We start from the raw sequence: 1,134,634 nt of genomic DNA, 5'->3' as shown, positions 1-1,134,634 counted from the left end.
CACCCCGGCGTGTGGCTGAGGGCGGCAAAGTCTAAACGAAGTTGACAGATGGAGTCAGTATCGGCCCTGGGGAGGGCGGCCAGGGAGGCTCCGAGCAGCCGCACCCGCAGCAGCACCACTCAGCCCGGCGGGCCAGGAGGAGGAAGGGGGCGGAGGGGCGGGGCTGGGTCCACTCCGCTGGGGGCGGCAGGGTCCTGGGATGGGAAGCGGGGGCTGCTGTAGGGGGCAAATAGAAAGAAGATTTCATGAAGTCAGAGGTGGTCCAGTTTTGCTAGGGGTGGGGGTCGTCCTCTTAGCAAAACGGGAGAGTCTGTGATCCCTCAGTTCGAAAGAGGGTGGGTGAGGGAAAGGGGAAGAGGCCGAGAGAGGAATGAAAAGAGCGAGGAGACCCCGGAGAGCGGGGAGCCAGATAAGACAGGGAGGCGGCCGCCAGGTTGGGAGGGGGAGGAGTGAGCACAGCGGCCGGAGCGCGCCCTCCCCGCCGCGGCGCGGCGCGAGGAGGGGGCAGGGCGGGGTAGGGGGAGGGAGGGAGGGAGGGAGGGAGGGAGCGAGGAGGGCGGCCGGGGAGGGCGAGGGAGGGAGGAAGTCCGAGAGACAGAGCGAGGAGCGCTCCTGAAGGGAGACGTCGGGCTCGTCCCCGGGGTCCAGGCCGCGGTCCCACTCGCGGGCGCAGTTGCCCGGCGCTCGGCCCCGCGGCCTGGGAGGCCGTTGCGCAAGGCAGGGCCCGCGGCTCGGGGAGTGATGCGCCGGGCGTTGCCTCCCGCCCGCCGCTGCCGCCGCCGCCAGAAGCCCCAGAGGAGCTGAGGGAGGCGACGCCGAAGCGCTGGCCCGGAGTGGCCACGGCTGCAGCCCGGGCGGCGGGCTAGGGCGCTCGCCGGGCTTCTGGGCCGACCCCGCTCCGGAGCCTCCGCTCCCCGCCCGGGGCCCGCCCTCGCGGCCCGGCCTCGCTCCCGGGTCCCAGATGACCACCGAGGGCGGGCCGCCGCCGGCCCCGCTCCGCCGTGCGTGCAGCCCGGTCCCAGGCGCGCTCCAGGCCGCCCTGATGAGCCCGCCGCCCGCCGCCGCCGCCGCCGCCGCCGCCCTGGAGACCACCTCCTCCTCCTCGTCGTCGTCCTCCGCCTCCTGCGCCTCGTCCTCGTCCTCCTCCAATTCGGCCGGCGCCCCCTCGGCTGCCTGCAAGAGCGCGGGCGGCGGCGGCGGCGCGGGCGCCGGGAGCGGGGGCGCCAAGAAGGCGAGCTCGGGGCTGCGGCGGCCCGAGAAGCCGCCCTACTCGTACATCGCGCTCATCGTCATGGCCATCCAGAGCTCCCCCAGCAAGCGCCTGACGCTCAGCGAGATCTACCAGTTCCTGCAGGCGCGCTTCCCCTTCTTCCGCGGCGCCTACCAGGGCTGGAAGAACTCCGTGCGCCACAACCTCTCGCTCAACGAGTGCTTCATCAAGCTGCCCAAGGGCCTCGGGCGGCCCGGCAAGGGCCACTACTGGACCATCGACCCAGCCAGCGAGTTCATGTTCGAGGAGGGCTCGTTCCGCCGCCGGCCGCGAGGCTTCAGGCGGAAGTGCCAGGCGCTCAAGCCCATGTACCACCGCGTGGTGAGCGGCTTGGGCTTCGGGGCCTCGCTGCTGCCCCAGGGCTTCGACTTCCAGGCGCCCCCGTCGGCGCCGCTCGGCTGCCACAGCCAGGGCGGCTACGGCGGCCTCGACATGATGCCCGCGGGCTACGACGCCGGCGCCGGCGCCCCGAGCCACGCGCACCCTCACCACCACCACCACCACCACCACGTCCCGCACATGTCGCCCAACCCGGGTTCCACCTACATGGCCAGCTGCCCGGTGCCCGCGGGACCCGGGGGCGTCGGTGCGGCCGGGGGCGGCGGCGGCGGCGACTACGGGCCGGACAGCAGCAGCAGCCCGGTGCCCTCGTCCCCGGCCATGGCGAGCGCCATCGAATGCCACTCGCCCTACACGAGCCCTGCGGCGCACTGGAGCTCGCCTGGCGCCTCGCCTTACCTCAAGCAGCCGCCTGCCCTGACGCCGAGCAGCAACCCCGCAGCCTCCGCAGGCCTGCACTCCAGCATGTCCTCCTACTCGCTGGAGCAGAGCTACTTGCACCAGAACGCCCGCGAGGACCTCTCAGGTAACGCAGCACGCTCCAGCGCAGCTAACTGTGCGCATCGCTTCTAGGCCTCCAGGGCTGGCGGCCACTGCCACTCCCACAAACAGGGACCCCAAGCCAGGAGGTCTGAGGGCACTGGGAAAAGCGGATGCTGGTGAGAGCCGGTACCTTATTCGCGGGAGCAGGGATCAGGGTCTTACTCCCTGGCCAGCAGCTGAACCTTCAGAATTGTCTGGCTGCTGTGAGCATGGTGTCAAGTCTCCTGGACTCTATGGGGATCCCTGTGCAGGAGACTGCAGGTCTCCCGTTCAGAGTCTGACTTAGCTTTGAGAGAAGGCATGTGACCTTTGGGGAACTTGGTCAGGAAGCTGTGTCTAGTTCCTTTTGTCCTTTTTTTTTTTCTTGAGTTCATTTTGCTGTACTTTTGTCCCAAAGTAAATGTCAGAATCAGAGATGTTCTGTATGTTGGGGTGTCTGTAGGGAGATGTTTGCAGCTGGGCAAGTGTTAAGAGCAGGGGGGTGGGAGGGACAGAGCTGGCTCCCAGGATCTTTCACTAAAGGGACATTCGCCAGTGGAGGGGGTCACCAAACTGTTGAAGTCTCCTTCCCTTCCTTGCCTCCCCGCGAAAATGGACCCACATTGATGATAGAGGTCCTGGGTGGCAGGACCTGAAGGACCCTGCTGGGACTCCCCTGGGAAATGCGCCTGCCCTGTGGATGCCACTTGTGGTGTGCCTGGTTTACATTGTGTTGGTTGCAGATTATGAAAATTTATTGACTTGCTGAAGGCGGTGAAAGGTGGGAGGAGATGGTGGGGATGGAAGAGGGAATTTGAATATTTGACCAGGTTAATTTGGAGAATAGAGATAAACCCTTACATTAACCCCTCCCTCCAGATCTAGGGCTGCAGATTAAAATCCCATGGGCCTGCCAGTCAAAGGGAAGGCCCCAGGCTGCTCTCTCACACTGGCCTCCCACAGCAATGAGACAACAGTGGCTTGTAGGGTGATGCATGCTTTATGTGTTCTGAGCCGGTGTGCGGCGTGAGCACCAGGGGAGAAGGGAAGCCCAGAAATGGGCAAAAGATGTTGGTTCCCTGGACGGTGAAATTTCCCAAATAGGCCTTTTAAATGTGGGTCTCAGAGGTTAACCAAACAAAGACAGTCTCGGCAGGACCACACCGGAGAGGATTTTAGCCTGACTTAACCCACTGAGAACAGAATCTTGTTCAATTTTATGGGAATTTCAACAAGTAACCAATACAGGCGGCCTTCTCCTCTTATTTTTATATCCCCTCGGACCGGCTGTCAATCACACACACACACACACACACACACACACACCCCTCGGTGCACTGGCCCCTTCCCTTCCCGGCCTGCCTGCACACACACACACACACACACACACACACACACACCCCTCGGTGCACTGGCCCCTTCCCTTCCCGGCCTGCCTGCTCTTCTCCCAGCCTGCCGGCTGCCCTCCCCGCTCCCCTTCTCCTCCTCTCCACTGGGCCCCACGCACCTCAAACCCAGACTCTAAGGCTTAGCAGCCTTGGAGAAACCGTACTCTAGGAAGAAGAAAAACACACAGGAAGGAGACTCCTGACCCTTCTTCAAGGCAGCTCTCGCCCCACCTCATACACGGGGCGCACGCACAAGCCCCCAAAACTTCGGAATCTGGATACATTACTGTCTTAGACCGGGCGAAAACTGCCCAGCAGAGCAAGCCGGCCTCTGTGCCCCTACCCAGCGGCCTCCCGCGGCCGGCCTTCCCTGAGAGCCTCGCAGAATCCCCCGACCGAGTCTGGGAACGCTCAGGGGAGACAATAGCTCAGGCCCGACGCCCGACAGGGACCCTCTGCCCTTCCTTCCTCGCTCTCTTGCTCCTGGCCCTATGGAATACCCACCCAGCCCTGTTGCCATGTCCCTGGAGCGCCAGAGGCGGAGGCTTTAGAGGAGCCGGCCGGATGCACCAGGACCCCGCGGGGCCTCGTTGGGAGCGCGCCGCCCACTGGGCCGGGGCCCACTGAGACCTGGGGGCCTGGCAAGGCGTGGGGGTGGCCAAGGCGGTCTCCCCAGCACACAGATCGGCACATGTCCACGCTCACACACCCAGCACAACCCTCCCTCCCCCAGCACACCACAAGGGCCGCGCCCTCCGCTCCTGGGCCTGGTGAACACGGTCCATGTGCCCCCCGCCAGCACAGGGGCTGCCCTGGAGTTCTTCATTAAGCCCTGCGAGCAGTTCAGGAGGGAGCTGGGGCTTCTATCATCCCGCCCAGCACATCAAAGCGCCGACGGCCGCCTTCGTGGGCAGGTGTGAGCGCTCGCCCTCTGTCCTGCCCAGCCTGCTACTTTGTGGTCCAGGACTTGCCATCAGAGCTTGCTTAAACCCGACGAGCGAACACACCAGTGTGCAGAGCTCCTTGCACACATCGGTGCTCTCGGGACAGGGCAGCTGCGTTAGAGCAGCGCCGGGCGCGCTCGGGTAGGTGCTGCGGGCAAGGAAGTAGGCGGCGGCCACTGAGCAGCCTCCTTGCTCAGTCATTGCGGGGGCACGGCGGAGCGGAGGCCACGCGAGCAGGGCCCGAGCCCGGCGGGCCTTGGGTACGGTTTTCTTGCACTGAAAAACTGAGTGCGGCCCGAAGTGACGTGCACTTTATGGTCCCCACACCACTCGGGTAATTAAGAAAAGACCCGGGCGAATGGACCTAACGCAGCCCGGTGCCGAGAGGGCCGGGTCCAGTAGCCTCGGGGCCCAGTGCGCAGGGCACTGCAGGCTGATTGTGCCCCGGGGCCAGGAGGCGCTGAGAAAGCAAAAGCAAAAGCCAGCGGCGGGTGGGAGTGAAGCGGCCGGGCGCAGGCCCGGGACTGGGGAGCCGTCCCGGGAGAGCAGGGTCCGGGCCTTCTCTGTCCCCCTCCAGCCTGGGGCTACCGCAGGGACTCCTCGCGCTGCCAGTTGCTTCGGACCAAAGGGCATTTCTCTGCGCCCTGAAGTCCTGACTTCCCTAGAGGAAAGCTAAGACGTTCGGGACTCACGAAGATGCCTGCGGAGGGGCAGGAGAAGACGCGTGCTTTTCTGCCCCATCCCTTCATCTTGCATTTGGGTTGTTTTCTATCGTCCCCTTTGGCCCAGGGAGCATTCCTCTGCGATCGCGGCTCTGACCGGCCCAGTTAGTTGGGAAACAAGGCTCAGAACAAGAAAGAAGGCCGCAGTGGTGTTTCTGGGGTAGGGTGGTTGGCCCTCCCTGCAGCCAGGGTTCAGGGCAGCACAGGCCGTGCCAGGAACCAGAGTCTGGGTCTAGTTGTCCGGTACCTGTGCTCATTCTGAGATGAAAGTGCACACCCCAGCCTCAGAGAATAAAATTGGATTTCCAGGACATAAGAACCCCCCTTGAGGGGGACCTTGCTTTGTGTTTGTGCGAGCATCAAAACAAAACATAATGATTCCAAGGCCATTCTATGACCCGCAGTTGTCGTGTTTGAGATACTTCTAAAGCTGGGCTTTCTCTGCCAGTTGTCTAGCCATGTACTAAAAGGCACGGCAGTTCCTTTTATACCCTGAGGCAAAATAAGACACCCCACCATCAACTGGATGACTTTGTTTCTGAAGAGGTTTTTTCTTTCTTTCTTTCTTCTTTCAGTGGGACTGCCCCGTTACCAGCATCACTCTACTCCAGTGTGTGACAGAAAAGATTTTGTCCTCAACTTCAATGGGATTTCTTCCTTCCATCCCTCAGCTAGCGGGTCGTATTATCACCATCACCACCAGAGCGTCTGTCAGGATATTAAGCCCTGCGTCATGTGAACGTGAACGGAAAGAGGCCAAGTGATGGCCGCTCTCTCCTCTCCCCTCCTCAGAGGGGGCAGATAGAAACTGGGACGGATTCACGTCACATGCACACGGATAGCAGTAAGCCGCACACCTGCCACTTAGCCAGAATGCCCAGGATCGCGTTGGTCACTGTTATTTGCCTACTGCTGAAAGAAGGACAACCGTTGGCAAGGTAGCGTTCCCAGTCCGAACACCTGCACGCTCCCACATGAGGGAGAGGGCAGATTGAGGAGGTGGGAAAATGTGCCATGCGTCAGGCATCAACGTGTAACTCTGGGATCTTCGTTGCCTTCAGTAATCAGGGTCTGAAAAAAGCAGACAAGTTGTGTGTGTGTGTGTGTTTGTCTAAGAAAACTTGTGTGCTTTTCAAAAAGGCAGTGCTAAGCACAAGATTTCAAGAAAGCCTCTTCTTGTTGCCTAGCTGAGTGGGAGACTCATTTTCCCCAAACACTACATTTGGATACAGGTGCCAAAGAACATTATTAAGGAATTATTTAGAAACAATGTGTCTAGTTTAAGAAAGTGGTTTTCAGTATTGTGACAATACAACGTTTTTACAAGGTTGTTTTCTACCACCATATTTTAAAGATATTTTTATGACCTTCGTGTATACTCACACTTTGCTTGTATTTTAAAAGGAGGATATATTTGCACTTATGTATACTTTTACAGTTTGCCAAAATATTTTGTTGTAAAATTTTTTTCAATAAAATGTATATAACAAATAGTTGTTTTAGGGGCTGATTTTGTCTTCGGGCACCCTGAGAGCAATGGATGCCAGGTTCTACTCCCTAGCAGGCAGCTGTGCAACTCTACCCACACCCCCTCCAGTGGTGTAATTGACATGGTGTGGGGTCTGTGCCTTGAGTAACACAGGCCAGGTTCTGATTGTGAGTCTTCTCAGGAGAAAGAGTGGAAGAAACGTTTTCTATTATTTCTTTCTTTACTTCACCCTAGCTTTTTCTGGCAAAACAAAAACCAGAAGGTGAAAGGAACTAGAAAGAAAACCAGGCAAGATACAGAAAGGCAAGGGTTTGATTTTGAGGAAACCAATTTTGTGCCCCTTTTGTTTTCTTTCCTGTGCCCAGGGAGTGTTCTGCCCTTTGCCCGCTCTCCCTCCCCACTGGCACGGGTTGACGGATGTGGGGCACAGTGGTAAGCCCCCCTCCAGGGTTGGATACCCAAAGAACAGCACCCTGCTTCTTCCCTTTGCATGTTGCAATTTTGTTATGGGTGGCGGTCGCATGCTGTCAGGAATGGGGTTCAGATCTGAAGAATGCAGGGGGAGCCCTGCTGAGCTGCAGGGGGCAGGCTCCCAGCAGGGAGGTTCAACTTCCTTTGGGAGTTTAATACAGAAGGTGGACTCCCCACATGGTGCTTTGTGGCTGCGGCCTGTCCCACCCTCCAATTCAGAGCTTGGCTCGCCCTGCTCAGCATCAGCACATAGCAAGCCCGTTCATCCCTCCCTTCCTCCCGGCCTCCTCTCCCCACTCCTCGCTTTTAACCAGGGATTTAACAAGGGAGCCCCTCAGCCCCTTTTTCTGTTCTTGCTAGTTTTTCCAATCACCAATGTTACAGGCAGAGCTGGTGACGCTCCAGGTGGAAGAGAAAAATAGGCCAACTAGGCAGGAGGACTGACCTGTCCCAGCAGCCCTTCAACGTCATGAGCTGAAGGGACAATGGGTCTGAGAGAAGCAGAGAAAAGAAATTCTCTGCCCCAATCACCCTGTGCATTTTCCTCTCCAATTCAGGGCAGGATTTTTGTTTTTGTTTTTTGCTTTTTCTTTCCTGATTGGAAAACTCACCTTTGTTCTCCATCCGTTAAAAGGTCTTTCTCCCAGTCAGTCACCAGGCTCTTGGTACTCTAGGGAGCTGTTCCACACCCCAGGATTCTTGTATTCTAAGTGAATTTCACTGCAGAGAGAGTCGCCTAAGTGAAACATCTTGTTTCGAAAAGTCTTAACCATCTTTCTAATCTTTAGGTTTCCTTCCTGTATCTTCTAAAATTAAGAAGTGATTTAAACATTTTTGTCTCTCCATTATCGTATTTGCAGTTAAATAAGGCCTTTTTATTTTCTTTTATAGTGAGCTACTCGGGGGCCTGCTATAAATTATGAAGTCAGTTTCAGAGTTTGCTCCGACCACAGTGCTGTGTTTACATTCCTTCCGAGGCAGCCGGCATGGTCGTAATTTATATCCTAAACACTTGAACGTAACTTGTTTATACAGAGAATGACAGGACCTCAAAGACGAGAACTGCGTCTGCCTGGCCGCATTGGGAGGCCCAGCGCGCCCCCTGGTGGCGCGAGGAGATCCGCCCAAGGCGACTCAACGGTTCTTTCAAGCTGTGCAGGAACAAAATGACCCGTTTTGTGGTGCTTTCCAATAGAGACATTTTTAAGTATCTCACTTTCGTAAGTTATGGTTTCCAGGTTTAGGAAATACTTTTGCTTTCTTCTTTCTTCTTCTTTTTTTTTTTTTTTTTTTGTTTTTGAGAGCGTTGTGGTCTGTTGCCCAGGCTGGAGTGCAATGGCGCGATCTCAGCTCACTTCGGCCTCCACCACCTGGACTCAAGTGATCCTCCTGCCTCAGCCTCCTGAGTAGCTGGGACCACAGGCACGCACCACCATGCCTGGCTAATTTTTTAATTTTTGTAGAGACAGGGTCTTGCCTTGTTGCCCAGGTGTGGGCTTTTTTCTATTTTACTCTTTTTTTCCAGCTGTCTCATCCTGAAACCAGATCAGAATTCAGTAAGAACAGGCCTGACCATGCTCAGCAGGTGCTAAAGCCCTGACTTGCTACATATCTACTTCATTTCTAGATTTCTCCCCAAATGAGGCCGTTGTTTTGTTTCCTTCTGAGACAAAATTGTTTCTCTCCTAACTGTCCCTCCCTCAAAGACACACGCATACACACAGACTCATTTATATTCATCCTTTTTTGTTTGTTTGTTTTGGAGAAACATGCAGTGCTTGGCTTTAAAAGTTGCTCAAATGTTAGTGATTAAATTGAAAGAAAGTGCTACACCTTTCTAAGTGAAAATAAATGAACTAACCCAACTAGGGATAAATGCCTCAACTGTTTTTTCGTCAAATGGATTTTGAACTTAAGAGTTTCTGCTCATTGCCAGAATAAAGTGGTATATTAAAATGTTTGTTTTGTATAATAATTATTGTTTTTTGTTTCATTAGAGCTGTAGACATAAAGAAGAGACCAGGTAACTACTGAGCATCATGCAACAAGTGCTGGGCACTCTGGCTATCTTACTAAATCTCACACGGCTATCTCACTTAATCCTGTCAGTATCCCTCTGATGTGCTGATATTGACCCTATGTACAGATCTGCACTAGCTCCTGACTAGGTCATGACTTTGGGGGGTTTGACCCGTGTCTTCTGATTTCGGTTTATTTCCCTCGTTTCTCCAACATTGCCTCTAAGAATTTTACAAATGACACTGCAGATCTTTGAGTGGCAGGAATTTCCCTCTGAAGCAGCAGTTCTCACACTTGAGTCCGTATCAGAATCACCTGGAGGGCTTGCTCAGCACAGGCTGTGGGTCCATCCCCACCCCCCGTTTCTGATTCAGTGGGCCCAGGATTGTGCTAAAAAATGTGTATTCCTAATAAGTTAATAAAATAAGGTGATGCTGATAATGTTGGTCCCGGGACCACACTCTGAAAACCACAACCCTTGAAAGGCAGTTTCAATTACAGATCTTTTTATAGGTTCCAATGGATAGGTATTAAGGATAGCCTATTAATTGGTTAAGCAAAGATCTGGAGAGGTTTTTCAAATAGTTTATCCATCTAAATGCCTCTGTGATTGATTATTGGCCCCTAGGAAAATGCAAGGCTTAATTTTGAACCCTGGGTCAGAAAGTAGGAGCTCCCCATTTTTATTCAAAGCAGTGAGGCCTCTTGTTTTATTGTAGTAAATGTTTCAGAGAGGAGTCAGGTGGAATCATTGAAGCCTACCTGCTTCAGTGGAACAATAAGTCTAGGTACTTGTACGCAGCAGCCGGTCAGAATTCTACAAACAGAAGGAGGCAGTAATGGGAGCAGACAGGAAAAGAAACTCCCTTATTGGTTATAAAACCTTTTGAGGGTAGAACAGAGAAAAGGCAAAGAAAGGAGGCTGTGATCTCAGAGGATAGCAATAGTGATCCCTAGATATGAATGGGTAGACAGAACCCTGAGTGAAGGAGGGTGAGAGACAGACAGAGGAAGAGGGAGACAAAGGAAGAGAAAGAGAGAGGGAGAGAAAGAGAGAGATGGAGACAGAGAAGAAGGAGGGGAGAGAGGAAAAGAGTCAAAAAGGAGAGAAAGGGAGAGAGACACAGAGAAGAAAAGAGAAAAGAGAAACAGAAGAAAGAAAGGGAGGGAGAGAGGGAGATAGGAAGGGAGTGAGATGGAGGAAGAGAGAGACAAGAGAGACTGGGAGAGAAAGAGAGATACACAGAGAACGACAGAGGAAGGGCAAAGATGGGGGGAGGGTATGGGAAGAAAGGAGGAGGAGGAAGGAGGCAGAGAGACAGAGGGAGAGAAAGGGTGAAAGCCGGAGGAGAGGGAAGGGAGGGAGGGAGGTAAGGAGGGAAAGAGGTCTAAGAGGAGGAGTCTGCAGACATTTCCTGAGCTCCTGTCCCTGGAGCTGAGCAGTGGCCCTGGAAGCTGGATTCCTGTCCTCTGAGGCCAACATTATCTCTCCAGGTCCCCAGTGCCAACCCACGAGTTGAAAGAACCATGGACTCCTGTTTTGCTTGGCTTGGCCTGAAGTCTAGGGAAGTAAGTGAATTCTCTAGTTGTGCATGCTCAAATTTTCTGAACTGTCACAGCAACTTATATAGAATTAGGGAGAACAATCTTGACTTAGATTTTATAAAATGGAAGTCGGATTTCTGAGGAAAATCTTCCGGTCCCTAGGATAGGCCATGGTATGGCATTAAAGGGAATTAGCAGCTCCTTCCCGAAAGAAACACTCTTTTTGTAGATTTGTATTATACTTAATTACTCTGCATCATGGTGATTAATTCAAAACAGGCACTGACTTATTTAGAATGGAAATATATTTTAATATATTTTATCTGAACGGAAATACATTTTACCAAACCTGCCTCTATGAAACACTATCTCAGCAAGAAAAAACACCACAAATGTAGACATGGCCACGGAGGGCCAGGGCACACAGACGTCAAGGTCATTGGGGAAAAAATGAAAGTCCTGAAAGTTCTTTTTGAGTTCAGAGTGCCCCAAGTCCACAGCAATCCAACTGATAAATATTCAGCTCTCCATGTCCTGGGGGACGTGTGTGAGATACGGAGCCTTGGCCATCCCACGGCTGCATCGCCAGGCCTCTGGGCTTGACTGTATTCACAAGAGCACAGATGGAGCAGAAAGCCGGACAGCTTTCCCTCTGAAGGGCCCATCCCACCCTCCAACCTGGCAATGGAGGCTCAGTCACAGCTGGGCAGCGACTTGTCTGCTGGGTGGCACTGCATCATCTCCCAAAACTGGCAGAGCACCTCCCCCTCAGATTTGGAAACTGCTATGAGTTAGGTGGAGTCCAAGCCTGGAGTGTGGGGAGAGGAAGACCTGCATTCTCACTCCTCCTTCAGCAGCTCCATGCAACACAGAGCGGAAGTGTCAGTAGACCCTGTTGATTGACTGACTCGGCCCCAGCGCCACTGTGTGCTAATCCCCGCTAAGAGCTGTTCTTCAAGGAGGGGAGGAACTGAACCTGCTGTTAGAACAGAATTGCTTAGCTGGGTTGAGACACAGGGAGCCAGGCCAGGATCTGGCATCTCAATAAGGATTCCAAAGACACCAAGTCGACTGACAGAGTCACTCTGGATGACACACTTGCTCACAGCCTGAGTGAGTGCACAGTAGCCCAGCAAGCTTTAAAACACACACACACACACACACACACACACACACACGGCCTGCAACCATCCTGTGGCCCACCCAGCTAATTCACACAGTCATCCTGAGAGGTGATAGCGTGCTGGCAACCCTCATTTTCAGGGCCTCCTTGGCCTTGGTGTCTACTCTGGTGGTGCTTGAGGAGCCCTTCAGCCTGCCACTGCATTGTGGGAGCCCCTCTCTGGGCTGGCCAAAGCCAGAGCTGGCTCCCTCCACTTGCGGGGAGGTGTGGAGGGAGAGGCGCCCATGGGAACCGGGGTCTGCACCCGGCGCCCACAGCACAAGTTCTGGGTGGGAGCTGGCACGGTGGGCCCCACAGTCAGAGCTGCCAGCCGAGGCCACCACCCCAGGCAGTGAGGGGCTTAGAGACTTAGCACCCGGGCCAGCAGCTGTGGAGGGTGCACCAGGTCCCCCAGCACTGCCAGCCCGCCCGCATGGCACTGGAATTCTCACTGGGCCTCAACCACCTCCCAGGCGGGTAGAGCTCGTGACCTGCAGCCGGCCATGCCCAAACACCGCCCACCCCACCTCGCCCCGCCCCCAGCCCCGTGGGCTCCCTCGCGGCCCAAGCCTCCCCAACGGGCATCACCCCCAGCTCCACAGGGCCCGTTCCCATCAACCGCCCAAGAGCCAAGGAGTGTGGGCATACACTGCGGGACAGAAAAGCAGCTCTGCAGGCCAGGAATTGGGATTCACTAGGCAAAGCCAGCTGGGCTCCTGAGTCTGCCGGGGACGTGGAGACCTTTTATGTCTAGCTGGAGGATTGTATATGCACCAATCAGCACTCTGTCTAGCTGGGTGGGGGGGGGGGGGGGGGCGGTGGTTTGTGGATGCACCAAGCAGCACTCTGTATCTAGCTAATCTGGTTGGGACTTGGAGAACTTTTATGTCTAGCTGGAGGATTGCATGTGCACCAATCAGCACTGTGTGTAGCTGGGGTGGGGGGGTTTGTGGATGCACCAAGCAGCACTCTGTATCTAGCTAATCTGGTGGGAACTCGGAGAACTTTTATGTCTAGCTAGAGGATTGCAAATCCACCAATCAGCACCCTGTCAAAACGGACCAATCAGCTCTCTGTAAAATGGACCAATCAGTAGGATGTGGGTGGGGCCAGATAAGGGACTAAAAGCAGGCTGCCCGAGCTAGCAGTGTCTACCCGGGAAGTATGTTTTTTTCTTTTCTTTTTTTTTTTTTTTTTTTTTTGCTGATTGTGTTACATCCTGCTGCTGCTCTCTGTTTGGGTCCACATGCCTTTAAGAGCTGTAATACTCACTGCAAGGGTCTGCGGCTTCACACCTGAAGCTTGCCAGCCCATGAACCCACCAGGAGGGGCAAACAACTGGGGATGCGTTTCCTTTAAGAATTATAACAGTCAAAAAAAAAAGAATTATAACAGTCACCCCGAAGGTCTGCAGCTTCACTCCTGAAGCCAACAAGACCACGAACCCAGCAGAAGGAAGAAACTTGGGACCCATCTTAACATCAGAGGGAGCAAACTCCAGACACACCGTCTTTAAGAACCGTAACACTCAACGCCAGGGTCCGCGGCTTCATTCTTGAAGTCAGCGAGACCAGGAACCCACCAGTTCCGGACACAGTCTGGGGTAGGCCAAGGCCTAGTTTAACAGCTCCCTGGATACAGCCAACACGTCTGTGGAAAAATGTTCACCATCTCTATTCAGCAGGAAATGTAAATGAAAACCACAATGAGTATCACCTCACACCCACCTGAAGGGCTTTTATCAAAAAGACTAAGCATCAGCGAGGATGTGGGGGAAGAGGAACCCTTGCACGCGGTTGGTGGGAATGTAAATTAGCACCGCCATTTTGGAAAATGGTATGGCCCCTTCTCAATGGACTAAAAATAGAACTGCTAGCAGCAGCCCTCCTGCTGGAGAAAGCTCCCTAGGAGCTGAAATCAGTATGCAGAGGAGATGTTTGTTTTCCCGGGTTTACTGCAGCGCTGTTCACAACATGCAATCAAACTATGTGCCCATCAACTGGTGGACAGATTTTTAGAATTCCCTGTACAGTCAATGGACTATGATAGTGGTTTCCAACTTTTTTGGCCCCGGGGACCAGTTTAATGAAAGATAAGTTTTCCACAGTTGGGGCAGAGGAGTCAGGGACCCCTGGAAGATGGCATAGCTTTAAAAAAGAAGGAAATTCTGTCATTTGAGACCACATGGGTGGAGCCAGAGAACATAAGGCTAAGTGAAGTAAGCTAGCTACAGAGAGACAACTACCACATGCTCTGACTTATATGGAGAATCCAAGAGTTGATGTCATAGAAACAGAGTAGGAAAGTGGTTACCAGAGGCTGGGGGAGAAGAAGGGATGGGGAAAGGGGATGTATTGACCATAGGGCACAAAGTCTCAGGTAGACTGCAGGGGTTTTAGTGATCTATTGGATCTGTTGTGTGGCATGGTGACCGCCGTTAATAATAATGTATGCTAAAGGAAGGGATTCTTCACATTCTCACCACAAAAAAACGGTAAGTTGGTGAGGTGATGGTGTTAACTAGCTTGATTGACTCTACAATGTATACGTAGCTCAAAACATCTCATCGTACCCGATAAATACACAAAATTATTTGTCAATTAAAAAGAAAAAGCTGCCCTGGTTCTTCCCATGCTCAGGCCATGCTGTTGGAGAACAGGATTCATGTTTTCCAGTCGCCCTCATTCCAGGACAGGTGGGGAAACTTATGGCCACAGCCACATTCTCCTAGCTGTCAAGCTTTCTATATCTCGGTACACTCGAGGAGACTCCCCAACTCACCCCAGACCCTAACAGAAAAATCTCTAGATGGGCCTGGGGCGGCAGGGGCTTCTGGGGCTCCCTAGGTGACGGCTGCTCTAGATCCATATTCCTCAAGCTGGGAGCAGCCACTGAATTCCTAGACTCTGCAGAGGAGGGAGGCACAGCCCAGCAGGCACCAGGCTTAGCTCCACATTAATCAGTTACTCAGGCCCTTTCCTAAGAGACAGAGCACCAAGCCTGAGGCCCGGAGCTCAAGGAGGGAGGGACACAGAACAGGAAAGGCACAAATGCACCAGGGCAGGGTGAGGCTGTGGGGACTGAGGTCACAGGGACATGTCCCTCTGCGCCTTGGACGTCTCGTGCAGCCCAGCCACCTGGCCTCACCTGCCCAGAGCCTCTTCCAAGGCAGGTGTCCATATGCTCCTTGGCATGATGGCAGAAGCAGTTCACAGCCCTGTGCACTAAGATAGAGTAGTCCAACAGTAAGGGCCACGCCGGGGCTGCCCGCAGGACTGGGAGAGGACAAAGCCAAGGATGTCCGGGGCTCCAGGCCAAGCACAGGGAAGCCATGACTTAAAACACACAGAGACATACATGCACTCACAGACACACACTCATATGCACACACACAGACACTCATATAAACACGCTCATAGACATACACAGACACACACACACACACATTCATATACACATAGACACAGACACACATGCACATAGACACACATAAGACAGACATGCACACAGACACACATAGACACACATACACACATGGACACACGCCCACAAACACACAGACATAGACACACAGACATGGGCACACACAAACATAGACATACACAAACACACAGATATAGACACCTGTAGTCACACACACATAGACACACAGACATAAACACATAGACACACACACATAGACACACATACACACTCACATAGACACAGAGACACAGATGCACAGACTCACATAGTGACTCACAGACACACTCAAACACAAAGACATAGACACACAGACACAGAAGCACACATACATAGACATGGATACACACACAGACACACATAAACACAAATAGACACACACACAGACACAGACCCTCACAGACACATAGACACAGAAACACGCAGACACAGACACACATAAGAGACATAGACACAGATACACAGACACTCAGACACAGACACATAGGCACAGACACAAACACACAGACATAGACACACACAGACATAAACACACCACACACAGAGCTGTAAATACAGACACAGACACACACTAACACACACCGACACAGACACTCACATAGACACAGATACAGATACACACACAGACATGCACAAGGATATAGACAGGCAGACATGTAGACACACAAACACGCATGCACACAGACATCTAACACAGAGAGACATATGGACACACACACATATGCTGAGATATGTAGATACAAAAGCATGCATGCATGCACACAGATACACAGAGCCACACAAACACATGGATACAGACACGCAGACACACATCACATAAACACATAGACATACACACAGAGACCCATACTCACAAACACACAGACATACATGCAGACATGCAGCTACACAAAGAGACACACACATGCATACAGACACACACACACACACACACACAATCTGCTATTCAGTTGTGGGTCTATCTGCAAGCACTAAAGGCTGACATCCCATCACTCCTGCCATCCTCCCAAATCTCCAAATCAACCACAGTGGTTTCATCATCTTCTGAAGTTTCCTTTTTCTAATCACAACCCTGTTCTAATCCCAGAAACAGAAAGAACTACCTCTTTTAAATTAAAAGGTTGCTTTTATTCTCAGAGGCCAACCCAAGCCCCTTGGCCATGGACAAGGCCCCCAGCTGGAACCACAGCATAGGGCAGCGTCTCCCAAAACAGGATAGGGAGCCCAGAGCCGAGGCCGGCCTGCTGTCTGCATGGAGTGTGGAGAGGACCTGGGGGCTCCAGGAAGCGGTGAGGTCCTAGGGCTCTGACACAGGCTCTGAACATGGGGTGTCCCCTTGCAATGGTGAGAACAGGGTTTGGTCAGCAAGGGCAATCCTTCTTCCTCTTAGATGACCCCTCCTTTTCAAGCAAGTCCCCGTTCCAAGAGGAATGGGGCAGGTAGCCGGGCTGGGAGTCCTCCACCCGGATGTGAATCTCTGCCAAGGAGCGGCTGAGCAGCAGTGCCAAGTAAGGAGGCTGCTCTGGCTTCGGGTCTTCACGGTGGGCACTGGCCACCAGATCCATGAAGCCCACAGACAGGCCAGTCCAGGCTGTAGGGAAAGCCCTGTTCCTTACTGTGCCCTGGGAATAACAAAAGCACACACACTAAAGATAATGTCCCAGAGATGGCTGCGGGCTGTCTCCCACCCTCAGCCCCAGGAGATGCTTCCAGACGGCAGCCCCGAAGAGGCTGTGGCCCAGAAAAGCCACAGGGCATCTGCGAGGGCTGTCCTGCAGCTGAGTGCCACAGATTGGTGATTTACACACACAAATCTATCATCTCAAGTCCTGGAGGCTGGAAGTTCAAGATCCAGGTGTCAGCAGGGTTGGTTTCTCCTGAGGCCCCTCTCCTTGACTTACAGACGGTGTCTTCTCCCCGTGTCCCCACATGCTCTTCCCTGGGTGTGTATCTGTCCTAATCTCCCCTATTTATGGGGACACAGTCATATTGGACCAGAGCCACCCCTAATGACTTTGTTGTAATTCGATTTCCTCTGTAAAGATCTTCTCTCCAAATGAGGTCACTGGGAGTTAGGACTCCACCATACTTTTTGGGGGAGTTGGGAGTGTGAAGAACATAATTCAGCCATCACAGTTATAAATCAGGCTCGCAGCTGGACAGGAATACACTGGATTTCTGGGTCCACAACCCCAGCCCTTCTCCCCTGCTCTAGCAAGCTCCAGATTAAATAGGCTCTCAGAGAGCCAGACCAGCGAGGCCCATCCCTTCTCTCCATCTGTGCCTTGAGCTTGGAGTGGCTTGGAAGCTAGATTTTATTTCCTGCAGAGAGAAAACACTAGAGCCAGCATGCAAATGAGCTCTAGCCCCCAGCGGGGCTGCATTCTTTTGGGGAGGGCAAAGCCTATAGTTACGGACTCCATAAGTCCCTGGGAGAGGTAGCAGTGCCCCTGAAACTGCATCAGACGTTGTCTCTGCATCGAGATGCACACCTCTCAAAAAAAGAAAGAAGACAGGACAAAGATTTTTTTCCCCTTCTGGAACTGGGATGAGCTAGTACTGTCGCACGGTAGGAGCACTGGGTATTCACAGGGCAGCTCTCTGTGGGCCCCAGCTCTCTGCCAGCCGTCTCTGAGTGGGATCTTGAAGAGTCTTAGGAGGCAAGTATTGCTAAACCCACTCCTAGAGGAACAAGATCATTTGCAGTCACATGCCTGGTAACTGGAACTGCTGAAACCCCAACCCGGCTCCATCGGACTCCACACATCAGAATCGGTCTGGTCTGTGAAAGGATGGGGTGGCAGCCACAACGGGGGAGGCTTCCTGGCAGGAACCGTGTGCCCCTTGAGCTTGACAATTGGTGAGATACACTCAGCATGTGCCAGGGTTTGTCCACTAAGTTCTTGAACAGCCCGAGATACAGCCCACACTGGAGTAGACGTCATCCGCTCATCCCCTAAGAATGGAACTGACCCTTGGCTGGGCACGGTGACTCACGCCTGTAATCCCAGCACTTTGGGAGGCTGAGGCAGGGGGACCATTCGAGGTCAGGAGTTCGAGACCAGCCTGGCCAACATGGTAAAACCCTGTCTCTACTAAAAATACAAAAATTAGCTGGGTGCGGTGGTGGATGCCTGTAGTCCCAGCTACTCGGGAGGCTGAGACAGGAAAATCACTTAAACTTCTGGGGAGGCAGAAGTTGCAGTGAGCCGAGATCACACCACGGCACTCCAGCCTGGGCAACAGACTGAGACACCATCTTAAAAAAAAAAAAGAATGACTGAAACAGACTCTGGCGTCTGAGGGAGCTGGGCAAAGGCAGCCTGCATGGCCTGCAGAACTCCTGCCCTTTCCACTGAGGTCCCATGGAAGAGAACCAGCTGCTCTGAGAACCCCCGGGCCGTGTCTCCATCAGCTTAACCCCAAGTGAGAGCCAGGCATGTCCAGGCCCAGTCTTGGCTCCCTGGGAGTGAGGCAGGAGGGATGGGAGCTCAGGCCCGGCCCTCAGAGGCGGCTTCCCACCCAGGGCGGAGGGGAGGAGGAAAGCAGGAATCCCCAGAAAGAGATCTGGCTTGGCAGGAGGGGGCTTGGTAAGAAGGGGGATTCCAGGGATGCATGGAGAAGAGGAGGACCTGCCCTCAATGTTCAAAACCTGAGTCTGGCCCAGACACCCTTACACAGGACTCAAGCCCCTCTCCCACAGAGAGGGTGGGGGTGCCATTGTCATATTCCCCCAGGGAACGGAACCAGGCTTGGGGAGGCAAACTCTGTGAGGCCCTCTGGAGATGGGGGACTGCAGTTTTCCCGCACTGCCCTCTGACTTTCACCCAGGCATTCTCTTGATGGCCCTTGCAAGACTCTTTCTCAGCCCCTAGCAGAGGCTGAGTCATTGAGGGATTTTAATTTGGAAAACAAGATTACAGAAGAAAGAAAGAAACCGCAATTCTATTAACAATTACATGCAGAACAAGGCCCGAGTTACAACTTTCCTTTTCCTTCCCCAGATTCAGTGCTGACATTAGATGAGGCTTTTCAGAATTTTGGAACAGGCTGTAGTCTCATGGAACAGACAAGAGGTGACTTTGGGGTTGGGGGATGGGGGCGGGAAGGATGGTTTGATTCTACTACTTGTATTTGTGTCGCCATCAAAGACCACATGAAAATGTTAAGTCTGATTAACCTGTTGGGTGCAGGAGAGAGCATGAAGGGCCTTTTTAGAATGAATGAGAGTACAAGGATACTCTCTGAGCCATGAAAAACCTGAAAGGAAGTGTTCCCAGGTCAAAAAGAACTCATATGACACATGGAAATCCTTAAGGCCCCTCCAGGTTATTTTGGATGCTGGAGGAGGGTGAGGGGCACTCAGGGAACTGTGACTTGAAGACCACCCTGCATTCCTGACTTTGCCGTATTTAAAAGCAGCCCCCCAGTCTGAGGGCAGCAGCCCAGCACAGTGGCAGCCACCAGCTCTGTTTTCCTCTCTTCCCTGCTCGTCCTCTACAAAGCAAAGCTGCTCTGTCACTGGTGTTTGATATTTCCAAATCCGGCCTGAAGCAGATGATGGGGCCGCAGGAGGAGCGTCCTTCAGGGTGTCTTGTTTGGTTTGGAAATATTTAAATGTCTGCTGCATTTCCTCCGAGAGAGGAGAAGCCAGGGCCTGTGGGAGAGCCCAGCACCGTGGCCACAGCCCTGCAGGGTCCCCAGCTCCTCTGCGGCTGCCTCCCTGGGACCGGATCCCCAGTGCCCCCCACCCACACTCCCACCGTCAGCACCATGAGAAAGTCAAGATGAGCCCAGACATTCTCCACCACGTGTTTACAGTCAAGTGACTCAGCTCTGCCCTCGATTTAAGCCCATGCAGCAATTGTCCATGATTACAAAAACCTTCTTGGCTCCTGGAAAGATCGCCAGCACGTTATTAACCTCAGAGGCCAGACACATGTTTTCCATGATTTATTTAAATGCTAGTGGCCACCACAGATGATCATGGCCTTTTAGAATGAAGGGCGTGTAATTAAGACATAATCTCTTCTGTTTTGTAACATATGGAGCAGTAAATGGCTACTGAGGTCGATTACATTCTCCATCTTCCCTTTGGCACTTAGGAACTGCCAGAGCTGTTGGAATCCCAATCGTGGTTGTGACCACTTCACAGCGCAGGGCAATGTGGACTAACAGCCAAAGGCTGTCCTTCGGGGACCTGGGCGCCTGATGAGGGTGGATCTGAGCTTTACAATAACACTCACCTGGGAGTGCAGCTGCCTTGACGGGCAAGGGAAAGCAGGGCGGGACAGCGATTCGCTAGTAGGGAGTGGGCTTTGTACAGGCAAAAGATTGAGCAGGGCAAGGGCATGCTGTCAAAGGAGATTGGACCATGTGAACGCACAGCTCCCCATCAAAGCTTCCTGCATCGGGCTCAAGCCAGCGTTGTGGAAAAGAAGCATAGCATGTTTTTTTCACGTTGTCAAGAGCTTTCTGAGGCCTGCCCTTGACAGGTTAAAAACCAAACACTTGACCGGGTGTGGTGGCTCACGCCTGTAATCCCAGCACTTTGGGAGGTAGAGGTGGGCAGATCATGAGGTCAGCAGATCGAGACCATCCTGGCTAACACGGTAAAACCCCATCTCTACTAAAAATACAAAAAAATTAGCCGGGCCTGGTGGCGGGCGCCTGTAGTCTCAGCTATTCGGGAGGCTGGGGTAGGAGAATCGCTTGAACACCCAGGAGGCAGGGGTTGCAGTGAGCGGAGCTGGTCCACTGCACCCCAGCCTGGGTGACACAGCGAGACTCCATCTAAAAAAAAAAAAAAAAAAAAGAAAAGAAAACAAACACTTTTCACTTTGGACCTCTCCATGTGAGGGAAAGTCCAACAGCTGCACATTAATCTGTGCAGTCGAGGTGGGCTGCAGCCGATCATCTGAGGGTGTGGATTTGCTATTTTTTGGCAAGTTTGAGTCTCCATACTGAGGTTGCTGCCAAGGAATAGAATCTTAAGCTCTGTTGCCTGGGTCTTGTCACAAAGCTGATTTTTAAGAAATATTATGACATCCATGAAAGAGTACCCAAAGACATGTACCATCTATTGAAAATCCTATCCTTTGCTCACAAACCCACAGGAGGGCTAAGTACTCAGGGAAGAATTTTTGGCACACACAGTTGCCCTCTCTGAGTCAAACCTGGGCCTGAGCCTGAGCTCACGTTGAGGGGCATTACAGAGATGACTGTTTGATGCTCACTGGCATATTGGAGGAGGCCTAGTCATCTCTGTAATGTCCCTGTGTGTGCCCTTAGGCACCAGTGTGCTTCTAACCAGTGGATTTCAAATCACGTAAGCAGTGGTCACCTCTCAGAGTCTGCTGTGCCTGCACTCAGCGCCCCCCCCACCCCCTACCCCCTACCCCCGGCCTCCTGTAACTATAGAGTTCTTTGGTATGCTGCCTCAGGCTGGTCCTGTGCATCTCCCTCGCCCCCGACTTCCTCTCTGCTGTTAAATATATCTCCAAAAGCTGCCTCAACCTTTCTTTCTTTTTTCCCTCCTTATCTTAGCTTGTGTGTCGGTCTTTAGTTTTTTCAATTTGTTATTTTATGTTTGAAATTGTATTCTCCTTTTAATAAATACATGCATATTGTGGATATGCAATGGTTTATATGCATGGACATGGAGAGTGAAACCAAATCTCCCTTCCTCCATCACAGAGTCAATCTCTGTTTTGTCTCTTGTGAGTCCTTCCAAAATACTCTACAGGTATATAAGCCTATATATGTAAATGAATTTAACTTCTTTATTCTTTCCTTTTTACTCTGATGCACTGACTGATAAGGTCTTAGATGCCTAATGGAAAAGAGCCGTGAATTTTCCTGATTACACACAGCATACACAAATCGCTTCTGTGCGTGTAGAAGTGGTTAACACTCTTTCTGCTGAACTGTTACCCAAACAATATTTCATCTCTAAAAGAAAGGAGAGGAACATGAAGCAAAGGAAGCCCCATGGCCCCTGAAGCCTCCCACGGTTGCAGATCACAAAAGCAATTGCCTCTCTGAAAACGTGGTGATTTTGAATAGAAGCAGAGGAAGTGCCAGGACACTTGCAGCCTGGTGTGTTCCCTCGGGCTGCCCGCCTTTCAGCCTCGGGCCGCTAAAGCACAGCAGAGATCTGTGCAGCCCCGGTCCATGCGGTGGAAGGAAATGCACCATGGGAGGGAAACCTCAAGTCATGGGTTTTGGAGCTTCAAACACGATCTTGTGGCTTTGGGTTTTCTTACGAGAATCAGAAAAATAAATACACTTTATTTATATGTAGATGCAGAAACTATTGAACTGCGTTAGAAAATGGCAATCTCTGGAGGGTGCGGGAGGGCAGGCAACAGCACCGCCTGTGTGCCCAGGGTGCCAGCAGAGCCCTGAATCATCACGGTGACTGTTCCAGGAGCATCAGCAGTCCTCACTCTACCCTTTGAGAAAATAACAAGCAAATCGGCCCAGGTTTGAGGAGAGAAGAGCTTCAAGTCTCCTAGTCTGGGTGGCCATGTCACCCAGGTTTCAGGAAATTCGACTGCCTGGAAGTGGAGATAGGACCCTGTTGTCTAACCCGGGGGTGGTTGTGCTTGATTGAAAACAGGTGATTCCCATGTCAGAGCTGATGGGGAGCGGATAGGGGTAGGAGTGCGAAGAACCCAAGCCCTCCAACATGGCAGCCATTCACATACATTATCTCACTGAGGCTTCCCTTACGCTTCTCAGATAGGGCTCGTGGTATTTAAATTTTTTAAGAAAAGGAAATGAGGTGGGCCGGGCACGGTGGCTCATGCCTGTAATCCCAGCACTTTGGGAGGCCAAGGCATGTGGATCACAAGGTCAGGAGATCAAGACCATCCTGGCTAACAAGGTGAAACCCTGTCTCTACTAAAACTACAAAAAATTAGCCTGGTGTGGTGGCATGTGCCTGTAGTCCCAGCTACTCGGGAGGCTGAGGCAGGAGAATCGCTTGAACCCAGGGGGCGGAGGTCACAGTGAGCCGAGATTGCACCATTGCACTCCAGCCTAGTGACAGAGCGAGACTCTGTCTCTCAATAAATAAATAAATAAATAAATAAATAAATAAATGGAAATGAGGCTAAGAAAGGTGAAGTAACTTGCACAGAAGAAATAGGGCTGGTTCCCAAAGGAACAGGAGAGGGAAGCATATTCCGTGCTTTGATTCTGAAAGTGAGCCCCTTGTCCTTCAGGGATCCAGAGAGGAAACACAGTTCTTCAGACTTCCAAGTCCCTTTTGAGATCTTTGATGAAAAATTCTGAACCATTCTGGCAAAATCGAAAGATCTCAGAAGGTTGACAACAGCAGCTCTCAACTGGGACGGTCTTGCCCACCAGGGGACGTTTGGCAATGCTGAGACAGTTTTGACTGTGGCACTGCAGAAGAGGGTGGTGGCTACTGGCGTGTATGGATCTAAAGGCCAGGGATGTTGCTAAACATCCCGCAGTGCACAGCACAGCCATTAAAACAATAGTTTGCCCAAAACGGCATAGAGGTTGGCAGAGGTGGAGAAGCTCTGGTCTATGGCCATTAAAAAGTCAAATCTTATAACTGTTTCAACACATTTTAAGAAGTGTTGACCAAGCAAGGTGGCTCATACCTATTGTCCCAGCACTTTGGGAGGTTGAGGCAAGAGGATTCCTTAAGCCCAGGAGTTCAAAACCAGCCTGGGCAGCATAGTGAGACTCTTGTCTCTACAAAAATAAAAATAAAAAAAAAATTAGTTGAGTCCCAGCTACTCCAGGTAGAGAAGATGCTGAGGAGGATCACTAGAGCCAGGGAGGTGAAGGCTGTAGTGAGCAGTGATCGAGCCACCGCACTCCAGCCTGAGTGACAGAGTGAGACCCTGTCTCAAAAAAAATTTTTTTTAAAAGAAGTGTTGTAGGCTGGGGGTGGTGGCTCATGCCTATAATCCCAGAACTTTGGGAGGCAGATGCAAGGGAATCGTTTGAGGCCAGGAGTTCGAGACTAGCCTGGGCAACATAGTGAAACCTCATTTCTAAAAAAAGAAAATTAAAATTAGCTGGGCATGGTGGCACACACCTGTAGTCCTAGCTACTTAGAAGGCTGAGGTGGGAGGATTGCTTGAGCCTGGGAGGTCAAGGCTGCAGTGAGCTATGATCATGCCACTGCACTCCAGACAGGATGACAGAGCAAGCCCCTGTCTCCAAAAAAAAAAAAAAGTATTATAAATCCTTAAGGAGAAAATGCATCCTGTGGCCACCTTGGATTCCAAGAATTAAATTTTCTGTGTCTCTTGGTGAAAAGTGTGCTCCTGCCATCTCCTGTCATGGGAGACCTTATTGCCCAAATAAGTATATTCTCAGTGACATCTACCTGTAGGAAAAAAAAAAAATCCTTGTTTGGCTACAAATGTGTTCAACGTGCCAACAGTGGAGTTTCGCATGAATATGGATGCCAGCTGGCCATGATCTGAGCCATTCAGCAAGAGAAGCGACGGGAGACCCGCATGACGGGCACTGCTCGTGTGGGAAGCACGCTGACTTTGAAACGCTGAAACCTCAAATGATAGCAATTGTTTGGGACTCGATGAAATGATGTTTCCAGAGCTCTCTGGGCTTACTGTACATTTTAACATCACTTCTCCATGGCAGCTAGTTCATCGTCATTCCACATCCATCCCAGACGCGGATGCTGCTCCAGGTGAACAAACCCACAGGGACTCAGGCGGAATCCCAGCACAGTGACGGCTCATCCTGCCCCAGATGAAAAAGGAGATGTTCCTAACGCAGCTGCTTCCCACCTCGGCACTTCGGGGCATTCTTACATCTGGCAACACTAGAAACCGCAAGTCAAACACAGAATAACTCAACTAGCTCACAAAGAAATGACCAAGAAAGCCTCTGGCAATGTAATCACAACCTTTTTGCTCCTCTTCCTCTCACTGTTTCATTCTAAAATTTTCACAAATTCTCCAAGTGCAATTTGACTAAGAAGAATATACACAGACTAATCCTTCAGGCAACAACTTAAGCTTCTCCAAAGCTATTTTTCTTTAATGTTATAAAAATTTTTGAAACAACATTAAATAAAATTTGGGAAAAAAAAAAAACACCTAGATCACCCCTAATCCCACATTTCCGGGAATTTAAACAAGAGACTCAGAAGGAGCAAGGAGCAGGAGGTGAGCCTGCAAAGCCGACGCAGCTCCCTCCATCACAGCCTGCTGTGGACATGCAGGGCAACTTTACAAAGATTTTCCAGCAATCTAGATTCTCATGCAAAATCTCCTGCTTTTTAAATATTGACTCATAGTTTATAAGCACCATGCCAGCTAAATAAAACACATCTGCAGATTGAATGCAAATGACAGGCCACTGTTTGAAACCCTTCATGTATAATTTTGCATCCAAACAAGAGTGAACAGAAGAAATTGGTGTGAGTCTATATATTTTACACTTTTAATAATCAGAGCATATTTGAAGAAATGTTCTCAAGAATCTTAATGGGTTGCAGCTTTCGAACATATTAAGAGGATACTGAAATAATAATGTAGCTAAAGAAAAGATGTTGGTGAATCAAAACTCCTTACTATGTATTTTTACCAGGAAAACATGTCTCGATCCAACATAGTTACCTGCATAGACTTACAAATTTATCTTTAACAAGAGAACCTACTAGAAACGCTAATGTGTATTAACCGAGGATGAAATTGAGAAGATTCTTGAGCATGAAGTCACTATAATACTGTAGGGCAGGGATCCTGGTGCAAACACAACTGAATAGAATACCTTTGAAGGATTATTAGATTATCAGGAATAACAAAAATCCCCTTTCAATGCTCAAGACACAGGAATTAAGTTATAGCCCATTTCAGAAGTGAATGTAACTATCAAGTAACCATGTTGCACACTCACTTCTGCAAACAGATTTCATTTTCACTGTAGGGGAACAAGCTTGGCCATTTCAGACACACACAGCAGAAGGTACCTGCCATAGCATGGAGTTCTACGTTTATTTCTTCATAACTCGAGTTCACTCAGGAACTACTGTTTACCTGTTCATTACTCTTTGAGCATCCTTGATGTTTTAAAACCAGGGAATATAGAGATGAACACCATAGATAGGGCACGTGATCTGGTAGAGAAAAAGCGAAATAAAGACAAGTATCCAAATACTTGGATAAATCTGAAAAAGTGGAAAGTGCAAAGGAGGCACCAAGCAGCCTATAAAAATGCCTATGGATCCGTTTGCACAAGCAGCCTAAAAATAAGTGGGAAGAAAGAAATCAGGACAACCAACCATGGGGGCTGGCACCGCAACGTCCACCACTCCACAGCCCAGGACTCCTGCCTGTGGCAGTAAAGGCAGACAGGTTCCTCAGTGGGAGAGCCTTGAGAGCATGAAGGTGAGTGCCTCATTGTGAATCATGTACATGCTGACATTAAAATCAATTACACCATTTGAAAGAAGCCACTCATAACCACATCGAAACAGATTCAGGATACCCTAATCAGAGGATATCAGTGACCATCCCTTTCCATAGCAATGACATAGCAGGTTGAGGGTGAAGGGGCAGAGTCACCATGACTCTTGCTGCTGGGCCGGTTAAGTCCCAACAGAGGATGGTGCTTTAGAATAGACAGCTAGTCCTGAGCGGGCCTTGGAGGTCATCCCCCACCCCCAAACTCTCGGATGAGGCAACCTCCATCCAACCCCAACGATTGATTAAGTACCTGTTCTCCTGAGGCAATTTCCTCTTGAGCTTATGATCTATCATCACCAGGATGATTTGCTATTGAAGACACACGGACAGCTAACCCTTGAACGTAAAACAGGAGCATACCCAAATAAAGATTTATTTTTGTTTCCTGCTGTGTATGCTTTGAGCTAGGGATAGTCGATGAGGTGCTATGGAGTGTTGAGCCGTAAAGCCTCCTCACGCTAACTCCAGGCATGTAAAGGACTGAAATGTGAAGCTCTTTCTGTAATTCCCCTCCGTCTTGTTCATGAATGGAGGCGAGAATTAGGCTGTGTGGTTTTCACAGCCAACACGGATCTTAAACAAGAATCTGGCTGTTTCCTCCCCGGGCTGTTTCCTGGCCAATCACAATATGATCCTAGCAGGGCTGCCAGCGACCGTGCAGATGACCGCTTCTCAGGGGCTCCTTCTCCACAGCCGCAGCACAGCTACGGAGCTACAAGAAAGCCGAGGACACAGCGGCTGAACATCGGCAACGCTCGAGTCGTTTCCATGAAGCTGGAGAGAGGTGGCATCCGCGACAGGAAAAACACAGGCGCTGAAGACTGAAGACTTGACTGTCCCTATTCCTCACCATACCATGGGGACAAAACAGACCGGAGAAGATTCAAGAAGACGCTTCAGGTGAGGTGCTTCTAACCGCTCCCGGGACACAGCAAATGCCCGATGCACTGAGCCGTGAAGACCATTCCTACTCAGCCCTCCCTGACTAGTCACTTCACTTTTCTGAGTCTTCATTAAAAGCAAAGACACTGGGCCAGGTCATCTCTAAATGTCTTCCTAGCTCTAAAACTCTATAACTTGAGGACAAGAGCCCATTTCAAGGGCTTTCAGAACAGAAATTTCTTTTGAAATGGCAGAGGCCCAATTCCCCGCGAGGATCTCAAGCTGCAGAATGAAATGGGGCAGTGTGATTCAAACAAACTCATGGGATGCCAAGATCCAGCACAATCCCTGACTCGTGTGGGGGCATAAAGCATCTCAGCCAACACAGATCACAGAAAGCATCAACTGGTCCTCCATTCACCAGGCAAGAAAAATGAGTAATTCATAATTCGTCACCTTACATAAATAATCGTTTTTATTTTTATGATCGTTGCCATACTCTAACACATGCTAGATACCACAGTGGGTGTTTTATGTATGTTTTCTTTAATCCTTCCGATAATTATGTCAAGCAGATTTTTATAGATAGGGAAACAAGGCTCAGAAAGGGCAAGTGACTTGCCCAAGGTCACACAGCTATTACCTTCGTGCTCAGTAGTGCAGCCTGGATTTGCACCCAAGTCTGCAGCTCCAAAGCCGCTCTCTTTTCACCACGTCACGGGCCTCGAGGGTTTGCTGAATGTTTTTACAGGAGGAATTTGTATTAAAGTTCACAAAATGACAATGCGCTAAGCCACTTTCATCAGCTGCTTCCCAGGAGTGGGTGGGTGTGGGTGACGGGGACCATGTGCTGTGAGCTGCATGGACTGACCCGTCACGTGGAGGAGGCAGCTTGGGACACACAGCCCCTGGGGGAGTCATCACCCGTGAAGGTGAGCAGGGAGGCTGTTGATGCTGACTGTGCAGTGAGGAAAAGCCACTCTCAAATTTTTACCCCGTGTAACTTCTCATGGTTGGAAAAACCAAGGCTGCCAGTACCATCCACCACCAAGGAGGAAAGAGCCCGAGGCCTGTGAGGCTGGGCCACCCACAGGATGGCCTAATCAGGACCAGGCTTCCCAGCACAGAGGACACGGGGGCGCCTGACAAGGAAGTCACCTCTGTGAAATGCCTTCCAGGCCTCCCCTCTGAGCAGAAGCCCAAGGCAACCCCCACAAGCAGGGAGCGAGCTGCTGGGGGAATGCAACGGGGTGCCGGCCCAGAGGCCTGCAGGTAACTCCCCCCAGAGGCACAGAGCAGGGTCATAGCCCCTTCAATCCGAGTCTCGCTTTCGGCCGGGCGCGATGGATCATGCCTGTAATCTCAGTACTTTGAGAGGCCGAAGCGAGCAGAACACGTGAGACCAGGAGTTCAAGACAAGCCTGGTCAACATGGTGAAATCCCATCTCTACTGAAAAAACGAACAACAACAAAAACAAACAAACAAAAATCTCGCTTTTCTTCCCCAGAGCTAGCCTCTGGCTCTGCACGCTGTCACTCCACTCTCCCAGCCTGCAGTCATGATTCGACTCTTCCATAAACTCCTAAATGACCAGATCTTTACAGAGCACCCACTGCGTCCCTGTCGGGGCGTCTGCCCCCGAGGCGGTGTCCGCTAGCTGGGTCTTCAGGGGAAGTGACAGGCTCAGAGAGGGAGCGCATTTGCCAGGGCCACAAACCAAGCGAGTGGCGGGACTGGGCATCTAGCCGTGACCATGGGCCACGTCTGGCTGTCTCACTTCTAGATCACAGGAGAACAGACCTAAACACAGGAAAAGCTAAACAATCAAAGGGACAATTCTAATTGGCCGAGGCCTGGCCCAGTGCTCCCCAAGAGTCCTGTGAGACTGGGCGCCCAGCGGCTGATGGGACTCAGGGACCAGGGTACCAGCAGGCATTGCAACAGTTTGCTTTTTAGAAAAGGAGCCTCTGTCTTGCTCTTTGGGCCCCTTGGTCTTGTGGACAAAGTCCCGTTACTCCACGTTGGAGAATGCACAGGTGTTCCCTCTCCCGGCCACTTCCCACCCACTGTGCTTCCCTTTGAGGACCACTCCTGGCTCTGCCTCCAGTGCCCTGCCCCGCCTGTTTCCCTCAGTGTGGCCTCTCATGTCCTCAGAGGCTCAAAAACCCCACGCCTCTGCCTTCTCGGAGGGCCTCTGTGGTCCCACTGCCTCTGTGCGCATCCTCCTCGCCCACCTTGCTATCATTCGTCACAGCAGCCTCCTCTCTCTTCCCGCAGTCCTCCTCACCTCCAGCCCAGCACGCACATTTCCCCTGGACGCTTCCTTCATAGACCCAAACCTCCATGTCCCAGCTCCAGCTGCACTGCAGACGTCAGTGACGTGCCTTGCACAGGTGAGCATGGAAATGCCCCCGACTGTCTCTTCTGTGCTGATTCGATCTCACTTAGACCGTTAGGTAATTTGATTACAGAGATTGTGTGTGTGGGGGGGGTTGTTTTTTAATTTTTATTTTTATTTATTGTTAGTATTATTATTACTATTATTATTATTATTATTTTGGTAGAGACAGGGGTCTCACTTTGTTGCCCAGGCTGGTCTCAAAATCCCGCCTTGAACGATACTCCAACTATTACATAATTTGATTGAAGAGATTTTGTGTGTGTGGTTTTTTGGGTTTTTTTTTGAGATGGAGTCTTGCTCTGTCTTTCAGGCTGGAGTGAAATGGCACAATCTCGGCTCACTGCAACCTCCAACTTCTGGGTTCAAGGGATTCTCCTGCCTCAGCCTCCCAAGTAGCTGGGATTACAGGCGCCTGCCACCATGCCCAGCTAATTTTCTATTTTTAGTAGATACAGGGTTTTGACATGTTGGCCAGGCTGGTCTCTAACTCCTGACCTCAGGTGATCTGCCTACCTCGGCCTCCCAAAGTGCTAGAATTATAGGCGTGAGCCACCACGCATGGCTGGTGTTGTTTTTTTTTTTTTTTTCGTAAAGAAAGTAGTGCCACTTTGTTGCCCAGGCTGGTCTCAAACTCCTGCCTCAAGCAATCCTCTGGCCTCTACCTCCCAAAGTACTGGGATTATAGGTGTGAGCCACCATGCCAGGCCTTGTATTTTATATGTTTTAACAATTCCTCCCGTGGTGCTCAGTGCCTGGTAACTACAACTAACTAGTAGGCAATTATGTCAGGCTGCCCTGAGCCAGTTTCTACCACATTCTGTCCCCACATACACACATATACACACATGATTAACTAGTCTTCCTGAGTTTGCTGCAGATTGATGAGGTCCCTGCATTCTGTCCTTCCAGACCTGTGAACTGGCCCCGTGAAGGGAAGGATGCTCTGAGGCCTGGCAGCCCATGGCCTAACTCTCCAGTGGCATCTGGAACCCCTGTGAGGCTGGGGGTCTGGGGATGCAGGGCCAGCCAGAGGCTAGGCTGAGGGTGCTCTCGCCAAGTGTGAGGCCCCGGGCTCACCTCGGCCTCTGTCCTTTCCGGTCCTCACAGGACTTTTGCAGCCAACATGTATCTTGACCACCATTCAGTTGACCAGGGAAACTAGTTTTTAACATTCTTTATTGCTAAATAACAAGCTCTCAGGTGCAGATTTAGATGGTGGCGTTGGAAAGGCTTGCTGTCGAACAGGCACATGCAAGCTTTTTCTGTGAAGAATCAGCTAGTGAGGAGTTTAGCTCTACAGGACGTGCGGTCTGTGTTATAACCAGCCAACTCTACCACTGTGGCGGAAAAGCAGTCGCAGACAATATGCGAATAAATGGCCTGGTTGCGTTCCAACAACGTGCTGTTTACAAAAGTGGGCCTGCCAGCCCTGCCCTGGAGGGTGGATTCTTGATTGAGATCCTTCAAAAGTGAACCAGTGCAAACTGCTGATTAGTGCACTTCAAATGTTGACTATCAGCCCTAACGTGTAGCTTTCAGGTATCTATACCTACATATCACAATGGGAATACTGCAGTATGTTGAATAAACAACAGATAATACTATGGTGACAGAATATTAATAGATGCCATTTATTGAGTGTGTACTATATGCACTGTAGGGGACTTACTGTTTTAAATTGCTCAACAAGCTAGGCGTGGTGGTTCCTGCCTGCAATCCCAGCATTGTGGGAGGCTGAGGTGGGAAGGATCCTTCGAGCCAGGAGTTCGAGGTTGCAGGGAGCTGTGACAGAGCCACTGCACTTCAACCTGGCTGGCAGGTTGTTTTATTTTTGTATCCTAAAAATAAAAAAAATTTAGATAGTAATTAAAAAATAAACTGCACAACAATTGAAATAGGTACTACTATTATTATTCCTACTTTACAGATGAAGAAAACTGAGGCTTAGGGGAGGACAACTGGCTTGCCCAGGAGGGGTCATACTGGACAGATGGGCTCCAAGTCCACACTCAGGCTGGCCCCCATTGGCAAATGAAAGCCAGAGTCTTCATCTGCCCCGCCCCACACCTGCTGTGGGACTCTGAGCATATCACGCTGAATCTCAGCCTCCTCATCTCCAAAATGGCGGTGGTGATTGTTCCTTTTGGGCGCTTTCGAGTGTATTATACAATACATGTGAAAATGTCCACCACAAAGCCAGGCAGTTGGTGTCAAGTACAAGCAAATTGAAATGTAACAGCTTTACTGACATATACAGTCAGCCCCCTGTATCCACGGTTTCAGCTACCCATGGTCAGCTGCAGTCTGAAAATAGGTGAGTACAGTACAATAAGCTGTTGTTGAGGGGAGTGGGGAGACACCACATTCATGTAACTTTCATTGCAGTATATTGTTATAACTGTTTTATTGTGAGTTGATGCTGTTAATCTCTTGCTATGCCTAATTTATAAATTAAATTTTATCATAGGTATGTATCACAAAAAACATAGTATATATAGGGTCCTGTACTATCCTCACTTTCAGGCGTCCACTAGGGGTTTTGGAACATGTCCCCATGGATAAGGGGGACCTGCTGTAATCACCTACCAGAGAAAGTAACTAACTCAGTGGTTGTTAGTATTTTCAGAATTGTGCAACTATCACCACAGTCAATTTTAGAACACCATCATCACCCCAAAAGTGTTCCCTTTAGCAGTGACTCCCCAGATCACCCCAACATCTTAACCCCAGCCCCAGGCAACGCTTTCTTTCTCTGTGGATTTGTCTCTTCTGGACCATTCTATGTGGGATGAAATCATACAATGTGTGGGCTTTGGGGTCTGACTTAGTTCATTTAGAATAATGTTTTCAAGGTTTATTTATGTTGTAGTATGCATCAGTACTTCACTTTTGTTTATTGCCATATAATATTCCACTGTATGGATATACTATATTTTATTTATCCCTTCATCAGTTGTTGAACATTTGGGTTGTTTATACCTTTTGGCTAATGTAAGCGATGCTGCTATAAATGTTCATGTACAAGTTTTTGTATGGACACCTATTTTGACTGCTCTTGGGTATATGTCTAAGATTGGAATTGCTGGGTCATATGGTTACTCAGAAGAGTTTAATCTTCTGAGGAATTGTCAGTCTTTCGAAAAATGGCTACATCATTTTACATTCCTACTAGCAATGTATGAGAGCACTGATTTCCTCACAAGTGTTTGTCAACACTTGTTATTATCTGTCTTTTTGCTTATAGCCACCTAGTGAGTGTAAAGCAGCATCTCATTGTGCTTTTGATTTGCATTTCCCCAATGGCTACTGACACTGAGCATCTTATTTGCTATTTGTATATCTTCTTTGGAGAAATGCCTATTTAGATTCTTTGCTCATTTTAAATTAATTATCTTTCTATTGTTAAGTTGTTCTTTATATATTCTGGCTAGAAGATTCTTTCTATATATATAGCTTGAAAATATTTTCTCCTGTGGGTTGCCTCTTTACTTTGTTGGAGATATCATTTGTAGCACAAAAGTTTTTGATTTTGATGAAGTCCAATTCATCTATTATCTTTTCTCAATTATGCTTTTGGAGTCACACCTATGCAGGCTTTTTGAGCACCAGGTTTACACCTGTTTTCTTCTAAGAGTTTTACAGTTTTAGCACTTACATTCAGGTCTTTTATTCATTTCCTAAATATGGTGTGAGGTAGGGGTCCAACCCTATTCTTTTGCACCATTTGATGAAAAGGCTAGTCTCTTATGACATTGGCCATAAATGTAAAAGTTGATTTCTAGACTCTTAATTTAGTCCCATTGGATTACATATTTGTCCTTATACCAGTACCACACTGTCTTGATTACTGTAATTTTGTAGTAAGTTTTGAAATTGGGAAGTCTGAATTCTCCAACTTTGTTCTTCTTTTTCAATAATGTTTAGCTATCCTGAGTCAGTCCTTGCATTTCTATATAAATTTCAGGGTTAGCATGTTAATTTACATAACAAAGTCAGCTGGGATATTGATAGGGATTACATTTAATCTGTACGTCAATTTAGGGACTACTGCCGTTTTAACAGTAATAAATTTTCTGATTCATGAATATGAGATACCTTCCTATAGATTTAGGTCTTTCTTTTTTTCAATAATGTATTATAGTTTTAAGAATAACAGGCTTTGCACTTCTTTTCTTAAATTTATTCCTAGGTATTTTATTCTTTTTGATACCCATGTAACTGAAATTCTTTTATCAATCACATTTTCAGATTATTTATTTATATATTATTTATTATTTAATAATAGCAACAAATATATAAATATTATGCACATAACCATATTATATATATTTATATTGTATTATAATATAATGTATTAATATTATATATTAATATAATTTATTGATATCTTATTATATATTTATAGTATATATTTATATAAATGTATACATATTATGCATGTATATCTATATATAAATATATGTATATCTATACATTTATATGAATATATTTATAAATATCTATATATTTATATAGATATATATGTATATATGTATATAAATGTATAAATATATATGTATAAATATGTATACATTTATATGAATGTATAAATATATGTATAAATACTATACATATATAAATATATACATGCATACATATTATATATGCATAAATATGTAAACATACATGCATACATATATGTATAAATATGTATACATACATGTATACACACGTGCATACATAATTATATATGCATACATGCATGTATGCATACATACACATTCATACATATATGTATCCACACGCATACATACATGCATGCATGCATGTATACACATGTGTAAATATGAATCACACACGTTTACATGCATGCATGCACATGTATGTATACATATACACATGTATGCATAAATGCATAAATATGTGTGCATGTGTACATACATGTGTATGTGCATGTGTGCATGCAATATATGTGTACGTGCATGTGAGCATGCATGTATATCATACATGTATATCATGCATGTATACATACCAGCATACATACCAGTATACATACCACTATACATACATGTGTACATGCATGTGTGCAGGCATGCACACATATCATGAATGTACACACACTTATATCTATCATGCATGTACACACACGTATATATATCATGCATGCATGCATGCATGTATGCACATATCATGCATGCACACATGCATGCTTGTGTATGTATCATGCATGTATACATATACATGTACACATCTACTATAATTGAAGCAAAAGTCTTTTATTATAGAAATTATATCACTCCACTTTGTTTCCAGTAGCTAACTCCACTTCGTAGAGAAGTATCCGAAGTATCATCCCTCTTTCAATTCTTTAATTTTTCTCTCTTTTAAATGCTTACAAAGTAAGTCACATTTACCAATGGCTGCACACCGTCTGCCACATCTGTTAGAGATGACAAGGAAGTGGCAGGAGTCCTTTCTTCCACCACTCTCAGTGTGTGAGACTGGCCATGGTTCCTCACAAGCAGCCTATCCAAAAATGGATTCACTGATCAAGGAACAGGAAGGGGACACGCTTCAGGCCGCCCAGGCCCTACCTACTGGTTACCACCCCTTCCCAGGAGCTGAGCCTGGGCCATCCATGGGAAGAGCTGTGCCCTCGGCCACCAGAGTTGAGGCCAGGGCTTCCCAGCCACAACTCCTCTTTTCAGAACCCAAGAGACAGCTCCTCACAACTCTGCAACTCTAGGATCCTTCCCGAAACCACCAAGGGTACGGAGACCTGAGAAGCCGTACGTGTCTCTCCCTGCTACGTAATACACTTCCAAAATTAAGGAGTTCATCCACATGTTTTTAAACCCAGCCCCACCTGGTGACCATGGACAACCACAACACATTCCTGGAAGCCACTCTGCCACTCAGGCCCACTCTCAGGATAACAATCTCAGCTGCCCTCCAGACAGAACGGCAAGCACATTCTATCGCCAAATGCTTTGCACACGTTATTTCACGTAATCCTCATCTCACCCCTTTGGGCTGAAAGGTCAGAGAGTTCAGGCAAATCTACAACTGCACAGCTGGTGAGTAGGTAAGTGGGAGAGCCGGAATTCCAACTTCTCCAAGCATTTAGGAGAAGCCCCTGAAGAAGACGTTGGGAGAGAAGGAGCTCAGACATTCCAAGTAAGTGGGGAGCCTGTAAGGTGAAATATTCCCTTCTCCTTCTGTGACATTCACTGAGTGGAAGAAGTGCTCGTTGAGAAACTGAGGGCCAGGACTAATCATCCAACTCACAGTGCTCCTACTCACCAATGCACAGTCACACACAATTCACTGAAACATCTTTTACATACATTGTGCAGATAACAGAAGACAATTAAGATTACAGATATATATATATATTTTTGAGATGAAGTTTTGCTATTGTTGCCCAGGCTGGAGTGCAATGTTCAGATCTCAGCTCACTGCAACCTTCACCCCCCAGGTTCAAGAAATTCTCCTGTCTCAGCCTCCCAAGTAACTGGGATTACAGGCGCCCACCACCACACCTGGCTAATTTTTGTATTTTTTAGCAGAGACAGGGTTTCACCATGTTGGCCAGGCTGGTCCTGAACTCCTGACCTCAGGTGATCCAGCCACCTGGGCCTCCAAAAGTGCTGGGATTACAGGCGTGAGCCACCGTGCCCAGCCAAAATTACAGATTTTAAGGCTGGATGCAGTGGTTCAGGCCTATAATCCTAGCACTTTGGGAGGCCAAGGTGGGAGGATTACTTGAGCCCAGGAGTTCAAGATCAGCCTGGGCAACACAGTGAGACCCCATCCATCTTTACTAAAAATAGAAAAAATTAGCTGGGTGTGGTGGTGCATGCTTGTAGTCCCAGCTACTCCGGAGGCTGAGGCTGGAGGATCGCTTGAGCCCAGGAAGTCGAGGCTGCAAGGAGCCGTGATGGCACCACCGCACTCCAGCCTGGGGGTCAGAGCAAGACTCTGCCTCAATAAATAAATAAGAATAATAAAATAAAATGACAGATTTTAACATAGGACTTCTAAAATCCAGGACATAGCCCTCTATTCTTATGCACAAAATCAGCAAAGTTCATGCCAACATGTCTTATTTTACATAATGTGCCATTCCTCTGCTCCATGCTCCCTGGGTGCTCATTTATGAAGACTCTGATGCCAACAGACGTCGTCTCAGAGGGAGTGGCTGTGCCTCAGGCAGGTGAACAGGGAGGCAAGTCATGCCACACACCACCGGGGCCACAGGCATGCAAGCCCGGGTGAGGCAATGAGCCAGTCACCCAGGAGAGGGGCTGAGTTTAACATGAGCTGCTGGCTGACTCTGCAGTTCGCCACGGCACAAAGAATTATTTCAATGAGAAATGCTTATCCCCCATAGAATTCTTTTCTTTGTAGAGACTGGGTCTCACTCTGTCCCCCAGGCTGGAGTGCAGTGGTACAATCAGGGCTCACTGCAGCTTCGACCTCCTGGGCTCAAGCAGTCCTCCTGCCTCAGCCTCTGGAGTAGCTAGGACTACAGGTGAAGGCCACCATGGCTGGCAATTTTTTTTTTTTAAATGTAGAAATCAGGGGTCTCAATATCTTGCCTACACGGGTCTTGAACTCCTGCCCTGAAGTGACTCTCCCGCCTCAGCCTCCCAAAGCACTATGATTACAGGTGTGAGCCACCACACCCAGCCCCATAGAATTCTTATAATGAGGGAAAAAAAAATCCCAAAACTTAAAATTCAGAGCATGGCTTTTCTGATAATATAGATGAACCATTATCTATGCCAAACTTCTGTGGTTCATTCCCACCCCTGCTCCTGCCTATGTGAGCACTAACCTCTCTGGACCTCCTTCTCCTCATCTGAAAACCTGGAGCTATGAAGCTCACCTCACCATTTTGCTTAGAGAATCAATAAAATAACATTTGAAAGTTATTCCTTTCCTATGCCTCGTCTTCTTTCAAAGATGAAACTAAATAACTCTACAACGCTTCCCTGACAAGGAGAAGTTTAGTGTCATTTTAATAAAATAACCATGTTGTAAAGAGGGAAGTGGAAGGAGAGTTGATTAATAAGGATAATGTTCCAAATGTCTGGGAAATATAAGGCAGGTATCCTATTAATACACATCAATAGGAACTGTAAGAAACTGCTAGGAAGCTCTTCCTCCATGTTAGCCGGGGTGTATGTGCCTAGCAATGTTTAAAAGGATGCTCTGAACAGTGATGGCGAGGATGTGGAGAAACTGGAACCACTGAGCAGCTGCCACGGAGAACTACACAATGATTACTCAAAAAAGGTAACTTACAGACCGGTCATGGTGGCTCACGCCTGTAATCCCAGCACTTTGGGAGGCTGAGGTGGGCATATCACCTGAGGTCAGGAGTTCGTGACCAGCCTGTCCAACATGGTGAAATCCCGTCTCTACTAAAAATACAAAAATTAGCCGGGTGTGGTGGCGTGCACCTGTAATCCTATCTGCTTGTGAGGCGGAGGCAGAATTGCTTGAGCTTGGGAGGTGGAGGTTGCAGTGAGCCGAGATCACACAACTGTACTCCAGCCTGGGCGACAGAGTGAGACCCTGTCTCAGAAAAAAAAAAGGAACCTAAAATGATCATCTGACCTAGCAATTCCACCTGGGACATCCACAAAAGAATTGACAGCAAGGTCTTGGATAGGTATTTGCCTCCCATGTTTATAACGGCATTATTTACAGGGTCAAGGAGTGCAACCAGCCCAGCGTCCATCAGCAGATGACTGGACAGACAAGATGCGGTCCATCCATACAATGGAGTGTGAGTCAGCTTTCGAAAGGAAGGAAATCCTGAGACTTACTACGGCATGGATGAACCTTGAGAACATCATGCTCAGTAAAGCAAGTCGGTCCTAGAACGGATAAATATTGTGTAGTTCCACTCATACGAGGTATCCAGAGGAGTCAGGTTCACAGAGACGGAGAGTGGAATGAGGATTGCTAGGCGCTGGGGAGAGGGGGAATGGGAGCTAGTTTTTAATGAGTGCAGAGATTTATTTACAAGATGAAAAGAGTTCTGGAGATGGGTAGTGGTGATGGTTGCACAATAGTGTGAATGTACTTAATGCCACTAAAATGCACACTTAAAAATGGTTAAAATGCCAAATTGTATGTTATGCGGCCACAATAAAAACTAAAAGAAAAAAGCAATCTGTGGTTGCAGGTTGGACCTGCTCCAGAGAGGGGAAGGAGAGGCCCCCTTTAACTCCTGGAGGGGTCCTGTGACTAGAAGACTCACTCCAATGGCGGTCCACTCCTCCGCCAGTGGACCTGGGGGGTGCAGAGAAGTCTGCAGCTCTAGATGCCACAGCAGAGCCTCTGCCTGCCCCCAGCACTCCAGAATTATATTCATGAGGGCAGATAGACAAGATTAGCCTCAGACACTAAACAGCAGCAGAGAAAGCATTGCACTAATGGTAGGGAACACGTACTTTGCAAACACCTAGATTCAAGAGAACGTGTGTAATGTAAACATTGGAAGAAAACCAGGAGCCTACTCAAAACTCCAGGTTAGAAGACAAGGGAAGCAGGATATGGGGGAACAAGATCCCTTTTTTAAAAAAGGTACCGGGTTTTTCAGAGCAATAGTTAAAAGGGAAGGTTTCTTTTATGACACAACAGCGCCATCTCATGGACAAAACTGATATGACACAAGGTTTCTCTAAGGCGAGCCTGTCCTCTACTCGCGGCTCTTGGCGTTGGCCCCAACAGTCTACATTAATCCAGCATTCTCAGGGTCCACAAAGGAACGTTCCATCTTTGCAAGGCAAATATTGGGGCAAAAGTCAGATCTTCATCTTGTCTCCACCTCCCTCTGAGGCTTAGAAAGTCCTTTCAGCACTTGAATTTCAGTGAGGAGTCTGGACAATCTCACACAAAAACGCCCACTGACGTGGGCGCTGCCACAGCACTCCTGTCCTGGTGCTCAGAAAAAGCAAGTGTCGGCTTTATCACAGCCAGAAAATGAAACCGTCTGCGAGGAAAAGCACCCCCTCCATCCTTATCAGCATTAAATGGCGAGTTCGAATTCTCTTATTTCCTAATTTAAATCTGTTTTTTGAGAGATGGGGTGGGTCTCACTATGTTGACCAGGCTGGTCTCAAACTCCCGGCCTCAAGAGATCCTCCCATCTCAGCCTCCCAAAGTGCTAGGATTACAGGCATGAGCCACGGCGCCCAGCCTCCCAATTTTAAATTGTATGAGGATGTTTCTGGGAGTCTCTGCTCTGGCCTCAGGCTGTTGTTTTTCTGTGCTGTGTTTTTAAATTGCTCTGTGGAAATTTATTTTGGTAGTGTGGGGTTTCTTGGATGTATTTGTCCAAATCAAGGCTTCAATGAAGAAAGTCTGTTTTTAAAGTGAGTCTTGGATTCACTCGGCAAAGGCTGTGGAGCATCCACTCCAGCCCAGCCACACGGCAAGCTGTGGGGCAACAGGTGGAAGTGCGACCCGCAGTCTGCGCCTGCCCCAGAATCATCGTCCCCTTAAATTGTAAGAACCATCCCGGGGGAAAAGTGAGGACATTAGGAGCAGTGTGGGCCCGGGCACCTAGGACCCCGCATGTGGGTGCTGCAGGTGGAGAGAGGCAAAGTGATGAGTTTGTGCCTCTGAAGGACTTCAGTGTTTCTCGTGCTGTCTCTGGCACAGTCTCTTGCGCCTGGAGAAATAAGCCCGGGTTGGAAAGAATCTCAGAGCCCAGAGCTGCCAGTGTCAGAGCTCAGGCCATGCTGAGTGCCTCACACCAGGACTGCCCTTCGGGTCTCCATTCCCGTCAACACACACATACATTCCGGCAACTTCTCCCATCTAAATAGAAAGGCAGTCCCCCCACCCCCACCCCCACCCCACCCCCGCCCCTTGCCATTCCGAGTCCTCAGCTCCTTTGACTTCTCAGGGCACCCGATGCAGGCTCTCGGCAACTCCCTCCCAGAGATCCCTCCTTTCTGGCCTCCAGGACTCACCTCTCCTCACTTGCCCCTTGTCCCTCAGGTCTCCCCTGCTGTTTCCTCTCATTAATCAATAAATACTGGAACGCACCAAGCCTCTCCCCTCACATCCCACCCAGCTCCTGCCTTTCAAACAGTCCCTATGCTAATCACTCCCAAACGCGTTGCTCTCCCCCAACGCCTTAATCACCTGCCTACCTGGCACCTCTGTTCCTGTCTCATAGACTACCCTAGAGGAAGCACGTCCAGAAGCAAACTCCTGATCTTCCACGCAAAAGCCTGGTCCTCCCACACCCCACACAGCACCACGACCCCGAGCTCTCACTGGCCCTGGTCTTCCACGCAAAAGCCTGGTCCTCCCACACCCCCGCACAGCACCACGACCCCGAGCTCTCACTGGCCCTGGTCCAAAGCCCTGAGCTCCACTGTGACCTCTTTCTCTTACACACCACATCTGATCCATCACAATAGACCCCTGTCCAACCATGCTGCTCCAGCACGCCCACCGCCCTGGCCAAGCTGGGGTCAGGGCTGCAGCCTCCTCCAGGTCTCCCAGCCTCCGGTGGCTACATCCCCTCCCGTCCGGGCTCCGACCCCTCCAGGGGCCTCCCATCTCACTCAGGGGAACCCCAGGGGCCTGGTTTTACCTGTGGGGACTAGCCTGAGCTGCCCCACAGCACCCTACTGCAGCCCTCTGGGCGTCACCTCTCTGCCCTCTTCGCTCCCTTCTCCTGCTCCTCCCTGGGCTGCTACAGCAAACTTCCCACCGGCCGGGCCCCTTATCCCCTTGTGCCCCGCTCCCTCCCTCCCACCTGCATGCCTTGGAGAAGCCTTCCCTGACCGCCTGCTCCCCCTACCCCTCCGCCTTTACCTTTCCTGCTGCAGGTACCGCCTGCTCCCCCTACCCCTCCGCCTTTACCCTTCCCGCTGCAGGTACCCCGTCCCCTGGCGCGCAGTGTTTTACTCCAGCAGGTTCCCTCCAGGCAGGCACTTTTTGCTGGTTTTCGTCCCTGCTGTATCCCCCGCACCTGGCCCGTGATGGAGGCTCCACCCATAGAGAATTGTGTATCTGATAGAGGGCTTGCTTGCAGCATATATAAAGTGTTCTCTAAACTCATTCATCATTTTTTTAAAAAACCCAATTTTTTTAAATGGGCCAAAGATGTAAACAGACATTTCACCGAAGATCCTACAGGGATGGTAAAGAAGGAATGAAAAGACGTTCAACAGCTTTGGTCACTAGAGAAATACAAATTAAAATGGAATTATTACCACTGAGCTGTACAATTAAAAACGGTAAAGATGATAAATTTTATATGTATATTTTATGTCAATGAACAACAAAATTAAAAAGAAAAAGAAATACAAATTCAAGCCACAGTAAGTGACCAGCGCACACCTATTAGAATGGCTAACTTAATAGCCTGGCCACAGCCAGTGTTGACAAGGAGGTGGAGGAGCCCGACTTCGCAGACACTGTGATGGAAATGAAAAATGCTGCCGTCACTCGAGAAAAGAGTTGGCAGTTTCTTTAAAATTCAAACATACACCCATCCTACCACCCAGATAGTCCATTATTAGCTTTTTACTCTCCAAAACTGAAAATACATGGCCACACAAAGAGTTATCCAGGAGGGCTCACAGCAGCTTCATTTGTAAGAGCTCCAAACTGGAAACAACTTAAATGTCCATCAATAGGTAGATGGGGAAACAAAAGTTCATGGATACATGCATTGAGTAGCATCCATTCAGTGGGACACCACTCAGCAATAAAAAGCAATGAACTGGGCCGGGCGTGGTGGCTCACGCCTCTAATCCCAGCACTTTGGGAGGCTAAGGAGGGTGGATCACCTGAGGTCAGGAGTTCAAGACCAGCCTGGCCAACATGGTGAAACCCCGTCTCTACAAAAATTAGCCGGGCATGATGGCTGATGCCTGTAATCCCAGCTACCTGGGAGGGTGAAGTGGGAGAATCTCTTAAACCTGGGAGGCAGAGGTTGCAGTGAGCTGAAAGCACACCATTGTGCTTTAGCCTGGGTGACAGAGTGAGAGTCCGTCTTAAAAAAAAAAAAAAAAAAAGCAATGAACTATTGAATACATGCCACAACAGAGTCACATCTTCAAATAATACACCGGGCAAAAGAAACCAGACGCAAAAGAATCATACTGCCTGGTTCTACTTCTATGAAATTTTAGAAAATGAGAACTAATCTTCAGAGAGAGAAAGTTTGGAAGAGGAGACTGGAACAAGGAGGGGTGAGAGGGAAGGACTACAAAAGGGCCAAAGGGAACCCTGGCAGATGACGGACATCTCCATCCTGTGAACTACGAGTTCAAGGCTCTAACCTCTGGCAAGAATGTGAAGTTATAAAAAATGTAGCAAGGCTTCAGCAGTGACCAATCTGGTTCTATCCCACAGTTCTGCTGGTTTGGATTTCCCACAGTCACAATTCTTTATAATCTCAAACATCCCCCAACGCAGGACCAGCTTCAGGAGGACAACACCCATTCAGTCACGTAGGGCCCAAGTTTAGAAGCCCCCTGCCCCCAAATTCCATTTAATGCTCTCCTGTTACTGTCTCAAAATGCTTAATTATTTTTTTATTTTATTTCATTTTTGAGATGGAGTCTTGCTCTGTTGCCCAGGTTGGAGTGCAATGGTGTGATCTCGGCTCACTGCAACCTCCATCTCCCTGGCTCAAGCGATTCTCCTGCCTCAGCCTCCCGGGTAGCTGGGATTACAGGCACCCACCACCACACCTGGCTAATTTTTGTATTTTTAGTAGATACGGGGTTTCACCATGTTACCCAGGCTGGTCTCGAACTCCTGACCTCATGATCCGCCCACCTTGGCCTCCCAAAGAGCTGAGATTACAGGCCTGAGCCACCGCACCTGGCCAACAGTTTTTGAACAAAGGGCCTCACATTTTTGTTTGACACGCTGGGCCCCACATGTTATGTAGATGGATCTTCCTCAAAGTGTGTTCTACAGAGTTAATTCTTTACTTCAGTTAATTTATGTTAACTGATGTTGTGGAAAAGGAGAATTTGGGAAATGCTGAGTTAAAGTTAAATAACTTCATTTTCCTGAGGGCAGTTTGTAGCAACAGTTCAGATTAGAAACTAATATTTAGTCATCTTCCCCGTGATAGAAAAGTCCTATTCATTATCACAGAGATTTATAGATACAGTTTTCCCTTAGTATCCACAGGGAGGTTGGTTTCAGATGCAAAAACCTGTGAACCCACCAGTTGCTGATAGAAAATGGCACAACATTTGCATAGAACCGTGGACTTTAACTTCTCTCTGGACTACTTACAATACCTAATACAATGCCTGCACCTCACTTTATCCACGTGGATTCAATGTAGTACTCAATGCGCAGCAAATTCAAGCTTTGGTTTTTGGAACTCTGCAGAATTTATTTTCTGCGGTTGGTTGAATCCATACATGCAGAACCCACAGATGCAGAGGGCTGACTGTACTGGAGATTAGACCATGTCCCATAAAACCACGCCTCTCACACTTGGACATGCACACGAATTAAAACCAGCCCAATTGTCCCATAGAACTGGGACAATTTTTTGAACAAACATAGACATTGACCCTCCTGATCTTAAAACTTGAAACTTAGTTTGTCTCATCTGGGTTGCCTCAGGAAAGGAGCCAAAATTCCTCAGAGGACCACATCCAGACAAGATGCCAGTCCGCTCATTCGTGATTGCTTCCTCTATTAATCTGTTCTCACACTGCTACAAGGACATACTCAACACTGGGTAATTTATAAAGGAAAGAGGTTTAATTGGCTCACAGTTCAGCGTGGCTGGGGAGGCCTCAGGTGGAAGGGGAAGCCAACATGTCCTTCTTCACATGGTGTCGGGAGGAGAAGAATGAGCAAAAGGGAAAAGCCCCTCATAAAACCATCAGATATCGTGAGGACTCATCACTACCATGAGAACAGCAGCACTGGGGTCACTGCCCCCATGACTCACATACCTCCTACCAGGCCCCTCTAACAACACATAGGGATGATGGGAACTACAATTCAAGATGAGATTTGGGTGGGGACACAGCAAACCGCATCATTTCCTTACCCCTCCCTAATTCTGTTTAACACTCCTTCCTCGCTATATAAACTCCCCAGTTTTAGTCAATCAAGGAGACAGATTTGAGACAGATCTCCCTTCTCCTCAGCTGCAGCACCCAGTTAAAGCCTTCTTCCCTGGCAAAACTCATTTCAGTGATTGGCTCTCTGAGCAACAAGCAATAAGACCTAGACCAAACCCCAGGCGTTTCGGTAACAGAATCACTTGGGGATCTTCTTAACGTACAAAATCAGTTTCATCAGGTCAGGCCCTAGATGCTGTGTTTCTCAGGTGGTTCTGATTCTACTGGTCAGCAGACCACACTTTAAGTAGCAAAACTCTAAAATGTATGTATGTATAGGTGGATGTAACCCTCGGAGGAGACTTAGTTCTGTCTGTTCAATTTGTGTGTCGGTTTCATCACTTAGTGTCTGTATGACTGAGGAGAAAGAATCTCTGAGCCTTAGATTCTTCAAGGTGCCCAAGGTAACCATTCCTAGAATTATTTCAGGGATTTAAGCAAAGTAATTTTACACTGATACTCATTTTAACAGCCACTTATGGTGAGTGAGGCAAGATAGATACCATTATCTCCATTTTACAGATGAGAAAACTAAAGCTTAGGGAGGTTAATAATGTATCCAGTGCTAAAGCATATAAGCGATAGTGAGGGCTCAAAACTTCATCTGTATGTATGTATGTATGTATGTATTTATTTTTGAGATAAGGTCTTGCTTGCTCTGTTGCCCAGGCTGGAGTACAGTGGCACAATCTTGGCTCACTACAGCCTGGACCTCCTGGGTTCAAGTGGTCCTCCCACCTCAGCCTCCTGAGTAGCTGGGACTACAGGCGTGCACCACAATGCCCAGCTAATTTTTGTGTGTTTTTGTAGAGACAGGCTCTCGCTTTGTTCCCCAGGTTGGTCTCAAACTCCTGGGCTCAGGAAATCCTCTCACGATGGTCTCTTAAAGTGCTGGAGCCCTGTGCCAGACGAAGGCTTATCTTTTCGCTCGGAACCCCTTGGTCTGTGTTTCACGGGAAGATTTTGAGGGTCTACTGTATACACCAGTCTCTTGTCTTTGCGTCATTCTGACTTACGGAAGGGCTTGCTTTGCAGTGAAGTTTCAAGTTACTATCCTTTTATAGATGGGATCCTTTTTCTTCCTTTTGAAAATGAATTGATTGTTCTTTATCAAAATGATAAATGTTCATTGCTTAAAGAAGTCAAGCAATACAGAAGAGAACAAACAACAAAAATCTCACCGTGGCCTTCATTAACATCTTAGTGACTGTTCTTCCAGTCCCCTCTTTGTGACCTATGAGTGACCCATTTGGGTAAAGGAAAGGGCAGCAGGGGAGAGGTTCCTCTGGTCAAATAATTTTGAGAAGCTTCTGGGTATTATAGTCCCCACCTGGAGGTCACAGAGAGCATTAGAGTTTTCAAGACTCACAAAACTTACAGCAAAAAGTTTTGCCACTACAAACAAGTATCCTTAAGTGTCTGTATTTTTTCAATTGTGTTATTATTTTCTTAGGGGAAACAAAGCATGCACAGTGCCCTCCCCAAAGGCTGTGCAACTTTATACTCCCACTAATTGCCCATGAGAGTTCCCATTTTCTAAACCCTACTGCTACAGACTTTACCAGTTCCTTTGCTGTTGATCAATCTGATAACACAAACAAAGCTAACTGCTGTTTCTATTGTTTCTTCAATCGTTCATGAGGTGTTTATTAATTTATAAATTGTCAAATTTGGATTTTTTTTTTTTTACTTTTTTTTGAGTTCTTTGTTTAATAAGAAAATTTATCTTTTAGTATGTGGGTTGCAAATATTTATACCAATTTAGCTTTCAACATTCTTATTTTATTGTGTTATAAAGTCATTTTCCCCAGCACTTTGGGAGGCCGAAGCGGGCAGATCACTTGAGATCAGGAATTAAAGACCAGCCTGGCAAACAAGGTGAAAAACCGTCTCTACCAAAAATACAAAAATTAGCTGGGAGTGGTGGCACATGCCCGTAATCCCAGCTACCAGGGACGCTGAGGCAGGAGAATCACTTGAACCCGGGAGGTGGAGGCTGCAGTGAGCCTAGATCACGTCTCCAGCCTGGGCAACAGAGCAAGACTCCATCTTAAACAACAAAAAAGTAGTTTTGAATTTGTGTATCACCAAATACGTGGATTTGGGGTTTGGGGATTTCTGATCTGTTCATTTGAAGGACCTCCTGCAACCAAGATTATAAAAATATTCACCCATATTTTCTTACGCTATTTTATAATTTCTACATTTACAATTAAATCCTCAATCCACCTAGACGCTATTTTCATGTGAGGTCTGAAGTAAAGCTCTACCTCTATTTTTGGTCTAAGTCACCAGCCTGTTATCATACCTCATTTATTAGTTTATTTTTTAACTCAAAGATGACATGACGTCTTTTTAAGTTTGTTTTATATTTTGCATTGCATGAAATTCTCTTCTGCTGTATAGTTGCATGATTTGGGCAAATGTGTCGACTTGTGTAACCACCATCACAAGGCACCCCCCAAAACTCCCTCCCCCTGCCCCTCTGTAGTGAATCCGCACTCCCAACCCACAGCACTCCACAGCCCTCTTCTCCCTCCCAGGCTTTTGCCCCTTCCAGAATGTCCTAAGGATGGAATGGCGTGGGGTGCACCTCTGAGCATCGCTTCTTTCACTTAGAGCCGCCCGTGAGATCCCGTGTGTTGCCGTGTGTGTCTGTGGACAGCTCACGGCTTTTCACTGCTGAGTAGTATTCCGTTGGCCATAGTCTGTTTAACCATCTGCTAGAGTAGGCAGATAACCAGCCATGAACAGGTTAGGGAAGCCCTGAAAAAGGAAGCTCTGGAAAATCTCACACCCTTGGGATCCCCTGAAACATGCATGCTAGATACGAGCAGAGAGGAGGGGAGACTGCTGTGCAGAAGGGGACACCCCGAAATGCTCCTCAGGAAACCCAGTCACTGCTCACTCTGCAGTTAACCTGTCAGAAGGTCAGTAGCTGTGTGCTGATAAGAGTGGAAGAAGGGCAAAAGGGAAATTCCTACGAGGTACACAGGCGCAATAGGCACAAATTTAACCGCTGTAGGACCTTCCGGGGTGGCGGACATGAGCAAGGCTGCCATCAGCCAAGATTCATGTTGATCTGGACCAGCACACGCATGTTAACTGACAGTAACGGAGAATCCACAAACTTGGGGTGGGAACCAGGCGGGAGCAAGGCGGAGACTCCAGACAGAGGCAGGAACTTAAGGAAACAGTCTGACATAATGAACAGCCCAACACAGAGCTCTCAGGCCAGCCCAGCCCTTTCCTGGGATGTGCTCTCACATCCTTCATAACCCACACTTCCCAGTAACACATTCACCAGTTAAAGGACATTTGGGGAGTTTTCCGCTTTTTGTGGTTATGAGTGAGTTTGCTATTCACACTCGCCTACAGGTTTTCGGAAGAGAATACATTTTCATTTGCCTTGGGCAAAAGGCTAGGAGTAGCGTCACTGGGCCATCACATCTAGCAAGTGTTTCTTACCTTTCTGAGAGGCTCTAGCTGGTTTCCAAAGCAGCGGCCCGGCCGGCTTTGCCTTCCCCCGGGGAGCACCTGGGAGTTGCAGTTGCCCCACGTTCCCATCAGCACCTGCTCTTTTCCATTGCTGTGTCGTTCTGGCTGTTTTCTTAATCACTCTAACAGGCTTGTAGTGGCCTCTCGTTCCCCTAATGGGGAATGGCGTGGAGCATCTTTTTGTGAGTTTATTTGCCATTTATAGATCTTCTCTGATGAAGTGTCTCTTCAAATCTTGTGCCAATTTTTTTATTAGGTTGTTTTCTATTTCTGAGTTGACACAGTGTCTTTCTTTGCACAGCATTTCCAGGTCCGTGGAAGTCTATTTTGAACCTTCTGTTCCAGTCTATTAATCTACCTGTCTATTCCTGGGCCAGGACCACACTGTTTTTATTACTGTAACTGTTTTATTACTATAAGAATGTATTTCATTTGTATAAGACAATTCTTCCCTTATTCTTCTTCTCCAAAATATTCTCAGTGAATTTCAAATATTTATTTTCCAGCTCAACTCTAGAATAATTTTGTCAGGTTCTCCCCAAACTCTGTTGAGATGTTTACCTTTAATGATATTGAATTAAATAGAATAATTGAGGGGAAATTATCCTTTAAAATACTGTCTCCTAGTCCAAGAACAGACAGATTATTCCCTTCATTAAAGTCTTTATTCGTGTCTGAGAGGTCGACTGCTTTTCAGGTGTTTGTATTCAGTCTGTTTTCACAGTCGGCGTGCACAGGATCAGGGTAAAATCAGTCATGAAAACAGGACGCACTGGCAGAACTCTGATTCACTCGCAAACTGGATGGGTTTGAGATCAGATGATGTTAGTGATGTGTTTTACCTCTGTCCTAATTTTAGCTATTTGTAAAACTTACAACATTAAACTTGAGGATTAGAAAACAAATCGCCTCCATCACAGTGACAGCTCCATCTCTGTGCCGCCCATAACTCTTCACAGTGGATGAAACTCTATTTTTCACCAACAGAAAGCTGACCTCATTAAAAAAAAAAATCAGTAGCTTTTGGGGTACAAGTGGCTTTTGGCTACATGGATGAAGTGTATAATGGTGAAGTCTGAGATTTTAGTGCACTCATCATCTGAATAGTGTACAATTACCCAATATGTAATTTTTCTGTTTTGTTTTTTTGAGACAGAGTCTTGCTCTGTCACCCAGGTTGGAGTGCAGCTCTCTGCAGCCTCAACTTCCTGGGCTCAAGAGATCCTCCTGTCCCAGCCTCCCAAGAAGTTGGGACTACAGGTGAAGGTCACCACACCCAGAAACTTTTAATATTTTTTTGTAGAGATGGGGTTTTACCATGTTGCCCAGGCTGGTCTCACACTCCTGAGCTCAAGTGATCCACTCACCTTGGCCTCCCAAAGTGCTGGAATTACAGGTGTGAGCCACTGCACCTGGCCTCCAATATGCAGTTCATTATTCCTCATTTCCACCCCCCACCCTCCCCGTTTTTGAGCCTCCAGTCTCCATTATACCACACAGTATGCCTTTGCGTTCCCATAGTTTAGCTCCTACTCATAAATGAAAATATATGGTATTTGGTTTTCCATTCCTGAGTTACTTCACTTAGAATAACGGCCTCCAGTTCCACCCAACTTGCTGCAAAAACATCATTTCATTCTGTTTTATGGCTGAGTAATATTCCATGGTGCATACGTATCAGTTTTTTGTTTGTTTTGTTTTTGAGACGGAGTCTCGTTCTGTCGTCCAGGCTATAGTGCAGTGGCGTGATCTCGGCTCACTGTAAGCTCCACCTCTGAGTTCACGCCATTCTCCTGCCTCAGCCTCCCGAGTAGCTGGGACTACAGGCGCCCGCCACCACGCACGGCAAATTTTTTGTATTTTTAGTAGAGACTGGGTTTCACCATGTTAGCCAGGATGGTCTCGATCTCCTGACCTCGTGATCCGCCCACCTCGGCCTCCCAAAGTGCTGGGACTACAGGCGTGAGCCACCGCGCCCGGCCAGTATCAGGTTTTCTTTATCCACTCATTTGTTGATGGGCACTTAGGTTGGTTCCATATCTTTGTAATTGTGAATTGTTCCGTAATCAACAGACAGATGTCTTTTTGATGTAATTACTTTTCCTTTGGGTAGATACCCAGTAGTGGGATTGGTGGATTGAATGGTTGATCAACTTTTGGTTCTCTGAGAAATCTCCACACTGTTTTCCGTGAGGCTGTACTCATTTACATTCCCACCAGCAGTGTGTGAGCATTCCCTCTTTGCCACATCCTCCTGAGGCATTTCAGAAGGAATTTACATTGCTGCTGTGGGTTGCAGCCATGCATACGTAGCTACACATTGGTGGCACATTTAAAATGCCGCTTTATTAGCTTTCAATATAAACATGATCCCATGCAGACACTTGTTTTCTTTTGAAAAGAGCTATTTAGCCTGATCTACAAAAGAATTCTTGTGAATAAGAATGCAAATCATCAGTCTGCCTGCTGACTGCCCAGACCCCTTCTCAGCTGCCAACATGATCCATTCCATCCTCAAGTTTTCTCTTCCCGACATTCCCAAGTCTCGCCTTTGCTTCATTTTGAAGAGACTAGTTTCCATAATTTACAGTTTGGGAGGAAGAAAATGACTCTTACATATCTGACTTCAAGTCTCTTGATAAGCTTTCAGTAATGTGAGCATTCTCAGTTTCTTTGAAAAACCTTTGTTTCAGGACATTTTGCTTCCTGGAGCCTTTGCATTCAACAGAATTCAAGTAAATGTTTTGGTCATGATGTAGGCTCAGCTTCCTTACAAGACACCCAAAATCATTGTGGCTTAAATGAGAGAGAAACTTATTTTTCTCTAAGAGTCCAAGCTGATGCAGCAGTTGAGCTCTGTGAAATTGTCAGGGGCCCAGACTCCTTCTGCCTTAGAGCCCTGCCACCCTTCTGCTGTCTCCTTTGTGGACACAGACTGGCGGCATCCCAAAGAGGCACTCCAGCACAGACGCAGCGAGGACTCCGTTACACAGCCACGTCCTAGCTTCAGGGGAGGCAGGGCAATGTCACCTTGTCGTATGCACCTCTCTGCCCTGCTAAAAATTCTCTGTTAATCTAAGAAATAAGAGGAGAACAGATATCGAGACACAAGTAGCAGCCTCGGAGCCCGCCTGGGCATTAAGAGACATTTATAGGGCTAGGCTGGGCTTTAGTCAGGATGGGCAAGATGGAGCAGGAACAAAGGAACCCCAAGGTTTCATTGTCTAACTACACAAAAGGTGAGCTCTTCCTCAGTCCATTGAAGGCCTAGGACACCTTCTGAGACAACTGTCTCCCTGGGAGAGTTCAGTATTCCAGGTTGCTTCACGCATGCCAACCTGGGCTCCGTCATCACACTGGCTGGGAGGATATGGCATGGTAAACCTGGCGCCAGCTCCCAAATGCTTCCGCCTGCAAGTGGCATCCAGTGTGTCTGCTCAGATTTCCCTGACTGAAGCAAGTCACATGGCCACTCCTAACTCCAAGGGGACAGGGCATACCCCTGCATGAACTTGGAGGAAGAAGAGGCCAAAGGAATGAGCAAGAACAGGGTCTATGGCACCTTGAGGAGCTGCAGGTCAGCCCCACTGCCGCAGGACAGTCCTAGAAAGGCAGCAGGCAGTCTGGCACCTGTGCATGGCTCCAGCCCTGGGATCCCCTCACAGCCCACCACACCAAGGTAGGAGCTAGTGGGCCCCTGGGTTTGAATGACAGATCATTCACTTGCTTACAACCAAGTATGGTTTTTGATTTTAGCTCTGAACGAGGTTTGTGAAGGTGGAACTCATTCCAACAGTGGGAACTGAAAGGACCACAGATGAATTATATTGTTTACCCTTCAACGTAGACCACCCACCTTTCATTACCCTGGTGCTTGGGTGACCTATTAAATGACTTAGACAGAAAGCATCACGCACAATACCCTCAACATGAAAAGCCCGAACAGTGGAAGCCGACATAAACACACACGCTGTGCCTTCTCTGCCATGGCCGTCACTTAGCGGCATGGACCCCCACAGTTTGTCTTACTGAGACTCACTCCACCAAGAGTTCTCGTCCTGGATCCTAGTGTCTTTCTTGTGGCATCACGTGGTTTTAGCATTTACTTCCTCTCCACTTGCAGGACCGTATCATAATACCGACCTAAAAGGAAGATGCTGAGGCAAAATTTACATAAGTGGAGTTTCTTTGGATCAGGCTTTCAACTTGCAAGCTGGGAGCACAGATTCCGGTTGCCCTGAGTATGCCCTCCAATTAGCAACAGTTACAAGGAGGCTTTAAAGGGAAAGAAGGGGTGGTTCCCAAATTGTTTACCAAGCAGATACATTCAAATAACATCAGCTATTGATTGTCTATACATTGTTCTTTGCATCACAAAAATCCAGGAACTCAATGAGTGAGGCAGCTTGTCAGTAACAAAATTACCTGAAGTAATTGTCACTGGACTGAGTGGCTCATGCCTGTAATCCCAGCACTTTGGGAAGTTGAAGCAGGAGGATCCCATGAGCTCAGGAGTTTGAGACTCCCCCATCTCTACAAAAAATAAAAAAAATTAGCCAGGTGCAGTGGCACACATCTGTGGCCCCAGCTACTCAGCACTCAGGGGCGTGAGCAGGAGAGTTGCAGGTGGAGGCTGCAGTGAGCCGTGATTGAGCCACTGAACTCCAGCCTGGGTGACAGAACTAGACCCTGTCTCAAAAGAATAAAACGAAAACACTAGGTCCTGAGCATGGGTGCAGGGGTAGGGATTGGCTCAACCCTTTTCTCTCTGGGTCTGTGTGCCTCACAGAGCTCAGACTTCTCTGAGCTATTTTTCTTTTCCCAGTAATTAATGAGGCATCTTAGTAGCTTTAGTTCATCCTTCCTAGGCCACCCCAAGTGCTCTGTGGCTGAGGGGGGCAGCCCTTCGCATTTCACTGCTGCCCCCCTTCTTCCGGGGGTGGCCACCTGTCTCCTTTAATCTACTTACAAGGTTTCTCCATTTGGAAAGAGTAACTGTGACTGTTGTAATGAATAAATCTCAACATTTCCATGGCTTCATATGAAGCAAATTTGATCCTCATTTACGTAAAATCCCAAATGGATATTTCAGACTATCATCAACAGCAGGCTCCAAACCACAGAGTTATGCAGAAACCTGGGCTAAGAGGGGACCCACCGTCTTCAGCAAAGCTTCCAAGTTTGTTCTGGACACCCACAGCCCACCCAGCAAGGATAGGAAGAAAGAGAACAGAGGAGGTGCCCCTACAGTCACCTAATGGGTTCTTTCTGCCCACGGCACGGACAAAACTCAGCACACTGAGACAATAGCGTTGCAGAAGAGAAAGACTTGAAGTGACTGGAGGCTGTTCCACACAGGAGAACAGGAGTTAACACTCAAATTAGCCTCCCTGAAGACTCAGAGGTTAGGGTTTTTATGGACAGTTTGATAAGCAGGGGGCTAGGGAATGGGTGTTGCTAATTGGTGGGGATGCAACAATAGGGGTGTGGAAAATGGTCCTTCAGCATTAAGTCTGCACCAGCTGAGTCACAAGTCTGGGTGGGGTCAGTCTGAAAAACATCTCAAAAAAGCCCTTAGGTTCTACAATAGTGATGTTATCTATAAATGAGAAAGTCACAAATCTTGTGACCTCTAGCCACATTTTCTATAATCCCAAAGCAGTAAAAGATTACAGAAAATATGTCTATATCTTAGCAGAGTTCAGACCCCTCTCATAGTCCTATTCTTGCTTACAGAGTTGTTGCTGGTCCCTGAGCAAGGAGGGAGTTAGTTTCTGGGAAGGACTGTTATCATCTTTACTTTATTATCATTTAAGTTACACTATAAACTAAATTTCTCCCACAGTTAGCCTGGCCTACGCCCAGGAATGACCAAAGACAGCTTGTGTTACCCATGAGCTCGTGGGCTCTCAATGCGATAGAAATTGACATAAGGCTGAAAGAGCTTTCCAGACAAGGCTTCATTGGAGCTTATGCCTGGACATAAGGGAGGCAGCACGGAAGGGAGAGGAAGAGAGAGAGAGAAGGAGAACTCCCTGACTCACTCCCTCAAAAAAGCTGGTGGGCCTTTTTTGTTAGGCAAAGCATGGGAACTGACATCAGCGATAGGGTGCGCAGGCTGGGCTGGGCGAAGCACCTGAAGGGTAGGGTGTGCAGGTCAGCATTATTTGGCTGTAATGGTTCTCTTGATTAATAATAGGTCACCTGGTGGTCTGGCCAACAGCCACAAGGCTACGAATCAATTGTTCAGCATTCTTTCCTGAGGCGGGACACTCCACAACCTTGGTTATCTCCTAAGGCCAGTTTCTGGAATTCTTTAGTAAAAGGCACGGTTAAACACGGTGTCAGTGAGGTAGTGCTGTGGGTTTTGTGATCAGCGGGAACGCTCTGGTGGGGATGAAACTCCACCTCTACTCTGTCTCACTTGGAGGCCAGAAGCGAGATGCAGTCAGCTATGTCAGATTTATCTTACTGTCATAATTTTGCAAAGGCAGTTACACACCCCGTCTTCAGGAGTCACCTCAGGCTACTGTAACGAAGTACCGCCGACCGGGGGCTCAGATAGCAGAAGTCTGTTGCCGCACATTCTGGAGCTGAAGTCCAGATCGAGGTGTGGCCAGGTGGGTTTCTCCTGAGGCCGTTCTCCTTAGCTTGCACGTGGCCGCTTTTCCCCTTGCGTTGTCATGAGGGCTTTCCTATCTGCCTGCCTGGGTCCTAATTTCCTCTTTTTATAAGGACATCAGTCATACTGGATGATGAAGAAAATCAAAATATTTTATCTGAAAATGTACTCCTTGGACATGTTTGGAGGTGCCTGTCAGAGGCCTGCAGACAGAAGTAGCCCTGCCCTGCTGCCTTCTGTGGGGAGATTCGCGTCTATAGAGAAGTCGCTTTGACGAAGCCAGGCTTTCTCTGAGGCCCGCCCTTGGGAAGGATCCTAGAAAAGATTACGTGAGAGTCTGACACCGTGAAGGTCAGAGAGGAACATTTGCCTTCCCTTCTCTCTGAGGGCTGCTAATGTGAGGTTTCATCTATACCACAAGACCAGCGTTGCAGGCCAGACCTCATCTTCTCCAGCTCCTGTAACCCGTCTTGGCACTAGAACCTGACTCACCACCATCCCTGGTTTTGCATATGCTGTGAGCCTTCATTCTTTTTGGAAACTCAGGATGGTGTATAAGCTCTGTACACCATTGAGGGGTTGGGGTAACCACTCTGGGATATTCCCTCCACGCACCTTAACACATTTGTATGCCATTTCTCCTATTAATCTGGTTTTTGTCGGTTGATGTTTCAGTGAAACTTGAGGGTGAAGGGAGAGTAATCTCTGGGCCCCACAGTTTTGGCACTGTCATCAGGACTCCAAAGCTCTGCTCTTCTGGAAGCCACAGTCAAGGGAACCCAGGACCTAACAGGCAGGCAGAAGGGGAAAATTTCACAGCTAGCTTCGGTCTCTCCGTGTGGAATCTGGTTGAGCAGGTGGTAAAAATCAGTCTCCGAAAAGTTTTGGTTAATAGGGACAAAGGATTTGTGACTAGTCTTGGGCGTAGCAACGCTGTAGTACTTTTTAGTGTGAGCATCCATACTGCTGGATCCCTTTTCCTCCCTGAGTCTATTCCTTTGTCTTTGTCTTTCTGTGTTGTTTCATTAAGAAGGGTATCACAGGATAGAACACAGGCCGAAGCCCATCGTTCGAGCCAGCCCTGAAGGCTGGTCAGTTTTACCGTTCTAATCAGACCTGTATCTATTTAGACAAAACTTCACTGTGGGTACGTAAATAAAGCTTGGATGAGGATCCCTGTCATCTTGCATTATGTCCCTACGAACCTGACTTGTGACCAAGTGGGAGCTCTCTCTTGGTCTCCACCACCCATGGGGTGAGATTTTTGGGTCCCATCAGGTGGGCGATCTGAAAATGACTGAGAATCTGAGACACGTAAGATTTAAAGGAGCACACTTTTCACTCCAATTGTGTCAGGCTCTCAGGGGGAGCTGTCTTACCAAGAAGTCCCATCCATAAGGGGTTTTTGTCATCTCAACCCTTGTGACCTGGTAATCCTGGGAAAGTCCAATCCTAAAATGGCCTATACAGTGTCAGAGATTAATGAGTCTGCGACCAGTGCCCCCTCCCATAAGTCTGTGGGCTACTGGAGGCGTCATACACACAAACATTATCCTTAACCATCTGTGGCAGCCAAAGGCTTTGGCTATCTTAGCTTATTCCTGGGATTGGACCTTTAGGGAAGCACTGGAATTGCTTCTTCTCTGCCCTCTCCAGGAAACACCTCTTACACATATGCTAAAAATTTAATCTAAACCTGGAAAATTACTTCGTGGGCTTCCAATGAAGAGTCTATTGGATTGAGCTGCTATTGGAATAAGTACACCACTGGAAATTCTAATCGTTAATGGTAAAAAGATGGATCCTTAAAATTAGACTTCTAAATTAAAAAAAAGAGAGAGAGAGAGATTTTAGAGATCTCTCCTTCTAAACAATTGCCTTATTTTTAAGATTAAATTAAAAAGAAAGACAAATAATAGTGTCATGGCTAGCCTTAGAAATTCCCTTGATAAAATTAAAGAGCAAAAATACCTGACTTTGGCTGGACCCAAAGGCTCATGCCCTAATCCCAGCATTTTGAGGCCAAGGTGGGAGGATCACTTGAGCCCAGGAGTTCAAGATTAGCCTGGGCAACATGGCAAGACCCCCTTTCTTTAAAAAAAAAAAATTAATAAATAAAGACCTAAAGCATTTTTTATTTATTGTATATTTTTTTGAGAGAGTCTTGCTCTGTTGCCCAGGCTAGAGTGCAGTGGCGTGATCTCAGCTCACTGTAACCTCTGCCTCCTAGATTCAAGCGATTCTCCTGCCTCAGCCTCCCAAGTAGCTGGGACTATAGGCATGTGCCACCACGCCGGCTAATTTTTGTATTTTTAGTAGAGACGGGGTTTCACCATGTTGGCTGGGCTGGTCTCGAACTCCTGACCTCAGGTGATCCACCCGCCTTGGCCTCCCAAAGTGCTGGGATTATAGGCATAAGCCACTGCGCCCAGCCTAAAGCATTTTTTAAATCCTTGTACACTCGAAGCACCTGCTTTGAACAGGTACTGTGGAGTTCACAGTGAAGGCTACTCTACCTGTAGTTTCTGGCAGTTAAAATTTCATGCTTTCACTGTCACAGCCTGGGTTCCATTCCAAGTCAGGGAACCAGGCCCAACTAAAATAAGATAATAAAAGATTTGAAAAAACACTTTTTAAGAGCTCTCTGGTCAGAAGTCAGCTTAATTAAAAGCTGATGTTCAAGCTACGTGTACACAAAGGCCTTTCTGCCTTTTCTCTTTTAGATCCTGTTTCCGGGAACTTTCTTCAGTTGACTGACACCCCCTTTGTAAGTATATTTAGTCCTTCTGTTTGCTTCCTTCCTTGCTGGTATAACTTTTGCAGGGAAAAATGTAATGTTTTCATTGGCCTTTTAGAAAACTTTAAATATCCTCAAATTGGCTTCTGTAGAAATTGTTCTTTCATTTCCTTCCACTTCTGCCCCTCCTTCCTTTTGCTATCCTCAGCACCACATGCAGCGTTCCAGAGAGGACTTCTAATGACTCCGCGACCCCCTGTGGAACACAGAAAAAGGCTCGACTTGATCCTCTTATGCACTATTCTGTCTTCCTTGTTGTAGGCAGGGTCCATGTTCTTCCCAGGTCTACAGCCCTGCTCTCTTTTCTATGGCATTACCAGGTTTCTTTGGCTTTTGTGGATACCAGAGATTGCTTTGTACCGTAAGGCCAAGAAGCACTTGGCCTTTGTATGTGTGATGGTTGGCAGGTCACTGTCAAGGGCTGCAGCTTTGGAGGTGGCTGACAGTGTTTGCAGTGAATGATTATCACTGCAGGAGTTACTCGTTTCTTTGTGCATTTATATGAGAAAGGTGTGGTTTGAAACTCAGAGGCTATGGAGCACTCACCATGAAGGAAGAAGACTCCCATAGGCGATGAGCTGACCACAGAGTGAGCTGATGGTCACCGGGTCGTCCTTGCAGCCAGGTGTACTGTGGAGCATTGTGCAACACAGTCCTGTGGAATTTCCCGCTTGGGGGGACTCAAGATCCAGCGTAAAAGCAGGATCCTTGATATTTAAAGATCTGGAGGTTCTGCCTTCCAGCTGTGCCTGGTTCTCACATATTTAAATATTAGACCCTGAAAACTGCACATTCTTTGTTGGGTCTGTTAATGGGTTCAGTTGCCCAGTTGGAAAACAGAGATTAAATTAGAAACTACTTATTAAAATTAGTCTCATTATAAAATCCTGTGGTGGGGGGGGCCATGGCATGGCCAGGTGTGGTGGTTCACACCTGTAATTCCAGCACTTTGGAAGGCCAAGAAAAGAGGATTGCTTGAGACCAGCTCGGGCAATATAGTAGGGGTCCATCTCTATAAAATATATATATATATATATATATATGTATTTTTTTTTAATTAGCCAGGTTAATGACCTGTGCCTATAGTAGCAGCTACCAGGAGGCTGACTCATTCAGGTATTACACAGTCTGATGAAGAAATTTTGACTTGGCTTTCTAGCCTCAAGAGGCTTTTGAAAGTCTGATTGGAGATTCCTTATGAAAATATTTCAGCAAAGCCAACTTAAAAAGAGCCTCTGTGGCCAATTACTATTTGTGCTGCACTTTATGCAAATAAACAGGCCAAGTACAACTAAAACTTATTTTGCAAATAAACTGGTCATAATATTCTTGGTATAACTGTGGGACTGGAGAGAGACAAATTATGATTCAGAAGTGTTAAAGCAAACTAAATATGGCCTGAGAAGGACTCTGTGCTTCTGTATGTGAGTCCTTGTGGATGAACTGCAACGTGACTTAATAGATAGACAAGATTGAAAACCTGCCCTAGGAGTATGTGCCTGTAACAATCGCTGAGTCTTAGACGATCCCAGCCACGCCAGTCACACACTGCTGAGTCTTCACACTGTGTTCACAAAAGGCAAACACCAAGCTGTAACCAGTTCAGTTGTTCCCATACCTCACTTCTGAATTCTGTACGTCACTTTACTTTCTTTTGTCCATAAATTTGTTCTGACCACGAGGCACCCCTGAAATCTCTCTGAATGTGCCATGATTCTGCGAGCTGCCCGATTCTCCAATTGTTCGTTGTTCGATTAAAACACCTTTACATTGAACTCGGCTGAAGTTTGTCTTTTAACAGAAGAAAACCGTAGCATACCTGTTATTAGATTATAGCCTTGTCCGTTGTTTTTGAGTTTTTATTTTTAACCTACAATTTGGACTAAATCCTGAATCTTTTCCTGGCTATAAGCCTCCAAACTAACATTTTCAAGGTTTTCTCTCATTTTTTTCTGACTTGGAATCACTAGAAAATAAAACTATGCTTTTCTTAAAACCCTGGAAACTGAAGTTAGACAACTATATAAACTTTGGGAGAAATTCCTACAGTAACCCATATAGAAACAGCCTTTGTTCCTGTGGATGCATGGACTACTCAGAAAGCCGACCGTAACACATGATTCAAACTGCAATCCAGAAAAATCTATCAGATTGCCTCTGAAATCTGAAGATGCTTCAGGTTCTAAGAAAACTGGTCTACTAGACTATCCCAGACACAAACCTTTGTTTTCCTCCTGTTTCCATAGAAATGCCTCTTACTAGAGATCTGTTTGCCTGCATCCTCTGTAGAGGCCTAGCTCCGAGAGCTCGCCTGCAAGGCCGCCTCCTAGAATGAGACACAGCTATTTAACTGAACTGATCTAGTCTCAGGACTAAGAGAATGGTTCAGGCAGGGCGCAGTGGCTCGCGCCTGTAATCCTAGCACTTTGGGAGGCTGAGGCGGGCGGATCATCTGAGGTCACGAGTTCAAGACCAGCCTGGCCAACATGGTGAAACCCTGTTTCTACTAAAAATACAAAAAATTAGCCGGGTGTGGTGACACACGCCTGTAATCCCAGCTACTCAGGAGGCTGAGGCAGGAGAATCGCTTGAACCTGGGAGGTGGAGGTTGCAGTGAGCTGAGATGGTGCCATTGCACTCTGGCTTGGGCAACAAGAGCAAAACTCCATCTCAAAAAAAAAGAGAATGCTTCAAGGAGATATGGGATGATGTATCTAAGTTTGTTCCTTTCTGCTTATCCCAATGTGTTCTGCCCTTCCTTTGCCTGTCTCTTATCTAACAACCTCTAACCCAAAGCTATCAACTTGGCTTTGATGGGAAACTTTCTGAAAGTACAGTTTCAAAATGGGGACTGAAAGAAACCAAAATACTTCACCCAAAAAATACTTCTTGAATAGTTGGAGGTGGCTGTCAGAGGGCATACAGACAGAAGTCGTCCTGCAAAACTGTCTTGTGGACAGATTTGCATCTGCAGAGAACCCGCATCCATGCGGCCAGGCTTTCTCTGAGGCTCTCCCTTGCCCTGATCTAGGAAAGATGAACTGAAAGGCTGATACCTTTAAAGGTCTGGAAGGAACATTTACCACCCTTTCTTTCTAAAGGATGCCACCCGTGACACTCCATCTACATGACAAGGCCGCTGCCCAGCCTCTGCTCCTCCCCCAAAACCCGTCTTGCCACTGTGGCCTCATTCACTACCACACCTGTTTTTGGTTATGCTGTGAGCCCCTATTCTTTTTGGAACCTCAAGATGATACACAAACCCCAGCTGCTCAGGAGGCTGAGGCACAAGAATCACTTGAACCTGGGAGGCAGAGGTTGCAGGAAGCCGAGATTGTGCCACTGCACTCCAGCCTGGGCGACAGAGTGATACCCTGTCTCAAAAAAAAAAAAGAAAAAAAGATAAGCTCTGTACACCGTCGGGGGTTGGGGTAACCACTCTGTGATTTTCCCTCCATGTATGTTAATACATTTGTGTGCCATTTCTCCCATTAATCTGTCTTTTGTGAGTTGATTTTCAGAGGGTGAAGGAACACCTTTTCTTGGACTCTACAATTAGGACCCACCCTAATGACCTCATTTAATCTTAATTACTTTTTTAACGATCCTATCTTCAAATATGACAATAGTGATATTCTGAAATATAGGGGCTTAAGATTTCAACATATACATTTGGGGGTGGGGACATCACTTAGCCCATAACACACTCTGAATCACATTAGATCATGAAGTGGTAGCCACTAGCCAAAGCCACTCACACAGCCCTACCTGGATGCAAGGGCCGCTGGGCGGGTGGGTGCCCCGTGGCTGGCCGCAGCTTCCAGCAAACACTCTCCACTGTGCAGCCAGCCAGCTCTGCCCTAGCAGGAATGTGTTCCCTGGGACCTCTTCCTCCTGTCTCAGCTGTCACATGCAGATTGTCCACGGCAGGGACTTGAAAGCCCCAGAGGATGTGCACAGAATGCTAAATAAAATAAGTCAGCATGCTACACACATTTCTTTACTTACATCGTGCGACGAAGACCAGACACAAGTTTCCAGTTTCTTCCATTGCACACTTAATGCGGAATAGACTCTTTTAAAGTTTCAATCACGCACTGAAGTAGCAATTACTGTCCTGGGTGTCATCATCCAAAAGAAGAGTAAACAGCGTGCCTGAAAGAAGAAACCTAGGATAGTTCGAGATGCTGAAAAAGACCATCCATCCATTAACCCCACGCAATAAGCAGGGGAGGAATCTTCCAAATGGCCACCATAATCCCAACCCTTATATTCCAGCCCACAAAAATGTCAACCTTCCAGAGCTCTGACTTTCCAGATGTCGATGAAACCCTAGCTAATGTCAAGATCAGCTGTGGAATCCTGTGACGAGCCACAACTTAGATGCCAGCCACGCAGGCTCAGATATGCACACACTTCCGTTCTAGCCAATGGTTAACAAATGGAGAACAAGTCTTGACATATTCACTAGTGCAAGTTGAAGTGGCTGGAGCCTACATTCTATTTACCCTGAAGCTTAGTTTGCTAGATGCCGCTGCCTGTTCTGTGAACCTCATGGTCACACGTGAATGGTAACACAGAACGGTCTCAGCAGGAAAAGGGTTTCAGTTTAAAAAGATGATCTTCTGTCAACATGGGGCATTCCCTAATTAATTTCTGGTAGCTGCCTTATCTCAAACTTTAGGACCTTGTTCCAGTGCCTTCTTTCTGGGCAAGATGGTCAGCTAGTGCAGGGGCCAAGAAAAAACTCCCCTTTCACCCTCTGAAGGTTTGCTGAAAAGTCAACTGACAAAAGGCAGACTAAAGGAAAAAAGGCATACCAAGGTATTACCATGCACGGCGGTCATACAAAATATAAGCACACAAAGAAGTAGCCAGACGTATCTAGAGGGTATAAAAAGAAAAAGGGCTTGGATGGCAGCAAGACAGGTTATGGGAGGGGGAGAAGAGAAGGCCTGGCTAGCAAAAGTGGCCTTGCACAGCAAAATAAATAAATAAATAAATGGTAAATAAATAGGCTGGGCATGGGGGCTCACCTCTGTAATCCCAGCACTTTGGGAGGCTGAGGTGGGTGGATCATTTGAGATCAGGAGTTTGAGGCCAGCCTGGCCAACATGGTGAAACCCTGTCTCCACTAAAAATACAAAAATTAGCTGAGCGCCTGTCATCCCAGCTACTTGGGAAACTGAGGCAGGAGAATCACTTGAACCCAGGAGGCAGAGGCTCCAGTGAGCCAAGATCTGAGTGACAGAGTGAGACTCTGTCTCAAAAATAAATAAAGAAATAAATAAAACTTCACAGGTAGCAGCCGTCAGAGAGAATAGAGGTAAATGTCCCTTTTGGAGCTTTAAGATGGCAGAGTCTTGGTTACTCTTTCCTACATCTGGACAAGGGATGGGCGCAGAGGAAGCTTGGCTATGTCCGTGCAGATTCTCCACGGAGACTTATCTCCCCACAAGACGGTGCTGCAAGGTGGCATCTGTGTGCAGGCTGTCTGAACAGCTGCCTCAAAATACGTCAAAGACGTATATCTAGGGGTGAAATATTTTGATTTCCTTAAAGGGTAAGTGGAACATTTCCATGTGCCTCACATGGTTTCTGGCCATTTCAGAGGACAAAGGTATATTAAAACAAAACTAAGGCACTGTTTTTAAAAACCTGAAAAACATGTGTCCACACCTTCCCCTTGCTTATAAACAGATTAAAAACAAATACCTGTATACATGGAGATTTTGTTTCTTTTTATGGAACTTTTATCTTTTTATGGAACTAGACTCATTGTATGCACATGTTGATGAAAAAAACAAACTGGGTGATATTTAAAGAGGTTTATTCTGAGCTAATATGAGTGACCAAGGGCTGGGTACAGTCTCAAGAGGTCCTGAGAACATGTGCCCAAGGTGGTCAGGTTACAGCTTGGCGTTATACATTTTAGGGAGACAGAAGTTATAGGCAAAGACATAAATCAATACATGTAAGGTATACATTGGTTTGGCCAGCAAAGGTTGAAACATCCCAAAGTGGAGTGGGGAGGTGGTGTTACACATCATAGGTGGATTCAAAGATTTACTGATTGGTAATTGGTTGAAAGAGTTAAGCTTTGTCTAAAGAATTGAGGTAAATGCTTCAATTTATCAAGTTAAGATAAGGAGGGTTTGGCTGGGCACGATGTCTCAGGCCTGTAATCCTAGTACTTTGGGAGGCCAAGGTGGGTGGATGGCTTGAGCCAAGGAGTTCGAAAGCAGCTTGGGCAACAGGGCAAAACCTTGTCTCTACTAAAAATAAAAAAATTAGCCAGGCATGGTGGTGCATGCCTATAGTCCCAGCTACTCTGGAGACTGAGGTGGGATGCTCACTTGAGCCCAGGAGGCGGAGGTTGCAGTGAGCCGAGATTGCGCCACTGCACTCCAGCCTGGGCAACAGAGTGAGACCCTGTCTCAGAAACAAACAAAAAAACAAAGAAAGATAAGGAGGGTGGTAGAAGCCAAGTTTCTTGCTATGTAAATGAAGCCTCCAGGTAGCAGCCTTAGAGAGAATATAGTAAATGTTTCTTCTTAGACCTTAAAGGTGTCAGACTCAATTAATCTCTTAGATCTGGGGAAGATCTAGAAAGGGAAGGGAATTATCTACAGATACAAAATGTCCTCACAAAAGACAGCTTTATAGGCCCATTTCAAAATATGTCAAGGAAATATATTTTGAGATTTTTTTTTTTTTTTTTTGAGTCAGAGTTTCATTCTTGTTGTCCGGGCTGGAGTGCAATGGCACGGTCTTGGCTCACTGCAACCTCCGTCTCCTGGGTTCAAGTGATTCTCCTGCCTCAGCCTCCCGAGTAGCTGGGATTACAGGTGCCCACCACCACGCCTAGCTAATTTTTATATTTTTAGTAGAGACAGGGTTTCACCACACTGGCCGGACAGGTCTCAAACTGTTAACCTCAGTTGATCTGCCCATCTCAGCCTCCCAAGGTGCTGGGATTACAAGTATGAGCCACCACTCCCAGCCGAGGTAAAATATTTGGATTGTCTTCAGGATCTGCCATCTGTCACATGATACCACACCAGAGTCAGGTTGGAATTCGGTATCTTATTGCCACAAACTCTGCTCTGTCAGCTTTAGGATCTCTATCTTAATCCTATTTTTTAATCCTATTTTAATGATGGTCAGTTCTGCCTAAACTACAAAACAGAGGGGTGTCCAACCTTCCTTCCCATCGTGGCCTACATTTCACTTTTTCAGGTTTCTCTGGGGACCTCTTGGCCAAGGCTGGGGGGGGGTCTGTCCGGTTGGTTGGGGACTTTAGGATTTTATTTTTGGCTTACGCATATTAATTGGCAACAAGCCTTTTTGCCCTAACATATTTCACTTAATGTACCTCCTACCAATGGCAAGAGCAGGGCCCTTTATCTCATTTCTTCTTGCAGACAGATGTCAAACCAAAGACAATGGCCAAAGCGAGTCTCAATCAGTAAAGGTTTGTTTTGCCAAGGTTGATGATACGGCCTAGAAATAGCAGCACAGAATTGCAGGAACGTCTGTGATCCAGGCTTTCTCCAGAGAGTTTGGGGACTTCAGCATTTAAAGGCAAAGAGCGGGCAGTAGGGGAAAGAGGAGCAAATGAAAGGGGACTGTATAAGGGTCAAGCAGCTGCATTCTTTCCAGGCTTTTATCAGCTTTCAGGGAATCCACGTGTTGCATGTGAGAGGGAGGGGGTCGAGGATCAGTCAGTTACACTCAGCGAATCTGCATTTTCACATTAGATACACAGAGTAGAGGGGGCAGTCACACACGCGTTTGTCTCAGGTGAGCAGATGAGTGACTTCCAGTCCTGCCTTCCTTCCCTACCTGTAAGATAAGCTGCTGATTTACACTATCAGGGTGAAATTCAACAGAACTGTTTTAGGGTAAAGATCTTGGGGTTCACAAGGAATTTCCTTGTAAGTAAATTGTGTGGGAGACCCTCTGGGGAGCCTATTTATTTATTTATTTATTTATTTATTTATTTATTTATTTTGAGATGGAGTTTCGCTCTTGTTACCCAGGCTGGAGTGCAGTGGTGCGATCTCGGCTCACTGCAACTTCCGCCTCCCAGGTTCAAGCGATTCTCCTCCCTCAGCCTCTCAAGTGGCTGGACTACAGGCATGTGCCATGATGTCCGGCTAATTTTTGTATTTTTAGTAGAGATGGGGTTTCCCCATGTTGGCCAGGCCGGTGTCGGACTCCTGAACTCAGGTGATCCACCCACCTCGGCCTCCCAAAGTGCTGGGATTAGACATGAGTCACTGGCCCTGGGGAGTCTTTTACGGCCTTTTATCCTTGTCGCCATCTACTTAGGAACAAAAAACAAGCAGTATTTGCCTGACTCGGCTCCCAAGCTTGACTTTTCCCTTTGGCTTAGTGAGTTTGGAGTCTTGAGATCCTGTTTTCCTTTCACAGACAGACAGGTGAAAGTTGACATAAATGGAGTCACATCGTATAGATGAAGCTTTGCGACTGACATGGCCTTCTTTTCCTTGCTTGCTTGCCCCCACCTGTTTCTTCTCTATGTCACCTCCCCCTGCCTCCACCACAGCTGACACCTGGCGTGTGTCCTTCAGAGCTTCACCCACGCACCTGTAACCATTGGGATCTATGAACTGTAGGACATATAGGCAGACCGAGGCTCGTCGGTGTTTCTTTTATACATTTTGGGTTCCAGTATTCACACTTCCCCATGCCTTCCTGTCTTCACTCATACACTCCTCGTGGAAATCCCACCAGGTGAGTTGGCAGGGCGGCTGTCACTCATTCCTTATGGCTACATAAAACTCCATAGAGGAGACCTATCCCAATGTATTCAACCATCCTCGGCTAATGGGCATTTACTTTGCTTACATCTTTACCACAGAGACCAATAGAACAATGCCACTAACGTTCTTTAGGAAGTTAATTCTTGGAAATTTTATAACATATGCAAATATATATTCATTGGAGCAAATCAGGTGGAGATTTCACCAGTCTAGGTGGACATTTTTCTTATTTCAGGGCTGCGGCATTTCCCCCGAAGGATTCCCTCAGGTACTGTAAGTGCTGGGCCCCTGCAGGACACTCCACCCAACCATCTGCGTCACACCCCAAAGCCTCACATCCTTCCCGGCTCTCTCTTTTAAACGTCTCCTGGTTTGCCGAGCTCTAAGCTTCCTCCTTTACTCCTCTGATCCCAAAGATTTGCTTTATGAATTCTAACAAAAGTATTCAGTTCCAAAAAGCATCTGGAGCAGTGATTTTGAAAAGCAATTGTGGGACTCTGGAAAACTGTACATTTTTTACAAACTAGGCCCTTGAAGAAGGGGTAGGGGTTTTGTCAGAATCCTTGAGGGACGAGGAGACAAAGACAGCATGTACTGATCGTGAAATCACTCGTTTCAAACTGACTATCCAAGAACAACTAGAGAAAGTCACAAAGTTCTGCTCCTTGGTTCCTCCATCTCCTGGCCAGTCCAGGAAGAGGGAAACAGCTTCCAGAGAGCACTTCTTTCCCCTGGGGGCCGTACTTACCTTAATGCACAGGTCTTTCCTGCCCATTTGTAATGAGCTTCAGCTGGAAATCATCACGAGAAACCACAGATCACTTCACAGAAGGGTTTTTCTTTTTTTTTTTTTTTTTTTTTTTTGAGACGGAGTCTTGCTCTGTCGCCCAAGCTGGAGTGCAGTGGCGCAATCTCGGCTCACTGCAAGCTCCGCCTCCCGGGTTCATGCCATTCTCCTGCCTCAGCCTCCCGAGTAGTTGGGACTACAGGCGCCCGCCACTGCGCCCGGCTAATTTTTTCTATTTTTAGTAGAGACGGGGTTTCACCATGGTCTCGATCTCCTGACCTTGTGATCCGCCTGCCTCGGCCTTCCAAAGTGCTGGGATTACAGGCGAGAGCCACCGCGCCCGGCCCACAGAAGGGTTTTTCTACGTGATTCTGTTCCTGGAACAATTAACACCTCTCACTTGGCTGTGAGCCCTTCTCAGCCCGTCTTAAACACTGCTCCCTGATTCCACTGAAACCGGCAAACGTACCCCTCTGAAGTTCAGCGGTTCCTATTTGCTGAGTGAAATTCCTACCGACACCAACATACTCTGTCTCATCTCCAAATTAGTTGTTTTCTAAGTGGAAACAATCAAAATGAGCACCAGGATGAAAAGGCGTAACTACAGAAGTAAATGGCAGCTGCGGAGGATTTGTAAAGAGGTGCAAGAACCTTGTGTGATGGCCGTGGGGAAGAGGGAGAGAGACAACGGTGTTATTTCTATGCATGGCTGCCCTAAATGTGGGAACAAACTCTGAAATTTTTGAAAAATAGAAAAAAGTTATATAGACTGGGCAAGGGACAGAATAATACAGTATCAGCTGAAGATAGTAAGCACGTCAGTCTTCTTTCTGATTATCGCAAAATCAACCAATTAGTGGCTCAAACACAAGAGGGAGAGCCCAGCAGGTCCATGGCCCCACTCATACCCCAGAGAGGAGCCATCAGGGCGAGCACTCAGGGCCCCGGCTCTCAGATCTCACAGGCCCTCTTAGAACTCTTCCCAGGACAAGGAAGGATTGACGGCTTTGGAAAATGCTGACCTGATGCACTGACAATACCTAATAACACTCTGCTGTTCCTTAAGCATCTCCTCTGTGCCTTACCAGGCACCTTAACACAGCCTAGAACCACCCAACACAGCCTAGAACCACCCAACACAGCCTAGAGCCACCTAACACAGCCTAGAACCACCTAACACAGCCTAGAGCTGATCCGTTGCACAACCCCATGAGGTAGGTCCTGTGACTTGATCTGTAACCAATTAGCTTAGCTCCAAAACGCATTTAAAAACATTCTTTTCTTCTCTCTACTTTTCTTTTCTCTACTTTTCTTCTCTCTACTCTCAAGTACTTTCAAAGTACTTGAAATATACTTTGAAACTCTTTGTTTCCCTAACTTCCCACTGGACACTCCTTGCACTGTGAGAGTTAATCTAATTATGTGCTTGCTTAGAAATTCCAGGGCCTGATCTTGAAATGAACCAGACATGGAGACCCAGCTGCCGAACCCTCCCATCTAGCGGTGACTTCGTGGTGGTTACTCTACAACTCAGCCCTCGTCGAGATGGCTCCAGCCCGCGCTTCAGGTGCACCATAACTCAAGATAGCCATTGAAACAAGACACATAGATCCCATTCCCAGCACCATCCCCACATGCTTCTCGTACCGGGTTTCCCTTCTTAAACCCTTTACTGAGCCAAAAAATATGAAATGGTCTTTCAGAGGCACGCACCTGGCTTTTTCTTGACTGCTAGCACCTAAATAACGTTGCTTTTATTTTTAACTGTACCTTGTTTCTTGTGTGGCGAGCAGGCGAACTTGAATTGGTTACAGTCCCAGTTTACAACGTTGAGATTCAGAGGAGCTAATGACTCCCCAAGGTCAGGCTGCTATGGCAGGACCAGGGCTCAAGTTCAGAACCATCATCCACCAAAGATCAGGCACTAACTAAGTCTAGAGGGTTGTGACAGGACTGTTACCTGTCACAGGCTGTGAGGGTTGTTACCTGAGTCTAGAGGAAGAAATTACATGTCAGACTCTTTAGAGGATACCCTCATTCCCTGCAGATAACACTCCACATCCTCCAAGCTCAAACTTCAACCCGGCATGGCCCCTTGCCCGTCGGGGCTGTGCCTCTCAGCACTTCCTCTCCTGACACACCTTTGGGGTTCACCTCTCCCCTGGCACAGGCCCTCCCTCTCACACATGGGACAGTGTATCAGCCCTAAGTGGGTGTCCCTAGCTGCCAGGTCCTTCTGAAACCCAACTGGGCAAGTCTTCTCTGAACACCACATGCACCCCTTTTCCCGTTGCCCCTTCCCAGAGCAGGGCTGCTGCTTCCTGCCGGCTCCTTGGGTGTCTATGCCTCAGTCGCCCCACAGCCTCTGGCCAGCTACTATTCAGAGCCTGAATAGATGAATTGTCAGCTGGCCAGACCAACAGAGGGGAGCTGAGTCACTCTGAAGGTGCTAGAGGTGTGTCTGCGCGGGCTGACAGAAGCCCCAGGGCTGACAGGACCCCTGACCTGGGACCCCCACACCTTGTCTTCCCTTTTGCGACTCCATTCTGGGGTCACAGCAAGGACGCCTTCTGCCCGCTGTGCCTCTCTGTCCCAGAGCCCCTCCATTTGAACCAGCTAAGGGGGAGTTTGCTTTTTGTGACCTAAACACCGTAGGACACACATGTCAGGCCTCCTGACACGATACCTTGTTCTTAATTGCTACTTCAAAACCAAACCTCTCTCGCCAGGGGCTGGGAGGAGCGAGGTATGAGGAGTTGCTGTTTAATGGGTTCAGAGCTTCAGTTAGGGAAGATGGGAAAAGTCCTGGGAATGGGTGCTGGTGATGGCTGCACAACAGTGTGAATGTGCTTAGTGCCACCAAACTGTACACCTTAAATGGTTGAAATGGTGGATTGAGTGTATTATAACACAGCTGTAGATAGATAGATAGATAGATAGATAGATAGATAGATAGATAGATATAAGTAGATGATAGATATAAGTAGATGATAGATAGATAAATGATGATTGAGAGATGAAGATAGATAATAAATGATAGAAAGATAATAGATATATAGACAATAGTTAGATAGATACATAGGTAGAAGCATAGATACATAGACAGCTGATAGATAATAGATGAATAGATGACTAGATAGATACATAGATACACAGACAGATGATAGATAATAGGTAGATAGATAGATAATAGATAGATAGATAGATACATACATACATACATACATAGACAGATGATAGATAGACCCTCACTCCTGCCTTCTGGACCCACTCAGCCTGCCCTTCCCACGCGGTGCATCCTGTGCTATCTCTCACCACTTGCCCACAGTCCTCTTCCCCCACACCAGCCCTCTCCATCCCCTGACCACCTCCGGCACTCAGGGACCTCCAGGCATTTCCTTTGACTCTTTGGTCCACTTTGAAGTCACACATTACACTCCAGCTACTAAAATCCCCCCGCTTCCTTTCAGGCACAGTCTAAGACAGAGCTCCACAAAGCCCTCCTGACCGGCACCATCGTGAAGGATGCCTTCCCCTCACTTCCAGCCCCCTCGGCCCACTGCAGAGCCTCTTCCACACCTGCACACACTTGTGTGGCTCATCTTGGTTTCATGTGTGTCTGTGTGTCTGGAGAACATTCCAGGGACAGTGTGAGCTCTCTGAGGACGGGGGTTCCTTCCTGAACACCACACGAGCACCTGTCACTGAGTGTCTATGTGTCTCCACCTCTGGGGAACCTGAGTCATGGTCTCTGTCCACAAGAAGCTTTTATTTATTGTGTTAAAATATACGTAATATAAAATGTACCATTTTAACCATGTTAAATGTAGCATTTAACCATTTTAACATGTTTAACCATGTACCATTTTAACCCTATAACCAAGGGTATAGTTTTGTGGTATAAGTAATTCACATTGTTGTGCAATCATTGTAAAGCATTTAACTCTAGGGATTTTTTTTATCTTCCCAAACTGAAACTCTGCACCCATTAACCAATAATTCCCTATTCTTTCTTCCCCAGCCCCTGGCAACCACTATTTTATTTTCTGTCTGTATGAATTTTACTATTCTAGGTACCTAAACAAGTGGAATCATACAGTATTTGTCCTTTTGTGACTGGTTTATTTCACTTAGCATAATGTCAAGGTCCATGCTGTAGCAGGTGTCAGGATTTCCTTCCTTTTCAAGGCTGAATCGTGTTCTGTTGTATGGATACGTCACATCTTGTTCAGCCGTTCACCTGTTGATGGAGACCTGGGTGGTTTCCGCCTTTTCCTATTGTGAGTAATAACGCTATGCACACAGGTATAAAGTGTCTGTTAGAGTCTCTGCTTTCAATTCTTTGGGGTATATACTTAGAAGTGTAATGCTGGATCATATAGTAATTCGGCGATTAACTTCTTGAAACCAAAAAGCTTCTAACAAACTCAGAAGACAGAACCAATACACACAAGACCATCTGAGGCCAAAGAGCAGAAGGAACTTTCTGCTCAGGCCAGAACCTGCAAAGCCTGACTCCACCACCAGGATGACCTTGACTCACACCTTAAACCTCACTGGGCCTGCCTATAAGAGTGAGGTCTAAGTAATACATCCTCTTTTCCTACTCTAAGATGTACATTGCCTTCACTTATAGCAGCTCTAAAATCAGCATCGGTTGTCTTAATTTCAGCATGTTTTTCCTTAACAGAATGTAAAAGGATAGTGCATTCTGTTTATAACTGGCAGAGCCTTAGACTCCAAACACAGCACTATGGAGGCAAAAACAGATAATAGAATAAGTACTCGCCACTTTAATTTTCCTTTATTCAGTTGTGTGGTAACGACTATACAAATGCAATTAAAGTCAAGAAAAGATCACCACTCCAACATAACCTAACCTGAACAGACATTTCACCAAAGAAGAGATTGCAAATATGCAATGAAAAGTTGCTCAACTTCACTAGCCATTAGGGAAATGCAAATTAGAGCCACAATGAGATATCTGACACATCACTACACACCTATCAGAACAGCTAGAACAAAAAAATGGTGATGGTTCCAAACACTGGCAAGAAGGCAGACATACTGCATCTCTCAGACATTGCATGTGGGGAGGCAAAGTGGTGCAGACACTCTGAAGAACAGTTTTGCAGTTTCTTATGAAACTAAACATATACTTGTCGCATGGTGCAGAACTTGCCCCTCAGCATTTATCCCAGAGAGGCGGAAACTCATGTCCATGAGAAAACCCACACAGAAATATTTGTAGCAGCGTTATTTGCAACAATCGAAACCTGAAAATCATCCAAATGTCCTTGGGAGAATGCATGGCTAAACTGTGGCGTATCCGCACTGTGGCATACTCCTGAGCAGTCCGAAGGAACACAGTGCTGAGGCTTTATGCTGAGTGAGAAAAGCCAGTCTCAGAAGGTTCCACACTACGTGATCCCAGTCATACAACATTCTTGAAATGACGTCATTATAGAGATGGAGAAAAATTAGTGTTTGCCAGGGGATGGGGATGCAGGGGGAATGTGCATGTGTAGTGGTATGTGACTGTAAAGAGGCAGTGTGCCCAGCAATTCCATTACTGGGTGTATACCAAAAGGATTATACATCATTCTACTATAAAGACACATGCACATGTATGTTTATTTCAGCACTATTTACAACAGCAAAGACTTGGAACCAACCCAAATGTCCATCAATGATAGACTGGATAAAGAAAATGTGGCACATATACACCATGGAATACTATGCTGCCATAAAAAAGAATGAATTAATGGCCTTTGCAGGGACATGGATGAAGCTGGAAACCATCATTCTCAGCAAACTAACACAGGAACAGAAAACCAGACACTGCATGTTCTCACTCATAAGTGGGAGTTGAACAATAAGAACAGATGGACACAGGGAGGGGAACATCACACACTGGGGCCTGTTGGGGGGTGGGGAGCAAGGGGAGGGAGATCATTGTGACAAAAACCTAATGCATGTGGGACTTAAAACCTAGATGATGAGTTGATAGGTGCAGCAAACCACCATGGCACATGTATACCTACGCAACAAACCTGCACATTCTGCACATGTATCCCAGAACTTAAAGTCAAATTTAAAAAAAAAAATGTCCACACACACAAAAAAAAAACAGTGTGAGAGTGGCATTGTGCACATAGAACAGTTGGGATTTGGGTTGTGGTGGAAACTGCACTTGGGACAAGATTGCATGGAATTACACACACACACACACACACACACACACACACGAATGAGTGCAGGTGAAAACTGGGGACTCTGCCTAAGGTCTATGGACTAGTCAGCAGTATTTACTCACGTCTGTTTCCTGGCTCTGTACAATCGTCATGTAAGCTGTTACTCTTGGGGGCAAGTTGGAGAAGGGTACACAGGCCTTTGATGTTTAAAACTTCCTGTGGACCAATCATTATTCCAAAATAAAAAGTTTAAAGATTTTCCTGAAAAACAATCTAGAAGTTAGTTGGCTAGATATTCAAGACTCTGTGAAGTATATCAAGATCCCTTGAGTCAGCAGTGATATCCTGAGAAGGGCGTCTCCACCAGACTTTTAGAGGAGAGGCCACCCTTCACGTGAACGCATCAACTCCCGCTCAGCTGCGGGCCATCAACACCCACTCCGGGCTGCTCCAAAGTCTTCCCACTGGAAATGGGGACTTTCTACCTCCCAATTCTACTATTAGTCAGAATCGTGAACAGGCCTTGGGAGGCTGAGGAGGAAAGAAAGGCAACACCTAGAGATATGGGGATGGGTATATGCCTGTGTGCATGTGTATGTGTGTGTGTACGTGTGTACGTGTGCACATGCATCCCTGTGTGCAGGTTATGGGGACGGAGTTGCTTCAAATAACATTGCCAGCTGTTTACTTTCCCTAGAGTTGGCTCCAGGCAGATCGCAGTGCTGCGTGGGCTTACCCGATTCCAGGTCCACTCCCTTCGATCTAACTTAGTTTTGTTCCAAAGCTACAGAATGTCCTCTCACCCAGTGGTCTTAAAGGGGTCTGAGGATGGAGTGGATCCATACTAGTCTTTGATAACCCATAGTCTAGGTGTGTGCGTTGTCATAGGGGAGAATTCCTGGTAAGTTGGAAAGCTGGGTTTCAGAGTCACATCGAACCAGACTTGCATTCTGCCCCTTACACCCATCGCTGTGGGACGAAGAGCATGTAATATAATTTTCCCCACTGGAGCATTAGAATAGTTGTAATCATAGCTCATATTTGTCCAGCTTCTTCTGTGTGTCAGGCACTGTGCAAAGTGTTCACTTACCTTGGAATTTTCTTGGAGAACTAAATGAGCTTATGAATCTTAAATTGCCTGGCCAAATACCTGTATCAAGAAGATAATTGATAAACTGTGCACTTAACTAATTATTATTCCTATTATCATAGTGTCTGAGAGGAAAAAGAAACACACTTCTCAAAGAGTACAAAGAACTCTGAGAATCGCACCAAATGCTCATTTTCACATGTTGAAACAAGGCTAATTCTGCTATGTGATTTCTATTCAGTAAGTGTGCTCTGCCCTAGACATTAGTCATGATCCCTGAAAATTTCAGCACAAAGAATCCATGTGTTTTCTGGCACGTATCTTGAAGTTGGATTTCTCCGCAAAACACTGTGAAGATTAAGTGCTCCCCTTAGCGTTAGCAACGTGGAAAATACAGCTATTTCCTTTCATCTAACTATGTGATGATGCATCAGCCAAAGTAAATACAAAGAACATAGTTAGGTAAGAATGCAAGGAACATCAATGAGATGTAGTCTTGAAATAAATTAAATTCCTCAAGAAGCGTTTGGCTGAATCGTGGGGTAAAATGCGAAACACGACCTGACTTTGATGTATAATCCTTGACATAAGAGAGGTAATGAATTGGTGGAATTTTGTACCAGATGGCTGTTAAATTAGGATTTTAATTCTCTTAAGCAGATTTAGTAAATATAAAGCCTGGGTGGGCTGACTTCTACATGCAAACTTTTTGTCCTTGCTTTTAACCTGAGGTTTCTGCTTCAAACATTGAGGGTAGTGTTTTGGTCATGGTGCTGATGGTGGTGATGGTGGTGGTGGTGCTGGTGATGGTGGTGGTGGTATTGGTGATGATAGTAGTGATGGTGGTGTAGTGGTGGTGGTGATAGTGATGATGGTGGTGGTATTGTGATGTGGTGGTGTTGATGGTTATTGTTGTGGTGGTAGTGGTGGTGATAGTGATGATAGTGGTGGTGATGATGGAGGTGATGGTAGTGGTGGTGATGATGGTGGTAACGGTTTTGATGTTGTTGGTGGTGAAGGTAGTATTGTGGTGGTGATGATGATGGTAGTGGTGGTGGTAATGGTAGGGGTGGTGATAGTGATGATGGTGATGATAGTGTTGTCATAGTGGTGGTGGGGATGGTGATGGTGGTGGTGATGTTGGTGATGGTGGTGGTGATGTTGGTGATGGTGGTGGTGATGTTGGTGATGATTGTGGTGGTGGTGGTGGTGACAGTGGTGGTGATGGTGGTGACTGTAACAATGGTGGTAATGGTAATGGTGGTGGTGATAGCAATGATGTATTGTGATGTGGTGGTGGTGATGGTATTGTGGTGGTAGTGGTGATGATAGTGATGGTGATGGTGGTGGTAATGGTAGTGGTGATGATGGTGCTAATAGTTATGATGTTGGTGGAGGTGGTGAAGGTAGCATTTTGGTGGTGGGGATGACGGTGATGATAGTGTTGTCATAGTGGTGGTAGGGATGGTGATGGTGGTGGTGATAGCAGTGATGGTGGTGGTGATGGGCAATGGTGATGGTTGTAGTGGTGTTGGTGGCGGTGGTGGTGGTGCTAACAGTTATGATGGTGGTGGTGGTGGTGGTGGTGCTAACGGTTATGATGTTGGTGGTGGTGGTGGTGGTGCTAACGGTTATGATGTTGGTGGTGGTGGTGGTTGTGGTGAAGGTAGTATTGTGGTGGTGATAGTCACGATGGTGCAGATGGAGGTAGTGGTGATGTGTATACATATATTAGTTACACTTAGCCCCTTGGAATGAGACAAACATGCCTAATCCTCATTACAAAGGACACTAATACACAATTACATAGAGTGTCAAGTTAAACAGACAGAATCCAGAGCCTTTCAAGCAGGTCTTCTCCCTCAAATATTCTGCCCTTTCCCTTCCTCTCCTGCCTTCTTCCCTCAAACTCTTAGTCTTTGAATGACCACATTCAAGTTTGTATTTCAGTTTTTATGAAACTCAGCCTATGTTTTCAAAGCCAGTTGTGGCTAACTTGACTTGGGCTTGACTGTTTCCCAGTCTGGAGAGAAAGAAGATGAACGGCACCATCGCATAAGAGGCTCTGTTTTCCAGGGGCTACGCGTCACTTTCCCCTGCAGAGAAGCAGGCGTGGTCTTCTGGGAGAATGTGTGACATCAAACACATCTGTTTGAAGTTATTTTGAACATAGAGGTTCCAAACCCCAAGTAAAATGGAAAAACTATTTTGTGTGGTTTTCAAAGCAAGTAAAGTGGCCAAAAGCACTTATGTTTCTTAAGCCCCAGAACAACCACTAGGGCCTTCAATCTTTCATTGAGTCTTTTCCAAATCAGTTACTTCTGGAATTTGGTCTCTTTAATCTTCCTCAGCTTTTCTCTCGGTGTAGTTGGAGTCTATAAAGTCACCTCAAACCTCTGCCCCCAACTAAATTTATAGGTAAGTGCATGTCTCCCAATTTATTTTTTAAGTTACATTTTAGGTATTTAGGCCCAAAGAAAAATTACCCGGAAAGCAGGTAAGTCTCAGAAATGCACTGAGCAGCCTAAAAAACAATTCAAATGAGCTTCATTCCTGAGCTGAGGTTGTCATTAACCAATGTTAATTCTAAAAAAAATATATAAATTCCAATAGTTCAGAGTGTACGTTTATTGAAGTTTAAGGATCAAATGCTTAAAAGAGACTTTGAGCTACAACGGGTTATCCTGTTCCATTCTGAGGAAAGACAAAAAAAAAATCAGAAGAAAATTAGCTAATGTTGGGGATTTTGTGAAAGGAATTTGCAAGAAAATAAAAAAGAATCTTCCAGGGACTTTTCTGAAGTCTGTACATGATAAGCCCAATCCCTTGTGCCTTCTGTTCCTCCATTATCAGGGCTTTAAGAAGAGAGCTGCTGCTCCACACAGTAGTCACTGAGGTCTCACAAAACCTTCAAATGTGAAAAGCAATGTCTATTACTATGTAGCAAGTCCATCTTCACGCATTCATTTAATAAATGACTATCGAACACCTACTGTGTTCTCGGGCTAAGGTCAGGATACAGTGGTCCTTTTCTTCATGGGGCTGGACCCAGGGAGGTTCTAGTAGGCTCTCTCTTCTGCCTTGAATTCTGGTCTTGAGCTGCTTACTGGGCAGCTCTACCTGGTACTGCAAACTCAGCCTGCCAAAAGCTGGAATCATTACCTCCTACATGTGCCTCTGCCTTTGTCTTGGATGTAACAAACTCATTAGAAGTAGCTTCAGAAATATATGGGCTACCACAAGGATACAGAGGGAGCCCTGCAGAACCCAAGGACAAGAAGTACAGTGAAGCCCCAAAAGGGATGAGAAGCAGGAAATGGAAATCCTCTACAAACAGGGCAGTCAGCTCTCCACACCAATCTCTGGCATCCCATATTTTTGTCTGTGTTTCTCTTTATTTCTCTGTGGCCCAGTCTCTCTCTCTCTGTCTCTGTACTAGTTTGCCAGGGCTGCCATAACAAAATACCACATGCTAGGGGGCTTATATTCTTCATAGTCCTGGAGGCTGGAAGTCTAAGATCAAGGTGCTGGCAGGGGTGGATTCTCTGAGGCCTCCCTCCTTGGCTTACAGATGGCCACCTCCTTGCTGTGTCCTCATATGCCACGGCCATCACTGGTATGTCCCTTTTTTTTTTTTTTTTTTTATTGAGATAAGGTCTCACTCTGTCACCAGGCTGGAGTGCCATGGTGCAATCTCAGCTCACTGCAACCTCTGCCTCCTGGGCTTAGGTGATCCTCCCACCTCAGCCTCCCAAGTAGCTGGGACCACAGGCAGGCACCACCATACCAGGCTGATTTTTTTGTATTTTTTGTAGAGATGGGATTTCACCACATTGCCCAGGCTGGTCTCAAACTTCTGGACTCAAGCAATCCTCCTGCCTCAGCCTCCCAAAGTCCTGGGATTACAGGTGTGAGCCACCTCACCCGGCCAGTATCTCTCTTCCTTTAGACACACAGCTCTGCTGGGTCAAGGCCCCATCCTTATGACTGGATTTAACTTTAATTCTCTCTTTAAAGACCCTATCTCCACATACAGACACATTGGCGATGAAGGCTTCCACATGTGAATTTGAGGGAAACAAAATTCAGTCCCTAATCATGTCTCAGTCTGTCTCTGACTCTCTCTGTGTGTCTGTCTGTCTCTCTCTTTCTCTCTCTGGCCATTTTTCTGTGCTTCTCAATGCAGAGGGCAAAAGACAGCTTCTACTTGGTTCCCAAAATTTGTGTCCTCCCAGTTCAAGCTCTAACTAAGTCTGCTTAGTGACTCCAGTTTCAATTCCAAATTCTTAGGAGAGTAATCATACTGTCATAGCCCAGTTCTGGAGCTATGGAGCACTGCCCAGCTATGTGACCTTAGTCAGGAGGGTCACAGCCTGGTACAAACACAGCCACAGGGGCCTATTCACATGGCTAGGGCATGAGAGTGCTGAGGAGTGGCTTTATCGAAAAATCACCCACATTCTTTGATACAGAAGAGCTTTGGAACCATCATGGCAGCCCACCTTCCCAGCCTCCCTCTGCGTTCCCTGACCTGATGCCAATCTTCTGGCAACTCTGAGAAACGTCACATGCTCCCATCTCTCCTACTCACCCATCTTCTGAGCCCCCGGTGAGCCCTTCTTCCCAGACTCAGCTGAGGGATCGTTCCTCTACTGAAGTCTTCCAGAATGTTCCCAGGTGAATTTCCATCACATTAACATGATGGTTTGTATTTCTTCCCCATTAGCTTATACATCTTATGTAGTTGATTGCTTCTCATTATTAGTGGCTGTTACGTCTTATAAAGTCACTGCAAAGACTGAATTAGCAAATACAGAAGCATTGCTCCAAAGAGAACTGCAGGGGTAGGTTCCTACAAGCTCTTGGCCACATTTTCACCAACTGATCAATACATCACCTTGTCTTATGTATGTTTCTGTTTCAGGATACGTTATTTAGTATATATTGTCGATTCATTAACATCAAGCTCACAGCCAATAGCACCATAGCTCCCACCTGAAAAATGCTTCTGTCACACACGTATTCCCTCCCTGAGAAAACCACAGACTTTGTGTTCTCAGAAACGCTAGCTAGCACTCAGCACGATGCTTGGAGGCCATTTTAAACAGCAACATTACCAACAAAAGCACAAAAATGTAAAAAACACGGCACCAGATAGATAGCAAGACGGACACTAATGGTATAAGGAGGCAGAGAATTGCCTTGTTCTGCCTCAGCTAGGTACCTGTGTGCTGAAAGACACCATTTTTACATTACTCTGCACATGCACACATCCACAAAAGACCATAAAAGTGCTGAAAGTATTGATTTTGGGGTTACAAATAAATTTTAGCCAGTGGGTAAATTTATAAATACAAAATCCACAAATAATGAGAAACTAATAATCTAAAAATAATCTAAAATACTATATTATAAAATATATAATAGATACCAAAGATGGAGAGTGTAGCTCAGAATAAATTAATCAACATTCCCATCCTTAGGTTAACAGTTCAGACAAGAGCATGTGACTCAATTTGGGCCAACATGTCAATAAGAAATCCAAATTAAAATGACATAAACAATAAAGAAACTTGTTTTGTCTCACATCAAAAGTCAACATCTAGGTCAATTTCAGAGATGTTTAAGTCTGCAACTCAGGGCTGTTATTAAGGACCCAATTTCCTTTCAATTTTCAATTCTGTCATTTTCATGTTCTTAGCAAGTTGGGGTTTATCATATGTGAACTGGACAATATCCAGCAGAAAGAAAAAAATCATTTTTTTCTCTTTTACATTTTTTTAAGGGTGAAGAAGGGTTTCCTGGAAATCCCTCCACAGGTTTCTACTCTACTCACCCTACACTGGCCAGAGCTGCATTACATGGTCATGTCTAAATCATGGTTTGGGTCAATGATGATTTTTCCCATTGAGCTGGGACCTACATCCCCCGAAGCACAGAGAACGTGAGAAGCTGAGCCAAGTCAAAGTCTTTTAGCAAGGATTGAAAGGAGGACCAGCTTTTGTGCAGGAATCAACAATGTCTGTGACTCTGTGTGATACCATTAAATACTACTGCAGGCTGAAACTGCCCAGAAATGTTGGCTTTAAATCGTTTTACGTAATTGCATGGATGAGTGTGTGACAAGGCTTTGAAAAGTTGATGTGCATTAACAGGAGTTTTCATCAGGTGGATGTTAGAGGTTGGGGAGGGGTATTCCAGGCCCAAGGGACAGTATGTGCAAAGGTACAGAGACTTAAAATAGAAAAGCATATTCAAGGAAAATTTCAAGCACTATAAGTTAACATGCATGCCTGGGGTAAATAATTCAAGTGGAGAGCAGAGGTAGAAGTGGCCAGAGATGTAGGCAGGGCTAAATCCCAAAAGCCTTTGGGCACTCTTCTAAGCAATGGAGACTTCATCCTCTGGGCATAAGAGTGTCCTATAGGATGAGCATTTTAGAAAAATGACACTGGTAGTGATGTGGAAGAGAAGCATGCCTGGAGGCTGGAAGATGAATGAGGTAGGTCAGAGGTAAGAGGATGAGGAATGCAGATAGAGGAACAGACAGATTTGAGGGCTATCTGGTAGGTGGAAGTGACAGAACTTGATGGTGGGTGAAACAGAATGACCTGGAGCTGTCTGACATGGGAAGCAGATTTTTTTTTTTTTTACAAAAGGAGAAGTGAGATTTTGTTTTAATCTATTTTTATTCTAATAAATTGGACTAAAAGCACTGGTTAGAGCCTGTGCTCCAGTAAAAGATTTCATCATGACTGGTAGAGTCGACCTTAACATCATCAGACTTGGCACAAAGTTCTAGAAAAAATTGTGAGGTTTAACTCTCAATGTCGCCAATGTCACCTTCCTGTTTTGTGCTACTCTCACCTTGAGGAGGCACCTCTACAATCAGCCAATTACTATTTTTTGAGCATTTACTCTGTTCCCACGTCTTACAGTGTGGCACTTAACATACAAAACGAAGGCTCTCCGGGTGGGAGTTGTGGTGGATCATCTACAAAGATGGTAGCCAAAAGTTCCTCCTGTCTCTGAATGCCCATACACTTCTCCCATCAAGAGGAGGAGCCTATTTTCCCTGCTGGGATTACAGCATTATGACTCACTGTGACCAACAGAATGCAGCAGCAATGACAGGTGAGAGTGCTAGAGCCTAGACCTTAAGAGGCACTGCAGCCTCCATGCTTGCTGTCTTGAAGTCCTGAGCTATTATATTAAGAAGTTCAATGGCCGGGCGCAGTGGCTCACTCCTGTAATCCCAGCACTTTGGGAGGCTGAGGTGGGCAGATCACTTGAGGTCAGGAGTTTGAGATCAGCCTGGCCAACATGGTGAAACCCCGTCTCTACTAAAAATACAAAACTCAGCTGGGCACAGTGGCACATGCCTGTAATCCCAGCTACTAGGGAGGCTGAGGCAGGAGAATCACTTGAACCCAGGAGGTGGAGGCTGCAGTGAGCCAGGATCATGCCACTGTACTCCAGCCTGGGCAAAAGAGCGATACTTCATCTAAAAAAAAAAAAAAGAAGAAGAAGAAGTTCGAGGACTCTGCCAAAGAGATCTCATGGAGAGAGACGATCAGCCAAGAAGAACAGACCCAAGCTGTTCCAGCCGTCCCGTCTGAGGTGCCAGCTATGTAGGTGAGGCTTTTTTGCATCACCCGGCCCCAGTCAAGCTTTCAGATGACTGTACTTCATCAGTGACCTCAGGTGAGACAGCAGAGGTACTACCTGGGTCTCAGCTGAGCTGGTGTCATATTGCAGAATTGTAGGCAAATAAATCATTATTATTTTAAGTAATTTAATGTTGGAGTGTTTTATTATAGAGTGATAAATACCTGGTAAAGAAAATTTAAGTGTGACAAAGTTTAAATTTTAGAAACTGAATGCAAACTTAGTTGCTTTTTTTCTAAATAAAATCAGAAAGAGGGCAAGACCTACGAGAAATGAACTAGTCCATCAGCCTACACGAATCTATTTAGTACCTACAGTATGCCAAACCTGATACGGTTATTCTAAAACACGAAAAGCAGAAGGCATGGAGCTTGCAACTTAGTGAATGGAGGAGACCGTATTTTTACAAGAACACAGCACACACTATAATAACTGGCAACGGTGAAATCTAGGCATCGGGGCAGTTGAATGTGGTGTACATTTTAGGCAGATGTGACACAGTGTTCCAGGTGGGTCATTGTTACCAGGCAAAAGGGCTTTCTGCCCGATGTGCTAGAAGTCAGTACTATGATGCTGAGTTTTTGAGAAAAGAAAAGATTTTACTGTGAGTCAACTAACAAGGAGACAGGAATCCAACTCCAATTTGTCTCCCTGTGCTGACTTCAAGGCAGCTATTTTATTAGAAAAAGCTTAAGGAGTGGTTTCTGGGATTAGCAGGTGATGGGTGGAAGGAAAGAGAAGGTCTGAAGGTCCTCAGGTGTGAGAGTTATCTCTTCCTTCGTCCTCATGGGTGGCACATACAAATTTGAGAAGAGTTTGTAAGAGACGTATGGTAGAACTTCTGGCTGTTAGGTCAGCTAGTTCATTCTGCACAGACTCAAGTTGGCTACGTTGGTTCCAACCAACTTCAGCCGGTTTTGTTATCTCACAAGTGGAGGGAGGCCAGGCACAGTGGTTCATGTCTGTAATCCCAGCACTTTGGGAGGTCGAGGTGGGTGGATCACTTGAGGTGAGGAGTTCAAGACCAGCCTGGCCAACATGGTGAAACCCCATCTCTACAAAAAAATACAAAAAGTTAGCTGGGCGTGGTGGAATGTGCCTGTAATCCCAGTTATTTGGGAGGCTGAGGCAGGATAACTGCTTGAACCTGGGAGGCAGAGGTTACAGTGAGCTGAGATTGAGCCATTGCACTCCAGCCTGGGTGACAGAGTGAGACTCTGTCTCAAAACAAAACAAAAAAAAGTGGAGGGAATTTCAGTGTTTCAGCACCTTTTTTTCTTATCTGCTATCCTGTAAGCTCAAAAATTTCTGTCAGTCACTGTTTTTTCTTTAACTCTATGGGAACAGATTTCAGGTAATCAGGGAAGTCTCTAATCTATTAGAAAGTTACAAAGGACAGGCCTCCTGGGGTCCATTTATTTAAACCACACAATAGTCAGGTCTGGACTCTGCCACCCTTTATAAATGGGACCAAGGTCGATTGGTCTCATTGGACCAGTTGAGATTTCTTTGATTCCGATAGAAGTGACTCAGAGACAGGACTCAGAAGGGCCTTAACATTTTTCCCTGGCAAGCTTCTTCTTCAGCACATCTAAGATTTAGGATTCCCAGAAACTGGTTTAAGCTTGAAGAAAGTAAGTCTGTAAGTGGGCCAGGCACGGTGGCTCATGCCTGTAATCCCAGCACCTTGGGAGGCCGAGGCAGGTAGATCACCTGAGGTCAGGAGTTTGAGATCAGCCTGGACAACATGGCAAAACCCTGTCTCTACTAAAAACACAAAAATTAGCCGGATGTAGTGGCGTGTGTACATGCCTGTAGTCTCAGCCACTAGGGAGGCTGATGCAGGAAAATCTCCTGAACCTGGGAGGCAGAGGTTACAGTGAGCCGAGATCGTGCCACTGCACTCCAGCCTGGGCAACAGAGTGATACCCTGTCTCAAAAAAAAAAAGAATAGAAAGAAAGAAAGTCCATAAGTAACCTGTAAACAGATTCACAGTTCCAGAAAGTGGGCCAGGGAGCATGAACAAATGTGTCTCATCAGACTGAGCCTCTGCCCCACTTCAAAGCTTCGCATACAGCTGCAGTGATCCAGGCAGCATGGAATCCATGTTGGGATTCACATGGATCAACGGAACAGAATACAAAAGCAAGAAATATACCTTTATGTTTCCAGACAATCTTGCCAAAGTAACTGGATGATGAAAGGGTAGCTTTTCAGCAAATGGTGCTGGGACAATTAGATATCCACATGCAACAACAAAAACAACGAAAAACTTATATTCTCACCTCATACAATACACAAAAAAATCCAAAATGGAGCATCAACTTAAATATAAAAGTTAAAACTACAAAACGCCTAGATGAAAACATAGGAGGAAATCTTTGTGAAGTTTAGTTGGACAATGATTACTTAGAATGACACCAAAAATATCATCAAAAAAGTTTTGATAACTTGAACTTTATCAAAATTAATAATTTTGGTCTTCAAAAGACACTATTAAGAAAATGAAAACACAAGCTACAGACTGGGGGGAGAATTCTGCAAATAATATATCTAATTAAAGGGTGTCTACCTAGAGTATATTAAGAACTCCTACAGCTTAATACAAGAAAACACCCAATTTTTTTGTTATAAAATTTGCAATGTGTAATTGTATATATTAATGGGGCATAAAACAATGTCATGATTTATTAATACAATGTGGACTAATTAAGTCAAGCTAATTAACATATCCATCACCTCAAATACTTACCATTTTTTGTAACGAGAACTTTTGAAATTGACTCTAAGCAAATTTTTTTTTTTTTTGAGATGGAGTCTTATTCTATCACACAGGCTGGTGTGCAATGGTGCAATCTCAGCTCACTGCAACCTCCACCTCCCAGGTTCAAGCAATTCTCCTGCCTCAGCCTCCGGAGTAGCTGGGATTACAGGCATGCACCACCACGCCCAGCTAATGTTTTTTGTATTTTTATTAGAGATGGGGTTCCGCCATGTTGGACAGGCTAGTCTTGATGACCTCAAGTCATCCGCCTTCCTCGGTCTCCCAAAGTGCTGGGATTATAGGTGTGAGCCACTGCACCCAGCTGACTCTTAGCAATTTTGAAATGTACACTACACTATAACTATCATTATTAACTATTAACACTATTATTAACTAATATTATTATTAACTATACTCGCCATGCTGTGCAACAGATCTCAAAAGAAACCCTTATTCCTCCTAAGATTTGATATCCTTTGACCATTGTTTCCCCATTCCCCTCATAATCCAATTTTTAAAGGGATGAAGTATTTCAATCACGTTTCACCAGAGAAGAAATGTGAATGGCTAATAAACCCACGAGAAACACGGCAAGCCCACTGGAATGGCTGTAATCTGAAAAGGAGAGCCACTACCAATGACCCATCCTCTAACACAGATGAGTCTCAGAAACATTAAGTTAGGGGAGAAAAGCCAGATAGAAAAGACTACATATTGTGTGATTCGATTTATATAAAATGTCCAGAAATGGCAAATCTGCAGAATCAGAAAGATTCACAAATGCCTGGGACTAGGGTAGAAGAAAGGACTGCAAGTGAGCACAAGAGCAATTTCTGGAGTGACGAAAACATCCTAAAACCGGGTCGCAGCGAGAGCTCCACAACTCTATAAATTTGATTTTAAAAAATCATTGAATTGTACACTTGTACAGACAGTCCTTGACTTACAATAGTTCACTCGACGATTTTTTTGACTTGAGGATGGCTCAGAGGCAATACACATTCAGTAGAAATCATATTTTGCATACCCATACAACACTTCTGTTTTTCAGTTTGGGCACAGTATTCAATAAGTTACAGGAGATATTCAACACTTTATAATAAAATGGGCTATGTGTTGAACGATTTTGCCCAACGATAGGTTAATGTCTGTGTTCCGAGCGTGTTGAAGGTAGGCTGGGCTGAGCTGCGATGTTCGGGAGGTTCGGTATATTGAACACATTTTCAGCTTAACGGTATTTCCAACTTACAATGGGTCTATCAGGATATAATCCCATTATAAACTGAGGATGGTCCATAGTGAGTGGATTTTTATGGTGAGTTATACTTCAATAAAGCTGCTTTTTAAAAACAGGAAAAGTGAATGATGAGGAAAAGCTTGTGAGCCATGAGCGCATGACTAATGAGTCAGCTCTTGTGAACAGTGCACTGTGAAGCGTCAAGCTAGGTATGAATCACAGCAATGATGATGACGGTGCAGGGTGTGGTGTCTGCAGAAAATAAGACAAGGAATGGTCTAATTTAATGTGACCTTGACAGCTGAAGGAATTTGGGTTTGATACAAAGGACATAAAAAGCTTTCAAAAAGTTTTAATGGTTGTTAAATTCTACAAAGTTTAAAAAGCCAGTGCCTATTCTGGAAAAGAGAAAGCTATGAAGACAGAAAAAAAGATCAGTGGTTGCCAGGGATCAAGGGGAGGGCGGGATGAATAGGCAGAGCACCAGGGATTTTTCTGGCAGTGAGACTCTCTGCAAGATACTAGGCATCATACGTGTGTCCAAACTTATAGATGTCTAACAAGAGTGAACTCCTACATAAACTCTGAACTCTGGGTGTGAACAGTGTATCAATGCAGGGTCACCTGACTGTAACAGATGTGCCACTGTCCTGGGGGCTGTCTGTAGTGAGGGAGGCTGTGCATGTGTGGGAACAGGCAGTGTATGGGAACTTTCTATGCCTGCCACTCGATTTTGTTGTGAACCTAAAACAGCCCTAAAAAAAAAGGGGGGGGGGGGTTATTTAAAAATAAAATATAGGTGGAATAAATACCTAAATCTCAATGTTGTCATCCCGTTCCTGAATGGTAGTCACCAGAATTACATGAGGTCATTGTCGTGTTCTCACCTACACAAGCAGGCAGTCTTTGTGGTTATTATCTGGGATTAGTCTTCATTAGACTTCCTCACTTACTGCACACAACATCGACCTAGTCCATAGGTGCACAGGGAAATCTCAAGCCTGTAGACTGTCTTGAGAACTCAAGAAGTGTCTAGGCCTACAAGTAGCCCTCCATTAAAACATCTCCCCATATCCCTGCCCAGAATCCCCCCGTGCCCCCAGATCAGACCCTTGGTTCTCACAGATAGCGAGCTCGACGGGGCCAAAGCCAGAAAAATACAGCCATTATGGAGCCGTGGTATTGAGACAGCTATCAACAAGGAAAAGTTAAATGACTCTATTTACCTTGCTTGCTTGTTTGTGAAATTACTGTGTGAAAATGTGCATTCTTGAGAACAGAATTTATGTTTTGCTCTCCCAGCGTTTTTATAAAATCTCCACTGCATGCAGGTCAGCAGGCCTGTGGGGAGGTTTGCATCACAGAGCCCCACGGGGTCACCCCAGGCCCATTTCTCACCTGCCTTTGTGAAGGGCTACTCCAGGTGTCCAGCACAGAGACCGCTTACGACAGGGCTGGCCTGGGGCAAAGGAAGAAGCACTTAGGAAGCCCTGTCCTTAGGGTCAGTGGCTGTGCCACACCCGCCAGCCGAGGGGCCCATCAGGAGGGCAGACAGTGCAGGGATTCCAAGCCGTCTCCCGTCTGGCTGCTGGTTCATGGTTAATCTTCCACTGCAGGCATGGATTTTAATGAAAGGAAAAGCTAAGTTTGTTGTGAGCTAGCCAAAGCACGTTGATGAGCGGCATTCGGTGCTGGAGTTGGCTGTGTGCCTCTGGCCTGGGCTTGTTGAGGAGATTGTGTGCGTGTTCTGGGAGGGCAGGAGAGAGAGGACAAGGGGCCCAGCACTGAGAAGGGGCCAGGGACTGTGAGGACCTCCCCATGCCGGTGTTCTGAGATGATGGCAGGCACTCAGGGGCAGCTGAATGATATGTCTGAGGAGGCCAGGTCTTGAGCACTGTCTCTCAACCCTTGGAGAGGTGACCACACTTTGGCAGCAACAGAATTCATGTCCATTGAGGGTAAGACCTCAAGTGGTGACCAGAATGGTCTCCCTGGTGCTTTGGGACCCTGTAAGATCCAGTCCCCTTTGCCAAATACTTGGCATACCAGTTAGGATGGTTACCCAAAGAAAAACCTAAAACGTAACATAACAAGTGTGGGTGAAGATGTGGGTATTGGAACCCTTGTGCAGTGCCAGTGAGAATGTGAAATGGTGCCACCACTGTGGAAAACGGTATGGCAGTTCCTGAAAAAGTTAAACTTAGAATGACCATACAACCCAGCAATTCTTCTCCAGACAAATGCACAGAAGGATGGAAAGCAAGAACTCGAACAGATATTGGCACACCCATGTCCGTAGCAGCATATTCAAGAGATGATGGACAAACGAGTGTGATTAATCCCTACCAAGGAATGTTACTCCACTGTAAAAAGAAAGGGAATTCTGACACATGCTGCGTGAATGAACTGGATGGCCTGTGCTCAGTGAAATAAGCCGGTCACAGACGGACAAATACCGTGTGGTTCCACTTAGACGAGGTACCTAAAGTTGTCAAAGTCATAGCAAGTAGAATGGGTATTGCCAGGGGCCGGGGAAGCAGAGAGTGGGGAGTTAGTGTTAGATGGGTACAGAGTCTCAGTTTGAGAAGATGAAATCGTTCTGGAGATGGATGGTGGTGGTGGCTGCACAGCATTAGGGATGTACACTTAAAAGCGGTGAAAATGGTAAACTTAATGTGATAGATATTTTACCACAATGTAAGAAATAAAAAATATAAAATTGAAAACACCTTGCTCACAGCCCCATTGACTGAGTTGGATTTCTCACCAGCTCAGCAGGGGAAGGGCTGAGTCAGCTTTAATTTGATTTGAAAGGAAGAGAGAAGAAGAGCAGCCTTTCCTATCTGAGTTTGCATGGTCAGGTTCACACCTGTTACAAAGCCAAGGCCCCAGTAGCCATGCCGGACCCTGCACCCTGAGATGGTTTGGATTCGGGTCCCCGCCCAGATCTCCTGTCGAATTGTAATCCTCGGTGTTGGGGGAGGGGCCCGACGGGAGATGACTGGATCCTGGGGGCAGACTTCCCCTTTACTGTTCTCGTGACCCTGAGTTCTCACCAGATCTGGTTGTTTAAAAGTGTGGGCTGGGCATGGTGGCTCATGCCTGTAATCCCAGCACTTTGGGAGGCCGAGGCAGGCAGATCACCTGAGGTCAGGAGTTCGAGACCAGCCTGGCCAAATAGTAAAACCCCATCTTCACTAAAAATACAAAAATTAGCCAGGCGTGGTGGCACTCACCTGTAATCCCAGCTACTCAGGAGGCTGAGGCATGAGAATCACTTGAATCTGGGAGGTGGAGGTTGCAGTGAACCGAGATCGCACCACTGTACTCCAGCCTGGGCGACAGAGCCAGACTCTGTCTTGGGGGGAAAGAAAAGTGTGTGGCACATCCCCCTTCACTCTCTTCCTACTGCTCCAGCCACGTGGGACATGCTGGCTCCCTGTTCACCTTCTGCCACAATTGAAAGTTTCCTGCGCCCTCCCTAGCCATGCTTGCTGCAGAGCCTACAGAACCAGGAGCCAATTAAACCTCTTTCTTTATAAATTACCCAGTCTTGCGTAGTTCTTTACAGCAATGAGAGAACGGACTAATACACACCTTCTTCAGCACTCCCTCGCCCCATGCCTGAGCCCCTCTCATCCTTACTCCCCAGGGTTGGGGCTGGGTGGGAGGCAGGCAGGGAGCGAGGATGTCTTTTTCATTCATTACATTAGAATAACTTCTTTTTGAAATTGAAAGCTTAATGATTGGTTTTCTAGGTCACCTCAAAATGTCCCCAAGCCATCGCTGGAACTGCCCAATGAAGTCATTCTTCCTCACAAAGTGGATTCTGTTGCTAGGGCTGCCATAACAAAACGCCACGGCCTGGTTGGCTTAAACAGAATTTCATTTCCCCACAGTCCTGGGGGTTGGAAGCCCAAGGCCCAGGTGTGGGCAGGGCTGGTTTCTCCTGAGGCCTCTCCCCTTCGCCTGCAGACGGCTTCCTCTCCCTCTGTCCTCCCAGGGCCGTCCCTTTGTGTCTGTGCCCTCATCTGCTCTTCTAATAAAGACACCAATCACACTGGGTTAGGGCCCACCCTAACGACCTCATCTAACCTTATTTATTACCTCCTTAAAGGCGCTATCTTCAAATTCAGCCATTCGGAGGTACTGCGGATTGAAACTTCAAGATAGGAATTTGGAGTGAGGACACAGTTCATTCCATACACAAAGACGGGAGTGGTTTCATCCGGAACCTTGAAAGTCTGTCCCTCTACAGAAACCCAGATCTTACTGTGTCACGTCCCACACCAGCTAGGTCTCTCTCAGCTCTTTCTCAAGCCTCCTGAACTTGCTCCCGAGTTCGGGCATGCAGGGAAGCTTGCAAAGCGTGTCTGGCTGAATATTCTCATTGCTTGATGGACTTCATCGCAATAGAGGGACCTCTTCCAAGCTGATGGCTTATTCAAAGCAAAACTCTAGTTTTCCCATTGAAATTTTTAAGGTCGGGTGTAAGGTTGATCTTATCAAAAGGCTTTGTCAGCACACAGTCTCTGGATTTACATAGGGGCCTCTGGAGAAAGCCACATGGTATCAAGACAAGGCTGGACTGTAGCCTCTCTTTTGGTAACCAGATTGACATACAATACCCTTCTCAGTCTTGTTTTTCAACTTAAATTATATATTCCCCAAGTCCCTGGCTGAATAAATAAATTGAATCGGGGGTGGGGTGTCCAACTTGAATAACACGGCTCTGGTCTGTGAAACTCTAGATGGCTTTGTCTGGGACCTAGACCCATTGTTCTTGCTTGACAATAATGGTTTGATTCTCACATTAAATGTATTAGTTTGATAAAGGGCCAAGAAGTGCACACTCAAGAATCTGAATGACCCCTTTCCTTACCAAGGCCCTGGCATGGCCAGCTATCTGCAGGAGATGGAAAAGGGCCCAGCTTCTATTTTTGTGGTCTCCCCAAGGAGCAAACTTCTTATTTCTACTTTGATGTAGAAATAAAAAGGTATTTCTATACCAGCAATCCTTTCGCATGAGCATTTAGCATGAACATTTTGTATCTGCCCAGGAATTTCCAAACTTTGATGCCATTATGGGTCTGGGAGAGCACGACTGAGGCAAGTGAGCCAGGAGCACAGGCAGGAGCAGCGGGCCCTGCCGCCTCCCGCACCCTCTCCACCCACACCGTTTAGAGTCCACTGCATCAGCCCAGAGGATAAACCATTTTGCAGCAAAGCCTCATCACTGATAGAACCAGCTCCGCAGACACCCTCATTCCCAGAGACGCACTCGACAGGGCAGAGCCTGAAGCAGAGTTTCCAGGAAGACAAGGCGGCTGACTTTCCCAGGAACTGCAGACGGAGGTCCTGCTCATGTGTTTCTGCGAATTAAGGTGGGGCCTTGGGGAAGGAGCAGAAGAGCTCCCCAAGCTGCCTGGTCCGAGGGCGCAGGTTGAGTAAGGGCCTTGTGCATGAGCTCCATGGATCTCAAAAATGCACACTCACCGTGCCCTCACTGGGCCCGTCTTAGCCTTCCCCAGCTTGGGGCAGAAAGGGGCAGAGGGTGGCACAGTGCAGGGCAGCTGGCAAAGACTGGGCAGGGAACTGCAAACCCTGCCCCCGCAGGGCCTTCCAGCCAAGTCTCAGTTTCTTTTACGCTCCTCTCTTCCTTAGGATTAGCCTCAGCCCTCACCCACAGGCCGACCAAGGCTAATCCTCTGCCATTTCTAGCTGAGGATCCTGGGCAATATTCACTATACGGTGCTTTACTTTATCTGCAAAATGGGGCTCATTGCCCCTTCCTTGGGTTGTTGGGTGGGTTGTATGAGTGATCAAAGAGCCCAGGGCATGGGATTATTATGACTGTACTTTCTGGGACTGCAGGGTTGCCCTTCACACCATCAGCTCATCAGAGAAGAACCAAAGCCTGGCTGTCCCCAGATGGCCACTGGAGCCAGGCCAGCATGTGGGCCCTCCCTGGTGGTCACACCTCACCATCCAGCACCCACGGGCTTCTTGTCTCTTCCCACTAACAGAAAGACATGCTGTGCGGCCACTGGCCTCTGTCTGAGACAGGAGACACCAAATGGGAGGGTTTGGGCAAAGAGAGAGGGAACTTGGCCCCCTTCCCACACCGTGCTCCTATCCTCTGGAATGCGGGGAGGGAGGCTACAGTTCTGCATGTGGCAGCCCTAAAACTAAACGCTCCTTATTTTATGCACATGCAGCCAAAGCTAACAGGACACTCACCCACCCAGGACCAGCCTCTCCACTCTATCCACGAAGGCCAGGTTTCCCAAAGTCATGCTCAGGGGACCCTGCGGAAAAAGTTCCATCTTAAATTGGCTCTAATCTCCCAGGCTGTGAGTTCACTGAGGAGAGAGATTAATTTATTAATTAATATATTAATGTTTTTAGAGATGGGTCCTCACTCTGTTGCCCAGGCTAGAGCGCATTGGCTATTCACAGACGATCATGACGCGATCATAGGGGACCACGTCCTCAAACTCCTGGGCTCAAGCAATCCTCCCTCCACGGCCTCCCAAGCAGCTGAGACTGCAGGCACTCGCTGCCGCACCCAGCTCCGGACTATTAATTTTTATATTTTTTATATCCATAGAGTCAGGCAGCATCTGATGCATAGTAACCAGGCAATAAATGTTGAATCAATAAATGTGAATGACCATACCCGTCCATAGACACATGCATCAATATGAATCTCAGCTTCTTATTTTCCTAAGCAATGCTGACAGCCTTGACGGCTTTCGACAAACTGATTAACATCAAAGCCTTGATTTTCCCATCCATAAAGTGGGGCTAAAATATGCCTAAATCTATGGATTGACTTCAGAATTCAGTCTCCCTCAAAATTTCAAACTAAGGGTCTCACCCATTCATGCATCACAAAGTCAATTTAGTGAACTGCGACCAACATTTTTTAAAAATGAGGTAGAAAATAAAAGGGCCTAGCAGAAAATACGAGTGGAAATATCAGAGTCGATCGTGGGGAGGGAAGTGAAGTAGGTCGCTATTTTGTGAAGCTTTTGCTTTGGTTGTGTATATGGGTATGTGCTGGGTTGGAAATGTAAACTGCAGTTTAAAAAAAAAGGCTTGAAAGTCACAGCCCCCTAGTAGAGTGTCCACGGCCAGATCTGAGGATGGGACATGGTGCCGGGCCTCGCTCTGTGGAGCCCGGCTACACCCTGGGTTGGCAGAAGCGTTTCTCCCAGATCTGTGGAGTGGCTGCTGTGTTGCAGCCCTTCTGGGATGTGTTTACTTTTTCACGGAGCAAAGGTTCCACCTAGAAAATAAGCCCTGAGTGAAAAGTCCAGACTCACGCAAGTCTGACATTTATTATTTGAAGGTAAAGAAACCACAATTAGGACTAACTTGGTCTCTTCTCAGGGGATGCATAAACACATCCCCCAGAACCTTTCTTAAAACATTGCAGGCAGGGCCTGTAGTTCCCGTGTGAACATCTTGGATCCAAAGGCTTATCTTTGAAGGAGAAAAGTTGAGGCTTGGAATTTCGGAATCCTGAGCTCTTAGAGTAAGAAAGGTCCTTTGGGCCGGGCGCAGTGGCTCACGCCGGTAATCCCAGCATTTTGGGAGGCCGAGGCAGGCGGATCACGAGGTCCGGAGATCGAGACCGTCCTGGCTAACACGGTGAAACCCCGTCTCTAGTAAAATACAAAACATTAGCTGGGCGCGGTGGCGGCGCCTGTGGTCCCAGCTACTCAGGAGGCTGAGGCAGGAGAATGGCGTGAACCCGGGAGGCGCAGCTTGCAGTGAGCCGAGATCGCGCCACTGCACTCCAACCTGGGCGAGAGCGAGACTCCGTCTCAAAAAAAAAAAAGAACAAAGAAAATAAAAGAAAGGTCCTTTAGAGTCACTGACCAGCCCCATGCACAAGTCCCCTTTGCCAGGTCACTCCCTGAGCTAGGGATTTCCTCTTCCTGCCAGTACAAAACCCTGCTTCTGTCACTTTCAATTACTGATCCTAAAAGCCAAAGAGAAAAGAACTCTTCCCATATAAAGTCCCTCAATGGATTTATCCTAAAAAGTTATTGACTTATTTTTTCTTTTTTGAGACAAGGTGTTGCTGTCGCCCAGGCTGGAGTGCAGTGGAGTTTTCATGTCCTGACTCACTGCAGCCTGGGACTCGAGAGCTTAAGTGATCCTCCCTCCTCAGCCTCCTGAGTAGCCGAGACTACAGGTGCATGTCACCATGCCCGGCTAATTTGTTTTTCCTTTGCAGAGATCTGGTCTCACTCTGTTGCCCAGGCTGGTCTGGAACTCCTGGGCTCAAGCCATTCTCCTTGCCTCAGCCCCCCAAGGTGCAGGGATGACAGGGTCACACCATGCCCACTGAGTTAACACTTTTTGATGTAGCTAAGTGATTGAAAAGCCTCTGAGCTCAACCCCACTTGAATCGTCTTCAGAGACTTGATCATAATTCAAGTTCTTCTTTGGCCTGGTGCATTTTTACCATTGGCTGTGATTTTACATAAAACAAAATGAGTCACAAAGTGGAGACAGCTATTAGATTGGCAGTCCCCAACCTTTTTGGCACCAGGGACCAGTTTCGTAGCAGACGATTTTTCCACAGATGGTGGGGTAGGGGGTGGTTTTGGGATAGAACCGTTCCACCGCAGATGATCGGGCATTTCTTAGATTCTCATAAGGAGTGTGCAGTCTCTGCTCCTCACACACGCAGTTCACAGTAGGGTTCGTGCTCCTGGGAGAATCTAATGCCACCGCTGATGTGACAGGAGGAGAAGCTCAGGTGGGACTGGTCGATCACCTGTCGCTCACCTTCTGCTGTGTGGCCCGATTCCCAACAGGCCACAGACTGGTACTGGTCCATGACCTGGAGGTTAGGGACCCTTGTATGACATGTAAGGAAATCAAATACCCATAAAAAGAACCTGACCCGTGCCACCCGCATCCAGTGTCAGTCTCCCTTATGAAGACTTGAACTCCTGAGGTCTAAGCAGAGAAGGGCTTCAACAAGAGAGTGTCTCCAGGTGGACAGAGGAGCTGTTGACATGGCCCCAGGCTACGCGTGTCCTCCTTCCCCACGGGGGCTCCATGCTGACTTCCGCTGTGGGAACTTCCTCTTGTCTCCACGCCCGTGTTGCTGCTCCATCAGAGCCCCCTTAGGCATGCTCAGCACACTTTATCTGCGGATGCCCTGAGCACTCGGGAGCATACTGAAATTTGCAGCAAGAAGGTGACCCGCACTGTGCAAGAATCAAAAAGGAAATAGACTGGAGGCATTGCTTTTGACACCATGGAGTCTTAGACGTCTCAGTCCTGCCTGGGCCCCGGCTCTCGTTCTCTCCAACATGATGCCATCTGCTCAAGCCCTGCTGGAATCCTGTGTTAGAAGAGCACTTCACTTTACAGCCTTAAAGCTTCTATCTGGGCTTCCGGGTTTCCATCCTGGCCCGAACTACTTCTCCTCCGTAACTCACTAGCTGGGTCTACCCTGCAACAAACCTCAGCTCCCTCTCCTGCCAGCCAACAGGACCTGGATCTTATCACACGGAGTCCCCCTGGATGATCCAGCACTGTGATCCAGTAGCCTCATTGCTCCATTTCCCACCCCACTCTCACCCTCCACCCCCGACAGAAGGTGAAAGAGTGCCTTCTCCAGACTCAAGGAGCTCACACCCGAGTTCCTGTGCCCACTCTGATGGGCCCATTAGGCATTCGCTATTTTTCTAAGTAGAGCTAAATAAGTAAACACCACAGTGAATAGTCACATCCTCCCTTACTCAGAGACCAAACTCCCAGGCACTCAGGTGTCCCTAGAGACCTGCTCCAGTGTCTCCATGTCCCTACCCCCACCAACCTAACAGTCGTTCATTCATTCACCACTGCCACTTGCTCTGGGACTCTCATCTGTCCCCTGTGCTGTGCCCCATGGCTCCAGACATTCTGATGGTGGTGATGAGAATGGTTGTCACCGTTCTCACACGGGAAGCCCCACCTACCTCCAAAAGCATATCGGGCCCAGGCACATGAGCCACCAGATCCAGAGAGAAGGAGACAGCAGAAGCTGCCCCAAATCCAGCTCTAGTCGTTCAACCACAAATGCAGAGTAAAATGCATCCCTCCTTCTCAGACCTTCTCAGACCCCACACCCTTGACTTCCCAGGAGAGATCTGATACGCTTAGAAACCATTTGAATAAGACTTTCCTGGTGTACATCCAATCCTAGAATCTTAGCGCTGGAAACATCTCTGAGATCCTTTGACTTCTCTTATCGTTTTTACAGGGTAGAAGCTAAAGCCTAAAGGATTTGCCCAAAGCCAGTCAACTTGTTACTGAAATGACAGGGGCTAGTACACACCAAATGCCATGCCCTGCATGATCTCCCCAGGGTGCCACATAGGGCGGTTGGACAGTAAGGTCTTTGCCCTTCTTCCTACTGAGAGGTGGGGACAATCCCCTGCACCCTTTAAAGCGGAGTGGGCTCATGGCTCCTCTGACTAGTAGAGTATGGTGCTGGAAATGATGCTGCATCCTACTGTGAGGTCATCAATAGCCATACAGTTGCTCCTTGGAACCCTCACTCTTAGATCCCTGAGCCACCATATAAGAAGTCCAGCTACCCTGAGGCTGTGGACTGCGGCTGCACTCCAGTCTGTAAGCCCAGCTGTGATCGGGTGTCTCACGTTCTACACCCCACCCTCAGCATCAGATATGTGAGTCTCAGACCACCCAGGCTGGCCAGTCTCTGCCCACTGAATACCACCAAGTGATGCCAGGCAATTCCACGCAGAGGAGAACTGCCTGGATGAGCCCTGCCTGAAATTCAGACCCACAGAGTCATGAACTATATACATAAAAGACTGTTATTTTAAGCCACTAGGTTGTGGAATAATTTGTTGCGCAGCAGTGAAAAGCTAGAACACTGCCTGACCTCTTATACTAGCTTGCTAGGACTGTCATAACAAAATATTGCAGACAGGATGGTTACACAGAATTTTATTTCTCACCACTCTGGGGCTGGAGGTCCAAGATTTCGGTGTCTGTGGGATTGGTTTCTCCTGAGGTTTCTCTCTGGCTTGTAAGTGGTGTCTTCTCCCTGTGTCCTCACATCCCCTCCCCATGTGTGTCTGTATCCTCATCTCCTCTTCTGACAATGACAACAGTTGGGTGGGATTAGGACCCACTCTAAAGATTACATTTTTACTCCTTTACTCCTGTAAAGACCCTGTCTCCAAACAGAGTTACATTCTGAGGTACCGGGGCTTCAAACCTCAACATACAAACTGCGGGGGACATAATTCAAACCATCGCACCTCCCTAAAGGGAGACTGACCTGTCAGTAACTCACATTCCCCAAGTACCGAGTTCTCACTGCTTGGGCAGGAACACCGACTCACTGCATGTTCTTACCTAGACACTGGATAATCGTATGTACTAAACTGAAATTGAAACACCGTACAGGGACAAGAATGCAAGTTAGGATGATCAACTCACTGCATGTTCTTGCCTAGACACTGGATAATCGTATGTACTAAACTGAAATTGAAATACTGCACAGCAACAAGAATGCAAGTTAGGATGATCAACTCACTGCATGTTCTTGCCTAGACACTGGATAATCGTATGTACTAAACTGAAATTGAAATACTGCACAGGAACAAGAATGCAAGTTAGGATGATCAACTCACTGCATGTTCTTGCCTAGACACTGGATAATCGTATGTACTAAACTGAAATTGAAACACCGTACAGGGACAAGAATGCAAGTTAGGATGATCAACTCACTGCATGTTCTTGCCTAGACACTGGATAATCGTATGTACTAAACTGAAATTGAAATACTGCACAGCAACAAGAATACAAGTTAGGATGATCAACTCACTGCATGTTCTTGCCTAGACACTGGATAATCGTATGTACTAAACTGAAATTGAAACACTGCACAGGAACAAGAATGCAAGTTATGATGATGTGAACTCTTCTCTCATGCACAATGGAAATACCAGTGCCCACCTCCCATGATCATGAGAATAAGAAAAGCGCCAGGGGTGTGATGACAACCGGCCAAGGAGGCTGGAGTCCTAGGTCATGCCTGTGCATGTCACCCCGGGGCCCATTCTTCAGGGTGCTGGGGGGAGGGCCAAACCTGCCAGAGATTTTCAGGCACCGACACAGATGGCTCCCCTGTGAGCCTGGCTCCCGCGGTCGGGCTGTTAGGTGAGGCACGAGTCCCACCTGCTGAAAAGAGGGACAAATAGGACGCTCAGTGTTCCATTAAGGATCTCGCATTTCACTCAGCTCTGCGAGCTCCTGTCATGAACGATGTGTGTGACGCTGGGCCAGCCGGGCACGGTCAGGGTGGGCAGCAGGTGAGCACACCGACTTTCCCCTCTGCAGAGCCCAGAGCCAGGCCCCAGCCCCGCCAGCCTGACAGCAAAGTGCTCTTGGCAAGCAGAGGCCATGTCTGGTTTATGTAGAGCAAGAAAACCACTGGCAAGCGGCTCTCTTGGCCAGGGCTGTGGGACACGGCCCAGGCCTGGATTGCAGGGGTGTCTGGTACAAGCCAGCGGGGGGCTCTGCGGCATCCTGCAGGGAGAGTGCCTGTCCGTGGAGGCGAAGCTCAGTTTGCAGCCACAGAGCTGAATCCTTTATCTGGGAAAGCTCTTTTTCCTCTGTCAGGCCACCTCCCAGCATCCTCCTTACCACGTGGTTGTTTTCAATATCCAAGCTTCCCCAGGCGCCCCCTTCGCGTCTGCACTTCAAGTTCTCCTGTGTCTGCATTGTGCTACCAAATTCTTCACAAAGGGAACTCACAGGCTCTCCCCTCAGCTCCATCTGCTAGGCCCTGGCCTCAGATCCTGCTGGTCCAAGCTGGGTGCCTGTGAGATTGTGCCTTACTCACTGTTCCTGCCTCTGAAACCTTCTTATGTGAGATGGGCTGCTCTTCCCGAGGCCGGCAGCCCTGCAGCAATTTGATAGGCACAGGACAAGCATCCTTGGGTGTGACTGGGGGAGTCTGGGTCACAATGCGTGCTTTATCATTGGAGAGAATCAGAGACCCAGGCCAATGGACAAATGCACTTAACCCCTCAAAACTGCTGTCTTTAATGTGTGAGGTTATTTTCCTCCACCAGAGACTCTATCTCAGTAGCAGAAAGTCATTCATGAACAAAGACCCGGGACCAAGCCGACTCATATTACTAGCGGGAAACAGCCGCGCCAGCAGCTCACGCCTGCGTCCTCCTCTCCCGCTGTCTCACTGGACCCTGCAGTTAGTTACCTGGGACCTCAGCAGAGCAGAGCAGAGCCTCATCTTACAGAGGTCAAGTGTCCCGCTGCTGCAGGGCCTTCAACCCGGGTGGGACGTGGTCAGGTGAGGAGAGGGAGGGATGTGGGCACATAGCCCACTACTCTTTCCCAGACATCGGCCATCTGGGGCCAGTGGGTCACACGAGCCTCTCAGCCCACAACACAGCAGCCATGTCTCATGCTGCCTCACCAGGCGAGTCCGCCCACCCCAGATGCTCCCTCCAGCCCAAAGCGTTCACAGCACCAACATGACTCAGCTTCAGCGGGAGGCAGGGATTCGGGGCAAACACAAGGATGTGTTCATGGCATGACCCAAGCCACCTGTCCATCACCTGTGCCCACTGCCCGTTTATCAACAGCTCCATATTCACCCATTCATTGCCTACCTACAAAACATAGCTGGCCTCCTTCTTTTGCCAGTTGGCAGTGCTCAGCTTTGTCAGTAGAGGGCACTAGAGAAACATTATAGGAGGAAGGGGCTTTCCATCCTGGTTCCAGGGGGCCCTCTTGCCAGGCTCCTGCAGCCGGCAATCCCCAGGGGCCAGGAGCTCCCTTCCAGACCCCCACCTTGGGTTCAGGCCTTTGGCAAGATGCCTCCTGGTGAACACCTTTCCCCTGGTACTAGAGGGGAGATTTCTAGCAAGTTCTGAAAGGCGGATTTCCAGAAAGTCCTCCCACACAGTACCAGAGCAGCTTCTCTGCCATTCAGGGAGCCATGACCATGTCTGATGAGGTCTTTCTAACTAGGTCTGGATCTCAGGTTGGGAAATAGGAGCCCTTTCTTGGGAAGTGTATCTCAGCCCATGGGGGACTGGCCACTCCTTATATATGTTATTTCTTTAATCTTGAGGCTACTTCTAACTAGCCAGTCCTTCAGGACTCCAGTCCCCTGTTATGTTCATAATTCTTTTTGTTGTTGTTGTTGTTTTCTGTTTTGAGATGGAGTCTCGCTTTGTTACCCAGACTGGAGTGCAGTGGCACGATCTTGGCTCACTGAAGCCTCCACCTCCCGGGTTCCAGTGATTCTCCTGCCTCAGCCTCCCACTGGGATTACAGGCACACATCACCTTGCCTGGCTAATTTTTTTTTGTTGTTTGTTTGGTTTTTTTGTATTTTTAGTAGAGACGGGGTTTCACCATGTTGGCCAGGCTGGTCTCAAACTCCTGACCTCTGGTGATCTACCCGCCTCGGCCTCCCAAAGTGCTGGGATTACAGGCATGAGCCACCATGCCCGACTAATTCTTTATATTAAACTTTCCCTGTTCAAATTTCCCTGTTGGGCCCTGGCTGATGCACTAAGTGACTCGCTTTTTCCCTCTGAAAAGCAGTGTGGGTTTCCTAGATTCCAAGAAGGGAGACCAAGTCTTTGACAGAGGCAGAAATCATGCCACACTAGGGATAACTGGCTGGAATCGAGGGCAGCTGGAGGCCATTCTAGCAGATGTGAGCCACTGCCTTCAAGTTCCAGGGAAGCTGGCTTTGGAAACAGACTTGGCCTTGTTCTGTTGGATTCAGAAGTCAGATAGAGAGAGAGCCAGGAGGCCAAAGCTATGGGGGAGGGGCCAGATTCCAACTCCACATACGTGAGGCCCTTCTCATCATTCTAGCTGTTTCAGCATGAAACACATGGCTTCAGCCAGGCCTGAGTCTGCTCCAGCACACATGCCTGAGGAGAGAGGTACAGGCTGGACAATTGCCTTTAGAGGATGATATGGAGGGTTTGGGGTACGATGAAGAGGATTTCTAAGAATCAATTATGCTGAGAAATTTTAACAAATAAAATAAGGCAGAGCATTACAATGATAAAACAGTAAGAAAATGCTAAATAGTAACAGTAGACATATCTAACCTAATATCTTGGTCTCCATGTCATTCTAATAATGACATGTATTTGGCCAATGGATTAATAAAGTTGTTATTAAAAGTTTCTCTCCAGTTTTTGCTATCTTGGTATAATATATCTAGCAGGATAAAAATAATCTATCAATAATCACATGGTTATTATGCTGGTGCTCAAAATATACTGAACTGTATGAGTGAAATAATATTTTCAACTAAGGTAAGTATAGTATTGCCAGAATTTATATATTATATAGATCTACAATTTAATTTTCAATTTGTTCATAAAATCTCATTTGCTGTTTTTTATCTTAGGAACCCAAGGGCTGTTTAACTTAGACATTTATGATGTACTAAAGTTATTGTAAGGCTATTTAAATAGTTAAGCATTAAGTGCACATGAATTTACAGTTCTATAAATGTCCTCTTGAACTATGTAAGATACAGCACTCCTAGAAACCCAGCTGAGAAACCCAAACCCAGTTTCACACTGCCAAATAATTCATTTTCAATCAGGAAGCAATGTTTCTATCTTCACAGATTTAAGTTCATGAGCTTGACCAGGACACAGAAAGAGTCTGATTAGTCAATCTGGTCACTTAGCAAATATCTATTCCTTGTCTGAGGCCAGGCACTCTGAATACAGCCATGAGAAAGACAAACACAGCCCCTGCCCTCATGGGGTGAAAACTTGATTATTCATCTCATAAGTGCTACACAGGCTGGAAGCTAACAGGGGTAACGGGAGCTAAGGCTGGGGTGGGGGAGGGCACATCAGGCACAGCTGCCGTGGAGAAAGAACATGTCCTTAAGAACATGAGCCCTAAAGGCTGGAGTGAAGGAGGCGAGGGGGATGTCTGCGGGGCGTGGGGTCCTTGCAGGTGGAGGAAACCTCACGTCTCACCGTGTGAGAACACAGCCCTTCAGACCTGGCAGCCAGAGTGCAGATGCACTTTACTCTTTACTTCCATTTATCTTTATCCTATGCATCTTTTTTTTTTTTTTTTTTTTTTTTTTTTTGAGACGGAGTCTTGCTCTGTCACCCAGGCTGGAGTGCAGTGGCTGGATCTCAGCTCACTGCAAGCTCCGCCTCCCGGGTTTACACCATTCTCCTGCCTCAGCCTCCCGAGTAGCTGGGACTACAGGCTCCCGCCACCTCGCCCGGCTAGTTTTTTGTATTTTTTAGTAGAGATGGGGTTTCACCGTGTTAGCCAGGATGGTCTCGATCTCCTGACCTCGTGATCCACCTGTCTTGGCCTCCCAAAGTGCTGGGATTACAGGCTTGAGCCACCGCGCCCAGTATCCTATGCATCTTTATTCCTTATCTGAGCACCCATCAAAGTATGCGTGTGTGTGTGTGTGTGTGCACTCGCGTGTGCGTGTGTGTTTATTGGGTCTAGATGTAAGAAGTCTTCCTTACAACTGACACGAGTCAAAAACTGTGAAAACTATGGCTTCTCCTGAGTGAACTGGGAAACTATCGAAGGTTTTTGAGCCACAATGCTGACCAGACTGCATTTTAAAAGTTCTACCCTGGGGCCGCGTGCGGTGGCTCACACCCGGAATCCCACCATTTTGGGAGGCCAGGCAGGGAGATCACCTGAGGTCAGGAGTTCAAGACCAGCCTGGCCAACATGGTGAAACCCCGTCTCTACCAAAAAAAAAAAAAAAAATGAAAATTAGCCAGGTGTGGTGGTAGGCACCTGTAATCTCAGCTACTCGGGAGGCTGAGGCAGGAGAATTGCTTGAACCTGGGAGGCAGAAGTTGCAGTGAGCCAAAATCATGCCACTGAACTGAAGCCTGGGCAACAGAGCAAGACTGTTTCTCAAAAAAATAAAAAATGTTCTACCCTGGTGGCAGAGAAGAGAAGGGACTGACGAGGATGAGACTGGAAGCCAGGGAAGCGGCTGCAGCGGAGAGAGCTGGTGCTGTCCTGCATCTGGGTGTGCCAGTGAGGGTGAAGAAGTGGATAAGTGTGAAAAGTATTCAGGAAAGAGAAACACCAGGATGTGGCAGTGAATTGAATATGCGAAGTGAGGTGACGGGAGGAGACCGGAGTCCGACTCCTAGGAAGCTGGCCTGACAATGGCTTGTACACTGGGGTCACTTTCTACGAAAGGGCATTGTGGGCGGGAAACAGGTTTGGGAAATGCCAAGTGTGAAGCCCTGCAAGCTGTCAATCTGGAGATGTTGAGCAAGTCGTTGGATACGTAGTCTGGAGCTTGGAGAGACGGACAGGATTGGAATGAGGTTTACCCAGCAGGTAATTCCCGAGCCGTACCCTTTGCCAGACACTGCACCTTATGTCCTAGACCTCCATTAGTAAATGAACACGTGCTAACACTGCCACCTGGAACCTAGAGCAGCTGCCATTTAAATGGATCGGAGGCACAGGGATGGACACTTACCTAGGGTGAGTGTTTGCAGTATATTGAAATGGGCTGCTACACCCATGATTGAAATATGAGAATACTCAGTAGAAGGAGACTGAGACATGGAAAAGCCAGCAGCATGTTCCATCCTAAGAGCCAAGGAAACAAAGCATTGCCAAGAGGTCGATGCAAATATCAAATTGAAATGGCAGATGTCGCCCATGTGATGGAGGTACTAACATTTTTCTCTCCTACTTCCCAGATATGCTCTGAGGATGAGTAAGGGAAGAAATATTAAAGCCCTATACATTTCAGGATAGAAATTACATATAAAATAGTTTTCGTTATCTTTATTATCATCATTATAACAGTAATGTCAAAGGTCAATGCCAGAAACCACAACTGTAAAAAGTTAAAGTGCCACTATCCATGATGACTTTTCTTTCAGAGATTAGAAACAGAACAGGGGGCTATATGAAAAAATAAAACATGATGAAATTGTAAAAAGAGAAAACAGAAAAATAAATCAGATTCATATTTCTTGACATTCCCAGTAAACGGTAGTTATTTATTTGTTGATGTGTTTATTTATTTACTATTCGCCATATGAAGATGCGTAGAATACAGTTAGTGCTTTTCTGATATTGAATAGTCTCACGAATCAAAGAACTTCCACTCTCTTGATGGCTAAGTCTTATGAACCCAGAGAAGCTATCAGAGATCTCACGCCAGAGAAATTAACTCAGAGCTTTGACTCCTGAGATGCTGCATTGCCAGACAGAATCCTACATCTTTAGGATGAAACCTAAGCAGTATAATCCCGTGAGATGAGGTAGAAATGTAAAGTGTAATGATTGTCATTGTGGTTATTAATGATCTCTGTGATAATTGGAGGACACTCAGGACAGATGGCAGCTAACTGCAATATGGGACCCTGGATTGCATCCTGCAGCAGAAAAAAGGACATTAATAGAAAACCAACTAAGGTCTGTACTTTAGTTAATATTGGACTAATGTTAATTTCCCGATTTTGACTATTGTAATACAAATGTGTCAGATGCTAACATTAGGGGAAGCTGGATGAAGCGTATTCCAAACAGGAATTCTCTCTGCTTTACCTCACATCCATGACATGAGTCTAAGTCTTCAAAATATTTTGATGCTTCAATTGGCGTTGGCTTTTTCTTCAAGTTTTTTTGCACCTCTGCATAGCAAATCACCTCATTTGAACCCACTATACTAGAAGAAGCCTGGACTCCACACTCCAGCTTGTAACAACAAGTGAAACAGTGTCACTGGCTCCTAAAAATCATGCATCTATCTTTTTACATTTTATTGTTTTCAATTTACTGCCTATTACTCCAAGAAATATTTTTGTATATTTGTTTTTAAAATATCTATGTCAAAATACTCTCTGCACTTAGTCACTTTCTTTGTACCAATCTGCAAATGGTCCAGTTTAGTGTATAAACCATCTCAACTGAGGAAGATTTTGTCAGTGCTCATACCCACACATGTAACACCCATCTCCCTGTGCTACTAATTCACCTGGCAAAAACATGTTATTGAAACAATGCATGTGTGCAAAACATTGAAATTGCCTCTTTTTGTGGTGGTATCATAAACAATGAAATCTGACTGTATCATCAGGAAACACTTGTTCTCCTGTCTCAACTCACGTTATTATTTGTAAATGCACTAAATGTTGTAAATGGAAGAGTTTGCCAAAATCAGCAAAGTCCATTTAAAGAATAATAATTAAAAAAAAAAAAAAAGCCTGGCTATTTGGCTCTGAAAACCTTCTCTGGCCAGATCCTTAAGTCTTTTTTCCTGCTCAGGACTTGCATGAAAACCCCAAGAGGACCTGTACTGAAGCCTGTGGGCTGGGTATCCCAGTGGCAGCGGCACCAGATGGAACAGCAGAGACCCTCGGCAACAGGGAAGCCCCTTTATCTAACCTCTTCTAATGTAAACTCATTTCGTCAGTGCATAATGCACTTTGACGTCTCACTTAGATACAGAAAAATGAATTCCATGGAGGGAAGCATTATCTAGAACAACCTTGATTTAACAAGAATTATTTCATTGAGCAAGCATTGACCCATCCATCTGAAGAACAATGTGCTCAAAGAAACCACTAATCAAGGACTGCTCCCGTGAAAACACTAACGAAGTAAGAAAGCAGCCTGCTGGTTTGGGAATGGGAGAGTGCAGAGTGCTAAGATCATGCTGCCTGCCAAGAGGCCGTGCCTCACATTCGAATCCCAGCAGTGCTGCCAGAGGTGGCACTGGTGGATCCGCACGTCCGAGCCAGAACTGAAGAAACCTCTGGGGAGGATAGCAAGTGACTTGCATGCCGGAACATGTGGTTTTCTTTGCACGGCTTTCCACCTCTGCATTCTCCATCTTCTACTTAGCAGAAAGTGTGCATGCTACCTGTTTTACAGGGCGTATGGGATGGCCTAATCCTGTCCAGTCACCAAAAACATGTAGTTTATTTTTCCCTGCAAGACTGTCTTGAACAGCATGGCATCCGTCCCTGTTCAGGCGAAGCACTGAAGAATGAAGCTAGGGGGAGCAAGGAGGCACCAGTGAAGCAAGTGTTGCAAACTGCACGATGGAATTCTGCTTAAGCAGAATGGAGAAGCCATTAAAGCTAATAATTCATGCTGGGATATTCATTTAGTTCTGTTAGCTACATAAAGCTAGTCCCTCCAGAGCACAAATGTGCAGCATTTGTTTAAAACAGTATCAGTGAAACTGGATGGTCAGAAATGGAAAAATAGGGCGTCCTTGTATCCCCGCTCAGACACCCAGACTGGCCGCGTCAGGACGAACGAGGCTATCTGGCCTCCTTGCCTCAGACTTGGGTGCAGACAGCCCAGAAGGTCCCAGGTGGCACTGGGGCAGCAGGTGGGGGGACATCGGCACGCCCTGGAAGGTGGCCCTCACCTCCTAGCGGCGGAGAGGAGCTCTTTGTCACTTCCTCAGCCACCCTCAAGGTGCAGAAATGAGCCAACAGAACAGAAAGCGGCACGGACAGCCCAGGGAGAGCGCCCTTCTGTCCAGACACAGGCAGGGCACAAACAGGGAATACCTGGCGTCTGCCCATCGCTTTCCTTTTGCTCAGATTAAAGAAGAAAACTGGAAACCACGGTTATCTAGGACATAGCAGCTCTGCTAGCAGTCAGCCAGGGCCACATTTGGACAGCGTCACAGTGGTCGGGAGCATGAGATTTGGGAACGGAGAAGGACATTGGGACAGGGGCTGCATCCATGCATTTGCTTCAATTCCCTCTCCTGCCAGAATCAGAGAATCGGAGCTGGTTTTCTGTTGTTGTTTTCTGGGTTTTTTGTTTTGTTTTGTTTTGTTTTAATGGAGATGGGATCTTGAGCTTCCAGCACCTTCTTTTTTAATGTACATATCTCCCTCAGTCCCCACCAGCTAAAATTACATTGAATGGAATGGGACTCAAGACCAGCACCCTTGTGTTAGAGGAGGGACCCCTCCATGAGTCCTGTCTCTCGAACCCCAAATCTGACCCATGAACTGGTCCCGTAACTCTACCTTCTACATAGCACCGACGGCAGCCAGCACTTGCCAGTTCCACCGCTGTGCCCTGGGCTGACCACCCCGCTCTTCTCTCACCTGGGTGCTACACGGGCTTCCTAATTGGTGTCCCTGGGTCCTTCCTTGCACCCTTCATCCTAGTCTCCAAACGGCAGCCAAAGCAATGCTGTTAAAATATGTGTCTGATCACACCAGCCCACTGCTCAGAACTCTCCAAGAGTTACGAGCCAAGCAAAGTCTCACACGGGTGACGAGGCCCTATGTAACTGGATCCTGTTATTTCTCTGACCTCTCTGGCTATTCTTCTTGCTCACACCACCCCAGCCATTCTGTCCTTGTAACTCCTTGAACTTTCCAGACATGGTCCCACCACAGGCCCTTTGCGCCTGCTGTTCCTTCTGTCTATAAGGCTTACATTTTAGGCTGATTTCTCATCTCTTTCCAGTCTTTACTCAAACATGCACCCCACGCCCCCCATTCCTTTTTCCTGGCTTTATTTCATTTATTTATTTATTTTGAGACAGAATCTTGCTCTGTCACCCAGGCTGCAGTGCAGTGGCATGATCTCGGCTCACTGCAACCTCTGTCCTGGCTTTATTTTACTTCATAGTCCCTGTCACCATGTAACCAGCTATTGATTCCACTTATTTACCTTGCTTACTATCTGTTTCCCTCAACCAGGATTTGAGAATAACAAAGACAGGGATCTTTTTGCTTATTTTGTTCCATGACGTATTCTCAGAGCCCAGAACAGTGTCTGGTGTACAGTTAGTGCTCAGCAAATCACTGTTATATTCACCGGTGGGATAAATAAATATTGAATGAATTGCACCAATCAGGCAGGATACAGGAGCACTGAAGAGCAGGCAAGAGAGGCTGAGAACCCGCTGGTTCTGCAGGACAAGGCATTTCTCCATCTATTGATTAAGAGTGGGCAGAAGAGGCCAGGCACGGTGGCTCACGCCTGTAGTCCCAGCACTTTGGGAGTCCAAGGTGGATGGATCACTTGAGGTCAGGAGTTCAAGACCAGCCTGACCAACATGGTGAAACCTTGTCTCTACTAAATATACAAAATTAGTCGGGCTTAGTGGTGTGCACCTGTAATCCCAGCTACTCAGGAGGCTGAGGCAGGAGCATCACTTGAATCCAGGAGGCGGAGGTTACAGTGAGCTGAGATCATGCCATTGTACTCCAGCCTGGGCAACAAGAGTGAAATTCCACTCAAAAAAAAAAAAAAAAAAAAGAGTAGGCAGAAGCATCCTCCAGCACAGCATTTCTCATCCAGCAGGCTGCCCAATAGAGGGTCCTGAGATCATTGCAATGGGCTGTGACCACCAACATAAAGAAAATTTTAAAAGAAATAGCCAGCCAGGGTGGCATGTGCCTGTAGTCCCAGCTGCTTGGGAGGCTGACGTGGGAAGGATTACTTGAGCCCAGGAGTTCTGTACTGTAGGGCACGGTGCCCATCGGGTGACACCCATCAGGTGTCTGCACTAAGTTCAGCATCAAGAGCACGGGACCCACTGGGCTGCCTAAGAAGGAATGAACCAGCCTGCTTTGGAAACAGAGCAGCTGAAACTCCTGTGCCAATCAGTGGTGGGATCACACCTGTGAAGAGCCACTCCTGCCTGGGCAACACAGACCCTGTCTCTTGGAAAATTAAAAACTTAAAAGTTAAAAAAGAAAAGAAAAGAAATACATAAGTTAATTAAATAAAAATAAAATTTTAAAAAATTTAGGCCAGGCGCGTTGGCTCAAGCCTGTAATCCCGGCACTTTGGGAGGCCGAGACGGGCAGATCACGAGGTCAGGAGATCGATACCATCCTGGCTAACACGGTGAAACCCCGTCTCTACTAAAAAATACAAAAAACTAGCCAGGCGCGGTGGCACCGCCTGTAGTCCCAGCTACTCGGGAGGCTGAGGCAGGAGAATGGCGTGAACCCGGGAGACGGAGCTTGCAGTGAGCTGAGATCCGGCCACTGCACTCCAGCCTGGGCGACAGAGCGAGACTCTGTCTCAAAAAAAACAAAAAAAAAAAATTTAAGGAAATCAAATTTTAAAAATTAGAGTAAATCATATATAGTAAGAATAAGTATTATTTCAAGAAATTTCTGTTTCCAATCCACACACACATATAGGTGTTAGATTGTTGCAGTGTAAAATGTATTGCTTATTGTAGTTCTCAGTCAAAAAGGTTTGGAGGCTGGGTGTGGTGGTTCGTGCCTCCAATCCAAGCACTTTAGGAGGTCTAAGCGGGAGGATTGCTTGAGGCCAGGAGTTCAAGGCCAGCCTAGGGAACATAATGAGACCCCATTTCTAAAAAATAAATTTTTTAAATTAACCAGGCATGGTGTGTGTGCTGTAGTCTCAGCTACTTGGGAGGCTGAGGCAGGAGGAGTGCTTGAGCCCAGGAGGTTGAGGCTATATTGAGCAGTGATTGCAGCACTGCACTCCAGCTTAAGCGACAGAGTGAGAACCTGTCTCCAAAAAAAAAAAAAAAAAAAAGTTCTTTATTCCCTGTGACCAAAAGACTTTAGGAGTTTAAAGTATTTTCTGGTTTGAGTCATGATTACAACTGTTGTTATTGTATGCAACTAATGAAAACAACATAAATGTTATAAATACTGATTTAAAAATTGTGTTACTAAATGCAAGGAAGAAATTTTTATTGGAAATGTATCACTTGTGTGATGAATGTTCTCTCTTTCTCTCTCTCTCTCTCTTTTTTTTTTTTTTTTTTTTTTTTGAGTTGGGATCTCATGCTGTCACTCAAGCTGGAATGCAGTAGTGTGATCATGGTTCATTGTAGAGGTCCTGGGCTCAAGGGATCCTCCTGCCTCAGTCTCCCCAGTGGCTAGGACTACGAGTCTATGTCACCACACTCACTCTATTTTTTATAGAGATGGAGTCTTGCTGTGTTGCTCAGGCTGATCTCAAACTCCTGGGCTTAAGTGATCCTCACAAAGTGCTGGGATTACAGGTGTGAGCTACTGCGTCCAGTTTGAATTTTCTCATTTTAAAATGTAACAGGATAAATATACCACTGCCAGAATGCAACACAGCCCGGAATTAATTCTTTTCCTACTTTTTGTGCTTTGTAGATATAACTTCTGGAAAACTTAATCACAAAATTAAGCTGATGTGAATGGAAAAGGTTTGTTATAGAAATGTCCGTCAATTCTCCCAATTCTTTCCTCATTTTATTCTCCAGATCATCCAGGTCTTCACAGGACTCCTCCCCCAGAATGATGCCTCCTTTGACAACAGTTGGAGATGTCAGAGTTGAGATCATTACTCAGCACTGGATGCAGTGGTGCGTGTCTGTGGTCCCAGCTACTGAGGAGGCAGAGACAGGAGTATTGCTTGAGCCCAGGAGGTTGAGGCTGCAATGAACTGTAGTCTGCACCACTGCACTCCAGCCCAGGTGACAGAGCAAGACACTGTTTCTAAAAAAAAATAATAATAATAATAATTTAAGTTTGGAAAATCTGTTATAGCTAATACCCCTGGAGTAGCTGAAATACTCCCATTTTAACGGTTTTGTAGAGAGAGATCTTCCACGGCCTTTTTGGATCTCCCATTCTGTGTGCTTACGTGTGGTGAGCTTGTGTTCAACATTTCTCCAGCGCTCTGCTCATTTTTCTTATTTTTTTCTTTCTGTTCTTCAAGCTGCATAATTTCTACCTATCCTATATATCTATCTTCAAAGTTTGCTGATTCTTTTTATTTGAACGACTCAACATGTTCAAATAACATGTTCCTGTTGAGCATTTCTAGCGATCTTTAAATTTTTGTCATTGTGCTTTTCAACTCCAAAATTTCCATCTGGCTCTTTTTTGTAACTCCTCTCTTTAGTGACCGTCTCTTTCTATGTCATTGCTATCAAACCCTTTTAAAATTATTTACATGTGGTTTCCTTAGTCCTCTGAACACATTTACAATCCTACTTTGAGTATGTACCTGCTTGGTCCAACATCTAAGCCCTTCAAAGGCAGTTTCTATCACCCGTTGCTTTTCCCGGGTGTCAGTCATGCTTTGTTTCTTTGTAAGCCTAATTTTTTTGTTGAAAACTGGACATTAAATAGTACTTTGTAGTAACTCGGGATACTGACATCCCATTTGGTGGCTTGATTTTCTTTTTTTTTTTTTTTGTCATTTTGGTTGTTTACTTGATTCGTGATGTGGCTGGGCTGAATCTGTGAAGTTTTATTTTCCTTACAATGCGATGTCCCGGCTCAGGTATTTTCCCCTTGAGTATGTCTTTTACCCCGGCATCCTGGGGTTCACCCTGGGTCTGCCTAAATCACTTACTGGTCAAAGACTGTACCTAAGCTGCTTAGCCAATCAGCTTTTCGCCTTTAGCACTGTGTCTGTGTGTGGCTGCAGGCTGCTTTCACTGCGCAGAGTTCACGATTTCACCCTGCCTTTAGCCAGGGTCTGGTAGCTCAGAGTTTCTCTTTCCTGAAGAGGTATAGCCTTGGGTGTGTGCAGAGTCTTCCAAATGACCAGGAGCCAGTATGATTTTATTTTTAGACCTGGCTTCCTAGGAGTCAGCCTTGGGTCAGAGTAACTGTTGTTTAGCCAGTGTGTGGTCAGAGGCTGCGTCAAGTCCCTGGAGCCAGAAAGGCTAAAGGCCCCTTAATGATGGGTCTTCTATTGCTAGACCCGGAAGCTCCTTCCTACCAATGAGCTGGAGGAGGGCAATCCAGCCCCTGTATTCTTCGTCCTGGGCAAAACACTCGCCCTGCTAATGGAGTCTGTGTGACGAGGGAAGCCCCAGTCCTCCAGGCTGAGCCCAACAGGTAGCATTTCCACAGCACAAGGCTGGGGAAGACGGGAGATGCACATGGCCCGCCCCCACTGGTGTGAAGCTGGAGCTGGGACTGGGAGCTGAGGGTAGAGGGAGCCCCCACCACACAGAGCTGATGAAAAGGCTGTGGGGATACAAGCCCTGGCTCAAATGCCATAGATTCCTGCTATTTTGATTGAGATTTCATAGGTTTTCTTGAAAGACGGTTTTCCCTTTGCTGTTTGCCCTTAGAACAATTACCACAGGCTTTAAATGGTTGTTGATTTACGTTTTACCTTTTAATTAATTTTCTCCAGTTCAGTGGTTGCTCTGCTGAGGAAGGGGGCTGCCTTTCTAGAAGTCCTGTCCTCTGGGCCTTTTGTACAATCCACGTCAAGGTCTTACTGTGTGAAAGTGGCTTTCTGTGTGGAACTCAAGCCTAATGTGCTGGGGCCAGCCTGCTACCTTTCAGCGGGCACCTGTTCAGTGGGGCACCCCCAAACCCAAATCTCCTGGACCTGATGCAAAGAGGAGCCAGAGGAGAATGAGAAGGAACAGGGCACAGAGCTCTCGCTCAGGGGTGGTAGGGCCCAGTGGTTGAGAATTCAGTCCCAGACAATAAATATTTACGGATGGAGTTCCCCACTTCGGACCGGATGTACTGCCTGTTCTTCCACCAGACATGAGGCCCAAGTGGGTGGAGTTTTGTTTCTTCTGTCCTGTGCTGTATCCCCAGAGCCTGGAACAGAGCCTGGTACACAGTAGGGCACCTGCTGACCGGGTGCAGTTCGTGGCCACCACCTCTAGCTACCTGTGATTGGAGATAAGACAGTAATGAGGCCAGAATTCTTCAAGAATCCTTTGAGCTTCCTAATCCACAGCTGTGCAGCCTGTGCTGTGTTATTTACCGTAGCCCCAGGAGGGCTCCCACCCGACTCTGTGGCAAGTTGGACGGAGAACCAGAGTTGCGGTCACATGTCAAGCCATAGCACTGGCAGAGCTCCTCGAGAAAGCTGCGTCCTCCGCCACAATGCACTCCTGCCTTAGTGCCTCGGGTGTAAGAGGAGAGGCAGGCAGAGGAGGTGCTTCTGCCTCCATCTCAGGAGATGGGCTTGAACTGCATGGGTCCACTTCGATGTGGATTTTCTTTCACCTCTGCCACCCCTGAGACAGCAAAGCCAACCCCTCCTCTTCCTCCTCCTTCTCGGCCTACTCGATGTGAAGATGAAGAGGATGAACACTTGGTGAGGATCCACTTCACGAACAGCAAATGTGTTTTTCCTTCCTTGTGATTTTCTTAATGCCATTTTCTTTTCTCAAGCTTCCTTTAAGAAAACAGTACATCATACACATACAAAATATGTGTTAATAGACTGTGTTATCAGTAAGGCATCTGGATGACAGCAAGCTATTAATAGGGGAATCAAAAATTATACTCAGATTTTCAACCGTGCAGGGACCAGTGCCTCTACCCCACATTGTTCAAGAGCCACCTGTGTACCCACTTTATTTTTTAACGCTTATTTTTATATCAATAGTTTTTGCGGAACAGGTGGTTTTGTGTTACATGGATAAATTCTTTAGTGGTGATTTGTAAGATTTCGGTGCACCTGTCACCTGAGCAGTGTCCCTTACCCCCCTCCAATCCTTCCTTCTAAGATCCCAGAGCCCATTATATCATTCTTATGCCTTTTCATCCTCATAGTTTAGCTCCCACTTGTAAGTGAGAACAGATGATATTCTGTCTTCCACTCCTGAGTTACTTCACTTAGGATAATGGCCTCCAGTTCCATCCAAGTTAGTGCAAAAGACATTATTTCATTCCCTTTTATGGCTGAGTAGTATTCCATGGTGTATATACATTTTCTTTATCCACTCGTTGGCTGAAGGGCACTCAGGTTGGTTGCATATCTTTGCAATTGCAAATTGTATATTTACTTTACTTTTATTTTTTAAATTTCATTTCCGTATTCCAGAAAACCTACTTGAATACACTTTGAAACAAGAGTCCAACAAAATAGAACAGACTTCAAATGTTGAATATACAAACTATTATAGTTCAAATCTGAACACTGGTACTTTCCCTCATAAACTTCAACTAAAACAAAAAACAAAGTAAGAAAAGAAAGAAAGGAAGAAGGAAGGGAGGGAGGGAAGAAGGGAGGGAGGAAAGAAAAGAAGAAAAGGAAAAGAAAAGAAGGAAAGAAGGAAGGAAGGAGAAGGAAAGAAGAAAGAAAGGAAAGGAAAGGAAAGGAAAGGAAAGGAAAGGAAAGGAAAGGAAGGAAAGAAAGCTCACTCCAGGTATTAGAGCTACCTGACAAAAATTCATGCTGATCTTGAACTTCCAAGTGACACTAGAACTGAAACTGATACGTCTGCACAAATGCCAGGGCTAAGTGAGTGACACAGACATGTTACAGGAAAAGGCCAGGGCCAACTGTTAAGTTGTCCACAATTAAGAAACTGACAGACTTAAACTACCATATAAAATCTTACATGTAAACTCTATAACAATACTGTGTTAGGTACAAGATTTTTAAAATTTTCATTTAATAAAAAAACTTTATACAAACAAGCCATTGGCTTATTTCAAGAAAGAAAACTGAAAATTAGTCTAAGGCCTTTGTTTTAAATCAGCTTAAGCTATGTGTGTGTGTGTGTGTGTGTGTGTGTGTGTGTGTATCACACTAGACCTTTTTTTGCTATCCTCTTTCTGAAGTTTTTGGATCCATTCTTCAATTCACATTCTAAAATACGTATATTAGGACAGTGTTCACATAGCACCAGTTGAGTACTGTGCGAACACAGTAATAATTGCTGGTACGCATATAAAATGCATCAAAAATTGCCATATGTAACAATGAGACCACTGGTCCCAACCCCTCCCCACTGAAACCGAAAACTATATAAACTCTTACAGAATGTTAGTGTTCATCGTCTTAGTGTGACTCGATATCTTAGTGAGCTGCTTGGTTCCTTTCAATCCTTTTTTTTAGCGATGGCTTCAGTTGTTTTCCTACTGGAAGAGCAGTTTTCTGTCAGCATCTCAATAAATAGTTTACTTCCCAGTGAAACATGGGATAGGTAATTTATTTCCAGTAAGTTTGCTTGTTTTCTTACATGCATTAAAAATGGTTTAAAGCCTTCTTTGACTTTTCTTGATGACTTCCCTTGCCAATGTTTACGTCAGTACTGCCACTAACAGCCTGAAGTCCATGGTGGAGCTCCTGTTTTATTTCTCACATGTCACTAGTTCTTCTGTTTTCCAGTTACAGGAAGGGCAGTAGCTGAAGGCGCACTGACCACCACCACATGGGTCACTGTCTTACTTCCATCTGCCAGTTTTTCTTCTACCAACAGCAAAGTTTCCACATCACATTCTTGCTTTTATGCCATTGCTTCTGATTTAACCTCCGGTCCCTTTATGACTACACTGGTAACTTGAGGAGGAGTCTGTCCAGATGCCTGCTGAGTAGGCACTGACAGTCTCATTACAGGTGTACCAGGGGCTATTGAAACAGGGGTAACTGCTCTCACAGCCAAAGGGGCTCCAACAGTGTGAATGCCTCCTGATCCAATCAGATTTGACTTTGTCTGCAGCTGACACCGTGCAAGCTGTGTAGCTGGGATGGTAATAATTTTGGCAGGCTTCATGGTGATTTTGTCTCCGTTTTCAGCAGAAGCTGGCATCACAGCAGGGACCGCCTGAATGGCTGCCTTGGGAGAGGTGGCTGTTGTTGGACTCGTGCTGATTATTAATGGTGCACCTGCATTAAGTGACTGAACTGCCACAGCTGAAATTTTCTGGCCCCAATGATGTCATTACAACAGGTACTTGCATTGCCACACAAACGGTCCTTGGAGCTGCTGTTGCTGATACAGATGCAGTGATAGTAGGAGACCTGGATGAAGCATGGTGACCAGGGGAAATGATATTCACAAATCTAGCCTCACCCTTCTCAGCTCTGGAGCAGTTTCTAGGGGATGAATTTCTTCCACCACGAACACAGGATGCTGCTTTCAGGAGACTTTCTGCAGACAGAGACACTCGTTCTCATAATTTTTCATCTGTAGCTCCTGCTAAATCTTCATTACAGGTTTCACTTTTGTTATCGTCTATGACCACTATGTTTTGGGGCATATCCTTGAACTGATATACAAAGCCTCTGTCCAATTCTTTGCAAGAATTCCCCTTTGGTAGTAGTATCTTGAAGCTGGTCCCATGGTTTCATAGTTCATGTCTGGTTTATTCTTATGCTTTCCCCAAAGCTTAGAGATAGCTTTTGGATCCACCAGCTTGAATAGGCCTTTTTCTCTCTGAGGCCATTTAATATACCGGGGACAAGGATTTTTATCTTGAAGTAGATCTAAAAGAAACTCCCACAAATAGGTTGTTTCCTTTTCCTTCTCTCAGTTTCTTCATTGTACCTAACTCAGAAGACCACTGGAAACTGGTGGTTGCTGGGTCTTTGGTTTACGGCCAACTGTTTTCTTTTTCATTGGTTCACAGCTATCTGGTGATGTAGGAATAGGAGAGGTACTCATTGGTTCAGACTCTTCCGTCGACGCCTCCACTGCAGTTTCGGTAATGACGTCTGGCCTCATAGTGGCATGGATAAATTCTGGAGTTGATACACAAGGAGGGACAAACACTTCCACAGGACTTCTCGAATCCCTCCAGCAGGTAGGAGATTCCATATGAAGCAGGGCTTCGGCAGCTTCGATTGTCTTCTCTGTACCGTGTACATTACTGCTGTGAACAGATGCTTCCACCCCCGAGATGAGCAGATCCAGCTGGTTCGGGGTCCCTCATGCAGAGAGTCGTTGCCATGTTTATCCCGGGGCTGGAGCTGCTGCTTCACACTGACTTGCACCGTGAGCAGCGGCGGCAGGGGAGGAGGTGGACCTGCGGCCGGAGACACACGCTGTGTGGTCGGTCAACACACACTCACACACTGGCACACGCTCCAGTGCCCCAAAGGAAGCTGAGGCCAGCCCACCTCCCGCTGCAGGGCTGAGAAACCCACCACCTAACGGCAGGGGCAGGGGGCACAGCTGGCAACGCCTACTTTATTTTTAAAAATCATCACTGGGGCCAGGAGCAGTGGTTCATGCCTGTAATCCCAACACTTTGGGAGGCCAAGGTGGGCAGATGACCTGAGGTCGGGAGTTCGAGACCAGCCTGGCCAACACGGTGAAACCCTGTCTTTACTAAAAATACAAAAATTAGCTGGACGTGGTTGTGTATGCCTGTAATCTCAGCTACTCAGGAGGCTGAGGCAGGAAAATCGCTTCAACCGCAAGGCAGAGGTTGCAGTGAGCCGGGATCATGCCACTGCATTCTGGCCTGGGCAATAGAGCAAGACGGTCTAAAAAAAGAAAAGGAAAAACAATCAGGGAATACATTTTGTGCCGTATGTATTGGGTGAATTGAGGAAAGGTTCCTTATGGGATAGTTCACTTATGCCTCACCACCACCTCCTAAGATAAGGAATAGCAGACCATTTTCCAGATGAAGAAATGAGGTTTAGAAAGAACGTAATTTTAAAGTCACATGACCAGCAGGTCGCAGACCCTGAATTGGAACCTGAGTGTATCTGGCTTATGTTCTTCCTACTGCATATGCTATATCTTCCAGGAAGAAAAAAGTATTTACAACGTACTAAAAGGTCGTCATAGTTGGAAAGGACCTGATGGATAATCCAGGCAGAAGTGTCTCCCTTTTTGCATTAAACTATATAAAGTCAATCACGTTAACTGAAAGAAGTTATCCCGTCGTGGACCCAAGATGACCCTGGTGGTGCTCGGAACTTGCTTTGCCCCACAGCAGCTGTTCGCCAGTCCCATCCTTGGCCCCAAGCCCCCCGGTGATTGTCACATGGCCTCACACTTATCTCATGAGCTACACTTGTTACAGATTTTAATAATATAACATCCTTCTATGACGGATGTGCAAAAGCAGGCATCAGAAACCACTGACATTTATTATCACCATCTGTTACCATCACTAGGAAAGTTGGACGCTGTCGTTTTTAATTCAGATAAATCGGGTCTGAATGGCTGAATCCCCTTTGCTCAAAGCTCTGCTGAAGTGAAGCACGTATTAACTAGTGTTTCTAAATGACCATTGACCTGGCATTTTCCCAATCAAAGATGGTTTTTTGTTGTTTATTTTTAATTATGTCACATCTATGAAACACAGTTTGCCAAAAGCAAGCCGTTCAGCGACCTCTGAGCACTGAGTTCTGACCACAAAGGAGGGAGCTCTGTAACAATTGTGTGTGTTTTCCATGACCCCAGAGGACTGCCCTTCAGGAGCCGACTGCGGAGAAGGCTCCTCTGCGGCACAGGGGCCCACCAGCCTCGAGGCACAGGCGAGACCAGAGCACAGCTACACTCAGGTCTGGTGCTCTGGCCAGAAGCAGAGGCTGCCAATCGTACTGAGCCATACTTAATTAAGTAATAGTTTTATGAGGTGGACGGCAATACCCCAGGGGCCAACTCAAGGCCACAGGATTTATTGAGCTCTAACTGCAAACTGACAGTCCCCAGCATGCACACAACAGAGCCTGTATTACGGGAAAGTTAGTGTTGCGAGAGAATTCCTTCCAGGGAAAGTGAGGTGCCCATTATTCATTTGCTGGTAGGTTCTCTGCTCCATGAGGCACCAGCACTTCCAACAGGAGCCTGGGTGGACACCCGCAGAAGATGTGCAGAATGAAAGATGGGGAGCAATGACCCGAAAGCGTGCTCGGGGCTTGCCTGGTCAAGAGAGACAGGAAGTGGTGGCTTGTAAAGAGGAAGCACCTTCACAAGCAATAACCACCAGCAGTGGGATTTCGGTGGGGGAACAACTGAGGACAAGACAGGTCAGGCAGGGATGTGATAACTAACTATGGTTTCAAGAAGGAGAGGGGGCCAGAGCCAGTCACCTGTCCCGAAGTGTCACTGTAACTCCACTTCTCCATCAGCCAATCAGCGCCAGGAAGCGGGAATGAGTGACGCAGGCAGCCAAAGGGGCCACTCACCCCTGGATCTGTGTGTCTAGCTATTTAGCTGTGGGGAACGTTATTGAACGTGGATTTTAAGACACACAAAATACTCTGCCGAAAATCCAAAGAAACACACTCGTAGACTTACAAGTCTCCAGATTTTATCCCGTACGGGAGTCAGAAAGTTCATGAGAACCTGGAAGCATCTGCCTTTTTAGATTTTATGCTTCATCTTTTCTGACATCATCCTTGGGTAGCTGTCCCTGCAAGACCACTGGAAGAAAGACTGAACTTAAAGCAGTTGTTTCCTTGGAATACTTATAAAAATATGAAGGCTTTGTGTGTTCTTTTTAAAAATCTGTAACATTGCAACCTGATTCAAAGCAAACACATAAAAAAACCACAAGGCTGATAGGTAAGAAAAAGACCTTAATGAGGGATCCTTAGAGATGCTCATGTATTGAAGCAGGTGGGTCAAGGCCGAGACCCTTCGAGGCCCTTGCAGGAACTGGTTAGTGCTGAGGATAGCGGTCATCCCTTCTAGCTTGCCCAGGGCAGTATCATTTTATCCTGCTGACCCGGGGTCATCATTAACACCATCCCCTTTCAGACTGAAGGCATCCTGTAACCAGAGAACTAGTTCAAACCAATTCAACCCTGTCAGTAACAAAATGTAATGAAATGTGGACTGTTTTTCAGTGCAACAGACCCCCAGATTGCAAGTCATATAATCTGAGTGTGCCAGATGAACTGAGCAAACTCTATCCATGCTGACCAGAACATAAAAGCCAACCACAGGTGGAACCGAAATATTCAGACTGCAGAACAGAGAGCAAATTAAGAAGCAAGAGGTGCCATATTTTGTTGCAGTACAGACTTTAGAGCCAAGGGCCCACCATTGCCCCTCTGCATGACCCAGCTGGATCCCACCTCGCGGCGTCTTCCTGTCTCCTCCATAGTTACCCTCTGCCTATAAAACCTGCCCCCAGACTCTGGCTGGGGGAGATGGACATGAGTGTCCTCTCCAGTCTCTTTGCCAGTCCATTCACAATAAAGCTTTTTCTTTTCTCAAAAGCCCATGCCATAGCGTTGGTGTCAATGTGTGTTGGGAAGCAAGCCCATCACTCCATGACATCCCAGTTTGGACAACAAATTCTGCAGTCATCTGGAGCTGGGAATCAGACCTGGAGCCCTGACAGTTTCTCATCCTCCAGGTGAAGCCTCCAGCAATGACCACCAGCCTGTTGCCCTCGACTGGCCTTGGTTCCAAAGCAGGCGGTGGTGATTAACGGTCCGAGGCACACCTGAGGCCCGAAGCCATGTCAGCCCTGTGCTGACCTGAGTAGCTGTGTCTGCCCCATGTGACAGTGGGGTTAGCCATGCAGCCTCCCTGGGGAGGATGGCATCATGGTGATGGGAGGAAGCACTCCCCGCTTTGTGACTTGAAGGTCAAGACAGTGCTCTTTCCCAGCCCAGCTAAGGAGTCCTCTTTAACCTTGTAACAGCCATCAGCCTCCTTGGTTGTCATGGAAACACAAACCAAAGATCCCTCCTTCTCATTAGGATCCCATCACACTTCCGGCGTCTTAGGGAGAAACTTTGGGAATAGTCAGGCATCATGGTGGTGAGCACCTGCAGTCCCAGCTGACTCAGGAGGCTGAGGCAAGAGGATCGCTTGAGGCCAGGAGTCCTAGGCTGCAGTGAGCAATGATTGTGCCACTGCACTCCAGGCTGGGCAACAAAAAGAGACCCTGTGTCTAAAAAGTAAATAAATAACTAATTTAAATTCAAAAACAAACAAAGGAGTTTGTTGCTCTCTCGTATCATAGTCTAGATGAATGTTCTAGTTTGACAGGTGGTTCTGGGCCACGCAGTCATTCAGGGCCCCAGGCAGAGAGCATCTCTGCTATCTTTGGCCCATGACTTCCAGGGTAGCTGTGGCCATTGCCACCGTTGTCAGTATGGAAGGAGCAGAGAGGATGGGTGATGCACTCCCATTGCTTTATGGGCCCCAGTATGGAAATGGCCCACGTTATAGGAAGAATTTAGCTAAGTTGGCCCAAGTACTACAGAGAGGACTGGGAGAGGTTGTACCTGGCTGGTATCCAGATCCCAGGTAGAATTTATTTTTATGAATGAGGGGAAGAGTGGATGTTGGCTTAAGACTAGCATTTTCCATCACAAAGGTGATACTTCCTTCCCCTTAGGCTGTTGCAACAAGTAGGTTAGATTAAATGTGCCCAGCACATACTGGTATTCAAGAAATGGAATCTCTTCCTCTTCCTATTTCTGACATGTTCTTGTCTGGTCTTCAGTCTGTAAATACCCTGCCTATGCTGGTCATTTCCAAAATTACATGACTAGCTCTAAATTCTCCCCCAACTTCTCGCTCTAAATATCCACCTGACCTCTTGTCATACCCACGTGGCTATGTAATAGACATATCAAATTTAGTATGTACATATGTTGAAATTTATCAAATCATGCATTTTAAATATGTGTAGTTTATTGTGTGTCAATTACACCTCAATGAAATGGTTTTGAAATAACAATATGGACACAAAGGAGCACTTGCTTTTCCCCCTGAAAGAGACCCTTCCCCAGTTGCCATCATTTCAGCAAATGGCACCACACAGCTGCCTGTTTCAAAACCTGAGATCTCCTCCTTGGGTCCTGTCCCCTCCTTACTCCCACATTCAACCCGTGGCAGTCCTATCTGTGTCGTGTCACCAGCCACCTGCTTCTCCCCACTCACTGGGGAGGTCCTGGCCGGGGCTACCAGCATCTGCTCAGTTCCTGCAACAGCCTGCCTGCTGGGACCCTGTCTCCACACTTGCAGCCCTCCAGTCCCATCTGTGTGTGTATGTGGTGAGATACAAACAATATCAAATGTACTGTCTTAGCCATTTTTAAGAGTACAGATCAGTGGCATGAAGCACATTCGCTTGGTTGTCCAACCATCACCATCCTCCATCTCCAGGACTTTTTCATCTCCCCAGACTGAAACTCTGTCCCCATTAAACACCAGCTCGCCATTTCCTTCAGTCCAGCCCCTGGCCACCACCACTCCACTTACTTTCTCAATGAATTTGACTACTCTGGATACCTCATATGAGTGGGATCATACAGCATTTGTCCTTTGGTGTCTGGCATTTCAGTGAGCATGACATTCATGCAAGTTGTGGTATGTGTCAGATGTCCTTTTTTTTTTGAAGACTAATATTCCATTGTGTGGCTAGACCACATTTTGTTTACTCATTCATCTGTCAATGGACATGCGCTGTTTCCACCTCTAGGCTATCGTGAATAACACTGCTATAAACATGGCAGGTAAGTAGCTGTTCGAGCCCCTGCTTTCACTTCTTTTGAGTATCCTGAGAAGTGGAATTGCTGGATCTTATGGTAGTTCTAGGCTTAATTTTTTGAGGAACCACCATAGAGTTTCCCAACCACAGCTGCCCCATGTTACATTCCTACTAACACCGCACAAGAGTCCCAGTTACTCTACACCCTCACCAGCACTTGCGGTTTTTTGTTTGTTTGTTTGTTTTATGATAACCATCCTGATGGGTATGAAATGGGATCTCATTGTGGTTTTGCTGTGCATTTCCCTAATGATTGGTAATGTTGAGCATTTCTTCATATGTTTATTGGCCATCTGTATATCTTCTTGGAGAAATATCTATTCAAGTCCTTTGATCATTTTTCAATTGTTTTCTTGCTGAGTTTTAGGTTTATCCTTTAAAGCATAAATCAGATCTAGTCTTTTAGGTTTATCCTTTAAAGCATAAATCAGATCTAGTCATCTCCCACTTCACCCCCTTATCATGGCTTTCCACTGCATTTAAAATGCAATCCAGTTTCCTTCTCTGGTTACTAGCTACCTGCAAACAACCTCTCAGCACTTCCCTGCTGGCTCCCTGAGCAACCTCTAGGGCCTCCTTTCTCTTCAGAGGCACCAAGCTCTTTCCCAGCTCTCCCTCCCGGCCCTGACCATCACAGCGAAGAGAAGTCTTCCCTGACTGCCTGAGCTATCTGCCTTAGGAAAAGGCTTGGCATTATTCTCAGTGCATCATCTTATTTATCACAACCTTACAATCGTGGTTGCTCTTATCATTTTGCTCTTTCACACCATCTCCCTCTTCACATAGCTCCTCAATGCAGGTGTCTTGGCTGGTTCACGATACCTGATGTCTGCTCACAGCAGGCTGAAATAAGTATGTGTTAAATGAATGAATTAATCTTCTATTACTCTCCTGTCACTATCAGCACTACTTCTGCTCCTACCATTTCTACTATTTATTGAGAATCTCTGTGCATCAGGCACTGTGCTGGGCAACTTCACATTCATTAATACCCTCCAAATCTCTGAAAATCAGGCATGTTGTGCAAACTGAGATTGTCATTTTCAATCTCTCAAAATCAGGCAAAATCTCTGAAAATGTGGAATGAGCGTGCCCACTCCATAGATACGTCTCAAGTTATTAAGAAACATGTCCAAGGTGGCAGAGTATAATAGCAGAAAAATTCAAATCTTTCCACCTTCAGAGTTCATAGCTTTTTTTGCACAGGAGCTCAAAATTGGCTTTCTGCTGTTTCATGCAAACTGACTAAGCAGATAGCAGAGGTCACCTTTAAACTGTCCGTTGAGGAAAGCTTTGGAAATAAATGCTTACACCTATGAGGACAGTTTGCCACTCTGCCTCCCTGCGTCCCCCTCCCTTACTGAACTCATCTGACCCTCTTCCTCCCAGCTCAAGCCCTGCCTCCTCCTCCAAGAAGTCCACCCAGCCGTGGGTTCCTTCTCAGCCCACAGTGCTTCCTCCCTCCTTGGAGTCCCCTGAACCCACAAGCCAGAGCTGCCTGGCTTGTCTCAGCATGGTCCCAATCTGCTGACCAGCCACAGGGCTTCACCTCAGCCTTCTCACCGGACTACGGACCTGAAAAGAGAAGAAACCCCTCCACATAAAGCCAAGCAAAGACCAGAAAGCAGAAGGAAGGGAGACCAGATTTGCCTGGATGACCTCTCCAACAGACTTGCTGCGCTGGGTTGGAACTTCCTCACTGGTCTGTGCACACAACGGAATGTTACTCCGCTTTAGGAAGGAATCGGTCAAAACTCCTGTGCTGATCAGTAATGGGATTACACCCGTGAACAGCCACTGTGTTCCAGCTGGGGCAACATACAAGACCCTATCTCATAAAAAAGGAAGGGAATCCCATCACACATCTCAACGTGAGTGAACCTTGAGGATGTTATGCAAAGTGGAATAAACCAGATACAAGAAGACAGATACTATATCAGTCCATTCCAGGTTCCTAGAGTGCACTGCACACTTAAAAATGGTTAAAAGGGTGAGGTTTATGGTATAGATTTTACCACGCAAATAATATACGTGTGTGTGTGTGTGTGTGTGTGTGCGCATATATATATACATATAAACGTCCTGAGTGGAGTAGGGCTCAGCTGGCAGAGGTGCACCGCCTTGCTTGGTTTCCACTCCTCTTGAAAGAAGAGGCGCTTGCATCTGCAGGTGTTCTTAGCGTCAGCGCTGCATTGCACCCCCCGGCCGGCCAGCGCGGTATACGGGTGGGGAAATAGTCACTGCGGTCCGGAGTCTCTAATCCTCCCCACCTCCTCCCCAGGCCCACTTCCCTGACGAAGTTTCATTCCATTGTTCCTGGGAATCTCCAGGGGTGTGTAGTTTGAACAAGAAAAGGAATGTTCTGGATGGCTGGTCCTGGGCGCTCACCGGGAGTGAAAGTGAACCACTGTTTTGCACACAGGCTGCTTTGCGTCCAGCCACTCTTGGGCTGCCCTGAAGGGGTGTCCTGGTGGTCCGTGGAGGACACGGGAAAGTCCAGCAGACAAACATTATCAAAGTCAGGCATTATGTCAGTTGTCTAAACCCATTTTCTCTAAAACACTTAATGTTAACTTACGAAAAAAAAACCAAAAAACAAAAAACCAGAAAAGCTGCTTAAAGCCAGCCAACGTTGTAAGTCTCAGAGAAGCGTGTGGAAATCCCCAGGCTCAGCAGCCCTCTCCCTGCACCTGCAGAGTCCGGGTCTCCCTCCTGTGTGAACACAGGGAAGCGGAACCAGGCGAGGGGTCTGGTGCGATCCAGCCCCGGAGCACCAGAGGGCGGGGTCTGAGCTCCAGAAACCCCGGCTGTGCGGGGACGGCCCTGACTCCGGCAACGCTAGAGGGCGCCAGTGCCAAGCCCCGCGCCCAGCGAGCCGGCGCACTCCGGGACGGCTGAACCCGCGGGCCGGGGGCGGGCCGGGGGCGGGCCGGGGGCGGGCCGGGGGCGGGCCGGGGGCGGGCCGGGGGCGGGCCGGGGGCGGGCCGGGGGCGGGCCGGGGGCGGGCCGGGGGCGGGCCGAGGCGGGGAAACCCGGGCCACGGCCTGGAAGAATCTGGAGGGCGAAACGCTTAGTGAAACCAGGCAATCCCCAGAGCACAAACACGGCGTCACTCCACTGACCACCCACCATCTGTCATTCTGTTCCGCGCTGCCGTAGAAAAATACCATAGACTGCAGCTTATCAGTGACAGAAATTCAATTCCCGTTGTTCGGACGCTGGGAAGTACGAGATCAAGGGACCGGGATGCCCGGCCCAGGTCCTCTTCCTGGTCCCTGCTGTCTTTTCACTGCAACCTCACATGGTGGGAGGGGCCGAGGATCCCTGGGGTCTCTTTCATAAGTCCATCAATCCCACTGATTAGGACCCTGCCCCATCACCTGATTGCACTGTCGCCCAAAGGCCCCACCTCCTAAGACTATCACTTTGGGGGTCAGGATGTCAACAAGCAACTTTGTGGAGAAGGGGGTGCGGCATGAACAGTCGGTTGCACTACAGTAAGTCAGACTGGTGGAGACAGGAGGTAGAATGGTGGTGACAGGGGCTACGGGAAGGGGGAATGGGGAGCTAGCGTTTCCTGGGGACAGTTTCAGTTTTGCAAGATGAAAAGTTCTGAACACGGATGGTGGTGATGGCTGCGCACCATTATGAGTACACTTAATGCCACACTGAACTGCACACTTAAAAATGGTTAAGGGCTGGGCGCGGTGGCTCACGCCTGTAATCCCAACACTTTGGGAGACCAAGGGGGTGAGATCACTTGAGGCAGGGAGTTGGAGACCAGCCTGGTCAACATGGTGTAACCCAGTCTCTACTAAAAATACAAAAATTAGCTGGGCGTGGTGACACGCCCTAACTACTGTCATCCTAACTACTGGGGAGGCTGAGGCACGAGAATCGCTTGAACCCAGGAGGCGGAGGTTGCAGTGAGGTGAGATTGCACCACAGCACTCCAGCCTGGGCAACATAATGAGACGCCATCAAAAAAAAATTAAGATGTTAGATTTTATGTTATGTGTATTTTAACACAATAAAAAATCAAAGGTAGCTAATTCACATTCCGCCCCAATTTCAGAGAAACACATGGGCAAAGACAGGGAGGGGTGACTGTCGGTGCTGCCCAGGCCCTGCTGCCTTCCACATCTCTGGCACCAGGGCTCTTTCTAGCTCCCTCCCCGGAAGAGGACATCAGCGACTTGCACAGGCCCCTTCCTGGGCCTGCCTGAACTGCCGGGGGCAATGGTTGTGGAGAGAACCCAGTGCGTGGGCAGGGAGCAGGCAGCATGCCCCCTTCCCATTCCACTCCAGCGTATCACTCTTGTTGCAACACAGCGCGAGTGTTCCCACACTTCGTTTAATATTCACGCGTTATAGAGTGCTTCCTCCAGCTCCTCAGTCTTCAGGACAGCCCGGACTCCAGGACTGGTGGTGAGAAGCAGCAGAAAGAACAAGCAACTCTTGGGGACCTCTGGCTCCCTGGCCCAGTTTGCTGGCCCCTGGTTGCTTTAGGGAGTCCTGTGCCTTCTCTGAGCAGCAGGTCCCTCATTGAAAATGAGAGGGTTGGACAAGATGATCCCTGAGAAGCCTTGGAGTGCCAGCTTTCTGAGAACTGGCCTGGCACAACATGCCCCATTTAGTACACATGAAGCCAAAACAGAGGAAGAGAGTCCCAGCAGGAGGAGTCAGCGAGCCAGGCCAGAGCACGCTTCTTAGAAAAGGACGCGGTCAGGGGCAAGGGCACTGTGACCTTCCCAAAGGCACAAAGGGCACAGGGCTCTGCAACTCCTTGTTTGTTGCTGGTAGAACATCTCGTTCTCCTGGGAGAATATATGAGGAATGCATAAATATACAGCCCTGCACTGCTTCCTGGGCTCCTGTGTGATTCCAGGGCCTGCTGTCCAGCAGCTGTGAGCACCCACCCAGACCCCACTGGCCTGGGGACGGCCAGAGAGCCAGTCCCACCTGCGAGCCCTTCAGTGATTCTCTGGCCCCGAGTCCCACCTGTCTGTCCACTTTTCCTGGCAGGCTGGTTAGGGGATAAAGCAGATGTGCTGGACACTTCACTTGCACCTTTCCTGTCCACCCCAGTTCAACCCTCCAGGTTACCCTGGGGCAGCAGAGCCACCCCTGCCCAGGACGCACACTGCCTTCCATTAGGCAACAGTTTCATGAGGCGTTTGCCATTCTCAAGAGGCTGACGTGACAGTGCCTGATTCACAGAGCCTTCCCTCTGACCCGGGTCCAGCTGGCTCCCCAGTGGGACACCCCAGGGCCTTCACTGGCCCAGATCTGCCGCTCTGGGCTGTCCTGAGTGAGGAACACCTGAATAAGCCACAACATCAAGGAAAGGACCGTGAGGATGGGAGCACCCAGGAGCAAGCCCCTCCCTGGGCCTTGGAAACCCCGTGACTCCTATTTTCCATGTCATTTTCTCCATCATGGAATGAACACTTAGAAACTGGAAGCTCGTGACCAGAATGATTCTGTCCTAGAGCCTGAAGGAATGCATCAGGGCTGGGCCCTCCCCTGCAGCATAGTTTCTAAACCGACGATTGATATCTTCATCTACCAACACGATAAAAATGGAATTCATTTTCTTAGAAGCTGTGCCTGTCGCTCTGCTCAGAAACAGCCCAAGCAGCCGTTCCAAGTGTGGCCTTCAGTCCGTGCCAAACTTAGATCAACTGCAGGCTTGGAGCTTTCTGAGGCGAGAATGGAAGCATGTGTGCTGCAGTGGTGTGTGTGGGTGTGCACTCGTGTTTGTAGGTAGCATTTACACACACCCACCCAGGGCATGCACGTGTGTCTCCCTGTGCCAGTATGCTGAGAGCTTCAGGAGGCGGCCGGCACTCCACATGAAGGGGATGGAAAAGCCATCACATTTATTGTCTGTCCTTGTGCAGTATTTAAAATACAACTGCGAATGTGTGCAGATTTTTTAATGTTACTGGACCACTTGGGTTTTTTTTTTTTTTGAGACCGAGCTGACTCTGAGCCAGGCTGCATCTGTCTGCGTTGAAAGGGACCATTCTTTCCCTCCCGCTCCCGCCCTGCCCCCTCCACACACACCCTCCTTCATGTGAAACCCGAGCGTTTCCTTTCCCGTAAGGCTTCTTCTAGAAGCCTGTGCTCAGCACAGGGGCCAAGCCCTGCGGCTCAGGCAGGCCCACGTGACTCTTGAACTGCAGACTCAAGTCCCAAGGTGGGAAACCGTTTGTCAACGGCCCCCAGATTTACAACCACGAGGCCAGGCTGGTCTTGGGGTGCAAAGCCATTGTTCAAACCATCAGCCATGCAAGAAGTTCCTAGGATTTTTTATTTTCCCTCCAAAAAGCTCTCTTCAGCTTTGAAGAAATGTTTCCTCCCCTGGTGACTTGTGCTCTACGAGAACTCTGATCTGGAGATCCAAGTAAAGGGTGGACCACAGAGCACCTTCTCTCTGCGTAAAAGGACACCCCGGTACTAAGCGTGTCTCAAAGCACCTGAGTGTTTCCGAGTCCGCGTCAGTGTAATCTTAGGCTAGAGAGTTCCCTTGGGCAATGCATCAGGTCTTCCACTTTTTTCCCAATAGACACCACGGGCCATACTTCCTAAAATACATGTTTTTAAATCTTCTACTTTTTTTGAAATACAATTTTGAATCATTAATTTTTGAAAATAGCTTTCTATAACCCACAACACCTCTTTGTGAAACCCGTGATTTTCATTTGTTGAAATTTTCCAATTCCGATCATGGGAATGTGTGTCTTACCAAACTTCAGCTGGACATCCAGTGTTTCCACCTAACATGCTGTTTAAAGCGATTAGCAAACTTCAGCTGGACATCCAGTGTTTCCACCTAAACACTGTTTAAAGCCACTTCCGTATTCAATTCAGTCTGCGCAGTTCTAGTTCCAAATGCTGTTTCTGTTCCATTCAGAGAATGTGCTGGGATTTCTTTTGTCATTCCTTTATTGCTGGACGTTTAAGTGCAACAAGTGTAGACGGGTTGTTTTCTTCCACTGAATTATTTCCTTCAGATGAATTTCCACAAGCGAGATGATTGGATCCACTGGTATAATCATTTTCAAGACTTGTTGTATTCCAAATTACTTCCCGAGAAGCTTTTAACTACTTACAATGCCAACAAGAGCTAGCATAATTTTTTTTTTATTGTGAACTTGCCAGGAATTAAATTAGCTTTTCTTGACTTAGTAGATAAAAATTGATAACCTCAGAAGGTTCATTTTCATTTCTTTAATGACTGGTGAAGGTTTTATTGTTTTGTTTTTGCTCCCCGCCCAACTCCCCCACACTCCCACCCCCGCCAAACTCTATGCATGTTTAAATGTAGCCTATGGCTACAACTTCATCCTTCCTCTCTCAACTCCTACTGCAAAGCAAAAGATGCAGATGGGGGTTGCCGTGAAAGGGATCTGGGATCATCAGAATGACCTGTAGGTTAACCTCCAACCTTCCCGTACAACTTACAATGGAGACCCCCCCAGCTATGAGAACATGGGAGATTGAGCCAGGAGATGGGGTGGGGGTGTGCAAAGAAGTCATTGGCAGGGAGAGTGACGGTTGTAGCATATTTCTTCCCTTTTCTGGGTGATAGTGGGTTTTCTTTGCTGACACCTGCTTTATCCTGGGCCTACTGCCTTCCATGGACTCTCACATTCCGGAGGCTTAGTTTCCCTTCCTAACCCCAGGGACCCAGCACTTAAGCTCACTCTATACAGCTGTTTTGCATTCAAAGACTGGTACTTATAATACACACTCTCCACTTTCTCTCCAGTAGTGGTGTTGGCTTTGCAAAGTCTTTCTTCCTTGCGAAAGGGAGCTTCAAGGCCATGGGCCAAAGCCTCCAGGGGCTCCCCTTTGGGAATCTGATGAAAAGCAGGCATACATCCTATATCAGCCACTGCAGCCACCAGGAACTCCGCAGGGATGTTCCGTGTTACCCTAGTGAGGACAGCGATGCCTAGCCAATGCCTTGGAATGGCTCTTCTTGAGGCCCGCCAGGACTGATGTTGTCTTTTGAGGAAGTTAAGGGACAGCTTTGGATGATGAGAAAGAGAAACCTGGTGAGAAATCAGGGGCAGGGCATCTGCCATGTTTCCCGGATGTTGAGGCATCTAAGGAGTTCTCTACTTATGAGGATCTTAATTCCAACATTCAGGACTCTTTACTCTTATATTAAACAGCCCTTCCCAGAAAAGCTTATCTACTGTCCTAGACAGATGGTTTCCCTGCAAACCGTCAAACCTGGTCCCTCGGACAATCACACTCCTGAGCTTCTTGGGGTTCCTACGCTGTGCTGCGTTTTTCCCTCTAGAGTGGCAGGTGTTGCCCACATGACATGTGTCTGCTTGTGTATCTGTCTCTCCCATTAGATTGTCAAGTCCGGGAAACAAGAGCATCTCCCACTTCTCCTATTCCCAGCTCATGACAAGCCGTGGGAGTGTTGAGTGAATGAATGGCTTTGGGCATGAAACCAAGGGCTAATCTGATTAAGCCCATCAAATTTAAGCTGCCTTGCATGCTTCTAATCACTTGCTTCTTGTCAACTTTTTAACCTACGTAGCTAAAAGTCACATAGCCAAAAGCACCTACTTCAACTCCCTCTAGCGTCCTGATAGATAACATCTCTGACAGTGGGTCACTATAGTAACAGTCACTTTAAGTTGTTTTTTAGGAACTATGGGGCAGGTCCTGTCCAGTTTAAATCAGTTGAGACCACCAACCTTTCAACTAGCCCTGCATGAATGCCTGAGAGGTGATCTTTTGAGATCACAGGGCCAAAAACTGTCCCCTCGGGTCATGCTAACACCACCATTTTCTGAACATGCAGCCTATGAAGAGCCATGAAGAGCCATGAAGCCTTACTATGCATGTGCAGATGGCCGATTACCTCGCTTCTCTTCAGCCTCAGTTACCTTTCCCCATGCCTCAGATCACCCTGCTTCTTTATGCCGTACGTATCTCTAACCTGACTTTTGGGGAGAAAGATTTGAGACCTGTTCTCCCGCCTCCTTGCTTGGTGGCCTCACAGATCAACCCTTTCTTCTTGGCAAAGCCCATTGTCACAGTGATTGGCTTACTACACGCAGGGAGAATGAGCCTGGTTTGCTATCAGGTAGACAGACCTAACACTGACCCTCCTTGAGTAAGTGGATGACTGCAGAGCTGGGATGGAAATCGAGGCACAGAGAAGGTAACAGCACCAAGATCTGTTCTAACCATCCCCCCCAAACAGCTCCCCTGCCCAGAATCCCATGTGGCCAAGGGCCCATGTGAACCCATGCAGGACCCATATGAATAAAACCCTTGACATCAGCTTCTTGGGAGCCAGCCTGCCACCTCCTGAACCAACCAGCTACCAGTTAAGCATTAGTCCCCAGAGCAGGAAGCCGGGGCACTTGCTGCGTTCTTGGTGGAAGCTTATCAGTCCCTGCAGGGTAATCACACCATCCCAGGTGGCCTCCTGGGACCAGCAATCAGCGACACTCTGATAATAAAATTACTGGCCCTGACTGCGACAAACTTCCTTGAAGATCATGGGCCAGTCTTTCTATCTGGGTATAGTGAGAAATAATCAGTTTCATCTGGTTTTGGTTCTTTTAAAAACTCCCCCTTTGAAATATTCAGATCATTATCTGTGCCGAGGGCCTTGCTTCAGCTTTATACAATTTGTGTTAGAGACTCTGCTATGTGTTCACCAAACCCCAGACAGCTTTTTAAAGAAATTTTATGCATATATAGTATAGGCAGGTACATAGCTTCTATTTTTTTTTTTTTTTTGCATATGATAGGACAATATTACTATTTTTTCACTTATTACTATCACTTATTACTTATTATTCACTTTTCACTTATTACTAATATTATTACAATATTACTGTCTTTTCACTTAGCACCTTGTCTTGGGGTCCAGTCTATATCAGTCTTGTTCTTTTTCATGGCTGTGTAGTATCCCATGTGGATTTACCATAATCTGTTTAACCTGCCACCCACTGAGGGGCATTTAAGTTGTTCTCAGACTTCTATTATGAGCAATGTTGCACATTCTTGGGAAATTATATCTGCAAGATGTGGTCCTAAAGTGGGATTGCTAGGTCAAAGGGCATGTGCATTTTTATTATGGGTAGGGATTATCCAATTGTCCTGCACAGATACTGACGCCAGTTCTCACTTAAGTTGACCATGTGTGAATGTGCCTGCCTCTCCTTGGGCTCATGATATTTTATCACCTGTTTAATCTTTGTTAATCTGATAAATGAAAAAAACTCATTGAAGTTTTCATTTGTATTTCTTTTCTTTTTTTTGAGATGGAGTCTCACTCTGTCACCCATGCTGGGGTGCAATGGCACGATCTCCGCTCACTGTAACCTCTGCCTCCGGGTGTTCAAGCGATTCTCCTGCCTCACCCTCCCGAGTAGCTTGGACTACCAGTGCATGCCACCCCACCCGGCTAATTTTTTGTGTTTTTAGTGGAGACGGGGTTTCACTGTGTTAGCCAGGGTGGTCTGGATCTCCTGATTTCATGATCAACCCGCCTGGTCCTCCCAAAGTGCTAGGACTACAGGCGTGAGCCACCGCACCTGGCTGAGTTGTATTTCTTATATTATGAGGTCAAGCATCTTTTGCTAGGCTTTAGAGGCATTGGTTCTGCTTGTCGTTCAACTCTGACTTCACCCTCTTCGCCCATGTTTCCGCTGGGTTCTTTCGTTACTAATTTGTAAGAACTCTACACCTCAAGAGCATTAGACCCCTGTGCAGTCCAAGTTGAAGCATTTCTTTCCCCTTTGACTGAGGTATTTGGGGAACTTTGCTGTTTTGTTTGTTTTCTGCCATGTGGAAGGTTTTTTCTTTTACATACAGTCATCCCTCTATGGGTTCCACATCTGCAGATTCAACCAACCACAGATGGAAAATATTTGGAAAAGAAACGATTAAAAATAACAACACAGCAATAAAAAAAAATTATACAGTATAACAGCTCTTTACATGGCATTCACATTGTATTAGCTATCATAAGTAACCCAGAGATGATTTAAAGTATACAGAAAGATGTACATAAGTTATAAGTATACACTATACCATTTTATATCAGGGACTTAAACATCTGCAGATTTTGGTATCTGTGGGGGTCCTGAACCCAATTCCCCAGATACCGAGGATGAACTGTATTTATTTTCTTTTAGTCTTTTTGCATTTTTGTCATACTTTTAGCATGTATACTAAATTCTAATATGTATTTGAATGTTCTTGAACTTTATAAACTGTTCCATTGAGCTTTCGCTCCACATCAGAAACTCAGTGTTTATTATTATAGCTTAATATGTGTCTAATATCTGGCACAGATAGTCCCCTTCCCCTATTATTCCTTTTTTTCTAGAACTTTCCTGCCTCTGCTTATTTATCCTCCCATAAGAGCCTTGGCATTAACGTCTACATCCAAAAATATTATATCGAAATATTTAACCTATAGAAAATCAACCTGTTAATGATACCAAGTGTTATACAATAACATGGTATGTGGGGGGTTTTTTCTTGTTGTTCTGGGGGGTTTTGGTTTATTTGTTTGGTTGGTAGGTTGGTAGGTTGGTTGGTTGGTTTTGGTTTTGGTTTATTATTGTTGTTGTTTGTTCTTGACTAAAGTCCTAAGCTAATGACTGCAGGGTATAAATTTTCATTCAAGCCAACTTGCTAAAATATGTTACTGTTTGTAAGTCCCTGGAAACCCCAAGAAAATCTGCTGGAATAAAATAACTACTGTGGAAGCTTCAAATGATGATAGTTTACCTTCTCCTTTTAAAGTTTTGTATATCTCATTTCTTCTAGTGTGTTATATTGACTGATCTCTGGAACAGTGTACATGATATTTGTGAAAGTGTATGTTCTTGTCTTACTCCTTTCTTTACTGTCAATGATTCAAGTGTTTCTGCATTTTTAAGTATGATACTGTCTTCGGGATTAAAATATGCTTTTATATCACACTAAGGACATATTTATTATTATTTTAAGATACTTTATGCAGAATAAATAACACTAATGGATTAATGAAGCTAAACATGAACCAAAAAATGGCTGCTAACATTGCAAACAAAGAGTCAACCAGGCGTTAAGTATCTCCTGAGAGAAAAGCACACACAACCTAAAAAGTAATTTTTCATAAAAATATCAAAGTTGGATCTCACCAAGCCTCTAGATCTAACTACCAACTTATAGAAATGCAGAGGACAGAAGAACAGTCTATTTAGTACCCTACACACAGGGAGCACGCTGCAAAACACAGACTCTGAGAAACTCTACAGGACACACAGCCCAGGTCTTTCAACAAATATGTTCCAAGTGGGGAAAACCAAAAGATGGAAGGAGATCCCTTTAGGTTAAAGGAAACTTAAAACACATCAACCAACTGCTTTACTGGGGTCCTGACTCAAATCAACATGATGTCAAAAAAGTATTCACGAGACAATCAGAACTTTGATCACTTTCTGGATATTTGATGACATTAAGAAAGTATTGTTAATTATTTTTGGTGTGATAATGTCATTATGGTTGTTTTATAAAATCTTCATCTTGAAGAGATATGTACTACATTACTGATGGATGAAATGATATGCTGTCTAGGATTTGGTTCGGAAGAGTATACGGGGAAGCATGGAGGGGAGCACAGAGTAATGAGATTGGCCACAGTGTGAGCGCTGCAGTGGGTGCATGGCAGTTTATTTGCTATTCTGTCTACTTTTGTATTTGTTTGAAATTCTCCATTACACAAAGTTAAAAAAAAAAAAAAGGAATAACACATTTTGATAAATGTCTTTTTGGAACCTGTGGAATAACTCAATTATTTTTCTCTTGTATTCTATTAATATGTTGAACGTGATTAATATATTTCCTACTTTGAGCCAATCCTGACGTCCTGGAAAGAAAGTCACTGGATCATAGTCACTGAATTCTCCTAATGAGCCGCTAGGTTCTCTTTGCTGCTGTTTTGATAAAGATTTTGAATCATTATTCTTAAATGAGATTAATGAAGACTTTCGTTTCAAAGTAGATCCAAGGATACATGTCCGCATAAGAAGATGCCATGAAGTCCTCAAATAGTAATAATTACAGCAACAAATATTGATTCCTGGCCCTTGTACTGAACACTGTATATCTTAGCTCATCCTGCCTCTCATCTTACGGACTCCAAGTGTGCTGGGGCAGGAAGCGGAAGGCAGAGCAGCACACATCAGTGGGACACACGCCTCTGCATGTGTCATTCCTGAAGTCAGACGCACAAAAGCTGCCAAATACCGTGAATGCTTTCCTAGTCTCGGCGTTGCACAGCCAAACACCCTCCAGTTTCAATGAGAGGTCATTGCCCAGAGAATGACCTAAATCAGGATAGAAGTTGTTCCTTGACAGTTTTTCCTGGGCCAATATCCTGCTTACTTCACCGATGATGCCATCTTAGGAAAGTTGGAAATAGTCCATTCGAATATCTTGAGACTCCTTGAACAATGAAATATACTTGGAAATTAAAGTTTCATGTCCCGGCACAGCGGTTGTCTCTCATGAAAATGGTATTAGATGTTTTACGGATTTAACTTACATTAATACAGTCGGCCCTTCTTATCTGTGGTTCTGCATCCACAGATCCAACCAACCACAGATCAAATTATTTTAAAAAAAGAAAAAATACAAGCCAGTCATGGTGACTCACCCCTGTAATCCCAGCGTTTTGGGAGGCCAAAGCAGGGAGATGACTTGAGCCCAGTTCAAGACTAGCCTGGGCAACATAGTGAAACCCCATTTCTAAAAAAAAAAAAAAAAAAAAAATTAGCCAAGCATGGTGGTGCATGCTTGTAGTCCCAGCTATTGGATCCTTGAGGTGGGAGGATCACTTGAGCCTGGGAGGCAGAGATTGCTGTGGGCTGAGATCATGCCATTGCAGTCGAGCCTGGGCGACAAAGTGAGACCTCATCTCAAAAAAGAAATTTAAAAAACAACAATACAACAATAAAAAATACAAATAACAACAGTACAGTATAACAACTATTAACATGTTATTTTCACTGTATTTGGTCTTAAAAGTAGTCTAGAGATGATTTAAAGTATGCAGGAGAATGTGCTTAGGTTATATGCAAATCTTACATTTCGGGACTTGAGCACCCTAGGATTTTGGTATCCTCTGGGGTCTTGGAACCAGTTCTCCAGATACTAAGGAATGCCTGTAATGACCATGGCGGGGGCGGGATTCAAGAGCAGCCAGGCACAGGGACCCGTTAACTTCCTCCCTCTCAGGTGCAGCTTTCACTTCACAGGAGCCAACAGCCAGGCTGTCTCTGCAGACCCCTCTGACATTCCCCTGCAGCCGCTGTGGGACTTGCCCTGAACACAGCGATCCTCCGGGCCCCCACTCCCAAATCATGGCTGGTGCTTCAAAAATGCGCCTGTCTTAGCTGGATGTATCTCCATGCGCAGAAACGGCACACATACCCTAATGCTGTTTTGAAAACTGCACAATAGGTAGGCACGAGGACATCTGACATTCTCTGGCTGTGCTCATAGACACAAACAGTTGGCTAAAGAGCACACCACGTGTTCAGAGACTTTGTTTTCAGAGAAACCTACACCCTCTCCACCCTTAACAAACCCCACAAGTGCAAACCATAAGGAAGGGGCCTGCAGGTTTATTTCCTCTGTCTGCTCTCATTACCCAGTGTGGACTCTGCTCCCCATTATTACCCAGTGTGGACTCCGCTCCCCATTATTACCCAGTGTGGGCTCCGCTCCCCATTATTACCCAGTGTGGACTCCGCTCCCCAAAGACACCTCAGATCGACTGTGGTGGCTACTGTTTCAGAAACAGTGACATGATGATCAAGGGCCCGAATCACTGTTGTAACCACAAGAGTGCCCAAACTTTCAAGAACAGGGGAAACCGAGCTATGGAAAGCCACTTACACACCCCACTGAAAAATAGACACACCAAGGTATTACAGATACTGCCAAAGAAATAACCCCTTTTTAAAGAATAGCTTTCAGTGGTCTGGAAGAAATGAAGATTTGCTTAAAAAAGGAAACAATTTGGCTCTCCTCTCAGTACCAACTGTGCCCTTTATAAAAATAAGAGACCTCAAAATTGTCCTAAGCCCATTCCTCTGGGTTGCTGAGGCAGGATTCCAGGCACTTGGGTGGCCAGCATCGTATAAAACCGAGGGAAGCAAACCAAGGGAAACTGTGGGAGGAAGTGCTTCATACAGACTAGGGAGGATTATTTGGGAACATTATTAGGAGTTATGTGGTGATAATAGGTTGCACTGAAACCAGGCTACAGGAGCTCACATATCCCTCTGAAGACGCACATGAACTTTCAGTACGAAGCGAGTAGTATTTTTGGATCTATTTTATGGTAGAAGTAATGGATTTTCCCATTGTCTGCAAGGCACAGAGTAGGTCTGGTAGTTATCTGTTTTATTTGATTCGTCTGCAGGTAGCTGCTAGACTGTTCATTTGGCCAAAATCTATTTTGAGGGCTAATGGATCCAAATAGGCCGTGAATTAGGCTCCGAATAGCTGGTTGATCACTGCCATGCTTTGTTTTGTTTGTCAACGTGCATGTTTGGTGGTCACGGCTTTGAGAAATTAACTTACTTATGTCTACTTAATAATAGAGCAAGAATTTTTAAACCAAAAATAATAGACCTTAGTGATGACAATTTACAAAATAAATGAATAGATGAAGACTGAAGAAAAGGAGTGAGGGCTGGGAACACACCCTAACTCCCCACCTCACTGCAGCCCCTGCCCCAGGCTGCTGTCTCCCTTGTGTGCAGACCTGACCTCATTACGCCCTCAGCCCCCGGAGGGCAGAAGTGCTGGAGTGTAGACGTCGCCGGATGAAGCGCACAGCAAGGCTTAGCAGATGTGAATCGTGCACTCATTTCCTAAGATGAGTTTCCCTTTGTTGGTCAAACACTGGGTTGGGTTGGTCTTCTCAGAGCCTCCGTGGCCCACGTCCATCCCATACTCATCAATAATCTGGCCTGAAAGAAGTATCTCCCCAAACAAGGTGGGCTTAAAAACATGCTTTCCCAAACGTACTGGATCAAGGTTATGTCTTCCTTTTTCTGATAGGAATGGCTAATTTCCCCACAGCTGGTGTTGTGAGGAACATGCCTTGGCAAGTGCTGTGCTCAGCTGTGTTCCAGCCTCAAATCCCCCTGCGGGCACTGGTTCTGCTGGGCCCCTCTGCTGGCTCCCCAGTCCCCTCACCCACAGCCACCGGCTGAGCTTTGCTGGAATGCTCTTTCACATGCGTGAACCAGGTTCGGAGATGCTGAGGGTGAAGAAAGATGGAGAGAGGATGCTTACATTACAACTATGACGACACATGTGTATAGGCATCAAGGCAGGCCTGGGGAAGTTCTGTGCAGATATATTTAACTCTGTCCTTGTAATTTCAGGGCCTCTGGATCAAATGCTTGTAAGAGCCCAGGTCTCAGAGCCAGGGAGCTGGAAGGCCTGTGGTTCCTCTTCCAGAGCAGGCAGCTGGACTTGAACAAAGACAAGGAGTGCAGAATGTTTTTCCTTATGTGAGAACGAGAGAGTCCCAGGGAGCTCCCTGTGCCTTGGCTGGCTGGCTGACGTCCGACACACCAGAAAGATCGCCAGAAAAGTGATCTGATGGGCCAACAGAGACAGCAGGCCTACTTTCAATGTTAGGGTTTCAATGTTGAAACCATATGTCTTGAAGGCTCGCACATTCACAGAGCATCCAGCGACATGTGTACACACATGGGGTGATCTCCCAAGGCACTTCCGTCCACTCACTCGGCGGCTGCCACGGAGGAAGAGGCGAGAGCACTTCCATAGCTGGCATATTGCAGTAGAAATCATGACTGGATATCAAGTCCAGGGTCACTGCCAGCTCTCTTTACTACTATGTGACCCCAAAGACTCCACTGAACCCAAGTTCAGCCTGCACAGTGCTAAACTCTCCAGATGTTCGCAAGTATGAAGATTTAAACCATGTTGACACAGTGTACTTTCAATATCCAGATGTTTTGCTGTATTGAAAAGATCCTGTTGAAAATATAACTTATAACTTGTTTTCATGGTTTCAGGTACTACCTACTGAGGACCTACTAAGTTCTGCAAACTGTACTAGGTGCTTTAAGCATTATTTCTAATCCTTACAACCATCTTTTTTTTTTTTCCTTTTTGAGATGGAGTCTCACTCTGTCATCCAAGCTTGAGTGCAGTGGCGCGATCTCGGCTCGCTGCAAACTCCGCCTACTGGGTTTAAGTGATTCTCCTGCCTCAGACTCCTGAGTAGCTGGGACTACAGGTGTGCGCCACCACACCCAGCTAATTTTTGTGTTTTTAGTAGAGATGGGGTTTCAGCCACGATGCCCAGTCACAATCACCTTTCAAGGAAAATATGATTACCCCCCGTTTGGCTGTCCTTCTCCTTGTCTTGCTGACAAGGAGAGCACCCACAATTTTGTGGGAACAAAACTAAAATCGGAAGGTCCTATTGCCTCTGGTGGAGTCCAAGCACTGGCAAGAGCAGGAATGTGAACACAGGTCTGCCCAACTCCAACGTCCACTCTGCCTTCCTCTCTCTGAACCTGCTTCTTCACCAAACCACGGCAATAATGCCATCTTTGTGAAGTTGTGAAGAAAATAAAATAATGCATGTATGCATGGACTAGGAGGCCACAAACTCAAGGCCTATTTAGTCAATTTAGCAACAATGTGTATAACTCAGCCAGTGCAGTGCTTTGGAAAATGTGTCCATCGAAATCAACAGGCAGGGCTGTGGTCACCTGTGAAACACAAGTGCGCCCTCCCCAATGTCCCACCAACTCACTAATCAACCTTACCTGATTGGCCCTTAAAATTACATGTGTTAGGCCGGGCGCAGTGGCTCACACCTGTAATCCCAGCACTTTGGAAGGCCAAGGTGGATGGATCACCTGAGGTCAGGAGTTTGAGACCAGCCTGGCCAACATGGTGAAACCCGTCTCTACTGAAAATACAAAAATTAGCTGGGTGTGGTGGTGCACACCTGTGATCCCAGCTACTTGGGAGGCTGAGGCAGGAGAATTGCTTGAACCCGGAGGTGGAGGTTGCAGTGAGCCAAGGCTGCACCACTGCAGTCCAGCCTGGGCAATAGAGCGAGACTCCATCTCAAAAAAAAAAAATGTTTGTTGTCAACCCTCCCCACCTGCCCCTGGGTATACAGAGCACAAGGACAAAGTCGACAGCAGGCACTCTGTGCTCCCGGATCCCAGGGAAGTGAGAAACACAGGCTGACAAAGATGGCAAGAAGAAAGCCCTTTCCTGATCCTCCATGTCCACACATTTTCCCACGAACAAGCCAGGGATCACCACCCCACACAAGAAAGCCATCTCTTTTTTCATCTGCATTTGTATTGTGGTAAAATACATGTAACATCAAACGTGCCCGCTTAGCCATTTTTAAGTGCACAGTTCAGTGGCATTACTACACTCACATGTTTTGCAGCCATCACCACCATCCGTCTCCAGAACCTTCTCATCTTCCCAAACTGAAACTCTGCACCCACTAAACCCCAACTCCCAGCTCCCCTTGCCCCAGCCCCTGGAAAGCCCTATTGTACTTTTTGTCCAAAAGAGTGACATCTTCCCCACCCTTCCCAAACACGGAGAGCCTTAGTTAACAATTAAACAGGCGCCAGGACACCCCGTCTGCCCCGTCCTACATCAATTCTATGAAGGGTGAGGCTGTTTTGAGAAGCTGAGCATTTCGGCCTGTGTTGGAATATTCTGTATTCACATAAATGATACAGTGGTGTGATACGTTTTGGAAATAACTTTACCTCATACATTCTTCAACTACTGTTGGAGAATGCATCATCCTGGAGGAAGACTCATGGGACCCCAACTCCTAGGATAGGGCAGGACTGTGAATAGAAAGCCTGAGCACAGAGAAACCTGAAGTGTGAGCAGAGGAGGGAGCTGGGGGCAGGAGCCTCTCCTCCATCCCATGGGATCCAATCTATCTTTCATCATAGGGTGAAAATTCGCTATTTCTGGATCCCTTGTGAAATGATCAGAATCACCCAACTACTTGAGTAGCAATTAGAAAACATATGGGGATTGCTTACAGTAGATTAGCAATATTACAAAGAAACAGAGGACCTGGGTGGGCAGGCTGGTTCATGCCTGGAATTCCAGCATTTTGGAAGGCCAAGGCCACCACACCCAGCTAATTTTTTTTTTTCCTGTAGAGATGGGGGTCTCACTATGTTGCCCAGACTGGTCTTGAACTCCTGGTCTTAAGCAATCCTCCCACCTCAGCCTCCCAAAGTGCCGGACATGGTGGCACTCCTGTAGTTCCAGTTACTCAGGAGGCTAAAGTGAGAAGATTGCTTGAGCCCAGGATGTGTAGGCCACAGAGAGCCTTGATCACACCACTACACTTCAGCCTAGGTGACAGAGCAAGGCCTTGTCTAGAAAGAGAGAGAGAGAGAGAAAGAAAGAGAGAAAAAAAAGAGAGAAAGAAAGAAAGAACTAAAGGAAGGAAGGAAGGAAGGAAGGAAGGAAGGAAGGAAGGAAAAGAAAGATCAGAAAGAGAGAGAGGTGGGGGGAAGAAAAAGGAAGGAAGGGAGGGAGGGAAGGAATGAAGGAAGGAAGGAAGGAAGGAAGGGAGGGAGGGAGGGAGGGAAGGAGGGAGAGAGGGAGGGAGGGAGGGAGACCTGGTCTTCCAAGGCCATGTGTTCTATGGAGCAATAATTTCATGAAATGCTCAGGGAGAAAACACTCAGATGATTTGGGAAGACATTGTTTGTGGAGAATCACAAAACACATTAGCACATTAAAGACTTGTGAAAATTACTTTAAGATTTACTTGTCACTAGAATTGACTTTTCAGATTGCACCATTGACAGCTACTGACAGCCCATGAAACTAGGTATTTTCAGAACATACTCTGGAAACACCAGCCTACTTCTGTCAATTAAATGATAAATTTTAGAATTTAGAGCCAAGGTACCATTTTCTCTGTGGATAACTGAGTATGCTTTAAGATTTCTGAATATATAACTGAGCTCAATAGTCATCTCATAGATAATAGATGAAAAAAAAAACACAACATAACAGAAGCTGTTAGTTGCCTCATAATATCCTTTCTTCTCTTCTTCTTTAGTCACGGAACCCTGATTTTATTTGGGGGTGGCAACTTGGCCAACTAAAAACTACATCTCCCAATCTCCTTTACAGCTAAGTATTGCCAATAACTATATTCTGGCCAATGAGACAGTACTAGTGGGGCTTTGGGGAGGGTTTCTTAATGAGAGCTAATTCAGTTGGGTAGTGACGCCATTTTGCCCTTTCATGGCTCCTTTTTTTCTTCTGTCTGGAATGCAGATATGATGGCAGGAGCCCCATCAACTATTTTGGACCATGAGGTTACCCTGACAATGGAAGCTATGCACTAAGGATGTGGGATCGGAAAGGCAGAAGGGGCCTGGGTCTCTGCTGACATTTTGAAGCTGCCATACCAGCTCAGGAATGCCTACATTTAGACCTGATAACAAAACAAACACTTGTGTGTTTAAGTCACCATAACTGGGGGTTTTCTTTTATATGTAATGAAGCCAAATCTTAACTAAAGAAAAGACAGTCACTACCTGAGAGAGTTTCTACCTCAGGAGATCTGGCCAGCTTTCCAATAAACTTCCATCTTCCCAGCTATTGTTCCAAGTGAAGCATGATCTATTACCTGATAACAAACAGCAAAATTTCCTCTCTGTCTAGGGATTCCTCCTCACCCAGAATCTTAGCCTGTGGCCCTTTCTCCTTTCTACAGGAGAGGAATTATGTTTTCCTTGCCAGATTCTTTACATGATTATACACGTGGGTTTGCACCAATCTTTGCTTTCATGATATAAATTTCTCTGTAAATCTCATTCTCATTTTCTTGCCTGTTTGCCCTTTTGGATGGAGACTCTCACCACAAGGTTGCCAAGTCACTCAGTTGTGATCTTTTCTCCAGGTTCCTACCCTTTTTTCTCCATCTGTCAGGAATCAAGTTTCAATAAGAGGAAGTTTATTTTTGATACAGTAAATTGATGTAAGAAGGAAAGCAAAGCTATTTTGATTAGAATATGTTTGATTAAATACCTTTTCCAGCTGTCTGACCCCAACTCAAGAGCTCCTTATTTAATTCTTTCTATGTGCAAACAAAATGAAGCAAGGCCCACCTTAGAAACAAAAGGTTTTCTCACAATGAAAATGTCGGATTCTTCTTCCTCTCAGAAATAATGTCATCTAAGGAAAAGTTCATGACAAGTTTGCTTTCTTCTTTTAAGGTAACTTTTGTATACGATGATAAGTAAAATATGAGTTGAATTTTGTGAAAATATCATGATTCAGTCACTTGCTTTTGTCTTTAAAATAAGGATGGATGAATAAATAGAGACATAGATGAATTGATGCGTGTGTGGATGAGTGAATGGAAGGATGGGTAAATAGATGAATAAACTGATGGGTGGGTGGAAGAGTGGATGGATGAGTGGATAGGTAGATGGATGGGTGGGCTGGTGGATGGATGAGTGGATTGGTGGGTGGATGGATGGATGGATGGATGAGTAGATGGGTGGATGGATGGATGAGTAGATGGGTGAATGGATGGATGGGTGGATGGGTGGGTAGATGAATGGGTGGATGGATGGATGGGTGGGTGGATGGATGGATGAGTGGATGGATGGATGAGTGGATGGGTGGATGGATGGGTGGGTGGATGGATGGATGGATGGATGGATGAGTAGATGGGTGAATGGACGGATGGGTGGATGGGTGGGTAGATGAATGGGTGGATGGATGGATGGATGGATGGATGGATGGATGGATGGGTGGAAGGGTGAGGGGATGGATGAGAGAAGGAGAGGAAAAGAGTAAGTGAGAGAGAGAGAAATAGAGAAACTATTAGAATTATCAGATGATTGAGAGAAAATGTAGTTCATTTCCCTTTATTTACTGATGAGGAAGCAGAAGCCCAGGGAGACCAAGTCCATGGTTCCCCCAGTGAGACCTAAAATCCAAGATTGCTGCCTCCCAGTCCAGAGGTCTAATATTGCTATTTTGTCTCAGTCCTAATGGAATTAGCCAGTTCAAACTAATTTATTCTGCAATAGGAGCCAACGGCCAAATCTCCATGGCTCAACACAACAATGGTTGACTTCTTGCCTACACTACATGTCCACAGCTGTTCTGCAGAACGGTGCTCTGCTCACCTCAGCCAGTCAGAGACTTGGGCTGACAGAGTTTCACCATCTGAGGTCATGGCCATCTCCCCAGACAGTCTTCAAGTTCGCTGCTGCGGGTAGAGAGAACACAGAAATCTCCCAGCAGCTCTTCCATGCCTCCACCCAAAAGTGACCTGTGTCCCTGCCACTCCCACCTCATTAGCCAAAGCAAGTCTCTGGGAGGTTGGAGAAATGTAATCCTCCCTTATTTCCAAGAAGGGGAGAATAAAAATATTAGGGAGCTTGAGAAATGTCTTCCACACCAGCCCTGCCTGCAGTCACTATTTAATAACCCACAGGGCAGCTTTGGGAATGGTCTACACCTCCCACGTTTTGCATTACGAGGGTAGGGAGAGGCAAAAACAAGGCTCACTGCAACACCTTTCTCAAAATACCATAGAACTGACCTCTGACAGAAGCTTGGAAAAATCCCAGCCCGAAGCCACAGGAAGCCCTGGGCATCCTTAGTTCTGGCTCTTTGTCATCAAATCTGCGAATACTGAGAGTCAGAACTTAAGACCTTAAGCACAAAATACAATGGCCATGAAAAAAACTCTATTTGTAGAGCATGCCATATCACTAAGCTAGAAGGTTCTGGAGAATGTTAGACCTGCAAGGAACCACTTCCTCCCTTATCTCTTTTAACAGCCCCCATATAGCTGACTGATAGATATTATTATCATCAGTTACATATGGCAAAACCGATACTCAGAGGATTAACAAGAGTGGGCCAAATGCGTTAGTCACAATAACCTGGGTTACCTATGGCAACAAACAATCCTAAAATCCCAGTGCCTCAACATATGTGTGTGCTCTTGCTCACATGGTATCCAATATGGGTTGCACGGAATTCTGCTCTACAGCCCCGTTTGGGACCTAGGATGGAGGCTCTGCCATCTTATAGCCACAGCATCAAAGCACATGGCCTTCTCATCTGGGAAGTTGGGGGACACACGTCTCCTCCATCTCACGGTGGGAGAAAAGAAGGCAACCAACGATCAAAGTGCTTTACCCACACACAGCACAAGTCATCTCCACTCACTGCCTGTTGGGCAGAGTTGGCCGTGTGACTGTCCCCCAGCAGTGGCTGGGAAGTACACTTCTCTGTGTGGGCAGGGCAGGAGAGAGGCTGGCGACATCCACCAAGCCAGGGAAGGCAGCACAGAGCTGGGTCCAGAGCCCAAGCATATTAGTCTGTTCTCACACTGCTATAAAGAAATACCTGAGACTGGGTGATTTTTAAAGAAAGGAATTTGATTGGCTCACAGTTCTCCAGACTGTACAGGAAGCACGGTGCGAAGCTTACAGACATGGTGGAAGGCAAACAGGGAGCAGACATCTCACATGGCCAGAGCAGGAGGAAGAAGGAGGGGGTAAATGCCACACACTCTTAAATAACCAGACCTCATGAGAACTCACTCACTATACAGTACCAAATGCTAAACCATGAGAAATCAGCCCTATGATCCCATCACCACCCACCAGGCCCCACCTCCAACATTGGGGATTACAATTGAACTTGAGATTTGGGTGGGGACAAAGATCCAAACCATATCACCAAGTTCTCTGGATTTCCTTCCAATATTCCTATTCTGTGGCTGAGTAAATGGCTCAAGTAAAAATGCAACTAGGCTCTAATCCAAGGACCTTGGGCTGGTCACTTACCTACCTGAGACAACGTTTGCTCATTTGTAAATAGGAATAATAAAAGCTACCCCAAGGCCTATTGTGACGATTACATGAGATAATGAATATTAAGCACTTACTATAGTATCTTGCACATATCGGCCCTCATTAAATTCTTGTTGCTGTTAGATTGTAGTTTTAAAGCCATCGTGACTTTTGATGTCATGAGCAGTGACGGCTACGTGATCAAAACATCCGCCTCTTCTCTGCAGATCTCAGACATTGTCAAAATCACCCTCCAATGACCCAGCTTTACTTCTGGCACCACCCTGGGACTGACAATTTGTCACTCAGACACAAAGAAAAACCTTCTCACGGACCCTCCAAGGAATCTAGGTTCTTATTATAAACCCTCATTTTATCCGTTAATTCAGTACATATTTATTAAGCACCTCTTCTGCATGTATTCCCTATGCTGGGAATAAAATTTTAGAGAAAACAAACATAAATCAACTCATGGCATTTATGGTCTTTGTTTTCAATTTTTTATCTTATTTTATTTTTAATTAATTAATTTTTGTTTTTTTTTTTTTAGAGACCAAGTCTCACGCTGTGGCCCAGGCTAGAGGGTAGTGGTGCAAGCATAGCTCAAGGTAGCCTCAACCTCCTGGACTCAAGTGATCCTCCTGCATCAGCCTCCCAAGTAGCTGGGACTACAGGCATGCACCACCAGGCCCGGCTAATTTTTTTTTTTTTTTTTTTTTTTGAGATGGAATTTCACTCTTGTTGCCCAGGTTGGAGTGCAATGGCGCGATCTCAGCTCACTGCAACCTCCACCTCCCAGATTCAAGCAATTCTCCTGCCTCAGCTTCCTGAATAGCTGGGATTACAGGTGTGCACTCAGTTAATTTTGTATTTTTAGTAGAGATGGGGTTTCACATGTTGGTCAGGTCAGTCTCAAACGCCTGATTTAAGAAATTAAAAAAAAAAAAAATTAGTAGAGATGGGTTTTGCTTGTTGCCCAGGCTGGTCTCAAACTCCTGGGCTCAAGCGATCTGCCCGCCTCAGCCTCCCAAAGTGTTGGGATTACAGGCGTGAGCCACTGTGCCTGGCCCACTCAAGAGTCTTTGAAGAACCGCAAAGTTACCTTGCGGAGTCTTTGGAAATAAGTAGGCATAGAACTCACCCCTTGCAAGTGAAATGGACTGGCAAACACTGCTGTCATATTCTGTACCCACACAGAGCACCGCTTCAGGCACACTTGGTCCACGTGATCTCTGTAGGTAAACCCTGCACCCTGGGTCCTGTGGTGGCCCCTGGCCCCTGCCTCCCTCCCGGGATTGCACACTCTCACAGCCACAGCAAGCTCAGCCAGCGTTCACTCTTCTTCTAGCCCATCCTACTTACCACAGTCACTTAACTCCGAAAAATCCTGGTGCCTTCTTGCTGCCTGCCAGGTTGTACTCCACTGGCAGGGTGGATGGTGTGCCCGCCTTTACACATGGCTGGGAATCTAAACCCCACCTGGCTCAGGGCCGTGGCGGGGTGTCTGATGCAGCGGCCGCAGCAACAGCTTCCCAAGTCGTCAGAGAAGAGCCTTAACCTTCCTCGCTACACAGGACTCCAGGAGTCCCTTAGGAAGCTCAGGCTAGAGCCTGTTTGTTCACCTTCCCCGTGATTCCATGAGCCATTTAATATCCTGAAATAAATCCCTTTCTGCTCTGCTCTGTAACTGAACCCTAACCAACACCGAGACTGGTATCAGGAGGGGTCGTAGGACTGAGTCTTAGGAATCAAAGTCTCAGCTCCCTCGGCTAGGTGGTGTTCAAACTCCTGGGCCCAAATGTATACGCATAACTTTAGAGAAATGAATTTCCAGATCCTCGCCTCCTTTATACACTCTTGCCTCAAGGCAAGAGTTCAAAAGCACACACTTTATAAAAGAAAGCACTAGCCCTCAGCCTTCCCAAAATTACTCCACGAGGGTTTAGAAACCTTCAAATGCCAAACACAGGGACAGCCTGTCCTGATAACCACGCAAGGCCCTTTCCAGCTGGAAAGCCCTTTCCAGCTTTCCCTGCCTCATGGTACTTTCTGCTAAGAAAGGGGCCTGGCTTTCGGCCCATGTTGGATGTTCTGAATTCAGGTATATGATAGTGAGCTGGCGAGTAACGACATGTGCTGAATAATGACCTCATCTCTGATATCTCTATCTACTGTCAAAAGAGGCATTGTTCTGCAGGAGGAGTCCTGTGGGGACCTGGGTAAGGAATGCTAGGTGATTTGGGGAAGAAAAAGAGGAAAGAATTGGGAGAATTGACGGACATTTCTATAACAAACGTTTCCTGTTCCCATCAGCTTAATTTTGTGATCAGGCTTTCCAGAGGTTACACCTATGAAGCATGAAAAGTAGGAAAAGAATCCAGGCAGAACCATCTGGCAGTGGTAGATTCAGTCATACATTTTTAAAATAAGAAAATTCCAGCTGGGCGGAGTAGCTCACACCTGTAATCCCAGCACTTTGGGAGCATCGCGTGAGCCCAGGAGTTTGAGACCAGCCTGGGCAACATAGGGAGATCCCATCTCTACAAAAAAAACTTTAAAAATTACCCAGACATGGTGGCACGCACCTGTAGTCCCAGCTACTCAGGAGATTAAGGTGAGAGGATCGCTCGAGCCCAGGAGTTTGAGGCTGCCATGAGCCGAGATGACAGTACTGCACTCCAGGCTGGACAGCAAAGTGAGAGCCTGAGAGAGAGAGAGAGAGAGAGAGAGGGAGAGAGAGAGAAAATTTTAAAAACTTATCATGTAAGTGAGACATTTCCAATAATATTTCACTCTTTGAATTAACATGATTGTTTTAGCAATGTTTATAACATTTATGTTGTTTTCATTAGTTGCATGATAACAACCATTGTAATCATGGCTTGACCCAGAAAACACTTTAAATTCCTAAAGTCTTTTGGTCACAGGAAATAAAGAACACTTTACAATTTCTATTCACATACATTTTTGGTTGCAGAAAAGGGTGATTAATAAATGTTTCAAGCATAAGTATAGGATGAACCTTGAAAAAATTATACTAACTGAAGGAAGCCAGTCTCAAAGGACAGCATACTGCATGATTCCATTTACATATAAATGCTTGGAGTGAGCAATTCTATAGAGACAGAAAGTGGATTAATGGTGACCCAGAACTGGGTGGGGTTGAGGGAGATGGAACAATTGCCAGGGTGATGATAGCTGAGGGGTGTAGGGCTTCTTTTGAAATAAAAATGTTCTAAAATATATTGTGGTCATGATGTAAAACTCTGTGAATATATTAAAAGGCATTCAATTGCACACTTATGTGAATTGTACAATATATAAATTACATCTTAATAAAGCTGTTAAAAATATACATTAGGTTGGGCACAGTGGTTCACACCTATAATCACAGCACTTTGGGAAGTTGAGATGGGAGGATTGCTTGAGACCAGGAGTTCAAGACCAGCCTGGGAAAAAAAGTGAGACTCCCTATCTCTACAAAAGAAACGAAAAAGCAATTAGCGGGTGTGGTGGCATGTCTGTAACCCCAGCTTCTCAGGAGGCTGAGGTGGGAGGATGGCTTAAGCCCAGGAGTTCAAAGCTGCAGTGAGTTTGATTTCACTACTGTACTTTAGCCAGAGCAACAAAGTGAGATCCTGTCTAAAAAATATATATAATATACGTATAGTTATACATATATACATACACACACACATTACATCATGAAGGAATCCTGAGAAGAAAATGAAATGGAAATGTATGCTCAAAGGGTAAAAAGACAAACAAAATTTTCAAAAATTAAAGAGATTGTTCAAATATTTTTAAAGTAAATGATGATGGATAGCATGTCATTATAGTGTTTAGACTCCGTGGATACTTTTTACAAAGTTACATGACATTTTTATCATAATGTCCCTATTGACAGTGCAGAGGTAGATTCACCCCGAAGCTAACGAACCCTAATCTTCAGAGGCTTTCACTAGCACAGGCCACCTCCAAGGCCTAGAAATGGCTCTTCTGGGTCACATATTTTAGTAAAATTTGCAAGACTAAGACCTGTCAACCTTAAGGATCAATGCCTCTTTTTACACTCCCCTTTGTCTTTCTTCTCCTCATGTGTGGTGGCATTGTAGTGGCCATGGGTGCTTTTGAAAGTCTACTAATTAAATTGGGATAAATAAGTTAGTTGGGGTTTCACAGGATGTATTTACTGGTGCAGTAACTTCCACATATGGTTATGTCATTGCTATCCCCTCTGGTGTAAAAATGATTTCTAGAAATACTCCTTCTGCCCATGGTCCTGAGGGCCAGAAGTCATGCTGTGATATTCATTTTCTGTAGTGACCAGCACCAGGAACGTGTGGACAGTAGGGAAGACATAAGGTTGGAAATGTACACAACCAGAAGCCAGTCTATGCAAACGCATAATAGAGATGAATCAGGCACATCTTCAATAAAAAGATCTCTTTCTTAGGTTTTGTCATGTTAGCTTTTTTAAAAATTCTAATGTTCTGTGATCCATTTCAACTATTTACACTTATCAGGAAATGGTGAGATGTCAAGTTAAAAAGTGGGTGAAGGCGAGGTCAGGAGATCGAGATCATCCTGGCCAACATGATGAAACCCTATCTCTACTAAAAATACAAAAATTAGCCGGGCCTGGTGGCACACACCTGTAGTCCCAGCTACTTGGGAGGCTGAGGCAGGAGAATCACTTGAACCCAGGATGCAGAGGTTGCAGTGAGCCAAGATCATGCCACTGCACTCCAGCCTGGCAACAGAGCAAGATTCCATCTCAAAAAAAAAAAAAAAAAAAGTGGGTGAAGGGTACATTATTTTTCTAAATTGTCTTTAGGGGTATATACAGAAAAAAATTTGAAGACCACTAAGTTATCTGACTTGTCTGGGCTTGAAGCACAGAAGGTCTCATTCACATCAGAAGGGGACCTGGAGCAAGATGGCCGAATAGGAACAGCTCCAGTCTCCAGCTCCCAGCTCGAGCAACACAGAAGATGGGTGATTTCTGCATTTTCAACTGAAGTACCGGGTTCATTTCACTGGGGAGTGCCAGACAATTGGTGCTGGTCAGCTGGTGCAGCCCGACCAGCGAGAGCTGAAGCAGGGCGAGGCATCGCCTCACCTGGGAAGCACAAGGGGGAAGGGAATCCCTTTTCCTAGCCAAGGGAAACTGAGACACACAACACCTGGAAAATCAGGTAACTCCCACCCTAATACTGCGCTTTACCAAGGGTCTTAGCAAACGGCACACTAGAAGATTATATCCCACACCTGGCTGGGAGGGTCCCACACCCACGGAGCCTCCCTCATTGCTAGCACAGCAGTCTGCTATCTAACTGCAAGGCGGCAGCGAGGCTGGGGGAGGGGCGCCCGCCATTGCTGAGGCTTAAGTAGGTAAACAAAGCTGCTGGGAAGCTGGAACTGGGTGGAGCCCACAGCAGCTCAAGGGGGCCTGCCTGTCTCTGTAGACTCCACCTCTGGGGACAGACACAGCTAAACAAAAAGCAGCAGAAACCTCTGCAGATGCAAATGACCCTGTCTGACAGCTTTGAAGAGAGCAGTGGATCTCCCAGCATGGAGGTTGAGATCTGAGAACGGACAGACTGCCTGCTCAAGTGGGTCCCTGACCCCTGAGTAGCCTAACTGGGAGACATCCCCCACCAGGTGCAGACTGACACCCCACACCTCACACGGTGGGGTACACCCCTGAGACGAAGCTTCCAGAGCAAGAATCAGACAGGAACTCTCGCTGTTCAGCAATATTCTAACTTTTGCAGCCTCCGCTGCTGATACCCAGGCAAACAGGGTCTGGAGTGGACCTCAAGCAATCTCCAACAGACCTACAGCTGAGGGTCCTGACTGTTAGAAGGAAAACTAACAAACAGAAAGGACACCCACACCAAAACCCCATCAGTACATCACCATCATCAAAGATCAAAGGCAGATAAAACCACAAAGATGGGGAAAAAGCAGGGCAGAAAAGCTGGAAATTCAAAAAATCAGAGTGCATCTTCTCCTCCAAAGGAATGCAGCTCATCGCCAGCAACGGATCAAAGCTGGACAGAGAATGACTTTGACGAGTTGAGAGAAGAAGGCTTCAGTCCATCAAACTTCTCAGAGCTAAAGCAGGAATTACGTACCCAGCGCAAAGAAACTAAAAATCTTGAGAAAAGAATGGAAGAATGGATAACTAGAATAATCAATGCAGAGAAGGCCATAAACAAACTGACAGAGATAAAAACCATGACACGAGAAACACGTGACAAATGCACAAGCTTCAGTAACTGACTCAATCAACTGGAAGAAAGAGTATCAGTGATTGAGGATCAAATGAATGAAATGAAGCAAGAAGAGAAGTCTAAAGAAAAAAGAGGAAAAAGAAATGAACAAAGCTTTCAAGAAATATGGGATTATGTGAAAAGACCAAATCTACGTCTGATTGGGGTGCCTGAAAGTGAGGGGGAAAATGGAACCAAGTTGGAAAACACTCTTCAGGATATCATCCAGGAGAACTTCCCCAACCTAGTAAGGCAGGCCAACATTCAAATTCAGGAAATACAGAGAATGCCACAAAGATACTCCTTGAGAAGAGCAACTCCAAGACACATAATTGTCAGATTCACCAAAGTTGAAATGAAGGAAAAAATGTTAAGGGCAGCCAGAGAGAAAGGTCAGGTTACCTACAAAGGGAAGCCCATCAGACTAACAGGAGATCTCTCAACAGAAAGTCTCCAAGCCAGAAGAGAGTGGGGGCCAATGTTCAACATTCTTCAAGAAAAGACTTTTCAACCCAGAATTTCATATCCAGCCAAACTAAGTTTCATAAGTGAAGGAGAAATAAAATCCTTTACAGACAAGCAAATGCTTAGAGATTTTGTCACCACCAGGCCGCCCTACAAGAGACCCTGAAGGAAGCACTAAACATGGAAAGGAACAACCGGTACCAGCCATTGCAAAAACATGCCAAAATGTAAAGACTATCGATGCTAGGAAAAAACTGCATCAACTAACGAGCAAAATAACCAGCTAATATCACAATGACAGGATCAAGTTCACACATAACAATATTAACCTTAAATGTAAATGGACTAAATGATCCAATTAAAAGACACAGACTGGTAAATTGGATAGAGAGTCAAGACCCATCAGTTTGTTGTATTCAGGAGACCCATCTCACATGCAGAGACACACATAGGCTCAAAATAAAGGGATGGAGGAAGATCTACCAAGCAAATGGAGAACAAAAAAAAGCAGGGGGGCAATCCTAGTCCCTGATAAAACAGACTTTAAACCATCAAAGATCAAAAGAGACAAAGAAGGCCATTACATAATGGTAAAGGGATCAATTCAACAGGAAGAGCTAACTATCCTAAATATATATGCACCCAATATAGGAGCACTCAGATTCATAAGGCAAGTCCTTAGAGACTTACAAAGAGATGTAGACTCCCATACAATAATAATGGGAGACTTCAACACCCCATTGTCAACATTAGACAGATCAATGAGACAGAAAGTTAACAAGGATATCCAGGAATTGAACTCAACTCTGCACCAAGCGGACCTAATAGACATCTACAGAACTCTCCACCCCAAATCAACAGAATATACATTCTTCTCAGCACCACATTGCACTTATTCCAAAATTAACCACATAATTGGAAGTAAAGCACTCCTCAGCAAATGTACAAGAACAGAAATTATAACAAAGTGTCTCTCAGACCACAGTGCAATCAAACTAGAACTCAGGACTAAGAAACACATCAGAAGGGGGACCCTGGTGCTCTGTAGCAAAAGGTGACACAACAGCTGCTTGAACTCTGCTTTCAGAGTTGGGGTTATAGGAGTCAAGTGATAAGTGGAGTTTTGGCTCATGTGCTTCTCATGATGTACCTTGTAAGTCTATAAACTTATCCTGTAGCATTTCCTGGGTTTCCGAATGCAGAGCATTCTCTATGCAGAAACTCTATGAATGCATGCAGAAACACCCCAGCTACAGCATCCCCACACTCATCCCCGGCCCAGGAAGTGAGGACTATTTAGGTAAGAAGGAACAAGTGGGAAACCCTGAAACCGCTTCTTCCTAACAAGAGTTATCAAAAGCAACATCACATCCCTGAATGAACTGCCAAAGACTTGAAAGATGTAGAGATGGCTGGGCATGGTGGCTCATGCCTGTCCTCCCTGTTTCCCTTAACATTTTATATTGGATGTGTTTTATATAAGATGTGACTTTATAATTAGGTCTATGGGTTATAAGACATCAATGTAGGATTATGACTGAACTCGAGTGAACACCAGGACAGAATCTAGAACATAGAACCTCCGTGAGACACAGGATGCAGTGGCTCATGGCACTTCCCCCTTTTGGGAAGAAAGTGAATTCCATTTTTTATGGCATGGGGAATCATTGCCATTTGGAAGTTTACGTATGAGAAGAGGGGAGTGTATGGGAGTTGAGTAACCAGGCAGAGGACTGTGATGTGCACTGAGGATTGAGTCACCAGCAACCATGCATCATCCTAGCATGCCTTCATGTATTATAGGAGCTGGGACGCTAGAGTTTTTACTTTATTTCCCCAACTCCCTTGCATCTAGGGTGCTACAGAGATTTAGATTCCACTATTCAGGAGAATTAGTGCAAGATTAGGAAGATATGTTTCTAATATTCTGCTGACAAGCACCATTGTGCAGGTACCTGGTTTCTCTCTGAAAGCGTGAGAAGAGGTCTCAGTGTCTAGTGACTGGCTTTGTGGAGTACGACAGCACTGCCCAGGGAACCTATTTGCTGGTGTGGGTTATACCAGGGCTGTCACGGTTGTGGAGCTGGCAGCACTAGCAGCAGCTTTCTGCTTGGGGGAGTTTCTTGACTATATCAATCGCCTGTCATGGTGGTTTCCAACCCCGGCAGGTGGCATGGTTCTGGAGCTAGCAGCTGTGGCCACCGTTTCCCTGCGCCACTGGTGTCTGCTGAACTCGAGGAGGGGCGTTAGTTTCTTTAGTTCTTCAGGGTGGCTTTGGGTCATGCTCTTAAAAGATCAGTCTGGAATCTGATCCTTCAGTCTTCCCAAAGAGTCTGTAAACCACTTAATATCCTGCCGCAAATCCCTTTCTGCTTAAACTAACTAGATTGAATTCCGTTCTCTGCAAGCCAGCCTGGGCGATAGACCGCAGAACCCTCTGCGCTGTTCCTCTCCCTACGGATTCTTTTTTTCCCTAAACCAAGTCACTACACGTGGATCTAGAATATATTATTTATTCTTCTCAGCCAAACCACAGGCTTTCCCTTTTAAAAAATCTACTTGAGATTTACCCTCCGTGAAGCCATTTCAGATGAGGTCAAAAACGCTTCTCACTTCCTCTGCAACTGTGACCCAGACACTGTAGTAGGCTTATTGGGGGCTCTAAGACCATTAATCGGTTTCAGAACCGAAGTCCCTGTGCCTCCCGTGGGAAGCACTTTTCACATAAAGTAAAAAGTCCTGTGACCATAGCAGGGCAGACGAGGCCTTAAACACTGCAGTTTAAGGCTGGGATGGCAAAAGACGCGACCACTTATTCCTCTAGTCTTTCCAGCTCTCTCTCTTCTGCTTCCTTCTCTCTCCGGTTCTCAGGACACCCGGCCATTGCCTCTGAGGCTGGATGGGGGCTGAGCACGCCCGCAAGGACATTCGTTCAGGGGAGGACGCCCGAACCTGTCAACAAAGCATCCCTACCTGCAGGAGGCCTGGAGCCCAGCACAGCCCCCAGGCCTGCCCGGGTCCCCAACACGCAGGTGCTCCAGCGACACCGCCCCCTGAAGGCTGCCCCAGCCCTGCGCCCCGCGCTCTCGCTGGCGTTGACTCCACTTCGCCGCTGCGCACTTTCCACTTGGCCTCCAGCGCTGGCAAATCAGGACACAAACACAATCGCACCGACGGCTTACAAGAAACACTTTTCTTTCTTGCTTGCTTGCTTTCTTGCTCTTTTTAATTATACTTTACGTTCTAGGGTACATGGGCACAACATACAGGTTTGTTACATATGTATACATGTGCCCTGTTGGTGCACTGCACCCATTAACTCGTCATCTACATTGGGTATATCTCCTAATGCTATCCCTCCCCTCTCCGCCCACCCCACCACAGGCCCTGGTGTGTGATGTTCCCCTTCCTATGTCCAAGTGTTCTCACTGTTCAATTCCCACCCATGAGTAAGAACATGCGGTATTTGGTTTTTTGTCATACTGAATGGGCAAAAACTGGAAGCATTCCCTTTGAAAACTGGCACAAGACAGGGATGCCCTCTCTCACCACTCCTATTCAACATAGTGTTGGAAGTTCTGGCCAGGGCAATCAGGCAGGAGAAAGAAATAAAGGGTATTCAATTAGGAAAAGAGGAAGTCAAACTGTCCCTGTTTGCAGATGACATGACTGTATATTTAGAAAACCCCATCATCTCAGCCCAAAATCTCCTTAAGCTGATAAGCAACTTCAGCAAAATCTCAGGATACAAAATCAATGTGCAAAAATCACAAGCATTCCTATACACCAATAACAGACAGAGAACCAAATCATGAGTGAACTCCCTTTCACAATCGCTACAAAGAGAATAAAATACCTAGGAATACAACTTACAAGGGATGTGAAGGAACTCTTCAAGAAGAACTACAAACCACTTCTCAATGAAATAAAGAGGACACAGACAAATGGAAGAATATTCCATGCTCATGGATAGGAAGAATCAATATCATGAAAATGGCCATACTGCCCAGGGTAATTTATAGATTCAATGCCATCCACTTCAAGCTGCCAATGACTTTCTTCACAGAACTGGAAAAAAACTACTTTAAAGTTCATATGGAACCCAAAAAGACCCCACATTGCCAAGACAATCCTAAGCCAAAAGAACAAAGCTGGAGGCATCATGCTACCTGACTTCAAACTATACTACAAGGCTACAGTAACCAAAACAGCATGGTACTGGTACCAAAACAGAGATATGGACCAATGGAACAGAATAGAGCCCCCCGAAATAATACCACACATCTACAACCATCTGATCTTTGACAAACCTGACAAAAACAAGAAATGGGGAAAGGATTCCCTATTTAATAAATGGTGCTGGGAAAACTGGCTAGCCATGGGTAGAAAGCTGGAACTGGATCCCTCCCTTACACCTTATACAAAAATTAATTCAAGATGGATTAAAGACTTAAATATTACACCTAAAAACATAAAACTCTAGAAGAAAACCTAGGCACTACCATTCAGGACATAGGCATGGGCAAGGACTTCATGTCTAAAACACCAAAAGCAATGGCAACAAAAGCCAGAATTGACAAATAGGATCTAATTAAACTAAAGAGCTTCTGCATGGCAAAAGAAACTACCATCAGAGTGAACAGGAAACCTACAGAATGGGAGAAAATTTTTGCAATCTACTCATCTGACAAAGGGCTAATATCCAGAACCTACAAAGAACTCAAACAAATTTACAAGAAAAAAACAACCCCATCAAAAAGTGGGCAAAGGATATGAACAGACACTTCTCAAAAGGGGACATTTATGCAGCCAACAGACACATGAGAAAAATGCTCGTCATCACTGGCCATCAGAGAAATGCAAATCAAAACCACAGTGAGATACCATCTCACACTAGGTAGAATGGTGATCATTAAAAAGGAAACAACAGGTGCTGGAGAGGATGTGGAGAAATAGGAACACTTTTACACTGTTGGTGGGACTGTAAACTAGTTCAACCATTGTGGAAGACAGTGTGGCAATTCCTCAAGGATCTAGAACTAGAAACACCATTTGACCCAGCCATCCCATTACTGGGTATACACCCAAAGGATTATAAATCATGCTGTTATAAAGACACATGCACATGTATGTTTTTTGCAGCACTATTCACAATGGCAAAGACTTGGAACCAACCCAAATGCCCATCAGTGATAGACTGGATTAAGAAAAGGTGGCATATATACACCATGGAATACTATGCAGCCATAAAAAAGGATGAGTTCATGTCCTTTGTAGGGACATGGATGAAGCTGGAAACCATCATTCTCAAGAAAGATTTTTCAAAGGAAAACTAAATGAGGGGTGGTCATTCTAATAAATATAACGTGCAATGGTTCAACTATGTGAGAAATCATTAGAAAATGCAGAAAATGTGTTTCCCTTTATCTGCCATTCCCATTCCAATTCACTGCTTTTTTAAAACCCATTTATGCCGTTCTCAGAAGGCTCCTACATGAGCAATATAGTCCAACTTCGACAGCAGTGTCAACCACTTTAGAAAATGAAAAGAGATAATAATTGGCAATTAACAACATCATCTACATTTTAATACATTTCACAAAACTAAAATAAAAATGCAAGGCAAACTAGTTGGTCAACTGTCGTTTGTGTCATTTCCAAAATGACGCCAAAGTCTATGTGTCATTTCCAAAAACTCAATATTCTTTGAGTAATAAAACCAATGCTTTCTCTAACAACTTGTGTGACGTGCCCCCGAATCAACATTTAAGATGTGGAACTAAAACATAACCTGAAGAGATTCCTTAATGGGAAGGTTGGCAACCTTGCCAAGGACATAGACTTGTTCCTGTTCTGACTTCAACTGGTCTTTCCTTTAATGAATGGATTGCATTACACACCTTTTTGTTATGTTTTGCATTCACCTATGCAAAAAATGCTTGTTTCACTAGGAACCAACCATATATTAAAAGAATGTAAACCTATTCTGGTGATAAACAAGAAAAGCTGCATGTGTAGACATGCTCAGTAGACATGCTCAGCATACTTCTCATTGGCCACTGGGTCAATGTTGAGAACTCCCAAAAGAAGTCCCCACCTACATGGCAAAGCTGATGGAGCCGACAAACCGGGAACATCGTAAGTACTAACCATCCTGAAGTATATTCTCTCTTACAAGACGTTGGAAAAACAAACAATGGGCATCGAGAATGACAATACCTTCCTACTCCTCCTGCAATTGTATCTTTTTTTAAAGAAAGACAAATGCTGAAAACCATTGGAAAGGCATGCAGAATTGTATGCAAAGGTCACATTCAGCCAGAAGAGGTGCTCCCAATTATGTTTACTTAAAGGCAGAGGTCCAGACACATTTTTGGTATCCTCATTTTAAAAAAAAGTTGCAGTCCTTAAAATTTGGTAAGCTTCTGTGAACTAAAAGTATCTTTACTGCTACCCAAAATACGTACATATGTGCATGTTTAAAATCCCTTCTTTTCATCATTTTCAGAGACGCTATTTCAATTTCCTGCCCTGAAACATGTGGAATTTCATTTTAAACAAAAATCTCCTTTCAGGGACTTGCAGGCTCGGTGTGGCTGATTGGTGCTGGAGGCCACTCAGGACCCAGTTTCTCACCTTGCCACACGTGAGCTCAGACATAGCAAGTGCCGTGCAGAGTGAGCTCTTGCTCTTCAACTCAGATGGTAGCCAGAAGCCTGGGCCATGTCTTCCACATTCTCTATAGCTGCCACATAGTTCCTGTGTTATCTTTTTTTTTTTTTTTTTTTAAGGCAGGGTCTCACTCTATTGCCCAGGCCAGAGTGCAGTGGCGTCAATCATAGCTCTCTGCAGCCTCAACCTCCTGATCTCAAGCTATCCTCTTGCCTTGGCCTCCCAAAGTCCTGGAATTACAGGCGTGAGCCACCACACCCAGCCCATATCATCGTTATAATACACACAGGGATTAATATACACACAGGGATCCCAGGAACGAACAAGAGCTAGTACATGTAGAGCATATTCTATGTGCCAGGAGTGTATTAGTACATGGAATCTCTCACATATTCTATGTGCCAGGAATGTATTAGTACATGGAATCTCTCACAGCTTTCTCGAAGTAGGGACTGAAATTGCCTCCATTTTCCACCTGAGTACACTGAGGCTTATAGATGATAGTTACTGGGTCCAAGGTAAATGAGCCCCGGGGTCCAACCCGGCACCATTATGCTTAGCATTATATTGTTTTCTTTTTATAACCGCCTTTAATTAACTAATCAGGCACATTATTCTTCCCTTAGACCTGTATGTAGTCGACAGTCAGTAAATGTGAAATAAGGATGATGGTTGCAAAGCCAAATAACACCAATGTGCTCAGATAAAAGAGTTTTTAAAATTTAGTTCATACTGAAGACCTTTCTACAGTGAGTTATTTCCAGAGTTTTACAATTAACTTATAAATTTAGACTATAGGCCAGGCACGGTGGCTCATGCCTGTAATCCCAGCACTTTGGGAGGCCGAAGTGGGCAGATCACTTGAGGTCAGGAGTTCGAGACCAGCCTGGCCAACATGGGAAACCCTGTATCTACCAAAAATACAAAAATTAGCCAGGCGTGATGGTGGGTGCCTATAATCCCAGCTACCCAGGAGGCTGAGGCAGGAGAATCACTGGAACCCAGGAGGCAGAGTTTGCAGTGAGCCGAGATCACACCACTGCACTCCAGCCTGGGCAACAGAGCAAGACTCTGTCTCAAAAAAAAAAACCAACAACAACAAAATTAAAATAAATAAATAAATAAATAAAATAAATTTCAACTATATTTCAACTTAACTCATAATCAAACATTTCAGCATTTATTTAACTATCTCAGGTTAAATTAAATCTAAATGGATCATGAAGTCTTTGTGCTTCCCCTGAAAATGAAAAACGAGGGCTACATAATTTTTACATGTGAAAGATTTAAGCTTTACAATGCCGTACAACAAAAAGATTTCCCATTCCAAGACAGTGCTCCCAAGGAAATTAAGCTTTCTTTTCTCCACCATGATAGTTTACTAAAACAAGCAAACAAACAAACTAAACTTTGAAAAGAATAATAAGTTTAAAAGAGTAGGAGAATGCATGAGTTCACGCTTTTATGTAATTGACATACCACAAAGGGGGTTCAGGCAGCGGCAAGACAGTTAGACCAGATAGTCTTTATTGCCTCTGTTTGGGTGGTTTGGATCTGTGTTCCCTCCCAAATCTCATGTTGAAATGTAATCCTCATTGTTGGAGCTGGGGCCTGAATCATGGGAGAGGATATCTCATGAATGGTTTAGCACCATTCCTTTGGTGCTATTCTCGTGATGGTGAGTGAGTTCTCTTGAGATCTGGTAGTTTAAAAGTGTGCGTGGCACCTCCCCACCCCCTTGCTCCTGCTCCCACCATGTGAGACATCTACTCCCTCTTTACCTTCCACCATGATTGGAAGCTTCCTGAGGCCTTCTCAGAAGTAGATACCTCTGTATCTTCCTCTACAGCCTGCAGAACCATGAGCCAATTAAACCTCTTTTCTTTATTTATAGCAATGCAAGAACAGCCTGATATACCTCTCCATTTTTCTAGCTTTTTATTGAAATATATATATTTGAGATAGAGTCTTGCTTTGTTGCATAGGCTGAAGTGCAGTGATATGATCTCGGCTCACCCCAACCTCCACCTCCCAGGTTCGAGCAGTTCTCCTGCCTCTGCCTCCCTAGTAGCTGGAATTACAGGTGCATGCCACCACACCCAGCTAATTTTTGTATTTTTAGTAGAGATGGGGTTTTGCCATGTTGCCCAGGCTGGTTTCAAACTCCTGACCTCAGGTGATCCACCCATCTGGGCCCCCCAAAGTGCTGGGATTATAGGTGTGAGCCACCATGCCCAGCCGAAAAATATATAAAAAGTAGAGAGAATATTGCAATAATTCCTCCTATAGCCTTCACACAATTCAACAGTTATCACTACATTGTCATGTATTATTTATATATATAGCTTTATCTAATTCTTCCCTCCCTCAATTACCTTGAAGTAAAACAAGATACATCATTTCATACAAAATATTTCAGTAGGTATTTCTAAAATATAATGACTCTTTTTAAAAAAAGCACAGCTATATTATAATTATCACACCTAAAACAAATAACAGCAATTTTTTAACATCATAAAATTTCCTGTCAGTGTTTAAATCAATCATTTCATCATTTCTTTTTATGTTCTGTTCAAATCAGGCCAAAAGTCCATGCATTATAGTTGATTGATATGTTTCTTAGCACATTTTAAATCTATAGTTTCTCTTTCTCTTTCTTTTTCCTTGTAATGCACTTGTTGAAGAAGTCAGGTCATTTGTACCATAGTGTTTTCTATGATCTGAATTTGCCGATTGTATGCTGGTGATGTCATTTAAAAGTCCCCTGTACTTCATGTAAGCTGATAATTATATATAGGTCCTTGATAAGGTTCACTGTAACCTCTTCTGAGGTTGTTCAGCTTTATGATTTGCCCTTCCCCTTGAAAAGGTGCCTCAGTTATGCCATTTCTAACTACTATGAATAAGGATGCCTTTTTTCTGTGAAATTCCTTAGTAGGGAAGATACACAAAGTCTTGCATGGTCTAATGGAAAGAGCACAAAATTTACAGCCTAACAAATTTCTGTGAAAGACCCACTGCCTATAAACTATGTGATCTTGGGCAAGCTATTTACACCATAACGATTTCATTTATAAACTAGGAACAGTAATGATTGACTTTTGAAGTTGTTGCAAGGAGTGGCAAGAGAAGCACATATAAAGCATCAATCACATCATAATTTTTTATATGAAGTGCGGAAATCTATTTCTTGCAATTCTGGAAGCTGGAAAGTCCTGTCACGAGGCCGGCATCTGGCAAGGGCCTTCTTGCTGTGTTGTCCCATGGTGTGGAAGATGGAAGGGAAAGAGAGTGTGTGTGTGCATGAGAAAGACAGGGAAGAAAGAAATGAAAATATGAAACTTTTCATTCATTTAACCATGAAATAGTGATGGGCATAGAATTAAAACATCACTAGGACCCAATTATTAAAGCTATTACTCACATGATATCAACATTCATGAGTGCAGAACCCTCATGACACAATCACCTCTTAAAAGTCCCACTGTTGCATTGAAGATTTAGTTTCCAACACATGAACTTTGGGGAACACATTCAAACCGTAGTACCTACCATATCATGCTGTAACTTAACCTAAGTTCTCAGTTTGCATGTTCATGTGCATACATCATCTTTTTATCCACACAGTCATGCTCTTCCTGCACCTGTATTGCTACTTTCCTTTCCTACACACAATTTGAGAACTATATTTTTAAATCATCACAGATGGGAAGATTGTTTCCTGAAAACAGTCTTTTTTCAAATGACATCCCCAGAATTGGGACCATTTTGACCCTAACAAGCCTGCCCCTGACTTGAAAGGCATGCCTTCTGAGTACAGTGCTTGTCCTAGAAGCTGGTCTTGTCCTGGGAGAGGCATGTCAGTAGGCAGAGCCTCAGGTGGGCAGGATGGCAGGTTGTAAGACAGAAGGCAGGAGAGGACTTGGGGCAGGCATGGGATGGGATTCAGGCATGAGCAGCTCAAGAGCTGGGACAGATGGAGTCAAGGCACAAAGGGCTTGCTGGAAATTGGGAGCCAGGCATTGAATAAAAAGTCAGGGCTGAGGGTTTTGGTAGCTGGGTTGAATCCAGAAGGTGAGGGCCTGGAACCAAGACAGCTAAGCTCAATGCTGTATTGAGAGCCCAGGCAATGTAATATCTCAGGACCCAGGAGAGAGACCTTCTGGGGACCTTGCATGAGACTGTAAAGCCAGACTGTCTGGGTTTAAATCTTGGCTCTGCCCCTTATAGCTGAGTATCTGGGAGCAAATTATTTCACTTCTCTGTGCCTCGGTTTCCACATCTGTAAATTGGATGACTATAATAGTACGTTCCTCATGGGGCTGTTTAAGTGGGTGAAAACAGGTAAAGTTCTTAGAAGTGGTAGTTGGCCCATAGTGCCATCAGGTTCAGCTATTTTCTTTTAGAAGTTAACCATTAGACCACTTTGCACATGGAGGATTCTTCTCCAAGGGTATGTCACAGGCCCTGAGCAGCCTCTGATGCTGCTGGAAGGGGAGCTTATCTTATCTCCAATCCAGGGGAGACTTGGCCTTGGTTAGCAAGATAAATTTTTAACAATGCGTGTTATTACCCTAACACTATGGAGATATCAACAATGGCTCTATTCTCTTCCCAGGATGTTCCTCTCCAACGTGTCCTCCTAACTCCATGCGGTTTTCAACATTTCAGTCAACCATTACCTCTTCCAGGAGGTCCTCCCAAGCCCCCAGGCTGAGCTGCCGGCAGCTGCCCTGTATTTTGTGTTATCAGCATTTATCTAAACACTCTTAGTTTGCCTGTTTCTCTTCCTCACTAAAATGTGAGTTATTATACTCAGATAATGCCTCTGTGTTTTTTATTTAAATGCTGTTTTCATGTTAAAATATTTCATGCAGAAAAAATTATATAACTGACGCTTAAGTACCCACCACCAAAATTAAGCAAAATTTGATAGTTTGTCTATTTGGCTTCATCTTTCTTCTTAATAAAAAAATAATAATGTTACCAACCAGATAAAGTCTCACCTCCCCACTTCCCTCATGCTTTCCTTTTCAGAGGAAATGCCCATCTTACAGCATGGTTTTGTAATTTATTTCACACATATAAATTCCTGATCAAGATATACCATTGCATGTATTGGATCTTTAAGGTCTACGTAAATGGCATCAGGCTGTGTGGATACTTTTGCTACTTGCTTTTACTTGCTTTTTTTTTTAAACTGATGTTTTTGAGATTTACTCATGGTGTAACATGTACCTTTTTTCATGATTTTAATAGTTGTATTATATTCTTTTCTATGAATAAATTACCATTTATTTAGCCATTTTCGTACTCAGGGAAAGTTGACTTGGTTCCTTTTGCTGCTTCAAACAGTGCTCCAGTGGACAACTGTGAGGATCCATCTTTGTGCACACAAGTCTGTGAGCTAACACTTGTCAGTGTTTCTCTGAGGGAAGAGATGACTCCACATTCCTTACTCCCAACACAGTGCCTGAAATAGCAAATGACCAGTCAATGTTTGTTGAAGGAAGAAATGAAAATATGAAACTTTTCATTCATTTAAGCATGAAAGACTGATGGGCATGAAACTAAAACATCGCTAGGGCCCAGTTATTAAAGATATAATTATAGCTATGCAGGAGCATTTACAAATGTGAATGGGCTGCTATTTCTTGGCTTAAACCACAGAAATTCCTATTCAAATGAATTATGGGGGAAATGAAGATATAATGCCAGAGAAAAGCGGTCACTCCCTGTGTTGACTTTAGCTATGTATCCAGTTCAGTTCTGAAGACAGAGCTTCAATTGTTATTGCAGATGAAACTGAAGGGCCAAGTCAACCACAGGGCTCTGATTTATGGCACTATGAGTTGCAAAGGGATCTAATACCTTGCATTACAATGAGGCCTTATTCACTTTCATGTGAATGATCAGGAGCTGGATCAGGCATAAACAGATACACTTTGCCTTAAGAGGCTACTTGGGGCATATGACGCCACATGTTGGAACAACATTGAGATCACTGAACTGCTTAAATGAAACATTATTCAGCTTCTGATGCTGCTTTAGAAACTAAATTATAAAACTTCATAACTTTGTTGTTTTCCAACTTTCCCAGGTGAGAATCTCCCACATGCAAAGATAATGTCAAAAATCCATCCATCTCAAATCATGGAAATACCTGTGCTTTCCTTAACTAAATCATTAGCAATAGAGATGAGATTATACTTATACCAATTAGATCCACTCCATAAAGCTAAGCAGAGAATTAGCTTTCCCATAAGTCATATGAAGGTGAATAGCACATGGGAAGGTAGATGCCTGAACTTTCCTCTTAAGAGGAAAGAAGCAAGGGATAAATCCTGAGAAGACAATCAACTGTGTCAACTATAGTCCACCCCTTTAACTTCCTGATATCCATACTCCTCTCACTCATGCCTACATGAAATGTACTCAATGTAACTCCAATTCTCTGTGTAATGTACAGTCTTCTTCATCAAGTAGTTTCTCATGTTCAAACAATACACAGAAAACCCAAGAGAGTTGTAATTAAAAACCAAAAAATTTGAGTATAATATAGGAGGTCAGGAAAGAGCAGCATGTTTGTTGCAGTTTGAAAAGCTAAATTGTAATGATCATGTTTTTAAAGGCACTGGAGAGATGCAAAAGCAACAAGAATTAGATGAACTAAATTTCAAATAAGAAAGAAGCCCTTTCAAGGTAATCCGAGGATCACTGGCCATTTTTTTCCCAGGAGCATTTCCCAACTCCAGCCCCCAAAAGAGGTACTAGGCTGGGGTAAGGAGATGCCATGAGAGCTTTTGGCAGTTGCATCAAACCAGCCCAAAGAACTGGAAGTGAGAGAGGGCCAAATGCAAGGCTGGCTTTCCTTATTTGTCATTGGCTGAATGCAGGGGTGGTGTAGAAGACTGGGGAGTTTGGCCAGAAAGATAGAATAAAATCTTCCACAGTCTTGCAGTGCTGTGAAGATAATGTCCTGCTAGAGAGAAGGAGCCTGGAACAGGAAACAACAGGTCTTCATTACAACATGTTTATCAGATTTTGAAGCTACATCTAGCAGCAGGGGGAAAGAAAAACTAAGCTAAAACCTCGGAATGGCAAAACTTCTAAGGCTGAAGAGAGAAAGAATAGCTAGGCTCAATTCAAAGCCTAAAAGGACCACACCCAAGGAATAGGAATTAACCAGAACTGAACCAAGTTTTACTAAAACTACAAACTAGTCCCAACCCAGCTCAGATCCTGTTTTCATTTAAATAATTATAGGATGCTACACAGAAGAAAATGAAGATCATTCCCGATGGAAAAAAAAAAAAATCATATGGAGCCAGTGTAGTTCTTTTACGTGTGAGCATACAGCAGCAAAGAGACAGCAAGAGATGATCAAACATCAAGACAGAAACGAACAACAGAGGCAAACTGACCAAAAATCCAGGGTTTGGAATTAGAAGTGAAAGATATTCAAATAGGTAACATTACATTCAAGAAAGTAGAGGAAAAGATGAACAGAAATCAACAGAAAGTACAGGGAAAGATGAATGGAAATCAACAGAGGATTAGAATCTATACAAAACAATCAACGTGCTAAAATTGAAAAACAAACTGTCTGAAATTAAGAATCATAATTTCTTAATTTCAGGTGGGTATCATAAAAGGCTGGGAACAAAAGAAGTCCAGTTAGAGATAAATAGAAAATACATACACCAAAGCACAGAGAGGAAAAAGAAGGTATGTAGAGGACATAATTTGAAAACACAATGTATATGTAACCAAAGTGCCAGAAGAAGAAGAGCAAAAGATCAGAGAAGAAGCAATACATGGGGCAGAAGAAATAATGGCCAAGAATATTCCAAAATTTATGAGAAGACATCAACACACAGATTTTAAAATCTCAAAAACCCAAAGCAAGATAAATCACAGAAACCACATCTACCATCCTATAATCAAACTACAGAAAAACCTGAGAAAAATGACAGTTACAGGAAGAAAAGACACATTACCTTCAAAGGAGCAGCAATAAAACTGACAGCCGACTTTTCAACAGAAACTGAAAACAAAAAGACAATAGAACGACATCTTTACAGCGCTGAAGGAAACTGCCAACCTTGAATTTTATACCCAGTAAAAATGTTATTTGCAAATTAAGGTGAAATATGGTTGGACAAGATGGCTCATGCCCTGTAATCTCAGCACTTTGGGAGGCTGAGGCAGGAGGATCGCTTGAGGCCAGGAGTTTGAGACCAGCCTGGGCAATACACCATCTCTCCAAAAATAGTCCCAACTACTCAAGAGGCTGAGGTGGAAGATCATTTGAGTCCAGGAGTTCAAGGCTACAGCGAGCTGTGATCCCACTACTGCACTGCAACCTGGGTGACATGAGCAAGACCCTGACTCAAGAAAAATTAATTAATTCATTAATTAAAAGTGAAATAAAGACACTTTGCTGACAAACAAAAGCTGAGAGGATTGATCATCAGCACATTGGCACTACAAAAAAATGCTACAGGAAGTTCTTGGGTTGAAGAAAAATTGTCGTAGACAGAAACATAAAACTGCAGCAGAGAACTGAAGAGCACTGGAAAGGATATGAAATATCTGCGCAAGGCCAGCTTTGAAGGAATGGATCCTGGTGCATAAGGCATAAGCTTTGTAATAAGTTTTGAACTCAGGAAGTGTGGGTCCTTCAATTTTGATCCCCTTTTTCAAGAATGCTTTGGTTATCCTGGATCCTTTGAATTTCCATATGAATTTGAGAACCAGTTTGTCAATTTCTACAACCAAATCAACTGGGATTAGAATACAAATTGCTTTGAGTTGGTAGGTCAGTTTGGGAGGAGGTATTACCATTTTAAAATATTAAATCTTCTGATCCATAAACACAGGATGTCATTCCATTTATTCAGGTCTTTTTCAACAATATTTTGTAATTTCAATATATGTTTTTTTTTTTTAATTTTGTAAGTTTATTCCTAAGCATTTCATTCTTTTGTAGCTATTTAGATTTCAGAAAGTGTGAGTCCTGGCCTGAAACGGTGGCTCACACCTGTAAACCCAGCACTTTGGGAGGCCGAGGCAAGTGCATCACCTGAGGTCAGGAGTTTGAGACCAGCCTGGCCAACATTTCTGCTAAAAATACAAAAAAATCTACTAAAAATACAAAAAATTAGCTGGGCATGGTGGCTTACGCCTGTAATCCCAGCACTTTAAGAAGCTGAGGTGGGCAGATCACCTGAGGTCGGGAGTTCGAGACCAGCCTGACCAACACGAAGAAACCCCATCTCTACTAAAAATACAAAATTAGCCTGGAGGGGTGGCACATGCCTGTAATCCCAGCTACTCGGAAGGCTGAGGCAGGAGAATCACTTGAACCCAGGAGGTGGAGGTTGCGGTGAGCCAAGGTTGTGCCATTACACTCCAGCCTGGGTGATAAGAGCAAGATTCCATCTCAAAAAAAAAAAAAAAAAGAAAAGAAAGAAAGAAAAGAAAGTGTGAGTCCTTCTAGTTTGTTCTTCTTTGTAACTGGAATTGTTTCTTTTCTTGCTCCTTATTTTTAAGTACCAGTTGTATGTTTTTAGATTTGAGGTTACCATGAGGCTTGCAAATAATATCTTATAATCCATTATTTTAAACTGATGACAACACTGATTGCATAAACCAACAAGTAAAAAGAAAACTAATGAAAACTCTATACTCCAACTTTGTCTCCCTACTTTTTACCTTTTTTTTTTTTTTTTGAGACAGTATCTCACTCTGTTGCCCTGGCTAGAGCACAGACAGTCACAGCTCACTGCAGCTTTGACTTCCTGGGCTCAAGTGATTCTCCCACCTCAGCCCTCCGAGTAGCTGAGACTACAGGCACACATCATCACACCCAGCTAAATTTTTTGTAATTTTTTGTAGAAACAGCATTTCACCATGTTGCCCAGGCTGGTCTTGAACTCCTGAGCTCAAGTGATTTGCCTGCTTTGGCCTCCCAAAGTGCTGGGATTACAGACGTGAGCCACCACACCCAGTCTTTTTAACTTTTTGTTGTTTTTATTTATATCTTATTGTATTATGTCTTGAAAAGTTGATGTAGTTATTTTTTCTGATCAATTTATATTATCATCTTTCTACTTAAAATATGAGTAATTTATACACCACAATTACAGTTTTATAAGATTCTGTGTTTTTCTGTGTGCTCACTATTACTAGTGAGTTCTGTGCCTTCAGATGATATCTTATTGCTCATCAATGTTATTTTCTTTCAGATTGAAGAACTCCCTTTGGCATGATTTGTAGGACAGATCTGGTATTGAGATTCCTCAGCTTTTGTTTGCCTGGGAAAGCGTTTACTTCCCCTTCATGTCTGAAAGATATTTTCACCGGATATACTATTCTAGAGTAAAAGTTTTTTCCTTAGGCACTTGAAATACGTCACACCACACTCTCCTGGCCCGTAAGGTTTCCACTGAAAAGTCTACTGCCAGACGTACTGGAGCTCCATTGTACGCTGTTTGTTTCTTTTCTCTTGCTGCTTTTTGGAAACTTTCTTTATCCTTTACCCTTAGGAGTTGAATTATTAGATGCCTTGAGGTCATCTTCTTCAGGTTAAATCTGCTAGGTGGTCTAGAACTTTCTTGTACTTGGATATTAATATCTTTCTCTAGGCTTGGAAAGTTCTCTGTTATTATCACTTTGAATAAACTTTCTGCTCCTCTCTCTCTCTCTCTCTCTGCCACCTCTTTAAGGCCAACAACACTCAGATTTGCCCTTTTAAGGCTATTTTCTTTTTTTTTTTTTTCCTTTCTTTTATGATGTCTTTGGTGGTTTTGATGTTTTTGATGGTTTTGGTATCTGGGTAATACTGACCTCAAAGAATAACTTGGTAACTACTCCCTTCTATTCTTTTCCTTTTTTAAAAAATAATTTGTATTAACTCTATTTTAAATGTTTGGAGAATTAAAAAGTGAAGCCTTTTTGGGCCTAGGCCATTTTTGTGGGAAGTTTTCAAATTGCTAATTCAACGTCTTCATTTTCACAGGTCTATTTAGGTTATCTATTTCTTCTTGATTCAGTTTTAGTAGTTTGAGTTTCCTAGAAATATGTTCATTTCATCCAAGTTTTTTGAATTTGTTAGCATATAAATGTTTATAGTATTCCCTTCCAATCCTTCTTATTTCTGTAAGGTCAATAGAATTGTCATCTTTTTTATTCCTGATTTTAGTAATTTGAGTTTTCTCTCTTTTTCTTGGTCAGTCTAGCTAATTGTTGATTTTGATGATCTTTTCACAGAAACAACTTTTGGTTTTGTTCACTTTCTCTTTTGTTTTTCTTCTGCTTCATTAATAGCCGCCCTAATCTCTATTACTTTCTTCCTTTTGCTTGTTTTAGATTGAATTTGCTCTCCTTTTTTCAGTGTCTTAAGATGGAAAATCAGGCTAGTGATGTAAAATCTTTCTTCTTTTTTAACAGAGGTATTAACAGCTATTAAATACCCTCTAGACACTGCTTTAGCTGCTTCCCATAAGTTTCAACATCCTATGTCTTCATTTTCACTCACCTGTAAGTGTTTTGTAATTTCTCTTGTGATTTCTTTATTGATGTATTGGTTATATAGGGATGTGTTTTTAAATTTCCACATATTTGTAAATTCCCCAAATTTTCTGTTATTGAGTTCTAGTTTCATTCTATTGTAGTCAGAGAACATACTTTATAGGATTTTAATTTTTAAAAAAATTTGTTGAGGCTTGTTTTATGAACTGGCATATTGGTCTCTTATGGCAAATGTTCCATGTGCATTCGAGAAGAATGTGTATCCTGCTGTTCGGTGAAATGTGTATTTCATAGACCTAGTTGATTTATGGGGTTGCTCAAGTCTTCTACTTCCTTGCTTCTTCTACCTCCTTCTGCTTTGTTGTTCTAGCCATTATTGAAAGTGGGATATTGAAGTCTCCAACTGTTATTGTTGAATTGCCTGTTTTTCCTTTCACTTCTGTTTTTGCTTCATGTTTTTAGGAGGCTCTATTTTTAGGTACATATGTGTTTATAATTATTACATTTTTCTGATAAATTTTATCAATTTAAATGTTTGTCTTTGCCTGTAGTAATTTTTTTTTGTTTTACAGTCTTTCTAATATTAGCAGAGCTGCCACTTCATTCTTATGGTTATGTTCGCATGATAAATGTTTTTCCATCTTTTTACTTTTTACCTATTTGTATTGTTGGTTCTAAAGTGTGTCTCCTACACACAGCATATAGTTAGATCTTATTTTTTTATTCAGTCTGAAAATATCAGCCTTTTAGTTGGATTGTTTAATCGATTCACATTTAATGTTATTTTTTAAAGTTGGACTTATGTCTGTCATTTTGCTTTTTGTTTTCTACGTATCTCATGTCTTTTTTGTTCATCTATTTCTCCTTTACTGCTTCTTTTGCATTAAGTAAATATTTTCTTGTGTAATATTTTAATTGCTTTAATAATTTTTCACTGTATTTTTGAGTTATTTTCTTAGTGGCTTTTATATGATTTATCATATACACCTCAACTTAGAATCTACTTCAGATTTATATTAACTTAATTTCAATAAGATATAGAAGTGTTGCCTCTACATAGCTGTATACCTTTTTATCCTTTTTATGTTATTTATGTTATTTTATATACATATAACAATAATTGCACATATACATATATATAACAAACCCAATGGTACAGTTATACTTATTGCATTACATAATTTTATGTCTTTTAAAGAAGAGAAGAAAGGATAACAAGTTTATAATTATGAAGTTTGTTATATTAACCTTATTATTTACCATTTATAGCTCTCTTCATTTGTTCTTGTACATTCCAGTTGCCATCTTGTGTCATTGTCTTACACAAATACAGCTTTGTTCACATTCACGTCATTGGTACTGTTCTTGTCAAATATATTACATTTCTATATGTTTTGGCTCAACAATACAATTAAATATATATTGTTTTATACCACTGCTTTTGAAATAGGTTAAGAGAAGAAAGAATATTCATTTATTTTATAATTACATCCATGTCTTTTATAGAAATATCCATGTCTTTTATAATTACATACTTATATTTACTGATGCCCTTTTTTAATGTAAACTCAAAACTCCATCTAGGGTCACTTGTCAACCTGAAAATTTTCCCTTGAGTATTTTTGTGAGGGGGGTCTTCCAGCAATAAACTCTCTTAGTTTTTGTTTATCTGGTAATATTTTTATTATACCCTCTTTTTTGAAAGATTTTTTTTCTGGATGTAAGATTCTTGGTTGAATTTTTTCTTTTAGCACTTTAAATATGGAATCCCATTGCCTTCTGGATGCCACTGTTTCTGATGAGAAGTCAACTGTTAATGTTTTGGAGGTTTAACATTTTTAATATGATGCATCTGGGCATGGATATGTTTGTATTAATCCTACTTGGAGTTTGTTGGGGTTCTTGGATATATTAATTTTTTATCAAATTTGATACATTTCAGGCATTATTTCTTCAAATATTTTTTTCTGCTCTTTCCTTTCCCTCTTCTTCTTGTATAATCATCATGTATATCTGTACACATTATGGTGCCCCACATTTCTTTGAGGTTTTGTTCATTTTTCTTCATTTTGTTGTCTCTGTTTTTTATTTCACAATCTTTATGAATACATCCTCATGTTTGCTGATTCTTTTTTTCTGGCAGTTCAAACCTACTGTTGAACTCCTCTTGTGAATTTTCTACTTTGGTTATTATACTTTTCAACTCCAGAATTTCCATTTGAATCTTTTTAATCAGTTCTATCTCTTTATTGATATTCTCTATTCAATGAGACAGCATCATCATTTCTTACTTCCTTAAGCATGATTTCCTTTATTTTTTGGATATATTTGTGATGGTTATCTTTGTTAAGTCTTGTGTTTGGGCCCTCTGACAGTTTGTGTTATCTGCTTTTACCTCCCCTGTATGAGTCTCCCTGTCATGTTTATTTGTGTGCCTCATATTTTTTTCTTGAAAATTGGACATTTTAGATAATATACTATAGCCACTCAGAATACTGATTTTCCCTGAAGCCCCTGTGTCTGAAGATTGTTGTTCTTTGTTGTTTATCTGTTTAGTAATTTGGCTGGTCCATTTGAGTGAAGTCTACTTTTCCTGCAATGTAAAGGCACTGATGTTGCTCCTTGGAAAGCACAGCCTTGAGCATGTGCATAGTCACCATGGGATGACAGTGGTTTTAGCAGGGTTCTCTTTCACTGTTTGTTTACTTGATCTCTCTGTAAGCTGTCTATGTCTCTTGATATCTTACTCAACTGTTAGATTCTACTAATTGCCTGTTGGTTGCTCTGTTGTTTGTGATAGTGCCCTGGTGCATAAATTGCTCCACGGTCTCAGTCAATCAAGTTCAAGCCCCTTTGCAAGGATAGTTTTTGAGCTAGCTTTGAGATTTTGCTTTTGTTTTTGTTTTTGAGCCTCAAGAAGGCCCTTCTTAGATGTCTGTTTCCGTGGTTCTTTTTTTATAAGCTATAGCTGATCCACAGTTTCACTTGTTGCTCTCATACAGCTTCCAGCCTCTTCTTCACTGCTTACCACCAGAATGTCTATTGTTTTTGAGAGCTCCCTTAGGCATGAACTTCCCCCACATTCTGTTCTAAATAAAGTCAGTTCATTCACGGAGAGCTTCAGAGTTCTCTGTTCTTAAGGCCCCCTTCCTGTCAGGCAAAAATCTCTCCCCACTGCTTATTTCTCTCTGAGCAACACCCCATCTTTATGAGCAGCATACTGGGCAGGGAAAGTAGCTTCTCTGATCTGTTGGCCTTGCCTCCCCCAGCATGAAACTTCTACCCAGTGAGTGAGCTGGGCAAAAGCAACTGGGGCCACAGTATTCTTAGCCTGCCACATCTGGGGTAGAGCTTCCACTCTATGAATAAGAGCTGTATGGAGGAAGGGAGCCCCTGACCTCAGCCACACTCATATAGAATTTAACCTATTCAACACAGAACTTGGAAAGATGTGAAATGCCGGTGGCCTGCCCCTCCTGGATAGGTACTGTAGCCCCTGACTGAGAGCTGGTGGGAGAGGAAGCCCCATGTCTTGGGCACACACACCTGCTATCATGATGAGCTGGTGGGGAGAGCAGGTTGTGGCTTAAGTTCCACAGACCCTCGCTCTTCTTACAGAGATTTAGTAGAGTTTCTTGAAAAAATGATTTGGCCGGGCGCGGTGGCTCACGCCTGTAATCCCAGCACTTTGGGAGGCCGAGGCGGGCGGATCACAAGGTCAGGAGATCGAGACCATGGTGAAACCCCATCTCTATTAAAAAATACAAAAAATTAGCCGGGCATGGTGGCGGGCGCCTGTAGTCCCAGCTACTCAGGAGGCTGAGGCAGGAGAATGGCTTGAACCCGGGAGGCGGAGCTTGCAGTGAGCCGAGATCGTGCCACTGCACTCCAGCCTGGCGACAGAGCGAGACTCCATCTCAAAAAAAACAGAAACAAACAAACAAACAAAAATATTTGTTAATTCATGTAATGCTCTTAAGACAACATCCAGAAGTTTTAAATGGTTGAACTTTTACAACATAATTTTAATTAGCTATGGTTGTTCTGCTAGGGAACATGTCCACGGAGCGCCTCACCCCACCATTCCAGAAGTGAGTTCATCATATGTGCTTATTTAAGCATAATCATGCTTAGGGGAGAATATTCAAGAAATTGTGTACAGAAGGATGGAGGAGGAGATAAAATTACTTTCATTTAATACCAATCTGTATTGGAATATGTTTTTTCCTTTTAAAAATAATAAAATGAGCAATTTCAAAGCAGATCATAAAATATCATGCAGATTCTGCCTTGTCTGGTGAAGACTTGCTGTAGGAATCCGCAGCTATCTGGTGAGATGTCTGACTATCCTGAGCCCGCCATGCTATAAGGAAGCCCAAGCCACATGGAGAAGCCCAGCTAAGCCAAGCCATCAAGTCATCTCAGCCCACATGCCAGCCCCAGACATTTAAATCATCCCCAGCTGTTCAGCTAAGGATCAGACGTTGTGCAACAGATACGAGCTGTCCTTGCCATGTCCCAGCCAAAATCTGACCCACATAACCTGTCAGACAAAGAGAATGGTTGTTTTAGGCCCTGCAGTTTGGGGTGGTTTATTACACTGCAAAAGATAACTGGAACTGAGGGTAACATTCAGAATGTGTTCCAGTGATAGTTCTGTTCTCAGATTTGCTTCCTTCTCTTAGACCTCCTGATCAGCAGGTGGAAATTAAAAGAGCATTGTGAGATGCTGGAGAGATCCAGAACCACTTGCCATCAACGCTGGGGAATCCTAGCCAGTGAGCTCGCAGGAGTTAGAGCAGTTTTTTTCAGTTATAGCAGTTACAGCCTCTGGCCAGGCCCCTCAATTCTGTACAGATGCCAGTTCCTACAGTTGTAGATGCTAAAAAAGGAAGGGATACAATGAGGTAGGGGGCTGAAGTGTTGCATAAGGTAGAGTTTACTTGGTTGCATTCACTACAGTCCAGAGATCTGGTGCCTTCTCTTATTCAGGTAATTGAGGTCAAATTACAATAAGGAAGTTGTTTGGTGAGCAAAGAATCAAAGCAAGGGGTATTCATAAAAATGCCAATGTTTAACGGGGATTAGATTCAAATAGGCTGTGGCAGACCCAGCTGCACAGAGGCACAGGTGAGCAGAGCAGGAGCAGGCATCCGTGGGCCGCCCTTTCTCTTGGTCTGCTTTCTGATTGAGGATCATCTGCAGATGTGTTCATAGCTTTCCCTGGGTTCACAGGGACTTCCTATCACCGATTGTCATGTGGAATTCAGGTACAGTATTGCCAGATCCTCTGACTTTTGGAACAGAGCTAGAAATCCAGACTTTAATTTAAATATTCCTGATTTTAAAAATAATGATTCAGAATGTTTGGAAACACTATGTGGACCCAATAAAACACATTTGCAGAATGAATCCAACCTGTGAGCTGCCAGGTTGCAACCTCTGGGTGAAAAGTTGGGTCTCCTTATCGTGTGTGGGCATGGCCAGGCCTGCTCATGGATAAGCCCCCAGCAGGCATTAGAGGGAAACTCCTGGGCCCAGAGAAAGGGAGGCAGCCCAGCAATCGCTCCACATAAACCTCAGCGCCCCTCGCGCCAGGCTTGGGGGACATGGCTCACCGAGGAGAAGCGTTGCCTTCTATGGTTGTCTCTGCTGTTTCTGGGGCTGATGTGGCTGGAAATATAAAAGGCAGTGAGCACACAGTTCAGCATTCCTCCACACTGGCAGTCGACCCACGCCGCGCGGCCTGCCAAGAGCAGGGAGCTTGGGCACGGAGCTGAGAAACTCACAGGGACAAGAGGAGCCACAGCTGCCATCCACACCCCATCTCTTTGCACTGCTGTTTCCTACTTCAACGGCAAACAACTTAAAGCAAGATTGCACCAACGAGGCCCAGTTCTTGCCCATCTGCAATCCTGGGCCAGACTTTACGGCCTGGAACAGGAACAGGCGACTTTGAATAATCCTCACTCAGTGATTTCTCTCCCACCCCAGGTTTCCCAGCGTGCACGACTGCCCCCAAGGCATCCACTCTCAGCTGAATGAGCTCCAGGCCTTGCACCCACAATGGGCCCCATCTGGACCAGCAGCTTTGGCAAAAGACCCGGCTGTATCCTTTCCCCATATAATGACCTGATGGCCACAGCTCTGAGTTTCCAGAACAGTTTAAATTATGAATGAGGAGTTCCTTTATCAGATCATGATCAGATTTTCTGGCTCTGAAAATTTCTTCGATGGCCCCAGAAGGGCAGTTCCCACAGCAGAAAAGGCAAGGTGCCCGACCCAACCTTTGTCAGTTCTGTGTCCCTGAGCTCCACGCTAACCCTCCAGGAGTCTCAGCTTTCTCATCTGTGAAAAAAAATACAGCAGAGCCTTCCCAGCCGTGTTCTGAGTGTCTTCTAAGGGTCTGGAGAACGCAGGGAGGGCTACCTTGTGTTTGCTCACCAGGTCTCTCCTTCCCGCACCTTGAAGTGTTAATTACCGTCCCAGCTAGCAACTCAATAAACCTGAGCTCCTTCCTCCTAATCCCCTGCACAGACTTTATCTCCACACAACCCCCCTCCACCCCCCAACAAGGGCAGAGTTCTGTTAAGGCCCTGGGCTTGCCCTGTGGTGTCAGGGCCATGGCCACCCACCCACACAGGAGCCTGGAGCCTTCCCCCAGCGCCTGCCCTGGCGGGGCCTCCTCTGTAGGTGTGGGTAGGCCTGGGAACCCTGGCCCTGAACAGCCTCAGAGGGCTTCGGTGCTGGAGTGAGCTGGGACCATAAAACTCACAAGCTCCAAGTTCCCAGGCTCTTTGTCAGCCCACGGAGCCCTGTCACCTCACAGCTAATGCAGGCAGTGGCCAGTGATCCCCTGGGAGCAGTTTAAAAGCACAAGTCTGGTTTTTAGAAAAAGCAGCTGAGGTTTTCGTAAGCAGCTGACAGTTCCACCACAGCTTCAAGCTGTAAGCAGCAAAGTGAAACAGGGGAAGGAGCGTCCTGAGTGGCGTTCTCATAGGAGATCATGTCCACCTGGGAAGCAGGGCGAATTGGGCAATTATCCTGCTCTACCAGGAAGAGAGCCAAAACCCCCACTGCCCCACAGCCTCCCCACGCCGGAGGCCAGCCCCACTCCGGCCGCAGCCCAGGCGTGACACTGACTCCCCCACGGGCCACAGAGGCTGTGGTCTCAGGGTTTCAGACTGCATTTGCTCCTGTTCACAAAGAAAAGGATTCCAGTAACACCAGAAGTTCCCTCTCCAAAACCGGCAGACCCGGAAGCCCTATTTTGAAATGTTTCTTCACACCCAGACCTCAGCCAAAGCAGGAAAGACAGCACTCAGTGGGGAATGAAAGGCTGGCCTTGTTCTGATGGGAAAGCAGCACTGTGGCTCCCCACAATCCGAAAATGCAGTTTTGATGATTAAAGTGCACATTTCAACAGGCTTTGTGACAGACACTCCTGGCGGCAAGGCCTGGGAAAAGGAGGCTGCCAGTAAACCGGCTGCCGGCCGTGTTTTCTCTGAACTTCTGGCCCCAGTGGGAAAGGAAATTAAAACTTCATTTTTAATTTTTAGTTGTGACCCATTGTGCTGCAGGGTCACGGCCGGGGGTTTAGAAAACCCAGCCTCGAAAGGGGTCTGAAACACTGTCTTTGAGGTCAGTTCACAAGCCCAGAAGCACCCGAGGCACAGCCTGGGGGCAGAATGTTTGCATAGGACGGAGACCTCTACAGAGATCCCCTAAACATCCCCGAGGCCGGGAATTCACTTACATTTGCAATCGACCTAATGGTGCCCACAGGACTTTGTCACTTGCACCCACACCCCAACTTGTTGGAGTTCGGCTCTCAAATTCTGCCATGCTCTTTCAGTACGTATTTCTTAGAGGTCAGTTGATGAAATAACATGCAGAGCAACTAGTCCTGGCAATAAATGAAAGAGGAGGAATTGGAAAAAAACACAGCTAGGGCCCAGACGCCACCACTGCCCAGTGTAGAACCTAACTTAATGGCTACGTTAACTCCCGGTAATTTAAGACAAAGCTCTTTGGGAAAGACCAGCTAGGGTCTCTTCTCGACATCAGGGAGGGAGTCTAGAAAATACTAGTGACCACGGGAAAGCAAACAGACCCAAAATGGTCGTGTTGTTCCTTCAGGGCATTATTGTGGGTTCTTTTGGAAGAAGTGAGTTAGTTCCCACCCTTGCGGAGAGGTCACACCTACACAAGTCTCCGTTCCCTGCTCCTCTCTGTGGATTGGAAAATGAGGCTTCATGAGGCCCGCTGTCCCGTGTGGCATCATCTGTGGGTCTGAGAGCATCTGCCCCTAGGTCGGCTGTCCCACTCCCACTCAGCACAGCCGCCACGCCAGGCTGCCGGGACCGTCTGAGCTTCAGAACCCTGTTCTGGAGTGAACGGAACATACTCAACACCCTTGGAGCCAAGCAACTGAGATGCACCATTTTCAATAGACTTCAGGGCCCTATCAGAAAATGCTGTCAAATGATTCTTAGTTCTGTGTAACAAATACACAGAGAGCAAACGGAAAAGGGACCAGCCAGGGGGCCCCCAGCCCAGACAGCCTCCACACCCCACCTCAGATGTACCACCTCCCACCACTGTTTTGACCCGAATGCCCCCTCACTCGGCCATTCCTTCCTCCAGCTTCTGCTAGCAAACATCCCCTAGCGGGTTGAGGGACACTCATCCTCCTCCCAGGACACTGGCTGCCAAGATCTCCCCCTGCCTGCAGCCGGGGACCTGAATTGGGAGAGGTGAGATATTAGCATCCCCTGGTCCATTTCAGGCTGCAGGAGCCCCGCCAGCCGCAGGCCAACTTCAGAAGACATTTGTGATGTGGAAACAAAGCCGAGCCCGGGCTGGTCATCCCCGACCATTGGGGCAGCTGTGCCAGCCCTGCCTGCCCCTGCCATGCCTGCCACACTCCTACCTGGCCCAGGCTGGAGAGCATCCAGGACAGGTCAGAAGTCCCAAATGAGGATGAATATCTGAAAATGGGCACTGAAAGGGAGCGGAATACGTGGGCACGAAACTGCATGTAGCTGTCAGAGCATTTGGAAACAACAGCGGCCTCGAAGCTCAGTGTTACATTTTCACATTGTGATCATCAAAGGGTAAGAAACAACTGTAGCAAGAAGGATGAAGAGAACCTTGGATGCCATCTGTGTCAAGCTGTCCCTGGAAAGAAGGAACAGTGAGTCCTGAGGGCACAGGCGAGCGTAAACACGGCGCACCACCGTCATCCGGAGCCCCGCGTCCCTCCCTGATGTTCCACTCTTGGAAGGGAAGCTGGCACTTGGATACAGAACAACCTGCCTTCAAATGCCAGTGGCGGGGTTTGTCTTTACGTTTACATTTTATTATTTTGTGTAGAAAATCCTGCTTTGGAACGCCTCAAAAATGAAACTGCAAGGAAAAGCCAGTGAGAGGCAGGGAGGGGTGAGAGGGACTGCGCGGCACCCGGCGCTCTTGGGAGGAAGGCCTGCCGCTCTGCTTTCTGCATTTCTTTGCTGGAATTTATTGCTTATCCAAGCACAACTGATCATTGAGTGGGCTACTCCACCAGCTCTCCAAAAACAATAATGCCACATGTCCAAAATTCCACGGCTGCAAGAACCTTGTAGCCAACAAATTATAAAGAGTCCCTCTATGGTAACCATCTCATACCAAATAAATCCTCCCGTTGTCGCAGACTGGCCATGGTTCTTTCCATTTCTTACGTGGGCTTTGAACAGACCATAAATTCATTGATGAATTAGTCAGATTTTGACCATAGTCCTTTCCACAAAGGCTAGGCTAGGTATGATGAATTTAAGCCTAGTGGCCATGCACAGGAAAAATCGTACAAATTCCCTCCTCATAAATTGACGATGAGGCATTGTGGGGAAACGCCCAGTGAGTTCTCGCTTACATCCAGATTTATTGATCATTTATTAGCTGTTTGAACAAATGGTCCGGAAAACATCCTGCATGGGTTCTGGTCCAGTGCACCAGCAGCTAACCACGACTGTGGTCAGGTCACATCTGTCCCCTCTGATGCTCAGATGAACTGGCTCTAAAATTAGTCTAAAATAGGCTTCTGGCCCGAGACTCCATGATCTTACCTTATAATTTACAAGAGGCAGGAAAAAAAATCAGGTAATATCTTGTAAGAAATGAGCAAGAAAGACTGAAGAGGAGTTGATGATGGGAATAGCAGATGGTCCTGTCTCCCCTAAGGGGAGGGAAAAGGGATCCCTCTGGATTCTGAAATCAGAGTTCATCCTTTCTGATTTCTAGAGAGATTCTGCAGCCTGAGTTTAGCACCCCAGTAGGCAAAGAGGTCTGGGCTGAGATGCACACCATTCCCCAGGCTGAAAAGAGACCACGGATGGGACCTTTCTCTACCTGGGAAGAACACACTTATCACCACATCAAAACTCTCCAAAAGCAGAGGGACATTTTTATTAGTTCACATCTGTTCCCGTGGCGGATATAGAGAAGCAGTGGGAAGATGCCGGGGGAAAGCGAGGTTCCAGGAACGGTCTGGGTGTATCAGTGAACAGCAGAGTCATTACAAATACATAATGTAATGTAGTCACAAAAAGGAACTTTTTTAAAAAAGACATGATACACTGGCTGCATACAAAGAGGCAAACACTGCAGGCTGGGGTGAGAACAAGACGTTCTTTATTCTGCAGATCCCAACCTTAGTTCAGCCCCGAAAGAAGACCGCAGACAGTTTGGAGCACCCCAAGTTCAGAGGAACATTGAGACACTGGAAACCTTCCAGAAAGGAACCACAAAGCTGAGTTGCAGGCTGCGAGGGCTGAGCAGTGGAGAGAGGGTCAACAGCATTAAACACGGAGTAAGTGCTGTGGCTGTAAGTCAACCGGGGCAAGGACGACCTAAAAATAATCCCAGGGCCTCCCCGATGAAGAAGGTTTCCATTCTGCCCAGGATGGAGACCTGGGCAGCTGCAGACCACACCCAGGCTCATGGCCAAGGAGCCCACGATATATTTATAAACTTGCAGCTTCCAGGGCCCATGGTTGCTGGCTTGCCTGTGCTAGGAATAGCAAGGTCAACTGTCAGGGACATTGTCCCACAGGGGGTGACAAGCTCCAAAAGCAGCAGCCCCCAGGGACAGGGGAATGAGCCCAGGTTAGTGTCAGGTGTGTTCACCGCTCATTTCACCCCTCCTCACATCCAGCCCTTTCCCCCTCTTTCCTGTGCGGCCCTTCCTCCCACTCCTCCTTGCGAGGACCTTTCTGTCACACCAGCTTCCCCAGTCCCGGAGGACAATGAGATGATGAACTGGTTTCCCTGAAGGTGCGAGTAGCTCTGAAAATTCACCTCCGAGACGGAAGCACCTGTGCAGATGGAGGCACCAGTGGACCAGGTGGCTGGGGACGGTCCCGGGCCACTGTTCTCCCCTGTGTGAGCTCCTCGCTCAGCCTGGAGCCACCGCAGCATCAGGGACAGAGACCAAGGTCTGCTCTCTGCTGGAACGAGCCGTCTATCCTCCCCTTCCCGCAACCATCCCAAGCCTATCCTTCCCTGAAACACACAACCGCTTGCTCTAAATTTAAAAAAAAAAAAAAGATGTGAGAGAGTTACCTGCTGTTTTCTAGCTTTGAAATCAATGGTCTGAGAACAAGCGGCTTTCCAGTCCACTAACAGGATTGTTACTTGGAGCAGCTTAGGGATGCGTTACTTCTGACCCAGCTGGGAAACGCTGTCATGAGTCTATTTAAAAAATAATAATAATAATACTGCATTGGCTAAAAACAACCAAGGTCCAAGTTTATATGAAGTGATAAAATCAGCACAGAGAAAACTCCATGAGCCAGCACACCTAGAGGAGAGGTGGGCACCGACATCGTGGATGACTTACCTGGGAGCCCAGCTTGCAGGGTGGCCGGGAAGCACCCCATGCTTTGCTAGTGGAACTGAGGGCCTTAAAGGGAGCTTCATGTCTGGGAAAGTCAGAACTCTGAGATCAGAATTTTCAGAACCTGTGTCTACTTTTCTGCCTTAGAAGCCTTTAGAAGCACAAGAATTCTCTCATAATTCAGGCTTGGTCAGGAGCACAGGCCCATCCCGCGGTGGTCTCCCACCATGGAAGGGCACAGGAAGGGACGTCAGCTGACCCGAGCCGTGAGTGGGCTGAGGAGGGAAAGCAGTGCAGCCGGCTGCGGGGCAAGCTGGGGCATGCGAGTGTGAGTTTCAGCAACACTTCCAGCTACCTCGGTTAACCCCGCATCCTCCTGCCTTCCTGCAGTCCCTTGCCCTCCTTCTTCCACCTGAGCATTTGTCTTGCAGGCTCTGGGATGGTGGGGATCCTCTACACCAGGGTCTCCTGCTCGCCCTTATACTAAAGCAGCAGCTGGGCATTGTCAGAAAGGCTGAGGGAGGGACTCCGAGAGGCTGCAGGAGGGAGTCAGGCCTGGGGTGGGTGAGGGCTACTGTCCTATGAGACCAGGAGCGCACATGAAGGACCCTTGAGCCCAGAGAGGATGTGGCCTGCCTAGAGGTACCCAGGATGCCTGGGGAGGGGAGGCTTGGAGAGCTCATGGAGTGAGTCCCAAAGACCCCAGCAGAGACAGCGGGCAGAAAGCCTCCTGGGCCGTCTCTGTGGGGCTGGTTCACCCATGCAACAGCCACAGGGCGGGGAGGGGCTGGCCACAGTGAGGGGTGCACTGACCTGAGAGCCCAATGCTGGGAGGCTGGCTCTGGGCACATCACTGTCCCTCACGCGCTCTTCTTGTGCCGCCGTCCCAGCAGCGCCCCATCTCACCAACTCCCACCTTCATGTGTGGCCACCCACCGAGAGCCGTGCCTGAAGCCACTGTCCTTGACCACAAAGCTTTTGGCTGATGGGAAGAATAACAGCACTTGGGTCCCCACACTGGAATCGGGACCATCCAGAGAGGGAGACCGGGCACAGGGAACGGGAGCTGGGACACACTTTAGTCAAGGTGTGCAAGGGAGGGGTCACCACCATGTGGAGTCACTACTCGGGGAGGACGTGGGCCACCCGGAGCTCAGTGACATTACTCCCGGGAGTGTCCATCATTGGTAATGTCCACGACAGTGTCCCTGCCTGTGACCCAATAATTTCACATCCAGGGACGCACTTCATAGACACATGCACAGGCACAACAGCGTCGAACGTGAGAGCTGCACAGAGCCTGTTCACAGTGTCCCCAAACTGCAACCCAGACACTTAGCGGCTACAAATGAGTAGAAAATGAACAAAGGGGCATTATAAGCAATGAAAACAGTGAACCACAGAGATGCACACAAGGCAGGCTCCATCTCACAAGCCTGAGGTTTAGAAGAGAATCAATCCAGACCCCAAGTTGGCCAGGTGTGGCAGCTCACGCCTGTAATCCCAATACTTCGGGAGGCCTAGGCAGGTGGATCACCTGAGGTCAGGAGTTTGAGACCAATCTCCCCAACGTGGTGAAATCCCATCTCTACTAAATACAAACAAATTAGCCAGATGTGGTGTACATGTCTGTAATTTCAGCTACTTGGGAGGCTGAGGCAGGAGAATCGCTTGAATCCGGGAGGCAGAGTTTTCGTGAGCTGAGATTGCACCACTGCACTCCAGCCTGGGCAATAAGAGCAAAACTCCGTCTCAAAACAAACAAACAAACAAACAAAAGACCCAGGCAATATGACGCCACTTCCAGAAAACTCTAAGACAGGCACAATAAAGACCGCTACCCTGCACAGTTTAGGGGTTACCCTTAGGCAGCAAAGCAAACATCTACAGAGAAGGGAGACAAAGATGCGATTGCGAATGGCCCACGGCAGCCGCCTTCCTGGGGTGGGACACAGTTCTAGGGGATTCGTAAGGTCCCAGTTCCCGTATCTTGGGTGGTTTCACCCAGCCGTTCGTACACAGGAAAAACATAACAAGAAATGCGTAGACCTTTAGGATGAAACTTCAGAATGCTCCTGAGGAACACAGGGTGGAGCTGTGTGGATGGAAGGACAGACCTTACTCACCTCTTGTTAGGAAGACTCAGCATTAAAGGGCATCAATGGCCAGGCGCGGTGGCTTACACCTGTAAGCCCAGCACTCTGGGAGGCCAAGTCAGGTGGATCACCTGAGATCAGGAGTTTGAGAGTAGCCTGGCCAACATGGCAAAACCCCGTCTCTACTAAAAAATACAAAATTAGCCAGGTGTAATAGGCACCTGTAATCCTAGCTACTTGGGAGGCTGAGGCAGGAAAATCGCTTGAACCCAGGAGGCAGAGGTTGCAGTGAGCCGAGATCGCAACACTGCACTCCAGCCTGGGTGACAGAGTGAGACTCCATCTCAAAAAAAAAAAAAAAAAAAAAAGGCATCAATTATCTCTAAGGTCACTTAAATATAAACATCATCTCCATTTTTAAAAAGAGGATTTTTCTGGAACTAGACATGTAGTTTTAAAGTTAATACAGAGAAAAAAAGGAAGGAGCAAGAAAATTCTGAAGAGAAAGAAAAATGAAGAAGGACCAGCCCTCAGAGGTATTAAAACATATTCTAAAGGTGTTAATTAAATAAGTAAAACTGAAATGCAGACCTGTGGAAAAGAAGCAGGTCAAATGAATATGTGAAACCGATATATGATCAAGACTACATCTTAGCTTGGTGGCAGTAAAGACTGACTTTTAAATAAAGCAGGCCGGTGCCATCAGGCAGCCATCTGGAAGAAAGTAAAGTGGACCCACCCTTCCTAGAACGTGCTAGAGTAACTTCAAATGTATCACAGATCTAAACATAAGAAAATGGAAGCACAGAAAGCAGCAGAAAAATTCAAGGGCAGATATCTACCTTTACAGCCCTGAAGAGGGAGATCTTTTTAACTGTAACACAAAACTTTAGTAACCATTAAAAGAAAAAATTGAGAGATATTGGCTAATCTAAACATATAAAAATCAAAAACTTCTATGTGGAAAACACCATAGATAGTATGCATGTGAGATGACATTAAGGAATTATTGTAAATTCTCTTGGATGTGATAATGGTATGATGAGTGTATAATAAAATGTCTTTATTTTTAGAAGGTACACACAGAAGTCCTTGTTGTCCAGATGCACACACACACACACGCCCACACATGAGCACACACACGTGCGCACACACAGAGATAAGGCAGAAGTGGTACCCGATGTCAATTCAAATTGTTGAATTTAGGAGGTGGACATACAGCTGATCATTGTACTATTCTTTCCATTATTTATTTATGCATAAGAGAAAGCTGGAAAATACACCATCAACAAAGTCAAAAGACAAATGACAAACTGGGGAAAAAATGTTCGTAACTCATATTACAGACAAGGGTTAATCTTCCTAATACATAAAGAACTTCTATAAATCAGGAAGAAAAAGTCTAATAACCCAATAGAAAGGTGGACAAAGGAAGAAAAAGTTCACAGGAAAAGAAATAGAATGTATGAAAAGACCTCAAAGGAAATTCTAATTCAACTACACTGAGATAACATTTATCACTTATCGGACTGGTAAAATCCAAAAATTAGTCGGCACATTAGGCTGGTAAGGCTGTGAGGAAACAAACCGTCTCCTCGTGGCTGGTAGGAGGGCAGGGAGGTAAGATGCTGATGAAGAGGGATTTTCTGTCTATCAGAACTATCCGTGCCTGGCCCCATGACCCAGCAATCTGACTTTGGAGATTTACCCTGTGGATGCTCCCACTTCCGTACTTAATGACACATGGCCAAGGCGCTCTGTTGAATCAGTGTTTGTTACGGCCAAGACTGGCAACAGCACAAGTATCCATCTACAGGGGCCGTGTTAAATCACCTGAGGCCTCTCCACCCCATAGAATACCAGGCAATTCTAAAAGGGGAGGCCCTATGTACAAAGGGGAGACCAACAGGAAGCCACCTTAAGTGCCAAAAGCAAGGTTTTACTGGTCATGAAAGAATGAAAAATAAGAATTTTCAAAATTATGAATATTGTTCCATAAGGGATGCACATACTCCCACCTCCCCTCCCACAAAAGTAATCTAAGTTATGTTTGCTTAGTAGGTATATCTGGCGGTGGGATTTGGACCTGAATGGGAAAAAGGTTTCTCAATGTCTATCTTCAGATGCCTTTTTTCTATTTAAATCGTGCTCATGGTTTGCTATGCAAACAATAAAATTTGATTTAAAATAAAAACAGAAAACTGTCAGAAAAACTCAAGGCTTTCTTTTGATTTTTGAATAAAGTTTCTTAAATGCTGGTAATACTTATTTTGAAGATTATGAGTTGTCGGGTCAAAAAATCTTTATTCTCAACATGTTACATAACCTTGGTCATCTCTTATTGCGCAAAATAACGAGCCAATGTTTTACCGGGTGAGTTTAGTGCTTATGGGGAGCTCACTATACCAGTTCAGAGCATGAGAACGCTCTCTTCGGTGGCAAGGAACAGGGGCTTTCCTCTGCGTGTCCCACCAGCCCTCCCACACTGCTTTGCTTGTGGAGACACTGCCCGGCTTCCCCCGGGGGCTCCTGGAGCTCTGTCTCGGTAAGCTCATACAATCGCCTTTCCAGATAATTCATAAACAAATACGGAGGTAAGAAGATCAACAGCGCAGAGTGTTGGCTGTGGTTCAACAGAGGGGGAATAAGCACTGCTCCACTGGGTCTTGTCCAAAAAACCAACTCAAAGCACCTCTCCTCCCCTCTGAGCCACCCCAATGCCGGAAGGCCACATGTACAGACTCCATTCGTTCTAGTTCTTTTCATAAGAGAGAAGAACCGAGGTGTTTCACATGCCTGTAACATGGGCAGGAAATGCTAGGATCCACATGAAACCCACCGCCCTCCCCCAGAAGCTCCTGGCTTTAGCACGGAATACTCTGCAGAACGTAGCTGCCGTGAAGATGATGGCCCTGAACTGCCACCCTCCTCAGCGAGGTGATGGGGTAGGGACCGAGGCTCGGGCAATCCGGCCAAGTATCCCTCCACCCTCCCCACATTCTGACACCCTACTGGGGGCTTTCGTGCAATTTGGTTAAAAGAAACAGTTGGGAAGAGACTAAAACGCTCACTGAAAAGCTCCTGCAGCCGGGAGGAATGTGTCTGTAGAAGGTGGTGCATTTCCTTGGCCACCGTGGGTTCCCTGGCTAGCTCGAGGAGGAACGGTCTTTCACGGATGCAGCGGCAAAGGTAACTCTGCCAACCCGGCAGGGGCCCATGGCCACTGCTCAGTGCCCACAGAGCCATTCTCTGCATCCTCAGTCCCCACCCGGAGGACAGGTTGGGCACCAGCTCCCTGGAGGGTCCGCGCAGCCTCCGAATTCCCCATGAGCACCCTGTTGTTCCAGCCATGGTGCTCCCTGGAACAAGCCAAGCCAACCTCAACATTTTATTTTCTTCTTCAATTCATCCTCTTAAATTCTTTGACCTTTTCCATTCTGTGACTTTTGGCTTTTTCTGTTTTCCTTTCGTGAAATGAAAGAACAAGGCGATAAAATATTTCAATATGGAAAATTAGTGACTTCAGTTTTTCCCAAATCAGGTAATGTTAGGGTCCAGTTATTTTTCAGAGCCGTTGTGAAGAGAGTTTCAGGTTGCAAAAAGGTCTACTAAATAAAAGAACTATTAGTTATGATTGTTGCTCTCCCAGGACCAGACGTCTGACTGACTAGAAGCCACTTCATTCATCAAGCCAGCACTTTTTCCTCCAGAAAATTGGAGATCGTAATTGCTACTGACTATAGCTATTGACAAGTGGCATCCCCTCAACTGATTATGAACGGCGTGGAGGACACGGAGGACGACACGGAGGACGACATGGAGGCGGGCTGGTGCTTACCTCCATGGTGGGGCTCTAGCCACAGTGTCTTCTTCCTTCCTCTTGTTTTCAAGGGTCACTATTTCCTACCAATATAAAAACGCAGGTCCGGGGGGTGCCCCTCTTCCCCTCTTATGTGGTAACAGGCATTGAGTGAATGTGCCCAGGACTCAGCCTTCACTGCTGTTCCCATTCAGGTTCACACTCCTGCTTTTCTTTTTTCTTTTTTTTTTAGAGACAGGGTCTTACTGTGTGGTCCAGGCTGGAGTGAAGTGGTGTGATCTCTGCTCACCGCAGCCTCCAATTCCCAGGCTCAAGCCATCCTCCCACCTCAGCCCCCCAAGTAGCTAGGACTACAGGTGTGCACCATCACACCTGGCTAAGTTTTTTTCTAATTTTTTGTAGAGACGGGTCTCCCTTTGTCGCCCAGGCTGGTCTCTAACACCTGTCCTCAAACGATCTTCTTGCCTCGGCCCTGCAAAGTGCTGGGATTGCAGGCATGAGCCACCGCACCCAGGCCACACTCCTGCTTTTGAAACAGCAGGCAAATGAGTGCATCTGTTTGTTGCTGAGAAAGAACAGAGGGATGATCTGATGAGTCTGTCTGCTCCTCCAGCCTCCCTTCCCCACAGGACCAGGTGCGAGAGCCTGTAGTACCCCCAAGGGAAAAATGACCTCGTGGTTCAGGTTTGCATGGGCTAGACCAAGAGTGTAGGCCCTGTGTGTGTGTGCGTGTGTCCATGTGTGGTGTGTGCATCTCTGTGTGTGGTATATTGAATGTATTGGGTGTATGAGAGTGTGTGTGAGGGTGTGTTGGGTGTGTGTGCATATGGGTGTGTGGTGTGTGAGAGTATGGGTGTATGTGAGTGTGCAATCGTGTAAGTTGTGTGCATGTGTATTGGGTGGGTGTGTGTCTGCATATGTGTGTGGGTTGGGTGTGTGTGTGTGTATTCAAGTATTGGGGTGTGTGTGTATGTGTGTGAGAGAGAGAAGATCTTTCAGGTGACTGAGCTAAGTTCTGAATTACCAGAGAACCGATGCCAACGAATTCAAATGAAGAATTTCTTTTTTCATTGATTCAAGGAAGGCTTAATAGCTCTGGCAGAAACTCTCCAGAAAAATTTACCTTTGGGCAGACATGGCCCAGCCCCAGACAAGAAAGCTTTCAGCCTCAAAGAATTTGGCAGAAAGTTACGAGCAAGTGAATAAAGAAGCTGGAAATGAGACTCCGTAGATCACTGCAGCGAACTTGTTTGCTCCTGTTAACACCAGGCAGCGCCGGCTCTAGTCTTGACTTAGGCACAATTCCCCGGGCGGCGGGACTTGGCTCACCTGGCTTGGCAGCTGCAGGATTACATCCCATGAAGGCTTTTGTGCGCTTAAGTGACCTTTATGGAAATATCATATGCTGTCGACATCACAGGAAAACCCGTAGATTTATCCTAAAGCTATCTCCGTGCAGAACCTTGCCTGCTCCGAATCAATCCCATGGTAACCCTTCCTGCGAAATACAGACCCGCATCGAAGAGTCAGTTTGTCCTGAGTTCATGGTAAGAGTTTGTAATGTTCCCGAACTTCTGCCAATCCACAGTGTGGAAATTCACGTGAAAGTAAGGACATCTTCCAAAGAATACGTGGTCCCAAACTCTTTGTGCCTGAATTATCAAGGTAATGCGTGCTAATACCCGGACTTCCTTGATTTATCTAATGACTCAACGCCAGGCTCCACTTCAGTCACATGTGCCCTTAGTTCTCCAAATGAGCAAAATAAACAAGTCTAAAAATTAAAAGTATGAAAGTGACTGTCTATCTACTCTGTTTTGCTGAGTAGTTAATTGTTATTTCTTACTTGAGTCATCATCATCATTAATTTTTTGTGTGTATTTGTTTTTTGCAACAAGGTCTTGCTCTGTCGCCCAGGCTGCAATGTAGTGGTGCAGTCCCGGCTCACTGTGACCTCTGCCTCCCGGGTTCAAGCAATTCTCCTGCCTCAGCCTCCTGAGTAGCTGGGATTACAGGCATACACCACCACGCCTGGTTAATTTTTGTATTTTTAGTACAGACGGGGTTTCACCATGTTGGCCAGGCTGGTCTGGAACTCCTGATCTCAAGTGATCCGCCTGCCTGGGCTTCCCAAAGTGCTGGAATCATAGGCGTGAGCCACAACACCCGGCTCATCATTAATTGTTAACAAACATTTATCAAGCGTGTGTTCTGGGCCAGGTACTGAGAAGACAAAGATGAATAAGAAACAGATGTTGCCTAGCATTACAATTACAATGGGCAGTGAAGGCTATTTTCATTCGCTCCTACCACAAGGCCAACGCTGGACAAGGTGCTTTGCAATTTCATTTATTCCCCAACAATTACTGTCAATTCCACTCAAAAAAATCTTCGTACAAAACATTGCCAGCAATATGGGAGTTAGTGTTCAGAGCAAACCTGCAGCCTTCAAGCAGTGTTTGGTACAGAGTGGGTGTTTGAGAAATGTTAGCTGTCATTGTTACTGTTTACTTCTTTCAATTGGGACAGAAATTACATCTCACTGACTGTCTCCTAGTACTTAGCATGGTCCCTGGCACATAAAAGGCCTTTAACTACAATGCCATCATGTTTTTCTCATGGACAGAGATGACTGATGTGAAGTCTCAAATTGCACAAAGTAAAAGAGGAACATTGAGAATTCATGACCCTCTTGATTGATTGATTGACTCCCCTTCCAAAAGCCCATGGTAGGGCAATCTTTTAAACACACTATTATGAGCTGGTGGCTGGGCGTGTGACACTGTCCACACGAGAAATGTGAAACACACTGTTGTGAGCTGGTGGCTGGGCGTGGGACACCGTCCACACGAGAAACGTGAACAGGGAAGGAAAAGCCACAGCATTTCAACAATAGTCATCACAGGACTGGGACTGGCCGGCAGTGAACTTCTGCCAAGGCACTCCTGAAATCTTTGTATTTGGTAACTGAGGTGGAGATGATTACCAACGCACCCAGAAAAGCAAGATCAAAGGGAAGTCACTATGAGTTTCTTTCTTCTCTTGGCAACTCCAGGTCTCATTCACCTTTGCACGGCCCACACCAGACAGTGTCTGCTCCTCATCAGTGGTTAATAAATGCTTCTTACACAATCAGGCATGAGAGAGGAGCGTGTCCATTTCGGTGCCTGAAAACCAGGCAACGATCCCCTAATATCGACTCAAAGAGAAAAGAGAGCGACCATCATTTCACTTACGCAAGACAACGGGAGGGAGTCTTTAATTTTATTGTGGCCACCACCCCGCCCGCCCTCCATCCATGAGGGAAGCAACACCCGAAGCCAAACACTGGGGCAGCACCTCAGCCTCGGACACTCCCTGTGTATTCTGTGCACCATCCATCCAGTCCTTATCAGACTGTTTCCCAAAATGAGCCTGGAGAACACGAATCCAGGAGATTATTCCACGGTCAACTCTGTGAGACACATTCCATGCCCTGTGATTTCAAAAGGTACATTAGCTGCTGAAGGCTCTGAAAAGGTCTGCAGCAGGAAACGATTCAACATTGCTCATAATTCCCAAGTTTATACAATTGCATAACCCATGTTGCTGGTTCTCTATGGCACTCAGCTTAGGGAATGGTGCCCTATGGGGGCGGCTTCATAATCTAACTTAGGAAAAAGCTGATAAACCTCCCTTTTCATGAAAAATGTGAAAAGGCCACATGAAAGAGATCCTTTACATGAAGTATTTTTCCCTGATATAGCCCACAAGGGCAAAAACACCATCCCTAAATTATTCTCTCCTCCAACATGTTGAACACGCTCATATTCCTACTTCAACGATGATGAAATGCTGGTCTTTAGGACATCTCAGAACTCTATTATTGTTGACAGGTATATAAGGCTTAACAACAGGTCCTTCTGCACACCCAGAGATGCAGACGGTGTTTGGTGGGTGATTTCCTTGGTGGATGTAGAAAGACAAGCTGGAGGGACAAGCTTGAAAGACTTCAAGGAGTAAGAAAAGTAAAGAGTTATTTCCCAAGTCACATCTTCACCAACAAAGCACTGTATAAATGGAATTAATTTTGTTAATGGTTTGACATTAGATAAGACTGAAAACTCATTTCCTAGGAGTTAACCATTATCCACAATCAACAGATCTTAAAACTGCACATTGGCTGCATCAATATACAGTCAGCCCTCATGACTCACAGATTCCACATATGTAAATTCTTCTCCTAACTAAAATTTATTGTAACCCCCAAATCAACCCTGGTGCTGCTTTCCCAGTTACTCGTGGACATGTGCTGAGCGGCAAAACGTTGGAGTTTCCTGACGTGCATGATCCTGGCTGACCACGCCACGCTCCAGCTCATGTGGTAAACACGTGTCCTTTCCATAGCCGATTGACTGCCCCATTTTCACACTTGTGTTGGTGGTTTCAAATCCAGGACGGCCCCAATCACAGTGCTGGGCTATGCAGTGTTTCTGAGCACAGAAGGCGAGAAGCCAGGTGTGTCAGTGAAACTCCATTCAGGCACAAGTGCTGGTGGCGTCACTCTGAGTTTGATGTTAATGAATCAAAAACATATATTAAATACAGTGACTTTAAATAGGAACACACATAAAACAAAGTGTAGGTCAGACATGGTGGTTCACGCTTATAATCCCAGCACTTTGGGAGGCTGAGGCAGGAGGATTGCTTGAGCCCAGGAGTTTGAGACCAGCCTGGGCAATATAGTGAACCATCATCTCTATGGAAAAAAAAAAAATTATTAGCCAGGCATGCGGTGTGCGCCTGTCATCCCAGCTACTCAGGAGGCTGAGGTGGGAAGATCACCTGAGCTTGGGAGGCAGAGGCTGTAGTGAGCCATGACAGTGCCACTGCGCTACAATCTGGGCAACATAGCGAGCCCCTATCTCAAGAAAAAAACAACATAAAACTAACAAACAAAAACAAAGTGCAGTGATCCGTTGACAAAAATGTGACCAGAGGCTTGCAGGAACCCAGCCCTGTACTTCTCCTAAGAGCAACGGCTCATTATGTGCTAATTCCATGTTCGTGGTGACTTTGTAGAACATAACTACCGAGATCATGAGAATTAGGTGTTGTAATCTGGATAGCAATGAAAAAAGTTTCTGTTAAGAAAATGTCTTACGGAAGTTGAACAGGATGATTTCAAGAAGGTGACAGACTATGGATGAGTCTGGGTGATGCGAGATACCAAACCTTGGGAAGAAAACAGAAGCTGTCATCCGGCTGCCAGGCATTCCTCCTCTGCCCTTTCTGATGGGGCATGCAGGTAAATGTGCTATTTGCACTCAATCTGCAGCCAGTCTGTCAACCCTGTGTGTGACACCGTCTTCTTTCTAATTCTACCCTCAGCAGTTTTTTTTTTTTTCAATTCCTAATAGAAACAACCAAATGATGCCCCAGCTGCAAAACTGTATTCCCAGCAGGGCGTCTGCCATGCTAAAATGTTGTTCTTTTCTTAGCTCATTTGCAGTCAAGATCTACTACATTCGAAACATCATGACAATAAAGTACAGCTGTAATCGCAAGCAGCTTTAGAAAGGTCTGCAGACATCAGCAGACGTTTTTCACACAGCAATCTCACCCTTTTCTCTAAGGAATTTCAGAGATCATTTCTGAATGAGGCCAGGCTCACCCAACAGTGGCCGCATCACCCGCAGCCATGCCAGGCCAGGCCGTGCAGCTTCCACTGACTTGAAAGAGAACTGGGCAACATGGCGGAGGGTTGGGTCCACACAGAACAGACAAAGCTCCTGGCAACATCAGTTACCACAGCTCAGCCATCCTGGAGCTCCACAAACACCAGCGTGGACCACATTCAATTCTGTATCTGGCAGACAAAACGTTCAACATCTACAGTCCTACCTCCTTCCAGCATACTCTACCTACCCCTCTTCACACACACACACACACACTCACACACACACACAGACAAAACATCCTCAGCAACAGGGATCTTGCTTAATCTTTAATAAAATACAAGCTTCTTCCCATGCAGCCATAGAAAAGAATGAAACCAAGTCCTCTGCAGCAGCATGGGTGGAGCTGGGGGCCATTACCCTAAGTGTACTAAGAAGCAGAAAATCAGATATCACATGTTCTCACTTATGAACGGGAGCTAAACAATGGGCACACGTGGACATAAAGATGGAAATAACGGACACGGGAGACTCCAGCAGCGGGGTGGATGAGAGGAGGGTGAGGGGCAAAAATACCTATTGGGTGCAATGTTCAATATTTGGGTGTTGGGTACACTGGAAGCCCAGTCCCCACTATGATGCAATAGACCCCTGTAACAAACATGCACGTGTACCCCGGAATTTAAAATAATTTTTAAATGCTTAACCCTAATATAATTGTGAGGAAATAATTTAACAAATCCAGGCGGTGGCACATTCTACAAGACAGCTGCTCTGGACTCTTCAAAAATCTCAGTAACATGAAAGACCACAAAAAAGCAGGGGCTCATTCTAATCGATTTAAACAAAACTTAAATAACATGACAACCGAAAAAATACATATGCATGCCCCTAGACTCAGCCCATGAGCAGAAGGTTGCAGCCAGGTAAGTCTGATTTTGAGGTATATTCAGTGGAAAAGACACTACAAGAAAAGCACTTTCTGATCATCCCCTGCCCCCAGGTGTGGCATGCACAGCGCATGATGTGATGATTCTGTCGCTGTAAAGGGTTACATTCACGGACTGAAGGCACATTTTTCCTTTGAACTAAGGAAAAATCCGTGGGCGATGTTGAAGGCTATGCGGAGTGTTTGTGAGGAGTGGGGCAATTTCCTGGGATTTTTCTTCTACAAACACACAACAGGGGTGAGAAAATCAGACACAAAGTCAGGCTTCATGAGGCTGAGGATGACCTTTTCCTCCTGTAGCGAATTTTCTGGAAGCCCTGCTGAGGCTACTCCCACCCCATGAACGCATCCAGTGCTTCTGGGAACCTGTGCTGATCTGCCGGGTTTGTGCTTATCTCTTTGCCCGACCTAAGGGATCCCAGACCCTGCCCCAGAAAAGCTGGCCTTGGAGGGACAGAGACTCCGAGCCCGCGTCCCGGGAAGAAAGTCACAGGTAGGAGCTCCGGGCCTCCTTGCCCTCCCCAGCAGCCCCACCCACTGGCAAAGGACCCGGGTCTCTTTCTCCAAGGGACAGGGGGGTCGGGACAAAGAACAGACAAGACCCTCCTGTGGGAAAGAAACACACGTGAGGTTGTTGGAGGGTTTCCTTCCTTCTTCTGGAGTTTTAACAAAACTGGATTCTGGGATGAGGTTGTAGCACAAGAAAGTGCTCCCTGGCTTGGCTGGGTTCCTCCTGCTCTCACTGGAATCTGCGTGGTAGCTGAGGGCGCTGACGTTCCTGTGGCTTCCATGGTGAATTCAGGTGTGTGTGTGGGGGGGGTCTGTGTGCGTGTGTGTGGGTGCGTGTGTGTGCGCATGTGTCTGCACGTGTGTGTATGGGTGTGAGTGTGCATGCGTGTGTGCGTGCATGAGTGTGTGTGCATGTGTGCCTGCATGTGTGTGCGTGTGTGCACATGTGTGCACATGTCCATGTGTGCGTCTGCGTGTGTGCACACGTGTCCGTGTGTGTGCATGTGTGTGCACATGTGTGCGTGTCCATGTGCGCGTGTGTGCACGTGTGTGTGCGTGTTGTCCGTGTGTGCGTGTCCGTGTGTGTGCGTGTGTGTGCTGTGTGGGTGTGTATGCACGTGTGTGTGCATGCCTGTGTGTGCATGTCTGTGAGTGTGTGCACGTGTGTGTGTGCGCGCGTATGTGCACGTGTGTGTCCGTGTGTGCGTGTGTGTGTGCTGTGTGGGTGTGCACGCGTGTGTGTGCGTGCCTGTGTGTGCACATCTGTGGGTGTGTGCGCGTGTGTGTGCGTGTGTGCATATGTGCACGTGTGTGTCCGTGTGTGCACGTGTGTGTGCTGTGTGGGTGTGCGCGCGTGTGTGTGCGTGCCTGTGTGTGCACATCTGTGGGTGTGTGCGTGTGTGTGTGCGTGTGTGCATATGTGCACGTGTGTGTCCGTGTGTGTGCGTGTGTGTGCTGTGTGGGTGTGTATGCACGTGTGTGTGCATGCCTGTGTGTGCACGTCTGTGGGTGTGTGCGCGTGTGTGTGTGTGCTGTGTGGGTGTGTGTGCGCGTGTGTGTGCGTGCATGTGTGTGATAAGCTGTTTTCATTTTACCATCCTAAAAAAAGAAAAAGACGAAGGCACAGAAAATGGCTGAGAAAGAAATGCCTGGCCAGGGCAGCCTCACCCGGTTACCGGCTTCCTCCAGCCGCTTAGCTTGCACCGGGACACTTAGTCCAGGGGACAAGTCTTTCTCGCCGGGGCTCTCCCTGCGGACAGTTCGGCAGAGTTAGTCCTAATCCTTCCCTGCGGGTTCCGAGTCTATCAAGGCGCGACCCAAATGGCGAGAAAGCCCCCGCGCTGCAGGTCTCCCCCGGAGAGCGACCGAACCCCTCTGACGGGCACACGCGCGCCAGGCGCCTTCTGGAGCCCCCATTCCAATGGCCCGGGAAACAGGCAACGTGTCAAGGGTGGGCTTCGACAGAACACCCGCCTCCCATCCGTGGCACGGAGAGAAAGCTCTGATTTCTCTTTCATTCCTAAAGGGCTAGAATTCTGTTGTCCAAAACCCGCCTCTTGGAAGCCCGTGGAAAATTTGCCTGGGGAGGAGACGAGGCTGTGAGCGCTTGTGGCACAGATTGAGCGGAGTGACCCGCAGCCGAGGGAAAACAATGAACTTTATGTTCTTCCAGAACAAATTACACACTCGCCCCAGCTCATAAAGGCTTTTTATATAACTGCAGTCAGGCAGTACCTGGGCAGGCAGCGACTGCGGGAGATCCCACATCCCCCACCACGCCCCTCCCAGCACCCAGCGTGTCTCGGCCCTGCCCCGGGGACGCACCCTGCAGGCCCTTTTTCCCACCGGGATTCAGGCATTTCGTGATGACTTGGGCCCCTCGGGACCACGGGCAAAGGGAGGAGGGAGGCGCAGGCACCTCGCAATTGAAGTTGGTCTCTGGAAGAGCCCCCAGCCTGGCAGGACGCTGGGTGAGTCAGGTAGGTTGCCACCAGCTGCGGTGGAACAGTGTGGGCCGTAGCGCCCTCACCATAACCGATGGTGACAACTGAGGCAGGCTCAGGACTTAGAAATTAACATTCAAAATGCACAGCCTAAACACCCTGCACCAAAAGCCCAGCCGTGCTCCTCCTCCCCGTCCATGCTGAAATTTCCTTCAACCTCACCGCCCCCTGCAAGCCCTCCCTGCTCTCCAGCCGTGCGCAGGCGGGCGACAGTCTCCCCGCACCTGTGTCTTGTGTGGCAACAAAGTAGGGGAGGAAAGGGAGGGTCCAAGCTGGTCCCGGGGGTCCTAGTCAGGCAGACACAATAGCGCGCAGTCCTAGCTGCTTTACTGAGGATTCTGTGTTGAATGAACCAATGACTAAGAGAGACGAAGGTGAGCTTTCTGTAATTCCCAGGAATCGTCGGAGACAGTTACAAACATTTTGTTTTATCAGTTAATTTCAACCATCATGCCCCCTCGTGGGAACCACAGTTGAGGAATCTCCACAGGCTGTATTTTTAGGCGACACACCCACATCTAAGGCCACCAGGATGGTTGGAAAACGTCTGCCAGCAGACTGGGTATCCCTAGGGGCCCCATCAGCCCAGGGCTGCCCCTCAGGATGGCCGTGGGGCCATGCTGGCCGGGGTGCACAGGCCAGGGTGGGCGGCTGCTCCTGGGCCCCAGCAGGCGCCTGCCTTCCCCAAAGCAGGTTCCCGGCACCCCGGGTCTGCTTCCAGTTCAGAAGCGCAGCACCGCATAGGGTGAGGTGGTCATGGCCCCTTCCTCTCTCAGTGAGAATCTGGACCCTGGGAGCCACGTGCCTCACACAGACTCTCCAGCAGCTGCCTGGGTGCGGATCGCTTTGGGAAACTCAGCTCCTAGCTCCCACGCACTCTTCCCTGAAATCACTGGGCCTGAGACTGCTCCTCGGGGCTCTCCTTCCCACCTCGCTTCTCGAGTGCCAGCCTGCACCTTGCAAACCACAGGAGCTTGGCCCTCCCCTGACCGTCCTCCGCCTTCCCAACCTCTTCTCTCCCCGCCCCCACTACCCAAGTTTACCGTGGAGCACCAAAAGAACAGCTTGGTTTAGGGGGTCTTCTTTAAGGAGGGGCAACACAACGGTCAAAATTAATTTTGGAGATAATGTGAGCCACGCTGGCCAAGCACAGCCCTCAGCTGTGTCAGCAGAGCTGTGTGCCGCACACACATTTTCAGCTTTTCTGGGCCTCCCTTGCCTCTGGGTACATTTGGATTTGGGGCTGGAGAGAACCAAAGCACAAAGCAAGGAAAACGAAGTTCATCGAGGGCTTTTTGGCCCTCCGCAGGGGCACAGGCCCACCAAAACACACCCCAGTTTCCCACCGTGGCATTCAGCTGCTCTCTCTCCCTCATGAGCTGCAGTCACGCTATGGACCCAGCAGTAAAGCCCATGCGGTGTATTGCCACTCCAAATCTGCTGGGAAGGTTCTTGGCTTGCAAATGCTGAGTCCTAAGGCTCAAGGACTCCGCCTGGCAAACACATCTCACCACCTTGCTGGTGTGAAACCGCCGGGGCTTTCACACCAGCCGAGGCGAGGCATCTAGTGCGCTTCTCCAGCGTTGCCACTAGATGGCAACAGCGCTCCATCACAGTCCCTGCACACTGGGCCTTAACGCAGACTGGATTCCTGTGGGGGGCACGAAAATTATAGGGAGGGGAGGGGGCAGGGGTGGGAAATAATGTCTGTCAATACCTTCGTACGAAGTTGAGGAATAACTAAAGCCACTGGTTCCAGTCTTGAAAACCAAGGCCCATGGCAATAGGTTATCAGAACTTACCAACTTTAGAGTCACTAAAGTTGATATACAATGCCCCACTGTTAAATTGGTAAATAATCCAAACACAAAAACAAGGTCCAATTCTAGTTTATCTGGAATCATAAGAGAACACAATGCATTAAACCCATAGCAACTAAATTTGCAACAAATAAGTACAAGAGATGGAAGCTCTCTTTAATTCGTAGCCCCCAATAAAATGCCACTGATTGCATCCAGCATGTCTGAAACAGGCTAGGAAATAATGGGTTTTTAAAAGCAGTTTCTTTGCTGTAGATGCCGATGGACAAGAAAGCTCATCTTGGCTGGAGTTGAACACAGGGAACTTCTTGGTTGCTCTCAGTCTTTCCTATTGTCAGAGCCTCTCTTCTGTTTAAGACAGACATCACCTAAGATTCCAGGCTCCTCCTCCCCCTGATACAGTGTGCAGAGTGAAGTTCCAACGGTCGACTTGCCAAGAGATAAGGCTTCATGAAAATTCTCCCCCGGGAAAGCCAGAGTCATTTGCCCTGGAGGCTCACAGGGACACACACACGCACACGCACACACACACACACACACACACACACCCAGCCCAGAAAAACAAGAACAGCCCTCAGCCTTCCTTGCCAGCCTCCTCCCCCCAGCTCCAGTTCTGGCCCCTTCCCTGCCTCCACACCTCCCCATGACAAGCCCCAGAGATAAGATTACGCCAGGTGACAAAAGAAATCCACACTCCTGAAGCCTGTACCCCCTAACTGCCCCCCCATGCTCATGTTAATTCTCAGTGCCTTCATTCTGTGAATCAGCAAATGTTATATAAATGATTTACCATTTTAAAGGTGCGATAACATCAGGCCAGAGGAAGATAAGGGGCTTTGTGTGACACTCGAAGCCACGGTGTTAGGAGTGACTGAGGCTTTCCTTCTCTGCCTTCCCAGGGCTTTAGGCCCCTTGTTTATCTCTTCCTCTCACCAAATTACTTCGGGCCATTTACACGTCTCCTTCCCCCACCAGCTCAGCTTCCTTCTCTTCCCACGCCTTCTGTGAGGCTCTCTGCCTGTCCCACTGCTGGTCCCATGCTTATTGGTGGGGATTTCTCAGAGGCTTCTCTGGATGCGTTCTGAGATCTCAAATGGCAAACAGTGTTTTTCCAAATTCTATTTTCCCACTGTGTAATTTAAAAACCTGCACAATCATACAAGCATCACTCCCTGACCCCAGCCATCATTTTTATTTTGCATTTTCTTTAACATTCTCCATCCAAAGGAGTCCATCTGCAGCTCACCATTCCAGGCTTTGCAAAGTCCTCATTCTTCTTTTTTTGTGTGATCCCATTCAGTTGATGTTTTTAGTAGTGAACTTCCAGTTGGCTTAAAATATTTCACTACTGAAAGCCTCACTTGTGTTTAACACCTAACTCACACTGGAGTAAACTAGTATGTTGTGTATATTAGTCATTTATGTATATTTACAAATCTAAATATCTATTGCAACATATAAAGGACGACTTTTCCTAGACTTCATAGCTCCCTTTGTTTCAAACTATGATGCAATTTTTTCTGAAGCTCATTGAGACGGTTTATACACAAACTATGATGGGTGAGGAGGCACAGGCAGGTGCTCTGAGGGGAGGCTTCCTGGGCCCTGCAGGCATCTGAGCCTCTCCCAGCCATGCTGCCCGCCTCCATCTGCAACTTCTTTCCTGAGCAGAGTCAGACTCAAACACACAGCTCCTGGCAACATGGGGGCCCTTCAACTCCAGCGACGGAACCAGAACTTGACAGCCCTACCACACTCTCTCACTTCCGGTTTATCCTCGTGTTTTAATTTCCTGTATTTACACAGTTTTTCTCAAAGGCATTCCAAAGGTTCTCCATTGAATCATCTCATTAAAACCCCTCTTAAAAGACAGCTCAAACGTTTAAGTTATAAGAGATAGATATGATTCATTCCTTTGAGAAAAAATAAACTGAGGCACGGCTAAGCCTGTCGTGCCCCGGGCCTGATTGACCGGCAGGGCCTTGCAATGCCTGGTCTAACCTATAGCTGCTGGTGAACAGGCTGTGTACCCCGGACCTCCTCAGCCTTAAATGCAGGAAGGTCAGATTTCTCAGTCAGATTTTGCTTGGAGAGCCCAACTATTTCGTTCCACTGAAATAATTGGAGAAGTTCTTTTTTCCACAGGCATCCTGCCTGCACTTCATCATGTGTATTATTTTGGATTTGCTTCAAAAAGAAAAACGGCCTTTCATGGCGCATACGGAATGTGGGCAGAAATTGGACCGGGCAGAGGTAGAGCTCCACAGAGAGACGGAAAATATTCAGGGTGAACACCCACACTCGACACCCACGCTCCAGCGGAGAAGCGAGCCCCAGCGCTGGCCCCACACCTGAGTGCCTCCTCTGCTGGAGCTCCCGAGCCGGCCCAGTCTTCTCTGCACCCGAGGAAAGGAAGCAGCTGCCCCTAGAACGGAGGAGCTGGCTGAGAAGCTCAAATCCTGGGACCGCCCCCCACCTCTTTCCAAGTTCTGGAAGCCAGTGGGTGTGGGTTTCCCCTGCTCTCTTCACCAGAGGGGCCTTCTCTAAGCCACCTCCTCCCTCTGTCCCTTCCCCCCAGGGCCCAGTGTCTCTAATGAAGGAAACGATGACATCAAAGCAATCAGCACTGAAATTTCAGAGAGGTCCTGTATCTTTTAAAACAGAAAAGACAGAAAAAGGAGTCATCTCACCCTGCAGCCAAAAGGACTGCAATCCAGCCAGCAGACGACAAGGGATGCCCTGTGCACGGCCATCCCCGGGGGATTTCAGAGGCATCACCAACCAGGGGAAGGGGGCTTCCCTGTGACGTCCCTCCCTTTCACACAGTTTGCACCCTATGGTCATCAATGAGCCCTTCCAAATATAAGGGAATTTACACCATAGTCCTCCTGCTTCCTCAGAGAACGTGGTCGCTCGCAGTAAAAGGCTCATCACACTCTTTCTTCACAGTTCTGGACCTCTGATCTCTCTTCTGATGCCATCCCCATTCTGTCTTCTATCCCTGCACATCCAACTAATGTCAAACTTTAAAAATTATGCGTAGTAAACGGCCAGCAATGGGGGGCACCTGGGGGAGGACGAATTGAGACCATCCAGGTACACACCAGAGTGAACTCCTCAAAATTACAGAAACTCTTCCTAAGAGAAAAAGATTATGCATCCATCATTTTCTTCTTGCCCCAAATGTAGACACTTACAATATTTGTTTGTCTGGTGGATAAAACTGAAAGTTACACTAATATTGGAAACCTAGATCTGGGCATATCAGAGAAATTTGTTTTTAAAGGGACATTGCCAAGGACTTTGAATCCAGCACTTGACCTGTATTTCATATTACTCTGATCTAGTCGGGGATGCCTTCTGGGTTCTAAATAATTGGAAAATGTCTGGCACAGCCAGAAAATAAAGCCCAGCTCTCCTTTTATGAGATTTACAGCAGACTGTCAACACCATCTGATAAATGAATCTCCTTGAAATCGGCAGAGCTGTAGAGATATGAGCAGGAAAGCTGATGTACAAACCAGCAAGAAGAAGAAAAGAATAAGAAAAACTGATTTTACTCCGTTTAATGCCTAATCAAGGGAAATGCAAAATTTGCCCAGCTAAGGAGAAAGAGAAATACGAGGTATAGTTTTCTCAAGTTTTGTTTAGAAACAAAAGGATCCCTCCATTACACTCCAGCCCGGGCCGCAGAGTAAGACTCTCTCTATATATATATACATATATATACATATATAGATATAGATACTTGCATATATATATGGAAATATTATTGTCATGCATTAGCTCTCTCTTTTAAAACATCCAAAGACAACCTGAAATTAACAAAGCAGGAGGACCTGGGTGAGGTTGAGCCCATTCCAGAAAAAACAGTTGGCAGCAGTAAGAGTGGTGTTTACTAGAAAACTAACCTACTTCCAGCAGACAGTAGACAATGCGACTGATATTAAACAAAATGCGTGGATGTGTTTGCCTTGATGTTGGAAGGGTGGAGCTGCATCTGTTTTCCTATTATGTAAAACCCCTGCCCCACTCCTGCCAAAACATTCTCCCGGTGACACGCCTGCCCGCCTCTGGATGCGTTCCTCACTAAAACAAATACGCCTAACACATCACCTTTAATAGCAAATGCTCACAAAGGCAAACAATGAAAACTCCCAGGGTGCGTTTCTTAGGATGGCACCGGGCGCCATGCAGAATTGCCACACACAAAAGCAAAACAGTGCTACTGGCTGACTGGGCCAGGCCCCAGATGTCAGCAACTTTTAGTAACTTGCTCTTTCTCGGCAAGTAACTAATCTCCCCCGCCTGGGCAGCCCGCAGTCCTTGCCTAGGAAGTCGCCCTGTGTGTAGATGTTGTCTGTCTGAGGACAGTAATAACTACTCAAGCAAACCATGCTTGTAAGCGCACAATCTCACGAATAAAAGGAGAGTGTCTCGTGGACGATACTGGCACCCTATAAAAGTCCAATTCAACCTTATCTAATCTGGTGCGTGCTTCGTCACAGGGATATTCAATAATGGAAGTTTTGTGCTCAAGGAAGAAGGAAAGGCTCTCACACGGGCGAGGTGGCGGGGTCTGCGACCTGGCTCGGACTTTCTGCCGAGTTCTCAGTGAGGACTTGGCGGTCCTGGGGCCAGTAGGTGAGAAAATGATGGATGGGCCGGGTGGGCGACGGCAGGAACGGCCCGGAGAAGGCTTCCTCTTACCATCTGCTCAGGAAGGACGTCAGCGCCAGACTAAACACAGGCCGGCGCGGCTGCAGAGTTCGAGCTTGTGCCCGGCGGCCGGCCTTTAAAAGCACCTTCCTGCGCACGAGGGGGAGACACCGGGAGACCAGGCGCCCCGACCCATCGGCAGGTCTTGAGGAGAAGCAGGGCCGCCCCAGACTGTCGCTGCGGCCGGCAGGGCCGGGCGCTCCCCAGGGGTCTGGGCCGCGGTGCCCCGTGCCCCACTCCGCCAGGACTGGGCTTCCCCGGCTTCTGCAGGGAAGAGGGCACAGAGAGGCCCTGGGCACCCCTGTGATGGGCCGGACCCCAGGAGAGTAGAGCCCCTGCTGCCCCGCGCACCCCTTGGTGGCCAAACACCTCCGGAGACTGAGGTCTTGGGCCTCCTCTGGCTCTGCGTCCGGGATTCTCTCTCCCCCCCAAGGTTGGTCTTTGGGTCAATCGTCCAGACCCAAGCCAAGCTTGTGTTGGGCAAGGGAGGAATTCCTGGAAAAGGAAAAAGGTCCTGCCACCCTCCGCCCTTCATTCATCTTCCCTGCCACCCACTCTCCCCTTTTCCCTGCTTCGACCCCAATCCTGACCCTCAAGGCCCACCTGGCCAAAGACAACAGCTGCATCAGTCGCTAGGCCTTGGTGGGACTGAAGGCGGAGGTGCCTGGGCATTTGCTGGGGGCAGGCCGCACTAGACTACAAGTCCTGGGTAGGAGCCCTCCTGATCTTGGGCCAGCTCTCTTCTGAGAGCCTCAGTTTCCCTCTCTATGATTCCAAGGGCTTGACTTTGGTGACTTCTGGACAGTCCCCCATGGTGTCCTGGAGGTGAGCTACAACCTGAAACCCACCTCCTGCTGCCTGTCCCTCCTCCAGCCTCCTCTGGCTGACTTCTGCCATGGGTCCGAGAGGAAGTGTTCCTGCTTCCTCAGTGTCCTGAGGCTCCTGGCCTGCCTGCCTGCCCATCTGTCTGGAGCTGTGGGTAAGGGCGGGCCTACCATTGAGGCAGGGGCGGAAAAGAGCTTCTCTGCTTTATTTGCTGTGTTTTCTGGAGAATCTTCCTTGGGGAAACTAAATGGAGAGGAAAGCAGGAGAGAAGCCACCAGATAGCATCCAGGAGGAGAGAAAAATGCATTCACCAGCAGGTCCTTTATTCACGTATACAGAATGTCTGTGTCCAAATATATACCATTTTTCTGTGCTTGCCCTTATACCAGTTTCTCCTCATAGCACTGGTGTAAGCATCTCTAGAATAGTATAGAAGTGTGCAGATGAACCAGACCAATGCAAGTCAGTATGTGTACACATATATAATAGATTCAAGGGTTGCTGTGGGTAAGCATCCTTCCCATGATAGTTAGTATTTAGCTTCATGGATGTCTGCAAAGGGTGTTCCGTTATACACCCAGCTGCTAGAAGAAGGCCAAACACGGAGCAGGCCTCTATGTGTTTGTTGATTACATGGATTAGTAAATGTATCATCGATCTGAAATGCACATTTTTCTGTTTACATTTTAGCAACTGAAACAGAGATGACATTTACCACTGATGATATTTAATAATTTAGTTTTTCCCCTCTTAGTGGCTGATAAGCACTGTACCTTATCATAAATGGCATCTTAGATCCCGCAAGCCCACGCAGAGTGCCATCGCGAGGGCTGTGTAACCTGGGGCAAGCTCTTTCTTCTCTTTAAGCTCAGTTTCCTCATGTATACGATGTAGATCATAGTATCCATGTCAGCGTCCTTGTGAGGATTAGGTGAAAGGAGTATTTATTTTTTTATTTTTATTTATTTTTTTTTTTTGAGACGGAGTCTCGCTCTGTCGCCCAGGCTGGAGTGCAGTGGCCGGATCTCAGCTCACTGCAAGCTCCGCCTCCCGGGTTCGGGCCATTCTCCTGCCTCAGCCTCCTGAGTAGCTGGGACTACAGGCACCCGCCACCTCGCCCGGCTAGTTTTTTGTATTTTTTAGTAGAGACGGGGTTTCACCGTGTTAGCCAGGATGGTCTCGATCTTCTGACCTAGTGATCCACCCGTCTCGGCCTCCCAAAGTGCTGGGATTACAGGCTTGAGCCACCGCGCCCGGCCGAAAGGAGTATTTAAAGCACGCAGCAGGATGACCGCATACTAAGTGTTCAGTGCATCTTACCTGTCCTTGTAATTGTGGTTGTTAGTGTCCGTGTTTAAGATTGGAGAAACATGGAATAAATCTGCCTCTCATTAGTGTGCACACTCCGCCCCAAACCCCTTTTTTTTTTGTTGGGGGGAGGTGCTGCTCCATCTAGTGAGTGGGGAGATTTTCTAATTCCCACTGGGGTCCTTGTGACCCCAAGCCAAAGCTAACCTTTAGCAAAAGTAAATTCTGCATTTCTCTGCTGCCTTCATTTATAGTCAACCCAGCTGGACTAAAAAGAACTACCAGGGCAACCATAACTAAACACTACAGAGCAAGTGCCTCCTTTCCTCGCACACATTTATTTCTGTGGAAATTCGCCTATTTGCCATAGTTTAAGACAAACTTATTTTTTCACTTCCAAACTAAACAGCGCTAATCCGAATGCATACCTCTCTGTGTGCCAGCGTTTAGCCTGTGTCTGTGTCTGCTGCGTATGTAAATACGGACAAGCCTCTCTGCGGGCAAAGCCATAGAGATGCATGGTCCTTGTTCCCATAGGTGACTTCGGGGTGCGTAATTGCACGTGGGAGTGTGAGACCTAGTCAGCACCACCACTCACTGGTCCTGTTCTCGAAACCGGTTCTTTGGAGGCTCAGTTTTTGGTAATTAAGACTAAGGAGTGCTTAAAAAACAGAAGTACATTTTCCTGGAAACCAGCAGTCTTTATTTGCAACTTTTATTGGCAAACCTGGCTGCCAGTAAATACATTCCTTGGCATCTCCCACAATGTAATTCACTTGATGGAGCGGCCTTGCTTTTTCTGTAACGTGTACATCAATTAAAAAGGCCGCCTGGAAGGAATGCGTAGTGGTGGCTGAAAGCTCCAGTCTCAGGTCACCTCCCTCCACTCCAGGAACAAAAGCATCTGTGGTCTGTGCCTGGCAGTCTGAGATGGTCTCCCCGATGGGGCTATTCCCGCCTGGACCCTGAGGGACGAGAGTTGCAGCCTAGGAAAACCAGGTGCCAGGCCCTGCGGGGTCCTACGCCGGCGGCGTGGTCTTCCCCAAGCCTCCTTCTCTAGAGACCGGGTTCCCAAGGGACGCTGTGGCGGGATGGATGGGCTGAGCCGGCCTTCGGGGCCCGGCGCGGGCAGAGGCGCCGCGGAGACTACGCCTCCGACGGCAGGGGGCGCTCGTAGCACGCGCAGTGCCCGGTGCGGGCGCCCGGGACGGCTGCCTGGCCCCGGGTTCCCCCGCGCGGGACCTGCTGGGGTCTGGTCCCCCAGCCTGAGAGCCCCCGTCTGGGTGGACCAAGCGGCCTCCGGGCGTCCACATCGTCCCTTCTTCTACCTACGCATGCGGGGAAGCGGCGGGGAGCCTGCGGAGGGCGGCCTGGGAGCAGAGACCACCGGGTCACCAGTGCACGCGTCCGGGCGCCCACCCACTCTCGAGGACCCGCAGTTCCCGGCGGCGTCGGCCCTCAGGCCCTCAGGGGAGGCCAGCGGCTCCGAGCCAGGTACCGGCCTTGTCCCTGCCCTGAGAGGTGCAAACGCCGGCCCGGCCCAGGGCCCTGGGGCTGCTGCCCAAAGGTTCAGAGTGGGGGGCGGGGGGCCGAGCGCGCCTTACCCGCAGCAGGCCCGGCGGTGCGTCCGCGTGGTGCTACGCCCCGACCCGGGTGAGGGACTTCGGAAGGAAGGTCCCAGGGCGCAGGGCTCTGCCAAGGGAGCCCTCGGAAGGAAGGCTGGCGGCAGCCCGGGCGCCTGGGTCCGCTGCGGCGCGGGGCCGGAGACCCGGGAACAGCCCGCCACCTGCAAGGTTGCAGCCCACCTCACCACGCCGGCGGCTCCGGAGCTGTCTGTGGGTCTGTCTCACGGAGCAAAGCCCTGTCTTCCGACACCCGTAGCCAAGGCGCGTCCATGCAGGCGCACACGCCTTCCGCTCCAGCCCCAGGAAGGCGCTTTCGCCCTGCAGTCCTCCGACGGCCGGCGCCCGCCGCACCCTGCGCCGCGCACCCTGGCTCTGGCAGATTCTGGGACCTGGGGACTCGCCCGCCGTGCGCGGCCCCCCCCCCCCCCCACTCCGCCCCACAGGAGCCCAGGATGGGAGGCTGCGGGGCCTCTGCCCTCCCAGGCCGTGGAGTGCGGCGGCCGCTCTGGGTCCGCTGGGGACCTGGATGGGGAGAAACTGGAGCTCGTGCGTGCACACACGCACCATTTGTTCTTTCCGATCATCTATCCCTTTACAAATTTTATTTTTATTCCGGATTGTTAATGCAAGGTGACAGTTTGAATCTCCATTTACCTCTGCCTGAACACAGGCAGCCCTGAGTCTTTTGAAGCCGGGCACCAAAGTTAAAGATTCACTTCCCGCATTCCCTACGGCCCCTTCTTGCAGCTTAGCTCGGCTCTGAGCCCCCGAAACGCCCTTCGAGGCGGGGGCTTTTCTGCAAAGGGGCGACAGGTGGGCCATCCCGAGGCGGGAACGAGCAGGTGTTGGCTGACTTGCTCCTGGGTGAGTAAATAGGGGAACCGCCCATCTAGGGGAGTTAGGAGATGACATTAAATTATCCCGTCACACAAACTTCCCGTGGAGGTCTGCCCCTAGGAGGGCAACTATCGGATTCATCCAATCATGTAGACAGGCAATATGGATCACTTTGTCTTTAAAACAATCGAAAACCAAACGCTCTTTTCGTTTATTGTAGAAGTTATTTTTCTACTAGGGAGGGGGCTGAATTGGGCTGAATTGGAACTGTGCTGACTGTGCTAACAAAACCTCTACTTGAAAATCCCCTAGCTAAGGAGTATCTACTCAAGGTCGCGGCCACACAGATGTTCTGTCCCCACTCCTTCCTCCGCTGAAAAGTCGCACCGATGACAAACGTTGCCTGCCGGCCTGGTGGTTTGAAAACGAATACCGGGCATTGATACCAGGATATCCTCCCCTACCCTTGGGCTTCTGGTCTAAGCAAAGGAGGCCAAGTGGAGAACTCAGACAATTATCTAAGTAGTCTAAATAGCTCAAAGACACCCCCAAGCGGACCTTGCTCCAGTGGTCTGTGATGGCAGCCCAGTGGGCAGTTTTCTAGTGGCCTTCTGAGGTTAATTGCCTTAATCTTCCACTTTGTCTCCCTCAGCAAAGGGAAAGATGCTGAGGCAGCTGTGGACTTGCAGCCTCCCTCCTGTGTGTGCAGAGCCCCCAGGAATCACTGACCCGAGTGGAGCAGGAGAAGCGCTTTCCATCATGTTCTAAGCCTGCGTTTTCTGTTGTCCCCCAGGTCCTGGGCCAGGTGGAGCTCCCCCTGAAGCTGGTATCCTACCTGCCCTCGCCTCCCCACTCCAGCCCACAGTCCAGCTTTCAGGGCTGAACCCAGAGCCCAGAGGATGGAGAAGCCAGAAAGCGGGGAGGTAAGGGAGAGGGCGTCTAGGCACACCTCAGAGGTGACTGGGCTGTGTCGGGGACAATCCGCACTATAAGAGCCGAGCTCACACCCGGAGCTCACACCCCTACGGAGTGATTTTTCGGGACTGCCCCCATCCCGATCTCCACTCCCTCTACTTTACTTGAAAAAGAAAAAGAAAGAGAGCGCCTTCTGGCTCCTGGTGACCCGTATTTAGGACACCATCCCATCCCCCAGCACACACATTCCTACAGTGTCACCTGGTCCCCAATCCGAGCATTTCCTGGAGTGCTCGCCACGTTCCCCTTCCTGGTGCTTTTCTATGGTGGGGCCAGGGGAGACTTTGTTTCGAACATCGCTGTGACGTCACTCCCCCTCCTCCGAGCTGAGCACTCCTCGGTGGGTCCTGGGAATTGTTGCCCGGCCTGCTGGGCAGGGGCGGAGTGTGGGCCGAGGGAGGGTTCCACCAAACATCCATTACCGCTGTCGCCTGCGGGGCCTTCAGGCTGCAAGTACGTGAGGTGTCAGAAAAGAAGCCGAAGGGTTCCTGTGGGGGCTCTTTTGCCAAATGAGTCAAGAGAGGTGCGGAAGAGGATGATTGAAGCGCCCCCTGGAGTAGCAGAAAGGGGTATCAAAAACTGTAACCTGAAAATAAAAACTTTAACCTGTTCCCCCAGAGACTTCATGTGTGCGTGTTAATGTTCAAATAACACCACTAACAACAAAAATGAAATAAGTGCTTGAAATACAATCAAGTCGCTTACTGGAGGGAGGCTTGCTTCCGAGTAAGTTTATAAAACACAAATGCAAATATCTTTTCTTGGCGAATATGCAGAGCTAAACCAGTGGAAAGTTGATCTTGATAAAACCACATCCCTCCATTTTTTTTCGCATGCCAGATACTAATTTCACAACGGCAACTTTTATACCCAAAACAGAGAGCTGAGAACACCGCTGCAGTTCGATTTGCAATTTACATAACAAGCTGTTTACACTTCACTGGGCCGATGGAGGGAGGAGGCAGGGAAGAGCAGGAGGCGACAGGCTGGTGGGGGAGGGGGCGGCGGGGCACAATTGCCTGTTGCAAAACTCGGGGCCGAAGGCGTTTCCCGCATTCGGAAAACAAAGCATCCGTAATCGCTGCGTTCATCTCCGCGCACCGCTAGCAGTGCAAAAAGCAGCTTAAAGACCGAATTCACCACTTGTTGAGGTGTTCAAGGAGACCACTTAAATCTCCTCCAGGCTGAAGCCAGAGCACTGCTTAAAGCCTCGACCAAGTGCGCTGATAAGACCTTCAGGGTGCCGGGCTGGGGGCTGAACACGAATTAAGTGTTCAAGTCGTGGGTCTTCACCACCACCCTCGCCCCTGTCTAGTGTCCTTGGCAACCAGCAAGCACTGAGCCTCCTGTTGGTGCTTCTCCAGCCCACCAGTGACTTGGCCTGCAAACCACCTGGAAAAGGAGCCTCCAGAGACCCCGGCGCACAGCAGGCCAGGAGGCAGCGGCCCCGGGATTCAGAGCAACCTCGGGGCAACCCTCCCTCCTCCAAAGACTAATTCCAGAAGAGGCAGGTCCTCTTTTCTTCGATGTCAATGTCCATCATGAAACAGTACTTTTTAAATGTTCAGGTGACACGGAGATGCGCCTGCTACACGTCAGCATCCTTCACATGTAACAGCCGAAGCTGCAATTTGAATTTTCCTGCCAACGTGAGGAAGCCGGGATTCGAACAGGGGAGACAAAAGGGGCCCCGAACATGTCCTTGGAGTTAACAGATGGTCGGAAATCATGGGGAGCGGAGCTGTTAAATGCGTCACGCACGCTTCTTTGCAGTCTCCTGAACTCGCCACTTCCCCCAGCTTCTAGTGAACAACTTGGGATTCAGCCTCCGGGAGGGTCTCTCCTAAAGTCGCTAAAATGCAGAATCGCCGTGCCGGGGTCGCGGGGGAGGCCTGGCTCTTTCCCGGTCCTTCGTTTCTTTCCCTCGTTTCTCTTCTTCCTGTCCCATTCCAACCACCCAGCGACGGCAAATCTCAGGCCTGTGCACAAGAAGCGGGGGCCCTTCTGTGCGTATCCCCCCAGAATCCTTGAACCGCCCTCCAGGTGCGATCCTGTACGTTCTCCCAGACACACCCGTTATGTCTGCGAGCCGGCAGCCCCGCGCATGTGGAGATGGAGACTGGCCTGGGGAAGCGTTAAGCTCTTAGACATATTTATTTGTTTCTTGTCATCACACCTGCTAATGTCGCCGAGCCCGCAGCCTGACCCCTCATCTCAGCCGAAATGCGCCTGACGCAATCAGAGGGGGCGGCGGCGAGGCGGCGGGACCCTCGCGGGAGAGCAGGGGCGCGCGGGGAAGCAGCCGTGCTCCCGCAGCCCTTGCCGCCCGCACCCTCAGGCCGCCAAGGGCCCCCCGGGGAGGGGGGAGAGAAGCAGGGCGGCCCGCAGTGGGGCAGGCTCATGCTTCGCGGGTGAACGGCCGTCGGAAACTCCCAGCAGGGCCCCGCACCCCTTGCCTTAATTTCGACTGGGGAGGGGTCATGGAGGGGGGCCAGATGGGCAACGAGTCTTCTTCCCCACCGCGAACAGGGCCTGGCTGTGACCGAGCCCTCAAAATCATGTCCTTTGTAGCCGAGTTCAGGACAGGAGAACCTCCAAGTGGAGAAAAGCCGGAGACGTCAAAGACCCGAGTGAGACTGACGTTGGAGAAGGGAGGGAAGGGGCTGCGGGAGAGGAGAGGCGGCGGGGAGGAGAGGCCGGGGCGACCCCAGGGCTGGCGTCGGCGGGGCGGGCGAAGGAATGGTGCGAGCCAGCGCGAGGCGGGGCGGAGACGCCAGGGCCATTCGGGAGCGGTGGACGGAGGTAGGGTCTGCACGGGGCCCGGGAGGACCCAGGAAGTCTGCGCGAAGAGCGGGCGTGGGTCCGCAGGGCCCGGGGTGGGAGGTCTGCCGGGCGCCGGCGGCGGGCAGGTGGACTGCGGGGGGCGAACCGACGGCGGGCCGGGCGCCGGTGCGGGCGCAGGGCCGGGGCCCGGGCCAGGGCGGCCGGCGCGCGTGTGGTCAGCCCCGCGGTCCTCCGGCCTCCGGGAGCGGGCCGGCAGGGCTCGGCCTCCGGCTCATTCAGAGGCGGTTCTCACCTCCCATTGGCTGCCGCCGCTGGCGGGGCGGGGCCCCGCTGCCCGGAAAAAAGTGTAACTGCGTAAAAAAGTCCTCGCCTGGGTGACGGATGCTCAAAAGTTCAGAAGTTTTCCCAATGCTTCCTTAAGCGGTTGGCGCGCGAGAGACCGAGAAAAGGTGACGCGGGGCCCGGGCAGGCGGCCGGCGCGCGGCCCCCCCCGCCCTGGTTATTTGGCCGCCTTCGCCGGCAGCTCGGGGCAGAGTCTCCTGGAAGGCGCAGGCAGTGTGGCGAGAAGGGCGCCTGCTTGTTCTTTCTTTTTGTCTGCTTTTCCCCGTTTGCGCCTGGAAGCTGCGCCGCGAGTTCCTGCAAGGCGGTCTGCCGCGGCCCGGCCCGGCCTTCTCCCCTCGCAGCGACCCCGCCTCGCGGCCGCGCGGGCCCCGAGGTAGCCCGAGGCGCCGGAGGAGCCAGCCCCAGCGAGCGCCGGGAGAGGCGGCAGCGCAGCCGGACGCACAGCGCAGCGGGCCGGCACCAGCTCGGCCGGGCCCGGACTCGGACTCGGCGGCCGGCGCGGCGCGGCCCGGCCCGAGCGAGGGTGGGGGGCGGCGGGCGGCGCGGGGCGGCGGCGAGCGGGGGCCATGCAGGCGCGCTACTCGGTGTCCAGCCCCAACTCCCTGGGAGTGGTGCCCTACCTCGGCGGCGAGCAGAGCTACTACCGCGCGGCGGCCGCGGCGGCCGGGGGCGGCTACACCGCCATGCCGGCCCCCATGAGCGTGTACTCGCACCCTGCGCACGCCGAGCAGTACCCGGGCGGCATGGCCCGCGCCTACGGGCCCTACACGCCACAGCCGCAGCCCAAGGACATGGTGAAGCCGCCCTATAGCTACATCGCGCTCATCACCATGGCCATCCAGAACGCCCCGGACAAGAAGATCACCCTGAACGGCATCTACCAGTTCATCATGGACCGCTTCCCCTTCTACCGGGACAACAAGCAGGGCTGGCAGAACAGCATCCGCCACAACCTCTCGCTCAACGAGTGCTTCGTCAAGGTGCCGCGCGACGACAAGAAGCCGGGCAAGGGCAGCTACTGGACGCTGGATCCGGACTCCTACAACATGTTCGAGAACGGCAGCTTCCTGCGGCGGCGGCGGCGCTTCAAGAAGAAGGACGCGGTGAAGGACAAGGAGGAGAAGGACAGGCTGCACCTCAAGGAGCCGCCCCCGCCCGGCCGCCAGCCCCCGCCCGCGCCGCCCGAGCAGGCCGACGGCAACGCGCCCGGCCCGCAGCCGCCGCCCGTGCGCATCCAGGACATCAAGACCGAGAACGGTACGTGCCCCTCGCCGCCCCAGCCCCTGTCCCCGGCCGCCGCCCTGGGCAGCGGCAGCGCCGCCACGGTGCCCAAGATCGAGAGCCCCGACAGCAGCAGCAGCAGCCTGTCCAGCGGGAGTAGCCCCCCGGGCAGCCTGCCTTCGGCGCGGCCGCTCAGCCTGGACGGTGCGGATTCCGCGCCGCCGCCGCCCGCGCCCTCCGCGCCTCCGCCGCCGCACCATAGCCAGGGCTTCAGCGTGGACAACATCATGACGTCGCTGCGGGGGTCGCCGCAGAGCGCGGCAGCGGAGCTCGGCTCCGGCCTTCTGGCCTCGGCTGCAGCGTCCTCGCGCGCAGGGATCGCACCCCCGCTGGCGCTCGGCGCCTACTCTCCGGGTCAGAGCTCCCTCTACAGCTCCCCCTGCAGCCAGAGCTCCAGCGCGGGCAGCTCGGGCGGCGGCGGCGGCGCGGGGGGCGCGGGGGCTGCGGGCGGCGCCGGGACCTACCACTGCAACCTGCAGGCCATGAGCCTGTACGCGGCCGGCGAGCGCGGGGGCCACTTGCAGGGCGCGCCCGGGGGCGCGGGCGGCTCGGCCGTGGACGACCCCCTGCCCGACTACTCTCTGCCTCCGGTCACCAGCAGCAGCTCGTCGTCCCTGAGTCACGGCGGCGGCGGCGGCGGGGGAGGCCAGGAGGCCGGCCACCACCCTGCGGCCCACCAGGGCCGTCTCACCTCGTGGTACCTGAACCAGGCAGGCGGAGACCTGGGCCACTTGGCGAGCGCGGCGGCGGCGGCGGCGGCCGCAGGCTACCCGGGCCAGCAGCAGAACTTCCACTCGGTGCGGGAGATGTTCGAGTCGCAGAGGATCGGCTTGAACAACTCTCCAGTGAACGGGAATAGTAGCTGTCAAATGGCCTTCCCTTCCAGCCAGTCTCTGTACCGCACGTCCGGAGCTTTCGTCTATGACTGTAGCAAGTTCTGACACCCTCTCAAAGCCGAACTGAATCGAACCCCAAAGCAGGAAAAGCCAAAGGAACCCATCAAGGCAAAATCGAAACTAAAAAAAAAAATCCAATTAAAAAACAAAACAAAACAAAACCTTGAGAATATTCACCACACCAGCGAACAGAATATCCCTCCAAAAATTCAGCTCACCAGCACCAGCACGAAGAAAACTCTATTTTCTTAACAGATTAATTCAGAGCCACCTCCACTTTGCCTTATCTAAATAAACAAACCTGTAAACTGTTTTGTACAGAGACAGCAAAATCATGGTTTATTAAAGGACAGTGTTACTCCAGATAACACGTAAGTTTCTTCTCGCTTTTCAGAGACCTGCTTTCCCTTCCCCCCGTCTCCCCTCTCTTGCCTTCTTCCTTGCCTCTCACCTGTAAGATATTATTTTATCCTATGTTGAAGGGAGGGGAAAGTCCCCGTTTATGAAAGTCGCTTTCTTTTTATTCATGGACTTGTTTTAAAATGTAAATTGCAACATAGTAATTTATTTTTAATTTGTAGTTGGATGTCGTGGACCAAACGCCAGAAAGTGTTTCCAAAACCTGACGTTAAATTGCCTGAAACTTTAAATTGTGCTTTTTTTCTCATTATAAAAAGGGAAACTGTATTAATCTTATTCTATCCTCTTTTCTTTTTGTTGAACATATTCATTGTTTATTAATAAATTACCATTCAGTTTGAATGAGACCTATATGTCTGGATACTTTAATAGAGCTTTAATTATTACGAAAAAAGATTTCAGAGAGAAAACACTAGAAGTTACCTATTCTCCACCTAAATCTCTGAAAAATGGAGAAACCCTCTGACTAGTCCGTGTCAAATTTTACTGAAAGTCTTTTTGTTTAGAATTATTCTCCTGCAGCATCTTCTGCAAAATGTGCTATATAGTCAGCTTGCTTTGAGGCTAGTAAAAAGATATTTTTCTAAACAGATTGGAGTTGGCATATAAACAAATACGTTTTCTCACTAATGACAGACCAGGATTCGGAAATTTTAGGCCCATGAATCAGCCGCGGTCTTACCACGGTGATACCTGTGTGCCCAGAGATGGGACTGTGCGGCCAGATATGCACAAATATTTGGCTTGTGTATTCCATATAAAATTGCAATGCAAATTACACATCCCTGTGAGCCAGATGCTGAATAGATTTTTTCCTGTTAATTTCAGTCCTTTATAAAAGGAAACATAAACTAGTTTTTAAATGTATGTATATAATTCTCCCCCATTTACAATCCTTCATGTATTACATAGAAGGATTGCTTTTTAAAAAATATACTGCGGGTTGGAAAGGGATATTTAATCTTTGGGAAACTATTTTAGAAAATATGTTTGTAGAACAATTATTTTTGAAAAAGATTTAAAGCAATAACAAGAAGGAAGGCGAGAGGAGCAGAACACTTTGGTCTAGGGTGGTTTCTTTTTAAACCAATTTTTCTTGTTAATTTACAGTTAAACCTAGGGGACAATCCGGATTGGCCCTCCCCCTTTTGTAAATAACCCAGGAAATGTAATAAATTCCTTATCTTAGGGTGATCTGCCCTGCCAATCAGACTTTGGGGAGATGGCGATTTGATTACAGGCGTGGGGGGGCTTGCAGTTTGTTTTGGAGATAATACAGTTTCCTGCTATCTGCCGCTCCTATCTAGAGGCAACACTTAAGCAGTAATTGCTGTTGCTTGTTGTCAAAATTTGATCATTGTTAAAGGATTGCTGCAAATAAATACACTTTAATTTCAGTCAAAAACTGCTCTACGTGGCCTGTGATTCGCTCGGTCCCCTCCCCCAGGGTCGTAACCTAATCGCCGGGAAGATCGCAGCGGCGCTGGCGCGGGTGTCTCTTTGGGGCAGGCCGGCTGGGGGTGGCCTCACGGCCCCGTTTGAATCTCTCTGGGCTGTCGCGGCGCTAGGTCCCGGGGCTGCCTCCCGCTTCCTCGGGTTACAGCCTCTTTCGGGGCAGGAGAAGGGGAGGGGGTGACGGCGAAGACTCCCCCGCAGTCTGCAGGAGTTTGGTGTCTTTCTCCACTTTGGGGAGCCGAGCGAGGAGCTGGGATTGGCGGACAAAGGCCCGCGGCCGGAGTGGGGTGTCGAGGCCCGGAAGGGGAGCTGCAGCAGGTGACTCCCGGCCCTGTCCCCGCGGGCGGGCGGGCCCAGCCCGAGGCCGAGCAGGTCGGCCGGAGACGGTGCGGTTCTCGACGTGTCTGGTTGGACTCTCTGGAGTAGGGCTGGCGGGTGGAGACCCGCGCGGCCCACGCTTGGCTTTCCGGCTGGGGCGTTTCTCGGAGGCCCAGTCCCTTCCGAGTCGCGCCCGCCCCGACGCCGGCCTCCTGGACGCCGCTCGCGACGGGAACGCTCTCCAGCTAATTAGCTGTAATTACCCGCGGCGGCCCGGGCCCGGCTTCTGTTTGCGTTTGGAGCTCCTTCCTCTCCCCACCCCGCCCCGCTACCTCTCTCCCCAGATCAGCCCGGGTCTCCGCGGCCTCCTCCTGAAATGAGTCGTTGGGGACAACAGATTCAAAGGAGACCCCTGTTAGTTTAGCTGGGTTCATCGGGGTGCCAGGAAGACGGCGCTGAGGGAGGGTGGCAGGCGCGGAGTGCCGGGGATGGGGACGGGGCGGGGGCGCCGAGCGGGGAGAAGCGCCCTCGGGGCTCTGGCCGCGGCGCTCGGAGGAGCCCGCCCCCCGCCCGGTCACCCCGCGTCTCTGCCGGGCGCTGCAGGGCCCCGCCGAGCTCTCATTTCCTCCTCGCTGGCCTTTGTTGTGAAGACACACGTGTGTTTAGGAGCGCAGCTGGGGTGGAAAGGTCAGAGGCACTTTATTGCTCACGGGTGACAGCTTGCCCCGCGCCGGCCCGCAGCCTCCAGGCGCGGGGCCCGGAGCTGCGCGTTTGCAGGACCACCCCCGGCCCACCCGCCTAGGCCTGGCCGCGCCAGACCTGCCAGGGCCAGCGCTGCGGCCCCAGGCGGCCTCCCCGGCAGGGCTGCGTCCTCGTGCAGTGTGTGAGGTTTGCAGAGGCCACCAATCACTTGGCAGTGGCCGTGCGGAGAGTCGCTCGGCCTCAAGGACGCCAGAAGCCCTTGGGCGAGCGGCGGGCTCAGCGTGTTCGGAGCCCACACGTGCCTGCGACTCTCCACTCTCCTTGGGCCTCGGCTTTGCAGCCCGGAGGAGGTGGCGGTCGCAGTCAGCCCCGGCCCAGGCCCAGGTCGGCCCTGGAGAGCTCGGCGGGCTTTCCCTACCGTTCCCAGCGGCGGGAGCGAGCTGCTGGGGTGACCTGGGAGAAGGAAAGAGTCCGTTTGCTCCTGGCTGGGGGCCCTTCCGAGTCTGGCCTGCCTAGGAGTGGGCCACAAGCAGCCCCTGTCCTTCCTTGCGGGTCTCCAGTCCCAGCTGCAGGAGAGGAAGCGGGTATGGGGTGAAGCGCGGTGCTTGGGTTTCTGCGGTCGGCGAGGAGCCCCTGGCCCACAGGTCGAGAATGTTTACAGGCGTGCTCCAGGAAAGCTGCTTAGCAACTTGCTTTACCCTCGTCTATTCGAATGTTTGAAAATTAGGCATGAAACATACATGTGTCTAAGAAGGTGTTTGTGTTAAACATACATGACGTAGTCATTTCTGCACTCGTTGCCTGTGCAAGTTTAGAAGCTATGCTGAGTGGAAGGAGAGAAGTTCTGCTCATTATTCGGATTTTAAAAACCACATCTATGTAACGTCTCCTACTATCAGTACATTACCTTTTCGATTCTCACATCCGATTTAAGAAAACCAACTCCTGCCAACCTTATTTAACATGGAACAATTTATTCCTTAGAGGTCTGAAAGTTTGGTTTGTACTGTTTTAGGAATAAGGATAATTTTCCTGTGAAATATTCTAAGAAGAACTCCTTGATGCTTTAACTAATAGCTAGTACATTTTGAAATTAGCTGTGACAGCAATCCAGATCCATGGCGGGGGATCGGCTAGTTTTTAAAATAGCCTCTGTAAAAAGCTTTAGGAGAATAAGTATTTTGTCCTTTATGTAGAAATGGGCACATTTATTTTAATAGCAATTTATGCCATGAGTACATAAATGCCAGTATGCCACATGCCATATGCAGTCTTGCATTTGGCATGTTGCACGTGTGGGAGGAACCAGTGCTGAATTTTCCAGGGTTATGTAGTTAGCAGACCTTTTTCACCAGACTGAGTGCAAACAAGCATGCGTTTTACAATTTATTATTCCACAAAATTTGTGTCATTAATAATCGATGCTTGCAAAGGAATAAGGCTCGATTGTACTGGTGGCCTGCAAGCTCCTGGCTGTTTCCTGCCGGGTCAGAAACAAGGGTCAGGAAACAAGAGTGCCTTATAGTCCTATTGGGCTCTCCCTAACTTTGATAGGCGAGTAAAGGACATAGGGCAAGAAGGGTCTCCGTTTTTAAGGTGGAATGTCATTAGTTTTGTTCTTAATGGTGCAAAACCCAAGAGATTTTGAACCCTCTGCAGGTTGAGGCTGCCGGGACAGATTGCCCGGGAGGGACAAGAGGTGTCCATACTTGATCAGGCCTCAGGCACCCACACCAGTGTTCTCTGAGGCTGTTAGCAGCACCCAAAGCAAGGCAAGTTGGAGTGACAGTTTACCTCTACTCCTGCCCCACCTCTAAGAGCTCTGTGAGAGGGGCTCTCATTTGTTAGGCCCCCCCACCCCGGGGCCGTTTGCTTCAGAGCTTAGCTCAGGTCCCCTGCTCCTTGGGCCTGCCTGGTATTGCAGGGCCTTCTCCACTATAGGCATTTCACGGACAGTTCATGAAGCCATTAGCCCTTCCCACCCGTCATAAACAAATGTCGTGTTAGGGACAAGATTGATGGTGGCCAAGTCATAAAGCTGGCCAGGCGGGACAGAATATGATTGTGTGCGGGCAGCCATTCTTCAGCCAAGCAGAGAGATTGGGGTGTGGGACCAAGACCCTGTGTCAGAGTCTTCCCCCCACCAATCTGAGAGGGGAGCTCAGGAGAGTTCCCCACAGGGAAGTTTAATTTATTCTGACAATGTCCACTTAGGCAGGAAGAGAAACCCACTGAGATTTGCCATGGGGTCCTAAATGCCAGCCTCAGAAAACCCACTCTCTGAAATCTCCTATTTCCATTTATAACAAAGTCAAAATGTTCCCTGCAAAGAGCTTTTATTATTGACGATTTCCCTCCCACCTTAACCGAATGTCTTCCTTTGCAACTGGGGCTCTATCTTCTTGTCTGGAACTTCTGTGGCCTTGATTTCCCACCCCCTTTTAACCCATCTCCCCCTTTTTGGTGGGAATCCACCATAACCATTAGGCTCTGTGCGTCTTTGTGTCTCTGTTTCTTTGTCTCTGTCACTTTTCCCCATCCTTCTCCCTTCCTGCCCCCACAGAAGGCTGTGGGGCCCCAAAGTTTCTCCCGGATGTCCCCACTCCCAGCCCAGCTCTGGGGCCTGCATGCCTACCCTCCACTGCACCATCTGGGGGATGGGCCGGATGCAGCCCTGATGCCGAGCTTGCACCCAGGCCTGGACAGACTTGTGGCCACACTGCAGCCTGACCGGCAGGTTCCAGGTCCTAGTCGGCTGGGAAAGAAACAATACTTAAGTAAATGAATTCCAGCTCCAAAACCCATTCAGGAAAATGAAAGCAGCTTCTCCACGAACCTTCTCAACGTGATTACGAGTGGAAAATTGAGCAGAATGTACCATATCCACCTTCTTGGAAACCAAAGTAGCGCGAGAGCATAAGGCTCAATTTAAGAGCTTTGTTGTGCTCCTTTCCCGTCTTACCCTGCCCCAAAGAAACCCTCTGGTTTATATTATTTTTTTAGTTGTTTACTTGATTTTTTCCCTCACTGATTTCAAATTTGCAGCATATTGAGCGTATTATGGGAGATGCAGTAGGATCTGGAATTTCCTTGCACATAGACCTGGCCCTGTCCTGGAGAAGGCTGGAGCTCACACTGGGAGACACAGCCAGAGAGAAGAGGCTGGGTCTGTGTGGTCCTTGGGGAGGGCCTGGAATTGCTCCCAGCTCAGAATCTCCCTGCCTGGGATTGGGAGGGTGACCTGGCAAGCCTCAGTGGGGCTTCTCCCCGGCCCCTTCCCGGTCCAGAGGATGCCTCCCTTTCTCCCAAAGAGCATCTTCTTTCTCTGGGCTGTCCATGGGCCCCTCCAAGCCCACTGGTCCCCATGGGTGTCATTAGGACTTGACTCCCCACCCTCTCCTGTAGCTGCCACTGCAGGCCGCTCCTACTGAGGGGACTCAGTGGGCTGCTCCTTGACCCCCTGAGTCAACACAGCTTGGTGCTACTTGGGTGGGCATGGGAGAGCAATTTGTGAGCCCCGCAAGTGAGCATCAGAGCATCAGAGCGGGAACCAGGACCAGGCAGTGAGGCCTCTGGCCTGACCTAAGTGGTGGGACCCCAGGCAGGGCCTAGAGAGGCGGAGGCGGCTCCAGGGAGGGGCTCCAGCGGGGTGGGGATGTGGTTCCATGTACTCAAGGTTGGGAAAGGAAGGAGTTTTTTGGAGAGCTTTGAGGACGACTTAGATCCTGAGATGGGGGAGAGGGAGAGGGAGATGGAAAGAGAAGGGAGGGAAGAGGTGGAGAGGGGGACATCCCCCCTCCCATTACCTACCCCGGGGAAAAAGCAGGAAAACCAACACATTTAGCGCCATTAACTCTTAAGGCCTCCGCATTTCCTTCAGTATAAAAGCAGGTCATTGGTCCCGGAGGCTGTGCCGGGGCTCGTTAATGGCTACAGACGTACAAACCGGACGGGGGGGCGGGGGTGGGGGAGAAGCACGTTTCAGCGGCCATTGGATTTTTAAAAATCTGTTGGTAGAGTGAAAACAAAAATTGTCCTCCAAGTTGGCAAAATCGGCGTCCCAGACGGTGCGCAGGAGGGCCCTGCGAGGCCTGTCCCCGGAGCCCCGCGCCAGTCCGGTAGGCCCGGCTCGGTCTGCAGCCGGGTGTTCACTCGTGGATCCGGCCGGCTGCAGGGTCTTTCCGCAGCCGGGGCACTCGGGACAGCAGCGGCTGCGGAGTCGGGGCCAGGGGCTTCCTTGCGATTCCAATGATTTTTATTATTATCACTCGCAAAGGGCACATGCGGCCAAGGCCGGGCCTCACAGCGGCTGTGCTGGTCATGGCGTGGAGGGGTGTGCGCTAACCCAGGGGCGAGGGGGCGCGCCCGGTGTCCCAGGGAGAGCTTAGGAGGAAGACGGCCCACCGTGGTTCCCACAGTCAGGGACAGTCCGGGTGCTAGAAGTTCCCAGAGAGAACTCGAGGGGCTGATGTCCTGGTGTCTGTGGGGCTTCCTGCGCGCCCACCCCCTTCCCCCTCCCCCCTCTCAGGTTCGACGGATCCTCCCGGAGGCGCAGGACAGTGATTTATAGTAAGTGTTTGGTGACAGCGGCATAACGTGACAGTCGGCTGCAACTGCCAGCCGGCTCCTGGCCGGGCCTACACGCGGGGCCGACCCCACAGTGGAGTCCCCGGAGCCGCCGGGTAAAGCCCCCTCCCCCGCCCCGGTGCAGCCCCGCGTTCCCCGCGCCCGGCGCTGCCGGGGAAAAGTGGCACAACAGGAAAGCCTCGCCGAAGGCCCTTCCCAGTCGGCTTCCTCGCCATAAAAAGCCAGACTCCAGCCGAGGTCCTGACCCCTTCCAAATATACATTCCCTTGTCCGCGGCCCGCCACTCCCGCCCGGGCCTCGGGCTGTGCAGCTTCCTCCTAGGCCTGCCCGGGCCCATGCCTCCCCCGAAGCGGCGAGAGTCGGTGCAGCCCCAACTTCTATTGCGTGTCCCAGTTTGCCAACCAGCTTTGCTCGCGTGCCGTTGGCCCGGAGGCTGCAGCGCCAGTCCCTGCGTGCGCCGGAGCGCACTGGAGCGTTTGCGAGGCCAGGGCTGCTGACGGCGAGGGGATACTTTGATGAACACGGTGCTTCAGTCCCGCCCCAGCTCTCCACCGGGGCCGGAGGTTGGGGCGCGCTAAGCCGCGGCGCCTGGACAAGTGCGCGGGCCGGAGCCGCCCAGTCCTGCACCCAGGGGCTCGCGGCCGGCGCATGCGCACGCGCGGTGGCGGGTCTGCGGGCCCGAAGGCCCGGCCCCTCCCTCAAAACCCGAGCGGGGAAGCCCAGGGGCTGGGAGCCTCGCCCCGGGTCGCGGGAGCTGGGGGGCGGGGGACGCAGGCAAGCCAGGTCTTCCCACCTGCCGTCGGGGCTCCTCCCCGCAGCAGCAAAGGGGTCCCGGTGCCCGTGGCAGTGCACGCTCAAGCGGACACACTGGCTCCCAAATTCGGAGATCAAAGGGGCAGCCGAGAACTGGGCGTCCGCTGGGTGTGACCCCTGACCGTGGAGGAAGGGCGGGAGCCGGGAGTGGGCGGTGGGGCCTGGGGTCAGGCCGCGGTCGTCGGCTCCCAGCAGAGGCGCTCCAGCCGAGGAAGGGGGTGAGGGTGGGTGGCCTGCCCCTGCCGTAGTCATACCTGGGACGTTGAAATGGGCTTTGCGGATAGAGCTCACTCCCAGCGCCCCACAGGAGAAGCCCGCAGCGCAGACCTGGGCCGTGCAGACCCCTGGGCGGGCTCGAGGGCCGAGGATAGCAACACGGCTCGAGGTCCAGTCGCGAGTAACAACCCCGACGGCCCCTCGAAGATGTGCTCCCAGCACCGGGGGTGTGTGGGGGGAGGCCTCCGGCCTTGGGGCCGCTCGGCACGGGGCGGGGGCGCCTCCTCCAACTCCTGGAGATCAGGCCTAGACCCCGAGTGTTCTCAGGGACACTGTGGACGGCGGGCCAGTTCCTAGCACCGTGTCGTCCCCCATTGCCGCTGCTGCTTGTTAAAAGTGTTAGCGACCCGTGATGACAATCCACAACTTCTGGAGGGTGCGGGTGGCATGTACGGACGTGAAGATCTCTTTGTAAGGCACGTCCACGCACACACAGGGACACTCATTTTGTAAAACCTAGATGGGCGTTGCCCCCACCCACCATGCCCCCCGCGTACCAATCAAAGCTGCAAGTTGTAGAAAATACCTGGATGTGTGTGGGCTGCACCTTAGAACAGAATCCACCCGGTAGGCATTCCCAAATACAAATAAAGTGCGTAGGGTGCTTTGAGATTGGGGGGGGGGGTGTTAAAAAGTTACTTGTAAACAATACATTTCAGGTTGTTTTCAAGTCAATGTTTAAAGTGTTGCCTGCTCCAAGCTCTAACAACACATTAGTGTTATAATAACACTCCTTGCATCTGCCAGGAGCCCTCCAACGGGCTGCCAGCGGTTCCACGAGGTTCGTGGTGTTGGTGTTGGTGTAGGCGAAGGCGACTAAAAGGGGCGAAAAAGAACCCAAAGCCATGCCTGTAGGGTTTGCCAGCGCCGACCCGCCCCTCGCCAGCGCCCGAGGCCAAGCGGACCCCGCCTTCCTAAGGAGCCATCTTGCGCGCTGCACCAGCGGCCCAAGCCCTTTAGCACTCCCTTAAGGTCGCGCAGCCTGCCCGGCTGAGCCTGCGCCCCTAAACAGCTGCAGAGGTGCGACAGGTTGATTATGCTGGGCCTAGCTCGCTCGTAATTCCTTAAAGACAAAGGGCAGCGGAGAGAGCCCGCGACAGGGCCTGGCCTGCGGGTCAGACGGCCGCTGCGAGGCCCGGGTTCCACGCACCTCCTGCACAAACTCGGGCAAAACTGCTTTGCCATGGTATGTGAGTGTACTGAAAGTTTAACTTTCTCAGTTTTTCCTTCAAAAAAATCAAGGTGGAAGATGTTTTATAACATTTGAAACGAATAGCCAAAATTTGGCAGAGCAGGAAACAATAAGTTCACTGAAATTTAATTGAGATTTAAGATAGAAGAAACCTTGTAATAAGAATTGTCTTGAAGGACGCCCAAATGAAATTCTCTCATAGCACAGAAATAGATAAAAAAATGTCGAAGTAAATCTATTCTCCTTTTTTCCTTTTAAACACATACACCAGGAAGCCAAATGAACTCCCGCTCCTTGCATTACTCAGGGTGCAGGAGCAGTGAGAAGCTTGCAACCAAAAATACTTTAGTTTCCTTCAAACACGGATGCTGCCATCTATTTGGAGAAGTAGAATTCAACATCATGGCTCAATTGGAGTTTTATAAACCCCTGCCTAGAATCTCTTCTAAGTGTCCAAACAAGCAACATTGAATTAAACAGGGCCACGGCAAGCCTGCGGGCCCCTGGAATGGTCTCTCCTGGGCGTGGGAATGGAGGTTCCGGTGGTCAGAGGAGAGGGGGTGCCTGCCCATCAAGGTCAAGGCTAAAGGGAACGTGACTCTGTGAGATTTGTTGGAGGATGTGTGTGACAGTGGGTCTGGGAGTTGGGTTTGCAAGTGTTTGTGAGAATGTGTGACTGAGAGATGGCATGTTTGTGGAGTGTATGTGCACTTGTGAATGGATGTGCATGGATGTTTGTGTTCCAGCCGATGTGTGACACCGTGTGAGTATGTATCTGTGTGTGTGCCCGCCATCTCGCCCAGGCTCGGAGGCCCGGCCTCCCAGCAACCATGTGTTTCCAATTAGCAGCATCCCGCCTGGGAGCCCAGAGAGGCGGGTCCTGGGGCAGCTTCTGAGGAGCGGGTGGGCTAGCTCAGGCCCCCCAGTTCTGCTCCGTCGAGGGCGAGGCCGCCCGGCCAGCATGCTTTCACAGCGACTGGGCAGCCACACAAAGAGCCCTCTCTCCTGCGCCAGCCGTTGGAGACTCGGTCCTCCCCCAGATCATAAACCTGCCTGTGAAGACGTTCAGAAATAGTTTACCCGCACTCACACACACATGTGCAAAGGCTGGAATTCCATTTGCTGTAAAGTTTTATTTTATTTTGCTTGGAAGGGGAGTGAGGGGGAGAAGTGTCCTGACCTAATTTGTTCTAGGGCAAAATACTGTTAATTTCATGCAGAGGTATACACCTGTACACGAATCCCTGCTTGCTGCCTGCGGGTGTCCTGCACATTTGTGCGTCAGCCTACCTGTAGCTGTACACCATACACAGCTCAGCAGCACACACCTGTGGTCTCACCCAGGCCACCTACATGATGCACTCAACGAAACCAGATCTGAGCCTTAAACCTTTTTATTATAACTTCAGACTAACGCTGATGTTCAAGTGCATAAGCACAATGTCTGGCATGTATTAGGCACTTAACATAAATGGCTGAATGAATACATTAAGCTTAGATTTAAAAAGTGACCTAGTATTAATAAGAAGAGGGTGGAAATAAGCACTGTGTGAAAGATTCTAGACCACAAGGAAAGGCACAGGCTCAGAGACCTCTAGGTAACCCGGGGGCTTTGCCATGGAATGTTCCAACAGTATTTGCTTACCTTCAAGTTTCTTCTTCTGACCCCCTCTATGTCTCAAGACTTCTTTCCAGGTGGTGCGAGCCCTTGGGTTCTAATTATAGTCAGCAGAGCCCAGCCAGGGTGTGAATTCCTCCCTTCTGCGGGAACTAGGTTTCCAGAGTGACTTGTCACCAGGAGGGGAAAGAAATGTCCCAGGCGAAGACTAAGGAGGAGGCTCCCCAGAGCACCCCCGCCCCCTTAGCCTTGCAGGAGTCCTCCCACCAAGGGCTTTTTCTCAAAACAGGGCAAGGCCTGACCACAGCGATCTCATTCAAAGGCCTGGATTGTGGGGTTTTTGTTTGGGGACCCTTATAGCCGTGCTCATAACTTGGAGAAAACATCCACACCGACCCTGTAAATGCTAGTTCACAGAAAGACCATTTTTAATATGAAAAGAGAAAAACAATTTGAAGGCCCCACAATTTGTTGTCTAACAACATAATTTCAAGTAAAGTGAGTATGATTAAAACATCTTGATTTCACAAAGCCATTCAGAGGAGGCTTCGACAAAAGCGAAGCGGCCCAAACCCCGGAGGGTCACATCCCGGCTGCTACAAAACTCGGCGGGGCGGCCCGCTCCTGCGGCCGGGACAGCGCGGTGGCAGCAGGGGCCACAGGGACCCGCAGATTGGCACGCCCCTCCCCATCCCCACAGTGCGTCTGCACCGGCGACTCTGCGGGGATCGCAGCCGGAGGGCGGGCTGGCGGGCGGGCTCCGCGGCTGTGCTCAGGCATTGGGGTTTGTCCTCATGAGCTCCACGTCGGCGTGCACCATCTCCCTCACCAGCTCCTGCAACACAGGGGTGGGCGTGAGGGAGGAGCTTCTGCCACCCTCTCCTGGTGACACCCCACCCCGGGTGTCCGCCCCAGAGAGGCCTCCGCGTCCCTCATTCCAGCTCCCCTCACTTCTCCCGCACCCCGCCCTCCGGGCTTTGGGCATCGCAGGCGCCTCAGGCGCCCGACCCTGAGAGCTGCCGCCCTGCAGCCCGGGGCCCCGCAGCGGGCGGCGTGCGCCCTAAGAGATACTCACATCGAAAGCGACCCGGGGCTTCCAGTTCAGCTTCTGTTTCGCTTTGGTGCAGTCGCCCTGCAGAAAGTCCTAGGGAAGAAGAGGGGGAGACGAAGCAGGTGTGGGTCGGGGGGCAGCAGGTCCCGAGCCCCGGGAACCCCCACCGTTCCGCTCCCTCTGAGCGCACAAGGCTCCGGGGTTCCCTGCTGTCGGTCCCTGCTGCGCGCGTTCAGTTGCGGCTCTCGGCGCCGTAAATCACTAGGTCGCGGTTAAGAAGGTGCTGTGCGGGCCCGTGAGGACGGTGACAGCGATCCATCCCCAGCTCGTCCCAGCCACCTCCACCCCTCTTCTCCCCAACGAGTCCCTTGGACTCTTAATGCTTACTTTTTATTTTTTATTTTTTTTACATTAAGTTGTCAGGGACACTACTGTGAGAACTGTTTCGAATTACTGCACTTCTCCGGCTAGGAGGGATGTGAGTAAATCACCAGGCGCCCCTCCCAGTTGCCCGTGCCCCGCGCGCTCAGCTCCCGCTGCAGGGCTGGCCGCGCCAAGCGCCCATCCTACCCACAGCCAGCAGCCCCGCGGGGAAGGGACTTGGGGTGTGGGGCGCGAGGTCCCAGGACTCGTGGACCCCTCTGTCTCGGTGGGAGCGTGCGACCCTCTTTCTAAGGCGCCATGGATGTATCTTCCTGGGCGGTGGCTTTGGGCTTTTTGTACCCACAGTAAAGTCAGTTCACATCGCCTCCCGCACACACACGCGTTCATAAAACGAAACTGGAGTTTCACGAAGCAATACTTAGCCTTAGCGTCCAGGAACTCTATAGACGGTCTATTCTATTCTACCCCTATTCTACTCGGTTTGATTCTGTTCCTAAGAAAATGCTGATCTCGACCCACTTGTCCTTCCACGATCCAGCACGGAGCTGCAGCCAGCAGCTCTGCGGGACCCCGCACTGCCCGCCAGTGTCCCCTCTGGGAGGGCGTTCCTTCTCCCGCTTTCCCCAACTGCTCCACTGGAGGAAACGAGGGCATTTCATTTCCATCTACTTAAGAGGCGTCCTTGGAAGGAAGGCTGGCGAAAACAAAACCAGTGGAGAAGAAATTAATCCTGCTCTCAGCCCCTGCTCACCAATGTCTTTGTTACAGCTCTGTGAAGACTGATTTACCTGAAGATTGAGATGAGTTCAAGATGAATTACAAAATAGGAAACAAGGAAGAAAGGAAAGGAGGAAAGGAGAAAGAGGGGAAGGAAAGGAGGGAAGAAAGAAAAAAGACTTTGAGATACATAATTGTTAGAAGTGAGATAAATATTTAGCTTTTCCATACACAAATGTACTCATCAAATAACACATAAGATGTGATTCCTCGAAATAAACAGAATGCGAAGGCAGTACGACAATAGCTGATGTTTGTAGGAGAGAAATACTCGATCATTCTATTTCAGCTACATACAAATTAAAGAACAGCCTAAAAGGAGTTTCATCGTGTGAAAGTAACAGACAGTCAAGCTGCCACTGAAAGCCTTTCCTGCTTATTTTCTTCAGACTTCCCTGAAACTTGGCAGGCGGGGGAATTTGTTCTAGATTCATGACGGGAAAGGTCGGGAGGGCAGGGGCGGGACTGCTTTGCCCTGGGTTTGGAGCTCACCTTCTCTGCTAAGCCTTCTAGAGTAGAGGCTGTCTGGATCCTACTGAACGTCTGCACCCGCGGGCTTGAAATAGGGCTGCAGCAGAGTACACGGCGACTCTCCCTCTCGTTCTCATCATCCATCACGACTTTTTCAAACGCTTTGCACTTCGCAATACACTAAAGTACCAGTTTCCTCCCCAGAGTGTTAATAATACTAAAACAAGTTATTTCTGCTGGCCCTAAAAGTCCACATACAGATTCTTCAGGAAAAGTAGAATACAAAAATTAGTAATTAGCAATTTAACATAGCGCTACAAGGAAACAGCAATATAAGCAGAAAAACAAAGTAATTTATTTTTCTTTCCCCTCCCTAAATAAACTTGTATATATTTCTACAGGCTTCTATTTTGCTATAAGCGTCACACAAAGATACTCTTTCTTTTTCCCCAGGGGAAGCTGTGCAATGTGGAGTCATGCAGCCCATCCCTCCCCTCTCTCAATCCTATAGCAGCTAGATGGTGTGGAGAAGCATGGTTATTGTTTAATCACATCACACTGGCTGTAAATCAACCAGCACGGCATAGGATGCAATTCATGGCTGTGAACTTACAGTTAGCAAAACCCTAAAACCCGGTTTGGCTTCAAATAATCTTGGTAGGCTTGGGAAATGGAGCTTTGTATTGTAATTATGTTTCCTGTAGTTTTCTACAAGGAGCTCATAATATAAAAACAACCAGGGAACTACCATTAAGGAAAAAGAAAAATGGTTTTCAAAGGCTTAGAAACAGACATTGCTACCATACATTGTAAAAGTATTTCATTGAAACCAGAGACGAACCCAGTTAAACTTCTCAATTTAGTTTTGAGCCTAGCTCCAATACTGCAGTCTAGCTGCTTCCTTTAACCTTCTGCCAAGGCTCTGTCTCCCTGAAATTTAATTAGACCAAGAGACCTTGGGAAGAAAGAGGATGAGGTCCCCTTAGAACAAAACATCGGCTCTCCATGCCAGCTGCTCCTAGACTGACATCTGGACTGGGCAGTAAGCTTATGTTCCAATCAACTTTTAAGGAAAGATGACGAGCATCCCAGCTTGTTTTACACTTAACTGTTCCTGAAGGAATTTCTTATTTCTTCCCACTGGTGTCATTTATAGAAAAGATACAGTCAGTGGTTCATTCTGCATGGTTCTAGGCACAGGACACACCTAAAGGGTGGCACGGGGAGGGCCTGTGTGGGAGAGTGCACGTAGCTCTAGAAGGAGAGCAAGGATGTGGATTCCTTTCTTTAAATAAGGCTTCCTGTGGGCTGAGAAGAAATCAGGTGGTGGATGCTGTGTTCATACAACGGGTCCGAACTGCCATGCTCAGATACAGAACTGTGAGGAGTGAGAGGGGAGTGTGGGCCCTGATACGTGTTCCTTTAATCTTTACCTCCCTCTTAAAGATTTTTGAACTTCCACAAATCTCCTCCGCTAGGGTATAATCAGCTCCTCAGGACAAGAGAGAAGAGTGAGCTTATCTGCTGCGCTCTTTTCTTCTTTTTTGACAGTTCAGTTCCTTCATTATACATGTGCTTACAGCCTTAGTATGACAAAAGCTGAATTAAAGTGATGATTTTACGTACAGCTTCCAAAAAGGACTTCGTGCACTGGGTGGTCTGGAGCTTTTCTTGAAAAAAGAGAAAATAAAGCTTTGAGAAAAATGTAAAGTATTTCTATGTGAATATGACATTTCCTGAACTCTGGCTTCTGGTGTCTTCACTGTTTTCATTGCTATTCCTTAGGTGAACTATACGGTTTCAATATGTAATTTATAATTGTCAAATTCAATTAGGTTTCACTGAGCATTTTACAGCAGCAAAACAGCAGGAGCAATGTCTGGGTCCACATGGCCCTTCAGATTTCTGACTCACGGACCGTGTGCATTCATTTGACCTTCGGGAGCTGTCCTTTAGCTGTGCCATCCACACGTACTTCTACGGAGTTGCAAACAGCAGCATGGAGGAGGGCACGTTTGGCTGCAGCCATTTTTTAGGCTTTCCTGGCTTATGCTCTTGTTAAAGTGAACTGATAAAAAGCCAGACCAAATGCTGGAAAAGTCATTAAGCCCATTTCTGAGCCCACAGTAGTTAACGCAAAGTCCAGAAAAGGAGAGACCACAGTGTGCCATTATCTTCTACCCTAACTACAGGTCCCTTTCCTCAGATCTCTTCCATCTAGATAACATCGCAGCTTTAAAATCACACTGGTTAGTTTTCATTCCTTCCCCGGATGTTATTTTGATCATTCTTTAACACATTCATTCCCTTTGATACTCCCACCTCCATACCACTTTCTCTAAAACCACTGTGGGGAATGCTATTAAACAGATCGTATCACATAGGATGATTTTTTGAAGTTCACAGTCTCATTTCATTTTCTCCCCTTTTCACTGAGTTTGCTTTGGGAAAACTTTAATATTTAGTTCAAACTAGATGTCGGACGCTGCATTTCCTCAACAGGTCTGCTTATAAGACTTGCAAAGAACATGTTTAGGTGGAGAAATATTTTAAGAGTATGAGATCTTTTGGCAGACTATTGTTAAATTTCTAATGTACCTCTTGGAAGAAATTGACTCTTGAGTGCTATAAATAGGAGAAGATGTATGGACAGGGATGTTAATAAGGAAAGCCGAGACTGATGAAAGCCTTGGCGAAATGTCTTCAGGAATTTAAGATACAGAGCTGTGAGTGGCACTTAATATTCTTTTTTTCCCCCTTCTACTTTTCTTAGAAAAGCAAAATTGAGGAATAGCTTAGGTTCCAAGGGAATAAAAGAATGCCAATGAATTTGGTTCTTGATCCAACTTTCTGCCAGTGTAGAGTGAATAGGAAAGCTGGACTCTGGGGGTAATGTTTCTTTTTCAGAAAGACAGAGCTGCTAAACAACAACAAAAAGCCTCAGGAAAAAGCTCTCAAGCCGCACAGAGTATCCTAGTCAAGATTCCAGATAGTTGAGAATAAGACTGGGAAATAACAAAAAATGAATTCTGAAAGCTCCCCCAGAAAATCTGCAATATATGATATCTCTTCCTGGGTGTAGCTTGAAGCCTTCCACGCTCACGAATTTATCCTTTGGTTTAACCCTTCCCAAAGAGGGAGCGAATGTCCGGGCAGTAAGAAATGCTGTGCTGTTAACAGCGGTAATGAACATTCCCCCCTGTTCCCTTACTGCTGTCTATCCACACAAACTGAAGTGGACGTCAGACCTCTCCTTTAACGACAGGGGCGATAAGAGAGGAGAAGAAAACAGCAGGCAGTCCTGTCTGCTCAGGAAGCGGACTCGGTGGGACTGTCCATCAACAGAGGCTAACGGAATGCCGGCAGAGCTCAAACAATGCTCAGGCAGCCTCAGGGAAATGGAGTCAGTCAGCACTGGCCTGCGGAGGGTGCAGGCAGTGGAGAGGAAGTGGCAGAGGGAGCAGAACAGCTCGAGCAGGCCCTGCACCATGGCCTCGTCCGTGGCCACCCTTATGGAGGCCGCTGTGTGGCAATCAGCAATGGTGTAGACTTAGAATAACCACCACGGGGCACTCCCACCGTCACCACTGTCACCTCTGCTGGGAGCCTCCTTAGATGACTCAGGATGTGCGGTCCAGTCCTCCTGGATGGTGCCTAATGGGCACTTTAAAATCCTCTGAGCACCCCTCTTGCTGATCCCACTTTTCTGATGGGATCGCAGTTGGTAGATTTTGTCATTTGGGATCAGCAGCTGTTAAGCACTACTAAACAAATGGAAAGAAATGCATCCATCCATATGCATGCCCCAGATACCAGCGGCAAAGTCCGGCTAGCACAGTAGAGCTTTCGTGGAAAGTAAATGAGAACACGGCCTTCATTATGTGCCTGCTTGTCAATAAAGCAGAGGGTGTAAAAAAAATTACAGGTGTTCACTTCACGAAAGGAGAACTTAATGGCATGTGTAGTGCAACCTATATATAAATGGATCATTTTCATTTATATTTAAAAAAATATGGTTGACATAGTTGACGTAAAACAAGAACTGTAACTAGGCAAAAAAGGGCTCTATAAGCTACACAGACAACATAATTATTTAGGAGAAATACAGGATTTAAGCAAGTTAACTTCCTTTTAAACAAAGTTTTAAAAAATATTCTGGAGAAAGACCTTTGTAGCAGACATGCTTGAGATGTGTGGAGATGAGTGCGTCAGTCCTCTTTCCTCCGTGGGATGAACCGCATGTGGTCTATGCGGTTTATGCCACCCCAAAGCTTGTTCCTTTTCCCAGACCAGGTGGTTGCCCCGGCCGCGTCCCCCTGCCCATTGGCTGCCTGGCCTTTGACTGGGACAGAGGAGCACGCCCCCCACCTCCTGAGTGGGGCCCAGCCCAGGAACATGCCCGCTCTCTGCCCTGTCCAGCCCTGTGTGACTTTGAGGCCTTCCCTGTTCAGCCAGGCAGCAGTCTGAGCCAGCTGGAGAGGAAAGCACTTCTCAGAAGCTGCGCTGGGAAGCTTCCGGGGAGCTGCCTACTCACAGGTAGGTGTCTAACAGGTTTCTTTAAATGAAATAACCATATAAGACTTTGGGGATGTCATCTTGCATCATACATATTTACAAGGTGCTGTGTCTGTCTGTACCTGTTCTACATCTGTAATTGCAATCGTGGAATTAATTTTTTGTTAGCTTTATTTCTTGATCCCAGGTGCTTACAGTAGCATCAACCTGGGGAAAGCTAGATTAATTACTGTAACTAAAGTCCTCTTAGTTCCGGTTACTTCACTGATCTCCACTCTGACTAGCTGAGATGGGGAGTGGCTGACTCACAGCTGCAATGCAGGGGCCATTTAATGAAAAGGAGATAAGATTGTTAGTGACTTCAGCATTCCAGGCTTCAAAGCCAGCACCATCTTGGTTGGAAATTACTGGTTACTGTTAATAACTGGATCTAGGGTGTAAAGATTTATCCATGCTGGAACGAGGTGGCAGAACCCTGAGGACAGGAGATAAAGCACCTTTGACTGGACCGATTAGCGACTCTTGTGACATTGCTGGCAAGTGGCACCCTGGATACAAGAGGCCGCTGCACTCTTGACACTTAGGACTTTCTACCCTCAAAGCGCTTTATAGACATCAGCTAATTAAACCACAAAACAATCACATCCAAAATGCAACTTAGGAGATTTTGTATCTGTCGCAGGTGGCCTCTTTCCTAGAGATGAAAGTTCTGTCAAAAGCAAAGTATCTCGGAGGTAAAAGCTAAAGTAATTGTCATCTGGCTTATCTTTACCCTGCACCTTCTCATCTAGGAATGCCTACCTAGGCCACAGGGTATCCTGAGTTGCATAAGAGGAAGGTAATTTTCCTTAAGCTTGTTTCCTTCTAGTTCGTTAGGAAATCTACCCACCTCTTAGAAATGCCCCAATACCACCACCACCACTGCTTTGGACATTAGTACTACACAGTACAATATAGATGGGATTTTTTTCCTTTGTGGTTTTTCTCAATGTATACAGTATATTAAGTCCTCCAATTCAACACACCTCACTTCAATAATCCATCTCCCTCCCTCCCTCCCTCCCTCCCTCCCTCCCTTCCTTCCTCCCCTTCCTCCTTCTCCCCAATCCAAATATAAGTAACATATTAGGGTCATTCAAACAGGGTCTTTCAAACATATACCCATAGGTTCCTCCAAATATTCATTCCCTCAGCCACTTCTTAAGAAACTCAAGGCCTAGTCAAACACCTGACCACATCCAGATTCTTGCTTTCTGGCCATTCCTCTGGGGACTTTCATATTGGAGAACAGATGAAGACAATTACTATGATATTTGTTAGCAAGTTTTTGGAGAGGTATGGAGAGGAGATGAGCATGATGACGACTCTTTAGGTTTACCGTAATTCTGTTATCACCCATTTGGCCACCCATCATCACAGGAAGGCTAACGGGCTTTTGTCAGGTGTCTATACTACATGGTCACCTGGCACTTCTTCTTTATATCTTCATGAGAGGAACACAGTCCTATACTGAAATGCATCTGCAGAGGTATTTCAGCCAAGTACTTGAGAATGTCACAAAGTCATTTAGTGGTCAGGTTCTGCTGATTCCTAGTCCAGCAGTCGCAACACTCAATAGGACAAAACCCTCCATAGTATGTGTTGTAAGCAATACACTTCACACACATTAATTTGAGTGGCAAAGAGGTCTCCAAGTAATAGATGGTATCAACACACAGAAATATCAACTTAATGCTGGATGGAAACTGACACAGGAGTCCATATTGTATGATTTGCTGTATGTGAGGTCCTAGAACAGGCATCCATGGTTATAGAAACGAGACTGGAGGACGGGGGAGGAGTACTGACTGGGAAGGTTCACCAAGGAATTTTCTGGAGTGATGAAATGCTCCTTATATGAATAGGAGTGTTGGTTACACGAGTGCATGCATTTGTCAGAACTGATCAAACTGCAGTTCAACATTTGTGCATTTCACAGTATATAGATTTTATCTCAAAACAAAAATTTGATCAGGTGTGATAGCTCATGCCTGTAATCCCAGTGCTTTGAAAGGCTGGGGCAGGAGGATTGCTTGAGGCCAGAAGTTTGAGACCAGCCTGGGCAACATGGCAAGACCCTGTCTCTACAAAATAATTTTAAAAATTAGCTGGGTGTAGTGGCACTTGCCTGTGGTTCCAGCTACTTGGGAGGCTGAGGTTGGAGGATTGCTTGAGCCAAGCCGTTTAAAGCTGCACTGAGCTATGATTGAACCACTGTGCTCTAGCCTGGGTGACAGAATGAGACCTTGCCTCTAAAAGAAAAAAAATTCTTAGACACAACCAACATGGAGACATTGCTGGAGAGACCTGGAATCATAAAGTGGCTCAACCACTTAACTCTTTCTTAATACCTCTGAGATTCAGGTTTTAAATCTGTAAAATGGGGACAGCAATGCTTGCAAAGTTGTGTGAGAATTCAAAATTGCACAGGAAAAGCAGCTAGAACTATTTCTAATTCATCCTATACAGGCTTTCTATCAAGGCTATTATTTATCACTAAAATGTAGGAAAAATGATTCTTTTAATTTCTTGTAGTAACATCATGGATGAAGATATAATATTTTTAGGTGGGCTGTTTTAGTTTTTCTTTGATACTTACATGCAATTTTACCCTGCACCCCAACCCTTCCTCTAGTTTTAGATAATCATTTTCTGAACAGCTGTAACAGAATGCAGAAGATTTTGTACTCTGCTGTCCCTCAATTTCTGCAGACATTTCACAGGCTCTTGCTTGCTTGTTGCCACATATTTACTGCTTTAGGCCTTGGGGAAGCAAACATGGACCAGAGAAGGCTGTGGCTGTCGTGAAGTCCGTGTTCTAGCACAAGAGTATGCAGAGACGCGAGTTTCGGCCGATGGGAGCGTGAGGGAGCGAGTGCAGAGGGGGCTGGCTTGTTGGAGGGTGGGAGGGCACTCTACTGGCTGGGCGGGGAAGGCCTTCCTCAGAGGTGACTGGATCAGAGATCTGCACAATGTGCAGGGGCCGGTCACAGAAAGATCTGGGGTGTAAGGGTCTCTTGGGGACACTGCAGGTAAAAAGGCCTTAAGGGAACCTGGAGAGAAGGCTGCTGTGACTGGGCATGGAGAGAGGGGAGGGGAACCCATGACCACGAGGCTGGGAGGGACACAGAGGAAGGCACTGTTGGCCTCCCTGGTGGTTTCTGCCATGGAGCCCAGGCCCTTCCCAGCAAAGCCACATGGGTGCGAGGCTCTGCTGTGCAGTCACAGTGACTGTGCCTTGGAGCACCTACAGCCTGCAGGCTGTGGCTGGAGGTTGGAAAGCTGGCTTCCACTTCCTACTTCAACTTGATGGAGTTTACAAGTCTGACTTTCTGGTGCCAATTTTTGAAAGTATGGAACTGACTATAACTGACATTAGGTGTAAGTATTTTTAAGAAGGTGCATGAGTCGTCCTTGCCCTGCATGGCCCAACTCCCTCCTCCCCTGGAAAATCTGCCACTCTTTGATGTGCTTGGGCCACCTAACCTAAAAGCACCTGGCGACTCAGGTGCAGGCCACTGCAGCGGAGAGTCAGGACTGCACCCAGCTGGCCCTGAAAGACGTGGAGACTAGGGGTCACCAGAGGCCAGAGGCAGTAACCTGGCAATGCTACTCCAGCACCTGCTAGGGTGTGCTGTGAAAGGGCTGCCCCTCTTCTGGCCAAATGATGACACACTCAGCCTCTGAGGCCGACTGAGATGCTGCTGCCCCCTTCATTTCTTCCTGCCTGCAGTGAAGCTGTGGCCTTGAGCTCTCCTTGCTGGTTAAGGGCCTTCTCCTTTCCCAGTAGCTCTCAGGAGGATGAGGCACAGCACTGGAACTTGCCTGAGTTTTGAAAACATTTTTACGTTACTCTTGTGTGTATGTGTCTTTCTCTCTGTCTCTCTCTGGGTGTGTGTCTCTGTGTCCGTGTGCACTGTGTAAAAGTCCACCCATTTACAGTAAGAACCCACTCACTTTGAACTCCATCCTTTACTGGCCCAGCACATCGAATATGGAGTTTGGGCTTTGCTCGGAGCCACAGGGGGTTTTAAGTACTGGGGCATATGCTGTGATGGACGAGTTCAAAGATGCCTGCAGATGCTGCCTTGAGGGTGAGAAAGAGGGGCAAGAGCGGGGGAGAGACCAGCTAAGAGACTCCAGCCACAGATGTGGTGAGAGAAGATGGCGGCCTGGACACGAGGGGTCGGGTGGGGACATGGCGACGGAAAGGCGTGGGTGCACTTGAGATGATCTTGGAGAAAGAGCAGAAAAGGCCTCCCTGGGGTTGGAGATGGGGGTGAGGGAAAGGGGACTGACAGAGCTCCCAGGATGTTTGTCTGAATGAGAACCTTTTATTGCTTTCAAAGAAATTCCATGAATCAACAATGCCAGGAAAGAAGTTCTCCTAGTGGAGTCTGCGTGTGCCTCTCGCCACAGCCCTGCCAGCATTGCATGTCATCTCCTTTTTCAGGAAACCTCTCATTTCATGATGAGAGAACAGGGACTCTTCTAAAAGATTACTTCTAGAGCATCAGCTGAGATCTCTCATATCATTGCATGGAGCACGCCTTCTTGTTTTGATCCTGATTTGAAGCCAAAGCCTCTCTGCTGAGAAAGTCTGCTTAGCTCTAAGAAAGGAGCTCCATTTCACAGGTCCTGGCTAGGCTCCTGTGAAAGGGAGGCTGAGGGGAAACAGCTTGTCTTCTTCTGTGACCCTGGTCTACAGGACAGGCAAGGAAAGGGTTAAGGCAAGCTGTGTCCACTGCGCAACCAACATGGCCCACTTTCATCCTCCGGCTGCAGCAGGAGGAAGTCCGAGAGGGGGCCTTTCACATGACATCATAAAAGCCTGATTTATCGCCAGCCACCAAACATCGAGAAAATCATAACATCCTTTCAGGAAAATGCAGTGGAAAATAATCAGGCTGACTTTGATGGGAGCTTTGGTGGGGACTCCAAGTGCGACACTGTGTGGTGACCCTTGGCAGGTGCTTTGTTTGCCATTAGGGCCAGCCTCACAGACAAGTCTGAGGGTCTGTGATGTGCAAAGCCCACAGGGGAGTGTGGCCCTCAAGTCTGCAGGGCTTGGTTCATACTCTGCCAACTTGCCTAAAATGATACTTTGGTGGATGTGACAGCACTCTGGAAAAGATAGCTCTATCCAAATGTGAGAAATTACCGATTACAGCCTGTACATAACCCACAGCCCCTCCAGGGAAGCAGGGCCGGCCTCGGCACCTCCAACACTGTGTCTGTGACTTGCTCTTCTCTGCTCTCAGCTGGGGCTATCTTTAGGATACTACTGTTTGGTTAGAGCCCTTTCCTCACAAGGCACTTTTCCTACGTTGTATTTCCAGATTAACCTGCCACTGTGGCAGCCCTCCTCGTCACAAAGAGGACTAGGAGATGACAGAAAAGAGACACTCCAAAATGTCGGCAGAAATAGAAATAAAGGGATGAGATCCGCGTGCCACAAGTAATCTCTTCCAGGAATGTCTACATCTCTTCAGTGCTTCTCTTGCTCAGTAATTTGATAAAACCACCAGCAGGAACCTCTTCTTTGATGTGCACAACATGCTCTCCAAATAAACACAGGAAAGAGGGACAAGGGTGGCCTAGAGTGTGGGATAGTTCTAGAATTCTGGCCACATCAATTCTAAAAAGCCTGTTGGTGTAGAAAGTAGGCCTATCTTTGCAAAGTAATGCCTACTCTGAAGGTCTTGGGATTCCTGAGTTTGGAGAAGACAGACATTATAAAGATTGAGCCAGGGCTGACAAAGGGCTAGCCTGAGGTTGAAGGTTGGCAAAAATCAACACCTGGATTCAGTTCAAAGTTACTTTCACCTCATTTAACTGTTACACCAGCAAGTGTGCAGCATGAAGATTACTCACAAGATGATCAAAGACTCGTGTGAGAACACAGCCACCAACACCTCTCTGGCCATCCTGAAGGTGCCTGGAAAGTCGGTGCTGATGCGGCCCCCATGGAGGAACAGGCTCCCATGGAGGGATGAGCCCCCAGGCTGGAGAGCTCAGGGCCTAGACTGACACTATGAGCCTCGGGCTGGGGGCACTGGCTGCCACCCAGGCAGCCCTTATCATGCTGCGGTTATGTCCTTGCAAGTTTGATTCTTACACACACCAGCGGGCCCCGGAAGGTCTGCCCATGCCTCACCTGCCCAAGGTTCTGTGCGGGAATGGGAATGGCATGGAAGGCAGCAGGAAGGAGAGGTGAGGCCTAGGCCTGGCCCTGCAGCACAAGCTCTGAACCTAGGCTTGCCTCACCTGCACGTGGGGGAATGCCGGGACTGGAAGAACTCTAATGGCCTCTCTCCAAGCTACTGCTTGCCATTCTGCCAAGCCTGCTGGTGCTCGCATAACACCTTGAGACTGCTTCTGTGCCTTGGGGACCCCGCACTGTGCCTCCTAGCCTAGCACCAGGCATGGCTCCATGGCAGCTGTGGCAGCAGAGCAGTAGGACTCAAGTTGTCCCAGCTGGGCTCCATCTGGCTCGTTGTCTGCACTGAGTCTGAGTCAAGCCAGGTGTCTGGGGGAGCCGGGTGACTCAGCACATTGTCAGGTGGCAAGGGGTGGTGGAGAGGCCTCCCTTGGCCCTGGTCGCCCTGCACCTCTGCCCAGTAAGGCCTTTCCAGGCATCTTTCCAGGCCCAGGAGCCCCGCAGCTGGGCATGTGCTTCCCGGTCGGCCCCGCAGACGGCACCTGTGAGAAGGCAGGTGGCCTGGAGGGTGGAGGTCTGACTTGGTTCTGGTGTGCTGAACAAGGCCCCGAGGAAACTACTGATTCAAACTCTCCCCCGTGAAAGCACGGCTGGACTTTCGGGGAGCTGTCGCCGATGGCAAGTCAGGCTCTCTGGGTGCCTATGCTATCTCGTGGCTATAAAGTGGACACTCGTGGCACCTTATTGCCCTGGGTGGAGCACGTCACTGAGGCACTTGCATAACACATCAATAATGGCACAAGGGGGAAGCAGGTTCCCCAACACAAATCACAATCCAGTGGCCTGACCTGCTGCAGACTGTTGTGGGGACAGAGGCCTCTGTGCAGAAGGCTCACGAGTGGAGTTCCCTCTGCAGTGGGCCAGCGAGTCCCTGCACTTGTTGTTCAGGATGGGTTTTTCCCAGTTTAGGCAAAGGTTCTCTGAGGGCCCTTAGACCAGCAGCAACACGCCCCGGTCCTTTAGCCTTCTAACAGTCCTACGAGGCAGGCAACACCCCCCGGTCCTCTAGCCTTCTAACAGTCCTACAAGGCAGGCAACACCCCCCCGGTCCTTTAGCCTTCTAACAGTCCTACGAGGCAGGCAACACCCCCCGGTCCTCTAGCCTTCTAACAGTCCTACGAGGCAGGCAACACCCCCCGGTCCTTTAGCCTTCTAACAGTCCTACGAGGCAGGCAACACCCTCCGGTCCTCTAGCCTTCTAACAGTCCTACGAGGCAGGCAACACCCCCCGGTCCTTTAGCCTTCTAACAGTCCTACGAGGCAGGCAAGGAAACGGCGGTGCTGGGAAGTAGGTAACTTGCCCTGGGCCACTCGAGGTGGATCTTGGATTCAAACCCAGTCTTCTCTGACTCCAAAGACTAGGTTACTAGCCCATTAACCTACACCACCTCCCCTGGGTGTCTTCTCTCTTTAGTTATGTGGTAACAATAAACACAAAGCCACGCGTTCACCACCACGTAGAGGCTGAGGTGTGTAAAGAAAGAATCTGCCAACAACACGGACAGAGAATATGCTTCTGAGCTCCAGAGGTCCGGGTTAGATCAGAGCAGAGACAGGAACGGAACCTGAGAGTTAGAAACAAAGGTGGGGGCATGAGCGACACCAGACAGAAACGGGCATGGGTCTGTCTCTTCATGTCAAAGTCCCACATTAAAACAGCCTGATGCAGCCCTGGGTTTAGAGCAAAACAAAAATTCCACTGTTTCTCTCCAGCTGGAGATGAAAGGTTTCACAGAGGGAACCCTGGCTGAAGAAAAAGCATCATTGATTCGGTTAATTAATGTAGCTTTCTCGAAAACACAATCAGCTCCTGGAGTGCCATCAGGATGGTCGTGATCCTGAACTTTATAAGTAGCTTAAACACGGGCCAGTGGCTCTGTACCCATGGATGGATTCTATGCCCCAGCCCCCAACCCCCGACACTATGAGGCTGTGAGACTCCCAGAAGACTTCTCAGGCAGGACTGGGCTTTGGGGGGCATTATTCAAGGAAGTATTGCTTTTGAGGATGGCAAGGAACACTCAGAGCCACCTGACATGGGGACTCTGGGGTTTGGGATACTTCCAAGGGACCTTTGCTTGGTATCTGTCCTCTTTAGAGCCCTCTTTTCTACGAGAGGAACCCAACTCACAGAATTAGAAAGAACTCCCGGGGTCTATTTCATACCACCACCATGACTACTAACAAATATTCCTTAGGGTGTGGAGAGTGAGGGGACCCTGTCAACGGGACCTGCATGAGTAGAGTGAGTCTGGAGCTACACGAAGACTTTATCTACAACTACTTAGCTCATGAGTCTGGATAGTGAGAGTTCAGAAAGAGACGCCCTGAACTCTTCTTATTCCACCCTGGTCAACATTATTCATTCATGCAGTCAGCCCAGAAGCTCAAGGTCAGTGATGGAGACTGACACAGATGGTGATCTCCGACAGGTACCTGTGCCTAGGGTAGGCAACAAGGGCAGGCTAGCAGAGAAGGAGGTGGGTACCTGTGGACATGCGGAGACGGCCAGGCTTGAAGAGGAGCAGGAGCGGAGGAGAGAGGGCTTGGTGGCGGCCTCGACAACACGCCATGTTAAGGATGCCACTGAGACACTTGCAGAAACAGATACTGGGTGACGTGCCTAGCATTCTCCCACTGGGGGAAGTGCTAGGATTAAGCTACCTTCACAGTGGGACACAGGAGGGGCTCACAGGCCAGTGAAGTGAGGGCTCTTGGGAAATACTTCCCAGAGAAGATTTTCCCTGAGCTGGCTTGTGAGGAATGAGCAGAAGGTAGGAAGGCAAAGTGCAAGGCTAACAGTCCAGATGCAGACGGCTGTTCAAGGACCCAGTGGTGTTAGAGAACCTCCCAGGAACCGCCGCGTTTGGTATGGCTGGGGGCCAAGTGGAACTCTCTTGTTTGCTGAATGTGGACTCCCAGGTGCAAAGCAGTCATCACCAGGTGAGCATGAGCTTTGGAGTCAGATCCCAGTGAGGCTGGGCACGGTGGCTCATGCCTGTAATCTCAGCACTTGGGAGGCCAAGGCAGGTGGATCGCTTGAGCTCACAAGTTCGAGATTAGCCTGGGCAACATGGCGAAACCCCATCTCCACAAAAACTAGCTGGGTGTGGTGGTGCATGTCTTTAGCCTCAGCTACTTGGGAAGCTGAGGTAGGAGGATGGCTTGAGTCCGGGAGACGGATGTTGCAGTGAGCCAAGATCATACCACTGCACTCCAGACTGGGTGATAGAGCCAGACCTTGTCTCAAAACAAAACAAAACAGAACAAAACAAAATGAAAACACAGATCCAAGCTGAATTCCAGTTCTGCCACTTAATTCCTGGATGCCCTGAACCTCACTGGGCTTAGGTTCCACTATGTATAAGCCTGTTGAATGATATCTACCAATACTAAAGATCAGAGATAAAATCAGGCCTGATGTTGGATAAGTGCCCAACAGACAGCAGCTCCTGCCAGTGCACAGTCAGTGATGGCTCTACTGGGGCCCAGGGAATGCAGTTAGACCCTTGAAGGATGTACCAGTCCATGGCGCCAGCTCTGCAGCACTGTTGCCCAAGGCTCCCCCACATCACTCTTCAATTCTAGCAATCTGCAGCCCTCCTCATGCAGTTGGTTCCCAACAGCCTGGGATATGCTTCCTCCTCTTCATTTACTGAAACTGTGCCCATGGAGAAGCACATGGGATTTAGGGTCACAGAGACTTAGGTTGACACTAGATTCACCACTTTTGAGGTAGCTTGGTGTCCTCATCCTCATGCATGCCACCCCTGCAGGTGTGTTAAGCACCTGTCACAGGGTAAGGCCTTCCACGTATGCTGGCTCTCCTCCTGCCTCAGGTCCCTCTTTAAGTGTTGGCCACTCCCCAGCCTTGCGCCTCCCTGACCTACCCCTCTGCTGAGCGGCTCTCTGAGGCCATCCCACGCCCGTGGAACGTGTGGGATGTGGCTCTGCCTTCTAGGTGCCCGTTTTGGAGACAATCCATTTCTTACAAATGGCAGGGCAGGCTGCCTCACGTGTGGCTCCAGAGCACGTGGAATGTGCCCTTGCGTCCCCACAGTGCTGCCCAGGGCTGCCGACACCGCAGCCAACCAGACGCATGGGGAGCTCAGTTCTACTGTGGGGCACTGCCAGTAAACAGGCAAGCAAGGAAACAACCAGGTGGTTACCAGGCCTCTGATAAGAATAAAATTGGGTAATGGGGGGTCACGAATGCCAACAAGGCGCTCTTTAGGCAGAGTTATGATTGACAGTGGGGGCTGCCCCAGGAAAATCTCGAGGTGGAGGGAGCAGGCTGGGCTAGGGCCCCGAAGGGCCGGCTGGTCAGACACCCTGAAGTCCAGAGTGGCCCTCTGGGGCTGGGGTCAGGGAAGCTGTTACAGGTGGCGGTGGCTCCACAGCCACGATACTTATTTCTGGCGTCCTCAGGAAAGATTCCTGTATGTATTTCTTCCTCTGGGTGCTCATCAGACCCTCTGCCTGAAGGTGGTCTTAGGAGTCCCCTTGGGGAAAGTTGGGTGGCCACCCAAATGCTGGAGATTGGATTGGACTCATTTTGGGACATCCTGACACATGCTGTCTCTGTCATTCAGGGGCTGCTGGGGCTCACTGAGGTCCTCATCCATTCCTGTGCAGCCTGGAGTTCCTGGATGTAATTCAGGGGCTAGTCTTATGTTCCTCAGGACAATCTATGTCACTGTCACCATGTTAGTGAAGATAAATGGACAGAAATATGCCCTGCCAGCTGGTGGCACTCAGAAAGTGCCATGGAGCAACACAGCCTGCGTCTCCGAATGGACACAAGAAAAGCTTTATCTTCTTCCTGTCAAAGGAGGAAATACCTTGGGGAAGGTCAGGGTGCTGTGTGCCCGGCAAGTGCCTGCCTGACCCCAGCCTGTGGCAGAACCTGAAGGGCCACTGCGATCTTTATCAGGTGACTCAGTGCTTAGCACTGGGGAAGGGCGGAGCATGGAGCAGGCACAGAAGGTGCCGTGGAGAGGCCCCGAGCAGCCCAGGCAGGAGTGCTCCATTCTGCTGCTCAGGCCATTACCTCCAGCAGTCAGGCGCGCACAGCTCATGTCTCTCAGATGATTTCTCTCTCTCTCTCTTCTATCCCTCTTCTCTCTCCCTTTCCTTCTGCAGGATTTAATTAATTGAAAGTCAGGTTTTTAAATACTGGTCAGCCTCCTGTTGGATATTTGTGGTCTGCCCTGGTGCTCCCCCATGCATCTCTCTGACTTACCTTCATGAAAGGTGAAACGGAAATACCCCAACAATTCAGCACACTTCTTTTTTCCCAAACAGTGGAAGCACACTAGAAAGTTCCTCAGAACCCCGAAGGGCCTCATTTCACCTGCTCCTTCAGGATGTCCCTGTCCTTTCCTACTGGCCCTGGCTCAGAAAGTTCATCCTGCCTAGCATGCTCCTTTTCATCCTGTTCTCGCTCACTTGGAACCCTGCTCTTCAGAAACTGAGGGGACAGCAGCAAGCTTCAATTACCTTGAAATTTGGGCAGTTTCCACTTATTTAATTTTTTTTTTTTTGACGGAGTCTCACTCTATCGCCCAGGTTGGAGTGCAGTGGAGTAATCTTGGCTCACTGCAACCTCCACCTCCCAGGTTCAAGCGATTTTCCTGCCTCAGCTTCCTGAGTAGCTGGGACTACAGGCACGCGCTACCACGCCTGGCTAATTTTTTTGTGTTTTTAGTAGAGATGGGGTTTCACCATGCTGGTCAGGCTGGTCTCGAACTCCTGACCTCAAATGATCTGCCCACCTCGGCCTCCCAAAATGCTGGGATTTTAGGCGTGAGTCACCACACCTGACCAGTTTCCATCTTTAAACCTACCCCAAAGGCATCAGTTCTATAACTGTTGCTCAGATTTGTCTGAACATTTTGGTTTTGTCAGGGAGAAAATAAATTTATCCTTCAAAATCTCCACCTTCCCCCTAAGGGGAAGGTCAACCTGGTCTTTGTCCCCTAGGTTGGAGAACAGGGTTCCATGGTGACCATCGTCCCGAGTCCTTACGCATAACAGACGTGGGGTAATATTTTGACTCTATAAATCCTGCCTTCATGATGGCTTCTTGTGTCTTTGTGAACAGCAGAGGTGGGCAGCTGTGCTGGTCCCATGTGGGCGACAGGCAAGCTGGGCCTGGATGGTCTGTCTCTCCAAGTCCAACAGGAAGATCAGGATGGACCTCGGATCTCTGCTCCTAAAGCTGGGCCCCTCGAAGCCGCTTACCTTTACTCCTCACGGAGTCCCCTTCCTTTCTGAGGTTTGTCCCCTATTTTAAAATAGCTGTTCACAGAGACTCTTTAGGGGCTTTAAAACAGCCCTGGCCATAGACGAGTAGCACAACCACATCATGAGGCATCTGCTGAAGAAGAAGGCTTCCTGCAGAGCCAGTCCATACTTCCTTTTATTTTCTTATCCAGCTGCTTTTCTTCCCCTGAGTCTCCCCAGATAAACTGGTGATTCTCAACATATCCTGTGGAGTTTGTGAAAAGTAGAGCTTGGTGAGGCCCTCAGCCAGGTGAGATGTGCCGGAAGCTCCAAGGGTGCCCTCATAGAAGGTGTCTGAGGATTGATTCACCAGACTAGACAAGCGTGGAGGGCAGGGACAGCATCTCACTCAGCTTGGTGTCCCTGGGACCCAGCCCATTTGGCAGGACACACAGGCACAGTAAGGAAATGCAATTTCCTTACACCTTCCTGAAAATGAACCCTGACTGCCCATGGTACAGCTGAGACCCCGAGGCTCTCTTGCTGCAACTGTGGCTCTCAAGGTGCTCATCCCTCCCTCAGCTCCCATGGCATAAATGAGGCAGAGAGTCTTCAAAAGTCCTTTTAGCAGAGGAGGATGTGGTTACCAGGGCCTTGGGTAGTTGTGGCGGTGCTGGTCAAAGGATACACACCTATAGCTAGGTGGGGACGGGGGAAGTTCAGAATAGGCAGATGTGTAGAGACGGGGTAGAGAGGTGACCACCTGGGCCAGGGTCGGGGGGACACTGGGGACTGCTAATGGTTACGGAGTTTTTGCCTCCGGTGATGAAAATGCCCTAGAGTTGATTGTGGTGATGGCTGCACACTGAGCAGACTAAAACCCATTGATCAAATACTTTAAGTGGGTGAACTGTATGATGTGTGAATTATACCTCAATAAAATTGTTTAAAAATTTTAAAAAGTTGAAAGTCTCTTCCCAGCTCCCCTCCCCTCTAAAAAAAAGTCCTTTTAAAAACCCTGAGAGGAAACAAAGGAGACAAGCACCCTGCAGGTGGATCCTCTCTAGAGGCCAAGCCTGACCCCTCAGCTGACAAGGCTCCCAGGGTGGGCGGCCCTTACCCAGCCCCTGCTGTCCCCAGATACCTCCCCTCTGAGCCCCAGGGCCCAGCCCTGTGACCGACATTGCCCCAGGTCCTCGGCCTGCTCTTCTGGCAAGGAACCCCCAGCCTGCAGGTGGGTTGGCACAGCACCTCAGCCTCACAGCACCTCAGCCTGCAGCCACCAGTAGCCTGCAGTCACCAGTAGCCTGCAGCCACCAGTATGAGGATCCACTCTTCCTCCAGGGACCCACCGAGGAGGGCCCTCCACCACCAGGGAAGACCCCGATCCCACCTGAGGGAATGTGAGCGAGAGCAGATGGCTGCAGCTGTGACTAGGGCCTGTCAGGTGGGCTGCAGATTGCCTCCTGGAAGCCTCTGCTGGGCATCCAAACCTGCCCCCAACACGGCCAGAGCCCTCCTGCCTTCCTGCTGGCTTCTCACGTTCGCCATAAATGGGCTGCACGTGAGCCGTGGGCTGCACTCCCAACAGGTTAAACCTTTGCTGCTGCCTGCACTGTGCCCCTGCCTTTCTCACCACCTTTGCCGCTGCCTGCACCGTGCTCCTGCCTTTCTCACCACCTTGCACTTTGTCCTCCCTTCCCGTTTCCCAGCTGACATTCTCTCCACTTTGGAAGATGAAATTTGTGCTCTGAGTCAGCGAACGTTTCTCAGCATCCCCTGTCGGGAGGAGCCAGGTACCCTCCCACAGGGTGCTGCTCTAATCCCTGCTGCCCCCCAGGAAGGAGATCCCAAGGTCCCTGATTTATGGCGAAGAGGAGGGACTGTGAGGTTTTCTGGTGACCACAGAGTCAGGGTTCACGGCCACCCCCACTGCCGTTCCTTGCACCCACTGCCAGCTCTGACTGCTTCAGCCACCTCAGGGCCTGGCCAGCACCTGCAATCTGCAGATGAGGAAGCTGAGGCTTAGTGAGTAACTTGCCCAGAGTCACGAGGTTAGGAAGTGGGGTGTATCAGGATGAGATTCAAACTCTGGTCTTCTTTTTCTTTTTTTTTTTTTTTTTGAGACGGAGTCTTGCTTTGTCGCCCAGCCTGGAGTGCAGTGGCGCGATCTTGGCTCACTGCAACTTCCACCTTGCGGGTTCAAGCAATTCTCTTGCCTCAGCCTCTTGAGTAGCTGGGATTACAGGCATGCACCACCATGCCCAGCTAATTTTTGTATTTTTAGTAGAGATGGGGTTTCACCATATTGGTCAGGCTGGTCTCGAACGCCTGACCTCATGATCCACCCACCTCAGCCTCCCAAAGTGCTGGGATTACAGGCGTGAGCCACCGCGCCCGGCCTACTTGATTCTTATACCCTGTCATCCAGCACACTTTCCCCCAAACAGAATGCAAGCCCCCTTAGGCAGAGAATCTGTGGTGCCTATTTCCGGTCACCCGTGCTGTGCCTAGCGTAGCTTCCGGCACCCATCAGCACTAAAATATCCCATGGATGCTGTCTTGAGGGCAGAAAGCACTTTTCAATCACTGTGCAAATGGTGCCTTCTACCCCCAGGGTGGCATGTGCACGGCATGCTCAAGTGCCCGGGGACTCTCACCCCCGTCCTGGAGGTCCGCAGCCCTCGCCTGGTGTTTCCCATGCTGTCCTTGCCTTGTCACACTTGCTTTTTTCCTCCCACTCTCCCGGTCCAAGGCTGTGCCCTTGGCTTCAGTGTCTCTGCTTTCCGCAGGCTCTCCCGGGGTGGCCCCTTTCTGCACACAACTTCAACCGTGGCCTCTGTGCGAGGACATCACTCTCTCCATCTTCAGCCTTTGCCTTTCTCTAGATTCCAGGGCTGCATTCTTCTTTCCGGCCTGACAGCTGCAGCCAGTGCCCATGGCCACCACTGCGTCTCCCTTCTAGAACAAGCATCTCCTGTGAGGAGTCTCCACGTGTAACCTCGCTTCTCTCTAGCACAGTGTCCTCTTCATTCCTCTGAGGACTTTTTAACAATCTGTGGTTATTTTGTCAATCCACCCACTACCCTGTCGTCTGCCTCCCTAGAACCTCCGTGCGTCATATGGACCCCTGTCTTCAGGACCTGGCACTGTGCCTGGCAGGCAGAGGCACTCCATCAGTATTTGTGGAATGCTTCAAGGGATGCTTAAAACTGAAGTCAGAATATCTCCCCCCAACTGAATGCACTTGTTCTTTTCCTGTTGCATTGTTGCCATTCCTCTCACTCACTCTCATCCTTGAGGCTTAAAATCTTGGTCACCTTCCCTCTCTGTTTTGCCCACTTCCAGTACCTTCTGCACTCAGGCTTTCTTTGCGTCTCTCCTGCACCACCGCGGCGGCCCAAGCCCTCAGTTCCCACGTCCTTGGAGGGTGACAGCATCCTCCCCCTTCACAGACCAGCCCTCCCCTGCTCTTGGGTCCGTGCTCATTCTACCCAGTGCTTTTCTGTGACAGTCCCTTAGTCAGGACCCTCCATTACTTGCCAAATAAAAGCCAAACTCTCACCCTGACTTCCAATATCTGGCCACTGTGTTCTGAGACAGGGTCTGGCTCTGTCACCTAGGCTGGAGTGCAGTGGCACGATCATGGCTTACTGTAGCCTCCGGTCTCCCCAGCTCAATCAATCCTCCCAAGTAGCCAGGACTACAGGTGCATGCCACAGCACATGGCTAATTTTTGTTTTCGTTTTGTAGAGATGGATTTTTGCCACGTTGCCCAGGGTGGTCTCAAACTCCTGGGCTCAAGTGATCCACCCACCTTGGCCTCCCAAAGTGCTGAAATTACAGTCATGAGCCACTGTGTCCAGCCTGGTATCTTTCAATATGATGCCAACCTCCTTTTCCAGGTTTATTTCCCATTTTTTTCCAACTACACCCTGCATTCAGGAAAAGTCAGATTAACCAGGAATCAGGCACAGGCTAAAGACTCCCCACTTCGGCACTGAGAAAACTCCCTGAAGAGGCATCATTGAGTGCCCGCCCACTCCAGGTCCGGGTGCCCCATGTGGCGGGCGGCCTGAAGAGGCATCATTGAGTGCCCGCCCACTCCAGGTCCGGGTGCCCCACATGTGGCGGGCGGCCTGAAGAGGCATCATTGAGTGCCCGCCCACTCCAGGTCCTGGGTGCCCCATGTGGCGGGCGGCCTGAAGAGGCATCATTGAGTGCCCGCCCACTCCAGGTCCGGGTGCCCCACATGTGGCGGGCGGCCTGAAGAGGCATCATTGAGTGCCCGCCCACTCCAGGTCCGGGTGCCCCATGTGGCGGGCGGCCTGAAGAGGCATCATTGAGTGCCCGCCCACTCCAGGTCCGGGTGCCCCATGTGGCGGGCGGCCTGAAGAGGCATCATTGAGTGCCCGCCCACTCCAGGTCCTGGGTGCCCCATGTGGCGGGGGGTGGGCTGGGGAGGTTAGTTCAAAAGCCAGGTCAGAGGGGTCCTATTGGGCTCACTCAGCCTCTTACAAAAAGACCACCTTGATGGCTCCTGTGGGCATGGGCGGTAGTCAGGCCTCTTGCCCCTTCCTTGCCCTGGCGAGGGAGGAGGGATGGCAGAAAGGGCCGGGCTGCTTTGCATAAAGGTGACAAGGGCTGGTCAGGGCAGCTGGGCAGGTGCAGAGGGAGAGGAACTCCATCCCTTCCCAGAGGAACCAGTGTTCTGCAAGAAACAATGACCAGGAACCTTCGAGAACAGGCCTGTCCACTATGCGGCTTTAAAGTGGTTTATTAACCAAGATATAACACCTCTACTGAACACTTGCAATCACGGAACATCTTATTTGCTCTGGGATGTAGGAAATGGAGGATGCAGGGCATTCAGAGTTTCAGTGGCGCCAGGTAATTCTCAGAGCTACCGGGGAGACATGGGGTGTCCTGCTGGATGGGAACAGGAATTTAAGCAGCTTCTCCCACCCCCAAATCCTAAAAACAGTGTGTCCCCAGCAGGCTGAAGGGTCTGGAAGCTGATACCTGGGATACTGAAATAAGAATTAATACCTTCAGCTATACCAGAGGATGTGGTCACTCTCTCAAGTGATATATTTTGAGTACTCATTATAGTCAAATAGGTACTAGGCTCTGAACAGGGTGCTAATGAACAAGGCCAAGGGGACACAGACACATATGCCAGGAACTGCCATGTAGTGTGACAAGACACTGACTTCGTTGGGCACAGTGGAAGGAAAGTAGGAAGGGGTGTGAGTCCCCACTCTTGTGTGGAACGTGGCTCTGTAGAGGAGGAGTCGCCTGGGCTGAGTCCTGGGGAATCTCGGACACATTCTCAGGCTGGAGTGGGGAAGGACAAGCCCTTCCTTCTTCCTGGAATGCCCTTCGCAGCATCTGGACCTACCAACACTGTACCCATCCCTCCAGGGCCAGCCGAATGCCACCTCCTCTCAGAGTACAATGATGCTGGCAGTCTGATCTTCCCTTGAACCACAGCTGTTCTCATCCCAGGGACCAGCTTAGTTCCCACATCCCTGATGCGCGGTGTTCTGTACCTGCAAGGGCTTCCGGATGGTAAAGGAACTGGGTCTTGTTCATTAGCCACCCTGTTCAGAGCCCAGTACCTATTTGCCTATAGTGAGTACTCAAAATATATCTCTCGAGAGCGTGAGCACATCCTCGCCTAAAGCTCTTTCTCCTGATTAGATGGAACAGGCCTGGAGCTCTGTAATTTGGGCAATGGCTTATCATATGCTCTCTTCTCAGGGTCTCCTCACTATTATTCTTTAGAACTGACAATATAAGCAGTGTTGTTCTGTGTGGCAGATAGCAGTGGAAGTTACGCTGGATAAATTTCATGTTTCCAATATATCTGGACATTTCAGGTTCTACCTTGGTCCAAAGGAAACCTTTCTCTTCAGCGTCATGCTTTCTGATGTAACTGCCCACTTATCTGAAGCTGCCTATGATCTGTATTCAGTAACACAAGAGACCCTAAATACTATTTTACATCACCTCTAAGGGCAACTCCATAAAAGAGGGCTGAGTTTCACAATTAGTCTCACAGTGCTACTGCAATTTATGTGGGGAAAACTTAGAACCAGTATCAATAGCAAGGAATTATTTTGAACACGTTAAGAATATGCAATGAAATTTTCCTCTGCACACACAAAAGCATGGCTCTTGCCTCCTTAGTAAAAATGCAAAGAGATTTTGCAAAGAGAACTTTCAGATCCGTTAGTTTCATAATAGTTTAACCATAGGTTGTCTAGTTAATGACCACTCCCAAATAATGAAACATAACTTTTAGCAGTTTTGAATGCCATAGTTTTTTGTAAAATAGCTCCATTTTACTGGTCTAAGTTTAAAATATTACGACAATCACTGGCCTGTTGCTTCCCTGTTTGACTTCTCCGCTGGCTGTCCCAGAGATCTTGCTGATAAAAGATCTAACACATACAGTCTTCTGAGAACTCAAATACTTTTTTGCTCCAAATTTCCAGATGTAATGGTTGTTAAGGCAACACTATACAGAATCAGAAAGAGAACACGAGCTTACGTTTAAGGCAATCATTCACATTTACACACATATAATTACAACTCTTATTTTTAAAAAGTGTAAATTTATAACACTGTCCTTCAAATATTATTCATACACCAGGTTTTGGGTTATGCTGCAAATCACTTGCCAATAAGTCTGGGGTTCATGGGGCAGGAATGACACATTAACCCTTTCTAGCCACTGGGGGCCTGGTTTGGAATAATATTGTGATGTGCTGTCAGGAAGAAAGCTTGGGTACTAGGAAGAAATTAGCCGATCACTCTTTTGGGGTTCTATACAGTCTTGCTGTGATTCACCTCAACCTGTGTTTCAAGTATATGTCATTAACTCTTCACGGACAGGAAAATTCAGACTCAGAGGTCAATGACTTGCCTTTAGTTCAAATTGAGGAGGTCAGAATGTCTGATAATTTCCTAACCTCTAAATTTAACTCATGATACTTATGCCACAAACATTAAAACTGACTGTAACACTGTGCATCTAGCCTCTTTCAGGACACATTTAACAATATACTTTATTTTTTCTCATAATACGCCATGAAAGTAAGAGTCCTAGAGGAACTGAAATCTGCTATCTTTGCACCTTGTAACATGAAGGCACGTTATCCAAGGCACAGATGCACTAGATCCACATGCTCCTGCCCTAATTACTGCATCTTTACGTGCAGGCTTTTCAAAGGGTATCTTTTTCCCTTTGCTACATTCCAACTCATTCTCAAACACAAGGCCAGTGACCCCCGGTTCTTTCCAAACTGTCTCTTCTTTATTTTTAAAGAAAGCTTATTGCATCCTTCTCCAATAGACATTTTTACTGCACTTCAAAGACACCCCTTAGATATCATGCTCCTCACAGCTCTGCGGGAAAACAAACATTTTAGGTGTCTTGTCCCTTTATGAGGGTGGCCAGTGAGTGCCTGGTTTCACAGTTTTCTAAATCCGCCTCTCAAGAGAGCCCTTGAAAGAGCAGACTGGAACTTTCCAGCAATCTCCTGACCAGTGAATGTGCACCTTGCCTTCTGAAAGTAACTTCCAAAGTGGCGGTCTTGCCGTCTGACCTTGGGCAAGCAATGACTTCCATGGCCTCAGTTTCTTCAGCTGCAAAGTGGCAATGTTGGCTGTAATCGTCTAGGTTCCCTCAGCCACGCTGAGATGGCCTCCTTTTCCTTTCCTCATCTAGCTCGTGGGGACTGGTGCCAGTACCACCAGCAACTGCATGTATTGTACAAAGAGTTTTAATTGTCAGGGCAGCTGTGAGCCCAGCAAAGACTGACAAGATCAACTCTAGCCCGTGGCTCTGACAGTTCTCTTTTCATCTAACTCATATCCAGGAAAGAAAAAAAAAAAAAAAAAAAAAAAAAAAAAAAGAACAACCATTAGTTACACGCTAATTTCTTCCTTTAAAGACATAAGAGGTTCCTTAGGTTCTGAGACCCCTGGTGTGTCCCGTCCGATGGTTTGGTGCGGTGGCACCTTTTTGAGAACATGTAAGAAACATTCCAGTCCGTTCAAATTCAGGCAGAATCCAAATCACTCAAAGCCTTCTCCTACCAATTCGTATTTCATTTTAATGATCAAGCACAGAGGAAAAATCCTCCTAACCCTTACTGTCTACTGATTCAACACTTTTATTTATTATTTATTTATTTATTTAGATATAGGGTCTCACTTTGTCACCCAGGCTGGAGTATAGCGGCATGATCTCAGCTCACTGCAACCTCTGCCTCCCAGGTTCAAGTGATTCTCCCACCTCAGCCTCCCGAGTAGCTGGATTACAGGTGTGCATCACCACACCTGGCTGATTTGTTTTGTGTTTTTAGTAGAGATGGGGGTTTCACCATGTTGGCCAGGCTGATCTTGAACTCCTGACCTGAAGTGATCCACTTGCCTTGGCCTCCCAAAGTGTTGGGATTACAGCTGTGAGCCACTGTGCCCAGCCAATTTTCTATTCTCATCCTCTGACTCTCAAGATTAAATGCTTGAAAGAATAAAACAGTCTTGCTAGATTGAAAAGCAAATGAGCAGATGAACAAAACAGAAACGTACTCGGCAACCCTGCCATGTCCCCTGAGGAGGCAGGGCCGGCTCTACAGCGAAGATCGGTTTTCCCGGGCCCTGCATGGGAGGAAAACTAGGCTTGTCCTCAGTGGGTGCACCTGCCCTGCTGAGCTGCTCTCTGGATGACCATGGCCCTGCTGGGCCTCAGCCCCACCAGGAGTGTGGCACTGTGTTGGATCTGGTGGGGCAGCCTGCACCCCTTCTCACTGGGTCTTCAGCTCACACCTTTCGTGCTGGTTTGGAAAACTCAATGACAAGTTCAAAGAGTCCAGCTGCTGTGAGGGAGCAGCCTGGCGGGGCTCACTAAGGCCCAGCAGGGTGTCTCACAGGAGTAGTTCTGTGCACACTGTCCTGGGACTGGCATCTCAACCTTCCTGGCAAAAAACAGAGAAGGGAGGTAGATGTTCTCCTGGAGCCTCCTTCTCAGATGCTCTGTGCATCTTCACTTCCAGGGCTGGTGTCACCAGGGTTCCGGCCATCCTATGTGCACACCCTCCTTTAACTAGAAGAACAGTTGTTGGGGGCTGCACCCAGGGCGTGGTACACACTTGGTTCATCCTGTCCAGGTCTGAAGCTAGACTTTTACCCTGGCCCCCATTTCTGTCCCGGGAGAAAACAGATTCAGATGTGAGCCTGTGGCTGGCATCACACAAATGTGACTGTTCAGTTTTTACCATCTTTGAGATGATCTCCATGCCAACTTCTTCTTCCTTAGATGGACACCATGATCCCTACGCCAGAGTTGTAAGGAAATAAATGAGATAATGTGTATGAAAAACCCCTACACCTGGCACTTGATAAACAACAATATTCATTTGTTCCTATTTAAAAGTATAGCTGCCCAAATGCCTTGTTTTTCAAGGGTGCATTCGAGAGAGACACAATGACCTTCAACATCACACCCTCAGTGGATGTCTTCTGTGCTACTGCACGTGCTGGGGAATGAAAGTTCCGTGTTTGATGTTTTCTCTGTTGGCAGCAGTGCAGAACTCAGAAATGTTAATCTGAGCTTTCTCTTGGTAGAACTGAGAGATCTAAGATCAGCAGAAAGCTTCTAAGATTATCCTTAATAGGCTGGGCGTGGTGGCTTATGTCTATAATCCCAGCACTTTGGGAGGCCAAGGCAGGTGGATCATCTGAGGTCAAGAGTTCAAGACCAGCCTGGCCAACGTGGTGAAACGCTGTCTCTACTAAAAATACAAAAATTAGCCTGGTGTGGTAGCAGGCACCTGTAATCCCAGCTACTTGGGAGGCTGAGGCAGGAGAATATCTTGAACCCAGGAGGTAGAGGTTGCAGTAAGCTGAGATCGTGCCATGGCACTCCAACCTGGGTGACAAGAGTGAAACTCTGCTTCATATATATGTATATGTATGAAGAGAGAGAGAGAGAGAGAGAGAGAGAGAGAGAGAGAGAGAGAGAGACCTTAATAAACTGGATTTCTTTCTGGCCAGCTCAGACACTGAGGTCTCCCTCCTGTCTGGATCTGCTGTTTGTCCTGCCTCTGCTTGTGGGATGTGTACACACTGCCACACTCATAAGTGTGCTGCTGGCCTTATTCTTGCCCTTCTGGGTCACTTGTGTCTGTGTATGTTCCCTCTCGATCCCTCAGGCTTGTCTGTATTGTATTTTGGCCTTCCAGGCCACCTGCAGTCACCCAGGTCTCCAACCCACTAGACCCTGGCCCGCGTGGCTCCTGTTGTCTCCCACAGGTCCTACTGCTGGGCAGCTGTGAGGAGCACAGAGGCACGCCTCCCTCCACAGACCCCGTGGCATGTCCCCAAGGTGCCAGTGTCACTTCCCATCTACACTCTTATTTGTACAATTTGTCTTACTGTTTAAACTGGACTGTACACTGCCGTAGGAAAAAGATTAAATTATTTTTCCATGACCACATATACTTCACTTATAAGTACTTCACTTATAGTAGGCCTTCAAACGCAAGTTGCAAAAGACACCAATAAATGCAAAGACATCTTGTGTTCACGGACTGGAAGACGTACTATTGTCAGGGTGAAGATCATTACACAACGTGATCTACAGATCCAGTGCAATCCCTATCAAAACCCCAATGATGTTTCTGCAGAAATAGAAATCCATTTTGAAATTTACATGGAATCTCAAGGGACTCTGAATAGCCAAAACAATTTTGAAAACAACAACAAAAACAACAGCAAAGTTGGAGAGCTCACATTTCCTGAAAGATACAGTAATCACAACAGTGTGGTATCAGCATAAAGACAGACACGGATAACAATGATGGAACAAGAGACCCAGCAATAAACCCTTATGTACCCCAACTGATTTTCAATAAGGGTGCCAAGACCACACTACGGGGAAAGAACAGTCTCTTCCACAAATGGTACCGGAAAACTGGATATCCACATGCGAAAGAACACAGCTGGACCCTTACCTTACATCGTATATAAAAATCAACTCAAATAGATTGAAGACCCAAACATAAGACTTAAAACTATAAAACTCTGAGAAGAAAACAGGAGAAAAGCTTCATGACATTGGGTTTGGCAATGATTTCTTAGATATGACACCAAAGGCATGGGCAATAAGAGTAAAAACAGATAAAGTGAACTCCTACAACTTAACAACAACAACAACAACAACAACAAAATAAAGAACTCCCACAACTTAACAATAACAACAACAAAATAAAGAACAAGCACATAAGAGACTGCTCAACATTGCTACTCATTAGGGAAATGCAAGTCAAAACCAACATGAGATACCATCTCATACCCATTAGGAGGGCTACTATCACAAAACCCAGAAAATAATAAGTATTGGGGAATAATATATAGAAACTGGAATCCTTGTGCTCTGATGATTGGAATGTAAAATTGTGCAGTCATAACGGAAAACAAGCATGGTAGTTCCTCAAAAAATTAAATACAGAATTACCATATGATCCAGCATTTCTACTTCTGGGCTTGTGAACAGAAGAACTGAAAGCAGAGTCTCAATTAGACACTTGTACACTCATATTCATAGCAGCATTATTCAAAATAGCCAGAGTATGGAGGGAACCTAAGTGTCCGTTGACAGATTATTGAATAAACAGACTGTGGTAATATTTGCTATGGAATATTATTCCTCCTTAAGGAGGAAGATAATTTTGACACATGCTACAACATGGATAAATCATGCATCGACTATGCTAAGTGAAGTAAGCCCATTACAAAAAGACAAACACTCTACGGTTCCACTTACACAAAGTTCTTAGAGTTCAAATTCATAAAGATGGAAAAAATGGTGGTTGCCACAGCTTGGAATGGAGAAAATGGGGTAGAGTTTTAGTTTTAGAGGAGAAAGAGTCCTGGAGATGGGTGGTGGTGATGACTGCATGACACTGTGAATGTACTTAATGCCACTGAACTGCACACTTGAAAATGGTTAAGATGGTAAGTTTTATGTGTACTTTACCATTATTTAAAAAATATTCCACTGGGCCGGGCATGGTGGTGCATGCCTGTAACTCCAGCACTTTGGGAGGCCGAGGTGGGCAGATCACGAGGTCAAGAGATCGAGACCATCCTGGTCAACATGGTGAAATCCCGTCTCTACTAAAAATACAAAAATTAGCTGTGTGTGGTGGCACACGCCTGTAGTTCTAGCTACTCGGGAGGCTGAGGCAGGAGAATCGCTTGAACCTGGGAGGCAGAGGCTGCAGTGAGCCAAGATCGTGCCACTGCACTCAAGCCTGGGCGACAGAGCGGAAATACCATCTCAAAAACAAAAAACTAAAAACAAAAAACAACAAACAAAAAAATTCCACCGATACTTAACTTGAAAAATAAAATAAATCACTACACTGAATCACTAAAAAAGGAAAATCACTAAGAAAAGAAAAATCATTTTTCTTTTCAAAAAGGAGATTAAAAGTATCTTTTCAAAAAAGACAAAAAGTGTCACACTAAAGTTACTTCCTTGGGGGCATCTGAGCCTTGGCCTTAATTGTTGTATCATTAGCACCTGGAACAGTGCTGGTTCCATCATGGGAACTGGGTAAACGAAATTTTAAAAATAATGTGCAGGGATGAATACAGGGGTTCTGATTATTCTTTTCTTAAATTTCTAAGGCTACTCGTTGAGCTCTTTTATATTGCACTGACATGTATATATTCTTTTCTCAATTGAAACCTTTTCCTATTTATGTAAAATATTTACTTTTTTTTTTCCCTTAAGGTTGAAAGCCTTTAACACACACACACACACATATTATATGCTCTGTCACCCAGGCTGGAGTGCAATGGCACAATCTTAGCTCATTGTAGCCTCCGCCTCCTGGGTTCAAGCCATTCTCCTGGGTCAGCCTCCTGAGTAGCTGGGATTACAGGCGTGAGCCACCACACCTGGCTAATTTTTTGTATTTTCAGTAGAGACGGGGGTTTCACCGTGTTGGCCAGGATGGTCTTGAACTCCTGACCTCGTGATCCGCCCTCCTCGGCCTCCCACAGTGCTGGGATTACAGGTGTGAGCCACTACACCTGGCTAATTTTTTGTATTTTCAGTAGAGACGGGGTTTCACCGTGTTGGCCAGGATGGTCTCAAACTTCTGACCTCGTGATCTGCCCACTTCAGCCTCCCACAGTGCTGGGACTACAGGTGTGAGCCACTACACCTGGTTGTCTTTAACATATTTTTATACAAAACTGGAAACAAGAGCATGATAAGCCTGCAGATACATTCCCAGATTCAACAACTTAGGATATTTAATTTGGTCACAGTGTATATGTGTTAATGATAATGTCCTCAGAGTCAGGATCGCGTTGTTATGTCACGCACACCCCACCGCCAGGTCATACATGTGGAGGCTGAGGCATATGGAGGTGAGTGACTGGACCCAGGTGACACAGAGAGTGGGTGGTGGAGCTGATGCTGGAACCCAGGACACCTGTCTCCATGGCCCTGGCTCTAGGACATCTGCCAAATGTATTAGCCTGAATTTTATTTATACAAGTTGATCTTAACTAATAAGATTAATTTTCCAAAACTTAGCCCATTTTTTTTTCAGATAAGGCTAATGGAACTTTCTAAAACAGAAAATAAATGCCTTATGAGTGAGTGGTCTCCTGGCCATGGTGTTTGAGCTTTTGAAATGTCACTACTGTCTCCAAGAGCTCAGTTCTGTGTCTGCAGCCCTGACTTATTTGAGGCATGCACATGCACTGGGGAACCTGGGTTTGAGGCAGCAGGGCTGCACTGCTGTGCAACTCGGAAGAGAAAGTTACTACCTCCACAGGCAGTTACAATTCACATGGCTAAATTAGACCCAGATTTATCCTTATTTTTGTCAATGAGGAAGCAATTTATTCATTTTGGAAAAATGGTTTTTGCCCTTTTTTTTTCACCCTGCTCCCCAGACAGATTTGCCACCACAAATCACAAATTCAGGCTCAAAGGAGACAACATCTGTGCAGAGCTCCGTAAATGGTGAGTCAGCACACAGGGTGATGTAGGATTGATCTGATTGTTGGAAAACATAAATTCACATCTTCTGGGGCTGGGCGCAGTGGCTCCCGCCTGTAATCCCAGCACTCTGGGAGGCCGAAGTGGGCAGATCACGAGGTCAGGAGTTCGAGACCAGCCTGATCAACATGGTGAAACACTGTCTCTACTAAAAACATACAAAAATTAGCTGGGCATGGTGGTGCGTGCCTATAATCCCAGCTGCTCAGGAGGCTGAGGCAGGAGAATTGCTTGAACCTGGGAGGTGGAGGCTGCAGTGAGCTGAGATTGCACCACTGCACTCCAGCCTGGGTGACAGAGGGAGACTCTGTCTCAAAAAAAAAAAAAAAAAAAGTCCATCTTCTGGATCTGCGCTATAGGCTCCTGGCTGCACGCAGTGTCTCTCTCCACCATACAGCTGAGACACTACCTGTAAAGGACCGCGCTGGAGCAGTGCTGAGTATCCCTTCAAGCAGCCTCTCCCCAGGAGGCAATCTTTACCTGCACTAGCCACAAGGAAAGACTGAAGTCTGGCCCCCCCAGAGCACCATGCTGGAGGTCTCAGTGGCGGGGGACACATCTCACCCAAGGCCACTCTGCCCTATCCAGTTGCAGAGGGGCTCCTTGGTGTGGGGGAGAGTAGGAGGGTTTCTTTTGCACAGGGTGACCACTGGCTCCTTGGGAGTCTTGGTCCTCTTGACTGATTCATGGATGGCTGACCACGAATCCTCTTAAAGAGATCTTTGATGCCTCTAGACTCCTGACAAGCATGAAGTCCATGATGATGTGTCATGGGCCTTCTGGAATCTCTGTTTCAAGGACATTCTTCCCCAGACAGAGTGGAGAGTGAGGACCGAAGGCAGAAAGACAGCACAGGTGCACAGTGGACAGCACCCATCAACCTCTGTGCTGGAAGTGGTGCTTATGCACTTAGGCAGGTGCTGAAATGAGAGAGGCTGTACCTGAAGACAGCGGGTCAAGTCTCAGTATGACAGCAACATGGCAGATTATAAAAACCAGATGAGGCAGCAGATAGCCGCTGTATGGTAACTCGTGCCACAATAAAAATGTCAGTTTTCTGTATTATTTTACAACATTGACTAGCTCAGGAATGCTTTCAAGCAGGACACTGATACCCTCCGTTGTTAAAGACAGACATAGGCATTTATTAACTGGTGTTCACACGGCTCTTTCACTGCCTGAGTTTGTGAGGCGAGACCAGATTTCCTGTCCTTAGTATTCCTGCGGGAGCGGCAACCATGTGGGCGCCTCAGAACGTTTCCATGAGAAATGACAGTCGGGGGCAGGTGCCCCGCACTCACCAATTTCTATCCTACTTACTTCCTCTCTCCCTGGAGAGTTGGGCAAAATTCTCTGTCATTACTTTTATTCTTGATTCCTAAAAGATCCTTGTAACAAAGAACTCAAGCAAAAAAAAAAAAAAAATCCCATAATTAGACTAGGAGGCATCCCATCCCCCTCCCCTTTTTAAAGTGAGGTGAGCTCTGTGCAGGGCAGCACACCGGCGCCTCTGCAGGCCTGCCTTGCGTAGCGCTGGGGTCTGGAGTTTCTGGAGCATTGTCTCGGAACTGCTCAGAGGCTGGTAGTGCCAGGGGTGTGTGTTTGCACATAGATACCTGAATGATTATCTAGAAAACGTGCCTCTGAATTCCAAGTGAAAAGACAATGATTTTGAGGGTTATTTGCCTTCAATTTGGGTGGTCCATCATGAGCCGCCTTTATACATGCCACAGTCCTTCCCACTGAAGGTGTACACAGCATGATCTCCTCCTGGGGACTGAGGTGAAAACACCAGTTATCACCCAGCAGATGTTGCTTCTCTACTGAGGACCCTTCAACGTGTTCACTGTTTCAAAGCTGAAGCTGCACTTTGCGAAGTCGCATCTTCCCGACGGCTTTTCCACCTGGGCCTTGCTGAGGAACCTACAGTATCATCCCGCCGCCTGCTGGCACTGGGCCCTGTGCCCACACAGCCCAGTGCTCCGCCCACCTCTCTCCAGGTGACAGGGCATCACAGGCGTCCTCCTGGACAGGTAGGGGAAGCTCTCCATTGTTACAGAATGTTTCCTCTACTGTATGACATACTCAGTTGAATGAAGAAAAATCCATCTTTCTGAATGGGTAATTAAATTGTTTTCTTAAAGAATACTTGCACAGAACAATAAATACGTCTAGAGTAAGGTTTTAAAAATTGACATATACATTTGGAATTATTTGTCTCAGATCACAGAACCTAGAATATTTCAGTTGCCTGAGACACTATTTAGCTCGGCTTTCAGCTCACAGCCAGGAACTGAGGCACACGCTTGGGAAGACGACATTCTGACTAAGTCACTTTGCTGGCATGGTGCTGTTGCCCCAGCCAAGCTTGCAGTTACACACATCCGGGGAGCAATGCGAGTTTGCTTAGAGAAGAGAGACGTCCTGGAATACCTGAACGGCTCTCATAAGGGTGAGGGGCTGGAACTGCTTGGGGTAGATATATGTAGAAGTCACATGAGGCAGGTTTGAGTTTAATAGAAAAAAAACCCCAAACCACTTTCTGCTGGCCTTCTGAGAGTGGAAAGGGCAGCCGTGCGGGCCAGTGGCGAACTCCTCATTAACCATGGGCCTCTGCGGGGCATATGTGGTTCCTGCTCTGGTGGAGGGAGGCTGGGCAGGGGACACTGGATGTTGTGGGATCTTTGGTGGCAGGACCTTTTTTTTTTTTTTAAACATCATTGTTGCATGTTTTATGTATCATAAAATTCACTCATTTCAACTGCACAATCCAGTGGCCTTTAGTAACTTTACCAACTTGTGCAAGTTGTTCATGATACATCAGTTTTAGAACCCTTTCATCCCATTGAGGTCCTATGGGGACAGAGTTTCAACTAAAGCAGGTCTCTTGGGACTACGGCTGTCTTGGGAGGGGCCTGTCTCACATGCTTTCCAACCTAGTCCTCCCAGTTACAGCCTGGGTACCTTGCTCTGGGTGTGACAGGGTGTTGTGCCAATAAGTAATATCCATATTGTCTACCCAGATAGGTTCAGGCAAGGAAGGGGCTGGATGGACAGGAAAAGGCTGGCAGGTGGGTGACAGCACCCAGTGGGCCAAGGGCAGATGCCATTGAGGGGGCAATGGGATAGGGTAGCTGCTTCTCTCACGGCCCCCCCCAACCCCTACTCACATACAGTGAATGTGTTTCAGGCAGAGGACACTTTTCACTCTGACCATGTATCATGTATCAATGATTCTTTCAGCAGTAATGAATTACTTGAAAAGGACTTTGTTATTCAGGAAACTGAGTAACTGAAACTCAGAAACTTCTAGTAAAAAGATGATCATAATTGTTACATAATATCCATTAAAAAAAACAAACCGGTAACAGCCAGTTTAAACCCAATTCATTTCCCTGACATGTTAATATATGTTAACCAGAAAAAGGGAGTCCTTTTTAAACCTGGGCTCCCTGTGGTGCACCCCAAAAGGAAGTCTCGGTGGCCTAGACTCCGATGTCCAGTCAGGGCAGCATCCCTGCTGCACACCCCGCATGTGTCACGTGGCTCCCCAGCCGTGGACCTGTTGTGTTCTTACAGCAGGTGCCTAAGTGGCTCCTTGAAGAAGAAGATGTGCTTGCTGTGTTATGTACACCCGCATCCTGCCTTGCTAAAGCATTCCTGGAAAGCCCCTGCGGACCACATCTGGGGGTAATCATCATGGGATGGGCCAGGCACAGCCACCAAACCATGTGCCAATTACATTTCAAGCAAGCGGTCCTATTGAGACCAGCATCAATTTTTTAAGGCAAAGTCTAGGATTTCAGTTGTAGGAATTTTAAAACATCAAGAGTTAATTTTTCACACAAATCTTGAAGAGTGGGGGCTTTTAGTGTCTTTAGATTGATAGCATCCAAAATTCAAAAGACACAAAAACAACACAACGTGCCCAGAAAACTAAGAGCACCACTTTGGCTTTCTGAAACTTTGAAAATACTGCAGACACGGGACGCATTTCTGTGGAGAGGCTGGGGAGGAAAACGGACGTAGGGGGTCACATGTAGCACATCCAGTAGGAGAAAATGAAGACACATGTCAACAAGGAAAAGGCACAGGAATCACACTTCTGGTTCAAGTCGTCAGGCAGTGTGATCAAAGCTGCGAGAAGCAGGGACGCAGATCAACTGAATAAGAGGCATATGTCAAACCAGATTTGGGAGTTGGATTCTCTCTATTCTGATTATTAGTATCTAGTACCTGCATTCAACCTACCAATTTAGTTTGTGAAGTACAGGCAATACAAGATGACAGGAGATGTTGATGGCAAAGAATATTCCTATGCAGATCTGGAGTCTTTGAGAGCTGCCTAGAAGACAACCATATTAGTAACTCTTTCTTTCCAGCATAGTTCCACGGGTTTGTAAATAAATCAGAGCTGATCATACCAGATGGCCTCCATTTTCTCCCATCATGACCTTGAGATATGGCAGATCACAAGTCCCAGCAAGCAGTTTTCAATCAGTATCTGAGCAGCGCCACATAAAAGATGTGGCTTGGGTGACTGGTACCTTGGCATCTAAGGATCAGAGTTCCCACATGATTACAACGAACACCATTTGCAGCGAATACCATGAGGCAGTCCTCTCGGCTTCTGGAAAACTGCCGAGGAGCCCTGTAACTGGCCTCAAGTCTGGGTACAGGCCTCACTGATCTTTTTCAAATTATCCACTTGAGTTAAATCCTCATGGGTCGTGCCATAGATCCCTGAGTGGATTGCACAGCAGGTGCTATTAGATCCTAGTTGTAATCAGTGAGTGATGGTCCAGGAACCTGGGAAGGTTCTAATAACATGCAAGGACTATCATCAGAATACTTCAACACTTAAGCAGCTTTGCATCTTCAAAGCTCACTACAAACATTAATTAATTAATATGTATGACACCCCTGTGATGTCGTTAAGTATGATTACCTCCATTTGACATATAAGGAAACAGACAGGTTAAGTGGCTTGCTTGAGGCCACACAACAAGCCTGAGTGGGTCTGGGAATGTAATTTAGAAGCACCTGATCCAGCACACATGGAGGCGTGCTGGTGGCAGGTCAAGAGGCTCACCCACTCCCCAGCCCTCGCCATCCCCAGCACGCGGGACTGTGGCTGCAGATCTGCTGACAGGCTGTCAGAGGACCCTGCCCTGATCTTCCTCAACCACGTTCCAACCCAAAAGAGTTAGTAAGAGTCTGACAGAGAGCAAGTGAGCCAGAGCGAGCTCTAGCAAATCCACTGCTGGGTCCAGCTGCAGGGATGGGGAGTGCAGCCCTTGCTTCAGCATTCCCTGCTGCTGAGTGGAGCTGGCAGTGGACAGTCAGATGTCACTGTCAAGGGGCGGGCGCCCGAGGGCGGAGACAATGGAGGAAGCATGGGTAGGAGGAGGCTATCATCTGAGGGTCATCAAAAAACCCGTGACAGACAGCTACACTGGGGAGATGGAGGAAGGACCTGAGAACTAGATGAGATACTACTGCTCCTGCACCGGGAGTCGCAAATGGCGACCTGCTCTGGCTGCAAAGCTGCTGGTGGAGGGAGAGGAACTGCGTGGCTGGAAGGCGTTGTGCAGGACTGGGAAAAGAGGGAAGGGAGCCAGCACTTCTTGGTGCCTTCTGTGTTCCAGATCTTTACAGCATTAATTTGTTGAATCCTCAGATCAGCTCCACCAGGTGAACATGACTTCATCTTATTCTTATCTTAGCACTGGGACATGGAGGTGACAATGGTGAGTTTTCAGGCAGAATTAGAATCAAGTCCATGTCTGGATGATGATGGTGACCCCACACCACCTGAGACAGGTACGGACTCTGGACGTTGGGATCAGTGACATGGCAGGAGGGCCTCTGGGAAGAGCCGGAGAAATGATAGCAGCACCCTGTGTGCGGAGGGCTCCACTTTGAATTCTGGAACCTGTGGCATGGGTGACTAGTACCTTGGCATCAAAGGATTCGAGTTCCCACACAAAGAAGCACAGTTGATCTGAGGACAGAGTCTCAGAGAGAGGGGGAGGGCCCAGAGGTAGGAGTGGGAGGTCCAGGCCTGTCTGTACCACTGGAACATCCAAGGAGAGGCAGTCGAGTGGACTGTATATATGACATCGTTGGTTTATGTCAATGTATGTATACTGTCCTGAGAGCCAAGGGAAATGCCTTACATTCTTAACAAAGTTGAGCTGAAAAAAATCATTCCAACATTTTCCCAATTATTTGGCAGAAACACAAATTTAGGGCTTACTGCTGCATGACATTTTGTGTTCTCTCCTGCCAAGACGCTGAGGGCAGTCGGCTGGGAGGAATGCTACTTTGGGGATAAACTGAAGTTTGCTGAGTAAAGAATGAGCACAGATTCAGAAGCAAAACTTCCACAGTGTATGAATCCTCCCAACGAGACTGTCAGAATAAGGATATAGGTTTGCATTTATTTATTTTACTAAAAGCTTCCTACTTCCCTCCTTTCTGGATATGGTAAGGGGCTTGACCTTTTCGTTTCAAATATGACATTTCTTTCTCTGATCTCCTTTAGCCAGATGTCAAACCTAAAATAGAATTTGTTAGAACTTACTGCTCAAATATGACACTTAAGAGCAGCCTGTAGCTTTTCTTAGTGTCTTATGGCTTTTCTAGAACATGCACTGAGAAGGAAAGGGAGAGAAATACAACTCGGGGCATCTCTGCAATCTCCGTTAGGGATGCTGGGAAGTGACGGATGCACAGAAGCACAGTGCAGTCGTTGGCTCCGAAAAGGCAGCCACTGTTTTCATTTAGGAGCCCAGTTCAGTCTGAACTGTAGGACCTCCTTCACCAAAGCACCCCCAGACTGCCTCTTGTTCTTACCGGCTTAACTGAAACGTCCCAAAGTTCGCTAGAAGAGATTTTAGCTATCATCTCTTCTAGAAGAGCAGGAAACCAAGCTCCTTTTTCCCCGCCTTTATCCTTGCCCCTAGAGAATTCTTCCGAAGGTACCAGTGGTGCTCTTGTGAATGCCAAGTACATGGCGGCTCTCCTCCTCACAGCCTGGAACCCCAACCCTACCACTGGCCTGCAGCACCTTATGTGACTGCTTGTGGCTGCCACCCTCACCACTTCTCTGTGCCAGGAATACTGGCCCCACTGCTGTTCCTTCATCTGGCAAAGCATATACCTGCCACAGGGCCTTTGCACAGGAGTCCCCTGGTGTCCGGTGAAGATCCGTGTGGCCTGCTCCCTCATTTCCTCTGCCGAAATGTCTCATTAGAGAGGCCTTCCTTGATCACCTTTTACCCTGCTTTATTTTTCTTCATAGCACAGATCTCCTCCTGACATGTTATTCACTTGTCTGTGGTCTGTGCCCTCCTCTTAGAATGGGAGCATGTAATTTATTTGTCGTAATTTGTTGGAATAAGTCACCTACTGGCTTAGCACTCTCAGGACTCAGTGCGGTGCCTGGCACATGGTAGGCACCCAGTAAGAACTTGTTGAATAAGTGCTTACATTTATTTCAACAAATAAATCACATGCATGCCCTGTTATAGTTTCTTTACAATAATTAGGCTAAAAGTAGATTATAAAAAGAAAAAAAAGTAACCTAGTCACATTTACTACACATAAGAATGTTACCCATTCTTACTCCAAAAATCAACTCTTGGAATCTTTATCATTTCTTTGTAAGGCCGAGAATCTGCTCTTTGCTACATGAATCTTGTGTCAGCCTTCAGTCAAAACTAATGAAGGTCTGGACCAACGAGCTGGCCCCAGATTTCTGGATCATCCGAGCATCTCCTTCACTCTCTGGACCCTCTCACCTGCCCACCCCCGGAACCACACCGTCCTCTGTCACCAACAGTGAGGTGGAGGAGCATTCTTACAACTTCGTCGTTCACTCACGTGGGAGACCGGGAATCTTCTCTCCAGAGGAGAGGAATTACTTCTCCTTAGAGAGGCCTGAGATGAATGAGTGTCCTGTTCTCCCTGGAGCCCCCGATCCATGGTGTCTGGCCACTCCTACGGGTCCAGCACAGACAACCACACAAGGAAGCTGAAAGCAATGTGCTTTTGAGTATATGCCATATTGGTGAGAGGTGATTTACTGTGTCTCTCTGTCATATGGACATGTTTGAGATTCAAGTAAACTATTCCCTGATCAGCCGCAGTTCTAGCCTAACAGTTAGGGAGAAATGCTAATGTCCAATAATTTAAGCATAATATTTAATTTGGAAACTACTAGTGATTATATAGCAGTAAAGAGGCTTCACATGGGGTAGCGATTTTTTAAAAATCTCATTGATACCCAAGGTATAGCGCAGTAGAAACATTTTGAAACTACAGTTAAAAGCGCCCTATCTGTGGAATGAACACTGTCACTTCGGTATTGTCCACCAGGATCACTCACACACGACACCGTGCTATGTGAATACAGATACACTTCTGCATATTCAGTGGGCTTTGCACATCTCTACCACAGAGTACGCACATCTCCTGGACGGAGTATGACTGGTGGAAGTGCAGTTGGCAGTTTATCTTTGATCACGGTATTCTGAGGTGGCTTATGCTTTTAAGGGCACAATATATATAACCATGATTGCTTTAAAGGGATTTGTTTCAATTCCATGTTTGAGGGAGGTAATGGGCCAGCCTAAGAATCAAAAGTGATAATGAAATATGAACGTAAAAGGGGAAGGGAGACAGACCTTTGGCTTGCTAGTACAACAGAAAACTTATATGGGGTTCACTTTATACATTACTTTCTCCCGTTTTCCTCCCCATTACCCATTTGGGTAGGAACGAGATCTGACAGGGAGGTGCACGGGGCAGAAGGCTCTGCTGTTGTTTTCGATGTCTTGGTTTCCTTCTTTTACCAGGACCAGAGCAGGAGGCCTCCTTTCTGCTCTCTGGCGGCCACATACTCCACCTCCATGGGCAACAACAGGATGAAGGAGGACACGCGTGTGCCTTGCTACACATAATAACTAAACAGCCCTAAAAGAACAGGGTCTGTGTACATATCATCATGTCTTAAGGCTGCAAGGAAGCTTGCTGTGAGAAAAAGCTCTCCTGAGCTCAAATAAGAACTACTTTCTAAATGTCACCTTACTATATCTGGCAGGTTTGGATTTGGTATCCAAGTTGAGTCCTATAATACGTAGACTATTTCCTTTTGGAGACCGTATTTTTAATTTCAGTGACTTGGAGGAGTCAAACTTGACCTCTGGGCACATTAACAGAGTTCAGCCAAGTGGGTCATCAGTGGAGGAGTGACAGTGACACTTCCATTCACACAGGGCTTCTGGTCTACAGAAGGGCTTTCACATAATCGGGCTGAGTATATGGGAAGTGAATTGATTAGGCATTTGCCCCTTGTTATGGATGAAGCAGCTAAGGCCGTGAGAGTCCCTGAGGGTCAAGTAGCTCTCAGATCCCAGAGACGGCAGTCCTGCTCTGCCCAGCATCCTCTCCCCTGCACCCCGGTACCTGCGTCCCCTCCTTTTCTCTGTCGTCTTTGTTTTACAGTGTGGATCTGGTGGGCTATGGTTCCTCTCCTGTTGGTCCTGAGGATGCACAAGACCAAGAATATTTCTTCTTTATGGAGGAAACATGGTTAAGTGCCAAGTGTACGGCCCTGACCCTTCCTCTATTCTCTCAGCTTAGTTACACCAGGGAGGTAAATTCCTGCCTGTTCGCCTACCTACTTGTTTATATTAAAAGTTCTTGCAAATTTAAAAGTTATACACTCAATGATCCAAAGGTAAAGTTGAGAAGACTATAAAAGACCGTAAGCAATATGAAATTATACAGTCAGGTTTTCACATGACGGTTGTGTGATCACTAATGGAATGATTGAGTTTCCACAGAATGAAAAGGACCCTTGGGATCCCGAGCTATGGTTAAATTGCTTCCTCTCTGGAGGTGTTGTGTAGTAGGCTTCTCCTGTAACGTCTACAGCTGACTTACGACACATTTACATTTTTGATCCTGAAGGTCACAGTGTCCTTCTAAGTGGAACGATGGTGGAGACTGGGAACTAACTTCTTCACTTCCTCTCTTTGACAGCCTGAACTCAGCTTGGCACTGGCTTTCTATCCACTTTCTGTCCAGCAGTGAATGGAATCAACTCTCCCATTAATGGAGCACCCTCTGGGAGACGGGCACCGTGCTTTCTGCTGAGTGCTAGGACCTTCGCAGGCTTCAGAGAGCAACAAGTCAGAACTCAGTGAGAAGAGCAAGGCCAAAGACGAGGCCTGGTATGCAGACACACATGAGCCCAGAGCAGCTGGGCCCACCCCCTGCCCCTACCATGGACCCAGTGAGGGCAGCTGTCTTTGAGAGTGGTGACGGCAGGGTTCTATGGAAGAAGCAGGTCTGTTAAGCCAACTGCGAGATGGCCGGGCTCAGACTGATCAAAGTCTACCATTTTGCCTTATCTATCTAGAACCATAACTCAAGAATGAAATTGCCCCAGCTTTTCTCCTCCCACCATTAAATTCCATTCAATCATAGTAGGCAAAATGCAGTCACGCTCAAGCAGCCAGATGTTATCATTACAGACTGCTCTTTATAAACCCATGGTGAAACCTGAGTGGTTGATGAGCCCAGCTAAGCAGTTGTACCTTTGACCCAGTTGCATTAAACCTGCCCTATCAATTTAAGCTCAGTATAAACACTATTTCCCAGAGCCCCTCGTGAAGTCAGCAGTGAGAAGAAGCTGACTAAGCCTAAACATTTTTTAACAGCAATCTTGTCTTACAACACCAAGGGGATTTGCTGGGTATCTGGGGCTTTAGAAAACCATATGAGCATGCTGAAAGAATTAAAATCCTTTAAAAATGAAAAATTGATGGTGACAGTCCTGTCTGAAGACTGGTTGGTCTAATGGCAACATGGAATGGGCACTTTCGTATTTTTTTTTTTTATTTTTTTGGTCTGAGACACTTTTGTATTGTTTTCTAAGTAATATATTTGTATTATTTTTCTTCTTTCTCAAATGTTTGCTTTAAGGTGGCCATTCCAACTTTTTAAAAATGAAAAAAATGTGCCCCACGTATCAGTAAATTGGACTTTTCAAGAGGACTTGGACATATTTACGGTACTGGTTAAGTTTCTTTCTAACGAAGAGTAGGACCCTCTCCGCATTCAAACATTTCAGATAATTCAGACAATGAGATCGCAGTTCTCCGCACGCTGCACGCAGCTGACGTTCCGGGAGTCTGGCCGATGCACAAGTCCCAGGGTGAACGAAGGGGGCGACTGTACATGGCTACTGATTTGCTCATATTTCAATAAAACTTAGATGTTCTATAAAATGTAAGCATATATTTGTCTTTTGTAAATAAATATACCTCAGTGTAAAGGTATTTCAAAAGAGAAGGCTGATCTTAGAAGTGTTTACTTTTTTCTTTTTTTGCTTTGTATAAAAAGTTTATTCAGTTACTTTGTGACTGAGTTTCCAAATAAGTAGGAGACTGTTACTTTCTGTTAAAATGCTAAAACAGGACACTGGGAAACAAATAAATGTTTAAGATTTATAAACTCTTACAGAAATGACTTTGTAATATATCTTATCAGTAAGATAAAAAGGCCTTTGAATAATAAATTGCAAATTATAAAAATTAGGTAGAAAATGTAAATATTTTAAGAGACACTGCGGGCCGGGCACAGTGGCTCATGCCTGTAATCCCAGCACTTCGGGAGACCAAGGTGGGCAGATCACCTGAGGTCAGAAGTTTGAGACCAGCTTGGCCAACATGGTGAAACCCCGTCTCTACTAAAAATACAAAAATTAGCCAGGTGCGGTGGCGCACGCCTGTAATCCCAGCTACTTGGGAGGCTGAGGCAGGAGTATCACTTGAGCCTGGGAGTTGGAGTTTACAGTGAGCTGAGACCACACTACTGCACTCCAGACTGGGCAACAGAGTGAGACTCTGTCTAAAACAAACACACACACACACACACACACACACACACACACACACACACACAGAGGAAATAAAAAGGAGCCGAAACATTAAAACAGAACATTCTCCAGTAAGGGGAAGAAAACAATGCTATGATTTTAGAAATAAACTTTCTTGAAATATGTGTAAAGATGTATATACAAAGCAACACATCATGTAATTCTGGCCAAATCAAACAAGTACCAAGGTATCAGCTCAGGAGAACAGAGCCAGTGAGCTGCCAAAGGGACTTTTACACTGAACTTGACAGACCCTGGAATTAGCGAAGACTCACAGACCTGAATGGAATCTATTTCTAACTTATGTCAATACTGTTTTCACTAGTGAAAAACTCTCTGCAACATTAAAATCTAATGCCAAGGTCTAAGAAAATTTTGTCAAATGTCTTGCTACCCTGATTAAAAGAATTATTATAATTTTTCTCTGGAAGAAAGAGACAGAAGACATTAATTTCATACGATAATGGAAAAAAGTGCAAAGCAGGGTTGGGCAGGCTGGGATGAGGGTTGGCTATCATAATCTGGTGTGCTTTTTGGGAATTTCAGGGGCCTCTTTGGGGCTTAGCCTTCTCAGCCAAGCATGCACTTCAGAGGAGATGGCCTCTGGGATTCGTTCAGGCTCCACTATTCTGAGTCTACACTCTGGAGGCACACACACTCTCTGGGATACGCTTCACAATCAGTCATCTCTGAGGTTCTTCCCATTTTGAGGATTCAATAAATGTATGAAATGTTTGTTTAGAGGGAAAAACGCACTTTGTGGATGACACCTTCCTACGTCATGTAAATAGAGACACATATTAAAAATGGGGGTGCTGAAAATGAGATTGCCACGTGCTGCAGCACTTCACGGCAGATCAGATGCCTCTGTGTTCAAGCAGGGGTTTGGCATCAAGAGCTGTCACCAGCTGGGTACAGTGGCTCACACCTGTAATCCCAGCACTTGGGGAGGCTGGGGCAGGCAGATCACTTGAGGTCAGGAGTTCAAGACCAGCCTGGCCAACATGGTGAAACTCCATCTCTACTAAAAATACAAAAATTAGCCAGGTGTGATGGCACATGCCTGTAATCAAAGCAACTAGGGAGGCTGAGGCAGGAGAATCACTTGAACCTGGGAGGCGGAGGTTGGAGCGAGCAGAGATGGTGCCACTGCACTCCAGCCTAGGTGAAAAAGCGAGATGAGACTCCATCTAATAAAAATAAAGCTGGCCGGGCACGGTGGCTCACGCCTGTAATCCCAACACTCTGGGAGGCTGAGGCGGGTGGCTCATGAGGTCAGGAGATCGAGAGCATCCTGGCTAACACGGTGAAACTCCGTTTCTACCGAAAATACAAAAAATTAGCCGGGCGTGGTGGCGGGTACTTGTGGTCCCAGCTACTCGGGAGGCTGAGGCAGGAGAATGGTGTGAACCCGGGAGGTGGAGCTTGCAGTGAGCCGAGATCGCGCCACTGCACTCCAGCCTGGACAACAGAGCGAGACTCTGTCTCAAAAAATAAATAAACAAAAAAATAAAAAAGCTGTCACCGCCTGTCCCATGATGGCTTCCTCGGGAAGGGAGGTGGTTGGGGGGTGCTGGGTGGGTTCCACATGAACATCCTGGTGTCACCAATGAAGGGAGATCTTGAACAATGTTTTGAAATCCATCAAGTCTCCTGGAAGCCTCAAGTAAGAGAGCTGCACGCATGCACGGCACTGCCCCAGCCCCTCAACTCCTCTCTCCATGGTGCCAGCAGCTCAGGGGCTTCTGCCCAGCAGCCTTCCGGGATAAGCGGGTGAGAGGGTGTGAAATGACTGTAATGAGGACCAGAGACAAGAAGGGATGCACTGGTTACAGGTGTTGCATACGACTTTCAGAAGTAATATTTTTCTTGCCCTGATTTGAAAGACCTACTTCAAAATCAAGTTTGTTTTTTTGTTTTGTTTTGTTTTTTCACCTGAACTGTGAGGACAGCATGCTTTAGGAAACTTTCTAGTAATTAGACAAATCTTTCCACTTAATGTAACACATGCTGGAATGTGGAATTTCGTGTTTCTGAGGAATCATGAATGGTTACTAATGCTGAGTTTTTCTTTCTTAATGAGCAGCTCAGATATGTAAAAGAAATTGGCTTATCTACACTGGGATAAGAAAGAGAAGAAAACACTAACATGAAAAGCTAGAATATTTTCTAAGTGGCTCTGTAATTAAAAATAACATTTAAAATGAGGAGAAGTTAATAGACTTCCATGCTCTAAATATATTCTTCCTAAGGTAATAGTTCAGTAGTGCTAGAGAGAAAGATAACCATCTTCTTGTGCTTTTGTTTTCAGCTATACTTTCAGTTTTCATTCTGCATTCCATCGTTCCAAAAGTTGAAGTCATCTGCAGGTCAAACCATGGCCTGGGGTAAGTACCTAGTACGTTTTTAAAAAATGCACCTTCATTCTGAAAACATGAAAACTCTTGCTCTGAGGCTGGATTCAATGAACCACACCTCTTACAAGTTGTTCATAGTTCCCTGCTCGCCCGGACTTTTGCTCAGAGTTTTGCTGTCACCCCATAGCTGCAGGGCTTTTCAAAATTCTAGACAATGAAGCTCATTTCCATGTTGCTCCCCTTGCAGTGACTGTGGGGGCCTTCAGAAGGCTTGAGCCTACAGTCTCAGGCAAAGATCTGATGGCAGCTCCCCTGCAAACCACAGTAACCCCCGAAGGCCGCAGAACAATGTAACTGCTCCAAGTGTCAATCAGCGCACTGAGCTTACCTTTCTCCGCAACCTGTGACCTACAAAGATGCCAGCTCTTCAGAGTCTGGTGGCAGGCTTATCACTCTCAATTAGGAGTTTACAGACACATTCATGTTGGTGCATGTGTTCAGGAGGCTGCTTCTCACTCGGTGCCCTGTTTACAGGAAGCAGCGACTGAAGACTGCTCCCCGGCTGGGGTGCTCTCCGGGAAGCCTCACAATCATCGGGAGGTGAATGCCTTGCTTTTGGGATCAGGCCAAAACAACACCCACCCCCACGCACCCCACCACAAAAGGCTACTCTACTAAAAGGCATTATGATTTTCTGGGTTTACGGTCACAATGTATATAAATGTAAACCACCAAGTAAATATGTAGAAACACGGAATCAATGACGTCATTCCGAGAATTTGAGAGGAAAGCGCTGTGTCCATTCCTAAGTATGTACAAGATATTAAGGTTGGTGCAAAAGTAATCTCGGTGTTTGCCATACTTTTAATTACTTTTTTTGTTTTGTTTTGAGACAGAATCTCACTGTGTTGCCAGGCTGGAGTGCAGTGGTGAGATCTCGGCTCACTGCAACCTCCGCCCCCCCCAGTTCAGGTGATTCTCCTGCCTCAGTCTCCCGAGTAGCCGGGACTACAGGTGTGCACCATCACATCTGGCTAATTTTTGTATTTTTAATAGAGACAGGGTTTCACCATGTTGGCCAGGATGGCCTCAATCTCTCAACCTCATGATCTGCCCGCCTCAGCTTCCCAAATTACTGGGATTACAGGCGTGAGCTACTGTGCCTGGACTATTTTTAATTACTTTCTGCCATTACTTTTAATGGCAAAAATTGCGATTATTTTTGCATCAACCCAATAAATTTTAAAATGGCAAAACTGCAGATCCATTACAAAAGAGTGTTTTTTCCTGGATTAGACAATGCCCAGTAATCACCAAGACAACCACATTTGGGTCTGGCTTCAAAGATGACGACTGTGGGGCATTTGAGAAGTTCTGACAAACTTGAGGCCGTTGCTGCACCATGTTGTCCCAAATGAAAAAGGCAGCCCAAGCGCCCAAGCCATGATGCATGAATGAGAGTCAGGAGAAACATGGAGTGGAAGAGAAGGGAAGGTAATAGAGAAAAGCGGGTAGCTGTGATAGAAGGCTGTCCATGAGCCACTGATTAGGGCCTCTCTCTGTATGTGCAGGCATGTGCAGACAGGGACCAAGTGTTTTGTGCAGTTCCTGCAGGAGAGTGATGATTCTTCGAAACAAAAGTCTCTGAAATTTCCAGCTCTATGTCTAACATTCTCTGCCACTATTTATGTCTTTCAGATTAGTGTAGAAAGGGGCATTTCACAATGCCTGGTTTCCTTAATAAGCAAAATCTGATGCTGGGAGATAATTCTAAGATGGGTTAAGAGGATTCCAAGAAATGACAGACTGCAGAGGGTTCACCTGGGAGTACAGAGAGAAAACCTATTTCATCACCACCAGACTGGGTACCTTTCCCGAAAGTGGAAACCCTCCTATTCACATAGGGCTGCCAGAGAAACTAAGCACCCCACCCGGCAATGGAGCAGCGTGACGCCAAATTCTGGGGTTAACTGTACTCTGTCTGATGCTGCATCTTCTGACGCTTTCTTAAGAAACTGCCCTGAGATGCTAGTCAGATGTTGGAGATGTCACAGGGCTGGAGGGAAGGCACTCCCTGGTGTCCTTTCTGGATGTGACAAAAGACACATCTTACTGTTGGCTGTGCACTCCCACCACTCCCGGCTGGGCATTTCAGCGGGGTTGGAAACGCTACCCAATTCCGAAGTCTATACTGTATTTTCAAACAGCATGAAACAAACATTGATCAGCCAACAGCAGCTGGCAGTGGACCAAGCAGGGCCACCAGTGGCTTGAACTTTGTTGAGAAGAGATGAGGTTTAAGATCTCAGAGAGGCCTCTCCAGTTTCAGACAATCACCAATGCCAGCTCTGTTTTCTAGTATCTCAGGCCGTCCAGCCTGCTCATCCTCAGCTGCCTGATGCCCGCACAACGCTGTGGCTGCTTAGTTCCGCAAATTGCAGGGCCAAGTGATCAGGGGACCACATCCCTTCCCCTCCATCCCACTACTTTTTTGGCATGATGAGACTCAGTTTTTTCCAACTTTGACTGTGACTTCTCCTCAGTTAGGTTACCAAAGGGCTTTTTTTTTTTTTTTTTTAATAGACAGTAGTTTTAGAGCAGTTTTAGCTTTACAGAAAAACTACACAGAAAGTACAGAGAGTTCTCATGGGAGCTTTCCTCCATCCCACTCCTGCACAATTTCCCCTATTAACAATGTACCTTAGAGTGTTATATTTGTTATAACTGATGAACTGATATTGATTATTATTACCTAAAGTCCATAGATTTTACATTAGGGTTCCCTCTATGGCATGAGTCTACAGATTCTGAGAAACGTATAACGTCATGTGTCCACCATTACTATATCATATAGAGTAGTTTTGCTGCCGCAAAAGCCCCCTGTACTTTTCCTCTATCCCTCCCCCGGACCCTGAGCAAACACTGATCTTTTAACTCTCTCCATAGTTTTGCCATTCCCAGAATGTAATATAGTTGGAATTATACAGTATTCAGCTTTTTCAGATTGGCTTCTTTCATTGAGCAACATGCATTTAAGGTTCCTCCATGGCTTTTCATGGCTTGAGAGCGCCTTTCCTTTCATCACTGAGCAGCATTCCATCGTATGAATATACACAATTGATCCACTACAAGGATGTTTTGCTTGCTTCCAGTTTAGGTTGATTATGAATGATGCTGCTAGAAACACCTATGCGCAGGTTTTTCTGAGGACATATTTTCAACTTAATTGGGTAAATACATAGCAGCAAGGTTGCTGACTGTGCAGTGAAACCGTTGGTTGTAGTGAAACCATTCTGCTTTTCGTGAAATTGCAAATATTCCTGCAAAGTGCCTGTATCTTCTGCGTTCCCACTAGCAATCAATAGGAGTTCCTGTTGCTCCTCACCCTAGTCAGCATTTGGTGTTAGTATTCTAAGCTTCTGCCATTCTAATAGGTTTGTAGTGGTATCTCATGGTTGTTTTAGTTTAAATTCCCTAGTGACATATGATGCTGAGCATATTTTCATAAACTTACTTGCCATCTGTATATCTTCTTTGGTGAGGTGTCTATTAGCTCATTTTAAAATCAGGTTGTTCATTTTCTGGTGGCTGAGTTTTAAGAGTTCCTTGTATATTCTAGATAATCAGTCCTTTACCAGATATGTGTATCGCAAAGCTTCTTCTCCCAGTCTTGACTTGTCTTTTCACTGTCTTAACAGTGTCTTTCATGGAGCAGAAGTTTTTACTTTTTCTGAAGTTCCACTCATCAACTCTCTCTCTCTCTCTCTTTTTTTTTTTTGAGAAAGAGTCTTGCTCTGTCGCCCAGGCTGGAGTGCAGTGATGCATTCACACAGCTCACTGTAGCCTCAACCTCCCGGGCTCAAGCTATTCTCCCACCTCAGCCTCCCATGTAGCTGGGATGCCCAGCTAATTTTTTTTTTTTTTAATAGAGATGGATTTTTACCATGTTGCCCAGGTTGGTCTTGAACTCCTGGGCTCAAGCAATCTACCTGTCTTGCCCTCTGAAAGTGCTGGAATTCCAGGTGTGAGCCAACGTGGCTGGCCCTTCATATAGATCTTATACATAATTTTTTAGACTTACAACTATTTCTTTTTTGGGGAGTGTTAATGTAAATTCCATTGTTTTAAATTTCTTTCTTTTTTTCTTTTTTGAGACACAGTTTTGCTCTTGTTGCCCAGGCTGGAGTGCAATGGCGCGATCTCGGCTCACTGCAACCTTTGCCTCCCAGGTTCAAGCGATTCTCCTGCCTCAGCCTCCCAAGTAGCTGGGATTACAGGTGCACACTACCATGCCTGGCTAATTTTGTATTTTTAGTAGAGATGGGGTTTCTCCATGTTGGTCAGGCTGATCTCGAACTCCTGACCTCAGGTGATCCACCTGCTTCAGCCTCCCAAAGTGCTAACACATTGTTTTAAATTTCAAATTGCACTTGTTCATTGTTAGAATATAGAAAACAACTATCTGTTGTATATTAAGTTTGTATCCTGCAATCTTGTTATAAATTAGTTACAGGATTTTTTTTTTTTGGTTGTTTCTTCAGGATTTTCTATATAGACCAACATGTCGCTTGTGAAAGACAAAGACAGTGTTATTTCTTCCTTCCCAATCTGCATGTCTTTTATTCTTTTTCTTATATTATTGTATTAGCAAGGACTTCCAGTACAACACTGAATCTTGGTGGTGAAAGAAGGGACATCCTTGCCTTGTTCCTCATCTTGGGGGAAAGCATCTAGTTTGTCACCATCAAGTATAATGTTAGCTGGCTGGGCGTGGTGGCTCACACCTGTAATCCCAGCACTTTGGGAGGCTGAGGCGGGTGGATCACAAGGTCAGCAGATTAAGACCATCCTGGCTAACATGGTGAAACCCCGTCTCTACTACAAATACATAAAATTAGCCAGGCGTGGTGGTGGGCACCTGTAGTCCCAGCTACTCGGGAGGCTGAGGCAGGAGAATGGCATGAACCCGGGAGGCGGAGCTTGCAGTGAGCCCAGATCGCACCACTGCACTCCAGCCTGGGTGACAGAGTGAGACTCCGTCTCAAAACAAAAAAAAAAGCATAATGTTAGCTGTAGATTTTTAAATAGATGTTCTGTATCAAGTTAAGGAAGGTACCCTCTACTCCGAATTTGTTGAGAGTTGGTTTTAAATGTTTAATCATGCAGGTGTTTGATTTTGTCATTTTTTTCCTAGACCTATTGATATGCTCATCTGATTTGCCTTCTTTGCCTGTTGATGTGATGGGTATTACTTGACTGTCTAATGATGAACCAGCCCTTCATACCTGGAATAGGTCCCACTTGGTTATTGTATACAATTCCTTTTATACACAGTTAGATTTAATTTGCTAATATTCTTTTGTTTTGTTTTGTTTTTTAAGACAGGGTCTCACTCTACGACCCAGGCTGGAGTGTAGTGGGATGATGTCGGCTCATTGCAACCTCTGCCTCTCTGGTTCAAGTGATTCTTGTGCCTCAGCCTCCTGAGTAGCTGGGACCACAGGTGCCTGCTACCACGCCCAGCTAGTTTTTGTATTTTTAGTAGAGATGGGGTTTCACTATCTTGGCCAGGCTGGTCTTGAACTCCTGACCTCAGGTGATATACCTACCTCGGCCTCCCAAAGTGTTGGGATTACAGGCGTGAGCCACTACAACCAGCCTGATCTAATTTGCTAATATTCTGCTGGAATTTTCTGCATCTATGTTCATAAGAGATACTAATTTTCCTTTCTTTGTCTGGTTTTGGTGTTAGGGTAATGCTGGCCTCATAGAATGAGTTAGGAAGTTTCTCCTTGCTTATATTTTCTGGAAGACATGGTAGAGAATTGGTATAATTTCTTCCTTAAATGTTTGGTAGAATTCATCATCAGTGAAACTAGCCTGTTCTTTCTGTTTTGGAAGGTTATTAATTATTGATTCAATTTCTTTAAAAGATATAGGCTTATTCAGATTATCTGTCTCTTCTTGTGTTAACTTTGATAGGTAAGTCTTTAAACGAATTGATCCATTTTACTTAAATTATCAAATTTGTCGGTTTAGAGTTGTTCATAATATTTCTTTGTTAGTCCAAGATGACCAAACAGGAACAGCTCCAGTCTGCAGCTTCCAGCGTGAGCGATGCAAAAGACGAGTGATTTCTGCATTTCCAACTGAGGTACCGGGTTCATCTCACTGGGGCTTGCTGGACAGTGGGTGCAGCCAATGGAGCAGGGTGGGGCATCGCCTCACCCAGGAAGTGCAAGGGGTAGGGGAATTCCCTTTCCTAGCAAAGGGAAGTCGTGACAGACGGTACCTGGAAAATTGGGACATTCCTACCCTAGTGCTGCACTTTTTCAACGACCTTAGCAAATGGCACACCAGGTGATTATATCCCGCGCCTGGCTCGGAGGGTCCCATGCCCACGGAGCCTCGCTCACTGCTAGCACAGCAGTCTGAGATCAAACTGCAAGGCGGCAGCGAGGCTGGGGGAGGGGTGTCCACCATTGCTGAGGCTTGAGTGGGTAAACAAAGCTGCTCCAACTGGGTGGAGCCCACCACAGCTCAAGGAGACCTGCCTGCCTCTGCAGACTCCACCTCTGGGGGCAGGGCACAGCTGAACAAAAGGCAGGAGAAACTTCTGCAGACTTAAACCTCCCTATCACAGCTTTGAAGAGAGCAGTGCTTCTCCCAGCATGGAGTTTGAGATCTGAGAACTGACAGACTGCCTCCTCAAGTGGGTCCCTGACCCCCGAGTAGCCTAACTGGGAGATACCACCCAGTAGGGGTCAACTGACACCTCATACAGCCGGGTGCCCCTCTGAGAGGAAGCTTCCAGAAGAAAGATCACATTTGCCATTCTGTAATATTTGCTGTTCTGCAGCCTCCGTTGGTGACCCAGGCAAACAGGGTCTGGAGTGGACCTCCAGCAAACACCAACAGACCTGCAGCTGAGGGTCCCGACTGTTAGAAGAAAACTAACAAACAGAAAGGACACCCACACCAAAACCCCATCTGTCTGTCACCATCATCAAAGACAAAAGGTAGACAAAACCACAAAGATGGGTAGAAACCAGTGCAGAAAAGCTGAAAATTCTAAAAATCAGAGCACCTCTTCTCCTTCAAAGGAACACAGCTCCTTGCCAGCAACGGAACAAAGCTGGACAGAGAATGACTTTGACAAGTTGAGAGAAGAAGGCTTCTGACGATCGGTAATAACAAACTTCTCTGAGCTAAAGGAGGATGTTCGAACCCATTGCAAAGAAGCTAAAAACCTTGAAAAAAGGTTAGATGAATGGCTAACAAGAATTAACAGTGTAGAGAAGTCCTTAAATGACCTGATGGAGCTGAAAACCATGGCATGAGAACTTCATGATGCAAGGGCAAGCTTCAGTAGCCGATTTGATCAAGTGGAAGAAAGGGTATCAGTGACTGAAGATCAAACGAATGAAATGAAGCGAGAAGAGAAGTTTAGAGAAAAAAGAGTAAAAAGACATAAACAAAGCCTCCAAGAAATACGGGACTATGTGAAAAGACCAAATCTACGTCTGATTGGTGTACCTGAAAGTGACAGGGAGAATGGAACCAAGTTGGAAAACACTCCTCAGGTTATTATTCAGGAGAACTTGCCCAACCTAGGGAGTCAGGCCAACATTCAAATTCAGGAAATAACGGAGAATGCCACAAAGATACTCCTCGAGAAGAGCAACTGCAAGACACATAATTGTCACATTCACCAAAGTTGAAATGAAGGAAAAAATGTTAAGGGCAGCCAGAGAGAAAGGTTGGGTTACCCACAAAGGGAAGTCCATCAGACTAACAGCAGATCTCTCGGCAGAAACTCTCCAAGCGAGAAGAGAGTGGGGGCCAGTATTCAACATTCTTAAAGAAAAGAATTTTCAATCCAGAATTTCATATCCAGCCAAGCTACGCTTCATAAGTGAAGAAGAAATAAAATTGTTTACAGACAAACAAATGCGGAGAAATACTTTCACCACCAGGCCTGGCTTACAAGAGCTCCTGAAGGAAGCACTAAACATGGAAAGGAACAACCAGTACCAGCCACTGCAAAAACATGTCAAATTGTAAAGACCATCAATGCTAGGAAGAAACTGCATCAACTAATGAGCAAAATAACCAGCTAACATCATAATGACAGGATCAAATTCACACATAACAATATTACCCTTAAATGTAAATGGGCTAAATGCTCCAATTAAAAGACACAGACTGGCAAATTGGATAAAGAGTCAAGACCCATCACTGTGCTGTATTCAGGAGACCCATCTCACGTGCAGAGACACACACAGGCTCAAAATAAAGGGATGGAGGAAGATCTACCAAGCAAATGGAAAACAAACAAAAAAAAAAGCAGGGGTTGCAATCCTAGTCTCTGATAAATCAGACTTTAAACCAACAAAGATCAAAAGAGACAAAGAAGGCCATTACATAATGGTAAAGGGATCAATTCAACGAGAAGAGCTAACTATCCTAAATATATATGCACCCAATAAAGGAGCACCAAGATTTATAAAGTAAGTCCTTAGAGACCTACAAAGAGACTTAGACTCCCACACAATAATAATGGGAGACTTTAACACCCCACTGTTAACATTAGACAGATCAATGAGACAGAAAGTTAACAAGGATATCCAAGAATTGAACTCAGCTTTGCACCAAGTGGACATCTACAGAACTCTCCACCCCAAATCAACAGAATATACATTCTTCTCAGCACCACATCGCACTTACTCCAAAATTGACCACATAGTTGGAAGTAAAGCACTCCTCAGCAAATGCAAAAGAACAGAAATTATAACAAACTGTCTCTCAGACCACAGTGCAATCAAACTAGAACTCAGGATTAAGAAACTCACTCAAAAACCGCTCAATACCATGGAAACTGAACAACCTGCTCCTGAATAACTACTGGGTACATAACAAAATGACGACAGAAATAAAGATGTTCTTTGACACCAATGAGAACAAAGACACAACATACCAGAATCTCTGGGACACATTTAAAGCAGTGTGTTGAGGGAAATTTATAGCACTAAATGCCCACAAGAGAAAGCAGGAAAGATCTAAAATTGATATCCTACCATCACAATTAAAAGAACTAGAGAAGCAAGAGCAAACAAATTCAAAAGCTAGCAGAAGGCAAGAAATAACTAAGAGCAGAACTGAAAGGGACAGAGACACAAAAAACCCTTCAAAAAATCAATGAATCCAGGAGCTGGTTTTTGAAAAGATCAACAAAATTGATCAACCGCTGGCAAGACTAATAAAGAAGAAAAGAGAGAAGAATCAAACAGATGCAATAAAAAGTGATAAAGGAGATATTGTCACCGATCCCACAGAAATATAAACTACCATCAAAGAATACTATAAACACTTCTATTCAAATAAACTAGAAAATCTAGAAGAAATGGATAAATTCCTGGACATATACACCCTCCCAAGACTAAACCAGGAAGAAGTTGAATCCCTGAATAGACCAAGAACAGGTTCTGAAACTGAGGCAATAATTAATAGCCTACCAACCAAAAAAAAGTCCAGAACCAGATGGATTCACAGCTGAATTCTACCAGAGGTACAAAGAGGAGCTGGTACCAATCCTTCTGAAACTATTCCAATCAATAGAAAAAGAGGGAATCCTCCCTAACTCATTTTATGAGGCCAGCATCATCCTGATACCAAAGCCTGGCAGAGATACAACAAAAAAAGAGAATTTTAGACCAATATCCCTGATGAACATTGATGCAAAAATTCTCAACAAAATATTGGCAAACAGAATCCAGCAGCACATCAAAAAGCTCATCCACCACGATCAAGTTGGCTTCATCCTTGGTATGCAAGGCTGGTTCAACATAGGCAAATCAATAAATGTAATCCATCATATAAACAGAACCAAAGACAAAAACCACATGATTATCTCAATAGATGCAGAAAAGGCCTTTGACAAAATTCAACAGCACTTCATGCTGAAATCTCTCAATAAACTAGGTATTGACGGGACATATCTCAAAATAATAAGAGCTATTTATGACAAACCCACAGCCAATATCATTCTGAATGGGCAAAAACTGGAAGCATTCCCTTTGAAAACTGGCACAAGACAGGGATGCCCTCTCTCACCACTCCTATTCAACATAGTGTTGGAAGTTCTAGCCAGGGCAATCAGGCAAGAGAAAGAAATAAAGGGTATTCAATTAGGAAAAGAGGAAGTCAAACTGACCCTGTTTGCAGATGACATGACTGTATATTTAGAAAACCCCATCATCTCAGCCCAAAATCTCCTTAGGCTGATAAGCAACTTCAGCAAAGTCTCAGGATACAAAATCAATGTGCAAAAATCACAAGCATTCCCATACACCAAAAACAGACAAACAGAGAGCCAAATCATGAGTGAACTCCTATTCACAACTGCTACAAATATAATAAAATACCTAGGAATCCAACTTATAAGGGATGTGAAGGAACTCTTCAAGGAGAACTACAAACCACTGCTCAAGAAAATAAGAGGACACAAACAAATGGAAGAACATTTCATGCTCATAGACAGGAAGAATCAATATTGTGAAAATGGCCATACTGCCCAAGGTAATTTATAGATTCAATGCCAACCCCATCAAGCTACCAATGACTTTCTTCACAGAACTGGAACAAAAGTACTTTAAAGTTCATATGGAACCAAAAAAGAGCCCACATTGCCAAGACAATCTTAAGCCAAAAGAACAAAGCTGGAGGCATCATGCCACTTGACTTCAAACTATACTACAAGTCTACAGTAACCAAAACAGCATGGTACTGGTACCAAAACAGAGATATAGACCAATGGAACAGAATTGAGCCCCCTGAAATAATACCACACATCTACAACCATCTGATCTTTGACAAATCTGACAAAAACAAGAAATGGGGAAAGGATTCCCTATTTAATAAATGGTGCTGGGAAAACTGGCTAGCCATATATAGAAAGCTGAAACTGGATCCCTTCTTTACACCTTATACAAAAATTAATTCAAGATGGATGAAAGACTTAAATGTTAGACCTAAAACCATAGAAACTCTAGAAGAAAACCTAGGCAATACCATTCAGGACATAGGCATGGGCAAGGACTTCATGTCTAAAACACCAAAAGCAATGGCAACAAAAGCCAAAAGTGACAAATGGGATCTAATTAAACTGAAGAGCTTCTGCACAGCAAAAGAAACTACCATCAGAGTGAAAAGGCAACCTACAGAATGGGAGAAAATTTTTGCAATCTACCCATCTGACAAACGGCTAATATCCAGAATCTACAATGAACTTAAACAAATTTACAAGAAAAAATCAAACAACCCCATCAGAAAGTGGGTGAAGGATATGTACAGACACTTCTCAAAAGAAGACATTTATGCAGCCAACAGATACATGAAAAAATGCTCATCATCACTGGCCATCAGAGAAATGCAAATCAAAACCACAATGAGATACCATCTCACACCAGTTAGAATGGTGGTCATTAAAAAGTCAGGAAACAACAAGTGCTGGAAAGGATGTGGAGAAACAGGAACGCATTTACACTGTTGGTGGGACTGTAAACTAGTTCAACCATTGTGGAAGACGGTGTGGCGATTCCTATTACTGGGCATATACCCAAAGGATTATAAATCATGCTGCTATAAAGACACACGCACATGTATGTTTATTGCGGCACTATTCACAATAGCAAAGAGTTGGAACCAACCCAAATGTCCATCAATGATAGACTGGATTAAGAAAATGTGGCACATATACACCATGTAATACTATGCGGCCATAAAAAAGATGAGTTCATGTCCTTTGTAGGGACATGGATGAAGCTGGAAACCATCATTCTGAGCAAACTATTGCAAGGACAGAAAACCAAACACAGCATGTTCTCACTCATAGGTGGGAACTGCACAATGAGAACACTTGGACACAGGGCGGGGAACATCACACAACGGGGCCTGTTGTGGGGTGGGAGGAGGTGGGAGGTTTAGCATTAGGAGATATACCCAGTGTAAATGACTAGTTAATGGGGATAGCACACCAACATGGCACACGTATACATATGTAACAAACCTGCACGTTGTGCGCATGTATCCTAGAACTTATAAAGTATAGTATATCCTAGAACTTATAAAGTATAATAAAAAACATAAATAAATAAAAACATTTGAGTAAAAAACATTCCTTTGTTCGCCTTCTAATATCGATGGGATTAATAGTGATGGAACTTCTTTAATTTTCTATATTTGTAATTTCCTGTTTTCATTTCTATTAATTTCTGCTCTGGTTTTTATTAGCTTGAGAGAGAAAAAATCTCTTGGTGGCCAGCCTTGGGAGGGACCCCACAACTTGCATGAGTTTTACCTCTTAGTAGGTTCTCAAGGTGAAGATCAGGAAAAAATCCCCTGTGCTTCTGGCAGGAGGAGAAAAGTAACCATTTTGAAATAAACCCAGAGGATTCTGTTCTCCTTAACAAAGGTCTTCCCTCAAGCTAATCCACACCGATTCTGCAGCAATTAGTCAATGACCCTCCCAAAGTTCCCACCCAACGCTGGCTCCAGTGGCAGTTGTTGCTCCTGGCAAGCTCTGATTCTTTGTATTCATCGATCTTTCTGATTTTAGGGGCGGAGGTTCCCTGGTGACCTTGATTCACTAAAGGAACCAGGAAGAGCTGCTGATTTTCAGTTTGTTTGGCTTTCTTCTTCTTGTGGGGGCTGAGTGACAACTTCCTTGCTCCTTACAAGTTGGGCTGGAACCAGAAGTGAGTTCAATGGATTTTTTTTTTCTCCTCAACTAAATGCAACTCAGATCAACATGGAAAGGTAACACATAAAGCAGGGACAGTAGCAAAAACTAGACGGGATGCCAGGCAGAACATTTTAACTTAAGATTCAGTCAGTGATAAAAGATTAAAATAAATTTTGTAATTATCTTTCCACATGACACAATTATAAATTACTGTAATTTCCTATTCCAAAATATATTTACAGGCATCTCTTTTGATCATTTAATCTTATTTTTAAAAGCTTTACATATTTCCATTTACACAAGTAATGGAACACAGACCAGTCCGCTGTATTGCTAAACATTACAAGGATATGACTACTTGTTTTAAACAAGCACCTGCCATAGCACATTCTGATACCCGGAATATGATTCTGATAGCAAAGTAAACTGACTAAATGAGTCCCATTTACTGAAACAACCCTAGACAAAAACTGCTTCTCAGATTTATGCAACTCCAAACATGTGCATACATAGAGAGTCCTCTCTCTCTCACACACTCACATTTATTATGAAAACAGTGGAAGACATCACTGTGCTGGTGAATCCTGTGTGGAGAGCAGACACATGGTGGTTATCAAATACTTTGGCACTGATATACAGGAGACAGTTACATCTCAGAGGAGCAGTAACTTGTGTGAAGGCTAACGTTGGCACTGGATCCAAACCTGTGCAAATAGCCCTGTGACACCCTCTTCTTCTGAAGTATATGAATTGTTTTAGGCTACAGGGGTGGGTTGGGAAAGAGTTTTAAAATATAAATAGAGACCAGGACAATGACTATATTTATTTAGAGGTGACAACATCCTTAAATAATTTAGGTCAGCTGATGCAAGAACTGAGAAGCTGAAAGACAACTGGCACAGTGCTCTACCTTAATTACCAGGCTAGGCCAGGGGGCCCCAGCTAATGCTGCTCTGTGCTGAATTTGCTCTCTGCTCCTCACACTTGTTGGTATCGACCTTGTAAGAAGGTTCAGATCCATGAGTGGCCCATGATGACTGAACACTAAATGGATGTGGGGAGAAGCTCATCTCTCTGTGGATGCACTCCACTCAGGTAGGGCACCTCGAAGGAGAACTCTGGTTTTGCAAGTTACAGTTCAGTGTATACCATATTTTGAGAATACACAGAGTGTTTTATTGCAGTCAAATAATATTTTGAGCTCTCACAACAGCAAACTTCAGGAACTTCAAAGGAATTCCAGCCCAACTGGAACCGTCATTACAAAACAAATTTTAGCTTTATTGTTAGGCAGACCACAAAGGGGGAGAGACTATGCCAAAGTAAATGCTCTTGAGATCTCTATATATTACCTTTGAACAATTAATTGGTCTCCTGGAGACGAGGGAAAAAAAAAGGGAAAGAAAACAAAAGATCGACAATGAAATATATTGTTCTTGGATGTCATAGCCTGGATAAGTCATAGCCACATTGAACAAATACCTGCCAAATTGATCATTAATTTCAACTAGTCTATAATTTCACACATCAGGCTAAGTCTTGTACAGTGAAACTAGGTTCACTTTGTAGATTATATTTTCAGTTGGTCACAAAGAGGAAATTCTACTGCCTAAGAAAAGAGGCATCCAGATACTCAAAGACCAGGCCTCTGAGATGAACTTCACTTAGGCATTTCTCTGCGCTACCATGAATTCTTGATGTGCACCCTTCATGCACCTGCTTCCTCATGGCACCTTCCAAACCATCCATACATGACTCTAAGCAGTCAGGTTAATGAACAGGACAGGCAGGGAGCTGAGCAACAGTAAATAAACAGGGGCCTGACCCCTATCAGAATTTAAATGTTTTGGGATCCTGACCCCAACTATCAGCATCTGCCAACATTGCTAGTTCTCCTCTTATACCTCTGCCTCCCAAAGTACCGCACCAATGAGGGCGCAGGCCAGGTGCGAGTTTTGATCCTGCACGGCAGCTGACTTCTCACACTGAAAGTGGCATGGGCCTTCCGGCCTGCCTCCCTTGGGTGCCCAGCCAGGACACGCAAGGTCATACTGCTAAGTCCCTTTGAGATCCTCGAGTTAAAGGCGCTTATAAAGGCAAAGTGTCATGAATGGCATACGTTCCAGGTGCACCACTTGGGCCACCAGAGCCACATAATGGTTTGGTTGTTAAGTGCCTTTGCCCAGCATGTGCACTAATTTGTCTGGAATTGGTGGGTTCTTGGTCACACTGACTTCAAGAATAAAGCCACGGACCCTTGCGGTGTTACAGTTCTTAAAGATGGTGTGCCCGCAGGTTGTTCCTTCCGACTTTCAGATGTGTCTGGAGCTTCTTCCTCCTGGTGGGTTCCTGGTCTAAGCTACAGACTTTCTTGATGAGTGTTACAGCTCTTAAAAGCAGCGCGTCTGAAGTTGTTCGCTTTTCCCGGGGGGTTTGTGGTCTTGCTAGCTTCAAGAGTGAAGCTGCAGACCTTCTCGGTGAGTGCCACAGCTCATAAAGACAACGTGGACTCACAAAGTAAGCAACAGCAAGATTCATTGCAAACAACAAACCTTCCACGACCCGGAAGGAGACCCAAGCGAGTTGCCGCCGGCTGCTCCGGCAACCTGCTTTTATTCCCTTATCTGGCCCCACCCACATCCTGCTGATTGGTCCATTTTACAGAGCGTTGATTGGTCCACTTTACAGAGAGCTGATTGGTCCATTTGGGCATAGTGCTGATTGGTGCGCTTACAATCCTTGAGCTAGACAGAGTCACAGAGTGCTAGTTAGCTAGATACAGAGTTAGCTAGATACAGAGTACCAGTTGGTGTATTCACAAATTCTGAGCTAGACACAGAGTCACAGAGTGCTAGTCCTCCAAGTCTCCACTAGGTTAGCTAGATACAGAGTACTGATTGGTGTATTCACAAATTCTGAGCTAGACACAGAGTGCTGAATGGTGTATTTACAAACCCTGAGCTAGACAGAGTGCTGATTGGTGCGTTTACAATCCTTGAGCTAGACACAGGGTCACAGAGTGCTAGTCCTCCAAGTCCCCACTAGGTTAGCTAGACACAGAGTACTGATTGCTGTATTTACAAACCCTGAGCTTGGCCGGGCGCGGTGGCTCAAGCCTGTAATCCCAGCACTTTGGGAGGCCGAGACGGGCGGATCACGAGGTCAGGAGATCGAGACCATCCTGGGTAACACAGTGAAACCCCGTCTCTACTAAAAATACAAAAACTTAGCCGGGCGAGGTGGCAGGCGCCTGTAGTCCCAGCTACTCAGGAGGCTGAGGCAGGAGAATGGCGTGAACCCGGGAGGCGGAGCTTGCAGTGAGCTGAGATCCGGCCACTGCACTCCAGCCTGGGTGACAGAGCGAGACTCCGTCTCAAAAAAAAAAAAAAAAAAAAACAAACAAACAAACCCTGAGCTAGACACAGAGTACTGATTGGTGTATTTACAAACCCTGAGCTAGACAGAGTGCTGATTGGTGCACATACGATCCTCTGGCTAGATATAAAAGTTCTCCAAGTCCCCGTTTGCTTCAGGAGCCCAGCTGGCTTCACCCAGTGGATCCTGCACTGGGGCTGCAGGTGGAGCTGCCCGCCAGTCCGCAGCCTGCACTTCTCAGCCCCTGGGCTGTCGATGGGACCGGGCGCCACGGAGCAGGGGGCGGCGCCTGTTGGGGAGGCTCCGGCCGCGCGGGAGCCCGCGGCAGGCGGGGAGCTCAGACGTGGCGGGCTGCAGGTCCCGAGCCCTGCCCCGCTGGGAGGCAACTAAGCCCCGGCGAGAATTTGAGTGCAGTGCCGCTGGCACTGCTGGGGGACCCGGCGCAACCTCCGCAGCTGCTGGCCAGGGTGCTAAGCCCCTCACTGCTCTGGGCCGGCAGCGCCGGCCGGCCGTTCCGTGTGCAGGGCCCACCGAGCCCGCGCCCGCGCCCGCCAGGAACTCGCACTGGCCCGCGAGTGCTGCGTGCAGCCCCGGTTCCCACCTGCGCCTCTCCCTCCACACCTCCCGGCAAGCAGAGGGAGGCGGCTCTGGCCTCAGCCAGCCCAGAGAGGGGCTTCCACGGTGCCGTGGAGGGCTGAAGGGCTCAAGCGCCGCCACAGTGGACGCCAAGGCCAAGGAGGCGCCGAGAGCGAGGGCTGCTAGCACGTTGCTACCTCTCACTATTGAACAAATTGTAAAAAGAGGACTGCAAAGGGGTCTTCTTATAATAGGGCCTGGTGCCTGGTGGATGCCCAGAGCCCTTGCCATTTCTGAAATGGGTATAAGTGCCCTAAAAGGCAGCTTTTCATGACAGGTTACCCTGGATAATGTTTCCTAAAGTCACATCAGTGGGTGAGACAGAATGTCACAACTAGTCTGTTCTCTCTCACAGTTCACATTTACTGTTGACTCCTTGGCAAGGAGGATAAAAAGAAGTAACACATAAATATACTCTCACATACATCGTATATACATACACATGCTAACACATACACAAATGCACAACACACATCATACACATGCATACACCTACAAATACACACACTTACAAATACACACACCTATATACACACACACACCTCCCCCACCGATAGGTGATGAGCACAGGGCATGTGCCAATGCAGAAGAGGATTGTGTCTACACACCTGCCTCCTGGCAGTGTCCTGCTACCCTGCCACCAAGACACGCTGGTACTTGTTGGGCTGTGATAAAAGCTTCTGCTTGGCTGCCATGTGTGACATCTTACTGCAAATTCTGTTACATGGTTGAATATGTCACTTATTTTTCAATCTGCTGTGTCCTAGCATCTACAGTCCCAAAATGGCTCAAGAAAGTGACTCTATAGAAGTCAGAATCTGAGGTTGTAAGAAATTATGAAAGCTCTGCCATTCAGGACAAGATGGAAATTGGTGTGGCTCCAGGTGAGGAGGACCAGGCAGCAGACCCGGCGCACGGTGGGAACAGTCTATGACTGCCAGAGAAGGCCTCCGGCAGAGAGTAGCATCTGCCAACTCCCCTCCCCGACACCCCCAGGCAAAGGGGCCATGGGATCTCACCAGCAACCCCCACCATAAAGTGCTGCAAAGTGGCTAAAGAGAATGCTGTGAATCTGATTTTCAAAACACCGCTCAGTGTGTTTGTGCAGAAACACACTAAGGCTGGAGCGCAGTGGCATGACCACAGCTCACGGCAGTTTTGACCTCCCTGCATGCTGGTGATCCTCCCACCTCAGCCTCCTGAGTAGATGGGACTGTAAGCATGCACCATGGTGTCCGGCTAATTTTTGTATTTCTTATAGAGACAAGGTCTTGCTATGTTGCCCAGGCTGGTCTCAATTCCTGGGCTCAAGTGATTCATCTGCCTTGGCCTCCCAAAGTGTTGGGATTACAGGCGTGAACCACTGTGCCTGACTTCTTTTTATTTTTTAATATGGAAAGATTATGAGATTTAGATTTAGAAGACCTGGCTCCATGGTATGGCACCTTCACTTATAAGTCTCCTGGCCTTCAGTATTGCGTATCTCTAGATTTATGAAATGCCTTTTCCTTCCAAAACTTTGATGTTTGTTAAATACCTGTTTTACCTTCCCACGTAGATGCAATTACGATATAGAATTTATTTTATTCTATAATTTATTTTATGACAAATACAAAGAAAGGAGTAAAAGGAATCTATGTCCCAAAAGAGAGGTATACTTCATAACACCTTCAGACAGAAAGAGGCGACAGCGTCTGGGCCCAGACAAGCTCCCCTGCCAGTTCCCGCCTCCTCAGGCCTCCACCGCTACCAAGCTCAGCCTCACTGCTGGCGTTTCTGGTCAGCTCACATGAAAGAGATTGAGGCTTGTGCCCTTTGGCCATGCTGGTGCCATTGCCACTGGGAGGACCAGGGACGCTGTGCCCACTGGGCTAGGCAGGCGGGCAGGCCAGTCAGTGAGGAATGTGCCCCAGTGCTGATGGTCTTTCATTTTTTTAGAAAGCGAAATCTGGATTTTTGGGTGAAATTTGCTGACCTCCCTGCATGCTGATGATTTTAATTCAGTTAAAGAAGGCACTTCTGTTGGCCTAGTTGGTCCTAGAGGCCCCCAATATAAGACCCGTGGCTGGGCCATGGAGCGGGGGTAAAACCACGTACGTGGGTGAGCATGAGAGCCTCACTATGTGGATGTTGACATCCTGTCTCTTTGGGACTGGCTCCTCCAGCACACATTTTACTTCAGGGACGGCTTTAGTTTTTTTTTGTTTGTTTGTTTGTTTTGTTTTGTTTTGTTGTTTTGAGTCAGAGTCTCGCTCTGTCGCCCAGGCTGGAGTGCAGTGGCGCCATCTCGGCTCACTGCAAGCTCCTCCTCCCAGGTTCACGCCATTCTCCTGCCTCAGCCTCCTGAGTAGCTGGGACTACAGGCACCTGCCACCACACCCAGCTAGTTTTTTGTATTTTTAGTAGAGACGGGGTTTCACCATGTTAGCCAGGATGGTCTCGATCTCCTGACCTCATGATACGCCCGCCTCGGCCTCCCAAAGTGCTGGGATTACAGGCGTGAGTCACTGCGCCCAGCGTGGACGGCTCTAGTTTTAAAGGTCTTAGGATATCTGCCTCAAGCCCTATCACAACGGAAAATTTATTTTAACCCAAGAAACTGGTGGGAGGCTGGTTTGAGAGGGCCAGAAATCCTGGGTCTGATGCACCATCTACTCCCAACTTTAGCAAATAGGATGTGGCTACTGCCCTCATGGCTTTCAAGGATGAGGATCGGTTATTACATAGAAATGACGTGATGCACTCATTTGGGGGAAAAACCTTTAGACATGAGAGGTGCTTTTGTCTCACTCGTGTTTTTCCTAAACTTGATTTTTAGTTAATTTAGAAAGTTCCCTTGGACACGTTCAACTTTTCATAATTCATGAGATGAAGTAGTAGGCTCTTGGCTTCGACATTCAAGTAATCACACCGCACCTGTCCTAATGTCCTCTAGGTTATCAACAAACATTTTTCTAACTTGAAGCGTAACACATTTTATACTGTAATAGAAAGAGGGTGGGTTTTGGCATCAGTAGGCCTGGATCTGCCCTCTATCAGCTATGTACTTTATACCAGTCACTCTTTTCAGGCTTCAGCTTCCTCCTTGGTGAAGTGGGAGTAACAGTAGTAGTGACTTCACGGTGCTGTGTGAGCATCCGCTGAAGCTGTATGTAAACACCAGGATGTGGGGCGGCTGGAACTCTCCCGTGTTGCTGGTAGGAATGCAACAGGGCAGAGCAGCTGTGGGAAACGGCCTGAGCCTGGCCACAGACATACTTCCCAGATGAACTGTGGGCTCACTCAAACGTATGTATCCAGAGCAATAAAAACATATGTCTACACAAACTGTGAATGCAAATGTTCACAGCAGCAATGTTCATATCATTGCCAAAGAAAACAACCCAAATGAGCTTCAACCCAACCGCCATGGCTATGCGGCACTGCATCCACACGAACGGAAGACTACTCAGCAATGAAAAGGAACGAACGGACACACCGGGGAACATGGTAAATCTCAATGACATTGTGCCAGGTAAAGGAAGGCAAGCACAAAAGACACACACTGAAGGATTCCATTTACACAACATTCTAAACTTAAGTGACCGGAAAAGGGGTGGTGCTGGGGGCAGGACTGCAAAGTGGGAGGAGCGAGCTTTTTGCTGGTGTTGGAGATGGTCCTGTCTTGGCTGTGGTGATGGTTACACAACTGCATATGGCCAAAACTCGTCAAGTTGTACACTCTAAGTGGGTGATTTTTTAAAAATAAATTATACCTCATTAAAGCTGGGGGTTAAACCGAGTCCAGCACCTGGCACCAAATACATATACATAGTAAATTGTTCATCCTCTTCTTGCTGTCACTTAGAATTATAAACCTGTGCCTAGGTTAATGTCACCTGTCACTGAAGCCACAATGATGTCAGGCTTAAGTGTTGCTTTTCTCCTTCAAATACTTATGACACAAAACTGCTCCCTCCCCCCCTTTTTTTAACTACTTACCCACCTAAAAGAAAAAAAGGTAGACTTAATTAACACCTTGTAAAGCACCTGAGACACCTGAATTAAAAAGTCATAGAGGAGGCTGGGTGTGGCGGCTCATGCCTGGAATCCCAGCACTTGGGAGGCCAGTGGGCAAATCACTTGAGATCAGGAGTTCGAGATCAGCCTGGTCAACATAGTGAGACCCCCATCTCTACTAAAAACACCAAAAAAAATTAGCCTGGTGTGGTGGTGGGCGCCTGTAATCCAAGCTACTCGGGAGGCTGAGGCAGGAGAATTGCTCGAACCTGGGAGGCAGAGGTTGCAGTAAGCCAAGATAGCGCCACTGCACTCCAGCCTGGGTGACAGAGCAAGACTCCACCTCAAAAACAAAAAACAGCACACAAACAAAGTAATAGAGCAGTACCTGGCATTGTTATTACTCTTCTGTTTTCAATGATGCAAATAGTATAGCTCTTTGTTTGCTAAGTGACTTTAGTAAGAAGGTTTTTCTTTTTATTAAAACTGTTTAATCTGAAAATGAAATTAAAAGGCCTGCTGACAATATATTCCTCATCTTCCTTCGTGCTGACAGATGACTATGCTAGCGTTTGCAGATTTATGCCCATGGATTCCCAAATTGGGAGACAGGAAATGGGTGTCCATCCTCCTCCACCTATAGTACCAAGCTGGCTGCACAGTCCTGCACAGAACACAGGGACGGTGGTTGCTGAGTATGTGGGCATAACATTCACCAGGAAAAATGGAGTGAAGAGGAAGGATGGGAAGGAATGGAGGGGCACAGGATGGAGATTTTCCCAATCAAGCTGGGAAAAGTATGGCTGTTTCACTCAGCATTTCTTGGCTTCACTAATTAACAATGATTTTAAGAGCTAACAACTGCAAAAATCTTCTTAAGCTTATCAGTGAATTCTTGAATATCCCCTGGTGAAGTCTTTTGGCATAGAGGGGCGTGCCCGAATCTTAATTCTCTTTCCCATCTTTCCCATTCTGAGTGATCGTACCATAAACACAGGCTGTGGAGTCATTTTCTGAGACAAGAAGTTGCTCCACATTGATCTTTCTGGCTGGTTCTTTTTGGCCATGGGTCTAGTTACAGAGGTGGCAGAAGACAAGAAATCTGTAGCCCTCATTACAGACCCTTTCCTGGCTGGGGGCATGTGGCTGTGAGAGAGGAGCAGAACTGAAGCCAGTTTCTCCTGCTCTGCACTCTGAAACCCGAGATGACATGGACTCCTTCCCGCACAACACTAGAGCGTTCAGTTGGTGTTATGACTTGTCTGGTTCCCACAGAGGAAGGAATCCTGCCAAATATTTGTAATCTGCACTTAAGTATGCAATCAGGGAAACCACACCCAGAAGCAAGTGCACGGCTGCATAATTAAAATGATCTTGCTGGAAGACCAGCTGGAAATGGTTGGAGGGGGTGTGGGGGGAAGCTGATGAGTGAGTGTCACTGGGATCTCTGACACTTTGGCCATCATTCTCTGAAAAACATTTTCTCCTTAGACTCTAGCAAGCACACATCTTTCTCTGTGTCCACTGATTAGTCCCAGTATTTGTCTCTGTGTAACCATTTAAGAAAATATTTGTATCTATTTAAAGGATCCAGATAGACCCCCCTCCCGGTTGGCTTGTATTTATGTCATAAGCCACAATGGACTGTACTTATATGCAAATGATCTTTTCCTCTGAGTAAAGCATTTTGGCATATTTTCTATGACAGCACTGAGTCAGAGTGCACCATATATTAATGCAACAGCTTCTGAAATTGAGCTGCCTGGGTGGCAGGGCTGGCAGTGCTTTATAAAAGGGTTAAAACCATTCACTCTGAAGTACTGGTAAGATAAAGGACTAAACAAATTAATGTGTTATCCTTGGAGGCAATACAATTTTTTTTTTAAATGAAATTACTGAAATTAGTAAGGATTAAATTTAATTTTTATAGTCAGATAATAGCTACCAGCAGCGCCATCTGTTGAAATATTCCAAAACTTCATTTCCTCCATCCCAAATAATATTTACTTAAAGGAAGATGCAAATGTTTAGAATCACAAGTAGTACTGGAACTCCATCCTCAGTTTTAGGCAAACTATAATATTTTCCAGGAGAAGAGGTGCCACCCCATTTGTCAGGCCCCAGAGATGTCCTTACCTACATCTGTAATGAACCTTCTCACTGACAAAAAACTCCCATAACAGAAACGAAAGCTCCTGTTCAACTCCGGCAACACCCCCGAGGCTTGAACATCAGGAAGGATGTGAACAGCTGGGCGACACCTGCTACCCAGACTCTCCCGCACTTCACGGGCTGGTTGGGTTTCAAACCTGGAAGTGGCCCAGGCCTCCATCCTTCACGGGAGGAGGATGAGGCCTATGTTCTAGGTCGAGGGCTTGCCTAAGATCAGACAGGTGGTAGGTATCAAGGTCAGGCGCTGCATTCAGGCCCCAGGTGTTCTGAATTTCAGCCCAGAATGCTTCCCATTGGATTCCAGGGCCAATACTAACTCCTCCACTCAGCAGCCGTCGGCAAGCACCTGTGTTCCAGGCACTGTCCTAGACACTAGGGAGAGAGTCGCCAGCACAATGGACAGGGCCCTGAGCCACGCAGCTTCCATTCTAATGGGAGGAGAGATACAAAGAGGCAGGTGAAGAATGTGAGAGGGGGGTTCAAAGAAGGCATGGAGGCTTCTCTGATGCAGAGACTGAAAGAGTGGGGGGAAGAACCCTGCCCTCTAACTTTCTGGGGGAGAAGCAGGTGTCAGTGCCCTGAGGTGAAGCTGAAGGGTCAGTGTGGTTGGAGAGAGAGCATGGGGGTAAGAGGGCAGGAGGGAAGCAGGGTGAGGTCGGGGCGGGGCAGGTCATGAACACTGTAATGGGAAGGACCTGGGATTCCACTGAGCTGTAAAGTCACAGAGGGGTTCTGAATGAGAGGTAATGTGGTCTCACTGATGTCAAAAGTGCCGCTGTCTTCACGACGGGCTGTAGGAGGGCAAGAACGGAGGCTGTGAGGCTGTTAAACCCATAGCAGAGAGGATGACAGCTTCGTTTAAGGGGGTCTGGGAGGCTGGTGAGACATGGCTGGATGCTGGGTTGATTTTCAAAGAGGAGTGAGTGGACAGTTTGCTGATGGATAAGTTGTGGGGTGTGAGAGAGGGAGGGGAGTCAATGTTGACTCTGATGCTTTGGGGGTTCAGCAAAAAGAACCCCAACATTTGCTGAGCACCTAAGTGTCAAGCATATTTTCTCTATCAGTCCCAGAAACTCTCAAGTGTGGGCATTTGCCCTCATTACACAGATGAACGACGGCTCGTGGAAACCCAGCAGCTTGCTATGGTCACGCAGGTGGGACATGCTGAGTGGAATACAGGCTGATCTAGCTCTTGTTCTTTCTCCTACTTGGATCTGCTTCCAGCAATCAAGCAACTCCAGTTCCCTCTACCTTCTAAAGTTTGTGTGTGTTTCTACGTTACTTCCTCTCCGTGATTCTCCTCTGAGACCTCTCCACGCTCTTCAAAGCATATATTTAGCTATTGAGCCACAAATCCACTGCAGCTCTCATGAGGCCTTGATCTTAAATACCAGCCAAAAAGAAAGAATTTGCCTGGGGACTTAATACTTCTGCGTAGAATTTAACTTATGTTAAACATGCTTCTGTAATGGTCTTCATTGGAGGCACCAAGATGGGATAAAGTAGCAATTCTATAAAGATAGCCAGCTAACACTTCTGAGGTATATGCAGATTTTTGGGGTACTGCCTTTTCCAATTTATAGCATCCATTTGAGGAATGTGAGTTCATTTTTTTTAAGTCAGCTCTCCACATATTCCTGGAAGTTTTGGAAGGGAAATAAATGATAGCACTTCAACATACTGCCATTTGCCCTAAAACTCACTTAAAATTGACATTAGAGAATGCAGATGTGGATGATCATTACTGTAAAGGTTACTTTCTTATAACATGGTCTTGTTATGAGGGTTGCATTGAAAAATGATGCTCTGAAACGATAACCTTTGGGCCATAATAAGCACCGGTAACTTTTTACATGGACAGATGCAAAGTTGTTTTTATTAAATCAAGCTGAGGTGTTGGTTGGGTCAGATACATGTTTTTAACCATGGTAGAGATGCAGGAGGAATGGCCTGTGTGGGATTCCATATTTCAAACTTGGTAAAATACAATCAGGGAAGGATTCTGCAACCACTTCTCTCTTCCTCTTCATCTGACTGCTCCACACCCAATACTGCAAACATGAGTCAAGAGAGCCCATAAAATTACCCAAGTGTAGGCCTACCTCACAATGAATACTTAAAAGCTTTCACTAGTTTTATAAAGTAACTTTTCATTCTTTGAATGGTCTGCCTCATGATTAATGTCATCTAGCAATGTAGCAAGGTAGGACACTCCCCCTGAATAACCAGCAGTGTGGAACTGAAATAGAGCTATAATATTAGACATGACACTACCTCTTTGAATCAGATACATTTGTATCTTCTGATATAAGACAATGGATATTGGCCGGGCGCGGTGGCTCAAGCCTGTAATCCCAGCACTTTGGGAGGCCGAGACGGGTGGATCACAAGGGCAGGAGATCGAGACCATCCTGGCTAACACGGCGAAACCCCGTCTCTACTAAAAACACAAAAAATTAGCCGGGCGAGGTGGCGGCGCCTGTGGTCCCAGCTACTCGGGAGGCTGAGGCAGGAGAATGGCGGGAACCCGGGAGGCGGAGCTTGCAGTGAGCTGAGATCTGGCCACTGCACTCCAGCCTGGGTGACAGAGCGAGACTCCGTCTCAAAAAAAAAAAAAAAAAAAAAAAAAAAGACAATGGATATTAGGAGTAAATACGTTCCTGGCAACCCTGCCTAAGTAAACTTGAAAATTCAGGGTTGAGCCCATCCCTTACTGACACACAAATCTCCTTCTTACTGCTTTTGTGTCCTGTAACTATTTATCTTCCCAGGATTTTTGTCCAACAACATTGTCTACAATTCTAATTTGAGGGTCACCTTGGCACAGGATTAATATGCTGTAATGTCTAGCAAATGAACACCTCATAAATGTCTTCTGAAAAATTGTAATAAAGACACATGATTTCCTTAGGTCAAGTGGAGCATACCTGGATTAATCATAAATGAGTATTCACACAGGCTTACAATGGCATAGAAAACAAGTTGAAATATGTATATAACATGTAAAGTATGACCACTGATTAATAAGATTGCTTTTATTAATCAAAATAAAACTGGGCACCCATCGGTAATCCCAGCTACTAGGGAGGCTGAGGCAGGAGAATCTCTTGAACTTGGGAGGCAGAGGCTGTAGTGAACTGAGATCGCATCACTGCTCTCCAGCCTGGGAGACAGAGTGAGACCTTGTCTCAAAAATAACAACAACAAACCAACCCACAAAAACTGGGCACCCATTTACATATACAAATAATTTGAGCATCATTTGTTTTAAAGAAAACATCTTTTGCTGTGCAAAAGCTCTTTAGTTTAATTAGATCCCATTTGTCAATTTTTGCTTTTGTTGCAATTGCTTTTGACGTTTTTGTCACGAAATCTTTGCCCATGCCTATGTATGGTATTGCCTAGATTTTCTTCTAGGGTTTTATAGTTCGAGATTTTACATTTAAGTCTTTAATCCATCTTGAGTTAATTTCTGTGTAACGTCTAAGGAAGGGGTCCAGTTTCAGTTTTTTGCATACAGCTAGCCAGTTCTCCCAATACTTTACTAAACAGGAGATCCTTTCCCTATTGCTTGTTTTTGTCAGGTCTGTTGAAGATCAGATAGTTGTAGATGTGTGGTCTTATTCCTAAGTTCTCTATCAGAGTGAACAAACAACCTACAGAATAAGAGAAAATGTTTGCAACTTATCCATCTAACAAAGGTCTAATATCCAGAGTCTACACGGAACTTAAACACATTTACAAGAAAAAAAAACTCCATTAAAAAGTGGGCAAAGGACACAAACACACACTTCTCAAAAGAAGACATTTATGCAGCCAACAAACATAAAAAGAAGCTCAACATCACTGATCATTAGTGAAATGCAAATCAAAACCACAATGAGATACCATCTCACATCAGTCAGATGGTGATTATTAAAGTCAAGAAACAACGGATGCTGGTGAGGCTGTGGAGAGGTAGGGACGCTTTTACACTATTGGTGGGAATGTAAATTAGTTCAACCATCGTGGAAGACAGTGGGACAATTTCTCAAAGACCTAGAGGAAGAAATACCATTTGACCCAGCAATCCAATTACTGGGTATATACCCAAAGGAATAGAAACCGTTCTATTATAAAGATACATGCACAAATATGTTCACTGCAGTACTAGTCACAATAGCAAATACATGGATTCAACCCAAATGCTAATCAATGATAGACTGGATAAAGAAAATGTGGTACATATATACCACGGAATACTATGAAAACATAAAAAGGAATGAGATGATGTCCTTTGCAGGGACATGGATGGAGCTGGAAGCCATTACTCTCAGCAAACTAATGCAGGAACAGAAAACCAAACACCACATGTTCTCACTTGTAAGTGGGAGGTGAACAATGAGAACATATGGACACAGGGAGGGGCACACACACTGGGGCCTGTTGGGGTGTGGTGTCGGGGAAGGAGAGCATCAGGAAAAATAGCTAATGCATGCTGGGCTTAATACTTAGGTGATGGGTTGACAGGTGCAGCAAACCACCATGGCATACGTTTACCTAAGTAACAAACCTGCACATCCTGCACATGTACCTCGGAATTTAAAAATAAAATAAAAATAAAATCATCTTAGAAGTTTACTATTACCTATACCAGTCTTGGTTCAAAACACATCTTAAGTGTCCCTTTAGGAACTGCCTTAACAGTGGGTCTACAAGGCACATTAGAAAAGCAGTTTTATATGGTATAGTTACAGTATTCTAAAATTTGTTTTGCCCTAACAACTTTATTAAGGTATATAATTAACATACAATAAAGAGGTGGCATCCTATCTGTGTTCCTATGTAAACATATCATGTCCTTTTTCTCTGGCTACCTTTAACATTTTTGTTTATCACTAGTTTTGTGCTGTATGATTATGAGGGACCTCAGTGCAGTTCTTTTTCATGTTTCTTTTGTTGGGGTTTGTGATGGTTAATACTGAATGTTAACTTGATTGGACTGAAGGATGCAAAGTATTGTTCCTGGGTGTGTCTGTGAGGGAGCTGCCAAAGGAGATCAACATTTGAGTCAGTTGCCTGGGAGAGGCAGACCCACCCTCAATCTGGGTGGTCAGCATCTAATCAGCTGCCAGTGTAAAAGCAGACACGGAAAGGGCAGATTTGCTGAGTCTTCTGGTCTCCAGCTTCCTCCTGTGCTAGATTCTTCCTACCCTGGAACATCAGATTCCAAGTTCTTCAGTTTTTGAACTCTTGGACTTATACTAGTGATTTGCCTGGGGCTCTTGGGCCTTCGGCCAGACTGAAGGCTGCACTATCGGCTTCCCTACTTTTGAGGTTTTGGGACTCGGACTGGCTTCCTAGTTCCTCGGCTTGCAGATGGCCTATTGCGGGACTTCACCCTGTGATCACATGAGTCAATTCTCCTAATAAACTACCCTTCATATATTCATCTATCCTATTAGTTCTGTCCCTCCAGCGAATGCTGACTAATACAGGGTTTGTTGAGCTTCTTGGATATTTGTGTTTATAGTTTTCATGAAATTTGGAAAAAATGTTTAACATTATTTCTTCAAATATCTTTTCTGTCCTCCCCTCTTTTTTGGGCACTCCAATTACACACATATATTAGGGCATTGGAAGTTGTCCTCCAGAACTGATTCTCTGTTCATTTTTTAAAAATCCTGTTTTTCTGTGTCATATTAGATAGTTCCTATTGCTACGTCTTCAAGTTCACTAATCTTTTCTTTTACAATGTCTAATACATCATTAATTCTGTTGATATAATTTTCATGACAGACATTATAGACTTCATCTTTAAGTTCAGTCTGAGTGTCTTCTTTATATCTTCCTTCTACTTAACTTTCTTAACATACAAAATTAGTTTCTAAGAATTAGTTTAACATCTCTACTGCTAATTCTAACATCTGTATCAGTTCTGGGTTGATTTTGATTGGTTCTTCTTCTCTTGTTTAGGGGACATATTTTCCTGGTTCTTTGCAAGCTTGGTAATTTTTTTATTGGATGCTGTAAATTGTGAAATTTATCTTGTGGGGCAGTAGATATTTTTATATGACTGTACATACTCTTGAACTTTGTTTCTGGGACACAGTTATGTTACTTGGAGGCAGTGGTCCTTTTGGGTCTTCCTCTCGTGATTTGTTAGGTAGATGTGGAGCAGTCAGTGCCCCTTTTAGGGCTAATAAATCCCTAATACAGAGGCAAGACCCTTCTGAACACTCTAACCAATGCTCTGTGGATTTTAATCTTCTCCAGTCTGGCTGGTGGAAACAGGCAACCTTCCCAGCCCTGTGTGTTCCCTCTAATCTTTTTGGGTGGTTCTTCTGCAGCCGTAGCTTGTTTCCTCCTGTGCTGATCAGCACTCCCCTGGCCGCTCCAGGGGCGCCTCTGCAGACCTCTGGAGTTCTCTGTGCGATTCTCCCCACCTCTGCCCTGTGTTCTCTCACCAGTCCGGCTGCCCTGACCTCTGTCCTCTAAGCTTAGGGGACTTGCTGGGCTCTGCCCGATTCTTTTCCCCATGCTGCATCCTGCTCACTCTCCCAGCAGTGGGCTGGGGTAGTCGAAGGGCTCACCTCGTTTGTTTCCTGTATCTCAGAGGTTACTGTCCTCTGTTGCCTGATATCAAGTGTGTACTAAAAAACATATTTCTATATATTTTGTTGTTGTTGTTGTTGTTTTGTCTTTTGGGCAGGAGGGCAAATCTGTTCGTCCCTGTTACTCCATCTTGGCTGGAACTGGCTGTCTTAATGCTAGTGTTTAGTATCACTCAGTGTGGCCATCAACTTGGCGAGGGTTGACTTTGGATTACTTTTTCTTATTTCAGGAAAATAAAATGGCAGAGATAAAGTTCTGTTACTAGCAAGCACAGCTACTAGTTTGTTTTCTCTATTATCATTTACTGAGCACTTATGTACCCTCCAAGTAGGCTGTGCTTTATGTACATTTTCTTATTGTAATCTTTCTAACAAACTTATAAAATAAATACTAGGATTTTTATTTTATATAAGAGGAAACTGAAACTTAGAGAGTCAAATAACTTGCCCAAGGTTATACAACTAGCAGGTGACAGGGCTGAGTTGAAACCAAGTTTCTCCAATTCCAAAGACTGTGCTTTTATTCACTGCACTTCTGAATGCACTACAGAGAAGATCCTGGGTCCCCAAAATGTGTCTGAACAATGGTAGCATTGTTGAAATACACAATTCTCTGATGACTTGACAAAGCATAATGATGCCAATTACTCCTTTACTGATTCTCCTATGCTACGGATTGTAAGAGGTACTATTATTTTATCTGTCTGTAAGAAGGGAAAAAATCTGCCCACTAAACCATGGCATAGTGTTTTAGATGCCATTAATTTTAGAGTGGATCTCAATTTTAGGGTTGTTAAAAAGGAAACAATATGCATATTAAGATCAATTAAATGATACAGTATCATGTACTGGGTACCTATTACGTACTGTTGTTGCTTTTGATTCTTTCAACAACCCTGAAAGGCAGCCACTGTGGTGTGTATTTATGAAAGTAGAAACTGAGGCTCAGGCTCATGGGTAGGTGACACGTCTAAGGTCACACTGTGGTAAACGGCAGTGCCAGGCTTTTGCTATTTCTTATATGCTTGTAAAAAAATCAGTCCTATTAAAATCAAACATATGCTTTTAATGGATGTCAAGCCCATGTGTGTACATACACACATCTGCACACATGTATATTCCTAGGTGCTCCCTGGGAGTTATATTTGCTTTAGTAGGATAGCAAGAGGTGGAAATAGGATAAATGAGTGTTGGCAGAATGAAATTTCTCATCTGCCCAGAATCTAGTGAATCAACAATTATGTCATGAAGGTTACATAAACTTAGAAAAAGCTTATGGTATTTACTGCAGCAATAGCCAAATTTAAAACTAGGACATACATCTGTTGAAATGAAAAGTATCTATTACTTTTATAGATTCCTATCGAGTTTGAGTGCATTAAGACCCAAAGCCAGCTCTGCTTTGGGAATGTCTTTGTCTAATGCTCTGTGAATAAGGAATGCTTCCTCACAATACTATAGAGCGGGGTGCCATTTCAAGTAGAATTTCTTTCTGTTTTCTTGTTAATTCTGTATCTCTGTAGTGTAAAAAACAGAGAACAGAGTCATACTTCTATGAGCAAAAAAAAAAAAAAACAAAAAAAAAACCAACAACAACAAACTTCCCTGAGGATAAAAGTGTGAGGATGGTCATTTACTTGGATTGACAAATGCAGCCCATGACGGTGTCCGGGAAAGCTCATTCGGTGATGTGGAGAATCCTGAAGAGTCTGGCTACTATTTAAGATCCTTATTTCTGGTATGAGTTAGAAAAATCTCTACTGTGAGTGAATCTTACATTCGGAGTCTTCTGTAAAAACTGAACCAATGAATAGCATTGAAACAGTAGAATGAAATTCAACGATCTTTGAGGCCTCGCATCAGTAATACCCTCTACAAAATCATAGTTATCTTAATGCAAAGACTGCTATAATCCTGGCCTTGCAATGCACTATTTTTCATATGAAAGGCTCAACTGTGTGTCCTATTTCCGAAGAGGAAGGGGTGACAGTGACATACAGGGCACAGATTTTCTGAATGTTATATTGGTAATCATAGAGGGCTCTCTCATGCAGCAGTAGATAATGTCTAACAGGCCAGTCCTTTCTCAACATCAGCATCAGCATCAGCATCAGCATGTGGCCATGACAAATGAAGTCTGGCAGCAGCTCTTGGCAGAATCCTTCAAGTTGCAAGCAGAAGATGTGTGCTTTTCCCTGCAAGGTCCCTGTGTGCAGGGACACTGCCCTGTCACTCGGAGGTTCTGGCACCACCTCTTCAGAGTCCCACGGGTTCTTCTCCAGGCTCAGACTTAGAGCCTGGTTTCCAGTGACTCGGCCCCGAGAACGAACAGTGCTGAGATGAAGCCTGTGGCTCCATGAGCAACTGCCAGAAAGCAATCACAACCAACCTTCCTAACCCCTTCCTTCCTTCCTTCCTTCCTTCCTTCCTTCCTTCCTTCCTTCCTTCCTTCCTTCCTTCCTTCCTTCCTCCCTCCCTCCCTCCCTCCCTCCCTCCCTCCCTCCCTCCCTCTTTTTTTTAAGTTTTAGCTTTGATGACAAAAACAATGCTGAAGGGAGTGAGGGCACCAGGTGAACCCACATGAACCAGCTTTGACGATGAAGCTATAGGCAGCCAAGTCAACACACACACAGAGAAAATGGAAAAGAACAGAAAGGCAGGAGCAGAAACAAAAACATGCAGGAGGGTGATTCTGTTCCATGATCTTGGCTCAGGGATCCAGGGTTCCTAATGTTGCAGCAAAAAGAAAATCACTGTAATGAAATGTAATGAGACCCTTTGACACTGAGGAACTGACAGCTCAGGCCTGGCCTACCACACACCTATCATCTGTGACTTGCAACAGAACGTTTCCCAAAGAGCGCAGTCCTCCCTGAGCAAAATGGCTAGGGCCTGCGCTGTGATTTGCTGCTCTGGAACGGGACACACGTGTTGCTAATCCTTGTAAAACCAGCTGAAGAACCATTTTCCTCCTGAGAATTTTCTTCTGTTCACTGCTAATTTTGGCTACTTTAGTTGCTTTGTTTCTCCTCCACTTAAGTAAATATTCCTCAAGTTGATGTGCCAAACCTTTCTTTTGGAATAACAGAAGGTTTAACACATGTATGCTCATAGGGACAGCGCTTTCACAGGTTACCGACAGCTTCATAAACATCATTTCTATTTCTCCTCAAGACAAGCTAAGGCAGAAGGTAAGGCAGGCATTATTATGTCCATGTCACCGATGGGGAAAGTGAGGCTCAGAGGAGTTAAAAGGTGACTTGATACAAGTCATAGAGCCCGGATCTGGAAGAAGCAGCAGCCAAGTCCAGGCGTCCCGATCCAAGCTAGGTCCACTGCCTTCCAGTCCGGAGAGGCTTCATCTCCACTAGAGGAAGAGACGCGAGCAGCTGGAAAAACCCATGGACAGAGCCTCCGGTTTAATGGTCTTCAGAGTCACATGGTAAAACAACGAGTGTTTGGCTGTGGTTCTGCCACTTTTACCACCTGTGACGCTGGGTAAACAATGGCATCTTTATGCATATGTGTGTGAAAGATGGAAATGATGATAATTAGCTGATTGGGCTGCAGTGAGAAGAAAACAGGCTGGTACATGGATGATGCAGAGAAGTGTGTCTGTCACATTGTAGAAACCCCACAGTGCGCGTGTTACTTCAGACAGTGGCAGCTGTTTGGCTGTGTGAGCCCAAATGCCACAAGTGGGCATGTTTAAGTGGATGTGATTCCTACGTATGCCTCCTGAGGAACAATTAACATCCCTAAATATTGTTGCAGTGCTTTGATGGCAGGTGTTCCCCAAACTCTAAGTGTCCTGTGGAACCCTGGGGCAACACACTTACAGCCTTTCCAATAGGGCCTCCTCGGAGCCAGATACCAGCAATGTAGACAAAGCATTTGGGAAGCTGGATCACTAGTGTAGGTGGCCAATTCATCCCAGTTTGCCTAGGACTCTCTCAGTTTCAGCATGAATAGTCCTGTGCCCCAGGGCACACTGGGACAGCTGGTCACCCTCTCAATCATAGAATCTAGGCTGGTAACAAAATTAAAAAGCTAGAAACCTATTTATCAAAAGCTATTCCTTAATACAAAACAATGCAAAAACCTTGGAGTGCTGCAGCCTCATGTTCTGAACCAGTGGTTCTCAAAGTACGGTCCCCAAACCAGGCCAGCAGCATCCGTGTCCCATGAGAGCCTGCTAGAAAAACAAATTTTGGGCACCATGCACGCCTCATAAGTCAGAAACTGTGGGGAGGAGGCCTGGGAATCTGGGTTTGAACAAGCCTTCTGGGTGTTTCTGATGCTTGTGCGCCTCTGAGAACCACTGGTCCAGACCACAAGTAGAAGTCAGGCTAGATGACAAGGAGAATTAAAACAATGCAAGCTCACAGAGGAAACTTTCTTCTTTTGTCGTGATCACCTCTATTTCGGATTTGCTCAAACTGAACAGGGAAAATACGATGAAAGCACTTCCTCCTCTCTCGCTCCACGGGCATCCAGCATGGCTGCAGACGAGCAAGGGTAAAGTGTCTCCGAAAAGCAACACGGGCATCCAGCATGGCTGCAGACGATCAAGGGTAAAGTGTCTCCGAAAAGCAGCACGGGCATCCAGCATGGCTGCAGACGATCAAGGGTAAAGTGTCTCCGAAAAGCAACATACCGACAAGAAAGGCATCTTTAGGGGCAAGTCAAGCATATCATTTCATCTGTGGCCCCATGTGAATGCTAGCTATGCATGTGTTCCACAAAGCAAAGAGTAGACAAAGAGGAACGCCGCCCAGCCTCCCAATACCAGAGTCTCACTTCCTCTCCTCAGCTGGCGCTCTGGGGCCGGACTCCAGTAATAACAGCCTCCTGGGGAGATTAAAGCCCTGGCAAGCACCGTTTATCCTGGTGAATGTATACTTCAGCTTTGTGTGTATCTGTACATATACATACACTGCAGTATTTATAGCTGGTATACATGTGAGGTAGCGCTGGAGACAAGGCCTGGAATGGGTGCACAACACCTATGACGTTGGAACCAACATCTTTTAAATGCAAACTTGGTTTCCCTGAACTGTCCTCCACCCGTGTGGTCCAAACACATGCTCAGGTGTTCCAGGAAGAACACCCTCCCTCCCTACAAACAGGGTCAGCAGTCTTTCTTCTGCTTCCAGAAAGAGTCGAGTATTTTGTGGTGGCTTCTTTCATCTCTGGGGATTTTGCTTATAAGAAAAATACACAGAATCGCCGATCTCCCGAGTAAGGAAAGGAGATGGCCGGGAGATGAGCTGAGTCAGGACCGCCGCTGTAAGTCAAGTCTACAATGTCAGTATTGAGGTGGAAAAGCAATCAGCCCAGCACGGCCCACTCTGAGAAGTCAGGCATGGGGGCTTCCGGCCCCAGCTCCCACGTGTGCACGACCCTGGACAGAGGTGGCCTCCAGCGGTGGTGCTGCTCGGTGGCACACTGGGGCCTGGTTTCCCTTTTTTTTTTTTTTTTTTGTGGGGGCACATATTTCCTCAGGAAGGAGCAGGTAAGTTCCTCCTTCGGCTTATGAACACGTTCTTGTCACCTGGCCAAATGAAATTCCAACAATATGAATAGGCAGTGCCACTTCACAGCAGACATTCACAACAAGCCACAGTCATGGAGTGGTCAAAACTCCCAATCTCCATTTTCATGCAAAGCTGAATGGGCAGCTCAGACCTTTAAAAATGCCATGAACACATAGGCCCTCTTAGTCTCTGTCTACTTGACAAGAGCTCTTAGTGTCCATGTGTGATTGAACAGCACATGCCCACACTGTGGAGTGAGGGGCTGCCACAGCCACACGGTGTAGCCTTCTGCCCCCCATGGAGGCCCTGGTCAGAGGAGAGACACAAGACAGAGAGGAAGACTGTACATCAGGCTGGGGAGATGAGCCTGAGGGTTTATGTTTTGAGGATGCAAAGAAAAGAAGACAACTAAGGAAGATGGGGGTAGGGAGGAACAACAAGCTGGATGAGGGGCAGAGGAGGGACGTACAGGAGACAGGGCCTGGGGCAGCCAGGAGAGGCCTAACTGTGGAGGTTGCTGAGTGGCTGGAGGGGAGAGGCTGGAGCCAGCCCAGCCTCACAAATGACCACAGGTGTGGGGGTTTAAAACATGTTGATCCTCTTACAGTTCTGGGTGTGGGCAGGGCTACTCCCTCCAGAGGCTCCCAGAAAGAACCCGTTCCCTTGCCTTGTCCAGCTTCTAGAGGCGCCTGCACCCCTTGGCTCACAGCCCCTTTCTCGAATCACCCTTACCCCGCTTCGTCTTCACTGCTCCTTTTCTGACTCTGACCCTCCTGCCTGCCTTTCTCCTATATGGACCTTGTGGTTACCATTAGGGTGCCCTGGAAAATCCAGGACCATCTCCAGACCCTTCATTCAATCCCATTTGCAAAGTCTCTGGACTATCATATAAGGTGACACAGCCACGTGTTCTAGAATTAGCATGGGGACTTCCTTGGGGGTGGGGACATTCTCCTGTGTGCCACAGAGATTAGGATGGCAGCACGCCATCTGCTGTGGCTCCACCCTGGCACAGCTAAGGGCAACACACAGCCCCCCATGCAGAGGCAGCTGGCCTAAGCCCTGGGGCTCAGCATCTCACCCACGCTCTGCAGGCCCAGGTGAGGAGAGCAGCAGCTCACACGTGCAGAAGGTGAACATTCTGCAAAAGTGAGATATCTTTGCATTCTTTTTCTATAAAAGAACCTCCCCCCAACACCGAGGTGTATGAGCTCCCACAAAAGTTGAATCTGTCCCTGCTAACTCATTTTGTCCATCTATTCAAATTGCAGGGAAAGGGACATTTCTTTAAGGAAAAGTCTTCATGCTTCTAATTTATCTGTGTATGAGAATTTTTAAAAGTATTATTAGAAAACCTCTCACCTTTATTCTCAATTACACTGCGAAAGTTTTCATTTTTACTCTGGATTTTAAAATATGCTTGTGGGGAAGAAATCTACAATCCCTTAATTCCATTTTCATACAGTCACAAAATCATCAGAAGAAAATGGAATTTTCTGTTCAGATTAAATAGAGCTCCTCAGTACCACTGAAAGCAGGAGGGAAGGGAGAGCCCGGGGTGAGTTTCATAGACTCTAAATTACTAGCTTCTGCAAATCATTAGTTTCCTCCCTTGGGAGAAGAGAAGAGCTACAGTCTTCTGGTTCCGAGGCACTCTCAACGGGGTCAGGAGCTGCACGGCCACATTTAAATTCTAGCGCGCAGCGAAAACAGGATGAACCGAGTCTGCCTGGCTGCTGGGACACTGATTTGAGAAGAGAGATGGCAACGCGGCACAACAGCATGATTTTGATGTCTTTTGTCTAGTGATGTCCTATGTGGTGACAAGAAAGAAGACTGCAGGTGCCAGCACACCTCGTGCTGTCCCTCCTCGGGCCCGGCACTGGGACTTGAGGCTGAGCCGTCCACCTCCACCAAGAACAGGAATGCCTGACATGACCCTCAAAGGACGTCGCAGCCCCAGTTCTGGAAATCCGAGACCCTAACTGTGCTTTAAAAGATGATTGACAAGTGGCAGGAGTCAAGGAGACGGGTCAGTCATAACTTATCCTATTCATAAATCATAACAGCAAAGTGCAAAATCCCAGGAAGCCACCTCAGGCTGGAGATGCCGCCAGGGTAACAAACCAGGGACTCTTCAAAAGTCTGGGTTCGGGAATCTTTAGGTAATTAACTGTAGAATGACTAGATACCCCCCTCCCATATTTACAGTGCATGCCTTTGCTAAACCCCTTTTTCCCTCCTTCGTTTCTTCCTGTCTCCCTGCCTCTCCCTCCCTTCCCTTAGCGTGGAGTCCATCAATCCATCCAAAGGGATAAACTATATTTGTGTTAAGCTTTCATTTACAAATAACCAACTGACCCCAATTCTACACATAAATGGCACTTACTATTTAAAAAATACAGGCCATGTTTCTGTCATTGTTCACTGTTTCATTATGTATACACGTTTTCTTCCCACAGAGAATAAAATAATGACCAAAGTTCTGTCCTTCAACCCAATGTCTCCGCAGTGTCCTTCCACCCTCGTTAAACACGCCTGCTTACGTGTTTTCAGAACACGTGACCCGCATCTACTCTGACACTTTCTCGTTCATCAACAGAGCAACTTCATTCCTTAATTAGGGCAGTGTTTGAGCTTAAAGACAAGTCTGTACAACTGAAAGAAAAAGAAAAGAAAAGATGCATATTCAAATTTTTGAGAGAGTAAAATCATGGTCTGTGATGGCAAAACTAAAAATAATTTATTACATTTTATTTTCTAATGTTAATCCATTAAATCTAAGGTCACTGGGGCAGAGGTCTTATTTTCAAATAATATATATTTATTATAAGTAATAAATAAATTTATTTATAAATTCTTCCTTTCCATACCTCTATGAATGTGCCTATTTCTGTAAGTTTAAAGTAAGTTCCTTACAACTAATTATTTTTGTTTACTGATGACAGGTATGACAATTTTATTTGGAGGGAAACATGTTCTGATTCAAAGAGAAGTAATTCTTCCAAAGTAGCTGAAAGCTGATTCACAACACAGGAGTTTGCCTTTTACAGGCAGACATGATGTTATGAAATGTCAGATGGCCAACATTTCTGAGATGGGGGTGTGTGAGAGATTCTTCTCAAATGACGCGTGCCTCTCTTGGGTATTATCGAGCTTGAAACTGGAATGCCCCCTTTAAGACAAGGAAAATGTAGAAGACGCCACAACGCCACACAGTCAGAGCTGGCGGTTTTCTCAGCAATGCCTGATGCGAGCTCGAGTTCTGATGGCAGTAGCTGGACTCTGACTCTTTGTAAAGGTGCAGCTTAACTCAGGCACTGCTAGAGCCTTGGAGAGAATTACAGACGTTTAGAGCAGCAGGAATGCCTGATATGGCTCCCTGGTTTGAGTCAGGGCAGAGATAAAGCAGCACACACTTTAGTCAGAGCATAGCCTGGCCTAAAACATGAGATGTTAAAACTTGTATTCTGCTCTCTCACCCACAGTCTTGATTAAAAATACTCTTTGCCCATTCAAGAGCTTGATGTGCAGGACCCTTTCCTGATAGCACTGATTCTGGCTCTGTTTTATAACTTCACTGTATGTGGGAGGAGTAGTTAGGAGGGCAGAGAAAGCAGCACTAAGAAGATCCACACTTGCTACGACTGAAGCTCGTTCCACAGGGAAGATGACAGAGATGTCTGGGAGAGAAGCCACCACGCGTGTTGTCCCTCTGTGGGTCCTCCAGCTGTGGTGGCATCAATACTATTGTTGAGAAGGGCGGTGGCCACCTGTGGGGAACCCTGGGGAGGCCTTAAGAGCTTCAGCAGGAAGGTTTCAGGCTGATGCATTTAAGCCATCAGCACTCAGGGTCTTGGGGCTCCGGACTGGACAGCAGACAATGTCCGCCTCACTGCCCATCGGGTGACCCTAACCTCAGTCTGGGGAAATCACTTCTCTATGAAAGACACTTGGCCCTGTGACAGCTCCGCCCAACCCTCGCTAAGATGAGGGCCAATACATGGTGTTGACTTACGATTGCTGGGTTTTGTGTCCCAGATCCTAAGCCACTGAACCAGAGTCCACGTAAGCAGAGATGAGTTGAAGTGTGAAACAAAACCCATGCCCTGAGATCCAGCTGCAGTAGCACCTTTTGGGGGAAGGAAGCTGAGATCTTTCTTACGCACAACGAGGACAGACACATGCAGTGGGTTGCTTGGTGTTGGCAACTCCTGAGTGAGACGGAGGAGCTCCTGCATGCTGGCTACGTGGGCACAGGGCATGGCAGGGAAAAGTGAGCTGGGGTAAGCGGGGTGTGCTCACTTTGTTCTCTCTCTCTCCCTCCTCCGTCCCTGCCTCCACCCCTCTGGCTCTTGCTCTTCCTCAGGGAGAGCAGATGTTTTAACTGATAATTTGTAAATATTCTTAAGGCAGACAGTTGCAACCTGACTTCACCTTTCTTATCTCCAGTTCCACCCGAAAGTGGTGACACAACATATCCAAACATGCCTTGTGATACCAAAGAGGAGTCTGTGCCTCAGCTAGTTAGAGACTTTCATTCAAACAAATTTTTTAAGTTGCTTTTGCATACTGCTTTTTCTGTGCTGGGTGGAAGTCCATTCAAAGCTACTCTGTGTAAATGAAGAAATGCAATCCTCTTCCCTACTCCCCAGTGAAGCTGTGGGGCAGCATGCTGGCCACTGTGCCTGGACGCGCCTGCTGGCATCTGTCGATGTATCCTGCCCCACAGCCGCCAGGTGCACCGTGGGGACACCACTCACCTCCTGAGCATCACACTGGTGTGAAAGCAGCCCGGGGCTGAGCTGCACTTGAGGACCCCATGACACAGGCTTGGTCCACACTCAGCTCACCAGTGGCTGCAGTGCCAAGGCTTTTTCCATGTGTAGCCCTGTGAAGTTGTATTTTTCCCACAACTTGATTTTTAGATCTATGTTTTAGACTTAATCATATTTCTCTTTCTTTTTTTCTTTCACCTTTGGCATTAGCTTCTTGTAAAAATGGATTTAAGAACATTGTCCTTGCAAACCAGAGTATGTGTTTCTGAAAGTCTGTGCACCCTGACTTCCTAAGGCTCATTCATCACCCTATTCATCACCTATCATTTGTCTGCCACAGTGACAGGCACGAGGCAGACACAACAGCAAGACAAGACCTGGTTCTTGACTCCAACAAGTTAACGTTTTTGCTAAGGGGACAAGATCAACACTGATGATACGAGTCAACTACACAAGGTTGTCTCCAGGCTGACTGGGGGATGCTGGCTGTAAATATAATAGAGCCATCAGAAGGAGACAGAGGACCGCAGGGGTGGGGGCAGCCTGAATAAAGGCACTGAGATTCAAGGCAGGGTGAGTGTGGGGGTGAAGGCTGCCCTGCCTGAAGAATCCACAGGAAATCAGGTTCTGGACACTCTGAGGCTGGCAGAGTGGTGTGGGCTCCATGGAGTGGGCAACAGAGGGCCACTGAGGGTAAGTGAGCAAGAGTGTGTCTGTGAGGAAGGAAGGTCGGTACGGGATGAGGAAGGAAGGTCGGTACAGGAGTACCATTCAGGATGGTCTGTTGGAAAAAAAGGAGGAAATCAGCAAGACCAACTAGAAAGAGACTTCAAAAAATTAAAGGAACACCCAAGAAAGGACGAGGGCCAGGACAGGTGGCTGGAGAGCATGAAAATACTGTGTTGTGATGTCACTGAAAAGAGTAAATGAGAAAGTGCATCGGCAGTGCTGAGCATAGTGTCCCGTGTGTAATACGAACTCAGTGAGTGCTCACTCCTGAGCATAGTGTCCCGTGTGTAATACGTACTCAGTCAGTGTTCACTCCTGAGCACAGTGTCCCGTGTGTAATACGTACTCAGTGAGTGCTCACTCCTGAGCATAGTGTCCCGTGTGTAATACGTACTCAGTCAGTGTTCACTCCTGAGCACAGTGTCCCGTGTGTAATACGTACTCAGTGAGTGCTCACTCCTGAGCATAGTGTCCCGTGTGTAATACGTACTCAGTCAGTGCTCACTCCTGAGCACAGTGTCCCGTGTGTAACACGAACTCAGTCAGTGCTCACTCCTGAGCACAGTGTCCCGTGTGTAATACGTACTCAGTCAGTGCTCACTCCTGAGCATAGTGTCCCGTGTGTAATACGAACTCAGTGAGTGCTCACTCCTGAGCATAGTGTCCCGTGTGTAATACGAACTCAGTCAGTGCTCACTCCTGAGCACAGTGTCCCGTGTGTAATACGAACTCAGTCAGTGCTCACTCCTGAGCACAGTGTCCCGTGTGTAATACGTACTCAGTGAGTGCTCACTCCTGAGCATAGTGTCCCGTGTGTAATACGTACTCAGTCAGTGCTCATTCCTGAGCATAGTGTCCCGTGTGTAATACGTACTCAGTGCTCACTCCTGAGCAGTGTCCCGTGTGTAATACGTACTCAGTCAGTGTTCACTCCTGAGCATAGTGTCTCGTGTGTAATACAAACTCAGTGAGTGTTCACTCCTGAGCATAGTGTCCCGTGTGTAATATGAACTCAGTGAGTGTTCACTCCTGAGCATAGTGTCCCGTGTGTAATACGTACTCAGTGAGTGCTCACTCCTGAGCACAGTGTCCCGTGTGTAACATGTATTCAGTGAGTGCTCACTCCTGAGCACAGTGTCCCGTGTGTAACACGTACTCAGTGCTCACTCCTGAGCACAGTGTCCCGTGTGTAACACGAACTCAGTCAGTGCTCACTCCTGAGCATAGTGTCCCGTGTGTAATACGTACTCAGTGCTCACTCCTGAGCACAGTGTCCCGTGTGTAATACGAACTCAGTCAGTGCTCACTCCTGAGCACAGTGTCCCGTGTGTAATACGTACTCAGTGCTCACTCCTGAGCACAGTGTCCCGTGTGTAATACGAACTCAGTCAGTGCTCACTCCTGAGCACAGTGTCCCGTGTGTAATACGTACTCAGTGCTCACTCCTGAGCACAGTGTCCCGTGTGTAATACGTACTCAGTGCTCACTCCTGAGCACAGTGTCCCGTGTGTAATACGAACTCAGTCAGTGCTCACTCCTGAGCACAGTGTCCCGTGTGTAATACGTACTCAGTGCTCACTCCTGAGCACAGTGTCCCGTGTGTAATACGTACTCAGTCAGTGCTCACTCCTGAGCATAATATCCCGTGTGTAATACGAACTCAGTCAGTGCTCACTCCTGAGCACAGTGTCCCGTGTGTAATACGAACTCAGTCAGTGCTCACTCCTGAGCACAGTGTCCCGTGTGTAATACGAACTCAGTCAGTGCTCACTCCTGAGCACAGTGTCCCGTGTGTAATACGAACTCAGTCAGTGCTCACTCCTGAGCATAGTGTCCCGTGTGTAATACGTACTCAGTGCTCACTCCTGAGCACAGTGTCCCGTGTGTAACACGAACTCAGTCAGTGCTCACTCCTGAGCACAGTGTCCCGTGTGTAATACGTACTCAGTCAGTGCTCACTCCTGAGCACAGTGTCCCGTGTGTAATACGTACTCAGTGAGTGCTCACTCCTGAGCATAGTGTCCCGTGTGTAATACGTACTCAGTCAGTGCTCATTCCTGAGCATAGTGTCCCGTGTGTAATACGTACTCAGTGCTCACTCCTGAGCAGTGTCCCGTGTGTAATACGTACTCAGTCAGTGTTCACTCCTGAGCATAGTGTCTCGTGTGTAATACAAACTCAGTGAGTGTTCACTCCTGAGCATAGTGTCCCGTGTGTAATATGAACTCAGTGAGTGTTCACTCCTGAGCATAGTGTCCCGTGTGTAATACGTACTCAGTGAGTGCTCACTCCTGAGCACAGTGTCCCGTGTGTAACATGTATTCAGTGAGTGCTCACTCCTGAGCACAGTGTCCCGTGTGTAACACGAACTCAGTCAGTGCTCACTCCTGAGCATAGTGTCCCGTGTGTAATACGTACTCAGTGCTCACTCCTGAGCACAGTGTCCCGTGTGTAATACGAACTCAGTCAGTGCTCACTCCTGAGCACAGTGTCCCGTGTGTAATACGTACTCAGTGCTCACTCCTGAGCACAGTGTCCCGTGTGTAACACGAACTCAGTCAGTGCTCACTCCTGAGCACAGTGTCCCGTGTGTAATACGTACTCAGTCAGTGCTCACTCCTGAGCATAATGTCCCGTGTGTAATACGTACTCAGTGCTCACTCCTGAGCATAGTGTCCCGTGTGTAATACGTACTCAGTGCTCACTCCTGAGCACAGTGTCCCGTGTGTAATACGTACTCAGTCAGTGCTCACTCCTGAGCATAATGTCCCGTGTGTAATACGTACTCAGTGCTCACTCCTGAGCATAATGTCCCGTGTGTAATACGTACTCAGTGCTCACTCCTGAGCATAGTGTCCCGTGTGTAATACGTACTCAGTGCTCACTCCTGAGCACAGTGTCCCGTGTGTAACACGTACTCAGTCAGTGCTCACTCCTGAGCAGTGTCCCGTGTGTAATACGTACTCAGTCAGTGCTCACTCCTGAGCATAATGTCCCGTGTGTAATACGTACTCAGTCAGTGTTCACTCCTGAGCACAGTGTCCCGTGTGTAACACGTACTCAGTCAGTGCTCACTCCTGAGCAGTGTCCCGTGTGTAATACGTACTCAGTCAGTGCTCACTCCTGAGCACAGTGTCCCGTGTGTAATATGTACTCAGTCAGTGCTCACTCCTGAGCACAGTGTCCCGTGTGTAATACGTACTCAGTGCTCACTCCTGAGCAGTGTCCCGTGTGTAACACGTACTCAGTCAGTGCTCACTCCTGAGCATAGTGTCCCGTGTGTAATATGAACTCAGTCAGTGCTCACTCCTGAGCATAGTGTCCCGTGTGTAATATGAACTCAGTCAGTGCTCACTCCTGAGCACAGTGTCCCGTGTGTAATACATACTCAGTGCTCACTCCTGAGCACAGTGTCCCGTGTGTAACACGTACTCAGTCAGTGCTCACTCCTGAGCATAGTGTCCCGTGTGTAATACGAACTCAGTCAGTGCTCACTCCTGAGCACAGTGTCCCGTGTGTAATACGTACTCAGTCAGTGCTCACTCCTGAGCACAGTGTCCCGTGTGTAACACGAACTCAGTCAGTGCTCACTCCTGAGCACAGTGTCCCGTGTGTAACACGTACTCAGTCAGTGCTCACTCCTGAGCAGTGTCCCGTGTGTAACACGTACTCAGTCAGTGCTCACTCCTGAGCAGTGTCCCGTGTGTAATACGTACTCAGTCAGTGCTCACTCCTGAGCACAGTGTCCCGTGTGTAATACGTACTCAGCGAGTGCTCACTCCTGAGCATAGTGTCCCGTGTGTAACACGTACTCAGTCAGTGCTCACTCCTGAGCACAGTGTCCCGCGTGTAATATGTACTCAGCGAGTGCTCACTCCTGAGCACAGTGTCCCGTGTGTAATACGTACTCAGCGAGTGCTCACTCCTGAGCACAGTGTCCCGTGTGTAATACGTACTCAGTCAGTGCTCACTCCTGAGCACAGTGTCCCGTGTGTAATACGTACTCAGCGAGTGCTCACTCCTGAGCACAGTGTCCTGTGTGTAACACGAACTCAGTCAGTGCTCACTCCTGAGCACAGTGTCCCGTGTGTAATACGTACTCAGTCAGTGTTCACTCCTGAGCACAGTGTCCCGTGTGTAATACGAACTCAGTCAGTGTTCACTCCTGAGCACAGTGTCCCGTGTGTAATACGAACTCAGTCAGTGCTCACTCCTGAGCACAGTGTCCCGTGTGTAATACGAACTCAGTCAGTGCTCACTCCTGAGCATAGTGTCCCGTGTGTAATACGTACTCAGTGCTCACTCCTGAGCATAGTGTCCCGTGTGTAATACGTACTCAGTCAGTGCTCACTCCTGAGCATAATATCCCGTGTGTAATACGAACTCAGTCAGTGCTCACTCCTGAGCACAGTGTCCCGTGTGTAACACGTACTCAGTCAGTGCTCACTCCTGAGCAGTGTCCCGTGTGTAACACGTACTCAGTCAGTGCTCACTCCTGAGCACAGTGTCCCGCGTGTAATATGTACTCAGCGAGTGCTCACTCCTGAGCATAGTGTCCCGTGTGTAACACGAACTCAGTCAGTGCTCACTCCTGAGCACAGTGTCCCGTGTGTAACACGTACTCAGTCAGTGCTCACTCCTGAGCACAGTGTCCCGTGTGTAACACGTACTCAGTCAGTGCTCACTCCTGAGCACAGTGTCCCGTGTGTAACACGAACTCAGTCAGTGCTCACTCCTGAGCACAGTGTCCCGTGTGTAATACGAACTCAGTCAGTGCTCACTCCTGAGCATAGTGTCCCGTGTGTAATACGTACTCAGTGAGTGCTCACTCCTGAGCACAGTGTCCCGTGTGTAACACGTACTCAGTCAGTGCTCACTCCTGAGCATAGTGTCCCGTGTGTAACACGAACTCAGTCAGTGCTCACTCCTGAGCACAGTGTCCCGTGTGTAACACGTACTCAGTCAGTGCTCACTCCTGAGCACAGTGTCCCGTGTGTAACACGTACTCAGTCAGTGCTCACTCCTGAGCATAGTGTCCCGTGTGTAACACGAACTCAGTCAGTGCTCACTCCTGAGCACAGTGTCCCGTGTGTAATACGAACTCAGTCAGTGCTCACTCCTGAGCATAGTGTCCCGTGTGTAATACGTACTCAGTGAGTGCTCACTCCTGAGCACAGTGTCCCGTGTGTAACACGTACTCAGTCAGTGCTCACTCCTGAGCACAGTGTCCCGTGTGTAACACGTACTCAGTCAGTGCTCACTCCTGAGCACAGTGTCCCGTGTGTAACACGTACTCAGTCAGTGCTCACTCCTGAGCATAGTGTCCCGTGTGTAACACGAACTCAGTCAGTGCTCACTCCTGAGCACAGTGTCCCGTGTGTAATACGAACTCAGTCAGTGCTCACTCCTGAGCACAGTGTCCCGTGTGTAATACGTACTCAGTGAGTGCTCACTCCTGAGCATAGTGTCCCGTGTGTAATACGTACTCAGTCAGTGCTCACTCCTGAGCATAATATCCCGTGTGTAATACGAACTCAGTCAGTGCTCACTCCTGAGCATAGTGTCCCTTGTGTAATACGTACTCAGTGCTTACTCCTGAGCACAGTGTCCCGTGTGTAATACGTACTCAGTGCTCACTCCTGAGCACAGTGTCCCGTGTGTAATACGAACTCAGTCAGTGCTCACTCCTGAGCACAGTGTCCCGTGTGTAATACGAACTCAGTCAGTGCTCACTCCTGAGCAGTGTCCCGTGTGTAATACGTACTCAGTCAGTGTTCACTCCTGAGCACAGTGTCCCGTGTGTAACACGAACTCAGTCAGTGCTCACTCCTGAGCATAGTGTCCCGTGTGTAATACGTACTCAGTGCTCACTCCTGAGCACAGTGTCCCGTGTGTAACACGTACTCAGTGAGTGCTCACTTCTGAGCACAGTGTCCCGTGTGTTACACGTACTCAGTGAGTGCTCACTCCTGAACTTCCGTTGCTGTGGCTATTTTCATGTGTGAGAAGAGAAATATGTAAATTGGGAGTAACAAACACAGTCCCTGCCTGCGTGGAGCTTGCTTTGTGGATTAATATTAAGGCCACGTGGCTATAACAGCTTTTGTTCTATTGTTTTGGCGGGAAGGGGGTGGGGGCGGGGGTTCAAGTACGTATTTGTTCTTCCTCAAAAGTACCTTTGAACCTGAATCATTGAATGGTTGTGTTATTAAAGCATTTAATAGTAACAGTCATGTTTAAAATGCTGAACAAACCTAGGTGGAATTTCCTACCTCAGTAACTTTTGATGGTGAGACACTGGTTCTATAGATAATTATTAAATACCGCTACACAACCAAGTGATGACTGCTGAACACTTTGACCAGAGAATATCGATAGCTTACTACATGTCAGGCAAGGCACTGGGGATACAAATGGAACAAAACACTTTCCCTATCCTTAAAGAGCCAGAAAGACAGTGGTAGAAATAGACACATAAATCATCGGAAGACAGGTGCACAGAGCCTGTCCAAAGCCTCCGGAGAGCTTGGAGTTGCGATGTTTTGGCTTGTGGAGACACGGGGTGACGGGCGCAGCGCACACAGGTGGGCGTTTGCCCTGTACTGCCAGGACAGGCTGAGTTAGGCTTGTCTTGGTGCTGCCTCTGCCCCTGCCCCTTGTACTCTCAACAGACGTGGTAAGTTTGTAGTTACCCTAATCCCATCTTTCTGAGCAGCCCCAGCAACATCTGGCCAGCACGCCATCATCAAACGCGAATATTCCTTCAGCAAAACGTAGGAACAGTTACACCACGTAATAAAAAGACAGACTAGATAATTAGTCTTGTGTCAGGTCGGGTCAGATTTTGTGCCGAATGGGTTTTACGGGAAGTTTTGATTCTCCCTGAGCTCTCTGGAGTTTGGAATCCCGGATAATGGACTGTGCGTGGTGTGGGGCCGTGAGTGTGGGTGTCCGTGGGAACAGAAGAGGCAGCGCCTCGCTCACTCCGGGGAAGTTGCAGGAGTTTCCAGAGGAAGTTCCAGGAAACCTGAGACCCGAGGGAGGAGGAGCGGCAGCTTCAGGAGAGCTTGGGAACTGGGGAGGGCGGGAATGACCGTCAGGTTGCAGTCCTGGGAGGCGGCTGGGCACCCAGTGATCCAGGGCTAGACCCACACAGCAATGAGAACGGGGGGCAGCGCGGCAGGAAGGCCCTTGCAAGAACAGGTGCATCTGGGGGGCATGAAGCCCTGAAGAACACAGTCAGATGTGTGCGGTGCTCTGGCAGCATCGCAGCTGATGATTCTGAGGGGAGGTGGTGGGCAGGCGTTGAGGCAGGAATACAACAAGTAAGCCATGAAGACAGGCATTCCAGAGACAGAGGCACAGGCATGGTGACTGATCAGAGGTGGGGGCAGCAAGGGAAACAGGGGAGTCAAGGGAAGCGTCCATGCTGTTCTGCCTACGTGTTCTAACCTGAGGCCTGTGGAAAATACTTGTCTCCTCCCTCACGCGTTTCTTTATTCTAACTGATGAGAACGAGGCTGAGGTCTGACTAACATGCTTTGCCGCTGTTTTCTTTTGGTTGTAAAGTCACACATGTTCACTTCACTAATGAACATTTGGAAAACACCAACCAGCGGAGGAGAGCCCCTCGCAGGCCCCTCATGAAGACACCACTGCTGTTAACAGTTCTGCCGGAACGAGGCTGGGAGCACGAGGCGTCCACAGCACGTGGCTGATTCCCAGCTTTTGCTCGCCTGTGTGTAGCTTTTCTTATACGGTTGTGGTCATACTGTCTGTGTACTTTTTATGCTTCTTTTTTCACCTAGCATTTTATCCCGGACACTTTCCTGAGCTACTCCATAGTCTGAATGGACACGGATTTTAATGGATTTGCTGCATGATGGCATTTGGAAGGACTGTACTCAATTATCCCCTGCAGTTGGACACTATGCTGTCCAACAGATCTCTAAACCTGAAGGAAATTGCTTTAAAGGCCTACTCTCATGGCAGTATTTTCGGGAAGGCAAGGAAGCATTTGGCATCTCATACTGGTTCCTAGCTTACAGCCTTCCGAAGTCTCTTGCTGTCAACTGAACTGGGCATGGAAACATGTATAACTGGTAGTTTGTGGATAACAGAGTAGTATTTTAGCATTTAAGTGAATCTCAAGTTTCAGTGCCTCTCAAATGTTGCTTACCCAAAACTTTAATATTAGTATTGGTTGTGAATAGAAGGAATTAAAATTACATCTCCATTGTGCCCACCAGAACCACGTCTCTGCTAACCATACTTTTTAATGTGACTTTAAGGAAGCAAAACCAAGTCATAAGGTTTTGAGGTCAAAATGTGAGCTGAAAATATTCTGATTTTTAAAAATATCTATCTGTTCATCCATCTACCTATGTATTGCTTAGAAATACTTCTCGGTCTCACAGAAGGGGGAGGAAGGGCTTTAGTGATAGACTGAACAGCCCCACAGTTGAGAGAAGTAATCACAGGACACTCTCAAAGGCCCTGTTCCAGAGCCCTCTCATCCACGGCGTTGTCCAAGGTGAGGAACCAGACGGAGGCGTGCTCCCCGCCTTCCTCCTCCCAGGCAGCCTGGCGCGGCCCACCACACACAGGCCTGGGAGGAGCTCTGCCAGCCCCTGGCCTTCCCCACTCACCCACTCTTCTGAAAGACACACGTGAGCAGCACCCAGGTTTGGAACTTGGAATGTGCACTTGCACTGAAAGCAATTTTATATATGGTAACTAGACGCAGTTAAATATTTTTATTAGTATTTTAGGTATGTTATGGGGAAAACAGGCTTGTGTTGGCAGGGCTGGGGCCCTCATAACATTTAAAACATGCTTTCTGGGAGAAACAGGTTTTCAAGTACCAAATCTGTTATTGCACTGAAGACTTCACAAACTAGGCTACATCCTTACTACTCACATGTATTATTAAACATTTTCTGAAGTAAGGTAATGTATAAATAAATGAAATACCAATAAAGAAACACATACAGCACTCATCCGGTTTCAATGGCATAGAAAGGAAATATCCAGAAGTATCAAGTGGGAAAGGTGCTTGTCCACACCCTCCTGGGGCTCTGAGGGCCATAAAAATGAGCCATTTGCTCACCATCCACAGAAAAGCGTGAAACAAAATGCGGCATCTGTGTATATCTCAAAGGTAGGGAAGGAAACAACCCGAAGGCTGTAACTTTTCCGACACTTGAGACGTCACTCCTTTGCAAGGCAGCATTCCCAGCAGGCAGCGAAGCGTGTTTGGAGAAGCCGGAGGGCAGGTGAGGAGTGGAGGGAAGGCGGGTAGGGGGCTTGCGTTCGAAACCACCTCTGAAGGTGTTGTCAGTACAGCAACAGCAACTGGGACAAACATGCCACACGGTGGGTCCAAGTCTGAACTGCGCAGGGACAAGTCAGTCATTGCGCCATCGAGGATGGTGTAGCTCCAAAGAATGGATCAGGGCAAGAACCCCACTACCTCAGATAACTGGTGGATTAAATGGTTTAGATCTTGGGAAAAGCAGGTTTGGGTTTTCCTCAAACCATGCCTATTATAAACTACTGGTAGAATATTCCTTGTAAATAAAAATCTCACACTCTATTCTAAGAACTCCAAGGGCACAGGAAAGAAAGGCCAGTGACTGCCGGGGGCCTTCTGGGCCTTGTTGGCATTCCTTTGAGCACTGCCACCTGAAACAGCAAAAGGCCGACTGGGGTCACGACCCTGTGTGCTGCATCCCACAGCTTTGGGTTTTAAATGTAAAACAGAAGCACCTTTACGTGGTGAGTAAGTGTGTGCCAGTCACACACTGAAAGGACAAAAAGCCACTGTCAGGCACTGTGGTGATAGGTTCAGCTGGGCCCTGACCCTTCCTACCCCCAGAAAATCCCTCAAAGCCTTCATGCCCGGTGCCTGTGTCACTGGCTAAGAGGGTGCAGCTGTCTGATGTCCCCTGATTGCCTGAGAACCGTGTACACTGCCTCAACTCCAGAGGTAGGCATGACAGGTATGTCCCCTGAATGCACAGCAGGTCTCTGACTGCTGGTTTATAGATTCAGGCCATTAAGTCGGTGCAAATACACCCACTGCAGCCCTGAGAAAAGGCAGGAGACGTGTCCACAGAACCAGAGTGCCAGCCACGCTTGTAGTGCTGCTGCTGAGGGGCCTGGCTAGAAAGTGCTGACAGCAGCTGTCCTTGGAGGCCAAGGCGCAGAAGGGCAAAGTTTTTGGGTGATCCAGTGCACGTGATCTGGGAGGAAAGTGGGGGAGGCTTCATGGGGTAGCACGGCCTGGAAACTGGTGGTGACACTACACACAGCGTGACCTTGGGCAAGTCACTCAGCTTCCTGGTGGCCCAATTTCCTCATCTGACATGACGACAGTGAAGATCACGTTCCCTGAGCAGCTGGAGGAAGTGACAATGAGGCTCTGTGCTGGAGAAGCCACTGTGGCAAAGGCCAACATCTCAGAGGTGACGTGTTGCCCCCACGACCAGGAGAAGCCCTCGATGCTTGGAGCTGATTGTCACAGATGGAAGGAGAAGTGGACAAGTAACGTGGATGGGCCTTGGCTCCTCTGTTCCCCAAGGCATGAACCCACTTCTCTGGCTACCCTTACGTGGCTATTTAGACTACTGCTTGCGTGAGAGTAAATGCAAAAAGAGGAATTTATTGAGAATTAATGCTGTAACTAGGATTTAGAGACGGGACTGACAGTTATGTTTCAAAACCAGAGCTTGAAGTTTGGGGAGAAAACAAATGTCTCTTCTCTCAACGAATACAGTCCTTTGGTTGGGCTAAACCTGCCTGGCTCAACTGGGGCAGGCTATCTATGGAGGAAGGGTTTTTGCCTCACGCAGCAGCTTTTGGCTTGACTGCAGAATTATTTCTGGAAATGGTCAATAAAAATTACATATGTATGTAAACCGGTAACATAAAACCCCAAACCATACAAGTATACTTAATATAAATGACTTTGGATCTTTAAAAATTGTTTTTATTCTGCTGAAGTCCCTGAAGTCAAAGCCCGTGCTACAGCTGGACGCTTCCCAAGAATCACTGCTTGTCAACACTGCTCCTGCAGAGGGAGGCTGTTTACCTCCACTCTGCCTGTCAAGTTGACGTTGTCTCTAAATGCTCTGCTTTTTATTACCAGCCTCCACCAGACCGGGAAAAACATTTGTATATGTGTATATTCCCGAGAAGCTTAACCACATTCCTGCTGAGAGCACAGCAGATCTATTCATCAACGTGGTAAAGAAACCAATCACACCGATTGATCAGATGCCTAAAACAGCTGGCTCATTTTCTTTTCCAGGATTTTCTTTCCCACATGTCTGCAGCATTCATTTAGTCACTAAACCCTGAGCAGTCACCTGCTCTGTACCTGCTGTGGTATAGCCAGGTTGTGGTCAGATGTCATAGAGCTTCCGCCTACCAGAGAACTATGTAGGGGCAGTGCCCTCTGGGGCTTCACCAAAACCCACCAAAACACACGTCTGCCCTGACATGGCAGATACACTTTTGAGGGTCCCCTTGGGAATGGTCACCCTGGACCTGGAGCTCTCCGAGGATGGGGTCAGGGAAGCCGAGACTATCTAGGCACAAAAGTCTTGACGTCTACATTTCTATCATCAATTTAACTTCAATGGGTAAATGATCTCATGATACTGCCAAGCTCAATGTCCAGGCCCTAAGCACACCCTGCCTTGGGGGGTGGGGGTGTGAATGGCTCTTATGTTCTCTTGGGGACGGGGCATGTGAAGCTCTTTCAAAGCACCCGTGTGAGTTTGTGGAGGGTTTAATGACAGACTTGTGAAGGGGTTGACTACACATCATCAGAAATTATACCAATGGCAGTTTTACTCACTTGAAATGAGTATTTAGAAAACATGTGCCCCTATGAAAGGATGTGCCAAGTCAAGCAAAAACTTGGGGCTGGAGAAGAAAGGAGCCGGACTTGGCAGTTCCGCTTTGTTTTCTCCGCACGGACAGCTGGACGGGTACAATTCCCTACAACTACATACACGATGTTGTATTCTGAGCATTTTCCCCCGGGGGGAATCAGCTTTTATCGAATTCTTCAAGAGATGAATGAAACCAATAAGGTTAGGGACAAGTGAACTGTGTGCATCACTCCCGGACTGCAGCCCAGGGCACAGCTGCCCCCACTTACCGAGGCTCGGCCAGCCTCAGAGCTGGCTGCCTCAGGATCCCTGCAGAGTCCTACATTTCCAGGGTCCGCTGCTCAACTGGTTTGAGGATGAACCCTGGAGGACTGTATTTTTAACAGCTTTCTGGATGAGTCTCATGTACCAGGCTTAAGTACCATGGACTAGGGGAGACACCCTTGATTAAGGATGCCTGCAACTTTGCTTAAAGTAGTAGCATTACCCAAGTGTTCTTAAAGAGGCAACCTGAGAAGAAACGGGTTGCCTCTTTAAGAACACTTGGGTAACCCACACATCCACAACAGCTCTGATGCTTACAGGCAAAATGAAACACATGGGGTGGGAAATCGATGTAGAAACTCATTTTGCCACTGTCTGCACTGAATCTGTGCATTTGCGGCCTGTGGTTTTGGAGATATCCCTCTGCAATTTTCGCACACTTATGTCTAGGTACGGTTTTCCATCCACCTTGCTTACCTCCGTGCTATCAGCCTGTTCTTGCCTCTGACACCCTGGCTGCCTGCATACCCCTTCCATGCCCCTTAAGTGACTTGGGAAACTTGTGGAAAGAAATCTTTTCAGTCAGATTTTGTGCAGCGTGGATGAAAGTCTCTGTTGATTCTAAGGAATGAGCTGGGTGGAGGGACAGTGTTTCTGGCATAGTGAAGGCCCCACCCGAGCACCAGCAACCAGTGGCTGCTGAGAGCAGCACTGCACAGTCACCAGCAGAACACGCCCCGCAAGCCCCATCCAGCCCCATCCAGCCCCTCACCTGAGCCTTCGTTAACACACGACCCATTTCCTCTGTTTACCAGTTCATGACTGCAGCCTACTCTCTCACCCTCTCCAACACTTGGAAACAGACTCTAAGATCAAGAGAAAACTGCGAGATTGGAGGTTTGGGGCTTCTTGGCAGATACAGAAGATGCTGGAAAATTCAGTCAGATTAATCCAGACTCTTGGTTTGAGGGATTCTTTTCTTTGATAGTAATCACACCATTCTGCAATACTATAGTATCTTTGATCATAAGATCTCAACATGCTTCACAAACACTAATTTAACCTCCCACTACTTTTGTGAAGTTTATCATAATCATCCTTCACTTAGGAGATAGGGAAACTGAGATGATGTGTGAAGTAGAAGATGTAAATAGCTAAATGAACTTTCAAGTGCTATGTTCTTAGCTCCTAATTATTTTGACTGAAGTGTTTTTTCTTATTTCCTTCAGATAAATAAACTGATATCAATGGTTTACATACACAACAGAAACTGCAAAACACATATTCCTAACTTACTCCCTATAACTAAACCCGGGGTGCAAAATGTCACTCACATGGAGAGAAGATGCAGCAGACAAAACGACTTATCATCAACTCAGGGTTTCAAACAAATATCCCCTTTACTTTGATGTCTCTGATGCTGACTGCAAAGTATGAGGGTATCGGAAAGTTCAGAAGTTCAGATAGAAGTTCAATTGTCTGTCAAAGTTATAAAGATGGAGAAAGGGAAAAAGAAAAAGGGTTGAATTCTTTAAAAAAAATCAAGATCATGAAAAAGGGAGAAAGGAAGAGGAGAATATTTCTAGCAAGCAATAGGTTATTAAGTTTGGATTTCAATAGAGGTTGTTAGCAGAACAATGTAAACATGGCTTAGTTGGAGGGCTGAGGAGAAACTGGTATGAATCAGAAAGCCTGACAAACGTGCGTGGATGACTGGGGACACGCGGCAGACACGAGGCCGTTTCTGCTGCAGAAAGCAAGAAGGCCACGCCATCGTATCTGCGTTTCTCCCAAAGCATCAAGTCCGTCAACACAAGACTGTAGAATCCAGCCACGGTGTCAGACTGACAAGTCAGAAGAAATGCGGTGGATCCATAGTGGCCACTCTCAAGGACAAGCAACTGACTCTGTTTTATGTTTTGCCAAATAAACCCACACGCCAGGGGGTGGGTGCTAGTCTTTTCATAAGTATGCTAAGTCAAACCACCATGAAAAACCATTCCCTTGGCCACTGTGCTCCCTGTGGGGTGAAGTGGCCTCGCCCCCACTGGACTCCAGCGCGTGTTATCTTTTCACCTCCTTTCTGGGATGAGGTGGTGGTTGCTCAGCACCACGTGATGACCAGGCACAGGCCCTGGCTGCTCCCAGCACCCACCACCCGCCCACGCCGGGATCCAGTGCTGGCACTGTTTGCTCTGAGTCTCTGCCCCATGGCTCCCTCCCACTGCCCACCCCCGCCAGCTGAAAGAAGAGACAATGTATTGGCACTGACGGCCGTCCCCATCCCACCTTGAGGAGGAGGCGCTGATGCATGAAGATAATACTTCGTCTTGCTGATAGATAAACAGGCTTTTTGGATCAATGGGCTACACAACACACACACACACACACGCACGCACACACACACACATGCACACACTCACACACACGCACACACGCACTCATACACACACGCACACACACACTCACACACACACGCACACACTCACACACGCACACACTCACACACACACGCACACACACACTCACACACACTCATACACACGCACACACACTCACACACGCACACACACACACACGCGCACACACACGCACACACACACTCACGCACACACACACACGCACGCACACACACGCACACACACACGCACACACTCACACGCACACACATACACACACACACGCGCACACACACACACGTGTGTTTGTGCTGCATTTCACAGATGTGCCAAACTGCATGAAATTGGCTTTTCTCTCATCTCAATTTGGCAGCATGAAGCACAAACATCTCAAAGGAAAATCAGCAACTGTTTTTATCCATAGTCTCTTCTCTTTTTCTTATTCATCTGATCCATAGACCCATTTGAGTCCTTATTTTTTCACATCCTCACTGTAAGTTAGCCATTTTGGTAAGAGAGGCATACTCAATCAGGCCATTTCTCTTCATGTGGGAAACATAATATTAAAAAAAAACCCAAACAACTGTAGTTAGATACTTGTTTTAGAAAACATATCCAAAGACTATTCTAGTGCATTTGCCTGAATTTTCCACCAAAATGGATGTGCAAAGAGGAAGACACTGTACACTTATTAGGAAAATCTCTACAAGCCCGACACTTTTTCAGACTTTTTTTTTTTTTTTGAGACAGAGTCTCGCTATGTTGCCCTGGCTGGAGCGCAGTGGTGCAATCTCGGCTCACTGCAAGCTCTGCCTCCTGGGTTCATGCCATTCTACCATCTCAGCCTCCCAAGTAGCTGGGACTACAGGCGCCCGCCACCTCGCCCGGCTAGTTTTTTTTTATTTTTAGTTGAGATGGGATTTCACCGTGTTAGCCAGGATGGTCTTAATCTCCTGACCTCGTGATCCGCTCACCTCGGCCTCCCAAAGTGCTGGGATTACAGGCATGAGCCACTGTGCCAGGCCTCACTTTTCCAGAAATTTTAAAAACATTGTTCTAAATGACTATCATCTTACACAATCATATATTTAAGTTCTTTGCGCTTACGTTAAAAAAAAAAAAAGAAAAACATTGAAGATTCTAAGTGAATAAAAAGAGTAATATCATGCCACCAGGTTTCTGGAAGACCTTGGTCCACAATACCAACACCAGCCACAACGGCCATTCACTGAGTGGAACTTATTTCTCACTTCGTAATTCAGAAAGTTCTATAGTAGCAGAGAAACGTGTGTGATGGGGAAAGCCAGTGACCTGGGTGTCTTTTATGCTAGGTGACACTTTGTTCCACAAGCATAGCCTCAGAGTGGGTAAAGGAAAGATGGTGGCTGACAGCTGGGCATTCCTTTGGAGACTCAGAGCTGGCAAAGCCTCCAGTTGGTAGGCGTACTCTCTTCAGACAGAAGCAACCAGAATGCCTTTTGCATATGCACTATTGTTGATGTCGTCTGCCAAGACTTCAAGATACCACGAGGATTTCACACGCTGTGCATAGTGGCTGCCGGAGGCATCAAGCCCTAATGGCCACAAGGGTGGGGCCAGGCTGCAGTGGCTGTAATATGGCATCACTAGGTCTTCCTACAGAGAGGAGCCAGGGAGCACGTCTGGAGTGCTGAGCTTGTGTGAGACAGGTGGGATAGATCAACGAGAAAGGTGCAGAGGGAAGTGGAGAAACAAACAGAACCTATGAAAATAAGAGTTTCAGAACAGATGAAGAAAAAAGGGGAGAACATCAGCAAAAACACAAGGAGATAGGAAAGTGGCAGAAAATGGAAGAACTAGTGACAAGACATGTACAGAGATAAAAGAATAGAAACAAAATATGACCTCTTCAAAGGTTGGATATACAAGTGTAAGTTGTGAGTGAACTTAACACTCATCTTGCCATGGAATCTCAAATAGAAAGAAAGAGGAACATGATTATTTTTATCTTCTTTGCTATTTAGAATAGTTTAAACTATTGCTCTCCAATAGTTTAATACACTGGTTTGAATAATTTTGGTTCTATCAGACTTGGCTGTAAAGCGTAAGAATGATTCTTTGGCAATGTGCACATTCATTCATTCTTTATCCCCTGACAACGTGCCAGGTAGTCTTCAAGGCCCTCAGATGTCGTTCTTCCCCCAGGACCCAGGTGGAAATGGCCCATCACAGTGTGATGGAACGAGACGTAAGTGCTGACTCTGCCTGGGGCAACGGGCGCGGGCTGCGTCAAGGAGCTGACACTTGTGCAGGGTCTAGTAACTAATATTTCACCAGAGTTTTCAACATGCCCATTGAGATCAGTGGGAAAATATTCATTGTTACGCTGTAGCAGGAAAAACAGAAGGAAGGAGAGGTTAGGAGCTTCTAGAAGACTTCAAAAGTTTTGAGAACTGGGAATAAAAGGTGTTGAGATATATACTTTTAAAACTTATAATGCAAGCCAGTAGGACATATTCAAACTACCACTATACTTTTTAAATTTCAGAATTTCAGTAAGGGACTATAGCACTTTCTAATCCTCCAAAACAAAAACTGATTCAGAAACAAATACATCTTAACTTCAACACCTTAGTAACTTGCCTTAGAAAAAATGACATATTCCCCAAAATTCAAACAGGTTTTAGATGATGATGTTAGGCACATTTTTCTCCACTGACCTCTTTTCAAAAAATAATAGAAACAGCCTGAATTTAAAATGTACAGTGTCTTTCTAATATCACTGTGAAAAACATTCACACAGAATTAATTTCATTCTCAACAAAATCCCTGTAAAATAGGGAAACATTTCATTACAAAGTCAAAGAATATGTAAAAAAGATATAAAAACATCTTTAGATTGGTTTTCCCTGAGTGACTAAAGATCCATGTTTATGCTATAAACAAATCTCTCTTATGAAAGTAAGGCCCTCCCTACTCCTGGCTCTGCTTTTTAATCACTAAAACAGCCGGGAACTGTTTAAGAATTTGTCTGAAACGCAAAACTTGTTTAACTAACTTAATGGAACAGGTGAGGAGACACTCTTCCAGAATTTGAACCCATCAGGGGTCAGATGGCAGGAATCAAAAGCCAGATTGGTGGTATCAGAATAGTGGCTACGTGGAGTTTAATGATGACGTATGACTGGTTTTAAGACTCGTGACAGTAAGAAAGAAAAAGGCAAGAAAATAGGAGGTACAAATAAAAGAGGAGGTGAGGCCGTGAAGAGGGGTGGCCTGCAGGCTACGTGAGGGAAGGCCTGGTCAGGGCAGGGTGTGGTGATATCGGCTCCACCAACCTGGCTTCTCAGGGTTCCTGGACTGGGCCACCCACCCACTCCACCTCACAGAGTCCCTGCCTATGTCTCTGTTCATGCGGCTGGTCCATCCCCACAGCACCTCCTGCCCCAACTGTGAACTCCTTCCCAGTTCCTACACCCCGTCCCTGGTCCATCCCCACAGCACCTCCTGCCCCAACTGTGAACTCCTTCCCAGCTCCTATACCCCGTCCCTGGTTCATTCCCACAGCACCTCCTGCCCCAGTTGTGAACTCCTTCCCAGCTCCTATACCCCGTCCCTGGTCCATTCCCACAGCACCTCCTGCCCCAACTGTGAACTCCTTCCCAGTTCCTACACCCCGTCCCTGGTTCATCCCCACAGCACCTCCTGCCCCAGTTGTGAACTCCTTCCCAGCTCCTACACCCCGTCCCTGGTTCATCCCCACAGCACCTCCTGCCCCAGTTGTGAACTCCTTTCCAGTTCCTACACCCCGTCCCTGGTTCATCCCCACAGCACCTCCTGCCCCAGTTGTGAACTCCTTCCCAGCTCCTACACCCCGTCCCTGGTTCATTCCCACAGCACCTCCTGCCCCAACTGTGAACTCCTTCCCAGCTCCTACACCCCGTCCCTCAGCTCTCTCTTTTAAGCACAGATCTTTCCAAAGCCCTGCTCTCAAACTCCCCTTTATTAGGAAGCCTGTCCTTGTCCCTCTGTCTGATGTTTCCTCAGGCCCAAGCATGACCTGTCCTCATTTCCAGTTGCTCAAATGTATCAGCGGTGTTTTCTGAGTGTGTACATTATGCAATTTTAAACAGATGATGCACCAGAGTCTTCCATTTTGGTTTTGTCCTCAAAGTGATTAACAATATGCTATCCACGCCATAGAAAACACTAGCCCAGCATTGGTTCGAGTGATTAACTCAGTATTCTTACTGTCTGAGAACCCTGGAGCCTCCACAAGAAAGGTGGCTTTGCCAGCACCTTGATTTAGCTCAGTGGGACTCCATCTGGTCTTCTGACCTCCAGAACTGTAAGGCAATGGATTTGGGTAGTTTTAAGCCACTAAGTTTGTGATTATTCGTTACATCAGCAATAGTAACCCAGCACAGATTTTAGACTATCAAAGTGACACTCAGCTGGCTCTGGGGAGCGAGTACTAAGAGGGGTTTTTGCAGACAGGTCTCTGAGGGAGAAGCGTGGGGGGTGGCTGGCAGATAAAAGCAGATGACAGCCTGGTGTCTTCCTTGGGGGCTGCTCTCTAGCCTACTGGGGATACGGCAGTTCCAGGAGGAGCCGTAGAGCTTGCTGGATCTCAGCACCTGCCACACTCCCTCGAAACACACCGTTTAGGCAGTCAGAAGTCGATCACTCATTCAACATGAGTTGACTGTGTACCTTCCACACAATCCTCCTTTCTACCGCTGGATCAGGAAGCACACTGATGGCAGTACTAAGGAACAAGCAACTTTTTCTGCATGAAGCTCTTCAGGTATACAACAAAATAAGTGTTTAAATAAAAAAATGTCAGGAGTTGAAGAGCCCAAAGTATCCTTTCAGAAGATGTCTTTTGACAACTAATAATTTCACAAGAGTATATGGTAAGGATAATTAATAATGACGACTAATAAAATGACAATATGTAGCACATACTTTGTGAATTCATCTTTAAGAATTCGAAAATGCTTTTCAACCTGACTTCCAGGACACAGTGATTTGAAACTGGGTCTCTGCTTGCCCCCTGAAACTCAGTTTTTCCTGGATTGAGATGAAGTAATCATCTGCCAATGTAAACTCTTTGATAGTAGCTCTTTACACATTAGTCTGGCCGTATGGCTCTCAGATACAAGAGCTTAGTTTGTGTATTCTGTGACTTATTAACCTACTTTTTCAAAATATGTTTCTAGGACTTACCTCCTGGAATTCACATTTGCCTGGCTCTGCGACCAGCTCCCGGTGCACACTCTTCTGTTTTCCCCTAGACATGCTCCTTTAGGGAGTTTATGTATGTCAGGATTTCAGCTCTTGCACATCCAGGTCCTAGCCCCGACCTCTTTTCTCCACACTAGGCCTCCAGCTCCAACTGCCGCCCTGATTTTGCTGCACAGATATCCCCGAGGCACCGTGAGTGTGACAGAGCGCCTCAACACCTCCCCTGCAAAATAAGTCTTCTCACTGGATCTCTGATCTGGGCTTCAGCATCATCGCCTCCCCACTACCCTGCACGGTTCAGCCTCTGTCCTGGGAGTCACCCTCAGCTCTGGCTTCTCTTCCACATGTCCTTAGTCCACTCTGATTCCATGGTCTCCATCTCTGCCATGTTCTGGCACCTGTCACTGTTTGTCTCGCCTGGGCTGCCCTGGTTCGGTCAGTCCCTCATTACACCCTCCGACACCCCAGGCTGTCCCAGCAGCTTCGCAGCTGCTCCCCTTTCATCTGAGAGTTTCTATTGGACAAGGACCTTATCTCATTTATCTTTAAATTTCTTGGTGTTAGACTGGGACTTACTTCCATGGTAATGGAATGTTTGATAAACATTGTTTTCAAATTGAATGTTAAGAACTCAACCATATATTTTATTTTCATATATACTGATACGTATCTGAGAAGCTGAAGGTAAATCAGAATTATATTTTAAATGTGCATGGTCAATGTACTATCTAAAAGATTCCTGTAAAAATCCTAAAAACTGCAGAATCTGTTAGTACCTACACAATTACTTATTTTTTAGTTTAAGATATTCTTATACCAGGTTTTCATGGGGGCAAGGCACACCTGATTTACTCAGGAAACTAGCAAATTGATGACAGCATTACAAAATGTACAAGCTAGATTTTGCTATTAAGGACGGTTCCTATTTCTGCGTAACAGCTGAATGAAACCAGGTATTTACTGATGGGCCAAACCTGTTAAGCATTAAATGTCTAGAAGCAGATCAGAGCTACTAAGTTGGGATGGAAGCCCATCAGTGGTGGACCTATCACCTTGGCAGTTAACGACAAAAGGAGCCAGATGAGTTTTTATCTTTGCTATTAGAGTTAACAGTGGATAGAGAAGCCAGCCTGGCATGAGCACAGGTGTGGGCAGTGAGGCTGGAGAAGGCAGGCAGGGTGAGAGAAAGGTGGCACAGAGCCCACGGTAGATGGGCATGGACTACATTTCAGCCCCAGAATATTTTAGTGTCTGCAGAGCAACTGTTTTCAAGTAAAGAAGGTGCTAGGAAAACAATCAAATTTGATAAAAAATAATTAACCTTATCGAGAGCATGAGGCAGAACAGGGTGAGAGAAACCACAGGCAGTATTATCTGTGAAATCTCCATGAACACAGATTTTTGGACTGCTGTTATTTTGGAAGATAAATATGGCTTGGTAGAACAGGAAGAACATGGCTGATTTGTTTAAAGAAAAAAAAAAGAGGGATTTTTTAGATTCCAGAATATACAGCTTATTGTCTAAAGATGAAAACAAAGATGGAACACATAAGGGATGAATGGATCTCTCATACGGAATTCTGTTCTTGGGGTGATCTACATCAGAGCTACTTCAGGGAGAAGCTGAGCTCAACCACTATTGCTCCTCCTATGGAAAGTTGATGCAGATGCTAACACAAACTTTTACGATGATAAAAAGATTTTGAAACTTATTTTGTAGATGTCAATAAATCTACATTATGATTATAAATGAGGATAGCCAGTCATCACCTGGATAGCTTTATGGAAAAAAGGTACAGGTGGTGCAGGAACGCCCTACGGTCCAGGTAATGACCATATCTCCATTAGCAACACCAGAGGGTCTTAAGGATAAATCCAAAACTATTCTTAAACAAGGGAAGATACATAGCTATGTACACCCATAAGGGTTTTTGAGTCTTTGATGACATCATTTAAATCTAGATCTGATCATAAGAAAAGAAACTTCAAGGAAAAACGGAGGAAGTTGGGGGTATTATAATTAGTACGCAATTACTATTTCATTAGATATGAAACGCTCTCGAAGAGGGAGGGCAACCGAGGAAAAACGGAGGAAGTTGGGGGTATTATAATTAGTACGCATTTACTATTTCATTCGATATGAAACGCTCTCGAAGAGGGAGGGCAACCGAGGAAAAACGGAGGAAGTTGGGGGTATTATAATTAGTACGCAATTACTATTTCATTAGATATGAAATGCTCTCGAAGAGGGAGGGCAACCGAGGAAAAACGGAGGAAGTTGGGGGTATTATAATTAGTACGCAATTACTATTTCATTCGATATGAAACGCTCTCGAAGAGGGAGGGCAACCGAGGAAAAACGGAGGAAGTTGGGGGTATTATAATTAGTACGCAATTACTATTTCATTCGATATGAAATGCTCTCGAAGAGGGAGGGCAACCGAGGAAAGAACCCAGGCTTCAGGAGGAAAGCTATATGGCCCTGGGGGTTTTGTATGCGATCCTATGAAGTATGGAGAACATACAGTGGAGCATTTAAGAATCAACTGAAGAGACTGAAACTTAAAGCTCCCTTGCTTAAGTCCAAGGAAGGAAAAGGGCAGGAAAGGCCAATGTGATTAAGGAAGGATATCAAGATTAGTATGAGGAGCCTAAGAGGGAGGCTTAAAATATATAAACAGTGATTTAGAGATATAACCTATTTATAAAATACAAGCAGTAAGAAGTTCGGAGAATAATTACAAAAGAGGAAGCATTCTGATCAGCATTCCACGCTACTGTGGTCCGACAGTTATGAGGGCAGAGGATGCCAGGATATTCAAATGGGAAGGGACCTTCAGAATGAGTAGTCTCGCCTCTTTCTACAGGCCCAAGAGTGCGGGAAGAAAGGCACTCATCCTTAATCTGCTCTCCCCACATCCTCTGACCCAGGCTCCCACTCGTCAGAGAAGGAACAAAGAAGAGCAGGGGTGGAGGGGAGGATTAGAGCCTCAGAGGTCAGAGGGAGCAGGGCCGGGAGGGACGGACTGGCTTCTAACAGAGCTGGGACAGATGAAGGGATAGAGTCGGGGGATCTAATTTCCTGCTTTGGGAGGGGAAGTGTGAGAAGGTGGTGAGAACAGCTATGGGAGAAAAGGGGGACAGTTTCGGGACAAAAGGCCAGGCTGGTGAGTGTGTCGAGGGCTTCTCACCCCCAAATGTGGAGACAGAGCCGAGGGAAGCTCTGACTGGTATTTATATAAGTCCTCTGATGACAGATCAGGTTCCTGAGGTCTGGAAAGTGTTACATATCATTATTCTAAACAGGGCTATGAGATAGAGCAAGCAATTACAGGCCATTTAACTTAACATCACTTACAGAAAAATATTAGGAAAAGTGTGCGGGGCTGGGAGGACAACGACAAGCACACGGTAATTTGATTAGAAACAGGCCACATGTTTTTACCGGAGGAAGGTGTTGTTTTAACCAGCTTGTTGGACTTCTTTGAAGTTACTGCTTTCTTAGTTCTAGGTTTTAACCCATGATTTTTTCCTGATAGCTATAAAGATTAGGAATAAATATCAGATATCTAAGTAAATAAAACAAAAACCAATCACAACTGAGGAGATTAAAAATACAGTGGGAAGAAAAATGAGTGTTAAAGACAAACAGTGTAGCAAGGAAAAAAAGGAGTAAACATCAGCTAGTAGAGTTTAAGCCAAGATACTTTTCATGGAAAATACTTGCTTTGGGTCTGTGAATGTGTCCCTTTATCCCATTTCCTAAGACGCTCTGCAGAAAACAAAAGGGACTTTTTGTTTGACTGAAAAAATCTCTTTGCTTTTTTTTCTTTTGTTTTGCTTTTTTAGTGGATTGACCATTTGATGTGGTTAAAAATTTGGCACATTAGGATGACTACTTCATTAATCCTTCCTTTGTGAATTTTAAGTTAAAAATTCTCAAATAAGAAGAAGACATGTTTGTGGTTATTTTATATACATTAATAGGTCAATAGTAGTTTTCTCATATTTACACAATATTTCTGTACTACAGAATAGCTCCTGAACTTTCAGAAAGAGGATCAAAAAGGGTGAAAACCAAGAAAAAATTAGCATTTTAAAAAGTGCTTAATAATGTTTGTTAGAAGCTTCAAGTATGTTTTGCTATCTATTTTTGGCTGGTTAGTCTGAATGTTAGTCAATTCACTAATAAGGCCGTTCTACTCCAAAGATCCTGGACTCCAGGAAATACTATCATGTCTTTTTTTTTTTTTTTTTTTTTTTTTGAGACGGAGTCTCGCTCTGTCGCCCAAGCTGGAGTGCAGTGGCGCGATCTCGGCTCACTGCAAGCTCTACCTCCCGGGTTCCCGCCATTCTCCTGCCTCAGCCTCCCCAGTAGCTGCGACTACAGGCGCTGCCACCATGCTCGGCTAATTATTTTTTTTGTATTTTTAGTAGAGACGGGGTTTCACCATGTTAGCCAGGATGGTCTCAATCTCTTGACCTCATGATCTGCCTGCCTCAGCCTCCCAAAATGCTGGGATTACAGGCGTGAGCCACTGCGCCCGGCCAAACTGCTATCATTTCTACATTTGCAATCTTCCCAGCGGTGGGGACTGTATCTGTTTTGTTCATCATTGTACACCTAGGGCCTAGCACAGTGTCTGGTAAATATTTAGTGAATGAATGAATGGTTAAGAACAACAACAATATTGGATATTTACTCTGTGCCAGACACTGTACTAATAAGTACTTCGCATAACTGACTCTGTCAATTCTCCAATAATTTTTTGAAAGAAGTCCTATTATTAATCTCATTTTTAAAAATGAGGGAACAGAGGCACTGAGAAGTTAAGGAACTTGCCTAAGGTCACACAGCTAGTAATCAATAGGTTTCAAACTCAGGCCGTTTGGCCAACAGGCCCACATCTGAGCATAATACCACTTCCTCTTTAAGAATGAACACACAATGCAATAAATCTGTGCATCAACGCGTGCATGTATAGAAAACTATACACAAGACAGGGGTCTTAAGTGGCACAGAACTCAAGTACTAATGTTAGCATCAACAAATACCAGAATTCAGGAGTGATGGAAAATTTAAAGTCTAATTTCCAGGATCAGGCTCTCTGTGGTAACAAACCTCTGTAGGCAGAGCACCAAAAAATGTTGCTCGATTGAGCTTTAATTGGATGCTGGAGTCCTTAGTCCAGAGCAAACACTGAAAACTTCACACTGGCACAGAGCGATATTTAAGGTTTTGAGGCACTAAATCAATGGGGAAAAAAAAATTACCAGCACATGTGGAACTATGCCCTATATGGAATCACTGGTGGCCTCTTTCAAGCTAGTACCTGCCTTTGCTGAGCAAAGGGCCATTTTTGAGTCTTATTCGAAACACAATATAAAGCTCTATTTCCCTTTAGTCTTGCTGTAGGATATCAGTGTTCTGAGACCTGACGTGTCTTCACCACTTTGTTTTTCAAATTTTCTTTATGGCATTTTTTCCCCCTATCATTCTGAAATGATTCTAAGACGACGTAGTTATTGGTTGAGTGTCCCTCCGTGCAGAAGATCTCGGGGGACAGATGGCCTAAGCTGACCAGTGGCAGCACTTTTGTAGTACTAGAAGCAGCAGCAGCAGCAGCAGCCTTTGGCATGTGCAGGATGGACTGAGACCCTGAGAAGGGGAAGATTCAGTTTAGATGTGAGAGAATCCCACATCTGCCCTAAGTTGAATGTGGACAAACCTCAGAGAAGCTTGGTGCTCTTCAGGACTCACACAAAATGGCTCTAGACCGTTGGCTGTTGGGACCTCACACCTAACTAACAGCTTATTTACAATGTAGTCTCCAGTTCTGGTTACCTTTCAACTGGAAGAATATTCTCATCCCTGAGGCAACTCAACAGGAGGCTGTCAAGTTGATCCAAGTTTTAGGAAAACTTGTTGTTCTGAGGAATGAGGTTAAAAGTTTAGTCTCACCATACAAGAAAAGCTTACCCAGTGGAATATTAAGTTGAAGTGGAGTGAATGAAATTAATGCAGCCTAGAGGCTTAGAAAGATAAAATGTAGTTCAAGATTCAAAATTGGACAGTAAAGGGAAGCTCAGGAGAGAGCCAAATCAGTGGAAAAATAAAGCAAGTATATGAAATCAGACACCACTCTTATACTGAAAGAATGCTAGTGTCAACAGAGCTGCAGAACAGGTATGATGATAGCATTTGAATGAACAAAAGAAACGGGAGGGATGCGGCGTCGGTCACAGCAGGAAAGGGGGTCGATGCAGATTCAAGAACAGTCTTGTTAGTCTGAGGGTCCTTTTCCTGCTCAGTGAATTCTTTTGTTCTGTGTCCTTATCAATCCCACACCTTGCCTAAGTAGGAATGACAGACAAGCCATTCTTAATGACTTCCTAGCTTTTGAAACTATTTTGGTGTCAGAGAGGGAAAGAGCCACATTTAAGTTGTAAAAATTGAGGATTCTGTTGGCTTAGGAAATTTCCTTCTCTGAGATGGCCGTTTTTGATTGTAGATACAGAAACGCATTTACCCAAATATGTGATCTGTGCCATGTCCCAGAAAACTGACATCTCTGTCACACCTCCTCAGGCCAGAGAGTCAGATGGCAGCACAGCTCAGGGCTCCAGCCGCCAGTCCTGGCTGTGTCAGCACAGTGTGGCTGGCATCTCCCTCCCCGAGGGCCAGCACACATCCTCTCCTGGGCACACCCACTCTCCGTTAGCACCGGGAACAATTGTTCGCTGTGTCGGAGCCCCGGCCACGCCCTTCGCCCGGACAATGCACAACTCCACAGCCCTACCTCTCCCAAGCACCGGTTACTTCCTTTCCTTTTTATTTCCTCCGGTGTGCAGAGTGCATGAAACACAGTTTTTTCCTTCTGTCTGAAACAGGACATTTTAAAGAGTGGTAAATGATGACCGATTCACTTTCAGTCTCTCCTCCACGGAGTTTTCCTAACCTCTCTAAGGTTGTACAACAGATAGGAATTTTGTTCAGAACACAGGGAAAATGGTTTCAAAAAAATTCAATTTTCACAGTTAATGTTCACTTCACTAGGTAACACATACGAACGTTTCTCTCTGGAGACGATGCTTTCTACTATCTTTAGGTATATTTTCTACGTTGAGTTTTGCTTCCATGGTGAGGATGGACCTCATTAAAGCAATAACAGCAGGCTAGGCAGCTTTATAAATTTAGGAAAGGAGGATGTTATGTTCTAACAACCATTTTTTAACACAGGAACTTCTGTATTTAGAAATTCACCCATCCATCTAGCAATCAGTCAGTATTTATTAAGTACCTACCTTGTTATAGTCTAGTCTAAGATTTTTTTTTTTTTTTTTGAGACAGAGTTTCGCTGTTGTTGCCCAGGCTGGAGTGCAATGCGTGCGTTCTCGGCTGACTGCGACCTCTGCCTCCCGGGTTCAAGTGATTCTCCTGCCTCAGCCTTCCAAGTAGCGGGGATTACAGGCTTGCACCACCAGGCCCGGCTAATTTTGTATTTCTAGTAGAGATGGTGTTTTACCATGTTGGTCAGGCTGGTCTTGAACTCCTGACCTCAGGTGATCTGCCTGCCTCTGCCTTCTAAAGTGCTGGGATTACAGGCGTGAGCCACCACGCCTGGCCTTAAGATATTTTTTTAAAGTCCCTATCCTCAAAGAGTTCACAATTTGGTAAAGAGAAACAGATATGTAAACAAATGATTAGATTATAGTGAGTTATAATAGGTACTATAATAGAATTAGGTATAGCATATAATGCGGATACAAAGAAAGGAGTGGGAAGGAATTTCAGCAGTACTGATGTATTGGCCAGGAAAGGCTTCATGGACAGGGTGGTACCTGACCTGAGTCTTAAAAAATGCAGGGGAAACCATTTATGGTGTAGTGTGCAAGTGTGTACTTGTGTATGAGTACACAGACACAGACACTGACACAGCTGGAGAGGCGAGCAGGCCCTCCAGGCCCCAGATGTCCTGCAGGTCTGGGAGGGTGTTGCTAAGTCAGGCATCCTGTAGGCTATCAGGGACCAGCCATTAGAATAGAAGACCAACATGACGAGATCTACTTGTGATGTGAAATTCCATTTCTGAAATCAAAGATTTCTTTTGATGGGTTTAACTCTTGTTTTCCTTTATAGAGCAATGAAGTTTGTGGTGAGAATGATAATCTTAAGTTGAATTCATTGTTTTCTGATTTTGGAAATGCACGCTGAAGGATGCCAGGGAGCTGAACTGACAGCTCCAAAGGCTGGCAGCAGGCATTCCATGAGTACATTTTCCCAGTCAGCCAGCCAAATGTGGCCATGCACTGGGTGGCCAGAGTCCTTACCACTTCAGTTGGCCGGTAGTACTTGAGATCCACAGTCACGTGAACTTTGCCGGTCTCTTTACATCTGCCCACTTCATTTTCATTCTTTCCTTCCCACCTGTAAAGAAGATAAACACCGAGTCAGCTCCTAACTGCTCGGGAACATTTGGCCATGCTGTAGCACCTTGGGACGCCCCAGCCCGCTCCCTGCAGGAGCGCTTAAGCTCATTAACTGCAGCGGCACAGGCTGATGCCCAACTTGATTATTAAAGCAACGGGGACTTTCAAACTGCTCTAGATCTGTTTTGAAAGGGCAGGGTTTTTTCCTCTTCTTTTTAAGAAAATCATGATGAATTCAGAAGTGAGGCTTTAGAAATGAACAGATTAGCCAGAAAATTGGGCAACTTTTGGGATTTCAAAGATTTTGTATTTTTCTAGACTATTCTTGGTCATTATTATAAATTAATTAAATGAATCAATTATTATAAATTAATTAAATTAAATATTATAAATTAATTAGATTAATTATAAATTAATTAATGTCTTTTGTCCTCCCCCTTTTTTCTTTTCTTTCTTTTGTAGTTTTAGGGATATTCAATGTTAAGTTGACGCATTCCATTTGGGAATAAGTTCCATAACCTAATTAACCATTCAAAGCATCCCTGGATCAGATACAAGTTCTCCTGCTCTTCCCAGTCAATGGTGGGCCCCCTTAATAAGTCTCAGATGATTAAACCTCCAAAAAGAACACAACTAATTGTTCGTTTCCTGCTGAGAGAGGGTATATCAATATTACTTTCCTACAACCTCCTCTGACCTAGCTAGGATACTGTTTGCACACAAGTTTCCTTCCCTGAACATCCACGGTTGACAGCAGGAAGGATCCCAGGAGCGACTCCCCAAGTCCACACTATGCAGCATGAGCTCATATGCTTCGAGATTACCTTCTCGCTAAAATTCTACTTATCCATTTTATGTTCTTATTTTTATAAATCAAGCCACTCGCTTAATGGTAACCTCTGGATTTCTATAATAGCATACAATTTGGGTTATTTATTTTTACATATGAACTATTTGGCAAAGAAAGAAAAGAAATGAACAAGTATGGCATGTTTGACTTTACCATTTATCATTAGAACTGGTTTGCATTATGAGCTGGAGATGAATCCTGTGGACACAGGACAATTCTGGGTGCTGTCTGGGTCAGAGCCACCATGGGGAAGACAAAATTAGTTACTTGACTATGTAAGCCACAGGCACCACTGAAAATGAACATTAAATGTTGATCCCAGTTACATTTTGGAATAGGTTGAGAATTAAAGACATGAACTGGCCTCATAAGCCTTATTTCTGATGAATCACCTGAATGTTCTGGTAGCAAAGGGGAGATATTTCACTGTTGGAGGAATAATCAGTTTGTTAGTGTGCTGAATTTACCAATGGACTCAAGGCAAATATGAAAATTGTCCTGTAGCGCAGAGAATTATATAGCACAATATGTTGAATAATATACAACTGTACAACTGGTCATTTCCCCGTGACTTTTATATTGATTATTAACACAAAAAGGGATGTTTGGTAATTTGTTTTCATTTCTTTCTTAATGTTGACTAGATCGTTTGGCAGGTCATGTAGGTCTAAGAATTTCAAAGCAAGGGGATTGGCAGGTAGTATCAGAGCGAAGTTTTTGGAAAATTCACCAGGAAACGTTAAGTGGATGTTTTGGAGCATGGAGATTCAAAGTGTTTTAAAACATAACCTAAAGGAATGATGACCCTCATACATCTCCTGTGGATAAAGACCAAATCTTAGCTGATATCCACAGGAAGGGAGGACAATTGGTTAAGTCACGATTTTTAAAAAAATTAACTATCTAATTCTAAAGTTAATTTTTTTTTTTAAATTTTGGTTAGGCTTTCAGTAGATGAAAGTATATTTGTATTTCACAGGCATGTTTTAAATATTTTTGCTCACATTTCATACTTTGCAAAGAGAAACAAGTTCAGCAGATACTTGCATGATCGTATCTCCAACCAAGTCAAAGAGTTGTAACAGAAATACCATTTACAGTTCTGCTGATTGATTTTTCATTTGTAGCTGGGTATTTGGTCTGTGATTGGCCATGCTGACTTATGTGCACATAAATATTGCACTGTTCTTCCACTGGTAAATCTCAAATGCCACAAACATGAGGACTGGTGATTCAAATCCATTTATAATTCAATTTTTAAAAACCACACACAAGCACACACACATCTTTAAACCAACAGAGCCTTGGTAAAGAGGTGGAGAGAGTTTTCTTGATTTGGGAGGGAGCATGTGAGTCAGGAGAGGACTGAGGCCCCGCCTGAGGGGGCTTTAGACTTCAGTGGGGTCTATAAACTGTTTCTGTGACGAGCCAGATAGTAAATACTTAAAGTTTTACAGATCACATACAGTCTCTGTTACATATTTTTCCTTTTTCCTCCTCCTTTTTTTGTTTCTTCTTCTTCCTCTTATTTTTCTTCCTCTTTACTTTCTTCTTTTTTTTTTTTTTTAACCACCCTTTAAAACTGTAAAACCTGTCCTTACCTCCAGGACAGTTAAAAAAAAAAAAAAAAAAGGGCCTCAGCTGGGATTTGGCCCACAGGCCACAGCTGCCCACTCCTGCTTTGGCCGATCAGGTTAATGGTATCGCCTCACCCTCAGCTGAAGGAAAGCATTTAATTCCTGTTTATAGCAGCGGCCTGCACGGCTAGACCACTTGAATTTTAGTGTCTACTACTGATTCTCTTTGATTGCTTTGCTGGTCATAGACTAACATTTGGGATTTGTAACACTAGCTGAAATGCGAAAAGGCTGAAGGAGAAACACTCCCTCTCTAAGGGGTTTATTAAATACAGCCTGAAAGTCAGACTTGGGTCTGGTGCTACTTTGGCGCTCAACAGGCACCAGCTCCCTTGCACGACTTTTTGCCATTGTCTGAACGCTGTCTGCTGAACTTTCATCTTGCAAATGCTGTCTACAGTCAAAACAGTCTCCAAGGGCATGGCATTGCCCTCTACAATTAATATAGCTACATTGAATAAGCAAATGTAATCAGGAAATGGCTCAAAGCTGAATTGAGTTGGCAAAAACCACTTTCTAATTTGCACCAGGTCTGAATGAGGGCAGTAAGCAAAAGTTTCCGCCAAGTGCCAAAAAACATTCAGTTACGACAAAACATGAAACACTTGTATTAACAAGTAAAAGGTAACAGCCAACATGTCCTAACAAGTAACGTTATGACTCAAAGCAGAGCTGCAATGTTAATGAAATGATGGTGGCTTGACAGAGAGGAGAGAATTCGGTTAATTAACAAGAATTACTACCCACTAATTTAGATCAACGGCTCACCAAGCACGGATCCTGTATAATTCAATTTTTAAAATAAATTGTTGCCTCCTAATAAGCATTAAATAGCAATAGAAAGCACTGAAGAATAACAGAATCAAGGACAATAAGGCAAGATAAAGCACTATTAAAATCCACTCAACTAGGCATTCCTTTGAAGGAACAACAAAAGCAAAGTCAGCCACATGAGTCAAGTTTGGGGCTATTAGACCTAAGTGTGTGTGTGTGTGTGTGTGTGTGCGTGCGCGCGCATTGGGGTGGGGGTGGGAGGTGGCAACACACTCCTTGTAGTGATCATGAGTCAAGTTTGGGGCTATTAGACCTAAGTGTGGGGGGGCAACACACTCCTTCTAGTGACCCAAATATCATAAAAGCGCTCAGGAATTATTCTGATTTATTTAATTAGGCTATTTAATTAGGGTATGGAAGTAGGAAGCTGCAGCAGCTAAAATTTAGTCAGTGCCATAAGGCAGGCCTGGAGGAAGCATTAGCTTCTGGATAAAGATGGTGGTTTTCACACACTTTTGCTCCTTCCCCAGAAACCTTTCAAAAAGGAATAAACTCACATGAGCTAAGAGGGCGGGAAAGAGATGTGAGAAACCAAATTCTGGAAGCTGGAAAGCAGATGGATGAGTGTTAAAGGACTTAGCAGAAGCCCTAGAAAAGTCTCCTAAACCAACAGTGGGAGAGCTGAGAATGGCCCCAATTTACACTTGCAGAAGTCTCCAAATGCTCAGGATGTGAGGCCTGATTGCAAGTCTCCGTAGGCAGCAGTCTGGGGCTCGATCCCCTCCCCGATTCCGCACTGTTTGGCCGCTCACTGCCTCACCCTCCCTGAGGTAAGAAGTGGCTGGACTGAAGGCTATGGGCTCAGTGAAGAGTGGGTCACCATGCTGAAGACAGAGGAAATTAGGTGACTGTATGCATGGTGAATACTGAGACCCACCACCCAGCTCTCTGTGGGCTGGCAGTCAGGCCTATTTCCTTCCAATGAGGACACTGGGGAGGCTCCTCTGGGCATCAGAGATTCTCCAACTAAAAGGCCTTATCAAGTCCTCTTATAATAAAATAGCCAACAAGCTCTCACTATGCTCTCAAAACTTACAAGTAGCTTTTTAGGCACCCGACTTTTAAAGAAGCAGAAAACCAAGTATTATGAGACAGGAAATATATAAGGAAAATCACATATATAAAAAATAGAAATCAAAACGAACAAACTGAAAAAAAGCAACTTGGAGGAAACAGAACAAGCAGGGGGAAGAGAATTAAAAACAAAATAAAACAAGAAAATCTCCACATATACCACCTTTAATATCCTCAGACAGATCAGGAAAGATATCAAACAAACAAGAACAGGATACTACATAAAAAGAAACAATTTGAAACACAGGATTTTAGAAGTTGAAAACAAAAAACAGAAATTTATAACTCAAGAGAAGATTTCGAAGATACCTGAGAGTATCTTCTGGGAGTTGAAGAAATCTCCCAGAAAGTAGAGCAAAAATATGTAGATATGAAAGACCAGAAGAAGGAAGATAAGAACATTGGAGTGCCTCAGGGCAGTCAGTATAATAGGATTTCCAGAAAGAGAGTACAGAAAAAATGGAGCAGAGCAAATAACTCTCTTAAAACAAATCAAGAATATTGATCAAAGCAGAGGCACATGCATTTCTACACCGAAAGGGTGTCCCCCAATAATGAATGGGTCTAGACCCACCTCAGATCAAGTTCCACACCACTGGGACCAAGAGAAGGTCTGAACCACTTTCCACAGGGGACAGACGGGACTGGGAGTCAGAATGGCTCTTGGTTTCCCATGGTGATACTGCAAATTAATAGGCAATGGAGTAACACCTTCAAAGTTCTGAAGAAAAATTATTCCAATCTAGAAATATATACCAGCAACATCGTTAATTTCGAGATTGGACCAAAGATATTTTCAGGTATATTTTGTCACAAAGTATTTGTTTCCCATGCATCCTTCTCAGGAAACTAATTATGATTTTGCTTTACCAAACCAAGCAGTCTTGAGTAAGATGTCAGGAAACAGGGGCTCAGTGTAGGACAGCAGCTAAGAGAGCCCCCAGAGGAGCATGAAGGGACACAGCAGGGTTTGACCTTCGGGCCAGTCCACACGCGGTCAGGTCAGAGGCTCCAGGCTGCCTCAGGAAGATGTGACTGACAGCCCAACCAGGGGTCTGAGAGCCTAGAGAGGTGATTGGCACAGCTGGGGCAGAGTATGGGGTAAAGTTAGTGATAAGTACATAGAAAATGAATAGAACAGAGAAAGAAGGCATCTGTTAGCTCTACGGTAAACAAATGACAATTATACATAAAAGATAAAATAGGCCGGGCGCGGTGGCTCACGCCTGTAATCCCAGCACTTTGGGAGGCCAACGCGGGCAGATCACAAGGTCTGGAGTTCAAGACCATCCTGGCCAACATGATGAAACCCTGTCTCTACTAAAAATACAAAAAATGAGCCAGGTGTGGTGGCGGGCGCCTGTAGTCCCAGCTACTTGGGAGGCTGAGGCAGAAGAATCGCTTGAAGCCCGGAGGCAGAGGTTGCAGTGAGCCCAGATCGGGCCATTGCATTCCAGCCTGGTGAGAGTGAGGCTCCGTCTCAAAAAAATAAAATAAAATAAAATAAATGTGGTTTACTGGAATGAATAGCATTCATCAGTCATGGTAATGTAACAGTAAATATTGACTTGACTCCAAAATTACAATATAACAATTGAGTATTAAGAGAATGGAGGGATGGGTCATGGGGAGAAAAAGAGAGCAGAACTCTTGTTTTGAATAAGAGGAAGCCAACAGATAAAGCCTAGAAGGGAAAAATCAGTAACGACATGGTATTTGGAAACATGGAGATAAATGCCAAAGTAATTGTAACACAGGACAATAGAATTTCCAGAAACAAATATTTATCTTTAAATAAGACAGTGTACCGCAGCAGAACAACAAACATTTCTGTATGTTGGAAAAGGCCCACAGAGCACCCCAAACAGCGGAGCACAGAACATTCCCCAGCAGATGGGCCTAGCCAGGGAAATGGGCAGGGAGGAAGCGGAGGGTAGGAGACAGCAGGGATTTGTGAGAACTCCCGTACAACGATTAGAGGACTAGGGTGCTGGGGTAACTGGACAAAAACATCTAATAAAGAAGGGAAAAAAGAATTATAAATGTGAGCTTTGTAAGTAGCAGAGTGTGAGTGACTAACCCCCACCCCACAGGCCCCTCTACGTTGCAGAGAAAGCGAGTCTGGAACGAAGAAGATGGGCCTCAGCACAGCCCAGCCTGAGCTCTGTCCCCGGAAGGGGTATTCTGTCCCACTAGCTCCACTACAGACCCAGCACTTCCTTACAGGATTCATCTGTCACCCTGCTTCTGGATGGGAAGGGGCTGACGTCTTTGGCACCATCAACATTCCAGATCCTGCATCACCACAAAAGCCACTAACAGGGTGGGCAGGTGAAATCTGCAGAGAAGACGGAGCAGGCAACCCTGGGAAGAGGCAAGCCAAGGTGAAGTATGCGACCTGAGCAGCCCAGGGAGGAGGGCGGTCAGCACTGCCAAACTGTGATGATGGGCAGATGTCAGCAGGATGCAGGGACTCGAGCAGGGCCCTGGGCACATCAGAGAAAGCTACTTGGATAGGGTGTCGGGAGCTGAATGGATGGGGTGAGGCTGTGTGTGGAGGTGGCTCCTTGATGCCTTTTGGCAGAGCAGGGGAAGAGAGAGGCCAGGCAGTGACTAGAGGGACCCCAATTCTGAAGGGGCATCTGTAAAAGATGAGAGGGAGCCTCAAAGGAGGGCCAGAGGCCAGATGCAGTGGCTCACACCTGTAATCCCAGCACTTTGGGAAGCCGAGGCAGGCGGATCACTTGAGACCAGGAGCTTGAGACCAGCCAGGGCAACATGGTGAAACCATGTTAGGTCTCTAAATAGAAAAATTAGCTGGGCTTGCTGGTGTGCACCTGTTGTCCAACTACTTGGGAGGCAGAGGTGGGAGGATTGCTTGAACCTGGGAGGCAGAGGTTGCAGTGAGTCGAGATCGTGCTACTGCACTCCAGCCAGGGTGCCAGGGTGACAGAGTGAGACTCTGTCTAATAAAAGAAAGAGGGCCAGGGCTGAGTGCGGAGGCTGAGCGGCAGCCTGAACCTCTTGAGCAGGCAGAAGGGCTGAGGCCATAGGCCAGGAGGAGGCACCCTTCCAAGGGGCATCAGGGCGACCTGCTAGTGGGACAGGCGAAGTGAGGGCGGGTGCCATTTTTATGCTTGGGGACCACTGTTTTAATCACAGACCCACTCTAACATTTAAAATACAGCACGAGTCTAAAGGGTGGACCCTGGATCTAAGAGAACCTTAGCTGTGTATGGCTTCTTGCATTGCTACTGAAATGGAGGCCGGTTAGCCTCCATCCGTGCCTAGAATTCTTCCAATTTATTTCTGATAATTATTCGAAGTAAGGGGCTTCCGGCAGTACCAAGCCCAGCTGTTATGCTGTAGTTAAGGAATAACCATCTACAACAAAAAATGTGAAATTTAAATCCATTATACAGCTGTTCATGCAGAAGGCACTTCTTAAGATTAACGCCTGCATCTATTCTGTGATTTCTCTATCATGGGGCCCTTATGAATGTTACTTGCTGAATTCATGCGCCAAGAGGCAGACGAGTAGCATCATCTGCAGTGTATAAGTGGAGGAACAGAAGTTTGCAGGGCTGAACAATTTACAGATGGCACATGGGGAAGGGCTGCTGGAGCCAAGGCTGCCAAGCCAGGCTCTTGGGCTGCCCCACCCTGGGCCCAGACAACACCCGTTTCACATGGTCTGACCCGAAAAGGTGCGGTACCCTCTCAAAAGGGCATAGCCATTTTTGTGGGGAGACCTCCTCAAACATTACTTTCAGGAAGAGTGGTCAACTGGTCAATACTTCCCTTGCTGTCTTCTTTTTAGCAGTAGGACTGAGAAATTACTTAATAGGAAGGCTCTCCTCTCAGTCTTTTCTTAAGCTTCATCCCTAGGAAGTCAGACTAGGAAGACGAACTCAACGGAAAAAGCCTTGTGAGGTGGTGCCTGCTGAGGGTAGCTCAAGAGATCAAATAATAATAATGATAATAAAAAGACAAGACCAGAGATGGCTCTCCTCAGCTGTGAAAATGACAGTGAAAGGATATTCTGATACAGAGCTAGCATTTCAATGAGCCTCAGCGTGTCCACGCTACCTTGCACAGCTCATTAAATGTGCTCTAGCTGCCTGCTTCATTTATATTTACCCAACTGGGGCATATTAGCCACCCCCAATGGATAAGGATGGAGCTTCTGCTGTATGGGGGAAAGCAAAACTGACAGAGGCCTTCCTGCAGGGCCACAGTAAGTAGGCAGTGCCCAAAGGACCAGTACCCAAGCACCCCCAGAGTTGCAGCCACTGTTCTGGGCCATCTGCATCTGTACCGCTTTCACCTACACAACTGTGTCTATCCATCTCCCTTCCTCCCACCCCCACAAATCTTCAGCACGCACCCACTAGGTGCCAGCCAGTAAGCTAAGCCAGTTGCTAAGGACACGGGTATGTGGAAGCCAGACACGTCTCTGTGTTTAAGGAGCCTGCAGTCTATGGCCACCACAGTCTTGTGAGGGAACGATGGCAGAGAGCCAGGGTGCTGTCAGAGCCAGGATGTAGGCACCTAGCACAGACTAGGTGGAGGGAGGGTGTTGGTCAGAGGGAGGATGCCTCAGCTAAGACCTGAAGAATGAGTGGGAAGTGGCCAGGGGAAGCAGACGGACTGTAGGAGCAGGGATCTGACGAGCCCAGTGTGGCCGGGCTGGTCCACCCTCGCTCATCAGCTTGCCCAGCGCCCACACACAGTGCACTAGCTCCTGCCTCCATGCCTTTTCCCATGCCCTGCCACCCACTGGAATGTCTTCCTCCTTCCTATCATCCATATCTCCCAATCTGGACGAGGACCAGCTTACATCTAACTTTCTGAAGATGTAACTCCAATCATGATTGTGAGGCTATTACTTCAGGATTGATAGAATAAATCTGCAGAATGTCTTCATATTTGCACAGATATTTGTAAATAATGTGTTCTTATTAATTGACACCCAATTAGAGTCTGTATTTCTCCAGGGCTAGGAAATCTCTTTCAATTCTCTTTGATTAGTTTGGCATTGAGAGGAAATTAGATGAGCAAATAACACATGTGTAGAGCATCTGAGAGGTGTGAGGTGCTGGGGCAGCTGTTTACATACTCATGAAGGCAGCAGCTATTTTGAGGATCTAACAGACCCTTAGTTAAGAATAGAGCATCTAAGAGGTGTGAGGTACTGTGGCAGCTGTTTACGTACTCATGAAGGCAGCAGCTATTTTGAGGATCTAACAGACCCTTAGTTAAGAATGAAAATGGGCCCGCAACCTAGTGAATTGCATCAACTGACTATGAAATGGAATGAGGGTTGCCTCAGACCCACAGCCCAGCATGACATCAGGGCTCAAATTAGATCTTGCAGGTGCCAATAATTCAAGTCTCTTGCTCCAACAAAGGCACACATCACCTTATGTTGTAGTATTTTGTTTTTTAAGGGTTAAAAATCTAACCATCTTAGAAGTTCAGAACTATAAATGATAGTAGGATTCACATTTCCAGGAGGGAGGTAGAGAGACAGAGAAGAAGAAAGCAAGAGGAAAAAGTGAAGGAGACCTCATTTAAATGGTAACCTGAAGCTTATATGAAAAGTCCAACCTCTTTATGATGACTGAATATAACGTGAATACTCTTGAAGGCCTGAGTCCCTTTAGAGTCTCTCCAGAAAGTTCTCAGGGTTCTCTAGGCACGTTTTCTCAGCATGACTGCTTTTTCCAGCTCTAATGGGGATTTTGAGTGATGATGAATGAAGATGAGTTATATTTCCATCATTCAGTGTCACAGGTTTTACTCAACCTGGTCACAGCATGGACATCAAAGGAAGCTTCGGCCAGCTGCTGAGGTGGGAGTTCAATCTATCTCAGGGATCAAAGGTGGCTGGTCTAAACACAGCACATTGAAAGGTTAGGGAAGAATACAGAGCTGCAGCGAATTTCCTTCTCCCGACTTTGCCCCTACATAGAACCTTTAGAAGTACGGCTCCTCACGTGAGAGTTCTGTTCATCACCCACAACTGACTGAGTGGAGGGATGTGCTCTCCCACAGTGAGTCTGACAGTCCCAGGCTCTGCAAATTCCCGAGGAATGCCTTACAGTAGCTACCCTGGCTGCAGGGATGCTCTATCCACCCCCCGGAACCTGCAGCCAGGCCTTTCTTCTCAGGCGCTGTCTTTAAGATCGGCCTCCAGAGGCTTCAGCTCAGGACCCAGGGTCCAGAAATCCCATCCATCAGGAAACAGTGTCAAATGAAGGGAGAAATGTGCATGAGCACAAAACAGCTTGTTACCTCTGCCAGGAGGACCTTAGAAATGGGTTTCTTTTCTGATGTGTAACAATGTTGCCCTTGTTACTTTTACTGAAAATGTAAATTCAGTACCACAGGCTACAATAACAATTTCCATGTCTGAAACATTACCCACTCCCCCACAACAGCAAGCAGCAGATGTTGGTTCTCACCTGGTTGTAGGGTACTCTTACAACTCTCCTCTCCAAATTTAACAAGATTAATGACAGGAAATTAGACAAGTATTTGCCTGTTTGGGTTATCCTACTATCATTTTAATTGTAGGAGAAAAGTGTTTCCTTTTCACACTACATACTTAGTGGTAAGTTGATGTGAAAGGAAAAACAAAACACAGCACTAAAAAGAGCCCCAACAATGCAATGTGCTCCACACACACTCGCACACACCACACACACACTCACACACACTCACACACACACACACACATACACACACTCACACACACACACACACACAGTGATGCTCTTACAAGAAAGCAGTTGTCATAAGGCTGCCTTTCTCAATACAAATGACTGCCTAAGAATTTAAAACGTTACCTTAAATTTTATCAGGACTGCAAGTGGTACTGATCTGCTTCCCTGGATATCTTCTACCAACCCAAACTCAAATTAATGTGCTATTTTCTAACAAATGCAAAACAAAAATTATTCAAATTACTCAAGTGATGTCAAAGGTCAAGAAGAAATATCTGTGTCGATTCTAAATATACAGATGGCAACACGTGTCAAGCCTTTTCGGTGAACATTACAACAGATAAATTTTAAAAATGATAGCAAAAATGGGAAGAGACAGGAGATCTGAGAATAGCAAAAGTGAGAATGTTCCAGATACTGAGTGGTGTGTCTGATATGGTATAGCCTCATGTGATATGAGACAAGCACACAAAGTACAACAGGTAGAACTACGAGCAAGCAGAAAGCTTAATTAATGGCAATGCTAATGAAACTAGAGACCTTGGCTCTCCTTCACCCTCTACATCTGGCTGTTCACCAAATCCTGCCAATTCTAAGACTCAAATCAATCGCTCCTCTCCCTCTCCATGTTCTCGGCTGAATGCAGGTCCTCCTCATCCTTAGCTGGACAGCTCCAACAGGCCTCTAGGGAGGAAGCATGGTGGTTTCCCTCAAGCCGCCCCCACCATGTGAGAGGGAATAATGCTAACCATGAAATCTGTAGAAATCAGGGTGACTGCATTTCCGGGAGGACTTTCTGGATAAACTGGCTTTTGGGACGTCCACTTGTGCTTGATTACGTATTTACAGAGCACCCTCAGCTGTTGAGAGCACTGAGGATAAGCTGGGAATGAGCCGATGCCCACAGGCATGAAGACCTGGGTCTGTGTTCACTGCAAATATCCTATCACAAAGTTTTTTTTGACAGCATATGAACAAGAAGGATAAAAAGTGCATATAAAGAAAAGAGGGGCGTCTTGGGTCACAAAATACTCATTTCAGACCCTGGTTCTGCTACTCCCACGCTATGTGACCTGGGGAGAGCACTGAACTGCACTGTGCCTCAGTTTCCTTCTCAGTGCAATAGTGCCCCAGCCCTGGAAATTAAACAGAATAGGGACGCGTCTCCTGGCATGCTTCCAGGCTCGCCCTAACCACTCCTGTGTGCCGTGGTGAGCATGGGCTGTCTCTGTCTGCCTTGGACCACATCCTGCTGTTCTTCGGCAATGGCATCCGGCTGTAGGGGAAGACCCTGCTCCCCTGCATTCAAACAGTGGACTGTCAGTGGGGCCGCTCATCCCAGGATCCTCACACCCTGAAAACAGGCCAAGGCCTGGGATCCAGTCCCACACTGGCCACAGCGACAGGTCTAGGGATAACTGCAGGACCCGCACAGGGCCAGCCACGGTCCTTCCTCAGGAGTTTTTAAGGGGATTGTTCTTACAGGTTCTATTCCTCTTTGACTGTGAGAGGCTGTGAACCAGAAAGGCAGTCTAGACTGCCCTCTGCCATGGGGAGCAGCTGAGGGATGGAGGCAACATCCAGGAGCACTGGAGCCAAGGAGCAGAGGGGCCCTGAAGGAGCACCAGGTACCTAAGGCTACTCTGAGTTCAGTTTCAGTTCCTGAAAAACAAAAGAACTCTGACTGCTGGAAAAGTCCATTCACTTTTCTCCCTTTCCTAATATATTACTAAATACTTTCAGTATGCTTAAGCCTTTGTTTTATTAGAACAGATACTTCACACATTTAAAAAATAATTCATGTGTATCATCCTTTGCAACTTTTGGAGCATAACAGGACACTCCTAATAATAAAATGTCATGTTCGATTCCTATAGAGAATACAAACAAAAGAGCACATAGTTTTTAAAGAATAAGATGTTATGCTTACATCTTATTTTTCTCATTAAACTTGTTTAAGTATAATCTGTGTTATTGATATATACAATATAAATTTGTTAAACTATATTTGAGAGTTGTTTTAAAAAAGTAATTAATGAGAGTGGCAGATACTAATTTCTGCTAAACTATACATTTTAATTAAAATTTTTGGGCTGGGTGCGCTGGCTCATGCCTGTAATCCCAACACTTTGGGAGGCCGAGGTGGATGGATCACTTGAGGTCAGGAGTTTGAGACGAGCCTGGCCAATATAGTAAAACCCCGTCTCTACTAAAAATACAAAAATTAGATGGGCGTGGTGGTGCACGCCTGTAATCCCAGCTACTTGGGAGGCCAAGGCAGCAGAATCACTGGAACCCAGGAGGCGGAGGTTGTAGTGAGCCGAGATCACGCCACTGCACTCCAGCCTGGGTGACAGAGTGAGACTCCATCTCTTAAAAAAAAAAAGGGGGAGGGTTACTTAGAAGCAACATAATAAACTGTATATTTGAAAGGCATAAAAAACCTCAGTCCCAAACATAATCAATCCAACAATGCATTTTTAAGTCCACAAAAGAATAAGGCCATTTTTTTTTGGAAAAATGAGGTATCTTCTTTAAAAAATAAAATAGAAGGCCAGAAGAATAAACATGACCAAATTACACTTCAAAGATTATTTTATATCTTCTTGCTTCTTATCTTTATGCTGTTTTCCAATTCCCCATGTTATACGTAAAATTTGAAGATCTTATTTTTGCTTTCTCATTTTTAATTTTCTATAATTAATGTCACTAGTTTCCTGCACAAAGGTTTTATGCAAAACAAATTTATTTAACTTTTGGCCATGAATTGTCAATATTTTTTCATAAAATTGGAAGCATATTGAGACAAAATGTTCACAAAATAATTGTATCTCTTTTTTCTGAGTGTTCTTATTTTTGTTTTCAAAATTTTAATTGACACATTATAATTGCGCACATTTATGGGGTACATTTTGATATTCTGATACATGTATAGGTTGTATAATGATCTAGTCAGGGTAGTTAGTGTATCTATCAGCTCATGCACATGTTTCTTTCTGGTGACAACATTAAAAATTCTCTCTTCTAGCTACTTTGACATATACAATAGGTATTGTTAACCTTAGTCACCCTATTGTACAACAGAACACCAGAACTTACTTCTCCTATCTTATAGTTACTTTGTACCCATTTGCCACCCTCTCCTCAGCCTCTTTCCACCTCTCCCTTACTCAGTTTTTGGTAAGCACTGTTCTACTCTCTGTTTCTCTATCATCTTTCTTTAGATTTCACAGGAGTGATATCTAAAGTATTTGTCATTATGTGTCTGGCTTATTTCACTTAACATGATGTCCTCTAGATTCATCCATGTTGTCACAAATGACAGGATTTTGGCTGGGCGTGGTGGCTCACGCCTGTAATCCTAGCACTTCAGGAGGCCAAGGCAGGCGGATCACCTGAGGTCAGGAGTTCAAGACTAGCCTGGTCAACGTGGTGAAACCCCATCCCTACTAAGAATACAAAACTTAGCTGGGCATAGTGGCACATTCCCGTAATCCCAGCTACTTGGGAGGCAGAGGTTGCAGTGAGCCAAGATCGTACCACTGCACTCTAGCCTGAGCAACACAGCAAGACTCTGTCTCCAAAAAAAAAAAAAAAAAAAAAAAAAAAAAAAAAAAAAAAAGAAGGTGCTTATATTGCGATAAATTTCAAACTTAAAAAATAATATTTACAAATAAATGAAATTGAAAACATCTTTTTTTTTTTTTCCCCCGAGACAGAGTCTTGCTCTGTCACCCAGGCTGGAGTGCAATGGCACAATCTCAGCTCACTGCAACCTCTGCCTCCCGGGTTCAAGCAATTCTCCTGCCTCAGCCTCCTGAGTAGCTGGAATAACAGGTGCATACGACTGGCTAATTTTTGTAGTTTTAGTAGAGACAGGGTTTCACCATGTTGGTCAGGCTGGTCTTGAACTCCTGACCTCATGATCTTCCCACCTCGGCTTCCCAAAGTGCTGGGATTACAGGCATGAACCACCATGTGTGGCCAAAAACATCTTAAAAGAAAGATGAAAGAAATTTGGAAAAACTTGATTTAGATGCTGACCAACATTTGACAAATAACACAAGTAGGGTTGGATGCAGAGCAGAGCAAAGGCCCCGCTCCACACTGAAACTTTCTGTATTGCTCTTCAGGAGACTGAAGGGGGAAGATGACAGCTAGAACCGAGGCTTCAGCAAGCTCAGGTGCATACCTGCCAGACAGCTAGAAGTAGTCACTTCTCAGGTGTACTTACACAATGGTTTTTCCAATGTGCATGAATGATTTCTCGACAAATTCCCGGACACTATGGACCTCCCCAGTAGCTATGACGAAGTCCTCTGGCTCATCATTCTGCAACATCAGCCACATAGCCTAGAGGGAAACAGAGGCAAGTTCATTCTGGAGTCACACTAAGTGGCCACACAGTTTTCCAGCGCACATAATCAGATAAGGACATGGACAGCTGGAACATGAGCATGAATTTCATACTACATTCTAACCACAACAGCAATGGCTCCCAACTTTTACTGAGCATCAGAATAATATGAGGAACATTTTGGTGTGGATGCCAGGGCTGCAGCCACAGCAGGGTGGGCTCAGAGGCCTGGAGATTGTTTCTCAGAATCTGTATCCTTAACATCACAGGTGATTCTCATGTTGCAGGTCCTCAGACCACAACGGAGAGGAATGTGATGTGAAGCAGTGTGTATAGCAAATAACCTTTTTATAGTATTATTTACAAAAAGAACAGTTCTTTTTTTTTTTTTTTTTTGAGACGGAGTCTCCCTCTGTTGTCCAACCTGGAGTGCAGTGGTGCTATCTCAGCTCACTGCAAGCTCCGCCTTCCGGGTTCACGCCATTCTCCTGCCTCAGCCTCCTGAGTAGCTGGGACTACAGGCGCCCGCCACCGCACCCAGGTAATTTTTTGTATTTTTAGTAAAGACGGTGTTTCACCGTGTTAGCCAGGATGGTCTCGATCTCCTGACCTTGTGATCCGTCCGCCTCGGCCTCCCAAAGTGCTGGGATTACAGGCGTAAGCCACTGCGCCTGGCCAAAAAGAACAGTTCTAAAAGCACTAATTTTTCTTCATATCATAGATAGCAGGCAAGGAGAAAACCATTTAAAGACAGATGTTTGTCTTCAAAAGTAGAACCTAATTTTTGAATAATAAAGTTGAGAATGTACTAGTCACAAAACAAAATAAGCGCAAACCATTAACGGAAAAACCACCACGTAATGGAGAGTACTACTATTATAAAAAAGTTGTCTGAGAGGCAACGAAAACATTTATGCCAGAGTTAATGGGTTCATAAGGCAGCATTTCAAGGCCAGGTGACCAACTTCCACATCAAAATGGATGTCTATACAGGTACACACTTTCTCAGCAGGAGTCAGGAGTCTGGTGGGTGAAAATGGCCCTGCATATCCAAGACACAGACTGGTGGCACCAGCACAGCCCCGCTCCCCTTGGTTAGCTTTTATCAGCAGCAGATAGAGCCGGAGTTCCTGTACCTTGCAATCACACCTTAAAGATTTTTTTTTAAACACAGATAGAAGATGCAGTTTTAAAAAAAATCAAGCGTAGCAGGAATCCAACAGGAATACGTCTCTTGAAAAAAGGTTGAAACAAAAAAGAAAAAAAAATCGTTCTCTATTTTTTCATCACTTCCACCCAATTCTCAAAATAAAATAGGTAAAAACAATAAGGACTTAATTACAACACAGCCTCCAATGATACGTGCATTGAACTCTTGTTCTAGCATTTAAACAAAACTGTTTTGGTTTGTGTCTCCCTAAGTTGTTCCTTGATAAGCTGAAAACAAGAAGTTGTTAAAATCAATGAGCCAGCCTATTTTCTCTTAGAAAATGCCACCAAAAAAGTTTAATTTCCTTTTTATTCATTTGAATTTGTGGAAACCTTCTAAAAAATAAAATTAAAAATAATTTCTACTTTACCTGAAGTTATTTCCTGTGTATGTTTTTATATTTTTGGTCTATTACAAGATTGTTTTAAATCATATAGAAGATAAGATTTTGGGCTATTTTACATGCCTTGGAGATGTGGCATGCTGGTTGGTACAATGGTAATGGTTTCAAGTCAGTGATATTCTATAAAGTAACTGACAGATGAAATTATCTTGGCGAGAAGACAATTTTGTTCACATTAATGAAATACCCAATTTCATTTTGCCTTAAGAAATCATGGTTGGTGAACTTAGCCACAACACTTTTTAAATGTTACACTAACACCACCACTACTACTAATAAAGCATGAGCTTTTAAAAGGCATGAAATACAAGTTGTTCACTGTTGTGGGATAGTCCATGCAAGCAGATGGAGTCTACAATGGCTTGGTAGCTCCCTGAACGCTGTTAAACACTGGGGGCTGAGGAGAGCAATGGGGTCTGAAATGCAGCCCAGGCGCAGCACCGTCTGTCAAGGAGTTCCCCAAGGTGTCTTTTTGAAAGGGGCACCAAGGCCTGTGTGCCTGAGCAGACGCCTAGTGAGCCTGCGCCTGCAAGTGAAATTCCCGCGGCCTGGAACGCCCTGGAACGCCCTGTCTCCTCGTCTGTCTGGGAACGCCGACCCCTCTCTAGGTCCTGGACCAGGGTCCCAAGTCTGGCCATTGGCATGAATTCCAGTGCACACAGTGTGGTGGCTTCAATGGGATCGGGCCTGCCCTTTGGCCCCCTTCCCAACTGAGCTGCGCCTCCCACTTCACCCAAGTGGGCGCGCGAGCGTACCCGTGGACACACACACAGGCACACGTGCACATACAACACACACAGAAACTTATTTTGACTTTTGCCAAAATACCTTCAGAATTTTTAGGAAAAATTAAATTATGCTTATGGCTAGAATTTCTATCTGAACATTCTTCTGCGGGATTAGATGTAAGGGGGTAAATACACTTAAATGTGTTTGACTCAAATTTCCATTCTAAAAATAACATTTCAAATAGGTCTTTCAGGACCACTCAGCTTATTTTATTTCTTTAGAAAGTCCGCTGTGTTAGAATGGTCTCGAAAAAGTCCTATTTTTAGTCATGTGAAAGAAGGCAAGGGCTTGCTAAAAATGTAAGGAGAAAATATGGCTGTTGGTTAACGGTGGATCACTTTAAACACCGGCCCGGGTCCCCTGGTGCTTGTTTTGTTCCCGGCAGGAATCTGGGGATCAGTCAGGGCCTCTCCTTTTACTAGAGTGAGAGCCAAGAATCTGCTCTTTTCTTCTCCATCAGACTATCTGTGGCCTTTGACCTATCAATTTCTAGGCATTTCCTCTAACGTTCATATTGTACCAGACTCCAGTCTGGGAATGAGAAGAGAAAGGATATACAACTCCAGATTTATTTGTTATTACTGAATAGTTTACTGGTTTCAACAGAGGGATAGAGCTTTGTTTAAATTTCCACTGAGCATAATTAATGGTTATTGACTGGTAAATGAAGAACAGGTGACACTCTGGATTAGAAGATAAATGATCCTGTGTTCTGGTGTGATAATGGGTTAGTAATTCACCACAAAGCCGAGGCTGAGTGCGTCCCGTTGTAATGCTAGATCATGTCCAGCAGACAAAGGCCCCTGTGTGAGAAGGACGCAGCCATCCGCCTCCTTATACAGCTGCACACGTTGATGTGCTCCATTTATTCTCTGATGGATGGCACAACTGAGGCAAAAGTTCACCCGTTCTCACCTTCCTGTTCACATGCTGGACCACATGACCCATGACATGGCCAGGCCACACTCTGTGAGCAAATCGCCACCCAGCTCTGGCTTCTGACTAGAGAAACAGCGTTGAGGTTACATGGTTTAGAGGTCAGTCTTCTCTCTCTGTCTCTCAAGGAATGAAGAAGGAAAAAGACAGTCTGCCTGCATTCCTCTGGTGTCCTTTGAGGATGTGACTGACTTGTCCACTTCCTCAAACACTTATTTACTTTCAGTCCTGACCTGATTACCAGTGCACATGAAAAAAGTCTCCTTTTTAATCCATCTCATGGAGAGGAAAGCAAATCAGTTAAGGAATGTGCCAGGGCCTCAGATTCTTTAACATAAGAATGTCCCTTAATTGCCAAAAAACAGTGCAGTTTTCAAATCCTGTCTTGCATTCAAGGGCTTTTAAGCAAATGAAGTTTAAGGGAAATCTGACTCCATACCATTGACTTTTGATGGCCAAGTCAAGACGGGTATAAATATTACTTAAATTTGGACATGTACTATTTTATAACTATATAGTCTATCTGTTCTACAAATCCAATTTGGAGAAGTCAAAATAAAACTTTAATTTTATTATTTATTTATTTATTTAGACAGAATCTCGCTCTGTCACCCAGGCTGGAGTGCAGTGGCACAATTTCGGCTCACTGCAACCTCCGCCTCCAGGGTTCAAGCAGTTCTCCTGCCTCAGCCTCCCGAGTAGCTGGGATTACAGGTGTGCACCACCACACCTGGCTAATTTTTGTACTTTTAGTAGAGACGGGGTTTAGCCATGTTGGTCAGGCTGGTCTTGAACTCCTGATCTTGTGATCTGCCAGCCTCGGCCTCCCAAAGTGCTGGGATTACAGGCGTGAACCACCGCTCCTGGCCTATAAAACTTTAATTGTAAAATGTCAAATAAAAATACCCCCCTCTCCCAGTCTCCCATTTGGTAATTTGAGGGGTGGATGCGGAAGTGGTTTGGGAGGCTCAGGAAGGCCGCTCCTCTCGGGAAGCTGCCGGCTCCAGTGGCTGTTCAGAGCTGGGCCAATGAAGGAGAACACTCCAAGTGCGTCACCACAGCCGACTGACTACACCTGATTCCATGCATGCCTTCTGTGGTGGGATGTGTGTTTGTCTTAAAAATTTGGATTCTACAATTGCTTCCACCTCGACATTAACCTCCAGTTCAGTATCCAAGACACAAACACTTATTAACTGAGCTGGCATCCATGAATAACAAGATTTGTTAATGAAGGTTATGTTTAACTATGTCTATGTGACTGCTATTTTTCACCCTGGTGCTTTTGTGCTTTACGTGCTACTGTCACAAAAATCTTAAAAACCACACACACACACACACACACACACACACACATGCACACAGACACACACAATTATGTATGTATACGCATTTCAGGGGAGAACATGTATGAAATAACTTTAATAAAAATCATGGAAATTTGAACAAATGGAAATTAAATTTCCAGAGAAAGGACGCCCAGTGTGAACCCATTCATATGCATTTCATCTCTAAACATTTAGTAGCTGTTTTCATGATGGCAGCCTTGTGTTTAGTTTGAGTCAGGACCTCCAGTAGTTTTGTGGTCAGTCAGGCCTTATTCTTTGTGGAATCCACATCGGTAGGTCTTAGGTCTTTGGGTTAGTTTTAATTAATAAAACTATACTAATAAAAACAAACAGTGTAAAACCAAAGTCTGGCCTTATGGCTATCTCTATGTCTATTTTCTTCCTGGGCCAAAATGCTGTGTCACATGGATTCCTTAGATTAAGGGACTTCTAGACATTTTAAAGACATGATGTTACTGAACAGAAAAAAAAAATTAATTAATAAAAGGACCAAAAATAAAAGAACACAACCCAGAAAGCCATATAGCTCTTGCTTTTTTCTTTGCTAACATATCATTCTATATCGACACTATATGTACTGAAAGAAAGAGGCAATGTCAAACTTCGTTTTGCCCCCTATCTTTTAACTCTAGCCAGGAATACACAGCTACAAACTTCATGTTGGGGTTAATGTTTCTCTTCCCTAGAAACAATATAAAATCGAACAGCTCCTAGTCTTGTGTTTATAATTCTGAATCAGTTTTCCAGGATATTATCTGTTCTTTCAATTTGCAGATTCTAGTTATATATTTATTTCTTCTATTTATCTTTGAATATATCTTATTTCTTCTATTCCATTTCTTTTTCATGCACACCAATTATGCATATGTTATATCTCTTTCGTTCTATCTTTTACATCTATCACCTCCGAGCTAATGATGTTTGGGTTTTGTTTCATATTCATTTATATGATTTCCTCCAGCCTGCTCACCTGATTGTTTTAGTAAAATTTACTTTATATTTTGTTGCTAATATGGTTTCAATTTCTGTAAGGGTTTTTTTCTCTTTCATAGTTTTCCTGTTTACTACCAGCTTGCTTTTTATCTTTCTGTGACTTTATTTAAGCTAGGAGACAGACACCTTTTTTCTTACAAAGCCAGATAGTATGTATTTTAGGTTTGTGAACCATATTGTCTCTGTTTCTCTGCTGTTGTAGCACAAAACAGCAACGGACAAAATGGCATCAAGTGGGTAAGACTGTGTTCCAATAAAACAGTTACAAGGCCCATGGACTATAATTTGCCCACCTTTGCTTTCAGCAAACTTAACAAAAATATGTTGCCTGTGATTTCTTTGATTCTACAGAGAACAGTTACCCAAGCTCTAGCTGCTTATTGTTTTGAATGACACCCCTTATGATACGCACCACACATTCGTTTTGCTTATGTTCCTTTTCTTCTTCTTGCAATCCTTTCCCCACTCACACTCAAGCGTAGATTCTGGGGTAGTGCCTTTCTACTTATTATTATACTTGAATGAGGCTGGCTGTTTGCTGAAGAATCTTGGGAGGGGGAACAGGAAAGTACACGGAGGACAGCCTGCAGCTTTAATTCAGGCTTCTCTCAAAGCCCTCCCACCAACTTCATTGCATGCTTTGCCCCAGGACATGGCTGCCACAATTTCTCAAGATTTTGCTGGTTAGTGTGATTAATGGAAAGGAGCACGTGAATTGTACGGCTTCCCTAGCGCTATCTGGCGATGTTTGCTTTCACTCTGCCTCCACCCCAGATCACAATCTGCAGTGTTCCTTGGCTAGGAGGCTAGGAGGCTATGCCATGACAATAAAATTGGCTTCTGGCTAGATGTGGTGGCTCACACCTGCCATCTTAGCACTTTGGAAGGCTGAGGCAGGCAGATATCTTGAGGTGAGGAGTTTAAGACCAGCCTGGCCAACATGGCAAAACTCCGTCTCTACTAAAAATACAAAACTTAGCTGGGCATGTTGGGGGGGGCACCTGTAATCCCGGCCACCTCAGAGGCTGAGGCACAACAATCACTCGAACCCCAGAGGTGGAGGTGGCAGTGAGCTGAGATTGTGCCACTGCACTCCAGCATGGGTGACAGAGATTTTATCTCAAAAAAAAAAAAAAAATTAAACATTAAAAAAAAGAAATTGTCTTTTCCTTCAGCAACACCTTCTTGCCATTGTGTAGTGTACAAGTGGGTATCTATGAGGATATTTTCCACTTCTTTCTAATAGGTAATATTATTTTATGGGTTTTTTAGGACTGAAATTATTTTGCGCAAAATTCACAGCCTGTGTGTATAGTTCCTAACATCTGCTCTAAATTTTCTTCAAATTTCATGGTATCTCTCTCAAATACTTTTTCATTTCTTTGTAGACAGGGTCTTACCCTGTCACCCAGGCTGTAGTGCCGTGGCATGATCGTAGCTCACTGCAGCCGCGAACTCCTGGACTCAAGTGATCCTCCAGCTTCAGCCTTCCAACTAACTGGCACTACAGGCAGCACCACCACACTTGGCTGATGTTTTTTATTTTTAATATGCAAAAATAATAAAAATGTATGTATGGGCTACATTGCTCCTGGCCTCAAGAAATCTTCCTGCCTTGGCCTCGCACAGTGCTGGGACAAAAGGAGTGAGCCAGCAGCCTCAAATTATTAATACCTCACATTTCAAGTTGTGTCCAATTTCACTGTTATAATGAAGAAGAAGTTTTCTCTTAGCTTTATTATTTTTCTTGATTTCAGAGGGTTTCAAAAAAAGGAGTGTTGAATGAAAATGCCCTTATATTTAGCCATTTAAAAATGTATTTCTTGAAGATGGCTGAATAGGAACAGCTCCGGTCTGGAGTTCCCAAAGGGATCAACGCAGAAAGCAGGTGATTTCTGCATTTCCAACTGAGGTACCGGGCTCATCTCATTGGGACTGGTTAGACAGTGGGTGCAGCCCACAGAGGGTGAGCCGGAGCAGGGTAGGGTGTTCTCTCATCTGGGAAGCACAAGGGGTTGGGGAACTCCATCTCCTAGCCAAGGGAAGCTTTGAGGGACTGTGCCATGGTGAACAGTGGATTCTGGCCTAGATACTACGCTTTTCCCATGGTCTTTGCAACTCACAGACCAGGAGACTCCTTTGGGTGCCTACACCACCAGGACCCTGGATTTCAAGCAAAAAACTGGGCAGACACTGAGCTAGCTGCAGGAGTTTTTTTTTTTCATGCCCTGGTGGCACCTGGAACACCAGTGAACAAGAACCGTTCACTCCCCTGGAAAGAGGGCTGAAGCCAGGGAGCCAAGTGGTCTAGCTCAGCAGATCCCACCCCCACAGTGCGCAGCACGCTAAGATCCACTGGCTCGAAATTCTGGCTGCCAGCACAGCAGTATGAAGTCGACCTGGGACATCGGACCTTCGTAGGGGAAGGGGCATTGCCATTACTGAGGCTTGAGTAGGCGGTTTTCCCCTCACAGTGTAAACAAAGCCACCAGGAAGTTTGAATGGGGCGGAGCCCACCACAGCTTGGCAAAGCTGCTGTGGCCAGACTGCCTCGCTAGATTCCTCCTCTCTGGGCAGAGCATTTCTGAAAGAAAGGCAGCAATCCTAGTCAGGAGCTTATAGATAAAACTCCCATCTCCCTGGGACAGAGCACCTGGGGAAAGCGGTGACTGCGGGCGCTGTTTCAGTAGACTTAAAACGTTCCTGCCTGCCGGCTCTGAAGAGAGCAGTGGATCTGCCAGCACAGCGCTCGAGCTCTGCTAAGGGACAGACGGCCTCCTCAAGTGGGTCCCTGACCCCTGTGCCTCCTGACTGGGAGACACCGCCAAGCAGGGGTGGACAGACACCTCACACAGGAGAGCTCCGGCTGGCATCTGGCTGGTGCCCCTCTGGGATGAAGCTCCTAGAGGAAGGAACAGGCAGCAATCTTTGCTGTTCTGCAGCCTCCGCTGGTGATACCAAAACAAACAGGGTCTGGAGTGGACCTCCAGCAAACTCCAGCAGACCTGCAGCAGAGGGGCCTGTTTTTTCATTTGTTTATTTATTTGAGATGGAGTCTTGCTCTGTTGCCAGGATGGAGTGCAATGGCGCGATCTCAGCTCACTGCAACCTCCGCCTCCCAGGTTTAAGCGATTCTCCTGCCTCAGACTCCTGAGTAGTTGGGATTAAGGTGCACACCATCACACACAGCTAATTTTTGTATTTTTAGTAGAGATGGAGTTTCACCATATTGGCCAGGATGGTCTTGATCTCCTAACTTCGTGATCCACCTGCCTTGGCCTCCCAAAGTGTTGGGATTATAGGCGTGACCACCCGCGCCCAGTAGGGACTGACTGTTAGAAGGAAAACTAACAGAAAGGAGTAGCATCAACATCAACAAAAAGGATGTCCACACAAAAACTCCACCCAAAGGTCACCAACATCAAAGATCAAAGATAGATAACTCCATGAAGATGAAGAAAAACCAGTGCAAAAAGGCTGAAAATTCCAAAAACCAGAACGCCTCTTCTCCTCCAAAGGATCACAACTCCTCGCCAGCAAGGGAACAAACCTGGATGGAGAATGAGTTTGACAAATTGACAGAAGTAGGTTTCAGAAGGCAGGTAATAAACTCTTCTGAGCTAAAGGAGCGTGCTCTAACCCAATGCAAGGAAGCTAAGAACCTTGAGAAAATGTTAGATGAACTGCTAACTGGAATAGCCAGTTTAGAGAAGAACATAAATGACCTGATGGAGCTGAAAAACACAGCACGAGAACTTTGTGAAGCATATGCAAGTATCAATAGCCGAATCAATCAAGTGGAAAAAAGGGTATAAGAGATTGAAGATCAACTTAATGAAATACAGTGTGAAGACAAGATTAGAGAAAAAGAATGAAAAGGAACGAACAAAGCCTTCAAGAAATATGGGACTATGTGAAAAGACCAAACCTACCTTTGACTGGTGTACCTGAAAGTGACAGGGAGAATGGAACCAAATTGGAAAACACTCTTCAGGATATCATCCAGGAGAACTTCCCCAATCTAGCAAGACAGGCCAACATTCAAATTCAGGAAATAAAGAGACCACCACAAAGATTCTCCTCAAGAAGAGCAACCCCAAGACACATAATCATCAGATTCACCAAGGTTGAAATGAAGGAAAGAATGTTAAGGGCAGCCAGAGAGAAAGGTCGTGTTACCCACAAAGGGAAGTCCATCAGACTAACAGCGGATCTCTTGGCAGAAACCCTACAAGCCAGAAAAGAGTGGGGGCCAATATTCAACATTCTTAAAGAAAAGAATTTCCAACTCAGAATTCCATATCCAGCCAAACTAAGCTTCAAAAGTGAAGGAGAAATGAAATCCTTTACAGACAAACAAATGCTGAGAGATTTTGTCACCACCTGGCCTGCCTTACAAGAGCTCCTGAAGGAACACTAAATATAGAAAGGAAAAACTGGTACCATCCACTGCAAAAACATGCCAAATTGTAAACACTATCAACATTGTGAAGAAACTGCATCAACGAATGGCCAAAATAACCAGCTAGCATCATAATTACAGGATTAAATTTACACATAACAATAGTAACCTTAATTGTAAATGGGCTTAATGCCCCAATTAAAACTCACAGACTGGCAAATTGGATAAAGAGTCAGACCCATAGGTGTGCTGTATTCAGGAGACCCATTTCATGTGCAAAGACACACATGGGCTCAAAATAAAGGGATGGAGGAATATTTACGAAGCAAATGGAAAGCAAAAAAGAAAAAAAAAAAGGCAGGGATTGCAACCCTAGTCTCTGATAAAACAGATTTTAAACCAACAAAGATCAAAAAAGACAAAGAAGGGCATTACATAATGGTAAAGGGATCAATGCAACAAGAAGAGCTAATTGTCCTAAATATATATGCACCCAATACAGGAGCACCCAGATTCATAAAGCAAGTTCTTAGAGACCTACAAAGAGACTTAGACTCCCACACAATGATAGTGGGAGACTTAACACCCCACTGTCAATATTAGATCATTGAGACAGAAAATTTACAAGGATATTCAGGACTTGAACTTAGCTCTGGACCAAGCAGATCTAATAGACAGCTACAGAACTCTCCACTGCAAATCAAGAGAATATAATTTATTCTCAGGACCACACTGCACTTATTCTAAAACTGACCACATAATTGGAAGTAAACACTCCTCAGCAAATGCAAAAGAACGGAAGTATAACAAACAGTCTCTCAGACCACAGTGCAATCAAATTAGAACTCAGGATTAAGGAACTCACTCAAAACCGCATAAATACATGGAAACTGAACAACCTGCTCCTGAATAAGGACTACTGGGTAAATAACAAAATTAGGGCAGAACTCAGTAAGTTATTTGAAACCAATAAGAACAAAGATACAACGTACCAGAATCTCTGGGACACACCTAAAGCAGTGTTTAGAGGACAATTTATAGCACTAAATGCCCACAGGAGAAAGCAGAAAAGATCTAAAATCAACACCCTAACATCACAATTAAAAGCACTAGAGAAGTAACAGCAAACAAATTCAAAAGCAAGGAGAAGACAAGAACTAACTAAGATTAGAGCAGAACTGAAGGAGATTAGAGACATGAAAAACCCTTCAAAAAAATCAATGAATATAGGAGCTGGTTTTTTGAAAAGATTAACAAAATAAGTAGACTGCTAGTCAGAATAATAAAGAAGGGAAGAGAGAAGAATCAAATAGACACAAAATAAAATGATAAAGGGGATATCACCACTGATCCCACAGAAATACAAACTACCATCAGAGAATACTATAAACACCTCTATGCAAATAAACTAGAAAATCTAGAAGAAATGGAAAAATTCCTGGACACATACAGCCTCCCAAGACTAAGCCAGGAAGAAGTCAAATCCCTGAACAGACCAATAACAAGTTCTGAAATTGAGGCAGTAATTAATAGCCTACCAACCAAAAAAAGCCCAGGACCAGATGGGTTCACAGCTGAATTCTACTAGAGGTACAAAGAGGAGCTGGTGCCATTCTTCTGAAACAATTTCAAGCAATAGAAAAAGAGGGAATCCTCCCTAAGTCATTTTATGAGGCCAGCATCATCCTGATACCAAAACTTGGCTGAGATACAACACGAAAAGAAAATTTTCGGCCAATGAGCAAAAGCTGGAAGCATTCCCTTTGAAAACTGGCACAAGACAAGGATGCCCTCTCTCACCACTTCTATTCAACATAGTGTTGGAAGCTCTGGCCAGGGCAATCAGGCAAGAGAAAGAAATAAAGAGTATTCGAATAGGAAGAGAGTAAGTAAAATTGTCTCTGTTTGCAGATGACATGATTGTATATTTAGAAAACCCTATCGTCTCAGCCCAAAATCTCCTTAAGCTGATAAGCAACTTCGCAAAGTCTCAGGATACAAAATCAATATGCAAAAATCACAAGCATTCCTATACACCAATAATAGACAAACAGTCAAATCATGAGTGAACTCCCCATTCACAATTGCTACTAAGAGAATAAAATACTTAGGAATACAACTTACAAGAGATGTGAGGGACCTCTTCAAGGAGAACTACAAACCACTGCTCAAGGAAATAAGAGAGGACACAAAGAAATGGAAAAACTTTCCATGATCATGGATAGGAAGAATCAGTATCGTGAAAATGGACATACTGCCCAAGGTAATCTGTAGATTCAACGCTATCCCCATCAAGCTGCCATTGACTTTCTTCATAGAATTAGAAAAAACTACTTTAAATTTCATATGGAACCAAAAAAGAGCCCGTATAGCCAAGACAATCCTCAGTAAAAAGAACAGAGCTGGAGGCATCACACTACCTGACTTCAAACTATACTGCAAGACCACCGTACCCAAAATAGCATGGTACTAGTACCAAAACAAATATGTAGACCAATGGAACAGAACAGAGGCCTCAGAATTAACACCACACATCTACAGCTGTCTGATCTTTGACAACCTGACAAAAACAAGCAATGGGGAAAGGGTTCCCTATTTTTAACAAATGGTGTTGAAAAACTGGCTAGCCATACGCAGAAAACTGAAACTGGACCCCTTTCTTATGCCTTATACAAAAGTTAACTCAAGACGGATTAAAGACTTAAGTGAGCCCTAAAATAATAAAAAACCTAGAAGAAAACCTAGGCAATGCCATTCAGGACATAGGCATGGGCAAAGACTTCACGACTAAAACACCAAAAACAATGGAAACAAAAGCCATAATTGACAAATGGGATCTCATTAAACTAAAGAGTTTCTGCACAGCAAAAGAAACTATCATCAGAGTAAAGAGACAACCTACAGGATGGGAGAAAAATTTTGTAATCTATCCATCTGACAAAGGGCTAATATCCAGAATCTATAAGGAACTTAAACAAATGTACAAGAAAACAACAACTCCATCAAAAACTGGGTGAAGGATATGAACAGACACTTCTCAAAAGAAGGCATTTATGTGGCCAACAAACATGAAAAAAAGCTCATCATCACTGGTCTTTAGAGAAATGCAAATAAGAACCACAATGAGATACCATCTCACGCCAGTTAGAATGATGATCATTAAAAAGTCAGGAAACAAAAGATGCTGGAGAGGATGTGGAGAAATAGGAATGCTTTTACACTGGTGGTGGGAGTGTACATTAGTTCAACAATTGTGGAAGACAGTGTGGCAATTCCTCAAAGATCTGGAACCAGAAATACCATTTGACCCAGCCATCCCATTACTGGGTACATACCCAAAGGATTATAAATCATTCTATTATATAGACACATGACCATGAATGTTTATTACAGCACTATTCACAATAGCAAAGACTTGGAACCAACCCAAATGCCCATCAGTTATAGACTGCATAAAGAAAATGTGGCACATATACACCATGGAATACTACGCACCCTAAAAAAGGATGAGTTCATACCCTTTGCAGGAAAATGAATGAAGCTGGAAACCATCATTCTCAGCAAACTAACACAAGAATAGAAAACCAAACACCACATTTTCTCACTCATAAGTGGGAGCTGAACGATGAGAACACATGGACACAGGGAGGGGAACGCCACACACTGGGACCTGTCGGTGGGTGGGGGGCTAGGGGAGGGAGAGCATTAGGAGAAATACTTAATGTAGATGACGGGTTGCTGGGTGCAGCAAACCACCCTGGCACATGTATACCTATGAAACAAACCTGCACGTTCTGCACATGTATCTCAGAACTTAAAGGATAATTAAAAAAAAATTGTTTCTCCATATATCCATTTTTAAAGCATGACATCTGAAAAGATAAGCACCAAACCTGTTTAACTTGCTGGATACAGTATGCAGCATAATACATTCTGAATGAGCACATAAAGAATTACCATAAACAATATATACCCCAATTATGTGACCATGTAAATAATGTATGAAAGAACCTTAATGAAAAATACACATATAAATAAAGGCTGTTTCACTGTCTGCTGATGCTTAACAAGCCATCCCAAAGCCTCATGGCTGCAGCTTTTTTTTTTTTTCCCTGAGATGGAGTTTCGCTTTTGTCTCCCTGGCTGGAGTACAATGGCGCGATCTTGGCTCACTGCAACCTCCGCCTCCCGGGTTCAAGCGATTCTCCTGCCTCAGCCTACTGAGTAGCTGGAATTACAGGCACCCACCACCACGCCCAGCTAATTTTTGAATTTTTTTTTTTTTTTTTTTAGTGGAGAGAGGCTTTCACCATGTTGGTCAGGCTGGTCTTGAACTCCTGACCTCAGGTGATCCGCCTGCCTCGGCCTCCCAAGGTGCTGGGATTACAGGCGTGAGCCACCGCGCCCGGCTGGCTGCAGCTTTTTGATTGTTTGCGATTCAGTGAGCAGGAACTCAAGAGGGTTCAGAGGACACAGTTTCTCTCTGCTCCCGGTGGTGATGGCCATGGGGGTCTGACTGGGGCAGTGGGGCCAGGATGGCCTCCCTCACAGGTCTGGTGCTGGGTGCTGGATGCACCCCAGTTCTCCTCCACGTGGGTCATTCTCCACCTAAGCGTTCTAAGATAAGCGTTCTGTCGTTGTTCATTAGTCTAGTTGATGCTTCTTTACTTGGTGGCTGCTTCCAAGGTGGCAAAACAAAAGCTGCAAAGCATCCTAAGGCCTTGGCCTGGAAGCTGTCCAGTTCACATCCTCCACATACACTGGCTACAGGATCAGCCCAAATTCACACAAAGGGGAAACAGACTCTCCCCTTACGGGAGGGGTGGTGGAGTCACACTGCAAAAGGGCATGCAGGATGGGAGGGGTTACTGTAGCCATCTCCAGAAAAAAATCTACCACAAAGAGCTACCCTGTGATAACTCTAATGTCAGCTGATTGTTTCAGCACAGCAATGAAGTTATTATTCTTGTCTCTAATGTAAACACTGCTTCAGCCTGCAGTTTTTATGTCAGCTCCATCTACCTTTAACATTGTGCAGTGGTAGGTTTAAACGAGGGCAACAGTAACTCGCACCACACACACCTGGGATGTGGAAGCTCACTTTCAGGTCCCCCCATCTAACGAAGGCTCGGACTGGCCCTAACACCACTACGGTCGCAGCGTATTTCCCAGAAGTGGCTGTTTCCTGCAACGTGCCAAGCCGCCTACTTCAGCCAGGTGCTTCCAATTATCTTCTGTCACTCGGAAACCTGGGTAAGCCACTCTAGAATTAGTTCCTGGTCCAGGAGGAACAACAGAAAAGCGCTGGGCATGCAGGAGGAAGTTTCTTCACACTCATGACCACCTGATCCTCCATCTTCATGCTCTTGGCTCCTGACTGTGCTACCTCAATCTATTCCTGGGAAGCCATTATGACCTTTCTACGACCTTATTCTTCAAGCTAGTCATCCTGACCACCTGATTCTGCCTCTTGGTCCAACTCTGACTTTGGGAATTTAACCTCTGAACTGATTCTACGCCCACTAGAATACTTAGAATAGGTCCTAAGATCATCACAGGTCTCTTGGTTCAAGTGTTGACAATCACTGTTACCAGCAAATATCAACTTATGGACGTCATAGTGCGTGCATTAAGGTGGGTGTAGACAGGGCTTGAAGGATTAGTCTAAAACAGCACTGCCCAATAGAAATATAATGTGAGCCACATGTAACAATAAAATTTTCTATCAGTTGCATTGAAAAAGTAAAAAGAAAAGGTGAAGCTACTTTTGATGTTTTATTTAGTGGAATATATTCAGTATGTTACCATTTCAATACAAAATATGATTGAGATATTTCACATTCCTTTTCTGTGTACCAAGACTTTGAAGTCTAGCCTGCCTTTTGTCCTCACAGGGCATCTCAATTCAGAAGAGGCACAATTTGAGTGCTCAACAGACACACAGGGCTGTGGCTACCACACTGGGCTGTGTGGGGCTACAGAGCAAGCCTTATGTTCAAGAGGGAGAGTGAACCTTGCTATGTGACACCCTACCCTAATCCTGTTTGCTCATCCTGCTAAGACACTCTGCCCGGGCTTCTTGGAGAAGGCCTCCTTATTTTCTTCATAGCACAACTAGAGGAACAATGGCCCCTCCTCCCTTCTTTGTCATTATCTCTACCTCCTGACTTCTTCAGTAGCGATTTCATCAGTGATGACAACTGGGAAAGAGTGAGTGTTTGAAAAGCAGTACAACTAGCTCCTGATGTACAGGCACTTGACATTTGCATGCCTGCCTGCCTCATCCATCCACAAATGGGCACTCACACCACACTCCCTCCCCAACTGGACTACCTGGGAGTAAACACCTGAGAAACCCTTTGGAGTCTGGTGAAATGCAGTGGTGAAGAGGGGGTAGGTGTTCTCAGACGTTAGTGTGCATTAGAGTCATCTGCTAGGCTACAAGTGTGCACTGCAATCCTCTGGAAGATTAGAACGCAGGCTGCTGGCCCCTTGAGCCCCGGGGATTCAGATTCAATAGGCCTGGGTGGAGCTGGAGAATGTGCAAGTTGAAGCAGGGGGCTGCTGATCTGGGAAGCACGCTGAGAAACTCTGTGGCTGGAGCTCAGGCTGGGAATCAGAAACCCGCATCTAAACTCCAGCCCCACTACTCTCTGGGTGACTTCTGGATTACAGGCGTGGGGGCTCACGCCTGTAATCCCAGCACTTTGGGAAGCCGAGGCAGGCGGACCACCTGAGGTCAGGAGTTAGAGACCAGTCTTTTCTCAAATAATAATAAAAAATAATAATAATGCCTACCTCAGGGGCTGTTTTATTTATTTATTATTATTTTTGACACGGAGTCTCACTGCGTCACCCAGGCTGGAGTGCGGTGGCACGATCTCAGCTCACTGCAACCTCTGCCTCCCGGGTTCAAGTGATTCTCACGCCTCAGCCTCTAGAGGAGCTGGGACTACAGGTGTGCGCCACCACGCCCAGCTAATTTTTTCATCAGGATGATGACAGTGATGATTACACATCTTGAGGGAGTTACTGGTACCTGGGAGAATGTGTAGTTCATCTCCACAATCAAACTCTTGCACCCATAAATAGCATAGGGAAGGAAGACTAATAGGGTGGAGTGAATTAAATCCTGATTATGTTAGTCAAAGCCACAGAATTTAATAGCTGGAAGGGGCCTTAGAGGTGTTCTCATTCAATTCGACAAATGTTAAAGATGAAGCAGCTGAAACTGGAGAGAGTAAATGGTTCACCTGAAGTCATACACCTGCTAAGTGTTAGAGCTGGGGCTGGAACCTCAGCTCCCTTTCCTGTATTCTTGCGACTGCATGATGCTCATGTGATTTTTCTAATGGCTGTGTCTGGAATACATTTTCTTGTTGATACTCTCTTCTACATGTCGGTTACAAATGGCTGTGTGGACTTTTGTGAACTGACCTGGGGACCTGACCAGGCAGGAAAGGAATGTTTGCAGTGTGCCTGCTAGTTGCTGGGCACTGTGCTGGAGTCTGGGGAGAGACCACGTAGGAAGAGACAAGGAAGACACTGTGCCTGGCCTACGTGCTTTCAACATTTATATAGGAAAAGGGTTTTAAAAGCCCAAATCTGATTTAAGAAATAACTTTTGGGACAGAGGCTTCAGGTAGTTACCAGGTAACTATCAGGTATGGCTCCTTCCTAAAACCTTCGTCCTGATCAGACCGTCCCCACACACTGCTCTTGATGAAGGGGTGAGTCAAACCAGGTGTATTCAAACCAGGTGACCTGTCCCCGTGCCTACTGCGCCCCAGCCCCCCACCCCCAATACCCTTCGGTCTCCATGGATGGAGAGCTAACATATTCTGGGCCAACGGGAGTGTCAAAGACATTTGCAGTATGAGACACAGAGGCAGAAACAGCGGGAAAGGGTTGAGCACGAAGTCGTGAGACTGTCACCAGGGGCGGAGCCAGCTGGAGCAACTGGGAGGCATGAAGGAGACCTGTGTGGGCAGCAGAGTGGGAAAGGGAGCCCATGAGGAGGGAGGGAGTGAAGGAGAGATGTGCAGACACAGAGGAAAGCAGATCCTCCTTTCCCATTCCTGTGAGGTGCCCTGAGGCTCCTTATAATCAATCCCGTTTTCCATGAATTTCTTTGAGTTGGTTTCTGCTCCTTTAGCAAACAACTTTGGATAAAGAGCAAACAGCACTTCTGGACCATGAGTATATGGGACCAGTTGTGTATCAGCTCTGTGTTCAGTGGTAAGAAGGGAGCTCCAGGGGGGATAAGTCACCACTTGCTGACCTCAGTATCCAGAGGGGAAGATGGCCTCTTGCCCAGTCAGCCACCAAAATGAGGGGAGAGGAGCCAGTGTGAAAGGAGCTGTGGGAACACAGAGGAGACAACCCAGTACCCCAGAGGAGGAGGAGCACTCAGGGTCCTCATAAGGGCGTCATCAACCCACCCAGTACCCCAGAGGAGGAGGAGCACTCAGGGTCCTCGTGAGGGCGTCATCAACCCACCCAGTACCCCAGAGGAGGAGGAGCACTCAGGGTCCTCGTGAGGGCGTCATCAACCCACCCAGTACACCAGAGGAGGAGGAGCACTCAGGGTCCTCATAAGGGCGTCATCAACCCACCCAGTACACCAGAGGAGGAGGAGCACTCAGGGTCCTCGTGAGGGCGTCATCAACCCACCCAGTACCCCAGAGGAGGAGGAGCACTCAGGGTCCTCGTGAGGGCATCATCAACCCACCCAGTACCCCAGAGGAGGAGGAGGAGCACTCAGGGTCCTCATGAGGGTGTCATCAACCCACCCAGTACACCAGAGGAGGAGGAGCACTCAGGGTCCTCGTGAGGGCGTCATCAACCCACCCAGTACCCCAGAGGAGGAGGAGCACTCAGGGTCCTCGTGAGGGCGTCACCAACCCATGGCCCCCGCAGTCCCCACCACCAAGGCCTGCCCACCCCGAGTGCCTCTGAAGATGGCAGGCTAGGACATGCACCATCTTTGTAACTGGGAACCTAGCGTCCCATGCAACTTGTTGGTTAAAACTCATTTCAAACGTGTTTCCCCAGTTTCTTCATTCACAAAAATCAAGATGTCAAGTTAAAAGTCACTCTTCCACTCAGTGCTCTGAAAAATATACTGAATATAATTAGATTTAATCATTCTTCTTTTAATTTTTGTTTGCTAATCTAAGAATGTCCCACTATGAGGAGTATCTGAGTTTTGTTCTTTCGGGTGGTCAAACTGCTCTTACTAACTTGATCTCACCCGGGACTAGGATGCTCTATTGTCATAATGATTTCCCAGATGCTGACTCTGCAATGTCCTGGATCACACAGATGAAAAGGGAAGCCAGTTATATTTGAGAAAACAATGATTGTAACTGTAACATTTGAGTGTAGTGATACAGGAGGAAAGAAATTCTACTCCATACGTGCAAACAGTCACCTAGAGAAACCTCCCCTTCCATGGGAGGGCCTGTCCACACCACTAACAAGTAAAGAAAAAAGCCCCTGTGTTCTCCAAGATTCAGAACAAAAATCAAGAGTGCACCTTGAAGTTCAATTATTTTAAAAACACATTATAGATGATCAAGGGAGTTTTAAAAAATTAAGTCTACTTAATTCTAGATGAAATCTGGAAAAACAAGTAGAAAAAGCCTACAGTGAATTAACACTTTAAAAGTATTTAACTTATCGAGTATTTGAAAACTCTAAAATATCCAAAAAATGCTTTTAAAAATCTTTAGAGAAACTTAAATTATCAGACACTGAGAATGAACATTTATTTTTTGATGACTGAAATTCTCCAGTCTGACAAGTTATCAACGACTGCTCAAGATTGTTAACAAGAAACTCTGTCTAATACTATACAGCACCATGAGTAATGTCATTTACGCCGGTGCTAAAGGTCGAGATTGGAGGAGCAAGCTTTTCTGTTAATATAACACAACATTTTTCACATTCATTTCATGTGAATGAACAATGTCTTCATTGTTTTCCTGAAGACTAATTTAATGTTGTATTTTTTTTGCTTGTGTCAATGAGTGTCAAAATATTGTTCTTTTAATACATGAAAGTATTTGCATAGGGCTTTATTACTGATCTTCAGATGTTAGCCAGAGGCAAATAAAACAGAGGCGCTCCAGTTGGGAAATCTCGCTCACGATGAAAAGCAAGAGTCCTTAACATATTCTGCTCTCCTGCCAAGTTTTCTTCCAAGTACACAGTGATTTATTTACTCCATAATTGGTGAAATTAAAAACAACACTAGAGACTAAAAAAACTATAGGAACCCCTTTCCCTAAAAATGAAAGAGTTTGCAAGGAGGAATACAAAAACTCAAAGAGGAAGTACTAAGATGTAAGATCCTGACATGAATTAAAGGACAATCTGATAAAAACCTGATTACAGAAAAAGCCGAGAAGCACAGTATGTTTCAACAATGAAGTGAGAAACACAGAGGCAATTTTTATTAAGTTATGCCTTTCAGCATCATCTCATCATTAAATGCTCAATTGCTTCGAACCGTCTGCATTTATTAAGGAAAATAAAGCCACCACATTTTCTGCCGCACAAAGTTGAAGAGTCCGTAACCAGGTATCGGATGTGGTTTTCAATTCTGTTTCTTCTCTCTCTCTAACACTAATTATCTTGCCATTTGGTACTGCCAAAAAAGACAAAATGCCCTTTCAGAGAAGCATGGGCTCCTGCTGACGGGTTACTCATGACGAAACTTCAGGGGCTGTACCCAGGTTGCGGTCAGGAGTGAGCAGTCCCAGAGCTGGCTGCCAGGGCATGCCGGTAAAGGCCACGCTCGCACAGCGAGCAACCCGACCAGCCTTTCAAGTCAAGTGTTGGCTTGTAGACATATAAGTTAATCAGCTATGAAATAACCACCACAATGTACTTATTGATCACACAGGGCTTATGATGAAACTCTTGGCCCAGGGAAGATTTGTGCTTCTTTCTTTCAGCCTCCAACCTTAAGAGAAAGAGCACTTTGAGGGTGGTGTTTATAAAAAGGCAGATGTTAACTTCATGATTTGAATCTTCCTTGGGAAGATGAGAAACACGCTGGGTCTTCAAAATAAAGCATACCAGGCCCAACACATTCACGTTCCTGTTCATTTTTTATAGAACTTGATATTTTCAGTGTCTTGTGGTTATGATTTAGATAAGAGCATTTAGAAGGTTTCAAACTGATACATTTTAAATGTGTTCCCCTAATTTCTTTGCTTCGAGATATCAGGGAATGCTGATCATTTTGTTTATAAATCAATAATGTCAAAGAACAGCAATTGAACATTTGCTCCAAAAATCAAAACTATGTTTTACAAAGCTGGTAGTTTTAGAGTGCCAGTGTATGTACAAGCAGAATATTTAGAATACTTTTACTGCTGTTGAAAAGGAGCTGGTAAATACATGTGGTAATTATACTTTCTGCTCAATCTTCAGTTCCCATTTCTACTAAATCCTTTCTAAGATCGCAAAGGGAAAGACAAGGTGGGTGAGGCTGACTGGTGCTGCAGACACGTTCGAAGATGCTGGCAGATGCGGGCCATGGGTCACCCAGAAACATGACAAGAAACCAAAGTGTCTTTTCCCACTAGGTCAGCCGCATCGCTCTGAGCTGTCCCCTAAATGTGTATCTTCTTAACCAAAAATGAAGAAGAACAAATTCAGTTCTGACTTCAGTGAGAGGACTATGCAAATGGGCTGCAGTGACTTAGGTCTTTAAGGGAAGTATTCAGTAACTCAGTTCTCCAAGGGCATGGAGATAAAACCCCAGTGTCTCCCCGAGAGTAAACCTACCGGCAAGTGGTAATTCCCGCACCTCCAGGGTGCTGCCCTTACTTTCTAGGGAGGCTGCAGATTGCAGGTGGACAGACATTAAAAACCACGGTCAGTGTGAGAATGAACATGATTGACGGTATGGCAATTACACAACTGCTCCTTCCTTTTTTTCTTTTATTTCACATAGATTGCCCTGTGTGTGACTGACTCTAGAATAAACAGATTTTTAAAAAATCAAGCATTTCTAACAGTAAAATGGACTTCAGGTTTGCCCAGGGGGACAATGGGACATCCCAGTCATCATGGTGGCATGAAATCTAGAAAGCAGAAGAACCAGTTTCTCCATGTGTACGAATCTGTCTCCCACTCAGCAGCTCAGTTGGAAACTTTGAGCACTAGCGAAAGCAGTGAACATCTACTCCTAAGAGTGAAGAGTGCTCCCTGTCTCCACGCTGGGGCACAGGTGTAGGGCTCCCTTGGAGGGAACAGTGCCGTCTGCCGCACCTGTGATCCACGGGAGCTGAGGCACGCCCTCTGGGCAGGCACCCCTGCCAGTCTGGAGGGTGTGCGGGGGAAAGACAGCGCGGGCATTGCAGGCCTGCCTGCTCCGTGTCCAGTACGGCTCCTCACAGCGCTACTGAGGCTGGGGGTTAAGAGTGAAGGAGTGAAGAAAAAAAACGCTGTTTGTTTGAAATGATTGTGTTCCCAGCGGTAAAAACAGGGCTGGTGACTGAGAAGGCCTTTCTGTGATCACAAATGTACGTTCACACAAGATGGGAGGCAAGTATTTAAAGCTGGGAACGTGCTGTGAGGGTGAGTACAGAATCATGCACTCAAACCAAGGCCCTGTGCGGGACGCGAAAGCCGAGAGCTGCACAGAGGCAAGAGACGGAGGCTTATGTGTTTCTTCGTCTTTCCAAATGAATCATTTTTACAGGAAAATAGGCAACAATAAAGGACAGTCTTAATATTATGTAGTGAAAAGAACTCGGACGGAAGTCCTAAAATGCTGGGCCCTGTCTGGAACAGGCTTGTCACTTTAGACAACTTACTCATTTCACCCGTGATTTTCTTACACAGGTTATAGGGTTTCAGGTATCCCATCAGATAATATGTTAAAAGCACTCTGTGATCTACAAAATGTTATTGCTATTATAAATGATAATATTATTGGAGAAAATCCCTGGGTTAATGTGTAAGAGATCATCAGTTCTCCATAACGATCGTCAAGATACGATGTGATAATTCCATGGCGCTGTTATCATACCAAACATAAAAACGCTGCATTTTTCAGAGCATGAATTCTTTTTGAAAGATGAGTTTTAGAACTGAATCTGGGGTTTCAACATTTCCATTCTAAAGAATTTCTGATTCCCTGCCCAAAATCGTTTGGTTATATTTAAGTTTTGAAAGAACATAAAAAACCTGGCAATTTACATATGTCTTCACATGTGGGTTTTTGCAATTTGAAGAAAACAAATTTGTATTATATAGGTAGATATTTCAGAGGAGCTGTCTTTTTTTCTGAATAGTTAGCTTCATTAATTATTGTTAAATAGTGTTCCTTTAATAGTGTTGCTAAACAGTAAACAGCTATTGGCACATTTTTTTTCCCAGTGTGACTTCTCAATGAGGAAGAAATCTTAACTGACAGGAATGATCAGAAGATTTAAACAATTTAAATCTTTTAAAAAACAAAACTAAACCAAAAAGAAAAGAAATTTTACAACAGATCAGTTAACTGGAGATTGTGCTTTTTGGAACCGGATTCTAACTTAAGCATGATAGCAACTCTAATGCTATCTTTTATTCAACACCATTTTCCTAATTATCTTGGTCTAAATGTTTCCAAACTTTATTGTTTATTTTGGCATGAAGAGTTCCCAGGGCCACCGCCTCTCTTCCTAGAGCTGGGGATGGTGTTAACAAGAAGGTAAGATGGGAACACAACGCATTAACAGGCGTTGAGAAGGCTGTGGTCTGAAAAACCCCTCGAGCAGAGAGAAGGCGCTAGGCAAGAGTGAGCCCAGAAGACAGCCAGGCAGAGCCCCCACGAAAATATTCATTCTCATTGTTCCAGTGAAAATAATCAGAAGGATTTCCCTCAGGTTTCTTACAAATAACATTCATTTCATTGTCTAATTTTACAGATGGAGAAACTGAGACATGCTTGGAGGACTGACCTGCAACAGGGTCACGCGGCGGGTGAGCAGGAACAGAAGGCAAATTTCCTGGTCCCGGGGCCAGTTTTCCACCCAATCTACCCCGTCTAAATGAAACGGCAGAAGCTTAGTTTTGATAAGCAGTTCCATGAAAACATGTCCTGTGCCAGATTCTCTCTGGTGCCCGAGACACTCCCCGATGGACGGTTAGGGCTCGGAGCCCTTTAACTCCTTCGACACAGTAGAGAAAGGTTTAGGAAACAGCAGAACAAACGCAAAGGCCTTGAGAAGGTCCTTCCGAGACTCAGCCCAGGACTCTTCTCTCTGTCCTATCTTCAGCCCTAAAGCAAAGGGCTGAGGATGTAAGAAGGCTTTCACCTGGGTCCTTCGAAACATGCCTAGTGCCTTCATTAACTCCTGTACTTCAGATATCAACCGCAAATGTCCTCTCTCGCAGTGGGCAGACTGGCTGCACTATACGAAAACGACACATGCGAAATGGAGGGTGGGTATGTGAAGTACAGGATGATTCGTATCTTCACAAAGGGATTCTCTGCTCATCTGTTTAAATGTAATACTCTTAGTGCATCAAGATACCTGATTCCATGATTAATTTTTGTGTGCGACACAGAAGGAAGGAGAAGTTAGGTTATTGAAGCTGATGTGCACCGAGTCACAGGAAATTAGACAGGAGCAAAGATCACAGAACTTTTGAGACGGCAGGTTCATTTGGGCTTTAGGAAAAGAGTCGCGTGAGCTGTTTCAGGTGCTGGGGAAAGGCTCTGCATTAGAACCCACACCTTCCGTCTCCCAGGCCAGGTCTCTTTGGAGGCCACCGTGGACAGAGAAAAGCATCTTGAGAATCCTAATGTGAGCCAATGAAGAGATAAGTGTCGTGTTTATATATCTGCTATAACTATCTAATGAACAAAGTCGCTTACTTTGGAAAGTGATTTCTCTCTTGTGTATGGCCTGGGAAGAGAGTCTAAGGTGGGCCTCGCTACTCCAGTGCCTCCAGAGCCCAGGTAAGCTCACCGCAGGCAGCGTGCAGACGCTCTCCCCTTCTAGAAGGCCCAGCGAGCGCCCCGTTTCCCACAGACTGTTCTCACCCGGGGATGTTGAACCAGTCTCACCAGATCTGCTTACACAGAGGAGCTGCACATCGAACATGCTAAAAACTGAGTTATGTTTTCAAAAAACCCAACAAACTCTAAAATGTTAACTGTGGGCTGAAACACCGACTGGACTAAACAAAGCCTGGCAACGGGTTTGGTCAGCTAGGTCTCCCAGCTCAGCAATCTGGCCTAAAGGAGCACCTGGTAAGGGCTGTTTATTTCCTGGTGAATCTGACTTCAGTGTAAAATCGAGCAGGGAACCCCAAACCTTCTTCTCATACCACACCTGTAGGGCACACTGAACTTTATTCTGTTCAGTAGAAAATACAATGAACAAACTATAAAATGCAGCTCCTTAGATTTCTTTATAACACAGATTCAATATTTAATAATACTCTTGTTTTCCTAGTTTTCTGAAATTCTTCACATAGGAAATGTAAACCACAAAGGGAATATGATTTTAAAACCGGAAACATATTTTCCAACCCCTACCCCCCAAATTTCATTAAATGCGTAAGAGAAAATATCCTTTGTAAAATACCTAATATAATTACAAAATAATTAGTCACAGAGGTCCTGTATAATAGAAACAACAACAACTCTTAAATTTCAGTCATCAAGAATCAAGGAACTCATTATTTAGGAAATGAAAATACCAGTTCACCTAAAGTAAATTTTGGGTTAAAAGGAAAAAAAGATAGCCAAGCAAAATCAAGTTATTACTTCAATCCTATGCCCTGTCCATCTTTTCAAATGTACTTCAGATAAAAACAAGCAACAAAAGCAGAACGTGCTATTGGTGGCCCTCCCTTGAATTCTTCTCCGAGCTGCCACCACTCCCCAGTCCCCCAGACTGACCTCTGAGTCAAGCCAGATGGGACTGAGAGAGACGTTAAGCAAGTGCTGAAAAGGTGACTTGAGTCTCTGGCAGCCGAGTCTGGAGCGAGTTTCTCTGCAAATTCTCTGGGGGTTGTTGCTTTCCAATTTCTCAGGAATGTTTAATTCTCCTCATCCCTTCACTGAATCTCTCTCTGGAGAGGTCAGGGAAGCCTGTGACATCCCCGGAGGGCACTGCCTAACTAAATTAGCATGAGATAACTTTGGACTCTCTCCCAAACATGAAAATACAAGGGAGAGAATTTCATTAAAAACAGAATACTAGGTGATCCAAGTTAATCCTGGCTCTAAGCTGCTGTAGAAATGCTCAGTGTTTATATTTTGACTCTCTTCTCTGTGACAGTTCACTGACTATACTGCCAGGTATGTTATGCATACAACTTGCCCTCAGCTGACCAAACCTTAGTTTCATAATAAAGGTAAAAAGTGGGTCTGGTAGTGTTAAAATAAGTATTTAGCCTGTTTATATGTTACCATATGAAGCAGAAGATCCAGAGGTAAAAAATAAACATTTCAGTACTGAGGCCTTTAAATATCTTTAAATCAGGAAACAGGAAATCTTAACAGGTAACGTGAGTCATTAACCACATGAATGTGTGTAAACAGGGGAATATCTAATGTCACTTCAGTAAAGCATGTCATAGAGATATGCTTTCTATTATATCTACAAATATTTGAAAGAACACATTGTAAATATTTAGAACGACAGTATAATTAATAGGATATGTTCAAAAAGTGCAAGGATGATTTCATCATTTGCTTCTAAAAGTTCAATTGGAAGAACAGCTCCAAAAAAGGGATCAATATTGCCAGCTACCAACAATATATGACAGATAAGATACTGAAGAATTCAAACTTGGGTACATACCTCAGAACTCCTCTGCTTCAACTAGGAAGTGCCGTGTTTACTCATTCCTTCATGAATAAATGTTTCTCGTTCCAAAATCCGAACTTTTTGAGTGCTGACTTAACGTCCAAAGGACATGCTCATTGGAGCATTTCAGTTTTTGGATTTGGGATGTTTGACCAGTAAGAATAATGCAGATACTCTAAAACCCAAAACATTTCTGTTCCCAAGCATTTCACATGAGAAATAATCTATATATTTTGCTTTGATTTAAAAATGTTTTTGTATCCTTTGAATATTCATAATTTGTAAAAACAGGCACTTCACAACTACTATTTAACTACTGACATTTTACAGACTAAAAGAGTTACGCTTATATTTCTCATTTTTTGTATGCTTATTCATTTTGAGTTCCTTTTAATATTCTTTGATTAGTGTAAGAGATAAAAGATACAGAATAATATGCCCAGGATAGGAAATAACAGTTTACTCTGTCTGATTATACTATATTCTACAGACAGTAAAGTACTCAGTGATAAAAAATTATTCACTAGTATATTATAATTTAAGTTACGTTATCTACTGATGTAATTTGTTCCCAGAAAAGTCCTTTATTTTGACTTGGTGATTTTGTGTAATCGACTTTCACTTAAGCTTCACAACAATAACTGACACTAATAGAATTGGGTTTATAGAGATAAAGAGGAAACGGATCCTTCTCCCACAAGCAACCAGTGTAACAGAAGGTACACAGTCTAACTTGTGAGTAAACAGAATTCTGGAATGTCCAATACTGGGGTAACAAATTCTCTCAAAGCTAGGGGAAATAAAGAGAATGACACTTTAATCTGTGTCAAACTACTTCTCAGCTAAAATCCAAGTTATATTCACACTGAAACTATGAAAACACAAACAACCCAGGAAGCACAGGGATGAAATTGATTGGCATACTGTAATTCCCTGCCTTCCCTTTTGTTAACCCTTCATGGGCATTTTCAAGGTGACTGGCAGGACTCAGTGAAATCCTCAGCCACATAACCAGGCTATTAATTGGCCAGGAGGAAGAGTGAAGCCCAAGCTTCAACCTCAATAGTTAAAAGCTCTAACAAACCAACATCAATTAGCACAGACACAAAATTTTGATATTCTTTAGGTAACACATAAAAATCTTTCTTTCTTTTTTTTTTTTTAGACGGAGTCTTGCACTGTCACCCAGGCTGGAGTGCAGTGGCACAATCTCTGCCACCAAAAAATGAGTGAGCTCTGCACACTGCAATCTCCACCTCCCAGGTTCAAGTGATTCTTGTTCCTCAGCCTCCCAAGTAACTGGGATTACGGGTGCGCACCACCAGGCCTGGCTAATTTTTGTATTTTTAGTAGAGATGGGGTTTTGCCATACTGGCCAGGCTGGTCTCAAACTCCCGACTACAAGTGACCACCCGCCTCGGCCTCCCCAAGTGCTGGGATTACAGGTGTGAGCCACTGCACCCAGCCTAAATCTAACTTTCTAATGATTTATATCTTTTGTTATGAATGTTAACTAAAATCTTAAAACATTTTGGGGCTCTCTGTTTAATATTTTAAAGCACTTATTATTAACTTTGAGTCATGGACTCCTTTGAGAATCTGATGAAAAATGAGGAGGATATCTTCTTTCCTGAGAACTGCACACACATGTGAGCTGACATGTGGACAGTTTTTTACCTATGACTTGAGGAGATTCACAGACAGCTTTAGACCCTAGGTTAGGAAATTTGGATTTTCAGAGAGAAGGCCACGATTTCCAGTGATCTTTCACTCACTGATGCTTCAATTTTGCATGTGTTTACTGAAGACCATGTGTTAAGGCACTGTACTAAAAGCTGTGTGGGACACAAGGAACTATGGAATCCGGTTCTGGCAGTGGAGAACCTGACCGTGGAGCACACACAGGGTGAAGCGGCAGACACCGTCAACGCGGCTGCTCCAGAGCGCCTCCGGGATGCCCGTTTCCTCCTTGGTGATGTGGAGTCCTTGCCATGACCCCACGGTGTGGGGAGCGTGACAATGAGAGTGAACAGTACTTGCTTTGTAAGTGGTAAACCACTGTGCAAGTGTTAGCTGTTGGTTTTATGAAGTCAAACTTGCTTTCCTGTTTTGAGAGCCAACCATTGAGTAGTAAACCAAAAATTTATACCAGGAAAGTGAAAGTGAGATGGCAGAGGATTAGCCAGGAACATCCATAAGGGTCTTCTTAATGAGGATAGAAGATCACTTAATCAGGAGTCTGCATACCAAAAGCATCCAGTCAACTGTTCTGAAAAGGTATTTTAAAATGATGATCCAATAAGAAAGAAAACTGCCAAGGTAATAATTGAAGAAGCATTTGCCACTGTAGCATGGAGCTCTGCCTGTGAGTTTATGAAAAGTGTTATTTTAATTTCCATTTTCAGGCAATCCCAGATATTTCTGATATATGTAAAATGATGAGCTATTCATGTTTTCATAGGATATATAAACAGACTAAATTAAATAAATTAAATAAGTGAAATGTTTATGAGGCATAGTCACTTCTTTCTTATATGCTAAAATAGCCCCTCCCTGGTGTTAAAATATCAATATTCTTTTGGAGGGAAGCCATCTAAGTCTGAAAGTGGGATTGATCTGGAGCGTGTCAGCTACCAGACAGTCAAACAAATCATATTCAGTCCAAATGCATCCCACTGAGGATGGCTGTGCTGGGTTTCTTTGTCTTCTCTGCCTCCTAACTCTCTTCATCCTAACTTAGGATGCCGAAAGAAACGGTGAGGAAGGCCTGGGCCTCAGACACACTCTGGTTTGAATCCCAGCTCTGCTACTTAATGACTGTGATGCTGGCAAGTCACCTCTTCTGTAAAATTATGATAACAATGCCTCCTTTGCAGGCCTAAACAAAATGAACAAGAAAATGAGTGTAAAGTGCCTGGAACGGTGCCAGGCAAATAGTAGTGAGTCAATACAATGGTGGCTGCAATAGTGTGCACTGATGATGCCATTTCCTCTGAGTAAATTGGATGCATGTATCCTACAGTTACATAGCACTGTCTGTTTTGCAAAACACCTTCATGCAGATGTCATTTGTTCCTCATGATAAATTTCTGAGTTTTGTGCAACCTGTGAGAAAACAATGAATGAGAGATGTTCACTGATTGGTCAAAGTCACACAGTGTAGAAATAAGAAGTGGTCCAATTGAAAACTGGAGTTTGACAATATCTGATACGTCTAGCCAGAAGAGTATCTTACATTATCAGCATCTATAGGTACAGTATGATGTTCAAGCTCAGCTCTATGAATACTGTAAAAATTCAAGAAACAGAAAAAGAGAAGAGCTATCTGTGAAACATGAACGTATAACTAGGAGGCAGTCAGTCTCAGGAGAAACTTTAGAGTCTCAGAAAGAAAAGGAAGAGCAGGCAAAGAGGTTTTTGTTCAATTTCCAACGGCAACAGAAAGAACAGCCCCGTGAGCGGAAACCTGTGGCGTTACCGAGGGCTGGGCTTACAGGGACTAGAAGAATGATATTTATGAAAACAGTACAATAATGTGTCGAAGTATACATGCCCTTTTGTAATCTCCAGAATCTCATGCTATTTTCAGTCACTGTTACAAGGAAAATGAAGAAGGAGACAATGAATTGAAGACCATAATCAAAACCTAATGCATGAGCTCTCTCTTTTTTAACCCCTGAGGGTAGGACAAGGAAGGAATATGCTAAAGAAAAGAAAAAATATGTTCCTTATAATTGGAAAGTGTTTGTAGTATGTGTGGAGAAATTCTGATGCACATAATTTCCTGAGTCCTTTCTTTTAACCCCCAGAGAAAAACATGGCATACCTCTTCATGTGAATCTGCACAGAAAGAGAAAAGGCAAGTTTCAAATCCAAAAGGGGCCAATAAAGGATTTCACTGGGTACCGGAACTGCATCCAACAATGGTTAGACATTTTACAAATTCTACTTATTTCTTCAATTAAAGTAAATAATGCTTGAACAGAGATGCAGAGGTCATTCACTGAAATTTGGGGTGTAACATCATCTGCCATGGTACTGGCTTATCTAGACAGAGCAGAGCATGGAGGAGCGTACATCCATGGGCCGTGGTACTGGCTTATCTAAACGGAGCAGAGCACGCAGGAGCGTACATCCGTGGGCCGTGGTACTGGCTTATCTAGACGGAGCAGAGCACGGAGGAGTGTACGTCCGTGGGGACGGGCATATGGGAACTTTGAAAACCAGCTGGTGACTGCGGAGGAAGCCTGGCTGAACAGTTGGTCAGGGCTGGTGATGACACCAAAGGTGAAAAACAAAAACAAGCATGGACTCAGGGTCTCTTTGCTTCCTCTCCACTGAGCTGTAGGTGGTGGCTTGTCAGCAACAACTCGTTTCTAGAAAGAGAGTTTTATTGAAAATACTACCTCTGTGTTCCTGTTTAATATTCCTCATGCTTAAGCTGAAATGGATGTTTCAGAGCAAAATAGCAGTTAAAAAGATTACACAGGAAAACTTTTGACTGTCATTAGCTGGAACCAATATTGTAAAATCATATTCTTACTTTGTGAAGGACAGAGCCTGCTAATCCCTATTTGCAAACATTAGGCTCAAATGGCAGGGTTAAAGCAAACTGCAAGGACAGGGGAGGCTCTTGGCAAGGAGGGTTTAGACTAACTCACTGGATGATGAAAAAAGGCAGCAGAAATTCAAGGGGAAAAACAGAGCATGGCCTTTGTATTTTATACGCATTCAGGGCAGCTAGAAAATGCACAGATGGTCTCTCTCTCTCTCTCTTTTTTTTTTTTTAACTTTAGGAGAAGTCTACTATTTGAGAGAAATATCTACATTATTTGGGTTAACCAAGGTCTTTTTCAATAGTTACGATATTCCTTGAAAGTAACAGCATCTACTGAAGTAATAATTCTTTAAATACAACTCTCTTCTCTTAACAAGGTCATTAACAAAAGCTCTGACTGTTGCTTAGAATGCTTAGTGCTCAGCAATGTCAAAGTGTTAGACATGAAATACACGTTTGTGCTAAATTGTTTCACAAAATGGCTGGGGATGCCTGGGGACTACAGTCCGCAGAGTGATGCTAATGGAGGAAGAGGGCTGCACTTGGGCAGGTGCGCACATCAGAGGGAAATCTGAGCATATGTGGTGTGACAGCTTCACAGTGGGCCAGAGAAGTGCTTCACTGGCTCTGAAACAGGCCTGTGCCGAGCGGCATCGATGGCTGTCGGATGGACTGGCCGGGTTCTCCACTGGGAGTATCTGACACAGGAATTCTAACATTTCACTCTTGACTGGATTTGCGAGGAGGAATCCACCACGGAGGTAGTTATATCTTATTCCAAGAAGGAAAGAGTTAATCAAGATTTCAGTCTCCTTGGGAAGCACCCAGGAGAGTTTTACATGAAAGGGTGTAGACTTGTTTTTAAGAAATATCAAATCCATTAAGAGTTTATGAGTATCTCAGACTTCAAACATTTACTATTGGGTCAAAAGTTCAAACCACTATACACTGTACATTTTTGAAAAATAGGAACTAAACTGTATTTTGAGTAGTAGCTTCAATTTAAAGCACAGAAATGACAAACTATTTGAAGCCAACATTAGAATGACATACAAAACTTAGAGAAAATCTTGAAAGAAGAAAGTGATGGCCATTTTTGCTCCTTAAAAAATTCCCAAAGAGCACTGAATACATCAGAGGAAAGGCCTTATAAATAAATGAATCAAAACCATAAGAATTCTACTTCCCTCATCTCTTTTCTTAGCTGTAATGTTCATAGAAACATAGCTGCAGAATAAAGGACAGTATATTATCTGGTGTGGAGAGATGTACTGTCTTCGTAACTCACTTGTGTCTCATCACTCACATGTCACAGGCTAACCTCCCCCGCTGCGGGAATCACAGTATCTATCATAGGATCATTCTGCATCTGTGGAGGACACTCAGAGCAATGAGTTGATATGAGATATGGAGCATATCCCACAAGGAAGAGGGGCAGGCTCTCAGATGAATTATGAGGGTCATTCCTTCACAGCTGGAGATAGTTTTCATATTTTATAAAGCAAAACATGAGGCAATCTCTCACTGTGTTATTAAGGTGGATTAAGGCCCATCAGCATCCCCAAATGATGACTGTGTGTAAATGTGCAGACACACAGACAAACCTGTACATGAATGCACACACTTGTCCTTCTGTCTGTCTCACCAAATATCCAGGAAAGATGTTTCAGGCTACAGTCACATTGAAAACATATGCGCAGAAAGGCATGTTAACTCATGTCGGGGTGGAAACGACCTGACCCGAGCTAAAGAAGGAGTAGCTTCCAAAGTTCTCCTCTGTGGTTATAAAGAAGCAAACTTTCATCAGTCATCACTGCAGTCATCTTCACCTGCCACTGTGACTGAATCAGTGTGGCATACAATTTCAGGGATCAGAAGACCGGAGATTGAGGAAAGGGAACTGAGTTTCAGAGAGCTGAAGGTGGCTAGTGCATCAGAGGCAAGGCCAGGCTGACTAGCGAGGAACGTCTTTGGGGCCAGGCAAATGACTGCCCATTCCAGGGGGAGTTGAATGGGATGAGAAATTTCCAAGTGGAGCCTGCCCGATGGCCTCCTGTCTTTGGCTTATTCCGAAAGACAAGTCTGTTAAAGACAACAACTTAATAAAATCTGTACCACCTAATATGATTGATAGGAAAAGTAATAATAAATCAAGGACCCACAAATGAAGTTCTTCAGAAATACCAAGCCTTCTAGAGAAGAGCTAGAGAATTACGCTAGCAAGCACACGCATGGCTGAAGGTGGGGAGTTTTATGGGCAACCTTGGTAAGACCCCACTACTCATCCTCTTTAGTCATACATCTTCCTATCTATCTGCATAGTATTTGGAGATACTCGAAGAGCAAAACTATGCAAATATTAAAAGACAAACACTGCATAACCACCACCAATTCTACAGGGTGGCTGCTAGCTCAAAGGCATCTTTGAGTGTCTTAGAGAAAGGTGCCTTTTCCTTTTACTCTGTTGAAAAACTATATTAATATGTTGATTCTTACGATAAAACACTTTACTGTCACTTGCCAGAAAATTACCACAAGTATACACACCAAGGATGTCTGTAAGAATGGCACTCACACTGGACATGATGTGCTTGAACCCACTATACTTTGAAGCTTTCTTGACCTCATGTTTAGCAGGGGTCAAAACACATTACTTTGAAGCCTGTGTATACAGAGCGATTTGCAGCTGGCCTGATGCCCTGCTCCAGGGATCCAGGGATAGAAAAAAAAGCAGTGTTTTGCCAGATAGTTTCCATGTTGCTGTGAAATGTAATGAAAGTTTTTTTGTTTTTCCTCTAGAAACGTCTGTGGCTTGGAGTTCAAAACACGGTTCTTTGAAATACAGAGAAATTATCCTACATTTTTTCAAAAATATGAGTAATAGATGGCTGTCTTTACATAATAGTTATTTTTTCTTCAAGTTCTCTAAATTCTCGAAAATGAACACTTATTCTTTTCTGTCTTTATTTTGAAAAAAGAAAAGTTTATTTTTGAGAAATAAAAAAAGGGGAGATGGGAGGTATGTGGGGTTTTATGATAACATCCTACTGAGCAATACAGTGGGTGTCCTGTCCCCTCCTGTGCTGTGTGAGCAATACAGTGGGTGTCCTGTCCCGTCTTGTGCTGTGTCGGCACAGCCTCTGCACTGCCACCATTGTGGAATGACGTGAGCAGCCAGGAGTGAGCCAGCTGGACTCGGAGACTCAGTGACTGCATCAACCTCCAACGAAAGGCATGACCGTTCAGAATCTGGAGCAGACTATACACCAGGATCAAGAACACACAGTTTTCTTAACCATTCATGGGAGGGCAGTGAATCAAGACCATTTCTCTTTCCACTGAGTTTGGAAAGTCAGAGGACAGTTGCTGCCTCTCTTTGAACAAATCATGCAAAACTACACAGAATTTTCATTTAAGATTTCGTTAAATCTAAGGCATTGCCAAAATCACAAAGACTTCTGTCCCACACAGAATTTGTGGAATATTAAATCCTTGGTTTTCAAAAAATGGTCTGTAGGGCCAGGTGTGGTGGCTCACATCTGTAATCTCAGTGCTTCAGTTGGCCGAGGCATGGAGATCACTTGAGGCCAGGAGTTTGATACCAGCCTGGGCAACATAGCAAGACTGTCTCTACAGAAAAAAAAAAAGAAAAAAAAAAATTAGCTGAGCATGGTGGCATGTACCTGTGGTTCCAGCTACTCAGGAGGGTCACTCTGAGCCCAGGAGTTGGAGGCTGCAGTGAGCTATGATTGCACCACCACACTCCAGCCTGGGCAACAGAGCAAGACCCTGTCCCTAAAAAAATTAAGAAGGTCTGTGGGCATCACTTGAGAGTGAAATATGTGGACTCTTAGGCTCTGTTTCAGATTTACACCATCGAAACCTGCATCTAAGTAAATTTTCAAAGCACTGATTTTGCTCCTTTCTATCTGGGCACTCAACTTGCCTGCCCTGAAAGACCATTAAACAGGAAATGCAAAGATATATGGGTGAAGACCGACACTCTTCTCCCCCAAGATCTGCCAAGTCCTGGCGGGATGTGGCCCAAACCTCATCAACTAAGGAAGCAACAACAAGAACATCTGTAGGTGGGGATCTGGCACTAGGCCCCAGATGACAGATGAGGTGTTAGATAATCATGAGTGTGAAAACAAATGGCTTCAGACACTAATTCTAGGCACATTTTACCCTGTAAAATTTGGCATAGTAATAATAGAGCCCCTCACTGATGAATGCCTACCGTGTGCCAGGCACCATATAGGCATGCTCCATATCCCTGATCCTCACGCCAGCAGCGAAACAGGTTACACGGCTCCTGCTGGGTGGCAGAAGACGTGGAGGTGAGACGCACTGCTGCGCCGACATAGCACAGCTCCTGTGCAGCCTGGAGATCCTGTCCACTTCAAAGGTAATGTTCGTTCCACTATTCCACACTGCTTCCTTCATGTTCATGTTGCTACGGAGGATGTGTGATATTTTTTAAAATGTGGCAATTCTAGAAAGAAAACTATTCCACTTGTATTTTTATGTTATTTCTATATTTCTTCTTGATATATTTCCAAATTTATTGCTGAAGGCTGAAGTCACTTTGTTTTGAAAAACTAAGAAAATACACACACACACCAGCTCCATCTGGAGACTCCACTTCAACAGTGTGTGTTACACCGTCACTCTGAAGAGAGATTTCCGAGACTGTAATGACATCAGTATTTCTAGGAAAAAGGAGAATGTTGAGCAAGTCTCTGCTCCTGAAATGCAGTTCTGTGCATTCGGCAGTCATGTGTAGGCAACAGAACTCGAGTTTAAATTAGATGATCTTTGGATGAGATTCACATTTGTGGAACACTTTCTTCTTCGGGGGATGGAGGGATAGCAAGAGGGTATAAAGTACCTTCTCCATTATAAAACACAAACTGTTCTCAGCAGACGGCTCACCATGAATAACGAACCAGGGAATTAAAAGCTTTAAACCTGTTAAAGAAGCAATATTAAGTTTGGTATAAATATAGCTGAAATAATCCAGACAGTTTTATGACCTTACACCCCAAATAAAGGTGAAATGCTGAATTCTTTCCCTAGAAATAGAGGTAAACACAGCTAACAGATGGAAGAGCTGAATGGAAATTTCAATAAAGAGGGCCACAAAGAAGCATTTGTAAGCTCAGTGGTGCATGCATTGAAAAAAGAAGCTGAAAAATGGAACTTTGTTTTATTTTGATAGAGTGCCAAAACAGTACTGCATTCCTTAAAGAGCTGAATAAAGGATCGAGTTAGACTGGCCTTCTCAACACCTCACGAAAAGCCCCCTTGGGTCTCATTTTGCCGGGATGACTATTTATATGACAGGTAAGGGAATAATTTTGCTGGATTCTGTTACACTAGGGCCTCTGTGACCCCTAGGTCAAAAGAGCAAATGCAAAAGTGACAATGTGGATAATTGCCTGTTTAGGATAATGGAATACTGATTGAAGTCAATTATTATAACACCTGAAAGATAAATGAGCTGATGTTAAAGGTTCAGTGGAGACCGCAGACGAGTGGAACGGCAGGCACTGCGCTGAGGAGTGGCCAAGGAACTGTGGAATTCAAGAGGAGGGGGCAGCCTTCCTGACCTGGAACTTACTCCAGCCTGGAGTGTTCCAAGATCTGAAATAGGTTAGTTTGTAAAACGTGCCGTAAAACAGAAATTTAGCCCGATGTCCCAAACTGCAGGATTAGAGTAACATTAGTTAACGTGGCCCTCCATTAATTTTCACTATAACCTCTGAAGGCCGAGACTTGCCCCAAATCCATTACTTTTGTCTGTCACTGGAGGGAACTTTCCCTTCCTGCCGGCCAGGAAAAAGCCCTGCTGACGTTTGCAGCTCAGACCTCAAAGCTCGTCGGCAGCAGCGGCCTGGCCAGTGTGGGCCGGGACTGTACCAGCTCTGCAGTCAGAACCTGGCCCCTTGCATTTTCTTGTTTTTTTTTTTTTTTTTTCTTTTTTCTCTTACAGCAGAAATATGCCTGAAAATGTTTTTCCAACCCCAACACCCCTGCCGCCCTCCTGGTTCAGGTTTCTTGTTGCTGTGCCTGGCCCTTCACAGGCCTAGCCCATCATCTCGCGGTGCGGGCATGGCCTCCCGTGCTGTTCCCTGGACCAGTCCTGGCTGGGGTGGGAGTGAGGAGGGGGCGCTCGAGTGGGGGCCTCAAGAGAAATGAGCTGTACTCATCCGCAAATCAGACCAGACGTGATCGCCACCGTCCGTGCGCCTCTGGGTACCGGGACAGCCTTCCTCCAGCAGCCCTCTCAGGGTCATGCTGGAGGACTTTCTGTCCAAGGCTCCACTTACTGGAAACTTCAGAGGAGGGTCTTTCATCCCCCGATGCTCCCCTCTGAGCCCAGCCCAGTTCCGACCACTCTAGCCCAGTGCTGCTAACACGGCCTCCTGGCCGGGGGATGATGGTGCTTCTGGAGCTGGAAGTGCTCCTGCGGCATCCTGATGAATCTGCCAAGGCCCAAGGTCACAGATCAGGTGAATTAACAGCCTGGGACTCTACCTGGGCCCTCTGCCTCCAACTGCCACCACAGATAAAGGTAACTTTTACTATTGAGTAGAACCCTGTGTGAATTGAGAAGCTTCTAGAGACAATGACTGTGGAAGGAAAGTTTTTGAGAGTCTGCGATTTTCCAGCAGGCAACAATGCGTGTGACCCCTGCAGAGACAATCCTCATCTAATCCATGAGCATGTGTCTGTGTGAAAAGGAATGTTCTCTGATAGGAAACGACCACAAAAGCGCTCTTGTGTTTCCCACCCCCTCCCAAGAACAGCGTATAAGCAGCTGCATAGGCATGGCTCAACATGGATGCGAGTCTGTCCCTCTCGCTGGTAGTGGTAAAATGAAAAGAACACTGACCAAATTCAATTTCTTTTTTAACTGATTGAAGGCCACAGATGTAACTGGGCTAAGTGTCTGTGTTTCGAGCGCAGAGCTGAGTGGAAGTCGGCCCCGTGACTGTCATATCAGACACATTTTAGTGAACAACAGACGCAGCCAGGCTGGTACCAAAACTGCTGAAGAGAGTCACCTTTCCCAAGTCCTGCCTCGGCTGGTTGAAGGCCACCAAAGGGACAGTGTGGTCCAATTCTGAGCTTCGTCTTCTGAGGGCATGTCCCACCCAACAGCTCTCAGGCCAGGAGCCACAGCGAGCACGCCTCACTACAAGTGGGGAACGGACGCCAAACTGAAAAGAGCCAAGTGAATCCGACACACTCCCTCTGCGTACAGCCCACCCCTGGCTTATACGTAAGTACACAGCCGGCAATTGTGTTTGGTATACATAAGTATATACATAAGTAAAAGTTTTGTTTTCTAAATAATGATTTCTAATCCTTTGGAAATGTGTGACTTCAGGCAATTCACTTCTCCAGGTCCTAGTCTCCTCATCTGCAAAATGGCGATAATGCTACGTAGTGCCACACAGACTCTTTTAGGGGTTAAATTACAGTCCCTAGGATGGTAGGAGACACACAGAACGTATTCAGTAATTGGCAACTACTACTGTTATTATGGGCTGCTCATACAGTGGCAACTGTGTCCCCACAGCTTCCTGGGAGCGCTTCCTCTGCTGGCCTCAGAGAGAGGCATGGCAAGGCCTCCACCTCTACGCCGATCCACAGCACCAGGAGCCTTTTGGTCAGTTATAAACCCTCTCCTTCCCCTCCTGCCTCCCAGCCTCTCTTCCTGCCCGATGAGAGCGGGGCTGCTGGGTGCCAGGCCCGGGAGCTGGCTCCCGCACTGCTCTGCCCATCCTCTGCCCAGGTCCCGGTAGCATCAACATGCAACGGCTCACCGTCACCTCCCCAGGCTGCAGGGCTCATTCACGCCATCGCAGGAGTTCCAGTGCTTCGTGAGATGTCAGACTCAGAAGAACCCTGCCATCTTGTTTTGCTTTGTTATACACCAAGGTCATGGTTCCATTTAATCAGAGAGACTGAACGGTAACTGTAGCTTGTATTTACAAGCACAAAGCCCAGGGAGAAATTTAACATGGTGCAGAGGTTGCAATGCAGCGTCATGTCTCGAGACCTTTTTTTTTTCCCCCAGGTGTAAACCTAAAGCCATTATATCAAGGAACCAAACTTAAATTTTAAAAACTAGAACCAGATTTCCCGTTTACTTTTCCTTCACATCTCATTCTGAAAACAATTTGAGTTTGAAGAATTGTCTGTGGGGAGTGAGTTTTTCTCTGAAACTGTTGCAGTTGGACAGAAACCGATCTGTGCTGTAAAAGCATCAAATCCACAAGCACTGTCTTAAGTGGGGAGTCACACGATTGCAAGATGAAGGAACTAGAGAAGGCACGTGACAGCTTGCCGGTTAGAAAAAGCTCTTTGCTGACCAACAGTAAGAAAATGGCCTTGTGTTTCAGGGAACCAAGGCAGGCCTCATGAAAGGGTCTCGAGCTCTGCCCGGCTCCTGCCTTCGCGGGCCTTCCTCCAGGTGCCCGGCTCCTGCCTTCGCGGGCCTTCCTCCAGGTGCCCGGCTCCTGCCTTCGCGGGCCTTCCTCCAGGTGCCCGGCTCCTGCCTTCGCGGGCCTTCCTCCAGGTGCCCGGCTCCTGCCTTCGCGGGCCTTCCTCCAGGTGCCCGGCTCCTGCCTTCGTGGGCCTTCCTCCAGGTGTCCTTGCTGCTGGTTCAGGTCCTGGGCGAAGGACAGAGTCAGAATGGGCTGTGTTTCTGCTGCTGCTAGTGGTCCTTGCCCAGTGTGCAGACCTGCCGCCAGGCTCCCAGGCTCTTGCTGCTTATTCTCGCTGCTGTGGGTTTCTGGTATTGTGCGACTCTGGGCCCCGGCCTGGGCTTCTAGCTCTCTGCTCCTCAAGCTGACTCTGCCGAGCCTTCTGCCTACTTCCTTGGGCCACTGCTCCCACTGGGCCTGATGAGCCTGAGTGCCCGCGTGTGGAGGCTGAACTCTAGGGCCTGCTCCCCTCTGCTGTCTCCTTGCCACCCTCACACCCAGATGGGGCCACCTCAAGTCAAATGTGGTGATGGCTCTTCCACGTGGCCTTGAGCCCTCTGAATTGTCAGCTGGGAGAATGACATCCCGCTGTGAATATCCTCTGAAATGAACCCTGCGGGTCACAACTTCCTTTCCTTTCAACTTAGTACTGAAAGATGAGTCACCAGATTCCAATATTCCTAATGGTCATGGGGCCTTTGTACAATTTTATAGTATTGTAGGAATAATAATTTAGAACTGGTGCAATTCTCTCAAACCACCTTTTTTTTTTTTTTTTTTGGCAAAAGCTGAGTTTTAGAGAATCCCAGCTGTCCTGAAATATTGATGAGCAGGGGTAAAGTGGGCTAACTTCAAACACAAATCCCGGTCCCTACACCTCGCCGCCAAGTTCAACAGACTGCACAGCAACAGGCTGTTGTGCTTGGATCAAAAGGACCTGAGAGTCTTGAAGCAGGCTTGAAATACAACTGATTTTATTATGAGTAAAATTAATTCAATGGAATTCTATTGAAACTGCATGGGGGAAAGAGAATTTGACCCAGTTTAGTCCAGACTCACAGAATTTTGTCCAATTCTTTCATTTACTACCTTATACCAACTTAGCCCAAAAGATATTTCTAGCAAAAGACTCAGTTACATGTATTTAAAAAGCATGAAGGAAAAACAAAACACCAAACCAATAAGCGTAAACATAGGTGTACGGTAAGAGTCACTGTTTCCAGATGCCCATAACCAAACACAATCATCTGCACTTCAAGCTCTGCGAACATTCGCTTACTTATTTATCTTGAGTAAGGACAAACAGATAACATTTTTATTATCTCATCAGAGGCCACAAAAAGCTTCCGATCCTTAATCTTTTAATATCTTTTCAGTCCAAGCCTTAAGACCAACTTTGTTAGGACTAACAAAAACCTGAATTTAGAGAAAAAGGGACCATCATTAAACGCAAATTTCGTATTACCCATAGAAAGATGAATGCTCTTCATAAAGACACTTTGGATAGAAATGCCTCATGGCTAACTGGCTGATTTTTAGAGCTTACTGATTTTAACTCACTCTTGGTAAAGGCAAATATTAGGAAACTGTTAGGAAGGGGTAAGTAAGGGTGAAATGAGAACATAGATCATAATGAAATAAAACACTTATAAAATAATTTTACTAAACGTCCACTGTGGGCCAGGCACTTCCCCTACCTGGGCGTGGACTTGTCTAATTCTCAGAATAACGTTGTAAAGGAGGCATTATTATTTCTCTGTCAAGAAAAGATCACAGAGGCTGGGTGTGGTGGCTCATGCCTGTAATCCCAAAACTTTCAGAGGCTGAGGTGGGAGGACTGCTTGAGTCCAAGAGTTCGAGACCAGCCTGGGCAACACAGTGGGGCTCCATCTTTACAAACAACATTTTAAAATAGCTGGGCATGGTGGCATATGCACCTGTGGTCCCAGCTACTCCGGAAGCTGAGGTGGGAAGATCGCGCGAGCTTGGGAGGTTGAGGCTGTAGTGAGCAGAGACCACGCCACTGCACTCCAGCCTGGGCAACAGAGTGAGACTTTGTCGAGGAGAGGAGAGGAGAGAAGAAGGTTAAGAAACTGGTATAACGGGGGGAGTAACTGGGGAGCTGAATCCTGAACAAGTTATTTAACATCAAACCTCAAACCGGACGTAATCACTCAACTTAAAGCACTCTGATATCCCTTCCTTTAGGAGATCTTGCTCCTGAGGTTCCCCGGGGTGCAGGTGCAAGTAATGGGCTCTGATATTCTAATAAGCTATTTACTTGGGTATGTCCCACAAAATTATACATCCCTTGAGGTAAGTATGGTGCTTCGTAGACCACTGGATCCCTCATGCCTGACTCAAGTATGAGAAAAACACTGAAGTCAGGATCCGCACATCAAAAAAAAATCCAAATGGAGAAGCATGTTTCTCTTATTGTTTGGAATACAGAATCCGAATAAAATTTGTGAATCAAAATAATAAAACGCACACTGAATAAACTTAACCTTTCCCTGTTCCTTAGGAGAAACCATGATGTTTTACACAGGTAGTGATAACATCGCTGCAATAAATACTCGGCTATTTTAGGAGGTGGTATTTTTATTACTACTGAAAATACAAGGTAGAGAGAAATTTGAAAACATTAAGTAGGTATAAGCTATCTGGCAGTGAAGCTTACTCATTCAAATTAATAAGCTTCACATACACATACAAAAAGGCCACGAGGCTCTTTGTACTGAGTGACAGAAATGACGTTGAGATACGAAGGTTACTTTGGGTGACTATAAAGCCCTGTCCCTTGCCCCTGGGTCTATGCAAGTCCTGGATTTTGTGATAACTCAGTAGGTTGTGACACAAGGTGAACAAGCCTAAAAGCACCCCAAACCATGAACATGTCTCAACTTTAGTTAAGGCCTTAGATAAGGCCCTAACAGCAGTAAAAAAATTAGGAAATTAAATCTGTTGTAATAAAAGTAATATTTTCGATGTTATAGGTAGGCTATTTATTTTTATCCATTTAAAAAGATTTCTGAGCATAATAATATGTGACAGAGACCTGAAAAGTCAGTTTGAAAATCTTGACCAACCTGACCAACATGGTGAAACCTCGTCTCTACTAAAAATACAAAAATTGGCCTGGCGACGTGGTGGGTGCCTGTACTCCCAGCTACTCAGGAGGCTGAGGGAGGAGAATCACTTGAACCTGGGAGGCAGAGGTGGCAGTGAGCCAAGATTGCGCCACTGCACTCCAGCCTGGGCAACAGAGCGAGACTCCACCTCAAAAAAAAAAAAAAAAAAAAAGAAAAGAAAAGAAAATTAAATTTTCATAAAACTCCCTCTCTTTCCCCTGCCTGAGGATGTTCGGTTTGCCTGATCCCAGGACTACCCAGGGCGGGAAGGAGAGCAGAGGTGAGAGCCGTGGGGAGAGGAGACAGCAGATCTGGCTGGATGTCAGAGCCAAGTCTGGGGCTGAGAGGGATCAAATGAATCTGGAGACATTTGGGGAGATGGATGGTAGAGAAACTTTCAGACTTACTGCTCTGGGTCATGTGATTGACACCCCTATGCCACTTCTAGAGACTGCAGAAGAGAATAAAACCATTTTCCCATGCTTCACAGTGAAGTTGGCTTGTGCTTCTCTTGGATGGAACACTGGACTAAGGCTGACCACCCAGCAGCAAGCTTCCTTCCTTTGCTTACATGTAAAGTGCACTGATGTCATTCTCCAACCTAGGACTGTTACGCCTTTGCAGGCCTGACTGAGGGAGCACTGCAGAACACCAACAATTGCACAATTAACTGAACTACTGCACAATTAATTGTGAACATTACTATTCATTCATACAATGTGAAGAAAAAGTTACTTAGAGAATTTTCAAGAATAGTTCTGATGCAAAAACAATCTGTGCTATAGCAAAGTTTTCTCAAAGGATAAAAGGTGGCTTTTTAGTCTAATAGGGCAAGGATCAACATAAAACTGCTGGATAAAGCTACAGCAATACCTTAAAGTCTAAGAAGTTGACCCATTATTTTCTAGCAGAGAGTTACATTACCCAAACAGGGTTATGTATATAATTCATGAAGCTCTTTGTCTTGCTATAGCACATCTAGGTGGTTAATAACTGAAAAACAAAATAAAAATGTGTGTTTTTTTGTGCTCTTAATATCTTCAGCATGGAATGTGAAAAATAAAAAAGAGCTCTAGATGGTAGGTTAAGAAAAATTCTGACAAGTAGCAAGAACAAATTGCCTTAAAACTTGGTAGCTTAAAACAACCATTTTCTATGGTCATGAATTCTTTGGGCCAGCAATTTGGACAGAGGTGTTGTCTGGGGCCTGAGCTGGGAGATTCCACAGCTGGCAGCTGTACTTGTTGGAAAGGTCATTCACTCCTATGTCCGGAGGTCAGTGCTGACCTCCAGGCCCTTCCATGCAGCCCTCTCCACGTGGGCTCCCTTGGGCACCCTCCCAGGACAATGACTAGATCCCACAAGAGCAAGTCAGGAGGAGCAGTGTTGCCTACCACGACCTGCCTCAGCACCAGTGCTGCCTTCTCTTCGTCCAGGCAGCCATGACCGTCCTGCCCAGCATCCATGGCAGGGCCCAGCATCCACGGCAGGGAAGGAGGCTCCGCCTCCTGATGGGGGCAGCAAGGCTCTGGAAGAGCATGTGGGACTGTAATGCGGTCGTATTTAGAGCATAATCTGCCACGGTGGCTTGGTAGAGTTCATCTCTGAGAGCTTCAGAAGGGCTCATTTTCTGCTCACCATTCTTACTCCCAAAAAGTAAGAGGGTGAAAAATGCTCCCAGAAATAAATTCAAATGCAAGTGCTGATGGAGGAGGTGAAGGGGCTCAGCAGAGATGGTTCTTCGTCAGAAACTTGAAATAGTAAGGAGTGAGATGTTAAATATGACAGTGGTAAAGGGAAAAAAAAATTCACCTAAAACCAGTGTGCTACTATTTCAGCGTGATGTTCCAGTGCTGTCTGAGAATTTGGAGATGGTTAAGGTCTTGGAAAGTCTTTCAGTGAAGCTCAAGGTCATATAATGTATGCAGAATGATGTGATTTTAGTAACTCCATAAAAATGTTTTATCATTTACAGTTCAATTCAGTTCACCAAAATTCATTAAATTGCAGCCATCAATGAGGTTGATAACTATGATCCAGAAAGATGGAAATGCAACGCCCCGTACAAAGCATCCAGGAGGTCTAGAACCTTGGCTGAGGGAAGCAGCACAGGAAGGAGGGTCAGCTATGGGCAGGCACCAGTAAGAACCAAGCCCAGCAGGCCAGGGAAAGAGTGGGACTGTAGCCTCTGGGAGCAGGACGCAAAGACTTAAGACGAGGCCCCTCGTACAGCCTGGGCAAAAACAGTAGGGGCTTCATGGTCAGGAGGAGACCTCAGCATCCCAGGCTGAGGCCACATACGGGGGCCAAATGAACTGAACTCTGGCCCTGAGTGTGTGACGGTTCAGGCACTACCTGGAGTGGCACTGGGCAGTCTCCTCCCCACAGACTAAGCATAGCAGAGGCCTGGAAAAGTCTTTGGGCTTGGAAGCTCGAAGCAATGCTGCCCACACTCCTCGGAGCCCGGTTTTGGTGGTGACAGCAGGAGCTGTGGCATCTCCTAAATGAGACCGTTGCATAGCGAAATTATTAAAATCAAGGAAATCTGTCAGTAATTTGTGGTATTTTTTATCACTGCAATAAGTTGAAAACCATGATTACACTGGAAAAGAAAAGAACAGAAGAATGACTACCAGTTACTCAAAATGTACAACGGAAGTGAGTGAGCTGACGGCAGGACTGTGACCAGGAGCCACCTCACACATGCCTGGAGTCTCCCGCCACTCTGCCAGCGCACGGACCCACAGTCAAGGGCCCATCAGCAAGCTCAGCCCCGCGGCCACTCATGACTCTCCAGACTCATGTGTGTCAAAACAAAACTAAAGTTTCCCACTTAATAAAAGCGAAAGGCTAATAGACTTGAACATTTACTGCATGTTTTTGGGTAGGCCTTAATCTCTCCCCTGGCTAAGCTGCCATCATATAAATCAGAGCCGTGAGTTATCATTGTTCTAGTAGCAATAAAAATAATAATAAAAGCACTGTGAGGTCAGAAAATGTCAAGACCAGTCAGAAAAATGAGCGAGACATAAAACAAAGTATAAAGGACCAGCTAGGTTCGGAAAAATTCAGGTACTGTACCTCCAAGTGTGCTACAGCAGGAGGGAGCTGCCACTGCTGTTTTATTTAATGAGTCTCCACATAAATTCCAGCTGCTAACCATGTGATAAGTCCATCTCAGAGCACGAGGGGCCCCGTTCACTATCGGTGTTCAGTCCTGGCTGCCATTAATGGGAATTTCACTTACAGTAAAAGGGAAAAAACAGATCTTGAAATGTTCTGTTGGATTTAAGTTGTTAGCTTTTTAATTTTAATATTAATTGGTTTGACTCTTTTTTAAACAACAAAATTAATATGCAAAGTCTCTTCATCTAAATACAAGAAAAAGAAGGGCGAACAAGTCCTGGATATTTGAAACATTTTTAATGTGAAGAAGGTGTAAAAACATTTTCCTGGACACCAAAGACAGACAGACTGCAGAGTAGAAACAGCCTACATAAATTTCATAAACTGCCTGAAATGAGTAAATATAGAAAAAAGGGGATTTTGTTTGGAATATTTTTTGTGGGGCACACACACTTTTGTAAACTTTTTAACCCTAAGGTTTTGGTGGCAAATACATCATTTTTCAAAGAGGAGTGTGTACAGGACTGAAATGTGGACCTCTGCCTGGTGCTGGAGGCGCGGCTAGTGGGAGGTGGCGTGGGAGAGTGTGGAGAAGGCAACCCGAGACAGGCAGACTGGGAGCCCAGACCTGCCACTGCCCACCGTGCAGTCTTGGCAGGTTGCTCACCCTTGCTCTCAGTTGCCCAGATGTCAAATTGGAATATTAACGCATGGAGGTTAGACAGGCAATGAGGAAAGGCTTGGCAAGAAAGCTAGAAGCAGGCACAGAGAGGAAACCATGAGTCACAAGTAAGGGAGACAGAGGCAAAGACTGGGAGCCGACCAAGGCCACAGTCGGGAGGGCGATCCAGAGTTCAGACCAGGGAGGTGGAGGAACAGGCAGGCTTGAAGAACGCAGGGCAGAATTGCACAGGTAAAGGATATCTTATGTGTACTGTGTACTCCACCGGATTCTTCAATTTCTTCAAAATTAAAAAGCAATGGGACAAGAGTTAAAGGGAGGCAGTAGCACACGAATGGTCTAATTTGGGGGGCATTTTTGTTGGTCCCTAAGAGGCATGCGTCAATTCATTCACAGGCATTACTATCCTGGGGTTTCCTGGCAGAAATGTCTGGGATGATCTGCTCGGAAATAGTTACAAGAAAGAGGTAGTTTCTGATATTACACTAGCAATGGAAGGAGAACAATAAGGTCTGCAGGTGATGACTTCATCACTTCAGATAAGAGAAAAAGAGCTTCTGTCGGAATTCTCCTTTTTCACAAACCTATAATTTAGGGCTAACCTTCAATCTAGTCATTAAGAAATATCCAAGTTTCTCAAATGCTGGAATTTGGCTCAAATGCTGTTAATGGAACTCTATATTTTAGGTCAAATAATTTTAACTCTTTCAAAAGCCACTTGTTGGATTTTAGTTACAATAAAAAAAAATTAATTAACTTAGATTTCTGGACACCCTTCATTTTCCTCTATGCGTTAGTGTAAAACTGCAAAGCAATTCTTCTGCTACCCACCTGGAGTTAGGGAGTGACTCTGCAGACTGAAGGGCACTATCCCCAACAAGACAGCCCCCACTTCGGGCACCAGCCACAGTTTGTGGGTCCCCAGGTCACCTGCACTTACAACCGACGGGTTATACACTTGAGGGGTCTCCACCTTAAGTTTGATAATTGCGAGGATGACTCACAGAACTCAGGACACAACAGTCATGTAATGACAGTGTTATTAGAAAGGATACAACTCAGGACCAGCCAAATGAAGGGACAGCAGGGGATGGTCTGGGAGGGCCCCAAAGGCAAAGCTTCCATGTGTTCAAGATGCATCACCCCCTTATTACATCAATGTGTTCACTACCCGGAAGCTGCACTGCCCAGAGTTTTTACCGAGGTCTCATTACATAGTCATGGCTGACTGAACCACTGGCCATATGCTGACCTCACTTGACTCAAGGCCCTGACTTTCTAAGCCCATGGTTGGCTTATCTAGCATGACCAGCCCCCACCCTGAAACCATACAGGGGCCCACCATGAATAACAGAGACACTCCTATTACTTAGGAAATGCCAAGGATTTAGTCTCTCTCCTAGGAATCAGGACAAAGGCCAAATTATTTATTATATAAGTTAGATAGAACTCAACAAAAAAAATATTTTTTCTTTTCTTTTTCCTTTTTTTTTTCCTGACAGGCTCTTGCTCTGTTACCCATGCTGGAGTGCAATGGTGTGATCATGGCTCCCTGCAGTCTCGACCTCCCAGGCTCAAGCAATCCTCCCACCTCAGCCTCCCTTGTAGCTGGGACTACAGGTGCAGGCCACCACACCTGGCTAATTTTTCTGTATTTTTTTGTAGAGATGGGGTCTCACTATGTTGCCCAGGCTAGTGCTGAGCTCCTGGGTTCGTGAGATCCTTCCAGCTCAGCCTCCCAGTGATGGGATTGTGGGTGTGAGGCACCACGCCCAGCCTAAAATTACTTTCTATCTTACTGCTAGTAACATAGCTAAATATTATGCCGGCATTTAAAGAAGTGGCATATAATCCCACTCCTGTTTAAATAATATCACACTTATATTTATGAGCTTCTATCGTTTGTGATCCACTTTGGTATATTCTATCATTCTTTCCCCATCTTGTATTCATAAAGATACATTTTTCTGTTCTTAAATATATGACATTGCATTTATTGCTATTAAAGTTCTTATTATTTCTGATGAAATGCTTCTCACATTGTCAGAGTCATCCTGAACACCTCACTCTTTCTGTCAACAATCTTATCAATCCTACTTACTTGGCGAGAAATCTAGAAACAAACGGTCACACTCCAGTATGACAGCTCAGAAAGAAATTTTCAGTATTTAGGGCTTATTAGACAAGCCCCTCTTCTCAGAAAGAAGACGAGCCAATAATTAGCAATAATAATAATAATACTAAGAGCTCGCAATTATTGAATGCCTCCAGTGTCTCCATGGGAGTCAGGCATGGTCTTACAACAGCCCAGTAGGGCAGACACGACTATTTTCTTTATTTTATAAAGAAACAAAATGAGATGTAGAGAGGCTGAGTTACTTGTTCAGATTCACAAAGAAAGTGGTGAAGTTGGCTTTTAAAACTCTGCTTTGACTCTAGCACCTCAACTCTTAACCTGTTGGCTTAACTACCTGTTTTAAAGGAAACAGGGAAGAATTTCATGAGGCAAATTTTGCATGAAGTTTCCAAGTTTTCCAAAATATCAAGGTTTGCTATAGTTTTTCTATAGTAGTTAGTTATATATGGTATATATAGTTTTTCTATAGTATATGTAAGTATAGTAGTTATATATAGTTGTATGATTTGAATTTTCATTTATATCCACATGTACCAAGGACTATGTGATCTTCAGTGAATACCAATTCACTGACAACAGTCGTGATACTTAGGGATGAAGTGTAAAGAAGTTCTGCTGCCGCCTCCTTTACCTCTTGGGGCAGGCTGAGTAATGCCTCCCAAAGATGTCCATGCCCTAATTCCCAATCAGTGACTATGTTACCTCGCATGGCAAAATGGTCTTTGCAGATGTGATTAAGAATGCTGAGTTGGGGAGATGATCCCAGTCTAGGTGGACCCAATGTCATCAAAGGGCTACAAGGCAAAAGGTCAGAAGAGAGAGAAGGCAAGTGATGATGGAAGCAAAGGAGATATGTACTTTGTAGGCACTGGAAACAGCCACAAGCCAAGAAATGCAGGTGGCCTCTAGAAACCGGAAAAGGCAAAGAAACAGATTCTCCCCTAGAGCCTCAGGAAGGGATGTAGCTTTGCCAGATACCTTGGCTGTAACACTCATTTGGACTTCTGATTCCAGAACCGTAAGATGATAATTTGTGCTTGTCTCAGTTTACTTGGGCTGCCAATACAAAATACCTTGGCCTGGGCGCTTAAACACAGAAATTTGTTTTTTCACAGTCCTGGAGACTACACTTCTGAGATGACACTACCAGCATGGTCTTTTTCTAGTGAGGACGCTCTTCCTGGCTTATAGATGGTGGCTGCATTCTCACTGTGTCCTTAATGGTGGCGGGCGGGGGAGAGCTCTGGTGTCTCTTCCTCTTCTTATAAGGACGCTAATCCCATTATGAAGCCCTGGCCTCCTGAACTCGTCTAAACCTGGTGATCTCCCAAAGGCCACATCTCCAAATCCGATCACATTAGGAGTTAGGGCTTCAACATATGAATTTTGGGGAGACACAATTCAGTCCACAGCAGTGTTGTTTTAAGTCACTGGTTCTGTGGTAATCAGAAAAGAAAAGAAACAAGTATGGCTTGTTCCCCTCCTCCTAAGTGGAATTAACATCTTGTTTCCTGTTCCTAGACTACAACGTGCATTTATTTTGGTGTTTTTAGTAAAGATAAAAGCTGAATATATTTTAAAACTTTACTACTGTTTATAATATACAGTCAAATTACATGGTTTAAAATGAATTTTTAATCTAATCAAAATAGCATATATAAATAATATGAAAAGTAAAATAGTGATGAGACATAATAAAAAACAGAAATCTCTTGTTTCTTGCTCCTCCCACCTTGCCAGACTCTTCAGAGTCCCCTTTCAATACTTATAGTTTGCCAAATGATATGTCTGTTCTGTCACCTCCTGATCAATGTATTTGAGGAATTAACTACTTACTTCTTATTACAGCACTAACTTTCAAATTCACTTCCCCTCTACAATTACTTCTCAATTCTTGGTTAAGTCTATATTCACAGTAGCAATTATTAGTTTCTATATAAATATTATTTTCTTCAGGATCAGCTAGTATAACATGATTTCATTCCTTTCTTTGAATGGGTAAAAACTGGAAGCATTCCCTTTGAATACTGGCACAAGACAGGGATGCCCTCTCTCACCACTCCTATTCAACACAGTGTTGGAAGTTCTGGCCAGGGCAATCAGGCAGGAGAAAGAAACAAAGGGTTCAGTTAGGAAAAGAAGAAGTCAAATTGTCCCTGTTTGCAGATGACATGATTGTCTATTTAGAAAACCCCATCGTCTCAGCCCAAAATCTCCTCAAGCTGATAAGCAACTTCAGCAAAGTCTCAGGATACAAAATCAATATGCAAAAATCACAGGCATTCTTATACACCACTAACAGACAGAGAGCCAAATCATGAATGAACTCCCATTCACAATAGCTTCAAAAAGAATAAAATACCTAGGAATCCAACGTACAAGGGATGTAAAGGACCTCTTCAAGCAGAACTACAAACCACTGCTCAGTGAAATAAAAGAGGACACAAACAAATGGAAGAACATACCATGCTCATGGATAGGAAGAATCAATATTGTGAAAATGGCCATACTGCCCAACGTAATTTATAGATTCAATGCCATCCCCATTAAGCTACCAATGACTTTCTTCACAGAATTGGAAAAAACTACTTTAAAGTTCATATGGAACCAAAAAAGACCCCGCATTGCCAAGACAATCCTAAGCCAAAAGAACAAAGCTGGAGGCATCACGCTACCTGACTTCAAACTATACTACAAGCCTACAGTAACCAAAACAGCATGGTACTGGTACCAAAACAGAGATATAGACCAATGGAACAGAACAGAGCCCTTAGAAATAATACCACACATCTACAACCATCTGATCTTTGACAAACCTGACAAAAACAAGAAATGGGGAAAGGATTCCCCTTTAATAAATGGTGCTGGGAAAATAGGCTAGCCATAAGTAGAAAGCTGAAACTGGATCCTTTCCTTACTCCTTATACGAAAATTAATTCAAGATGGATTACAGACTTAAATGTTAGACCTAAAACCATAGAAACCCTAGAAGAAAACCTAGGTAATACCATTCAAAACATAGGCATGGGCAAGGACTTCATGTCTAAAACACCAAAAGCAACGGCAACAAAAGCCAAAATTGACAAATGGGATCTAATTAAACTAAAGAGCTTCTGCACAGCAAAAGAAACTACCATCAGAGTGAAAAGGCAACCTACAGAATGGGAGAAAATTTTTGCAATCTACTCATCTGACAAAGGGCTAATATCCAGAACCTACAAAGAACTCAAACAAATTTACAAGAAAAAATCAAACAACCCCATCAAAAAGTGGGCAAAGGATATGAACAGACACTTTTCAAACGAAGACATTCATACAGCCAACGGATACATGAAAAAATGCTCATCATCACTCACCATTAGAGAAATGCAAATCAAAACCACAATGAGATACCATCTCACACCAGGTAGAATGGCAATCATTGAAAAATCAGGAAACAACAGGTGCTGGAGAGGATGTGGAGAAATAGGAACACTTTTACACTGTTGGTGGGACTGTAAACTAGTTCAACCATTGTGGAAAACAGTGCAGCGATTCCTCAAGGATCTAGAACTAGAAATACCACTTGACCCAGCCATCCCATTACTGGGTATATACCCAAAGGATTATAAGTCATGCTGCTATAAAGACACATGCACAAGTATGTTTATTGCAGCACTATTCACAATAGCAAAGACTTGGAATCAACCCAAATGTCCATTAGTGACAGACTGGATTAAGAAAATGTGGCACATAAACACCATGGAATACTATGCAGCCATAAAAAAGGATCAGTTCGTGTCCTTTGTAGGGACATGGATGAAGCTGGAAACCATCATTCTGAGCAAACTATTGCAAGGACAGAAAACCAAACACCGCATGTTCTCACTCATAGGTGGGAACTGCACAATGAGAACACTTGGACACAGGGCGGGGAACATCACACAACGGGGCCTGTTGTGATGTGGGGGGAGTGGGGAGAAATACCTAATGTAAATGATGAGTTACTGGGTGCAGCACACCAACATGGCACATGTATACGTATGTAACAAACCTGTACGTTGTGCACATGTACCCTAGAACTTAAAGTATAATAATAATAAAAAAAATTAAAAAACAACAAACAAAAAAAAACCCATCCCCTTTCCCCACCAGGTTTAACTGTTAGTTTTTTTTTTTTTCTTGGATTAGTTTTCCTTATATATCACTTTCTCACACGCTCCAACTTTATATAACACATGCCAATGTAATTTTTTTTCTTTTTTTTGAGACAGAGTCTCGCTCTGTCGCCCAGGCTGGAGTGCAGTGGCTGGATCTCAGCTCACTGCAACCTCCGCCTCCCGGGTTGACGCCATTCTCCTGCCTCAGCCTCCCGAGTAGCTGGGACTACAGGCGCCGCCACCTCGCCCGGCTAGTTTTTTGTATTTTTTAGTAGAGACGGGGTTTCACCGCGTTAGCCAGGATGGTCTTGATCTCCTGACCTCGTGATCCACACGCCTCAGCCTCCCAAAGTGCTGGGATTACAGGCTTGAGCCACCACGCCTGGTGCCAATGTAATTTTTCATACCTTCAAACCTGTCAGAGAACTTACTGCTTCCTTTTTATTTTTCTCATGGAAACATCTCTCTTGAAGGGATCAGTGTTCAATAGTGTTTGTTTCACCTTCAGTATTGATCGTTTCACCTAGACCTGCTACTGTTGTCTGCTTGGGACTTCCTTTGCTGTCATCCTGAGAATTCCCTTCTCTCCCTGTGTTGGATCTCCTACAACTATTCCTGAATATTACACCTTCATTTTTCTTGATTTAGTCCCTTGTTTTGGTAGAGTGTATCTACCAATAGCTTTCTCAGAAAAGTACATGGAGGATAATTACATTAAAAATGATACATGTTTGAAAACGTCTGTAATATCTTGACTTGGTTTAGAATTTCACATTAAAAGTCATTTCCAAAATTTAGAGGGTTTTGCTTTACTGGCTTCTTATTCCAATATTAACAGAATGCCATATTTACTCCTGATCATGTGTCTGAAATCTGTACTTCTGGAAGTTTTATGATCTTCTCTTTAACTCCAATGTTGAAATTTGACAACAGTATTTGGTGTGGGCCCTTGTTCATCCACTGGGCTGGACAATCACACAGCCTTTACAATCTCAAGAATTATATTCTGCTCTAGGAAATTTTCTTCACATACTCATATGATAATTTCCTTAACTTTTCCATCTCTCACTATGAAATTCTTATTAGATGTTTTCACTCTTCAATATATCCTCTAATTCCCATATATCTCATCTTCATCCCTTTCTTGATGCCCTTTCCCTATCTATACTCACTCCAATAGTGATCTCTTCTAGTTTCAACAAACGCCTTCTTCAGGTTTCCTCCGGGGACACCATGGGGCAGTTTCCTGGGCCGTAAATTCCCCAATGTCCTGTGCTCTATGATAGTCTCAGAACCCACGATAAAATGACGATGCATTTGCGAGGTACTTCTCTACTTTAGGACGGCTTTAGGAGCCTATGAGGCTGTTCTAGGGATAGAGACAGAGGTTAACATGAGCTTAAGTGTTCCAGCTGACTTCAGAACAGTTTACAAGAAATTCAGATAAACTTATAAATTCCATTTCCCTTCAAAGTAGGCCTCAACCAGGGTGGGAAACTTTAAATGACCTCTTTCAAGAAGTTCAGGAAACAAAAATCTGACTTATTACCTTTAAGATGTCCATGGACTTGATGAGTCTGCTTTTATGACAGCGGACGTCATCAACTCCAGGACACCTGGATGTTTTTGAGCCACCGCAGGTGGAGACTGGAGTGCCTTGTGTACAGAGGTGATAGATATAGTTTATTGTGAAGGCAGCTATCTTCCTACTTTAAAATGCCAAAGGAAGTCAAAAGCCACGTGGAGGATAATTACTACCCTTTCTCTTCATTCTCTGCAATTTTATGGTCACCTGGAATTCTGGGTTTCTCATTTTGCTAGTATTCCTGGAGAAACATAAATTCCCTGCCAGGGCATCTCACATCTCAATGTTTCTTCCAAATGTCTAAGACTGAAACGAACAGAAAGTTTCACCAGCTTATTGCCAAAAATGAAGAAATGTTTGTCCTCAGTTTAAAATATAATGTGCTTAGGTCTAACAGGACAAAGAGTCCCCAATAATGGTAGAAGTGGAATGATGGAAAGGGCTTTACACATTGACGTGGGAATAACTTCACTTTAAGTGGACAGGAGATGGAGACAGATACTTCTAAACAAAGACTGGGTCAGTGAATGATTATCCCAGGAGAATGAGAAAAAAGAAACAACAAAATATAATGTTGGATCTATATGAGAAGTTTATCCTAACCTTTTGAAATCAATTTACCAGCCACTTTTCCAATGCCCTATCAACACCTAGTGGGTTCTTCCTCCTTTTATGATAAATCCATGAAGATTTCCAGTTAAATAATTGCGTTCCAAATCCCATTTAACTGTCTACTCTACTACAAATATTTCTCTACCTAAGATATTCTCTAAAATAACTTCACTGAGGCAAAAAAAAAAAAAAAAAAAAAAAAAAAACTTGGAAAATTGCAGCACCATATATAAATCACTGAGGTGGTACAAAACATTTAAATAAACAAAGACACATGTATATTAGCAGAAATCACAGGGAAAGGAAACTGTGGCATTACATAGAAAGCTGGGTGTTTGGTTGGTGGTTGAAACCATGGTAGGTTCTACGTCTAGGACAGAATTTGAGGTCAAATCTGGTACCCAGAAGCTGCAGGAAATGTACCAGCCTTAGAGAATTTGGCCTCAGTTTGACTTCATACCACAGTAGGGTTAACACTATTGGGTTGATCAAAACTTCCTATCAACTCTGAATATTAATAATGATACCCAAATCATTTTATAGATTGATTGAGAGCTACATATATTTCCTGACAAGACCTTTATATGTGTACTATTCGGGAATGTCATTCTTATCCCAAATATATAAAAATCATAAGGAACCTCTGAAAAGGTTAATCCATTAATCTAGAGTAATCCATTCTAGATTAAATGTATTTAAAATTTAATTTACAGGGGTGAGCCACCGCACCTGGACGATGATATCCTGAGTAATCTAAAATGAAGCTGGGGCCAGGTGTGGTGGCTCACCACTGTAATCCCAGCACTTTGGAGGCTAAGGTGGGGTGGGCGATTACTTGAGCCCAGGAGTTTGAGACCAGCCTGGGAAACATGGCGAAACCCTATCTCTACAAAACAGAAACAAAAGCAAAGAAACCCCCCAAACCACAAAAATTAGCCAGGCATGGTGGCGCACGCCTGTAGTCCTAGCTACTCTGGAGGCTGAGGTGGGAGGATCACTTGAGCCCGGGAGGAAGAGGTTACAGTTAGCTGAGATAGCACTACTGCACTCTTGCCCAGGTGACAGAGTCAGACTCTGTCTCAAAAATAATAACAATCATCACCATCATCAAAAATGAATGTATTTTCATACATAGATTTCTACATGCTACCAAAGACTCTGAGGTACAGATTTTTTGTTTAAGGAATTCCTAGTTATACCTAAAATCCACAAGGCATCAAAATTACACAAATGCATACAACGCTAGTCTAATGGCTAAAATGACTGTATGGAGTCTACTGATTTTCCTTCTGAATATTCATCCCTTTTCCCATGTAACTGTATATATACATACAGATATATATGTATATATGCATATATTTCCCTTAAATCATTTATTAGGAAGAGTATCTATGCATACCTCGTAAACTATATTTCCTTACTGGGGAAAAATTAAAAGGTGAATGAAACATTACAGATTTTAAAATGATAATCAAACAATGAGAAATGGGCAAATCAGGAGGAAATATGCTTTGAATTCAAATAAAATTTAAAGATTAGGTCAAAACAGGAAGTTCACATGAAATGCTTCAATGGTATAATAAGCTTTGCAATTTAAAGAACTTGTAAATAAATGTTCTTATTCTGAAAGCAGTTCATTCACATTAACAGTCATCCACATTTCGGTGAACTCAATTTAAACATCTCCTTAATTTTAAAATATGCAAGAAACATTTTCAACAGGACCCTAAATAAGCACTCAGATGAATGCTAATAATTTATTCGAAATATATAATCTGCATATTTACAGTGACCCAATAAACAGTGAAGCCAGAGATTGGGGGAAGGCAGGGCCTGGCCAGTTCTCTTCTCTCTACAAACTCCACCAGATTAGCAGGACGCCTATATCAGAAAAGAAAGTGGTAACCAGAAGTGTGGCTTTGGCGGAACGAGTTCCTTTCCCTATATAAGCACAGGGCTGTGTACCTTCTCTATTCGACAATCCCCACAGGACCTGGAGGGCTCTGCAGCTGTGAACTGTGGACAGGGCTCTGGGGAAGAGATCCTGGAATGCTGGCTCTGGAAGTCCACCCAGCCTCACAGTTCCTCCTTGTAGGCTTACTGAAATCTGGGATCCGTAGTCACTGTATCTCAGGCAGGAAGACATGTACGAAAAAAATGTATGTAGGAAAAATGTATGAAACTTGTCATTTTTCAGTAAGATAGATCTTCAAAAAATAGGATTAAAAATGAAGCTGGTCCAGGTTATAGACTACTCTTAGTATATTTTCAAACCCTTGTGGCACATTTAAAAAACACAAATTCTCAGGCCTCATGCCTGCAGATTGCAATCAGGTACACTGGAGAGGGACCCAGGAAACTCTAATGTTATAAAGCTCCCCAAATGCTCATAATGATCAAGTCATGTTTGGGAGCTCAGATTTGATGCTGTTTTGGAAAATTTCCTTGGGATAACATGACTTCAAATCACAACCCTCAGAGTTTATTTCAATCTTCTAATATTGAACTTCTACATACACTTGCTCCATTAGCAACAAAATAATTCACTGACTTACCTCTCATTTCAGTTAAAAATAACAATCATAAAATATTAATTTGCTGTGTTTTCCATTCAAATGCTCACTTTTAGTAGCAAAAAACTTGAGGAAGCGGAGAACAAGCTTCTTCCTTCCTCGGCACTTAGGAAAGATCTAGCTCCTTCAAACTGTAGTGACGTCTGATATGCTCATCAGATGCTTTACCCATTCCCTTACAGTAAGTCAGAGAAAAGTGATCTTGATTCAGTGAGGAATGTTTATTTAAATGGCTCAACGATGTAGGAAGAATGGTGTTACTATATGTACAACAAATGATCACTAGATCATGACTGCTGCGTGCTCAAGCAGGGATCCCTAACACCCAGGCCAGGGACCCGTACCAGTATGTGGCCTGCTAGGAACTGGGCCGCACAGCAGGAGGTGAGCAGCCTGCAAGTGAGCATTACTGCCTGAGCTCTGCCTCCTGGCAGATCAGCCGAGGCATCAGAGTCTCACAGGGGCGTGAACCCTACTGTGAACTGCACGTGCGAGGGATCCAGGTTGCACACTCTTTATGAGAATCTAATGCCTGATGATCTGAGGTGGAACAGTTTCATCACGAAAGCGTCCCCACCCCCTGGTCGGTGGAAAAATTGTCATTTAAATGTTATAGCTAGCCTGTTGAAAGCACAGGTGTATCTGGTAAACTCCACGTGTTAAAAAGGTAAAAAGAACTCTCTCACTTCCTTCTTGAGCTAGGTCATAAATATTTTAATAGACTTGTGTCCATCTATGCTGACTTTCTATGAAACTGAAAGCTCCTCTCAAGTAAGTGTTTTGCGATGTTTTGATTTGTACAATGCAAAACACAGTGGCAAGTACATGTCAGTATTGTCATCGTCATCAGAGTTACTAACATTTTAAAATATTCACAGTCCAAAGCATTTCACACACACTAATGTGTTTAATTTCCCACTGGAATCCTATGAGGTAAGTATGAATGTTATCTTCATTTTACACAGAGAGAAACTGAGGCACAAAGAACTTAATAGACTTGGCCAGCATTTCACAGCTAGGAAGTGTGGCAGAGCCAGTATCTGAACCCAGGAAGCTCAGAAATTAAGTTCCAAGGGACACCATTCACATAAATACAAGGGAAGGTGTACATTTGTGGACCCCGGTGGACACGGCGTGGAGGGTCCTCTATAATTACCAGATCCCATGCCTTGGCCTATGCCAGGACCGGTTTGCTAACAAGTCAAGGTATCTGCACTTCGATGACAGACACTTTGTCTCTGTTTGTTTCAGTTTTGTCTCTGACTCACTTTTTGGTTCTAATGCTAGGAATGTCACATAGTTATTTCCTGGTTTTATATACTCAAAAGTACTCCTGGAAAACATCTTCCTGCAATTCTTGAACAAAGGAGTCAGAGGACACAAAGTTTTCACATTTTTCCAGTTTTGGTTTCGATCTCAGTTTGTACCAGCTTCAGAAAAGCACTCATTCCAAAGTTCTAGAAATTTCATTAACTGTGACTGCATTCTGAAGAACAACCTTGCTTAAATTTTGATTTATGAGTTTACTTCTAATTCCAGAGCGCACACACACACACCCACACCCACACTGCTGTCTTAAGAGAAAAGTTCTAAGAATTTAAAAGCTATCATTGCAAGATGCAACTCCACACTGTTATGATTTCCAAATAAGTCACTGTACTGGATAATTTTAAAAGAAACCAGATTTTTAAAGAAATATTAAGAAACTGTTTCTGTACTGAGTTCTCAGGTAAGAGCAGAACCTGTAGAACCACTGAGCCTTGTGCAAACCTATTGTGTGGGTGGGTCTGGCCGAGCATCCAGGCTTTCTCGTAGCTGGAATGGGAGTGAGGCCCATGTGGAGGTAAGAGCATGAGCCTCCTTTGGATCAGAAGGCTCTGTAGTTCTGCCTACAGCCAGCCACCCACGGAATCTCCAAGAGAAGGCAGAAGCCATCCTTTTTCTTGGCGTATTACTTGTTTGGGAGTCCTCCAAGCGAATGTCCCCTAAATGTCAAACAGAACCGAGCACTATAAAGTTCTGTTTTGCCAGTGCCTCCCTTGCAATCAGATCCCATTTTCTGGTTTTGGCATCGCATACTGTTGGAGAATACGAGACAGCTTTCTTGACACCTACACCGGGCGTGTGAAATGCAGGCTATGACACATTGGTGGCAACACAAACCTGCATCTTGCTTGCTTCAAACCATACTTCTTCCTTATGGGAAGTACTGGAACACAAATAACTTAGAATCCCCCCAACTTACTTCTGTCAAACATAGAGTGTTCTGGGCCCGGTCCATACTTCATGAGCCAGCAAAGAGGCATTTTGATCACTACAACTTGTTTTTAAAAAGGAACTTTCAAACCTTAACTCCTGCCGATCCCCAGGATATCGTGTAGGTCAAAGATGAGCAAGGGAAGGGACTGGAGCCAGGGAGCTGGGCTGGAGGTGGATTAACAGCGGAGAACTGGCCATGATGAGGGTGGAGGGTGCGGGTGGGGAGGGGAGCCAGCTAGCCCTGCGCTTCCTGCTGGCCAAGAGTCCCCTGCCCCCTCCCTCTTTTCCCCTCAACGTTCAGATAATAAAAAACAGTCTCTTTAAAACATCCAATTTATTATGGATTTAATCCCTAACGATGAAAGTGAGTGGCCCTGATATGCTGGAGTAGATGGCATATATCTAAGAAAGCCCAAGCCTTGGCAACACGGTGCCTTTTGACTCCCAGCCACCTGCCTTTGGTCTAGTTTTCTTTTTCAAGTTGTGATACCTCTGATGGGAGTAATTTTTACATGGGAAAACTGTGATCAGGATATACTTTTAAGTCTGAAGGTCTTCATTATTATCGAAATAGGTGAAAGAAGATGAGAAAATAGCGCTGTGCTTGTTCTTCCTTACTTCTTAGTCACATTCTAGAATAACAGAAGTCAGGAAAGTCCAGGAAAAGAAGGAAGGCAAAGCAAGGAAATCAAGAGAAACTGGCTGAGGGGCTGGGGAGGGAGGGAGACTCCAGAGAAGATGACTCTTGATGTATGCATATGCTATCCATTTAATGCTATATGTTACCACTAACACACATTGTTATTTCAGGGCTACAGCCTACTAAACAAACTGCATCCTTTATTCCTAGATACACTAATTTTGGGACTCCCTCTCTGAACAGACAAGAAAACTCAACCACTACTTCAAATACCTCCTCACATATTTATATCGGTTGGAGACTTGTTTAGATTAACAAACTCTCCAAGGGTTAAGGTAGTCGGTCATTCATACCTTAATGTCTTTTTTTAAAAAAACAAAAACCCCAGCTAGCTGCAATGGTCTCAGTGATTCAGAGCTTTGCAGTAAGGAAGAGAGCAGGAGGCCAGGGGAAAAGGAGGCCAGCCTTCCCTTCCTTCCTCCCACCTTGACGAGGGCTGCTTGATGATGCCCATATGGTGGTTGGCCTCTGAAATTCTTCCTTCTCAACAAGGTCTCCTGAAATAAAATTTAGGTTTCCAAGGTGAATAAGGTCTGGTTTAAGTAACGTGATATATGGAAATAAAGAAGCTTCCGATTCTGAGAAGTCTGGTTGTGAACCCTGGCAACTCCAAACACAGGTTGTATTGATATTGGTGAGCTCCTTCAACTCTTTAAGTCTCAGTTTACGAATTTGTAAAAAGTGGATAGTAACACCAACCTTTCTCAGGAGGGTAAAAAGCCAGCAGAAAGTTCTTATGACTCCTACTAACATCCATTTCTTTTTTTTTTTTTTTTGAGACGGAGTCTAGCTCTGTCACCCAGGCTGGAGCACAGTGGCATGATCTCAGCTCACTGCAACCTCTGCCTCCTGGGTTCAAGTGTTTCTCCTGTCTCAGCCTCCCGAGTAGCTGGGACTACAGGAATGAGCCACCACGCCCAGTTAATTTTTCTTTTTCTTTCTTAAGTAGAGATGGGGTTTCACCATGTTGGCCAGGCTCGTCTTGAACTCCTGACCTCAAGTGATCCGCCTGCCTCAGCCTCCCCACGTGCTGGGATTATACATCTATTTCTCTAGGGAACTGCACAGTCATCATCAACTGCTTAGCCCTGGGTGAAGCAGGCATAGCACAGCAAACAGCTACAAGAAGTGGATGTGATTCTGCCTCTGAAAGCGCAGAGGTGGGCCTGGGCCTCCAAGAACGGAGTCACACCAAAAGACGTCAAGGTGCTGAGTAAACTTCTGGGAAGAACTGCTGGAGGAGCGAGCTCTGGTTACTGGTGATTCTTGAAGAGTGAGTCCTGTCTCAGGGTCATGAATGTGACAGATCTCCGAAGCAGGCAGCTGCCACTTCATCCCTGCTCCTGAAAAGTGACACTCGGGGGATACAATCTGCTTCCAGGTGCTCCCTGGAGCGCGACTATGAGGACCTGTGACTAGCACAGCCTGCCCAGAGCTGTAAAATGTGCTTATTCTGCGAGACTTGCACCAAAATTACCTTTCAGGAACAGAGAAATATTCTGTGAGGAAGCTATGTAAGGTGGCCTCCTGAGGAAGGGGGCACAAGTATAAATTTCCAGTTAGTTCGTGTGAGTTTTCAAAGAAGCAAGCTATGCTCCTTATAGGAATGAGAATCTTGCCTTGTTGGAGAATAATGAGTACATAGATTTTTGTGATTGTTATTCAAGTTGCCAATCCTGGTAGCTACTCAGTAGATAAGTAATTAGTAACAGTTTTGTTGGACCATGAGTATCAGAGATTCATACCCTTTGAACAGAACCTTAATACAGCAGTAAAGGTTTATAGCTGTATAAAGCTGTCCAGCTGGAGTGGAGGCAACCCGCAACATTTTCCATGCAAAACCCACTCACATGATGCATTCCCCACCCCACCTCACTCCCGTCGGAGAGGCAGGGCAAAGGGAGCAGATGTTTGCACGGGAATTTTCCCAGGCTTAATTCAAGAAGCTGAAACAGTGAGCACACCTGAGCAAATGAGGCCTGGCTCTGGCAGGCAGAGTCCTGGGCAGAAGCCCCACATTTTTCCAAGACTATGTTTTCCACACACAGAGAGCCACAGAGGGTAGAAAAGAAAGGCATTTTCAAGCTTGAAAGTTGGAATTCTATTCACTTGCTATACTGTTTAACTTTATCAGCTTTCATGAGGGGACAATGAAGAACCATAGTAATTTTTAGCTTGTTGAATTTTGTGGTTTATTTATTTACATCTCAGAGAAAGACTTCATCTAATGCTACCCTCCCACCCCAAATAAAAATGGCACTGGACACTATAATGTTGAAATAGCCACTGACCTTAAAAGCCACTGTCTCAGGCACTGCCAGCAACAAAATTTGGACTTGGATATTTAAACAAATTGTATTTAATAAAGGCCATATTTGCCTAAATAGAAAAACTGAGATGCAGTTCTACCTAAAGTGAAAAATGTTGAAAGTTTCAGTAGATTATTCCAATGTAAAATAAAATCAGCTTCTTAAAATATTTGAACAGAAGTACAAGTCTTCATTTGAGAATTTAAATTTCACATAAATTAATACTGTCCTAATGAATGTACAACTTTGCAGACACCAGTTAGTTTGGGATCTTGTATATAGTCGCTACTCAATAAATATTACTTGACCTGAAGGACAAGACAGCAATCTGTGAGATCAAAAAATAGTAATAATAAAGTTTCTACACAGCAAGCATTTTCTATAATAGGCATATCTCAAACTAATAGGCAGGAAGTATATTTAAAAAAATGTTTTTGCTTTAGGTCTAAAAGATTTTCCTTTCCAACTATAAAACAGCTGAAATCATGTATCCTCAGCCCAACATAATTTCACGCCTAATTTATGGAAATAGAATACCAAAGGCCTCTGAAAGGAGAGGGCAGGCAGGAGGGAAAGGATAGTGTGACATTAACACAGGGACCTGCTCCGCTGTTGTCTGGCAGGAGGGAGGCCCGGGCGAGTCTGCCCTACAGGGCGGCACAGTGAGATTCCAGCAGAAACATGTGTTACGCAGGGAGGGGGGGCACTCTGCTGAATGAACTTACTGTTACCTTTTTCCCCCTCGAACATAAGTCTTCTTTTTCCTGATACTGTCTGAATTTGAAACATCTAATTTAATCCATTGGAGGGCCAGTCTTCCTTTTATTTCCTGTCTGTACTGAAGCAGTCGCCTGTTTCAATTACGACTTTCTCCAGCTCCTACATTTCTTGTGCTCCAGCTGGCTCAAAGTGCACTTCCTTGGAAGGTAAAATGCACTAACTGTGCTGATCGGAGACTGATAGCTGGAGAGCCACAATATTTAATAGCTGCGCTGATAAGGAGGTTTAAAAAAATCCATTTTTGAGCCTAAACAAAAGGATATTATGTAGCTGCATGTTCAATTAAGATCTAGTTAAATTCTTTTTTCCCATTATGTGGAACCTCATGCAGGCAGCCGACATAACTCATAGTGTTATGGCAAATTTCATCGGCACTGTATGTTTGAGAAATGTCTCCCTCCTGCTTTTCAGTTAGTTACTGCTGATTTGGAACCAGCTTGGTGCAATTATTTCAAAGAACAGAAATGTGGGATTGATACGGCATTCTAGCAAAACCTTGGCTGGCTAAAAATAAGACTGTTTTGTAGTCGAGAAGGCAAAAAACGTCTCTGGGCTGTAAACACCAGTCAATGTATTTCTTTTCTGCTTTATGAAAACCACAATTTTTTTTTTCTTTTTTCCGTCTCTCCTTACTCATAGTGTAGTTTAATTACAGTTTAATCTCTTTCAGCGAGCAGCCCTTGAGACCTTATTGTTCAACCACAGTATTATCAAAGCTACAGCTACAATTTATGGCAAAAGGTAGAGGCTCCCTTTAGAAAAACCAAAATGCTCCCTCCCCGCCCCCAAATAAATAAATAAATAAATAAATAAATATAATAGTTACTTTATTACAAACTCACATTACAAATTTTTATTAGGCTCTAGAGATGCCAGGCCAATAATTAAAGAAATACCTGAGAGGTGTTGATCAACACTCACCCTGTTTAACTCTGCTGGGTCAATAAATCTGCAGGAAAACTTTTAAGTTAACAAGATTGTTTGGGCCTCTAGTTGCTGAAAGTATTTGGTTACACTGAGGGGAAATGAGGTGGGAGAGAGTGGAGGAGAGGTTCAGAAGTAAAAAACGGACTCTCTACTTGCTTGAGGTACAGGAAATATACAGTAAAGAGTTTGCTGCAATTGAAGGGGTGAATAAGGTCAGTAAATTATTTTTGCTGCTTTAAGCTCACAGGTATAATTTAGTGTCTCTGAGTTTTAATATATATTTTGAAAGAAGTGCCAAAATCCTAGGGGTTTCAATGAAAGAGAAGGTAAAACTTGGCTGTTCACCACAAGAAAAGAGATTTAAGCATAAGGTGACTACTCAAATTCGAGATGAAACTTTAACCATTCCTTTGTTTTCGTTTTTAATAAGATGCGCTGTTTCCTTTTTGTCTTCATTCTTTAAATGCTTTATGGTCAATTTGATTTGCAAATTCATTTGCTCTAAAGAAGTAGAACAATAAAAGCTCTCTGTGCAGTTTGCCAGTGCTCTCTGCTACGTGGCGAGTTCCCCTTGTGCACACTAGCTTGGCTCTAAAGAGACCGTGGAAGCCATGCATTGCCCGTCAGTCTGAACTCACAGCTGGCCGGCGGGCGGGCGCCCATGTGGCCCACCCAGGCCCACCCTAGCCATCCCTGAGGCTCATCTCCACCACTGGTAACTGTGGCGTCTGCCACCTCCACTTCTCCTCTCTGCTTTTTCCTTCATCACTGCTGGGATTTTAGGTAAAACTGTTGGCTTTATTGCTATTTTGCCAGTGAATCAGAACTGCAGTGCATGCTGGGCCTCTCAGCGGATTACACTACCACAGAACACTCAGGTCTCTTATGTGTCATGAATTGTATATGCTTTCATTTAAAACTATAGAACTTCATTATATATGAACTTTATGGAAAGAAAGAAGCCAGCAAACAGAAAATTCTGAAAATTTATTAAAAACTCACTTTGAATCCCTATCAATAGTTTTTTTTTTTTTAAACATGGCAGAAATGTGTTTATTCTACTTTGTGATTTTCTAAAATTCTTTAACATCATATGCTCATTTTCAATGGCAGCTGAACCATATTACCCTTAATATTTTTTAGGCTAACGTCATCTCTGCCAAACTTTAAGGCGTAGAACACTAGGCTCTCAATGGAATGTATTTCCAAGTGCTTCAAAAGAATTAATGCCTTCGTTCGAGGAAAAACCTTGGTCTCTAAGTATCCTGTAGCCAACCTTCTAAAGAAGTTGAGTGTCTATTTCAAAAAGAAATTAAGACAGGCATCTTACCATCTACAACAATGTGAACTTTCCTACCTGCTTTATTTCATTTCTGGAGCTGATGGATCTCTCTTTCTCTCTATAAAGACAGAGATATGATACAGAACTCATATCTCTGTCTTTATATTGTTAGATTTCCATAAAGTAAATTATTAGTTTAGTTCTTTGAGATGATTCAATGCTAAGTTGTAGGATTTTATTAAATATTAATATAAGAAGGGGTCTGACATTTATGCTTTATTTTTCCTGGTAGTTATATATGCACTAAAGTATTACCAGATTTACTGCTTCTTTTCTGACGAGGAGGAACATATCTTACTAAAACTGTATTTCGATGTATTGACAGTCCCCCCCACACATGCCACTGTACAGAGTTATATGGTATTCTCCTGTACTGCTCTAACATGTTTACCATAAGCATTCCAAGAGCACAGGGCAGAAGTTCTCAAAGTATGGTCCAGGCACCTCTGGAGGTCTCTAAGACCCTTTCGTTTGGTCTTCAAGGACAAAACCATTTTTATGATAATACTAGAACCATATTTCTTTGGCATCCACATTCTTTCACCAGTATACAGGAGACATTGAAGCAGTTAAGAGAACCCAACTGTCTTCTGTTAATGCAGACATTAATGAAATTTTTTAAAATTGTGAAACAATGCCACTTTATTAATATTTTTGTCTGGGAAAATACAGTTATTTTTCATAAAAATATTTATCACGAAAATGAATTAATAAATATCCTTTAAATATTGCAGTTTTATCTGCTACTATGGTTGATAGATATAACCCACATAAGCAAAAGTGCTTTTGGACCCTCGGTATTTTTAAGACTGTCAAGAGGAGTTCTGAGACAAAAACAGTTTGAGAAACTCTGGTATAAGGTATTTAGGTTGTTTCCAATTTTGTGCTACTTCATTGTGAAACTTCAATTTATATGAAAATGTAGATACATGTAATTGTGGTAGGTATATAAAAATACATGTGGGTTCTGGGCTTGATGGTATGAGACAGTAGTCCGAGCTACTCAGGAGGCCGAGGCAGGAAGATCTTGTGAGCCAAGGAGTTTGAGTCCAGCCTGGGCAATATAGTGAGACCCTGTCTCTAAAAAAGGAAACAAAGGAAAGAAAAAAGCTTTAAAAAGGTGTCCAGGTAATCAACTTTTCTCTCCAAGTCCAATTTAGTCCTTCATACACTGGAGGAAGGAGTTAGTCATTCAAAAATTAAGTTTAGGGGCTTGAAAGAGAGTTATTCTCACTTAAAAAATAGGCACTAGTATTTGCTTATCACAGGCTACTAAAAGTACTGAATACTACTAAAGGTTCTTATAAATTGAAAACTCAGTTTTGGATTAGAGAGGCAGATTCCTTTAGATTAGGGTTTATGCTGTCAATGTAATTCAAATCAAAGAAAGACTGAATTTTGGGATGGGTTCTCTATCAACTGTCAAAAGAGACCTTGAGCACATGGGAAGACACACACACGCACATGCACACACACAAATCCTTAATGAAACCCCAGTCTGTAGGCTCTTCTGTAACTGAACAAGTCGGGGCTTAAACATTGTTTCCACCCTGTCCATTTTATTATTTGACACCAAAACCTTCTGTTACTACAGCTATTAACAGTTGGCAGTCACATATAATGGATTTGAATTTGTCTAGGTTAGAATTTAGGATTCTTACATATCAAAACGAGAAAGAGGCTCTGTTGATATTTTCACATATTGATACCTATCATTGAATCGCAGGGTTTTATTTAAGCAATGGTTATCTTTCAAAAATAGAACCATAAATATCTCTCAACTTCAGGAACCAGTTAAGGTTCTTCCTTCAAGTTGACCGCTAGTGCTGAGTCTGTATACGCATGTCATCAGATTTAGCACAAAGAAATCTCATCATTCAACCACTGTAGCCTCGTGAATTACTGATATATTCTGTCTTCATGCTATAAATATAATATGCATATTTGTCTTAATTTAGACCAGAAAAATCTCAATATGGGGAGAGGAGTGGAAGCAGTTTTTATGCTTTGAAAAAGCATTTTCAGAATTATAATTTTTTTTTGAGACAGGGTCTTGCTCTGTTGCCCAGGCTGGAGTGCAGTGTGGCAATCAGGGCTCACCGCAGCCTGAACTTCCTGAACTCAAGTGATCCTCCTGTCTTAGCCCCCTGAGAAGCAGGACTACAAGTGTGTACCACCATGCCTGGCAAATTTTTAAATTTTTTGTAAAGATGAGGTCTTGCTATGTGGTCTAGGCTGGTCTTGAACTTCTGGACTCAAGCGATTCTCCCGCCTTGGCCTCCTAAAGTGTTGGGATTACACTGCACTCAGCCTAATTGTTTTGTTTTTGTCACAATATTTAGTTTAAAAATTCAAAGAACATATTAGAGGCAGTGAGATTTACCGATAGGGACCATGCTTAAGTTGACAGATTTTTACTGTCATACAATCCTGTCCCTGCTTCAGTCTTAATCAAGGGGAGACCCATGGACTGTGAACCCCATGAGGGCAGAAACTGTGTCTATTTTTCACCCTTATTTCGACAATACCTATACCATAAACTCATTATAATTCATTAGGACAGTTTTTATAAATGTATCTATTATTCTAATTTTTAACTGAATGACACCACCAAAGCAATTCAATGGGGCAAAAGGAGGTTTTTCAGTAAGATTCTAGAGCAACTGGATGTCCATGTGGAAAGTAATGAATCTCCATCCGTACCTCCATCATACACAAAATTAGTTAGAGGTGGATCATAGAGGTAAATGTGAAAGCCACAACTATGGAGCTTCTCAAAGAAACACAGAATATCTTCATAACCATAAGGATTAAGGCAAATATTTCTTAAAGGCACAAAAATCACTAAACACGAAAAAAATTATAAACTGGACTTGATGACAGATAAAAACTGCTCATCAAAAGAGACCATTAAGGAAGTGAAAAGGAAAGTCACAGATTTGGAGAAAATACAATGAACATAATTAGCAGAGGACTTCATTTCTAGACTATATAAAGAACTGGAAATTCATAAGGAAAAGCCATTTCCCACTGTATTATATAATCTGCAGTGTACTTTTCTGCCTCCCTGATTAAACTGATAACTTCTTGTCATGTATTTGATCAACTGTATGTTCACAGTTCCTAACATGAGTCAAGTACCAGGAACAAGGAACATACTTGAATGAATCAACAAGTTGCTGCCCTGCTAGTTGGTTTTATTCTATTTCTCAGGGCAAATGGCGATCGTTAGTTGGAAAATTGGGGGCTCTTAGCTTTTCCTTATGATGAGGCTTGGCTAAGTTACAGGGCAGTCCTGAAGGTCACATAACTAGTTTCATTTCCTTCCCATCTTATTTTTATTATTGCCACTTCTACCACACATACTGAAGTCTTACTTGCCTACCTCTTGCTAAATAGAGACACGAGGCAATGGCTATGGTGAGGTTAAATGAATGACTTATAGAACGGATAGCTAGGTCAACATCCAGAACTTACTTTCAAAAGAAATGGAATTTTCTTATTGATCAGTATTTAGAGCTTGAATTTAGATCCAGTTTCTTGACAGTGTTTCATACAGTTTAGTACAGAACTGAATGGCTCTAATCCTAGGTGCCAGGTACATACATACAACAGTTACATCAAAGGAGATAAATTTCTAGCTTTAAAATATTAAAAAATTAATATTGCCTCATGTTGCCATTTAGAAAAAGATCACCTTATCTTGAGAATTTCAAGATTTTCCTTTCCTCCAAATATATTAAAAGATAATAGCTAGAATTCCATTAATTACTAAACTGAAGCCAACATTACAAAATACTACTGATATAAACGAGTAATTAAAAAAAATTCCTAAGCTTGCTCACTCAGACTTCTTTGCATGAGTGCACGCTCTCTCTCTCTCTCTCTGTGTGTGTGTGTGTGTGTGTGTGTGTATCTATACACATCCATTATTTACCTACCTCTGTGTCTATATTTAATGGAATTTAACAAAATTAGTATTTAAGGAAATTTTAGGTCCTTGTCTTTTTCTTTCTCAAAGATGATTTTATATCAATACTTTCCATGAACACATCTGGTGTTTCTTTATAGCCTGGATTTACTAAATGTCATATCTAATGAAACAGGGATTTATGTTTTTTCAACATAAATTCATTTTATTTTATCCAGGCTCCTCCCTCACTACTCAAAGTTGATGACTTCTTAAACCAAAATGGTTGGTCAGAATCCAATCAAGAATATAAGGCAACTGAATAAATAAAACCATGAAGTAAGTGTAAAATACTAGTGTCCAGACATCTGAGATGTATGTGGCTACTATGAAACTTCCACAGCTGTACCGGCCTGGAGCTCACATGGTTCCCCAGGTTTAACAGAACCCATTACCAGTAAGAGTTTTATTTGCTTAATAAATTACATTCTAAAGCACAATAGCCTAGGCTCACAGCTGTAAAATTGCCAAATATTGTCAATGACCACTCTCTGGTCATAAATAACAAAATAATCTGTGACTCATTGGATTTTTGATTCCCAAGGCAATTCTTTCTTGACATTACTCAAAAATGTGAAAAAGTGCCTCTATGTGGCATTTTATGGAGGATATAAATTACTCAAAGGAGATGACATAGGACAGATTTGTAGGCCGAGTAACAGGAACCAGCCAACCAACTGTGTAAATTAAAGAACTAGTGACAAAGAAGAGGGCTAGTGAAAGAATTCTGAAATCCTAAGAACAGATCAGGATTAAGATCCTGAAAAGAGAATCTTGGTATAAAAGAAAAGAGAATCTTCTCTCTTTTCAGGAGAATGGAAGGAGAGTGATGCAACAACCACTCATGGAATATTTATGTTAACTGGAGGGCAATGTATTACAATAACTGAACTATCACCTGGTGATAGTTCAAAACTCAGGTTCACTTTGCAATATATTTTATATTTATAGTCTTATTTGCATATCACAAAGGGTAGACACTGGTATCAGGTGTCACAGAGCTAAACTTTGGAGGGTGATTTTTAATAACCAATATTAATTCTTAAATGTGGTTAACAGTTCCTTCGGTTACGCAGCTCAACTACACTAAGCAGTTGCTATGTGCTAGCCCCTGAGCTGGGGTGGGGCATTGAAATGAATAAGGCACAGCTCTGCCCTCCCCCGGAGGAGCTCACATTCCAGAGGAGAGGGAGCTGGCTGCATCTGCCACTGTGTGCTATCACAGAGCAGCCCCAGGTGTGGAACGGTGCACACCAGAGGAACGGAACTCAGCTGGAGAGGTGGGCAGGACAAGTGGGAGGAATGGGCAGGGGGCGGAGGAGAAGTTTATTTTTATTTTTAGTTATTTATTTTTTGAGATGGAGCCTTACTCTGTCGCCCAGGCTGGAGTGCACTAACTCACTGCAACCTCCGTCTCCTGGGTTCAAATGATTCTTCTGCCTCGGCCTCCTGAGTAGATGGGACTACAGGCTGTGCCACCACGCCTGGCTAATTTTTGTATTTTTAGCAGAGACAGGGTTTCACGGTGTTGGCCAGGATGGTCTTGAACTCTTGACCTCCAGTGATCCACCTGCCTCGGCCTCCCAGAGTGCTAGGGTTACAGGTGTGCGCCACCACACCCGGCTGAAAGGAGCAGTTTTAGGGCAGGTGGAACAGGGTATGTGAAAGAGGCATGAAGAGCCTGATCTGCCAGGGAACAGACAGGCAGGAGGGGAGGAGGGAAGGTTGGCAGGGGTCAAAATCACCAAGGGTTTTCTGAGCCAAAGGGGATGAGTGGACGTAACCTGGCAGACAAGCAGGCCAATGGTGAGATCAGATTGGCAGTTAGAAAGATTATTCCTTCATCACGGTAGCTAATTTCATTAGAACACCATTTAATGATCAAAGTTAGGCATTTTTGGCTTTTAAATAGAACAATAACGGAAACTAAAAACATACCTTTGTGGCATTTTCTGTGGAAACAGAAGGTATCTCACAATGACACTTAGGCATGAGCCTGTCTTTTCTCCTGGGTGTGTTTTTTTCCCCCCCCCCTCTCCCAGTATTGCTGTAAAATGATTTGTAAGTGTTTTAGGAAGATTCTGACAACATGAAACAGAATCTTGACGATAGCTGGTCCTGTGTTGAGAGGATAGACTTTCAAAGTCTTCTTTTGGTTTCCTGATTACTTAATTGACCGCCAAGACAGCGCTGTGCTAAGTAAACTCTCATATCTTTCTGAAGTTGAAATAAAATAGTTATTTAAGATCTTTTACCTTTGTCAAAAAGAAATATGTCTTTTTCCATAAAAGTCATCCAAGAACATACCCTTGCGATCTTTTCTGATATTCAGGACGATGCCACGAAGTTTGAACTGCCACAAACAGACATTCGGACAAACAAGTCATGGAAGCATTATCAGCTGAGTTTTATTCTTGTCTAGTTATAATTCTCTGGTATTTTGCACAGAGTAGGTGATTAAAAACACCCTCAATAAATGAAATTAATGAGTACTGCTTTTAACTGGAGTAGATGATATCATTTTAATGTATCTTTAATACACAAAATTTTATTTGTACAATAACTAAAATATTTAGACTATTCAAACTGTTTTTTTTTTCAACCGAAGCCTTTCACAATGCCTTCTGGAGACTTCCGGGAAAGAGGTGTCTTGCTTCCTGTTACAACAAGCATTTGAAACATCTACAGGCACAACCTTTGTACCTCACTGAAAGATGCAAATACTGCTAATCCTCTACTGTCGCTGCACGCAGTAGGCACTCCACGTTTAACGACAGTGACACACTGGTTTTCTATTCCTATTTTACTATCTGCAATTCTTTGAGTAACTTTGATGGTCCATTACAGTACAGACTATGCCCACAGAATTCTCTTTGGCTATCTAACACAAATCCACTGGAAGTTAAGTGCCTAATTTTAAAAAGCTCTGTTTTCATATTAGAATCAAAAGTTCTGATATTCATTTAACCAATGTTCATTGTACACCTACTATGTTCCAGGTACACTGCTGGAAATATAAAAATGATACCTTTCTACTGTCCGAGGAATCATAGTCAAGCAGGGGAAGAGATTTACAATTAAGATCTACTAAATGCTAAAATGCAGATCTGCACATAATGCTATAGAAGTACCACAGAGAGAGGAATTAGTTTTGAACGGTATAAAAGCTAGGGTGGTGCAAAACTCACAGAGGCAAAGTTTTAGTGGAGGACCTTGTAGAATGAGGAAGAGCTCACAAGCCAGAGAGAGGCTGTGTAGTCCGGGCAGAGTAAACAGGACAGCAAAGTACACTGGACTCAGAGCACAGAGCAAGTTAAAGAAATGCCCAGGACTCTGGTGACTGATGTGAAGAGAGCATGAGAAGGGGGATTTCAGTCCATAAACTAGGACCAGAGGATTACCTACTGGGGCCTCCAGAGTTTCACTAACAGTAAATTTAGAAAAGTAGAACAAACCAGAGGTTCCCAGTGTTGGCAGCTGTAGAATCTTCTAGGAAATTCAGGAGGAGGATCTGAGGGGAAGAAAAGAAGAAAGGGCAGAGGAAAGAAAGGGAAAGGGGAGAGGGAGAGGAGGAAGTGGAAGAGAAGGGGGAGCAAAGGGGGACAGAGAAGAGAAGTCACAAAAGGGAGACAGCAGGTCAGAGGCACCAGAACAGGAGGACAACCAGATTCCAGTTCCCAAACCCCCCACCGACTGAATTAGGATCTGCAAACCAGGGGCTGAGGAAGCTGCAGTTATTACACAACCAGGTTTGAGATCTGTTAGTGTCATTTCTCAGTCTCATTGAAGGGGAGGTAGATGGTTTTTTTCATTTGTTTTTGAAAAGAAAACAAAAGACTCAGTTTGATGTAGATTTCTTAGACTTCAGTAAAAAAGAATGTATACTGGGAACAGAAATTTATTTTTGTTAGTGTTTTATTACTTTATCTTTTTGATTATTCTGTAGGTGCTTCTAAAATAAGTTATTAAGCCAAGCGTGTGGCTCATGCCTGTAATCCCAGAACTTCGGGAGACCAAGGCAGGAGGACTGCTTGAGGCGGTCGAGACCAGCTGGACTAACACAGCAAAATCCTATCTCTACCAAAAAAAATTTTTTTTAATTAGCGGGGTCCGGTGGTATATGAGCATAGTCCCAGCTACTCAGGAGGTTGAGGTGGGAAGATGACTTGAACCTAGGAGTTCAAGGTTATAGTAAACTGTGAATGTGCCACTGCACTCAAGCCTGTATGACAGAGCAATACTCTTTCTCTAAAACAAAACAAAACAAAACAAAACAAAAAAACCCTTAATTAAAAAAATCGAAATAAAATTAGATATTAAGAATCAATATGTTTTCAAGAATCTTGGGAAAGAATAAGAATTATTTTTTTTCTAAGCTAATCACTTTAAAGGGTTCATTAGATGAAGGTTCAGAAGAGAAACCCAGAGCTCAATGCCTAAGAAAGGTTATTTTAGAAACTGCTACTCCTGAGCCATTCCTATCTTCATCTGACTTGAGAAAAAGAAATAACTTTTTGGGGCTTCTTTTATCATTTGAAAACTTTACATGAGTCCCAGGAGACAGAAAGAATCATAAAATCCCTGAAGTGGTGCCTTGAGAATAATTAGTTCTAGATAGCGAATAATGGATGGCTGAGAAAACAGAGAGAGCTCCAGAGGTTTAAATAAGAGCATCTTTGCAAAGATTACAGCATCCCCATGCGACACTTATGGTCTTCAAGTAAGAGAGTAGCAGTGATTCACTGGCTTTTCCTCTAGTAATAAAGCCTTTACTGATCTGTGCTCATGTATGATTTTTTTTTAAAAAAAATTCCTTTTAGATTTTTCTTAGTATGGGTCAACTAAATACAGAATTATCCAACTTATTGTCTTATAACTGGAAACTGAAATATTGGGAGGAAAATTAGAGAATAGATTCCATGCATTGCTTAACACACACAGTAATATTCAGGCTCATATAAAGACACAGAGAGCCTGAATTGTAAAATCTAATTGCTTCATGTGAGTAAATTTTGAAAACTGACATTATGAGAGCTGTGCTGTACTTTCAAAACGAAGTTCAGTGTTCTAAGGCAACCTGGAGCCCGTTTGTGATTTGTGTTTCCACTTTCATTTCGGCAGATTCTGACATGTTGATAAGAAAAACTAAGACTGACCACATAATTTTAAACCAAATCAGAATGTCGGTTCTAGCATTAGAGTCTGATCAAATGCGATGTGGCTACAAGAAGGTTTCGAGCTAGCAAAACTGGGAAGCTTTCATTCTCCTTAGTTGTCGGAGCCTGTACCAGAGACAGGCACTTTCTCCACTGGAGGAAGAAGCATCCCACACTCAGAGGACCACGGCTAGAACAGCTTTCTGTTTTCTTTCTTTTCTAAAAGAGGTGTGCATTTTGGGACTATAAAGACTATTGAAACATTCTGATAAGTCTTACAATGTTTTCAACACTATTACCCAAGATAAGGGCACCCAGAAAAGAAAAATGCAGCTGCCTTTGGAACCCTCAGGACCACCCACGCTGTATGTTCTAAGTTTGGGGCTGTGCCACATGAGGCGAGAGAGCACGTTAAGCACGTGTGGGATATTACGAAAACCTGAGCAACTTCATGTCCATAGTTTTAAGGAACTCTGAAGTAAAAGATAAACATATTTAATCTGAAGGTATTTTATGTTTTTATGAAGAAATAGCGCATGGATGTAATATATATATTTGACTGATAACTTAAAAATTATATTCATATTTAATTATACTAAATTTTTAGATGCCATGTGTATGTAAATACATATATTCAAAATTCACTTACATGAAGCAATCCTGTCTTATAATTCAGTCTCTAAACCTCTTTATATAAAATCAATTAAACAACTGGCATTTATTTCATGATTCTGTAACATTTCCTGACATTTCAGTTTCCAGTTAAAAATGATAGTAGGAACAGTTCTGTATTTAATTGACTTGTACTAAGGAAAGAAAGGTGTCTATTTCAAATCAAATGTGGAAAACAAAATAGGTCACATTTGTCACATTGTGGACAACAGGCATGCAATAAAATATCATAAATTCTAAGACAAAACACATAATCATGTTATAAAACACCCCTCTTTAAGATGAAATAAAATCTGCTGTGGGTTAATCTCCCACGTACATAGTACATCTTTTTCACATAGAAAGCTGGGGCTTCTCTCTGTGCTTAGATACTTCAGATCATTTAAGATTTTTTCACCCAATGCATGTATTGTCTGCAATAAAAAAGTAATTCATCTACTGAAAAAAAATTCAGCAATTCACCTTAGGTTTGAGGCAGGCTTAGAGTCTCAATTAGCCATATAAGTAAAAATTTTACCCCAAGTTATTATATACAAATGTATATAAAAAGTGATATTTTCACAAAGTATTATACAACTTCTTTACTTCTGGAGAAAAAAAGTTACAGCAGAAAATTTCAGTGCCTTCAGTTTTACTGTTAAGTTCTAAATGAAGGCTACTTGTGGTCCCAACCTTATTGATCCACTGAATAGATCCCTAGACCTGGGCAACAGCCTTATATGGAATTAAAAGGGGGGCTTCCACTTGGTGAATAAGGCCATGGAATAATCCATTTATTTGAAAACCAAATGAAAAACAGTCTAAATTTTTGTTTTTCTCCTTTGTAATGTGCCACATGCTTTTTTCAAACATCTTTTATTAAAAATCATCTATAAGGTTGTTCAAGTGAGATTTTAAACATCAACCCACTCCCATTCACAAGGCAAAAGATGAGACTTCCCATTCTTTTCTTTCTTTTTGCTTCTGTTAATGAAAAGGAACACAAGAAGAAGGCCAAGACACATTCTACAGATAGCTTGCTGTCACTAGTTCAGCTGTTTTTGATGACCCTCTGCCTGTTTTACACCTTATCCTGATGTCAATTCTTGTTTTCACTCTTCCAGATTTCTTTCACAAGAAAACAGCTGACAGAATGTTGCAAAATAAAGAGGAAAAGGAAGAACTTCAGCTGGGAATAGAAAGTTTTCATCCATGACACTGAATACATTTCCCCACCTCTGACACACGATGGTTGCTAACAATCCTGGCTGTCTGCAAGGGGAAGTAAGTGAGCAAGCAGGCTCACTGCCCCGCAGGTTCACTGCCCCGCCAGTGCGGGTACTGAGCCAAGGTGGGGCCTTGCCCTCCTGCCTCGATCTGACCCTGAAGGTGGTGGGATGGGGTACAGGGTGGAGGGTGGGAAGAGAAGTGACCATTCATTCACCTGTCTATTCACTCGGTATTTATGAGAGCCTACGATGTGCTTGGCAACATCCCAGGTGGTATTTATGGAAGATCTGCTATGTGCTAGCAGCTTTATTTATCTCCATTCATCTTGGTACCACCTTAGAGAAATAATATTTTTATGACTGATAGGTAAGGAAATGGGTTCAGAGAGCTTATTTAGGCATCTTACATCACATCAAATAAGGACTGACTTATGGCTGGATCCCAATTTTGTCTCATTCCAAAGCTCAGGTGTTCACTGATGACTATATCATGGGGACCCAACAGAATACCACCATGAATTAGGCTTGTTCATACACAGTAGCAGCACTCTTCTAAAATACGGGTATTACCAAAAGACACAGAAGATGGAAGACTGTACTGACAATTCTCAGTATACCGTCATCGATTTTGCTGTATTTGTTTTCATAACTAATATAAAAGTAATATGTTCTCATTGTCATCAATGGAAGAACAGAGCGCACAGAATTAACAGTTCCTCCACGTTTTCAACCAGTTAACGAACATCTAACGTTTAGCGTATTTCTTTTCACACGTATCTCTGCTCACAAACTGCAGCAAATACGTACGTATTTGATTTTCTCCTCCTCCTTCTTTTTTAAAGTGGTGGAGGTCTTTCTTTCAGTCTGCTGACCACAAGGCACGGGCGGGGATCGGAGTTTCAATGGAAGGGGGTGATAGAGTTTGGAAGACGAGGAAAACTGTCAGAGGAAAGCAGGTCTGGGTGGGGTTGTCACAGAGTTTAACATTTCATCCAGAAAATATATTTTTCCTTAATTCTAAAGCAGTATCTAAAAAAATTTGTCATTAGTAAATTAGCAGTGGTCATACCTAAGAAAAGCAGCATGTCTAGATAGAAGCTGGTATTTACACATATCTATTTAATACATTGCTCCCTCACACACACACACACACACACACACACACACACACACAAGATGCTACTGATAGACTGCAATCTAGAACATGCCTTCCTGTTCTAATACAAATGGGTCTGCATTTTCTTTTAACTTGGCAAGGTTGAAAAACAGACTCGTCATAAGTGTGTAATGTCTTGAACCAAAATAGACTTCCTTAATGATTTGTTTTCTCCAATTTCACCACAAAATGTAATGCAGCCAACAAAAGAACTATTCTTCCCCCACGTATAATAACATGTTATTCAACAATCATGTAAGAAAGCCTATACATAAGACTGCCAAGGTTCTGAAATTGAGTTTCTAACTGAAATGTTTGGAAAGAAATCTTTTCTTTTTTAAGTTTTACTCCGAGGGTTTGAGTGAAGTGATATAAATATCTGGAATATACAGTTTTGCTTTACTGCTATAACATGCTTCCAGAAGTAGTTATGGTTTACTTTATAACATGGGTCACTGAAAACATTAACCATAAAAACATATAAAAGTACAAACAAGTTCTCAGTAGACCATTTACTCTGTAGCAGAACAAACAATTTAATTGCTTCTGTCCTTGTGAGGGCAAATAGATCCTGATGAAGCTGGGTCAGGAGTACCCCTTGGTTTGTGGGGAGTCTACAACCTGCATGCTATTCATGTGACCCGACTCTCTCGATACTTCAAGGGTCCGCGCCCCAGGACGGAGGTAAAAGCCTGGTTAACAGCAGAAAAAGCAACCCATTCCCAGTACAGTAAGAAAGATGATAACAGAATGATGAACTATTTTTCTTTTTCTTTCTTTTTTTAATGGAGAACTGTAAAGGAAAGAAAAATTGTAATGGTGTAAAAAGCTAAAAAGGTGGAAAAAGTGAATCCACTATTTACTTTTCTGAAACCAGAGTTTGCCTTAAAAGTGTGCCCCATAATCACTGGCCCACCTGAAAACCGTAGAAAGTGCCGAAGACTGAAGGATGCCGCTGCGTAATCTGAATGCACATTAATGCATGGTGCATATTTATGGTATGATGACAGGTATAAATATCACCAAAAATGAATATATCTCCTGTATCTATTAAATTTCTGGGAAATAACTAGGTAAATTAAAATGTGTTAGCCAAGATAAGACATAATTAATGCATTTTAAAAAATTAGATTATCAAGAACACATTTTTCTAACGAGTGAAAGTTTTCCTAAATAAAAGTTTTCTCCTTTGGCCGGAAGCAGTGGCTCATGCCTGTAATCCCAGCACTTTGGGAGGCCGAGGTGGGCGGATCACCTGAGGCCGGGAGTTCGATACCAGCCTGGTCAACATGGCGAAAACCCTGCCTCTATTAAAAATACAAAAATGAGCCGGGCGTGGTGGCGGCACCTGTAATCCCAGCTACTCAGGAGGCTGAGGCAGGAGAATCACTTGAACCCGGGAGACGGAGGTTACAGTGAGCCGAGATCGCGCCACTGTACTCTAGCCTGGGGGACAAGAGTGAGACTTCATCTAAAAAAAAAAAAAGTGAGCAAATGGGAGAAGAAAGGCTAACTATCTGGTGGGAAAAACACTAGTATAGGCACATCTATACGTATGTACATATATATACATACATACATGTAATACATACACATGGACACTGGCTCATCAAAAAAGTGGTTCATTTTGTATTTATGATTTAGGTGGGGATCCCGGGTTTAAACTCCAGGTCCACTATTTATCACTTATGTGGCCTTGCTTAAGTTACTTCGCTTCTCTTTGTCTCAAACTAGAGATAATACCACTCACCTTAATTCTAAAGCAGTATCTAAAAAATCTGTCATTAGTAAATCAGCAGTGGTCATACCTAAGAAAAACACATGACTAGACAGAAGCTGGTATTCACACAGATATATTTAATGCATTGATCCTTCACACACACACACACACTCACACACTCACATACTCACATACAAGACACTACTGACAGACTGCAATCAAGAACATGCCTTCCTATTCTAATACAAATGGGTTTACATTTTCTTTTAACTTGGCAAGGTTGAAAAACAGACTCATCATAGTAAATTAGCAGTGACCACACCTAAGAAAAGTGGCATGACTACATAGAAGATGGTATTTACACATATATAGTTACATACTCAGAGAAATAAAAAGTTAATGCGGGTTACTAAGTGGTTTATTTTAATAAACTTAAAATGTTTTTATTCGATAGATTCATTATTTTCTGTGAAAAGCATTGAGTTGTACCTTGTTGTATCAGAAAAGTCACATGGAAAAGCTCTGCTCTTTGAAAGATATTTCTTTATATCCATTTAAAAATCTATCTTGGGGCTGGGTGCAGTGGCTCGTGCCTGTAATCCCAGCACTTTCGGAGGCTGAGGGGGGCGGATCACTTGAGGTCAGAAGTTTGAGACAAGCCTGGCCAACCTGGTGAAACTCTGTCTCTACTAAAAATACAAAAATTAGCTGGGCGTGGTGGCAGGCGCCTGTCATCCCAGCTACTTGAAAGGCAGAGGCAGGAGAATTGCTTGAACCCTGGAGGCAGAAGTTGCAGTGAGCCGAGATCACGCCACTGCGCTCCAGCCTAGGCAATAGAGTGAGACTCTGTCTCAAGAAAAAAAAAAAAAAAAACCTACCTTGGGTTATGTTTCTCACAGAAACAGAAAATGACAAGTAGACACTTTAGGGGTAATGTTTATCTCCTTGCTTCACTGTAATAATAAAATCATTACAGAAAATAAAATAGATTTTTATTTTATTGATAAAAGGATACAGATTAGGAATCCTCATGCTAAGCAGAAAGTACTACTTTAATTTTGAATGTTTATCTCGCAATCTACACAATAACTACACATATCACACAAACATTTCTGTCTGGTACTAATCTAAAAAGCTCTTTGAAAACAATTATTTTATGATATTGCACATTTTCTAGTTTTTGTTATAGTTTATAAATACATATTTTGGTCAGCATTAATGAAATGAAACCTAAAATCGTGAAGACATTTAATATAAATTATGAATAGGAGAAAAGTACTTGGGGTGGTTATAGCTGCTGCTCATGTGTTACTGAAAGAACAGGCATGATTTCATGGTGAAAAAATAAAATGTGGACAAAGAATGCTTTGGTAGTAAAAACACACACACACAAAGCATTGGATTTCACAATCAAAGTCCAATGAGAATTTTCCCCCTTTGGCAGTCAAACAAAAATTCCAGGAAAATAGTTTAAATTCCCTTCACAAAGTTCAAATATAGCTATTGGTATTAACTTGCAAATATAAGAAATAACATTTCAGTCTGGGTATCTGACTAATGGTTGTTTATGGACCCTATAAAATTTAGAATAATTTTTGCATTTAATATATCTCACATGCAATTACTGTTTCAGTAGTCCAAAATCTGTTTAATGCAATTCCATACAGATGAATTATAATTCTAAATAGAATTCTCAAATTCTATTTAAGTTTTAATGTAAACAATTCACCTAAAGGGATAAGCAGCACTCATTATTTCTTTAGAGACAAGAATATTTTAGAGAGGTAACAACTCACTTTTGAACTAAGTTCACTGAAACTATAAGCACTATAGTTTACACAGTGCTTTATAACTGCAAGGCCTCCGCTTTTTAAACAATTATGCATTCCCCTAAATTCATATTTTAAAAACACGAATTATCAATTGAGATTTCTCTGCCTGTAACACAGAGGTCTCTGTTCCTGGCCACTGGGTGGTTCCGCACTCACGAGCATGGGGTTCTAGCTTAGGCCCGACTGTCACTAACTTCTCTATGGCTTCAGGGAAGTCACAGGGCCTATGTTTTCTAAACATATGTATATTTTTAAGTTATAGAACATGCTTACAAAATGCCACCTCATTGTGTTTTATATACATGGACTCTATAAATGGATGCATATACTGCAACCAATTATAGCTATCCCAGGGTGAAAGGATATTTTGAGAGAAGCAATTATTATAGCAAATGAGACAGGAAACATCCTTTTCTATTGCTCAAGAAACACAGACACTTGTTTCTTGTCTCTCGGCAAAAATGGAAAAACTCTCTCGCATTTCACAAGTGAGTGGGTCTCCTGGAGGTTCTGAGAAGGTTCTGTGCTAAATAATCCTAAACTGAGCAAACCCTCCTCAGCTCCTTTTGAGTGGAGAGGCTGAACTCAACACTGCCAGGGGAGCCGCCGCTGGTGGATGGGCACATGGGAGAGCTTGCTGTTGTGGGCTTTAGGGAGCAAACTCTGCCAAGCCAAGATGGGCGAGGATGAGAGGGGAAAGACTGACAGTTCTTTGGTAATAAAAATGCAGTTTATATAAACTGTAGGAGACCTGGTGAGAAAGTAAAAGAGGTAATTGTGCACATTCCAAACGTTTTAATATATAAACTGTGTAACCATCACTCATGAATAGCGCAGCTGCTAACAATTTATTTGTTTTTTTTTTTTTTTTTTTTTTTTTTTTTTCACCAAGATAAAAATCATGCTAAAGCCAAGAGATGTTTCTCTAGTGAATGACATTTTGAAACTCTGGTCAAAACATAACTGTGACATAATAAATTTTTAAAGAAGTCATGAAAGCTTGTAGTTTGAAATTTGAAAGAAGACCTAGTTTTTTCCCCAATTAGGAAGGACCACATTTCCACTTTCATGACAGTGGCGGGCTCAGTCTTGCAGCGGGGGAGGGAGGCCAATGCTGCATGCACATCTGTTTCCAGTGCGATGCTGGTATGCAAACTATTGTCTATTGGAAGTGTGTTGTGGTAACGTTTGCCAGGGTTAAAGGCTGGGTCAATTTGATCAAGACGCTAAAATTAGCTTCTGTGTGTTTTCCTGAAAAGAAAAAAAAATACTGTAAAGCTCTTTGTTTTCCTTCAAGTACCATTCTCAGATTTCAGTTTCTGGTGTGTAAACTACCAGGAAACAGACGGCTGTGACAACTGACTTCTTGTTCGCTGAGTTCTGCATAATGAAATGGTACCACACGTCACCAAGCTGGAGAACACATGGAGAAAGCCAGCTTTCTGACCCAACTCACATTTTCCCATTAAAAAAAATTAACATTATAAAATTACTTAATGTGAATGCATTTGGAAATCCAAAACCATAGCTATATTTTAAAGTGTGTGATGGCTTGGCAAAGCCCAAACACATTTAGAAACTCATCATTCTGAGAAGTATTGGGGTAAGATTTAGGTCACATATTCCTGGTAGTATTGACAGTGCTCTGATTATTTTCACAGGAAGTGAGTTTGTTAGGATGAAAAAGAGGGAAAAAAATACATATACAAACTCCAGTAATAATCTGATGAATTCTAAGAGCAGAAAGGAATTGTGGAAACAATACATAGTCATGAGATAGTTCAAGAAAAATATTGATATTTTTCTAGATTAGCAAAATTACTTAGAAAATTACTTAACAGTTAACATTCCAATAGATGAAAAAGATGAAAAAAGGAGAAATAGAATTATCTGCTATGTTTAAGGCTTTGTGATGAATAGACAAATAAACCAAAAGTAGAAGCATGTTTGAAATTTATTTACATACTTGGAGACTTGCTTTTTCTTGTATGAGATGCTAAGTCAGGTTACAATAATATAAAAATTAAAAAGCTTCAGTGAAATGCCTCTCTCATATTTTAACTATTTCAATACTGTTAACTTTTAAAATGACCTATAATGTAAAAAGTATTTTTGGTGTACATTTTACTACAAGTATTTTCGATTAAGAGAAGTCTGAGAGAAGAAATAAACAGGTTTTCCCCAAATTACAAAATGCAATAGAAAAATCCTTCAATCTAGTTACAGCATGGTGAAAATATTACAAATTTGGGTCATTTATACCACAGGATTTCCTTCTTTGCAAACATCCTCTCAATTCCAGTGGCTTTTTGTACTTTTGTAATTTAGAGTTCATTAAAAAGATTTGGTATGGATACTAGAAGTGAGTAAAATATTTGGCAAAACTCATTTGTAAAATAAAACTTATTTATACAACATATATAAAATTACTCAATTTTTATATTTAAATGCCCTCTAGAGCCAAACACAGCATGGTAGTTACTATTAATTGCTTGATTATTTTCTTGGGTCAGAAATTAGTGAAAAAATACTATATATCGTGACACTAAATTAATAAGATTCCGCATTATCTCTAATTTCTCACAACCAGCTCTTCTTCAGTTTAAAATCTGACCTCTTCTCTCAAAGTTATTTGTAAAAATGGGAAGAATAATATTGAACTGCAGTAACTCATCAAGTCTGAAGTTTTTCAGTCATGATCTTCTCAATTGTATGTTCTGAGCACAGCCTCCTGGTGGAAAGACTCTGGGTTCCCAGGACACTACAAACAGCAGGTTCCTCTTCTTCCTCCCGCATGCGTCCTGAGGATTGCTCCCCCGACACCACTGCCCACATCCCCTTTCTGGCACCTCAAATGTAGCATTTCCCGAGGTTGTGACTTTACCTCCCCCTTCTTTTCCTTTTACATACTGTTTTTTCCAGTAAATTTACCCACTAATATATATGGTTTTAAATATCTATGTTTTTAGCCTAAGGATGGTTAAGTTAGGCACAGAAGGTTTATGGAGGGAGTTAAAATATTCATTAGACTGCTGATACTATGTTAGAATGTATGCATAAACAGGTGCATATTTTGTTGTTGAGAATCCAAAATTGTCATGGAAAGCTGTCCATGACTCAAAAAGAAAAGAAAAGTCAACCCCGCCACCACTTTCCACACCAGAATGGCTCCAGTAGCCCAACTGAACACCTTCACCTGGGTATTCCCAGCATCAATAGTACTTCAGACTCAGGCTGTTCTCATGACTGGCCTCCTCCTGAGAACATTCCTTCTCCTGTGTCTCCTATGTGCTTATGATATTGCCACCCTACCATCTCTGAGACTCTCCTTTCTCCCTCATCCAGCAACTGCAATTAGCTGCAAGTCTGAGGCTTCTCATCTGTTTCCACCACCATCCCTTTAGCCCAGGACCTTGAAGTATACTGTGTGGTCAGGTTGCCTTATAACTGTCTCCTCATCCAGGGTGGCCACTGTTGCACAGTTCCAGGGGCTGCAATTCATGTCACACTCTGCAAATGCAACATATCTCCATGCAACATGATGGAAGCTCCAAGGCCGTGTGCACAGCCAGTGAATTCAGGTGTGCACTTCTATCCTTTCTACAACATCATTCTCACTTTCCTCTACAGCCCATTTTAACTATACCGCCGCTCCCCTCCCCCATCCAAAATTAACTGTTCACAGTCACTGAATATGCCCACACTTTTTCTGTAAGTCTTTGTGTCACAATGCATGCTGATCTGTGTTTTGGAAAATACCACCAAATCCCCACCTCCCATAATGCCTGGTGGTCTGTCTTCTGCTTGTCTCTCCCATGAAGCTTTCAGTAGGGCAGAATGTAAGCATGCGGGTATCAGATTAGGATTCAACCCCAGCTCCACTAACATGAACTACTCAAGTAGTCTCCTGTAAACTAATTAAACTATCCACACCTAGGGCCTCCTTTTAAAGCGGGGACAAAATTTAACAGTTAGGATGTGAGGATTAAATGAAATATAATGCATATTAAGTACCTGGTACTTTTTAAGTGTTCAATATTTTTTAGCTGTTATTTTAACATCCTCACTCCCAGTAATGATTTCATTCTCCTATATCCTCTGCTTTGGATTCTAGTATCATACATTTGTTGTTTTGTCGCCCCCCAAATATGATTTTAGATGTCAGGGGCATGCACTATCATATTTAAATCACCTTGGGCACCTAGCACAGTGCCTTACACATAGTAGGTGCTTACTAAATACGTGGTTATTTTTCTTAAGTCATTCTTTCTTGGGCCAGAATTTACTGGAGGTCAAGGGGACAAAAGGGTGGAAGAACTACACAGACGTTAGATCCTTTACTTGCAAATAAATCTCCTTATGAAAGTCAGTCACCATTTCAGAGTTGCACATAGGATACAACACCGAGTGTATATTTACATGTACCAAAGCAACACATTGGCTGAGAAGATCGCTGATGAAGATTAACTTGTATAGCATCCTTCAAAACATCATGACTCTTGGGAGGACATGTTCATAGGATACAGAAAACAAAAATTCCACAAAGCATATATTTTCTTACCTCTTAAAAATGGACCAAACCAAATGCATTACAAAACCTCTGGTTTGCAAAATAGCAGACAAATAAATTAAACATTGGCATAATTAAGCTATGGTGAATAAATACTGCCAGTCTAATTTGAGGAACTAGTTGGAACACAGTCATGCATCATTTAACGACAGAAAGACATTCTGAGAAACGTGTCCTTAGGTGATTTTGTTGTGCCCAAATCATACAGTGCACTTACACAAACCTAGATAGTAGAGTCTACTACATAACTAGGCTATATAGTATGCTATATGCTATATACTACAGATCTGTACACCATGTTACTAAACTAATTTAAGCAACTGTAACATGGTGATAATTATCTGTGCTTCTTTTTTTCTTTTTTTTTTTTTTGAGACGGAGTGTCGCTCTGTTGCCCAGGCTGGAGTGTAGTGGCTGGATCTCAGCTCACTGCAAGTTCCGCCTTCTGGGTTTACGCCATTCTCCTGCCTCAGCTTCCCGAGTAGCTGGGACTACAGGCGCCCGCCACCAGGCCTGGCTAGTTTTTTGTATTTTTAGTAGAGACGGGGTTTCACCGTGTTAGCCAGGATGGTCTCGATCTCCTGACCTCGTGATCCGCCCGTCTCGGCAATTATCTGTGTTTCTAAACATTTCAAAACAGTTTTACTGTACAGTAAAATATAGCATAAAAGAGAGAAAATGGCTGGGTGCCATGGCTCATGTCTGTAATCCCAGCACATTGGGAGGCCAAGGCGGGCAGATCACTTGAGGCTAGCTAGGAGCTTGAGACCAGCCTGGCCAACATGGCGAAACCCCATCTCTACTAAAAATACAAAACTTAGCCGGGTGTGGTAGCATGCACATGTAATCCCAGCTACTTGGGGAGCTGAGGCACAAGGATCGCTTGCACCTAGGAGGGGGAGGTTGCAGTGAGCTGAGCTCATACCACTGTACCACAGCCTGGGCGACAGATTGAGGCTTTCTCTCAAAAAAATAAAAAGATAGAAAATGGTACACATGTATAGGCACTTACCATGAAGGAAGCCCGCAGGACTGGAAGTTGCTCTGGGTGAGTCAGTGAGTGAGAGGTGAGTCAATGTGAAGGTCTAGGACATTACTGAACACTGCTGTGGAATTTGTAAACACTGTATACTTAGGCTAAAGGAAATTTAAAAATAAGGTAATTGTGTTATGATGTTTGGATGGCTACCATGTCACTACACGATTAAAAAATCTTCAGGTCCATTATAATCTTATGGTATCAACATTGTGTATGTGATCTGTCGCTGACCAAAATGTCATTATGTGGTGCATGACTGTATCTTTAGTAAGAAGATCTTGGAATATCTCTAAGTAGAGAGCAGATGAGATCCTAATTTACAAAGAGACATAAAATTTATTTTAGCAAATTGTTTTCATGCAAAAGGAGGTTCTAAAATTATTTTAAGTGCTTAAAAGTTTTTTGTAGGTGTGCATTATTTGGACCTTGTTTAAACTATTAACATGCTAAACAAATCCTTTCTACAGATATTGTTGATATAAACTCCAAATTAATGAGGCAAGTTAAAATAGCCTGACTTTAATACATATAATACCTGATTAAATTTTCAATTCTGAGGTTTTATCAAGCATGTCCTGAGGCCCTCTATAAGTTTCAGATTGTTATCTGAAATCATTTCATTTTAGAAGCCTGGTAAATACAAAATGAAGTTTGTAGAGCTATTGTTTATTATAATTTAACAAATATCTGGCTGGGTGTGGTGGCTCATGACTGTAATACCAGTGTATAGGGAAGCTGAGGTGGCAGGATCACTTGAGGCCAGGAGTTTGAGAGTAGTCTGTGCAGCATAGTGACACTCTCTAAAAAAAAGGTTTCTTTAATTAGCCAGGAAAAGTGGTACGTACCTGTAGTCCTAGCTACTTGGGAGACTGAGGCAGAAAGATCACCTGAGCCTAGGAGTTCAAGGTCACAGTGAGCTATGATTGTGCCCCTCATTCCAGCCTAAGCAGAAGAGCTACCCTGTCTCTTAAAATATAGACACATACATATATATACACACATATATGTGTGTGTATATATATGCATGTGTGTGTATCCAGGATAAATACACACAGACACACACTATGTGTGTGTATATATATCTATATATCTATATCTATATCTATCTCTATCTATCTATCTATCTATCTATCTATCTATCTATCTATCTATCTATCTCCTGGATACACACTAGCTTCAAGGGATTGAATACAATGTTTTGGAATATATATGTTTTGGAAAAGTCCTAAGGTAGATTCCTTAGCTTTAACAACCTTTTACGTATGCTTTAGTAAAAGATAAGCCTTTGACATCACTATTTCAACTTCCACTGGCTGAAGCAGCTTCCAAGGGATTCAAAAGAATGGTACATATTTTTTTGGCTGTTCAAAACAACTGCACAGATGAGGGGATTTAGGAAGCCACCATGCATACCCAGGGTGAAAGGCAGACTCAGAAAAGACCTCACAAGATCTTAAGATTTCAATTCAGGATGATCCCTGGCACAGACACACCCTACAACAGTTAGAAAACCCACAGCAAATGCTAGGTAAGGGAAAGAACTGGATTTCCAGAGTTACCATATTCTAAGATTCAAATGTCCAGGTTTCAACAACAATGGAAAAATAAGACATAGAAAGGAAAAGGAAGGTATAGAGCACTCAAAGGAACAAAATAAAATGACATAAAACATACCCGAGGAAGCCTAAACTTTGGACTTACCACATTAAGTAACTATCTTAAAGGTAATCAAAGATCTAGGGTAAGTCATGGACAAAGACAGGAAAAGAATGTATGAACAAAACGAGAATAACAACAGAAAGAGAAATTTTAAAAAAGAAACCAGAAGAAATTCTGGAGCTGAAAAGTATAATAAGTAAAATGGAAAATACAATAGAGGGGACTCAAAAGCAAATTTAAGCAAGCAGAAGAATCAATAAACTTGAAGATCAAATTTACTCAGTTTGAGAAACAGAAGAATGAATGAAAAAAAGTGAACAGAGCCTAAGGAACTTGAGGGACACCATCAAGCAGACCAACATAATCTGTGGGAGTCACAGAAGCAGCAGAGAGAAGGGGCCAGAAAGTGTATTTGAAGAAGTAATGACTGGTAACTTTCCAAATTTGATGAAAAACGACTCCACAAATCCAAGAAGCTCACCAAACAAGTAAGATAAACTCAGAGAGAACTATCCTGAGACGTATTCAAATTATCAAAAGCCAAAGGTAAAGACAGAATCTTAAAAGCAGCAAAACAGTAACAATTCATCACATATAAGGGAACTTCAATAAGATTATTAGTCAATTTCTCATCTGATATCTGGGAGGTAAGAAGGCCCACTGGCTGATATATTCAAAGTGCTAAAACAAAAACAATGTTAACCAAGAATTCTATATTCAGCAAAATTGTCCCAGGAAACAAGGCAGAAAATAAGACATTCCCAGATAAGCTAAGAAAGTTCATTACCACTATACCTCTCCTACAAGAAATGTCAAAGTGAGCCCTTCAGTTTGAAATTTTAAAAATGTAGTATAGTTGACCCTTAACATGGAGGGTTAGGGGTGCCAAAACACTGCACAGTAAAAAAATTACATATAGGGCCGGGCACGGTGGCTCATACAATCCCAGCACTTTGGGAGGCCAAGGCAGGCAGATCACGAGGCCAGGAGATCGAGACCATCCTGGCTAACACGGTGAAACCCCGTCTCTACTAAAAATACAAAAAATTAGCCAGGCATGGTGGGGGGCACCTGTAGTCCCAGTTACTCGGGAGGCTGAGGCAGGAGAATGGCGTGAACCCAGGAGGCGGAGCTTGCAGTGAGTCCAGAGCATGCCACTGTACTCCAGCCTGGGCGACAGAGCGAGACTCTGTCTCAAAAAAAAAAAATTACATATAATATTTGACTTACCAAAAACTTAACTACTAATATCTAACTGTTGACTGCAAGCCTTGCTGATACCAAGAATTTTTGATTAACACATATTTTGTATATATGTACCATATACTGTATTCTTACAGTGAAGTAAGCTACAGGAAAAAATTTTATTAGGCAAATCATAAGAAACATATATTTGCTATTAATTAAGGGGCAGTGGATCATCACAAAGGTCTTCATCCTTGTCTTCACACTGACTAGGCTTAAGAGAACAAGAAAGAGGAGGGGTTGGTCTTGATGTCTCAGGAGTGGCAGAAGTGGAAGAAAATCCATGTATAAGTGAACCCGCACAGTTCAAATCCATGTTGTTCAAGGGTTAACTGTATATATATATATATATATATTTCTAAATGAATACATATGGATATAGGAAGATACGTGTGTGTATATATGTATGTGAGCACGTGTGTGTGTGTATACTTTTAAATGTTTGCATAACTAAATAAAAAAATATATAATGCATAGGCATTTTCCCCTAAAAGGTTGTTTATTCGAGTTGACCCTACACCCAATTTGTTTTGTCTGTTTTGTTTTGTTTTTGAGATGTCGTCTTACTATATCATCCAGGCTGGAGTGCACTGGTGTGGATCCCAGCTCACCACAGACTTAACATTCTGGGCTCACTAAGGTGATGCTCATGCCTCAGCCTGTAAAGTAGCTGGGAATACAGGCATGTGCCACCATGGCTGGTTAATTTTTAAAATGTTTTGTAGAGATGGGGTTTTGCCATGTTGGCCGGGCTGGTCTTGAACCCCTGGGCTCAAGCGATCCACCCACCTCGGCCTCCCAAAGTGCAGGGATTACAGGCGTAGCCACCACATCTGGCTTCCTTCCCCTAATATTTTAGTGAATCTTCGTATTAGGTGGACAGGGGGAATCATCTTACATCACCAAACATTCTAAGTCACTTTATATGTAGGCATGTATGGTACGTTTTAGTTCTTCAACACTCAGCTCAAGAATCACCCTCTGTGTGCTATGTTCTTGGAAAGCTGCCTCTTGCCTCAGCCTAATTCAGAATCCTTTTGTGTGTGTGTGTTCTCATAACTCCTGTCACAAGCCTTGGCGTTGAGTTATCTTACATATAGAGCTGTAATCACTGGTTAACTTACTAGTCTCTTCTTCTAGACTGCCACTGTCCAATATGGTAGACACTAGCGGCTTTTTAATTTAAATTAATCAAAATTAAATTAAATTAATAATTCAGTTCCTCAGTTATACTAGACAAATTTCAAGTACTCAAAATCTACATGTGGCCACTGGCTATCATGTGGGACATTGCAGATATAGAACATTCCCATAAGCAGATAAAATTCTATTCAACAGAGCTGCTCCAGATCAGGATTTCCCAACCTAAGCACGACTGACACTCTGTGTCAAATGATTCTTTGTTGTGGAGTCTGTCTCATGCATTTTAGGATGCTTAGCAACTTCTACCCACTAGGTATCAAGACCATTCCCCCAGCAGTGACAACCAAAATGTCTCCACACATTGCCCTGGATTGAGAACCATTGTTCTAGACTCTAAACATCTTAAGAAGAGGGACTATGTGTATTCAGCTTTGTACTGCATATAACCAATCACATGTATGTTAAGAAGTAAAGATAAGAAGATGAGACAGAAGCAAAGCGCCTAAGCAGTGAGTGATTTTCCACTCTAACAAAGGTACAACCCTTCTCCAGATTTTTAAGCCAACAAAGACTACAACAATCAATGATGTTGCTTTTGCCCAGAATGTAAGCAAATGATAAGCTGCATCTGGCACCTGTTCAGAAATCTATGAGATAGTTATCACAACAAGATATTAAATTATCTGTTCAGAAATCTATGAGATAGTTATCACAACAAGATATTAAATTATCTGTTCAGAAATCTATGTGATAGTTATTACAAGATATTAAATTGTCTGTTCAGAAATCTATGTGATAGTTATCACAACAAGATATTAAATTGTTCAGAAATCTATGTGATAGTTATCACAACAAGATATTAAATTGTCTGTTCAGAAATCTATGTGATAGTTATCACAACAAGATACTAAATTGTCTGTTCAGAAATCTATGTGATAGTTATCACAACAAGATATTAAATTGTCTGTTCAGAAATCTATGTGATAGTTATTACAACAAGATATTAAATTGTCTGAAATTTATATAAAATTGAATCCTCTGCACTACACCAAGGCATTTCAGGGATAAGAAATAGATACAACTCTTAGAACCTCTTTGAGAATATGCCTATTTTGTAGACTGATATGTGAAAACGCACCCAAACACTCCAGAAAATGTAGTCCATATCTAGAACTATTTGCCCAAAGCATTATAATTTTAAGTGGTTCTTCAAAAGTAATCCACATAAACATGATTATCTTGTCGGCTATATTTGGCCAATGCAGATACAGTTCAATATTTCCAAATCAGAATGATCCAGCAGAGTCACTCTGCTAAGGTCATTTGTAAATTGTTTCCTGATTGGCTACAAAGACATTACTGCCATTATAGGATTAAAGTAAATCGATGGCCTTCTTTCCTCTAAATCATTCCACTGGTTACACTAGCCTCCTAGACACTAGGTCAAAGCCCTCTCATACTGAAACTAAAGGAGAATTCAGTGGCTGTGTCCCGTCTGCCATGTGTGACAGGTGATATAAGCAAGAATGTCTGTACTCTGGATCTGCCACTTACCAATGTGCCATTTGTCAGTTTCTTTAGTAAAATGAGGAGTCCAGATAATCATTCCTTTAGGGAAGCTTGAAGGGAAAATCTCTATGAACTGCAAAACACTAAACAGATGCCGATTTTAAGTATTTTAGGTTATAAAGTTTCTAGCAAAGGGACTAAAGAAGAGCACTCATCAACGAGAATTACAATCCCAGAGGCAGTTACGGAAACATGATTGAGTAAAATAAAAATAAACACTGTAGGATGCCTTGTCACTCAGGCAATAGAAGAAAGTTTTTTATTCCAGCTTTCTGAGGATTCATCTGAACAAACATACTCCTAATCTTTTTTGGTTTTTTATAAAATCTTAAAAGTTCTTTAAGCACCCGTAGGGATTACTTATCTGAAGGCGCTGAAGCCTGCTTCTAGAGGTATTTGCCAGAGCAAGCCGGCACATTGAAAAATCAGATGTTCAATCCCTGGTAGCCTAGTTCCAGCCCACAGTCTCCATCTTTTACCAGGTCTCTACACAGCCAATGCACAAAGGCCAAAGGGTAGTTTCAGCCACTTTTACCCTCCCTATAAAAATTTTTGTAAATACGTAATTCCAAAGAAATTTCTTTCTAGTCACAGTTGGTTTGTTCTAGAACAAAAAACCATGAGGTGGTTGAAAATGTCTTCAGAAATTTAATAAATATGTAAAAACTACCATCTTACACGGTTTGATTAGAACTAAGTGAAGGTAGGGTACAGAATATAAAATCTCTTTAGAGCAGTGGCTCATGTCTATAATCCCAGCACTTTGGGAGGCCGAGGTGGGAGGATCACTTGAGCAACTTGCTATATTGCCCAGGCTGTTCTCAAAATTGTCCAGGAGTTTGGGACCAGCCTGGGCAATATAATAAGACCCCGTCTCTACAAAAAATAAGAAAATTAGTGAAGTGTGGTGCCATGTGCCTGTAGTCCCAGCTACTAGGGAGGCTGAGTCTGGAAGCTCCTTGAACCCACCAGGAGTTTGAGGTTGCAGTGAGTTATGATTGAGCCACTGCACTCCAGCCTGGCGGACAGAGTGAGACTCTGCATATCCCCACCAAAAAACAACCAAAAACTCCTTAGAGGTTAATTTTTATTTGTAGCGTTTGACTCAATGACTGGAGTGATGACTTATTTTTTGTGTGTGTGTTGAGCATGTAAATGCACTGACAGCCAGTCACAACATGACCATCTACTTTTGTGCCCTTTACACAAGCAGTAACTTGGCTGTTTCGGACTCACTGGATGTTCAGGATGAAAAAGTGGAGAAGTGGAAAAGGACAGGTAAAGATAAGACAGAGACAAACACTCTTTGGTCTTAAAAATGGTCCACCACATGAATTGTTAGCTTGACTGCAAAGTTCTTTACAGTAAGAAAAGAATTAACAAAGTGAGGCTGACACATTTCAGAAAGCACATTTGCAAACTGCCTATAAGGCAAAAGTGAGCTTCTCATTTTCTCTCTTTTAAGTTGGGCTTGCCTGCCACAGACCTGATGAGCTTCAGCGGAAAAGTCAGCATGGACACGTAACGCACACAATGAACTTTATCAGGCTGCGTCTCTGTGGCCACTTTCCAGATCACATATTTACCCAGTAAAAACATTCAGGCCACATGAGGAAGGAAGTCTTCGGCTACTGAAGATCATTAGGAGCACTGAGTGCAACCACTGTCAGTTTTGTGGGGTTGGCCTCTGATCACTCACACAAAGGACGGAAAATTGCTGGCGCCGCTGGACCTGTGCCCAGCTCACCCGGCAGTGGAGCGTATGAAAGCCTCCCTTTTTTTTAATTTTTTTTTTTTTTTATAACTAATGCACTGGAAGGGGGCAAAGGGTGGCATGGACCCTCAGGCACGTTAATCAGCAGGGGAATTGGCCAAATGTCACCTCCCGCTGGGCTTCAATGGCAAAACTACACGTGTCAGTGACTTCCAGAAAAGGGGAGGCCCCAGAACAACACTGGACGCATCAAATGTCCTCCCTTCCTTCATATGGAAAGCTCATCTCGGAGGTGTCAGGATAAAACATGAGAACAGCATCTGTCCTCAGAGACCAAGCAGAGTGATTCACTATTTCATGGCACAATGAGGGGAGGAGGACACTGTAATAAAAACTTTATAAGGTGAAATCTAAATCCTGAATGCAGCACACACTTTTAAAAACTTTTTTTTTTTTTTTTTTTTTTTTTTTTTTTTGCCTTTTCTTCCTTTCCCTTCTCCTCCCCTTCCTGAGGGAATATAACACAAGGTAATTAAATGGTAAATTACTTGAGAGAGAAATGTTTAGACTCATGACAAGTCTTTGTGCAGAAAACAAAACTTCACACTCCACACATATTTTAGATGATCTAATTCTTCCAGCGAAGTTTAAAACTATAACCAAGGTTGTTTTAAAAAACCATTTTCACATGGAAGGGCAGTGGGTTGAAAGATCCTCATTATTCAAGAGAAGGGAAATTTATGAAGGCAGAAATTAATATCAAAGCCAAACTGCTCATTAAACAAACAAAGTAAATTAAGAAGCCGTTGATTAGGTTTTCTCTATTTCTAGTCAATATCTAAATGAGAAATATGCTCTTCCTTAAAATCACAATGCATATATCCCATCAAATCCACAGAACAATTCCAATATTCTTACTCACTCAAAAATGAAGACATATGTATACAAACATAACTGAATCACAAAGTCAAAGCTTAGGTTCTGGTTAAAATTTGCAAAAAAATTAAATAGAAATTATTAAGAATTAGCATCTTAAAACCTAGTAGTTAGAGTTCAATCTGGGTAGGTTACAGATTTGCAGGTTAAAATGCTTGGCATGCTTTGAAATTAAAACAGATGATATTAATTTCACCAATTATCAAGAAAATAAAAGCTATTCTATAAGGATTCATTAAATGTCCATTGAAGATTTAAAAATATTTAAATCTAAAAAAGATTCCACTTAAAATGTTCTCACTGGTGGGGGAAAAAACGCTGGGCTATTTTAAGGCGCTAATTTCCATCTGGTAGAACAGACCTACAATGTTGCATTTCCCTGAGCAATTGCTCTGAGGGCCTGGAGGTTACGCAATGTCAGAGGCACCATGATACATCATTTGTCTGTTGGCTCCAGTTGGGATCCATCTTTTCTTAGTGCTTGACATCTATGGGGAGAGTCGGCAACTCCCTTTCATTAAATAAAAAAACACAACAAAATCCTTTATTTACAGTGCTTTTGTAAGATTTGGTTTAAGCATTAGAAGTGTGCTAAGCTTTTAACACACTTCTAATTTAAATACAAGATTACTCAGTTCTTAAAGAGAATTGAAGGGCAATTTCTTATTAAACAATTTCCTATTAAACTTATTAAACTTATATAAACTATAACTTATTAAACTACATTATACAATAATTCCAGAATAACTCATTTTTAAAGATCAGATATTGCACTCATATGGCTAAAATCTCAAAAATTAATGAGGCATTACTCAATTGTCTCCATCCAGGTCCTGGGAACCCTGTTTGTTCAGCCCCCTTCCTGCAACCAGGCAACCATAGTAACAGTCTTATTCCCCCATCCACCTTTTTAATACTACTTTATACACACGATTTTTGTTTTTTCAACTTAATGTCTCTGAGGGCATTTCAGTTTCATGGAGAATGTTCTTGTACTTTCCTACAGATGCAAGCAAATCATATGATAGATTTATCACAGTTTAATTATTTTTTTTTTTTAGACATTAATTAGTTCTTTACTGATAGAGAGGGAGAGGGAAGGAGGGAGGGAATATAAAGTGAGTGCTAACTGCTAACATGGGACAAATGACATGGACAGGAGGGGCACAGAGCCTGTGTTGTGTGAGGAGAGTCTGTCAGGGAAGTTTTCCTTGAGGACATGACATTGAAACTGGCTGAAGAATACTGTAAGTCAGCCAGGAGAAGAGCACACAGGGACAGATCACTGGGACAGGGTGGAGGTGGCTGATGCTACTGGCAGATGGGAACTCAGGGCAGCATTCTACCTCCCCTGTCTCTGGAACAGTGGAAGGAGGAGGCTTTGCTCTCCTTTCCCAGCTCAGCTCCTACAACATCTCACATGCTGGGAGGACAGCAGCATTCTTTGTAGGGAGTTGTTATATCAAATTTGGTGAATTCTTAATCTGCTTTTACAGAAAACAATGTGAAACAAAGGTTAAGTAGAAGGAGATATGTCACTATAAAATAATCGTTAAAAAAACCTAGTAATTTTCACATTTAAATTACTAAATTAGATTGATGTCTTTTTAGGCTTGATAAACCCAACTATTTTATAAGTTCTTAGATCTTTTTTGTATTTCTAATTCAAACAATAAGTGCAGGCAGATGGGCATAAATATCATTTAAATTGTTGATTGTGAGGGACCCTGAGTAAAACTGCACATAATAAGTGCATTTTGATTAAAACAATTCTTTAAGATACCAATCTGTTAACAGGGCAAACAATAACTATTATATCAAGGAAAGAAGAGGCTATCAATGTAATGTCTATGGGAGCCATTAGAGTTTTTTTTCGTTTGCTTTATTTTTTAAGTATGTTTTTGGATTCACCAGTATCTTGTCATGCATGACAGTCTCTTTTAAAGTCTCTTTCCTGGTGGTTTTGCCGTGTAAATGAAAGACAAATTCCGAGACCTGAACTCAAAATTTGAGGTATGAAAGCTAGCAGAGGCGAAATTAAATGCTCACAGATTGGCATATGTATGTTACCACGTCTCCATCAACTAAGCAACTGCTATACTATCTCACTAAACTGAAAAAGGCATTTGCGTTGCCTGTTCTAATTTGTTTATGGTTGGATGTCTATCACAGTATTTTCTATTATGTTGCTAGTAAAGACATTTTTGGAGTTTCACTGAATCTGCAAAGTGCTGGTGCATTTTTTATGATAAAATAGCTAATGTCCTTTCATTAGTATAATGAAATCTACTAACTATATTAGTTTGCAGAAAAATATTCTTACAAAAATAGTCCATAAAAGAGAGATTGGGTAGAAGCGGCTGATGAACTGGTTACATTAACTTGTGTTTCTTCACTGAATTTTGTACAGTTCCCCTTTTTCTTCTTATAAAACTCTATGGACTCTGGCAAACCCTTCATTCTTTTGCAGCCAAGCTCTCATTCAGGATAGAGGACACCTGAATTACATAAATCTCTATCACAAAGTTACATTTTCTGTGCAGAGCAAGAGCTGTCAGGAAAAAGGTAATGAAGAAGAATAGCTTAGACGGAGGGATTTAATGATATCCAGCTGCTATTCTTTGGTACTTGCTGATAAGACTTTGTTTTAAGTTTACAATAGAGAAAGTTTGGGAAAAGGCTAAAAATTCATATACAGGAAGTGGAAGTCTTTATATTTCATTTGTTCAATTTCCGCTAACTCTTGCAATTACGTTCATACAAAGTTTAATTTTCAGAATGTTCAAATGTGTCACTGTAAGTCTTTAAAAATAAAATGTAAATTGCATTAAAAAGTGTAGAAATACTGTACCTTAGGGAAAAGACAACCAATTTGGGCTCACCATATGTTCAGATGATGAGATAAACCTGGGAAAGTACAAGATTCTTAAATGTTTATTATAATTGTATGTCATCATTGTGGTGATTTTTCTGTATTTAGGCAGGGGTGGGTAAGGGAGAGTTCTTTACCAATGGAAGAGACATAGCTGGTTCTTCAAAACATATACTAAGTTAAGATAAAATTACAGAAATGTCGTCTTTGCAGGATGGGAAACCCTAAACAACTTACATTTTACTCAGGATTTAGATTCCATTACAATGTGGCCTTTTTGCTTCCTAATCTGTTATTTGCATACGTGATGCTTAATGGCATGACTCAAAGTGTTGATTAGTGTGGTGGACCCCCACACCGAATCCTGATTTTTCCACGGACAGGAACACATTATAATAAACCCTTGCCTAGTAAAGGAAGTTACTGGGAATATTCTCTGTGGGAGCCAAGCAATGAAGACTCTCTCAAGAACTTCGACATCTTATATATGAATACTGCACTCGGTGGACTGAGTGCCATAGGGGCCAAAGAGTTAAAGCGAAGGCATGATATTCTTTCAGGCTAATGAAGCCTTCCTGCTGGGAGTTCCTTCCCCAGTGAGTGGGAAAGACGCAGGATGAATGGCTGGGGCTTTGCGCACTTTCCCACAGGTCTGGACAGGATCTCCAGCTCAGCATCTACAGCTCAGGGAGGAAGGAGACCCAGGCCTCACAGGGAGCAGACAGGAGGACTAGGGGGACACTGCTCAGGCCGCCCACAGGCTCCACTGCCCACCAAGTGCTCTGAAAGGCTTGACAAAGAAAAGCATTGCTATTTTTTCAAGGGCAAAAGGTGCATGAAGGTCAGTGGTAGGTACCTGTCTGGAGGCATTTTATGCTATTGGTGCAAACCTCCCACGAGTTGAACTTAAAGGAATGTTCCATCCTTGCAGGAAGTCTCCAGATACAGGAAACGCTAATAAAAGAAAAAGGGAGGAGGCTTTGCTCTCCTTTTCCAACTCAGCTCCTACAACATCTCACATTACAAATTTGCAAACTAATTACTTAGAGCCAGACATATTAAAAAATTTCCCTTTACAACTAAGTCAATGCACAAGAGAATCAAAATAGAGCTCTTGGCTCCAGACTTAGATAGGGCTCTGAATTTAAAAGTCTAATTAAGGCAAATCATGTTTGCTATGTAGTTCTCTCAAACACTAGCATTATTGAAATTACTCCTAACAACTTAATTGATAGAACCAATACCTCAAGTAGAGATCATGCAGTAATTAGTGCAGCCGGCAGAAGTTGGAGTATCAGGGATGATGAGGCTTTTTCTATAAAGGCTTTGGCTGTTTTTTTTCCAGATAAATTTACCTCTGTGAAACTTTGGGTTAGGCAATTTTATTTTACACAGACTAGGCAATGCCAATAAAATATCAGAAATAGCTGAACTGTTAACTTAAATGGGCTGCTTTCTTGGTTAGTATTGTGACGGGTATGAAGAGCGGAGGAATTCCTCTTTTGTCTCTGTCCCTTGGAGCTCTCTATCGAAAGGAGAAAGAGGAGATGGCAGTATTTTATGAGTCATTCTTTGGAACAGCATTCCAAGTGTGATTTACTTAATATAGCCCTATAAATCACCTAATGCAGAAATAATCTCAAGATCTGCATGTAAACATAGCTATTAAAATACTACAATTACTCTGTTTGCTTAGCGCTCATAAGGTGTATCTCATCTGAAGGTAAACAGCTTTTTCCCTGAGGTGGGGCATCCAAAGTAGCGTCCAAATTACATGCCCATGTAAGGATGCTGAACTTAAGAAAAATATATCACATTACCTAAGTATAACAACAAGTGTTTGACTAGGAAAGGGACTATTATACCTTTAGCTGACATTTTCTGCCTTCAATTTGCTGTACTGGTTTGAAAATCCAATTCATCTAATTTCATAGTTAGCTACAGCACTGGTTGGTAATTATTAATCACAGAGAAAATTTTCAGCTCAGAAAAAAAAAAAAAGTGAGCATGTCTACATTTGTTTTAGTGATTTGCTCTGCAACAGCCAGAGGGCATTTATTTTTAAACAAGAAGTGAGCCAGGGGACCCAGATCTATATGCTTGTGGTACTGCTTATTTTTGGCTCATAAGACGTAACTTTCTTTAGTGTGGTAATCTGTAACTGTAAGCAATCATCCTCCCGATTAGTACTGGGTTAAGAACTGTAAACCACCCACAATTACTAGCATGATCCCTAACCTCTGTAAGGCGGTAATCCAGTATTGGCTGTTAGCTGTCACATTTATTTCCCTTTGGTGAAATATACCCTGGATTTAATTAGCAGTCATTCTAGATACTTTATAGAGCTGAGCCCCAGCACTGTGGCTTTGACATTTAACCCCTGACCCTTAAATATTTACCAGCTTTTAAACTGGTTGTGTACAATTATCCCTTCAAGTATACATCAGATCCATCATTCGGACCACTCCAGTCAATTCCAAGTCAGACGTACTATTCCAACTGATGTTGTAATTTTCACCCTGGAAGTGGAAATAAAATCATGGGCTTTACAATGAGCTCTGTCAGGCAAAGCTGAAAGCGCTCGTTGCTGATGCTACGCCATGGAAGGGGCAGGGTGTGCTACCAGTCAGGAGTCCCAGCGACGACTGTGAGGAGCAGGCTGCCGCCGAGGGGACGTGGGCTGCTCTCTGGCTCAGGCCAGCCCACTGTGCCTTTGTGGGATGCTTTAGAACCAATTTCGTCTTCAGCTCGCAATCGTGAAAGAAATATTTTGGAAACTGTTTTCATTCATTTGAAATCAACTTTATTGAGGTATGATTTGGGACGTGTATTATTTAAATTTCCTTGAGGTTTCCTAGGCAGAAAATGCCTGGATAGAAGCAATGCGAGGCGTTTACTGCCTTTTTTCTGCTATGGTGTAAAACTCTCACAGAATGTTAACACACAAAACCAGTGATCTTCAAATGTCAGAGTTCTTGAAATGTATTTTAATTCAAAAGATGGGCTAGAAAGGGTCCTCATTAGGCAATACCCACTTTTACAAGATAAATGAATAATATTCTGTTGAGACTTGCAAGACCTCCCACCTGGAAGGGGCACCCAGGTCTCCAGTTCAGGAGTGATACACCCCCCTCATGCTCTGCCTCCCCTCACCCCTTCCAGAATACACAGCCTGGCACATAGTAGGTTCTCCGAAACTTTCTGAATGGGTGTTAAATAAACCCAGCAGTCATGAAAATAGCTTACAGAGGCAATCACGCCAACCAGAAATGTCAACTAGTTTTGTGCAAGGAGAAAGAAGAATGTTACTGGAAGTGAGAGTCCAAGCCAGGAAAACAGGAGCATGTACTGCTGATATCCAACCCCCACACTATACCCCAGCAGAGAGGAAAGACGGCAAGAGATGTATTTGTTGCTAGTGGGAGCCCCTACGCTCAGTCTAAATTAGGGCCAGATGCTCTTTTCTGGCTACTCTAAGAAGCCAAAGTGTAGGTCAGCCGCACTTCCAAGTGGAACCCTGAGTGGAGACTGGGCTCTTGTGGCCAGCTAATCCAGAAGCCTGCTTTCCGAAAGGAGCCAAAACTGGCATGTGACTCTGCTGGACTTAAAAAAAGGAAAAAATTGTAGAATAGCCGTAATGTGTGGTCTTGAGGGTAATCTCAGTAAATAGTGTTGGGATTGGTTAAAATGCCTCAGTGGCAGTTTGGAACTCACCGGATCTGGCAGTCACTAATGACACTGTGAGGGCGACTGTCGTACCATGATCTGGCAGTCACTAATGACACTGTGAGGGCGACTGTCGTACCATGCAGCTGCACTGTATGCATAACGCAAGTTACAAACAAACAGGACAGACGGAAACTTACGAGTCAAATTTCTTTCATGTTTCTGCAAGGTGGACACACTGGATGAACAGAATTTAGGTATCAGAGACTGAGCAAATTAGACATTTTTAATACTCTGGACTTTTTAAAGCTTTGTTGACTAATGTTTTATAGTGATATAAAAAGATCCTATGTAGTAAAAGAATAAGGCTGGTAAGTCATGCGCATTTATCTTCAGGGAGTGCTAAAGTGCTGGAAGTGCTAAAAATCAAATGAACTCTCTCTCCTATAATCCCCTGCTTTCAGAACATCCCAAAATCTTTCAAGGCGTTCCTTGTTTTCAGTTTGGTCTGAGTTCAGAGGTGAACTTTATGCAGGGAGGAGGTTGGCGAAGCATATTTTAGTCCTTTGTAAGAAACATGATCCTGGAAAACAGCGTTTCCTCCCAAACTCTCACTGCAAAGAGAAACTTCTGTCGAACCTCACAAACTCACAAGCTGATAACCAAATGCTAAGGTTTCTGAAATGATTGCTTCCTACTAAAGATCCATGTCACAGCTAATTAGAAATTACCAACTCATTTTTTTCCTCAAATAAGCACAATTGTTTATTTAAAATATTTCCAAAGATTAGGAAAGAGGATGCTATTAATATTAGAATGGGAAACAGAACAAATTAACAATATTTTGCATATATGCCCCTGTTTTTGCTGTAATGTCACTGCTACAGAAATTGTGTCTCTGTACAGGTACAGACGGTGCGTGTGTGCGTGTGCGTGTGCGTGTGTGTGTGTGTGTGATGTAGAGACACAGAGAGGGAGGGAGGAAGAACCACGAGGAAGGATGCCGACACAGGTGGTTCCAGTGGTTGGAGGACATGTGACTTGTTCAGATCCACCACTTGACTCCTTTCTTCTCACTCACTCCTATCCCACTGGCCAGAACGTCCTGCAATGCCTATTTCCCTAAACGCCACTTCCTCTCCATTTTTCCCACCATTGTCTTAACCAGGACCTTCCTCATGTCTGCTCTGGATGCTCTCACAATCTGGAATGGCATTCAGACTTCTACGTGACAGACACAGACTCTTTCCCAGGTTCATCCCTCGTGACTCTAACCATTCTCCATATTCACACACTCACAGCTCCCTCTAAAACGTCGTGTTCTCTCCCACTTCTGAACTTTCTGTATATGATGCTCCATCAACTTAAAATCTTCGCCTCACCTCTTCCTAACTCGACTTATTCTTCAAAACCCAGCACAAAAATCTCCTCCTCCAAAAAGTCTTCTGTAGGCATTTGCGGTAGTGGTCATTACATTCCCACCTTCTCCTTTCTGAAGGGAACCCTATTGTAGTTTGGGTGTTTGTTCTTACCCTTTTGCCTCAGGGAGGCTGCCCACAGCAGTAGCCTAAGAAAGAGCAATCCCACACCTCTGACTGGCAAACAGCCCAGGTCTGGATATATGACCCGACTCTAACCAGGGAGATGGGAGAGGAGGCCTGCTGAGGACTTCAGGGAAGGCCAGGGAAGTCACTCTGTTTCTCCAAATGGAGAAGAATGTGACTCCAACTGCTGCTGGCAGCTGACCTAAAGCCACAACAGGGACCAGCCTGCGGATGATGTCAATACTGTGGACAGCAAAGAGAAGACACAGCCTGGGTCCTAGATGACTCTGTATTAGCCAACCACAAATCCAAAACTCGGATCACAGGAGACAATACATTTTCTAAGGTTAAAGCCAATTTAATTCAAATTTTCTGTTACTTGAAGCTAAAAATATCCTATTTTGAGGGGTGGGGATAGAGGATAAACTGCCTAGTATTTCTTGCTTTCAAAGGTTGCAAAGAGGTACAGAGGCTGCCACTGTATGTTTTAAGTAAGAAACTTTCAGCCAGGAGCTGTGGCTCACACCTGTAATCCCAGCACTTTGGGAGGCCAAGGCAGGCGGATTGCTTGAGCTCAGGTATTCAAGACCAGCCTGGGCAACACGGTGAAACCATGTTGCTACAAAAAATTAGTCAGCCATGCTGGTGCACCCCTGTAGTCCTGGCTACTTAGGAGGCTGAGGTGGGAGGATCAGTTGAGTCCAGGAGGTGGAGGTGGCAGTGAGTGAGCCGAAATCATGCCACTGCACTCCAGTCTGAGCAACAGGGTAAGACCCTGCATCAAATAAAATCAAATCAAATAAAAATAAAAATAAAGAGAATTTCTAGCTGGACTCTGCCTGGGTGGTACAGAACAGCAGTACAGATTATGAGGGTTATGAGCCGCTGAGCCAGCATCACTGCCCAGAGCCAAGCGGATGGCCCTCAGATTGGCAGCAGGTGCTAGTCTCAAGCAGGCAGGCCCACTCATGCACAAAGCAGGCCATGGCCATGTGGATCAAAAGGAAACATCTGTCAACTTATCTGGGTCTCTGGACTCCTATGTTAGAAAATAACCTAAGTCCATGTACAGTTAAGGTGTGAGAACCACAAAATAAAAAAGACCAGAGCTCCACAGGGGCTCTCTTAAATGCAAGGTGCAGGCCAGACACGGTGGCTCACGCCTGTAATCCCAGCACTTTGGGAGGCCAAAGCAGGCAGACTGCTCGAGCTCATGAGTTTGAGACCAGCCTGGGCAACATGGGGAAAACTTATCTCTACTGAAAATACAAAAATTAGCTGGGTGTGGTGGCACACACCTGTAGTCCCAGCTACTCGGGAGGCTGAGGCATGAGAATCACTTGAACCCATGAGGTAGAGGTTGCAGTGAGCAGAGATTGTGCCACTGCCCAACTCCAGCCTGGATGACAGAGTGAGACCCTGCCATAAATAAATAAATAAATAAACAAATGGAGTATGTTGGTTAAAGCCAACCTTTGCTGAGAACAGGGTGGCCTCCGACACTGCCATGCCCCATCACCAGGTCCCTCCAAAAGAAGAAAGGGGAGAACTGAGGCCATAGCATCTGCATGATCTGTTAGAAATGCAGGAGAGCTGTGGTGTCAGCTTGTCAGCAAGAGACTTCAACTCGCCCTCAGCATCTCTTCTCACCTTGTTCACAGGTTGCACTTTCAATGTGAGGATATAAATAATCACAATAGCAACAACTACTACTTACGGAATATCTATAATGTGCTGTGCACTATGTTAGGAGCTTTAGATATACTGACAGATCGAATTCTCATGATAATTCCACTCACTAGGGCTTATTATCTCCAAAGTCCACAACTGGTTAAATAGCAGAGCTGGGGTTTACATGCAAGTTTGTCTCTAAACCTTGTATTTTTCCTAGTGTGGCATATTACCTAAATAAAACGAAGTTTAAAAAAATCTAAAGTAGAATGAATTTTTCTCAAAGAAAAGACTAGGATGAAAACTTACTGACTACTGAATGGATTGTATGTACTTGAATTGTACTTTTAATGTTGTGATTTGGTCTTTAAAAATAAATATTACAGCAAACCTACCTCAAACAGTTTTTACCTATGTCAGGATTAAACTTAAAATTCTTAGCATACCATACTTTTTGCATTCAGCTTGAAATTTCAAACTTAACGCTTGGCATATTTATTACAGTTAGCTTGAGTTTTCCTAAAATCAATTATAAATAGCCTTCATTATCTGAGAAAATATTTCAAAACTTTGTAACAAGAAACATAACAACCTACACCTTTTTTCCTCGATCTGAAAAAAAATCTGATTTTAGCAGTGTATTATGTTTAAAATATTTGGGTTTGCAATTATGACAAAGAAAATGGAAGTTCAAGCTGCAACTATCTAGCAACTTTCAGTGACGTTAATAGATGAAAGTGCATCTCAAAATGACTTTTGGCCCAAAAACAAATATATACTTTTATAAACAGATTAGCTTCTTTCTCAGACCACTTCATTTAACTAGAAGAAATTAACAACAGAGAGTTATAACTGTAATCAGAAGGTAACACTTCTTTATAAGAATGGATAATAACTAAATAAGAAGCCCTATTCAGGAAGGGAAATTTGGCCTCAGAAGAAATCCTTAGGTTTTACTGTACCAGTCAGTAAGTGTTGCTAAAGCTCAATGCATTTAAATCATGTACTCTTAATATTTTTCTCATGTTCAAACAGATTATGAAATGTGACTCTGGTTTCAGGAGGAAAGTAGAAACATCTGAAATAATGGCCAGACAAATTGTTTTCACATCACACGGCATTTTACATCTGAGATTGCGGCAATTCGTCAGTGTCATCATCTGACTCTCTAATGATTTCTCTATTGTACATTGAAAGTAAAATAAGTGACTTATATAAGGTCACAGACTGAGTTAATGGCAGAAAGTGTAATGGGTTTCGTGGTCATCATTTATTATCCCATATTCAACATTGTACGTATGCTTTTAGAGGAAGAAAAGGATATCCAGATTCTCTTTGTACCATTTATCAGTGATGAACATATACATAACATAGATTTGTAGAAAACGCACATTGAAGATTATAGTAGAACAACTGTCTGGTCCAGTTTTATTAGCCAACCACTTCACTGCTTACAAACATTCAATGAATATCTAGCATATGTTGAGACATTCTCAGGCGGCTCTCTACTACTTTAAATTCTTCACAGGGTACCCTCCCTCTGAATGCTGTAAGTCAGTGGTCCCCATCCTTTTTTTAGCACCAGGGACTGGTTTTGTGGAAGACAATTTTTCCATGGACTGGGGGTGTAGGGGGATAGTTTTGGGATGAAATGGTTCCACCTCAGATCATCAGGCATTAGATTTTCATAAGGAGCACATAACCTAGCCCTCCTGCATGCACAGTACACAGCAGGGTCTGTGCTCCTATGAGAATCTAATGCTGCCACTGATCTGACAGGAGGTGGCGCTCAGGAGGCAAGGCTTGTCCACCACTCACCTCCTGCTGTGCAGCCTGGTTCCTAACAGGCCACGGACCAGTACTGGTCGGCGGCCCAAGGGGTTGGGAACCCCTGCTGTAAGTCCTCATGGCGATCCTCAGGCACGAGGACATAGGGGAGCAGTGCTGAATCCTCGGCCTGAAGCATGTCATCCCTGGGATGCCAGGTGTCCTGTGGTCTTTTTGATAATATTAGATGGGGAGTCAAGGTCTGGGGCCAGACACCATGTTTCTTTTCTTTTTTTTTCTTGAGACAAGGTTTCTTTGCTCTGTGACTCAGGCTGGAGTGCAGTGGCACAATCACGGCTCAATGCAGCCTCAACCTCCCAGGCTCAAGCGATCCTCCCACCACAACCTCTCAAGTAGTGGGGGCTATAGGTGTGTGCCGCCATGCCTGGCTAAATTTTGTATTTTTCGTAGAGGAAGGGTTTTGCCATGTTGCCCAGGCTGGTCTTAAACTCCTGGGCTCAAGTGATCCACCTGCTTTGGCTTCCCAAAGTGTTTGGATACCAGGCATGAGCCACTGCGTCCAGCCAGACACCATGATTCTAATGCCCTTTTCTCTCTAAAATTGTCAATACCAATAAAAGGAAACAAAACTACTACAACATTGGATTAAAGTGAACCACAGTTCATAAAAAACAATGAATAAATTTCTCTCCACTGATAGGAAAGATGAGAAAACTCTAAGAGGCTGGCAGGGACAGGGAAACAATGGAAGCCATGGGAACACGGACAGAGAAGCTGTTCTCTACATTCTTCCAATCCTAGATTGTGAACCTCTGTCTCCTCCAATGAAGGTCAAAACTGCAAATCGTACTCTGAAAGACTAGGGCTGGGCAAGGCAAGTACTGAGAGGAACACTCAGTGAAAGCTAGGGATGGGGCCAGGAGACTCTGTGTGCTGGAAAGCAAAGCCTCAGGACAGCATTTGAGCAGATATTTTTAAAACACTTAGAACATTTATGTACAGCACATACCTTTTAGGATATATCAAATATATCACTGTGGACTCTACTAAACCGAGGAGGCAAAAACTCCAGCAAAACAAGTATTAAGGTGGAGAAGACTCCTGATAATGACTGAGGTGCAGGGGGAGAAACAGCAGATGCAATCATGCTTGACCTTTCAGATGTATTTAAATAGAATTATTATGTACCTTTTATTGGAGAGAGGGTAAATATTTTCCCTACCCCCTTTTAAAAATAAAAGATGGTCTTGCTCTGCCACCTAGGCTGGTGTGCAGTGGTACAATCATAGCTCACTGCAGTCTAGAACTCCTGGGCTCCAGTATCCTCCCGCCTAAACCTCCCGAGTAGCTGGGACTACAGGCACAAGCCACCACGCCTGGCTAATTTGCTTATATTTTGTAGAGAGAGGGTCTTCCTGTGTTGCCCAGGCTGGTCTCAAACTCCTGGGCTCAAGTGATCCTCTTGCCTTGGCCTCCTGAAGATTACAGGTATGAGCCACCGCACCTAGCCAAAGGTAAATATTCTATAAGAAATCTAGAAGATGGTGAGAAAGATCATGGGGGAACAGCTATGAAATAGTCATTCATGGCAAGAAGTAACAGAAGATCGAAGTAACAGAAGCCTACTCAGTCTGTCTTGGAGTGGTTTTAAATACCATCACCTCAGTGGACATTCATGTCTAATTCCATTGCCTAAGTTCTCTTGCACATGTCCCGTGCTTACTAAATCTCTCCATACCAGTACTAACCAACACTTCAATCTCAGTGTGTCCAATACAGAACTCAGCTCCTTTCTGCAGAATGCGTCAACCCATGTTTCATAGATAGAAATATTAATATTAATAATCCAAATGCACCACATGCCCCTGCTAGGAAGGCTTACAACCTTGGAGTCATTCTTAATTCATTTTTCACTTTGCCCCAATATAATCAGTTGGTAAGTTCTACACAGTGTCTACCCAGGCAACATCTCTGTCAACCAAGGCTGATATTTTGGTTTGTGTGGTCTGGGGTTCAAGTACACTGAAATAGACGTGGTGAGGGTGTGCTATCTAAGGGGAAGATCAGCACTTTAGGAGGAGGAAAGAGTGAGACGAGATTTATGAAACAGAAGTATAAGACACCATGGGAGTGCACGGCCAAGGCATTAAGCCAAACCACGGGTGCTGGAGAAGCCTTTCCAAAGGAAGTGACACTGAAATGAGACTTGAAGGATGTGAGGGAGAAGGCAGGCACTGCTGTTAGTTTGTCTCCGAAAATCCACCACAAATCATCTCAATTTCAAATCTTCATAGTTCCACACTGGCTTCAGAGTGAAGCGTGGACCTTTGCATGTAAATTCTCCATGACCAGGTCCCAATGTACCGCTCCATTTCATCATCCACTGCTTGGAGACTCACAGTGCTCTGTCACGTAGCCTCTGCTCATGGCCGTTTCCAGCGTCTGTGCCTCTGCTCATCTGTTCCCTCCACCCAGAATCCCAGGGGATTAAATGCCACTTTTCCTTCATGCCCAGCTCAGTTGACAACTTCTCTACAAAATCTCTATGGATTCCCGGCTCCCATCACACCCCGGCTCCTACCGCCTTTAAAGCAAAAAGCACTTTATCCTTATTCTGAAAGCTCCGGGCCCTCTCTGGACACTGACTACTCTCTGTCGTGGGAACCTTATGCAATTGGATTTAACAAAGGTTTTTGGTTTTCTTGTTTTGTTTTGTTTCTGAGTGACAACCGTGTGCCCGGCGGAATGCTGTAAGCGGATGTTTGAGTAAAAGATGGTGAATTCCAACTTGGTTGCTCTGTGCTTGAAAGAGCTTTTGAAGACAGTGGGGTGGGAATGTCCAGAGGGCAGGATTGCATAGAGCTGGACTTCAGGGAGTGGTCTGGGCTGAAGACAAGAACTTGTACGTAATCATGGTGCACATGGCTGTTGAGAGCCCCATGAGAGTAGGAATCGCCTAGGAGGGTGTGTGAAGTATAGTGAAGAGGGCTGACGGGTAGGGATGGGTTAGCATATACTGTCTCTTCTACTAGCACAGTTTTTTCAGCAGTGGCATCCCTGACGCTTTGGTCCAGATAGTTCTCTGTTGTGGGGGCTTTCCTGTGACTGTAGGATGTTTAGCAGCATACCTGGCCTCAACCCACTAGATGACAGTGGCAACTACCTCAACCCACTAGATGACAGTGGCAACTACCTCCCTGCTCCCCATCCCCCAATTATACCAATCAAACCTGTCTCCAGACATTGCTAAAACTCCCCTGGGGGGCAAAATTGCCACCATTTGAGCACAGCTGGCCTAGACCTGTAAGTATAGGTTCTAAGCACGTTTCTTTCTTCCTGTGATTTAGTCACTTGTTGATTAAATTAATTGTTAAACAAATGCTTGATACACTTCTATTATGTATAAGGCACACTGGAGGCCAATGCTGGATGCTTAATAAATATTTAGTAAATAAATGAAAAAATGCTAAATTTCAGGAAAACTTCTAGTAATATAAACCTGGGGATTCATAAAGGAATATGACCACCATAAGCATGTAGATCAAACTGCTTCATCTTCACGCACCTACAGGCCACACGTGCTCGTGAATGATCGATCACAGGGGAGTAGGAATGTAGTCACTTCATGTACATGATGATCCTTCTTAAAGGAGGTGACAAAGGGTAAAAAAGCAAACAGCACTGTATTTCTTTTTACTCTCCAGACCCAGGAAAGTTGCTGACTTGCTAATAAACGCAAAAACGTGAAGGCTTTTTATTTGGGAATAACCTGTGAATACCCAGTAAATGTACTTAAGTTATGTGGAATAAAATAATTTTATCATTGCAAAAATAAATCCTAGAATTACTGATGTTGTAGCTTTTCCCTGAATTTGACTTTCCAAAATGTTTATAAGCTCTTTATTCTAAAGAGTCTACTATAAGAATTACCCTATTATGTCCAGAGAATCGACAGCGCAGACTGAAGCTCTTTGCCATATTATATAAAACAGCAGCACCATCAGTATTATGGTGACACAGTTTTGCAATCCCTTCTATCTAACAAAGAACTTTTCAAAACCCTTTCATGGAGCGAGAATTGCTTTGCAAAATATGAAGTTCGTTTTTCAAAATACGGAAGCTAGGTCTTAAAGAGCTTTTTGTACCTGAAGACATTCACTGCACGTAAAACACTGTTTGTTTCCCTGTAAATGATCCTCACATGTTCCAATGTAAAATATCAGAGCCCTCTTATTTTTCTCAGTGCCTTTTCTTCCTAATCCTCCTTATGCACGCTCACGGGCCTTCTGCTAACTGCCTCCGAATAAAGGCACAAACTGCAGCAAACAGATGGTCAAACTCCTGAACACTTTCTTCCTTGTGCCAAGCTGCTATCGGATGTAAATACGTTCCTAGACTGTGTTAAAAGCAGGATCTTTTTGGTTTAGCTTCAGCGTCTATTACTCAGGTTCTGCTAATTAGAAACTCATTACTATGGACATAAGTGTCAAGATACATGTTGTAGTGAGGCTCTTCTACATGTGCACAGTAAAACTTTTATCTAGGCCACTAAATACCGCTTTTTATCTTTGTCAGTTTTCAATTAATTTACAATGCTAACTTGTTTATCAGAACTGGAAACGGGCCAGGCCTTCAGTGTATTTGATGAGCTTTACCAAAACCCTGAATGCACCTGTTAATTTTGCCTTTGGGTAAATAGTTGAAAACTCCTCAGCTATTTCCTCAAATTGGGTGGAAACAAAGAAACATGAGATTAAAAAAAAAGTCTAGATTAGGGAATTGGAGATGCATTAATTTAAAAAGGGAACAGGGTCAAACGAGGGCTAGGAGGCTAATAAGCACAGAGCACACAGCAAAAAAGCTCCCAGCAGGGTAAGAGTTCACTCAATTTATCCGGCGATCTATTCCAGACGCAGTCAATGATACGTTATTGGATCCAGACCTGCAACTGCTTCCTAAGACCAACCTCACTTAAGTGTCACTGCCCTCCCTTTTAGAAATATTGCTATTACCCAAACCTGGTCGCAGGGCGGCTCACTCAGCTGGCAGCCCACTGACTTTTGTTCTTTATGATGCTCCCTCTAACTCCCGTCTCTGCTGTGGGAATTAGGCATAACCACCACCATGCAAACCGCAGAACACCCAAGTTGATCCTACTCTACGAGATTTTTAGTACTTTATTACACAGAAAGCCAATCCCTGGGATAAGAGACTATAAACAACAGCAAAGGCTCTATCAGGCAGGCTGCACAAGGTTAAGGACTTTGAGAGATTTACTGGAGAGGTTGTGGATGGGATGTTCCATCAATCAAACGCGCTTTCTCACACATGAGATAAAAGAAGAGGAAGAATGGAATGTAGGACATTTTGGATAAGACAGTTAGAAAACTTGTATGTTTGTCCCAAACAACGAGGGGAAAGGCCGAGTGATTAGCTATGTAATTAAGGCTGCCTTCTAACCTTTTAATTATTATTAATGTGGAAAGTTGTGAGACTGAGAAAACATGTATTTTACTGCAACAGGAAATAAGTTTTAGGTATTTGCTGATATCATTTCAACATTAAAATATTTAAATTCATTTGGCAAACAATATAATATTATACTTATATTAAAGGGGCTTATTGGAAATAACATACTTTATTGAAGTTAGAACCTTCGGGGCAGGGATTTTTTTCTTTCCTGTGCTATCTAATTGTTTGAAAACACACATACTGTATAGCAGACCCCATACTGGACACAGAACACAGGCATTTAATACATTTAATAAGGGGACTGTGTGTGTAGGGCTATGAATGTGGGCCAGCTAATGAGGAAGCGATCACCAGTATTCAAGTACTGGGGAGCTTTCCTTCACTCTGGATTTTACCATTGAACACTATATTTTTTAAAAATAATAATTTAAAAAGAAAAGCTGGAATTCAGAACTGCCCACAGAATGTGAAATGCTTTTAATGGCAGTCTGAGGTGACTGTGTTTCTTCTTCAGAACAAGCACCTTTGATTTGTGGAGATGAACACTTTACAAACGACAGGCTCCACCCACAGCAGACATCTGGAGCAGGTGCACACATGTGTGTCTTGTCATCACCTGGGCAGCTTCTGTGACCATGGGTACTAATGTCTCAGTGCCCTATCACTGGCAGGGAGAGGGAGGCGGAGAAGCTCCCACACATGCAATCACAAGAGTCCCTGAAGGCAGCAAGAAAGAGATGCAGAACATGTTTCTGGACAGTGCCATCTACTTTGTTCTGAGCCATAGCGGAGGGAGGCTCTGAAATGAATCTCTTCCATAGTGGTCACTCCAACCACCACAGCTTTGCTGGCAACTGAAATTCAAAGCCGTGTGTTGGTGCAGCAGCAGCAGATGAAAACGCAGTGGGGCATTACACAGTTCCCTCAAAGCCACAGGCCTCAAGAGCTCGCAATATCCGTTTAAGTGAAAGAATGGTTACCAATATGTAGTATGCATGCCAAAAACTTAAAATCAAATGATAAATTTACCAGTACTTCCTTTTGTTCAAAATCTTTCAAGGATATTTTCTGTAATAAAATTTTTTTGCTTAACGAGGGAACTCAAAAATGGCAGTTGAGGTGTATACAAAAAAACTTCAGTAGCCTTTCCATGCTAGGCACAGCGATACATTTTCTGCCCTGTGCCTGAGAGCAAACAAGTTTAACAGGGCTTTTTCGCTCTTTATTTTCCACAAGCTTCCCCTCCACTAAAAAGGTGTGTTTCTTTATAATACTTGCTTTGAAAATTTAGCATTACGTTTTCCTTAGTGTCTTTTTTTCTCTCTTAATTTTGTTACTAACTATCCTGAACTATTTTTTCTGTCCCTGGGAATGGCAGAAGGATGGTGGGACGTGGGATCCACTTCTTTTTTTTTTTTTTCCCCCGAGATGGAGTTTCGCTCTTGCTGCCTAGGCTGGAGTGCAATGGTACAATCTTGGCTCACTGCAATCTCTGCCTTCCGGGTTCAAGCGATTTTCCTGCCTCAGCCTCCCGAGTAGCTCGGATTTTAGGCATGTGCCACCATGCCCAGTTCAGTGGAGACGGAGTTTCTCTTTGTTGGTCAGGCTGGTCTTGAACTCCCGACCTCAGGTGATCCGCCTCAGCTCCCCAGAGTGCTGGGATTACAGGCATGAGCCACCGCGCCTGGCTGGGATCCGCTTTAAAGTCTGTGTGCATCTTGGAGAATGTTCTCATTTCTGTCCTTGTTGAGAGAAAGGGGAAAGGAAAACTGCAGGTGGGACTTGCTAGGAGAATTTTTTTCCCTTTCCCACTCACCAAAGGCATACAGGAAACTCTGAAGAGTATCTGAGACATAAAATACTGTCAACACAAGACACAAAACACTGCCTTTTTGGAAAAGGTTGTCTCAGGATTATACAAGGAGACAACTTGTGTGAGTGCGTGTGTGTGCATGTGTGCGTGTGTGTGTGTACACATTTGGACAACCAGGTGTACAGGGCAAGACAGAAAACATTATTTCAAGCTGTCTTTATGGGCTGTTAGTAGCTACAGAGCCTAATGAAAATTTCATATTATAAGTTATCCAACAGAAAAGTGATTAGCTATTGAAGACTCAGTTAAAATAGTCTGGGAGATAGAATCAATTTGAGTTGCCCATCTATGGTGAAATGTATCAACTCTGTGTGGATCAAACTCACTTACTCATTTTAGAGAATCCCCCGAGTTGAATGAATGAGTCATGCAGGCAAGGTGTATTTTTAATCTCCCCCCTTCCGATATCAGTGCCAAACCCTTCCCCTCCGTGGTCCTTTAGCACTATTCAGAGGCAGACAATGCTGCCACTGTTTTCAGAACATGGACATGGTCAAGAGTGGAATAATATAATGATACCATTTGAAGCAGGGCAGCTAAGGTTGTGTCAGCATTTCCATTATAAAAACCTCTTTTCAAGGATTAATATCCCAGTTGTAAAAATTCACACCCAGGCAAGATTTGGTAGCAGAAATGCTTTTATTCTGTAAAACTGAAAATTATGCTTGTCTTAAAAGTCATATTTTAGTGTGCAGCAATTTTCCATACAAGACGTGTGATAACAGAACTTAGAGAAAGGCGAATTATGAGTCTGTGTGTATGGATGAGGCCACTGACATCGAGTTTACCTTAACGGCATTATTTTACTAAAACAAGGGCAAAAATACCACGTACCAAATTGAAATTTCAGACTTAAGAAGACAGATTTTGTTGTAAACACCAAAACACAACAGGTTGAAGACAAACTTCCAATGTTTTCTGTTAATAATGTCCTCCAGCACTGTCTAGCTCCTATCTATCCTTCTAGAAGAGTGGTTTCCAACTGGGGGTGATTTTATCACCCAAGCTACATGTGGCAATATCTGGAGACATCTGTGATTGTCACAGCTGGGGCTGTCTGGGTGCTTTTAGTGGGCAGAGCTCAGGGACACTGTTGAACAGAACAGCTAGAATTATTTGGTCTAAAATGTCAGTACCACATTGCAGAACCATTCTCATTCAGCATGTGGGCACATCAGACACTGCCTGCAGACTCGCAATCTAGCAGTGAGATGGGCCACATCCACAAACAGCCTTATCTCCAATGTCTTGAGATTGTCTTGTCTTCTTTTTATGTTTAGAGGAGAGGAGATACCTCGAAATCTCAAATTATCCTGGAACATTTCCTTTATTATCATCCTTCCTTGCTAAGGGATAGCTCACTCTAAAGCACACAGATAATCAGAAAAAGGAATGAAAAAGAAGATGAGAAATAAGTCATTCTTAACTATTAACCGATGGTTTTTACGTTTTCTTTAGAGAGGAAAAGTCTGTGGGTCTGAGATATGTAGTTGTCGGAAAAAAAATAAAAGCTCCTCATCTGTAGTAGGTAAGCACTTGGCATCTAAAAACCTTTCTGTATTTATTTTGTTGCTCTTTGTTTACCTATGACAAATAGAGCTAACTCCCCTACTTTATAAGTCAGTTGATCAACCAAACAATCTCCCCGTATGGTGTCAGGAAAGACATCAGGTGGCTCCAAGTGCCTGTACGACCCACTCTGGGAAAAGCACTGGGGATGCATAGAGTCCCAGAGCTGTTAGCCATTCACATCAACATCTTCTCGAGGGGTCAGCCATTTGCTCAAACCATAATCAAGAAAATTTTGGGCCGGGCGCGGTGGCTCAAGCCTGTAATCCTAGCACTTTGGGAGGCCGAGACGGGCAGATCACAAGGTCAGCAGATCGAGACCATCCTGGTTAACACGGTGAAACCCCGTCTCTACTAAAAAATACAAAAAACTAGCCGGGCGAGGTGGCAGGCGCCTGTAGTCCCAGCTACTCGGGAGGCTGAGCCAGGAGAATGGCGTAAACCCGGGAGGCGGAGCTTGCAGTGAGCTGAGATCTGGCCACTGCACTCCAGCCTGGGCGACAGAGCTAGACTCCGACTCAAAAAAAAAAAAAAAAAAAAAGAAAATTTTGGTGACTTAAATTACAACTCATTTTCTTTCTTATTTCTACCATTGAAGGGAGGGCCTACTTAGTAAAGAAAAAGTAAAAATGCCAGAAGCTGGAGTGTGGCCAAGGGTTTTTCAGTTAACACTAAACAGAACAGAGTTCTATTCTCGAATAGAGATCATTGCAGAATCCAGAATGCACAGTTTAGAGATGGCTGGTACTACTCCCGAGGTATTGAGAGGGTACCTGACTTGTCAGGTAAACAGCTGTCACCAGGAGTAGTAAATGAAGTTAAATATCAGAGGAAAAAGAACTCAAGGATCCACTGAGAAAAATATTCAACTGGACCAAGTGATAAAAATATTACTTTTGTTAACCAAAATACGGTCTGATAGCAGGATGCTGACTAGCAGATTGACAAAGAAACAATATTTTTCAAGAAAAAATGTACACAGATTCACCCTTCCGGAAATGGGAACATTTGAAAATGAATTTTAATTTACTTTTTCAACAAATTTTAGGCACCATACAGTCTAACCTTCTCTTTTCTATCTGCCACTACAATACACACACACAAACACACGTATGGATGGATGGATGCATGCAGGTACATTACAGGGAGATTCTGACTGTGACAAATTGGATGTATAAATATATATTCATACATACTGTGTGTCTGTGTACCTAATCTCTCAAATCCAAAATCTCCCCACAACTGTTCCAACATCCTCCAGAATTTCAGATGGCTGAACAATGAGCAGTACAGTATCTGGGGAATCCTTAACCTCCCTGTAAGTGCAGAGACTGCCTCAGGGGGTCAGTTTCGTATTTTGGAGTTATGGCTGGTGAGGATCACACTTGTCGGGAGTGATGGTGATAATGCTGGTGTATGTGTCTTTAAAATACCCTAACTTTTTTCATCTCCTGATTTTGGTGAATAAAGTTGCTGAGAATGAAAACCGTCTTTATAATTCACGCAGGCTTGCTGCAACATCACAGAAGATTGCGCTCTAACCTACCTGTGAGAGGTTGCCTGTATCTCTTCTTACTTATAACTCAGCGGCTACACTCTCTCCCTTTACTTCCATAAATCAGAAAACTCCTCCTGGCCCTGAAAGCGTTATTAGCTTCCATATGGAGCGCCAAACTCTACCACTGATGTAGACATTAGCTCTTCAGATGGCTGAGAGCTAACGTATTTGCCCAATTTGCATTTTAATAGTCTGCAGCTGCAGTGGACTCCTTTCACTTTATGATGGGGATGCCCCAGCTTTGCTCAAGACAGACAATCCTGGCATACTGCCCAGAGCAAGGAAGCTGTAGCAGATCTGGACAAAATGCAAGAGCACAGACTCTTATTTCCAACAGAGTTCAACAGGTAGGGGTCTCCACCCTAGACCCAGCAGCCAGCTTAGAAGTGCTTGGCGTGGAACGCTTTAGGCTGCATAGTTTTGATATTCCATCCTAGACATCTCACCCTTGTGACCAACCACTTCGCTCCCTACAGGACCATGTGGATGTGAACACACTCCTTCCTTATGTCCATCTTGGAGGTCAGGGGCATCAACTCTCATGTGCCACTGACAGAGAGGGCAAAAATACTAAAAACCATTTCTGAAAGGACACCTTGTGAGTTCATGAGTTTTTCAGCACACTTATAATCTAAGAAACTAAACAAATGAACTCGGTCCCAGAATGCACAGTTGTCCCACATGCGAACAGATTTCCACCTCTATCCAGAGTTCCCTGTGCTTTCCAGAGAGAAAGAGCACCAGCACTTGCCATTCTAATCTGTCATCAAGATGCTCCAAGTCTCCTGTCTCAGACAGTACTGACTCCATTACCAAGTTATAAAGTAAAAAAGGAAGTGGGTCGTAGAGATGGTACAGAGGAAAACATTCATATGACATTCATTGCAGTGAATGTAATTGGGTTTTGCTGTTTTCACACTTCAAAAAATCACCTGACAGTCCATATGCTGCATTCAGTTCCAGTCATCACAAAAGGAAGCACAGGGATTACCTGGGTGGCAGCTTCCAAAGCCCATGAACAATAAATAAGGCTGGGGACATATGGAGGCAGCCGCCTCTGTGGTGTGTTACATTGGATCTGGGCTGAGGGTTGCTGTCTGCTCTAGTATCTTTATCTCCTTACACCTTGGAAATTGCTGTTTGGCTCTGGCTAATAGTTACTTGACTTTAGGATCACAGTAGGGACTAACTTGGAAAGTGCCCCCGAACTTATTTTTCTCAGGATGCCTCTTATGGTTAAATATATTTGCTTCCTGTTTGTGAGTTGGAGAATTGCCAAGTAGAATACACACATCCCTCAGCCTTGAAAGGATGGATGCTTCTACCTTTTTTGCATTATCGAAGATATAATAAAGTGTATTTGTGTTATTCACTATATTTTTAGCAAGACTGAGCCCTAGTCCATTTGCAGACTTCTTGGTTTTCTTTATTAATAAAAATCATAAATATGGCTGCAACCATTCCGACAGTCTAGAAGGTGCCACCCTTGTTAGGAATTGCATTTCTGTGATTATGATCAAAACATACTAAGGTAGTTGTCTATAATTATCATCTCGGAACACTCATGGGCCATTCTAAGATAAAGTACTACCACATCCACCATAAGCTTGTGTTATGTTTATGACCATCAGTGTCACACCATGTTAGAGGAAAGTGCATAAATATATGAAGATCAGTGTCACCCTACGTAAGAGTAAGGAATGTATTGCACTTATGAAGATCTATGTCACACTCTGCCTAAGAGTAAAGTTACAGAGTTGAGAGTCAAGGGTCTTATATCCAATTAGCCTACAACTCCAAGTATCTCAGTACACGGAATAAAACGTATAAAACAGACAAAAAAGGAGCTATAATGTAAAACCTTAAAAGAATAATAAAACCTAGAGAAAAGTGCTTAGACGTTACCCCTCATTTCTTGCAAAGTAAGCTCATATTTAAGTTCAGATGGACCGGGTTAACAATCACTATTTTTAATGTTAAAATGCCCTAGGGAAGTTATAAACGCACCAAATATGCTGTTAACCTTACTTTATATTGTGTGCAGCTGTATGGCTTTGTACCAGGGACCAAACTTTCTAACTGGGCCAGCAAAGTGAAAGAGGCTTTTTTCCAAAAACCTTTCAATAACAATGCTTTGCTTGTCACTAGATTTCCATTTCATTTTTTTCTACTACTTCACACTAGTATTTGGTTTAGATTTTACTTATTTCCAATTACTTTCTTTGGTTGTTATTTTCACTGAGAAATGCACACTATATATTACTGAATAGGGATAAAAACAGGGAGAGAAATGTAATGGAGAGAGAAGAGCAAATTCAAATGTTTACTTCTGACACCGAGAGTCAAAGTTTTTTTAACTCCCAAGACCATTCTCTTTGGCAAGGTTAAAGAGACTTTTTAACATTTCTATAGACCTTCCTGGGATCATTAATATTGAGCACCATTTGCTGATCTTACGAGAAAGCAATAAAAATGACAATTTTTGTGTTTTCCTTACTGTCTACATAAGAAGTTATAATCTATTCAACTTTAAAAAATGAATTTTAATGGTTTAAGATCATCTACAAGCATTGGCAGGGTACATTAAAGGAGAAATGACCGTATCTCAGTGCTTTTTCTCGGGGGGCGGGCACTTAACTGAGATGACACAGAAGCGCACTGGCCGGATTCTCAGGTCTGAGGTGACGCAGTCCGCCCTACAGGCCTGTGCTGTGTGAACTTTGCACTCAGCCCTGCACAGAGATGGTGCTTCCAGCCAGCCCTGGCAGTAACTGATTGACTAGCAAACTATCTTGCAGCTCTTGCTGACATCCAGATGCAGCACTTACCTAGAAGTCTGACCCATAGACGCTGATACCTCACTGGAAAAGAGGATTCCAGCGTGGAATCCTGGTGCTGCCTCGGCACTGCTCACAGAAACGGCGTCTGCAAATACTGCTGCTCGGACAATGGCCCTCGACAAACTATTTATTAAAATGTCTTTCATGCCAGAGAATATAAAAATAAAAACCTTCCACCAGGTAGAAAGACAAATGGAGCTAGGCTATAGTTTGTTGGATGAAAAAAAGTAATACAAAAAATTCATTCAATTTGGCATAAAACTGCAACATTTCAGCTGTAATGGCCACCAAACGTGCAATGAAATGAATCCAATTACTTTCACAAGTTTATGCCTCATGATGATGCTGCACTTCAAACCTTTGTCTTCTTTGTTTTTGGTTTTTTGAGCAAAGGAGAAAGAATCCTAAAGCCCTTGTTTCTGGATGGTCTGTCAAAAGACCAGTCAGGTAACCTCAGAGGAAGTGCTGAGGAGCCCCTGGAAGCACAGCCTGGACCAGGAGTGGAGACTGGGGTCTGCCCTTCCACTGAGTGAATGACTGAGTGGTCCCCACATCTGTTGACATTCCCTACTGTGAAATCTGGGGACTTACAGGTGATTTCTGTAGCCTTATAATAGTCACATTTGATCTCCGAATCAGAACCTGATTGTATCTGAAGAACAAACATCGTAATGTATCATTCAGTGCCTTCGAACATATTCAGTCCTTATTTTAAGAAAATAATACATAGGTAAAAATTTTAAGAAATTAGAAAATCTTACTTTAATATGATCGGAGTAGGCCGGGCGCGGTGGCTCACTCCTATAATCCCAGAACTTTGGGAGGCCGAGGCGGGTGGATCACGAGGTCAGGAGATCGAGACCATCCTGGCTAACACGGTGAAACCCCATCTCTACTAAAAATACAAAAAATTAGCCAGCGCGGTGGCGGGCGCCTGTAGTCTCAGCTACTCGGGAGGCTGTGCAGGAGAATGGCGTGAACCCAGGAGGCGGAGCTTGCAGTGAGCCCAGATCGTGCCACTGCACTCCAGCCTGGGAGACAGAGCGAGACTCCGTCTCAAAAAGAAAAAAAAAAAAAAAAAAAAAAAATATATATATATATATATATAATCGGAGTAGAGGCTTCTTATACAGATTGACCTATAGATTGTCCTGAAGACAGTCCTGATCTCCACTGGCCTTCTAGACTTCATATTGTAGTGAATAAGATAAACTGAAAATAATAGTAAAACAAAACAAAACAAAACCCTATATAACAATGTTTAAAAGAGGAATACAAGAATTAAAAATTAACCATTGTATCTCAGACTTTAATTATATGTAACTTAAACTGTTAATACATATAAATGTGATATGTAATAAAAATCTTATAATGAAGTTATACGATTTTGTTTCTGAAGTTAAAAAATAAGTTGATCTATACAATAGATTACTACTCAGCAATAAAAAAGGAATCGACTACTGATAGACACAACATGGATAAATCTCAAATGCACATGTGAAGTGAAAGAAGACAGACTCCAAAAGTTACCTACAGGATTATTCCATTTATATGGTATTCTGGAAAAGGAAAAACAGTAGGGCAGAAAACATTAGAGATTACAAGGCTCGGGGGAGAGAGGAGGAAGCCGACTCTGAAGATGCTCAGGGGAATCTTGTGACAGATGGATTGTTCTGTGTCTCGGTTATGGTGGTAGCTGCAGGCCTATATGCAGTTTTTAAATCATAGAACTACATACTAGTAACAGTACATTTAACTGTATATAAGTTACACCTCAATACACCCGCCTAAACGGCTGATATCTTTCACCAATATATGTCTGGTGCCCCCAAAAAAGGACGAGAAGAGTCTTCTCACATTGTCAACTGTGAAGAAGAGAAGGGCTGGCCCACAGGTTAGGGTTGTAGGAACTTGATGGGGAAGGCAAAATCCAAGGGTACTTTCAGAAGATTAAACAAGCTAAGAAGTTCTCCAACTTGCAGAGTTACGTGGCAGGCACGCACTGATGGGAAGGAGAGAGGAACCCAGGCAGGTCTGTGTTTGTGATGCGTGCTCAGAAGGGCTGGTGCCTTCCCTGGACTTGCTCTACTAACTGCGCCAGTCAGTGGCACACTCTCACTCACATGCCCTTGGCCTAGACCCCATCATTAGGGCAATGAAATATCACTCTTCTCCATTCAAGAACAGAGTTACCGAAACAAGATCTGTCTGTCTTTACTCTGCCTTCCGGTTAGTGCACTGTTAAACTACTAAGTAAGATGTCTGCTTCTGAGCCAGATCATTGGAGGAGAGCTTTACAAATCACCTGGAGGGTGACATGCACACAAGGGGAAAGCACCCTCAGTGAATGGAGAAGCAGGAAGCCAACTGACATCTCTGAAGTTCTGGACTCAGTCCTGCGTTGAGTGAGTGTTCATTCTGGGAGGATACATGTGTATAAAATAGGAAGAGGTGATGAAACATATTTAAACGAAACAAAATAATGTTTTGCAGAATGAACAAACAGGACTGAGAATCACAGGGTCTACAGAACCAGGAGGGGCCACTCCAGTGTGGTGTATCTGGGGATGGTGAGGGGGTTTCATTTTACCATACAGCCTGGGTTAGGCATCTTGGAAACTACATTTTCGGGGTAAATCAGGAGAGCCTGTTCCAGTGTTCCCAGTAGTGTTCCCTGTAGTGTTCCCAGCCTACAGGGTTGGACTGCTAGCACTAATCAGGCTGATCAGATTCCTCTAATTTTGGGGCATGAAGCAGAAATGTCAGTGGCTAAAGGTTATCACTGCTCTTTCTCCCTCCACCCCCCCAAAAAAGGCAAAAAGGCAGGAGGTATCCCACAGGTCACAGGGAAATGGGCTAATCGGCTAGAGTGATCTGGCCTCCTATCAGCCTCCTGAGCTGGTGTCATGGTGTCTTCTGTGGAGAAGCCAACATAAGAGAGTTGGAAGAAATGCACTTTAGTCCCCAGTCACAAGTGAGTCTAGGGTTTTAGAAACACATTTTGTTTTTTCTGACTTCACCTCTGAAAAAGTGAGAGATAGCAATGTCTATATAAAATAAAATACATTTTATCTGTTGCACTGAAAATTAGGATTGTTAAAATCCAAACTGAAAGCAGGTATTATTGAATATATTCAGGAAAAAAGAACAATGGAATTACCCAAACTTTTAGATAATAAAAAGACTTCACAGAGAACATTCACTTCAACCACTTTCCCAAGCATCTAAGTTTCATTACACTTTAAATCTTTGAGTACTTAGCTGGGATTTACGGACAATAACCAGAACGGAAGGGAGCTGGCGATGAGGAAAGAACAGATCCTTGCCTCTGCACTCGGACTTCGCACTCGGACTTCGCACTCGGACTTCGCACTCTTCACAAACCAGACAATAAAAACAACGTGGTCTGTGACTTCGGCCGTTCACGTATTTTTGGGGCACTGGGTGACCCATCAGCATTGAAACGGAAATAACATTACTTTGCTTAATGTTTTAAAATAATGGTTCTGCGTTTACATAAACACACCTTGAGCAAGAGGTATCAGGAAAAGACAAAAGATCCTGCTGGCACAGCCTCGAATCCAGCGGGCATCACTGAAATGTCTGAGCGACACACACCACTGCTCTCCTCAATGCTAGGTGCAGCTTATCGAGCTAAGAGAATCTGCTGAACACACCACCTGTGTCTCAGAAACAGCTCTCTGTATTAGCTAGAACAAGGTTAACACACATTGAAACTGTCCATAAAAGGATTCTGTGATTAATAGATTTCCACAACCTGATGGAGCTTGTACTGATTAGTCTTTGCCAAAGAACCCTTCCCAGCTGCATTCAGCAGTATCCTGGAATGACAACCCTGTCAAATTAACTTGAAAACACCTAACGTTTTATTCATATAGTTCCCTGGGTAAAAAAAGTTCCATACTTCTTACTATGTTGTACTGGTGATCTATATTCTTCTTTAGAATAAAATCATGGGGATAACATAAGATTTATTGGTGGAGAGCTGTAGTTTTTATGCATATAATGTCTCTAACACTGTTATAAGTAAGTCTTTCAAGCAACATTATCTCTTCCAAATATAAAACATACAACTTATACAAAACACTGAGAAAACATCCCCAAAATTAGGTAAGTTAAATACTAAAGGTATAGATAATTCATTATGAGTAATAACTGTTTAAGGCTAAACTAATCACATTATCCTACTTTTTAACATGTAAAATGTTTGCATTTTTATCCCGCAGAAAAGGAAGAAATTTTTTTAGCAACTCTGATTTTGAACATTAAATTCAGAAGTTTCGGACTGTTATCTGTTGCATCAGTGGTTTTTACTACCTATGTGACTATAAGAGGTAGGGGAATCTTAATGAACTGGCCTATCAATTAGCTCTTAGGAGGCACTAAAATCACCCATAACCATTAGTTTCTTCTACATGTTTAGGAAAACCCACCATAGGAAAAATTTTAGCAAGTAAAAAAGAAAATGTTTTTAGGATTTCACTTCAGAGGGTATATTTTTCCTTATTTAAGTACATATTTGTGTTCAAGAAGGGTGGGAGTGGAAACAGCACCCACAAACGTTTGGCTGTAAAATTCTAAGGTATTATGTAATGTGTCCACATATTAATTCTTTATATAGCACTCATAAACACAGAAAAATATCGTGTGTGTGCGTGCATGTGTGTGTGTGTTCCAACATAAATGGGGAAGTGGGTAAGAAGCTTCCCAGTAATTTTATTCAATATCTCTCATTTTACATGAAGTACCTGGTTAGCTTTTTGCGAATAAAATAGTAGTAATTTAAAAATTCTGACACCTCCCACAAGCTTCTTTTAAGTCTTATAAGTGAAATTCTTCTTTACAGATTCAGACAGGTTTACAAGGTCGCCTGAGATCACACAGGAACATCATAATATATGTCTAAACAGTATAGTAGTTTGATAATCTATAAATCACTTTATCATTATTGCAAAGCCAATGAAAGCCAAACATCTCACATACATGTACATTTCTTCACATTTCTGCATTTTAGCAAATCACAAATTACCAAACTAAAGTTTTCACATGTTTATCTCAAAATAAAAATATAAGTTTGATAACATATATTTTCTAATGTGTCATTTAAAAAAAGCATTCATCAATTTCAAACAAATTAGCCAAAAACCAGCAAAAAAGAGTGGCCATTTTCAACTGATACAATTAATTTCTCTAAGGGCGTGGGTCATAACGTTTTATTTATATAAGTTTTGTCACTTTTTGCAAAAATAAATTAACTTTCTAGTTTATCATCAGTTCAAAAAACAACCAAGATAAAACATTATAAATATCAAGAATTATTTCTCTAAACTTTTCTCATTATTTATTAGTATTATTACATAAAAATGATGCTTAATATTTTATAGCAGAGATTTGGGAAGCTATTGTTAACTCCTGTGTTAGAAAAAAAGATAATTTCAATATTACATATTTTTACATAATGCAGTTCCTAACAGCATTTTTCAAAACAGAAGTGTAAACTTAAAGAACCATGACAAAGGAAAAATGATGAATTAATAAAACAGCACTCCATTCTTATCTTCAAACATTAAAATTATTGAGCTATTTATTTTCACTCTAAATAAGAAATGTTAACTAGACATTTAAATGATCAGACTACTAGTCAAAACTATGAAGCAAGGGCCACTGTACGGTGACACGAATTTTTCTTTTTCTGTAGTGGATGCTAGACCATAACCAAGAGGGAAAGCGAACCCATGATCGCCATTTCCGGTCTGCGTTCATTTAGTAGTGTCGACTAAATGTGGCAAAGGCAGATTTGCTGGTGATGAACTCAGGATAAAATGGGAAAAATGTGAACCTTGACCTTTTTAACACCACTTAAAAATCAGAACCAGACCTGTCGGTGCACCACCCCACTGCCTATCGCCTAACAAATTGGAAACCTGATCTCCCCTCCTCTGCGTAGAAAGTAGGCTTGTCAGAGCCTAAGCTGAGCAGCAAACCCCCGACAAGGCTAAGCTGGGCAGCAAACTCCCAAAAGCAGAGAAAGACCCCAAGTATAAAGTCAAACTTCATATAATATCTTGAGTTTACAGCAGTGTGAGATGTTAAAAATAGTTTTGAACATTGTTTCCTTTGCCTTGTTTTCATATTTCATTTGCAAAACGTACAAAAGACAGAGTTTTTGACCGAACAAGAAAGCATATGCTTACATTTCTATTGCCGGAGCGTAGAAACGCCGTCATCTATGCTCCCCAGCTCCATGATCCCAACTCTCTCTTCAGGGATTATCATTTTAAATTGACCAAAATATCCTAACTTCATCAGTCAGCACTTACCACAGACATAAACTGCTTTCTGTAAGAAATATTCCTCAATTAAGGTTTCTTGAGAACTTTATCCTCTTCGTTTTGTCCTTAATTATAGAACCTTTTATTTCCTATTTCCCTTTCATTTCTCCAACCTAGCAGATTTGTAATAGCAGAAAAATTACTACTAGGAATATTACAACTTCTTGGTGTTAAGTCTAGTACAGAATTGAGTTTGTGTATTTCAAGGAAGAACAAAGATTACTGAAAATATCTGTTGTCTTCTATTTCGATTTTATTTTAAACTGGAAAACCTGGTACTAGGCAAAAATGAGGGGAAATTTTACAACAAATTAAGCTAGAGTGATAAAATCCATGAAGGAAGAAGAGAAGCAGATTAAATGACATTTAAAAATATCCAAGCCTTCATTTGATTAACTTGAATCTAATTATAAAAAGTTGCTGCTCAGTTCCCTACCAAACAAGGAGACCTCAGAACGCTTAGGTTAAAAAAGAAGAACGAAAGGAAAAAAGAGGTTAGAGAAGCAAAAATAATGCTGAATTAAAGCACTTGGAGGCCAATGGCTTTGAACCTGGGCTCCACCAGTCATTCCGCCCAGCGAGGCAGTCTGCAGAGGCTTGGGCTCCTGTTAACAGAGCCCTCATTGTTTCCAAAGGCAGTTAGAAAAATGCTGCTTTATATCTCCTCACACCACAGGCTCCGCGCACAGCCCCAAGAAAAGGCGGCTGAGGGTGTACAATCCACAGGAAGAAAAAAAATGCATGGCTATATATACAGCCCCCAGCCCCACACCCTACCAACACAGAAAAACACTACCCCAAACTCAATTCCTGGCTGGCAAACTGTGGTAAAGGATGTTATGGTGGTGCATAATTTATAACTGGAAATTTCTGATTCATGTGGGATTTGGGGCATTTCTTTGCCCTTTACCCACCGCCTCTCCGTTTCCACCTCAAGCACAGGGAGGTGCTGTCAGGCAGTGGGGCCGATGCCATCAGGCAGCAAGGAGATAAACACTGCATTTTTGAGAGTGCAGTTATTCCACACCTGTTTAAAATGTTTATATAGTAATTAAAGATTAATGCTTATTCCAGACCAGATAAATATTAGACAGTGCATGTGTGTATATACATATATGAATCTGCAATGCTGCAGAGAACAAAGATTTTATTGTATCGAGCTTACTTAGCAAAGGGTATACATTTTAAAAAGGCCTGAGCTTCACAAAGTTTACATTACAGAGGGGAAAAAAGGCTTAAAAATGTTAAGTGGCTGGAGCTACTGAGTGCCATACAGAGAGCAGGTAGTTAGTAGTGAGTATGAGCTAATTCTGCTGCTAATCGTTTGGTTTTCTATTTATTAAAGGGCAGGTCTCAGTTTACTCCTGACCAGCAGCCAGTTCAATGGGCCATTCTGAATTGTTTCCTGAAGTTCAACAATTAAACCTGCTGAGACGAAGAAAAAGAAAATATTTAAGCTTTTACAAATGTAGTAGTTACAATATAAAAGTTTTATTTTTAAATTTCAAAAAGGTAACGCGTGAACCGTGTTTGGTGAAGAGCTCTGGGCCGCACTACAGCATCGACATCCCAGAAAACAGCAGAAAGTCCGCGAGGGAGCAGACGCTGCTGAACCTTTGGGAATACACTTGCCACACCGCGCCCCAGGGCACCCTAAATCCCTGTGGCCAGCACGTGCAGCACGGACAGTATGCTTGCTCAAGTCCTGCTGAGGAAGGAAAATCATCTAACACACACCATGCTCACTGGATGATAACAACAATATACTCCTTGGTTTATAATTGATTGTTTTGTTAACTTTTAAATTAACAACAATTTTTAAAAAGTTAAAACAATCAGTGTTGTATTTCAGTTTAAGTAAAAATTATGCTCCTGACAAATTACATGGATATATTTAGCTACACTTCCCAATTCACTGACAATAATTTACAGAGACTCACTGTACTCCACTTTGATGATATTAATTCTGGTGAAATCTTTAATAAATGCAAAAGTTACTTTGAACTCAAAAAAGTTGTAAATTGCATTTTCTTATATGACATGCTAATAGGGCCAACTAAGGATTACTTTTAAAAGTAGTTAAATAAGTCTCTTTAAACATTTTCTAAAAGGAATTATTTTTCTTTGTGAAATATTAGCCAAAACATATTTTACTTCTATAGTACAGGGCAATACAAGCAGTTAGCTGTGCGTTTAAAAAGGTATCCATCAGTAAGATGGTGTCAGTCTGACAGATGTGATAGAGTGTGCAGACAAATATAGACTAGAGAAATTTGTACAAATCTAAAATCCATTCATCTGGATTTTACAACATTGTAGACACAGACTACCAGAATATTTTCATCCTAACACTCACCAGCTTACTGACACCTAACCAGCCAAAAGCCGGAACCCTGGACATTCCCTAAGCATTGAAGGAGAAGGTCCTGTCACAGAGATCTCTAGAAACAAGTGGATACATATCTTAGAGAACAGGGAGATAAGAGAAAAGTTCCCTCTATTAATTAGGTAATTGTGAATTATTCATAAGCATGACTAAGATGTTTAAACAAGTCAGTAAATCCAAAGAAAAGTCTGAGAAAAAAATCAGAATAAAAGTCAAACTTGTCTGAGAGGTAAAATGATAAAGAAAACACACATTCAAGAATACTAGTAACAGAGGCAGGATTTTTGGAGGTATAAGAAACAGCCTCCTGTGTCATTTGTAGGTGTCCCTCATGTCTGTGGATGGTGCTTCCCCCAAAAGATGGTCCTAGGAAGGGAGGCTCCTGAATGCTGACTTTCCTTCTCAACAGCTGTTCTTTTTTTTTTTTTTTTTTTTTTTTTCCGGAGTCTCGCTCTGTCGCCCAGGCTGGAGTGCAGTGGCATGATCTCGGCTCACTGTAACCTCTGCTTCCCATGTTCAAGCTATTCTCTTGCCTCAGCCTCCCAAGTAGCTGGGACCACAGGCTCCCATCAGCATGCCTGGCTAATTTTTGTATTTTTAGTAGAGATGGGGTTTCACCATATTGGCCAGGCTGGTCTCGAACTCCTGACTTTGTGATCCACCTACCTCGGCCTCCCAAAGTGCTGGGATTACAGGCGTGAGCCACCGCGCCCGGCCCTCAACAGTTGTTCTGCCATCATGCCATCATGCTTCTTCACCAGTCTATTCTAAATGTCTAATCAGGTAACCTGGAACATATTTTCCTAGATTGATGAAGTAAATGTGGGGTAAATACACACATGGACGAACGCAGGAAGACTGCAGTGATCCCAGCTGAATGCATTTAGTTTCCTAGACCCTTCGTCACAAGACTGCCTTGCATTCAGGAGCAAAAACAGACGGAAGGACATTGAGAGTCATATTTTGCAGAGCACTGAGGTAGGCATGTTGATATTTCTTACTTTATTTAATAATTTTTAGTATTCTTTAAGAATTTTACAGATGAAAAATTTTATCTCAAAGTTACCAAAGTGGCAGAGTTAGGATTCATTCCTAAATCTCTGAACTCAAAGTCTTCCCAGTATAATGTGCTGTAAAGGTTACACGTAAATGCTTAGTGGCTCCAGAATGTGCTGAATATATTATATATGGTTGTGAATTCAGAGGCTCAATATCCAGATAAAGTAGCTCTATAACTTAGAATCTTCTAAGGCAGTATTTGTATATTATTAGAAATCAGAAAATTATGAATATATTTAAAATATTCATTTTAATTAATAACTCATAATTTGTACCTGCTCTCCTTCTAAAAATGATTTAATATATTCTTACAATGTGAACACGTACAAGTGAAATAATATAAACTGCAAAAGAAACATTAACATAGGCATACGAAACCATCTGTGACAGTGGGGAAATGCCCCAGAGCTTTGCATAAGATGGTTAAAACTTACAAGCACCATCTTTTCGCTCTCTGAGAACATGAGGCAACTGCAGCAAGAAAAGGCCCTACTGGGTGAGAAAGCTCACACTGCTTGTATAAAAGAAAAACACTAGTTCTTTAGGGAATGCTTTTCTCTGGCACTAGGTACATAAGGTCTCATACATGGATACTGACAAACACAAGTGGGAAGGTTTTCAAAGTCACAGATTGTTCCTTTCTTTGTTCCTATTTTTTAAATAGCGTTCCTAAATAAAAATCAAAGGCGTAAGTCACGGGCAGGACACGAGAGGAGGAGGTGATCCATCTGTGGCTCAAGTATGTTTCTCTATGGTGATCTAATTTGAGGCCGACTGAGGGTCCAGACAGCAAAGAAGAGGGTGGCATGGAGTCATTCTTTCAACAGCAATTATTTCAGACTCACTTGTGGCAGGAGCTGAAGGGCTGTCAAGGTCCTGCCCCTGGTGAATGTCTGGTATTTGGGTATCTGGAACTGCTGATCGCGTAAGAACCACGGCCTTTAGATAGTTAGGCAGTTTCTGACAATGGTTAGAAATAATGAAAAACCTGAGACCATTTTACTTCTGCTTCTCAGCAAGGGAGGAAAGTAAGTAGCAAAAACACTTACAGGCAGAAAGAAACTTTTAATGTTAAAAAATAAAAAAGAAATCAGCGCAGAACCCAGTGTTTGAGACCTGAACATTTAGTGGATGACGTCCCCTTCACATCATCCCCGATCCCCGGCTCTTCCTCCTAGACGTGCTACTGTTACAAAACCAGGGAGACTAATTTCTTGGCACATTTTTCCACACAGTCTGGATAGGAGGGGCAGCCAAACAGCCCTGCATGCCCTGGAGAGGTCCTTCTACCGCAGGGTGGGCACAGCTGAGACGGCTCTGACCACGACTGTCTGCCGTCCATTCTCCCCAAGGAGGCGGTGCCTGTTCTCTCACAGGTTGTGCCTGGGGCCTGCTTTCCTGGGCAGATAGGAAGACCATGCCAGGACAAGAGTCACACAGGGCTGGTATCTGCCAGGTGTCTCTGGCACTAGTGTTGAAGGCTTTAATTCAGTGGCCTTTTGATGTCATTTTTCCTCTTTCTGTACCTCCTTGCTCCTCAGTGCTGGATGACACCCCACGATCAATACGGCAGGTTTGTACAGACAAGTGCACTTGGTGGTGACAGCTATATGTCACTGGATACTAAGAAACTAGGACATCCATTCTATGAGCTCTTCCAGAAGAGCTAAGGATGAGCACTTCATCCAGCTTGTACTTTCAGCAATGAAGATAAGCCCAACCCTTAGAAGCATGATATATACCTGTGCCAATCAAGCCACAATCTCAATCTTCCTCCCCAACCCCAGCCCCACAAACACCTATGCACACACATACAAAGCACAGCTGCAAAACAGCCCAAGCCAAATCATTATAGTGGCTCTCTGCTTGTGATTTAGGATGCCTCAGATTGGCTGTGTGAGTACAGTCTCAGCACATTTTGTCTTTTAAGGGAAGGAACTATTTAGTTCAGTGCCAGTTATCTTGAGATAAATATCGTTAAATACACTCTTCCTTATACATACTCTTTTTAATAGAATAATTATTTTTGTTACACCCAAGACACACCTATGAAGTTTAAGGTGTCACTTAGAAATAATATCCAAAACAAATGCAAAACACACACTATTAAATTAAGCCATATTGAGAGAGTAAAGTTTTATTTTTTCAGAAGGCAGAAATGATACTTTTGTTCTAACCAACTAATTAACTTATGTAAACAAAAGTAAACACAAACAGGCCCAGGGAACTAATAAGGTCACCTGTTCCAAATGCCAGAGAGATGTCTGGGTCTGCTGCAGACATTTACTATTTTGCATATGAAACAAATCGAGGTTTGGGTGGCTTCTACTAATTAGAGAGAAATGCCTCTCGTTTGCAAACTGCATTCACCCTTCCGTATCACTATCCCGCAGCGCGCACACACACACACACACACACACACACACACACACATTTAAACCACTGTCTAATTACTCTGAACATCCACAAGGAGAGTTGACAAGTACCAAGGGTTAAAAGGGGCGGCCAGAAAGGGGAGGGGAGAACAAGCTGGGGACCCTCCAGCTGGGTCCTGTTTGTGACTTCTCGGCCTCACTGTTTGAGACTTTCTGGCGTTTTTATTGCCTGTTGTCTCAGTGATAATGTGCAAGCATAGAGATATATTAAAAACCTAAGTGAACACACTCAAAGAAAGAAAAAGAGTAGGTCATTAGAGAAAACAGCAAAAGAACATTAATTTTGAAGTGACATGTACAGAGAATGTAATATTTCAATTTTAAAAATTGTCATAAGAATATTAGTTAAAGCCATTATTATTTTAATTTAGTTCTTTGGGGAGCACAATCAAATAAATAACAAATGATGTTCCCTGAAATGAAGAGCTAAAAGAAATCTTTGGTAAACTGGACTTTTTCTATCCTCCTTTGTTATAGAAATTACCTTTTTTCATGAAATTATAAAAGGGTTCACCTACCAATTTTATAATAGAAAAACGTAATGATCCTTGTTTTAAACATACTTGATACTTGTTCCATGCTAAATACAGTAAAATTGCTGTCCCAAGCTGCTGTTGCGAATAATAAGGAAAGCCAATTATGATGTATTCTTGCAAGGATTTTCTAAAAACAGTTACAGATGGCTCAATTATTTTCCTATTACTCACATAATAATACTTTCTACAAGAGCATCGTTCACATTAACAACATGGCAAGTTACTTGCCTTCTTTTCTTTTTTCTTTTGTGAATGAGGACAAAGACACTGCTACCAAAGCCAGCCAGCCCCGATGTGCTGGCACTATCCTCTTTCTGTGAGATGCTACGAGCACCTACAGTCAACAGATTATTTATTAGGCAAGAGAAGAACTTAATTCTAACTGCTGGCTAGCAAAGCATCCTCCTTTCCCTATGACTGGACAATGACCTTCTCAATCCCCTCTTTCAAATTAACCTTCCCCTCATCCATGGTCCTCTCTATCCCAGTTGTCACCCTGTCTGTCTTCTGGCAGTAGACAACAATGCCCTTGGCACAGCCCACAGCACAAACTCTGGCCGGAATGCAGTGCTGGGCTTAGCTGGGGTGAGCACATCCACCGGGCTGGCTAGCAGGGCTTACTTGTTTTCACAAAGGGAACAGATAATATTTTAACTGTAATAATTCAGTCCATATTAACTAGAATAATTCCACACTGATAATTTATATTCTTTTGCCTATGACTTGCATGATGTGTGATGTATGTGCCCAATATCCAAGAAAAATGACATTTATACTTTATGGAAAGGTTGAAGAAGTGAACACATTTGTTAGTAACTAGACTCCTTTTAGCATTTTTTCCCCAATTGCTCTGTCAGAACTGACTCTTTCTTCAGGGATATGATAGTCCTATGGATAAAATAGCCCACATTTGCTAGCTACTTGTGACATCGTCCAAAAGGGGTACAATATATCACTGAAACAGCCCACAAACTGGCTAGTCACATTATTTATTACGAGCCACACATGTGACAAATTATTTAACTCAGTTGATCCTAATAAGTCAAAGAGCAAGCAATTAGCTAACTCAGTCAGAGGGCTGTTTGTGGTAATTTACAGATGCGCCCAAGCTGTCCCAGCACTTCAAAGCCCCATTAAGGGGAAACCTTTTAATGACTCACTTGAGATGACAAGTATTACACAGCACATATGGCAGTCAGGAATTTGGCAGCCTATTCTGTTACACTCTGCCCACCCCCAGCCCCCGACAGCTGTTTACAAGTTTTCAGTCTCTGCGCCTTGCTGTTGTAAGCAGCCACAGAGCGCAGGAGCAGGAGGCATGGTATCTTCTGGAGCAACAAGTGGCAGTGGATTCCTGCATCACACAGGTTTCTGGGAACCGCCGAAATCCCCATTCTTTTGTCGGTCGCATGAATCGTTTCACAGGAAAGACAGAGACACCTAGACAGTGAGGGATGGCCCGGTGGCATTCAGCAAGTCGCCTTCTCCAACCCGGTCTCAGTTCTTTAAAGGCAACGTAAAGCTATTATAATAAAAACGTAACTCCCTACAGGGCTGTTGGTAGAATTAACGAACTAAATGTTAGCAAAGTGCTTTGAAGACGAAAAGGGTTGTCTACACCAGTCCGAAAGATTATTGTTGTGCAACATTGCTGCCTGTCAGAGGGTGCTTTGCATTTGACCTCCTCCCACCACTTTTCCTTAAGAAAATTGTCGCTTGGGCTGGATCCACATCCACATCCTTCATTCCATCGCCAACCATCCTGCCCCACCTTTGGAAGAAGAGAGCAATGCCACAACTAAACTGTGCAATAAGGGAATGGAATTTTGAGCAACAACTTCCCCGAAGGATGCCTATACTGGGGCCACTTTTTCCCTGGAAACAGGGCACACAGCAAGCTTAGACACTGAGAAATGAAATGCCAGCTGACATACTTGGTAATTTTATTACTGTCCACAATATCCGGGCAGCACGGAAGAAGCAGCGCTAAGACCGAAGGACCGGAAAAGACAGGGAAATGAGGATTTCACTACGTGAAAAGCTGAGAGACCCAAACACCGTATCAGTGCACTGAGTTTTTAAGCAGTAAAGATCCCACCTCTTTATCCGTGATTTCAAGTACTTCAGTAACGCCAGCTTGGTGAAAGACAAGCTTAATCAAGAGGAGAAGCTGGTGACAGCAGGAAAACACAACGCCCTACCCTGTTTGGATGGGGCCACAATTTACTAAGAAAAGACAAGTGCCACCCTCTACCAAAGGAGCAGAAACTCACCAGAACCCATCAAACCCTCTTATACCACACACTTGCTTTATTCACATGGAACAATCAATCGATTGTGCTTTTGCATTCCCCAAGGGCCACAGCTGTATTAGGGCTGTGTGTAATTCTCGCTTCCAGGAGGCAGACGGACCAGTGGGAGGAAGGGTGACCACTGTCTCGAACAGGGCACCGGCCTCCAGAGATGACCTGCTTGGAGGTGCGCCACCCCACAGGGACTGCACAGCCACTTGGCCTCTGGTGCTAGGAGTCACTCTGTTCTTGACTTTACTTTTACTTGTTCTTTACTTTTAGTTTTCACTGTGGCTTGATGGAGTTTAAAGTTTGTTATTTTGTTTATACAGAAAAGTTTAATGAAAGAAATGTTAGGATGGTAGAAAAAAATGTGAAAATCAACAGATAGTATAGAAATAATGGTGGGAGAGGTGAACATTTAAGTTGTGGTTTAAACTTTCAATTCTTCCTCCCTAACACTCCTTAGTAAAAAGAGAGTCGGTCCCCTTATACTCAAGTACTATCAAAATCCCATGTATTATGGGGCAGTTTCTCAGTTATACTATTTTGAAGAACTAAGTACTACATTGGAGTGGTGGAGAGAGAGGACATGTTAGTTTGAAATAACATTAATTAATCCTATTTTCCATGCTTCAAGGGTCACACAAGAGAATCTCTTGAAAACAAGAGATAAAAATTTAGCTGTCATTATTATGAGTACGCTCTTATAAGAGTTATATGTCAGTAACCCTTTAAAAAAGCAATATATTAGGAAACTAGGGGAAGCATGACAATGTTTAATATATATGTGTATATATAAAACACGTATATATAATATACATCAGCACCCGTCCTCATATATGCACTGAAGACTTATGACTTGGGATGGACTTCCCTATGACAGCACTAGCAATGGACTTGAAAGCCCTGTGTGAGAACGTGTTCTAGAAAACAGATGACCAAAAAGTGTCTTGTAGTAATAAAGACACTGATGTTGAGGATGTGTTAAAGGATATTCAATAAAATTGTTTTTTAAAATGTAAGAAGAAAAAACCCCAATGTTTGGAAATATTTTAGTGTTATTTTACAAATGTATGCATAGCTATTCAGTAAATTAAACATTTAAAGTCACTTGACCATTTTGTCCACATTCTTAAAAGTTTAACTATTCAGTTGGCTTAGAGTATTTTTTGTTTCTTTTCATTTGGAAAACACGGGACTGCCCCCTATTTGGGTTACCTATCCTTGGCTATATAAAATTCAAACTAAAAAGAATAATATCCAATAGAGTTCTATTCAATATTCAAACAAGTCCTTTGAAGTTAAAAAATTTAAATTAAGAGAATCTCAATTTTGATGTTTATAATATTTGAATATCTCTGATTTGAGATATTCACATATTTGAATAACTCTGATTTAACCAAATACATTTTATATTGAAGTCTTTTTTTCTATTTACACACACACACGCACATAGACTGGAAAGGTATGTGTCAACACAATCTCTGAACGTTAGAATTTTAAAAAATTTCAAACGTGTATAAGTGCCACAAGATACATTACAGAAAAATCGTAGCACACTCTCCCCCACACAAATAAAACCTACAAGCACTATATATCACTCTCTCAAAACGTTTAAACATCAGAATTATATTGGTAGATTCAAAATCCTAAGAAATTGTCAGATTTTAATTTTCTTACCACTATTCTTAAACTCACTATCTTGTATGTCAAGATGTTTTCAATGGGTTTTTATCCTTGTAATACTGCCAAATATTTTCACAATTTCTATTGTCAAATATTATGCCAAAGTAAAATTTACTCAAAATAATAATAGCACATTGATAATCACATGTTTAAAAATATATGAGCATAGCTGGGCATGGTGGCTCACACCTGTAATCCCAGCACTTTCGGAGGCAGATCACCTGAGGTCACGAGTTCGAGACCAGCCTGACGAACATGGATAAACTCCGTTTCTACTAAAAATACAAAATTAGCTGGGTGTGGTGGCACATGCCTGTAATCCCAGCTACTCTGGGGCAGAAGAATCGCTTGAACCCAGAAGGCAGAGGTTGCGGTGAGCCGAGATCGCGCCATTGCACTCCAGCCTGGGCAACAAGAGAGAACTCTATCTCAAAAAAAAAAAAAAAAAAAGAAAAAAAAAAAAACATGAGCATAAATAATGCAGTCTTTTACTATATATTCATTTAAAAAATTCTGTTACTAAAAATTGGCTGGGTGTGGTGGCGGGCACCTGTAATCCCAGCTACCAGGGAGACTGAGGCAGGAGAATCACTTGAACCCAGCAGGCAGAGGTTGCAGTGAGCTAAGATCGTACCATTGCACTCCAACCTGGGCAACAAGAGCGAAACTCCATCTCAAAAAAAAAAAAAAAAAATCTGTTATACAGCAAAGGACACTTTCTAACTGTGTTTTCTGCTATGCTCAGGAGCTGAAGGTGATGAGAAAAAAAGAGGCGTATGAAGTGAAACATAAAAGAGATAATTTATTAATTCTTTAACCTAAGGATGTAATCCTTATGATGTAGTAACTAGGCTTTGAAAATAAATGTGGTGATTTGTTAAAGAACTAAACTTATGCCCAGGTTGTCAGGAGGCTGTGCTGTTAGGCTGGTAGAAAAGAGAGGAGGTTTGAGTAGAAAGACTAGGGTTCATGCCGAGCTCTTGGACAATTCCTGAACTTCTGAGATCTTTATCTCCATCACTTCAAATGGTAATAACAACACTACCTTGTACTATTGTGAGAACTGATGAAAGGAGATTATTTAAAGGAAAGCCTTCTGGAAACTCAAAATAAATATAAATACAATATAAATGCTAGATGTGCGACATTTCTGTTTGTTAGTTCAACAAACTTTTATTTGGAATATACCATAAAATCAAATGCTTTCCTTCTTTTTTGATTTCTAGTGAAAAATAAGACAATTAATTCTCCTATGTAAGGAGGTTCTCTGATCATCTTTACCCCTTCCTACAGTGGATAAACCAGGAGCAGGGGACCACACTGTGAGAAAAATGCCGTGAGAACGGTTATGGCTGAAACACCAGTGTGATTTGACATCCTGCATCTCCTTTATTTTGGAACTGTGGTCCTCTCAGAAGTTCTGGCTCTGGTGTCTGACATGCTGATGGACAGCAGGGTAAGACTTTCTTCCCTCTTCAGTGTCACCTGGGAAATCCGCCTGCTGGGGCTGACCATCACGTCCCAGCCAGTAATGGCAGGGAATGAATTCACATAACATTTCCTCCATCTAACAGCCAGAGGCACAGAAGTCACGGTGTGTGCTGTTGATTCCCAGATGTTCAGTTGAACCACTGATGGAAAACATAAAAGGGGCCAAAAAAAGGGAAGGATTGAAGGTACACCTTCTTCTGTCCAGTCTTTCATTTTCCTCTTCAGGCCTTAGATATCTATTAAAGAGTGCATTTTGGAGGGGAAAAAATGTACAATTGAGATACATCCAGCCGAGCATGGTGGCTCACCTCTGTAATCCCAGTACTCTGGGAGGCCAAAGTGGGAGGATTGCTTGAGGAAAGGAGTTTGAGACCAGCCTGGGCAACATAGCAAGATCCTGTCTACAAAAAATAAAACTTAGCCAGGTATAGTGGTGTGTCCCTTTAGTCCCAGCTACTCGGGAGGCTGGGGCAGGAGGATCACTTGAGCCCAGGAATTTGAGGCTGCAGTGAGCTATGACTGCACCACTGTATTCTATCCTGGCTGACAGAGTGAGACCCCATCTCAAAAATTAAAAAAAAAAAAAAAAAAAAAAGAGAGAGAGGTCCAATACAGGTTATTTGTAATACACTGAAGAGACATTTAAAGAATGAAAAGGTTGGCAGCTGCATTGTTTCTCTGGCCACCTGGTATGAGGGATCTTAAATATCTACATCCCAGAATGTGGGGGTCAGTGGAATTTCACATTTTCTGAGAGATGCTTCATTTGGAAAGCACAAATTATATGATCTAAAAGCAAAATATTTTTGCTATTGGAAACAAACTTCTAACATTTAGAGGTTAACCACACCTGTGTGCTCTCTTCAGCCCTCTTGGCCATTTGATTGGCTACATCCTTGGTATGAGGAGATGTAACATGTAACTGTATGTAGAAATGTCATTCTTTAAGAAGTCCTGCCAGGCGTGGTGGCTGACGCCTGTAATCCCAGCACTTTGGGAGGCCGAGGCAGGTGGATCACGAGGTCAGGAGATCAAGACCATCCTGGCTAACACGGTGAAACCCTGTCTCTACTAAAAATACCAAAAAAATTAGCCGGGCGAGGTGGCGGGCACCTGCAGTCCCAGCTACTCAGGGGCTGAGGCAGGAGAATGGCATGAACCCGGGAGGCGGAGCTTGCAGTGAGCCGAGATCGCACCACTGCACTCCAGCCTGGGCGACAGAATGAGATTCCATCTCAAAAAAGAAAAAAAAGGAAAAAAAAAAGAAAAAAAAAAAGCCCTTAAGCTAGCTAGGCAAAACAATCGACACGAAATCATTCCTTCCGTTTTTACAACTATGGGTCTTCTCAAAGCCTCTGTGAGATGGTAACCCTCAGAAATGTAGCAACTAAAGGGGAACTCTTGGCTCTACAGATGTGCCCAAAGCACACAGATACAGACGTGTGACACTCATTCCTGTGAGGTGGGCCCAACCATTCCTGCTGGCCATGTGGGAATCTGCTTGTGTGGAAAAAAGAAAGTAACATTTACAGAAGTGGGAGGTGCAAAATGCAAATGCACATGTTAATACTCAACAACAATTATTTAATACCTAAAATATTAATTATAAGTAAATATAAATATGAAGTATAAATGAATAGAGTGTATTTTCTACAGAATCTAGTACAGTAAGTGATAGGATATACAGAAAATAACACTTAAGAATATCATTTAAAAGACTCTAAAAGGGTGAAGATTTTCCCAGCACATATATACTCAAAAAAGCAAATGATAGAAAGCAAGGTTTGAAACAGCCTCAGCCTTTTCTAAATATACCTGGGCCCTGAGCTATCATCACCCTCACCACCAGTGATTATACTCGGTTTCTGCAAGCATGTTTCTTTGTGACACAGTGGGCCCAGGGAAGGCAGAGGCTCTGTTGTATTCATGGTGTTATCCATCCCCAGAGTGAAAAAAGAGTTTCACTAAACGACTGGTATTGTTTAAATAGTTGCTAAATAAATGATTATACAAAGTTGCAATAAAGATCAAAAAGAAGAATTCAAGGATTATTTCCAAAATTTCATTACACATGTGGAAAAGAAAGTAATGATATGGTTATTTTCTATTTAAACAAAATTAAGATCAGGTAAAAATTAAAATTGGGTATAAAATACAGCACAACATTTACATGTAAGTGAGGAGGACTTGAGCACAAGAAGAAAAAACATTAAACGGGCTACTAAGAAAGGTGGTGGAATCTATCAGCATTCTCAGAAACCTTTGAAATAAACGCACCCCTTGCCCAGGCCGAACGCTCACCTGCTCAGGAGGCAAGCTTGCTGGGTGAGTAAACTTCAAGTGACTTCAGAGCCAATATGGGCACTTTTACACTAAATAAAACAGAATTACAAGCCAATATAGGCATTTTTATGTTAAGCTAAAAACTCAATATTTCTTGAAGACAGAAAGCTATTCTTACTTCTTATTGTGTTACCAAAGGTGTTTTTTTTTTTTTTTAAAGAATATTGAGATAATATAGAGAAGTGCCTTTCACTATAGATTTTCTGACTTTTACTCCTCCGTGTTGAAGCAGTACTGAAATCTGTAGTACTGGATGGTAATCACGCTAACAGAATAACCCGCTGACTCTTGCCAGAATAACCAACTCAGACATCTGTTGTATTTTTAAAGCATCTCTAAAAACTGTCCTCAAATATAGTAAGATCTGATCTCAACATCGTGTATGAGACCTCAGAGAGGGTTCTGAGAGATGGAAAGTTACTTCAGGCACTAGTAGTACAGCCTTTCTAGGATGACAACATTTTTGGACCCTGATACTGTGTTTAAGGGTATAAGAGGCACGACCTATATTGCTTCAAGAACTCACGACCTCGTCTTTCTTACATACGAGATGTTAAGGGAACTTGACACCTTAACAAAGACGATGGGAGAGACAATAAACTGATTTTATTATTCAACGTATATCTGAGTTGATTTGGGAGAAGAATGAATAATGATAAGTGACGATGAATATTTCTTAAATAGAGTTTATATTACAGGAGTAGAAAGGCACACAGTGAAAATAAAAAGAAGAGGAAGGTAAAGTTGCAGAAGTGTTTTACTGTTATAAAAATGTTGAGGCTGGGCACAGTGGCTCACACCTGTAATCCCAGCACTTTGGGAGGCTGAGGTGGGAAGACTGCTTGAAGCCAAGAGTTTAAGACCGGTCTGAACAATGAAACGAGACCTTATCTCCACAAAAAATTAGAAAAGAAATCACCAGGTATGGTGGTGCGTGTTTGTTGTCCCAGCTACTCGGGAGGTTGAGGCGGAAGGACTTCTTGAGCCCAGGCATTTGAGGGTGAGTAGGCCCTGATCGTGCCACTGAACTCCAGCCTGGGTGACACAGCAAGATTTTGTCTCTAAAACAATAATAACAAAGACATTTTTTTTTTAAAATGTAAGTGAGTTACGTTGGGGGCTTACTACTCTTGTTTAACTCAACACTGCTTAGTACTCTTCCTTTACCTCACACTCTGAGTGTACTGCTTTGGTTCCTAGCCATTGTGGTTAACATCCAAATAGCTTCTAGAGTTGGTATTTCTGCCACGGTAACCAGCAAGTGTACACATACATGCTACCTTTCACTGTGAAAGCAGAAGGCAATATAGTTGATCCTAATATTTTCCTAATTCTAACTAACCTCCATTAACAGACTTCAAAACTCTTTAGAAACAAAGATAACTTCAGCAGCAGAAACCATGGCCATATCTAGTTGGAAATGTCAAACACTGCCTACCCATTATAATGTCTCTGCCTGTATTTAGGTAATGACTGAAATGAGTAAGTAAATATGTACCACTACTAGACAGATGGGTACTTAGTAGTAAAATTAAACTAGAAAGAAGGGTATGAACTGTTGATGAAATATTAAAGTAGAAATCCAGGATAAAGAAACAAAAAGAAGAAAATCCTAGTATCTTGAAAATAATAGACTGCACCAAAAGTAAGATCATTCCAGCACTGCGTTTCCGAGATGAAGAGGAAATGTTAGAAAAAGGTGTTTTTCTGTCATCAGTAAAAAAGACATTCAACTATTAATTTAAAAACAGGCGGGAGAGAAGTGGGGGCATAGATAAATTTAAAAGACCAAACACAAGTAGAAAAGCGCCTTTCCTGCAGAAATGGAACAAGTGATACAGACAATAAACTTGGAATGTATGCTGAGAACATGGGAGAAACAAATAAGCAGACAAAATAAAACAGGAGAAAGTATAATATTTCATACTATATTTTAACCCACTGGTAGCCAAGCTTGAAAAATCTAATTTACAAGACTCCTCCCCACCAAAAAATCATTAAAAGATTGAAGAGAAAGAAAGATTGAAAATTAAGATCACTTACTTTCTAGGAAAAAAGAGGCTGAATATAGGTTTAAGAAATTTTGAACTGCCTAAAGCATGTCACCATAAATCTGTCATGTAGCCTTGTAAGAGCATTACTGATGTAGTCAAAATAAGTGAATCTGAAGAAATAATGTGTTCTATTTTAAACTGTAAAGATGTGATTAAAGTACAAGGCAGGTATACGAGACAAATCAATCCACACACAAAAAAATGTTCTGTTTTCAGCAAACTTCTCATCTCTCATTCCAGTTTTTCAACAGGACTGCTCCAATTCTCATCCCAGAAATCCAACTGAGTTTACTGGAAATAACAGGATTCAGATTACTTAAATGACCAAGAGCATCTGCTTTCCTGCAAGATGCACAGCGGGATGAAGCAAAAGACATCACTCAAGATCTGGCAAGATGACCAACAGTCAGCGAGAGATCTGGTAAGAATTACCATTAGAAGGAGGCAGACAAAACCTTCCAGAACCACAGACAGCAGTAAGATTCAAAGTCTTGCAAGCTATAGTAAAAGTTATAGAGTTTTCCCAAGATTAGGTCCTAAGTCACCAATTCTTGGTCCACAAAAGATAATCTAAGTGATTATTTTTAAGTACACATGCAAGTAGGTTTATTTGTGGTGTTTTATTTTTAGAACTTCTTTCCTAAATCAACGAAAGTAGGCATGGGCTTATAAACATGGTGTGGCATTTTCAAACTGGAACATACAGTTTATGCTGTCTAAATTCAGCATATTTAGCAGGCATTTGGGGTCTGAGAATTCTTCATAGCCCTTGGTCCCTCAGAGCTGGAGGCAGAGAAAACTCACATACAATACTCTCAGTGTATTGCACCAAAGAGCTATTTAATTGGTTTTTTAAAAATGGATGTATAATATTGCTTAGAAATGCAAATATTGGTTAAAATTCCCATTTTAGTTGAGCATGCACAAGGATATACGTGTGTGTGTACATAAGTACATCTGTATACACTCAAATATGAATAAACAGCTAGAATGAAATAAATCAAAGTGTAAGGAGAGGTGCTCTTAGAATAATATGACAAGTTAAGTACAAGGTTCCATATTTTGCAATTAGAATGATCATGACACAGAATCAATTAAAAAGAAGAGAGAGAAATAATTAAATGAAGGACTTTACATATGGAGTTAAGGAAGAAAAAAGAAAAAATCCAACCTTAAGAACACAACGTCGTAAGCAGTATCTAGTGGAGGATCAGTGAGCAAAAGGATCCAAACACAATTATTACTGCTGACTATTTAATAAGCACTAATGTGGCCACAGACAGGAGATTTAAATTCTGTGTCATATTCTCCTGAAGTCATTATCTAATGGATTTATAAGGATAAGGCAACATGACATAATAGAAAACTCATTATTATCCAAGTTCAGAATTCCCCGGTCTTTTTTTAGGCTTAGCTCCAGTTTTCTCCTTTGGTAAAACAGGACAAATCTCTATCACGGGAGATTGTGGTGAGGATGAGAAGAAATCGTGTGTGTAATCCAGCCTGGCTCCTCACAGGAACTCATACGGCAGGTATGCTGGCAGGGCGAGCACGAGCCATTTCCTAGAGAAAAGGATTACTCTTTTTGCATATATGCAATTTGTGGCATTAAAAATAAATACATAGGTAGGACTTTGATTTCTTTAAAAATATAATTTTATGGGCCGGGTGCAGTGGCAATCCCAGCACTTTGGGAGGCCGAGGTGAGAGAATCATGAGGTCAAGAGATTGAGACCATCCTGGCCAACATGGTGAAACCCCATCTCTACCAAAAATACAAAAATTAGCTGGGTGTGGTGAGGTGCGCCTGTAATCCCAGCTACGTGGGAGGCTGAGGCAGGAGAATTGCTTGACCCTGGGAGGCGGAGGTTGCAGTGAGCCGAGATCGTGCCACTGCACTCCAGCCTAATGACAGAGCGAGACTCTGTCTCAAAAAAAATAAATAAATAAAAATAAATAAAAAATAATTTTATGGAAATCACAATTGTCCATTTATCTTTTTTATACATTGATTAATGGATTTTAAAATTTGGTAATAAAATATTAAACAAATTAAATACCTTAAAGACAATTTGAATAATAAAAAGAACTTTCCACATATATTACAAAATCATAGATTTTAAAAGGTAGAAATACTCTCAGGTATATGAGCTCTAAAACCCTGTTTTGCTGAAAAAAATCTAGGTAAGTCTTTAATTTTTACACACATACATATTTAAGGAGCAAACACAGCACGACGAGTCAGCTCCCCAGGACCTAAAGAGAGACATTTCCTCCTACTTAAAAATGTACAAACTATTTTGTATACTGAGCCAAGCAATAAAAAGAATTCATCATTAAAACACGAATATTTAAATTTTAACATTAATTTAAATATATCTAAAAGCAGTTTTGACCCCATATACTTTGTTTCACTATTAACCAAATAAAGGGCATAAACTCAAACACATTAGTACATGTTTATTTAATCAAAACTAGGCATTTCCCAATCATTACAAAATTTATTACCTAGTTTTAATCCCAGTTCATTTAGAATAGATGAACATGGCCTCCTATATAATATTTATTATACAATTTTTAACTAGTAAAGATTTTGATTTCATGTAATTACAATCAGATCAAGAGCCTCAATGTAAGGAAAAGGAGCCACAATTAAACCACATACAGGAACCTGAATTAGTCATTTCCTTCCACCCTATATATCTTACTTTTCTACCAAATGGTCCCAAGTACCCAATCAAATATCTATGTGAAAAGCAGATCAATACAACCATTCATTAAACTTATACAGTTGAGAACTTCCCTTGAGAGAATTATCCAAAGACTAAAACACTGCCAACAAAGGGAAATATGATACAACAGGGCAATTTATATTTAACTCAAATGATCACACTTAATAAAAAGCACAAATCCCAGAGTTCTAAGTGGAGGAAATGATGTAGCGTTAACCAGGGAAAGTCTACAAATAGGACTGGTGGTCAGTTATGTCTTCACCAAAGTGGCATTTTTGCCAACAAGACTCTTGGCAGCCCTTGAGGGGCTAAGCTAGTACAATTGACCAAATATGGTGGGGAATGTGAAAACTTCACAGATATTAGCATTTATTTTTGAGGCTAACATAACACAGTCCACAGGCCTGCCATCAGAGCCTGCAGCCATTAAGTGATAACTGAAGCAGTGGAATGCAAATAATCCATTGGTTCACATCAGTGTCACGCTCATTTGTAAATGTTCCCAGTCCCCTTCTGGACCTTAGGGTACCTCACTTGCATTTTAGGGGCATAACCCATGGGTAGTATATTTAAAAAGGAGTTAAATTATGAGCACACCAGTTAGCAATGATTTACTCATTAAAAAGTGCATTAGGCTACGGTGCCCTGAGCTGCTCGACCTCGTAGCTGATCACTTCTAAAAGGCTTGAATAGACATTATTTATCTACTGGCAGTGGCCCAAGATTTATCTATTTCAGTCACAAAGTTCTATCATTTATCTATACGCTCCCTAACTCAATGTTAAATTTTGAAATGCTGATTTAACTATAGGAGGAAACTACATTGAAATGAGTGAAAAATGAATGTAGCACTCTGATAAAACAGGAGATATTTAAGCAATCTGGCACCTCTCCTCTGAGATGTTAAAAGGATGTTTTAAGTAATTTATGAATTTAAGGGGATAAAGTCCTTGTTATAGAGAAACAAGGTCAGAAGGCTCAGAGCACTTGACCCAGAGATGCCAATTTTGGACTTCTGATTCTGGAAAAGAGTAAAATTCTGTAATTTATTAGAAAAGCCTGCATGGAAATTAATTTACAACCTAGTTATCTCCATGTTACAGAGATAAATATAATTATTTCTCATTTTGAAGTTGACAAAGAAAAGCTATCTTAGAATAAGTGGATTCTCCCCCTTACTCTCTGGTCTGCATGTTTATCTTTATCATATATCAAATTAATGTGCCACAAATCCCAGTAAAGAAGTGAAATGTTTAATCTGAACTTTATTTCACTTTCTCATACCAAGGAAGAGTAGGAGAAACCACGGGAGGGATATATCTAAACTGACATTGGCTGGAGACTACAAAGGCAAAGAACGAGGCAGTGTTCCTTCACAGTGTTAAGACACTATGCTTTAGTTTATAAAGATCACAGTGGAATGTAACGTGACAATGTCGTGATTGTTCCTTGGTCTCCGAGGTTCCCTAAGTATCAGAGGGCAGAGTCCACCTTGGCAGTCTGTGGGCTGCTCGCTTCCCACGTTTAAGTGTCTGATGTTGCCATCTACTTGCTATTCCCTACGGGACATCGCTCCTCCTGTGGTATGGAAAGTGAAGACCACAAACCTTGTTTAAACTACTGCAGCGGCAGGCTGGCCTGGGATACCATGCTGCATCCAGCCGCAGGCAGAGGGGCCAATTTTACCCTTTCCTCTTGTTCCACAACTCAAAACAAAGGAGTCTTCTGAACTCACTAGGCTGCACTGACACAGACTGAGTGGTTCCCAGACCGCTCTGATTATTGCTGTCTGTAGAAATGCGAAGGGCAGGGTAAAGTAAAGTGACTGAGCCGGGAATCGCAGCATGCTATTCAATCTGAATGTTTCTGTAATTCATAAAAAATTTCCTGCTTGGTCATTTGTCTGAGAAAAGAAGAAAAGTTATGATTTTCCTCCTCGCCTCCTCCCAAAAGGTAAAAGCAATGCCAAGAATGTCCCCTTAAAATATAACATTAATTTCCAACTTCAAGAACTTAGCATACTGCCATCAAGTTCAATCTCCATTAGAAATCCATTAGGGTATATACTTTTAGGACCTATCAAATCATTCTTTCTCAGTTGTGTAATTCTGTTGGAATTTTACTGTAACAACTAAATATCAATAAAAAATGAGACTGACCAGAAATGACACCAATTTTATTCTGTGATAAATCAAAAAACGTCACATATCATAGATGGAAATAAAACATAAATTAGAGACCCTGTTGTTGTGAATGCAAGTAGATTTTATATTATTAAGACATTTCATTTACAGGGGCCTATAAATCTAATAGTTACTTTATTAATAGTAGTCTTAATAAAAAATAGACTATTAGAATTACTAATAGCATTCTCAATAAAAAACAGATTGTAAGTGCATCTTACTGAGCAGTTTTGTAAGGAACAATGGCCACTTTACTTATTTCATTTTAATCAATTATACTGATTTTTAAAAATCAAGAATAAAAACAATATTTATTATATTTATCAACACCAGTGACTCAGGGAATAAACACTAAAGTTTCTGTGTCAGAGGTAATAATGTCTGGTTATTATAATAAGAATTAGATTTGACTCTTTTAGCAAATAATAAACTTTATCCCAGCAGCTCCAAGCTTTGATTTGAAAAATGATTAAATTAGTAGAACTCATTCTTATTGGTTAGCTCTTATTAACAAGTGGCAGATTTTTTTCTTATTTGCTCTTAGCATTTTTACTCTAAGTAGTAGTAAAAGTGCTGGCAACTGCTGCTTCTACTTTCAATTGCTGAGCAAACTTACAGATGTGCCAGACTCTGCACTTACACAGATGTTCTCATTTATTCTTCTTCACCACCACATGACATAAGTACTTTCATCAGATCCATTTCACGGATGAGAAAACAGACATGTAGAGAGGGTAAGCAACTTGCCTTGGATTCAAACCCACGAAAGTCTACTGTAGGTCCTGTTCTTTACCACTGAGCAGCTATATATGTTATTCAATAATACCTTTTTGATAATCGTAATAAAAACCTTGCAGGTAGACATCACTATCAGTTTAGAGATGACAACGCATACTTGGAGAGGTTTACACAATTTTGCCAAAGCTGGTAAGAGGCAGCGCTGGCTTCTGAGCTCAGGGTACCAACCAGGGGGATCTTACAAAGACTCCAGGTGCTAGAAGGCCACAGATTTGGAAACACTTTACAAAACTGCAAGTTATCAACGTTTCTAGGTATATTTTTCATTAAGTAAAAAAATCCAAATTTATACTGAACTTATACCAAATTTATACTAAATGTACACATATTTACGTTTGACTACCTCCAAAATAGGAAGAAAGAGCTGTGAAGGTGAGAATGAGGCACCACATGTTTATAATAACTGGATCCAGAGTTTTACTCTGTTATGAATTTTCTTCTGCTCTGCCTTCATTATCAATCATCTTTCTCTACCGGTTCCTTTCCTTCTGCCTTTAAATCTTAAGATTTGCCCTTCTAAACAATGTTATCGTCATTAGCAAAAACAAAACCTTTCTTCAACCCTCAGCAATTTATTTTCTTTTTCCTCCCAAATTACTTAAAAACTACTCTGTACAGGTATCCCTCAGTATTTACAGAGGATTGGTTCCAGGACCTCCTGCAGATACAAAAATCCAAGGACGCTCAACTCCCTATATAAAATGGTATAGTATTTGCATATAACCTACATGCATTCTCCTATATACCTTAAATCATCTCTAGATTACTCATAATACTAAATACAGTGTAGATGTTATATAAATAGTTGCACTGTATTTTTAGTTTTTAGGTTTTTTTGTTTTGTTTTGTTTTGTTTTCAGACAAAGGCTCTGTGGCCTAGACTGGAGTGTAATGGTGCCATCATGGCTGTTTGCAGCCTTGACTACCTGGGTTAAAACGATCCTCCCACCTCAGCACGCCAAGTAGCTGGGACTACAGGGATGTGCCACCATTCCTGGCTATTTTATTATTATTTTTGAAGAGAGAGGGGTCTTGCTGTGTTGCCCAGGCTGGTCTCAAACTCCTGGGCTCAAGCTATCCTCTCCGTATTAGTATGTTTTCACACTGTTATAATTACTAAGACTGGGTAATTTATAATGGAAAGAGATTTAATCGACTCACAGTTCACCAAGGCTGGGGAGGCCTCAGGAAACTTATAATCATGGTGGAAGGCAAAGGGGAAGCAAGGCATCTTCTTCACAGGGCGGCAGGAAGGAGAAGGCCAGAGGAATGACCAAACACTTGTAAAACCATCAGATCTCGTGAGAACTCACTATCACAAGAACCCCAAGGGGAAACAACCCCCACGATCCAATCACCTCCACCTGGTCTCTCCCTCACACGTGGGGATTATGGGGATTATAATTCAAGATGAGATTTGGGTGGGGGCACAAAGCCTAACCATATCATTCTGCTCCTGGCCCCTCCCAAATCTCAGGTCCCTTTCACATTTCAGAACCAATCATGCCTTCCCAACAATCCCCCAAAGTCTTAACTCATTCCAGCATTAACCCAAAAGTCCAAGTCCAAAGTTTCATACGAGACAAGGCAAGTCCCTTCTGTCTAGAAGACTGCAAAATCTAAAGCAAGTTAGTTACTGCCAAGATACAATGAGGGTATAGGCATTGGGTAAATGTTCCCATTCCAGATGGGCGAAATTGGCCAGAACAAAGGGGCTACAGGTCCCATGCAAGTCTGAAATCCAGCTGGGTGGTCATTAAGCCTTAATGTTCCAAAATAATCTCCTTTGACTCCATGTCTCACATCAAGAGGTGTGCCCCCATGGCCTTGGGCACTCCCACCTTGGCCTCCCAAAGGAGGGTTGGGATTATAGGTATGAACCACTGCACCTGGTCAATATTTTAAAATTTATATATATATAAAAATATATATATTTATAAATATATATATATAATTTATTTATTTTGCTGTATTGTTATTTTTTATTGTAGAATCACGGATGCAGAACATGCAAAAACAAAGGGCTGACTATGCTACTTTCCTTCAGCCTTCATTCATTCTCCACACACTCATTAAAACTTGGTATGTGGCTTCCACCTCCACTGGATCTATATGAAAAACAACTACCTCCCAAACATCAAACTCAGTGGCATGTTGGGTCATTCCATGGCATTTCCCTTTGTGACTGCCTATTCTGTAAACCTGCCTCTCTTCCTTCACTTTCATTATTCTGTGCCACCCTGGTTTCTTCCTTATCTCTCAATCATTCTTCTAACTTCTTGGTCCTTAAAAAAAGAGTCGTGTTCCCAGGTTTTGCATTCCAACAACTTCACCGCTCTCCCTCCACATTCTCCCTGGACACTTGATTCACTTCCATGGCTTCAACTACTCTTCTATGCAAAGAGATTCACGTTCCCCTCTGGCACAGGCCTCTCTCCCAACTTCCAAACATCCACTGGATTTTACCATGGCATTTATTCTTGGTTTCTTTAGAGATTTTCTACTTAAAAAAATCTTCATTGATATATAATTCACGTACAATTAAATTGATTTTAGTAAACTCAGGGAGTTACACAACCATTACCGCGACCTAAGTTTAGAATACTTCATTACCCGTAAAGAAACCTTGCACCCATTAGCAGTCGTTCCCATTTCTGGTACCCAGCCCATGGCAACTACTATGTACTTTCAGTGTCTATGGATTCACGTATTCTGGACATTTCATATAAATGGAATCATATAATATGTTGCCTTTTGAGTCTATCTTCTTTTACTTAGCATACTGTTTTCCAGGTTCATCCATGTTGCAGTGTCCATTAGTACTTCCTTCCTTCTTTTTATGGTTGAATAATATGACATATGGATGAATCACATTTTATTTATCCATTTATGAATTAAAGGACATCATTCTACCAAAAGTTCCACTTTTTGGCTATTGTGAATAATGCTGCTACTAAGATTCCTGTGCAAGTTTTCATGTGGACATATGTTTTCGTTTATCTTAAATATGTGCCTATATTGAACACCGAGAAACTGTTTTTTTTTTGTTGTTTTTTTTTTTTTTTTTGAGACGGAGTCTCGCTCTGTAGCCCAGGCTGGAGTGCAGTGGCTGGATCTTGACTCACCACAAGCTCCACCTCCTGGGTTCACGCCATTCTCCTGCTTCAGCCTCCCAAGTAGCTGGGACTACAGGCACCTGCCACCTCGCCTGGCTAGTTCTTTGTATTTTTTACTAGAGACAGGGTTTCACCGTATTGGCCAGGATGGTCTCAATCTCCTGACCTCGTGATCCGCCCGTCTCGGCCTCCCAAAGTGCTGGGATTACAGGCGGGAGCCACCGCGCCCGGCCAGAAACTGTTAAACTGCTTTACAAAGTGGCTAAGCTGTCTTACACGATCAATGTATGAGGGGTCCAATATCTCCACACCATCACCAATACTTGCTATGGTCTGTCTTTTTTGTCACAGCCAATCTGGTGGGTGTGAAGTGGTATTCCCTGTGGTTTTGAGTGGCATTTCCTGAATGACTCACGTGCATGTCCTTTCATGTCGCTGAATGTTTTCTTTGGGGAAATGTCTATTTAAGTCCTTTGCCTATTTTTAATTAGGTTATTTGTCTTCTTATTCTTGAGTTGTAAGAGTTCTTTATACATTCTGATACTGGCCCCTTATCAGACACATGACTTGCAAATGTTTTCTCCCATTTGGTAGGTTGCTTTCTTACTTTTTTGATGGTGTCCTATCAGAACAGTTTTTAACTTTGATGGAGTCCATTTTATCTATTTTTTCTTTTGTTGCTTGTGCTTTAGATGTTATATATCTAAGAAGGCTATGCCTCACTAAAGTTCAAGAAGAGTATTTCTTGTCTGTGTTTTCAATCCATCAGCCTTGGAAATCTGGAATCGGCCTGTAACATACCTTTTACCAAAGCCCACAATAAATCCACTTTTAATTAAGCTTTTAACACTTCATATGAATTACTTAAAAATAACAGACACAAATTTAGCAGAGTGGATTTAGGTTCAATGATGTTTTCAAAAAGAAAGTGCTACTATTTTTTATCCCAGCCATGTCAATGTGAACAGTTGATGCCTCAATTTTAGCACTTATATTTCCAGCTAGGATCATTTTGAGTTCATTTTGAGTTAATTTTTGTGACGCTCTTTCCCCACTAATTTGTCTGGGTACCCTTGTTGAAAATCAACCAATTACAAATGTATGGACTTATATTTTAAAAATCAACCTTATTTTCTGTCACAAAGTCAACTACTGATTTTTAATGGTATTGCCATCTATCCTCCTGGTCTGATACATAAAGTCATCTTTGATTCTTTCCTCTCCTGTGCTCTCCCACACGGGCATTAGTCAAACCACATGGTTTCCATCTCTACAGGTCGTTTTCATTCATCCTTTCCTTTCCATTTTCAGTGTCATTCTATCAAATCAAATCCTCACTACTGTTGTCTTCAGAAGGGTTGAGAAATAAATTCATGTCTAAATGGGCACACCGTGCTGTCACAAATCCAACCAATATACCTCTAATGGCCAAAGCAGAGGAGTTTAATGTGCTGGGATATGAAATAAGCTAGTGCTATGAATGGCTGTATCAGAACAAGGGCCCAGCCCATTCATATTCTAGCCTAATCCCTGAACTTCTAGAATAGATTATGCTAATTTGGAAAACAGGGGCAGTACTGGAGGATTCGAAAATTTCCAAGTTATTTAAAAGAAACTGCCATTTAGTATTAAGTATTTGATCTCCTAATTTAACAAGAGAGGCTAATTTTTAAAACTTGGTCACCACTTCCTTAGTGTTGGGTCAAGATAAGGATGAACCACTAGGGCAGTCATTCTCAAGATGTGAGAGCAAGAGTAACAGCATCAGTATCTCCAGGGAACTTGTTAAAAACACACATTCGTGGGTCCTACCCAGATCTACTAAACAAGAACTCTGGGAGTGAAGACCAAAATCAGTGTTTTAACAAGACGACCAGGTCATTCCAATGCACACTAGAAGTTTGATAACCACTGGGCTAGGAGACAGGTGAGGATCCAGGGCTGAGATCACATGACAACATCAACACCTCTTCCAGATGCTGAAATTGCCAAGGAGGCCACAGAACTCCACAAATCCCATCGATTGTAAACATTCAGTAGTTACGTCTTCATGATATGGCTACACATACAAATTGTTAGGATCCATGTTTAACTTCTGAAGGTAGCACAAGCTTTTGGAATTATTCAAAATGTAGTGTTCTCTTAAGAAAAACGATAAATAATGTACTTATTTTTATACCACAAATCCCATAGAACAGAAACAACATAGTAGAGATATAAGTAGCACCTATTATTAAAGTATGTTCATACTTAAATATGACATTTCTTTTCTCTTGGGAGAGACTGAAATATATATCCAAAGAGAAAGCCATAACACACATACAGCTTTTACCTAGAAATATGTCTTCCCTAGACTTGAAATCAATCAGCCTTGGGAATCTGGAATCTGTCTGTCTGTAGTGCATTTCAGTAACAAATCTGTTACCAAAGCCCACCACCATAAATCCACTTTTAAGTAAGCTTCCCCCCACCGCCCCCGAGACGGAATCTTGCTCAGTTGCCCAGGCTGGAGTGCAGTGGTATGATCTCGGCTCACTGCAACCTCCACTTCCCAGGTTCAAGCAATTCTCCCACCTCAGCACCCCGAGTAGCTGGGATTACAGGTGTGCACCACCATGCCTGGCTAATTTTTGTATTTTTAGTAGCAATGGGGTTTCAGCACATTGGTCAGGCTGGTCTCAAACTCCTAACCTCAGGTGATCTACTTGCCTTGGCCTCCCAAAGTCCTGAGATTGCAGGCATGAGCCACCACACCCAGCCTTAATTAAGCTTTTAACTCCCTATATGAATTACTTAAAAAATAACTATTGGATCTAACAGACAGACACAAATTCAGCAGAGTGGCTTTAGGTGCACGGTGTTCGCAAAAAAGAAGGTGTTACTATTTTTTACCCCAGCTGTGTCAATGGAACAGCTGATGCCCTGGCCTACTGTGATTGGACACACATTCTGACTTGCAGCTGCAGTTTCCCCTTCTTACGGCTGCTCCCAGATGAGACCTCTGCACAGAACCCAGTCCTGGCCACCACTGCCTGGTCCTCTCCAGCGGCCTGTGCAGAGTTCCACACTAGCTTCTTGTTTGTATCAGTCCTGTAATTAAGCTGGGGCCAAGAAAAGAAGTCCCAAAGAGGGCAACAAAAGTGCGAGGCAAAGAACTGGCTTTTGGCTGCAGCTTCCCCATCCACTTCCTTCCCACCTGACCTCAATTTAAGAGAATAGAAATGGGGGCCCAGTCGGGAAGAAGGAAGGAGCATGAGGAGAGAAGGACAGTTTCTCATATCTGTGTTTTTTTGTTTTTTGTTTGTTTGTTTTGAAACAGTCTTGCTCTGTCGACCAGGCTGGAGTGCAGTGGCATGACATCGGCTCACTGAAACCTCCACCTCCAGGCTTCAAGCAATTATCCTGCCTCAGCCTCCCCAGTAGGTGGGATTACAGGTACCCACCACCATGCCCGGCTAACTTTTGTATTTTTAGTAGAGACAAGGTTTCGCCATGTTGGCCAGGCTGGTCTCGAACTTCTGACCTTAGGCGATCCTCCTGCCTCGGCCTCCCAAAGTGCTGGGATTACAGGTGTGAGCCACCGCACCCAGCCCATCTCTGTTCCTTTACTGCTTTGCTGCTGCAACCTTCTCCATCCTCTTTTTCATTCTCAGTTGCCATTTTGAGCTTTCTTCACAAATTGAATCCTGTTTTCCAAATTGGCCAGTGAAAAGTTTTTGCCATGCTGAAATCATTTCCAGAGCTAAATCGGGAAAGCTGAGGCAGCCGGGCCACCTCCAGCTGGCTGGAATGCAGCTGCAATAAAAGGCAGTGTGAATAAGGTGTATTGAAGCTACACTGGACTCGTGTGAAGGGCCGTTTATTCAGAGGGGGTGGAGGTGAAAGGAGAGAAATTAATGAACAGAAGAAATTAAATTAGCTCAACCACGCCTTTAAAAAAATATACTGAAAAATAACTGACCTGCCATGAACCTTCTTACAAAAATGGAGACCTCTGGGTTTATTATTTGCCAGGCACCCCTTGGCAGGAGGCGCTCCTGAGTCAGATAAGAAAGAGCCTGGAGGGGCTAAGCAAAATCTGGTTTCTCTTACTGCGGCCAGAAGGATGGAAGACACAGTTGGGAAAGTCAACATGCAGCTGAGACAAGAGGTCACCGGAACTGATGAAAATATGTAATTAACTAATCACAAAATACCCGACACAAAAATAAACATGTCTTTTCATCTTAGCTATCACATTTTTCTTCAACAAAACGAAAAGAAATCATGACCTATCGTGTTCTCGAAAAATTATTGATCAATTTATGAGCCTAATGCTTTAATTGATTGCAATAATATTTTACTCACACTTCTAATCTGATCTTACTGCCACTCTGAGAAAAGCTAGGGGGAATTCCAATGGAAGAATGATGGTGTAGTTACAAGCAAAAGGGTCTTTAGACTGAAGTATATTTCATATTTTATGTTATAGGTATTTGTATTATGTTTTATATTATAGGGGTATTTAGTAGGACAGTATTATGGAAAATTATTCCTTCCTTAAGTAACTACCTAATTTTAATATTAAAACATTTCATAATATTAAAACATTGACAGAACAATAATGAATACTGGTATTAAATATCTTAAATACTGTTTAGTGCTTTCTTTACAGTTTCAAAGTGAGAGTACGCATTTATCTTCATTTTCACCTAAATCTGTCTTGTTACATAGAGAGTGAGATGTTATACCTATTTTTTTATTTCCACAATCAGATATCCAGTAAGGGAATAAACATAAATCAAGTACCATAGGATATTTTGTCAAAAGCATTAGAGAGAAATGGGATAGTAATACAAACAATCGTTTTTTTAAAAAAAATGCTGTTTTATACAAACGACTGAGCTCCATGGAGTTTGGCGTTACATCTAAGAGTACTCTTAGGTGTGCCCCCAGTGTCTATAGATCCTCAGGTTACAGCAATAGGCATTTCGGAAATAGTTATTAGTTGAGGTATGGGATTTTACTTTATTACCTACTGAAAATCTTACCCTCAAAAATCACATCCCCTCCAAGAAAATTCCAGACAAAAGATGTTCTTTGCCCCCCTTCAGGGTCTATAATTTATCAACAGGTTGGATATCTTCTAGAATTATTTCATATTCCGTCCCATCTGAACACAGCACACTCTGAACCTGTTCAAAGGTAAGACAGGATTTAAAAGTCCTTATAAGGCATTGCTGTGGCATGAGTTGGCACTTGGACTAACTTCATCCAATGGGCAATGAGTTTGGGGAGCGCCTGAGGGTGTGGTACCCAGCTTGCCCTTCGTGATTTTCGATGACTGCCCAGCTAAACCTGCCTTCCGTCCACCATTTACTCACAATGTGACTCAGAACACTAGGGTTTCTTGGAAAGATGAACCGTTTCTCCACTGCATTTTCTCTTAAACCTTCGTTTTATCTTCCTCTGGTCAAAATGAACTGTAACAAGCTTAACAAAACACTCCCAAGACGATCACGTATAGTGGGGTCAGCCTGAAAACAGACTTCAGCTCTGCACTGCCCATTAAGGTAACCAGTGACCTCATATGACCATTTAAGATAATATCAATTAAAATGATAAAATTAAAAACTGAGCTCTTCAGGTGCAGAGGCCACACTCAAGTGCTCAATACCCATGTGTGGCCGGGGCTACTGTATTGAATAGCACTGATAAAGAACATTTCTATCATTACAGAATCTTTTATTGGACAGACGTGTTTTACATGATTATTCTTCCTACCTTCTATATAAACTCTAGTCATTATCGAATAGAGATGAGTAACAAAATGAACATGCATGCCAGTTATGCACTGTCGGTTTGAAACTAGTATCCTGCCCAATAGGTTCTGTACATAGTTCTCAGTTTACTCACCACTTGGCCCCTCTCTTTGTTTCTAACCAGAACCACTAGATACAGAGATAGATCCAGAGCTGACCTAAGTTTAAAACATAAAGAGGTGAAACACGCCATTAGCTCCTTCTCCCACTCCTTTCTTTCCCTATCCATTCTTCTACTCAGCTATTACTTACTGAGCCACAGTGCAGGCACTGAAGATGCAAAGCTGAGTTATTCATCATTCCTGACCTCCAGGAGCATAATCAAATGAAGGATATGGAAAAGGAAAAAGAGGAATTTCCTAAGAGCTCCAATAAAGGCACAAGCAGAGTTAGGGGAGCAGAGAGCTTGGCTTGAAGATGATTATGGAAGGGCTGGAGCTAAGGCAGAGTTTCTCAAACTTGGCACTCTTGGCCTTTCGGCTTGGACCATTCATTGTTGTCCTGTGTATTGGAGGATGTTTAGCAGCATCCTTGGCCTCAACCCATTAGATATGTGCACTCCCCCCTAAAAACTGTCTCCAGACATTGGAAACGTTTCCTGGGGGCAAAATTGCTGCCTTTAGAGAAGCACTGAGCTAAGGCCACGTTCGTTTATTTGCTCCATAACATTCGTGAGGCACTTACTGCAAACTAAGTGGTGAGAATAATCAGAGGGAAGGACAAAGTCCTCACAGTAAGGACCTCAAAGTCTGGTGGGAACTAGAGTGGACAAATGGGCAAAGGAGAAGGTGACTTAGAATGGGGGGACAGCATGTAAGAAAGTATAGACGGCTAGCAAACCCGGGGAATCTGACAGCGGGGAAGGGGGCTCGGTGCTGGGAGGAGAGCGGGTGTCAGGTGAGGGCCATGTGAGGCAGGACCCACGTGAGGTGGGAGCAGTCAGATCATGAAGGTGTTGGTGTGCTGCAGGGGTTGTACCAAAGTTAGATTTTATTGTGAAGAAATCTGAACAAAGGAATAAATGGGCAGGATTACCTTTTGGACGGTGGTACAGACTTTGTCCCATCAAAGTGTGACTGACAAACACAAGTGATATCAAATGTCTACACTGCAGGCAGACTGACTGCGAGTCTTTTTCCAGGTAAAGATAACCAGGTTCCAAATCACAGGTGATACAATAGGGACGAACAGGGAGACAGGGATGTGACTGATGTCTCTGGGAAGGGCAGGGCTCACTGCTGGTGTTGTAGGGAAGAGGAGGGCAGGACTGTAGGCTGACTTCCCAGTTTTGGGGCAAGGACAACTACGTATATGGGCCTCATATCAATAAAGGTGGGAGATTCGGGAGGAGCAGCAGGTGAACAAAAAGAGGTCTGGACGAGGGAGGGGAAGGCTGCCTTAGTTGGTTAGGGCTGCTGTACCTGCTGTGCCACAGATTGGAAATCCAAGATCAAGATGCCACAGGTTTGGTTTCTCCTGAGGCCTCATCTCGGCTGCCTGATGGCTGCCTTTTCTCTGTGTCCTCACATGGCCTTTCCTCAGTGTGCAGGTACTCCTGGGGTCTGTTCCTCTTCTCATGAGGACACCAGTCCTACTGGATGAGTCCCCACCCTAATGGCCATTTTAAATTAATCACCTGTTTAAATAACTTATCTCCAAATATGGTCACATTCTGAGGTATGAGGGGTTAGCACTTCAACATCTAAAGTTTGGTTGTGGGTAGGAGGCAAAATTCGGCCCACAGCAGAGGCCAAGGATGGCATCCTGGAAAGGAAGCTTTATGTGGGGTTGAGAGCCTGGTTAAATTGTGTGGAGTCCAGGTTCTGCCTCCTCTAGCTTTGGGACCTGGATAAATCATATATCTTGCCAATATTTAAGGGACAGGCTGAAGAAACAAAGTTTGTAATAAAGAATGAAAATGAGCGGCCAAGAATGTTGTTTACCTCAAACATTTATCAGTTCTTTGAGTTGGGAGCATCTCATTTCTCTTTCAACTACTTTGAAATACACGATAAATTATTCTTAACAATAGTCACTCTACTGTGCAATCAAACACTAGAACTTATTTCTTCTAACTAACTCTATGTATGTACTCATTAACCAACCTCTTTTCATCCCTTGACACGACCTGTCCAATGCTGAATGATCCCTAGACAGCCTTTCACGGAAAAGCAGCTCCTGATAACTGAGGTTATCTCATGCATCCCACAGGCTGGATCTACTCCATGGCCACCCTTGCGATCCTGGACACCTATCCTGGCCTTCCTTCCCCTCTTCTGCTCAGGGTTCTCCACTGAGTGGCAAATCCCACCCCGGAAGAGACCCTCGAGGCCTTTCCCCTGGCTTCAGGCCATAATAAAACTTACTAAAGTTTACTAAAGAAAATAACCTTCTAAATTAAATTATTTGGCACTTTAAAAATCAGAATTGCAAGATATCTTAGAAACTGCCTAGTTGAGTCTCTTTAAGATGAGGAAACTCATGCTTGCAGGTATAGACAGTTCTGGTACCAGGATGTTTAACCACAAGTGATGTGATTACCATCAGCCCATTCGATTCCTAGGGTCCAACCTCCTTTTCTACAAGATGGACAAAACAATAGCTCCCACCCTCCTTGTTTGGAGGGCATTTACCGGTCCCTAAGTCTGTAGGGGCACAGCAATGAAAACTGCACACCAGTCAAGCCCTTCTGACCTTACAGTCTAGCATGGAAGAAAGACTTTGAACAACTAACCACAAGTGTCCTGTCAGTTACAAAATAAAGAACAGGATCCAATGCAAGCTTGGGAATGAGTTGCCAATGTAATCTGGGGGATCAGAACAACCTCCTGCGGGGAGACGACACTCTAAAGGAAGGTGCTGTGAGAATCAAATCCCATTGTGTACTGGTTTAAGAGATATTCCTACCAGCCTATGCTGGGCGAGAAAGTGTGCCAGTGGCTGGGGATTTCCAATGAACAGGACAGATGTGGCTCCTGCCCTAATGGAACTTACATCATGGATTGCACAAATAATGAATTAATTACAACGGTGATAAATGTCATAAAACGAAATGAAATAACGTACATAACAGTGTTTCATGAGCTTTCACCTGCCTTATAAATGCTCCTCTGTGCTAATAATAATAGAAGTGGCAATGGGAGAATAAAGTCAGAAAGAAAGCTTCCTTTCTTCCTGCTTTCCTCTCTCCCTCTTCCTCCTTTTCTCCATCCATCCTGCCTGTCTGTCTAGGCAGCTGGTAAGATATCTGTTGTGAGCACACCAGGCACACGGTAAACAGATAGTCATTTATGGCGTTTTCTTCTCCAATCTTACTTAGAATGTCAGATTTAAATGTTATCAGTGTTTGTTTTGATTTGTGTTTCTTTTTCCTGGATGCTTTGATCCATCAGAAGGCACTGGCATAATTAGTAATATCTAACTTTATTACTAGGAGAAAATTTAAGACCATGGTCCCCATGCGTCCTGGCTAAGGGGATTAAAATGAGTAGCAGTTACAATGCTTGATATGGCAAAGTGGAATAAAGGCGACCCATGGAACTTTTTAAGGAGTAGACACCATTAAAGAGAGAAGACCTTCACCAAGAAAGCCTGGTGCTGTAGCTGCACTGAACCGAGAGAGAGAGCCTGTGGGCCTTTCCAGGAAATTATGGAAGAAAGTAGAAGTTTTAATAAGTTCACTATAAAAAACATTAAATTTCAAAGCCAAAAAACAATCTCCTAAGGCTTCAGTGGAATCTTAGCTCAGACTGTTTTGTAAACATGACCTAATCTTTATTAAAGGCTGCATCATTTGGAATTTGGCAGTGAAGAAGTACAGCAAAGAGAACACAGTCACCACTCTGAGGCCACGGCTCCTGAGCAGATGCTGCTAAAATGTCACAATCAGAAGCGTTATCATGCAGAGCCTACAGTGAACACTGTCAACAGTGTGTGCAGGAAAAAAGTTTTAAATGTCTGATATGTTAGCACATAACACACAAGAACCAATGAAACCCATCTTTTTACAACCACTTCAACTTTAAGAGCTAAGCCCTCATTACGATCAAAAATGTGTTGATAAAGAGCCCTGCTGGTAAGTCTGACGTCAGATTTCATAAGTCATGAAGTTTTTAAGATAACTTCTACTGAAGTATAATATACAAATTAAAAAGTATACATATGACAAGCACATGGCTTGATGTATTGTCAGAAACTAATCATGAAGTTTTATGTCCAACTTCTACTAATCTTTCAAATAATGTGACAAGAAGAGGCAGTTTGACACAGTGAAAAGGAAAAACCAGTAGCCAAAGGAGCTGCTGGGTCATTTTGTTTCATTCTGGCTCTCTAACACTGGATAAATCAGTGACTTATTTCAGTCTTCATTTCCACGTCTAATCAGAGTAGACAATTTCTAAGTGTACCTTCTAGTCTAAAATGTTATACTTTGAAAATGTATATTGCCTTAACTGCAGAAAAGCGCTCTAGATGGTGTCACTCACAGTGTTTCAGATGACTCACTTATGCCAACATGTTGCGCTCACTCACTACCATGCAAGGGAGAAAGTAGTTATGCTGCAACTTTTTCCTTCCCAGGCCACTTCCTAATACATTTACTAGCAAGAAATGCATGTCTTCAGCAACCATCCAAATCAGAGAAAGGCGAAGCGCTGGTAGCAGAGTATAAGCAGCCGTTGGGTACCTACACCCGCTTTCCCGTGAGCCTGTCAGAGGTGGCTCCCTGCTTCCTTGGCTCCCAGCTCTCAGCTCCTGGGGGCAAGCATGCCTGGAGTTGCCACCTGGTGCCCAATATTTCGGGCTACAGAACTGGCCTGTGCTAATTAAGATATGTTTCTCTCCACGACTGTGGAACATAATTCTGATTTTGACTATGGCAAGCTCTTAAAGTGAGCCTTTTCTGAATTTTAACAGCGTGTTACTACTCGGGCTTGGTAATGAGATGTTCTTGCTCACACAGGTAGTGTTAGCTGCAACAATGCGTATGCTCACACTGATCAAAACTACGTTAGGTCTGTTAAGTCAGCTTTTCATCTCATTGTAACAAAAAAAGCATAGAAAAGGAAAATATATGATGAAAAAGATTATACTAGGAGGTCAGGTGACCTATATTAGGGAATTGCAGTAACTCCTTCAGATCAGTTGAAGACCACATACTATGGTTTCCACAAAATAAAAGGGATCCAAATACAAAGAGTTAACACATCTTCCAAAAATACTTATATGCTAGGAAAATTCTGTTGCTCTTTCCCACAGAGTTTTTTTTTTTTTTTTTTTTTTTTTTTTGAAGCTCAGAGAACTCTACTGTGGCCTTTGATATGTCATGGCAATGACTCACCCAACTATCCCTAACTATCACATACCAGCCTTTGCTCAGCCAGTCGGTCAGCATATACTGAGTTCATCCTATGTGCTTGTTCCTAAGTTAGACACTGAAGAAACAAAATGAAATACGCCATTTCTGCCCCGAACAAACCAGTAATCTATCTGAATTGGGAAACACACAAACATTAAGTAATCAGTTACTGCTATGGAGGCCACAGGCACAAAGAGGGGAGACAGGGAGAAGGGCTACTGTGGGTGCTCAGATGACTTCTGTGCAATGGTAAAGGATACAGCTGTATTTAAACATGAAAATACTTCAAAATTAAAATACAAAAGAACAACCTAATGGATTAAAAAATCTGGGGGAAAATATCACATATGCTGTGCCATTTACCAAATGCCAACTGGCTCCAAGTTCTAGAAGTGTGTAATTAATTCGGCATATTGAGAATTAAGTATGCAAGAGTATTTAAAATGGGCAATGGGGCAAGCTTATTTATCTAAATTTCCTTGCTCTTAAAATCCAGTCCTCATTCTGGAGACACATTGTCCTAGGCCATTCATTCTCACTTGATGTTATTAAAACTAAAATATAGAATAAAAGGCAATGGTAAATACAAAAGTTATTTATGGACTAAGCAATAAAGCATGACACAGTAACCCTTCTAAAAACATAAATTATCTGAACTAATGGAAATGTAAATTTGTAGTAAATTATTTTTTCTATATTATTGACTAAAATAAGCAAAGGGTCCTAGAGGAAAGGCCTTACAAAACAAAGTATCATGCTGCTAGATCCTTAATAACCCAAAATGATCTACCAGTCCTCAGTAACCTCAATAGAAATGTGTAACACATCTGGAAAACAGGTGAAATTCCTGCTTCTGGGAAATCGCACAGGTATGTTAAAATTCATTTAAATTGATACTTCAACCTCAAGATAAGCTGAATATAGGATAAAAAAATAGTAAGACACTATATATGACCACTCACAATTTGACTACTAACAGGCCAATGGACTTCTAAAAATTCCTCACAAGTAAATATGATTGCACACTTAAATATCTGGGTCAAATAACAAGTAAGAACACTCTGATTACTCGAATTAAACCATAACATTTTTCTTAAATCTGTTCAGCACATATACTATTGTTTATTAACAAAATTTTCAGGTCTAGAATTTAAACATCAATATAACATTGTGAGGAAGTATCTTCTGGGGAAAGCTGAATTTTCCAAGGATAAAAGCTTAATGTTAACATAAAGATAGGCTGTATAAAATAGCAAGCCCTCCTAGTCACAAAAAACCTATTTATATCTATCAAAATATTCCAATTATTTGCATCAAATGTCTATCATAAATTGCACAGCAATCAGTAAATTCACTTTGTTTTATTTACAAAGTTTCTAAATAGCTGATCTACAGATATTCAAGTTAGGAAAGTATACACATTACCACAAAAAAAAAATTTTGGATTTATTAGTCTTTGATGATGTCTTCTTTTTCCAACTTCAGAATCAAATTTCTACAAATAGTGGTAAAATTTAATTTTAAAGTCATATAACAATATGATCATGATATAGGGTTTTGAAATATACATTGTTTCTTGTTTCCTACTTCAAATGCAGTACTTTGGTACATATGGAGAATTAGTTAATGTTGCACATTGCTTTTTGTATGAATTTCTTCAATGGGAATTTAATTAAGCACCCTTTTGTTGAGTATATGGAATTGTGTAGAACTAAAGGAAGAACTGGATAAATCCTAATCCAAAAGCTATCCCCATCTAATTCAACTTTCTGTGAATAAAAATATCTCAAAAGTGTTTCATCTACACAGCTTCTCTGGTCTAAAAGCTTTACAAGTTCAGTAGGAACCAGACATTAATCTCACTGCATTTTTTTAAAACAATGAAACCTCTTTACTTGGTTCATTTTCTTTTGTCTCCTCAATTAAAGCACACCTTCTGATACATTACATTTTCCTTCCCTTTAAATGCTGTACACACATAGTCTGACATAGATTTTGTTTCTTGCCTTGCTGGAAAGCTTGTCCTATTTTCCCCAAACTAGATAAAGTTCACTTGGATGTGCTTATGGGTGCCTCCCTCCCCTCCAGTGCCCTCCCAACCCTGGATGCCTTTCTGTCCTCCTCCATGTTCTTGGGTGGGCAGAAACCTGGGGAGATGCAGCCACCAGGCAGCTTGCTACTCTTCTGAAGCACATCTGGGCTTTATATTAGGCCTTTAATTAATCCTCAGTGAAAGCCAAGCTATGACATTTTGACTGGGCAGGCTCCAGTTCTGGACAGGTCTTGATTTATTGCGACTGAGTCTCAACCAACTTTGATTTATTTCAGCTTAGGGGAGGGAGGCAAGCTTGGAACAGAAAAGCGCTGTTGAATGTTGAGCACGTGATGTCAGGACAGGCCCTCCAGACTTCCAGGGCCACGGGACAAGCGGTTCAGAAGGGAAAGGCCATTTTAAAACCCTAAGATTTAAATAACACGAAATTGTACCAGACAAAATAAATGTAATCACAGAGGAGAGAAAATGGCTCCTGAAACAGCTGGCTGATTGTGGCAGGGGAGGAAGCCCCAGCCTTATCTCTGGGAAAAGGAGGAAACCCTGGGGGCCTCAGTGTTAATCAGGACTCTCATTTGATTTCGGGGTCTGCTCTGTGTGGCTGTCTGTCCTTCCTGAGAGCAAAGGCCAGGAGGACTGCCCCCTCCTCAGCAACACCAACAACTGATAGCCCATTAAATGAGAGCAGATTTCCTTTCTGCAGGCAGACAGAATAAGTCAAAAGAAGGCAAAGTTATTCCATTAAGCAAAGACAAAAGGGTTAGTCCATTTAACGAATGATTTTGTTTCCTTTCCGGCCAGGCTTTCCTGACTGAGCCCTTAGTAGTGTGCTGTGCTCACTGCTGTGTCCTTGAGCATGGGCTGTCAGAATGGTGACTCCCGGCCCCCACACCAGCACTGCACAGTATCCTCCAGTTGGCCAAGTTAGGGCTCAGGCTGGTATCCACTTAATACCTCACTGCAGGCTTCACTGGGCCTAGCATGATGCCTGGCACATAGCCAGGAGCCCCCAGCACAGCAGCTTTGACTGCTGACAAAGCCCCATTCCCTCCTTGGGGGTGGCAGAAGGAGTGCATGAGATGGACCTGTCCCAGTGTCACCTGGTTGACAAAGGGCAAGTGTCAACAATTCTCGGAGGCAACGTTAAGTTCCTTCAAAGGGAGATAATGGTAGGAAAAATGTGTTGCAAAACAAAGAAGAGGGGAAGCAGAACAAAGGGGGTAAGGGCAGAAAAGATGGAGAGAGGTTGAATGGACCAAGAAAGTAAGAACAGCATAAGCTCTGGCAGCCATGACATGAGATTCAGACTCCATCCCAGCGACCTACCTGCATGTGCTCTGTGCAAGTTACTTCACCAAGCTATGCCTCCTCTGGGGGGCGAGCACTTATTCTGCAGGGCAGCTGTCAGGTCCGGGGGAAAGACTTGCAAAGTTCTTCCACACTGGACCTCACCCCTGATGCCGAGGACACTGGCTGGTGTCATCAGAGGCGGGGACCTCAAAGGTACCAGTGCATCTCCATGTGGTGCCAACACATAGCTGTGGATGCTGACATCTGAGAATAACCCCATGGGGCATCTGGGAACATGTGTGCAGGTGTCCCTGAGAAGGAGCGTACAGGTGGCTGTTGAGTCCGAGCCATCTGACACTCTCAAATGGAAATGGAAAGTACCCACCGAGTCTTTCTTCACAGATCCACACAGAATGGCTGTTCCAAAAAACGACACTGATCTTTACACAAAACTACCAAATAAGTGATGCTTGCGACAAGTATTACTGTAATTGTTAGCTTTGTGACTAGTCTTAAAGGTGGATCAGCACATTAGGGACCTCAGAGAAGCGCTATCACATTTCAAAGCTGGCTGCATGGCATATGTATATATGTATATAAGCCATCCTGTGGGTGGCCAGTTCCCCATTCCTGCAAATAGCGAAGTGCCAACATTGAGGGCTGGGGTGCCAGGACACAGTAAGCCAGTTCCAAGTGTGCAGCGAGCCTTTGCACCGTGAAACTAACACAATCCCAGGGATTCTTAGGTACTATTTAGCCCACACCAAAACACAAATTGCTGTTAAGTAAAATAACCTCGGTCAAATTAAATATTTGATTAATAAAATGCAATTATTTTGTCATTGAAGTCAGCATATTTTAATTTTTATTGTCTTTTTTAAACCTATGTATGCACTGATTTTAGAAATCAAACTCTTCACATCTCTATGATACTCTAGTTTTTCAAAGAAATTCTCAAGAGGTTAGGGGGCTGTGAAGCCCCAAATACTGGCCATTCACAAGACCTATGAAGTCTACAGGTCCTGGGTTTGCATGCCAGGGGGTTTCCTTCAGTTCCAAAAGCTTTTGTGCTAGAGAGCAGGGAGGGAGGACAAGGGAAGGAGTAGGAGCTCTCCCCATCTGGGAGCTATCTTCGGATCACACAGACAGAAGGGGCTGTTCCCAAGGGTCCCAGGCTACCCAAAGCACAGGCTGCAAGGTCCTTTTCAGTAGCCATTCATTCCCTAATAACACTTGACATAGCATGAAAGGGGCAGAGAATCCACCGCAGCGGCTCCCTGCACACCCCCAGCCCTCCGAGAGGAGGCGAGGGTGGATCGCAGGTTCCTCTCCCAGACCACAGAGGCTCAGATGCACTGCAAAGCAGTCAGTCCGTAAGCTTCCAGGATTCCTTGTTTTTCTGTCATTGTCTCACAGGCACGTATGTGTGTCTGCAAGCACACAGCCTAACATTATTTGCTGTTTCGCATATGTAATCTCTCTACCCATTTGACAACTGGCTTCTGGGGAAGAAGGGTGGGCATGCATGTGTCAGTGTGTGTATCAGCTTGAACTCAACACACGTAGACTCAGATACTCTAAAGCTCCACGTGACACATGAGGGGAAGATAAGAAACTGGTAGATGGGTTCTAGCAAATCAAGTACCCCACGGTCCCATGCACTGATTTTCAAAGCTGAATTTAAGGCCAACAAAACGAACTTGGCACAAAGCAAGATACTGAGACCTCTGAATGACAGTAACTTTCTAAAAATATTTAAAAAGAAGTTTTGTTTAAGAAATCCAAAACCAACACCTACCTTGGGCCAATACAGTTTTGAAACAAGGGAAGTGACAGGAACCCTTCTGGAAATGTCCCACCTTTGAAGGTATTATCTTACACAGGTGAACTCTGTTTTATGACATGGTATATTTCTTTTCCCCAGGAAACAAGCCAATAATTTCCTAAAGCAACTGTCAGTGACTCAGTTAATGTCACAAAGCAAGTCTGACACAGAGCAAGCATGAGAGTCTTCCACGGGAGGCAGGTAAGCCTCCTGAGCTGATACACATTTTACAAAAACACAGAATTTTAAGGGAATATACGGTTATAAATATAAGTTGCATGTCCATATAACAGAGACAATAACTGGCCAATAAATGAACTATGTAGTAGTCCCCTCTTATCTGTGGGAGATGTTCCAAAGTCCCCAGTGGATACCTGAAATTGCAAATACCAACAAATACCAAACTGTACACACACACAGTGTTTTTTCCTATGCATACATATCCATGATAAATAATTTAAAAATCAGGCACAGTAAGAGCTTAACAACAAGAACTAATAATAAAATAGAACAATTATAACAATATGCCAGCATCAAAACTCTTGCACCATGGGGCCATTAGGTAAAGTAAGGATTCAGTGAACACAAACACTACAATACTTCAACAGTCAATCCGATAACCAAGGAGGCTACTAAGAGACTAATGCGTGGGGAACATCGACAGTGTGGATCCACCGGACAAAGGAACGGTTCACGTCTGGGCAGAATGAAGTGGGATGGTGTGAGATTTCATCACGCTACTCAGAAAGGTGCATGATTTAAAGCTTAAGAATTATTTATTTCTGTAATTTCCCATTTAGTATTTTCAGATCATGGTTGACTGCAGATAGGTGAAGCCATGGAGAGTGAAACTGCAGATAGGAGGGGACAACTGTACCATCCTTTGTAGGCTCCTTTTCTTATATTTTTCACTTCAAAGCTTAAACTAATGTTTCTCTGCCCTAAGTAGTTTACAAATGTTGACCAATTTTGTTCTGAAAGTCTCTTGGCAAAAAATATTTACTTCAATCAAAAATTTCTTTAAATTTGGGCTATGCTGCAAACCTCAATAAAAGTGGCATAATTTTAATTTCATCATTCCAGTTAACAAAAAGGCATAGAAATTCCATAACTCTACTCAGCCATCCTCCCTTCCTCTTGACTTCTTATCATTCCTCTGATCCCCAGACGCACACAAGGCACCATGAGACAGGAACTGCTGCTCGAAGGCTTGATGATTCCAAGAGAAGTGAGAGGTAAGCTCTTCCCCATGGCTATTTGCTCAGACAGCTGGACATGTATTAGAATAATCTGCTGTAGTCAGTTTCTTCATATTTTTATGTAGCTAAAGATTAGAGCAGAAATTCAAAAATCAGGAGTTCTGTGTTAAAATCCCAGGTTTGCACCTGACTTATGGCTGACCCTAAAGGCAAGCCATTTAGAGAGAGGGGAGTTAGAACATCCACACCTCTGTAATTAGCATGCCTATACCAACCAGTTCAGAAAAAAATACTTTGAGATTCCCAGGGGAAAAAAGGTTACATCAATGAAAGAATGACATGGGATCCACCAGAAAACGTAGGATATTAGTCACACCAGTCAAGTTATAAACGTTTAATTTATCTGTATTGCTGCCACTAGGAATAAAAAGAGCACATCATACGTCCTGATGAAATTCCTTTTAAACAAAGACTTTATGGCTTTTGGAACAAGTAAAGTTTGGTAAATTAAGTGAGATAAAGCACAGAGAAAGGTGCAGCTAAACTGCTCTCCATAATGAAATTGATTCTTAGTCTGAAGCCGAGGCACTTGAGTAAAGTTTTTTCAAAATTCCCACTTGACAATTTAGGTTCTGCCTACTTGTGAATTGCCTGCTTAAAAGAACAGTTACAAAGACTCTGTCTAGTATAAATTAAAGACCCAAAAGTATAGACTATGTTCTTTGGTTAATCCTATGTCAACAACTAGATGCTTTCTTAGGTTCTTTACTTCAGAAATTCTGGGATTCTCTGGATTGCAACAGGATCTTGCTGTGAGTGTAAGCTGCCCTCCTTTTGAGTGGGGCCCAGTAGTCACTGAGTGGGATTCTTGTGTGGTTGCTTTTCTCCAAGGACAATCTGTACTCCAGAAGGTAAAAGGTGTCCATCTGTGTGTGGTGCTGGCTACAGCCACCCCAAAACCTCCTGAAGACTCTCCCTCTGGGGACAAGACTGGGAAGAGTCTTCTGCTCGCTCCTTCCACACGCAGGGATGGCACGGCCATGGCCCCATGGGCGAGTCAGTAGGCGCGAGGTGAGGGTCACATGGTCACCACGATGGAAGTGATACAGTGCTTATCCAACAAGACGGCATCAGAGAAGCATCCTGATTTTCTTTTCTCACGGCTGCCCCCTTCAGGATTCCGTAACCATAGTTACGAACAGTGGTTTTTAAATATGTGGTTCCATGTATAAGAAAGCAAACTCTTGATCAAGATCCAGAATCCCACTGCGGTGTTCACTATTGCAGGGCTAGAGTGAAATGAGACCTGAAACGTGGCTCATCCGAGATGAGGTGTGCTGTGAAGTATAAAATGTACACCAGATTCTGAAGACTTCATACAGAAAAAGGAAGGTAAAATGTTTCAATAATTTTTTAATATTTTTACATGTTTAACTAATATTTGGGATTTATTGACTTATATAAAAATATTCTTAAAATTACTGCTACTTTTTTATTTTTTATAGTGTAATAATCACTGAAAATTTAAAATTATATACCGTATGGCATGCATGTATAGCTTGAATTTTACTTCTATCAGGTAGCACTTTCTATAGTATTTTTTATCCTGGTATGTTTAAAAAAAAAAAAAGATGTTAGCTTAAGCTCAGAATAATAAATGAAACTGAAAAAAAAGATACTGGGCTTTATAAATAATTTGTTTCACTTAGGGATTGTACAATGTTAAAACACAAAATCATACTCTGTCACAGAACACTACATTTTGTTAGCAGATACATTTAAAAACAACATAAACTTTATACTAGATGGTAAATAATGCTGTATGGAAAAAGATGATACCATATTCTCAGTTTCTAAATCTTAACCTATGTTGAACTCCAGCCCCCTCCCTTTGAATATAAGGAAAGTAAGATTTGGAACGGTTAAGTGATTGTACGAGGCTGGACAGCAGCATGAAAAGGCTGAGGACCCAACATAGAGCACAACAGATGCTTTGCACATACACGAGGCTCTTTTGATCCCGGCGTACAGTCACCGTCCTCACCACAAAAAGCCTCAGTATGAGGAATGTGTAGGGGTAAGATTTAATATTCCATTTAGAGATAAATTCCACAAGTATATCTATATCTATATCTATACATATTGTTAATAAAAACAAGTGATAAGGCTAATGCCCTCTAGGAAATGGATCATAGGGGTTTTTCTCTGAATGAGTTAAGCATTGACTTTCTAAAAATTGCTGTTAAAAACCTGGCATTGTGTTTTTAAGAAAAATCTCTGGAAGTTCTGGGAAAATGGCAATTAATTAATTAAATTTATCACTAAAAAGTTCACTTCACTTCCCAAGGCGGTCTGATGCAAAATCTGTTCCCACAGCCTAGACCCTACAGTCAGGGAAAGATGGAGGGTCTAGTTCTAAAGCATTTCCAAAGCAAAGAAAACAGCAATGTGTACCATATATTTGATGTGGGTAATAGACAGGGCCATCCAAGAGTAACGTTTCTAAAAGTAATAAGCTTTCCCTACATACTGATCTGCGTAACCAGAGCTGGGGAAACTGTCTCCAGGGACATGCTAATGTCTCCCAAAGAAGGGCAGTCAGAAAGTTCAGCTGTTCTATCTTTGGACCATTAATACTGTATGTTGAGTCAGGCTACATCCCAAAACACCTACAACTGAAAAGTAATTCTTCTCAAATGAAAACTGGCATATTAAGTGTACCCTCTGGGTTTGGGGAATGTTTCCCATCCCAAAATAAATGTTTAAGCACAAAGAGACAGTTAGAAATGGTCACTCTGCTGATAACCATGCTTTATTCAGTAATCTGTCAAACAGGAAAAAAATGGCAGAAAAAAACCAGACGCTTATATTTTAATTTCCTTGTGCCTATTCCTTCCCCTATTAAAAAAAAAAAAAAAACGTGGAATTTGTCAAAAGAACGACCAGCAATCATGAGAGCATGATGTGCCTTCCACGCCGCACAGGCTAGTTTTCAGGGAAAAGAATTACAGCAGAGAGAGGATGTTGCCACACACATATAATAACGGTATGAACCATTCTGACTTGCAACATAAATTGAACCATTGAAGGATTTAAATGTTCCTCATTAACTTTTATTAGCCTCAATTTTTAACTTTTTTCCTTCCTCTTAAAATTAAAACTGAGCATTCCCTTCAACTTTGCACACCTTCAAGCAACATCCCGACTACGCAAGGTCTTCAAGGGACCACGAACCACTCTGTAGGGGAAAAGCACCTCCAAAAACCAAATCCCCTAGTATAGAGTTTTTTTCAATGTCTCTAAAGTCTTCATAAAAAATTATAGGCCTGAGGCTACATTTGAGGACTTTTTCAAACTAAGGAGAAGAACAAAATATTTCATAATCTTATCGTTTTAGAATCTACCATTTCTGATCACTAAAAATAAGTGATCTTGGCCGGACATGGTGGCTCACTTCTGTAATCCCAGCACTTTGGGAGGCCGAGGCGGGTGGATCAGCTGAGGTCAGAAGTTTGAGACCAGCCTGGCCAACATAGTGAAACTCTGTCTCTACTAAAAATACAAAAATTAGCCAGTTGTGGTGGTGTGCGCTTGTAATCCTAGCTACTCGGGAGGCTGAGGCACGATAATGAGTTGAACCCAGGAGGCAGAGATTGCAGTGAGCCAAGATCACGCCACTGCACTCCAGCCTGGGCAACAGAGTGCAACTTTGTCCAATAAAATAAAATAAAATAAATAAGTGATCTAATCAAAGGATTGTGGGGAGCACTACATCTTTTTAGAGTTCTTTCTATGTAACAGCCAACAGGTTAAACACTTTGCATTATCTTACACAGTAAAATTTGAAAGCTTTAAATACAAACAGTTATAAAACACAGTTTTAACCAAATGTGAAATGTAATGCCTACTGGGTGATGAATGTGATACCCCACCTTCCCTCAAAAAAAGAAAAAGAAAATCCTCTGGGGTCTTCCTCTTTCCACAGCCTGTGGATCTCAATTACCCGTGGGATGTGCACAGACCAAAAACAAAAGAGAAAAAGAAAAAAAAAGAAATACACATATACAAACAAAATCTTTTGGGGACTGTTTCTAAAAACAGAGATTTAGAAAGCAGTATTTCACAAAGTGAAAAATAAGTACACACTTGGTCAGAAAATTTTCAAAATCTGTAGAATATTACAACATAAAAATACAGAATTTCAACCTCATGCACGCACCCCTCTGAAAATGTGCCCAATGACCAGCTGGGATTCTCTGTGTGTACCGCAAGCCCAAAGCAGTATTACACATTGCCCTTCAGGATGAGACTGACTGAACTTACCTCTGCCACACAAACTATAAACTGAATGTCACATCCTTTAGTTATGTAATTTGCTCATTGTTTATTGTTACCTTACTCCTTCATTGTTGAAGAAAACTAGTTATTAATAATTGACCCTTTAAGAAAATTTGCATGTGGTAAAAATGTCTGGATTATATCCTCAGTTGCCTCAGTTTGCTGCCAAGGAAATATGGTAGCCAAGTATCTAAAAGATGTTTTTAGAAGCAAGTTTTCTTCCTCAAAGAATAGAAGGGTGTGATTTGTTTTAAAAGACCATATTCCAGTTACAGGAAAAAAAAATGCTACGTCAAAAATGACAATAATATGCACTTTTTCACCTTGGAAACTCTAGACTTGAAAGAAGCCCATAGTGTAACTTTTCCATCACTCCAGCTGAATTCTAAGACCACCAGTGAAACAGCACCACTCAGAAAACCACAGGGCGGCCTTGCTAGAATACACATGTAGTTGCTGAGGAACAGGAAACGACGCCAGATGGTTCTGCTGAGGGAAGCACTTTTTTTCTCTATAAAACCAAAAAAGTACTAATAGGTCAAACATAAAAATGCAGATATGGTAAAGCGGAAAGCTAACAGGAAGATTTATGTAAATAAGGCAAGCTTAAGTTTGCATTATGTTCCCATCTACATCAGTGAATGGATGTAGCGGGGGAAAGGAAAAAATAATACAGTACATCCATCCTACAGATCTTTTTGTTGATGGGAAAAATGCTACTAGCAATCCCATTTAGGCACTGCTGCTAAACTGTGGGAGCCAAAAGCCAGCCTCTGATTTGTATTACATAGAACGTGTGTGAATCATCACAAAAGAGGTTTTTTGTATTTTTTTTTGTTTTGCTTTTTGTTTTTTTTTTAATTAAGAGAACCTTAAGGCCGGCGCGGTGGCTCACGTCTGTAATCCCAGAACTTTAGGAGGCCGAGGTGGGCGGATCATGAGGTCAGGAGATCGAGACCGTCCTGGTTAACACGGTGAAACCCCGTCTCTACTAAAAATACAAAAAATTAGCCAGGCATGGTGACAGGCACCTGTAGTCCTAGCTACTTGGGAGGCTGAGGCAGGAGAATGGCATGAACCCGGGAGGCGGAGCTTGCGGTGAGCCGAGATCGCGCCACTGCACTCCAGCCTGGGCGACAGAGAGAGACTCCGTCTCAAAAAAAAAAGACAGAGAGAGAACCTTTAAATACAGTCTGAAGTAACTATAACCTATACTCTGGCTTCTTACACATCTGGTTTAATGTAGTTATTCACAGTCTCATGAAGTCCCAATGCAGGGTGACACGTGACACCTGAGACTATTTCCAGAGAAGATCCCTGTGCTCCAAGTTCCCAAGGTGCATCCCTAACAATGTCAAAGGCAGAACTGCAGCAGGCACTAGGCCTTAGTCTTGTGTCTCCCAAGGATTTGGATGGCAAATTCTGGATCCTCTCGTGTCACACCCAACTGCCCACCCTTCTTGACTGGAGTCTGCAAAGCTCAACACCCAGTCACTGAGCCCCCTGAAGCAGAGCAGTGTGGTCATGCGCACAGCTCTGATGAGTGCGGTGCTAGGGCCTCTCCCACACAGGCCCCGCCTCCTGCTTAGGCCTGGGCAGAAGTCTGCAAGGTTGCCATGACCTTGGGATGGTGAGGATACCTCAGGAGGTCTGCAAGTCAGGCAGCGGCCGGCCACTGCCCACCCTGGGCTCCAGTTACAGTAGGAGCTGGCATCCACTAAAGGGAGAGCAGCACGGAGGCCTCACATGCCTCAGACCTCGAGCCATCCACTGTATCTGCAGAGAATGTGTGTCCCCACAGAGCCAGTGGTTTTGCTTTTCCCATAAAGAAGCTGGACACTTGGATTTGAGGCTGAGTTGGTTTGACTCAGTTCAATCTCAGGTAGTTGAGCACCGGGGTTCAAGACGCTGTGAGAGATGCCAAGGGCCAGACGCAAGCGTGTCAGCCAGGCCCTGGCAGGGCCTCGCAGGGCTGAGAATAAAGCGCTGCAGAAGAAGCGGGAAACGGCCAGTTCTTCAGTGAAGTGGCCAGGAGAGCAGGGCGCCTGAGGAGGGCATCTGCAGAGACAGCTGAGTGCTGGGCCTGAGCAGGGCAGGACTCCAAGGGCAAGCAGGGGCAGCCCAGGGCTGGCACAGTGCAGGGCCAGCAGCTCCAGGGGAGGACGCCGGGGCCCTACCCAGGGCCGAGAATGCATGCTCCAGACAGTGGCCTTTATTCCGTGGTGGAGACATGGATGGTTTTAAGTTGAAATATGACAGTATCTGTATCTCAGAAAGGCGACTCTGGCAGCCATGTGGGAGGCAGAGAGAGCATCGCAGTGCAGGGCACAGCCAGCACGAGGGTCGGCCGGATGAACGCGCCTGATCTGGGCCAAACTCAGGAAGCTTCTCTCTCTCCACCTTATTTTTTTCCCTCTAATGAGAAAAATATGAGAATAGCACCTATCTTACCAGACTGCTGTGAAAGTAAACTTGTAAAAGTGTCCAGTAGTTCATGCATTTTCAGTACGTAGTAAGGTTTTCAAAATAAAGGCTAAATGGGTATTTTAATTAATGGTTTCAGGCTTAAGGAAGACTTCTTCTTTAAAATAACAACTGACCATTAGAGCTGTTCATAAAGAAAGGGCCATACTGGGAGATGGCGACACCTTCCTCATTCGGATCTGCCCAGCCACTGCTTATGCAGCTTCGCAGGTGGAAGCTAAGCTGTACCTGAAAATCTCGGCATTCTTACTGGTGTAAAAACTGTCTTTAAACGTTTTCAATATACAATCGTAGTTTTTATGGAGTTCAGCCCTTTATTCCCACGATGTTTTTGATACCCTGTTCTAGACTGACAACATGGCTATAGGGAAAGGAAGACCAGTAGCCACCTAGGTCCAAGGTAGCATGTCCACAGCGACCAGTGCTGCTGAAACGTGAGGGTGCAGCTAAAGGAAAAGGGGGCATCTGTCAGCCACTCACCAGGCTCTACCAACCCTTCACATGCGGGGTCGGGGGTGGTTCATACTCAAGATGCCGTTGGCCCTAGCACAGATTCTCCAAAGTAAGAGTTTTTATATTGTATTCCTACCCCACAACTTGTGAAAGAAAGGGAGAGGGAGAGAAGAGGACCTAGAAGGAGGGGAAGGGAAAGGAGGGAAAGGGAAAGAGGGAAAAAGAGAAGTAGGGATAAACAGAGGGGAAGGAGAGGGAAAGAAAGAGAGAGAGACAAAAAGGGAGGGAGAGCAAGAGAGAAAGCCAATCATGGCACAGTGACTTTGGAAGAATCCGACCGAAATGCTCAATAAAGCCAATGTAGTTTCTTTGAGCCCCACTGGACTGCTAACATTTGAGAGCCCAACACCATGCGCAATTAAACAAGCAAACCCACAATTCATTAGGGATGATTTTAATAGATGACTCATTAGCCAGCCAGTCAATGATGCTTTGTTTTCCCAAAGGCCCAGGCAGATGCTTAACTACAATGAAGTTTCCACTGCCACTGACAAAAGGCAATGGAATCTAAACCACCCATGCCACAGCTTCAAGCTTCTTCAGGTGTTTTTTTGAAGATAAGCATCAAATGAAATGACTTCTGTTAAACTTGTATTTCCTGTACACAAGTGATATCTTCTTCAAATTATATGATTGTACCACTATTAAAATACTACTTACTATAAAGGAAGTCTGTTTAGGACACAGGGCCTAGCCTTTTAACATTTGGCTCCTGAGATGTTTTATAGTTTCCTTCTCACTCAGTTTCTCACACTGGGGTGGTTTCACAGTATGACTACAGATATCAGGCCAGTAGCAGAGATGCTAGTTTATATGTCATTCCTAGTGAGAGGAATATGTTTGCTACACAATCAACACTTGAAGCCACTAAAAAACATGACTTTAAAATCTCACAAGAATGACTAAATATGCCAAAAATCAACCCAGAAACACGGCGCCGTATCATGGTAAGACACTGCCCTGAGGAGCTGGCAGGACAGGGCTGAGACCCACTGCCTGATACCAAGAGAAGACATCAGCCAAGGGCTTCTGCTTTCAATGTCAGCCTTTTCCCACGAAAATGACAAAACACAATCCGTGCTCTCCTAACCATGGTTACATACGTGTTGGGAGAATCAAATACGAAGATGTAAACGACAAAGCACTACAGGAATAGAAAAGGACAACCTTCCAGGGTTTAAAATAAGTTCTAGTGATAGATCTTTGTATTTTATTTTCAAACTTGAAATTTAAGACCCAGGCAAAACCAGCGAATAATTCCTGACTAAAGGACACACTGTAAGAAAAAACACACGAAACTATGCAGCCCTTGACATCCTCATCTCTGCCTTTTTCTGGTGAGACGAAGTAGGCACAGCTCCACTACCTTGAATGGCTACCTGTATCCTGTGGACTTGGTGACAGAATGGCCCGAGAGACAGGAGGCCAGCCAAGTCACCTTCCCGGAATGCAACCTGTACCCTCCAGCACAAGCACCCACACATTATTGCTCTGCTTTGTGAGTCAGAAGCTGGAGGACGGACCCGAGAACAGGGATATGTCGTCTGAGCATGTGGGCGATGTGCGACCAGGGAGGAAATGAAACCACACTTACAAGGGACAGAAAATGGTACTGCAGAAGGCTTTTCCTTTCTTCTTACCGCACTGTGTGCACAGATTTTCCCAGAGCCACCGTCAAATACTACATAAGAATCTTTAAGTAAAATTCTGTATATTAACATAATAAAATATACTATATTAAAAATAAAGCCCTATTATTACAAGACGACCTGCTTCTAATTTGCATGTGTTGGTGACGGGTACAGACGGGGAGACACGACAGAGAGGGGAGAAGGGAGGGACAGGAAAGTGGGAGGGTTTCCGTAACAACAGAGCCTTCCGTGGAACTCTGGCTCTCTAGAAGATTCCTCTAACCAGTGAGATCCTTGAACACTGAGAGGAAATAGAGTGATGATCACACAAAAACGTTTCTGAATGAGCTCATGTCGACATCATCAAGTACTCCCATGGGTACTTGGTCTTTCAAGCTAACGCTAGATTAGTGATTTTTAAGTATTGTTTTGTAAAATAGGGCCAGTTTATCCTTCTACCTTTCCATTTTTCTATCTGCTTAGATATTCTTCCTTTAAAACTAGGAGTAAGGCTGGGCATGGTGGCTCACGCCTATAATCCAGCCCTTTGGGAGGCCGAGATGGACAGATCATTTGAGCTCAGGAGTTCAAGACCAGCCTGGACAACATAGGGAGGTCTTATCTCTACTAAAAAGAAAAAAAAATCAGCTGGGTGTGGTGGTACATGCCTGTAGTCCCAGCTACTCAGCGGAGGGTCACTTGAGCCTGGGAGATCAAGGCTTCAGTGAGCCAAAATCATGCCACTGCACTCCAGTATGGGTGACAGAGTGAGACCTACCTCAAAATAAGCAAGTAAGTCAAAAGTAAAAATAAAGCTAGGCATAAGGTCTAATAATAGTAGACTCTAGAGAAAATCAGGAAACTGGCCGCTGTGTGAGAACATATAGACATTGCTTCCTTTCCTTTATGGTCTGCACTGAACAAGAGAGAAAGGTGCTTGCAAACGTTTTGCTGACATCAAGTAAATCCAGCACAACTCAACCTAAGTGTGGTAAGATCATATTCTGGGGGCAATGTCTTGTGCTAGCTAAAGAAAGCATCTTTTAACAGTAAAAGAAATGGAACACATTTCATATACACCAATTTCATTTTTATAATTTTATGAAGAAACGATGGGCAGGGAGATCCAATTCAGGTATTTACTGGGCATCTGTATGTGCCAGGCATGTTGGGAGGGATGATTAAAGATAAAGAGGGATAGGATCCAGGTCCTGCCTTCAAGAAGCTTCCCCACAAGAGACTGACATGAGACAGCTAACAAAGTCCTGACTGCTCCTCAGAGGTCTCCCTCACTTTTCTCTTTATAGCAAGAGCCCAACCATTCTCTCTATGAGAAAAATGGTAAAAGTGATCTCAAATATTTTACATAACTCTGAGAGGTACTTAGGGAAGCTATCCCATGGAGTAATTTCATCCCTTTCTTTGAGAACTCTACTAATAATTTCCATATGAGGCTTAGGCCAACAATGTAAAGACAATTTCTCAAAGGATTTCTCAATTTTGCCTTTACATAATTCGGCTTCTGTAAACTGTACCTGTACATAACTGGCCCTAGGAGAAGTCCAATTGTTTTTCTCTTCTAAAAGGAAAAGGAGACTTTTACTTAACTATACCCCAAATTTATCTGTTTGGGGCATATGTAGCATAGTTTCTGAAGCAACTCTAACAAGTCAAAAATCCTCTGGTAATTTGATCCCAAGAGAACAATGGCTTTTGAATATTCTTCACCTTCGATAAGGCATAGAGTAGGAGCACATGGAACAAAGTCCCCAGCCTGTATTAAACGTATTTCACCAGCAAGTCAGTGTTAAACAGCTTATGCTTACATGAGATCTGACCCATTTCCTACAGCATCCAGTCCATGTTGCCTGGTCTTACCGTTGATGCCCTGGGTCATTAGACAATCACAGTCTAGGGGAGATCAAATCAGCACTACAAAGCCATCAATTATCCCAGCTGTATTGACGTCAACAGGTAGAAAACTGAAACAACAGATACTAAAAATACAAATGACCCAACACTCACAGAGAGGATCAAACTTTCTTCTTCACCTGAGAAAAAGGATAAGGAGAATCTTTGCGGCATTACTGCTCTAGTTCCCTCCCACAGCAGAAGCGGAAGAGGTGTCTTCCAGCAGGAAGTGAACGGGGCTGAAAATAAAACGTGTTTCTTTGCTTTGGGGAACATTCAGCTTAAAAAAGGTGTTGTTTTGTGTCCTTGGATACAAAGGCAAGATTAACATGCTTGCATTAGAGTCCCCTGAGGATGAGCCTGGGAACCGGGCGCTTGGGCTTGGGCATTCAAGTGGCCCACAAAGGGACAGAGCAGAGCCCCCAGGCTTCTCCACCAGAGCTCTGCAAAGACAAAACACGTAATTTTAGTAAATTATTTCCTGCAATAAAGGTGCTAATCAGTAGGATAAAGCCAAACAGGACTTTAGCAAGCATTGAAAAACAGAGATCGGACTTTCAGCCTGTGTGTGTCTAGGAAAGAGACAGAGCAAGAGAGACAGAGTGATTAACATATGGTGTGTGTGCAGAAGACTGCCTCGATTGCAAACACGGTTTGCCCTCTCCAGAGTGCATGAGTGTAAATATGAAGCGCTGAATACTGAAGATATATACCTTGTCTAAGCAAAATCATCACTAAATGTAGATGATGTCGCATCTTATAAGAGATATTTATATCTATTTCCCATGGACAGTCTTGTTATTAAAATTAAACAGTCAGTTTAGTTCATATTTTCAGATTTTCCAGACTTTCATGGAAGTCACAAAAAACTGGGAGACACCAGTGAAGGAAGAGGCAGCTGGGGAGCAGGGTAGGGAAAGAGGAAGGGCAGACCGGGCTGGGGTGGATAGAGAAAGCTCAAGGAATCTCATGGACTTGGTAAGTGTAAAAGTGAATAGCTAACCTAAGTGTGAGAAGTTCTTTAGTGTAAGAACTTTCTTACACTATTTTCCTGGGACTTTTGCTCTTAAGACTAGCACCATGACTTTCAAGTACAATGGGTCACTTCATGGTCCGCAGTGGCATAATGACACTCCACATCAACGAGCATGACTAAAGGGTGGAGTACAAGCTTCTATCTTAATGTGGTTAATTGCTACCCATTAGAACTTAAGCAGCCCTTACATGAAGTTTCATAATCCTCATAATCCACGTCCACAGGCACTATACCTAACCCATTTTATATGAATATGCAACTTTATGCATTTTCATCCTCTCTCCATACATATCCTTGCCAATAACTGCTTTTCTGATTTAACATCATATGCTCAATATTATGTGGTTTAAATCAAACTGAAAATGTGATCTAAGAATGCACCCAGTCTCATGTTTCTAAATTATCTGTGAATGAAAACTCAATTCATACTGGAAATATGGGTGATATAGGTGTCTTTCATTAAACAACACTTTAAAACGGGCGCTACAGGTTCTTATTTGGGGACACAGCAGCTCCTGGGATGTCATTCCAATCAAGCAAGACCCAGCCAGATAAAACAGGCAACTGATTTTCTACATTTTTCTAACTTATTTTAAATAATACACTGAAAAGTTTACTGTTCAGGATGAAAAAAGAGGAAAAAAGAGAAATGGCGAGTTGAATTTGTTATACAGAGTTTTCCACAGCCGGATCAGGAAAATGGTTTTTTGCTTAATCTAAACATGTTATGTTTCAAAGATGTAGGAAACTGTTACAAGCTTTTCTTTTCCTATAAATAAAGCTGTTCTTTTCTCTTTATTAATCAAGGCCCTTGAACTGCCTTCCTTAAATGTTTGGTTTGTTAGAAACAACACAGAAACCACGTTCTTCTAAATACAGATAAAGGAGAGACTATTTATTTAGTTATTTCCATTTGTATTTCTTGGTGTATTTTTCAAAGAGATTGTATTAAATAGCCCCACAGAAGGCTAGAAGATTTTTTCCCACAATGGAAAACAGTAACAATACCTCACTAATCAATATAAAAAGTCAAAATAAAAAAATCGACAAGTATTATAACACATTCAGCAAGCAGGCCAGGGACATATTTGCCTTCCAAGAAAGAACACCTTAGGCTCCGAAGTAATAATATGGAATTAGACTCCCAAAGTGAGTAGAAATTCAACTGCTGGCCTTATTATCTAACAGTCACTTGACAAATATTCTAATAGAACGGATTTTCTAGGAAACTCTCCAGGTAAATATCCTCTGCCTATAGTTACACAATGCCTTCCCCCGTGCCAGGAAGACAGGAACGATGTTGTTAAGCTAGCTCTCGGCAGAGGCCTGGTTTTCCTGGACCACTGTCACTTTATGAGACAGCTACAACCTCACCATTGCTTTCTGTTAAGTAAGGCCTTACTAACAAACGGATTCAGGCACCACTAACACTTTAGACAACTGAAACACAAGAAGACACTACTGCTATATGCTACTCTCCTGCATATGAACAAACATGGTCTACTGATGGAGACAGAGGCAGGAGGCAGACAGGGGCAGGTCCCTGGTGAAGCCCCACCTTCAAACCAAAAAGCCTGAAACTCATGGCCCAAGGTGACAACCTCTACTCCTGTTTGTCCACTGTCTCCTGAATGGTTCTTTCTGAATAATGCCTTTTTGCCCATCAAACGTTGCCTTTTTCAAAACTACCGATGGCCCGTCCTGTACCTCATCCTCTGCCTATAAAGACCCCAGTCTCAGTCAGTAGAAGCGAGAAAAGTGGTTTGACTGGAGAGAGGAGACTTGACTTCACAGAGCGGCTGGACTTCGGAGGAGAGGCGGCTGGACTTCAGGGAAGAGCCGGCCAGACGTCGAGGGAAGACTACCTGTTTGTCCCGTCCCCTCCACAGCCAGCTCCCCTCTCTGCTGAGAGCCATTCCCAAAGCTAAAGAAAATCCTCCATTGGTGCAGTGTGGCTGTGTCCCCTTTCAAATCTCCCCTTGAATTGTAGCTCCCGTAACTCCCACGTGTTGTGGGAGGGACCCAGTGGGAGACAACTGAATCGTGGGGGCGGTCTCCCCTCCTGTTCTCACGGTAGCAAATAAGTCTCACAAGAGCTGTTGGCTTTAAACGGGGAAATCCCTTTCACTTGGCTCTCATTCTCTGTCTTCCCTGCTGCCATGGAAGACATGCCTTTCGCCTTCCACCGTGATTGTGAGGCCTCCCCAGCCACGTGGAACCAACCGTGAGACCATCACACCTCCTCTCCTTTCCTTTATAAATACCCAGTCTCCAGGACGTTTTCAGCCGCAGCATGACAACAGACTAGTGCATCCGCCTTCACCATCCTTCAAGTGTCCACGCCACCTCATTCTTCCTGGACTCCAGACAAGAGCTCAGGACCCACTGAGTGCGGGTACCCAGAAAAGGCTGTTACACTGGCCCTTTGCCCTCGCTGGTGGAGGGCAGCTGCTCCACGTGATGAGGCAAAGGGCCAGCTGAGCTGATAACACACGGCTGTCCGCAGACGGCAGAGCTAAGACAGCACTGTAACACACCCTCTGGGCTTCAGGGGCACAGGCACCCCCACCTGTGTACCACAGCAACACCCGCACGAGACTGCTCCTGCCGGTGACCAGAGCAGCTGGTCTTGCTCTCTCACGTGCATGCTCCTTCCCGCAAGGGGTTGAGCGCAGCACGCTGAGTAAATGGAGCTTGCTCCTGCCAGTGCACAGAGCAGCAGCCAGCCGGATCCCACACCCGCTCACTCATGCGCTCCCTCCCGCAAGCAGTTGAGCATGGCGGGCCAAGTAAACGGAGCACCCTGTCACAAGTCCAATGAAAGGGTCGTGAAAAATCTGACATCAAAGGTGATGTTGCAACAAGCACACTTCCCTTAAATAAGATCTCAAAGTTTAAATGACATCTGATGCCTCCAGATTTGTGTCACATAAAATACAAAATGCTAGTAGAAGATGGACAGATAGGAAAGAAAGGACTGGGCAGCAGTGGGCAATTCTCCCAGCTCTGTCTATAACCTATGTACCCTGCCAGAGGCTCCTCACCCTCCCCAGGTCTCTGCATTAGCTGAGAACTGAGAGCTGGAATGAAGGTGAATTCATTCTGAGGACACGGGACAGAAGGGACTGGAGACCTGACTGCATACTTTCCCCAAACACACCCTTTGCTTCTTTACCTGATACAGCCAATAGCACAGGTTCAGCAAGATCTGATAGCTATCTCAGCCAGTTTCTTACCTTTAAAATCTATAAAAAGTCTTCAAAAGTTTCCAGTATGTAACAAGTGCTTAACATTTGGCAATTACATTTATTTCTAAAAGCCGTTTTGTTATTATTCAGTCTGTGCTCACTGTCCCCTGCCACCTCCACACACAAAAAAGGATGCAGGTATATGATGTTAAATTCTGCTGAATTTCAACGCTCACCCCGAACGATCTTCACGTCCTCCGGATTACCAGTAGGACCTTTCTGGAGCATCTGTGGGATTCGCTGTAGCAGGAAAACCTCTTGCCACTTTATACATGGCTTTTACTGAGTCCTGGAAAGAGGATGGACTTAGGTCTCTTGATTCACCCTGTCTCCCAAGAGCAAGGGGCCTTTTTTGTGGGCGGTAAGAGCCTTAAGATACTCTGGCCCAGCTCCTACCAATTAGCTTATCAGTCAATATGTTCTGGCTATAGTTGTGTTTCACATACTTTTATCAACGTGGGACCTCAGTGGGACCATACACTGTCATTTGTAGCAACCAGAACAGTGACCATGGCAGGTACTCAATAGAATATATGCTGAACGAACAATGCCACCCTGAGAAGTCAGAGGTTCTCTCCCTTGCTGTTTTCAGCCACCACTGCTATAATCCTGACTGCTGGACACTGGTTGAAAATGGCATGCATTGCCACTAGAGTGTTTCTCGTGAAGCTGCTTGAGCCTAGATGGAGGGAGGTGGGCATAAAAGCAGGTTGTAGAGGGGTCAGGTAAATACTTAAGATAAAAATATTTTAAAAGTTTGAACTGCTATCTATATCCCATAAAATGCAAATTTTTAGTAACTTGTGTTTGTGCAAATTGTTTATAGCTGTAAGCCATTAGCACTGCAGTAATTACTTAAATAGTAATTTTTGCTCAAAATGCAACAGTAATTGTAGACATTAATTACAGAATTTGGGTGGTATGTGGGTATTTGAGGTAAAATTTATTCAATTATTCTGTATGTTTAAAAAGTTTTATAATAAAATACTGGAAAAGATCTAACTGCCTATAACTTTATTCAGAAGTACAATATCATTTAATATAGCTGTATATATTTTTTCTTCAAGCTGAAATACTTCTTACTCATTTAAGTAACTTTGAAGACATCTTGATCTAGGAAGCAAGACTACAGGTGGATGAAAATGAATTGGAATCAGCAACAAGTAAGGACTTTTTATAAATCGTTGCGAAAATTTTTACAAGTCAGAGGTAAGCTTTATTCATATATGTATAGCGCACTGATGCTAATTTTTTACAGGGTTTATATTCTGTCCTTTACACAGATGGAAAAATCAAGATAAAACAGCTTGTCTAAGCTGAGAAACAATCTACTTGCACAGCAGGGATCACCAGCACCCACCTCACAACAGGAGGAGAAAATGCTCTCTGCTCTTCATTACAGAAACTCACTGATAAGTAAAAAAGTGTCAGTCACTTCATCTAAAAGTTTACTAAAATTTTTGCGTATAAAAGAGAGGGGTTGTGATACGGAAGAGGGGCAGGGAAGTGCCGGGAGGAGAAGGGCAGGTCCCTGGTAAGGGCTCCACCCCGGGGCCTATGCCCACGGACTAGGTGAGGACAGGCACTCCTGCCTTCACGTCCAAATGTTGCATTTCCCCAAGACCACCCTGGCCCACCACACCCCCATGCTGTGCCTATAAAAACCCCGAGACTCTAGCAGGCAGAGACACAAGCGGCTGGACATCCAGAGGAACACACAAGCAGCTGGATGTTGAGAGAATGTCAAGAGGTACCAGCAGGCACCAGTACACCAGCAGTCCACAGACCGGTGGAAGTATGCGGGGTTTGGCCGGGGTGGAGAGAGGAGAGCTCCGGCCACTGAGAGACCCGACTCCAGGGGAAAACCGCCTTCCCACTCCACCTCCCTTCTGGCTCCCCCATCTGCTGAGAGCCACTTCCACTCAATAAAACCTTGCACTTATTCTCCAAGCCCACGTGTGATCTGATTCTTCCAGTATACCAAAGCAAGAACCTCAGGATACAGAAAGCGCTCTGTCCTGGAGATAAGGAGTCTAACTGAGCTAACACAAGCCACCCATGGACGGCTAAGCTGAAAGCGCGCCCTGTAACGCATGCGCGCTGGGGCTTCAGCTGTCAACATCACCTCTAGACACTGCCGCAGGGTGGGAGCCGCACAACCTGCCCATCTGCATGCTCCCCCAAGAGGTCTGAGCAGTGGGGCACGAATGAAGCAGGCCACACCCCATCACACGCTCTGCGAGGTGGATAAGGGAACTCTTCCCATTTCAACTGTATAATTAAAATGTGTGTAAATGAGACGGTAATAGGACTTGTTTGATCTACATTTGCAAACACTTCTTTATTCTAAAGTTGATTTCAGTGTCAGGGTGCATATATGTTTTAAACAAACAATACCTCTCCTTTTTCATTTTTATGACTGCTGACTTTAATTTTGGCAACAAATTCACTTTTAGTCATAAATCTCTGAAGTCACCTTATGTTAATACATTTAAAATTGCAAGGAATGATAATATTTCTTAAAATGGAGAGTACCAAGCTATAAATTCTTACTTAATAATCGTACCTTTTCAGAAACCAAGAAATTTAAACTTTGTTCAGAACACATAAATGAGAACTATAAAATGCTTCCTACATCATCAACATATTAGAAACCCAGGAGAGTCCTTAGTACACAAGACCCAGTTGTATTATGGAACCAATCAAGACTTGGATGGCAAGGAGAATGACCTAACTTTCTGTCTCTCCATGGAATCCAGGCATTTCAAATTTTTATTTAAAGGGTAGAGTGTTTATGTATTTTTATTCAAAGGCTAGAGTGTTGTGTGAATATGTTGGCCTGTGGAAAGGCTGTAATGAGACCATCTTGTCAAGCAATAATAAAAATGACTTCATTTGACACAACCTTTTTGCACCAACCCCTATTTGAGCCAAAATGTTTATAAAATATTTTTATTTTATGCTAATTCAAATGTGGGCTTGTTGTGCCAAGATGTGGACTACACTTGCAGCAGTGCTAGCTTGGCATTTGGGGAGTGAGATCACAGCAGGGTCCTTCCTTCAGATCTACTAGTTTACACAAGACTTTCTCCTTACTTACTTAACAGTCTCATTCATTTTCATAAGACTATTTGGCCTATTTCTGAAATATCACCTCCTACTCCAGCCAATTACAAAGGTTTACACACGTTCCTTTAAAATATATGGAAAATAAAGACAGTATAAAGAAGAAAATAAACGTAACCTGTAAAAAGCACTATCAACATTATGGTATACCGTTTCCCTCACTATCAAAATCTATTAGATTCCTGACTCCTTTTTCACCTAAGTGCAAAATAATAAAATTGAATGAAATTTAATCTATTTGTTTCCTTGAACTTGGAGAAGATTTTGGATAAAGAATACCTATATAGGGCCAGGTGCAGTGGCTCAAGCCTGTAATCCCAGCACTTTGGGAGGCCACGGTGGGTGGATCATGAGGTCAACAGATCAAGACCATCCTGGTCAACACGGTGAAACCTCGTCTCTACTAAAAATACAAAACTTAGCTGGGTGTGGTGGCACGCGCCTGTAGTCCCATCTACTCACGAGTCTGAGGCAGGAGAGTCTCTTGAACCCGGGAGGCAGAGGTTGCAGTGAGCCGAGATTGTGCCACTGCACTCCAGATTGGCGACAGAGCAAGACTCCGTCTCAAAAAAAAAAAAAAAAAATACCTATATAGCTTATTACATAGCTCTATGCAGATGCTGATGGCTAGAAGGCTAAACGATAAATAGATATTATTGAGAAAATAATATATTTTTACAAAACAAGCCTCTTATTTTTTAGTAGGTAAGGTCATTTAGGTTAGACAAAAGAAAGTTTTGGCTTCTCTTGCCAGTATCTACTTTCTCATAATTTCTAAGTGTGGACCTATATAGTTTTCGATGTGATGTTCTGAAAATATATCTAAGGATTAATGTCATAAAATGCTTCTTTGTAATTATAGCTTAGAAGCACATATTTAAAAGATCTAGCCTGGGCACGGTGGCTCATCCCTGTAATCCCAGCACTTCAGAAGGCTGAGGCGGGTGGATCACCTAAGGTCAGGAGTTTGAGACCCACCTGGCCAAAATGGTGAAACCCCATCTCTGCTAAAAAATCAAAACTTAGCCAGGTGTGATGGCACATGCCTGTAATCCCAGCTACTCGGGAGGCTGAGGCAGGAGAATCGCTCGAACCTGGGAGGCAGAGGTTGGAGTAGGCCGAAATCATGCCACTGCACTCTAGCCTGAGCAACAGAGTGAGACTCTGTCTCAAAAATAAATAAATAAAGAAATAAATAAATGATCTTAATGTTGCAATGTTCAAAATTTAAAGTCAAAGCTAATTATTTTGTGCGTAACAGAAATCACTATTAGGTGTTCAAACACACACACATTTTTTATTATTATAAACAAAAAGAAGATCGCAGGTGAGCCTAATCTCTGCACTAGCAAACAAACTAATTGTTTGCTTTCTTTGTAGGCATTACGGTTTCTTTCTGAATTGCATAAATGAACAAGAAAGCTGGGTCCGGTTTCCCAGAGAGGGACCACTCAGGACGGAAACAGACTCATGAGCACAGGAAATCTGTGAGCGCTTGAATAAGGACAGGCAACTCCAGGGAAAGGATGATGCCTCTACCATGCTTGCTCATGTCTGGTGGCAGAACCAACACGGATATTTAAAAGCAGGGAGGTCAGGACAAGGTAAAATGTAACCACTTGTTTATAAAAGAAAAATCATACTACTTGTATATGTAATATATGCAAACCCAAAACAGCATGTCTAGGAATCCCAAGAATGAAAATCTGAATTTCCCTTTAACAATATCCATTATTTTACAAGAGAATCGTTATTAACATCTTTCTCTCTTGTTAATAGGTAAAGCTCCACGACACGCAATCTGACACGTTAAGAAGTGTGTGATGTTAATAACCAGACTCTTCAGCAGCAGAAAGCAAGGAGTTCCATAAGAATATTACTCGGGGCGGGATTTAGTAGAATAATGTAAGTCCGAGAATCTTGGATTATATACATTGAAATGAGGTAGTATTTCTAGACGATCTGAAAACTAGTACTTTTATACCCCCAAAATAAAGAGGAGCACCATTCAAACATTTTTTCCATCTATCTATCCATCCAACATCCAGCACAAATAATTAAAAGAATATTTGTGAAAGTTTTCCTCATTCAAGTACCAATCAGTGTAAGCTACCTGTACTTCTGAACTACCGATCCCAGAATTGAAAGTAGCATGAGTGTAAACATATCTGCATCGGCAAAGGTTTGTATGCCCCCATCTCTAGGTCACACTTTTTCACTGTACGCTTGGCATTTAGAATATCAATGGATACGGGTATTTTCAAGAATGTAATGTGTCAGTTCCTACCTCCACATAGTCCTTGGCATGGCCCCAATCTCGTTTGGCATCCAGATTTCCCAAACTGAAACATTCCAGTTGTCCAAGGTAAATCTTAGCTACTGACCGGCTAATTTTTCGAGTAACGAAATTAGCTCCTAAAAAGAGGCAAAAGATGTATTATCAGTCAAGTGCATTTGACACATTTAACAGTTTGGTGAACCAAACCCAATTTCGGCCTCTGGGCATTTCTTTCATTCTGCACTCCCAGCCACCCTGTTAAAATAATAAAAGAAAAGAAAAAGAAGAAAGATCATTAACTGTCATTTAGACAAGTTAAGAAGCCCTAATTCTATGTGTCACATCAGCTCTACTTTCATAACAAATGTTTTTCTTTCGGGGACATCTTAACATTCCTAATTTGCTGCTTCAATATGCAGCCCAGGCATTAGGCCAAAGAAAAGCTGTTGGAATGCCAGTTTTTTTAACAGAAAATTCAAAAGGGTTGTATAAAGGGAAATGCCAGAATGGACGACAGACATCTAAGACCACCCTGATTTTTTTTAAGAACACAAACATCATATATTCCTATTAATAAAGCTACTTTGGGACTCATGGGGAGAGAAAGAAACATAGCTTAGTTCACAGGGTAACTAGTTAAAGGAAACAAGAAAGGAATTTATTTGGGCTGCCTTTCTCTTAACAAAATAAGTGGTGATGGCTCTTACTCAGAAACCTGCACAGCCATCCAAATGATATGATATGGCCCCCCGGGCAAAAGTTTCTCTGTACTATACTTAAGGCAATGCCACTTTCCAACTTCATTTCAGTGTTATCTACAGAAAGGGCTCCTACATTTTGTGTAATATTTTGAAATGATTGGATGAAAGGGACCATATATTGATGAAAGTACTGAAATTGTTTTAATGTTCTCTGGTCTTTAATGAAAACTCTACCTGCTTTTAAAAGATCACAAAGTTAAAAGGCACTTCTGAGACAGTTTTACCTTGTATCAAGGTAAGGTTATGAGAAAACACCATTTAATACCAAATTCTCAAGGTAATAATACACATATTAGCAGTTAATAATGGATTCATACAGTTTAGATACATGAATATCATAATTTATCACATACCAATGACTTTATGTTCTTTTGCAGATGAAGCAGGGAGGCAAATATTATGATCAAAGTGTATGGCTTTTGGAGAACAGGCACACGGATAAGGGCAATATTTCTAAATACGTTTTCCAAAGTTTGGCAAGAATATGGCTTAGCGCAAGTTCAAACATACACCAGATTCACTTACTCCACAAACTTGATACGTACGTTTACAGCAACATTATTATCCTTAAGAAATACAATGGGACTACCGTGGAAATCCAAATTTTCAATTTCCCTTGTCAATTCAGATGGTACCTTAAAAAATACAAAGTTTCAACTTTCCACAGAGGTTTATATAGCACAAAGAGGTCCTTCAAAAAAAGTGCCTTTTGAAATGAAAACCTACTTATTAGCCAGTAAGTAATTAGTGGCTAATTATTAATTTAAAAAATTTTTCTATTGACTTGTAACAGTTAAATTTAAATGTAAATTTATAATTAAATTTAGGTTTTTTGATGTTTATCGTTATTTCAATGTCAGGACTATACTATTTTCTCAAAGTATACTAAGAAACCAATGATGTCAAATCATTAAATAAATTTTTCAACATAAAACATTTCAGATTAACCTATTTACCAGTAAACTAATGTTTGGGAGTCCAGTGGAAGCATTTGACCCTATTCATACAATTTATTGATTCTCTCAGCCATTGTTCACTACGCACCCACCAATCACTGAGCACTGAGCTAAGCACTGGGGATCTGGGAGTGAAGCCGCAGCTCCTGCTCTCAGGTATCACAGAGAGGGTCAGATGGGCCAACAAACCAGTGCTGAACCTAATAAAATGACAGGTCTGCAAGGGGAGAAAGGTTTTGGGGTTGTAGCATGGCTGCCAGGCACAGCATGTGAGAAATGCCCCCCAGAAATGGAGCTTGAATGGAGTCTACCAGGGAGGTCATAAAGGGATTAATCAAGCCGTGAGATAGGGTGGTACTCCAGGCAGGAGGAACAGCACTCGCAAAGATGAGGAAGGGTCTTTCTCCTCCAACTCTTACCACAACCTTATGATGGTTATGGCCCCTCCTGAGGGCTATCACTGATAGCACTGTGCTAAGCTCTTTAGATGGGGTCACTCATTTAATTTTCCAAGCAACCCACGGGCTAAGAACTATTAGTACCCACATGAAGCTGAGATTCAGGGAAGCTATATAAATCAACTATTCTAAAACAGGATTCAAATCAAGAGCTATGTGACTACAAAGTTCTTATATTACCAGAACTTTAATGTCATGCTAGAAAGGTGGATCTTTTCTTATCTGGTTCCTAAAGTTATCTTGGATAACCAGTCAAAATTAACTATAATTTCTAGTTCTTAAAATGTAATTTTTGGTTTTGTTTTTTTGAGACAGAGACTCGCTCTGTCGCCCTGGCTGGAGTGCAGTGGCGCGATCTCAGCTCACTGCACCCTCCGCCTCCCAGGTTCAAGCAATTCTGTCTCAGCCTCCCGAATAGATGGGATTACAGGCACCTGCCACTACACCTAGCTACTTTTGTGTTTTCTTTTTCAGTAGAGGTGGGGCTTCACCATCTTGGCCAGGTTGGTCTTGAACTCCTGACCTCGTGATCTCCCTGTCTCGACCTCCCAAAGTGCTGGGATTACAGGCATGAGTCACCACGACTGGTCAAAATGTAATTTTAACGATTATTTAGAACAGCTATTTTGAGATACAATTCACATAGCATACAACTCATGCATTTAAAGCATATGCTTCAATGGCTTTTGTTATATTCATAGAAATGTACAACCATCACCACAATCAATTTTAGAACACTTTCATCATCCCAGAAAGAAACCCTGTATCATTTAGCAGTTTTCTCCTAGTACCCTAGCCCTGGCAAACAGATAATCTACCTTGTATCTCCAGATTTGCCTATTCTGGGCACTTCGTATAAATGGAATTATATTAATGTCTGGTCTTTGTGCCTGGTTTCTTTTACTTAGCATAACATTTTCAAAGTTCATCCATATTGTGGTTTGAATCAGTACATTGTTCATTTTTTATGGCCAAATTAATATTCTATTATATAAGTATACCAAATTTTATTTAACCGTCCATGAGATGAATATCTGTGGTGCCTCCATCCTTTGCCTTTTGTGAATAATGCAATGTTCATGTCTTTTCACAAACATATGTTTTAATTTCTTTTAGTTATATACTTAGGGGTGGAATTGCTGGGTCAGATGAGAACTGTTTTACCAATTGAGGAAATGTAGACTTTTCCAATGTGGCTGCACCACTTTACATTCCCACCAGCAGGGAAACAGGGCTCTGATTTCTTCCCATTCTCCCCAGTACTTGTTATGGTCTGCTAGACTGTGGTCATTCTAGTGGGCACTGAGTGGTACCTTACTGTGGTTTCGATGTGTACTTCTCTGATAACTAATGATATGAAGCAATTACCTTTTCATGTGCCTACTGGCCACTTGTATATCTTTTTTGGAGACATGTCTATTCAAATCCTTTGCCCATTTTCAAATCGGATTACTTATCTTTTTATTATAGAGTTGTAAGAATTCTTTATACATTCTGGATCCAAGTCCCTTATCAGATATATAATTTGTAAATATTTTCTCTCATTCTGTAGGCTGACTTTTCACTTTCTTGACTGTGCTCTCTGAAGCATAAAAGCTTTTTTATCTTTTAATTTTGATGAAGTCCAATTTGTCTATATTCGCTTGTGTAGCAGGTGCTTGTGGTGTCATATTCGAGAAGGCTTCATTAATCTAAGGTTATGGAGATTTATTCCTATACATTTTTATGAGTTTTATAGTTTTTCTTCTTACATTTGAATTTTTGATCAATTTTTAGTAAATTTTTATATTTGGTGTGATGAAAGGGTCTAACTTCATTCATTTGCATGTTGACATCCAGCTGTCTCAGTATTATTTGTTGGAAAGGTTATTTTTCTCATTCAATTGTCTTAGCACTTTCCTCAAAAATCAATTCATCAAAAATGTGGGAGATAATTTTTGACTTTCAATTCGATTTCACTGCTGTACTCTATGTCTGTCCTTAAGCCAGTACCACACAGTCCTGGTTACCGTAGCTCTGTGGCAAGTTTAAAAATCAGGAAGTATGAGTTCTCCAACTTTGTTCTTTTTTAACGTTATTTTAGCTACTCTCTGTCCCTTGAATTTCCATACGAATTTTAGGATCAGCCTGTTGATTTTTGCAAAAACACCAACAGGGAATCTGAAAGGGATCATGTTGAATCTGTAGATCAAAATGGGGACTATTCCCATGCTAACATTATTGTGCCTTCCAATCCACGACTATAGGATGTTATTCCCCTTTATTTTGGTCTTTAATATTTCTTTCAACAATGTGTAATAGTTTTCAGGGAATAATGTTTACACTTTGGCTAAATTCATTCCTAAACACTTTATTCTTTTTTATTATAAATAGAATTGTTTTCTTGATTCCAAGAAAAAGTTTTTGATTAATTTTAAACATTTTTGTAACCATATAGTTTTGCTACTTAATTCTCAAGAAAGGCTTAAAATGATTTTTTTTTTAAATTTGCTCTCCTCATTTTTAGTCCATGTTACGGAAGACTGCTCTTTTAAGGAAAAAACTATATAAAAGCATAGAACATGAGGGCTGAGACTATCCCAAGTGACAGGTGAAGAAAAAGAAGTGCACAGAGACTGCACACCTTTCCTGAGTCAGCACAAGTAGTCGAGCCTGACCCAGGCCTGTCTCACTGGCTTTCTAGCCTTGTGCTGTTTCGCTAAGCCACAGTGCAATGCAGGAGGAATCCCTCCTGCGATGAGATGACCTAAGTGTTTGTGAATCATAGCACATGTGGATAATGGAACTCCTATAATTAATTTAAATACATACTTGATTTATAAAAGCCTTAAACTATAAGATTCTAGGTAGAAAGAAGACTAAGAAAAGTTAGCTCAACGAATGGAGGGAGAGCCAGCTCTGTTAGTAACCAGCTGTGATATCTTAACACAAACCACTTAACGACTCTAAAGTCATAGTCTCCTCTGTACTACTTGCATATTAATATCTGCCATGCCAAATCACCAGGTACACTAATGTAGATTAAATGGCACTTCTCATAGAAATGTAAGAAAATCAGTATGTCCCTGTTTGTAAAATAAGGATAGTAATAGTACCTAAAAGCTTTGATGTTTAAAAGAGAAAATCCAGGTTTCATGGTTATCAGCAAGTAGTAACTGTTAGCCATTATTATAACGATTACATTACAATGTTAATGGTATCTATAATTAAGTCTCAATGGAAAGTTAAGATTTCTTAGTTCTTTTACTAATAGACGACTACATCTCTTAATTCTCTGATTTTGAAAGTCTGAGATTGAGAAAAAAATCAAAATAAACAGCCAGGCATGTGGGCCTACATAGGAAGCAATAATAAACATTTCTTGAATGATTTTGGCTTTCAATATTAACTCATTCTTTCTTGCATCTTTCTTGGAGCATAAATTCCCTTCTTAAAATGCATTCTTTAGAAGTTCCCTTAATGGGGAAAAATTAACTTGTTCGTATTTGAAAGAAGTTTTGCTAAGTGCACAGTTCAAGGTTGAAAATTATCTTCTCTTCCATGCTGACAGTATTTTCCTACTGTCTTCTGGTTTGCAATTTCTGCTAGGGAGAAGTGTGCTTCCGGTCTAATTGTCATTCCTTTGTAGGTAATGTCATGTCTTTTTTCTCTTGTTAATGTAAAGATTTTCCTGTTTTGTTTGGTATCCTGGGGTTTCACTCCAATGTGTCTACACGGCTTTCTGCTTGGGGTCCATGGTGCTTCCTGCATCTGTGGCTCTTTTATTAAGTCTAGAAATTTCTCAGCAACTATCTCTTTAGATATTGCCTCTTTTCACTCTATTTTCTTCTGGGAAAGAATATTAGACTTCTCCTTTTACTTTCTATTCTCTTAATTTCCTTTTTGTAATTTTTATCTCTTTGTTTTTATCTGTAATAGTCTGGGTTAATTTCTGCACAGCCAACTAATTGTCCTTCAGCAATCTAATTTAATCCTAAATCGGCCACTTAACACTTTCTTTCTTTTTTTATTTTTATTTTTTGGCACATCCAAAGTTCTCTTTGGTTCTTTTTCAAACCTACCTGGGCATTTTTACATTCTGTTCTTGCTTGCTTATTTTTTCTGATTTGACATTTTTATTTACACACGTTTTTGTCATTTTATATTCTGAATTAGATAATTCCAGTATTTGAAGTTCTTTGGGGACTTATTTATTATTTGTTATTTCTGCTGACTTTGACTGATGGTGGTTTGTTTCCATGTGCATTTAGTGAGAGTTCATGTTTAGTAACCTTAATTTGCTGGAGACCAGAGGACATCAACGCAAATGATGGCTTCCTCCTGAGACCGTCACGGTTTGTTTGTTTCTCTTTGGGACCAGGAGATACTAACACCTGGGATGCTCATCCCCTTCCAGAATGCACAGGTTAACAAAATTCTGTTCTTCCCCTTGACTGTGATCTACTGATTAAAGAGGCTAGGTGTTCCCTAAAGAACCAAGGAGAGATACACACCCACACACAAAACACACACACACAGTCCGTGTTAATTTAAAGTTTCTATTATATTATAAAGCATACCAACATAACATCTCTAAGCTTCTATAACAAACATTAAAGGAAAAAAAACTGACAAAATTTGGAAAACACACTTCAAATTGCCAGCATTAAACTGAAAACAATGGAATTGCCTTTAAGACATGAATAGTAGCCAATTTATTAAAGAATCTGATCAGATATTAGATCACAATCTTTTCCACAATGTATTACTTCAATAGAGATTTATTTTTAAAAACAAAATGCAACCTTGGACATCCTCTGATGAAGCAGTAGACGTAAGGAAGAAACCCTATGGGAGGTTCACTAAGTCCTACTAGGGACAATTCTACTTATCACACTACACAAAATTACTTCTTTTTCAAATGTATATTTCCTATGGCCCTGTGGCAATTTTTATTGTTTGTGTGTATACAGGTACACATGATTGTGTATGTGCATGATGCATACATATATACATATGTAAAAATTATCTGTCCACATCCAAATGGAACCTGAAGTAACCAAAATTTGTCTAATAAAAATTCTATCCCATTGCTCAGTACTTCATCCAAAAGCTTTTGATTGAAAGAGTTTTTTGGAGTTAAAGTACAATGACAGTTTGGACAATATTCATTGGAAAACAGAAATCATTCCAATGTATCCTGAACCCCACATGAACCTCCGCCCTGGGGCCCTGCATTTTTCCCCTGTGGTAACCTCTGGCCACCCCGCTGTGAACTGCCTGGGCCGTGGCTCAGTGGAGACAGCATGTAGAAAGAAGAGACACTGAGAAGGCCATGGCTGACTGAGCAGACGACTGAGATCAGAGAGATCATACCTCATTTCTCACTAAGTCCTGCCAAGAGCAACACTATTTAACTGCAGGTACTCAAAATCCAATAGGCACATTTAAAGGAATCTCAGGCTTAAAAGAGGACAATTCACAATGTGCATTTGTCTGAGATAGCTACCACCTTTTGGCAACTATTTAAAATATGTGTTTAAAGAGAAATGATCAAACTACTTTGCTATTTGTATCAAATGTTCAATGCATTTTCCACTGACAGTGAGATAATTCAAATTTGTAAGTCTTCGTTTCAGGTTTTCTCAAGTTTGGGACTATTGACCTGTAAGGCTGAATAAGTCCTTTTCATTGCGGTTTGTGCTGTGCTTTGCAGTGTTTAGCAGCGTCACTGGCTTTAACCCAGTAGATGCCAGGAGCACCCCTCAGTTACGTCCACAGATGTTGCCAACTCCCCCTGGGGGAACAAAACTGCTCTGGTTGAGAACCATGGCCTTAGTCAAATAAAACAACCCTGCAAAGACAAAATTCCCAAAATCAAAACAAATATATAGCTTTCAAGTATCTCTATTCATTCGATACACTAACAAAACTATTGGGGAACTAATAAACATGAAATATTTAAATCAGGATGAGACAAGGGTGAGTCTTCATTTAACACTGGCATGAATCTATGAGCCTGGCCTTCCAAGGAGAGTCTAGGCTGAGGGTACACATTTGGGAACTATTTATGTATAGATGACATTTCAAGTCCTGAGGCCAGCTGAGACCACCAAGAAAGGAATGTTAGCAACAAAACATAAATGGTCAGAGAACCAAATACACTGATGCTATAATGTTTACAGGTCAGATGAGGAGGAAGCAGTGAGGGAAAGCAAGGGCATAGGAGTATCCTAATAGTCTGGAAAGCCTGTATCCAGGAGGGAGTGATCACCATGACTGCAGGTCAGAAGGACAAAGACAGAGAAGTGACCTTGACGGGAGAGCTTCCAAAAGAGGGGGACAAAAGTCCAAGGAAGGAGAGGGCTCAAGAAAGAAAGGCGGTGAGATTTCGGAGGCAAGGAGCACAGATAACTTCTGAAAACTTCTGCTGTCAGGGAGAGAAGGGGGTGAGACTGGGAGGACTGCATTTCAAGATGGGCATGAAAGCAGCATCTTTGCATGCTGAGGGAAAGATCCTAGTGATGATGGAGAAACTGATCCAGGAGAGAGGTGAGAATTGCTGATGCCAAGTCTTCAAGGAGGTGGTAGCAGATAGGAGCTCCAGACAGCTCCTCCAGGGCACAGGTGGGGAGAACACAAACGCAGGAAGGCAGAGTTCAGATGTTCTGAGGACTTTTATTCCTGCTCAAATCTTAAACACACACCCCATTCTGACTACACGATTCACCCCACCTCCCTCACCTCTCCCACTGTCTCTGCTCCTGCACTGTGGCCTGAGTCTGCGGGAGAACTTTTGCACACCTGCGCTGACTGTGTTCTCCAGCGAGAGCTAAGCTCTTGCTGCCTGGTCATGATGACCTGCAACTTCCTGGTCGGATCTTCCTCCTGTTCACCTCAGGAGACATTACCATTAGCTCTAGTTCGCTTCTCCTTTTACTCCGAGCTAACACGACTTTCTGGATGGCCCTGCATGGTGAATGGTCTCACCCTGCACCCAGCAGCCTGGGAGTCCTCTTTGATTCCTTTCTCACTCTTCCATTAGTCAACTGCTCATCAAGTCCTACTGAGTCTGTTTCTTCAGCAGCCCTAAATAACTCCCCAACCCAGCCTCTAGTAGGCCACAAATGAGGTGGGGCTCAGTGCAGATTCCCTGAAGCATGCTTTGGTGCTCTTTCCTACTTCACATGGTTCTAATGGGAGTAGCCTAACCCTGCCATCCTGACTGCATTGATTTATTCAAGAGTAATGGCTATAAACTGCGTATGGGCCAGAAGCTCCTTTGTGTCCTGTCACTGGCCCCATCCCCAGCATCTCCTACTACCCTGTCCCCCTCACAGCTCTCTCCAGTGACATCCTACTGTGTGCAGAACCCCCCCCCCCCCCCCCCCCCCACACAGCACACACAGGTGTCTTCTCCTTCTCTGGACAGCCCCTTCTCTTTGTGAGAAATATCTGCATCCACAGCTGCTTCCCAACTGCCTGGCACTCCAAGTGTCATCTCAGTGGAAGGGATTCCTGACGCCTCCCCCGGTGGGGGCTGTCACTCTTCCGTGCTCTTCCATCACCCTTGCACAGGCTACCTGCTCTCATGACAGCAACTGCAATCTTCAGTTTACTCACTCAGCTGTGAGCTTCTTAAAGACGAGCATTCTATACTGTCTCTCCAGTGTCTTACCAGCGTCTGACACAGCACATAACACACGACAGGTGTTCAGTCAACATTTTCTGCAGGGAGAGGGAGGGGAGCAGGGCCATTCCACAGTTTCAACAGGAAGGCATCTTTACATTTACAAACTTCGGAATAATGAGCCTGATTATCTAATTGCTTCTGCCATAATTCCAGAGTCTCAGGAATGATTAAACGCTTCCACTGATATGTCTGTTTTTCAAGGACTTGCAAACTAATAAGAATAAAGGTAAATACCACAGATGCCAGTTCAGAACAAAGAAATTATCTGGTCACACTAGGCAGCTTGTCTCTCTTCTGACATATATTAGGGTTTCTTCTCTGCCTTCATATTTGTAGGGACCTCTGTATACACTTTTACCTGTATAATCAGAGGTGTGGCAAAGGGATGTGAGAAGGATAAAAACTTTGTTGTGAAAGAGAGAGCATCAAATTCAATATATTCAGTACATATAAGAATGAAAAACACATGGAACAATATAGAGATACGTAAATCATCTTCTGAAATCAACTCCTTTTTGTAGAAATGACTTATTTGCTTTAAAAATGACTTATCCCACATCATTCCACATCATGTTTGGGCTTTACTTCAGAACTGATAGAGCTATTTCACAGAAGGACAATGCTCACACTTCTGTTTGACGACACCCATACTGAAACGCCTTGGATTACAATTCCTCTTTAGCTTCCATCTCGACTCAGAAGTGTAGTGATATTTAAGTAGTAATGCAGAGCCACTTCCTATAAATTTCATGTTCAAAGTAACTTTACAAAAATAGTATTGGCCTATAGCCAGCCAGCATAAAGACTGCAAAGTAACGAAATCTTCAAAAGACCTTTGGTTCAAATTCTTCATCTGATAGAAAATTGGGGCAAGATAAATGTCCATAAAATGATGCAATCGTGTCTCCTTCCACAAGAATCTTACTTGGCTCTCGTGACAGTTTCTGTTATTCTCTTCTGTCACAGAAAAGTAAATATCTGCAATACCCTGAAAACAAATACATACAAAAGATATTTATTCACCCAAGGAAAATAAGTAACATTGCCTCCTCTGTAATAACTATTGCTAATAATTATTGATTTGGACTTCAAGCAGTTTTTCAAGAAGGGTCAGACTCCAAGAATATTAGAAATAAAGGATAATTAGAGCATAATTAGAAATAAAGGATGACTTCTAAGAATTGTGTGCCAGTCAGAAAACACTGTCTTAGTTATTGATATACAATATAAAGTAATATTAAGGAACGAAAAATGCAAGGAAGAGAAATTACGGCTTTCTTACTAGTGACTTAGCCTCTCTGCTTGAATCACATCTATAACTTTTTGAGGTTCTTTTTATCTGTGGGGTTCTCAGCTACAAGCCTAATGAGATGAACGGGCATGCAGGAGGCAGTAGCGTGCCTCTCAAGCTCACCAGAGCAGCAGCAGAGACTGAGCCTGTGTGGCAACAGGAGCGGCCGAAGCTACACTTTCTGGAAATTAGGTAATGAGCACAGAAAGCATTTGGTCAGTACTAAATGAGATGTTTTTAACGCATGCTGACAACAGACCATAATACGCAAGGAGATAAAGTATTTCACACTTTTTTTTTTCTTGTGGTTCGTTATAGTCAGGTTGGCTTGAACTTTAGAGTACGCACATACAGCTACAGAGGCCCTTAACTGATTTGCATGACAGCAATATCTGTGAACCCAATATTCTTCAAGCCTGGGGCCATGGCCTACACCTGTAGATCCAGCCACTAGGGAGGCTGAGGCAGGATTGCTTAAGCCTACGAGTTAGATTTCAGCTTGGGAAACATCGTGATCCCTGTTTTTTAAACAACAAACACCACCAACAAAAATCCCCAACATTCTTCAAATCAGTCAAGAACGAATATTGTGAAGAGAATCACAGAAAAGCGGATTTAACAACCAGGTAAAACATGTAAACTACAAATAATTCTAAAACTGAAGGTATCTGTCATTCAGCAGTATCACTGACATGGTACTCCCAGGATAGTGTCTAGAAACTAAATACCATGAAACAGTTTTTTTTAAAGTTAATAGACTGAGTTACAAGACAGCTTAACAGCTTAGTCCCAGTTTCTATGTCACCTATGTGGCAAAATTTTAGGTGAAAGATTTGCTTCTGTACTTTACTTCATCATTTCCTTTTCTTACTAATTAAATTTAGAATTCAGCAAACCTAAAATGAAAACTAAGGGAAGGAAAGAGGCAACCAAAAGTCAAACAAGAAGAACGGTCTCGAGGAAAAACTAAAGGGTCAAGAAAGGCAGCTGATGTAACTGGAAAAAAGCTCACTGGGGCAATGAAATGTGACGGAAGGGGCAGGCCACCATAGGGGCAGCATAAGGTAACGGATAGTCACACAGTTCTAGGGTGAAACCGCCTGGGTACAAATCCTGTATCCTTCAGTACTATGGGAAGGTAATTTAACTTCTCTAAACTCCTGTCTCCTCACCTGTAAAATGGATATAACTACAACTACTTCATAGTTTTATTATGGGGATTAAAAGCGATGAGTGACAGAGTGTCTGGCACATGGTCAGAGCTAAATAAATGTTAGCTGCTATGCTATCATTATCATTACTAGCATCACTAACAGTCCCGTAGGTTGAAACTTTTAAAAATTCTAAGATATTAGTTCAAGAGCACTCTACACTTCTCAAGAAGCATTTGTGTTTAAAAATTCCAGTCTCAGATGCACTTAGAATCCAGCCAAAGAAAGGGGCACATGCTGAGAACATCAGGCGGAAATCGAAGGCTTTCTGGGAAGGGACCACACGGCACGCTCAGCTCTCGGCTGCAGAAAAGGAGGAGCGTGTGTCAGGCACAGCCCCTGCACCAAGGTTCAAAGTGAATGGGCACAAGAGCCACTAGTGGGCACGTGCTGGCAGTCCTCCTTTGGGCAGGAGTGCCACCAAGCTCACTAGGCATGTTTCACAAGGAGCACTCAACTATTGCAATCCCCATCCCCCAAATCTGGCTCAGAACAGCGATTTCATTTTAATAACCATCTATCTTAATTAATATAGCCAAATTCAATGGTGTCTAGCGAGTTCTGCACATTTTTTGGAAAGAAGTATATAGATCACTTTTCGCATACGGTATGTTAGCTCATTTTAGTGCTGGGAGTGGAAGAGTAGATTATCTTGTTTTCTTATGTGTTCAGTTCCCTGTCTTAATATTTGCTTCCTATAGGGAAGTATTTCCCTGTGTTTGCAGATTTACAAAACATTCTTCAATGTCCAGCATTCTCAACTAAATGTTCTCCGTGAAATTGGGACCACACAGTCGTTTGCCAGTCAGAATGGGGATATGTTAGTACTAAGGTTCTCACCAACCTACATTTTGTCTTCCTCAAAAAAAATTAATCAGTGTTCCTCTGAGAAACACCTTCTTCCTTCTTAAAACAAGGTTTATTCTTTATGTACAAATTAAACTGTTAGGATCATAGGAGGCACTGGAGCCAGGGTTGAGCTGTTTCCTGGGTACTTCTCAAGCCTTCTTTACATCCTGTGGGCACTAGGGCTTCCCCTATTCCTCTGATACAACTGTACTGAAAACCCACCCTTCTCACTGCCAGGAGGGTTTCTCTGTGACCGCACTGATGTTCACTTCCTTACTTGCATACCCTCATGGGCTGGTTATCCTCATGTACATCCTGCTTTAGCAGCTTTTCAGAAATCTTAAACTTACCAACAGAAATAGAAAGAAGAAGGCAGAAGCAAGCCTTCTGAAAAATAAAATCTGGCTTAATCTGGGATTTTTTTACTCTAGGAATCATTAGAGTTTGTCCACACCAGAAACATCTAATAACAATACTTGGGAATTAGCCCATAAATAACAGAAGCACAGACCATTATTCTTCTAGCACTTAATATTCAATATCCCATAAGTTACTTTACCAGGTCTTACCTACTTTAATTATCACTTCCTAAGCTGTGAAACCTTAACTTTTTTAACTCGTTCAGAGAAAACAAAGTCATATATTCCTTTATGCATTTTCCCCTTTATTCCTCCTGTTTATTAATAATACATTTTAAGTTGTGAGGTGGCACAAACTGAACTTACTTCTCTAGGTGGGACATTAGCAGCAGTGATGGTAATAATAATAATGGGCTAATAACTTCACTTACACGATTTCCTTTAATGCTCGTAACAACCTTAAGTGAACACTATGATTACCCCACTTTACAGATGAGAAAACTGAGACTCAGAGAGATTGAGAAACCTGCCAGAGTTGTTCATCTAGTATGTAGTAGAACCTGGACTGAGTCCAAGTAGTTGAACACTTCTATATCCTTACGTGAACCACTTAAAAAGGGGAATAATATTCCACAACAAATAGTGGAAAAGAAAGTTTTGACTCAAATTAAATTTTGAAAACTTAAGAATGTTATTTTGAAAAAAATTTCCACTTATAATTAACAAAATTTAAATTACAACCGCATCTATGTAATTTTTGTTAGTCTAGTCACAAAGTAAGGTTTTCTTTTTGTAATTTTTTGACACAACCATATACATTTCACATAAGACTTTTACAGCACCATTAAAAAAATATATATGTATCACTTAAAAAAATACTTCAAAAAATTAGCCTGGTGTGGTAGTGTACACCTGTCGACCCAGCTGCTCAGGAGGCAATGGCAGGAGGATCTCTTGAGCCCAGGAGTCCGAGCCTGCAGTGAACTATGACCACTGCTGTACTCCAGCCTGAGCGCTGTGCAACACAGTGAGGCTGTGGCTCTATTAAAAAATATAGAGAGAGAGTTTCACTAATTTTCTCAAGAATCTTTCACATGTCCTTGATATTTATCCATAAGTCTTCCATTCATCATCATCTTTTCTTGACTTTCCTAATTCAAACGTTAAATGGTGTACCTGGCAAAATCTCATTTTGAATGGCTTTTCCTGTGATTCCAGCAATTCTTCAATACTATTTACATTTTATCTTTTTGCAATTCATGGGTGTCTCAGTGAACTAGTGTATTTTATCTGTCAACATCACTGAAAGATTCTTGGCTTTTGGTTCAACACCATCTTCAGTTGGCGGGCACTGCAGCGTTCACATTTCTCACTGTCCTCTTATATCAGTAGCCACAGCAATCCACTCACAGGGCTGCCTCCAACAGGGTCTTTCACTTTGGAAGGCAAGGAGTAAAACAACTAAGTCTCTAGCTTTCAGCATTGAAAATATAGGAAAAGGGAAGAAAAGAGAAAGGAAAAATGAAATAAATCTTCAAAATCTACTATGCACTGTATTAATCTTTTCCCTGCAGGCTTTCCCAGACACCTTCACGGTGAGTCGAAATGACAGAGCCGCGCTTTGCTCCATCAGGTGGGTGGGCGTTATTAAGCTCTCCATGTACAGGTGCAGAAACTGAGGTCTGAGTAAGTGACTTGCCCAAATGTACACAGCTGATGATGAACGGCCAAATTCTCTGTGTATACTGCCCGGCTATATTGCAGGGAACTGTGCTACATGTCATCAGACAGTTATCAGTTTGGTTTCAAACATAAACGTCACGTAAATTACAAAACACTGAAAAACAAACCCTTGAATTCAATTTAACAATCCCAGAAGTCTCACCTCAGGAGATGGGAGGGACTTCATTTTGTTTGGTGGTAATCAGCACCTACATTAGACCAAGTATTGCTTCAAAAGTCTTTTATGTTTAAGCAATTACACCTCTTCTCTCCACAAAGAATAACATGGGCCAGACAGCTTTGTGATCGCCAAGTGTACATGTCATCTATGAAGTATCATAGTCTACAAATGCAATGGTAAACCAGATGATGTCACTTTGTGCCCCAACCAGAAAGGCTACCCAGAACCTGGTGGGTCCAAGAATAGTGGCCAATAGTCTAACCATTTATGGACAGACAAATGTTATTGTGTAAAACCTATAATGCTCTACTGAACTCCAACAGGAGATTACTTCATCCCGATTTCACAATGGGCTGCTAAAATTTTTTGCAATAAATTAAGTCTCTGATGCTCATCTACAAAAGCCACAAGGCACCTTTTATAGCTAGAAATATACATAAAATATCAAGTATTTGGTATTGGTTTGCCTGTTTGATACTTCTACAGTGCATGATTTGAATTTGCCAGTCAGACTGGAAAATATTCAGTCATTTTTTTAAAGATTATTTTATTTAGACATGTTATATGTACTATTTATATAACATAAAAAGAGGGAAAGTGTTTTCTGCCTATTGTGATTAAGTGAAAACAAGTCCCAGTTACCTAATTTCTATCATGCATTATATTATTCCCTAAAGCACTAGAACATCTATGAATTCTAATAGTTTTAAAGGAAAATTCTTATATGCAGTGAACCTTTCACACTAATATTACTATAATCCTATGCATTGAAAGACAATCTCGAATCAGTTCTAACTGTTGTTTTATATCAAAGCCAGAACATGGATTATACAACTTAATCCCAAATGAATAATTTGTTATTCTTATAACTAATAACAAAAAGTAAACACATTCACTGATTTTGGAGGCTTGGGAGGGTCCCAGACCCAACTTGACTTGGCCGTGTGAATCAGTGGGTCACTGAGGTGAGGGTTCAGCCTCCCATGATTAGAAGAGTCCTGGGTTTTCCTTGAGTTGGGTCTGACCTGCAGTAGACCATAATACTTAAGGCCCTGGAGCTATTTGAATCTAAATGTTTTTCTTTGGTGTTCATGTAAATGTTTGCTAAAGTTCTATGAAGAATTTACTGCAAAGTGAAAGTGATATGTAAAGAAAAATGAGACCCTACTATTGTTCTATGAAGAAGTAAAGTAAAAGTGAAGTAAAAGTGAAGTGTAACGAAAAATGAGATGGCATTCATCTCATCTGTTACAGATGGTATTCACGTAGATTCTGTGGGAACATTTTGAAGGATGACATTCTAGGGCAGGGTTTCTTATCCTCACCACTATCAACCATCTCGATTGCATAATCATTTGTTATAGAGCCATCCTGTGCACTGTAGGATGTTCAGCAGCATCCCTGGCCTCTACCTACCAGACACCAATAGTAGCCCCCTCCTCAGCTGGGACAAGGAAAATATCTCCAGACATTGCCACATGTCCTCTGGGGGAAAAAGTCACTCTCTCCCCATTCCCCACCCCTAGCTGAGAACCACTGTTCTAGAGCATTAATCTTATCTTTACAGCAACAAATAAAGACAATCTTTAGAAAAAATATCAAAAGGAAAATTATCCAAAATTTTACTTAAATTTTGACTTAAGTAATTTTTACATGAATTATCATTTTAAAAATTCTGAAGACAATTTATAAAGATAAATACAGTCAGATATTTTATAAAGCAAAATACTTGGCAGCTAAAAAAATGCTCAAGACGAAAACTCAAAACCACAAGTTCATGAACCTTAAAAATGTCAGATTCTTTCAGTCAGGTGAATACTGTGTTTAGACTGATGTATATGATTTCTTATGAAGCCCATATTTAGAGGAATGTCCTATATCATCTAGGAATGGCTCAATATCTAAACAGTGCTAGTACACCATCCATTTGTGGTAGTCTCACACTGTTAATTATGGGTATATTTAAAGTACTTTATAGCTTCCCACTGCCACATGATTTTTAATGTTTTATTTTTTATTTTGTGGTAGGGATGAGGTTTCACTATATTGCTCAGGCTGGTCTAAAACTCCTGGCCTCAAGTTATCCTCCTGCCTTGGCCTCCCAAAGTGCTGGAATTACAAGCATGAGCCACCATACCCGGCCTGATTTTTAATGTATTTTATATTCTTCCTATTACCAACTTCTTGATAACAAGCAAGAGAAGTTATTAATTTCAAATAATATTTATATTCTAATATTATAAAACTATGTTTATTGTAATTATTTCTGTCAAACATCTTAAAGGAATATTGCCTTTAAGCAAACTAATGGTCTTTTACAAAGATAAGAGCAACTGAGACATTTAGTTTCCAACTTGTCCACTTAACTCACTGGCAAGCTGAAGTGTCCACTCAGCGTCACAGGGGTTTATTTGCTCAAGCTGAGCTCTAAAATTTGTATATATGTTATTTCCACAAATACGTACAATATTTACATGACTTCTCCTCGGATTATTTCTAGTCTCAGTGTTAGCATTTGTTGGCTTCACGACCTTGGACAACTCAATCTCATGCTGCTTCTGTTTCCTTATTGCTGAAAAAACTGAGATGGAATGAGCTTTAAATTCCTGTCATAAATTCTGAGGGTATTCTGGGAGAATACATACAGGTGGATGTTAACTGGCTGCTCCCTACAAGCTCTTTCAATGAAAGAATAGTATCTAACGGCTTAATACACATTTTTAAAATAAAAAAATAGAGAAAAATAGAAGTACGCGTGAATTTCATTTCCACACACAGATAAAAAATTTGTAAGTTAAACAAGTTAGCGAAATGTCTCTAAAAGTACCTTTGGAGTATTAAATCTCTATGTCAAATGCAACACAAAGAGCTAACGAGTATACATTCTTCACAGTGAGGACGATGATGATAATGATGATGATAGGCAAACCCCTCTGATTCCTCAGCTGGGAGATGATTAAAAAAAATTCTTTGTGACTCAGAATGAAATACAAAATAAACCAGCTTTCTGGTGGTATTTACTAGGATCTCATGAAATTTTGAACAGACAGTTTAGCAACAGAAGAGCTCCTGGAGGAAGAAGGTAGTGATGGAATCTGTTGCAAAGCCCCATGGTCAGAGAGGGAGGAGCAAAGTTACATATGGTAAGTAGAAGAGAGGCTCAGTCAGGAGTTAGGCAAATCTGGAAAGAAAGAGAAAAGAAGATCTACAGGGGAGAGAGAATACTTGACCCAGACTGAGTAAATATCCCATTCTTAAACACTGAGAGAAGAAGAAAAAGAGTGGTAAGAGAATGGAAGAAACATGCTGTCAGCATGGAACGTGGTTTCTTACTCAGGCTAAAGGTATTCAGGGATGAAGCCAATCCCTATGAGTGACTCACGGCTGGTAACCAACGGCCCACGAGGTAGGCTCAGGTAACCAAACACTACCTCCTCAGTCAGGCCCGGAAGTACAGGTTACTATATTGCCCAAACTTTCCTCATGATCGAAAGACTAAAATGAGTCAACATAAGAAAAATATCCTCATCGAAAGACGGAAATCTTCAATTGATCTCCTGTGGAAAGCAGAGGCCTGTTCAGTATGACAGCCAGGCCTGCCGACAGCCGGCAGCACAGAACAGCTTCCCCCATGCACACTCCTGGGTCAGCGCTTTCTCCTCCTAGACGTGGACCCTGGGAAGTCTCACAGAAGCCAAGGCTAGTTCTTAATGTAGGGAATCTAAGCCACTAACTCTACACTCACACTGAAAACTGAAAAATCACATTTAAAAAAAAGAATGCTGAATATTACGTGTATTTCACCCTTTATTCACAATAGCTACTGTCATCAAAACTAGAAAATCAGGGATAATCGTTAAAACATCTAAAAGTAGAAGGTAGAATGTATTTTTTTCTCTTAATTATCATGCAAAATGTTTTCTCTTAATTTAGAATACACTTATATTAGTGTTATTTATAGTTTTGTAAAGATCACCATATTTGTATTTATGGCATGCCAAAGTACTCTGCCAATGTTAAGAATTAAGACATAATTAGCCCAACCTGTTACATTACATAGGTGATAAACAGTAGTTATCCTTCTTGTTTACCTCCTAATGTAATAAGCAGTCAGAACTAGAAATATTGTTAGTTTTACTAAATAAGCTTGTTTCCAATGTTCCAATTTATAGCATAATCTTTAAGAGTAGATTTTATTACTGGTAAATAACACATTTGAAAAGAAACTAATATACTTATTTATGAACTATTTTTAAATAATTAAAAAACCTCTCAACATTTTCCCCATAGTTTACAATTTATATAATAATTAACATCTTTATGACAAGTCTTATTGTTTAGTTTTTCAAAGAAATGTAATAAGGCAAGAACATTTTTGTACATGTCAATTTCCTCATAGATATTAGTTTGAGATAATAAACAAAACCTTCTTCCCTAAATAGAGAATCTATTCTCTATTACATATAATGTAAATCTGTATTTCCAGTAGAAAGCTATCATTATATCCACATTTGTGGCAAAAGGAATACTGTATGTATGTAAATATAAAAATAAAGATATGTAATGGAACAGCCAGGTAGATACACAATTTCAGGTTTGAAGAAACAGCACAAAAGGAAAAAACTGTTTATTAAGCGTGTAATAATAGTATGTTTTAAAAAGCTCTGTACAACCTTAACTAAAAATTACTTTATCACTGAAAAATGTTACTGACCATCTGAGTCTTTTGCTGGTAGGGATGGTCATGTTGACAGCTGCTAACTGATCAGGATGGTGGTTGCTAACGGCTGGAGTGGCTGTGGCCATTTCTTACAATAAGACAAAATGAAGTCTCTTGCAATCTCGGACTCTTCCTTTCAAGAAAGATTTCTCTGTAGGCATCCAGTGCTGTGTGATAGCATTCACCCACAGTAGAATTTGTTTCTAAATTGGAGTCAATCCTCTCAAACCCTGCTGCTGCTTTAACAATTAAACCTATGCAGTATTAGAAACGCTCTTTTTTGTTATTTCAACAACATTCACAGCATCTTCACCAGGAACAGATTCCATCTTAAGAAGATCCATTCTTTGTTCATCATAAGCAGCAGCTCCTCACCAGTGAAAGCTTTATTTTGCGATTGCACACGACAAAAGCAGTCACATCTTCAGACTCTCCTTTAATTCTAGCTCTCTTGCTATTTCCCCCACATCTGCAACTACTCCCTCCACTTAGAGGCCAATGTAGGGTTATTAACCGGCCTAATTTCAATATTGTTGTGTCTCAGGGATGGGGGGCGAGGGGGACAATGACCAGCTCACGGAGCAGCCAGAACAAACACACATTTATGGATTAAGTTCACTGTCTTTTATGGGTGCAGTTCATGGTGCCTGAAAACAATCACAACAGTGAAACCAAAGATCACTGATCACAGATCATCGTAACAAATATAATAATAGTTAAAAGTTTGAAATATGAGGAGAATTATCAAAATGTGACAGACAGACAGGAGATGAACACCCGAAAAAATAGTACCTATAGATTTGCTTAATGCAGGGTTGCCACACACCTTCAGTTTGAAAAACAAAAAAAAGCAATATCTATGAAGCACAATAAAATAACATACGCCTAAACTCGTGTATTTAAGCATACCTAAACACAGAAAAAGTACGGTAAAAATGTGATTTTGTAATTATAATACAGTATTATAATCTTATGGGACCATTGTAGTCCCTCATTGACCAAAATTCGTTATGCAGGTTATGATTGCCTACTTTTTTATTTTAAAAAACTGAGTACATATGAAAGAAGGCACCTGGTTAACGTCTGCGAATATCAGTATATAATACATAGTAATAGTTATTCATAAAACATATATTACTATATACATTTTTATGACTTACAGACATTTAATTATAAAATTCTATTACTCTTAATTTGTAGTAAATATTACCAAAGTGCTCCCATTTTACAAGAAGCAAGCCTATAGCACTAGTGCCATCCACCCTCTTGCTTTCACCAACAGAGTGACTGGAAGGCTGACTGAGGGATGCAGAATCAGTAGATTATTGGCTTTATTCCCTAAATCAATGATTTCCAACTGTTGATCTGATGCTAACACAGGTGATTCTTACTATCTCTAGATGTATTACACGGTTCTCAAAACAAATATATTTAGAAAGAAAACCTAAATAAATAAATGAAGTCTTAAAAAAAAAAAAGAAAAAGAAAAGAAAAAGAAAGAAAACCAAAAACGGCTGGGATGGAGAAAAGACACAGAAGGCAGTCACAATCACAATGAGCAGTGTCCAAGCTCAGGAGCTGTGACTGTTGGACAAACCACGCTACATATATATCATCAGCTACTAGCTTATTTGGTTTCATACGTCACTGACAACGAGCTTTCCTTCAGAGCACTTGGTGACCTGCGTACAGCAGTGAAGTACGACAGAACTCCAACCTGCCAAAGCACTTCAGGAATTTTGCTTAAGGACTGGTGCACTATGCTGTTTAACATTTATAGGAAATCTTTCTAAAAGACTACCTTGTCACCGTGGGAGAAACCCACAATCAACCCAAGTGAAAGTTTCTTGAATGTTGAGGATCTGTCTACAGCTGGGGCCAGCAAATGTTTTCTTAAAGGCCCAGACAACAAATATTTTAGGCTCTGCACACTGCAAGACTCCATAGGTGAAAGCAGCCATAGATGATATATAAACAAGTGCATCTGCCTGTGTTACAATAAAACTTCATTTTCAAAACTAGGCTAGTAGGACAGATTTGGCCCATGAGTCCTAGACTGTCAACTTCTGGTTTAGCCTATCATTAGATTAAAAAATACTTTTCCCCACGTTTGAAAGTCAGAAATTCTCATGAAATGTTATTCATGCAATGAGAGGGGACCTTTGACAATTATACTTTGTTAGAGAAAAAGTATATGGCCCCCCAAAACTGCATCAACTTGGGCTCTACAAATTCAGCATGTGTGATTGGATACCTAGGACTAGATTGAGGTTTACCAAAGTTTTCCTACACCATGTAGAAAAAAAGGGTTTGTTCCCTGCAATAACAGGGAACAAAAAGACTGATGTATAAATGTTCAACCAACTTAAGAAAACGAACTCACTTAAAGTACCACAGGAAATTCTACGTTTACAAAGATTATGAACAAAAAAATGAACAAAAACTGAATTTTAGCTGTTTATTAATATATATCAGATTGAAACTTTACTTCAAAATCATTTATTAGCTTTTTTTTTTTTTTTTTTTTTTTTTTGAGATGGAGTCTCGCACTGTCGCCCGGGCTGGCGCAGTCTTGGCTCATTGCAACCTCTGCCTCCTGGGTTCAAGTGATTCTCCTGCCTCAGCCTCCTGAGCAGCCGGGATTATAGGCTCCCAGCACCATGCCCAGCTAATTTTTTGTATTTTTAGTAGAGATGGGGTTTCACCATGTTGGCCAGGCTGGTCTCGAACTCCTGATCTCGTGTTGCACCTGAGTCAGTATCCCAAAGTGATGGGATTACAGGCATGAGCCACTGCGCCCAGCCCGTTTATTAACTTTAACTACTATATGAGTAACATCAACAAAACAATATTTATAAATATTTATATAATTTCTACTTTTCTGTAATTCAGACCACCTAGCTTTCAAGTCAGTAAGCTGTTACTGAAACATGAGATATTCATTTATTCATTCATTTAAAAATATTTACTGAATGCTTATTAGCAATTAGGCACCGCCTGGAAGCTGGAGATGTACAAATACAACAGAGTCCTGCCATCACAGAATTCTCAGTCTGGAAAAGAAATCTCCTCAGAAAACAATAATTAATGTTGGCAAAACAACATTACTGTCAGATTAATTTAATATGAAAATTAATTATCAAGTTTTAAGAAATGCTGTCAATAGTAGGCATTACATATCAAAATATTAATATCATTTTCATATACACCTCTTTTTCTCATTATTTGATTATATAGCTAAAAATGTGATACCATTGATTTCCAGGCATATAATAGAACAAAACAAAATGGTGTATGCTACAGTTAAGGTCAAGTTCCTAAAGATATTTAATAGAAGCCTGAAGCTGCAGAACAATATGTGTAGCAGAACTCTATATGTTTAAAGATAGATAGACCTTTTCTGAAGGAATGTTAACAGTGGGTCTGAGGACAGGGCTGGCAGTTATCATGAGGGTGGGAACTTTTACTTGATAATTTTATTTTAAATGAAGAAGTATTACTTTTAAAATATTTTTTATTACTTTAAAACAATCTTTTTAGAGACAGGGGTCTCACTATGTTGCCCAGGCTAGAGTGCAGTGGCACAATTACAGCCCACTGCAGCCTCGAACTCTTAGGCTCCAAGAATCTTCCCAACTCAGCTTCCCGAGTAGCTAGGACTTCAGGTACACATGACCACACCTGGCTGATTCATTTTTTATTTTTTGGAGAGACGGGATCTTGCTATGTTGCCCAGGCTGGTCCCGAACTCGTGGCCTCAATCCCCAACTTGGCTTCCCAAAGTTCTGGGATTACAGATGTGGGGCACTGTGCCTGGCCTTAAAATATAGTTTTTTTTTTTTTTAGTGGTTAACATCTACAAAGACAAAAAATAAGTTCTCATTAGGAGGTACACAAAGAGAGAATTAGGGGGAGTTATACTTAAATTTATCTTTTTTCACTTTGCAACCCAGGAATGTTTCTCCCTATCCTGATCTGATTCACAACAATTAACTTTTATTTTATTTTTTTTGCAGGTGGAAAAGTTGAGGGAGGAAGAACACAGAAACCCAAACAATGTGTATGAACATGTTTGTGAGAAAGAGGCAGGGATCACCACGACTCAGCAGACTCTGTGGGCGCCCTCATACCACATGCTGCAGGCAACCACAGCCAGGATCTTCCTTTTCCTTTCTCCCTCACCACTGGCACCCAGGACCACAAAATTCATTAAATAAATGCTTCTCGCTGCTTGTGAACTTGTTTTCCTTTCAGGCAACCTGATGACAGGCTGGGTTCTTAGGCTTTAACAGCCCATGATGGGAATTTTTAACTTAAGCAATTATAAAATAAAAATGTACTGACGCTAAAGACACCTTTATAAACCTGTCACTTTAATCTTTCTTCATGACTTCTTGGTTTAACTAGGTAGCTATATAGTCACATAAAATTTCACTGAAAAGTTATATGCGTAGCAGTTGTTGGTCATGAAACAGCTTTTAACACTGGACTTCTCATTTATTCTCAGACTGAAAATCTAAGTGATAGCAACATTTAACAAAACCTCTTGGAAGGCTTACAGATGATTTTTACTTTGTAAAGCATGTGCATGCTTTGTAAAGCTTTCTCATGCTTCAGTAAACCAGAAGTAATGACGGGGGTGCACATTTTCTTACTTAAAACTTAATACTGGGAACAAGAGAACTAGCACGTTGCTACAGTCTCATCAACAACTCTGAAAAGGCAACAAGCCAATGCAAACAAATATGGTTTTCCAAAAATACCTGATAATACTTCTAAATTAAGAGCTGACTTCAAGGGAGTGGGGAATAAGGAGAGAGTTCTTAAAGGATATAAAATTACAGCTAGATAGACATTAAATTCTAGTGTTCTGTAGAGTGCTCTATAGTTCACCACATTATTATGTATTTTCTAATTAGCCAGAAAAGAGGTTTTTAAATGTTCCTAACACAAACATACAGTAAATGTCTGAGGTGACAGATATGCTAATTACTCTGATTTGATCACTATACATTATTTCAAAACAATACTATGTACTCCATAAAAATGTTATGTGTCATTTTTTAAAAATCTTGTTAAAAAACTGATCAAATTCATTTTAAAATACACTCTACAAGTATAGTAATTTCTGGATGCCTATTTAATGAAATACAAAGAAAAAATACTGAATATCTAACTGGTTGAAAGTCAAAAAATAATATAGATTCTACAAATTGAGACTATTTGAATAGGAGTAATTTCCAAAAGCAATCATTAGTTTACTACTTATTCCTTTGCATTCATATAGCAGATTCCTAATACTCAGGTTGAAAACATGCTTGATAAGACCTACTAATTAAAATGGTAAAACTGGAACACTGCTCAGTTTTGAATGTTAAAATTTAAAACCCTACAAACTCAAAATAAAATTACAAAAAACTAAGGCTGGGTATACATTTCTTCATTTGCCGCTCTGACATTCACAATAATTAGATACAGTAGGAAATTTCTCAGTCTCTGTAGCACATACACCAAATATACATGCAACTTGTTGCTGTTCAAGTCTGAAATTCTCTTTTCAGTTAATATATTTACTGACCTCTTCTGGGACTCTCATGATTGAAGAGAATGCCATTCACTGCAAAGAGATTATACGCCTCACGGAAGTTCACCACAATCCAATAGGCATAGAGTTTTGCTGCCCCTGTTGGAATAAATTTTTTAAACAATGAAGTTTGTTATAAAAGACAGTGATTTTCACCCATTTTAAACAGTAACAACTTGCCAAAATAATAATCTGTAATGCATCAAAATACAAAAAAGTATCAAAAACCAAAGACAAAATAAAGGTTCTGACGCCAGTTAATTATGTTCACCAGGAAATATTTTAAGAATTTCTTACTTTTGTAATGCCCACAATGCACTATGTGACAATCTAATTGATTGAATCTTTCTTAGATCTTATTCTCTCTCATTCTCTCTCTCTCTCTCCTCTTTTAACTTTTGAGGAATTGGAAAAAAATGGGGATCTTAACATTCCAAATATTTTGAAATTTTATCACTCAAGTCTTTCATTAATATTCTCTTTACAAATGTATTAGACATAATAGTCTTTTTTTTTTTTTTTTAAGGTTTTGAGCTCAAGGAAACTTTCACGGAAAATAAACATGAAATCTTATCACTTCAGTATAACCTCAACAGTTTAGAAAAAGCATCACATTGGGTCTGATTTTCCATTTAAAGCGATCTGTATGGAAGGGTTGAAGGAACATGGGTTGGTGAAGTGAGGCGGTAATTTCACCCCCAAGGTAATGGCAGCAAATACTTGCAGTTAGCAATGTATAAAGGTATGCTTCTCAACAAGTTCAGTCACTTTACCTTAATGTTAACTTCACACCCAAATGACTTCAGCCGTGAGACATGAACAGAATGAAAGAAAAAACACACACCTCCCACACCCACAGATAATGCCGCACATGCGCTCAGGTGTGCACACGCATTCTCACCATAGGGTGACCGGGGATAGAAAGGGGTGGTCTCCTTCTGGGGTATTTCCTGCACTTTCCCATAAAGTTCACTTGTTGAGGCTTGGTAGAACTTCACAGAGTTGATAAGGCCACAAGTCTTAACTGCATCTAGAAGTCGTAGAGTGCCAACTCCATCAACATCTGCAGTGTACTCAGCGAGGTCAAAGGAAATCTGGAAAAAGCAGGCGGCGACAGGGCTGCATTAATAGCTTCATAGCACAAAGGTCCTGTCAGTAGGGGCAGAGACTACAATTTCACACACTGTGAAATGTTGGTGAGAAAATATTACTTTCTAACAGCACAGTAAGAATGTGGATGTCATCTACATACAATATCAAAAGGCTAAAAATATCTTAATTCCTATTAATTACCTATGGTAATGTGAAGAACACTTTAACCGCCTTTCTACTACTCCGAATTCTAGGCTAGAGTCCCTAGGGCATAGTCTATTATAGGGAAAACCCTATTCCTCAGAATTATATGGAATGTTCCTTAAAAATTCAGTTTGAACCAATCTCTTGGAGGGTAGGGACCTAGGAAATTTACATTTTTAATGAGCCCCAATTGATTTTTATGTACAGAGTAGTTTTGGAACATGTGCTTTAGAACACAGTTGAATTTAAAAAGGGTTGTTTTATTTTCTATTTTAAAGGTAAAATAATGAATTTGTAATCTATTACACGAATATATAATCTTTTTTTTAGTATGAGACACAGAGCAAACAGCAAGATGCTAATGTATATATGAACCAACTTCTAAGAGAATGCTGAGGAATAATTCAATATTTTGCAGTTCTTTAGAGTACTTTTTAAAAACAAGTGTGACTGATAAGCTTTCTGAAATCGTTCTATTTACATATGATGAACAAAATAACCTAACATTAAACCCTCTAAAATAATAAGGCTCAAAATCTTTGTTACTGGTTTATTCATAGGCTAATATAGCTGGGCACAGTGCAAACAGGCTTCCCCTGCTGCCTTGTGAATCTTCACCTGGAAAAACCCCTCTGAGGGGCAAGGCCACTGGCCTTCGTTACTGCTGGGTCTTGCACGTGTGCCCTGGAGCAGAAGCTGTCCCCTGGTACATGCAAATGGTATTCAGGCCACCGCTCACCAGGTACGCTGTTGAGACCACTAAACTCATGTGATTTAGGCCTGTGAGTAAAGGTCACGTGGCTGCCAGGAAATCAAAAGAAAAAAAGTATGTTTCATCCACAATCTTTCAAAAGGCAAGAAAGCAAATTTGGAAGCCTGTTATTTTTATTCTTTTCTAATAACAGTGTGTTAAGATATAATTCACACCCATAAAATTCACCCTTTTAGACAATTATAATTCAGTGGTTTTTAGTACATTCACAGCAGTATATGCAATCAACACCATCTAAGCCCAGAACATTTTCATCACCCCAAAAAGAAATTCCGTACCTAGTACTCAGTACCTTAGTACCTAGTATCAGCAGCCACTCTCTGATCCCCAACTTCAACTCTGACCCCAGCAGCCCTGTCACTATGTATTTGCCTACTGTGGATATTTCATACAAATGGAATCATACAATAGGTGGCTTTTAGTGACCGGCTTCTTTCGTTTACTATGTTTCCATTTTGGTTGAGTATATACCTACGAATGTAGTTGCTGGGTCACACAGTAACACTATATTTAACATTTTGAAGAACTACCAGACCATTTTCCAAAATGGCTGCATCATTTCACATTCTCACCGTCAATTAATAAGAGTTCCAATTTCTCCGCATCTTATGTAGACTTCTTGCTGTCTTTTTTGTTATATCCATCCTAGTGGTGTGAAGTGGTATCTCAGTGTGGTTTTTCTTTTTCCTGATAAATAATGTTCAGCATCTTTTCATATGCTTATCAGCCATTTGTATCTTGTCTTTGTAGAAATGTGTATCTGAGTCCTTTAGCCATTTTTAAATTGGGTCATTGGTTGAGTTGTAAAAGTTTTTTCACATATATACACACACACACACACACACACATATATATTCTGAATACAAGTCCCTTATCAAATCTATGACTTGTGATCTTTATTTATTTATTTATTTTGTTGAGATGGAGTCTCGCTCTGTCACCCGGGCTGGAGTGCAATGGCCGGATCTCGGCTCGCCACAAGCTCCGTCTCCCGGGTTCACGCCATTCTCCTGCCTCAGCCTCCCGAGTAGCTGGGACTACAGGCATCCGCCACGTCGCCCAGCTAATTTTTTGTGTTTTTAGTAAAGACAGGGTTTCACCGTGTTAGCCAGGATGGTCTCAATCTGCTGACCTCGTGATCCGCCTGCCTCGGTCTCCCAAAGTGCTGGGATTACGGGCCTGAGCCACCATGCCTGGCCTTGACTTGCAATCTTTCCTCCCATTATGATGGTTGCCTTTTTACTTTTTTTTTTTTTAAGATGGAGTCTCGCTCTGTTACCTAGGCTGGAGTGCAATGGCGCAATCTCAGCTCACTGCAACCTCCGCCTCCGGGATTCAAGTGATTATCCTGCCTCAGCCTCCTGAGTAGCTTGAGATTACAGGCGTGCACCACCATGCCTGACTAATTTTTGCATTCTTAGTAGAGACGGGGTTTCACCATGCTGGCTAGGCTGGTCTCAAACTCCTGACCTCATGATCCACCCACCTTGGCCTCCCAAAGTGCTGGGATTACAGGCATGAGCCACCATGCCTGGCCTACTTCCTTTTTTTTTTTTTTTTTTTTTTGAGATGGAGTCTCGCTCTGTCACCCAGGCTGGATTGTAGTGGCACGATCTCGGCTCACTGCAAGCTCCACCTCCTGGGTTCACACCATTCTCCTGCCTCAGCCTCACAAATAGCTGAGAATTCAGGCGCCTGGCTAATTTTTTGTATTTTTAATAGAGACGGGGTTTCACTGTGGTCTCGATCTCCTGACCTTGTGACCCGCCTGCCTCGGCCTCCCAAAGTGCTGGGATTACAGGTGTGAGTCACCGCACCCTGTCCCCCACCCCCTTTTTTCTTTTTTTTTTTTAAGACAGGGTCCCATTATGCTGCCCAGGCTGGAGTACAGTGGCTGCCCAGGCTGGAGTACAGTGGCTATTCACAGGCACAATCATAGCAAACTACAGCCTCAAACCCTGCTTAAGTGATCCTCCTACCTCAGCCTCTTGCTGAATAGCTGGGAATACAGGCACATGGTACAGTGCTGGGCTAATGTCTTTTCACTTTCTTACTGGTGTCTTATGAAGCACAGAAGTCCCATTTATCTACTTTTTATTTTGTTGCGTGTGCTTTCAATGCTATATCTAAGAACACTTTACTTAAACCAAGATCATGAAGATTTACTCCTAATGTTATATTCCAAGAGTTTTATAGTTTTGTCTCATGCATTTAATTCCATGATCCATTTTGAGTTAAATTTTGTGTATGGTTAGGGATCCAACTTCATTTTCTGCAGATGGATATCTAGTTGTCCCAGCACCATTTGTTGAAAAGGTCAGTTTTTCCCTGTTGAATGGTTTTTGCACTGGGTCATTTTGTTATCAGGAAAAGCCACGGCCTTATTTTGAGGAAACAGTGTATTGAGAAGGCCTTGGGAGAGGGGGTGTCAGGGCTCTGGGACCACTGGTAGTGGTCACTGAGCAGATCACTCAACCACTTCTGCTGGCCGTAGTTTCCTCACCACATCAGTGCCACAACTGTAATTTATATGACACTATACAATTCAAAAGTGCTTTTGTTCGGGCTTTTAACAATCCTAGGAGAAACAGAAACTAAGTCCTGAGGTTCAGAAAGATGGAGCTGCTAAAAGCCACACTGCCTAGGAGCAGCAGAGCCAGGAATCCAAGCAAGTCCCTGGATGATGCTCACCACAAAAGCCGAATTCAGCCACCCCCTCTGTGAGGGTCTCATAAAAGCCAGAGGCTCTGAGGAGAAACACGTGCACACACAGACACACACAACTGCCTGCGCTTTCCAGAGATTTGTAGATTGCAGATTAAGAAACCTTAAACTAGATCTTCCTGAATACCTTCTCTGACATCAAGTGTCTGTATTCAAAATATTTTTAGGTATAAGTTCTTATCCCATGGTATTTGCACTCTTTTTCAAGGGACCAGTCAAATTTGAACAATAATGAGAATGTTGTGAGTTTTTTTCTCTTTCCTTGACTAGGTTTTCATTTATGTACATGCTGCCTGAACAGCTCCAAGAAGGAATAGCTAGTATTTTTTAAGTACTCAGTACCAGACACATGCATATCATCCTAGGCATTTTGCGAGTATATATTATTTAATCCTAAGAGCAGGTAAGTATTTACACTGACACAGAGAAGCTACAGCAAGTGGTGGCACCATATGTTGTATTCGTGGTGAACGTTCTATACATTGATTAGATTACACACAGGTATGTCACATTCACAGTGAACCACATGTCCTAGCATAAGCACCTTAACCGTTAGAACATAGAATAAGGAAACTGTACAACCTGAAAGTTTTCACTTATGCCAGGGAATCCAATTTAGATAACTAACAGGTCATTATTCAGAGCACATACCTCATGGAAAAGAATTAAGCACCGTTAGACTAAAGATAGTAAATAAGATAGGAGAGTATGGGGGGAAGGATGGTTGCATGTTTGCAGATTTTGAGGTAACTCCAGAGAGAATTAAGCACATGTATTTGATGTTCAACATGCTACAGGATAAGATTAGCTGATAAAATCTAACTGATTATGAAGTGTTTTATAATATAAAGTAACAAATAAAGTGGTTTCCTTAAAAAAGAAAATCTGAACAGTATGTTGTGACTGATCAACTCCTAAAGCTTACAAGTGTTGGCCAGGCACAGTGGCTCACACCTGCAGTCCAACACTTTGGGAGGCTGAGGCCAGAGGGCCAGTTGGGCCCTGGAGATCAACACCAGTCTGGGCAACACAGAAAGGTCCTGTGTCTACAAAAAAAATTTAAAGTAAAAAAAATTAGCCGGCCGTGGCGGCACACACCAGTGGTCCCAGCTACTCAAGAGGCTGAAGCAGAAGAATTACCTGAACCCAGGAGGTTGAGGTTGCAGTGGGCCATCATCATGACACTGCACCCCAATCTGGGCAACAGAGCAAGACTCTGTCTCAAAATGAAATGCAGGTTAAAAAAAAAAAAAGAAAAGAAAAGAAAGAAAGATTTCTTCAGTCTCCCGAGTGGCTGGGACTACAGGTGGCCGCCATCAGGCCTGGCTAATTTTTTTTGTATTTTTAGTAGAGACGGGACTTCACTGTGTTAGCCAGGATGGTCTCGATCTGCTGACCTCATGATCCACCTGCCTCGGCCTCCCAAAGTGCTAGGATTACAGGCATGAGCCACTGCGCCTGACCAAAGAAAGATTATTTTTAAGTAAAATTAAAGGTTAGGAGTGTGATTCTGAAACACATGGAAACATGGAAGGTCCAGAGAGCTACAGTTCACAGGTCAAATCTGACCTACCATCTGCTTCTGTAATTAAGTTTTATAGGGCACAGCCCTAACAAACACTCATTTGTTTACAGGTTTCCTATGCTTGTTTCCACACTATGACAGCAGACTTGAATAGCTGCAACACAGGTATTTCCCATGAAGCCAAAAATATTTACTCTCTGGACCTTTACAGAAGCAGCTTCCAAACTCCCGAAACTAAACCACAGTTATAACTGGGAGCCAAAATGAGTAGGGTTTTGGTGGTGGTTGTTTTTTATCATTATCTTTTTCTCTACCTTCTCAGTACTATGGGATGATTATGAAGTATATTTCCAATCACAAAGAAAGTTGCATTTTCAGAGGCATGCAGACCAAGTTAACAGTAAAAATCTTCTTTCACCTAATAAGGAGAAGAAAAAATCAGACTGATAAAAAAAACAAGCCTACAAAATACTGCCCAAACTCGCTTTCTTGAAATATTTTCTTCAGTGGGCTCCCATATCCCCATATTCTTCCAGTTTTTTTTCCACTTGATTGGCATCAATTCTCTAGGCTGTTGTGCCACTGCCCGCCGGTCTACCAGGTCCCCTGCACCCCGACTCCAGCCCTGGGCGCAGTGCTGAGGTTTTTCTACCCCAACCCACCCTCCAGCTGTGTCATCACTCAGTCTGGTGTCTTAATTCACCATCTGTCCAAATGGGCCCAAAGGCCCACCTCCAGGGCACCTCTTGGAGCAGCAGCCTCTCATATGTTCCTGTGCACTTGCTGTACCTAATGGCATGTCACACTGAGATGGCCCCAAAGAGGGTTCCTGAAGCTGTCTCCAAAGCTCTTCTTTCCCATGGCCCCTCCCTCTGTGTAAATAGCACCCATTCCAAACAAAACCTAGGAATCTTCCCTAACACTTCCTTCCCTGTGCAGCTTACTGAAATCTAACCAGTTCCCACCACTTTGCCCACACCTTAATTTAGTCTGGCATCACCTTTCATGGGAACCACTGCAAGGACCTCTAACTAGTTCAATTTCAGTCCTTCCCCACCTGACATCCTGGTACTTGACCTCATAACCTACCACACTCATCCCCCACTACGATGATGTGGCCTCTCCGGCCACCTGTGGTCCTACTCTGGTGTCAGCTGGTCCTGCCTGCAGCCTTCATGCTGCTGACCCCTCTGTATGCTGTGCCCCTCACCACTTCCCTGCCTCCCTCTCTAAAAACATCCCATGCTTGCCATTCTATGCTTATCCACCCCTCTCTTTATCTTGCTTCATTTCACCTTAATTTTAAACTTGTATTTTATCTGTTTACTTATTTATGATCTAGCTCCCCCATTAAAATGTAAGCTCCATGAGAGCTGGGTTTCATCTTGTTCTCTGCAGTGTCTCCCATGCCTGAAGCGTGGCTTGGCACAGTATTTGCTAAGTGAACGAAGACAGTGTGTAAACTAATGAGAAATCTAAATGTCAAATACACAAACATCAAAATAAAAACACAAAAGCCAGTAGGAAAGAAAATGCGCTATCAGAATAAAACAAATTTGATAATTTAATATCACTGAAATAAAAGGTAAAATTTCAAAGGGCAAGACAGATAAAACTCTATATAAATTTCAAAGCTTTAGCATAACAACAACAATAGTTTTAACAGTTACACTATATAGTCAGAATTCAGAGTGCAGAAGAAGAATCTTAGACATAATTGAAGTGCAGGTGGGAGAAGATAGTTACTAAAATATCCAAAGACACGGTGATGGGATATTGATTCTTAAGGCGCAGTCAGGGCAGTCTCAGAGGCGAGTAGTAAAGCCGGAGAAATGACAGAAAAATTTAAAGTCATAGGAAACAGGAAATTTAAGTTCAAATATAAAGTTAATTACTCTTATCAACATTCAAAGATATAAACAGATATCCAAAGAATTGACCTCATTTATTTATGAGTGGTAAATCACAGCCTTTCTTAAAGCAAACAGAAAATTAGAATGAGTCCTTTAAATGGGCTGAAAGGGATAAGATATAGATGCTGAAAGTTCACATGCCAATTCTGTAGTCTACAACATGGAATGTAGATCCCAGGTGCTTTTAAAGCCACATCAGGGAAGACCTGAGTTCACTGTGCTAGGCCTCACAGCAAATAAAACAAATGATAACACTCATTCCAGGATCACTGAAGCCCTTTTACCTCTCCAAACTCATTATAACTAAATGTTAATTTTATAACTATGTGAAATTGAACAGAGATGAAAGAGGGCATTCTAACCAAGTAGGACAAGATAAACGCCACTATTAACATACAGTACATTGACCAGTCATAACAGTGACAGACTATTACTTACATTAGATGATTACAAGAGAAAACAGACTGTGTCTGGTTAGTGGAGCGGTTGTCATGTGTTGGTAACTATGGTGCTCACAGCTTTACGTATTGGAAATGGCCACCAAAACTGAATCCTTGAGGTCAAAATGTCACACACTGTGACTCTTTCCCCAAGAAGCACAGCAAGTAACCTTCCAGCTTCTGACGTCAGGATCTCGGATGGTCCTGAGAGACTGCTGAGCAGGCACCATTCTGGAGCTCTCTGCAAGGCCCACTCCCAACTTAGGGGGTTTAGAGTGTTCCAACTCCTCCCCTGGGTCCTGAGTCTCTCATAATGGACTAGCTCTCTTCCTCAATGGCAGTCTGGGAAGTAAATTTCGGGTTCCGAGACAGAGAGGCAGCTCTAGTCATCGGAGTCTAGTGTGAGTGGTTTGCCAGGGCTGCCCCACTGTGGCTCCCTCGTATTTCCTCCTCACAGACTGTACTCTTACTTCAAAATATTAATACAACTAAAGAGCACACATTTTTAAAATTCTGAAATCTACTGAAAGCAAAAGCTAGGGTAAATGAAAAAGATCACAAACAGCCCCTACCCCACTAGTCTGTAAACTCTACAGGCGCAGGGCCCTAGACTATTTCTGTTCACCATTAAATCCCCAAGAATTGCACAGAGGTAAAAATACATCTGTAATTTTAAAATAGAAAGCCATGTGAAGAGAAGTTTCATTTATTTATAAGAAATTAGATGAAATATATATTTAAGTATCCTGTAAATGTTAATAGAAATATTATCTTCTGAAGTGTAAATGAATTAAGGGAAAGTATTTGAATAACAATTTTAGTAAGGAAAAACATTTCAAACACAGCAGAAGAGAAGTACATAACAAATTAATGAGTAAGGCTGAACACTTTTCAGGCTTTTTAGCTGAAACAAGAAGAATATATGTAGGAATGTGAAGATAGGCAAAATTGCTTATAACATACGTTGTTTGCCTCTTCAGACCCGTATGGTTCAGCGGGGCAGCCTCTAAGTTCCAAGCGATTTGTCCTTTGCAGTTTGATTTCCTGCCATCTCAGGGTCTTGGTGTTTGCCCCTTCCCTCTACTCAGAACATTTTCCCCAGGGTTCACGCCTCCCTTCCTGCAGCCAAGAGGATTCCTGGACCTGGCCATCTCTACTTTCACCTCATCCTCCCCTGGCGTGCTTCACTTAGGAGAACTCAGTCCATTGGACTCTAAGTACAGAGAAAGCATCTTCATCGGTTTAGCAAGCTTGTAAGCTTCACGAGGTTAAGGGCTCTGTTCACTTTTTCTCATTGCTCCTACCACTTAGAAGAATACCTGCCACATGGAAAGTACTCAGGAAATATTACTTGAGTGAATAAGACAGTATTTGGTCTGAAGCTTAGGCATAGAATTCCCCAATGATTTCAGTACACAATTAAGAACGGAACAAACTTTATATATGGAGCAAATTCCATTTAAAAAATCTCAACGAATGAGCCAAAGTTTCCTGACTACAAATGTGGTGTCGGAAAAAGAGATTTGTCTGCAAAAGAACTAAATGTGGTAAAAGATAACCAGAGAACAGGAAATCTTTTCCTCTAACATTTGATTTCACAGACACAAGAGGAGGCTCATGATACCAGTGAGCTGGAAATGCGTAAGACCACACAAGCAGCTGCACTGTTTACTGCTTCTCTGTAAGTGAAAGTTATTAATCAAGGACAGCAACAATAAAACATTACTTTCCATCATGGATCAGTTTTTCCCAGTTAGCAGCTCAGCAGAGCTGACATTTATTTAGCAGCTGGAGCCAGATGCAAATCTTCCCCCCCGGCGCCCCGGCTCCAGAGCTGGACAGGAATTAGGCAGGTGTGGACCTAGAAGCACTGCAGCTCAGTGGGCAGGGAAGGAATCGAGAGAAGGTGCACCCTACCATGAGCAGGCCACAGGTTCTGATTCCAGGAAATCCAAAGGTGAAAGAGACGGGCCTTGCCTTGCCCTCCTGTAGCCTTCCTTATGGGTGTCGATTAGACAGGGTTTGAAGAGGCTACAAAAGGGAGGCCACAGGGATTAAGAAAGGCATCCTGAGATGGTTACAAAGTGTGGGAGTGGGAGGGTAGAGATCCAAAGGAGAGACAGATGACATGGACAGATCAAAGTAGGGTCCATGGGCACAGGGAGGGGAATACCACACACTGGGACCTGTCAGGGAGGTGGGAGGAAGGAGAGCGTCAGGATAAATAGCTAATCCATGCAGGGCTTAATACCTAGGTGATGGGTTGATGGGTGCAGCCAATCACCATGGCACATGTTTACCTATGTAACATACCTGCACGTCCTGCAATGTATCCCAGAACTTAAATTAAAAAGAAATAGTAGGGTCCATGGGGTGGGCAGGGGTGGGGGATAGGGACTGGTGGAGTGGGGGTTTGGAGAGGTGATGAGACATTCTGATGGGGGCGGGGATCATCAGCATGAGCAAAAGGAGAGACAAATGCACTGGCAATGTTTGGGGAATAGAGTGCTATATTGATGTAATGTAAGTAGAAGCTATTCTGGAGCAAATTATATATGCCAGTCTATAGTTTGTTCAGCGGGCACTGGGGAGCTGGCAATGGCTCTGGAGCAGAGGACAGCATCACTTTATCTGGGCCCTTTCACCAGTGCTATACTCCCAACCTGTTCTATTTGCCTCCAGCCCAGCCCAAGGCCCAGCTCTAGAGTTTAGAAACTTTTCTTCCTCAATTTTGTATGATGTTTCCTTATTCTTTTGCAATTCTATTTTTCTTCAAAACTGTTTATAATTATAATTTGGAATATCATACAGGGTTGTTACTCCACCAGAGTGACAAATGCTAACCAGAGTAAACAAATGTGACATCTTGGTTTACCTTTGTATGCTCAAGGCATATTAAGGTATAGTTCCCTTAGCGTTTTGAAATGCTCAAAGTAGACTAAGGGCTCTCATAGGGAATCAGAACACTGATGACACAGGACAAGGTAACAATCCCCAAATGCACCCTGCTCCCAGTGACTCTGATGAGAGGCAAAGCTGCACACACTGCTTCTGTCCGTCCACTCTCCACACCGTCGGGCCATGACTTTGCATCTCTCACCCCTACTGCTTAGCACCCTGGAGGGCTGGAAAATCTTTGTTGAAATAATGGTATTGATTTTTGTCATGTGTTTACATTTTAGCCACAAAGGCGAACTGGAGCTCTCACAAGTCAGAGCAGAAAGCATATGCGGGACTCTGTTCTCACAACACCCTCCAGTTCTTGCCTTATTCTAAGGACTCAGTCGCTGCTCTGGAAGGCTGACCACGCTGTAACAACCTCATCAAATCTGTCAGCTCTTCTGACTTACTAACTCCAAAATGAAGAACAGTTGCCCCACTAACATTCCTTGAGTTTGAGAACCTTCATTTCTAAAATGTTGGGTTCTGCGCCCCCCCACCCTGACTTCAGTTATAACTCCTTGGTCACAATTCTCTGCCACTTCCACATCCTCTGAGAACCTCTGGTCCTATTCCTTTCATTCTTTTTCAGTTAAAAAATACATTACATAATTTTTAAATAAATGCTAATTTGTTCTAATTAGTTAAATTATTTAAAACAAATATTAAACTAAGTCTCCTGGGTTTTTATTTTTAGAAAATCTTAATTTAAAAATACTTAGAGACTCCAATTATCAGAAATTAGCCATATTAGATGTCTTTTCTCTGTCATTTTACAGTTTATCAGTCGCTGATAAATACAGAAAAACCTGTCATGATTTCTGTACAAGAAAATGTCACCAGAAGTAACTACCCAGGTTTTTCTAGAGAAAAACTCACAGAGATTCTTTACAGAGAAACAGAAATAACAAATCAACTTACCTAATGGAATTTATTATAGCAGGAATACTTAACTAAGAATTCACGGGGTCCATGGATAAAACTCAGGAGAGCACACAGATTTGGCTTAAAAAATTAAAAAATGCATCTCTTCATTTTCACTCAATTCTATCTGAAATTTGGAATTCCCTTCTATTTTGAATGTAAGCCAACAATCCTCAGTAATAACATTACTTCTGACCTTTCCACCAATAGAGACAACAGCCATGTCAACACTACTATACAGTCACTGCAGATGACTGGAGGCATCACTTGTGCCCATCATTGCTTTGAAGTTCCAATGTTTACCAGGCCCACTGCCAGGTCTTGTGCTATAATGTGTTATGGCACATTATTATATCACAAACCTGGTTTTTAAGTATATTAACAGATTAAGAGTCAGTTTCCTTGGCAATTCTATGCATTTGGTTTATACCTCTAAAATGTTATTCTGAGAATATCCATAGACTTCATCAGATTGCTGAAGGAGTCCATGGCATAAGAAAGGTTAAAACATCTCCTTTTGTCACTCCAAGTGGTAGTGACAAAATTTCAGTATTTTAGAATGTGCTTAAAGAAGAAAAGTCACTAAATCTCTCTCACCACCTATATCCAGCCGGATAAATAAGCTCTCGTCAGCCATTTTGAAATCTGTACGTGTGTAACCTAAAAGCATTATTGTTACATAACCAATTGCTCAATGGTTTGGGTCATTCAATAGGTTCCTGACCTCAATGACAAAGCTCCAAAAGTACATAAATACACTAAGGCATTAACATGACACTAGAGTTGTACATATAATCAAAAATTAAACAATGAAATTAGCTTTCAAATGCATTTTGTAATGTTTATAACTTTAATCTGAGTTATTTTGATCATATATATACCAAGATGAGTTAGCATCCCCCAAGCTCTCTGTTGGCAGAGAGTGATAGCACAGGAATGAATAAAGGGACTGATTATATGAAGGGTATTTAGCCAATGACCTGTACCCCTGGGGATTAAAAATCCAGGGATTAAAAATCAGGGGATTAAAAATATTTGTTGGAAGATAATCAAGAGATAAATAGAAGATTTAATGTTTGCTGCCAGTTACCACCCAGATTATAGTAATTTGGGGACAAATAATGAAAAGTCACTTCAGCTACATATAAAGAGACTGAAACACAGTAAACATCATACAGTCTTCATTATTATATTATTATAAAGTTTTACTTTCCTTTTATGAATACTAATAATTACATTTAGAATGGTCACTACTATAACATTGAAATAGGAAGAGAGCAGTAACACTGGCATCTAAATAGCTAATAATTCTTTCGTTAATAGATAAAATGACAGAACAACAACAAAAAAAGAGAACTCACTGAAATGTTTCAATGACTGAGATGCCACAACATGGCCTGTGGTTACAACAATGTAAGTCTCAACTATCCATATGCGAGAGTTCATTTAAGACAAGAAGCAGAGCTAAGGTTTCCAGGCAGGACAAATAACTCAGTGTCAGGAGCCTTCAATCCCACTGGCAAGTGGTATATCCAAGTCTTTGTAAGTCACAAAACAAGAGAGGTCAATGCAACATCATATTATGCAGATAATACGCTGTTTTCCCTCCTTCCTCACCTTGATTTCTCTTGACCTCTCTCCTCCAAAAATAGCAGATAGTAAATTAATTTTAGAAGGAATATTTTTAAAAAATCTAAGCTATGAGAGAAATGTAAAAGACCCCTTTTAAAATAAGTAAGCCCTCATGAGAGACCTACATGTTTCACTAGAAATATTTTATTGAAAGATTTGAAAAGAAGGACCAGAAGCTCAATGGAAAATGGGAAAAGATGCCTTTAACAAAATGGAATAAAATTAAAATAATGCTCAAGAAAGAACAGAGTGGGGTTCAAGGACATGAATGCAAAATAAATAAGAAGAGCAAGCAGATACAGAGAGAAGGCTGCTAGGGAAGCAGGCACAGGAGGGATGCAGAGGCCCAGGCAAGGAACAGTCACATGTTTTCTCTCTACTTGCTGTGTAAGACACAAGGCAGGTTCCAAGTCTCAAACTGCTGTTTGAGACAGGTAGGTAAGAACACTGGTAAATATCAAGGAGTCTCTAGATCTAACAGACAAACTAAAGTGTCAACAAATTGCTAAGAATGATGCATTCAAGAAGTCAGGAGTGATACTGTAGAACTATACGCACTATGATGAAAATGCCAACAGATTACTAATGCCCATAAAAAGGTAACCAATGGGCCGGACACAGTGGCTCACGCCTGTAATCCCAGCACTTTGGGAGGCCAAGGTGGGCGGATCACTTGAGGTCAGGAGTTCGAGACCAGCCTGGCCAACATGGTAAAGCCCCGTCTCTACAAAAAAAAAAAAAAATTAGCCAGGCGTGGTGGTGGGCACCTGTAATCCCAGCTACTTGGGAGGTTGAGGCAGGAGAATTGCTTGAACCTGGGAGGTGGAGGTTGCAGTGAGCTGAGATTGTGCCACTGCACTCCAGCCTGGGTGACAGAGTAAGACTCTGTCTCAAAAAAAAAAAAAAAAAAAAAAGGGGGGGTAAACAATGGTCACACTGCAGATAAACTCGAATTGCCAGGATATTGTTAGATATCATTTTCATAGTGAAAAATCTAGCAAAGTCTATGGCAGCACACCAAATCAAGGAACAAAGATAATCCCATGGCAAAAAGTAAAGCGGCTTTGTGAGAGTCAATACCGCCTCACTATTTTTGCAAAATTATTTAAGGGATAAATAAGCATATGGGCAATGAAGAATGAGGGGAAAACCCATGGATATAATTCACCTAGACTGTCATAGGCCATGACAAATACTACAACAAAGTGTATTTCAGAAAGCAATAACATTGACTCTGAGACTGGGAGAATGTTCCAGCTTCCAGTCACCAACAGCAGGCTCTGCGGCATCTCCAGCACCTCCCACCCCACTATAATCAGGAACCTTCAGGCAGAAAACTAAAAGTAGGAATAAAACATACAAGCTGAAAAAGCAAAATATACAAAGTAGATCCTGTCAATGACCAGTTTAGAGATTATTCTTACTTAATGTTTTAAAAACAATCTAGGAAAGGGAATACACTATGAAAATCTCCTAAGGCTCTACTGTTTCTCCAGAAAAGTAGAAAGTCACATTAGGAATAGGAAACTGCAAGATCTCTTGGGGCTACCTAAGGGACTTGAAAAACGGGAAGAAAATTCAAATTGGACCATTTGAAGATAATACATTTCAAACAGAAGGGGAACAAATAAAACTGTACCCACAGTCTCAGAGTGCTGAATATCCCAAGTTCCCTAAAGACAGCAGGCTTTGGTTTGACACTAAAAAGCCAAGAAAATGTAGTCTCAACAAAGAATAAGCAGAGCAGAAAGTAGAGTCCCTCTGTAGAAGCCTGAGGTTCTTGTACCCCTAGGAGGCTGTGAAGTCCTGGTAACCACACTTTGAGATGGTCACCTGGAACTCGAAAAATATCTACACAACTCAGAAAAAAAAAAAGTTCCACGAAACAGAGCAGCTAGTATACGAAGAATGTTACCAAAAAAATTACACTTCTTTGGCTTGTGAACTCTAGGCCAGAAAGTAGTACAATGATTTAGTCTTTGTAAAATAATAAAGAATATGGATAGAGATGACATATCAGCCTATTATGAGTCCAGAAGACCTGAATGAGGGTATACCCTTTGTTTAAGTCTGATTACATTAATAGAAAAGAAGGTTATCTTCAACTGACCAATATTTGAAGAACAATGTGCTTATTCTGCTCCATTTGGAGGAGCCCATTCTCTTGAGAAGCAAATCATGCATACATAAAACCATGAATTTTACAGGTAAATTTAATAACAGGAACTACCTCTGTCTTGTTCACCAGTATGTGCCTAAACCAGTGCCTGGCACTTAATAGGAACACAGCAACGTTTCTTGAGGGAATGAATGAATAAGAGCACGGTGTTCCAATACCATCCAATATGGCAGAGATCCTCAGAGAAGACAGTGTTTCCAAACGGCTTCTTCCTCTCTAGATGCCTTTTTGTAAATTCCATGTTTAAGTTTCTAATGGAGAATAATTTCAATAATAACAATGATGTAACAAACCTAATATAAGCATATGATTAGGCAATTCAGCAAGATATATCACTCCCTAAGAGGAAAAAATTAATGATAATAGTATACTGTTATTAATACTTCTGGTATTAATGTTTAGTAGTATTAAACATTACTTTAAAACTAGCATCTTTCTGATAGCAACAAAAGGTATTCACCACATACTTTCCAAAATGGAAAAATATGAATGCTGTGTTTTCAACTTTTTCATACTTAAACTGTTATGCAATGCAATGCAATATTTAGATTTTATGGGAAAATGCACTCCACACTGAACAGGATATATGTCTTATTTTCTTTTGAATATTGCTCATGATTATGCTACTGCAATGCAGGTCAATGTCTGTTTCCTTGGGATCTGTGGGCTGATGAGAAACAAGCAAAGCAACTGAAGACAAGGGGCTGGAAGAGAATGATGCCTGTACCTATGGCACTGGAGGAAAGCAGAGGAATTGATAAACAGAAATTAAGTCAAAGTACAGGGGAAAAAAATCACTATCCAAGTTGGAGTTCAGCAAAAGAATCACAAAGCAGAGGAAGAAAAATACTAATTTGCTATGACAAGTAATTTCATTGGATAAGTGAAAAGATGCTTGTGTATGTGTGAATGATGAATGAGAAACAAGAAGAAATTGACATTGAAAGTTATTTATGACAATTAACTAAAAATCCGTATTTTGCCAATAACCAACAGGCAAAGAAATCAGCCTCTCTAAGCCTCAGTTTCTTTCTCCTAAATACCATACCCTGACTCTTCTATGGAATTCAGGATGCCACACAAGTATCTAGCAAACATAAATTCGAAGATCAGAAGAAACAAAGAAAACCAACACTCAATGTTCAATTCAAAATAGCCAGTGAGGGAGAAGGGCCAATTAGAAGCAGCTACAGTCCATGGCACTCATGGAGAGGAGTGAAAGGGGTGAGTGAATACAGCACCCTCAACTGAAATATCTACATTCTCGCATTGGAACAGATTAGGAAAACAACTCAACCCATGGAAAATGCAGAAAAGCAGGGTGGGGCAATGGCTCACCTGGGAGCGTCATGGAGCCGAGGGAACCCCCACCCCCAGCCAAGGGAAGCGATGAGTGATTGTGTGACCCTGGGAAAACATGCTTCTCCCACAGATCTTTGCAACTCACGGATCAGGAGATCCCCTTGTGAGCCCATGCTACCAGGGCCTTGGGTCTGACACACAGAGCTGTGTGGAGTCTTGGCAGAACAGCTGCTGAGGCACACACACAGACCCAGAAGCTTTACATAGTCAAGTCCCAAGATCCCCAGAAAATATGTCTACAGCTAAGGCAAGGCAGGAGGTCTGCACATATCCTAGGAGAGGGGCTGAATCCAGGGAACCAAGCAGCATCATTCTGTGGGCCCCACTTCCACTGCACCTCACAAGATAAGACCTACTGTCTTGGCCACCAGCAACACAGCGGAGATTGCCTGAGACTAGACGGAGCCCATGGAGAGAGGGGCAGGCTGCCACCTGGGTGGCTAGACAACTCAGCTGTTCCAACCTGCGGGATTTGGAGAGTCCAAAGGGTCCCAACGAGGAAGGGTGCTCCCAGCAGTGAACCACAGCAGCTTTGCCAGATAATGGCCAGACTGCTACTTTAGGCAGGACATCAATCTACTCCTCACTGGGTGGGACCTACCTGGTGGGCCCTCCAGCCATGCCCAAGGGCATGTATTAGGGACAGAGCCCTGATGTCTCCCTGGGATGGAGTGCCTGGAAGAGGAAAGGGCCACCACCTGAGTTGGTTGGACAACTCAGCCATTCCAGTCTGCCAGCTTTGGAGAGTCCAAGCCAACTGGGGCAGAGGGGGTTCCCCACCATGACAGCTGTTTTGTAGAGGTGTAGCCAGACTGCTTCTTTAAGCAGGACTCCATTACACTCCTCCTTGTGGGGTGGGTCCTACCAGCTGGGGCCTCCAGCCACTCCCTCCCACCCCATGTTCTATAGGGTCTAAAGAGCTCTAATTTCACCCTGGGACACAGTGCCTGAGTGGTGGGGCAGGTCATCACCTTGCCGATTTGGGCTTCTCAGCCAGTCCAGCCTGTGGGCCATGGGGAGCCCAAACCAATCAGGGGCTGATGAGATCTCCAATACAGCGTAGCTGCTCTATCAAAAAGCAGTCAGATTTTTTTTTTTAAGTGGGTCCCTGATCTTGTTCCTCCTGAGTGGGTGAGACTTCCAATTAGGGTCTCCAGCCACCTCCTCCAGGTGTGTTCAGGCCAGCAATGGATCAGTACCCTTGTGGGATGAAGCTTCCAGAGGAAGGGGCAAGCTGCCATCTTTGCTATTTCACAGCCTTCACTGGTGATAGATACTGGAAAAACTGAAGCAACTAGGGTCTGGAGTGGCCAGACTATTAAAAACAAACAAACATACAAACACAAAACAACAAAAGCAAAACCACAAGAACTCCATCCAAAGGTCAGCAACTCATTTGTAAATAAGCCCACAAAGATGAGAAAAAAATTAACACAAAAACTCTGAAAACTCAATAAGCCGGAGTGCCCCTTTTCCTCCAAATGACCACAGTCCCTCTCCAGCAAGGGCTCAGAACTGGGGTGAGGATGAGATGGTTGAAATAACAGAAGGAGACTTCAGAACGTGGGTAATAATGAACTTTGCTGAGCTAAAGGAGCATGTTGTAACCCAGTGTGAAGAAGCTAAGAACCATGACAAAACAATACATGTGGGAGCTGACAGCCAAAATAGCCAGTTTAGAGAGGAACAGAACCAATCTGTTAGAGCTAAGCTAAAAAACACGCTACAAGAACTTTACAATGCAATCACAAGTATTAATAGCAGAATAGACCAAGGGGAGAAAAGAATCTTAGAGCTTGAAGACTGTCTTTCTGAAATAAGACAGGCAGAAAAGAATAGAGAAAAAAGAATGAAAAGAAATGAACAAAACCTCTGAGAAATATGGGATTATGCAAAGAGAATGAATCTACAACTGATTGGGATACTTGAAAGATATGGGAAGAATGGAACCAAGTTGGAAAATATACTTCAGGTTATCACCTAGGAGAACTTCCTCAGCCTAGCAAGATAGGCCAACATTCAAATTCAGGAAATCCAGAGAATCCCAGTAAGATACTTCATAAGAAGATGATCCCCAAGACACATAATCATCAATTCTCCAAGGTTGAAATAAAAGAAAAAATGTTGAGGGCAGCCAGAGAGAAAGGCCAGATCACCTACAAAAGGAAACCCATCAGACTAACAGCAGACCTCTCAGTGGAAACTCTACCAGCCAGAAGAGAGTGGTGGCCAATATTCAACATTCTTAAAGAAAAGAATTTCCTATCTAGAATTTCATATCTGTCCAAACTAAGCTTCATAAGTGGAGAAATAAGATCCTTTTCAGACAAATAAATGCTGAGGAAATTGGTCACCACCAGACCTGCCTTACAAGAGCTCCTGAAGGAAGAACTAAATATGAAAAAGAAAAACTGTTACCAGTCACTACAAAGACATACTGAAGTACACAGGCCAGTGACACTATGAAGTAACCATATAAACAAGTCTGCAAAATACCCAGCTAGCATGACAGGATTTAATCCACACATAACAATACTAACCTTAAATGTAAATGCGTTAAATGCTCCAATTAAACGACACAGAATGGCAAGCTGGATAAAAAAACAAGACCCATTGTTATGCCGTGTTCAAGAGACACATCTCACGTGCAAGAACACACATAGGCTCAAAATAAAGAAATGAAGGAAAATTTACCAAACAAATAGAAAACAAAAAAAAGCAGGGGTTGCAATCCTAGTTTCTGACAAAACAGACTTTAAACCAACAAAGATTAAAAAAAAAAAAAACAAAAAAAAAAAAAACACACAAAGAAGGGCATACATAATAGCAAAGGGCTCAATTCAACAAGAAGAGCTAACTATCCTAAGAGCTAATTATATAAATACCCAATAAAGGACCACCCAAGTTCATAAAGCAAGTTCTTAGAGACCTTCAAAAAGACTTAGACTCCCACACAATAATAGTGGGAGACTTTAACACTCCACTGATAATATTAGACAGATCATCAAAACAGAAAATTAACCAAGATATTTTGGACCTGAACACAGCTCTGGATCAAGTGGAACTGATGGATATTTACAGAACTGTCCACCCGGAAACATTCTTCTCATAGCTACATGAGACTTACTCTAAAATTAATCACGTAATCAGAGGTAAAACATTCCTCAGGAAATGTAAGAGAACTGAAATCACAGCAGCCTCTCAGACCACAGCTCAATCAAATTAGAACTCAAGACTAATAAACTCACTCAAAACTACACAACTATCAATACATGGAAATTGAACACCTGCTCCTTAATGACTCTTGGATAAATAATGAAATGAAGGCAGAAATCAAGAAGTTCTTTGAAACTAATCAGAACAAAGAGACAACATACCATAATTTCTGGGACATAGCTAAAGATGTATTAAAAGAAAAATTCACAGCACTAAATGCCCACATCAAAAAGCTAGAAAGATCTCAAATTAACAACTTAACATCAGAATTAATAGAACTAGAGAACCAAGAGCAAACAAACCCCAAAGCTAGCAGAAGACAAAAAATAACCAAGATCAGAGTTGAACTAAAGAAGACAGAGACATGAAAAATCCTGCAAAAAAAAAAAACCAAAAACCAAAAAACAAAACAAAACAAAACAAAAATTAATGAAATAGACTGCTAGCTAGACTAATCAAGAAGAAAAGAGAGAAGATTCAAATAAACACAATCAGAAATGATAAGGGGGATACCACCACAGATCCCACAGAAATACAAGCAACCATCAAAGAATACTACAAACACCTATAAGCACATAAACTAGAAAATCTAGAAGAAATGGATAAATTCCTGGACACATACACTCTCCCAAGACTGAACCAGGAAGCAACGGAATCCCTGAATAGACCAATAATAAGTCTGAAATTGAGGCAGTCAAACCAAAGAAAGCCCAGGGCCAGATAGATTCATAGCTGAATTCTACCAGAGGTACAAAGAGGAGCTGGTACCATTTCTACTGAAATTATTCCAAAAAATTGAGGATGAGGGACTCTTTCCTAACTCATTTTATGAAACCAGCATCATGCTGATACTAAAACCTGGCAGAGGTACAACAAAAAAAGAAAACTTCAGGCCAATATCCTTGATGAACATCAGTGCAAAAATCCTCAACCAAATACTGGCAAACCGAATCTAGCAGCACATCAGAAAGTTTATCCATCACGATCAAGTTGGCTTCATCCCCAGGATGCAAGGTTGGTTTAACATACACAAATCAATAAATGTGATTCATCACATAAACAGAACACAAAACACATGATTATCTCAATAGATGAGAAAAGGCCTTTGATAAAATTCAACATCCCCGCATGTAAAAACTCTCAGTAAACTAGGTATTAACAGAACATACTTCAGCCAGGCGCGGTGGCTCACACTTGTAGTCCAGGCACTTTGGGAGGCTGAGGCAGGCAGATCACCTAAGGTCAGGAGTTCCAAGACCAGCCTGGCCGACATGGTGAAACCTCATCTCTACTAAAAATACAAAAATTAGCCAGACGTGGTGGTAGGTGTCTGTAATCCCAGCTACTTGGGAGGCTGAGGCAGGAGAATCACTTGAATCCGGGAGGCAGAGGTTGCAGTGAATATGATAAACCCACAGCCATTATCATACTGAATGAGCAAAAGCTGGAAGCATTCCCCTTGAAAACCAGCACAAGACAAGGATGTCCTCTCTCACCACTCCTATTCAACATATATTGGAAGTTCTGGCCAGGGCAATCAGGTAAGGGAAAGAAATATAGGGTATTCAAACAGGAAGAGAGGAAATCAAACTATCTTTGTTTGCAGATGACATGATCCTATATCTAGAAAACCCCATTGTCTCAGCCCAAAAACTTCTTAAGCTGATAAGCAACTTCAGCCAAGTCTCAGGATCGCTGTGCAAAAACCACTAGCATTCCTGTACACCAACCACATGCAAGCTGAGAGTAAAATCATGAATGAACTCCCATTCACAATTGCCACAAAAGGAATAAAATACCCAGGAATACAGCTATCAAGGGAAGTAAAGGACCCCTTCAAGGATAACTACAAACCACTGCTCAAAGAAATCAGAGATGACAAAAACAAATGGAAAAACATCAAATGCTCATGGATAGGAAGGACAACATCATGAAAATGGCCATATTGCCCAAAGCAATTTATATATTCAATGCTATTCCCATTAAACTACCATTGACATTCTTAATGGAATTAGAAAAAGACTATTTTAAAATTCATATGGAACAAAAAAAGAGTCCAAACAGTCAAGACAATGCTGAGCAAAAAGAACAAAACTGGAGACATCACGCTACCTGAATTCAAACTATCCTACAAGGCTACAGTAATCAAAACAGCATGGTACTGGTATAAGAACAGACACATAGACCAATGAAACAGAATACAGAACCCAAAAATAAGACCGCACACACACAACCAACTGATCTTTGACAAACCTGACAAAAACAAGCAATGGGGAAAGGATTCCTTAGTTAATAAATGGTGACAGGAGAACTTGCTAGCCATATGCAGAAAATTGAAACTGGATTCCTTCCTTACACCATATACAAAAATCAACTCAACATGGACTAAAGACTTAAATGTAAAACCCAAAACTATAAAATTCCTAGAAGAAAATCTAGGCAACACCATTCAGGACATAGGCACAGGTAAAGATTTCCTGACCAAGGCACCAAAAGCAATTGCAACAAAAGCAAAAATTGACAGATTGTATCTAATTAAACTAAAGAGCTTCTGTACAGCAAAAGAAACGATCAATAGAGTAAACAGACAACCTACGGAATGGAAGAAAATTTATCCAATCTACCTCTGACAAAGGTCTAATATCCAGCATCCATAAAGAACTTAAATCTACAAGAAAAAAATAAACCATTAACCAAGTGGGCAAAGAACATGAACAGACACTTCTCTAAAGAAGACACACGTGGCCAACAAGCATATGAAAAAAAAAAGCTCAACATCACTGATCATTAGAAAAATGCAAATCAAAACCACAATGAGATACCATCTCATGCCAGTCCAAAAGGCTATTTAAAATGTCAAAAAAACAACAGATGCTGGCAAGGTTGTGGAGAAAAAGAAATGCTTTTACACTGTTGGTGGGAGTGTAAATTAGTTCAACCATTGTGGAAGACAGTGTGGTAATTCCTCAAAGACCTACAGGCAGAAATACCATTTGATCCAGCAATCCCATTACTGGGTATATACCCAAAAGAATATAAATCATTCTATTATGAAGATACACACGTGCGTATGTTCAGTGCAGCACTATTCACATTAGCAAAGGCATGGAATCAACCTACATGCCCATCAATGATATACTGAATTAAGAAAATGTGGTACATATACACCATGGAATACTATGCAGCCATGAAAAGGAATGAGACAATGTGCTTAGCAGGGACATGGATGGAGCTGGAAGCCGTTATCCTCAGCAAACTAACAGAATAGAACAGAAAACCAAATACTGTGTGTTCTCACTTGTAAGTGGGAGGTGAATGATAAGAATATATGGACACACAGTGGGGAATGACACACACTGGGGTCTGTCAGAGGGTGGGGAAAGAGAAGAGGGAGAGCATTGGGAAGAATAGCTAATGAATTCTGGGCTTAATACCTAGATGATGAGATAATCTCTGCAGACAACCACCATGGCACATGCTTACATATGTAACAAACCTGCACATCCTGCACATGTACCCCTGAACTTAAAATAAAAGTCAGAAATCCCCGCCACCCTCCCCCGACCCAAAACAAAAAGAAATAGCCAGTGAGTAATCTAATGAGAGGTATAATTAGGAAACAGGGCTGGCCCTGAGGGTGAAAACAAGACATCTGGGCATCACTGAATATCCAGGCCAGTACACTACAACTGCTCCTAGAGACCCTAATGTCCTTTATAAATCTGCCCCCTTAACACCTTGGATCTCTCATGACTCCTCGGCCTATAGGCAAAATTCTTCAAACAGGTTTCCTGGTCTCTATCTGGCCTTTCTACAATCCATCCTCCATGCTACCAAAATTATCTTTCTAAATTATAAAACCCACTCAGGTCACACCCTTCTAAACGTATAATGGCTCCCAGAGCTTTCGGGTGAAGTTCAAACAGCTTAGCGTAAATAATTCCAGTAGGCCACAATTCCCACTGCTGCCACTCTCTGTACAACAACGATGAAATTTTAAATTAGAAAATTAAAAAGGCATGACTGGGTGGAACTGGCCTCAAACAACAAAAGCTACTGAAAAACAAAGCAGAAAGTAAGGCTGAAGCTGCGAGTCTGTTGGGAGTTCAAGGCAAAGGTGGGGTTTCAGCCCCCATGAGTAATAGGGTAACAGCTAAAAGCACCTAATGAAAAGGGAATTCAGTCAGGTTTGCTGCTTAAAATCCAATGCAGAGGCAGAATTTTCCTGCCCACGAAAAAACGATCAAAGGAGTTATTTCTTTTTTATTTAACATAAAGCTAAGTGTCTAAAAAAGAGGCACATGGTAACAGACAAAGCTTTACGCAAGGGTCTGCTCCAGACGCCTGCTGGCTTTTCCACTGAACAGAGCTGTTAGATTTCCAATATCAGAGCTGGATGAAGCTCTGTGCCACCAATATAGAACTGGTTCTGGACCAGAGCATCCTAGAGGCTGAATGGTGGCAGCCACAGAACCATTAACATATGGGATAAGAATACAAGAGGGGTAGGGCTTCTATTTAATACAGGCTTGCAAACCAATTTTTTTTTTAAAGAACATTAATGTCAAGAAAGAACCAATAAGAACTATTTAATATAACTGAAGAAAACATTTACTACGGAGAACATGAAAATAAGATAGCATTCTGAAAATGACTTTGAAATATATCTCTTTAACAATGACTTTTAAATATGTCTCAAAGAAACCAAGAAAAAAAATCAGCTAAAAACAAGAAAGCATTTTTATAAGCAGGCTAAAACAAAACAGATTTAAAAAGGAACCAAAATTCTGGAAATAAAACATTCAAACAACAAAACTCAAAATATAGAAAGGTGCAAGGCTTTAGAAAACACACCTAGAAAACTCACAGCAAGAACAGACACCAGAAGAAGTCACATGGGCAGAAAACATCTCAGTTCAGTGAAAAGAGGGAGCGAGAGAAGGATGACTGGTGACCAAACAAGGGAGAGGTGGGCTACTAAAACCGAGATCTTCAAGAACTAAACGGTGGCAGAAGTTTACTAGTCTTAAAATATAGCTTAAAGGAAAATGGGCAAGTCAGAATTTTCCCCTGGCACTAGTGGTATTTGGGAAATGGTGCATTTCCATAATATAAGAACCACTTTATTTTTCTACAGCTTCACGATGCACAAAGCTTAGCTTGGTACACTGGCATATTTATGACCCTTTGAAAAACGGATGACCTAGAAAACTAGTGAGGGCCCATAATTTCAAGTTTCAACATTTCTTTTACTCAAAATAACATTGCTTTCCTTGAAGATTTATTTCAATAAGACAAGGTCTTAAATCACAGGTAATCTGTAACTGTGTTCTTAAAAACAAGTGAGAAAAGGAGCTTCCCCTGGGAGTTCTCTAAAGTCAAGTGAGATGTTACCTGCTTTCCCTTCCTCAAATTACTCTTGCTTCTTTCCAGGTTAACTATCCAGGGAAGTACCAGTGCAGTCTGGCCAAGTATAATACGAAAACAGTGTGCCTCCCTCAATGCTGGATGCTGATATGGGGTACAGTGGCAGGAAAAAAGGATAAGGCTTGTAAATTTACCATCAACAAGGACCCAGAACTTGCATCTGTGAATTCCCTAGGAAACCTAGTCTTTCACTACCTTAAAGAGGGCAGAAAATATATTAAGAATTAAATACCTAAGAAAGTTGTCTTAAGTTTCTAAGAATGTGGTGCTACATGATCAGAAAGCTGTATTAAAAGCCAATCTTCATACTTCTCTATGCAGGTAGACTTTACATAGCCAAACGCTACAGTATGAAAATGAAGGAGGGTTGTAGGAGTGATCTCAGGAGACCCTGAGAATCATGATGACTCCAAACCTCTGTCACAAAGCTTTAAGCATGCCATTAGTTCTGCTTATCTCTCCACTCATTGCTATTAATTTAATGGTCTGGGGAGCTGTCAGGGATATTTGGTAAGAGCAATTTCTCTTCCGGGATAATCTCCAGCCCATTATTCAAAATTTTTTTTAGCTTTAAGCTACACAGAATTTGAGAGTAAGAGGGCTGGCTAGGGAAGGAAGGTAAGAAGGATGGTGAATAAGCTAAGAAGCAATAGACAACATTTTTTCAAAGGAGATATTGTAAACACTATTCTCTTTATTTCACACTGCAAAAGCACAATAAACCAGTAGTTGAGTCAGAAGAGGTTTTGTTTGAGGCAACGTTGCACCCTCCGTGATGAGTGACATGGTAGTACTCTGTGAGTTTGCTTACACGAGCCAGAGCCAGCTGTGCTAGAAGCTTCCCTACTACACAGAAGTTGGGGGCAGAAAAGGGACTTGAGAAACCACCAGAGAACATTAGTATAAAGATGTAAAAAGATAGCCCATTCATATTTTCCTTATTTGTGTCAAGGGAAAAAAGACTGAGTCTAAATGTGGGAAAGGAATTTTTAAAACCTTTTTTCAACTTTTTTTCCTTCTTTTCTATTTATATACATACATTTAAAATACACTCAAAGTTTAAAATCTACCGAAAATTGATGTGTCTCTCAATTGGTATGGAATTTTCTCTCATTTTGCTCTTTTCACTTTTTGCTTAAGACACATTGAGTATTTGCAAAACTATCACTTGATAGCTGTGTTTTTGTTCATTCAACAAATATTTACAGCGTGACACCTGAGGCCCCGGAACTGTTCTCGGCACCAGGACACAATCGTGAAGGGAACAAGCAAAACTCCCCGCCTTTCAGAGCTTCCATTAGTGAGAGGAGAAGAAAATAGACAATATAAAGAAGTTCAATAGTGATAAGAACTATGAGGAAAAAAAGCAGGGGACGGAGAGGATGTTGGGTTGAACTTTTAAATATGGTAAAGCTTTTCTCAGCAAAAGAATTAAACATAAAAATAGAAACGTAGTAGGCACTGAAGAAGCAGTTGTAGTCTACTTCGTAGTAATTTAAGTTCGAAACTTGCCACGTGCCAGGCAATAGGCCAGGTGCTTTACATGCACTCTGCCATTTAAGTATCATGACAAGTCTGTGAGTCAGGGACTACTATTATATTTATTTTCCCTTTGGAAAAAAGCTAAAGCTCAGAGCAATTAAGGAGCTTGCTTATGGTCACAGTTAACAAGCAATAGAACTGGGATTAACACTAAGGAAAAAATTAGAATATAAGGAAAACAACCAAACTACCACCAACACATACATATATATGCATACGCACAGGCCCCCATAGGCATTCTTTACTATTTTCTATAACATATAATATTTTCTTTAACTACAAGCTAGATACAGAACCGGTAGCTTAATTTTTCTGTGCAATTTAACACCAAGATGATGCTTCACTTTTTCCAAAAACAGGGTGGCTGTGATTTAGAATCAGGTTGCCTATAAAAGCATATTTTCATGATGATTTTTCATAATTCAGAGTATATTTTCTCTTAGATGCAATACAGTAAATAGTGGCTTAACTTCATATAATCCTATGTGATTCAGGGTGAAGCTAAATAAATATATACATACAAATTAAAAAAGAAAGAATGTAATAATATATCCTCCCTGCAGCTGTACCCTCTCCTCCAGCCCAATCCCACCCTCATCTCCCTTTAGGATGAAACAGCTCCTTCTTGTTGCGGGGGAGCGGGGGGCTCCAAACCCAGGGTGCAGAGTGTGCTCCAATTTGGGCTCCCTATCCAGCTCACCCCAAATGCATGTTCTTCCCAGTAGAATAACCCTCCATGTGAACTGTGGAACACGCATGCCACCTGTAATAATGTGAACTGTGGAACACGCATGCCATCTGTAATAATGTGAATTGTGGAACACGCATGCCATCTATAATAATGCCATGTCCTATGTATTTAACAAGAAAGCATTATTTGGAACTGCAGACACAGGCAATCAGGCAATAGGCTTAAGTATTGTCAATGTTTAAAAACAGTATCTAAAAACAATGTTTAAAAAAAACAAAAGAAAATAAACTGATATTTTAAAATGAGAAGTAGAATTTGAAATATTTTAAAATGTTTGTTAGCTGGCTTTGAGAGATGAATAGGATATAGATAAATGGTTAGGAAAAAAATACAGGTGAGAACCAAAAAAAAAAAAAAAAAAAAAAAAAAAAAAACCTTTAAGGAAACCCCAGGCGGATTTGGGTAACCTGCACTTGTCACGAGCTATGCTGGGAGCAGTAAGAGCAGAAAGGCTGGTCCTCTTGGAGTATAGAGGACTTCTAAGTGTCAGCAAGGACTCAGCAGCAGGGGACATACGTCCAGAATTTTCTTACAGTAACGATCCTGACAATGGAACGGAGAAAGCTGACACAAGTTTATTCCACGTGACAGAACTGGCATAGTGGAAGGTCATGGGGGTATGGGAACTTAGGAAAGTCCTACAAGTTACAATCTGGTGGTTAATGCAATACTTTCCAAGACATTTAAGGCCAAGAAAAGAAGTAGATAGGGCTGAGTACTTCAGAATCCGAGAGCTAAGAAATGGGCATACTCTTGGTGTGAGGAAGAGAAGCAGAGAGTTGGTAAAAAGGCTGTTAATGGAAGAGAAGGTTACATGTGCAAATTCCTACATCAGGACAGCCAGGCTGGTATGTGGTCAACATCAGGGAAAAAAGAGAGAGATCAAGAGTTCGCTCTGAGGTGTGAGGGTAACCCTAAGATTCCCAAAGAAGAAAGGCTAAGAAAGCCTCTGTGTTCACACATTCATATTTTCACCCAGTGTGACACTTTACATTTAAATTCAAGATGCAGAAAATTCACTCTGCAGATTTGTAAGGAAAAATCCAAAAGACTTTGTTTAATCTTTGAAAGGCAAAAAAGCTCTGAGTACCTAGAACACTGTGGGCACCAGATGACTAACTCCTCCTGGGGCCCCTGCCACAACAAACCAAGGCTGGTGCACTCCCTTCCAAACACTCCTCTCCAGTGCTACCCCGCGGCCTGACCCTCATCTGGAGATTCACAGTCACAGTCCTGGCTAGTTGCTCTCTGTGACCCCTGTCCAGCCTGGCCCTGCCTTCCCTGGTCTGGAGCACATCCAACGTGAGGGCCTGAAGATACACCCTTGGGGCCAGGCCCAGCTCTACTTTTCAGCAGGAGTGTAATTTTGGACATGGTATTGAACCTTTTTGTACTTTGGTTTCTTCATATATAGAAGATGGATACAAATTTTATCCACCCTACAAGGCAACTGTGAAGATTTTCCACGTAGGTGCTTAAGAAATGTTAGCCACAGGCTGGGCGCAATGGCTCACGCCTGTAATCCCAACACTTTGGGAGGCCGAGGCGGGTGGATCATGAGGTCAGGAGATCGAGACCATCTTGGCTAACACATCGAAACCCCATCTCTACTAAAAATACAAAAAAGTAGCCAGGTATGGTGGCATGCACCTGTAGTCCCAGCTGCCCGGAAGGCTGAGGCAGGAGAATCGCTTGAACCCAGAAGGCAGAGGTTGCAATGAGCCGAGATGGCGCCACTGCACTCCAGCCTGGGAGACAGAGTGAGACTCTGTCTCAAAAAACAAAACAAAACAAAACAAAACAAAACAAAAAAGAAAAGAAAAAGAAAGAAAGAAATGTTAGCCGCACCACTACCATCACTATCCCATCCTAATGGTCCCTCTCCCTTTGGCCTTCCACTGTGACCTCTTAAAGCCACATTCTGGGATAAAGGAAATGCTCCATTGATTCCACCTTCTGCTCAGCTGTTGTCTCTACTTCCTTTCAGTAATCTGGCTGGTTCTCTGCTGATCAGTCATTTAACCTGTATTCTTACTAATACACAGTGGAACGTACCCCCTGACAAATGTCAACCCCTTATCAATCGTCTCCGTTTTATTCTTTTTTTGTTGAGACAGGGTCTCTTGTCACCTAGGCTAGAGTGCAGTGACACAATCTCATCTCATTCTAATCTCCACCTCCCAGGCTAAAGCAATCCTCCCACCTTAGCCTCCAGAGTAGCTTGGACTACAGGTGCACATCAGCACATCCAGCAGTTTTTCTTTTTTTTTTTTTTTTTTTCCGGTAGGTACAGGGTTTCACCATGTTGCCCAAGGTGGTCTCGAACTCCTGGGTTCAAGTGATCCTTCCATCTTGGCCTCCCAAAGTGCTGAGATTACAGGCGTAAGCCACCATGCCCGGCCAACTGTTTGTTTTTCCTTCTATTCTAACTCCTTGGCTGCCAAAAAATGGGCATTAAGTGGGCATTATCAACTTGTGGATGTTAATATTAGCAAGGATGTTGTAATATTAGTCAGTATAGTGTTCAGTCATGTCACATATTTTTAATTAGCTCCCTTTTCGGTTCCCTACCCCTCCTCTCAATGTTCCTACCCCTCCTCTCAATGTTCCTACCCCTTCCTATTCCTCTTGTTCTCCAGCAGACTATCCCCTTACCTCACCCAGAAAGCAGACAAGTCGCTGGAATGTAAGTTTTCACAAATGCTGTACTTGGATAACTCCACCAGTCTTCCCTTCTTTCTGCCTCTTAATGGGAGAAATGTCCCTATTCCTTTCCAGGACCAATCTTCTCCCAGGCCCCGAATCCAAGGCTCTTCCACAGCTCCGGCATTTTCAACTTCTTCTTCTGGTCTCATATAAGTGCTCAAGGCCCCCCCTAAAAAGCTCCATCTCTTTTCCCGCACCTGGCCTCCTACCCACATCATCCCCCATCTCCACTTCACTTCGTTGTCAAACACCTTAGAAAGAACAGACTGTGTGGCTGCTTCCCTCCTTTACCACCAGTAACTGCTGGTCTCCTGTGACCAGGCTCTTAGGAGGGTGGCCAATGCTGCCAAGTCCAATACCCTTTCGAGAACTACGTGCTCCTGACTTCCCTGCGTGTTGACTTCTCTGTCTCCCCAGGACTTTGATCACTTCATTTTGCTCAAATTCTCCTCTGATCCCTATGGCTGTTCTTTCTCTGTTTTGTTTTGTTTTTTTTTTTACTGGCTTTTCTGGATTTAGGGCTTCGTTCACATTGTTTAGTGTGGGATTGAACAGTGCCCTCCCAAAAAAGACATGTGTAAGTCCTAATCCCTGGCACCTCAGAATGTGATCTCATTTGTAATTAGGGTACTTGCAGATGTAATTTGATAAGATGAAGTCATACAGGGGTAGGGTTGACACCCAGTCCACTGTGACTGGTGTCCTTGTGAGAAGAGAAGACACAGACACAAAGACAGAGGGAGACGTCGTGCGGTGATGAGGACAGATCGGAGTTATGCAGCTCCACGGCAAGGAAGGTCAAATTGCTGCAAATCCCTAGATGCGAGGAAGTGGCATGGAAGGAGTCCCCCACCTGCTTCAAAGGGAGCACAGCCCTGCTGACACCTTAGTTTTGGACATTAGCCTCCAGAATGGTGAGACAATAAATGCCTCTTGTTTAAGCCACACAGTGGGTGGGTCTTTGTTAGGGCAGCTGTACCTGAGCATACACTGAGTTTCTGAGTATTCCCCAAGGTGTATTTCTAGCCTAGCATCCGCACTGAGCTCCAGACTCACACTACACAATGAACCGGCCCCTAACTGGGCACTCTGCGAGTCTCTCAATCTCATTCTGTCTAAAATCTCCGCATTAACCTGGTGATCTCTCTGGCCTCCGCTGTTCATGGCCACCACCTCACCTGAAGCAAGGCTGGTGACCATCCACTCCTCCCTCCCCTTCTTCAGGCTAACTTCAGGTCTTCTCTGTTCCACTGCATTTTCCCAGGCCAATCCTCCTGCCTGTTCACCCACATCAGTGTCCAGGCTGTTCCTCAACACACCAGGCATGTTCCTGACGTAGGGGCTTTGCAGCACCTGTTCCTACTGCCTATGTTTCCCCTAGAAAACTGCACGGCTACCACCCCCAACTTTACTCAGCTTTTCGCTCAAATGTCGCCTTCCAAATGAGGCCCCTGTGACCCATGCCCACACTGCCTCTGCCCCGGCACTCCCAATGCCCTTGGCCTACAGGATTTATCATCTTCTAAAAGAATATATAACTTGCTGGCCTGTTGGCTTATTTACTCAGTATTACGGTCTTCAGTCATGAACGTACTCCCCACCAGGGCTTACCTTGTTCCCCAACAGATCCCAAACACTGAGAGCCAGTGCCTGGCAAAGAGAAGCTGCTCTTTAATTTCCTGCTGAGTGTGTTGATCTACAGGAGATGAACAGGCTTCCTCTGGTATTCCAGTGACCAGCTCTGTCCCAACCAACACCTCCCCCGCACTTCAAGCAAGAAGCACAGTGACATTTTTCAATAGCACTATATTTGAAATAGTGTACGAATGAAAAGAAAGAACTATGAAAAGGAAAATGATGCAGCACCACAGATGTGAGTAGATGGTCCAGCTGCTTTTCCTACAGAATAAATACTAGATTCTCTCGGGAATGCTCACAGGCCTGTCACCTGGATGCAGTCCCATCTCCTCTCCCTTGCCCCAGCCTTGCCCAGCCCACACTGCACTGTCTATCCAGTCCACCAAACTTCTCTTCCTTCTGCAGAGCGGCATGGGCATTCTCACTTCTACCATGGCTCACGGTTTTGTTAGTTTCACTGCTGCCTTAGTCATGTGGGGGATTCCTGACCAATTAATCCTTCTTTGGCAATCCCTCAATCCCAGGAACTGAATCAGGTAACTTTTCCTCTGTCACCTTCAACACTACATTATCAGCTGCAATAGAACACCCCACACTTCTGACGTGTGGACTCCCTGAGAGCAGGGTCTGTGGTTATTCCACATGTGTGTGGACAACACCTCTGCAGAGGGCCTGGCACCTGCTACATGTTCAATAAACCTCTGCTCAAGGCAGTTGCTAAAAGAAAAAAGAAAATCTTACCATGGAAAGTGAAAGATGATCAGGCAAGAAACAAAAATGTGCAACAGAGGCTCTGTTTCTCTCTCTTCAGGGCCATGTTTCATTATTATTTCCTCATTCTCCAATTCATCACAAAGCGCTATTTTATAAATGTTTGCAGAGCTTTAAATTAATCCTAACATTTACTCTCCAGCCCTCAATCTTTAATGGCTCCTTCTCTAAAAAAAATAAAAGGGCAAAAAAAGTAAAGATTTATCTAAGTTCAAAAGAAACTTAAAAATCCAAAGACTTATCATCAGCCACGTATGGAATGTGAGTGGATTCTTGTCTAAAAAGCTAGCTCTAGCTGCAAATTTCCTATATTCTCTCACTGCCATGGGACTGTGACAAGAGGTCTCCCCACTCCATGGGGCTCTGCCCACCCCTACCCACCCACTCCACACCTCCCACCACACTTTTCTAGTGCTTGAAGGAAGTGCAGATAGTAGCCTTTAACATGTTCCATTATAGCAATTGCTTTGGTGTAGTGACTTACAAGGAAGCCTGCAAAGCAGGCATTTAAGAACTGGTTTTACAAGTTCAGAGAATAGTTAAGAATCTGAATAATTTTCTTATTCCTTCTATTTGTAATTAGATATTAGATGTGGCTCCCAAAATAAAGTCACATTGTCTACTTTATTTTCTTGTTCTTATTATGTTAAAAAAACATTTAGATTATATCAACAAAATACACAGACACAAACCCCTTTCCAATTCTCTCAATCAAAACAAATACATAATCATGATAGAAAGTTAGTGTGTGAAAGTAGAAGGCTACACTCTTAGATGATATTAACATCATTCCTGAAACTAATTTCTGGTATTTCAGTTTTCCCATGAGGGAAATGATATGCTATATTCCATAATTTGCAAGCTTTTAATTTTCACAAAGCATCAAGAAGGCAGGCCATAAATAACTCTTCAGCAAACATTCACGAACCATTTACTCAGGCCAGGCACTGTGTTGAGTTTGGGAACAGAAAGATGAATGAGGCGCAAACTTTGTCATTGAGGAACCCATGATATGTCTGGGACACATAGATGCAAAGAAATAATAACAATAAATCTTTTTACCGCACAATCAGAAGTATGGGCAAACAGTAAGCAGAGAAAAGGGACTTGAGCAAGTATGTGTATATATGCTCTGGGAGCCTGGGGCTTTCAGAAGGAGGTGGCATTAAGCTGAGTTTCACTGGATAGGTTGGGAGGAAGGGGCATACAAGGATACATGGCCTGCAAAGGCACAAAATAGTCCCACTTTTAAGAAGAAAAAGTGATAACTCACATTTATTTCTCCTACTTAAAAAAGTCATATGGAAATCACTAAAGCAATATAAAATTAAGAAAAATATCAATAGCAGCTCCAGGAAACAGTAAAGGGAACACCCAACAAAGGGAAACTAAAGAACTTTTGAACACTATAAAGCATGTATGATTGGATCAGACAAAAATAATCCATGCTTAGTTAGTATCAACACAACACCGAGGCAGAAACCTTAAATGAAGTCACCTTACAAACCCCTAAAAATCTGCAAGCCGTAAGCAGCAACCTGGCTGTACACCAAAGCCAGGGAGCAATGCGGCAGCAGAAACTGCGGGGCCACTATGGCAATGCCTGGAGAAGACGGTCCACCATGTAATTGGGAGGGTAGGTGCTGTGCCACAGATCATTTACAGTGGGGTACAGGGGAGGACCACAATGACAGAGAGGGATGGGAAGACCAGTCCTGCACCTCACCTCCAGGTCTACTCCCCTGCTGGCTACAGCTCTGCCTGGACACAGGTGCCTGTGACCCCTGCCCTACCCAGTGCACAGGCTCTACCAAAAAGGGTAAGGAAGAAGGAGCAGAAGATGGGAAGCAAACCAACAGACTTAGGGAAGCTATCAGAAACTCCAAATAGAGAGTGGTTGTCCACAGTGTTCCAGCCCTGTGTTGTCTTAGGGAGAACAAAAACAACAACAACAAAATCAACTCCTATCCCCACGAACATTTCCATGGGTACTTGCGTAAGGTTTACTAAAGATCCTGCACTTGGGGAAATAAAAACATGAAGCATTTAATCCTTCCACCACTGTCCCCAGCTCACTGTGTCAAATACTCTTTCTCCTAAGAAGAACCTTCAACCACATGTGAGCAGATCCAAGAAATTCCTGGTTACTTTCTGACATCACCACTCTAATCTTCCAAATTTTCCTGCAATGTAAGTCAGTCCTGTGGCTCAGGGCACATGGCTTGGGAAGGGCCATGCTCTACTTGGATCCCTCCTCCCAATCCAGTACCACTGACTGGGAAGAGAAGCTGTACCTGGTTCTGGGAACACTTCCCTCTTTCTGGTCCTGCCTAACTGCTTGAGGTTACATTTCCTTCTTTTTGGTGATCTCTAGTTTTTTCTTTAACAATGGCCAGCTGGGTCGCTGGGTGGCAAATAGACACGTGCTAACTAAACATGCTTTACTGAAGTTGGATCTGCAAGAGCCTGGGGGTGGGGGGGAGGCTGTACCACTGCACAGTTCCCTCAGGGAGGGAGAAACAAGGCTTTGGGATAGCCTCTTCTTTTCTTTCTTTCCTTCTTTTCTCTCTTCTCCTTCCTCCTCCTTCCTCTTCCCCTTCTTCCTCCTTCTTCTTCCTTCCTCCTTCCTCTTTCTCTTTCTTCTATAACTTGGTACCAGGGACCAGCCTCTTCTCACACACTCCCTGCCCCCAACAACGGCTTCAAGCACAGCCAACACCACAGCTTAGTGTCCGCTGCCAGGGTTTCCTCACTGGGAGTGCATCTTCCTTTTTAAGAGAGAGGGTGGCTATTCCACTGCTGTCCTTTCTCTCTGCCCTGCCATTTCTCTTCCCATTCTCTTCTTCCCTGCTGTAGGAGACTACCTCTATTAGAACTGAGCTCATGTAACAGTGATAAAAAAGCTAGAGAAGTTTAAATAAGATGAAGGTTTAGTTCTCTTTCACTTACATAAGTCTGCTGGTAGACAGAAAGGGATGGTATAGTATCCTAACAATTGCTAGGGACGGTATTTTTTTCTATATATTTCTCCACTCTCTGCATCATATGGCTTCCAATTCTTGGTCCAAAATGGTTGGCAGAATTTCTGCCATCACATACACCTTCCCATCAGTTTCCCTTCTACTTTATGGATTCTTCTAAGAAGCTGCACACGTCATTTCTACCTAAAAGTGATTTCTTAGAATGGGGTCACACGACCACGCCTAGGTATAAGGGGAGCTAAAAAATGTAGTTCTTCATGTCTGAGGACAGGTACTCAGACAAAAATTGAAAATTCCACTACTCAGAAGAGGAAAACAGAAATTGAGGGACAACCAACAGTGTTTTCCATACTACCTAAACAGAGTTTCATCTAAGGAGTAAGATCCTAGCCTTTGTTTGTTTTTAAATCACCATCAAATTTTCCAAGTAAGTCTTTTGATGCCCACCCCACTTAGCTTGGTGAGAGGAAGGAAGAGCCATGGTACTTCCTAGTGAGCTGATGATTCTCAGCCCCCTCCTTCTACTCAATCTGCTCTGACAACCAGGGAGAGGAAGGGATGGGGTAAAGAGGGAAGGTGCTGGCAGACAGCAAAGTTGGTTTTGATAACTGCTTCTTAAGACCTGAGGAAGGAATAGGTCCCAGTTATTGATGGTTTTCTTAAGAAAGTGAAGACTGGCTGGGCACGGTGGCTCATGCCTGTAATACCAGGACTTTGGGAGGCCGAGGTGGGTGGATCATGAGGTCAGGAGATCAAGACCATCCTGGCCAACATGGTGAAACACCATCTCTACTAAAAATACAATAATTAGCCAGGCGTGGTGGCGCACACCTGCAGTCCCAGCTACCCAGGCTGAGGCAGGAGAATCGCTTGAACCTGGGATGCGGAGGCTACAGTGAGCTGAGATCGCACCACTGCACTCCAGCCTGGGTGACACAGTGAGACTGTGTCTCAAAAAAAAAAAAAAAAAGTGAGGACTTCACATTTCTAAGACCTCTGCTTTGGATAGAAATCACCAGTGTACAGAAAAGTCCTCCTCAACACCCTGTGGTGGCTTCCTAAAGGGGTCATGACTTTCTTGTCTGTTCCCAGGAGATACACCTGGAAGGGAAGGCCAACTTTCGGCCTGTGGACCCTAGCGAGGGTCATCTCCAAGGGCCATCTGGGGAGCAGAGACCCCTGGGAGACAGCAAACAGAGACCTCCCCAACCGCATCGAGGGGCACCTGCCAACCACCCACAGTGGTCACTTTATACCTCTCTATAAAAACAAGCAGGCCATGAAGAGTCAATGAACACTGGAGGAAGACCAAAAGTGGGACAGGAGCCAAGCTGAGCAGGCAGGGGAAACGGTCTTTCCTCTGTATCTTCTGCGAAATGAAAGACACTGCCTCTCAGAGGCAGTACAAGAAGCCTATGACGAAGGAAGAGCAAATAAGTACCAAGAAAGAGCTCCGGGAAATGAAAAACCAGTTACTGAGGGAAGCTACTCACTGGAGACCTTACGTAAACACATAAACATCGGGGAAGACCAAATCTTGATTTAGAAAATGATCTGAAAGTGACCTTCCAGATTGTAGAGGAAAAATAATGAGAGAACAAATGAGAAACATAAACGTCATATCCAGGAGTTATCATAGCTGTGAAAATGAATGAATGAAAGAGAAAGAATCATCAACCTAATGAAAAACTTCCAAGAGGATAAACAGCTCATGAAGCGCCAGATAAAAATATCGACAGATCATGTACGCACAAACTCCTGGTGAAGTTTCTAAATAAAATAATAAAAAGAAAGTCACCATGAGCTCCCTAGTAAGAAATAAGGAAGGAAAAGGAGGGAAAAATAGAAGGGGAAGGAAGGGACACGGAAGGCAATTCTAAATGCTAAAAAGTATAGAGCAATAATTACACAAATCTGAGGAAAAGGATTATAACCCCAGAATGGAAACAAAATATTAAACAGTCAGCCCTTCGTATCCGTAGGTTCAGCAGCTGCAGATTCAATCAACCACAATCCAAAATATTCAGAAAAAATTTTTAATAACAATACAAGAATAAAAAGTATTGCTTTTTAAAAATACAGCATAATTATTTACATAGCATTTATATTGCATTAGGTATTATAAGTTATCTAAGATGATTTGAAGAATACAGCAGGATGTACATGGGCTATTTGCAAATAACCACATCATTTTACATAAGCAACTTGGGCATCCATGGATTTTGGTATCCAAGAAGGCTCCTGGAAACAATCCCCCATGGATGCCAAGTGACAACTGTATTAAGTGTAAAAATAAAGGAAAACTGTTTTACTTTTTTAAAAAGAGACTTAGAAATTATACAACCAATGCAAGATACTACTTGAGAAATACTTCAGCCAAAAAAGTACAAATAAATAAGATATGCAATGAGCAATAAGTAATAAAGATAGTAATTTTAATTATCCCAAACCATTTTAAATAATGCAGATAATGGGCCAGGCGTGGTGGCTCATGCCTATAATCCCAGCACTTTGGGAGGCCGAGGTGGGTGAATCACGAGGTCAAGAGATTGAGACCAGCCTGGCCAACATGGTGAAACCCCGCCTCTTCTAAAAATACAAAAAATAGCTGGGCGTGGTGGCGTGTGCCTGTAATCCCAGCTACTCCAGAGGCTGAGGCAGGAAAATCACTTGAACCAGGGAGTTGGAGGTTGCAGGAGAGATGGTGCCACTGCACTACAGCCTGGTGACAGAGCCAGACTCTGTCTCAAGGAAAAAAAAAATGCAGATAATGAATTAACTGCAATTGTTCAGAAAGATATTAAAAGAGAAAGGGCATACTGTAAAAACAAGTTGATCTAGTATTTAAAATATAAGTTATTTCTACAAAACCTAGAATTTCAAGTAGAAGATGGTAGACTAGCTTAAAAGTTTGCACAAGATTTCCTTTGATCCTTGGCAAGGATACAGTGGCAGAAAGATACTGCTACAGTCTTGGAATTTACAAGTTCAAATATTCTAATGAGGACCAACCAACAAAATACAGTTGGAATGAAGAACTTAAATAACTAGAGGTGGAATATAGTTTTTAAAAAAATTAGATCAGAGACATCAGAAACATACAAAAAAATGGGAACATAAATTTTAAAGACAAAAAGGAATGACAGGAATTAGGACAAGGATAATATGCTCTGAAAGATAAGGAAATCTCTCCCAATTTCGCTAGACGATATTACTCCCCTTTCTTAAAAACATAGTTAACACTGACATTCTTATCTGTTGCCATAGTTCACACAGCTGTTCGGTCTTACATTTTAAAAATACCAGCTTTATTGAGACATAAAGCACATATTCACAAGTTGAGGTATAATTTATAATTTCCCATTTAAAGTGACAATTCAATGGTATTTACTATATATATACACACATATCTTTTTTTTTTTTTTTTTTTTGAGATGGCTGGAGTGCAGTGGTGTGATCTCCGCTCACTGCAAGCTCCACCTCCTGGGTTCACGCCATTCTCCTGCTTCAGCTTCCCCAAGTAGCTGGGACTACAGGCGCCTGCCACCACAGCTGGCTAATGTTTTTGTATTTTTGGTAGAGATGGGGTTTCACTGTGTTAGCCAGGATGGTCTCCATCTCCCGACCTTGTGATCCACCCGCCTCAGTCTCCCAAAGTGCTGGGATTACAGGTGTGAGCCACCGCTCCCTGCCAGTATTTACTATATTAACTGGTTTCTACAACTATCACCATAGTCCATTTCAGAGCATTTTAATCATTCCAAAAGAAACTATGCATTCATTAGCAGTCACCTCCCAGGACAGCCCCTGTCCCTTCAACCCTCCCCAATCCCTAAAAACCATTCATCTATTTTGTGTCTCTATTGCCTGTTTTGGACATTTCATGTAAATGTCTTTTGTAAGCTGCCTCTTTCGTATAATATTTTTAAGGTTCATCTATATTGGAGCATGTATCAGTACTTTACTACCTAAAAAAAACTGTCAGTCTCACCTGTGTATGAAGTCTCTTTTTTCATTTTAGTGGTTCTTTGAGAGACAGGGTCTCACTCTTGTGCTCAGGTTGAAGTGCAGTGGCACAATCATAGCTTCTGCAGCCTGGAACTCATGGGCTCAAGAGGTTCTCCCACCTTAGCCTCCCAAGTAACTGGAACTATAGGCACACACCACCATGTCCAGCCTTCATTCCTTTTTAAGAAATACTATTCCTTTGTATACCAATGTATAATATATTTGTTTATCTGTTAACCAGCCAGATGGACATTCAGATTGTTGCTATCTTTTAGCTGCTATGAATAGCACTGCTATAAACATTCTTGTTTAAGTTTTTGTGTGGACCTATGCTTTCATTTCTCTTGGGTGGAGTAGAATTGCTAGATCATCAAGCGGTGGTCCTACAGTTAACAATGTGAAGAACCACAGACTGTTTGCAGAAGTGGCTGCACTAATTTACGTTTTCATCAGTAGTGTACGAGGTTTCCAATTCTGTAATTTCTTCACCAACACCTCTTATGATCTGACTTTTGATTCCACTCATCATAATAGATACAGACTGGTATTTCATTATGGTTTTGATTTGCATTACCCTAATGACTAATGACGTCAAGCATCTTTTCGCATGCTTATTGGTCATATGTAAATCTTTTTTGGAGCAACGTTTACTCAGCTCCTTTGCCCACTTTTTAATTGGGTTGTCTTTTTATTACTGAGTTGCAAGAGTTTTTAGATATTCTAAATCTATATCCCTTATCAGATATATGAGTTTCACATAGTATCTCTCATTCTGTGGGTTGCCATTCACTTTCTTCATGGTATCTTTTGAAAAGCAAAAGTTTCTAATTTTTTTCTTTTCAGAGTTTTATACTTTTAGCTCTTACATTAGGGTTTTGAAACTGAGGCACTGATTATAAAATCCATATAAAACAGCAAAGGATCCAGAATAACCAGAAAAAGAACAAAGTTGGAGGACTTACACTTCCTAAATTCTAAACTTATAATACTAGCAACAGTAATCAACAAAGTGCTGCACTGGCATAAGAATAGATGTATAAATCAATGGACTAGAAACGTGAGTCCAGAAAAAACCCATGTGTCTAGGATCGACTGATTTTGACAAGAGTGCTAGGACCATTTGGTGGGAAACAGTAGTCTTTTCAACAGACGGTGCACGGACCACGGGAGAGCTACACGCCAAAGAAGGAAGTTTGCCCTTTTACCTCATAGCACATAGAAACGGTGCGCGGACCACGGGAGAGCTACACGCCAAAGAAAGAAGTTTGCCCTTACCTCATAGCACATAGAAAACTTAACTCAAGTGGATCTAAGACCTAAATGTAGCAGTCTTAGTTTTATATTTAAATACATTCACTATTTACCACCAATTCCTTTTACTGTGGCTTTACTATTCCAATTTTCTTTATTTTGCTTCGTCAATTTGCTGGCTGAATTATACTCTCAGATGGTTTCCAAGAAGAAGTGCATAGGTACCGAATAATCACAATTGTTTAATATTTGTTTATAAAAGTTTGTTTTAAAATGGTCTTGAAGGGAAAATTGGATTTATATAAAGTTCTGGAATCACATTTCCTTTGTTCCACCATTTTCTAAAATCAAGAACTTATTCATTCATTCATTCTTTTAACAAATATTGTTGAGTGCCTACCGCATGTTAGACAGTAGTGGGGAAAAGACAGTGTCCCTGCCCTCAAGGCTCTTTTATCGTATTGGAAGGAAATAATCAACAAAAGTTATATATCAGCTGGTGGCAAATAAGGCAGGATGAATGAGGGATGTAGTTAGAGACTGAATTATAAATGTAAACATACTGTCAAAAATGTGTCAACTTCTATGCTTTTGATAATCCTTTCTTACCTTTACTGTTGAGGATCTTTTAGAAACTAATGTCAAATATTAATATAATGAAAAGGAATTAATCTGAAGTTGACGAGTTCTTTCAATGTCACTATTATTTATTCCTTAAATTGAAAATATCCTTCCATGAAACCCTACCCTATACTAATTTCAAGAACTTAAATACTGAAGAAGGTTCTATGCCATACAGCTCCATTTCATAATAATTTCAAACCACATCAGAGACAAGCATCACAGACTTCTGAGCTGGAAATCCATGCATGAGACAACTTTTTTAAAAACACTGTAACAGAAATCACAAACACTACCTCTAGAAACAAATTCAACATCTACCGTTAAGTATCTGGCACCTTGAGTGTTACACCTGTAAAAAATCCCAAACTTAATAGAGTATTCTTATCTTCACAAATTAGATGTACTTTAAAATCATGCCAGAAATATCTACCACTCTTACATGGATGTGGAAAAGTTCTTGTGGACAGGTTATGTTGAAAATTTGAGCTTTTATAAATCTATTTTCCAACTACCAGAAGTCAGGAAAAAAAATACATTTAACATGAAGAATCCCCATTTGAACATATAGAACACTGGCTACCACAAGATCATCTTCTGTAATAGAGTACCTGATAATAAAGTATGTTTCCTAAGCTAACATACTTGTAAAGAAGTGTCAGAGTGAAAATCAGAGTGCATATATGGAATAATTTACTCCTTAGTCACAATTAATCTAGATACAGAGAAAACCTTGATGACAATGTTGCTAATGGATGACGATGAGCAGGAGGATGATGATACCATATATTTGTGCGGCATCAGAATCCCACTGAGGTTTGGAATGTTACCTTATTAATATCCTTTACATCTCTTTGAGGTAAGGAGAGACCACATATTTCAATTTTGCAAATTAGGAAACCATAAATAAAATAATTTACTTAAAATACCAACCAATCAAAGCACTGCCAAGCTAAATGACTAGTGTAAACAATCTGCCCATTAAACTATAAATTTAGCAAGCACTTGTCATTTATGCCCCAAAAGAATCTGTGACAAAAATTAAAGCAGAAATTTCCAAGTGGCAGCACCAGCATCAAATTCCAAAGGGATTACCCAGAGTAAGACTTGCTACAACTGAAGAGCTACACAGGACCTACCAACTTCCTTAACCATAAAGTATTTGCCTCACAATCTCAAAAACAGTTAAACTGGAGTACAAAACAGTTAGGTTTGGAGTAGCAAATTCTTGTGCTTTGAAACAACTTGCTGTGCAATAAGGAGGGATAAAATCATCTCAGAAATAAATTGACACCTTTCAAAGGTCAAGGAAACAGCTGCCCTAAGCTAGGCTCACGGCCGTTAAGTTACCACTGCACCGAATTCCTGTTTATTATGTCCCTTTTCCAATGCTATCTTTGCCCAAGGCAGCTATTTTGCACTAAATTTCTGGTAAAGATCCAGTGTAGGTAATTATATTCTGGCATTGGACATCTACCACACATTAAATTAAGACTTGATACCATGTTCACATAGCATCCTGAACCATACGCCACAGAGTTAAATCTTCCAAGGCTACGATTCAGCTTGAGACAAGGCTCTTCTTCTCTTTGAAATAATACAAAATAGTCAGAGATCAATGAAATAAAAAGTCATCTGGACATATATCTCTATATTTAAAATTATTTATTCAAGTTTTTAGAGTATGTCCATTGCCAAATGGCTATAGGGCAAGCCCTTCCTTCAGACTGACAATTTGAAAGTACTTATTGTTCATACAACACCTACTGCCTAAAAGGAGTGATACAGATTTAATGCAGCATAGTCTCTACAGGACATTTTCCGGATATAGCGCTTGGTGGAGATCATGACCTATGGAGGCCATCAAGAGGCCGCTATTTATTATCCCTCACCATGAAATAGCTACCTATTACTATTAATATTTCAAAACAACTCAAAATTTGAGAGTAAAATGTAGCCATTTTTTGAATTTTACAATTCACTTAGTAATTTACTATGATATTAACTAATTTTACAAATATTAAGAGGAGAAACTCTTAAGTCCTTCCAGATGATACCAGATATTATACCAGGGAAGTCTGACAGCTCATAGTTGCTTGACACGGGGTGCTTGATACAAAGACACATCCTCTGGGCCTGGCTCAATATTCTTACTGACAGAAGCCTTCTGAACTATCACTGAACTTAGTGGCTCAATATTCTTACTGACAGGAGCCTTCTGAACTATCACTGAACTTAGTGGCTGATACCACAACTTGAGACTTCTGGAAACAGGAAAGAAATCCTGAACACTTCATCCAATGACACTTCCCAAAATTGTGTGAGGAGAGAGCAGATGTGATCAAAATAAGGATTGTGGGATAAAGGAGCAAGGAGTACAAAGACAGGCCCTAATTTTAAGAAAGTTTTAAGTGGGTTTCTGATGTAAATGCTCGTTAGAAAATTATTTGAGCGAATGTTTGACATTAGCGGCTGAAATCTATAAAATACAGCAACTGGAATTAAACTAATAAAATCATACACAGTATCAATCCATAGATTTAATAACCAGATAAGGGTGATTTGCAATGAGTATACAGACAGTTTATAGGTAAGTCAGAGCTTCTCAAGTACTTAAAAAGTACTTAAGGGTGCTTATAAACAAAGTCCTGTTGTAAGTAGTTCGAACATTCTTGCTAAAATCTTGTTTGCACTATTAGCTTGCTTAGTGGAACTTTTTTCAGAGACTGTTATTGTGAGTTTTAATAAGGCTTGTGTCTGGAATAGCTCAAGTCCTTACTCAATGGGGCCTGGATTAATAAGGTTTTAAATTACCTCAAAATACAAGGCCTCATGCAATATGTTAAGTATCACTAGGATTCAGGGAATTCAACTGTATGGTCCAAGCTAGAGGTAAGAAAATCCTAGTCAAAGCCAGTGCATAAAGGCCATTTATCCCTCAGAAAACAATTGCCCCTTTATGATTTCAATTCTTTAAGGGGAAAGCAGAGACAAATTTATGTGTCTTGGAATGGACAGAGACTGGAGTTACATCCTAAATCAACTGGCATTTTGACATGTAAAATCTACTTTAACAGTTTTAGTTTCTGTTGGCTCATTTTCCATCAGAAATCTTGGTAGAGCAGAAAAAAGTCTAAACCCCACAGTCTGTCACTTGACTCACTCTATCAGGACCAATATCTTACCTTCTTGATCCTCCATTAATCCAGTACAACCTACCCATTTGTCTTCTCCATTTCTACACCCAGTGTGTTCAACTTCAAAGAGAAAAGCACAGAGGTCTGATAACTGGCACACACCTCAGATATCCAGCTTCCAGACTCAGCTAGACCCTCCAGTCAAATACAGCTGACAGCATTTGACTCAAGGAGACTGTGCCATGCTTCTTGAAATATGTTCCCTCCCCTTGGTCTTCATGTATCAGCAACTCCTAATTCTTCTCCTACTTTTCTAATCACTCCTAACCAGGCTCTTTTCACTCGACACCCTTAACACTTGGTGTTCCCAATGTCTGTCTCTTTCCCCCACAGAACTCATTTTGTCAGACTGATTTCCTCACACTCGCCTATCATTTAATATACTAATGACCTCCAAATCCTCATTTCTAATTCAATCATCTTCTGAGTTCCACACAAGCATGTCCAGCTCCCTCCACCTGAATGCCCTCACCTCCATTCACTCAGTCGCACCAACAGAAATATAAAAATTGGCCAGGCACGTTGGTTCACACCTGCAATCCCAGCACTTTAGGAGGCCGAGGCAGGAGGATCACTTGAGCCCAGGAGTTTGAGACTGGCCTGGGAAACACAGGGAGACTTTGACTCTACAAACAATTTAAAAAAAAAAAAAAAGAAAGAAAGCCAAGAATAGTGGCTCACGCCTATAGTCCCAGCAACTCAGGAGGCTGAGGTGGGAAGATCGCTTGAGCCCAAAATACTAAGGTTGTAGTGAGCTATGATCACACCACTGCACCTCTGACTGAACCACACAGCAAGATCCTGTCTCCAGAAAAGAAAAAAGAAAGACAAGTATAGAAATCATCTAATCCACGGGTTTCCGGGGTGAAGGAAAAAGCGCTGGGTTCTAAATCTCGGCTCATAATTACTATGCATTTCTTAACAACTGCCACAAAATATAATTTTTACTAATTTCTAGGAAAACCTACAAATTAATATTTTATATACTATTTGTATTGTTTTGTGTTTCTATATTAGCTGAAAACGCACTTTTCAACATCATTTTCCTGTGTCTCCCTCTCAGTAATTTCCCCCACCTTTTCCATTCTGTAACCAAAAAGCTAGCAAGGCATTTAGCTTTCCCCTAAATAAATTAATCACACAAAATTACCTCACTACATTCTGATCTTTAATTTATATGAATACAAAGTGCACGAAGCTTTGCAAACATAGTGTTTAAAGCAGTTGGGAGAGTTATTTGCAGGACACACTGCAAACAATTTGCCCTCAAATGCAGACGTGTTTTGAGCAATACGCTTAGTATACGCTTATGCAGAAGAAAAATGCCAACCTGGCTTAGTATACACTTATGCAGAAGAAAAATGCCAATCTGTTACATAATTTCTTTTCTTATAACTTTCCCTAGGAATAGAGAAAAAGTGACAAAATATTAAAGAAAGTTTCAAATACAGTACTCTTATAAATAAAATAGAAAATAAATTACTCAGAAAACACAATTTTGAACAGATTTTGATGAAGTGGAATAATTGTACAAAAATCTCATCCTTAGGTAGCTTCAAGGCATAAAATGCAGGAAAGTATCTCAAATTCTGTCAGGCATGCAATTATCCCATGAAACCACAACTTTAGGAGCTGTGTGTGTGTGCATATGTGTAACACAAAGTGTGTTACTGAATGAACTAACAGGACCAATGCAAGTAATACCATTATAGCACACCATAAGCTTTCCCCTAATTAAAACATGACATTCTTTCATAATTCTAAGCATGTACATTTCTGGAGAACATTATCTGTACAGGCATTTATAATGAAACATTCTATAAGAAATTTAGCCTTCAATTAGTTTTCTCTAGCTACTTTCAGTTTTTTCTCTTTTTTTCTTGGTTTATTTAATTATATTTCTTTCCAACTTTAATTTTAGATTCAGGGGATACACGTGCAATCTTCCAGTTCTTTGCTGTTTCCTCACTATGTTCTCAAATTTACTTGGTTGTCTCATAAAAGAGCCTGATGTTTTAATTTCTTGGCTTCTGAAGCTTAAGGTCTTTTGCAGTGTTGAAAACAATCTTACAGTTCTTCAAAATTGAATGGTTGATATTACAAAGTGGTATATTTTAGGGGAAAAATGTTCAAATAATAGAAGGATTCTCAGCACAGCCATTGAGTCAGTAGTGCTAGAGGGTATATTCTCTTTTCTTGAGTATTTGGTTCCACAAGTTTTTTCAGGGTCAACTGTAAACTAAATATCAAAACTTAAGTGCTTATCACCATGTATTACAAATAAAATATACTATGACCTCATTTTACTATTTTGTGTAATTTCAGAACATTTTAAAATTTATCTTTTCTACTCCATTTATTTCCAAAATACTTTTTTAAATTGCAATTTATAGTCTATTTGCATTCAAAATACTTTAGAAATAAAATACAAGTAGGTTAAAAATCATATCTTTCTCATCATTTGATGAAGAGTATCCATATTCTTCCCAAGACAGTAACATTTTCTTAGCACTAAATTTCAGTAGGAAAGCATTTTTAACATCGTTTTGAATGTAAAATGTCCTTGTTAAGATTGTTTCTTATATTGATTCCTGATGAAAGACAAAACATATGGCTTTGATTTATACATATTTGAACCAATACCTGTCACACTTACACACGATGCATTTCTCTTCACTGACAGTGGAGCTAGTATGTTATGGCATACACGTCAGGACTGGCTGATCTAGCGGATGGAATCAGCAGTGTGTCCCCTGGCTGCCTCTTTCGTAACTACTCACCTCTTCCACCCCTGAGCTCAGCAGCTGACCATTCACTGTGAAGCTTGATGACTGATAGAAAGGCTGATACTCTATATTGCTGGGCAAAAAGAGAAGCATTTTTGTAGCTAACAGACTATTAAGGAGCTTAGCTTGCATGTACGTAAACCATATTGATAGGCCAAGACTGCAGAATATGACTCATTTAGAAAAATATTTTATTTCTCAAATGAATCTCAGAGATTAACTAGTGCTTCATACTTGTCCTGTGAGTGCTGCTGGAAGTTCCTTTGCTCCCAAGGTGGTGCAGACACGCGCTCCACAGCCCCGAGCAGACACGCGCTCCACAGCCCCGAGCAGACACGCGCTCCACAGGGCCAAGCAGACACGCGCTCCACAGCACTGATCTTAGTTTGCTACATGCTACCTAGCAGGTATGTAACATACCTCATTTTCTGGTTTTGTGTTCAAGTTCCAGCTTTCTCTCTTGCTCACTTCGCCAATTACTATATGAAAAGCAAGTTGCTAGATTGGTAACTGAGTTTATAAAAATAAAAACAGGAAGCAAGATGTTAAGGGCTGTTATTACTGTCATTATCTTATATCCAGCATTTCCTTTAATCTTTGTAACAATCCATGAGCTAGGTATTTTTATTCTAATTTAAAGGAGAAAAGTGGTTAGGTTTGTATTTAGTGCCACTTCGTGACTGACCAGTCACATTTGGGAACACATTTTAGGCTCTTTGTTCCCAGACTAAACTCGGATATGAACATTCACACATCCTGATGCCTCTACATTCTCTATTTCCTGACTGACATTTGGTTAAACCATGAAGAAGTAGTGACCAGCCAACTCTCAACAGTGAAACAGGCTCCATTTAGGTGACTTTTTATACAGATAGCTTCCCAAATCCCATACTACATCTATGATATCAGACACTTGAGGAATGGGCATTCAGAATGTTTCCTTTAGGTAGATGGCCGGATTCAGGAACCAATGGTTTAGAAAACTACACCTCAGAAATCTTAGGTCCTGTAATTGCTGTCTAAAGCAGACTAGAATCCAAGATTCCCAACTGGAAACCCTGGGAACTTTTCACAGTGCCACAAAGATACGCTTTAAAAGGCAGGGGGGTCTCTTTCACAAATATATTAGATCTGAGCACAGAAAACCATTCAATCCTTGGTTCGTTTAAAGCAGCACAGGTAAGCCTGAGCAAGGAATAAATCAAGCAGCGAAGATTTAATGTGAATCCAAAAAATCAGGAATAAAGGAGATGAAAACTGGTGAAGATACTAAAAAATGGAAAGGGAAAATGACTGTTATTACAGAATGTGATAAAAGCTGCCAATGTCAATGACAAATGGGATCTTCATCTCTATCAGAATTCAACAAAGTATTGAAAAACACATGTTACTGTACTCTCCAAAACAGATTGCTTATATTTATTTTGAACACAGCCTCAATGACCAGTAGGAAAAAAGTGGTCTAACATGTCACTGACATACAAGAAAAATACTTGAAAATATAATGGCTGAAAACTGTCATAAATTGATAAAGACTGTAATCCTTCTGATCCAAGAAACCCAACGGACCCTGAGCAGGATAAACACAAGAAAAACACATAGCACATCAGGTCAGGCATTGTGGCTCACGCCTGTAATCCCAGCACTTTGGGAGGCCGAGGCAGGCAGATCACAACATCAGGAGTTCAAGACCAGCCTGGCCAATATGGTGAAACCCCGTCTCTACTAAAAATACAATAATTAGCCAGGTGTGGTGGCAGGCACCTGTAGTACCAGCAACTCGGGAGGATGAGGCAGGGGAATCGCTTAAACCCAAGAGGCAGAGGTTGCAGTGAGCTGAGATTGCGCCATTATATTCCAGCCTGGGTGACATAGCAAGACTCCATCTCAAAAAAAAAAAAAAAAAAAAAAAAGAAAAGAAAAACACATAGCATATCAAAATCAAATTACCCTAAGCTAGTGATATAGCGAAAATGCTGCAAAGTGAAAAAGACCCACAGAGAAACAAACACAAGGATAATGAGATTACTTGTCAAAATGTTAAACAGAATCTAATGTAAAAAGAGTTTTAAAGTGCTAAAAGTCACTAGTATTCTATATCTATGAAAATAATACTCAAAAAGGTAAAATGAAGATGTTGGCTGAGAGAAACAAGAGCTGAAAAAATTCACTGAGAGCAAACAGAAACTACATGAAATGTAAATGTAATGTTCAGACTAAACAAAAACTATACCAAATAAAAACTTCCATCTATGTAAAGAAATGAAGAATGTGACAAGTGATAAAGATGTGGGTAAATAAGCCTTTTAAACATTTAAAAATTGTTTTAAAAATTATTTAAAGCCAAAATAATAAAACTATATTGTAGGGTTAAAAACATGGGGAAATAAAATCTATGAAAACAACAGAACAAAGACCAAATGAGGAAATGTAAGTATATTATTGTCTACCTCTTACATTATATGGGAAGTGATATAAACTGTCTACAAATAGAGAGAGATAAGATGAAGGTGCATATTACAAAATCTGGAGAAATCATTTTTTAAAAAATCAAACAGGTATAAACAAATAAGATAAAGATTTAAAAGAATGCTTTAAATATACCCAATTCAACCCAAATAAGGCAAGAAAAGATAGGGGAAAGGATCCAAGAACAAATGTGACAAATAAAAACCGAAACATTAGAACGGCTTAACTCAGCAAAGGACATGAACAGACATTTTTCAAAAGAAGACATACAAATGGTCAACAAGCATGAGAAAAAATGATCAACATCTCTAATCAGGGAAATGCAAATGAAAACCACAATGAGGTATCATCTTACAATAGTCCGAATGGCTATTACTAAAAAGTCAAAAAATAGAAGATGTTGGTGAGGATGCAAAGAGAAGGAAACACATATGCTGTTGGTGGGAATGTAAATTAATACAAACTATATGAAAAACAGTATGAAGATTTCTCAAAGAACTAAAAATAGAACTACAATTCGATCTAGCAATCCCACTACTTGGTATCTACCCAGAGGAAAAGAAACAATTATATAAAAAGGATACCTTCACTCACATGTTTATCATGGAACTATTCATAATAATAAAGATGTGGAATCAGCATACAGGTCCATCATTGGAAGACTGGATTGAAAATGTGGCATATATACCCTGGAATACTACTCAGTCATAAAAAAGAACAAAATCAGGGCCAGGTATGGTGACTCATGCCTGTAATCCCAACACTTTGAAAGGCTGAGACAGAAGGATTGCCTGAGGCCAGGAATTCGTGACCATCCTTGGCAACACAGTGACATAGTGAGACTCAGTCTCTAGAAAAAAAAATTAAAAATTAAAAAATTAGATAAGCGTGGTTGCACATTACCTATAGTCCTGGCTGCCTGGGAGGCTGAGATGGGAAAACCCATTGAGCCTAGGACTTGAGGCTGCGATCAGCTATGATTATGCTATTGCATTCTTGTCTGGGCAACAGAGCAAGACTCTATCTTCAAAAATAAAAAGTAAAATAAAATAAGAACAAAATCACATCTTTTCTAGCAATGTATATGAAACAAGAGGCCATTATCTTAAGTGAAATAGCTCAGAAACAAAAATTCAAATACTGTATATCCTCACTTATAAATGGGAGTTAAATAATGTGTACACATGGACATAGAGAGTGGAATAAAAGATACCACACAGGCTTGGAAGGGCAGGAGGAGGGTTAGGGATGAGAAATTATGTAATGGGTATAACGTACACTATTTGGGTGATGATTACACTAAAAACCCAGATTTCACCACCACACAATATATCCACGGATCCAAACTGCACTCACACCCCCTAAGTTTATACAAATACAAATGAAATAAAATTAAAAGACTGTAACTTAATTAGGTGAATAAGTACATTAAGTGAAATGGTCTAAACACTCTAATTAATAGATTGTCACACTAGATAAAATTGTAAGATTCAATAATACGTTTTTTTATGTGAAATATAAGTATGAAGACAGATTGGTTAAAAGGATGGACAGTTTTATCATGCAAACACTAATGAAAAGAAAGCTGGGTGGTTTCAGCTACAAAATATAAAGAACCTGGGTTTATCACTAGTCCTCACAACAAGAAAAATGCTGAGGAAATGGAAAACCAATGACTTTTCTTAGGTCCATCTGAGAATTTAGGTCACAGGGCAAACAACCACATTAAAATTATTATTTTTTATTTTTTTTCTGGAGAGACAGGTGAATATAGAGAATGGCAGTTGAGATTGGCTTATCTGAAGGAGAAACCACCAGGAAAATCAAAATGGTAACTTCAGTGAATTGCTGGGGAATGAATATGCACTAGCTTGGGAGTTTAAAAAGTCCCAGGAGCCCCAACTTAGAGGAATCCCCAAACGTTTAAGAATTTTACTTCCAAGAACTCCAAGACAATCTTTATGGTGAACATCAGAGAAAACCCCCTCCTGTTGCAGGAACAGTTTTGAAATACGCCAAGGGTGTTCTGGTCTCCCTAACAAAAACGTGCCTTCTCAGGGAAAATGCTTCAACAAAGCCTTCTCTGACCTAGGGGAAAAGCAGGAACTCAACTCTGGCCGTATCTATCTGTCCTGTCTCCTTTGAAAGAGAAAGAAAAAAACTGCTAAGAAACAATTCTGAAGTCACAGGCCAGAAACTCAGCCTTATTTTTAAAATAGGACCTTACCAACATTCATCACCAGGGCTTCCATATAGTAAGAGCGGATTACAACTGAGAGAGCAGTAAGCCACAGACTCTATTTAGGAAATAGTTCTCAGGGAATCCCACACAAGAAGGGGAAGAAACAACATCACAAGTAAACTAGAGAAAACAAAAACCTCTGGCACCTACAGCTACAGCAAATACTAAGCAAAACCCAGCTCATAGTCAGGTTAACATAAAACCTCACACTAAAAGCTTGCTATCTCAGTTCCTATTACTTGATAAGTTAAGTCCAGCTTTCAACAAAAAATGACAAGGTCATGACAAAAGAAAAACAAGAAAAACCACCATCTAAAAAAACAAAGTAAGCATTAGAAACAGATTCACATATAATAGATTTTTTAATTATCAGATAGGGAAGTTAAAATAATTACGATTAATATTTTAGGGCCCTTAATGGAAAAAGTAGACAACATACAAGAAGATACGTGTAATGTAAGAAGAAAGATGGGGAAAAGAACCAAAAGAAAATGATAGAAATCAAAATACTGACAGAAATGAGTTCCCTTGACATGACCACAGAAAAAGTCAGTGAGCTCGAAGATATATCAATAGAAGCATCGCAAACTAAAATGCAGAGAATGTCCAAGAACTGTGGGACCATTACAAAAGATGTAACCAACATGTAATGAGAATGCCAGAAAAAGAGCAAAGAAAGGAAGGAGAAGAAGAAATATTTAAAGTAATAATGGCTAAGAATTGCCCACATCTAGCAACAAATACCAAATCAAAAGTCAAGGAAGCTCAGAGAACACCTGAGAGGATAAAAACAAAACAAAACATATATACATATATATAGATAGACACATATATATAGGCATATAATAACTGCAGAAAACCAGAGAGTATCTTCAAAGAAGATTGTCAAAAAACAAGCAAGCCAAAAGAGAACTGTATGAAATATTTTAAAGTATTAAAAGAAAAACACCCAACAAACTAAAATTTCATATACAACAAAATTATCCCCCCAAAAATAAAAATAAAAACTTTCTAAGGCAAACAAAACTGAGGGAATGTGTTGCCAAGAGACCTGCCTGGCAAGAAACACTGAAGGAAATTCTTCAGCGAGAAGGAAAATTATATAGGTCAAAAACTCAGGAAACAACAACCATTAAAGGAAAAAAAAAAAAAGAGAGAAGAAACAAGGGTAAAATAAAATTGTTTTTATTCTCAACTGATTTAATATGTAACTGTTCAAAGTGATAACAGAAACAAAACAACATATGGGTGATTATAGCATATGGATAAGTGAAAAGAAGGACAGTAATATTTTAAGAGGTGGAAGGGAGACGTTGAAAATACTCTAAGTACAAAGTACATGAACTATCTGTGAAGCAGCATACTGTTATTTAAAAGTGGATTTAAATTAGCTACTAATGTATATCCCAAACTTTAGGGCAGCCACTGAAAATTTTTTCCAATAAGTATATTTGGTTAAGGCAGGAGAAAAAATAGAGTAATATAAAATGCTTAATGAAAATCGGAGAAGGCAAGAATAGAGAGGAAGATGAAGAATAAAATATAACTGCAAAAAAAAGAAAACTGATACAAATATCACAGATATTAATTCTACCATATCAACAATCATTTTCAATGTAAATAGTCTAAATATACTCATTAAAATACAAAGAGTGACACAGTGGATAAAAAATAAGACCCGACTATATGTTGTCTATAAGAAATTCACCTTGAAGTATAAAGTCACAGGTAGATCAAAAGTAAAGGGATGGATAAGTGTATATCATGCCAACACTAATCAAAAGATAGTTGAAGTAGGTATATTAATCTCAGAGAGAACAAAGAAAATTATCAGTAATAAGGAAGATATTATGTAATGATAAAGGGGTCAATTCTCCAAGAAAACATAATAATCCTTAACAAGTAAGTACCCTACAAAAGAACAACAAAATTCATCAGACATGACTGATAATGCAAGGGGAAATAAAGCCATTTTTAGAAATGGAGACTATACACCACCCTCTATCAGTAATTCACAGATCCAACTGGCAGAAAATCAGCAAGGACATAGCTGAAGTGAAAACCACCATCAATCTGCTAAAAAGACTTAACTGATATTTACTGATTACTTTAGAGTACACATTCTCTTCACTGTCACATAAAACACTAAGATACACCATGGATGGGATCATAAAACACACAGTAACAAAATTCAAAAAACAGAAATTAAACTGTACCCTCAGATCACAACAAAATTAAATTTAGAAAATATTTGGAGATTAAATAGCATACTTCTAAATAAAAAATAGATCAGAGAAGTATCAAGATAAATGTTTAAATATTTTTAACTAATAAAAGTAAAACTACAATTTATCAAAATGTGTGGGATGCAGGAAAAGCAGTGCTTAGAGGAAAATGTATAGTATTGAATGCAACATTAGGAAAGAGGAAAGTTCTAAAATCAATAATCTTAGGAAACTAGAGAAAGAAGGGCAATATAAACTAAAAGCAAGCCAAATAAAATAGAGCAGTCCCTCTTATCTGTAAGGTGTATTTTCCAAGATCCCCAGTGGATGCCTGAAACTGCAGACAGTACCAAATCTGACTACTATGAATTGGAACACGTTTGTTCATGTCTTCTACCCACAAATTTAATGCCTTCCCATCTTAATGACATTTATCATGCACTGTGGCCCAACTTTCGTAGTTCAGCAAAACTAGCAAAACAGTAAAACTAGCATGACTTTTTCTTTCCCATTTAAAGAATAGAATATTCATTCTTAGCAATCTCAGTTTGTGGTTTTTTCCTTTCCTTGTTGAGAGCTTTCACCTTAAAAGAAGGCTAGGTGTAGCGGCATAGGTCTGTAATCCCAGCACTTTGGGAGGCCGAGGCAGGCAGATTGCTTGAGCCCAGGAAATAGAGACCAGCCTAGGCAAAACCCTGTTTCTAAAAAAAAAACAAAACAAAACAGAAAAATTATGCGAGCATGGTGGCACACAACTGTAGTCCCAGCTACTTGGGAGGCTGAGATGGAAGGATTGCTTGAGCCTGGGAGGTTGAGGCTGCAGTGAGCTGTGGTTGCACCACTGCACGCTAGCCTAGGCAACAGAGCAAGGCTCAGTCTCAAAAAAAAAAAAAAGCAGAAAGCAGAGATGAAAATACAGACGATTGTCCAGAAAACAAACAACAGAGAATCAAGGAGTACTTCCAGAAATAAAGGGGAATCTATCAGAATAAAAAAGTTATCAATTAATAAAGAAGGCATAACCATCCTAAATGTGCATGGACCCAATAATAGAGCTACAAAACATATAATGCAAAAACTACCACAATCAAAAGAGACAGACTCAAATTCAGAATTATTATTGGATATTTCAACTGTTTCATCAGTCATTGCTGAAAGTACAGAATAGGAAATCGAGAAATAACACTATCAACTAACTTGAACTAATGGACAATTAATGAACACTATATTTAAGAACAGATGATTACGTATTATTTTCAAAATGCTCATGTAGTAAGACTATAAGGTGGACCAAAACCATGTTTCCATAAATTTAAAAGGATCAAAATAACAAAGAAAATACTCTCTAACAACAATAGAATTAAACTATAAATCAATAAAAACAATTTCTAGAAAACATGCAAATATTTAGAAAGAGCATATTTCTAAATAAACCATGGGTCCAAGAAGTCAGAAGAGAAATTAGAATATATATTTTAATTGATTGAAAATTATATCAAAAATTTCAGTCAGCAAAGGCAGTGCTGAGAGGTTAATTATGGTTTTAAACACTTACAAAGAGCAGAAAGATCTAAAACACATAATCTAAATTTCATCTTGAGAAGCTAAAAAAAAAAAACAAATCGATCCCCAAGTAAGTAGAAGAAAAGAAATAAACATAAAAGCTGAAAGCAATGAACTGCAAAGGAAAAACCAACAGAGAAAAATTAATGAAGCCAAAGGTATTTTGTTGAAAAGATCAATAAAATGAAGAAACATTTACAGGTAGCGCTGAAAGGACAGCGGGGGAGACAAGACACAAAGTTATCATACCGGGAATGAAAGCAAGTTATCTGTAGATCTTACAAATATTAAAAAAGAAATGCTATAACCAACCACAATTGATTCTTTTTCTTTTCTTCTTTTTCTTTTTTTTCCCCAAGACAGAGTCTCACTCTGTTTGCCAGGTAGGAGCACGGTGGCACTATCTCTGCTCACTGCAACCTCCGCCTCCTGGGTTCCAGTGATTCTCCTGCCTCAGCCTCCTGAGTAACTGGGATTACAGGCGCCTGCCATTGCACCCAGTTAATTTTTGTATTTTTAGTAGAGACAGGGTTTCACCATGTTGCCCAGCCTGGTCTCAAATTCCATACCTCAGATGATCCTCCTGCCTCAGCCTTCCAAAGTGCTGGGATTACAGGTGTGAGCCACCATGTCCAGCCCACAATTGACTCTTTAACAACATGGGAATTAGGGGTGCCAACCCCCCTTGCAGTTGAAAATCCATTTATAACTTTTTACTTCCCCAAAATTTAATTGCTAACTGCTTACTACTTACTGTTGACTGAAAGTCTTAACCATTGATTAATACATATGTCATATGTTATATGTATTATATACTGCATTCTTACAACAAAGCTAGAGAAAAGAAAATGTTAAGAAAATTGTAAAGAAGGAAAAAACGTTACATTTCCAAAAAAGTCGTATCTAAAATTAAGCCATATTGTCACCAAGCCACCATTCTAACATTACTGAAGAAAGCTGCATATGCTGCAGTTATACTTGGTAAAGAATTAAGCTTGTTTTTTTAAAATAGAAATAATTTTTTTTTTTTTTTTGAGACGGAGTCTCACTCTGTTGCCCAGGCTGGAGTGCAGTGACACCATCTCGGCTCACTGCAAGCTCCGCCTCCAGGGTTCAAGCCATTCTCCTGTATTAGCCTCCCGAGTAGCTGGGACTACAGGAGCCCACCACCACGCCCGGCTAATTTTTTTTTTTTGTATTTTTAGTAGAGACGGGGTTTCACCGTGTTAGCCAGGATGGTCTCGATCTCCTGACCTCGTGATCCGCCCACCTCGGCCTCCCAAGGTGCTGGGATTACAGGTGTGAGCCACCGCGCCCGGCCAGAAATATTTTTTAAATTTAAAATGTTCAACTTAATTCAAAATATTGTGCCATCCATAGGTTTCCTCACCCTGCCTGTCATCCACAAAAACCTTTACAATTTTTGTTTCTTCATTGAATCTTCAGCTACAGTTCTGTATAACTTTTATTTTCTCAGAGTATTAATTTGAATCTTCTGTATCTACTGGCAACAACCTGACATATAATCTGCCTTAAACTTTAAGGTTTATAATGATTTTAGAACACAATTACACTGATTCTATGACTCAAATCATATCTAAACATACATAGCTTCACATAATGGAGCAGTAACGAGTTATGCAAAGTTTTTGACAGTGATTTTGTTGAGACATCATTCCCATACCATGTAATTCACCCACGTAAAGCGTACAGTTCAATTTCAGTAACACACTGATGGTTGCTGAGCAACCATCAACATAGTCAACTTTAGAACATTTCTAACCCTCTCAAAAGAAACCTTATGCCCCTTTTAGCAGTCGCTGGCCATTTGTCCCCAATCCCCCAACTCTAGACAACCACTAGTCAGCCTTCTATGCCTATAGATTTATCTATTCCAAACTCTTCATATTAACGGAATAATAATATGTGGTGGTTTTTACTAACTGGCTTTTTCACTTACCATAATGTTTTCAAGGTTCATCCATGTTGTAGCATAGGTATTTCATTCACTTTTTGTGACTGAAAATATTTCATTGTGTGTACAGATAAATTACATTTGATTTATTTGGACATTTGGTTGCTGTCATCTTTTGGCTATTATAAATAATGCTGCTGTGAACATTCATGTACAGGTTTTTCTATGAATATGCATTTTAATTTCTTTGGAGTATATATCTAGGGATGGAATTGCTGGAGTACATGGTAACTTGACATTTAACCTTTCAAGGAACTGCCCATCTATTTTCTAAAGTGGCTACATCACTTTACATTCACACCAGCAGTGTATCAAAGTTCCCATTTTTCCACATCCTCATCAACGCTTGGTACGATCTTTTTTATTATAGCCACCCTAGTAGATGTGAAATGTCACCTCACTGTGGTCTTGATTTGCATTTCCCCGATGGTTAGTAATGTTTTTATGTGCTTACTGACCACTGACAGTGTATAGAAATACAAGTGATTTTTATATATTGATCTAGCATCCTGAACCTTTGCTGAATTATCGGCTGAAATAATTTTTAGTGGATTCCTTATGATCATCTATATATAAGATGATGTCATCTCCAAATAGAGATAGTTTAACTTCTTCCTTTCCAATGTAGATGTCTTTTGTTTCTTTTTGTTGCCTAACTGCTCTAGCTCCAGTCTCCATGCAATGTTGAATGAAGCAGAGACAGCCCATAATCTCCTCTTGTTACTCATCTTAGAGGGAAAACATCCTATCTCTCACTATTAAGTATGATATTACCTATGAGTTTTTTCTAGATCCTCTTTTTCAGGTTGAAGACGTTCTCCTTTTCCTTTTTTTTTTTTTTAATTTTATTTATTTATTTATTTATTTGAGACGGAGTCTCACTCTGTTGCCCAGGCTGGAGTGCAATGGCATGATCTCAGCTCACTGCAATCTCTGCCTCCCTGGTTCAAATGATTCTCGTGATTCTCCTGCCTCAGCCTCCCAAGTAGTTGGGATTACAGGCACCCACCACCATGCCCAGCTAATTTTTGTATTTTTAGTAGAGACAGAGTTTCACCATGTTGGCCAGGCTGGTCTCGAACTCCTGACCTTAGGTGATACACCTGTCTCGGCCTCCCAAAGTACTGAGATTACAGGCATGAGCCACCTCACCCCGCCAGAAGTTCTTTTATTCCTAGTTTGGTGGCTATTACCATGAAAGGGTGTTCTATTTCTTCAAATGTCAAATTTTTCTGCATCTACTAAGACCATTATGTGGTGTTTGCCCTTTGTTCTACTGATATTACAGCAGTCAAATTTTGTATGTGAAACCAACCTTGCATTCCTGAGATAAATTACACTTGGTCATGGTGTATAATCCTTTGTATACGTTGCTTCATTCAATCTGTTAATATTTTGTTTTGGATTTTTGCATCTATTCAGAGAAGATATTGGGATACTGTTTTCTTGTGATGTCTTTGACTGCTTCTTGATACTTAATATCATATGTTTAACCTAAAATCTTAAACTGTCAAAAGTCCAGAAAACTGCTATGAGCCTTAGGAGTTTATATATGTAAGACTGATTGAGCCTTAGGAGTTTATATATGTAAGACTGATTGAGCCTTAGGAGTTTATATATGTAAGACTGATGCTGCATATGTATTCATATTTGTTCCAAGAAAACAGTATTTAAGGCTAGCCTTGAGAACAATAAAAGTATGCAGAAAAATTGAAATTGTTGACATTCAATATGTATGCCTAAAGGTCATAATTTAGGGGAAAATAAAAACAATGTACATGTCAGTTATGAGAGATTACACAGAGAATCCTAAACAGCAAGATTTACAAACTAAGATTATATAAAAATAATCTGAAGTGTCTTAATACTTTATTGGTTCTACTTTAGTGGAGGCAGAATACTTTTTTTAGTTTACCTTTGTAAAAGTAGTAAAATTACTATAGATAATACTTTTTGCAGGCTTTAATACATCATGAGAAAACACTACAAATGCATCCAGAGGCATATATTTTTTTAAAAATCAAATCATTGGAAGAATTTAGCTTCCATGTGAGTAGGTGCATTGTTTTTAGGTATTTCTGTTGTCCTAAATTTGCCTAATTTTCTCTTTCAGTGTTTATTCTATTAACAGAATCATTCTCTTCACTTACATTAAAATCATTAGATTTACTGTTTCTGCTTAACAGCACATGGAGTATTACTTTAAAAAATTTAAAACCCCGTACTGCGTATGTGCTTATCTACTAAGCATATCTGGAAAAATAAAATAAATGTGAAAGGTTTTGTAAAATCATCTTCCTCTAAATTTCTGTCGCAGTTCTACCCCCAGCTGAGATGGTCTTGAGCTTCCTCCTTCTCCCAGCTGCTTCTCCTGCATTTGGCTTTAATCAGGTGCAGAGCAGGAACTCCACATCCTGTTGCCTTACTCTGATTAGGAGGAGTCAAATTCTACAAATTGGCAGGTTTCTGCTTGTAGTGATTCTACTTGATGAATCATTTGCTTTTAAGTATTTGAAAAGGGCCATTAGTGAAGCAGCAGCCCAGCTTGTTGCTATTTTCCGGTCTATTTATAACCAGCCGCTCTAAGGAGCCAAATGCTGATCCTCTTTATCTACTGGAACCTCAAATTTAGGAATGAAACAAGGAATGGAGAGTCACCTAATTCTGAAATAAAAACAGCAGAGATCAACAGATGAGACACTAGTTGTAGTGGTCTTAAGACCCTTAAGATAGTCAATTAACAGACTAAGAGATCTGGGTGCCTTTTTCCTAATAATAAAGAGACATAAAATGAGTCTTCAAAGGCTCAGTCCAAAAACTTAGGAATTCAATCACTAGAAACAATAAATTCATAAGTAAAGATACAAAGTGGAAAAAAATTCCAAAAATGAATATAATAAGTAAAATATTTGTGGCTCTCTTAGTCTCCAGGTCTTGTGTTAACCTCAATTCCTAACACTCTAGTCCCAGTTTTGCAAGTTGGCAGCATTTTGGACAGGTAAAACATAGCAGTTATATCCACTAACAACAGCATTCCAAGTTCCCGTCCCCACCCATCTGTGGAAATGACTCTTCACCACACCACACACCCTGCACTCCTGGGCTCCAACCGCTCTGTAAGGCGATACTAACAATGCATGCACCACCCAGCTGGTCGGGTGGCAAAGAGCCAGGCTTCCTCAGCTGGATAGTCTTGATTTGGAGGTTGTGAAATGGCAGTCTCATTAAGACTTGGCCACTGTCTGTTTCTCAACATCATTAAATTGCTAACACAGCAGGCCCAACATCAAATGGCCTTTGTGTGATCCTAATAAGCCAAAGGATGAGAAAAGCTGGACTTGAGGATGAGGGAATGCTTTTCATTGAAACCTGAGTTTTATAGCCTGACAGGCTGCCTAAGCCTAACAAGGCAACAGGGTATGGAAAGATGACACAGGCAACTCTTATAAGTTGTACCAAAAGTAGAAGACGCAAAACCAGAAAGACAGGGAACAGGGTCTAAAAGAACTAAAATGGAGCAAAATCTACAGAAAATCTCATAGGAAGGTGAAGAAAAATTTAAAGCAAATATATCAGCCAGGGTAGGAAGAGCAAACCTTCAAGGTATTAATTGTAAATGGGTGGATATAGGATACACACAATGGCAGTAGCTCTTAATCCCTAACTGGCATAAAACCCGTGCTCTGAAAGACAAGTGACAATTTTGTGGAACTTTCCTGGTATTCTTTTGCATTTGTGAGATTCATGAGATTAAGAGCACCATAGTGATGCTACACAATATTTAAAATAACACTGGAATTCAATGATTTTTAAAATTCAAATTTTAGAAGAAAATGAGTGGAAAATATCAGAAATTAGATCGCCTGTTAAATCCGCTAGCGATAATGCACATTACGAAATAAAAATCACCACCACATTTAACAGTACAAAACTGAACTTAGCTACACAAGATTTGTTATTATCCAAACTCAACGTTCTAGTGCACAGAAGCATTTTAGACGACAAAAATCTGTATTTTTGAATTTCATTCTATTGACTGCATATTTGATGAAACAGGAAAACAGCAATCCCAAAAGAGCAAAGATTTTACTTTATATGTAAAACACAATTGGATATCAGTTAATTAGAAAGCAGCTCAGCCAATAATAGTGAACATTTAGAACACACACAGAGAACTTCCAAAACTCCAATAAGCCCTCTGTCTGAGGAATAATAAAAACTCTTCAGGCATGTGTCTTTTAAGAATTGTGTGTTAAATCTAAATTTATGTAATTAGAGGGTTTTTTAAAAAATTATTTATAATTTCCTAATTTATTTCATTAAATACATAGATCCTGGAACTTCTCGCAAACAATGTCAGCTAATAATGATGTAGGACCTAGAATCTAGGTAAATGGTTGTCAAACTGTGTTTCCAGAGTTGTTCTGGGCATTTTTCAAACAGCTGGTTTGAATTTCATTTTACACTATAGGAAAACTACATTCAAATTCACATGTAAGTGACACTGACTTTTAAAACACTAGTAATTACCTAGATATGTACTATCAAATTAAACTTATAGTTTGACTTTAGAATAAAGCTTCTCCTGCCATCTTTACATATACTCGAACCTTTCATTAATGACGATGGCCATAAGCTACAAAAGGACAGGACTTGTGTCTCCTCCTCATAATAACTATGGGTTGGATAAACTGTTTTGTGCCATAATTTTCAGAATTCAAAACATAAGAAAACAGTTGAGACAGGTGGAACCTGAGGAGCCTTGGCACAATGAGATCCCTCTTGAGGGGCCTGTCTGCAGCTCCAGTGGACAGCACGCCACAGAGGGCAGAGGTGTGACACCAGGAGCATGTGCACTCCAAGAACTAAACACAGAATACAAAGGACTCTCTAAAATAACTGTATTTGAAATATTCAAAGAGGTACAAGAAGGAAGTAAAGCCATAGGCAAGAAAAGGTAGATTTGAGGCAAGCACTGAACAGAACTTTCTTATGTTTAGTAAAATGGTCACAAAAATTATCACCAAATGGATAAGGTGAGTAGTAGACATCATGCTCTAAAAGAAAGAGATGAGAACATCATCCAAAATGCTGCACAAAAACCAAAAAGTTAAAAATAGATGAAAGAGAATCTTAAAGATACGGAAAAGAGGCTGAGATGTTCCAAAATGTGCCTAATAAAAATTACATAGGAAAGAAGTAAATAATATGTGCGTGAAGCAAGGAGATATGATTGAGAATTTTCCAAAATCAAAGAAAACCACAAATTCTCAGGTGAAAAGACACTGAACTGCATCCGAGATTAACCCACATCTGGATATACTGTGATACAACTGAGGAACATAATCAGGGAGAATTGCTTTTAACTTTCTAATAATCAAAAGGAGAAAAGAATCTTAAAAGGAGAGAAGAGATACTACTTAGAAAGGAATAACAATTACACCAATAGCAAAAATAGACAGTAAGAGATAATCGGATATTTTCATATTGCCAAGAGAAACTTACTGCCAATTTAGAATTTTGTAACTAGCCAAAATACTATTCAAAAGTAAAAGCAAAGTAGATATTTTTTTCAGACAAGACGGAGAGTTTATAACTCACACACCTTCACAGAAACTATCACCAAAGGACAGACTTTATCAAGAAGGAAGATTAACTCAAATTGCAGGAGCAGAATGGCAGAAATAATAGTGAGTAAAGAAACTGGTGAACATATGGATACATCTAAACAATTACCAGCCTTATTTAAAAATAACAAAAATAAACAATGATTAATTTGAAAGAAAGGCAAACAAGAGAGAATGAAATTACTGGAAAGCAATAAATTGAAACATGGGAAGTAGCAGTTCAGAGTTAAAGTGTTCTCAGTGGGCAGCGGGAACTATTAATTAGATTTAGACTTCATCAAGTACGCATGTTAAAGTTAACTATAAAAGCAAAAAGAATACAAAGAGAAAGTATAAATTTGTAACCAACAGCCATGGAAAAGGAAATTAAGAAAATTCAATCAGACTAGTCAAAAGCAAGAAAGAAAAGAGAAGCAAAGAAAAAGGACAAAACATAAATTAACAAGATGGAAATCATCTCCTTTATATCAATAACAGCAATAAGTGTAAGTGCATTATTACCTACAAAAGGGAAAGACAGTAACTCTTAAGTTAAAAAAATACCTAATTATCACTCATACACACTGAAAAGCAAAAAAGGACAATTAATTGAAAATATTAGTAAAAAAAGAAATCCCAGGCAACTAGTTATAAAAAGAAAGTTCATTTAGCATTAATCCTTCTTTCTTTTAAATTCTAATACTAATAAGAATAAAAAAGTATACCACATACTAGTAAAAGTATCCACCAAAAGGATATGATAATCATACAACAAGGAGAAATAGATAAAACTATAATGACAGTGAGAGATTTTGATACTTTGTAGGAACATTATAGTCTTCAATGCAATCATTTAGAAAAAGATACTAAAATAAATAAGCCTAACATTCAATAGAAGAAGGAACAGAACAAAACAACTCAAAGAAAGAAGACATTAAAAGTGATTTTTATTTTTATTTTGTAAAGACGTCGAATTTGCTTCCATTTTTATTCACATGTTGTTAATGCCATTAAGGGCTTATATATTATTAAATATACTTGAAGAATTAAAAAACCATAACTATTAGTTCTGTAAATCTGATGGTGTTTTGTGTGTGTGTGTGTGTGTGTGTGTGTGTGTGTGTTGGTAAATATTTATTAAGTGCCTATTAAATGGTCAGGATAAAATGTTCATGTCAAGAAAATAAATATTTAGAACCAATACACATGCACACACTCACCCGCACATACATGCACAGTGGAAGATTTCTTTCTCTTTGTAATTGAAAAAAAAATCAAATCAAGCATTCACTTAACATTACACAGCTATTATCCTCCAAGTAAATTAAACTAACATACTGCATGAGTAATAAAAAGAATTTCCTAACACTTGTACCTTAACCTTTGGGTCTACAAATGAATAAATAAAGATGTATATAATGTAGCCAGCGGCTAGGTCAGTATGTTCTCTAGCAATCTGAATACATGTTTCAAGCTCAACTCAGTATGTAGAGAATACAAAATGGAAACAAAAAGGGCACGTTCTTTCTTAATTCTAAAAAACCTACATATGAAATTGACTGAATAATCAGCTCTGTAAATTAGATTATTCTACCAGTCACATGGTAAATTATCATGGCTCCCTTTCTCTAAGATGTTACATCTTTTTGTTAAAAAAAATTTTTTTTAACTGCTACATGGCCACATAGTCCTTAGAACTTTTTGACATTACCAAATAACTTTTTAAATTAATTTTAAGATTCCTTAGTACATTGTACTCAAATGTTCAAGTTTCACTATTTTTTTAATGTAAGAGGTTTAACTCTAAGAACAATTACTTTAGTTCAACAGATACCCACCAAAACCAGTGCTGAAAAGGCAAAGGGAGGTCAAAGGCCACCACCTGGTCCTAGGTGAGAGACCCCCTGGGCTTTCTGGCCATGTGGCTCGCTCTTTATCTCAAGGTGTGGAAAGCCTCCCAGCTTCTCTCACTTCAAACTCAAAAAGCTCCATCTAGTCTTAGTTCCCAAGCACACACCTTCACTCTCCATTCATGAGGCTCCATTTGTTCTGCTCTCCCAGTCCTCACACAAGTATCTTCAGAATGCATTATGGACTTAATGATGTGGAAAATAAGGATAATAATAACACGAAGTCATGCAGAAAGATCTTTGCAATTTACACACGAGACATAAAGAGAAGGGTTAACGCACAGACCATCTCTCTTAGCAAGATACTCAAAACCACCAGCAGCTGAATCGACATTTTTATTTTCTACGTCACTGGCTACAGAAACAAACCTGTTGTGAATCTGTTTTGTAATTTGTACATGTTATCAGAAAAATTGTTTTAATTTTAGCATGAACATTTCCTAAAGTGCTCACAGCCACTCTCAATACTTCCTGGGAACTCCTCCCAGGACCTGGTTTGGATAATACCGACAGACGCAGAGCAAAGTGAACTTCATAGAACCCAGTGTCTGTGGATGAGGCAGCCAGCTGCTAGGGCAACAGAGACGTGGGACGTCAGTGCATATTAATCAAGCCAAAATTATCTACTTTGTAACATGACTGTTACAGCTTCATTAGTTTATTGAATATTGCCCAGGTGAAGACCTTTGTACTAATTCTGAGACGTTACGAAGAAATAGGAAATGAGGTAAATACCTTTTCCAAGGATCATATAAGAAATAATAATATCAAAGAAAACATATAAAAATCCCCCCAGAAGTTATGGAATACATTTTAGCATGCACATAATCAAAAACATAATGGTAAACTAAGAACGGGAACCAGAGAATACAGTTTGAAACAAGACCATTGTGTCTAAATGGCTCCATGAAGAAGGGGACCCTGGCCGGTACTCTGGAAGTTGTAGCATTCTGATCTTATGAAGGGAGGGAGAATGAAGTCCTTGGAGAAAAACGTGGCGTAGATGGACAGGGCCAGAGGAAGGAGTGAACACATTTTGAGCAAGGACATTCTCTATGTGAGACTGGCTGTATGGGGAGAACAAGTGAAGGTAATGGGAGAAAAAAAGGCAGCCAGATATAGAGAGATTCACAGGTAGAAAGCTCTACAACCAGGGCTTAATTAATAATATTTTCTTTTCCTTTGAGTTTAGTATGCTCAGAAAGGGGCTAAGGTGATTTTATTTTCAAGCAGTGGATTTGAAAGATTTTTATTTGAATATATAAAATATGCAGAGATGGAGGGAGAAATTCTTGCAAGTCCAGGAGAAAAGTGTTAGGGTTTGGAATAGGAAATCATCAATGTAATGATAAGCATATTTGGCATGAGAGAGAAACAACAGCAGAACTTACTGCTGTCTGAACACGGCAGCTAAAGGCAAAGAAGATTCTTCCAAAAACAAATGTAAGGAAATAGACAGCAGAGTACAAGACAGTTATTAGAAAACAGGGTAAATGGCATGTAATAATACAGACACAGCAAGAAGCCATAAATTTATATTTCATAACGTTTACAAAAAGTTTTTATTAAAAATATTTTAATGGAAAGTAAAAACTTCACAAAATGATCTGCATAATTTGAACATGTACAGTAGAAGAAAATGGAAGTTTTGTCATATTAATCAAATTGGCTATCAGGATACAATATGTAAACTTATTGCCACTGCGGAGTCCTTTTCTCCATACTTTTGGACTCTTAAAAAAATTCTAGTGTCTATAGTTCTTTGAACAAAGGTTTAAAAAAGCTTCAAATATTTAAAGAAAAACAGAATTCTTGGCGAAAGCTACCGTTAAAGGGCCCACCTTAAAAAAATCTAGCTTGTAAAACAATATCTTGCATATTTCAATAAATTCTGCCTTAGATCTCCATGTTAGCTTCTTTGAACAAACATCTTTATGTGTAAAATGAATACTTTCGTTCATACAAACAGCGTCTCATTCCATTTAGTGTAATTCGTAAGACTGCTTAGCATATGACATTGATATAAAATAGCCTTCTAAGATTAAAAGCAGCACAGACAAGTTCACTTAACTAAAGTTAAATATGTTTTAAGTTTCTCTAAGTGGAGAAAAGCTAAACATATTTTTAAACCCTAAATCATTTACCTTCTGCAATTATCTCATCCACCAGAACTCTAACATCAATTTGACTGGACTTTCATTTATGCTTTATAATAGGAAAAAATGACACATTTCCAAATTTAATTAACCAAAACAAAAATTCTTAGGACACTCCATGTAATTCTGAGTGGACTAAACAATACATCTTAGTTGCTCAGGACAAAAGGTCATTTGGAAGGGATGTGCCTTTAAGGGTTTACAAAGGCTTGATCTTCAGTCTTGTAATAAAAGAGGAAGCACATCTCAGCAGAGGAAGGATGCCCACTTTAAATAAGGAAATGGGCTTGCAGGATGCACACATGCTGCTTTCTATTAATGATAAGCACAGTCTACAAAAAGAGCCTCAGAATGTTTTAACTTTCATGTAGAATACCTGCAGAGAATGTCTAACATAAACAAAACGACAAGTAATGTGTCCACTCACCGTTTTATTAAATGATTTATGTGTTCATAATAGAGGCTAGTAAATACTAACGACTATATTCCAGTTAACAGCTGTAATTACTGGTGTGATGACTGTATGCCAGGATCAACGCCAATAATGTTTTGGGAGCAAAGCATACTTTAGGGGTTTATGAGGATAATTATACAAGATAGACGGCTCTGCTGGAGGATTTTTTTTTTTTCTTTTTTTTAACCAGAGGGAATGAGAAGGCAGAAATTAAGACCTTTACCATACCTTTTTAAAAGAACAGATTATTGTGTATGTTTAAGAACTGCAAAGCATTTTGTTAAAGTTTAATCTCTTTCAAGACAGAAAGTAAATCCAATCAAAATCCCACCAAATATCAATCTAAATTTAATTGTGGACATCATCTTTTGGCTTCTTCCATCTCTGCCTGTGTCTGTGTGTGTCTGTGTCTCACACACCTATATGTACACACACACCCTAACCAGATATTTTGCAACTACATTAAAATAAATCATAACATTTATTTAATTATTCAGCAGGTGACTGTCCAGTTTCTCAACTTACCCCGTCTCTGACTCCCCTCAAATTCCTTCTTAACCACCTATCAGTAATCCTCGGGGTATTCTGCTATTTCTTAACACCTCAACTAAGAGACATGAAAAGCAGATAAATTATCTACCTGGCAAAAATTCACTGCAAATTGTCCAGGGTATTGGTAATTTCCAAGAATTGTCTCTTACCCTGACAGGACAGTTCTGCCAGCGGCACCTGCAGTCCAACCCAACCTCTCCTCCCAGTGTAAGTGGCAAACTTAAAAAGCCTGGAAACACTTTGCTCATTTTACAAGACTTGTGTCAGGCATCACTTCTATTATGAAATAATCTTGAATTGTGTTCTGGAGGGATCTGGGGCCAACCCCATGTTGGATCACATAAGTCTTACTAAGTGTATGCTTGGATTCCATGTGTCGCCCCAAAAGAAAAGCTTATCTTTAACAAATTTGTCTAAAATTTTGACATCAAAATTTATCAGAGAAATATTTTGAAGAAGGTACTTTAAATATACATTTAAATTTTGTGTCATTTTGAATTATATATTGGGGTGTACAGGAGCAGCATGTAATATTATCTTCTGTGCTGGGGGCCTCCTAAGAATTTTACTCAGGTCCTAGTCAAACCTCTACAATGAAAACAGATAGCATGCATTACATCCAACTCGTGAACTGTCTTTCTCCCAGTGCTATGAGGACAGTCCAGAGAAGAGGGCAGGTTGGAGGAGGAGGGAAGCGGGTGCCCACACGGAGATCAACACACAGCCCGTGTGGTTCCCGCAGCACGCTCTGCACACCCAGACAGATCCGTCACTGCTGGTGACTGTCCATCTCCTCCCCAAGAGTCTGTGCGTTTGGTCTTTGCAAGATCATTTCGAAATAAAAGTGGGCAAAGATAATATATGCCTACATCTTCTTAAAGTATGCGTGGGGGTGGTGCATGGGAACACCTGTGTCAAATTTGTGATGCTGTAGAGCCAAGAAAAAGATAATGGAGGCATACCTGAGTCTGATGGCTGTAAAGCACCTGAAGGATATTTTGCTGTTCTTCAGCATCTGTGAGTTTGTAGGAAGATGTTAAGAAGGGGCACACAACTTCCAATGTTGTCCCAACCTCTATTTTACATGGACCTTGGTCCCTACATAAAATGCATATAAAACACTTTCTTATTTAAATTTCCCAAGGATTTGCAGCAGTTTGTACAACACACTTGGCCACAGTAAGTCTCAGGGCTCTAAATAACCTCTGGGGATGAATGACATGTGTGCAGAGAAGAATTTATAAGACTCACTCTATAACAGTTCCCTTGGAACTATTACTTTCTGAGGGTGAAGGCAATAGATTTTTTTTTTAAGTAGTACAGTTGACAAACTACCCATTGGCTCCAAACAAGGCCGTGTGCGTTAGACAAACACAGTGAAACTGTTATAAAGTGGTTTGCTAGACTGTAGATATACTATAGCTCAAAATGTATTGCTTGGGGACATAGTGATATACAGCGTATGTTTCACTAAAATGTGTAAAAGCCTAGAACACAAGTATTATCTTTGTGACTCAACACCAATACAAAAACAAGGATTTTCTCCAATTCCTTTTATAAACAAAATAAATGATGACTGTATCAACTCTCTCACACGTAAAGATGATCATGTTACTCTCTATACCAGGGTCACAAATTCAAATGCAAGCACGTGGTATAAATACATAAAGCGGGCCAGGTGCAGCTGTGGTAAACTCAAACCACGGTTCTCACACTTGAATGTGCGTACAGAACCGCCCTGTTGAAACGCACATCCTGATGCAGTAGTTCTGGGCTGGAGCCATGGATTCTGAATTTCAAACAAGCTCCTCAGAAAAGCAAAGACTCAGAGAGCCCTTTTCCCTTTCAGCTGTTTTGCCCAGGCGGAGGCCTCCACACAGGAGTGCCACTGGGCTTGGTGCTGGTGATTTCTCAAAAGCTGGAAATTCACTCATTCAATCAGTTTCCCAATCTCTTCTGTGTTCTAGGTGTCCTTGACAGTAAAGATGTAGCAGTGAACCAAACATTTAAAAATGCATGCCCTCCACCGGGCGCGGTGGTTCACACCTGTAATCCCAGCACTTTGGGAGGCTGAGGCGGGTGGATCACGAGGTCAGGAGATTGAGACCATCCTGGCTAACACGGTGAAACCCCCTCTCTACTAAAAATATAAAACAAATTAGCCAGGCGTGGTGGCGGGCGCCTGTAGTCCCAGCTACTCGGGAGGCTGAGGCAGGAGAATGGTACGAACCCGGGAGGCGGAGCTTGCAGTGAGGGGAAATCGCACCGCTGCATTCCAGCCTGGGCGACAGAGCGAGACTCCATCTCAAAAAATAAAAATAAAAAATGCATGCCCTCACAGAGTTACCTGGATAATCCGAGAGAAGAGACACCCAACAAGATAAATAAGTAAAATGTATAGGCTAGTGTAAGTGCTTAGGGAGGGAGAGAAAAAACAAGTTGAAGAGAGTGTGTGTGTGTCAAGGTGGACAGATGGAGATACAATTTGAGATAGGGTGACCAGAGATGGTCTCACTGAAAGTGTGATATTTGAGTCCCTGGAAGAAAGTGAAGAAGAAAGCTATGAGGACATCTGGGGAAAGAAAGAGAAGTAAAAAACAGAGGTAGGAAATCTGGGCTCAGGGCACTCCCGGTGTGTGAAACTGAACTGGCACAGAGGCCAGGCAGCTGAGGAGCAGAGTGACTGTGGGCAAGCCTGGTGTATACCTTAAAGCGTGTATGTTTCCTGTACTTTCTTCTGATTTCTAAATGCTAACAACTAAGTTGTAACTTTAGAAAATATTTTAGGCCCATGGTCACCACTTTCTGGCTTCTGTAGTTTTAAAAGTTTGAAAATACAATTAACATTTTAGTGAAATGCTTTATGAAAACATTAGCCATTTTTATTACTGCCTAATTTCTCCTGTCTTAAACTATATTAAAAATTTACAATTGTATAATCAGAATTTATGATTGAAAATAGGCACACACAAAGATCCATAAAGAACAAGTGTAGAAGTTAGGACCTCTCAATGACCAAAGGGTGGAATAAAATCCCAGCAAAAGATAATATTCAGTTGCCCATCAACTGTTGCTAGTTCATCATCTGGAAGACATACACTGTGAACTGTTTTTCTGGTGCTGGTGATAGGTTTGAACTAGAGACATACAGCTATTCCTCCGTCTCTCTGTAATCCGTGTCAAGCATCTGAAAGGAAAGTAGCCCAGGTCAAGGATGCCTTAAGAGACAATAAATCAAATTTGTCTTAGTTATCTTCTTATTATGGAATCCTATACAGCTGGAAATCTCAGGGCCAAATCTGTAAGCCTTCTCAGGAAACCTATAGAATTTCATGGATATAATTTGTATGTGTACTAATCTCATTTTTGGTACCATCTTACGTTGCTCCTTACTTATATTTTCCTATTGTCTCGTTTTCCATACCAATATTAAATTTATTTTCTCTTGGCATATTGTACGTATTTGCATAATCCTTAAGTCTCCTTAAATCCTTTTCAAAATGAGGTCTGGAATCCATGCATTTATTAAATATTTATTGATGCCTACTACACGACAGTTACTGTTTTAGGTTCTTGGGTATATAACAGAAAACAAAACGAAGATTCCGGACCGTAGAAGGCTTACAAAAATACAGAGACAGGCATAAAACAAAAAGATAAGTTGCTCACAAGGAGTCTGATTTAACCAGTAACCTAACTGATAGTAGCAGTATCTCCGTTCATCATTATAAAACTGCTAATTCACAGCTAGCTAAAATGTCTTCCACAAAGTCAACATATAAAAACAGAGGTGGCATTTGGAATACAAACTGTGGTGATAGATATGATACAGTTCCTCTTACTGATTTGCCATGTAACTCACTAATTCCTCTAAGGAGCGGAGGCAAAGAAAACTTCTAACACCAATCTGGAACTTCTCAAATTTCATTTTTAAAAATTCTAAATTGAAAGCATAAAATGCAAATAAACATGTAACATGTAGTTAAGTTATATTATCTTTTCAAAGGAAGAAGTATGTTAAATCATACAAACAGTTGAATGAATTATCATGAAGGAAAATGAAGTGTTTGCAATTCAAGTAGTTTCCAATCCCAGATTATTTTAAATTGATACTTCCTTCATTTATAATTTAAGCCAAACCATATGACCAATGAAATAATAATTGCATAATCACTGAATCAATAATGCAATGATTCATTAACCAACGAATAATATTGCTTAAAGATACCACAAACCCAATCATGTGGTTAGGAGTAAAGAAGTCAGCAAGAAGTTTCCAAAGTATCATGTTATTCTGCTCTTAAATTAATAAGCTAGAACAACATTTCCCTTAAACATATATCATATTAATTGATCAGAAGGCTTCTCAATTATTTTTGACCGAGGGCCTAAGGAAACCTTTCCAGACTTTCTGAAAAAGATGTACACTGAAACTGGTCAGGCATAGGACAAATCCTTCACTTTACCACTGAATCAAATAGTCTTCTGTCTTCTTAAACTTTTTGTAAGTAACTTCCTAAGGAAAAAGTTAACAATGATTTATAAGAATAAATTTCTTTCTTAAAAGAATGCTTTCAGGATATAAGAAGGCTTCTGGAAATTAGTTACGTAAGGATTAAACTATCAGATTTTCACCGCCATTGCTTTTATTGCCCCTTTTGCCTCGTGATGAGCTTAGATCCTAACGGTACAGAGGAGTCGTTCCTAAACTAAGTTGCACAAAGAATCACCGGAGGTACTTTCTAAAATGCAGATTCTTGGGTTTAACCTCCAGAGAACACGTTTCAGTAGCTCTAAGATGGAGATGTAGAAACTGTACTTTTTGCAATTGCCAAAATGTTTCTAATATGGCCTATTTGTAAATATTTTGGAATCAGATCCGAAGGAGACTGTTACCAGTCGGGGGGACATATAAAAGAACCCATGGGGATACTGAAAAAAAAATTAAAACTTTCATATTCATTGTTATCCACTTCGATTTTTCAGCCAAATGATTTCTAACACACAAAATATACTGTTATACTATTAAAGGTATTTAATGATAAATATATATATGTATATGCAAATATGTGTGTGTATAAAAGGGATACATGTTCAAAACTATTAAATATGTGCACTAATCTTCTATAACAGGGGTCAGCAAACTTCTTCTGTTTAGGGACAGACAGTAACTATTTTAAACTTTCCAGGCCACATATCATCTCTGTTGTATAATCATCTTTGCTGTATTTCTTTTACAAACCTTTAAAAATATAACAACTCCCAGTAAAAAAAAAAAAAGATTACATATTATATTATTCCATTTACATGAAATGTCTAGAATGAGCAAAGCTACAAAGTACATTCGTGGTTGCCAGGGGCTGGGGGTTAAGAGAGAAAAGGAATGTTAGTGCCAATGGGTATGAGCTTCCTGTTTGGGGGTGATGACAATGTTCTAAAATTCACTGTGATGATAGTCACAGAACTCTAGGAATCAACTAAAAACTACTGAATGTTATACTTTAAGTAGTTGAATTTAGGGTATGTGAATTTTAATGTCAACAAAGCTGTTATTGAAAACTGTAACATTTCTTTTTACCTCTGGGTTGCATTTGGCTCACAGGCCAAATGCAAACACTGATCTAGAACAACAGTTCTCAAAGTATGGTCTGGAAGTCTAGAGAGTGTGTCCAAGACACTTCGGGGCTGTCTACGAAGTCAAAACTATTATCAAAAAATTTACGAACACATAATTTGCCTTTTTTGTTCTTATATTCTCATATGTATACAGTGAAGTTGTCTACAGCTTACCTGATATGTATTAAAACACACCAAATGCAGAAGCAGATATGAGAAGACAGCCAATCCTTTTCTGGCCTGGAAGGTAGGCATCATGCCCAAGGTGAGGCAACCACTTTGAGACCAAGAGGAAGAAACCCAGGCTGAGGATGGTTGAGGGGAAAAAGAAGAAGCTGCCACCTCTGCTAGCCCTATGGAACCGCTATACCATCTCTAGTCTACCTTCTCTAGCCTTCTTACCACATGAGAAAAAATGATTTAAGCTGTTTTCAGGCCTCTAACTTATAGCTGAATAAAATTCTTCACATAGGCAGCATCCATTGCTCCACAATTCATCAACAGAACCCTCCCGCCGACCACTGTCTCTCCTCAGTTGGCCTCAAGCCAGGCTACACCACGTGGAGGGCAGGCTTCATTATGAAAGGTGTTAATCATTAACAAAGAGGTCAAATTAACTGCCCTCCCCTCATGTGCCAAGTTTTCTCTCCTCGGTATTTTCAATGTTGTGCCTGACCTGCCTAGATGCCCTTCTCTCCATCTCTCAAAGCTCAAAGCTTATCCCTTCTTCAAGGCCAACCCAACTCATGAGTCAGCTCCTCAGGATATATCTTCCTGTATTTTCCAAGGATTCACACTATACTTCTCCCACATCTGTGCCCCAAATGGCACTTACTTTCTATTTGGCGTTTGACCTATTTCTCTGTCTTATCATTCATTTCTGTATCCCCCCCTCATATGTACCAAGGAACTTTTCTCCTAAATAAAGCTCAAATTTGTGTCAATTATATCAATATTACATATTTACCTATAATCAAGTTATTTAGGAAGCAGAAAATAACATAGAACAACAGAGTAAAAGAGTAGTTTATTTATTTATTTATTTTTTGAGATGGAGTCTCATTCTGTCACCCAGGCTGGAGTGCAATGGTGCGATCTCAATTCACTGCAACCTCTGCCTCCCAGGTTCAAGTGATTCTCCCACCTCAGCCTCCTGAGCAGCTAGGATTACAGGCATGCACCACCATGTCCGGCTAATTTCTATATTTTTAATAAAAATGGGGTTTCACCATGTTGGCCAGGCTGGTCTTGAACTACTGACCTCAAGTGATCCACCACCTTGGCCTCCTAAAGTGCTGGGATTACAGGTATGAGCCACCGCGCCCAGCCAAAAGAGTACTTTTAAATCCTCTCCACAAGTAATCTCATGTCGCAGGGCAGCCTGGCCTGGGGGACTGTCTCAGCCGTCATTTATTGTGCCTCCAAGAATCAGATGACAGTGTTCTCCTTTCACCCAACTTTAATTTAATGTAAGAATTTGTGTGCCTAATGAAAATCAACTCAACCCTGAACTCCCCTTTAAAGTCAATGAAGGAAATCAGGGAGACTTAATTAAATGGTGAAATAAAGCCCTTTTAAGGAGGATTTATGACCCTTCTGTGTAAAGTGTTTAAGATAACAAGGTGTTGATAAATTAGGTCTTGGCTGGATAAAGATCTAAACACATCAGTATAACAGATTATGAAGTTGTCTTCCATAAATGCAGATCTTGGGAATAAACTGAGTTATTGATTCATTAATACATTTGCTAACTGGAAAAAAAAAATCACTGATTTTCAGAGCCTGTTTGTTGCACCTAGTAATCAATGCTTCCTCCCAGGAAGGCTCTCAGGGGTCACTTAGTACATCAACTGTTCTAGGATTTAGCAATCCATACAAGGCATACAGAAATTCCTGGCATTACCCATTATCATACTTGTGTATCCCAAATAAATGGGGCTCCAGGCAAAATGCCAAGAGAGTGTTAAACAGTAAGACCACATATGCTGATTGATGATAATTCTCTTCCTGTAAATGTCAGAAAGTGAATATAGGATATACTGAGAATAAGCAGTTATCCTCATGAAGCATATTCTATGGGAAAAATAAACCATAAACAAGATAAAACAAGCTGCATTACTGAAAGACTTCAGAGCCTATGGCGTGCTGATACGTATTGTGAAATCTGCATGGTAAGCAGTATTCCCCAAATTAATGTGGTGTAGCTCACCTTATGCTATCCTGAGCCATAAAACACACTTTCGAAAGTAAGGTTTTAAGTAAGTACTCACTAGATATTCCAATTTATACTTCTGTTCTACCTGGAGTTATCTTTTGGAAGCAAAAGGTAATGAGGTAGGAACAACTTGAACTTGTGAGATAAAAGGAGAGAGGCCTTGGTAGCATCATGATTACAAACGATGCTTCTCTAATAAAGGCATCTCCACTTAGGGAGCTGAAGAACTGCCTCAGTCAGGCAAACTGTCTGGTTATCAACACTTCATACGCTTGGCACTCTCCTGTGAACTGACAATGACACTTCAACTTCACCCTCACTGAGAACTGCTTTTTGTACAAATAAAAGAAGGTGGGAAACAGATAAAAATCTTAGTGGAGGGTTACACATGGTCCAAAAGGGAGGTAAACTAGATTAAGTTCCACACTGTAGAACTAGTCAAAAAACTACACTACATTGTTGTAACCAGAGACGTCAAATAAACCATTCCACTGAAGTATGCTGGTTCACACTGCAGGTCCCTCACTAGTCAGCTGTGCATGGGGGTCCTGCTCATCCTGGACTCCCAGGACAGAGAAGTAGCATCTGACACATGTCCCTCACAATGGGGGAGGGAGTCGCCGGAAGGAAAACTCTGGTTTTGGTAAGTCTGAGTTCAAATGGACAGAGAAGTACAATCCTATCTTGTGCTCAGAACAAGAAACCAAACATCCGTGATGGCGTCAGCGTCTATGTCATAGTTCACTCAAATTATGTTTTCGGGAGGGGAAAATCCTACAAATTACACTGTAACATAACAAAGCGCCTGGATTTTGTGAACAGAAAGAAGTGGTTGCTTGGGATTTGGTTCTGCTGCTCTCTAGCGTTTACAACCACTAAAGCCACACTTCCCTCACCACTAAGGTCTCAAAGTTGTTGGTAACCCGCACGTTGTTTCTCAAGTAGCCTGAAAGGAAGACATAAAGACAATGAGTAAATGAAGACAAGAGAGCAGGGGAAAGAGAAAAGTGGTAAAAAATAAAGAAAGAAATAAGTACTGTAAGTAGTACAACGGTTGTTTCCAAAGATAAACATTTTTAACTACTCCCTGCCACAATATCTCTAGTTTACCTGCCTTGGTACAACATAGTTTTAAAGGTAACCTTGAACCTTGAAATAAAGAGGGTAGAGGAGGAGGGAAAAAAAAAAAAAAAACAAACTAGCTCACCAGAGAGCCCTTATAAATTAAAGCCTGAAGTTGGGCTCGGTCCCCTTTCATTGAAGATGGACCGCCTTTGCCATCCCCGCCTCCTGACACAAAGCTGGTTTTGTCCCAGCCTTGCATCAGCTGCACGGTACAGGGTGTACATGCTGAAAAGCAGCTGTTTGCTGACAGACTGCGAACTGGGACAGCCAGCTAGAGCTAAGTGAAGTGGTTAAGCCACATCCCTTCCCCACTGATAAAGTGCTTTGATAAGCAAACTATACTGGTAAAAGCTGGAAAGAGTGCCAGAGGGGTCGCTCTCAAGAATGAATGCAGGCTTGTTTTGAGGGAGCCTATGCTTTCCCATTGTCGACTTTAGCCTTCACTCGTGGTCCCCACCTCCCCTGGGCCCGCACACTTCAGTGTTCCTTCAGCTAGCAGCAAGACCAGTTCTTTGATATGTCAAATCAATATCCTGCTCATACAGAAAAACAAATATATATTTTAAAATACTGCAAAAAAAAAAAAAAACAGCTCTTCATATAAATTTTCTCAAAAGTATTCTTCCCAATTCAAACTCCTATGAGAAGCAGAGCATTAATTCCTCCTGAAATATGCTCCTCGGATCAGTGGTTGCTGAGTAACATAAGCACATAAAATTTTCTCCAACTTTTATTAACAAAATGAAATTTGAAGTTAAAAAATATGAGGGTTATTTGGAGTTTCAATTACTATGCACTCTGGACATACAGTTGCTCACTAATGGTAGATAGCAGGGGCAACGTGAATACACACTAACCTTAACTAATGTTTCCCTTTGGGAATGTGTCCCTCATTTAGACTGGTGGACTGGAGTGCTTGAATTCCACTAACATACAGCCATGCATCACATAACAGTGGGGATACATTCTGAGAAATGTGTCACTAGGCAATTTCATCGTGCAAACATCATGGAGTGAATTTACATAAACCTGGATGGTAGAGTCTGCTGTACACCTAAGCTGTGTGGTAGAGCCTATTGCTCCTAGGCTCCCAATCTGTACAGCAGGCTGCTGTACTGAACACTGTAGGCAACTGTGACACAATGGTAAGTATGTGTGTTTATAAACAGGAAGAGTACAGTAAAAATACAGTACAAGAGATGAAAAATGGTACACCCATAAAAGGAACTTCCCATGAATGCAGCTTGCAGGACTAGAAGTTGCTCTGGGTGAGAGTGAGTGAGTGGCGAGTCAATGTGAAGGCCTAGGACATTAATGCACACCAATATGGACTTTATGAACACTGTACACTTAGGCTACACTAAATTTACAAAAATATAATTAACCTTGCTTACTGTGAATTTTTTATTTATTTTATACTTAATGTTCTAGGGTACATGTGAGCAACGTGCAGGTTTGTTTCATATGTAAACATGTGCCATGTTGGTGTGCTACACCCATTAACTCGTCATTTACATTAGGTATCTCTCCTAATGCTATCCCTCCCCCTCCCCTCATCCCACAATACGACCTGGTGTGTGATGTTCCCCTTCCTGTGTCCAAGTGATCTCACTGTTCAATTCCCACCTATGAGTGAGAACATGCAGTATTTGGCTTTCTGTTCTTGTGACAGTTTGCTGAGAATGATGGTTTCCAGCTACATCCATGTCCCTACAAAGGACATGAACTCATCCTTTTTTATGGCTGCATAGTATTCCATGGTGTATATGTGCCACGTTTTCTTAATCCAGTCTGTCATTGATGGACATTGGATTGGTTCCAAGTCTCTTCTATTGTGAATAATGCCGCAATAAACATACGTGTGCATGTGTCTTTATAGCAGCATGATTTATAATCCTTTGGGTATATACCCAGTAATGGGATGGCTGGGTCAAAAGGTATTTCTAGTTCTAGATCCTTGAGGAATCACCACACTGTCTTCCACAATGATTGAACTACTTTACAGTCCCACCAACAGTGGAAAAGCATTCCTATTTCTCCACATCCTCTCCAGCACCTGTTGTTTCCTGATTTTTTAATGACTGCCATTCTAACTGGTGTGAGATGGTATCTCATTGTGGTTTTGATTTGCATTTCTCTGATGGTGAGTGATGATGAGCATTTTTTCATGTGTCTGTTGGCTGTATGAATGTCTTCTTTTGAGAAGTGTCTGTTCATACCCTTTGCCCACTTTTTGATGGGGTTGTTTTTTTCTTGTAAATTTGTTTGAGTTCTTTGTAGATTCTGGATATTAGCCCTTTGTCAGATGGGTAGATTGCAAAAATTTTCTCCCATTCTGTAGGTTGCCTTTTCACTCTGATGGTAGTTTCTTTTGCTGTGCAGAAGCTCTGTAGTTTAGTTAGATCCCATGTGTCAATTTTGGCTTTTGTTGCCATTGCTTTTGGTGTTTTAGACATGAAGTCCTTGTTCATGCCTATGTCCTGAATGGTATTACCTAGGTTTTCTTCTAGGGTTTTTATGGTTTTAGGTCTAACATTTAAGTCTCTAATCCATCTTGAATTAATTTTCATATAAGGAGTAAGGAAAGGATCCAGTTTCAGCTTTCTACTTATGGCTAGCCAGTTTTCCCAGCACCATTTATTAAACAGGGAATCCTTTCCCCATTTCTTGTTTTTGTCAGGTTTGTCAAAGATCAGATGGCTGTAGATGTGTGGTATTATTTCTGATGGCTCTGTTCTGTTCCATTGGTCTATATCTCTGTTTTGTTACCAGTATCATGCTGTTTTGGTTACTGTAGCCTTGTAGTATAGTTTGAAGTCCGGTAGCGTGATGCCTCCAGCTTTGTTCTTTTGACTTAAGATTGTCTTGGCAATGAGGGGTCTTTTTTGGTTCCATATGAACTTTAAAGTAGTTTTTTCCAATTCTGTGAAGAAAGTCATTGGTAGCTTGATGGGGATGGCATTGAATCTATAAATTACCTTGGGCAGTATGGCCATTTTCACGATATTGTTTCTTCCTATCCATGACCATGGAATGTTCTTCCATTTGTTTGTGTCCTCTTTTATTTTCTTGAGCAGTGGTTTGTAGTTCTCCTTGAAGAGGTCCTTCACATCCCTTGTAAGTTGGATTCCTAGGTATTTTATTCTCTTTGTAGTAACTGTGAATGGGAGTTCATTCATGATTTGGCTCTCTGTTTGTCTGTTATTGGTGTATAAGAATGCTTGTGATTTTTGCACATTGATTTTGTATCCTGAGACTTTGCTGAAGTTGCTTATCAGCTTGAGGAGATTTTGGGCTGAGACAATGGGGTTTTCTAAATAGACAATCATGTCATCTGCAAACAGGGACAATTTGACTTCTTCTTTTCCTAATTGAATACCCTTTATTTCTTTCTCTTGCCTGATTGCCCTGGCCAGAATTTCTAACACTATGTTGAATAGGAGTGGTGAGAGAGGGCATCCCTGTCTTGTGCCAGTTTTTAAGGGGAATGTTTCCAGTTTTTGCCCATTCAGTATGTATTGGCTGTGGGTTTGTCATAAATAGCTCTAATTATTTTGAGATACATTCCATCAATACCGAATTTATTGAGAGTTTTTAGCATGAAGCGCTGTTGAATTTTGTCAAAGGCCTTTTCTGCATCTATTGAGATAATCATGCGGTTTTTATCTTTGGTTCTGTTTATATGCTGGATTACGTTTATTGATTTGCGTATGTTGAACCAGCCTTGCATCCCAGGGATGAGGCCCTCTTGATCATGGTGGATAAGCTTTATGATGTGCTGCTGGATTCAGTTTGCCAGTATTTTATTGAGGATTTTTGCATTGATGTTCATCAGAGATATTGGTCTAAAATTCTCTTTTTTTGTTGTGTCTCTGCCAGGCTTTGGTATTAGGATGATGTTTGCCTCATAAAATGAGTTAGGGAGGATTCCCTCTTTTTCTATTGATTGGAATAGTTTCAGAAGGATTGGTACCAGCTCCTCCTTGTACCTCTGGTAGAATTCGGCTGTGAATCCATCTAGTCCTGGACTTTCTTTGGTTGGTAGGCTATTAATTATTGCCTCAATTTCAGAGCCTGCTATTGGTCTGTTCAGGGATTCAATTTCTTCTTTTTCATTTTATAAACTTTTTAGTATTGTTAATTTTTTGACTGCTTTGTAATATTACATAGCTGAAAATGTAAACACGCTGTATAGTTAAACAAAAAATATTTTCTTTCTTTATATTCTTATTCTAGAAGGGTTTTTTTTTTCCCAAAATTTTATGAACTTTTTAGACTTTTTTGTTAGAAATGAAGACACGAGCACACACATTACCCTAGGCTTTCACAGGGTCAGGAACATCAATATCACTGTCTGCTACCTCCGCATCTTCTCCCGCTGGAAGGTCTTCAGGGGCAATGACATGCAAGGAGCTGTCGTCTCCTATGATAACAACACCTTCTTCTGAAATCCCTTCTGAGAGAGCTGCCTAAAGCTGTTTTATGGTTAACTTTTAATATAAGCAGAAGTACAGTCGAAAATAATGACAAAAAAGTATGGTGTAATAAGCACATAAACTAGTATTATAGTCATTTATTATGAAGTATTATGTACAGTACATAACTGTATGTGCTAGACTTCCACACCACTGGCAACGCAGTACGTTTGTTTACACCAGCGTCACAAACACCTGAGTAACATGTGCTATAATATTACAATGGCAGCATCACTAGGTGATAGAAACTTTTCAGCACCATTATAATCTTAAGGTGCCACTGTATATCCAGTCCTTCACTGACCAAAATATGGTTGTGCAGCACCTAACTGTACTTCCTCTAAACTCGAGGGCTCCTCATTACCTAAGTGAGAGAGCACACCAGACCACACTCTTACCTCTCTACAAAGAAGGGGGAGTGACAAAGGGCAGGTAGGCTGCTGTGTCCACAGATGCATTTAAAGCAGGGGCGCAATGCAACACTGGGCCAATAAGAACATTCATCAACGTTAGCACCAGGTGGTGGGCATATCATAAATTTGGCTTAAACCCTGTGGAATAAAACACATTTTTATGATCATGCTTTTTAGAGACAGAATCAGTGACTGTGTGAAATTAGAGGCTAGTTACTATCCAGAACACGGGTTAGTAAACAGTTATATGATCTACATAGCTTACTTGCTATCAGAAAGGATGGCTCTTTATAGAAAGCACATTAATAACATTATCTTTGTATTCATTATTCATATGTTCCTTTCCAGCAGCAAAGTACATTAATTTTTGAAAATATATCAGGCTGGAAAAGCTGTAGTGGACTCTATGAAGAAAAACTAGAGGCAATAGGAGGTGATGAGGTTTAGGACACATTACCCCAAAATATGGCACACTGGCATTTGAGATAACAGCAGAAGCAGGAAGGTCACTCTCACCTTCCCCTCACCCTTCTCCCCCGAAACAGGTCATAAAACTCTCCTTCCAGAGGTGTCCTCCCAAAACTCAGAGGAAAAGAACACCCTTATCTCTGATGAAAGAGATCAAACCCTCTTATCCTCCAATCACACTTCTCTGGACTGTCTATTTCTTCATCAAACACAGCACAAAAATACACAGGTTTCCCTGTTTCTTTGGGTCTTCATTTCTGAAGACTGCCATGTACCTTAAAATTGACAGCAAATAAACATCTACGCTTTTCTTTTGTTAACCTTTTATTTTAGGGGTCTTACCAAAGAACCTTGTAACAGATGAGAAAGGACATTACTTTCTCTCCCCTACAGAGACAACTTTACTTGCAGAATTCTTGCTCTGTGGTTCTAAGGTAGAAAGCTAACTAATACTCAAAAGAATATTACATCCATGTACAAATGCATGTAAATATGTATACAAAAATGCACATATGCCGATATATATAAACAATTTCTAATAACTGCAAAGCCTGCAGTAAAAGGTGAAAAAAAAGATTAGATAAATAAATGCCTAAGGCAGTGCTTGTTATATGTATGCCCCGAAAACGGTAATAAATGAAAAAACTGAAATGCAAGAGAATGTGACTATTTCAGTCACCTGGAGAGTGGTGTGTTCACTAATGGACCACAGGTAATGATACTAACACCCATGGCATTTATCTCAGACCATTTAATTAAACTATATGGCATGAGGCATTTTTTACAGAGTCATTCTGACACCAAGGTCATTTTGACTGGGCTTAAAGAAAACAAACCATTGAACTGTTTCAACTTTTAAAACATTATCCACTAACATGTGTTAAAGACAGCTGACCTAATCCCTGATCCTCACCCTCCCATCCTGGGCCTGAAGAAGAGGTGGGGAGCAGGCTGAGGTGAGGGTCAAGGGGAGGTGGGGTCATGGGGAGGTGGAGGTCAGGAGTGCAGTAGGGCTCAGGGGTCTGCCGAACATACTGCTTGATACATTTTTTAAACATCAATTTTATATCATATGACATTGTAAAAACACATAAATATGGAAACTCCTAGAAAAGTTTCAGGTAAAAAATGGTAGAAAGTCTATTACAAATACCAGCATCGACAGAAGTGGAGATTAAGTAAACAAATACCTTTTTAAAAAGAAGATATGTATCCAAGAGCAGAGGTGACAATGCCACCCACAAATGTGACCATTTCCCACATGCATATGCACATGGCCTGTGTAATATTCCATCCCATCCATGGAAATTGCTTTAATGGATAAGGTATCACTTAAAATTTGGGTCAAACACCCTGATCAATAAGTGAGACTTTGTGTCTGAAGGAGAGAACCATGAGATAACTGTGGGAAATCATGACAAAATGACATATAATTTTAGACGAGACAGTAAAGAAAAACATTTTAAGTTTGCTTGCTTGAAAGCTACATGAACTTGCATTTATGGGTGTTCCACTGATTCTACTTAACTTTAACAAGCATTGCCTTTAATAGTGAACACCTTAAAGTATTCAACAGTTAAGAAAAAGAAAAGACTATTAAAAATTATCCACAATGGCTAAGGAAATTTCCTGGCCTCTTTTCTTCTCCTAATGCCCAAGAGCTGACCCATCCGTAGGTCTTCTCTGTTCTACTTCCCCAAATTCTCTCAAATTCACTTCCTCCCAGCCCTACCTGAACTCAAACTTGTCCCCACCCCATACCCTAGGCATCCTCCATAATGTAGCCAGTCACCTTTCCAGGCTATATCCTGCTCTCTAAAGCTTTTAGCATAAGAATTACATGGGAAAATTGTTCCAAAACAGATTTATGGGGCTCATCTATTGAGATTCCAATTGTTAAATTCCAATTTAAGAAGTTGTAGCTTAAAAAATTGTTTTAATTTGTGGCTTAGTGCCAAGGAACCTGAATTTTCAATATGGAGTCCAGATAATTTTGATGCATGTAGTCTTTAGAACCTATTATTAGATTCAAATCCTTTGTCATTTTGAAAACATATCATAAACACATGAAATTTAATATTTTTTAAAGACCCAGTAGTAACTAACAAAGCCTGATGATGACTATAATTAATTTCCACTCGGACTCGTTTCCTTAAATTAAGACACTAAATAAATTATGGTATGATTCACAAACACCCTCCAAAATATTTAGGTAAAGTGAAAGCTGACTATGACCGAAATATTCATAACCATCCATATGACACTTTCTGTAAGTTCCGTTGGTTCACTAAAGTACTAATGAAGACAGTATTATAGCTAGAAAGGCACCTGCGGACTTCTCTGGGCTTTCATCAAGTCTCATGAGTCTAAAAGAGTGATGTGAAGACAAAGGGGTCCTGCAGCAAGCAGAAGGTTCCTGCCGTCACTCAACACCTCAGCTTAAGGAGGCAGAGATGGTTTGCCCACAGTGACAGCTGTCCTCTGTAGCTAGCTTACCTGGCTTCACAAGTCAGACCTCTCTGTTCAAAGCAAGGTTGCATCACTGTTGAAAAATCCTTTGTTTTCCTGTTCCGTAACAGGGCTCCTGCAAATCTTTACCACTCAAGCAATCTTGTAGGAAAAGTACTCGAATATACCTCGTAAGATCCTAGTTGCTTTCCTGATTTCATTTCAGCAGTCTTAACACCTTCATAAGCTGGATGAAGCTAGAGAGAAGCAAAGCCAGAGCACTGGGAGCCACAGTGGGCAGAGCCAGCAGCACAGCCCTGTCTCCACAGCTCCCACCTGTCTGACCACACGGCAACCCCTAGCACAGGAACACTTGGAAGAGGGCCACTATCATATGTTAGGCACTCATTTGGACATTTTGATTTAAATAGAACATATTATTAACACTAATTTATCTGTTTAAGTGTTTTAAATGTGGTTATTATCAAATTTGAAATTGCATGTGATACATTACATTTCTATGAGATAGTGCTAGCTTGCACTCTTACCTGTGAGATAAAAAATAAACTTGTTTTTGAGCTTCAGCACAGCAAAATAAACTATCAACAGAGTAGACAAGCTTACAAAATGGGAGAAAGTTTTTGCAAACTATACATCTAACAATAGTCTAATATCCAACACATATTAGTAACTTAAATCTACAAATTTGCGGGGGGGGGGAACCCCATTAAAAGTGGGCAAAGGACATGAACAGACACTTTTTAAAAGAAGACATATGTGCAGCCAACAAGCATATGAAAAAAAGCTCAACATCACTGATCATTAGAGAAATGTAAATCAAAATACAGTGAGATATCATCTCACACGAGTCAGAATGGCTATTATTAAAAAGTCAAAACATGCTGGCAAGGTTGTGGAGAAAAAAGAATGCTTACACACTGTTGGTGGGCATATAAATTAGTTCAAACACTGTGAAGAGCAGTATGGCGATTCCTCAAAGAACTAAAAACAGAACTAACATTCAACCCAGCAATCCCATTACAGGGTATATACCCAAAGAAATGTAAATAATTCCATCATAAAGACACATGCACGCATATGTTCACTGCAGCACTATTCATAACAGAAGACATGAAACCAACCTAAATGTCCATTGAGAGTAGACTGGGTTTTAAAAAATGTAGTATGAATATACCATGGAATACTATGCAGCCATAAAAAAGAACAAGATCATATGCTTTGCGGGGACATGGATGGAGCTGAAGGCCATTATCCTTAGCAAACTAATGCAGGAACAGAAAAACCAAATACTGCATGTTCTCACTTGAAAGTGCAAGCTAAATGATGAGAACACACAGACACATAGGGGAAAACAACAGACACTGGGGCTTACCAGAGGGTGGAGGGTGACAAGAGGGTGGAGGGTGAGAAGAGGGAGAAGATCAGGAAAAATAACTAATGGGTACGAGGCTTAACACCTGGATGATGAAATAATCTGAACAACAAACCCCGTGGCATGAGTTTACCTATATAACAAACCTGCACATGTGCCCCTGAACTTAAAAGTTAACAAAAAATGTTAAGTACAGCATAGTTTCAAAGTGAATACAGGAAATGCCATTATTAATTGGAACACTTCAAGTGTTTCATGGATAAAAATGTCAGTTAATGGTTCCAGGTAGAATTTTATTTATGCCTGGCACTTGTTCAATCTAGAATTTTTTCTTTTCCGTGGTTTTTTTTTTTTTTTCTTTTTTTCAGGCCTTTGATAACTTTACAATTCGACTAGGACCCATCTCACTTTTTTCAGAACATTTCAAAATGGCACAAAAATCATCCATTCACTAAAGGCTTATAAAATGATGAAGAAAAAGAGCCTTTCAGAACTTTGTTTTCACAATTGTTACTAATGCTTTGTAACTGTTATTTCTGTGGTCACTAGTCTATTTAGATTTTCTTGAGTCAATTTTAATAATTTGTATTTTCCTATAAAATTCATTTCATCATTTTTCCCATATCTTGTATCATGTTAAAAAGTCTTACATTTAAGGAAAAATCTCCTCTCTAAAAGATATTTCATCTCTTAATTCTTACATTTTTAGGCATGCATTTCTTCTCTCCTTTATTCTTGATTAGCATTGTCAATCAATAACCATATTTTAAATTCATTAATTATATTGTTTATACATCACTACTTAATGTTTTTATATTTATTAATTCCTTCCTCTATTGTTTCAGGTTCTTATTTTTCCTAAGAATTGAATAAATAGCTGTTTTTTTCTTTCTTGTTTAATGACAAAATTTCAGCATGATTTATAATTCTAATACTAATGTTAAGGCCAAAATAAGCCATTCTCAAAGTTTCTGTTTCTTTTTTTAATTCAAAAAGTTAAAAGGCATCACGTTGTTGTGTTTTCTATTTCACCATAATTGGTTTTGGGGGTTTTGTTTCTAGGTTTGCTTGTTTTTACAAGAGGTAGGGCTGCATGGTGACAGTGGTGGTAAGGGAGCGGGGAGGAGATTAACAACCTTTCCTGGAGTAATCCTAAATGTCATGACAATGGAGTTCTTAAACTAGCGCTGAAATAAAGAAAAGCTAGCCCCAATAAAAGAAAAAAAAATCAAATTAAATATCTTTTACTATGAGTTTGATTTCAACAATCCCATTTGTAAGTAATAACTATAACATCACTAGACATGGATGAAGGCCACGGGTCATTAAAAACAATATGCATATATGAGACAGCTTAGATTTTAAAACCATAAGCTCAGCTGAGTGCAGTGGTTTACACCTGTAATCCCAGAACTTTGGGAGGCCAAGGCAGGAGGATCAATTGAGCTCAGGAGTTCAAGACCAGCCTAAGCAATATAGCAAGATCTGTTTCTACAAAAATATAAAAACTAGCCAGGAGTGGTCACACACTTGTAGTCCTAGCTACTCAGGAGGCTGAGGTGGGAGGATCGCTTGAGCCCAGAGAGCGGAGGCTACAGTGAGCCAAGATAATGCTACTGCGCTCCACCATGGGCAACAGGCAAGAGCCTGTCTCAGAAAAGTAAAATAAAATCATAAACTAGAGAAAATTAGACAAACCAATGTGTTCTGTAAAACTTTATAGGATTCAAAAGCTGACAGATTTCTGAAAGCACACTGTTTAGTGAAATCTCTTTTTTGATCCTCATATGAAATAACCAGATTGTCATAGGAAATATCCATTAATCAAACCTAAAAAGTAACACATTTACAAATCAGTCTTAATTACATAGGCAAAACCTTCCTTCTATGATGTTTCCTTTTTTTTTCTTTTTTGGACACAGGGTCTCACTCTGTCACCTAGGTTGGAGGGCAGTTATGTGATCTTGGCTCACTGCAACCTACATGTCCCAGGCTCAAGTGATCCTCCCACCTCAGCCTCCAGAGGAGCTGGGACTACAAGCAGGTGCCACCACCCCCGGCTAATTTTTTGTATTTTTTTGTGGAGATGGGGTTTCGCCACGTTGCCCAGACTGGTCTCAAACTACGGAGCTCATGCGATCCGCCTGCCCAGCCTCCCAATGTGCTGGGATTACAAGCTACAGTGTTTCTTGAATTTGCACATCATCCATGTTCCATGGCTAAACCAATGTCCAGGTTTCCCATATTTATATATTACTTGAATAAAGTAACACTAATTTGCTCATTTTCTGACCCATTTTTCAAACTGTTGGGGGGAGTGATAAAGAAATATGGGCAGTGATTGGAAGACTAAAAATATCCCCCAACTCCATCATAATCCTTACATTAAATGGCGAATTCAGGAATTAGTTTTATTTTTCTACTTGTGTATACTCATGAATTTGTGCTGCACAGAAGCATATTCACACACACAAAGCAATTACTAGAAATTCTGACTATATTGAGTACAAATTTTACTTTTTAGTTTTGTTTGAAAAAATTCCAGACACTAAAAACTCAAAAGCAGCTTGAATATATACTAAAGCCAATACCCAATTCACATTCTAGATTATAGTCTTATTGTAACTGACACTTGATATAATCCATTGGAACACAAATCTTCTGGCCATTCTCTTTGTACTGTCCTGCAGAGTTCAAGTTATATTAAGAGCTATGAGCACACAACTCTGGCAATATCCTTGTGAACTGGATTAACCAATGTAACTTTATCTTAACAACGAACTGAGGAAGTGGGAAAGAAAGTGTGACTACTGGGGTCACTGAGGAATCTGTGGCTGTGCAAAGCAAATTTGTGTGGAATTCCTCTAAAAAAAGTCACATGATTTTTAAAAACTGAATAATATTCAAATCATTCACACAATTTTTTTTTTTTTTTTTTTTTTTTTGAGACAGAATTTCACTCTTGTTGCCCAGGCTGGGCAGTGCAGTGGCGCAATCTCAGCTCACTACAACCTTTGCCTCCTGGGTTCCAGTGATTCTCCTGCCTCAGCGTCCTGAGTAGCTGGGATTACAGGTGTGCACCACCATGGCCAGCTAATTTTTTAAATTTTAGTAGAGATGGGGTCTCGCCATGTTGGCCAGGCTGGTCTCAAACTCCTGACTTCAGGTGATCAACCAGTCTCAGCCTCCCAAAGTGCTGGGATTACAGGCATGAGCCACCACACCCAGCCCATTCACACAATTTTTTAAGCATAAAATTACATAAAGATTATACATATTAAATATTTTTTTTAAATGCACTGTCACCCCTTAAAGGAAATTCCACAAGGAAGCTACATGTAGTGTTAGAAAACTTGGCAAAGTTTGATAAATAGATTTTGGATTCCAGATACTTTTAGATGAAGTTATTTCAATGTTTCCATAATGCTTATACCCTTGGGTTCATACTGAGAAACAGCACTAAAAATGTATGGTGCGATCACTCTGAAAACTAGCATTCAAGAAGTCAGTGACCATTATTCATGTGTATACTTTCTCACTTACAAACAGTCTCTGATGACCAATAGCAACCTCATCATTCAAACTGCAAAGATCAAAACACTGGTTAAGCTTTTTATGGCCTGTATAAGAGACCTTTCCCTGCCTTAAGGTTTTGAAAATATTCCACTGTATCATGTTTTAGAAGGCTAATTATTTTTTCTTTCACATTCTATAATCCATGCAGAAATGTTATAAGATGGTATAAGAATTTTTTACATGTGGCCAGCATCAATTAGTAAAAAGATAAGTCCTTCCCAAGGCACTACACAAAGTCTTTAATACTCTGTTACACTGGTCTATATGTTACTCTCAGGTCAATGCCTCATTGTTTTAATTAATGTGGCTTAAAATAAATTTTACTAACTACCTGAGCAGTTCTTCCCCCATGCTCTGTTTTCCTTCAAGACCGCATTGACAATTCTTGTTCCTTTGCATTTACATATATATTTTGGAATCAACTTATCAATTTACATATTCACATATACATCTGCTGAATTGCTTATAAATCTATAGATGAATTAGGGGAGCTACATATTAATGATATTGAGTCTTCCTACTGACCACCATCATATTACCTATTTTCTCTTAAGCCTTCTAAAATTTCCTCTCAATAATGTTTTTCTTCTTGTGATCTTGCATATTTTTCACTGCTTCTAATTGATATTTTATGCTACTATTAACAGTATGTTTTCAAATTTTTCTTTTCTGTTTGTTGTCATTCTGAGGAAACACAACTGATTTTATCCACTGTATTGACTTTGCATCCAGCAATATTTCTATTAAGGACTGAATGTTTGTGTCTCCTCCCAAAATACCAAGATGGGAATGGAGATGGGCCTTTGGGAGGTAAGCAGGTTAGATGAGGCATGAAGATGGGGGCCTCTGCATGGGATTCATGCCCTTACGAGAAGACACACCAGAGAGCTTACTCCCTTTCTCTCCCTGTCACGTGGGGAGATGACAAGGAAAGAAGCGAGCCCTCGCCAAGAACTGAATTTGCCTGGATCTTGTGACTTCCCAGCTTCCAGAACTGCAAAAGTAAAACTTTCTGTTAAGTCACCCAATCTGCAGTATTTTGTTATGGCAACGTGAGCTAAAATTAATACCAAAAATTATGTATTATTCCAGTAATTTATCTATAGATTCATTAGGAATTTCCTTCATTTACAATCATATTTATCTGCAAATATGAGAGATTTATTCCTCTGTGAGATCATATTTGTTTACTTATATGCCTAAATGTGTTAGACATGTCCTCCACTCCAATGTCAAACACATATGGTGTTAGTGGGCACTGCTGTCTTATTCGCTGTATCAGAAAGATTTTTATAAATGAGTAGAATGTTCTTTACACACATTCTTAGCACTGCAGTGCTAAGCAGAATAATCTCTCCCAACACAAATGTCCATGTTCTAGCCCTCAGAACCTGTGAATATGTTATACCTTGAAGCAAAAGGGACTCAGCAAATGTGATCAAGGTAAGGATCTTGAGATGAGGAGCTTGCCCTGGATTACCCAGATTGGCCAATGGAATCACCAGGGTCCTCTTAAAGGAAAGAGGGAGGTAGTAGGGCCAGAGTCAGGGAAGGTGCTATGATGACAGATAAAAAGGTTAGAGTGATGCATCAAAACTGCACAACAACATGGAAACTGAACAATCTGCTCCTGAAATGACTACTGGGTAAATAACGAAATGAAGGCAGAAATAAAGATGTTCTTTGAAACCAATGAAAACAAAGACACAATGTACCAGAAGCTCCAGGACATATGTAAAGCAGTATATAAAGGGAAATTTATAGCACTAAATGCCCACAAGAGAAAGCAAGAAAGATCTAAAATCGACATGCTAACATCACAATTAACAGAACCAGAAAAGCAAGAGCAACCGAATTCAAAAGCTAGCAGAAGGCAAGAAATAACTAAGATCAGAGCAGAACTGAAAGACAGAGACACAAAAAACCCTTCAAAAAAAATCACTGAAACCAGGAGCTGGTTTTTGGAAAAGATCAACAAAATTGATAGGCCGCTAGCAAGACTCATAAAGAAGAAAAGAGAGAAGAATCAAATAGACGCAATAAAAAATGATAAAGGGGATATCACCACCAATCCCACAGAAATACAAACTACCATCAGAGAATACTACAAACACCTCTACACAAATAAAACAGAAAATCTAGAAGAAATGGATAAATTACTGGACACATACACCCTCCCAAGACTAAACCAGGAAGAAGTTGAATCTCTGAACAGACCAATAACAGGCTCTGAAATTGAGGCAATGATTAATAGCCTACCAACAAAAAAAGTCTGGGACCAGATGGATTCACAGCCGAATTCTACCAGAGGTACAAAGAGGAGCTGGTACCAATCCTTCTGAAACTATTCCAATGATTAGAAAAAGAGGGAATACTCTCTAACTCATTTTATGAGGCCAGCATCATCCTTATATCAAAGCCTGGCAGAGACACAGTGAAAAAACAATTTTAGACCAACATCCTGATGAACATTGATGCGAAAAACCTCAAGAAAATACTGGCAAACCGAATCCAGCAACACATCAAAAAGCTTATCCACCATGATCAAGTGGGCTTCATCCCTGGGATGCAAGGCTGGCTCAACATTCGCATATCAATAAACGTAATCCAGCATATAAACAGAACCAAAGACAAGAACCACATGATTATCTCAATAGATGCAGAAAAGGCCTTCAACAATATTCAACAGCGCTTCATGCTAAAAACTCTTAATAAACTAGGTAATGATGGAACTATCTCAAAATAATTAGAGCTATTTATGACAAACCCACAGCCAATATCATACTGAATGGGCAAAAACTGGAAGCATTCCCTTTGAAAACCGGCACAAGACAGGGATGCCCTCTCTCACCACTCCTATTCAACATAGTGTTGGAAGTTCTGGCCAGGGCAATCAGGCAAGAGAAAGAAATAAAGCGTATTCAATTAGGAAAAGAGGAAGTCAAATTATCTCTGTTTGCAGATGACATGACTGTATATTGAGAAAACCCCATCATCTCAGCCCAAAATCTCCTCAAGCTGATAAGCAACTTCAGCAAAGTCTCAGGATACAAAATCAATGTGCAAAAATCACAAGCATTCCTATACACCAGTAACAGACAAATAGAGAGCCAAATCATGAATGAACTCCCATTCACAATTACTACAGAGAGAATAAAATACCTAGGAATCTAACTTACAAGGGATGTGAAGCACCTCTTCAAGGAGAACTACAAACCACTGCTCAAGAAAATAAGAGAGGACACAAACAAATGGAAGAACATTCCACGCTCACGAATAGGAAGAAACAGTATCATGAAAATGGCCATACTGCACAAGGTAATTTATAGATTCAATGCCATCCCCAACAAGCTTCCATTGACTTTCTTCACAGAACTGGAAAAAACTACTTCAAAGTTCATATGGAACCAAAAAAGACCCCGCATTGCCAAGACAATCCTAAGTCAAAAGAACAAAGCTGGAGGCATCATGCTACCTGACTTCAAACTATACAACAAGGCTACAGTAACCAAAACAGCATGATACTGGTAACAAAACAGAGATATAGACCAATGAAACAGAACAGAGGCCTCAGAAATAACACCACACATCTACAACCATCTGATCTTTGACAAACCTGACAAAAACAAGAAATGAGGAAAGGATTCCCTATTTAATAAATCGTGCTCGGAAAACTGGCTAGCCCTATGTAGAAAGCTGAAAATGGATCCCTTCCTTAAAATGGATCCCTTCCTTACACCTTATACAAATATTAATTCAAGATGGATTAAAGACTTAAATGTTAGATAAAAACCCGAGAAGAAAACCTAGGCAATACCCTTCAGGACACAGGCATGGGCAAGGACTTAATGACTAAAACACCAAAAGCAATGGCAACAAGAGCCAAAATAGACAAATGGGATCTAATTAAACTAAAGAGCTTCTGCACAGCAAAAGAAACTAACATTAGTGTGAACAGGCAACCTATAGAATGGGAGAAAAGTTTTGCAATCTACTCATCTGACAAAGGGCTAATATCCAGAATCTACAAAGAACTTAAATTTACAAGAAAAAAACCCATCAGAAAGTGGGCAAAGGATATGAACAGACACTTCTCAAAAGAAGACATTTATGCAGCCAACAGACACATGAAAAAACGCTCATCAATAGTGGTCATCAGAGAAACGCAAATCAAAACCACAATGAGATACCATCTCACACCAGTTAGAATGGCAATCATTAAAAAGTCAGGAGACAACAGATGCTGGAAAGGATGTGGAGAAATAGGAACACTTTTACACTGTTGGTGGGAGTGTAAATTAGTTCAGTCATTGTGGAAGACAGTGTGGCGATTCCTCAAGGATCTAGAACTAGAAATACCTTTTGACCCAGCCATCCCATTACTGGGTATATACCCAAAGGATTATAAATCATGCTACTATAAAGACACATGCACACATATGTTTATTGCGGCACTATTCACAATAGCAAAGACTTAGAAGCAACCCAAATGTCCATCAATGATAGACTGGATTAAGAAAACATGGCACATATACACCATGGAATACTGTGCAGCCATAGAAATGGATGAGTTCATGTCCTTTGCAGGGACATGGATGAAGCCAGAAACCATCATTCTCAGCAAACTATCACAAAGACAGAAAATCAAACACCACATTTCCTCACTCTATAGGTGGGAAATGAATGAGAATACTTGGACACAGGGCAGGGAATATCACACACTGGGGCCTATTGGGGATGGGGGTCTGGGGGAGGGATAGTATTAGGAGAAATACATAATGCAAATAATGAGTTGATGGGTGTAGCAAATCAACATGGCTCATGTATACCTACGTAACAAACCTGTACGTTGTACACATGTACCCTAGAACTTAAAGTAAAAAAAAAAAAAAAGGTTCGAGTGATGCAAGGCTATGAGCCAAGGAATGCAGGCAGCCTCTAAAAGCTTCAATAGGCAATGAAATAAATTCCCCCCGGAGCCTCTAGAAGGACACATCCTGCCAGTGACACCTATGTTGGCTTCAGGTCTCCTGGAAGAACTGTAAGACAACAAGTTTTTGTTGTTTTAAGCCACTAGGTTTGTAGTTATTTGGTACAGCAGCAGTAGAAAACATATATATGGCAGATTTTTTAAGTTCCCTTAATATCAGTTTTCTGCTTCTGGTCAAAGAAGCATATAATTTATCATATTTATTTGAATAACATGGTAAAATACACTAATTGATTTTAAAATGTTAAACCATCAACATATTCCTGGAATAAACTCAATTGGCTAATATTATGTTAGGCTTATTATATATAGCTGGCTTTTATTTGCAGGATTTTTTGTGGGTTTTTTTGGTATGAAAGTTCATAAGTGAGATTGGTCTGTAATGTTCCTTTCTCTAACTATTCTCACTAACTTGTACTACTTTATAAAGGAAGTTGAGGAGTATTCCCTATTTGTATATTCTTTGGAATATACCCTAATCTAAATATATATTAAGCCACATGATTTGGGCCTTAGCTAAAGTGGCAATTGTGCTGTTTAAATCTTCCTTCTTTTCTGTCTGCTTCTAGCAGTTATTAAGAAAAGCGGGCTGGCCAGGCACCGTGGCTCACGCCTGTAATCCCAACACTTTGAGAGGCCAAGGCGGGCAGACCACAAGGTCAGGAGTTCAAGACCAATCTGGCCAACATAGTGAAACCCCATCTCTACTAAAAATACAAAAATTAGTAGGGCATGGTGGCGAGCAACTGTAATCCCAGCTACTCGGGAGGCTGATGCAGAATTGCTTGAACCTGGGAGGCAGAGGTTGCAATGAGCCAAGATCACGCCACTGCACTCCAGCCTGGGCAACAGAGCAACTCTGCCTCAAAAACAAAAGACAAGAAAAGTAGGCTAAAATCTCCGGCTATGTTTGTAATTTGTCTACTTCACCTTTTAGTTCAGTCAACTTCTACTTTATATGGTTTGATGCTAGGTTAAATGGAGACAAATTTAGAGTTGTTATCTCTTCCTAAGAATTGAACCTTTATATTACAAAGTATCTTTCTTTACCTGTAGTAGTACTTTTAGCTTTAAAGTCTCTGTATTTTCTGACATTTAAGACTTCCGAAAAGAAGTTATCTCTAAGCTGAAAGTTAAGGGATGGGAAGAAGTCTGTTGGGTAAACAGAGAGAAAAACCTCCACACAGCAAGGTGTGCTTGATCCTGATAAGGTCCTGAAGGCAAGAGAGAATATGGCTCTTTCACGGAACTGAAATATCTTTGCCATCTAAAATCTGTGTGTAAGGACAACAGTCTCCACCTTACACTCCTTCCCTGATAACAGCCAGAGTCCTAATTTTGTTCTGGTATTCACTCTTCCAGATGGGCAGGAAATACATGGTCTAGACTAAGAGAATAAATTATTATTGTTGCAAGACAATTTAAAGAAGTCTATTCCCCCCAGCCAATGGAATAGAATACAGGAGAAACTTAAAAAAAGGTTTTCTCCTCTAATACAACCATCGTGGGGAAAAAAATCCAGATATCTGGAGCTGTAGCAACCACTTTGTAAGAATGAGGAAACTAGTCCTAGGACCAAGATAATACAATAAGATTTTCAGGCCCAAACAACAGAAGGAGCCTTTGTCCACACTAACACTGCTGACCTAGCCCTGTGTCCAACTTTCTGCTTTATAAGTGTATAAACTTTTCATCATTAGGAAACTTTTAGCTAAGTTTTTTCTGCTCCTTGCAACTGATGCATCCTTACATACCACTTTTTGATTGTTTTTTGAAATTCCCAATGTTAAATAACAAGAGATTGCTGAAAATTTCCAAAATTGTATAATCTACACAAGAAAATGTGTATTTTTTACTGTTTCCCCATCCACTGATACATAAACATTACATAATTGTCAAAAATATTTAGAAATGTAAATTTTACATTATCAAAAAATAGGCCTCATGTAAAACATAAATGTTAAATATAAAACCATTTGTGAATATATAACCATTTGTAAATGGCAAAATATATAACCATTCTATAATCCTTAACAATTAATAGTCTTACAGTGATTCTATTTGAAAATATGGCTTCCATGTCTGGTCTTGACAAAGGGAAAGTACAATAAATTAAGAAATAAGACATAAAAATGAATATAACTAAATCCCAGGAAAACAACCACACAAGTGCCATACACACAAAATGCAGCCTAGAACAAGACATTTCAAAATTAAAGCTCTTATGGCTTTTTTGAGATTTTTAAACAAATTAGCACGTATAAAAAGAAATTAAAATTTTTACATTTCTCACTATTTTCCACATTCTGACTTACACTTAACTTTTTATAGTTGTCCTATCAAATTTTGCATCATAATAGTTCAAATGAGAAAATCATAGAAGAGGGAGACATATATTATCTAATAAGGTACTTATTCAACATATTAAAATCTAACACTACATAATTTTGAGAAATAAGGGATTAAACATACTGAGAACAGTGTTTTCCAGTTCCCATATGATCAAGCAGAAACCTTTGATTTTTAAATTATAATCAAGAAAATAAAGATAAAATATTTCTAATAATGGATATGTATTAATAACTAGGTTAACATTATGTTAACTAAATAGTTGGGCAATTCTCTAGGCAAATTAAGCAGAGTTTACTTTTCCTCCTACTACATACACAATTATATAACACAAGAGTTGTTAGCAGGTCCAATGTTTCAATATATTAAAGCATTCTAATTCCTATAAAAACCACATCAAATGTGCTCATTGAAAATTCAGAATAAGTTATATTCATGAAAGACACTAAAGTTACAAAAGAATACATTCATTTCTCAGGGAAAATGACGCAGGAGCTGTAAACCTCCACTGCAGGGTGTTGGGAACCAGAAATTTCATTAATTCTTCAGCCCAAAATGTAACCTTTATGGATGTCTTCTCCACAAGAAACATCTGCAGGTATTAAAAGGAAGCGATCCAGAAGAGTCCTCTCCAGAAGAAATTTTCAAAGACCTGTTTTTCAATTGCCCACATATAGTAACTATAAACCATGAATGACATGTAAAAACAAACGAACAACGATAACAAAACTAGCTAAAGGCATTTGAGATCATCAGAAGTAGGAAGATTCTGGAAGGGAAGTGACACTTGCAATAAAGATAAAGGAATAGCTCTAGTGAATTTCCTAATTTTTATGAATTTGCAAGCTCCACAGATACCAAAATCTCCAATAGAAAACCCATTGTCTTACTGGCTTCAAGAACCAAAGGACAGAGTTTAAGGCAACCATATCTACTGCAAATGAGGCTGGCAATAACAGCGAATCCCAGCAAAGAGACAGACATAGAGAAGACGATGCATAAATTCTGTGTATAAACTCTGTCCAAATCTCTGGTTGACATTTGAACCAGACTAAGACAAAACCAAATGAAGTATGATTTCAGTTACCACCCATGAGTCTGAGTTTGCAGTTTGAGTCACCAAAATTAACTTTTTATCTGGAGGGGTGGGGGGGAACACATTGTTGGAACAAATGTTAACAGAATCCAGAAACAAACAAACAAACAAACAAAAACCCATGATCCATTCTCAAAAGAGAAGACAATTAATGAAGACTGACCCCAACCCTGAGTAGACCCAGATGTTGAAATTAGCAGATAAGTATCTTCAACCAGCTGCTGTAAGTTTGATCAAGGTTATACAGAAAAATATGCCCATGATGAATGAAAAGAATATCATCAGAAAAAAAATCTGTTGTGAAAGAATCTAATAAAAATTCTAAAGCTAAAACATACCATGCTGATATAAAATCGACAATGTTAAGAAACAAATGGGCTTAGCAGATTGGTGATGACAAAGAGTCGGTAAAGACTTTCCTGTAAAGACAGAGCAAGAAAAACTACTGAATCTGAGGAATGGAGAGAAAACATATCAAACAAAAGGAAGAGATATGAAGAATCTGAGGGACAATATTACAACATTCCTGTAATTGGGATCCCAGAGAAGAAGAAAAAAAAAGAGAGAGAGAATGAGGCAGAAGATATATTTCCCTAAAAGGATATAAGTCATAAATCTATAGATTCATAAAGGCCAGCAAATCCCAAACAGGATAAATACAAAGAAAGTCACACATAGGAATGTCAGTCAAATGACAATCAACAATGAAGGAAATCACGTAATTGTTGGCTGGTCCACTATTTACTATATGACATTCTAAGTCTTCCTACTTACTGTCATGTCTGGCTATGATGCTTCTGGTATTTGTACAGTCCAGAATCTTGCCCTAAGGATGTCAAATTACTGTATTCTCTTTCTTAACCATTTTTTTCCTCAACCTCATAGGTGAGCATTTAGGGCTGAGTGGTTAATGGAGAAAGAACACTAAATTGGACTCCTCTTGGTTTATATTTCTTGCCACATTACCTAAAAAGGACCAACTAACTCTGAGGATTAGGCACAGATCTGTAGATTAAATATCAGGATAGTCAGTATAGCACAGTGGTTATTTTAGAGTCAAGTGTGGTTAAATCTTAGTTTCATGATTTTCTAGCTGCCTAAAAATCATCCCCCAAAATACCTACTATGATTCCTGTTATGAAGATTAAATCCTTAGCAATTCCCACAGAGAAATGCCCAACACTTGCTTGAAATTAATACTCATCATTGTAATTATTCAGTTTAAAGAAAAGACAAAAGCATTCCACTTTATGTTTAAAAATTAATACATCTAATCATTAGCATGTCATAAATGAAGGTAAGACATCATCAGTGTAAGATCAGATTTTATGTACCACACAGAATGTTGCCAACTGAACCAAAACATTCTACTGCTTGTATGTCACCATATAAGAAACATATGTCTCCTGATTGCAGAGGTAATAACAAGTACATCTTATTAAATAAGACACATATAACTCCTTTAATTATCACATATTAAGCTCTACAAGATAGATATTATTATTCCCAATTTTCAAGTGAAGAAATTGAGGTCCACAAAGTTAAGTAAACCCCTAAGTCACAAAGGTGGTAAACAGTAAGGCAGGATTCAAAGACAGGCAAACTGGTTTCAGAGCTCTTGCTGTTAGCCACTGCACATGTAAATACCTCTGTTTTTCTCCAGTTCCATCTTTTTATTAACTTTGAATGTTCACCAATACCACAAGCCTCAAATCTGCACAAGAATAATGTCAGACTCTGACAGATGCAAAAGAGGGCCATTCCATGCTGTAAGATACAAAATGTGGCATCTATTATTTATTACAAAATTCCACACAAGAGACCATGGTTTTCAACCCTGGCTGCCCATCAGAATCACTCACTTCAGGTGCTCAAAAAATACCACAGATACCAGGAAATAACCCCAGCCTTACTAAATCAAAATCTCCAGGGTTGGAATATAGAGATATGCACACACTTTAATGCTCCAGATATCACTCTGCACATGGCTGGCCTTGAGGACCAATCAATCTTGAGCAATCTGGTTTTAGCGTTCTGTTTTTGTTTTTTTTTTTTTTCATTGATATGCTCTCTGTTACTCTTATAATAATCTGCACCCAGGTAATAAAAAGTTCACTCTACACCAACCAAAAGTATTCTGATGTTAATATGATCTTAATTTAACCTCATTATATGTTTTAAAATAAAAAAAGTATTACTGGTATATTTGAGACTGTTGAGAAAGGGAATTTCTGTTTCTGTATAAATACAGCATTACTGCCCATTTAATATGAATACATTGTGAAATGATCAAAATGTGGCCATTCCTAGCCTGATGAGGAAAATGAAACAAAATGCTTTTGAACAAAACAGCGTCTTTGTCAAACTACAACCTCAGTGACAAACACTGAAAGCGTCTGGTAATGCTTTCCCAGGCCACCAGCCTTACTTCCTAAGGACATCATCCCTCTCAATCATAGCACATGGCAAAATACAGTGATGTGCTTCTGTGTTGGTCTCACCCACTGATACTATCATGAGACCCTCCCGAGGAGCGATCTCATGATAGTATCTTCTACATGTAGTTCAGTGTCAGAACAGAGTAGAAACTCAACAAATAATTACTAAATGAACAAATTCTTCCTCTAATTCATACTTCACACTTACATCAGTATTTTACATATATATATACATACATATATATATTTTTTTTTTAATAGAACTTAATTTCCCCAACTTATTTTTCCAAGTACATCTCTAGGTGAAAACTTCACACTTTAATCCCCTGTAATGTCAAATTACTCATGTCTTTGTTACCCAGTCTTGCCAAGAAATTAACAAGTCCACCAATATCTATTCTAAAAATCATTCTCTTCCTTCAAAATACAAATTAAACTGCATATCTTCCATTTAAACTTGCCTGATTCCCTCAAATAAAGTGTCACTTTAATCATCTGCTATAGTAAAATTGAAGAAATAAATGCAGAGAAGCATGGAAAAATAATTCATGGAATTCTTTTTATTTTTCAGAGTAGTAGGGATCAATATCGAACTACAGCCACACTGTCCAGCAAAACTTCCTGTGATAATAGAAATATTCTGGATCAATGCTGTCCAATAGCCACATGTGGCTAATGAGTACTTAACATGCAGCTAGTGACGTTTAAGGGCTAAATTTTTCATTTCATTTGGGTTTAATTCACTAAAATATAAATCAAAATAGTGCACATGACAACAACATTGGGCAGCACAAATCTAGGGCACTTCAGGGTACACCACAGAGAAACGTCTCCAGCCTCAACCTACTCAATCTTTATATTAGCATTAATACCTCACATCAAGTGTTTCAATGATAAAAGCTGAAAAGGGGCTGGGTGCAGTGGCTCATGCCTATAATCCCAGCACTTTGGTAGGCCAAGGCTGCAGATCACTTGAGGTCAGGGGTCTGAGAACATTCTGGCCAACATGATGAAACCTTGTCTCCACTAAAAATGCAAAAATCAACCAGGCGTGGTGGCATGTACCTGCAATCCCAGCTACTGAGGAGAATAACCTGACCCTGGGAGGCAGAAGTTGCAGTGAGCCAAGATGGCACCACTGCACTCCAGCCGAGGTGACAGAGTGAGACTCAAAAAAAAAAAAAAAAAAAAAAGCTGAAAAGAGAAGTGAATGCATTAGAAGAAGGAATAATGTCCCTAAAGAAGATACTGGTGCCAAAATACCAGTACCAGTGGTATCTAGCACATTTAATAAAAATGAGTAAAAAGAGACTAAAACACCAAACTCCCCAAACAAGCACAAAACCCTCATCGGACTGCAGGGCTATCCGAAGGTAGGAAAGAATACATTGAGAGGTAGAAAGTTCCACATAACCCAAGATGTTCAAGAATCTCTCCAACTACCATATTTAAGATCCCTGGGAAGGGATGTGGAGCCTGGGACCAGTGTGTGGAATAGCAACTATCAAAGTCTAAGCGTGGAAGTCCAGCAGAGATTCACAGAGTCAAGACAGAAGCATCTGCTTTTCTAAATACTGTCATGGGAGTCAAGAGGGGCAGCTGGGAAGGAGATCCAGACCTTCCGACCTCCGACCCATTCTGCCCACTAGACTAGGGGCATCCATCACACATTTCAAAGTTGTTTAAAATGTCCCGGATTTCACCTGAAATTGCTGGCAGTGACATCCATTAAACATGTCATCAGACCAGGTGGTACCTGTAATCCCAGCACTTTGAGAGGCTGAGGTGGGCAGACTGCCTGAGGTCAGAAGTTCAACAGCAGCCTGGCCAACATGGTGAAAACCCAACTCTACTAAAAATACAAAAATTAGCCGGGCATGGTGACGGGCACCTGTAATCCCAGCTACTTGGGAGGCTGAGCCAGGAGAATTGCTTGAACCTGGGAGGTGGAGGTTGTAGTGAGCCGAGATCACGCGTCTGCACTCCAGCCTAGGCAACAGAGCAAGACGCTGTCTCAAAAAAAAAAATAAAGTCATCATGTCCAGTGCTTCTTTATGAACCCAAAAGAGGTACATATTTGAAAATATGTTATTTATTTGAACTATTATTTTCTTTGAATTTGAGGCATATTAAAAATCTGATTAGAACATTAGAAAATATTTCACAGTTTTGCCTACAGAGCTCATTATCATCTCCTTAAGTGATGTTTTAGAAAATTATTCATTTATTTAGCAAGACTTAAAAATGCACTACTGTTCAACTCCTAAAGAAAAAAAAATGTATTTAATCCTTAAACACTTTTTAAACTTACCAACCCCAAATATATAATAAATAATTCGGATAGGGCAAAGCTCAGAGGCACTGGCCCCAAAAAATTTGCATAGTAATAAATAAATTTTTTAAATGAAAGTAGGACTGTCCCATTCTCAACACTGGTATTAGAATCTACCTTTCGAATTTATTTACCTTTATGAAATAAGCTTTATTAATGAAATGACAACGAATAACATAACCACATTTTCAAAATCAAAAAAAAAAGAATACATAAGCAAATAATAAACTTCCCTCATTTTTTCACTAAGCTACGTTTTCCTTTCTTCAAAATTGTTCTCTCTAGTCATTAAACCACAGAAGGGACATCAGTGACACAAACACCCACGTTTCATAGGTGAAAAACTGACTGGGATCACTCGTCCAGCCTCCCAAGCAAGGTGACCCTGGAGTACTGCTTCCCAGGTCCCTGCATTCTCTGCCCCTCTGCTCCACAGCACTCATCATGACTGCCTGGCTGCTCTGACTTCAGAAAAGCTGACTCCAGAAGAGGACTCCACGATGCTTGTTTTGTGTGTGTGTGTGTGTGTGTGTGTGTGTTTTTTTTCCCCCCGTAAATATACAACAAGAGGCACAGCTTGAATATTCATATTTTATTTTCAAGTTCTTGAAAACAGCAAAACAAAATGAAGCCAGTTTTGAAGTACCGTGATTACATAGAAAATCTTCCATTCATTCAAAACATGACAATTGGGCACCTAGAATGGGCCATCACCATTTGAGACACCATTCTAGCTTATCCATTCTAGGAGGTGCTACACAGATAAAAATCTCTGCCTTAATAGATCTCTTATACTTTAGTGTGCGAAGAACAAACAAGAGGTAAGTAAAATATATCGAGTATGTTACATAGTGATAAATGCTATGGAGAAAAGTCACAGCAGAGAAAAGGATGAGGTATGAGCAGACTGCACGTCAAACAGGGTAAGGGAACACGTCACTGAGAAGCTGACCTATAAGAAAGGTGGCTCACACCTCACGCCTGTAATCCCAGCACTTTGGGAGGTCAAGGTGGGTGGATCACGCGGCCAAGAAATCGAGACCATCCTGGCCAACATGGTGAAATGCTGTCTCTACTGAAAATACAAAAATTAGCCACGCATGGTGGTGTGCACCTGTAGTCCCAGCTACTCCGGAGGCTGACGCAGGAGAATCGCTTGAACCCGGGGATTGCAGTGAGCCGAGATCGCGCCACTGCACTCCAGTCTGGCAACACAGCCAGATGCTGAGAAGAGGGTGGGAGGGAGAGAGGGAAGGAAGGAGGGAAGGGAGGGAAGGGAGGGAAGGGAGGGGAGGGAGGGAGGGAAGGGAGGGGAGGAAAGAAGGAAAGAAGGAAGGAAGGGAATGAGTGAGGGAGGGAAATTGTGAGGTGTCTGGGAGCAGAAGGCCGTGAGGCAGGAGCATGGTTGGTGTGTCCTGGGTCTGCAAGAAGGCCAGTGTGGCTGACATCCTGCACCTGAGGTCATAGAGGAAAGGGATGGGAAACGAAGGTGGAGCCATACCCTGGAAAACCTTGTAGAACTGACCAGCTGCTTGTTCACTGCCTTTACCACCCACCATCCTCACTCACACCCTGTATCTCCGAACCTCACACATCTGAGATGAGATGAAATCAAGTAAGAAGTCATTACGGTATTTTGAAAAAAAAAAAAAAGAAGAAAACATTTTTCCATGAATTGGCAGTTTCCCCAAATCTATCCTTAGGTGTGTGAAAATCAGTATTAAAGATCTGAGGTGGGCCAGGCATGGTGGCTTATACCCGTAATCCCAACGCTTTGGGAGGCTGAGGCAATGGGATTGCTTGAGGCCAGGACTTCGAGACCAACTTGGCCAACATGGCAAAACCCTATCTCTACTAAAAATACAAAAAAAACTAGCCAGGTATGGTGGTACATGCCTGTAACCCCAACTACTCAGGAGACAGAGGCACAAGAAATACTTGCACCTGGGAGGCGGAGGTTGCACTGAGCTGAGATCATGTCACTGCACTCCATCCTGGGTGACAGAGAAGACTCTGTCTCAAGAAAAAAGAATTCTGAAGCAGTTACCAACCCACAAACTACCTCAATTGGAATGATCATTACAGATGCTTATTATAGCCCCAAATAAAACAACAGGAGACTAAAGGGTAGAGGAAGAAATATGTGTGTTGACATACATTTTATCTCATTAGTCATTATTTATCTTTACAATACATTAAAAGGATTCAAATGTTTTTACAGCTTTGAATTTTGACTTTAAAACCTGAAATCCTAAGCCACAGCAAGGTCGTTGGCCTGGATTATATCCTAGTGCTACAAGTTTGGCAGCTGAATAAAATTGAGAACTATATGTTAATCATTCACTCAATATTTTCTTGACCACAATTATGCCTAGATCAGCACAAGAAACCAAAGCAAGCCTGCCAGCAATATTCCCTGCAGCAGGCCCTGAGGCAATTTTCCCATCTGTGGTCACAAGAGGGGGAAGCTTCTTAGTGGCCCAAGAGAAGCCCCTACCTGAGGCGCTGGAGGGCACCTGAGAGCCCTGCATGGCCGCATGCAGCAGTTTCTCTTCTGGGTCACTGTCTCCCTTCAATAAATAGATCTATCTACTGCAAAATCTCATAGAACTCTATATGTAGGTTCAACTCAAAAACAAAATTCAGACTACATAAGGGATTGTTCTGCACTGTTGACATGAAACATTTGTGGCTTGTGACAAAAACTAGGAAGAGGGATTCCATACACTTAAGATCACTGGGACTTGCGTGGATATTTGTGAAGATCCCCAGAAGAACAATGACAGATATATTGTTACTCTGCAATAAAATAAGAAAAAAAATCCTCTTGCCATAATGTATACGTACATAAACTGTATCCAAAAATATGCGGTTGGTAAAATTTTAAAGCCTATCATTCTTCCTTCATTCATTCAAAAAAAACAAAAGTCAAGATACAAAAATAGCCATTTTCTTTGTTGATCCAAACCAGCAAGTTTTAAATGTCAATGCCTTGATTTTTTTCTTAAAAAGAAGTTAATAGCACTAGTCTAAAACCTATATTCAGAGATAAATCATAATAGAAAGGAACAACTGGCAACAAAAAGACTGGAGTTTTAAAATTCTCATGACTAGCTGTGATTTGGGACAAATTAATTAATGTTTCTGAGCCTCAGTTCATTTACCTGTAAAATGAAGCTAGTGACAGCTCTTTCTCACTTGTAAGGGTTGGAGATCTCATATACAAAGCATCCAGCTCTCAGTGAACAGTAGCTACAACATTACTGCTACCAATCTGTGTTAGAATTTGCTTTTGGTGAGATCCTATAAATAGGGCATTTGCTGTGATGAGCCAGAGGTACAAGCTGTGGCACACAAGCCCAGGACAAGGTTTCTGCTTGTCTGCTTCATTGCTACCTTCCCCATGCGCAGCACAGTGCCTGAATTTTTTTTATTATTACTGTACTTTAAGTTCTAGGATACATGTGCACAACACACAGGTGCCATGTTGGTGTGCTGCATCCATTAACTCGTCATTTACATTAGGTGTCTCTCCTAATGCTATCCCTCCCTCTCCCCTCCACCCCCCCACAACAGGCCCCGCTATGTGGGTGTGTGATGTCCCCCTTCCTGTGTCCTAGTGTTCTCATTGTTCATTTCCCACCTATGAGTGAGAACATGCGGTGTTCGGTTTTCTGTTCTTGCGATACTTTGCTGAGCAGTGCCTGAAATTTTAAAGGTATCAAATAAAGATATTTTTATTGAAAAGCAAGAAAAAAGATAAATCACTACCCCTGTAGAGTATTTTAATAAACCTCAAATTTGGGATTGGCCTGTCACTTCCTGCTGTAATAGTATACTCTGATACTTCTGGTACTGAAGATATCTAATCAGCGAAAGTTTTAATTTCTTAAGGAATTCATTTACCTGAAACAGTAAAATCTGTCGTATTTTTTTCAATTTGTAAGTAAATACATGTCAAGACATTCTGCATGTGTCTCAAAGGCCAAGAAATCACAAAGCACAAATATTCACAACCATAAACACAGTGGCTGTATTCCTCATAAAGGGAAACTGTGCAAAAACAAACAAAACCAAACCATAATAGATGCTAAGTATAATATTAATACTAAAATGAAACCATAATAAATATTAATATGTGAAATGTTTAAGAAACTGCAAACATACAGTTAAAACCTTTATGAGGCTAGCTCTCACAGGCATGTTCCAAACTCAATTAAAGAGGTGAATGCCACAATGGCTGTCAGAAACATGCAAGTCAAAACACAATCTAGCGGGAACAAAGCATTCATGGAGCCCAAGGTCTCGGCAGCCCTAAATAATATCCCACCTGTCATTATGTCAAACAGTTTGGCCCACTTCCATAACAAGACAAAAGTCACTTTTGTTGCATGTCAAATGTGCGCAGAGAACGAGCCAGAAAAAGCTGTTTGAAGGTTAGAAGTACTACGAGCAGTTTAAAAGAACAGCAATAAATAAAACTTGTTAATGCCCCTAACATTGCTAGTCAAAAATAGTCATGAATTAACAGATGTTACTAGTATAACTACATGCCAAGGTGATGGGCAAATTGAGTTATATAAATAGGTGATCTACAAATAAAGATATGAAGAATGAATAATTAATAACAGACCATGTGGAAAAGAGATCTCACACATTTGAAACACCAACAAAAGGCACCCAATAAAACGGCTTTCAAAATACAAAGAGTAGATCTCATATTTTCCATCAACTGAAAAGTAGACCCTGCATAAGTTATGTTTTCATTGATCCAAGTGATACTAAAAATTTAGAGAAGTAATTCAGAATTTTTAAAAATTATACTTTGTTAATAATCACAAATTATAAATGTAATTACTATATTTTTCAGTTTATCAAATTTAGTAAAATTATTTTGGAAATCAGAATAAGAAATAATAAGGCCAATAGAAGGTTTACAAAAAACCTAAGTGTGGGAGGAGGAAGAGCAGAGGGAAAGAATAAGTATATTCTGACCAATCATGTTTACATACTTGATGCAAAATCCTTCTTGACTGAATACGTTCCCATTATTTTTGTCCCTGGGGCTTGCTGACAGAGACACTGTGTCCATGCAAAGGGAAAACCTGTTTTTCCCCCACCTGGGATCCCAAAGGACCTCCTCCCCGATTCCCTACAAACAACTGCTTCTACATTACCCACTTGATTCCACTCTGGCCAAGTCACCCAGGTTCCTGCAGCCCTGTTGCTGACAGTTAGACTTTCTGACACAAGGCCTGATGTTGAGGCGAGGGCAGCCTGGCCAGTTAATGAAGTTGGCATGAGGAGAAGAAAGGAAGCCCTGCTTCACCAGTTTTCAGAAAACCTAGGCTGATTTCGTATTAGCTGATTCTTTGGGGATGCCACAATAGACTACTTACAGAGTACTTTTGGGGAGACAGAGGTCACTCTAAGCATTTCACTTATATTCCTATAAACTTCTCAATAACCCAGTGAAGTACTGTTATGGATAAGGAAGCTGGGAACAAAAAATTTAAGCAGCTTGCCCAAGGTCACAAAAATCAGCAAGTGGCACAGAAAGGGCTCAAACCCAGATCATCTAGCCCCCATCCACACATCCAAACCACTCACCCTACTGCCCTGAAACTCTTTTCTCTGAAACCCTATTTATAACCTAGAAGCAGCACACCACACAAGTAAAATCTGGGTATAAACAACTATTTACTAGGATTCTTATAATATTTATTTGAACATATTGACATAAATCTCATAATCAATAGATTAGGAGGAAAGCAAAACAACTCAAAATAAAACTATAAAGTCATGAAAAATGCAGGCTCTTCAAGAAAAAGTGGTTGTGATGTTTTCTCTCTCTGGGTTTCAGAGGGGACAGAGAAATCAATCCGTCAATTTTAAAAGGCTTTTGGATCAAAACAAGGAAGGGAAAATACAACATGAGACAGCCATGGTATATTAGTCCGTTTTCATGCTGCTATAAAGAAACACCCGAGACTGGGTAATTTATTTATTAGAGACTCAAAATGGAGACCTCAGGGCAGAATTTGTCACCATTTTGTGCCATGGACCTCTGGCAATATAGGAAGCATGCGGACCCTTTTTCAGAATAATGTTTTTAAAGATACAAAATAAATTTGTACCTAACATTACAAAGGAAGTAAATCATATTGAAAAACCATTATCAAAATATTCTGAAAAGCAAATTTATGATATAGTAATATATATCCTTTAAGATCTAGCAATCTGATGGATGAGGTCACAAGAGCTGGGGCTGGAAATGTCATAAAATATATGAACTAAAAACACTTCTTTATATATGTTATATATGTTTATAGGCATTATCAATACTAAGACCACAATATAACAAAAGTCAGATGATCTCTTAAGATGGCTCTAAATACTCCTGATCCAGAAGTTTTTTTCAGTCCCAGTGCACTTGACCTCACCAGAATTCCAGGGTCCCAGGACGTCCTCACCCATGGCTCCTAAGAACCCATGCTTACCTGCATCTCCTACTTTTCCACGTCCGCTCCTTCTGCAGTTCTTCCAATTTCCGAACACAGATAAGTCCAAAGGATTCCTATCAGAGTGTATATCATAAAACCAGTATCCTGCGGAACACTGCTTAGTGAATTCCTGACTGGCTCCTCCTGGTCTTTATCTGCCACTACCACACACCACATTTACTCTTAGAGACATTTCCTCACTCTTCTCTACCCACAGAAGACATGCCCTTGCTCCAGAAGTGACACCCAGAAACCCTAATCAACAGAAGAGATTCCCACCAAGCAGAGGGAAAGTGCTCTTCTTCCAATGGCTTGTCTGTCTCTTATCCACGCACACACATCTGCTCTGAAGAACATGAGCTGCCCACCAAGCATTCCCTACTGACCCCACATCCCAGATGTTAACTGGGTCAAAACCAGAATTATAACCCTCAAATCCTAAATTCCCTGTTAAATTACCTATGAAACCCAAATTAGAAATTTTTAAGATAAAGTGCACAGGGCATTTCAGCCGTCTTTACTTTTCTTTCTACACACCTTTTCTACTTCTTATCCTGATGAATCGATCTCAACTAAGAAATCACAAATGCTCCTTTTATTCCATTAGCATAAGGGTGACAAGAGTTTGTCCTTTGTGAGACACTCCGTTATTCCTTTCCATGAGTCCATGTGCCCTACTAGCTAATAAATTGCTGGAGAACAAAGACAATGCTGTACACGTTTGTATATCCCACATGGCTACCTTATAATCAACAGGAGCTCAATAAATGCTAGAGGTGTACAAGAACAACAAAGTAAAGACACTAAAGATGTACCCAAAGGCAGCATCTCTAGCAAAGAATAAGCATTGCATCTTCCTCAACATTTAACAACTGAAAAAGCTATGAAAAACAATGACATATGGGATACTTTACACTTAAAAAAAAAAAAAAAGAAAGAAAGAAAAGTTCTAAACCCTCAAACCCCAAACCTCCATTCAGGGACCTGTAGTGCCATAGTTGGAGTGTCTAAGATAGCAAAAGGGCAAATGATTGTGAAGACTGAAAACCAATTCCATGACGGTTCAAGCTCAAGCTGCTTATGTCGATGTTTCTTATGTTAAATGTGATCTTGGACAGTTCACACCACATACCTATACCTCACTTTCTTTATCTCTAAAATGGAAACACTTTGATTAAAGCCACAAAGGGGGGAAAAAAGAGTAAAAGTGATTTAAAAAAAAAAAAAGCCTTCTCTGAATTTGTAGAACAATTCTTTATTAACGAAGAAACCCACATGTGAGTAAGAGGGTTCTTGCCAGGCAGGGGGTGTGTGCATGTGTGTGTGTATTACATGTCTGTGTGTTGCTTGCCTGTGTGTGTCTGTGTAGGTGTTTGGCCATGGATACAATTTACATGCTTAACTTTTCCTTTACACAGTAGGAAATGTATGCCTTAGAACAAAGCCACTATTAATTTACATTAAAAAATTTTTGTTTCTACAATTGAGATCCAGTAAAATGTTCAAAATTCTAAAAGAAAGGGGAGCAAATCTCCTTTACCTTCAATACCATAATTCATGAAGTTTCCAACAGTTACTCCTCATGAATAAATGAAGAAAAGTAAGATATCTACAAAGGCTTAGGATGTCTGAAGGGAGCCTGCCTACCCTTTTCATTTTAAATAAAACTGATCAACATGGATTCTTGCTCCAAAATATGCTGTAATTTCCAATTCTCTCAAAGATATTAGGAGCATGAACTCTTAAGTTTTAGTTTCACAGGAGTAGGGAGTGGATTCTGGGAGTTACAGTTTTGTTTTTGGGTGATCAATTTCTGCAAACTGAAGTTAAGGAAAGATACTGGATGTCATCCAAAATCAATCTTCTTTCAATTTCATCAGTTTAGGACAAGCAGTAGATCCTTCACACTGCATGGAACAAAATCAATAGACGCCAAGCACAACAGGCATTGCTCTTTCAAGATCATTTCATCAGGAGTTAGCAGAAGTAAACACAAGGAGGTATCGATAAGCTGCAAGAATAACAATATTTTCACTTTGTTATTCACTGTGCTCTAACCTGAACCCTATCTTCTTGTTCCAAATGCCATTTCAATACTTGAAATTTCTACAACTGGTAAAATCACAAACACATTTGTGAATTTCTATTTGCTTAAATAAGCTGAGTGTGTGACCTTTCTCTATCTCAGGTTCAGATAATCTGCATTAATAGACTATTTTCTTTTTGCATATATTGTTTTAATCCATCTGAGGCTCAATGTCCCTTCCCTAGAAATACAAACTAACGGTTTTGTTTTCACCATGGAATGTTTAGATTAGACAGTCAGTGCACAGGGAAAATTAATACAGCCCCCACCTGATGCAACTCATGTTAATTTTTGCCTACACCGCTTTGTGCTGAATGTACCAGTACACCTTGGGAATAGCTCTGGGCCTGGGAGAGGCACCTTTTCTAAACGTATCTGGTTACTCTTCGACATCGTGGCATCCCAGAAAGGCAGAGCGTCAGTCTGCAGAATAAAAAGAAGCCACTCAGCAGATGCATAAAAAAGGAATATCTTTAGTATTCAGAAAATGACACTGTTTATAGGCTGCTTTAAAAAAAACAAAAACTTTTATTGATACATATTTTACATATTTTTGGGGCACATGTGATATTTTGCTACAGGTATAGAACGTGTAATGATCAAGTTAAGGTACCTGGGGTGTCCATCACCTTGAGTATTTATCATTTCTATGTGTTGAGAACATTTCAAGTCCTCTCTTCTAGCTACTTTGAAATATACAACACATTGTCACTAACTACAGTCACCCTACTCTGCTACCAAATATCAGAACTTATAGCTTCTAACTGTATGTTTGTACTCATTGACCAAACTTTATCGGTTTCCCTCCAACCCCTGCCACCCACACATCCTTCCCACTCTCTCCATCTACTGTTCTCCGTTCTACTCTTTACTGCCACAAGAGTAAGCTTTTCAGCTTGCACATGAGTGACAACACGTGGAGTTTATCTTTCTGTGCCTGGGTTATATAATGACCTCCAGTTCCATACATGTGGCTGCAAATAATATGATTTCATTCTTTCATTATTTTTTATGGTCAGATAACATTCCATCATGTATATATACCACATTTTCTTTATACATTTGTCCACTATGAACACTTAGGTTGATTCCATAATTCCCTTTCCTATTGTGAATACTGCTGCAATAAACATGCAAGTGCAGGTATGCCTTTGAGATGCCAATTTCCTTTCCTTTGGATAGATGCCCAGTAGTAGAATTGATGGAGAGTATGACAGTTCTATTGTTAGTTTTCTAAGAAATATCCATACTGTTTTCCATAAGTGGTTGTATTAATTTACCTTCCCACAAACAGTGTACAAGGGTTCACTTTCCTCCATATCCTTGACAACATCTGATATTTTTTGTCTTTTTAATGATAACCATTCTAACTGGGGTAAGAATGGTTACCCACTCTTAACCTATAATGGCACATGTAGACTAAAAATAAGGAAATGGAAAAAATTACCCATTCTTACCCACGGGTAAGAATCAATACCGTCATTGTGGTATTGATTTGCATTTCCCTGACACTTAGTGATCTTGAGCATCCTTTCAAATACCTGTTGGCCACTTGCAAGTCTTTGGAGAATTGTCCATTTATGTCCTTTGCCTACTTCTCAATGGGATTTTTGGTGTTGAGCTATTTGAGTACCCTGCACATTTTGGATATTAGTCTATTGTTGGATGAATAGTTTGCGAATGTTTTTTCCGCTCAACAAGTTGTTTATTCATTCCTTTGACTGCTTCCTTCATGTGTAGAAGCTTTTTAGTTTAATATAGTGCCATTTGTCTATTTTTGTTTTAGTTCTCTGTGCTTTGAGATCTTAACCATAAAATCTCTCAACAAATATGGCGTAAACATTTAAGTCAAATATGACTTAAACGTTAGACCCGAAGCAATAAAACTGCTAGAATAAAACATAGGGAAAACACTTAAGGACAATGTCCTTCGTGTTTTTTAAAAGACAATGACCTTAAATATTTTCCCTATGTTTTATTCTAGCAGTTTTATAGCTTCGGGTCTAACGATTAAGTCTTTTAAAAAATTAATTATCTATTTTTAACAAAGATAGGGTCTCACTAGGTTGCCAAGGCTGGTCTTGAACTCCTCGTCTCAAGAAATTATCCTGATTTGGCCTCTCAAAGTGCTGGGATTACAAGCACGAGCCACCATGCCTGACCACATCTAAATCTTTCTATGTTGGGAGAAAGTCAGGTCCAGTTTCATTCTTCTGTATGTGGATATCCAATTTTCCCCAGAACCATTTATTGAAGAGGCTGTACTTTTCCTAATGTATGCTCTTGGCGTCTTTGTCAAAAATCAGTTGTTATAAGTATATGGATTTATTTCTGGGTTTTCTATTCTGTTCCACTGATCTATATAACTTTTTATAGTTATATGATGACATTTTGATTACTATAGTCTTGAAATATATTTTGAGGTCAGATAGTGTGATGTTTCCAGCTTTATTCTTTTTGCTCAGGATTTCTTTGGCTGTTCTCTTTGGTTCCATACCAATATTAGAATTATTTTTTCTATTTCTGTGAGAAATGACATTGTTATTTTGATAGAGACTGCACTGATTCAGTAGATGCCTTTGAGCAGTACTGACATGTTAATGCTATAAATTCTTTTGATTCATGAGCATGGGACATCTTTTCATTTGTTTGTCTTCTATTTCTTTCATTGATCTTTTGCAGTTTGCTTTGTCGAAATCTTTCACCTCCTTGGTTAAATTTATTCCTAGGTTTTTTTTAATAGCTAGTGTAAACAGAATTGCCTTCTTGGTATCTTTAGTGGCTATTTCATTATACTTGTATAGGAAGACTACTGATTTTTACATGTTCATTTTGTATTCTGCAACTTTGCTGAATTGGTTTATCAGTTCTAAGGGTTTTTTTGTGGTAGTCTTGTTTTTTTCTAATAAGATAATGTCATCTGCAAAGGTAAACAACCTGACTTCCTTTCTACCAATTTAAATGCATTTTATTTCTTAATCTTGTATGATTTGCTAGGATTTCCAGTGCCACGTAGAACAGGAGTGGTAAAAATGGGCATCCTGGGATTGTCTCCATTCCTAAAGCAAAGACTTTCAACTTTTCCCCATTCAGTATGATGTTAGCGTGAGTTTGCTATATATGCCCTTTATGATTTTGAGGTATGTTTCTTCTATGCCATATTTGTTGAGAGTTTTTATCATGAAGGGATGCTGAATTTTATCAAATGCTTTTTCTACTGAATTTTATCAAATGCTTTTTCTACAACAATTGAGATGATCATATTTTTTTAATCATTCATTCTGTTTATGTGATGTATCACATTTGTTAATTTGCATGCATTGAACCATCCTTGTAGTCCTGGTATAAAGCTCATTTGATAGTGGTGTATTATCTTTTCGATGTGCAGTAGGAATCAGTTTGCTAGTATTCTGTCAAGGATTTTTGCATCTATAGTCATCAAGAATAATGATCTGTACTTTTCTTTTTTTGTGTGTCCTTGTCTGGTTTTGGTATAAGGGTGATGCTGCCCTCACAGAATGAGTTAGGGTGAATTCCTTCCTCTTCAATTATCTGGAATAGTTTCAAGAGGATTGGTATCAGTTCTTCTTTATACATATGGTAGAATTTAGCCAAGAATCAATCTGATACTAGCCCTTTTTTTGCTGAGACTTTTTATTACTGATATGACTTTGCTACTGGTTATTTGTTTGTTCAGATTTTCTGTTTCTTCCAGATTCAAGCTTGGTAGATGGTAGGTGTCCAGGAAATTATCCATTTCCTCTAGATTTTCCAGTCTGTGAGTGTGTAGCTGTTCATGATAGCCTCTGATGATCCTTTGTATTTCTGTGGTATCAGATGTAATTTCTTTTTTATTTCTGATTTATGTGGGTCATCTCTCTTCTCTTCTTGGTTAGTCAAGCGAGTGATTTATCAATTTTGTGCCTTTTCAAAGAATCAACTTTTCCTTTCACTGACCCTTTGAACTGTTACTCTAGTCTCTATTTTGCTTATCTCTGCCCTGATCTACACTATTTCTTTCCTCTGCTAATCTTGGCTTTGTTTTGTTCTTGCTTTTCTAGATCCTTGAGGTGCATCATTAGATTGCTTATTTAAACTCTACTGTTTTGATGTGGGCATTTATTGCTATAAACTTCATGTCAGTACTGCTTTTGCTGTATCCCACAGGTTTTGGTATGTTGTGTTTCCATTTTCATTTGTTTCAAGAAATTTTTTAACTTACTTCTTAATTTCTTCATTGATCTAATCGTCATTCAGGAGCATGTTGTTTAAGTTCCATACATTTGGATAGTTTCCAAAGATCCTCTTGATATTTCTAGTTTTATTCCATTGTGTTCTGAGAACATACTTGCTATGATCTTACTTTTTAAAAATTTGTTGTTACTTATTTTGTGGCCTAACAGATAGTCTACTCTGGAGAATATTCCATGTGCTGATGAGAAGACTTTAGATTCTGTAGTTTTTGGATAAAATGTTCTGTAAATATCTGTTGAGTCCAGGTAGTCTAAAATCCAGTTTAAATAAAAGTTCACAAATGTTTGTTAACTTTCTGTCTAAATGATTTGTCTAGTGCTGAGAGTGGGGTTGGAGTTCCCCACTATTACTGTATTGTAGTCTCTCTCCTTAAATCTAGTAATATTTATCCTATGAATCTTGTTGCTCCAGTGTTGGACACATATATATTTAGAGCCATAATATTCTGTTGCTGAATGGATTCTTTTGTCATTATATAATGACCTTGTTTGGTTTTGTTTTACTGTGTTTAACTTAAATTCTGTTTTATCTGACATAAGTATAGCTACTCCTACTCACTTTTGGTTTCTGTTTGTGTGGAGTAATTTTTTCCATTCCTTTATTTTTAGTCTACATGTGCCATTATAAGTTAAGTGTGTTTCTTGCAGGTAATGTATAGCTGGATCCTAATTTTTAATCCATTCTGCCAGGCTGTAGCTTCTAAGTGGAAAATTCAATCCTTCCACATTCAAGATTATTATTAACATGTGAGGTTTTGTTCCTATTATATTGCTATTGTTTTGTTTTCTGGTTGTTTTGTATACTATTCATTCCTTTCTTTTTCATTTATTGTTTCTAATTGTGGTTTGGTGGTTTTCTGTACAGGTACCATTTGATTACTTTCCCTTATTCCTTTGTGTGATTGCTTTATTAGCAGGTTTTACACATTCATAAGTTTTCATGATGGTAACTGTAGTCATTTTGCCCCCGGGATTAGGACTCCCTTGAGCAATTTCTGGGGAAGATTTTATTTCTCCTTCAGTTACAAAGAATATTTTTGCTGGACATAGTATCCTTTGGATAGCATTCTTTTTCTTCCAGTACTTTGAATGTATCATTCTTTCCTGGCCTATAAGGTTTCTGTTGAGAAATTCACTGTTAGCCTGATAAGGTTTTCTTTATAACTGACTAGGCACTTTTCTCTTGCCTTTTTCAGAATCCTCTCTGTCTTTCACTTTAGATAGTTTGACTACAATGTGCCAAGGAGAAGACTTTCTTGCATTGTATCTGTTTGGGATCTTGGAGCCTCCTGTTTCTGGATATCTAAATCATTTGCTAGATTTGGGAAGTTTTCATCTATTATTTAGTAACAAAAGTAGATCAGTTTTCCAATCCTTTTGTTCCCTGTCTTCTGGGACCCAAATGATTCAAATATTTGGCGGCTTTATGGTATCCCATATGTCTCGAAGGCTTCAAAGGCTTCGATTATTCTTTTTTATTCTTTTAGCATTATTTCTGTCTGATTAGGTTATTTTGAAAGACCTGTCTTTAAGTTCTCAGATTCCTTCTCCTGCTTAATCTAGACTATTGTTGAATCTTTCTAACACTTTTTATTTCATTCAATGAATTCTTCAGTTTCAGGATTTCTGTATGGTTCTTTTTTATGATAACTATCTCTTTGGTAAATTTTTCATTCATATCCTGCATTGTTTTTCTGATTTCTACGTATAGTCTTTCATAATTCCCTGGTATCTCACTGAGCTTCTTCACAATCAAGAATCTGAATTATTTGTCCAGGATTTTGTGAATTTCTTTTTGATTGGAATAGTTGCTGAAGAATTATTATGTTCCCCTGGAGATGTTATATTTCCTTGCTTTTTCATGTTTCCTGCATCCTTACACTGCTACTTGGACATCTGGTGTCAGTCACTGCCTTCAATTTTTTGAATTTAACAGGGGAGGGCATTTTTTTGAACATGTATCTATGGTGTTGGTTGGGTAGGGCACTTTAGCTATGATTCTAGATGTATGCAGTAGTGTAGTCTCCGTAAGATTTCTTCAGCTGTACATAGCACCAGTTATCTGTGATTTCCTCAGTAGCTTATGGTACATTTATTAGTGGAGGCTGTGGTAACGTTTGCTAGGACCTGGGGTGGCAGGTAAGTCAGCCTTCAGGCCCCATGATAGCAGCAGTGGGTTGAGCATGCATTTCCTTGGGCCCCAAGGCAGTGTACGTGGCACTGGTGTTACAGGTCCAAGCAGGCCAATTCTTGGAAAGTAGAAAACCGTGAAGATTAATTTGGGTGTCATCAGAGCTGAATCAGAATACCATTCCTGTCACTTCCTGGGTGTTTCATCTCAGGTAAGTTACTAGGTTGAACAACCTAATACTGCTGATATTCAACTACTGTATTTGGGGGCTACAAGATGGCAGTTTCATGTGGCCCAACTGAATAATTACAGTAGCCTAAATTTTCTGTAAAACTGAGAAAATATCCCCCAACTTAACAGGGCCATTGCATGGGCTCATACAATAGTCTCACAAAAACTCTTTCAATATTTTTATTAAAGGTGTGTTTTAAAATGTGTTAGTAAATGTAAAATGTCAGATTCTTTGTGAGAAACCCATGTTCTATATTTTAAACTTTTGAAAGATGAAAAAGATAATGGTAAAATCACGACTTCTGGGCTGGGGGAAAAAAAAAAACAATCAGGACAGAAAAATATGTCCTAGGAACTCCAAACGGCTTTCTCTGGCTACACGCAAAGAGTCCACACACTGCTAAGGGCTCAGTCCCAGAGGGCTGCTCTATGCCCTCTCTGTGCAGCTCAGTGGGATGGCCCTGCCTCCTTTCCCTGAACACCCAGAGAGTCTTATGAAGGACTACACAAAGTCTTTCATCAGGACTTCCCCTCCGGATTCCTCCAAACAACCTTCTGCTTGTCTGTCCACATCCCTCTGCTCTGGAATGCCCTTGTCCTAGAGTCCTTCCATCACCTAATCATTTGAACTTACATTAACCAGTTATGCAGCTTGCTCCCCTGACCTATGCAGACTTTGAGGGGGGAAAAAAGCCAGCGTTTGCATTTTAGCAGTAAGATTAACCACAGCCCCGAAAGCCACAGGCCACAAGCCACACTACGCCGCCACAGTGTACCGATTTGCTTTTGTAGGCCTCCTTACAGTACGGGTTTGATCTAGAACCCTTCTCTCTGTTTTAGAGGATATTCACAATGAAAAATTCAGCGCAGGTGAATGACCCATCATTTCTGTTCTAATGAGGTCTTTGGAATTCCAGAATTGATATGCTTATTGCTGAGATCTCCCCTCTCCCTCTCTCAAGCAAAAAGATATCAACAAAAGTGGCCTCTCAATTATCACCCACTTCAAAATTGTCTGACTTCCAGGAGCAGTATAAGCAAAAGCAGAATGTGGTGTAACAAACCCAGTGTCCAGCTCAATCTCACCACTGCCACAAAGTTCGGGCAATTTCACCACAATAGGAAATACTCTCATTGTTCTTACTTGATGGAACACTATTTCTACATTCATCCCAGCTATACAAGCAACTATATGCATAGTAATAACATTCAAGATGAAGAAAAGTAATGAGATAAAAGACACATAATATGTGTTCCCTACTTTACACACACATGCACGCACACACATGTGTGCACACACACACTCAAACAGAAAATCCATGGACTCTTCAAGAACCCATCAGCTGATTACATTTACCACAGGGCTCACTGGTCATTTCCTCGATGCACTTCAAGTATTTTCTTTTAATAATCAGGAAAAGGAAGGTAGCACAAAGAATGAGGTCCTGCGACAGGGAGACAGTCAACAGAAGGGGACAAAGAGAAGAGTGTCACTGCTGCTGGCCAGGCCAGGGCTCTACATATCCCACAGCAGTCTATCTGGCAGGTCACCTCATAAAATTGCAGGCATGGGTCCTATCATGTCCCCTCCATGTTACAATGAGGATTACAGCTCAGCATTTATAAAAACTCAACCTGCATTTTTTGATCAAAAATAAGAAAATTAAATTCAAAATCTCACTTATAAATCCTAACACTGAAAGAACCGTCTGAGAGCATCTAAAACAGTGTCTTTCAAACTGAAAGTAATGGTTATGGGTCACAAAATCAATTTAGTTAACGACACCTAAATATTAAAGAAATATTGCACATTGTAAGAACATGTACTGGTTTGTAAAATTTCTGTTTTCAACACGTGTCTGTGCTATAATGTTTTATAAAATGTATTTCTTACTGTGGGTTGCACTCATTTAAACAAAAGGCTTCAAAACACTGATCTAATTCAGTATCCTCATTTGATGACAAAACTGAACCCCAAAGTGGGTAAAGGTGGTTAAAACAAGTTACACAACTTGGTACTGACAAGGATTCAAACCTATTCATTCTTTATCACAAGATGTCTTTTTAAGAAAAACCACAATCCCATTTCTACAATTCTTTTTTTAAAAGTCCCACTAAACATCATCATTTATAAAACACAGAAGCAGGTATCTGCAAATTTTTCAGACAATTGAGTATAAACAACTTAAACAATTTCTCCAAGTCACTTGGCAAATGTAGGTTCTCAAGGTGAAATAAGACAGTGGGATTAGAAACAAGGCACTGTGGCTTTTAATCAACACAAGATTCGATACCTTTAACACTTTAACACAATGTCGAGCACTGAATAAAGTCTACTATCTTCCTTCATCATACTTCCTGGACTTTCACATCCATATAGCTTGGGCCTGGATGGAGCCCACATCATCCAACAATAGCAAATCTTCCATCTATTGTAGCTACCCAACCATGGTATTACCATTATTAAGCAATCTGTAACTCTTCAAGTATCTGAGGCAGCCCTAAGGAAACAAAAAACCATAAAAACATCCTGTATGAGCCACCATACCTGGCCAGCCATGAAATTTAGACGTTACTAGAGTCAGGCATACCTGAACTCTCCAGTCACTCATTAATCCAGGCTCTACTGTCATTCATTAATTCTGTGGCCTTAGGATATAAAAACTCTCTGAGCTTGTTTTCTCAATAAAATGAAGGATATAATACAGATTATATCAAATTATTAAATAAACTAATGTGTGGACACAGCTCTTCACACTGTGTGGCACAGGTGAGGAACCAGTGGTCATGCTGGGGTTGCTCTCACTCCCCTGGTTTTGGTTGTTTGCTCCACATGAAAACATACTGTCTCAAAAACACACCTGCTTTTCTTCCAGAGATGACATGTAGAACACCCCACTAACCATGACTCTAAAACAATCTCTGTAGTACCATTTACCCAGCAATTGTGCATCTGGAGGCAGTAACTATTTATGTGCACTGACCTAGAGGCTGGCAGTTTCAATGAAACCCTGACTTCCCTTTCTTCTTTTCATCCCTCTACTAGAAGCAACACTTTTGTTCTAAGACCCAAGTCAAAGACATTGATCTTACACAATAGAAAATTGTGGCTCACATATCTAGAGTTCCCATCATTCTAATACAATACAGATAAGATATTCTAAGATCCAGACCTTGCAAGGCACACTGGCAAGGCAGCATCTCCACTTAAATAATAAGGGAACAGCCAACCATGAGTAACCAGCATGCTGCTGGTCCTCCCCAAAGCTGCTGTTCTGCAGCTAACTCACGGACTTCGAAACAACTGCAGCAGCGGCAAAGGCTGCTTCCCAACTTTTACATACTTTTCAATTCATATAATAGACATTTCACATAAAGTTGTTGATAGATTTTCTTCTGCCTGTGCACATCAGTTAAATGTGTTTTATTTCCCTTCTGGGCTGTGTGCTGGCAGAGAATAACACAATGAAGAGGTGGTAGTATGCCTTTCCAGGCCCGTTATGGCCAAGATTATGAAAGAAGGGCTTTGACGAAGAATGTTCAGGCCGACTATAATAGTTTTCCTTTTAGTGTATTATTGTTGCCATGTGTTTGCTGCTGTCTGGAGCAATAAAAAAGCTCTGAAATATTTGTCTGTGTCCTCCATAGACCCAAGAGTTTCCATAAGAGAAATCACTTGGAAAATCACAATATTACTCCAAATAAAATATTAACATAAAAAAACTTGTTGAAATGTTGAGCTAAAATACTAAAGAATTACGGCCACAGCTGTAATTTATGAGGATATGAGTGCCTTCACCTCATAAGGGCCTTTCCACTCCCACCACAGGCACATGTTTGGTATTGTTCTTCACACAGCATAGATGCCGCCAACCAGAATGAATTGCTTTGGGGGGCCTCAGAAGTTCTGACAGGGTAGATTAGATGAACAAGGAAAACTGTCATGATTCATTTCTTGAGTAGATGGACACTTAGTAAACCAATAGTCAGTTCGTATAATTTTATTTGAAGAAATGATGATTACGTCTTTTGTATAGGAAAAATACTTTTTCTTTCTTCCTGTCATCCTAAATGTAGATTTATTTACTTGAGTTGAAAAATTTGGCCTCAAAATGTAACAAATTAATTAGTGATAATAATCTATCAGGGAGGAACTGAGCCCAACATTAGTAACATAAATAATCTTTGAGTATTCATGAATTGTCTCTAAACTCAATCTTAACAGAAATATTCTCAAATAAGAAAATCTCTAACAGAAGAAACAATTTGCATTCAGGCCCACAATTTCATCTTCACTATTCAAATTTAAGGACAGATTTCTGTGTTTATTCTCAGTACCCAGAAAAAGCAGCACTCAATAAATGCTGTGGTAAGTAAACTGCAGGTATTAGCACTTAGCCACACGCAACTTCAGTATTCCTTGAATGTTGTTCACTTGCTTATAAACCTGAAAAATACATCTTGGACGTTTACTTTATCCCAAGACCTAACACAGTGTGCCCATTTGCTCTCAAATATTGTCAACATCAAAGAAGTTTTCATTTTGCCAAAATGTGAGATTGAGTGAATTCCCTATAATCAAGGTAGATTATCTGCATTGCCCAAGTTTTGGGTCCTCAGATTTTTATAGGCATTATTGCACATATTCTGTTGACATTTTGTTTATACAAGTAGGATCTTTGTTTTTCCTAACCCAAAAAGGCTGAAAGAGGAGCTTGTGACTTAATTTCAGGGTTTGCCTAATTTATTTGTCTACAAAGTAACATGCTCATACGCTGGAGCAGAGGAAAGAAAGGTGGCTAGAAAGGTTAAAACGAGATGTAGAAGGTAAAACAAAAATGCTGTGATATAGAGTAAAGATTTTACAAACTAGAACGTTATGGAAGAAAACAGTCAGTGTCTTGCTGAGATTACAAAGCTTAATCAGTGATAGTAGCGGAGATCAGAAAAAAAATGCAATCAAGAGCAGAGTGTGGGGGATATGGGAGGTATTCAGCTAATGCTTCTGGAAATGATGTAAGTGATTTGTTTGCAAAAAGAAAGGCTAGCTAGACATTAACTTGTCTGTAAAATGGTAATAATAGGAATCTGCTTTGCCTGTATCATAGGACTGGTATAAAGACAAAAAGAGATAATACACAGAAAAACCTGCAAACTGTAATGAACCATCAGTGAATGCAGGTTCCTCCTATCAACCTCATCTTGCCTAATAACTCACACATTCTTCCAGTTTCGAAATTCCTTAAGTCTTTGGGTTGTACAAAATAAATAGTTTCCTGATTTCTCTTTTTTATTGAGACAGAAATTTTCTATGCATAGTTTACTTAAAATGAATGACATTGTTACTGGCTCTGGAAATTAGAGAAAACTGGTTCTTTCTGATCACAACCTTAATCCTAGAGATGAAACACTCCACCTGGCAAGAGAGGAAAATCCAGGCCTCATGTCATGCCCTAAGCATGGCTTATGTTGGCACCACTCTTTCCCTATATCCAACCACCAAGAGAGCTGAAGCTCAGAATGCTGGTAAGATGCATAACTCAGTGAGTTTGGTGACACACTGAGAAACTGATAGAACAAAGGACAATCCACAGTGTGACAACAGGCATATCAGAGCCGGCCCTTCTCCCTTTATCCTCGATGGAGGCAACAGGTGCCAAGGGAGGCAGGTGACTGAACAGTTTTATCTGTTCTCTCTTTAGTCATTAATTCATCCAGTGAACATTCATTGGGCAGCTATTATGTGTAAACCACTACATAAAAAGCCAATGGTAATACTAAAACAAAACAAAAAAACTCTAATTTCTCAAACAGCGTATAGATTCATTTAAAATATTGCTATCCAGTATGGAAGTGAATGTTATGAATAAATGGTGCTCAATCATTCCCCCAGCTTCCAATACTTTTTAGCTCTTTTATCTGGGGCCAGATTACAAGGAAATCAAAAGTCATGCTCAGGAATTTTCACGGAGAAACTACTGAAGGATTGTGAGAAGAGACTTAATAGCCTGAACCTGACTTACTATTGAATTTGGGAAGAAAAAATAAAATTAAAATCAACTAAAAGGTACTAACAATAGACCATTTGTGAGATGACAAGGAAGGACTTAACCAGAGCAACAGAACTGAGAACAAAAAAAAAAAAATAAATGCTTCAAGAGGCCACAAAGTAGAGGATGAGTTTCAATGGAAATAAAACAGCTATAAAAGCTGAAGAAGGTAGAATAGATAGTAAGAAAGAAAAGAGAAGCAGAACGAAAAAGAGAAGCAGCACCCAAAGGAAAAGGAAAAAGGAGATGTAAGAGGAGAGGTCTCATTAGACTTTTTCCTTCAGTGCCTGGTTATTTTTTACTATGTGTCGCTCATCGCTTTTGAAAACTTATTCTTGGGTCTTATTTGTGGTAACTTCCTCCAGAGAGAAATTGTGTTGGCTTGGGTTAGAACCTAGGACTCCCACAAGTTCCTAAACTCCTAAAACTAAATCCTGAGTTTAAAACGTTCTGGACTACTGAAGCAGTGTGTATTTGGATTACAGTATGCTTGAGGGTCTACTTGTGGTTACACCTTCTTAGGAATTCCCTTCCACTTCTGCTCTGCTTAGCACAAAAGTACTTTTCCTGTGGAACATGGCGGGGCCACGTGGAAAGAGGGTTTAGGTATAATTCATCATAAATCTAAGAATGTGACCCTTTGATTTCTGTACCTTTGATCACACAGGACTGTCAAAATGAAGTTCCAGTTTGCCAAACGGGCAAATGTCGTCAGGATCAAAACAGCCTAAATTTGTAGCTTACCTCCTCTACTTTCCCGTAAGTATCAGTCTGATAACGGCTCACCGTGTAGTTAGTTCTTCAATTATTTTAAGGAGATTTTAAAGAATTTTATATTCTGCATTTTTCGTTGTTTTCAGTAGAAGATTTGATCCATATAATCTAGGCTACCTAATTTCTGGATGTGAAACAAACAATAAATTCAAATCTCTATACAAAAAGTGTTGTGGTCAGCCATGGAAATACCTGGTCCCAAATCTGATGGCAAACAGTAGGAAACATGTATAAAAAATTCCTATACTTTGGAAAAAAATCAGTATCTGAAAAACTGAGGTTAACTGAGGTTAACAAGTTCATCTGACAATAGTTATAAACACATTTATTCACCACTAAAAATGGTGTTATTAGGCCATCAACCAAGAGTACATAGAAAATACTCATAATGATGTACATTCTAGGTATCAACAAATCTCTTATATTTTCAAAGCAAAATTCAACCTGGATAAACAAATAGATTTTTTAAACTCTTAAGCTTATAAAATGACCTGTTTTAAATTGTTTTCTAGGATTCCAATCATAAGCTAAAACAACAACAACAAATCCTTGTTTCTCAATCTTAATTACAGTGGAGTAAAAACCAAAAGTTTTTGGAATGGTACTGTGTTTTATACTGATACTCTTACTATGTTTATAATGGCATAAAATAATTTGAACAACTCTTCTGCAACTGAAGTGGAATATATGCTTTAGAGCATTGAAGAAGGATTTAGCTGAAGTTTTGAGGTCTCATCACTTATTAGTTCAAACTATCAGCATAACAGAACTAAAAACAAAAATGACACTATATTCATTATGTGATTTAAGTATAAAACACTGCCATGATAAATATTTGGAAATTCCAAGCTTTTACAAAAGCATACTTTATGTACAGTATCAGCATTCATCCCTTTAGGGTGTACACTGTGGACTGCCTTGTGGGGGGAATTTATCTCAGTTCATTTTCATTCTACATTCCACTTTTGAGTTGCCAACTAAATTGCTTCTTGGTTTATAGTATGGAAGACTTCATAATGTTTAGTTGGAATTGCTTACTTTTAAAGTGTGCTGGTAGAAAACCCAATGTGGTTTGAAATATCCTCACCAGATGTTTGGATAGATGTGAAACCAACACATATCAAAAGGAGATCCAAACTACCATTAGCTGTATAATACATAGGCTCATACATTTAACAACTTCAACTGATCAACCACATTAAAACTCTTCAGGGGAAATGAACTAGTTCTTGCATTTTCCAGTACTAGGAACTCAAATTCTATCCATCCTCTTTGGACTATCAGGATCTCAATAAATGTCAAGTAATAATGAGCTACAAGGACAGCATAAGTACACTTAATGTGACTGGACAATGGAACAGTTTGATATGGTCACCAATACAGACTCATACTCTTAGTCTGAAAAAACATAAGTTTAGTCACTAGAACAAAGAAAATGACAGTCTTATTTCTTTCCACACCAGTCAGCCCACACCTAATATAAGGTGCTTAATTCTGAGCATTATACCTTAAGAAGGATAAAGACAAGTGGGATGTGCTGGGCAGATAAGAATCAGGAGGCTGGGCACAATAGCTCATGCCTATAAGAGAGGGCAAGGTGGGAGGATCACTTGAGCCCAAGGAATTCACAACCAGCCTGGACCCATCTCTGCAAAGAAAATAATATTTTTTTAATTAGCCAGGTGCAGGGATGCACAGCCGTGGTCCCAGCTACTCAGGAGGCTGAGGTGGGAGGATCCCCTGAGCCTGAGAGGTTGAATGAGCTGTTATGGCACCACTGCACTCCAACCTGGGTGACAGAGCAAGACTCTGTCTCCGAAAAAGGAAAAAAAAAAAAAAATCAGTAGAGTTACAGGACCCGAATCTACATAACAAAAAGAGCAACTACAAGGATAGGGCTATATGACCCGGTTTGGGCCAGGACTCAAGAAGAGTGGATTCATGGGAATCCACTTCTAAACATTAAATATAAAATGTTAAAATAGAAATATACAAAAACAATGAATTTTACATGGATTCTCAAGGAAAGAAATTAGAAATAATATGTGTAAAGTAAGCTATGGAGAGAGATTTTCAACGAGAGTTGTGGATGGAATGAACTGCTACGACTGGTTAGTAGTAGTGAACTAAACTACTCTTTCAGGGTATACTTGTTAATCCACACTAAGTATCCATGCACCATCACACAATCTTGCCTAAGCTGTGCTGTTCCCCGAACTAGTCTCCTTCTGTGACCACCTGGCAAAATATAACTTCAATCATTCTACTCACACATTGCCCTTTCTACAATTTTCCCTGACATCACTCTTTCCCCCAAACCTTCCCATCCTTAGAATTAATCATCACCTCATCCCAGCTTATGCAGCACTTTTTGTGTTCTTCTATTACAGTATTTACCTCTTCTATTACAGAAGTAGCACTTTTTGTGTTCTTCTATTACCGTATTTACCTAAAGTGTGATAACAAAACATACAGACTATTGTAATTATATTCTTGGTACCTGTGTTGTGTCTGGCATAATTTTAGTGCATTTATTGTAGGTAACAGATTTATTTTGAAATGTAGATAACATACAAATAATAGATGCAGAGTCAACCTAGATGACTTCAAGACACTGAGATTCTATGGTACTAGAAAATGTAGAGACATGTTTAAGGACTTTTAGCAGTGAACACAGAAGATTCTCTAACACTGATATGCCGAAAAAAGTACTATACATGTGCCCTTAAACAGAAATAGACTCAGGATCCAGTACATTTCTTCCAACAGTAAAAACAAAAAACTTATGCAAAAACTCAACAGGTATAAGTTGGACATTTTAGATATCCAAAAAAACAACCTTCAACTGAATAGCAATATAAATGATATTCTAAATAAAACAGAATGATAGATACAAAAAGATAATAGGAGGTTGTCAGGAAATACGAAGGAGTATGTGTATTCAGCCAGTAGTTACCAGATTACAAATCTATGAAACAAAAATTATTCATTATCCTCTTTTTCTGGGCTCTATTTTCAACTTACTCATTGACATATGCCAAAACTATAAAAGTAAGACAAAGCAGGAAACCTATAGTCTCACCACTAAGTCAAATATTTCCATTGTGACCAGTCTTTCCACGTGCAACTACATGGACTGTGAATTAAGTCCACACATACTTACCTTAAGCCATTCTTGTTGGGCTTTGAGAAATCTCTACTTTTAAAGAAAAACAGGTCTACAAGACCACGAAATATTCTTGACTATAAAGAAACATTCAGGGTGTTTCAAATGATTAGCAAAGGTTCAACTTAATCCCCTGAAAAACTAGTAATAGCTGTTAATGACTGCAATAGTCCCAATTATAGATAACCAGGGACAGGATCCAAACAAATGAGAAAAATGCATAAGATAGCATTTTAATTATAATGCTCAATATAAGGTTAAAAATCATTATTCTGCATTATTCTTCAAGGGGAAAGACTCATTTACAATTATGCAGCAAATGAAATGTTGCTTATTGCAAAAAGAAGAATGATCTTATAAAAATTAAATTCTAAAAAAGATACAAATTAAATGCATATTATGACTGTGTGGTCAGAAATATCTGATAACAGACAAGAAAAGCAGCAAAAAAAAAGAAAAAAGAAAAAAGAAAAAAAAACATAGGGTCTCGTGTTAAGATTTTAAGTAACTTTTTTTGGTTTTCCAAATCTGTGCTAATATTATGTCACCTTCGTATTATTAAAATTTCATTTAAATTTTCATTTGAAATTTGTTAGGAAGACCTGGAAAACAATGCTTATGGCGGGAGACAGATTGCTCAAGAAACAATCCTGTGATAATTTCCCAACAATCTTGAAGCCTCAATGAAGTTCTTCATGATATCCTCAGACTGGATAACGAAATGTGGGCCTTTGGGCGGAAACAGGGAGATTCTCAACTGGCTAAATGACTACTCCCAAGGGAACTGAAGACCCAAGTCAGTAAGACTCTACTGCACACAACAAGAGCTCTCTTCACAAGACTGTCCTGTCCACTGCACGTGACAGTGAGGCAGACGCACACTGAGAAACACGTTGTGCACATAGAAAGTACCAGAAACATGTCAGTGAGGCAGACGCACACTGAGAAACACGTTGTGCACATAGAAAGTACCAGAAACGTGACAGTGAGGCAGACGCACACTGAGAAACACGTTGTGCACATAGAAAGTACCAGAAACGTGACAGTGAGGCAGACGCACACTGAGAAACACGTTGTGCACATAGAAAGTACCAGAAACGTGACAGTGAGGCAGACGCACACTGAGAAACACGTTGTGCACATAGAAAGTACCAGAAACATGTCAGTGAGGCAGACGCACACTGAGAAACACGTTGTGCACATAGAAAGTACCAGAAACGTGACAGTGAGGCAGACGCACACTGAGAAACACGTTGTGCACATAGAAAGTACCAGAAACGTGACAGTGAGGCAGACGCACACTGAGAAACACGTTGTGCACATAGAAAGTACCAGAAACGTGACAGTGAGGCAGACGCACACTGAGAAACACGTTGTGCACATAGAAAGTACCAGAAACATGTCAGTGAGGCAGACGCACACTGAGAAACACGTTGTGCACATAGAAAGTACCAGAAACGTGACAGTGAGGCAGACGCACACTGAGAAACACGTTGTGCACATAGAAAGTACCAGAAACATGACAGTGAGGCAGACGCACACTGAGAAACACGTTGTGCACATAGAAAGTACCAGAAACGTGACAGTGAGGCAGACGCACACTGAGAAACACGTTGTGCACATTAGAAAGTACCAGAAACGTGACAGTGAGGCAGACGCACACTGAGAAACACGTTGTGCACATAGAAAGTACCAGAAACGTGACAGTGAGGCAGACGCACACTGAGAAACACGTTGTGCACATAGAAAGTACCAGAAACGTGACAGTGAGGCAGACGCACACTGAGAAACACGTTGTGCACATAGAAAGTACCAGAAACATGACAGTGAGGCAGACGCACACTGAGAAACACGTTGTGCACATAGAAAGTACCAGAAACGTGACAGTGAGGCAGACGCACACTGAGAAACACGTTGTGCACATTAGAAAGTACCAGAAACGTGACAGTGAGGCAGACGCACACTGAGAAACACGTTGTGCACATAGAAAGTACCAGAAACGTGACAGTGAGGCAGACGCACACTGAGAAACACGTTGTGCACATAGAAAGTACCAGAAACGTGACAGTGAGGCAGACGCACACTGAGAAACACGTTGTGCACATAGAAAGTACCAGAAACGTGACAGTGAGGCAGACGCACACTGAGAAACACGTTGTGCACATAGAAAGTACCAGAAACGTGACAGTGAGGCAGACGCACACTGAGAAACACGTTGTGCACATAGAAAGTACCAGAAACGTGACAGTGAGGCAGACGCACACTGAGAAACACGTTGTGCACATAGAAAGTACCAGAAACATGACAGTGAGGCAGACGCACACTGAGAAACACGTTGTGCACATAGAAAGTACCAGAAACGTGACAGTGAGGCAGACGCACACTGAGAAACACGTTGTGCACATTAGAAAGTACCAGAAACATGACAGTGAGGCAGACGCACACTGAGAAACACGTTGTGCACATAGAAAGTACCAGAAACGTGACAGTGAGGCAGACGCACACTGAGAAACACGTTGTGCACATAGAAAGTACCAGAAACGTGACAGTGAGGCAGATGCACACTGAGAAACACGTTGTGCACATAGAAAGTACCAGAAACGTGACAGTGAGGCAGACGCACACTGAGAAACACGTTGTGCACATTAGAAAGTACCAGAAACGTGACAGTGAGGCAGACGCACACTGAGAAACACGTTGTGCACATAGAAAGTACCAGAAACGTGACAGTGAGGCAGACGCACACTGAGAAACACGTTGTGCACATAGAAAGTACCAGAAACGTGACAGTGAGGCAGACGCACACTGAGAAACACGTTGTGCACATTAGAAAGTACCAGAAACGTGACAGTGAGGCAGACGCACACTGAGAAACACGTTGTGCACATTAGAAAGTACCAGAAACGTGACAGTGAGGCAGACGCACACTGAGAAACACGTTGTGCACATTAGAAAGTACCAGAAACGTGACAGTGAGGCAGACGCACACTGAGAAACACGTTGTGCACATTAGAAAGTACCAGAAATGATTCCAATTATATTAGACATTGTAGAACAGACTAAGGTTTTATGTTTAATTTGTATAGACTAGAAAAATTTGAGCTAGATCTACAAGATGGCAACTTAACAAAGATAAATCTAAAGTCCTCTAGTAGGTCCAAATATTAACTGTATAAGTAGGGCACAAGGAAATATAACTAAGAGACCAAATATCTGAGAAAAACTTAGGCATTTTAATTGTCACTCAACAGCACGGCATGACTGCCAATAAAGCAAATACAATTCTAGACTGCTGAAAAGAGAAGACGGTCGTGCCATATACCATGTTCAGTACCACATTCTATAAAGGACAGTCATGAACTAAGCACTTGGAAAAAAAAAGGAGCAGATTTAAGAATAACATTCACATTTTAAAGTAGAAGTTACCTAAGAAGCGAGTAGGCATATTTGGTGCAGTTTAGGGGCTGAGGGGAGTTAGAATCAATGGTATAGAGATCGGAGAGAAGCAGATTTGGGTTCAATGTAAGGAAGATTTTTCTCACCAGAAAGCAGCCCAAACACAGACTGGGCTCCTAGCACAGGCAGCCACATGGAAGCACACCTTAACTCTTACACGTGGTCAGGGAAGCTGCAGAAAACAGCCCAGCACTATAGAAAAGATAAGCGCAGACACCTGCACAATCTCTTCCAGCTGCTACATTTCTTCATGCGTTAAACCAACGGAGGCACAGTGTGGGAAGTACAACTCTACCAACACTGAAAATGATTCTATATGAAATTTTCTCACTAAGAATCAAATGAATGGTTATTTTCTCTAGACACTGTGGAGCAGATGGCACACTCCCCGAAAGCACTGAACACGTGCACCCAGGTTTACAATACAGCACAGAATGCCGTACATATTCTCATATTGTGTTACCCCCAAAATCAGGTTGTACCTTACGATCGCAGTCGGCCAGGTGGCAGTGGTGTAGTTGTCCTTGCCTGATCATGTGCACACCTGATCATCACTGTTAATACCAGTTACTTAAGTTAAATAGTGCATGCTTCAGGTATTACATATCTTAAGTTTAATGACACTATAATTCAGTAATAAAACAAAAAGTTATACATAGAAAGTAACTAAAATACTCAGGGGGGCACAAACTTGTATTAACTTGAGAAAGTATCTGCCATTTGAAAGATGTCTACAATTCTGTATTTTCTTGCAAAGTAATTAATTCATTTCGCTATTTTGTTTTAGACATATACACAAGAGTAAAATGATACAAATCTATGTCTCCATAAATCTAAATAAGTTCATCAATAAGTATAAAACATTAAGAATCTCAGTGGTGAGAAAGAATTGAGTCATAGTTTAATCAGAAGAGCTTGTGCTTTCCTAATGGTACATAAAATAATGATGCATCTGAAAATCGGTGTTGCAGAATAAGTGAAATACAATGTGTTTCTTGCAAATGTGATGTAGACTTTATAGACAGAGCACTTTATTTTTAATCTATCTTTAATATAAGGGAATCTTAGAATTGTAGAGTTGGATGAAACCTTGGAAGTCATTTGAAAATAAACTCAATCTAGCACATAAACCCTTTCAGTGATATATCTACTGTACTGGATGACAACTTTTAAAGAAGCTGAAAGACATTCAGCAATTGTGGAAAGTATGCTATCCAAAAGAAGATTTCTCAAGTTAAGTCCCCTCAGGTCTCCCCTCAGAAAAGGGGGAGAGAGGTTTGACCTCAATGAAATTTAAGATTTACGTTCTGTGAAGGACATCACAGATAGAGCAAGCATAGAAGTAACAACTGGAAGAAGATATCTGCAACATATACACCTGATACAAAATTAATAGGAATTCCTACAAATTCGCAATAAAAACTGAATGGACAAAGGATAGGAAGAGGCATTTGACAGAAAGAAACACCAGAATATCTAAATCTATAAAGCGAGTTCAACCCCACTATTAATCAGAGGTACAGCTATGACATTATGCAACTCTCCTCCAGTTTGCAGAGTAAAAGGGTAGAACTTAATTTTAATGATGTGAAACAGAAAGTTTATGAAAAAGAACCGTGAAATGAAAGAAGTAAATATTCATGTAATTTGTTTTTAAATTAAAGTTTTTATACATCCAGTGTCTTAAAGCAGGGATTTGTACAGAGAAATAAACTATATTTTATGATTTCCAAGTAAAAACATATATATTTAATTTGTTTTTATTTTATTACTAGAATTTGTTTTTGTTTCAGAAAACAACATATTTACAAACTTGAACACCGTGTAAGCACAACCTAGTCAGGGAAACATTCACCGTGTCTATTTCAGAAATAAGACACTTTATGTTAACTAATGTAGTGGAAAGGACTACATTAATGATTTGCCATTTTAAGGAAAATGACAAGCTAAGTAACAGCTGTCAGTAGGTCAAATGCAATTCAATCGGCTTAGTTAGTTCTAAAAAACATTTAAATAGGTTCTTTAGCTGTGAAGTCCACATATTACTCAGTAATTCTAGGACTAATCAAAAGCAAATAGAAAAAAACAATTCTCACTAGCCTGGGGTCAGTGAAAACCTATTTGACCTATGCCAAAAAGGGAGGTTCTCCATTCAAACAGATGGATAAAAGCTCCAAGTACAGTTATCTCACTAAAATTCCAAACAAGTCACAATGAGCACACGACACAAAAAGCCAACATCGACTTGATATTTTAGTTGTGTGTACATCATGTACATGTGCACACAGACACATCTAGAGACTAAGTTAGTGACTGCAAATTTTATATATAAAAATGCCCATATATTTAAGAGTCAAAGAAGAGTTGTCATTTTTATATAGTCACTAAAGACAGATGCATAATATGTATATAACTAACAGACAATGTGAATTCAACAGGTATTATTTTAATGATATCATGCTATACAAAAATATACAGAAAATATATTTGAAAAGAAAAAAGGGTTTGCAAGTTCCAGGTAATAAATGAAAAAATGAATTACAAGAACACGCAGAAACCCAAAGGAAGCTGTTACAGATCACTGAATTTTTGGAATCTGAAAACTCTGTAGTTTTACATTTTATTATTGTAGATAATTGTATACACAGAATAATGCCTTGTCTGTTGTTCTTGAGAGAGAGTAGAACAGATGGTTCTGGTCAAAGCCCCTCGGCGACTGAGCATTATCACCAATCTAGAGAAGGAGATGGTGGTGCGGGGGTGGCAAAAAGGAGGATGAAGCCTTCTGGGAAGAGAAACAGCGTGTAGCTTAAGTAAAAAATGGACAGCTAAAACGATGAGGGGTGAAAGTGAATGTAAATTATACCTGGCTTTAAATATAAGAGTTTTAATATTTTATTAGTAATAAATCCACTGTCTTCCCCCTTAAACTGCTGTCACAACATGTGCTAGTGGCCCTTGACAAATGCCTGAAATCTTTGCCATCATTATTACACAGGAAAGGCTTTGAAAGAATTCCAAGCAATCCATCCATGTCATACTTTGACAAAGCAAGGGAGAGGCCATGGGTAGAAGAGATTTAGCTCCAAGTGAAGAGTTAAGAAAGTGAGCCTTTAGACTCTAGGATCCAGTTCTGTCCTAAAATCGAGCTGTTTGTTTGACTGTAGAAAAGACCAGGATCTTCTCATGGCAAGGCAATTATCAGTCTACATGGTTAGGATAGTGACAAACAAAAGAAACATGTCAAATAAATAAATGGTTGCCATTAAATATAATTTATTTGCAGGTACTTTCTAAATTTAGTACCATGACTATAAAAAAAAAACAAAACCAAAAAAACCTTTCAAACTACCAAAGCATGTGAAAACAAAGTATAAAGCTGTTTAAATTAAAAAAACAAAAAACACTAAACTAGGACAATAAGAAAATTACTTTTTTTTTTTTTTTGAGACGAAATCTCTGTCACCCAGGCTGGTGTGGAGTGGCACGATCTCGGCTCACTGCAACCTCTGTCTCCCAGGTTCAGGTGATTCTCCTGCCTTAGCCTACCGGTAGGTGGGATTACAGGTGCGCACCACCACACCCGGCTAATTTTTATATTTTAGTAGAGATGGTGTTTTGCCATGTTGGCCAGGCAGGTCTCAAACTCCTGACCTCAGGCGATTCACTTGCCTCGGCTTCCCAAAGTGCTGGGATTACAGGCATGAGCCACCGTGCCCAGCAACATAAATTATTTTTATAATTACTCTTCAAATAAGGAAAATTTAGTAACAAAGAAAGTAATCTACTTGAAATATTTTTAGCTTTTATTATAGATTAACAAAGATAAACACCAATCTAAGAATTTGTATGTAATGTATAACTTTATTTAGAAACAAAATATTAAATCCTTATGGTAATTCATAAAAGAAAGGTAGAAAAAGTCTTAATTTTTATACGTTTAGTTGAGAAACACTTAAAGCAAACCCTGCACTGAACTGAAAATTTCCACAAGATAAATAAAGAAACTTATAAAAGCTCGGAGTAAATCTCTTAGGAATGTCTTGATTGGGGTTAAAATATGGCTGATAATAAGCTTAAAAAAACTAACTTAGGAATAAGTTTGCCACCTTGACTGTATGAAATGCCACTAAATTGAAAATGGAATCTGGATGGCTCTAAAATAATTGAATCTATGCTGGTTATAAATCCTGGAATCTTTTACTTGGGAATCCAAGGTTTAAATACAATGACAGTTAAGAGGAAAAGTTTTATTATTATGAGTATTTTTCTTTGACTTTTATAAACTCTACAAATCAACAGAAATCCCTTATTCAAGTAAAAAATTAACAAAAAATGAATGCTTTGAAAATTAAAAGTTTTAACTTTTTTTCTGCTACAGGAGGAATTTGTGCTGTGCTTGGGATACTACAATACTGTCTTTTAAAGATACATTTTTAAAACGTTCACTTTTTGTACTATAAGTCATCTACATTTAACCACTATTTTTACATTATAAACTCTCATTTAGCATACATTTAGTACAGCAGTCAATAATGGTCTATTATTATACAAATCAAATATGTGTTTTAAACTTAACTACTTCTCCAAACAGCTACTTCCCCTTCCCCACAAAAAAAGCATCAATTCATTATACAGAAATTTCTGGAAAGTTGTACTTAAGTGAAAGCTACAGTATTAAGAAGCTTAGTTTTCATAATCACACTCTATATAGTCAATATAGTTAGGGCATGAAATAGGTTTGTTTGTATTTTTCCCTGGTGAGCAATTTTGGGGCACGACAAGTTCTACTATAATTGTCTGTAAATTATAATAAATATCAAAGCTAAATGTAGAAAATTAACACTGACTCCTAAATGTATTTACATGCCTCAGAATCATTTCATGGAAATTCATGTATATTTATTTACCTGTAAGAAAACTCAGCAAATCAACTTATTCATTCAGATTTCTATTTTATAGAAAATATTCACATACTAATTTCCTCTAGATAAGATATTCCCACATTAACAGTATGACCAAGGCTTATACAGCACTCAACTTTAATTTGTACTTTCAGACAAAATAGAATAGAATGCCTTTTCCATCCCAGAATTTCCACTATTCTGCATTAAGTTTCTAAAAAGGCGTAAGATAACTTTATACAAAGATTTTAAATATTTCTTGAGAAAACCATTATATGCTAATATCTGACAACTGTTTCTTCCGAAAAAGTATGATTTTTAAAAGAAACTCAACTTTTCATCCTTAGGTTTTAGTAACACTGATGTTTTCATTAGACATGACATGTAATTTATATTAATAAGCACAACACCACTTAAAAACAAATCGGACAATCATGAAATTTTGGGGTTGTAGGAGATCTTGGAGAACATACAACATAACTCTTTCCTATTTCCCAAAACCTCACATCCTATTTTACAGATGGGAAAACTGAGGCCCAGAGAGGTTATGTGTCTTCCTTACAAGTTTATTTTACATTATTATAAAAATTCTGACAAGATTAATTCCTTTAATTTCTCATCACAAAGAAAAAGTACCCTGTGTTAGTTAGAATTTTAGCAGGTTTTATATTTTAATATACCAATCAAAATTATAAATCAATGAGGCTTAAATCACAGAATTACAATTAAAATTGAGTTAAAGAAATGTAAATAAATTGCTAATATAGTGAAATTGTCATTTCATGTGTCAACTCTGTAGTTATCTTTTGGATTTATTACAAATTCCTGAGAGATAAATAATGTCTAAGTTTTCATAAGGTGGCCAACATCTGTGTTCTAATATCCTATACATTACGACAATTAATATTTTTATCATTATACTGATGTTTCAGTAAGATACCTGTATATGCAACCAACTATTTTATTTTATTTTATTTTATAAAGCTCTACTAGAAAGGTCTAAAGTCACAATACAATGAAAATCAACTACAAATTATTCCATAAAATATGTTATATGTGGCGACAAACATATGCCTTTAAGTTTGATTAATACAAATGGAAGACTATTAATAAAAACTAAATGACAGCAACAAAATCTGTATCACTGACAAGTCAAGATAGTACACACAGCATCAGATCATAGAGCTGATGTTAAAAAAACTCAAACAACTGATAGGGGCACTACACAAAATGTCATGTGCTAACATCTGGAATTAAGATTACTTATAGTGGAGAAAATAAAACGTCCCCGAAAAGTGAAGGCACGCATTAAATCTTGGCACTCTTTTTATAGTTGTTTTACACATAGAAATGTAATTCTTACGAAGAACTAATTTCACTAAAAGTTACAATTGTACTAGTATTTTCTGTAAGAATGCAAGAAAATGAGTAAGATTAGTCAAAACTCTGTTAACGTCTATGTTATTATGAAAGATATCGCAATTTTTCTATTAAACATTTCATGTGCCTATGACCTGACATTACTGAGATTTCTTTTTTTAAAAAAGTGAGTATTTAAGTGTCAAAATTTTACTAAAAAGTTTTTACTGAAAGTACTAATTTAGTATGTAATTTATGTGACATTATAAAAAACAAGTTTTTACTGGCTAGGAACTAAAAATCTCTGACCAGATAAGGGTTTAACCAAGATGTTTCTGTTGTAGTTAAAATACATCTTTTCCCAAGTGATGGAACTTGGGAAAGTTCTTAAGAAATTCTTTCATAAGTAGCATGGTAGAAAACACTTTAAAAAAAAAAGAGAGAGAGAGAGAGAAAATAAGAAACGAAATTTCAGTAAAGCTTTTAAGAAGAAAAAACACAAGAAAAAGGGACAAACTAATATTTCACACATTGGAAATCTAGTAACTGCTTTATGGATTAGTCTCTGGATCCTGTGCCAACAAAGTTGCACCACCAAGACTCATCATCATATAAGATGGTTCAACCTGATAAGTGGAATCCCCAGTTAGAAACTGAGAGAAAGAGAAAAGAACCTCCCACAAAATGAGAGAAAGTGTATCAAATCTATCTGAAATCATTCCTCAAGAAATACAAACTATGAGCAATACATTTATGAACATATGTGTTTATCTAAAATAAAGACATAATCTGTAGAAAAGAGGCAATTAAATTTAGCGCCAAAATTGAACTTTAAGGCATTTATATTACATACATTTTCCCACTATTAACACTTCACTGAAAAAAAATGGCCACATGAGAAAATATACTTCGTGATTACATGCAATCATCTATCAATTTAAATAATTTTAAAAGTATCTATATATGTTTAAATATTTTACATCAGATAAAAGAAAGGACAATTTGGACATAAAGGAAAATCTAAGTATCATAAGCACAAAACTTTGGTATTTTAATCTCAAACAACAGTGTGCGCTCTAGTTTATTAATCAACAGGAACGCTACCTAATTAACTATGTTAAAGTTAATGTAATTAAGAAAGACAAACAAGGCAAGTATTACTTAAGCTATTATTATACTATACTGGAAATTTTTCAGATATCTAAGATTTTGTAAGATGTAGTCACGTAAACAAATGTAAAGCCATTATAAATTAAAATTGTTTATAAAATGCCAATAAAACACTGAAGTCCCCTATAATTCATACAAAATCTATTTTTAGAGTTTAAAAAGGGCATCAAAAACTATAAAGTGTATCTTTTTAAAAGCCCATTTAAAAATTATAAGGAAATTGAAAAACATGTTATTAATTATCCAACATTTAATTATTCATGCAAAATATTTATAAAATATTGTCAAAGAAAATAAATGTTCTAGTGCTACTGATATGAAGAAAATTAATATACTGGTTTTTTAAAAAAGTTTTACAACAATATTTTTCAGTTAGTAAGCAACACAAATCCTTAGATTTGCCTGCCTGAGACACGATTCTTTTGAAACCAAGCAATTGAAGGAAATGGTGTTGCAATACTGTCCTTTTAATGAAAACCGTGGCAGTGAAAAGGTCACATAAATAATCTGCACGATGTTATTCCATTAAGAAAGTCACAGTCTAAATCTAAGGACTGCCAAAGAGGGGCTAAAAGTGTAAAAGAAAAAGTACGCAGTCACCTGCAAAACATATTATATTCTGATTAAAAGTTGTTTTTAAATAACCTTTTAATCTAACAGCCATTTGTTATCTCAAAAATGACTTATAAAGAAATGTTTATGTAATTGTGACTAATTCAATCATCTTATACCCTGGTTTTAAGAAACACGTGATAATGAAAGTTCAACTTATTCCATTTAATTAATTAAATTAAAAATTCACAAAATTGCAGGATTATGTGTTTAGACATCAGAATTTTCTTTGTTCTTGTTTTCAGACCACCTACACTACTAAAAATATTAGGGTAACACAGATAATATCTGTGCATACAAACTAAAGTTAACACAGTAGACTGCTTAAAACAGAAAAACTACATATATATCTTCTTTTCCTACTGATATGACAGAGTATAACCAATTAATCATTAATAAGTAACAAGCAGCAGCCAGAATATGTTTTATGCTTCATTAAAACAACATTGACGCCCATTACAGTACACAGCAAATGATGCTGGAAACCACCTTATACCCTTGCAAACCGCATTCCCTTCTAACCTCATTTGGTGGAAGCAGCTAGAGGGTGAATGGCAATATACTCTCAAGTAAGCTTTTATTAAGTATGAGAAATAAATTATATTAAGTGTTATTTTTTGAACTCAGAAATGAGGGAAGGGGTTGTTAAGATATCAAATTTACTAAGAAAATAATTATGTGAGAAATAAGTTGCTGTCACAAGAGAGACTTGCCAGATACTGCTTTTAAGCACGTTGTTATACACACCTTTAGAATAAATTTTGTGACCCAGAGATTAGTCTGTGGTACTAAAATTCCTGAGAGTAGACCAGAAAAAAAAATAGAGGGTAGGAGAAATGTTTTCCTAAACAACGTTAGCATTACTCTAGTGGCATTAAGCCCTTATTTTGTTTATAATTAGTAAGATACTGAGGTATGGGATTGTTAAGGACGTGTTATAAATTGCTTTTCTATAACTCACTTCTGAATCTCAGTTTCTACTAAATATGATTCTACTTCATTAGATCCTCATGACTGTGATCTCACCAAATGCAATTCTAAAACTTGAAAATTACCTTGGAAATTTGTGAGAAGCCACAGAAAGGTCCTCGGAAGCATGCACATATTAAATATTAATTATAATGATGACTGTCATCTTTTATAGTGATTATGTCACTATTTAGGAATGCTAATTAAGATATAAAATGACTTGTTAATAGCAAATGCATTCTTAAGCAATATATTTGTACTTGTGCACTTAACAGCAAATCCAGCATGGGGACTGAACCATAATAGACTACAGTTCTATTTTCTAAAATGCTGACATTTGAGCAAATGTTCCCATGGAATGTTTGCCTGATTCGTGGACTGACATTTCCTCTTTGTAACTTGCTTAACTAAAAAGGAGACATGCAGGCCAAACTCCACGGTGCCCGCAGGCAGCAGGCTATTGCTTGCCGCTGCAACTTGTGCGTGGTTTCTCTTTTACTTCCCTCTTGCCCTACTGCCCCCTCAGCCCTTCACTGTCTCTTTATTTTGACATGCATATTATCTTAGCTGATTTCAATCATCTTACAGGAGTGGATGACATACCTTAAAAGATTAAGCTTTCCCACCTGGGATTTGTCCAGAAATTCAGTGTATTACAGCTTCCCAGAGCCTTCTTCATTCTCCTATATTCTTGTGTTATCAATAGTAGCTTTCTTTCTTATTTTATGTTTAAGTACAAGACACAGGCAGCTATGCTGATGGAGTCAGTTTGTACTGTCACTCATCTTTCATTATAACTGCAAGGTTCACTTCCTTTGTCTAATTCTTTGCTGCCATCTATGTGTATAAAAGAGCACAACATTCTTAAACACACCAGAAACTTCCTCTGTTTCAAAAACAATCATGTCTCTAATCTAGAAAGATGAAGAAGGAAGCTTTAGGAATTATTTGCTTCCCTACTCAAACGTAAAGCTTATTGGGAATTTCCATTTCTTTCTCTGTGAAGCAAATTTATTAAACTGAAAAATGACTGAAGGTACATTATTTAACATAATATTATTGAACATACCAACAGATTTTTTCCATTATTGCTGTTGATAAATTTTAATCTGGAAAATTTGATGAACTTTTGAAACAGCTGAAATTTTAAGTCACTTAAGTAAATAATTCTAATAAGATAAATTAATTTTTGCTAAATTGCAATCTAAATATCTTGCCAAATGATAGAGTGAAATGATCACTAAACCAAAACACTTTCATAATATTTAATATAAAGCAAATGCAAAGCAAACAGATAAAAAATTATTTACACACATTATTTAAACAACCAATAACTCAAATATTGTGACATGGCAATCAACTAACCTCTGTCAAATCTTCAAACACTTCTTCTCTAGGGAAGATGGAGAAATCTATCAGACCACACTGAAGAGCCTCTCAGCCTCCACTTTAGGACTGACCATACTGGCTCTGAATTGTCCTAAGATATGTTAGTGTCAAACAAACAGAAAGGCACTGGGAAGACGGAGAAATCTATCAGACCACACTGAAGAGCCTCTCAGCCTCCACTGTAGGACTGACTATACTGGCTCTGAATTGTCCTAAGATATGTTAGTGTCAAACAAATAGAAAGGCACTCTAGTGTGAGCCATATGGGAATGTTAAACAAAAAAAATCCTGTCCCCTATACCATTTAACAATTAATCCATGCAATCAGGGTAAAGACTGGTTATTTACCATCAGTACTAACAATATGGGTTGACAGTCTTGAAGAATGTCCCTAAAAGGTTTATTTTTGTCAATACTACTAATTTCTAAAAGATTTTGCTGTTATATATTAAAAAAAATAAAAACCTGGCACCAATGAAATATATGGAATGGGAGTAGAAAGGAAACTCAGGAAAAGGTTTTTTTACCCTGATACACCAAACAACGTAAGTTAGAAACTACTGCCTCTTCTCTATCAACTCCCATTTAGAATAACCGCATAATGGCTATCAACACAATATTCCTCTTCTCTGGTAAACAGTTCATTTTAATTATCAGCACTAGAACCATACACAAGTTGAGCTAATTTTTCAGGGTGCAGTATTTTCTAAAGAATTAGTCTTCTAATGATAAACTTAACAGAGTTTTAACATGCCAAACCAAGACTTGAGGCATAGTTTCTTATACATGAAGCAAATTTAAATTCATTGTGGATTACATTTTAAATTAACATTTCCAAACTATGAACATATTATGTCACTTTTTAAAAAGTAAAAGTGATACCTACTAATCATTCATCTTCGATGTTAGACATTTTTCAAAAAAATAGAAATTTGATACATTAAAACCATTTTCATATGATTTATTTCTTGCTGGCACTAGTAAGGTATCCAATTAATGATTTACAGTAGAAAGTACCAGAAAAAATTCTTACACATTAAATTTTTTGAACTAGAAAAGGTTTCATTTTATTTTACTGTACCAACTTTAAGGATCCAACTTTAACAAAGCAAATTTTATAAACTCCACCTATATGTAAGGATAAAGTAGAAATCATATTTAATATCAGGCTTTACTATGTATTTTAAAAGAGGTATTAAGTTCAATTTTTTAAATATACATACAAATTTTGGGGCTGGGGAGATACATTATGGTATTAAACAAAGTATCATTTATGTCTTCACCTTAATTTACATAAATTACATACTGTAATTTAATTAAGAATCCTGGCCAGGCGAGGTGGCTCACACCTGTAATCCCATAGCACTTTGGGAGGCCAAGGCAGGTGCATCATCTAAGGTTAGGAGTTCGAGACCAGCCTGGCCAACATGGTGAAACCCCATCTCTACTAAAAATATAAAAATTAGCCAGGTGTGGTGGTGGGCGCCTGTAATACCAGCTACTGAGGCAGGAGAATTGCTTGAACTCAGGCAACAGAGGTTGCAGTGAGCCGACACGGTGTCACTGCACTCCAGCCTGGGCAACAGAGCAAGACTCTGTCTCAAAAAGAAAAAGAAAAGAAAGAAAAAAGAAAGAAGAAGAGAAAAGAAAAGAAAAGAAAAGTTTTACTCACAATATATTTACTAGCTTACTCTTTGCCCACCATTTTTATAAATAGCATCTAGAAATTAATATTATGGTAAATATGTACAGTTAGCTATTTGTATTAATTTTAGCTTTATATATATAAAATAATGTTGCAATACTAAAATAATGCTACTTTGGATTTTATTTAGTAAACAAGCCACTATTTATAAATACATTAAGGGTAAAAAACCCAATAAGCATACCTTTGTGTGGTCTACTAATTAATTATGAGCAAAATTCCAAACATTATTAGCTGTTATCAAAATTACAATACCACCTAGATCTAATAAAACAGAACAATCTGTTTGAACAGGGAGAGGAGAGCTTTCATAGAGTGTTCTCCCTCATATAAATTCTTAATGGACTATAAAGGACTTTTTAAGTGGTTTTAGATTTGAATTCAATTGCTCAAATCTACAACAGGCTTCCAAGAAGAATTTGAGCCAGATGACACACAGGCACCCACCAACAGCATACACTCCTGCCTACCCTGATAAATACAAAGTCAAAAATGTTCAACTTCTTCCTAAGAACCATGGGAATAAACTAGTCATATTTAAAATAGTAGCATTTATTCATTATAAACCTAAACATGAAATTATAAAATGAAAAAGGTTTTGTATTGCAATTTCACCCTGTAACAAACAAAAGTGGCTACGAACTGTATTAAGTATCACGGAGGCTGTGTCCAAACAGGTAAAGGGACAACAGGACTGATCAGAAAGAAATGGGAGCTTATAGAACAAAAACAAACAAAACCATAATGTTACTTGGCCATAGAGGTTTGTTCCATCCACACCATCTATCCACAGCGATTAAAGGCATCCAGTCTTTGCTCCAAGCACCTACTCACTTTATCTGTAAGAGAGCTAATTCTTCTAGACGCAAAATGCACTACAGTATGCATGGATATTAGGTCTAAATGCAAACATACCTTATTAATCCTCAGGCTTTCAAAGTTGTACTCACTGCTCTAAGCATTCTGCTCATAAGAAATCTTTATTATTTGAACATTCATAATTTGCTAACAAACAAGTGATTTGTGTTGCTCTGAGCACATCTAAAAATTACATATGACAAGATAACAATGAGTTTTAAAACTCATATACTATCATAATAGCCTATATCGATTCATAAATCTACTAAGCAAAATAAGTTATCTTCAGAGACCTAATATGGAGTTACAGTTTGTGTATACTAATACATGGACAAAAATGTATTTTCAGTAATAAAGCAGAAATATTTATCTTTAAATCTTAGAAAATAGGTTAATTCACATTATATTTATATAACTGACAATTTCATTTAAAAATAAGTGTACAAATAGGAACAAGCTGCTCATTCTAACAACATCTTCATTAAGAAATTGTAGCAATTATTATTTGCCTCCCATAGCTTTTAGGGAAACTAACTTACAAACCACCATGGTGCAGATATTCAAAATTTTAAATTTTATATTGAATTAAATTGTACTACCCTAACCAAAAAGGTGATTATCATTCCTGATGAGTTAGTACTGTGGATTTCTGTTTTCCATATATATTAATTTTATGTTAGTATCACTGATGTGCTAACACTGCACCTGGCATTGTTGAATTTGGGGATCTTCTAGCTATTCAAATACTCTTTCAAATGGTATTAATTATAACCAGTTCCCTCCAACAAGGAAAGAACAATGTTTTAAACTCAAACCTACTGCACCAAAACTTCATTTCACTGTAGTAAACAGTGGGAATGACAAGAGAGGTTGAATATAAAGCATCAGAGTCCTGTGGTATCTTCCCCTCATAGTTCAACAATACTGCCCACCTCGGTCTTCTGAGCTTAGCAGTGTGACAGGAAGACTGAGTGGCATCATATCTGGGGTTGGAGGCTAGGTAGCGTGTGGCTGCTTATCAACTGCAAGTCCAGGTGGGCACCTGTGAAATAAGCGCTTAAGCTGGCTCTGTGCCAAAATCTCTGCCACTTGAGAATTTTAGCGCCCATCTGTTAAAAAGCAAAGGATCCAAAACATCACTTTTTCCTTGAGAATATGTCATAACAAGTTAACATTTTGGTGGCAGGAAATACAGTTATTTGAATGGGGAAGACATTCTTGCAATCATTTTGAACAGCAGCTAAGGCAAATGACAGGCCTCCGTCCCAGGCAGAAACAGCAAAGACGATATGTTGACCATGTAACCTGAGCCCACCCATTTCTCCACATAATTTGCCTCAAGTTAGACTGAACTGTGAGCAGACAGCACACTGGGACTGAAGGGAAGGAGGACACATAGAGGCCAACGTGCATTTCCTTTCCCCCGTGCCCACTGCATTCACTGCTTGCCTACTTCATCAGGACTTGGGATGGTGAGAGTCCAATCCCAGGAGAGGTATTATTGGAGATAGGATGGTCAGGGGGCCTTACTGAGAAGCTGATGCTTAAGTTTGAGTGTAGTTAAGGGAATGAGACAAGTAGATATCTAGGGAAAAAGAGTTACAGTCAAGTCCACATATTTAGGACCACAGGTAGAATCATGTCTTAAGGAAACACAGCCTAAGGCATGTGCTTGCTGCATGGATGAGAAAACAGAAGCATAAAAAGGCTAAGTGCCCTCTCAGGGTTGTGTAGTGAGCATGTGACGTGACCAGGATTTTAAGCCACAGAAAAGTCCAAGACGCAAGGTCTGGTGTGGACCCTGGAAGTTTTAGAGTTGTCCCAGGAACTGTGATGTGATTTGATAAAACCCCTGATTTGATAACCTTGCCTGGTCCATAGTTTCTTGTGAGAACATTCCTCTCTTCTGCCCCATGGCAGTCGTCTATTCCAGTAGCGGCCATAACGTCTCCCCCCTGCATCCTCTGGGCACAGGGCCTGGTAAACGGCGGATGGCTGTATTCACGTGTTAACTCACTGAATGCTAATATGCAATTGTATGGGCCACAGGCCAGGCCCTCACACAAGTTTAAGGATGTTCTAACAGTTTCTCTTTACTTCTAACAGCAATAGCTATGCTCCCTGCCTACTCCTTACTTTCCTGCTCTACTGACACCTCCCTGTGAGCCTCCCCAGGGTCCAAAATAAATAAATGAATGAGCAAGAACACAGAAGAACAGTCCCTCTCTGCTGTTTGCTCTGGGTTTTTAATAGGTTACCCCCTATCCTTACTATAATTACACAGTAAAGGGCCATGCTGTTGCAATTTTGTTTTGTTCTATAATTGGGTTAGTCAGGCACTAACCAGATGTTCAACTACAGACTCCCACCCTTCCCCAACCACCCTTCCCCACCATCATGCAATTCTCCCAGTGTATTTGTTCACCCAGCCCCTTCCCTCATTTAGAACAGCCCCAAGAGGTTCAGGCTTCCTGGGGATGAATATGGGGGTCAGCTATTAAGGTATGGATTTCAACTCTCAGAACCACCAGGAAAATGTCTCTGGAGATGACAATTTTTTAGCTTAGGTAATTCAGTTGCTTGGGCCCTTTCCCAGGGGCCACAGATTTAATTCCTATGACTATTTTTATTCCCACCTCCATTCCTTTAATTAGCTTTTCTGTCTCATCCCTCCTCAATTCTAACTTGGTGTCAGGTCACTACTTGGGCCCCTTGACTCACAATCAACTCTGCTTCCTGACTGGTGTCCCAAGCTTAAAGTCCCACGAGGAGGAGCGTTTAGACTCAACCCCTTGGGGCTTCCACAGAGTCTGCTAACTTGTCCCACACAACTGTGAGAGGAAATCTCAGCTCCTGCCACATGGTCATGCCCCAGTGTACCTCCCAGGCACTCATGCCTCCTAGCAGTCCTGAAACAAAATTAAACAAATAACTTACACAGAGACTTGAAAAGGAAAGTAATACAGATATTTAAAGGGTTAGAAAAGGAATAGAAAGTATGGAGTTATTCAATCTGAGTAACAGAAAGTGGAAGAAAGACATACTCATGGTTTGTAACACTGAGAAATAATTTGAAAATCCTTTTCAAAACTAAAAAAAAGACTAAGTGACTTTCTGTCTCCACTAAAGACATATTCCACGATGGAATAACTGTCGTTTCTTTGAGAAAAATCAAGGCAATTCCAACATGGCACTGTGAGACAAAGGAAAGAAATACTGCACCAGGTTCACTGTAGAAAGATCTCACCAACACCACTACTTTGAAAATGACATTAAGATTATTAAAGAAGCTGCAAGAAATGGGGGACAAATCGAAAATCAGGACAGCAATTAAACAACTAAGAAACACTATTATACAGCAAAAAATACACAAACAAACCAACCACACAACCACAACAAAAAAGCAGTTTCTCAAAACGTTTTCTCCATCAAATGGGCAGGACTACAAATTGGATAATTTGTTCCTACTTGGATGATGTCATCATGCTAGGTTTAACTTCTTTTAATAACTAGTACATTTCAGTCATCTCTCACTTTCTCCCACATAAGATCAAACCAGCCTTTCAGTGACCTACTTCATGAGTCATAATTTTTCTGTTTATGATTCAGAAAAATGTCTTCAGTCAGTATTTCCCAGACTGCTGTGGGTTTATTCCAAGAACCAATTTCATCTTCATTGGTTTCCTACAGGAAACCAGACCAACTTCCTATTATTTTATTTTCCTTACTTTTAGCATACCCTAGCCCACATCAAATTAACTGGAAGTGAGAGTGATAGGAGACTTTACTCTGTACAAACAGAAGCCAACACAAACAATACCCAGTCTAGAAGTCACGGATTCAAATTAAATGCAAATATGTGCTAATATTAGAACCTTTTTTCAAAACGACACCAAACCAAATAACAAGAAATTTAATTAATCTTATGGCAAACATTACACTATCAGAAGTAACTTTTTTGTCTGAATATATCTATGAATACAATAAATTCTACAAAGCTGATTAATACAGAGAAATTAACTATAAGAAACAAAATACGTATTTTTTTCATCCTAATTCCTTCCCTAACAAGCTACTAGAAAAAAAGCAAACAACTGCAACCCGCCATGGAGAGCCTTGGAGAGGTGAGGGAACACAGCAGCATGCCGCCAGCAAGGCAGGTGAGCAGTCTGTGCTCACACAGTGCCACCATCCCAAGCCCCTTCCCCACGCCTGCTCTGGCCATGATTAAGCCTGCCCACAGATCACAGCATAAACAGTGGTCTGGAACAAGGGATTTTGAAGGACATTCTAAGAGGCACTTGTACTCATACTAAGTACTCAAGAAGTATTTATTATCTCAGACTATGTACTATTCAGAAAAGGAGGTTTCTGAATATCAAGAACTTTACAAACATATATCAAATTCTCTTTCCATTCTTATAATTTCTGTCTGCAGACATAGTTTTGGGCTTTAAAAGCTCATTAAGTCATTAACTAGTAAGTAACAGGATTATTTTACATCAAACTCAAAAACCTACACATTAAAAGGAGAAGGTATAAGAAGAAAGGATTTAAGGAACACATTCTATATGGATAAATCAAGAAACCTGAAACACAAGAACAAGGGTTCTCAAAGTGTGGTTCCCAGACCAGGGACAGCATCATCTGGACACATCCTAAAAATGCAAGTTCTAAGACCCCACCCTAGACCTAAAGAATCAAGGATTCTGAAGAGAGGCCTGACAACCCACATGATGCTGCAAGCTTTATCTATCATATCCTCTCTTGTCCCTCCACATAAAAATTTCTGGAAAAAATGCATTCAACTTGCATTTCCCTTATAACCTCTCAACTTCTAAACCCCCGGAACACTGGCCAAGTTCATCTGCCGCATCACTAAAATGTTCCTTTAAAAAGTAACAAATCCTCGCTGACCTAACTGGCAAGGCCGGTGACTCTTCCTGGTCCTCATTCTCCTAGCCTCATCCCCTCTTGCTTACACGGACCTAATTTCTTGACTGCCATGGCACAATCCCACCCTCTGCCCCCTCGAATTCTGTCATCAGCCCTACTCATCCTCATCCCACCCTCTCACTAGCAGCATGTTTCCAAGATTCAATCTTCAGTCCTCTACCCATCTTTCTCCAGTTACTACTTGGCATCATGAAGACTTCAAGAGCTGGCCGGGCGTGGTGGCTCCCGCCTGTAATCCCAGCACTATGGGAGGCCGAGGAGGGCGGACCACGAGGTCAGGAGATTGAGACCATCCTGGCTAACACGGTGAAACCCCGTCTCTACTAAAAATATAAAAAACTAGCCGGGCGAGGTGGCGGCGCCTGTAGTCTCAGCTACTGAGGCTGAGGCAGGAGAATGGCGGGAACCCGGGAGGCAGAGCTTGCAGTGAGCCGAGATCGCGCCACCGCAGTCCAGCCTGGGCAGCAGAGTGAGACTCCGTCTCAAAAAAAAAAAAAAAAAAAGATTTCAAGAGCTGAATATACACGTCTGTACCCTAGATCTCTCTCAAAACTCACAGCATATTTTAAGCTACTTTATAACCTGCTTCCCTTGAATGTCCTTCAAGTAATGCCAGTAAAATGTTTCCAAAAGGGAACTTATTTCTCCAATCCCACTCCGAAAGTTCCTCCTTGAATGTTGGTTTCTAGTACTGGTTCCACTGACCATCTGGTCCCCTGGTCACTGGAGCCCTGGGTTTCCCTCTTCTCTAGTGACCACATCAGTGCATAGAGGAGTCAGTTCCACCTGGCATCCTGTTTCGTTCCTCACTCCCACCCCCATTTCTAGTGACACCATTCTCATCCAGCAACTTCCTACCTCTTCTTAAGCCCTACCTCTAGACTCTTACCTCTAAAAGTCATCACTGAATGTATCTCCTCCCATTCAAAACATGGGTAGGCTGCCCAGGCAGAGCCCAACTTCCTACCTGGCCTTACCTCACATTTCTCCTCATATTGGTGCTGCTCAGCTCATCTAGAATGTTCATGATGCTGCAAACATGTCCCAAGTTTTCTCACTTCTCTTTGGCTCATATTACCACCCCCATTTCAACTATTAGTTTCCCAGTATGTCTGTAATTGTCCTCCCTATACCTCAACACTAGAGCCAGTGTCAATTCCACCTTGCACTATTCATAATTGTCTCAGACGGAAGTTCTCTCTTACCCTCCTCTAAAGAATCAGACATTTGTGCGAATCACCCCTACTAAAGTTGAAACCCCCACAGCAGAAGTGTATCTGACATATCTTTTTGTGTGTACCATGCATGATACCTTGCATGACGTATGCACTCAGTAAATATTTGTTGGAAGATTAAACGACCTTACAAACCAAAATTCTCACTAAGAGTACCATTTCTGCCCATTAACTAACCATTAAGAAAAGCAGCCAAAATACAATAAAAACAGATAAACTTCACATGCGTAGCAATGTAGAGGGAATCAACTCAAATTGCCTATGATTTCTATTACTTACGGTACAACCACACCAGAATGATAACAAAACACTATCATGATAACTACAACTAAGAAAACCAACTATAACACATTTCTGAACTATAAATATGTTTTGGAGAAAGGAAACAATCAGCCCATTTAATACTAAAATGACAAGGGGAAGGTCTTCTATAAATAAACCTTTATAAACATTTTCTGCATCTTTGATTACAATTTTTAGCTCCTACAGGTGATAAACTATCTATGATTACAAAGGAAACTTCTTAATCTAAAGGAAACTGAATAACAGAATGTTCATTCCAAAACATTCTGTTTTGTCTGGAAGATACTCTCATGGCTGATCAGGAAGGTCAAGAAGCAGCCAGATGAATTATAATGTGGAAGATAGACTGACTACCTCAATTAGGGAAAAATAAAGTCTTCATTCCTGGAATGATAAAAAGTCACCGCTTCTCTATAGGAAAGAAGGGATGCAATTTCTCAAGCACAGTATGCATGAAAGACTTTCCAAAATGAAAAAAACACACAGAGAATCATTTAGAAAAATAGCTCTGCTGTAACCTAAAGACCCTGATACCTTTCACAGACTTGGGTGAAAGTCTGAATATAGAACAGAATCATCACAGATTAAGAAAAGAAAAATGTTTTTTCATAGACAACACAGACATGAGGTATCTTTATTCATCAATATGTAGCCATCCTTCAAGGTTAACATTTGAAAGAGATATGTATAATGAAGACTGACAATCAGTTATAAGATTGAGTTTATTGCTATGTTTCTCTATGTTCTCCACTTGGTTTCATTTTATCTAGTTCATGATTTCTTCCTTCAACAAGCAGAGGTATATAGAATAGGCATTTAGCTTCCATTCTATGCAAAATTGGGATACAGAAAAATAGCCAATCACCTAAGAAAAACTTTCTGAGATAAGAGTCCTGTACTTGTTCACTAAATAGCAACAACAACAACAACAAAGATACTCATAGATTTTCTGGACTTTTGGGGGGCTTTTATAACTTAAGAGTTACTTGCTTTTATTTCTAAGGTCCACTAACCATCCTGACTGCACAAGTATCTAAATAGAACTCCTATCATTTGTGGCTTCAGATTTCACTTATTCATGTGAGCAGGAGGACACAGCAACAAAAACTTGAATTAAGCAGATCACTAGAACCCTAAGGATGGGCCTGTGATGTTTACCGTGATTCCTTCCACAGTGCGAATAGAGGGGAAATTCCATATTGGCTATATCACACTGAGGAGGAGGGAGACTAAAAAGCTTTCTTCCAATGATTTTCACTATTCACAATTAAAAAGTTAATTCAGCTAATTTTAACATATTATTGGGACTCAAAAATATTCTCTCAGCCAGTAATTCAGCCACTACCAAAAACTGATATTAAAATAAAGGTTTTACTTAGTTATATCTTCCAACATTTTAACAAAACATTTAATTCACAATCTGTTATTTGAAATGGCAAAAAACACATCCATGGGGCTCACGGCTACAGGGAACAACCCAAAATAAACAAATACTGCTATTTCAATATTAGTGGTAAGGTTTTATTATATTGTTCAATAAAAGACAAGAGACTTTTAAAAAATCTATGAGTACTTCAATTAGGATTAATACTCAAACTAACACTGACAATTCAACTTGAAGACTAAGACCGGTGATTATATTACTGTACTGAGAAGCAACAGACACAAGTAAAATACAGAACACCACAGAAACATAGCCAGAGAAATCATAATGAAAATGCTTACTTTGACATGGCTCTGGGCTCCAAGGTTGTAGATCTCCGTGGGCTTTACTTCATTAATGATCTTCACAAGGCAGGTACTGTCAGTGAGATCGCCATAGTGCAACTTCATGTCTTCAGGATACAAAAACATACCATTAGATAGAGAAAAGCAACATAAGCTCAATCTTTTAAAATATCAAAATTGATGTGCATATCTGGAAAGTCTGAAAACCAGGGTCAAAATGGAAATGCTGTACTGATGGTTCTGGAGTAGCAGAATATAACTGTAATCTTTAACCTAAATAATAGAAAGATAGCGACATAATGCCTATGTCTGTAAAAGATTTTGGTAGTAAACTCAGAGAAACTTTTTTTTAAAGCGTAGTATCATGAACATACGATACAATAACATATCTTAGGGCTCCAGGTGCTTGTAAGATGTGTTCTGTAAGAATGAGATTCAAAAAAAGAAAACATTGTGATAACATGTATATCATCTAAAGAAATCTATAACACTGATGATGATGAAGATGACTGTTTTCTTTAGACATTTTTATCTAGTAATTTTTAAGTACCTTATAAACATCAATCCGTAGGCCCTGCATGAATGCCTGATGTGGTGACATAAGTGGTTAAAGGACAACTAGCCTATTTGACCTCCTAAATCTAAACAGATCCTTACACTGACTTCATTATACAAGAATTTGACACATGTGGAAGGGTGATTTACTAACTTGATATTGTCATCATTTTTACATAATATTGATCTACATCTAGATCCAATGGCAGGCCTGCTCTGACCTTTGCACAAAAACATGAGTTTCAAAGACAATGCACTTAATGACTTAAAGTGGAAAGCCTTTTACTGGAGACTACTGCACCATCTTCCTGATGCTGTCACTATCTATACAAGTAACCCAAACCTTCAAATATGCAGGGGTTGAGGGGTGAACACAAAACCATATATGGTTTACAAGCTGAGTGTATTGTCCTTGCTGGCTGGAAAAACTGGCCACATAATGCAGGCTGAACTTGGGAGTTAAAATCCCTGTGTCCTGGTGCCAGCTCTGCCTTCTTCACAGTGTGCAACCTCAGAAAATTCATAACCTCTCTATCTCCATTTCCTCAACTATAAAATGCTCTCTGGGTCTCCCTATTCACCTCAGGGGTTGCCATAAGTTCAAACAAGAAAACATTCGGCTTGTGCTATATAAACTGTACAGCTACATACAGACAAATTAACAAAAGCAGCAAAACAACTGCAAATACTGACAATGACAGTAATTTGGAACATTTTGATTGCCATTTATTTAGGCCTATCTTCACAAATCATTTTTAAAAATAATTAAATGTACAAAGATTGTTTAAGTTGATTAAATTGGACCAAATATAAAAAGTGGGTCAGTGCACTGTCAGTATGGAACTGCTCTTACTTGAAGGAATAAGGACACCTGCAGAGGGGTGATCAAAGGCATGCCCTTCCTTGGTCTCTCTAAGCCATCTACTCCACAGCCTTCTAACACCCAAACCATCATGACACTATGGCAGTGAGCAGAGAAGATTTTCAACATATGTAAATCGTATTCAGTGCAGTAATTCATGCATAAATAACTGTGACTTGTTGGGCACTGACAAAAATGATATTTGAAAACACCTTATCTGAATATAGGAACATCTGAAAATACATTATAGAAAGAGATTCTAGAAAAAGAAAATCACTTACTTCCTTCAATGTGAGCCTGGGGATTCTTATACAGATGCTCAATTCGACCCGTATTAAATGAACTGGACCGCCGTACAATTCCATGGACCTGAGTTTTTACAGTGTGGAAAGATAAATGTGCAATGAGGACTAATAAACGACTTCTTTAGCTAATGTTTAGCTTTATGAAAAAAATGATTTCTAAGCATCATTTTAAATTATTAGAAATAGTCCCACTGCTTACTTTCTCCCCAACCACTGTCCACCAGCTACCAACATCCTACCTCTGTCTTTCCCCAGTGATTTTACTGCCAATCTCAACAAACGTAATCAGGTAATTATGTGACTTCATGCTTAGTTGTAGATACTCAAACATCTCCTTTTCCAAACACACACACTTACAGCCTAACTGCTGACAAAAATATCTCTTCCATTTGAAACTGAAGACAGACCATGTGAGGCCATATCGGTAAAACGGCGTTTGTGGCCTGCTTAACACAGAGCACAAGGTCATCACATCTTCTCAGTGTCCTCAGAGCTTGCATTTTGCATCTACTGTATGTATTTCTGGAGCCACAGACATAATCAGAGAGCAGATGTTATTATGCAGCTAAGTAGAAAAGACAGAAAGCTAAAGAGCATAGGTAAGAGACAACATTTATGTACTACTCGATTTAAGACCTAAAGAAAACTCAAACGAAGAGAGGATTTTTAAAATTTTTTTATCTTGACTTAACCATAGGTGGGGGGCGGGGTGAAAGCTGATAGAACAGGAATGTAATGCATACTTGCCTGATACTGAAGAAAAGACTATTTGTGTATGAAACATAGGAGAAATTGTTCCAGACCTGGTCCCACTTCCTTCTCATGTCAAGATTGCTCCCTTTGTGCTGCCAATGCTAACACCAGCTTCTGTCACCAGCTGCCCTAGTTCCAGTTCTACTGGTGGCAGTTTTAATCCTTGACTTATTTTAGAAGTGTTCCTTCTTATGTTGAAAAGTTCATTTGCAGCTGAATATACTTCTATATTTTAACTCAATCGTTTCTATTTCAAACCAAAATTAATCCTTGGTATGACTCAAATATTCCAAATATGGAGGTAAATTATAAGAATATAAGACTTTCTTTCAAACAGAAAGAAATGTCATAATTTTAAATGGCATACATGAGAAATTGACTTCTGCGAAAGATACAACACACCCACAATTAATATTTCTGTTGGTGAGCTGCTTTGGGAGAAAAGCACTCATCAACATTATTTTCCAAAAGAACGAAACCCAAGAGAAGTTAGTAAACATGAAAATATTTTGGGAAACGAACTTCACAAACTTGGTTGACATTTGAGGAGGCAAACATTCAACCCTAGGAAGCATTAAATTGAGATCTGGCTATACATATCTACTTCCTAATTTAGACATGGAGAAAACACTAGTATTAAGCTTATCTGTTCTACTTCATGATCTCCAATTTTTCAGGTTGCTAGTTAATTGTAAAGTTGAACTGCTCTACAAATCAATTTTAACAAAAAGTATGTATTTCACATATATACTTATACATAGCAAAACTTGCGTTTACTATCAAAGTTACTTCTGAAATAGATTTCTCAGATGTAAATTCTGTTTTATTAAATAGAAAAGAATGTCTATGTTCTAAAAACAGTAATTTAACTTTGACAGTGAAAAGAATAACATTAGTGTTATTTAGGTTATCTTCTCTAGATTGCTGGATTCTGGGGAAGTCACATATTCCAGCAGCCCAAAATATAGAGAGATGCCATTTATTAATATGTATTCATTACATATAAATATAAAAAGCTTTGACAAAAACATGAAATGATTTTGATGCATTCCATGTAAAATGCAGACAACTACACGAAGTCACAGCCAATCACAACCAAGACTTTACTGTCACGTTAAAAATCAAAAGCATTAAGCACTGGTTGCTTTTTTTTTCAAATCAAGTGTTTTAATTTCCTCTAACTCCCACCATTTGGTATGTGTACACACGGAAAGAAAGACCTGCCAAATGCTTAATCCATGACAGCAGGTATTATTCTAAGAACTAATGAAAGCTAGGTCTGTCTGCTTCTGAGACAGGTGAAATACGGACTTCAGCACAAGCCAAAATGTGTGCAAACTGCATAATCTAGTTAAGAATTTGAGATTAGCGGCTCTCTCTTTACAGAAGGGATGTAGATAGAGCTTTTTGTTTGTTTTTATAAGGATTTTGGGAGAAAAGATATGAGGTATTAGGAACCAAACTGAAAAGATAAAGAGCTGAATCTGGCTTTATATAAACTTAATCAAAATCATTACAAAATTATAGTAGTTCAGACACAAAATATAATTCTGAAATACTGAGGTCTTATAATAAATGAGTTTTTTGACAAATTTCATGTCCCACTTAACAAGGTGATAAAAAGAAAAATTTCAAGTTCTTTCCATTTAAAACAAAGTTGGTTTAACTTCAAAATCCACAGTCAGATCAGGAAAATAACAGAAATGCTTTATTATTTATTAATTATGATCAAGAAAATGGAAAATTATTACCACTGAATTTCAAATTCTTAGTGTCTAGATTTCTCTTGGAGGCAAGGATGACTCCCAGGGATGGTTAATGTCACTCACCTTTTGAAAAGTACAGATTATTTAAGTAATATCAATAGTTAACACTTACACAGCAATGATCATGTACTAGACACTGTTCTCTGTATGTATTAAATGACTTAATCATCACAACAACCTTACTATAATAATACTGGTCCCATTCCATGAATGAGGACATTGCCTGAGATAACACAGCTAGTAAGCGGCAATGTTAAAGAACATAGACTCGGTCAACCCTACCAACACTCAGTATAGTTTCAAAATGAAATCCATAAAAGCTTCACCTTTTTTCTAATCAAAGTATAAAGGCTTCTGGGATAACAACCCAGAGGAAAAATAGTTGAAGGATTCTCATAGATTAAGAAAGTATAGCAACTCCATGTTCTAACAAAAAATCTCCCAGAGATAACAATCGGACTATCCCTACATCCTTTTCTTTTCTGTGCTGATCCTTCATGTCACAATTTACCTATTATTTATTTTAAATTCTGATACATTGTGTTGTAGCTGTTACTACGTTATTCAATACAGATTTGTCATATAGTCCCAGATTTTAGCTTTTAAAGGGTTCAACATTGTCTTTACTTCTCTGGTTTTCCTCTGTACTTACTGCAAAATGGGTACAAAAGTGTGTTGTTGGTTTATCTGCTAACAGTGGTGCTGGAAACACACTTGGAACTAGAACGCGCTTTCATAAAAAGCTTCATTTCTGTCAATCCTCCGTTTTCCCTTATGACAGGAAGAAATGCAAACAGCTCCAGCATCCTAGGCAACAGAGCATGCCTGCTACTCAGGAATGCTGATTAACGAATCCAACTAAAGAGCCGATTAAAGATCCGTGTCCACTGGCTTGCCCACATTAGACCGCATGTCACTCTGCCAGCTCCGTATCAATAAGCCCATGAGTCCCACAGAACTCCACTGGGCTAAGCATTTTCCACGTACTGTCTTACCTAATCTCCGCAACCACCTCTGGAGATAGGTGTGCTTATCACCCCATTTACAGAAAAGGCAACTAAGTTTCAGAGGGGTCGAGTGACTTGCACAGGGTCACGGAGCCTGCAAGTGGCAGAGGAAGAGTGAGACACAGGCGTCCAGTGCCCAGCCTGAGGCTCCTTTGCCACAGCGAGCTAACCACCTTGTCCACCCCGCTGGCTCTGTACTGACAACAGGAATAAAGGAGAATGATCCTCTGCACTTCAGCGATGTGTAGAATTAAGTGTATAAAGTATCAAAGAGTGATTGTCCATAAAACCCAACAATTTTTGGGTTTCCTCATTATGAGATGACACCTATAAGTAATAAAGAATGAATGAGTGTTACATCCATTCTCCTTATGCTCTCCTTACCATTTAATCCTGAGCAAAATTCAAGCAACAACATTTAAACCTGTCATTTTAAACTTCTAAATTAAGGCTTTTCTCAGTGAGAAGTAACCCTTCACTTTTTCACTTCAAACGGTTCATTCAGAGATGTGGATTTCAGTGGCCCCATTTGATGGCGAGGCCCCACGGCTTCAGGAATCTAAATGTGCGTGAGGTGATACAAAGTGATTAACCATAACTAATCAATCTGTTAGTATACGCTATTGCTTTTCAAGTCATCCGCAAATGCCTATTTTTGCTTTAAGGCTAGCTAAGTTATTTGTGCTTTCATTTTGCTTTTCTGATGGGAGAAAAAGTAAAGGAGTACGTCTAACTGCGCTACATGAATTCCATACACAGGGTTTGTTTTTGCCTACACCACCCATCATCACGACTCCACCAACCTAGCCCTGCCCTCCTGCACACTCCCCTCCAGGTGGCTGTGGCCTCTCCACATTGCCCATGCTTCCCAGTTTCAAAATGCACAATTGGCCTTACCACTGCTAACCAACCAGTGTGCCTTGCTTTTCTAGAAAGAACAACTCAGCCTCAGCATCACGCCTCTTCTTCACAGGGCTGATCTGTTCCTGGTTTGTCCTCTGCCGTCCCTAAGAAGGTTGTTTCCAGCTGTTCTGACCTTTGGAATATACCTCACACAAAGGCTAGATTCAACACAATACGTAACCCAGAGAAGCAAGGCCTCATGGATCTAAAACGTCTTAGGGTACCTTGTTCAACTTCATCATATGATTCAATCCATCACCTGATCTCATCTAAACCTTTAGTTGTGATGGTTTCTCTGTCTGTAGTACCCAGGCAAGCGATGTCACACTGACTGGGGTCATGTTAGAAAGAACAGTTCCCAGAGCCCCGAACCAGCCTCCTGTGTCTTAACAGGGCCTGATTCTGATGCACACTAAAGCTGGAGAGCCTGACGTCTCTAAGCATCCAAAATTGTTGCTGTTGACCACGACCACTGCCCCCCACCCCAAGTTCACATGTAATAAAATACATCCCTCTCTCATCCTAATTCATGCAATCTACTAATCCTATTCTTTTACTCGTGGCCTTCAAAAATCAGGGATGCCGCTGATAAATCAGGAAATTTTCCAATGCAGCCAATTTGAAAAATTACTCTAACATTTACTTTGACGTAAGCATAAAAACATAAAGCCTGTGCCACCATCAGATTCCTCTTAAAGTTTATTCTCCAATTACACCAAACTCTTAAAATTGAGGACAGCAGCCTATTAAAATTGAATACAGTACGGATAAACACACTTACAGTCCCACAATATGCAGACAGGTCACATTTCCCCGGACTAGGAAGAGAATTAATTTCTGATTATGCTTTGTGGCTGTGTACTTTCCCGCTATAGTGTCAACCATGTTTCCTTCCATGAGTTTACGGATCTCTCTCTCCTAAACCTGTTTTCTCTCTCAACCATTGTTTCGGTGATAAATTCCTCCCATAACTATGATTTGCCAAGTGGGCCTTCTATTGTCTTTTTGTATCAGAATAAAATCTGCTCTTACGATTTCAAATACCGCAAAAACATCTGCAGCTTATCAGGCAGTCCTAGACTCTTGTTACATCTATTTGCAAATCTCTCATCCTTCTTGTCTTCTGAAGTCTGCTAGTTCCTTAACAAAGGACACCTAAACAGAGATCTGCTTCTGTGCCTTTTCGAGTAACACTAACAGTAGCACATGCTTGAGAATGGTTACCATCTACACATCCAAACTCGCTCTGTCACTGTCACTGGGTCTACCATCACTGCAGTGCACAGCCGTGCTCCCTACTCTTCTGGACTAGACACAGGCGCTGCCTGTTAACACCACCCTCACCTCCAGTCTCAGCCCACCTTGTCCCCGGAAGAGCGGATCCCAACACTCATGTGGTTTTGAGCATCACTTCTGACATGCCACCTCACTCAAAATTCTTTCCCGTTGTGTTTCCATTTGCCCAAATTACACTCTTCGCAAGTGCAGCAATTTCTGCTCCAGCTAGCTCCTTTCCTAGGTTCACTCAATACACAACAACATCAATAATTCCTCTCTAGCCACCAAACATCTCTCAGCTGGTCCCAAACATCTGAAACACAGTATGGGCATCCCTCTGCCAAGCTATTCCTTTTAATAGATATTCAGGCCTTAGGTTAATCTAGCCTGAATAAATATAGGTCTTTCTCTAAAACCAACACTTTGCACTACACATAACCTAGTCTAAAAGTCTCTGCTCTGTAGAATTTGTATTTCTTTCTCGATTATTATAGCAACTTATGCATATGGACATATGTATACACATGCATTTCATAATTCCATTTGTTTTATTTTGATATAATTACAAAATGTAGCATTAGCTATTAGAAAAGGGTACAGAAGGTGCTAAACACATCTACTGTTACTTCTCCAAGTCTAAAAGTCAAGGCTCTCAGATTATGAGTTAAAAGAAATTAACTTTTTTTCTTCAAATAATGTTGGCATTTAGATGCCAAATTCTTTCCTGTTGTGTTTCCATTTGCCCAAATTACACATTTTTAAAACAATGTACCAACAATTAGAATAAACAGACAATCCTAAATTATTAATGTAAACATTCATAAAGCAGATCAGAGCATATGGGCCACCGTAAAGGTTTTTTTTTTTTTCTGTTATAGCATGAATTTATATACATGTACATATCTGAAAAACGTTCTTTAAAAAATTAAGTTGTACATACTTAGCACATCAAAATTAATATATAAAACTATTGTTTCTTTTAAAGTAAAGAGAAATGGTGAAGACAACGACAAAAGCAGCAAACCTAAAAGTTTCAGCTCCATAAAATATATGGTTGCCTTTTAGAAAGGAAAACCTCCAGGTATAAATTTTTCATTCGTTTGCCAACGATCAGCTTGGTTTTTATTGCTCTCTGTAATTTCTGAATTAAGTGACTTCACTGTGAGTAAGACTTTCTTATGAAACACATTACATCATAAATTAACCCGAATAATGTTACAGCTTCAGCTTGCACAGGCTGCTGCGTTATCGGAGAATGTGGGAAGTGTGCACCACAGCTGAGCACTGTGAGTGCAGGGGAGCCACCAGTGCTCACCAGCAGATAAACAGCACAATGGGTTGGCAGGCTCACAAGCCCAAAGACACATTCTTCCCTGGATTCTGATTTGTTATCTGCGTTTCAGTGGAAAACACACTCAGGAGGACGGCAGCAGAGGAAGCATGTGGCCACCGCATGCGAGCAATCCCTCCAGCCTGCGCCTGCTTCCCATTGAGTCACCCACCTCATAGCCTTTCTCCAGCAGGAACTCAGCCAGGTAGGAACCATCCTGGGAAGAAAGGAAAAATTGCAAAACGTCAGTCTTATAGTGGTATAGAAAGGTGGTCGAGACGAAGAGTTTTGAGAAAAGCATTTAAAAGGCTACCTATGATGTCGATAAATACCACATGGTGTTCCACTGTACACAAAGCATTTTCACAAACAGTATTCATTTGAGCTCCACAGAAGACAGAGGATGAAAATGAAATCCAGGAAAGTGATAAGCATCAACAGACAGCATGAAGTTCCAGAATCAGATGGATTTGGGTTTAGGTTTTGCCACTTACTAGTTGTGTGAAACATGCAAAATATGGGGGCAGAATGCCTTGGTATCATAGCAACATAAAGAAATCTTAGTAATTCTGGGGGGTTGTTAAAAAAGATCATCGGGGGCCAGGCACAGTGGCTCACACCTGTAATCCCAGTACTTTGGGAGGTCAAGGCAGGAGGATCACTTGCACTCAAGAGTTGGAGACTAGCCTGAGCAACACAGTGAGACCCTACCACTATTAAAACAAAACAAAACAAAAAATTGGTGGAGACGGGGTCTCACTATGTTGCCCAGGCTGGTGTCAAACTCCTGGACACAAGTGTTCTTCCTACCTTGGCCTCCCAAATTGCTGAATTACAGGTGTGAGCCACCATGCCCAGTCTAAAACATCTTTAAAAATTAGCCAGGCATGGTGGCTCATGCCTGTGGTACCAGCTACTTGGGAGGCTGAGGTGGGAGGATCATTTGAACCTGGGAGTTTGAGGCTGAAGTAAGCCATGATTGCAAAACTGCACTCCAGCCTGGGTAGCAGAAGGAGACCCTGTCTCCAGTGGTAAAGAGAAAAAGAACCACTGGGGAATGGATAAGATGGGAGCTATGTGGGTTGGGGACATGGAAGGGTTAGTGTGAGGAGGAAAAGACTCCATGGCAGAATAAAGAAGGCCAGGGGACATGGAGGAAGGCAAGTACCTTTGGACAGCTGGCCTTTTCACTGAAGGCTTGAAAGGGTTTTAAGGTGGCAGGGAGCAGGGATGGGGATCAGATTTGTATTACTATGCACACACACATATGAACTCTTAAAAAAAGAAGATATTCTCTTTTTTGTAAAATCATAAGCATTTCCTTTTTATTAATCTTAAATCAGATAGCTAATTCCTGCCTTAAAATGAAGGTATCCAACAAAATACAGAGATTCTCAACTGGTTCTTAATAATTATTTTTAAAATTTCTGGTAAGGGTCTTCATTTGACCTACTATATTTCGTGAGCCACTTTCAGACAGAAAGCATGAGAAACATATAATTAAACTATTTAATAGGTCGAAAGTTCAAAAATCACCATTCTGGAGGTGCTATAAAAAGTCACCAGCCTCTTAAACTGGTTAGACATTTTGCAGTCAATCCCACAATTGCTCCTCTGCTTTCTGCCCAACGAGAGGGTCCCCATCCATCTCATTCAGACTAAAAGATAAAAATGAGAAGCTCTAACCACTGGAAATTCGTGTCCTCAAAAGTGGTTGGGGATGGTTGGGTTTTCTTCAGTTTCTTCAACTTGAATAGGCTTTAAATATCCCTTTGAGCTTCAAAAGCTCCTACCAAATATTCCAGGAAAAAAAAAAAAAAAAAAAAAAAAAAACCCTTTTTCTTATTACTTGACCAAAAGCTGGAATTGGAGATACCCTATGGGTCCTGAAAATGAAAGGACTGCCAAGCGAGTGTTTACTACATTAACGCAGAAGTCATGCATAAATTCAGGCAGAATGACAAGGCGAAGCATACAAGGAACACATTCTGTGGTTCATTAAAACCTGGAGCAGATTTTCTTCTTCTTCTTTTTCTTCTTCTTTTTTAAGATGGAATCTCGCTCTTTCACCCAGGCCGGAGTGCAGTGGTGTTAGCTCGGCTCACTGCAACCTCTGCCTCCGGGTTCAAGCGATTCTTGTGCCTCAGCCTCCTGAATAGCTGGGATTACAGGTGAGTGGCACCATCCCCAGCTAATGTTCGTATTTGTAGTAGAGACGGGTTTTCACCATGTTGGCAGGCTGATCTGGAACTCCAGACCTCATGTGATCTGCCTGCCTTGGCCTCCCAAAGGCTGGGATTCAGGCGTGAGCCACCATGCCAGGCCAAAAATCTCCAGCAGATTTTCTTCTGACTTCTTGAGGTAAATATTTCAGTTTGTAGATTCACGTGGAGAAGAGAAAATGTTTGGTATATTCTTTTTTAATCCCATTCTTACAATTCTTATGGTTTTTACATATCTAAAATATATGTGAGATAATGACACTGACCATTATTTAAGTTAGATAATGACACTGACCAATTCAGACCATGACAAGCCAAGTTGGGCTACATAACCATTGAAAATGTTATTTAGGATAATCAATATCCCTATAAATCAATCAATGAGAAAACAGCTTAATAGAAAAATATTTGCAATAAGAATAACAATTTGGCAGTAGGTTGGAAAGCCACGTAAAGTACGAAGTTTGGGCTTTGTTTCGCTATTCTTGTTTTGAAGCAGGCAACACTACACTTTTAATCATTCTCTTGGAATAAAAAGTTCGAATGCTTTGTGTTCTACCATAGCTACATTAAATGTTTAAAAAAAAAAAAAAAAAAAAGCCAGAAGTAAACGTGCTGGAGATCCCTGAGGTGGGAAGAGCTGTGATTATTTAGAGAGCTGATGTGAAACAGACCTGACCAGGACTGAACCCTGTCAATAAGGTCTTGTTCTTCTCACCCAGGCTGCTTCTCAGACTTTCCAACCACACTGGAACATTCTGAACCAGTAGTGGCACCGGCTTCCTCCTCGCTTCCTTGCCAGGCCTCTCGAGTGATAGGGCCTGGGCCGCACAATGAGTGGGAAACGAGCCGAGCGAGGGCTCCTGGTCCCCAGCCCAGGGGCCCAGCTGGCTGCCCCCTCGTCCTTTCCCCAGGCCCTGGGGACTCGAGGAGAGACGCAGTATCTGAGCAGGCAGACGTCCGCCAAGCCAACAGGATGGTGGTTTCCGCCTCCTCTTGAAGCACAGGGCTGATAAAGAATGCTCCAATCAGACTAATGACTGAAATGTCATAGCAAATGAGAACCTACAACTACCATTAAGTTCTGACGCTTGACTCCTCTGAAACCAAGGAACAAATAGACTAAATCTGTAACTCACTCAGTATGAACACAATTAATCCGGTATAAAGTCCTGCCTAGGTTCAATCCTTGTTACAGAAAACTTTTTAATTGTAAAAATAATGTCCCAATGTGACCCTTTTAAGTTTAATTTCACAAATGGGCTATGAAGGGTATCTATTTTATATTAAATACCACACTATTTTGAGCAATCACCGTGGCTTTAACATTTTCAAGACACAGAAATATTTTCCTTTTTTTTTTTCTCTTTTTTTTTTTTGAGACAGAATTTCGCTCTTGTTGCCCAGGCTAGAGTACAATAGCACAATTTCGGCTCACTGTGACCTCCACCTCCCGGGTTCAAGTGATTCTCCTGTCTCAGCCTCCTGAGTAACTGAGATTACAAGCGCCCACCACCACACTCAGCTAATTTTTTGTATTTTTAGTAGAGACAGGTTTCACCATGTTGGCCAGGCTGTTCTCAAACCCCTGACCTCAGGTGATCCACCTGCCTCGGCCTCTCAAAGTGCTGGGATTACAGGTGTGAGCCACCGTCCTACTCTCACAAGAACAAAGCTAGGAAGGCAGGCAGATATTTGGCCTCTCAGGTAACTGAGGCACAGCGGGGGTTAGCCAACTTTTCTAATACCACACTAGTTACAGACCAAGCCAGGACTAGAATCCTAGCCATCCATCGTTTTGAAGTAGAAAATAATCTCCTTCCTTCCACTCCTCTACCTGGTACCAAAACATGTCAAAACCCAACAAAATAATAAAAGACCATAAAAGATGCATTTTCAAACCAAATTGATTCAGTCATTTTCCATTACAGGGCGTTTTATGATGCAACAGTGCTTCCAGTTTTAATCAGGTGACCCAAGCGCAGAGAAGTCATGTAATTGTAGAACACTCCAGAGCTCAGAGGAGGGAGAAAGGACACAGCACCTGAGAATTTCCAGGTCTGGGTTCTGGGGGCACTTGCACTGCCCATGCAGTGGTTCAGTGTTGTTTGGAGGTGGATTTAGATTGCTGGTGGTTGTAAGTCCGGCTTTGGGGCCAAAGGGCAGGGCACCAGGGTCCCAAGGGGCCAGGTTTCAGTGTTCCCGATGCCTCTCCTGTTCTTCCAAGGGGATGGGCCCTCACTTTTCATGGAGTACTCAGAAATGTTCCAGACAGAGTTACGTAAAAATTAAAGAGCAATTCCAAAATTCACAGAATCATGTTTTGACTACAGTATGACAACTACCTAAAATTTCACAACTATGGAAAGCTGAGAGAAACACAGAAAGTTTCCCCCTTCTCTCAATGACCACAGGTGGCTGAAAAAAGACTGATCTCACATCCACACACACACACCCTACACACCCCATCCAAACACATTATGTATAAGGGCAAGCCATCCTCCTGCAACACAGAAAGACTAGTATTTTTCTCTTCTCTTCTAATACAGATGAATGAATAGCCCAGACAGACAAATGAAAAGGGAACTTTCTTATATGCAATGTGAGAACCTGGCCCCTCTGAACTGCATGCTAAATCATACTGTATGTTTCTACTTAAGCACCCTATGGCAGCTTCTTTGAACAGGATAAGGTCATGGTACTGGGCTAAAGAAACCAAACCACTAATAAAATGAATCTCTTTGTTTAGATCATCTCAAGCATCAGGAAATAGAATATCCCCTTCTGCAAGAAGAGAAAGCACTCGTTTGCACTGCCTTTTTATGTTCTTTAACTCTATGTTGTCTAATTACTCCTAAAACATCTTCCCAGCTAATTGGAATTACAATGTCAAGGTAATCTGTACCTCCAATAAGCAATACATGAACGCTTCAATGATTAACAAATGATGCTGTTTTGAATGAGACTGAAAGCTTCCAATGATTTAACCACTGCTGTGAAGAATACAGAGACAGAATATAATATAAAAGTATTTATACCTAGGTTATGTTTGTAACACAAATCATTGGACAAAATCTCTGTGAGACTCACAAAATTCAAAAGACTGTGGGGATTAATTAATCCAACCCTCTCATTTTACAGATCAGGAAATTGGGATTCAAAGCAGGTAAATATTTATTATACAGTCACAGTTATGAAGTAGCAGAACCTGCAACCAAAAAATAAAAATGAAAACCAGGTCCCTGGACTCCCAGACCTCAGAATTTTGCACTAAAAAATACTGAGTAAATATCTAAAATGAAGAGGCTGCACTAATGACCACAATTGAGAACCAGGTAAAACAGACAAATGGAATTACCAAAGTGAAGAACAAGAATAGAGCCAATAATTATCGATAGAGCAATAATTAACTGATTAGTAGAGAGGAAATGAGGATACCATCAATATTTAAAACATAGAAATAACTCCCATCTCCTATAGTCTTTAAAGGTGAAAAATATTTCCCCATAAAAGCTGCTGTCATCAAAGAAACAACTTTCACTTCCTTTGCTTTACCTCCTGGTACAGAGAAGCACTGCAATCCAGCAACATGATCAATAACCTCTGAATAATGAAGAATTGCTTATGTCCAGCAGCTAAGATACTCTTTACATAGCCACCCCTTCCCTCCTTTCAAGGGCAATAGCCTTGCAAACAGGTGCTCAGTGGTTGCACATACACCTCAAACACATCAAGAAAAGAGAGCTGCTCTGTGCCAGACACAATACCTTCTCTAGTATTGGGTGATGAGTGTAAGGCTAACACAGGTATCAACCTTTCAGAAAGAGGCCAGAGGCTTTCAATCATCCTATATACTGGTCTACCATGGCACAGAATTATCTCCCCCAAAACATACATAGTTTCAATAGATTGCAATATTATGTTATGTCCATGGTTAGTTTGGTAAGAAAAAAAAAAAAGAAAAAGATTTACATATAAAAAATATCAAACAGGGAAGAAATATCCTAAAAGATTAATTTAAAAAAATGTTCCCCAATGTGATAGCTTTTTAAAAATGGTACAAACGTGTTTTTTCAGTTTTGGACTAGTATTAACACGACAGAGTTTTTGGTGTTTGTGACCTTAATTTTTTTTTCAGGGAATTATATATACACTGTACCTATTTTTCTAGTAGGCTGTGTTTTACCATTTGGTTTGTTCTTAAAAGTATCAAGAACATGTATAAAATCGACTAATTTTTACCTCCAATAAAAGCCACTCCAAACCTGATATTTTGAAGCAGGCTAGCAAATCTTCAGTCTCTTTTATATTGCAAATGATTATTGCAAACCCTTAGTATAATATTAGAGCAAGGAAGAATGCAAACACAATGTGAACTCAGGAGTGCACATCTTTGTACAACTCAACATGTGTAATAATACTAACTTCAACATACTAAAATAATTCTCTATAATTTAGGCAAACTCTATAAGGAAAATGAGACTAAAGGGTTTAAAACAAGCCGGCACAAAGGAAGCAACTGTTGGTAAGGTATAGAAAGATTAATTTCTAATTAAATGATTAAGAGAAAAACAGTACACATACACACAGATACTTCAATAAATACAGTCCCAGAAATGCTGGAAAAGCCTCAAAAGGACAAGCAGTCCCCAACTTATGACGGTTCCACCCACAATTCTTCAACTCTATGATGGTATGAAAACGATACACATTCAGTACACTTCTCAACTTACAATGGAGTCTAAGATAAATCCATGATACGTTGAAGATACTGTAAACCAAAAATGTACTTTCGATATTTTCGACGTACAAAGGATTTATAGGGACAGACCCCCACTGTAAGTTAAGGAACATCTGTAAATCCAAAGGCATCTATTAACAGCCTATGTGTGTGCTGGACGGTACAAAATATATAGATACAGCAAGGGTGAGTCCGCCTGTTCATCACTACATGAATACAAGCATGCCCAAGGAATACAGTATCTCACTGGTTTTCCTTTTTTTTTTTTCCTTAACGTAAGTTCCTTTTGTTTGAACCTCTATTTTCCACTCTCTCCCTCCCTCCCATTCTTGCCACTCATACTGAAGTTTTTATCCACCAGAGGAAAAAAAAAAAAAAACTTCATGTGGACTACTATTAGTACAAATGATGATAGCAGTACTAAGAAGAATAGTGAGCACTTGTACAGCACTTGGTATACACCCAGCATGCACTAAGTGCTCTGCATTCAGTATCTTTTTAACTCTTCACAATAACCCCATGCCATTGGTACTGTTTTCATCTCGATTTTACAAATGAGGAATCTGAGGTGAATTGAGAGGTAATGCTCAGGTCTAATAGTTAGTAGGTAGAACATGGATTTAAACTATGTCTACTTGTAATAAATTATTTATATGGCAATTTGCTTCACTAATAGGATCGATCCCTCTATAATGGATACTATTAGAATGGATAATGATGGGCCTAGAGATATTTTCACATAAAATATATACAATGACTATCAAATACCCATTTGAACCATAGGTGTTATGGGATGGAGAAGGACAGGAAGGAAGTAAGAAATTTAGTCTCTGCCCTATTGCTCTGAGAAGTATCTGGGAAGCCAGGCATTTCCTGGCCTAGATAGGATTATGTTTCAATATTGGCTAGGACCTCCAGATTTCACACACATCCACCCACATGTGGACAGGACGAGAATAATAGCCAGGTAACCTGTATAGCTAATCAAAACGTTCTTGCTATCAGAGAACACCAGTAGATGCATGAGTCATGGACAGAAGGTGGCAAGGCTTTGGATGAAAGAAAAGCTATGAAATACTACCACACTGACCTCTTCTCTACTGGATGGCACAGTGCCCTGGAAAAATAAATCACTACACATAAGCATGAAATCAGGACTGGGAAAATACACAGGAAATACAAGAAGAATATCCCTATCAAATCCTTTTAAAGATCTGCCTAACTGGCTGATGTGAATAACTCCTTTCAAGTTTAGAATATACTAGCTGAAAGTTTTTAGAACTCAGGGTTCCAAATACATTAATAAAGATTTGTATACGTGTGTAGGGAAGTTAATAATAAATTAACAGTAAACTTCACACTGAAATAATAACCTCTTTGCAGTAAATAGCTATACATATTAAAAAATTAAAACTGTACGAAATATAAAATTAGAGTTCCTCTCTCCTCCCTTTCTCACTCTCTCTCAAAGTGACAGGCCATACAATTAAAGGCTGTTTCTTTGCAAAGTCCATGCTTTGCAGTTCTAATCACTCGAGTGATTTATAGAGGAAATGATGTTTTGCAGGTACTCTAAAACAGAGCTGCACTTTGTCCAGTGTGCAAGGCCATGCTTAATGAAAAACTTTAAATTTGGAAGGAAAAAAAACTGCAGTAAAAAGAGAAGAATTATGAAATTTTAGTATTTACTTGATTTATTAATGTTTCCTTGTGCATTTCTTTTTATAATTTGTGTCCTGGCTAAGGCAGGAAGGCAAAACAAATGTCCTTTTGTTTATGGCTTTAAAAAGGTCATAAGAATAACAAAAGGATACATAAATACCGATGACTATATCTTTCCCTATTTCACTGTACATTAATTTAACAGTCTGCTACTGAAAAACTGCTGTTGGTTAAGCACAGAGTTAACTATTTTAAAATATTCTTGTTCTTTTTAACCCAATTTCTTTCAAGGATATAATTAATCCAGTTAAGACCGTTCTTAAAATATGTGCATGTCATGATAGAAACGTCACTTGTCAACTCCCTGATGCATTTCAGATCTCTGCCACTACAGAGTTCCAGCCAGGCAGGAAACGTTGTAAATCACTGAAGAAACATACAAGTTAAGAACTGTGATTTTGTCACTTAAAATTACTAAAAAATAGACAAAATTCAAGCATATATACAGGAGCGTAAATGCAGAAATCTGTAAGCATTTACCCAGAAAGGTGCAGATCATTAAACTAATAAAGCTAACTCATATTCGGCGCCCGAGGATATATCAAATTTTGTACAAACAACTGTAAGTCACTGGAGGCAAGGAGAGCTCCACGTTAGCACAAAGAATGTTGATTTCACTGAGGTGTGGTGCCCGGGGATAGGCTCACCCAGCAAAACGCGATTTTCTGGGCTACTGAATCTCTGTATTTGTTAGGTTGTGCTATACTGTGTATTAGGGTTCTGACATCCAGAGAAGGCATCCAAAATTACTTGGGGTGGACATAGGGGAATCACATATTAAAAGTCCAAAAGTCTGTGCCTCCTTCATGCTTGCAGCTGTCTTCCAGTGTCACTGCCTTGTAGACTGTACAATCATGGTGTGATTCTAGATAGCTTAGCTCCACCACAGAAACAAAGGGGATAAAACGAACAGTTGGTGAGATACTGAGATTGCAGTTTGAGCCTCTACAGGACTAATGCTTTTAGGTTGTTTTCAATTTTGTTGCTTTGCTTTATTTTGCCAACAGCAACGGGGGCTTAACTCTTTTCCAACCATACACTTTTTAAAATCTCTATTCAGTGGTACTGATAGGAAACATTTTTTCAAGATTCCACTGAGAAAGACCAGAGCTTTGTAAGGGTAGTGGAGTTCTCTAGGTGGAAAAATAACCTCCTGGCCAAATAGGGATTGGGCACCACCACCCACACCTTGGTCTCAATAGCACCAAACTCTAAATTGCCAATCTGGCCAGGCCCTTAGGCTAAGGCAGAAGTGAGTCTTACCTTCAGTGTGGAAGCTGAAAAGCAGGGGTCTCTGATTCAGTCTAATCTGACCACATGCACCTTTTGGTCTAATCTTATAATACTTAAATGTCTAACAACTGCTTCTGTTTCCCAGCTATTCTCTCCTAATATTTATGATATATCTGGGCTATGTGACAGTATTTTGTAGATTTGAGTTATATAGTTAAGCTATCACCTTTCTATAGACCTAGTTTGCCTTATACATTCTTCAACCTTACACTATACAGTATTCAAAGTATTTATTATTGTTTCTATCAAAATAATATCTTACATTTCTGTAATTCCTTACAGTTGCTAAGTAATCTTAAGATGTTTTTTCCCATTTATATCTCACAACATCCTGGTGAAGTAGCTGATATTATCCTCATTTTTCCGGATCAGAAAATTGAAGAAAGCACAAATCCCTTGTTCAAGGTCATAGAGCTAGTTAGAGAACTTGGCAGAATATGAAACCAATTTGTCTAATTCTAATTACAGTGTTATGTCCACAATACCTCTCCCCCGACCAAAATAAAAAATGTTTCAACCAAAATAAGATGCCATAGCAGTTTTTTAAAGAAATTAATAAATTTATATAAAAACCCATATGCAGTTTAGCACAAAATAATGTTTTAAATTTAAGTATCTTCAATTATCCTTGCAACAATCCACTATTAAAAGCCACTGCTTAAACCAATCCCCCCCTTTACGTGTACTAAACAACGTGCTACTGTGTGTGTTTGGGATCATCAGTGAGTAAGTGTGTGCATGCTTGCCCGAGCTCATTTAAAGGGATATCTATACCTTTATCCTGAGGCTTAAAAACAGCGAGGTCTGAATTTTCAGTGTTAAAAGCAGATCATGGAGCAATCAATCAGCTAATAACCATCTATTAATATCTAATGTACTATGCAACATGATAGAGTAAATGAAAATAAGAATAAGATGCATTTCCTACATTTCAGTTTACATAATTTAGTGAGAGGGCAAGGAAACAACTCATCTACTACATCATCATCATCATCATCATATTAGCAACAACATTAATGCCAACATTCATTCACTACATACTTCTCACATTTTAGGCCAGCACTGGCCAACAGAAATATAATGTGAGCCCATTATGTAATTTTTAATTTTCCAGCAGTCAAATTAAAAAAGGTAAAAAGAAAGAGATAAAAATTAATTTTAATAATACATTTATTTAACACATATATCTAGAATGTTTTATGCACATGTTAATAAAAAAATTATCCAGATATTTTACATACTTTTTCATATTAAACTCTCCAAAATCCAATGCAGTCAATAAGTTACATAACAATGAGGATACATTCTGAGAAATGTATCATCACGTGAACATCACAGAGTGTACGCGCACAAACCTAGGTAGCAGAGTCAACTACACACCTAGGATATATGACATAGTCTTATGGTGCCTAGGTTGCAACCTGTACAGCATGTTACTGTACTGAATACTGTAGGCAACTGTCACACTATTGTAAGTATTTGTATGTCTAAACAGAAAAGGTACAGTGAAAATATGGTATCTTATGGGACTACCATTCATTGTATGTGGTCCCTTGCTGATTGATCTACATGTCATTATACAGCACATGACTGTATTTTACACTTACGGTATATCACAATTCAAATGTAAATTTTCAACAGAAATACTTGATCTGTATTTAGATTTCATTAAACTGATCACTGAAAAAGTAAATTTATGTACCCAACTTGCACCAAATATACTTAAAAGTTTTCTCATAACTAAATTGAGTATCCAAAAAATCACTTTCCTTTAGTTTTCACGAGTACATTGACAAAACTGGTTCACCTTTGTTTAAAAGAACTGATTTTGGCCAGGCGTGGTGACTCCTTCCTATAATTCCAGCACTTTGGGAAGCCAAACCAAAGCCAAAGTATGGCTTGAGGCCAAGAGCTCAAGGCCACCCTGGGCAACATAGTGAGACCCCATTTCTACAAAACATTTTTAAAACAATATTTTTTTAATTAGTTGGGTGTGTCTCAGCTGCTCAGTAGGCTGACACAGGAAGACTGCTTGCAGTCCAGAAGGTCAAGGCTGCAGTGTGCCATGATCACACCACTGCATTCAACCTGGGTGACAGAATGAGACCATGTACCAAAAAAACAAAAAATGTTTGTTATTTTAAAGTAAGCTGGGCATGGTGAGGCAGGCCTGTAGTCCTAGCTACTTGAAAAGCTGGGACAGGAGAACTGCCAAAGCCCAAGAGTTCAAGACTGCAGTGAACTATGACCAGGCTAGCTACTACATTCTAGCCTGGGTGACAGAATGAGACATTGTTTCAAAAAAAAAAAAAGAAAGAAAGAAAAACTTATTGACTCTGAAGTATAAGCAAATTAGTTTCAAATCCGTATCTGTTCAAGTTAAGTAAGCTCACTAACTCGTGTCAAGTCAGTATTAACACTGGATTCAAAGGAGTATTTGCAAAATTTGGAAAACAACTCTGAATTTATCAGTATCAACAAAGAGCTCTTCAAATTCTTTCTAGTTTTTGTAGCCAATGTATACAACGGTATTTATAATTAAAATCTTCTGCACATTGATTAATCATTACTACTGACTTATATTATGAAAACCTTCAATTTCAACATAAATTCTAATATCTGCCTAGCTAGCTGACAAATCACCTTGTCCTTTCCTGAGAGCTTCAAATTAGTTCATTCAAAAGTGGTGTGATCTGAGTCAGAAAACATCAGCTATACTGCTATATTCCCTTTTTTTCTTTTTTTGAGACAGTTTTTTGCTCTGGTTGCCCAGGCTGGAGTGCAATGGCATGATCTCAGCTCACTGCAACCTCCGCCTCCCTGGTCCAAGTGATTCTCCTGCCTCAGCCTCCCGAATAGCTGGGATTATAGGCGTGCATCACCACACCTGGCTAATTTTGTATTTTTAGTAGAGAAGGGGTTTCTCCATGTTGGTCAGGCTGGTCTCGAAGTCCTGACCTCAGGTGATCCACCTGCTTCAGCTTCCCAAAGTGCTGAGATTACAGGCGTGAGCCACTGCACCCCGTCCATATTCCCTTTTTAAGTACTGAATACTAGCGCAAGTGCCCCTTTTTGTTTCAACAAAAGATCACCTTTGGTTGGAATAAATATTATGCAACAGAAATCTGTGTAAAACTTGTCCAGGACTCCACCAATGAGTGCTGCTAAAGATCGCAAGGTCACTGCCTTCATTGTCCTTCCATTTCTTTCAGCAGGTCCATAAATCAGCAATGATCCATGGATTTGCACTTATAGACTGGACAATTTTAACTACTAGTATCTATGACACTTTTTGCCAAGTTAACTACTGTCTTATACTCTGTCCAGCTTCAGAATACAGTGGAATGAAGCAATAAAAGAAATACCAACCTCTTGTAAAACTCCAATAAATACAAAATTTGGCCTAACAGAACTGGGTCAAATGTGTCTGTTGTGATAGAAATTAATTTTTTCATATCCATCTGAAATTCTTTGCAACATTCAAATGTTTGAATTGAATGTTCTTAAAACATTCAAAAATATCTCTGCCACAAATTGTTATTTTTGGCAAAAAAAAATACAACATTTCTTTATAAACCTTAAAGTCTGTATTAATTGGACAGTGAATCATCATACTGTATAATTTACATAAAGCTAAAGGAAGGTAATTGAAATGTTTCAAATTTCACATGGGTCATGTGGTCTATAGGCAACTGTTAGGCGAAAAACATCTTTAAGTTTTTGTGAAACACATTTTTGTCTCTTCTCATAATTTTCTAACAAAATTTTGGTACCTACAATAATTCCTTCTGCCATCTCTCCATCTTAAACTGGCTTTCTCTATAGTGCATGAATCCAAGACACTTTATAGGTGGCCAAAGTTACAGGCTAATACTCTGTTAAAATTTTTTAATTTACTGAACATTTGATATAGTTTAGATTTTTTGTCCCTCCAAATCTCATGCTGAAATGTGATCCTCAATGTTGAAGGTGGGGTCTAGTGGGAGGTGTTTGAGACATGGGGATAGATCCCTCATGAATGAGTGTTAGTTAGTGCCATGCTAACATCTGCAGAACTCACAGTCAAATAAACCTCTTTTCTTTATAAGTTATGTGGTCTCAAGTATTCCTTTACAGTAATGCAAAACGGACTAACAAAACACTAGATTCTGCTTTCAGGCAATTACTTGCATCAATTCTTTATTGACCTCTGAGAAAAAGCTTCTCATCAAATCTACCACAGATTTCTTGAAAATGTCTTAATATTGCCCATTTCATTTTCTTTAAGTTTTTTTATTCAATTGCAAATGAGATTCATCATGAAGTCCCTAGTCTCTTGTTGTTCCCACTGCTTTGATCATACTATTAATTTCTGTATCTCTACTCACTCGGCAGCAGTAGTATGCCTTCACTTCAAATTTAAAAATTGTCCATATTTCTTTACTAAAAAGTAATTTAATTACCTTTATTTTATATATCACTTAAACATTTCTGGGGGCTGAGGGATAAAAATCTACATGTTAGGTACCATGTACACTACTTGGGTGACAGGGGCACTGAAATCTCAGACTTTACCACCATACAATTCATCCATGTAACCAAAAACTTCTTGTACCCCAAAAGCAATTGAAATAGAAAATTAAACATTTCAATTTAATTACGAATTTGTTTCAACAAAATAATGTACTTGTATCACTATAAGCTGCACCATCTGCACAAAATATTTAATAAACACCATAATGTTAGAATGCAGAAAAAATATATACTGAATAAATTATTTGACACCAACAAGACTGGTAGTGTGTTTATATATGTTAACGTAGTCTTACCAAAACAAGAAAGTATGTTTAACAGAAATATATTGTGCATTGCTTCCATCTTAAAAATCCAGTTCCTCGGGTGTGCTAGTCACACTGAACTGCTTGACAGCCACATGTGGCTTATAGCTATTGTTCCTGATCATATGAGAGGCTGTGTTCACGGCAGTCTGTATTTATTAATTGTCGTAATTCTCACAAGGAAGAGAAGTATTTACTCTAATTATCCCCACATTACAGACAATGGAATTTAGGCAGAAGTAATTAAGTGACTTACCCAAAGTCACAGAGCTATTAACTGGGGAACTGGGATTTCAACCCAGACAGTCTGACTCCAGAGACTCTTATCCACTATTCCACACCGCCAGAAGTTCAACAACAGCACAGCATTTCATGAGAGATGAGGCAAGAGATGCAGAGTGTATTAAAAATATATATATAAACCAAACTACTTTGCAATGAAAAGAGGGAAGCCAGAACTCACAGGAAGACATCGTGAAAGAGGAAGAAAGACTTGAGCTGCGTAGTCCAAGATAAATGCTGCAGATAAACAGCACAGGCAGTTGGGTGCAGGAGGAGTAGGTGTGCGAAGTGTGAAAAAAGAGTGTTTAGCCATGAACAAGTAAAGTGGGTCAGCTGTGGAGTTAACGCAGCAGGCTAAAAATTGGTCCCCAAAAGATACAGCCATGTCCTCACCACTGAACTCTGTGACTGATGCCTCATATTAGAAAATCACCTTTGCAGATATGATGAGGTTAAGGATCTTGTGCCAGGGAGACTACCATGGATTATCTGGGTGAACACTGAGCATTTGCAGATATGATGAGGTTAAGGATCTTGTGCCAGGGAGACTACCATGGATTATCTGGGTGAACACTGAGCATTTGCAGATATGATGAGGTTAAGGATCTTGTGCCAGGGAGACTACCATGGATTATCTGGGTGAACACTGAGCATTTGCAGATATGATGAGGTTAAGGATCTTGTGCCAGGGAGACTACCATGGATTATCTGGGTGAACACTGAGCATTTGCAGATATGATGAGGTTAAGGATCTTGTGCCAGGGAGACTACCATGGATTATCTGGGTGAACACTGAGCATTTGCAGATATGATGAGGTTAAGGATCTTGTGCCAGGGAGACTACCATGGATTATCTGGGTGAACACTGAGCATTTGCAGATATGATGAGGTTAAGGATCTTGTGCCAGGGAGACTACCATGGATTATCTGGGTGAACACTGAGCATTTGCAGATATGATGAGGTTAAGGATCTTGTGCCAGGGAGACCACCATGGATTATCTGGGTGAACACTGAGCATTTGCAGATATGATGAGGTTAAGGATCTTGTGCCAGGGAGACCACCATGGATTATCTGGGTGAACACTGAGCATTTGCAGATATGATGAGGTTAAGGATCTTGTGCCAGGGAGACCACCATGGATTATCTGGGTGAACACTGAGCATTTGCAGATATGATGAGGTTAAGGATCTTGTGCCAGGGAGACCACCATGGATTATCTGGGTGAACACTGAGCATTTGCAGATATGATGAGGTTAAGGATCTTGTGCCAGGGAGACCACCATGGATTATCTGGGTGAACACTGAGCATTTGCAGATATGATGAGGTTAAGGATCTTGTGCCAGGGAGACCACCATGGATTATCTGGGTGAACACTGAGCATTTGCAGATATGATGAGGTTAAGGATCTTGTGCCAGGGAGACCACCATGGATTATCTGGGTGAACACTGAGCATTTGCAGATATGATGAGGTTAAGGATCTTGTGCCAGGGAGACCACCATGGATTATCTGGGTGAACACTGAGCATTTGCAGATATGATGAGGTTAAGGATCTTGTGCCAGGGAGACCACCATGGATTATCTGGGTGAACACTGAGCATTTGCAGATATGATGAGGTTAAGGATCTTGTGCCAGGGAGACCACCATGGATTATCTGGGTGAACACTGAGCATTTGCAGATATGATGAGGTTAAGGATCTTGTGCCAGGGAGACCACCATGGATTATCTGGGTGAACACTGAGCATTTGCAGATATGATGAGGTTAAGGATCTTGTGCCAGGGAGACCACCATGGATTATCTGGGTGAACACTGAGCATTTGCAGATATGATGAGGTTAAGGATCTTGTGCCAGGGAGACCACCATGGATTATCTGGGTGAACACTGAGCATTTGCAGATATGATGAGGTTAAGGATCTTGTGCCAGGGAGACCACCATGGATTATCTGGGTGAACACTGAGCATTTGCAGATATGATGAGGTTAAGGATCTTGTGCCAGGGAGACCACCATGGATTATCTGGGTGAACACTGAGCATTTGCAGATATGATGAGGTTAAGGATCTTGTGCCAGGGAGACCACCATGGATTATCTGGGTGAACACTGAGCATTTGCAGATATGATGAGGTTAAGGATCTTGTGCCAGGGAGACCACCATGGATTATCTGGGTGAACACTGAGCATTTGCAGATATGATGAGGTTAAGGATCTTGTGCCAGGGAGACTACCATGGATTATCTGGGTGAACACTGAGCATTTGCAGATATGATGAGGTTAAGGATCTTGTGCCAGGGAGACCACCATGGATTATCTGGGTGAACACTGAGCATTTGCAGATATGATGAGGTTAAGGATCTTGTGCCAGGGAGACCACCATGGATTATCTGGGTGAACACTGAGCATTTGCAGATATGATGAGGTTAAGGATCTTGTGCCAGGGAGACCACCATGGATTATCTGGGTGAACACTGAGCATTTGCAGATATGATGAGGTTAAGGATCTTGTGCCAGGGAGACCACCATGGATTATCTGGGTGAACACTGAGCATTTGCAGATATGATGAGGTTAAGGATCTTGTGCCAGGGAGACCACCATGGATTATCTGGGTGAACACTGAGCATTTGCAGATATGATGAGGTTAAGGATCTTGTGCCAGGGAGACCACCATGGATTATCTGGGTGAACACTGAGCATTTGCAGATATGATGAGGTTAAGGATCTTGTGCCAGGGAGACCACCATGGATTATCTGGGTGAACACTGAGCATTTGCAGATATGATGAGGTTAAGGATCTTGTGCCAGGGAGACCACCATGGATTATCTGGGTGAACACTGAGCATTTGCAGATATGATGAGGTTAAGGATCTTGTGCCAGGGAGACCACCATGGATTATCTGGGTGAACACTGAGCATTTGCAGATATGATGAGGTTAAGGATCTTGTGCCAGGGAGACCACCATGGATTATCTGGGTGAACACTGAGCATTTGCAGATATGATGAGGTTAAGGATCTTGTGCCAGGGAGACTACCATGGATTATCTGGGTGAACACTGAGCATTTGCAGATATGATGAGGTTAAGGATCTTGTGCCAGGGAGACTACCATGGATTATCTGGGTGAACACTGAGCATTTGCAGATATGATGAGGTTAAGGATCTTGTGCCAGGGAGACTACCATGGATTACCTGGGTGAACACTGAGCATTTGCAGATATGATGAGGTTAAGGATCTTGTGCCAGGGAGACTACCATGGATTATCTGGGTGAACACTGAGCATTTGCAGATATGATGAGGTTAAGGATCTTGTGCCAGGGAGACTACCATGGATTACCTGGGTGAACACTGAGCATTTGCAGATATGATGAGGTTAAGGATCTTGTGCCAGGGAGACTACCATGGATTACCTGGGTGAACACTGAGCATTTGCAGATATGATGAGGTTAAGGATCTTGTGCCAGGGAGACTACCATGGATTATCTGGGTGAGCACTAAGCACAATCACAGGAGTCCTTACAAGAAAGAGGCCGTGGGAGATTTCACACAGTCAGAAGAGGAGGCCATGAGACCCCAGCAGCAGAGACTAGGGCCATGTGCCCCAAGTCAAAGGATCCCAGCAGCCACTAGAAGCTGAAAGAAGAAAGCAAGGAATTCTCCTCTTGAGACCTCCAAAGGGAACATGGCCTTTCTGACATACACCTTGATTTTGGACATCCAGAACTGTGAGAAGTCAACTGTGCTGTTTTAGGCCACTCAGTCTGTTTCAAAAGCCACAGGAAACTAATACAGCTTAGAACCTCTCAAAACCTGCAACACGCAAAGGGACCTTGTGAATCAGCAAGAGGTCAATCTAGCAAGCAGTAGTTCCCAATTTATTTAATGAGAGAATACGCACTCCCCAGAAAGAGAGAGCTGGTGGTGAAAGCTAACACAAAACCTGTTAGCATCTGGCATACCTAATATTCCTCTAACAAAGTTTGGGAATTCCTAACCCAACTCACATTCTGGAAGGCAATTAGTCAAGTAAGTCTGAACTTTATTCAAACAATGCAAAAACCACCAAAGGTTTTTAAGAAACATTGCAAGAAGTCAACCATTTGGGGTGAGGAAATCCAGGACCCTGTGACCCTGAATTCAGGGTAGCTTCAAAGTGGCAGAATGCATTGCTTTGGAAGACAAAACATGTCAGCAGCTGAGCCAGCCCTTCCAGCTGACAGTAGTGCACTCTGTCCTGATGGAACCACCTCCTCTGGGAAGTGCTCCTGTCATGAGGGATGCTGACAAACTAAAGTGGCTTCCCAGTGTGACGAGTGAGAAATGACATAAAAGAACGAAAGAAGCGTTGTGCTAGAGAGCAATATTCAAAAGGGAAACAAAATAGCACTACCTTCAAGTAAACGAAGTGCTAAAATACATTATTAATAACAAAAAATGAACTACAAAGGGTTCAGTAAAAGTCCAAGGTGAAACCATCAAGGGGAGTGGGATTAGGTCAACAGGAAGCTGTCCATAGACCTCTGCAGTAAGAAGCTCCTGGCCTGTCTGGATCTTCTTGTGGAGACCGGAAGACAAGTTGTCAGGCTGCCACAGGAGGAGAAAATCCACACTGCATAGGAAGCTGGACCTCAAAACCAACCAGCTTCCACAAGTCTAAGATTTCCTGCCCTAAACTGGACACAGACCTGTTTATCATATCCACATGTAGAGCTGGAATAGAAACTGAATTTCAAAAATATTGTGTTAAACTAGGGGTGAAATTCAAAATATTTAATAACCTGCATAGCACAGGCACTGACCCATCAGAATGCATCCCAGCTTATGTGCCTACAGGTAGGTGCCCACCTCCTGAAGTTCAGCCTTCATAAAACCGTGAACACTGACTGAGAGTTGAAAACAGATTCTGAACAGGCAGGGATGAAGAGGGGAGGGGAAATTACTGCCACTTAAAAACTGATTTGAACTGATAGTAGGTCCCCCATTTTGGGAAGCAACAGACGTCAAGGAAAGGTGACCAGGTAGGCTGGAAGCCACGTTCTAAACACAGGATCTCGGACCACAAAGGGCTGGCAGCCACATACTGTGGCACTGCCATCTCCAAGGCCACTGGCTCGGCACTGCTACAACCTCATGACACACCAGGAAGTCTGGGTTTGGTTTTGGCTGTGCATGCTCTCTCTCTCTCTCCTCTTTCTTCTCCCCCACAACCCTCCTCCTACCATCCAGACTCCCCCTTCTCTCCGACCCCGCTCCTATAGCGTCAATTTGGGTTCCACTGGTTGCAGGCTTATCCATTTGGCAGCAACTGTCTGGTAGGTTAATGCCCAACAATAGGCACTTGTATTTTCTTATACGGGGGAGGTAAATTATGGCACTTGAACAAAGACCTTATTATTTAAGTTTTACTGCACGTTTACTACAAGCCAGTTTCAATTTTACGTTTTTGTCCCTAGGCCATAAGACAAAAAAGAGTAGGTTCCTGTTCATATTCGAAGGAGCTATTTAAATAATAACAACAACAACAATATCTGGCAAAAGCAGGATCTGTTAGAGGTTGAATTGTGTCCCCCTGAAAATGTATATGCTGAAGCCCTAACCTCCAGGACCTGGGAATAGGACCTTAGTTGGAGATAGGGTTGGTGCAGATGTAATTAGTTAAGACTAGGTCATACTAAAGTAGGTGGCCCCTAATCCAATATGAGTGGATCCTCATTTAAAAAAAAAAAAGAAAAGAAAAGAAAAGAAAATCTGGACACAGGCAACACTCAGCAAGAACGTCACCGGATGATAAAGTGGAATGGTGTTTCCACAAGCCAAGGAACACCAAATATTGCCAGAAAGCCACCAGCGGCAAGGTAAGAGGCCTGGAACAGATCTTTCCCTCACAGCCCTCAGAAGGAACCAACCCTGACAACACCTTGATCATGGACTTCCGGCCTCCACAGCTGTGAGACAATAAGTTTCAGTTGCTTGAACCACCCAGTCTGTGGTACTTTGATATGGCAGCTCTAGCAGACTAACACAAGACCCAAAAGAATCAGGAGAGTGGCAACTGAAAGGTCAGGCAAGGTGGCTGGACAAGTTCGGAGGAAAGAGTTTCCACTCTTTGCACCTCTAGTTAACTGTCAGGAAGCCCCCGACTCGCCTGCCTGTCACACTGGCTTTCTTTGGGCTCCATCATCCATCGCTCCTGAGCTTGGCATAAGCTGCTGGTCCTTCCTCAACTCTCCCAGCTGCTCCTGTCCCTCACACTCTCATTCAGTGGAACTCATAATTCTAAATGCTGGTTCAACCATCACTTTCTCAGAAAATACGTCCTGATCCCTCCAGCCTGCATCAGACCCCACTATTTCCCACTGGTATGTAGGGTCCACAAGGGCAGGACCACGACTGCATTGCTCAACATGATGTGGCTGGTTGGCTGGAATACATATTTGCTCCATAAATTAAAATTCAATGTCCTTGGGTTACTAATCTCACACGTCCTATGGCTCCAGCAGACACGCCAACGCCCTGATGATGTCTAAAACTTTTATATCGAATCTGTATCATCAGCTTGGCCTCTGTCTTCAAACATGCGATATCCCCGGGCTCTGGTCTCCTACATTGTCCATTGAGGGGCAGTAGTGACCCTTTCTCTGCAGAGCCACACGGGCTCTCCCTTCCCCTACAGAACTTCTCAGATTTAACCACTGCCATCCACTCCCACTCCCATCATCTGGGCAGTGTCCATGGTCTTCCTGCCCCAGCATTCAGGTGACAGCACCCACACACCAGGATAAACTGGCTGTGCTACTCTTTACTTAAAAATCAACTTGATTTCCACTGCTTATTCTAAAGTAATTTTTTTTAAAGCAGAAATCAAATCTATGCAAGGGATTACCACAGAACTGTCTGGTTTCAGGGTGGGGAAGCTGTGAATGGCTGTGGGAGAGGCAAGCCTCCTCCCAAGCAGTGGCCTCCCACTCCTCTTTGTGTCACACTCCCACCCCACCTCTTAGCAAATCTTGAGGCATTCCAGGTAACCCAGGGCTCCTCACAACAGTGTAGAAATCACAGGCCCCTCTGGTTAAACCTAGCCTTTTTAGTAAAGGAATCAAGGTTCTTCATTTAACTATCACCTCTATTGTCAAAAGCATAACCAAATAAAAACAAACATCTTCATGTGAACATTCCATATCTTGGCTCCAATTCTTCCTTCCCATATTCATTCATTCATTCATCAGAAATCTGTTGCTGTTTTAGGAGGTGGTCCAAGGTTACAGAGATGCCTTGCCTTCAACAAACAGCAATGCAGTAAATAAGACAGTTGTGCCCATTAACATATGTAAAAATAGTAATAATAAAAATAACAGGCAATATTTACCATAGGCAGCACTGGTAGAAGTATTCTATGTGCATTAGTCTTCTGAACAACCCTTTAGGGAGGGTCCCATAATTATCCCAATTTTAAGGATGAGGAAATAAAGTCTTGAGGAGGTGAGGTCAGGTCACCAGCTAGAAAGAGGCAAAGTGAAGATTACAAACCATATGTTCTATGCTATTTTAGGTGATCCCAGTTTTAGGTGATCCCAGTCAGGTGTGGCCACAAGAGGCAACACAGTAGAGGCTCAGGAACCAGTTGATTGTCCTCAGTGATCCTAGAGACAGGAGGCCCGCCATGCAGGCCACACTGGAAAGCCTCAGGGTGGTGAGAGGCAGAGTGGGCAGGAGGAGGAGAGAACCAGGCCACAGTCCTTAATAGACTTCCAGGAAAAACAAGGCGGGGCAGGGTGAATAGGTTAGGAGTGGTTAAGTTGAATAATTTCAGCAGGCTTTGGGCTACAGAGGTGGTCTCTAGTTGCCTGGCACCTAGCCTTGAATGATGTGAGCAAGGGAATACTGCTTCCTGAAGTGTAAGGGCCAGATAGAGGAGGTCTGGGTATGGACTGGTTGGTTTGTATCTCAAAGGCATGCTCCTGGCTAGGCCCTGGCTCCCTCTCAGAATTGGCTAGACCGGCAAGGGTAGCCTCTTCCCAACCACAATGGTTTCTAAGATGTCAAAATATCATAATATATAAAAAATAAAAACCAAAAATAATACACCAGACTACCTGACTTCAAGCCTTCAGCAACTGTGCCTGCTGCATCCCCAGCAGAGTGACTGCACAAAGTAAGGCCAAGTAGGAGACACAATGAAGGCCTCTGGAAGGTGAGAAAAAGATCCACAAAGGCAGCACTTAAAGCACATCAATAATAAAGGAAACATAGAAGCTTTCAAGAGGATAAGGATGAAAGAAAGACTTTCCAGGCAAAGGGACTGACCAATGAAAAACCAACCTGGCCAGTCCAGTTAGCTGCTGTGCCGATGCCGCTGGAGCCAGGGTCCTGGGACAGCACTAAAGATGAGGACAGAGATGCGGGCCTGGGCAAGAATCCCTAATTTTCAATTAGGTGTATAATGACAGGTAGTATGAATAGATCTCAAGGGTTTATTAAGTGCTAAGTATAATGTAAGCTCACATATAACAGAAACATTTAGTACCCAAAATACCAAAGGTATTTAAGAAGTCTTAAATATCAAATCTTAGGCTGGGTGCGGTGGCTCACGCCTGTAATCCCAGCACTTTGGGAGGCTGAGGCAGGTGGATCACCTGAGGTCAGGAATTCGAGACCAGCCTGGCCAACAGGGTGAAACCCCATCTCTACTAAAAAAAAATATAACAATTAGCTGGGCGTGGTGGTGGATGCCTGTAATCCCAGCTACTCGGGAGGCTGAGGCAGGAGAATTTCTTGAACCCAGGAGATGGAGGTTACAGTGAGCCGGCATGGTGCCACTATACTCCAGCCTGGGTGACAGAGTGAGACTGTGTCTCAAAAAAAAAAAAAAACTAAAGAGACAACCCAGTGGAAACACAGATGGCCCGCTGCATCCACGGATTAAACCAATGTCAGATGGAAAATATTCAGAAAAGAAACAATAAAAAAACAGCAATGCCACCTTTAAAAATACAGTATAACAACTACTTATACCATGTTTACACTGTATTAGATGTTATAAGTAATCTAGAGATGATTTGAAGTATACAGAGGACTGCAGTTCCAGCTACTTAGAAGGCTGAGACAAGAGGATGCCTTGAGCACAGAGTTCAAGACCAGCCTGGCTACAGAGTGACATCTATCTCGAAAATAAAGTATACAGGAGGATGTGCATAAGTTACAGGCAAATACCACGCCATTTTAAATACAGGACTAAGCACTCATGAGGGTTCCTGGAACCAATCACTCATGCATACTGAGAGACAACTATGCTGGCAAATGCATGGGTAGGTATGTCAGAGAAGACAAAACATAAGTCACCAGTAGTCACATGAAAGATCCTGAGTTTTCATTAGCAAACATGGAAATGCAAGTTAAAACCACAATGAAATAACATTTCACACCTAGTAGATTAGCCAAAGTGTGATAAACTACCAAAATCAATTATTAATGAAGATATGTTAGGAAGACATGTTCTTGGGCACTGTTGGTAGGACTGTAAATTGGTAAAACCACTTTACAAGATCAACAGTCATTTATTTTCCAATGTTGAAGTTGCTCATACCATAAGATGTAGGATATACCTTGAAGACATATGAAGGTGATTAAGTTCCTAAATAAGGGTAGTGATATAAACACATAAAGGATGGGCAAAGTCAACAGTCACAGGGCAGCAGGAAGGAATAGAGTCGAGTTAACTGAAGAATGGTAAAAATGGGTGGGCTGGTTTGGTGGGAAAATATGATACTTCATTTTGGGCATTTTGAGTCTCAGGCATTAACAAAATACTCACAGATAGGAATTGTATCATATTACACGATCTCTAACAACCCTTGTCTAATGACCCGATCTCTAAAGTAGCCCTTGTGATCCTACGACACCATCAGAAAGGGCCAAATTCCATGGCTCATTCAAGTATTCTGCTATAATTAACTTCTTTGGCACTCTACATTCTTGCACACTCAAACAAGATTTTTAACAACAGCCCCCTCTCAAAATGTCTTTACAGTAGGGATGTTCGATTTTTTTCTTGGTTCTTCAGCTAGACAATCAGTTCCTGAAGGGGTATGAAAGTGTTGATCTTCTTTTCTCAGAGTGCCTTCTACTACAATGTTAGTCATACAAAAAGTAATGTTTTCACCCTAAATGGAACAGAGCAAGAGTTAACTGTCAAATACAATCTAACAACAAAGTCTTCCTAAAGATAAATTTTCAGCCAGCCTTTTGGAGATGGAAAGGAACTTACTTAGCAGAGAAGAGGAAAGCGATATTATTCTTGGTAGAAAGAATGGTGTATCCCAAGGGTATGAAGACTGGAAAGAGGATGTTGCTGATAGATCTGGTACACCATTAACTGGCACTGCAGGACCAAAGGCAAAGGAAAACAGGAGTCCCATTTGACTTATACTCACCCAGTTGATTCTTAAACTAAAGATGTCTATTTTCTTACACTATTGTAGAGTCAAAGGCAGTATACTGGGATGAAGAGAAAAACAGGACTATTCAGAAAGCTGTTTGGTTTCCATGAAACCTTAAAAAAGTTACCGGTTGGCCAAAATGCAAGAGCGATGGTCTGAAACAAATCATGAAGATAATCAAAATGGTAACCATTTAAACCTCTGACACAGCAGACTCTGCCAAGAGAGAAAACCAATACTAGCTTGCCCCCGCTCACATACACGTTTAGCGTCCCTAATTTCAGCAGTACGTGACATTGGTTTCTAGCCCAGAAGAGATGCATGAGACTCTGAACCTAAAGTTTCCAGTGACTTGGTCCAAAAGGATATTTTGATGAAATTCCAAATGGAGAAGGAAAGACCTAGACATCAGACTCCTATAATTTTGAAACCTTAGCATTAATTATCTCTAGTCTGGCGTTAAGACATTGGAAACCTCTGCATCATTCCCAGATCATCACTGTAGAGTTCCCTACATTTATCAATTTATCCCTCCCCTCTCCACATACATGCCACCACCATCCATCAAGTGAGAAGCACAACAAGCTTGTACTTCTCACAAGGATTCATTTCTTAATGAGATGCTTACAAAGCAGATCATGCTACAAAACACAGATCTCTTTCTTTTAGAGCCTCAAAAAAATGTAAAGATGTATCCAAGCCTAGTACATGCTTTAAATTTAGAGCAATTCCCCTGAGCATACTAGATAATTCCACAACTTAGAAACTAAAAGTAGTTACATTTTATGCATAATGACATAGATGTGTTGCTGACAAGTTGTCTTAACAAAATATTTATATATTGACTCACATTTGAAATATGTTAGGAGTAGAATCTTGGGTAAAAGCCTCTAAAAAGGTTGTTGTATATTAGACATTCTCAAAGCAGGGCACCCATACCATAGAATTAAACTCCCTGTTTCAGTCCTGTGTTTTGAAACACATTTTTACTATTCCTGGAAACATTTTCACATTTTTGTCAGATGTTGAGTGAGCAACAGGGTAAATAACTTTTCAAAAGCATTTTTAGAGTAGTAAAACCTTAAGTTCCTTGCTAGAAGTGCTGATCCAAAATAAATTAAATGCTGGTGTGACTAAGCCGAGTGTGGTAAATTCTGATTTGCAGTGTGAACACCTCCAGTTAATAGATCTATTCAGTGATTCAACATGCACCTCCAAGTCTTAAGTTGGGCAGCAAAGTATAAATATAAGACTTGAAAGCATTCTCTGGTCTCTTGAGTTTGTGTTCACGTCTATGTAGTTTGTTTGTTGTTTTTTTTTGTTTGTTTGTTTGTTTGAGATGGAGTTTATCTCTTTTGTCGCCCAGGCTGGAGTGCAATGGTGCGATCTCTGCTCTCTGCTCACTGAAACCGCCACGTCCTGGGTTCAAGCAATTCTCCTGCCTCAGTCTCTTGAGTAGCTGGGATTACAGGCATGCACCACCACGCCTGGCTAATTTTGTATTTTCAGTAGAGAAGGGATCTCACCATGTTGGCCAGGCTGGTCTCCAACTCCTGACCTCAGGTGATCCTCCTGTCTTGGCCTCCCAAAGTGCTGGGATTACAGGCATGAACCACCACGTCCGGCCTGAAGTTAATCTTGATGGAAGGTTCTCAAAGACCTATTATTACATCCTGTGTGTTGTATCAGCTTTGTCAAAGAGGTGAAGTTTAGGAAGCTGTGTTTCATAAAAACCCCAAATCCGAGTAAGTCTATGGGAACACCACTCACGGACATGTAGCAACACAGTAGAAAAGGTGAGAAACTGCTCGTCTGGACTGCCCTGGAACACAAGCACCCCACCCTAGAGACGCAACATGCAGGTACTGCTGATACACCAGGCTTCCTCAGCATGGTACGAAGCATCAGTTCAACATGGAGAGTGCCTGAGGGATCACCTAATCTAACTGTTTCACCAATGAGGAAAGCAAAACCTTGATGACATAAAATACAGAAAAGAATAAAAATAGACACACATAACATTTCTTTAGGTTGCTCAAAGTTATCCCAGACAATTTAAGATGATTAAGGGCTTTATCTTGGAATGCTTAACTCACAGAAAAAAAGGTAGGCAACCATATTCTTATTAATTGGAAAGATCATTGAAGAGCCAGTGGTTTGATTTGAAGAATCAGTTTAGTTGATTTCATTAAAATGAATGTAAGGAGAACAAGGTGTATGGACTTTTTATTTTTGCAGCCACACTGCCAGCAAATACTGTATCACTTATACGTGTGTTTCCTTCTGTTTGGAAATCCTAGGTGGACAATTTAACTGCCACAAAACTCCGATGAACAGGCACACAAAATAAACATGCACATAAGGATTATGGGAGGCGTCTACCACAGAACGGCTTTTTCAGCCACCTGAACCTAGGTTCATTAAAAGAAACTAGGCAGCGTGGAGCAGAGCAGCTGTCCCAACACAGGCAGTAATGGAGCTGACAATATTCCCACGCCAGTTCTGAATCCCGTCTATTTTATGCTCTTGCGTGGATTCAAGGAAACAGAACTACTATTTAAAAGTGCATTTACAAAGAAGGCTTTAAAAAGCGTTAGAATAAATTACTTTGAAGTGTATTTCTACAACACGCCTCCAGCTTTCCCTTCTTTTCCTATTTGCTCGTCCCCAGAACCCAACTGTGACTATATTTAACTGACTTTACAAGCTGTGGGGAGACTGAGTACACACAGCAGATTCCAGCCAGGATTGTGCGCATTAACTAAGTCCCAAGGTTTTTAGGTTTGGGAGTTTTCTTTTTTTTTTTTTTTTTTTTCCATCTTCTTCACATGTCTTAAAATTACATTATATCCTGGAAATAACAGAAAATATTTAAAAGACCCTCTATTTTGGTCTGCTGTATAGGTTAAGTCCCGATATTTTTAATTATATTAACAATATGCTCAAGGCAAACACTGCCACGACCCAGTCTTCTTAAAGTTTGTAAGTACTTTATTATTTCCTTGAAAAAACACTCATTCCACCTAGTACGTATTATGAGAGAAGATCAGGCACTTGTAAAATAATTTTCATTTAGGAACAGGTATATACAGATTAACAGTATTTGGAAGTGACTAGAATGACAAATCACCAACTTCTGATCAAGGTGAAATAAATTAATGATTTCACTAAGGCCAGGTGCAGTGGTTCGTGACTCTAATCCTAGCACTTTGGGAGGCTGAGGTGGGATCCCACGAGTTCAAGACCAGCCTGGGCAACATAGGGAGACTCCTTTGTATTTTTAAAAAACAAAAATTTTACAACATAAAAATAAAATTTCACTAAGTGGAAGGCCTCTAGCTGTAAAGTCTACCTCTCCCACTAACACAAAACTATCTCCACTGAATTCTAGGAATATGGATTCCAGTATCAGATTAGCTTTACCATTTATAACAATGTCCTGTGGGAAAATCACTAACTTCTTTTGGCTTCAGTTTTCTCACCTATAAAATTAGGGCTTCACACCCTAAAACAATCTCTAAAATTATTTCCACCTATAAGAAGCAATTATTTCAGATTAAGAAGTCACAACAATCTTAAACTAAAGAATATTTAAAAGATGGGGTGTTTCTGCAAACTCTAGATTTTGGCCATAAACTGAGTGCTAATTACTCAGTCAATTTAGAAGTGCTTAAGCTGACTAACATTTCTGTTATCAACCCTTCTATCTTTAATTATATGATACCTAATACAAGCTATCTCTAGTCCACAAAAATTTATACAGACCACAGTTAAAGTTCACAGCTTCTACCTAATTTGAATATTTGGAAATTATGAATGAGAATATGATTAGACTGCTTTTACACCGGCAAATTTCCCTTAGAAATGCCTGAACTATTAGTGATATCCCTAGATTTAATGAGACAAAGTACTTTCATGTATTTGTCTACAATGTAAAATTAGCTTAAATATATTTAATTTTATGGGTACAAAAAATAGAAAGAATAAGACCTAGTATTTGCTAGCACAATAGGGTGACAATCATCAAAAATCATATAATTTTATACATTTTAAAATTAAAGAGTATAATGGGGTTGTTTGTAACACAAAGGATAAATGTTTGAGGTGATGGATATCCCATTTACCCTGATGTGATTATTACACATTGCATACCTGTATCAAAATATCTCATGTAACCCACAAATCTATACACTTAATATGTACCCACAAAAATTAAAAATGAAAAAAATTAAAAATTTTTTGATGTAATTTTATTTTCACTGAAGATCCCCAAAAGCAAATATAACTTGTAAAAATAATTATCTTATGTAAATATGAATTGGAGTGAATTTTGAATAAGTAAAATTTACAATAAATGAGAAATATAGCCATTTGCTACCTATGTAATCTGGTGGAAGTAAGCTGTATGTCTTTGAGACTGTAATGCCAGGAAGGTAAATTCTTATAATCAGTTTATGAGATAATGCATAAAAGCTCATAGTGTAACCTATTACTCATAATAATCTTCAGTATTATCATCAGTACTGCTATTTACTAAGCCTTGCTATTAACAAAATATGCGAAACACCTGCTCTTGATCTCTGAAAATGTATGCATCTTAATATTAATCCAAAACTGGGTTTTCCATATTTCAATCAATTTCTCATGCTCTTTAAGAGTTTAAGACATCTATGTACCACACATTTTTCTTTAAATCCATTCATCTTAATCTTGTTCTAACCAAACATCAACCATTAACACACAGGTTAAAAATGGGTATATGATTTTTTCTTATGACAAATTAAAATTAGATATAACTACTAATTTAAAATGTACCCCTTAAAATATTTCATGTTACCTTACCAATAGTTTTAAGAAACACTGGCCTAAACTGGCATTTGCTTAACTGTACTGGGTTTTCAAATTAAAGATGACATGTTCTGTTAGAAAGTCCACCATAGTTGAAGGCCACACACAAGTTGGCAGGTCAATGTCATAAACACAGATAATTCTCTAATCTGAAAATATCAGTACAGTAAACAAATACCTAAGTCTACACTTTTTGGTTCCTTATACTTTGACTTTAATTAAGAATGATGTTTAAAGTCCTTTATTAAATACAAAACTAAATTCAAGAGTACCTTTCTGAAAGGCTCTTTAAAATCAAATTGAATTCACTCAAGGCACTTTATTGGCCAATTTGATAGTATTTAAAAGACACAGAATTTGTTACTGCTACTAGCCAATGCAATTAAATAAAAGAACTAAAGAGACTAAAATTATCATTTGATTGATGATATAACTGTATACCTAAAACACGAGAATGTATTAACTGGTTACAAAATTATTATTCAAAATCAGGAGTTTCCAAATTTAAAAATGATAACATTCGAGGAAATTATGCTGGGAGGAAATATCCTATTAATACTAGCAACAAATCTGAACACCTAAAATGGAGTTAACAAGATATTAATAGGAATAATATAAAGAAAACTTTAAGCTCTTCTAAGATGTGTAAACAAAATATTTTTAAATATTGAAAGAAAACTCTTGCTCCTGGATTAGAAGATCCAACATCATGAAGACATCCACTGTACTCTAATTAACCTTCAGTTTAATTAAACAACAGGTTACAGAGATTTGGACAGGTGAAAAATTATACGCTGGAGTCATATAAATATGCAAGGATAACCTAGAAATCTTAAAAAATATTAAAAGGATAGAATCATTTTAATCATAAAAATTATGTATTATGAAAATATAACTATATCAGAGAGATATCAATGATACAATCAAAATCTAGATACAGTCCCACATACATACAGGAATGTAGTATAAGATAAAGGTAGCAATTAGCCAGGCGTGGTGGTGGGCGCCTGTAATCCCAGCTACTTGGGAAGCTGAGGCAGGGGCATCGCTTGAACCCAGTAGGCGGAAGTCGCTGCACTCCAGCCTGGGCAACAGCGCAAGACTCCACCTCAAAAAAAAAAAAAAAAAAAAAAAGATAAAAGTAGTATCTTTTAATCAATGGAGAAAAAAATGGACTATTCAATCAATTATGCTAGGAAACCACATTTTAGGAAGCGAGTAAAGCTACAGCCCTACTTCATTCTTTATGCCAAAAGACCTTTCAGATACAACAAAGGTTAAAAAGGAAATTTTATGATAAAATATTAGAAAAAGCCTGGATAAATGTATTTACAACTCTGGACCAGGGAATATTTTAAGCAGGACACAAAATCCAGAGATCATAAAGGAAAAAGGCTGATAATCTGACTGGCTACAGGAAAACTAGAAACTTCTGTAGGGCCAAAAACTACCAAATAATTAAAAAGCAAATGACAAACTGGAGGGAGAAAGCTTATGAATATGACAAAAAGAAATGATGTCCAAATAAACAAATAATGTGTCCAGTATGAAAAGTAAACATAACAACAGTCCAATAGGGAAAATGGCAGTTGATGAACAGGCAATTAAGAGAAATGAGTTCATATATAAATGAACTCATAAATAGATTTACAGGCAAAGATACTGACCCCTAATCAAAATGAAATAAATATAAATCAAAATGAAATACTATACTGTTCACCTATCGAATTGACAAAGAAAAGTTATCTAAACCCCACTGTGATAAGGTGCTTTCATATACTATTGGTAGAGATACTTTTAGAGAAGAAAAGTTACCCTCTGACCCAGCTATTCCAAAGCTAAGAATTTTAGACTAAGAATATACTCAAAAATGTACAAGTTATATACATGTGCAAGAACAAGAATGTCTATTCCAGCAAAAGGCAGAGCTGTATGTAGAATATAACGTTTACATAAATTTGTAGAGGTTAGACACTAGTATTGCTAGAAAATACACCAAAAATTATACTCTGAAGGGAAGATATAGCACTAGGGATAAATGTGACCAGAGGGACTTTATACACAGTTGGATTTTTGCCTTGTCCATACAATACTTTCATTAAAAAAAAAAAAAAGGTAAGAAAGGATGAAGGTTGCTTTATATGTTTCTATATTCAACCATTCACTAATTATTCTTCCCAACACGCACAATTCCAAGTCACAATCACGTTTACTGAAAATTTAAATTAAAAGATTTTATATTTCAGGGTAGATTTTAGACACAAAAATGGAAAAACCATGAAGTATATTTAGTCTTTCTTCCTCAGCTGTTGGCCCAGTCCACATTTTTCTGACTTAAAAGAAAAATGGTTTGTGAATACATACAACAACCCTATTTGGGAATGCATTTACTTCTATTTCAGAAATTCTATCCAACATCAAAATAGCATTTAAAATAAATTTTCTTTTCTATTCAGATGGCTGTTAATAATTTACATTAACTAACATACAAAAAGTAATGTTCAAAAAGTACTCATATTCAAAATTAAATTAAGATACTGGGAAGTGGTTAAAATCTGTAATTTGGATTTTGGCATATAAAATAGGAAAGAAAGGCAGTGACCACAAGTATGCACCAATTCTTTTCCAACTCAAATTCAGAAAAAGATTTTTTCCACCTAAACTTAGGCCACTCGACTCCAGACATTCATTGTCTGGTGCCACCCAAACGTTGTTCTCTTGACTAATTCTAAGGTTTATAGTATTAATAATAATTACATCAAATAAATATATGCCCAGATACGCAACTAAATGACTGATCAGAGAAAAGCTGGGTTTTTCAAAGTATTTATCGCTAACGACCTGAACTTTTGGCAAGACCCAACCCTGTGCTGAATTTTATTTGGCTAAAGACGAGTTCAGCAAAAGCCTCTTATTGAAGAGATACAAAAAAAAAAAAAAGACAAAAACCAATCTATTCCAAGAATAATATAAAAAGTTGAACCATAACCATATAAAATTTCAGTATTCAACATTTTACAGATTTTTACCTATTTCATATGGTTCAGGCTAATGTTTAACCTTTAAAGAGGCTGATAAATCAACTCTTTCATAACATCTTTTTCAACCCGTAAGATAACTATCATACTTTTTTTTTTATATACATTTCCCATTCTGGCACAAATACTTGATAAATGGTGACCACTTCAAAAAAGCAAACAAATTAACATCTTTAAATGAGGCTTTATATGCCCAATCTGATACAATGCAAATGATATCAAATCATAAGGATATTTGTCCTTACCAATTAGAAGACTATCTACAACCAAGTTTATCTTTACTATTTCCTAGTAATTATATTTTAACAGACAAAACACAAAAGCTGAGAAACTGCAAAAAAGACTACAATTTTTCCCCCAAAATTAATTTTAAAACAAACAGAAAATTGGACAGTTTCCAGAAATGAAGTGGATTCATGGCATGACATAAAAGGTAATTACCATTTGGGTGGATGTCTTTTCTGGCTGAACCTTGTGACCAAAGGCCCAAAATTTATTTTGGACCTCTCTCACAGTTCCTCCATTTAAAAGGAAGCATTTTACTTCCTTACCACCAATATATGACAGATCAACATTTCAACCTAATTGCATCTGACTGACAGGAGAAGATTAGTGTGTACCAAGCAGCAGATAAGAACATAATTGTTTTAAATTTTTCAAATTCAGGCACCATGTTCACAGGAGTTGCGTAGTAATGGAGCACTCTGGGATACCACATCCTTAAGAAAAATGACGTGTAAGAAGAACAGCCATCATGCCACTTTCCTCTTAAGCAGCAGCTCCGCCAAGCTGTTTGCTCTGTCTTGAAAGGAGGGGTAAGGATCGGTGTCTCTGCTGAAAAGTGTTTTTAAATCAGGTCGTGAAGATTTCACAAATTCCGTCAAGTTCTAAATTACGTAAATGAAACCAGATATAACAGCCAGGATTTGAAAAGATATTTTAAACTAACCTACTTATAAAATCAAACTCAGGTATAAGGAAAAAAAACAACAACAAAAGGAAATTTAAATCACTCATTGTTCTTCACATTTATTAGACTTGACTACTAGGGTTACTTTTTTAACGATTCCAGGAAGGCAGAGTAATTACTAGCTTTCCTAACGTCAAGAAAAATCTGAACGGATGGATAATCTAGTGTGTTCTCGCTTTAAATATTTTCAGTTAATGCCACTTTCTGATTCGGGCTTAGAAAATTACAAATATATTATACAGTGTCCTGAAAAGCTGGTTCTCCCACATTTGTATGTTGCATATCATAATTTCAAGGTAAAAGTGTGAAAGGAAAACTAGCGACAGAGAAATTGTCACTCAAAAAAACACCTTCCTGTGCTAATGCAGTTATTTCCACGTCACTATCACTGTGAATTTTTTGAGATGTTTTTACTGAAAAAGGATATTGATTTTTTAAAGAAAATCAAAGGCAGGCCTGCCTGCCTTGCACAGTATCAGCCCACAGCATATGCTCAACAAATGTTGAGATTAATGAGAAAACAAAAGAGAATCAGGCAAACAAGCAAATACTGACTTTCACAACAAATTTAAAAGTCGCTGTTTTTTTTTACAAATATAGTCTTAGAACATTTCTTTGATAACTATTAAAATATTAAAATGAGTGTAATGATACTTTATGTTAAGAAATTTTAAAAACTTAAATTTTAAAATACGACCAACAAAGCAAATTACTTTCTTTTTATCCTAAAGTAAGGTAAGAACTGAGATTATGACTCAAAACATCACTATTTTTAAAAGATAAATATGTCTTGGGGTAGATATTATTTTTATCTTTGTGCATGAGAACTTTTAAACTTCCTTTCTGAATATATATCTATTTTCTTTACAAACACCACATATAAACCCATACATTCTTCAATGTTCTGTTAAAATGAGAAGGAAAAAGGTCTCAGGATTTTAAGAAAGCCAAATACCACAGTTTTCTCTGCACATATTGCTAAATTCATTGAACATAAAACTATCCACAAATTATTTTAAAAATCACAGAAAAACTAGTTCAGATTTTTTTTTCTACCTGTATATATGATAAACTTTTATTTCTTCATATTCCAGAGGAATTTACCTTTTGTAAAAAGTACTGCAGTGACTGACAGACTGACTAAAAACTCCATTTATAACTGTAGTATAGCACAGATTGTCTTCATAGACTTACAGTTCTAGAGCAGAGCTTCTCAAACTTTACTTGTGTATCAGAATTACTTGACATCTTACTAACATGAAAGTTCTAATTTCAGTATGATTGGGCAGGGGCCAGAGACTCTGCATGTCTCATAGGCTCTCAGACGACACTGTTTATCTGTAAACCCTACGTTGGGCAACAAGTTTCTAGAGGCCTCCACTAAGACAGTCAGTCAAGTGCATTCAAATTCTTTGTCTTCTTTCTGACTGTGGGCAATATGATTGCTACTTTCTGTGGTAGAATGCAAGCTATTGTCTTTGATTCATTTTAAGTGAGCCAGGAAACAAGTAAGTGGTAAGAAATCTGTCTCAGCCCACTGACCAAGGACCACTAATCTGCTAACCTGAGTAGAAAAGATGACCCATCCCTACGGCTAATCTCAGCATCCAGATGTTGCCTTAACCAGACCAGAGATGCCAGTGCTCATCTTGTCATGTGAGTAATTTTCACTACCAAAAGGAAATCTACAGAGGAGAGATTTGCCAAAGAAATTAGGGCTTCAGTAATTAGGAAACCACAAGGCACTAGGCATCTTGCATCAGCCAGAGATGAATGGGAACGCTTGCAAAAGTATTTCACCATTAGCCTGTTTTGTGAAAGAGAGCCACAGGAAAAAACAGGAATTTTAAAATTCCTTTATTACTCAATACAATTATATGTTTCAGCCTAAACTAATGCTGGCACTGTCCAGCAGAATTCCTTCATTCCGCAAGGGTAAAATGAGAAGCAGAACAAATACAGACGGCCTATGTGACTCTTTCCCCGTGGATCTAAGAGAGACATCTCTGTTTGGAATGGGCATTAAAATCTGCCTGCCTGATACAGTTCTGATTCACTATTGTCTCTAAGATGGTAGCTGAAACAAAAACAAACCTCAGCCCCCAAAACCACATCAATACCTCCTTCCTCATGAAAGCACCATTCTTTCATGTTCAACTCCCACAGTGGCCTTTTCATCACCTTGCTGGTTCCAGCTTTTATTTTCCCTTCATATTTTCTAGTAATACTATATATGCAATATATATACACACACATATGTTTAAAAACAATAGCAAAATAGTTTCTAGTAATGTTATATACATATATACATACATATATAATAGTTTAAAAACGATAGCAAAATAAAACATGTGTATACATAAGGGAAACGGAATTCAAAGGCTATCTCAGCTTGACATTCATGTAACTGCTCTGGGAGGGATTCCTTAATTTATAATTGAAAAAAGTACTTCCTACAGTACGGTGAAAATACAACACAAAAGTAAAACATAAACATGTGACAACTGGTTTTTCTGAAAAATGAAAAAATTGTAAAGCAAAATTTCCAATCAACCTCAAATAGATCATCTAGATGCTAAAATAAAATGGCATTTCCCATCAGTTAAATGGAAGTGATAATGTTTCAGAAGACATCAAAATACGAACTTCAACCTCAGTAAGAATCACAAATCAAAACTGCTCACTCCTTAGTGAAAACCTCTTTGACTATCTGCTGGCCACTTTTTGTTTACCAAGATATTTGGTCTGACTTCCCTTCAGTACTAGGGCAAGAAAGTGGGGAAAGTTAGGATGGGGACTTAGTGAATCGCTTCTTACTGCCCCCTAGCGCTCACCCAAAGCAGTGGCAACACAGATGCGCTGACTATGGCCTTTCCTTTGCCAACCGGCATCAATGATGCTTCCTCCCCACAGTGTCCACGGTGGTTAATTCCTTACACTGCCAGAGGCGGTGAGTGAGCCAAGTCCTTAGCTGTTTTAACAAATATAGCTACTTACATCAAAAAGCATCAAGGTTAACTCCTATAAGAAAAGAAATCACTGAACATAAGGTTGGGGTTTACAAGGAAGATAAGTAATTATGTGCTCTGGATAAACACAGGTACTGAATATGTATGAATTTTTCCTCAGCGTTTTAGAATTGTGACACTTCATGAAAGTCAACACTCCCAAAGTGTTTCTACCACATGTTAAGTTAAACTAAGTCCAACTTTGGGGATACATATTAAATTTAGGTCAAAAAAGTTATTTTTAAAAGTTCCTTGTACGTATAGTTGACCCTTGAACAATGTGAGGGGGAGGAGACAGGGGTACCGACCTCCTGTGCAGTCAGAAATCCTCAGATAACTTCTGATCCCAAAAATGTAACTGCTAATTGCCTACTTTTGGGCTCAAGTGATCCACCCACCTCAGCCTCCCAAAGTGCTGGGATTTATAGTCGTGAGCCACAACATCCAGCCAATTTTAACTTTTTATGATAGATTTGTGTATATTTTATGAGAGTAAATGACGAAACAGACTACTATCTACATACATTTTATGCATTAGTGGCATAGCTTTTTCTTAATTTTTTCAATTTTTTTTTTTTTTTTTTTTTTGAGACAGAATCTCACTCTGCCAGCCAGACTGGAGTGCAGTGGCGTGATCTTGGCTCACTGTAACCTCCATCTCCCAGGCTCAACAATTCTCCTGCCTCAGCCTCCCGAGTAGCTGGGATTACAGACATGTGCCACTACGCCCAACTAATTTTGGTATTTTTACTAGAAACGGGGTTTCACCATGTTGGCCAGGCTGGTCTTGAACCTGACCTCAGGTGATCTGCCTGCCTTGGCCTCCCAAAGTGCTGAGACTACAGGTGTGAGCCACTGCACCTAGCCAATTTATTCAGTATTTCTAGGCTACACGGTTCATCTATGTGTTTCTTCAAATTGTCACAAATCTCCAAAACATCTTGCAATATATTTATTGAAAAAAAGTTCAAACCCGTGTTAAGGGTCAACTGTAGTATATAAAACACGCAATTTTATAGTCATATTACATAGCACCATGCATCGGAGCATAAATGAACAAGGAAACCTACAAAAAATCTTGGGTTGAAAACATAATTCAATCTTTTTAGAGTTAATAGAAAGCAACTATGAACAATTTAAACCTAAATATTAACATATTTTAAAGAAAAACATAAACCTCTCCCCCATTAAAGAAAAGTAGTACTATATTTTCCAACAGATTTTTACTACATACAATAGTTTTTCTTTCTAAATTGCAAGTTCAGCCAAAATATCATATTTGAACTCTGAGAATAGTGAATTTGGGATAGCAATTTCTCATCAGAAGAGTGACAGTGACTGACGTTAACAGAGAGTGTCCAGGCCTTGCACTAAATATGTAACACAGCTTCTAACATTTAATCTTCACTAAGATATAATGAATAAGCACTACTATGATCCCATTTTATAAGTGGAAATACTTTCAGCTAGAAAGAACTAGGAATCAACCTAGGTCTGACGCCAAACTCCAACTTTATTAACTCTTTTTTAAAATTGATTCTTTTTAAAGACAAATTTTCAAGTTGTAGAAAAATGTCATTCGATTGTCATGATTGTTATATAAGTCTACGAAGATTTTGAGACAGGTGTCACTCAGGCTGCAGTGTGGTGGTGCCATCATTGCTCGCTACAGCCTCGACCATCAGGTAGTTCCAGCTACCTCAGCCTCCTGGGTAGCTGGAACTAGAGGTGCACACCACCATACCCGGCTAATTTTTTGTAGAGATGGAATTTCACCACGTTGCCTAGACTGGTCTCCAACTCCTGAGCCCAAGCTATCCGCCCACCTTGGCTCCCAAAGTGCTGGATTACAGGCATGAGCCACTACCACACCTGACCAAAGACTCTGATGGATTATTGTTCCAACTCAATTTACTGAACGAGCACAGACTGCAAATATTCCAATAAATACCATTTCTCTAAATATATTTTCTTTATTCTTTCAACCTGAATGAACAATGACCTGAAGCTCTTTGAAAGAATTATTTTTAATAAACTTTGTCAAAAGTATTATATGTTAAGTTTTTTGTTTTTGTTTTTTTGAGATAGAGTCTCTCTCTGTTGCCCTAGCTGGAGTGCAATGGCGTGATTTCAGCTCACTGCAACCTCCGCCTCCCAGGTTCAAGCGATTCTCAGCCTTCCCAGTGGCTGGGACTACAGGCACACCACCACGCCTAGCTAATTTTCTGTATTTTCAGTAGAGACGGGATTTCACCATATTAGCCGGGATGGTCTCGATCTCCTGACCTTGTGATCCGTCTGCCTCGGCCTCCCAAAGTGCTGTGATTACAAGTGTGAGCCACCACACCCGGCCTATATGCTAAGATAATTTTAAAGTATAAAATCTTTAGTTCTGTGTATATGCTAGTTTTGCTCACTGACTGAAACAAGCTATTTAAATAGTAACAAATGACACAACTGATTACAGGTGCTTGCAGTGCACCTACTGTATCTACCATCTTACATCTTATGAGTACTGGGACAAGATTTATGAATTAGGCAGAGTATTGACAGCTTCCCTCAAGAAACTTCAGTGTTTCTTTGAGGTTTTCTGTTTCCATTTGGGTGTACTTGAGGATTTGAAAATTCATTTTCCACATCTTAATAAAACTGTGCTATAAAGTGCTGACCAGAGGCGGCGGGGGAAACCCGAATTCCCCACCATGACCCTCAAACCAATCAGTTTAGGACAGAACAAGGACCTACGTGGGGCTGGTGAAAAAGATAAGGGACCCAACAGAGAAACCAAAGGACCCCTTTAAGGGACATTTCCCAAACTGTCCCTGAAACACAAAAAAGGGCTAAGGGTTTGGTTTCAAAGGACTTCCTGGCTGTGACTCAGACTGCTAAAAAGTCAAAATAAAAGGAGAGAAAGCCAAGACTTCATTCAAGCAAGTCACTAATGACAGGAGTCACTGTCAATAAACTCAAAAGCAAGATCTTGCCACAGATAAGCTACAATACAGCTAATTCACTCAGAAAAAAACAGAGCTGGTTCTCCATGCGTGTTTTATACCATAGTATATTCACCAAGAAAAATAATATTCTGCCAAGGAACATCTTAATGACACAGGAAATTGTCTATGCCTGATAAGGTCACTGCATTCATAGACAAAAATCTCTTGAGACTAAACTGGCCCCAGAGTCACACCAAGATATACATTCCAGTGCCTATTTTAAAAATAAAAGAAGTCCATTTTCCAAGGAGCAGAAAGAATACCTGTGGGTGCCTAGGTTCTAATCATGCTTCTGCCCCAAGCTACATGACCTTGGAATTGTGAGTAAGCCACAGGATAGAGGGGCCAGTGTTGCAGTGGTGACAAGGAACTGACTAGACAAGTTTGGTGGTTCTCAAAATCTCCTCCCATGGAACACCAGGGTTCCACTAATTAAGACTGTGGCTTTCTGTGGCTAAAATCAAATAATAGACATCTGTTTCCAAAGTTCTTTCCCATAATTTTTTCCTTATACCTCTGGGGCTTGAAACTACTTGTCTGCTAAAAGGAAGCAGAAAAAAGGAGTAGATCCTTTTTGTTTTTTCCAGTCTCATGTATTCAGGATGAGAATTTTAAACTTTATACTTAAAACAGTCTTACTTATTCCTAGCAAAATTATTCCTGGTTCAAATAATAGAATAAAACATATCTGTTTTCATAACATTCCAGCAAACACACATGCACACACACACACAAAGCTTTCCTGGTGCTTCCCTACATGACCAGATTTGAGGAAGACCCACGAGATAAGCAACGTCTAACAAGTGGCCCTGAGTTGAGAGGAGACAGCAGCAGTGATGCACACTTCCCACCCACACTGCTTCCACGGGGAACTGAGCTCCCTCCTGCTCCCCAAGTTCTGGGGTCACTGCAGTTTCAATTTATTCCTGCCATCCTTCGTTCCTGTGGCCATCCCTCTCAGACACTCTGCCGGCTCTGGGACTACATCTAAAAACAAAAAATTAGAGGAGCAACAGCCCACTGATCTAGACAGCGCTCTCATTTTCTCATCAATCCTTGCACACTGCAGTGTAGCTGATGTAAACTGTCGTAAGGAAAGTCTGGACAAGTTCTTGATATATTCAGTCAAGACTGATGACGTGCCTAGGAGGCTACTTTTATAATACTGAATAATAGGCCCAGGTGACAATAATAAACTGTCCTAACAGTGAACAGGGACTATAAAAATTGCCTACAAGCCAGGGAAGTGTCAGAAATCATGTCATCTGCCTTGATTCTCAGGTGGAAAGAGAATCACCAAGGAGAAGTCAGATTTCCAAGCCTACTCAGATCATGTGGGATTCTCGAGCAGGTCCACAGGGTCCAGGAGAGGCAAACACTAAATAGCTGTGTTAGTCAGGGTTCTCCAGGAAAACTGGACCAATAATGTGTGTGTGTGTGTGTGTGTGTGTGTGTGTGTGTGTGTGTGTGTGTGTGAGAGAGAGAGAGAGAGAGAGAGAGAGAGAGAGAGAGATTGATTTACTACAAGAAACTGGCTCGTGTGATTATGGAGGCTGAGAAGTCCCAAGATCTGCAGTCAATAAGCTGTAGACCCAGGAGAGCCAATGGTGTAAGTTCCAGCATGAAAGCCAACAGGTTCAAGACCCAAAAGGAGCTACTGTTTCCATCTGAGTCCAAAGGGAGGAAAAGACCATGTCCCAGCTCAGGGCAGTCAGGCAGGAAGAGTTGTTACTTGTTAAGAGGGTCAGCCTTTGTTCTACTCAGGCCTTCAAATGACTGGTGATACCACCCACGTTAGACACACAGGATGAACACTGTAGGCTGAGTGCTGCCACTTGGCCCCTGGGATCCAATTGCTCCTGCTGCATTAGGTTTCCCAACTCAGTGACTACAGTTCCCACTGTAAGGTCTAACAGACAAAAGCAACCACAGAGCTCTTCAAGGATGCTGGGGCTCCCCTCACAAATGGATTTCTCACAGGTGTGAAAGGCATGTCTTCTGGACCCTCTCATGGTGGGGTAAGTAGATCTTAAATGACAAATCCACTCTAACATTTCATTCTTCCTAATAAGCCTTTGAATCCTTTTCTCTACATTAAAACAAGCCGAGTCTAGCACGTCTAATTCAATCACTGCAGGCCACCTTTTGGTCCATGGTTCAGCCAACCCAACATACTATTAAAGCACTTTCTAACTCACTGAACTGCAACATTAAATGCAGAATCTTTGCTTAGTGAGTATATGTCAACAAATTCAGTCTGATACAACTTCATGTTCCTTCCACCATTATTCCACAATCTTAATATCCATGCCCACATTTGTTCCCCAGGTTTCTGTCTGTATAGGTTAGAAAACTCAAGTAGTTATTTTGGAGTGTAGTGCACCTTCTCAGGGGTCATGCTTTGAACCTTCACCTTTAGGAGCCTGCTGGAGTTACTGGTCTAAAAACAAAGAGCTGTGGTAAAGGTGGGTCCTGAGTAGATTCAGCATTATTATATAATTATATAATTCAGGAATTAATATACTGATATTAATTCCATGGAAACAACATTCCTCTTGTACCTTCAATGCCTTTGTAAGATAAATTTAAATTTATCTTACAAAGCAACTGCCTCAAGGAAGCCACTACAGTTTCCTCAGACAATGCAGGGTTAATGCCCTCAAACAGGGATGCAGAGGCTATTCCCATCGTGGGTGGAGAGGCCACATCCACTGGCAAAGAGGACTCATCAGAATTTAGGGTTCACTATCCCCAGCTTCATCAGGGTCTTCCCACACATCCCCATCCCAACTTTCAGCACCCCATTCCTTCCCAATCAATGCCTTTAACAGTATTCACCCTATGAGATGGGGAGTTCAATTTGTATCATAATACAGCCAGTCACAGGATAAGAATCTGGGTTTTTTAGCCATTTCAGCCCTGCAACTAATACAACTTAAGGTTCTCCTTCAGGGCACACATACAAGCCTTCAGGGCATTTATGTGGTGTTTCAGCTGGGAATTTAAATGCTTGAGCTCATCCTTTTCCTTCCCCACTTTGTCCAGTGACATTAGTAACAACCAGCCAATCTCGCTATATTTGTTACTTTACCAAAAATGTTCAAAAATATCATATACACAGTACCCAGACCCTTGATTGCTTTAAGTGGTTTGTTAGGAGTATCCAATGGTGATATCTTGTGTATCTCTATTGCCAGATCATGCCATGGCCTATCAGTGCTCTCTTTACTACTGGAAAGAGTTATCAGCATATTTTAGTCTAATCAGATTAGAGAGTCACTTCTAGAAACCCCAGAATCACGTTCAGAAAACCCATCCTGAAAACACTGCTCCTCTAGAACCACTCCCTGGACTAAAATCTGTACTAGTCAGGATTCTCCAGAAACAGGACCAAGAAAGTGTGTGGAGAGACACAGAAACAGTAAGAGAGAAACTGGTAATCCCAAGATCTGCAGTCCACACACTGAAGAGCCAGGAGCGCCTTGGTATAGTCACTGTCGGAAAGCCAGCAGCTCTGAGACCCGAGAACAGCTGATATTTCACTTTCAGTCCAAAGGAAGGAGAAGACCCATGTCCCAGCTCATGGATATCAGGTAGGAGGAATTCCCTCTGACTCATGGGAGAATCAGCCTTTTTGTTCCATTCAGGCTTTCAACTCATTGGATGGGGCCCACCCACATTAGGGAGGGCCATCTGTTATACTCTGTTTACCAATACAAAGGTTAGCCTCATCCAAAAACACCCTCACAGATACACCCAGAATGTCTGACCGAATGTCAGTTGGCACACAAAATAACCATCATATAGCACAGCATGTTTATCTCATAATCTGCATCCTGTGGAAGACAACTCACGTTAAAAACTACATAAAATAATGTCAGCTCATATAGCATATATTAGACAACAGAACATTCTCCACAGGACTTTAAAATATAAAGAGCTGAGACATAAAGGAAGGAATCAAATTCATAATGCAACAAGAGAACACTTTGAAATAAAAATGGGCAGTTCTGAAAAAGAAACACAGACATTCCAGATAGGAAAATACATGGTTATTAAAATGAACTCAAGGATGGGTTAAACAGTAGACTTGACAAATGTAAAAAAATAAAGATTAAAAAAAAAGAATCAAGGCAAATGTCAGAAGAAATCATCTGAAATTACTCAGAGATAGAAAGCCAGTAAATACGAAAGACAAGCATGGAAACAGACTAAATGGATGACAGACTGGGCAACTCCAACAAGCAAAGTATTCAACAGGAATAACAAAAAAGCAGCAAGAAAACAGAACATGAGCAGTCACGCCAACACTCGCAGAACACTACCCACAACTGACGATGGCCCAAAAGCAGGAAAAACGTATTGAGTATCAGGCAGAATAAATAAAAAAATTCATTCCTATACTGAATATCTTCAGTTTATCTTACTGAAACTCCATAAGGTAACTGACACAAATTCTTAGGGAAAGAAAAGCCCAACTGTTCCCAAAGATTAACAGTAAAAATAACAACATAATAAATGGCTGTCAGTTTCTGTGCTGTTACCCTTTGCCAGTCCCTATACTAAGAAAACATTACAATTATCTCTTCTAGTTTTAGGCTTCAAAACAGCATTTGAGAATATTTTCATTTTATAGACGAAGAAACAAGCTCAGAGTTCAAGTAAATTACACAAGGACTTCTGAAATTCAAATTCGGATCTGACTCTGAACCCTAGAACCTTATTCATACTACTACTCACAATCACCCACAAATAGCTGCTATTAGATTCTTCATCTGGAATGGCAGAGTAAGAAGATTTATGTGAACAAAGATTTTTAAATAACTTTCCCAGGTCACAGAGTTATTAAGTATCAAGTCTAGCGCTATCTTACTCCAAAAGCATGCTCCTTCTGCTGTGATAAATCACTCATCAGCAGGCCTCAGTTTCTTCATCTGTAAAAAATGTGGCCAATGCTAACTGTTCTCCCAGTTCCTCCAAGAGTCTGACACCTTGCCAGCCTGTCACACCTAGTGAGCAAAACCCCAACGCTGCCATCCTACTCTTTCCTCATCAGCCAAGATCTTGTTTACATTCTCCGTTCCTAATCCCAGGCAGCTGAAATAGGCCAAGGAAAATCCCAGGGGAGATTGTTGCCTCTACAAATAAAGATGATTCAATTGCAATTGCATAGTCAGAACTGCCCTGCAACACTAGGACATCTTCTAGGCCACTGTTTCTCCCAAGCAATTTTAAACTGTGACTGAATCATTACACTTTCCCCTTTCAGTGAATTCACCAATGACTTCCTAGATGCCTAACTCAGTGGACATTTTTTTCAGACCTTGTCTTCCTTAAACTTTCCGTAGCATTTCATTTGGTTAACCAGGAAGTTATGGGTGCCGATACTCACCCAGTCACTTAAGGCAAAACGGGAAAGTCATCCTAGATGCCGCCTCTATACCCACCAATTAGTCAATAAATTCATCTATTCTGTCTTCTTGATACTTACCACACCCATTTTCTTTCTTTTATCTATATTGCCTCATCTAGCTCCTCATCATCCCTAATCTCAACTAGTATACTAGTTTCCTTACTGGGCATCACACCTGCAGTTTCATTTCCCTCTCCAATTCATTGTCTACCAGAACATCATCTACCAGAATGATCTTTCAAAATTCAAATCTCATGAGAGTCAAACCCTCTTCAACTTTACAAGTCCCCCATAAACCTTAACTCTACCAGAAGACATAAGATGCCCTTACGATTCCACCTAATCTGTTGCCATGCATCCTCCCCCACCCTCACATGTAATATGCCCTTTCCCGTCTTTACATGCAGCTTCTTCCTAGAATGTCTGCTCCCAGCTAGCCAGCCTGAAAAAAACTCAGCCCAAGCCAGTTCTCCTCTGGTAATTCCTCTGGCTGCTCTTACCTCCTTGCTCCCATTACAAGTTACATAGACGTCCATTTCAGCAACATCCCACTCCACTAAATTGTATATATATATACTGGTATTAATTCCACGAGAACAACATTCCTCTTGTACCTTCAATGCCTAGTGAAATTACTGGATTCACACAGCAGGCAGTCAATAAGTACTTCTTAAATAAGCGAACAAATGGCTGGATGACTAACGTGCCTTGATTGGAGCATTTATTACGTCCTACCAATTTCAAAAATTCCTTTAAAGTGAAAGTTAGCCAATACCGAGGCAGGAAGCAAGACAATATCATGTCTCTCCTTTGTGGGAGTCATTTCAGGCCTCTACACTGAGGAGGTACAAACGTTTCTAAGGGTGCCCCTTCCATCTTTATTTTTTCAACATTTGCCTGCTCTTTCCCTTCCTTCCTCTGAAGGAAAGATGGGTTAGCAATAGTCATGCTCTAATTCTTTCCATTTCCCCTCCTTAGCTCTCTGAGGGTCTGCAAACTACAGGGAAGGGTGAGCACGAAACTTGTTCTTTACCATCAATAGCATCCAAAACCAAAACCACCTTTATATCTGACAGCTTCACTTGCACCACTTTAAGGCCTGAGATCCATGAGTAGAAGAAACAAGGAGCAAAGCAAAAGGTCACTTCCCTACAAACAAAATGTGGGCCTTAGAATGTGAAGCAAGAAAATCTTACATGATATGAATGTCAGATGGCAGCTTTTAGTCTGTGTCATTACAAATCAATATTAAATAACTAAAAGCGTATTTATATATTGAGTAGAGAGAGGATACACTGTAGAAAAGACCCTAACTATGCTTCCATTTCATAAACCAAAAATTTAGATTTCTACTATGCTTTTTCTTTTCTTTGCTGTACTTTCTGAAGTTAAATGAATCAGTTAAATTCTTCAAATACCAGTCAGAACACATCAACTGCTTCTTTTAAAAGAAACTCTTAAAAATGGAGTAGATGCCAAATAAGGACTCTGTTTCTAAATATAAATTTAATACAAGTATTGTAGGCAAGGTCAAAATTATTAAAAGGAACTCCACCTCTGAGTATTTAGAATAAAAAAGTTTACTCTCAATTTTGATATATTTCTAAGAAGTCCTTACAGCCGACGAAGAACAAAAAAACTCCACTGGTATTTAAAATTCTATCCGGATATACTATATTGACAAGATATGATAATACAACCAAGACTGCATCATGTAAATACCAAAAGTTTAAAGTCATAGGTAGAAAGAATACTTGAAAAAAGATACTAGGATTCAGAGAGAATTTGTGGATTTTATTTTAGACTCCACAATCATCTTTCTAGGGGGAAAAAAACTAAAAATTCCCCCACGTTCTTAGTATCTAGGATAACCTTAAACATCAGAAGGTGTTAAATTCACCCAACATGAACCAGGGACAAATTAAGAACTGGAAGGCACTTCGAAAAAATAATGAAACAGAAGTTATTAATATCATTATTATGAAAACTATTAAACAAAAGTCCAGTTGATATTAAAACCAGTTGAAAAATCTTCATAAGAAAGAGTTCCTTCAACAACACTACATATATCAGTATGGTGGCTCATGCCTGTAATCCCAGCACTTTGGGAGGCCGAGGTTGGAGGAACACCTGAGGCTAGTAGTTTGAGACCAGCTTAGCCAACATGGTAAGACTCTCGTCTCTACTGAAAACACAAAAATTAGCTGGGTGTGGTGGCAAGAGCCTGTAATCCCAGCTACTCAGGAGGCTGGGGCAGGAGAATCACATGAACCAAGGACACAGACGTTGCAGTGAGCTGAGATCATATCACTGCACTCCAGCCGAGGCAACACAGCAAGAACAGTTTAAAGGAACCAGGCAGCAAAAATAGCAAAAAAAAATAAAATAAAATAAAAAAAAAAAGCAATATAATTTTAAGTTTTCTGGGAAAACAGAGGCCATGAGAAGAATAACTTACTTTTCCCTTTGATTTCATAAAATATTTGCCAGGATCCGAGACTTTTAACTTACACAACTCCTACAGCAGAACACCATCTTCAAATATGAATTCAAAAAACAGATCTAGAGAGAACTCAGTCACGTGTTCAGCTGGCAAGCCCTGACTATCAATTACTGCTTTAAGAGTCCTAGGCTGATTCAGAATGCGCTATCTGGTGGTATATTAGAAAAGAGGACTGGCCGGGTGCGGTGGCTCATGCCTGTAATCCCAGCACTTTGGGAGGCCAAGATGGGCAGATCACCTGAAGTCGGGAGTTCACGAATAGCCTGACCAACATGAAGAAACCCCATCTCTATTAAAAATACAAAATCAGCCAGGCATGGTGGCAGATGCCTGTAATCACAGCTACTCGGAAGGCTGAGGCAGAAAAATCGTTTGAACCCGGGAAGTGGAGGTTGTGGTGAGCCAAGATTGCGCCACTGCACTGCAGCCTGGGCAACAACAGTGAAACTCCATCTGAAAAAAAAAAAAAAAAGAGAGAAAGGAAGAAAACAGGATTCCACTTTCTCCATGCAATTTTAAGAAAATGTTATTACTCACAGATTGGTTTAAGTCCATTATCCTTGTTACCGTATGTTCTAAACTAAATAGAAGCACAATTAGGCCAGGTGCACTAGCTCATACCTATATTCTAAACATTTTGGAAGGCCAAGGCAGAAGGATCTCTTGAGGCCAGGAGTTTGAGACCAGCCTGAGCAACACAGCAAGACCCTATCTCTACAGAAAAAAATAAAAATTAGATGGGCATAGTGGTGCACACCTATAGTCCCAGCTGCTCAGGAGGCTGACGTGGGAGGATCACTTGAGCCCAGGAGTTCAAGGTTGCAGTGGGCTATGACTGCACCATTGCATTCCAGCCTGGGTGACACGGTGTGATCCAGTCTTTAAAGAAAAAAAAAAAAGCATAATTAAAGACTAACCTATTTGATTACCTTTTTTAGAAGTGAAAACTCTAAAAACAGGCTGGGCACAGTGGCTCATGCCTGCAATCCCAGCACCTTGCGAGGCCGAGGCAGACAGATCACAAGGTCAGGAGATCAAGACCATACTGGCTAACATGGTGAAACCTCGTCTCTACTAAAAATGCAAAACAGTTAGTCCGGCAGGGTGGCGGGCGTCTGTAGTCCCAGCTACTAGGGAGGCTAAGGCAGGAAAATGGCGTGAACCCGGGAGGCGGAGCTTGCAGTGAGCCGAGATAGCGCTAGGGCACTCCAGCCTGGGCAAAAGAGCGAAACTCCGTCTCAAAAAAATAAAATAAAATAAAATAAAAACTCTAAAAACAAATATGTATCAGACTGAAAAAACTTACTACCTTTAAATATCTGTCAATCAAAATCATAGTACCAAAAATTGCAAATACACATTGGTAAATGAATTCAGGAACTCATGAACTTGAATTCAGGAGTCTGTGCCTCTTAACCTTAAGAGTAAAGATTATGGCATTGTCATACAACTTTCAGTGGTCTCAGGAGCTTAATGAAATGGAGTGATGAGTTTGTACACATATTCAAAAGATTAAAAGAATAACAACAAAAAAGGAAGATAGGACAGAGACAGAATGTAAGTAATTTGTTTAACATTCTCTTAGCCCTTTCGGTCTGCTATAACAAAATACCATAAAGTAGGTGCTTAGTTCTCTTCTTTCTCACAGATTTGGAGCCTGGAAAGTCCAAGATCAACTACCCAAACAAACAAGCAAACAGGAAAAAAAAGGCAGATGTGTTGTTGATCAGATGCAATTAACTGAGTGGAAAAAAATTAAAATCCAGAAAACAAACACAGAATAAAGTCTGCCTAATTTATCTATGTATCTCTAGGAAGCAGTCAGTAAATATATTAGGATTTAATAAAGAGAAAATAAAACTAACAAAACTGTGCTTCCTGCAGGTGGATGGATAGCACAGGGAACAAAAAATGAGATCATCATCCTAATGACTCAGAAATACACAATGTGAAACTATTTACCACAGAAGCCAGAAGAAAGTATCGGGAAAGTCTTCAATATCCTCATTAAAATGCACAAAGACTTCAATGAAAAAGGTGCAAAGAGCCATAATGAAAGAAAGAAAGCTAAGGCAAAAAGATAATAGGATAATGTAAGGAGATGAACAAAATAAGGAAGGAAACTAAAATTTCAACAGAACTTAAAATCCATACAGAGAGCAGTGAGGGGCTAAACCGCCACAATAAATGGCAGAGAAACAATCCACGTGGCCGGCTAATCTGAGAGGCTTTCCCAGACTGTAGAATTAGAAATAGATGCCTTCCAAACACTATGGAAGACATCAAAGACAGCACGCGTAACAAAAAGCAGACCTCCCAACCCCCACGAAAAGCAAGAATACATTTAAAACAAAAAGAAGAAGGCACAAGTAGAACTGAACTTATCTTCTATGATGACCATCATAAATGAATTGATCTCCCCAATATTAAAGACAAAGTCTTCCAGATTGAGGAGAAAAAATGAGATACTACCTGTCAAAATAACCAGATAGGTTATATCTCAAGAAGATAAAAATAAAAGGAGAGAGTGACAATATTAACACAAGACAAAATAGAATTCAAGGCAAAAGTATTAAGTGGAACAATAATTAAGACACAAAAAGCATGAATTTCTGTTTGAACTATCATTACACTGAAAAATTAAAAAGAATTGATATGGTCAGGCACAGTGGCTCACACCTGTAATCCCAGCACTTTGGGAGGCCGAGGCAGGTGGATCACGAGGCCAGGAGTTCAAGACCAGCTTGCCAAGATGGTGAAACCCCATCTCTTCTAAAAATACAAAAAAATTAACCGGGCATGGTGGTGGGCACCTATAATCCTACCTACTCAGGAGGCTGAGGCAGAGAATTGCTTGAACCCGGGAGGCAGAGGTTGCAGTGAGCCAAGATTGCACCACTGCACTCCAGCCTGAGCGACACAGTGAGGCTCTGTATCAAGAAAAAAAAAAAAGAACTGATATAACAAAATGCAAAAATTATTAGAATTGCATGGAAAACTGGTGCCCCAAAATCCACTCACATTAGAAGAGCACACACCTCAGTCTGATCTACTGTGCAGGAAAAACTTAACAAAGCATGGAGGATTGGAATTATATAATCGATAACATTAGTGGATATCAGGCTTTGTACTGACATTTTAAAAATATATCTTCCTTCTAAAGAATTCATGAAACATTTGTAAAAACTAATATTAATATATTAGGCCACAAAGAAAATTTCAAAAAGTTCCAAACAAACATAAACTGTACACAATGCCATGTTCTCAATTTCCAAAGCAATAAAATTACTAATTTTAAAATGATACAAATATTAGAAATTTTTAAGTACTAGTCTAATTAATGGATTAAAAAAGAAATCTGCAATTCTAGGTTATTTTAAAAAACAATAATACTACTGCTTATCAACACTTAGGAAATAAAATCAGGTAAGTCTGAAGAAAATAGACAGTCTTAAAGCCTTTCATTATTAAAAATAGAAAAATCTTCCTGCCTACTTGCTGACACCTAGTTTATCCAAAAACAGCAGGAAGGTAGAAATGTTTTCATCTACAGTAAGAAATTAAAGGAGTTAAAGTACAAATCCATAGTTGAAGACAACATGCTTCAGAATGAACCAGTTTTAGGCCACCTGCACCCAGCCAATGATCTGATAACATTAACTAATACTAGATGCTTCCATGTTTTTACAGGGCATGGAGGGAAGGAGGGCAGCAAGGCAGAGAAAGTAACAGATTTAGAAGGGTTCAAAAGTAGAGACTGGGGCACAGAAGACAGTTTAGTATATATCCATTTTTCTTTGTATAATTCTGAGTGGGCATAAATTGAAGTTATACAGAGAAATAGTGCAAACAGGAAGTTCTATTCTACATCAATGATATAGGAAAAAATAATTCCCTGAATGCTTCTAAAGTTTGTGGTTGCTTGTAGTTCTGATAATCAAGAGTCAAGGAAAATACCCAGGCTTCTGAATTACTGCAGTGGTAGTTTTTATAAGTGAAATAAGCCCACATTCAGAGATTATAAAATAGATGGTTTCCACACCCACTGAGTCTTACACTAGCATTCCATAAGATTGGTTTTAGGAATATCTACCATTCCTCAAGCATCTGAGTGTGTCAAGAACTGGGTAACACTTCTTCTCATGCTAAGGAACAGAAAGGGCAGGTTGGCATTGCCAATTTACTTAGAAGCAAACTGAGTTCCAGAATAGGTCCAAAGGCCATATAACTAGCAAAGGTCCAAGTGGGGATTCCAACCCTCGATCCCAAAATATTATAATTATTGAGTAAAACCATGAGACTTAGGACCAAGATATAGATGAATTATAGGCTACTAACAGTAACTAATAATGCAACCTTGGGCAGTCTCACTCATTCAATAAATATTTATTAAGCATCTTCTGTGTGCAAGGTTCTGTGCTTAGATGCTGGAGGCTCAGAGTTCTTGAATTCCAAAAAATATAAACAAATACACAATCTACTTCAAAAGGCTGAGGGGATGGATGATAAATGCTTACAAAAGTACTTTTTAAAAAGTACAAAGAACTTATTGAATACCATCCTTTCCTGCTAAGATATCTTCAGGTCTCGCATAGAAAAATTAGAACTCCATGTTTAAATTCACTCATTTCATGTTTTTTAAACTATACTTGTGGAATACCTAAATCAAGGATAAACACCACGCTAAATTTTTTTAAAACTTCATTTTTCATCTTAAGTATTGTTGAGACAATCAAAGAATAACCACAAATGGGAATAGAATTTAATGGTGCTAGTTTCTTTTTTTTTTTTTTTTTTGGAGACTTTTTTTTTTTTTTTTTTTTTTTTTGAGATGGAGTCTCGCTCTGTCACCTGGGCTGGAGTGTGGTGGTGCAATCTCGGCTCATTGCAACCTCTACCTCCTGGGTTCAAGTGATTATCCTGCCTCAGCCTCTCTAGCAGCTAGGACTGCAGGCATGCACCACCATGCCAGGCTAATTTTTTGTATTTTTTCAGTAGAGACGGGATTTCACCATGTTGGCCAGGCTGATCTCGAACTCCTGACCTCCAGTGATCTGCCCGTCTTGGCCTCCCAAAGTTCTGGGGTTACAGGCGTGAGCCACCACGCCTGGGCAAATGGTGCCTAGTTTCTAAAGGCTTAACCACAAATATGAAATATAGGAAACAGCAAAAGACATGCACCTGGGACGGTAGAAGCCTTCAGGACTTGCGGCCAGGTCTACAGCCACTGTGGGGCATCAGGACTCTCTAGGCAGGCCACACAGACCACACCAGAGGAATTCGCTCATCATTTGAGGGGGGAGGGGGTGTGGGCAGCTATTTGAAACACAGTACAAAATAATAATTTTAAAGATTTCCTGAGAAGTCTTATGGTTGGACAGATTTGGGGATCTATGAAATAATCACATTTTTGCTTCTTGAAAAAGGAGATGTTTTATTTATTAACGTAAGTTAACTTACAATATATTAACTCAAAAAGAGAACAGCACATGTTACACAATATAACAATAGTAAATTGAAAAACTGAAGGTGGATAAAAATATTATTAACCTTTAAAAGTCTCAGCAATTTAAGCAGTCTAAAGAATGACAAAAACATGGTTCCCATCACTGTTGAGCTCAAAGAGGAAATTCTTTTCCATACGCCACCTTGGACTTGAGGTAGGTAAGTTCCTACGTAAAAAAATGTTAAGCAAAGGAGACATCAGACCCACTACTCTGCAGATATTCCTGAGGGAATTGTGTCGACAGAAAAAAAGAGAGCAGCATTACTACACCTCAGCTTGGGAAGAACCAAGAAGCAGCGGTCGCATCATTTCACTCAAAGAATTGCCCCTCTCCAATTCAACTTTCCAGTCATGCTCACGCTGTAATTACCCAAGCCTCACAGAACAGAGCTCCTGAGAAACGAGCATGCTTTTGCTTTAACACACGTACAAAGGCAGATAAGCTGCCCCTCTCGTGTTACCATAAATAAAATATCCAATAACAATTTCTATTAACTATAATAGTAATTATTATTTTTATAGCTAAAAGTTATATAGCCCTTAAAACATGTTCTAAGCGCCTTATGCATGAACCCACATAAGTTCATGAACCCACATAAACAGCCCTATCAGGCTTGTGGCACTATTACTAGCCCCATTTTATAAGGTAATACTATTTTGTCACCATTTTACAGATGAGGAAACAGAGGCAATGGTAATGCTCCCGACAAACTGCCTGTGTACAAAACTGGATCACACAAAAGTGCCTCAGAGCACAGATGCTTTACTGTCAAGAGGCTGAAGACAGCAGATGTGACTACAGCTAAACGCACACTGACAACATGTAATTCTGGTGTCACCAGCCCCCCCTTTTACAACCAGGGATGACTTCCTCCCCACATCAGTTACTTTTGCTAATTGACAAATAGTATCAAAACAGGACAGATTCTGATTCACTATATTTATTGATAAATTACATATTAGCAATTTTCTAAACAAAGGGTTTAGAAAAATCAGTTTTTCTTTTAAAAAACAAAACAAAACAAAACTTTGTTATCTTCTTAACATTTTTTCTCACTGTGGAAAAAATTCCAAGCACTTAAGACAATGCAACAATGGTTAAAAACAGACTTTGATGTCAGAAGTTTGGTTCTTCCCAGCTGCATTACTTCAGCTAAGTTGTTTCTCATTTTTGTGAAGTGAGCAGTGTTTCATGAAGTCAAGCAAAGATTAAAGCATGAAGTTCCTAACCCAGTGTCTGCTAAAACAACTTAACTTGGAGGAAATTTGGGGTTGGGTGGGAATAAACCAGGAAGGAAGCAGAGCAAAGCTCATAGAAATCACCTACTGGCTTAAGTTGGGGCAAGATGTAGAGACAACCTGATCTGCTGGTTGGGGTAGTGGGGAGGGCACGTGGAGAGTGCAAGGAAGCAAGAAAGGTGGGAAAGGATAACCATATGGAGAGATCCTTCGTCTCATGCTCCCTCTCAGAAACTCTCCCCAGACAATCCTGGAGAGTAAAGTGGGAATTGGCCCAGAAGCAATTGGTTCCTTCCCTGCAGAAGACACCTTTCAGTGCTAGGGCAAGTCCTGCACACAGGTCATAGTGCAGGGCCGAGGAGGAAGGAAGGCTCAGGTCCCGCACACAGGTCATAGTGCAGGGCCGAGGAGGAAGGAAGGGTCAGGTCCCGCACACAGGTTCTAGTGCAGGGCCGAGGAGGAAGGAAGGCTCAGGTCCCGCACACAGGTCATAGTGCAGGGCCGAGGAGGAAGGAAGGCTCAGGTCCCGCACACAGGTCATAGTGCAGGGCCGAGGAGGAAGGAAGACTCAGGTCCCGCACACAGGTCATAGTGCAGGGCCGAGGAGGAAGGAAGGCTCAGGTCCCGCACACAGGTCATAGTGCAGGGCCGAGGAGGAAGGAAGGCTCAGGTCCCGCACACAGGTCATAGTGCAGGGCCGAGGAGGAAGGAAGGCTCAGGTCCCGCACACAGGTCATAGTGCAGGGCCGAGGAGGAAGGAAGGGTCAGGTCCCGCACACAGGTCATAGTGCAGGGCCGAGGAGGAAGGAAGGGTCAGGTCCCGCACACAGGTCATAGTGCAGGGCCGAGGAGGAAGGAAGGCTCAGGTCCCGCACACAGGTTCTAGTGCAGGGCCGAGGAGGAAGGAAGGCTCAGGTCCCGCACACAGGTCATAGTGCAGGGCCGAGGAGGAAGGAAGGGTCAGGTCCTGCACACAGGTCATAGTGCAGGGCCGAGGAGGAAGGAAGGCTCAGGTCCCGCACACAGGTCATAGTGCAGGGCCGAGGAGGAAGGAAGACTCAGGTCCCGCACACAGGTCATAGTGCAGGGCCGAGGAGGAAGGAAGGCTCAGGTCCCGCACACAGGTTCTAGTGCAGGGCCGAGGAGGAAGGAAGGGTCAGGTCCTGCACACAGGTCATAGTGCAGGGCCGACGAGGAAGAAGGGTCAGGTGAAAGGCCTGGCACCGAGGGGACACCTTGAAAAGACGTGGCCATCAAGGCAAGCAGGTTAGGAAAGCAGCCGAAGCAGGTAGCAGTGACAAAGGAAGAGAGCTCTTCTGTAAGAAAGGGATGGTCTCCGAAAATCTGTAGGCAGGTGGGGAAGAGAGAACAGGAAAGGGCAGCAAATAAATGGAGCTGGATTCAGTAGGAAAAGTCTTAGGTACCAAGAATGCAGTTGGAAGGTCAGCCTTGGTAAGCAGGATGCATGTTTTCCTGTTCAGAGACTAAGAAGAGGGGGACCATTAAACCACAGAGAGATTATGAAGGGATGAAGGTACTTTACCTAAGAACGGGCTTAATCTCAATGAAGCCGGAAAAATTTTGTTAAAGGGGATGGGTCTGCAGTACGTATAATCTGGAGAGATCAGGAAAGTAGACTAGGTTTGGGGTAGTAACTATGAAGACAAAAAACAACTAGACAATGAGATGAATAAAAACATAGGTGGCCATAATCCTGATATCAAAATTTGGCAAAGAAACAATGAAAAAATAAAACTTCAGGCCAACATCCCTGATAAAGAGACACAAAATCCTCAACAAAATACTGGCAAACTGAACCCAGCAGCACATCAAAAAGTTTATTCACCACAATCAAGTAGGCTTTATTTCTGAAATGCCAGATTGGTTCAACATATACAAATCAATAAATATGATTCACCACATAAAGAGAATTAAAAACAAAAACCATATGATCATCTCAATAGACACAGAAAAAGTTTTCGATAAAATCCAACATCCTTTCATGATAAAAACCCTCAAAACACTAGACATCAAAGGAACGTGCCTAAAAATAATAAGAACCATGTATGACCAGATGACAGCCCACATCATACTCAATAGGCAAAAGCTGGAAGCATTCCCCTTCACAACTGGAACAAGACAGTCCCAAAAGAAAATAAATCATCCTACCAAACAGACATGAATACTTGAATATTCACCGCAGCATCATTCACAATGGTAAAGACATAGAATCAACCCAGGTGCTCATCAACAGTGGACTAAAGAAAATGTGGTACCTACACACCATGGAATACTATACAGCCATAAAAAAGAACAAAATCGTGTCCTTTGCAGCAACATGGATGCAGTTGAAGGCCATTATCCTAAGCAAACTAAAGCAGAAACAGAAAACCAAATCCCACATATTTTCACATATAAGTCAGAGATAGACACTGGGTATTCATGGACCTAAAGACGGGAACAATAGACACTGGGGACTACTGGGGCGAGAGAAGAAGGGGAGCAATAGCTGAAAAACTACTTATTGTGTACTGTTTTAGTCCGTTCCTGCACTGCTATAAAGAAATACCTGAGGCTAGGTAATTTATAAAGAAAAGATGTTTAATTGGCTCATGGTTCCACAGACTATACAGGAAGCATGATGCTGGCATCTGCTTGGCTTCTGGGGAGGCCTCAGGAAGCTTACAATCATGGTGGAAGGAGGTGAAGGGGAAGCAGGCATGTCTGACATGGCCAAAGCAGGAGGAAGAGGAGAAAGAGAAGAGGTGCCACACGCTTTAAACAACCAGATCTCAAGGGTACTGTTTCACAAGAACACCACCAAGTAGATGGTGCCAAACCATTCATGAAAGACCCACCCTCATGATCCAATCACCTCCCTCTAGGCTCTACCTGCAACACCAGGGGTTCCAATTCAACGTAAGATTTAGGCAGGGACACAAATCCAAATGGTATTAGGCACTATGCTCGCTACCTGAGTGACAGATTCATTCATACTCCAAACCTAAGCATCACACAATGTACTTTTGATGATCATATGGTTTTTGTTTTTAATTCTCTTTATGTGGTGAATACACACCTGTGTGTGTACTCCATGAATCTGAAATAAAAGTTTAAATAAAGAAACATAGCTGGCATTAAGTCAGGATTTAACAGAATTTTCATATAATTCCCCTTTTTCAATGTCTTTGAACATCCACAGGCCCTGACTTCCCTGACTAACAATGATATTCTAACACCAAAACATCCTTGCAAACATTCTTTGTTAAAAAATGGTGTATACCACAAATAAGTATAGAAAAACGGAGATGTCATTATCGGAATAGAATAATTTGAAATCTCTCAATATCCTTCCATTGAATAACTACTTTGTACAATTTCATTCTTCATGTGGCATAAACAGCGAATAAGAACGTTGCCTGTCTTCAAGAATACTATTATGAAATTCAAGGGATGAGAAATAAATGCAAACCACCATAGTACATGCACACAAGCATTGTAAACACAGTAAAATGTTACAGCACAAATATTACAGAACAATCCAACTTAAATCTCAGATAACTCCTTTATAGAAACAAGAGGTTGTTGGCTCTCTAAGAAAAAATTTCAAAATATCTTAAAACTTGATTTCAAGAAGTAACAGTATCAAGGTTCACAGAGAAGACAAAAGGGTTATGCCAAAAAAAAATATTTTAGGGTTCTCAATCTTGAAATTATAATTACTGCCTGCTATAGTCTGAATGTTGCCCTAAATCATGTGTTAAAACTTATTAAGAGGAAACACCTTTGGGGAAGTAATTAAGACATGAGTGTTCTGTCTTCATAAATAAATTATGCCCTTATAAAAGAGGCTTCAGAGAGAGTCATTCTCATTCTTTTGTTCTCTCACGTGAAGACACAGTGATCCTCCCCTCCAGAGGATGCCGTGACTAGGCACCATCTTGGAAACAGAGAGCAGCCCTCACCAGACACCAATCCTGCAGTGCCTTGATCAGACTTCTCAGCCTCCAGAATTTGAGAAATAAATTTCTATTATTTATAAATTACTCAGTCCGTAGTATTTTGTTACAGCAGCACGAACAGATTAAGATACTGCCAAAGTATGTAAAATCAGTGAAATCATCATTTAGAAATAGAAATGAAACTTAAGGTAATAAACCCATCTATCTACCCATCTATGAGACATTTAGAAAAGCCTTGAAAAGAAGTTTCTTACACCAATGTGAGTCCATAAGATCAAACAAATATCCTGAAACACCCATCTATCTCAAAACACCCATCATTTAGAAACAGAAATGAAACTTAAGACAGGGTTTCGCCATGTTCCCCAGGCTGGTCTCAAGCTCCTGGGCTCAAACGATCAGCCTCAGCCTCCCAAAGTACTGAGATTACAGGTGTGAGCCGTCACACCCAGCCAGAAGATTATTTGCAGATTATTACTGTTCTTTGACAATGTACCTGGTTACCCAAGAGCACTGATGGAGATGTACAAGGAGGTTAACAAGTTGTTTTCACGCCTGCTAACACAACATCCATTTTGCAGCCCGTGGATCAGGAAGTAATTTCAACTTTCAGTCTTATTATTTAAGAAATGCATTTTTCTTAGGCTATACCTGCCACAGCGAGTGATTCACTGATGGAATGAAAATCTTCTAGACAGGGATTCACCATTCTAGATGCCATGATGCACGTTCATGATTCATGGAAAGGGGTCAAAATAGCAACATTAACATAAGTTTGGAAGAAGTTGATTCCAGTCCTCATGGATGACTTTGAGAGGTTCAAGACTTCAGTGGAGGAAGAACCACAGTAGAAGTGCAGCCTGAAGATAGGACTGAACTGCTGCAATATCGTGATAAAACTTGAATGGCTGAGGAGTTGCTTCTTATGGATAAGCAAAGAAAGTAGTCTGCTGAGACCGAATCTACTCCTGGTGAAGATGCTATGAACATTGTTGAAATAGCAACAAAGAGTATTACATAAACTTAGTGATAATTTTAGCAGCCGCAGGGTTTGAGAGGATTGATTCCATTTTTTAAAGAAGTTCTACAGTGAGTAAAATGCTAGCAAACAGCTGAATGCCACGGAGAAATCTTTTGTGAAAGGAGGAGTCAACCAATGTGGCGAACTTTATTACTGTCTTATCATAAGAAATGGCCACAGCCACCCCAGCCTTCAGCAACCACCACCCTGATCAGGCAGCAGCCACTAACAGCGAGGCAAGACCCTCTACTAACAAATAGATTGCAACTCACTGAAGGTTCAGATGATCATTAGCATTCTTTAGCATAAGATGTATTTTAGTTATATACATTTTTTAGATACAATGCTACTGTACACTTAATAGACTACAGCACAGTATCAACATCACTTATATATGTACAACATAACATATATGCATAAGTTATATATAACTTATATATTCATGTCACTCATTTTATTGTCATATTCACTTTATCACAGTGGTCTGGAACCAAATCTACAATATCTCAGAGGTGTGCCTGTATCATACAGATGGTCAACTTCTCTCCATTTTCTCTGCCCACCCTTTCATCCAATCCTCCAACATCTCTCGCCTGACTAAAGTAATAGCCTCCTAATAGGTACATTTTCTTTCACTATTGGCTCCCTAAAATCCATATGTAGCAAAAGTGATCTTACACCACACGTGAGACACCACTTCCACTCAACAACTGGCTCTAAGAAAAACTATAACTCATGACCAAGTCAATTAAGCCCCTAGAAGATCTGGCCCTTGCCTACCTTCCCCCCACCTCTCTTACGATTCTCTTACTCATTATACTACTGGCCTCTTTCCATTCCTAGAACACACTAACTAGGCTTTTTGCTACCTTGAGGTCTTTGCACTTCTATTTGTTCTGCCTAGAAAGGTCTTCTCTGACGACTTTAGATTTCAGTTCCAGTCTCATCTCAGAGAGGCCGCCTGGACCTACACAGCTGTCATTCTCTGTCACTCTCCAGCACGGTGCTTCCCAAACTATCTGTGATAAAGGACCCACTGTTTTTCATTGTCAATCTATCATAAAACCCTTCTTCGTAAAAATGCAATAAAAATTTTTCTTTTAAAAATATAACTTTAAAAACACATAAAATACAAGCCCAAAATTCTCATTATCAGCATTAACAGTCAAAAAATCTATCATAGTACCATAAGTCTCTCGTTTTCTGTGTTTACACCATTGGGAACCACTGTAATCTGCACGCAACCATCAGCAGATATGACTGTGACACTGCTCCAGTGAGCTACCGAGCTCATTCCTTTCACAATACTCACCAAACCATCAGCAGATACGACTGTGACACGGCTCCAGTGTGCCACCGAGCTCATTCCTTTCACAATACTCACCACACTCTACAGTCGCTGTTCATGTATGTGTTGATCTGGACTAGACAATGTTTTAGGCCCTGGAATTGAAGCGATCAATGAAACAGACAAGATCCCTGCACTCACAGGGCTCATAATTCTACGGTGGAGGCCCAGGGAGGATAGGCTATTGGTCAAGTCCACAAGGCAAAGCCAGCTTTAAACTTAAGGTTTGACTTCACGGCTTTTCCTGGGTTCTGAAAAATCTCCAGCATTTAGCTAAGCAGTGAAGTATGCCAAACACATCCCAGTCAGGGAGAAAGACATGAAAGCTGGAATACAATTACTGAACAAACTGAAGTTTTCTCAAAGTCGTTATCAACAACAATATCCTCCCACAAAACATGCCTGTGGCCACTGCCAGCTGTAGCGTACTGGGATGCATCTGATCCAACGTGGTACTTCTGACTCACGCACACCACCATTTCTTCCTCAAAAACACTGCACTTTGTATTATGTATTCTTTATACTGTACACCGACCAAATATTTTAATCAAAATAATTACTTTAAATTGGTACACATTGAGATACCAACTCTGAGGATCCAACAATGTGGAAGAGTTAAACTTCAACCAGTGTCTGCAGCCAACAACAATAAATACAGTTACAGCCATTTTACTCATTTTCCACAGCTAAGCTGCACAGATGTGTACCAAGGCTGTCCTGCTATGTCATTCCACCCTATGTGCAAGTTTCTTCACCCACATGTCTCAGATCAGCAGTTAAAACAGCCAGAATTTCTCCCAAGATGTAATCGACGCCTAAGTACTGCCACCCTAGGGCCAAGATAATGTTAAACCTAACAAATCCATAACCCAATTTCCTTAAGTCTCATCAGCTTGTGATTAAAATAAGGTCCCCACTCAGAACACATCAGCCTCATCTATGTAAGGGCTAGGGCTGCACCCTGAATTTCTAGGACATGCTCACATTCTTTCCATTGTCATTCAATCAACTCACTATCTCCCTCAAAACTCTGCAGATTGTTATTATTCCCATTTTACAGATGAGAAAACTGAGAACCACATGTTTAGTAACATTTCTCAAAAAATAAATTAACATATATTTATTAAATTTTTATATTAAATACAGTGTTCTTACCAATAAGTCCCAAACTTGGTTAGGCTTCAAGTCACCCAAACTGTAATGAACAGAGTTACCAGGTGGTTCTAATGAAGCCAAACTGGCACTAGGAACCAGTGAAATTTGCCATGTAAAAATCAAGTGTACATACAAACAGAAACATAAAGGGAATGTAGGAAAAAGAAATCTACTCATTTCCAAAGCCCATGGGGACCTCTGTAATGTTTTAATGAACAATGTTAACAAAATACTGTTTGTGTAGCAATTCAAAACTCACTTCAGATGTTTATGTTACTGTAATCAAGGACTGGGCCTATCCCTTAAAAATAGCAAAAATACCAATTAATGAAATCTGGCATAAGTCTACCTACTTAATTTAGCTGATTCCCAAAATAAGGCTAAGGGCACTATTTAAAGATTTCCATTAATACACTTGAATATCTGAATCAACCTGGATGAAAGAGGAATCTATAACAAGCCCCTGCAGTTACCTCTCCAGAAACAATGTGTTCGCTAGCCTTTCCATAATAAATTAAACATGCTAAAAGAACTTCATCTTTGTATTTGATGTCCCTTCCAGCTGCCTTCAAGCATTTGCTCTAATACACACTGAAGACCATTGTTTAGGTATATTTATTAATTTAAAGAAAAAAAATCCATTCTGACAAGCAAGTACTAAAAACCACACAACCACCTACACAGTTTCACTTAGGAGGATCTGACTAATCAAGGTGAGGAACTGAAATTACTGAGTCGTTATGTACTAATTCTCTCTCATTGTTGGACTTTAAAACTGGTGCCTAAAAGAAGTCTTTATTTGGATTTGCCACATTGCACAAATAGTATATATACATGCACATATATTTTACATGTATAATTATGTATGCGGGTAGCTTTATACTTTCGATAAAAAGTCTACTATTCAACATTAGTGATTCTCTATGTTCAAAAACAATAAATGTTTTAAAAACTTTACTAGATCATTAAAACATCCTAAATGATTCTTGCTCTTTAGGCAATCATATTTTCTATTTTCCTCTATTTCGTGTCTATTGTATGAATTTTACAATGACATCATTTAGCTCCCAGAGATATTCTTCATTCATCAGCAAAGTTCACAAAAGAAATGGATGAGTAAGTTGGCTTCAGCTGGTCCTTTCTGCACTGAGGCAGGAAGATGTCTCAGGCTGGTCAGCAGGTAAAGCATTCTGTCTCCGGCCAAGGAGTGGCCCCTACCTGTCTTCAGATTCCACTTCACTTCTACCCCACTGGTCTGGGATGAAGTCGCAGTGACTAGCAAGACCTGCAGGAACTATGTTTCATTCTTTTATCACCAGCAAATATTCATATTTTTCTCAATTTGGTTTACCTATGGCGCCAACAGTCATGTCACAAGCCTGACTCTCACCCAAGCAGACCTAAACTACTCCTCAGAGAGGTAGTGAGCTCTGAGACAAAACGCAAAATGGAAGAAACACAAAAATGCCTCCTCACAGGGTTCCATTTAGAAAAAATTTACATTGAGAGATACAGTGCTTGCTATGCATCATTTCATTTAATCCACCATGAGATCCTATCCTATGAGAGTGGTGCCACCATCACTATGCCCACTTTCCAGAAAAGAACACTGAGGTTTAAATTTAAGAACGCTTTGCTTAAGATGACACATCAAATGAGTAGAATAGTAAAGAGTTAAACCCTAGGCTGTGACTTTTATCTGCCTTTCTTTCACCGTAACAGCCAACATAAAAATAGCATCCATATTAGGAGAACATGAAGAAAGGTTTTTACAGTGAAATTATTTTATTCAAAGAGACTGTTATTTAAAAGGGGTTTCAATCAAATTTCTAAAGAACAGAAAACTGTGGATTCAAACCACCACTCTCATTTCAGAATCACTCTTCAATTCTTGCCTCTAAAACCCTAGAAAACAATATCCACAAGAAATTTGCCTAGGAAAGGAGAACAGTAAAGCCTTCAGCCTCCTTGTACAGCATTCAGCTTAGGATGGAAATGATTAGCACGCTAACCCAGGTCCGTTAATAACTGACAAGTCAATTCTATACACATGAAGGCTGGTTCTCAATTCAGGCTGACAACTTGCTGCATTACTGGGGGCAACACGCCCACCGAGGAAGGGGACTCAAAGGATCAACAAGCACGCACAGAGGCTCCTGCTCTGGAGACAACTGGAGTACAAATTTGGTTATTTTACCGAAATGCTCCAAAATGTCTCCTCAGGCACAAAGCCCAATTTAGCTGAAATGCATCAGTGGCCAAACATTTAAACAATTTTAGCTTTCTTATTCAACACCTTAATTCCAAAATCAAAGGTAATTTAAAGCTGCCTATAAAAACAGTATCAATAATCTTCCTTTAGTCTCTCCAGCTGCCTCATCTGGGATGTCTGAAACTACCATATCCTGGTCACTAATCCATCTCTCCCCTTGAGAGCCAAAGGGAAAAAATACTGTTTTGATATGGACGGGGATTCATTACTGAAATAGGAAAAAGTAGTTAAGAGGTTTTAATTCTTACTCTTAGAACTAATGAAATATGTTCCAGGTAATTTCACTTCTAAAGAATTCAACAGTTATTGCTTCAACAACAATGGTTAGGTTCCTCACTGTCAGGATATCATGATGACAAGTCTTGGTTCTCAAGGAATTTACTGTCCAGTCATAATGATAAGCCAATAACTAACTAATTATAACATGCAACAGAGGACTGCAAGGCAGGCGAGGGCACATGTTGCAAAGGAGGAACCAGGAGGCCTTCTAAGTGCATGAAATTTGAGCTGGGTATAAGGAATGGTGGGAGAGCAGCCGGTGAGGACGTGCAAGAGGCTGCCATACCCAGAAGCAACAAGGTGGGCCCTGGAGAAGATCAGCAGGGTAAGGTAAGAGAAAACTCAAGAGCCCACTATGGCCAAAGCTTGCCATACATAGAAGAGAGAGAATTGGGGTAACCGTGTCATAAGGCTAGAACACTTGGCTTAAGAGCCGAACTCAATATCAGAAGGCTACGCTAAGAAAACAAATTTCATGATGAACTAGTTATATGAACTGGTAGAGAACACTGAATCCAGTAAAACCAATGAGACTGCAAAATACCAAGTGAGGATTAATAAAAACACAGACAGGAAAGGGACAAGGATAGATAAGAAAAATGAAAGAACACACAGTGACTGGTCTGAGGGAAAAAAGGCAGCAGAAAACTGTTCAAAGGCAACTGGTGTTTTCAGTCCAGGTTACAGGGAGGTTAGCCAAGCAAACAGCAGAGGTAGGAGTAGGGTGTGAGGAAGGAGACCGCCAGGGGTGCCGATGGGTTGTTTTACCTGTGATGACTTTCAGATGTAGGGAGAGATTTAGAGATATCAAATGGACAACCGGAAATGCAGGATAATCTTATACGTGGAGTGTTAATTTTTCAATCCATAATGGTGATTCCCAAATCCATATGACTATCAAAAACAACTGGGGAACCTGTTGATTCCCCAGTGGCACCATCCTCCCCCAAAAGTCCCATCCTAAGAAATTCTAACTAAGTAGATCTGGGATGGGGCCCAGGAATCCTATGGTTTAGAAGCCCAGGGTGGAAGCCACCACCCTCTGGTGCTCTGCTCACTGTGCAGTTCATAATCTCCTGCCTTAATCATTCTGAATATATGTCGAGAGCATTTTTCTGGGGGGAGGGACGCTTGCAGAATGTGAAACTAGCACATTTCTCTGGAGGACTGGAAACACACTCTCACATTTGAAAATAATTACTTCTCAGTCTGTATTCCATCCGTTCTGGGGAATGGCTTTGATATTCTACTACATAACTGATGGTCTCAGTCTGCCAAATAACAACTACTACAGCACAGAGATCAATTCTGCTAAAACTTAAAGTGAACAAGATAATTCCTGACTCCAGGACTACTGGGTTGGTAACAATGTGCACTAAGCAGTGTTTTTGTTTTAATAATGGAGCACAGTGAGATTATGGGATAACTCATAGCTTCAAATGTGAATCTTTTATAGACTCCTGGCTCCAAGTCCTTTCACTACTCCCATCTCCTTTTCCACCCCATCAAGGTGAGACCGTTAAGCTCAGGAAGGCAGCTCAGCCAATGGAAAACATTCAACCTTCAACTTTCAATAAAGTATAACATGCTTTTATTTTATATTTTATTTCTGAAAATAACCACATTGGGAAAAAAGAGCAAATGTGGAATGGAAACCTGACATTGCAAACTATGCGAATTTTATTTTTTAAACGTTTCTAATAAAAGCAAATATAGTTCAGTATGAATAACCCTAACCCCATTTTGATTGCTTGTTTTCTCACTTTTGTTTAAAAAAGAGTAAAAGGAAACCTTTTATGCACTCACTATAATACACTGTGAAATTCATATAAAATTTCTCATTTAATTCTCACAGTTAATCTGCTCTGTAGGTAATCTCACGATCCTTGCGTCTACAGACAAAAATACCAAGGCTCAGACAAGTCACGTTTCTGCTCAAGGTCTCACTTCTCAAGGGGGCAGAACTAGAATTCCCATCCAGTGTTTCCTGAGGTCAGTGTCCTCTCAGACAGGACCCCGAGAGGCTGTCACAATTCAGGAGAGAATAATTTTTTCTGGATTCCACCAGCGGCCAAGTTACCTCACCCTCCCTGACACAGCACATGTTTTATCACACAAAAGACTGCACACTCTCGGGGAAGGAAACCAGTGGCATCATCCTCCATTCAGCAGCACCTATCACTGCCTATCACAAAGAAGGTTCTTAGCAGTCCTACTGATGGCAGCAGGGCGCCGTCCGCAGCAGGGGAGGCATGGGTGGTGGCGGGAGGTGGCTGCAGGGGCGGCAATGGCAGAGGTGGGCCCCTGTGCCCCTTGTCCCCGAGGCAGCAAACTGCAATGCCCCCACCCTCATGTGGCCAGGCAGGACCTGCTCCCAGGCCTGGAACCTCAGTGGCTCCGGACCCTAGCCCCACACCACCACTCTCACCCACAACTGCTGTGGGGAGGGCACCAGGAGGTGGCGGCGCTGGGGAACCTGGGGTGGGAGGGGGAAATGGGAGTGGTCCCCACTTCAGGGACCCTGCCAGTGGTGCGGTCACCACGCCCACTGCGCCAAGGGCGCCAGGCTCCTGCGCCTCCAGAAGGGGCTGCCCAGGGCCACGTCCAAGGTGTCCACCCCGCATGGGGTGACCACTGGGCCTGACACTCCCGACCCACTATCCACTCCTGGAGGCAACCCCTGGGGAAGGGCTGCAAGCAGGACGAGGGGGAGCTCTAGGCTGCCCCTGAGTGCAGGGGCCACGGGGGAGCTCGCAGTGATGTCCCTGGACACCAGCCCAGGCCCAGCGAGGACCTGGAGCCCCCACAGCAGGCTGCAAGTGGGGCACAGCTGGGACTTCCCGCTCCATGAAACCGGGAGCCAGGAGCAGACACCAGCCCTGCCCTCCTGGGCACAACTGCAGCCGCCCAGTTGGGGCTGTGGACCTGGGCCTCTCTGTGCTCTTGGGGGCCCTGGAAGGCCCCCACCTTGCCCTTGCAGGCTCAGAGGTGCCTACTCCCACTGTCTGGCCTCTCCCCGCTCCAGGCACCTGCTATGATCTCCGAATGGGGTTGGGGCCAAGCCGGAGAGCTGTCACAGCCCAGATGGGTATGTGAGGGTCCTGCCACCTCAGCTCCCTCCAGACTTTGTGTGCTGAGAAGCATGGGATGTGGAACTTAGGGGGACAAACAGCCTGGGCACCACAGACCATGGCAAGAAGCAGACAGGTTCCTGTGCGGAAGGGGTAAGTCCCTGGTGAGGCCCCACCTTCAGGCCAGGCAGGGCCTGAAGGCTGGGAGCCAGGCTACCAGTACACAGACCAGAGTGCAGGCTTGTGGTGACTTTTCTGGGCCTGCCCATGGCCACCCATGGACCAACTGGCACTCACTTTCTCCGCTCTGAAGACCATAAAAGCCCCAGGCTCAGCCAGAGCACAGCAGGGGATGGAGAGATGATGAGATGACCAGCTGCAGAGAGGAGCTACCCTCTCTGCTCAGGGCTGCAGAGACAACAGGACAAGCTGCCTACAGAGAGAAGCCACCCAGTCTAGGGCCTCCTCTGTGCCAAGAGCTGCAGACTACAGGAGCTGCCCTCTCTGCTAGGAGCTGAACACTCACCAGGACACCCTGGCTATGGAGAGGAGCTGCCCACTGTGGGTCTTCTCTGAGATGTTCTATTACTCAATAAAGCTCCTCTTTGTCTTGCTCACCCTCCACTTGTCTGTGTTCCTCAGTCTTCCTGGTCACAAGACAAGGACTTGGGACCCACTAAATGGCAAGGCTAAAAGAGCTATAACACAAACAGGGCTGAAACATGCCCCTCTGCTCACCATATTGCAGGTAAAGAGGAGAGAACAGCTGTGGCTCTTCAGGGAGCCCTGACCTGGGAGCTCCCCAAGCCAGGGCTGTGACTCCTTCTTTGGGGCCCCGTGGTTCCTCGCATCTCCAAGCTTCTGGGAGCCATCGCATTCCCCAGTGCCAGCTGGGGAGGCTGTCTGGGGTGCACCTGGTCCAGCCGCAGCCTCGCAGGGAGCCAGTGCCCATGCTGGCACCTGGAGCTGACAGCCCCACAGCAGCAGCCAGCATGTCTGACTGTGCAATAGCCAGACCTCACACTCGCTCACACACCTCTCACCAGTCCACACCTGACTCAGTCTCCCTTCGAGGTGTGGGATCCAGGCTGGTAGCATGAGCTAAGCACAGCCTGCCAGGCCAAGTGGGAGGAACGAGCCCAGCAGGCACCCAGGACAGTCTGCACAGCCAAAGACTTCTGCAGTCCTCAGAACTTCTTCGAGTCCTGCTGAATATTCATGTGGGTAAAAAATCTGCCTATTAATTGTCTGAGCGTAGAACCTGAAACAAGTTATTACATAGGCACAACGTATGTGTTACAGAGTATGTGTTAAACAGGAAGACTACCATTTTATTCCAAATTTAACCAAATTTGACCATTTCAAGAAACAATGACACCAACAGCACACCACCAGTGCTTGCTGAGTCTGCATTTGCAGCCACCACAGCAGGGATGCTCCCGAGGTGTGGCCTCTGAGCAGTTCCTCCACACTCTAGGCAGCAGGGTCTCCACATCTGAATACTGAGATGCAAGTTCTCCTGGCAAACAACTTTCTTTTCATTTCCTTTTTCACTGTAATAAAAAGGATATATGGATTTTTTAAAATAACGTGTGTAGTTAGGATATGTTATTCGCAAATTTTATTTTAGGATTGTAAAGGTGGCAAATACACATGAAATAGCCAGATGGATTCCAGGAATAGCAGAAGCTTAGTGAAAATGCTTTTTTTTGGAGACAGAGTCTCGCTCTGTCACCCAGGCTGGAGTGCAGTGGCGCGATCTCGGCTCACTGCAAGCTCCACCTCCCAGGTTCATGTCATTCTCCTGCCTCAGCCTCCCGAGTAGCTGGGACTACAGGCATCCACCACCATGCCTGGCTAATTTTTTGTATTTTTAGTAGAGACAGGTTTCACCGTGTTAGCCAGGATGGTCTCCATTTCCTGACCTCATGATCCACCCGCCTCAGCCTCCCAAAGTGTTGGGATTACAGGCGTGAGCCACCACATCCAGCCAAAAATGCTATTTTAAAAAAAAAAGGCATTATATATATGGCGTGTCTTTCTCAATTCAGCATGATGCAAGTGAAGTTAGGTAGTTCTCATGCCTCAGGAAATCCTGGCTTACTCTCAGCTCTGTCAGCAGTGTGTGTGTGTGTGAGGGGAGGAAAGGCATCTATTGATCAAGGTGCTTTTGTATTCTCCACGGAGTTTTTCTTGAGTTCAAGGCTTAATGTTTTAAATCACTGTAATCTTTGAATGTTTTTTAAAAGAACATTAAAGCAGAGAGAAATGGCATTATAATATTCACAATACGAAAAAGTAAGACCTGTAAAGAAGAGTGAAGAAAGCTGGGGAAAAGATGCTTCATGATTCTTAAAGGTCAATTCCTCATGGAATATATTTCAAACATACACACATACATATGTAGTTGTTTAAACCCAATAAACAAACATTTCAGCTAAAAGGATTATAACACTAAATTATATCTTTAAGCATTTTCTAACAATTTTACTTCCTTACTTTATCAATCAACATGTTTCACATCTCTAATTTCTTTATCATTATAACAAATTTCAATTTTTATACCAAGATACCAATATAAACAAAAGATAATTAAGGTTAAAAAGTGCTACACACACACACACACTTTTTGGTTGTTTTATTTCCTAAACATGGAACAGGGGAAAACACAGCTTCTTCTACACGTGTCATGCACAGTCAACATTCTTTAAAATCACATCAGTTTCCTTGACAAAAATTAACACCTTAATAAAGATCCATTGTTTAAAACTCTTAGCTACCACTTGGCTAACCATGCATAAAAGAGGACAATTAGTATAGTCAATGGAACACATATCAAGACTTTCAGACACGGTAACACTGTTCCCAGCCAAGTACAGTAGTGATGTTCGGTAAATGCTGCTCTGTTAGCCACAATTACCCCTTATAGCCTTTGGAATTATCAGTCTTTACTTTGCTAAAAAGAAAAAGAAAACATTATTTTAAATAATATCAAAAAAATCTTTCCTTTCTGAGGTAATTATACACACATGAAGTTAGCAAGAGTAAAATCATAGTAATTTTAAAACACATGGTTAAAAACTTGCATCTTTTCTCCAGTAAAAGCTTTAACCAGAATTAGTATAAAGAAAAAATAGATTTGAATTTCACTGTCTTTTCCTTTTTCTTCTTCTGTAGTAGAAGCAGTAGTACTGAATGATTCTGTTCAAAAATTCTGAAGCAAAAAGACCTAGATAAATAGGAAATTAGACATTATATTTTTGAAGAAGTGTTTTATTTTATTTTCCATTATTCCTTAAGTCTATTAGGCCAAAAAAAAAAAAAATCTATTCCAAGAACTCTGTGATTAAAATATAAAAAGTATGAGAACCAAAATTAAGATGCTATGCCTTGGTCTGCTGAGAACTGTGATAATTTTCTTGAACTTTGCTGCATATATATTCTAAAGTAAAGCAAATACTTTGACATTTTATTCTTTTTATCCTAATGCAAGTGGGAGGCTACACAGCAACTTCCTTTTCAGGGGATGAAGTAAGTTTTTAAAAGCCTTCTTGAGAAATAATTAAGTCCACAAAAATTACATGTTGATTTCTTAGGTATTATGTGTAAAGAATGAAGGTATAAAATAAGACAATATAAACCATGGCAACAAGGTTGGGCATGGCAGCTCACGCCTACAAGCCCAGTTCTCTGGGAGGCCAAACCGGAAGGATGGCTTGATATCAGGAGTTCGAGACCAGTCTGGGCAACATAGGCAAGACCCTGTCTCCACCCAAAAAAAAAAAAAAAAGTTAATAAAATTAAATATACAAATAATAAATTATGCTGACAGTTTACATTTCAACAGTGAAGTTAAACATCTATCTATTAATTTCATTTGCAATTGTGGAGAGTATATGCCAAAATAAATATACACATACATAAGTAAATAACCGTAAGATGACAATTGGGGACTTATTTCAGCCAAACACAAATAAGGTCTAAGTTTTTATTTTATTAAGCAAAACATAGTGTTTGTGCCCAAAACCTTATAAACATTAGTAACAGTTCAAAACAGTTAATCTTCTACTTTAGCATTCTAAGATTGTGTGAAAAACAGATAAACTTTTACAATGGTTTATATTAAATGGTCTCCCTAAAGTACGAAGCAACTGCAAACTTTTTAATTATCAAGGACTAAAAAAATGCAGATGATATACTTGAGCCACCTGGTGGTTTATTTCCCGCACTGCACTGATAAACACCTAGTGGTATGCACACAACCTTAATTAAAATTAAAACTCTACAAGTTTTACCTCTGGTGCCAAGACCAAAAAGAGTTTACTTTAACCAAAATGTAGTAATAGTGTGGGTCACAAGGCACAAGTCTACTTGGAAGCACTTAAAAAGTTCACTGTTGCTAAGTACAGAAGTCACTCCTGAAATCTACCACAGCAGGTCTCTAGAATTGTTTTTTTTTATGTTTTTTTCTACAGTGTTTGATGCCTACAGTAAACACAGAATCCAAAACAAATTCAAACAAACTGCAGATCATGCCTCAGGCTTGCTTGTGGTTTCTTTACCTCTTGCCTAGTTCTGGACAGTTCAGGACAGAGCACGTTAACTTCTAAAGGTGCTGTCTTAACTGTCAAGCAAGGTGATAATAGGTGTTCAGAGACATTGGTTAAAAAACATAGGGAAGGCCGGGCGCGGTGGCTCAAGCCTGTAATCCCAGCACTTTGGGAGGCCGAGGCGGGCGGATCACAAGGTCAGGAGATCGAGACCACAGTGAAACCCCGTCTCTACTAAAAATACAAAAAATTAGCCGGGCGCGGTGGCGGGCGCCTGTAGTCCCAGCTACTCAGGAGGCTGAGGCAGGAGAATGGCGGGAACCCGGGAGGCGGAGCTTGCAGTGAGCTGAGATCCGGCCACTGCACTCCAGCCTGGGCAACAGCGTGAGACTCCGTCTCAAAAAAAAAAAAAAAAAAAAAAAAAAACATAGGGAAAAAAAATTAAACAAAAGGTACACTCTGTTACCAAGAGGAAAGCTGCAGAACAGCAATCTTTGTGACTCTGACTTCAAATTAGGGAGTCTTGGGGTGATCAAGATTTTATCAAAGCAGAATGTGTTCAAAGCAAAGGAAGATAAAGGTGTATCTTCAAGCTTACTAGCCTAACAGCTGGAGTGCATTAGACAGGAGCCATGACAATTCTAATGATGATGGTGGTGATGACTTGATTCTAAATGGATACTTGTCAAAAAGCCAGTGAAAATTTAAGCCGTTTAACTAGTAAAAGGGTTGGAGAGTTAAACCTCTGTGTCCAGCAGCAGTCCCACACCCTTCTAGGAGAAGTAACTTCCTCACTTTAAGTTTCAATAATGTCTTATGTGAAGAACCAATAAACTCAGCATTAAATAATGTCATTAGCAAACTGACACATCCATTATAGTAACTGCTCCCATTACTGGCTTTAGGAGGAGGTGATGCCAGAAGCTGTCCCCCACCCTAAGGCAAAGCGCTCCACGTCCCTGACTCATCCAAGCGACTCAAGGCCGCCCAGCTCTCCACGTGGAAACACTGAGTGGGAAGGAGGCTCTCAAAGGATGCCTCTATTCCTCCTCCCGCCCAGGTTCTCGGTGGAGGGTAGATGCTATTAAAAGACTAGTTTCCTGAGGAAGGTAGACAGTTTCAGGGAAAGACCATTTGGCTGGAAGGAGGAGGCTTTGTTGCCAGCTGTTCCTCCGGCTCCGCTGCCTGTGTGGTCCCAAGTAAGTTGCTAAACCTGACCACGTCAAGGGCCAGGTCTATAAAAATGATGACATTTCCCATAAAAGGGCCTGCCTGGCTCTGCACCATTTGCCTTCACAAGGGAGCACTGCACTAGAGAAGCTCTGGCTTTGCTGTGAACAAACCAAAATGTGAGACATGGGCTTGGCATTTTCCTCCACGCAAATCAAAGTATCCCATTTCCCTGAAACACTCTACCAGGATAACATGGCTTTAATTTTGCACACTTCCTAATTCTGGGTGCTGCCAGAACACAGCCGCCTTGTGAGAGAAGCAATGGCACAAGTAGGGATGGCAAAGGAAGACGCCCCTCTCGTGGAAACCACGCTCTCACAGAGGAGCCCGTTCTGCAGGGCTAGAAGGCAGATTTTACTTCCTGTCATTCATTTCCTCAAGCTGTTACTGAGAAACAACACAGGTACCAGTGGAGGACGCGTGCATTAGAGTTAGAAAGCCAGGTCTCCCGAAATCCCAGCTCTGTCATTTATCATCAGGGAGACAATGCACAAAGTGCCTTCTCTGATCATTCCTATCCCCATCTATAAAATGGAAATGATGCACATCGTGCCACAGGCTTACTGTGAACGAATGATGAGAACGTGTGTGAAATTTCCTAAACTAAGCAGTCACTCGAGGGGAGCCTGAGACCAGGACCAGCCAATGAGAAAAGTAACGAAGAATGCAGAACTTGCAGCAGGAGCTAAAGGGTAATTTCCTGGCCATGATGACAAATCTGGCTATGTATACACAGATGCATATGCCTGTACACAATATACAAATACATGTAATTCCTGAAGAAGGGGCTGCCTGTTAACAGGTATATCCTCACTGCCTACCTCAAAACAGAAAAAATATTTGTTAGGAAATGAAATACATCCAAAATATTAGAGAAAGGCTTTGAGGAACTTCCCATAAACTAATGTACTTTGTGTCTCCTTCAATTCTGTTTATTTTTCTTTTCTAAAATGTTAAAGTATGCTAGGACTCTTCAATGACCAGAAGGTCCAAGTTTATATGAATTTTTAATCATGTTCCAGAGATCACTGTATGAGTAACAAAAAAAAAAAAAGAGAGAGAGAGAGAGAGAGAATTAAGCAATAAAGAAAAGTAGTGCTGCGGAGAAGAAATGAATAAGGAAAATTTCATTTTACTGCTACAAGGTATTTTACAGAATCAGAAAATTGTGTTTGCCTGTGTGAAACTGGAAAATATTAGAACTGTTGAAACTTCTATACAACATCAGACTTCTCAACAAGTTCAAGAAAAGCTAAGCATTTTGAAATGCACGGTGTCTGAAATAGAAAGGGTAGCAATTGTGGATCCTATACCAGAAGAATTATGCTAGTCTATCTACAGGGGTGTCTCTAGCCTAGCTGTAAGACCACTCTTGGTTAGAATGAGAACAGGTAGAAAACAGACCATTTATTAAGTCAACAATTCAGGCTTGGTAATGGCTTACAGCTTTGCTTATGATGTCCTTATATCAAGTGCTTGCCATTGCTAAACTAAAGAGAAATACAACTATCTTTATACATAAAGCTGAATCTCTAACCATCTATCCATTTTCCTTCCCTAAAATATTTACAAATGTAATTCCCTAATTCATATTAAAAAAACTTCATATGCAACATTATCCATCTCTTATTGGACATAATGGTGTAAATATTTAGACTAATTTACCTTTTGTTTTTAACTTCATGTCCACAATACGTGGTGCTGTTTACTCATTAATTAAGATTTTCCTAAACTCCATTTAATGAAAATATTTAGTTTTATGGATGGCAACAAAGTATTATACTGAAATATCTCTGTTGGACCTTAACAGGAACCCAAAATAAACTAACTCTCTGACACAACAACTCACAGGCAGCCAGAAATCTTTATAAAATACAAATCAAATGTCATTCCATTGGCTTCCCATTTCTAAGGGAATAAAGTATAAACCTGATACAATGGCCTACAAAATCCAACACAATCCCCTGTTTACTTTCTGCCTTCAAAAGCCTCCACTCTCTCTTCTCACTACCCGCCCCACTCATTGCCCCCTCCCTTAAATGTACTGCAACTTTCTGGGGCCTTGGCGCCATCTTTTCCACTGCCTGAAACCCTTCCTCCTCTCCATTTTCAGCTCCTCCGATGCCTCCTCAGAAGGCATTCTTACCAACAACTTAATGCAATGCCCCAAGCTCAATTCAATCTCTATTCCTAAGATTATTTTCATGGCTTTTATCATTTGTTGAAATTATTAGTATCTTCATTTATTTCAGTCTTCTTCATTTAAGTATAAACTCCTTGAAAGCAGAACACTTACTGCTTGTTAACCACTTTTCAGCAGTACCTAAAAATAGTACCAGGCACAGAGCAGACACAAGAATATTTATCAAAAATAATAAATGAGTGAGAAGTCTAAGAATCAAGGATTTCTAGAAGATAAAGCCTACAAACCCAAGCTATATATGGTAAATGCTATTCCATACCATAGCAAATTAGAAAGAGTACGGGATTGTATGTTATACATATGAACACTGTGATCTGGAAATCTCTGCCTTGTACAAATAGCTCTAGAATATATTCATTCATTTATTAAACAAATATCTATTGCACATCCACTGTGTCAGATACTACTCTAGGCAGCAGAGATTCCCGCAGTAAACATAAGACTCTACACTGAGGAAGTTTATGCTCTAGACAAGCGACACAGACAAGAAACAAATACATGTGCCAGGTGATGAAAAGTGCTATAGAGAAAAACACAGCAGTCTAAGAGAATGGAAGGGATGGGAGCACTATTTTAAGGGCCTCAGTAGAAGATGACATGTTAGCAAAGAGGTGAAGGACGAAGAGAGGACACCACATGGACATCTGAGACGAAACAATCTAGGCAGTGAGGGCAGCAAGTGCACAGGCAGCATCAGGAGCATGCTTAATATATTCAGAGAACAGGGGAGACCAGTGTGATTGAGGCTAGCAGGGGAAATGAGACATGAGGATGATGAAAGAGCAGGAGGGGCTGGCTGAAGGCTTTCGGCACGCTACAGAAAGGACTCCGGCTTTTCCTGAAATAGGTGTCACTGGACAGTGCTGGGAAGAGCATGACATGACCTCAAAAGGTCACTCTGGTCACCCCATTGAAGAGCGATTCCAGGGATGTAAGAGTAGGAGGTAAGGGGATTCTGGGGAGGTAAAGGTAGGAGCAGGAAAACTAGTTAGGAATTCCCTGCACTAGAAGGGAGGGTCTTAGCTATGTACTAAGTGTTTGAAGCATACAGCACTTATTTTAATTACTTAGAAGATTTCAGGCTTTTTTCTTGTGAGTTACTAAGCTATTTCACAAATAACTAAGATTGCAGGAGTCTAACCTCTAAATAAATAGATTAGTATACTACGGCACGCAACAGCAAACATTCTTAGCTATATAACACAAACACTAATCATAAGAAAACTGAGGGGCTAATTAATATCAAAGTAGACTTCAAAAGAAGTAATATTACCAGGGATAAAGAGGAACATTTCAAAAGGATAATGTAATAATAAAATTATCAAAAAAGACAATCTTCCTTAAAGGAGTATTGTACACGATGACCAATCTTCAAATAAATTAAGCAAAAAAAGATGGATGAATTCATCCAAGAGATAAGCATATCCACAAGGAAAAGGGCACAGCTCCTCGGTGCTTCCCCAGTGCCTCCCACAGGCACCCCTGGAGCTTGCCAGTCTGTGCAACCCACTCAGGGTGAGAACTCCAGATCTGCAGGAACCCAGAGCCACAGGCTCTATTATATTCTAAGCTGGGGAGGTACCACTTCAGAGCTCAAGGTTCTGTCGCCACGTAAGGATTCCACAAGGCTCCACAGTTATGCCATCCTGTGTTTAATGCTTTTCACTCAACCGCAGGCCAATGGCAGACCTGGCCATGGCCCACCACAGCAAACTCAAAGCTGGGCAAATTCTTAAATGAGTGAACACACTGACCACCTAAAAATCTTGAAATAAATTGTACCTTCAGCCATATGATGTTGTTGTTTTTATGGGTCAAAAATGGTTGAATACTGGTAAGATCATATAGTTAAACCTATATGTTTGTAAAGAACAAAATATAAATAATCATCATTACTGTTAACTTCATTTTTTAAAAAAACTTTAATAGGCTTTATTTTTGAAAGCAGTTTTATGGTTCACAGAAAAATTGAGTAGAAGGTACAGAGATTTCCCATGTCCCTCTACTCACCCCCTCAATCTCTCCCATTATCAGCAGTAACTTCATTTCCAACTGTAAACGGGCACTCACAACACTCCACCTTTTGATGTGATAATTTAGCAGGAGTGATGTTACATAACTATTCCTCAGATGTCCTCAGCTCTGTGTGGTCCATGTAGTGGCACCAAGCTCTTTCCATGTGTTTGTTAACACTGGCAATACTCATTTGCAGGTGTTCAATGTGGTAACAATGGACTAGCACAGCACAGAAAACATGGACTAATATGGACTAGCACAGCACAGAAAATGCTTATTTCAATAATGAAAAACAGATGTAATTCTAATGTGTATGTATATAGATGTACGTGTGTGTGTGTGTGTGTGTGTGTGTGTGTGAAGACTCAGAGTGCTTTTGAGTTAAAAACTTTAAAAAAACAGTTTTGTGTGCACTCAGCTCAGCATGTTATGGGATACTTTCCAATGCTGTTGCTGTCAGCCATTATTATTGTTAATTATATCACCTTATAATAAATCATATTATGGTAAATGGGAAGAGCACCTAGCTGGCTCTGGGTAATTTAGATATGGTCTTAGCACAGTCAAGTAAGACTGCTGCCAATTTCTTTTTTTTTTCTTTTTTACAGATACAATCTTCTCTGACACTGATACGCTTACATGTCTGGTTTCAACTCAAATGCTTACTTGACTAGCTCTTAATTCTCTCTGTGCCTCAGTTGGAGAGGAGGGGACAGGCTGATGAAAGAGAATGGAGTTAACTGTTGGAAACTGAGTAAGGTGGGAACAGTCACGGTAGCTCATAGGCTCAGAGACTGGCCTCATGGCCTATGTCCTGGCAAAGGAAGGGAGCTACCGCATGAAAGAGCTATTGAATCTGACATGATGCCAAGTCTGTTGTGGTTTACCTGGATAGAATGGGCTGTTTCTGCCTTGAAATGCCTCCTGCTGCAATAAAGATAAGTTGTGCCCCTGGTTCTGGACCACAGTGGAGAGATGGATGGAGCAGGGATGGAAACAAAGAAGGTCCCAGATCGTGAGCATGGTCCTAGAGAAGCAGTCGTGGCATCTCACGCTTGACAGGGTCTGCAGAAAGTCACCCTGAATCAAGCAATAAAGGCGTCTGGGTCCGGGCTGTGCACCCCCTTTGGCCAGAAGTATTCTGCCACATTTTCATTTGCAAGGTTTCTAAGAACTGTTCTTGGTGTGTCTTGAATGGCTCATACTTGTTAACTTTACAGGAATGTGTGTTCATAGGAAGCCTGTTAATCAAATTGCCAACATAAATTACTTTTCCTCATTTTTGAAGGCTTGTCCAATTAATAAAAGGCTGATGCTTATGTACTGGAGTTACTTTAGGCCACTGGGGGGTTGGGGGCTAGTTAACGTTTATTGATTCAATGTAGTTTTTCCTGTCACTTTGAGGACATTTATTCAATTTTGAAATGAAAAATGATGGTAAAATTGGAAAAGAATATGTAAGACATTTATGAAAAACAATTCCCCAATTTAAAAATAATATGGCCTTCCCTGTCAGGCTTTGCTGCCAGCTGTTATTTAAACTTGTATGCTCCTGCCTGGTGAGAGTCAGCAGCTGAGAGTCTTGTATTAGCAGGAAACCAGGGCATTTATGATGGAGTTCCTGTTATTGACTTATTCTTAGACAAAATGCCAAGTTTCTTTAGACAGTACAGTAGGCCCACTGTGGAGGCACAGTGTGAATACTGGTGTGACATTTAGGCTATGATTTTTGTTTTATGTGTCCAGATTTTTTTAATGACTTTTAAAACAAAGTTTTCTGTAATGATTTGGAGACAGTGGTTAACGCTACCCAAAAAAAAAAAAAAGTGTTTTTAAATAGAATCTAACTGGTATACCAAAGAAATATAAGTAGTTTAGGTTGATTCCAATGTCTCTACCAGGTTTTCTTCACAGGTGGATACATTTTGGTAGAAAACCTCACTGTAGGCTGGGAGGAAAGCAAGCGAAACATCATCACAGTAGCACAGGGAATGAAAACTGTAAATGATCACACAAATACACACAGAAAACGGCATTTTGTAAGACTAAAGATTATTGTAAACCAACATATATCAGCATTTACCATTTTCCTTAATTGGGGGTGGGAAAGTGCGATTTCCCTTGAAGCTAAGTAGAGGTTATCTCTGGAAAACCTGACTTTCCAAATTTTCTCAATTTGGGTGACTAACATTCTTAGGGAAACTTATTTCAGGAAACTACAAAACTAGCATCCTAGGTTGTCTTTATTTTGATAGGGTTAGGGTTAGGATTCAGGTTCACACCATTTTCTCTACACGCCAAATATACATTATCAATCACCAGAGCTGTGGGCTGGCCTGTGACGGGGTCGTTTTCCCAGCCTCTTCATGCTGGTCTTTCCGCAGGTAGAGTTAATTTCTGTATCAAGAAGTGCTCCTGCCTGATTTGTCATCTCCTTTCTTCCCCCAAATCTTGTCCAATGCTCTCTCATCCCTCTACTACTGTAATGCAACAATTAAATAGCAATGATTCAGTTTACTATCTTCCTGCATACATCCCCTATGTGTAAAGGACACCCTTTCATTTATTCAACTAATATTTACCAAGTATTGCTCATGTGCCAAGTGCTGCTTTAGGCATGTGGGTACAGTGACACGAGACAAAGTCCCTGCATTTGTGGAGCTCACCTTCTAGAGCTGTGCTATTCAATACAGCAGCCACTACCCACATGCGGCTACTTAAATCAATTAAAATGAAAGAAAATTAGAAATTCAGTTGTTCAGTTGCATTAGTCATATTTCAAGTGTTCAATAACTACATGTGGCTAGTGGCTGTTATATTATATGGTGCAGAACGGAACATTCCCATCATTACAGAAAATTTCACTGGCCAGCACTTTCCTAGTAGACAGTTATCACTCATGGTTTTGGTCAGGTTACAAGACCCGGGATCATCATATAATCTGTCCCTTTCACCTACCAGTAGAAGGTGGCAAACTACTTAGCTCCACAACTTGACCACAGCACTCTTTTTTAAGCCCAAGCTTGTGTTAGGGGCCATCTTTCTGTTATCTCCTACATAATTACCATAATGCTAAAATCTATGAATACCATTTGTTTCTGTAATAAAAGTTAATCTACACTATGTGTGGTTTGATGAAGAACTTTTTCTAATATTGAAATTTTTTTACATCTAAAGTTTTACAAAGAAAAATAATTATGACCTTTATTGAGCATTTGCTGTCTGCTGGTTATTGTCCTAAACCCTTTAACAGAGTTTTTCTCATTTAATTCTCTCAGCAATCCCAAAGGTGAATGTTAATAACACCATTTTACAAATGAAAGTTTTGAAGATACAGCATAACTTGGTTAAAGCCAAATTATCAGTGGATAGTTGCAAAGCTGAAACATTCCACTCAGAGTTGTATGTTCTTTGGTTTTAAATGCTACTATTCCCCATCCTCTGCCTAAGTTCACCATTAGTTGCATATAAAATTCCCCCATTGAAAAGTTCGTCTCCTTAAGTTCTATCCTGTAGCAAATCCCACACATCCAGCCGCCTTCTTACCATGTCCTCTAATCCAAGGCACACTGTCCTTGTGTCCAGACTATTCTAACAGCCTCCTAACTGGTCTCCCTTCTGCCAGTGTGGCCCTCTGAAGTCTAGCTTCTATAAAGCTGCCAGAATGAGGATTACATTACAAATCAGATCCTAACTCTTTTCTATTTAATAGCTCCCATTTGTTTCCGATTCCAATTAGAATGATATCCAAATGCCTTATCAGGTTCTTGCGAGTCCTGCACGACGCAGCCCTTGCAATATGCAGAGATGTTACCAAAGAAGTTCTTATGCTGGAGCCACTGCATCTCTGCTTGCACCTCTTCCATCTACCCCCACAGACTGCTACAAGGTGGACTCTTTTTCACTCTTCAATCTAAGCCTTCGGGGGAGGGGGTGTGTGTCTGTGTGTGTGTGTGTTGTAGGCTTTTGCGTGTATGTGTGACAGAGAGGTTTTTGATAATGATACCAACTTCTTTAATATATATGCTACCATACATGTGTTCTGTTTCATGACAAGTCAGTTTAGGCTGGCTGTCCTTTTTCAAGCAACTTCCCCATTTTTCACTGTAACAATTTGGTGGCACTACAAAAGCACAGACGGCCGGGCGTGGTGGCTCGCGCCTGTAATCCCAGCACTTTGGGAGGCCAAGACGGGCAGATCACCCGAGGTCAGGAGTTCGAGACCAGCCTGACCAACATGGAGAAACCCTGTCTCTACTAAAAATACGAAATTAGCTGGGCATGGTGGCGCATGCCTGTAATCCCAGTTACTCAGGAGGCAGAGGTTGTGGTGAGCCAAGATCGCACCATTGCACTCCAACCTGGGCAATAAGAACAGAACTCCGTCTCAAAAAAAAAAAAAAAAAAAAACATGTCTGGATGCCCAGACATCCAACTCTGAAATGAGTTTTCCCATTCAAGCAAAGTGTTGTTATCTTTAATACTGGATGGTTCTGGGTTCTCACCCCAAGTGGAGTGTGGTCAGACTCCAGGGTACCTCTGGGAGACTCTAGGAGACACTGAGGAGCTATGCCCACTCCTTCATAGGTCTACTTGTCTCTTGCAGGAATTCATGCATCTTTTGATGTATTCATTTGTCCATTCAGTAGTAAATAAGAGGAAACAAGTTGAACAGAGTCCAAGTAGTCATTTTCATCAAATTTGTCAAACTCAACCATCACTGTCACCTGGCCAACCTCATATTCATATACCACTTTGAGTGACAAGATGCAGAAAACCACATAGCAGTGGTTCTTACACTTTAGGCTGCATCCAAATCATTCATTCACAGACTGCTAGGCCCCACCCCTCAGAGTTCTGGCTTGGTAGGTCTAGAATGTGGGCCGAGGATTCCAAACAAATTCCCAGACTGATGCCGCTACTGTTGATCTGAGGAAACACTATGGGAACCACTGCTTTAAAGTATTTCCAGGAATATTTGTTTAGGAACAGTGCAGATGATATTCCTTAGTCTGAGGATTTCCTTACCTGTTATCTGAAATTACTCCAGCAGTCCATCAGAGCCATGAAGGGAGAACAAGCACAGGGGTGAACTACTGAAAACCACGCTCCCAGAAGTATTAGTGGTGGCATTCACAGCCATGCTATGAGGTCAAAGAAAACCTTATAAGTTTTACTTATAAAGTCATGAAAACATAAGCTTTACTCTATTAGGATCAGGGGAAGCTGCACATAAGTTAGAACCCAACACACATCATGTAAAAGAAGTCTGATGGTAGCCAGTCAAGAACTGCCGATTATGGGATCAACAATAATTGATGACCTAGGTAGCCTCCTTCTATATCTGGCTTCTACCTTCAAGTTTATGTCATCACCCAAAACTGCTGCTGGAGCTCCAGACATCACATCCGTGTACCAAGAAACAGAAAAGCAGAAGGTAAAGGCACAGGGGACGTGTCTCCCAACTCTCAAGTTCCGTTAAGCAGGCTTTCCAGAAGTTCCACAAAGCACTGTCACTTATGTTCATTGGCCAGAATTGAATCACAGTCACGTTTACTGCTAAGGAAGCTGGAAATGTCGTCTTTTAATTAAGCTCAGAGTTCACCCCAAATAATATAGGGATTGTATTTATAAGGAAGAAGTGGAGACTAACTGGTTGTCCATGCCACAATGACAACTAACTATTGAACTTATAACATTAGAGTTTAGAATTGTAATCAAATTTACAAAATCTGTATTGGATTCAAATTGCCCATTAACTTGTCTGCATTGTTCCTAGAACTATTTTGTTCCTAGCACCTAGCAGATGCTCAATAAATATTTGTTGAAGGAATGAATACTATCCCTAAGAGCAATTAGCCTATCGTTATGTAAAAATAAAAGTGATTCTCATTTTAGATCACCCCTTCCCCTCTGGAAATTACAGTCCTGCCCATTTGAAGTTTCTGCAGGGAAGACTGCAAGGTTAACAAGGCCACAAGCAATTTTCTTAATAACTAAGGGAGTTACACAGTAAATTCCTCTCAGTAGGAAAATATTGAGAAGATTTCTCTAAAATAGGATCTTAAGAACCAAGAAATTAAGCATATGTTTGCCAAGTTAGTAGCTTTTTTCCAGGCATATGAAAAACCCAGTCAGGAAAGACGAGGTGGAAAAGGCAAACAGGTATTCCTTTCCCAGATTAGGAAAGTTTTACTTAGAAGGTCATGAAAACATAAGCTTTAGTCTGTTAGGATTAGGTGAAGCTGCACATAAGTTAGAACCCCACACACATCACATAAAAGAAGTCTGATGGTAGCCAGTCAAGAACTGCTGATTACGGGGTCAACGATAATCAATGACCTAGGTAGCCTCCTTCTATATCTGGCTTCTACCCTCAAGTTTATGCCATCACCCAAAACTGCTGCTGGAGCAGTTTAGATTAGAAAAGATGTATCCATCATTTTCAGGAAACCTGCTCTGTTATCAGCTGTATCACAGCTGAACAGTGCAGTTAGCTTAACTGCATTCAATATTCCATTTTACAGATGACAAAATTGTCACAAAGAAAGGCTAAGCAACTTACCTAAGGGTAAATATCAAATCAGTGGCAAACCTAAAAACAGAAGCTACTATTCTTGATCACCAGTCCATATTTCTTACAGTCACAGGAAAATTGTACAGAGTATTATATACAAGCTGTACATACCATTTTTCCACAGCTTTCAGGGCCACAAACAGGTGGTAGTGATGGAGGCCCACACATCTTAGATGCTTTTAAGAAACTGTCTGCATGATTATTCAAAACCCTTTCCCATAGCTTTACGGCAGCCCAAACTGTGGAAGAGCTCAATGCAGTTGAAATATCCAAAGGAAAGTAAAAGCGCTTTAGAAAATAGCTTGCCCAAGATGTGGTAATTTGAGAAGCCATAATTTTAGAAAGGGCATGTTTTACTATTTTCTTCAAGTTAAACACATTTTGCTAAACGATTATCACTAACTGAATTCTAAGGTCTGTACGGTAGGCTACATTAAAAAAAAAAAAAACTGAAATATCCATCTGAAAACTCACTATCACCATCCTTATTTAATGAAAAATAAGGATGTCTTGGGTTAAGGAAATCTAATGTTCTCAGTAGCACAGGTAACAACTGTGTGTCTGACCTGAGCAGTCCTGGCCAAGCATAAGAGCAAGAATCTTACCAAACTTAATTCTCAAGCTCAATTTTAGAAACCTCTTCCATCACTTCAAGAAAACTGTTTTGGATCCCCACCTCCTTAATGTTAACAGCACAAGGTTAAGTGTTCACCAGGCCATCGCAAAATGAAAAAAGAAATCAAGATATTATCAGATAAGCCCATGACTCAATAATCAGACTTCTTATAACATCTTCTACTCTTGAGATTACTTCCTAACTATTCTGATGTTAAAATATCCTTTATTTTAAATGACGGCAACCTAAAATATACTTGGTTGAAAAAACAAGAGCACTGGTTGCCCCACACTGAACCTGGAATTAGTACATACTGCGGGGGTAGAGGCTGCTAGTTAAGGAAATCAAAAAGTCTGGGCCACTAAACACAACGGACTCTGCAGATCCGATGTTTTGGGCAGCCTCAGCTCAACGGCAAATGCCAGAACTGGCTGACGAGCTCATCTTCCCCCTGCAGGGGGAGCAGTCCCGCCCAACAGGCAGGTGTAAGCCAAGATGCCCTGACCACAGTGGGTACTCACACACCTGTTGTCAGTTTTCAAGTGCCAAGTCAAACCTTGCATATAACGTATCTCTAATACACACACACACACATTCTCTCTCTCTCTCTGGACTGAATTCTAGAAAAATTCTGCTTATAGTACTTATAGTTAGCAATATCAAACGTGCATTTATTAAAACCTCTGGAAAGCCAGTAAGTGGCCCTAAAAAAGAACACGTAAGATAAAATAATTTTTAAATTGGGAGGAAAATCTATATTGGGGGTTCTAATACGATTTACCACAATGTTTAATGCTAGGCTTAAGACAGATTCTTAAGCTGTTTCAGGTAAAACAAGAGGCTAACAGAGCCCAGCTCACCACTACCATGGCTGCCAGGCACAGGACGACAGAACACACACTCCTCACCCAAAGGACCCAAAACCTAGCATGAAATGATCCGTAAACAAGACAGCCTTAACATATATAAAGGTGATATAATCTGTTGTATGTAATTAGTAAAAAAGATAATCACTATTTTACACTGTAGAGAAAACAAATCTTCATACAAATAAATTTTCTGGCTACTGAAAGTAACCAATTTAGCTCCTGAGTGCTTTTTTTTAAATATTATAATCAACAAATTTGTATAGAATATTTCAAAAATCTATTTCCTACTTTCCACAGATTGCATTTTAAGGATGCAAGCTCTGAAACCAGAGTGCGCAGTTAGCATTCCAGGTCTACCACACAAGGCAGGCCAAGTTCATCTCCATAAGCCTTAGTTACTGCACCTACCTTACCACACTGTTTAAAGGATTAAATGGTATAATGCACATAAAATACTTAGAACACTTAGCCTGGCAAATAGTAAGTGCTCAATATATTTTACCGATTATTAAGAAAACCTGTAGTGGTCAGGGTTTGCTAACTACCAAGTTATCTAACAAAATCCCCAATGTGCTTACCCATCCTTTCCTGGTGTAACACAGCCCCAGGAGTGCCTTGAGAATGGATGGGCTAAGATGTGAGTATGGGGTTCAGTGCAGACCAATGAGACAGGAAAGGAAATTAGCTAGCGGTCCAGGAAAGGTCTGCTTACTCCTAAGGTGGGGTAAGAGAAAGACAGAGCCGGGACATGGGCAAAGGTGTCTCCTCCTCAACCCGCATCTCTGGGCACGGCACCTGGAGGTGCTACACCCACCCTCTGCCCTATCACACCACATGTAGTTCATCCCTTTCACGGAACTTAGTGACTGACATGGTTTGGCTCTGTGTCCCCATCCAAATCTCATGTTGAATTATAATTCCCAGTTTTGGGGGAGGGACCTGGTGGGAGGTAACCGAATCATGGGGGTGGATGTCCCCCTTTCTGTTCTCGTGATAGTGAGTTATCATGAGATCTGATGGTTTAAAAGTGTGTGGCACTTCTCCCTTCACTCTTTCTTCTGCTGCCATGTGAAGATGTGCTTCCCTCCCCCTTCACCCTTCCACCACGATTGCAAGTTTCCTGCAGCCTCCGGGGCATACTTCCTGTACAGCCCGCATAACTGTCAGTCAATTAAACTTCTTTTCTCCATAAACTACCCAGCCTCAGGTAGCTCTTTAGAGCAGTTTGAGAGCGGACTAACACAGTGATTACCCAAAATAGCTCTGCTTTGTTTACTTACGTCTTTCCTCTGCCACCACACTAGAAGAGTAAGAGGAATGTCTTTTGGGGATGTGCATTACTAATGCCCCTTACACAAGTACTTGACATCTGGGGCCATGTCTACCACGTTCATTCCCCCCTGAACATAGTGGGTGTTCAGCAAATACCTGCTGAAGAAGTAATAAAATAATCTCATTCCAAGGCAAGAATATCTATTTGTTTTCCAAATGACATCTGCTTATTTTTAATGTGTATAATACTTTCAATTACGTTCTCCTACAATTCTCTAATTTGCATGTTAAACTTTAGATAAGACTAATTCAATAGTAACATCTGCCCTATACGTTTTTTTAAAAAAATAGACCCTACATCAAAAGATGTGCAAAACAAACCAAAAGGATGCACAAATATATCTATTTGAAATGCTCAAATAGTCTCACTATCCTTTTTAGGAAGATCCTCCCCATCAAAAAAACACTAGAAAAATTTTTTTAACTCCCAAAGAACATGTAAGGCAGGAAAAATGTTAGTACTTCTTAAATAATCTATGCCGTGAGGTCAGAAAACAGACATTAGTGAGAATGAGCCCAGAATTCTAAATTCCCATGAAATATTTATTCAATTTGAAAACAATGTTACCAAGTTTGCGACTTCCAGTCTTTTAGGTAAGCCAAAGTAGGAACTAGGTACTCTTGTAAGACGTAATGCATAAAAGCCTTCCAAAATTACGACTTTCTCATCCCTTTTCCCAGTTTCATCACCTAAAATTCAACTAAACCTTCAACAATTGGTAATAATTTAACCCATCCCTTTTGAATTACAGTTCATTCAATTAAGTAAATATAGTAAAACTTTGTAAGGAATTTTAATGTCATAGTACCTATTTGTTTTTAATTTAGAACCTGTGTTACATTTCTCTGTAATTCAATTGATTAGGAAGCCAAGTAGATGTGATATTTTGTGATATGATAAAGAAAAGTTATACTTCAAACATGGACTTTTTAACATATGAATTCAATTATAAAATAGCAATATCTCAACTAACTCCTTCAGTGGCGCTAGTGTTATTTTCTACCTGGGAAAGTTAAGAGTTCAAGAAGATCTTTCTCAAAAACTTACGCAGGCAAGCATACAGACATGTTAACAATTCAGAATCCACCCAAGCTTAGACAAAACACTGCTTCAAGTCTTGAGCACTGCAGGACCAACATTTCAAAGAATTTTTCCCAAAAAGAAAGAGCAACAAAAAAAATCAACAGGACAAAACCTCAAAAACATTACAAGAATTTTTAGATAATAATAAAAGTTACAGGATATTCCTTATGCACTTAAATTTTACACTTAAACAATACATATTCTCTAATTGCATAGCCCCAAGCCCATGTTTCACAAGGGAATAAAAACTATAAAGCTATTAAGAATATAATTGCTGGAGAAAACATCCTTGGTAGTCTTTGTGTCAGAAAGGACCTGACTTCTTAAATTATCAGCTTTTCCACTTATACAAAAATTATATTAATTTGTAAAAAAAAAAAAAAAAAACTAAATTAGAAACACTGAGCTTACTACTTGAAAACAACATGACAATCATCTTTTACATGTGCAGCCCGACATGGATTCTGACTATAAACCATAAGAGCGTGTGTCATCCTCTGGAAAGCTTAAAAGGGCAGTATTTTCTGAATGGTTAATTCTGTTAAAAATAATCAGTTTAAGTCTTTAAAAAGAAAAATACCACCGTTTCTTATCATTTCTTCTGCATGCCCATGGCATTCTTTTACTTAACTTCTATCCCCTAAGGTTACTCCCTTTCTAGGTGACTTAGGAACCTTAGGGACAGAGAAATCAAAATTAGCCCCTACTGTACATTCCTTTTGTCCCAGTTTCCTTGAATTCAATAAAGGGGGCATGGGCTCTCACTGCTGATCTCTGTTCACAGTATTAGAAATCATAAAACTGTAACCCACAGCAAAAACTCACCACAGGTGGCAAATGTCACTGAGAGAAGCCTTTTCAGACTGTTCTGACTCAAGAGTCCCTCAAAATACGTAGCAAGGAATCCCTTGATTTATGGTAGCTGGTGAAACCTGGCAGTGGGGCAGACTCTGCAGCTCTAAATTCTAATTCCAGCTGCTTATTAATCTGTCATTTACTAATGGTGGGACCTTAGGCCCATTAAACTCTTTGGGTTTCAATCTCTTTTTCATTTGTGACATGAAAATAACAATATAGACCCAATGGTCTTGACAAAAGCAGTTGTAGAAACTAAATGGGATATTTGATGTAAACTCACTTTGAAAAACGAGAGCAAATAAAATACAAATTGATGTTGTCATAAAAGTACACAAAACAGTTCTATAGATTGGGGGGAAGGAAGGGGCACATATGGAGTAAAAAAAATAAAACAAGGGTAGGCCCAGAGCAGATTGCTGGGCCATGCTTCAGTGTAGGGCAGCTAGGAAGAGCACTCTTTAAAAACTAACCCACATAAGGAGACCACCAATCAGCGAGCATTAAAGGACACGGCAGGATGAGAAGAAAGCACAGTGGGGTCGTTATGAGAATAGGATGATGAAGGCTAGAATTCAAGCTTAAAGGGGAGAAGGGATGAACTAACACTATTCAGAGTTTTTGGTTAAATGAAAAGGTGAACAAGGTAATGTTCCTTACACACTTTGAGGCAACAACTAAAATAAGTACTTTAGCAGAAACGTCAAGATGACCTATGGAGTGTTAATTTTTCATTTAAATATTTCCAAAATTAAAATAAACCTGACTTTGGGCTCCTTAGAAAAAGAGTTGATTGCAGATCTGGTGCAGGAAAAATGTATGAATCCTTTTGTCATACCAGAAAGCAATGAAGCAAAGACTATTAAGACTATATCAAAAGGACACAGAAGCCAAATGGAAAGGTTCACAGATTAGGACAACTAGATTAGGCCACAGATTAGGACAACCAGAACTTCAACAATAGGACAACAAGCTTCAACTGACACACATCAACAATATTTCATTCCATGAATTCATAACGGTACTAAAAACAAAATCAGTCACCATTGGAGACTGGTATGGAACCAAGTCATTAAAAACTGGTACAGAAAAACAACTGATCATTTATTTTGCCTTTTCTATACCTCAGAGTAACCAAATACAGTTGGCCCCTGTACCCACTGGTTCCTCACTGAGGATTCAACCAATCGCAGATCAAAAATATGAGGGGAAAAAAAGGGATGGTTTTGCACCTGTAATGAACATGTACAGACTTTTATTGTCACTATTCCCTAAACAATATAGTATAACAACTATTTACAGAGTATTTCCATTGTATTAGATATTATAAGTAATCTAAGTATGATTTAACCTATATAGCAGGATGTGTGTAGGTTATATGCAAATATTATGCCATTTTATTTAAGGGACTTGAGCATCTGTGGATGCTGGTGTCTACAAGTGTCTGCAATCTATCCCTCATGGATACCAAGGAATGATTACACTTACGAGCTTCTTTTTTTATATAAATTTTCTTTCTTTCTTTTAAGAGACAGGGTCTCACTATGTTGGCTGGGCTAGTCTTGAATTCATAGCCTCACGTGATCCTCACTCCTCAGCCTCCCAAAGTGCTGGGATTACAGGCAAGAGCCACCACGCACAACAGGAGCTTCTCTTTTTAAAAGTACTCCACTAATCACTGAAGAAAAAAATTATAGAATTAGGTTATCACAACTTGCAACTTCTAATGAAATAATGGATAATCTTGAGAATGATCCTTAATGGTTGCTGATATTACATGAAGAAAACCAAGACATCATATATTTCTTAATGGAAGTACATAAGACCAAGTGTGAAGTACTTTTGTCTCCACCCCACATCAAGAAAAATCATCAGTTTACAGGAAATAAAGGGATAAAAACAGTTTGGGAATATAATCCATCAAATTCAGACTATGGAAGAAACAAAACACAGCAAATGGCTCAGTGTCCTCGACAAACAGATTATGAGAGAGGATGGGGAAGGGAGAAAGAGACACGTACAGAGATAGAGACATAGAGAGAGAAAAAGAGACAGAGAGACAGAGAGAGGGGGTAACAGTCGGTTTTCAAGCTGCTGATAAAGACATAACCCAGACTGGGTAATCTATAAAGAAAAAGAGGTTTAATGGACTCGCAGTTCCACGCGGCTGGGGAGGCCTCACAATCATGGCAGAAGGCAAAAGGAAAAATGAGAGCCAAGCAAAAGGGTTTCCCTTTATAAAACCATCAGATCTCATGAGACTTGTAGACAGCATGGGGGAACCACCCCCATGATTCAGTTATCTCCCACCGGGTCCCTCCCACAACACATGGGAATTATGGGAGCTACAATTCAAGATGAGATTTGGGTGGAGATACAGCCAAACCATATCAGTGGGGGAAGGAGGGAGAAAGAGACAGTAGAGAGGGAAAAGAGAGAGAGATGGGGAGGGAAGAAAAATAGGAGAAAGGAAGGAAATGAAGGAAGGGGGAAAGGAGGTAATTAAAGACATGCTAAGAGACATCGATCAATTTAATGTATCACCTTATTCAGACCCTGATTCAAGCAAATTATTAAAAATAATTATGAGACAATTAGTGAAATCTGAACACTGACAGGTATCTACTTGTATTAACAAACTATTATTAACTTGGTAAATACAGTAAAGGTTGTGCGGTTTTGTTTTGTTTTTTTGAGACGGAGTCTCGCTCTGTTGCCCAGGCTGGAGTGCAGTGGCCGGATCTCAGCTCACTGCAAGCTCCGCCTCCCGGGTTCCCGCCTTTCTCCTGCCTCAGCCTCCCGAGTAGCTGGGACTACAGGCGCCCGCCACCTCGCCCGGCTAGTTTTTTGTATTTTTTTTTAGTAGAGACGGGGTTTCACCGTGTTCGCCAGGATGGTCTCGATCTCCTGACCTCGTGATCCACCCGTCTCAGCCTCCCAAAGTGCTGGGATTACAGGCTTGAGCCACCGCGCCCAGCCCGCGGTTACTTTTTAAAAGAGCCAATTAAAGATACATACTATAATAAATACAGCTGAAATCATACAGTGACCAGAATTTACTGTTAAAATCTGGAAGAGGATCACAGAAACATAGAGCTACACATGAAATAAATTTGTCTATGAGTTAATAATTACAATTAGAGGATGGGTATGTGAGGGCTCACTATACTATGATTATCTACCTCAGTATATATTTGAAAATTTCCTTAATAAAAAGTTTAAATAAAAAAGGCTGCCTTGAATCACTTTGGGAATAGGACAGCATATAGACTCAAAAGATTTTAGATTAAATAGTTTTAAAGGGGACAAGACATGCTACTTAAGGAGTTACAATGAAAGATATTTTAATTTCTAGTTATATAGCATTTAAGGTTCAGAAATATGTACAAAATGTTTTTAAACTCTAATGAAGAGACTAACAATCTCATTCCATAATTCCTACATGATAAATTATTTTGAACATTTTAACAAAAACATGATCTTCACTGACTCAAGTTAGTATGAAACAGATTCTACCTTAATCAGAACGACAGGCGTGTGTTTCCGGAGTACTATGAACCTCTAAGATTACATGGTGGTGTGTGCATATGTGAGCACGTGTGCACATAGGTAAACTGCACTCACGCTTCTTTGTGGGAAAGAGCCAGACTTCAGTTAAAGGGGTCTGAGCTGGTGTGGTGGCATGCACCTGTAGTCTCAGGTGGGAAAGAGCCAGACTTCCGTTAAAGGGTCTGAGCTGGTGTGGTGGCATGCACCTGTAGTCTCAGGTGGGAAAGAGCCAGACTTCAGTTAAAGGGGTCTGAGCCGGTGTGGTGGCATGCACCTGTAGTCTCAGGTACTCAGAAGACCAAGGCAGGAGAAGCACTTGAGCCCAGGAGTTCAATGCCAACCTGGGTCAATGAAACCTGCTTAACGAGCAACTTGCACACATACAAATTTTCTAAGGAGGAAACACATCTACAAGATAATCACTAGGATTCTTCATAGCCCTTCGTGCTATCCCTTTTACACTGCATTTACGTGCTCCAAACCCCCCGGAGTGCTTTAAGTTGGCTGCTTCCCACCTGCCTCTCCTGGGCAGGTGCCTCTGCGGCAGCCCCCGCACCTCAACCCCTTTTCGCAGCCAACTCCCATGGCTTCTCATGGAAGGGGAGCTCAGTGGTTCCTCCTCTAGGACACTTCCCCAGGACTTGGCAAGGTTTTCACCCTTCTGAAACCCACACATCAGACCTCCCTGCCAGCCTCCCACAGCCGCCCTGGCTTCAACCGCCCACCTGGCCTGAGCGCTCAGCACGTGGACTCGAGCTGGCTCTGCACCCAGCTCAGAACACAGCTCTGAACTGTAAGCATCAGGTAAGCAGCTCAGCAGTGGTCACTAGAGGGACAGAGATCATCAGACACCAACTTCTGTGAAGCCCACGCTGGGACACCTGGCTGCATCCCATCCCACCTGACCGCATCCCCTCCCACCTGACCCTCCCCTGCTTCCTGGCCTGCCCTGCTTGATTTCCCCTCACCTCATTCTCCACCATACCAAGAGCTGCCAGCTCTATTACCAGTACATGTGTTTGCCCATAATAGAGATCTGCCATATATTTTTAACATACTATAATACTTTTATAATACAACTTAATATTTATACAGTAAAATATATGACATATAAAAATATTTTCAATATTAAGTGAAGGTTTATATTTGCGGTTTAATTTTAAGGGAGAAACATATAATTTCATTAACTTGCTTTTGAACTAAGCCTTTTACTGGGGTAAGGTAGGAGAAACATCTCCCAACCCTGTTTTAAATAGCAAACATCAAAATGTGCTTACAATAATGCTGCAAATAGCTTATAAAGTGATGGTATCTTCTGAGGATTAAACCTGCAAAGATCTTAACACACAAAAGGCCTGGTATCTATAAGCACTCAATATGTTTCAGCTGCTGTTATTAGTGGCTTTGCATGTTAATAACTGAAATATCAGGGCACTTTAATACAGGTAAGTGAGCCCCTCCCACTCTCCTCCAAGCCTCCCAGTGCTCCCCAAGGCCCCGGATGAACTGAGTTAACTGGAGCCAAAACCTACCAAGAAAGAGCCCTACACATCCTTCTTTTAAAGGAGTAAAGAAAAGATTAGTTTTGATCCAGAAAATAAAAAGTCAAGCAGTATTTTACCCAAGTTAATTTGGACTCTGGAATTATTCTGCCAGTGTCCGAAGGACAAAGTGACTGAAAACAATCGCTGTCAGGCTCCCAAGGAGCTGACAAGTGGTTTGTCAAGTGAGTATTCACCATCACCTGCAGGGGTACCCCTAAGCCTCAAAACGGCTTCCAAACCTCCTCACCACCTTTCCTCACTGCTTCCCCAGCACCACCTCAAGCCTGACCATTTTCTGACTTACTCCCCTTTTTGTAACATATGCAAAGTTGGAGCGAACACCTCAGAGAAAAAGAGGAAAAGAGAAGAAAGTCGAGGATTACAATGAACTCATCTGAATACCAAGACAACAACCCAACTCACCTCTGGAAATGCACAGGTGAAAGAAAAGCAAGGAAGGAAACAGCAAAAAGGAGCCCCATCTTTCTCTACCTCAAGTCCACAGAAACTGCCTCCCTTCTTAGTTTTAATGACGAAAAACAAGGGATGAAGATATCTTTGACTACAGGAAGTGAAAAATTAGGCCAAACCAGTTAGATCAGATCATCCATAAATTACAAAATTTTTCACCTTATATTGTTTCTTGGACTAAAAGTCTGTCTTTGCCAGAAAGTAGTGATTCACTTTTGCAAATATAGTATGATACCACACTTTTACATCTTGCAATGGAAAATAAGCAATATTTTAAAATTCACTTCAGAGAGTACAGAACATTATCTTAATTTTTATCTTTCCCAAATAATTATTGAATACATTTAATATGCACATTTGTAATTATGAATCTTCTATATATCTTAATGTGTATTCTAAAGTGTTTCAGATTATAATCACCATATCATTTATTGAAAGCTATGTTACGTACCAACAACCCTGCAATTAGTGTTAATTATCTTCATTCTGTAAGTTATGAAACTGAGGTTTGTAGAGGCTAAAGTTTATTCAGGGTCACAAGGTTCCAAGAGCTAACCTAACACCCGTGCTCTTTTTCACAGGTTCTAAGCATTGAGAATTTCTTTAAAAATCTTTTAATAAATAAATAGGCTGGGCACAGTGATTCAGGCCTGAGTTCTAGCTACTTGGGAGGTTGAAGATGGAAGATTGCTGGAGCCCAGCAGGTCAAGGCTGCAGTGAGCTCTGATCATACCACTGTACTCCAGCCTGGGCAACAGAGCAAGACCCTGTGTGAAAAACAAAAAAAGAAAGTAAATAGGCAACAGGTGGGTCCTCTGAGAAGAGGAAATGGGGTGATGGGGGACAGGCACAGGACGACTCACCTGAATACCCATTTGCATCTTTATATTTTAAATTAGGTGAATATATTACCTACCCAGAAAATAAATAAAAATTTATAAATAAAGCAAAATCTAAATAAAAGCCAGATTATACAAGAGGTAGAAACTTGAGTCCCTACAGAACTGGTTTAGCTGAAGAGCATGCTGACACTAGGCCATCAGCCAAGAGGACACCCTGTTAAGTGAGAAGAAAACATAGAACTTACTATATGGATGTTATTTGTAATCACTTTACACAGGATCCTCTAAACCGGTGGTTCCCAAACTGTCTGCAGTAAAGAACTAGTTACTGTCAGCATCCTCATTTTAAATTTCTAATCCATCACGAACTGGTTCTTCTGTAAAATACAATTGAAGGTGAATTACTAAAAAAAAAGATTCAATGTAAATGTCTCAGGAATGTCAACCTGCCATAAAAGCTTCTAAACTTACTCTCATTTTCTGTACTTACCTTGTCACAGACCAGTAACAAACAGAGCACAGACCACACCAGTTAAAAGACCACACTTCCTGGGCACCAACTTAAACCAGAAACTTTAAAAAAAAAAAAAATCCCTCTGATTTCAGTATCATGAATATTGCTCCTGAGCAGCCGGGTTACTTTTGTTTTCCTCAAATGTCATAAATTTTACAACAACAGGTTAAGCATCCCTAATCTGAAAAACCAAAATGTCCCCAAATCCAAAACTTTTTTAGCGCCAACACAGCACCAGAAGTGGAAAAGTCCACCCCTCTGGTCCCAAGCATTTCAGATAAGGGACACTCAACATACAATGGTGACAATGAAGGTGACATCAACACTGAGAAAAAGGACCTACAGACAACATGCTGAAAATGTGTGAAGGGCTTATTGAAGGGCTAGGGCAGTGTGCATTCATAATAAAACATGAAATCATGTCAGTTTATAAAATCAAAGACTCGTAAGACAAACATCGTGGCTAATGAGGCAGATGACTCTGGAGGAAACATCTTTAAAAGCCATCCAGCAGAACGCCTCCTTATCCCTAGAGGACTCAGTTTCCCGGTCCTTCAATGCTTCTGAGGTTTCTTTTGACCCCCCAAAAATAGGATACAGTAATCTTTTAATCAAAACAAGGCATCACAGATGGAGACTGAAAGCCTGATGCTGTTTGCTGCTGCTGCGATTTACCAGCTGGTACAGGTGTCTGGTGATGCTCCTGTGCTGCTTATTCACCCTGACACTTGTTTCCTCGCTGTAATAATGGTATGTCGTATTTTTTACTGTTACGTGCTTTCATGTGAATAGGTGTAAGACAATAATTGCTTATATGCAGCATATAAATTCAGCCTCAGGAAGGATGGGGATGCCAGACAACTACAGACTGTCCACATGGGTGGCTCCGATAGAGTCACCTTCGCTTTCTGACAGTTCGACGTACACAAACTTTGCTACACACACAAAATTCCTTAACGTATTGTATAAAATTACCTTCAGGCTATGTGTTTAAGGTATATGTGAAAACAAATAAATTTCATGTTTAAACTTGGGTCCCACCCCCAAGATTTGTATACACATTTTTCTACGTATATGAAAATATTTCAAAATCTGGGAAAAAAAAAATCTGAAACACTTACGCTCCCAAACACTTCAGATAAGGGATATTCAACCTGTACTTGTATGTCCTGTTTGATAAAGGTAATAAAGCTGTGACCTTCTAAGAAAGGATGTACAAGCCCAGGCACAGTGGCTCACACCTGGAATCCGAGCATTTGGGGGAGGTCAATGTGGGAAGATCACTTGAGATTAGGAGTTCACAACCAGCTTGGGGAATATAGTGAGACCCCACCTATACAGAAATTTTTTTAATTAGCCAGACGTGGTAGTGTACACCTATAGTCCCAGCTACTCAGGAGACTCAGGTGGGAAGATCACTTGAACCTAACAGTTTCAGGTCACAGTGAGCCACTCTACTCCAGCCTAGGCAACAGAGTAAGAAGAAAGACCCAATCTCAAACAAACAAAAAAACACAAAATTGTGGCTCAAAGATTACCTCTAGGCTTTATTCCTGGCTTCACGTAGAATTCTAGTTCTCACTTGTAATGTCATGATTTATCCATCTGTTTTGAATTCAATTGCATTTTATTATTTTAATCAGCCTCCCTTAAACACAACATTACATTATTTAAAGTAGCGTCATCTAAAATGTTCTGTTAACAAAGGGATCTTAGTGAATTTTGCAACATGAGTAAAAGAATTAATGAGAATGTCGTATTCAGCTTATAGCAGTCCCAAACAAAAACAAAACAAACAACAACAACAAAAAAGAAAATACTTTCAGAGTGTGCCATGGAGTATAAAAGAACAAAAAGCAGCCAGTCTGTGGCCACTGCCCATGGGGACAACAGGAAACTTGGTGCTGCCCCTTTAAGAAGCAGCCAGGTCAGTGGGAAGAAAAAGAGAAAATGAAAGTCAAAGGGCCGTAAAGAAACAGGTTTTCTTAAATAGGAAATACGAAAATTAAACAGTAATTCTACCTAAATTATTCTCCAAGATAACGAAAAGCAACAGACAATGTTTCAGTCCAGGCTCCCTTGCATGGAGGTGATTAGCTGGAAGCGTCCAGTATGCTGAAGTCTGAGAAGTGACAGCTTTTGCATACTGTCACCAAATTACGATGCAAATTCTATGGAAATCATTAGACCAGCACTCACTGTAAGAAGGAAGATCTGGGATTGACTTTTGGAGCTTCTCAGAGGTTTACTCCGACCCTGTCTTTAACCTTACTGCAGAGCTGCTTTCCCTAGGCGTCTAAGATGCTCTCCTGGGGATTACAGACCACGCCCTGGTGCAGCGAATGGGATTCCTCCAATTCAAAATGGCTCCGAAACTCCTGCCCTCTCCCTCAACTGCTTCCATTCTCCCTGCTGATCTCAGACCCTTTGGCCCAAAGGTCTCCATTCATTCAGTGCCTCATTACACAGTTATTGGGTACTCATCAGGTGCTGAAGCACTGGTGAATGTAAACAATAGAAGCCTGGTCCTGGAGGCATACCTCCAGGTATTTTAGGGAAGACAGGCAATTTAAGAATACTCACAGCCAGGGGGAATACTGTAATCGAAGTAGTTACCAGCCAATTAGGAACAGAAAAGGAAACGCTGTACTACCAAATGCTGTGCTGCTTGAGAAGGTCAGGGCTGGCTGAGAGGGGAGCACAGGATGAGCAGTGGGTCTCCAGGTGGTCAGTAGGCACCACAGTAGGTGTGGGGGAAATATGGACAGATACAAACACGAGCAAAATTGAGAAAGACAGTGAGGCGGTTAATTCTGTGTGTTAACTAGGATATGCCAACCAGACTTGGTCAAACACCTGCCTAGATGTTGCTCTGACGGTTATTTTTTAGATGTGATTAACAGTTAAATCAGTACACTGAGCAAAGCAGATAACTCCCTATAACGTGAGTGGTCTTCATCCACTCAAAAACATTACCCAGAAGGAACAACTAATTCTGCCTCCAGGCAGCCTAGATGTTGGACTGGAGCTGAAATACCAACTCTTTCCCGTGTCTCTAGCTTGCCAGCCCACCCTGCAAATCTCAGACTTGCCAGGCCCCACAATCACATGAACCAATTCCTTCAAAATCAATCAATCAATCAATATCTCTCTCTCCATATATATATACTCCAATGGTTCTGTTACTCCAGAGAACCATGACTAATGTGGATATGGTGAATTCAAGAAACTATCAGTTTTATAAAACACATATACACAAGCTGGGGTGCATGTGGTGCAAAGGCAGGAAAGTGCTAGTCACAAAGGCACTGAGACACTGGGGAAGTTACACTCACCCCAGGGCAAGAGACAGCCACCAACAGTTTGAACTGAGGTGAGATCATCTGACAGGATCAGATGGCCACTCCAGCTAAAACTCACCAGCAGCAAACGAATGGAAGAGAGAGAGACTGAAAGCAGAAGATCAGGTACGAGGTTACTACAACAGCCCAGGCAGGACAAGGTAACTGATGTGGGCAGGGAAAGAACCAGAGATGACACCGCTACCAAAGTTAAGTCAGTAGGATAAAATCAACAGGACCTGCTGGTGGAGGAGTGAGGGGGAAGGAGGAAGATAGGATGACTCCAAGATTTCTGACTTTGGCTCCCAAATGGATTGTGGTCCTGCTTTGAACTAGGATGGGGAAAAACACAGAGATGATAGAAGGGAGGGGCATGTGGAGTAGGAGATGTCTACGAAATACCTACATGGAAATGTTGAGGCATTTGGAATTCAGGGTCTGGAACACAGGAAACAAATCTGGACTGGAGCCAATGCTTTGGGAATCACAAGGGCAGAGTGGCTGCAGCTATGGACATAGCAAGTGAACAAAGTAGAAGAGAGCCAGGAATGGTATGTTAAGACACACTAACCGGCAAGGGTGGGCGGAACAAAGCACTGACAGAGAGGTACAAGGAAGACCAGCAGAGGAGGGAAAATCAAGAGGAAAAGTAACAGTGATAACACATGCCAACAAAGCAAGTCAAGGACTGAAGTTACAGAGTTTAGCCATGAAAGATAATTTAGATGATCTTACATAACAACGATTTAGGGTATGATGGGAAAAGTAACCAAATATAATGAGTTGAACGGTCCCTAAGAGATAAGAAAATGGACACAGTGACTGAAGCCACTGGGTTGTGAAACAAAGGCTAGGGGAATAATGAGAAGGATACTGACAGCCTGTTGTGGAACCCAAGAAATTGTCCACACTTATTAACACAGGTGTTGGGTTACTGCACTTCATCTTTAATTCAGCCCTGTTGCAGGGATCCCTAATGCAGAACACTGACCACAGGGCCACAGTGACTTCTAGACATTAGACTCAGACAACTTGGCATTTCCAGTTGGGTGATGATGTTGGAAACTGTTTACAATTTGCAACCTAATTGCTTCCCAAATAAAAGATCTCAATGATGCTTCTCATAGGAGGAATACATTTATTCCAAAGAGTGCACTGAGTAGTTTTTAACTATTTTACATATAATTTTATAGTTATAGGAGCAAAGATCAGTGATCAGAAATATTTTGTGTACAAGTTTGGTATTATGTCTCAGACAGAGAAAAAAAATCGTAAGTATAGCATTTGTTAATGAACACCAAGTACCTTCATAAAATATGTTTATTTGAACTTGCAAATAAGAGTTAGTTGTTTACTCTTACCGAAATTATAGCATGTCTTCAGGAAAGGAATTCTAGGCCAAAGCAGACTAATGTTCAGGACAGCCAAGAGTAAAATATTAATGAATATTTATCAATATTATGTGCCAGACACTGTGTCCTTTAACCTCTACCTATGGCTAGTATCATCATCCTCACTTTACAAAAGAGAAAACTGAGGCACAGAGAGGTTGAATAATTACTTGAAAGTCACAGAACTGAGAACTAGCAGAGAGGAGATTTGAATGCACGTGCATCCGCACAATTTCAGACACTACCTGAGATTAACAGTAAGCCTTGGCCAGGCATGGTGGCTCACGCCTGTAATCTCATCACTTTGGGAAGCTGAGGTGGGTGGATTGCTTGGGCCCAGGAGTTCAAGAGCAGCCTGGGCAACATGGCCAAACCTCGTTTCTATAAAAAATGCAAAAAAAATTAGCTGGGCATGGTAGTGCACAACTGTGGTCCCAGCTACTCGGAAGGCTGAGGTGGAAGGACTGCCTGAGCTGGGGAAGTCAAGGCTGCTGTGAGCCAAGACTGCACCATCACACTCTATCCTGAGTAACCAAGAAAGACCCTGTCTCAATAAATAAGCAAACAAATAAATAAGCCTTTAGCCTATGATCTTATTAAAGACAGAGGTGCCCCCTAACTTGTACTTTAACGTGCTGTCTTGATCCCTGCAACAAAGCTGAACTAAAGATGAAGTGCAAAACCAAACAGCCCCTAACTTACACTTTCTCCTGCTCCTATGCCACAGCTCTCTTCCACAAGTTCATTCTGACAGGTCCTCGGCTGTTCTATGCAAATGACGAGTCATTTGCCAACTCTTACATTTTCCGGCTTGCATCCGGATCAGTGTATTTGCTGTAAAACAACCAACACGGATGATCAATATTACAGCACAAAGGAAGTAAAAAGCACTTGTGACTATCCAGTAAGCTAGGGTTCAGAAAAGAACGATTGTAAAATCCTAACATACAGTAGAATAAGGAAATGTTTCAAGGGGTTTGTCAGAAAAGTGCCAGCTTCCATCTGGACCACGATCTACAAACACCATTAATGCTCCTATCAGAACTCTTTAAATAAGATTCCACTGTTTGTTCTCTGAAATCTCCTGGGACACAATGACTACCTAGCAGGTAATCAGACCTTGGCCACAGGAGAGCCAAGGACTGCCATTCTCACTTCCTGGCAGGTGAACTCTGCTCCCATTCCAACCCCTGAAAGCCTAACCTAAGACGAGAAAAAAAAAAAAAAAGAGGGGAATAGAAAAGAAAAACCTGTGAAAAGAAAGAAACGAAGGAGAGGGAGAAAACAAAGAGGAGGGAGAAAGGAAACAAATAATTATGCTAGGGGTAGGTTCCGATAGACCAACACTGAGCCAGGCCATCCCAGTTTTCACCCTCTTCCTGGACACTCACCAACAACATACTTTATTTTTGTCAGAACTGCCCTTGGGTGAGGCATCCTGATTCCTGGGTAAAAATAACACGAAACCCGTTAAGTTAGAGCCTTTTCTATAGTAAAGACCCAGAATGCAGTTCACTAATTTTGAAAAAATTAGTCGGAGCTGTAGGAGACCTGTGAGATCATGATTGCTGTTTGCATCTAAGAGTTAGATTCTGCCTGTGGTAACTGTCCATGAGGGTAACATTCCAACTAAATTTTCGCATTACTGTGTGCTACAATTTTTTAATCCAGTTAATAAAGTGTTATCACAGAGTATATCATTAACAAAATTAATCGATAAATAAACCAGAGCAATAGTCCCAACAAAAAAGATATCACAACCCTCCTATCAGAATATGCAGAAATGGAATATGAATATCTGGAAATGCAAACTTCAGTAAACATCACAGGAATTTTTTTAAGTGTTTGCATATAATATGTCAAAAACTAATGAACTCTGATTCTACCAGCACTCACTCTCTTAAATTATATCACTCAAAATAATATGAAACTACTAAAAACACCTAACATGTGAACTAAAATATACATGCAAATGTCTATGACAATCATAATAGGAGGTGCTAAGCTGGTTAACTAACAATATCTCTTGAGGCTGGGATTTTTCCTCACCCTAGAACCCCAGATGCATTCATTCCTGTAGTTCCTTGTACTCCAAAAGAATCATCCAGGAATTATTCCAGATCCAGTTTAAGTTCCATACCCAATTCTAGACGAGTAACATTTGCTGAAAAGCAGTGAAGTCAATCAGTAACAAGTTAGTCAAAACAATGAAGAAAAGATAATGCAGGCAGTAATTACTTCTGAGTGATGTGATTACAGGTGTTAGTTTTTTTTCCCCCTGAAACTTTATATCCTCCCATACTTGACCATGCTCAATGAGAGCCAACCTGTGGCTGTGCGGCCCTTTCTCAGAATGTGGCCCAGGCCTGTGCGGGGTCTACACAGTGAAGTACGAGGGAAAAGGAAGGCAAGCAGCTTCTTACACCTCCCTCTCAGTGCTGAACCTGGACAAAATGTACCCCTCTTAACACCTTTAGGAACTTTTCCTTGAGAAACAAAAATGGCAGACACCTGTCTGAGTGTGCTTGGTTCCTCTTCGATATAAAGTGCAAGCCTGTGTCAACTTCTGGGTCACTCAGGATTAAATGTTTATGACATCCCACCACTGATCTAAAAGGATCCATTCACAGAGGAAAATGAAGACTGAAAAGCCAACACCAACACCACCCTTCTGTGCTTCTCACCACCCTTCTGTGCTTCTCAGCACTTCTGGGCCTTCACATCCTCCTTTTCCTCCCCCACCTTTATAAGTGCTCCCCTTTTCTTCAGTGTACACTCCAAACCCTCTCATCCCACCTTAAGTGATCTGCCTTGAGCTGAGCCCATTTTTTAAAACAGGTAAAACTGCTTTTAAGAGAAAGAAACATTTCTGCCACGCAGAGTACAATGAAGAAAGCAGCCCTTCCCCATCCGCAGGGCAGTCACGCCTCCTCCACCTAAGCTTGGTGAGCTCTGGAACTGGTGGTACGAACTGATCCAAAGGGTGTGCTTTAACAAATCCTTCCAAAGAAAACTTGGAAATCAGCTATTTAAACTTGGAGCCCTTTTCTCTGTAGGAAGGGCATTGACTTGAACACAAATTTAGTTCTTGAACCATAATGTGCAGTGTTAAAAGTCACCCTGAATAACGCATTAGCTGCATGGAATGGCTTTCTCAGTTCAACTATGTAGTGTTGTAAAGTTCCCTTTTTTCCCCTGGAATTAGCCCCAATATCCCCTGTTGACAGTTTCAACAAGTGGAGTCCAGGTATGACATCTGAGAAGCGAGTAAAATAAGGCTCCAATAGACAATGGGGCAATACAAGTGGCCAGGCAGCCAGGCTCTGGGCAGCAACCACAACAGAGGCTGGCTCCTGGAGGCAAAACTACGACTGATGTGATAAAGTGGGGAAAGGGAAGGGGAAGAAGACAGGAAAAGCAAGAGTCCCTGAAGCAAACTTTTAGTGATGGGGTTCTCCTGTGCTCCACTTTTCCCCAGTGCTTCAGCGCAGACGGGGTGTCCAGAGGTAGGACACTGCCTGCATCCAGTCTGGTACACAAGAAAAACCAAAGTGATCCTCCAGGATAACAATGTTCCCATTTCCAGAACATCATTATGCAAGGCACCTTCTTTCATCCTAGTACAGATAAGCGTGGTTCAGAAAGACTCAGAAGTTTGCCCACGGGCTGTGCATGGTGATTCATGCCTGTAATCCCAGCACTTTGGGAGGCCAAGATAGGAGAATCACTTGAGCCCAGGAGTTCAAGACCACTCTGGGCAACACAGAGAGATCCTGTCTCTAAAAAAAAAATATACAAAAATGAGTCGGGTGTGGTGGCGCCCACCTGTGATCCCAGCTACTCAGAAGGCTGGGGTGGGAAGATTAGTTGAGCCCAGCATGTCCAGGCTGCGTTAAGCAAAGATCATGCCACTGCACTCCAGCCTGGGTGAGAGGAAGACAAAAAAAAAGTAAATTTCCTTGTGACGCCCAGTGAGTATTGAGGTCAGGAATCAAACTCATGTTCATCTTTCTCTCCTCTCCCTTTACAGATTTATCTTAATTCCAAGGCCAGAATTCAGGTACCAGAAATGGGTACTTTGCCCAGATCATTCCTGACAAAAATGTTTGCCTATTAACATAATCTTATTACAACTAAAGAGAAAACAAAACCTGTTGAGCTATAAGATAAATTAATCTTTCAAAGCATTATTTGGTTGCTCTACCTGAAGAATACTAAATTGTAACCCAGTCATCCAGCATGAGCCTCTACTTTGTAAACCTCGAAGGCTTATTCCTGCCTAGAGCCCCAGGGAAGCAGCTTCTGCCTCCACATTCCAAGCTGCTAGGGAAACAACAATGCTGCCTCTTTTTTTTTTTTTTTTTTTTTTGAAACAGAGTCTCGCTCTGTCGCCCAGGCTGGAGTGCAGTGGCCGGATCTCGGCTCACTGCAAGCTCTGCCTCCCGGGTTTACGCCATTCTCCTGCCTCAGCCTCCTGAGTAGCTGGCACTACAGGCGCCGCCACCTCGCCCGGCTAGTTTTTTTGTATTTTTTAGTAGAGACGGGGTTTCACCGTGTTAGCCAGGATGGTCTCGATCTCCTGACCTCATGATCCGCCCGTCTCGGCCTCCCAAAGTGCTGGGATTACAGGCGTGAGCCACCCCGCCCAGCCAATGCTGCCTCTTCCACTACTGGCATTTCGAGACTCCTCTGAAGACCCCTCTCCAGAGTCCACAGTTGACTTCCTCCTCAGAGTCCTGCCACAGGATTAATTCCTGGAATCTTTCCCAAATCCAAATGTTAAGCATTATCTACATAAATTTTGACTTAGGAAAACTAAAAATCTAGACGCTTTTATTATCTACGTATATTTACATCTATTTTCTGAAATGTACATTTAAAGAGAAGAAAAACCACAGTCCATAAAGGTTAAGTGATCTCCATTCTTCAAAGATCTAAGCAGTAATCTCAGGTTTCCTGGACCCATCCCTAAGTCCTCCACTAACAGCGATGTCCCATATAGAGAATCTGCTAAGATTTCTAGTTGTGCTCCCAATTATTTCCCTGGTCTATATAAAATACTTCCTTGTTTTTAGCAACTAAAATCAAATTTCCCATAGTAACAATCTGGCAATAGTATAAACTTTTGGTAACGCTTAAATAGGTTAAAAACTGTATGTTCAAACATCAGTAAATATTAAAAGACAACTCAATGGAAAGAAAATACTATATAAATTTAAATAATTTGAACTTGCTAAATTAGTCAAAATAGCAAAATTGATAAGGGATAAAATAAAAAACCACTGTTGTCCACAAAAAAGCTGAAAGGAAAAAAAGAGGGACTTCAATACTTGGTCAACTCTTCCTATTTCTCCTTTTCAAGGTTTATACTGAAATGTAGAAACGCAAAACTTTACAAAAATCTATGTATTATTACTTCCCCTCAAAAACAACCCCCAAAACCTTCACTTAATGCATTTAGCATTCTCTTCCCCCTGTACCTCCCCCTAATACCCAGGGTTGACCAACTCACAAAGCCAGCAGGATGCCTAAGTCAACATTATAAGGACAGGGGGACAAGAAAGAGTGCCTGGTCAAAACAAGAAGATCTGTCACCACCCAGAAGCTCCCCAAAACTTGATTTCAGTTTCAAGTTCCCAAGTTAAACCTGAAACAACACAATAATGATTTGAATATTCCTTCCAAGCACACTCAGAGACTAGGGAGAGCTGCAGAAACAGAGCTGTAAGGATTCCGTAGGGATCTTGACGCCTAGGTTCTGCTAGTATATTCTTTGGTGAGGTATGAAAAGTGCCTAAGGGCCAGAAACAGTGGCTCACACCTGTTATCTCAGCAGTTTAGGAGGCCCGAGGTGGGCAGATGGCTTGAGCTCACAAGTTTGAGACCAGCCTGGGCAACACGGCAAAACCCCATCTCTACAAAAAGAAAAATAGAAAAAGTAGCCAGATATGGTAGAGCCCACCCAAAGTCCCAGGAACTCACGGGGCTGAGGTGCGAGGATGGCTTGAGCCCAGGAGGCGGAGGCTGCAGTGAGCTGAGATGGCTCCATTGCTTTTCAGCCTGGGCAAAAGAGCCAGACCTTGTCTCAAAAAAAAAAAAGCCTAAGGAATTTGCCCAGCATGCCAAAGGAAGCGGTTAAAAATGAAATCTGAAACAACCAACAAACGAATGCTTACCAAGCACCTTTTATGGTGCTCAACATCAAATGGGTACCAGGAAGGATGAAGTACTATAAAGTAACTCCAAATTCTTTCAGACAGCCCTGGTTTCCAACATTCAGTTGCACTCTAGATCATTTATATATGAGATAATGTGTGTCCTACCTTGGAGTCAAGAAAAAAAAAAAGGTCACCACAGTTTGAAGACATGATCCCTATCCCCAAGAAGTTCATATTTCAGTTCTGAGCAAATGAAATCAGATAAATGAAATTGTTTTTCATCTCAGAATCTGAACAAATGAAATTGGACAAATGAAATTTGTTTAATAGTACTCAATAGGTGGTTCCTAAATGTACTCTATGGACTAATGCCAATCCATGACACATTTTTAACCCGTTCTTCAGCAAAATGAAAAAAACAGAAATGAGAAAAAGTAGTTCACATAGCCAAAAGTATGTAATTTGGTGAGTGTTCTTTATTCTGGGAGCATGTTCTTCTTACATTTTGGTGTGTAAAACTTTTTTTTTTAATTACTGTGACAGCAGATAGCAATTTGTTATTCCTAAGATTTTTACTTTCAAAATAACCTAGCCACCATATAACAATCTCAAGTTTTTACCAGTCTATGTAAAATCCAAAACTCCATGAGCTACTGACATTCAGGATTTTTACTCATTCATTCTCCTAGACCCCAAAACGGGGTACAACAGGAAACACCTTACCCTCAATTCCTGATGCCACTTTTGAAACGTCAAACCGTAACAATCTTTGTTTCTCAGCACTTACCGCCCATGAAATTTACTTACACTCTAATCAAAATCACCACCTCACTGGTGTGATCAACCACTCACATCCACTTCCATGTTTCTTAGAGGACTTCAAAACTGGTTTCTCATCTCTCTGTCCACCATCATACACATCATCACTTTCTATCACTGTTCAGGTGGGAAGCCACAGAAACCAATCTGCAGCTAATTGAATCAGAAATCTATGAAAGCTACAGTGCAGACTGAAGAAGATGACTGAGAGGCTTCATAACGAGGAACAGCACCCAAAATCACACTGCGGGACAGCTCCCGGAGAACAGAACTGCAGCGACAGAGACGGCACTGCTGCAGCTGCAGCACCAGCGCCAGTGCCAGTGCAGGACTGGATGCTCATGCCCGTCTCAGGCCTCCAGATGCCCGAGACCTTCTCCCCTTCAGCTTCCTCCATAACCACACTACTCCTTTCCTCCATCGGCTTCTCCTCTGACTGCACAGAAGCCCATTTCCCTCCATCATGAAAAAAAACCTTTCCCAGATCTAAGCAAAAGGGAAAAACATGCAAGACAGAATGTAAATTTGTGCTGACAGGGGCTGGGAAAGGAGGGGATGGGGAGTGACTGATCATGGGAATGGGCTTTCCTTTTTAAAGGGAGTGATGAAAAAGTATTCGGGAACGATAGCGGTAAAGACGGCACAACCTTGTAAATGTACTAAATGTAAAGACGGCACAACCTTGTAAATCTACTAAATGTCAGTAATGATAAATTGTATGTTATGTGTTACCACCAAAACAACAAAAACGTCTCTGGCCTCCCTCAGATTCCACGACATTACTCAGTACTTTTGTTCTCTCTCCTCTCCCCTCCCTCCCTAGCTTCCTTCTCTTCCAAACCTGAAATGCAAACATTTTCCTCCTTCTCACTCTCATCTTTCTGTCTCCATATTCTCTCATTTGGAGATATCACCTATGACCAGTAGCAATTCCACTATCCACCCTAAGGAAGAGAGCTCTACAGCAAATCTTCGAAAACTCCTTCAGTGAAGAGCCAGATAGTAAACATTTCAGGCTTTCAAAGCCACACAGTCTCTGTCGCAGCTATTTAACTCTATGTGGAAGCAGCCAGAAACAATAAGTAAACAGATGTTCTGTGCTCTAACAAACCTTTATTTACAAAAACAGGGCCAGCTGTGGTAGCTCACGCCTGTAATCCCAACACTTTGAGAGGCCAAGGTGGGCAGATCAGGCAGATCACTTGAGGTCAGGAGTTCTAGACCAGCATGGCCAACATGGAGAAACCCCAATTCTACTAAAAATACAAAAATTAGCCAGGCATGGTGGCAGGCGCCTATAGTCCCAGCTAACCAGGAGGCTGAGGGATGAGAATCTCGTGAACCCGGGGCAAGGCAGAAGTTACAGTGGGCAGAGATCGCACCACTGCACTCCAACCTGGGCAACAGACGGAGACTCCGTCTCGAAAAACAAAAACAAAAACAGGAGGCAGGTGGACTTGATCCAGGGGAAAGTTTGTCGATACTGCTCTAAAGTATGATACACTGCACATCTACATTCCCATTACTTCTTATATGCAGTAGATTTCCTCCAGGATTTCTGAGGAGGTATGAACTCCAGATGTCATTCAACAAATATCTATTGAGAGCCCACCATATTCCAGACACTGCACTAGGGATACAGCAGTAAAATACAGTCTTGTCTTCACGGATTTACACAAACTGAATGTCAATGGGACCAACCATAAAAATAAACACAACAAACAAAACAAAAACCCTTACTTCTCCTGACTTCCTCAATCCAACAATCCAATCAGTAGCTAAGTCCTTTTATTCTCCTCTCACAGCTTTCTTATTCCTTCCTATCCATCATATATGAGGCTTCACCAAGAACAAGCATTCCTTGTGTACAAAAAGCAGACTCTCTTAAATAAAATATGCAGATTTCTAGATATTTCAATGATAACATCAAAACTCATGAAAATCAAAACAAGATCCTACTGGGAGGCTGAGGCGGGCGGATCACCTGAGACCAGGAGTTCGAGACCAGCCTGGCCAACATGGTGAAACCCCGTCTCTACTAAAACTACAAAAAATTACCTGGGCATAGTAGCGGGCGCCTGTAATCCCAGCTACTCAGGAGGCTAATGCAGGAGAATCACTTGAACCCGGTAGGCAGAGGCTGCAGTGAGCTGAGATCACACTACTGCACTCCAGCCTGGGCAAGAGCGAAACTCCATATCAAAAAAAAAAAAAAAAAGAAAAAGAAAAGATCCTAGCAAACTTGTAAGAAGATATGAAACGACATACATTTCCTGATCTCGAGGGCAGGCCCTATTAGCATATGGTAGACACTAGAGAAACATACTCAAAAATGATAGAAGTAATCTCTAAATGAAGGTATGAGAGTTTACATCAGGTACAATTATAAAGCAAAAAAAGAGAAAGCACTGAAACTAATGCAAGAAGTTTACAGTCACTCAGTGAGTAAATTAAAAACAAGTGATGACCTGTAATCCCAGCACTTTGGGAAGCCAAGGCAGACAGATCACCTGAGGTCTGGAGTTCCAGACCGGCCTGACCAACATGGAGAAACCCCGTCTCTACCAAAAATACAAAATTAGCCTGGCGTGGTGGCGCATGCCTGTAATCCCAGCTACTCTGGAGGCTGAGGCAGGAGAATCGCTTGAACCCAGGAGGCGGAGGTTGCTGTGAGCCGAGATCGCACCATTGCACTCCAGCCTGGGCAACAAGAGCGAAACTCCGTCTCAAAAAAAAAAAAGGTGCTGATATGTGTACTATACAAAGGGACCAGATAAGGAAGGGAAGGTTTCAGCCAATGGAGTTAGAATCATCCCCTTAGAGGTGATGAGGAAGCAGGCATATTCTTCTTCAGGGCTGGAAAAATGTCCTTCTGAGCTAGAGCTCTTCAGGCCAACTGAGACTAATCTATCAGATTAAACTTACTAAAAGTTTCAACAAAGCCAAACCTACTGTACTTCCCAGGCCTATACATACAGGGAAATATAAAATGCCTCCCCCAGGGACAATGCCCATTCATTCCATACTAAGCACCCAAATTCAGGTCTTATCATTCTGTTCTTCAAGCAAAAAGAAAACAAATGCAAAGCTGGAGTTCCCCATAGACTGCATGGAGAAATAAGAGGAAAACTGGGGCCAGGCACAGTGGCTCAAACCTGTAATACTAGCACTTGGAGAGGCTGAGATGGTAGAATTGCTTGAGCCTAGGAGTTTGAAACCAGCCTGAGCAGCACGGCAAGACCCCGCCTTAACAACAATAAAAAAACACACACACAAAAATTAGCCAGGTGTAGTGGTGCCCATCTGTTATCCCAGCTTCTCAGGAGGCTGAGGCCAAAAGATCACTTGAGCACACGAGGTTGAGGCTCCAGTGATCTGTGTTTGCACCTCTGCACTCCAGCCTGGGCAAGACCCTGTCTCAAAGAAAAAAAGAGGAAAACTGGTCTGTGTTGTCAATCTGGTAAGTTTCAGGAACAAGACAAACAAACAGTGTTGGGAGCCAGTTCTCCATGGGTCTTTCCACTTTCTGCATGTCTTATGAGCAGGTTGCACTGACAGCTTTTATTGGCTACTATCTTTCCTGTACAGGACATCTGTAGATAGTATTTTAAGATAGCAATAGTGTTTCTCTCTGGAGCAGAAGGAAGATTTGTTTGCTATGGAGAATAATAAAAATAATGTCTCCCTCAAAGCAAAAGTTGGGTAGGTTTATTAGTTCCCTTATAAAAAATTGGGGTTTCCCAGTCTCAGATTTCCTCAACCGTGGTACATACCCACTGCATGGACAACATCCACCTAGACCCACCCAGCCACCGTGTTGCCCACATGGTCTTTGGGGGGCAAGAAAATACTATAAAAACAGAGCTGTCACAAACACGAAGTTCATACTGCCTGCTGACCCAGGAGTGCTGTGTCTTCTGCCATCATCCATGGAATTTTAGGAAGCTAATTTGTTAGCCTGCAAGTAAGGTAAAATCTCAGGCCTCCCACAACTCTTGACAAACAGGGTTTCCACTGTCTTTTTCCTTGACTGGGTTTACTCCAACAGGCGTATATGCCACACTTGCATTTTGACCTGCAGGTCTCTTGCAACAAAGCTTCCATTTTGAAGGATTCCACTCTAAACTACAATAAATATGTTTATCAATATTGATCACCAAAAAATACTACTAGTCTGCACATACCTGCAAAATTCCAATTCATCATTTTTACAGATGTAAAAATATAGTTTGAATAAAGCAACATTAAAAATCTAACTTCTTTTGTGAAAAGGTATAGAAATACAGCACCCTTCTAAGAAACATAGAAAAATCATGTTTTGATTTTAAAAGATTTCTAAAAGTGCCAATTAGAGGCTTTTTCACTCAGCATTAAGGAACACATTTCTGTTAAACATGATCAAGCAATTCATTTCACATTATAATCAAACCCAGTGCTCAAGCATAACATATATATAATACAACCAAGCTTTGGTGGTTCATTTTCCCAAGTGTAATTAGTCGGTATAAAGAAATACTTTCTATAAATCCCTAGTAAATACCTTTATTTTTTCACTCTTAAGTTTAAAAGAACTTAGCATGAAGATCTGAGAAAGGATTCCCCTAAAATCACATGTGGTAAATTGTTTAAAAGGCACAGCATGAAGAGTCTGAAACAAATGAGGTAAATACCCTTCAGCCAAGAACATCACTGCATATAAAACCATCTAACCTCAAGTCTATGTCACTCAGTTTTACATAAGTAAATGCCAAAATAATATCCTGGAAAGCTGAGTCATTTCAATGAGTAAATTTATATAAACAATTGGGTTACCACTTATGGTAAGTCACAAGATTTTGGCAGGAAAATTGCTTATTGGCTTGCCAAAGACTAGGTTTGGCACACTGGTGCCCCACTGCCAAGAACATTACTGATAATCAGCCTTCTATCCTATAGGATTACCTTTCAGACATGTTTTACTCATTCATTTCCTATGTATTAAGCTTATATAGGAATGGTTAGTGCAACTGAGCACCTTACTTCTGGAAGTGCGGGATTCCCAAAATTCCTCAAGAAAGGAAGAAAAGCATGAGAAATTGTAAATTGGAAGTATCTCTTTTTTTGGTTTTTTTTTGAGACAAAGTCTAGCTCTGTCACCCAGGCTGGAGTACAGTGGTACAATCTCGGCTCACTGCAAGCTCTGCCTCCCAGGTTCAAGAGATTCTCCCACCTCAGCATCCCGAGTACCTGAGATTTCAGGCACCCACCACCATGCCCGGCTAATTTTTGTATTTTTAGTAGAGATGGGGTTTCTCCACATTGGCCAAGGTGGTCTTGAACTCCCGGCCTCAGGTGATCCGCCCACCTCGGCCTCCCAAAGTGTTGGGATTACAAGCATGAGCCACCGCGCCCCACCTGGAAGTATCTTTAACAAGGTTTTGGCATTAGGAAATGCAAACAATCAACAAATAAATAAAGGAGAAAGAAAGGAGAAAACTGAAGTATACTAAGAATAGCCTGGTAAACTGAAGGGAAAGTGTTCGTTTTCTTGCCTTGTAAATGAGAGCTACAGAAAGTTCTGGGAGACAGGGAAGAAGACTGGCTAAAGGTACAGCACAGCAGCATGGCCACCTTTAGGACTTGCCCACTCCACAGCAGCCACCTCTGACCACATTGCCCAAGTCATTTTTAAGACAAAGAAGCCAGGTGCAGTGGCTCACACCTGTATCATCAGCACTTGGGAGACCAAGGCCAGATGATCGCTTGGGGCCAGGAGTTCAAGACTAGCCTGGTCAGCTGGTGAGATCCTGTCTCTACAAAAAAAAAAAAAAAAATTAGTAAAAAATTAGCCAGGCTTGGTGGCACAAGCCTGTAGTCCCAGCTACCAGGGAGGCTGAGGCGGGAGGATCACCTGAGTCCAGAAGTTTAGGGCTGCAGTGAGCTATGATTGCACCACTGCACTTCGAACTCCAGAGGAACAAAATAATTCACTGTCTTCCCCAAGAAAACTGATTTTCCTGCCCAGTGACTGCATTTCTGGCCATAGTATTACCATCCAACCTGTCGCCAAAATATGTTTGCATCCTTGATCTCATTATCCTTATATTACAGGAGCTGGTACTTCTGCTTCCATCCTTTTACTATTCTCATTCATCCTACATACCCCTAACTGCATTCCCAAGCACTTCTCCATCCTTCCCTCATTCCTTCCATTGTGAGAACTTATACACACTAAATAAGAATTATCACTTCATAAACAATATATGCCAGGAACAGTGCTAGGCCTTATTATAATATGATCATCATTTTTAATCCACACATAAATTTGTGATGTGGGCATAATTAACTCCATTTTTCTACCCAAGAAAAACCCAAGAATTTAAAACTCCTTCCTCTATCCTAATTTCCCTGCTTTGATCATTACGCATTACATGCATGTACCAAAATATCACACATACCCCGCAAATATGTACAATTATTATGTACCAGTTAAAAAAAAAAATCGTTCCTCACCAAAAAGTCACTTCATTCATTTGATATGTCCTACAAAGATGGACAGCTCTGATTTTTCACTCTATCCTTACAAATTCTGACAACATACAACTCATATGAATTTCTTCTTAGTTTACAAACTTAATTTCAAATTCAGTAAAATTAATAGTTCACTGGTTTCATTTTTAAAAAATTATCCTGGCCAGGCATGGTGGTTCACGCCTATAATCCCAGCATTTTGGGAGGCCGAGGTGGGTGGATGACTTGAGGCCAAGAGTTCAAGACCAGCCTGGTCAACATGGTGAAAACCCAACTCTACTAAAAATATAAAAATTAGCTGGGCATGGTAGCGCACGCCTGTAATCCCAGCTACCCGGGACGCTGAGGCACAAGAATCACTTGAACCCGGCACATGGAGGTTGCAGTGAGTGAGATCGTACCACCATTGCACTCCAGCCTAGGCAACAGAGTAAGACTCTGTCTCAAAAAAAAAAAAAAAAAAAAAAAAATCCAGATGGTTTTATGTCTAAAACTGCAATTAAATTACTGCACTGCTTAAATATAAAGATAGTTGTATAATTTCTCTATAGTACACATAATCAATCATAAGTCAGCATGTAATCCAAACAAGACACTACTATAGACTAGGAACAGACCTTAGATCCCTGAGAATAACCAGGTAACCCCTTCACTTGACAAGTTAAGAAAAACCTCTAAAAATGTAAGGCTATACAATTAATTGGTATCAAAACCCAACCTCTGATTCCCAGTCCAGAGCTCTTTCAATTAATCACATGTAACAGTCTTTGATTAAGCAGGGCAGTACTCAAGACAACTCTCTCACCTCCAATAATGCCAGACTATTTTTTTCTTTTTTTTTTTTTTTTTTGAGATAGTCTTGCTCTGTCGCCCAGGCTGGAGTGCAGTGGCAGGATCTCAGCTCACTGCAAGCTCTGCCTCCCGGGTTCACGCCATTCTCCTGCCTCAGCCTCCCAAGTAGATGGGACTACAGGCACCTGCCCCCACGCCTGGCTAATTTTTTGTACTTTTAGTAGAGACAGGGTTTCACCGTGTTAGCCAGGATGGTCTCGATCTCCTGACCTCGTGATCGGGAGATTTGGGAGGCCCGCCTCGGCCTCCCAAAGTGCTGGCACCACAGGCGTGAGCCACCACGCCCAGCCCAATAATGCCAAACCTTTTATCCCAGGACTGCAAATCCCAGCAAGGAAGATTTAGAGTGGAAGTCACTGCCTACAATCCTCTTATATGAGAAGATAAGACCAGCTCCCAGATCTGCTTTGCACAGTCTTGAAAGACTCACTAAACATTAAATCTGTTGGCCTCCCAGTACCTTATAGCCTTGTGGTTGATTCCAAATACTACAGAACTTTCTGCTTGTAGATAATAGATTCCCCATGCAAAGCAAGGCTAAATAGTAATACCTCCCACTTTTTCCTGAAAGTCAAGAAATGTTTCATTATTCTGTTAACACTGTGGAGCGAAGGTCTATTCCAGTAACGAGGCAAAGGCCACTACTATGTGCAGATTTACTTCCTATTTGATAAGAATTACTCTTCCAACCTGGCAGAAAAGATAAGTGACTTACCCAAAGCCACTGCAGTTCAGAAAGGGCTAAGCAGTAATTCAAACACCTGTTATCCCAGCTACTCGGGAGGCTAAGGCACGAGAATCACTTGAACCTGGAAGGTAGAGGATGCAGTAAACAGAGATTGCACCACTGTGCTCCAACCTGGACAACAGAGTAAGACTCTGTCTCCAAAAAAAACAAAAAACAAAAAAAGGCCAGGCACAGTGGCTCATATAATCCCAGCACTTTGGGAGGCCGAGGCGGGCGGATCACGAGATCAAGAGATCGAGAGCATCCTGGCTAACATGGTGAAACCCCGTCTCTACTAAAAAATACCAAAAATTAGCCAGGCGAGGTGGCGGGCGCCTGTAGTCCCAGCTACTCAGGAGGCTGAGGCAGGAGAATGGCGTGAACCCTGGAGGAGGAGCTTGCAGTGAGCCGAGATCGCGCCACTGCACTCCAGCCTGGGACACAGAGCGAGACTCCGTCTCAAAAAAAAAAAAAAAGGAAACCACCTCATAGAAGCTCCCTGTTGCTTCCACAAATAAACTTTGAACAAAATTTAATGCACTTCGAACAGTACCTGTCACAAACTAAATGCTCAATACACGTTAATTATTTTAATCTACCTTAAATAACTATCGCCGTCATCATACCACTAGACTATCGATGTCGTTGAGGAAGGTGGTAATTCAGTCTGCTGCATGTGCTGGTCAAAGTGCATTACTTGTAATTACTTGTAGAACTGGTAGAGAAGAGGGAAACAGATCAGAAAAATTTCTCAAATCTACAACCTGGACATGTGGTAGTGACATTTTTCAGGAAAGAAATCCAGTGGTGCTGGAGAGCAATCACTTGCTAAAGAGGTTAGCATGGATAAAAGGGAGCCAGGTGCCAATAGTCAGAACAATGGGAAAAGACCCTGAAGGCATCTCAGACATAACTGAGGCTGCCTCTCCCATCAGAGGCCCAGAGACCTAGGAGGACAGCATGGTTTAGGGAGACAGGCCCAGGGCACAGCTGGCCTGGAACACCTCAAGGAGTCCTGGAACGTCCTGCATGCTGCTCCAACACCCAGCTGCTGCAGTCACAGAATGTCTACCTAATGACTGTACAACCATTGTATCTTGGGAAAAAAAATTCGTTTTCGGTTTTACAGGCTCATAGCTCGAAGGAACTTGCTTTGATTCTCAGACTTTGAACCTCGAAGTTGATGCTGGAACAAGTTAAGAATTTTAGGGACTACTGGAATTGTATTTTGCATGTGAGAAGAATTATTGTCTTTTGCATGTGAGAAGGATGAGAGCTGGGTGGTCAGGGGTGGAATGCCATGGTTTGGATGTCTGACCCCTCCAAATCTCATGCTGAAATTTAATCCCCAATGTTGGAGGTGGGGACTAATAGGAGGTGTTTTTTTCATGGAAGCAGATCCCTCATGAAGCCTTGGTGCCATCCTCACAGTAATGAGTGACTCCTCACTCTACTAGTTCCCACTAGAGCTGGTTGCTAAAAAGAGCCTGGCACGCCACAGCCCACCCCACCTCTTGCTTCCTCTCTCACCATGTAATCTCTGCATACACCAGCTCCATGAGTGGAAGCCTAAATCTTTCAGCAGAAGCAGATGCTGGTGCCATGCTTCTTGTACAGCCTTCAGAACCATGAGCCAAATAAACCTCTTTTCTTTATAAATTACCCAGCCTCAGGTATTCCTTTATAGCAACACAAACGGATGAAGACAACTTTCGTATCTTTATATCTGTAGCAGCATCTGTAACAAGCCTTGGACACAGCAGACATGCAGTGAAGATATGTTCTGCTAACGGAAAAAGTCAGTCAACATTTTTGAAACCCCACTAGACGAAGGCATGTGGGAGGCAATAGGCTGCAAATGAGATTTCTATCTTAAAGTAGTTTATAATCTCAAGACCAAAGATATGTAAATTACTTATACAATCAACAGGGACTGCATACATGTAAATACAAAGGAAGTTCCTGGAATGGTTGCATTTGTCAGGATTAGGCTGAGAACACTGAGGCTCAAGTTAAAAGGAGTAAGAATTGTGAGGCCATTCAGCCACAAATAATTACTCCAAAGATGTACAAAGCAACAGTATTCAAAGAATAGCAAGAACATCTCCAAGAGTGCAGTAAAGAACAGCATCATTAGCCAATGGGGGTAAGCTTTTAAGAGTGGCTGGCAGAGGGCCTGGAGACAGCAATGCAAAGCCAGCACCCGAGCTTCTTTAAAGCCTATTTAGTAAGGTTCCCACTTTAGGAAGGAGTGTGTCAAGAATAGATGGGAGGGGAAGGCTAGAATAAGAAGCCTGACAATACATACTAGAGATACACAGCAGACAGGACACCCTGGCTGTCCGCACCATTCTCAAGCGGGAATTTGGGACAACTCATTTAAGAGCCCATCTTGGCACAAATGCCATGATAGCCCTGAGTGCCAGAGCAGCGGCACTTGAATCTGAAACCTCTTCTTAGAGTAAGACTATTTATTTCTCTCTGTCTCATAAGGCTTACCACAGTCTATACAGCAAAATGACTTAGAGCAACTGCTGAGATCTGGGTTCAGATCTCAGTTCTGACACTTAACCTTACTTAGCCAGGAATAAAATGGGAATAATTATTATACCTGCCCCTTAGGTAGGGATATACAAAATGCTTAGCAGAGTGAATAGCCCAGTAAGTTCTCAGTCAGTATTATTAAGAAAACGTACAATAAAGTATGGATTTTCAGACCCCTTGCATTAACACCACAGTGCTCCAGAGATCCTTGATACTCAAGTTGGGAGTCACTGTCCTGGAATACAAATAAAAAACATAGAAGAGCAGTCCATTCCCTCTGCAAGTGTTTATGTGGTAGCTACAGAATTCAGCACTATGCTAGGGGTACATACGCCAGTGCAACACCAAATGAGGTGACAATGCAGAGGGCAAATGCTGTAGGGAAGAAAAAAACACTGGGGCAGAGATTCAAACCAGCCTGAAAGCCACGCAGGTGTTTTAAGTTGGAAATGAAATGAGGAACCAAAAAATTCTGGTCAGGGAGTGGTCTGCTGAGTGTGGTGCTTCAGGTAGACTCACATGACAGGCTGCAGGACAAACTAGAGTGGGGGTCCACCTCCACACCTTCCTGGCCACTCAGTTCCATCCAAATGACTGCTCTTAAAAGTCAAAATCAGGTTCCATTTCTAATCTGCACTGATTCATACTGCTGGTCACGTAAATTGGTATAGGCCACACCAACACAGCACATTAACATCTTAACTAATTTCCTGACAATACTAAAATCAAATCTCTACTTTCCAGAGATTATATAAACTTGGTAAACATTTGAGCTTCAGGTCCAGTCTGACAAAACGGAATAAAAAGGGATTCATCTGCAGAAAGGTCCCAGCATTAGAAAACAAAGAGAAGGGGGAGGACAGTATGTAGGCCCTGACCTTTCTTACTGCCTCAATTCAAGTATTCAATTTCTCAACCTCAGATCCTTGCCCTCTTCCTCAAACTCAGATCCACCTCTTACTAGTTTTCAAACTCTTGTCTATTATGATTACCTTAAGCAAAGCAAGATGCATGAATAACCAGCAGTAAATCAGGTATTCAATAGTTGAAATTGTGTAATATTCTGTGACTGTGCATCTGGCCAATTTCAACTTCTCCTTCTCTCTAATTTTTTGTTTCTTTTTTTGAGGCAGGATCTCACTCTCTTGCCCCAGACTGAAGTACAGTGGTGCCATCACTGCTCACTGCAGCCTCAAACTCCTGGACTCAAGTGATCCTCCTGCTTCGGCCTCCCAGTAGCAAGCACTACAAATGAGCACCAACATGCCTGCCTAATTTTTTTTTTTTTTTTTGTAGCGATAAGGTCTCAATATGTTGCCCAGGCTGGTCTCAAACTCCTGGCCTCACCTCAAGCAATCCTCCCGCCTCTGCCTACCGAAGTGCTGAGATTTCAGTTATGAACCGCTGCCTCCTGCCCACTTAGCCTTTTCTAACACTAGAGAACTTTCAGAGTGGTTTCAATACCAACTGGACACTTCCCAGCGATTTAACCTCAGGCCAATCAAACTCCCATGCCTCCGTTTCCACAGAGAGATAATAAAAGTACCTCCTCAAAGAGTTTGTTATGAGAACTAAATGAGTTAGTATTAGTCAAGCGACTGGAACATAATAGACACAATATGTATCAGCCATTTTCATCTTTATTTGTGTTATATGGCCACCACCCAGAGATACCCAGGAGCACATATATCACATTCTTTCTACAGCAATATGTGGGCATGACTACTTCATGACCACTGAATCTCAAACAGCACAGCTTTTAATAAAGCACAGTGGTCGGATCCTACCTATTGCAACACCTCTGAGACGACTCTCACAAACCAGCCATGCCTAGCCTGAGACATTCCGAAGACCTCCTCCTGATGACCTTACTCGAGGAACTTATTCCTCTGGAAATGGAACCTAGCCTCACTTTTGGACCAGTGTGTCTCAGATACACGTCCAAACGTGTGAACCTGAATCCCAGAAGTTGGTGTGATTTTTAAAAGTTTTTCAAGTTCTTTTTCCTAAACATGTCCTAGTGGGTGACTCCACAGCATCACTTTCTTTCATGTTCTCTTTTCTATCTGGAAAGCCGGTGATAGGCGACGAAACCAGCAAAGCACCCTTTTTCCTGCTTCCCAAACATTAGCAGGTAAGCGCCCCGTGAGCCGAGATACATCAGGAGGACCTCACCCGCAAGTCATTGATCACCAGTTCTTTTCCCCTCCCGGCACCAGCAGCTGCGAAGCACGAAATGGGCTTGGAGGAAGAGACGCTGCGGTCACCTGAGGGGCAGGTGCGAGCGGGCGGTCCTGCCCGGGTGTGAGGGCGACATCCCGCGCGGCACACACGCTCACAGCCCCCAGAGGAAGACCAGAGGCACTCGAAGCATCCAGCACACCCCACACACGACATACTCACGGCACCGCACCTTCCGTCCCACCTCCCGGCAGCAGACCCCTTCCGGGACGCCGAGACGGCTGTTCCTGGAGACGCCGCAGCCCGCGAGGAGCGGCGCGCAGGGAGAGCACGCGTGCCCAGGCGGCCTCGGCCGGCGCGCCCCCGCCCCCACACTCACCTGGCCCGTGATGCCGGTGATGAGCGCCACGTTCCTGGGCTTGCCCATCTCGCCGTCCCCGGAGCCCCGGGCGCTGGAGCAGCGTGCCGGTGCGTGTGCCATGTCCCGCGGCGGGCGTGCGGTCGGCGGCAGGGCGGAGCGCGGCAGAGGGCAGGCGCGGCGCCGGCAGGAACGCGGGTGTGTGCGGCGCGAAGCGCCTCTCTGGCTGCGGGCGGGGAGGGAGAGCGCACCGCGCGACCGGCCGCCACAGTCTGACAGGGGCGCACGGGAGGCCGCGCGGGGAGGGCCGGGGGCGGGCCGAGCCGGCCGAGGCGGGCCAGACGGCCAAGCAGCGGGGCTGCGGCCTGACTGGCGCCGCGTCATTCGCGTCAACCGGCGACGCTGGGGCAGGCCCCGCCCCTCCGCTGACGGCCGCCGCGCGGGGCGGGGCCTGCCGCCGCCGCCGCCTGAGGGAAGAGGAAGAAGGCAGCGGCTTCGCGTCCCGCCTCTCGCCTGGCTGGCCATGGGCGGCCTGGACGCGGTTCCCTTGTCCTCCCCGGCGGCCTCTCGAATCTCCCAGGAATCCTAATGTCACCCGAGGATGCTGGGAGGAACGCTGAGCCGACCTCTCCATTGGGCTAAAGGTCTGAATTTGCAAACCCTGGGGTCCCAGGGCCGGGATCATCGACTTTGATGACTCCTGGAAACCTGTCGCAGCGCCTTTGGGAAGCCTGGTTTATGGTACCTGAAGGGCGCTGGCGTTACAAGGCCCCGAAACGGGGGTTGCAGTTGTGGGGGTGACTAACGAGGCTGGCTCTTGCTCTTCTGGCGTTCCCTGAGGTCGGAACCAGGAACGAGGTTCCAAATAGCTGAATTCAACGTGTTCTGTTCTGGGGACTGGCAGTGCACAAGCAAGTCGCTGGCCCCACCCGTATGCAGCATAAGGAAATGTTGAAAAGACTGCCCGGGTCAATAAACCTGGACGTGGCAAATTTCAAAGAAAGTAATTCAAACACAGGTGGGGTCCTGGCTTATATCTATTGGATTTGGCTGCCATTTGGCAGCTGCTCGTTGGACAGGGAGAGACGAGGAGGTGACTCAGAGCCTGGAGGACAGCAGGTGTGTGTGCCTAAGCAGTTGGCTGCAATCCAGGGCACAGCCGGAAACTTCCCGGTCTCCGTTGCTCTGCTTCTCTGTCCTTACTCCTCCCCCTAATCGATAACCTCAGATCATCGTTTCAAATCAGAGTTACTAGGGCTGTGCCCATTATAACATGCAAGAGTATGTATAGCAGACCTGGAACCCCAAAATCAGAAAAGCTTAGGATTAATTTAAAACCTCCCTCTCCCGCTCCGCGAAGTCCGTTAGGAATATTTCTTAGCTTTGTAGATAGACGGTCTGGTTTCACACCCGGCCTCTCTGCGTTCTATGAGGAGAATGGCTGAACGAACATCTGGTGCGCCAGTAGGATGCTGCCTCGAGTGATGAAGGGACCCTGAAGCTGAGGAAAGGGAACGCTTCCATTGAGAGGAACATGCTATAAGCTAGAAATGTCTGTGAAATATACAGCAATATGCTACAACTATATTCGTTTTCATGTAAATAGGCTTTAAATTAATGCATGAACAAATTATTTAACATTTTCCTGAAAAAATCACTGAGCGGCCGGGCGCGGTGGCTCACACCTGTAATCCCAGCATTTTGGGAGGCCGAGGCGGGTGGATCACGAGATGAGGAGTTCGAGACCAGCCTGACTAACATAATGAAACCCCGTCCCTACTAAAAATACAAAAATTAGCTGGGCCTGGTGATGCGTGCCTGTATTCCCAGTTACTCAGGAGGCTGAGGCAGGAGAATCATTTGAACCAGGGAGGCAGAGGCTGCAGTGAGTCGCTACTGCACTCCAGCCTGGGTGACAGAGTGAGACTCCATCTCAAAAAAAAAAAGCAAAAACAAAAAACAAAAATCACTGAGCAAGCCGGGCGCGGTGGCTCATGCCTGTAATCCCGGCACTGTGGGAAGCTGCGGCAGGTAGATCACCCTGAGGTCAGGAGTTCGAGACCAGCCTGGCCAACATGGTGAAAACCCTTCTCTACAAAAATACAAAAAATTAGCCAGGCGTGATGGTGGGCGCCTGTAATCCCAGCTACTCGGGAGACTGAGGCAGAAGAATTGCTTGAACCTGGGAGGGGGAGGTTACAGTGAGCCTGAGATCTTGCCATTGCACTCCAGCCTGGGCAAGAAGAGCAAAACTCCATCTCAAAAAAAAAAAAAAAAAAAAAATCACTGAGCAAAACGGATACTTATGGGAGATATGACACATTTATCCTGTAGTTTGAGACCTCCTATCACACAAACACTGGAAGTTGATACCAGTCAATTTCCGGTCACACCCCCAAATACCTGCCCTATTAAGAAGTGTGTGACAGTAGAAGAAATAATGGAAATTAAATCAACATTATTAGGGCCTGAAAATATTTACAAAATGATGGGAAATGGTAGGTCAGAGGGAGCTTGAAGAATAAAGGCTATTTCTCTAGAAAACTTTGCTGAAGACAGGTGGTAGGTCTGCTACAGCAACATACCATCCATAGGGTGACAAATGATAGAAATTTATTTCCTCACAGTTCCGGAGACTGGAAGTTTAGGATCAAGGGCTGATCTCTTCTGAGGCTTCTCTCCTTTTCTTGTAGCTGGCTGTCTTCATGTTCACATGGTGTTCTCTCTATATATCTGTCTGTGTCTAAACTTCCTATTCTTATAAGAACACCAGTTACATCTGATGAGGGCCCACCTTAATGACCTTATTTACAAATACAGTCACATTTTGAGCTACTAAGGGTTACGACATCAATATATTAATTGGGAGAGGGACGAAATTCAACCCATAATTGACAGCTAGAGGGAAAAAGAGGTTCTTTTTTTAACTGTTTTTGGGCGCAGAGGGAGGAGGTTGGTAGTGGAGGTTGTTGTCATTTTCCCAGTAGCATTAGGGCAACTTGAACAAAGTCAGCACAGGGTCTGGGGCAGCATAAGAAGATTACATGAACTAGAAGTAAAGCTACCAGCTGTAATGGAAAGCTCTAAGGGTGATGGCTCAGTTGTGTTTTCCTCTAACACAGTGGTTCTCATCCCTGGGTGATTTTGTCCCCAGGAGACATTTGACAACGCCTGGAGGCATTCTTGATTGTCACAAACGGAGCTGTGCTATAGGTATCTAATGAGTAGAAGTTAAGTATTTCGCTCACCAGCTGCAGTGCACAGGTCGCCCCCACAACAAAGATTTTTCTAGCCCAAAATGTCAATAGTGCTGAGGCCCAGAAACCCTTCTCCAGGAGGCGATAAAAGGCCAGTGAAAGATGTTAACAAGCGGGTGGTTGAACTGACAGACACTCTGGTTATACTATATAGTGACTTCATGGTATGTCAGAAAAGAAGCAAATACATTTAGTAGCTAGTTGTTGATGCTGACACCTTTACTCACAAACTTGGCTAATCTCCAAAAACATACTAGCTGCTGAGGGTATAGCAGTAGAGGAGAAATAATCTTCAAGGGGCTATAATCTAAAGGGGATATGATATTGAATCATTTTATGACTTTCATAACATTTTCATATTTGTTTTAACATGATACAAAATATGGGGAGAAGAGTGAGGCCTCCAACTCCAAGTTCTCTAATTGGATATAAGTCAATCATTCTATACAAGACTAAATATGTGGAATAACATTTTTCACATCTTTCTTTCCCATCTCTTGCCGCTGAGTACATGCCAGTTATTCAAGAATGATTCTCCTGCTTTCCCTTTAAAATTCTCTCTTCTCTCTGTTTTTAAATATTTATTTCCTTTGCTTTTCACCTGGAACATTTGCTGATTTTCTTTCTCAGACTGCACAAACCATGATAATGGCCAGCAAGGATGGAGGGAGCGTATGAGATGTGCCGGGCAGTGTGCTACGTCTCAGCCAACTCTAGGAGGTAAGTGTATTTGCTGTGGTAAAATATGTATTTGGTCTTCATTTCCATTTTCCTGGCATACAATTTCTAAAATGCTTAGAATCACCAAAATGATGTATTTTGTATGCTAATGAGTTCGCTGTTGAGTGGCAGCCCTTAGGTGGCTTCAGGGTGGAAACTGGTCATTGTGAAGACCAAGGCAGGATTAGAGGGCTAGGACTTTCAGCCCCATCCCCTAACCTCCAGGGAGGAGAGAGAAGCTGATGGCTAACTTGATCACCAATGGCCAATGATTTAATCAATCATGCCTACGTAATGAAGCCTCCATAAAAACCCAAAAGGACTGTGTGTGGAGAGTTCTAGATCGTTGAACACGTGGAGGTTCATGGAGGGTGACGCTTCAGGGTGGGCACCAAAGCTCCAAGCTCATTCTCCTGTACCTTGCCCTGTACATCTCTTCATCTGCATCCTTTGTCATATCCTTTATAGTAACTGGTAATCCTGAGTAAGGGGTTCCCTGAGTTCTGCGAGCCACTCTATCAGATTAATAAACCTAAGAAGGGGGTCATGTGAACCCCAATTTTTAGCCAGTCAGAAGCACAGGTAAAATAAGCTGGGGCTTGCAACTGGCATCAGAAGTTGGCGGGGGCACAGTATTGGAGACTCAACCCTTGACCTGTGGGATCTGATGCCATCTCCAAGGAGACAGTGTCAGAATTGAATGGAGTCGAAGGGCACCCTGCTGGTGTCGCCTGTAGAACTGATTGCCTGCTTGTTGGTGGGAAGAAATCCCTTGCATACTTGGTCACAGAAGTCTTCTCTGTTGATTGTTGTATTAGAGCAGGGGAAAAACAATTTGAGTTTTTCCACACTCAGTATGATAATGGTCTTTATTTCATAGAGTCAGAAACTAAGAATTGGAAACATTAATAAACTTGCCCCAGGCCACATAGCTAGTGGCTGGTTATGGTAGATATTATACTCATTCAACTCCCATATCATATTCTCTTTGGAAAAATTGGAGTGCTAACAGCCACATGTCCCAGACCATTTTGCATCTCACATATAGGAAGCAAATTGAGCTTTGTCAGTTAGATGTGTTCCTGATCAATCTGGCAGGTGGAAGGGAAACAGAAGCCATCTTTCCGCTTTCTGGTCCAACTGACATGAGGATTAATGGCAGCTAGAGTCCAAGTTTGTTTCTAGTCACCGTTTTCACGGGCATGAGAGCCACTTGGGTTGGGGGAGCAGCAGGAGTGGTTTTCTGAATTCTGGCCTTCAGGTATGGCGGTAATGTCCTGACTTCAGCAACAACTGATGGCCCTCCAAGTTCTCTTCCTCTGTCTCATGAATTTTTTTTTCAACTGATAATTGTAGATTCAAATGTATTTTTAAGAAATAATACAGTGAGTGACATGGTCATGTCTTCAAATACTGTAGAGCAATAGCACAAGCAGCATATTGGCATCAATAGAATTCACCAATCTCATTCAGATTTCCTCAGTTTTTGTACTTATTTGTGCAAGAGTATGTATATTTACTTGTATACAGTTTGGTTTGGTTTGTTTTGTCTGAGACAAGGTCTCACTCTGTCATCCAGGCTCACTTGCAACCTCAACCTCCTGGGCTCAAGTCGTCCTCCTGTCTCAGCCTCCTATGTAGCTGAGACCACAAGTACACACCACCATGTCCAGCTAATTTGCTTATTTTTAGTAGAAACGAGGTCTCGCTTTTGCCAAGGCTGGTCTTCAGCTCCTGGGCTCCATTGATCCTCCCTCCTTGGCCACCCACCATGCCCAACTATTTTATTTATTTATTTATTTATTTTGAGTAGAGATAGAAGTCTCACTTTGTTGCCCAAACTGGTCTTGAACTCTTGAGCTCGAGTAATCCTCCTGCCTTGGCCTCCCACAGGGCTGGGGTTACAGGCATGAGCCACCATGTCTGGTCTACTTCCATACAGTTTTATTGCATGTATATATTCATTCATCCACCACCACCCTCAAGATTCCAAAACCACCAGGATACCTCATGTTACCCCTTTATAACTGCACCACCTCCCTCCCACACCCATCCCTAACCTCTTGAAAACATGAACCTGTCCTCTATTTTTAAAATTTTGTCATTTCAAAATGTACTATAGGCCAAGTGGAGTGGTTCACGCCTGTAATCCCAGCATTTTGGCAGACAAAGTCGGGAGAATTGCTTGAACCCAGGAGTTTGAGACCAGCCTGAGCAATATAGCGAGACCCCAGCTCAACAAAAAATAAAAACTAGCCAGACATGGTGGCACATGCCTCTGGTCCCAGCTACTGGGGAGGCTGGGGCCTCATTTGATCCCAGGGGATTGAGGCTACAATGAGCCATGATCGCACCACTGCACTCCAGCCTGAGTGACAGAGCAAGACCGTGTCTTAATTTTTTTTAAGTATTATAAATGAATAATCTTTTGAAATGTGCTTTTGTCATTCAAGTTTCCTGGAGATTCATCATCCAAGATATTGTGTGTATGAATAGTTTGTTTATTTAGTTAGTTAGTTATTTTTGAGAGGGAGTCTTGCTCTGTCGCCCAGGCTTGGAGTGCAGTGGTGTGATCTTGGCTTGCTGCAACCTCTGCCTCCCAGGTTCAAGCAATTGTCCTGCTTCAGCCTCCCAAGTACCTGGGATTGCGGGCACCCTCCACCATACCCAGCTAATTTTCATATTTTAGTAGAGACAACGTTTCACCATTTTGGCCAGGCTGGTCTCAAACTCCTGACCTCAAGTGATCTGCCCACCTCTGCCTCCCAAAGTGCTGGGATTACAGGGGTAAGCCACTGCCCCCAGCCTCATTAATTTTTATTGTTGAGTAGCGTTCCATAGTATGGCAGTACAATCGCTGGTTTAACTGTTCACTTACTGAAGGATATCTCAGCTGTTTCCAGTTTGGGACCACTACAAACAAAGCCACTGTGAACATTCACACACAGGTTTTTGTGTGAACATACATTTTCACTTTGCCCAAGAGTGCAATTGCTGGGTCCTGTGATCATTGCATGTTTAATTGTCTGTTTGTTTGTTTGTTTGTTTTTAACTGCCAAATTTTTTTCTCGCAAGGATTTTGTAAACATAGAATTTCCTGTATTAAATCCCTTTCTACTTGAGATGCCTGTAGTGGCTTCTGTGTCCAGCTCTAACCCTTGGCTGACATGGCTCAAACTTCAGACCCAGCACTCTTAACCAAGACTGGAAGACCAAAGAGATGACCTCCTGAGTGCATGAAAATGACAGAGAGAGAAAGGTCGGGGCAACAGAAAGCATCCAGTGGAGAAGTAGAGACCATTTCCTTTTTTTTTTTTTTTTTTTTTTGACTTTCCCTGAACTCCAAGATTTACACCAGATTTCCAGTTCAGGTAATAAACAGAGTAGAAGCACTGGATTTTTTAATAAAATCTTATACAATCCAACTTTGTTGGACATGAGACAACTTAGATCCCTGCTTTTCCACTGGAATAAATTAGATCACATAAATCTTCTTTCTTAGAATGCATAGCAGAGGCAGCAGGGTTTTAGAAACAGAGTTAAAAGGCAACGAGATAGCTCTAAAATTTCTTTCTATTTTTTTGAGACGGGTTTCGCTCTTGTTGCCCAGTCTGGAGTGCAATGGTGTGATCTCGGCTCACCGCAACCTCTGCCTCCTGGGTTCAAGTGATTCTCCTGCCTCAGCCTCCTGAGTAGCTGGGATTACAGGCATGTGCCACCACGCCTGGCTAATTTTTTGTATTTTTAGTAGATACAGGGTTTCTCCATGTTGGTCAAGCTGGTCTCAAACTCCTGACCTCAGGTGGTCCACCCACCTCGGCTTCCCAAAGTGCTGGGATTACAGGTGTGAGCTACCACACCTGGCCAATAGCTCTAAAACTTCTAGGAAGTTCCTGAAATCTGTCACCTCAACTTTGGAATATACCATCCTACAAATGAAATCAGACTATAACAAATTTTTTGAATGATGCATTTAGAAAAGGGAAAAAAAGGTATTCAAAATAATTGAGCACATTTATTTGTTTTCTCTTATATCCTCACTCATATAATTTCCCATCAGATAGCTGTCTTCAGGCAAATGAGTATTACAAGTATGAGTTCTGGGCCATGTGTATACCTATCTATAGCAGGCTCTGTATGTAAGCCTGAGTCACTTTGTCTCTAGCTCCTCTGGGTTTTTGTTGTTGTGTTGTTGTTGTTGTTGTTGTTGTTGTTGTTGTTGTTTTGTTGAGATGGAGTCTCGCTCTGTCACCCAGCCTGGGGTGCAGGGGTATGATCTCAGTTCACTGCAACCCCCACCTCCCAGGTTCAAGCAATTCTCCCGCCTCAGCCTCCTGAGTAGCTGGGATTACAAGCATGTGCCACCACGCCCAGCTAATTTTTGCATTTTTGGCAGAGATAGGGTTCACCAGGCTGGTCTTGAACTCCTGACTTCAAGTGATCCGCCCACCTTGGCCTCCCAAAGTGCTGGGGTTACAGGCATCAGCCACCGCACCTGGCCTGCTCCTCTGTTTTTTAATTTTTCTTTTTTCCTTTTTTTTTTTTTTTTCTTTTGACCAATAGTCTTCAAGCTAGAAAACTTCATTGGGGACATTTTATTGGGAAGGTTTTCCACTCTAATAATCTCAATTTCTCAATGTGCTAAAACCCAGGGAGCAGAGCCTTGGAATCATTGCTATACTGTCTAATTAGAACCTCCTCTCAAGGAACACAGCATTGCTTTTCTGTTAGCAGCATCAAACCCAGAGAGGAAAAGCATGTGAAGGTTTAAGTCTTCCATGGCCCTTATTTTCCCCTCGGGATTTGAGAACATGCATATGCCCACTCCTCCCTTTGTAACATTTCTTAAAGCCTTGCTCAATAAAAGTGAATCTCTAATAACATAAAACACTAGAGATGAAGTAATACATTGTTCTTTAAAATAGATGAGGTAATAAAACACCATTGACTGCTATGGAAACTTTCCAGTTCCTGGTTACTAGTCTGATTCTTATAATGTGTCAAAATTGCCTCAAGGTTAAGATATTGGTCTTATTGCTAATTCTAAGCACTGTAATGCCAGAGAAACCTTACCATTTTGTACTAATATGTTTAACATGTTCAAGATGCTGTCATAAATCTCAGGCTCCTCATGGCTGAGTCCACTTCAACTAGTAATGGCTTCCAGTCATTTTTGATGACTGGTAAAGGGTTGGCTAAGGTCCTAATCTGCATAGCTAATGGGAATGCTAAGACTGTAAAGGCAAGCATCACGAATCCTATGCAATAGAGAATTTGCTAGACCTTCTGGGAAAGAGAACTTTGATCCTAATGAATTTTTTTACATGGCCCCCTCATTCCCACTAAGAGATCTTTCATCAACCTCCAGGAGGCATGCCTTGGGAAACTCGCCCTAGGATAGAAGAGTGCTGAAGAGTATCTGGGTTCTGTCCTGGATTGTGTCCTAATTGTTAGTGAGAAGACCCACTTTTGACTTGACATTGGATAGGATCACTAAGTAATCCTCACATGCAACTCTGGGATAATTTGTTCCATATTCTCAAGCAAACTGTAAGTCTTGAAAAAGCAAGCTGCTCCTCTGGGAACCTGACCAAAAAAGCAGTAAGCGCTAGTGAAGATGGGACCTTCAGCAGCCAGTGAGCAGTAGAGATAGTTGTGGCAAAATCAGTATCAGCTGCGATCCTGGCAAAATGACCATGGCTTCAAATAATCATGACAGACACTATGGCTTGGCTCCCAACGCAAGAAGTGTTCAGCCAAGTAAAGTGTTCAGTGAAAACGCTAGGGAGTTAATCCTGATTTGTCTACAGCCATCATATTAGTTCCATTCCCCTTGTCAATGAAGGACTTAGGCATAGCCATGTTATGCAACCCTAGCCCCTGAGTTGAAATAGGTGGAATTATTCTGCTATTAAGTCCCTCCTGCCCACCTCCTATAGGAGATAACCTCAGGTTAGTGTTGAAGGCATTCAGCCTTTCCTGTCTGAGGTCCTTCCAGATCCTGCCTGATGGCAGCACATCATTCTATGGGTAATTAGGATAGGGCTCTGCTGGGCAGTTATTCTGCTCCTTGTGACATTAACTGGAGTCACTCAGTGGTATTCAGATGGTGGCTGGAGAGTTCATAAAGTCTTCCCTCACAGTCTCGTGCCTTGACAGGGAAGTCTGGAAAACAGGGCTCAGATGGAATCTAAGTGGCCAGGCCCTCTCTCTCTGGCCTCTCTGTGGCCTCTCCACATGGTGCCTTCAGTGTGGGAGACAGCTCACATGGTGAGTCAGTACTACCAGGTATAGGGTTCTAAAAGACTGAGGAAAAAAACTGCAAGACTCCTTATGACTTAGCCTTGAACTCTCAGAACATCACTTCTTCTCACATTCTACTGGTTAAAGTAAGACACTAAGACCAGTCCAAACTCAATAGGAAGGAATTAGATTCCGCATCTCAATGTGAGGAGCAGCATGAATATGCAGAGAGGAAAGGAGTTGATTGTGGCCCTCTTTGAAAACTATCTCAGGCCATCATTGGGTCACCTCAATTCATAGCTCTTATGCAAAATACACTCACCTCTTGCATTTGTTTTCTATGCTGTGTAACAAATTACTACAAACGTAGCAGCCTTAAATAATACACATTTATTATATTAGTTTCTGTGGGGCAGGAGCCTGGGCGTGACTCAGCTAGGTCCTCTGCTCAGGGTCTCATGTGACTGCAGTCAAGGTGTCAGATGAGCTATATTCTCATCTGGAGGCTTGACAGGGGAAGAGTGTACTTCCAAGTTCATTAGGTTGGTGGTAGAATTCACTCCATTGTGGATGTATGACTGAGGACCCTGGCTTTTTGCTAGCTGTCAGAAGAGGCCAGTCTTGGGTCCTAGATACCACCTGTGGCTCCTTACAATGTGGGTTTTCTCAACATGGCTACTTACTGCATGAAGCCAGCAAAAAGAATCTCCGAGTCCAGTATGCTAAGACAGAGCCTTGTATAACATAAGTCTCACCCTCATTCAAGGGGAGGGGAATGTTAAGAAGACATAAACAGCAAGAGGTGAAAATAATTGACCCTAGGACCTGTCCATCACATTCCTTTTTTGGAGGCCCCAAATTTGATGGTTTAATTAAAGAAAAAAATGTTATTATCTCTTGTGGTTCTATGTGTTGGCTGAGCTTCAGATGGGAAGTTGTTACTTGGGATTTTGATTCTGGTTGCAGTCAGATGGCATCTGGAGCAGGGATCCTCTGAAGGTTTGATTGGGTTAGAAGTTCAAAATGGCTTCTTCACACACATGTTTCTTGCCTGGGTTGGGATGACAATGCAAGGGCCTGGCTAAGCATTTCTTTCTCTCCATGAAGCCCTCTCCATGTGGCTGGCCTGGGCTTTCTCACAGTGTGGGAGTCTGAGTGGTGGGACTTACACATGGTAGTTCACTTCACAAAAGTAAACATTGCAACAGTCCTAGGAGGAAGCTACAAGGCTTTGGGTGGTGTGGGCTCAGCAGTCATGCAGTGCGATTTCTGTCACATTCTGTTAATCAAAAGCAAGTTACAAGGCCAGCCCAGATTCAAGGGGTGGGGACTCCCCTAGGGTGTGAATCATAGGAGGTACAGCTTATTGGGGGAGCTATTTGTGGAGACTATTAAATATATCAACTTGGAAAAGCAACGTAATTATATGGTTTCTAAAACTACTTCCCACAAGAACATCACCGAGATTTATATTCAGATTCCATGTCACAGATTTTGACTGAGAAACTAATGCCATGTTGGTGCATTATTTAATAAAGCCAGGCATCAAACATGCATAGTCACATGGTCACAATGAAAGTATGTACCGGCCGGGCACGGTGGCTCAAGCCTGTAATCCCAGCACTTTGGGAGGCCGAGACGGGCGGATCACGAGGTCAGGAGATCGAGACCATCCTGGCTAACACAGTGAAACCCCTTCTCTACTAAAAAATACAAAAAACTAGCCGGGTGAGGCGGCGGGCACCTGTAGTCCCAACTACTCGGGAGGCTGAGGCAGGAGAATGGCCTGAACCCGGGAGGCGGAGCTTGCAGTGAGCTGAGATCTGGCCACTGCACTCCAGCCTGGGCAACAGAGCAAGACTCCGTCTCAAAAAAAAAAAAAAGAAAGTACTGCTGGGTGCAGTGGCTCATGCCTATAATCCCAGCACTTTGGGAGGCTGAGGCAGGTGGATCACCTGAGGTTGGGAGTTCAAGACCACCCTGACCAACATGGAAAAACCCCGTCTCTACTAAAAATACAAGATTAGCCAGGTGTGGTGGCGCGTGCCTGTAATCCCAGCTACTCGGGAGGCTGAGGCAGGATAATGGCTTGAACCCAGGAGGTGGAGGTTGCGAGTGAGCCAAGATCATGCCATTGCCCTCCAGCCTGGGCAACAAGAGTGAAACTCCATCTCAAAAAAAAAAATAAAATAAAACAAGAAAGTATATACCATGCCATGGGCATGCATTGTCCATTATCTCTGATAGCTCAGTGTTCATCACAACCAAGTGTGCTGGGCTGGAAAGGGTTTCCCTTCCTGAAAAGAGATGGGCAAAGACAAACTTAGCTTTCTGGTCGTGGGGGTTGTTCTGTAGGTATGATGCTTGGAGTTCTACTGGATATCCTGTGACTATGAAGGGAAAGTCAAATATTGTACAAAAGCAACTCAGAATCCCGACATAATTGAGCTGCAATAGTAACCAACCCTGAAACTTCTTACCTTTAGACTTCTATGTGAGACAGTACATTCCTTATTTTTTTAAACCACCTTAACTGGATTTTCTGTTCCTTGCAACTCAATACATTTTTTGTTTTAGCCAACTCATCTAAACTAATTTTGATCAATTTATTTTTATTGTTACATCTCTCTAGACCACCAAATAGTGAAGAAGAAAGGAGCCTGGAGCCACAGTAGGAGAACTTTAATGGCCACTAAGAACATACAATCATCTGGCACCCTGCCAGGGAAATTTGGGGCCTTTGGAGCTTCATGCTTGGAAAACCACACCCTTAATTTTCCTCCCTTAGTCCGAGTGGACTGAGAGACAAGCTTATGTTTTGTTTCTTATAAATTTTTTTTTTACACCCATCTGACCCTTAAACATTGCTATGGTTTGAAAGTGATGCCTCCAAAATTCATGTGCTGGAAACTTAATCCCCAATGCAACAGAACCGGGAGGTGGGGCCTAATGGGAGATCTGTAAGTCATGAGGGCTTTGCCCTCATGAATGGATTAATGCTGGTATGAAAAGGGCTTGTGGAAGTGGGCTTTCTCTCTCGCGCCCTCTCTCCCAGTCTTCTGCCGTGTGAGGACAGTGTTCCCCCCGCTGGAGGATGCAGCAGTGAGGCACCGTCTTGGAACCAGAGACTAAATATGCTGGCAGCTTAATCCTGGGCTTCCCAGCGTCCAGAACTGTGAGAAATAAGTTTCTGTTCTTTAACATTTCCTAGTGTGTGGTATTCTGTTATAGCAGTGCGCGTGCACACACGCGCACACACACACACACACACACACACACTAAAAAAAAAGATTGATAATAATTCTTCTCTTTTCTAACCCTAGCTTAATGTGGAAAAACAAGTTTATATTTTAGGAGATTTATCCGTACTTACCCAAAACCTTGTATCATCTCCATCTGTTCCACTGGTTATTACCAAACTGAGAATTAGTCAGTTGACCTTTTGTGCAGGAGGGTATTAGTCTCCTAGGACTGCTGTAACAAAATACTACAAACTTGATGACTTAAAACAAATGTATTCTCTCACACTCTGGAGGCTAGAAATCTGAAATTAAGGTGTCCGCAGGCCCACATCCTCTCTGCAGGCTCTAGGGAAGGATCGTGTCTGCCTCCTCCTAGCTTCTGGTGGTTGCCGGCATTCCTTGGCCTTCCTTGGCTTATAGACATGTTGCTTCCCTCTTTGCCTCTGTAGTTACATGACGTTCTCCCTGTGTGTGTCTGTGTTAAAAATTTCCCTCTTTTAATAAGGACGACAGTTGAATTGGGTCAGGGGCCACCCTACGCCGCTCTAACTTCATCTTACCTTGATAACATCTGTAAAGACCCTATTTCCAAATAAGGTCACATTTATACATACCAGAGGTCAGGACCCAAACATCTCTTTGGGGAACTCAATTCAACCCACAGCAGTCAAGTCTATCAAAGGACTGATGTAGTAATGAACATCACCCTCAGTGGGAAGAGTCTAATAAACTGTGTTGGCAAAAGACAAGAGCCTAAGGGCAGGTCGAGAAGGTTGATTGAGGAGGAAGGAGAATGTAAAAAGAAGCTGGTAAAGTTTTCTGAGGAAATGGATTTCTCTTGGGTTGTCAGGAAAATCATATGGGGAGAATAAAGTCTTTTCTTCATTCAGCACTTGTAAGCTGGTAGCCTTTAGATGAAACATTTCATGTATTGTTTCAGTATTCCTCACAGCCTACGAGGTAGGAATATCTCCACTTTTTTTAGATAAGGAAGTTGGAACATAGGGAAGTTACAGTCAATTGCTTAAAGGTTATTTAGTAAATAAATGGCAAAGCCAGGAATGAAAGCCCTCTCTGTCTCAGAGCAAACTCTTTCCGTTTGTGAAAATAATCCTGCACTAAGTCAATAAATAATCACCCCGTATGTCATATCTGCCAGGTACAGGACCCAGGGGTGGGTCGGGGTATATGCTGCCAAACTGCCTTGGACAAAGGTGATCACAGTTTACATTTCCACTTACACTGTAGGAAAGTGCCTGATTACACAGACCGTTCCCAGCACTGAATATTCAACCCGGAATTGTTTAAAACTAGATGTTTAAAAAGTGGTATCTTGTTTTAATGTGCATGTTTTTGATTATTAGTGAAGTTGAACGTCTCTTCAAATGCTTATCTTAACCATTTCTATTTCCTTTTCTCTAAATTGTCTTGTCATACATTTTGCGCATTTTCTGTGGGGTTGTTTATCATATAGATTTGTTGAAGTTTTTTATATATGAGATCAACACTGTGTCATTTTGTATGTTACAAATACATCCTCCCATTAAGTTGCTTTTCGTTTTGCTTTGTTTCTAGGAACTTACTTAGAAAGATATTCCCCACAGCAAGATGATAACACTGTCCTTCTATTTTCTCCTGTATATGGTTGGTTGGTTTGTCTGTTTGAAGAGATGGGGTCCCACTCTGCCCCAGGCTTCAGAGGTGTGATCCTAGCTCACTACAGCCTACAACTTCTGTGCTCAAGCGGGGGACCCTCCCACCTCAGCCTCCCGAGTAGCTGGGACTACTGGCATGTACCACCATGCCTGGCTAATTTTTATTTATTTATTTATTTTTGTAGAGATTTTTTTTGCCACTGTTTTGCCCAGGTTTGTCTCAAACTCCTGACCTCAAGCGATCCTCCTGCCTCTTGGCCTCCCAAAGTGTTGGATTATAGGTGTAAGCCAGTAGTCACCACTGTACATGTATTTTTATATAAAATGTAATGTTTTTTCTCAACTGGACAGTCATTGATCAATGATCTCAAAGCTATCTGTTGATTAGTCCATCCTCCCCCCACTAATTTGATATTTTGTCTTGATTGTATCTTGAATTGGAATTTACAAATAGGTATTTTACTAGAAGCTCATTTGTTTAACTGGATTAATTTTCTAACCTTTCAGTGTCAAACTTTTTCAATATGATAGCTTAATCATTTCCCCTTTATGATTCTTCTTTTTTTTTTTTTTTTTTTTTTTTTTTTTGAGACAGAGTCTCGCTCTGTCGCCCAGGCTGGAGTGCAGTGGCGCAATCTCGGCTCACTGCAAGCTCCGCCTCCCGGGTTCACGCCATTCTCCTGCCTCAGCCTCCTGAGTAGCTGGGACTACAGGCGCCCGCCACCGTGCCCGGCTAATTTTTTTTGTATTTTTAGTAGAAACGGGGTTTCACCGTGGTCTCGATCTCCTGACCTTGTGATCCGCCCGCCTCGGCCTCCCAAAGTGCTGGGATTACAGGCGTGAGCCACCGCGCCCGGCCGATTCTTAATTTTTTAAATTTATATTCTACTCTTTTTTTTTTTTCTTTTGACAAAATCTTGCTCTGTCACCCAGGCTGGATTGCAGTGGCGTAATCTCAGCTCACTGCAACTTCCACCTCCCAGGTTCAAGCAGTTCTCCTGTCTCAGCCTCCCAAGTAGCTGTGATTACAGGCACATGCCACCACACCCGGCTAATTTTTTTTGTATTTTTAGTAGAGACGGGGTTTCACCACATTGGCCAGGCTGTTTTCAAACTCCTGACCTCAAGTTGTCCACCCATCTTGGCCTTCCAAAGTGCTGGGATTACAGGTGTAAGCCACCACACCCAGCTATGTTCTATTCTTACACATTTTCTCTTCCTAGAAAATATCAGAATTATCTAATTCTTTCCACTAGGATTTTTTCTTTGCAGGGGGACTAATATTATATTTACAGATTAATATAAAATACTTATATTTTATATTAATATGTATAGAATTATTTTCTACCAATTTATTTACGACTTAAAGTTTTAAAGTTTTGTCACTTAGCTCTTACGTTTTTCTTATTACATTTCAACCAAGGTTTTATAATTTATGTTGCAATTGTGAGTGGGAATCTATTTTTCCTGATATTTCCTTTTATTGTTATTGTTGAAAAAATAAGAAACCAAAATATAGAATCCATTATTTCTGCATCTTGATCTTTTTTCCCACACTACTGGATTTACCATAATCAATTCTTTATGTCTTCCTGAAAGTCCTCTCGTTTCTGATAAGCTAGTTCTAGCTCTCCTGGCTTTCTAGTGCTTTTATGGACATTAAACATTATATATATTTAATTATATAAAGATTATATATTTTTTAAAGTGACTTTATGTTTTATAGCAGTTTTAGATTTATAGCAAAATTGAACAGAAGGTGCAGAGAGTTCCCATATCCCCCTCTTGTCACATACCCACAACCTTCTTCACTATCAGCATCTCCCACCAAAGTAGTACATTTGTTATAATCAATGAACCTGCACTGACACAATATTATTACCCAAACTCCACAGTTTACATAGGGTTCAACAAGTGTTGTACATCCTATGGGTATGGACGAATGTATAATGGCATGTATTTACCATTATATGATAGTAGCATACAGGATAGTTCCACTGCCCTCTGTGCTCTGCCTATTCATCCCTCTCTCCTTACAACCCCTGACAACCACAGATCTTTTTTTTTTTCCCTCTTTGAGACAGAGTTTCTCTCAGTTGCCCAGGCTGGAGTGCAGTGGCGCAATCTAGGCTCACTGCAAGCTTCGCCTCCCGGGTTTACGCCATTCTCCTGCCTCAGCCTCCCGAGTAGCTGGGACCACAGGCGCCCGCCACCACGCCCAGCTAGTTTTTTGTATTTTTTTAGTAAGGAAGGTTTAGTAAGGTTTTACCGTGTTTGCCAGGATGGTCTCGATCTCCTGACCTCGTGATCCACTCCTCTCGGCCTCCCAAAGTGCTGGGATTACAGGCGTGAGCCACCGCGCCCATCCGACAACCACTGATCTTTTTACTGTCTTCATAGTTTTACCTTTTTCAAAGGTCATGTTGTTGGAATCATACTGTATATGGCCTTTTCACATTGGTTTCTTTTACTTAGTAATATGCATTTAAGGTTCCTCTATATCTTTTCTTGGCATGATAGATTATTTCTTTTTATCAGTGAACAATGTTCCATTGTCTGAATCTACCAGAGTTTGTTTAGTCGTTCACCCACTGAAGGATGTCTTGGTAGCTTCCAAGTGTGGGCAATTAGTAATAATGATGTTACAAACATCTTTGCACAAGTTTTTTTGTGGATAAAGTTTTTACCACAAAACTTTGTTTTGTAAATAGTAAGGTATGTGATTGCTGGATTATGTGGTAAGAGTATGTTTAGTTTTGTAAGAAACTGCCAAACTATCTTCCAGAGTGTCTGGACCATTTTGCATCCCCACCATCAATGAATGAAAATTCCTGCTGTTCCACATCTTTGTCAGCACGTGGTTTCATCAGGCGTTCTGGATTTTGGCCATTCTAATAGATGTGTAGTTGATGTGTACATTCTAATAGATGTGTAGTGTCATTTTAATTTACAATTCTCTAATGACATGCAATGTTGAGCATCTTTTCATGTGCTTATTTGCCATCTATATACTTTATTTGGTGAGATATTTATTCGGGTCTTTTGCCCATTTTTTGAATTGAGTTATTCCTTTCCTTATTGTTGAGTTTTAAGAGTTCTTTGCATATTTTGGATAACAATCCTTTATCAGATATGTGTTTTGCAAATATTTCCTTCCAGTCTGTGACTTGTCTTTACATTCTCTTGAGAGTCCTTTCATAGAGCAATTTTTAATTTTAATGAAGCTTTGCGTATCAATTTTATCTTTGTTACTGTAGTTTAAAAACAATCATCATACCCAAGGACATCTAGATTTTCTCTTATGTTATCTTCTGGGAGTTTTATAATTTTGCACTTAATATTTAGGTCTATGATCCATTTGAGTTAACTGTCGTGAAAGATGTAATCTCTGTGTCTCGATTCAGTTTTTTTGTTTGTTGGTTTGCTTGCTTGTTTGTTTTTGCATGTGGATGGCCAGTTGTTCCAGCACATTTGAGGAAAAGACTGTCTTTTCTCCATTGAGTTTTCTTTGCTTCTTTTTCAAAGGTCAGTTGTTATGTGGTTCTATTCCTGGGCTCTCTATTCTGTCCCACTAATCTACTTGTCCATTCTTTTGCTAATATCATACAATCTTGATTACTGAAGCTTTATTGCTTGAAGTCTTGAAGTCTTGAAGTCTTGTAGTGTCAGTCCACAACCCTGTTTTTCTCTTTCAATATAGATTTGGCTGTTCTAGGTCTTTCATCTCTCTATATAAATTCAATAATCAGTTTGTAAGTATCCACAAAATAACTTGCTGGAATTTTGATTGAGATTGCATTGAGTCCCTATTGAGTCCCTATTATATAGTGTTTAATAAACCACCCCAAAATGAGATCAAGTTGGGAAGAATTGACATCTTGACAATATTGTCTTCCCACCCATGAAAATAAAATATCTCTCCATTTTATTTAGTTCTTCTTTGATTTCTATTATCACAGTTTTATAGATTTTCTTATGTATATCATGTACATATTTTGTTAGATTTATACCTAAGTATATAACTTTTGGGGTGCTAATGTAAATGGTATTGTATTTGTAATTTTATCTATTTGTTTATTGTTCATTTTTATGAAAGAGATAGATTTTTATAAATTGACCTTACATCCTGCATCCTTACCATAATTATTTATAAGGGCCGGGAGATTTTTGGAGACTCTTCTCAATTGTCTATGTAGATGATTGTGTCATCTGTGAACAAAGACAGTTTTATTTCTTTCTTCCCAATCAGTATACATTTTATTTCCTTTTTTTGTCCAACTGCACTAGCTAGGACTGCCAGTAAGATGTTGAAAAAGAGTGGCAAGAGGGGTCACCCTTGTCTTGTTCCTAATCTTAGCCAGAAAACTTCTAATTTCTCACTATTAGGCATGGTATTAACTGTAGGACTTTAAATATATACATTATTTATACATTATTTATAAGGTTTAGGAAGCTCCTCACTATTCTTAGTAGGCTGAGTGTTTTTATCATGAACAGGCATTGGATTTTGTCACATGTCTTTTCTGCATATATTGATGAGATCATGTGATTTCCTTTTCTAGCCTGTTGATGTGATGGACTACATTAACTGATTTTTGAATGTTGAGCCAGCCTCATGTATGTGGGATAAATCCCTGTGGATCATGGCATATATTTCATTTTATACATTTCAGATTTAGTTTGCTGGATTTTTTATATGAAATTTCATATAATTTCATTAGGATATTGGAATAAAAAAGACGTAGATGCATACATTCAGTCATTGCTTTTGCCCCAGTTATATTTCTGAAAGTCTGGAGAAATCTCTTTTATGTTCTGAGGAGTTAAAAATTGTATCACAAGGAAGCAACAAGAGAAAAGGTTCATCCCCAGTTGTTCCTGGTGCCTATTGTGTTGCTTAGTAAACCAGCCCAAAACTTGGTGATTTAAACAGCAGTGGCCATTCACGTTGCCTGTGAATTGCAGTCTGGGCAGGGCTCTGCAGGGAAGGCTCATCTCTGCCTCGCAGGGACATTCAGTGGCTGGAAGGTCCACCTCCAGGCTGGCTAACACACAGTTGGCAAGTCGGTACTCACTGCCTCTGTGTGGGAGCTCAGCCACAGCTCAGAGCTAGGCATTCTCACAGCACGATGGCTGGTTCCCAAGGCCAAGTATCCTGAGAGAGAGCTGGGTAGATGTTGTATTGCCTTCAGCTGTACTCTATTAGTCAAGGCAGTTGCAAAGTCACAGGCAGGCTGAAGGGGAGGGAAGAGAGACTCCATGTGAGGACACAAGGAGAAGGCAATCATCTGCGAGCCAGGAAGTAAGGCCTCACCAGAAACCAAATTTTCCAACACCTTAATCTTGGACCTCTTGCCTCCAGAACTGTGAGAAAATAAATTCTGTTATTCAAGACATCCAGCCTGTGGTATATAGTCATAGCAGCCCAAGTAGATTAAGACAAACCCCATTAGGCCTTGAATGCTAATGTTAGGCAAAGACTTAGCATATTAAGGCCGTTTTTAGACAGAGAGCTTTTTTGACTATCACGGTGGTAAATGGAGCATGCCAGTCTACATGTAAAGAGGCCCATAGGGTGGAAATCTCCGCCATTCTAGTACTCTTATGACAAGCTGACTATATGCAGGCAGAACAAAGGGACAGATTCCCATTAGTGATTAAGGAAACAATGTGCCTTGGGGAGACATGAAGGCTGTGGAAGGGTATGAGTACCTTCAGATGGGTAGGCTTAGATTCTAGAAATCATGTGGATGGGTAGAGCCCAAGTGGCCAGCACCTCCATTCATGCATGAGATCAGTACATAAGAGATACACATCATAGAGTTTTCATCTACTACTGGGGTCTGACTCTTACACCTGTATGAACATGGGTAGAGCCTAGGTAGGACCATCGTATGAATGAATGTTCAGGAGTCACCCATCCCCATGAATGGAAACTAGGACCGATGGAACTAAGTATTTCCTGAACACTCAATGTGGACCAACCTAATGGTGAACAAAACCACATCTGAGAAGGGGAAGGCATAGAGACTACTTAGTGTTAGGAAACAGTCCCCGATTTCTGACTCATCCTGCTTTAAGCCAATTTCCTTCCCACAAGACAGTACAAGACACAGCCTACAGTAGGATAGTAAAAGTCCTGATCTTTCTCTTTCAGTATCCCATGCTGTCAGAGGTCACTTTAGCTAGGCTTAGAAACCAGAAGGAAAAGAATCTCAGGATGGCAAAGGGATGTGCATAGTAGTGGTAAGATGATGAGGTGCCAGGGGCAGAGGAATAAGAAATTTAATGGTTTTCATTCAGACTTTATTATTTGGGCATGAGTTTTTAAATCATGAGCCATTGGTGATTAACTCATCTCCAGCCCCGCTGCCCTCCCCGAAGGTCGGGGAGGCTGGAAGTCCATCCCTCGGATCATGCCTTGGTCTTCATTCCCCAAACCCCATCCTGAAGCTAGCTGGGGCCCCCAATACTGAGTCATTTCATTAGTGAAGGACAGTCATCACTCTGGAGATTCCAAGGGTCTTAGAAGTTCTTGTTTTAGAAACTGGGTACTAAGATCAAATATTATAACAAAAAGATGTTCCTAGCATTCCTATCATTCAGGCAGTTACAAAGGTTTTTGGAACTCTGTGTCAGGAATCAGGAGCAGAGGCCAGATATATATATTCTTGTCATGTCACACAAGAGGATGCAGAAAATCTGGGACTGTAATTCTTGGTTATGTCATCTCAGGAAACTTCTTTGACCTCCATTGCTTCACAATTAAATGGGGGCAGATAGGCCTCCCCTCTCTCCCTCTGTTTCCTGAGCACACATTCCAGAAACTTAGCAAACTCTAGAGACTAAGACACAGCCCTGACCCCCAGGGAGCAAGGTCTTAGGGTGCAGGAGAAAATTATCGTTTTTGTTCCCTTCTAATAGTGAAATATATGATCATTTAAAAAATGCGGTATACCTCCTAATTAAGCCAAGTTTCCCTTCTCATTTTAATTATCAGGAATTTAAATCAATCAAGGCATAAATTGGACCAAACATTATTACCACTTTTCATTGATATCCTTAACTAAGAATGTTACTGAAACTTTCCCTTAATACTTATTATAGATCTTCCAAGTCAGTCCTGAGAAAATACATAAACCTCATCTCTGGGCAAGAGCTTGTACATTTAAGTAACAGGATTCCAAATAAACAATATTGCTGAGTTAACTAAAATTAACTAAAAATAAATCTCATCTAAAATATTAAAAATGGATATTTTAAAAATGCTTTTTCGGGAGGCTGAGGCAGGAGAATGGTGTAAATCCGGGAGGCGGAGCTTGCAGTGAGCTGAGATCCGGCCACTGCACTCCAGCCTGGGTGACAGAGTGAGACTCCGTCTCAAAAAATAAAAAATAAATAAAAATGCTTTTATTTTTTAAGTGTTCCTGGTTAAATGTGGCATCTAAGAATGGTTTTTGCAACTTATAAAAAGCTGCTGCCTATCTTTTTAAAAATTCCTGCCCAAAAATATCACATAAATGGTGAATTTATAAAACGTCACAAAATTGAATAATATAATGGCAATGAGAATAAGTAAAAGGAAAAAATTATAAAAAACATTTACTCACAATAGTATACATTCCATTCAACTATTCTGGGAATTCCATTTATATATGCAAAGTTTCTATTAACTTCTTTGGAATCCAGCATAAACCTTTGATAGTATTTATAAAAAATTTTAAAATGTGAAATGGCAAAATGGAAAGAGAGCATTCAAAGAGAAAGGAAATTCTTGGTCAGTTAAAACATTTCACACCTCCCTAACTGCCTTTCTCTGCTTCTTGATTCAAAGTTCTAAGGCAAGTAAACACTAGAAATTAGTGTTTCCTTTAAAAAGCCTTCTTGGGTTATGCCAAATCAAAAAAGACATCATAATTCACACTGTTGAAAAAACAGAGCATCTCCGAAGTTACCAGCTGTACATTTTACTTATTTGAATGCACCCAGAACACATTGCAAAGATACTCAGCAAATGCCTCCTGAATTGAATCTTGATGAGAAACAGATAATTCTGTTCTTCTATTAGTTCTATTTTATGGGGGTAGCTTAAAAATTAATCAATTTAGATGATGACATTCAAGGTCAGGAATGTTATTTCTTCTTCCTCGCTCTGTATTCCTGGAAGCCTTTTACAGCTTATTGTATTCAGCATTCCTCCTTGCATAAAATACAGACTAGTACCAGAATTCCTATAAAAATGAAAAACAAAAACAAGTGCTCCTATTAAAAGTTTTAAGAAGTCATTTTGTCAAGAGAAAAACCTTCTTTAATGTTCTCTTCAAGTCTAATCAAGGGCTTTGAGAAAAATGCTGAGCAGTTTCCTTTTCGCTAAAGTTCAAGGAAGACAAAAGAGACAGATTTACATTTTGATTGAACGTTTTATTTATTCAGTCTTCACTTGGCAAATATTTATTACTGTCCGCTGCACACCAAGCACTGTGATAACTACTTGTTAATGCTGGGTGAGCTGCTAGAGTGAGCTACTAAAGAAGTGTATAATATGAACCACTACAGATCATTGATAAGATGTGTGACCACTCTGTCTCTTCGAGGAGCAACAGGAAAATAGGAAATGGAACTAGGTAAAACTCAAAGTGGCCCTTACCTCTCTCACTCTGACTCCATGCTCATCACAAATTTCAAGATAAAAAACTTCAGGAGGCCAAGGTGGGTGGATCATTTAAGGTCAGAAGTTCGACACCAGCCTGGTCAACATGGTGAAACCCCGACCTAAACCCCATCAGGTGAACACCTAACATGAATCACTACATTGGTTCCAAGAGTGAGGATGGGGGAGGGGTGTTCAGAGTTTGAGGAAGGGGAATGGGACAGTCATCTAGGAGAGCAGAAGAGAGAACAGACTAGGGAAATGCCTGGCAACACTCAAGGATAACTTGGTTAATCATCTTGTGCTTAAAGTAATAGTTACGAGTTTTTCTTGGGTTGTGTACAACTGCATGGTGAAGGCAGAGAGTTGGATTTAACCAAGACTGTGACTTTGTTGAGGATGTATGACCAAAAGAGAGAGGAGGGTGGTGTATGGAAGAGATTGCTTGTAAGGATGAAGCGTGGAATAACAGTGGCAAGGAGAGAAATGAGGAGATGAGGGGTGAGGGACAGTGAGGTGGAGGATGAATCAATGTGTTATGGGTCCTGCAGTGGTAGAAATACCATCGAAGTGCTTGAGGGAGTGAGGAGGAAAATGGGAAATAGTGGCTGGAGAGTGGTTACTTGAAACTGAGCTTATAGCAAGGATGCAGAAGGGTGTGTGTGTGTGTGTGTGTGTGTGTTTTCCGTAATGGGAAGATCTAAGGTATAATCATGGAAGTCAAGCTTTTTGGAGGTGAGGAGAGAACTGAGGGTCCAGGACACTGAATGGATCACCAGATGCTGAAATCACTAAGTCGTGTTGGAGTGACAAGGAACCAGAAGTGCCAAGCAGCTACTAGGGTCAGTCAAGGATAGCAACCACAAGAGCAAGTGGGTGGTATGACCTGCTGGCATGGGACACAGAGCCAGGAGGGCCTTGGGAGAGGGAAAGAAGAGGGAAACAGGCACCACTGGAGAGACCTGCAGGGGCAGGAGTACCCCAGGTCAGAGCAGGTTTCAGCAAGACCAGGCAGGTGATGGGGATGTTCAGGAAAAAGTGGAGGATATGGGGGATTCTACTGAGGACTGACTGTGTCTTCCAGACCAGAGTGTCTCAAACTTTAATGTGCAGCCATGTCGCCTGGGGAGTCTTGTTAAAATACACATCCTGATTCAGCAGGTCTTGAGTGGAGCCTGGGTCTCTGCGTTTCTTTATTATTATTATTATTATTATTATTATTTTTATTATTATTTTACTTTAAGTTCTGAGATGTAGTGTTTCTGCATTTCTAACAAGGTCACAGGTGATGCTGCTGCTGGTCTTTGGACCACACTCAAAGCACCAAGGTCCCATGTGGCAACTACCAGTACATACAGCTACTGAGCACTGAAAATGTGGCTCATTTGAAATGGGATGTGCCAAAAGTATAAAATACACACTGGATTTTCAGGACAATAAAAGAATATAAAATGTCTCATTAATAATTTCTTGGCTGAGTATGGTGTCTCAGGCCTGTAATCCCAGCACTTTGGGAGGCCAAGGTGGAAGGATCACTTGAGCTCTGGAGTTTGAGACCAGCCTGAGCAACACAGCAATACCCCATCTCTACTAAAAATCAAAAAAATTAGCTGGCCATGGTGGTGCATACCTATGGTCCCACTACTCAGGAGGCTGAGGCAGGAGGATCACTTGAACTTAGGAAATTGAGGCTGCAGTGAGGTATGATCGTGCCACCGCACTCAGCCACTGCACTCAACTTAGTTTAGGCTGCTATAACAAATTGCCATAGACTGGGTGGCTTAAACAACACATTTTTTTCCTCACCGTTTTGGAGGCTGGAAGTCCAGTTTCAAGGTGTCAGCATCATGGGATCTGATAAGAAGCCTCTTCCAAGTTGTAGACTGCTGATTTCCAGGTGTATCCTCATATGGTGGAACGACTGCCAGAGAATTCTCTAGGGTCCCGTTCACAAAGGCATTAATCCCATTCATGAGGGTTCTACTCTCAGGACCTAATCTCCCAAAGGCCCCACCTCTGTAGACCATCACATTGGGGGTTAGGATTTGATCTTATGAATTTGGGGTGATATAAACATTCAGTCTACCCATAGAAATTATTATTGTTATCGAGACAGCGTCTCACTCTGTTGCACAGGCTGGCTGGAGTGCAGTGGTGCAATCATGGCTCACTGCAACCTCGAATTCCTGGGCTCAAGGGATCCTCCTGCCTCAGCCTCCCAAGTAGCTAGGACCACAGGTGTGTGCCACCACTCCCGGCTAATTTTTTTATTTTTTGTGGAGATGAGATCTAACTTTGTTGCCCAGGCTGGTATTGAACTCTTGGGCTCAAGTAATCCTCCTGCCTCAGTCTCCTAAAGTGCTGGCGTTATAGGTGTGAGCCACTGTACCCAGCCAGGTTGTATATTGAAATAATAATTTCTTAATATATTGAATTAAAATATATTTAAGGCAATTTTATCTGTTTCTTTTTGCTTTTTAAATATGGTCACTGGATAATTTGAAATTATATATATGACTGTCATTCTCTTTCCTATGGACAACTCTATTCTCAATGGTACTTGGGAAAGGTTTCCAGAGCTTGGAAGAGGGAGAAATAAAGTCAGATAAAGGATGTGTGGGGAAGCATGCAGGTCAGAGTCCGGGGAGGCCTGGGCCCTGAGCCGTGTCACAGCAACATGCGAAGGGCATGGTGAGATCAGTCCACCTGCTCTGAAGCTCACAGCAAGGACAAGCCTGAGAGATGAGGGCAGGGGCAAAAGGCAGTAACTGGGAGGATATTGGGACTGAAATATTTACACATTTAATACCAAAGAAAGTAGAATTGAAAATACCCATCATTTATAGAATTTGCTTGGTGCTCTCCAGGTACCTCAGGGCCCATAAAGGGAGAACTTTCTCAATTTGAAATAACATGATCTACAGAGAAGGTCAAATGAAGGAGTCAAAAAGCTCTCAAAGGTAGTAACTGCAAAATGCCACTTTGAATAATATTGCTGGCAATTTTGTGAAAGAAAATTAATGATAATGATATCTGTAAACCAAAAAGTATGAGACAGGTCTAAACGGATTTAGAGGTTTATTTTGCCAAAGTTGAGGGCCATGGCCAGTTATACAGCTTCAGGAGGTCCTGAGAGCATGTGCCCAAGGTGACTGGGTTATAGCTTGATTTTATACATTTTAGGGAGACAGTAGTGACAGGCAGTGACATAGATTAATACATTTAAGATATACATTGGTTCAGCTAAAAAGGGCGGGACATCTTGAAGCAGGTGGGAAGGGGCTTCCAGGTCACAGGTGGATTCAAAGCTTTCCTGGTTGGCAGTTGATTGAAAGAGTTAAGCTATACCTGGAGAGTTGACATCAGCTTGAATTAAAGTAAGCGTTGGGGTGGCAGTGGGGGTGGAGGAGTTGTGGAAGTTAAGGTTCAGGGAGAAGGCGTCAGAGAGAACAGATGGTAAATATCTCTTATCATACCTTAAAACGTGTCAGACTCAGTTAACTTGCTCCTGAATCAGGAAAAGACCTGGAAAGGGAAGGAGATTCTCTACAAAATGTAAATTTCCCCTACAAGAGACAGCTTTTCAAGGCCATTTCAGAATATATCAAAGAAACCTATTTTGGGGGTAAAATAGTTTGATTTCCTTTAGGGTCTGTTATGTGTCATGATGTTGTAGCTGAGTCAGGTTGACATTGGTGTCTGGTTGCTACAAAGAGTCTGTTCAGTGAGTCTTAGGATCTCTGTTTTAATGTGAACGCTGGTCAGTTGTGCTAAACTCCAAAAGGCAGTGGGTGTAATGAGGCATGTCTGACCCCACTTCTCACCGTGGCAGGAACTGGTTTTTCAGGTTTCTTTGGAATCCTCTTGACTAGGGGGGTCCATTCAGTCAGTTGGGGGGCTTACAATTTTAATCTTGGTTTACTCACCAAATGAAAAGTCTTTAGAGAAATGCCATTAACCAGTATTATACACAGGTACAACTCAGAAACTGATCAAAATATGTGAAAATGTGGCCCGGCGCGGTGGCTCACGCCTGTAATCCCAGCACTTTGGGAGGCCGAGATGGGCGGATCACGAGGTCAGGAGATCGAGACCATCCTGGCTAACACGGTGAAACCCCGTCTCTACTAAAAAATACAAAAAACTAGCCGGGCGAGGTGGCGGGCGCCTATAGTCCCAGCTACTCGGGAGGCTGAGGCAGGAGAATGGCGTGAACCTGGGAGGCGGAGCTTGCAGTGAGCTGAGATCCAGCCACCGCACTCCAGCCTGGGTGACAGAGCGAGACTCCGTCTCAAAAAAAAAAAAAAAAAAAAAAATGTGAAAATGTACCAAGGTTAATTTATTTATAATATTTTTAATGTCCAGATACTTAGCATGAATAAAAAGTTTCAAAAATTGCCAACAAGTATACAAACAACTCTTATTCTTTGTTTTTAAGAAATTTTAAGCCCTTGGTTGCAAGTCCTCTGCTTTGTGTCATAGGCTGACTTTAGCGCCTTCCGGTGGTAACACCCCCTAATAACTGGCCATTTCAGATCTCATAGTTCCTGCTGGAATCTTGCTGTTGACCCTTCAAGTCTGGCGGTTCCTGTGTTTTGGAGTGGCCTTGCTTCTCCTGCTCTTAGCTCTGGAGGAGCGCTCGACTGGTGCTGCAGTGAACCTGTCAGAGTCATCCTAACCAGAGTGCCCCCATCCTGAATAGAGGCTGGATAAAGCCAAACCTGCTGGGTTCTATTCCCAGGGGATTGGGCAGTCCTGCTCACAAGATATTTAAGGTTGAGGGAATAAGTTAGTGAGGCTAACTAAATAAAGACCCTGAATTCTTTCCCGTGAGAGATCCAAGAACCCACTCTTGGTGTCTGGGACAAGACCCTTTTTCCAGTAACAAACCCCTGCCCTGGCTCTTTCTTCCTTCTGGCAAACTCAAAAAAAAAAAAAAAAAATAGGCCTCAAAAAGAATGCATTAATTTGAGAAGAAACTGCTGCACATGGCTACTAAGAGAAGCTGGGATTTTCCTGATTTTTAATGTCGGTTTCAAAGAGAGCAGGTATACTTTGCAGGAAGGGACCGTGCTAGCTGCGGAATCATAGTCGAGCTGGACCACATGTTTTTACACAGTGTGCATGCTCTTGTTTTCCTGTCAACTTCTGTTGTTTTCATCAAAAGCCATCAACCTGCCTCAGCCAGGGCATCATAATGTGCATGCAACAGAATGTTCCAAGAAACTTTCAGCGGAGACCCTAAGACCCTGGCCACGCAATGCCAGAGTGAAGTGTGAGGACCACAGCTGTGCAGGATGTGCAGAAAGGAGGGGCAGAGAGCCAATGAGATGATGTCCCACCCCTCACCTGTGTCAGTGGAGACCGAAGGAGACTTGGAGGGTGCTTTTGGAGAGAACTGCTGATGTTTTGTGAACCTCACTCTCTGTGTGCGTGGAAATGCTGGAGGATGAAACTGTCTAAACTCTCCGGAAGTCCCGGGAATGGAGTTTTAATGGTAATGTGTGATGGGATGTGTGTTCTGTTACGGTATGGGAGACACAGAGGACTCACAGAGGACTCACCTCTGCCTCTTGACCAGGGATGGGGAGAGATGGGAGTTGCGCTGGTCAGCTGCTCTTCAGAGCTGGTCAAGGAGAGATTTCTGCTGTGCTGGGAGGGGCCTAAAAATATCCATGGACGGAACCCAAGGACCAGGTGCAGATCTTGTGCAAGAACGAACCAGGGAGTGACTTAGGTCCACCCAAAGACTGCCCAGAGGGACAAAAGGCTATCAGTGAAAAGAATCTGCAAATGAACTGCCAGTTCTCCAGGGGCTGAGATCTTAATTTTGAGTAGGAGGAGAGTGTATTACCTACAAGGATACCTCAGATGAGAAAACCCCAGTTTTAAACTTTTGCTACATCCAAAGAGAGCAATACAACTCTGGCAGCGGCAAAAATGTTGTGCCTCTCCTTTCCTCACTCCTAATTTCTCATCCCAGAGAAGGGTCAGAAACCATCTCCGGCGAGACGGGAGGAAGGGTAGCAGCCAGACTGCAAAAAGGGAGAAGAAACCAGCTACCTCTTGCTGTTCTCAGCGGCAGACTCCCCACCTGCAATAAGGTCAAGTCTGTTACCAGACAGAAGAGATAGGTAAGCAACACATGACAACTGCAAAACATGTTTATAGTGGTAACTTTTACTTGGGACAGGAAAATTATAAGAGCTGTGTGAAAATGTGTTATTGTGTACTGACAAAATTTAAGGAATCACAGCAAAACCTGAACCTGGGAAAATGGGGCATAACAAAGTTCACTGGAGATACTTACTGGGGTTACGATTTGAATCTTTGAATGGAATTATTCAAAACAATGGAGTTACAAGTATAATGGTGAGTATGTTTGAGGAAAAAATTATTTTTTTTGAATACTTGATATAAAAAAGTTCAGCTTTAGCCAGGTACAGTGACTCACACCTGTAGTCCCAGCTACTCAGGAGGCTGAGGCTGGAGGATTGCTTGAGCCCAGGAGTTCAAGGCTGTAGTATGCCATGATCATGCCTGTGAATAGCCACTGCACTCCAGCCTGGGCAGCATAGCAGGACCCTGTCTCTAAAAACAAAGAAAAAGTTTAATTGAACTGGAAACCATTTGCATTATGATTTACCATTTGCATTCCACAGTAGGAATAGCTAGCTGTTAGACTTAAAGAAGTATAACTTAAAGGAGCAAATGATCTGGATTCCAGTTGAGGACAGGAAAGTGGTTTCCTTCCGTTGCAGAAAATGAATGTTTTTCGTGGTGACAAAGTATTGAAAGCGCCCCGCGTGTGGGTAGGTGAACCATGTGCGTGCACTCTGTGGAGCGCCGTGCAGCAATGGGAAGCAGAGGATGAAAAATACACAGAACACTTTGGATTGTGCTGAAAAAACAGCGCTTGTTGAAAACAAAGCAAAGGAATAAAATGAGGTCTAGATCACAATGCTATCTACACAAATTAAAAGTACCTCCTACAAAGCAACAATGCACATTTTATAAGAGCACAGACAAATAAAAAATACAGATGAAACAGAATAGAGTGGCTGCCCTTTGGGAGGGGCAGGGCAGTGATAATGAGAGTGGGATAAGGGAACCATCAGTCCAGCAGGGACCAACGATACAACTGAAGGGTATAAAAACCCACTGGGGTTCAGAGGAAAAGGAATTATTCTAAAAAGACAAGTTCATTTTCTCATTAAAATTTTGATCAGATTTTATTTGGAAATTTTAAACAAACTCAGCGTTTAATACTTTCCTGTATACTTAGCATTTTAGTTTTCTTTTAATCATATAATATAAAGAAATGATTTTTTTTTTCACTAAGTTCAACACAGATGCCCTCTCACCATTGCCTTTAGTTTACCCAACATATGGAAAACTGTACTATTTTCCATTACTGTCCTGAAAATAAAAGGCTGGGGAGCCCTGGTGTACTTTGGTTATTGCATAGAAACTTGACTGACACATCTACTCGTGTCTACCCTTCCATGTGACAGGCCCCAACTTTATGTTTGAAATACAAGTAGTATGTGGCTATCTTCAGCATCTCTGTTCTAAAAGGTTTGATGGTTATTTTTGCTGAGAACCTCCTCCCCCTACCCTCCTAGTCATTTCCCATGTGATTAAGAAGCATGATGGCCTCTCACTGGGACAGTCTGAAGCAACAGGATTCACATGATCCTTATGTGACTGCCTTTCCTGCCTGGCAACTACTGACCTAGCCTTCCTGCAGCTAAGAGGAAGGGCCCCGCTCTTTAAGAACCTGTAGCTGCTGCAAAGACCCACACCTCTGCTCTGTGGTGCGCACACACCTCTCCTCTGTGGTGCGCACACACCTCTCCTCTGTGGTGCGCACACACCTCTCCTCTGTGGTGTGCACACACCTCTCCTCTGTGGTGCGCACACACCTCTCCTCTGTGGTGTGCACACACACATGCTGTACTCTGCCAGGAGTGGTACAAAACAAATTATCCTCTTTGACTAGAGATTTTCTCTTTCCTTTCACACTGGGTCTCTGGAGGGAGAGGAGGTGGCAGTAAATTTGCTTGTGTATTTATCACAGGTTGTGAGGCTGAGTCTGTGTGAGGAACGATTCATCTAGCAGTAGTGACTGCACATTAGAATCACCTTGGGAGCTTTCAAAACATACCAGCGCCAGGGCTGAACCCCAGACACATGGAATCAAAATGGCTGGGGGTGGAGTGTGGGCACCAGTAAGTTTTAAAAGCTCCCCAGATGCTTCTAATACGCAGCCACGGTTGAGATCCCTGCTCTAAGCTGTACACTTGAAGCTGGAGAGTTAGTTAATTCAACTTCTTGTTGAATTAACAAGACAAGAACTAACTTTAAAAAAATCAAAGTTTCAATCTTTTTGTAGCATAAGGTCACACTGTAGAGTTCCAATCAGAAATTTTCAGTGGATTCCCCTTCCATCCCCCTCTCTTTTTGATCCCTGAATCTTATAGGGTTCCTTGAGGAACTGTTACACAGTGACCTCACCACATTCTTATGAGCTAGAAACAGTAAATAAAACCAATCCAAGTTAATGCCAGGGCAATGTCAGAGTTAAAGACTCATTCATTTCCTCCTTAAAATTTAACCGTTAGTTTATTCCATGCTTATCTATTGGCTGCTGATTATGCGCAAGGAAGTGTCACGTGCCGCAGCAGATAAAAAGATACTTAGGATACCACTTCAGTTTTCAAGATGCTTACGTCCAGTTTTCTACAACTAACTAAACCCAGGGAAGTGTGTAGTGCCTTGAAAGAAGTTCGAAGTTTTCTACTTCAGGAGTGGTAGGGATGAAGCCAAAACCAGGCTGGGGCCAGCTTGGCCTTTACAGGCAATGGGAGCTTATGAAATGGTACAGGGTGGAGTGGTGACCTGACAAAGTGGTGGCTTAGGAGATTATTGTAGCATCTGGATGAAAGGTTAATTCAAGGTAAAGAGTGATTCTAGTTGAGGCAGGAAAACCAGTTTGAAGACTACTTCATAGTCTAGGTTGGTGTGAATTAATAAGGGCCTGACAAAATTCCTCTGTGTTGGAAAAAATTGGAACAGAAGTTGATTGGGGAGGAAAGGTGGCCACTGATGGGGAAAGCATGAGAAAACTTTTTGGGGTAATGGTAATATTCTATATCTTGTTAGGAATTTCAGTTCAAAGGGCATATTCATTTGTAAAATGAGTCAGTAAATGTACACGTAAGATTTGTGTACTACGTTATATGTAAGTTTTGTCACAGAAAAAAAAAACTGTAAACATGGATCTCTAGTTAATGATTACATTTAGAGGGAAGTGCACTGATGTCTGTAATCTACTTTGAAATGTATCAGAAACTAAGATGAAGAGTTATGTGATAAAGCAAGTGTAGCTAACATATTCATGGAAGAACCTAGGTGGTGAGTCTATGCACATTTGCTATACAATTCTTTCAACTTTGATACATATTTAAAATTTTTCATACTAAACTGTAGGAGAGAAAAAGAGTTTGAAGCAGAGAATGAATCCAGTGGTATTTTACAATTTGAATTGATAAAGCTTGGCATAACTGAATGTAGGGAATGAGGACCCAGAGAACTAGGAATTACCATGAACTTCAGTGATTAGAGTAACAGGAAAATAAAGGTATTATTCTTATTAATAGAAACCATTCACTGAGCCCCGAGTTATGTACCAGGTATTGCGGTAGGTGTATTACATAGTTTATTTTTCATCTTCACAACAATTCCATATGGAAAATAATATTGTATCCGTTTTGTAGATGAGAAACAAAAGCCCAGACTGGGACTGGAACAGACTTCACACTCTCCCCTCGGTGATTCTGATTCCATTTGTCCAGAGTTCAGTGCAGGCATTTTTTTTTTTTTTTTTTTCTTTTTTGGCATTGGTATGTTTTGAAAGCTCCCCCAGGTGATTCTATTGCATAGTCATCACTGCTAGATGAATGATTCCTTACACAGACTCAGCCTCACAACCTATAATAGCCAGGCTGGTTAAATAGTAAAAGAAATAGGGAAGTCAGAAAAGGTTTGAGGGGGAAATGATAAGTCTGATTTTGAGATGAAAGAAGGAAATTTAAATAATTTTAAAATTTCATGTATTTCAGGTGTGAAACACGTTTTGTTTTATTTATTTTTATTATTTATTTATTTATTTTTAGATGGAGTCTCACACTGTTGCCCAGGCTGGAGTGTAGTGGCACGATCTCGGCTCATTGCAAGCTCTGCCTCCCGGGTTCAAGCCATTCTCCTGCCTCAGCCTCCCGAGTAGCTGGGACTACAGGCACCTACCACCATGCCCAGCTAATTTTCTGTATTTTTAGTAGAAACCGGGTTTCACCATGTTAGCCAGGATGGTCTCGATCTCCTGACCTTGTGATCTGTCCACCTTGGCCTCCCAAAGTGCTGGGATATATATATATATATTTAGACAGAGTCTCACTCTGTTGCCTAGGCTGCAGTACAATGGCGCAATCTCAGCTCATTACAACCTCCATTGCCTGGGTTCAAGCGATTTTCCTGCCTCAGCCTCCTGACTGGCTGGTACTACAGGTGCCCACCACTACGTCTGGCTAATTTTTGTATTTTTAGTAGAGATGGGGTTTCACCATGTTGGCCAGGCTGTTCTTGAACTCCTGACCTCAGGCAACCCACTCGCCTCAGCCTCCCAAAGTGCTGGAATTACAAGCATGAGCCACCATGCCCAGCCTAACATGATATTTTGAAACACATACATAGTGAAATGATTGCTAAAGTCATGCAAATTAATACATTTATCTCTTCACATAGTCACCCCATTTTTTTTGTTTTGTTTTAGAGTGAGAGCACTTGAAGTCTCTCAGAAAATTCCAGTATACAGCACAGTATTATTAATTATGGTCACCATGCTGTACATTAGATCTCTAAACTCCTTTATCCTACAGAACTGCAACTTTGTACCCTTTAAGCAACGTCTTCCTGTTTCCCCAATCTCTGCCCCTGGGAAGCTCTGTTCTACTCTCTGTTTCAGTGTATGACTTTTTTAAATTCCACGTGTAAGTGAGATCATGAACTGGTTTTCTTTCCATGCACGGCTTATTTCACTTAGCATAACGTCCTCCAGCTTCATCCATGTTGTTGTAAATGACAGGATCTCCTTTTTTAAGACTGCCTAATATTCCACTGGGTGTGTGTATGTAAGTGTGTATATACACACATACATCACATTTTCTCTATCCGTTCATCCATCAACAGACACAGGTTGTTTCTGTATCTTAGCTGTTATAAATTATGCTGCAGTGGACATGGGAGTTCAGATGATCTTTTTGAGGTACTGATTTCATTGTCTTTGGATATATACCCAGAAGTGGAAGAGCTAGATAATGTGGCAATTCTATTTTTAATTTTTTGAGGAACCTCTGTGCTGTGTTGTTGTTGTTGTTGTTGTTTTGAGACGGAGTCTCGCTCTGTTACCCAGGCTGGAGTGCAGTGGCCGGATCTCAGCTCACTGCAAGCTCCGCCTCCCGGGTTCACGCCATTCTCCTGCCTCAGCCTCCCGAGTAGCTGGGACTACAGGCGCCCGCCACCTCACCCGGCTAGTTTTTTGTATTTTTTAGTAGAGACGGGGTTTCACCGTGTTAGCCAGGATGGTCTCGATTTCCTGACCTCGTGATCCACCCGTCTCGGCCTCCCAAAGTGCTGGGATTACAGGCTTGAGCCACCGCGCCCGGCCTGTGCTATTTTTTATAAATGGGGCTGTACCAATCTACATTCCCACAAATAGTGTACATGGTTCCCTTTTCTCCATACCCTCACCAACACTTATTGCTTGTGTTTTTGATAACAGCCATCCTAACAGGTGTAAGGTGATATCTCAGTAGTTTTAATTTGTATTTCCTTGATGATTAGTGACGTTGAATACCTTTTTCATATATCTGTTGGCCATTGGTATGTCTTCCTCAGAAAAATGTCTGTTGCAAGTCCTTTGCCCATTTTTAAATCAGGTTGTTTTTTGTTATTGAGTTGTGTGAGTTTCTTATATATTGTGGATATTAACCCGTTACCAGATACGTGGTTTGTAAATATTTTCTCCCAATTCATAGATTGCCTTTTCATTTTGTTGATTGTTCCCTTTGCTGTGCAGAAGCTTTTTAGTTTAATATAGTCCCACTTGTTTATTTTTGCTTCTGTTGCCTGAATTTTTTATGTTATGTTAAAAAATAATTGCCAAAGCCAAGATTAAAAAGCTTTTCTCCTAACTTATTTCTAGAAGTTCTACAGTTTAAGGTCACATTTAAACTTTTAATCCATTTTTAGCTGATTTTTGTATATGGTGTTAAAAAAAGGCCAGGGTGGGGGTCAATTTCATTCCTTTGTATGTGGATATCCAGTTTTCCCAGCACCATTTGTGGAATGGACTATCATTTTCCTATTGTGTCTTATTGGTGTCCTTGTTGAAGGTCAGTTGATGATAAATGTGTGGGTTTATTTCTGGGCTCCCTATTCTGATCCATTGGTCTATGCATGTGGTTTTATGCTAATATCATACTATTTAGATACTATAAATTTGTAATATAATTTGAAATCAGGAAATGCAATTCCTCCAACTTTATTTTCCTTTCTCAAGACTGCTTTTGCTACTCATGGTCTTTTGTGGTTTCATACAAATTCTAGAATAGGTTTTTCTATTTTCGCGAAAAATGTCTGAAATTTTCAGAGAAATTACATTCAGTCTGTAGATTACTTTTTGTAGTATGGACATTTTAATAATATTAATGTTTTCCAATCTGTGAACATAGAGTATCTTTCCATTTATTTGTGTCTTCTTCAATTTTTTTAATCAATGTTTTATAGTTTTCAGTTTTCAAATCTTTCACTTCTTTGGTTAAATTAATTCCTAAGTATTTTATTCTTTTTGATGCTATCATAAATAGGGTTACTTTCTTGATTCTCTTTCAGACAGTTTGTTATTGGTGTATATAAATGCTACTGATTTTTGTATCCTGATTTTGTATTCTACAACTTTAATGAATTTGTTTATTAGTCGAATAGCGGTGTGTTTTTTCTTTTCTGGAGCCTTTAGTATTTTCTACATATAGAATCATGCCATCTGCAAATAGGGATAATTTTACCTCTTCTTTCCAAGTGGACACTTTTTATTTCTTTTTTGTGTCTGATTGCTCTTGCTGATTGGGCAAAGGACTTGCAACAGACATTTTTCTAAGGAAGACATACCAATGGCCAACAGAGATATGAAAAGGTATTCAACATCACTAATCATCAAGGAAATACAAGAAGTACTAGGTTGAATAGAAGTAGTGATGATGGGCATTCTTGCTTTGTACTGGATCTTAGAGGAAAAACTTTCAGTTTTTCTCCATGAATTATGATGTTAACTGTAAGCTTTTCATAAATGACCTGATATGTTGAAGGAATTTCTGTCCCTATTTTGTTGAGTGTTTATCATAAATGGATGTTGAACTTTGTCAAATGCTTTTCTGCATCTATTGAGATGATCATATGGTTTTTATCTTTCATTCTGTTTTGTAGCATATGACATTGATTGATTTGTATATGTTGAACTCATCTTGCATCTCAGGGACAAATCTCACTTGGTCATGGTGTATAATATTTTTGATGTGTTATTCAAGTCAGTTTGCTAATATTTTACTGAGGAATTTTATGAGATGGTCATGTTTAGTAGGAAATTTAAAATATGTGGGTCTTACTACACAGGATAAGGCTAGAGATCTATAGATTTGATGATTGCCTACACTCCAGAAGGCAGCAAAACAGAGACATCTGAAAAGAGATAATGATTGAAATAAGGTCAGCAAAATGAGACTCTGAAGAGAAGCAACAGAAGGAAGACGGATAAAAACAGAGAATATGGGAGAATGGCCACAGCTGGAATGGGAAGAAAAAGAGAAGCTAGAAAAGTTTACATCGTGCCAAACTCTATCCCCATTCTGGAGTGGGAATAAACTGGGTAGGACTAGGAACTCCAGTGGCAATTTCATGCTTAGCCACTATGAGATCAAGCAATTCTTTCTACTCCCTCCTGATTTACTCTTGATCCTTGTGACTAGTTCAACTCATATTAAAGAGCAGTATACCTTTTTAGCCAGTCATCTAGTGCAACTTTCCCTTATTCTTTTGCTTGTTTTCTTTTCTCTAAGCAGTTTGGGTTCTACCTGTTATCACTCTCAGCCAAATGGACAACATGGATCTTTACTCAGAATTTTGAGATACTCATATCCTCAGTCCCTATATCATGATTCTGAATACCAGAAAGGTTGAAACTGCCTGTGACCATCACAAATCTTTTTGATTATGGTGAAATCCCTGATGCTATCTCATGGTCAAAATGATAGTGGCATTTTTCATCATGCAGCTGGTCCTACCCTGATTACTACTTCCTCTTCTGGCTAAATCCAATCACATTTGTGCTGTTTACCCTTTGAATTCTCTTTCATTCCCACATGATTTAACACATAGAAGTAGTAGAAGTAGTATAGAGCTAGATGCGGGTATTGTCTCTTTCGGAAAGAGATTTGAAGAAGATAGTAAGCAGTCTCAGCTGATACAAAGGAGACATAGAAGGATAGAACTGTAGTAAGATCTTTGAAGACGGCCTTCATTCTTTATCTGACTTACTAAGTTTAAGACTTTTTGTGGTATTAATACGCAAAAAAATTCTATAATTTTTAATAGTTTGTCAGATAAATTATATAGAAATGATTTTAAAACAAGGTATACATCAATTCTGAAGTTCATAGGATCAATTAATAAAAAACGAGGTGTACAGTGAGAAGGAAATGTTGGGCAATTTCAAGAGTGTTGTTTCTGTAAAGTTATAGGACAATTGCCAAATTTCAGTAAAATAAATATTTGATATTATGGAAATTGAGATAATTAAGGCAGAGTTTTAGATCATTTGTGGCAAGTTTGACTATGAAGGAAAGGAAGAAAAGTAGATTGATTAGTGTTGGGGTCCGCATATTTCCTAAACAAAGGAATGAACACACAAGACAACACAAGACAAGACAAACATGGCGGCCGCCTCAAATGGCGCGCTCTGTTTATTTTATACAGTTGTTTGTGGAATGTTGCCAAGTCACAAGACACATTGTTGTTTTTCTGACCTTTCCCTGACTTTCTGGATTTTCAAGATGTTTACAAATAAACAAGCCCCCAGGGTCTGCTGTTAGCAGCTGGCTCCTTTGTCCTCCCTGTTTGCAGGGAAGGAATGCCCTGCTTCGTTTGCAAGAGCAGGACTTATCGGGAACATCTCAGTCTCGTTTGCGAGCACGTAGTCTTCTACAATTAGGATGGCAGGTAGAAAAGAATTCCAAGGGCTTTTAGTGAGAACGATATACAATGAGGACTCCTAAACTTGAGCTTAATATATGCCAAGTACTATTCTGGACATTGAAGATACAAGTACTCATAATGTCATATTCTTACCTTCAAGTATCTCAGAGTCCACTGGAGAAGATAAATGGATTAACATACATAATAAAAAGAAAGTGTTAAAATAGTAGTATCAACATAGATATTTAAAAGAAGGAGTATCTAACTTTTTTCTTGGCACACAGGCAATGCTTCATAGAGGAAGTGGCATTTAAGATGAGCCTTAATGATCAGTAGTAGCTTGGGAAGAGAGAAAAGGGAAAGGGAATTTTTAGCAAAAGATATGGCTTGTGCAAAGGCTTAAAATGGTGGAGGAGCATGGTATATTTGAGGATTCATGAGCAGGTCAATTTGACTGAGTTATAGGGTGAATGAAAGGGAGTAGCAGGAGATGAAGCTAGAAAGATATACTAACACTAGGTGGTTAAAAGGAACTTCTCTGACCTGGTAAGAAGTTTGGATTTCATTCTGTAGGCAAAAAATACCTCAAGCTGAGTAGAATGTTATAAAATTTTTGTTCAAAAAAGAAAACTGGACCAGGCGCAGTGGCTGACACCTGTAATCCCAGCACTTTGGGAGGCTGAGGCAGGTGGATCACCAGAGGTCAGGAGTTCAAGACCAGCCTGACCAACATGGTTAAACCCCCTCTCTACAAAAACATGAAAAACATTAGCTGGGCATGATGGTGGGTGCCTGCAATCCCAGCTGCTTGGGAGGCTGAGGTGGGAGAATTGCTTGAACCCGGGTGCCAGAGGTTGCAGTGAACAAAGGTCGCACCATTGCACTCTAGCCTGGGCAACAGAGTGAGACTCCATCTCAAAAAGCAAACAAACAAACAAAACCCCACTTACTTGCAGGTGTGATGGAATAGTTCAGATAGAATAATGCTTCTTCTAAGATCAGCTAGAGAAGTTAAATATGTATTTTAAATATATGTTTGAAGTAATCAAAGAGTTACAGAGGAAAATAGGAAATAATGGGACAAAATCTTGGAGAAGGGAGAACCATATAGAGAATTGAGCTGACATTATGCAGTCACTGTTTTCCTCAGGACATTTTAAAATTCTAAGTATAGAGCAATAAAAGAAATGAAGAATTCAAGCAAAGGGATCAGGGAGAGGATTGCTACTAAGAGGCAGAGAAACCAGTGAAGCCTTTCACCATCTCACACTAGAAAGACAACAAGTCATAGAGGCTTGATTTTTATAAGGAAAGAGAAGTGAGAAACTGACCCCGATACTTTGTTGGACTTGCTTGAAGACATCTGCTGAATTCTCAGGCTGTGCTGGGATGGAGATTAGAGGCCAGATGAAAACCTCTGATAAGTACTGCACAGATTTTGGTAATCACTTATTGCTGAAAAGGGAGGTATTAGATGTCAGGCCTCCATAAGTCCTCAGGTGAAACACCTAGATGCTATGACCGAAGAGTCAGGGTTGATCTAGAAGTACACTGAACCTATAGTCATTTCAGTTTTGAATGGGAACAAAGCATTAATCGCCTACTTGATCTGCTAGCAGAGGAAATAGTAATCCCTGAAGGAAGATAAGATAAAATCATCCACAACCCCTAAAAATTTTCGTACACAATGTGCCACATTTAATAAAAAGTTACTAGGCATGGCACACCTTATGACTGAAAAATAACAATAGAAAAAACACAATAAAAACAGTTTCAAGGAAAACCAAGTATTATTAGAAAAATAAGATAGCTATGATTAATATGACAAGATAATAGAGAAAAATAGAGTTTTACTAGAAAATTTGAATCCATAAAATAGAAATACTAGAACTGAAAAATTCAAAAACTGAAATTAAGTACTCAATGAAAGAGTTTAACAGCACATTAGCTCTACAAGACCAAAATAGTAGTGAACTAGAAGAAGAGTGAATAGAAAATATGCAAACTGAAGCATAATGTGTAAAAAGGGTGGGTAATATAGAAAAAGAGTACTGTGTACTTTTGAAATTAAAGTCTCCAAAAGAGAAAAGTATAATAATGGGTCATGTATCAGTTTGTTCTCATGCTGCTGTAAAGAACTGCCTAAGACTGGATAATTTTTAAAGGAAAGAGGTTTAATTGACTCACAAATGGCTGGGGAAGCCTCAGGAAACTTACAATCATGGTGGAAGAAGATGGAAACATGTCCTCCTTCACGTGGTGGCAGGAAGAAGAAGAATGAGAGAAGTGCAGAACAAAGGGGTAGGGGAAGCCCCTCACAAAACCAGCAGAACTTGTGAGAACTCATTCACTATCACGAGAACAGCAGGGAGAAACTGCCCCCATAATTCAGTTACCTTCCATGAAGTCTCTTTCTGAACATGTGGGGATTACAATTCAGATTAAAATTCAAGATGAGATCTCAGTGAGGACACAGAGCCAAACCATATCAAGTCAGAAGCAATATTTTAATAAACAATGGCTGTAAAATTCTCTGAAATTAATGAAAGACAAGTCTCAGATTCAAGCCTACAAACCCAAAGTAAAATGAATTTAAGAAATACAACCTTAGCACATTATAGCCAAACTGTTAAAACCAAAGACAAGTGAAAATCGTTCAGGCAGTTGGATTTTTAAAAGGCACAGTAGTTGTAAAAGCAACAAAAGACTTAAATTCACTCCTCAACTGAGATGATGGAAGATGGAAGACAATGAAATAACATTTAAAAAGTGCTGAAAGAGTTGGGTATGGTAGCTCACATCTGTAATCTCAGCTACTTGGAAGGATGAGGCAGGAGTATCACTTGAGCCAGGAGTTTCAGACCAGACCAGCCTGGGGAATTCTAAAATAAAAATGTCTTAAATAAAAGTAAAAATAAGAAAAGCAAAAGGTGCTGAAAGAAAATAATTGCCAATCTAGAACTCTATACCAAGCAAAAATGCTATTCAAAACTGAAGGGAAACTGAAGACATTTCTACTTAAACAAGAGTAAAAATATTCATCACCAGCAGACGCGAACTAAAAGAAATACTAAAAGGAATTCTGCAGACAAAAGAAAAATGGTCCCACACAGAAGCATGGAAACATGAGAAAATAATAAAGAAAAATGAAAAGAGATAATATGGGGGTAAATGTAAGTAAATATTCACCATATGTATCAATAATTTAATGTCTTATGGGATTAAAATGTAGAATGAATATAGGAGCAGAAAAATATAAAACAGATGTTCACTAGAGAAAATAAACAAAACCCAAATTGTATTATTTGAAAATAACAATAAAATTGATAGGTCCTTTAGCATGACATCATAAACAGAAACAAAGACAAATTTTCAACATTAGGAGGAAAAATGAAACATTCCTCAAGTTATATAGATATTGAATAGATAATAAGGAATATAATCAATAATTATGTCATTTAAAATTGTGGTGAAACTGAGAAATCCCTAGAAAAACATAGCTTACCAAAATGGACACAAAGAGAAACAAAAATTCATATCTCTATTTAAAAAACCTAACCTATAATTAAAAACGTTCACACAAGTGAAACTCCAGATTCAATGGTTTCACCAGTGATTTCTTTTAAACATTAAATGAAGAAATAACAACAATCTTACATAAATTCTTTTAGAGAATAGAAAAAGGAAACACTTCTCTACTTTTTTGTAAGGCCAATATGATCTTAATTCTAAATTATAAGAAAGGAAAATTATAGACTAATTTTTAGAAGAAAATGCTTTTAAAAATCACCAAATAAGAGAGACTAGTACATTACAACAAGTAAGGGTTAATTTCAATAATGTAATGTTAGTTTCCCACTTAAAAATCTGTCAACATGATTGCTGACAAGATGGCCAAACAGGAGCAGCTCCAGTCCAGAGCTCCCAGTGAGAGCGACGCAGAAGATGCATGATTTCTGCATTTCCAACTGAGGTACCCGGTTCATCTCACTGGGACTGGTTGGACAGTGGGTGCAGCCCACAGAGGGCGAGCCGAAGCAGAGTGGGGTGTTGCCTCACCTGGGAAGCACAAGGGGTTGGGGAATTCCCTGCCCTAGCCAAGGATAGCTGGGAGGGACTGTGAACAGTGCGCTCCAGCCTAGATACTGCACTGTCCCCATGGTCTTTGCAACCTGCAGACCAGGAGACTCCCCCCAGTGCCTACACCACCAGGACCGTGGGTTTCAAGCACAAAACTGGATGGCCATTTGGACAGACACCGAGCTAGCTGCAGGAATTTTTTTTTTTTTTCATACCCCAGTGGCACCTGAAACACCACCAAGACAGAACCATTCACTGCCCTGGAAAAGGGGCTGAAGCCAGGGAGCCAAGTGGTCTGGCTCGGCGGGTCCCACACCCACAGAGCCCAGGAAGTAAGATTCACTGGCTTGAAATTCTCACTGCCAGCACAGCAGTCTGAGGTCAACCTGGGATGCTCGAGCTTGGTGCAGGGAGTGGCATCCACCATTGCTGAGGCTTGAGTAGGTGATTTTACCCTCACAGTGTAAACAAAGGTACCAGGAAGTTCGCACTGGGCAGAGACCACTGCAGCTCAGCAAGGCCACTGTGGCCGGACTGCCTCACTAGATTCCTCCTCTCTGGGCAGGGCATCTCTGAAACAAAGGCAGCATCCCAATAAAAGCCCCATCTCCCTGGGACAGAGCACCTGGGGGAAGGGGCAGCTGTGGTGGCAGCTTCAGCTGACTTAAATGTCCTGCCTGATGCCTCTGAAGAAAACAGTGGATCTTCCAGTACTGTGCTTGAGCTCTGTTAAGGGTCAGACGGCCTCCTCAAGTGGGTCACGGACCCCCATGTTTTCTGACTGGGAGACATCTCCCTTAGAGGCCGACAGACACCTCCTACAGGAGAGCTCTGGCTGGCATCTGGCAGGTGCTCCTCTGGGATGAAGCTTACAGAGGAAGGAACAGGCAGAAATCTTTGCTATTCTGCAGCCTCTGCTGGTGATACCCAGGAAAACAGGGCCTGGTGTGAACCTCCAGCAAACTCCAGCAGACCTGCAGCAAAGGGGCCTGACTGTTAGAAGGAAAACTAACAAACAGAAAGGAAGAGCATCAACATCAATAAAGAGGACATCCACTCAGAGACCCCATCCAAAGGTCACCAACATCAAACACCAAAGGTAGATAAATCCACGAAGATGGGAACAAACCAGTGCAAAAAGGCTGAAAATTCCAAAAACCAGAATGCCTCTCCTCCTCCAAAGGATCACTACTTCCCACCAGGAAGGGAACAAAACTGGATGGAGAATGAGTTTGACAAATTGACAGAAGTAGGCTTCAGAAGGTGGATAATAACAAACTCCTCCAAGCTAAAGGAGCATGCTCTAACCCAATGCAAGGAAGCTAAGAACCCTGAAAAAAGTTAAATGAATTGCTACCTAGAATAACCAGTTTAGAGAAGAACATAAATGACCTGATGGAGCTGAAAAACACAGCACAAGAACTTCATGAAACATAAACAAGTATCAAAGCTGAATCGATCAAGCAGAAGAAAGGATATCAGAGATTGAAGATCAACTCAATGAAATAAAGCAAGAAGACAAGATTAGAGAAAAAAGAATGAAAAGGAATGAACGAAGCCTCCAAAAAATATAGGACTATGTGAAAAGACCAAAACTACATTTGACTGGTGTACCTGAAAGTGACAGGGAGTTAATGAAACCAAGTTGGAAAACACTCTTCAGGATATTATCCAGGAGAACTTCCCCAACCTAACAAGACAGGCCAACATTCAAATTCGGGAAATACAGAGAACACCACAAAGATACTCCTCAAGAACAGCAACCCTAAGACACATAATCGTCAGATTCACCAAGGTTGAAATGAAGGGAAAAATGTTAAGGGCAGCCAGAGAGAAAGCTCGGGTTACCCACAAAGGGAAGCCCATCAGACTAACAGCAGATCTCTCGGCAGAAACCATACAAGCCAGAAGAGAGTGAGGGCCAATATTCAACATTCTCAAAGAAAAGAATTTTCAACCCAGTATTTCATATCCAGCCAAACTAAGCTTAATAAGTGAAGGAGAAATAAAATCCTTTACAGACAAGCAAATGCTGAGAGATGTTGTCACCACCAGGCCTGCCTTACAAGAGCTCATGAAGGAAGCACTAAACATGGAAAGGAACAACCAGTACCAGCCACTGCAAAAACATGCCAAACTGTAAAGGCCATCAACACTATGAAGAAAAGGCATCAACTAATGGGCAAAATATCCAGCTAGCATCATAATGACAGGATCAAATTCACATATAACAATATTAACCTTAAATGTTAGTGGACTAATTGCCCCAATTAAAAGACACAGACTGGCAAATTGGATAAAGGGTCGAGACCCATTGGTGTGCTGTATTCAGGAGACCCATCTCATGTGCAAAGACACACATAGGCTCAAAATAAAGGGATGGAGGAAGATCTACCAAACAAATGGAAAACAAAAAAAGCAGGGGTTGTAATCCTAGTCTCTGATAAAACAGACTTTTAACCAACAAAGGTCAAAAGAGACAAAGAAGGGCATTACATAATGGTAAAGGGATCATGCAACAAGAAAAGTTAACTATCCTAAATATATATGCTCCCAATACAGGAGCACCCAGATTCATGAAGCAAGTTCTTAGAGACCTACAAAGAGACTTAGGCTCCCACACAATAATAGTGGGAGACTTTAACACCCCATTGTCAATGTTAGATCAACGAGACAAAAAATTAACAAGGATATTCAGAACTCAGTTCTGGAACAAGCAGACCTAATAGACATCTACAGAACTCGCCACCCCAAATCAACAGAATATACATTCTCAGCACCACCTTGCACTTATTCTAAAATTGACCACATAATTGGAAGTAAAACATGCTTCAGCAAATGCAAAAGAACGGAAATCATAACAAACGGTCTCTCAGACGATAGTGCAATAAAATTAGAACTGCAAATAAAGATCTGCAGATTAAGAAACTCACGCAAAATCACACAACTACATGGAAACTGAACAACCTGCTCCTGAATGACTACTGAGTAAGTAACGAAATTAAGGCAGAAATGAAGATATGCTTTGAAACCAATGAGAACAGAGACACAATTTACCAGAATCTCTGGGACACATTTAAAGCAGTGGTTAGAGGGAAATTTATAGCACTAAATGTCCACAAGAGAAAGCAGGAAAGATCTAAAATTGACATTCTAACATCACAATTAAAAGAACTAGAGAAGCAAGAGCAAACAAATTCAAAAGCTAGCAGAAGACAAGAAATAACTAAGATCAGAACTGAACTGAAGGAGATAGAGACACACACAAAAAAAACTCTTCAAAAAATCAGTGAATCCAGGAGATGTTTTTTTGAAAACATCAACCAAATAGATAGATTGCTAGCCAGAGTAATAAAGAAGAAAAGAGAGAAGAATAAAATAGATGCACTAAAAAATGATACAGGGGATATCGCCACTGATCCCACAGAAATACAAACTACCATCAGACAATACTATAAACACCTCTATGCAAATAAACTAGAAAATCTAGAAGAAATGGATAAATTCCTGGACATATACACCCTCCCCAGTCTAAACCAGGAAGAAGTGGAATCCCTGAATAGACTAATAACAAGTTCTGAAATTGAGGCAGTAATTAATAGCCTACCAACCAAAAAAGTCCCGGGCCAGAGGTACAAAGAGGAGCTGGTACCATTCCTTCTGAAACTATTCTAAACAATAGAAAAAGAGGGATTCCTCCCTAACTCATTTCGTGAGGCCAGCATCATCCTGGTATCAAAACCTGTCAGAGACACAGCACAAAAAGAAAATTACAGGTGAATATCCTTGATGAAAATCGAAGTGAAAATCCTCAATAAAATACTGGCAAACCAAATCCAGCAGCACATCAAAAAGCTTATCCACCAAGATCAAGTTGGCTTCATCCCTGGGATGCAAGGCTGGTTCAACATATGCAAACCTATAAACGTAATCCATAACATAAGCAGAACCAATGACAAAAACCACATGATTATCTCAATAGATGCAGAAAAGGCCTTTGACAAAATTCAACAGCCTTCATCCTAAAAATTCTCGATAAACTAGATATTGATGGAACATATCTCAAAATAATAAGAGCTATTTATGACAGACCCAAAGCCAATATCATACTGAATGGGCAAAAACTGGAAGCATTCCCTTTGAAAACAAGCACAAGACAAGGATGCCCTCTCTCACCACTCCTATTCAATATAGTATTGGAAGTTCTGGCCAGGGCAATCAGGCAAGAGGAAGAAATAAAGGGTATTCGATTAGGAAAACAGGAAGTCAAATTGTCTCTGTTTGCAGATGATATGATTGTATATTTAGAAAACACCATTGTCTCAGCCCCAAACGTCCTTAAGCTGATAACCTCAGCAAAGTCTCAGGATAAAAAATCAATGTGCAAAAGTCACAAGCATTCCTATACACCAATAACAGACAGAGAGCCAAATCATGAGTGAACTCCCATTCACAATTGCTACAAAGAGAATAAAATACCTAGGAATATAACTTACAAGGGATTTGAAGGACCTCTTCAAGGAAAACCACAAACCACTGCTCAAGGAAATAAGAGAGGACACAAATAAATGGAAAAATATTCCATGCTCATGGATAGGAAGAATCAATATCGTGAAAATGGCCATGCTGCCCAAAGTAATTTATAGATTCAATGTTATCCCCATCAAGCTACCATTGACTTTCTTTCTTCACAGAATTAGAAAAATCTGCTTTAAATTTCATATGGAACCAAAAAAGTGCCTCCATACCCAAGACAATCCTAAGCAAAAAGAACAAAGCTGGAGGCATCATGCTACCTGACTTCAAACTATACTACAAAAAACAGCACAGTGTTGGTACCAAAACAGATATGTGGACCAATGGAACAGAACAGAGGCCTCAGAAATAACACCACACATCTACGACCATCTGATCTTTGACAAACCTGACAAAAACAAGCAATGGGGAAATGATTCCCTATTTAATAAATGGTGCTGGGAAAACTGGCTAGCCATATGCAGAAAGCTGAAACTGGACCCCTTCCTTACACCTAATACAAAAATTAACTCAAGATGGATTAAAGACTTAAATGTAAAACCTAAAACCATAAAAACCCTAGAAGAAAACTTAGGTAATACCATTCAGTACATAGGAGTGGGCAAAGACTTCATGACTAAAACACCAAAAGCAATGGCAACAAAAGTCAAAACAGACAAATGGGATCTAATTAAACTAAAGACTTCTGCACTGCAAAAGAAACTAACATCAGAGTGAACAGGCAACCTACGGAATGGGAGAAAATTTTTGCATTTTATCCATATGACAAAGGGCTAATATCTAGACTCTACAAAGAATGTAAACAAATTTACAAGGAAAAAACAACTCCGTCAAAAAGTGGGTGAAGGATATGAGCAGGCACTTCTCAAAATTAGACATTTATGTGGCCAAAAAACATGGGGAAAAAAAGCTCATCATCACTAGTCATTAGAGAATTGCAAATCAGAACCACAATGAAATACCATCTCACACCAGTTAGAATGGCGATCATTTAAAAGTCAGAAACAACAGATGCTGGAGAGGATGTCAAGGAATAGGAACGCTTTTACACTGTTGGTGGGAATATAAATTAGTTCAACCATTGTGGAAGACAGTGTGGCGATTCCTAAAGGATCTGAAACTAGAAATATCATTTGACCCAGCAATCCCATTACTGGGTATATACTCAAAGTATTATAAATCATTCTACTAATAAAAACACATGCACACGTATGTGTATTGCATAAACAATACGCAGTATTCACAATAACAAAGACTTGGAACCAACCCAAATGCCCATCAATGATAGACTGCATAAAGAAAATGTGGCACATATTCATCAAAGAATACTATGCAGCTATAAAAAAAAGGATGAGTTCATTACCTTTACAGGAACATGGATGAAGCTGGAAACTGTCATTCTCAGCAAACTAACACAAGAACAGAAAACCAAACACTGCATGTTCTCACTCATAAGTGGGAGTTGAGCAATGAGTACACATGGACACAGGGAGGGGAACATCACACACCAGGGCCTCTTGGGGGGCAGGGGCTAGGGGAGTGATAGCATTAAGAGAAATACCTAATATGGATGACAGGTTGATGGATGCAGCTAGCTACCATGGCACGTGTATAGCTATGTAACAAACCTACACATTCTGCACATGTACCCCAGAACTTAAAGTATAATTAGAAAAAAAAGAAAAGAAAAAAGAAAAAAAGTCAACATAATTTACCACATGTAAAAAGAAGTGGGAGTAAGAGAAATTTTCAGTCAACACATGTTGTACTTATAAAAATTCAAAAGACCACAGAAATAATATTAGAATTAGTTATTGGAAGTCCTAGCCAGAGCAATCAGGCAAGAAAAAGAAATAAAGGGCATCCAAATTGGAAAAGAGGAAGTCAAACTATCCCTGGTTTCCGATGATGTGACTGTGTACCTAGAAAACCCTAAAGACTCCTCCAAAAGACTTCTAGATTTAATACATGAATTCAGTAAAGTTTCAGATTACAAAATCAGTGTACACAAAACAGTGGCACTGCTATACACCAAAACCAACCAGGCTGAGACTCAAATCAAGAACTCAATCCCTTTTACGATAGCTGCAAAAGAAAAAAATACATAGGAAGATACTTAACCAAAGAGGTGAAAGATCTCTACAAGGATAACTACAAAACATTGCTGAAAGAAATTATAGATGACACAAACAAATGGAAATATAACCCATAGTCATGGATTGAAGAGATCAATATCATGAAAAGGACCATATTGCCCAAAGCAATCTACAGATTCAATGTAATTCCTATCAAAATACCAACATCGTTTTCCACAGAATTAGGAAAATGATCCCAAAATTGATACGAATCCAAAAAAGAGCCTGAATAGCCAAAGCAATCCTAAACAAAAAGAACAAATCTAGAGTCATCACATTACTTGAACTTCAAATTATACTATAAGGCTAGAGTAACCAAAACAGCATGCTACTTGTATAAAAGTAAATACATAGACCAATGGAACATAATAGAGAATCCAAAAATAAAGCCACGTACTTACAACCAACTGATCTTTGACAAAGCATTACAAAAACATAAATTAGGGAAAGGATACTCTATACAATAAATGGGGCTGGGCAAACTGGATGCCCACATGTAGCAGAAAGAAACTGGATCTCTATCTCTCATCATATACAAAAATCAACTCAAGATGGATTGAAGTCTTAAATCTAAGACTCGAAGCCATAAAAATTCTAGAAAAAAAACCTAGGAAAACCTAGAATTTCTGACTAAGACTCCTAAAGCAAATACAACAAAAGCAAAAATAAATAAATGAGACCTAATTAAACTAAAAAGCTTCTGCATAGCAAAACTAATAATCAGAGTAAACAGACAACCCACAGAATGGGAGAAAATATTTGAAAACTATGCAGCCAACAAAAGGACTAATATCCAGTATCTACGAGGAACTCAAACAAATCAGTAAGAAAAAAACAAATAATCCCATCAAAAATTGGGCAAATGACATAAACAGATATTTCTCAAAAGAAGATGTACAAATGACCAACAAACATGAAAAAATGCTCAACATCATTAATCATCAGGAAAATGCAAATTAAAACTACAATAAGATACCATCTTACCCCCACCAGAATGGTCATTATTGAAAAGTCAAAAAACAACAGATGTTGGCATTGATGTGGTGAAAGGGGAATGATGTTTTTTTTGTTTTTTTTGTTTTGTTTTTGTTTTTGTTTGTTTTTGAGATAGGGTCTTACTCTGTCACCCAGACTGGAATGCAGTGGCATGAACATGGCTCACTGCAGTCTCAAGCTCCTGGGCTCAAGTGATGCTCCTACCTCAGCCTCCCAAGTAGCTGGGACTACAGGTATGTGCCACCATGCCTGGCTAATTAAAAAAAAATTTTTTTGTAGAGACAGGGTCTCACTATGTTGCCCAGGCTGGCCTTGAACTCCTTTGCTCAAGCAATCCTCCCACCTCAGCCTCCCAAAGTGCTGGGATTACAGTCATGAGCCACTTCACCCAGCCACAAATGCTTATACACTACTGGTGGAAATGTAAATTAGTACTATCTCTTAAAAGAGTATGGAGATTTCTCAAACAACTAAAAGTAGATCTAGTCCAGGTGCAGTGGCTCACGACTGTAATCCTAGCATTTTGGGAGGCCAAGGCAAGAGGATTGCTTGATCCCTGGAGTTCCAGACTAGCCTGGGCAACATGGTGAGACCATGTCACTACAAACAAATAAGTTAAATATTAGCCAGGCTGGTGTCCCAGCTGTGGTCCCAGCTAGGAGATGAGCTGTGGTCTCAGGAGGCTGAGGTGGGATGATTGCTTGAGTTCAGGAGGTAGAGGCTGCGGTGAGCCATTGTCATGCCTCTGCACTCTAGCCTGGGTGACAGACTGAGTCCTTGTCTCAAAGAAAAAAAAAAGGTAGATCTACCATTTGATCCAGCAATCCCACTACAGGGTATCTACCCAAAGGAAAATAAGTCATTATTTCAAAAAAAGACACCTGCACACATATGTTTATTGCAGCACAATTCACAATTGCAAAGATATGGAACCAACCTAAGTGTTCATCAGCTGATGAATGGATAAAGAAAACGTCGTATATATACACCATTGAGAACTACTCAGCCACAAAAAAGAATGAAATGATGTCTTTTGCAGCAACTTGGATGGAGCTGGAGGTCATTATTCTAAGTGAAGTAACTCAGGAATGGAACAAATACTGTATTTTCTCACTTATAAATGGGAGCTAAGCTATGGGTATGCAAAGGCATAGAGAGTGGTAGAATGGACATTGGAGACTGAGAAGGGGGAAGGGTGAAATGAGGATGAGGGATAAAAAACTGCATATTGGGTACAGTGTACACTACTCAGGTGACAGGTACACTAAAGTCTCAGACTTTCCACTATACAATTAATCCATGTAACCAAAAACCACTTGTACCCCTAAAGCTACTGAAATTTAAAAAGGAAAAATAGTTATTAATATAGAATAACTATAAGTACATTTAACAATTTTGTGAAATGAGATCAACATACAAAAAATCAAATTTTTTAATATTAGCAACAAAGTAACAAAAGAAGAAATAAGGAAGAAGATACTATTTTCAAAAAATTAAAAACTTTAGAATAAATCTAATCAAAGATGTAAAAGACCTTTTGAAGTAGCTGTAAGTAAATGGAGGGTTATATCATGATAATTGTTGGAAGACTCACTATTGTAAAGATTTTAGTTCTCCCCAAATCAGTGGATTTAATCTAATCCTAATCAAACTCCCAGCAGGTTTATATACAAATAAGTTGATTCTAAAATACATGTAAAAACAAATGTGCCACATATTGCAAAGGGGTTCTTGAAGAATATCTGTAGATATTACTACTGGATTCTAAGACTTAGACCACCACTGATTTTTTTTTTTCATAAAGGTGTTATTGTAGTGCAATGCATATGGTCTTCCCAATAAATGGTGCTGTGCCAATCAGATATCTATAAGTAAAATAAATGTATCCAGAACCCTTCTTCTTTACAAAAACCACAAGAAGAATTTTAGACCTAATGTAATAGGTTAAACTAACAAAGCTTTCAGAAGAAAGCATAGGAGAATATCTTTATGACTTTGGGGTTGGCAAAAACTTCATTAAAAAAGTATTCATCATACTTTATTGATACATTGAAAAACTGGGCTACAAGAAAAATAAAAGCTGCTGTTTCTCAAAAGACACCGTAATGCGAGCAAAGGCAAACTACACACTTGAAGTGGATATTTGCAGAGTATACACTTGGCAAAGGACTTGTATTCTGTAAAGGATTTAGGTGACAGGAAGGAGCCCCTAACAGTAGGGAATCCATTCAGAAGTTCCAACCGGTTTAGAGACACCTTGATTTAACACAATCATGCTTCGGGCTCTCAAATGACTCCAGCTCACCCGCCTTATGTATATGTATGTATGTGTGTGTGGGGGGGTGGTCACACTATACTAAAATGAAAGTACTTGGAGCTCCATCCCCTTATTCCTCTATTTCTATGAATTCTCCTGGTCTTTGCCTTTTGTTTCCTGTGCCCCTACTAAATTCCATCTCAGTTTATCCTTCCTCCTGTTTCCACCTCTCCTCTTCCCAACTAATGTGGGATATAGCATTGGTTTTGGTGTTGTTTTAAATTCCCACAAACTATCACTAACATATGGTAGTTGTGTAGTGCACTCCTTTACCAAAAAGCTTCTTTGGAGGCAGTGGCAGGGGCAGGTGGGCATGGGCAGTGGTAATGAGGATAAGCGAGCACCAATAGTTAGACTTCCTTGTTCTCATTTCCTCAGTCACTCTTATCTCCCCAACCCCCCTTTCCCACCATGGGTTCCAGTTTATGGGGTTGCAAGGTCCTATCCTTCTATCTGAAAGTTTTTTCAGGAAACTCCAGATTCTTTTTATTTATTTATGTTTTTTTTGAGACAGAGTTTCACTCTTGATTCTTTATCATGTAGACTAACCATTTAGCTCTTTCTTTGTCTCACTCCTCTGCCTTTTCTGATCATATCCTGTGGCTGATCTTTCAGCAAACTCCATTAACTTATTTCACCAGGCAAAGGAGAGGCATCTAGATAGGGATTTGGGGACTATCTTAAAGAATTATTCTTTAAAATCCCAAGTTGAATTCCTTAACGTAAGACATACCCTTCTCTCCTCCCAACCTGGTTCTTACACCAAGTTCTTCCTTTTCTTTTTCTTTAAATTTTTTCCAGGGAGTTCATACTGCATTGCCTAGGCTTGTTACATACTATGGGTTCTTGGGCTCTCAATGCAATAGAAATTGACATAAGGCCCAAAGAGTTTTCCTGAGACTTCACTGGAGCTTATGCATGGGCATAAGGGAGGCAGCACAAGAAAGAGAATTCCCTCACTGCCTCTCTGAAAAGGTTGGGATTTTTATTAGGCAAAGTGCAAGAATTGATATTGGGGATAGGGTATACAGGCTGGGCTGGACAAAGCACGTGAGGCGTAGGGTATAGAGATCTGCATTTCTGGTTGTAATGGTTGTATTGAGTAATGGGCCAGCTGACGGTCTCACCCGTGGCAACAAGGCTGTAAATCAGTTGTTCAGCTTTTGATTTTACAAGCGTATAGGTGGAGGGCACTTACCTCGTCTCAAAGAGACTTTGAGCTTGGACGTTTGGGTTAGTGCTGGAATGAATTAAGACTTTGGGGGAGTATTGGGAAGGCATGATTGGTTTTGAAATGTAGAAAAGACCTGAGATTTGGGAGAGGCCAGGGGCAGAATGATATGGTTAGGCTTTGTATTCCCACCCAAATCTCATCTTGAATTGAAATCTCCATAATCCCTGTCATGCGCATCCATGTAAAGAGACCACCAAATAGGCTTTGTGTGAGCAACAAGGCTGTTTATATCACCTGGGTGCAGGTGGGCTGAGTCTGAAAAGAGAGTCAGCAAAGGGAGATGGGGAAGGGGGGCGTTTTATAGGATTTGGGTAGGTAAAGGAAAATTACAGTCAAAGGGGGTTGTTCTCTGGCGGGCAGGGGTGGGGGGGCTCACAAGGTGCTCAGTGGGAGAGCTTTGGAGCCAGGATGAGCCAGGAAAAGGAATTTCACAAGGTAATGTCATCAGTTAAGGCAGGAACAGACCATTTTCACTTCTTTTGTGGTGAAATGTCATCAGTTAAGGCAGGAACAGACCATTTTCACTTCTTTTGTGGTGAAATGTCATCAGTTAAGGCAGGAACCAGCCATCTGGATGTGTACCTGCAGGTCACAGGGGATATGATGGCTTAGCTTTGGCTCAGAGGCCTGACAGTCCTCATTATCCCCATTATCCCCACGTGCCAAAGGAGAGACCAGGTGGATGTAATTGAATAATGGGGGCAGTTCCTCCATGCTATTCTCATGATAGTGGGTGAGTTCTCACAAGATGTGTTGGTTTTATAAGGGGCTTTTCCCCCTTTGCTCGGCAATTCTCCTTCCTGCTGCCTTGTGAAGAAGGTGCCTTGGTTTCCCTTCACCTTCTGCCATGATTGTAAGTTTCCTGAGGCCTCCCCAGCCATGCTGAATTGTGAGTCGATTAAACCTCTTTCCTTTATAAATTACCTGGTTTTCAGCAGTTCTTTTTTTTTTTTTTTTTTTTTTGAGATGGTATTCGAACTGATACAAGAACCTTACATTTACAAGTGAGTGTAGTCTGAAAGTATTTCATCTTCAAGGAGATTCATGAAAATAACGGATAGGTTCAGGTTTCTGGTAACTTCGTTATACCTTGTATTGAGTAAGGATTTCCAGAACTCTAATAAGGAAACTCTTGGATTCATAAAATTGCTAGACCCAAAATCAAGCAGAAGAAGAATTAGTTACATGAGACTAAGTGAACTCATGACATTTTATTTGAATCATTGCTGGTTTTGTTTTCCACATTTAAGGAAAATTTTCTCTTTTCTCTCAGACTACCTATTGCTTACAGCAACTTGGTAGATTACTCCTTTATGAACAAAGTACAATTACTTTTTCTCCCTACTTGACCTGTCCAGAATTCAGAAGCTATTAGTGACTATCCTTCTTTCATGGCAATATAATTATTTATGTAGGTTCAATAAGAATCTGTTCTCTTTGTAGCAGAACATAATTGGAAGCATTGGTTTTATAACCAAGGTTTTGGCTGGAATGTCATATTTGAGAATGTGTATAGGTCAGATATGACCGAGTGATGCAGAATTTTTGCTCCTTAGTTAAGCTAAATCTGGGTTCTTGTGTCACGACCAGGAAAAATTAGGCATGTGGACATACTGAAGAGTGAGGACAGTGGAATTTACTGGGCAAAAAGGAAAAAAAAAAACTTTCAGCAAAGTGAGAGGTGTCCTGCCAATGGCCTCCCACCTCGTGGATTGAATATCAGGTCCCCACACATGAGCTGAAAAGCCAGACTCCTCCCCCTCCGTAAGGTGCAAATTCCTGGTCACTCCACCCTATTCCTCCAGTGCACATGTGTGGGCATTATTCAGAAAGAATCAGTTAGGAAAGGTTGGGAAACGGGCATTTCTCCCTCTGGGTTGTGTTTTTCATCTGGGACCAGCAGTCCAATCTTTCAGCCTTCAGGCTGTTTTAGGCTTGAAGGTGGGGTTTCACTGGGGAATCTTCACTGTCTACTGTCTCTATCACAAGCAGCTTCAAGAAACTAAGGTTGAGGCCCAATGGCTCATGCCTGTAATGTAATCCCAGCACTATGGGAGGCTGAAGCAGGTGGATTGCTTGAGCTCATAAGTTCTAGACCAAACTGAGCAACATGGTAAAATCTCGTCTCTATAAAAAAAAATACAAAAAATTAGCCAGGCATGGTAAGGCGTGCCTGTAGTCCTAGCTACTCAGGAGGCTGAGGTGGGAGGTTGGCTGGAGCCTGGGAGGCAGAGGTTGCAGGGAAGTGGAGGTTGTAGTGAGCTGAGATGGCACCACTGCACTCCAGCTTTGGTGACAGAGCAAGACCCTGTCTCAAAAAAATAAAATAAAAATTTAAAAAAGAAACGAAGGTAGATTTTATAATGCCAATAAATCTCTTTTCCCTTTGGAAAAACTGGACTGATACCCGGCTTACAGGCCTTACAGGTGAGAAAGGAATGTCACTTCCCAGCAGGCCCTGGACCCTAGGATATCTTGAGGATCTCAACAAGAGAAGAATTCATCCAAATCTGTAGGTATTGTTACTGGAAAGGGGTACCAATCCAGACTCCAAGAGAAGATTCTTGGATCTCTTACAGGAAAATATTTGGGGCAAGATCATAGAGTAAAGTGAAAGTGAGTTTGTTAAGAAAGTAAAGGAATAAAAGAATGGCTACTCCATAGGCAGAGCAGCCCCGAGGGCTGGTAGTTGGCTATTTTTATGGTTATTTCTTGATTATGTGCTACACGGGGATGGGTTATTCATGAGTTTTCTGGGGATAGGGTGGGTAGTTCCCGGAACTGAGAGCTCTTTCTCTTTTTAGACCATATAGAGTAACTTCCTGATGTTGCTGTGGCATTTGTAAATGATCATGGCACTAGTTGGAGTGTCTTTTAATATGCTAAAATATTATAATTAGTGCATAATGAGAAGTGAAGAGAACCAGAAGTTATTTTCATCACCATCTTGGTTTTGGTGGGTTTTGGCTGGCTTCTTTACTGCTGTTTTATCAGCAGGGTCTTTATGACCTGTATCTTGTGATACCATTCCTGCTGACCTCCTATGTCATCCTGTGATTAAGAGTGCCTAACCTCCTGGGAATGCAGCCCAGTAGGTCTCACCCTTGTTTTACCCAGCCCCTATTCAAGAAGGAATTGCTCTGGTTTGAATGCCTCTGACAGTATTATAAGTGAAGCTTGATAGCAAGCCCTTGGCTTGTCTTCATAGCCTCGAGAGGCTTTTAAAAGTCTAATCTGAGATTTTTCATGAAAAGTTCCAGCAAAGCAAACTTTAAAAGAACCTATAATCCAGGCCCAGTGGCATGTGCCTGTAATTCTAGCTACTTGGGAAACTAAGGCCAGAGGATCACTTGAGCCCAGGAGTTTGAGATTATCCTGGGCAACACAGTGAGACCTCATCTCATAAAAAAATAAGAAAACAAAGAAGTTACAGAAAAGAGCCTCCATGTTCAATTACTATTCATGCTGCAGTTATGTAAATAATCAGGCCAAGTTTAGTGAGACTAGACTTATTTTGTGAACAAATTCGCCTTATTGTGATTATCTTTGGTAGAAATGGAGTGACTATATAGTAAAATTATGTTTCACCAGAAGACTACAGTGCACCTATTATTAGATTCTAGTTCTATTCATTGTCTTTGAGGTTTTGTTATCTACCTATAATTTGGACTGGATCCTGAATGCTGGTTTCCTCTGGTATCTGCCTATAACTCTCCAAAGCTAACATGTCCAGTTTTTCTCTCACCTTCCTGACTTGACATCACTGAAAACTAAAACAACTGCATTTTCTTGAAGCTATGACTCTTAAATGCAGAAACTGCATTTTTTACTCTCTGGCTTTCCCGTTGCTGTTTCAAGACCTGGCACAAAGTTGGTACATATTAAAGCTGAATAAATAAATTCAGCAGATTCACCTGAACACGAATTGTCTTTCATAATCCTGCTAAAGCGAACTGCAGGACTAGGTTGGGAGGACTCTTGAGACCCTGTGATGGTTAATACTGAGTATCAGCCTGAATTGGATTGAAGGATACAAAGTATTTGTCCTGGCTGTGTCTCTGAGGGTGTTGCCAAAGGAGATTAACATTTGAGTCAGTGGGCTGGGAAAGGCAGACCCACCCTTAATGTGGGTGGGCACAATCTAATCAGCTGCCAGTGCGGCAAGAATATAAGCAGGCAGAAAAATGTGAGAGGAAAGACTGGCCTAGCCTCCCAGCCTACATCTTTTTCCCGTGCTGGATGCTTCCTGCCCTCGAATATCAGACTCCAAGTTCTTCAGTTTTGGAAGTTGGACTGTCTCTTCTTGCTCCTCAGCCTGCAGAAGGCCTATTGTGGTACCTTGTGATCATGTGATTTAATACTTAATAAACTCTCCTTTATATATGTGTGTGTGTGTATATATATTCCATTAGTGCTGTCCATCTAGAGAACACTGACTAATATACATTTTGGTACCAGGAGTGGCTCTAGAGGAACAGAATATTAAGGATGGAGTTCTTTCATTGGTTTTGGAGTTTTTGGAGTTGGCTGTTTAATATGATTAGACCCCAAAATGCTAAGGACTCTACTTCTAATAATATGGAGAACACTGATAGTCCTTGGCTTGAACTGTTTAGAGAGTATGCAAAAACATGCATTTGACACTCCTGATTCATCACTCATGAGAGGCAAGGAGTTTAGTGACTCTATACATAACACCTTTGACCATATGTGAGGAATCAAGGAACATAATGAAGCTGATTGGTTGCTCTTAAGTTCAGTGGACAAAGTGGTGAAAGACAATGATGAATTCAGGGATTCTATCTCCCAGCTTCAGAAGCAGATACTGAGCCTCAAGTCTGCTAAGATTGCCCTGAGTGAGAGTTTTATCTCCTGTAAAGAAAGAGCTGAAATTGTGGGAAAACAGACACAAGCTCTTATCATGCGAGTAGCTGACCTGTGATGAAAGGCACATACACAGCCTCACTAGGCGTCTACTGTTAAAGTGAGGGCATTAATGGAAAAAAATGGACCCCGCAACTTGGAATGGGGATGTGTGGGAGGACCCTGATGAAGCTGGGGACACTGAGTTTGTAAACTCTGATGAACCTTTTTTGCCAGAAAGAACAGCTTCTCCATCCTCAGTAGTGGCAACATCCCCTCCCTCACCCATGCTGCCATTAGCCTTTCCACCTTTGTCTGAGGAGATAAACCCTGCGCTGCCTGAGGCATCAGTGATGACCTCCCCTGAGGCAGTTGCCAAGCAAGAGTGTGTTGATTCTCCTCAGGAGCCACCACCAACACCCCTGTTTGTTTCTAGACCTATAACTACACTAAAGTCCTGGCAGGCCTTAGAGGTGAGGTTGAGACTGTGACCCATGAGGAGGTGCAGTACACTCGCAAAGAAATGCTTGAGTTTTCTAATTTATATAGAGAGAAATCTGGAGAGCAGGCATGGGAATGGATATTAAGGGTGTGGGGCAATGGTGGAAGGAATATAGAGTTGGATCAGGCTGAATTTATTGATTTGGGCCCACAAAGTAGGGACTCAGCATTTATTGTTGCAGCTTGGGGAGTTAAAAAAGGTTCTAATAGTTTATGTGCTTGGTTAGCTGAAATATGTATTGAAAGATTGCCCATTGTGAGTAAGCTGGAAATGCCTGATCTCCCTTGGTTTAATGTAGAGGAAGGGATCCAAAGGCTTAGGGAGATTGGGATAGTGGGGTGGATTAGTCACTGTAGACCTACTCATCCCAGCTGGGAGGGTCCAGAAGATAGACTCTTGACCAATGCCTTGTGAAATAGATTTGTGAGGGCAACACCTGCATCTTTGGAGAGCTCTGTAATTGCTCTTCTCTGTATGTCAGATGTAACAGTGGGAACCACAGTCACTCAACTACAAAATTTAAATACAATGGGAATAATTGGATCCCAAGGTGGCAGGGGCCAAGTGGTGGCACTCAACCATCAAAGGCAAGGTGGGTGTAGCTACTGTAATGGACAGCAGAAGCAAAGTGGCAATCAGAATAGTCTGACTCAGAGTCCGTTCCAAGATGGCCGAATAGGAACAGCTCCGGTCTGCAGCTCCCAGCGTGTTTGACGCAGAAGATGGGTGATTTCTGCATTTCCAACTGAGGTACCTGGTTTGTCTCATTGGGACTGGTTGGACAGTGGGTGCAGCCCATGGAGGGTGAGCTGAAGTAGGACAGGGAGTCACCTCACCCGGGAAGCACAAGGGTTTGGGGGATTTCCCTTTTCTAGCCATGGGAAGCCATGACAGACTGTACCTGGAAAATCGGGACATTGCCACCCAAATACTGCACTTTTTCAATGGTCTTAGCAAACGGTGCACCAGGAGATTGTATCCTGTGCCTGGCTCATCGGGTCCCACACCCATGGAACCTTGCTCACTGCTAGTGCAGCAGTCTGAGATCAAACTGTGAGGCAGCAGCCTGGCTTGGGGAGGGGCATCTGTCATTGCTGAGGCTTGAGTAGGTAAACAAAGGGGCTGGGAAGCTTGAACTGGGTGGAGCCCACCGCAGCTCAATGAGGCCTGCATGCCTCTGTAGACTCCACCTCTGGGTACAGGGCATAGCTGATCAAAAGGCAGCAGAAACTTATGCAGACTTAAACATCCCTGTCTGACAGCTCTGAAGAGAGCAGTGGTTCTCCCAGTACAGTGTTTGAGCTCTGAGAATGGACAGAGTGCCTTCTCAAGTGAGTCCCTGACCCCCGTGTAGCCTAACTGGGAGACACCTCCCAGTAGGGGCCGACTGACACCCCATACAGCCGGGTGCCCCTCTGAGATGAAGTTTCCAGAAGAAGGATCAGGCAGCAATATTTGCTGTTCTGCAATATTTGCTGTTCTGCAGCCTCTGCTGGTGATACTCAGGCAAACAGGGTCTGGAGTAGACCTCCAGCAAATTCCAACAGACCTGCAGCTGAGGGACCTGACTATTAGAAGGAAAACTAACAAACAGAAAGGAATAGTATCAACATCAACAAAAAGGACATCCACACCGAAACCCCATCAGTAGGTCACCACCATCAAAGACCAAAGGTAGATACAACCACAAAGATGGAGAGAAACCAGAAACCAGAACAGAAAAGCTGAAAATTCTAAAAACCAGAGCACCCCTTCTCCTCCAAAGGGTCACAGCTCCTTGCCAGCAACGGAACAAAGCAGGACGGAGAATGATTTGATGAGTTGACAGAAGTAGGCTTCAGAAGGTCAGTAATAACAAACTCTGAGCTAAAGGAAGTATTTGAACCCATTTCAAGGAAGCTAAAAACCGTGAAAAAAGATTAGATGAATGGCTAACTAGAATAAACAGTGTAAAGAAGACCTTAAATGACCTGATAGAGCTGAAAACCATGGCACGAGAACTACATGATGCATGCACAAGCTTCAGTAGCCAATTTGATCAAGTGGAAGAAAGGGTATCAGTGATTGAAGTTCAAATTAATGAAATGAAGAGAAAAGAGAAGTTTAGAGAAAAAAGAGTAAAAAGAAACTAACAAAGCCTCCAAGAAGTATGGAACTATGTGAAAAGACCAAATCTGCGTTCGATTGGTGTACCTGAAAGTGATGAGGAGAATGGAACCAAGCTGGAAAACAGTCTTCAGGATATCATCTAGGAGAACTTTCCCAACCTAGCAAGGCAGGCCAACATTCAAATTCAGGCAATGCAGAGAACACCACAAGGATACTCCTCAAGAACAGCAACCCCAAGATACATAATTCTCAGATTCACCAAGGTTGAAATGAAGGAAAAAATGTTAAGGGCAGCCAGAGAGAAAGGTCGGGTTACTCACAAAGGGAAGCCCATCAGACTAACAGCAGATCTCTCGGCAGAAACCCTACAAGCCAGAAGAGAGTAGGGGCAATATTCAACATTCTCAAAGAAAAGAATTTTCAACCCAGTATTTCATATCCAGCCAAACTAAGCTTAATAAGTGAAGGAGAAATAAAATCCTTTACAGACAAGCAAATGCTGAGAGATGTTGTCACCACCAGGCCTGCCTTACACAAGCTTGTGAAGGAAGCACTAAACATGGAAAGAAACAACTAGTACCAGTCACTGCAAAAACATGCCAAATTGTAAATACCACTGATGATAGGAAGAAACTCCATTAACTACCAGGCAAAATAACCAGCTAACATCATAATGACAGGATCAAATTCACACATGACAATATTAACCTTAAATGTAAATGGGATAAATGCCCCAGTTAAAAGACACAGACTGGCAAATTGGATAAAGAATCAAGACCCATCAGTGTTCTGTATTCAGGAGACCCATCTCAGGTGCAGAGACATACATAGGCTCAAAATAAAGGGATAGAGGAAGATCTACCAAGCAAATGGAAAACAAAAAAAGGAGTTGCAATCCTAGTCTCTGATAAAACAGACTTTAAACCAACAAAGATCAAAAGAGACAAAGAAGGCCATTACATAATGGTAAATGGATTAATTCAACAAAAAGAGCTAACTACCCTAAATATATATGCTTCCATTACAGGAGCACCCAGATTCATAAAGCAAGTTCTTAGAGATCTACAAAGAGACTTAGACTCCCACACAATAATAATGGGAGACTTTAACACCTCACTGTCAATATTAGATAGACCAACGAGACAGAAGGTTAACAAGGATATCCAGGACTTGAACTCAGCTCTCCACCAAGTGGACGTAATAGACATCTACAGAACTCTCCACCTCAAATCAACACAATATACATTCTTCTCAGCACCACATTGCACTTATTCCAAAATTGACCATATAGTTGAAAGTAAAGCACTTCTCAGCAAATGTAAAAGAACAGAAATCACAACAAACTGTCTCTCAGACCACAGTGCAATCAAATTAGAACTCAGGATTAAGAAAGTAACTCAAAACTGCACAACTACATGGAAACTGAACAACCTGCTCCTGAATGACTACTGGGTAAATAACGAAATGAAGGCAGAAATAAAGATGTTCTTTGAAACCAGTGAGAACAAAGACACAACGTACCAGAATCTCTAGGACACATTTAAAGCAGTGTGTGGAGGGAAATTTATAGCACTAAATGCCGACAGGGGAAAGAAGGAAAGATCTAAAATTGATACTCTAACATCACAATTAGAAGAACTAGAGAAGCAAGAGCAAACAAATTCAAAAGCTAGCAGAAGGCAAGAAATAACTAAGATCAGAGCAGAACTGAAAGAGATAGAGGCACAAGAAACCATTCAAAAAATCAATGAATCCAGGAGCTGTTTTTTTTAAAAGATCAACAAAGCTGATAGACTACTAGCAAGACTAATAAAGAAGAAAAGAGAGAAAAATCAAATAGATGCAATAAAAAATGATAAAGGGGATATCACCACTGATCCCACAGAAATACAAACTACTATCAGAGAGTACTATAAACACCTCTACACAAATAAACTAGAAAATCTAGAAGAAATTGATAAATTCCTGGACACATACACCCTCCCAAGACTAAACCAGGAAGAAGTGGAATCCCTGAATAGACCAATAACAGGCTCTGAAATTGAGGCAATAATTAATAGCCTAGCAATGAAAAGTCCAGGACCAGACAGATTCACAGCCGAATTCTACCAGAGGTACAAAGAGGAGCTGGTACCATTCCTTCTGAAACTATTCTAAACAATAGAAATAGAAGGAATCCTCCCTAACTCATTTTATGAGGCCAGCATCATCCTGATACCAAAGCCTGGCAGAGACACAATAAAAAAAGAGAATTTTAGACCAATATCCCTGATGAACATCGATGCAAAAATCATCAATAAAATACTGGCAAACCAAATCCATCAGCACATCAAAAAGCTTATCCACCAAGATCAAGTTGGCTTCATCCCTGGGATGCAAGGCTGGTTCAACATGCTCAAATCAGTAAACATAATCCATCACATAAACAGAACCAAAGACAAAAACCACATGATTATCTCAATAGATGCAGAAAAGGCCTTTGACAAAATTCAACAGCCCTTCATGCTAAAAATTCTCAGTAAACTAGGTATTGATGGAACGTATCTCAAAATAATAAGAGCTATTTATGACAAACCCACAGCCAATATCATACTGAATGGGCAAAAACTGGAAGCATTCCCTTTAAAAACCAGCATAAGACAGGGATGCCCTCTCTCACCACTCCTATTCAACATAGTGTTGGAAGTTCTGGCCAGGGCAATCAGGCAAGAGGAAGAAATACAGGGTATTCAATTAGGAAAACAGGAAGTCAAATTGTCTCTGTTTGCAGATGATATGGTTGTATATTTAGAAAACCCCATCATCTCAGCCCAAAATCTCCTTAAGCTGATAAGCAATTTCAGCAAAGTCTCAGGATAAAAAATCAATGTGCAAAAATCACAAGCATTCCTATACACCAATAACACAAACAGACAGCCAAATCATGAGTGAACTCCCATTCACAATTGCTACGAAGAGAATAAAATACCTAGGAATCCAATGTACAAGGAATTTGAAGGACCTCTTCAAGGAGAACCACAAACCACTGCCCAATGAAATGAAAGGACACAAACAAATGGAAGAACATTCCATGCTCATGGATAGGAAGAATCAATATGAAAATGACCATACTGCTGAAAGTAATTTATAGATTCAGTGCCATCCCTGTCAAGCTACCAATTGCTTTCTTCACAGAATTGGAAAAAACTACTTTAAAGTTCATATGGAATCAAAAAAGAGCCTGCATTGAAGACAATCCTAAGCAAAAAGAACAAAGCTGGAGGCATCATGCTACCTGACTTCAAACTATACTACAAGGCTACAGTAACCAAAACAACATGATACTGGTACCAAAACAGAGAGATAGACCAATGGAACGGAACAGAGTCCTCAGAAATAACATCACACATCTACAACCATCTGATCTTTGACAAACCTGACAAAAACAAGCAATGGGGAAAGGATTCCCTATTTAATAAATGGAGCTGGGAAAACTGGCTAGCCATATGCAGAAAGCTGAAACTGGATCCCTTCCTTAGACCTTATACAAAAATTAATTCAAGATGGATGAAAGACTTAAATGTTAGACCTAAAACCATAAAAAACCTAGAAGAAAACCTAGGCAATACCATTCAGGACATAGTCATGGGCAAGGACTCCATGACTAAAACACAAAAGCAATGGCAACAAGAGCCAAAATAGACAAATGGGATCTAATTAAACTAAAGAGCTTCTGCACAGCAAAAGAAACTAACATCAGAGTGAACAGGGAACCTATGGAATGGGAGAAAATTTTTGCAATCTACCCATCTGACAAAGGGCTAATATCCAGAATCTACAAAGAACTCAAACAAATTTACAAGAAAAAATCAACCCCATCAAAAAGTGGGCAAAGGATATGAACAGACACTTCTCAAAAGAAGATATTTATGCAGCTAACAGACACATGAAAAAATGTGCATTTATCACTGTTCATCAGAGAAATGCAAATCAAAACCACAATGAGATACCATCCCACACCAGTTAGAATGGTGATCATTAAAAAGTCAGGAAACAACAGGTGCTGGAGACAATGCAGAGAAATAGGAACACTTTTACACTGTTGGTGGGAGTGTAAACTAGTTCACCCATTGCGGAAGACACTGTGGTGATTCCTAAGGGATCTAGAACTAGAAATACCATTTGACCCAGCGATCCCATTACTGGGTATATACCCAAAGGCTTACAAATCATGCTACTATAAAGACACATGCACACATATGTTTATTGTGGCACTATTCACAATAGCAAAGACTTGGAACCAACCCAAATGTCCATCAATGATAGACTGTATTAAGAAAATGTGGCACATATATACTGTGGAATACTATGCAGCCATAAAAAAGGATGAGGTCATGTCCTTTTTAGGGACATGGATGAAGCTGGAAACCATCATTCTGAGCAAACTATTGCAAGAACGGAAAACCAAACACCACATGTTCTCACTCACAGGTGGGAACTGAACAATGAGAACACTTGGACACAGGGCGGGGAACGCCACACACTGGGATCTGGCGTGGGGTGGGGGGCTGGGGGAAGAATAGCATTAGGAGAAATACCTAATGTAAATGCCGAGTTAATGGGTGCAGCAAACCAACATGGCACATGTATACCTATGTAACAAAACTACACATTGTGCACATGTACCCTGGAACTTAAAGTATAAAAAATAAGTAAGTAAATAAAAATTTATAAAAGAACAATCTGACTCATGTAGAGCTCTGGCATTGGCTAATTAATTATGGTGTTTCTAGAAGTTAAATTGACAGGAAGCCTACTGCTTTTCTACTTAATTTATGGAAGCAGAAAACTTCTAGGTTGAATGGACAAAATACCAATTTGAATTATAAAAAGAGAGAATCACAGCCCCTCAATCAATTTCCAGACTTAAGCCAGTTTATAGACCTGGAACCCCTTGAATGATGGGGAGGCCTGGTCCCCTTGAGGAAGGACCCCACTACATTACCAACAATTTATGTAGTGAATCTTTCACTCATCCTTCCTCAAGGAGACCTCTGGCCTTTTTCCAGGGTAACTGTGCTGGGAAAAGGGAAATGATCAGACATTTCAGGAACTGTTGGACACTGGCTCTGAGCTCACACTGATTCCAGGGGACCCAAAACGTCATTGTGGTCCTTCAATTGAAGTAGGGGTTTATGAAGGTCAGGTAACTAATGGAGTTTTAGCTCAGGTCCAACTTACAGTGGGTGCACTGGTTCCCTGGACTCATCCTGTGGTAATTTCCCCTGTGTCAGAATGCATAATTGGCATAGACATACTTAGCAGCTAGCAGAACCCCCACATTGGCTCCCTGACTGGTAGAGTGAGGGTTACTATGGTGACAAAGGTCAAATGGAAGCCATTAGATTGCCTCTACCTAGAAAAATAGTAAATCAAAAACAACATCACATCCCTGGAGGGACTGTGGAGATTAGTGCCACCATCAAGGATTTGAAACATGCAGGGGTGGTGATTCCCAACACATCCCTGTTCAACTTTCCCATTTGATCTATGCAGAAGACAGATCGGTCTTAGAGAATGACAGTGGATTATCATAAGCTTAACCAAGTGGTGAATCCACTCACAGCTGCTGTACCAGATGTGGTTTCATTGCTTGAGCAAATTAACATATCTCCTGGGACCTGGTACGCAGTCATTAACTTGGCAAATGCCTTTTTCTCCATTCCTGTCTATAAGGCCCACCAGAAGCAATTTGCCTTCAGCTGGCAAGGCCAGCAATATGCTTTTACTGTCCTGCCTCAGGAGTATATCAACTCTCTGGCTTTGTGGTATAATCTTATTCGGAGAGAACTTGATCACTTTTTGCTTCCACAAGATATCATACTAGTCCATTACATTGATGACATTATGCTGATTGGATCCAGTGAGCAAGAAGTAGTAAACTCACTGGACTTATTGGCGAGATATTTGTGTCCCATAGGATGGGAAATAAATCCGGGTAAAATTCAGGGAACTTCTACCTTAGTAAAATTTCTAGGAGTCCAGTGCAGTGGGGCCTGTCGAGACATTCCTTCTAAGGTGAAGAATACTTTGCTGCATTTGGCCCATCCTACAAGCCAGGATGGGGCACAATACCTAGTGGGCCTATTTGGATTTTGCAGGCAACACATTCCTCATTTGAATATGTTACTCCAGCCCATTTGTCAAGTGACCCGACATGCTGCCAGTTTTGAGTGGGGTCCAGAACAGAAGGCTCTACAGCAGGTCCAGGCTGCTGTGCAAGCTGCTCTACTACTTGGGCCATATGACCCAGCAGATCCAATGGTGCTTGAGATGTCAGTGGCAGATAAAGATGCTATTTGGAGCCTTTGGCAAGGCCCCCATAAGTGAATCACAGCAGAGGCCTCTAGGATTTTGGAGCAAGGCCCTGCCATCTTCTGTAGGTAACTACTCTCCTTTTGAGAGACAGCTCTTGCCTGTCACTGGGCTTTGGTGGAAACTGAACAGTTGACTATGGGTCATCAAGTCCATGGGACCTGAACTGTCTATCATGAACTGGGTGCTTTCTGACCCACCTAGCCATAAAGTGGGTTGTGCACAGCAACATTCCATCTCCAAATGAAAGTGTTATATAATGTGATTGGGCCCAAGCAGGTCCTGAAGGCACGAGTAACTTACATGATGAAGTGGCTCAAATGCCCATGTTTTCCACTCCTGCCACCCTGCCTTCTCTCCCCCAGCCTGCACCAATGGCCTCATGGGGAGTTCCATATGCTCAGTTAACAGAGGAAGAGAAGAGAGGAAGAGAACTAGAGCCTGCTTCACAGATGATTCTACATGATATGCAGGCGCCACCTGAAAATGGACAGCTGCAGCACTCCAGCCCCCTTCTAGGACATCCCTGAAGGACAGTGGTGAAGGGAAATCTTCCTAGTGGGCAGAACTTTGAGCAACGCACCTGGTTGTGTGCTTTGCCTGGAAGGAGAAATGGCCAGACGTGCGATTATATACTGATTCATGGGCTGTAGCCAATGATTTGGCTGGATGGTCAGGGACTTGGAAGAAGCATGATTGGAAAATTGGTGACAAAGACATTTGGGGAAGAGGTATGCAGATGGACCTCTCTAAGTGGCCAAAAACTGTGAAGATATTTGTATCCCACATGAGTGCTCGCCAATGGGTGACCTCAGCAGAGGAGGATTTTAATAATCAAGTGGATAGGATGACCTGTTCTGTGGACACCACTCAGCCTCTTTCCCCAGCCACCCCTGTCATCGCCCAATGGGCCCATGAACAAAGTGGCCATGGTGGCAGGGATGGAGGGTACACATGGGCTCAGCAACGTCGACCTCCACTCACCAAGGCTGACCTATGGCCACTGCTGAGTGCCCAATTTGCCAGCAGCAGAGACCAGCACTGAGCCCTCAATATGGTACCATTCCTGGGGGTGATCAGCCAGCTACCTGGTGGCAGGTTGATTGTATTGGACCTCTTCCATCATGAAAAGGGCAGATGTTTGTCCTCAATGGAATAGACACTTACTCCAGATATGGGTTTTTCTATCCTGCATTCAATGCTTCTGCCAAGACTACCATCCAGGGACTCACAGAATACCTTATCCACCATCATGGTATTCCACACAGCATTGCCTCTGACCAAAGCACTCACTTTATGGCTAAAGAAGTGTGGCAGTGGGCTCCATGCTCTTGGAATTCATTGGTCTTACCATGTTTCCCATCATCCTGAAGCAGCTGGATTGATAGAATGGAGGAATGGCCTTTTGAAGTCACAATTACAATGCCAGCTAGGTGACAATACTTTGCAGGGTGGGGGCAAAGTTCTCCAAAAGGCCATGTATGCTCTGAATCAGCATTTAATGGTAGTGTTTCTCCCATAGCCAAGATTCACAGGTCCAGGAATCAAGAGGTGGAAGTGGAAGTGGCACCACTCATCATCACCCCTAGTGATCCACCAGTAAAACTTTTGCTTCCTGTTCCCATGACATTACGTTCTGTTGGCCTTGAGGTCTTAGTTCCAGAGAGAGGAAAGCTGCCACCAGGAGACACAACAACAATTCCATTAAACTGGAAGTTAAGATTACCACCTGGACACTTTGGACCTCTGCTACCTTTAAATCAACAGGCTAAGAAGGGAGTGACAGTGTTGACTGGGGTGATTGACCTGGACTATCAAGATGAAATCAGTCTGCTACTCCACAACAGAGGAAAGGAAGAGTAAGCATGGACTACAGAAGATCCGTTAGGACATCTCTTAGTATTACCATGCCCTGTGATTAAGGTCAATGGGAAACTACAACAGCCCAATCCAGGCAGGACTACAAATGACCCAGACCCTTCAGGAATGAAGGTTTGGGTCATTCCACCAGGGAAAAAACCACAGCCTGCTGAGGTGCTTGTTGAAGGCAAAGGGAATACAGAATGGGTAGTAGTAGAAGGTGGTCATCAATACCAGCTATGACCACATGACCAGCTGCAGAAGTCAAGACTATAATTGTCATGAGGATTTCCTCTTTCTTTTGTTAAAAGCATGTTTTTGCATGTATACACTTGTACTAAGAAAATATCTTTATTTTGTTTCCTTTCTCCTTTATCATGTGATGTAAGATTTATTGACTTGACATCAACATTTAAGTATGGTTAACTTTGTGTAATAGTGTTTGGGTTGGGAATTGGTGCGTTTCCAGTTGTATGAAGGATAGTTATGTTAGGCATAATCATGACCTTATTGTTGTCTTTATTTGAAGATTATGTATGATCTCAGGAGATGTGTATGGGTTCAAGTAGACAAGGGGTGGACTTGCGATGGTTAATACTGAGTGTCAACTTGATTGGATTGAAGGATACAAAGTATTCATCGTGGGTGTATCTGTGAGGGTGTTGCCAAAGGAGATTAACATTTGAGTCGGTGGGCTGGGAAAGGCAGACCCACCCGTAATCTGGGTGGGCACAATCTAATCAGCTCCCAGTGTGGGTAGAATATAATAAGCAGGCAGAAAATGTGAAAAAAGATACTGGCCTAGCCCCCGGCCTACATCTTTCTCCCATGCTGGGTGCTTCTTGCCCTTGAACATCGGACTCCAAGTTCTTCAGTTCTGGAACTTGGACTGGCTCTTCTTCCTCCTCAGTCTGTAGATGGCCTATTGTGGGACCTTGTGATCATGTGAGTTAATACTTAATAAACTCTCATGTGTATATATACGTGTGTGTGTGTGTGTGTGTGTGTGTATATGTGTATATATATATATGTGTGTGTGTGTATATATATATATATATTCCATTAGTTCTGTCCCTCTAGAGAACCCTGACTAAAACAGACCCTGAACACAGGAGAAAATGCAAAAATCATTTTCCACATCTGACTAAAACTATCAGCGTTACTCTAACTTACTCTGTTTTATCCTGAACAAGTTTATTTTATACCTTCAAGTCTATTATTTTTATTGGATTCCCTTTCCCACCCCAATTTATATCTTTGTGGCAGAATAATCTTAGAGAGTCTTCGACAGCTTTGGGAGGAACTCTTTCCTCTACCTTTTGAGGTTCCAGTGGTTGGAGGTCTGCAAATTCACTGACAATAGATTAATAGGAGAAAAGACAAGGTTTATTTCCATGTGCATTTGGGAGTTGCTCAATGATGAGTAACTCACTGAATAACCAGAGATAAGAATTTATATAACAACTTAATGGGAGGGGAGGGGTGTGTGGTGTTAGGACTTGAAGGGGAACAATGGGAAAGTACTACTGGGCTTTTTGATGCTAATAGAAATGGATAGTCTGTCCCTTTGGCAGCTGAATTAGCAGGAAGCTCCCTTGGAGGGTGGCTAATGGTACTGTATTTTGGGGAGGGTCTGCTGTAGTCAGATCAGAGATGTTCAGATAAGATTCCTTTCTGCATATTCTGTAGCTCAAACGTTTTCACTTTAAAATGATCTTTATGCCAACTTTGGGGGTCTAAATGGGCCCCCATAGCTATTAAGTATGGCTTACTCATATCTTAGGAACCCACAAATTGAAGTTTTCGAGAAAACAAAATGATTTTAATATCTCCCTAAAAAGTAAAACTGGGTATATTCTCCAAAAACAGGTATAACACTTCATTCCTTATAAGCATATATTTTATTGCCCCTCTAAAATTCAGATAACAACTTTTAACAGCTGGATATCTCATCTTTGCCTAGAACAACGAGGTATGCATCACCAGAAGGGTTTGGAATGTCTTTTGTTTCTTTTTTTATGGTTCCTTGTAGCTTACCCATCATCAAGTTGTTGATGGTAGAGAATCACTACTGGATCAAGGACCAGATTATCCTTAATAACCTAATCATCAGCCTGTTCAGAAAATGTTGGCTTTACTCGCTAGCAGGTGAACTGTTAGAAATCTCTTCCAGACTATTGTGAAGTATGCTATACTAAGCTCTATCAGTGTTTTACCAAAAATTCTCTTCCTTGAGTACTAATCCTAATGCTTATGAGACAGGATATTGTCTTGGGACATTTAAAAATGCTGCCTTCAGTTTTACTATTTTAAAATATTTATTGAGTGCCATTGAACCAGAGACCTTCAGAAAGGTCTTATTACAAAAGGAGCCTCAGGGTTGTGTATGCCTTTTCCAGGAACAAGAAAATTAAAGATAATGAGAATCCAGAAAAAGCACACATGAATGTATATATAGTCATCTGGTCTGTTTTGTTTCAGTCTTAAGCTAGTACCACTGAAGCATCCTTACTGACATCTACACAAACATATTCTATATTTTTGGTCTTTGAAAAATTAAGTTTAATATTTTCCCTCCATTTTTGATGATGTGAGAGTTCTGTAGGAGTTCTTATACCAGTTTTAGGTCAGTTTTGAAGTTTTATGGGATAACACTTGCTATTTTCCACACCAGAAGTCACTTTATTTGAATACCATGATTTTTTTTTGGTTTGTTTGTTTGTTTTTCCCTGCTAGCATACTGGCAATGACTATTGGGGAAAAAAATGTGTAAAATTTGATTTGATTTTATTGCTACCCTAACATACTAGCCATAAGGTGAAAATGTGAGAAAACTCCCACTTTTCAAAAGGAAGTCAGCATATCAGACCTCTGGGGTCTATGGAAATTGGTAATGAATTCTTAGAACTTTGTACCTAATGTGGAGAATTGTTTAGTTAGTTGCTATCATAAAAACAGAGAGGCATGCCCTTCTTTTTGTGTTCTTTTTTTTTTTTTTTTTTTTTTTAAGACAGAGTTTTGCTCTTGTCGCCCAGGCTGGAGTGCAGTGACGTAATCTTGGCTCACTGTAACCTCCACCTCCCGAGTTCAAGCAATTCTCCTGCCTCAGCCTCCTAAGTAGCTGGGATTACAAGTACATGCCACCATGCCCAGGTAATTTTTTTTTTTTTTTTTTTTTTTTTTTTTTTTTGAGACGGAGTCTTGCTCTGTCGCCCAGGCTGGAGTGCAGTGGCATGATCTCGGCTTGCTGCAAGCTCCGCCATTCTCCTGCCTCAGCCTCCCGAGTAGCTGGCACTACAGGTGCCTGCCCCTATGCCCGGCTAATTTTTTTTTGTATTTTTAGTAGAGAGGGGTTTCATCATATTGGCCAGACTGGTCTGAAACTCCTGATCTCAGGTGATCTACCCGCCTTGGCCTCCCAAAGTGCAGGGATTACAGGCATGAGCCACCGCACCTGGCCACATGCCCTTTTTTATCCTTCTTGCTGGGTGGAATGTGGAGGTTATAGCTATAGCTCCAGTAATCACCATGAACAATGAGGAGGAAGCCATGTGTTGAGGATGGCAGAGAAATAAGGTAGAAGCCTGGCTCTCTATGGTCATGGAGCTGCCATTCTAGCCTAGGATTATATGAGGGGGAAAGAAACTTCAAGTTTATTTATTGAAGACTTCAAGGTAAAACACATGTATTAATTTTCTCTTTGGGGAACAATGTTGGCTAATCTTTCTATTCTGTGCAAACCTAAATTGTTGTGGGCTAAATGTGTCCCCCTCAAAATTCATAGGTTAAAGCACTAACCCTCCTATTTGGTATTATTCAGAGATGGGGTTTTTGACAGGTAATTAGGTCATGAGGGTAGAGTCCATATAATAGAATTAGAGCCATTAGAGAAAAAAAAGAAACTTTTTTCTCTGCTGTTACACCACAGCAATCAACACAAAAGACTTCTGTGACCAAATGTGTGAGGGTTTTTCCCCACACACCAAGCAAGCAATCAGTTGTATAGGAGACACCAGCTGGGTGTCTTCTAATTTGATTCAATTCCGACACCGTCTACCTGAAGTTAGCATCAGATCCCACAGGTCAAGGGCTCAGTGCCACAAGACTGCCTTTACTTCCAATGCCAGTTGCAAACTGGTTTTCTTTTTTTTAACCTGTACTTCTGGCCAACTGGCTGTAAATCAGGGTTCCTATGACTCCCTCCTTAGGTTTGATTAGCTTGGTAGAGCAGCTCACAGAACTCAGGGAAACATGTTTATTGGTTTATTATGAAGGATATCACAATGGATACAGATGAAGAGATGTATAGGGTGAATTATGGGAAGGGGCATGGAGCTTCCAGACCTTCCTTGGGTGCATCACTCTCCAGGAACCTCCATGTTTTTAGCTGTCCAGAAGGAAGCTCCCTGAAGCCAGTCCTTTTGAGTTTTTATGGAGGCTTCATTATGTAGGCATGATTGAGTAAATCATTGGCCACTGGTGATCAACTCAACCTTTAGTCCCTCTCCCCTCTCAAAGATAGGGGCTGCTGAAAGTCAAAACCCTCTAATCCTGCCTTGATCTTTCTGGTGACCAGCCCCCATTCTGAAGCTACCTGGGGGCTGGCAGGCATCAGTGAACTCATTTGCATACGAAGAGAGGTATTACCTTGAAGATTCCAAGGATTTTAGGAGTTGTATGCCAGAAAACCAAGATGAAGGCCAAATATATATTTTACAGTATCACAATCCACCCTGATCTTTGAACCCAAATACCTTATATCAAAAGGACATACAATTCAAAAGATACTGCCATATTGCTAGCATCCCATTCAGTCATTAATAATTACTCCAGTTCATCATCTCATATGACTGTCTCCCACAGTGAAGCCACTCAGATTTGCAGGTTTCCATCCAATCTTGTCAGTTTCCAAAAGCAGGAGGAGTCTTGGCCAACATATGCATCACCCTTTCAGGCACCTGATATAATTGAGCTAAAACAGGAGGTCATCTTTCAAGGTGTTAATGTAATACTAAATTTCTCTCAATTTGTAATCCATTTGTTCATTCTTTTACCCTCAGCTACTATTCTTCCTTCTCTTCATTTATACCAAACTTTTCCACCTTTGGAAGAGATATTAGGTTCAGCTACTGTGCTTGTCTACACTGCAGGCAGCAATACTAGTCTAGCAGCAAGTTCCTTCCCTTCCCTTCATTCCCACTGACATAGGATAAGGTGAAACAGGTGCAAAGCTAGTGGGTGATGATGCAGGATATCATCTTTGTGGGATTCATGGCAGGGTGTCTTGTTTACTTACCCTGCCCCATTCAACCCTTCATGGGAGGGAGCCTGCGAGCAAACAAGCACAGGAGCTGACTGGCTTCTTTGGTGCCAGCAAAAGCAAATTCCACTTGCTTGGGTCTGCTGCACTTCACCCCGATAGGAGAAAACATACAGGTGAGCAAGTGCAGAAACCAGCTGCTTTAGTGCCAGCAGGAGTGAACTCTGTGCAGGACCCATGGTAGCATCGCCCTGGAGGTGGCTGTGACCCCAAGGCCCCAGAGGGCATGTTACAATGCTCTCTTAGCTCCATTGTCTGAAGACAACAGTGTGTTATCAGCTCAGTGGGCCCTTTGCCTCATTGTGTGGGGTGCCTGCCCTCCGCCAGCAAGGGCAAAGGGCCAGTGTGACAGCCTTTTTAGGTACCTGCACCTGGTAAGTCCCAAATTCTTATCTGGTGCCCAAGGTCACACAGACAAATTGAAGGATGGTGAATGTGGAGCGTTTTACTGAGTAATGAAAGTGGCTCTCAGCAGAGAGGGGAGCTGGAAAGAGGATGGGAAGGGCGGGTCTCTCTCCCCTGAAGTCAAGCTGCCTCTCTGCTTCTCTCTTCCAAAGTTAAGTTGCCTCATCCAGCCGCCATCTCCAAAGTCAAAGTTGCCTCTCCCCTATGTCCAGCCACTTCTCCCTGATGTCCAGCCACTTATTCTCTCTGTCTCTGGTTTCTTATAGGCACAGGATGGGAGCAAGGGGGCTGTAGGTAGTTTTGGAAAAGGCAACATTCAATTGGCAAAAAGACATTATTCAGAACCAATTGGGAGAGAGCAGGCTAACAGAAATGGAAGTTCTCACTTTGGGCTGTGGGTTTCAGGCTTTTTGTCTCAAAGGAGGGATTTTGCCAGATACCTACCCCATTTGTCTAGAATTTCTCTGCCTTCTGTCACTAACACTGTTTTTACCACCAGGCCATATAGTTGAATTCACTGCTAACCCCAATTATGCTAGATGGAGTGAAGTACAACCCACTTCTATCAGGCCCTTAGGAATTCTACATAACGATTTCTTAGGAACTATACCTCCTTCCAGAACTTGTAGTTGTAGCCCTGGTTCTGTGAACGTTGCATCAGGTAGGGAGAAAAAAGTTGAGGTGATATGTGGAGAAAAGGAAAAAGCATGATCATTATACCAGCATATTCTCCCCTTGGCAAGAACTGCATAGTCAAAACCTGCATACTCTCCAATCTCTCTTCCCCAGATCCACCAGAAAAATGGAGAATTTTAGATCCTTTAGTTCCACTCATGTTGAGTGTGAGTATACACTCATGAAGGTGTGTGATCCAGTCTTTATGCTTTTAAAGAGTGATTTTAAATCAATGTTTTAATTGCCTGTTCTACTTCCCTATCAAACATTACTCTAACGAGAATCTCTCTGCCTATTACTGGACATTACAGGCTGTACAGTGTGTTCCTTTGTCTGAAGAAATTATATTGGCCAATAAATCCATGCAATATCTTATTTTCTGGTTTACATCTATATCTCCTTTTTCCCAGGTATGAACCAGGGTTCTTAAGGATACTGGTAAATACAATTAGAATATTACATAATTGTTTATTTCCTTTAACCCACACAACATGTTCAATAGTTTCAGAATAACAGTACTAAATGCAACTAACAATGTGATTACTGAAAACAGTTTTAATCTTTTTGTTTTTCATCTCTTTTGTGATGCAATGATATCACTGTGTTTTAAACTCACTTGGAGTAGTTAGCCTCTATGTTTATGCCTCCAACTTTATATTTGTATACCTTCAACTAGGTATACAATTAAGTTAATTTGTTATGTTTTATTCTCAGTTCATAGATGTCTTTCAAAAAAATCACCTGTTTTACAATAAGGTAGGAAATTCACATGGCTCCAAAGTTAAATATACCAAACGGTTTTTAGGAAGCACAATAACATCTCCCTAAGGATGTTTACCTCCTACACCAGGTGTGTGGTGTAAGAAAAGGGTCCAATTTCATTCTTTTGCATGTGGATATCTGGTTATCCCAACACCATTTATTGAAGAGACTCTCCTTTCTTCATTTTGTCTTCTTGGTGCTCTTGTCAAAAATTCGTTGAATGTATATAGATGGGTTTATTTCCGGGCTCTCTGTTCTGTTCCATTGGTCTATTTCACAGTATCATACTGTTTTGATTAATGTAACTTTGTAACATGTTTTGAAGTCAGGAAGTTTAAGGCCTCCAGCTTTGTTGTTTCTCAAGATTGCTTTGTCTGTTTGGGTTCAGCTATTGTTTGGCTAAATTTTGTGCTTTCATATACATTTTAGGATTCTTTTTCTACTTCTGCCAAAAAATGTGATTGGGAGTTTTATAAGGATTACATTGAATCTGTAGGTCACTTTGGGTACTGTGGACATCTTAACAATGTTAAGTACATTCCATGTACATAGGGTGTCTATTCATCTATTTATATCTTCTTTAATTTCTTTCATCAATGTTCTGTAGTTTTCAGTGCATAAGTCTTCAATTTGTGTGGCATTGTTTTGGTTTTCTACTTATAATATCATGTCGTCTGTGAACAAAGATAATGTGACTTCTTTCTTTCTGATTTGGATGACTTTTATTTTTTTTATTGCCTAATTGCTCTAGCTAGGACTTCTAGAACTATGTTGAATAAAAGTAGTGACAGTAGGCATCCTTGCCTTGTACCTGATCTTGAGAAAAAGCTTTTAGCTTTTAGCTATTGAGTATGATATTAGCTATGGACTTTTCATTTCCTTTATTATTGGGAAGTAATTTCCTTATTTTCCTAGTTTGTTGAGTGTTTTTATCATGAAAGAGTGTTGAACATTGTCAACTGCTCTGTCTGCATCTGTGGAAATCATCATGTGATTTTTATTCTTTGTTCTGTTAATGTAGTATATCATTGTGATTGATTTTTGTATGTTGAACTGTCCTTTCATTCCAGGAAAAATTTCACTTTGCTATGGTATATAGTGCCATTAATGTGCTGCTAAATTTGATTTGCTAGGTGACAATTTTTGCATCTCGATTCAGATTGGTCTTTAATTTTTTTTCTTGTAGCCTTTTTGTCTGCCTTTGGTATCAGGGAAATGTTGGCTTCGTAAGATGAGTTTGAAAATATTCCGTCTCTTCACTTTTTTTGGAAGAGTTTAAGAAGGATTTGGCATTAATTATTTAAATGTTGATGGAATTAACTAGTGAAGCTATCTGGTCATGGACTCTTCATTGTTGGGAGGTGTTTGATTGCTGATTCTATCTTTTACTAGTTTTAAGTCTGTTTAGATTTTCTATATATCATGGTTCAGACTTGGTGGGTTGTATGTTTCTAGGAATTTATTCATTTATTCTAGGTTACTCAATTTGTTGATGTGTAATTGTTCATACTACTGTTTCATAATACTTTTTATTTCTGTGTTATCTTTATCTTTTGTAATGTTTCCTCTTTCATTTCTGATTTTATTTATTTGAGTCTTCTGGATTTTTTCTTTCTTTCTTTCTTTCTTTTTTTTTTTTGAGATGGAGTCTTGCTCTCTCACCCAGGTTGGAGTGCAGTGGTGTGATCTTGGCTCACTGGAACCTCCACCTCCAGGGTTCAAGTGATTCTCCTGCCTCAGCCTCTCAAGTAGCTGGGATTACAGGTGTGCACCACCATGCTTGACTAATTTTGTAGTTTTAGTAGAGATGAGGTTTCACCATGTTAGTCAGGCTGGTGGTCTCGAACTCCTGACCTCAGGTGATCCACCCACCTTGGCCTCCCAAAGTGCAGGGATTACAGGTGTAAGCTACCGTGCCTGGCCCCTGGATTTTTTCTTAATATAACTAAAGGTCTTTCAATTTTATTGATCTCTTCAAAAAAGAACCTTTACATTTATTGTTCTTTTATTGTTTTTCTATTTTCTACTTCATTTATTTCTGCTCTAATCTTTTTTTTTTCCCCCCTTCTGTAACTTTGGACTTAGTTCGTTCTTCTTTTTCTAGTTCCTTGAGATTAGATTGCTTATTTGAGATATATGTATATTTTTATACATAAAGTTTATGCTATAAACTTCCCTCTTAGTACTGCTTTTACTGCATCCCATGAGTTTTGGTATATTGTGTTTCTATTTTCATTTGTCTCCAGATATTTCCTAATTTACCTTCTGATTTCTTTTTGACCCACAGGTAGTTCAAGAGTGTGTTGTTTAATTTCTACATATTTGTGAATTTTGCAGTTTTTCTATTGTTATTGATTTCTAGTTTTATCACATTGTGGCCAGAAAAAGATACTTGGTATGATTTCAGTCATCACAAATTTGCTAAGATTTATTTTTTAACCTAACACATGTTTTATCCTGGATGATGTTTTATGGGCACTTGAGAAAAATGTATATTCTATAGCAGTTGGATGGATAATACAGTGTATGTTTCTTAGGTTCATTTGGTCTGTAGGTGATATCATTTGGAGTTGTGTCCCTGCCAAAATCTCATGTTTAATTGTAATTTCCAATGTTGGATGAGGGGGCCTAATGGGAGGTCATGGATCATAAGGGCAGATTTCCCCCTTGCTATTCTTGTGGTAGTGAGTGAGTTCTCACTAGATTTGGTTGTTTAAAAGCATGTAGCACCTCTCCCTACTTTCTCTTCTTCCTGTTCCATTCATGTAAGATGTGCCTCCTTTCTTTTCACCTACCATGATTGTAAGTTTCCTGAGGCCTCCCTAGCCATGCTTTCTGTACAGCCTGTGCAACTGTGAGTCAATTAAACTTTTCTTTATAAATTACCCAGTCTCAGGCAGTGTTTTATAGCAATGTGAGAATGGACTAATGCAGAAAATTGGTACCAAGAGTGGGGCATTGCTATAAAGATACCTGAAAATATAGAAGTGATTTCGGAACTGGGTAAAGGGCAGAGATTGGAACAGTTTGGATGGCTTAGAACAAGACAGGAAGATGAGGGAAAGTTTGAAACTTTCTAGAGACTTGTTACATTGTTGTCACCAAAATGCTGTTGGTGATATGGTCAATGAGGTCCAGGCCAAGGAGGTCTCAGGTGGAGATGAGGAACTTATTGGGAACTGGAGCAAAGGTCACTTGTTACGCATTAGCAAAGAGGTTAGAGGCATTGTGCTCCTGCCTTGGCGTCCCAAAGTACTGGGATTACAGGTGTGAGCCACCATACCCAGTCAAATATTTTCTTTGTTGTTACTACTGGATTTACATAAAACATGTTATAGTTATAAGTCTATTTTAAGCTTATAACAACTCAATTTTAATCACATACAAAACTCTGCTCTTTTACTTCTCCCCTCTACTTACTGTCACAGATTACATATTTGATATAATATGTATTTGTTGTAATTATTAATCCTCATCATCAATTACGCAAATCATTACATTTGTGTAAACTGTAATTGATATCATGAGTTCCATTTTTAATGTATATCCCTTAACATCTTTTATAGTTGTATACTTATAAGGCAGGTCTAGTAGTAATGAACTTCTTTAGATTTTGTTTATTTGGAAAAGTGGAAAAGTCTTTATTTCTTCATTTTTGAAGGATAGTTTTTCTAGATAATAGCATTCTGGATTGGCAGCCTTTTTTTTTTTTAAGACTTTAAATATATCATTCCATTACCTCAGCCTACAAAGTTTCTGCTGAGAAATCTGCTGATTGTCTTATGGAAGCTCCCTTGTATATAATTATTTGCTCTTCTCTTCCTGCTTTCAAAGTTGTCTTTGTCTTTGACCTTTGCCAGTTTGATCAGAAAGTGTTGTGGTGTGCATTTCATCAGTTTATCTAGTTAGAGATCTTTGAACTTTTCAAATCTAGATGTCCATTTATTTCCCTAGATTTTGGAAGTTTTGGACCATTATTTCTTCAAATAAACTTTCTGTTTCTTTCTCTCTGCCTTCCCCCCTTTTCTTCTGAGACTTACCTAATGTGTCCATTGGTCTGCTTGATGGTGGCTTATACATCCCTTATATTTTCTTTACTCTTTTTCATTCTTTTTCTCTCTCCTCTCACTGGGTAATTTCAAATGACCTGTTTTTGAGCTTTCTAATTAATTCTTCCATTTGACCAAGTCTACTGTTGAAACTCTCTGGTACATCCATCTTCCTTCCTTCCTTCCTTCCTTCCTTCCTTCCTTCCTTCCTTCCTTCCTCCCCTCTCTTCCTTCCTTCCTCACTCCCTCCCTCCCTTCTTTCCTTTCCCTTCCTCCCCTTTCCTTTCCTTTCCTCCCCTCCCTTCCCCTCCCTTTCCCTCCCCTCCCCTCTCCCTCCTTCCCTCCCTCTCTCCTTCCCTCTCTCTCTCTCTCTCTTTCTTTCTTTCTTTCGAGTCTTACTCTGTCACCCAGGCTGGAGTGCAGTGGCAGGATCTCGGCTCACTCGAACCTCTGCCTCCTGGGTTCAAGTGATTCTCATGCTGCACCCTCCCGAGTAGCTGGGATTACAGGCGCATGCCACCACGCCTGGCTGATTTTTGTATTTTTAGTAGACACAGGGTCTCACCATGTTGGCCAGGCTTGTTTTGAATGCCTGATCTCAAGTGATCTGCCCACCTTGGCCTCTCAAAGTGCTGTGATTACAAGTATGAGCCACCACACCCGGCCTCTGGTACATTTTTCAATTCAGTAATTGTATGTTTCAGTCACTAAATTATTGTTTGGTTCTATTTAATATTTTCTGTCTCTTTGTTAACATTCTCATTTTGTTCTCATATAATTATCCTTAATTTGTTAAATATCTTTATTATGTTTATTTTTAAAATTATTTTATTTTTAAATTTTATTCATTTTTATTTTTTATGTATTTATGTTTTGTTTATTATGTTTCTTTCGAATTTTTTGTTAGGTAATTCACACACCTTCATTTCTTTAGGGTCAGTTCCTGGAGACTTATTTTGTTTTTTGTGTGTTTGTTTGTTTTTTTGATAGGGCAATGTTTCCTGTTTCTTTATTTGCCTTGTAACTTTATGTTGGGATCCATGCATTTGAAAAAACAGCTACCTCCTCCAATCTTTGTGGACTAGATTTGTACAGAGAAAGACCTTCACGATTAGCTAGTCCTCTTAAACTTTTTTTTGTGTAGGTGTCTTCCCTGGAGTTACATGTGTGAATTATCAATTAGAAGGATCTGCTGGTTTTCTTTTCAGGCACTCCTAATCTCTTTTTTTCTCTAATGATTGTGCCTTGAGCAGCTCCCCAAAAAGACAGAATATTGGTGCATGGTACACTCTTTTCTCCATTTCCCCCAATGGAGAGATCACTGAGCTGTGACAGCCACTGTCTGCTGCAATGTGAGTCTTCTGGGATATAAGCAAACTACCTGTCTCTTTTTTGTTCTCAGGAGCTCCCAGGCCTCTACAGTTTTCTGGGTCCCATTAGTTTCTGAGACAGGTGAGATGGAAGCAAATCTCCTGGGAAGGCCCCAAAAAAGCCCATTGTCATAGAAAGCACCTGGCTTCTAATGTAAGTGTGAGAATTGGAGAGAAATATCTTGGTGAAAGATAGAAGTAGGAGAGAAAAAGTATGTCAAACTCCAGGTCTAAATAGGGGGATCTCCAATGACTTTATTCTATGTTTTTCTCTGACATACCAATATGGTTAAAGTAAAAACTTGCTTAACAGCAACTGGGTGTAAACACTATAATTTTTATTTATTTTCCAAATCAGATAAAATCTGTCTTTGAGCTCTAATATGTCTAGTTGAAAAGAGATTAAATTTATTGTTTATTTGGCTTACTCTATCCCAACTTTACAAAAGTAGGGGCTGGGATAATGCTATTGTTGTCCAGAAAACTTGATGAAATGCTTCTTGTTCTTAGTCTATTAAACTATTTTCACTATTGTCTGCAGCTCCTGAATCTGCCTGCTGGTGTGTTCTTGTGCATTGTTATCTATGGCCATCTCTGAAGTGAATATTCTAGTGTATTTCCAGTTTAGAAAAAGTACAGGGGACAGAAGAACATATTAAAGAATACCATAGGGATGCAACCAAGTGGTTTATTTTCTGAGCCCATGATGGCTCTTGGAAGACCAGCAACTCCGCTGCTTAGGCTATTCCCCTGCTTTGTGTCAGCTAAACCTTTAGAGTAGGGATTTGATGCCTAGTCTCACATGTCAACACCATCAGAGGTCCTACCTCCTCCTGCAGAACTGTGGGAAGTGCTGTTCCCATTTTCATCACCAGCAGTTTATACTATACATCAGCATAGTCTGCCACTGGGATTAGGACTTTTCCCTTATTCTTTCAAATGAATGAATTCTTGCTTAGAATAATCCAGTTTTTTTTCCTTTATTAGTATGCTAGTTACCTATGGCTACTGGAACAAAGTTCTACAACATAGATGGCTGTAAAAGGCAGGTATTTGTTCTCTTAAAGTTCTGGAGGCTACAAGCCCAAAACAAGATGTAGGCAGGGTGGGTTCCTTCTGAGGTCTCTGATGGAGAATTTGCTCCATGCCTTTCTCCTAGGTTCTGGTGATGTCTCACAATTGTTGACATCCCATGGTGTTATCTCTGTGTGTCTCTGTCTTTGTCTCTGTTTTTTTTGTTGTTATTGTTGTTTGTTTGTTTGTTTGTTTCAAGATAGTGTCTTGCTTGGTTACACACGCTGGAGTACAGTGGCACAATCATATCTCACTGCAGCCTTGAACTGTTGGTCTCAAGTGATCCTCTCACTTTGACCTCTCACAGTTCTAGGATTACAAGCATAAGCCACTACCCCCTATCCCTGTCTCTGTTCTCTTCTTTTCTTTCTTTCTTTTTTGTTTTTGTTTTGAAACAGAGTCTCCCTCTGTCACCCAGGCTGGAGTACAGTGGTGTGATCTTGGCTCACTATATTTCCCAGGCTCAAATGATTCTCAGCCTCCCGAGTAGCTGGGATTTCAGGGATGTGCCACCACATCCAATTGATTTTTGTATTTTTAGTAGAGGTGGGGTTTTACCATGTTGCCCAGGCTGGTCTCGAACTCCTGGCCTCAAGTGATCCATCTGCCTCAGCCTCCCAAAGTGTTGGATTTACAGGCATGAGCCACCATGCAGGCCCTCTGTTTTCTTTTCCTGTAAGAAACTGGTCATATTGGAAGGGTCCACCATACTCCAGTATTATCTTAATTAATTATATTGGCAAGTGCTTTATTTCCAAATGAGGGTGTATTCTAAGATATGAGTGTTAAGACTTCAATATTTCTTTTTAGGGGTCACAATTCAACCCATAACAACTAGTCTGATCTTGTGCATGCTGCCCTAGGAAGCCCACCACTCCCCTCATCCCACCTCCAGTGTTAAAACACAAAACTTAGCCTGCTCTTTACACGGTGAAACCTTGTCTCTACTAAAAATACAAAAAAATTAGCTGGGTGTGGCAGCGTGCACCTGTAATCCCAGCCACTTGGGAGGCTGAGGCAAGAGAATCGCTTGAACCTGGGAGGTGGAGATTGTGAGCCGAGATGATGCCACTGTACTCCATCCTGGGTGACACAGCGAGACTTCATCTCAAAAAAAAAAAAAAAAACCTTAGCTTGTCCTTTTAAAGGAAGTAGGGAAAATACTTCTCATAGAAAAAATTTAAAGATAATCACTATTTTTTCCAAATTTGAAATATCTTTATTATTTTTGCTGATTATAAGTGGAATGCATTCCAACTATAAAAATTTAATCAATTTAGAAACATGAGGAGGATATAAAACAGACCGGTTTCCTGATATAACAGAGGAGGTGAAAGAAAAGAACAAATGTTGTTGTGGACTTAGTTATTAGAACCAACCCTACTTCTGAAAAGACCTACAATTTTGGGAAAAATACAAAAGATTTTTATTTGCAATCATTGAAAAGCTGCCAAGATGTAAGAAATTCCCCAGCTAAAATCTAAGGGAAAATGAAAGCACAGGAAGGTAAGCAGAGCACAGAACCCTCTTGGGTTCTAAAGGCATTTGCTGGTCTGGGAAGGTTGATCTTTGGTTCTGATGGCCTTAGAAGATGATAGAAAGCAAATTCCATGATCTGCCTAAGAAGGGGAGAAAACACTCCCCACATTAAGATGGTTCAAAAGGCTATACTATAAGGGTAAAGTAATCAGAAGTGAACTCTCACCAGGTGTCTATAAGAAAGGCTGCCCTGAAGTTGATCAGAGGTGATACGGAGGGCAGGGACCTTATTCCTGAGAAACAGTAACATTTAACCCTTCTCATGGATGTTCAGCATAAATTGTTGTCTCCTGCATGGCCAATTTTTTTAAAGCCTTGAGTTTATTTAAAACTGATCCTTGGTATAATCACCTTGGAAGACAGTTTGGTAGATTTTGTAAAGTTAATCTGTGCCTACCACCTGACCCAGGAAATCCATCCCCAAGAGAAACAAAAACATATGTTTACAGAAATATTTGTAAATACCTGTTCATTTATATGAATGGGACTATTCATGAATAGTAGCCTTATTCAAAATGACCAAAATCTGGAAACAATTCAAATGTCCATGAGCTGTTGACTGGATAAATAAATTGTGGTATATTTCTAACTTGAGTTACTATTGAGAAATAAGGACAAATTGCTGATACATACAACAACATGGATGATTCTCAGAAATATTATGCTGAATAACAGTAGGCAGACACAAGAGTATAAAAAAGCAAAAAGTGTGCAATGTAATTTGTGTCAAATTCTAGAGCAAGCTAAACTAATTTATAGTGACAGAAAGCAGATTAGTGGTTCATTAGGGTTTAAAGCGGGAAAAACAGACTGCAAATAGACACAAGGTAAGTTTCTTTTTTTTAATTTTAAGTTCAGGGGTACAAGTGCAGGTTTGTTACATAGGTAAACTGACACACGGTGATTTTCTGAGGAGAAAATTCTACATGTTGGCATTGACAGTGGTTACACAGTTTATAACCTCTTGTTAAAAGGTGCTGATATGTATTATTAAACTATGCAAGTATTGTTTTATGTGGTTTCTCAATAATGTTGTTTAAAAAGTTAGAAAAAAAAGTGGTCCTTTTACTAATAGTACCACTAGGCATTTACCACTGGGTAGAGATACCTTTATCTTAGGTCTCAAAAAGTCTCCACAAATAAATTTTCATGGATAGTGCCTAGCACACAATTTAAAGAGTGTACATAGATTCACTGCATTATGGGCACAAAAAGAGAAAAAGGAAAAAGCAGAAACATCAGTTTGCAGAAATAAACTTGTAAACACTTCAGGCAGTGAAAATGTCAGCCATGGATTGATTGTAAACCAATCAGGTTTACTGTGTTTAAAGAAAAAATATATATATGCAGGAATAGAACCATATAAAAAGTGACCTACCAAATCTAAAAAAGAACCAAATAGAATAATAAATGGAAAATTGAAAGACTAAACTTTACACATATGTTGGATATGTTTAACAAAAGATTAAACCCTACCACAGAGAAAATTAGTTAACTGAAACAGGGGAGAATAATTCATCTAGCCTGTATTATTGAGACACAAAAAGATACAAAATATGGAAGGAGGATTAGAAGGTGAGGAGAATAAAGTGAGCTCTAATATAGCTAAGTGGAGTTCTAAAGAAAGAGAATGAGAGAGGCAATATGTTAGAAGGTGAAATCTGAGAATTTTCTGGAATTAATGGAAGATCACAAATTCACAAATATGGGAAGCACACTAAGTACAAAGGTGTCCTCATCTAGCCTCAAATAAATATCATGATAAAATAACAAATACTAATAAAAATGATGATAGCCAAAGACAAGAGAAAAATGTTTAAAGCAATTACTTTCAAAATATTATCAGAGTGAAACACAGACTTCTCAATCACAACAATCTAAATAAGAAGACAATTTGCTGAAGGAAAATAATTGCCAATCTTGTATTCTGTAAGCAACAAAAAAATACCTTTTTCAAAAATGACTTTTAAAAAAGGCATTTTCAGATAAATGAAAGCTGAGAGAATTCACTATCAGCTGAGCATTACTAAATGAAATTTTAATGAATATACATCTTGATTAGGCATGGTGGCTCATGTGTGTAATCCCAACACTTGCAGAGACTGAGGCAGGAAGTTTGCTTGAGGCCAGGAGTTTGAGATCAGCCTAGGAAACACAGTGACACCCTATATTAGTCCGTATGAAAACGGACTAATATAGGCGTACCTGAGATTGGGCAATTTACAAAAGAAAGAGGATTAATGGACTCACAGTTCCACGTGGCTGGGGAGGGCTTACAATCATGGTAGAAGGTGAAAGGCATGTCTCACATGGTGGCAGACAAAGAAAGAGAATGAGACCCAAGCAAAAGGGGGTTCCCTTTATAAAACAATTAGATCTTGTGAGACTTATTCACTACCATGATAACAGTATGGGGGAAAACACCCCCATGATTCAATTATCTCCCACCAGGTCCCTCCCACAGCATGTGGGAATTGTGGGAGCTACAATTCAAGATGAGATTTGGGTGGGAACGCAGCCAAACCATATCACACCCTGCCTCTTAAAAAAAAATTAGCTGGGTGTGGTGGTGCATGCCTTTAGTCCTAGCTACTTGAGCTGCTGAGGCAGGAGGATTGCTTGAACCCAGGAGTTTGAGGCTGCAGTGAGCTATGATTGTGCCACTATACTCCAACTTGGGTGATAGAGTGACATCCTGTTTAAAAAAAAAAAAAAAGAATATACTTCAGGCAAAAGAAAATAATTCCAATGGAAGACATAACATGCAAGAAAAAGTAAAGAGCAATGAAAGTGATAAGTATCTAGATAATCCTAAAGGAAAAAGATGAACAATAATATTTAGTGGGATTGAAAAAAAACATAGAGTTAATACTCACAACAATAACATATAATTTAGGAAAAGGGTAAATGAAATTAAATTTTTTTCTGAGGTCCATTCATTGTCTAAGAGGAGGATATCTTTAGATTTTGTTAAGTATGTAACCATAGAACCAGCTCAATCTAGTTCATCTTTGTATACTAAAATGGTGAATTGTTTTTCAATTGCTGTGAAGCCTTAGAAGGCAGGGCACATAACCCGAGCATGCCCAGATGAACCAAATATGCTTTATTCATGACTCCAGATCCAGGCAGAACTAAACAGTCAACCACAGGTGGAACCAAGCCTCTCATATGGAGGAACAGGGACTGCATATGGCCGCAAGCCTGGGGATTACCTCATCTCATGCTCTAATGAGATAGTACCCTGGCATCACCTCATGGCATCATCCAGTTAGACCACACCCCCAGGCATTACCTCTTTGCAAGATCCAATTAGATCACACCTAATTACCCTTTTCCTGTAAAACCTGCCCAAGCCCCTGGGTTGGGGAGATTTTTTGGGGAGATTTGAGCACTTTTTTTGGGAGATTTGAGCATTGCTTCCTGTCTTTTTTGATAGTTGATTCACAATGAAGTCTTTCTTTTCTCAAAAGCCTCTGCCGTAACATTGGCTGCTATAAACATCAGTCAGCAAGTCCATTGCTTGCTTAGTAATAAGTATTCATGTTTTTATTTCTAGGATAACCATTAAAAGAATAGTATCAGCAACAATCTCACTACTGGGTAGAGAAAAAGAAGTCATTATATGAAAAAGATACTTGCACACACATGTGTATAGCAGCACAATTTGCAATTGCAAAAATATGGAAACAGCCTAAATGCCCATCATTCAATGAGTGGTTAAACAAACTGTGGTATATTTATACCATGGAATACTACTCAGTCATAGAAAGGAACAGAATAATGGCATTTGCAGCAACCTGGATGGAATTCAAGACTATTATTCTAAGTGAAGTAACTCAGGAATGGAAAGTCAAACATTGTATGTTCTCACTCATAAGTGGGAGCTAAACTATGAGGATGAAAAGTCATAAGAACGACACAGGCCAGGTATGGTGGTGCACTCCTGTAATTCCAGCACTTTCGGAGGCTGAGGCAGGTGGATCGCTTGAGATCAGGAGTTCGACACCAGCCTGGCCAACATGGTGAAACCCCATCTCTATTAAATACAAAAGAATAATACCGTGGACTTTGGGGACTCAGGGCAAAGGGAGGGAGGTGGGTGAGGGATAAAAAAACACAAATTTGGTAGAGTATATACTGCTCAGGTAATGGGTGCACAAAATCTCAGATATCACCACTAAAGAACTCATTCATGCAACCAAATACCACCTATTCTCCAAACATCTATTGAAATAATAATTTAAAAAGCCCCTTTCAATCATACTGGAGTCAGTGCTAATGAGGTGACTCTTGGAAGATGGGATCTGGTCGCCAGAGGAGCCAATCATGTGATTTAAAAAAAAAAAAAAAAGCTTGTTGCAATTGAAATCTGAAACTATATTAATTATTTTTTCATACCTTATTGCATTAAACTATATTGTTTTATCTTATAAACAAAGAAAAGAATAGGATCCAATGATCTAATTTGAAATCGGTAGAGAAAAAATGGAATGATAAAAAATATTACAAAAGGAGCAGAGAATAAACATTGAATAGCTATAACAAATATAAAGTCTGAAATATGCTAGATTTAAGCCCAAGTATAAAATAATTATATTATATGCAAATGGATTAAATACTTCAGCTAAAGTACAAAGATTATCAGATTAGATAACAAGAACATCAAAACCACAAGAATACAATTATATGGTATCTACAAAAAATACTTCCAAAATATAAGGTAGAGAAAGGTTTAAAATGAAAATAAGAAAAAAGATGTATTATTCACATTATAATTGAAAGAAACTGGTATAGCTATGTTAATAAACTAATGTTGGGGCCCGGCATGGTGGCTTTCACCTGTAATCCCAGCACTTTGGGAGGCCAAGGCAGGTGGATCACTTGAGTTCAGGAGTTGGAGACCAGCCTGGCTAACATGATGAAACCCATCTCTACTAAAAATACAAAAATTAGCCAGGTGTGGTGGTGCATGCTTGTAGTTCCAGCCACTTGTCTCAGAAAAAAAAAAACAACAACAACCTAATTTTGGTATATTCATACAATGGAATACCATGCATCATAAAAATTGATTAACAGTAGTTGTACATAACAACGTAAATAAATCTCACATATATAATGTTAGGTGAAAGAAACAGGACACACACACACACAACACATTCAGTGTGATTCTATTTACATAATTTTTAAAACAGGCAAACTAAATTATATCACTTAGAAATGCATAAACAAATGGAAAATTTTAAGCAAGAAACTGAATTTTGCAAAAGTCATAATGGTTATTTCTGATTAGGGAAGGAAAGGATTATGATTAGAAGTGACACACTGGGGGCCTCTGTAGTGGTCACAGTATTAGCTTCATTAAATTTTGCGCATATATGTGTATATATGTGTGTATGTGTGTATATATGCACAATTTTGCATATATATACACATATATGTGTACATACACATAATTTTGCATATATATGTGTGTGTATCTATATATACACACACTCACAAATGCCACTAGTGTGGATTATGGCTGAAGAAATGGCTAACACACTACTTATTAACCTAGAAAAAAGGCCAATGCGTCCCACCAAGCCGACACCCCAAAACTCACTTATGTGAATAAGTGTATGAAACCTATGAGGTTTCCCTATGAAACCTACTCCATAAAATTGCTGAAGGCAACTTTTCCATCAGATGTGCAAAATTAATGTAGGAATACATCAAACATAAAAAGCAAGGAAACAGACCCCTCAAAGGAAAACAATAATTCTCCAGTAACAGTCCATAATTATAAGAAAATATGTGAAAGGCAGAGAAAAATGTAAAATAATAGTCATAAGGAAACTCAGTGAGATACAAGAAAATGCAGACATACAAACTCAATAAAATCAGGAAAGCAATTCATGGTTTGAGTTGATTTAAATGAGAAATTCAACAAAGAGAAAGATATCAGGAAAAAGATATCATAAGAAAGAACCAAACAGAATTCCTAGAGCTAAATAATTAAACGAATAAAACAAATAAAATTGAAAGTTTCAACAAAAGACTAGATCAAGTAGAAGTAACAATTTCTGAACTGAAAGATAGGTCTTTTCAAACAACTCAGGAAGTAGAAGCAGCAGAAGCAGAAGCACAAGAAGGAGAAGGAGGACAAGAAGGAGGAAAAGAAGGAGAAGTGGAAGAAGAGGAAGGAGGAGTAGGAGGAGAAGGAGAAGAAGAAAAGAAGAAGAAGGAGAAGGAGAAGAAGAAGAAAGAAGAAGAAGAAGAAGGAGATGGAGGAGGAGGAGGGGAAGGAGAAGAAAAGGAGACGAAAGTGAAGAAGGAGGAAGAAGAAGGAGGAGGAGGAGGATAAAAGGAAGAAAGAAGAAGAAATAATGAAGCAAAGCAAGGATATAAGATTTACGGGGCACTATTAAGCCAAGAAATATTCATATTATGGGTTTTCCAGAGGCAGAAGACATGGGCAAAGCTGAGAAGAACACATTTAACAAAAGAATAACAGAAAACTTCACAAGTCTTGAGAGAAAGGTGGACATCCAGGTCTAGGAAGCTCAAAGAATTCCAAATAGATTCGACCCAAACAGGTCCTCTCCAAGGTACATAATAGTCCAATTGTCAAAAGTCAAAGACAAAGAAAGAATTCTAAAATTAGCAAGTGAAAAGTGTCAAGTCATATTTAAGAGAATCCCCATTAGACTGAGAGCAGATTTCTCTACACAAACATTACAGTCCAGGAGAGAATGGGAAGATATTGAAAGTACTGGAAAAAACCCCTGTCAACCAGGAATATTATACTCAGCAAAGCTGTCTCCTTCAGAAGTGAAGGAGAAATGAACTCTTTCCCAGACAAGCAAAACATAAGGGAATTCATTATCACTAACCTGATTTTACAAGAAATGTTCAAGGGAGGCTTGCATCTGAAAGTGAAAAGATAATAATGTGAACCCAAAATATCTGACACAGGTCACAGTCAATTTAGAAAGTTTTTTTTGCCAAGGTTAAGGATGCACCCATGACACAGCCTCAGGTGGTCCTGAGGACATGTGCCCAAGGCGGTTGGGGAATAGCTTGCTTTTATGCATTTCAGGCAGACATGAGACATCAATCAATATGTGTAAGGTGAACATTGGTTTGGTCTGCTAAGGCAGGACAATTTGAAGTGGGGGCTTCCAGGTCAGAAGTAGATAAGAGACAAAAGGTTGCATTCTTTTAAGTCCTTGATCAGCTTTCCACTGACTACACAGTTTAGTCTGGCTTGGTGAATCTGCATTGTTACATAAAGAATAGGGCAGAGGAAACAATCAGATATTCATTAGTTTCAGGTCAACCTCAAAGGGATGACTTTGAATTCTGTCCTTTGCCCACAAGGAATTTCCTTGAGACATTCTGTCCTTTGCCCACAAGGAATTTCCTTGTCTCAAGGAAATTCCAAGTCTCAAAACACTAAAACATCAAAATTATGTCAAATATCTTATGTGACCACAGTGGAATAAACTAGACATCAGTTACAAGAGGAACATGTAAAACTATACAAATACATGGGAATTAGAAAACATGCTTCTGAATGACCAATGAGTGAAGGAATAAATTAGGAAGGGAATTTAAAAATTCCTTGAAACAAATGAAAATAGAAACACAACATACCAAAGCCTATGGGGCATAACAAAAGAAATGTTAAATGGCAAATTTATAGCAATCAATGCCTACATGAAGACATAGAAATATTTCAAATAAACAACCTAATAATGCACAAAGATACAAATCTACAAAAGGAAGAAAAAACCAAATCCAAAATTAGTAGAAAAAGGGAAATAACAAAGATCTGAGCAGAAATAAACAAAATTGAGGCTAAAAACTACAAAAGACCAATGAAACAAAAATTTGGATTTTTGAAAAGATAAACAAAATAGACAATTAGCAAGACTAACTAAAAAAGAGAAAAAACCAAGTAAATAAAATCAGAAATGAAAAAGAGGATGTCACAGTGGATATCACAGAAATACAAAGGATAATTAAAAACTACTTATGAACAACTACATTTCAATAAATTTGAAAACCTCAAGGAAATGGACAAATTCCTGGACACATACAACCTCCCAAGATTGAACCAAGATGACATAGAAAACCTGAACAGAGTAATAAGAAGTAATGATATTGGGCCGGGCGCAGTGGCTCACACCTGTAATCCCATCACTTTGGGAGGCTGAGGTGGGCGGATCACAAGGTCAGGAGTTCAAGACTAGCCTGGCCAACATGGTGAAACCCTGTCTGTACTGAAAAAATACACAAATTAGCCAGGCATGGTGGCGTGCACCTGTAATCTCAGCTACTCGGAAGGCCGAGGCAGGAGAATTGCTTGAACCCAGTAGGCAGAGGTTGCAGTGAGCCAGCAGTACACCACTGCAGTCCAGCCTGGGTGACAGAGCAAGGTTCTTTCACCAAAAAAAAAAAAAAAAAAAAAAAAAAAAGAAAATAAGTAATGAGATTGAATTAATAATAAAAAGTTCCCCAAAAAAGAAAAGTTCAGGACTGGATAGCTTTCCCATTGAATTCTATTGCTCCTTTAAACAAGAATTAAGACCAATTTTTTCTCAAATTATTCCAGCAATATTGAAGCAGAGGAAATTCTTCCTAATTTATTCTAGGAGGTCAGCATAACCCTGATACCAAAACTAGGCAAGAACAGAACAGCAACAAAACAATCTACAGGCCAATATCCCTGATGAACATAGGTGAAAAAGTTCTCAGTGAAACACTAGTAAACTGAATCCAAAATTACATCAAAAGATGATACACCATACTCAAGTGAAATTTATGCCAGGAATTCAAGGATGGTTCAACATAACAAATCAATAAACATCATTATTACATCAATAGAATAAAGGACTAAAACCATGTCATCATCTCAATAGATGAAGCAAAAGCATTTGATTAAATTCAACATCATTTCATTATCAAAATTCTCAATATATTAGGTATGGAAGGAAAGTATTTCAACATAATAAAGGCTATGTATGACAAAACCACAGCTAACATTTTATTGAATGGGAAAAAGCCAAAAGCTTTTCTCTTAAGAACTGGAACAAGACAAGGATGTCCACTCTCATTGCTTTTGTTCAACATAGTACTGGAGGTCTTGTCGAGTGCAATTGCCAAGAGAAGAAAATAAATGGCATCCAAATAGGAAAGCAGGAAGTCAAATTGTTCTTCTTTGCAGATGACATAATCTTATATACAGAAAAACTTAAAGACTCTACAAAGAATTCTTAAAACTGATAAATGAATTCAGTAGAGCGCAGGATACACAATTAATATACAAAAATCAGTAGCTTTTCTAGGCACATACAATGAACTAGCTGAAACAGAAATCAAAAAGGCAATCCCATTTACAATAGTTACAAAACAAATAAACTACCCAGTAATAAATGTAACCAAGAAGGTGAAAGCCTGCTGTAAGGAAAACTACAGAACTGTGATGAAAGAAATTGAAGAGGATACAAACAAATAGAAGGACATCCCATGCTTATAGATTGGAAGAATTAATATTGTCAAATGATAGTACTACCCAAAGCAATCTACAGGTTCAGTGTAATCCCTATGAAAATACCAATGACATTTTTTACAGAAATAGAAAAAAATCATAAAATGTATATTGTACTACAAGGGACTTTGAATATCTAAAGCAATCCCAAACAGAAAGAACAAAGTTGGAGGTATCAAAGAAGAAGGGTGAGAATGACGCCTGGGCTAACCAAAGCCCATGGGCCACTGCATCCCTTGCCCAGTGCCTACATCCCACTACCATTGCTGCCATCATGCCCAAGATAAAGGTTGAAGGGGATGCTAAAGGAGATAAAGCCAAGGTGAAAGACGAACCACTGAGAAGATCCGCGAGGTTGTCTGCTAAACCTGCCCTTCCAAAGCCAAAGCCCAAGCCGAAAAAGGTTCTTGAAAAGAAGGGAGAGAAGGTACCCAATGGAAAAAAAGGGAAAAGCTGTTGCTGGCAAGGAGGGGAATAACCCTGCAGAAAATGGAGATGCCAAAACAGACCAGGCACAGAAATCTGAAGGTGTTGGAGATGCCAAGTGAAGTGTGCACATTTTTGATAACTATGTACCTCTAGAGGTGACTGTACAGTTTGAAATACTCTTTTTTATCAAGTTTTATAAAAATGCAGCATTTTGTTTCACTTTTTTTTAAAGCTATGTTGTTAGCACATGGAACAATTCATTTTTGTTTTGGGGAAAAGAATGTCTGTGAAGCTGGATTGATGTGGAGAAAACACCTTTCCCTTCTAGTTTTGAGAGACTTCCTCTTGGCTCCCAGGAGGAGGGATTTCCTGACTTTGACACACATGGCCATCTTGTCACAAAAGCCATAAAAACAAATTCATTTTTATGTCCTCTTCTCCCTTTCAACCTTTCAGCATAGACTTAACTCCCTTAAACCCAGACACCTGTTGGGATGTGACCCCCAACAATTGGTTGCCAGTGTGTCAGACAATCTGGACTTTCCAGTGATATCACTGAGATGGTGCTCCTTAAAAGAGCAGTGGTTCCATTTCTAGGTTGCGGATCTTTGGATAAATTCTGCCATTTTCATTTCACTTCCTGAAAGTCAGGGCCGGCTCATGAAAAGGTGTTGAACAACAGGCTAAATGTGAAATGTTAACCCTCACTCAACTTTCTCTGTTCAGAGCATCAGATGAAGACTTAATTGAGTTTTATAGTGGCTTTCTGATTTTTGGTAGTCAACTGAAGAAGGGAGTTTGAAAGTTGTTGTGTACTGTTAATGACTGTCTGCCCATGTCCTGCTTGAAATACCATGATTGTTTATGGAAAGTACCTTTAGTAAAACTGGATAAAGTTTGAAATAAAAAAAAAAAGTTGGAGGCGTCAGACTACCACACCTCAGAATATATTACAAAGTTGTAATAACCAAAACAGGCATTAAAAAACACATACATCAATGGAACAGAATAGAGAATGCAGGAATAAATGTGCATACTTATAGTCAACTGATTTTTGACAAAAGTACCAAGAACACTCATTGGAGAAAGAACAGTTTCTTCAATAAATGGTGCTAGGAAAAGTGGATGAAACTAGACTCCTACCTCTCACCCAATACAAGTATCAACTTAAAGTGGATCGAAGACCTAAATTTAAGACCTGAAACCATGAAATTACTAGAAGAGGAAGTTCTTCTGGGGGAAATGCTTCAGGATATCAGTCTGGGAAAAGATTTTATGAATAGGATATCCAAAGTACAAGCAACAAAAATAAAAATAAACAAATAGGATTATAGCAAACTAAAAAGTTTCTGCACAGCAAAGGGTACAATCAATAGAGTGAAAAGATAATGTATGATATTAGAGAAAATCTATGCAAACTACTCATCCAATTTGGGATTAATGTCCTGAATACTCAAGCACTTTAACAGCTAACAAAAAAAAAAAAAAAAAAGAAAGAAAGAAAAAGATGGGCCGGGCGCGGTGGCTCAAGCCTGTAATCCCAGCACTTTGGGAGGCCGAGGCGGGTGGATCACGAGGTCAGGAGATCGAGACTATCCTGGCTAACATGGTGAAACCCCGTCTCTACTAAAAATACAAAAAACTAGCCGGGCGTGGTGGCAGGCGCCTGTAGTCTCAGCTACTTGGGAGGCTGAGGCGGGAGAATGGCGTGAACCCGGGAGGCGGAGCTTGCAGTGAGCCGAGATCACGCCACTGCACTCCAGCCTGGGAGACACAGCGAGACTCCGTCTCAAAAAAAAAAAAAAAAAAAAAAAAAAAAAGAAAGAAAAAGATGGACATATGGGCCAGGCGCAGTAGCTCATGCCTATAATCCCAGCACTTTGGGAGTCCGAGGTGGGTGATTCACTTGAGCCCAGGAGATCGAGACCAACCTGGCCAACATGGCGAAACCCCGACTCTATTAAAAATACAAAAATTAGCTGAGTGTGGTGGCACATGCCTGTAATCCTAGCTACTTAGGTGACTGATGCATGAGAATTGCTTGAACCCGGGAGGTAGAGTTTGCAGTGAGCCAAGATCAGCCTACTGCACTCCGGCCTGGGTGACAGAGTAAAACTCCATCTCAAAAAAAAAAAAAAAAAAAAAAAGCAAATGATCAGAACAGACTTTTCCCTAGGAAGACATAAAAATGGTTAAGAAATATGTGAAAATGTGCGCACATCTCTAATCATCAGGGAATTGCAAATCAAAACTACACGGAGGTATCATCTCACCCCAGTTCAGATAGCTGTTATCAAAAAGACAAAAAATATAAAATGCTGGTGAGGATGCAAAGAAAAGGGAATTCTTACACATTTTTGGTGGAAATGTAAAGTAGTATAGCCACTATGGAGAACAGCATGGAGATTCCTCAAAAAACTACAAACAGAACTACAATTTGATCCAGCAATTCCACTACTGGAATTTATCCAAAGCAAAGGAAATCATTATATTGAAGAGACATCTGCATCTCCACATTTGTTGCATCACTATTCACAATAGCCAAGATATGAGATCAACCTAGGTGTCCAAAACCAGATGAATGGATAAGGAAAATTACACACACACGTGCGCGCACACACACACACACACACACAATGGAATACTATTCAGTCATGAAAAAGAATGAAATCTTGTCATTTGCAGCACTGTGGATGAAACTGGAGGACACTTAAGTGAAGTAAGGCTAGACGAGAAAGTTGAATACTGCACGTTCTCACTTACATGTGGAAGCCCAAAAAAGTACATTCATAATGTTGTATTTAGGTTGATGCAAAAGTAATTGTGATTTTTTGCGATTGAATGCTATGGCAAAAACCACAATTACTTTTGCACCAACCTAATACACCATCACCACTATCTATTTCCAGAACTTTTTTCATCATCCCAAACAGAAACTTAAGATCTGGACTGTCCCAAATCATAACCATGCGTCATACTGTTTGTTTATTCATTATTACAAAGTATTTATTGAACTCCTTCTAAGTACCCAGCTCCATGCTAGGTGCTGTGAATAATAACAGCAGTTACTCGGATTTGTATAGTACACGTTATGTGCAGGTACTGTTCTAAGTGCCTAATGTGTATTAACTCAACAAAGACAAGTAAGCTGGTCTTGATCCCAAGGACCATACATTTAGAGTGCTAAGGATTATGATAAGAATTGGCACAGGCTAGTAGGCTTAGGGAAGGTTAATAAACCAAACTGAACACCCAAGTCCACCTAAAAAGGATCTAACATCAATCCATTTTAAGCCTATTGTCCTTGAAGATTGGCTGAACTAGTTTCACAAGTTACATAAACTGTCACCGTATTGCATTATGACCCATTCAGGTCAGCAAACTTTAATACTGGCACTTACTTCAGGGAGGGGTACAGAAATTTTTCAGTTCAAAAGGGATCACTCCTATTAATAGATTCTTGCTGTGTTCTTGTTCCAGAGTTATATCTCAGGGGGTGTTGCCGGTTAGACAACATTTTCCTTTTGTCCTCAGATTTGGGTGGGTATGTGAAGTTTCCGTGTAACAGCTACAAAGTGCCCAATACAATGGCTGCTGGGAGGGGAATTCGTTCGTAGGAGCTTTGCTCACAGGGATGACAAGAATCTCCTCACGACGCAGCAAAATAAGGATTTGGAAAGCTTTTAGCCTATCCAGCAACAGGTCTCAAAATGTGGTCCCAGACAAAAAACATGGGCATCACTTTGGAATTTGGACCCCACAGCAATTTGAGTTTTAATAGGTTCTGGAGGTGCTTCTATCTCTAAAGTTACAGTAGTCAGTTCAATCTCTTTTCTTGTATGGTTACTTTGTCTGAAAAAACCTATTTAGTATCCTTAATATTCATACTTAGATATTTATACTTAGATTTCCAAGGCTAATTTTTGTATTTTTAGTAGAGAAGGAGTTTCACTATGTTGGTCAGGCTGGTGGACATCAGGTGATCCACCCACCTCGGCCTCCCAAAGTGCTGGGATTACAGGCATGAGCCATCGCGCCCGGCCAAGTTTATTTTAAAAAAATCAAAGAATGGGTGACAAATACAATATGGTCCTCAAAGCCTAAAATATTTAGTCTGACCCCTTTTAGAAAAACTGCTGACTCCTTCTTTTAGAATCTTATTTCATTTGAATTAAACACTTCTATTGCTTTTGTAAATGTAGTCTAATGTCTAAATTTATGGTAGAATACAATTTTTCTTCAAAAAAACGATGCTTTAATTTACTGAATTGTGTTTTTCTGTTAGTGAAATTTAAACTCTGTACTGCTTTTTATGACTGCCTATCCTCTGGTTGGAGAGAAACAGGTTCCCTATGTTTTACTCTCACCTGACAAGTATTAAGCAGACACATGGAGAAAATTAAAATTTGTGTTGAGTCCTTAAGAGTGAAGTTAAGAAATCAGACATATAAATGGACACCATGTGATGAGTGCTGTCATCAAAGCATGGACAATGGGCTTTGGGAGCACAGTAAGGGGACACTGATTTAGTACTCCATTATAGGGGGGCAGCCTCACTCATTTATCCTGTGCCCTGATTATGGACATTTTGGTTGTTTTCCAACTTTTCTTTTGTCTATCAAAACAATGTTGCCATGCATAACCTTACATGGTTCATTTCATTCACACGGGAACGAAAGTGCTGGGGTGAAGGCTATGTGCTGAGAGGCTGAACAGACCAGTGGACAATGACCAGAAATATGGCTATACAGAAATAGAGTTCAGATCCACAAGCTGCAGCAATAATCTCTGTAACAATTGGCCCAAAATGTTAAGAACTTGTTTTTTGTTGTTGTTGTTTTGTTTTGTTTTGTTTTGTTTGAGATAGTGTCTCACTCTGCACCCAGGCTGGAGTGCACTGGTGATCATGGCTCACTGCAGCCTTGACCTCTTGGGCTCAGGTGATCCTCCCACCTCATTCTCCTGAATAGCTGGGACTGCAGGTGCAGCTGACATGTCTGGCTAATATATCTATATCTATATATATATATATATATATATTTTTTTTTTTTTTGGTATTTTTTTGGTGGAGACAAGGTTTCACCATGCTGCCCAGGCTGGTCTTGAACTCCTGAGCTCAAGTGATCCACCCAGCTTGGTCTCCCAAAGTGTTGGGATTAGAGGTGTGAGCCACCATAACAGGTTAAGAACTTGAGTGATGACTGATAGTTTCTCTAATTTTTGTTCCTGCTTCCAACTAAGAGCCAATCAGAGAAATTCAAGTATGCACCCTAACCAATCACATAGGAGGCCCCATTTCTAGTTAGCTGCCTCCAGCTTTCCCACGCCTATATCCTCCAATCAACACACACTTGAAAGCTTCCCTTGATTCTACTATAAAGCTTTCCTACCTCTCTGCTTGCCTTTGAGTCTCTGCCGAAATGCAAGATGGTGGGTGATGCCCTTGCTGTGGCAAACTCTGAATAAATAGCCTTTGCTTGTTCTCACTTGGTTGGTCTTCATGTATTTCCGTAGTTGCCGTGGAGGTCTGCACACTCTGTTGTCCTGGACTCAACCTTCAGCCAGGTCTGGTACCCACAGAGGTCCCCTGCGTCTTGCTACTCGAAGCATGGATGTGCTAAGTCAGCCCTGAGCCTAAACCCCATTCTCTTTGTGTTGAGTTCCTTGATTATGCTCACTTTGGTATCCAGCATTTGTTAATAACTAGGTATCAGTTCCCATTTGTTTGTCAGCGTTGGTGGAATCATACCATTCTTTGACAGTCCTTTTCGCTCACATACCTGTGAGCTTGTGGTTCTCACTGACAGGCACCCACTTGGACAAAACTCAGCTATGGGTAACCAATAAAACCAGATGAGGTCCTCCTTCTGTCTGGATTTTGTGTCTTGAGAGCTTGTTTTGATCCAAAGACGGCATCCTCTCTGGCTTTCTGCCTGCTGGGAGAGCAGATTGTGAAGCCTGCATTCGGGGGTGGCCACTTGTCAGTCTAGGGGCCCAAGACAGGAGGTACAGAGCATTACATCCCTTCTGACCCTCGCCAGCTCTCAGGGGTCTTCGAAGTCTGAATCCTCTCCTGTACCTCAAAACACTCCTGCTTCTTATACGCAATCTGACTCAGTCTAAATTATTGTGCCTGTTTCTCTAAATGGCATAACTTCACCAAGGGTGATTGGGCCTTCAGTGGCCACTCAGCAGAGCGTTTCATTTGAACAAAATGGTCTGTTTGAGAAGAAAGGAAATAATGTTCCTCCGGCCCAACGGGTGGCATTTTTTGATTGGTACACCTCCAGATAAAATTCTGAAGTATAAAGTACTTCACTAAAAGATTCATTGACCAAAGCTAATGAGCAATTTGACAAATGTAAGAAAGAACTCACTAGACTCATTTTTCTGGAAAACCTCCCCCTCCATGCCCCCTTGGTTGTCTCCTAATATCCAGCTCTCTTTTCCTTTTATGCTCTGATCACTGTCCTTCCACACCCACACCACCTCCCTCATCTTCCCTTGGTCCAGACCTCCTACTTTTCCCAAACAACCCTCCTAAAACTCCTCTTGCAAGCCAGTTATGCGGGGCAACTGTAGAATTAAGCCTTGGACCTGGGCTGAATTAAGAGGTAAAATTGAAGATTTCCCTAATGCCTATAATCTCAGCACTTAGGGAGGTCAAGGCAGGAGGATTGCTTAAGCCCAAGTGTTCGAGACCAACCTGGGCAACACAGTGAGACCCTGTCTCTATTTTTTTTTAAGTTGAAAAAAATAAACCAAAACAATTTCCTTAAAGCCAAAGAAGAAGAGCAAATATTTATTAGAAACATTTAGAATTCTTCTGGGGGCATATAACCCAGGGACCCCTGACTTTGTACCCATTTTACACACATGTGTACCTTGTACATTTATCAACATGTACACATGTTGGTCAGAACCTCCGATGCTAAAGCTTGGAGGGTAAAAGCTGATTGGACTGACCAGGAAAGAGACCTTACAGGATTCCCATTTCCACAATAAACCTGACAGTCAAAAAAAGGGACCTACCCAAAATGTAGGTCAAGTGTGCTAAAAGTCATACCCCAAGTGTTTTCAATACAGATCTGCTGGAGCATAATTCAATCATACAAACAAAGAAAAAGATGACACTATAGGAGGTTTCTGAGATAGACTGGAAAACAACTTTTGATGACATCTGAGTGTTACAGAGGCACTGAGGTAGCAACAGCCTTTTCATCTGGCTTTGTCAATGGAGTTGAACCTGAAGTTGGAGACCTAATTCAAAAACAGAAATGAGAATGGAGAACAGCCACTTGAGACGAGCAACAACACGAGGCACAGCATGTTGCAAGGGCTTTAGAACAAAAATGAGGCAAGATCCAAAGTAAACTGTGGCCCTGCAGATCAAACAGCTGGGTAGCCCACTCCCCAGTTAAGCGCCTATGGACAAGGACACTTTGGGATATCTTAAACTGGAAAGAAGATCTTCCCATCTTACACACACACACACGCACACACACACAGAGAACAGAAAAAAAAATGAAGACAAAAATTACTCGATTCATATCAGTGAAGGGGTTGTGTATCAATTCATATCAATGAAGAAGGACAAAGGGCACGATATACTGTTATGCTTAAACACTCAAGGTGAATTAACTTAACTGCAGATGGCCGTCCTCATCAGTTGCTGGTAGACGCTCTTTATCCATTGAACCCCGCTCCCTTTGTTCAACCTCCTCATGGTAGCAACTCACAAGTCACTGGGATTTCAAGTAATCCAGAGCCTTTTTGTGTCTCTCAGCCCTTAACCATAATCTTTGGGCTCTTCCTGTTCTCTGACACCATTCCTGCAAATTTAGTAGGGAAAGGTCTATTCTGCAAATGGAATTCTAATATTAAATGCATACCAGGGGTGGGGGGACTATCTCCTGAGGTGTCAGAGGACCCTCCATTCATAATCACGTTGCCTGCTCTGGCTATCTGTGTACCTTAGCCTCTTCTGTTATATTTGAGCCACACCAAGATAAGGATTATGGGGCAATGTAGGGTTGAGGGAAATTTGTGTTAGGATTTAATAGAACATTCTGAAAATTTTGGAGAAAAATGACAGACATAATATTCTTAATAACAGCTATAATAGTATAGAGTATATATAGCATCCAACATTATTTGTCAACATTAAATTTAGTTTAAAATTAAAAACTTGGGAGCTCAGTAGTCAGCTGAGAAAATGTCCTAACTTTGCATTTTGAAGGGGAGATTGACATTTCTTTTTTTTTCCATTTTGTTTATGTATGTATTTGTTTTTAAATTTTACTTTTTATTTTAGATTTGGGGTGCAGGTGCAGGTTTGTTACAAGAGTATATTGTGTGATGCTGAAGTTTGGGCTTCTAAGGATTCTATTGCCCGAGTAGCAGACATAGTACCCGATGAGTAGTTTTTCAGCCCATGCCCCCGGCCTTCTCCCTTTTGGAGTCCCCAGTGTCTATTTTTCCCTTCTTTGTGTCCTTTTGTGGTAAAGCTAAACATTGGTTTAGCTTATAAGTGAGAACAGGCCGGGTGTGGTGGCTCACACCTGTAATCCCAGCACTTTGGGAGCCCGAGGTGGGAGGATCACTTGAGCCCAGGAGTTTGAGACTAGACATGATGAGACACTGTCTCTACAAAAATTTTAAAAACTTACCTGGGCATGGTGGCGTACACCTGTAGTCCAAGCAACTTGGGAGGCTTAGGTGGGAGGATTGCTTGAGCCCAAGAGATTGAGGCTGTAGTGAGCTGTGATCATGCCACTACACCCCAGCCTGGGCTGGGCTTTTAAGACAGAGCAAGACCCTGTCTCAAAAGAAAAAAAAAAAGTGAGAACATGTGGTATTTGGTTTTCTGTTTCTGTGTCAATTCGCTTAGGATAATGGCCTCCAGCTGCATCCATGTTGCTTCAGAGGACATGAGTTCATTCTTTTTTGTGACTTTGTAGTACTCCGTGGTGTATACGTTTGACATCTTCTTTCTTCTCTTTTTTTTTGAGATGCAGTCTCACTCTGTCACCCAAGCTGGAGTGCAGTGGTGCGATCTCGGCTCACTGCAAGCCCTGCCCCCAGGTTCACCCATTCTCCCACCTCAGTCTCCCCAGTAGCTGGGACTAAGGGCACCCGCCACCACGTCCGGCTAATGTTTTTTGTTTTTTTTTTTTTTTTGTATTTTTAGTAGAGATGGGGTTTCCCCGTGTTAGCCAGGCTGGTCTCGATCTCCTGACCTTGTGATCCACCCGTCTCGGCCTCCCGAAGTGCTGGGATTACAGGTGTGAGCCACTGCCCCCGGCCGACATTTTCTTTATCCAGTCTGCTGTTGATAGGCACCTGGGTTGTTTCTATGTCTTTGCTGTTGAGGACAGTGCTGTGATAAACATACATACAAGGGCAGGTGTCTTTTGTGATTTATTTTCCTTCGGTTGTATACCCAGTCATGGGGTTGCTGAGTTGAATGGTAGTTCTATTTTTGCTTCTTTGAGAAATTTCCAAACTGCTTTCCACAAGGGCTGAACTAATTTGCATTCCCACCAAGTGTATAAGTGTGCCCTTTTCTCTGCAGCCTCACCAGCATCTGTTATTTTTTTTTTGACATTTTAACCATAGCCATTCTGACCGGTGTGAGATGGTGCCTCATTGTGGTTTTGATCTGCATTTCTCTGATGATCAGTGATGCTGAGCATTGCTTCATATGCTTGTTGGCCGTATGTATGGAGATTGACGTTTCTGTTGGATGACAATGATGGGAAAAAAACTCACCAGGACTAGGTAATATAATCTTCCTTCTGTGTAGAAAGGGGCATTTCCTATGTCCCCAGACCATGGCACTGACTCTACAAGGTTGCGTTCTCTTGTTGTTATGGTGCTGCAGGGCAGGGTGTCCGACTCTGACACTCACGGGAGATCGGGTGGGTTATAGGTGGTGCAGTTTAGTAGAGTGAAAACTATCCTAGTCACCTGGAATCCAGACATGAAGCCGTCTTGATAGAGGGCCCAAGGGTAATCCACTTCAGTAGCCAGGAACCTCTTCAGCAAATGCCACTTTGTGATAAAAATTTATTTTATGGATCACAGTGTCCCGTAAAGTAGAGACTCTAAGTCTTAAAAACAACACTGGCTGCTTGACTTGATTAGAACGCAGCAGTTTGATATGTTTAAATGTGAAGGGCGAGAGGCTTTGGCTTCCTGTTTAAGGAGTTGATCTCGTGATGTTCAGAGAGCCCAGCCTTGAGATGCCTGGTCTCTCCTGATGCTTCCCTTTGATTCCCCAAAAGGGAGGGCCCGGTGGCTGCTGAATGGAACAACTGAGGCAATGACACATGCTGCAGGTCTGTGCCGGCACTGGAGACCCTCAGACACAGTGAGGCTGGTGACCCCTGGAGGAGGCCAGCTCCCAAACCCCCACCCACCACTTACTTCCCCCCGAGCCCCCGGCTCTCCACAGCTTGCACCTGTCCTGTCTGGAGTAGTAGTGAGAGTTGTATCCCTTAATTCCCATTTTTATTGGGTTTCTGGATAATGCTAGAAGGCATTCAAAATAGCTCATATTTTACCCTTATCTTGTGAGCCTCTAAGACCCATTCATTTCAAGAAAAATAACTTGCTTTTATTTAGCTCCATCCCTGGAGGTAGAAAGTTTGCTGTTAAGTAGATTGATTGTGCATCGGCCTGGAATAGCTAGTTTCTTGTTGTGTGACCTTGGGCAAGCCACTCAAGTGCACTGGGCTGTCATTTACTCACCTGTGAAATAAGAGGGTTAAGCTGGATGATACTGAAGTTCCCTATTAGCTCTAAGTCAGGGCCCAGCATGCAGGCATATGCGCTCAAGTTTCTTTTTTTCGTTTTCAAAAAGTAAGCTTCTGAGAATATTTTTGACCATATTGCAAAGTCAAAGATAAATAATTATTGAGTGATTCTGTTATTTCATTCCATTCCTTTTCTACTAGCTAATCTACTTTGCAAAATACCCTATGCTGCTGGTGAAAGGAAAAAAAATAAAACAAAAACAAAGTGTGAACCCAAAACTCATGATTCATTCTAAGTTAGTTCAACAAATTAGTTCCTCACTCCCTCAGATCTCCGTGGAGGAGACATCAACAGCAGCCCATCCCCGATCCCCTTTGTCCTGGCCTCCGAGCGCTCCCTGCACAGTCCCAGGTCTGCAACAAGGCGGATCTTTCCTTGAAAACCTACAGTGCTAATAATTGTCAGAAATAAATAAATTCTCAATTTAAAATTTAGAGTATTGGTGCCTGTGGAATGTCCCCAACACAAAGAAATGATAAATGTTTGAGGTGATGGAAATGCTGATTACCCTGATCTGATCACTCACTTTATATGTATTGAAACATCATTATGAACTCCATGAATATGTATAATTGTTATTAGTCAATTAAAACAAATACAATTTAAAATGTTTACCGATAACAAGAAAAAAGTGTTGTGTTGTCAACACTAAGTTTTAAAACACACTGTCAGGTAGTTGCTGAAAATCGCCTACTGGGGTTGGTATGTTGTGCACAGCATTATGGTTATTTATTTGGGGGTGTTTCTGGTTGTTTTCTCTTGCCCTGTCACCACACACAGCCCACTGTGCAGCATTATGAGTGTCTCTTGGGCCAAATTTTCTGATCTCAGGTCCAGGATTTTTATTTCTTGGTGATAGTAATATGCACTTTAAAACATATAAATGATTAGTATCAAATTCTAATATGTAGCTTTAAATTGGAAAACTTTTAAACTAGAAATATTTTAACGTAATATACAGGCTAGAGTCTATTTTTCTGCCAGTCTTTGTGGATTTTACTGGAAAAATATACATACATCCCATGATATAATTTATTCTCTGGAAGCTGATTGGCAAACTTTGGCCTGCAAAGCCAAATATGTCCTGACTCTGCACCTGGTACTGCTCTTGAGTTAAGAGTGGCTTTTACGTTTTTAAGTGATCATGTAGGTGCCCACATAATAGCCTCGACTTTACCTCTTGGTCCCCAAAGCCTGAAATATTTACTATCTGACCTTTTAAGAAAAATTTGCCAACTCTATTCTACAGAAAGGGAATGAACAACTAACTCAGCCATGCACATGGAGAGAAGAGGAGTATGTAAGTAAACCTGAGAACTTTGGCAATAAAAAGAAAATTTTATTCAGATTATACAGAAGCATTTATGTTTATAAATGCATTTTGACAATATGATCGATTTCAGTTTATCTTGTTGGCATGATTCAAAGCCCTGATGTCAGAGATTGTTCCATTAAGTAGCAGGTTAAACACACACACACACACGCACGCACACACACACACACACACACACACAGAGATAAGGACATATCAAGTAAAAGTACAATTAAAGAGAAGTTCGTGGGAAGTTACTGATTTGCGTACCCATAGTGGGTCTGTATACACATCAATCTGACAGCAGCCTGGACGATTTTGATGTTTTAACTCCAAATATAAACTCGTGTTTCTCTCATGCAGATGTTGTCCTTTCTTCTGCTTATAGGAAAAGTTCCATGCAGTTTCAAAGCCCTGTCACGGGCAAGGTAAACAGTGGCGCTTTTCTAGCTGTGAACAGATAACGTGTATCCATCAATTAACTAAGCCTTGGAAATGAAACGCGTCCTGTCTCTTGAATGCTGTGCACAGGCCAAGAGAAATAGATGGATCATCAGGCTTTACAAAGGGAGTTCACAGTAGTGCTGATATGAGGGAATAATGTCTTTGAAAGTTTCAAAACACAGATAAGATGAACTCATTTGTATTTCTTGGGAAATACTCTTTTGAAACAATGAGAAGCTCCTGCCAGCTGTAGGCTATTCTGGTATGCAGTCAACACCGCCACCAGCTGGCCTAATTGAGAAAGACTATTTGTGTCTAAATTTCTCTTAACAGAAACTATGCGATAAAAATAAAACACCTAGCAGAAGGACGCAAAGCTCTATCGTTTCAAAATTCAGGGTTTTTTCCTGTTTTGTGAAATGGCTTTCACAGAAATATGCCTTTAGGTGTGACTGTTATCTTTTGATAGGAGTGAATACATATTGGTATCATATGCAATAACAAACCATTTCCAATATACGTATAAAGTAATGGGAATTATGGATCTTTGTGGTGCTAATAATTACTTTTGTAAATACCCTGGTTTCCACGTTTGTGTCTTTTCATTTTCAAAATATGCGTATAGTGGAGACAAAGGAGAAGAAGGTGAACCTTACGTTAACCGATTGTATCTCATGCTGGCAGGCATTCATGAGATGTTTGGTGAAAGGGAAGTTTAACATTACTGATTAAAGTGAGGGTCTGTGTTTACTAAAGCATTGTACTTTAAAGCCATTCTTCACTGATATAGAACATTGCAATGGCGTTCTGTTGATTTAATCGTAAAGGTTCTGATGTTTATATCTGCGTATACTCTTCTACTGCAAACATTCACTTCCCAACAAATTTATTTGAACCACACATTACATTTGGGAAGTTATGTTAACCAAATATTGTTGCTACTATCTCTGTAATGTGACTGCATTTAACTTTACTTTGGAATTTGTTTTTGAAAAGAGTACTTGCAGACAATGGGAGCTGCCTGGAAGAAACACATATAAGCAACATTTGTGTAATGGACTAAATCCTTTAAAAAGCAGTGGTGGAGGTGGTAGTGGAGGGGTAGGATTGATTTAGGGAAATCTATGCGTGTGTTAGCTGAAATATCTAAATCTGAACGCAATGATAATACCATATGTAAAATTTCCAATGCATATAACTTGAAGTATAGTATATATGCCCAAAGACATATATACTTTATTCTTTGACAAATTTCTAAAATTTCTACTGAAAAATGAAATTAAAAACCCCAAGCAGCAACAACAACAATCTAAGATAAATATGACATTAAAAGCCCATTGATCATAGTTTTAGACTTTAAAATAACTGCTGTAATATTAAAAGTTGGGGCATAGAACTAAAAGTGTGTCTGTATTAACACACAAATCAAATATTTTGGTTAAAACCATATTTTGGTTCCTATTCTTAAGGCAACACAACTTATTTTCAGCAATTCTGTCTTCTTGGACTCTAAGCAAGTTTTAAGACTCTTGGAGAATAGCCCAGGGTTTCTTACTTAGTGGTTAAAGTCTATTTGGAGTGCTTGGCGTTTGTAATACTTTAAACATTAGTTTAAACTACTCCTCGCTAAAATGATGCTGTCGTTTTTGTGAACTGGGAGACGCCATAACCACCACCTGATCCAACCCTCTTTTTTGGGGGAAATGGAGGCCCTCTGTGGCCAAGGAAGTCATCTCCGTATCCAAATGTGTTTCTGAGTCAGGACGAGGATGTGTGTTTGACTAACAGTGGGTGCTGGGGTTGTACTTCCTAATTGAATGAGTATTCTCACGGAGCACTAACTAAACTTTTTTCTTGACTGCTGTTCACACATTCATTGTTCCACTCTGGGTCTACTATGTCTTAACACAGTCTTTTGGATCTATATATTAAAAAAATTTATACTATGTGTTGGATGCATGCTATATGTATTGATATATGAAATATGCAAAACAAATCAAGAGTCCATGTGATTTAAAAATTAGGGTCTTCATTAAAAGATGAGTTCACAGTTAGACTTTAGCACTCCACACAACTACTAGATCTGCTTAAGGACAGTGAGAACATGTGACTGCTGCTGAGTGAGGAAGAAGAGGGAAACTGTTGACAATTATTATGCTCCTGAATAATACCTTGTACTTTCATTGCTATCCTTCATAGCAATGAAAGGATTGCTATGACGTATTGATCCCAAATGATGAGCCATTCTATCCAATCGTTTGTTTTTGTATTCGTTCATTCACTTACTAATTCATTCTGTGTTGTCTTTATTAAGGATAGCCTATTATGGCAAACTTGTGTTAAATCATATGTGGAAAGAGAAAAGTGGAGAAATTCAAGAGAAAGGTGGTCTTGTATTTGTTTTCTAATTCTTATTTTGCTTCTAGTGGGTATTTTTAATCTTCCTTTTGAGCAGAGCAGCCTGTGGAGTTTCTGGTCTTTTTCTTCTTTTCAGGGCTGTTCCACAGGGCTCCTTTCTGCTTAGAGCAACATGATGTTTTATTAATACGGACTCCCAGGACATCTATTGCTCTGGAGCAAATTTAGAAAGAGCTGGCATACGTATTTTAATATTAAATTAATGTGGATTAGCCTATGTATGGCCAGCTGCACTTTTACATCAACCTTTTAGACATATACAGGAAGTCTTTCTTCCTGTGAAAAAAATGTACTTTAATCATAAAGACTAATTTTGAATGCTTCCAAGTAGCGATCCTAATTTGGTAGATTGCCCACAGACAAGCATTTTTTCCCTTGTTTATCTGAGCTCTTTGCTGTAACTTGCCTGAATTTTTCATTTGGTACTTTGGTGTTCATGAGTGTAAATTTAGTATGAAAAGTTATCAAGGGGATACAGTTATACAGCATGAATTTGTTCATAATATCAGCCAGAAAGCCACAATGCAAACTAAGATATATGCATGTTTTTTTTAGCTTAAACAGTTTGGAAATTCATTTCATGTAGTAAGAAAGCCAGAGGTAGGAGATCCCAGGTTCTTCAGCTTAGCACCGTCATGACAGCTTGTACTTCCTCCACCCTTCATGCATTGTAGAATAGCAGCCTCCAAAGATATCCATGCCCGCATCCCTGGAACCTGTGAAGGTGGAGAATCACAGTTAATTAAGGAAAGATCCTCAGTTGTTTTTTTTTTTAATTTTAGTTGGGGGTCTCCCTATATTGACTAGGCTGGTCTTGAACTCCTGGCCTCAACCGATCCTCCCACCTCAGCCTTCCAAAGTGCTAGGATCACAGGCATGAGTAATGGGGCCCGGCTGAGCCTCACTTTTTTATTGTAAACTTTTGTCTGCACTTTTTCCAACAAATGGATTCATTGCTGTGTGTTATTTGTCATGGCCCATTGTAAACAAAATATTATGGCATATAAACTGTTACTTGCTACTGCCTGCAAATCAGATGAACAAGTAACAGCACATTCACTATTTGGAGGTCAGGAAATGATGGTTTAAGCATTTCACATCCTGACATAATAGTTTATTATATGTAGACATTTCACTGTGTTGTAGTTATATATTAGGAAATTGGTTGGGGTTATGGTTGCCATGCACTGTAGTATGACTTTTTTTTTCCATTTACAAACAATGGTAAGAAAGTTTTTAATGGTTTTTCACAGAATATCTGATTTTCAGGAACAAATAAATGACATTAAGTGGGAAATGTTGGGATCATCCAAATTCACCCCGAATCCCCACCGGTGTCACTGCCATTCTAGTCTAAGCCTTGATTGTCACAGTTGCCTCCGAAAAGGGTCTTTCTGCTTCCATTCCTGCCATCCTTCCTCTGGTCTCTCCTCCACAAAGCAAACAGAGAGACTTTAAAAAAAAATCGTGGTAAAATTTATATAATATAGACTTTACCATCTTCACCTTTTTTTTTTTTTTTTTTTGAGACGGAGTCTCACTCTGCTGCCCAGGCTGGAGTGCAGTGGTGCGATCTCGGCTCACTGCAGCCTCCGCCTCCCAGGTTCAAGCGATTCTCCTGCCTCAGCCTCCTGAGTCGCTGGAATTACAGGTGTGCACCACCATGCTCAGCTAATTTTTTGTGTTTTTAGTAGAGATGGCGTTTCACCATGTTGGCCAGGCTGGTCTCAAACTCCTGACCTCAGGTGATCTGTCCACCTTGGCCTCCCAAAGTACTGGGATTACAGGCATGAGCCACTGCGCCCGGCTCATCTTCATCATTTTTAAGTGCACAGTTCAGTGGCATTTCTGCATTTACAATGTTGTGTGGCTGTCGCCACCATCCATCTTCAGAACTTCTCATCTTCCCAAACCGAAACTCTGTACCCATTAAACACCAACTCCCCATTCTCCCTGCCCCCGGGCCCCGGACACCCCTTTTCTGCTTTCTGTCTCTGATTTTGACCATTTTAGGTAGCTCACAAAGTGGGATCATACAATATTTGCCCTTTGTGTGTGGCTATTCTCTTAGCATAATGTTTTTGCAGTTCATCCTTGTTGTGGCATGTGTGAGAATATCATTTCTATTTATGGCTGAGTGGGTGTTCCAGTGTATGCACCATATTCTGTTTGTCCATTCCCCTGTTGATGAACATTGTGCTGCTTCTGCCGTTTTTCTGTTTTGATGAATGCTGCTCTGAGCATGGATGTACAAATATGTGTTTGAGTCCCTACTTTTAATTATTTTGGACTTACACACAGAAGTGGAATGCTGGATCGTATTGTAGTGCTATGTTTAACCTTTTGAGGAACTACCAAACTGTCTTCCACAACAACTGCAACATTTTATGTTCCTACCAGCAATGCATAAAGGTTCCAGTTTCTCCACATCCTTGCCCACACTTGTTATTTACCCTCATTCCCACCTATTTTACTAAGAGCTATCCTAGCGGCTGTGAGGTGATACTTCACTGATACGCACTTCCCTAATGACTAATGTTGTTGAACGTCTTTTCATGTGCTTATTGGCCCTGTGTATATTTTCAGAGAAATGTCTATTCCAGTCTATGCCATTTTAAATTAGATTTTGTTTTTATTGTTGAGTTGTAGGAGTTAAATGCATGCGTTTTTATTGTTTTCTTTTTGGTTTCCGAGTCATACTACCAAACTGTACTGTTAAGTTGAAAATAAAATGTGAAGATTTAGCTCACATACTCTTGACATTTCTTGATAATGTTGAATAAAGTGTTTATATAGTTAATAGTTGCTTTAAAAATGCCATATAAGTCTCAGCCTTTGTATTTCTGGGATTGAGAAGACAAACAGTCATGTCACTGAGACTCACACTTGGCATTTTAAAAAATGCCACTCCCAAAGTGTTGGGATTACCAACATGAGCCACTGAACATGGCAGAAGTTTTCAGTAGAAGTTGTGCTTTTCAGTAGAAGTTGCTTTGCTGGAGAATGGCACAGTGGTTTGGGCTGTCCTGCTTCATGCCTACAGCTGCTGCTCAGCTACCACTGAGCTCCCACCTCCCTGCTCTTGACAGAGGAAGGCATAGGGAAAAAAATAGATAAAACCTGAATAAGCTGCTTTCCCAATTTGCTGTTGGCTGGGATGATATCTCATTACCTGCTACACACCTTCATCTGGCAGTCTCCTTTGATTTGAGGAAGACATTTTAGTGGGCATGTGGTGTCTCCCTGTTATGGGCTAAATTGTGTTCTCCCTAAACTCATATGTGATCATATTTGGAGATAGGTCTTTACAGAGGTAACCAAATTAAAATGAGGTCATTAAGGTGTTCCCTGATTGAATATGACTGGTGTCCATATCAGAAGAGGAGATGAGGACACAGACACACATAGAGGGAAGACCACGTGAAGACAGAGGGAGAAGATGGCCTCTACAAGCCAAGGAGAGGGGCCTCAGGCCAGCACAAGAGCACAGGGCAGGCACCTCTTCCTGCTCACCGGGGAGAGCCTGAAGTCTCCACTGTGGTCACCGCTGATGAGCTGTGTGGTTGGAATGAGGGCAGGGGCAAGAAGGCCCAGAACAAGGAGCAAGTGCCACTGTGTCCTCAGGGATCTGGCTTCTGCTGGGCCCAGCTGGGTGACTCTACTTTGTCACCATCTCAGCTTCTCATGGCTTGGCTGCTTGCTGTGCATGAAGGCACCATCCCCACTAACCTGCCACATGGCAGGGCCTGTGTGTGGGTCAGAGTAGCTCTGCCTGTGGATGCCAGGGAAATGAGTGATGGTGCCAAGACTCTGCACTCAGGCACTTCCAGTAGCATTATTGCATCTAAAGCTGTTTGTTTCTCTTTCAGAAGGTGAATTCCATGAGGGCCCTCTGTCATCTGCCCTATCCCCTGCACACACATAGTGCCATGCCTGGCATTTCACAAGTGTTTGTTAATAGTGAGTGTAGGACAGGAAAAGGTTTGTAGTTTGGATAATATAAATAATTGGTCTAATGAGATTGATGCTGAATTCTGCTATGCCACCTACTGTCCCATCCCGCCACAGGGCCAGATGCACCTTGTCTGCCCACAGGGGAAATGTGCTTTGGAAAGTGCTGGACATCATGGCTATGCGGGCCCAAGAAGGTGATGTATTTAGCATGCTTCAAGAAAACTAACATTTTCACAGGGAATGGATTACCTGTTATTGGTTACCCTTAACTTACACCATCTAGATTAAGCATATTGTTCACTAAGGTACAGGTCCTTGTCTTAGTCAGTCTGGGCTGTTAAAACAAATTACCATAGACTGAGTTGCTTATTAACAACAAATATGTATTTCTCATGGTTCCAGAGGCTGGAAGTCTGAGGTCAGGGCGCCAGCATGGTTGGGCTTTGGTGAGGGCTCCTGTCTTGGTTTACAGATAGCTAGACAGCTGTTGGTGTCCTCACATGGCAGAGAGAGACAAAGGTTGCAAGCACTCTGCTGTCTCTTCTTATAAGGGCACTAATTCCATCACGAGGGCTCCACCCTCACGACTAATCATTTCCAAAGGCCCTGCCTCCTAAAATCGCATTGGGTATTAGGATTTCAACATATGAATTTGGGGGGGACTCAAACCTTCAGACCATAACAGTTCATGACTAAGATTATAAATGACCAAAGCTCAGTGTCACCAATAATCCAGCTCTAGAAAGTATAGTAATGGAAATGACTTCATCCCCATGGAATGGAAACAATTAGAAGGGTAAATGACTCAAGCCTTGACAAGAATATGGAGAGACAGAGTGTTGCTAATGGGAGTGCAAACTGGTACAGTCATTCTGGAAAACCATCCATTTCTTTGTGAACTTAAGTGTGCATCTGTCTTGTAACCCAACAGTCCCACTCTTTAAGTTGTGCAATGTGTAACTTTCACAACTATAAGCAGTGGCCCTGATTCAAGACCACAGAATGAGCCACTGGAACATCGGGAGGAGGACCTCCTGCTAGCCAGGTAGTTGAAAGACCTAGATTCGTCATGGCAACAGGGCCTGGAAGAGAGAAGAAATACAGCCTTTGTATTTCTGGGATTGAGAAGGAAAGCAGTCATGCTACTGGGAATCTCTGGGTCTGGAAAGGGGGTTGGTTATTGTGGATTCCATGAAGGCTCTGCTGGAAGTGTTGGAAGGACTGAGTCTTCAGAGCCACAGCCCTGGGAGGCGTAGTGACGGGGACCTATACTGATTGAGGACGGAGAGGAATAGATCCCTGCTCAGCACCTCTCTTTTGAAAGACCCTCTGGCTGCAGCCTGGATGAGCAATGCTGACAGGTGATTTGCAGTAATGGCTGGCAGTGCGAACCAGGTTAGCAAAATAGAAGCAGCAGCCTGGGAGAAAACAGGACTTGGAAGAAGACTGTAGTGGAGCCTTCCGGGACTCCTAGATGATCCAGGAGGACAAGAAAGTGCAAGTTTGGGATCCTGCAATTCCTGCCAATCTGCAGGTGGAGGCTTAAGCCAGTACTGATTTAATCTGAAACCTTAACGTGAATGAAGCAGCTTGCACAGCGCAGCAAGCGGCGGGAGCAGTGTCTCCGTGCCAAGCTCACCAACATGTCCATTTCCTTACTGGGTGGTGACGGTCTCCAAAGGAGGGTCCACGTTTGGTTTTACTTTGTATCACCATGACTTGGCACAGGATCTGGTACATAGTAGATCTCAGTAAACGCCAGCTGTGGGGTAAATAAGGAACGCTACAAAGCGTACGGACACAGATGAACCTTGTAGAGGTCAGAAGAAGGCAGAGGGGAGCAAATGGAGTCCCAGACATCAAGGGTACTTCCCTAAAGCCCTCCCCACCCACCTCTCTCTCTCTAACAGTAGGGTTTACAAAGAGCAGCTTACTCTGGGTAATTTGCTCAAGAATCTGGCAAGGGTAGAGTCTCTGTTTCCAATACTTCTCCTGAAGGAACAAAACTCAGGGGAGGGATATTGATTGACAGGTGATAATTATTCTATGATATACCCACCATGCTTACTTTGTGACACACCTTGGAAGAGAATCCATCCCAAATTGCACTCTTAGCTCAGATTTCATCCTGACCTTTTCTCATCCATCCAACAACCAGTAAAGTTCTGGTTAGAAACCCAAATAATGACTGGAATGGAAAAACAAATTACCCACATTCCAAGAGCTGGCGTGCATAGTAGGAACTTAATTCATTTCTTGACTGATTGATTTCTCTAGAATATGTATATTTTCTTGTACTACTTTGTACCTAGTAGCCCATAAAGAAAAATGGGGCACTTTGTTTCTAAAATTTGAGGGAGAAGGCTATTGAAACTGTAACCGCTGATAAGACTTTTTTTTTTTGTATTTAATTTTCACAAATCTTGACCTTTGCTAACAGAATTTAATTTTGGCCTCTTTATGGTATTTGACAGATTCCAAATGAAATAAAAACTTTAGTGGCAGTAAGTTTTAGTCCTTGGAATGGAGACTTGTGAAATGCTTTAGTGGGATTTAAGGATTGATTTATCAGTTTTATAATAAACAAATGCAGATCTGGTCTTTCTAGACAGGCTCCGTTGAGTTTAATGGCTGGGGGTATTGATATAAAACCCTGAGTAGACCAAGGTGTAAAAGGTTGTAAACAATCTCTTCAACTCCTTATCCTATTCTTGGGGTGAGGTGCATTTCAGTGTTTTCCTACTATATTAACATATGTCTATGGATATAAAAACAATCATAGATTAGATGTGAGATAGGCTTTAGAACACAGATTTATAGTTTTATACATACTACGTAGGTAATTAGGTATTTCCACAGCTAAGTTATATCTGGTTTACTTCTGTGTCCGAGCACATGGGAGAATTGGACATGCTCCTCCTCCCCTGCCTGGTAGTTAGTCGTGGCAGTGTGACTTGCTTCAGTCAATGAAACGTGGTTTCTGCCTTTCTAGGCATTTCTTTATCTGTCATGGCTATCGTGGAAGCAGGTATCGGATGGTCTGTCTGGGTTCCCGAGTGACTAGGATGGGCAGAGCTGATCCTCTACATTGGGCCTATGGATCATTAGTAAGGCATAAGCTGAGCCATTCAGGTTGTCTATTATAGTAGCATAACCTAGCTAGTCCTGACTAATAGAGTAAACTCCATATTCGTGCACATAAAATGAACATGCAAATAGGCGGGAAATAAATAATAGGAATAATGGACACAGTAATGCATTCATCAAACTGTATCTTTTCCTTCCTGGACACCAAGATAGGCAACATTGTTCAGCTTCTCTTGCAGGTAGGAAAAATGTGAGAAGAAGTGAGTGGCCATTTCTAGGCCTGGCCCGTAGAACATCTCCCATACAGTTCCCTGCATATTCTCTAAGCTTTGCTGCCATTCAGTTGCAGAGAATCCAGGAAGGCCTCTGATGCTCTGGGAATAGTAGCATCAGGAAATGGAAGGAGCATGGGTCCCTGAAGGATCACGTGGAAGAAAGTCCTCACATTCCCCTGTGACCCGTGTTGGGCTGTGATTAAGTGATTAAAACAACAACAACCTTTAAGTCACTGAGATTTGGGGATTGTTTCAGAAATTAGCAATAGTTGGATACTTCCTTAAAATAAAAGATACCTATTTTAGTCTCAAACCAGCATCATGCCTAATGGGGGAATACAAAGTATTCCCATCAAAGTTAGAAGCAGGGGCCAGGCGTGGTGGCTCATGCCTGTAATCCCAGCACTTTGGGAGGCCACAGCAAGTGGATCACCTAAAGTCAGGACTTCGAAACCAGCCTGGCCAACATGGTAAAACCCCGTTTCTACTAAAAATTCAAAAATTAGCCGGGCATGGTGGCAGGCGCCTGTAATCTCAGCTACTTGGGAGGCTGAGGCAGGAGAATTGCTTGAACACAGGAGGCGGAGGTTGCAGTGAGCTGAAATCGTGCCACTGCACTCCAGCCTGGGAGACAGAGTGAGACACCATCTCAAACAAACAAACAAACACAAAAACAAACAAGCAAAAAACAAAACCCAAAACATTACAATAATATTTAGCATTGTTTTGGTGGTACTAGCCACTGCAATTAGATGAGAGAGAGGTCATGGATTTTAGCTATCTCAGACAGACTGTGGGATACACTGGCTCTAACAACTCCAAAGATTCATTGTATCATAAAAGGGAAATGAAATCAAGGAAGAATAGATGGATCATATAATAAATAATGCTGGGACAACAGGACAAACATCTGAATAAAACTGGATTCTGTCGTAAATATTAGCACTATCTAAACTGTAGGTATACCAAAGCTTTGCGTGTAAACAAACAAAAAACCTAGAAAGAAACCATGAAAATACTTTAAGAGAGCATAGAAGAACTTTAAAAAAATTGGACTAGGAAGCATCTTTCTAATTATGTTACAAAACTCAGAAGTCATAAAATAAAGATTGTTAAATTCAAATATATAAAAAACCATTCTGAGAGTTCAAAAGTTAAAGGACAAAGTATGAAAAATGTTTAGAAATTGTTTCACAAAGGGCTAATTTCCCTAATATTTAAATTATTCCTTGAAAACCAGTACAAAAGCTTTAACAACATAACAGAAAAATGGGAAAAGACTATGAATAGACAGGACCCAGAAAAGCACATACAAATAAGTGGCTATTTTACTAAGCCTTTACTTTGGAAAACTTCAAACCTGCAGTAAAATAGAATACGGCAGTGAACCTCCCTGCCTCCACCCATCACTCTGCATCAACGTTGATCAACTCATGGGCAATCTTGTTTTATCTATTACCACCCCCCGCCCAACAGCTCCCTCAGAAATACCATTTCCACCTACCGGATTGACAAAGATTTAAAAAATTGGCATACTTTGTTAAAGAAAAAGTTAAAAAACCACGAAGTGTCATACATTGCTAGAAGGCATGTAAATTAATTACAATCTCTATAGATTTGTAATTTGTTCTTACCCATCAAAACTCTAAGCACTTCTACCCGGAAATTCTGCCTCAGGGATTTTGCTATGTAGCTGTACTTGCACATGTGCGAACAGCACATCCACAGTTATTAATTATAATAGCCAATTATTAGAAATATCTAAAATGTGAAAACTTTGTAGCTCTGAACAAAAATAAGGAAACTATTTTGATATGGAGTGTTCTCCAAGGTGTACTGGGGTGAAAATGCAAGGTGCAGAACAGTGCAGCCATGGTAGTTCCCATTTGTATAAAAAAGAAAGAAAAGGCCGGTAGCCACAAGTGCTGGAGGGCCTCTCTAGAAGAAACTAGGTAGCTAGGGGTAAGGAGAGAAGGAGAGAAATGCAATTTTTTTTTACATACACTTTTAAATTGTGTATCATCTCCAATTACTGACTATTCAAACATAAAATTAAGTTAAAAATTATAAAACAAGGTCTGATAACCACCACACTGTGTTGGCAAAGCCCAATACTTGTGTCCTGCTAGCTGATGAATGTAACATACTGATGACGACTTCTCCTCTTTGGAAACTTTTTTTAAACAAGAAACTCATTCGAAAAATAATAATCTGTTGAATTAAAAAGAAATTAGGCTGGCTGCAGTGGTTTGTGCCTATAATCCCAGCGCTTTTGATGACTGAGGCGGGAGGATCACTTGAGCCCAGGAGTTTGAGACCAGCTTAGCAATATAGTGAGAGCTTGTCTCTATGCAAAAATTTTAAAAATTAGCCAGGCTTGGTGGCATATACGTGTATTCCCAGGTACTCGGGAGGCTAAGGTGAGAGGATTGCTTGAGCCTGGGAGGCAAGAGGCAGAGGTTGCTGTGAGCCAAGGTCGTGCCAGTGCACTCCACCCTGGGTGACAGACCAAGACTCCATCAGGAAAGAAAGAAAGAAAGAGAGAGAGAGAGAGAGGAAGGAAGGAAGCAGAAAGCAAGGCAGGAAGGAAAGAGGAAAGAAGGAAGGAAGGAAGGAGGGAAGGAAGGAAGGAAGGAAGGAAGGAAGGAAGGAAGGAAGGAAGGAAGGAAGGAAGGAAGGAAGGAAGGAAGGAAGGAAAGACGGAGAAGGGAGGGAGGGAGGGAGGGAGGGAAGCAGGGAGGGAGGGAGGAAGGAAGGAAAAGGAGTGGAATCAGTGGCCCCGATCTTGGTTTGTAATTGTAAAGGACAATTATTCTGTGAAGAAAATGTACTTAAACTAAGAAAAACATGTTTTAGAAAGAGAAAAATATTGGCTCATGTTCTGAGAAATAACTATCCTGTGGAATGTGCTGTGTGCCAGCACCCATGCCCACACATACACATGGCACACATGCATGACAAACACACACACACACACACACGCACACACCCCACACACTCCTGTATTGGTAACTTGGCTCTTTTCCCAAGCAGAATGAGACAGCACACACATTTAGAAATTGTTTCACAAACAAACGACTAAGTTCCCTAATATTTAAATTATTCCTGTGAACACACACTCTGGCTTACAATATGCAGTTCTGAGTGCCTCCGCCGAGTCTTGGCGCTTGAGAGGAGGCTCTGTTTGATCAAACACCATGTGTTCTGAACTGCATTTTATTTTACAGCTTTCCAAAGAGCTGTCCAAAATGCCCCCCGCCCAGTGCTTTTCCACAGAGGAACCCAGCCATCTCAGTGTGTGTCTCCCTCACCCAGCTGACCTGACTGAAGGCTGTTTTGGGTGCCAAGAGGACCCTTCTCTCATCGGGGGAAGCACTGGGGGATGATTGCGTTTCCTGCCTCATCCCACTACTGAGGCTTGCTACTCATTTCCCTTTGGGGAACTCTCTTACCCGAGTTGAGATACCTCTGCAATTGAGGGGGTGACTCCATGTCATTTAAAATGGACTTTCCAGCTACATGTGTAAAATTTCATAATGCTCATAATAAATAATAAATCTATGCAATTTAGTAGAGAAAAATTCCAGCTCAACTCAGAGCCCCGAATGGAAGCTGACATTTAAAATAAGTGTAATCAATGCATCAGCACTGCTTATCTTAGTGCTAACTAATCAACAAATTTTATTGACCAATAAATACCATGAGCCAGGCTTTGTTCCAGGTGCTTAAGGATGCTGGGATAAATAAGAAAGGCAAGGCACATGCCCTCCTGAAGCTGATAATTGAGGGATGCAAACTTTGTATTTAGTGTTCAGCATGTAATCAAGTCTTGCTGTGCTGTGCTGTGCTACTGGGACCCTCTCGGAACCTGGTGCTCATGCCTCCAGCTGCCACAGTGTTGGTAGCTGACAGTCCTCAGCAAAGCCCCTCTTTGGGTACTGCCCTTAGTGGAAGAGAATGGCTTAGGTCCAAGGTCTCACCCTCCTTGAGAGGCACCTGCATCCAATGGCCAGCTGTTCATAATGGTATGATGCAAAGACGCAGTGCCCCACTGGTGGCCGGGACTGATTTTTTTCTTAGCCTTGTTCTACAATTGACCTAATTTCTTTGTTAGAGAGCAGGAAATAATGATCTTGGTCATTTGTAAGAAAACAGAACACATAGTGACTTTGGTCATTTCTTAATCTTGCTCTTTCCCCTGTAAGGATCTACTATTTCCTTGAAATCTGTGTCCTAATTATAAACATATGTTTGTACAATAACCTTTTAAAACTTGGTGTCTCTTTTCCAACCATATTTGATACTTAATCCAAGTCAGTGTTTCAAAGGTGGTCTTCCAAACTAGAACATTTTCTTGCTTTTAGAACCATCAGAATAAAAGTAGGCTGGGCATGGTGGCTCACGCCTGTAATCCCAGCACTTTGGGAGGCTGAAGTGGGCAGAACACTTGAGCTCAGGAGTTTGAGACCAGCCTAGCCAACGTAGTGAAACCCCATCTCTACTAAAAACACAAAAAATTACCTGGGCGTTGTGTTGTACACCTGAGAATTGCTTGAACCCAGGAGGGGGAGGTCGCAGTGAGGTGAGAGTGCACCACTGCATGCCAGTCTGGAGTGAGACTCCAGAGTGAGACTCTGTCTCAAAAATAAATAAAATAAAATAAAATAAAATAAAATAAAATAAAGCAAATATCTAATTAATTTAAAATAAATGTTTAAAAAACAAGCAGACACGGGGTCCACATGAGACTCACTGATAGAATTGGAGTTTAGCGTATCCCACTTCAAAATATTTCTAGGAGACGATTAAAGAATGTCATTCATCTTTGTCTGTCACAGGTTTCTATATGCTGCCAGTGATAGAAAAGTGTACTGGAACTGGCTTTAAGGAAAAGCAGTGGTTCTCAACTTGGGCCTATTTAGCATCCTCCCTCCCCCTCCCCAGGGAACATTTGGCAACGTTTGGAGCATTTTTGGTTGTCGCAACTGAGGAGGGGGCGCTACTGGCATCCAGTAGGTAGAGGCAGAGATGCTGCTCAACATCCTCTAATGCACAGGACACTCCCTACAACAAAGAATGGCCCAGTCCAAATGTCAGTAGACCTGAGGTTGAGAGGCCCTGATGTGATGACAGTGGCAGCTTGGCATACCTTTCCAAGGAGAAAGGAATTCCCTCCTGGTAGCCTCTCCAAAGGAAGAACATGTTTCGGATTTCCCAGAAGTCCCGGCAAATAGCTGCCCAGCCTCACTGCCTCAGGAGGTTCTAGCTCACTGAAGCCATGCCACAGGGTGACACATGATTTAACTCAGTCATGGCCTGACACTAGGAGGAGGGGGCCTCTAGAAAAAACTGAGGTAGGCTGTCACCAAAAGAAAAGTGAATGTATGAGTACTAGCAGGAAGAGAGAGAGAGAGGTTTCCTCTCCTGACTGCAAAACAAGTCTTTCATGGGACTGTGCAACAGAATGTCTTCTGGGTGTTTTCTTTGCACAGTTAAGGAAATACTGCAGAACCAAGTGAAAGCCATGCTGTGCCATCGGGGTCCGATTGCTTCAGTGCCACCAGGCTGTGGGCCCTCTGATGGGCAGCCTGAGCCTTCAAGGGGTATCTGGGGCCCAGAGTAATCCTGAGTATCCAGAGTAATCCATTGGAACTAGGATGGATGCAGGAGTGCCACACCTCCCAAAGAATCCCTCTATAGAATCTCAAGTCCTGCATGTGTGTGAGCCCGTGTGTGTGTCTGTGTGTGTTGGGGTGGTGATGGAGGGAAGTGCTTTGGTTTCACCTAAAACCCCCGGACCTTTAGGATAACAATGAGCGATCTGCTCTTTTTTCTTTTCTCCCCAACCCACCCCCATTAGGAATTATTGTACACAATGAGAAATAATAGTAATAACTAATATTGAGTGCTTACTACGTGCCCAACACCTTAAATGCAAATGGCCACAAGGCTCCTCAAGGCTCCGTGGCAAACATATATTTTTATTCCCTTAGAAGGTGAGACAACTGAGGCCAAGAGTGGTTGTCTGAGACTAGTGCGTGGCTCAAGGGAGTGGCGTGGAGGTAAGGAAGACATAGTGAATTGTTGCTCTAAATCAGATTAGATCACTGTGCTCACAAACACAGCCCTGCTGTGATGAAGCTCTGTCTAGATGTATCTGGCTTCAGTTAAGGGTGTAGAAGGGGACATGTGGCCTGCCACTCTCGGGCTGGGGCTCCAAGAGCCAGCACCAGCATGTGATCCGCATGCTCCCTCTGCCTCCTCCAATACAACCACCAACACAGTGATATTCCAGAGAAACCTGCGCCATCAGTCAACCTGCATCCCAGGGGCCTCAGGAGCAGAGCGAGCAGACCCGAAATGGATAAGAACTGTGGGCAGGCGAAGAGTCTTTGGTGGAGGAAACTCCTGAGATCTTGCAACTGTTCGCTATCCTAGAAGAGTATAGTTATGTTTATAGATTCAGGGGCCCTTGCGACTTTTGGCCTTAAAGATTTGGATCCCTAGAGTTGGCAGCTGACAGGAGTGCATGGCAGAGTCTCCTTTGGTGAGCTGTTGTACTAACCGTGGGACCCGTGTGCAGAGGATTTACAATAAAGCTGTGGTCGGGTGGATCCCAGCTTCCCACACTCCCTGGGTTGCTGGGGTTGGGGGAGTGGTGAGTATTGGAAGGAGCCACATGGGAGGTGTTCAGAGGGGAGAGGGCTTCAGCCTATAATCTGATATCTATGTAGACATTTGCCCTATTGTGAAATAAATGAAGTAAGGATTTCTAGGATCTTTTATATGAAATAAAATTAGGCCCAGATGGTTTCACTGGTCAATTTTTCTAAATATTTAGAAGAGAAACAATAACAATGCTCCGCAAAGTTTTCCAGATGATAGAAAAAAGGGAACACTTTCTGTTATGAGGCATCTACCCTGAATATCAAAACCTGACAAGGAAAAGACAGGAAAATCACAAGATGCTTAATTCCCTAATAAGATATTAGCAAACCAGGCCGGGCGCGGTGGCTCAAGCCTGTAATCCCAGCACTTTGGGAGGCCGAGATGGGCGGATCACGAGGTCAGGAGATCGAGACCATCCTGGCTAACACGGTGAAACCCCGTCTCTACTAAGAAATACAAAAAATAGCCGGGCGAGGTGGCAGCGCCTGTAGTCCCAGCTACTCGGGAGGCTGAGGCTGGAGAATGGCGTGAACCTGGGAGGCGGAGCTTGCAGTGAGCTGAGATCCGGCCACTGCACTCCAGCCTGGGCTACAGAGCAAGACTCGGTCTCAAAAAAAAAAAAAAAAAAAAAAAAAAAAAAGATATTAGCAAACCAAATCCACTGATGTATAAAAAGGATAGTACATCATGTTCAGATGTGGTTTATTCTAGGGATGCAGAGTGGTTTAACTTTTGAGAATCAATGTAATTCATTAGATTACTAGAACAAAAGGGGGAAATCGTATGCTCGTCTTGACAGACGAAGAAAAAAATTGGACAAAATTCAGCACTCCTTCATGATAAAAACTCCCAGCAAACTGGGAACAGAAAGGAACTTTCGTAATCCAATAAAGAATATTTACGAAAAACCCACAGCAACAAACATCATATTCAATGGTGAAACATTGAAAACTCTTGGGAAAGCTGAGGCTTTAAACAAACAGGTTTAAATGGAGTCCCCAGGAAAGCATGTGTCCTTGTGGCACTTGGGTACATGTGCACACATATGAAGGTTTCGGTTTCATAAATGCAGTAATACTTTTCTTTCCAAAAAGACCCTGAAGACCAAGACTTTGCTCTCTTCTGTGTTGATTGAAACACTGTTTGAAATGTTGAAATCTAAGAAAACTTTGGCTAAACTCACAAAAACAAAAGCAAACAGGCCAAAAAGAAATCAGATATCTGATCAGGACTCCAATATCATATGTGAAGGTTTTTGTGGTCACACAAACAGTGCATTAGAATGAGTTCTCTCTGTGAAGTCTGATCTTTGAAACATCAGTGGTGCCTTGGATTCCTGAGCTCTCTTGAATAATGAGGAGGGTCTATAGAGCATACATTTCGTATGGGCCAGTAGTTCTCAACCTTGAGAGATGTATGCACAAATCTCTTTCAAAGAAAAAAAATTCTAACAGAATCCCCCAGTGTTTAAATAATTGTCATTGTTGTAGTACTTCAGTATATACAGTCCATAAAGCTATGCATAAACTCCCTTTACTTTAATTTACACTTTTATAATTTATAGTTTATATAATTATAAAATTTATATATTTAAATTTATAAATTTATAAATTCTGTAAGTACATAGACTTTACCAAAATCACTGCTCTTAATGTGAATATGGAATGGACTATTAAGGTTCAGTTTCTTTTCTATTTTTAATTCAAGATGATCATTTTAATATCTTCTGCAAAATGATGCTATTATTCTGCCATTTCTCTCTATTCAAGCCACCAGCAAACTTTCCTGTAACATTCTGATATGTCATCTGGCCAGCACTTGGCTCGAGGTATCATTAGGTCAAGAGTGCGTGAGCTGTAGCTTGTAGGCCAAACTCAGCCTACTACCAGTTTTTGTAAATAAAGTTTTATCGGAACGCAGCCATGTCTACTTATTCATATTTAGTCTGTGGCTGCTTTCACACTACATCAGCCATCGAGTAAATGTGACAAAAGCCAAAAAGCCTGCAAAGTCTACAGTATTTACTATCTGGCCCTTTACAGAAAAAGTTTATTGACCCCTGATTGATAGGATAAGGTCTATTCTTTTATTAGCTCATTGCAATTAAGGTAGTACTTTTTGACACTAATACCCTCATAAAGCCCAATGCAGAAGCAAGCATTGAATATATCAAGGGGCAGTACTTGGTAATGGGGCAGTCATTCAGATAACTCAGAATTGGTTTACTGATTATAAATTAGGTTTCTGGAGCAACTTAGACCACTTCGTATGACTAGATGCTAAGTATTTAGCACTGACGTAAAGTTGGAGGTGCTATGGCGTGACAATGTCCCTTCCAAAATAAAGGTGTTGCCAACGTGATAGTATAAAGAGGTGGGACCTGTCAGAGGTGATCAGGCCGTGAGGCTCCTCTTTCATGAATGGGATTAGGCACCCTTTCAAAAGGGCTTGATGGAGGGAGTCTGTCTCTTTTTGCTCCTTCTGCCTTCAGCTATGTGAAGATGCAGCAAGCAGGCCCTCACCACATGCTGGCACCTGGATCTTGGACTTCCCAGCCTCTGGAACTGTGAGAAATAAATTTCTGTTCTTCGTAAATGATCTAGTCTCAGGTATTTTGTTGTAGCTGCACAAAACAGACTAAGACAAAAGGGAGTAATTGCTGGGGGACAGTTGTGAATGGAAAAACACACCTACTCCCCTCACATAAGCTTAGCGGGATGGATGGCTTTCCATAAGTGAGGTGAGATGCGACGGACATCATGGGATCCCACAGTAGGGGAAGTCAGGGACAAGAGAAGCATCTTGGAAGACATCATGCTTGAGCTGAGACTCTGCTACGTGTAGGAGTTAGATCAGCCCAGAGGATAGGAGGAAACTTCCAGGCAGGATACGGAGCATGTGCCCAGGTACATTCTTAAAACTTTTGAGGAATGAAAAAAGGAAGGTGTCTGTGGATGCATTGGGTGCATACACCTGAGTGATTTGCACACTTTGACTTTCAGCTATTTATGTTTTTGGCCTGGGTTCCGTGTTAGAATGTCGAGATAGCATCTCTGGGATAGTTCGTTGGTGGACATTTATTGACATTAAATTCCACATTTTCTTAGTGAGCACAGGAAGAAGTTTCGCTTTCATACCACCTTGTTCCTACACAATCTCAAAAGTAAGAGCAGACAGACCAGTCTGTATTTGCCGAACTCTTTCATGCTCTGAGCTTGTAATATGTTGGCCTATTTCTCCTTTTCCCCAAAGAAGGAAACTTTGCTCTCATGTTTCTTTTTATACTGAGACAAATTCATACACACATGTTTCACAGGAGTTTAAAAATGCCTAATTTCAAGTCTCAGAATATTCCTTGACGACACTTTCTCCTCTTTCCTCATCTGGACCAATTAGATACAAATTCCCTCAATGGAGTGTGGAAAGAATATCTTATTCTGCAGAGGGTGGATTTGAAAAGGAATGCATTAAGAGTGAGATCTGTTTGGGCAAACCTGCTTAATGGCTGTGTGCATCTTTGCTCCTGACAGACCGAGCACGGTCTCTTTCCTGGAGCTGGCACAAGAAGGTGCTGGGAGGTGGGTATTTGCAAACCAGTCCACATGAAAGTACCTCATTAAATGAAGTCTGTGTTAATGCGTGGCTCCCTATGTCCCCAGAGTAAGACGGTCCTGAGCCAGCTGGCTCTCTGTCCTGTGTGCGCTGGTGCCCTTGATGGATGCCTGTGGAAACTGGGTGCAGAGAGCATGATTTCAGTTCCTGGCCTGGTTCCATGCAACCTGCTAAGGTCCTCTGGACAAGTCATTTTATACATTCGGGCCTGAGGTGTTTGCACCAGATGACCACTAAAGCCCCTTCTAGCTGTAGCATTCTGTGAATGAGTCTATTGAACATGTTGAAAATCCCTAGACAGATGGAAATGGAGGTTGAAAGTTTATTTAGTACAGCATTTTATGGGGAAATCAGCACAACTGCAAGCCCTCCTCGCACTGCTTGCTGCTGCCATTTATGCTAGTCACCTGTTTAGCAATAGTAATAATTTGATTTGGTTCATCTCAAGGACACTTGAGATTGAAGGAAGGCTGTGAATTTGGATGCAGTGTCTAAAGGATGACATCTGGGTTTGTGCCTCCTCCCCACTCAAAGCTCTTGTCTGAAAGACCACTGTTCCAAAACACCTGGGGCTTCTTTACCTGAGTATTATGCTATTCTCATTAAGCACAAGAACATGCAACAATTACGTAGACGTGTGCATGTGGGGAAAGTTCAACACATTTCACAAGGGAATGGCGAGGGAGTGGGTATACAAAGCCGGCTTTGAACCTGCAAACCGGGGCCAGCCAACATGTCACAGGTGAGAGCGTGTTAGTGAGAGGGTGATGACAGTTCTGGAACCATTAATTCATGGATCCCCAGACACACTCGGGCAATTGTTCTGGGTTTCCGGGCGGTGCGAGGGCGTTCCTCCTCCAGGGCGCGTGCAGGCCACCCCGAGCAGCCCTGCCGAGCCTCTCCCGGTGTGCCTTCTCTCTGTTTCTCTGTTCCCCTTTCCATCTTCTCTCTTATGTTCCTATTTGTCCTTTCTTCTTGACGTCTTCCTTTGTTCCAATGTGATGATTATGGGCGAGTTAGAAAGAGGTAGTAAAAATTGAAGATAGTCTATTTGAATATTTGGCTGCCACCAATATAGCATAATATAAAATGCAGAAAAACCAGTTGGCAACTTCTAGTTGATTTGTAGGCCGTGTGACACCCCAGGTGTCATTAGGGCAGGTGGAGAGCGTCTCCTGCATTGTGGAATAAGTATGAAGTTTTGGCTCTGGCGGTGACCACAGGAAGTGGTCTCAAAATGGGTTTTTGTGTGGGGTAGAAATCTTTCCTGTTTGTGCTAGGAGCATTTGTCCCTTGTTATACACATAACACATATACAACCTCCGCCACATCCAACACACACCCAGCACACCCAAATCCAACACACCACACACACTCAACCCCTCCCCACAAACTCTAAACATATAACACACACACCACACAACACACACAAGCCCAATGCACCAGATAAACATACACATATGCACACACACCCAATACACACACTACACCCAAACCCAACACACTACACAACATACACATATGCACACATGTACACACACCCAACACACACAGCCAACACACATAGACACCACACACACTCCACACACCACAAACACACTCAACCCCCTCACAAACTCCCAACATATACCCAACACACACAACACACACATACACATATGCACACACCCAAAACACACTGACACCACACACACTGCACACACCGCACACACTCAACCTCTCCCCACACAGACTCCTAACATATACCCAACACACACACCACACAACACACACAAACACAATGCACCAAACATACACATATGCACACACACCCAACACACACACCACACCCAAACCCAACATGCCTTACATACACACACACATGCACACATGTTAACACACCCAATGCACATACACGTGATGTATATATTTTACACACCACACACTCAACACACCATACACACAAACCCCAAACACAGCCAACACACACCACACAACACACACAAACCCAATGTACCACACACATACGCATATGCACACACACATGCAATACACATATACACCACATACACTCCACACACCACACACACAAACCTCCAACATATCCCCAACACATGCACCACACCACACACAAACTCAACACACCAAACACACATACACATATAAATACACATACCCACACCCAACACGCACACACCTAGCACATATACACACCACACACACTCTACACACCACACACAAACCTCAAAATATACCCTATACACACACCAACCCAATGCATTACACACACATACACACATGTACACACACTCAACACACATATCCAACACACACGCACATCCCACACACTCCACAACAGACTGCACACACAACCCCCCCATATACACACCTAACACACACACACCGTACCACATGTATCCACCACACCACATGTATCCACCACACATGTACACATGTGCACACACATGCCACACGTGTGTGCCCACTCACAGCCGGATGGGGAAAAGCAGGCACAGCTGGCCGGGTTGAACAGCTGAAAGACACTGAGGGGAGCAGGCAGCCTGGAGGGACGTGGGGTTAACTCTTTCCAAATAAGGAGCTTCCAAATTGCCATTTCCATATTCTAAGGCTTGACAACTTTTATGAGGATGAAAAGAGCACGTATTTCCCAGAAATCTTTCATGTGACTATTTGCTTCATTTCAATACCTCAGAACAAAATAAAAAATAAAAAAACCCGCTCACGCCCTGGCTGATGGTTGTTACAGGCTTTTGTTTCGAAGTTCGCAGCAGTCCGGGAAGGAGGTTTTCCTGCTCCCCGAGCTGAGAAGGCCTGTCTTCAGCACCAGCTTGTCTTCTGGTCTTGCCAATAAAGAAGTAAAAAGCCACTGTGAAAAAACCATCATTCTCAACAATGGGCCAATAAACAGTTGGTGGAAATGCCATGCGCGGCCCCCCTCTGGACGGGGCAGCATGTTTGAAGAGTCACCATGGTAGTGATATTTTATGAGCATGAGTCACTTTTCTGTTTTTCAGGGAGCGCTTTGCTCGGCCCATCTCTTTCAGTACATTTCCATTTGGTGTGGTTTGGCTGCTGAGTGCGATGTGGCAGCAAGTTACTTAAAAACATTTCACAAAAAGCCAGATTCCCCAGCACTGGCATACCTGCGGACCACATAGACGGCTGTAATTGCAAACAGCTGCCCACCCACCCACGGAACAGTGAGAGGTCATTTTAAAACATGTTAAAAATAGCATGCCACAGGAGCAGCCAGTTCATTTGTTGATTCAAAAATATTTGCCACCAAGAAGCATGTTCTGAACATATACTCCAGTTAATGTTTCGGAGGTTCACTCAGGACTAGCCCAAGGTTAACTTTAGTCCAGTTGCTCTCTATCCATGGATTCAACTAACCGTGGATGAAAAATATTCAGGGAAAAAAAATAACACAACAATAAAAGTAACACAAAAGAATGCACTATAAAACTACTTACACAGCATTTACATTATATTGGGTGTTATAAGGACTTGAGATATTTGAAGTATACAGGAGGATGTGTGTAGGCTATATGCAAGTACAACTTTATATCAAAGACATGAGCATCCATGAATTTTGGTATCCAAGGGGGGCCCTGGAACCAATCCCTGGTGGATACCATAATTAATAACGATGATGATGGTGATAGCACATATTTATGGAGTACTTCCTCTGTGTGTGGTGCCCTCTTGGCATTGTGCATGCACAAGAGCCCTCACACCCCGCGAGCTGAGTACTGTCCTGCTTCACACCTGCATGGGAATTTCTGAGAGATGCTAGGAAGGCTGTACACTACAAAAATGTCTCCCTTCTCCATTTGGCAAGTCGTGTTTGTTAGTTTAAAATTACCATAATAAAGACTGTTCCTCAACTAGTCTTCAAGGTGCCCTGAAAATAGAAAGAGAGAAAGTAGGAGACAGGGAAAAAGGGAGGAAGGAAAGGATCAGGGAAGGAGGAAAAGAAGGAAAGAAGGAGGGAAAGAGGGAAGGGAGGAAAGGAGAGAGGGGGGAAAGAGGAAGGAGGGAAAGTTATAAAGTCAATTCATTTTTTAAGGACTGTTAAACAGGTTTTTTTCTGTGGGACTTCTCAGAGCATTTATCGTGACTTAGAGAAGGTTGGCATATGCAGTGTTTCCAAGACTTGACTTCCGATCCATTATTTCTAGGGCTGGTCTTGATGATTCCATATTAGAATTGTCCCTGTGGGTGTTACACAATGCCCTCAAGAGGAAGGCCTCTTTTAAATGCATGTGATCCTAGGGAATTCTTCACACCTGCGAGGCAACTGGTTTCATATATATTTTTTCTTCACAACAGTAGAGATATGAGATACTTAGATAAGATTGACCCCCACTTCTTGCAATGTTTATGGAGCACCTACTCTCTGCTAGGGAATTTGGAGAAGATATACCTTAATGAGGTTTGTGGGTATGTAGAGGTACTGAAAAATGGAGAGAGTTATGAAAAAGGAATAAAAGGGCATTCCTGGGTCTTAGTGGATTTTTGTAAACATGTGCGAACTAACCAACAATCTGCTAAGCCATACAATTTTGCCAACCTATAAAGGGTTGGTATCACCAAAGCACATATACAAAAGCCCATATAAAGTATTTTAATTGATCAGTGCTAAAAATGACATTAGAGAAGTTATCTGACCTGTTATATTAAGTTGATGATAGTAATGATTATGATGATAAATAAAAACAAATACGTGGTAAACATAAATATGTCATTTTATTTAATTTCCCAGTCACCTTCTGAGATAGGACAAGTAGTGAATTCATTTCACAAGTGACCTATCACAAAGTTATTTACCTAGGATAGTTTATCTATAGTATGTTAAAGAAGCATTGGGAAATTAGCTTACATACTTTGTACGTCTGCGAGACTTAACAGCTTTTCCTAGACGTTTGCTCAATGCCAATCACTGTCTTCTGCAGGTCATGAGGCCCGTAAATAGAACCTAATGGGTGCAAAGGGCCAGTGGGGGGCTTTTGGCCCATTTTATTTGTTTGCTGACTTTACTGTACTCACGTTAAAGATTACTGCTTTGACTGGTTCCTTAATTTTGAGATAACTGCATTAGATCTTAATCTAACTTTCTGCTTCAGTATATGTTTGCGATAGGACTTGAAAAAAAAAAATCAAGGCAAAACCAAACTGAAACAAACAAAAATGAGGCAGGAAGGTGTCATGGTGACTCAAGTACACATCTCACAGTCCTGCCTGTAACAACAGCAACATAAAGTAGCTTCGAAGTAAGTCATTATGAGTTGCAGGGGGAAATGAACTGACAGGAACTCATAGCGTTTTAGCTATAAAGAGGCTATGTGTCTGTCCGTGGAGGGAACTGGGTGTTTCTTTCCTCTTTTTCTCAGGTGAGGTAAAAAATAAATTTATATTTAAATGCTTATGCTTTCATTTGTTCTTTAGTCTTTCCTTGTTCAACCTCATTAAAAACAAGGGCAGAAAAATGGCCAAGTTATACAAACGTGCAGTCACTCTAATAAAATCCAACATGTGATTCAAGCAGAGAAGGATTGGTTGAATGGAGACCTCGGCCCCAACTTCCCAGCTGTATAGACTTGAGCGAGTTGCCTATCCTTGAAACTTCCATTTCCCTATCTAGAAAACAGTCCAGGCCTTGTCTACCTTGCAGGACGGCTGTGAAGATCAAATGGATAATTATTTAGTTGGTTAGTTAGTATCCTGCTCCTTTCCAAAAAAATAAAGAGAAAGATGTCAAGTGATTGCCTCAGTAGATGGGCTTGCTTCGAGACTAGAACTCACTGCAGACATGTAAAACAGTGTTACTCATCAAGTCCATAGAAGGACAGAATGCTAAACAAAACTAGAATTTATACCTAGAGCCCTAGATACTGGAAAAGCCAGCCCCATCACAAGCAGGCTTCACTCCTGTTGAAGTTCTTCATGATTTATCCAGTATTGCAGGAAAAAATTAGGTTATTTTGCATCTCAGGGGTCAGGAGGGCTTTAGAATTTAGCACCAGGGAAGAACTGCAGAATCACTAGTGTCTCAGCGCTGTGTGCTTAGAACCATGCTGCTTTATGAGTGCATGAATCCCGATGTTTTTTAGTGTCCGTCTTCCCTATTAAACTGCAGGAGTCACTGAGGCAGGGTCCGGGTCTGTTTTGGTCACTGTGGGGTCCCTGGAGCCTACTGTGGCTGGCACATGGTAGGTCTTCAATAATACTCCTTGAATAGAAGACTAAATGATGGAGCAACCCAGCACATCTGCCCCTCCTGCCTCTCCATGGGCTGTGCTGGAGTAAGGCGGCTCAATCAAGCAAGAGCTCACTACTAACTAAAAGGTGGGATGGCGAGGCCCAGTGAGGTGCCCAGGCAAGTTAGTCAGAGCCCCCACTCTGCATGTACCCCTGGCTGGATGCCCTTCCTGCACTCTGAGGAATGTACATCTGCTCTGGCCATGCTCAGCTGAACTGAAATTATAGTATCTTGTTCCATGCTTCAAACAGAACCAGTATGAATGGCCTTCCCGGTAGCTTTAGTCAGTGGAAAAACTGAGCAATGTGGCCCAGCTTGGGACCAGTGAACCTTTAGCACAAGCACATCAAATAGATAAGACCCCAATTTTTGTCTACATGGCAAAAATGCATTGGGATCCATACATCACACACATAAGTATATGTCAGCATGAATGGTTGTGACACGTTAAGGAATCAATTAAGTTAGGGACATAGCTGATGGAGTGAATGAGGTTCACACATACACACACACACACACACACACACACACACACACAGCCAGGCCGGGCACAATGGCTCACACCTGTAATCCCAGCACTTTGGGAGGCCAAGGCAGGCAGATCACAAGGTCAAGAGATTGAGACCATCCTAGCCAACACGGTGAAACCCCGTCTCTACTAAAAATACAAACATTACCTGGGCATGGTGGCACCAGCCTGTAGTCCCAGCAACTCAGGAGGCTGAGGCAGGAGAATAGCTTGAACCCGGGAGGCGGAGGTTGCAGTGAGCCGAGATCGCGCCAGTGCATTCCAGCCTGGTGCCAGAGAGAGACTCCATCTCAAAAAACAAAACAAAGCAAAACAAAAACACAGCCAGTAAGGTGGTGACCGGCTCTCCTGATAAAACATTAGTGTGTGATGAACACATTGTTTCTGATTTAGGAAATAAGGACTATGGAAAGTAAGGGACATGAATGGGGAGGGGAACTAATATCATGATAATATTTCTCTTTGAGTTAAACTCCTAATTTCACCATTTTTTTTCAGCATCTACAATATCTAGGAATTATGCATAAATAGATATGCCCATCTAATTTGGGTAGGAAAACTTTCCCCAAATTGAAGGAAAAGTAGATTTAAAATGTTTTCAAATAAAGAATTCAGATATTCTGCAGTTTCCAAAACCAAATTAAATGTCACAAAGGAGTCTGGGTGTGGTGGCCCACGCCTGTAATCCCAGCACTTTGGGAGGCCAAGGTGGGTGAATGACTTGAGGTCAGGAGTTCGAGACCAGCCTGGCCAGCATGGTGAGACCCCCATCTCTACTAAAAATACAAAAATTTTAAAGGCGTGGTGGTGCACGCCTTTAGTCCCAGCTACTCCGGAGGCTGAGGCACAAGAATTGCTTGAACCCGGGAGGCGGGGGTTGCAGTGAGCTGCAGTTGTGCCAGTGCGCTCCAGCCTGGGAGACAGAGCGAAACTCTGTCTCAAAAAAATAAAGTGTGTCACAAAGGAAAGTAACTCAATTACATGAATAAAGTGGTCACTACCTAATTGTTACCGATCCTTTCAGAAGGAACATTTAATCAGTTAGATGTTTATTCTACCTTTGACAGCCAGTTCCTGGAGGAAGCTATAGGCTCACTGCCTGCTCTTATCTTAGTATTATTTCTTTTAGAAGTGAAACAGCTTAGTCTCTGAAGGAATACATTGCACTGAAATGAACCAGGCAAAAGGAACCCAACAGTTACTGTCTTTGATCAAGGCACAGAATATTGCTTTATGCCAAAATGAGACGTTTATGGTGTCTTTACTTATGTGAATTAAGAAACGAGGGCTGTGTTGAATATCATAATGTAAATAAAAGACATTCTTGGATCGTATCGTTTTAGGAATGCCTCGTTGCAGGCAAATGTCAACTGCCAGAGAAATGAAGATAGATTGAATGGCCTAGGAGGCGAGCCAGCACTGTGCCAGCCAAGGGCCAAGCCAGCCACCACAATTCGATCCTGGCCTCGCTTTTCCCTAAGACCGTTCCTGCCGCTCCCCTGTCCTGGTGCCTGAAGGGAGAGCCGTATTTAACATGTGGCCAGTCTCCTATTTGATTCCTGGCTTCCTAATGTTCATTTTTCTTTACCTCACAAAAACCGTTATCCTGATTACTTCTGTCTTTCCTGACTAGTCAGGGGTAGATAATTAAGGCTGCATCTAAACCCTTCTCTTCCATCTTTCGCAAACATCCATCCACACTACAGGGCAGCAACAGCTCATTACGTAGATTGAAGTGTTGGGAAACCAGGTATTGGTCGGTCAAGACAGCCTTGTCTAGGAAGCAACTTGGAGCACAAGCCTGAATTACTGCTGGCAAACTTTGCAAGACTGTTCTGTTCCAGGAATAAGGGAGATGATGACCATGTAACTTGGAAAACTTGGTTTGGGGCAAATGATATGCTACGTGATCCATTTCCTGCTATGGAGAATGGCGTGAACAGAAGGGGGAAGAAAGGTAATCCAAGTGGTCTTCGGTTAAGAACGCCTCAGCCTCTGAAATCCTGGTACGGTTATGTGTTCAGAGTCTGAAATTCACATGCACGCGGCAGATGTTTCAATTTCTGATTTCATTTCAGGAAACAAAACTGCTTAGAAATTATTTTTGAGATTTTATGGTAGGTGGACTAGCTAAGCTATGACATCTTGTGGGAAGAAATTTTTAAAAATAGGCAAGTGTGAAACTTACAGAAAACAAATTCTTATTTCTTTGTCCAACAAAGAAGAATTTTTTGTTATCTATTTCTTTCCATTTTGGTTTTTATTACCATTATTATAATATTCTTTCAGCTTGCCAGTTAGTATTGTGAACTCTTAGGTAAAGAGGTTTTTGTTTAGAATTATAAAATTTCTTGGAGCAGTAATTCACACCCCTCTAGGCTTATTTGCATTCACATCAGAAATTTCCAACCAGGACACTTACTTGGGCCAACTTTTTCTGGTCAGTTTTCTGTAGTGTGTTACATAGCTTGTCTAGAGTTCACGAAAATGCTTTTCAGACATATTCAGCTGCTGGAGGCTTGTTAATTTTGGGCACATGTAGGACTCTAATTGACATGAAATATAGTTTACCTATCTGTGATGAATGAATTCTTTTTTTCAATCCATTATCCTGATTTTCTTTTTTTCAAATAAAGGGCTTATCTTTTACATGTATTTGTATCTAATCAGTATCTAATTCTTCATCCTATCTCCTGTTTGTTTGTTATCATGAGTTCAGCATGGCTTTTATAACTGATTCTCAAAGAACTCAACTGGGCAAATACTAGGTCATAGGCATATTACATGCCTATGTGTGAGGCTTTATTTTATGTGAACAGAGCAAGCACATATTTTATCTTGTCCGGAGATATGTCGGTCGTAGAGGCGAAGTTTAAAAAAACAAAAACAAAAACAAAAAATACAAGAGATCCAGATAGAAAAAAAGTTAATATTCTCTCTACTTTTATGCAGATTTGAAATTTTTTATGATAAAATGTTTTAAAATATCTCATATATACAGTCAATCCTCATTATTTGCCGTTCCACATTTGCAAATTTGCCTGCTTACTAAAATATACTTGTAACTCACATCGACGCATGCAGTGCCGTTGTGTCATTCACAAACACGTGCAGAACAGTAGATCATTTGAGTCACTTGATGTGCATGGTCCCAGCTGAGGCTGAACAAGACATCATCGCTCTGCCTTCTCGTTTCAGCTCTCATATCACACATAAGTGTCTTTTTTGCAATCTATTGAATTCACGGTTTTTGCATTTTTGTGCTTTTTGTTTGTGATTTCACTGCTTAAAATGGCTCCCCAGCAGTGCTGAAGTGACTGTTGTTCCTAAGTGTAAGAAGCTATGATGTGTCTCACAGAGAAAATATATGTTTTAGATAAGCATTGTGCAGGCGTGAGTTATAGTTCTTGGCTGTGCGTCCAATATTAGTGAATCAACAATATTTATTAAATAAGGTGACTTTAAACAGAAACACTGTTCAAACAGGGTTTTATGTTGATCAGTTGATGAACATGTTGTGGCCAGAGGCTCACAGGAACCTAGCCCTGTATTTCCCTTATGGTTCAGTATTCATGAATTCAGTGTGCCTTGGATAACAAGACTCACCTGCTCACATATAAATATATTGCATTACCTCTAACTAGCTCTAAGGAAATGCTGGTATGTTGTGATCATGGAATTATGTGTGCATATCAGACAAGTTAGGCTGCGAAGGGTCCTGTCCCATATTCACTTGGTCCACTGTGGACAGGACCCAATTCTATTACTTAGACTGTGCCACTTATCCACGATGTTCTCCAAGTCTTCTTTCTTTCTTTCTTTCTTTTTTTTTTTTTTGAGATGGAGTCTTGCTCTGTTGCCCAGGCTGGAGTGCAGTGGTGCAATCTCAGCTCACTGCAACCTTCACCTCCCAGGTTCAAGTGAGTCTCCTGCCTCAGCCTCCTGAATAGCTGGGACTACAGGCACATGCCACCATGACCAGCTAATTTTTGTATTTTTAGTAGAGACCAGATTTTGCTGTGTTGGCCAGGATGGTCTCGAACTTCTGACCTCAGGTGATCCACCTGCCTCGGCCTCCCAAAGTGCTGGGATTACAGGCTCCAAGTCTTATTTCTATTGTTTCCTTTTAGTTGTGGCAATTGCCATTGCGACCTCCTGGGTAAAGAGGTTCTGTTCAAAATGATCCACAGAGTAAAAGCCGGCAGGTCTATTCTCACTGCCCTGTTCTGAGGTTTCTCTCTCTGATGGACTGCACTGTCCACAAGATCAGGAAACATGAATCCTCCTGAACTGGTAAGAGCTTATTTATCCTCCAGACCTCACATAGTACCTGGCAGGCAGTAGGTACCCAACTGCATGACTGCATAGAATACTAATGAAATGTACAGTCATAAAACATGTTAAATTAAAAATCTTACAAAATAAGTAGTGACTAACGTCTAATATAACAGCTGGGAAATGGTGCCCGCAGGGCAGAAGCTGTCTTAGATGTTTAGAGACTTAGTATTGGTTACAGAACCTATAAAATGCGCAGAAAAATAACCATATACGTCTATAAAACCACACAGATTTCTGGTGATAAATAATAGAGTTTATGGATTTTATTGGTTTGGCAACTGATAGCAATAACTGTAAATAAACAACTGAGGTAACCTTTATTAGTTAGACCAGAATAGTAAAATATTGCCCAGGGGACAGAAAAGCAAAATTTTAAAGCTGATATCCTGGCTTGGGAATTATTTCACAATTAAGGTAACTTCTATCAAGAGGGCAATATTTTCCAGCTGTTCCCTGGAACCTTTACCATTTACATTCTGCTTTGTATTTTTGTTGAGTAATAGAAGCAATTAATTGTAAGCATTATAGTTTATTCTGCATTTGGGCATCACGATTCTGAGGAAGGGATTTTTTTTTTATCCAGGCAGTTGAACAGGATATAAATGTCATTTTAATAATAGGAACTGAGAATTTAATACTATGGTATTAAACTGTAAGTATAAGTGAATAATACTAGTCCTAGCTTCCTTGATTTCCTACAGAATTCTGGCCTATTCATGAAATTTTTATTAAGGAATGCGGTACTGCAACTTTTTTTTTTTTAAGTAAAGAAGATTTCAACAGAAATGCAAAGGAAAAAAGGAAGATACACATTGAGATACTTATACAGTTCTTGGTGTAAAAAAATTCTCTTTGTCCGAAATATTCAGGAAAAAAACAAGAGAGGTAAGATGCAGTTTTCACTTGAAGCGTTTCCTTCACTCTTCATGTAACTTGGCTACATCAGTCAGTGTAGGAATAAATATGGAACTACTTGAGGGCATACTATATATATTTTAAAAACCCAAGAATACTTTTGGAAAAGCCAAAAAGTATCAGCACAAAGTGAAAAATAAAATGAAACAGAAACTTTTCCGACCAAACAGACGTAAGCCAGATGTTAGAGTCTCCCGCGCAAGGAGGGCCGTGTAAGGCCCCTGTAGCTGTGCCGAGTGCATGCTAAATGTGGCCAGAGAGAGGTACATGGCTTAAGTTCACTCTCTTTACACATAAAAATGACCGTTTCTCTCTGTTTTATTTTGGCACACTGACGTAAATGTGGCTAGCTATGGCAATAAAAATCATGATTAGCTATTTTATAACTCAAGTCAGAATTTTCATTGAGTGAAAGAAAGAGGCTATGTTACCAATGAAGAGAGATGTTTGATCAATTAAAACGAAAAACATATTTACTATACGTAACTCCTGTATATTTAAATATTATCCTGCTACAAGCTAAAAAGAAAAACTTTTCACTTACTTTTCCAGTGCTTTTTATGTTCTTCCCTTTCTTCTGGGTTTGCTGCCTTCTGCCAACTGAGCCACTATTTAATACACTTTCATTGGAACGAACTTCCACCCTAACCAATCTGGGATGCAAAGAGAATCACAAGTTTTATTTAGACACTTTGCATTTTGGAAATTAAACAGAAATAAAAATCAATATTCTCCCACTGGCACAAATTACTTTTCTTTCTTTTTTAAGTTTTTTTTTCAACAAAGAGGAAAGGAAGATTAAAGAAATGGGATACTCGTAAAAATCTGTTTTCCACAGACATGCCTTATGTGTCAGGCTGTGACCTAGAACCACATGCTTTTGGGGCTGTGGGCATGGTGACTATTTCTTGGCAGAAAGACAGATTTCAAGCAAGTGCTCACTCTACGTTCGCCCAAATAGGTTCCGGAACTTTTTGGCTCAGAGGTGTCAAGGTCTATGTGCACCTGAACCTGTAGAAGGCCGAGGGGAAATACACACAATATTTTTATTATAGGACTGTTCTTCTTAAAACACAGCCTGCCGGGCTCATGGTTTAAATTATAGTGTGTCTCATGTGAAGTTCTCACATCTGGTTTGACAATCATCTTTTCAAAAATGTAGTCTTTTGTGAGCTTGTGACGCAAAATGATATGGTAAAATGAACACAGGCGACTCACAGTTGCTTAAGTTGCAGTAGTTACAAAACTAAGAGAAGGGAAAAATAAAACTGGACAGAGTGCAATGTCATAAAATCTAATATATAAATGGGAAGTGCATCTAGTGTCTGTCTACCTGTGGTGGGCTGAATGGCGACTCCCCAGAAGGATATGTCCACATCCTAATCCCTGGAACCTCTGAATGTGACTTTCTCGGGAAGGAGGGTCTTTGCCGACATAATCAGGTGAAGGATGTCAAGATGAAAAGACCATCCTGGATTAGGTAGGTGGGTCCTGAATCCTTCGACAAGTGTCCTTATAAGAGACACTTGGAGGAGAGACAGAGAGAAGAGGAAGCAGGAATGTGGCTACGGAAGTGGAGATTGGAGTGATGTGGCCACAAGCCAAGGAACACCAGAGCCACCAGAAACTGAAAGAGGTGAGGAACAGAATCTTCCTTAGAGCCTCTGATCTGGGGAGTGTGGCCCTGTGGACACCTGAGTTTCTGATTTCTAGCCTCCAGAACTGTGAGAGAATAGATTTCTGTTGTTTTAAGCCACCCAGTTTATGATACTCTGTTATGGTAACTACAGAAAACTAGTTAGATCTGTCTATTGGTCTATCTATCTACCTACCTATCTACTTACCTACCTAACTGATATGGCTTGGCTGTGTCCCCACCCAAATCTCATCTTGAATTGTAGCTCCCATAATTCCCACCTGTTGTGGGAGGGACCCGGTGGGAGGTAATTCAGTCATGGAGGTGGTTTCCCCCATACCCTTCTCGTGGTAGTGAGTAAGTCTCACAAGATCTGATGGTTTTATGAGGGGAAACCCCTTTTGCTTGGCTCTCATTCTGTCTTGTCTGCCTCCATGTAAGACATGCCTTTCACCTTCTGCCATGATTTTGAGGCCTCCTCAGCCACCTGGAACTGTGAGTCCATTAAACCACTTTTTCTTTATAAATTGCTTGGTCTTGGGTATAAATTACTCATCTTAATATCATCAATACTTACCTCCTCACTGGGTTGGTTTTTGCCAACCCATTCCTATTTCTTTTATGCATATTTAATTATCCCATGTACTCCAGAACAACTTTACCTATTAACTGAAAAAATGATAAATTGTGACCATTCTGAATTTGAGACAATACCTGCTTCTGTATTCCTCTTTATTATGTATATACATATACACTAAAATATGTGCATATGTATTAAAGGGAATTTTATGTTGTTGGATACCATCTCCAGTGTCTGGGTTAGTGCTCGAGCCTCAAAGAGAAAGGGACTGTATGTCTTAAATTCCTTTATAGTGGTTCTGATGACCATGCTATTTATTAATCACAGTTTTCAGGCACATCCTTTCGACTTAAATTAAAAGTAAGTCAGAATATGTGTTAACAAAACCAGGAAACCAGAGATTAACAAAATCAGGAAACCAAAGCCATTCAACAAAACCTGCTTCTGTTGCATTATTCTTTATTTCACTCAATGATATGGGGCCACATCAAGCCCCTTCAGCCAGCTCCCCAGGAGTTACTTGGGCCATGTTTTATATGTCACCTGTCACTAGGTGCTCCCATTCTTAATGTCCCTCCGCCCATCTCCTCGCCACCATCCTTGCTGAGTTGTCATTTCATCCATGAGCCATACAGCTCTGATTAGGTTCTACACCAGGACCCGAAGGGTTTGACTGCCCAGCTCCCCATCCCCACACTGCTGCTAACAGATCCCCACTTTCCTTCTGGAAACTGTCTCCTCCCCAACCCCACTGCTACACACACATACACACACACACACACACACATGCAGACACCTTCACACACACGCACATGCACCCATACATGTACATCTACATACTCGCCACATACATACCTACACCTCACACATGCACACATACCCCATGCATGCACACATACCAGTGCATGCACACACACACCCCATGCACACACAAACACACACTTCATGTACACACTAACACATGTGCACATGCCCAGGCACCCATGCCTGTATGCACACTCCCTGAACACACCCCGCACCCACACCCAGTCCCTCATACACATACACACACCTCTGCATGTACACGGTGCACACACACAAATACCCCATATGTGTGCACCCACGTGCACACTCCCCATCACCACATTCCCCGTAATTCTCAGGGTCTCTCAACTACTGGGACCAGCCGCTGTGACTGGATAGTGTCCCTGTGGCTCATCCAGCACAAGACTCAGACCTAAATGGGGTTCATCAGAGACCTTCTGGGAGATGCCCGTGGATGTGGGGGAGAGAGTGGGCACTATGGGTTTTCTGGGTGTGCTGTAGGCTGAAGGAGTGAATGGGAGATACCCGTGGATGTGGGGAGAGAGTGGGCACTATCGTTTTTCTGGGTGTGCTGTAGGCTGAAGGAGTGAATGGGAGAAACTCATGGATGTGGGGGAGAGAGTGGGCACTATCGTTTTTCTGGGCGTGCTGTAGGCTGAAGGAGTGACAGAAGCCTGGAACTTCCACTGACCATTTTGCCACTGCAAGGAGATAGCCAGGAATAAAATGAATTCAGGAAAGTGGAAAGTGGAGGAGGGGCCACAGGAGAGGGGAGAGAAGAGAAAAGGAGGGAGTGAGAAAAAGAGAAAGGGAGGGGGGGAGAAAGAGAATCACCTTAGTCTCTGGGTCTCACGGGGGTGAAGCAACTGCTTATCTTGAACTTAAGTCTTGGGAACCAATAGAATCCCTCTTTTCTTAGGCTAACTTGAGCTGGAATCCCATAACTTGCAACACAAATTGACCCCATGGATCGAGTTGCTCTCCTGGTTAAGAGAGCATGCCTAAGGCCCGTGGTTCTTGGTGAGTTCACCTGTTCCCTATCTACAACCTCAGCATTGCCCTTTAAGCCCCTCTATCTTACAATCCAGTCATCCTGAGTGACTTGCACCTTCCTGAATGCAAAAGAGTGTTTCATCCTTAGGCCTCTGTACAATTTTTCGTCATGTATTCCAGAAATATTTACTGAGCACTTATTTTCTAAGCACTGGAGATATAGCAGCAAACAAAACAGAAAACAAGTTGCTGCCTTCATGAGGTTTGCGTTTTAGCAGAGGCGAGGAAACAGGATAGGATAGAAGTAAAATTCAGAAGTAAAATCTGGAGTACGTGCAAACAATCACAGAAGCACCGTGTGACCCAGTAATTCCACTCATAGCTGCACATCCAGGAAAAATGAAAACATTACATCACAAAAAACCTCATGTTCACAGGAGCATTATTCATAATGGCCTCAAAGCAGAAACGGCTCCATAGTTCGTGGACGGATTGGATGTGGACTGTGAGCACAGAAAGAGTCGAGAATCATTCCATGTGCTCTCCCTGTCGTCTGAAAGGCCTCACCCTGTCATCAGAGCACCTGCTGGTTGTCTGTCCCCAGGATTCACCAGAGGCACATGGATTATGGGGCTGTATTCCTGCCGCTCAGCACCGCAGTTGAACGGAGTAGGATCTCCAAAGCAAGTCTGTGGATCAAATGTACAACTCAAGCATACAGACTTGCCCCCAGGCCATTTTCAGCCTGGTGACATGGCTCAGAGAAACAAACACGGACATCTAAACACCCAGGAGGGCCCTGTTAGGCCTTGGCTGAGGGTTTCTTGACTGCTCAACGCACAACAAGAACCCTGCAAAGCCTTCTCCCCACATCTCTTCAAGAGCCTCTGTGGCTACTTCTCCCTCTCTTTCTCAGTGCCCTTCCAGTTCCCCATGATTCTTCCTCTGTTCCCATCCGCTAACCTCTCCTCCCTCTTCCCTCTGCTGACCTACCCATCTCACCTGGATTAGGCCTGCCCTTCTGCATCTGACGTGCTCCAATCCCTCTGTTAGTCAGTGGAACGGAACTGAACAGCTAACCTGCCTGAGCAAAGTGTCCTTTCTATTTAAAAGGTGAAGAGGGAAGCAATTATAAATAACTGTGTTGCAATAATTTCCTTTTTTTAAATTTTACTTTAAGTTCCGGGATACACGTTGTGCAGAATGTGCACGTTTGTTACATAGGCATACATGTGCCATGGGGGTTTGCTGCACCTATCAACCCATCATCTAGGTTTTAAGCCATCTCGGCAAAACAATTTCCTTTTATTCTTGTCACACATAAATGAATACTATTCCACGGTTCTTAATCTGGGATATGGAAAAACTTGTTTGATGTTGCTGTGTGTTTGCACATGCTGTTTTTTATGCTTGGAAATCTCTGCTCTTTCCTTCTCCTGCAGTGAAACTCCTTGTCCAGATCCCTTTCCTGGTGTCCATTCCTCAGCAAGGGAGAGCTGGAGGCAATGTAGCGGGGAACGGTGTGACTGCAGAACAAGCCCGGGTCGGCATCTCAATCTCATTTCTCATGAGCAGGGACAGCTTGAAGCAGCTGCTTACACTTGTGCAGCCTTCTTTCACCATCTTTAGAGTTGTCAGGAGCTGATGGTGTAACGTGACTCACCCCTCCCTGGCTGTAAGGGACAGTAGCGTACCTGAGGATGGGCTGGGATTGCTGAGATGTAGGGCTGGAGCCGGGGCAGGGGGCCTCCAGCTAAGAGAGGCCTCCTGAGCTTACCTCATTCGGTCTCAGGGCTATTCTCATTTTCCGGATGAGCAGTGATGTGAACAATATTTCGAAGCATCGAAGAAATTGATGTACGGTGTCTGGCACAGAGTGAGTGCTCAGTGACTGTGGGTGCCCTCGAGTCCAGCTCGTCTCTGCTCGGAGCATGCCTTTTTCACGGCACTTACGAGAATGTGTCGTCGTCGCTGTCTGCTGCTTGTTTGTCCCCGCCACACGCTAAGTCCTTTAGGCCCAGGGACGGTGTTACGTTCATCTCCACAACCCCAGGCCTAGCACAACGCCTCCTGCCTAGTAGGTCCTCAGTATTTGCTGAATGAATAGATGATGATTTCACGGAGGGATCACTCCCTAAAGTTTCCAGCCACAGGCTGAGGAAACTCAGGATGAAAACACGTCTCTTGCCCAATCTTCACCACACTTTTTAGTGGCGGTCACTGCACTGGGTGTTTTCTTTAAGAAGGATGAGCTCATGCCAAGGACGAGGGCGTGGGGTCTGTGCCGGGCACTTCCCAGTTCCACATTCTGGGTGTGGAGAAGAGGGAGGATGCCCACAGACAGGGAGGGAACCAAATGCACGAAAGGAGGGCAGGAGGGGAGGTGTTGGCTCCTGGTGGGCCTGGCATATGGCTGTGCTCCGAGTTTTCTTCTGGTCCTGTGTGTGGGGCTGAAGCTTCAGCTGCCACCAGACGTCTCTGCCACATCCCTCTTTAGAGTCCTGACCTCACTCTCAAGACTCACCTGATGCTCTCCATGAAAACAAAACACATGTAGTGTCCCCAGAAAGCTCCACGGGGGAGGAAGTGCCACTGAGAAATGAGCACCAATCCCAGGTGAAAGTTGTGAGCTGCAAGGCCCATATCAGGCTGTCGTGGATGACCTTGGATGCCCTTGAGATGTCCTTAAAGGAGGCAACATTCACTTTTTCGCAGTGTGTGTGTGGCAGACCACATGCAAGATTTTGGGCTTACCCGGTTGTGACTATTACTGTGTCCTCGGGTTTCATCTTGGGGAAGGGAGTTGGACCAGTTCTTCCTCCTGGAGGCTGATTTCCTAAAGTGCAAAACTGGGCCTGTCTGTTGAGGCCCAAGTGTTCCAGAAAAGATCTCTGACAGATACATGGAAACTGAATTTAGTTGCTAGTTAAGAGCTTTCATGGGAGCAAAGCTATTGGCTGTGGGTTTCTTAATTGTCAGGTACACATTAGGGCAGTGGTCCCTAAACTTTTTGGCACTGGGGACTCGTTTTGTGGAAGACAGTCTCCACAGATTGGTTTCAGGATTAGACTGTTCCATCTCAGATCATCAGGCTTCAGATTCTCATAAGGAGCATGTAACCTGGATCCCTCCCATGCACAGTTCACAATAGTCTTTGAGCTCCTATGAGAATCTAATGCTGCTACTGATCTGACAGGAGCTCAGGCATTAATGCTTGTCCACTGCCCACCTCCTGCTGTGTGGCCTGGTTCTTAACAGGGAATGGACTGCTACCAGCCTTCAGCCCAGGGGTTGGGGACCCCTGCATTAGGGGACAGAACAACACTTTGCAGAAGGAGAAAACGGGTCTTCTTCCTGTTCCTCCTTTTTCTGTACTCTGCCCTCTCTCACTTGTGGACACTTCAGGGACATAGAAGAGGGGGTGCAACACTGCATCTGGCTCCTCCAAGTGTGGTCTAAGACCTGCCACCTCTGCATCTCCTGGGAGCTTGTCAGAAATGCTGAGGCTCAGGCCTCAGCCCAGACCCACAGGATTAGAATCTGCATCTTGACAAGACTCCCCTGGTGACCTAAATGCACGTTCCAGTTTGAGAACATTGATCTCATCATGGAGATAGGTGATTTGTGACCCAACAGCCGTCACTTGGATTCTAGACCCCAAAATCCATAACACACTAACTGTGTGACTGGGCAGGTTACCTAAGGCTCTTCGAGTCTCTGAATCCTCATCTGTAGAATGGCAGAGAAGTGCCCACTCTATTATAGAGTTGTTGATGGGATTAAATGAGTGAATGGATGTAAAACTCTTGGCACCCAGTGCTGGGAAGGGCAGTTATGGAGATGATAATCATTCCCCTTTGCCCCCTTCCCAATCCTGGCACCCAGGACCCAGGCCAGTGCTCTTAGCCGGAGGGAAGCAAGAGCACTGGCTTGACCCATTGGTGCTCAGGACGGGTAGCACTAAACAGTCCTTCCAATCAGCTTCATATTTCAAGTGCCTCACCGAGGATGTTGATAGCAATGGGTACAGTTGAGTAACAGTTTACTTGCACTATTTCATTAGATATTTTTATTAGTGCTGTTATTTCCATGGTTTTGAAGGAATCCATGAGTTTTCAACTTGTAAATGCAACACATTTTAAAATAGCAGTCTTTAAAAGTTATGATTGTAAGTTTTAGGCCCTCTGAATTAATGTCTTGCCCTGTGTATCTGGGCATGAAGCCACAGATACCACACAGACTGTACCTAGTGCTGAGTGGAGCCTATGTGGCAGGGCTGCAGGGTTCAGCTGGAAGTACCCACTGGGGCAAAGCTAGTGTTGGAAGGATCCTGGCCTGGCAGCAGAACAGGCATCAACGTTGTAAGACTGCATGGAGAAGGGGCGGCTGGATCACCTGGAACCCGGGGACAAGCTTGGCACATGTTTCCCTTTTGATTGATTTTACATATTGAAGTCTGCTCTCATGGGTCTCTTTGCCTTGAAGATAATTTTCTCTCTTTTCTGCTAAGGTCCTGAATGTTTCTGGCACATGACTTGGACCTCATGGTGAACTCATTGCTTTGCCACGAGGAACTAGGAGCTTTTCAGCACGGACATGCTTTCCAATGAGCAGTCTCAACCCAGTCCCCTTGGCACACCCACTTCGCTTAGACAGTGGGACCTCAATAAAAATGTGTTTGAAAGGACACTGTGCCATCATTATTGGTTTAATCAATCATTGGTCAGGGCCAATGGGGAGAAGGGAGCAATGATGAGGAGTGTGAATGAGGGATATCTAACAAAGCAGGTAGGAAGTCAATCAATGTAGGTGAAATGGACAGGAAAGATTTTCTTTTTTTCCATAAGCCTCTTCATGTTTATCTTGGAAGTGAAGAATTCTAAGACTACGCCATGAATTTTCATTGTGGTAGCTACTCAATTATTCTTAGATAAAACAAATGGTCCCAAATCTGAGATATCTGTTAGGAATAATGTTAGAAAAGTCAAGATGAAATCTTTCTGTGCTTTTGAGCATCACACTTGGTTTTGATCCAGGCAGCCAAACCACCTGTCCTGTGGTATGGCCACTCTGTCAGTTGGTGACTTCTTGCTCAAGGGAGCCCTGGGAGCTGATAACTCTTGGTTGGGGAATGTTTCCCTAGCTTCTTACCAATTCAGTCTTTCATCGACTCATTATTCTTGCTTTTGTGGGTGGCCATACAAATCACGTGCTGTGGGGAAGTCACTTCAATCACTTCACTGTCTACAGGATTCCCTGGAAGCTTGAAGCAATTTTTCAGATAATTAAATCCACAAAATACTTTTTTTTTTTCCTCAATGATTAGGATATCTCAAGTGAGTCAAAACTGTATTGCGATTGCCTCAATTCTCCATTTTCCTGGTCATGTATTAAAAGACACTTTCTGCTTCCTGTATGTGGGGCTTAGCGTCCACATCATAATTCACCAGAGACTCTCTGGAGAGCTTGGCTTGGTCTCATGTATCCTAGTACCAGCTTGCCACTGGTCTAAGTTAGAAAACATCCAGATTTGGGGCTCACAGAAATGCCCAATTTTGTACTTTTTTTTGTTTAAATGGAGAGGCGTCTCTAACTGGGTGAGAGAGGATTTGGAAAAATGGCCAGCAGAGAACAATAACAATAGTGACTAAAATTTATTGAGTACACACTATGTGTTTACTGTGTGAAATAATTTTCATCTAAACCTTTTGGCAACCTAAGGTTGACGGCATGGAAGCTTTGAGAGTGTAAGTTTCTTGTCCAGAATTTTATAACTAGAAAGTGACAGAGCCTGGCTTCCAACCCATACCCATGGACACCAGAGTGTCTATATGTGTCTTTCCAATGAGCAATGGTTCACACTCATTGGAAACATGAGTGCCTTTGGAACATACAGTCAATATGATGCTGAAAACAGTAACAGAAAGAGTGCAGGTGCTGAATCCGTGTTCCTTTTCATGCTGGAAAGAAAGATGGTGAGAAGCTGGCATGTCTTCCACGCAATTCCATTCCATCAGCTGGTCTCCAAATTCCCACTCCTCTCGGTTCCCCACTTCTCTTTGTCTCTTTCCAGAAGGAAACAAACTCCTTCTCACTGAAAATTCACAAACTTTACAAATTTCGATAGACTAGCTGTGGCTTCTTTTTAAAATACTCATAGGGAGCTGGGTCCTGGAGAGCTCTAAAGCCCTCTAATTTTGCTCACAGACTGAAGAAGGGAAACTCAAGTCACTGGAGACAAAGGGGCAAAGGCATGGGTTTGGCAGCAGAGGGAAAGAAATGGTCTGTGACCAGGGCTTCAGCTGTCTGTGTTGGCTCTGAATGACAGTATGCTCTTGCTCCAAGGACTTTAATTGGCTGATAGAGTGATTGCTTTGGCCAAAGGTCCAATTAATACCCAAGATTTGAGGATTGGTTTTCCAACCCCAGTTGGATGACTTTCCTGGCAAGCAAAGGTTACCACTGTAAATTCAATTCGCTTCCTTAACTGTGCACCCACTCTATAATGTAAGGATATCACTCTGTCTGGTTAATTCCAGACAAGACTTTGTGAGCAGATGGGGAATTTGGATTTTCAAATTCGCAAAAAAAAAAGCATAAGTGAGTGTGAGTTTTGTGTAGTTACCTCGATGCTCCACCTTGTGGAAAATGTGCTAAATCCCAATATAGTAGGAGGGAGGACTGCAAATGTGAAACAGAGTGGTTGGCCCAGGGATTTATGCTTGCTGAGAATGTTCTCATCAATAGCTTGCTGTGATTGGCTACGGACCTATTGAAATCACCATTAAACTAGAAAACGAAGTTATTCGGCCCTTGTGTGGAAAGTGTCTCAGACAGTAATGCAGAGGCCATAGTCTGAAGGCGGCACTCGTACTACAGAGCAACGGTAGGAGCTCCAGTTTCAGATCATGGTTCTGAAATTTACTAGTTGTGTGCACTTAAGTTGCTTAGTCTAATTCATAAAGCAGGGATGATAATTCCTCTTTACAGCTTTGTTGCAAGGATTGCATTAAAGAAAATACGTAAAAGCATAAGGGCATTTGATTAATGTTACAAGAACCCTTCCCTCAACCCCAAGGGCGGCAGTAGCTGTTTCGCCTGACACTTCATGTGTGTCAGTCACAGTGCTGTGTCCGACACACATGTGGAGAATCACACACGGGATAGTGCTCCTCCCCACAGCAGCTGTATCATGGCAGACAGCTCGTGAGCATGCAGTTTCTTCCCACCCTGGTCAGCAGCCCAGCAGACAAGCTGTCTCAGAGCCTGGATTTCAGCATGTTGCACTCACCCCAAATATCCCGCAGGCTGCCTATTCCCTTCTGCTGCCCTTCACAAGGCTTCACTTTGCCCTCCAACCAACCCTTTTTATCTCTTGTTTACCAGATGGAATGAAGACTGTTTGTTAAAACACCCTGCCCCTCTCTTTACTTGGACCTGATTTTGAAAGTACAAGTCACTTTATTTGGGCTGGAGGAAAAAGCACTAAACCAGATGTTGAGGTGACCGGGATTCCTGGAAGACGTTCTTCTCTCCGACGAGACGCGTGATGCATGAAGTAGGAGCCCCTGGCAAGGAGCCCAGGCTGCCATGGCCTCGCTCGCTCATGCTTCCCGGCATGGCCCCGAGGCTAGCTGCCTCTGTACTGCCTGAGCATCGTCCCCTGGTGTGTCACCAGACTACTCACTATCTGTGCTTGCACCTGCGGGTAGGCAGTTCAGTCGCCGCAGGCCGAAGCTCCCTGTCATAGGAATCCATCAACACTGGAGTTCACCAAATGGCCCAGTCCAGGTCTGTGTCATACTGTTTTGCAAAAGCAAAAAAACTCATTCAGGGCTTATTACTTTTATCCCTGACTTCCTAAGTGAGCAGCGTAGCCAGAGAGCTACCTCCTCTGACATCCTTTAAGAGCCATGACCACTCCTGCCCTTGCTTTGTGATAGGCACTCCTGGATACTGAAGTGCTGTTGTTGTGCACTGCTGTGCATCCTGTCCGAGGATGAGTGCTCCAGTCCTTGCTCCCTCCTCCTGTGACTGGCTCATTAGCCAGAGCAAACTGTGGCCTTGAAGGAGCAGAAGGAGCATTTGACTCTTCCCAGCTGTCAGTCTTTGGAAAATTAAGCAAAGTGGAATGACAGGCATTTATTCATTTAACTGGCAGTTATTTATTGAGCATCTATTATGTGGCAGGCACCGTGGTGACACTGAGGAGAGAAGGGTGAACAAGGACAGTCCTGAGCTCAAGCACGCTGCTGGTGGGTGGTAGTGGGGGCAGACGAGGAAGTGGCACCCATGACATGGCATGCAATGCAGCACCTCCAGGACAAGGCTCGGGTGCCAGCAGCAGCTCCCTGGGTCTTGGGGGACATTCTAAGAGGAAGCAGTGGCTCAGTGTAGACCTGAAGGATGAGAGGTCACCAGTCATGTGTGGAGTGGGTTGGTGGAGATGTGCAGAGTGCAAGGAAAGCTGGAGGTGAGACCTCCAGGCAGAATGGAGGGAGGTGTGTCTCTTAGCATGTGGGCTCTAAGGAGCCTGGGAGATCTTAGGGGTTCCCTGGAGGCTGATTGAAGGCTGCCCAGGGAGTCTGGCTGGTAAGGGCCTCCAAGGTCAGGTTTGGGTGTAGGAGTAGCCATTTCTAGCTCTGGTTGAGGTGCTCTTCCCTGTCAGTGCCCCCAAATCCATCAGCAGTGTCTGATAGAATATTCTAGACTGGCATTGTTTCTGGTGCAGTCCCCATCTCATTCTTCAGGAAGCATGGTCATGGCAATACCTGGAGTCTCCACCGCAAGACCAGAGTGATGGAGGCAGCAGAGCTCCTCAGCAGACCAGGAGTCTCCAGAGGCACTACAGAATGTCTAGGAAGCAACCTCATTGTATTCCCAAGACCCGGGAATCCAGGTCTCACAGATATGATGATACAATCTATAGCCAGGACATCTCTTCATGTGTAGGTAAGAAGGGCATGCGGTAAGTTCATCTGGTGTTTCTAGGCATTCTTGCTTTTCTCTATGCCACTGACGCCTTTCACCTTCATCCGATTTTCAGTGAATACTAGGGTAAGCAGCTATCCCCGTCTTCCCAGGATTGAGGGGCTTCTCCAGATGCTGCACTTCCAGTGCTAAAAATGAGAAACTGAAATGAATTAGTCACCCAAGGAACGTTGACCCTGTGCTATATGATCACATTTACTCTTTAAAGCAATGCTTTGAGATAGGTAATATTATTTCCATTTTAAATAATTTATAAATAAGAAATAAACTGTGTTTCCCGAGGCCATTATCCAGTAAGTGATAGAGACTGGGTTTAGGTTATATTGTCTGGTTTAAAGCCAGTATATTTGTTATCTGCATAATAAATTACTCCAAAGCTTGGGCTTAAACCAACAACAAAAGTTTATTAATTTATAGTTTCTGTGGATCAGAAATTGAGGAGCAGTTTAGCTGGGTGGTTCTGGCTCAGGATCTCTCATGATATTGTCATCATAGCATTGGGGGCTGTGGTCATCTGAAGGCTTGACTGGGGCTGGAGGACCTGACTTCAGGATGGTGCACTCACATGGCTGCAGGCAGGGTACTACACAAGAGACAGGCTACCATAGTCACAGTGTATCTGATGCTTCCACAGCTACCCCTTAGGGCTCTATCTAAGTCCTAGAATTGGGACCAGACATGGGGATTAAAGGGATTCCGTAGGATGAGATTGACTAAAAACATATACACGTGAACAGGCATACACAGGAATATTCATTATATGTGTAAATACCATCACTTGTATTCAGGCACACCTTGTTTTATTGCAGCTTTATTGTACCTTATAGATACTGCATTTTTTTTTTTAAACGAATTGAAGGCTTGGCACAACCCGGTGTTGAGCAAGTCTATCAGCACTGCTTTTCTAACAGCATATGCTCACTTTGCGCCTCTGTGTCACATTTTGGTAATTCTTACAATATTTTTAACGTTTTTATGACTATTCTATCTGTTGTGGTGATCTATGATCTTTGATATGACTATTGTCATTGTTTTGGGGCTTCATGAACCATGCCCATATAAGATGGCAAATTTAATTGACAAATGTCATGTGTGTTCTGTCTGCTCCACTGGCCAGTGGCTCCTCCATTTCTCTCCCTCTCTTTAAGCCTCCCTATCCCCAGGGCACAATAATACTGAAATTAGGCCAATCATGAAGCCTACAATGGTCGCTAAGTGTTCCAGTGAAAGGAAAAGTTGCATGTCTCTAATTTTACATTAAAAGCTAGAAATTAAGAGTGTGAGGAAGGCGTGTTGAAAGCCCAGACAGGTTGAAAGCTAGCTAGGCCTCTGGTGCCAAACAAGCCAAGTTGTGAATTCAAAGAAAAAGTTCTTGAAAAATTAAAAGTCCAACTCTAGTGAACACATGAATGACCAGGAAACGAAAAAGCCTGAGTGCTGATGGGGAGAAAGTTTGAGTGGTCTGAATAGAAGATCAAACCAGCTACCACATTCCCATAAGCCAAAACCTCATCTAGAGGAAGGCCCCAACTCTCTTCAATTCTATTGAGTAAGGCTGTTCTTGTGTTGCTGTAAAGAAATAACTGAGGCTGGATGATTTATAAAGAAAGGAGGTCTAATTGGCTCCTGGTTCTGCAGGCTGTATAAGAAGTGTGGTGCTGACATTTGCTTCTGGTGAGGGCCTCAGTGAGCTCTTGATTATGGCAGAAGGTAAACGGGAAGCAGGGACATCACATAGTGAGAATGGGAGCAAGAGAGGGAGTGGGGGCTGCTGCACACTTTTAAACAACCAGATCACACCAGAACTCACTCACTACCGCGAGGACAGCACCAAGACATGAGGGATTCACCCGCCACGACCCCATCACCGCCCACCAGGCCCCACCTCCAACACTGGGAATCATACATTAACAGGATATTTTAAAGGGACAAACATCCAAACTATATCATCTGTGAAGGCTCACAGAGCTGAGGAAGCTGTAAAAGAAAGGTCTGAAGCTATCAGAGATTGGATCGTGAGGTTTAAGGAAAGAAGCCATCTTCACAACATAAAAGTGCAAGGTGAAGCAGCACGTGCTGATGGAGAAGCTCCAGCAAATTGTCCAGAAGATCTAGCTCAGATCACTGATGAAGGTGGCTACACTAAACAATAGATTTCCAAGGTGGATAAATCAGCCTCGCGTTGGAAAAAGATGTCATCTAGGACTTTCGTAGCTAGAGAAGAGAAGTCAATGCCTGGCTTCCAAGCTTCCAGGGGCAGGCTGACTCTTTCGTTAGGGGTGAATGCAGCTGGTGACTTTAAGTTGAAGTCAACGCTCCTTTACCATTCCTAAAATGCTAGAGTCCCTGTGAATGATGCTCAGTCTACTCTGTGCTCTATCAGTGAAACATCAAAGTCTGGGTGACAGCACATCTGCTTACAGCATGGTTTACTGGATATTTTAAGCCATTTGTTGAGACCTACTGCCCAGATTTAAAAAAAAAAAAAAGATTCCTTTCAAAATATTACTGTTCACTAACAATGCACCTAGTCACCCAAGAGCTCTGATGAAGATGGAGACGAATGTTATTTTCATGCCTGCTAATACAACATCCATTCTGCAACCTGTGGATCAAGGACTAATTTTGACTTTCAAGTCTTATTATTTAAGAAATACACTTTCTAAGGCTATAGTTGCCCTAGACAGTGATTCCTCTGATGGATCTGGGCAAAGTTAATTGAAAACCTCTGGAAGGGATTTATCATTCTAGATGCCATGAAGGACATTTGTGACTCCTGGAAGGATGTTCAGATATCAACGTAACAGAAGTTTGGAGGAAGTTGATTCCAACCCTCTTGGATGGCTTAGAGGGGTTCAAGGCTTCAGTGGAGAAAGTCACTGTAAACGTGATAAAATTAGCAAGAGCACTAGACTTAGAAGTGAAGGCTGAAGATGTGACTGAACTGCTGCCATCTCATGATAAAGCTGAAATGGATGAGGGGCTGCTTCTATGGATGAGCAAAGAAAGCAGTTTCTTGAGGTGGAACCTCCTCCTGCTGAAGATGCTGTGAACATTGTTGAAATGACAGCAAAGGATTTAGAGTATTACATGAACTGGCTTGATAAAGTAGTAGCAGGCTTTGAGAAGATTGATTCCAGTTTTGCAAGTTCTGCTTTGGATAAATGCTATCAAACAGCATTGCAGGCTACAGAGAAATCTTCTGTGAAAGGAAAAGTCATAGATGCATCAAACTTCATTGTCCTAAAGAAATAGCCACAGCCACCCCAACCTTCAGCAACCACCACTCTGATCAGTTAGCAGCCATTAACAGTGAGGCCAGAGCTACACGCAAAAGGGTGATGACTTGCTGATTGTTAGCATTTTTAAAGCAATAAGTACTTTTTAATTAAGGTATGTATATTGCTCCTTTAGACATAATGCTATTATATACTTAATACACTACTGTATAGTGTGAACATGATTTTATATGCACTAGGAAACCAAAAATTTGTGTCATTCCCTTTTTTTGCAGTAGTCTGAAACTGAACCCACAATATCTCAAAGGTATGCCTGTGCTCAAGTAAGTGTGCTTTTAAAATAATCACCATTGGCTGGGTGTGGTGGCTCAAGCCTGTAATCCTTAGCACTTTCGGAGGCTGAGGGGGGTGGATCACCTGAGGTCAGGAGTTCGAGACCAGCCTGGCCAACGTGGGGAAACCCCATCTCTACTAAAAATACAAAAAAGTAGCCGGGCACAGTAGTGGGTGCCTATAATCCCAGCTACTCCAGAAACTGAGGCAGGAGAATTGCTTGAACCTGGGAGGCGGAGGTTGCAGTGAGCCAAGATGGTGCCATTGCACTCCAGTCTGGGTGACAGAGCAAGACTCTGTCTCAAAAAAAAAGAAAAAATAAATCACTATCTTGGTAGTCTACATACTTGTCCTAAGGAAGTTTCCATCACAACAAATATTTTTGTTTGGATATTAATTATGGATAATAGTTTATTCCTGATTTTCCAAACTTTATATAATATCAACTAATACATCATTTTATAATCACAAAAACGTTTTGTTCCAAGTTTTATAATATAAACACACGTATTAATTTTATAACCAGATGAAAGTTCTTTTAAAAGACATTTTGATATATACATATTAACATATATACAATGGATACTGCTTGGATTTCTACTTAGGACTTTATAAAAAAGGCAGCCTGTCTGTTCAGATGTTTCAGAAGGCAAAATATATACTGTTACTAACAGATACAATCACATACAGAATTATATATTCCATTATAAGTGCAAATACGTACGCCATTTCCTGGAATTCAAATTGGTGGGAGGGTAGGGAAGGGAGAGAGATTGGGAAACCAGAGATGCCAACAATAAGACATTGGAGAGAAGATAAATGGGAAAGACTTGGAGTGGATGTGACCCAGTCCCAGCACAGCATTGCTGGGTGGTCCGTGTTAATTTGAAGGAGCTGGAATTGTACAGTCACAACTACTCTTTCTGAACCTTAGTTACTTCATTTGTAAAGCAGGGGAAGATAGTGACACTTGCGCTTTCAACTCCATCGAGCTGTCGTAAAAAAGAAATGAGAAACTGCATGTGAAAATACTTGGAAAAGTGTAAAGTCCTAACCTGGAGGAAGGTGCTCCCACCACCATCATTAGAGCTGTTATCTCTGGAAGCGAACCAAGACCTCCTAGGGGCAGGGCCGCTGCTCCCAGGACCACGCACTACTACTGCTTTGCAGCCCTGGGAGCCCTTCTTTGAACAGTAATAGCTACACGTCTTGCTCCAGTTGTCAGACACCTTAGCCACGGTATTTTCTTAAGCTCTGCTTCCATGTGCGGCCTGGAAGTACGTGGTTCTGTGGGTGGAAACGAGGCTGTTGGCAGGGCTCTTGGCTTGTGTCTTCTTGCCTGTGCCTGGGTGTGAGGTCAGGTGGGGTGGGTGTGCACAACGCCTGCCACCTGGTGTTGGTGTGTACACAGGGCTGGCGTCAGGCCACGGAGCTCCTAAGGAAGCAAGTGGTCCCAAATGGCCCCAAAGGCAGTCAATGGAACATGCGAGTCAACCCTAACACTTTTTTTCACATTCCTTGCCACATCAGCAACGCCGGAAATGGGAGAATTGCATTTCTTTGACTACTATTTCTTTTTTATTCATTTTCTTGTAAAATTATCCCCAACCAGCCATTCACGTGTCTCTACGAGGCAGTTTTATGGGGATGGCATGAGCAAATTCCCCATTAAGACTTTCAGCTCTGTGTGAAAAATGAGTTGCTGCTTAATGAAGCACAGCTGAGAACCTCCAGCTGCCTTGCAATGACTCCCCAATTTTATATCTCGACACCAGACTTCTCCTCTGCAGTCCAAAGAGTGGTGTGCTGGTCAATGTTTAACAACCAATTCTCCAAAGGGGAAGAAATAATACACCATGAATTGTCGCATTTGCCAATTTCCAGGTGCAAATATTCTCACTGTGGCTGACATCAAGCTACTGACGTGGTACGACCGAACACGGAATCGGAAGAGATGCAAACCAGTGTGAGCGGCTCTAGTGCACCACTGGATCCTTTATCTGTCCACCTGGAGGCAAAATAAGCCCCTCAAAATCAGTATGTGCAAAGCTGAACTAATCTCTCTCTGCCCCACACTCAAATTTGTCCTCTTCCGGGGTTTTCTATCTGAGTGAGTGGCACCACAATGAAACTGGTTTTGCAAACCAGGCCCCAGACGTCAGTTGTAGTCCTCACCATCATCACAAGGTCTGTTGATTTTACTTCCTAACTATTCACGATCTGCCCACTTGCCCCTAGACTACGTTATCATTCTTCATCACCTGGATTATTGCAACAGGCTCCTGGGTCATTTCCCTGTGTCCATTATTGCACACACATGTACCCAACCCGTTTTCCTAGTATTAGCCAGAGTGATCTTTGAAAAATGCAAGTATGATAACGTCACTACCTTGCTCGTTAAACCCTTGAATAGCTTCCCATAGGTCTTAGGATGATAATCAAAATCCTTAGAATAACCTGAAAAAACATGAATAATGCCTGCCACTTTAACCTAATCCTGCGCTGTTCTGGACACACACCCCTTGCTCCTCTGTCCTACAACACTGGCTGTCGTTCTGTTCCTTAGACATACCAAGCCCTTTACCATTCAGCCTTTTCCACAATTTTTTCTCTTTGTTCGAGATGGAGTCTCACTCTGTTGCCCAGACTGGGGTGCAGTGGTGTGATCTTGGCTCATTGCAACCTCTGCTTCCTGGGTTCAAGCGATTCTCCTGCCTCAGCCTCCTGAGTAGCTGGGATTACAGGCACCTACCACCATGCCTGGCTAATTTTTATATTTTTAGTAGAAACATGGTTTCACTATGTTGGCTAGGCTGATCTTGAATGCCTGACCTCAGGTGATCCACCCACCTTGGCCTCCCAAACTGCTGGGATTACAGGCGTGAGACCCCAGGCCCGACTGTCCACAAAATTTTCTATGCTGGAAAAGTTTGATCTAACTAACTCTTTCTTATTCTTCAATCTCAGCTAAAATTTTCTTAGAAAGGCCATCCCAATTGAAGACATCACTCTATTCTTATCTTCTATAACAACCTGTTCTTGGCTTCCACCCCCAACAGCAGTGTATGAAATTCCCAGTTGCTTCACGTCCCAGCCAACATTTGGTACTATCAAACTTCAGAGTTTCTGACATCCTAATGTCATGGCATGTTATTATGATTTTAGTTTGCATGTCTTGGATTACTAATAAATTTGGGCATCTAAAAATAAGTTTATTGGCCATTTGAATTTCCTTTTGCATGAAATGCCTGTTTGAATTGGTTGCCATTTTTCTATTGAGTTGTCATATTCTTATTCTTTATTATTAAGATCCCTTGTATTAGTCCGTTTTCACACTGCTGATAAAGACATACCTGAGACTGGCCAGTTTACAAGGGAAAGAGGTTTAGTGGAGAACTCACAGTTCCACATGGCTGGGGAAGCCTCACAATCATGGCAGAAGGTGAATGGCACGTCTCACATGGTGGCAGACAAGAGAAGAGGGCTTGTGCAGGAAAACTCCCCTTTATAATAACCATCAGATCTCGTGAGACTTTCTGTCACAAGAACAGCAGGGAAAGACCCGGCCCCATGATTCAATTACCTTTCACTGAGTCCCTCCCACACATGTGGGAATTCAAGATGAGATCTGGGTGGAACACAGCCAAACCATATCATCCCTGTACATATCATCGACATGAGACTTTGTGGGTTATATGTGTTACAAGTATCTTCTTTCACTCTTTGCCTTGTTTTCTCATTTTCTGCAGTATGTTTTCTGGTGAAAGTATGTTTTTAATTTTAGGATTGCCAAATACCTTACAAGCAGAAATTCTTGTGATTGTAAGAATTTCTGCTTGTAAGAGTCTGTTGGGGGAGGCTCTCTCAGGTTTTGTTTGTCTGAAAAGGTTATTATTTATTCTTCATTCTCGAAAAAATAATTTGACTAGGTATGGAGTTCCAGGATGACAGTAACTGAAAAAATGTCAGCAAACTGAAAAAAAATATTCTACGCTCTTTTGGCTTTGATTATTGTTGATAAGAAATCAACCTTTAAGGTAATTCCTTCTCTTTGAAGGTTGTTGTCTTTTCTCTCTGGCTTGCATTGAAAACCTGCTTGTCTTTGATGCTCTTTGGTGGTTGTTGTTTTTAATGATGCATCTACCTTTGGATTTATTTTATTTAACCCACAGGGACTTTACTGGGCTTCCTGGCTGCGCCAGTTTGAGCCTTTCAACAAATCTGGAAATCTCTCAATCATTATTGTATTGAATATCACCTCTTCTTCATTCTCTCTCGTATCTTCTACTGAACTCCAAACATATATTACATCTTCTTATTCTCTCTTCCATCTCTTTGTTTCTCTGAGCTGCATTTTGAATGATTTCTTGATGCTTATTTTCTAGCTTAGTAATTCTTTCTTTGATTGTGCTTAATCTGCTGTTGAACATGTCTGATAAACTTTTAAATCTGAATATTGTAATTTTCATTTCTAGAAGTTCTACTTTACAAATTTGGTTCTCCTTACAAATGTGCTCATTTATTTTCAAAACTCTAAAGGAATGAAATATTTATTAAAACATTAAAATACTTGGCCAGGCACAGTGGCTCACATCTGTAATCCCAGAACTTTGGAAGGCCACGGTGGGAGGCCAGCTTGAAGTCAGGAGTTTGAGATAAGCCTGGGTAATGTAGTGAGACCCCCATCTCTACAATATATATATAAGCCAGGCATGGTGGTGTGCACCTGTAGTCCCAGTCTCGGGAGACTGAGGTGGGAGGATTGCTAGAGCCCGGGAGCTTGAGACTGCAGTGAGCTGGAAGCGTGCCTTTGCATTCCAGCGTGGGTGACAGCGATACCCTGTCTTTAAAAAGAATTAAAATACTTATTTTATATTCTATTTGATAAGTTCCAGATTGAAAATCTTGGCCTCTCTGACATCTAGTCTATCTATCTATCTATCTATCTATCTATCTATCTATCTATCTATCTATCTATCTATCATCTACCTGTCTGACACAGAGATGCACCACCTATATTCCCCGTCAAGGAAAGAGTTGATGCCCAGATGTCTTGCCCAGCTGTGAGGAGAAATGAGCTCAGCAGGCAGCCTCCATCTGCAGGGAGCTGCCTTGCCTACGGCCATGCCCTATTAAAAATAGCCTGGGACAGAGTGAGGGTATCAAGACCTGGCCATTTGGGTCTGGCGTGGGACACCTCTCGTGGATGATATTTTCACCCACTGGGTTGAACGAGGGTTTGTTAGAGCTACATTACAGTTCAACTTCTCCTTCTCCTCCTCCCTTTCACAGTTGCTGACCCTAATAAGCACTGTATTCCAAGGTCTGGCCCTGTGGCTGCTTCCAAAGCACCCAATCTGCAACATGCATGAGTGTGTCTGCATGTTCTGCTGCTGCTTGCTTATGTTCCTTGCTCTTGTTCCTGGTTTCCTTCTGTGTTTCTGTTTCTTGAGACTTTATCTGTTGAAATTCTTTGAGATTGAGTTGAGGTTGGGTTCCTTTTGAGAGTGCAGATGGTCCCTTACTTATGATGGTTTGACTTAACAATTTTTTTGACTTTACTATGGTGCAAAAGTGATATGCGTTCACAGAAAACTGCATGATCCTCTTTTGAGATGCTAGGCAGTCAGCCAGGAGATCATGATTGGAAGGGCAAACAACTGATAAGTGACAGTGAGCTGTTTTGTCTGTTGTCCAGCTGCAGGCTAATGTAAATTCTGAGCACACCGAAGGTGACTAAGCCAAGCTCTGATGTTTGGTAGGCTAGTCATATTAAATGCATTTTAGGCCTATGATATTTTCAACTTACAATGAGTTTATCAGGAGGTAACCTCATGGTAAGTCAAGGATCACCTGTATATGAGATTTCTTCTAGAAGTCGCCTGGGGCATGACCAGCTTGAGATCAATTTAAGTTGTCTGTTTTTTCAAAACACAGACATAGTGTGTATTGGCTGAAAACTCATATGAGTGGGGATTGTAGTTAAGACTTCTAAGATAGGCATGTTCTTTCTTTTCCCCTTCTTTGCTAGTCTGTTTCCTACTTACCCTTATACTAAGGCTATCGACATTCTAGACTTCGCTTGGTGGGGCAGTCTCTCCACCTTGGGTGGGCTTAATTTTCCATTTCTCATGCCCCCGTAACTCTCAAATGGAAATGAAAGGTCGTCAGAGTTCAGTACTTAGTTTTGGGTGGAGGCTGTTTTGGATCTTCCTTACTTTCCATAGTTCCCAGGCTCAGTGTCTTACTTTGAAACTGGAAACTCCTGCTTCCAAGTTTCAGAGTAAGATAGACGCCTCACTTTATTGCCGGCATGTTGATTCACTAAAATGTTATTTTGTTTTGTTTCGTATTTATCCAATTTCATTTATTTTCCTTTTCTGAAATTGGGGCTGGGTGATTTAGGGCTTCTAGTCCACCATACTTGGAAATAAATGTCTGGAGTCACGTTTAAGTGGACTTTACCTAAAAGGGCCACCTGGAGAGCCAGAAACCCCACAGGGAGAGAGTGTGTGTTGACTGGACCATCAGAAACAGAGTTAATAGGGACTTGTAAGTGGCTAAACACGGGAAGCAGGGAGCTGTTTTTGAGAGATCCACAGTTATGCAGAATGTCTCTCAAATGTACTCCAAGAAAAATAGTCAGTTGTGAGGGTCCCCAAGACAAGAGAGCGCTATTAGAAGGTGGAGGCACTATCTGCCAAATCAGACCTTCCCTGCCTTGGCTTTCTCCCAGAGGGAGCCAGAGGAGGATTTCTGAGGAGGGGGCAGCACAGAAGCATGAAGCTTAGAAACAGAGACAAGAGACCCCTGCCTACTCCAAGGCCTCCAAGGCAAAGCCGAGAGTGGGGAGAAGCTTTAAGTAAAGTTCAGAATTTTGATTAAGATGGAGGAACAAGCACACCAATGGCTAAAAGAAGACCACTCTTGTATATTCTTACAACTATGGTTGTACCCAATCTCCCTTCTAGACGAGGGCAGGAACAGATTCCACAGGACAGGTTGAAATGAGGGTGTGCAGAGAATAAAGGCATTTCCTGGTAGAATCTTGTGAATCCTCTCTTTTAACATAGAAACTGCCTAGGATTCATTCTAGAATATCAAGTAGTTGGAGAGATAAGAGTAGGTAAGGACAAATGGGGTTTTGTTAAATGCATAGTTTTGTTTAATACTTAATAATTTAGCTTTTTATTTAATATTATGTTTACAAAAGCAGTGTATATTTAGGGAAGTGTTAAATGTTTTAAAAATGATCAGCAGACAATAAAAAAGTACAAATAATGGTGAGCATATTTCTCTCCAGACATGAAAGCCAGATATGGAAGAATTTGCAGCCTCATACGGATTGGCCCATTGAGGAGTCCACTCATCTCTCTTTTAGAAAAAAGATCACATTTATGGAATAAAGAATATACTGTGCTCTCTACTTACCAAGAGATTTCTTTCTCTATTGACAACGTTTTGTTGACGTGATTACTGTGCAGGTTCTGACGGTCGATTCTTTCCACCTAGCTCACTGCTGAAGCTATAATGATTTCCATTTTTCAAAAAGAGGATGATTACTTATTATCTGTGACCATTTCTCAATCACAGAACGATTGAACTGCATAGTCCCCGCGATCTTGTAAAGGCATTTGGCCTAGAAGACGCTCTGCAGCCATGTGCCAAGAACAATGGCTATAGGGACAATGTTTCGTTAACCCCAAAGCAGCAACCTGAACCTCTTACTGTACAATATCTGCTCCGTTCAGAATTGGCTCGACTTGAGTCACAGGATGAAGCTTATCAAAAGGAATTTCCATGTCCAAGGAAGGAACCAAGATCACTGAGAGGTTATAGTATGAAAATGAAGAGAAAAAACCTATTCTAAACATTTTGTTAATTGTCAATAATTATTTTAAAACATTTAATATAGTCTCCTATCTGGTCCGCTGGCATCAAGCTGCCGAATTTACATGGTTGCTCTGGGAAGCCAGCTGGCAGGCGGGCATGGAAAGTGCTGGCTCCCAGCGCATTGAGAAGACCAACAGATAGATGGTAATTTTCCTCTTTGTTTTGTTTTTCTTTTTTTCTCTCCCTCTTTTTCTTCCCTCTTGCCTTTCCCTCCCATTGCCCCCCCCTCTTTTTTTTTTTTTTTTTGGCTATTGAAGATTTATTGCCTTTCAGTACTTACAGATGATGTTTTCATAGGCTCTAATGAGGTCCCAGCAGTTTTTAACAATAACAGGACATTACTGTTCCTAAGATATATTATGTGTTTTCCCTCATCTTTCTCCCTTGAATGAAATGCTTAGAAGTAGGCTAACCCCCAATTCCCTTCCCTTTACTATGATAAATGGCTCCATTACTTAATAGGGCTAAATATTTTGCTGTGACTTTTCTACTGCTCATTTGAATAAAATCTTAAGAAAAGCTTTTCTTGTGTGTTTTTCAGGTACTTTCTAGGAGAGTACCTGAGCACGTGCATGCAAACACCTGTGTATTATCAGCCTTGAGAAACCTCTTTTTTTTTTTTTTTCTGAGACAGGGTCTGGCTCTGTTGCCCAGGTTGAGTGTAGTTGTGCAATCATGGCTCGTTGCAGCCCTGAACTCCTGGGCTCAAGAGATCCTCCCACCTTAGCCTCCCAAGTAGCTGGGACTACAGGTGTGTGCCACCACACTTGGCTACTTTTTATTTTTGGTAGAGATGGAGGTCTTACTTTGTTACCCAGACTGGTCTCGAATTCTTGAGCTCAAGTGATCCTCCTGTCTCAGCCTCCCTAAGTGCTGGGATTACAGGTGCAAGCTGCCATGCCCAGGAACCCTTTCTAATGCCACCCTTGCTAGTCATGCATCTTGCTGGCAAGTTTTGCAGCATTTCCTGATCCTCCTTGAGAGCTGTCCAGGGAGATTGCTCACTATCTCTCCAGTTCCTGGATTCTGAGGCAGTTCATTTTGTCACCCATGGCTCCAACCCCATGTGACACGTCCACCTTTCACAGGAAGCCGCATCCTTCTCTGAGTTGCCTGCAAAGGCCGGCCATCCTCCAGTTGCCTCAATGTGACCCGTGACCATGGAGGTATTTTTTAAAAGGAAAAACCATCGCCATGAACAAGTCCCTCAGCACCACATGACTTAACTAGGGGGGTCCTGACACTTGTTCTTCCGTGGTGACAGGGTTGGCAGCCCACTCCAGAGGTATTTTTTGTTGTTGTTGTTCTTAAAGGTAAGACAGATTAAATGTAAGTAACAAGCAACAAAGAAAGGGACCAGGCTGCATCCCATGATGTAACACACAGGGATTTCACTAAAATCAGGCTTTTTCCTTTGAGGAATTACAAGCTGTAGGGAATGACTTTTAGCGAGAAGGGGCTTCAAGCAGGAAAACTCAGAAACATTCTGTATTACTGTGTTCTATTTTGGTTCCGGGCTAGCTTTGGCTGGGTGACTTTCACTGTGCCCTGAAATTAACATGTTGTAAACGGACGGGTTGGGTCTCAGACCCAGCAAAGAAGCCAGCTTGAAAAATCATTCTGGGAAATGCCCTGAATCACTTGTTCCAGGAACAGAAAGCCACTGTGCCTTGAGAAACAGGCCGTCGGCAAAGTCCCTGAGACAGGCACCCTTGGATTTGCTGTCAGGTCGTCACCGTCCTCCCTTCATTCTAGGGCTTTCTGTCACTTCACTACTCATATTATTGGGGGCTTGACTTCTGCTAATAGGTTCTCTTAAAGCACTATCTGGAGACGGCTGTTTAAGGGCCTTCCCTTTCCAGATCCCTTTGGGATAGAAACCGCAGAGCTATTTAATAGTCTGCGATAACCCTTGTTTTCCATCCTCTGTTTTCTGGGCAACTCTTCGCACACACAAGGTAATGACTGCAAATGAATTCCAGGCAGGAGCAGAAATCCTCCTGCGCTGTGCATCGTCTGCCCGGCGCAGGCCTGCCTATGGGCTCTGCACACCGCTCGCTCTTTGTGCCACTTCAAAGTCCTGTCCCCTTGAGTCCCAACCAAGATACGGCTCATTCCCCCCTTGGGCAGGAGGGCGATGCTGATGAGGCTGTTTATAGCTTCGGTTCCTGCGCGTTCCATGTTATTTAGTTGTTGTTCCTCCACTTTTTCCAAACAAGCAGTCTGTCCAAAAAAAAAGGGATCAAATGGAAAACTTTATAAATACTCCAAATGGTGGAAACAGGAAATGGAATAAAAATGATGTAGCTATTCACAGAAAACATGCTGTCATTTTTTTCTCTGTAAATATATACCATTCATTTTCAGAAAGAGACTGTGCCTAAAGAAGAATTTAAAAAAAAAAAAAAAAACTACACAGTGACTAGGCTGATTTGGAGACTGTTCAGAGAAGCTGCCTTGAGATGCTGTGCGAGATGCTCTGGGGTGGGAGGGGCAGCACCGCATGGCCCGGAAACCTCTGAAAAATAGGTACGGGTTCCACTGCGGAAATGCAAAGTGATGCCTTGTTGGGTTCCCAGGTCCCAGTGTCCTGTGACTTATTGGACAGCTGAAATGCTTCATCCGTATCAATCATGTCAATGATATTAATTCCAATTCCAATTGCAATTCCAATGATCTAATCCTTAAACCACATTCAATTCCTTCTTGGTAACTTTGTTCATATAATAATAACAATGAATATTTATATAATGCTTACTATGTGCCAGGCACTCTTGTAAGTGCTTTACAACTGTAGACTCACTGACTGCTCACAACAATTCTACGTAGTAGGATATTATCATCCCCATTTTGTGGATGAGGAGACTGAGATATAAAGGAACAACTAAGTTTTCTGAGGTGACTTAAGTTGTAAATGATGGAGCTGAGCTTCAGCCGAAGTAGTTGGGTTTCAGGACCCATATCCTTACTAGTATTTCTTCATTGTGAATTAAGAAAAGACTAGAAAAGCAAACACAAAGCATACTGTGGTTGTGAACAGTCAAACGTTTCTTTCTTTTTCTTTCTTTCTTTCTTTCTTTCTTTCTTTCTTTCTTTCTTTCTTTCTTTCTTCCTTCCTTCCTTCCTTCCTTCCTTCCTTCCTTTCTTCCTTCCTTTCTTTCTTTCTTCCTTTTCTTTTCCTTCCTTCCTTCTTTTTTCCTCTCTTCCTTCCTTTCTCCTTTCCTTCCTTCCTTCCGTTTCTTTCTTTCCTTTCTTTCCTTCTTTCTTTTCCTCTTTCTCTCTTTTCTTTCTTTCCTTCCTTCCTTCTTTCCTCTTTCTTCCTTCCTTTCTCTCTTCCTTTCTTTCTTTCTCTTCCTTCCTCTCTTCCTTCCTTCTTTTCTCTCTCTCTGTCTTTCTTTCTTTCTTTCGTTTATTCATTTTTGAGACAGGATCTAGCTCTGTTGTCCAGGCTGGAACGCAGTGGTGACATCATAGTTCACTGCAGCCTCCAACTCCTGGGCTCAAGCAATCTTCCTGCCTCAGCCTCCTTAGCAGTTAGGAATACAGGTGTGTGCCACCATGCCCAGCTGATTTTTAATTTTAATTTTTGATTATGTGTGTGTGTATATGTATATAGAAAGAGAGAGAGAGAGAGATGGTCTTGCTCTGTCACTCATGCTGGAGTGCAGTGGTGCAATCACAGCTCACTGCAACCTCAACTTCCCAGGCTCAAGTGCCTCAGCCTCCTGAGTAGCTGAGAATATAGGTGTGCACCACCACACCCAGCTAATTTTTATTTTTTGTAGAGACAGGGCCTCCCTATGTTCCCCAGGCTGCACCTGAACTCCTGGCCTCAAGCGATCCTCTGGCCTCAGCCTCCCTCCCAAAGTGTCAGGATTACCGCACCCGGCTCAAACATCTCTTATTGACACTGTTGGGCTGCAATTTCAAAAGAAGACTCGAATATGATTCTAAAGGGATTGCTCGACCTGAATCAAACAAAGGTCTCCAATCTACATGTGTCTTTATAAGAGGAGATTTCACGCAGACAGAAGAGGAGAAGGCCAGCTGAAGACAGGCAGACTGGAGGATGCGGTCGCAGGCGCGGGGACCCCACAGCCATCAGAAGCTGGAAGAGGCAGGAGCAGATGCTCCCCTAAAGCCTCCGAAGGGAGCACAGCGTGGCCGGCACCTTGATTTGAGCCTAGCAGTGCTGGATTCAAACTTCCAGCCCCCAGAATGAGACTGTCTACATTCTCTCTATGACAACTATCTTCTTGCAGCGGCAGAGGAGCCAGAGGAGGAGGATTAAATGCTCTATCCCCTGGAATACAGCCATCTGAATGTAGCAGTTCTGACAATTTTGGGGCTCAGTGCCCCTTGTCACTTAAAAAATTATCGAGGACCCCAAATAGTTTGTCATTATGTGGAGTGTACCTATAGACAATTACCATATTAGAAACCCAAACCGGGCAGATTTAAAATATTTAATTCATATGCAAACATCTTTCATCAATTCACATAGACATAAGCCTAGTACATGTTGACATAAATGATGTTTTTATGAAAAGTTGCTATATTTTCAACACAGAAAACTCAGTAAAGTGGCATCGTTTTACTTTTTTTTTTTTTTTAAACAAACCTCTATCACGTCTGGCATAATAGAAGGCAGTTGGATTTTCATACGCGCTTTGCTTTCAATCTGTTGCAAAATGTTGTTTTGGTTGAAACGTGTAAGGAAAATCTGACTTCACATAGATATGTAGTTGCAAAAGGAGAAGTATTTAAATAGTCTTTTGGACAACTATAAATATTCTTTGAGTCTTCATACATTTAAATAAACGATAATTTTTAAAAGTTAATTGCAACATAGATTCTGAAACAATATGAAAAACTTGGTACTCTGTTACGTTAAAATTCATTGATGTATTTTATATTTTGAATGTACCTTTTATCTGTAAATGATTTTTATTTACTTATTTTAAATTGTGGTGAAATAGACATAACAAAATTTACGGTTTTGCAGGGCACAGTGGCTCACACCTGTAATCCCTGTAATCCCTGTAATCACTTTGGGAGGCTGAGGTGGGTGGATCGCTTGAGCTCAGGAGTTTCAGACCAGCCTGGCCAACATGGTGAAACCCCATCTCTACTAAAAAATACAATAATTAGCCAGGTCTGGTGGTGAGCGCCTGTAGTCCTAGCTACTCAGGAGGCTGAGGCAAGATAATTGCTTGAACCCGGGAGGTGGAGGTTGCAGTGAGCTGAGATAGCGCCATTACACTCCAGCCTGGACGACAGAGTGAGATTCCGTCTCAAAAAAAAAAAAAAATTACCATTTTAACCATTGTAAGTGCACAGTTTAGCAAGGTTAAGTATTCTTATTGTTGTGTAACCATCATCACCATCCATCTTCAGAACTTTTCATCTTGTGAAACAAACTCTGTATCCACTAAACAATAACTCCCATTTCCCCTCCACAGATCCCTGACAATCCCACTCTACTTTCTGTCTCTGAATTTGACTGCTAGTCGAATTCCACCTCAAATACGTGGACTCATACAGTGTTTGTCCTTTCGTGACTTGCTTATTTCACTTAGCATAGTGTCCACAAGGTTCATCCATGTAGCATGTGTCAGAATTTCCTTCCTTTTTAAGTCTGAATAATACTCCATGGTGTGTTTGTGTGTGTGTGTGTGTGTGTGTGTGTGTGTGTGTGTGTGTATTCCACGTTTTCTTGATCCATTTATCTGTTGATGGACACTTGAGTCGTTTCCACCTTTTGCTATTGGGAACAATGCTGCCATGAACATGGGTGCATATGAATCTGTTTGAGTCCCTCCTTTTGATTTCTTTTAGTATATTTCTAAGGGTGAAATTATTGGGTCATATGATAATTCTATTTTTAGTATTTTGAGGAACTACCGTATTGTATTCTATGATAGCTGCACCATTTTAGAATCCCATCGACAGTGAGCGAGGGTTCTAATTTCTCCACATCCTTGCCAACATTTGTTATTTTCTGTTTTTTTAAAAAAATAGTAATCATCTTAATGAGTGTAAAGTCTCATTTTGGTTTTGATTTGCATTTCTCTAATAATTAATGATATTGAGCACCTTTTCATATATTTTTTGGCTGTTTGTAAATCTTCTTTGGATAAATGTCTATTTGAATCCTTTGTCCATTTTTTAATCAGGTTATTTCTGTTGTTGTGAGTTGTAGCAATTCTTTATATATTCTGCATATTAATCCTTTATGAGATGTCTGATTTGCAAGTATTTTCTCTCATTCCAAGGGTTGCCTTTTCACTCTGTTGATTGTGTCCTTTGATGCACAGAGCTGTTTAATTTTGATGTAGTCCAATTTGTCTATTTTTATTTTTTTGCCTGTACTTTGGGTGTCATATTCAGGAAATCCTTGCCAAGTCCAATGTCATGATGTTTTCCTCCTAAGTTTTCTTCTAAGAGTTTTATGGGAGGGTAGCACAGCTTAGATGGGTCCTCTCACATGACTGTGATCAAGGTGTCAGCTGGGCTTTGTTCTCATCTGGAGGCTCAGCTGAGGAAGAATCCACTTCCAAGCTCCCTTAGGTTGTTGGCAGAATTCACTTTCTAATTTCTGATGACTTTTGCATCTTCAAAGTCAACAAGGAGAGCAAGAGAGAGGCTACTGGCAAGACAGAGTCTTTTATAACATAACATTGTAATGAGAGTGACCTTCCAACACCTTTGCCATATTCTATTGGTTAGAAGCAAGTCACAGATTCCATTTACTCTCAAGGCGGGTGACCTAGAATGTGAATACTAGGAGGTGGGGGTCATGGAGGTCACTGTAAAGTCCATTCATCCCATCTGATGCATGTTTTAAAAAGACCTCTCACTATAATGTGTGGAGGTTAGACTGTAGGGTGGCAGAGAGACAAGGCTTAGTGACAAAAGGTAGGTGTATCTAGAAATTAGGAAATCATTAGGAACTGCTTTTTCAACAAATATTCATAAAATCTACTATATGAGAGTCACTGGGTTAGGTATTAAGGATGCAGTGTGGAAGTAAGGTTTCTTATTTTTTTTAACTTTAAAAAATTTTGATTGGCACAGAATAATTATATGTATTGATGGAGTACATGTGATATTTTGATACATGTACACAATGTGTAATGATCAAATCAGGGTAATTGGGATACCTGTCACCTCAAACATTTATTGTATCTTTGTATTGGGGATATTCAAAATTCTCCATTCTAGCTATTTTGAAATATGCAATAAATTACTGTTAACTATAGTCACCCTACTATGCTATACTATGCTACTATCCTATTACTTATTCCTCTTATCTAACTGTAATTTTGTTCCCAGTAACCAACCTCTCTCTAACCCTCCTACCTGCTTCCCTTCTCAGCCTCTGGTAACCACTATTCCACTCTCTACTTCTATGATATCAACTTTTGAACACCCAATGGAATATTATTCGGTCATGAAAAGAAGGAAACCCTGTCATTTGCAGCCACATGGATGAGCCTGGAGGACATCATGCTAAGTGAAATAAGTCAGGCACCGAAAAAGGAACACTTTGTGATGTCACCCGTACGTGGGAGCTAAAAATAAAAAAGAGTTCTCATTTTTGAGAAAGCATTTTCTTGAAAAGATAGGGGCAAAAGTTATTTTAAACTGGTTGAGGAGGAAACAGGAGGTGTGACTGTAGTGACGGCCATTTAGAATATTTTCTAGACTTTGGAGAAGAATAGAAAGAGAGAGATGAGACAAGTAGCTTGAGGGGGCACAGAGTTGAGAGTGTTTATGTATTTTCTTTTTGTATTTCTTTTCCTCTGGCTGAAAGGTAGGAATAATAGAAAGAGGCAGAAGATACAACAGAGGGCACATTCCAGGGGAGAACTCGGGGGATGGAATGAGGGGCATGGGAGGAATTATCTTGAAAGGAAGTGAAGACTTCTTTTTGAAACCACAACCGTAAAAACATTAGTAAGGTTAGGACAAAAGTAGAGGGGAATTGAGGGAGTGTGTGCCAGACAGCATCTGTTTTCTCTGTCAACTCAGAAGGGAATGGTATTTATTAAGAGGTATAAGGGCGTTGTCACTTTGAGGAGAGTAGGCAAAGTTGGGTGTAGCCTTCACTGGAGAAGGGAAGGGAAGGGGGACTGACCTCCAGTGACCAAGTGAGCCATCATGCAAGACTGTGGTTCCAGTAGACTGAAAAATATTAATTTGCAGTGGAGCCAATCCACATGGGTACACCATTTACTTTGGTAGTATTTGGGAAATCGAGGAAGAGGAATGGAGAAAAGAGAGAATCAGGGTGATCTGGGGCTGAAGTCAGCATGGGCCAGGGCAGCAGAAGATTCCTGTGGCAAGAGGTAAAGGAAGCTACTGAGACTGTCAGAATGCAGCAGCCTGGGCAGAGTGGGGAGGGACAGGAGCTGTGGTCAGGTTGGGTGGGGGTGACGGTGGGAGCAGCAGAGAGAGGAAAGTTGCATTTCCAGAGGGGAGTTTTATATTTTAGCATCTTTAAGGTCATTCTAAATTTTAGTGCAGTCTAATTAAATCAGGAGAAGCAAGTCAGTAAAAAGTTAACATTAATAAAAATTTCCTAAAAACAATAGGCCTTGAGCTACACTTTACACCAGATGTCTTTGTTCTGTGAAGCCTTGGGGAATGGTCCTTTCCCCTCAGAGGCCACTACAAGGAAACAGGGTTTCCAAGGACCCGCCTTCCACCTCCGTCTGCTTACATATGGATTTATGTATCTGATCAATTGGGAACCTGTAGGCTGACATTTAAAGAAAGAGTACAAAATCTAAAAAGACGTTTGAAAACCACTACCCTACAGTGTAAGAGACTTTGCATGTGGTTCTCGGGATACTCTGCACAGATATACATGACCTGAGAGCTTGTTAAATGTGCAGACGCCCCACCCTCACTCCCAGGCCATCTGCTTCCTGGATTCTGGGAGACCCGATCTGCATTTCCACAAGCACATAAACACAACTTCAGAAAAAGTTGGTTTAGTGGGTCCAAGAAAGTTGACACCTATGGCATATGCAGAAATTGTGCTAGGTGTTTGGAGAAAAACAGGGAACAAAACAAAGACCCTGCCCCATGGAGTTCATAGTCCAGTGAAGGAAGGCAGATAATAAATTGATTATACAATCTATGAGAAGGTGGTGAGGGCAGTGATGGGAGAAAAATAGACCAGAGGGCGGGTAATGGAGGGTCATAGTAGGGACGGGCTACAATACTAAGGAGAAAGGTCAGAGAATGATGGGAACTGGATGGGTTGGGATGGGTGATTCCTGCTTTTGCTCAGAGGGCCACAGAAAGCCATCTGAGAGTGCTGAGCAGAAGACTGAATAACCTGCAGAACATTTTTGAGGGTAACGTTGGCTCTTGCCTTGAGATTAGATCTGGAGGTGGGGTAGGAGTGGGGGAATCTATTAGGTAATTGCAGGAATCTAGGCAAGAGATGACAGTGGGTTGGACCTGGTAGCAGCAGGGCAGGTGGTGAGAAGAGTTTGGTCCTGGGGATATCTTGAAGGTAGAGCCAGAATTCCCTGTAGGATAGGATGAGGCATAGAAGAGAAAGAGAGAGGTATAAACAACTCTAGAGCTGGGTCAACATCAACTGAAATGGGAAAGGCTGCTGGTTGGGGAGGGAAGATTGAGAGTTTGAATTTGGACTCATTGAAGTTGACGTGCTTATCAGACATCTGTGGGGTCTGTGGAGTGGATCACTGAAGTTTGGGAGAGAGGTGTGGACTGGGGAGGGTCATTGGCGTATATATCCTGTTTACAGCCATGAGACTGGATGAGATCCCCAGAGGAAGGAGTGTCAATAGAGAGACGGTGAAGGTCAAGACATGACTCTGGGAAACTCCAACACCTGAGGTCAGGTAGTAGAGGGGAACCAGCAATGAAGATGGGAAGGAAAAGGCCAGTGAAGTGGGAGGGAAAGGGGAGTGTGGTGTCCTGAAAGCCAAATGAAGAAAGAGAATCAAGGAGAAGGGAGTGATTGGCCATGTCCAAAGCTGCTGATGAGTCAAGTAAGATGAGGACTGAGAACCGGCCATGAAACTTCATAGTGAGAGGAAGCGCAGCATGATTGTATGCTGATGATCTGGTTGAACGGGAAACCATAGTGATGCAGGAGACAGGGAGCAATGCCCTTGAGTAGACCTGAGAATATGGGCTGGACCGTGCAAATAGACAGCTTTGCTTTAGCAGGAGATTGTGCAATTTATCTGCAGTAAAGGAAGGAAGACAGAATACGTGGGTGCGGATGCTGGGGGATGGATGGGTGAGGTGTGTGAGTATAGGCATTCTCTTCTGGGTGCTGTGATGTTCTCAGGGAAGTAGAATCAAATTTCTTGAGAGTTAGACATGACTGAGATTGTGTTTTTGTTAAGGAAGTGTGACCAAGCCAGAAGAAGCAAGGAAGCTGAGGATGTGTGCAAAGAAGTTATTTTACCGATTTACTGTTGAATGTAAGCTAAGCTTCAAGGGCATCACGTGAGTGTGGGCCACGGAAGACCTGGATTGATGGGTTGGAAGTACCAATACTAATGAGTCAGCAGCTTTATGGAGATCAGACAGACTGAGCAAGGAAGAGAAAGTGGGGGCCGGAAATAAATGTTTTTGGTGCTATTAGAAACTGCATTTTCCTTAATAGAAGATTAATTCTTCAGGAATCAGACCTTCAATGCATGTGAAGGAAGATGATAAAAGGAAAGGAGGGGATTGTTGGGTCAAATTAAAAAATTATTTATTCATCATTTACTTTCTGCCCTGTTGTGTGCTTCCCTTTGGGGGAATTTTTAATTTAGTTAAATCTACATTTTCTAAGAATTTCTAGTGAAGCACTAAACCAGAGTGTATTGACCATTAGAACTCCCAGTGTATAGAGAAGGTGCTGTGTTCCCAGAGGGTTGCGCTAGTGGTGATTCTTCAATGGGTGAGTGTTTCTTGGGGATGTGGTTGGTTCTCAAACTTCTGCAGCCACTTCCCTTTCTTGCCCTCCATCTCATGTGCTTACATTGTACATATATATTCAAAACCCCAAAACATAGGAGTTCTAACCCTGACACTTCCAAGTACCAAGTAAATGAAGTACACTTCATTTACCAACACAATGAAATAACCAACTTAAAATTCAATAGCGTTCTGGGTATCTCAGGACACTTGGCCAATGTTCAGTAAGGAAATCCTGTCACAGTGATGTGATGATGTTCATTCCCATTCTGTTCCTCACTGGTACTCAGTGTAAATGGTGCCCCCTGGGGTGGTTCTGTGCTTCCTTGGAGATACCCACTGGGATTTCTGAACTGTCCAGGTGCAGGCATCACAGGGGCCGGTGTCCCCAACACCAGTGAGCACACTACTCACTCCTTGTCTGCCCCTGTGTCACCAGTTCACAGATCCTTGAACCACAGATGAAAACTCTGTCATTGTTTCCCGTAAAGTTTTTTTTTTCAGGCTTTCTACTAAAAGTTTCATATATTATTAATGGGAGACCGTGGAGCAAATGAGTGTGTCATTGTGTTTAAGCTGACTCTTGAATGAGATGAGTTGGATGTTCAGGGAGGCACGTGAGTTTGCTCCCTCTGGGGCAGCTCCTGCCTGAGAAAGCAAAGAATATTCGCTTGTGTTCATTTCCACCCCCACACATGTCCTCTGTTTCTTATTTGCACCTGCCAGCCACGAGGATTGAGGGCCTTCAATTCACCCTCACCAGCACCTGTGATTAAATTATTTCTCTCCTCATTTTGCATGGATACTTTAAGCAGGGCAGGCAGATGGTCATTTCCCTCCCTCTTGGAAAGTGTTCCAAGGTGATGGAGGCCACTCACAAAACCACCAGTAAATCCTATTGGCTTCAAGTTTGGATTTGCATCCTGCCTTGGGGTGATGGGTTGGGCAGAGGCCTGGGAGAAGGAGGGAGGTGGAAGGAAGAAAAAGGCTGGCATCCAAACCAGAAGTCACAGTGTCTTGCAGTTCGTTTTATCCTTTTTCTTTCAGGTAAGATTTCACTTCTTTTATGCAAACTCAGGTGAAGCCTGTGGTCAAATCCTGCCCCTCAAAGGAGGGGTGAGGATAGGGGCACATAGTGACAGTCTGAAACTCTGGCATTTCCTGATGTCATTCTTCATACTACGGAGGCTGGTTTATCCTGCCTCCTTGGCTTTCCCGGAGTGCTTACTTCTTCTAACCAGTGAAAACGGAATCTCACCAGTAAGCCCCCAAATTTGGTATCTTGATTGGTGAGGTTCATTCCTGGGGCACTTATTGAGGCACCTGCTGAAGCCCCATTCCTGCCCAAGCATATTTTTTGTGCAAAATAATAGTTATATTGACCCAAACCTCCTTCCAACCTAGAGTACATGTCTCATCTCTCCCCTTGGTGAAACTGTAGATCCTATTTCTGAGTCCTCTCTGAAGACACATTCTTCATATGCTGTCTTATTCATTACAAAGCTGTTTGCCTTATCTACTGAAAAACTATATATATATATATGAGCTTGTATTATGACTTCTTTAAGTAGAGGAGCTGATGTTGTCTGCTAATTGATCTTTTGGCCTACTCATGAGCTTTTGGAAACTGAACCAAAAATATTTGTTGATGATACCACGAAGACCCTATGAAATGGCTTTAACTGTAACTTCCTATAAGAGATTTGCTGAAAACTTGCTTATGACTTCAGGGTGATTTTTCCTCATTAGGTGTCTACTCTATTGGCCCCATGTATAGGATGAGGAGAGAGAACTGAAACGATCAGATGCCAGTCAGGCTCCAGGACGTGTCCCTCCCAGCATGAGTTCTATGTCCACTAAAGAGATGGACCAGAGTGCCCACAGCAGCATTGTTCTTAACAGCACAATCTGGAAACAACTCATATGTCTGCGAACAGAACCGTGGATGCGTAAATTACGGTAGATTCATTCAACACAGAGCAGTGGAAGGGAGCAGATTACTGTTACCTGCAATACGATGACAAAAGGTCAAGTGAAAGCAGGCAGCTCCAAAGAGTACGGACTCCATGCTTCTGTTTCTGTGAAGTTCAAAACTGGGCCAAACTAATTCCTGGCGATGGAGGTCAGAACAGTGTCAACTGGGAAGGGTCATGGGGCAGGGGTCTTGGGTCTTAGAAACTTGTATGTCTTCATCTAGGTGGGGTCACCCAGGTGGATGCGTGTCAATTGAGTTGCTTACTTAAGATGTATGCGTTTTGTCAGATGTAAGTGATACCCAAGTTCAATACTTAAAAGAAAAAGATGAGTCACAGAGTCCCTGGCTCATGGTCTGGTAAGAGAAAAATGCAAAGGGAATCATTTCCCTGGAATGTAGTAAGTGTGGTCATAGAGGCACACACAACAAGGAGAGACAGAGACAAGTATGGGGCTCAGGGAAGGAGGAGGAGGAGAGAGAAAAACGCACAGAACTCTTGGAGAGGCGCAGGACACTTCAGGAGAGGGACAGCTCAGTGGGTCTGGAGTGGTCCGTGCTACTGTCACACCAGTGAAGCTGCTCTACAGAAGGCCACTAAATCCCAGGGATCTTTCCCAGCTTTTCTTCCCTTTGATCTTCATGGCATTTTGTTTTTTTCAATGGCTTTTATTTTTGGAAACACTCTTGCTTAGCCTCAGAGACATTTCCCATTGGTTTTTTTCTTCTCACTCTTGACCATTTCTTTTTGTTTTCCTTCCTGGTTCCCTCTCCCAGTCCTGCCCTTTAAAGGCTGCTGTCCCACAAGGGCTGGCTGTGTCGTCTTCCTCTCTCATCCTGTCTCTGGGCAGCCTCATCCATCTGTGTCCATGGTTTTAGCTAACCCTACCTCCTCTTCTGCCTTCCCCCAACCCCACTGCCCTAATGTTGTTGACTACAAATTTGGTATCTCCATATGTCCACCATTACCTTAAGAATTGCATTTTACATCTCAAGTGGACATGACTACTCCGATGTCCTGCAGACAGCCCAAAATTTCGTATTTCTAAAACTGGGCTTTTCTTCTCCCCTGCTTCCCAAATGTTCCTATTCTTGTTCTCTCTCATTCTGCAAACTGTCTTGAGAGCTGTCTTTTGTCCCGGGCTCAGCTGGGTGGTCTCTCTCTGCTCTTTGGCCCTACCTTCTGTGCACCCCACCATGGCACAATTCATGCTCAGTTCAAAGCAGGGAGCAAAATGGAAGCAGCCACTGTTGTGTGTCTCCACTCTTAAATGAGGCGCTCCCAAGTGCAAGGCTGCAGGGGGGCTTTGGAAGAATGCTTGGTGGAATGCGATGAGGCTTACATTCTTTACTGGCAATTGCCTCAGAGTTTTCCTGTTTTTTCCCGTAGCTCTGTGTGGACACTGGAATTATGAACCTGGGATTAGTCTGATGCAGTGACAGAAATGTAACTGTTGACTTAGGCAGGATGGGAACCTACTGAACAGTGTTGGATTCAACCTGGGGCACAATTGAATCCCAGGCCTTCGAGGACGGTGTCATTCGGATTTGGTCTCTCCCTTTCCCTCTGCCCTCTGTATCTCAGCTTTCCTACCTGGTGGCTTTGCTCTCAGAGGTGAACCTGAAAGCTCAGGACTTACTTGATCTTTATGGCTGGCAGTTCCATCAGAAAGAGGAAGAAGCTTCTCTTCATGATAGCATCTCTGCACCCAGCTAGGATCATGCTCCCCGCTGAGCCAATCACCAAGGCAAGGCAGGTGGGAAGCTCCTGCACCCTGCCAGGAGCTTGGTGTCCAGCCAGCCCTCCAAAAGCCTGAGTCTGGGGTATAGTCAGGCCCACAGGAAACCTGAGGGGCTGTTAGCAGAAGAAGAGGGAACTTATGCTGGCCAAGCAAAACAGCGCTTGGCCATCAGAGGCCCTCTCTGAGGAGGCGTGGGAGACACGGCTGTCTGGGCAGGGTTCGAAGCTGGCGACACCATGCTCCAGGCCCAGCCTGGGCCTCTCACTTGCGACTTAGCCTTAGGCTCACTCCACCTGGGACTGTCCTCCTGTCAGCCCTACACTTCCTACTCAACGGGTCATTGTCAGGTGAACAGGACTAATGAAAGGGAGCCTTTTCACCTGCATTTTCAATTTGCCCTCTGTCTTTACCTACCACGGCCTGTGCTGTGTCGTGGGAATGAGGAAGGACAGTGCAGCAGCTGGTGCTGGCTGGTCTGTGTGAATCACCTGCAAGTCATGCAGAACGATGTCGTGGCGGGGTCAGGCTTCCAGCATCCGCAGCTCACACACCTTTCTGTTCCACACAGGACCTGGCACTGGGCTCCAGGCCGCCCCTGCCCCTGGTCCGTCAGTGTTGCTCAAACTAGAAACAGAAGCCATGCTGGAAGACAGACAGAGCCGCTGACCTAAGCCCAAAGCCAAGGTAAGCTGCAGACAACAGGCAGGCACTGGAGTGGCAGGACCATCACGTGGTTCCTGTGTCCATGCGTGTTCTGCCCGGGCGACGGCTGGTGCCCTGAAATACCATTCACAGTGCCAGTCCTGGCCCTGCTGTCACGTTGGCTTGTGCTCTCATGCAGTCACCAACCCTCCCCAGACCTCCGTGTCCTTATCAGGAGAACGAGAAGCTGGATGTCATCACTCCTTTGTAATGATTCTGAGGTACTGCATTTAGGGAGAAAACCCCACCACACACATGCTCAATACCAACCCTATTTCTGGGGGTAGATTTGATTTAAAACGTCACCATAAACCATTTAAAGCATCCAGTAATTTACTAATAATGCGTTTCCTGATGAGGGGAGGGAAGGCCGCGGTTTCAGTCTCTCCTACTGATTCAGTATGCGCTGTTCCCGAAAATAAAAATCAGCTTCATCGAAAGCTGCTGAAAGTTTTATGTCGCCTTAGCGCACACCACACCTAGACCCAGCAGGACACTGTTTCCTTGTTAGAGGATACATAGCAGAGAGTTCCAAATAATAGCTCAGCTGTCCAATGTCTACTTAATGGATTAGCAAAGTTAACAAATGATATCTTATTTCTGGCTCCTTCTGCTGAAATGCGATACTTCCAAAGGCTGGAAACCGTTCCCACTCGGTGACCTTCCTCCTTTCAGGGAATGAACATGCTTGCTTCTCTCAGCCTAGGCCTTTTCCCCTCACCACAGAATAACCCAAAACATCTGGAGATACTGTGGGGTCTCTCTCAAGAAGATTACACATTCTTTTCAGCTTTTACTTTTCTGGGAGATGAATCTTGACAACTGGAAATTAGCAGCTGGAGTTATGGCAACAAGGGGGGCCCACCTCACGGTCCCGGGGGACGTTATCCCGTCCTTCTCTTCAACATCGTCTCTGCTGTTCCCTGCTTACTCTCCCTCCTTCCTTCTTCTTTCTTTCTTCCCTCAAGATGTTTCACTGAACCTTGAGACTGTAAGGCACAGAGAAGCTTCCTCCTCCTCCCTCCTGTTTCTAGCAGGGAAAGAGACCCCTGGAATAGGAATTTGGCATTCCTGGCTCCCAGCACATTTCCTCCGGGCCTGGCCTGAGGCCAGGGCTGCTGCTTAACGGGGCAGGTTTTACCTCATCTTGAAATACCCCTGAAGGCCATCTAGCCCCTGAAGGCCATCTAGCTCTGGCCTCTGTGTAGGTGTCAGTAACAGCTGGAGACCTTGAAGGCAGGTGGAACATGTTCCTCTGTCCCTTCTCTCATAAGGACTTTACAGAGCTGGTCCGTGCCGTCGCTAATCACTCATTCATTCCTTTCACACGAATCTTCAAACAAGGGACCTGGTTGAGTGTCTGCTCTGTGACAGGCAGGGGACTCTTGGCCCATGGAAGCTCTAGGGCTATTTTCCAGCTGAGGTTTAAAAAACATGGGAAGAGGTGGGTCAGAGGGCACCCACAGAGGACAGGTGCGTTCCCTCTCAGGTTGCGCAAACATCCTGGGGTCTCTCCTCTTCAGTTCCCAGTTGAGAGCTGTCAGCTAGGTTCTTCGAGGCCCACTTTTGCTAATGTTTGGTTAGAGGAAAAAAGAGGAATAAACCCTCCTCTGATTGCCAGTGGTTACTAGGATGCCCATTGCTATGTCGAGCTGGGGCTTGGAGCAGAAAAGTCAATGCATCATAGGATGTTGTAAGGATGGACTATTTCAGGAAAAGACGTATTTTCCCTTGGGATATGAACACGTGCGTGTGCGGGTGCGGGGGAGCGGGTAGAAAATCGGGTGATGGGGACATAAGGAGAGTGTGGGAAGACACTAATGGTTGAAGTGCGGGAGGTGGGGACATAAGGAGAGTGGGGGAAGACACTAATGGTTGAAGTGCGGGAGGTGGGGACATAAGGAGAGTGGGGGAAGACACTAATGGTTGAAGTGCGGGAGGTGGGGACATAAGGAGAGTGTGGGAAGACACTAATGGTTGAAGTGCAGGAGGGTCTAAAGAGCCAACCTTGTCTGCTTTGTCTGATTTTGGTACAGGTGGAATGTGAAATATGAACTATTTACACATCTCCTATTTCCATGGACTAAGAAAAACAGAGAAAGCTGGGCACAGAGCTATAACTGAGCTCCCTTCTTCTGAGCTCCAAACCACTTCTTTAAAATGGACCGTTAGATCTTGGAGGAAGCCGTTTTCCACTAGGCCTAGTGGTGCTGGAGCAGAGCGTGTGCCACCAGCTGAGAAAACAAACCCGAGAAGGAGAAAGTATACTCAGGTTAACAGGCCCCCGGCAAAGAGTCTCTGTTCCCTGCCTGCCCGCCTGGCCTGCCCTCCCCCGGGGCTGGAACCGTGGGCTTTGGCAGGAGAGGTCTCGGGTAGGGGCCGAGGATTGGCTGGCCCAGCCACATAGAACATAAAGAGATTTACAGTCTTCTACTTCTGACTTTTATTAAATGAAAACCAGAGGTATAAAAATAAGGCAGCAAATAACACCATAACAGGAAATAAAAGGGGCGAAGCGGGGGCAAGGCCGCCCCTTGAGGATGGCGTGCCCATTGCGACGCGGGTGTCCACGGCCGTGACTCTCACCAGCCACACTCCATGGAGAGGAAGCCGCCGCGAACGAAGGCAGCAGGGCAGGACTGTCTGCATCAGGGGCTCGTGGGTCTGGAGCTCACTGAGAAAGGTTTAAGCTTTGGTGAAATCTTAACTGTGCCTTGTCAATATTTTTCCTCTTTTGCGTGGAAATCTTTGTTTATTCTAAGTAACATCTCGTATATTTGTTTCCAGTTTGTTTTATACCTCCCTGAAACTAGTTAAGTTAAAAGCCACCTGATGCTAGAAAGCCCTTTATGGACTGTGTGTGTGGATGTGCGTGTGTATGTGTGAAAGAGAAAATAGTCATACTTTTTATTTTAAGTAGCCAGCAATTGGAGCTAAGTATGACATTCGGAACCTTCGTCCGTAGTTTCTGAGTGGGGTTTGTTCTTTGGAGGCAATCCATGAACCTCCCAGCCACAGAGCTCTCATCTGATTGGCAATTCCCAGCACTGAAGAGCAAATCCTGCTCTGGGAGCCTCATGTATTTCTTTTCCTTTTTCCAGACCCGTACCTGGGCTCTGATTCATCAGCTAAATTCAGGTGGAAGATATCAGATGCTTATAAAAATATTCTAAAGTCATGCCTAAACTTTAAGGGGGAAAGGTCTAGATGTTTCATTAAACATTTATCACTTTTTTGGAGGGAAAGAAACTTTATTTTCCTCTCTTGGGGAATTACCCAGAAGCCATAAAATGCTCTTTTATAACTGAATATCCCAGTTTACATCTCATGGAATGAAGCAAAATAAATACAAACTTTAAAAATATGGTCACAGCCCATATATTTTAAAAAGCATTGTCACCACGGAGCAACGCGGCTCAAATATGTTTCTTTCATGTTTAACCATACGGGGTGGGTAGATTTCACCCGAGTATCAGTCTTGTTTCCCTATGAACTGTCTGATTTCTGCTGTAGTATTCATAAAAAGGAGTGGTAATGGAATCTTATGTCTTATTTACAAAGTAAAATGTTACCAAAATCTGAAAATAATTCCTAAGGATGAATTTCTTTTCACCTTTCCCCACTGGACCCTTCAAATTTTTCTTCAGTGGCTTTACTTTTGCTTTTCTTCAAGTTTTACTTTCCCTTGGAGTTTATATGAAGGAAATGGAACGAGGTCTGGGATTTGCTTCAAAACAGTCCAGTGGGGTGAGCCAGTGGGGGATGCAGGTAAGAGTCTAGGTGAGACCGGCTTGGGTGTGAGCTAATTGTTATTGAAGCTACGTGTTGGGCACGGGGAGGTTTATTAGATTACTCTGTTTTGCCATGTGTTTGAAAATTTCCATTAAAATGTCTTCCTCAATTCTCTCCAGATTCACTTTTCTCTTTTACTGGGCCTTGGTTTGTTGATCCATAATTCTCTCCTGCAGACTCCACGTTTTTTTTTTTCTGGAAAGGGTGCCATTTTGCCTAGTTCATGACCTCTGGCAATGGGATTCCTGGAGCTCTTTGTGAAGATATCGCAACACGAGAAGACAGCGCCTGTCATGCGGAGTGGCTGTATGCTGCCATCCAGCTTCTGTCAGGGTGCATGTAAGACATGGGTCTACCAGGGCACAGGCTAGTATGAATGAGATGGGTCCTGTGGCACCAAAAGCTTCCTCATTTCGGCTCCATTTTTGCCTCCTCTTCCCTCCCTTCCCCTTCTCTTTGTCTCCCTTCAATATTTCTTCATCTTATTCCATCTCTTTCCTTATTTTCTCTCAGTACCAAAGTCACCTCTCCCTCCTATCTCTGGTGTGGGAAAGCTATTCTGTAACCATTTCTCAAATTCAAATTCCTCTGGATTGGGGGCTAGAGCTCTTAGCCACTGTAAGGTATCCATCTGCTCTGCTCTACTTAACACAGAACACATCCAAACAGGTGTCTAGAATTAGCCCTTGTTTGATGTGGGGCAGAGGAGTGCCAAGGGAAATAGCTTGAACTCTGTCTATAGTTGAGGATTAGATATGTTCAGGCAAAGCACATGGGATGTGTCGGGGGAGGATATTACCAGCTGAAGTCAGAAGGCAGAGATGGACCTGAACTTCTGAAAGTCTTTCTGCTCTGCCAAGCTCCCCAGAACTTAATAAAACCTGCCTCTATTATCACTACATGAAGCTAAAATGGATAACCAATAAAATAGATAGAAGTATCAGAATTCTACATTGCTTCAATAGGCAAGAATGACAAGCTAGAGCCAATAAGGGAAAATGAAATATTAACAATTCTAAATTCCTCCATCCAGGTGAAAATGACTAATTGCAGTAATGTGATAAAGACCTAACATTATTCATATGCAAAACACCTGGGGCTTCCAAAAGTTTAGCCTGAGCCAATAATGAAATGCAATCACTGAAAATGCAAACGTACTTTCAACTGAGTTAGTAGATTTACAGTATACAGATCAGAAGAGGTAAGAGTTTCATATTTTGGGCACCACACTTTAAGAAAAATAATGCATTTGGGAAAATCTAGAGGCAAGAGAGTGAGATGAAGAGGAGTCTGGAAACAATGAATTATAAGGGATCGTTGAAGAAACCACGGCTGCCTCTCCTGAAGAGAAAGGATAAACGGTGCCTTCTCTTGGAGGGCAGAAAGAAGGCAGGCTGACAGAAGCTGCAGGGAGCTTCCTGGTGACACAGAGCAAGCTCTCCCCCTCTCCTCCCCATGTCTCCAGTGGCACGCAGCTGCAGGGCCAGGACGAAGGCATGGAGCAGCTACTGGAGGACTCAGAAGAGCAAGCTGTGGAAGGTTTACTGGAGAAGGAGGCCAGAACTCCAAGTACTGCTGAGCTGGCAGTGAGTCTACCAGGTTTTTCCCCCAGTTCTCTTCACCGCTTGGTCCAGGATGTGGGTGCAGCTGCAGAAGGGCTCAGCACAGTGGCTAACTCAAGTTCCAGCTTTCCAGGTGGAGAACCAAAAAGGGGAGGGCCAAGGAACTAGCAAGGACTCACGAGAGCGCAGAGGCGAAGGAGTCCGGGAAAGCAACCCACCCAGGTGGTTATGAAATCCTGGGCTCCCCGTGAGCTGCACACGGACGACTCCGATTCTCATCAGCACACAAAGGACTTTGAGAACTGAAGTAACAGAACAGCCCACTGTCTAGGGTCCAGATAGTCACTGAGTAGCACATTTGTGGACAGATGTAAATAACACTGCAAAGGCCCTGAAAATTGAATTTACCTTGAAACCACAGACCAAAGATGGCGGGTTGGAACTTAGGCCTGAACCTACCTGGATTTTATTGTCTGCTAAGAAAAAAAATCAACATTTCCCATAGGATTTAAACAAGACCCCGTTCATAACATAATAGTCAACCTCTCTAGGACATAACCCAGAATTACTTGGCATGGGAAGAATTAGACAAATCTCAACTCAGATGGCAAAAAACAATCAACAGACACTATTAAGATGACACAGATTTTGGAATTAAATGACAAAGGTTTTAGAGACACTATTCTTAATATTAAAATTTTCTAAAACGCAATTGTGGACACTCTTGAAACAGATGGAAAGATAACTTTAGTTACCCCACTCTGCTGAACTGAAAAATAAAATAACTGGAATTAAAAAACAACCTCACCAAGTGAGCTTATTTTCCTTTGTTTTTCATGTGTTTAACTGTAATTTTATAATTGATTTTTTAACAATTGCATTTTTAAACACCTGTTTGCCAATTCCTAAAAATTTTAAAATCAGCTCTCACGAACTGTTACAAGCTAGCTTTATAACACAACTGACATCCACCATGAATGGTCTGTTGTAATGAACAGTACATATCCCACATTGCAGGACTCCTTAGTGAATTGAATATAGAAATAGACATTGTCAAACACCATGCAAGAGATGAACATGCATTTCTGAACACAGTTATCTTACGGTCCGGGGAAGATGCTTTTGGAAATGTTGATCTACATGAACAATTCAACCCTAGGTGCTCTGATTCTTTTGACTACATTTTATTCTCTCTCTTGATCCATAGCCACTACACTCGTACTTTCACCCTGACAATCTGTTTTGCTGTCTTTGTCTTCTTTCTACCTCTCCTCTGAAACTCATCTCTTGGACAAAGGAAGTCCTCATTATTATTATTATTTCACAGACAGCAGCCAAGTTTAAAATCTGGACTCACGGGTAGGAATTTTGGAAAGGCTGTAATTTCTTTCTTAGTTGGTGAAAAGGGGCTTTTGCCAGTATTCTTTCTTATAAGACTTACACCATCAAAATCGTCTCTCACAACATTCATACTCTTTGCAGCTATTAAATCATAGAGAAGATGGAGACTGTCCGAGAAGCTTGGCCAGGACAGCCTCTGGGATACTGTTCGACGTCAGCCCCCTTTTTGGTGGCCATATGCATGTGATTTGTCCCCACATCCCCATCTGTGCTAACCTTCCTCCCACCACTTACTTACTGGGGCTCTCAGCCCTTGTTAGCAAGAGTAGGAGCAGCCAAATAGTTAGGGATGAGGTGATTTCCCCCTTCACTCTCAGATGGATGATAGATCACAGACTCGCTCTCATCAGCATCCCTGGATCTCATTTGGGAAACACTCCTTTTTATTACTTTAGACTATATTTATGTCAAAGAAAATCATCCCCAAACTACAGGAATTTGACTCAATAGCTAATTTCTCTTAATTTGCCCACAGCTGTTTTACCTGTGTTGACAATTTTCCTGAAGAAAAATGTTACCCCTTGTGGAGTTAAAGGCTTTTTCAATTTTGCCAGCATTTCAGAAATAAATGGTGTGCTAGTGCAAAGTTGCTTTTCAGTGAACCATGGTCTTGCCAAAGCTGCATGTCCTCCCACTACATCGTGGCTGTGAAAGGGAACTTTTAAAGTAGGTGGTGCCTGAGGTTTAAGGCTGGCTGGAGACAAAAACAAATGGAGGAGGCAACTGTTTTGAAAAACTACAACTCCCGTGTGGAAGCCCCATTTGGGAATCAACATTTTAACTTACAGTGGTTGAAATACTTAATTAAATTCGAAGTAGAAGCTGGCTGCCACAAGACACCATCTCACCATTCCTTTATGAGCCCTTTAAAGCTGTAACTCAAACTTTGGCAGGTTGGTTTTACAGCAGATTTGTTGACACACTTGTGGATGGCCAAAGTCAGGCTGTTGGTTTGCTTATTCAAAAGAATGGAAATTGTCTGTATTCACATGGTAACGGGGCTGTGATTCATAATCACAGCCTCTCAATGTTATGCTGTATTTCTCTTCCAGAAATAGCAATACGCTTTCTTTCTTTAGATATTCTAGGTGTTTTGGAATACATAGATTTGTTTACTTTCTTACTGCTTCCAAAATTGCTGGTCTCATTAGTGGAATGAAGAAATTCAAGTTGAGTGTTATCCTTCCTTGCATCTCTAACTCCTGAGGCAGAGCTGGTTGGGCAAATGTCAGGAAGTGAATGAGTGAGTGATGATGGTAATGGGTGAAGTGGTGTTTATGGTCATATACAGGCTGAGTACCAAAGGTCAACATTTCCTTTCAGTTGGTAATAGGCTCACTGCTGTTAGATAACAACTAATATTTTCAGGGAAAAAAAAGTCAGCTTAGAAATGAAGATTTATCTTTCCCCACCCAATCCCAGAAAATTATTTTGTATTTATTTTGATCTAGGCCCCAGTGTTTTTGGCTGTGATTCAAGAAAAGTAGAACAACCCTCTTTCCAAGTGGGAATTTGGGGGCTGCTCTTTCTCTGTATTTTTAAATCCTCAAAATCAATAGGGATAATATTGCCCCTGGATGAATAAAAATTGGTTCTTAAGGGGGGTGGTTTAAAAATCCTTTTTATACGTAAGTATATATATGTAGATATACACATATGTAGTACATAAACACTATGTCTGTGGTATTAGAATCATATGGGGGATTGATTAGGGAAAATGTCTAAAAAGGGTTCCTTGGCAGAGGGGTGATAATGAGTTAAAGATTGAGAAACACTGTTCTAAGTGGTCACTTTTTTGATAACTTGCTATTTGTAACACTAATAGTTTCAAAATCCCTGATTCCATTTACTTGTAAAGAGATCCTGTAGGTTGGACAGGGTAGAAATAACAGGTATATCAACTATTCCAATTATGTATTTGCCGATCTTTTTCTTTTCTTTTTTTTTTTTTTTTTTTTTGAGACAGTCCCAGCCTGGAGTGCAGCGGCACAACCTTGGCTCACTGCAACCTCTGCCTCCTGGATTCAAATGATTCTCCTGCCTCAGCCTCCCAAGTAGCTGGGACTACAGGCACGTGCCACCATGCCTGGCTAATTTTTTGTATTTTTAGTAGAGAGGGGGTTTTATCTTGTTGACCAAGTTGGTCTCGCACTCCTGACCTCAAGAGATCCCCCTGCCTCAGCCTCCCAAAGTGTTGGGATTACAGGTGTGAGCCATGGCTCCTGGCCTATTTGTCAATCTTAATGGCCAAAACGTAACTATGTTATTTCAAATAGCTTCAGTGTTGCTATTAATTTATAGATTTATATCATGCCTATGTTTACATTGATATGTTAGCTACGTAAATATACTCCCATTACAATGAATAAAATTGATATACTCTTTTTAAGAAAGAATTTTCAAAAAAGAAAGAATGGTCATTCATTTTATACAATATTTGGCCCAACACAATAATAGATAGTTAATTTGTGATCAGTTAACAATTAAGTTCTTGTTATTATAAAAATATCATGCTGACATATATGATTAAAACTTCTTAGAATCTATTGCTGCTGTTATTGTTGAGGTAAGAGCTAAGGGAAATCTTCTCTTTCATGTGTAAAGAGTTATATCCCCTTTTAATCTGTGATATCAGCATTTGTCCAAAAGCAGTTCTGTTTTCCAAAGATGATTGTCCAGGCTAGGCATTAGAAAAACAGAAAATTCTATTAAAAAGAAAACATAAATCTGAGCTGTGTATTTAAAATAAAGAAACTAGCACTTTCCAAAGTAAATGAAACAGGGTTTATCTTATTTTTCTCAGAAAGGGAAGGTTTGAAGCTAACCCATTTGTGATTTCAAAGTCACGAAGGGATTGGTGAAATAGTGATGGGTCCAGCGTATATTTTATAGTAGCATGGAATTTAAAAAATAGGAACTCCTACAATATTATTTCATCCAAAGCATAATAAATAGAGAGAGTAGGGTCATTGGAGTCGATGATTTAAACAAACACCGTAGCTCAAGAGACACCTAACGTTGTGTGGAAAAAGTTGAAAGATGGCATTTGTCTGCTTGGTGTTTCAAACACACGCTTCCTTCACGATTAATACTGAGATAAACCAAGTGAGGCCAGCTTTGCATTTTTCTTTTGGGTCAAAGGAAGTCACTGAGATATAATTTCATATCCTACTCTGAAAATGTGGGACTTAGTGTTATCATGATTTAGGCCATGTTTTTGATGGATTATACTGGGAAAGAAAAGTTGCTACAGTGCTCAGACCATTTAATTCCTTAGGAAAGTAACGTGATAGTTTCTCATGCCTCACATGAAGTCCACTCTGGGAAAAGGTGACCTTCTGCGTGCAAAGCCAGGCTTGAGGTCTGGGGTCTTAAGGTGTCCATAGTATTCGGTTTGCGAGTAGAGAGAGTTGATGCTAAGTTAGTTGTTAAGTGAATAAATCAGACTGTGAACTTCTCTTGGGCAGGAACTGCGATTTTCTTGGTCGAAAGGGGCATCAAGAAGGTGGAGGAAAATATTCTGTTAGGTTGGTGCAAAAGTAATTGAGGTTTTTGCCATTTAAAAGTAATGGCCAAACTTTTAATGGCAAAAACCGCAGTTACTTATGATCTATAGACAGGAGATCAGGCAAACAAAGTTCACATCCTCCAAAGTCGTCCTAGAGTCATTCCAGAGGGCTGTAGACTTTGGCCCAAACCTTTCAATTAAACCTGCCTCAGTTTCTATTTATGTCAGATAAAACTTACTTCTGTGCCATCTTTTTCTTTCAGGAAATGATTGATCCGGAAGGGTTTTGCAAATGACTTAATAGCTTTTAGACTTGTTTCTTTGTCAAAAAATGGGGACACCAGTAGTTACCTTCATGTGTCTTCATAAAACATGTAGGAAGTGCCCAGCACATAGTGGGTGCCCATTTAAGCAGGAACTCTCTATTGGGGTTTAACTGAAACCAAAAGTTGCTGTGCGAAGATAGAATTGAGACCACCCAGGTCAACATGATTTGTTGGTTCCCGGGACACTTTGCGCAGGGAAGATAAGGTCGTAAATCAAAAAATAATCTCACTGTTTGCTTCAGGAAATTTCTTCAGTGAATTTATTGGAGAAAATAGTCTGCTCACCGAGGCAAACAGCTTGCTTATTTAAAAAACAGTTAACTTACCCTCACTCACTTCGAGGCAGTCATTTTGCTGCATCCACCAATCCCAAATGCCCAGTCCCTATCATTCCTTACCTTGGAATACCTGCCTTAAACAACTCAAGCCCAGAGCCCAAAGTCAGAAGGCTCCACTGATGACATTGTTCTTCTGAGACTCTGCTAAGATTCCATTAAGGTGATGTTATCGCTTCCTGCAATGAGCTCAAATAAACTTAATTTTGCCTAATTAGCAGTTCATTGACTGGTGACATTTTATGGGGGGGCGGTTCAACAGTAATAATTATGCAGTGGGTTTTGATCTCTTCATTGTCTGTTTCATGTGTGTTGGTGCTAATGGCAGTGGCAGTAGGCTTTCCTCTGCTCAGTCCTTGGGCTACTCTCTGGTGTTATATTGAGTTTCTTTCTTTTTTTAAGAAAAATCTACAATTTTTTAAAATTAAAAATTGTTTTGCATCTGGCCGGACATGGTGGCTCATGCCTGTAATCCCAGCACTTTGGGAGGACAAGGTGGGTGGATCGCTTAAGCCCAAGAGTTCAAAACCAGCCTGGGCAACATGGCGAAACTGCGTCTCTACAAAAAATTTTAAAAATGAGTCAGGTGTGGTGGCACACACCTTTAGTCCCAGCTACTTGGGAGGCTGAGAGAAGAGGATTGCTTGAACCTGGGAGGTTGAAACTGCAGTGAGCTATTGTTACACCACGGCCCTCCAGCCTAAGCGTCAGAGTGAGCCCTCATCTCAAAAACAAGTGTTTTGCACCTTGAAAAAATGTTATTTTTCTTTTACTTGTCAGTGGTTTTTTTCATTTATTAAGTTTTTAAATTTATGTTTTATTGACAAATTATAATTTTATATACTTATGGGATCCACCATGATGCTGTGATGTAGGTATATCCTGTAGAATGATTAAATCAAGCCAGTTAACAGATCAATCACCTCATATACTTATTTTTTGTGGTGAGAACCCTTTAAATTTACTCTTGGCCATTTTGAAATATACAATACATTATTATTAACTATAGTCATCATGCTCTGCAGTAGATCACAAAAATGTATTTCTCCTAACTGAAATTTTGCACCCTTTGACCAGCACCTCCCCAGTCCATCCACAGTCCTGCCCTTGGTAACCACTATTCCGCTCTCTACTTCTATGCGTTTGGGTGTTTTGGATTCCACATATAAGTGAGATCACATGGTATCTGCCTCTCTGTGCCTGGCTTAATTTACTTACCATAATGTCCTCCAGGTCAACCCATGTTGTCAAAAATGAAACCATAATGTCCTCCAGGTCAATCCATGTTGTCAAAAATGAAAGCATTTCCTCCTTTTTAAAGGCAGAATGGTATTCCACTGTGAATATATATACCACATTTTCTTTATTTGTTCATCCATTGCTGGACACTTAGGTTGACTCCATATCTTGGCCACTGTGAATAGTGCTGCAATGAACATGAGGGTGAAGACATTCCTTTAACATACTGACTTCGAATACTTTGAGCATATACCCCGAAGTGGGATTGCTGGATTGTGTGGTAGTTCTGTTGTCAGTTTTCTGAGGACCCTCCATACTGGTTTCCGTAATACCTGTATTAGTTTACATTCCCACCAACAGTATGCAAAGGTTCCTTTTTCTCCACATCTGCACAGTTCAGTGCAGTTCCTAAGGGAGCAGTGACACCGGCAGCTGAGGGAGCATCATGGATTCCAGCCTTACTGATTGTCTGAAAGCCAACGGGCATCCCTACATGCATAACTTACTTGGCTGCTGGGGACCCTGGCTTTTTCTCTCTTTCTTGTGTAGGAACCACTGTTTGTTGAGCATTCCAAAATACCTGCTTGGTTGTTCCTGAGGAAAAAACCCAGGAAGCAGCTAGAGCTGGATATTCTGCTCAGGTGACCAAGATGGAAGCAAAGATAATGAGTGACAGATGCCACACCAGTGACGACATTGGGGGGGCCGTTGTTCCAACCCTGTGGTTTCTACCTGGGTTCGGCAGAAGAGCAGCTAAGTCTTTGACTCGTTTGGTGTGACTTGGGCTGAATCCTGTTGTTATCTGTCAGCCTTGCTTTACAAAAACCTCATTCCCTAAGCTGAGTTTTCCATCAATAAGAATGATAAATCAGCCAAATTCTCTCCATCTGGCTTTTGGCAGCAGAAAGCTCTTTAGGCTAAGAGAGAAAGGAAACCTTTCTCTATCTTCTTCAAAAGCTATAAAGCAGTCACATTTTTAACTGTATGTAAATTCATAGTCTTTTAAAAATATTTTCATGCAATATAGACAAATAAGATTTTAAACTTGAAATTCTGTAGAGCATAGTGCGGTCATTCCCAATTGGGTGTCCTTGATGTCTAGGGGTTAGGGTTCACAGATTCAGTGAATAAAATCACTGGAAGCCCAATTAAATTTAAATTTCAGATAAGCAACAGACAGGTTTTAGCATAGATATATCCCAAATATCATCTGGGACATACTTACACTAAAAAGTTATTTGTTGTTTATCTGAAGTTCAAATTTAACTGTATGTCTTATGTTTTATCTGGCAGCCCTCCTAGGGATTCATGAAAGTGCTTGAACTAAAGCCAGGTTTCCTTACTCGTCGTTCTAGATTCTTTTGATCATGCTATAAGCTTGCTGGGCTTCTTAAATTGGTTTATTAGGTTACCTGTGTGGTATAGAGCAAAATCCAATTAGCAAGAAACTACAAAAAAGGTATTGTCACGTAGAAGCAGAAGTTTACTGTGGGAAAGGAAGAGGCAAGAACGAAATTGAGTCTTTTGAGTTCAGGCTTCAGGGAGGGAATGGAGCAGTGCCTAGCACAGATCTCGAGTGTAGTGGTTGGAAATAATATTCAGCTGTCACAACTCGGTCTGAAAGTGTGTCTTTCTATCCTTCATTCTTGCCAGGTTCACGCCCCGTGAAAGGCAGTCAGGGAGTCTATTTTATGACACTGGGCTGATTGTGGCCAGATGTTATTCTTGCTGTTTGCTACATTTTATTGCTGTTATATTATCTTTAAACTATTGAACGATGACATGTAATGAAACTCCTAATATCCAGTAGTCAAAATCATTAAATTACAAGGTCTGCAAAGCCCATGTCCATCTTGAAAGTATTTTTCAATACCTTCCACACTTCTCCAAAGTCCATTCATTTATCTTAGTATCTTATAGCTAAGAGCCCTACATTCACGCTCTGAAAACAAAACAAAACAAAACAAAAAACAACCAAAAAAAAACAACTTCTGGGGAAAATATGTTGATGTAGTTATTGTTTTCATTATCATACATCATGTTCACATTACTATGGGAAACAGCCCTTTTCCCTTAGGGGGGAAAAAATGTCCCGAGAGTGGGGGGAAAGTGGAAACACACCAAATACAACAGCACCCTCCGCTGGTCGTTAACGGAAAGGGTGCTTTTGCGATGTGGACAGGAGGAAGTAAAGAAGGTCATTGTAATGAGAGGCAGATTCAGTTCCTGTGTGAAGCACAGGCGTTAGGGTATCAGAACATAAGTAAGTGATTGGAATCGGGCCATTTTTTTAAAGTAGCAAGAGCAATATAAAGAAGTGTCCACCGACTCTCGCTGCTGGTAACTGAGAACGGAACTGTCAATCATCTCGAGGGAGTGTTTCACTGTGACATCATCCAGAGGATGTGGGGTCCTTCACCATGAGATATTTTCCCTCTCCTTTTTGTTGGAACAGATTCTGACAGACAAAAGCAAATTAAACTCAGATGCAGTTCTCAACAGTCTGGAGAGGAAGCTGGATGTGAGTGCTGACCCTGGAGCCACAGGCTCTGTGAAGTTTGGTTTGATTTGGAGCTTGACCCAGCTGCACCTGGGCGTCACCTGCTTCTCACCGCAGCCCACCTGGAACGGCTGAAGCGTCTGTTGATTCCACAGTGAAAGCACCCTGTTACCAGTGCCTTCTGCCCAGTGCGACTCCCCTGCTGTGGCTATCTTGTCTCATCCTAGAACTCTCACTGCGTTCTAGAAAGCCCCAGTGTTAGAGGTGTGAGGATCTTTAAAGCCCATCTAACCTGACCTCTGTATTTTATACTTCATAAGTCTGAGGTGAGTCACTGAGTCATCTACGTATAAATATTTTATTTCAACTAGCTGCAGTGTTGCTAATAACTAACTCTGTTTGGTGGCAACACCAATTTCTCAAAGAGATGTTTCATAAAGGACACATTATAATCCAGGAATATCCAGGATGGTGGGTGTCCAGCTACCGGGCTGAGGCTACTGAAACAGTTTGCTTTATTGCTTTTAGGGTCTGTTTTAATCATGGAAATGGATGAAGTCACACCCCAAACTGATGAATGGTTAGTTTTGGTCTGTTGGTGAATTATTCTTCCATAACATCGGTATGTGAAGTGGATGGTAAACCATTATACCCAAGGCAAGTCTAAAATGGGTTTTGAGTTTTTCACTGGCTCCTAGAGATGCCATCAAATCAAGTTAACTTCATGGCCAAATTAATATGCTTAACAAAATCGACCAATATTTTAGTATAATTAAGCAATGAGAGATAAACTGAGAGTATCTCAGACACTTTATTTTTCTTTCATAGAAAGTTTCTAAGTCCAATTATTCCAAGTCTTAGGTTTATAAAATTGGAAAGCAACATGAAATAAACCCAAAGCAAAACAAAACACCAAACTGAGTTGACTCTCTGTAAAGGTCCTTAAAGCAACTTCACCATCTGAGCCACGCAGCCAAATGTTTCCAATAAATTGCGGTAAATAGAGTTAAAGGAACTAAGTGTGTGTGGATGGTCGTCTCTCAGAAATCGAGTGAGAAGTGGGTTGCCAAACCATCAGCCTGCCCCCGCGCTGTTAGGTTTATTTGTCACCACTGTTACCGCGGAGGTAGCCCAGGGGCGACGTAACCCCTGGTTTTCTGAAAGGTGCCGCATAGACTCTTCTGTGACCAATTTCCATAAAGTTCGTTTAGCAGTTCAAACTTTATTAAGACTCTTGACAAAAACAGCTGCTAGAATTGCAAAGGAATGTAATAAAAAACACAGAGTCAGACACAACCGGAGTCTATAAAAGCAATATCCAGAGTGGCCAAGCCCCCTTGGGGGTGCAAACTGATCCCGGTCTCCATCAGCGCCGCGCGGACCCCCGTGGCACACGCAGGCTCGACTGAAGCGCGAAGGCCCGAGGCTCCTGCCATCGCCCGGCTGATAACCTAGTTACGGTCCCGGCAGAATGCCACGTAAAGAATAGCACGAGCAGGTGGGGCATGGAGTTTTAAAGAGTGAAGAAGCACTGCAGCAAATTCATTTTATGTTGCTTTTATTATGTCGTAAAAAAAATCTCCAACGCATACTCATTTACTAAAAAAAAAACACACACACACAATAAATGTTCAGTTGATTGTAGTTTCCATATTAGCACGAAGGGGCACAAATTGGTGTTAGCCAAAGACTCTGAGATGCATTTGGAAATCTTAGCGGAAATTTTCAATTTTGAATATAAATACATAGCAGGAATTCGTGCTGACAATCCACTATTGTTAAGCTGCTCTGATCTGGGGACTCTTTGAAATACACTTCGTGTGTTATTAGAATGACCTCTAGACCGCTCAGGGAAATTTAGGAGCACAATCACCGGTATTGCTGTCCACATAAAAATGTAATATTCCGAAAATGGAAAATTAGAAAATATAGTTTATTTTTGTGGGTTTTGACTGAAATCCCAAGTGAGGCACTTTGAAGAAGCTGGGGTGATAACGGAGGAAATGGAATCAAAAGTTAGTTCCCTCCCTTGGCCCTGCATCTGCCACTTCCAGCACACAAGCACAGAGTGAGGAGAGGACCCTCTCTGGAGACCCTTGGAGGTCAAAATCGAATCTCCAAAGTAGGATGTAAGAACAGACATCACCAGGACTGGCCAGTGAAGAATGATTTTGGAGGATCTTGGACAAGTGGCCATCTTAGTGTGAAAGCTGGGGGTACAACACCCTGTGTACCGTCTTCAGAGGTTGGGATTCTACTTGGGGATATAAAGAGGCAATCATTCAAGATCTCCCAGCTGTACAGCTCCAGGCAGTACTTACATTTGCAACTGTCTCCTGCCCCCTCAATGTGAGTGTTGTCCCCTGGGTTGTCTAATGTGGTGGTCCTGCCATTCGCTCATTCATTCATTCATTCATTCAACAAACATGTGAGAGCTGATTGTGTGTCAATCACTGTGCTAAGCAATGGGGATGCAGAGATGCACACACAGCCCCTGTCCTCAAGGACTTCAGAGATCAAACAGAGATAGACAAGGACAACATAAGTTCTATGTCAAAGGTGGGAGCACAGAGGAAGATCAACTAACTCGGATTGTCAGGGTCTGGAAAGGGTTCGAAGTTGAGGTAGCAGTGGATTGAGACCCAGAAATAGTCAAGTCAGTGGATAAGGGATAGAGGGTTTTTCAGGCTGAAGGACTCCTGGACAGCCTGGAGCATTCGGCGGGGGGGCACTGTGCCCGCTGAGGGAGGAGTGCTAGGTGGTGAGGCTGGAGCATGGGCAGGAGGAGGCTGTGGTGAGAGGCTGGGGAGGCCAGGGAAGCCCTGCGGGATCCAGGTTGAGATGGCAGCCCCCTTTGCAGGGGGCTCCTAGCTTCTCCCCACTCAGCTTGCACTATGTGAGGGGGACCAAAGTCTTCGAAAGTGTCTGCTGTCCCCCTAGTTGCTCATGTTTTATAAGGAAGAGTGAATGGCTCAGTTGTCCAAATTCACCAAGAGGGTCTCAAACTGGGTTCTGTAAACACTGGTCAATGTCCTCTGCAGAGGGGCTGAGAAGATGCTGGAAGAACCGTTTCCCTCACACACTGATGACATGATCTATGAAGATCTGTGAAGACGTGAAGGCACATGCTACAGCTAAAACCCAGTTCCACTGGCATCCGCAGGATGGCACAGGCCAATCGCGGCTGACACAAGTGGTGGGAGGTGCTCATGCCACCTTCGTGGAGATCAGAAACAGCCCCGTTGCAGGTGCCACCACTTCACTTAACACTGGCTGCGGGCGGCTCCGTCGCTCTGAAAATCACATCTTTGGTGGACATCAGCGTGGGCCTGGGTGAGGACTCACAACTTTTTTGAGGGTTGTGTGTGTGTGTGTGTGTGTTTGTGAATTGTTTTTATTTTTCACCTTTATCGAGATATAATTCGTATACTTTACAACTTAGCCATATAAAGTGCACAATTCAGTGGTTTTTTGGCATATGACGTTATTCATTTTTTAAAATGGTGGTAAAATATATATATATATTTTTGAGACAGAGTCTCGCTCTGTCTCCCAGGCTAGAGTGCAATGGCGCAATCTCAGCTTGCTGCAACCTCCACCTCCTGGGTTCAAGCGACTCTCCTGCCTCAATCCCGAGTAGCTGGGATTACAGGTGCCTGCCACCACACCCAGCTAATTTTGGTATTTTTTAGTAGAGATGGGGTCTTGCCATGTTGGCCAGGCTGATCTTGAACTCCTGACCTCAGGTGATCCACCTGTCTTGGCCTCCCAAAGTGCTGGGATTACAGGCGTGAGCCATCACACCTGGCCCTTTTACCAATTTTTTAAGTGTACAATCAGCAGCATTAATTACATTCACAAATCTGTCCCTATATCCAGTTCCAAAATGTTTGCATCATCTCAAGCAGAAACCGTGCCTAATGGTTATTAAACAACGACTTCCCGTTCCTCCCTTTCCCTATCCCGCTCCTCCCTTTTCCTATCCCGCTCCTCCCTTTTCCTATCCCGCTCCTCCCTTTCCCTATCCCGCTCCTCCCTTTCCCTATCCCGCTCCTCCCTTTCCCTATCCCTGTCCTCCCTTTCCCTATCCCGCTCCTCTCTTTCCCTATCCCGCTCCTCCCTTTCCCTATCCCGCTCCTCCCTTTCCCTATCCCTGTCCTCCCTTTCCCTATCCCGCTCCTCTCTTTCCCTATCCCGCTCCTCCCTTTCCCTATCCCGCTCCTCCCTTTTCCTATCCTGCTCCTCTCTTTCCCATCCCGCTCCTCCCTTTTCCTATCCCGCTCCTCCCTTTCCCTATCCCTGTCCTCCCTTTCCCTATCCCGCTCCTCTCTTTCCCTATCCCGCTCCTCCCTTTCCCTATCCCGCTCCTCCCTTTCCCTATCCCGCTCCTCCCTTTTCCTATCCTGCTCCTCTCTTTCCCATCCCGCTCCTCCCTTTTCCTTTCCCGCTCCTCCCTTTCCCTATCCTGCTCCTCTCTTTCCCATCCCGCTCCTCCCTTTCCCTATCCCGCTCCTCCCTTTCCCTATCCCGCTCCTCCCTTTTCCTATCCCGCTCCTCCCTTTTCCTATCCCGCTCCTCCCTTTCCCTATCCCGCTCCTCCCTTTCCCTATCCCGCTCCTCCCTTTTCCTATCCTGCTCCTCTCTTTCCCATCCCGCTCCTCCCTTTTCCTATCCTGCTCCTCTCTTTCCCATCCCGCTCCTCCCTTTCCCTATCCCGCTCCTCCCTTTCCCTATCCTGCTCCTCTCTTTCCCATCCCGCTCCTCCCTTTTCCTATCCCGCTCCTCCCTTTCCCTATCCCTGTCCTCCCTTTCCCTATCCCGCTCCTCTCTTTCCCTATCCTGCTCCTCCCTTTCCCTATCCCGCTCCTCCCTTTCCCTATCCCGCTCCTCCCTTTTCCTATCCCGCTCCTCTCTTTCCCATCCCGCTCCTCCCTTTTCCTATCCCGCTCCTCCCTTTCCCTATCCTGCTCCTCTCTTTCCCATCCCGCTCCTCCCTTTCCCTATCCCGCTCCTCCCTTTCCCTATCCCGCTCCTCCCTTTTCCTATCCTGCTCCTCTCTTTCCCATCCCGCTCCTCCCTTTCCCTATCCCGCTCCTCCCTTTCCCTATCCTGCTCCTCTCTTTCCCATCCCTGTCCTCCCTTTCTCTATCCCGCTCCTCCCTTTCTCTATCCTGCTACCCTCCCTCATTGAATCTACTTTTTGTCTCTGCGAATTTGCCTATTCTAGGTGTTTCATGGAGGTGGAACTATACACTATGTGTCCTTTTGTGTCTGGCTTATTTCACCTAACATGATGTTCTCAAGGTGCATCCATGTTGTAGCATGCATCAGCGTGTCCTTCCTTTGTATGGTCGAATCATGTTCCGTTGTACTCATGTGCCACATTTTCTTTCTCCATGTATCTGTTGATGGACGCTTGGGTTGTTTTCACCTGTCAGCCATTGTGGATAGTGCTGTGTGGGCATGGGTAAGTATTTGTTCAAGGCCCTGCTTTCAATTCGTTTGGGTATATTCCTAAGAGCAGAATTGCTGGGTTATATGGTCATTGTTTAGTTTTTTGAGGGACCATCGAACTGTTTTCCACAGCAGCTGCACCATTTTACATTTCCACCAGCAAGTATGAGGGCTCTAATTTCCCTATATCCTCAGCAATACTTGTTTTCCACTTTTTATTGAACTTTTATTATAGTCATTTTAGTGGGTGTGAAGTGACATCTCCTTGGGGTTTGATCTGCATTTCCCTAGGAACTAATGATGCTGATTTTTCATGTCCTTATTGGCCATTCGTATATCTTCTTTGGAGAACTGTCTATTCAAAGTCTTTGCACATTTTAAAATTGGGTTGTATGTCTTTCTGTTGTTGAGTTGTGGACATTCTTTACATATTCTGGATGTTAAACCTTTATCAGATATATGATTTCTAAATATGTATTTCCCATTCCCCAGGTTGTCTTTTCACTTTCTTGCTAATGTCCTTGGATGATCGACAACTTTTCCAGAGCAGGTAAAATAGCTTTTCTCCCTCTCTCCCTCTCCCCATCCCTGGCCTCCTTGCTGCCTCCCTTCTTGTGAAGGCAGACAATTAAGGGACTGTGGGAAGGAAGGGGCTTTGATGTGCTGGGACACCGAGGGAAACCTTCTCAATCTGGCTTTCTCAAAGAGGCCCTTTCTTTCCTGAGGGTATCACCCTGCAGAACATAAAATTCCTCAGAGCGAGTTAATCAGTTCCCATCTACAGAGGCTACTTTCAAAGTAAATATCCCAGTCATCTCTGACTCCTGGGCAGAGTCCTAAGCTCTGCTCAGCCACATCTGCTTCTAGCATCCCATGTGTCAGGACGCCCACGTTCCGGGGCAGAAACTCCACCGTGCAATCAGAGCAAGGCTGCTTCTAAGACCTTCATCTCTCCGCTGCTTCATAATGGGGAAGAGATGTGCCTGAATGTTTCAAATTAAGACGGGGTGTGGGAACCTCGTCCTACAATGAAATGACGGGAACCTCAAAGCGGGGTCATCGCAAAGGATGCTGTTCATGTTTTCCATCTGAGTCCAAGCCTGAGCTTGGCGCTCTGCGGAGAGTAGTCCAGTTTCATTAATGGGGTCAGGGCCACTCCCACTCCCACAGCCCCTTCTCAGCTGGGGGAGTGCCCACACCTGCCAGCAGCCCTCCCCGTCTGTCAGCTGTCCCCAACTCCAGAGGTCCTGAGGGTGACAAGAACAGATTCATTCCCCAGGACTGTATCAGTGAAACTCGGCCAGGGCAGGGTCTTGTGCTTTAAAAAAAAAAAAAAAAAAAAAAAAAAATTTATTATGGAAAATTCTAAGCACATGCAAAAGAAAACCTCCAGATTCCCACAGTCAGCTTTAACAATTATCCACGCATGGCCAATCTTGTTTCAATTTTACCCCCAGCTTCTGCCCCCTGCTTAGTACCATTCTGAAGCAAATTCCAGGCCTCACAGAAGTTCAGTCATACAGGTTTCAGATTATATATCTAAAAGGCAAGGACTTATAAAGACCCAGATCCCTTGTCACATGTCAGCAATATTCACAATGATTCCTGATCATCATCCTGTATCCAGTCATGGCTCACATTTCCAAATGTCTCATCAGTATCTATTAATGATCCCATCTGTTTGTTTGTTTGAATCATGGATCCAAAAAAGATTCACGCACTGCATTTGGTCAATATGTTTCTGATAAGCTGTAGCTGCACTGGGTGTTAAATAAGCTGAATCTGGTGCTTGGGAGAGGGGGTGGCAGGTAGCCTGTTCTGGAGAGGTGGGCCTCATCACAGCAGGGGCCCCCGAAGTGGGTCTTCAGGAAATGTTTGCAGCAGGTGGTTCTCAGAGAAAAGTGTTAAGACGGAGGATGGAGCGGGGGTTGGGGGAAGTGTATGTGGGATATTTACTTTGTAGGATTTAACATTTTTATAGTGAGACTATATTTGTATATGTATGAAATTTAAAAGTGAATTTAAAAATAAAGACGAGAATAAAATGAAGACAGTGCATCAACCAGCTTGGCAGTTTCCGGAGACGTGGCTTGGAGACAGAGATGTACATGCAAGACACAACAGGAACGAGTAAGGCCCTGAGCAGAGAAGGCCAGGAGCTTCCTCCATCCTTTGTCTCTTCCTTGGGCCCGAGGGACAGCGGAGAGGAGCACTGGGTGTTCTTTGGTCCTTGGGCATGAGCTCCGCCCTCCTTCTTTTGCTAGACCTGTGGACATACCATTTTCTGTACGTAGATTTCAACCCTCCACCTTACCCTGCTGTGATTTTTAGGATCCTGCCCCCCATGGCTCACGAGATATTGGATGCAATTACAAGAATCAGATAGAGATGAAAAACTGCTAGCTCTGTTGAAAAATGCAGGACCAGCAGCCACAAGGGCCTTTTAAATAAAAAATAAAATAAAATAAAATAAAATAAAATTTTAAAAAACCCTGAAAAGGTCAAACTCCCTGTGAGCCTCAGACACAGTTCTAGTGCCATCCCTCACCCTGCTGGAGAGACTAAGGCAGGACCCCTGACCGGGCCTGAAGATGGGGAGCCCAGGAGAGGCAGCAGTGCGGTTGCCCTTACTTCCTTCTCCCAAATGAACCCGTTAAACAGAGGTTGCCATTCTCTGGGGAGGAGAGGGTGAGGGATGGAGAGAAGCCACAAGACTCCTCCCCAGTTTTTCCCCAGAGGACTGTAGTGGAAATTTCATTCCCTCTTAGAAAACCTAAGGAGGTGGGAAAAATGCTGCCTCTGGCTCACCCTCTGTGCCTCATTTAACTATAACTGGAAATGTCTTCCACTCTCCTGTGACTGAAAAGAGAAACAGTCTTTTAAACGCCTCATCCCAACCACCATGCTGCACCACCATACGGTTCTTTAGGGCTGACTAGGAAGTGCCTGTGTTCAGACTCTGCCCTTAGGGCTGGGATTTAGTGAGGAGAAAGAGCACAGACTTCAAGCTGAGTGACTGAATGTGTTTGGCCGCTGTGTGTCATTACGATAATATCCTAATGATGTAACCAGGAGGCCAGCAGAGAGCCCCCGGTTTAGATGTTCTCATCTGACTCAAAAGCTTCATTTCTAAGGCAAGTGGCCTCCAAATGAAAGATCCAGTGCTGTTCTGTTGCATGTGGACAGTGAATGCGAAATCTACAGCTGTGGAAATATGGATCCCATTGTACACAATTTTTTAAATAGGGTCTATTGTTTAAAGCAGTTTTAGGTTCACAACTTGAGGGGAGAGCACAGAGATTTCCCGTGCACCCCATGTCCCCCTCTCAGCCTTTCCGACCGTCGGCATCCCCACCCCGTGAGATGTGACTTACAATGGATGAACCTTCACTGATGAATCATTATCGCTCAGAGCACACGGTGTGCATTCCAGCTCAGTCTTGGAGTTATATTTAATACATTCTATGGTTTGAGGAAATGCCCAATGACATTATCCGCCACCGTAGTAGCACACAGAGCAGTCTCACCACCCTAAAGATACTCTGTGTTCCAGCTACTCATCCCTCCCTCTCCTCGACCCCATTATCAAAAGACAAAATCACCACAAATGTAGTTCCAAGATCGAATTCGCTTTTGTTTGTGATTCTAGAATGGGGCAACATCGCTTTCTGTAAAGTAGAATGGGTGCTCCAATGGGATGAGCAGGAGCAGTTAGTTTTTTTTTGTTGTTGTTTGTTTGTTTGTTGTTTTGTGACGGAGTTTCACTCTTGTTGCCCAGGCTGGAGTGCAATGGTGCAATCTTGGCTCACTGCAACCTCCGCCTCTGAGGTTCCAGCGATTCTCATGCCTCAGCCTCCTGAGTAGCTGGGATTATAGGCATCCACCACTACGCCCGGCTAATTTTCATATTTTTGGTAGAGACAGGATTTCACCATGTTGGCCAGGTTGGTCTCAAACTCCTGACCACAGCTGATCTGCCCACCTCGGCGTCCCAAAGTGTTGGGACTATAGGCGTGAGCCACTGTGCCCAGCCCGAGGTGGTTAGCTCTACAGGCAGAAAAGGCCTGAAGAAAGCAGAGATGGGACAAAAAAGCAGATTGGGTGCTTCTAAGTTACTTTCCTTCTAGGGTTAAAACAGAGGGGACTTCCTTATTACGAGGATTCAGGTTGACTGTAATATGCTGGGTTTTTTGGGAAAACCGACCTGTTTCAAAGTTGAGCCTGATTATGTGGCACTGAGCACAAGGGACTCCATTCTGGCTTGGTGTGGTCTGCTGGGGCCTAGCTTGGTCCAAACCAATGGCCTCCTGTAAAATGTATTTACCATCCACCGGCTTTTCAGGTCCTTGGGTTTGACTCCTCTTTCCAGGCCTGGGCATCTTTTATGTCTTCCAGACCACTGGGGCTCTAGAGTTTCTATCTTTAGGCCTGGAGAGTTTTCTGAGAATTTCCATTCCCAAGGCTGCCCCTCACTTAGCCTGCAACAGTATCCCCTTTCTTTGTCTCATTAGCTGCCATTGTAAGCTAATTTATTCATGTAAATCAAGGAATCAAAAAAAAAAAAAAAAAAAAAACCAAACATACCAACTGAGTCATGGGAGAGCAGAGAAATAAAAGTATATGGTAATGTTATGGTAATAGCATTTTGATTATTCAAAGAGCATTATTTTTCCCCAAGGCTATGAACAAAGCTTGTTGATTTACATGATGGGTAGTACTCTGTCAGAATATAGTTATTTATTTTAATTTTATAATTGCAACTTCTAGAGTTAAGTCATCTTAAGGCACAATTACAGAGGAATAACAATTAGTTAGTTGAAATATGTGACTAGTATAAAATTACCAGTTTTAAAATCAGTAAAACATATGACGATCTTTCTTAACTTATACAAATGAAGACTGAAAGGTTGTGTTATCTTGGCCAATGACCCAGTTGCAAAAGTAGAGGGTAATTCAACCTCATGCAATTCCCCAGTTCAAGCTGTGATGATGGATGTCCACTACACTTATTTTATGTTGACATAGAGTGGTTAACCTAAGCACAAATGTTTGATAATAACAGTGTATGTAGCAGGCCTGGACATATGAGGCTTGTTCACTATTTCAGAATTAACTTTTGCAGTGATAAAAGCCAGGGACGTGCAGAGAGAAGAAGGAGAAGCAGAAGGAGAAAGAGGAGAAGACAAGGAAAAATTCTTGGCATAAATTGTTCATCAACAGACGATTTTCATTAAAACAAGGCTAGGATCAACTCTGGAAAGCTTGATAAATCCCTGATAAGGTGCCCAGATGTTCTAATGAACTTTGTTGGAAGTTTTGCCATTTCAAGTTTATACGTTTTGCCCAAAGGCCAATGATTGGGATGGCCTCAGCATCTGATACTGATTCTTCAAAGCAGCGCCCCCTCCTTGCCCTGGGACACTGAGTGCCTGCTGGAGAGGCTGCAAATTGGATCAGCCTAATAGAAACTGCAGTCAGGCCTGGAAGCAATATTCAGGCTCACTTTTCCAGGAATAGTGTTCCAAGAAAGAAAGAATTCTTGGGATCTTTCCGCTGCCTGACAGTGATGAGTATGTTTTTCCAGACAGACTATAGGCTGCCTTCTAAGACCCCCAATACATTTTCAAGTATGCTTCTTGAAAGCCTGAACACAGAAGATTCACTCAAAACCCAATTTATCCACAGTTCTTTGGTTGATCTCAAGCAGGGTCTCTCTCCTCGAGGAACTTACAGTCCTATAGAGACATATGCCAACTGACAAAGACCATGACGTGGCCAAAGCACAACAAGGCTGTTCTCTTTCTAAGGCTCCAAGACTCTCAGCCTAAAGCTCCCATGTGGGGCTCGATAGTTCCTGACACCCAGGACTCTGTTCCCCTGTCTTACACGCGCGTGGGCCACTAGATCTACTGGATTCATTTCACCAAAGAAAGATTCACCATCAGTTGTTCATCCCAATCTGATCGCTTACATTTTGTAAAATTTACAAAAGGGAAGAAGGAAATGGACTTGGAGAACATAACCAGATATCAGTCACCTGAGCTACAAAATGATTTTTTAAAAACTTGGCTCTCATTTGGAATCCAGTTCAAAATATAAGACCAAAGAAATTCTGTTGTCCTACAAAAGGGCATCAAGGTTCATAAATGAATTTGGAGATATTTTACTTCAAATAAAAGCATGTTCTGTCTTTAAAAAAAAAAAAAAAACCAATCAGCCTTCACTTGAAGTTACTACAAAAAAAAAAAAAAAAAAAAGGAATATATAAATAGCAGGATTGGCTGGTCTAGCCCATTGTTCTTAATGCCATATTGCTGTTGCATTCATTTCATACAGTCATAGACTGTTAGCTCTGAAAGGAAGCTTAGCCCCAGAATGGCAAACTACTTTCATTAAAAAAGCCAATAGCAGTGGGTTGGTGGTGGCTGCCTGGAGCTCAGGGTTGAAAAGGAGTCTGAGTTCACGTCAGAGCCCAGGGATGTGATCAACGGATGATGTCTGCCATGCACATGGACTTGGGGAGGGAGGGCACGCCTCATAGGTGCCAGCCTTCTTTTCTTATGGATAAGAAACTGGATGCCCGGAAGCCATTGACATACAATAAACCTAGTGTGTGTTCCTGGCAGAGCTTAAAGGAGAACACCGTGTTTCCCCCCCACATAGAGGAGCACACACCGCAAAGGAGGAGCTGAGTCAACCAGGGGAGCCAGCAGCTGGCAGAGAGGACATGCATATGGATCAGCCCCGGTTGTACACACCACACCGTGCACTGGGGAGCTGTTATGGCCCCAGCCCAGTTTCCTGTCCGCTGGAGGCCTTTGCTTGGTGGTGGGTGGGGACTGGAGAGCAGGACTTGACCGAGCAGAGAATGAGGGGAGGGATGTGCCCGGCATATGGGAGAAGAAGTATTCCTTGCACGACTGGCAGCGATTAGTCACACTTGGTTCTAGCCATGCTTCCAAGCCTGGCTTATCTTTAACACCCAGTCTCCCTCAAGACAAACAATGTAAAGGAGAGAAAAACACTTTGGGGTCATTTAGAATTACTTGCGTCACAGATCCAATGAAAAAGGCAGCCATCGAGGCGCAGAGCAGGGAGAGGAAGCTGGATGCCAGGCCCGCAGCTCAGCGGCCAGCTCCTCGCCTTGTGCAAAAAGTACTTTTGGTAGACATTCCTTATCAGGACTTAGAAACTGACGTTTTGTTCCAGAAGTTCTTTATCCTGCGATATCTCTAAAGTAGGTAGCTTGCCCCAAAATGTCAAAAAAAATAAAAACATTTAAAATTGCAACTTCTGAATTGAGCCAGCAAGAATAGTATATTTGGGAACAATAAAATTTCATTGTGGGGGTTTCTATGCCAACGAGGTAGCAAAATTTGAGGCCTAGAATAATAATTTTTAAAAATGTAGCTGGATTCTAATGGAACAGAAGACCAAGTGTTGGAAGATAGCAGAGCAAACACTAACAAGTGCTCATGGGCAGAAATCACCAGTATTAGAATCTACCTGGGGGAAATGATATTTCTGAATTCTGTTCTGAAATCTTAACAGAACATGGTTCTTCCGTTTTGGTGAACTCCTCTCCAACGGTGGGGTGTTTCAGGTGTTGACAGCCACCCATGTTCTGACATGAGGAATGTTCCCAGCTCCTCTTTGTTCTCTGTGACCTTGGTTTAGGTTGACATCTTAGTGTGAACGCTCTTGCCACCATGTGCATTTCCAAGCCTGACCTACCCCTGCAGGCCCTGATGAGATTCTCTCTCTTATGAAGACTTGCCTCCTAGTCTCACTCGCTGAAGCTCTCTTTCCATTGTTTGAACACTGGCCATTCCATTTGCCCTGCACTGATTTTTAATGCTACCCAACGCTTGTACAAAATAGTGACTTCGGCTGCAGACCTGTGGTGCAGTGAACAGACTTGTCCAAAAGTGCCTCTGGGGGCTCTGACTCTACGTTGCCTGGTAGATAAACTCTCTGGTACCAGGGGATTCCCAATTTTTTCAGTAGAAGAAGCTGCCCCAAACCTTGTTCCCTCAGGACTGGGGATTCCTTCCATCGCAGGAGGGACCACAGATACCCACAGGTGCATAAATTCTCCAGGGTCAGCTGGGCACGGAGACTCACGCCTGTAATCCCAGCACTTTGGGAGGCCGAGGCTTGCGGATCATGAGGTCAGGAGTTTGAGACCAGTCTGGCCAACATAGTGAAATCACGTCTCTACTAAAAATACAAAAGTCAGCCGGGCGTGGTGTCACATGCCTGTAGTCCCAGCTGCTCGGGAGGCTGAGGCAGGAGAATCGCTTGAACCCGGGAGGCAGAGCTTGCAGTGAGAAGAGATCACACCACTGCACTCCAGCCTGGGCAACAGAGCGAGACTCCATCTCAAAAAATAAATAAATAAATAAATAAATAAATAAATAATAAATAATTCTCCAGGCTCAGGGTGGCTGATGTTCAACAGGTGTCTCGTCCTGTAAAGAGCCGACAGAGCAAACCCAGACTGCCTGGCACCGAGCAGGCTGTTGATGCCCCTATGGACAGGGCTGCTTTGCTGTGGGGTCCCTGTGAAGAGAGAGGCCCACGTCCCCTCCAAGAACAAAGCTCACGCCTCAGGTCCTGCTGTGCCCCGGGCTGGCACATTGCCCTGTGGGGTGTCGGGAAGCTCAGTGGTCCTGCGCGTGTTCTTCTCTTGTTGACCCGGGCACAAGTGAAGTCTCCTGAGAAATCCTGCTCGGCTCATACTGTGCGCCATCCAGACGTCCTCCTGCACCTCCGCAGATGAGGGGTGGAGGTTCACGGAGGGTCTCGCTGGGCATGAAGAGACCCATTCTGTGTGACGGCATCTAATCTCCCCTAGTGGGTCAGGGACGGTTTAGCCGGATGGGGCCATGGTAGCTCCTCTGACCTGGTGAGAAAGCTGAGGAAGGGAGACACAGGGAGATCCCGGGAGATCACAGGGTTACTGTGAAGGTCACAGTGATGAAGAAATGAAGGCTCAGGAAGGGGACTCGGATGGCAAATTCACAAAATGAGACCCTGAAGGGTCCTGGTCCAGCCCCCACATGCACGTGAGCAAAGGCACTCAAAGTCTCTGAGCCTCACAGGTGGCCCGGAAATTCAGGAGTCTGCTTGCCTGTGACGCGAAGTCCTCTTCTTCTCTGCATCCACTGCCAGTTGCCCCTTTGCCTCAGCACCCTCTTTGCTTTGGCATCCATGAGCCCTCTCTGGTTTCATCCTGTCCTGCATCCCAGTGACTGTGGCTTTTCCCTTCTCCATCTGCCTCTTCCACCCTCTCCTCCTCTCAGGCCGTGTTCCTCCTCACTGGCCTGGAAAGTCTCACTGTGCAGGGCCAGACGTGCCCAGGACAGCTGCTGCCTCCAGGCACTGTGGGCCAATGCAGGGCCTGGGGCCTCCTTGGCATTTGCTGAATTTAATTGAGAAGACAAAGGTATGTACCAAGGCACCGGGTGCCATGGTAAGGCACCACGCACTTTCCACGGTATCCACAGGTACCCTAGGGACAGAGGGGCACGGTTGCAAAGGCTTGAGTGCCTGGAGAGTGAGGAGCTTCCTGTGGAGCAGACTGAGCACAGGCCTCCAACTACAGAAGCGGAAAGAGCCCAGGGGCCCAGCTGCGGGCTCTGAAACCCATCACTGGCTTCCACCTGTCCTTGGAGGCTGTGCTTCCCACAGACAGCCAGGATACTGAGGCAGTATCCCTCCTGGGAAATGGGGAATTCCTCTGACAGACGCTGTTGGCTTGAGAGCTATCTGATGGCCCCTCAGAAACGTTCTTAGACTACGGAGTGGTCCGGAGACATTCCCCAACCCTCGCCCCCCGTCTCCTTCACTTGGTCTGACTTGCATCATAGCCTGGCGGCTCTCCCAGGCCTACCTGGCTCTCCCATTCTTAGAGGTGTTTCCCCTTACAGTGCTTGCGTATTTCTCAGGTCTTGGTACCTGCTTCTCTGAGGACCTGGACTAACACAGTGGGCCTTGCATCTGACCTAAGCCTTGGCAGACACAGGGAGGAAGCCTCACATGCCGGAAAGGGATCCTCTCAAAGCCGGAAAGGGATCTTGAACCCTGTGACAAGTCAGTCAATGTCTGCTGTTTCCCACTCCTGGGCAGTAACCACATGAATGGCCTGTGTCTACCATAGAATGACAATTAAAAATTCCTTAGACATGCCCAAGAAAAATGTGATAGAAAATAACAAGCTTGCTCTGATATTAGGGCAGGAAAAGGATGGATACAGAATTTATTGATACAGAGTTATTCTGCTAATTATCCAAATCTCCGCTTTTTTTTTTTTTTTTTTTTTTGACAGAGTCTTGCTCTGTCGCCAGGCTGGAGTGCAGTGGCGCAATCTCGGCTCACTACAACTTCCACCTTCTGGGTTCAAGTGATTCTCCTGCCTCAGCCTCCCGAGTAGCTGGGACTACAGGAACCCGCCACCACACTGGGCTATTTTTTTGTATTTTTAGTAGAGACAGGGTTTCACCGTATTAGCCAGGACAGTCTCAATCTCCTGACCTCGTGATCCGCCTACCTCAACCTCCCAAAGTGCTGGGATTATAGGTGTAAGCCACAGCGCCCGGCCAAATCTCTGCTTTTTTTTTTTTTTTTTTTAAGCTGTGAAGATCCGTCTAATTAGTTAAGATGTATGGCAAGCATGTCACAAGCATTTTTTCAGCTAGCTCAAGCCATTCTACGTTATGAAAGCGGTCCAGGAGCAGCTCTTAGGAAATTCAGATGATCAAACGAAGACTGTCAAGAATTCTTTCCAGATACTAATGCCCAGCATCCACTAGGCACTCTCGGAACCATGGCTGATTAGAATAGTAATTGTAAGTTAAATGGTGAAAATGCTGGGTTGGACTGCCCTGGCAGGAGCTGACCATTTGTTCAGTGGGGTGTGGAACAGTTCATGGAAATGGAGAGACAGGCACGGACCTCGCCACTTCATACGTGCGATTCTTACAACATCGCCATGACGTATTTATTATTATGCCCATTTTGCAGATATGGGTGCAAATGAGGCTCAGGGTGGTTAACTTTCACAATCAGTCAATACAATTGAACTCCATGTCTGTTTTGTCTAGTCCTCCCTGCGTTCATCCTTCCAAGGGCCTGCATTCTTCCCACCAGGTGAGAAGATGCTCAATGGCCCTGCGGAGCACAGGCAGAGTCCATGCCCATCCACTTCTCTGTCCTCAGCACCCAGCCTCTGCCTGGCACAGACAAGATCCCCCGTAATGTTGCTGAGTTGAAGGGAATCGGGTGACAGTTTAATGAAGGGCCATCTTTCCAGTGTTTAGAACGATGTTTGCTTATTTGTTTTTGCTTCAGCTTAATTTTCCTTTAAGCCTCCACCTGTGGGTCTCTGTGGTTTTCAAAGGTTAGACTAGTTCGGCAACTACAGGATTGCCCTGCCCTGGGGCGATCTTACTTCCAAAGAGCAAGCACAGTTACCAAACTCTGTACCCTGTTCTCTGGTCTAGAAAACATAGTCGCTCAGCAAAGCAGACTGTCAGCCCTCGTGGTCTGAACTGTATCCTACTGACCTGAAGGAACCCTGACAGCCCCAAAAATGGAATTCTCTTTGGGGAGCGGGTAGATACCTCTTTTGAGTTGACTCTTCCTTCCATTTCTTAGGAATGGCTTTTTGAGAAATGTTTTAAAAGTGTTCCTTAATACAAAGGAAATATGTTCATTATAGGAACATTAGATTTAAACATAAGCAAACAAATGAGAATTTAAAAACACTCATGATATCTCATGATTTCTTTTTGTTGTTGTTTTGAGACGGAGTCTCACTCTGTCACCCAGGCTGGAGTACAGTGGTGTGATCTCAGCTCACTGCCACCTGGGTTCAAGCCATTCTCACGCCTCGGCCTCCTGAGTAGCTGGGATTACAGGCACCCGCCACCACACCCAGCTAATTTTTGTATTTTTAGTAGGGACAATGTTTCACCATGTTGGCCAGGCTGGTCTGGAACTCCTGACCTCAAGTGATCTGCCCGCCTTGGCCTCCCAAAATGCTGAGATTACAGGCATGAGCCACTGTGCCCGGCCTGATTTCATTTTTTGAAATTCCCACAATTATGACTACATAACACTCATGATTTCATCATCCAAGAATCGCTGTTATTTACACCCCAGCATGTACCTGTCCAGCCCTTTTATACGTTTGTCCAGGGTGCCCCATAATCTTTCAGTGGTCCCTGGGTGCTGACACTGCTCTCCACGCACACTGATACTGGAGGTGGACATTTGTGATTTTAAGATATTCAGAGCAGATATTGGTAAATATCTGTTTTTCTACTTGTGAGGACATAGACTGATAATCGTGTCTTTTTTTTTTAAGATGGAGTTTTGCTCTTGTTCCCAAGGCTGGAGTGCAATGGCACGATCTCAGCTCACCACAACCTCCCCCTCCCAGGTTCAAGCGATTCTCCTGTCTCAGCCTCCCGAGTAGCTGAGATTACGGGCACCTGCCACCACGCCCGGCTGATTTTGTATTTTTAGTAGAGATGGGGTTTCTCCATATTGGCCAGGCTGGTCTTGAACTCCTGACCTCAGGTGATCCGCCCGCCTCGGCCTCCCGAAGTGCTGGGATTACAGGTGTGAGCCATCGCTCCCGGCCTGTAATATCTTTTTTTAAGTTAGAATTATGCTGTGAACATCTTTCTGCATTCACCAGTCGTCATGGTAGTGGCAGGATGGAGCCTCCTGTTCCACAGGTACCATCACTTACTCACCGAGTCATCTGTTCCTGGATAGTCAGTGGTTGATGCTTCTCCCCGCTCTTTTAAATTACAAATGATGCTTTCAGGAAAACCATTTTACTATGTCTTTTTGTTTTTCTCCCTAGGATATATTCCTCAAAGTAGAATTTCCAGGTGAAAGGGTAAGCAGATTTTTAAAGCTTCAAATACTTATACCAAATACACTTCCAGAAAAGTTGTTCCTATTCACATTCCCACAACATTGATAAGAGAGCCTGTGTTCCAGTGGCATGCTCTTGCAGCTGTATGTGTGGGCGTGTATGTAAAATTGCCAACTTGATAAACAGTGTTTTATTTTTGAAAATTTGGAATGCTATTGTTCCCTGTTACTTTTTAAAACATGACTGGTTTGCGAGAAAATAAGCCTATTTTTCCTGAGAAATGAATTCCTGGTCTTTGATGTCACTGGCTAGAAAGACCTGTGTTTTAAAATGTGAGTTTTATTCTTATTCGGGTATATAAGGCCAACAGATCAGGAGATGACTACCACTGAAGAGGTAGCTTATTACACACAGTTCCAAAGAGGAGGGGCGTGCCGTGTCATGGGGGCACATGAAAGCACCAGGTTGGTTGGGAGGTAGAGGAAGGGGAGGAACTGTGGCCAGAGCCTTTACTGGGGTTTCAGCAGGAAGGAACAGGTAAGGAAGGGTAAGCAGGCTGAGGATTGGCCTTGTCGAATAATTTCAGCAGGCTCTGGCTCATAGGACTGTCCCTAGTTGTCTGGTACATGGACCTGGGTGTATTAGGGAAGGTGGATGGTGGCCCAGAGCATGAGAACCCCATGAGGGAGGTGGTTGGGGTATATATGAAAGGTGGGAGCTTGCAGATGAGTTGTTTATCGTCTCAAGGAATTAGCTACCTGGGGGTGGGGTGGGGCACAGTGGGGAGGAGCAGAGTCTCCAGGGTCAGCCTAGGCCCCGGATGTGGAAGCAGCAGAGTGTAGAAAATAAAGGCGTGGTTCACATGGCATGCCGCTGGCTCATGGATGGTGTGTGCAAAACAATCTCGTGTCAAGTGAGGAGGCTCAGGCTGCTGTCCTTGTCGCTGCAAGCCCTGCTTGGAGAATGAAAGCCCACTTGTTGTAAGGGTCCTCCAAGCATCCCAGCACCCCTGGGTGGGACCAAGGGCATGCTCCACCTTCTATCACAAGGATCAATTAGTATCAACAAGACGGCGCCGTGGAATGCACTTCTCAAATTGTGGACAGTGTTAGCAATTCCTAAAGGCGCTCAACACCTCTTAAGCAGGAAGGTGAAGTCTTGTTGTTTACAGTTCACTTTTTCTTTGTAACATATTCTATTTCTGAGACCTTTCTTATACATTTTATTTAGCCAAGGCTCTTTGCCAAAGAGTTTCCATCCACCCCACTGCTATTTGAGGCCATGCTTGCTGTGAGTTTCTCCAATTCCTCTCCCTGCTTCACCCACTCCTTCTGAAAAACACAACTGATTGATGGTCAATTTGGCCACAGAAGCCTATTATTGGAAGTGATGGAATACAGGAGGATTTGTGGACTAGAATTGTTTTTTTTCTTCTTCAAGAATTACAAGCTAACCCCAAATTATGGCAAGAATTCTTCAGGTTCAATAATTAAAAGCAAAAGGCAGTCCCCACGGAGAAAAAACAGTGTGGTCTGGAAGATATCTTTCAAATTGAAGCAGACTGTGTAACTCCCAAATATTATGGATACAAATTAGCTATATTTGATCACTGGATCTTATTTACCCTAATTGTCTTCATTTCTGTGGTTTCCTCATACATTGTGTTTACAGCACACTTGGTTTCACAGTTCAGTCAGTGTTGGAGTCTGGGCTGCAGGGGTGGTGAGAGCGAGCTTCAGATTTGAGGAGGAGGGAGGGTAGACAGAGAGAGAAAGGGGAGAGAGAGAGACAGAGAGAGGAGAAGGAGAGACAGAGAGGGAAGGGAAGGAGGGAAGGCAAGAGTATAAGGGAGAAGCAGAGACACAGAGGAACGGAATGAGAAAGAGGGAAGACAGAGACATAAGGACAATGAGACACAGAGAAAGAGAGGGAGAGACAGAGGGAGTGAGAGAGGGAGAGAGAGAGGGAGTGAGAGAGAGAGAGAGGGGGAGAGAGAGAGGGAATGAGAGAGGCAGCCAGAGGTGGGGGGGGGAGCAAGATACGGAGAGAGAGAGGGAGCAAGAGAGGGAACCAGAGAGAGAGAGAGAGCGGGAGAGAGAGAGAGAGGGAGTGAGAGAGGGAGAGAGAGAGGGAGCCAGAGAGAGAGAGAGAGAGGGAGAGAGAGAGAGCACGCTAGAGAGGGAGATAGGAAGTGAGAGAGGGAGAGACAGAGGGAGTGAGGGGGGGGGGAGTGAGAGAGGGAGAGAGAGGAAGCGAGAGGGGCCTTTTTTGGGAGATATGCTTTTCCTCAAAGACACAGAAGTCTTACACATTCAGACCAAAGATATGCTAAAAACCAGCACATTGTGTTATGTGAAATGTTTCGCTTGTCTCTTGGAATGATTGATGTGAACCTGAGAAGAATTTGAAATGTGAGCAGCCAAGCAACCAGAAATTAAGACCTTATCTAAAATTTAGGCAAAAACTCCAGACCACTGTAGTTAGGAAATCGGGTTAGAAATCTCCTGAGAAGTGACTTTCCCACAAGATTTCTGCTGTTTCCTAGTTCTGAGTGGATGAGAAATATGACAAAAATGTACCATTGCTTTTAGTATCGCCTGTCCCTTTTTCTGGTTTGGGGTGAAAGTAGGAAACCAAGAGATGCAAACAAACGGATACACAAGTGTCCCTCCCGGGAGTCACCCTGGTTTTCGGGTTGCGGGAATGTCGCAGGGTTTCTGTTTTCCAAGCTTTCTTTTCTGTTCCCAGAACCTTGGCCTGCAGGGATGTGGCACTGTTGTCACAGTGGATGCGGGTGGCTGGACGCTTGCTCCCCTCGGGTGACCAGAACCTCGGCCTGCAGCGGATGTGGCACTGTTGTCACAGTGGATGCGGGTGGCTGGCTCCCCTCGGGTGACCAGAACCTTGGCCTGCAGGGATGTGGCACTGTTGTCACAGTGGATGCGGGTGGCTGGACGCTTGCTCCCCTCGGGTGACTTGACTTCAACTTCTGGCTGGTTCAGAGGGAAAGCAAGACTCGTGGTCTTGATGGCCCCCGTTTTTGTGGGCATCTGTTCGCGTGGGCCTTGCATGCACAGCCTGCCCTGCAGAGCTGGTGGGCATCCCAGCAAAGTCCCAGAGCAGAATGGGGGGATCCCAGTGGGGGCTGCGGGGAGGCTGGTGGTGGCCTTGCTGTACTCACCTTTGCCCACAGCTGGAAGTTAGTGCTTCAGGTGTGAGCACATGTTCACACTTCCCCTGCACCAGGAGTCTCCACACACCCAGTGCCTGGGCATGCATTTATGCTGTGGGACGTGGGAGCACTGGGGACTGTGTAGACAAAGCCACACCTGTACCTGGGCAGGAAGCAGAGCAGGGAATGTGCTTGGGGGTCTGTGCATCCATGCATGTGTGTGTGCACGTGCATGTGTGTGTGCATGTGTGTCCATGTACGTGTGTGCATGCATGTGGACGTGTGTGTATGTGTATGTGTGTCTGTGCAAAATGGAGCTGTGGTGATCTAGTCTGCTAGATTCTAGGGGTTATAACTGACTTCAGGATGGATCACAAGTACCTGGTTGCATCTCTGACAAGCTAACCTTCCTGCGCTGATCCGTGCAGGCTATTTCTATGACAAATTGGATTTGCTCCCAAACAGCCCATTCTTGGGGAAATGCATTGCATTTCTTCTTTTTTGGATAAACGATACGGCCTGAGATGTGGGCTGGCTCCTCCCCTGGCTGAGCCGGGTGAAGATGCAGCAGGGTTTAGGGACACGATGGGTGATGGTAACGCTGGATGAGGGCAGCCAGTGGTTACAGGAAGCTGAAAGGTGAGAGTGCTGTGGCAAAGGCCGGCTGGAGAAGAACTGTCACCTTAGCTCAGGGGACAAAGCCCGTCAGAAGCAACTCCTCAGGAAGGAAGCTGGGGAACAAATACCCTGACCTCACTCTCTATCACCAAGGCCAACTGGAAGTCAGAGGACAGAAGCCCACTGGGGAGGCCCATGCCAGGATGGAGGACATGCAGCATGGACCGTGGGAACCAGAACAGAAGAACCCGTGGTGCAGACACCGAGAGTGCCGCGCGTGAGGCCACGGAGAGCTGCAGCCCTTGGCCAGGACCTCTGTGTCCCAGCTTTGAAAGCCTTTCAAAGCCTTTGAAAAATAGGTTTGTGTTTGCCTAATTTATTAGCTTTCAATGCTGTCTCAGAAATGTCTTGATTTCTGACATGGTTGAAAAAGGGTGCTTAGATAAGAAACTGAATGAATTCCTTGCACAGGGCTACCCTGGAAGAAAAATGCAGCAAGATTTGCTTTTCTTTTTTCTGATATCTTTTTTCTTTAAGTTTGCTAAACACAGATGTGAGAAAATCTAAAACATGCAAAGTAGGATCAGGAGCAATGGCTCATGCCTGTAATCGCAGCACTTTGGGAGGCGGAGGCAGGAGGATCGCTTGAACCCAGCAGTTCAAGACAAGCCTGGGCAACACAGGGAGACCCTCATCTCTACAAAAAATAAAAAAATTAGCCAAGCATGGTGGCATACGCCTATAGTCCCAGCTACTCAGGAGGGTGAGGTGGGGTGATTGCTTGAGCCCAGGAGTTTGAGGCTGCAGTGAGCCATAATCGCACCACTGCACTCCAACCTGGGTGGCGGAGTGAGACCCTGTCTCTAAAACAAAGCAAAAACACCCTACAAAGTAGAAGTTGTTGAACAGAAGCCAGGGGATGGGTGAAGAGGTGACACCTGAAGTCAAGATGGGAACTGGCAACAAGAAGTTAAAGGGCAGGAGAGGGATTCTGGTATCTACCTTCTCCCTAACCCTGTGTGTGGCCGTCTCTCCAGTAATAACACACCCAGTCCAAAGCTCCAGAATCTCAGTGCACATTCGAGGGCTCTTCCTTTATTTGCTTTGTGCTTACCCGAGACTTGATGGAGAAGAGACAGGGAGAGCACGTCTATGATCATCGTTCATGTACATTTAAAACATGAATTATTTTGGTGGGGATGACATAGACTCAGAAATGTGCCCACAGGAGCAAACAGCTCAATGCATTTCACGCTGTGGACACACCCAGCAGCCATTAGGCTGTGACGTTGTCTGGAGCCTTGGGTACGCTTGACTGACCAGTTAGGCCGAGTGCCATGGGAGGGGCCGCCTGAGCCACCCTCTGTGAATCAGCCCAGCTTCTTGTTCCTGGTGCACTCGGAAAACGATGGATCCTCCTAGGGAGAAAAATTATCCCCAAAAAATGCTTGCGTAGAGTTCTGGAAAGGAAAGAAAAACAAGATAGTTAAGTGGGATGGATGAATTGAAGATGACGCAGGAAGCGTTAGGCCATATCTTATAGAAATAGTGGCATATGGCTGGGCGCAGTGCCTCATACCTGTAATCCCAGCACTTTGGGAGGCTGAGGAGGGCAGATCACAAGGTCAGGAGATCGAGACCCTCCTGGCTAACATGGTGAAACCCCGTCTGTTCTAAAAATACAAAAACTTAGCTAGGCATGGTGGCACACACCTGTAGTCCCAGCTACTTGGGAGGCTGAGGCGGGAGAATCGCTTGAACCCAGGAGGCAGAGGTTGCAGTGAGCCAAGATCACACCACTGCACTTCAGCCTGGGGCAACAGAGCAAGACTCCATCTTAAAACAAAAAAAGAAAAGAAATAGTAGCATATCTAACATTTCTGCCCAACCTCCTTTGCTCATCTGGAAGAAGCAAGAACCATTAACAATGTCACGAGTAAATGTAGTTAATTCTAAGGCATGACTTGCTTGAGAGCAGGAATGCTGACATCAGGGATGTCTAAAGAAGATGTGTTTATAGAAACTTAATTGAACCTTTAGGCTGACAGTGGGCTTAATAAAAATGGCCTCTTTTTGCTACTTTATCGCATGAAATCCAGTGAAATGAGTCAGAAGAAAAGTGACCTAATACATATTGCCACTCCATCAAATTCACTGTCACAGGGAGCTGTGGATTTAATGATACTGACCAGACTTTACAAGTATTGGGTTCTTTTGGTCCATTAATAATATTTAGGGTGTGTGGTAACCACAAACGATGGTGAGCCTGGAATAATGAGCCTTCAGGTCTTGGGGCTTATCCTGCTTTCTGGTTATGTTTTCCATATAGGATTACATAATTGGCTAGCAAATGTATAATGGTTTGGATGTAATAATGGCATAGTCTGACTTCCTAGCGGTCCCTGACTTTCCAAACACCAGATTCATCCAAAAACTTAAAAACCAAATAAATATTCCTTCAAGTGATTACTGCATTCCAGTTGTCATCTGGCTTGTAATGACTGGTTTTCAGTGTTCAGCGATGGCCCGGGCATAAAATAAATCTCGCTCCGATCCTCCATGTCAGCACCGGCATTAAAGCCCATAAACCATCCTCTGCCTCGCCTGTCATTGCCACCGCGTTCTGAGTACTGGCTAATAGAAACCTGCCCCGCCGGCCCAGCAGCCACCAGACAGACATTTTATAGTTGCTGTTCCCTAAGCCAGATGAAAATGATTAGAAACTACAAGGGCTCTTTTGATATGACCTATTAATAGCCACGTTATTTTGTGATGAGCGTAGCAGGGAGCCTTGGCATGGAATGGGCGAAGAGTGGGCACTGTCTCCCATCTCCCAGGGTGATGCCCGGGGTTGCCCCCCGCCTCGGCCCCCGGGACAACACGGTGCCTCCATCTCCCAACACGGTGCCTCCATCTCCCACACTGCTGCTGCCGGCCTCCTTCTGTCCCTCCACTGGGAAAGAATGTTCGACATTCAAGCTATTCCAGGCAGCATCCTTTATGTCTCGTTTCACGGGTCTGTTTCACACCGTGGTGAGCGCTAGCTGTAACTCTCATACCTCGGCTGTTTGTCTTGGCAGCTCCTCCTGTTTTGCTAACTGGACAGAATCAGGCAGAGGCGGCCTCCCCTGCACACAAGGGAAGGGGTGACATCTGTCATCCTCTTCTGCCTGCGGGACGCCCACAGAGGCCTCTGGGCAGGGCCAGAGGGTGAACGTCCTTCATCCTTCTCTTTCTCCCTCTCTGAGCTGTGAGAAAAATGCTGAGGGAATGATTTTGCTCACAGCCTTTTGGGCAGACATTGAAGCAAAACAGATGACAAGGGTTGGCAGGGTTCACTCAGCAGTGGATATCTGGGGAGGAGACCCAGGACTCCCACCCGCCACGCTGGCCACCTGTGGCAAGAGTACACACTTTGCACACTCTCCAAGCCCTGAAAGCACCCGCATGGGGGGTGTGTGTTTTCCATGTGCCCAAGTGGCATGGCACCCCAGGCACCACCCAACAGGGCAGGGGCATTAGCCCAGGCAAACCTTTCTCATAAGTTTAGATCTCTAGGCTCATCAAAATGGTTGAATACCTCCTGAGGCCAAGGGAAGGAGAATGCGCCGGGGGAGGCACAGCTTTAAAGTAGAATTTCTCCTGAATTAGGGATAACACTATCAGGTTGCAGAGTTTAAGAAAGAACATAGAGTAACGAAAGAGGATTCAGAATTCAGAGAATGAGTTCTAGTCACGTGTCAGACGGGGTTATCTCACTATTGGCTTCTGCTGAGGGAAGTAGGGATGAGAAATTGGCTTCACCCAAGGTTGGCTACCATATTTCTGTGACTCATGGCCTGTGTCTGGCACTGGCCTTCAAGAAATGTTAGCTCCAGGCTGGGCGCGGTGGCTCACGCCTGTAATCCCAGCACTTTGGGAGGCCAAGGCAGGTGGATCACAAGGTCAGGAGATCAAGACCATCCTGGCTAACACAGTGAAACCCCATCTCTATTAAAAAATACAAAAAATTAGCCTGGCTTGGTGGCGGCACCTGTAGCCCCAGCTACTCAGGAGGCTGAGGCAGGAGAATGGTGTGAACCCAGGAGGTGGAGCTTGCAGTGAGCCGAGATGGCACCACTGCACTCCAGCCTGGGTGACACAGCAAGACTCCATCTCAAAAAAAAAAAAAAAAAAGAAAGAAAGAAAGAAAAGAAATGTTAGCTCCATTGTTCCCAGTTTGGTTTCTTCATCGGCCTTTACTAGAGATTTGCATATTGGAACACATGTTCATCTAAAAATCCTCCAGGGTAAAATCCTCCAGTTGTCCTTGGAATGAGTTTGAAACATTCTAAGCAAGATGGCATTCCATGGACACCCCTTGCTGTGGCCCTCTCATGACTCTTCTGTCCAGATGGTACTGGGGAGAGCTCAGCCTGTCCTTGGCCCAAGCAGGAAGGAGTCAGTGACAACAAGGACAGGGCTGGAGTCAAAGAGGAAGAGAAGACAAAAAATAACGTGTCAGAGTGTAGAGCATTTGTCTCTGAAGACGGGGCCAGAACAGTCCCTCCTTGGCATTCACATGACATGGTTAGAGATTTCAACCCAAACAGTTATCTCTATGGAGGACAATGTCACCAAGGATCTTAACAAGTGGTAACTGAAAGCCAAGGAAAGCTTGTCTTACTATGGGGTAATTAATTTATTCTGGAAAGGTTGTCTTACTATGGGGAAATTAATTTTTTTTTGAGACGGAGTCTCACTCTATCGCCCAGGCAGGAGCGCAGTGGCCCAATCTTGGCTCACTGCAAGCTCCGCCTCCTGGGTTCATGCCATTCTCCTGCCTCAACCTCCCGAGCAGCTGGGACTACAGGTGCCCGCCGCCACGCCCAGCTAATTTTTTGTATTTTTAGTAGAGATGGGGTTTCACTGTGTTAGCCAGGATGGTCTCGGTCTCTTGACCTTGTGATCCGCCCACCTCGGCCTCCCAAAGTGCTGGGATTACAGGCGTGAGCCACCGCACCCGGCCAAAATTAAATTTTAAGGAAGCCACAGAGAAGTGACAATTAAAATAAACCATGTGCGGGCACTTTTTGGCAGTGTTTTGGGGCTTTCTTTGCCTCTATAGTGACCTTTTCTCATCTGCTCCCTCGTGGGAAGGTTTTGGAGCTGTTTCTCATTGGCTCAGATTCATTTGCCAAATGAACTCTTAGCTTCACTCCTCCACTCCTGCCCACAGGGTCTTGAGAAATTTGTTTCACCTTATTGAGCCTCAATTGAGTCGTCTGTGAATAGGAAGAGTCTTGATTACCTCTTGGAGTTCCTGTTATACATAAGACAGAGTATCTAGATAAACTGTGTGCAATTGAATTTTCTATTTTGCACCAGACTCTTTTTGTTTAGGAAAATTGTAAAGTGTTGAACAAGAAAAACCTCTTTATTCCCCTCTACCTCTTACATCAAAAACTCTTAATTTCTAGAGACAAATACCTCAGTTTCCGTGGTAGCATATTTCAGTGTCTTTCATCACGGACAGCCAAAAAGTGTTACCTAGTTCATAAACAATGCACCTCCCTATTTGTCAGGACTGCTTGCACCAAATAGGGATTTTATTGTCACCTGGAGAGCGTGGCTTACATTTCGATGGGAGAAGACAAGGAACGTTTTGGAGCATAGAGCGAGCTTCCCAGTCTCTGGAAGGACGGCACAGTAGAAAAGGGGCACCCCCAGCCCCGAACACGTCGCAAGTGAGTATCACAGATGTCCAGGGCCTTGGCCTGGTTCCATATAGGCACTGTCCAGGCAGCCAGCTGAGGCTCCATGCAGGGTCTCCACTTCCTCCTCCAGGCATGCTGCCTCCTCATCCCTTTCAGCGGGGTCATTTAGGGCTGGTATGCTGGTTCCCCAGTACGGGAATCGCCAATTTGCCGCTCTTGTCACTTTTCCCTTGTCATGCTCTGTCTCTCTCTCACACACAGACACCTACTATTATTTAAAACATTGCTTTTGGCACTTCCCAGGCCAAGCTATAAATAAAGGATGGACTGACCTCATCAACTGTTAAATTGGAGCCATGATGCGTTGCCTGGAACATCGCGGATGACTCCGAGCAGCACAGCAGACCAACGGCTGAGAAAGAGCTCATTTGGTTCATCTAACTAGGATGCCATCCTGCCAGAGCCCTGGGGGTTCTCATCTCCTGGGGCAAGAGCAGCATGCAACCCTTATGAACCCATCTTGGAGGGCAGTCGGGGAGCCCAAGACAAGACCATTGGGAGCCTCAGGTTCACTCTAGGTAGTCTCTGTGCTGGAGAGCTGTATCTCTCATGAAAAGGACAGCTGACCATAAGAAGGAGGTAAGTTACTCACGGACAGGAAAATAAGAAGCTCCTACTTACGGCTGTGATATGCGTGGTAGCCATTTAATGTTAACGGCATCCATGTGAGACAGGTGCTAGTACTACCCCATTTCATATTGGAGGACATGTAGGCACACAGATTGTGTGACTTGCCCAAGGCTGCCCACCTGGTTAGGGGAGCTCCAGGATTCCAATCCAGTCTGAACTCAACACCTGGGGTGGCACCTACAGGCTGGGGTCAACCTGGATGACTGCCTGTTGTATGGCCTGGCAACTAAAAATTGTTTTTTACATTTTGAAATGGTTGAAAAAATTAAAATAAGACGATATTTCATGACATCATGAAATTACATGAAATGCAAGTTTCAGCATCTACAAATACAGTTTGACTGGGACATAGCCACTCTCATCTGTTTGTAGGCTATCCACGGCTGCTTACAGGGTCCACATGGTCCACAAAGCCTGAGATATTTACTCTCTGGCCTTTTACAGAAGAAGTCACCAAACACTATTCTAAAATGTTAGCATGCATCAGAACCCCTTGTGGGGCTTGTTAGAATGCAGCTTCCTGGCCCCACACCCAGTCTCTGATTCGGTAAGTCTGGGGCAGGGCCTGGGAATTTCATTTCTAAAAAATTTCCCAGGTGATGCTCATGCTGGTCCACAGATCACTTTGAGAGCCACTACCCTGAACTCCAGTGCTCTACTGCTTGTCATCAGGGTGGCCAAGTCTTTCTCACCATGGCACCATGGTGAGTGCCAAAGAAGCCTAGACATCCCTAGTGCCACCTGCTGTGCAGCCACCTTTTGAGAAAGTGTCCCCAGTGATCTTTTCCCAGGTTAGCCTTTGTGGCTCGGGCAGCTGGCTTTTCAGAGATGTGAAACCACACATCTTCAGAGTGAACAGCTGCTTGCCCTGATGTGCTCAAGGGGTGCAGGATGTGGACACATCCTAGTGAATGAGTCGGACAATGTAACCAGATCTGTCCACAACAACCCGATGGGTGACATTGCCATCTGCAGCAGTGCTGTACTTCCTCCCACCGATTTGTAAAGTGCAGTCAGGACGCTAGATCAACTCGCTGCTGCTGAGGCCAGTGACCTCTAGGGTATATTTCCATGTTCTATGCAGTAGATGCTCGCCTTTGTAAGCATGTGAGTTATTCATGCTGTCTGTTGTGATCCTAAGGAATCCAACAGTCAGAACTAGAACTTCTAATTACAGCCCAGCATTGCTATTTGGCGTCACCAGAAAGCAGATTTTGAGATTAGCATGGGGGCCATTAAGCGGGGCATTCTCTCTGGAGCAATGTCTAGCCGGGGTGGGACTGGGGAGAGGGAGAAGTGGGCTGCTGAGGATATCACAGAGAGATGGCAGCCTTTCTGCAGCAAAGGCCTGAGTGCACACTCACCTGGCTATCACTGAGAGGACCCTCTGTTCAACAGGGCCACTTGGGGGTTCCCCTGCGTGGAGATCTGAGTGTCCAGGGAGGGGACGTGGTGAGCATTTCTCTGTTCAAAGGATGCAAAGGAAAATCTGCCCCATTCCTGCCAAAGTGGTTGATATGGAGGAAAGGGGAGTGCCAGTTCTATAGGCTGAGGTGGTGGCTGTTAGAACTGCTCCTGGGCTAGTTGGTGCTCTGGACGTTTCCCCTCTATGTGAGATAAAAGAGCATATCTTTAAGAGCTGCAACTTTGAAGCTCTAATATAGAATGCTTTTAGTGGCAAGCAATACTTTGGAAGCAGCTTGAAGACCCCTGAAGATCCTTGGTGACCTAGGCAGTTCCTTTATTGCCAGGGCTGTGCAGGACTAAGCTTCAACAGCGCCACCATGGGGCAGCAGAAGTAATTGCAGTGGTGCATTGAGGGTTTTCTTTTGCACTGAGGACTCAAGCCCCACCTTCACCTTTGGACCTGGTAAATCTTTGGGGTTCATGGACAATTCTGAGAAGGAGATACTTAAGAGAGTGATGTTAGAATTTGATGTTTTGGTTTATTGTATCAGAAAATAAAAGAGGTTGGATTTATAACTCAGTTTGTGGTTCATATCAATTTAAATAGCTTTGAAATGCTGATAGGACCATCATGGTTTTTTGGTTGCTGAAATCCCATAACCAAAGCAATGCCTCAATAAGCTTTTAATCCACAGCTCCCACACCCAGGTCTATAACAAAGTTTTTACATGCCTATGGGGAAAAAGAATTATGAGGCAAACATTTATAAAGTTAACTTTATTACATTTCTAGTCCTATTTTTTTATTCTGCTAGTGTATTGTTATGTATTTTCCTACATATTTAGGGCAAACATTTTCTTCCTCTTATAAAATGTTAGTGATTTTAAATGATGGGATTTTAAAAAATGTTTTTACTTGGCAAATAAAGACTTAGCAGCCTAATACCTACCTCTCAAAATATTTGTAAATTGTACTGATCTATAAAATCTATTAAGTATGAGATTTGTTGATATGATGACTCATAAAAGCAATGTAATCCAAATTAAAATTTGTAAAATGCTGCATAATTTACATAGTATTTCTGTCTCGAGTATCTTTAAACCATCAAGTTAAGTGTGACTTTGGACGGGTGCAGTGGCTCACACCTGGAATGCCAGCACTTTGGGAGGCCAAGGCGGGCAGATCACCTGAGGTCAGGAGTTCAAGACCAGCCTGGCCAAAATGTTGAAACCCCGTCTCTACTAAAAATACAAAAATTAGCTGGGTGTGGTGGCATGCCTTGTGGTCCCAGCTGCTCTGGAGGCTGAGACAGGAGAATTGCTTGAACCCAGAGGCGGAGGTTGCAGTGAGCTGAGATCACACTACTGCACTCCAGCCTGGGCGGCAGAGTGAGACTCCATCTCAAACAAAGAAAAGAAAGAAAGAAAATATCCTCTAGTCACTTCTAGTTACCACAACAGTTTGATTTTAATTATTAGATGACCTACTTCTATGCAGAAATATGAACTCCAAACCTCTGGCTATGGGGACAGAAATTGCCATAGCACACTAAAAACTTTGCCCAAAGAAATTCTGTCTTCTATTTTCTTTGCCGTTAACCATTTTATATCCTTGAGATGGTGTTGAGTTGAGCTGCAAAGCCGGCCTTGGCCACCTGCCCTGATAGTCTTGCCTAGATGCTCCAGCACCTTGCCCTGGGACATGGCCAAATTGGCCACCTGCTGTTTTGTTCGTCCCTCTGATTTCTGTCTCGGTTGCTCTCTTTTGGAGTTCTGCAGTTGTGTATGTGCTTTTTCTTGTTCTGGGTCAGTTTTTTTCTCATCTGTCAAACCAGGACACATAATTTTCCAAGGTCACACAGTGAGGAAAGCCTTACTAAATCTTACCGCTACGATTCACGGCATTGCAGAGGCCCTGCTTGTAGAGCTGCAACAGATCTCAGAAGTTTTAGGCTAATTCCTTCATTTTACAGACGACTAAAATGAAATCCAGGGAGTTTAAGTGGCATGACGAGAGCCAGAGGATCCCTTCTTAAGTAACTATGGAACAAAGCCTTTGAAACACATACACTGGTACAGAGTTAGTCTGAGAGGGGCCTGAGCTTACACAATGTGAGCGTCCTCTTTCAGAAAGAAGAAATACAAAATTAAGTACACAATTGTTATCATTTAGAAAGATAAAGGAAATTACCGTGAATTACACACTTTCAAAACCTGTGGAATACCACAAACAGCATAGAATCCAAGAAAATAATATATTTATTGCTTAATTGTCCAACCAATCTCTGGAATTCCTGTTTTCTTATATTTTCGTCTGCATAATGTTTGATTGCCTTTTCCTCTGACCACAGTTTTGTAATGTCATTTCTATAGAGATAATAGTGAGAAAATTCAGTCTTTAGCACAATCGATCACAATTTGGTTCTCATTGATAATTTGAAAATTTTTCTTTCAGTTTTACAACTCATTATTGGTAAGTCATGTAAGTTTTAGTGTTATTGTCAAGTTGTGGATAACTTCTGTCAATCTTCTTTCATATGTAAGCTGTAAGATGTGGAAAATCTTTTGACAAACTGGCTTCTGACTGTATCTTTTTCAGACTTTCATCCCCTTCCCCTCCATGTACTTCCCGTGCTGTGGAGCATGTTTGGGCTGGGAGATGACCTGTGACCCTGGGGGATGACCTGTGACCCTGGGGGATGACCTGTGACCCTGGGAGATGACCTGTGATCCTGCACTTCAGGTCACATGCTGGGTGCATCAGCAGAATGGGCTTCCTGGGCATTCCCGGAAGCTATGTCCACCTCAGGATGGCAGCAATGATTTTACTGTGCCTGGAAGTAATGATGAGCTGTGTAAACGTAATCCAAGCTAAGTTTATCCCAATCCTCCACTTGCTTTGACTTGGAGCACTGAAGGGCTCTGTCCTAGGTGCACATACACACACACACGCACACACACATGCACATGCACACATAGAGCCTTCTGCAATTCCAAACATGTCCCCTAGCCCCATGAGGCAGTCAGTGGCTTCACCCCACCTCTCAGCTCCTCCCTCGGGAACATGCAAATTCCTCCAGGGAAAAAGGGATCTCCAGTGCTGAGCTCAATTCTCCCTTCTGGAAATTGGCTTTGTAATTCTTTGGAATCTTGTTAGCACCTGAGCTTCAAATTATTTCTATGATAAATTTTGAGTTACAGAATCTAGCATACAAGGAAAAAGTAAGCATACTTCTTAGGAGATGCGACAATATGTACGAATACCAGCTGAAACAGCTAACAGTGGCAACAGAGCCACAAAGACTCCAGAGAGTGGAAGTACAAATTTATAGAAATAGCAGAAGAAAATAGAATGTTTAAAAGATATACAAACTTTCATATAATTATTTTTACTATGTTCAAGGAGATAAAAGACAATAGAATTTCAGCAGACATGAGAAGTTGTAACATATGCTACAAAAACCAAAGGCAAATTGGAAAACCAAAAAATTCCGTAATCAAAATTAAGAACTCATTGGTTGTCTTTGACAGATGAGTCATTGAGGATAATTGGAAAGTAGGATAGGAGAATACAGAATAAAACATGGTAAGGATAAGTAATGGAAAACTACAGAAGAGTTGGTCAGAGACAGAGGATAGAGTAATAAGGTTTAATGTCAGCAAAAGGGAAGAGACTATGCAAAAGAAATTTTAGAAGTGTAAGGACATAGGAAAAAACAAACTCAGTTTCTCCTGCTGTACTCTCACAACACTCACACTTCTATGACCCCAGATGTGTGGAGTTTTTCTCCACATACCAAACAATTCTGCAGATGACTCTCCAGTGGGCACCAGCTGGGTGTCTTCTAATCCAGCTCAGCTCTGACAGTGTCTAGCTGGAGATTGTGTCAGATCCCACAGGTTGAAGGCTCATTCCCACAAGTCTATCCCTCAGCTCAGATGCCAATTGCAGCACAGGTGGTGAACTGTTTTTGACCAACCAGCTATAAACTGGGGTTCCACCAACCCCCTCCTTGGGTTTATTTAATTTGCTAAAGTGGCTCACAGAACTCAGGGAAATTCTTACATTTACACATTAATTATAAAGATAAATTACAAAGGATACAGATGAACAGCCAGATGGAAGAGATACATAAGGCAAGGAATGGGAAAAGGGGCACAGGGCTTCCATGCTCTCTCTGGATACACCACCCTGCAGGAGCTTCTACATGTTCTGTTATCTGGAAGACCCAGAGCTCAGTCCTTTTGGATTTTTAGGGAAACTTCATTAGGTAGGTCATGATTGATTATATCATTGGCTGTCAGTGATCAACTCAATATTCAGCCCTTCTATCCTCCCTGGAAGTGAGAGAGGTGGTTGGGGTCTGGGGGAGTAGGAGGTAGGCTGAAATTTTCAACCTTCCCTCCTGGGAGGGTTGAAAACAGCGAACAGTCCCCCACCAGAGACTATCGAGGAGCTCCAGTCATCTCATTAGCATACAAGAGCCACTCACCACTCCAGAGATCCCAAGGATTTGGGGAGCTATGAATCAGGAAACCAGAAGACCAAATATACATTTCACAATATCACAGGAAGAAACATGATTAAGAACTTTCCAAACTAACTATAATGTAAAAAATCTGAAACATAACTTAAATGTCACAAAATCTGAAAACAAATTATTTTCAATTAACTTTCTGATGCAGCTCTAAAATACTTTTCCTTACCTATTTTGGTTGTACCCTCTTTGATCACCTCCTCAAAACACAACAGTTTTTGCAGTACCATTTTCTATAGAGAGAATAGAAAGACAATTCAGATCTTTCTCTAGTGTGTTTTATTAAAATTTACTATTGAAGATTTAGAGAATTTTTTTTACTTTCCCTTTTCAATTCAATATTGGTCACATTATGTAAAGTTCAATATTATCTAGATTTGGGGAAAAATTCATTATATATGAACTGCAAGATTTGAGAAATAAAAATAAAATTCTAAGCCCCTACGCAGCTGAACAGATCCCCTCTTGGCCAAGGGGGCCCTGAAGAAACCTTAAAAACTGGGTTCCTGGCCATGACAGGAGGAAGGTCAGCGGGCCTTGTTATACCACCCCTCTTGCTGACTGCCGTTGGCTTTCTCTTTAAGGATTACACAAACCAGCCCTTTGGAAAGACTTGCTCCACTTCCGATACCAACCAGCCCTCATGCTGCTGCTCCCTTACAATCTTGACACAGGACTCACCATCATTCCTTCCTGGTGAGAGACCACTAGCCACAGAGTGGCTCTGGCCAGCTAGGGACACTACACACGGAGGGCCTCCATGTCCTCTGCTTCACCTTTTGATGTTTAGAGCCTACTTGTAATACATTCAAATGTTAAGTCTCCCTGAAGTGAGCAGGGAAGCACGTTGCATGCCTGTTAGCTACTACGCATGCCCTTGCCTTCCTGTTGTGAGTGTCCATCACTCCTCCTATGACTTGCTGAACGTGTATACTTAGCCAACCTGCTCAGCGTACATTCCAAATCCATTGATCCCTCCCCTGAAGTACTTCTTAAGGAGGTTACACTTCCCAGTCTGCAAGATGGTCAGCCTGCAGGCTGCAATGCTTTATGAGAAATAAAACTCTTTTGCCAAATTTATGAACCTCATTATTCTTCAGCTGGCAGATTTCAGGGCATTTCAGTTTTTCATCTACAGTGACTGAACATATTCATTGAATTGATGACCTGCATGAGCTGGTTTGGTTCATGATTTCCTATAACAAACTTTTGCAGAGTTTATGGTATCTTCATTGATGTAACTAATTTGTCTCAAATCCACAAGACATTTAAGTCTTACCCTTAATATGTTCATAAGATTCTTGCATCTTCATTGATTAGATTTTCCAATAATCCAATGGCCTGTTCATGATTTTGACTCAGAATGTGTTTGTTCTTTTTGATGGATTACTTTTTGAATTATCTGGACACTTTTTGGTTAAAATTGGTCATCTATATCAGAATAATTCCCATTAGTTCCATCACATAGCTTCTTGACATTTGTTCATATTCCATTGAATTTATTGAGAATTTTTCTCCCAGGTCCTTAATAAATTTAAGCTTGACAAAAGACAACACTTCAATATACATTCAAGTCAAGGGTTCATTTTTTTTGTTAAAATGTTTTCTTTTTCTTAATTGCTGAAAAAATGTGTTCCAATTTTATCAAATATACCATTCCCGTCGAAAAAGAAAGAAAGCATGGTGAACTTTCATTCTGACAAGATGTTGCTGACCCTGTGCAGATCATTTCACATGACCGATGATCGGAGCAATTTGTCTCTCTTCTGCTACACACAGCTAGGCGCTGTAGGATGCATTCTTATCGCTGGCCCTGCATCATCAATTCTTCTGCTTAGTGAGTAGATAGAGTGTGCAACAGGGACATTCCTAGAAGCCATCCCTACATTAGGATAATTAGCAGTAATTTAACAGTAAGAAGACTGCCTGAAAGTCACATGCATTTATTCCATTAAATCCAAATTAATTATGTCCCCAACTCTACTGCCCCTAACTGGATCCCAGGTGGCCTGCGGCCACCACAGCTCACCCTGCAGAGGAGAAATATGATGAATTGGACATGAGCACGGACAAAGATCCCAATTCATTGCTCTTAGAGTAGCTTACTTTTGCAAATTGTATTACATATGAGCACGAAGGCACAGCGTTAGGGGCCCGCTCAAGAAATACATGGACACATGGACACCGCCTGCGGTGCTCACCCCGGCCCTGGAAGGGGATCGTGCAACGAAGGGCACTGCGGCATCAGCTCTGTTTGTTTGATAGTAAATCTACTTTGGACACCTATTAATTAATTCATTTGGTCATTTCTGTTAATTCTTAAAAATCCTACTACGTGCCAAGCACTGGGGGATATCAAGGGCAGGCGAACACTGCGTGTGAGTGAGGCTAGTTCTCTTTTCCCTCCCCCTCCTTCTCAGATGCTCTTTTCCAATTTTACAAAAGAAAGACAGGCTCCTCCTCACATTAGGGCACATTCCTCTAGGAGGTGAAAGTGCGTGGGGCAACAAGGAAACAATTCAAAATATTGGTGTTGAGAACACAAATGAGGAGCCAGCTTATTTTTAATACTTTGCCTTTAGTAAAATTAAAGGAAGATTTAATTAGATTGGCAGCTAATAGATCATTAAAAATAATTTTGATTATCAGTCATAATATGACTTTTGGCATACTACTCAGAAGTTCAAAGAATTGAGTGACATTGCTCCAACAAATCCTTCACTTACCATCTACTTTTTTATGTGAACAGTTTCTTTGTGTTTACATGTACAAAACAAAAATTAGTACAAGATTCATTGCTGAGTTCTTTCTTATTCTAACAATATGTAGTTATTGTCCAAGGATGTGTAAGTGCAATTAAGAATCACACACATACACTGAAACATTTTTGAAAAGTTTGAAATGGGCAAAAAGATTACTGGGTGTCCTGTGCAGCATACTGTTCCAGGTTATCTCTGACTTTCACCATCTTTGAGCTATTTTAGAACACTGTACGTTGAACAAGTTGCATAGTAATACAAATAATTCTTGACCAAAGAAATGTTGAATTAGTTCCAGTAGTGATAAAATTAATTATTGCCCCTGTAGATGTTGACGCATTTTGCATCTATTTGTAAGTTCATTTCTTTTTTTTTTTTTTTTTTTTTTTTTTTGAGACGGAGTCTCGCTCTGTCGCCAGGGCTGGAGCGCAGTGGCCGGATCTCAGCTCACTGCAAGCTCCGCCTGCCGGGTTTACGCCATTCTCCTGCCTCAGCCTCCTGTGTAGCTGGGACTACAGGCGCCCGCCACCTCGCCCGGCTAGTTTTTTGTATTTTTTTAGTAGAGACGGGGTTTCACCGTGTTCGCCAGGATGGTCTCGATCTCCTGACCTCGTGATCCGCCCGTCTCGGCCTCCCAAAGTGCTGGGATTACAGGCTTGAGCCACCGCGCCCGGCTGTAAGTTCATTTCAACATTCCTAATTGCCCCTGCATGGCCCCCCCGCCCCAGCGTGTGTGTGTGTGTGTGTGTGTGTGTGTGTGTGTGTGTGTGTGTGTTGAATTCTATTTTGAACTGGTTGTAGTTGATATCTTACTGGTGCCCTCCTTGGTTAATGATGTAAACAAAATCTTTGATATGCTCATTTTATGGAAGTCATGAGGATTTTACCTTTTAAAAATTCTCACACACACACACACGCACACACGCGACAGAAAACAAACTTGACCTGTGTGCTTTCTACTTTTGAACTGTATTGAAAATAATTTTTCCCTAATAAATGGCCAGTCTAGAGGTATGCTTTTTGCACTGTAACATGGATTTCTAAGATTCAGGGCAAATAATATTATGTATCCCTCCAAATTAAAAAAAAGTACCAGTTAAATAACTTCATGCAAATCTCGAGGACTGCATGGATGAAAACAAGTTTCTAAAGGGCACCTGAGCAGATGTGTATGGAAGTGGAGGTATCAGGAGAAGCCCTTTAGCTTGGCAGAATTGGGCTGCTCAGGACCAACCTGCTGTTACCACCCATCGCTGCTCTGGGCTGACTGCAAACACCAGGGACTTCTCAGCATTAACCAGAGGATGCATCCCTGTCTCGCAGGGTCACTGTCTAACGTCCCTTCAAGCATGATGGCTCTGATTTTCTATTCCCAAGGCATTTTTTTTCTGATCAGAAATAGCCCAAATCCTATTTGTCGATTGCACCATTTTGTTTTCTGCTACCTGCTTTTCTCTTGTTACGCTTTCAGTATCTTTTCAGTGAAACACTCCCCAGTAGCTCCCCCAACTCCCCTGTGCCCACTGTATCCACTCAGAAAAAAAAACAAAAAAACAAATTCATTGTTTACAGAAACTCAGAGGAGTGCTTGATTTTGTCTGGAGCCAACTAATTATATCTGCACAGTAACCAGAAAATTCCTCACGGTTCGTCAACTCCACAGCTAGGCAGAGGAGACAAAACTCAACCAGGCTGATGTACGGCGATTCAGACCCTCCCAGGAGTCGAATAGCACCCGGGTGTCACCGTCCTAGCAGCGCAGTGATATGTTTGACAGACACCCCTTCTGACTGGATGTGACTGGGCTTGAGGTGAGCAAGGAAGAAACGGCTGACATTAGATCCATTTCCGGGGGTGGGTTTTAACAGGAAGCGGAGAGGGAGCAACAGGGCATCTTGTGCTTGGCAGGAAAACTTGTTCTGAGTAAATATGTGCCTGAAGGGAGGCCAGGGGACAGCAAGGGGAAGGAAGGAAGAGAAGAACTCAGAGGGATCCCTAAGGGGGGCCACCAGGGAAACCTCCTGAGACCCAGGAACATCCAAGATGCCTGGAAAGTTCCGTGCCTTCTCCCTGGGTTGGGAGGGTCTGTGGGCTACAGAATGTCTATATTTGTCAGTGTGAGTTATACCTCCAGGGCACACTCCTGTATTTCATCACACATGGGTTTTCTTCATCTCACAGAGCTGCAACCCGAGTCTGTTTGTGAGCTCAAGGCCCGGCCCCTTAACATGTTTTCCCCAACTCTGAATCTTTTCATCTGCTTCCCACCACGTCCTGGAGACTTCCAGGTGTTAACCGAAATGACTGTTTGGGCACCAGGTTCAGGTGGAGCATGCTGATTATAATCTGGTTGGCTGAGAAACTTGTTGGCAGTTTCTTTCTTAACTCTCTCATGCCAATGGAAAACATGCCCACTGCCAAACCCCATTCACTAAGAGGCGCTAATGAACCTCCAGCAATCAGACCGTTGATGTCAGACTTGTTAGCTGGGGCCAACATTTGTGAACTTTGATTTTTAAGCCAGCTTTCACACACACACGCACAGGCACACGCACATGCACACGCATGCACATGCACACACGTACAAACACATGCATACACGTGCATATTTGGCAACGTTTTACTTCCCTGCTACCCGCCTATCCATGAACCCACATTTTCCCCAATCATCTAGAGATCTTTTACCTACTCCTAGGAAAGGTCAAGGTCACAGGTATATATCCCCAGTCTTCTGGTGACAGAGAAACAGATTCTAATATTCAAAAGGAAGCTACAATTTATGTGAGCTTTTTTTTCCTTTCTTTTCTTTTCTTTTTTTTGAGTTTTGCTCTGTCGCCCAGGCTGGAGTGCAATGGTGCCATCTCGGCTCACTGCAACCTCTGCCTCCCAGGTTCAAGCAATTCTCCTACCTCAGCCTCCTGAGTAGCTGGGACTACAGGCATGTGCAACCACACTCAGCTAATTCTGTATTTTTTTAGTAAAGATGGGGTCTCACCATGTTGGTCAGGCTGGTCACGAACTCCTGGACTCAGATAATCCGCCTGCCTCAGCCTCCCAAAGTGCTGGGATTACAGGTGTGAACCACTGTGCCTGACCAATTTATGGGAACTTTTAAGAGTAAGAGTCGCCTGCTCCCCATATGCCTCAGTGCAGTGTCTGGGCACACGGAAGTGAAGAAGGCGCCTGCTCACGCTCTGGGTAGTGGTGTGCTGGCAAATGTTTAACAATCAGCTTTCCAACAGTGAAAAGCCCTGGCAGGATTTGCCTGTTTCTATGGTGTAAATATTCCCTTCGTGGGTGATTCTAAGCCACCAACACAAGGCCACTCACATGGAGTCGTGAAGGACGGCACACGGCTGTCTCTCAGAAGCCAGCAGCAGCCAGCTTCAGCACCCGACTCACTCTGGGCTTAGCTCACCATGAACCAATCTCTAAGCATAAATCAACTACCCAGAAAAGTAAAAGCCTGCGAAGTAACTGGGGTCAGACTTGGAAGTGGGGTGCTGAGGAGGATCTGAAAGGGTTTTTCAGATTCAGATTTCCCAAGAATTATCTTCGGCAGAATAAGAGCCGGTAGTATCAGACACACATCAGAATGATCCGTCTCTTGAGTTGGACAATATTTATCAAGCGTCTTCTCACACAGCACACTTTAATAAAAGTCCAAGCCAAAAGGGGCCAACCTCTGCCCTCTATGGCAATATAAATCTCCAGAAGTTGCTGACCTGTTTACAGGTTCTGACCCGAGATTCTTTATCCAACAGGAGCAGGGTTTTGTGAAATCTTAGGATTTGGAAAAGACCTCACAGATTATGTGTTCTAGTGACTTTCAACTCTCTCAGACTCAAGATCCCACTCTTTCCCACTTTAGGGAGGAATAATGGAAGTATGTATTTGAGGTGTACAATCTGGTCAGTTTTGTGTATGGATACAAGTTTGGAACCATCAGCACCACCCTCTCCTTTTAAAAATGTTCTGTAACACACCATGAAAGAAATTCATCCACTTACAAATATATTTTTAAAAATCTATATAATGATCAGTTGCTAAATGCTCAGGTAGTTTTGTGCCAGGAGGACGTAGTGAAGAAGTCAGATGGGTGCGTGTGCATAGAGAACCATCAGAAATCAACAGTGTCAGTATGAATGAATGAACAATGAACAATGAATGCATATATGTGGGGCTCAAAAGTGGGCAGCTTTGCAAAATGTGAGCTGATTTTCCAAACCAGTGCCCAACCTTGTTATTGTTCCAACAATAAAATTTTAAAAGTATCAAGATTTACATGATCACTGTGTACTAAACCTGTGTAAACTTTCTTTGTGCTTTTATGTAGAATGGGGTTAGATTCTAGGCACAGATAATGCTACAAGTAGGCTTCTCACCTATGTGACCATACAGCAGAACATCCTCAGATCTTGCAGAATGTGAGATAGTTTTTGGGGAACAGTCCTGTGCATGGTGGGCCATTGCCTCCCTCATTCTTGTGACGACCCCAACATGGTCCCATTGCTCTTGGCAAAGCACAAATGTACTTTAATACGTATTTTGCAGAAATAGCTCTTGTGCTCTAGCTGTACTGTTTTCAGTCATAAATAACATAAAGCTCTGGTTCCCACTGGCTTGGACAACCCAAGAATTTATGACCTCACAGAACAGCCTCTCAACAATGCCACTGGGAACCAAGATTCCCGTTCCATCTTTATGCTGCCCTCTGGTTGGCGGCAGGCTGGCTGCACAGTCCAGTACCTGCTGGACACCAGTCTCACGAGAGGAAAAGGGGATGTCTCAGAGATACCCCTTCTGCAGGCTCCCTTATTTACCAGTGCCTCTCGGGCAAACGGGGCAAATGTGGTTGGTTAAGATGAGTCAGGATCTTCCCTGAGTATCTTCATCTGTTTGGGCTGCTGTATCAAAATACCGTCAACTGGTGGATTCTAAACAACAGAAATTTATAAACAGCCCTAGCAGTCCTGGAGGCTGGAAGTCCACAATCAAGGTACCAGCAGGTCACTGTCTGGTGGAGTCCCACTTTCTTCATCGATGGCTTCTTTTTGCTGTGTCCTCACGTGGCTGGCGGGCCAAGGTGTCTCTCTTGAGCCTCTTTTATGAGGGCACTCATCCAACTCATGAGGCTCCACCCCCATGACCTAATCTCCTCCCAAAGGCCCACCTCCGAAACCTTCACCCACAGGAATCTTAGGGGGACACAGGATTCAGGTCATAGTATTCGGGCAGGAGATGACATCATTGTGAGCAGGTGGATACCCGGATAAAATGGGGATTCTCGGGGGAAGAAAAGGGGGATTGGGGATGTCACTTAGGCAATCAATAGACAGCATCCAGTATATAGAGAAACTGGTGAAACGTTGACTGACTGTGGGTGGGGCCACGTGGAGAAGGGAGGGGAAGGAGGGTGGGGAGGCTGCACCCTGAGATCACTGCTCACCTTTCTGTTTCCTATGCCAATAACAGCAGAGGCCAGCATGAGAGCTCCGATGGTCCTGGTGTTTTCGTCACCCTCCATGATCAGTTGGCAACATGATGGGGGCGCTGTGCCTCAGTGGCATCTCACAGAACCCACAGCCCTGAAAACATGCTTTCTGGTGCCCGCCCACTGGAGTGAGCGCCTTGGAGGCTGGCTGAATATGTGTTCCGTTTCAAGCCTGGCACTTACTGTGACCATCACACATGAAGCGCGTGATGGTGTTTTACTGAATGACCGAAGGCAGCTCTGTCTCTGGGTTGGCCACCTGCCATTTGGGCTACTTGTGAGTCCACAGCCTGAATTGCCAGGCACATCTTCCACTTCATCCACCCCTGCTTCACTCATCCATCCTCCTCCCTCTCTATACAAGGGCCGTTTTAATTCCTGCTGGGAAATGCTGAGCAGAAAGTCACTTTAATAACTGACTGTGGAATTCCTCCCTGGACAAAGCCGACTTTGCTTAGGAATATATCTAAATGGGCATGTTTGTTTATGAAGATGAGGGCATGGCCCACAATGGTCAGGAAATGACCAAGAAATGGAGGAACTGCATGGTATTAAGAAATAACAGGAGACGGTGGGTGGAGACCAAAAACAACGCTTGAAAGAGAGGTGCGAGGGCACGTTGACAGCGTTTCCCCCATGTCAGGAGACCAGAGACGCACACTGGGGAAAGTCAGCTGAGAGGCTCACAGGAGCAGCTCTGGAGGAGGGACGCCCAGCTTTTTGTCTTGAATTATCTGCTACGCTGCGTGGTGTGCACCCCATCCCCATCCTCCTTAATCTTGAGTCAGGGTCTCCTATACACCCGCGGACTTGTGTGAGTGGAGGGTGGTGGAATCTGTGGCTGGGTTGGGGTGACATGGGACAGAGGGAAGGAGACTGTCATATGAGGTGAGCTGTGCATGAGTTCAAGAGGTCAGAAGATTGGAACAAGAGGTGACTGTGGGAATGTCACTCCCACAGAGTTTGCAGAAATCTTGGGTAGGGCTCTGGCCTTCTCACAGGATGTGGGAAGGAGGCTTAGCCAACTCTAGTTGAATCCTGGAGGACCTGGTGGCCCCACTGACTTCTGTGTTACACAATCTCCTCCGTTCACTTTTCTGACCAGAAATGGACGCAGGGAATAAAGAAACCTAGAAACCCAGGATCTTGATACATCAAGTTTGGTGTGACTATAAATGCAAAATAGTATGTGATAGGCACCTGGCAGCTCTGTTCACAGTTGCCCAAGCATCCATCGCATTCCCAGTATTTGCAGTCCTAGCAACTGGGCCAGGCACCAGGAATAGCAGGCGTGTGGGCTCTGGTTGCCTCGGTGAGGGATTCCTCACATTGAACCCACTACCCTATGGCTGTGTAACCGAGTCAGGCATTTCCCTCACTAGCTTTGTTACAAACAGTCTGCTATTCACCACCTTGTGGCTGGTGGGGCTGACCTGGCCTTGGGAGTCTGGAAGCTAATCTAGAGGAAGGGACTTCTGGGCTGAGACTCAAAGGATGGGATGGTGTTAGCCAGGCAAAGAAAGGAGTTTGATGAGTAACAAGCATTCTAAAAGTCCCCACGGCTCGGCCTGTCTCTGCAATGGTTTGATCAGAGTTGTGGTGTCCTATAAAGGAGAATTGCCTGCAAAATGACTTGGATGTCAGGTCTGTAAACTCTTAGCTCCTTCCTGAGACCCGTGTGTATGTGGGTGCACACACAGTCAAATGCACGTCGCATCCTTTCCTCATCCTCCAGTGGACGGAAAGCTCTGATGTGCGTGTGTGTGTGTGTGTGTGTGTGTGTGATTTATGTCATTCTTTGCTGTACAAAGAATGAGGAAATGGTGGGGAGGATAAATAGAAGTTGCTCTTATAATTAGATGTGTGGGAGATTTTGATTGCTTATAAGACGGCAGTCTGAAAAAATAACACAGTACAGCAGTGGTTAAGATTACAGATGCCCTCCATTTACAACAGGGCTACAGCCCAACAAACCCATCCTAAACTGGGTTTGTTGTAAAATATCCTGAGTCAAATATCTGTGGCTGAGGGAGTGGGGCTCACTGCTGCTGCCTAGCACCACGAGAGAAGTACGGTTTCTATGAAGGCGTCACACCATCCTGAAGTCGAATCATTGTAAGTCAGGGATGGTCTGTACACACTTTGAGGCAATTGTCTTCGAAATCTGGCTCTGCCAAGTTCAAGCTACCCAGCTTCCTGGCATCTCTGTGACTCACATCTCTGTTTCCCATGGCAACCCATCTGACAGCATCCCTCTCATGGGCTGGTTGCGAGTGGGGACTGAGATCACGCATGTGAAGCACCTGCAGAGTGCTCACTAAACATTAGTCAATGTTACTGTTTTCACACGGGAGGAGCAGATCGAGATGACTCCTTTAGCTTCCCCACTCATGGAGGAGCAAATGGCAAGAAGCATCTGCCTCTGGATCAAAGAGAACAATCCATTTCTAGAGGTTCTATTTTACAAATTTGGTTCTCTTTACAAATGTGCTCACTCATCTTCAAAACTCTAAAGTAATAAAATGTTTATTGAACATAAAAATATTAAAATAATTAAATAATTAAAAACATTAAAATAATACTTGCCTGAGTACAGTGACTCATGCCTGTAATCCCAGCACTTTGGGGAGGCCGACATTGGAGGATTGCTTGAGGCCAGAAGTTCAAGACCAGCCTGGGCAACATAGCAAGACTCCATCCCTACAAAACATGAAAAGAGTAGTCAGGCATGGTAGTGTGCTCCTGTAGTACCAGCTACTTAGGAGGATGAGTTGGGAGGATCGCTTGAGGCCAGGAGTTTGAGATCACTTTGGGTGTATCAGTCGGTTCTCACGTTTCTATCAGTAACTACCTAAAACCGGGTAATTTATCAGGAAAGGAGGTTTAATTGGCTCACAGTCCCGCAAACTGTACGGGAAGCGGCGTTGAGGAGGCCTTAGGAAACTTTCAATCATGGCAGAAGGCGAACAGGAAGCTGGCATGTCCTACATGCTGGAAGCAGGAGGAAGAGAGTGAAGGGGGAGGCGCTACACACTTTTAAACAAACAGATCTCATGAGAACTCCTCACTATCATGAGAACAGCAAGAGGGAAGTCCTCCCCCATCATCCAGTCACTTCCCACCAGGCCCCTCCCACAACACTGGGGATTACAATTTGCCATGAGATTTGGGCAGGGACACCAATCCAAACCGTATCACTGAGCAACAGAGCAAGACCCTGTCTCTACATAAAATAAAAAACAAATAAAAATAAATTGCCATGCGTGGTGGTGGCCCATGCCTGTAGTGCAAGCTACACAAGAGGCTGAGGTGGGAGGATTGCTTGATCCCAGGAGTTCGAGGCTACAGTGAGCTATGATTGCACTGCTGTACTCTAGCACTGTAGCCTGGGTAACAGAGCAAGACCCTGTCTGTAAAAGAGAGAGAGAGAGAGAGAGAGACTCTTTTTTCTACTTCCTATCACTGTATGTAGTAACTATGTGTTGGGTGGATTCTTGAGGATGAATCCAGGGTTGTCCAGGAAAATTCAAAATGTCCCTGGGAAATTGCAGGCTAATAATGTCCCCAGGGCGCCTTTGTAAACATGTATCTGAGCAAGCATTGAGTTAAGAGACGGAGATTTGGGTTGGAATTCTGGTCTTTAAGACCTCAGTTTTTATATCTCTCAAACAAGTATAATTTGCTTTGCTCTTGTGATTTGTAAGATTAAATTGCATCTATATAAACAAAAGTGCTTATAAAAGTGTGATTCATTCCATAGGTGAAAAAGAAATACCTGTGTCCATTTCTCATTTGGTGTTGTTCTCTTAGGAAGCAGTCACTTCTTCAAGAATTTCTCAGGATACATGAAGAAGGAGTGACTGAAATAATTTTTTGATAATTGCCAAGCATTCAGGGGATGAATGTTTTGTTTGTTTGTTTGTTTAGATATATTATCTCACTCTGTCACCCAGGCTGGAGTCAGTGGTACAATCATAGCTCACTGCAGTGTTGAATTCCTGGGCTCAAGTGGGCTCAAGTGATCCTCCCACCTCGGCCTCCTGAGTGCCTGGGACTACAGGCACGTGCCACCAAGCCCAGCTAGTTGTTTTTTCTTTTCTTTCTTTCTTTCTATCTTTTTTTTTTTTTTTTTTTTTTGTAGAGATGAGGTCTTACTATGTTGCCAGACTGTTCTCAAACTCCTGGCCTCTAGTGGTCCTCCGGCTTCTGTCTTCCAAAGTGCTGGGATTACAGGTGTGAGCCACCAGGCCTGGCCTGAAAGGTGGGTTTTAGATGTCAGGTATTACTGCTGTTGCCTACAGTGATTGACGTCTTAAGCTGTCACAATTCAAAAGCAAGACAGCGAGTCCTGGGCGAGCCACTAAGAGTTCTGGAGCAGAGGGAAAACGAAAGTCATTCCCTTTCACTGGTGTAACTTTCTTTCCCAATGGCCGCCAAGACAACTCCCACTGGGGTGATTGAGGGGAGCACTTAAAGAAGGCATCACCAGGTCTAGTTTCTCCATAAAACGTCCCTGCTGTAAAGTTAGCTGTACGTCTCGCAAACTAGCCACTTTGAATGGCTCTGTCATTAGGAAAGAATTTAGTGGCCTTACATTAATATAAACTAATGGTTTCTGGAGGATTTTTCAGCAGCAAATAATAAGTTTAAGCAGCCTCCTGAGAAGGTTGAATGACGTACAAGCTCTAAAGCACCTGAGAGCAGTATGTCTGCCCTCTCCAGGAGCAAAATGTTGGTTATTGAGCTTAGTTAATTTGCCTGAAAGCCTCTAGCTTTGACCCTCCTATTTATTTCTCCCATCTCCATGGGTGACTCTTTTGTTCTTTTTTTTTTTTTTTCTTCTTTTTCTTTTCGAGACAGAGTCTCACTCTGTCGCCAGGCTGGAGTGCAATGGCGCGATCTCGGCTCACTGCAACCTCCACCTCCCGAGTTCAAGCGATTCTCCTACCTCAGCCTCCTGGGTAACTGAGACTACAGGCACGTGCCACCACGCCCAGCTAATTTTTGTATATTTAGTAGAGACGGGGTTTCACCATGTTGGCCAGGAGGCTCTTTTGTTCTTATCTTATGGTATCTACTGTAGAAAATGCCTTTGGGTGTGTGTTTCTACATGTAAAGAAATTGACACATTGATCTTGATGAATGCATGGTAGAGAAAAATAGGTGACATCAAGTCACAATGCAGTGCCTTGAAGTGTGTAGGAATACTTCGGTGGACGTGAAAGACTGCCAGTTAACACTTTTCCTGACACTAACTTTTCGTAGTTCTACACCAATGACACGAGAACAAACCATAATCTGATACATGATGCATACATGACGCACATAACATAAAATTAACTGTTTTAACCTTTCTTTTTTTTTTTTTTTTTTTTTTTTGAGAGATGGGGTCTTGCTCTATTGCCCAATCTGGAGTGCAGTAGCATGATCATAGCTCACAACGGCCTTGAATTGCTAGGGCTCAAGACATCCTCCAAACTCAGGCTCTCAAAGTGTTGGAATTACAGGCAGGAGCCACCGTGTCTGGTGGCCTGTTTTAACCATTTTTTAAGTTAACCTTTTTAAGCTCTGAGGCATTAAGTACATTCACACTGTTGTGCAACCATCACCATCATTTATCTTTAGAACTTTCTCACCTTCCTCAACTGAAACTGTGCCCATTAAGCAGCTTTCATTTTTATTGGAAAACAGGCAGGTTGCTGAGGATGACTGTCCACCGTGGCACACTGACGCGCACGGACAATGCTCTCGGAGGAATGCCATTCTGGCTTGTGTCTCCACGGGAAGGGAGTCATCAAAGCAGACTCTTTGGGGTCTCCCAGAATGATGGGGAGTTCAGATTAGTACCCCAGCCATGGGGAGGGCCTGCAGTAACACCATGAAGGAGGGCAGCTGGACGCCCCCAGCAGTGCTGCAGCTTCATTTCCTGCGTGCTGCCAGCTTAGCAGCCCCTGGTGGGAGTGTGGGAATACACCCAACTCCTGCCTGCGGTTCACACGCTGACCCTTCAAAAAAAATACCATCTGAAAATTTGGCTATTGCCAAATTGCCCCAAAGAAATGATCTTTGAGCAAAGGGAAAAGTATTTGTCACTCCTAGCCTGATGAGTTTTCTCCAAAGCAAACAGATGTGCCCTTCCAAAAATAACCGTTCTGCCCATTGGGTCATAACTGTTTACATTCGGTCAGAGCCATAAAGAGCCAGGATTTAGGCCAGCAACACTGCGAAGAGGGCATCTCCTGGATGAAGGCTCTTGTTCTGCTCTCTGGAAAAGGCTTTCGGGAGAAAAGGCGGAGCCTCCCAGAGAGGGAGAAGGAAACAAGAGAGCAAGGGCAGGAGGGATTGGAGGAGTGTGGTGGGTGCGGTGCCTTGGGCTGGGTCAGTGCGCCCTGCTGCAGGCCTGGCCCTGGTACTTCGGAGGGCGGCCCCCGGTTGCTGTGGGCCTGCTGGCATTGTTGGGGAGGAGGGCGGGCGGCAAGACTGGGGTGTTTCTGGGGAGTTGATGGCATTTAGGAATTATTTTCTGAAACATAACTCTAATGTCTCATGTTTTCATGATCTGAAATTGCCTTGGGAGCCTTTTAGGCTTACTGGAGTCCCGGGGGCGCTTAGCGGACCTCCCGTGGAAGTTGTGGTGAGCAGCCGGAATGCTGACCCAGGAGCAGAAGCCACCAGGGGCAGTCATGACCACCCGCAGGCCAGCAGCATTGAGAAACAGCCCTCCTGAGGGGCAGCGCTCACACGGCCTGGAGGGAGTCTGGGGAAGAAAAGAAGGAGAAAGGACAAAGGCAATAGCATGAGGGAAAGCCTGCTGCATGCCAGGCACCTGGCTGTATCTTCAGGTCTTGAGAGATCGCGTGACTTTCAGGAAAGGGTGGCTCTGAGAGCTTCAGTAACTTGTTGAAGGACACATGGGGTATGCGTGTGTGCAAGTGCCGGTCTGCATATGCCCCCAGTCACAGGGTGCTCCAAAGGCGCGTCAGGCCTCCCGACTCCTTCCAGCTAGAAGGAATGCTGACAATCAAAATAGTTCAGATAGTTTCAAGAAGCAGCAGACATTCAGAAAACCACACAAAATTTTTTTGAAAGTCTTAGCAATAGTTTGCATTCATGTAGTAATAAAATGATTGATTTTATGTGTACATCCAAGAGAGTTTACATAGATATGCAGTATTTAAAAAACCGTCCTATGAAGTCAGGCGCTAATATTCCCATTTTACAGATGAAGACACTGAGATTCAAAGAGATGAAGTGACTTCCCTTTAGGTTCATAAATGAAGAAAGAGGAAGAACTAATTCTAGAACCAGATCTTCCCATAGTTAAATTCTTTCTGTAACAACCCATTTTCTTTGAGCAGATCAATGTAATGCGTTTTAAATTTAGATTGATCAAAAGGTAACTGTCAGTTAAATCATAGTTTTGTTGGTCTGAAAGCCTTAAAAAAATTTTTTTTTGTTAAAAACACATAAAACAATGATTACCTGATAAACTTAGATTTTGAAGTGCCAGGCTCTTTCCAGACTAACGTCTGTGTGAGTCTTGGATCCTCTGAATGACTTTTGCAGTGTTAAATATATAAAACACAACACTGAGTTTCAATACGGAAGGGGAAGGATGGTTAAGAAAATTTGGAAGAGTTAGGCAAGAGTGTAGAAAACTGTCTGTTTATTGGAAAAAAAAAAAAAGACTAAGTTTTATGCTATCTAATAAATATTGTATTTCTTTTAGTCATTTTCTCTTGTCCGACCTGTGCAAAGGACCCAAAGAGGGAAGAGAAGTTGTCTGAATGGAGTGCACCTCAAAGTCTTGGGGGAATTCAGCAACAGACTGTGCAAGAGATCCACATACTGGAACTTTTGCTAAACTGAAGAACTTTAATTGCTGGTTCCCAACCAGGAAGGAAGAAAAAGATTTTGATGTGTGAAATGTAGAGTCAAATAGATTTCCTAGAAGAATTTCAACTGTGGAATGAAGGACCTGTGGGAGTTGTGATGAAGCGTCAAGCCTGGAGGGGAGAGAAGGGGGGAGGAACGGTGTCAAAGAGTGATTGATAACAGAAGTGTCCAGATGTTTTTATTATTTACGTTTCACTCCCAGTGCTGTATTTGTAAATACTAGTAAGGTTAGTAACAGGACTTACAAAAGACACTTAACCTCTATCAGGTTATGTGACTGATCCATGGCTACCTCTGGCCTGGACTCCCCTCCGAGACTGGGGCCTGTGTACCCCACTGCCCACTTCACATTTCCTCTGAGATACACAGAGCAGCTCAATTTCCACACTTCCAAAACCACAATTGGGGTTTCCCATGGAAGCTGGTGCATGTCCAGCTCATTCTGTCTCTGAAGCTCAGGGCCCCCAGCTCCAGAGGGCAAAAGTGAGCAACCTCCTCCCTTCTCCTCCCAGCTCCTGCCTCATCTTCACTCACTCCTTAACCCTCCTCAACCCTCCTCATCCCTCCTTATCCCCTCCTAACCCCTCCACACCCCTCCTAACCCCTCCTCACCCCTTCTTATCTCCTCCTCACCCTCCTCATCTCCTCCACACCCCTCCTCACCCCTCCTCACCCCTTCTTATCTCCTCCTCACCCTCCTCATCTCCTCCACACCCCTCCTCATCTCTTCCTCACCCATCATCTCCTCCTCACCCTTCCTCATCCCCTCCTCACCCCTCATCTCCTCCTTATTTCTTCCTCATCCATCCTCACCCCTCATCTCCTCCTCACCCCTCCTCATCCACTCCTCATCTCATCCTCATCCCTCCTCACCCCTTCTCGTCTCCTCCTCACCCCTCATCTCCTCCTCACCCCTCTTCATCTCCTCCCCACCCCTCCTCACCCCTCCTCATCTCTCTTCATCTCTCCTCATCTCTCTTCATCTCTCCTCATCTCCTCCTCACCCCTATTTACCCTTCCTCATCTCTTCTTTACCCCCTCACCCCTCCTCATCCACTCCTCATCTCCTCACCCCTCCTCACCCCTCCTCATCTCCTCCTCACCTCTCCTCATCCCTCCTCATCTCTTCCTCACCCCTCCTCACCCTTCCTCATCTCCTCCTCATCCCTCTATACCCCTCCTCATCTTGTCTTTACCCCTCCTCACCCCTCCTCATCCACTCCTCATCTCCTCCCCACCCCTCCTCACCCCTCCTCATCTCTTCCTTATCCCTCTTCACCATTCCTTACCTTCCCCTCATCCTTCTTCCTCACTCTCAATGCTCCTCACTCCCTCGTCACCCCACATTCCCAGCACCCTCCTTCCCCAGTCCAGACCATCAGGGTCTTTGTCTTGGACCAGTGTGTAGCCTTTAGTCAGCTCTGCCAAACCCTCTGCTGCCCATTCCAAATGAGTTCTGACTCTGCAGCCAGATTAATCTTGATAAAAATGAAACTTGCAACACATCAATAGATTGTGCTAATTATTTCACAATGTATACATATATCATAACATTACGTGATATACCAAAAGCATATACAATTTTTATTTGTCAGTTATACCTCAATAAAGTTGGGGAAAAGCACAAAAAGCCATCCACAGCTTTCTCCTGTCCTTAGGAGAATGCGCTGTTCACATGGAGTCCGAGACCCTGGCAGAGGTGGCCCTGCCAGTGCCTTGAGCACCCCCTCAGCCCTGCTGCTCCCAGCCTCAGCAGGCTCTCGCCCTCACCATGCAGCTCTGCCACCCACTCTCTGACATGCCCCGTCTTACATGTTGGTCTCCCTGCCTGGACAGACATGTCTTCCTGGCTTTGCTGAGCTAACTCCCACCTACCTCTCCTTGCCCTTCAGACTGCCGCTGGGTCCTGACGTCCCCGTGGGGCGGCACCCCCTGTTGGAAGAGCCTGGAACTCCCAGTGCTTCTGCTTGGAAGCCATTTTCAGAATCCTAATTTAACTCCTGTTCATGACTAGTGAATGATTGTGTCTGCCTCTCTGGACTGGAAGCCCCACACTGGCAGAGACCGTTTCTGGCTTTGCCTTCCATATTTTTGAATTGAAAGAATCAATAATAAGTGAAATCCTAACTGAGCAGGAAATTTCTGATAGCGTTTTTGTGGCTGCCATTCCTATGGAAAGCCTGACCGTTCAGTCCTGGAGCATAACTAAGTTATGCTAATTTAGACAAGATAAGAAATAGAGAAGTGGTCATGGTAAGAACAGCCATGGAAGTGCAAACCTAGAAGATTATGGTAAAAAAAACTCACTCTGGCAAAAATGAATCTGTAATATCATAAATAACATTTGATTCTGCATGAATTAAGTCTGGAAACACTTAGCCAGACCTCTTAGCTTCCTCTTTCTCTTCATTTTAATGAGAAGGCAAAGACAGCGTTGCTTTCTGCACATGACAACTTCCTAATTTTCTAGTGATTTACCCCCCTTTCTTACTTTTTCTGTTATCCTGGAGTTTTGGCTATCTCTGTACAATTAGACATGACTTTGGAGCTCTCAGAGGAAGAATCCTCACATATTTGGAGAATGTGGGGTTTGAGAAGAACTTTGAATGGTGTCCAGCTTTGAAAGATCTTGGAAAACTTCGCAGCCATCTCAGCTTGCTTGTTGTGATTTCTGTGGATTTTCACTTCAGTCTTTCAACGTACTCATCTGAAATTTTGTGGAGAAATTTAGTGTTAACCAATTGATCAGCAATTCGATGGTTTTATCAGCTTGCTAAAGTTGAAAGTTAATCTCTATCCAGGGAGGTTTACTAAGTGGAAGTTTGAGTTTGGGGTAAGGCTCCCTGTTCTGTGAGTGTTTGCCTGTGTGCATCCTATTCTGTGTCTGCATTATCGTTCTGAAGTTGCATGAAACTTACAAAGGCAACGGAAACAAGAAGTGATTACGTATCCATGGGAACTTGGGGATACTGTAAATCAGCCCCCCTGGCTCTGAGGACTGACATGACATCTTGGCTTTTAGATTTTAGGAACATAACTCAGTCCCAGTGCTGGGTTCATCTACGTGGCTTCTTCCCAGAAGAGCCTGAAAAACGTCCTGAGAGTTTTCAGATTACAGCTTATTAAAATTCTTAAATCATCTCAAGAAGGGAAATAGAACCTGAGTAAAACAAGTAAGCCTGGTGTTTTATGCTAAACAATTATTATGAATTGGACTGCCATGGAGAACCATTTCAGGCTTTGGTTGAATTTAAGTCACATACTCATGGCCGTATAATAATAAGTATATTATGCTTAAGATACATGTCTGTGCATGCCCCATGTAACACAATATTAAGAAACTTGAGGCCGGCTTTCAACAGCTGAAGCAGAAGTTTCAACAATTTTCCTGTGAATTAGCATCATTCTGAATTAGCGGCTTGGTTAGACAGCCAATTTGGACACTTCAGACCCCAAAGTGGTATCTTAGGTCTGATTTATTTGTTTTGGCCGTCTAGGTAACTCCCAGTCGCTAGACAATCATTCATGGGGAAAATCGAGAAATGCCCTTCTTGTGTAGATGTCTCCTTTCTGGGCCAGTATTTAAATATGAGTTGGTAAGACTTTGCCTTTCCTGTGATTGAAGGAATGACTTCACAAGATCTTACATTTTTACTTTTCATTCTTGAAGCCCAGACAGCAATGGAACCTTATGAGCCCTGGAAAGCCCCTGACGGCAATTGAGGGATGACATGTTTTAATTGACAAAAGAGCCCCTTGGCTAAATTCTCAGCTTTGTAGAACTTGTCAGAAGTGTTCAGTTTCAAGCCAAAAAGCTGCCAGAATGAGGGCCAATCATTAGTGACAGAAAGATTAGGAGAGCAGACATCAGCTGGCTGTTCACCAGCACATAATGAGACAAAATGCTGAGAGTCAACTAAGGGCAGTTGACCCACAGCCAGTACTTCATAGGAGGGGACCTCAGTGCCAAATGCCTACCACCTCGCCCTGGCATTTTAACACGCATAGCAACGATTTGTCTGTGCCTCATGATACAAAAAGTATGATGCTCTGAGTGTATTCCTAACTCAATTTTTTTTTCTTTGTTGCACATTTACACTGTTTCAGGCACAGGGGAAGATGAAAGAGTGAAAAAAAAAAGGCAAGTGAATACACTACCCAAGTTATTTACTGAGCAAACACTACAGAGTGGATCCTACATATTCCAGTGGTCAACACCCACACACAGTGAACCCCATATAATCTGTTGTGGATTTTTTTTCCAGGCAGTGAATTATCTCTAAGAAAAGTTTTTGCATTTCTTAGTTATACACGAGGCTGATGGATGACTTAACAAAAATCAGTGTGGAGACATCTGTGAATGGATCTGAAGATAATTCTGCCCTTGCCTTGGTCATTGTGGTTTTTGACTTGTTCTTGGCAACTGAAGATGGTTGTTCTTAGCTTTACGATAGCTACAGGTGGAGTGGGGAACTTTTTTTTCCATTTGCTTCCTGGCAGCACCCCTTTCATGGTACCAAGTCAGAAGAGCAAGGTGCATGGAGGAACTGAACTCCAGTTGATCAGTCTTGAGATTTACTGTTTGTTGTGATTTCCTAGAAAAGGAGTTGGAATTTGGCTAAGAAACTTACTGAATATTTTTATTTTCCCCTTAACTGTGGAATCCCCATAAATGTAAACAGTGACAGGAGAAATAATTACTACATGAGTATTTGCACCTTCCTACTCCCACTCAGTGAAGGGCATCTGTCTTAACCTGCTTCACTTCTGAGTCTTTACTGGACAGAGATTATGTGAGGAGATAGTGGTGAAGATAGAGAATCCAGGAAGAGTTGATTGATTTCCAGAAAGTTACAGGTGAAAATAAAGGGATGGATGGACAGGGAGAAGGGTGAGCATCAGCTCAGACTGACTTGAAGGAGTATTTTGCGGAGAAGGAGGAGGGAAGATTGAGGGGAAGTTGACATGCAATTGGGACTTTCAAAGAAAGAGAACGATGGGGAATAACATTTTCCTTAGTCCTTTATGAGTTTTTATTTGTTTATTTTTTATTTTATTTTACTTATTTTTGTAGAGATGGCATCTCGCTACGTTGCCCAGACTGATCTCAAACTCCTGGCCCCAAGCGATCCTCTCGTGTTGGCTTCCCACATTTTATTCTTTTTTTTTTTTTTTTTTTTTTTTTTTGAGACGGAGTCTTGCTCTGTCCCCCAGGCTGGAGTGCAGTGGCGCGATCTCGGCTCACTGCAAGCTCCGCCTCCTGGGTTTACGCCATTCTCCTGCCTCAGCCTCCCAAGTAGCTGGGACTACAGGCGCCCGCTACCTCGCCCGGCTAGTTTTTTTGTATTTTTTTAGTAGAGACGGGGTTTCACCGTGTTAGCCAGGATGGTCTCGATCTCCTGACCTTGTGATCCGCCCGCCTCGGCCTCCCAAAGTGCTGAGATTACAGGCTTGAGCCACCGCGCCCGGCCATTTTATTCATTTTTAATTAATAGAATCCTCCTCTGCATTTCTAAGGGACTCCAATAAAACCTGTTTTAATTGTTTTTCCAAGTAACATTGTGGATGACAGTGTTTCTTTGTATTTACGCCTTACTAAGAATGAGTGGCAAAGTGTCTGGGTTTATGTGGTGACCTACGTAATGGAAGCCATGCCCAAAGGATGCTGAATATTAGTGTGAGGAGGGGCGGCTGTGTCAGAGGCCCACATGTCCAGAAGCTTGTGTGGCGCTTGTGATGCTTGGGTTTGATGCGCGGGTCATAGATATCCAAGTATCCCAGCTCTGTGCCCACTAAATCACAAGGGTCAAGGTTCCAGGAAGAGCTGGAATGAATGATTAAACTGCACACACAAATACTAGCAGATCCATTTGTGCATGTTTCCAATAGGTACATTCCTTGAAATAAAATGGTTTGTTTTAAACCTTGTGTGTAAGTAAGGTGGGGCAAGAACTTTAAAGCCAAAAAAATACCATTTTCTATTTTCTAAAAAGCTGCTATTTTCAAAAACAAAAGAGGGCAGAATAATCATCTCAAAGTGAAACAGTCAGTGCTTGGTGATTTTCCATCTGTGTCATAGCAATTTTCACCAGCAATTTTTAAAAATCCCGTCCTAAGCAGAAAACAGGTTTGGCCATGAAAGTTAACTCCCTCCCTGCTCATGATTGAATGTGACTTCCAGATTTATAAGCTCACAGGCCACTCACATCGTGTTAGTTGTTGAAGCGGGGTGAGGTTTGGATTTGGAAGATGTTTACAATATGTTTTAGGTTCTGTAATACTCAAGTGTCCAGTGAAATTCACCATGTGGACCCCAGAAGGCCACCGCATGATACTTCTCCGCCTGCGCTCCGGTCGTTTGCCGCCTGAGTTACCAGCCGACCGTTGCCGCCTAGCTTGATGACAGAGGCTTAAACACTATCAGAATGACGTGGTAATGCCGAATCATCAGATGCTGAAAGACCTTTATCTGAAGTGTCCTACATACCAATGTTAAGTGAAATCATCCTTTCTGAAAGTTTAGCCGATTACAGGTTTTCATATGCCATGGGCAGGAAGCCAGCAGTTTGTGGGAACAGGAGAAAGGTACGGATCTGTATCTCCTCTATGTTTTCATGGAGTGTGAATTCATTCTGCTCAAATTATTTCATTGAAACCTCCTCTAAGAACCCGGGGCTGGAGACTCGCGGCGATGTCTGCAGAATAACTTGGCTGTCCTAGTTTCCTGCATCTTCGAGACTCCTGGCCATCAGTGCAGATGGGACTCCCCACCACTGTCACCAAGATATCCCGGGGCTCAGCATTTCATGTAGTTATTTCCGGACCCCAGGCATTCGGAGGCCCATATGGCTTTGGCTACCAGGTAGAGCCATCGACTGGGAATGCAGGGAGGTGGTTAGAAGTTGGGATGAAGAATGACCTGAGTTCCTCGTGTATACTCAGACTCACAGTTAATGTAACCCTAGGGCTAGCTCTTTGGCAACGATTTCCCTTGTTCTCTCTACAGCCCCTCCCAGGCTGCTGTATCATGCTCTCTGCAACAGTTTCTCTTCATTTCGAGCCTACTCTGTGTGTTTATTTTAATCAGATTCAGCACAAAAATGTTAAAGAGGGTAGAGGAGGAAAAGGAAGACACACTGGTTTGCTTCTAACATCCCTACCCCCCGCCACACACACACACACAGACACACACACACACTTGGTTTTCACAATCCCCTGTTTGTTTAGTTCTGTGGCGTTCCTCCTTTCCTCCTTCCTATTCAAATCTTTCAGCCCAATCAATTGCACAAATTAATGTGAATTAAAATAAAAAATTTTGAGAGCTGATCCAAGAACCCTGAATATCAGTTAGGCATGTGTTTCACTGAATGTAACAGAAAACCTGAGGATGTTTAAATAATAAGAGATGTATTTGTGTCAGGTAACAAGACACCTCAGTGTAACTGGAACACGGTTGATATCCAGGCTCCACCTGACTTCCTGCTCTGCCACCCTTGGATTGTGGGTTTTTAACCTCATTGTTGCAAAGTGACTGCCTTACTTCCGGGCACTGCATCTGTATTCCAGGCAGGAGTAAGGAAGCAAAGGAAGGCAAAGGAAGAAAAGGCTGAAAAAGGGCAAAAGGGGAAGCCTACTGATTCTCCCCTCTTTAAAAGCTTTCTGGGATGCTCAGCTATAATGAATCTACTCGCTCATCATAGCTCAGAACTGGCTCTCATACCTGCCCTTTGCTACACACAAATTCTCCAGCTTCTGTATTGGAAGAAGGGGTGATGCATGGCTTTTGCATGGTTTTGTGAGGACTTTGAACACTGCATAACAAAATCCAGAGGAAGTACATATCTTGACTCCATGAAAGTGGCCTTGAGGCAGGGTTAAATGAAGAGTCAGGATCAGCTGTGCTTGGGGTGGCCCTGTGTCCAAGTGTGTCTGAGATGCTCCCCGCCGAAGCCTGGATTCCTGGCCTAATTGCTAATGGTACCACCCACCTTTTACTTTCCCCCAACTTGTTATTATGAGAAATTTCATGTTATCATGAAAAAGTTGAGAGAATTTTATGGAAATAATTGTATATTATCTACTAGATTCTACCATTAATATTTACTACTCAGATCGCTCCATTCATCAGACCATTTTATATTCGTTGGGTGCATTTTGGAGTAAATTACAGACATCACTATACTTATCCTTAATTATGTCATTAATCAGAGTTCTATATTCATTTACAGTTTTTTCTTTTGAAGTAAAATTAACATAAAGTGAAATGTATGCCCTAAGTGTGTATCGGCAGAATGTTGACAAATGGGTAACTCAAATCCCTACCAAGGCATAAAGCATCACCGCCACCCTAGAATGTTCCCTTATGGCCTCTCCTGACTGGAGAGGCCTCCTCCTCTGTCTCCCTCCACCCAGATGATCCAATGTTCTGATTTTTTTTTTCCGTATATATTATTTTGCCTGGTTTAGAACATCTGCTAAATGAAGTCATACCGTAGGTACCCTTTTGGGTAAGGCTTATTTTACTCTCTGTAATACATATTTTTTAATTTCTGTGGGCACATAGTAGGTGCATATATCTGTGGGATACATGTTGTGACACAGGCATGTAATGCATAATAATCCTGTCATGGAGAATGGTGTATCCATCCCCTCCAGCATTTATCCTTTGTGTTATCTGCATAATATTTTTGAAAATCATTCATGTTGTTATGTATTTCATGGCAGAAACTTGTTTTTTCATTCTTTCCGTAAGAACCAAACAAACTCTAGTTTCTAGTTAAGTCAGAATTGGTTATTTTCAAAGGTGGTTTTTAAAAACTCTCTGTAGGGAGCAAAGATCTTTAAAACCATCAGAGAAATGCTGCTCCCTGCTACGGCAAAGAACGTAAGCTCCTGGAAGTAAAGAAATGTTTGGGTCCTTATTTTACAGAAAGGAATGCGAGGTTGGAACTTCGAAATGGCCGATTTTAAATTTAATGTCTCTCTAAGAGATATAAATTAGCAGCAGCAAAATATTATGGCCCTTTAGATGCTTCGGTCCGTGAATTGTAAATTAAAGTTGGTTTAGCCATTTGGTGGGACTTAACCATACTAGAAAGAGCCGTTAAATATTTTATGGTATGTAAATGTACTTGCAACCATGGGCAGCATTCCTGCCCCCTGACACATTTTTGTTAGAGTGAGAAAGGGAACAATGGAGAAGCACATAAAAATATTCCCAGTTAACAGAAGTTGAAATGAATTAGAGACATAAAGAACACACATGTTTGCACTTAGACATGGTATATGGCTAATTTTTTCATGAAGAGTGCCTTATTACTTTTGCTCTAAGCGGTATTCTAAACGGTCGACATTTGACAAGGGGAATTTCCCTTCCCTTCTCTCCTTTCCCTACAGTATATATTAAACTAATTGCTTTATTTTAACAAGGGGGACCCTGTTTCCCTAACCATCCTCTGGACCCCCAGCCTGACCTTCAACTCCACGGATCTTTGCTGGAAGATAATTGCACCACCAATGTGATTTAGTACACTTTGGCTCTGTGCATCCAGTCTTCTCTGTCTTAGCAACATTTTTAACTCTCAAAGGGTCAGGTTCCCATCCTCTATAATTCTTGGAGAGTCACATAAAACTTAAATTTGGCCCAGAGTTTCCTTATCATTTATAATTTCCATAATACTCTCAGAGTCACAAAACCATCTAGTGTTTCAGGGATGAACGATTTGTTGATTTTCTTGAATAAAAATTCTCTGAAGAGTAAGGTAAGGAACGCCAATAGGCTTAAAACTGTCACAGGAAATTGTAAATAAAACTCACGCCATAAGCCACAGTGCCTTCTTTCAGGCCCACCTTTAGAAACACCCATTGCTTCAACTGCTTCTCAGAAATTTCCCATGGTCGAAGTAAACACACAAGACAACTTGGCAATGGGGTGAGGGATTGGTCCTCCTGTCATGGATGGAAGAAGAGGTGGAGACTGCACAGGCCTCAGTGTCCCCATTCTTCAGGGTTCAGGTTCCCCTTCCCTGAGTTCTCCCTGACAGAGCCACTCCGAATTCCTCCAGCAGCACACAAGTCCACACAGTCAGTGTAATCCGTGTGCTTCCTTCCGCTTCCCTTTTATTCTTGAGGTTTTTGGTGGTTTGCTTTGTCTCTCTAACTCTTCGTAGTCCTTGAACACAGGAACCTTGTACTATTCTTTATGTTTCCCTATCACATTATGTTTATACTTATTTCAACGTGTCTTGTAGACTTGCCTTGTTTTATGTTTTTTCATTTGTTTGTTTTTTGTTTTTTGTTTTAGACAGAGTCTCGCTCTGTTGCCCAGGTTGGAGTGCAGTGGTGGGATCTCGGCTCACTGCAACCTCTGCCTCCCGGGTTCAAGCGATTCTCCTGCCTCAGCCTCCTAAGTAGCTGGGACTACAGGCATGCACCACCATGCCCAGCTAATTTTTTTTTTTCTGTAGTTTTAGTAGAGACGGGTTTTGGCATGTTGGCCAGGCTGGTTTAGAACTCCTAACCTCAGGTGACCCGCCTTCCTTGGCCTCCCAAAGTGTTGGGATTACAATTGTGAGTCATTGCGCCTGGGTTTACCTGTTTTTGAGTCTCTGGGTTTTGTAAAGTGTAGGCAGTTGTGGGAAATTAGATCAAATGATCATTAAGGTATCTCCAGCTCCCGAATTCACTCTGTAATTTTACTGTTATTGAAGGGAAACTTCAGCATATAATTGCAATCTAACAACAGCCCCCACTGGTTTCAGGGGGCAAACATCAACATTCATTCTCCTCCCCCAGTGGACTACCTTCAGATCATTCATTCATCGGGAAACTCTATTCCCAGATTTGCAAACCTGAGGGTTGGGCTTGTTTTTGAATCTAACATGGAATAAGATCATAGATGGCCTGGGCCCAGATTTCTGTTTGGCCACCTCTTTTCTCATTGAGCATGTTACTTACTCTCTCTGTACTTTAGTTTCCCGGTCTGCAAAATGGGAATCATAATAATCCTACCTCACAGGATTCATATGAAAAGTAAATGAATTAATATTTGCAAAGTGCTTAGCATGTGGTGGATACAACGTAAGGGTTTGTTAAAAAATAACTCAGGGCTTCTACTAGCAGGCCAGGAAGCCACTTGTGTTTCTCACACTTTAGGTGTGCGGGGGCCGTGAGTATAGCACAGAAGGCACGCCGAGGGAGATTTCAGAGGGCGTCCGTGTGGGAGCCGTCTAAATGGTGTGACTTTTGGATCTTCTGCCTTTCGAAATTCTTTCCCCTTGGCTCACTGAGGCCTGAAATTCCACAGTCACACCCTTCCATGCCTTTGATGTCTGCCAGACAAGGACTTTGTCCTGCACGAGACTCATGAGACTGCCCCGCAACGGGAAGAGCACTCGTGAAGCCTCTCTGGACATTTTTGTTTCCTCAGCAGGTTTATCAGATTCTTCCTGAGAGGAGATTCCATTGGGTGGATTTGCAAAATGAAAACAAAGCAAGAGAATGTTGGGTGCCTGCCTAGTATGTGGAAGATAAGAAGGAAAATGAACAATCGGGACCTTGCCAGGGGTGGCCACACCCTGGGAACAGGTGTAACAGAGAGCTGGCCTTTCTTGCACAAAATTGGTGTCAGGCAGGGCAGTCCGAGCCCCACCTCAGCCACTTATGAGGTGGGTGTTGTGCAAGTCTGATCCTCAGATTCCCACCCGCAAAGATGCAGGTGGTCACCTGGCCCCATAAGGTTGTAGCAGGAATTGTCTTCAGTTATTTGAAATGCGTGATGGTGTCTCCACCAAGCAAGCTCTCAGTAAATAAACATGTATAACCTTGCTCTGTTCAGGCTTTTAGATAATCTCCATTTCAAATTTGCTCTTTGACTCTCAGAAGGCAAATGACATTTAGAAAATCAAGAAAGCTTTCATATAGTTACATATTTCAGAACCCAGAGTTCCCAGTGGAGTTTCTTAAATGAAAACAAACAATGATAAATCAGTCACTGCAGATATTCCCAAAGAAAACTGTTTATAGCTCGCCAGTTTGCTTTCAGTAGTTGCCTGGCTAACAGAATATTTAAATTCATACTAGTTAGCAACGTAGACAATTACGATTCTCTGATTGTCACATGCTAGAGGATCCTATTAAGAAACTGGAATTAATGATGAATTTTTCTATCCATTGGCATCAGCCATTCAGATATGGTGACTGAAAAACAAATTGAGGAATGTATAAATATGAGACTTTCAAAACAGGTGGCATAATATTTCATTTATTCACTTTCTACCTAGCTCTTACTTCTTAAAGGAGAATCTTGCTCTTTGGGATAGGCTTAAACAAATACGTTTTGAAATTTACTCTTTTGTAACGCATTGGGCTGAGTCAGTGATTTTATTCACAGCGTTGTCTCCAGGCAGCCTCAGGTGAGGAACTCTAAGGACTCTGCTTCTGCAAACCAGACCCCGCCCTGACTCTGCTGCTTCCCAGCTAAAGCATCTGGGACACGTTACTTTGCCTCTCTAGGTCTCGGTTGTCCTGTCTGTAAAGGGGGAATAAAATGATCCTCCCCACAGCATTACTGTGAGGCTATCTGAGATGTAAGCATGTTAAATCTGTGAAAAGCTGTGGAGTAGTTATCACTGCCACTCATTGGTTGTCTCCTTTTAGGCAAGGACCAAATCCAAGCCAGGCTCCTTTACAGCCCCATGGCCAAGTGCCACGGTCCTGAAGAGTACAGCACACATGGATCATGAGGATGAGAGTGAAACAGAAATGAACCTGAAACTCTCGCAAAGATCCCTTTGACTGTTTGCTATTCTGGGATTCAGAAAGAGGGGGTGGCACACCAGGGCAGGAGGTATATGGGGAGGGGCAGTGGCTCCTTTGAGGCTGGCCAGTGGCGACACCACAGACTCAGCTCCCTCCCAGGTAACCGAAGAGCAGAGGGCCAGACTGCGTGGGGCTCAAGTAGAAGACAAGATTTCCGAATACCTCGGGGTCTCTTCTGATCAATCCTGTGGGAGAGGCTGGGGGTGCCCTCACGCCCCCTCCAGGTTACTGTGAATCGTGTCTGTACTGCAAATCTTCGCCATCCTTTAGTTCTTTGGGAATCCTCGGCCAGCATCTGTTGCCATGAGCGTGGTGAGCCAGCAAGCGTGGCTAACACGTGGCAGGAAGGGGAAGGAGGAGGGGCACTGTCAACCAGCACCATACCCCCAGGACAACTAGTTCATTTCAGATAAGCCAGTGGCATGGCATGCTTCCTAATGTCAATCCATTTCATTGTTAGAATTTGGGGAGAGGAGATGAGTTTCCTGCATTGGCTGGACAGAGGAGGCTGTGTGCTCTGCTGTGCTGTTTTCCAAGATTGCCCCTTTACCACGTGCTCTTCGGGGCCTACTGTTTGCTGAGGCGCATTGTTCTCTACTGTCTTTCATCACAGTTTGCAGCTTCTTGTTTCGGTCCCTGCAGTGAGTTGCAGGTGGTTTTGCTGAAGGTCTTGGAGTTTTCCCTCCAGCTATGGGCCATGATTTCCAACCCAATTCTTTTTGTTATTTCTCATCTTTGAATAACTTCCAACCACAAATCCACATTTCTGTGGCCAGTTAGTGTAGTTGATGGCAACCCAGTGACAACAAATGTATAGGCTGGCACGGTTTCCATTTCTGAGCAAGTCAGTTATGCCACGGTTGGACAGAATGTCTCTAAAATGTCTAGCCATCGAATCATCCAGCAGTCCAGCAAGTGCTGGGTATTGGCCACAGGAGAAAAGGACGAATATTTGGTGGGATCTGTATAAATCCCCCATCAGCACTTTTGGTGGAAAAGTGCTTTCTGAAGGAGGTCCTGCTGATGTGTACATTCATTGGCATTGTACGGCCAGGGCAGCAGGTCAGGGCTCGTGAGGGTCTAGCCTCCCTTCCTGGCCCCTCACTCTGCCCCTGCCTCCTTAAGGAAGAGGTCGTCTTTTCCCGCATTTGGTCCTGACTCTGTCCCTGCGAACTTGACTCATCCTAGTTACAGTTAATTGTTTCTAGATTTGTTTTCTTCTACTAGATTAGAGGCAGCAACATCTTTCTGTAAAGGACCAGATACTACTTTAGGCTTTGTGGGCCACACAGTCTCTGTATCAACTACCTGCCTCTGCAGTCATAGCACAAACTCCCAAAGGTCAATCTGTAAACAAATGGGTGTGGTCGTGTTCCAACAAAAGTTTATTTATGGACACTAACATTTACATTTTATATAAATTTTACATGCCATGATCTAGAAGCAAATAATCAAAACTTATATTTACCTAATTCTTTACAGTTGAATAAATACTTTCATCAATGTCATTTTATTTTCATTCCTATGCGTGATAACCACAGGGAATACAATGATCCTGTTTTATGGGTGATGGAATTTATGGATGGAGTTTATGGATGATGGAATTTATCCTAACAGAGCCTTTTGGCTTTTCTAAACCCATCATTCCAACACTGATTTCAATGGTGTCCAAACAATTGCCTCACAGAAAATGCCTTGCTAGTCTTTTTTTTCTCTTTTTAATTTTTTATTTACTTTTAGAGATGTTGTGGGTAGTTTTGGTGACCTAATAATGAATCAGTTCTCTATAACACACTTCAGCTTCTCAGTGACTGTACTTCACACCTGCCAAGAGAGTGAAGTCTATCAATCCTTGTGAACATGAAGTAGGAGTGAGCTCTGGAAATGCCATCAGTGGTTTAATCTTGGAAGGAAGGACATGCCCTCCACGGGGGACAGTTAAGCCGCAGGGGCAGGTGGAGGCTGTGCTGTTTATTGGCCACTCAGCCTGGATCTGTTCTCTACCCTTCTCAGAGTGTTCTGTGTCCTGGGAGGTTGGTGTCCCTTTGGGTTTGATCAATGGGCAACATCAGTGGAGTACCAGAGAATGAGAGGGAACAGAGACTGAATACTTCACCCACCTGCCCAGGATCTGTAGTGGCTGTGTCTTCCGTGGGGGCACTCCCCTCCCTGCCCTGGGTCTACTGTGCCCCTGTTCTTCATCAGGAATACTCTCTTGCCTTTCCTGGGTCTGCTTGGCTCTGTCCTCCGTGGAAGCACTGCCCTTCCTATCCTGCGATGGTTATGCTGTTTGTTTTCATACTAACTTTAGAAATAAACTTATTTACTAAAAACTGTCTTGTTGGTTTTTTATTGGGATTATGGTAAATTTATAGGTTAATTTAGGGAAATACCTTTTTTTGTGTTTGTCCAAGTCTTTATTTCTGTCTTTCAGTAGCATTTAGGAATTGGATATTTTTATTAATTATATGCTTGGTGTTTTTTTTATTGCTTTCACAAATGGGGTCTTTTCTTTCATCTTTTGTTTGTTTGTTTGTTTGTTTTTGTTTTTTTTAGAGACAGTGTCTCACTATGTTGCCCTGGTTGGAGTAGAGTGGCTATTCACAGACAAAATCAAGATGCACTGCAGTCTCAAACTCCTGGCCTCAAGCAATCCTCCCAACTCAACCTCCTGAGTAGCTGGGACTACAGGCATGTGCAAACTTGCCCAGCTCTTTCATCATATTTAAAAATTTCCATCAGTGGTATGATCTCTGTTTATTATTGAAGTTTTCTACTAAAAAATTCTGTTGTATTCTGTCATTGGTTACAATAATTTTTGATTGAGTCTATTAGGTAAAATTATAATCATTTTACTTTCTATTTTCCAATTTTGTGTTTTTATTTCTTTCTCTTGTCTAATGAAATTTTAGTACCTGTAGAACAATTTTAAATAATAGTGATGATAAAGGACATCTTTTATGTATTTCTGAATTTAAAGATAATCTTCTTACCAAATAAACTTTTTCTAAATTATTAAGCATTTACAAAATCAAGAATAGATTTTGAATGTTGAGTTTTACCAACATCTTTCATTATCTATGGAGATTGTATCATATTTTTCCTTTAATATTTCAGTAGGTACATTATATCAACAGATTTCCTAATATTGAACCATCCTTGAATTCTTGGGATAAAGCAGTTGGTGTGGCACATTACTCTTTCAGTATTCTTCTGGATTCTATTTACTTATTGAGGTCAGAGTTGGTCTGTCCAAGATTGAGCTCCTGAAATGTGGCTACCAGAAAGAGAGTTGGTCTTTCAAGCTACATGGAAACTGGCTACAGTGCAGTGTTTAAGCATCAATTCTGGTCAATTGCAAGGCCTGGATCCCAGTTCCTGAATGTGCCAGGGTAGGAGCTGGTATTTCCCTAAACGTGAATACTGAGATGATAAATCCTGCCATTACATTGCTTCTTTATTAACTATAGCTGCAAGGTTTGAACCCCAAGGTTTGCAAGGAATCAATGCCTCTCTCACCAGAGGCAGAAGGTACAATGTTTCTCTCCAGACTCCATGAGCCATGGGCTGGTAGGCTACAGCAGAAACCAAAGTTCTATAGCATCATGTTGGTATTGCGTTTTACTGCATTTTAGCACCGATTACACCAGGTAAGGGCCGATCCCTCTCTAGTAATGCAGCATAAAACCCCTCAACCTGAGAGTCAGAATCCTTCTCCCCCAATCTCATATATGACTCTACCAGGTTGCCTGTTGTGCTTCAGACAGCATGGATAACAAGGGACTACACATTTGCCCGAAGATGCTGAGTGTTCCCTGTGCATGCAGCTCCAGTGGGGCCATCTGCCCTTATCTGTACTATTTTGTGTGTTTCTCCATGGGTCTTCACAAATGAAATTGGCCTATATTTTTCTTTTATGCAATAATTTGTGGGAGGTTTTGTTATCAATGTTATGCTACTTGCATAGAAAGAATATGAATGCTCTGAAACAAATTAAATAGCACTAGAGTGACCTAATCCTTAAGGCTTGATAAGAATCTGTGGAAAATGTCCAGATTTGATGCATTTTCAGGAGAAGATCTTCATTAATTTTAATTCTTCTGTGTTAATTGGTCTGAGTAGATTTTTCTGCTTAGGGATCAATTTTGATAAATAATATGCATTTATTTGTATAACATTTTAACATTAGTCTCTTATAATTCTAAATTTGTACTCTGTTTTGCATTATTCTTTCTAGTTTTTTTGTGTTTGTATTTCTCTCCTTATTCATGCTGATGTTTTTTGATATGAGTTTTACTAAAAGCAACAGCTGAGTTTATTTATGGGTACTACTGATTTTCTTTTTAAGAATTGTTTCATTTCTGTTTTTATCCATAGAAATTACTTCTTTCTGTTTGCCTTATGTTCATTCTGTTCATTTTTCTCAAGTTCCTAAAATACATGCTTAATGTACTCATCTTCCATATTTTGTTTTTAACAATAAAAACATCTAAAGCTACTATTTTTCTCTGAGCACTGCTTTACTGGCACCCCATAGGCTTATATATACATATTGCTCTCATTATCATTATTTTCTAAATATTCTGCAATTTTGATTTTTATATTGATTTTTCAGTGATGGAAGAATTAAAAAAGAGTTTTCAAAATATTTTTAGTGGTGATTTTATTTTATTTGTTTATTCATTTTTGAGATGGAGTCTCGCTCTGTCACCCAGGCTGGAGTGCAGTGGCATGATCTTGGCTCACTCTGACCTCTGCCTCCCAGGTTCAAGCGATTCTTCCACCTCAGCCTCCCAAGTAGCTGGAATTGTAGGCATGTGCCACCATGTCTGGCTAATTTTTGTATTTTTGGTAGAGAAGGGGTTTCATCATGTTGGTCAGGCTGGTCTCGAACTCCTGACCTCAGGTAATCCACCCTCCTCGGCTTCCCAAAGTGCTGGGATTACAGGCGTGAGCCGCTGTGCCTGGCCCTATTAATTTGTTTTCTGGTTTCTAATTGTATTATTGACTTCTTATTTTATTGAATTATGATAAAAATGTTTGTACTTTTTAACTTAAAAATAATTGATGTTTTCTCTCTGCCTGACGGTAGTCCATTTTTATGAGTATTACTAGGTCATTTGGGAAAAGGATTTGTTCATTCTCTAATTTCAGAGTATAGCGTCTGACATATAGCAATTAGATCTGTTTCATTACTGGTTTAGGTCTTTTGTTTTCCACTGTATGTGTGCACATGTGCTTGATCTAACATGAACTGAGTTTCCTATTGTCGGTGAATTTCTGCATATTTCTTCTTGCATTTCCCGTGGGTTTTACTCCATCAGTGTTGGTGCTGTGCTGTACAGTGCAGATTCATAACAATTATATCACTACTGGGGATTGCAAACTCCAGCATTTTAAAATGTGTGTCTTTGTGAATTCTATGATCCTACCACTTAAAGCACATGTGTTTGAGGACATATTTTTATAGCACAGCTGTTCTGAAAACACAAACCAACCACGGCCAAGGAAAGACAAGAACCTGATTCTTTTAAATTTATGATGATAGCACTAAAATTCCTGCCACAAAGTGAGCTTCCCAGTCTCAGAAAATGGCTTCAGTTCAAGCAGCAGGATCTTTTAGGAAAAAATTCTCTGTCTGCACATATTTGAACCTTTCTGACCAACAGCAACAACAAAAAACACAACACAGCAATGTAAAGAGCACATTACTCACGACTAATCATCTAACCACAGAGAGAACTTCACTTCCTTCCTTCTTCACCACTTCCCCTTTTCCTCCCAACCCTCGACCCCTCTACCTTCTCGCTTGCTGTCTCCTGATGTATATCCCTTGAATAAATGTGCTTTTTCCAAGGAAGATCGCCCCTGGCTCCTGCTTTCTCGCAGCTACTGACCATTTGAACTCAGGACACTGGGTCCGAGGGGCGATTAGGTGTGGGCTCCCAGAAGTGACAAAAAGCCCATCTGGGCTGCAGGGTCTTTAAACCCCAATGCTTCACACGTTCAACTTCTCACCCTTGCGAGTCTGTCACTTAGAGTTTTATTTTTCTACTCCCACTCTGTGCCACTCTATCCTGTAGACTCATTTTACAAAAGCAGCAAAATCTAAGTCTGACAGGTAATCCCATCTCTCCAGATTAGATGAGCTCGAAGCAACTTCTTGGCCCTGACACGTTGTGCAGAGGCACACAGCCAACTTTTGAAAGCACAAATGGAGGAAATTTGGAAATAGAGAAAGAGTGATGTCTCGTGACTGTTACTATGATTTAGATGAACACATCTTTGGCTTGGGCCCTGGAAGTTGGATTTTCTTACAAGGTGGACATGTATCAACACAGAGCCTGCAGAACACGTAACTGTACAAGGCATACAGTGACCAGGAAGGGCAAAGGTAGTCAATACTTTATCCTGGGGCACATAAGTATCAGAGAAAGAGCACAGAACAGTCCTGGAGTCCTTCAAGTTGGGTCAGATCACCATAGATTTTGAACAAAATTAGTATCTTGGAGTTTATGATGACTGTGTTATGAATTCACCTATTAGGAAAAGAGCCTAGAGTTTTTAGAAACCAGAAGCAATTGACAATTATAGATGTTTTAGGATTTTATTATGAGATATTACCTATTGGAATTTTTGTTTGGGGAATTTTAGCAAGATATTAACTCAAGAATGGATAAACATCCAGGTTATTGGAAAACCTTGGTGATGTAATCTCAAGGTCCCTGTGCTGCGTTAATTCATGGAGCCTCATCACAGTACTACCAGAAGCAGGGAGCTGGGCAAAGTCCTGATTGTTTACTTGTTTAAGCATAATGGCTGAATTGTGGAAATGATGAACCAGTAAGCTTGAAATTAATCCCCAGCGACCTTCTAAAACACATCACTAAATTAATATTTACCAGCAGATATCACACATGAAAGAGCAGACCTATCATTTCTGTTTCTGATGGGGTTGCAATGACAAACTTATAGATGGGAACAAAGAGCTAGCCTTTCACCTCAGAATTGCTGCAAAAACATCAAAACATTCTCATTTGATAGCTGTCAAAGATCAAGCTCAATGAAGATACAGGCAGATGGTTTCAAAGTTTGTTAAATATTTTTGCTAAATAATATTAGTAATGGCCCCTGTCAACTGGAAGAGATGGCCTAACCCACCACCTAACTGCCTGCCAAAATGGGGAAGCAACAGTGTAAAGAGATTAAAAGTGCAGGTTCTGGAATGAGATGACCTGGATTTTGAACCACATGCTCTCTGCTTTGGCCTTGAAACGTTACTTCACTCCTTCCTCCTGCAGTGCCCTCTGCTGACAGAGCTGGGCATTGTGTCAGGAGAATATCAACAGGGACCAGCTCCAGCATTGCAAGACAGGCAAAGAGGAGTGTGTTTGGAGCCAAAGCAACACCTGCCACAAGCTGGGCACTGCTGTCCATAGGACCTCATACACTACTTAAGGACTTTTACAAGAGCAAGAGGGCTTTGAGCAGAAGAATGACACAACCTCTTTCATACTTTCAGCAGGATGATTCTGGTTCCTGAACTGAGAATGGACCAGAGGAAGGCAAAGTGGAAGCTGGTGAGGAGGCTGTTGTGATAATATTGCAATAAGAATTTAGCAGGCTGTTTAGCATTTATGTAATAAAGATATTCCAATGGGACTGTTATGATATCTTGCCTAACCATCACTGCTAACTCTAGGTCTAAATAAGAAATAAGTAATTTTTAAAGAACATTAAAAAAATCACCACAAAATACATGCTGACTTTTATAGTAGGTGATTATGATTATATTGCAATATAAACTCAAAGTAAACCAAATTAAACAGATATTTGGAGTTTTGATTTTTTTGGCAAAGGGATTTCTTAACATCTCTATTTTTAAAATTATTGAATCTTGTTTGTTGGTAATACATTCACATGGTTTTCAAAATAAAACAAATGTATGCAAAATTATTCAGTAAAAAGTCTTCCTTCTGCCTTTATCCACTATGTGTCCTGTTCCCATAAAACTTTTGTTTGCCAGTGGATTGGATAAAGAAAATGTGATACAGGCCAGGTGTGGTGGCTCACGCCTGTAATCCTGGCACTTTGGGAGGCTGAGGCAGGTGGATCACTTGAGGTCAGGAGTTTGAGACCAGCCTGGCCGATATGGTGAAACCCCATCTCTACTGAAAATACAAAAATTAGCTGGGCATGGTGGCGGGTGCCTGTAATCCTAGCTACTCGGAAGGCTGAGGCATGAGAATCACTTGAACCTAGGAGGCAGAGATTGCAGTGAGCCGAGATTGCGTCACTGCATTCCAGCCTGGGCAATAGAGTAAGACTCAGTCTCAAGGAAAAAAAAAAAAAAGAAAAAGAAAAAGAAAATGTGGTACATACACACCATGGAATGCTATGCAGTCACAAAAAAGAATGAAATCATGTACTTTGCAGCATCATGGATGCAGCGGAGGCCATATTCTACGCAAATTAATGCAGAAACAGAAAACCAAATATATCACGTCCTCACTGATAAGTGGAAGCTAAACGCTGGGTGCTCATGGACACAAAAATGGGAACAATAAATACAGGTAATTCCAAAAGAGAGGATGAAAGGAGGGGAAGTGTTGAAAAACTATATACTGGGTCCTATGTTCCCTACTTGGGTGACTGAATCATTAGTCCAAATCTCAGAATCAAACAATATACCCTTGTAACCAACCTGCACTTGTACCATCTGAATCTAAATTTAAAAATAAAAACTTTTATTTGTTTTTTTGTATCTCTTTCCAGAGTTTTTAAGTATAAGTGTTAGCAAACACAAATATACGTTATTATCTCCCCTTTCAGTTTTACACAAAAGAAACATACTATGCACATCCTTTTCTTCACCCTGCTTCTTCCACAAAATTTTGTATCTGGATATATTTCCATATCATAGGTATAGAGAGCCTCTTCATTAAAAAAACTGTATGTACCATACTATATTTAAATAATCCTTACTAATGGAAATTTGGGAGGTTTCCAGTCTTTTCTTATTACAAACAATGCTGCCAAGAGTTACCTTGTAGATATATGTCAGTTTTTTGCACATGTGCAAGTATATCTGTAGAATAGTTGTGGAAGTGAATTACTGGGTCAAAGGGCAATATGCATTTTAATTTTGATAGCTGTTGCCAATAGACCTTCACTGGGGCTGCAGCAATTTACACCTTTCCCCGCAGTGTGTGAGAGTGGTTTCCCCACAGCCTCTACCACGAGGAAGATTAACAATTTTTGGATTTTTGCCAATCTGATTTATGAAAAATTACATCTCAGTATAGTTTTACTTTGTATTTCTCTGCTAATAAGTGCAGTGAGCCTCTTTTCTTATGTTCAACAGACAAGTACTTTTCCTTTTTTTGAATTGTCTATTCATATCCTGTGCAGTTCTCTACTGGCTCATGGATCTTGGCTCTGTGTTTTTAACACAATTGAGAAAAGTTAAGCACTATATATTATTTTGGGTCTAAAAAATTCCATTGCCTTTTTAATGTTGTAAAACTTACAGTAAGTCTGCCATTTTAATCCTAGTAAATATGTCTTATTATACTACAAAATACTCTTTGTTCAGAGGCTGAAATTAGCAATTTCAAACATGGCTCATATGTATGTGTGTGTGCATATAATGATGTCCTTCTTATAAAGTCACATGAGGCCATAAAACTTTACTCCAAAAAGGGAAACTGAACTCAAATGAGGTCTCTGGAATCCAGCTATTCTGAGGCTTAAAAATAAGGTCCCAGATTAGCCTAAGCATCGCTCACTTGAAGGGGATAAACTTTTTAATTATTTTAAGCCCATTTGTTGAACAGTTTCCAGTCTAAATCATTAATATCAAACCAGATTCCTGCGTTGGCTATTTGATTAGTGTACAGTGCATTATATGTGTATTAAACTCCACTTCATTAGTGATTTTTAAAAGCACACTAGACATCATGAAATAGAATGTCAGAGCCGGAAAGACCTCTGTCATCTTGTCTAAACCCCTTGTTTTACATAAGCTATTAATATGGGTTTTGTTTTTTACTCCTCTCTCCTTATTTTTCTTCAGCTTTTAAAATGTTTTTAATACTTGTCATCCTAACATCTGGTTGTAAGTACCCTTAACTTCCATGTTGTGTAGATAAAGTCTTTCTTGCCTAGTTCTTGGCTACTCTAAATTTTAGTGGTCGCTAGAAAAATTTCTCTATGGCAGAGGTCTATTTTTTTAAAGTGGATAAACTTCAGTTTCTCCATGGTTCAATTAAGAATTTTTTATTAGAAGTCCTCTAAAGTTGTTTAAGATCCAACCATCTGTGGGTCTATGAGAGAATAGGAGGGATTCTTCCACTTTCCCTAAGGACGGGGCTGCCCCGCTTTGGGGCAAAGTTAATATTTCTGTGTAGCTTTGTTACGTTCTATTTCCTGAGGTCATAACAGTCTGGGTTGCAATTACATTCCTAGAATAATGAGCCTGTTACAGTAAATGAACATTTTCAAGTGCAACTGAATCACCACCTATTGAGTGTGCTGGCACCTAATAATTTTCCCCTTGGCAGAGGAAAGAAGTGGGCATTTGGGTAATGGGAGGTTGTTTGTGAAACGTGATAGAGAAAAGGATGATGAGAATCTGAAGCAACTCTCCACACCTTGCAGGGCCTCTGCTTAATCAAGGCAGCTGGGAGACGAAGGCGACGGCCCTTTCTGCAAAGGTGGAGGCCCCTGACTCTGCCCCGCCTCAGGGTTGGCGCTAACCTGACCCCAGAAGTCATCTAATCCAAGTTTGTCTCCTTTCTCCTTTTTAAAGTTGTCATTGATATCAAATGGCAAACCAGTATCCCGACTGTGTTAGATTAGAGCTATCTCAAAGAAAGGGGCTGGATCAGGAAGCCTGTGATGGGAGAGTAAGCCTTAGCAAGAGATTTTTTTTTAAACGTTAAAACCATGGTTTTCAACAAAATGTGCTCTATGGAACAATATTTATTGCCCTTTGGCTTTGTGGTATTTTCATATGGTTTTTATCAAGGCAATTTTGTGACTGGACATACACAAGGCGAGCGTTCTGTTCAAACAGCAAAAAGAACATTGGTCCGTGACCATCAGCGTAGCAAGTCCTGATGGAGGAATTTCCCCCTCAGTGAGAAATGAGGCAGGCCCCCAACCAAGGACAGAAAGGAGGAACAGCGTCAGGGCTTTGTCATCTGCAAATACCTAGGCATATTTTTTTCTTACCAAACAATTCCTAATCTTTCAAACTTCCACGTCGTATTGGAAAGAACAATATGTGTGTTCTGGCTCCGCGGTTTTCTCTGTGAATTTGCACAAGCACCCTCTCTGCTCTGTGTCGAGGTAGACTACCCAAGCTCAGTCAAGTAGTAGCTGCATTTGCAAATGCTGTGCTCGAGGCCAGATGTGGGACTGTTGCTGGGGCAGATTCATGAGGCCTCAGGTACATGGTGACCATTTGGTGGATGTATTTTCTCTTCCTATCAGAAAAAAAAGGATCAGGCACCATTTGTATTCACATGAAAAAGACAACAATATGCATTCATATTTTTGTCCAGAACCATGTTAGCTTTCTTGCCCTCTGTATTAGTCCCGAGAAATATGGACCACTGGACATCCTACAAAGCATTATGTTGATTTTTTAACTTGACGACATCACACTGATTGGCCAGGACAAGCAAGAGGTGGCTAGTATATTGGTAAGATACATATGTTTCAAAGGGTAAGGGATCAGTCATGTAAAAATTCAGGGGCCTGCCATCTGAGAAAAGTTTTTAGGTGTTCAGTGGTCAGGAGGATTGCCCAGATATCCCCTCCAAAGTAACAGATACACTACTACATCCTGCATCCCTATCATAAAGGAAGTACATTGCACATTTAACCTCTTGGAGTTCTTCAGGCAACATTGCACACCAAGGATATGCTCTGGCCCCTATATCAGATGGCACGGAAGGCTTCCAGCTTTAAAAATGGGGCCTGAAGCAAATCCAGACCTGCCATGGGGGCCATATGAGCTGGCACAGATCCTATGGTATCAGAGGTGTTAGTGGAGCCAGATGCTGTGTGAATTTGTGCTGAACCCCAGCGGATGAATCAGCACATGCCTCTGGGGTGCTAGAGCAGGGCCATGCAATTGCATCCTCAGTGGGGCACTGCACACCTTGTGAGAGACAGCTGTTGGTATGTTACCAGGCTCTGGAGGAGACGGAACACACTTGACCATAAGACACCTGCCCACTACAAGCTCATTCATCAGACCCATGAAGTCATAATGTTGGCCCAGCGGCCATCTATCGTCGGATGGAGATGGTACATCTGGATTAAGTCTTCGTCCCTGAAGCTAGTACAATGAGCATGCAACTAGAGCAGCCATGGTGGGTGCAAATGCTTGAATTTTCACTTACCAAGCTAGTCTAGCTACTCCTGCCTCTGGCTGGCCAACGTGCCAGCAATAGAAAGTTGTGCTGAGTCCCCAGTATGATACTATGTTTCAAGGAAACCATTCGACCTCTTGACGTAAGATTTCCATCCTGGAAGAGCCAGCCAGTTTTCTTAACAGAAGTAGATGCCTCTTCAGAGAGGGTTTGCCTTTCCTGCCTCTAAGGCCTCAGCCAGCACCACTCTCCAGGTGCTCACAGAACGCTGGTTCACAGGTATGGAACCCCACATAGTGCAGTGCTCAACCAGGGAGTCCACCGCAGAGCACAGGAGCTGCAGATGGGATCCCCTGGTTGTATCACTTCTATGTGCTCCAGAAACAGCCGGGACTTGGAAAGTACCAGAATAGCCTTCTAAAGACAAAACTGAAGCGTCAGCTCACTGAAGGGATAGGGTACTATCCTTCAGGACACAGCATAGGTATTAAACCAGCAACCCCTGTATCGCGCATGCTGTTTCCCCAGCAGGGGGAGGAAGGGCTGCTGTTACACAGTGGAGGCAGCAGGAATAGATGCCACACTCAGGGGCCCAGGTGTAACCAGGAATGGAAATGTGCAGCAACTCTAACCTGAAAAGGACATGATAACCAGGGCCTCAGATCCCTTAGAAACAAAGGTTTGAGTCACACCACCAGGCCACCAAGGCCACCATGGTAGCCATACATGAAGGGAATTTAGATTGGATAGAGGAGAAGGGCTGATGAGTATCAACGATCTCAAGCAGCCACCCCCTGCCATGGAAGGGGTGTGGTTCACCCATGCATTAGTCGGGCTTCTCTGGAGAAACAGAACCAATAGGAGACAGAGAGAGAGAAAGAGAGAGAGACTTATTATAAGGAGTTGGCTCACAGGATTATGCAGGCTGAGAAATCCCATGATGTGCTGCCTATAAACTGGAGACTCAGGAAAGCTGATGGCATAATTCAGAAAACATGTCCCTGCTTAAGCGATGAGACAGGAGAAAACGGAGTGAATTCCTCCTTTCTCTGCTTTTTGCTGTATTCAGAGGCTCAAAGCATTGAAGAATGCCCACCCACACTGGGGAGGGCCATCTATTGAGTCCACTGATTCAAAAGCTAATCTAATTTGCTAAATCTCACAGACACAGTCAGAAGCAATGTTTAATCTGGGCACCCCGTGACCCTGTCCAGTTGACCCATAAAATTAACCATCACGCCCCAATAGCTTCCCTCTTCTAAGTCTCCTCTCAGGAATAGCCCCCTGGATCATGGAGTAGCCACTCCGCAGACATGCATGGAAATGTAGGTTCACATCCATCACCATGACGTATCACTTAGAAGTCTCCTTCAAGAAAATCTGCTGCAGAAGGCACAGTTGACTAACTGCCTCAAGCCACAGTGCCTTTGGATCCACCGAGGTGGTCATGTTGAGCCTGTGTTTCCCCCAGACTACGTGCAGCCATTGACTGAACATGACAGTACAACTAAACCTGGCGTATTCCTGCCAGAAATGGGGCCCTAACCATGGGCAACCTTTACTCAAAGACTCCTCATCAGCTTGCCCAAGGCTTTCTCTGATTTTCAGAGGACCTGAGCTGGTGCAGGTTATAGATATCTGCAAAGACAAGAAAGTTAGTTAAAGATGAAGTCTGTCTTCAACTTTGAAAGAAAAGGGTATTATCCTATCTTATATTTTACATGTGTAGTGACCAATTGAGTGAAGTTTTTAGTTTGTGGAGTTACAGTCATGTGTTGTGGGTAAGAGCACGGCTTCTAGAGTTGCACCAACCCTAGCTTAGTCACTCATGAGCTCTTTGGCTTTGGATGATTTGTTTAATTCCTCCGTGCTTGGTTTCTTTATAAGAAAACTGGTTGTATCAGCCAAGGCTCAGTCAGGCGATAGAAATTACACAAGGTATTGATTTGCCTTTCCTTGATGATTCGTGATGTTGAGCATGTTATACCTCAACATAAATTCCCACTGGTTCACAATGTGGAGCACAGTATACTTGTTGGCCTTTTGTATGTCTTCTTTGGAAAAATGTCTCTTCAGGTCCTTTGCCCACCTTTTAATTGGGTTATTTTTGTTTGTGTTTTTACTGTTGAGTCATATGTGTTCCTTATACATTTTAAATATAACTCCCCATTGGATTGATGGTTTGCAAACATTTTCTCTTACTCTGTAGTTTGCCTTTTTTATTTTGTTGATTGTTTACTTTGCCATACAGAAGCTTTCTAGTTTGAGGTAGTTTCACTTGTTTATTCTTGCTTTTCTTGCCTGTGCTTTTGGTGTCATATTCAAGAAATCATTGCCAAGAGCAATGCCAAGGAGATTTGCCCCTATACTTTCCTCTAGGAATTTTATGATTTCAGGTCTTACATTTAAGTCTTTAATTCACTTCAAGTTTACTTTTGTGTATGGTTTAAGATAAGGTCCAATTTCATTCCTTTGCATGTGATTAACTAGTTTTTTTTCAGCACCATTTATTGAGGAGATCCTCCTTTCCACACTGGTACCTTTGTTGAAGATTAGCTATACATGTAGGGGTTTATTTCAGGTTCTCTATTCAGTTCCATTGGTTTATGCATCTGTTTTTATGCAACAGTAGCATACTGTTTTGATTACTATAGCTTTGTAATGTAATTTGAAACCAGGAAGTGTGATGCCTCCAGCTTTGTTCTTCTTGCTAAAGATTGCATTAGCTACTGGGGTCCTTTGTGGTTCCATACACATTTTCAAATTATTTTTTCTATTTCTTTGAGAAATGTCACTGAGATTTTGATAGAGCTTGCACTGAATCTGTAGATCACATTGGGTAGTACAGATATTTTAACAGCATTAATTCTTCCAATTCATGAACATGTAATATCTCTCCATTTATTTATGTCTTCTTTAATCAAAACCACAGTGAGATATCACCTCACACCTGTTAGAAAGGCCATTATCAAAAAGTCAAAAGATACAGGTGTGGTGGCTCACACCTGTAATCCTAGTATTTCGGGAGGCCGAGGTGGGTGGATCACTTGAGCCCAGCAGTTCAAGACCAGCCTGGGCAACATGGCAAAACCCCATCTCTTAGAAAAAAAAAAGCACAAAAAGTGAGGTGGGAGGATCACCTGAGCCTGGAGAGGTCAGATCTGCAGTAACCCATGATCGTGCCACTGCATTCCAGCCTGGGCAACAGAGTGAGACCTGTCTCAAAAAACCAAAAAAGTAAAAATAGAGCTATTATATACACAATGGAATATTATCTAGTCTTAAGAAAGAAGGAAATCTTGACATTTGCAACAACATGGATGAGCCTGGAAAACACTGTGCCTAGCAAAATGAGCCAGGCACAGAACAATAAATGCTGCATTGTCTTACTTATATGTAGAATCTAAACAAGTTGAACTCATGGAAACAGAGATTAGAATGGTGGTTCCAGGGACTGACGACTGGGGCAAATGAGAGAGGGTGCTCAAAGTGTATAACTTTCCACTGTAAGATAATAAGTTTTGGAGAGCTAATGTACAGCATGATGACTACAGTTAACAATGATATATTTTATATTTGAAATTTGCTAAGAGAGTAGATCTTCAGTGTTCTCACTACAGACACACACACACAAGTAACCATGTGAAGGGGTGAATGTGTTAATTAGCTCGATTGTGGTAGCCATTTCACAATATATATGCATATCAAAACATGTTGTACACCTCAGATATATACGCTTTTTATTTGATAATCATGCTTCAATGGACGGGAAAGAAGAGATCGTATGCAGGGTACTTTCTGGCTTAAACAACACAGTTCTGGAGGTGAGAAGTCCAAGGTGTAGGCAGGGTTGGTTCCTTCTGAGGCCTGTGAGGGACAATTTCTTCCACGCTTCTCTCATAACTCCTGGTGGTTTACTGGCAATCTTTGGTGTTCCTTGGCTGCTCTCTCCTTCAGCCTCACAGGGCAGCTCTTCCTGTGTGCACATCTCTGTGCTCAAATCTCTTCTCTTTACAAAGACA

At 42.8% G+C, this 1,134,634-nt stretch overlaps 3 protein-coding genes, 2 long non-coding RNA genes and 1 pseudogene across 15 annotated transcripts; 3 read left to right on the top strand and 3 right to left on the bottom strand.

Annotated features, from left to right (window-relative positions):
* Positions 1-591: 591 nt before the first annotated feature.
* Positions 592-6,676, top strand: FOXF2 (forkhead box F2). The gene is made up of 2 exons (XM_005554232.5): positions 592-2,135; positions 5,761-6,676. Exons 1-2 carry the CDS (start codon positions 962-964, stop codon positions 5,922-5,924), a joined length of 1,338 nt encoding a protein of 445 aa, XP_005554289.3. The 5' UTR covers positions 592-961; the 3' UTR covers positions 5,925-6,676.
* Positions 6,677-115,776: 109,100 nt separating this feature from the next.
* Positions 115,777-117,480, bottom strand: LOC102135309 (ETS-related transcription factor Elf-2 pseudogene; annotated as a pseudogene).
* Positions 117,481-146,844: 29,364 nt separating this feature from the next.
* Positions 146,845-177,637, bottom strand: LOC123572869 (uncharacterized). 3 transcript variants are annotated; one of them, XR_012434338.1, is made up of 4 exons: positions 177,415-177,637; positions 165,553-165,734; positions 149,432-149,549; positions 146,845-147,766 (listed from the first exon to the last, which is right to left on the bottom strand). It is a non-coding gene; the product is annotated as an uncharacterized lncRNA (long non-coding RNA). The 3 variants fall into 3 exon arrangements; XR_006697404.2 differs by lacking the exon at positions 146,845-147,766 and adding an exon at positions 168,262-168,308 and having other exon boundaries at positions 149,061-149,549; XR_010586581.1 differs by lacking the exon at positions 146,845-147,766 and having other exon boundaries at positions 149,061-149,549.
* A 36,345-nt stretch (positions 177,638-213,982) lies between these two features.
* On the top strand, positions 213,983-217,943 carry FOXC1 (forkhead box C1). The gene has a single exon (XM_045389916.2). It carries the CDS (start codon positions 214,508-214,510, stop codon positions 216,161-216,163), a length of 1,656 nt encoding a protein of 551 aa, XP_045245851.1. The 5' UTR covers positions 213,983-214,507; the 3' UTR covers positions 216,164-217,943.
* Positions 217,944-227,903: 9,960 nt separating this feature from the next.
* On the bottom strand, positions 227,904-860,722 carry GMDS (GDP-mannose 4,6-dehydratase). 9 transcript variants are annotated; one of them, XM_045389917.2, is made up of 11 exons: positions 860,457-860,722; positions 739,331-739,375; positions 732,098-732,185; positions 730,397-730,506; positions 576,775-576,967; positions 575,868-575,972; positions 550,119-550,246; positions 359,721-359,839; positions 344,265-344,361; positions 228,575-228,643; positions 227,904-228,334 (listed from the first exon to the last, which is right to left on the bottom strand). In XM_045389917.2, the coding sequence occupies exons 1-11, from the start codon at positions 860,556-860,558 to the stop codon at positions 228,272-228,274; spliced, it is 1,119 nt and encodes a 372-aa protein (XP_045245852.1). In that variant the 5' UTR covers positions 860,559-860,722; the 3' UTR covers positions 227,904-228,271. The 9 variants fall into 9 exon arrangements, with proteins under 9 accessions (XP_045245852.1, XP_045245853.1, XP_073895042.1 ...); XM_045389918.2 differs by lacking the exon at positions 344,265-344,361; XM_074038941.1 differs by lacking the exons at positions 730,397-730,506; positions 732,098-732,185; positions 739,331-739,375.
* A 215,285-nt stretch (positions 860,723-1,076,007) lies between these two features.
* Positions 1,076,008-1,085,297, top strand: LOC135970720 (uncharacterized). The gene is made up of 3 exons (XR_010586580.2): positions 1,076,008-1,077,290; positions 1,082,496-1,082,657; positions 1,082,931-1,085,297. It is a non-coding gene; the product is annotated as an uncharacterized lncRNA (long non-coding RNA).
* Positions 1,085,298-1,134,634: the final 49,337 nt, after the last annotated feature.

Source organism: Macaca fascicularis, chromosome 4 (assembly GCF_037993035.2).
Source record: "Macaca fascicularis isolate 582-1 chromosome 4, T2T-MFA8v1.1".
NCBI classification, from domain to species: Eukaryota; Metazoa; Chordata; class Mammalia; order Primates; family Cercopithecidae; genus Macaca; species Macaca fascicularis.
This window is presented reverse-complemented; position numbering and strand designations above follow the sequence as displayed.

Coding starts and splice junctions, on each gene's coding strand:
- FOXC1 (XM_045389916.2), top strand. CDS start 214,508: ATGCAGGCGCGCTACTCGGTGTCCAGCCCCAACTCCCTGGGAGTGGTG.
- FOXF2 (XM_005554232.5), top strand. CDS start 962: ATGACCACCGAGGGCGGGCCGCCGCCGGCCCCGCTCCGCCGTGCGTGC. Junction 2,136..5,760: donor CGCCCGCGAGGACCTCTCAG/GTAACGCAGCAC, acceptor TTCTTCTTTCAG/TGGGACTGCCCCGTTACCAG.
- GMDS (XM_045389917.2), bottom strand. CDS start 860,558: ATGGCACACGCACCGGCACGCTGCTCCAGCGCCCGGGGCTCCGGGGAC. Junction 730,507..732,097: donor CCAGGCTCACATTGAAGGAA/GTAAGTGATTTT, acceptor TGTATCCTGAAG/ACATGAAGTTGCACTATGGC. Junction 344,362..359,720: donor CACATTGGAAAAACCATTGT/GTAAGTACACCT, acceptor TCTTCTTTACAG/GTGGGAAGGAAAGAATGAAA.